Source organism: Schistocerca gregaria, chromosome 8, assembly GCF_023897955.1.
Source record: "Schistocerca gregaria isolate iqSchGreg1 chromosome 8, iqSchGreg1.2, whole genome shotgun sequence".
In the NCBI taxonomy this organism is placed as follows: domain Eukaryota; kingdom Metazoa; phylum Arthropoda; class Insecta; order Orthoptera; family Acrididae; genus Schistocerca; species Schistocerca gregaria.
Genome location: NC_064927.1, coordinates 471,096,249 through 472,249,681, shown reverse-complemented (window position 1 = coordinate 472,249,681; position 1,153,433 = coordinate 471,096,249). Strand labels below are relative to the sequence as shown.

The following is a 1,153,433-nucleotide window of genomic DNA, read 5'->3' as shown; positions in this document are numbered from 1 at the left end:
TTTCACACATCAGTAAACTTCCACTTCCATTGTTGCCCAATGACAGTAAACGTCGATATGACTTTGCGGTCGAAATGCTATCACGTATTGAGGACGATGATGGTTATCTCAGACGAATTGCCTTTTCCGACGAAGCGACCTTTTTTGTCAGTGGAGTAGTGAATCGCCATAATGTGTGCATTTGGGGTTCACAACGGCCTGGCGAGGTCATGGAGTGCACCAGAGGCAGTTCAGAGGTGAATGTTTGGTGCGCGCTCTTGCACGATCAAATTATCGAGCCATTCTTCTTCGCTGAGGCTACCATCACATCTGCAATGAATCTGGACACGTTGCAACTGTATGTGTTCCTCAGCTGCTTCAGTACCACCCCGATGTCTTGTTTCAGCAAGACGGTGCAACGCCTCATTGGGGTTTGGACGTCCGTGCCTATCTCGATATGACCTTTCCAGGGCGATGGATTGGTCGTGATGGGGCAACGGTTTGGTCTTCACGCTCTCCTGTCATAACCCCATTAGACTTCTTTTTATGGGGTTATGTCAAGGACGAGGTCTACCGAACACGTGTACCAGATGTTGAAACCCTGCGGCAACGGATAACCACAGTCGTTGAATCGATCCCTCCAGTGATGTTGGATAATGTGTGGACGGAAATTGAATATCGCCTAGATGTGCTACGTGCTACCAAGGGTGCTCATGTGGAAGTTTACTGATGTGTGAAAAAAGACTTTGATAGTTTGTAAACAACTGGACACCAGTTTCATATTTGCATCTTACTTCTAGACTGAGTTATCAATTTATGTAATCAGGGAAAGACTTTTCGGACACCCTGTAGTTTTGGTTCCGTTGTTGATGGATACGTCTTGAGAGGCTGGAAGCTCTTGCTATCTCTTGTGCTCGCTCTCCTTTATAGGAGGAGGAGGAGGAATTTATTTTATTATTTATTGCCAAATTATAGACCTGTTACTTAATGTTTAAAACAGGTCGTACATCTTACAATTTTCGTTTTTCATCTTTTTACAGTTTTCTTTCCTTTCTACAACATTTACAAAGAATGACACTTTTCAAAGTAACAACAATTTAAGGTTGAAATATAAATAAAATTTTGTTGTTTTTTAAGAAGAATATAAAAAGAAGATAGGTTAGATGAGAGATTTGTTAGTACCATCACCGAGTGCGACTGACGGTGAACACCTCGGAATGATTTCTTCGAGCCGTTGACACACACACAAAAGGTTATTAGTAGAGAAATAATGTTGCTTATCCTATTTGTTACTAATCCTATGTATTAACTACTTTAGGTGCGCATCCATGGACAGCATTTGGTGTTTTCTTGGCTAGATTGCTAGCAATTTGCTTATTTACTGTCACATCTCAGCTTCCTAGGAGGAGGAAGAAGTTAGTGTTTAACGTCCCGTCGACAACGAGGTCATTAGAGACGGAGCACGAGCTCGAATTAGGTAAGGATGGGGAAGGAAATCGGCCTGGCCCTTTCGCATTTGCCTGGAGTGATTTAGGGAAATCACGGAAAACGTAAATCAGGATGGCCGGACGCGGGATTGAACCGTCTTCCTCCCGAATGCGAGTCCAGTGTGCTAACCACTGCACCAACTTGCTCGGTGCTCTCCTTTATAAGCAAGCACAGCAGTGTGTGATTTGCAGGGGGGGGGGGGGGGATTTCCCCACCTATGCATCAGAGCATCCCCTCCTCTGGTGTTAGTTTATGCGTCCCACCCTGGGATGTTTAATTCCCACGCATTGGAGTAAAACTTTACATATAATAAAATTTGTCGAGCCGAACACTGAAAGTTTTTAATACAGTCTTACTATTAATACTATTAATATGTTTGCTTATTAATTTTGAAAAAGTGTTATGTAGTAGGTAAGCATTTCAAAACATTTAGAACTAAATGAGAAGACGACGCACGCCACATTTCCGTAGCATGCCACAATTTTGCAACCCAGCGTAAACGAGGCTTTAGAGCCAGGTCTGTATTGTGTGGTGGATGTGATGTGTTGCGTACGAAAGTAAAACCTGAAATCATATCCAGACGTCGTGGAAAACTGTGAAGAGGTGTCATCCTGCAGCAAGATAACGTTCGCCCACATTCTGCCAAACGGACAGCCGATGCAATAAAGGATTTGAGATTCGAGGTGCTGGAACATCCACCATACAGTCCAGACCTGGCTCCAAGCGATTTTCACATGTCTGGACCCTTAACGGAAGCACTACAGGGAAGAAAATTTAAAAGTGATGAAGACGTCATTGCTGGTCAATTGGTTACAGATGGAACCGATAAACGTATTTTCTGATAAAATAAAAAAAACTCGTAAAACGTCGGGAAAACTGCATTGAAGTCGAGGGATGTTACGTAGAAAAATAACGCATGTTTCAGGTTTTCTATCATCAGAATTAGTACGGCTTTTCACAAATGTACCTTTACTTTTTGAATTCCCCTCGTATACCTGTATGTAGATGACTGTAAATAAGCGTTACCTATAATGTACTTTTAAAGATGTAACAAGGGATGGCTTTTCTGATAGTGCATACGAGTGAATAGTGAGTTTCCGCATTAACATCTATTTATAAATAACTGTTTAACCATGGGTAACGCCACGGTCCAAGCTAGTAACATATATAATTATACTAACCCCCTAGGACATCCCCCCCCCCCCCCACTGGTAAAAGCACAAATATAATTCTGGAAGCACAGTGATGTTGTACCAGAGAGCAGACTCAAGCGACGACTTTGCAGTTAAATGGCCAGCGGCAGAGAGTGGCAGGTCGGGTCTCCGACTCGTATGGAGACGGCGAGCTAGGAATGGCGTCGCAGGCCCCACTAGCGAGTATACACTCCTGGAAATGGAAAAAAGAACACATTGACACCGGTGTGTCAGACCCACCATACTTTCTCCGGACACTGCGAGAGGGCTGTACAAGCAATGATCACACGCACGGCACAGCGCACACACCAGGAACCGCGGTGTTGGCCGTCGAATGGCGCTAGCTGCGCAGCATTTGTGCACCGCCGCCGTCGGTGTCAGCCAGTTTGCCGTGGCATACGGAGCTCCATCGCAGTCTTTAACACTGGTAGCAGGCCGCGACAGCGTGGACGTGAACCGTATGTGCAGTTGACGGACTTTGAGCGAGGGCGTGTAGTGGGCACGCGGGAGGCCGGGTGGACATACAGCCGAATTGGTCAACACGTGGGGCGTGAGGTCTCCACAGTACATCGATGTTGTCGCCAGTGGTCCTCGGAAGGTGCACGTGCCCGTCGACCTGGGACCGGACCGCAGCGACGCACGGATGCACGCCAAGACCGTAGGATCCTACGCAGTGCCGTAGGGGACCGCAACGCCACTTCCCAGCAAATTAGGGACACTGTTGCTCCTGGGGTATTGGAGAAGACCATTCGCAACCGTCTCCATGAAGCTGGGCTACGGTCCCGCACACCGTTAGGCCGTCTTCCGCTCACGCCCCAACATCGTGCAGCCCGCCTCCAGTGGTGTCGCGACAGGCGTGAATGGAGGGACGAATGGAGACGTGTCGTCTTCAGCGATGAGAGTCGCTTCTGCCTTGGTGCCAATGATGGTCGTATGCGTGTTTGGCACCGTGCAGGTGAGCGCCACAATCAGGACTGCATACGACCGAGGCACACAGGGCCAACACCCGGCATCATGGTGTGGGGAGCGATCTGCTACACTGGCCGTACACCTCTGGTGATCGTCGAGGGGACACTGAATAGTGCACGGTACATCCAAACCGTCATCGAACCCATCGTTCTACCATTCCTAGACCGGCAGGGGAACTTGCTGTTCCAACAGGACAATGGACGTCCGCATGTATCCCGTGCCACCCAACGTGCTCTAGAAGGTGTAAGTCAACTACCCTGGCCAGCCAGATCTCCGGATCTGTCCCCCATTGAGCATGTTTGGGACTGGATGAAGCGTCGTCTGACGCGGTCTGCACGTCCAGCACGATCGCTGGTCCAACTGAGGCGCCAGGTGGAAATGGCATGGCAAGCCGTTCCACAGGACTACATCCAGCATCTCTACGATCGTCTCCATGGGAGAATAGCAGCCTGCATTGCTGCGAAAGGTGGATATACACTGTACTAGTGCCGACATTGTGCATGCTCTGTTGCCTGTGTCGATGTGCCTGCGGTTCTGTCAGTGTGATCATGTGATGTATCTGACCCCAGGAATGTGTCCTTAAAGTTTCCCCTTCCTGGGACAATGAGTTCACGGTGTTCTTATTTCAATTTCCAGGAGTGTAGGGAGCTCACGGTCCACCTGCTGGCCGCTCGCCGCCTGCATGGGCGCGCGCGGCGCCCCCGCTGCCGTTGACCCTGGCTGGCTGACTGCAAGGCCGGCGGCGGGCCGTCGCTCCCTGCCCGGTCCCTCGCCTCGCCAGCCACGCCGTGAGGCGCGCCTAACGTTTTCGGCACAGGCACCGCTCGCCGACGGCGCGGTCGCGCATTCCGGCGCCCGGGGTCGAGCCCGCCCGACTCCTCCATGAGCTCACCGCCCCACCACACCGCACGTGCGTCCTCCAGGTGCCAGCTGAGCCACGTGCCTGGTGACACGACGCAGGGGGCACCGCCGCCTTTCTGGAGTCTTTCCGAGCCAACGAATGACCTCGTTCTGAAATCTTCCTCCCGTCGTACTGACGTTGCCTCTCACGAACTACAGCGCATCACTTCTTTGTTACTGCATCTCCTCTGACGGAAAAAAAATGCGCTGCATTCTCAAGGACAACTGCCTTGATAGTGATTCTAACAGAAGCTTTAAAAGTTCCATAAAAATTTCAAAAAGTCGTGTACCGGAGTTGGCATACGGTAGTGATGTTCCTGGAGGTTAAGAAAGCGACCGACACGATGCTATGACGCTTGCCTGTGGCCACCATTTTGGGACCACTGCGCCGCTGTTGATACATTGACTTCTGCAGGATATTTAGCCATGTGCATTAAAGATTGTATTGCATTGTGTGTATTACTTGATTCATTACTTAATTGATGAAAGGACAAAATATAAAAATGCAGTAAATCGAGCAGGCAAAAAGGAATATAAACATCTCAAAAATCAGATCGACAGAAAGTGCAAAATGGCTAAGCAGGGGTGGCTAGAGGACAAAAGTTAGGATGCAGAGGTTTATCTCACGAGGGTTAAGATACATACTGCCTACTGGAAAATTAGAGAGACCTTTGGAGAAGAGAGAACCACTTGTATGAATATCAAGAGCTCAGATGGAAGCCTGGTTCTAAGGAGAGAAGGGAAAGCAGAAAGGTGGAAGGAGTATATACAGGGTCTGCACAAGGGCGATGTACTTGAGGACAATGTTATGGAAATGGAAGAGAATGTAGATGAAGATGAAATGGGAAGAGTTTGACAGAGCACTGAAAGACCTAAGTCGAAACAAGGCCCCGGAGTAGACAACATTCTATTAGAACTACTGACGGCCTTGGGAGAGCCAGTCCTGACAAAACTCTACCATCTGGTGAGCCAGATGTAAGAGACAGGCGAAATACCCTCAGACTTCAAGAAGAATATAATAATTCCAATCCCAAAGAAAGCAGGTGCTGACAGATGTGAAAATTACCAAACTATCAGTTTAATAAGCCACGGCTGCAAAATACTAACGCGAATTCTTTACAGACGAATGGAAAAACTGGTAGATGCAGACCTCGGGGAGGATCAGTTTGGATTCCGTAGAAATGTTGGAACACGTGAGGCAGTACTGACTCTACAACTTACCTTAGAAGAAAGATTAAGGAAAGGCAAACCTACGTTTCTAGCATTTGTAGACTTAAAGAAAGCTTTTGACAATTTTGACTAGAATACTCTCTTTCATATCTTAAGGTGAAAGGGGTAAAATATACGGAGCGAAAGGCTATTTGCAATTTGTACAGAAACCAGATGGCAGTTTTAAGAGTCGAGGGGCATGAAAGAGAAGCAGTGGTTGGGAAGGGAGTGAGGCAGGGTTGTAGCCTACCCCCGATGTTATTCAATCAGTATATTTAGCAATCAGTAAAGGAAACAAAAGGAAAATTCGGAGTAGGAATTAAAATCCATGGAGAAGAAATAAAAACTTTGCGGTTCGCCGATGACATTGTAATTCTGTCAGAGACAGCAAAGGCCCAGGAAGAGCAGTTGAACGGAATGGACAGTGCCTTGAAAGGAGGATATAAGATGAACATCAACAAAAGCAAAACGAGGATAATGGAATGTAGCCGAATTAAGTCGGGTGATGCTGAGAGAATTACATTAGGAAATGGGACAAAGTAGTAAAGGAGTTTTGTTATTAGGGGAGCAAAATAACATTTTGGCCGAAGTAGAGAGGATATAAAATGTAGACTGGGAATGGCAAGGAAAGCGTATCTGAAGAAGAGAAAGTTGTTAACATCGAGTATAGATTTAAGTGTCAGGAAGTCGTTTCTGAAAGTATTTGTATGGAGTGTATCCATGTATGGAAGTGAAACATGGACGAAAAATCGTTTGGACAAGAAGAGAATAGAAGGTTTCGAAATGTGGTGCTACAGAAGAATGCTGAAGATTAGATGGGTAGATCACATAACTAATGTTGAGGTATTGAATAGAATTGGGGAGAATAGAAGTTTGTGGCACAACTTGACTACAAGAAGGGATACGTTGGTTGGACATGTCCTGAGGCATCAAGGGATCACCAAGAAGGATGTAGGTTGCAGTAAGTACTGGGAGATGAAGAAGCTTGCACAGGATAGATTAGCATGGAGAGCTGTATCAAACCAGTCTCAGGGCCGACGACCACAACAGCAACAACATTAAAGAAGCGCACTCAACCATCTAATGCACTCCTAAAACTGATCAGTGGCTGCAAACGGAACATGCCGGATATTTAGCAACAAAAAATCTGAACAAAGGTAAGCTAAATGAGTCGAAAAGCATCTGTTAAGGCGAGCATGAAACACAGTTTTTTCCCTGCTATCCTATAGAAGTAGCGAAGGGAGATTTCGCAGTTCTTGTAGCGATATCGAGATCGAACACCTGTTCTCATAATTAGCTTTATAATGGTCCTATCCAATAGCCAGAAGGACGAAAGGGAACTAATATTAATTCGCAAGAGCAAAGAAAATCCTGCTACTCAGTACTGCTAAAATTCGTCCAATGTCTCTTTTGTTATGAGAAATAAAGCATTGGACTCAAATATATATGAGCGGTACCTTACTAAAGAGAACTGATAATTTCATTAATTTGTGGTAAGTTTCTGTGGGACCAAAGTGCTGAGATCAGCGGTCCCCAGGCTTACACACTACTTAATATAACTTAAACTAACTTACACTAAGGACAACACACACCCATGACAGAGGGAGGACTCGTATCTCCGACGGTGGGAGCAGCGCGAACAGGGACAAAGAGCCCTAGGCCGGCCATGTGGCCGAACGGTTCTAGGCGCTTCAGTCTGGAACCACGAGGCTGCTACGGTCGCAGGTTGGAATTCTGCCTCGGGCATGATTGTGTGGGATGTCCTTTGGTTGGTTAGGTTTAAGTACCTTACTAAAGAGAACTGATAATTTCATTAATTTGTGGTAAGTTTCTCTGGGACCAAAGTGCTGAGATCAGCGGTCCCCAGGCTTACACACTACTTAATATAACTTAAACTAACTTACACTAACGACAACACACACCCATGCCAGAGGGAGGACTCGTATCTCCGACGGTGGGAGCAGCGCGAACAGGGACAAAGAGCCCTAGGCCGGCCATGTGGCCGAACGGTTCTAGGCGCTTCAGTCTGGAACCACGAGGCCGCTACGGTCGCAGGTTGGAATTCTGCCTCGGGCATGGTTGTGTGGGATGTCCTTTGGTTGGTTAGGTTTAAGTAGTTCTAAGTTCTAGGGGACTAATCACCTCAGAAGTTAAGTCCCGTAGTGCTCTGAACCATTTGAACTTAACGCTTGAGCCCACAGTGGCTGCTGCTGTCACGTGACGCGCTTTCAGCCAATCCTGATCTGCGAACGGCGGGAAACACAGGGGAAAGGTTCTCGATACGTTCCTTTATGCGTAGCCTTAAAGACGCAGGAGAAGGCAGCAGCTTCCACAACAAGATGGCCGCCCATTGTCAACATGCACCGCGATTGAGCAAGCGCTTTTTGTCTAGTGAAGGTGTCAAACCGATCGAAATGCATCGCAGAATTACAGTGCAATGTGGTGATTCGTGTTTGTCGTTGGAGCAAGTGTACTAGTGGTCTAGTAAGTTTAAAAGCGGTGTAACCTGTATGGAGGACGCCGCAAAACCAGGGCAGGCTCACCGCGTAGTGACGGAGGAGAACATTGCCTTAGTGGAGGAGCTTTGTAGAGGGGAACAGTCGTGTAACTCTGAACGACATATCCACAAGTTCGAAGATTAGTATTGGTTCAACGCAGAATATTGTTCACAATGTACTACACTTCAGTTAGATGTTTGTAAGGTGTGGCCATATCTGTTGATCGCCAAATTGAAAGATCACTCCGTTGATGCCTGTGAAGAATTTTTGCATCATTTACACATCAAGGGTGAAGGGTATCTAGGAAAACTGTTGCAGGTGATGAGTCTTGGGTCCACTGTCACCAGTCAGAAACGAAATGGTCAAGCAAGGAATGGCGCGACAGTTCATCGTCGAAATCAAAATAATTCCACACTCCACCGACTGCTGGAAAAGTCATGCTCATTCTCTTCTGGGACGCATATGAAGTAATTTTGCAGCATTAAATGGATAGAAGGCTACTTCTTATTCAGACATGCTGAAAAATCAACCCTGCCCTGGCAATCAGGATAACCGTTGAGGACTTCTGACTTTAGGCCCACGCACAGTTGACAGACAGTTGAAGCTTTTCAGGGAGCTAAACTTGAATGTTTCGTACTTCCTCCTTATTCACCAGACCTCACTCCTACTGACTTTCATCTGTTCGGTGAACTCAAAGAAGCAATACGATGCAGGCATTTCAGAAGTGACGAAGAGGTGAAAACCACGGTGCATGTCTGGCTACACGCACGAACAAAATAGTTCTTTCAAAGCGGTATCTGTACACTTCCGAAGGAGTGGAACATGTGCATTCAGTGACAGGGAGACTACGTCGAAAAATGACATGCAAGTTTTTTGCTCACTCTTACAATTAAAAATGGCAACGACCTTGCCGCCGGTTCCCGTCAGATCACCGAAGTTAAGCGCTGTGGGCGTGGCGGGTACTTGGGTGGGTGATCATCCGGGACGCCATGAGCTGTTGCCGTTTTTCGGGGTGCACTCAGCCTCATGAGGGCAACTGAGGAGCTACTCGACCGAATAGTAGCGACTCCGGTCAAAGAAAACCATCGTAACGACCGAGAGAATGGTGTGCTGACCACATGCCCCTCCTGTCCGCATCCTCAACTGAGGAGGACACGGCGGTCGGATGGTCCCGATGGGCCACTTGTGGCCTGACGACGGAGTGCTTACAACTAAAAATACTACAGGACTTTCAAGGTTTTCATATGGATCACCCTCGCAGTTCATCACTGTAGGCGTATATCACAACAAATCCGGACGAAATGAAGCACATGTTGTTGTTGTTGTGGTCTTCAGTCCTGAAACTGGTTTGATGCAGCTCTCCATGCTACTCTATCCTGTGCAAACTTCTTCATCTCCCAGTACCTACCGCAACCTATATCCTTCTTAATCTGCTTAGTGTAGTCATCTCTTGGTCTCCCTCTACGATTTTTACCCTCCACACTGCCCTCCAATACTAAATTGGTGATCCCTTGATGCCTCAGAACATGTCCTACCAACCGATCCCTTCTTCTGGTCAAGTTGTGCCACAAACTTCTCTTCTCCGCAATCCGATTCAATACTTCCTCATTAGTTATGTGATCTACCCATCTAATCTTCAGCATTCTTCTGTAACACCACATTTCGAAAGCTTCTATTCTCTTCTTGTCCAAACTAGTAATCGTCCATGATTCACTTCCATACATGGCTACACTCCATACAAATACTTTCAGAAATGACTTCCTGACACTTAAATCTATACTCGATGTTAACAAACTTCTCTTCTTCGGAAACGCTTTCCTTGCCATTGCCAGTCTACATTTTATATCCTCTCTACTTCGACCATCATCAGTTATTTTGCTCCCCAAATAGCAAAACTCCTTTACTACTTTAAGTGTCTCACTTCCTAATCTAATTCCCGCAGCATCACCCGACTTAATTCGACTACATTCCATTATCCTCGTTTTGCTTTTGTTGATGTTCATCTTATATACTCCTCTCAACACACTGTCCATTCCATTCAACTGCTCTTCCAAGTCCTTTGCTGTCTCTGACAGAATTACGATGTCATCGGCGAACCTCAAAGTTTTTATTTCTTCTCCATGGACTTTAATACCTACTCGGAATGTTTCTTTTGTTTCCTTCACTGCTTGCTCAATATACAGATTGAATAACATCGGGGATACACTATAGCCCTGTCTCACTCCCTTCCCAACCACTGCTTCCCTTTCATGTCCCTCGACTCTTATAACTGCCATCTGGTTTCTGTACAAATTGTAAATAGCCTTTCGCTCCCTGTATTTTACCCCTGCCACCTTCAGAATTTGAAAGAGAGTATTCCAGTCAACATTGTCAAAAGCTTTCTCTAAGTCTACAAATGCTAGAAACGTAGGTTTGCCCTTCCTTAATCTAGCTTCTAAGATAAGTCGTAGGGTCAGTATTGATTCACGTGTTCCAACATTTCTACGGAATCCAAACTGATCTTCCCCGAGATCGGCTTCTACTAGTTTTTCCATTCGTCTGTAAAAAACTCGCGTTAGTATTTTGCAGCTGTGACTTATTAAACTGATAGTTTGGTAATTTTCACATCTGTCAACACCTGCTTTCTTTGGGATTGGAATTTTTATATTCTTCTTGAAGTCTGAGGGTATTTCGCCTGTCTCATACATCTTGCTCACCAGATGGTAGAGTTTTGTCAGGACTGGCTCTCCCAAGGCCGTCAGTAGTTCCAGTGGAATGTTGTCTACTCCAGGGGCCTTTTTTCGACTCAGGTCATTCATTGCTCTGTCAAACTCTTCACGCAGTATCGTATCTCCCATTTCATCTTCATCTACATCCTCTTAAATTTCCATAATATTGTCCTTAATACATCGCCCTTGTATAGACCCTCTATAAACTCCTTCCACCTTTCTTTGGTTAGAACTGGGTTTCCATCTGAGCTCTTAATATTCATACAAGTGCTCCTCTTTTCTCCAAAGGTCTCTTTATTTTTCCTTTAGGCAGTATCTATCTTACCCCTAGTGAGATAAGCCTCTACATCCTTACATTTGTCTTCTAGCCATCCCTGCTTAGCCATTTTGCTCTTCCTGTCGATGAAATTTTTGAGACGTTTGTATTCCCTTTTGCCTGCTTCATTTACTGCATTTTTATATTTTCTCCTTTCATCAGTTAAATTCAATATTTCTTCTGTTACCCAAGGATTTCTACTAGCCCTCGACTTTTTACCTACTTGATCCTCTGCTGCCTTCACTACTTCATCCCTCAAAGCTACCCATTCTTCTTCTATTGTATATCTTTCCCCCATTCCTGTCAATTGCTCCCTTATGCTCTCCTTGAAACTCCGTACAACCTCTGGTTCTTTTAGTTTATCCAGGTCCTATCTCCTTAAATTTTCACCTTTTTGCAGTTTCTTCACTTTTAATCTACAGGTCATAACCAATAGATTGTGGTCAGAGTCCACATCTGCCCCTGGAAATGTCTTACAATTTAAAACCTGGATCCTAAATCTCTGTCGTACCATTATATAATCTATCTGAAAGCTGTCAGTATCTCCAGGCTTCTTCCATGTATACAGCCTCCTTTTATGATTCTTGAACCAAGTGTTACCTATGATTAAGTTGTGCTCTGTGCAAAATTCTACCAGGCGGCTTCCTCTATCACTTCTTTGCCCCAGTCCATATTCACCTACTACGTTTCCTTCTCTCCCTTTTCCTACTACCGAATTCCAGTCACCTATGACTATTAAATTTTCGTCACCCTTCACTATCTGAATAATTTCTTTTATTTGATCATACATTTCTTTAATTTCTTCGTCATCTGCAGAGCTAGTTGGCATATAAACTTGTACTACTGTAGTAGGTGTGGGCTTCGTATCTATCTTGGCCACAATAATGCGTTCACTATGTTGTTTGTAGTAGCTTACCCGCATTCCTATTTTCCAATTCATTATTAAACCTACTCCTGCATTACCCTATTTGATTTTGTGTTTATAACACTGTAGTCACCTGACCAGAAGTCTTGTTCCTCCTGCCACCGAACTTCACTAATTCCCACTATATCTAACTTTAACCTATCCATTTCCCTTTTTAAATTTTCTAACCTACCTACCCGATTAAGGGATCTGACATTCCACGCTCCGACCCGTAGAACGCCAGTTTTCTTTCTCCTGATAACGACATCCTCTTGAGTAGTCCCCGCCCATCCGACAGTAATGGGTGCCCAAACAGTGGCTTAATTACACGTTGTAATCCCATCTGAAGGCAATTCTACCGCTTATTCTCCCATGCAAAAGTTCATAAAGGTGCAGCATCCCAAGCATCTTGCATCTTTTGTAGCGATTCGGCAAAGGTTCTTGCAGGCCCGGGAAATTGAGTGAGTTCTCGACTCATCGTGGCCCATACATGTTAATTTAGCGAGAGATCTGCTGATCTTGTTGACCAGAGCAGCTGTAGTACACCAGGAAGAGCAAGCTGTAGTACACCAGGAAGAGCATGTTACGTCGTAGCAGTCGTATGTGGACGTGCGTTATCCTACTGGAAGAACACATCACTTCCCTGTCGAAGAAATAGCAATAGCACAGGGATAATAGCATGTGCAACGTACTGAGCACTGATTGCATTACCCTGCATAAACACCAGATGTTACCTCGACTTGTACTGATGGTCCCCCCAACATGAAGCCTGTGATGGGGGACATGTGCGTCGTGGCGAAAGCACTGTCGACAATGCAGTCACCAGGTCAACGTCAGGCCCGTCACCTGCATAGAGGCAGGACGTGCTCTCATTAATGAACACAACACAGCGCCATTCCATTGTCTGTCCTTTCACAACAGCGGATTGAGTCTGATTTAGCACAAATTATATCGATGTCCAATTGCTGCAGGGGGCAGATGGTTCAAATGGCTCTGAGCACTATGGGACTTAACTTCTGAGGTCATCAGTCCTCTAGAACTTAGAACTACTTAAACCTAACTAACCTAAGGACATTACACACATCCATGTCCGAGGCAGGAGTTGAACCTGCGACCGTAGCAGCTGCGCGGTTCCGGACTGAATTACCCAGAACCACGCTGTATTTACGGGGTGATTTACAAAGATATGCAAATATTTTCGTATGTTATTCTACAAGTAAAACTAAAGAAAAAAGTTCATATAAACATATGTCTCCAAATTTTTAGTTACAGAGTTACGGTTAGTAAAAGATTTTGCCTGAAACTTAGCAACATCGCTAATATGAAGCCATCTCAAAACTGTACGAGGTTAAAGTAGAGCACGATTTCCATTAATTTTGTTGTTATTGATTGGTGAATCTAATAAAACATGTCCAAGACTTGTATCTGCGGTAGTTTTCTTGAACATCCAGAAAAGCAAAGACATAATTTCATAAAATTTTTAATTTATAAATTACTTGGCCCAAATTGTTTTTTTAAATTCAAGGCAATTGCACAAAGTTTTCAACAGAAGTTGTAGAGAATCTAATTTTGGAAAAATCATGGTAATAACGTTAACTGAAACTGTACGAATGTGTCAGATAATCTGCTTTCATTAATACCGTAGCGTCCGCCCCCGGTAGCTGAGTGGTCAGCGCGACAGAAATGTAAATCCAGAGGGCCCGGGTTCGATTTCTGGCTGGGTCGGAGATTTTCCCCGCTCAGGGACTGGGTGTTGTGTTGTCCTCATCATCATTTCATCCCCATCGACGCACAAGTCGCCGAAGTGGCGTCAAATCGAAAGACTCGCACCAGGCGAGCGGTCTACCCGACGGGAGGCCCTCGTCACACGACACCGTAGCACACGTGAACTCATGTTAAACCAGAAAGAAACAAAGCTCAGTTTAAAGGAAGTTGTACATTGTACATAAAATTTCACAATACATTCACAATAAATGTTCAGAAATGTCTCCACCCAGTTCAGTGCATTTAGCTGCTTGTGTACGAACAGATTTTGTTGTTCGTTTGAGTTTCACAGGGATGTTCTTGAAAACTAATGCAGATACACAGTTGGGACGAGTTTTATTAGATTCACTATATGAATAACAACAAAATAAATGGTAATTGTGTTTTACTTTAACCTCGAACACGTTTGCGACGGTTTCATATTAGCGAAGTTGCTAAATTTCAGCAAAATCTTTTATTAGCCGTAACTCCGTAACTAAACATTTGCGGATCTATGTTTATACGAACTTTTTTCTTTAGTTTTACTTGTAGAATAACGTATTAGAATATTTTCATATCTTCATGAATTACCCTGTATACAGGATGTAAATTTTAAGTTGCGAAACCAGAATAACTGAAAAATAATCTTCACACGAAAAGATGTATAGAATCCAAAGTTGATTATTTTCGAGCGGGAGATCTGCTGGTGTTAAAATTAACCCGCCACGCCAGCCTCTTGGGGGTGGGGCGGGAGGCGGCATTAAATTTTCAAATGGGAACCTAATTTTTTATTGCAGACTCAGACTCTACATAAAAAACTAGGTATTAATTCAGGGAAATCAATGTTCTCATTTTTGCGTGTAAAATGGTTACCGATAAATAAAAAATACTTGTTTACTTCTTAAATTTTGGTTCGCTAAAACTAAAACTCTCTCTCTCTCCCCATAGGGTGGGGTTTGAGAGAGAGGAATTAGAGTTTTACAAATGTTGACCCGCGAATCTACGGAAAAATTAATATGTGAGTCAACATTTGTAAAACTCTAATTCCTTTCTCTCAAACCCCGCCTTATGGGCAGAGAGGGAGAGTATTAGTTTTAGCAAATCAAAATTTACGAACTAAATAAGTATTTTTTATTTATCCGTAACCATTTTCCACATAGAAATGAGAACATGGATTTTCTTGAATTACAGCGCCATCTACCAAGAATCAAAATAAATGTTTAAGACAAAATGTACGTAGTTTTTTTTATTTAGAATCTGATTCTGGAATAGGAAATGGAGGTTCCCGTTTGAAATTTTAAAGTTGCTTCCCGCCCCACCCAAAGGGGGCTGAGGTGGCAGGCTAATTTTAGCACCAGCCGATGTCGCCCTCGAAAATAATCAACTTTGGGTTCTACAAATTGTTTCGTGTGAATCTTATTTTTCGAGTTATTCTGGTTTGTCAAATTAAAATTTACACCCTGTATATGCACACACACCAACACTATATATAAATATATATACGTGCGCGTGCACACATACACAGGTAAAACACGTACAATAATCGGTACCCCAGTTGCTGGAGTACTGTTTATTCTTCGTGTTTTACTATGTATCGATGAGACGAATATCGCATTAGACTATTTTGAGGCCGCTTTAAAAAATAACAGAAAACAAATCGACGACTTCCGTCGACACTGGGCATCACAAGAAAGACGTAAAGAGCACTATTTGTATGGGCTGACTACAGCTACACGCTGCAAAAATGTAATTGCTAATATCTGTCGAAACATCAGAGAAAATGCACCTGACGACTCTCATTAGGACGAACATTTGGTACGTACAAGGTGTTTTTAAAAAAGCGTCATATAGTCCTGCAGGAGGTAATTTTAGTCAAAACCAGAAGAAAAGTTATTATAATATGTCCGGAAATCAATGGTGGTTGAGATATAGGCCTTTTTACGACGTAAAGACTCTTTATTGTTCCACTGTTCCAAGACTGCTGCGGGTAACGATTTGGAGGAAAACGAAAAATACCGACGCGGCCGAGTCGGGCACGAACTGCGTGAGAGGAAGAAAAAATGTGAATAACAGGCAGTACAGAAACGCTACATAGAGCCGCCTGAAGTATTTGTTACTCGGTAACGAATACACATGTTCTCCAATGACTCTACTGTTGTCGAATCAGGAAAGCGAGTGGACTCATTCCGGCGACAGAATGTGCCGTCGACCACGTATCGTAACTCAGCGCAGCCCTTAATACAGCAGCGGTGAGTCAGAGCAGGTGGAGCGCTTCTTTGGCTTCCCGAAACAGGAAGCGCGCCTGCGCAGTCCAGCACGTCCTCAGCGACCGACGGGTAGGTGTGTCGCTGACACTCGCAGCTGTTCTGCAACCCCAAAAAGCGTCTCAGTAAACTAACCTCGTCTGGCAGGTCAGAGCGTGAGAGAAACGACTGAAAGAAATGTTCAGCTAGTACAACTTCTATTTCACGATGTTTGAGTCTTTCGGCTTACGTCTATTGTTTAGTTTATTTGTCTATGATACCCGGCGATCGGTGCTGTGCGTGAGTCGCTGATGACGAGCAAAGACAGCACAATGTGTTCCATAGTTTTGGAACCATCCTTTAAAAGCAGGTGAATAGACACAAATTTAAAGTCACATACACTCCTGGAAATTGAAATAAGAACATCGTGAATTCATTGTCCCAGGAAGGGGAAACTTTATTGACACATTCCTGGGGTCAGATACATCACATGATCACACTGACAGAACCACAGGCACATGGACACAGACAACAGAGCATGCACAATGTCGGCACTAGTACAGTGTATATCCACCTTTCGCAGCAATGCAGGCTGCTATTCTCCCATGGAGACGATCGTAGAGATCCTGGATGTAGTCCTGTGGAACGGCTTGCCATGCCATTTCCACCTTGTGCCTCAGTTGGACCAGCGTTCGTGCTGGACGTGCAGACCGCGTCAGACGACGCTTCATCCAGTCCCAAACATGCTCAATGGGGGACGGATCCGGAGATCTTGCTGGCCAGGGTAGTTGCTTACACTTTCTAGAGCACGTTGGGTGGCACGGGATACATGCGGACGTGCATTGTCCTGTTGGAACAGCAAGATCCCTTGCCGGATTAGGAATAGTAGAACGATGGGTTCGATGACGGTTTGGATGTACCGTGCACTATTCAGTGTCCCCTCGCCGATCATCAGAGGTGTACGGCCAGTGTAGGAGATCGCTCGCCACACCATGATGCCGGGTGTTGGCCCTGTGTGCCTCGGTCGTATGCAGTCCTGATTGTGGCGCTCACCTGCACGGCGCCTAACACGCATACGACCATCATTGGCACCAAGGCAGAAGCGACTCTCATCGCTGAAGACGACACGTCTCCATTCGTCCCTCCATTCAAGCCTGTCGCGACACCACTGGAGGCGGGCTGCACGATGTTGGGGCGTGAGCGGAAGACGGCCTAACGGTGTGCGGGACCGTAGCCCAGCTTCATGGAGACGGTTGCGAATGGTCTTCGCCGATACCCCAGGAGCAACAGTGTCCCTAATTTTCTGGGAGATGGCGGTGCGGTCCCCTATGGCACTGCGTAGGATCCTACGGTCTTGGCGTGCATCCGTGCGTCGCTGCCGTCCGGTCCCAGGTCGACGGGCACGTGCACCTTCCGCCGACCACTGGCGACAACATCGATGTACTGTGTAGACCTCACGCCCCACGTGTTGAGCAATTCGGCGGTACGTCCACCCGGCCTCCCGCATGCCCACTATACGCCCTCGCTCAAAGTCCGTCAACTGCACATACGGTTGACGTCCAAGCTGTCGCGGCATGCTACCAGTGTTAAAGACTGCGATGGAGCTCCGTATGCCACGGCAAACTGGCTGACACTGACGGCGGCGGTGCACAAATGCTGCGCAGCTAGCGCCATTCGACGGCCAACACCGCGGTTCCTGGTGTGTGCGCTGTGCCGTGCGTTTGATCATTGCTTGTACAGCCCTCTCGCAGTGTCCGGAGCAAGTATGGTGGGTCTGACACACCGGTGTCAATGTGTTCTTTTTTCCGTTTCCAGGAGTGTAGTATGAGAAGGGAAAGGAAGAAAGGACTGTGACGCTGTAAGTAGGCTGTTTAGGCTTTTATGTTGGTAACCTCACCCAGTGCTCTGTATGAAAATCACTGGCAGTGCTGTGTGCAGCCTGTGGCTGGTTGGCATTGTTGGAATATTCGCCATTGTAGCGTTGGGCTGTGTGATGTGAACAGCGCGCAGCGTTGCGCAGTTGGAGGTGAGCCGCCAGCAGTGGTGGATGTGGGGAGAGATATGGCTGAATTTTGCGATAGGACGATCTGGACGTGTGTCCATCAGAAAGAGTAAATTTGTAATATTGGATATGATGAACTATAATATATATATTTTTCTAAGGGGACGTTTCAGCATGACGGCCATGTAGAAACTCGTCATCTTGGTTGAAACTCGTAATTTTCCAGTTGAAAGATGCGGCAGTTGAGATATGAAACAGATGGAGAATTTTGTGAGTCGAACAACAGTGCCTCTCATTTGAGCACTGTTTTATTCATTCTCGAGTTATGTCTCATTTTGTACGGGAAAAGGTCAGTGCTGGTAGTAACACATTAAGAGTGCAGGATATACAACACGTGTTCAGCGCGTTGCAAGGTAGTTGTTATCCGCTTCACCAGTCCCTCGTGGACTTTAACGAACGCATGTACTGGAATGTGAGCACATGCACCAATAATGCGTTTACTGAATTGTGCAAGGCTTCCGATATTCACCGTATACACAACTGCATCGCATGTTTTCATAGGTAAAAATCTGTTGGGTTTAAATCATGGGAACTTGGAGGCCATCCCCAGGACCTCTGAGGCCTGTCCATCTCCGGGAAAAACTGGACATCCAGGTAGACCTGTACAGGCAGCTTGTAAAGAGACGGGCATCATTGTGGAGAAAGAGAGTTGGAAATGTCCCGTGTCCAGACAGTAACGACAGCAGCACATCTCCGTCTCTGACTGTACATAACTGGCTGCATTTAGCGTATAATGAATGAAGAACGGTCCATTATTTCAGATTCACCACACTGTGGGTAATGTACGGTCTGGTCTGTCTGGGTAGGTGTGGCTGGTATTCTCTGAGACAACACAGGTGTTCCTCTCTCCTGACATCGAGACCATCTACGTGTGTTCGGCTAGCATTAACGCCATCAGCTTTCACGTCACTTGTGAGAAAGAAACCTCTCATAACTCGAGAATCCATAAAGCTACAAGAAACACATAGTCGTTTTTTTATCACGTAATTCTCCACCTGTCTGACATATCACATGACCTCTGTTACGAGTTGAATCGAAAACACCGCCTTCCAAAATTGTAACACACACCCATAGGTTTTCCCCATCTCCTACTACCTGACCTTCAGCCTCTGTCTATCTACGTGTTTTTGTTTTAGATGGGTGCTTCCACGTTTGTGGATTAGAATGTATAGCTTTATGATGGCATCCACTCTTAGAAAGCAACAAGGGAACCGCTGGGCGACCCCCCCCCCCCCCCCTTTTCGCTGCACAGATGATTGTCATCTGGAGTGCAAAATTTTACTCTGACGTTTGAACATTGGTACCCTGTGGCAAATGGAAACTTTAAATCACCATTTCCCCCTTCCCAGCAATGTTAGTTGACATTTCATAAGCCGGATACATACATACTACGTCGAATATGGGAATTCCATATTTATTTGTTTTGATTCCATTGGCAGACAGTTGCGAATGATACTACTGGCATTGTGCAAATAGCTTAGATTCCTTAAGTCCCGTATTCAAATGAAAAATGAAACGGTTGGTTCAAGATAGTGTGGTGAAAAATTAGTTTGGGTTCCTGAGAAGAGTCGGAATACCTGAAGCAACCTCTCTTGGAGCGTAGTCTGAAGAAACACAAATTTGCAGTTATAGCATATTTAGATTTAGAAGAACTTTTTGATAACGTTCTCTGAAATACAATTTTTGAAATTCTAAAGTACAGACACCAAATTGCAATTATAGGAGTTGTTAGACAGTAACTACGAAGGGAGTAAGTCAGTGTTGTAGCTTATCCTATGTGCTATTCAGTCTAAACGTAAAGCTAGAAGCAAAGGAAACTAAAGAGGAATTTGGAAAGGGAACTGAAGTTGAGGATTAAGAAATAAAAAAAACTTAAAAATTTTCCATTGATACTGTAATTGTGTCAGAGATAGCAAAAAACGCTAAAGATCAATTGAATGCAATAGGCAGCGACTGGATAAGAGGTTACAAGATGACCGTTAACAAAATAAAAAAAGTGTGAGTGAAGTGTTGTAGAATTAGGTAATGCTGGAGGATTAGACAGGTAAATAAGCCACTGAATGTAATAGATGAACATTGCTATTTGAGCAGCAAAATATCTGATAGTGGCGGAAGAAAAGAGAATATGAAATGTAGACAGGTAAAAGCAAAAACTCCTCTTCTGAAATCAACAACTATGTTAACATATATTATAAATTTAAATGTTAACATGTGATTTCTGAAAGTATTTGTCTACAGCGTAGTCTTATATGAAAGTGAATCTGGACGATAAACACAGGATACTAGAAAGGAATAACTCTTTTGCAATGTGATACTGTAGAAGAATGCTTAAGATTAGGTGGGTAGATTGAATTTCTTAAGAGAACCGGGAATAAAATAAATGAATGGCGCAATCTGAATAAAAGAAGGGGTAGCTTAACAAGACACATTCTAAGGCACGTAGGAATAGGTTCACTGGGCAATGAAATTATGTGTGGGAAGTGTAAATTACCCTAAAAATGGAGGTATGGTAACAACAAGGATCGTAGGTTTATTCTTTCTCATAATGAACCACGTGCGTACTCAAGAGTTTTCAACAAAGGTTGTTCCCGTAAACTGAAAATAAAAACTGAGAGGAACATAATCAATAATGCACGCGTACATTTATCAAAAAATGAAACATGTAATTGTGATTTTTCAAACTTGCCGGCGAACTGAATATTTAAAGGTTTGAGGTTGATGCCTGTCGTGGTTAGCAAGAGTCCACGCTATTTCGACTGGGCACCTGCCACTCATCTGCAGATGAGCCTGCGAAGAATGGAAAAGACCTCACCCTACCAGCAGCTGTGGGTGCTGCACAGATGTATTAAGATCATTCCTGTACCACGCCGTAGCGAGGAGTGAGGCAACTGCTCCCAAATTGAAGCCGTCATTTGCAGGGATGATTATGAATACTGGACTAGAGCTCCGAAGGGTATGAGAGACAACGAAAGGAAAAACGAAGAAAAAGTATGTTTACTTCTCAACTGCTACTGAGAAATAAACACTGTCTTAGATGAATGTAGTTTCCTAGTTTCCCGAATATGGTCTACGTCTAAAGACGGGAAGATAAAGATAGCTATTCACGAATATAGGGTCAGTTTCTTACAAGTAGTAGCGAATATGGGGCAGTTTATCGATTCAAGATTGTTGCAAGAAACTTAGATGTAGCAGACAGTGAAAATATTTTACCATTGATTAAATTTTTCACTTTCGGTGCTTGTTTAATATTTCCTAGCACATTCTCTGCGTCAATCTTTTACACTTATTTTTCAGTCTTTATTTTTTTATGGCACAATTTTATCTACCTTCCTTTCCATAATTTTATCATATTTTTTCTACAACTAGATTGGACTCGAGTAATTGTTGCCTCCAAGATAATGTGAACTAGTCATTTAACAGGTACAGAGCGTCGTTATTTGCTCGTGTTTAGTTGCTGTGTGTGCAATGTTTTATCAGATATTTCATATCATTTATTAAATGCGAACATCGCGTTACCCTGAAAATGCAGGTTCTGTATTCGAACGCTAGACTAGCGCCGGTGAGCGATCTGGATATTTTTAGGAAGTCTATGGCTAAGATGGTGCTGGCAGACTGACCACACTATCTTGCAGTCACCACCCTCGGTTGTCGACTTCGGATCTCAGCTGTCCCTAGGATTGTAACCTGACACGTTCCACATCACGACGAAGTGTCGTATTCATGATCTATGGAACAAGTACTTATCTAATCTAATCTCTCAACGCAGTCATCGACATACTCTGCCTTCTTCGTCCAGAGAAAATCGTAGAGATAATGGGGTTTCACGAATTATCCAACTGGTAGCCGCACTCGCGATTTATCAGATTTTCCATCATGATTATTTCCACGGATTCCTGTGGTCAAAATTCCGGGAGGTCGACGGGGAACAGACTACCGAGGCAGAACTGTCTCAGTGATCTAATTTCGTCTAGAGGCGCTGGAGTGCGCTCAGGCTGACAAGTGTTCTCATGTTCGCAGCATACATAGAAGCTTGGCCAAACAAGGATGAAATTTGCTACGAAGTGACAGCTTTCCATGGGTTCGATCTTAACCACCTTCTCACTTCGTCTTAATAATAAAAGCTCAAGGGTTTTCTAAACGCTACATTGTGAGCAATCTCCCCTAGTGTTTTATCATACTACGACGGGAGTGGAAGAGGTAATTAAGACTATCCTAGAAATGAAATGGAATTTGGTGGAACATGTAGTCAGTTAGTGACTATTACAGAGTCCAAGAGAGTTCTCTGGTAGATTCCAAGTGATCAAAAAATACCGAGTCCATGACCTAACAGAAGACAGGGAGACGTCATGACAAGACACAATATCTAGCAGCAGCCCTTCCTACAAACAAATGTTTATCTCGGAAAGTATGCATTTCCGGACCAATGTTCGTTAGACTTATTTTTCTCATTTCGATGAGTACCACCACTTCTGAAGGTATTAGACACTCTTTTTTTTGAATGCTCCATATAACTGTAATGCGAAATCAAACCTGCAAACAAATGAAGAATGGACAAATATGTGAGAAATGAAGCCGGGATATAGTACGTATCCAAAATATATGTGTAACAATTTGGAGACTGCTGATTGCCATGCTTATGGCTCCAAAGAATTTTAAAATTGAGTTGATTCATTGTTCTCAACAAAGTAACCGTCAGTTTTTGAAACTGTTGGGGAGTTATGAAACCTCCGTGATGATAAGGGGAAGACGAATCCAAGAAGACTCAACGGAAACTTTTGTAATTTGAGCAGAGACTGAAACTATGAATCCAATGATCGAACGTCTTGTGATTGTTACAGATGCGCGAGGCATCAAAAAAAAAAAGTAATGGGACTTTTTTAATTTCGTGGGCTTTATAAAGCCGATTTTCATATTTTTCATCTTATAGGTACACATGTTCTTGTATATATGCATTTTCAGCTTTTATGAATATTTAGTCTATTGTTGATTGGCAATCGAAAAGGTTATACGTCTTTTAGAGTGCTCGACAAATTTGTAATTTCGAAAAAGAAGGATCAAAGAATTTTCAATAAATTTTGCTTGAAAAATGGAACAGCGTGCAGCACTGCATTCGAAATGTTGACTGTGGCTTTTGCCTAATATACTATCGGTAATACAAGAGTTTATGAGTGGTATAAACGTTTCAAAGGAGGTCGAGAAGACGCTGAAGACGTCGACCACCCTGGACGTCCTAGCACATCAGTTGCTGACGACAGTGTGGAAAAACTGAAGAAAATGGTTCTGGCAAATCGGTGAATCACCGTCAGAGAGGTTACTGACTATGTCGGCATATTCTTTGGCTCATGCGAAGCAATTTTTTCAGATGTTTTGGCCACTAAACGTACAGCAGCAAAGTCTGCGTAGACATCGCCCAAAAAGGGCTGAATGAAGTCGACAACGATCCAGGACTTCTGAAAGAAGCTTATAACGGGTAACGAAACATGGATATGCGGGTATGACGTCGAAATCAAGGTCCAATAGTCCCAATGGAAACTGCCTGAAGAGCCAAGACCGAAAAAAATTCGACAAGTTCGATTACGTGCGAAGGTTCTTCTCAGTGTTTTCTTTCATTGCAACGGGACAGTGCCTCATTAGTTCCTGTCCTATGGTCGTACGGTCAGTAGGGAATACTAACTGAGAGATATGTGACACTTGCGTAAAGTAATTCGGAGCAAACGACCGGAACTGTGGCTAAACCATTCATGGAAATTGCATCACGGAAATGCTCCCGCCCACGCCTCAATACTTGTTCGCGATTTTTTTGGCAAAATACAAAACCATTATGTTGCGTCAGCCACCGTATACTCCAACATGTCCCTCTGCGACTTCTTTCCATTCCCGAGGCGTAAGGGCGCCATGGAAGTTTTGCCCACTGTTGATGAGATAATAGCAGAATCGCTGAAGGAGCTGAACGATATAACGAGAATTGAGTTCCAGAAGTGCTTCCAAGATTGGAAAAAGCGCTGCCACAAGTGTATTATATGTGAGAGGGTTTACTTTGAAGGGGACAAAGATGATGTTCATTAATAAATACAAATTCTTTAAGAAAAACAAAAATTGCCGTTACTTTTTGATCACACCTCATATAGTGGTCTATGGATCTCACTAGAGTGTGTTACGAGATCATGAAGGCACTAGTTCTTGGTGTTTGGATCTTGGCTAAGGACAAGCCGTAGTCTAAGATCTGCGGATAAAAGCAAGATTGATTCTCTTGTTTGATGTCCAGTTTCCACCTGCGGAATCAACTATTTTCACCTACTTTAATGTCCTGTGTCCTACCACGACACCATTTGCTTGTCAAGTTTATGTTTCTGGGGGTGCCACTGACACATACGTTTCCTATGCTTCGCATTCGTGTGAATGACTGTTGATTGAAGTTATCTGACAGCTTAGGTCCAGTCTTAATTTTCACAAAATCTGGGCCCCAGTGCTCGCAGCTGCTTTTTAAGTTCATATCCCCGTGTACGCCAGTAACGCACATGGTTTCATTTGATTAACATTGAAATGAATCACTGCTGGGCACTGTTCAACTGGTACCTCTATTCTTTGTTTTCTCAAACACATATTTTTCCTTTGATTGGCGCTCATACGAATCTTCGTTGGGCATTGTTCAACTGGTACCTTGAGTTTTTGTATTCACAAAACTAAAAAGGTTCGTCAGCATTGTGTAGTGTCTACAGAAACTTCAAACCTGCCATTAATCTGGAGCTGTACGTTATCGGTATTACGGAATCCACAGGAAAGGAATTCGCATTTTAATATTCAGTACTTTGCAGAATAGTCATGATACTGTTGAACAATAATTGTGCACAGCAGTACCAAATCACTTTTTAATGATTTCTTTCGAGGGATTAATTGCCTGCAACAGCTCGTGTGGTAGAAGAGCAGGTTATTACGCTACTTGACAAAAAAAAAAAAAAAAAAAAAAAAAAAAAAAAAAAAAACAATGAACACTTATGAGTGTCGCAATCAGTAATTTTGAGATTAATATCACTCTTCTAACCGAGATCACAGTTTTAGAATTTCAATATTCTCATACATGTAAGATATGGGCCTTCGAATCTTAAAGAAAATGTTCTCTTTCTAGATTCTATATCAAACGTATTAATCTACACATATATGTATGCGTAGATAGACGCACACTGTGACATACAATTGATTTGTTGCAATTAAAATAGGGCCTTGCAATAATTCAGCTCAATGTGTCCACGAGCCAGAAGTGTCGAGTTCAGAAAATAAAATAGTTCTCAGCTGGAAGTAGAGGAGGACATTCCACGAGCTCGTTACCTAACAGTATTCAGAGGAAGTGTTCTCTTTGTGCTGTTGAACCTGCCGCTCGGTCAGTATTTTTGCAGAGTGCTGTCCTAGCTTACGGCCGGGGTGCTGTGCAGGAAAAAATTCTGCCCCACCAAGCAGCGTAACAGTCTGTTATGTTGCCCAACAGGCTGTTGGAACAGCCGACAACCTCCCTTTATTGCTAGACTCACCAGTACTTGCTATACATTACGAAAAGTGGGCGACAGACAGAAGTGGTGTAATGAAACACGATATGTCATCTGAATTTCTGATGATTCTAAATTTTTCTCGTGGATTTTTTTTTACCTCAGTGAGTAAATTAGACCGCTTTATCATCCCGCTTTTTCTTTAAGTTTTATAAAGCGATACATGGGATTTTACTTAAAGTTAAGCGCAGGTTGTACGCATAGCACTGTAGCCTATTACGACATATTCTTCTTAATCACTTTCAGAATTATTAATACAATGAAGCGCCAAAGAAACTGGTTTAGCCACGTGTGTTCAAATACAGAAGGATGTAAACAAGCGAAATATGGTGCTGCGATCGGCAACGCCAGTATATGACAAGTGTCTGGCGCAGTTGTTAGATCGGTTACTGCTGCTACAGTGGCAGGTTATCAAGATTTTAGTGAGTTTGAACGTGGTGTTATAGATGGCGCAAGGGCGATAGGAAGCAGCATCTTCGACGTAACGATAAAGTGGGGATTTTCCCGTACGAGCCTTTCACGAGTGTAACGTGAACATCAGGAATCCGGTAAAACATCAGATCACCGACATCGCTGCCCCCGGAAAATGATCCTGCAAGAACGGGACTAATGAAGACTGCAGAGAATTGTTCAACATGTCAGAGGAGCAACTCTTACGCAGATGACTGCAGATTTCCTTCCTGGACCACAAAGGGTCAGCGTGCGAACCATACAACGAAACATAATCGAAATTGGCTTTCCGTGCCGAAGGCCCACTCGCGTACCCTCGATGACTGCACGACGAAGAGTCTTCTTCGTCGCTTGGAGCCCTCAACACCGACATTGGACTGCTGATGACTGGAAACATGTTGCCTGGTCGGACGAGTCTAGTTTCAAACTCTATCGAGCGTATGGGCGTGTACTGGTATGGAGACAACCTCATGAGTCCACGGACCCTGCATGTCGGCAGGGGACTGTTCAAGCTGGTGAGGGCTCTGTAATGGTGTGTGTGATGCGTGTGCAGTTGAAGTGATATGGAGCCCTTGATGCGTCTAGATGCACACGCCACAGGTGGCACGTACACAACCGTCCTGTATGATCACCTGCATCCATTCATGTCCATTGTGCATTCCGACAGACTTGGGGAATTCCAGCAAGACAATGCGATACCCCACACGTCCAGAATGGCTACACAGTGGCTCCAGAAACACTCTTCTGAGTTTAAACACTTCCGCTGGCCACCAAACTCTCCAGACATGAACTTTATTGGGCATATGTGGGATGCTTTTGAACGTGCTGTTCGGAAGAGGTTTCCATCCCGTCGTGCTCTTACGGATTTATGGAGAGCCTTGCAGTATTCATGGTGTCAGTTCTCTCCAGCACGACTTCAGACATTAGTTGAGTCCATGCCACGTCGTGTTGCAGCACTTCTGTGTGCTTGCGGGGGCCCTACACCAGTTTCTTTGGCTCTTCAGTGTAGTTCCAGGTATATAATTGATTCTTCCAAAAACTATTCAAGGTCTTTCATGAATTTTTGTAAATTCGTAACTGCACAGGTAATTTTATACCGTTTCTTTCGAAAATTATCTCGAAAGTATAATGATTTCACTATTGATATCTCTTGGAGCGGGGGGGGGGGGGGGGGGGGGGGACTGGGAGAAGCGTGAGTGTTGATTTTGCAATTGTGTGGTATGGTAACATTACACCAAGACTGAAAAATAAATACTGTCAGTAGTGGAGCAAAGTTTGTACGAGTCCATTTTATTAGTGTGGGTTGCTGAGAAAATATTCTGCCATGTTTGTTCAGTTTCCAAGGTTTCCTTTACAGAGCTTTCACCCAGAGAGCTTTTAGAGCTGGAGTGATAGGAAATCCAGAAATAAAGAATGCCAGAAATATAACTACTATAGTCAAAGTACCCAGCACAACCAAAATTCAAGTATATAAAACAAAATATCGTCTGAAAAAGTCCAGTTACGTGTGAATTCTCATTCCTTTACACTTCACATTGTAATCAGAATGAGTATTACATCCGCAAATGACTCAAGCCACCATTTTTGATCAAAACACTTCCTTCAGAAGTATCTTCCATGACGGTGATAGTCGCCGGCTGCTGTGGCCGAGAGGTTCTAGGCGCTTCAGCCCGGAACCGCACTGCTGCTACGTCCACAGGTTCGAATCCGTCCTTGGGCATGGATGTGTGTGATGTCCTTTGGTTAGTTAGGCGTAAGTAGTTCTGAGTCTAGGGGACTAATGACCTCAGATGTTAAGAGCTTAGAGCCATTCTGAACTGTGATAGACAGTTGTAATCTGATGGTGGCCTCGTTAACCTAAAACCGGTTAACTAAATAAACCAGTACGTAGAACATTCACATTTTTGTGGTCCTTCAAGTACAAATGTGAAGTTGTTTCACCAAGCTGTGACGGAAGTATCGGTTAACACCACGTAGTTTTTTTTAACTCCGAGGTTCTCCTAAAGACTGTCAAATGGATACCGTGAATACAAACTTTCTGACGTTTACTTATGCACTTTCGCTCTGTCAGCTGATCAGTAAGACACTGATTTACATGAATTGTTACTAGGTTTGTACCTTCTTGTCAGTTGATGAGCAAGCAGGTTAAATATACGAAGCCTTTAAGTATATGAGACATTCACCTGATATGCGTTATAGAGCCGTTAGTGTCCTTGATATGAGTCGCTTATTGCCAATTAACGGTAATGTTTTTCTGTAGAGAGATGACCCCTTGTGAGAATTATTCAAGAGCAAATTATGGGAGGTTATCACTTGCTTATAGACGACAGTCGAGTCACTATAAATGTGAGAATGTGCCAAGTTATGAGCATAAGTAGACGTTAGCCCTCTGTATTTTTCAGTATAGCATATGGCATGTCACTGGAATTTATGACGAAGCAAGTGGCGTGGCGCAGCGCGTAACAGCTTTGTAATCGGGGGAAGCGGCGTTCAGACGTCGTTGTCCTGTATCCATAAACTGTTTGGAGTGGAAGATTACTCACCTTTCGTATCTATTTGTCTCTAATGCCCATCCTAAGAACAGCACATTAAACTCCTCCATTCTGCGTTATCACTCGGAGCGACCTAAGAAGCAACGACCTCTGGAATAGACTACAGGGAACCATAAAAAAAGATACTGTGGTTCACTGTGAAACAACAGCAAAACTTACGCTTGAGTTTAGCCAGTCGGTCTGGCATCCACCTAAGAGCAGACACACGTGACAAACACAACACTTCCAGATAAGAGTGTGATGCCCATTATTACTACACTACTGGCCATTAAAATTGCCACACCAAGAAGAAATGCAGATGATAAACGGGTATTCATTGGACAAATATATTATGCTAGAACTAACATGAGATTACATTTTCACGCAGTTTGGGTGCATAGATCCTGAGACATCAGTACCCAGAACAACCACCTCTGGCCGTAATAACGGACTTGATACGCCTGGGCAATGAGTCAAACAGAGCTCGGATGGCGTGTATAGGTACAGTTGCCCATGCAGCTTCAGCACGATACCACAGTTCATCAAGAGTCGAGACTGGCGTATTGTGACGAGCCAGTTGCTCGGCCACCATTGACCAGACGTTTTCAGTTGGTGAGAGATGTGGAGAATGTCCTGGGCAGGGCAGCAGTCGAACATTTTCTGTATGCAGAAAGGCCCGTACAGGAACTGCAACATGGCGTCGTGCATTGTCCTGCTGAAATGTAGGGTTTCGCAGGGATCGAATGAAGGGTGGAGCTACGGGTCGTAACACATCTGAAATGTAAACGTCCACTGTTCAAAGCGCCGTCAATGCGAACAAGAGGTGACCGAGACGTGTAACCAACGGCACCGCATACTATAACCCAGGGTGATACGCCAGTATGGCGATGACGAATACACGCTTCCAATGTTCACCGCGATGTCGCCAAACACGGATGCGACCATCATGATGCTGTAAACAGAACCTGGATTCATCCGAAAAAAATGACGTTTTGCCATTCGTGCACCCACGTTCGTCGTTGAGTGCACCATCGCAGGCGCTCCTGTCTGTGATGTAGCGTCAAGGGTAAGCGCAACCATGGTCTTCGAACTGATAGCCCACGCTGCTGCAAACGTCGTCGAACTGTTCGTGCAGATGGTTGTTGTCTTGCAAACGACCCCATCTGTTGACTCAGGGATCGTGACGTGGCTGCACGATTCGTTACAGCCATGCGGATAAGATGCCTGTCATCTCGACTGCTAGTGATACGAGGCCGTTCGAATACAGCACGGCGTTCGTATTACCCTCCTGGACCCACCGATTCCATATTCTGCTAACAGTCATTGGATCTCGACCAACGCGAACAGCAATGTCGAGATACGATAAACCGCAGTCGCAATAAGCTACAATCCGACCTTTATCATAGTCGGAAACGTGATAGTACGCATTTCCCCTCCTTACGCGAGGCATCACAAGGTCGTTTCACCAGGCAACGCCGGTCAACTGCTATTTGTGTATGAGAAATCGGTTGGAAACTTTCCTCATGTCAGCACGTTGTAGGTGTCACCACCGGCGCCAACCTTGTGTAAATGCTCTGAAAAGCTAATCATTTGTATATCACAGCATCTTCTTCCTGTCTGGTAAATTTCGCGTCTGTAGCACGTCATCTTCGTGATGTAGCAATTTTAATTATCAGTAGTGTAAATAGTCGATTTGTTTGGCTCTGAGCCCCTGTTTATGAAATCAGACGTCATCATCCATATTCCCTCAGCAGGTACGCTTCAGTTATGTGGGGGGGGGGGGGGGGGTGTTCAATAAGTAATAGAACACATTTTTTTCCTGAAAACAGGTTGGTGTTATTCAGGTTCCCAAACACCACATTATTCCATTCTCTTTTGGCTACAAAACTCTGTTTGTCAACATAAACTCCGTTCAATGCGACGACCTTACGCCACTTTACTGGGAGGTCCTGAATGCCTGTCTGGTACCATTCTACTACTCGAGGATCACGAGGTCTCGGGTTCCGTTCCCGGTTGGATTGGACATTTTCTCTGCCTGGGTACTGGGCGTTTGTGTTGTCCTCATCATTTCATCACCATAGTCATCATTCATGACAGTGGCTGACTGGACTGTGTAGAAATAGGACTGTATCAAAATTGGGACTTTGTATGGGCGCTGATGACAGCGCAGTTGAGCGCCCCACAAACCAAACACCATCATCATCATCACCTACTGATCGATATCGGAAATAACGCGTCGATGCGTTAATAATCCCCCCATTATCCATATGGTGCTTAACACGGAGTGCACCCTTCGTTGGGTTAAACAGATGGAAAGCGGAAGATGAGAGATCCGGCCTGTAAGGTGGATGGTGAAGAACAGTCCAATGATGTTTCATGGGCTCCTCTCGGATGCAGAGACTTGCGTGAGGCCTTACACTGTCATGGAGAAGGAGAAATTCGTTTGCATTTTTGTGACGACGAACACACCAAAGTCGTCCTTCGATTTCCTGAAGGTGCCATAACACAATTCAGACTAGAAACTTACACCATGTGGGAGGACATCAAACAGAATAACTTCTGCAGATTCCCAGTAGACTGAAGTCACGAGTTTACAGGCTGAGTGTGCAGTTTTGAACTTTTCCTTCTCATGACAGGTGGTGTGGCGCCACTCATGGATAGCCGTTTTTTCCGGTTCTAAGAGATGAACCCATGTTTCATCGCCTGTAACGATGTTTGACAAAAAATTACCACAGTCACCCTCGTAACGTGCAAGCAATTCCGCAGAAATGCTCCTTCGATGCAGTGTACAGGGTGGTCCATTGACAGTGACCGAGCCAAATTCCTCACGACATAAGCATCAAACGAAAAACCTGCAAAGAACGAAACTCGTCTAGCTTGAAGGGGGAAACCAGATGACTCTAAGGTTGGCCCGCTAGATAACGCTGCCATAGGTCAAACGGATATGAACTGCGCTTTTTTTTTAGATAGGAACCACCATTTTTTTTATTACATATTCGTGCAGTACGTAAAGAAATTTGATTGTTTTAGTTGGAACAATTTTTTAACTTTGTGATAGATGGCGCTTTACTACTCACAAGCGTACAAGTACGTGGTATCAGGTAACATTCCGCCAGTACGGACGGTATTTGCTTCGTGATACATTACCCGTGTTAAAATGGACCGTCTACCAATTGCGGAAAAGGTCGATAACGTGTTGATGTATGGCTATTGTGATCAAAATGCCAAACAGGTGTGTGCTATGCATGCTGCTCGGTATCCTGGACGACATCATCCAAGTGTCCGGATAGTTACGTTATTTAAGGAAACAGAAAGTGTTCAGCCACATGTGAACCGTCAACCGGAACCTGCAACAAATGATGATGCCCAAGTAGGTGTTTTAGCTGCTGTCGCGGCTAATCCGCACACCAGTAGCAGACAAATTGCGCGAGAATAGGGAATCTCAAAAACGTCGGTGTTGAGAATGCTACATCAACATCGATTGCACCCGTAACATATTTCTATGCACCAGGAGTTGCATGGCGGCTACTTTGAACGTCGTTCACCAACAGCGGTAACGTAAACCGGCATAATATGCACTATTGGGCAACGGAAAATTCACGATGGCTGCGACAAGTGGAACATCAGCGACCGTGGTGGGTTAATGTATGGTGTGGCATCATGGGAGGAAGGATAATTGGCCCCCATTTTACCGATGACATTCTAAATGGTGCAATGTATGCTGATTTCCTACGTAATTTTCTACCGATGTTACTAAAAGATGTTTCACTGCATGACAGAATGGTGATTTACTTCCAACATGATGGATGTCCGGCACATAGCTCGCGTGCGGTTTAAGCGGTATTGAATAGCATATTTCATGACAGGTGGATTGGCCCGCACGTTCACCTGGTCTGATGTCACCGAATTTCTTTCTGTGGGGAAAATTGAAGGATATTTGCTATCGTGATCCGCCGACAACGCCTGACAACATGCGTCAGCGCATTGTCAATTCATGTGCGAACATTACGGAAGGCGAACTACTCGCTATTGAGAGGAATGTCGTTAGACGTATTGCCAAATGCATTGAGGTTGACGGACATCATTTTGAGCATTTATTGCATTAATGTGGTATTTATAGGTAATCACGCTGTAACAGCATGTGTTCTCATAAATGATAAGTTTAGAAAGGTACATGTATCACATTGGAACAGCCGAAATAAAATGTTCAAACGTACCTACGTTCTGTATTTTAATTTAAAGATGTACCTGTTACCAACTGTTCATCTAAAATTGTGAGCGATATGTTTGTGACTATTGGCTCAAATGGCTCTGAGCACTATGCGACTTAACTTCATCAGTCGCCTAGAACTTAGAACTAATTAAACCTAACTAAGCTAAGGACATCACACACATCCATGCCCGAGGCAGGATTCGAACCTGCGACGTAGCGGTTGCTCGGTTCCAGAATGTAGCGCCTAGAACCGCACGGCCTCTCCGGCCGGCTTTGTGGCTATTACACCGCCATCTATCACAAAGTGAAAAAAGTAGTCCAACTAAAACATTCATATTTCTTTACTTACTACACGAATATTTAATAAAAAATGGGGATTCCTATTTTTAAAAAAAAACGCAGTTGGTATCCGTTTGACCTATGACAGCGTCATCTAGCGGGCCAACCATAACACCATCTGGTTTCCCCCTTCAAGCAACACGAGTTTCGTTCTTTGTAGCTTTTTCGTATGACGCTTGTTTCGTGAGATATTTGGCCCGGGCATGATCAATGGAGCACCATGCATAGTATTCTGTTTGGCGGGGCGAACGCAGGCGCGCACACAGCTTTGAGTACCCAACTGGTGGACTAGTGTGTGAGCAGCGTGCGGCTGCGCAGCGAGGCGTTTGATTCTCATCCGCCGGTCACCTCGAATGAGAGTGTCCGCACGTTCCAACAACGCAGGACTCACAGCTGTGTGCGGCCGCTGGCACTCAGGAGATCGGAGAGGTTTGCGCAACCTTGTTGCGATGATGACAGACTTCTCGGCCAACGACCCACTGTGCTTTTCTTCACTGCCAGGTCTCTCATTCTGCGAGCATCTATGGATATCTGCGATGCTCTCATTTTCCACTAAAAGAAAATCAATGACAGCTCTCTGTTTGTACAGCGGCGCCACCTATCGGAACTTCATGAAAGTACAGGTTCTGAAGCAGGAATAGTCCACGATATCCCACACCAAATCCCGCATTTTTCCAACAGAAATTGATCGAGAAAAAAATGTTGTTTTACTTACTGAACTCCCCTCGGTTATTTCCATCCCAAGAAAACTCTAGAACGTCTCTAACAGGTGGCGAAAACGTGCCCCACGCACGTTTCGCACATAATGCCAGTTCTAACTGTCCCTGAGGCCTTCAGAAGTGTTTCTGGTTGTTAAAACACAGCTGTGAAATGACTAACAGATCAGAAGGGGTGTAAATATCATTCAATGTTACCTGAAGGCCAGTTTCTAAAACTATATATGTTTACTGAATCCTTCGCTGAACTGCGGATGCTTAGAAACTGTGTAAAAGCTTATAACAGAAGTACTGAGATGAGTTAGCCTGATGAGACTTCAACTAATGTTAACTCATTTTCCTCTAGAATACAAAATTATCAAAACACTGTGCTCAGGTACGTTATTTGCATTGCGTTAGAAGACATAGTGTGTCAAATTTAAAAATTACCTGTGTTGCATTGTAAGTAGGCTGTTTACATTTTCTTATTGGTAACGCCACGTAGCGCTCTGTATGAAAAATCACTGGCTGTGCTGTGCGCAGTCTGTGGCTAGTTTGCATTGTTGTCTGCCATTGTAGTGTCGGGCAGCGGCAGCTGGATGCTAACAGCGTGTAGCGTTGCGCAGTTGGAGGTGAGCCGCCAGCAGTGGTGGACGTGGGGAGAGAGATGGCGGAGTTTTAAAATTTGTAAGAATTGGTGTCACGAACTGATTTATATATTATGACTATTAAGGTAAATACATTGTCTGTTCTGTATTAAAATCTTTCATTTGCTAACTATGCCTATCAGTAGTTAGTGACTTCCGTAGTTTGAATCTTTTAGTTAGCTGGCAGTAGTGGCGCTCCCTGTATTGTAGTAGTTCGAGTAACGCTGATTTTTGTGAGGGAAGTGATTTGTGAAACGTTTAGGTTAATGTTAGTCAGGGCCATTCTTTCGTAGTGATTTTAGGAAGTCAGATTGCGTTCCGCTAAAACTATTGTGTGTCAGTTTAAGCACATTCGTGTACAATTGTTCAAAGAGGACGTTTCACATAGACCTATCTTGTATAAATTGTTCTAAGGGGACGTTTCATATGTCGACCCTTAGCCAAGGATACCTCACTGGAATCTTCTGATTTTTTCTTGTAGTTTGTGTAATTAATGTAGATTTTGTTTATTGCTAGCGCGTAATTATAGAGAGAATCTCCTTTGTAGTTGTAGTCTTTCATTGTTGTACAGTACAACAGTTGTAGCATGCATGTAGAGTTGCACCAAGTATTTCGCAGCTGCGCTTGCAATTAACTAGATTTTCTGTTTTTCAAACTACGAATATTGCCGGTTCAAATGCATTGCCGAATAGCACTAAGGAACATGTTTCAGACACCAGTGCATTGTTATTACAATTAATGCAACAAATGGGACAAAAGCTTCAAAAGTTAGACACAATGGAACAAAATCAGAGACAAACATAGCAAAAGGTTCAAAAGTTAGACACAATGGAACAAAATCTTCAAAAGTTAGACACAATGGAACAAAATCAGAGACAAACACAGCAAAAGTTTCAAAAGTTAGACACAATGGAACAAAATCAGAGACAAACGCAGCAAAAGTTAGACGCAATGGAGCAAAAGCTTCAAAAGTTAGACTCAGTGGAACATATGCTTGAACAAACATGTGAAGATTTAACTACTGAATTACATAAAATCGAATCGAAATGTCAAAAAGTCTGTAATGACGTAAAAATACAAATTTGTGAGCATTTCCAACCTATTTTTTCGCGGCATGCAAATGTATTACAGAATCACGAAGCAGCCATAAAAGAACTGCAAACAATTGTTCATGAAAATCATGAGACCTTGCAAGCTAAAATTGATTCAGTTACATCTACCGATTCGGTTACGCAACTTGCAAAAACTCAAGAAAACTTAAAGGACACAGTAGATACTCTGAAAATTGGTTCAGAAAGACACATGGAGGACATTAGTTCATTATCAGAGAAAGTAGTTGAACTTTCGGATCAGCTAAATAATTTATCTACGAAGGTAGATGATAATCTGAATGACACAAAACCGGTAGTCTTTAATGACACAGAAGAGTTCGAACAAATTAGGAAATTCAAACAAAATCAGAACCAAATTAATAAGCAACACCAGTCTTGTGAAATATTTTGAAGACATGTTGCACAAGAATCAGTACCTGTCAAACCCATACTCATCTGCATTTGCTTAATCAAATTGCCTGAACATTTACGGCATATTATTTTGGCAGGCCGTTGCAAAGACGACATTGAAGCTTTTCAGGGACTCTTACAAGAATTAGAAATTGACACTGACAATCGCGGAACGCGAAAACAGGAACACAACAATTACAGGTCACATCAGTCGCAATTCCGCAATGAAAGAAATAATAACTGGACACGACAAGGCTATTCTCACAATACAAATCGTGACCAAAACAGACACCACCCGTATGACAACCGTTGGCAGAGTAGTAATAGTTACAGGGAAAGGTCACCTCTCCGCGGTAGTGACTATCACAGAGACAATCAGAGAAACAGACAATATGGGAACCAAAATAATTACTATCAAGGGAGACAGAATAACTTAAGACGCAACGGTCCAGCGCGCAGTTACTATTCAGAGAGAAATTCTCCACCACGTGACCGACAAGAAAGAAACTATGGAATCTACCGACATGACGAAAGACGATATGATCGTAACGACAGACCTGAATTGAAGCAGAACTGGCGGGAATCAAACAGAGCAGGGCCCTCTCGACAAGGTGAATTTGTAGAAGTTAGGTCTCCAAATCCCAATAACGACGGGCGCCAACAAAGACACAATAGGCAATGACTCCCACTGCAGGCAGCCGCGTGCGCCGGCGGGCTCAGAGAAAAATAACATAAGCTAACCTTGAGCAAAATTCCAGTGTTCCTTACCGACGTAACCACATGATAATTGCTTTTCAGTTGACAGTCTGCGTACTAGGAAGAGTAAAGGTTTACACCACATTTTACGTGTAAAACCGTTTATTAAGAGATAATCTGCTTTTTAAGTTTGTCTTTGCCATAAAACATTTCACTTCACATTTGTAGTATGTTTTGTCACACTGAGAAACTGTTAACATGCAACAATGTTTTGAAGTTAACTATCCAGTCTACAACGTAGGGAACATTTTTAAACAGAAATTACGAATGCATTGTTATAGTGAACAGACGACACAGTGTTGTTATTTGTACATTCTTGCTTGTTAGTTGCACGATTACGTAACGACTACAAGGCTCACATACTTAGAACATTTACCAGTATTGCTAGTGAGATTTTAATGCAACATTTTGGTTTACTTGAAAATACATTCTGGATTTAAAGTACTTTCTGTGAGATACCAGATGACACAGTGGTTAGTTTATGTGACAGCTACACGATTTTATTATGACGCTACTAATGAGTGACAATTTACAATGTTGCTTTTGCAGTTTATCTGTTTTATATCTGCACAGTTTTTCTGAATTTTTCTGGAAAGTAAAACATGTTTTAGTAGTAATGTTTGTGGTATAGCTACAATGAGACAGTCTTTTCTGTAGCACAACAATACGTACAGTACAGTACTTACTTCATCACGGCAATAAGCGTAATAACTAAGATATCTATACGCAAAGCGTTTCAATTTCGTTTATCATGAGGTAAGTACATTGACTTCTGCAGAACTTAGTTTTCGGAGGACGATAACTACGACACTTCCACAGAGATTATCTTACAACAAGACGCACAGTTTAGCGCTACCCTTACGCGTATTTGAGTGATTAATTTTGTACTTAAACATTTGTTCTTAAAGATATTTGAAGTACAATGATACAAAGGTTTTCCATGATACATTTCATTCCATTGCTGTAATCTGCAACACCTGAGGATATAATTACATTAATCCTCAGGGGGGTACACGCCTACTTTGTGTACCATGTGTTTGGCAAGCACAAGGAGCCCTAGCTAATATGGTATTTGCTTATACAACTTTACACATCGGTACCATATTTCTCTAACACAGAATTACACAGCTATCTGATTATTTAACTAAGAAAGAATTTTTTTTCTACATCAGTGACACATTGTTTACGTAATTACACAGTTGGATAACTTCACACTTACGAAATTGTATTTTGTCTGTACTTTGTGAACTGTTCATATTTTTTCAGAACCATTGTGATACTATAGGAGCTTTGAATGACATATTTGGTATGGGATCATGATTTTTAAAGTACGTTTGAGGTAGATGACACTTTTGACATGACCAGAGAATTTTTTTTAGGTTTTTAAATTATTGGAGGAAGCTACGGAGATTTTGAGAATTTGACTGTGGTGTTATGATGTTATTATTACGACGACGATTTGAATTATGCTGCTGAAGTATGCTTAAGCTTATGCTATATGAGTTATTTGGTTATGTTACGTATCTGTTATGATGACATATTGAAGAAGTGTCGACGAATATACATATGTGTCATAAGGTAAGGAATAATGAGTGGTGGTTAGGGACTCTGGTTTGTGAAAAAGGTTGTTGGAAACCAAGAATCGTACTTTAAGAGTTATGAAATGTATGTACATGCGTGAATGTATTACAATGCCGACGAAAATTTTTGAACACTATTAATTTTAAATGATTATATTTTTACAGATTTGTAACGCAAATTCTTGACCTGTGAAATTTTTTATATGAGACTGCCACTGTAGCGGAAACTGGTGTCGTAAATATTTCGATAACACAGTTAAGTGACCACCTGCACGTAATGCGTCGTGGGCACCCAGCTGTGCGACAGTCGCCTGGGAAAAAAGCCATTAGTGTGTGCCTTTCAGAGGCACAGGTAAAAAAAAAAAGGAAGCATTATTCTCGCTATTGACATTCCTTTGTAGAAAGCATCGTAAATACGACACCCTCAAACTAGAAAACATGATTACACTGTAGAGTCCTTAATTTATGACATTTACTGAAATGAAATGATGAGAAACATTTTATATCTATTGTCTTTCTAGCTGAGAGATTGCTCATTTTGTTTAATATCCAGTTTCTATCTGCACTGCAGCATTGGTTAAAATAAAATTTAATAGATGTACTAATATCACTATTTTCTGTCTACAGACCCAGTAAAGAATCATTTTATGATGTACTTTCTTGGAAAAGAGAGCACAAATAGACATTTTCCTTCACAGGAGTTGCAAAAATAGTTTTTTTACGATTTGGTAACTTATCTGCTAGCCTATGTTCTCGTGATGCATCACTCTAGTGTTAAGATGTGACATAGGTATTAAACATTTTTACTGTAATATTTTTTCTGCTTCAGCTTTGTCATGTTTAGATATAAATTATTATATTTATTGCTGCTCGCTAAGCTTACTTGCATTTTTTGTCATTGCTGTTTGTATTAATTGTTTTGTGCTGCTGCATTGCCTCGTCCCTTAGTTAAACATCTGAGCTCAGTAGATTTAAGTTAGCTTAATAGGGGATAGCCTATATAAGAGAATGAGTTGCGATGAATTTGAAGAAATGCACTGAGAGGTTATATGAGAAAAGTACAGAAAGCAGGTATAGATGGGACTTTTTGGAAATAATGAAGAATGAAGGGAGATCTCCAAGAAGTAAAGAAAGTTTTGTTTGCAAAATACTGCAGTAAAACAAACCCTGTCCTTTCCTTGTGTTATCCCACTATTTGTTTGTGTACCCTTGTGTATTTGTTTTCTTCGTGTCTCTGTGTACTGTTTCATAGAATTTTTTCTCTTCTAATACTAAGCTACATTCACTATGATGAGAAATATTGTTATCCTCAAATACAATTTGCATTAATAACATGCTATTTACTTCGTAAAGATGTTTAAACATTATTTATTCTGTTTTGTTTTAATGCTCATGTGTGAAGTTGATGTTTCAAAAGTTATTTTTATGTTTTTTGTATGTACTTATGTCATAATTTTTGTAACACTGATGTATTTGTTATTACGATTCTTATGTAAAGCCTGTATTACTGCAAATGTTATCGGTGTTGTTATGTTCTTTAATGATGTATTTTTTACCTTTGTTATTGTATTCTCATGTTATAAAATTGTAATTGACACCAGTTCATCAAATTAAGTAACTTGTAAATTACATTTCACTGCACATGTTTCTGTTGGTCATAGTATATGGACAATATGTGAGAAGTAGGGACTGATAGCGTTTGCACATGTGTTAATAACTCAGTAAGGGACTGGATAACAGCATTGCTGGTTCTAAGGACATTTCAAAAACAATTTTTCTGAGTGCACAAGTGGTGGTAATGGACTTGTTATATTATCCGCAAGACTCTTCAGTGGTGATTGTGCGCCTGCACAGTCAAACAGATGGCTGCTGGCCATCTCTACAAGGACTACAGTGGGTCTACACCTTTGATGACCCACCAATACCATTATTTCTACAAGGACTGCAATGGGTCTGCACCTCTGGTGGCCCATCAATACCGTAATCTCTACGAGGACTACAGTGGGTCTGCTCTGTGATGACCTACCTACCGATAGTCTTCAACGTCGACTGACTCTGTTGTGGCCCATTACCTGTCTGCATGTCAAGTTTCAGCACTGTCTTTCCGTTGGAAGGACAACACTACTTCTTCAAGACTGCATGGAAATCCACTACTTCCATGTGCATTTTCTTTTACTACTCAGACTTTGAGAAAAACACTGCAATTTTACATTGATGAATGATCGGGACGGTCTTTATGGACTGTGAGAAAATTTTAGCTTTTGACCAGCATTGTATCGATAAGTGTGTGCATTTCACTTCTTTGTCATTGTAATTATAAAAAATATTTCAAATCTGTATTGGCCACTGCCCAAAACAATTTGTAAATTTTTTTGTGGGGAGCGTGGGGGCTATGTAAGTAGGCTGTTTACATTTTCTTATTGGTAACGCCACGTAGCGCTCTGCATGAAAAATCACTGGCTGTGCTGTGTGCAGTCTGTGGCTAGTTTGCATTGTTGTCTGCCATTGTAGTGTCGGGCAGCGGCAGCTGGATGCTAACAGCGTGTAGTGTTGCGCAGTTGGAGGTGAGCCGCCAGCAGTGGTGGACGTGGGGAGAGAGATGGCGGAGTTTTAAAATTTGTAAGAATTGGTGTCACGAACTGATTTATATATTATGACTATTAAGGTAAATACATTGTCTGTTCTGTATTAAAATCTTTCATTTGCTAACTATGCCTATCAGTAGTTAGTGACTTCCGTAGTTTGAATCTTTTAGTTAGCTGGCAGTAGTGGCGCTCCCTGTATTGTAGTAGTTCGAGTAACGCTGATTTTTGTGAGGGAAGTGATTTGTGAAACGTTTAGGTTAATGTTAGTCAGGGACATTCTTTCGTAGTGATTTTAGGAAGTCAGATTGCGTTCCGCTAAAACTATTGTGTGTCAGTTTAAGCACATTCGTGTACAATTGTTCAAAGAGGACGTTTCACATAGACCTGTCTTGTATAAATTGTTCTAAGGGGACGTTTCATATGTCGACCCTTAGCCAAGGATACCTCACTGGAATCTTCTGATTTTTTCTTGTAGTTTGTGTAATTAATGTAGATTTTGTTTATTGCTAGCGCGTAATTATAGAGAGAATCTCCTTTGTAGTTGTAGTCTTTCATTGTTGTACAGTACAACAGTTGTAGCATGCATGTAGAGTTGCACCAAGTATTTCGCAGCTGCGCTTGCAATTAACTAGATATTATTTTCTATGTTAATGTATTCTCTTATATTTGCTCTTCAAATTGTTTTTTTTTCTGTGTTGTCGTGTGAAATATTATGACAATAATGGCGTGTGAAAAACGTAATACTAGGCTCCAAAGTAAACTGAGAAATGACAGTGAAGACGAAATCAGTGTGTTAGCGCCACCGAGTAATGAATTAACTAATGTTCAAAGTAGTAATTTGCTAATTGTACATAGAGAAATAGAGCGGGCTGCAAACAATGGTGTAGACAGTGAAATAAGTAGTGAACAGGGAACAATTATCGATCGATCAGTCGGCAACAGCTCGCCTTAGGATTCCGAAATGACAGGACACATTCTTGCAAATACTGTAGATTCAGGTTTTGCGTCCTCACCGCTTTCTCAAATAAGTCAAGACACATTTTCTGTTTTTCAAACTACGAATATTGCCGGTTCAAATGCATTGCCGAATAGCACTAAGGAACATGTTTCAGACACCAGTGCATTGTTATTACAATTAATGCAACAAATGGGACAAAAGCTTCAAAAGTTAGACACAATGGAACAAAATCAGAGACAAACACAGCAAAAGGTTCAAAAGTTAGACACAATGGAACAAAATCTTCAAAAGTTAGACACAATGGAACAAAATCAGAGACAAACACAGCAAAAGTTTCAAAAGTTAGACACAATGGAACAAAATCAGAGACAAACGCAGCAAAAGTTAGACGCAATGGAGCAAAAGCTTCAAAAGTTAGACTCAGTGGAACATATGCTTGAACAAACATGTGAAGATTTAACTACTGAATTACATAAAATCGAATCGAAATGTCAAAAAGTCTGTAATGACGTAAAAATACAAATTTGTGAGCATTTCCAACCTATTTTTTCGCGGCATGCAAATGTATTACAGAATCACGAAGCAGCCATAAAAGAACTGCAAACAATTGTTCATGAAAATCATGAGACCTTGCAAGCTAAAATTGATTCAGTTACATCTACCGATTCGGTTACGCAACTTGCAAAAACTCAAGAAAACTTAAAGGACACAGTAGATACTCTGAAAATTGGTTCAGAAAGACACATGGAGGACATTAGTTCATTATCAGAGAAAGTAGTTGAACTTTCGGATCAGCTAAATAATTTATCTACGAAGGTAGATGATAATCTGAATGACACAAAACCGGTAGTCTTTAATGACACAGAAGAGTTCGAACAAATTAGGAAATTCAAACAAAATCAGAACCAAATTAATAAGCAACACCAGTCTTGTGAAATATTTTGAAGACATGTTGCACAAGAATCAGTACCTGTCAAACCCATACTCATCTGCATTTGCTTAATCAAATTGCCTGAACATTTACGGCATATTATTTTGGCAGGCCGTTGCAAAGACGACATTGAAGCTTTTCAGGGACTCTTACAAGAATTAGAAATTGACACTGACAATCGCGGAACGCGAAAACAGGAACACAACAATTACAGGTCACATCAGTCGCAATTCCGCAATGAAAGAAATAATAACTGGACACGACAAGGCTATTCTCACAATACAAATCGTGACCAAAACAGACACCACCCGTATGACAACCGTTGGCAGAGTAGTAATAGTTACAGGGAAAGGTCACCTCTCCGCGGTAGTGACTATCACAGAGACAATCAGAGAAACAGACAATATGGGAACCAAAATAATTACTATCAAGGGAGACAGAATAACTTAAGACGCAACGGTCCAGCGCGCAGTTACTATTCAGAGAGAAATTCTCCACCACGTGACCGACAAGAAAGAAACTATGGAATCTACCGACATGACGAAAGACGATATGATCGTAACGACAGACCTGAATTGAAGCAGAACTGGCGGGAATCAAACAGAGCAGGGCCCTCTCGACAAGGTGAATTTGTAGAAGTTAGGTCTCCAAATCCCAATAACGACGGGCGCCAACAAAGACACAATAGGCAATGACTCCCACTGCAGGCAGCCGCGTGCGCCGGCGGGCTCAGAGAAAAATAACATAAGCTAACCTTGAGCAAAATTCCAGTGTTCCTTACCGACGTAACCACATGATAATTGCTTTTCAGTTGACAGTCTGCGTACTAGGAAGAGTAAACGTTTACACCACATTTTACATGTAAAACCGTTTATTAAGAGATAATCTGCTTTTTAAGTTTGTCTTTGCCATAAAACATTTCACTTCACATTTGTAGTATGTTTTGTCACACTGAGAAACTGTTAACATGCAACAATGTTTTGAAGTTAACTATCCAGTCTACAACGTAGGGAACATTTTTAAACAGAAATTACGAATGCTTTGTTATAGTGAACAGACGACACAGTGTTGTTATTTGTACATTCTTGCTTGTTAGTTGCACGATTACGTAACGACTACAAGGCTCACATACTTAGAACATTTACCAGTATTGCTAGTGAGATTTTAATGCAACATTTTGGTTTACTTGAAAATACATTCTGGATTTAAAGTACTTTCTGTGAGATACCAGATGACACAGTGGTTAGTTTATGTGACAGCTACACGATTTTATTATGACGCTACTAATGAGTGACAATTTACAATGTTGCTTTTGCAGTTTATCTGTTTTATATCTGCACAGTTTTTCTGAATTTTTCTGGAAAGTAAAACATGTTTTAGTAGTAATGTTTGTGGTATAGCTACAATGAGACAGTCTTTTCTGTAGCACAACAATACGTACAGTACAGTACTTACTTCATCACGGCAATAAGCGTAATAACTAAGATATCTATACGCAAAGCGTTTCAATTTCGTTTATCATGAGGTAAGTACATTGACTTCTGCAGAACTTAGTTTTCGGAGGACGATAACTACGACACTTCCACAGAGATTATCTTACAACAAGACGCACAGTTTAGCGCTACCCTTACGCGTATTTGAGTGATTAATTTTGTACTTAAACATTTGTTCTTAAAGATATTTGAAGTACAATGATACAAAGGTTTTCCATGATACATTTCATTCCATTGCTGTAATCTGCAACACCTGAGGATATAATTACATTAATCCTCAGGGGGGTACACGCCTACTTTGTGTACCATGTGTTTGGCAAGCACAAGGAGCCCTAGCTAATATGGTATTTGCTTATACAACTTTACACATCGGTACCATATTTCTCTAACACAGAATTACACAGCTATCTGATTATTTAACTAAGAAAGAATTTTTTTTCTACATCAGTGACACATTGTTTACGTAATTACACAGTTGGATAACTTCACACTTACGAAATTGTATTTTGTCTGTACTTTGTGAACTGTTCATATTTTTTCAGAACCATTGTGATACTATAGGAGCTTTGAATGACATATTTGGTATGGGATCATGATTTTTAAAGTACGTTTGAGGTAGATGACACTTTTGACATGACCAGAGAATTTTTTTTAGGTTTTTAAATTATTGGAGGAAGCTACGGAGATTTTGAGAATTTGACTGTGGTGTTATGATGTTATTATTACGACGACGATTTGAATTATGCTGCTGAAGTATGCTTAAGCTTATGCTATATGAGTTATTTGGTTATGTTACGTATCTGTTATGATGACATATTGAAGAAGTGTCGACGAATATACATATGTGTCATAAGGTAAGGAATAATGAGTGGTGGTTAGGGACTCTGGTTTGTGAAAAAGGTTGTTGGAAACCAAGAATCGTACTTTAAGAGTTATGAAATGTATGTACATGCGTGAATGTATTACAATGCCGACGAAAATTTTTGAACACTATTAATTTTAAATGATTATATTTTTACAGATTTGTAACGCAAATTCTTGACCTGTGAAATTTTTTATATGAGACTGCCACTGTAGCGGAAACTGGTGTCGTAAATATTTCGATAACACAGTTAAGTGACCACCTGCACGTAATGCGTCGTGGGCACCCAGCTGTGCGACAGTCGCCTGGGAAAAAAGCCATTAGTGTGTGCCTTTCAGAGGCACAGGTAAAAAAAAAAAGGAAGCATTATTCTCGCTATTGACATTCCTTTGTAGAAAGCATCGTAAATACGACACCCTCAAACTTGAAAACATGATTACACTGTAGAGTCCTTAATTTATGACATTTACTGAAATGAAATGATGAGAAACATTTTATATCTATTGTCTTTCTAGCTGAGAGATTGCTCATTTTGTTTAATATCCAGTTTCTATCTGCACTGCAGCATTGGTTAAAATAAAATTTAATAGATGTACTAATATCACTATTTTCTGTCTACAGACCCAGTAAAGAATCATTTTATGATGTACTTTCTTGGAAAAGAGAGCACAAATAGACATTTTCCTTCACAGGAGTTGCAAAAATAGTTTTTTTACGATTTGGTAACTTATCTGCTAGCCTATGTTCTCGTGATGCATCACTCTAGTGTTAAGATGTGACATAGGTATTAAACATTTTTACTGTAATATTTTTTCTGCTTCAGCTTTGTCATGTTTAGATATAAATTATTATATTTATTGCTGCTCGCTAAGCTTACTTGCATTTTTTGTCATTGCTGTTTGTATTAATTGTTTTGTGCTGCTGCATTGCCTCGTTCCTTAGTTAAACATCTGAGCTCAGTAGATTTAAGTTAGCTTAATAGGGGATAGCCTATATAAGAGAATGAGTTGCGATGAATTTGAAGAAATGCACTGAGAGGTTATATGAGAAAAGTACAGAAAGCAGGTATAGATGGGACTTTTTGGAAATAATGAAGAATGAAGGGAGATCTCCAAGAAGTAAAGAAAGTTTTGTTTGCAAAATACTGCAGTAAAACAAACCCTGTCCTTTCCTTGTGTTATCCCACTATTTGTTTGTGTACCCTTGTGTATTTGTTTTCTTCGTGTCTCTGTGTACTGTTTCATAGAATTTTTTCTCTTCTAATACTAAGCTACATTCACTATGATGAGAAATATTGTTATCCTCAAATATAATTTGCATTAATAACATGCTATTTACTTCGTAAAGATGTTTAAACATTATTTATTCTGTTTTGTTTTAATGCTCATGTGTGAAGTTGATGTTTCAAAAGTTATTTTTATGTTTTTTATATGTACTTATGTCATAATTTTTGTAACACTGATGTATTTGTTATTACGATTCTTATGTAAAGCCTGTATTACTGCAAATGTTATCGGTGTTGTTATGTTCTTTAATGATGTATTTTTTACCTTTGTTATTGTATTCTCATGTTATAAAATTGTAATTGACACCAGTTCATCAAATTAAGTAACTTGTAAATTACATTTCACTGCACATGTTTCTGTTGGTCATAGTATATGGACAATATGTGAGAAGTAGGGACTGATAGCGTTTGCACATGTGTTAATAACTCAGTAAGGGACTGGATAACAGCATTGCTGGTTCTAAGGACATTTCAAAAACAATTTTTCTGAGTGCACAAGTGGTGGTAATGGACTTGTTATATTATCCGCAAGACTCTTCAGTGGTGATTGTGCGCCTGCACAGTCAAACAGATGGCTGCTGGCCATCTCTACAAGGACTACAGTGGGTCTACACCTTTGATGACCCACCAATACCATTATTTCTACAAGGACTGCAATGGGTCTGCACCTCTGGTGGCCCATCAATACCGTAATCTCTACGAGGACTACAGTGGGTCTGCTCTGTGATGACCTACCTACCGATAGTCTTCAACGTCGACTGACTCTGTTGTGGCCCATTACCTGTCTGCATGTCAAGTTTCAGCACTGTCTTTCCGTTGGAAGGACAACACTACTTCTTCAAGACTGCATGGAAATCCACTACTTCCATGTGCATTTTCTTTTACTACTCAGACTTTGAGAAAAACACTGCAATTTTACATTGATGAATGATCGGGACGGTCTTTATGGACTGTGAGAAAATTTTAGCTTTTGACCAGCATTGTATCGATAAGTGTGTGCATTTCACTTCTTTGTCATTGTAATTATAAAAAATATTTCAAATCTGTATTGGCCACTGCCCAAAACAATTTGTAAATTTTTTTGTGGGGAGCGTGGGGGCTATGTAAGTAGGCTGTTTACATTTTCTTATTGGTAACGCCACGTAGCGCTCTGCATGAAAAATCACTGGCTGTGCTGTGTGCAGTCTGTGGCTAGTTTGCATTGTTGTCTGCCATTGTAGTGTCGGGCAGCGGCAGCTGGATGCTAACAGCGTGTAGCGTTGTGCAGTTGGAGGTGAGCCGCCAGCAGTGGTGGACGTGGGGAGAGAGATGGCGGAGTTTTAAAATTTGTAAGAATTGGTGTCACGAACTGATTTATATATTATGACTATTAAGGTAAATACATTGTCTGTTCTGTATTAAAATCTTTCATTTGCTAACTATGCCTGTCAGTAGTTAGTGCCTTCAGTAGTTTGAATATTTTATTTAGCTGGCAGTAGTGGCGCTCACTGTATTGCAGTAGCTCGAGTAACGAAGATTTTTGTGAGGTAAGTGATTTGTGAAAGGTATAGGTTAATGTTAGTCAGGGCCATTCTTTTGTAGGGATTTTTGATAGTCAGATTGCGTTGCGCCAAAAATTATTGTGTGTCAGTTTAAGCACAGTCGTGTAAAAATTGTTCAAAGGGGACGTTTCAGCATGTACGGAAGATTATTAACGTTCTAAACGACCCTGTTTCCATTACTTCAATATTAATTAAAGCATAACATTTTGTTGCATTTGAGCCTCTGCACGCATGTACTCCAAGTTTTAAATACCTGAAATAGTACATTCACGCTGATATGGTGTGTAATGCATCTGATGAATTGCATTGAAAGTAGATCACCACATTTCCGGTGAAATTCGTGAAGCTTAATGAAGCTATCTCATCTGAAGCGTCTGATGTTCGAATGAGTATGGAATTATATCATCTTCGAATAAATACTAGCAGGCCGATGTGGCCGAGTGGTTCTAGGCGCTACAGTCTGGAACCGCGCGACCGCTACGTTCGCAGGTTCGAATCCTGCCGCGGGCGTGGATGTGTGTGATGTCCTTAGGTTAGGTTAGGTTTAAGTAGTTCTAAACTCTAGGGGACTGGTGACCTCAGATGTTAAGTCCCGTAGTACTCAGAGCCATTTGAACCATTTGAATCAATATTAGTATTTCGTGAAATGCAAAACTGAGAACTGAAAATCTGTACCGGATTATTTCACTGATGTCAACAGATGTTAATAAAGACATGTGCTTTACGTTTAATCAGAAAATACGATGTGACATAACTATATACCGGCTGACAAAAAAGAGGGAAGCACCCAAAACACATGATTGGATGTCAGTTTAACTCTGTACACGATCGGCGGATACGTGAATGACTGAGTTGCTGCTCTCTATGAAAAGTCGAATGGCCACCGGAGTGTTGTTACAAGGCCTGACAGGATATAGAAGGGGTGTAAACAGTGTCACATGTTTGGTGCGCAGGGTGAAGGACATAGCGATGCCGCATACAGAGGCGAGTCAGCACTATCAGCACTGAACAGGATTTGAAAGGTGCCTTATTGTGGGTCCTCATTTGGTCAACTGAGCGAGTCGTGCAACATCCATATTTGTGGGACATTCAGATGTGGCAGTGGCTAGAAATCGGAACGTGAGAGCAGGCTTATTTGATGTGATTACAGGACCTGCAACATGCGGTCGTGCATTATCCTGCTGAAATGTAGGGTTTCGCAGGGGTCGAATGAAGGGTAGAGTCACGGGTCGTAACACATCTGAAATGTAACGTCCACTGTTCAAAGTGCTGTCAATGCGAACAAGAGGTGAACGAGACGTGTAACCAATGGCACCACATACCATCGCGCCGAGTGAAACGCCAGTATGGCGATGACGAAAAAACACTTCCAATGTGCGTTCACCGCGATGTCGCCAAACACAGATGCGACCATCGTGATGTCGCCAAAACGGATAGGACCATGATGATGCTGCAAACAGAACTTGGATTCATCCGAAAAAATGACGTTTTGCAATTCGTGGATCCAAGTTCGTCGTCGAGTACACCGTCGCAGGCGCTCCTGTCTGTGATGTAGCGTCAAGGGAAACCGCAGCCATGGTCAACGAGCTGATAGTCCATGCTGCTGTAAACGACGTCGAACCGTTCGTGCAAACGAGCCCAGCTGTTGACTCAGGGATCGAGACGTGGCTGCACGATTCGTTTCAGCCATGCGGATAAGATGCCTCTCATCTGGACTGCTAGTGATACGAGGTCGTTGGGATCCAGCACGGCGTTCCGTGTTACCCTCCTGAACCCATCGATTCCATATTCTGCTAACAGTCATTGGATCTCGACCAACGCGAGCAGCAGTGTCGCGAAACGATAAACCGCAATCGCGACTGGCTACAATCCGACCTTTATGAAAGTAGGAAACGTGACGGTACGCATTTCTCCTCCTTACACGAGGCATCACAACAACGCTTCACCAGGCAACGCCGGTCAACTGCTGTTTGTGTATGAGAAATCGGTTGGAAATTTTCCCGTTGTAGGTGTCGCCACCGGCGCAAACCTTGTGTGAATGAAAAGCTAAATCACAGCATCTTCTTCCTGTCGGTTAAATTTCTCGTCTGTAGCACGTCATCTCCGTGGTATAGCAATTTTAATGGCCAGTAGTGTAAATGTCGTGTATTGATCCCTTTCGTTCGGGAAGACGCTAGGAAGGAGAAGAAGTGTAATAAGGCATTTCTGGGCTGCAGTGGTTGGCAGTATAGTCGAAGAAGTGACAGCAAACTCCTACGGCCGGCAGTATTGCCGGGCAACATTGCCGGACAATATTGCAGGCAATATGCCATTTCTACGGCCCGTGCAGAGGCACCTTTGTGAGCAGCGCGGCGGAGCGTCTCGGCGCGGCGGCTGCGCGCGCCGTCAGTGGCTGGCCCGACCTACGGCAAGCCTCTGCTGCTGCCTCGTGCTGGCGGAGTCTCCGGCCAACTGTACCGGCCGAATCCCGGTGCGCTCGCCGAGGCAGCGGCATCGCCATCGCCCGGCCCCGCGGGGTGAAGGACCGACCGCGGCTTGCCGGCGCTCTGGGAAACGCCCCGGGGGCTACACCAGATGTGCAGCACATCTGGCACCCCACAGAGCACAGACGGCTTACATCGTGACGTCAGATGACTGAAAACAAATACGTATTCTTAAGGTGGCGGTCCTAATTGAAAATTTCAAAAATCCATTTTTCTTTATGGCGTAAAACTTTATCTGGGATGTCTATTCATTTGATCCGTTCATCCCAAGCTCGCCAGAAACTCCGTTACGGATTTACAAGGCGGTTTGTGAAAATGCGTCTCCTTAAAAGAGCGGTAAAAAAATAGTCGACATCGCGACCAATGTGGCAGCATGTAATTTCATCGACGGCCTACCTGGCGTAATCGAAATTATGACGGTGCTGTAACTTCAGGTGGGACCGGCCCGTTAACTACTGCTGCACAAAAGCGGACGAAAAGGGTACCGAGCGCAGAGAGCATATAACGCCCTCTTGCTTCCCGGGATTTGCGAAATTACAAGTTGGCAATGACCGTGAATTATGAATTTTGCCCCGCGTCGGGATAAGCCATCCGAATCCGAAGTAAATAATGATTATTCCGCGGGAAACAGGAGACGTTATGACTGGATCTTTATTGAATGAGTAATTCATTCAATATCGATCGGTAAATGAAATAACGGAAATAATTTGGAAATAAACTTTGCCAGTGGAAATTTTGCCAAATGAAATGATTAAGTTGTAAAAGCAATTAAAAAAATCAACTGATGTTCGACAGTACTGTTAAGTACGTGAATAATTGTGTCAGAAATAAAGTTTACCTGTTTGTAGCGCAGCAGGTGGAACGGGAACTTTTACGTAAGTGCTGAGTCAGGCTCAGTAGTCATATAAAACAATGTCATAACAATCTAACTACACTTATTTTGTTCATAATTTGTCAGTTAAGTGCAATGCTGACAACACAGATAATTATATATCGAGATTTTGAATAATGGACTGTCATTCTGTCTTTACAATTAGGTACTTTACACAGTTTAATCTAGCGATAATGAAATATATTGCCAATAATTGATTAAGTATGTTTTGAATGATGATAATTCATTAATTGGGCGATTGTCAGATGGAATAAGCTTTACAGTTTTATGAAATATCCTTGAATTAACTTCCGCTGAAAATGCATTGAAATAAATCTTAATAATCAAATTTATTATTTCAGTATATTAGTAAGTTACTACGGTTGGCGTAAGCTTATTAAGTGCAACAATTAACTACGATAACCATTCTGAAATTTACTCTTCACCGTCTATGCAAATAATTTGATAACTAACATATTTTCTCTTGATAATGACGTGACACACCCGGTTCAATAAGGCAAGGACCAGAATGAACAAACTTGGTGTTATTGTCGGGTGGAATGTAACTGCAACACTTCGATTATAAAGTGCTTGTTATTAATTGTTCGACTTCAGAGAAAAGCACAGTCACTGGCAAGCCTTCTACCATTTTATCCTACGAAAATTACGTAGATCTTCCTTCCGTCGTTGTCGGTGGATCGGCGGAAGTCCACGGCGGCGACACAATGTGGCATCGGGAGGAGGAAGAGATTAGTGTTTAACGTCCCATCGACAACGAGGTCATTAGAGACGGAGCGCAAGCTCGCGTGAGGGAAGGATGGGGAAGGAAATCGGCCGTGCCCTTTCAAAGGAACCATCCCGGCATTTGCCTGAAGCGATTTAGGGAAATCACGGAAAACCTAAATCAGGATGGCCGGAGACGGGATTGAACCATCGTCCTACCGAATGCGAGTCCAGTGTGCTAACCACTGCGCCACCTCGCTCGGTGTGGCATCGGGCTTTTACTGTTGCGACTTCGGTGCACAGTGCGCTTCACATTTAAGTCCTCGTTTCTTCAGCACTATGCCCATTAATCCATAACAACTTGCCCGGCCATGCTTCCAGATATGCCGACCATTACTTTCCCGTCGTACTCAGATACACACACCAGCCGTTAGATGTAACACAGCTAGGACCAGCAGCACTCGACTGTACGTCTTACTCCGAGCACGGCGTCACTGCTACCACTGCCCGCTGGAGCGCTCCCGCGCCCAGAGGCGCGTCAAAACAATCTCTCTGACTTCAACGTTAACTAAATATGCCCTGACTTGCCAGTGTTATATATTACATTAATTAAACATAGTATTTACAATACATATTTACACTAGACAATACATCGTATACAAACAGTTTCATGTGTTAAGTAAGCGAAAAAATTCATAGCAAGGACTGCGTTGTAGCGTCACAAGCAGCGGATGACAGAAGCTGCCAAAGAGATCCACAGAACCACCGTGGCCACGAAGAAGATGGAATAGAACCTCCTTTTGGAACTGAAATAATTGCTGTTGCGGCGAAGTAAATAAAAAAATTTAAATTTATTGATTTTTTGAAAAGAGGAAAAAATTATGGATATGGAACTGTAACTTAAGAATTTTGGAAAGGCTTTTTTACGGACTGTATTGGCCGCCTTGAATACGGACAAATTTGCCCGTAATATAATTTACAATTCTGATTAATTACATTTTTGAATTCTACGTCATTGTTGATTTAATCAGAATTCTCACCTTAGACGTAGAATTAGTTCTTCTGCCACAAGATTAATTCATTAGTCGCCATCGATGTTCTTCTCTTTGTTGACTTTGTGTATCTTCCTAAGTCGGCATCGGTTTACTTCACGAAGACGATAGGAACCAAGGAATACAATGCAGTGCTACGTCGCTTTAAATAATTCTCGTCAAGTTCGATACTTCTCACACAAGACAATAAGGCTTGCTCTGCTTGTAGCACAAACCATAAATACTAACAAGATGGCTGCCTTGCAGCACACACCAAAAATTACGTCTATCCCCTACAAGGTAACAATCGAAAGTGTATCTTAACTCCTTCTTGGAGTATGAAACAAAAGAGAATCCAATATGAACATTACAGAGATTATATTCCATATCCCTCTCAATTTACTCTTTGGCGCAGCCTTTAAGATATCGTATATCTCTGCGTCGGACTGTGTCATTACACTGTATGGTCCAGAGCCGTTGACAAAAATGTGACCTAAGCCTTTAAATGCGTTTTTTTCGAAACCGTATTTTTCTACCTCCTGGGAAACATAACTATACTACGTTACGCCCGATTTAGATCGGAATTTGATGCCATAATTCTAAATAGAATTCTCTGTGAGCGTACGTAGCTGTTTTGCGACATCTTCTGTCTGTTTCCGGTGTACACTTCTGTCTCGAGTTTCTGGGAGAGACAAATGACATTTGTTCCAAGATGTCACTATTTAGTACGTCCTTAATTTTTTTCAGCTTTCTGTGTATGTTGATACAAAAGACATTGAAAACGATGTATACTAAATTATTTTATTACCGGTCCAACAGCAATATTCATCGACGAGATTTCCTTCAAATCGTGCTGTTCAGACGAGGACTCATTTGATGGTGATGGTATTTCGAACAGCAGGAATAGCCATGTGTGGGATGAGGAGAACCCTCACGCTGTAGTAGAATCACACCATCAAGTATGTTATGCTCTGAAGGTCTGGGCCGGTATTGCAGATGACAAACTCAATGGGCTATATCTTCTACTTGGCCGTTCGAATGGCCACCTGTGCTTGAGGCTCGTCCAAAGAATTCTACGTGAGTTGTTGGAGAATGTACTCTTGGCTGTTCGTGAGAGGATGTGGATACAACATGGCGATGCTCCGCCTCACTTCAGTGTGGATGTTCAAATGGTTCTAGCACAAAGGGACTTAACAAAAAATGGCTCTCAGCACTATGGGACTTAACATCTACGGTCATCAGTCCCCTAGAACTTAGATCTACTTAAACCCAACTAACCTAAGGACATCACACACATCCATGCCCGAGGCAGGATTCGAACCTGCGAACGTAGGGGTCTCGCGGTTCCAGACTGACTCGCCTGGAACTGCTCGGCCACAGCGGCCTGCAAATGCAGCCAGGCATGCTCGTTGAGCATGATGTACCTACGAGGAGGTTTAATTATACATTCTCTGAGTCAGATTATGAAATTGCTGGAGGTATTCATTTCTGCCCCCATTTATTTCCGTTACGTAAAGTATGTGGTGAGGCTACGTTTTAAATTATTTCTTGGGTCACATATTGAAGGCATTATTCTGAAGATAAATTCTGATATACTTTATGTACAAGGTCCTGCGTGGGACTAAAAACATCTCGCATGAAGATCTCTCTCATTACTGTTTATAGTAAGATCGTCTTTCACGAGGTATCGGCTATAAAAGCGACATTTAACGGTCTCGATTACATCATATGTGGAATTATATTAAGAAGTCGCACAATAGGACAGGCCATATTTTATCTTACCTTTTGACATATTTTTTATTACACCTTCGGAGAACTATATCGGCTATAAAGTTCAATGTTCATTATTTTGTTATGTATTTGGGGATTATAACAACAATGTAACGCTCATTTTCAAACTCGTTTTCTGTAGGCTGCTGCTTTCAAACCAGGAATTAAAACGAATTTATCGTCAAATGCAAAATGCATACGCACATGTTAAACGCAAAAAGCAAACAAAGATAACTGATTACCTTAAGTAAAATGTTCAAATGTGTGTGAATTCCTGAGGGACAAAACTGCTAAGGTCACCGGTCCCTAGACTTGCACACTATTTAAACTAACTTATGGTAATAACTACACCCACAGCCATGACCGAGGGAGGACTCGAACCTCCGGTGGGAGGGCGGCGCAATCCGTGACATGGCGCGATTACCTTAAGTAGGACAATATATTGAAGTTTGCGTTACTGTATTGCACCTTAAAGCAATTGATTACCAATCTAAACAATACTGTCTTTCTATGACTAAAGGAAACTAGAAAATCAAATCCTAATAGGTCTAATTCTTTCAGTGTACGGAGGGTAATAATAGTGTATTAGTTACTGATGTTTTGTACTTACGCGTGTAAGATATTTTCAAAGTATTATGTACAGTACATCACATCTTTATAATGTGATCTACTCTCACAAGTGTGTAAACATTTGTGCAACATAATAAAGAAAGACAAAGGAGACAGTGTAGACCTTCGCGGAATTTATCTACAGAACTTTCTTTTCATTTTGGAAGTGTTGATTGGTTTTTGTAATAGAATAGTTGGACAGAAGATTCCATTCATGACTATTATACCATACAGCTGTTATAGAAACTTTTAAACATGCTCAGCATTTCATCTCATTCATTCTCCAAGACCGCGTTCGACATTATTGAAGAAATTACATTGTTCCTATTTCTTGCTTCACTTATTAAAGGTTTTTCCATTTTGCTGGCATTTAATTGCTCTACATACTACATAAACACAAGAAAAATTTTTCTTCAGTTCCTCTCCACAAATACTATACTGTAAATACTGTGGGTGTTCTGTATTTCTGCTGCTTTTTGAAGTGTTAACTCTATGGTAGCCTAAAATCTACAGAAATTCTTGTCAAAAAAACAAAGTAAAAACACGGTTTGTGCCACTGTCGGCTACAACGACCGTAAACTGTGGGTCCCTACCACGTCGTTATAACCGGTTTCAGATCGGAATAATGAGGCCACTGTGATGTCTATCTCATGTACCGAGCTTTGATTTGTGTGACTGTAAGCTGCATGCTCAGTTCAAAACTTGTTGGTTAGCTGCTACGTTTTTCTGCACTGGTGCCATGCTGAAGTTTTAATATGTACTTTTAGTACCCGAGTCTTCAGGACTTTAATATCTGCTATGTACTATATGTCATAACCGTAATGACTCGATGTGACTTATGCCTATGTTATGTAATATGACTATGTTTGATTTTATTTCTTACACTTATTTAGCGCTGAAGGTGGTCACACAGTGACTGAAGCCGATTTGTTGTAATAAATGATTTCAAACCTCCTACGACCGATGCTGCCAATTTTCTTCTCTACAAAGTTAAATTTCGTTATTTCCTATCGTTCTTAACTGTGCAATTTTAACGGTCGGCGGGTCAGTACTCATATCTTCTAGTAGCAGTAACAGTGTATAGCGTTGTAGTAGGTTCCGTTAGGCTGCTTAATTGAAGTGATCCATCACACGTAATGTGCGGTACTTTGCATAGGACGTATAGCGTCGTTTTGATTTCATCACGTATCAGAATGGATGTATTATTGCAGACGACGCACAGGGCCAAATTATGCCAAAAATGTTCAAATGTGTGTGAAATCTTACGGGACTTAACTGCTAAGGTCATCAGTCCCTAAGCTTACACACTACTTAACCCAAATTATCCTAAGGACAAACACACACACCCATTCCCCTAGGGAGGACTCGAACCTCCGCCGGGACCAGCCGCACAGTCCATGACTGCAGCGCTTTAGACCGCTCGGCTAAACACGCGCCAAATTACCTCGGTACAAATCGACTGCAAATAGAAAACTATATTTTAAAAGTGAATTGATAGATGTAGCCATTAACAGCCTCTAGAAGATTTTAACGCCAGAAAGCCTTTACACGCAAAATTCAAATAAATGACATGCATTAGCTGGTTATTCTGACAATTTTAAATTTTGTGAGAAAATTATTTTATTTTTAAACTATCTGATTACCCGGATTTGCCCGGGCTCCATTTCATTTCCATCAATCACCCCTCTCCTTCAACCTCTCTCTGTCCGTCACCTCTTCCGCCATATTTGTGTCTTCTTTTCCCTCTTTCCTCTGTCCACCCCCAGCACCTCTCGTTCTCGGCCCGTCTCCTCCTGTTCCTCTCTCTGTCCACCAGCTGCTCTCCCGTCTCTCTCTTCGTCTCCTCTATCTTTCCTTTCTATTCATCTCCTTCGCCACCATCTTCCTATCCACCTCCTGCTCTTCCCTTTCTCTGGCTGTCTCCTCCTCACCACCTCCATGTACCGTACAATGATATAATTTTGTACATACAGTCAGCAGCATATGTGGTTACTGTCTGCTAGATGTATAGCGAATGTTGTCATGCACGATGTGCCAGTTCCTCAAGCATCTCTGTATTTATGACGTCATATCTCCTGAGCTATGTGCCGATATAATTCCGCACCTATATTCAGTGCTATACGTGAACACTGTCTGCTAAATGTTTCTTTACTACAATTAGTAGTAAAGAGGTAATAAACTAAAACCTCATGCCTGATGCGACAGTTCTACTGCATGGGTTCCCGGGTTCGATTCCAGTTCGGGTCGGTTCTTTTCTGTTCGTGACTGGGTGTGTGGATTGTCATCACCATGTTGTTGTTACCATTGACGTATAAGTCATCCAAGTGGTTTCAAATAACAAGAGGTGCACCAAGCTGTAGAAACATAGAAACCAGGGTCTGCTGACCAATAAAGCCAAACACATATTTCATTTCATTTTACTGATACGAGAGCGCCGCCGTGGTTGACACCTAGAATACAGTGCTTATGCAATTCTTAACTTGATTAATCCATGCCAGTCCATACTTCCACACTAATATTACACTGAGTTGATAAAACTGTCGGACCTCCTTTTGCTCGGTGTAGAGCAGCAGCTCGACCTGGCATGGATTCAACAAGTCGTTGGAAGTCCCACGTAGAAATATTCAGCCACGCTGCCTTTATAGCCGTTCATAATTTTCGAAAGTGTTGCCAATTCAGGATTTTGTGCACGAACTGACATGTGTCACAGATGTTCGATGGGATTCATGTCGGGCGATATGGGCGGTCAGGTCATTCGCTTGCGAGGTGCCGGGACTAGCAGTGTATTTAACACTAAATTCTTCTAGAATATTCATATAGAAATGATGCTATAAGCCCCCCCCCCCCCCCGCCCTTTTCTAACTCCCACTTTTGCTGTTGCACATGGATTAAGAAGAAACGCGAACTGACTGTAATGGACCCTGCAAGTGAAGTAGAAAAGAGTTTGGCACCTGCAATAATTTAATTGCATAGAAATTGATTAGATAAAGGAAAGTTTCATTAACGTAGTGAGAAATGAAAGGGTTGCTCTACCGATTAACAGAATGAAAGTTCTGTCCAAAATAACAATTTGACTTATTATGACTAAACTCAAAATAGTAAACAAAACACATGAAACATTTACAATACATCAAAATTGGATACTCAAATAAATGCTGTGAAGGTGAGGTTGCCCATAAACTAGATTGTGTCATTTTTGACCAAGTGGTATCTGGAGCCAATTCCTTGCAACTCAAATCTTAAGAGAAACACACAGCCAACCCTACATTAATTGCTGTTACAGTAGTGAGAACTCAGACAATGAACACCCAAGACAGAACCACATAAGAAAAGACGGGAACACGCGCGCTCTGCTGACCTCTGATTATCACCTAGCAAAATTCCCTAATTTGCCGGTGCTGCGGACATACATTACCAAGCTGTCTTCTTAACTGCAAGGACACGATCTGGCGTACCGGAAGCGATAGATGGTTTGTTCGACGTCCCATCATGGTGATGATAATGTCGCGAATATAGCCCGAAACAAATTGTCCTAGTCTGATTGTTCCAGACTAAAGACTTCCTGGCCGGCCGCGGTGGTCTAGCGGTTCAGGCGCTCAGTCCGGAATCGCGCGACTGCTACGGTCGCAGGTTCGAATCCTGCCTCGGGCATGGATGTGTGTGATGTCCTTAGGTTAGTTAGGTTTAAGTAGTTCTAAGTTCTAGGGGACCGATGACCATAGACGTTAAGTCCCATAGTGCTCAGAGCCATTTGAACCATTTTTTAAAGACTTCCTATTAGTACAAATGCACCTCTGAGGGAGATGAAGAAGGCTCGCCACACAATAACTGACGGTACAGTGATTGATTGTAACAAGCGAAGTCACACAGTAACTCCGATACAGTCAACTTTAGCCAAAACTGCTCAAGACGGACAACATAGGACGCTTGTACGCAGAACGCTCAATTGCCAACTGTACTCGGAAAGTTACGTTGAAGTCGAAACTTCAGCAACTTCGTCAAACAGTTACAATTAAATGAAAGTACATTAGACAGCCAACGGAAGGCAGGCTGTCCAGAGCAACGAGAGCTCAGTCTTGTAACCTACCCCGACTGAAAGGCGACGGCCGACTCTTTCAAGACCTCCCGTACAAGCTGAACACAGAACATTCCCGCCACCACGACAGTGGCCGTGGTTAAGCGTTCCAATCAGCAACTCGAAAACCGGTGGAAAATTCCACTCTATTGCTGATGCACTACTATTCCACCAATCGAGATACTTGGCGACAATTTCTGCGCCGATTTTACTACGTCACTGAGCTATGCCCTGAGCAAGCCAATCACAGTTATGATTTCGCAGAAAACGCGGGAATTTTCCCACCAAGACTGCCTGGGAACACAAATCATTCCCACGCCTCGCTGGTAGCCCGCCAGAAAGTGTTTGCACTAAGTTTCTGCGAAGTAACGGAATCTCTAGCCCAGCCGCACCGTCAGACCACTGTAGGCGTGTCGCCCCCACTCTTATGACAATGTCAGGGTCTGCAAAGCATCCACTCGACTCCCTCACACCTGTCGGCTTAACCCTTTCAAGATCAGCAGAGCCCGCCTGTCACCACACCACCCGGGTGACGAGAGATGCTGCGTGGGAAGTCCGCGTGTGTGAAGGAATAGCAACTTTTCACCACGTGCAATTAGAGAGGAAAATCGAATTACTCAGAGTAAGATATAAATATGAGAGGGGGCTCATGCCACCTCTCGAAATGTTGCCAATTCAGGATTTTGTGCACAAACTGACATCTCGATTATGTCCCACAATGTGGCATTCATGTCTTGCGATCTGGGCAGCCAGGTCATTCGCTCTGATTATCCAGAATGTTGTGACATGGCGCATTGTCATCCATACAATTTCCATCGCTGTCTGGAAACATTACGTCCAAGAATAGCTGTAGATGGTCTTCAGGTACCTGAACATAGCCATTTCCATTCAATGAACGGTTCAGTTGGACCAGAGGACTCAGTCCATTCCACGTGAGCACAGCCCACACCTTTAAGGAGCCACTACCAGCCTGCACAGTTCCTTGCCGACAACTTGGGTCCATGGATTCATGGGGTCTGCGCCATACTCGAACCGTACCAACAGCTCTCACCGTTTGAAACCGGGACTCATCTGACTACTCTATGGTTTTCCAGTCGTTTAGGGTCCGACCGATATGGCCACGGTCCCAGAAGAGGCGCTGCAGGCGATGTCGAGCTGTCAGTCAAGGCACTAGCGTCGACGGTCTGCTGCCATAGCCGCTTAACGCCAACTTTCGCGTCACTATAGTAATGTATTCGTTCGCCGTTCGTCCCACATTGATTCCCACGGTAATCGTTGACAAATCTACGTAAACGCCACTGCTCTCGGTCGTTAACTGAAGGCTGTCGGCTGGTGACAGGCAGTGTCTGAAATCCTCGTCATACCCTTGACACTGTGAATCTCGGAATATTAATTTCCGAAACGTAATGTCTCATGCGTCTAGCTCCAACTATCGCAGAACAGTTAGTTCTCGTCGTGCGGCCATAACCAGGTCGGAAACACTTTCACATGAATCATCTGTGTACAAATGAAAGTACCACCAACGCAGTGCCATTCTATACCTCGTGTATGTGATACTACTGCCGTCTGTATATGTGCATATCACTATCCCATTAGTTTTGTGACCTCAGTGTTTGGTATACATTCTGCAACAAATAATGTAGAAAGATGGGTTGAACACATTCATAATTGTATAAGCACTGTATTCTTACTTTGAATTATACCACGTAGCACGTGTCAAGGAAAAAAATCGTTTTCACAAATCTGATAAAGTTCAAAGCTCAAAGAGAAAATAGCTTTTTCAAAGAATAAATATTTTTTTCCAGTTCGCGTAGTATTCTTGAAATTAGTATGTATGTTGTACTACACACTTTCTGTAGCGGGCTATGTTCTTCCTCAGGGTTCAAGCTATGTCCTCACCAAGCTACATCGAAATCGGTTCAGCGGGTAAGTAATAATGAATTTAAACGTGATGCACTATCGTAGCAGTTTTTACGAATATCATCGTTTATGACATGTTATAAGGTGACCTATGTCTCATACAGTGATATAATTTTGTAGGTACATTCAGCGGTATATGTGTACACTGTCTCAAAATGTGTCTCGAATACAGTTAGTAGTCGTCGTGTCGTGTAACTAGGGCCCCCCGTCGGGTAGACCGTTCGCCGGGTGCAAGTCTTTCGATTTGACGTCACTACGGCGACTTGCGCGTCGATGGGGATGAAATGATGATGATTAGGACAACACAACACCCAGTCCTTGAGCGGAGAAAATCTCCGACCCAGCTGGGAATCGAACCCGGGCCCTTAGGATATACATTCTCCTGCGCTGACCACACAGCTACCGGGGGCGGACACAGTTATTAGTAAAGAAGTACTAAATTAAAACGTCGTACCTCATGGGAAAACCAACAGTGAAAATGTAGTAAGCGATGAACTTTATTCTATTCATCTCTAAGTGGGGACTGTCAGTGAGGATAAGTTTCTTAAATTTTGGAAACTATGTATAAATTTGCTGTATGTCGCTAAATGCTTTCTTTCTCAGATACTGGGTGAACTATATCTGGCTACTCGCGAGTCGTGGCCTACATTTCTTTTTCAACCTCCACCCTTACCTCTTTGATAGGCCGCTGGCTCTTACCAGCACAGACATTCTTTCCAGACAGTGAGTGGTATGTGTACCAAGTTTGCCTGAAATTGATGTAATGGTTCAGGAGGAGGTACGGAACATACATACTTGTTCATTTTTGTAATGTTTATCAATGGTTTTTTTTCTCGTCATCCTATTTTGATGACATATACCCAATGCGTTGCCCCTAGCTACACTGAAATTAAGTGTGAAAACACCATAAGGATTCCTTTTAGTAGTTTTGGAGCGTGTTCAGACAGACAAGAAAGGTTTATTAAAACTATAAATCACGATACCTTTTTCTCCGTGATCCGATTTTGGTGAACTAAAGCCCACAAGGTGCCTCAAACTATGCTCAGGTTTGCTGCAGAAAGCCCATGAAAGTCCATGTAGTAGTTTTGTGGGACAACGTGCTCAAAGGCAGACAGATACTACAGTTTTACAGATTTATTATTAGAATATAGATATACAGTAGATGTCACTAACACAACCACCTTCTTGCAAACTCAGTACAAGAAAATAATTACAATTAGCCGTCCCATACCAAAATAATAGGAATTTTTTGAGTGAATCTTTTTTAAACTGTAATCCATGTATGTTTCAATCTGGTCTCCAGCCAACAATATTGTTGTTTGAAAAGCCTCTCGTTTGGTAGATGATGAAGTTGATGGTTCTGTTTTTAAACAGCATACACCAGACAGAAAGAAGGGCCTGTTGCTGTCAAGCTGTCTACTAGATAACTGTCTTGAGAATCTGAAATTACCAGCAAGTGACCACGTTGATTTGTAAGCACGTGTGACGTTTGTCAGTATATACAACTGTTGTATTTGTCAAAAGTAGAATAATAAGTATAAATTACAGGCAGGCTGATTTAAACTGTGGGCCATGAACTCATTAGACTTGAGAGAAGACACGGGATAGGAGAAAACAGAGAGGACAGAAGAATGGCACGACTGAGACAGAAAAAAATCTCACCAGAAGGAGAAGTGAGTATTTGCTTCTCTGTTTGACAGAGAAGATGAGTAATATTTTTATTGAAGATTATTAGGATAACAAAAGGCAGTGCTTCTGCTTTTTCGTATGTACTACAAAATATTGGAATGGACACAGTATTCAGGGAATCTATTTCTATAGGCAGACGGCGACAGTGGAGGAGTTTGTGAATGTTTTTTGTGGCATGGATGGACTGAGTTAAGATACTGGATTAGTGAGACATTACGTTCCGATTAGGATGTGATATATCAATTTCCTGTAACCCACGTAAAACTAACGCAAAGCACGTATTTTGTTATTTACGAATTTAGGACAAAATCCCTCTCTTGGGTTTTGTCGCGGGGAACATTCCCACTGTAATGTTCAAGTAATTTCCGAAAAAAAGAAAACATTAGGCAATTTGGGGAAGACTGTCCTGACCCGCATTGTTAAAGCTCTGCCCCCCTCCCCCCCCTCTTCACTTTCCCCCACCATTCCTCTACAAAAGCAACAGAGGATGAATACCGTATAAACAATGGCTTGAGAGATGAAATTGCTTCCGCCTTGAGGACAGGACCCGGCCCTGCGCGGTGCTTAGCTCACGCACGAAATTTCGATGTGAGTCCTCTTGCCTGTGATGACGCGACACAGGTGTGCCTCTCCAAGCCGCTATTCAACCCGCAGAAACCGTTATATCCCTTCCTACGGGTTTTCTAGAATCAGTAATCGGCTTTTTCCTGTACTGACTACACGAAGAAGATCGACAGGACATATTATCCGTCAGACTTAGCGCTAACGTCATTAAATGGTAAAGGAAGTGATTAACTCATTTTCTTTATAGTTTATAATCAATATTAAATTGTTGCTCGTATTAAAACTCAAGAAAATGTGTATCTTTAATATCTCTGGTCGTCAGTTTTGACGGAAGTTATTTTAACTCAATCACAGACGAAGAGAAGAGAGTAAATTTGATTAAAAATCCACATGTATCCTCGTAACAATATGAACTGTTTTGTCAATTAAACGGTCGTCAGTCCATTTGGAGAAACGTCACTGGATTAAATCTTACCAAACGTGCATTGTTATAAAAATGAGTTTGATTACACTGAATTACGCTGCATAACAATTATCAAAAGTGTAGGTACAATAATACGTAGTGTAAGTATATAACATTTACTAAACACGCACACGTTCGTCTTTGAGAGACCGACCATGACACTCTCTTGTGCCAAACTCTTCGTGTGACAGTAGCAGATAGATTCAACGTCCTCAATTATTTCTTGGATATATTCCAGTCTCTGTCTCTCCGTAGAGTTTAAACGCTATACAGCTCTCTCTACGGCCATGAATTCTTAGCAGATGTCCTGCCATCCTGTCCCTTGTCTTGTCACTGTTTTCCACATATTTCTTTGCCCTCCGATTCTGCGAGAACCTACACCTACCTTACCTTGTCAATCCACGTAATTTTCAACATCCACTAGTCGCACCGCGTCTCCAACGCTTCGATTCTCTTCTTTTCCAGTTTCTGCACGATTCATGATTCATTTCTATTAGTACTGAGCTCCAGACAGACATTCGTAGAAATTTCTTCCTTACAGACCAATGCCTGATACCTGTAGACTTCCTTTCTCTATCTCTTCATCATCTGCTTGCGACGTTGACATGTATACCTGAACGATCGTTGTGAGTGTTGATTTGCTGTCGATTCTGATAAGAACAACCCTATCACTGAAGTGCTCACAGTAACTCACCATCTATCTTATATTCATACTCCTAACGAATCCTACCCCCATTATACCATTTTTTGCTGCTGTTGATATTACGCTTTACTCGTCGGACCAGAAATCCTTGTCTTGTTCCCATTTCACTTCATTAACACCCACTATCTCGGGGTTATGCTTTAGCATTTCCGTTGTCAGATTTTCTAGCGTCCCTACAACGTTCAAACTACAGACATTCCACTTCCCGACACGTATAACGTTATCATTTGTTTGGTTATTCGAACTTTTTCTCACGGTCACCTACCATTTGGCTTTTCTCTACCGGAGGTCCGAATGGGGGATTACTTCGGAATGTAGTTGCCCAAAGAGAGATCATCATGATATTCAGTTATAGGCAATATGTCCTGCGGATACAAGTTATGTGTCTTTAATGCAGTGGTTTCCATTGCGTTCTGCATTCTCATGTCGTTGATAGTCGCTGATTCCACTCCAAGGGCAAGAGAGTGTGCTCCACCACCCTCTTCGACAGGGCCATTGGCAGACTGAGGGCCGTCATTGCCGATAATTTTTATTCAGAATTTAAGTCGTGGCATTCGAATCCAGGACCGAGGAAGTTCTGATTACTGATCAATGACGCTACCCCTGGACCACAGGTTTACTAATTCAGTACATAGAGGTCGATGAAAAGCTAACAGTCATGAGGCATTGCATTGCGGTTGTAGGTGAAGGCGTGGATGAAAGTGCTGTGGGAGAGTATGGCCTTGGTAGTATAAAGGAGAAGAAAGACTAATTGAGTTCTGTAATTAAGTTCAGATGATACAAACGAATACTACGTTCGAGATTTGCTGATGACATGGTATTAGTGGCAGAAAGCGAGCGGACAGTAAATAACATGCTGAAAGATCTTGAAGCTTGTGTGGGATATGGGATGCAAATAAACATTGCAAAAACAAAGAGTATGGTCATCAGTACAAGACGCAGACTGTCCAATATTAAAATAGGACAATCTACCATTAGCCAAGTAAGTGCATTTAAATATCTTGGAAGCACAATAACTGAAGACTTGAGATGTCACCAGGAGGTGAAAACTCGAATTGCCATAGCGAAGGAGGCATTCAACAGAAAGGGGAGACTTATGTGGCAAATTAGATAACGCTGTAAGGAAATGGTTTGGCAAATGTTTTGTCTGGAGTGTGGCACTATATGGAGCAGAAATATGGACGCTGAGACGAGAGGAAGAAAAAAAGGTTAGAAGCATTTGAGATGTGGATGTGGAGGAGACTGGAGAGGATAAGCTGGATGGAAAGAGTGAGTAATGAAAGACTATTGGAAAAGGTTGGTGAGAGAAGACGTCTGCTGAAGGTTGTAAGAGAAAGGAAAAACAACTGGTTGGTCATTCATTGAGAAGGGAGTGCTTGCTATCAGATGCTTTGGAAGGATTGGTTTGTGGGAGAAAACTGAGAGGAAGAAGGAGATACAAGAGGATAGATGACATAAAAGGAAGAGGAAATAATGCAGACCTGAAGAGGATGGCAGAAGACGGGACAGCCTGGGGAACTACCATGTGAAAACCTGCCTTTTGGCAGAACACTGATGATGATGTTCGAGAGTCGCAAGAGGAGGAGGAGCTATGCTTGGAAAAGGCCGGGAGATACGGGAAGATTTCAGTTTCACGGTCAGGCGGAGCTTCCGAAATCAGATACTGCTTTGTAAGGCATACACAGGGGCAGATATCGACTCAGATCACAATTTGGTAATGATGAAAAGTAGGTAGAAGTTTAACAGCCTAGACAGAAAGAATCAGTGCCCAAAGAAGTGGGAGACGGAAATACTAAGGAATGAAGAGATACGCTTAAAGTTTTCTAAGGCTCCAGATACTACGATAATGCATAGCTCAGAAGGCAGTTCAGTTGAAAAGGATTCTACATCTCTAAAAAGGTTAATCACAGAAGATGATGAGAAAAACGTAGGTGCAAGGAAGGTAATTGCGAAGAACCCATGGTACTTCAGCCGATCGACGAAAGAAGGAAGTACAAAAATGTTCAGGGGAATTCAGCAATACAGAAATATGAGGTACTTGTATGAAATAAACGAGAAGTGTACGGAAGCTAAGGTACAATGGCTACATGAAAAATGGGAAAAAATCTTTAGGTTTGTTTATAAGTAACTCATCTGCTACCCGTAACGATTTTCTTTATTTTATTTTTCGCCCGACGCGTTTCGGGATATGATTCCCATTTTCAAGTGCGTTTTCTTGTGTTTGTTATGCCATTTCTATGTAATGTTGACGATGTGTGAGAGTCTGCTTCATTTCGTTGAGTCTCACGCATGGAGAACAACACTTAGAAACGGCATAACAAAGACGATAAAACGCGCGTGAAAGTGGGGATCATTTCCCGAAATTAGTCGTGCGAAAAATAAAATACAGAAAATTGTGACTCGTAGCAGATGAGCTATTTGTAAACAAACCTAATGTTATCACACTCGCAGTCTTTCAGAACCATTTATAACTGATCGAATCAGGGAAAAAATTGCAAAAGAAATTATTGTGGGAAGAGCTGAATCAGCGTAAAGAAAATTCAAAGCAACCTTCGGTGAAATCAAAAATTAAAAATTAAAAGCAAGGGTGGGGACATAAGGAGTGGAATGGGAATTTCACTGTTATATGCAGAAGAGAGAGCGGGTAGGTGAGAAGAGTACATTGGAGGCCTTTATGATGCTGAGGATTTGTCAATGACGCTGTAGAAGAAGAAACTGGAATCAACAGGGAAGAGATAGGAGATGCAGTATTGGAATCAAGATTTAGAAATGCTCTGGCAAACTTAAAATCAAATAAGGTAGAAGGATAGAAATTTCTAAAATCATTAGGAGAAGTATCAACAAAACGACTATTCACGTTGGTGTGTAGAATGTATGAGTCTGCCGATATATCATTTGTGTTTCGGAAAAATATCATTTACACAATTCCGAAGAACTGACAAGTGGGAGAATTATCGCACAACCAGCTTAACACCTCAGGCATCCAAGATGCCAGAGAAAAATAGGGATAAGCTATAGGGAAAGACGGCTAATATACAATATGAACAAGACCAAAAGGGAATAATAAGTATGGGAGACCAAGAACGAAGTGCTTCGATTAAATAGTGTGTGAGACAGGGATGTAGTCTTTCGGTCCTATATGTGCGACGAAGAAGCGATAGCGGAAGTAAAAGGAAGGTTCAAAAGTGAGATTAAGATTCAAGGTGGAAGGATATCAGTGTTAAGATATGGTGATTAATTGCTATTATCAGTGAAAGTGGTGAAGAATTATAGCATCTTTTGCATGGAACGAACAGACTAACAAGTACGGAACGTGGAATGAGAGTGAATCGAAAAAAGATGAAAGTAATGATAACTAGCAGAAATAAGTTTTGTGTTAGCAGAGGAGCCAACACCGTGTTACGAGTGGAGGCCGAAATGCACGCGCTTTAGCTCACGCAGGCTGGCGTGAGGAGGGAAGAACTATACTGACGTGAGGGCTGGAACATGACAAGGAATGAGAATTCAGAAAGCGGACGTAATTAGTTTGATACTCAACTTAATCCATTAATGATGAACGTCGCTCTTGACGGTACATGATTCACAATATTATCTATTCAGAATACATTCGTAATAACTGAATATGGCGCCTTGCTAGGTCATAGCAAATGACGTAGCTGAAGGCTATGCTAAACTGTCGTCTCTGCAAATGAGAGCGTATGTAGACAGTGAACCACCGCTAGCAAAGTCTGCTGTACAACTGGGGCGAGTGCTAGGGAGTCTCTAGAGTAGACCTGCCGTGTGGCGGCGCTCGGTCTGCTATCACTAATAGTGGCGACACGCGGGTCCGATGTATACCAACGGAACGCGGCCGATTTAAAGGCTACCACCTAGCAAGTGTGGTGTCTGGCGGTGACACCACAATAAGAACAGCGAGAAACCTATTAGAATTGGGGATCACAAAGTAATTAAGGAATTCGTCTATCTACGCAGCAACGTAACGCTTGACGGACGGAGGAAGGAGGACATAAAAAGCAGACTAGCACTGACAAAATGGGAATTCCTGGCCAAGGGAAGTCTGTTAGTACCAAACATACATCTTAATTTGGGGAAGACATTATTGAGAATGTACTTTTGGAACACAACACTCTATGGCAGTTGGACTGTTGGGAAACCGGAACAGAAGAGAATCCATGCATCTGAGATGTGGAGCTGCAGAAGGACGTTGAAAATTAGGTGGAGTGATGAGAAATGAGGAAGTTCTCCGCAGAATCGGCGAGGAAAGGAATACATGGCAAACACTGGGAAGAAGAAAGGACAGGACGACAGAACATCTGTTAAGACATCACAGAACATCTTCCACGGTACTAGAGGGAGCTGCAGGAGGTAAAATCTTAGAGGAAGACAGAGATGGGGATACATCCAGCAAATAATTGAGGACGTGTTCAAAGTACTTACGGGCATTCAGCCAGGTTGAATTTTCGACAACTGCCGATATTTCGGCGGATGCACACTCCGCCATTTTCAAGGCGGCAGTTAAGCCTTGAAAATGGCGGAGTGTGCATCCGCCGAAATATCGGCAGTTGTCGAAAATTCAACCTGGCTGAATGCCCGTAAGTACTTTGAACATAGTTTACGCCAGGAGAAGCTCAGGTATCAAATTGAGGACGTAGGTTACAAATGCTACTCTGAGATGAGGAGGTTGGCACAGGAGAGGAGCTAGTGGCGGGCCGCATGAAACATGCTTTCTATGTCATCTTTGCTTCACCCCTCAGACGCGACAACATACGACACTTACCTACACCGACTTTGCAAATCTAATCATAACTTTTAGTTATCTTTTCTGTCGAATACCTGAAAACAATTGGTAGTAGAAAATGGCCGGCCGGTGTGGCCGAGCAGTTCTAGGCGCTTCAGTCTGGAACCCCGCGACCGCTACGGTCGCAGGTTCGAATCCTGCCTCGGGCATGGATGTGTGTGCTGTCCTTAGGTTAGTTAGGTTTAAGTAGCTCTAAGTCTAGGGGACTGATGAGCTCAGATGTTAAGTCCCATAGTACTCAGAGCCATTTGAACCATTTTAGTAGAAAATGGTGAAGCAACGATTAAACACAGCACTTAAAGTCAGAACAGTGAGCAGTACTGCTTGAAAACCAAACATGAGTTATTTTTGAAGAGCGACAGTCTTCCACAGTTGTCTTATGAGGTCCTGTTGCTTTCTTCCACGTTACCATGTAGCTTTGACCAAGATGACTGTTTCGGACATCGTTCCTCACAGAGAAAAGGTCGTTTTGCTTTTAGTGTGCGGCAGAGTCGCCCGTGGTAGTAGTTACATAGTTGACAGGACAGAAGAACAAACTAGAGGTAAGCAAATTATGAAGGGTTATTAGCAGAGTTAAAGAATTGACCCTAACAAATTAAAGTGCACACTAGTCATTAACGTGAAACGTTTAACTATTATTGTTTCTTGTATGCAGTGTGTTTATCAAGTAATATCGCTGGCTCTTTCCACAAAGGTCTGATTTGCTGTCTCTTTCGAAATGTTTGCACATGCGGCTGTTGCACCCCGTACACATTGGGCTATTTCAGTCAAATTACTAGTGTAGTTGATGTTTTACTGCTAAATTCTAGAGAACACATCATCTTGGTTTCTTTTCAGATGGTTCGTACGTACAGAAGAAAAAAAGGCTTCATCGTCGGAGGAAGGTGTGAAACAAGCACTAAAAAGTGTTATAGTCAGCTACTCTGGATGAAGTGCCAACAATGTGGTACATGGTTCCACGAGGTGTGCGTGGGTGTCAGAAGGACGAAAAATGTTACATGTGATAAATTCTTGTGATTTTGACACTGAAATGCACTGAGCGGATTAGCTTCTCGACTGGGTGGAACGGCCACACCATTTTTATATACTGTGATTTCTGCCTTCTTCAGTTGTTTGTTTAATACTTTCTTCATATAAAGGAATTTCGACCTTTTACATACTAGAATATATTCACAATTAAAATATCATAATTGTTTCACACTGACAGAATTTTAAAAAATTCCCATGTCATATTATATGGTGCTTAAAGTTGAGGTGAGCAGATAGCACCGCTGTTCCCAATACGTAAAAATAACTTTGCTCTGTTACACACATGTATACATAACTACTGTATTGAGAAGAGAGCGCTCTTTATGCTGTATAGGCGAGGTGTGGCAGGTAAATGTGAGACCCTAAGACTTACAGCAACGTGAATGTTAAACGAGAGATATACATGTGGTGCAGCAACCAATGGTTTTTATCATAGTCCGAGTGTGAATGCCCTTCGCAAGGGACATCAACCTACGGATTTGTGGAGAGGCCGAGCTTCTCATTTGTTTTTTATTTCTTTATTGTTCCGTGGGATCAAGTTAAGGAGAAGTCTCCATGGCCATGTAACGAGTCAATGCATGAAATTATAACACGATAGTAGAAACGGATAACATGAAATATGAGAAACATATTCAAGCGACAAGTCGTAAGTTTAAATAAAGAAAATCAAGAATGTAACACTTGAATTTGCTTAATTTTTCAGCTCTTCCAGGAGCTCCACGGCAGAATAGACGGAGTGAACCATGAGGAAACTCTTCAGTTTCGACTTAAAAGTGTTTGGGCTACAGCTAAGATTTTTGAGTTCTTGTGGTAGCTTGTTGAAAACGGATGCAGCAGAATACTGCACTCCCTTCTGCACAAGAGACAAGGAAGTGCATTCCACATGCAGATTTGATTTCTGCCTAGTATTAACTGAGTGAAAGCTGCTAACTCTTGGGAAGAAGCTAATATTGCTAACAACAAACGACATTAAAGAAAATATATACTGTGAGGGCAATGTCAGAATTCCCAGACTATTGAATAGGGGTCGACAAGAGGTTCTCGAACTTACACCACATAAAGCTCTAACAGCCCGTTTTTGAGCCAAAAATACCCTTTTTGAATCAGAAGAATTATCTCCCACTCCCCCCCCCCCCCCAAAAAAAATACCATACGACATAAGCGTATGAAAATATGCGAAGTAGACTACTTTTCGTGCTGAACTGTCACTTATTTCAGATACTGTTCTAATGGTAAATAAAGCAGCATTTTGTTTCTGAACAAGATCCTGAACATGGGCTTTCCACAACAGCTTACTATCTATCCGAACGCCTAGGAACTTGAACTGTTCCGTCTCGATTATAATATGCCCATTCTGTCTGATCAACGTATTTGGTTCTTGTTGAATTGTGAGTTAGAAACTGTAAAAACTGAGTCTTACTGTGATTTAGCATCAAATTATTTTCCACAAGCCACGAACTTATTTCATGGACTATATTATTTGATACTGTTCCAATATTACACACAAGATCCTTCACTACCAAACTGGTGTCATCAGCAAACAGAAAATGTTTGAATCACCTGTAATACTAGAAGGCATATCATTTATATAAATAAGAAACAACAATGGCCCCAGCACCGACCCTTGGGGAACGCCCCTCTTAACAGTGCCCCATTGGGACTGAACATCACTACCCCTCTCAATATTGCGGAGAATTACCTTCTGCTTTCTGTTCTTAAAGTAAGAGGCGAACCAATTGTAAGCTACTCCCCTTACTCCATAATGGTCCAACTTCTGCAGTAATATTTTGTGTCAACACAGTCAAAAGCCTTCGTTAAATCAAAGAAAACACCTAGCGTTCGCAACTTTTTATTTAATCAACATGAGTATCGTGAATACCTCACTTCGAGGGAAACCCCTGCCGCCAGAATCAGCTGACATGTCTAACAGGTCTTTCACTACTCCCATCAAAACATTATATCTGTAATTTCAAGAGAAATCTGAAAGGAATACTTAAAACTGATATTAAAATTAAAAACTAAAAACAAGTAATCTATATTACAATTAACAATTTCGACATAAAGCAAAAGCGTGTTAAAATATTATAGGTAACATTGAATTAGTGGAAAAATTTACTCACTGAGTAAATATGAAAAAAAAAACATTTTAAAATACTGCAAAAATATTTCATAAAATTCGTACCTTGATAAAATGCCTAGAGTAACCAGTCATACTGATTATCACTACAGTATCATATGTTAAAAATAACATACCCGACTTAATCAACGTAATAACATTGTATGAACTGCAGTGTCTTAGCTGCAGAGAAGTAAATATATGCACAAATTTCCTGCCTTATACCTGAACGTCTAGACACAAAGTCAAAATGTGTCAGGTGAAATCGACGTCAAAAACATTAACAAGTAAGACAGTAGCAAAAATATATATGACAAACAACACCCTCAAGTAATAATATATTTTGTTCTCACGTTGTGAATTTCCAGGTGCTGTGATATAAAGAGGAGAACTGTTATGAATATACTTTCATCTCACACCAACCGATTACCAGTCTCATCTACTAGTTCGCTTTTTGATACTATTGCTTTCACATAGACTAGTAATGGCCACTCCCCTATGCTCTGCATCCGTCTCTGTTCGTCGTAATAGTTCTGTTTGTGTCATGTTGCTGGTAAGTACCAACCATACTTCTGGCTCCTCAACCCTTGTGGACACCCCAACCACCTCCATCATTGACACCACCCCTTCCCCTGCTCCCATCATCATTCGTGGGGGTGCTTCCTCTGGTCCAATCCCTCCTCCTCACAATTTCTTCCCCATCTACAGCCCTCTACCCCACCTCCGCGACACCATATCTACCCTCAACTTTTTCTTTTGCCTATCCTTCAGTCCAAACCTTCCCCACACTCGCAACTAGCCATGCAACAGTTGCATGTGTTACATGTCGCAGTGCCACAGTCACTACACAAGATGCCACAACACTATCCAATCCATCAGCAGGTGCACTGATTCCATCCAACTGGAGGACCTGCTCAGTGCCAAACCCACCCTCTCCAATTCCTCAACTCCCACCCAATCCCACAATCACCAAAAATCCCCAGAAGCGACCCAACACAGACCCCACAGCCAGCACTATCACCAAAAAACATCAGATCAACCCAAATCCCACTGAACACAAGGATGTTGCTCCATCCCCCAGACCCACCCTACTGTCCACGCCCACCTCCTCTCCCGCCCTCACCCTCAGTTCCTAAATGCAAAATCTCTAACTGTCTAAATCACAAAGTATGCCCCTCACATTCCCATCACCCAAAACATCTCCCACAAAGACTCAGTCCTCATCAAATCAACCAATACCACCTTCCACACAGATCTTCTACACAAACTCCCCAGTGTTACCCTTAGTGCTCATGACACCCCATCCTCCACTCCATTCCAGCACCCTCACTGCTATGATTACAAAGCTTGGCCCTGAAATCATGACAGAGCAGTTGGTTGAAGAACTCAGTTCCAGTCCTTTCTTAGAAATCTCTACTGCCCACTGTATCTTCAGTGACTCTGGTCCCACCTTCCTCATGCGAGTATTCACAGAGTATGCTACTATCACCGATCACCTCTTCACATAGGGAACCCTCATCTGCCACTGTTGTCACTAAGTTGAACCCTCCAATTTCCCCCCCCCCCCCCCCCAAACCCTATAGATGCCCATCCCAATCCTACAGATGCCAAAAATGTCTTCTCAGTAAGGACCACCTTACTGCTGGTTGCAAGACTCCTTTCACCTGCCCCCATTGTAAGCAATCCCATTTCCTTAAGCAATATCCCAGCCTAGACTCATCCCCACCTGCATCATCTGCAACGATACCCACCTTACTTACTCTACCAAGTGCAAGGCCAACCCTCCACCCATCAAACTGGAATTAGATGGGGAGGCACAGTTTACTGACCATTTCATCCATCTCAACAACTCCCTCCACCTGCCTCCCACTGCTGAAGACATCATCTATTTCCTTACTATTGTCTTCCAAAATATCCACCCATTCCAACTACCAGACATCCTCCAGTAAATATTCCTTGCTGCTTGATCAGTGTTCCATTTCAACACCCAAACCAAATACTCACGAAACCAGATCCACTTCATCTGCACCCATCTCAACACCCTCCTATAAAGCTCTCCACATCTAAGCCCTGCAACTCACTTCCTAGCATCTCATCATGACATGACAGCACTATAGCATCATATATAGCAACTTCTTCTCCCTACCCACCAACAAGCCCCAAGTGTGCTCCCTGCCGCCGTTGGATAAGCAGCCGCTGCAGCAAGTCGTATAACCCTAGCTTACTTATTTGTTAGATAGTTTAATTAATTTCTTTGCGTGTTTTTGGGTACTTGCATTGTTTAATTCATATATTTCGGGCGTATTATAGTATTTGACAGTTCTAGCATCGCGCTTTAGTGTTTACTTCGTAGATTCTTATTTAAATTGCGTGTGAGTTTCGTATAGGAGGTGCAATTTCGAGTTTTAGTTACTGTAATCGTAAATTCAGCAGATTGTAGCATCAATTAGAATGGACAGGGACTGCGATTGCTGTGTTCGGATGAGGGCTGACTTGGCATCCCTTCGCTCACAGCTGCAATCGGCGCTGACTTCGGTCGCGCAGCTTGAGGCTGTTGCCAATGGGCACCACTGTGGGGAGCCGGACTCGGGTATCACGGGGATGTTCCTGTGAAGGCCAATTGCTACTCCAACTCTGGGGAAAAGATTATAAGTGTGGTGAATGATATATAGAGAGAGATGGTGTGATGTGGTTGGAGGAATGTTTCATTGAGGATGAAGGTACTGGTGTTGTGTTGGGACAGGGAATGAATAAAAAGGGGCTTCATCTACATCTACATCTACATGACTACTCTGCAATTCACATTTAAGTGCTTGGCAGAGGGTTCATCGAACCACAATCATACTATCTCTCTACTATTCCACTCCCGAACAGCGAGCGGGAAAAACGAACACCTAAACCTTTCTGTTCGAGCTCTGATTTCTCTTATTTTATTTTGATGATCATTCCTTCCTATGTAGGTTGGGCTCAACAAAATATTTTCCCATTCGGAAGAGAAAGTTGGAACTGAAATTTCGTAAAAAGCTCTCGCCGCGACGAAAAACGTCTATGCTGTAATGACTTCCATCCCAACTCGTGTATCATATCTGCCACACTCTCTCCCCTATAACGCGATAATACAAAACGAGCTGCCCTTCTTTGCACCCTCTCGATGTCCTCCGTCAATCCCACCTGGTAAGGATCCCACACCGCGCAGCAATATTCTAACAGAGGACGAACGAGTGTAGTGTAAGCTGTCTCTTTAGTGGACTTGTTGCATCTTCTAAGTGTCCTGCCAATGAAACGCAACCTTTGGCTCGCCTTCCCGACAATATTATCTATGTGGTCCTTCCAACTGAAGTTGTTCGTAATTTTAACACCCAGGTACTTAGTTGAATTGACAGCCTTGAGAATTGTACTATTTATCGAGTAATCGAATTCCAACGGATTTCTTTTGGAACTCATGTGGATCATCTCACACTTTTCGTTGTTTAGCGTCAACTGCCACCTGACACACCATACAGCAATCTTTTCTAAATCGCTTTGCAGCTGATACTGGTCTTCGGATGACCTTACTAGACGGTAAATTACAGCAGCATCTGCGAACAGTCTAAGAGAACTGCTCAGATTGTCACCCAGGTCATTTATACAGATCAGGAACAGTAGAGGTCCCAGGACGCTTCCCTGGGGAACACCTGATATCACTTCAGTTTTACTCGATGATTTGCCGTCTATTACTACGAACTGCGACCTTCCTGACAGGAAATCACGAATCCAGTCGCACAACTGAGACGATACCCCATAGCTCCGCAGCTTGATTAGAAGTCGCTTGTGAGGAACGGTGTCAAAAGCTTTCCGGAAATCTAGAAATACGGAATCAACTTGAGATCCCCTGTCGATAGCGGCCATTACTTCGTGCGAATAAAGAGCTAGCTGCGTTGCACAAGAGCGATGTTTTCTGAAGCCATGCTGATTACGTGTCAATAAATCGTTCCCTTCGAGGTGATTCATAATGTTTGAATACAGTATATGCTCCAAAACCCTACTGCAAACCGACGTCAATGATATAGGTCTGTAGTTAAATGGATTACTCCAACTACCCTTCTTGAACACTGGTGCGACCTGCGCAATTTTCCAATCTGTAGGTACAGATCTATCGGTGAGCGAGCGGTTGTATATGAGTGCTAAGAAGGGAGCTATAGTATCAGCGTAATCTGAAAGGAACCTAATCGGTATACAATCTGGACCTGAAGACTTGCCCGTACCAAGCGATTTGAGTTGCTTCGCAACCCCTAAGGTATCTACTTCTAAGAAACTCATGCTAGCAGATGTTCGTGTTTCAAATTCTGGAATATTCCATTCGTCTTCCCTGGTGAAGGAATTTCGGAAAACTGCCTTCAATAACTCCGCTTTAGCGGCACAGTCGTCGATAACAGTACCATCGGCACTGCGCAGCGAAGGTATTGACTGCGTCTTGCCGCTTGTGTACTTTACATACGACCAGAATTTCTTCGGATTTTCTACCAAATTTCGAGACAATGTTTCGTTGTGGAACCTATTAAAGGCATCTCGCATCGAAGTACGTGCCAAATTTCGAGCGTCTGTAAATTTTAGCCCATCTTCAGGATTTCGCGTTCTTCTGAACTTCGCATGCTTTTTCCGTTGCCTCTGCAACAGCGTTCGGACCTTTTTTGTGTACCACGGGGGATCCGTTCCATCTCTTACCAATTTATGAGGTATGAATATCTTAATCGCTGTTGCTACTATATCTTTGAATTTGAGCCACATCTCGTCTACATTCGCATAGTCAGTTCGGAAGGAATGGAAATTGTCATTTAGGAAGGCTTCTAGTGGCACTTTATCCGCTTTTTTAAATAAAATTATTTTGCGTTTGTTTCTGATGGATTTGGAAGAAATGGTATTGAGCCTAGCTACAATGACCTTGTGATCACTAATCCCTGTATCAGTCATGATACTCTCTATCAGCTCTGGATTGTTTGTGGCCAAGAGGTCAAGTGTGTTTTTGCAACCATTTACAATTCGCGTGGGTTCGTGGACTAACTGCTCTAAATAATTTTCGGAGAATGCATTTAGGACAATCTCGGAAGACGTTTTCTGCCTACCACCGGTTTTGAACAAGTATTTTTGCCAACATACCGAAGGTAGGTTGAAGTCCCCACCAACTATAACCGTATGAGTGGGCTATTTATTTGTTACGAGACTCAAACTTTCTCTGAACTGTTCCGCAACTGTATCATCGGAGTCTGGGGGTCGGTAGAAGGAGCCAATTATTAACTTAATTCGGCTGTTAAGTATAACCTCCACCCACACCAATTCGCACAGAGTATCTACTTCGACTTCACTACAAGATAAACCACTACTGACAGATACAAACACTCCACCACCAATTCTGCCTAATCTATCTTTCCTGAACATCGTCTGAGACTTCGTAAAAATTTCTGCAGAACTTATTCAGGCTTTAGCCAGCTTTCTGTACCTATAACGATATCAGCTTCTGTGCTTTCTATTAGCGCTTGAAGCTCATGGACTTTTCCAGCGCAACTACAACAATTTCCAACTATAATTCTGACTGTTCCTTGATCCAAGCACGTCCTGTAATTGCCAAGCACCCTTTGACATTGCAGCCCATCCCGCACTTTCCCGAGGCCTTCTAACCTAAAAAACCGCCCAGTCCACGCCACACAGCCTCCGCTACCCGTGTAGCCGCCAGCTGAGTGTAGTGAACTCCTGACCTATTCAGCGGAACCCGAGACCCCACCACCCTATGGCGCAAGTCAAGGAATCTGCAGCCAATACGGTCGCAAAACCGTCTCAGCCTCTGATTCAGACCCTCCACCCGGCTCTGCACCAAAGGTCCGCAGTCGGTTCTGTCAACGATGCTGCAGATGGTGAGCTCTGCCTTCATCTCATAAGCAAGACCGGCAGCCTTCACCAAATCAGATAGCCGCTGGAATCCAGAGAGAATTTCCTCAGATCCAAAGCGACACACGTCATTAGTGCCGACATGTGCCACCACCTGCAGCTGGCTGCACCCTGTGCTCTTCATGGCATCCGGAAGGACCCTTTCCACATCAGGAATGACTCCTCCCGGAATGCACACGGAGTGCACACTGGATTTCTTCCCCTCCTTAGCTGCCGTATCCCTAAGGGGCCCCATTACGCGCCTAACATTGGAGCTCCCAACTACCAGTAAGCCCACCCTCTGCGATTGCCCGGACCTTGAAGGCTGAGAATGATCCTCTGAAACAGGACAGGCAGCTGCATATGGCTCAGCCAGAGACAGTGCCTGAAACCGGTTTGTCAGACACACCGGGGAGGCTTTCTGATCAGCCTCCGGGGACGCCTTTCGCTGCCTGCCACGCCTTGGAACGACCTCCCAATCAACCACAGGCGAGGGCTAAGCCCCACTGCGGGCAGCAACCGGGGCAACCACAGCGGCAGACCGATCTGGGGACAGACGGGATGAGGTTGACATCCCCGTGATACCCGAGTCCGGCTCCCCACAGTGGTGCCCATTGGCAACAGCCTCAAGCTGCGCGACCGAAGTCAGCGCCATTGCAGCTGTGAGCGAAGGGATGCCAAGTCAGCCCTCATCCGAACACAGCAATCGCAGTCCCTGTCCATTCTAATCGATGTTTAACAACAGTTACCGAAACACGAATCCGTGCCTAGATAACGCAAGCGGAACACGAAAAGAATGTATCAACTAACCTGTACAAATGCCTAACGACTGCGCTACAATCTGCTGAATTTAAGATTACAGTAACTAAAACTCGAAATTGCACCTCCTATACGAAACTCACACGCAATTTAAATAAGAATCTACGAAGTAAACACTAAAGCGCGATGCTACAACTGACCAATACTATAATACGCACTAAATATATGAATTAAACAATGCAAGTACCCAAAAACACGCAAAGAAATTAATTAAACTATCTAACAAATAAGTAAGCTAGGGTTATGCGACTTGCTGCTGCAGCTGCTTATCCAACGGCGGCAGGGAGCACAATGACTGTGACCAACCGACACTGGCTGTTCAAAACAAAAACAGAAGACCGACGACTACGCGAATTTGCACTATTCAGGTTCTAAGGCGCGATGCTACAACCCTCAAATACTATAATACGCCCGAAATATATGAATTAAACAATGCAAGTACCCAAAAACACGCTAAGAAATTAATTAAACTATCTAACAAATAAGTAAGCTAGGGTTATACGACACCTCCAAAACCCAAACGTTAGTTATAGGATGCCCCACTGCACATTCTGAATCCATGACTTCTACTTCATCATTTCTTATCACTCTATCCAGCTAACACACTAAAATACCTTGGACTAGCCTTTGACTGGCAGCTAACGTGGGAACCTCACCTAGTAACTGTCCAACAGGAAGCCCGTAATAGACTGAAACTACTAACTGGCCGCCTATGGTGCCTAAACCCCTCCACTGTCCTTCACATGTACAACTCTCTGATCTGCCCCATCCTTTGCTATGTCAATGTATGTATATCTGCACCTCACACGTTTTATAAGTCCCTCCAGATCCTCGATCCACTTACTCACTGCCTAGCTTTCACCATCCACTTACCTTCCCCCACAAGAACCCTTAACCAACTCATTAACTTTCCACCTCTCCTCGCTCACTTGGAACACCTTGGAATAATCTACACCATCCATAAACTGGATTCCAACAATCCTATTGTGTCTCCTCTCCTTTTTGAACCTAGTGGGCTGCCAAGCCTCTATCTACATCTCCCACCAACCCTGCACTTACATACTGTCCACATCCTCTCCCAATGAAATTTCAACCGTCTCCCTCTCCTGGACCACGAACTCTGCCCTGTCATATACCCCTCCTACCAACTCTGAATCCACCCTACTCTCTGGGTCCCTACACCCCATGAGGGCTCTCTCCTCCTCCTCTCCCCATACCATACTTCCTACCTTCCCCTTCCCTGTCACCCCCCCCCCCCTCCCATCCCCCTTTGCTCTCAAGCCTGTTGTTGTTGTTGTTGTCTTCAGTTCTGAGACTGGTTTGATGCAGCTCTCCATGCTAACCTATCCTGTGCAAGCTTCTTCATCTCCAAGTACCTACTGCAACCTACATCCTTCTGAATCTGCTTAGTGTATTCATCTCTTGGTCTCCCTCTACAATTTTTACCCTCCACGCTGCCCTCCAATACTAAATTGGTGATCCCTTGATGCCTCAGAACACGTCCTACCAACCGATCCCTTCTTCTGGTCAAGTTCAGCCACAAACTTCTCTTCTCCCCAATCCTATTCAATACCTCCACATTAGTAATGTGATCTACCCATTTAATCTTCAGCATTCTTCTGTAGCACCACATTTCGAAAGCTTCTATTCTCTTCTTGTCCAAACTATTTATCGTACATGTTTCACTTCCATACATGGCTACACTCCATACAAATACTTTCAGAAACGACTTTCTGACACTTAAATCTATACTCGATGTTAACAAACTTCTCTTCTTCGGCAACGCTTTCCTTGCCATTGCCAGTCTACATTTTTATCCTCTCTACTTCGACCATCATAAGTTATTTTGCTCCCCAAATAGCAAAACTCCTTTACTACTTTAAGTGTCTCATTTCCTCATCTAATTCCCTCAGCATCACCCGACTTAATTCGACTACATTCCATTATCCTCGTTTTGCTTTTGTTGATGTTCATCTAATATCCTCCTTTCAAGACACTGTCCATTCCGTTCAACTGCTCTTCCAAGTCCTTAGCTGTCTCTGACAGAATTACAATGTCATCGGCGAACCTCAAAGTTTTTATTTCTTCTCCGTGCATTTTAATACCTACTCCGAATTTGTCTTTTGTTTCCTTTACTGCTTGCTCAATATACAGATTGAATAACATCGGGGAGAGGCTGCAATCCTGTCTTACTCCCTTCCCAACCACTGCTTCCCTTTCATGTCCCTCGACTCTTATAACTGCCATCTGGTTTCTGTACAAATTGTAAATAGCCTTTCGCTCCCTGTATTTTACCCTGCCACATTTAGAATTTGAAAGAGTGTATTCCAGTCAACATTGTCAAAAACTTTCTCTAAGTCTACAAATGCTAGAAACGTACGTTTGCCTGTCTTTAATCTTTCTTCTAAGATACGTCGTAAGGTCAGTATTGCCTCCATGTTCCACTATTTCTACGGAATCCGAACTGATCTTCCCCGAGGTTGGCTTCTACTAGTTTTTCCATTCGTCTGTAAAGAATTCGAGTTAGTATTTTGCACCTGTGGCTTATTAAACTGATTGTTCGGTAATTTAGACATCTGTCAACACCTGCTTTCTTTGGGATTGGAATTATTATATTCTTCTTGAAGTCTGAGGGTATTTCACCTGTTTCATACGTCTTGCTCACCAGATGGTACAGTTTTGTCAGGACTGGCTCTCCCAAGGCCATCAGTAGTTCCAATGGGATGTTGTCTACTCCGGGGCCTTGTTTCGACTCAGGCCTTTCAGTGCTCTGTCAAACTCTTCACGCAGTATCGTATCTCCCATTTCATCTTCATCTACATCCTCTTCCATTTCCATAATATTGCCCTGAAGTACATCGGCTTGTATAGACCCTCTATATACTCCTTCCACCTTTCTGCTTTCCCTTCTTTGCTTAGAACTGGGTTTCCATCTGAGCTCTTGATGTTCATACAAGTGGTTCTCTTTTCTCCAAAGGTCTCTTTAATTTTCCTGTAGGCAGTACCTATCTTACCCCTAGTGAGATAAACTTCTACATCCTTACATTTGTCCTCTAGCCATTTTGCACTTCCCGTCCATCTCATTTTCGAGACGTTTGTATTCCTTTTTGCCTGCTTCATTTACTGCACTTTTATATTTTCTGCTTTCATCAATTAAATTCAACATTTCTTCTGTTACCCAAGGATTTCTACTAGCCCTCGTCTTTTTACCTACTTGATCCTCTGCTGCCTTAACTACTTCATCCCCCAAAGCTACCCATTCTTCTTCTACTGTATTTCTTTCCCCCATTCCTGTCAATTGTTCCCTTATGCTCTTCCTGAAATTCTGTACAACCTCTGGTTCTTTCAGTTTATCCAGGTCCCATCTCCTTAAATTACCACCTTTTTGCAGTTTCTTCAGTTTTAATCTACTGTCCATAACCAATAGATTGTGGTCAGAGTCCACATCTGCCCCTGGAAATGTCTTACAATTTAAAATCTGGTTCCTAAATCTCTGTCTTACCATTATATAATCTATCTGATACGTTTTAGTATCTCCAGGGTTCTTCCATGTATACAACCTCATTTCATGATTCTGAAACCAAGTGTTAGTTATGATTAAGTTGTGCTCTGTGCAAAATTCTACCAGGCGGCTTCTTCTTTCATTTCTTAGCCCCAATCCATATTCACCTACTACGTTTCCTTCTCTCCCTTTTCCTACACTCGAATTCCAGTCACCCATGACTATTAAATTTTCGTCTCCCTTCACTATCTGAATAATTTCTTTTATTTCATCATACATTTCTTCAATTTCTTCGTCATCTGCAGAGCTAGTTGGCATATAAACTTGTACTACTGTAGTAGGTGTGGGCTTCGTATCTATCTTGTCCACAATAATGCGTTCACTATGCTGTTTGTAGTAGCTTACCGGCATTCCTATTTTCCTATTCATTATTAAACCTACTCCTGCATTACCCCTATTTGACTTTGTATTTATAACCCTGTATTCACCTGACCAAAAGTCTTGTTCGTCCTGCCACCGAACTTCACTAATTCCCACTATATCAAACTTTAACCTATGCATTCCCCTTTTTAAATTTTCTAACCTACCTATCCGATTAAGGGATCTGACATTCCACGCTCCGATCCGTAGAATGCCAGTTTTCTTTCTCCTGATAACGGCAGCCTCTTGAGTAGTCCCCGCCCGGAGATCCGAATGGGGGACTATTTTACCTCAGGAATATTTTACCCAAGAGGACGCCATCATCATTTAATCATACAGTAAAGCTGCATGTCCTCGGGATAAATTACGGTTGTAGTTTCCCCTTGCTTTCAGCCGTTTGCAGTACCAGCACAGCAAGGCTGTTTTGGTTAGTCATACAAGGCCAGATCAGTCAATCATCCAGACTGTTGCCCTTGGAACTGCTGAAAAGGCTGCTGCCCCTCTTCAGGAACCACACGTTTGTCTGGCCTCTCAACAAATACCTCTCTGTTGTGATTGTACCTACGGTACGGCTATCTGTATCGCTGAGGCAAGCTAGCCTCCCCACCAACGACAAGGTCCATGGTTCATTGGGGGGGGGGGGGGGGGGCTTCAAGCCTATAGATTCAAATTCCAGCTATCCCTCTCTCCCTATCCCCTACAGCCACCACTGTCTCATCACCACCTCTTACCAGTCCTCATTTCTCATCACGACCACTCGCCTTTCTTCTCTGTACCAGTCCTTCCATGGCCCCATTTTTAATGGTTAGTATATCTTCTGTTATGTTAAGCATTTCTTTTTCAAGTGTTTTTTCAAATGGTTAGTGTACTTCAAGTGTTTCTCAAGTGGTTTTAACTCTGCTGTCTGCCCACATTTTACCATTGGTTTAAACAATTCACGAGGACAGCATTATATTACTTATATTCACCCATGAACTTCGCCTTTCAAAATAATTTTAATACATAGTTCATACGATTATGTTTTACCAACTATGCTAGAGACTTGTACAACTGGCTAAAGATCGGGATATGGATTCCAGCCCCTTTTCTACTTCCAAGTAAGTGGCCATCAAAAAGCTCTCGAAACGTGTGCTTTTGGACACCTCCTGACCATTAAGCAGACGGACACCAGGAGAACTCAGTTGGCAAAAAAATCTTTATATTCTCAAGGAGCTCCATAAATATGCCATTTTTCAGTGCAGTTTAGCAATCAAACACGAGAGCGCAAATGCAGAACACCGTGTATGCTCTCTACAAGGTGGGAGGTGAAGTTGATTTTTCAACTATAATTCGCCTAGCAGAGGCCACATCTTCACCAAACCTAACTTCAAGTCTTCTTCCTGTTTGCCCCACATAGCAGGCGTCACAATGTGAATATTTAATTTTATGCACATCTGACTCATGATAAATATTTCTTCTGTCAACACTGTTAGTTACAATACGTTCGTCGGTCGTGGTGGCCGAGCGGTTCTAGGCGCATCAGTCCGGAACCGCGCCACTGCTACGGTCGCAGGTTCGAATCCTGCCTCGGGCATGGATGTGTGTGATGCCCTTATGTTAGTTAGGTTTAAGTAGTTCTAAGTTCTAGGGGTCTGATGACCCAGGTGTTAAGTCCCATAGTGCTCAGAGCCATTTGAACAATATTTCCAAGATTATTTATAGTTTATGGTGAAACCACTGCTTTATTTTTCCTAAGAACATACTTTTCTCGTAGTAATTTTACCGGAATATGGAAAACAGATGTAGTTATATACGTGTATAGATATGGTGTCCGTTCTTTCGGACATGTCAGAAAGGACAGACACCATTGCAGCCGTTTAGAACGAAATTAGAACTTATTTTTATACCTTCAGCTGCTGACGGGCGTTGATGTATATCCACGGGGAGAGGTGAAAATGTGTGCCCCGACCGGGGGCTTACATGGCAGACGCTCTACCCATTGGACATGCCCGAAAGAACAGACACCATATCCATATAAGTATACAGTTCTGGCAATACCGGCCATGACCTTCTTCTGTGCGGATGCACACATATTACCCGAACTCTTACGGGACTTGGTAAGAATGTCTTCCACGAGTAATGAGTGTGTTGGGTAGGGACACTACGAATGCAGTGTGTGGACATACAAGGTGAGAATGTGTGTCTCGCGGGAGACGTGCGCGAGATAGTCTCTGCAGTCGCACCATCCTCTGTGCCCCCGGTGGCTCACATGGATATAGCGTCTGCCATGTAAGCAGGAGATCACACGTTCGAGTCCCGGTCGGGGCACACATTTTCACTTGTCCCCGCTGATATATATCAACGCCCGTCAGCTGTTGAAGGTATTAAAATAAGTTCTAATTTCGAGGTAGTTATTGTTTTCCAGTTTATTGCTGACACGAGCACTGTAAACAGAACACTTATTGAAATGTTCAGAGTGAATAGATTTCCAGCATGAATTTTCATTCTGCAGCAGAATGTGCGGTGATATGGAACGTCCTGACAGATTAAAGCTGTTTGTCGGATACGGGACTCGAACCCGAGACCTTTGCTTTTTCCAGGAAAGCGCTCACCAAGTGAGCTACCCGAGCACGACTCACGACTCGTTCTCGCTGAAATGAGCTGCTGGCGGGAGTAGGGCTTTGACGACAGGTACTGAGTCGTGGTTGGGTAGCTCAGCCAGTAGACCAGCTGCCCGCGGAAGGCAAAGGTATCGGGTTCTAGTCCCGGCCCGGCGCACAGTTTTAATCTCGGCAGATGTGTTAATATAATTTTTTGTACTAGGTGAATGATCTGTGTCTATGTAAACGGGAGTAACAGAATGAGAAATATTAATAAACAGTGTCGCGACACTCCGAAATTACAGGCGAGAACTCCAGTTCAAATGAGAAATTTGTGTCAAACAGTATGGATCTGACCTGACCGGGTAGCCAAGCGAGTCAGCACGCCGCTCCAGGAACTCTGTAACATTATGTGATTGCCTTATCATTTTAAATCATTCACTAATCGAGCAGTCGCTCGGCAACAGCTACAGTTAGCGAATAATGTTGCGAGAATGTAAAAGGTGAACGACCTGTGACGTAACTTGTTTATTGCCGAAGCGCCGTCAGAGATGCAGTGAGTTATTGACTTTGAAAACGGCGGCGCGGGCGCGAAAAACGGACAGAAGAAGATCACTTTTACATTTTTTTTTATGTACGAGATATTCTCTATGAACAGTTACTCATTTTTTCTCTTGTCTCTTATAACTTGTGTCGGACGCGCATGTCTTTCCGCCGTATTACTATCGTTAAAAATAATATTATTTTAGTGTAAAGTAAAAGTGCAATACTGAAAGTGCAATACTGCATGGCAGTAGATTTATTGTGCGAGGTGTATGTGAAAACGTCGAAGGAATTATTTTCATTACGAGAAGTGCCATTCAAAACGGCATCCATGTTAAATCCTTAATTGCAGTGTAAGTTCATCTATTAATTGCCATAAAATCAGAATTAAATGGAACTGGTGTATGGACTATTTATTTAATACAGAATCTATGTGTATGTCTCACTCCTTCACGAAGTTATTTAATTTTCTTTATGTTTCTGCCAAATAGAGAGTTCACAGTCACGAGTTCTTTCGTCGAGATCGGACGGAAGTTGCATGCGACAAAATATTTTCTCCGCGTCATATTCTATTGGTAAATGCATGATAAACTACGATCCCTTAGGAAATTCATGTTGAGCTATCCAAAAATAATTATATTTTCAATAGGCATTTACTCTCCTCTGCAATGCAACTTCCGACTTATCAGACGATCCAACAAGAAACAGCCGCACACGGACGGCGTTCGCAAATATATTTCCACCGCTGATTATAGCTATGTGTTACAGCACAAAAGTAAACATATTGTTATAATTAGCGACTACGAACGGGGACATTTGTAACTGTATGTTTATGTATACATATTACGTAAACATATCGTTATAACTCTAGGAGGCGAGCCGACAGTCGATCGAAAGCGCCCGGCGGATGGACGACGAGGACGGGAGTGCCGACCAGCCTGGATGTGGTTTAAGTGGTGTTCCACACTCGAGTAGCTGAATACTGGGTTGGTGCCCAATTCCCACCCCTGTTAAAGATTTAAAAAATTTGGAAATCGTTCTCACACTCCCACATGGGTTAACACAAGACGCAGGCAGATGGCGTTCACATATTTATTCAGCGCATAGCAAAATAAACTGAAGTGCAGCTAGCATATACAGATTGCTTGATTTTACAAAATAAATAGGACTGCAACACTAAATCTCCAAATTAAGATCTAAGATTCTAAACTGCTCAAGGGCTGCCTCTGTAGTTCCAAATCTTCTAGATTTCCGTGGTAAGCTCGTCTGCTACAGCCTGATACTGTGTGTTTGATGGGATGTGTTTATTGCCACAGTCACAATGAGAAGATGACGCCTTTCTCCGTTGTAGATGCCTTCTGTACATGCCATGACCGGAATGAATCATACACTACTGAGCCCTTAAAATTGCTACACCATGAAGATGACGTGCTACACACGCGAAATTTAACCGACAGGAAGAAGATGCTGTGATATGCAAATGATTAGCTTTTCAGAGCATTCACACAAGGTTGGCGCCGGTGGCGACACCTACAATGTGCTAAAATGAGGTAAGTTTCCAACCGATTCCTCATACACAAACAGCATCTGACCGGCATTTCCTGGTGAAACGTTGTTGTGATGCCTCGTGTAAGGAGGAGAAATGCGTACCATCACGTTTCCGACTTTGATAAAGATCGCATTGTAGCCTCTCGCGATTGCGGTTTATCGTATCGCGACATACGGAACGCCTTGCTGGATTCCAAAGGCCTCGTATCACTAGCAGTCGAGATGACAGGCATCTTATCTGCATGGCTGTAACGGATCGTGCAGCCACGTCTCGATCCCTGAGTCAACAGATAGGGACGTTTGCAAGACAAGAAGCTTCTGCATGAACAGTTCGACGACGTTTGCAGGAGCACGGACTATCAGCTCGGAGACCATGACTGCGGTTACCCTTGACGCTGCATCACAGACAGGAGCGCCTGCGATGGTGTACTCAACGACGAACTTGGGTGCACGAATGGCAAAACGGCATTTTTTTTTCGGATGAATCCAGGTTCTGTTTACAGCATCATGATGGTCGCATCCGTGTTTGGCGACATCGCGGAGTACGCACATTGGAAGCGTGTATTCGTCATCGCCATACTGGCGTATCACCCGGCGTTATGGTATGGGGTGCCATCTTCTGGGTCACCTCTTGTTCGCATTGACGGCACTTTGAACAGTGTGCGTTACATTTAAGATGTGTTATGACCTGTGGCTCTACCCTTCATTCGATCCCTGCGAAACCCTACATTTCAGCAGGATAATGCACGACCGCATGTTGCAGGTCCTATACGGGCCTTTCTGGGTACAGAAAATGTGCGGCTGCTGCCCTGGCCAGCACATTCTCCAGATCTATCACCAACTGAAAACGTCTGGTCAATGGTGGCCGAGCAACTGGCTCGTAACAATGCGCCAGTCACTACTCTTGATGAACTGTGGTATCGTGTTGAAGCTGCATGGGCAGTTGTATCCGTACACGCCATCCACGCTCTGTTTGACTCAATACCCAGGCGTATCAAGGCCGTTATTACGGCCAGAGGTGGTTGTTCTGGGTACTGATTTCTCAGGATCTATACAACCAAATTGCCACGCAGGATTAGCCGAGCGGTCTAAGGCGATGCAGTCATGGACAGCAAGGCTGGACCCGGCGAAGGTTCGAGTCCTTCCTCGCACATGTGTGTGTGTGTGTGTGTGTTTGTCCTTAGGATAGTTTAGGTTAAGTAGTGTGTAAGCTTAGGGACTGATGACCTTAGCAGTTAAGTCCCATAAGATTTCACACACACACATATGCACCCAAATTGCGTGAAAATGTAATCACATGTCATGAAAATCTAATCACATGTCAGTTCTAGTATAATATATTTGTCCAATGAATACGCGTTTATCATCTGCCTTTGTTCTTGGTGTAGCAGTTTTAATGGCCAGTAGTCTAATTCTCTCTCCAAGCAAGTCGCAGTAATTCCCTTCCAGCTGGTCTTGTGCCAGGACCAATGGGGGTCCGGTATTTCTCACGGGCTTTACTGTTCCACATTTCTCACCACTTCCTTTCCGTGTAAAAACCCTCAAATAACATTGTCATATCGAGCATAACATGTCGACCTCTTGAAGACAAGGGATAAGGCCAGGAAAAAGAAGAGTGTCAAGCAGTAGGGATTTAACATAAACACAACTTTTACGTCTAGCTAAAGACGGAAGTATGCCAAATTCCGTTACAGGTGGACTATATTTTGATGATGGGGGGTGACCATCGATCTGTGACAGCTTTTGACAGTGGTTACAGAGACATCAACGCAGCAAACCTTTCGCTAAATCAGTTCTGGGTAAGAACGACCGGTGGGCATGTGTTCCATCCAGAAACCGCCCTTTTTGACAGTGGGAATCAGAAGACATCTCACACATCCGATCCTCACACGTCACAGGAACGTGTTAAGTGTATGTGTATGTGTGTGTGTGTGTGTGTGTGTGTGTAGCAATACCTTTGTAGGACGCTCGAACCAACGGAGAAGGCGCGCGATACACGATAAACGTCGGTGGCGGGTAACCGTCTCCCAGACTACTGCGCATTCCTGCCAGGTCGCTTCCTCGGGATGGCGGTATGCAGTTGCGTTACGAGCTTGGCAAGGCGCAGCGGCTGATACTCCCTCGCTAAGCGAGCGTGCTGCGGGGCGCGTCTGGTGACGTCAGAGGCGATGCGTATCGGAGCGGGCGTCGGTAGGTTGCAGCCCGGCGTCGTGACGCGCCCCAGGCGGGCGCCGCCGGCGGCTGCGACCGCAGGGGTCGCCGACCCGCCCTGTCGACATCATCTGACCGCGCGGGCCGCGAAGAGTTAGCCCGGAGCTGGACAGCGGTACACCGGCCGCTGGTAGATGCTGGATGCTGTCCGGGCACAGCCACCCCACCGATCCAGAAAACATCTCGCAAAACTTGCACTCTAGCATGGACAGTCGTAAAGTTATAATTAACTCCACTAGATACAAAGGTACGTAATTACACTGACGGAGAAAACCACAACAGCAAGAAATAATTAATGTGGAGTAACGAAATTTCAGAAATACATTTATCAAGGTAACCTATTGTAACCTCCCAACAGATAAAAAAATATAAGTGTAACATCCCAACAGATAAAAATATATAATAACCTCCCAACAGTAAAAAAATATAGTTATAACCTTCCAACAGGAAACTGTACAATTATATCATTCACATTCTGCGTAACCTACCAACAGATAAATTGCGTAACCTACCAATAATACAATGTGACTACTCTCTCAATAAAATTGTGGCTCGCTTATAACCTTTCAATAATTAACTGACTGTGAATTTAAACTGGTAAATTTTGGATTTCAGCAGTGCTGCGTCATGGCCCTGAAAGATCATACTGAATAAATTGAAAATTCTTACCTAAATAAGGTCGCCGGATAACGCATATACAGGGTGAGTCACCTAACTTTACCGCTGGATATATTTCGTAAACCACATCAAATACTGACGAATCGATTCCACAGACCGAACGTGAGGAGAGGGGCTAGTGTAATTGTTTAATACAAACCGTACCAAAATGCATGGAAGTCTGTTTTTTAACACAAACCTACGTTTTTTTTAAATGGAACCCCGTTATCTTTGTTAGCACATCTGAACATATAAACAAATACGTAATCAGTGTCGTTTGTTGCATTGTAAAATGTTAATTACATCCGGAGATAATGGAACCTAAAGTTGACGCTTGAGTACCACTCCTCCGCTGTTCCATCGTGTGAATCGGAGAGCACCGAATTACGCAGGGATCCAAAGGGAACGGTGATGGACCTTAGGTACAGAAGAGACTGGAACAGCACATTACGTTCACATGCTAACACCTTTTTATTGGTCTTTTTCACTGACGCACATGTACATTACCATGAGGGGTTAGGTACACGTACACACGTGGTTTCCGTTTTCAATTGCGGAGTGGAATAGAGTGTGTCCCGACATGTCAGGCCAATAGATGTTCAATGTGGTGGCCTTCATTTGCTGCACACCATTGTAATCTCTGGCGTAATGAATGTCTAACACACCGCAGTACATGTGGTGTAATGTCGCCGCAGGCTGCCACAATACGTTTTTTCATATCCTCTGGGGTTGTAGGCACATCACGGTACACATTCTCCTTTAACGTACCCCACAGAAAGAAGTCCAGAGGTGTAAGATCAGGAGAATGGGCTGGCCAATTTATGCATCCTCCACGTTCTATGAAACGCCCATCGAACATCCTGTCAAGGGTCAGCCTAGTGTTAATTGCGGAATGTGCAGGTGCACCTTCATGCTGATACCACATACGTCGAGGCGTTTAGAGTGGGACATTTTCGAGCAACGTTGGCAGATCATTGTGTAGAAACGCGATGTATGTTGCAGCTGTTTGGGCCCCTGCAATAAAGTGAGGACCAATGAGGTGGTCGCCAATGATTCCGCACCATATATTTACAGTCCACGGTCGCTGTCGCTCTACCTGTCTGAGCCAGCGAGGATTGTCCACGGACCAGTAATGCATGTTCCGTAGATTCACTGCCCCGTGGTTTGTGAAACCCGCTTCATCGGTAAACAGGTAGAACTGCAACGCATTCTCTGTTAATGCCCATGGGCAGAATTGCACTCGATGATTAAAGTCATCACCATGTAATTGCTGATGTATCGACACATGAAACGGGTGAAAGCGGTGACGATGCAGTATGCGGATGTCACTACTTTGACTCAGTCCACTGGCTCTCGCAATGTCCCGTGTACTCCTGTGTGGGTTCATGGCAACAGCAGCTAACTCCTGTGACGGGCCTGTTACGGACCCGTTTGCGTGCTACGACCATACCTGTTGCATACAGTTGGCGGTAGGTGTTTTGCAATGTGCGGCACGTTGGATGCTCTCTGTCCGGGTACCGTTCTGCATACACCCTGCAGGCTTCAGCTGCATTTCGTCGACACTCGCCATAGATGAGTATCATCTCCTCCTTTTCAGTGTTCGAATACACCATGGTCACAGTTCCTACAGCACTACACTATCACAAGACGTCTGGTAACATGGTGTACTACAGTTGGTCTGCGTGCGGAGACGTATGCAGAATAACAATAGCAGCAAGCGCTAAATGCGGACATTGCGGCAGCTAGACCAAACCACAACAGTGCACTACAGCCACTCTCGTAAACACGGTCGTCATCGTAAACATGTCCCTGCAGATGCTCCTCGCCGACCGTGGCCCGTGTTTGTTACAACACGCAACTGAACGTCGGAGGTTTCAAGCTTCAACTTTAGGTTACAATATCTCCGGATGTAATTAACATTTTACAATGCAACAAACTGCACTGATTACGTTTTTTTTATATGTTCAGATGTGCTAACAAAACTAATGTGGTTCCATTTAAAAAAACGTAGGTTTGTGCTAAAAAATCATACTTCGATGCATTTTTGTATGGTTTGTATTAAACAATTACACTAGCCTCTCTCCTCACATTCGGTCTGTGGAAGCGGTTCGTCAGTATTTGATGTGGTTTACGAAATATATCCAGCGGTAACGGTAGGTGACTCACCCTGTATATCTGCTCCTATAAGAAATTTTTCTAGCACAGCGCAGTGCAATGCTAGCCGATAGGTTTGTCATGTATATAAAGAAACAACTGACTTTTCTTTACAATAATCGGGATGACCATGGATTGGAGAAATTAGTAAAGTCTTTAAATTGAGATGCATGATTGTCAAAAGTTAATTTTTACAATAAATATTATTATTAAGAGACTTTTTTAAAACATTTACATGGGATTTGATATAACAATAGTACATATGCGCGAGGCTGCTTTTACCTTATACTACAACAATCAGGCACCGCCATCGTTCCACACGACCGGCCCAGCCAACAGGATACACCAGACTGATAGCTACTACTACTACAACTGCTACACAGTTCCTACTGCAGTCATCACTGCTCTCTGGTCTGAGATATTCTTACAGCTTACGTATCGCAGGCAGTGCGTGAGAAATCCATCGAAATTACATCTGCTCGAGTGCGCTAGCAACAAATTCCTTAATCATGGACCTCTTACACTATGTAAGTGCTTAACACTGAAAGATCACAGGTTAATGCACGTGGGAGATAAGCCATTGCAAATGTGAAATGCTGGTATATTAATAACCGGTGTAGCCTCCATAATGTTGACTGCAAACATCCAAACGAGCATGATTTGTGCCATACAGGTACTGGCTGTCAGTTTGTGGGATGGAGTTCCATGCGTGCTGCACTTTGACACTTTGCTGGTTGCGGATGACGCTAAAGTTGACGTCCGATGATGTCCCATGTGTGCTTGATTGGAGATAGTGTTGTGTTGGCAGAAAAGCCATCACCGTGTTACTAGAGGAGGCCGAAATGCACGCGTTTTAGCTCACGCAGGCTGGCGTGAGGAGGGACGAACTATACTGACGTGAGGTCTGGAACATGACAAGGAATGAGAATTCAGAAAGCGGACGTAATTAGTTTGATACTTAACTTTAATCCATTAATGATGAACGTCGCTCTTGAAGGTACATGATTCACAATATCAATATCAATACTAATTGAATATGGCGCCTTGCTAGGTCGTAGCAAATGACGTAGCTGAAGGCTATGCTAAACTGTCGTCTCTGCAGATGAGAGCGTATGTAAACAGTGAAACATCGCTAGCAAAGTCGGCTGTACAACTGGGGTGAGTGTTAGGGAGTCTTTCTAGAGTAGACCTGCCGTGTGGCGGCGCTCGGTCTGCAATTACTGACAGTGGCGACACGCGGGTCCGACGTATACTAACGGACCGAGGCCGATTTAAGGGCTACCACCTTTGCAAGTGTGGTGTCTGGCGGTGACTCCACAGATAGATCTGGTGATCGAGCAGGCCAAGATAACAGGTCGGCACAGTGTAGAGCATGTAGGGTTACAACAGTAGTACGTCGGCGAGCGTTATCCTGTTGGAAAACACGCCTTGTAATGCTGTTCATGAATGGCAGCACAGCAGGTTGAATCATCAGCGAACAAATATCCAGTCAGGATGGATACTTGGTGAGTAGAGAGCAGTCTACAATTATCCTCTAAGCGTTCTCATGACGCTCACTACCACCTAATAGAATGTTCTAAGATCACACAATTTGGTACAAAGAAGTAGCAAATGAATGCGCAGATTTATTACTCCTTAAATGGAAAATGAAATATGATGGTTATTATGTAATTTTTCAACTTTTTAAAACTGTAACACAAGAAGAAAGTGATCGACTTTTAGAAAAAAAAATCGTATTTTGTCTTTGCATGTGTACTTTAATACTGTTGCTTCTACTTTTTATGTCATTTTTGTTGCGGAATTATCTTCTGACAGCTGATTAATTTCAACTGATGCACTATCTGTTTGGATCCACTGTTCGTACTCCACAGTTTCTTCAGAATTTTGGCTATGTTTTCTGATGAAAGAATCTATCTGGTTCTGAGAGGGAGCTACTGCTGATTTCTACATCTACATCTACATGACTACTCTGCAATTCACATTTAAGTGCTTGGCAGAGGGTTCATCGAACCACAATCATACTATCTCTCTACTATTCCACTCCCGAACAGCGAGCGGGAAAAACGAACACCTAAACCTTTCTGTTCGAGCTCTGATTTCTCTTATTTTATTTTGATGATCATTCCTACCTATGTAGGTTGGGCTCAACAAAATATTTTCGCATTCGGAAGAGAAAGTTGGTGACTGAAATTTCGTAAAAAGCTCTCGCCGCGACGAAAAACGTCTATGCTGTAATGAGTTCCATCCCAACTCGTGTATCATATCTGCCACACTCTCTCCTCTATAACGCGATAATACAAAACGAGCTGCCCTTCTTTGCACCCTCTCGATGTCCTCCGTCAATCCCACCTGGTAAGGATCCCACACCGCGCAGCAATATTCTAACAGAGGACGAACGAGTGTAGTGTAAGCTGTCTCTTTAGTGGACTTGTTGCATCTTCTAAGTGTCCTGCCAATGAAACGCAACCTTTGGCTCGCCTTCCCGACAATATTATCTATGTGGTCCTTCCAACTGAAGTTGTTCGTAATTTTAACACCCAGGTACTTAGTTGAATTGACAGCCTTGAGAATTGTACTATTTATCGAGTAATCGAATTCCAACGGATTTCTTTTGGAACTCATGTGGATCATCTCACACTTTTCGTTATTTAGCGTCAACTGCCACCTGACACACCATACAGCAATCTTTTCTAAATCGCTTTGCAGCTGATACTGGTCTTCGGATGACCTTACTAGACGGTAAATTACAGCATCATCTGCGAACAACCTAAGAGAACTGCTCAGATTGTCACCCAGGTCATTTATCACGGTAAGAAAATTAAAGGAAGTAAAATACTGATAAGCAATTGGTTAAAGCAGAAAACTATCAAACAGGATAACTGACTCAATTTCTCAAAGTGAGTTGTACTCGCATTGTTGTTCTGAGACGAAAAGTATTTAATAGAAAGCCGCGCGAGATTAGCCGAGCGGTCTCAGGCGCTGCAGTCATGGACTGTGCGGTTGATCTCGGCGGAGGTTCAAGTCCTCCCTCGGGCATGGGTGTGTGTGTTTGTCCTTATGATAATTTAGGTTAGGGACTGACGACCTTAGCAGTGAAGTCCCATTAGATTTCACACACATTTGAAGATTTTTTTTTATTTAATAGAAGTATTTTGTAGGTAATCTTTGAAAATATCCGTGAAAACGTGCTTCAGAAATAGCTGTGTAATTTTCCATTTGATTCTTCGGATGTACGATTGCCTTCAAAGTACAAATGTAGATCTTCAGCCCGCGCTTAATTGATTTAAAAATTACCACTCGGAGGAAATATTACCTGAAATTGCGTTTTAGAAGTAACTACATAGAACTGTAATGTGTCGTGTTAGATGACGGTACGTCTTCCATAGTTGTTTTCTAATGCTACTTTAGCTTTGTAGTATAAGTAAACAGGAAACCGCTCCGGCTGCGCGGGTAGCTCTAAGTATCTGCAGATGCGCAACTTGTCTGACGTAAGGGTAGTTTTCTTTATGAACCACTGCCCGGAGTTGCGTGAATGTCCGCACAATTAGAGAAATCTCTTCTCCCCTTCATCCCTTCTCCACCAGACGTTCTTTCAGCTTGTCTAAAAGTTGGAATTCGCATGATGCAGGAATTGGATTTAACGACCAGCAGCTCGCACGTTTGCGCGGCCTTGGTCAACCCATTGGCACAATTTCACTTTGGCCGGAGGGGACATTGCATGTGGTCCATATACCGCCAGAATTTTATGGTGGGTCTGTTTGCAGTTTAGAAGTTTTCGCCACAAGAATCGTATTGTCCCGCGTACTTCAACTCTGGAGTACATTTTCAGTTGGGACGCCATTTTCTCTCTGACACTGTGATGCACCTGTTACCTATATCGCAGCAGAATCGTCCACAGGAAATTCGAAACACGTACTCTCTTCTGACAACGTGCCCCTCTTGTTGTGCAATGCTCTTACCGTGGGACGGCATGTGTAAATTTCTTTCTGAAGTTGGTATGTATTTTGGATGGCTTCTTTGCTGCTTCACCCCGTGTACGTGAAAAGTCTTTTGACGCTAATACGAGGGGCATTCAAATTTAAAAAGACAAAGTCACGTGGAAGTGAAATATTTTGGGGGGAAGTTACCTACTTTCATGCTCTTAGGTTGACATAATTTATAAGTAGGCTGTTTAGATTTTTATGTTGATAGCGCGATGCAGCGCTCTGTATTAAAATAGCTGACTGCGCTGTGTGCAATCTGTGGCTGGTTGGACTCGTTGCTGGAAGTTTTTTCACCAGTGTAGTGTTGGGCAGTTGGATGTGAACAGCCCGTAGCGTTGGGCAGTTGGAGGTGAGCCGCCAGAAGTGGTGGATTTGGCGAGAGAGATGCAAGAGTTTTGAGATGTTAATATGAGCGGACGATCTGGAAGTGTCACTTTTGAACATTTTTAAGGAACATATATTGTTTGTTCTTTAGCAAAATCTTTCATTTGCTAACTATATGCCTATCAGTAGTTAGTGCCTTCAGTAGTTAGAATCTTTTATTTAGCTGGCAGTATTGGCGCTCGCTGTATTGCAGTAGTTCGATTAACAATGATTTTTGTGAGGTAAGTGTTTCATGAAGGGTATAGGTTATTGTTAGTCAGGGCTATACTTTCGTAGGGATTATTGAAAGTCAGATTGTGTTGCGCTAAAATATTGTGATTCAGTTTAGAATGGTTGAGAATAAGGGAAGAGAAAACAGTCTCAGTACTTTCAGTTTCATTCTGGAGTTTGAAAAACAATAAACGTAGAAGTTTTACCAGCACACTCTTTCTTTACATTCAAAGCTGAAGTTTCAAATTGAGATGGCTGAAAACAGATGAAGGATAAAAATTGTTTTGTTTATAGCCTTAACATTGCATTTCACAATAGCTTCCACACTAGTTGAGCAAACTTCAGTGATTATTTTTGTGTTTTCCGAAGATGACAAACCGACTACTATCTTTTATCGAATGATTTAACAGCATGGTGAAAGTTGTATGAACCACGGAAACATACGTAAGTTGGTGGAACACCTAAAAACAATCGGACCTCGGTGAGTGACGAGAGCCGGCCGGTGTGGCCGTGCGGTTCTAGGCGCTTCAGTCTGGAACCGCGCGACCGCTACGGTCGCAGGTTCGAATCCTGCCGCGGGCATGGATGTGTGTGTTGTCCTTAGGTTGGTTAGGTTTAAGTAGCTCTAAGTTCTAGGGGACTGATGACCTCAGATGTTAAGTCCCACAGTGCTCAGAGCCATTTGAACCATTTGAGTGACGAGCAACGTGCTGGCCGGCCCGTTGAAGTGTCAACCCCCCTTTCGTCTTTTGAGATTATCTGGAAGATTAGCACTACTCAGACGTGCTGATGAAGAACGTAAAGTGATCAATGAGAGAAAAAGGTCGAGGATCTCAAAGGAAACGCGTGATATTGCTACACGACATATCGCGCAGCTGATCCAACAAACCACTGACAAACGAGTTGTGAGATACTACCTCACCTTCGCTACAGTCTAGACTTGGCGCCCTCAGGTTGCCATTTGTTTGGTCCATTCAAGCAGGCGTTCTTCTTCTCTCACGGAATTGCAACCCTGTGTGGGTTTTAGCCTCACCAACAAGTTCCTCCATTCTGCCCGCTCCAGTGCGGTTCGACGCCATCCTCGGATTTTGAGAGATTTTATATCTTCCTTCCTCGTCATCCATCAACCGTTTTCGTGACCTTCACTTCTGTCTTCTTCCGGCTGGCCTCCGTTTAAAAAATCTTTTTAGTTGTTCTTCCAGTATTGGTCCTCAAGACATGCCCAAGCCAGGCTATTATACAACTTTTTATAATTCTTACGATGTCAGCGGCTTGTATGAGGCGGTCCAGCTCAGCATTCGTCCTAGATCTCCGGGAACCGTTGTTGTCCTGAACTGCCCCTTGGATATTACGCAGCACTCTAGGTTCAAAAGCCGGCCGCGGTGGCAGAGCGGTTCTAGGCGGTACAGTGTGGAACCGCGCGACCGCTACGGTCGCAGGTTCGCATCCTGCCTCGGGCATGGATGTGTGTGATGTCCTTAGGTTAGTTACGTTTAAGTAGTTCTAGGGGACTGATGACCTCAGAAGTTAAGTCCCATAGTGCTCAGAACCATTTGAACCATCTATGTTCAAATATCCTGAGTCGCTGCTGATGAGCACTCCTTAGCGTCCATGTTTCGCACGCGTAGGTTACAACTGGCCTGAGCATGACCTTACATAGTTGCAACTATTACGTGGAGAAAAAGTTCAGTAACAAAAAAGAGGTCTAAAAATTATAGGGAAGTGACTTAAACAAGAAGACAAAAACATTTTTGTATGAGGTGAAAAAAAAAATAGTTCATCATTGGGTGGAGTGTATTAATATTGATGGGGATTGTGTTGACACGTAGTAAAAGTCTCACTTTGTAGAAATACAGGTTTTTTCTACATCTATTTGTCTTTTTAGTTACTGAATGTCCCCCGTTTTACAGGGATTTGAGGTCGGTAACTTTTTGGCGTGTCCTCCGGGCCGGATGGACCAAAAAATGAACGCGCGGGGTCTTCCTCCCGTGCTGGCACATTGGAGTGTGAATGCATAGTACGAGAGGACTTATTGTCCTCCCCTTGTTTCCACTCACAATAACTAGACGGAATAAGCTGTATGGTATAAGTGTTTATTACATTAAACGTTACAACTTACACAGGCAGCGCGCCAACTGCGGCTCCTGGCTTAGCTGGAAGACATACACGCCCGTCCGCTACGGGGTCTCACAGCTACCTGCTCGGCCGTTTCAACGGCTAATCCTCCCTTCATGCACAAAGGACCTGGGAGAACCACTTCCGCACATAGATTGCAAATTCTTCCGACAGGGAGCAGATTATACTGGACAGTCTGACCTGCCCAGTTTGAAGCTGCCACTAGATGGCAGTTGGGGAGTTGCAGAGTCCAAACACCTTCTTTGCTTAGAACTAGGTTTCCATCTGAGATCTTGATATTCATTCAAGTGATTCTCTTTTCTCCAAAGGTCTCTTTAATTTTCCTGTAGGCAGTATCTATCTTACCCCTAGTGAGATACGCCTCTAGATCCTTACATTTTTTCTCTAGCCATCCCTTAGCCATTTTGCACTTCTCATTTTTGAGACGTTTGTATTATTTTTTGCCTGATTCACTTACTGCATTTTTGTATTTTCTCCATTCATCAATTAAAATCAGTACCTCTTCTGTTACCCAAGGATTTTTACTAGTCCTCGTCTTTTTACCTACTTGATCCTCTGCTGCCTTCACTATTTCGTCTCTCAAAGCTACCCATTCTTCTTCTACCGTATTTCTTTCCCCTGTTCCTGTGAATCGGTCCCTAATGCTCTCCCTGAAACTCTGTACAACCTCTGGTTCTTTCAGTTTATCCAGGTCCCATCTCCTTAAATCCCCACCTTTTTGCACTTTCTTCAGTTTTAGTCTACAGTTCATAACTAATAGATTGTGGTCAGAGTCCACATCTGCCCCTGGAAATGTCTTACAATTTAAAACCTGGTTCCTAAATCTCTGTCCTACCATTATATAATCTATGTGAAACCTGTCAGTATCTCCAGGGTTCTTCCATGTATACAACCATCTTTCATGATTCTTGAACCAAGCGTTAGCTATGATTAAGTTGAGCTCTGTGCAAAATTATACCAGGCGGCTTCCTGGCAGCTATATAATAAGCAACGTTTCACCCACAAAAATGAAATGTGATTTACGCCTTCCAGGAGGGGAAGTGGCGAGGTTGCATTCACCGGACTGGGCAGTCGGTCTCGGCGTGTGCGGCGGAGCCAGTCCGCGGCTGGCGGAGAGAAAGTGCGCTATCGGCGCGGTCTTCCGGCGCAGAACAGGCCGCTGCTGGTGTGGCAGGGCGGCGCAGACCGCGGGCGGAAGAGGCCCCGGGTTGTCCCTCTCTGAGGCCCGCCTGATTCATTCAGCGGCGGCCGGCCGGTCGCTCTTAATGGACGTTCGAGAGGTCGACAAACCGGCGGCCCCCTGCCTCCTCGCCGCTTCCTCTTTACGCAACGCGCCGGTCCGTGTCAGCGTGTCGCCTGCCGTGTGTCGGTCGCGTGCTGACGGACGCACGCGTGGCCAGGTTTATTGACCGCGGTGCGGGAGCGGTGCCGTGCTGTGCTGTGACGTGCCGGGCTCACGGCAGCGCGCCCTGGACAGGTCGCGGTCCTCTGGGGGTGGAGGGCGCCGCCCCCACACACGAAACACGCCTTCCTGTGGCGTGATCAGGCGGTAGTGCAGCATTAACATCTGCCTGGATGCGACGGCGAAAGGTTGTCTGTGAGGCAAAGAAACTCATCAACTGACAGTTTATATTCTACTCTAGGAATAAATACGAGGTGCATTCAAGTTCTAAGGCCTTCGATTTTTTTTTTCTAATTAACTACTCACCCGAAATCGATGAAACTGGCGTTCCTTCTCAACGTAATCGCCGTGCAGACGTACACATTTTTCACAACGCTGACGCCATGATTCCATGGCAGCGGCGAAGGCTTTTTTAGGAGTCTCTTTTGACCACTGGAAAATCGCTGAGGCAATAGCAGCACGGCTGGTGAATGTGCGGCCACGGAGAGTGTCTTTCATTGTTGGAAAAAGCCAAAAGTCACTAGGAGCCAGGTCATGTGAGTAGGGAGCACGAGGAATCACTTCAAAGTTGTTATCACGAAGAAACTGTTACGTAACGTTAGCGCGAAGTGCGGGTGCGTTGTCTTGCTGAAACAGCACACGCGCAGCCCTTCCTAGACGTTTTTGTTGCAGTGCAGGGAGTAATTTGTTCTTCAAAACATTTTCGTAGGATGCACCTGTTGCCGTAGTGCCCTTTGAAAGGCAATGGGTAAGGATTACGCCCTCGCTGTCCCAGAACATGGACACCATCATTTTTTCAGCACTGACGGTTACCCGAAATTTTTTTGGTGGCGGTGAATCTGTGTGCTTCCATTGAGCTGACTGGCGCTTTGTTTCTGGATTGAAAAATGGCATCCACGTCTCATCCATTGTCACAACCGACGAAAAGAAAGTCCCATTCATGCTGTCGTTGCGCGTTAACATCGCTTGGCAGCATGTCACACCGCCAGCCATGTGGTCGCCCGTCAGCATTCGTGGCACCCACCTGGATGACACTTTTCGCATTTTCAGGTTGTCATGCAGGATTGTGTGCACAGAACCCACAGAAATGCCAACTCTGGAGGCGATCTGTTCAACAGTCATTCGGCGATCCCCCAAAACAATTCTCTCCACTTTCTCGATCATGTCGTTAGACCGGCTTGTGCGAGGCGGAGGTTGTTTCGGTTTGTTGTCCCAGGATGTTCTGTCTTCATTAAACTGTCGCACCCACGAACGCACTTTAGACACATCCATAACTCTATCACCACATGTCTCCTTCAACTGTCGATGAATTTCAACTGGTTTCACAACCACGCAAGTTCAGAAAACGAATGACTGCACGCTGTTCAAGTAAGGAAAACGTCGCTATTTTAAGTATTTAAAACAGTTCTCATTCTCGCAGCTGACGGTAAAATTCCATCTGCCGTATGGTGCTGCCATCTCTGAGACGTGTTGACAATAAACGCGGCCTCATTTTAAAACAATGCGCATGTTTCTATCTCTTTCCAGTGTGTAGAAAAAAAAATCGGAGACCTTAGAACTTGAATGCACCTCGTATGAAACCATGTGGGGAGTTAGAACGATAAAACATGGTACGCTGCCAGTCTAAAATTTAGCATGGAATGGCATTCTATAAATTTAAGACGTAAACACAAATTAAGAAATAACTTCAGGAGCAGGGGAAGTACTAGACAAGTGCCTTGTGATCGAAAAACACTTTCACAGAAGACACATCTATAAAATTCTGCTGCAGCTGTCATTATATTTGAAACAAAACTACTGACTAAATTTGCCTACTTAGCTTCAAGTCAATGTTTACGTATGTTCGTACGTATATAGCGTTAAGAGAACTTACAGTGTCATAAAAGGAACAGGACATTAGAGACTACTCCAGCAGCATCGGAATTTCTTAAACCATTCTAAAATGCTTCATTCCGCTCTAATTGCACACTTCTATGTCCAGATGGACTCTGAAGCTCCTGACATTCAGCTTTTCATGTGGTTCTCGTGATACCAATTTTCTTGGAGGTTCAGTACTATATTCTCATGTTTGGTTCTTTATTATGGTATAACGTCATTCGTCCCAGAAAATGGAAATTTGCACTTTAAATTGAACGAGGTTGAAAGTAGCCAATAGCACGGAATGGAACACTTCGTTTCAAATAAACTAACTGCCTCAGGGGAAAAAAATTAACTGAAGCAAATTTCTCTATAAAAGAGACAGAAATAGCTTCATTAAGGCATTAATGGTAGATTGCTAATAACTTGGGAATAATATAAAATCAGAAAATTGAAACTACTAACCTATTTTGATCTTTCATGGTTATGAGAACGTATATTAATTCACTTGATGGTTCCCGGCCACAGAAATCTGTTTTGTTTTCATTTGACGTGGGAGCTGTAAACGAAGACACGAAAAATATTCACGGCTACGGGTCACGTGGGGAAGGACCCCCCACTATTACTCAGCTTGCTCTGCACATGCGCGAATCTGGCAGCTTGGGCGCACCAGGAAAATTTTTCCGGGTAGCTTCTGGCTACTTGCTGCTACTGCTCATACAGCAAAGAGCCACGCTCCGGGTAGCCAGAAGCGGGAGGAAGCCACTGCTCATACGCGAATTCAGCTCTGCGCATGCGCACGAGCCCGCTGGCAACTGCTCACACGAAGCTATATAAACTATCAGATGTCACAACCGAAAATTTATTTAAAGAGATTTCTACTTTCCACCTTGGCTTTTCCACATTCACTTTCATTTATATAGTCTATCTGTGAACTCAAGAGCGAGCAGCACTTTTGGTGGGGGAAGTAGCCTTTCCCGGAAGAACACTGCCACCCGCCTACAGGAGCACCCAAAATCTGTTGCCTGTTATCGGTCTAGCGGTGTAGATCGGCGTGTGGTGATATACGTTATTTCTGTTCGTGGGATCTTAGTTGCCAGTGTCAGTGAGCTAACATTGTACACTTACTGATGTACTTCGATATCCGGAAGTGATGGGTAACCGTCTAGCATTGCAAGAAAATATGCAGAATATGAAGAAGTGGAGGTATTTGCGGAGTAACGAACGTTCGATCGTCTCTAATGTTATTACAACCTGTATTAAAGAGGTGGCCCAAAAAAAAAAAATTGTTGGTCAATATTACCAGCCCCAATTAAAGGGCTAGAATCTATGCAAACGTCAGCCACACCCATTGTTGTTGTTGTTGTTGTTGTTGTTGTGTCTTCAGTCCTGAGACTGGTTTGATGCAGCTCTGCATGCTACTCTATCCTGTGCAAGCTTCTTCATCTCCCAGTACTTACTGCGACCTACATCCTTCTGAATCTGCTTAGTGTCTTCATCTCTTGGTCTCCCTCTACGATTTTTACCCTCCACGCTGCCCTCCAATGCTAAATTTGTGATCCCTTGATGTCTCAGAACACGTCCTACTAACCGGTCCCTTCTTCTTGCCAAGTTGTGCCATAAACTCCTCTTCTCCCCAATTCTATTCAATACCTCCACATTAGTTATGTGATTTACCCATCTAATCTTCAGCATTCTTCTGTAGCATCACATTTCGAAAGCTTCTATTCTCTTCTCGTCCTAACTATTTATCGTCCATGTTTCACTTCCACACATGGATACACTCCATAATAATACTTTCAGAAACGACTTCCTAACACTTAAATCTATACTCGACGTTAACAAATTTCTCTTCTTCAGAAACGCTTTCCTTTCCATTGCCAGTCTACATTTTATATCTTCTCTACTTTCACCATCATCAGTTATTTTGCTCCCCAAATAGCAAAACTCCTTTACTACTTTAAGTGCCTCATTTTCTAATCTAATTCCCTCAGCATCACCCGACTTAATTCGACTACTTTTCCATTATCCACGTTTTGCTTTTGTCGATGTTCATCTTATATCCTCCTTCAAGACACTGTCCATTCGTAAGACGAACCCCATGTAATGCAACCCAACAGGACACAAAAATAAGAAACGGAAAAATATGCCGCACGGTTTGCTGGAATCGCCACGAAGGAAAACTAATAATTTTGGGAGGAAACCCATCGTTATAGACAGTTTCAAAATCACGTAAAAACTTTGACGCTTATGGAACGCAAAATCTGTATCTCGGTCACTATTCACCTGTTTCTAGGACATACGGCTTAAAGCATGTGCGCGATAGCTATTCTAAACACTGCTGAAATTTCCTTCGAAACATGTACACCGATTCTGGACTTCTAAGCAAAAACATTGCATTCGAGGTGTGTTCACATATTCATTTTTATTTTTTGGTAATATCTTTATTTGTTAATCTACAGCAATCTTATCCTCTTCAAAATATTCCCCAATACGTACTATACACTTATGCCAGTGCTTTTTCAAATTCCAGAAACACTTTAGGAGCTGTTTCTTCGGGACAGTTTATACGTCTCTTAACTGAGAATTTTTAATCTCATCCATGATTGTAAAAGCGCTGTTCTTTAAGGCCTGCTTTTAAATGTTTATAGCACTTGTCTGCCATTGGTTTGCTCATAACAGGCTCACCAAAAGCAGTATTTACCATTTCTAAAAATTTCGCACACTTTATTCCATTCTTATAACAAAATTTAATACAGATTCTCTAATTTATTTTTATAGAAAACAAATAATGCTTGATGCTTCCAACAGCTGACGACAGAGTAAATACCAGTACGCATAAAATTGCACACATACTTTGGAGGCATGTTTAAAAAGACGGTGACAAAAAAGTAGTGCAAATCGGACTAATACAACACACAAAATTATAAATGTCTGCTTACTTTTTAAACACTCTTCGTGTTGCAAGAATTGTTAAGTTTCAATGCAGTGCTTCATAGCAAACCTCTACCTTTTAGCAGAAACACAAAATAAGAAAAAAGGCCTTAAATTGTACAGACCGATTGCATTACATGGGGTTCGTTTTACGAATAGCAATAGACGAACATACATTCACATGAACAGGCATTCGGTTCTATGTTTGTAGTGGAATCCGGATTTCCGTTTGTAATGGTACTTGAATTACGTAACCATTACGGCAGCTCACCTGAACCTCTCGATACCAGTAATAGAAAAATGGTTCAAATGGCTCTGAGCACTATGGGACTCAACTGCTGTGGTCATCAGTCCCCTAGAACTTAGAACTACTTAAACCTAACTAACCTAAGGACATCACACACATCCACGCCCGAGGCAGGAGTCGAACCTGCGACCGTAGCAGTCGCACGGTTCCGGACTGCGCGCCTAGAACCGCGAGACCACCGCGGCATGATACCAGTAATATTCTACTATGTTTCTGCAAAGTAGTTTACATATTTCTGAGACAACATTCAGATTTGATTTCATTTGTGATACATCAATATGTTTATGTTGCAATATTATTCTTATGTGTATTCTTCCTTTTGCCACTTGATTTTTGACGTACTTGTAACTCTTGATTTTTGGTCGCGTAAGCGATTATTAGTTAGTTAGTTGTTGAGTTGTTAGAGAGTCTGACCTTGAGAAAGTCGAGTGTTGGACGTCATGTTGAAAAGACGCATAACCTAGTCCGCTTATAAACTGTGAACTTTAACAGTGACTGTGAGGAAGCTGTTTTCAAGTACGTTTTGTATTGTGAAGTGAAGTTTTGTGTTTACGTGATATTGCAATAAAAGCAATTAAAAGAAAGTGTAACTTAATTTCAGAGTGCTGATTATTTTTTTACATCACCATTGTCCAGCAAAAGTGTAATCTTCGAGGATGGTTTGTGAAGCGCATCTACATAACTTTTGAATATAGCAGAATAAAACCTTTGTCCTTTTTGTATCCGAGCTTGAAATCATAACCACCTAGATTTTCAACGATTGAGCCATGATTTTACGACGAGACCAGCGTGGGAAACACAAAAAGATGAGTGCCTAGTTTTTTCATCATTTCATGAAATGACTGTTAACTGTGCTCTAATGACACCTGCCACATAATATGACTGTTGTTGCCCGAAAATGCAGTATTTAGCAGCGTGGGCAACACCACAATCGTTATTAAATGCTGACCTTTGTTGTGGTAGGGTTGTTAGACGTTCTTGTGTTCATAATATTTAGTCTATAATGTTGTGTTTCGGAAGAAGCTATCGTTTTTTGTATTCCTTACGGTCTTAATGCGTTTCTCTAAAAATGAACGCAGCCGAGACGTATCGGTACACGGCGTCGCCACACGTTTAAAGCGCGCGCCGCGGCAGGGCTGGTACTACCTTGTGAAACAGCCTGTAGAAGCGCCTCGTGACGTAGCCGGGTTGGCAGAGTGGGGACTCTGTAGTTCGCGCTTCAGTTTAGCGACGGACTATATCACTCACGCAACTTTTTTGTGCACGTTACAAATGTAGCTGTCAGAAATGTTGACACCAGATCAGCCTGGCGGCTTCTCTGTCTCCTGAATGTGAGGCGTAGCGCCGCATACCGATCCTGCCTTGGAGGCGGTTAAGTGGGAGATGTGTGTCAGAGCTGGACGGTGACAGATGGTGACGAGAGACTGGATGCTCACGTATTTTATGTATCAGCCGATAGAGGACAGTATTGGATAGTGGACTGATTTAGTTTCGATTGTGCCCACTAGAGTGCTCTAAAGGAAGAGAATGTTTTTCAGAAAACTGTTGTACTATATTCATAAAGTGTTATTATGTCTTTTGTGTATGTAAAATGTTATAAACGTGTTTTAGCAGTATGAATGATGCGTGAGTGTGGTTTAAGGTCAATATGAAGATAATTGTTTAACGAGTTGTGTAGTGGGATTTAGAGTGGAAACATTTCGAAGAAGTATGGATATGAACAAAGGGGACTTTTGTAGAATAGATTTGTAAAGTAAGTTTATGGTAAAGGGAAAATTAATCAAGGTATAAATAACAATAGTAAATAACTTTATGCATAAGCAAAACTTCAGCATATTAGATAATTACGTCGGTGAAAAGTGCAGACGTTAGGTTTACTATTTTGCGATTGGTTATTGATGAAAAGCGCGGATTGAAGCGGGAGAATGTTGTTTTGCTATTGGCTGTTGAGCAAACTGACCAATGATAAAGCAATATTCTTCGCGCGCTTTTCTCTGCTGGTAGAGAAGACTTAGAGTGTTCTAGAGAGAGTTGAAGCCTAGCCATGAAAGAGATCGGACGTGTGTAGTAGTAACTCCGATGGAAATGGTAAGTTGCCGGATCTAGCAGTGTTTCATACATCAAAAGTGTTGGAAAGTGACGGCATAATTATTCCGATGTGTGTGTAGAAATTTCGGAATTTTTAAGTGAATTTTGTGACGAGAAAAGACATATATTCAACGTGGCGTATTGAGCAAAAAACTGTGACTGCCTTTGGTACCGACAGACTTGATATTTGGCGAGCATTCTCAATCAAAAACAATTAGTATTTTTGTAGCTATTACGTTTCCGGGAAATGCAACACCATAAACTTGCTAACGTGAGTGAAAGGGATTATGAGTGACTGTGTTAAGACTAGCACGGGCTTGGTAGTGATACTTGTTCACCTAAGTTTCAGAATATATTAATTGAGGACAAAATTTCCAACCTTTCATTTCGTGTTTCTCCCGAAACGTAGATTAGTGACTTTAATTGCAGCCTGGTTCACGTCGCAGCTCTGTAGGTTTCACTCGGCTTTCATACTGATGATCTGCTGAGACAATGTTCATAGGTAGGTGCAGGTCCGTCGCAAAGGGACGGATAGAACCGCCCCGCCGCCGATGTAGCCAAAGCCTAAAAAGCGTTGACGAAGGGGTTGTCAAACCCTCAGGCGCTAGTGCAGCCTACAGGCTGACTTGGTGTCGAAATTTCTGGAGGTATGTTTCTAGCGCGCTCAGCAAAGGTGTGTGGGCATCGCCGAGGGTGTTAAAGAGGGACCGTTTGTCGTTTCGTTCACACATAAGTTAATGTTCTATTCCCCCCCATGATCACACCGCAGGAGGGTGGTAAACGGCGTGGTTGAGAAAAGACCGCTTGCTGCTTCGGACCATGTTAAAATTTCGTCGAATGATTTTGAACGACCCCTAGTGGTTTCATCCTGCACACAGGAGCAAAAACTGCGGTCGCGCTGCACTCCAAAGGGGTACGACCAAGTTCAGTGGGGATGTTGTCCCTTATTGTCCTCAGAGAACGGTTCAAATGCCCGAGGGTGTCAGCAGTGCCGAAGGTCGTCTAGGACATCGCACTGCGAAATGTCGTTATCCACCGCATAAAATTTCGAAACAAGGCCCCCGGAGTAGACAACATTCCATTGGAACTACTGACGGCCTTGGGAGAGCCAGTCCTGACAAAACTCTACCATCTGGTGAGCAAGATGTATGAGACAGGCGAAATACCCTCAGACTTCAAGAAGAATATAATAATTCCAATTCCAAAGAAAGCAGGTGTTGACAGATGTGAAAATTACCGAACTATCAGTTTAATAAGTCACAGCTGCAAAATACTAACGCGAATTCTTTACAGACGAATGGAAAAACTAGTAGAAGCCGACCTCGGGGAAGATCAGTTTGGAGTCCGTAGAAATGTTGGAACACGTGAGGCATGCTGACCCTACGACTTATCTTAGAAGCTAGATTAAGGAAGGGCAAACCCACGTTTCTAGCATTTGCAGACTTAGAGAAAGCTTTTGACAATGTTGTCTGGAATACACTCTTTATAATTCTGAAGGTGGCAGGGGTAAAATATAGGGAGCGAAAGGCTATTTACAATTTGTACGGAAACCAGATGGCAGTTATAAAAGTCGAGGGACATGAAAGGGAAGCAGTGGTTCGGAAGGGAGTGAGACAGGGTTGTAGCCTCTCCCCGATGTTATTCAATCTGTATATTGAGCAAGCAGTAAAGGAAACAAAAGAAAAATTCGGAGTAGGTATTAAAATCCATGGATAAGAAATAAAAACTTTGAGGTTCGCCGATGACATTGTAATTCTGTCAGAGAGAGCAAAGGCCCTGGAAGAGCAGTTGAACGGAATGGACAGTGTCTTGAAAGGAGGATATAAGATGAACATCAACAAAAGCAAAACGAGGATAATGGAATGTAGCTGAATTAAGTCGGGTGATGCTGAGAGAATTAGATGAGGAAATGAGACACTTAAAGTAGTAAAGGAGTTTTGCTATTTGGGGAGCAAAATAACTGATGATGGTCGAAGTAGAGAGGATATAAAATGTAGACTGGCAATGGCATGGAAAGCGTTTCTGAAGAAGAGAAATTTTTTAACATCGAGTATAGATTTAAGCGTCAGGAAGTCATTTCTAAAAGTATTTGTATGGAGTGTAGCCATGTATGGAAGTGAAACATGGACGATAAATAGTTTGGACAAGAAGAGAATAGAATCTTTCGAAATGTGGTGCTACAGAAGAATGCTGAAGATTAGATGGGTAGATCACATAACTAATGAGGAAGTATTGAATAGGATTGGGGAGAAGAGAAGTTTGTGGCACAACTTGACCAAAAGAAGGGATCGGTTGGTAGGACATGTTCTGAGGCACCAAGGGATCACCAATTTAGTATTGGAGGGCAGCGTAGAGGGTAAAAATCGTAGAGGGAGACCAAGAGATGACTACACTAAGCAGATTCAGAAGGATGTGGGTTGCAGTGGGTTCTGGGAGATGAAGATGCTTGCACAGGATAGGTTAGCATGGAGAGCTGCATCAAACCAGTCTCAGGACTGAAGACCACAACAACAACAATGTTTAAAAGCCATACATTCTGAAGATCGTAATTGGATACTATCTAAATTAGGGCGAAAACTTTCAAGTTGGGTCGACTGCTAGGGCTAATATCTCGTTACTGTGCTTTCTTCCTCTCCTTAAAATATAAGGTGAAGTTGGTAGCTTAATCTTCCCACAACTTCCGTCTCAATAACTGAAGGCCCTGTAGCCATCTCTCTACTTACAGGAAACATTCTAAGATCCGACCACTACGCTAGAATATATTCATAGCTAACAGTTCAGTACACATCCTCTAATTGGCTACTAGCAACTGCCGTGGATGATCCTGACAACATGACAGGAACGCAGCTCAAAGTCAATAGCGAAGGAGTCATCACTCTCAATTTTCAACGGAAATAAATTTATTGCTTTCTACTAAACCTTGCGAATGTTGTCTTTTTATTAAAGAAGCAACGTCCACCTAGCGACTGGCTCAGCGACCTGATGTAAGGGCCCTGCCTGTCTGGCGGGGCTGTATATGTTTACTTAAAGGAAAAACTCAGCTGGGACACCAGAACGTTCCATCCGAAAACCAAGTCCTAGCAAACGAATGTACCTATTCAGTCTTAATTTTTCGTAATGCCAGAATGAACACTGGAAACACATGCACTTGTTCTAAATTCTCATTCATACTATGAAATTGGCCTTGGTTTGCGTGAAATGTCTTTCGTATCGCATATTCGTGCGCACAAGTTTTCGGTTATGCCGATTTCTTCCATTTCAGTTAAACCTAACTGTTAAAACCACTGAAAGTAACTGGTTACAATGATCATCATAATTGTTGACTAGTACACTAGTACAGCTATCATAACTTAACTGCTTAACGAGGTTAGATTCTTCCTCCATTAATTTACTTAATCCAAACTTATCAAGGTTACTATCAAAACTAACATTTTCTTCACAAATTTCATCACCACGCTGATTGTATAGATTTGATATAATTTCCTCCTCTAACAGAACCTCTTCAACATTCTTACAGATGTTAATACTTCAATCTTCCACACTTTCATTCACACTTTTCCAGAAGTTACTGTCAAACTGTAATTTGCTACTCTGATGTGTTCTTCTTACATTCATTCTGTCATTTCCACTCCAATATCTTCGAAATGCAGTCCGAAAACAAAGAAAGTAGGTTACAGCACACTTGTTCGCCCACTGCTTGAATACTGCTCACCGGTGTGGTATCTGTACCAGATGGGGTTGATAGAAGAGATAGAGAAGATCCAACGGACAGCAGTGCACTTTGTTACAGGATCATTTAGTAATAGCAAAAGCGTTACGGAGATGATAGATAAACTACAGTGGAAGACTCTGCAAGAGAGACGCTCAGTGGCTCGGTACGGGCTTTTGTTGAAGTTTCGAGAACATACCTTCACCGAAGAGTCAAGCGGTATATTGCTCCCTCCTATGTATATCTCGCGAAGAGACCATGAGGATAAAATCAGAGAGATTAGAGCCCACAAAGAGGCATACCGACAATCTTTCGTTCCACGAACAACACGAGACTGGAATAGAAAGGAGAATCAATAAGGGGAACTCAAGGTACCCTCCGCCACACACCCCAGGTGTCTTGCAGAGTATAGATGTAGATGTAGATTTTAGAAATAATCCATTTTCGATTTTATATTACTATCATTTCCAGCAATACATTGATACCTGGAACAAAGACTTAAAATTTCTAATACTGCCTCAGACATTTACATTGCATGTTCCAAGATTCGTAGAATCAAAATATGAAAAAGAAAAAAATACGTAAACAGAAGAAAAGTGAAGTCCATCCACAATTCGTTCCCTTTCTGTGAAATTAATGAGGGGTTGAATAGTACAAAAATTCGCCAGTTGCCCTACTGATTCTAATTTTTTATTCTCTGCTCAAAAGTCATGTAGTAATCAGGGATTATGCCACATTTTAGGATTACGAATAGTCAGTGATAAATGTTGGAAACTGAGGTTGGGGAAGTCTATTTTTCGTGTTAAGTTGTCCGTTCCATGGAGTAACAGCACATAATGACTTTCTATTTTTATTTAAAACTGCATAAACTGTTAGGTTTTTCATTTATGATTGATGCTATAATTTCGTTTCTACTTTATTATTTCGTATTTTTTAAATGAAAGGCAAATAATAAGTTTTTGTGTAAAGTTTGTTTAGTATCTCTGACATGAGTACGATTGATTCCCTAGTGTAGGGGTTTGTCTCTGAACTTGGCCGGCTCCAGATGTAAGGGAGTGCCGACCGCGAGTAGAGGGGAGAGGGGAGAGGACACAGCGTTATGAGAACGGAACGCGGCCACTGGACTCGCATTCGGGAGGACGACGGTTCAATCCCGCGTCCGGCCATTCTGATTTAGGTTTTCCGTGATTTCCCTAAATCGCTCCAGGTCAATGCTGGGATGGTTCCTTTGAAAGGGCACGGCCGATTTCCTTCCCTGTCCTTCCCTCGTCCGATGAGATCGATAACGTCGCTGTCTGGTCTCCCACCCCAAAACAACCCAACCCGGAACGCGGCAGTGCGCGAGTCGGCGATTGGCGGGCGAACAGAAGCGAAGACGAAGTGATGGTCTGACATCTTCGCAAAATCGTCCCAGCATCAAGACACCCAGTTACGTACGCTAATTACTAAGAGCGCTTAGTTAACTGTGATTGTGATCGCTATTGATACAGTAAGACGTTGCACGGCGTGTGATGTTATACTTGTTCTATTTCATTAGAAGCCTCCTATTAAGCGTGTGTCTGCTTCCGCATAATATTGATGTGTTTACAGACGTGTGTCATTAAGTTCTAGTGAGTGTCGGTTCTCGTGAGTCAGTTCATTTCCAACTCTTAGAGTTTGTTTATCAAGTACTGTTGCAGTTAAAGGAAGCACTTCCTAGTCAAATAAGTTGTTGTTTAGCCTTGATTTTATAGAGTTCTTTTACTGGCCAATCTTAAACGTTAAGGTTACGAAAGGTTTTTCTGCCTTCTGTTGTCGGGTGTGGTCTGTGTTTCAGTGAGCTGAGGCAGCGGGCAACCGAAACGCAGGGCTTCCCTTTAGCTTACAAGTATGGTTTATGGGCGGGGGCTTCGCCTGAGCTTGTGACTTCTTCTTCGGTAGCGTTTGCTTGGTTCACATTTTGGTGGCCTACTCGACGTGGGGTTGCAAACGGAGCCACGTCTTGGTTCGACTCTCTCAGTCGGTTCCATAGTTCGTGGTTAAACTTCGGCCTTACAAGCTTGGACTTTGCTTCATTGTACAGAGTTGCAACTTTCTATACCCTAAAAGTCCATCTTACAAGTCAATGGGCATTTGAATACTTTCGGGGTCGCTCTGTAAGATTGACCAAGTTATAAATATGTTTAAAGTATTCGTGTTAAAGGAAGCTGTGTGTCAAATGTTATTTTACATGTAATGTAAGGTTTTAATTGGAAGGGTCTTAAATAATGTGTCTTAACTAGAGTTGTTTTATTTGTTAACTTGCTCATGATTTATGTAATGAATGTCTTTCAAATAATCTTGCCCGAGTGGCGCTTGCCAAATTTAGGTGAGATTATTTAGGTTAATTAATAAACCCACTGGAATTGAAATGTTCACTTTTTTAGGTCAGCCCTTCCACCCCCTTTAGATTTAAATGTTAAGCAAAACAGCTGTTAAGTATTCCATTTCCAGTTTGTAGAATTCTTTCCTTTAATTATTCCGAGTGAAAACCCTATTTTAGTCAAATATATATTTTAACATTTTAACGGGAATTTATATGCCACTTGTATGTTATTGACAAAACCGACACCGCTCTTTCAAAAAATTCAGATGAACAATTTAGATAGGAGGCAAAATATAGCATTTACCAGGCACAATTACGTTACATTTGTTAAAATTTCAGTAATAAATATTTATTGTCAAATCTGTTCATAAATTCTCTCTCAATAACATGGTGATCTGTAGGCTGGTTCCTTTCATCAGTATCATTCAGTGGCGATTTCAGTCTTTCAGAAATCAGAGAACTTGGTACCAAACTAATTTTTAAAGAAAGGTTCATTTAAAAACCAAAAGTTTTAGCACGACTGTTGTGACAAATCGATATTCGGCTTTATACCTAGTTATCAGAAAAAGAAGCCTGTTATAACCGAGACCAAAGAAAAACTGAAACTACCAGTTATTCTGAACTAAAATACAGGTATCTGGTTTAACAATTCGGTTTTTCCTATCCCTAGTACAGACTACGATAGCCACTCGTCAGCCTCCAGGAGTATGAAACGGTAGGGGCAGGCAGTTTTTTTTTTTTTTGGTGGGTGGGGGGAGGGGGGGCGGAAGGTGCGGGGGGCAAATACATTGTTTTTAAACATATTTGTTTATTTACCACAGAGGCCAAATTTAATATCAACAATAACTATTTCCGAGAATTCTTTGTCTTTAATTTGAAACAAATGAAAACCTTTGAACTTAACAAAGATTAGAAGAAAGTGGATCCCGAGGGTCTCTCAATGGCTGTAACAATTATTTTATGTACCTGAAAATAAATGGTACGATTACTGTAACATGCATCATACATAAAAAAGAAGCACTTTTCAAGGTAGCAAATAGGCAAGGAAACTAATAATCCTATTCAGGCTTGAAAATATAATGTGAACAGTAGCAAATGCACAAGAATGATCAGTTACACAGGCCAACTATGGAAAACTTTTTTGCTAAAAATACCTTATTTTTATGTTTTTTAGGATGGGAAATCCAAATATGATGCTTAAAAAACTGTATCACCCACCATTTCTTCACATTTTACAGTTAAATTTATTACATTAACCGATTTTTTAAAGAATTTGACAGCTTTTATATAGTTAAAGCAATTTAAAAAGGAGTTGTAGTGAATGTAGATGACGTTGGTACCAGCACTGCTCAAAAACATTTGCTGGCAAAAAAAAAGGTCGATTCCATTTTTGTGTTAACAGACAGTGTTTTGTTTACTGTCAACCTAACCTCACTTTGGCGCTTCCTACGCATGTGCTCAGTACAATGTCTAATCGTTGTTGTAAAAACTCTACCGACAGTTTTTGTTATATTTGTGATGAATTTGTGATTAAAAAAACACCAAAGAAACATTATAGATTTAATGAAAATGGGTTACCTGTCATACTTTGGATCTAAACTTGGTGATCAAGATAAATCTTGGGCACATGAGGTATGTTATGCTTGTGTTGAAGATATGAGAAAATGGTCCAAAAAGGACAAAAAAACCTTTAGTTTTGCCATTCCTATGATATGGGTGGAGCCAAGAAATCATTCCGATCATTGCTACTTTTGTAGTGTTGATATTACTGGTCATAATTAAAAAAAACAAGAAGGTAATGAGCTGCCCTAACCTTCCGTCCGCAATCCGACCAGTAGAGCATGGTGCAGATTTGCCAGTTCATGAACCACCAGATGATTTAAATTCTATTCCAGCAGAAGTATTTCCTGAAAGACAATGTGAGTTAGATGAACCAGATGATGATGAATTCCATTGTAATACAGAATGTCTAGAGCCCAAATTGTTTACTCAGACCGAGCTTAACGATTTGTTTAGGGATCTGGGCTTACGAGGGAAAAGCTGAATTGCTTGGCTCTAGATTAAAAGAAAAGAACATGATGGGGGATTACTGTTGGTCACTTCACCGAGAAGTTCAGCAAGTGACTCATCGTAGAAAAAGCTACACAAGAAGCTTCAAAGAAAAAAAGGGAAAGAAAATACAAACCAACACCAGCTGACAAGTGAAACCTCTATTGACACATCATTGTTACAAGTAGCTTACTGAAAATACAAACCAAGCCTATGTTGTAACAAAGCATTTCATTAATTTCCCCGTTTACTGTATAGCACTGGATGTTTTTATTATATAATAAAAAGCGAATTGCTCGAAAACTATGGATAATACAAAAAAAACTAGGGCTAGAATTGGATTCAGCTCATAAAAATCTATAAAGAGCAGCTATCGAAAATAAAAGTGTTAAAAAAATTTTTTTTCGTTGGCCTGTGTAACAAGATTTACGAAAGACAAAATAAACGCAAATAAAGGGACAGAAACTCAGGTATTAATTAACGCCTGCAAACGAGCTGCCAACATTACTGAAAGATTGCATGGTTTAGTACAGATCCTAAAACACGGACAAACTGTAGTTCAAATTTACACGATATATAAGAATTCCTGAAACAAGCACCAGCAACGTAAATTCATTCACGAATAAAAGTAACTTTGATCTTCAAATAGTCTACCATCAATCACGCGGTTTGATGTCCATACGTAATGTAATGTGATTGTAATATTGCGGCTGCGAGTAACAGCGAAGATTGCGCTACCTAACTGTGACGACAATGCTCTTTGCTGTGACGACAAGTCTCTTTGCTGTGAAAAAAAAAAACATAGCTTTTTTGAAATTGTTGGAGATAAGGAATGCCGATTGGACATTGTGTTTTTTGAGGTCAGGTAAATCTGCATATAGACGTAATTTGAAGTACAGATGCCAACTTGTAATCGCACTCATCAAAAATAAAATAATAAACTTCTCTTATGAAAAAGAAGGTAAATATCGTCTATGAACTTTTATTCGATGTTGGATCCACGGACCTTCATAAAAATTATTAATGTGTTTATCAATACAGTGCATAGTGATTTCTTCGCAAATTAACAATACTGGTCGAATCTGCCATTATCACGGCCCGAACGGCGTGCAATATTTCGCCGTCAGCTTTTGTGTTCAAGACGTTTCCTAAGCGATCAGTTTGTTAGTCAGAAGATACCAGACTGCCACAGTTCTTCAGGCTTCTCATTCTGAAAGTGTTTCCAGAAAATCTTACGGCGATTGTGAGTACTTTAGCTGCCAAGAGAGACAGAGTCTTCATTGCGAGTTGTACGAGTTTTCTCCGACTGGTGTTCTCTGAGAACGGGAGAAACGGAAAAACTCCGACCGCCAGCTCGTCCTGTACCTAACCCGTGCCCTCCTTACAGCAGCCACGAAGAAACCATAATCATCTATAGTCAAATTTTTTTCACAGGTTTTTTTATCTTAGACAAAATTTAGAATGTATGCATCTAGGCAAAAAAGGTCAAAAGAGAGTTTAAATGCAGTACCTGTCTTATCTGTGTCCAAGTCAAAGATCAAGCAAGTTAATTAATACATTTTTACTACGTAGCAGTTCTGGGACATCATCGGACTGGGTAAAAGTAGCTAGATATGTAACCAATCCGTCGTTACGTCCATGGAAAATGGATGCAGCAGTAAATGGATATGTAATCCACTTGTCATAAAAACATGTAAAATGGGAAGTGGACCCTGATCACAACAGCTGGTTCCGCCCCAGCAGTACACACAGCACAGTGTCCGTTTGGCGTGCAGAAAAATACATTAGTGTGCTCGCCAAATTACGTTAAAAACTTTCAGGAATGATGGAGAATGGTAAATTCGTCAATTAGAGATAAGTGACCTGCAGAGGTCATCAGTCCCCTAGAACTTAGAACTACTTAAACCTAACTAACCTAAGGACATCACACACATCCATGCCCGAGACAGGATTCGAACCTGCGACCGTAGCGGTCGGTCGGTTCCACACTGTAGCGCCTAGAACCGCTCGACCACTTCGGCGGGCAACATGTACTGTTACTATTGTTGCTGTGACTGCAGGACAGAAGAGGTGGTGGTATAGACCAAAACAATGCAAAAAAAGTCTAATAAAGTTGGACTCTAAAATGCGCGCGTTGAGAGTTATGCGCAATTGTTCAGCGGAAGGGTTGCGTTTCACAGTGTCTAAGACAAAAAAGTGCTAATCACTCTTAAAGTATACATTTTATAGAGACCATGTTTACTGGACGTCTTTGCTGGTTTTGGTATACAACCACTTCTTAGATATTCGACACTTTTTTTTAACACACTGTATAATGAAGTACTGTTTGAAAAAGAGCTGCACAAATATTCAGTCAGATCTTGATGATATATTAAATTCGTGCAAAGCTTAACAATATTCTTGAAATTTTCAGAAATCTAAAATTGTGCACTTCGCAAAACGCTTAACTACAATATCAGTGAGTCGCAACTGGAGTCGGTCAACTGATACAAATATCTGTATGTAAGTGTTTGTCGGGATATAAAATGGAACGATCACTTAGGTTCAGTCGCAAGGCAACCGGCAGATTTCTGTTCGTTGGAAGATTTCTAGGGCAATGCATTGAGTACACAAAGGAGACCAATCACAAATCATGCGTGTAACTCATCCTAGAATATTGCGCAAGTGTGTGGGACCTGTACCAAATGGGACAAACAGGATGTATTGGACGTCTAAAGAGAAGGGCAACACGGACGGGCACGTGTTTGTTTGGCCCCTGGTAGAATGTGACAGATGCTGAAGAAACTGAATTGGCAGACACATAAAGATAGACGCAAATCGTCCAAACAAAGACTGCTTACAAGGTTCTAAGAACCAGCTTTGAATCGTGAATCAAGGAATATGCAATAAACTATATATCGCTCCCGCAGTGATCTTGAGAAGAAGATTAAATTAATTACAACATGCTAAGAGGCATTTAAACAGTCATTGTTCCCGTGCTCCGTACGTCAATGGAAAAGACCCAATAACTCGTACAATGAAATACCTTCTACTATGCAATTCAATGTGATTTGAAGAAGACTGCACTGTAGTTCCTTCTCTAGATTGTCGCATAGATGACAAAATGGTAGATATCGAAATAGATGATAGAGGGATAGAAATCAATTAAAATCGCTCAAAAGAGGAAAGGCCGCTGGACCTGATGGGATACCAGTTCGATTTTACACATAGTACGCCAAGGAACCTGCCCCACTTCTTCCAGAAGAGCGTAACGTTCCAAAAGATTGGAAAAGGGCACAGGTCGTCCCCGTTTTCAAGAAGGTACGTCGAACAGATTAGCAGAACCATAGACCTATATCTCTAACGCCGATCAGTTATAGAATTTTGGAACACGTATTATGTTCGATTATAATGATTTTTCTGGAGACTAGAAATCTACTCTGTAGGTATCAGCATGGGTTTCGAAAAGACGATCGTGTGAAACCCAGTTCGCGCTATTCGTCCACGAGACGCAGAGGGCCATAGACACGGGTGCCCACGTAGATGCCGTGTTTATTGACTTCCGCAAGGCGTTCGATACAATTCCCCACAGTCGTTTAATGAACAAAGTAAGAGCATATGGACTATCAGACCAATTGAGTGATTGGATTGAAGAGTTCCTAGATAACATAGGGTAGCACATCATTCTTAATGGAGAGAGCTCTTCCGAAGTAAGAGTGATTTCAAGTGTGCCTCAGGGAAGTGTCAAAGGACCGTTGCTTTTCACAATATATATAAATGACCTTGTGGATAACATCGGAAGTTCACTGAGGCTTTTTGCGGATGATACTGTAGCATATGGAGAGGTTGTAACAATGGAAAATTGTTCTGAAATGCAGGAGGATCTGCAACGAATTGACGTATGGTGCAGGCAATGGCAATTGAATCACAATGTAGACAAGTGTAATGTGCTGCGAATACATAGGAAGATAGATCCTTTATCACTTGGCTACAATATAGCAGATCAGCAAATGGAAGCAGTTAATTCCATAAATTATCTGGGAGTACGCATTAGGAGTGATTTAAAACGGAATGACCATATAAAATTAATCGTCGGTAAAGCAGATGCCAGACTGAGATTCATTAGAAGAATCCTAAGGAAAAGCAGTCCGAAAACAAAGGAAGTAGGTTACAGTACACTTGTTCGCCCACTGCTTGAATACTGCTCACCGGTGTGGGATCCGTACCAGATACGGTTGATAGATGAGATAGAGAAGATCCAACGGAGAGCAGCACGCTTCGTTACAGGATCGCTTAGTAATCACGAAAGCGTTACGGATAGATAAACTCCAGTGGAAGACTCTGCAAGAAAGACGCTCAGTCGGTCGGTACGGGCTTTTGTTGAAGTTTCGAGAACATACCTTCACTGTGGGGTCAAGCAGTATATTACTCCCTCCTACGTATATCTCGCCAAGAGACCATAAGGAAAAAATCAGAGAGATTAGAGCCCACACAGAGGCATACCGACAATCTTTCTTTACACGAACAATACGAACGCCGGCCGCTGTGGTCTAGCGGTTCTAGGCGCGCAGTCCGGACCCGCGGGACTGCTACGGTCGCAGGTTCGAATCCTGCCTCGGGCATGGATGTGTGTGAAGTACTTAGGTTAGTTAGGTTTAAGTAGTTCTAAGTTCTAGGGGACTGATGACCTCAGATGTTAAGTCCCATAGTGCTCAGAGCCATTTGAACCATTTTGAACAATACGAACTGGAATAGAAGGGAGAACCGATAGAAGTACTCAAGGTACCCTCCGCCACACACCATCAGGTGGCTTGCGGAGTATGGATGTAGATGTAGATGTAGATGTAGATGTAGTTGGAGAAGAGTTATGTAGAGATGAGAAGACTGCACCATATAGGAAAAGCCGGAGGACAGCAATTTCTGTTGAAAAAGCTCTAAATTTGTTGTGGGACATGGTGAAATATTTCCGCTTGAGCCCATATAGTTTCATGAATTCCGACAGGTATTGGCGCTATACGTAGCCCTCAAAATGGCGTGTGGAAAGGAAGTGAGTTCCAGGAAGAGAGCTGTGACTGAATTTCTTTTGGTGGAAAACGAGAGCACCTCAGGCATTCATAAGTGCTTGCAAAATGTTTGTGGAACCTGGCAGTAAACAAGTGCTCGGTGAGTCATTGGGCGAGGCGGCTGTCATCGTCGCAACAAGGTCACGCAGACCTGTCCGACCTTCCGCGTATCGTCCGTCCGCTCACAGCTGTAACTCCTGAAATGTAGGAACGTGCGGACACTCTCACTGAAGGTGATCGACGGATCACAATCAGACACCTCGCTACCCAACTTGGCGTCTCTGTTGGTAGTGTTGACACATTCATCCACCAGTTGAGCACTCGAAGGTATGTGCCCGCTGGGTTTGTCGCTGCCTAACGTAAGACCATAAAGAGCAACGAATCACCCTGTCCGGAAACGCTTGCACGTTACGCTGCCGATCGTGACGTTTTTTGTGTAACATCGTCCCAGGCAATGAGACACAGGTTCATCGCTTGGAACCGGAAGAAGCGGCAAGCCATGGAGTGGTACATTACTATAACGACTCCATATGAGCCGCTACATGGCTTGTGACAAGAGGACAATGCTCAAAACGCACTTGGGTGCCCTTCGGACACTCAGGGAATTTTAATCGGGAATTATTTTATCACTGTTATTATAGTCTGCAAATGTGAATGCGGGTGGTCTGCTGAGGTATGCGTGGGCTGTCCCCTGTGGATTCTCTGAATGTGGAGATGAAGTTTAGCCAACCATTGTATCAAGTAGAGTGCGATTGCACTGGACCAGAGAGACATAAGTTGCCCGCGCGTTAGCAGGCCGCGTTAGTTTGGCAAATAGGCGCTGTGCAGACTCTCTGAGCCCTTCCGGCCACCGTGTGTGGATCCCGGACGAGCGGAGACGGTTAGGCATTCCCTGCTGAGACTCTGGTGAGTACAGACGCTCTGCGTGATGGCCCCTACCGTCATCTTAATTCGGGCATATAGTCAGGTTGCATAAAATCGTTTTTTTTTTTTTTTGTATCGTCGATGACGGGCCAGAATTTCATATGACCGTACCATTAAATAAAGTGAGTGATCAAGGAGTTATTTTCATGATTTTATTAAATGAAATGTTGTTTTTATATAAAATTCTTTGTCTCACAGGAACGTCTTATTTCCGTTACCATTCCAGTTAAATTATTCAACCTTTCAACTTAAAGTTAACCAATAATCAGAAATTTTGTACTGATATTTGCTCGTGCATGTCTTCCACAGAAGATAAGGGTGCTATTTTCAAGTTGCGGATGCCTGCCAAGGCTTTGCGGTAAGCAAGTATCATGCAACACCACCTCCCTCCGAAGAGAAAGTTAAAAGTCTCACCCTAGTCTTCTGGGTGTCTGAAGGGGCTATTCTGTTTAATGTCCATCCTCATGGTACAAAGACCAACTCTGAAGCGTATTGTGGTATCCCCAGGAAGCTGAAGTTACGACTTCAGCGTGTTCGTCGCCACAATAGATTCAAACGAACTTCTCCATGGCTACCCAAGGCCTCACGCAAGTCTAAACATCCGAGGGCAACTCACAGAACTTCATTGGACCGTTGTTCCTCATCCACCCTACAGCCCTGATTTCGAGCCTTCCGACCTCTTGTCTGTTTTGCCCAATGAAGACTGCATTCCGGGGTAAGCATCACGTGGATGATGGGGAGGTTACTGATGCAGCAAGACGCCGGCTTCGATGTCGACGAGCAGAGTGGTACCACGCGGGCGTATAGGTGCTTCCAGTGAAGTGGCCTAAGGCCGTCGCGCTGAACGGGGCTTTGTAGTCAAAAGAGTGGGGAATAATATTTTGTGTTGGAATCCCGAACAAAACCAACCTCTAATATTATCTTGGAACTCTTCCATTTGGTCCGTGTTTGCGTACAAAAATAGTAATATCACAAATAGAGTCCGTGTTATTTGTTTATTTCTTTATTATCCCAAATATAATAATTCCAATCCCAAAGAAAGCAGGTGTTGACAGATGTGAAAATTACCGAACTATCAGTTCAATAAGTCACATCTGCAAAATACTAACACGAATTTTTTACAGACGAATGGAAAAACTGGTAGAAGCCGACCTTGGGGAAGATCAGTTCGGATTCCGTAGAAATATTGCAACACGTGAAGCAATACTGACCTTACGACTTATCTTAGAAGAAACATTAAGAAAAGGCAAACCTACGTTTCTAGCATTTGTAGACTTAGAGAAAACGTTTGACAATGTTGACTGGAATACTCTCTTTCAAGTTCTAAAGGTGGCAGGGGTAAAATACAGGGAGCGAAAGGCTATTTGTACAGAAACCAGTTGGCAGTTATAAGAGTCGAGGGACATGAAAGGGAAGCTGTGGTTGGGAAGGGAGTAAGACAGGGTTGTAGCCTCTCCCCGATGTTATTCAATCTGTATATTGAGCAAGCAGTAAAGGAAACAAAGAAAAATTCGGAGTAGGTATTAAAATCCATAGAGAAGAAATAAAAACTTTGAGGTTCACCGATGACATTGTAATTCTGTCAGAGACAGCAAAGGACTTGGAAGAGCAGTTGAACGGAATGGACAGTGTCTTGAAAGGAGGATATAAGATGAACATTAACAAAAGCAAAACGAGGATAATGGAATGTAGTCGAATTAAGTCGGGTGATGCTGAGGGAATTAGATGAGGAAATGAGACACTTAAAGTAGTAAAGGAGTTTTGCTATTTGGGGAGCAAAATAACTGATGATGGTCGAAGTAGAGAGGATATAAAATGTAGACTGGCAGTGGCAAGGAAAGGGTTTCTGAAAAAGAGAAAATTGTTAACGTCGAGTATAGATTTAAGTGTTAGGAAGTCGTTTCTGAAAGTATTTGTATGGAGTGTAGCCATGTATGGAAGTGAAACATGGACGATAAATAGTTTGGACAAGAAGAGAATAGAAGTTTTCGAAATGTGACGCTACAGAAGAATGCTGCACATTAGATGGGTAGATCACATAACTAATGATGAAGTATTGAATAGAATTGGGGAGAAGAGGAGTTTGTGCCACAACTGGACAAAAAGAAGGGACCGGTTAGCAGAACATGTTCTGAGGCATCAAGGGATCACAAATTTAGCATTGGAATGCAGCGTGAAGGGTAAAAATTGTAGAGGGAGACCAAGAGATGAATACACTAAGCAGATTCAGAAGGACGTAGGTTGCAATAGGTACTGGGACATGAAGAAGTTTGCACAGGATAGGGTAGCATGGAGAGCTGCATCAAACCATTCTCAGGACTGAAGACCACAACAACAATATCCCAAACTAGTTTCGGCGACAAATATCACCATCATAAGTGGGATTTTTTTTATTAATCTAAAACATTCAGAAAATGGTATGGTTGTACAAACGCAGTAAAACATAGTTACATTTTTACAAATTGTCTTTTGAAATATAGTTTTATATTGATACTTTTATACTACCTTATTTATTGTATGCTACAGCATGTTTTAAGCTATTATTGGCACTGCTTGTGACATATTTTCTGCGCTCTGTTTCTGTTGCCGTCTTTCTATACTAGCGAACATCATGTCATCTGCAACCATGTGGGCGTCTGTTAGTAAACAGATACTCAAAGGTGAACTTCGTATGTCAGCAGTATATACTTAGGGTTGTGGTAGTGTTTGAGGAAGCCAGTTATTTTGGTGTGTATTTAGCTGTTGCTTAGCTATTCGTGTACTCACGTTCGTTGGATGGTGTGTGGCTGCTTTTTACACAGAAAAACAAAACTTTTGCACTTTATTTCTGATCCTTAATCTTACGCCATCTTGGTGTTCGCGTGTGTCGCGAGAGGTGTATCGCAATTGGCGAGCAGGGCTATGAAAAATTGTAGCGCGAATTACGACGATTTCTGTTCATTATTTATGTCTCTGTGTGCGGTTGGGGGGTGGGGGGGTGGGGTTCTTTTGCATTTGTGTGCTTTCTGTTCTGTGTCGTTGGTCAGTTCTCTCAGAGCGGTAAAAAGTGTGTTTCTAGAATGAAATTTTCACTCTACAGCGGAGTGTGCGCTGGTATGAAACTTCCTGGCAGATTAAAACTGTGCACCTGACCGAGACTCGAACTAGGGACCTTTGCCTTTCGCGGGCAAGTGCTCTACCAACCGAGCTACCCAAGCACCACTCAGGCCCCGTCCTCACAGCTTCACTTCTGCCAGTACTTCGTCTCCTACCTTCCAAACTTTACAGAAGCTCTCCTGCGAACCTTGTAGAACTAGCACTCCTGAAAGAAAGGATACTGCGGAGACATGGCTTAGCCACAGCCTGGCGGATGTTTCTAAAATGAAATTTTCGCTCAACAGCGGAGAGCTTCTGTAAAGTTTGGAAGGTAGGAGACGAGGTACTGGCAGAAGTGAAGCTGTGAGGACGGGGCGTGAGTCATGCTTGGGTAGCTCAGTTGGTAGAGCACTTGCCCGCGAAGGCAAAGGTCCCTAGTTCGAGTGTCGGTCCGGCACACAGTTTTAGTGTGCCAGGGAGTTTCAAAGAGTGTGTTGTTGCAGAGTGTTGCGTTTTCATTTATTACATTTTCCCCTTCGACTATAGCCTTTATTATGTGGCAATTTTCTTCGCTAGTATAGAAAGACGGCAACAGAAAGAGAGAGCAGAAAATATGTCACAAGCAGCGCCAATAATAGCTTAAAACATGCTGTAGCATAAAATAAATATGGTAGTATAAAAGTATCAATATAAAACTATGTTTCAAAATACGATTTGTAAAAATATAATTATGTTTTGCTGTGTTTGTACAACCATACCATTTTCTGAATGTTTTAGATTAGTAAAAAATATCCCACTGATGATGGTGATATTTCTCGCCAAAACTAGTTTGGGATAATAAAGAAATAAACAAATAACACGGTGTTTGCGTCAAGGCGGATTCATTTTGTGATATTACTATAAAACCAACCTGATTTCAGAAAACAATTATGTAGCATTACTTATTGAACGCCGCCCATATGTTACCTTTTGCTGTGCCATTAAAGTTTTGCTTTCTTTTCGCTAACGTGCTTTTACTTTGAGCAAACTTCTGTTCCTTCTTTGCATCAATTGCTATTGGTGGCTCGAGGCTTTTTGGAATGCATGTGTGTTTGTTACCTTTGTTTTTGCGAATTTTTCTTAGTCATGTTATATTTAAACTGTAGTAGCTTAAGGCAAACGCTCTTCTTAAGTTTTGTCATCATGCCATGCTGATAATGTTTCGAAGAAAAGAATTAGTCTCCCTTTTTTCTTACGCTGCTGTTGAACTGAATACTGCTAAACTGCCGTAGTGTAGCAGCTGTTTATAAACGATTTTCGTCGATCAGAATGTTGCTTCTTCTGACAGGTATTTGCAACAATTTTTTTCTCCGGAGATCGACTTTGATTCGTCCTTTTCTGAATACTTTAATTATTCAAACAACAGTAAGTCTTCTGCAGTTCCTTTTTATTGTATTATTTATTAACTGGTTGTAACGTCCCTGCGGAGTAAGTACTATTACTGCGTGTTGGACAGGCACATTATAACGGAAGCTTAAAACATGCATTTTATTGTATCTATATTGAGCGTAAAAGTAAATTTTATGTGCAGACAAACTTGATTTGAGTTCAGCCCGATGGCTGCTTTCAACACCTTGGCGCTTGGTTATACGGGGACCTGCTACGGGTGGTGTGGCCTATGGTGGAAGTGGAACGACCTGCTGAATAACGTCGGCAGACAGTTTCACAGGGCATTATACTGCAACGCGGACTCGGAAACAGGTGCAATACGGTATTTTTAAATTAACAAATCATTTCCAGAGGTGAGAGAATAGGAAAGTAACAGTAAAATGTCCTCGGAACGCTGTGGATGTAAGTACAAACTTTTGAATTTGTAGTTTCACTCAAAACCACCTACACACCGAGTTACACCAGCCACTGAAACTATTTGAGAAGTGAATGAGATACTTTTGGCACTGACCGACAGATGGCGGTACTTTGAAATGAGTGCGGTCAGTTTGGCGTCCAGCTACGAGACGGGGAAACTTCAACGGCGGTCACGCTGGCTCATGGCGGGCATACTCCGGGCCGCTTTTAGCACAGAGCTGAAGTGAGTGTATGACGCAGAAATAAATAAAAACTGATCCCAGTATGGCACAAAGGAGTTTGTAGGCCCATTTTAAAACAGAAAATTAGCGTCCAGTCGCCCTGTTAGTTTTTGAATTATAATAAATTGAATATTTTGATAACTAAGTAAGATTGGACATCTTGGAGACGCTTTGACAAAATTTTACGAACGAGGTGTCAAATGAAAGCTATGAATGAGTAATAGTAAGATATCTATGTAGCTTTTTTTTACACGTTTTAAAAATTCAAATGATGGGCCAGAATGCTGTTTTTGTGATTAAAAATGCAGAATTTTCATAAATAAAAAATAGGAACTACAAAGATAGCGGCAGTACGGAAAAGTAGATATAAGGAAATAAGTAATACAATAATAATATCAGTTATTTATGCATTGAAAGTATTTTCAATAATGAAAAGTGCTATATGGAGAACACACAAATTTTAATAATATGAGAATAAGATCCCGTACAGAAATTCTGATGATGAATCTGAATTCAGGGGAAAATTTCTGTCTGAGTAGAAGTGTTACATGCATTTTATTGTATCTATATTGGGCGTAAAAGTAAATTTTATGTGCAAACAAACTTGACTTGACTTCAGAGTGTTCAAACCGAGGGCTTTTAAGGGCAGCCATTTTCTGTGGTAGGGGGCAGTCGTTCATTTGAGTTGGAAAGGGTACACGTGAGACTGGTAAAAGTCCGTGCACGAATTGGACTTAGAATATTTTCGTACCGCGAAGTTGTGTCGGACTTTAACTCTCAACAACCGCTGTGGGGCATAGTGATTTCAGCTTGCGGTTGGACTTCGGATTGTGTTTGGTTTATTACTATTTTTTATCGAGAAGTATTCTCCGCTCGGAACTTTGTTCATCTTCGGGTTTCAGCTATTTTAAAAGAAACATTTAGTGAATAATTGCCGAATGATTATGATTAACATTTGAGTGGCGCTGTTGAACTAACTCGGTAAATATCTGAGGGCAAATCAAGAACTCTTAACAGTACTTCAGCCAAATCTATCCTGAACAAGTTAAAATAATCTCCAATTAGTTAAAACTGTGTTGTGTTCACTAAAAATTATTCATGCCTGCTAACATTTGTTTTTATGAACTTGACATTAATTTAAAGCTACTGAAGGTAGTGCAGCGTATGTGGTTGGCACCCCTGAGACCTAACGTAGTCAATTTAGTTAATAAATCCAACGACATTCTACGGAACCCCACGGGGATGCATGCTATGTAGGTGCTTGCGTGACAATTGTTTTTTCTGTGGGGGCTCGAGCCATCTAGTTTTACTAGATAACTGACTTTGAACTACAATTATTGTGATCACCCAGTGCAACCAGTGTGTTTCTCCCGATTTCGCGCATAGAGAGAAACCGTAGCACGTCGCAAATGGTTTTCTCGACCCAGCGAAGCTCGCAAATGGGTATTTCTCGTCCGCAGTAGCTCGCACCATTTAGCGCCCTTAAAGGTTATTGCTATCGTCAAATAATGTTAATTATTGAATGGTCTCTTTGTGTACCGCTTCAAGAAATTTTATTGAATGTAACCTGTTCTCATTACCTTTGGCACTTCAACATACAATGCAGTTAGTAAATTTACACAGCTATAAAGAGAGTGAAGGGCTGAGTACGTTCATATCAGCCACATTTCACATATTTTTCTTATTTTATACTAAACTTGTCCGCTAAGTGTCTAATTCAAATGCGCTTTTGCAAAGTCCTTACGTTTCGTTACTTTACTGAGTGTGCCGTACTTCACTATACCTGTCCTTCCTTTTCCCCATTCAATAATAGCACGAATGTGTGTGTGTGTGTGTGTGTGTGTGTGTGTGTGTGTGTGTGTGTGTGTGCAGTTATGAGTTCTCCTACTGTGACACTATGGCCAACTTTAATAGATGCCTGGTGGATAACAAAGAGGTTTCTGTTTGTCTTGGTCGAACCTTTTGTGTAGGCTGAGACGGTTCAGTAGGTCTGCTCTCTGGTCACTTCGTTAGTAGGGTGAACCCCCGTTTCGTGAGGGCATCTCGTCACTGTTCGCTGAGAACTTGGTGTGAATGGTTGCTCGTAAGAGTTTCTCCTCGGCAGTTTAGTTCAAATGGTTCAAATGGCTCTGAGCACTATGGGACTCAACTGCTGTGGTCATTAGTCCCCTAGAACTTAGAACTACTTAAACCTAACTAACCTAAGGACATCACACACATCCATGCCCGAGGCAGGATTCGAACCTGCGACCGTAGCAGTCTCACGGTTCCGGACTGCGCGCCTAGAACCGCGAGACCACCGCGGCCGGCACAGTTTAGTTAACGTTTGAATTTGTTTAAGTTCTCATCAAAACTGAAGCCTTAGCAGTTTTTATTATAACGTCGTAGTTCATTAGTTCGTATGAGGAATTTAATTTTAATATTCCGAGTGTTGAATACCTCGAAATTCACGTGGTTTCGCATCCTAAAGTTCGATTTCATTAGGCAGTAGAACATGTGGAAGAATACAGGATCGATATGATTCGATTCAATCAGCCTCTCATTTTTATGACTGCGAGTGCGTGTGTATTATATGATACAACTGTGAGTTTGCCACTGATTTTTTAATCTATCTTATTCCGTGCCTTCCATTTCTCGGTACTCGGTTTCTTCATTAATACCACGTGTTAGTGTTCATGTTTAAGACCCTTTAGCTCTCATGTGTTGTTACCATTTTACGGTAAATTCAGTGCAGTTCCAATCCGCTTATCCAGAAATTCCTATTTGTTCGTTATTTGTTTTGTTTGTTACCAACGCGTATTCATATTCTGGCTTAACAACCTTTTGTGCTGTAGTTCGCGTAATCTTATTCTTACAGTGTGTGTTTAAATTAAATGTGTGTCTTAGCTTTCGTTTTGACTTTCTTTTGTATACTTCAACCATAACTTTACATTTCATTCCGCGTGTTAAAATCGAGGGACCAGCGTTTCTTTGCTGGCTACTTGTGATCAGGGTGGACGGCCTTTGTTTTTTTTTCTCTTCTGTGTTAACCTCATCAACTGCATGTGAGTTTTAAGTGCGTTTGTGGTTAACCCATACTTTGATTGTTCCCGTTCCATAAACCACGAATTTAGTTACGCTCTCAGAACTAAGGAATTTTTTTTCGCGACTTAACTTCTGAGGTCATCAGTCGCCTAGAACTTAGAACTAATTAAACCTAACTAACCCAAGGACATCACATACATCTATGCCCGAGCCAGGATTCGAACCTGCGACCGTAGCGGTCTCTCGGCTTCAGGCTGTAGCGCCTAGAACCGCACGGCCACTCCGGCCGGCTCAGAACTAAGGTTTAAGATTTATCAACTATGGAACTTAATACATTTCATGCACCGGAAATCGTCACATTTTATGTCCACAAGTGCTTTTGTTTAAATTATTGAAGTCAATAAATGTTCATTTCTACCCATAATTATTTCCAGACTTTCCATAACAACTGAAGAAGACATTGGGATAGAAGAAGAAGATAAAGTTGCAGACGATGACAAAGGAACTGCAATACTAACTAGTGAGACTGAAGAATGTAAGAAAGAGATGAAAAATGGAAAGGCATTGGGAACTGCTGAGATTCCTGCGGAACTGTTAAAGTCATAGAAGAAAGAAGGGAAAAGGGAATTGATTGAATTGTGTAATCAAAGGCACATCACAGGAAAATGGCCAGAGGACTTTACAGAAAGTATCTTAATACCTATGGAAAAGAAAAAGAACAACAGAAAGTGTGAGGAACATAGAAAATCCAAAGTCTTGCTGAGGACGTTCAACAGAAGGATATATGGAAAGCTGAATTGCGTAATAGGACATGAACAATTTGGTTTCAGGGGAGGAGTGGGAACTACAAGTGGCATTGAGCTACTGAGAGTGATAGGGGAGAGGTACATGGAGAAGAAAAGGAAGGTGTATGTTGTGTTAATTGATCTTGAGAAGGCTTTTGACTGTGTCAGATGGGACAAACTGGTGGAAATCCTAAGGAAACATGGAGTTGACTAGAAAGATAGACAGCTATTAAGAAAAATGGTTCAAATGGCTCTAAGCACTGTGGGACTTATCATCTAGGTCATCAGTCCCCTAGACTTAGAACTACTTAAACCTATAACAAACCTAAGGGCATCACACACATCTATGCCTGAGGCAGGATTCAAACCTGCGAGCGCAGCAGCAGTGCGGTTCGGGACTGAATCGCCTAGAATCGCTCGGCCACAGCGGCCGGCGGCTAATTAGAAATTTATATTTCAACCAGAGAGCTAGAGTAAGAATAGGTGTGATGAGTGAAGAAACTGAACTGGGTAAGTTTTGATCGAAGGAGAGGAGTTTGTATAGGGGGTCAGAGAGTGGAGTGTATAAGATTTGCAGACGACAGGGTTGTGACGGCAGACAGTGCAAGAGAGATGGAACAAATGTTAGATGATCTAAACACAAAATCATAAGAATATGGAATGAAGATTAATAAGTTGAAAACGAAAAGCATGGTAACTGGAGGAAAGAGAAGAAAAATAGGGGGAGAGAAAATAGAGCAAGTGAATAACTTCAGTTACTTGAGAAGTGTAATAATGACTGTTATGTATTGCTCAACAGAAATTAGGAGTGGAATTGCTATGGCAAAAGAAAGATTCAAAAGGAAACAGGAATTACTTTGTGGACAACTAAACGAAGATCTGAGGAAAAGACTTGCCAAATATTAGATCTGGAGCGTTGCACTATAGGGTGCGGAGACCTGGACATTGAGGAAAGAAGACTGGAGGCACTAGAGATGTGGATAAGGAGAAGAACGGAGAAAGTGAAATGGGAAAACCGAGTAAGGAATGAAGAAGTATTAAGAAGAGTTGGAGAAGAAAGAAACATTCTGAAAGTCATCAGAAAGAGAAAACGGAACTGGATTGGACATTGTTTGAGGGGCGCTGTTTATTGAAGGAAGGAATAAAAGGAATGGTGGAGGGGAAAAGGGGAAGAGGAAAAAGAAGATATCAAATGCTGGACAATGTCAAAGGAGACAAATGTTCAGAAATGAAAAGACTGGCTGTGATAGACAAAAGTGGAAGAGGCTTAACCCATGGCAAGACCTGCCGTAAGGCAAAATACCATACTACTACCATAACATATTCATACCACGCCCCATCCACCTCTGATCCAGGTCGCATCTTGCAGCCCTTCATTGCGCAATAACTGAAGACAGGCCATTGTTTTTCATGAATTATGAATTATTTATATGGGCCCAAGGTTCGATAGGTTGGACGTCGTATTTTTAAATGCACGGGCTTAACGGCCAACCACAGTCAAGACTATTCAGGCTGCAACGGCAACCTTATTTAATATTGAAACCTTTCACAACTAACGAAGCACTTTCCAGATGCTGGTTCCTAGACGCCGGGCCATAACAATTTGCTCTTTGTCGTAGTTGCTTACCTCATTGGATGTTCCAGTTCACGACTGCTATCGTCGCTAGAATGATTTCTCATTCGCCTCTGCTGTGCTACGTCTGTGCCGGCAATGCCACCGCGCGGCATCCAGTCTCAAGGTGAGCAGTGGTTATATTATTTTGGATAATCTCTGAAAGTTTACTTGGATATATGTTGAGATACCGAAGAAACTTTCGTAGTTCTGGTTGACCGTATAGTTTTCAGTTTACAAAAGATGCGGCCTATTAATTCTCAAGAGCAGGGCTTCCCAACGTGTGGTGGGGTCCGCCGACTCTTTCTAGGGGGTCCGCTGCCACGTTTCACCCAGTCGCGTAAAATAATGAGTAAAATTATTGAATAAAAATGTGAAAATCAAATTCATCACTTTTTTTTCGTGTGAAAAACATGTGTACCTTTACTTCAGGTCGTATCCCCAAGCAGCCTTTGCGGTTCCTAAGTGAGAACGAATACACAGTTTAGTGCCGGAGAATGCGGCTTTCCTGATCGACTGTTTAGCAACAATACGGAGGTCGTTTGTGCTCTGGCTCACAGCGCTAGATGCGCTGAGCGAGCTTTGTCGACCAATCACAGCGCTCGCTGGCACGTATGCGGCCCCAGGCATCAAAGTCGCCTTGTCAGGGCACTACCTGTTTCATAAGTCGATAAGTCAATTTTTGACCAGTTTATTCTAACATGGATCGGTGGCTGAAGTCAGGATCATTGAAGAAGGGTGCAGTTTCTCTATAGCCTTCACAACAAGGGAAGTTTCCAGTTTAAATGAATGAGGAGGGAGGACTACCAAAGGAAGACTTTACATACATTTGAACATTTTTCTTCGGATTTCACGAAAAATCACACACACACACACACACGACTGTTACGAAATATGCATGCTCCTTACATAACAGTAGCCAAATAGTGGAAGTGAACAGTCCATAAGCGACAGCTTGTCAACAGCGAACAGTTTGGACGTGACGTTGATTGCTCTTGGAGGAAGAAAGCTCCATCGTGTGGAATTTCAATTACCAAGTAATTTTAATGAGGCTATAGCGTGTTGAACAAAGGGAGTAAATCAACTAGTAAGTGTCAGGCTACAGTGGGAATTCAAATTGGATCGTCAATTTCAAGCTGTTTTCATTCATTCATTCATGAACATTGGGAACATGCCACCTGCATTAAGAAGCTTTCACTTCCCATGGGTTTCGCTCTGAAATTTGAAGTTACTGTGCTCTTGACTGAGACTAGGGGTCCGCCATGGATTTTGGAATGAAGAAGGAGTCCGCCAGCTGAAAAGGTTGGGAAGCCCTGCTCAAGAGGATTTTATTCACGCTGAGGAGCATGTCGGACACTACAAAAGTAAGTGCTCACGACGGGCAGCAGGGGGCTCTTACAGCTCGCTAGATAGTCCTTTCCCAGTAGTGACAACTGTGAGAGCGCCGGGGTATGGCGTCATCATGTATGCAGGTCTCGCAGCGCCGCCCCACGTGACGCTGGGTGGAGTGTGCTGGAAGGAGATGTCCTGGCCTCCCGTCTGGGGGATTCCCCCAGGAATACAGATGTCGGCGCCCTGTGATCTCGCCGGCGCGGCACAAGTGTCACCCGGGGGGGCGTGGCTCAGTGTTGACGACGGCGCTTCGGGCAGGGACCGCACAGATTACAGGCCCGGCCGCCGCTCTGTCATTAGGAGAGCCGCGAGTCGCGCTTCTAGGAGAACAAACTCTTTGCTCCTGTCTAGTCGGACGCTGTCGCAGGTAGCGGCACGCTAAACAGGACGGTTTCAGCAAACTGGCGTCACCTAAGTCAGATACCATTTCCTGAGAGTCTGAATTCGGCTTAGTACTACGCGCTAATACAAGCTTTTTAAGTTTGATGCTATAGTCTGCCTGTAAACTCAAGCGCGAGCAGTGCTTTTGGTGGGGGGAGTGGCCTTTCCCGGAAGAACGCTGCCAGCCGCCTACAGGGGCACCCAAAATCTGTTGCCCATTATCGGTCTACCGGTGTAGATCGGCTTGCATTGATATACGTCGTTTCTGTTCGTGGGATTTTAGTTGTCGTTTTTAGTTTAGTTTATATTTACTGAATTACTTCGATATCTGGAAGTGATGGATAATCGTCTAGCATTGCAAGAAAATATGCAGAATACTAGGAAGAGGACGTATTTGCGGAGTAACGAGCGTAGAATTGTCTCTAATGCTATTACAGCGTGTTTTAAAGAGGCGACCCAAGAAGAACTGTTGGCTAATATTACAAGTCCCAATTAAAGGGCTACAATCCATGCAAACGTCAGCCTCACCCAATAGGACACAGAAATAAGGAACGGAAAATATGGCGCATGGTTTGCTGGAATCGCCAAGAAGGAAAACTAATAATTTTGGGAGGAAACCCAACGCTATAGACAGTTTCCAAATCACGTAAAAACTTTGATGCTTATGGAACGCTAAACCCGTATCTCGGTTACTATTCACCTGATTCTAAGATATACTGCTTAAAACATGTGCTCAATAGCTATTCTAAACACTGCTGAAATTTCCTTCGAAACATGTACACCGGTTCTGGACTTCTGAGCAAAAAAATTGCATTCCAGGTGCGCTCACATATTCATTTTTATTTTTTGGTGAGAACTTTATTTGTTAATCTACAGCAATCTTATCCTCTTCAAAATATTCCCCAATACATACTATAGACTTATGCCAGTGCTTTTTCCAATTCCCGAGACACTTCAGGAGCTGTTTCTTCGGGACAGTTTATACGTCTCCTAACTGTGCGTTTTTAATCTCATCCATGCTTGTAAAACAGCTGTCTTTTATGGCCTGCTTTGAAATGTTTATACCAGTTGTCTGCCCTTGGTTTACTCATAACAGGCTCACCAAAAGCAATATTTACTATTTCTAAAAATTTCATACACTTTATTCCATTCTTATAACAAAATTTAATACAGAATCTCTAATTTATTTTTATGTTGTTGTTGTTGTCTTCAGTCCTGAGACTGGTTTGATGCAGCTCTCCATGCTACTCTATCCTGTGCAAGCTGCTTCATCTCCCAGTACCTACTGCAACCTACATCCTTCTGAATCTGCTTAGTGTACTGATCTCTCGGTCTCCCTCTACGATTTTTACCCTCCACGCTGCCCTCCAATGCTAAATTTGTGATCCCTTGATGCCTCAAAACATGTCCTACCAACCGATCCCTTCTTCTAGTCAAGTTGTGCCACAAACTTCTCTTCTCCCCAATCCTATTCAATACCTCCTCATTAGTTACGTGATCTATCCACCTTATCTTCAGTATTCTTCTGTAGCACCACATTTCGAAAGCTTCTATTCTCTTCTTGTCCAAACTAGTTATCGTCCATGTTTCACTTCCATACATGGCTACACTCCAAACAAATACTTTCAGAAACGACTTCAAAACAAATTATCGTTGATGCTACCAAAACAAATGTAACCTTCCTGACAGCTGACAACAGAGTAAATACCCAATATGCATGACACTGTACACATACTTTTGAGGCATGTTTACAAAGACAGTGACGAAAAATTAGTACAAATCGGACTAATACAACACACAAAATTATAAATTTCTGCTTCCTTTTTAAACACTCTTCGTGTTGCAAGAAGTGTTAAGTTTCAATGCAGTCCTTCAAAGAAAACTTCTACCTCTTGGTAAAAACCCAAAGTAAGAACAGGCCTTAAATTGTGCAGACTGATTTCATTATATGGGTTTCGTTTCACGAATAGCAATAGAGGAACATACATTCAGATGAACAGGCATTCGGTTCTATGTTTGTAGTAGAATCCTCACCTCCGTTCTTATGTTAATAATATTTACTGTATAATTTTGTGTTTCGGAAAAAGCTATGGTTTTTGTATTCCTTATGCTCTTAATTCATTTGTCTAAAAGTAAACCCAGCCGGGACGTATCTGTACACGGCATCGCTACAGACTTAAAGCGCGCGTCGCGGCAGGGCCGGTGCTCCGTTGTGAAACAGCCTGTAGAAGCGCCTCGTGACGTAGCTGGGTTGGCAGAGTGGGGACTCGCTCGCTCACTCTTCAGTTATCGACAGACTATATACAGAATGACACTGAATGTTAGATGGGTACACTGAACAACTAATGAAGTACTGAATCGAATTGGAGGAAACACAAATTCGTGGCAACACTCGACTAGAAAGAGGGTGCTGTTGATAGTATACATCCTGCGACGTCAATGAGGTAACGCTAGGAAGCTGGGGAATAAAAACTGTAGACATAGAGTTCACTGTAGTAAGCAGGCTGAAATGGATTTAAGTTGCGGAGATTTAGGTGCCTTCGCACGGTAGACTACTGAGACAGCTACTTCTTCTAACTGAAGACATCAATACGTACTATGCGTTATTAGCGTTATCCAGAGAGTTAGTAATATCCAAGGAAACCCAGTAAGGAAAGCTAATATTTTGGTATGCGTTATACAGCTACATCTTCATTTGAATGCATGCTCTGCATGAAGGGTATCTTGTACCAGTTCCAGTCATTTCTTTTCCTGTTCCACTCGGAAATAGGGAAAAACGACTGTCTGTATGCCTCCGCACAACCACTAATGTCTCTTATCTTTGTGGTCCTTACGAGAAATGTGCGTTGGCAAAAGTTGAATCGTTCTGCACTCAGCTTCAAATGCTCTAAATTTTCTCTATATTATTTCGCGAACAGAACGTCGTCTTCCCCTTTGTAGCATCTCCGCAATGCACTGTCTTGATGGACATTGACGGTGACAAATCTAGCATCAATCCTCACAGCTACATCAAATGTCTTCCTTTAATCCGACATTGGGGGGGGGGGGGGGGGGGGGGGATACCAACCACTCGAGCACTACTCAAGCATATAGACTCAAGCGCCGAAGAAACTGGTATAGGCATGCGTATTAAAATACGGAGATATGCAAACAGGCAGAATACGGTGCTGCGATCGGCAACGCCTATGTAAGACAACAAGTGTCTGGTGCACTTGTCAGATCGGTTACTGCTGCTACAACGGCAAGTTATCGAGATTTGAGTTTGGACGTGGTGTTATAGACGGCACGCGAACGATGGGACACAGCATCTCCGAGGTAGTGATGACGTTGGGATTTTCCCGTACGACAATTTCACGAGTGTTTCGTGGAACAACATCGATATGGGTTTTCGGAGCCGAAGGCCCACTCGTGTACCCTTGATGACTGCACGACACGGCTCTGGAGCCGGCCGTGGTGGCCGAGCGGTTCTAGGCGCTTCAGTCCGGAACCGCGCGACTGCTACGGTCGCTGGTTCGAATCCTGCCTCGGCCATGGATGTGTGTGATGTCCTTCATAAGTCTAGATACGACTCCACCAGGTGACACATACGCAAGCATCCTGTCTGATTATCTGCGTCCATTCATGTCCATTGTGCTTTCTGACGGACTTGGGCAATTCCAGTAGGACAACGCGACGGCCCACACGTCCAGAATTGGCACAGAGTGGCTCCAGGAATACACTTCTTCCGGCCACCAAACTCCCCAGACATGAGCATTATTGAGCATATCTGAAAATGCCTTGAAATGTGCTGTTCAGAAGTAATCTACACCCCCCCCCCCGTCTCCCCTCCCTCGTACTGTTACGGATTTATGGACAGCCCTGTAGGATTCATGGTGTCAATTCCCTCCAGCACCACTTCAGACATTAGTTGAGTCCATGCCACTTCGTGTTGTCAACACTTCTGTGCGGTCGCGGAAGACCTACACGATATTAGGCAGGTGTACCACTTTCTTTGGATCTTCAGTGTATAAACGGCCTGCTTTATAGATAATCTACACTTGCCCAACATTGTCCCAGTAAATCAAGTTGGCCATTTGTCTTCCCTATTACCAGCCTTATGTAAGCCTACTCGTTGCATACGAACTGTATGTACAACACTGACTTTATATCATCGACCTTGTGCTGCTGAGCAGACACTTCCTTCACAACTGAGCATATGGTTTTAATTTTATCCTGTGAATTAGCTGTTCTATTTGGATACCACATACTCTTTGCCTTCCCGATAACATCTTTAAGCACCTTACAATACTGTTTGTAATGGGCTACTGTAGCCTGCTTGTGACTACTTCTAACATTTTGATATAATTCCCGTTTTGTTCTACAGGATATCCTTATCCCCACAGTCAGCCACCCTGGCTGCCTATTACTGCTAGTACCCCGTTTAGAATGTTCTAATGGAAACAAACTCTCAAATAGTATGAGAAATGTGTTAAGGAAAGCATTATATTTATCATATATGTTATCGACACTACAAACATCCTGCCACTCTTGTTCCTTGACAAGGTGTAAAAAACTCCCTATTGCTATTGGATTAACTTTCCTACACAGTTTGCAATTATATGCAACATTTGTTTGAGCACAAAAGCCTTTTAGTGTTAAAATTTGTGCATCATGGTCTGAAAGGTCATTCACCCTTTTACTAACAGAATGGCCAACTAGTAACGAAGAATGAATAAAAATATTGTCTATGGCTGTACTACTGTTCGCCTGCAACCTAGTTGGAAAAACACCGTCTGCATCAGATCATACGAATTTTGGAGATCTATCAACATCCATTTTCTTGCACCATCAAATACCAAATTTATACTGAAGTCAACACATACAACTAATTTCTGGTACTCCTATAAGGTGAACCAAGAACACACTCTAGCTTGACCAGATATTCTCTGTCAGAGTTAGGGGACCTGTAAACAACAATTAGAAATTTAGTTACACTAAATTCAACTGCGCTTGCACAACATTCAAATATCTGCTCAGTGCGGTGCCGTGATGCATCTATGGCCTCAAATGGAATACTATGTTTTATGAATATGGCCACTTCCCCAACCCGCAAGTAACTCCTTGAAAAACAGCCAGCCTCTGAACTGTCAAATTATTTAAGTGGTTCTCCGACATCTCAATAATTTCAGAGTTAACATCTATAAGCAGTTCACTAACTTTATCTCGAATACCTCTTATATTTTGATGAAATATTCTAATTCGTTCTCTACTTGGGAACATGACATCCTCTGAAGGTGAGCCCTTAGTTAGGACTTCCTTTAAGCAGGCATACCTATCAGCTGACTTTAATCTAAAAAACGTGCAACTCTAACACCAACCACAACAGGAATTTTACCCCGAGTGATCCCATCATCGCCCACTACACTGTCATCTACTTCAATTTCAGTACAAGATAAGCTACTTCTAGCGGCAATAAAAACGCCACCTCCAATTGTATTTAGCGTATATTTTCACAACAACGTTCGGTGCTTCGCAAAAATATCGGCTGAACTGGTTTCCAGCATTAGCCACCTTTCAGTGCCGACAACGATTTGACCATGAATGCTTTCTATTAGCGTTTGGAGCTGTGGTACTTCCCTAACAAAGCAACGACAATTTAAACTATTATATCGATGGTTCTTAGATATACATTTTTCCTGTATTCTACCTGCACGCTTTAACACTGAAGCCCTTCGTGTGTATGACCGATGACCTCGCTGTCTGGTCTTCTTCCCCAAATAACCCCAACCCTTCGTGTGTATCCCGGAGTTTCTCTAACCTAAAAAACTGCCATGCTACACAGCCCCCGCTGTCCGGTATGACGCAAGACGAGAAATCTGCAGACTACACTGTCCCAGAACCGAGTGTCTGATTCAGACCCTCCACTCGGCTCTATACCAGAGGTCCGCAATCGGTCCTGCTGACTATGCTGCAAATGGGCAGCTCCGATTTCATCTGGCAAGCAGGACTCGCACCCTTTACCAGTTCTGTCCGCCTCGATAGCTGAGTGGTCTGCGCGGTAGAATGCCATGCAAAGGGTCCGGGTTCGATTCGCGGCTGAGTCGGAGATTTTCTCCGCTCAGGGACTGACTGTTGTGTTGTCTTAATCATCGCATCATCCTCATCGACGCGCAAGTCGCCGAAGTGACGTCAACTCACAAAACTTGCACCAGGCGACCGGTTTACACGTCGGGAGGCCGTAGCCACACGACATTTATTTACTGGTTCTGACAGCAGCTAGAAACCAGAGAGAATCTCTTTCGATCCAAAGCGAGTCGCATTATTGGTACCGTGATGAGTAACCACCTGCTGTTGGCTGTACCCTGTGCGCTTCGTGGCATCCAGAAGGATCCCCTCCACGCCTGGAATGACACCACCCGGTATGCAAATGGAGTGCACACTGGCTTTCTTCTACCCTTGGCTGCCACGTCCCTAAGGGGCCCCATATCGATCCCATCCTCTGCCTGGATCTTTCAGGCTGAGAGTTTTCCTTTGAAACAGGAGAAGTGACTGCATCTGGGTGAAGGACAGTGTGAGCCACAGACAGCAACTGGAATTTGTTTCTCAGACTAACCAAGGAAGCCTTACATTAAGTCTCGTGGGTCCTGCTGGACGTCCATTGGATCCCCACGCATGATCCATAACAGTGATGCGCGTCCACTGTAACCTCAAGCTGTATGAAGCCAACACAGCCTGGAATTGTGGGCCAAGTGTCACCAACTCGCCATGCATCCGCACACATCTATCACTCAATCTCCAGAGGGTTTCCAGATGCATAGCCTGCGAGACTAGCTGATCTCAATCCATGTGACTTTTGGATGCGAGGATAGCTACAAGAATGCGAGGATAGCTAAAAGAACACGTTTGCCAGGAACGCGTTGGGTCTCTGCCTGATGTGAAGGCCAGTGTACACGAACACGTTGCTCAGATTACAGTGAAACTGCTGCAAGCAACTGTGATCATGTTGTTTTACGGATGAAGGATATCGTCGACGTGTTCATTACTGGAATTGAATAATATGTGTAAGCGGCGATTAATAATACTTGTAAAATTAACTTCAGACCTTTCTCACTTGCAGAACCTTTACTACCCACATTCCGTTCCTAATCAGTTACATATGGAAACATTTTTATACATCTTTCATGCATTCACAGCAACAGATTTGTACGAAGGTCAATCCAGAAGAAATGCAATCTATTTTTGTGAAAATACAGTTTTCATTCTGCATTTGTGAAAGTTTTACAGTCTGTAGATACATCCTTCCCGCTTGTTTTAAAACTTAGTTCAACCTGTTCCCGTGAGTGGCGCCGTCACAGCATGTCTCCAAGATGGCTGCTACACTTGGCTTTCGTCAGAAGCAACGTGCTGTCATAGGATTCCTGTACAGTGAAAACGTGACAGTGGGAAACATCCACAAGAGGTTCAAGAAGGTGTATGGAGATGCTGCTGTCGATCGCAATACAGGTAGTCGGTGGGCAAGCAGGTTACGTGATGAAAGCGGGCACTGCAATACTGAGGATTGTCCTCGCAGCGGCAGGCCTCGTACTGCACACACACCAGACAATGTACAGAGAGTTAACGAATTGGTGACTGCTGACAGACTCATCACAGTGAACGTATTGTCACGCTACGTTGGGATAGTGGAAGGAAGTGTTTGCAGAATACTGAAAATGTTGGCGTTAAAAAAGGTCAGTCCCAAGTGGGTTCCCAGGATGTTGACAGTGGCTCACGAAGAAACAAGAAAAACGGTATGCAGCGAACTTCTGGAACAGTAGGAGAATGGTGGAGATGAATTTCTTGAAAAAATTGTGACAGGTGATGAAACATGGGTCTATCACTTTTCACCAGAGACGAAGAGGCAATCAATGGAGTGGCTTCATGCAAATTCACCCAATGAAAAAAATTCAAAACCTCACCTTCTGCTAGAAGAGTTATGGCCACGGTGTTTTTCGATTCCGAAGGACTCTTGCATGTGGACATAATGCAAAGTGGAACCACCATAAATTCTGATGCATATGTAACGACAATGAAGAAACTTCAAGTTCGATTGAGTCGTGTTCGACCACAGCGGCAAAAGCAGGATGTTTTAATGTTGCACGACAATGCACGGCCACATGTCAGTCAAAAAACCATGGAATAGGTCACAAAACTCGAATGGACAATACTGAAACACCCTCCTTGCAGTCCTGACCTGGCTCCATGTGACTATCATCTCTTTGGGAAACTGAAAGACTCTCTTCGTGGAACAAGGTTTGAAGATGATGACTCCCTTGTGCACACTGCCAAACAATGGCTCCAACAGATTGGTCCAGAATTTTACCGTGCGGGTATACAGGCGCTGGTTCCAAGATGGCGTAAGGCAGTTGAGAGGGATGAAAATTATGTGGAGAAATGAAAATATTGTTCCTAAAGGATGTATCTACACACTGTAAAACTTTCAAACATGTAGAATGAAAGATGGATTAAAAAAGATAGTGTGCATGTCTTTTGGAGTGACCTTCGTACGTGGTAGCCAAAACGGGAACGAATTTTTTTGCAGCGTAATTTTGTTCCGCATTACCGCAGCAGCATGTCTACCAAGTTTCGCTACCATATGATAATTCCAGCCCACACTGAAACTCTATGAATAGCTGAACATTATCATAACAACGCGCTACATCCGCATCAGAATCAGTTGCATATGCGCTGCAGTTATGTCCTCAGACAAAAACTCATTGATCACTCTTTAGATGCAGAGAATGTCCCGTCGCAACCACATTGTTGAGTGCAAAGTACGTTGTGATCCTCCCATCAGCGGCGTCGATAGAGAATCAATATTAAAAATAAAGAAGTTTGCGTTATTAATTTTTATTGTCAGTTATGCAAGGAAATTAAAAAACTGCACAATACTCCTGAGCATTTGGCCTGCGTGAATGATGTGTTGTATTTTAATTTTCTTCGAGAAACCCTGGATCAGGTTGCATCTACACTTGACGAGTGTTCATCAGGCAGCTGTTTGAGCCCTCCGCTGAAAGTACCGGCGAGTAGCGAGTGTATTTCTGGCAATTCGGAGTCTCGTGCAAGCGGTGACAGTTGGGTGGGTGATACGAATCCAAACATAAAAGATGCCTAGGAAATTGTGCTACCTGCGGCCACCAATAAGGAGATATCAGACATTAATATCACTTCTTCTGTATGCAGTTCTCTTTAGTTGTTTAATTTGCCCTCTGCTGCACCTCCTAAAACATCCGTATTCGTCCGTTTTCATGCCATTGACCACAATGAATATCTTTTTCGTCCATGGTAAAAGTTGTTGTTGCTTGTTCAGATATTCTTTTTAAAATAGTGTTGGTTCATCCAGTTTGTCCTTAGAGTAGAAGAAGTTATTTAATAATATAAAAGGTTAGCGCTACATTGTTAATTTATTTCTCACTCCCAGAAGTTACACACGCTATACACGGCGATTAAGGGGGCCCTACCGATGAGCTTTATACAACCCCCAACGTCTTCAGACACTGTTGTTGTTGTTGTGGACTTCAGCCTTGAGACTGGTTTGATGCAGCTCTCCATGCTAACCTATCCTGTGCAAGCTTCTCCATCTCACAGTACCTACTGCAACCTACATCCTTCTTAATCTGCTTAGTGTCGTCATCTCTTGGTCTCCCTCTACGATTTTTACCCTCCACACTGCCCTCCAATATTAAATTGGTGATCCCCTCATGCCTCAGAACATGTCCTACCAACCAATCCCTTCTTCTGGTCAAGTTGTGCCACAAACTTCTCTTCTCCCCAATCCTATTCAATACTTCCTCATTAGTTACGTGATCTACCCATCTAATCTTCAGCATTCTTCTGTAGCACCACATTTCGAAAGCTTCTATTCTCTTCTTGTCCAAACTATTTATCGTCCATGATTCACTTCCATACCTGGCTACATTCCATACAAATACTTTCAGAAAAGTCTTCCTTACACTTAAATCTATACTCGATGTTAACAAATTTCTCTTTTTCAGAAACGGTTTCTTTGCCATTGCCAGTCTACATTTTATATCGTCTCCACTTCGACCATCATCAGTTATTTTGCTCCCCAAATAGCAAAACTCCTTTACTACTTTAAGCGTCTCATTTCCTAATCTAATTCCCGCAGCATCACCCGACTTAATTCGACTACATTCCATTATCCTCGTTTTGTTTTTGTTGATGTTCATCTTATACCCTCCTTTCAAGACACTGTCCATTCCGTTCAACTACTCTTCCAAGTCCTTTGCTGTCTCTGACAGAATTACAATGTCATCGGCGAACCTCAAAGTTTTTATTTCTTCTCCATGTATTTCAATACCAAACCGAAATTTTCTTTCGTTTCCTTTACTGCTTGCTCAATATACAGATTGAATAGCAACGGGGGGAGGCTATAACCCTGTCTCACTCCCTTCCCAAGCACTGCTTGCCTTTCATGTCCCTCGACTCTTGTAACTGCCATCTGGTTTCTGTACAAATTGTAAATAGCCTTTCGCTCCCTGTATTTTACCCCTGCCACCTTTAGAACTTGAAAGAGAGTATTTCAGTCAACATTGTCAAAAGCTTTCTGTAAGTTTACAAATGCTAGAAACGTAGGCATGTCATTCCCTAACCTATCTTCTAAGGTAAGTCGTAGGGTCAATATTGCCTCATGTGTTCCAACATTCTATGAAATCCAAACTGATCTTCCCCGAGGTCGGCTTCTACCAGTTTTTCCATTTATCTGTAAAGAATATGTATTAGTACTTTTGCAGATGTGACTTACTAAACTGATAGTTTGACAATTTTCACACATGTCAACACCTACTTTCTTTGGGATTGCGCTACTTCTTGAAATCTAAGGGTATTTCGCCTGTCTCATACATCTTGCTCACCAGATGGTAGAGTTTTGTCAGGACTGGCTCTCCCAAGGCCGTCAGTAGTTCCAATGGAATGTTGTCTACTCCGGGGGCCTTGTTTCGATTCTGGTCTTTCAGTGCTCTGTCAAACTCTTCACGCAGTATCGTATCTCCCATTTCATCTTCATCTACATCCTCTTCCATTTCCATAATATTGTCCTCAAGTACATCGCCCTTGTACAGACCCTCTATATACTCCTTCCACGTTTCTGCTTTCCCTTCTTTACTTAGAACTGGGTTTCCATCTGAGCTCTTGATGTTGATACAACTGGTTCTCTTGTCACCAAAGATCTCTTTAATTTTCCTGTAGGCAGTATCTATCTTACCCCTCATGAGATAAGCCTCTACATCCTTACATTTGTCCTCTAGCCATCCCTGCTTAGCCGTTTTGCACTTCCTGTCGATGTCATTTTTGAGACGTTTGTATTCCTTTTTGCCTGCTTCACTTGCTGCATTTTTGTATTTTCTCCTTTCCTAAATTAAATTCAGTATCTATTCTGTTACCCATGGACTTCTACTAGCCCTCGTCTTTTTACCTACTTGATCCTCTGCTCTCTTCACTATTTCATTCCTCAAAGCTACGCATTCTTCTTCTGCTGTATTTCTTTCCCCCATTCCTGTCGATTGTTCCCTTATGCTCTCTCCGAAACTATGTATAACCTCTGGTTTAGTCAGTTTATCCAGGTCTAATCTCCTTAAATTCCCTCCTTTTTGCAGTTTCTTCAGTTTTAATCTACAGTTCATAACCAATAGATTGTGGTCAGAGTCCACACGTGCCCCTGGAAATGTCTTACAATTTGTAATCCGGTTCCTAAATCTCTGTCTTACCATTATATAATCTATCTTATACCTTTTAGGATCTCCAGGATCCTTCCATGTATACAACCTTCTTTCATGATACTTGAACCAAGTATTAGCTATGATTAAGTTATGCTCTGTGCAAAATTCTACCAGACGGCTTCCTCTTTCATTTCTTACCCCCAGTCCATATTCACCTACTACGTCTCCTTCTCTTCCTTTTCCTACACTCGAATTCCCGTTACCCATGACTATTAAATATTCATCTCCCTTCACTACCTGAATAATTTCTTTTATCTCATCATACATTTCATCAATTTCTTCGACATCTGCAGAGCTGATTGGCATATAAACTTGTACTACTGTAGCAGACGTGGGCTCCGTGTCTATCATGGCCAGAATAATGCGTTCACTATGCTGTTTGTAGTAGCTTACCCGCACTCCTATTTTTTTCATTCACTATTAAACATACTCCTGCATTACCCCTATTTGATTTTGTGTTTCCTTGTTCCTCCTGCCACCGAACTTCACTAATTCCCACTATATCTAACTTTAATCTATCCTTTTCCCTTTTTAAATTTTCTAAGCTACCTGCCCGATTAAGGGATCTGACATTCCACGCCCCGATCCGTAGAACGCCACTTTTCTTTCTCCTGACGACGACGTCCTCTTGAGTAGTCCCCGCTCGGAGATCCGAGTGGGGGACTAATTTACCTGCGGAATATTTTACCCAAGAGGACGCCATCATCATTTAACCATACAGTAAAGCTGCATTCCCTGGAGAAAAATTACGGCCGTAGTTTCCCCTTGTTTTCAGCCGTTCGTAGTACCGCAAGAGCAAGGCCGATTTGGTTAGTGTTACAAGGCCAGATGAGTCAATCATCCAGACTGTTGCCCCTGCGACTACTGAAAAGGCTGCTGCCCCTCTTCAGGAACCACACGTTTGTCTGGCCTCTAAACAGATATCTCTCCGTTGTGGTTGCACCTACGGTACGGCTATCTGTATCGTTGAGGCACGCAAGCCTCCCCACCAACGGCAAGGTCCATGATTCATAGGGGGGAGGCTTCAGACTCACTCACTACGTGCAGGCTGTTAGTCCTACAGAATAAATGAACAGGACTTTTTGTAGGAAATTTAATGTAGTTAAATTTTGTACTGTGATATGTTTTCGCTAGAGGTCGTAGTTTTCAAACTATTAAATAAAAATGAACAAAAGTGACCTTCAAACGCATGTTTCTTGGGTAACTCGAAAATCGTGGCATCCAGCAAAACCGTATCCCAGTACAGAACAAAACTACCTTAAATTTGCTACACATAGGGCATGTTCACGTTTTTCTGTAGGACCAATACTTTGCGCGTAGTGAGTGAGAGAATATGAAAATCTCGTCCATGGTTTTCCAAGGCTTCGTGGGTTGTATAAAACCCAATGCCATGAGCAGCTGGATGACCCTGGATACACATTGTTTCACAATGTCACACTACACACGCTATCAGCTGATGCCAGGACCACAGCGACAATATCTACAGTGGACAAAGAGTCTGTCCACCATTGTCTCAGGCAATGAAGCACTGAAACAATGGACTGGGCTTTAATCACACCCCACAGACCTCGTGGCCTGACACCTCTTCTCATTAGAAGCAGTCGTGTGGTGATGAGTAATGCGGTCAGATGCTTACCGTCCTTGGCTCCACGGAATTAACACAAAAAAGTAATCTGATGATGTTGAGCATCGATGGACAAAATTCGAGAGTATTGAACAGTTCACCTTTACGTTGAGCAAAGTTGTGAGGGATGGGGAAAATCCAATTCCGTTCGACAGCACTGACAAAAAGATGCTACGAAAGAAAAGTGAGTTTCACTGCAAATTGAAACGTAGCAAAAGCGAGAAGAGGACGGGGGAAGGGGGGGGGGGCAGCAATGGAGTGGAAACTGTCAGCGATAAATTTATTTGCCAGGAATATCGCGCAAAATTTTACTGATGATGATTTAACGCAGAGTTACAAAAAATGTTAATAAAATATCAGCAGCAAACCTTTTTAAAATTACTGGAGAAAATTCCAATATGATAACAGGAAACGCAGAAGGCGTTTCAAGAATCAGTTACAAAAATAATTTTTAATCGGGAGATCATTATAGAACTTTTCTAAAATTACTTAAGAAACTCCAAAAACAGTATAAGAGAATTCGCAGAAGGCGATCTGGAACCAGAAGGCAATGCAATTTACATACAATCATTATTTGGCAAGATTGCGCACAAGGCAACTTATTGCATTTAGATAATAATACAGTTAGAAAATATTTAGTCAACGTGCTTCAATAATAACAATTTTTTTTAAGAAATATGCATCCATATTAAAAGCAAACACAAGGAATGATCAACTGAAGGCACTTTTATTCAGTTACGGTTGTGGAAGGAAAACTGTTTTAAAAGAAATATAGGTGCAAAGGCAATTTAGCTAAAATGCGAGATTACTCGAACTTCGCAAAAATCAGCTTACAGCGTTATGACATTACGTTATGAACGTACGGAACAAAAAAGAAATACCAAAGCAGGCGAAATGCCAAGTTTCAGTGAACTGAATATCTTGCTGAAACAAGGGCAAATATCAGAACCAATTTTGTTTCAACTACAAGGACGTTCAGTACTGTTCCAGTCGCATAGATTGCTTCCGCTTGTTGGTGACTATTCAAAATTTAGAGTGAAGTACTTAACACCCATGTAATAGCCCGACACGAGCTTTTCCGCTCTGGTAACAGCAGATTAATTGCAACTGCAACTAGCAAAACAACAGTGGCCAGCACATATAAAACATGCAATTAAACAAAGGCTTAAAATGTACACTATTAAGATGTACTGAATTAAAACGGCAAATCCGGCGAAGCACATAATACACTTAGTACACATAAGTCGTATTAACTCGACTCAGCAGAAAATATTACTATCAGTATGGCCCAACCGCAGATTATTATTTTGCTTTAGCAACTTACCTACTCGCTACGGAAAGTGAATCAACTATTTCCGGTAGCGGTAACGAAAAATGTCTGACATGCCGAACATTACAGTTGAGGTTCGTTAACCACCTACGACATACAGCGCGTGTGAGATTCACAGACTGCTCATCATGCAATATTTTCTCAGCGACAACCAGTCCACAAACGTTACAAAGTTGACCAGCATTCGTAAGACAAGGCTGCCTTCCTTTCTGAGAGACAATTCCACGTAACAAGTACCGCCTGAAAATCAACACCAATGTGGGTCCAAATCCACTGCTCGGCCTCAAACACATCCACCAGCCAGGCTAACTCCCGGTGTTACGACCAGTCCGCAATCTCTGCGGCCGACAGCCCCCTTCTCTTCGCCGGCGGAGTCGCTTACATCTCATTCCCCAGCCATGCCCTTTGCCTGCTTGTAGGGAAGTCTCTGAGCAAAGATGTTGTTGTCGCTGTGGTCTTCAGTCAAATGGTTCAAATGGCTCAACATCTGAGGTCATCTGTCCCCTAGAACTTAGAATACTTAAACCTAACTAACTAAAGGACATCACACACATCTATGCCTGAGGTAGGTTTCGAACCTGCGACCGTAGCGGTCGCGCGGTTCCAGACTGAAGCGCCTACAAGCGCTCGGCCACACTTCACCACCTGGGCTTTAACCTTTGTTATTAATTATTTTGCAATTCTTTCTTTGATGTTTTTGTTGCGTATCCTATCATATTCTTACATTCAGTCTCTATTTCATGATAAATTCACATAACATTCCTGTTGGTCAAATTATCATAAGCGTAAATTTTGTCGTCAGTAGCTGTAGTTACTGTCAGGATAACTAATTTTCCTATGTATTTTACAACAAAGGGTTGTTTATTAGGGTTCCTGTAATGGGGGGGGGGGGAGGGGGGTGTTATATGTGGGACCATCTCGATCGGGATGTTCTCTTCAGGAATCCTCAGCCGGGAGATCTTGCATAGCTGACCCCGGCAGTGGAGTCATTACGGCTGCACATCTTCCAGAAACCCATTGACTCACTTCCTCCACGTCTCGCAGTGGCCCGCGCTGCAAAAGCTGGTTATTTAAGCTTTTGACACATGGTCACATTAATGTGACTGGACAGTGTAGTAAATGAAAGAGCAATCATAGTGCAAGAAAAAGGTTAGTTCTTCCAATCTAATGTCGTCAAAAAAGCAAATGACAGAAAAATCGCTTTTGTGCCGTGATAAACTGGGCAGGAAGGCGATTGAGTACAGTGTGCGTTTGCAGACCTGGGCCAATGCAGTTGGCGGAGGGTTGGTCAGGAGCGGTGTGCGGTCAGTGAGCTGCACGGGGATGGGGGAGACGCGGTACGCGCCGCTGCTCTTGAACCTGCGGGGTGCCTGTCACCCTGTTACGCCCCACCGGGCACGGGGGAACTGGGGAAGCAGGTCCCGAGTTCGACCCTCGCTGCGAGGGCAAACGATCCGCATGGCCGACACTCCACCCGTTGTTCACCGTCCCCCCCCCCCCCCATGCTTAGTGACTCAGTGAACTCACTTTTCCGGTATTCCTCGTTTCATGTTGCAGAGTAACAATACACCCTCCGGTGCTGTCTCTTTAACTGTATGATATCCTCAAGAAGGCCATTACTTCCAAATTAGCTCAAGTACTATGGTATGAATGGGACAGCGCTCAAATGGTTTTTAATCATACCAAACTGGAAGAGTGCAGAAAATTGAAATAAGCAGTTCACATAATATGCAAAAAACTGTAATTTCTCAAACTGGGGAACAATCACGAATGGGGTGCCACAAGGTTCGGTCTTGGGTCCTCTGCTGTTCTTAATATATATTAATGACTTGCCATTCTACACTCACAAAGATGCAAAGCTGGTACTTTTTGCCGATGATACAAGAATTAACTGATGAAATTGTAAACGATGTTTTTTTTCAGTAAATCATTAAGTGGGTCTCTGCAAATGGGCTCTCATTAAACTTTGACAAAACACAGTATACACAGTTCCACACAGTGAATGGAATGACACCATTAATAAATATAGAGTTCGACCAGAAGTCTGTAGGTAAGGCAGAATACTCAAAATTTCAAGGTGTATGCATTGATGAGGGGTTGAACTGGAAAAAACACACTGAGGATCTGCTGAAACATTTGAGTTCAGCTACCTATGCTATTAGGATCTTTGCAAATTTTGGCAATATACATCTGAGTAAATTAGCTTACTACGCTTATTTTCATTCTCTGCTTTCGTCTGGCATCATATTCTGGGGTAACTCGTCATTGAGTAAAAGAGTGTTCATTGCACAAAGGCGTGTAATCAGAAAAACTGCTGGAGCTCATCCAAGATCATCCTGCACACACTTATTTAAAGAGCTAGGGATCTTCACTGTAGCCTCACAATATACATATATTCACTTATGAAATTTGTTATTAACAATCCGAACAAATTCAAAAGTAATAGCAGTGTACATGGCTACAACACTAGGAGAAAGGATGATACAAAATTGTTAAGCCTTCCGTGGCCACTTGTTGACAAACTGCCTATTGGCTTCTATCTCGGGTTCTTCGGCCGACGTTCATCTAATGATTTTACTGACGTTTCGCCAGCACGAGTGGCTGGCATTGTCAAATCTTTATCCTCCATTGCCGGTGGTGAACTGGAGCCGAGCTCGCGGCCGCAAACCATATGTACATGGCGCGCCAACGTCCGGGGGCTTCTCCGAGGTCTTTTCCGGCGTCGTTCCCCTCTTGCTACGTGCGACGGTCGTTCGCTGCAGTACGGGAAGCCAGGATCCGTTTACCTTAAGGCTTTACTCTTTCTTGTTGAAACTGTTCGCGTGTTTTTGTATTTCTACAGCTTCTCTGAACAAGCGCGATGATAGTGCTTCTCTACAGCCAGAACTTCCGGGTCGGCGAACTTTATCGCGTGGTCGGGCTCACTCAGTGCGTGCTCTGGCACGACCGATTTTTGCACCTGCCCCAACCTGCAATGTCGCTTATGTTCTTTGATCCTGGTGTTGATTGATCATCCAGCCGTTTTGACATAAACTTTTCCACATGTACATGGTATACGGTATATTCCTGACATTGCAAGTGAGTCCCTTTCCTCATTTGCCGATCTAAGACACTCTTTGATCTTCCTTGTCTGTTTGAAAATCGTCTTTAAGCCGAGTTTGCGCAAAAGGATGATCACTACTCAAGGTTAAATCTAGCTTTGGCTCAGAAGGGGGTAAATTATGCTGCCACAAAAGTCTTTGGTCACTTACCTAATAGCATCAAAAGTCTGACAGATAGCCATATAGCATTTAAAAGGAAATTAAAAGAATTTCTGAATGGCAACTCCTTCTACACATTAGATGAATTTTTGGATGTAGTAAGTGGATAATTTCCCCACCCCCCACAAAAAATTGTCATGTAATGTTTTGTGTAATGTAATATCTTGTATAAACATCATTTATTAACCTGACGCGTTCCACATCATTACGAAGTGTCGTATTCATGATCTATGGAGCAAGTAGTAATCTAATCTAATCTAAACGTTATGTTTCAGTTCCTCATTTATAATTTTTATTCTAGTATGTAGACTATCACATACGGTGATACAAAGCAGTAAGATAACGATATAGTTTATCTTCAAACGTATTCAGTTTCCACGTTGACAATACTAAAAAGGAAGGAAAGACGATTAAGGCTTAACGCCTCGTCGCCATCGAAGTCATTAGAGAGCTAGAACAAACTCGCATTGTTTCGGGGATGGGAAAGGAGCGATTTAGGGAAACAACGGAAAATCTAAATGTGAATGATCGGACGCGGATTTGAACCGTCGCCCTCCCAAATGAAAGTCCATTGTGCTAACCAGTGTGCAACCTCGGTCGGTGTCGACAATACGGTCCACATATGCAGTTTCAAGAAATTGCGATACAGCTGAATGATCTATTGTTGATAAAGATGATGTGTGGTTTGTGGGGCGCTCAACTGTGCCGTCATCAGCGTCCGTACAAAGTCCCAATTTTTTCACAGTACAATTTTTTCAGAGTCCAATCCAGCCACTTTCATGGATGATGATGATGATGATGATGATGATGATGATGAAATGATGGTACAACACAAACACCCAGTCCCCGAGCAGAGAAAATCCCCAATCCGGCCGGGAATCGAACCCTGGACCCCGTGGATCTGTTATTGTTAAAACACTTCTTTACGGTTACGAATCCACACCACGCACTAAGATAGCGGATTTTGGCCAGCGTGTGTTGTGGAGCTTGTAGTAGGGAAGAGTTCGCGATGTTTGTTTTATTGCCCAGGCCAACAATTCTTTTTTATTACTGAATTTCCTTTTGTGCTTTATAATTTCTGTGGCTTCTCGTGCATTCTAGCATAGTCATGATTGGACCTTGATTAAACAGGTTTGATGGTTTCCTGGTACTAGGGTCTAATCAGTTATTCCCGATTTATCCGTCTTTCCCAGGAAAGAAATTACTGTTGTTTTCATAAAGTTGGCGTTAATCCTCCTTTTTGTGTGTCCTACGTACACTTGATACGTTGTGCAAAGGATTTAGTGTACTCCTGCTTTAGCAAGCGGTGGGCGTAGGTTCTTTGTAGTGTTCAAATATTCACGCAACTTTCTTGTGGGTTAAATTTTAGATAACGCCGTGTTGGTTAGATGTGCAAATGTGCATGATTTCTGACACTAGAATAATAAAAAAATACCAAAATTAAGTTTCATAATAAATAACTTAGAAAATTTATAAATTCTAAGAGTTGCTCTTTTCCATACAACGTTAGGCACGGAAGTATGCCTTATACCATGACCTAATGGCAAAGAATACAAAAATCACGAAGGACGCAAAGTCCAGCGGTAAAGGCTTGCATTAGTGGTGGCGTTTATCACCGAAACAACTGATTTCGGTTATACAGTTTTTTTTCATCTGCAGTTTAACATGACTGTTAAAACCATTGAAGTAATCGATGTTCAGTTTTTTTTGCTATTATTTACGTAGTAAACTTAGACCTCGAACTAAGATCGAACAATTCTCAACGGACTTTTGCATTGTTAATTTCACTACACCTAGAATCTGAATATCGAAAGAAATAGGTAAATAAAAGAAGATTAAGTCCGTATACATTTCGCCGCTTTTCTAGAAAAGTAATAGAGGTTTTAATACTAGAAAATATAATCAGTTCTCCTGTTGATTCCACTTTTTTTTAAACACTGCTCAAAAACTGTGTTGTGAATGAGGACCATACAACGGTTTGGGCATTACAAATAGTCAGTGCTAAGAGATGGAAACTGATGGTTGTCAATGGTTTTCCTGGATTCACCCATGATTTACGATGCTTGGGATCCATTTTTCATCATCTGCACTATTCGATGGAGAAAAGACGTTCTTTTGTATCTGGCTAGCAGCATTTCACAAGTGGTCTTTCGATTTGCTTGCTGTCTATCATTCAGTTGATGCAGATCCCATTTTCCCATTCTTTGCACTTTTCCTACAGCTTTCAGCCGAAGAGAAACGGCTTTCTGCGTTCATCCAATAAGGCCTGAAATTCGTTGTCTTCGAACTTTTTCGGTGGTTTCCCGCTCTTACCGTTTCTCACGTCAAAATCCCCACTTTAGAATTTTTTGAACCACTCGCAACACTGTGTTTCCGCTAGATGATGTTCGCCGAAAGCTTCGATAAGCATTCGATGCGATTCTGCAGCAGTTTTATTCAAATGTTAACAGAAAACTAACGCTGTGCGCAAATCGTAGTTCGTAGACACAAAACTCGACATGTTTACAGGTTTGAAACAGATACCGATGTATTGAACATGGGTTACTGTGTGTTGACATTCCTCGTAGCCGTTACAGGAAGCAGATGGCGCTACAACGCGGTCTCATGGGCCCTACACTGACGGCTAGCACCATCTATATGGAAAATCCCGTTTCATACTTGTACACCTGTTATATCATGTGTTAGCTGCTCGTTCCCAATTGTCGCCGTTTTCATTAAAACAGTTCTGGTAGTTTTCACATTTCTATAATAACGACATATTTCAAAGGAACGTCAACTTTACGAATAAACATTGTTGTTGTTGTTGTGGTCTTCAGTCCAGAGACTGGTTTGATGCAGCTCTCCGTGCTACTCTATCCTGTGCAAGCTTCTTCATCTCCCAGTACTTACTGCAACCTACATCCTTCTGAATCTGTTTAGTGTATTCATATCTTGGTCTTCCTCTACAATTATTGCCCTCCACGCTTCCCTACAATACTAAATTGGTGACACCTTGATGCCTCAGAACATGTCCTACCAACCGATCACTTCGTCTCGTCTAGTTATGCCACAAATTCTTCTCCCCAATTCTATTCAATACCCCCTCATTAGTTATTTGATCTACCCATCTATTCTTCAGCATTCTTCTGTAGCACCACATTTCGAAAGCTTCTATTCGCTTCTTGTCCAAACTGTTTATCATCCATGTTCAACTTCCATACTTGGCTACACTCCATACAAATACTTTCAGAAACGACTTCCTGACACTTAAATCTATACTCGATGTTAACAAATTTCTCTTTTTCAGAAACGGTTTCTTTGCCATTGCCAGTCTACATTTTATATCCTCTACTTCAGCCGTCCCCAAATAGCAAAAATTATTTACTACTTTAAGCGTCTCATTTCGTAATCTAATTCCCGCAGCATCACCCGATTTAATTCGACTATATTCCATTATCCTCGTTTTGCTTTTGTTGATGTTCATCGTATATCCTCCCTTCAAGACACTGTCCATTCCGTTCAGCTGCTCTTCTAGGTCCTTTGCTGTCTCTGACAGAATTACGATGTCATCGGCGAACCTCGAAGTTTTATTTCTTCTCCATGGATTTTAATACCTACTCCGAACTTCTCTTTTGTTTCCTTTACTGTTTGCTCAATATACAGATTGAATAGCGTCGGGGAGAGGCTTCAAACCTGTCTCACTCCTTTCCCAACCACTGCTTCCCTTTCATGTCCGTCGACTCTCATAACTGCTATCTGGTTTCTGTACAAATTATAAATAGCCTTTCGCTCCCTGTATTTTACCCCTGCCACCTTCAGAATTTGAAAGAGAGTATTCCAGTCAACATTGTCAAAAGATTCCTCTAAGTCTAAAAATGCTAGAAATGTACGTTTGCCTCTCCTTAATCTATTTTCTAAGATTAGTCGTAGGGTCAGTATTGCACACGTGTTTCAACATTTCTAAGGAATCTAAACTGATCTTCCCCGAGGTCGGCTCCTACCAGTTTTTCCATTCGTCTGTAAAGAATTCGTGTTAGTATTTTGCAGCGGTGTCTTATTAAACTTATAGTTCGGTAATTTTCACATCTGTCAACACTTGATTTCTTTGGGATTGGAATTATTACATTCTTCTTGAAGTCTGAGGGTATCTCGCCTGTCTCTTACATCTTGCTCACCAGATGGTAGAGTTTTGTGAGGCCTGGCTCTCCCAAGGCTGTCAGTATTTCTAATGGCATGCTGTCTACTCAACTTAGGTCTTTCAGTGGTCTGTCAAACTCTTAACGTAGTATCATATCTCCTATTTCATCTTCATCTACATTCTCTTCCATTTCTATAATATTGTCATCAAGAGCATCGCCCTTGTATTCGTTTTTTAAAAAAAGTTTTATTTATAAAAATGTAGCACGCTGTTAAGACAAATTGATATCGGTTATTTATCCAGCTATTAGTAAAAACTAATAAAAAACAGCTGTGGTAACCGAGACCAAACAAATTCAGAACTAAAATACCGGTATCAGTTTTTCAGTCGGTTTTTACTATCCCACTGCACAGTAAATCAGTTTATTTTGAATGTATAAATGGTGCATTTCCATCCTTACAGAATTGAAAGAAGCGTGACGGTGGAAAGACTTTGCCTAAACGTGTCTGTATACGACGAAGCGTCTTGCACCAACACGAACTGTCAGTATCTCTACCGGCTGACTTTCGCCGCTAGTGCTGACATGAGAAAGCCGACGATGGAGGGCGAGCCAGACGTACTTAAGCGTATCTGTTGGTGGGTCCGAGCAGTGCTGAAATGTCCACGAAGGTCTGTCACGTGGAGCGCGTTTCCTCGCGGAGGCGGTCTGTGGCGACGAGGAAGCGGCCAGATTTTTTGGCAGCCCGCGGTGGTGAGTCAGAGGAGCGGCAGCAGCAGCGGGGCAGCGCTGAGCAGAAGGCTGCCAGCGCGGGAGAAGAGACCGGCGTGCCGGCCGACGACCCGAGGAGCAGTGCTCGCTCAATGGACGCGGGCGCGGCCGCATCTGCAGGAAGGCAACCCGCGCACGCCTGCATCTGTGTATGATCTGCCGTCTCCCAGCCACCGCGCGGTGTGGGGGGCGAAGTATGTAGCGGCGTGCCAGTAGCTTCACCCTTGTCCCGAGTAGTCGATCGTGCAAAAGGGGCTTAACCGCTTCAAGCACGTACGTGAACGGGGAATATATTTCGGTATTTTTTTTATTAAAATTTGCTTACTTATGGATAAGTAATTAACTAGTGTGAACACTTCTAAATTTGTAATATGTAAATCCAAGGAAATTCATTAGACATACACGGGATCGGCCATAAATCAGTAAACAATAATTCATCGACTTTACTGGTTGTCAAGCTCCGTACTTGTGGAATATATTATATTAATAAATACAGCAACCAGCCACTTGGTTGTGTATTTTTATTTAAGCTGCAACGGGACATGCTCCTCTAGCATTTCTTTTCCTCAACAGTAGTTGTCGATACCAGTATAATTTTTCGAATTTTGGACAGATCAGTATTAGCTGCATTTCTGAAAACTCTCATATAATTTTATATACAGTATATTATATTACGTTGTATACATGGAAGAATCCTGGAGATACTAGAAGGTATCAGATAGATTATATAATGGTAAGACACAGATTTAGGAACCAAGTCTTAAATTTTAAGACATTTCGAGGGGCAGATGTGGGCTCTGGCCACAGTGTATTGGTTATGAACTGTACATTAAAACTGAAGAAACTGCAAAAAGGTGGGAATTTAAGGAGATGGGACCTGGGTAAACTGACAGAACCAGAGGTTGTACAGAGTTTCAGGGAGAGCGTAAGGGAGCAATTGACAGGAATGGGGGAAAGAAATACAGTAGAAGATGAATGGGTAGTTCTGAGGGATGAAGTAGTGAAGGCAGCAGAGGATCAAGTAGGTAAAAGGACGAGGGCTAGTAGAAACCCTTGGGTAACAGAAGGAATACTGAATTTAATTGATGAAAGGAGAAAATATAAAAATGCAGTAAATGAGCGGGCAAAAAGGAATACAAACGTCTCAAAAATGAGATCGACAGGAAGTGCAAAATGGCTAAGCATGAATGGCTACAGGACAAATGTAATGCTGTAGAGGCGCATATCACTAGGGGTAAGACAGATACTGCCTACAGGAAAACTGAAGAGGCCTTTGGAGAAAAGAGAACCAGTTGTATGAATATCAAAGCCTCAGATGGAAACCCAATTCTAAGCAAAAAAGGGAAAGCAGAAAGATGGAAGGAGTATATAGAGGGTCTGTACAAGAGCGATGTAATGGAAGACGATGTAGATGAAGATGAAATGGGAGATATGATACTGTGTGCAGAGTTTGGCACAGCAATGAAAGACCTGAGTCGAAACAAGGACCCCGGAGTAGACAGCATTTCATTAGAACTACTAACGGCCTTGCGAGAGCTAGTCCTGACAAAACTCTACCACATCTTGTGAGCAAGATGTATGAGACAGGAGAAATACCTTCAGAATTCAAGAGGAATATAATAATTCAAATCCCAAAGAAAGCAGGTGTTGGCAGATGTGAAAATTACCGAACTATCAGTTTAATAAGTCACCGCTGCAAAAAACTGGTAGAAGCCGACCTCGGGGAAGATCAGTTGGATTCCGTAGAATTGTTGGAACACGTGAGGCAATACTGACCCTACGACTTATCTTAGAAAATAGATTAAGGAAAGGCAAACCTACGTCTCTAGCATTTGTAGACTTAGAGAAAGCTTTTGACAATGTTGACTGGAATACTCTCTTTCAAATTCTGAAGGTGGCAGGGGTAAAATACAGGGAGCGTAAGGCTATTTACAATTTGTACAGAAACCAGATGGCAGTTATAAGAGTCGAGGGACATGGAAGGGAAGCAGTGGTTGGGAAGGGAGTGAGACAGGGTTGTCGCCTCTCCCCGATGCTATTCAATCTGTATATTGACCAAGCAATAAAGCAAACAAAAGAAAAATTCGGAATAGGAACTAAAATCCAGGGAGAAGAAATAAATACTTTGAGGTTCGCCGATGACATTGTAATTCTGCCAGAGAGAGCAAAGGACCTGGAAGAGCAGTTGAACGGAATGGACAGGGTTTTGAAAGGAGGATATAAGATGAACATCAACAAAGGCAAAACAAGTATAATGGAATATATTCGAATTAAATCGGGTGATGCTGCGGGAATTAGATTAGGAAATAAGACACTTAAAGTAGTAAATGAGTAATGCTATTTGGGAAGCAAAATAACTGATGATGGTTGAAGTAGAGAAAATATATAATGTAGACTGGCAATGGCAAAGAAAGCGTTTTTGAAAAAGAGAAATTTGTTAACATCGAGTATAGATTTAAGTGTCAGGAAGTCGTTTCTGAAAGTATTTGTATGGAGTGTAGCAATGTATGGAAGTGAAACATGGACGATAAATAGTTTAGACAAGAATTGAATAGAAGCTTTCAAAATGTATTTCTATAGAAGAATGCCGAAGATCAGATGGGTAGATCACATAACTAATGAGGAGGTATTGACTAGAATTGGGGAGAAAAGGAGTTTGTGGCACAACTTGACAAGAAGAAGGGTCCAGGTAGTAAGACATGTTGTGCTCGTCAGGGGATCACTAATTTAGCATTGGAGGGCAGCGTGGAGGGTAAAAATCATAGAGGGAGACCAAGAGATGAATACATTAAGCAGATTCAGAAGGATGTAGGTTGCAGTAAGTACTGTGCGATGAAGAAACTTGCGCAGGATAGAGTAGCATGCAACAAACCAGTCTCAGGACTGAAGACCAAAACAACAACAACAACATGTTATATGTCAAGCTAAAACGTATGAAAAGGAATTACTTTAATTTTGATGTTACAATCAATAACAATCAATAAGTGCTAATTCTGAATGTACAGTTCCTCTTTTCTTTTTTTTCTTTTTTTTTGGGAAACTTTTGAAATTACGAATTATTTCGCACACTTAAGATTTCTGTTATTAATTACGCAATCTGGTACTGTTTACTACGTTTGTTTCTGGATTCATTTATGAAATAACAACCGAAACTGATAAAATTCAGTTGTCAAGAAAAATTGTAAACCTTTTGGAGTATTATTATTTCCGCCGAGTAAGCATGCTCTAATGCGATCGGACGTATTTTTTGTACTGCTTTTATTCATCTTCAGAGATCACAAGGCATTTTTTAGTCTTTTGTCAGTTCATAGTTACGACATCGACAGCAAATTGGATGCTGCAGCTGCTTTTCTGCTCTGCTTAAGCAGAGAGATCGTAAAGGGTGTTCGATAGTCTCCCATCTGCCAACAAATTCATCAGAATTTTAATTTAGAATGTCTCCATTTTTTCATCATCTCATCTTTTCCTTAAACGGTTGCTGATTTTCAAATAGTGGACTATTTTCCAGTTATAGCAGTACTTCTTGAAACAAATTTATGTAGTTAATTTACAGAACTGACAATACCTTTCAAACAATAAGATGCGATTTGCCCATCGCTGAAAACAGCTGCTCATACACTCCTCCCAAATGATTTTTTCCCCATCGCCACATGGGAATTTCTAGAATCCCCGTTGGACAAGATTGTGTCTGTTCACTCTGCCAGTCACCGTAAAAGTCGCTTCGCACTCCAGATAATACCTTTGCAAAACTTGCGGTCAGTTTGGAGAGTTCCATACGCTTTCCCTGAGCATCTTCATTTAGACCCTGAAGTAACTAGGCCTATAAGGCCTCAATTTGAGCCTTTTTTTGAATCCTTCTCAGGCTTGTTTTTGCACACCCCTCGGATAGTTTTCTATGCGATTTAGTCAATGACTGCACAAAACACTGTGCGACAGCATTATGATTCTCTTCTGTAGTAACAGACTTTGGCCTGCACGAGGAAGCTCTGCTACCGACCCAGTTTCTTCAAATCTGCTCTTTAATTTTCGAATACATACTCGAGATGGAGGTCGGTTGTTTGGAAAATATTTCACACAGAAATCAAAAACGTCACTGTATCTATGCTCGTATGTCCACCAGGTTTTCAAAACAAATACACACCTCTCTGAAGTTAACTTTCTATTTATTGTCTCTCAGATAAACAACAAATAACGTAACCTGAAACTGCTCACTTATGGCTGCTACTCGCTACTCAGGCTGACAACTGACTACTTTTACGCTAGGGAAAACCAAGTATAAGGAATGCTAGTGGCAACTGACTTATATTCCTCCCTATCCATTTTGTAGGTAAAAAAAGTGAAGCACCGAGATGGGAAGGAGGAAACGGAATAAAACTTCACAGGTTGACAGCGTAAGTGTTGTTATTGCGCTGATTACGAAATCGAGTCAGATTTTAAAAAGAACTTGGCAGTATGGATCTGTTATCAGTATGATGTTTCGCCTTTCTGGCCGAATGTATTCACTGATTCGGTTGGGTAGGGAGTCAAAAAGTTGTTGTACCCTGTTTTAAGGCAAGGTGGTTCAGAGCTGTTCTAACAGGTTCTCGGTATTCTGGATAGATGCACTGTAACAGAGTTACCATCCGAGCTTGTTCCAAGCTTGTTCTACTGGAAGCAGATCTGGGGATCTTACTGGCCACACGAGTATCTCAAGATCAAGCAACAAATCATAAAGACGTGTGCCATGTTTAGACGAGCGATGTCCTGTTGAGGAATGACACTAGGATACTGTGGTGTGAGAGGTAACGCGTGTGCAGAGCTATCCAACAAGTAAACGCTGATTTACTTGCCACATCACAGCGAGCGCAGAATATGGGTTTGAAACTTAACCCATCTAAAACGCAAGCCATCTTAGTCGCTCACGACAGACTTACTAACCCTTTGTTCAGATAATCTCTTTCACTTTTAATTCTAAATGGCAAAGAAATAACCTTTTCTTCTGCCGCAAAGAAATTAGGGATAATTCTGGATCATCACTTATATTGCTCTGAACACACAACTGCAGTCTTTAAGAAGGTGTCGGCATCACTTCATTTACTGCAGAAATATAAAAGGCATATATTTTCGAGCTTAAAAAGATTCTTCAGTCGCTAATACTCCTCATACTTCGTTATGGTGATGCTGTTCTTTGAGAACTTGCCGTACCAAAGCTCGCATATTTTGGAAATATCCTGTTTCGACCACATCACTCTCGCCTACAAGCAATTATCATAGATACGTGCCAGTAAGCGTAGAGACTATCATACTCTATGTTTCCTCTGTCATCTCCTCAATCATTGTACTCCATCTCATTTATCTTCAACTCTTACACTACTATCTAAACAGCACAGCAGAAATACTCGATCCCATCATCATCATTTAAGACTGATTATGCCTTTCAGCGTTCAGTCTGGAGCATAGCCCCCATTATAAAATTACTCCATGATCCCCTATTCAGTGCTAAGATTGGTGCCTCTTCTGATGTTAAACCTATTACTTCAAAATCATTCTTAACCGAATCCAGGTACCTTCTCCTTGGTCTGCCCCGACTCCTCCTACCATCTACTGCTGAACCCATGAGTCTCTTGGGTAACCTTGCTTCTCCCATGCGTGTAACATGACCCCACCATCTAAGCCTGTTCATCCTGACTGCTACATCTATAGAGTTCATTCCCACTTTTTCTTAGATTTCCTCATTGTGGACACCCTCCTGCCATTGTTCCCGTCTACTAGTACCTGCAGTCATCCTAGCTACTTTCATATCCGTAACCTCAATCTTGTTGATAAGGTAACCTGAATCCACCCAGCTTTCGCTCCCATACAACAAAGTTAGTCGAAAGATTGAACGGTGCACAGATAACTTAGTCTTGGTACTGACTTCCTTCTTGCAGAACAGAGTTGATCGTAGCTGAGCGCTCACTGCATTAGCTTTGCTACACCTCGCTTCCAGTTCTTTCACTATGTTGCCATCCTGTGAGAATATGCATCCTAAGTACTTGAAACCATCCACCTGTTCTAACTTTGTTCCTCCTATTTGACACTCAATCCGTTTATATTTCTTTCCCACTGACATAACTTTCGTTTTGGAGATGCTAATCTTCATACCATAGTCCTTACATTTCTGATCTAGCTCTGAAATATTCCTTTGCAAAGTTTCAATCGAATCTGCCATCACAACTAAGTCATCCGCATATGCAAGACTGCTTATTTTGTGTTCGCATATCTTAATCTCACACAGCCAGTCTACTGTTTTCAACATATGATCCATAAATAATATGAACAACAGTGGAGACAGGTTGCAGCCTTGTCTTACCCCAGAAACTACTCTGAACCATGAACTCAATTTACCGTCAACTCTAACTGCTGTCTGACTATACATCTAAAGACCTTTTATTGCTTGCAAAAGTTTTTCTCCTATTCCATAATCTCGTAGAACAGAAAATAACTTCCTCCTAGGAACCCGGTCATATGACTTTTCTAGATCTATAAAGCACAGATACAATTCCCAGTTCCAATCATAACACTTCTCCATTATTTGCCGTAAGCTAAAGATCTGGTCCTTACAATCTGTAAGAGGCCTAAACCCACACTGATTTTCATCCAATTGGTCCTCAACTAATACTCGCACTTTCCTTTCAACAATACCTGAGAAGATTTTACCCACAACGCTGATTAAAGAGATACCTCTGTAGTTGTTACAATCTTTTCTGTTTCCAGGTTTAAAGATTGGTATGATTACTGCTTTTGTCCAGTCTAATGGAACCTGTCCCGATTCCCAGGCCATTTCAGTTATCCTGTGTAGCCATTTAAGACCTGCCATTCCACTGTATTTGATGAGTTCTGACTTAATTTCATCCACCCCAGCTGCTTTTTTGCACTGAAATCTATTGACCATTTTCTCCACTTCCTCAAATGTGATCCTATTTCTATCAGCATTCCTATGCCATTCTACCTCGAAATCTGAAATATTACCGATCGCATTTTCACCTACGTTGAGCAACTCTTCAAAATATTCCCTCCATCTGCCAAAGGCATCCACAGGATTCACCAGCAGTTTTCCTGACCTGTGCAAAATACTTGTCATTTCCTTCTTACCTCCTTTTCGAAGACTGCTAATTACACTCCAGAATGGTTTTCCAGCAGCTTGACCCATAGTCTCCAACCTGTTTCCAAAGTCTTCCCAAGATTTCTTCTTGGATGCTGCAATTATCTGTTTGGCTTTGTTTCTTTCTTCAACATAACTTTCTCTGTCTACCTGAGTTCTAGTATGTAGCCATTTTTGATACGCCTTGTTTTTCCTTTTACAGGCTGCCTTGACTGTGTCATTCCACCAAGCTGTTTGCTTCATCCTACTTTTACACACTACTGTTCCAAGACATTCTTTAGCCACTTCTAGTACTGTGTCTCTGTACCTTGCCCATTCCTTTTCCAATGACTGTAATTGACTACATTCAACTAACTGGTACCTTTCTGAGATCGCTGTTATGTACTTGTGCCTGATTTCCTTATCCTGAAGTTTCTCCACTCTTATCCTCCTACATATGAACCTGACCTCCTGCACGTTCGGCCTCACAATCCCGATTTCACTGCAGATTAAATAATGATCAGTGTCATCAAAGAATCCCCTGAATACACGTGTGTCCCTCACAGCCTTCCTGAATTCCTGATCTGTTATTATATAGTCAATGACGGATCTGGTTTCCCTGCCTTCCCAAGCATACCGGTGAATATTCTTATGTTTAAAAAAGGAGTTTGTGATATTACATAACATTGCCATGTTCCTTAAATCATTTTCCCCACAGGCAACTATATTTGGAACAATCTTCCTCTAAATTTCAGAGAAATTGAACCCCTTTCAACTTCAAAAGACAGTCCATCTTCTATCACAAAACCATATGTCCCACATAATAGCATACAGCCTACTCTCGTCAACTCCTTCTCCTTCACAACTTTTCCCTCCGCCCCTGTCGGCAGAGTTCTCTGTTTAAATTCTGTTTTTTTTTTTTTTTTTTTTTTTGTCGCCTTCTAACAACCAACACCAAAGCCATTTCAGGCCTCACCCCTTTCTTTATCCTTTCCGTTTCCGATAACATTAAACACGCCTTCAAATGTGTTAAACTAATGTCTATAATTCTTAATGCCCTTCTTTCTTTGTATTTATTATTATTATTAGCGTCAATTATTACTATTATTATTATTTTAAATAATTTTAGTATTATTATTATTTCTTTCTTATCTCAGACGTTATGTCTGGTCAGAAGTAGAAAGTGAAGCGGACCTTGATCAAGCGTGACTTCCTTTTAACTGTATGGTATATGTTATATTGCATTTAGGAACTTTCGGGTAATTGAACATGTATCAATAATTACGGATTTCTGTAATTGTATATATAAGTTTGGATGTAGCTGTATTGCATTGATGTACTGGTGTATGTTGTGTGGTATGACTCCTGTGGTTGATAGTATAAGTGGTATAATGTCAACTTTATCCTGATGCCACATATCCTTGACTTCCTCAGCCAGTTGGATGTATTTTTCAATTTTTTCTCCTGTTTTCTTTTGTATATTTGTTGTACTGGGTATGCATATTTCGATTAGTTGTGTTAATTTCTTCTTTTTATTGGTGAGTATGATGTCAGGTTTGTTATGTGGTGTTGTTTTGTGTGTTATAATGGTTCTGTTCCAGTATAATTTGTATTCATCATTCTCCAGTACATTTTGTGGTGCATACTTGTATGTGGGAACGTATTGTTTTATAAGTTTATGTTGTAAGGCAAGCTGTTGATGTATTATTTTTGGTACATTGTCATGTCTTCTGGGGTATTCTGTATTTGCTAGTATTGTACATCCGCTTGTGATGTGATCTACTGTTTCTATTTGTTGTTTGCAAAGTCTGCATTTATCTGTTGTGGTATTGGGATCTTTAATAATATGCTTGCTGTAATATCTGGTGTTTATTGTTTGATCCTGTATTTCAATCATGAAGCCTTCCGTCTCACTATATATATTGCCTTTTCTTAGCCATGTGTTGGATGCGTCTTGATCGATGTGTGGCTGTGTTAGATGATACAGGTGCTTGCCATGTAGTGTTTATTTTTTCCAATCTACTTTCTTCGTATCTGTTGATGTTATGTGATCTAAAGGGTTGTAGAAGTTCTTATGAAATTGCAGTGGTGTAGCCGATGTATTTATATGAGTGATTGCTTTGTGTATTTTGCTAGTTTCTGCTCGTTCTAGAAAGAATTCTCTTAAATTGTCTACCTGTCCATAATGTAGGTTTTTTATGTCGATAAATAGCCTTCCTCCTTCCTTTCTGGTTAATGTGAATCTTTCTGTTGCTGAATGTATGTGATGTATTCTATATTTGTGGCATTGTGATCGTGTAAGTGTATTGAGTGCTTCTAGGTCTGTGTTACTCCATTTCACAACTCCAAATGTTAGGTCAATATTGGTATAGCATAAGTATTTATAGCTTTTGTTTTGTTTCTTGCTGTCAATTCTGTTTTCAGTATTTTTGTTAGTCTTTGTCTAATTTTTCTTTCAGTTCTTCTTTAATATTTGTATTGTCTGTTCCTAGATATTTATAGGCATCTGTTTTTTCCATCGCTTCTATGCAGTCGCTGTGGTTATCCAATATGTTATCTTCTTGTTTAGTGCGTTTTACCTTGACTATGCTATTTTTCTTACATTTGTCTGTTCCAAAAGCCATAGTTATATCATTGCTAAATACTTCTGTTATCTTTAGTAATTGGTTGAGTTGTTAATTTGTTGCTGCCAGTAGTTTTAGATCATCCATGTATAGCAAATGTGTGATTTTGTGTGGGTATGTTCCAGTAATATTCTATCCATAATTTGTATTATTTAGCATGTTGGATAGTGGGTTCAGAGCAAGGCAGAACCAGAAAGGTCTTAATGAGTCTCCTTGGTATATTCCACGCTTAATCTGTATTGGCTGTGATGTGGTATTATTTGAATTTGTTTGGATATTAAGTGTGGTTTTCCAATTTTTCATTACTATGTTTAGGAACTGTATCAATTTAGGATCTACTTTGTATATTTCCAATATTTGTAGTAACCATGAGTGAGGTACACTATCAAAAGCTTTTCGGTAATTAATGTATGGGTAGTGTAGCGGCCTTTGTTTAGTTTTAGCTTGATATGTTACCTCTGCATCTATTATCAGTTGCTCTTTACTTCCTCGTGCTCCTTTGCAACAGACTTTTTGTTCTTCATTTATAATTTTGTTCTGTGTTGTATGTGTCATTAATTTCTGTGTAATGACTGAAGTTAATATTTTGTATATTGTTGGTAGGCATGTTATGGGGCGGTATTTAGCTGGGTTTGCTGTGTCTGCTTCATCTTTAGGTTTCATTTAAGTTATTCCATGTGTAAGTGTATCAGGGAATGTGTATGGGTCTGCAATGTAACTGTTAAATAATTTAGTTAGATGTGAATGTGTTGAGGTGAACTTCTTTAGCCAGAAATTTGCTATTTTATCTTTTCCAGGGGCTTTCCAATTGTGAGTAGAATTAATTGCTTTGGTGACTTCATGTTGCAAAATTATCACTTCAGGCATTTGTGGTATCATCTTGTATGTGTCTGTTTCTGCTTCTATCCACCGTGCATGCCTGTTATGTTGTACCGGGTTTGACCATATGTTGCTCCAGAAATGTTCCATGTCTGTTATGTTTGGTGGATTGTCTATTTTAATGTGTGTGTTATCTATTGTCTGGTAAAATTCCTTTTGGTTTGTGTTGAATGTTTGGTTTTGTTTCCTTCTATTTTCACTTTTTTTTGTATCTTCTAAGTCGTTTGGCCAATGCTTGCAATTTCTGCTTCTTTTCATCTAATTCCTCTATCGCTTCTTGTTGTGAGATTTTACTTAACCATTTTCGTCTTTTTTCTGACATTTGATGTCTTATAAATTGTGTTAGCTGTCCAATGTCTTTTCTCAGTTTTTCTATTCTGATCTGCAGCCTGTGTTGCCATGATGGTTTTGTGGGTTTCTTCGGTGTGTTGGTTGGTTCTGATCTCTGCCTAGTGTGTATATTTAGTGTAGTGAGTGCTCCTATATAAACCAGTAGTTGTAACTCTTCCATAGTTGTGTTTTCATTTATTTTGTTGTGTATGATTGTGTTGATAGTTTTTATTGTTATTTGACTTGTGGGGTATTCGGTGGTCTATGCAAGAATGGTCTAATGTCTGTATTTGTGTCTTTGTATTTTATATATGTCAGCTGAAATTTTTCTTCTATATCTAACATGTGTGTCACTTCGTGTTCTATTTGTACTTGTTCTGGTGGCAGTCTTAAGATTTCGTTTTCTTCTGACTGTTTAATTGATGTGTGTTGTTCTTTGTTTGTTTGCTCTGGGATGTTAAAGTCCATTACTGTATTTTCTTCTTCTTCTGACTGTACATTATTTTGTTCCAGTTTTTGTTGTACTTCTTGTTTGTTGTTTTCTAATTCTGACTGGGGTATCCTGTTATTTTTTATTATTACACAGATCTGATCAGCTAGTCGTTGTTCTGTTAAAAATTTTAATTGTGGGCATCTGGTAATAAATGTTGTGTATACTGGTGATCTGTATCCAGTTCTGTTGGTTCCTAGGTTTGTTGCTTGGTAATAACAGGACATGAGGTGTCAATTAACTTCATCTGAGTAACTCATCATCTGTCTTTGTTTTCCTTCTAGGGTGGTTGCAGGAAGCATATCCTGCAAAACACCTCTATTTGGATTTAAATCATTTACCAGTTGGCTAGCAGTGTCGTTACCATTGTGGGCGGGGATAGGGTTCAAGCGTCGTTTCCGACCATGACGGCGCTTGTCCGAGGCTTCTTTAGTTGTGTCCTGAACCAACTAATCACACTAAAAGGGGGGTTAGCCTTATGAGTGGTTTGTTCTTTTCGTGGCCTTTTATGACTGGCAGAACATACCGAAAGCCTATTCTTTTCCCGGGCCTCCACGGGGATTATTATTATTATTATTATTATTATTATGAACGTTTTGCAATATCGTTGCTATGTGTGCTTATGGTCAGAGTTTAGCAATACTAGCCTACAGCTCCCACTCGTCAGTTCCCTCCTCCCCTTTGGCCGTGCTAAATAAACAATAAATAAATGTGTCGGTGGCATGGCGTTGTGCCCTTAGAGCTTGTGCCTTAACTTGAAGTTATACCTGGTGGTTTCCGATACCATGATACCAGATGTAACACCATTGCGCCTCTCCAAACCTCGTAACAACACTAACCATGGACAACACTAAGGCACTTTTAAAGCAGTTCTACCTGTTACAGAGAATTGCAACTGTAATCATTTACATACCCGGTAGGGAGTAAGCGATGAGTGGTAGGGTACTGGGCCATAATTTTAAACGAAGAAGGAAAGGAAATTCGGTTTAATGTCCCGTCGTCATCGAGGTCGTTAGAGCACAAGCTCGGATTGTGTGAAGGATGGGGAAGGAAATCGACCATGCCTTTTCAAAGGCACCATCTCGGCATTTGTCTGGAGGGCCATACACTTATTAACAAATTTTAAAAAAATAAACCACTCTTTTGCCACATCAAAAGATCTAAATTCCCCAGCAACTACCACTAGAATCTACTTTGCTAGTGACTTTTTCTTTTGGAAGCAAGGCAACTAGGGGTAGAATTTACAAAACATTTAAAATACCATTTAGCAAAAATTTTTAAGAAAATGATCTTAGGAAAGTTTTTCTGAAATCTTGACATAAAATCGGTTTATTGGGAGAATTTCAGGAACCGTGGTTCATTTGTAAAGGAAACCGCATGAAGCCTCTCTATTGCAACTGTACTGCTATAGCGTTTGGGATCCGTACCAGGTCGGTTTATAGGAAGAGGGCAAAGAAGTTGAGAGGCGGGCTGATAGATTTGTTACTGATAGATTCGAACGAGAGGAAAGTGTTACGGTCATGCTTCGGGAAATCAAGTGGGAAACCTTGGAGTGAGAGTGACATTCTTTTAGAAGGACACTACTGAGAAATTTTTATAACCGGCATTTCAAGCTGTCAGAAGAGCGGTTACACTGCCACTAATATACACTGCGCTTAAGGCCCGTGGAGATACGATAAGAGAAATTAGGGCTCATACGGAGGCATATAGACAGTCGTTTATCCCTCGCACTGTCTGCGAGTGGAACAGGGAAGGCAATCACTAGCAGTGGTACAAGGTACGCTCCGCCACACCCCGTACTGTGGATTGCGGAGTTTCCATGTAGACACAGTTGGAAAATATATTATTAACGGTAACGTTGGAAGCAGGCAAAGAAACTTGATACGTGTTCTTTTATTCTCTGTACTTCTGTAAATGACCTCTCACAAATACATAGATTGTTCAAAACTGGCTCTGAGCACTATGGGACTTAACTTCTGAGATCATCAGTCCTCTAGAAATTAGAACTACTTAAACCTAACTAACCTAAGGACATCACACACATCCATGCCCGAGGCAGGATTCGAACCTGCGACCGTAGCGGGCGCGCGGTTCCAGACTGTAGCGCCATTCCGGCCGGCTATGTAGCTTGTTGACAAAGTAGCTGTCTAAAGCTGTATTTTATCTTTGAGCAGCCGTAGGGAAATTAAGAAAGACACAGTCCAAATACCCACATGATTTAGTGAGTTGAAACTTGCATTAAATGCAAATAAATGCGGTTTCTGATTCCATAAATTTTTATTTCACCTCCTCTGTCTTGAAAATACTTTCTTTTAGGGTTGCTTTTCACGTTGGAGAACAAGAAGAAATAAAAGGGGCAAACCAAGAGGCAAAGGTTTGTGTGAAGCCGGTATCGAAAACAACCTGATTGTCAACTTTGAGTCAGAGACCATTCGCGCAATGGAGCAGCCTGTTCTTTCCAGGGCGAATCTTAGTCCACAGTGGAGTTTTCGCTGCATTGAAACTTGGAGGACAATGAAAGCTGTGCACAACCCGCTCCAGAGTGATGGATGCGTTCTATAAACAATTCCCTAGTCTGTAGCTGACATATTATTCTTTCTTCCAGAAGTGCTAGTCCAGCAGTTTCTGTGAAGTTCGGGAAGTAGGATGAGGCATTGACACTCGTCGAGTCTTGATAGCTCAATCGATAAGAGCACTATCCTTGAAAGACAAAATTCCAGGTTCGAGTTCTGGTCCGGAACACACTTTCAATCTTCCGTCAAGTTTCGAATCAGTTCTTTGATCGCCACAATGCAGGCCGTTCTATCAATGCCGCCAAAATCATTCGTTTTTGGCCTTGAAAGCGGTAAAGGTGGTTAGGTGTACGACGCTGGCGACAAATTCATCTCGAACTTATTACCAGCATCGTTTCCACTTTAGTTTTCTCCTGTGCTAAAACGTAACATAAAAGTGTATGGCCAATATACAAACAACGGCCATAATATCTCGATGTTTCTTAAAGGTTCTGATACAGAGAAAGCTTTTTATACTTCGTGAGAATGTGGTTAATTATTAGATAATAAATTAGCCGCACTGGCATTTTCTGTGACCTGTTAAAAACCTTTGATTGTCTGAACCACAGCATTCTCTTAAGTAAATTAGAATATTACAGTGTCACCGACAATGCTGTGAAATGATTTGAAGCTTATCTAACAGAAAACAAAGGGGTCGCTGCGAAACACTTGTGGAGTAAGCACTCATTTTTCATCTGATTGGGAATTTATTTCATGTGGTGTTCCTCAAAGTTCCATCTTGGGTCCATTGCTTTTTCTTGCAAACATAATGACCTCCCATTCGTTACATTGTCAGATGTTAAGTTTGTTTTGTTTGCAGGTGATACAAACATTGCAATAAGTAACAAGTCAAGTACAGATTTAGAAATAGCTGCTAATCAAATTTTCACTGGCATTAATAAGTGGTTTAGAGCTGACTCACAGTCATTAAACTTTGAGAAGAAACACTAAATGCAGTTCAGAACTTGTAAGAGATTTCTTTCCAGCATGTGTATAACATATGGAGACATGCAGATCGAAGAGCTTGACAGTGTTACATTTCTAGGATTACAACTCAATAATAAATTTATTTGGGAAGGGCATACCACAGAATTGCTTAAGTAGCTAAACAATTCCGTATCTGTAGTAAAAATGATGTCAGATGTAGGAAATATAAATATAAAAAACTTGCATACTCTGCTTACTCTCTTTCTATTATGTAATACAGTATTATATTCTGGGGTAACTCATCAAATTGACAAAAAGTTTTTAGCGTCTAAAAGCTTGTAATAAGAATCATTTGTGGGGTAAATTCAAGAACATCATGTAGAAACCTGTTCAAGGAACTTTGTATTCTAACCACTATTCTCAGTATATTTATTCCTTAGTGAAATGTTTTGCATGTAATGTATCTCTATTTCCAACCAATAGCTCAATAAATATTACCGATACTATGAATAAGAGCAATCTACATAAAGACCTGACATCACTTACCTTGGTCCAAAAAAAGGGTCCAATATTTAGGAACACACATTTTCAATAAATTGCCTGTATCCATTAAAAACTTGGTTTTAGCTAAGGCGCGGTTTAAACGCAGTCTTTTTGATAGGCAACTCCGCCTACTCTATAGGTGAATATCTTTACAGAGACTGTCACACTTGACACTTGGTCACAACAGTCAAGATTAGGTATTTTGTCTATGATAAATTTGTTAGTAGTGCATAACAATGTTTCATTTTAACAGTGTATTAATTCTGTAAATATTAGGTGTTCCAGTTTACTGTATTCTACTCACCTATTTTGATAATCTCCTGACAAATGATCGGTTAGTTAGTGTTATATTCATACGTTTTATATCTTTTATGTTATACGTTCTGACATGTTCCACACCCATGAGAATCATCTCATTTTTTGGGTGTATGGAAGGAAAACTGAATGTCATCTAATCGAATCGAATCTAACCTGTGTAACGACAGGATATTTTTGACGCTCTAAGCAACTGTTTTAAGCACTTGACAATGGCCCAAGTACGGTACTTGCAATCGTATTTTGAAAAGAAAAGCTCTACAATCGACAATGGAAGATGAAAAAATTCGTTTTTCTTGTTGACTCCAAGTAGATGTTATTTAAGATGCTGTCTGATTCATATTCACAGCTCCACAATCTTTATGCTAAATTTGTCGCTGATCTTACTTTTGCTGCTTCTTAATACTTCCTTCTTCATTTGAGTAACTCTCAATTGACATTGCGCTCGGTAAGCTGTTCATTCCATTCAGCTGTTCCTGTAACCCTTCTTTAGTTCCACAGAAGATAGTAATATCATGAGACCCTTTTATCATTGATATCGTTCCATCCTGAATTTTAAATCCACTTCTGAGCGTTCCTTTTATTTTGAAGTATGGAGAAGAGATCTGCTTGCCCGTATTTCGCTGGTTTTAGTGCGAGTACACCCCTCCCTGTCTTCAAAGCTTGTTGCGCGCAGTTTGTTGTTGCACGTGTTCCATTACCGTTCTTTCGCAATAGCTATTATTCCGAGAATTTTAAATGTCTTTGAATGCTTTACATTGTGGAATGCTTTTTATAGGTCGACAAATCCTATGGAGGAGTCTTGATTTTTGAAGGCCGTACTTCCACTGTCAAACCTAAGACCAGGCTGCTTCCTTGATACATTTCATAAAACCAAGATGATCGTCTAACAGTTCTTCAGTATCTTTACTGTCTTTCTGTGTACTATCCTGGTCAGCGATCTGTATGCATGAACTATCAAGCTAATTGTGCTACAGTTGTTGCATTTACTTATACTTGCAATCCTCAGGACTTGATGGACGATATCTTTCCGAAAGTTCGATGGCATGTGTCCAGTCTCATAGATTCTAGACACCAACTTGAAGGGTTTTCCTGATGATTTGTAATGGTTGTTCACTAAATCTTGACAGCCCGTTGACTGAACCTCTAACCATCTGGCAGCTTGCGTTCGAATGTGTCCTTTGCAGTTTGTTAACGAATGGCGTTTTGATGCAGTTCTACCGATTTCACTTTCCCCATCTATCTTCCCAGTTTAACGCAACATTATAGAGTATGCAGATCTCTCCTAAGTGGGCTTCATAAAAACAAATCACAGCACAGAAAAATTACACACAGCAGTAATTTGGTTACCGCATACTCTACTCTTCTTTCCTAATTTATATATAGCATTGTATTTCGTTCCTGGTTTATTTAGACACTAGCTGGGGTGCCCGGATTCGCTCAGGACTTCGTTGGGTGGTGGTAGTACTGAGCTCATGTTGTGATAGATTAACCCTTGCATCGAAAAAAAAAATTATCGACTTTACCTCTATTAGTGTTGACCGAAGTGGCACCGAAAGAAGTCATTTAGAAGCAGGTGTTGTACGCTTTTCTATTTCGAAGAAAGTGTTTTGATTCCGGAGTTTGCCCGGTCATGTAATATAAAAACTTCTGCGGAGGTGCTTCTAGTGGCGCTAATCGAATTTTTCCATTCATGCAGCATAATCCTGGTGTTTCTCTTCTGAATCTTTTGCGTTGCAAAACTGGCAGATGTTATTCATTCTCCCTTTTACGATGTGTTGGCGTTTGTTATATTCTTTCGTCGGGGCGTAGTGAAATGCTTAATTTATTTGGTTGTACTGCTTACTTTTCCTCGTTCGCGATTCTCGTAGGGTGATATTTTCATGGCTGGCTTGAGTTTGCCGTCTTTTGTTATAATATTGTGTCACAATTCTTGATTCTTTAGCCCGTTAAATCGTTGTTGCTCGGTTTCTCTGCTTCTTTTCGCTCTCATCGTCGTTCGTTGAGACATTAAACCTGCTATGCGCTGTTCGTCTGTTTCGTTTTTTCGCTGTTCTTTTTGTTTCCGCCGTTTTGCTTCAGAAATGGCAAGATCTCCTCCTCTTGTACATTTGGGCATTGTCCAAAATATAAATCACAACAACTGTTCGCTAACAAATATACTAAGTACGCTTTACTTTTCACACTTTATTTTCGATTTATATTCAGTCACAGCATCACTTTTACTACTCACACTTCACTGTTTGTTTTTATTGACTCCCTGCACTACTTTTTCGGTTCCTATCTTCGTCATTGATAAGAAACTGATGTTTGAACCCACGACGTGTCCTACCCCTACCAACGGGTAGTCCCACGAGGGGTGAATTCCAGGGCGTACCAAAAAGGCATCGAATGTCCACCATGTCCCAGAACTTTCCACAACATTCGAGAGTGTTCTGGAGTGTTCCAGGATGTTCCCGAACATTGTGGAATCTTCCCGAACGCTCATAATATTTACGAACATTCCAGAACTCCTCGGGCCATTGTAGAACATTCCGGAACATTCCGGAATGTTGTGGAATGCTCTAAAATATTCTCTAATGTTATAGAATGTTCTCGAATACCCTCGAATGTTGCGGAATGTTGTAGAAATTTGTAGAGGGAGAAACCTCTCAGCCCTTATATTTTCAAAAGCACGCACTTCAGATAAAAATGAGAACCTTGTTGATGGATGGGGGTACAGGGCTATCACACCATATAAGTCCCTTGATCGTTCCGGAATTTGTTTCTGAGTTTAATTAATAAGTAAAATTATAATTAACAGAATTAAAATAAACCCTGTTAAACTTAACATAATCGATCAACACATACTTTTTTCATGTGAAATCCCTTCGATATTTATGGAGATTACTGTCAAGGCTAGTTTTAATAAAAACCGTTTTATGACGAATTGGTGGTGAGAGGGTTTGCCGCTGTGAGGCTTCGCAAAGTTCCCCATGGTACAGACGGTCGTTGTCATGCTACCTTAAAAATGCAGCCTCCATAAATGGAGGCGCATTTCGTGTATCCCTCGATCATGGTAATCTTGTCTACATCAAACCGAAGTTCTTAAAAAGGAAAAAAATGGAAAAAAATTGCGGATAAAAAGTTCTAATTTCAGTTACTGCAACTTTAGATCAGATATAGCATTTAACTCCAGCTGAATCTGTACGATCGTTAGTACAACATGTAACTTTAGTGTCTACCAGACAATGTTCCAGGACATCTGATGATTGCAATGTCCGGAACGCGTAATAGTGGGATAATAAAGTCAGCTTGCACCTAGTCAGTAACTTCTTCCTCAGAGACCTAACCAGCATTAAGCAGACAGCAGATATTCTTCAACACGGTCGCATACCTACTTCGTCACTTCATGTTGCAGCTATTCAACTTAAGGTTGCAATTCTGCCAAGTTTACTCCTTCCCAATCAACACTGAACAGTGATCGCAAATACTTGTACACCTGTTCAAATAACTTACGGCTTTGCTGCCGGGTGACGTCGTCGAATACCGAAGTTATTTCGACAGGAGCACACCATGACATTCTTAAAGCACAAATGTAAGGAAGAAGAAACTGTGCAAGGAAATTTAATACTTCGGTTTACAGAGGAGAAACAAGGAAGACACCACACACAGAACAAGTGTGAACACAAACGAAGATAACCAACATCAGAAATATCGATAGTTACTGTTAATCAACATGTGAGGTAGCACTAATTCTGTCAAATGGTTGAAATGGCTCTGAGCACTATGGGACTTAACATCTTAGGTCATCAGTCCCCTAGAACTTAGAACTACTTAAACCTAACTAACCTAAGGACATCACACAACACCTAGCCATCACGAGGCAGAGAAAATCCCTGACCCCGCCGGGAATCGAACCCGGGAACCCGGGCGTGGGAAGCGAGAACGCTACCGCACGGCCACGAGATGCGGGCACTAATTCTGTCCCTCTGTTTTTTGATGAGAGACAAAATCCACCATCTCTGTTAATAAGGTTGCTTAATAGTTTGATTTCAACAGCTTCCTTAATAACACTATCCCAATAGCTGGACGTGTGAGCCAGAATCTCTGTGTTGTTGTATTCCATAGGATGACCGGTGTCAAGGCAATGTTCTGTAACAGCGAATTTGCTCGGCTGTTGTAAACGTGTGCGACGCTTATGTTCAATACACCGGCCTTCCACAGTCCTGATTGTCTGACCAATATATGTCACGCCACAACTGCAAGGAATACGATAGATACCAGCCTTACGAAAACCAAGATCATCTTTTACGACGCTAACAGGGCCTTACTCTTAGAAGGTATTCGAAAAACACTTTTCACATCATATTTCCGCAAAATACGGCCAATCCTGTAGGAAATGCTTCCTGCGTAAGGCAAAAAGGCCGTAGACGTAGGCGCCACTTCGTTGTATCGTCACTCACCCGTTGCACAGAAGGCTGATAGCGCAACGCACGTTTGATCTGCCTCTCACTATAACCACTATGACGAAAGGTGACTTCGAGACGTGATAGCTCAGCAGCCAAACTTTCAGGGTCTGAGATAACGTGGGCTCTGTGAACCAAGGTGCGAAGTACTCCTTCACGCTGAGCTGGATGGTGACAACTATCAGCTCGCAGATACAAGTCAGTGTGGGTAGGCTTCCTGTAAACAGAATCTCCCAACGTACCATCAGTCTTTCTTTTGACCAACACATCAAGGAAGGGAAGGCATCCATTCTTTTCCAACTCCATAGTGAACTGAATATACCGGTGGATTGAATTCAGATGTTCCAAAAACCGGTTTAAATTCTCACTACCATGAGGCCAAACAACAAAAGTATCGTCTACAGATGGTGGATTTTGTTTAAATACTGCTTGGAATCCGCCTCTGTCTCTCTTCAAAAAACAGAGGGACAGAATTAGTGCTACCTCACCTGTTGATTAATAGTCACTATCGATATTTCTGGTGTTGGTCATCTTTGTTTGTGTTGACACTTGTTCTGTGTGTGGTGTCTTCCTTGTTTCTCCTCTGTGAACCGAGGTATTAAATTTCCTTACACATTTCTTCTTCCTTGCATTTGCGCCTTAAGAATGGCAGGGTGTGCTCCTGCCGAAATATCGGCGGTGTTCGACGACGTCACCCGGCACAAACCCGTAAGTTATTTGAACATTCAATTCGCCGGGAAATCTTAAGGTCTCACACGTGTACACCTAGTTAGAGGTGAAACCCTCACACCCGCAGTTTCCACCGTATTTTATCTTACATGTAACAACTTCGCCTAACACTACTGTTGTTGATATGTGATATCAGAGACAGAACAAAGAGACCTACTCACATAACTGCTATTCGTTAACGACAAGCGCGCTAACTTGCGAGGCTGCGAGGTGATCCAAGCCATTGGTGTGATAAACTGACCAGCCTGAGTAAGTGGCTTTCCACGCTCTCTAGGAAATTACTGGACTGGTTCCCAGTCTCCTCCTCGCAAAATGGACACGCGGTCGTTTAAAAGACGGTAACACGCTGAACAAAATTTACACGATTAACCGACAGATGGAGGACACCTCACTTCTCCCTTAGAGAGCCTGTATACAGAGAGAGTGGCCATAGGTTAAGTTGCCCATGATTGGTTGATTAACTTTGGCGCCATTTTTTTGTCAAACGTCTCTCGCGCTTCCTATGTTCGCCGTGCTTTTGAGTTGAATTGAAGTTCAGAGGACTTCTGGAAACGATTAAAGAATATTTGAATTACTGAGAGACTTGTTATGCGTTGTGCATGCATGTTCGATTTAGTTGTATATCGTTTTCAATACGTAATTAGAGTTTGGGATCTTAAATAAGAGTTGAAATAATGAAGCGTTTTGTGATGAAGTCGGTAGGCCTACATATTTGAAGTAAACACGTTAGTGATTGTACAGTATTGTTTTTGACATCTGTAATTCGTTCTGCAGACGTTCGTCAACGATGCCAGGTTGTGCTGCATTTGGTTGTTCCAGTTTTTAAGCTCTTATTACTTTAGCAGTTCGTGCATACAGGTAGCATCACAAGCTTTTCTGGAGCCAATATCTGACAGTCCTTGCTGGAAACGGTAAGTTCCTGTAATTGTTGTGCCATGCTCATTCGACTTCATAGGGTCAAACTTTATTTCGTTCCGAATCAGAACACTAGGCATTATTTTGGTTTCAGTATTATTGCCTGACTGTTGACGTAGGCAAGTTGTAAGCACGTTTTCCGCAGTTGCCGTGGTTGCTGAAACATTATTCGTAGTAAATAATTGTAGGTACTGTTGAAGACAGTTTTTAATAGGCCTACTTACTGTGGGGTGGAAGGGATACGGTAGTTTTCTTGTTACATTTGGTCGTAAGTGTGAGATGTATTGTACTGTACTTCCTCGATTCACCGCCAGTTGGCCCAATTGAAGGAAGGTAATGTTGACTTCGGTTCTTGTGTTGACATGCGACTCATTGCTCCACAGTATTAGCATCAAGCAGCATCAACAGGTTAGTGTTCATCACTAACGTGGTTTTGCAGTCAGTGCAATGTTTACAAATGCGGAGTTGGCAGATGCCCATTTGATGTATGTATTAGCACGGGGCAATAGCCGTGGTGCGGTACGTTTGTATCGAGACAGATTTCCAGAACGAAGGTGTCCCGACAGGAAGACGTTCGAAGGAATTGTTTGGCGTCTTAGGGAGCACGGAAATTCCAGCCTATGTCTCGCGACTGGGGAAGACCTAGAACGACGAGGATACCTGCCATGGGCGAGGCAATTCTTCGTGCAGTTCACGATAACCCTAATGTCAGCGTCAGAGAAGTTGCTCCTGTACAAGGTAACGATGACCACGTCACTGTATGGAGAGTGCTACGGGAGAACCAGTTGTTCCCGTAACATGTACAGCGTGTGCAGGCACTATCAGCAACTGATTGGCTTCCAAGGGTACACTTCTGCGAATGGTTCATCCAACAATGTGTCAATCCACATTTCAGTGCAAATGTTCTCTTTACGGATGAGGGTTCATTCCAACGTGATCAAATTGTAAATTTTCACAATCAACATGTGTGGGCTGCCGAGAATCCGCACGCAATTGTGCAATCACATCATCAACACAGATTTTCTGTGAACGTTTGGGCAGGCATTGTTGGTGATGTCTTGATTGGGCCCCATGTTCTTCCACCTACGCTCAATGGAGCACGTTATTATGATTTCATAGGGGATACTCTACCTGTGCTGCTAGAGCATGTGCCTGTACAAGTACGACACAGCATGTGGTTCATGAACGATGGAGCTCCTGCACATTTCAGTCGAAGTGTTCGTACGCTTCTCAACAACAGATTCAGTGACCGATGGAGTGGTAGAGGCGGACCAATTCCATGGCCTCCACGCTCTCCTGACCTCAACCCTCTTGCCTTTCACTTGTGGGGGCATTTGAAAGCTCTTGTCTACGCAACCCCGGTACCAAATGTAGAGACTCTTCGTGCTCGTATTGTGGACGGCTGTGATACAATACGCCATTCTCCAGGGCTGCATCAGCGCATCAGGGATTCCATGCGACGGAGGGTGGATGCATGTATCCTCGCTAACGGAGGACATTTTGAACATTTCCTGTAACAAAGTGTTTGAAGTCAACGCTGGTACGTTCTGTTGCTGTGTGTTTCCATTCCATGATTAATGTGATTTGAAGAGAAGTTATAAAATGAGCTCTAACATGGAAAGTAAGCGTTTCCGGACACATGTCCACATAACATATTTTCTTTCTTTGTGTGTGAGGAATGTTTCCTGAAAGTTTGGCCGTATCTTTTTGTAACACCATGTATATACTTCTTTCATCTGACGTAATACAGGTACGTTAAATCTTTAGCGTTATGTACTTCCGATACAAAACAAATGCTATACACAATATTTTTTTACTTATGTTACTGTCATTGCAATATGTCTAGTAAACGAACTTTAAAGGAGATAAATGCAAGTAACGAATAATTTATACAGCCACTGTATCAAATTTTCCTGTGCTGTACGTAGTAGGCAACTATGGGATATCATACCTGTAAAGAGAGGCATTTAACGAGTGATTTCGCCATATTGTCTTGTGCTTTAGATTCGGTGAGTGTGTACTCCACTACTTCACTACTGGCCATTCAAAAGTCTCGCCCGCAGTTTGGTAGAAAAATGGCCGCCGTATCGTCCGGTTGGCCACTCTCTCCCTACACAGGCTCTCTATTCTCCCGGAGGCGTAACCGGAGACTGTGTCAGCAGGAAGAGCATTTGGCCACAAATTTGAGTAAAAAAAAAATTGCCGAAACATGAAAATAGAAATAAGAGACTACAACTGAGTCAGGAACAAAAGAGACGCGCTAGTGTGGTACAAGAACTGTCGGCCCAAGACAAAGGACGTAAGGCAACGAGTAAACGGGCCGCGCCGTGTGCTACCAGACGCAGCTGCGTCTCCTCCGCCACTTCCGGTTTCCGCCGCCACAAAAATCAATTAGAATAATTGCCTCGCTAGGGGGAGGGGAGGGGAGGGGAGGGGAGAGCGACGGCACGCCAGCGCCGGCGCCGGCAGCGCTTTAATGGAGAACCCAATTAAAATTAGGCAGCGAATGCTACGGCCGGGGGGTCGCTGACCGCCTAACGGCTCCCAAACTGCGGCGCCAGCGGTCGCCAAAGACGGACAGCCGCCCGCGAACAGGTGGCCCCCAACTCGTGCGAGTGCGAGAGGTATGAACACCGAGGTGCACAGAAAAGCCGTCGGCACACGGGCCGTGCTGTCGAACGTCAACGTTGAAGCGTTCTTAAAAACATTCAGTACCGTCGATCTGAATATATTCGCAGCACACGCACGTGCCGAACGATCCATTTGTTGTGGGTACCTTCCCACTCTGGTATCCTCTATAATGATGAAGTTGATGCATTAGCCAAACAAGCGGCAACCTTAGGCACCGTCCTGGATCTGCGCCTTCCTTATGCAGACTACTTACGTGAAGTCAAGGATCACGCAAGACAACAATGGCAGGAAATGTGGAACGTTTCTCAACAGACAAAAGGCGGTTATTACGCAGTGCTACAACCTCGGATTCCCTCACAGCCGTGGTTCATGAGGACACATCTGGACCGATCCACGATTTCTACCATCATAAGACTCCGCTTCAATCATGCCTCTTTCCCACAACATCTACATCGTATCAACGTTTACAGTTCACCAGCATGTGAGTGTGATCCTGAACCGGAAGGTGATGTCAACCACATCTTATTTATGTGCCCCAAATTTGACCGTGAAGGGTTGGTCTTTCTGAAGACATTGCTGAGTATGGACTATTATCTTCCTTTATCAGCTTCTTCTCTTACAATCTGTAGGTTTTAATGGTGTACGTAAATTATAAATATGTCTTCCTGATGAAGCTATTTCAGAATTGGTGTGAATTGTAAGCCAAGACACTTTTAATTGTTTTCCAATTCAATTCAATTTTTAAAACATTATGTACAAAACTGTAACAGTTAAGCTTTTTATTCTTGTAAATATGCATTTCTGTATTTGTTTATTCAATTATGTGTACATTGTCACTATGTGTTGTCGATGGCTAAATTGAGTAAACACTCAAAGGCCAAATAAACAATTAAAAAAAAAAAAAAAGTTGAGCGTGCCGAGTTCAACGTGCTACTGAACGCTGAGAAACGCGATCGCAGCTCACTCCAGCGGCAGTTGTGGGCTGTTTCTAGTTCGAAAATCACACTGTTTACTAAAGGGAAGCCCGTAAAATTCCCACGTTAGCTCTATTAAAACGCACATTTCCTTCATTGTCCGTATTCTAGTCACGTTGTTGTTTAGGTAATAAAATAAAATTTTCAATATCCATTTACATGTTTTAAGACGAAAAGCAAAGTACCAAGCCCAACCAGCAAGGACACAGGCTTATAGAAGTTCCATTACAAACAGTGCGATAAAAAAATAAAATGGTTCAAATGGCTCTGAGCACTATGGGACTTAACATCTGTGGTCATCAGTCCTCTAGAACTTAGAACTACTTAAACCTAACTAACCTAAGGACATCACACACATCCATGCCCTAGGCAGGATTCGAACCTGCGACCGTAGCGGTCATGCGGCTCCTGACTGGAGCTCCTAGAACCGCACGTCCACACCGGCCGGCTGTGCGATACAAATTTGCGATAGTTCTCCACAGGAGACAAACATCGTTTCATCATTTTAGTAAAACCCCAAGGTCATTCTTACTTGATCACTGTTCCTACCCGGTAGTAGAATCTTTGCAACACATGAATTACGAATATATAAAGATATTTTGCTTCTTTTTCTTTTAAAAATAGCGCAAGCTGTCCTGTATATTAAGCCAATCGAACAAACTCACTCCTCAAAAGAAGATGAACCTTTATTTACATAACATAAAATATCATAGTATGTAATAACATATGTTTTTTGAGTGGGGTCTGCCTTTAACAAAACACAATTTTGTTTCTTGTCCCAGACATGTTTCACTGCAGTTGCAGCATCATCAGTCTTTTTTTATTGTTATGTCTCTTAAACATAAGTAATGTTCTTTAATGTTTAAATACATACAAATATTACAGGTTTTTGAGGAGCACATAAAATTGAGTATTCATACCACACCATCTGGTAAAAAGGTATGAACACACAATTTTATGTGTTCCTCAAAAACCTGTGCTTAGGATTTGTATGTATTTAAACAATAAAGAACATTCCTTATGTTTAACAGCCATAATAATTTAAAAAAAAAAACCACTGATGATGCTGCAATTGCAGTGAAACATGTCTGGGACAAAAAACAAAATTGTGTTTTGCTACAGCGGGACCCCACTCAAAAACTTATGTTATTCTTAAAGCAAACACAGACAAAAGAGCTTTAACATCAAGATGATCATCATAGTGTGTACTTGTATCACACTAATAATAAAGCACCATAACCTATTAAAAACGCAAATGTTAGGAAAAAAATTATTGACGTAATGAGACAGAACCACTGCCTTAACTTACATTTTATTTTATTTTATTATTTATTATTATTATTTTTTTTTCACAGAGGCTATCCTGCTCTCTGACCGAACACACTGAGCTTCCGTGCCGGCTAACTCAGAATCAGTAATGCTACTCACTACACTAAACCAACAACGGGTGAGTGATAGCCAACTGTAGCATGTTGCCACTTGCTAAAAGCTTATATATATATATATATATATGGTTGAAATGAATGCCAATATAGCGCCTCACAACTCTGTGCTGAAGGGGGATGGCGTGCATGTGACGTAGGTGGCGTTGTGCCATCTCATTGGTCAACGCTCAGACGCACGCTCAGAATATATGACATGATAGATATTGCTCTGCACGTTCGGAAAGACTCCCAAACTCGCAGTTCCACGCTATGACGTCAGAAACTCGCCACGCTCAACGCTCAACGTTCGGATGCACGGTCCGTGGGCCGACGGCTTAAGCTTCGACAAGGTTCCCAGTTGCCTTAGGAAGAAGGCAAGGAAAGGAGAGTCGGTATCGTATGTGCAGTCGACGGACGACTAGGGCCCTATCGTTGCTATAGTCTCCATTCCGTAGACTGGTCTGATGTAGCTAGCCCACCTATCTTGTCCTTTGCAAGTCTCTTCATCTCTCAATTTACTGCAACCTACATCCATTTTACTCTGATTATTGTAATCAAGCCTCGGTCTTCTTCTACAGTTTTTACCCTCCCACTCCTGACTTCCCTCAGAATCCTTGATGTTTCAGGATGTGTCCTATCAACCTATGATCCATACCTAAACACAGACATTACAACAATGAATGATGTACCATTCCTCGGCGGGTAATATGACGGCATTATACCGGCTGATTCACAACGAAAGAACAGATTTCGTTTATTACAGACGACCTATATACGAGAGAAACACTATGCACACGGCGCTGGATAGAGGAAGGTTCAAAGGTTTAACAAACGTGTACAGTTGTTTGTAGCAAAGTGGCGACTACACCACAAGAGAAATCAGTTTGAAGCCAATCTACATCTACATCTACATGGATACGCTACAAGTCACACTTAACGCCTGATTGAACCACATTCACAATAATTCTCCATTATTCCAATTTCGAACAACGTGCGGGAAAAACGAACAAGTACATGTTTCTGTTTTCCTTATTTTATTATCACGATAGTTTCTCTTTATGCAAGTCGGCGTCGACAAAATATTTTCGCATTCGGAGAAGAAAGTTTGTGATTGAAATTTCGTGAGAAGATTCCGCCGCAACAAGAAACGCTTTTGTTCTAATTGCGTTCACCCAAAATCCAGTGTCATGTCAGTGACACTTTCTCCTCTATTTTGCGACAGTACAAAACGTGCTGCTCTTATTTGAACTTTCTCGATGTCTTGAGGGTATTTTTGTTCTGTCGTTGCAACTACAAAAACGCTTGATTTTTTCACCAGAACCGTTTCGATTTACTGAGGTAAGGCATCTGTAATTAAGTTATTTACGTTTTGATTTGCTTTTAGATCGAAAAACAGTTCATTAAGAATAAATTGACATGTACTTAACGATGATTTTTTGGTTGATTTCTATCTTACATCGGGAAATGCCGTCTGCTGGCACATCGTTGTTTTTCTGCGTTAGACAGTGATAATTTTGGTCTAATTTTTAGATGTTCTGAAGCACTATGCATTTCTTATGTTTTCACAACACACTTTTATGCATACTACTGTATTCTGTTTGTTTGTGTTCTTCAAGTATGTGTTGTAGTCTGTAGTGTTGTAAGTAGGCTGTTTAGGTTTTTATATTGGTAACGCCACGTAGCGCACTGTATGAAAATCACTGACTGTGTTGTGTGCAGTCTGCGGCTGGTTTTCATTGTTGTTGGCTATTGTAGTGTTGGGTAGTTAGCTGTTAACAGCGAGTAGCGTTGCGCAGTTGGAGGTGAGCCGCCAGCAGTGGTGGATGTGGGGAGTGAGATGGCGGAGTTTTGAGAGATCTGGACAGAGAAAGTAAATTTGTAAGACTAGATGTCATGAACTGACTTTTGAACAATATTAAGGTAAATACATTGTTTTTTCTCTTTCAAAATCTTTCATTTACTTACTATGCCTATCAGTAGTTAGTGCCTTCAGTAGTTTCAGTCTTTTATGGCACTCGCTGTAATGCAGTAGCTTGAGTAACGAAGATTTTTGTGAGGTACGTGATTTGTGAAAGGTATAGGTTATTGTTAGTCAGGGCCATTCTTTTGTAGGGATTTTTGCCGGCCGGTGTGGCCGTGCGGTTCTAAGCGCTTCAGTTTGGAACCGCGTGAGCGCTACGGTCGCAGGTTCGAATCCTGCCTCGGGCATGGATGTGTGTGATGTCCTTAGGTTAGATAGGTTTAAGTACTATGACCACAGATGTTAAGTCCTATAGTGCTCAGAGCCATTTTTGTAAGGATTTTTGAGAGTCAGATTGCGTTGGGCTAAAAATATTGTGTGTCAGTTTAGTGTTGATCAGAATACGTAAAGAGGGAAATGTCTGAGTACGTTCAGTTCTGCTCAGCTGTTTTAAAATCAAATAACATAAGAGGTTTATCAGCACAGTCATTCATTAAGTTTTCTAAGGGGACGTTATAGTGTTGCCAACATAACCTTTCTTTGACCTTCAACATACTTTTTTAATTAGATTATTGTATGTGTGTAATTCTATTTAATTATGTTCTGTGTATTTATGTACTGTGTAAGAGTAAAGAAGGAATAGCGATGGAGGGATTTTTTTTGTAGGGGAGGGGGAAATCATGATGAACATAAGTTTACAGCAATGTGATCAGTGTGATGGAGTGTGAGTTAGAGGAGAAGGTGAGGAGCGAGAACTTTGAGTGGAAGGGGGGGGGGGGGGAGAAGCTGTGGGAAAGTGGGAGGGGTGAAGGATGGAAAAGGGTCTTTTCTTTTTCATGTAATTTCGTCTATTATTCTATATAGAGTCCGGTTTCCAATATTAATTTTCTTGAAAAGAGAGGAGGTATCTGTCTTTACTGATTTTTATGGTATTCATATAGTTTTCGATATTGCTTGGTCTGTGGTGTTCTTGTTTTAGATGATCCGCAAATGTTGAATGATTTGTACTGTATTTAAATGCTCTGATGTGTTCTTTATATCTTGTGTCGAATGTCCTGCTAGTCATTCCAATGTATATGTCCTCACAATCTCTGCAACTGAGCTGATACACTAGATACCACATTGTTGGTATTCGTCTGGTTTTGATTTCAGTTTTAGGATGTGCTATCGTATGGAATTGTTTGTTTTTTAGGTAATTCTCGATGTACTCCGTTAATCCTGTATGGTAATGATCCCAAACCGCGCAACAGTACTCCAAAAAAGGACGGAGAAACGTAGTGTGGGCAGTCTCTTTGGTAGATCTAGTGCATCTTCTAAGTGTACTGCCAGTAAAACGCAGTCATTGTTTTGCCTTCCCCACAACGATTTGTGTGTGTTGTTTCCAATTTACATTGTTCGTAATTGTAATTGCTAGGTATTTAATTCAATTTACGGCGTTTAGATTTGACTGACTTATCGTGTCACTGAAGTTTAAGATTCCTTTTAGCACTCATTGACAGGTTTCGCGCCATTCTGATATCTTTACTAAATCGTTTTGCAATTTGTTTTGATCTCATGATGATTTTACAAGATGGTATACTTCAGCGTCGTCTGCAAACAACCTAAGACGGCTGCTCAGATTGTTTCCTAAATCGTTTATATAGATAAGGAATAGCAGAGGGACTACAACACTACCTTGGGGAACGTCAGAAATCACGTCTGTTTTACTCGATGACTTTCCGCCAGTTGCTACGAACTGTGACCTCTCTGATAGTAAATCGTGAATCCAGTCGCAGAAATGTGAAGGTATTCCATAAACACGCACTTTGATTACAAGGCGCTTGTGAGGTACTTCGAAAACATCTTTTTGGAAATCTAGATATACGGAATGAGTTTGAAATCCCTTGTCAATAGCACTCAACACTCCTCATGTGTAAAGAGTTAGCTGTGTTTCACAAGAACGATGTTTTCTAAATCCGTGTTGACTGCGTGCCAATAGAACGTACAGCCGCGGTTTGTCACAGCCGCGCGGCTGCCCCGGTCGGAGGTTCGAGTCCTCCCTCGGGCATGGGCCGTGTAAGTTAGTTTAAGTTAGATTAAGTAGTGCGTAAGCTTCGGGACCGATGACCTCAGCAGTTTGGTCCCATAAGCCTTTACCACAAATTTCCAAATTTCCAATAGAACGTTCTCTTCGAGGTAATTCATAATGGTCAATCACAGTGTATGTTCCAAAATTCTGCTGCATATGGGTATGTAATTTAGTGGATTACTCTTATAAGTTTTCTTGAATAATGGTGTGGCGTGTGCAACTTTCTAGTCTTTCGTTACGGATCTTTCTTTTAGCGATCGGTTGTAGATGATTTTTAAGTACAAAGCTATTGCATCAGCATACTCTGAAAGGAAACTAAATGGTATATAGTCTGAGGAAGAAGATTTGCTTTTATTAAGTGATTTAAGTTACTTCACTACTCCCAGGATATCTACTCCTACGTTACTCATGTTGGCAGCTGTTTTTGATCCATATTCTGGAATATACTTCGTCTTCCTTGGTGAAGACATTTCGGAAGGTTATGTTGAATACTTTTGCAGCACTGTCGTCGACAGTATTTCCATTGCCATCGCGCAGAGAAGGCACTGACTGTGTCTTTCCTGTAGCATATTTTATATACGACCAGAATCTCTTTGGATTTTTCTTTTGTGTTAGCAGAAGAGCCAACACCGTGTAACGAGTGGAGGCCGAAATGCACGCTTTTTAGCTCACGCAGGTTGGCGTGAGGAGGGAAGAACTACACAGACGTGAGGTCTGGAACATGACAAGGAAGGAGAAGTCAGAAAGCGGACATAATTAGTTTGATACTTAACTTTAATCCATTCATGTTAAACGTCGCTCTTGACGGTACATGATTCACAATATTATCTGTTCAAAATACGTTCTTGAAGATAGTTCTTATAGTAACTGAATATGGCGCCTTGCTATGTCGTATCAGATGACGTAGCTGAAGGCTATGCTAAACTGTCGTCCGTGCAAATGAGAGCGTATGTAGACAGTGAACCATCGCCTGCAAAGTCGGCTGTACAACTGGGGCGAGTGCTAGGGAGTCTCTCTAGACTAGACCTGTCATGTGGCGGCGCTCGGTCTGCAATCACTGATAGTGGCGACACGCGTGTCCGACGTATACTAACGGACCGCGGCCGATTTAAAAGCTACCACCTAGCAAGTGTGGTGTCTGGCGGTGACACCACATTTTCTATAAGGTTTCGAGACAAAGTTTCACTGCGGTAACTATTATAAACGTCTCGAATTGATGTTGGTGCTAAATTTCGAGTTTCTGCAACAAATCGCCAATCTTAGGGATTTTGCGTTCGTTTAAATTTGACTCGCTTTTTCAGTTGTTTCAACAAAAGTTTTCTGACCCGTTTTGTGTACCAAGGGGGATCAGCTCCGTCGGTTGTAATTTATTTGGTAGAAATTTCTCTCCATTGCTTAAGTACAACGTGCTTTCTACCATCGATTCAGCAAGCTGACTTATGACTGACATACTAAATTCTGGGACGTTGGCTGCATACGCAAAGGGAAGAAGACTGGTCAGCCACTCACGTCTAATGAAAATGTCGCGGGTGTCCCGAGTTGCGTTCACACTGAGTCCTCGGAAGTCCACGAGAGGGGTAGACCAGGAACTTCAACTTCTTCGAACAACGGTATGGCGTGTTCTGAAAAGACGCCTGCATATGAAGCCTTACAAGTTGAAGTTACTGAAGCAAGTGCGTCCAGCGACCATAACAGAAGTTACGAATTTTCAGTTCTATAGTATATGGCAGAGGACACTTTCTCCGAACATCTCATCCTTTCGGGTGTTTCATTTACGGGGTAAAGTAAGCCGCTGTAATGTAAGAATCTGACGTCGACGTCGAGCATAAATGAGATTCGCCGAAACTGGAAGTATGTCCATCCTTTTGGCAGGAGGTCTCTGGGACGACGGCCGTTTACTATTGTGACAAAATAAAACGCCTACAGCCGTCCATATGATTTTATTTTGTTTTGTTGCAACCAGTTTCAACGCTTCATTGGGTCATCTTCAGGCTGTTGTTCATATGATCCCTATATATCAATCAGTTGTTAGCATTACTGGATACGCAGTTAATGTGTCAGCACATCAACCATCAACTGTCAGCTGACCCGAGAACCATTGATCACATCAACAACAACCTGAAGGTGTTTTATTTTCTCATAATAAGTAACTGGAAGTGTTTTGTGCCATTTATGTTCACAGAGTTTGTTGATCTTTCTTTTTTGCGGATCCAAATGTGACAGGAAAGTCATACTAGGACATGCCGCAAAACTGGTTGTTTGCACAACTTCACGAAAATTCAAGTGATTTCATTTTTATGCTTGACGGTTCGGCGCCCCGACTCACTTTCAGCTAGAGGTGGGACTTTATCTTAACACGACCATCCCGCAACGTTGCGTTGGAAGAGGATGGACTACGAGATCTTGTCCACTGCTTTTTGCCTCCCAGATCACCATACCTTACACCTCGCGATTTATTTCTACTGGGCTACGTAAAAGACAGAGTCGTTGTCCCACGTATAGCAACTACTCTTCAAGATCTGAGAAATGTAATTGTTGAAGTTGTCGAATCAGTAAATAGGGACCTTCTGATTCGTGGAATGAAATGAACTATGGTTTCGAATTTCTCGAGCAACGCATAGTACTCATGTTGAGTGTATGGTATAGTGTCTTTACGAACGTAAAACGTTGAACCTTCCTCTGTCCAGTGACATGAGCAATGAGTTTCTATATTTCACAGTTTGTAATAAACAAATGTATTTTTTTAGCACCCTGTATTTCTCTCCCTGTGCGGAATCACAAAATTGTGACAGCAGAAGGGTTGTGGGTTGTGACGACCTGACATACGTAAGTTTGGGTCGGCCTGGATGCGTGCTCGGGTAGCCGAAATGATTCAGGAGACCCCTTGTGATACGCGGGAAATCCGGTTATAGTCCCGCTCCGACACAAATTTTAATGTGTCGCGAAGAGGTGACGTCACCGCATAACCGCAGAATGCCATACTATTTCGTAATAAATTTCCTTGTTCCCAGACCTATTTAATACCTCCTCATTATTTATTCGATCTACCTATCTAATCCTCAGCATTCTATTTCAGCACTACATTTCTAAATCTTCTATTCTCTTCTTGTCCGAAATGTTTATCGTCCATATTTCACTACAAATCCAATATCCGCAGCGAAACCTGAAATAATTCCACAAATTGCAAGTTAACAAGTATTTCGCTATTGTTGTTGTTGTTGTGGTCTTCAGTCCTGAGACAGGTTTGATGCAGCTCTCCATGCTACTCGATCCTGTGCAAGCTTCTTCATCTCCCAGTACCAACTGCAACCTACATCCTTCTGAATCTGCTTAGTGTATTCATCTCTTGGTCTCCCTCTACGATTTTTACCCTCCACGCTGCCCTCCAATGCAAAATTTGTGATCCCTTGATGCCTCAGAACATGTCCTACAAACTGATTCCTTCTTCTGGTCAAGTTGTGCCACAAACTTCTCTTCTCCCCAATCCTATTCAATACTTCCTCCTTAGTTATGTGATCCACCCATCCAATCTTCAGCATTCTTCTGTAGCACCACATTTCGAAAGCTTCTATTCTCTTCTTGTCCAAACTATTTATCGTCCATGTTTCACTTCCATACATGGCTACACTCCATACAAATAGTTTCAGAAACGACTTCCTGACACTTGAAGCTATGCTCGATGTTAAGAAATTTCTCTTCTTCAGAAACGCTTTCCTTGCCGTTGCCAGTCTACATTTTATATCCTCTCTACTTCGACCATCATCAGTTATTTTGCTCCCCAAATAGCAAAACTCCTTTACTACTTTAAGTGTCTCATTTCCTAATCTAATTCCCTCATCATCACTCGACTTAATTCGACTACATTCCATTGTCCTCGTTTCGCTTTTGTTGATGTTCATCTTATACCCTCCTTTCAAGACACTGTCCATTCCGTTCAACTGCTGTTCCAAGTCCTTTGCTGTCTCTGACAGAATTACGATGTCATCGGCAAACCTCAAAGTTTTTATTTCTTCTCCATGGATTTTAATACCTACTCCGAATTTTTCTTTTGTTTCCTTCACTGCTTGCTCAATATACAGATTGCATAACATCGGGGAGAGGCTACAACCCTGTCTCACTCCCTTCCCAACCACTGCTTCCCTTTCAGGTCCCTCGACTCTTATAACTGCCATCTGGTTTCTGTACAAATTGTAAATAGCCTTTCGCTCTTTGTATTTTACCCCTGCCACCTTTAAAATTTGAAAGAGAGTATTCCAGTCAACGTTGTCAAAATCTTTCTCTAAGTCTACAAATGCTAGAAACGTAGGTTTGCCCTTCCTTAATCTAGCTTCTAAGATAAGTCGTATGGTCAGTATTGCCTCACGTGTTCCAACATTTCTACGGAATCCAAACTGATCTTCCCCGAGATCGGCTTCTACTAGTTTTTCCATTCGTCTGTAAAGAATTCGCGTTAGTCTTTTGCAGCTTGACTTATTAAACTGATAGTTCGGTAAATTTCACATCTGTCAACACCTGTTTTCTTTGGGATTGGTATTATTATATTTTTCTTGAAGTCTGAGGGAATTTCGCCTGTCTCATACATCTTGCTCACCAGATGGTAGAGTTTTGTCAGGACTGGCTCTCCCAAGGCTGTCAGTAGTTCCAATGGAATGTTGTTTCGACTCAGGTCTTTCAGTGCTGTGTCAAACCCTTCACGCAGTATCGTATCTCCCATTTCATCTTCACCTACATCATCTTCCATTTCCAGAATATTGTCCTCAAGTACATCGCCCTTGTATAGACCCTCTATATACTCCATCCACCTTTCTGCTTTCCCTTCTTTGGTTATAACTGGGTGTCCATCTGAGCTCTTGACATTCATACAAGTACCTCTCTTTTCTCCAAAGGTCTCTTTAATTTTCCTGTAGGCAGTATCTGTCTTACCCCTAGTGAGATAAACTTCTACATCCTTACATTTGTCCTCTAGCCACCCCTGCTTAGCCATTTTGCACTTGCTGTCCATCTCATTTTTGAGACGTTTGTATTCCTTTTGGCCTGCTTCATTTACTGCATTTTTTTATTTTCTCCTTTCATCAATTAAATTCAATATTTTTTCTGTTACCCAAGGATTTCTACTAGCCCTCGTCTTTTTACCTACTTGATCCTCTGCTGCCTTCACTACTTCATCCCTCAAAGCTACCCATTCTTCTTCTACTGTATTTCTCTCCCCCATTCCTGTCAATTGTTCCCTTAAATTCCCACCTTTTTGCAGTTTCTTCAGTTTTAATCTACAGGTCATAACCAATAGATTGTGGTCAGAGTCCACATCTGCCCCTGGAAATGTCCTACAAATTAAAACCTGGTTCCTAAATCTCTGTCTTACCATTATATAATCTATCTGAAACATGTCAGTATCTCCAGGCTTCTTCCATGTATACAGCCTTCTTTTATGATTCTTGAACCAAGTGTTAGCTATGATTAAGTTGTGCTCTGTGCAAAATTCTACCAGGCGGCTTCCTCTTTCATTTCTTTTCCCCAATCCATATTCACCTACCACGTTTCCTTCTCTGCCTTTTCCTACTACCGAATTCCAGTCAACCATGACTATTAAATTATCATCACCCTTCACTATCTGAATAATTTCTTTTATTTCATCATACATTTCTTCAATTTCTTCGTCATCTGTAGAGCTAGTTGGCACTAGGTACTACTGTAGTAGGTGTGGGCTTCGTGTCTATCTCGGCCACAGTAATGCGTTCACTATGCTGTTTGTAGTAGCTTACCGGCATTTCTATTTTTCTATTCATTAATAAACCTACTCCTGCATTACCGCTGTTTGATTTTGTGCTTATAACCCTGTAGTCACCTGACCAGAAGTCTTGTTCCTCCTGCCTCCGAACTTCACTGAGTCCCACGATATCTAACTTTGATCTATCCCTTTCCCTCCTTAAATTTTCTAACCTACCTGCCCGATTAAGTGATCTGACATTCCACGCTCCGATCCGTAGAACGCTAGTTTTCTTTCTCCTGATAACGACATCCTCTTGAGTACTCACCGCCCGGAGATCCGAATGGGGGACTATTTTACCTCCGGAATATTTTACCCAAGAGGATGCCATCATCATTTAATCATACAGTAAAGCTGCATGCCTCCGGGAAAAATTACGGCTGTAGTTTCCCCTTGTTTTCAGCCGTTCGCAGTACCAGCACAGCAATGCCGTTTTGGTTATTGTTACAAGGCCAGATCAGTCAATCATCCAGACTACTGAAAAGGCTGCTGCCCCTCTTCAGGAACCACACGTTTGTCTGGCCTCTCAACAGATACCCCTCCGTTTTGGTTGCACCTACGGTACGGCTATCTGTATCGCTGAGGCACGCAAGCCTCCCCACCAACGACAAGGTCCATGGTTCATAGGGGGGGGGGGGGGGGGAGAGGGGGTTCGCTATTTTATATTATGTTAAATTTGTATTTCGCAAACTTGACATCAGCCAGACAATTTAACCAAAGGGTCACAAATGTCCAGTTTAGGGCTTGTAATGCAACACATGCGGTTCAACTCCTAGACGAGTTTGAACCAAGACATTCCGACGAAGAGGAACCGCATGTGAGCCCGAACATCTTTCGGATGTTAGCACGCAAACTCAATTACATTACCCTTCCTTTACAATCCCTCATGTTCCTCTTATAACCTTTCTTCAAGGAACTATCCATTCCGTCATCAGCTCTTCCAAGTTCTTTACCATCTCTGACAGTATTACAATGTCCTCGGTTAACCTGGAAGTTTTTAATTCTTCTTCTACTACTGTAATTCCCTTTCCAAATTTTTCTTTGGTTTTCTTTACTGATTGCTCAATGTACAAATTAAATAACGTCGAGGAAAGTATATCCCTGTCTTATTCCCTTCTCATCTACTGGTTCCCTTTCATGTCCTGTCTTATAATCACGGTTTGGTTTCTCTACAAGTGAAGCTTTCCCTCCTTATATTGTGTCCCTGTACGGCACGAAAGGAAGAATGAATTGATTGTTGGTGTAAATAACGATAATCCTCCTTTACCTCCTCTGCATTACTGCAGATGACGTGTCACAGAGCACATTTGTTCTGTGTATGCAGTACACGTGAGGTGCCTCGTTGTTTCCATTGCACTGTGTGGAATACGAAGGTTCTATTGTAGTTCACTAACTTGCTGTCTTCAAGTTGATGTCCCCAGGGCAGAAAACTGCACGTAGGTCGTAGGTTCTGTATCTTGAGGCTGAAACTGTCTTTAAGCGAGGTTCTGTTCTGAAATAATGTATCACTTTTTTGGGATGCCACTCGTGTATTTTAATATAGCCACACGAGAAGACTACATGATCTTAATACAACACCTTCTGATATAGCAAAGTACGTGATTAAACACAATGTTTACGAAAATGTATCTGTACACTATTTGTGGCACGTGTCTGTGCCTTCTGACTACCGGAGGGAATCTTTTAATACTGAATACTGGCAAACACATACTGCCACATACAACATGACTGTACATCTCGACTGCCTAATCCAGAGCGAAGAACAAGAACTTAAATAAAAATTGGAAACACATCCTACGACAGACAACATGTCTGTTGTTCTCGTCTGCCTAATCCAGAGTGACGAACAGCCCGAATCACTTCGCGCGCCATACCAGAAAAAGCGTGATCCGAACGCTTCCGACGTGCTTCGTCTGCAATTTCGTGTCTTTTGTTTTTGATTTACATTGTATTTAATAATTATAAAATGACTGATTGATAGTCAGCTGTTGAGAGATATTTATATTAAAAAGTGCACTCATTTCAATGAATGGTTTAACTAATAATAATAACAACTATACTTTAACATTTTGGCGCCCTTGCTCCCAACACAGGAGCCAATCACAGAGCAGTAGCATTATGCAGACGGCCTTTCTTACGGGAATGGTACCGAATATAACATCTGTCACAGGCACCTCACACTACATTTCGTCATCTCTATACTTCTTGCATCTCCACTGCTTTGGGAACAACTTCTTGGAGCCTAATGTGATGGCTGACTAAGCCAGAAGTAATACACCTGCTACCATCAGAATTTCAGTGAGCCTAATCTAGTCAACAATGTCGGAAGTTTTATCCAAAGCCGGCCGCGGTGGCCGAGCGGTTCTAGGCGCTTCAGTCCGGAACCGCGCGACTGCTACGGTCGCAGGTTCGAATCCTGCCTCTGGCATGGATGTGTGTGATGTCCTTAGGTTAGTTAGGTTTAAGTAGTTCTAGGTGACTGATGTTAAGTCCCATAGTGCTCAGAGCCATTTGAACCATTTTTTTAATCCAAATCTACTGATTTTTCTAATACTGGGCCACTAAGAAAGATAATATTCTGAGGATACCGGATGGATGACACAGAATGTACCTTTAAGGTATTCAGTGAGTGGCCCACTATCTAAATGGAAATGTATGTTAAAATACGTGTTTGCTTATGCGGTTGGGAAGGCTGCCGGGAAACATCAGATAACATCGAACACATTAAGCCGTGGTCAGTAGAACACAGTACATGCGAGACGTCCAGTCATTTTGCACTAGGGCAAAGCACAAACATAAAGAGTATCGACGATAAGGATGCACGCAGTGTTGGTGCCACTGTATGGAACAGAGGACGTAAGCAGAACACGTGGTTACGGCTGATGCAGATGGTCTAAGGACGAAAAGAAAACGTTGAACTTTCATCACGTTTGATTCAGCCACCAACAAACACAACTACAGATACCGCTGGGCAAGTGAGAGTGAGGGCGAGGGAAGCACAACACAGGAAGAGTTGGAGGAATTCTAAAGTAAAATTGTACAATACAAAGGAATTTCTGTTTTACACAAAGTAAATGGATTAAAGTCGAACTGGAGAGCATTTCCGACCTGTTGAAGACAAAAATAATTTATTTTTCTCTATCTGGAAATTCTCCGCACATATAGAGAACCATGCTGCCTCTACAGCCGACCATAACTGCGAAAATGTTGCCGGTGTAGGATTTTTTGCACGAAGTGACCTCTCGATTGCTTCCCATAACTGTTCTCTGGGATTCAAGCCGGCCGATCTGTGCGGCCAAATATTTCGCCCGAACTGTCCAGAACGTTCCTCAAACCAGTCGCATTCAGTTGTGGCACGGTGGCCTGCCGCATTGTCATCAATGAAAATCCCATCGTCGTTTGGGTTCGTGAATCCACGAATGGCTGCAAATGGTCTCCAAGTAGCCGAACATAACCATTTCCAGTCAATGATCGGTTCTGCTTGACCAGGCATACAGTCCACTCCAAGTAAACACAGCTCACACCATTAAGGAGCCTCCATTAGCTTGCAAAGTTTCTTGTTGACAACTTGCGTCCATGGCTTCTAGGAGTCTGCGCCACACTAGAACCCTGCCTTCAGCTTTTACCGACTGAAATCGGGACTCAGGCCACAGTTTTCTAGTCGTCTATGGTCCAAACGATATGGTCACGAACCCAGGAGAGGCGCTGCAGACGATGTCGCGCCGTTGGCAAAGGCACTCGCACCGGTCGTACGTCCGACACTGATTTTTGGGGGCGTTCCACGCAGTGTTGCTTGTCTGTTAGCACTAACAACTCTACGCAAACGCCGCTGCTCTCGGTCGTTAGGTAAAGGCCGTCGGTCACTGCGTTGTCCTTGGTGAGAGGTAATACCTGCAATTTGGTACTCTCGCCACATTCTTGACACTGTGGATCTCGGAATTATGTATGCGACAGCAATTACCGAAATGGAATGGCTCATGCGTGTAACTCCAACTACCGTTACGCGTTCCAAGCTTGTTAATTCCTGTCGTGCGGTGATGATCACGCCGGAAACCTTTGAAGATGCATCCCCAGAATACATATGACAAATCCGCCAACGTACAGCCTTTTTATTTCTTGTGTAAGCGATACTACCTCCATCTGTATATGTGCATATACACTACTGTCCATTAAAATTGCTACACCACGAAGATGACGTGCTACAGACGTGAAATTTAACCGACAGGAAGACGATGCTGTGATATGCAAATGATTAGCTTTTCAGAGCACTCACATAAGGTTGGCGCCGGTGGCGACACCTACAACGTGCTGACATGAGGAAAGTTTCCAACCGATTTCTCATAGACAAACAGCAGTTGACCGGCGTTGCCTGGTGAAACGTTGATGTGATTCCTCATGTAAGGAGGAGAAATGCGTACCATCACGTTTCCGACTTTGATAAAGGTCGGCTTGTAGCCTACCGCGATTGCGGTTTATCGTATCGCGACATTGCTGCTCGCGTTGGGCGATGGGAACGTTTGCAAGACAACAACCATTTGCACGAACATTTCGGCGACGTTTGCAGCAGCATGGACTATCAGCTCAGAGACCATGGCTGCGGTTATCATTGACGTCGCATCACGGACAGGAGCGCCTGCGATGGTGTACTCAGTGACGAACCTGGGTTCACGAATGGCAAAACGTCATTTTTTCGGATGAATCCAGGTTCTGTTTACAACATCACGATGTTCGCATCCGTGTTTCGAAGCGTGTATTCATCATCGCCATACTGACGTATCATCCGGTTCAATGGTATGGGGTGCCATTGGTTACACGTCTTGGTCACCTCTTGTTCGCACTGTCGGCACTTTGAACAGTGGACGTTACATTTAAGATGTGTTACGACCCGTGGCTCTACCCTTCATTCGATCCCTGCGAAACCCTACATTTCAGCAGGGTAATGCACGACCGCATGTTGCAGGTCCTGTAGGGTCCTTCTGGATACAGAAAATGTTCGACTGCTGCCCTGACCAGCACATTCTCCAGATCTCTCACCAATTAAAACCGTCTGGTCAATCGTGGCCGAGCAACTGGCTCGTCACAGTACACCAGTCACTACTCTTGATGAACTGTGCTATCGTATTGAAGCTGCATGGGCAGCTGTACCTGTACACGCCATGAAAGCTCTGTTTGACTCGATACCCAGGCGTATCAAGGCCGTTATTGCGGCCAGAGGTGGTTGTTCTTGGTACTGATTTCTCAGGCTCTATGCACCCAAATTGCGTGAAATTGTAATCACATGTCAGATCTAGTATAATATATTTGTCCAATGAATACCCATTTATCATCTCCATTTCTTGTTGGTGTAGCGGTTTTAATGCCCAGTAGTGCAGCTATCGCATGATTTCGTCACCTTAGTGTAATAATGTACAGTTTGAAACACGGGCTCCTCCAGGCAAAATAAGCGGTGGTACGGGAGTGACACAATTTTTGAAGTGTCATTCTGCGTTTCTGATATGTGTGTACGATCTGTGCTAGTGGACGCCATTACACACAAATTTATAAAGAATAAAGGTTAATGAGTAGTAAAGTAGTAAAAGTAAGAATAAAAATGGGTCAGGTTAATTTTGTGATGAGCAAATGATTACATTTAACTTAGCGATGTGAATTAAGCGAAATCTAATCTGACATGACGTCCTAGTCACATTGAAAGAGATCCCAAAACATCAAGGAACATCCTACACTATAATTACAAAAATGTCACACTTAATATTTATTGGAGGAGTTGTCCTTAGGAATATGAATGACTGTTGAAATGCCATTTATTACAGTCTGTTGTAGCAGTTATTTACAGTAATCAGCAGTTTAAGTCCATGTAAACAACATGTTCAGCTCATAGTACTCACAGAGCAAGCAGTCATTTAGAAAGTTGGCTATAGCGTCCACAAGTCTATGAGATATTAGTGTAAATCTATGGCGTAGGTGGTAATACGACTTTTCAATTATTTATTTGTCGAGGATTTTACAGCTGACAAAATATAAAGCCATCGAGAAAGAGGAAGAGTGTCTTCTTTAGGCAAAAAATGCACTTGTCTTTCGAAGCAGTTCACTTTGAGGTGAAAAACCTCGCGCTGTTCAGACATAACCTCAGTGCCATGGATGGAGGAAACCAAATTTCTCGATGTGCTCAGTACAACATCGTTACATTCTAAAGATAATAATTTCAGGTGTGATGTCTAACATGGTTTGAAACTGCATCGAAAATTTCTTGAGGACGCAGCACTTTGTCCTAAATGTACAGTCATCTGAGTACCATCAGGTGTTCTCCATGGAGCTGTATTAGGATGTTTCTGTTCGTGCTACGCGCTAAAGACTTTTTTTGGGGCTCTTCAGTCTTTGACTGGTTTGATGCGGCCCGCTAAGAATTCCCCTGGTGTGCCACCTCTCCACCTCAGAGCAGCACTTCCATCGCACGTCTTCAGTCATTTGCTGGATGTATTCCAGTCTCTGTCTTCTTCTACAGTTTTTATCCTCTACAGCTCCCTCAAGTGTCGTGGAAGTTATTCCTTAATGTCGTAGCACGTGTCCTATTATCCCGGGACCTCTTCTCTTCAGTGTTTCCCACGTGTTCCTCTCCTCACTGATTCTGCAGGGAACCTTATCATTTCCTATCACTTCACCTATTTGTCAACATCCCTATATAGCACGTCTCAAACCTTTCGATTCTTTTCTTTTGTGGTTTTCCCACAATCAATGATGAACTTCCATGCACTGCTGTGTTCCAGTCTTACATTCTGAGAAACTTGTTCCTCAAATTGAGCTCAATGTTTGACACTAGTAGACTTCTTTGACTGTGCTAATCTGATTTTCATGTCCTCAGAGTTTCGACCGTCACGTGTTACATCAAAGTAACAGAACTGCTTCAGTTCGTCTACTTTCTGGTATCCAGTTTTGCTGTTAAGTTTATCGGTATCTCATTCCTACTGATGTTCATAATATCAATTACTTAGTGGATCGAATTAATCCTAATATCAGGCTTTTCACGTACAATGAAAGTATTTCTGAGGAAGTTCTGTCCAGTAAAAATTGCATTAATGTCCTGTCAGAGTCTAATAAAATATCAGAATAATGAAAAAAACTGACAACTAGCTCTTAATGTAGAGAATTTTGAGTCACAAGCAAAGTCAGTCTTGTCAAACAAATATGTGCAAGTAAAACGTGTAGAGATATAAACATGTAACATCCACATAGACCCAATTGTAACTTGAACAACGATTCGCCAGCAGGATGCTGTGAAACTGCAGTCTGTGTGCAAAAGAGATCCCTTACAGAACATTTGTATGGCTCATAACTAAATACTGATAAATTGTAAGGGAATCACATTAGGTCTTACTGACACGGAACGCCGAGCTTATACAAAGAAGGGTGATGGGAACAATCTCAAGCTTGTTGACTGGCAGCAGAGAGTAAGGGAAATGTTGAAAAATTTTGACTGGCAGACTCTGGAAAAAAGAAGGCCTTAATCTCTAAAGAAATAGCTTAGAAAGCTTAAGGAATCATCTATTAGGGCTAAAATTTCTGACCCGGCGGGGCCGGGGATTTTCTCTGCCCCGTGATGACTGGGTGTTGTGTGCTGTCCTTAGGTTAGTTAGGTTTAAGTAGTTCTAAGTTCTAGGGGACCGATGACCATAGCTGTTAAGTCCCATAGTGCTCAGAGCCATTTGAACATTAAAATTTCTGATATTCACCATTTCCATAAGAAATTTTACTACGCAGATCATGCAGATAAAGTTATTCAAATAACAATTAGCATCGAGGCGTACAGGCAGTTGTCATTCTCACCTTTCATCCTTAAATGGAACGGAAGGATTCCTTATTTAAAGTACAATAAAGAGAACCCGCTGCCATACGCTACAAAGATTCACTTTATATTGTTTCGTAGAATAGGTACGGAAAATTACACGAGTAGGTGGATCACACGCACTTCAGATATCTGTTCGATTTAATAATTAGGTTCCGTCGTAAAATGTTGCGGAATATTAAGCCTCAGAAAATGCACTGTGATTGATTCTGAACGAGTAGCGAGCTATAAAAACTAGACGCGTTAATGGCCCACGGGGCCTCTACAGACAGGAACGTTCTCTCTCAGTTGCATTCCGTAGTTCCACTCCAGAAGGGCCAGGTAATTAACAACATTTATGTCCCTAATTAAGGCACGTTCTATCGTAATGAGTGAAAGAAACCTCGTATCAGGAATTTTACTGTTTCATTAGTAGTTACGTTACAGGAACGTATTAACAGATCTTTTTCTTAAAATGAAGCAAGTTACGGAGCATTTACCTATCAAGTTACGCAGTATCATGCATCGTTATGACGCATGTCTCTCTCTACGGAGTGATTCCGTAGCGCAGATTTATCAAATACGTGCTCTTCCGTGGTTCTGTTGTTGAATTCCTGTTTTAGTAAATGAAAAGAAAATATTAAACAGCGTGCACGAAGCTGGAAAATTACTTATCAGTTCTTCATAGCAGCTTGAGAGAGTAATAAGTGTAAACGTCATGGAGGCATCTGAGAGATGCAATTCTAGTACTTTCACATTCTACTTCGTCATTTCACTTTTCAAAAATTGTGAAGCTTATTCAAAACATGAGCTGTAATTATTTGAATGTGTTTCAGAGAGAAAAGAGCACCTCAAATATAGAGAATTTGTGGAGGTTCAAATGGCTCTGGGCACCATGGGACTTAACTTCTGAGGTCATCAGTCACACATCCATGCCCGAGGTAGGATTCAAATCTGCGACCGTAGCGGTCGCGCGGTTCCAGACTGTAGCGCCTAGAACCGCTCGGCCACCCTGGCCGGCGAAGTTGTGGAGGTATAAGATGCTGGCTCATGTAATTGTAAATGGCAGAACAAAGTTAATACAAGAGACCAAAGGTACACTGCTGGTCACACACAATGCAACACTCTCAAGAAGTATCCAAATCAGATGAAATTTGCAGAATGCATTTGTGGCGGCGAGAGATGTACACGGTTACCATTTCAGGGCAGGCGCACATCAAGAGCAACGGTAGCGCCACTTGCAAATGCTGTATAAACGGGGAACAAACGCCCGTGTTGACGTACCGGCATTGTTATTCCGTGTGGTCATTTTGCGTAAGCAATTACAGTATGCCTAGTAGAAGACAGCGAGCGTCTTTCGAGCACGTTTCGGACTTCGACCGAGAAAGAATAGCTGTCTCTAGGGATTGTAGATTATCCTTCAGACAAATCGGTGATCGTGTTGGACGGAACCGAGCAATTATGTTGCGGATCTGTAATTGCTGGATATGTGATATTTGATTTATTCATCTCATTACGTACAATTTTGAAATAATGTGATTTGATGTACAGGTCACATATCAAGGTTTACAAAAGAAACTTTTTTCACTTTTTCAAGAGAAATACGAAAGTTTACCTAATATTTTACATTTCTAAGTTACAGCTACACATGTACATAAAATAATACATCTAATACAATCCCTGTGAAGCTGTCCTCAGTGAATTCATCGACAGAATTATAACACTTTTCCACCAGAAGAGTAAAGAGCAATCTTTTCAGTGAACCAAGCTCCATCTGAAAAACATTACTGCCTTTTATTTTATTAAAAAATTTTAACCCCATATACTCTGGCGTTTGGGAATAAAGTTTTAAACGATGTGTTGGAAGTTTGAAGTTATCTCTGTGGCGAGTGCTGTAGTTGTGGTGAAAACGGAAAGTGTCTAGTTTATGTTGATTTTTATATAGGAACACCACCATCTCATATATGCAAAGTGATGGTACAGATAGAATTTTTAAATTTTTTAAAAGTGGTTGACAGGATTCCCGTTTTTCTTTCAACGCACATGTTTCTAAGTACTTTCTTTTGTAATACTAGGTGCCTAGTGACATTTGCTGAATTTCCCCAGAAGATTATGCCATAACGAATAACTGATTCAAAGTAGCAGTGATAAACTATCTTTCTGGTATCCATGTTTGTGGCACCTGACAAAATACATATTGCAAATGCTAAGTTATTCAGTTTATTTGATAAGTAATCTATGTGTTCCTTAGGCCCTATTGGTTCCATTTGAAGTTAAAATTACTCTTTGTTTCCTACCTGACAGGTAAGAGCTAAACCATTTTAAAGCAGTGTCCCCGATTCCATACATCTGTAGTTTATGGAGGAGTAATGCATGGTTCACAGAATATTCCTGTGACCTTTCTACCCTTATCTAGCGTGGAGCATATTTTTTGGATAAACTCTTATAGTATTCACAGTACTTTTACCCTGTTGGAATCCGAACAGGTTTTCAAAAATTATGTCATTTACAGTAAGAAATTTATTAGTTTGTTTTGCTGAAATCTTTTAAAACACTTTAGAGAAGACCGGCAAAAGAGAGACAGGGCGGTAATTCCCCATATCTTCTGTCGATCCTTTCTTGAATAGAGGTTTAATCTCAGCATATTTCAACACACTTGGAAAGCATCCCTGTTCAAAAGATTGATTTATAATAATTGACAGTGGTTGAGAAATAAAATCGTACACACACTTGATTACAAATTTTATTATTTCATCCCACACATGTGAGGTTTTGTTTTTTAGAGACAATATTTCCTTTTCCTCATCCTTTTGGGTGATTTTTTCAAATTGTTTGAAAGATGTGTTCTGGCTGTTTTCCAAATCTGTGATGCCCTCATAGAATGTCATATCCACATCTGATCTTACTACATTTAGGAAGAATTCATTGAAACAACTTGACACCTGAACAGGGTATACTATAATTTCATTTTCACATCTAATTTTCAAAATCTCATGAATTTTTACTTTGGCTCTTGATTCAGACAGAACAACTGACCACACTACTTTTGTCTTCTTTCTGTTTTCTCGTGTGAATTTATTATTTGCCATTTTTCTAGCTACCACTACAACTTTCCTAAATACAGCTTTATACTGCTTGACATAAGTAACAAAATCCGGATTTCTGTTTGATTTTAACTCATTGTGGAGCTCGCTCTTTCTGGCACTAGAAATTTTTGTTCCTGTTGTAATCCATTTGAGTTTACCATTTACTTACTTTTGCTTATATCTACGAGGAAATGATTTCATTAAATATCTCTAAGAAACAATTTAAGAATTTGTCATAGTTTATCCTGGATGCAGGAAGGAACGACGGACGGTCTGCACCCACCGCGTTGAACCACTACAAGTGATGACAGGCGTATTGTGCTCATGGCAGCGATGGATCGCTCTGCCATATCACAAAAAATTCGGTCTGTTGCTCAACAAGCAGTATCCACGCGTACCATTCGACGTATTTTCCGGCAGAGTGATCTTCCCGCAAGGCATCCATTGCTGCTTTTACCACTGAGTCAACGTCACATGCGTTTGCTCCGGCTACGGTGCTATGAGCGACGGTCATGAACAACCGAACAGAATGACACTATTTTTATCGACGGATCCCGATTCAGCCTGCACCACCACGATGGCATTATTAGGGAGTGGAGACGCCGTAGTGACAGAATGCCCAACTGTTGCCTTATGCATCGCCATGCTACATCTACATCTACACGGTTACTCCGCGATTCACTTAAGTGCCTGGCAGAGGGTTCATCAAACCATTTTCATACTACATCTCTTCCATTCCACTCTCGACTGGCGCGTGGGAAAAGGGAACACCTAAATCTTGCCGTTCGAGCTCTGATTTCTGTTATGTTATTATGATGATCATTTCTCCCTACGTAGGTGGATGTTAACAAAATATTTTCACATTCGGAAGAGAAAGTTGGTGATTGAAATTACGTAAATAGATCTCGCCGCAAAGAAGACCGCCTTTGTTTCAAGTGACTGCCACCCCAACTCGCGTATCATATCAGTGACACTCTCACACATATTGCACAATAACACGAAACGAGCTTTGCACTTTTTCGATGCCCTCCGTCAATCCTACCTGGTAACGATCCCACACCGCGCAGCGATATTCGAGCAGAGGAAGGACAATTGTAATGTAGGCTGTCTTTTTAGTGTATTTGTCGCATCTTCTAAGTGTACTGCCAGCAAAGCGCAGTCTTCGTTTCGCCTTCCCCATAATATTATCTATGTGGTCTTTCCAGTTTAGTTGCTCGTAATTGTAATTTCTATGTATTTAGTCGAATTGGCAGTCCTTAGATTTGTGCGATTTATTTATTTATTTATTTATTTATTTATTTATTTATTTAATTATTTATTTATTTATTTATTTATGCATTTATTTTACCTGGCAAGATTAGGGCCTTCAGGCCCTCTCTTACACCTAACCAGGCATACTCAGGTTGAACGAGTTACAGTTTCTACTTAACATTAAGGACATATAGCCTATTATGCAGTATTGATGTTAAAGAAAAAAAATAGATATTATAACAGTAGTACAATGATAATTATAACAATAAAAAATAATTAAAACAATCAATAATAATAATAATAATAGTAATAATAATAATAATAATAATAATAATAATAATAATAGTAATAATAATAATAGTAATAATAATAATAATAATAATAATAATAGTAATAATAATAATAATAATAATGACTATGTATATGAAAGTAAACATACTTTTCTTTTCTGAATGTCAGTCCCATTGTTAGTTGGGAATTTTCTTGCAGCTTGTGAGTTATTCTCGTCGAGCAGAGACATAAGACGATAGAATGGGGTGAAAGAGATATGTAAGAGGTAGATAGGTTAGAGGAAGAGAAATAGAACGGTAAAATTCGAAGCTGTGATGGAGAGGAGAAAGAAAGAGATGGGAGGGGCACAAGAATGGTGGTTATACCGTCCCTAATATGTAAGCTTTGAGTTCCCTCTTGAATGTTGAGTAGTTCTGGATAAGACGCAGTTCACAGGGGAGCGCGTTCCATAGCCGTATGGCTGAGATGGAGAATGACACGGAGAAAGATTTTGTGTTATGTAAAGGTACAGCCAAGATGATAGACGTATCCGATCTGGTGTTGCGATTGTGGAATGATGATGATAGGTGTTTATCGTATACCCAAAATTATCGGATTTCTTTTATTACCGATGCGGATGACCACGCCCTTTTGTTTATTTAGTGCCAATTGCCACTTTTCGAACCATACAGAAATTCTCTCTAGATCATTTTGTAATTGGAATTGATCGTCAGATGATTTTACTAGACGGTAAACTAGAGCGTCATCTGCAAACAATCTAAGGAGGCTGCTCAGATTATCACCTAGATCATTTATGTAAATCAGGAACAGCAGACGGTCTATGACACTACCTTGCGGAACGCCAGATATCACTTCTGTTCTGCTCGATGATTTACCGTCTATCACTACGAACTGTGACTTCTCTGAGAGGAAATCACGAATCCAGTCACACAACTGAGACGACACTCCATACGCACGCAATTTGATTAATAGTCGCTTGTGAGGAACGGTATCAAAAGCCTTCTGGAAGTCTACGAATATGGAATCGATCTGAGATCCCTTGTCTACAGCACTCATTACTTCATGGGAATAAAGAGCTAGCTGCGTTGTACAAGAACGATATTTTCAGAATCCGTGTTGGTTATGTATCTATAAGTCATTTTCTTCATGGTGATTCATAATGTTGGAGTACAGTATATGCTCCAAAATCCTACTGCAAATTGAGGTTAGTGATATGGGTCTGTAGTTAATTGGGTTAGTCCTATTTCCTTTCTTGAATATTGGTGTGACCTGTGCTATTTTCCAGTCTTTAGGAACATACCTTTTCGTCAAGTATGCGGTTGTATATTATAGCTAAGAAAGCCGCTACTGTGTCTGCATAGCCGGCCGGGTTGGCCGAGCGGTTCTAGGCACTACATTCTGGAACCGCGCGATCGCTACGGTCGCAGGTTCGAATCCTACCTCGAGCATGGATGTGTGTGATGGCCTTAGGTTAGTTAGGTTTAAGTAGTTGTAAGTTCTAGGGGACTGATGACCTCAGAAGTTAAGTCCCATAGTGCTCAGACCCATGAGAACCATACTCTGAGAGGAGCCTGAATGGTATTTCATCTGGACCGGAAGACTTGCCTTTCTCAAGTGATTTGAGTTATTTCGCAACACCTACGGTATCTACTTTTATGACGCTGGACCTGTCCCCGGTATTATGGTTTAGGGTGGTACTGGATTCTACTCACGCACCCCCTTAGTACGCCTTTCCTGTGCACTAACCACCTAGCATTACATCTCTGAAGCATTGGAGCCTGTTGTCTTTCCATATCTTCGGGGCTTGCGAACGGTCACATGGCAACAGAATAATGGGCGACTACACTTAGTACGGAATGTTTAAGACTCCTTCGTCGCCCATCGAACTGCATTGAAGCCTTGGCCTCCCTGTTCTTCCGATCTCTCGACTATCGATAACGTGTTGCCGGTGAGCGCGGAACGACTGGCCCGCGATACACCGCCCGCTGCTACACCACACCAGCGTTGGCAGAGTGTGGAAGCAGCATGAACTGCTGTACCCCAACAACACATCCAGACCCTCTTTGGTTCAATGACGAGGAGTGTAGCAGCGGTTCTAGCCAGCACCGGCGGCAGTAGTCAGTACCGATATCATCATATTCCTCACTTCATATGGGGACGTATTTTCAATCATGTAATCTTTGGAACACGGGTTATCTCCCAAACCAGTTTGGCCGTGATGTCTCCGGTCCTTCTTGGTGTTGCATTTTGGATGGCCAGCAGTGTATTTACAGCAATCTTAGAGGAACTTTTCATATTCTTAAAGTGGGAAAAAGTATAAGGAAGCCGTATCACTGGATCACATCTCAACTACCTTCGTTTTGCGAAGGACATTGTACTCTTTGTATGTAATGAATAAACTAATAGAAGGCAGGGAAGAAGTTGATAACAGCAAACATGAAAGTACGTCTATAATCAGGTACAATATGAAAAAATGGAAATGTACGTGTGGTGTAGTGTGGTGCGTGTCGGTGTGAATGAGAAAGGAAGAAAATCTACGTCGAGTTTTTAAAATGTGTGACAGTCGCGCCTGTGCGAGAGAACACGCGAAAATGAAATATAACATCGACAACCAAATAGAAAGCCGCGCGGGATTAGCCAAGCGGTTAGAGGCGCTGTAGTAATGGACTGTGCGGCTGGTGCCGGCGGAGGTTCGAGTCCTCCCTCGGGCATGGGTGTGTGTGTTTGTCCTTAGGATAATTTAGGTTAAATAGTGTGTAAGCTTAGGAGCTGATGACCTAGCAGTTAAGTCCCATAAGATTTCACACACATTTGAACTAAATAGAACGAATTGACAATGAAGTCTCGGACATTGGCATTTCTTTTGTGTGTGTGTGTGTGTGTGTGTGTGTGTGTGTGTGTGTGTGTGTGTATGTGTGTGTGTGTGCGTGTGTGTGTGTGTGTGTTTGTGTAGGGCAGCTGAAGACAACCACAGGATGGGCACCAAAAGAAATAAACAGAAGAGTGAAACTGACTCAAATGATTTTGGTCAACGTGTTGGGAACTACTGTCAGAAAAAGGGAAACACGCAGTTCGATAAACGAACAAACTAGAACAGAAGACGCAATTATGACTCATTAGTTAAACTATTCCTAGCTATTACTCAGTGATCGTATGAATTTGTCAGAGAAACACAGCATTTCGTGCCCTTCTGCAGAGCACATTTTCAAGCGATTCACACCCGAGATCGCTACTGATTCATGTTAAATTCCCGGGTGTTTCCACGCAGAGGTGTGACGTCACACATTTTCCAACCTTGAACGTATGTTGCCCACAGACCGTTGCTGTCGTCCACCATACCACTCTGTTTCCTGTACTGAATAATATGTCTCCCATTTTGAATGAAATAATTTAGGGTATTATGCCGCGTCATTATAAAACCTTAAAGTAACTAAACTGTCGACGTTTCGACAGGCTTTTCAGCGGTCATCTTCAGGGCGGTCTACCAGTCTGGCGGGTTGGGGGGGGGGGGGGGGGGGGGATCTTCCAATTCCAACATTCCAACTTTCGTTTGATGACCAAGGGAAATCTCTCGAAAGCCTTGGTCGGAACTGGGAGTTTGGCACTATTTTTGGGGTAATGTTATCCATCGCTCCAGTCAAAATTTGGAACAGCCTATGTCTATGTATATGTACGTGTCGTGTGACAGAGTGTTGCGGATCCGTGTGAGTTACAACGGGAAAAAGAACTGTCATGAGTTTTGAAAATCAAGCCTCTACGAGAGAGTACACGGAAATGAAATCTAACTTAAATTCGTAGCAATCCCTGGAGTTAATCGAACTTTCATGGAAGCTACAACCACCCTCGAACATGCCCTTTGCAAATGCACTCCACCAGGGCACACTATATTACGGAGGACACGTTTCCAGCCGGAAATTTTAAGTAATGGTGACTGCAATGAGATGGTATGGAGGTGTATTGGACAAGTAGCCAGGTGAATCTATGGTCTGTTCTTCTTTCAAAGGAACAGACATCGTGCATTCAAAGAATCTACGGTAGTTAGACAGAAGAAATTTTTTGCTCGATCCCAAGGAGAAGGCAACCTAATAGAATGTGACAGGAGAAAGCATGGCTGGGCTACATGGATGTTGTGACTGAACGCAGTAATGCATGAAAACGTTTATAGCCTCCTCATTGAAGAGAAGAGGGAGCATGTACTCGTGTCGTGCAGTCTGCATCTAATGGCTCATAAATGACGATAACAATGATTTTGTTGTTTATGGAAGAGGAGGAGATTAGCGTTTAACGCCCCATCCACGACGAGGTCATTAGAGACGCAGCACCAGCTCGGGTTAGAATAGGATGGTGAAGGAAATCGGAACCATCCCGGCATTTGCCTGAAGCGATTTAGGAAAATCACGGGAAACCTAAATCTGGATGGCCTCCGGAATGCGAGTGCAGTGTGCTAACCACTGCGCCACCTCGCTCGGTGTTGTTGTTGATGACAGGGATGATGAGGATAGATCGCTCGTAAGGCACGGCCACAGTTACCGTCGTTAATGTACAACAGGTACGCTCCTAACAGAAGAGGCCAGAAATCTCCGTCGTTTAGGGCGATGCAGCGCTGTATGCGATTCATGTGTAACTGAGACACGTGTAGCAGCTCTGCCGGAGGGATTCCACATTTGGCTGTACCTGTTCCAATACGGGCATATATCTGAGTACACCGGTCCATCAGCCCTCCTGTGGGGTGCATGTTACAGGTGAAGACAACTGGCGATTCTAGAAACCGGTATGTTTTGTTGTCTTAGTGATTGTCCTCTCGCCATTGAACAGGTTATGACCTCGTGGACACAATCTTGTTTACGTATGATGCTCTTCACAAAAAAAAAGGTTCAAATGGCTTTGAGCGCTATGGGACTTAACTACTGTGGTCATCAGTCCCCTAGAACTTAGAACTACTTAAACCTAACTAACCTAACGACATCACACACATCCGTGCCCGAGGCAGGATTCGAACCTGCGACCGTAACAGTCGTGGGGATCCGGACCGCGCGCCTAGAACCGCGAGACCACCGCGGCCGGCGCTCTTCACAAAATTGTGTCAAGCTCTATTTCCACTGTTATACTTACTGATTAATGTACATCGTCACGAGTACACCTTTCAGGCAAGTTTTATCAAAATATGTCTTGTTTGAACAACCACTGTAACACGGATCTGAAGATGCCTGTTCCTAGCCAGAGTCATGAAGAGGTGTAAAAAATTTCGATCTAGGTATACAAGAATAGTTTCATAAAAATGTTTGATTCGCTGCGTTCTGTGGCAGATGCTTTATATTTCCATCACCCAAGCTAAGTACTGTTTAAAAATGAGCACAAAGAAAGCCTCGAACGTAAAAAAATTTTTTGGTTAACCGTTTTCGGTCAGTTTTTGCTCATGTTCAGAACTCATACCATGACGGTAGGTGGTAGGGATGAATGGATCGGCTGTTATAACGCAACTGCAGTTGACTTTCGTGAAGTTAGAACAGGCGCTCCATTCATCCCTACCGACTTCCGTCATGGTAGGAGGGCAGTTGACGTTCGTGGGGTTCAGGATGGTATTTTCTCTGTTTTGTTGTCCTTCCCTCTTTTTCATGTTGACGGCCACTAGCTTTACTTAAGATATCAGGTAATGTACGATTCATTGTTCAGATAATGGACGATCTGTGAGGAAATTGAATTGTAAGAGGAGTCAGGCAAGGAGATTTCGTATCACCGAAACTGTTCTCAGCAGATCTACAAGAAGTTTCTAGACTAAGATCTAAGATAGAAAACCTGATAATGGAACATATCTGAACCCTCTTCACTCTCTTTATGATACTGTGCCGTCTGCCCTTAACGTACGTAAACTTCGATAGTCATTTAACACTTACAGTTGAAAATCAAAGAATTAATGATGAAGTATCAGTACCAAAGGATAGATGACTCCAAAAGTATTAAACAGGAGAGTCCAAGTGACGTGTAGTGCTTCTGATAAAACAAAACTTGGTTTTTAAGAAGTTTCCAATATGAAAAGGAAAGCTTTTAGACACTGTGTATTACCAGTTTCTCTTACTGGAGTGAGGCACTGACTTTTAATGCTAAAAAAAATTCAGAAACTAAGGACTGCTCAGTGGGTAATGGAGAGATACGTTTTGGTAATTCTAGAAGAGATAAGGGGAAAAATAGATCGTGGAACACACGAGTGGAGAATGTAATTATGACTGTAAGTAAAATAAAATTGATGTGGGCAAGGCATGCAGCCAGGCGAATGGAAGGTGGATGAACTTTCCTGGATTTAAAGATGTAAGGACAGACGGGAACGACACTTGACTACGTAGACTGCGGTGGTGCTCGATTCAGAGGTGGTCGGCTCGATTTCTGGCTGTGGAAGAACTTTCACCACTAATACTGCCTCATAATCAGACTTTGCAGCAATGTCTTCATTGAATTTCATACGTCTATGCAGTGTCCAAGATAAGAGCACATGTGGCACTGGCGATAGTCATTCGTTTGTCAGATGGGGATGTGCAGTTCAGCGGCACCTTGGTGCATGGGCAGCCATTCGGTGGTAATAGATGAAGTCGCACTTCACCAATATTTTTATCTTACCACGCTTTATAAAAGAAGTTTATATATCTTATACTGCATGTACTGATATTTACTCTAAATGTATTTTCCTCTTTTGTTCTGTGCGGAACTGTCTTTTAGCAGGAAGCGCGCGATTCTGACCAGGCGAAGTGAGGCAAGCTTCCCCATTCTCGCAGCTCCACCTCACGGGCGGAGCCACAGGCCGAGCATAACCGTATGGTTGCTGTAGTAACCGCGATGTCACCCGCTTGAGTCTGAATGTGGAGGGGCATGCAGTGAGGTAGATTCAGAATGTTATTCTCGGCTACTTGGAGTTCCCGACGGTAGCCTGTAATGCAGGACTTGTTGTCTGTGTGTAGCACGCTCTTCCATCTCTAGTACCTTTAACGCTGTGTGTTTTAAATGTGAATCCTGCTTATGATAAAGCGTGTATTTTATTAGAAACACTCTTTTCACGATATATCGAGCCTAGTATTATGAAATTTTTGATCACGGTTTGACGGATATGGAAGAGTGGTTTCGCGACTGTGAAAAAAATTCAGTTTGTTGATACCACAGAATTTGAAAAATACCACACATGTTTTCCTAGAAGTGCACTTGAAAACTTACAAAATTTCTTTAGGTCTGTATTCTCTAAACCACAACTCTTAAGGAACGAAATTTCTTTTTTGTAGTGCTGATAATCTCGACGTTGAGCGCCCCTAAACTGCACGCAAACACACACACACACACACACACACACACACACACACACACACACACACACACTACTTTGTACGCTGATGAGAAGTACAAGAAGATTCCCCAGGAAAGAGTGAGTATGAGGGCATTTTTACATATACTTGTAAAGAATTTTCCCTTATTTTCTCCATCTCTTCTGCTACAGCACCTGTGGAACGAAGCTTTTCCTGAAGCTTATGAAAACAAACCTGACGAATGAAATTTTGGTAGATTTCAGTTCGAAAAAAAATTCTAGTGCGGTTAATAAAAACACAGACGACAACTTTACAGCCTTAAAGGACCGAAGGATCGATTTAATCTACAAGGAATACGTAATTTCAATTATTAAGATAATCTTGTGTAAATATAGATATATTTTTCTTTCCTGCTAGCTTTTCATTCAACTACCCAGTCAAGAGCCGCCACTGCCTTGGTGTTATCCGACAGCATTAGGATACATCTACATCTACACTCCGCAAGCCACCTGACGGTGTGAGGCGAAGGGTACCTTGAGTACCTCTATCGGTTCTCCCTTCTATTCCAGTCTCGTATTGTTCATGGAAAGAAAGATGGTCGGTATGTCTCTGTGTGGGCTCTAATCTCTGTGATTTTATCCTCGTGGTCTCTTCGCGAGATATACGTAGGAGGGAGCAATACACTGCTTGAATCCTCGGTGAACTTCAACAAAAGCCCGTACCGAGCTACTGAGCGTCTCTGTTGCAGAGCCTTCCACTGGAGTCTATCTATCATCTCCGTGACGCTTTCGCGATTACTAAATGATGCTGTAACGAAGGTCTCACCTTCTCTCGTGTTATTCATACAACACAAATGAGATACCACACTACGCACACATTCACTATACTCAGTGCACTTTACGCATAACTCTCACTCATCTCGAGGAAGAAACCCCATTCCTATTACGTGATTGTACCTGCTACTCGAGTCTTCCAGTCAGTAACGCCATACACTTTTCTTTCTTTTACAGAAACGACTGCCAGAGAGGAGGTAGGAAGACAACGTCACTAGACACTCTACAGGCACATGGATGCGTGTAGCTTGAGGTTGGCTGTAAACTGCTCAGCCTTACATTTATGTAGGTCGTCGTGCAAGAGACACTTGTTCGTCGATCTGCTCAACATATAAATATATCACTGTCAGCTTTCTACCTGTTGATATCGGTCACAGCAGGTATAGACATCTTTTCAAAGGTCGTAGTATACGCGAAGTCTGACATATCCTTTGCTTGTGGGACGTGGCGTTACGGATCTTCCGTCCTGCGAGTATACTTGGTTCTCTACCCCAGGAATGCTTATTGCTATGTCGTGCGTACGGGAGTCTGCTCGATGGTCAAACGACGGTATGTTTGTACTATTCTCCTGTGTGAACGATTTCTTGAACCTGAAATCTGAAACTTCGGCTTTCATTTTGCTGTCTTCATCTGTCACACCAGGTTGGTCAACAAGTGACTGGATGGAAGACTTAGAACCGCTTAGCGATTTTACATAGGACCAGAATTTCCTCGGTTTCTTTGCCAGATCCTTTGCTGAGGTATGGCGGTGGTAGTTGTTGTATGCTTCTCATATAAATCTTTTCACAGACACACGAATCTCTACGAACAATTCCCTGTTGTCAGTTGCGCGATCTCTTTTGAACCGAGGGTGCAACAACATCTGCTTCCTTGGCATTTCCCGAATTTTGTTGTTGAACCATGGTGAGTCTTTTCTGTCCTTAATCCACTTACTAGGCACACAGTTTTCCAGACCACGATTTACAATCTGCATAGAATTTTCCCACAAATCCTCTACGTCCATCTTACTGGAAGTACGTGACGTCAGTTCACTGTCCAACTGAGATGTTAACAACTACTGATCTGCTCTCTCTAGCACAAACACTCTCCTAGCTTTCTTGATTGGTTTATTATCTTTCTTGACTATAGTTGCTCTAGAGATGGACTTTTGGAGAAGATCGGCAAGAATCTCCAGGAAAGAAAAGATAAGAAACACCGAAGTAATAAGGAGAATGGAAATAAAAGAAAGAATATATGACGTAATGGATAGGAAGAAATTACAGTGGTACGGGCATGTACGACGACTGGAGGAAACCAGAATACCAAAATTGATACTGGAGTGGGAACCGGAGGGGAGAAGAAGAAGAGGACTACCTATGACCACCTGGCTCCAAAATGTACAGCACACAGTGAGAAGAATGGGCACAGAGGAAGAGGACACACAAGGTCGAAACACCTGGAGAAATATTTTGAGATTATAGTTTAAGAACGTTTATTGTTTGTATTGTAATTTCCAAGTAAATTATTATGTTGGAGATAAGCCTCTGTAATGAGGAAAAGCTCAAAATAATAAAAATAACTATAGTTGCTCTAAATACATCATGATAAGTCACCTCTGCTATCTATAAGGTCGATCCCGTTTGAAGCTACAAGGTTATGATATTTCCACTGCTGCTGAAGACAGTTTTCAGGAAGCGCCCTTCCGTATGTCAGTACGCCACCTGACATTCCGCCTCCACTGAGGACAGCAATGTAGACAGCGAATCTTATCATTGTTATTCTTTCACTCTGAATTTCAACTTCACTCCTGAAGCTCTGTTTTATTTCTGTCATTGTTTCCTTGATATATGGATTGAAGAATCAAAGAGAAAACCTGAATTCCTGTCTTACACGCTTTTTAATCCGAGCGCTTCGTTCTAGGTCTTTTTCCTCTTGGTTCTCGTGCAAATTGTATATTAACCGACTTTCCCTATATCTTACTCCCTTTTTTCCCGGCATTTCGAACATCTAGGGCCAATTTACATAGTTCCACACACTTTCTACGTAGACATCTCTGTGTCTTAATTTTCCTCAAGTCTTGCTACAATCATCAAGCGTAACGTCAGAACAACCACTCTGGTGTCTTCACTTTTTCTAAATACATATTGATCCACCAATCAGATCCTTTGGTTTTCCATTCTTTGAATATTATGCTTATCATCAGTTTGGATGCATGAGCTGTTGCGCTAATGGTGCCATAGTTCTCGCACTTATCTTCTCTTGCTGTCATCGTCATTGGGTGGTTGATATGTTTCTAGAAGTCTGACGGTACGTCTCCCACCTCAAAGATTCTACAAACAACTTGAATAGTCGTCTGCTTGCCACTGCAACAATGATTTTAGGAATCCTAAGGGGATTTTATCTATCCCTTTGCGTCCATTGATAGTGACCGGGCCAAATATCTCACGAAATGAGCATCAAACGAAAAAACTACACAGAACGAAACTCGTCTAGCTTGAAGGGGGAAACCAGATGGCGCTATGGTTGGCCCGCTAGATGGCGCTCCCATAGTTCAAACGGATATCAACTGCGTTTTTTAAATAGGATCCCCCATTTTTATTACTTATTCACGTAGTACGTAAAGAAATATGAATGTTTTAATTGGACCACTTTTTTCGCTTTGTGATAGATGGCGCTGTAATAATCACAAACGTAATTAGTACGTGGTATCAGGTAACATTCCGCCAGTGCGGGCGTTATTTGCTTCCCGTATTACCCGTGTTAAAATGGACCGTTTGCCAATCGCGGAAAAGGTCGATATTGTGTTGATGTGTGGCTATTGTGGTCAAAATGCCCACGGGCGTGTGCTATATGTGCTGCTCGGTATCCTGGACGACATCATCCAAGTGTCCGGACCGTTCGCCGGATAGTTACGTTATTTAAGGAAACAGGAAGTGTTCAGCCACATGTGAGACGTCAACCACGACTTGAAACAGATGATGATGCCCAAGTAGGTGTTTTAGCTGCTGCCGCGGCTAATCCGCACGTCAGTAGAAGACAAACTGCGCGGGAATCGGGAACCTCAAAAACTTCGGTGCACCAGGAATTGGATGGCGGCGACTTTGAACGTAGTGTACAGTTCTGCCACTGGGCACAAGAGAAATTACGGGATGATGACAGATTTTTTTGCGCGCGTTCTTTTTAGCGACGAAGCGTCATTTACCAACAGAGGTAACGTAAACCGCCATAATATGCACTATTTGGCAACGGAAAATCCACGATGGCTGCGACAAGTGGAACATCAGCGACCTAGACGGGTTAATGTATGATGCGGCATTATGGGAGGAAGGATAATTGGCCCCCATTTTATCAATGGCAATCTAAATGGGGCAATGTCTGCTGTTTTCCTGCGTAATGTTCTACCGATGTTACTACAAGATGTTTCACTGCATGACAGAATAGCGATGTAATTCCAACATGATTGATGTCCGGTACATAGCTCGCGTGCTGTTGAAGCGGTATTGAATAGCACATTTCATGGATTGGTCGTCGCACGTTCACAGGATCTGACGTCCGCGGATTTCTTTCTGTGGGGAAAGTTGAAGGATATTTGCTATCGTCATTCACCGACAACGCCTGACAACATGCGTCAGCGCATTGTCAATGTATGTGCGAACATTACGGAAGGGGAAGTACTCTCTTTTGAGAGGAATTTCGTTACACGTATTGTCAAATGCAGTGAGGTTGACGGACATCATTTTGAGCATTTATTTGCAGGTAATCACGCTGTAACAGCTTGCGTCCTTTGAAATGATAAGTTCACAAAGGTATGTGTATCACATTGGAACAACCGAAATAAAATGTTCAAACGTACCTACGTTCTGTATTTTAATTTAAAAAACTTACCTGTTACCAACTGTTCGTCTAAAATTGTGAGCCATATGTTTATGACTATTACAGCGCTATCTATCAAAAAGCGAAAAAAGTGGTCCAACTAAAACATTCATATTTCTTTACGTACTACACGAATATGTAAAAAAGTGGGCGTCCCTACCTAAAAAAAAAAGCTGTTGACAGCTGTTTGACAACCATAGCGCGATCTGGTTTCCCCCCTTGAAGCTAGACACGTTTCGTTCTTTGTAGATTTTTCGTTTGACGCTTATTTCGTGAGATATTTGACTCGGTCACGATCAATGGGCCACCCTGTATAATAAAAAAGTCTTGCAGAGCTCTACTAAACTCTAAATCTAATTGTGGATCCCCTATGTCTTCCATTTTCATGTCTCTCATTTCTTCTTTCACTACATCAGAGAAGCCCTCACCCTCATATAGACCTTCAGCGCCCTGTTCCCAACCATTTGCTCTCTCCTGTGCCTTTGACAGGGAAATTCTTCTTACATTCTTCATTTTGAAGCCTTTGCTTCTTATTTCAGGGAAAGCTTTTTTGACCTTACAATATACCGAATTAGCCCTTCGTAGAGGTGTCCATTTCTCTTCAGATGAACTGCCTGGCACCTGCCAGACAGATTCGTTGGAAAAATTCGCCGGAAGAGCAAAGGAGGTAGCTTACAAATCCTGAATACTGCTCGTGAGCCTCGGATCCGTTCCACATGGGACTGATAGAGAAAGAAGAGAAGATGCAAAGAAGAGCAGCATGTTTCATTACAGGAGAGTTTAGTAAGCGCGAAAGCGTCACATAGAAGCTCAGCCAACTCAAGAGGTAGACGCTGCAAGAAGGTGCTCTGCATGAAGAGATCGTACGTTGCCAGCAGTGTCGACGAACACGTTTGCTTCCCCCCTTTTCCCGCGAAAAGACAATGAACGTAAAATCAGATTCTGCCTCAAACGGGGACTTATCATTAATCGTTCTTCCCGCTGCTGGAACAGGTTCAAAAATGGCTCAAATGGCTCTGAGCACTATGGGACTTAACATCTGAAGACATCAGTCCCCTAGACTAAGAACTACTTAAACCTAACTAACCTAAGCACATCACACACATCCATGCCCGAGGCATGATTCGAACCTGCGACCGTAGCAGCAGCGCCGTTCCAGACTGAAGCGCCTAGAACCGCTCGGCCACAACGGCCGGCGACTAGAACATGATGTGGATGAGTGACAGCGGTACATAAAGTACCCACCGCCGCACACCGTAACGCCCATTTTACACGAGCGACTTTCTGGCCAAAGCCGACTACTTTTGAAGTGAGTGCGCCCTGCGTGCCTGCGTGTAAATCATCAACCAACCACGATGCGTGTGTGTCTATGACTTCGATGATCTATAGATTGGGCCAAGTGTAGAATGCTAAATGTCCGACTATGCTACACTCTACTCATGAGCAGAGACAAGAGACTACACGCCATCTGCTAACATCGAAAGTTATAACCTAAACTGGGCGGGCTCACTTCTGTTACAGAAACTAATTTTGTGCTTCCGTGTGTTTTTTTTAAGCTTTATTATGTCATTTGCTCAGTTTTCATGGCAATTTGAAAAGTTATGTAAGGTCCTGGTAGTTTTTCCTACTACACCTACGTCTACTTGGATACTATGCAAATCACGTTTAGGCGCTTGGCATAGAGTTCATCGAACCACTTTCAAAATTTTTTTTATTCCAATCCCGTACGTCCGCAGGTCGTGGTCTCATCGTTTTCCGATCAAGGGGTCCCGGGTTCGACTCGTGGTGAAGTCAGCGATTTTCACCTGCCGCGAGATGACTGGGTGTTATTGTGTCTGCTTCATCATCGTCGTCTTTCATGCCCATGACGGTCGGAGGAGGCAAAGGCAAAACGCCTCCACCAGGACCTCGCCTAGTAAAGCGGTACGGGTCTCCCGCATCGTTCCTCTATGCTCTGTCAAGAAACGTGGGACTTCATTTCCATACCAATCTCGTATAGCGCGTTTAATATCTTTCCGTACGAGCTCTGATTTCCCTTATTTTATCGTGGTGATTATTTCTCCCTATGTAGGTCGGTGTCAACAAAATATTTTCGCATTCGGAGAAGAAAGTTGGCGATTGGAATTTCGTGAGAAGATTCCGTCGCAACGAAAAACGCCTTTCTTTTAATGATGTCCAGCCCAAATCCTGTATTATTTCCCTGGCACTCTCTCCCATACTTCGCGAGAATACAAAACCTGATGCCCTTCTTTGAACTTTATCGATGTACTCCGTCAGTCCTATCTGGTAAGGATCCCATATCGCGCAGCGGTATTCTAAAAGAGGACGGACAAGCGTAGTGTAGGCAGTCTCCTTAGTAGATTTGTTACATTTTCGAAGTGTCCTGTCAATAAAACACAGTCCTTGGTTAGCCTTCCCCACAACATTTTATAAGTGTTCCTTCCAAATTAAGTTGTTAGTAATTGTAATTCCTAGGTATTTATTAGAATTTATGGCCTTTAGATTTGACTGATTTGTCGTGTAACCGAAGTTTAACTGATTCCTTTTAGCACTCGTGTGGATGACCTCACGCATTTCGTTATTTATGGTCAACTGCCAACTTTAGCACCATTCAGACATCTTTTCTAAATAATTTTGCAATTTGTTTCGATCTTCTGTTGACTCTATTAGTCGATAAACGACAGCGTTATCTGCAAACAACCTTAGATGCCTGCTCAGATTGTCTCCCAAATCGTTTATATAGGTAAGGAACAGCAAAGGGCCTATAACACTACCTTGGGGAATGCCAGGAATCACTTCTCTTTTACTCGATGACTTTCCGTCATTTACTACGAACTGTGACCTCTCTGATAGGAAATCACAAATCCAGTCACATAACTGAGACGATATTCCATAAACACGCAATTTCTCTACAGGCTGCTTGTGTTGTACAGTGTCAAAATCCTTCCCGAAATCCAGAAATACGGAATCGATCTGAAATCCCTTGTAAATAGCACTCAACACTTTATGTGAATAAAGAGCTAGTTGCGATTCACAGGAATGATGTTTTCTAAACCCATGTTGACTGTGCGTCCATAGACCGTTTTCTTCGAGGTAATTCATAATGTTCGAACACAATATATGTTCCAGAATCCTGCAGCATATCGACGTTAATGATACGGGCCTGTAGCTTAGTGGATTACTCCTGCTACCATTCTTGAATGTCGGTGTGACCTGTGCAGCTTTCCAGTCTTTGGGTACAGATCTTTCGTTGAACGAACGGTTGTATATGATTCTTAAGTATGGAGCTAATGCATCAGCATACTCTGAAAGGTATCTAATTAGTATACAGTCTGGACCAGAAGGCTTGCTTTTATTAAGTGATTCAAGTTGCTTCACTACTCCGAGAGTATTTTTTTGAACTTTACTCATGTTGGCAGCTGTTCTTGATTCTAATTCTGGAATATTTACTTCGTCTTCTTTTGTGAAGGCATTTCGGAAAGCTGTGTTTAGTAATCATGCTTTGGCAGCACTGTCTTCGGTAGTATCTCCATTGACATTGCGCAGAGAAGGCATTGATTGTGTCTTGCTGCTAACATACTTCACATACGACCAGAATCCCTTTGGATTTTCTGCCAGGTTTCGAGACAAAGTTTCGTTGCGGAAACTGTTATAAGCATTTCGAGCTCCTGTAAAAGATCGCCAATCTTGGGGATTTTCCGTCTGTAAAATAGTGTTCACCTACAAGAGAGACGAAATATCTGAAAGCAAAAGTATTTATGTTTTACAGAGAAATATAGTTGTACTATGTAAAAATAAGAATATAAGCAGATAAACGCGTTTTAACAAAAATTATTTCAACAGTGAAAAAGTTAGATGTATTGGACGAGAAAAATAATTTTGGCTGTTATTTGGCACTTAGCAAGAAAACGAGACACAAAAGATAAAGCAAAAAGATACTATTTACTGCGTTCTGCATATTGTGTGATTGTTTGCAAGTACATATTTTCTCGAGCAAATCCATGCATATTGTCCGAAATGTTTGGATGACACTTTTCCTATTCTTTCAGTTCTCAGGAATTCAAAATGGTTCAAATGGCTCTGAGCACTATGGGACTTAACGTCTGAGGACATCAGTCTCCTAGAACGTAGAACTACTTAAACCTAACTAACCTAAGGACATCACACACATCCATGCCCTAGGCAGGATTCGAACCTGCGACCGTAGCGGCCGCGCGGTTCCTGACTGTGGCTCCTTGAACGGCTCGGCCACCCCGGACCGCTCTCAGGAATGTAGATAACTTACAACACGACCGGTGGCAAGAACTTCCATTATGAATTGTGCTTTAGTAATTAATAAAAATCTATTGTCATTCCTTGTTCGTACTTTGTGTTACTATATTTCGATTTCTTCGTAAAAAGTATAGTACCTCATAACCTCACTTTCACCGTTCAGAATGACAAACTACACAGAAGACAGCTCTCACAACACCGGCAATTTTGGCGCTGACGTGTATACCAGGTGCGCTGCAGTAGACGCGCTTGACTCGAGTAGTCAAGTGAAACAAGCAAGTCGGCCGTGTAAAAGGGCCTTAAGGTGGCTTGTGGTGTATAGATGCAGTTGTATGAAAGGCAACACAACTATCCTACCGAGAGACGTAGAATACGTCTTATCTCCTTCTGCGCATCTTCGTCGCCCCCCACCCTCCTTTCCGCCACCCTGCTCCGTCCAAGCACACTCGCTGCTTCGCTGCCAAATGCCCTCCGTGCCGCAGGGCACACACGTGGGTCCCTTTGCTGGCCTACTTGTGCAGAGTCCCACGTGGGCGCCGGCCTCTGGACGGGCGCGGAGGGAGAAGGCGATGCGTCACATCCACGCCGCCTGCTCTGGAGGGCGAAAGCGCCTGCTGACGGCTCGCGACTGGCGACTGGCGCACCAGTAATGTCTGCTGCGGTAGGCCGGCGTGGCGCCAGCTGGTCTACAAGGCGGGGGTCGCCGACCCCTGAGCCTCATTCTGCCGCCGGCCTCCTCTGTTACGGCACAACTTGCCGGCGAGCGGAGTAACCCCAGAGCGAGGTAGCGTGGTGTGGCTTGGCGTGATTCCAACGGTTGCTCGATTATCGTCAGAAAATTGCCAGTCATTCAGAGCGAGCGGCATGGCCAACTCTTCCGCTGTGAAGATAGGGGAGTTCGAACGAGTGCACTGTTACATAGACCAGTCGTGGAAGCGATCACTGTGTAGAATTACTACCTAACATTTATTAATTAAATAAGAGAGCATGCTGAGAAGTAATGCCTCCGAATTTTTTGTTCTGTTCTTGGTATATGTTGATGTATTAAACTACTGGTCATTAAAATTGCTACATCAAGAAGAAATGCAGATTTGGGCAAATATATCACACTACAACTAACATGTGATTACATTTTCACGCAATTTGGGTGCATAGATCCTAAGAAATCAGTACCCAGAACAACCACCTCTGGCCGTAATAACGGCCTTCATACGCCTGGGCATTGAGTCAAACACAGCTCGGATGGCGTGTACAGGTACACTGGCCCGTGCAGCTTCAACACGATACCACAGTTCATCAAGAGTAGTGACCGGCGTATTGTGACAAGCCAGTTGCTCGGTCACCATTGACCAGACGTATTCAATTGGTGAGAGATCTGGAGAATAGGCTGGCCAGAGCAGCAGTCGAACATTTTCTGTATCCAGAGACGCCCGTACAGGACTTGCAATATGCGGTCTTGCATTATCCTGCTGAAATGTAGGGTTTCGCAGGGATCGAATGAAGGGTAGAGCCACGTGTCGTAACACATCTGAATGTAACGTCCACTGTTCAAAGTGACGTCAGTGCGAACAAAAGGTGACCGAGACATGTAACCAATGGCACCCCATACCATCACGTCGGGTGATACGCCAGTATGGCTATGACGAATACACGCGCAGGATTCATCCGAAATATGACGTTTTTCCATTCGTGAACCCAGGTTCGTCGTTGAGTACACCATCGCAGGCTCTCCTGTCTGTGATGCAGCGTCAAGGGTAACCGCAGCTGATAGTCCATGCTGCTGCAAACGCCGTCGAACTGTTCGTGCAGATGGTTGTCTTGCAAACGTCCCCATCTGTTGACTCAGGTATCGAGACGTGGCTGCACGATCCGTTACAGCCATGCAGATAAGATGCCCGTCCATCTCGACTGCTAGTGATACGAGGCCGTCGGGATCCAGAACGGCGTTCCGTATTACCCTCCTGAACCCACCGATTCCATATTCTGCTAACAGTCATTGGATCTCGACCAACGCGAGCAGCAATTGTGCGATACGATAAAGCGCAATCGCGATAGGCTTCAATCCGTTCTTTATCAAAGTCGGAAACGTGATGGTACGCTTTTCTCGTCGTTAGACGAGGCATCACAACAACGTTTCACCAGGCAACGCCCGTCTACTGCTGTTTGTGTATGAGAATGGGGTTGGAAACGTTTCTCATGTAAACACGTTGGAGGTGTCGCCACCGGCGCCAACCTTGTGTGAATGCTGTGAAAAGCTAATCATTTTCATATCACAGCATCCTCTTCCTGTCGGTTAAATTTCGCGTCTGTAGCACGTCATCTTCGTGGTGTAGCAATTTTAATGGCCAGTAGTGTATGTTACTCTGTGGACATTGCTGCTTCGCTGAAGCAAGTTACAACCCTCTGCCGCTAGAGAGCTCCGAATTATAGTTTGTAACAAGCCGAGTGTAACGTTAACTATATCGGTGGCTGAGAAACAGCGTGCTGTAATCGAGTTTCTGAAAGCACGGCTTCGAGGAGTTTGTCCACATATGGACCACCTCTCCTTCAGCTTGACAATCCAGACCACAACATTTGCAATACTCCAATGTCTTTGTTTCACTGAAATCGATCATCCTCCATGCAGACGCGACTTGTCCCCATGCTATTTTCACCTGTTCCGGAAACTTAAAGAACACTTCGAGGACTTCGTGTTGATAACGATGAATTGGTGCAAGCAGAGATGAGGGCGTGGCTCTGTCAACGAAGTGAAACATTCTACACTGACGGTGTCGATAACCCGCTCTCTCGTTTGGGAGAAATCCGTTCTTCGCTAGAGTGACTATGTTGAAAAATACACTGACGGGAAAAACACCGTAACACCAAGCAACTGTGCGACGTAAACGAAAGCTGGTAGGAGTGTTTCTACACCTGAAAGATGATGCCCATTAAAATTTCGCGCCAGTCCATGCCTGAGGCAGGATTCGTTGCAACCCTTGTTCACAGTACGAGCAGCCCTTAGCGGCTCGCCATCTCACAACTGTTCATGACGTCGCCTTTCCGGCTCAGATCTTTTTTAATATGTGACTTGTAAGTACTGCATCTTTTCCACTCAGTACAAACTTTAATTTTATTAATGTACTATATACCTAATTTGTTTTAGAACAATTAGTCTAATTCTGAAGACGACGCTTATAGTAGCGTCGAAACCTGACCAATTTTGACTTAATATTTGTGACCTAGGTCTTATTTGTTCCAATATGAAGAAGAAAATGCTATTCATCAACTGCTACTGTATGGAAGTTTTGTATTTGTTTCTGTGTTTATGACGAGCACACAATTTAACGAATTTATTATTAACGTTTTAAGAAGTTTACTAGCACTGATTCTCTATGATACAGCACGTATTACGTATGGTGTTAATAAATCCATGTAAACTAGCTACCTTTAGCCACTGGGAAGCATGCATTTCTGACCATTTGATCTACTGCTTTTTATGACTCGATATCTCGTATTATTGACGCCAGTTTTTCCTCGCCCATGTCCGTATTTGTGAATGGTACATGCATACGAATTTCCATTGTGAAGAGTCTGGCACCCGATGCAATGAAATGATGGTATGGCGTCATTGACCAGGATACCCAGTCTAGAGAAAGTGCCGTTCTTTCCGTTTGAATTCATTTCGGAGACTTGCACGTCTTTTTGATGAAAATGAGATGAAATGTTTGGAACAATACGAACACCAGTCCCCGAGTTAAGAAAATCTTCGAGCTGGCAGGCTATCGAACCTGGGACCCCGCGGTCTAGAGGCAGTGACGCTAAACACTTTTTTCGTGATTCTTGAAGTATTCCCGGCGTTCTGAACATTCTATGAGGCTCGAGATTGCAGCGGGACCATGTTGATTTCTTGCCACAATAGTCTGTTCGTGTCTTGATGACACTGCAGGGCAAAGCTGATTGATATCTTGCCACAATATTTCGGCGGACAATCGTTCAGTCATTTTCAGGTGATTGTCAAAAAGTCAACATGATCCGGCTGCAATCCCGAAACCTCATAAAACCATTCTTTTTTTTATTCTGTTACACCCGAACAGCGGACTTTCACGTGATATTTGTGGCATATTAGAGTGTCATTAAGCCGTCTAACCGCAACTAATGTAAACAATAACACGGAAACTTTTGCTGCTGGCTCCAGTAAACACGTCTAAATTTCGAGAGAATGCAGGCTGCACTGAGTAGCAGACTGCCAAGATTTTGTAGAGATTGTGCAGATAAATAGACGAGAGAGGAAACGGGAGTGTGAAATACGAGACCGGGCTGTCGTCGAGTGTGCAGCGAGGTATTAGGACCAAGACCCCTGCAGTGGAGCGCAGCTGGCGGTGCCAGGCGCTCGGACGGAAAGAGAAAAACCGAGGGAGGAAGAAGTGGAAGGGGGGAGGCAGAGAGAGACAGAGAGAGAGGGAGTACGAGTGAGAGAGGTGCTGGAGTGGGGGATTGCGTTTGCGCCAGTACGGTAGCGGCTAGCGAGTGCCGCTCCAGGGCAGGGGAGAGCCGCTCATAGGGCCTCGTTTCGGGGGTCAACGACCCGCGGTGAGTGGCGGAGGGGGGACAACACAACACGGCGGGCCCGTCTCATATCGCGCGCTTCCCGTCCTTATTCCTCCTGCCTGCCGCTATAATACGCTACTGCTCCCTCCCAGTCACTCTCTCTCTCTCTCTCTCTCTGCCTCTCTCTCTCTCGCCATTCTTTTTACCTTTTCATTTCGCTATCCAGCTAGGGCGGGGCGTTAAAATATTTCATGAGTCCACAGGACGACTTTCCTCTGCCGGAACCTGCAGGCACATCGCCCACAAAACTGCGCTGCAAACAGTTACGCCGAGAGCATTTCCGCGGTAGAACTCTCACGTCCTGTAAACATATGTAGGGCATACCCCTTTATCTAGCAGACACGCTCGCGCGGAAGAGCCTTATGCATTCGACCAGTAAGTACTGGACGCTAGTGTGGCCGTGCGGTTCTAGGGACTTCAGTCTGGATCCGCGTGACCGCTACGGTCGCAGGTTCGAATCCTGCCTCGGGTACGGATGTGTGTGATGTCCTTAGGTTAGTTAGGTTTAATTAGTTCTAAGTTCTAGGCGACTGATGACCTCAGAAGTTAAGTCGCGTAGTGCTCAGAGGCATTTTTCCAACAGCGTAATGGCTACCGGTGAACGACACTACAATTTGGAACATTAGGAAACAGGTGCCGATCCTCAGTTCGGTTCTGGGGGAGGGTGTGTCACAGTTTACTGCATCCCCCCCCCCCTTATAGACACACATACATAAGTATTGAGTGCGATGATCCAGACAAAAAATGGTTCAAATGGCTCTGAGCACTATGGGACTTAACATCTGAGGTCATCAGTCCCCTAGAACTTAGAACTACTTAAACCTAACTAACCTAAGGACATCACACAACACCCAGCCATCACGAGGCAGAGAAAATCCCTGACCCCGCCGGGAATCGAACCCGGGCGTGGGACTCAATTCCCATAACTGACAAAATTGTAAAGTGTAAAGGAAGAAATTAGTAACAATTTCCTGAACCCGATCAGGGTTTCGGCTTTAAAGTGCCATTATCAAGTGTTTTAATGTTATACAGTGCCTAGGACATCACACACGTCCATGCCCGAAGCAAGATTCAATCCTGCGACCGTAGCGGTCGCGCGGTTCCAGACTGAAGCGCCTAGAACCGCTCGGCCACCTGCGGCCGGCGATGATCAAAATTTTCGAAGTGTCAAATAAGTCTACTATACCAGAAATACATAATAATATAATGTAAACGTTTTAACATAATAAATATTATATGTTTACATGTTTCAGGTCCATGAAAATATATTGACTATGGTACCCTAGGAACAGTATGGCTTCATTCCCACAAGATCAACCACCATCAATGATTCGTGTTCTGCAGTTCGCAAGCAAGGCCCTGTGTTAACCCAACAACCACTCATACGCAGTCTTAGTTGTCTACAAACAAAAGCTTCCGACGGGCTAAACAGGATTGGAGTTTTGAAAAAACTTCACCCAGTACTAGAAGCGGAAAGTCAGCCTTCAGCTGTGTAACAAGCCATCCTCCGTGAAAATATCATGAGACACTATGACGAATTAACACATAACCAGGAAATCCAGCAAACGAATGGAGTACAGCAGGAGACCGTATAAGTCCCACTCTATTTACTGTACTTACATGTAATGGATGCAGTTGGTAGGCCGGGCGTTGTGGCCGAGCGGTTCTAGGCGCTTCAGTCCGGAACCGCGCGACCGCTACTGTCGCAGGTTCGAATCCTGCCTCGGGCAAGGATGTGTGTGATGTCCTTAGGTTAGTTAGGTTTAGGCAGTTCTAAGTTCTAGGGGACTAATGACCTCAGATGTTAAGTTCCATAGTGCTTAGAGCCACTTGAACCTTTTTTTTTTTTTTTTTTTTTTTTTTTTGCAGTTTGTGGAAGTGAGAGTGTGGATGTATGCCAATGAAATGATTCTACTATGAGAAGGAACAGAGTCCCTCGAAGCAGCCGTTAAAAAGCTAGAAATGTGTTGCCAGAAAAACGACCTCGTCGTAAATAGGGATACGAAAGAAGCAATGCAACTCTGGAAAGGAGAAACCCTGGCAAACAATGAGAAATTCCGTTCCGGGGAACAAGGACTTGAAATAGTCAAAAGCTTCTTAGACCTTGGAGTTCCGCTAGAGATGACAGGCCATACATTTTCCAAGCACGTTGAAGACAGAGTAGTAAGAGCAATGAATACAACTACTGATCCCAGCAAACTGAGTATACTATCCGGAAGAACAGCCCGGGACTGTTTAGCATAACGGTTGAGCCCATTGTACCATACTGCACACATTTTATATGGAGACACTTCGCCTGCTCAGACCTCAAATGATTAGAGGAAGTCAAATAACCTTGTCAGGGATTTTGTCTGCCTCATGATGCCTCGTGTGTGATGACCTTTGGTTAGTTAGGTTGAAGTAGTTCTAAGTTATAGGGGACTGATGACCACAGATGTTAAGTCCCATTGTGCTCAGAGCCATTTGAGCCAACATGGGCCGGCCGGGGTGGCCGAGCGGTTTTAGGCGCAACTGTCTGGTTTAAGTAGTTCTAGGGGACTGATGACCTCAGAAGTTAAGTCCCATAGTGCTCAGAGCCATTTTTAAAAATACATGTTTACATCGGTTCTTAGTCCATTGCTTTAGTGTAACAAAACGGCTCGGAGCACTATGGGACTCAACTGCTAAGGTCATAAGTCCCCTAGAACTTACAACTACTTAAACCTAACTAACCTAAGGACATCACACACATCCATGCCCGAGGCAGGATTCGAACCTGCGACCGTAGCAGTCGCGCGGCTCCGGACTGAGCGCCTAGAACCGCTAGACCACCGCGGCCGGCTTAGTGTAACATCCAAGAAACTGCAGTTCTAAGAAATGTAGGATGTGGAAATGTCAGTACTTACGTTTCGCAATGAACTTCGGAACTAATATAGTAACAAACTGTTACAACTTCGCCAACATCATAAATTAGACAATATAATATCTGAGCGTGCACTCATCTTTGTCAGAAATTCACTAAGCATTACGACTATTAATAATGGTGTAATTATGGGAAAGGAATTTATTTTCTTTCTTTCTAGTCTTTTGAAATTACTTTCAGAAAATCACTACGACTGTTGCTCTTCTTTTCTGCCGTTCTTTACTCAGCTTCCTGTTTTTTGTCGGTTGTACATGCGGACTTAGGAAATGGGTCGGATTTGTTGTTGGCAGCAAATGCAATCAGCTGTGGAATATGCGCCTCTACCTGTTTAGACTGTCGTCAGTCAAGCCGATAACCCATCTACGCGTGTACGGCTTCACACAACCAACAGAAAATTATCCTGTATGAAATGTATATTTCAAATTTGCAGAATTCATTTCCGTTTTCGAGTTTCTTAGTTCCCACGCTACTTTAATCTCCGTAAACTGGCTGTGAAATTTGGAAATTGAGATACGAAAAACACATACCCTTTATTGAAATGTCTTTTTTTCGGGGGATTGGAAGGGGTGGAGGGGGAAGAGGTATCATAACCCTTATGACAGCTCGCCTTCCCGACACCCCCCCCCCCCCCCCCCCGTCTTCCTCGATCCTCCTTTAGAACCTGCACCTAGTACGAAATTCTGTACGTTACTGCGCTTCATTCCCTGCCTTTGTCGTTTTTTTTAATGATGTGTCAATAAAAACAGCAGATGATACAAAAGATACCGTATATACACTTTACGACTGCGAAAGAATTATCCGAGTGAGACGGAAAATAGTGCTTGTGATGTACATGTATCGAAAAATCAAATAATTATAATTTTAGAAAACTTCAAAAATGTTCAAATGTGTGCGAAGTCCTGTGGGACCTAACTGCTGAAGTCATCGGTCCCCAGTCTTACACACTATTTAAAGTACCTTAAACTAACATACGCTAAGAACAACACAGACCCCCATGCCAGAGAGAGGACTCGAACCTCCGGCGGGAGGGGCCGCGCGGTCCGTGACATGGCGCCTCAAACCGCTCGGCCACTCCGCGCGGCTTAGAAAACTTGGATGATTTATTCAAGAGGAGGGGCTTTACAAATTGAACAAGTCAGTAATGTGTTGGTGCACCACTGGCCCTTATGCAAGCTGTTATTCGACTTGTCATTGATCGATAGTTGTTGGATATCAAAAAAATGGTTCCAATGGCTCTGAGCACTATGGGCCTTAACATCTGAGGTCATCAGTCCCCTAGAAGGTAGAACTACTTAAACCTAACTAACCTAAGGACATCACACACATCCATGCCCGAGGCAGGATTCGAACCTGCGGTTCCGGATTGAAACGCCTAGAACCGATCGGTCACCGCGGCCGGGTGTTGGATATCCTCCTCAGAGAAATGGGGCCAAATACTGTCCGATTGGCGCGTCACATCGTTAAAATCCCGAGATGGTTGGAGGGTCCTGCCCGTAGCGCTCAAATGTTCTTTCTCAGTTGGGGAGAGATACGGCGTCCTTGCTGGGCATGTCATGGCAGGGCTTGGCAAGCACGAAGGCAAGCCGTCTGCAGGAGGACATTATTTTGCTGAAATGTGGCCCCATGATGGCTTGCCACGAAGAGCAACAAAACTTGGCGTAAAATATCATAGAAGTACCGTTGAGCTGCAAGGGTGTCGCGGATGACAAACAACGGGTCCTGCTATGAAGTTAAAAAACACAACCGAGACAAGTGAAAGGTCTCTGTTGGATTCCTTTCATGTTAATTTTTTAAACCTGTTGTCATTTACGGCATACATTCCACTTCTAAATTTACTGTGGTGTTTCTGACTATCTGGGAGGAGACTGAGCAGTGGAATGTGTCAGTTTTACACATAATCAAGAACGATCTGTCACACTACTACACTTTAAAACCCAGTTTATATGTAATTCATGTCACACAGTCTCATACGGAACCTACATCCGTTTTCTCTTCTGTGTGAAAGGATGAATGAGCAAATGTCTTTCTAGTTGCATGCTTGATGGTAGCAGACAAGCCTGCCTGCTAAAGAACAGTAGGACCAACGTCGAAACAGGTAGCTACGCTTTCTAAGAGCAAAGAGGTTTCTATTCTTAGTATTGTCCTGTCCGTCCCTTGTCATGTTGGTATAGGAAGCTGCCTCTCTGGTCACTTCCGTTTATATCTGTGAAGAACCCTCGTTAGGGGCCCACGGCAGTCTGTCTGCGGCGAGCATCTGAAGTGGTAAGATCTCCAGCTAAGGGCGTCTCTGCTAAGTCCGTAGGAAAATGGATTTCTTAATTTCAGCCTAAATGAACATTTAATCTCCTTTATTTCAGGTTTAGATCTAAAATATCTAATGTTATCTTAAATTGCAACACAGTGTAATTCGAGTGTGAAGTTCAGAATATCTTCCAGTAGTTGCTTTGTCATTACTTTGTGAGTAAAGTGGAACCACGTGTGGATGATCCGTAACTAACTAAGATCATCAGTCTTAAATGCGAATGTGCATGAGATTATAACGTCTCATCTTGACAATATTTTTCAATATAGTAACTTTTCTTTATGTTCAACCCACGTGGGGTGTACTTTGTGAGACCAGTACCACGTGCTTATACAATTGTTTGACCCATCAGGATAATAGTAAGACAATAGTAACCAGTTCGAGGTTTTTCTTTTGTAATTTTTGTTTTGACATAATTTATTTTAATTATCAAAATTATTGTGAAGTTACACTTTTTGTGTAAACCAAGTTGACCACGTGAAGCATGTAGTGTAATAATCAACGTAGCACTCAGCTATTCTTTTCGGAAAGATTTCACAGAGAGTTAGTATGAATTTAGTATATCAGTGTGTGGTAATTTCATGACGGACAGGATTGCGCTACAAACGTAACTTCTTTGGGTGAAAATTGAATTGGTTGGTTGTGGTTAATTTCCTCTTGCATATGTTTCAACGTTCTTCGTGTGTTATTTTATGAACGCAGTGTTGTATGCAGTCTCCCAATCTTGGCTCCATATTTGATGTGTTCCGTAAGATTACAAAATCACATTTTCACAATCCTAAATAAGGCACCAGTTTAGTTATGAATCAAGTTTAATATGCTGAAATTTCAATGATCAATGTTAAAATAAATGCCCAAATATAAACTGATTTATTTCTTTTTATTTAAATTCTCTTTATATATATATATATATATATATATAATCACCGGTTGTCGTAAGATGACTATTAAAAGATTATAATTAATGTTAGTATGGTTGGGAATTCGGTAAGCTAGACTGGATACCTGGTGAAACAGTTGCTCGGTAATTCAAGGTTAACTTCCACAGATAGCTCACAGCTCTTAACCCGCTTTTATTGTCTTTAATATCAGCACCGCTTTCAGAACAAATTAATGCATCAACATTACACAAGCACTCGCGGCTACCAGGCCGTGTGGCGGGAGACAGTCAAGTTTATATCCCACCGCTGTCTGGGGCGTCCCCAGAAACGTCTTCACTTGTCATAGGGGCTCAGTTCGAAGAGGACTCATCACTGATTTCTACTCCAGTCAGTGAGATTCCAGGCCGACGTCTCCGAACAGCGCTGGGGAGCCAACCTATCGCCCGCTACACGGCCCGAAAACCAAGATTAATAGTCTCCTGTGCCACTTGATTTCATAGCAGGACCCGTTTGGTTGTCTTTCGCGGCACCCTTACAGCACAACAGCACATCTACATTTTACGCCGCTTTTTGCTGCCGTTCACGGCAACCCACGCAGTTCTTACGTTTCAACAAGATAAGGTCCGCCCGTAGTTTTTACTGTTTGTCTTCGTCCTTGCCAAATCCTACCTTGGCTAACGAGGTCGTCAGATCTCTCCCCAGTTGAGAATATATGGAGCTCTATGGGTAGGGCCCTACATCCAGCTCAGGATTTTGACGATCTAACGCGCCACTTCGAAAGAATTTGGGACAATATCCCTCAACAGGGCTTCCAACAACTCTGTCAATCACCGCCAAGCCAAATAAGTGTTTGTATACGGGCCAAAGGTAAACGAACGCGTTATTGATTTGCACAATTAGCAAAGTTCTCTCCCTTGAATAATTTATCTATTTTTTCTGAAACTGGAATCTTTTCTTTATCTGTTCATACACATTACACTTCTCTACTTCTCCCCTATCAGCATAATTCCTTCGTTGTGCGTCGCTTTATTTTTTTAGTGACTTTTACTATCACTAAATGATCATATAAACAATGAAGTGAGAGAATTTAAAATTTCCAGGACATATATACACTTCATACTTGAAACAGAAGAAAAATTCGGAGTAGGAATTAAAACCCATGGTGAAGAAATAACAACTTTGAGGTTCGCCGATGACATTGTAATTCTGTCAGAGACAGCAAAGGACCTGGAAGAGCAGTTGAACGGAATGGACAGTGTCTTGGAAGGAGGGTATAAGATGGATATCAACAAAAGCTAAACGAGGATAATGGAGTGTAGTCGAACTAAATCGGGTGATGCTGAGGGAATTAGATTATGAAATGAGACACTTAAAGTAGTACATGAGGTTTGCTGTTTGGGGAGCTAAATAACTGATGATGGCTGAAGTAGAGAGGATATAAAATGTAGACTGGCAATGGCAAGGAAACCGTTTCTGAAGGAGAGAAATTTGTTAACATCGAGTATAGATTTAAGTGTCAGGAAGTTGTTTTTGAAAGTATTTGTATGGAGTGTAGCCATGTATGCAAGTGAAACGCGGACGATAAATAGTTTAGACAAGAAGAGAATAGAACCTTTCGAAATGTGGTGCTACAGAATAATCCTGAAGATTAGATGGGTAGATCACATAACTAATGAGGAGGTACTGAATAGAACTGGGGAGAAGAGAATCTGTGGCACAACTTGACTAGAAGAAGGGATCGGTTGGAAGGACATGTTCCGAGGTATCGAGGGATCACCAATTTAGCATTGGAGGGGAGCGTGGACGGTAAAAATCGTAGAGCGAGACCAAGAGAAGAATACACTAAGCAGATTCAGAAAGATGTAGGTTGCAGTAAGTACTGGGAGATGAAGAAGCTTGCACAGGATAGAGTAGCGTGGAGAGCTGCATCAAACCAGTCTCAGGACTGAAGACCACAACAAAAACTTGAAAGTTCAAACACAGGATCAGAAGTATCGGGACACCGCTACACATTGCAGAACTGACCACCCGATGTCACCAGAAGCGGATCTGCTAATACAGGACGAGATGCGGCGTTTTGTGTTGCCAGTAGAGAAGCAGGCACACCAGAGTAGTCCGTCATAGCAGCTCAGCGGCTTAGAGTGTGGATTTCTCATTGAGTAAAAAACTTATGAGGGACATGTCAACCATTCTAATGTTTTCAATTAAAAATAACTGATCATCGTTACGTTGGCGCAAAATCGACATTCAAATGTAATTTCACTAAATTCTCTCTCCTGTTTTGTGGCCGAGCGGTTCTAGGCGCTACAGTCTGGAACCGCGACCGCTACTGTCGCAGGTTCGAATCCTGCCTCGGGCATGGATGTGTGTGATGCCCTTAGGTTAGTTAGGTTTAAGTAGTTCGAAGTCCTAGGGAACTGATGACCTCAGCAGTTAAGTCCCATAGTGCTCAGAGCCATTTGAACCATTTTTCTCTCCTGTTTTGTTAAGACTGTCATACTGTTTATAAACTTTTCTGGTCTCTCTATACAAACGCACCCGAAAATGCGTTGGTTTCGCTAATACTACAAAATTACAAAGTTTAAGTTCGTGATTTCCATCTCAGATAACAAGTTCCACTGCCACCGATATGTCAGTATGTCCCAGGCGGCAGTTCCTATAACCTTCTGATAAGCGGCTGTTCTTTTTTTTTTTTGTAGTTCCAGCTGCCCATAATTTTAATAAAATTTATGTACCCCGTGTGTCGCAGTAGATTCCCTACGTATTTTGATTTTCTTAGGCGTTCTTTATTTTCTTCATTTCAACGGTATACTGGCCGACACTTTCCGAGGCGACTCTTAATCTTGTTAACAAAATGAAGAAAAGTTTTCCCAGTTGAAACTATTTTAGATACAGCAGACGTTTTTCCGACAGATGTAGTAATCATATTTAGACATTGTCTAATTACAATCTGTTTTCGGTACAACAATGAATTTTACGAGCAAATTGACAGAGTGGTCACGGGCGGCCCTCTTAGTCCAGCTGTTACCAACTTGTTTAAGGAGATTTTTAAGCAACGGGCACAGCAGAGAGCAGATAAAAGACTAAGTGGTCCCGTTATGCGGGTGATACTTTTGTGGGTTCGACCCGCGATGGAGAGGAATTGGAAGTCTTGTTGTGTACAGGAGAGCTGCACATACCGATCGATGCCTCTCAATATGAAGTCTTACCGTCGTCAAAGACAAAATACATCATCGAAACACTGGTGGACAGTGCTATTGAAATCTGAGAGTCGGTTTAGCTGCCGGATGAGCCGAACCACTTCGTTGTGCTTCCAAGAAAAATTGTCAGTGCAGTAAGGAGGTGGATCGAGCACTCAGTCCAATAAAACAGAAGACTAAGACCAAAGAAGAATAACTGCCGTGCACTGGAAATCTTCCTTTTTATTAACAAGGTTGGGAATCACATCCGTAACGTATTGGCTAAGTATGGGCTTGGAACCAAGATGTACGGCACCCACTAGCAACACATGCGGTACATAAAATTACCTGCAATTGTGGGAAATCATACACTGGAACCACAAAAACAAAACACTCGCTTGCGAAGAAACAACAACGCATTTCCCTTGAGAGTAAAGTAGGAAACTGCTTGAATATCCCTGGTGTCGAAGAGCGGTGAGCTAATGGATACCAAGGCACCATTAAGGAATGCTTGTGAGGACTGTCTCGCCGTATCATGTGTCAACCACCAACCACACGACCACACTTTGGAACTCAAAGCTTGCGAATCAGAAACAGCAGGAACTAACGAAATACACTCCTGGAAATTGAAATAAGAACACCGTGAATTCATTGTCCCAGGAAGGGGAAACTTTATTGTTACATTCCTGGGGTCAGATACATCACATGATCACACTGACAGAACCACAGGCACATAGACACAGGCAACAGAGCATGCACAATGTCGGCACTAGTACAGTGTATATCCACCTTTCGCACCAATGCAGGCTGCTATTCTCCCATGGAGACGATCGTAGAGATGCTGGATGTAGTCCTGTGGAACGGCTTGCCATGCCATTTCCACCTGGCGCCTCAGTTGGACCAGCGTTCGTGCTGGACGTGCAGACCGCGTGAGACGACGCTTCATCCAGTCCCAAACAAGCTCAATGGGGGACAGATCCGGAGATCTTGCTGGTCAGAGTAGTTGACTTACACCTTCTAGAGCACATTGGGTGGCACGGGATACATGCGGACGTGCATTGTCCTGTTGGAACAGCAAGTTCCCTTGCCGGTCTAGGAATGGTAGAACGATGAGTTCGAGACGGTTTGGATGTACCGTGCACTATTCAGTGTCCCCTCGACGATCACCAGAGGTGTACGGCCAGTGTAGGAGATCGCTCCCCACACCATGATGCCGGGTGTTGGCCCTGTGTGCCTCGGTCGTATGCAGTCCTGATTGTGGCGCTCACCTGCACGGCGCCAAACTCGCATACGACCATCATTGGCACCAAGGCAGAAGCGACTCTCATCGCTGAAGACGACACGTCTCCATTCGTCCCTCCATTCACGCCTGTCGCGACACCACTGGAGGCGGGCTGCACGATGTTGGGGCGTGAGCGGAAGACGGCCTAACGGTGTGCGGGACCGTAGGCCAGCTTCATGGAGACGGTTGCGAATGGTCCTCGCCGATACCCCAGGAGCAAAAGTGTCCCTAATTTGCTGGGAAGTGGCGGTGCGGTCCCCTACGGCACTGCGTAGGATCCTACGGTCTTGGCGTGCATCCGTGCGTCGCTGCTGTCCGGTCCCAGGTCGACGGGCACGTGCACCTTCCGCCGACCACTGGCGACAACATCGATGTACTGTGGAGACCTCACGCCCCACGTGTTGAGCAATTCGGCGGTACATCCACCCCGCCTCCCGCATGCCCACTATACGCCCTCGTTCAAAGTCCGTCAACTGCACATACGGTTCACGTCCACGCTGTCGCGGCATGCTACCAGTGTTAAAGACTGCGATGGAGCTCCGTATGCCACGGCAAACTGGCTGACACTGAAGGCGGCGGTGCACAAATGCTGCGCAGCTAGCGCCATTCGACGGCCAACACCGCGGTTCCTGATGTGTCCGCTGTGCCGTGCGTGTGATCATTGCTTGTACAGCCCTCTCGCAGTGTCCGGAGCAAGTATGGTGGGTCTGACACACCGGTGTCAATGTGTTCTTTTTTCCATTTCCAGGAGTGTAGGATGCACGACGCTTCCAGTACTATGTACCAGTACCTACAATTAAACTCCCGCTATCTCCAGTTAAATGGGGTAAATGACAATTGCGTGAACCTAATCAAAAGAATCAGCCGTTTTCAAAAACCGCAACGCAAGTTGTATTACTCGTCTCGTACATCGTCACCAACAACAACCATTTGACATCCAGTACTGGATAAACTCCTCTAGACTTTTCCTACTTTTACAGTGTTCGCTTCTGCATGTTTTTTTAATATTGTCCACAGATTGTCTCGCAGGGATCGATGACCTTTGGAGTTTAGTCCCTTTAATCTTTAAACCAACCAACCAACAGATTATCTCGTCCTCTCTGTTTCTTATCATCTCCTCGTCCACCAATCATTCATTCATTTACCTGCATTTCATCTCCACTACTGTCACAGTAATATTTTCCACTCTATTCACTAACGTGCCCCTTTTGTTAGTTTTCCTTCTACCTCATAATAACGCCAGACATGCAGCTCTGGATTTCTCACTGAGCAACAGAAATTCGTTCACATCTTAACAATAAAAAAAGATAAATTCTCAGTCTTAGGAGTATGCAAAATCCCATGTAACAAGGCTTGGCAGGAACTTTCATACTAGATACACTGAACACATCAACTGATACAGTCACATAATAACCAATTCACAAGTCAGCACTAGAAAGACACATAACAAATACTGGACACACGTTCATAAACGTATAAGAATATCTTAAAATACTCCATCATTTCCAGAAATCACATACAGTTAATTTGTTGGAATAGGTGGAAATTTTAGAACACGACAAAAAGTCAGGAGAAAACATTCTTAGTCACAAGATAGATAGTGAGTCAGGTAATTTCTTCAAATGTTTCTCTTATTTTAATAACTATAGTAAAGCCGCAAATAATAAAAACCGCAAATAATAATTTCATTCCTTCATGCACTGCGCTCAGTATTTAAAAAAAGTATAAAATAGAACGTAAAGCATAAATGATAACTAGGTTATAAGTGACATCCTGGTGTAAATAATGCAATCTCTGAAAAGTTCAACACCTCTGAGAGTATGTTGACTCTTTGGGAAGCCATAATGTGTTAAGATCTTTGTAGCATATTTCTATTTCACACAAATTAATTGTTGGTAAGGCGGGTACCAGGTTGAGATTCATTGGGAGAGTCCTTAGAAAATTTAGTCTATCAACAAAGTAGGTGGCTTACAAAACACTCGTTGGACCTATACTTGAGTATTGGTCATCAGTGTAGGATCCGTAGCAGGTCGAGTTGACAGAGTAGATAAAGAAGACCCAAAGAAGAGCGGCGCGTTTCGTCACAGGGTTATTTGGTACGCGTGATAGCGTTACGGAGATGTTTAGCAAACTCAAGTGGCAGACTCTGCAAGAGAGGCGCTCTGCATCGCGGTGTAGCTTGCTGTCCAGGTTTCGAGAGGGTTCGTTTCTGGGTGAGGCATCGAATATATTGGTTCCCCTTACTTATACCTCGCGAGGAGATCACGAATCTAAAATTAGAGAGATTCGAGCGCGCACGGAGGGTTTCCGGCAGTCGTTCTTCCCGCGACCCATACGCGACTGAAACAGGAAAGGGAGGTAATGACAGTGGCACGTAAAGCGCCCTCCGCCACACACCGTTGGGTGGCTTGCGAAGTATAAATGTAGATGTAGACGTAGAAACAAATAGTGGCAGTGACGGTTTTTGTGTGTGTGAATTTCTGCACAAGGTGGCACCATATCTGTAAGAAGATACATATGAATGACTATCCTCTAATATTAGCGTGTAAAAAATCACAAGTTTCATATTTTCCGGTTTCCACAAAAAGACGACTGCAGGACAAGGGCCGCGCGGGATTAGCCGTGCGGTCTACGGCGCTACAGTCATGGACTGTGCAGCTGGTCCGGCAGAGGTTCGAGTCCTCCCTCGGGCATGGGTGTGTGTGTTTGTCCATAGGATAATTTAGGTTAAGTAGTGTGTAAGCTTAGGGACTGATGACCTTAGCAGTCAAGTCCCATAAGATTTCACACACATTTTTTGCAGGACAAGAGAAGCAAAAAACACGCACGCAGAATCACATAAATACCAGTGTAAATAGTTGCGCCTGATAATGGGAATGAATTAATGGAACATATGAGGGAAAAAGTATAACTGGTACAGTGCTTCAGCTTAGTTTTGAAAATACCAATTAATTTATCAAAATCAGTCTAGCTGGTAACAACATTGAAAACAGAACATGGAAAAATAGTGTACTCTGTGCTTGCGAGTTTTCGAAAGAAGCACGTAAGTATGCTGTTTAGGTTTTTATGTTGGTAACACCACGTAGCGCTCTGTATGAAAATCGCTGACTGCGCTTTGTACAGTCTGTGGCTGCTTGGACTAATTGTTGGAATATTGTGTCAGTTTACTGTTGATCAGAATAAGTAAAGAGAAAACTGAGTACGTTCAGTTTTACTTAGCTGTTTCAGTATCAAATAACGTAGAAGTTTACCAGCACAGTCGTTCTTATCATACAAAGGGGAAGTTTCAAGCAGGAGAACGGCTTTAAAACCGAAAAAGGATTTACACATGTGCAGCAGCATCTAAAAAACTTGTAAGTAAAAATTAGGACTGTCATTACGTCATAAAAATTCAAAACGTGCCAGAACTGTTTCTAACCTTCAAAGGAATTATTGTCTACTTTGGCGCGAAACCTTTCACGCAGCATATTCGCATGCGATACGACAGTCACTTGTTAGTGTGAAAGATCTGCAGCCGGCTAGTGCAGTTCATCTCTGAGTAGAAGCTGCAAGGTGTATCTTGACGGGACGAGCGAGCTTTCACGGGTTCCGGCGAATCAGAATGCTAGGCAGCGTGTTTTAGTTTGGAAAACCTCGCGACCACAGTACAAAAGGACTTCTGATCTTTCTGCTGTGATGACTGCCCGCGACGATCTTCCTTGTAGTACAGACGCTTTGTCTTGTGATTCAAAGACAGGCGCATTCAACCGACTTCGCTCTGAATTGTAGTGACACTTTTGCTGGCTTCCAAGATTTACGTTGCACTTGCGTGATTGTAAATCTCATAGTCTTTCGGGTCATAAAGATTTAGGTACCTTTTCGCTATACATCTTGTGGTTATTCAAATTTTCAGCTTCTTTAGACTACGTGGCGGTAAGTATTGATTTCAAATTTAATCATTTATGGTTTCAAGCGGCGTATTTCAATGCTTTTCCACTCGTAACACAATTCTTGAGAAATTAATAGCAATATTTCATATTTTCTTTTTTTCTGTGACATCCGCTGTGGGTGTAAATCAAATTTGGTGTTGAACCGAGGTTATCCAAGAGGCTTGTGAGTACAGTCGGGATGTTACGAATTTATTATCCTCTTGCCTGGAGCTTGTTCAATGAATCCTTCCACGTGTTCAATACCTCCACATGTGTTTACTCAAGAGCTACGTTTTCGGAACGTAGTCCATTCATTTGAATTGTATTTAAAGCTGGGGTGAAGCAGCCTGAATTAAACAATGGTCACAGTTATATTGTGTAAGAATTTCCAGCTACATAGGCAAGTCTATATCGCTGTGGAACTTCTAGACATGTACCTGTGGAGGCGGAGTGATCGAAATAATCTCTGCTACCACACAAGCTCGGGGTTTTTCAAATTGTTAGATAGTGTAGAGCACCGATAGCAATATCATTTGTCTTGCAGAAATTGTATATCTAAGGTACGATTTCTTTACATATACAGTCAGCAGATGCATGAGGTCAGCAGTGACGATTCTAGTTTTACTTTTGTCTTGGATGGCTCTGGTTGGCCCCACTTTCTTCCGTTGCATTTTTCGAAGCTTTAATCATCAGTCAGATTGCGTTCACCTACGTGTGATCAGATTCAGTATAAAGGGATATGAAACTAGGGTCTCAAACTCATATGAATTCCTAGGTGAAAGTTATTGAGGTGGCGAACTTTCAGCCTGAAAGTACTGTGTAAAATGTGAAACAAGACAGTATACGCATAATTATGTGTGTACCATACTTCAGGCCAATGATGATGCCATACAAAAAATAGAGACGAAACGGTTATGGTTCGATAAAACTGATTTCTTTCAGTTGCACATAGGTGGACCTCACCTGAAAATTAGGAACATAATAAACATTTTCTTTTCTGTGATTTAATTGTACATTTTCTACTTCGTGTAATTGATTTTTAACCCTAGTTTCAAACTTACTCTATTAAGTTCTTCCTTTCATTTTTGTTGCTTATCTGCGCTGAAGAAAAACAGTAAAACGAATGTAGTCCCAATATGTAGCAGTAACAAAGTGTTAGTTTGCTAAACAGAAATTTTTAATTTCTGTGATTTTTGTATGTTACTACATGACCTGTCTCACAGAGAGAAGATCCTTGCATTAATACAACTGATGCGTATCATCTGATGTTTCTAAGTCTGGTACTTATTTTACTTATGCCTTCTATGAGCTCTATTACGCGAAAAGATTTATCTGCAACATAATACGAGATGAAATTTGTGTAGCGAAACAGTTCTTTACTGAAGTCTTTCCGTTACTTTAGAACGTCGAAAAACAACGAATTTGTTATTACGTATTACAATATTCAGGGTGGTGCAGATACATTCCTATTTGAATGCGAATGCAATATTTCGCTTCTAAAACAGAGTAATCATCTACAACAATAGACAATTTATGCATAATTGATAATTAGTATTCTTCTGTCAGCATTTCAATTAATTTCATTAGTGAATTTAAACGTTTTTCTTTGTGGTTTGCAAACTAACTTTCTCGATAGAAGAAAGAATTGAAATTGTAGAAAGTATGTGAAAACAGGTTCGAAAAAGGAAATTCGCGAAAATTTTGGGGCCAAGTATCCGGCAGAGGGCTGCGGCAAAGAGAGCAATACAGAGGCTGTATAAAACTGGCACACCTGCGGATCTGTGCAAAATTTAAACCGACAAAAAATTCCTTCAATTCGCACATCAAAAGTTATTACAGACATTAGTAGAGGAATTGTTCAGAGCTCAAAGAAGTAAACTGGCCCAACAGGCGCATGTAAGTAGGAGGAATTTCCAGCGAGTATCGACAAAAAAAAAGCCTCCTTACGGTAAGATGACAGTCAGAAACATTTAGCTTAATGTTTGTGGCTTTTGAAAAACATCAACGATGGTTTCCATTACATCGTGAGTGATGAAGCACGGTTTCATCTTTTTGGTCACGTGAATTCACAGAACACGAGGTCTCCATACCCATACACGTCCACTCGCTCGATACAATTTGAAACGAGTCTCGTCCTACCAGACATGTTTCCAGTCATCAACAATCCAATGTCGGTGTTGAAGGGCCCAGGCGAGGCGTGAAGCTTTGTGGCGTGCAGTCATCAAGGATACAAGAGTGGGCCTTCGGAGCCGATGACGTTTCATTCAATAGTTCGCACGCTGATACTTATTGATGGCCGAGCACTGAAATCTGTAGCAATTTGCAGGAGGGCTGCACTTTTGCCGCCGTGAACGATTCTATTCAGTTGTCGTTGGTTCCGTTCTTGCGGGATCTTTTTCCGGTCGCAGCGAAGTCGGAGATTTGATGTTTTACCGGATTCCTGATGTTCACGGTACACTCGTGAAATGGTCGTACGGGAAAATAACCCCTTTTCGCTACCTCGGAGATGCTGTGTCCCATCGCTCGTGCGCCGACTATAATATCACGTTCAAACTCACTTAAATCTTGATAACCTGCCATTGTTGCAGTAATAACTGATCAGACAATTGCACGTCTGCGCCAGACACTTGCTGTCTTACATAGGTGTTGCCGGTATCAGCACCGTCTTCTGCCCGTTTACGTATTTTTGTACTCGTATTTGAATACGCATGCATTTGCTAGTTTCTTTGGTTCTTCGGTGTAAAAGTCAATATAGAATTAATAATACAGTAGTTCCATTTCTCAGTCACTTGTGTTACAGGATTTAATTCGTCTCTCACAATAGATGCCTTCGTGTCTGTTGCGTACTGGGACAAAAGGCATTGTTTATCTCTGGGTTTCTTTCAGCTTTTATTTACGCTTCCGTGTAGCTTTGCAGGCAGCGCTCTCGACAGTGTATTTAACAGGAACTCAAAGAGAAGAAATCCCAGAGATGTTGGCGTGATAAAACTTGGAGCTGTCGCAAGCCTCGCGCAGTTACATTAAATAAGCGCCTAATTAAAATTTCCACACAAGAAATTTAAATGCTGGCTCAAAGTTTAAACGAACCGCCTAGGGACGCTGCTGCACGTTAATCTGACGAAAATAGTCTGGTGTCCCGCGAGCACGCCTCCAGCAGTATCGTATATTATCCGAACTTTGCACGTTCATTTGTTACAGGGTACACGTACTCATGGATGTCTCTTGGGTAGAATAACTCCTCACATCCTAAGATAACACTGAGACCGAAGACAAAAGGACGGACATTAAATCAAAAATATAACACAGAACTGACGGGCGCAGGTGTGATTTCGTTGTAAAATCATATCGAGGTTTTAAGAAATTTTTCCTTTTAATATATGTCCTTGCTGCCACATCGACCTGCCTTAAAACTGTTTAAATAAGAAACAAGTCGATTTTCGGCAGAAACTCTTCCCATCTATGTCAGAAACATAATTTGGTTGTTAACAATTACAAGCAGAACAGCTCAGCTTACGTTTTAAGTATTGTAAGATTAATCTGTACCTTATAACTGTGGCTAAGCCCTGTGGCTGAGGACCGAAGAACTTGAAGAAATATAGTAACCAGCCACTACTGACGTAGATTTTTTTTTCGTCTACAAAAAATAAATCTCCCACATGGCAAATACTGGGATGCAACCGTGGGTCTATACGTTACACAATAAATACAATATAAAGAGCTACGAATTACAGAATAAAAGTAAACTATTAAATATAATAGTAATTTAACACATGGCCGCTGAAGCGTTCAAAACGCAGTCGACAAAAACATGGTATTGATGAAGGTGCAAACGTATTATACTAGTTGATGATACACGAAAATCGATCGAGCGAGGTGGCACAGTGGCTAGCACGCTGGACTCGCATTCGGGAGGACGACGGTTCAATCCCGCGTCCGGCCATCCTGATTTACTTTTTCCGTGATTTCTCTAAATTGCTTCGTGCAAAGGGCACGGCCGACTTCCTTCCCCATCCTTCCCTAATCCGATGAGACCGATGACCCCGCAGTTTGGTCTCCTCCCCCAAATCAACCCAAACCCAACCCGACATGAAAATCGAAACGCATCTTGACATAATAAAAGCCAGCCAAAATGTGGCTGGTTATTGTATTACTACAAGTTGTGCAGTATTGAAGCTGCGTTGTATGTGCACATAAAGAGGTCACGATGTTAGGTCTACGAATTCCAGAAACTAGGTCTTTTTAATGATAGTTATGGCAGTAGGTTTTCTTCGCTAAAAAATTGTCTCAACCGGTGCAGAGATTTCTGCAACAGGTACACAGAAGATAAAATGTGCCATCGATGCAGGATATGCTGACCAGTAATGGAACTAAAAAGAAGTCGTAAGGACAAACACTAACAATGTACTAAAAATCTTCAGTCCTTCAATAGTTTGAGCAAAATGAAGTGGATTTACAGTGAAATGGTAAACCTTACAGAACATTACGTAGAAATACATAAATACAGAATGCAATTCTCTCAGCATGTGAAGGTACCAGCTGTTGCTGTGTGAGTCATGAAGTGTGGGGGTCATGCATTTGTACCATAAATTAACGATATGCAAAACCTGACCACGGTTAGCGTAGATAAATATTTTGAAATGTCAGCTATTAAACTGACAAAGATTTAAAGCCGGATATGTTTATCATGTTGTGTGTGTGTGTGTGTGTGTGTGTGTGTTGCACTCACCTAGCGGCAATATGGATACTGTTTTTTTAATTATTATTTTTTTAAAGAAATTATCTGAAGTCCTGGACAGAACCTCAATTCCCAAATGGTTCAAATGGCTCTGAGCACTATGGGACTTAACATCTGTGGTCATCAGTCCCCTAGAACTTAGAACTAGTTAAACCTAACTAACCTAAGGACATCACACAACACCCAGCCATCACGAGGCAGAGAAAATCCCTGACCCCGCCGGGAATCGAACCCGGGCGTGGGACTCAATTCCCATAACTGACAAAATTGTAAAGTGTAAAGGAAGAAATTAGTAACAATTTCCTGAACCCGATCACGGTTTCGGCTTTAAAGTGCCATTATCAAGTGTTTTAATGTTATACAGTGCCTAAGATGGCATACTGTCGTATTTGAAATACACTGTTAGGCACATTGTCTAAGGGGCAGTATTTCTGATAAAAGCCTACTGCTTTGTTTTATCACTGAGTCAAGATGGTACACTCAGTGATAAAGCAGTAGGCTTCGCTTCACACACTTATAACACACTAGGTTGGCCAGTGGGCCCCTTCTGCCTATGATTTGCGACATGCAAAACCGCTACATATACTCTTTCAGCAATTTGATGGCCCTGTGGCCTCTATTCTACTTCGCAGCTGTTGGTATGTGTAACTCACTGCAATCCGGCCCACACATGGCTGTAACCTGTGCCCAGAATATTGCACAAACCTAACTTTCACTATCCTAAACGGTGGTGCCGCTGCAATATATAGAGGGGAATATTGATCGTTCCAAAAACAGCGCTCAATAACAGAATTGTATTCGATAGGAAAAATAAAAGTTAAGTAATGTGGGACGTCGTACAACAAGAAATCTAGAAAGTTAGACACAAGTGCAGTAACACACAAATCGAATATTTGAGTGGATTAATAATATATCCCCAAGAAGTGGCAAATTTTACATATTACAATTTGCAACTGATGGTAAACAATTATCAATAAAAGTCCCTAAGACAAGCGTAACAGTTAAAATGAATGATCGTAACAGTTAAAATGAATGATCTAGCCAGCATGAAGATGTATCATTAGAGTTGCACTCTGCCGAAACTACGGTTCAGTAGTTTTGGTACAGTACATAAAAGACATAGTAAATGTTTAAATTATGGGTACTGGTAACATTGGTCGGGAAAGAAAAAGAAATTGGGAGCCAGCGACATGTCTATGTTTTTTGTTTGTTCGGTTTGAACACAATTAGTATCGATATCTTTCAATGCTAGACATTATGTGTTTTATACCCTTACAAAATGTAAATTGCATTTTATAAGCAATAAAAATTAATTGGTCGTCTAAAATCTGGGCTTTTATGTAACCAAAACAGTTAATTTGGTTGCAAATGTAGTTTACATGCACAATCATAAAACATCTGTATTATTATTATTGTTCTTCTGTACTCAATAAAACTTTCTTCATCATGATCAAAGGCAAGAGTTTGCTGTTGTTACAGATAATGTTAAAGTTGTTTATGAGTAACAGAACATGTGTTATATAAGATCAAAGAAATATTGAAATGATGTTTCATATTACGGTATATTGATAATTTTTACTTATGGACCGTGTGACAGCAACTGAGTAAAACACAATTTTAGTGCCATTACGTGTTTCGCCTTCATTTTCTGCAAGGCATCATTAGTGGCCTGGAATATGTATATATGCTTGCTATTTAATGCGTATGGCACTAAAATTGTTTTATTCAGTTGCTGACAGACCCTCCATAAGTAAAAATTATCAATATACCGCAATATTAAACGCAACTGAGGAAGACAGGACTGCAAAATGGTTCAAATGGCTCTGAGCACTATGGGACTTAACGTCTGAGGTCATCAGTCCCCTAGATTTAGAACTACGTAAACCTAACTAACCTAAGGACAGCATACATATCCATACCTGAGGCAGGACTCCGTAGCAGCAGTGCGGCTACAGACTGACACGCCTAGAACCGCTCCGCCACAACGGCCTTTAAACAGGACTACAAAAGTTGAAGATGTTTGATATGTTTTTGATTGGCGTTTTTTTAAATTTTTACCCTTTTTTGAGGAAGTTGAGTTTTGTAGTGCTATATGATAAAACTGTTCTTTTTTTTAAATTTTACTACAATATGTTTCATGTTAAAAATCAACACTCTTCGAAGAAAACCTGAATTAAGCACTGACAATTTCAATTTTGGTATATATACCGTTCCTTTTTATGTAACAGACAGGACGTTAACTATTTAGAACAAAAATGTTCCTTGTCTTATGTGGTTTATTATATATCCTCACCTCAGTTTCTAGACAGTTCACTGCTGCTGGTTTCTAGGACAATCTAATGAGACGCTACGCTGATCACGTGTGCAGATAAAGTGATCGAGATGAGGTAACGCCTAACAGACATGCAACACACCTAACAATCTGGTAACGTGGTTACGATCTTAACTGCCCACAAGGAGAACTGCCGTAGTCTACACTTACTTACAATGGTCTACCGCAGCACACTGTAGTTTTACAACTCTACACGTTATACAACAGAGTAAGAAGTCAGAAGACAATAAAGAAATTGACAGCTGAGAATTCAGAAGGGCTAAAAAGGTGCCAGTCTCTGTTTTGAAGACATGTGTGGACAGCATATAAACGCCATTAAAACATATAATACACCAACTTTTTAGTTTAGTTATTTTTCCTCAATATATATAGAATGCATGAGCTGTAACTACATAAGTAATGTAGGGTGGAAAATACTGAAAGCTACTGGCCAGTTGCTCTGCCTTCATCAATGTCAGAAATAATAAAATCAGTAATGGGAGACAGACTCATGACTTATTTGAATAAATACGATTTTCTTAATGAAGGACAATTTGGGTTTTGAGGTAGGAGAAGTACAACATTAGTCATAACAACATATAAAAAAGTGGTACTTGGACTTGGTACTTGAGTGTGTTACGGTCATAGGTTTAGACCTGCTCAAGACTTCAGGCACTGTTCACCAAAAAAATACTACTAAAAAAAACTAGAAAGAAGATGTATAAAAGGAAAAGCCATTGAGTGGTTGCAGTCATGCTTGGACAGTATTATGCAGGAGCCCATACTTCACATGGTACCACATTTTTAGTGAAACAATTATCAGAAGCCCAACATACTAACATGGATGTTCCTCAGAGGAATGCGTTGGGACCAGTTCTCTTTACAGGTAAAAAAATACACGGGGGGAAAAAAGATTCCTTGGTGATGACAGCAACATAACAATCATTGGTAAATTACCAAATCTCTAAGCTGGGACAGGAGGTAAAACACTCAAGCAATTGGTGCAATCTGTAATAAATTAACAATAAATGCAAAGAAAACTAACAACACAATTTACTGCTTAAAGGGGAAAACAACTTCGCCTCCTTAAACATAAATGATGTGTAGAAAACGCGAAGTGTCTGGAAGTGAATATCGACTGTCAAATGACATAAAACATACAACACACTCAGATACTGGTAAAGAGAGTGTCAGGAAAGTAACAACACAAGTTTCAACTTAAAAAAGGGAAACAACTCTGTAGCTTTAAGTTGTTGTGGTTGTCTTCAGTCCTGAGACTGGGTTGACGCAGCTCTCCATGCTACTCTATCCTGTGCAAGCTTCTTCATCTCCCAGTACTTACGGCAACCTACATCCTTCTGAATCTGTTTACTGTATTCATCTCTTGGTCTCCCTCTACGATTTTTACCCTCCACGCTGCCCTCCAATGCTAAATTCGTGATCCCTTGATGCCTCAGAACACGTCCTACCAACCGGTCCCTTCTTCTTGCCAAGTTGTGCCATAAACTCCTCTTCTCCCCATTTCTATTCAATACCTCCACATTAGTTACGTGGTCTACCCATCTAATCTTCAGCATTCTTCTGTAGCATCACATTTCGAAAGCTCCTATTCTCTTCTCGTCCAAACTATTTATCGTCCATGTTTCACTTCCATACGAGGCTACACTCCATACAAATACTTTCAGAAACAACTTCCTGACACTTAATTCTATACTCGATTTTAACAAATTTCTCTTCTTCAGAAACGCTTTCCTTGCCATTGCCAGTCTACATTTTATGTCCTCTCTACTTCGACCATCATCAGTTATTTTGCTCCTCAAACAGCAAAACTCCTTTACTACTTTAAGTGTCTCAATTCCTAATCTAATTCCCTCAGCATCACCCGACTTAATTCGACTACAGTCCATTATCCTCGTTTTGCTTTTGTTGATGTTCATCTTATATCCTCCTTTCAAGTCACTGTCCATTCCGTTCAACTGCTGTTCCAAGTCCTTTTCTGTCTCTGACAGAATTACAATGTCATCGGCGAACCTCAAAGTTTTTATTTCTTCTCCATGGATTTTATAACCAACTCCGATTTTTTCTTTTGTTTCCTTTACTGCTTTTCAATTTACAGATTGAATAACATCGGGGAAAGGCTACAACCCTGTCTCGCTCCCTTTCCAACCACTGCTTCCCTTCCATGTCCCTCGACTCTTATAACTGCCATCTGGTTTCTGTACAAATTGTAAATAGCCTTTCGCTCCCTGTATTTCACCCCTGCCATCTTTAGAATTTGAAAGAGAGCATTCAGTCAACATTGTCAAAAGCTTTATCTAAGTCTACAAGTGCTAGAAACATAGGTTTGCCTTTCCGTAATTTTTCTTCTAAGATAAGTCGTAAGGTCAGTAATGCCTCACGTATTCCGATATTTCTACGGAATCCAAACTGATCTTCCCCAAGGTCGGCTTCTACTAATTTTGCCATTCGTCTGTAAAGAATTCGCGTTAGTATTTTGCAGCTGTGACGTATTAAACTGACTGTTCGGTAATTTTAACATCTGTCAACACTTGCTTTCTTTTGGATTGGAATTATTATATACTTCTAGAAGTCTGAGGGTATTTAGCCTGTCTCGTATACCTTGCTCACCAGATGGTAGAGTTTTGTCAGGACTGTCTCTCCCAAGGCCGTTAGTAGTTCTGATGGAATGTTGTCTACTCCCGGCGCCTTGTTTCGACTCAGGTCTTGCAGTGCTCTGTCAAACTCTTCACGCAGTATTGTAGCTCCCATTTCGTCTTCATCTACATTCTCTTCCATTTCCAGAATACTGTCCTCAAGTACGTCGCCCTTGTATAGACCCTCTATTTACTCCTTCCACATTTCTGCTTTCCCTTCTATGCGTAGAACTGGGTTTCCATGTGAGCTCTTGATATTCATACAAGTGGTTCTCTTTTCTCCAAAGGTCTCTTTAATTTTGCTGTAGGCAGTATCGATCTTACCCCTAGTGAGATAAGCCTCTACATCCTTACACTTGTCCTCTAGCCATCCCTGCATAGCCACTTCCTGACGATCTCATTTTTGAGACGTTTGTATTCCATTTTTCCTACTTCATTTACTGCATTTTTATATTTTCTCCTTTCATCAATTAAATTCAATATTTCTTCTGTTATCTATGGATTTCTACTAGCCCTCGTCTTTTTACCTACTTGATCCTCTGCTGCCTTCACTACTTCATCCGTCAAAGCTACCCATTCTTCTTCTACTGTAATTCTCTCCCCCATTCCTGTCAGTTGTTCCCTTATGCTCTCCCTGAAAGTCTGTACAACCTCTGGTTCTTTCAGTTTATCCAGGTCCCATCTCCTTAATTTCCCACCTTTTTGCAGTTTCTTCAGTTTTAATCTACAGGTCATAACCAATAGATTGTGGTCAGAGTCCACATCTGCCCTTGGAAATGTCTTACAATTTAATACCTGGTTCCTAAATCTCTGTCTTACTATTATATAATCTATCTGATACCTTATAGTATTTCCAGGATACTTCCGTGTTTACAACCTTCTTTTATGATTCTTGAACCAAGTGTTAGCTATGATTAAGTTATGCTCTGTGCAAAATTCTACCAGACGGCTTCCTCTTTCATTTATTTTCCCCCAATCCATATTCACCTACTATGTTTCCTTCTCTCCGTTTTCCTACTCTCGAATTCCAGTCACCAATGACTATTAAATTTTCGTCTCCCTTCACTACCTGAATAATTTCTTTTGTCATGTTAGCATAAAGCATAAATAGTGACGAGAAATTGTGCCTTCATGTCTCGTCACTAGTAACGTTACAGGATAGGTATGGTCGGCACTGCTTACGAGCTAATTGATGATCACCAAACAGAGCTGAACACAGGCCACCAGCTGATTTTTATCATCTTGGCTTAGAACCTGCGGTACAGATGCACCTGATTTTTGAACCTTCTTCGTTGGATGCAAATTTCGCACGATGGTGGAATGATCACAGTTCATCACGTTTGCCAGTTATCGAGCACAGTGACGGGGATCATAGTGCATTAATGCGTTTAAACGATCTTCATCAAACACCGAAGGTCTTCCTAAGCGTGGACAGTCACCAATATCAAAACGATCCTACTTAAAATGAGAAAACCATTTTCCTGCCGTGCTCTGTCCAATGGGATTACCACCATACATGGCGCAAATGTTTCTGGCTGCCTCCACTGCTGTGAGCCCTCTACTGAAGACAAACGGAAGAATATGTCGGAACTGTTCAGATTTCTCATTTCTCCACTTGGCACCCCAGTTTCTAGCGTCCATAACTCCACTCACTTTCTCCAAATCACGCGATGACAATTGACAGGGTGGTCCATTGATCGTGACCGGGCCAAATATCTCACGAAATAAGTGTCAAACGAAAAGACTACAAAGAACCATAATTGTCTACCTTGAAGGAGGAAACCAGAGGGCGTTATGGTTGGCTTTGTGATAGATGGCGCTGCCTTAGGTCAAACGGATATCAACTGCGTTTTTTAAAATAGCTACCCTCATTTTCATTACATATTCGTGTAGTACGTAAAGAAATCTGAACGTTTTGGTTGGACCAATTTTTTCGCTTTGTGATAGATGGCGCTGTAATAGTTACAAACCTATGGTTCACAAGTTTATATGAACAGTTGGTAACAGGTACGTTTTTTAAATTGAAATACAGACATAGGTACGTTTGAACATTTTAATTCGGTTGTTCGAATGTGATGCATGTATCTTTGTGAACTTATCATTTTTGAGAACGCATGCTGTTACAGCTTGATTACCTGTATATGCCACATTAATGCAATAAATGCTCAAAATGATGTCCGTCAACCTCAATGCATATGGCAATACGTGTAACGACATTTCTCTCAACAGCGAGTAGTTCGCCTTCCGTAATGCTCGCACATGCATTGACAATGCGCTGACGCATGTTGTCAGGCGTTGTCGGTGGATCACAATAGTAAATGTCCTTCAACTTCCCCCACAGAAAGAAATCCGGGGACGTCATATCCGGTGAACGTGCGACGACCAATCCACCTGTCATGAAATATGCTATTCAATACCGCTTCAACCGCATGCGAGCTATGTGCCGGAAATCCCACCGACGTTTTTGAAATTCCCGATTCTCGCGCAATGTGTCTGCTACTTATGTGCCGATTAGCCGCGACAGCAGCTAATACACCTACTTGGCCATCATCATTTGTTGCAGGTCGTGGTTGACGTTTCACATGTGGCTGAACACTTCCTGTTTCCTTAAATAACGTAACTATCCGGCGAACGATCCGGACGCATGAATGATGTCGCCAAGCATACATACCAAACGCCCGTTGGGCAATTTGACCACAATAGCCACACATCAACACGATATCGACCTTTTCCACAATTGGTAAACCGTCCATTTTGACACGGGTAATGTATCACGCAGCAAATATCGTCCGCACTAGCGGAATGTTACGTGATACCTCGTACTTATACGTTTGTGACTATCACAGTGCCATCTATCACAAAGCGGAAAAAGTGGTCCAACTAAGTCATTCATATTTCTTTACGTATATGATAAAAAATGGCGGCTCCTATTTAAAAAACCGCAGCTGATATCCGTTTGATCGATGGCAGCGCCATCTAGCGGACCAATCATAGTGCCATCTGGTTTCCCCCTTCAAGCTAGACGAGTTTCGTCCTTTGATGTTTTTTCATTTGATGCTTATTTCGTAAAATATTTGGCCCGGTCACTATCAATGGACCACCCTGCATAAACTCAAATAGCAACAGTGAACAAAAAATAAAAAATGATAGTCGATAAATAAATCCATAGCAACAGAAATACCAACATGTAAAACAAAAACGCTACGAACTTATGCACGAACCTTATTATTAAAGCCACAGAGTCATCGAAAATGGTTTATTGTTTTTAAATGTTTATATGTGGAGCCTACGTGTTGATATCTCTGCACAAAATCTGGAGTTTTAAAAAGTTTCAGAAGTTCTTAATTATTTCTCACACATAAAAAAGAAATTGTTTCGCTGCATATTGAACTTCAGAACGATAATCACAAAGCGATACTTTCTCTAAAACATGTTCCAGCTACAACTAAGAACGAAGAGAATTGCTGTAACGTATTTTAACTATATTCTGAAGAAAAAAAATCTGTCGCAATAATGCCCCTTATTTTACCCTGTCTATCATTTCAGACATTCAAATAATTTAAACATTAACTGGAATAAAAGCTTGAGCCTGGTGCAACATGAAGTGTTATTTCAGTCGGTCAGTTATTTTTATGCAGGTCTGACTATAAACAGTTTTGTAACGTCTGCTAGGAACTCGCGCCAACCGGTGATGTTATTGTGTTCAGTGGTGCACTGGTATGTGTGTGTGTGTGTGGGGGGGGGGGGGGGGGCTGTGATAAAAAGATGAGTCGCAGCTGTCAGTTTCCTCGCCAGCCGCCAGGGGCTCTGTGTTTGATAACATGTTTTTAGATTCTCTTGTGTTGTTTATTCTTTGGAGTGAGAATTTTTAAATGATTTTATATGCTCCATGTTTTTATGACCGTGGGATACAGTGTCAACAACCTTCCTTCTTACTCGCTTCTTCACCTACGAGTTAAACATTTGGTTTCATGCTCGACTTAGGGAATAACCGCTTGTCCAAATGTTCAGCAGACGCTGTTATGAAATTTAAGAATTTTGTACCATTGCAACTTCCAGACTGACTTTTGTTCACGTTAAGCAAAAGTCAATTAGCCTAAATGGTGCTATTCCCGACATTTTAATTAATATTGCCCTCATAACATGACTGGTATCCCGACCCCCCATGGCTGTCACATTAGCCTACTATCGGCCTGCTGTCACTGCGCGCGCAGTCCAGGCCAGGTATTTTTCCATCCACCTGTGCTTCCGGATGTTATGTGGTGGTGTTACAAAATCTCCTATAAAGTTCGTATAATAAATTACCACGAGATAAGTCCCCATATTTGTGACATCGTCTGACCGGTCAGCATTAAACTTCATTCACTCTCCTATCAGTATTATTCATAAGAGGGGAGTAAAATTACCGTTACAGACACTAGGTATAACCGAATAAGGTGCTGCATATTTTAAAGTATGTGCCTCAGACACCACATGATGGAGGCTCATGCTTTATCTGTGTATATCATGGAGTTTTCAAAACAGATTCACATTTTGACAGCTGGCCAAATTATAAATCAAATGACGCTAGTCAAGGTGGCATTACATGTTTATGAAGCAAGTACACAAACTCAATATGCAAGAGTTTCCCAATAAGTAATTATACACTACTGGCCATTAAAACTGCTACACCACAAAGATGACGTGCTACAGACGCGAAATTTAACAGACAGGAAGAAGATGCTGTGTTATGCAAATAATTAGCTTTTCAGAGCATTCACACAAGGTTGACGCCTGTGGCGACACCTACAGCGTGCTGACACGAGGAAAGTTTCCAACACATTTCTCATACACATACTGCAGTTGACCGGCATTACCTGGTGTAACGTTCTTGTGATGCCTCATGTACGGAGGAGAAATGCGTACCATCACGTTTCCGACTTTGGTAAAGGTCGGGTTGTAGCCTATCGCAATTGTGATTTATCGTATCGCGACATTGCTGCTCACGTTGGTCGAGATCCCATGACTGTTAGTAGAATATGGAATCGGTGGGTTCAGGAGGATAGTACGGAACGCCATGCTGAATCCCAACCGTCTCGTATCACTAGCAGTCGAGATGACAGGCATCTTATCCGCATGGCTGTAACGGATCGTGCAGCCACGTCTCGATCCCTGAGTCAACAGCTGGGTACGTTTGCAAGACAACAACCATCTGCACGAACAGTTTGACGACACTGGCAGGAACATGGACTATCAGCTCGGAGACCATGGCTGCGGTTACCCTTGACGCTGCATCACAGACAGGAGCGCCTGCGATGGTGTACTCAACGACGTACCTGGGTGCACGAATGGCAAAACGTCATTTTGTCGGATGAGTCTAGGTTCTGTTTACAGCATAATGATGGTTGCACCCGTGTTTGGCGACATCGCAGTGAATGTACATTGGAAGCGTCTATCCGTCATCGCCATATTGGCGTATCACCCGGCGTGATGATGTTGGGTGCTATTGGTTACACGTCTCGGTCACCTCTTGTTGACGGCACTTTGAACAGTGAACGTTACATTTCAGATGTGTTACGACCCGTGGCTCTACCATTTATTCGATTTCTTGCGAAACGCTACATTTCAGCAGGATAATGCACGACCGCATGTTGCAGGTCCTGTACGGGCTTTTCGGGATACAGAAAATGTTCGACTGCTGCCCTGGCCAGTGCATTCTCCAGATCTCCAACCAATTGAAAACGTCTGGTCAATGTTGGCCGAGAAACTGGCTTGTCACAATACGCCAGTCACCACTCTTGATGAACTGTGGTATCGTGTTGAAGCTGCATGGGTAGCTGTACCTGTACACGCCATCCTAGCTGTGTCTGACTCAATGCCCAGGTGTATCAAGGCCGTTATTACGGCCAGCGGTGGTTGTTCTGGGTACTGATTTCTCAGGATCTATGCACCCAAATTGCGTGAAAATGTAATCACATGTCAGTTCTAGTATAATATATTTGTCCAATGAATACCCGTTTATCATCTGCATTTCTTCTTGGTGTAACAGTTGTAATGGCCAGTAGTGTAATTAACGTTCTGTAACTGCTCATGGAGGAGAACAGGACTATCAGACATTTATGTCAGAGTAATTGTGTGACTACCACAAATAATTTTTTTATATGTTAAAATGTGGGATCAACCACCCTGTACTATTGCAAAAAAGGGAAACTGACGCATTTAGAAGGAATAATCCATCATGAGATGAACAATATAACAATCTTATAAATACGACAAATATAAATAAAACTATTATTATATTTTATTGCTTTTACAAGATTCTTGTAGAATTATACTGATGATAAGGATTTACACCTTAAAAACGCGTCTATTTTCTTGCCTTTAAACCTACATTTGAACACTGATTTTAAAAACTATGACCTCGTTTTCATCATGGATTGAATCAAACTTTTATCAAAAGTTCCTAATATGTCGTTGGTCATTAGGATATTTTCTACAACTTGTTTGGTTATTACAATAACAGAAAAAACGCTAAACAGTACTCGCCACTTTCCTTTCGAGGCATATACAGCTCTTTCCCGTGCATTCAGTATTTTTGTAGTAGCGGAAGCTTCAATGCAGCACTCGTCTCTAAACAGAGAGGCCACGGGGATTTCATCCCACTCCTTGACAGAACAGATTCTAACCTAACCTACCCTACCCTCCTTGATACCGCCAGAAACTGACGAAGGAGATCCGGCTCTTCAGCGCCCGAAGAATGCCGAGTGAAAGGAATAACGGAGCAACTGTGAAGTATATCTTGCCGTGTTTAGCGTATCTTTGCCACGCAGTCTGCGATCTTGACTGCAGCGAGAGAGAGATCCATCACGGCGCAACCAAAGGAGGAATGGAAACAGACAGATAGTCATCGCGCTGGACACCGGGCCCCCATTTCCGGCCGGAAACAGAGGCAGTTTACGGCGCGTCATTTAGGAAGAATTTGGGCGGAGAGTGCGAGGGCGCTGGTCACGCGACGAATGAAAGCGCGGGGAACGGCTGCACGGAAGGAAGGAAGGAAGGAAGGAAGGAAGAGGGAGGAGGAAGCCTCGGTGAGTCGGAGAGCGGACGGCGTGCGAGAAGCGGGAAGCGAGAGAGCGGCAACTCGGCTAGCTTCTCTTTGCCTCCCCCGTCAAGTCGCGGACAACACCTGCCGTGCGTCCGTGGTCAGGCATCCGAATTTCCTGTCCGCAGCGCCGAACAAAGGAGGCGCCAGATGCCCTGCTGACCGCTGCTTCCCCACTGGCCTCCCGTGAACAAGTGACGGTGCAAGTTTCGGGAATAAAGATTAGCGTACGATGAGCGCGTAACGGTCCCCAGAGGAGCGGGAGAATTTTCTCCAACGGGGTATGCCGCTGCAGGCCGATAGGAAGTGTCTTCTGGGATGTGTAACGCATAGAAATGCGGTCCTTTCAAGAATGGAGTGGTATCGTGGAATCTGTATGAAGATGCTGTGCTCGCCGACGTGACTGAGTTATCGAGTAGCGAGCTTCTCAAGTTCTCAGGAATCTTGGAAGCGCTGTCGTACATCAGACAGGGATGACTTCCACGGAATATGGTAGCTGTATTGCGAGTTCATTGTTTCTCCACTGTAGAACTTATGTTACATTCAAATTGGTGGAGTAACTGTGGTGTGCGTACTGTAAGACCTTCAGTACACACAGCATCAGATTATGTGACCTGTCGCTCTAACGAAGTAGGCGAGTGTCAGCAATATGTCTCGTGGTCTTACCGTGGCGTGTTTATCTTCTGCCGTTAGGTCAGACGATGGAAATTCCACTTGCACGCTTAGAGTAGCAGATTGACGGTGACCAACTTTAAACAGAACTTGATTAATTTTCACACACACTTATTAAAATAATAACAAGTATTAAAATTACTTAATTGGTTCTGGATGCTATTTACAATTGACAATTTGAAGTTCCTTTGGTATTGGTACGTTAATCTTATTCTCACATATTTCTCTGATACATGACAAAAGTGTCTATACATTTATCTTCATGACTATGAACAGGAATATGGTAATCTTATTAGGCGCAGACTGAAACTTGACTATAGACTGGTACACACAAATGTGGAACTCATACAGACTGGTACAGACTAATGCAGACTGGTACTGACTAGTGCAGGCAAATGTAGACTGACTAATCGGAGGTCTTTACACTCGTTATAATACCTCACACATTCATGTATCACTGCATGAGTGTGATCCGCGAGGAGAAAAGGTTCTACATAAGCAGCAACCTCATTGGCTGCATTACATATTAATACACGGATTGTTGAAAGCAGAATTTGGTCCGTCTCTATGGCAGCGCCATCTCGTAGTGCGAAGATGGACGAGCGCTGTGCCTGCGCTGTTTGCTTAGTGGGGCGCTCTCTAGTGGGAAAGTTGTGTATGCGCTGACTATGCGGAACTATGTACACAACAGTAACCAACAGAAAATTTGTTATTGCTAGAATTCTGCAAATAATCCGCAACAGCTGTGCTCATTTTCAGGTCTATGACTGCTCCAATGGAGCTATACAATGAAATCTCTTCACCTCTGCATAAGTACTGCAACCCTGGTCCCCCTGTAAACTTTTTATCCTCTGCATTACCAAATTAACTATTTTTCCATCACTTCTTTTAGTTGTGTTGCGTATACAAGAAACTATACTTCGATCAGAAGATCAAAGTGATTGATCGATGTTGTCGGTTCCCATGTGACTGCGCACACAATATGTCTGCGGCAACAACAACTGTGTGTTTCTCGTCTGGATACATTCACAGGTGCCGATTTTGGGTTTGCTTAGTTGAGTGATGATGTTCTCTGGATGTATTCCAGTCTTTCCAGTTTCTCTTATACTACAGCTCCATCTAGTACCATGGAAGTAAATCTGTGATGTCTTAACAGATGTCCTATCATTCTGTCCTTTCTGCTTGTCAGTGTTTTCCATATGTTCCTTCCCTCGCCGGTTCTGCAGAGACCTTCCTCATTCCTAACCTTATCAGTTCACCTAATTTTCAACATCATTTTGTAGCACCACATTTCAAATTCTCTGATTCTCTTTTTTTTTCGGTTTTCGCTCAGTTCATGTTTCACTACCATATAATACTGTGCTCCAAACGTACATTCTCAGAAATATCTTCCTCGAATTAAGACGTATGTTTGAAACTGGCCAGGAACGCCTTGTTTTCCTGTGCTAGTCTGCTTTTTATGTGCTCCTTGCTTCGTACGTGATGAGTTATTTTGATTCCGAAGTAGCACAATTCCTTAACTTCGTCTACTTCGTGACCACCAATTTTGATGTTGAATTTCTCGCTATTCGTATTTCTGCTACTTCTCATTACTTTTGTCTCAATCCGTACCCCATAGTCATTCGATTCGGTTCAACAGACCTCCAATCACTTTGTTGTTATGGTTCAAATGGCTCTAAGCACTGTGGGACTTAACATCTGAGGTCATCAGTCCCCTAGACTTAGAACTACTTAACCCTAACTAACGTAAGGACATCACACACAGCCATGCCCGAGGCAGGATTCGCACCTACGACCGTGGCAGCAGCGCGGGTCCAGACTGCAGCGCCTAGATCCTTTCGGTCACAGCGGCGGGCTTTGTTGTTATGGTCCAGGTATAGTTTGCATGTAGAAGGATGTACTACTAAACGTAGATAGATATCATTTATCAATAGCCAATATAAAAATAAACGATGCAGAGGAACGATGGTTACTACTTCATGAGCCTCTTTTTCTTACTTGGGTAGATGTAAACAAGCGACAGTATCTGTAACATAAAATTTCGTTTTAATTACTCTACTCGTTTTTCGAGAACAATGTAATGCGACAATGAAGTGAATCAAAAGGTGACACTTCTTGATTCAAAAATATTCTCTCTGATGGGGTATCTGAATAGAACAAGTTCAGATAACAACAGGTTGTATTAATTAAGCAATTTTTCAAAAATATCTCCTGTGCTGTAAAGTTTCAGAAATGTTAACGTGAGACGTAGATGCTTTTTTTTGGGGGGCGCCTTGAATTCCTCCCCTGTGATAACCTCTTCATCTCAGAGTAGCACTTGCAACCTACGTCCTCAATTATTTGCTTGAAGTATTCCAATCTCTGTCTTCCTCTACAGTTTTTGCCCCCTACAGCTCCCTCTAGTACCATGGAAGTCATTCCCTCATGTCTTAGCAGATGTCCTATCATCCTGTCCCTTCTCCTTATCAGTGTTTTCCACATATTCCTCTCCGATTCTGCGTAGACCCTCCTCATTCCTTACCTTATCAGTCCACCTAATTTGCAACATTCGTCTATAGCACCACATCTCAAATGCTTCGATTCTCTTCTGTTCCGGTTTTCCCACAGTCCACGTTTCACTACCATAGAATGCTGTACTCCAGACGTACATCCTCAGAAATTTCTTCCTCAAATTAAGGCTGGTATTTGATAATAGTAGACTTCTCTTGGCCAGAAATGCCTTTTTGCCATAGCGAGTCTGCTTTTGATGTCCTCCTTGCTCTGTCCGTCATTGGTTATTTTACTGCCTGGGTAGCAGAATTCTTTAACTTCATTGACTTTGTGACCATCGACCCTGATGTTAAGTTTCTCGCTGTTCTCATTTCTACTACTTCTCATTACCTTCGTCTTTCTCCGATTTACTCTCAACCCATACTGTGTACTCATTAGACTGTTCATTCCGTTCAGCAGATCATTTAATTCTTCTTCACTTTCACTCAGGATAGCAATCTCATCAGCGAATCGTATCATTGATATCCTTTCACCTTGTATTTTAATTCCACTCCTGAACCTTTCTTTTATTTCCATCATTGCTTCCTCGAAGTACAGATTGAAGAGTAGGGGCGAAAGGCTACAGCCTTGTCTTACACCCTTCTTAATACGAGCACTTCGTTCTTGATCGTCCACTCTTATTATTCCCTCTTGGTTGTTGTTCATATTGTATATGACCGGTCTCTCCCTATAGCTTACCCCTACTTTTTTCAGAATCTCTAACAGCTTGCACCATTTTATATTGTCGAACGCTTTTTCCAGATCGACAAATCCTATGAACGTGTCTTGATTTTTCTTCTGCCTTGCTTCCATTATTAGCCGTAACGTCAGAATTGCCTCTCTCGTGCCTTTACTTTTCCTAAAGCCAAACTGATCGTCACCTAGCGCATTCTCAATTTTCTTTTCCATTCTTTTGTATATTATTCTTGTAAGCAGCTTCGATGCATGAGCTGTTAAGCTGATAGTGCGATAATTCTCGCACTTTTCAGCTCTTGCCGTCTTCGGAATTCTGTGGATGATGCTTTTCCGAAAGTCAGATGGTATGTCGCCAGACTCATATATTCTACACACCAACGTGAATAGTCGTTTTTTTGCCACTTCCCCTAATGATTTTAGAAATTCTGATGGAATGTTATCTATCCCTTCTGCCTTATTTGACAGTAAGTCCTCCAAAGCTCTTTTAAATTCCGATTCTAATACTGGATCCCCTATCTCTCCTAAATCGACTCCTGTTTCTTCTTCTACCACATCAGACAAATTTTCACCCTCATAGAGGCTTTCAATGTACTCTTTCCACCTATCTGCTCTCTCCTCTGCATTTAACAGTGGAATTCCCGTTGCACTCTTAATGTTACCACCGTTGCTTTAAATGTCGGCTAAGGTTGTTTTGACTTTCCTGTATGCTGAGTCTGTCCTTCCGACAATAGTATCTTTTTCGATGTCTTCACATTTTTCCTGCAGCCATTTCGTCTTAGCTTCCCTGCAGTTTCTATTTATTTCATTCCTCAGCGACTTGTATTTCTGTATTCCCGATTTTCCCGAAACATGTTTGTACTTCCTCCTTTCATCAATCAATTGAAATATTTCTTCTGTTACCCATAGTTTCTTCGCAGCTACCTTCTTTGTACCTATGTTTTCGTTCCCAACTTCTGTGATGGCCCTTTTTAGAGATGTCCATTCCTCTTCAACTGTACTGCCTACTGCGCTATTCCTTATTGCTGTATCTATAGAGTTAGAGAACTTCAAACGTATCTCGTCATTCCTTAGAACTTCCGTATCCCACTTCTTTGCGTATTGATTCTTCCTGACTAATGTATTGAACTTCAGCCTACTCTTCATCACTACTATATTGTGATCTGAATCTATATCTGCTCCTGGGTACCCATTACAATCCAGTATCTGAATTAGGAATCTCTGTCTGACCATGATGTAATCTAATTGAAATCTTCCCGTATCTCCCGGCCTTTTCCAAGTATACCTCCTCCTCTTGTGATTCTTGAACAGGGTATTCGCTATTACTAGCTGAAACTTGTTACAGAACTCAATTAGTCTTTCTCCTCTTTCATTCCTTGTCCCAAGCCCATACTCTCCTGTAACCTTTTCTTCTACTCCTTCCCCTACAACTGCATTCCAGTCGCCCATGACTATTAGGTTTTCGTCCCCCTTTACATACTGCATTACCCTTTCAATATCCTCATACACTTTCTCTATCTGTTCATCTTCAGCTTGCGACGTCGGCATGTATACCTGAACTATCGTTGTCGGTGTTGGTCTGCTGTCGATTCTGATTAGAACAACCCGGTCACTGAACTGTTCACAGTAACACACCCTCTGCCCTACCTTCCTATTCATAACGAATCCTACACCTGTTATACCATTTTCTGCTGCTGTTGATATTACCCGATACTCATCTGACCAGAAATCCTTCTCTTCCTTCCACTTCACTTCACTTCACTGACCCTTACTATATCTAGATTGAGCCTTTGCATTTCCCTTTTCAGATTTTCTAGTTTCCCTACCACGTTCAAGCTTCTGACATTCCACGCCCCGTCTCGTAGAACATTATCCTTTCGTTGATTATTCAATCTTTTTCTCATGGTAACCTCCCCCTTGGCAGTCCCCTCCCGTAGATCCGAATGGGGGACTATTCTGGAATCTTTTGCCAATGGAGAGATCATCATGACACTTCTTCAACTACAGGTCACATGTCCTGCGGGTACACGTTACGTGTCTTTAATGCACTGGTTTCCATTGCCTTCTGCATCCTCATGTCGTTGATCATTGCTGATTCTTCCGCCTTTAGGGGCAATTTCCCACCCCTAGGACAAGAGAGTCCCCGGAACCTCTATCCGCTCCTCCGCCCTCTTTGACAAGGCCGTTGGCAGAATGAGGCTGACTTCTTATGCCGGGAGTCTTCAGCCGCCAATGCTGATTATTTATCAAAATGTAGGCAGCGGCGCTGATCGAACCCGGGGCCGAAGACGTTTTGATTATGAATCCATGACGCTGCCCTTTTTTTTTTTTTTTTTTTTTTTTTTTTTTTTTTTTTTAGTACAAAATTTATTTTTTTAATACAAATGAGATTCAATTACAAAATAGTACACAAGAAAACAACTTATTGGGAAAAGTCTTACAAAGCTTCACCTTTGTGGTGCAGAACATAACAATTAAGCTCAAATTTTACACTTCAAATGGAAAATAAAAATATTACAAAAAAAGAAAAGAAAAAAATCTGTCTGTGCATAAAATAACCTCCCATCTTTTTGGTTACTTTCATGGAAATGCGATGAAAAAGCCACAAAACTGAAGTTGTACTAAGGTACTTATGCAAATAACATGTACAGAAATACGTCAATGAATACTTAAAGAAAATGGTGTTTCGACACACACTAATTATTAAGCTCAACAAAAATATAATCACAGCCTACAATGCTTATTTCACAAACTACTAACTACATTTTTTTTTTGAGAATGCATAAAAAAAAAACAAGGCAGCCATGCGCAAAAAGTTGCCAATAAAGTGAACTAAAAAGGGCCATCTTGCTCGCCGCGGTCACATTGCTAGGCGGGCGGCCAGGAACGGGCGGTCGTCATTGCATTGGACATCACCAGCCACCAATCGTTGGAGCGCCCGGGGCCGCTGCACACAGTCAGAGACTGTTTCTGTTACCATAGGGGAATCGTGGAAAGATCACATCTACAAGTTAATGTCTTCTCACACCCGGCACACCCCAGCTGGGTGGTGGGTCCATGAATGACGAACCCAAATAGTTCGCAAAAAGGTTCCGGTAATCCTGTCTGTTCGTTAAGACCAGAAACTCGTCGATCATATAGTACCATAAATCGAGGACGTCTTTGTCTCCATCGCGGTATATGTAGTGTATCGCCATTCCTCGTACCCAATTAACCGCATTCATCCGGGTCATAGGGAAATAGACAGCGTCGGGATGAAAGAGTTCTTGGGGTAAAATCGAAACGTAGGGGCGGCGGAGCAGGAAAGCCAGGATCTGGCGGATCAGTTTCCAGCACTCACGCGCGGGGCCACAGTTCAGTCTATGTTCGTCCGTGTCTAACGTCGTGCAACGGGGGCACACAGGGTCGTCAATTAGGTGAATGGCATGCAGCCGTTGTCGGGTTGGAAGTTTCTCGTTAACGACCACATACCACGTCGACCGCACGAAAGTAGACAGGAACGGCGCGTGGATAGCTCGCCATACTCGTGGCCAGTCGACCGTAGGGTGGCGCCGTACAATGTCGTTATCCGGAGTCCAGTGCTGGAGAGCACTATAATAAGTCTTCGCTGTCGGATTCCGTGTCTCCGATATAACCCGCAACACATAGCTATGCTCTACGAAAAACGTTCTAATGTGTGACAGCGAGGGCGATAAATGTCCAACTGGTACCGGTGGGTACAGCGTACGTGGGGCCACTTCTTCAATCAGTAGGCCTGGGAGACAGGCTGTTGGTGAAAGCCAGAGTCGCCTCATGGAACGGAGATACAGTGCCAGCGCTCTGTGCTTGACGTGAGTGAGTCCAACACCGCCTTTGTCGAAGGGTAAAGTAAGCGTAACAAAACGGATCTTGAAAACAGCACCATCGTTCACCACGTGTCCAAACACTGCCTGTATCCTGGAAGCCATCGTGTCCGTTATCGGCAGTACATGGGCGTAATGGTTAAGGTGAGAAGCCATGTACACATTAACGTATTGGGCGCGTTGCAAAATGTTCAATGATCTGAATTTATTGAGACGAGCCTCTAAACGGAGTCGTCGTAAGACCATACGATACGTAAAGGCCGCCGTGCGTTGTATTTGTCGATGGAGTGATATCCCTAAACACTTGAGCATCGGGACCTTTGTCAGAGGTACGGCCAGACCTGCAGGCATTCCTCGTCCTACCTCCATGTAGCGTGATTTCCGAAGGTTGAGCACACTGCCTGCCACCGCCCCATACTGGTGGAGCCAGGAAAACGCCGTGTGTATTTCGTCACCAGACCGTGCTAAGAACATCACATCGTCGGCGTATGCACCACATCGAAAGGTTACGGAACGGAGGGTAAGTCCTTCTAAGCGTCGCCGTAGTCCGTGAAGAGCTGGTTCGAGGGCAACGGCGAAGAGCATGGCAGAAAGAGGACAACCCTGCCGGACGGACCTGTTGACACGGACGGGGGCGGACCGGCAGCCGTTGATCATAATCCTCGTGACAGCCCCATGGATCAATCGAAGCACAACAGACGTCGTCAGACGCGGGACACCGATGTGTTCCATAACAGCACGCAGGAAACCATGTTTAACGCGGTCGAAAGCATGGTCGAAGTCCAGCGCAACAAGAGCGCCTTGGAGGCGGCAAGTTTGCATGAGCGCCACCACGTCTCTATAGGTGCTTAAAGTCGTAAACACATTAGTGTCGCCCCCGAGGCAGGTTTGATCAGAGTGAATGGCCGCCATTACCGTAGGTTTGAGCCTCTCACGGAGCATGCGTGTCAACAGCTTATAGTCAGTGTTTAGCATTGTCAACGGGCGAAAATCAAGAGGGCGACGGCCTCCGCCGGGTTTGGGCACAGGGATCAAGAGACCCTCAGTAAAGTCAGATGGTACCTGAAAATCGGCGTCCAGGAGTTCACTGTACATCCTGACCCACATTGGGCCCATGAGATCAAAGAACCGCTTGTAAAATTCAAGAGGGAGGCCGTCAGGGCCAGGCGTTTTGTTGGGAGAGCTACGCAACAGAGCCTCTCGCAGTTCTTCCAAAGTCACCGCCGACAAGAGCGTAGCATCATCTTGTAGGTTCCGAGAGACTGGTAGGTCAGATAGGACTTCCCTGACCCCTACATTCATGTGAGACTCCCTCTCGTAAAGAAGTTTATATGACTGTGTGAACGCTCGGACGATATCCATTTGTGCGTCAACGCGTCGCCCGTCCTCCGTCTCAACCTCGGTAATGAGCTGCCTCTTGCGTCTTCGGCGTTCTTGAATGATATGGTGGAGGGAAGGTCGTTCCCCACGAACATCATCAGTCGTCCTCGCTCGCACCCGCACACCCGTAAGACGTACGGCGTTGATACGAAGCAATTGTGCCTTGACGCGTTGTACTGCTGATTGTCGCTCTGGCGACGGCGGTTGTACAGCCAGTTCGCGGAGCGCAGTATAGTAAAAATCAGTAGTCGCAGTATACCAGCGCGCTCGGTCGCGTCCATAGCTGACTAATGTTCGGCACAGTGCGGGTTTTGCACACCGTAACCACCATTGAAGTACAGAACGGTAGGCGGGTAAACGCCGGTGGCAATTGCTCCATGTGGACTCGACTGCGCGTCTGCAATTTATCTCATCAAGAAGGGCCACATTGAGGCGCCACGGACCCCTACTTCGGCGGACGCGCTGGCGGGGAAGGGTGAGAGTACACACATATGCGAGGTGATCCGTGAACGCTGCCGGCCACATCTCAGCATCGACAACGGCCGATCGTAGGCCGCGGGTGACGTAGACTCGATCCAAACGGCTCGCGGAGTGACTAGTAAAGTAGGTGTGTGCTCGACGGTCGCCGTGTCGGATGATCCAGGTGTCCAACAAGGCCAAGTCCTGTACAAGTGCCTGGAGTGCCGGGCAGGTGGTATAGTGTGGCTCCTGGTCGGATGGGCGGAGCACACAATTAAAATCGCCGCCTACTACCAAGTGGTCGGTATTGCCCTGGAAGAGCGGTGCTATATCTTCGGCAAAAAAGGTGCGCCGTTCTCTCCTTTTGCCGGTGCCTGAAGGAGCATATAAGTTCACCAGACGTACTGTACCAATCGTGAGTGCGACCCCCCGGGCCGACGGTAAATAGGAGACATCAGTGGCCATTATCCCTTCCCGCAGTAGAATCGCCGTACCTCCGCCGCCCACATCTGCAGGCATAGTGTAGGCGTCATATCCGTAGGCATCGAGACAGAGTCCTGATCGGACTTCTTGAAGGAAAACAACGTCCAGATCCGCAGCGCGTAACGTATCCTTCAGCATACGGGTCTTGACATCAGATGTAATGCCATTGACGTTGATCGTGGCGAGGCGGTATGTCTGGTCCATCAAGTCTCGGGAGGTGACCATGGTATGACAGGGGGGCAGTAGTCGTGACGTGGAGCGCCGGTCTTGCGAAGTGCTAGGCAGCGACGAGAGGTGCTCATGCCGTCCTAGGCGTCTGTCGCCGGCCGCGTAGACGCTGCCATCGGCATCGGTGCATCGTCTTGGTTCTGAAACGCATCCTGCAACTCCATCTCCTGCGCCCAGTCGCCCAGGGACGTTGACACCACTGGATCTCGAGAGGCAGACGGAGGCAAGGGTGCATCCCCGGTGTCGGAGCTGCGGTGATCTCCCGCATCCCCATGTGGTCCAGACCCAGCGGTAGTGGGAGAAGACGTCGAACCGTGTGAGACGGTAGGGTCGCCTGTGTCGGCGCGGTGGAGCGGTTGAGGCACCTCGTCATCCAGCGGTGTCGCCTCGGGCTGTTCTACGTCGTCGGTTGTCTTGCGCCGCTTCTTATGACGCTTGGGTGATTTCTGCTTACGCTGCCGCGCCTCTGTTTCCGACGTAGGGCAAGGGGAGGACGCTGCATCCTGTGCTTCAACTTCCATCGCACCGTCGGCGAGCCGTTGTGACGGTGCGCCGGTGTCCGACGAAAGGACATCAGTAGCATCAGTACTGAAAGACGCTTGGGGCTCCGTGGAAGCTACTGCAGGGTCCTCCAAAGCTCGCACCAATACAGTGGGGTCGTCATATACAGCTGGCGTCTCCCGTCTCGCCGCCGCAACATACGTAATCGGCAGAGAGGTCGGTGTCGACGGACGAATCTGGTCGGTCGAGGGTGTCTGCACGAGACGGCGTTGCAGGCATTCGGTACGCATGTGTCCCGTCTGGCCACAACCGGAGCAGGTTCTCGGCTGACCGTCGTAAATAATTATTGCCCTGCAACCAGCGATCGTGAGATACGAAGGAATATGGCGATGCAGGTCAATACGAACTTGTCGCACCCCGTTAAGGACAGGGTAGGTGTCGAAGGTCTTCCATTTTTCGGCCGTGTGGCCGAGAACTGTTCCATAGGGTCGAAGAGCAAGGGTGACCAAATCCGCTGGAACTTCAAAAGGGAGCTCAAACACGCGCACATTTTGGATTCCCAATCCAGCACGTTCAAGCGTCACCACACCCACGTTTCCGTCTGAGTGGCAGAACCGATAACCTGCCGTCGAGCGTCTGAGAAGTTTGTCACATGCTTCGTCGTCAGTGAACTTAAGAAATACGACGCTGGAGACAATAGATAAGTGGATACCGATCAGCTCGTTAGGATCAACATGTACCACATCGCGTAAAAAACGCTCTACTTCGTGGGCCTTGGGTCTAGAGTACGTAGTGTCGAACTGCAGCTTGATCGTGGCTTTCCGATACGAAAGAGCCATCGTGTGTCAGGAACGTGACGGCAATACGTAACACTAGCGCGCCGGCGCGGTAAACAACAACACACCCGGAAACGCGACACGGAGCGGCCGGGACGTACCGCACCGCTCCACAGCCAAAGGCCGACTGATTATTTATCGAAATGTAGGCAGCGGCGCTGATCGAACCCGGGGCCGAAGACGTTTTGATTATGAATCCATGACGCTGCCCCTAGACCACGGGTACTGTAGATGCTTAATAAGAAAATAATATGTAGCTACTAGCGTCGCGGAAACCAGATTCTGTAGATGACATGCCACTTCCGTTAAGTTGTTGAAAGTAAGAGAAAATCTCCGACTGTGGCAGGTTCCTCTCGTCTCTTCCTCTATGACACAAGATGTTTCCGTCACTTTAATGAACAATGTTTGCCCAATTTTCACTCCTGCATCTCCGTTTCGTCTCGCTGCTGTGGCTCAGAGCAGCGCTTTCACATTAGTTTCTCACTGGGTGCCGCAGAACAAAACAAAGCGAACGCACTTCTTACCAATACGCTAGCATTTTACAAAAAGCTAAAGCATTTTTTTTTATCTACAGCTATATAAATTCTTCATAAAGCCTGTGAAGTGCATGGCAGCTAAAAAAAGTAAAGTGAAGTCGTGTGCCATGAATGGCTAGGTGATCCCGAAGGGTAGGTTCAGCCGGCTAATTGGAAAAGTTTCCCTATCCTTCACGAAGTGTGGGAGCTGTATGTGTGAGTGTATCTGATAGGTGTTGGCGACCGTAATGGGTGTGTGAAGTGTCATTTTCGGGCTGAAGATTTTGAGAAAATGGAGAGGGTGAAACCGGGTGCCGGCATCTGGCCTACAAAGGGCCTAGAGCGGGCCATCGAGCTTAACGTTCCCATCAGACGGACGAAACTCCACTACAGTGCCGCACAAATTTACTTCATGAGAGACTGCGGAGGGATTTGGAATTTAATCCACGACATTGGCGCAGAGGCTGGTGATCGGGGTATATGAAAATTGCACCGAGTGAAATTAGGACCAAACGATAAATGTGTAAAATTTGTATTCAGTATACCTGGAAACCACCTGGTCTACGTCACGGTTTACCTGCCGGGCAAACGACATATACGGGCCCTGCAAAGACCTTGTGACGTCTCATTAATCGGCTTGCCCGCTACACTTAGTGAAAGCTCGGTTCCGTGCAGGGCCTACAGCAAATACGAGGGTGAGTCAAACGAAAACCTTAAATTTGTAATAACAAATCGAAATTTCGCGCCGTTATTCTGTACGTTGGTAAGCGTGCTACAAACAGCGTGCAGAATGGCCTGCAGGTGGCAGCATAGTGAAGGTGCACACATACCGTCGCAGTATCAGTATAAAGATAGCCGCCCCACTTGCGACTTGCACCAGGGAAGAACAGCGTTCTGTTATTCGGTTTTTGCGTAGTGAAGGTGTGAAACCTATTGAAATTCATCGACGAATGAAGGTTCAGTACTTTGAAACATGTTTATCACAACAGCAAGTCTACGAATGGAGTAGGAAGTTTGCAAATGGTGTGACTTCAGTGGAAGATGCTCCTCCTCCAGCTCAGGCACAACAAGTTGTGACTCCACAGGACGTTGCAACAGTTGAGGCCATAGTAAAGAAAAACCACTGAGTGACGCTGAATGACATTGCAGCATGTTTACAGATTATTCATGGGTCAGCACACCACATTGTGCATGATATTCTCCAGTTTCACAGAGTGTCTGAAATGAGAGAACGACGTGAAGAACTTCTTCGGCGCTTTGAACGATAAGGTGATGGCTTCCTTGCAAGAAACGTTACTGGGAACGAACCCTGGGTTCACTTCCACCAATCGGAAACGAAGAGAGCGAGCAAGGAATGGCGCCTTTCCTCATCACCAAAGCCAAAGAAGTTTCTAACAGAACCATCAGCAGGGATTGTTATGCTGACTCTCTTTTGGGACGAAAAAGGCGTCATTTTGGAGCATTACATGCCTAGAGGGACGACTGTCACCAATGCATCATACACAGATCTCCTAAAAAAATCATCTGCGGCCTGCAATAAAATCAAAGCGACGTGGATTGCTGTCAGCAGGTGTCCTTTTGCAACATGACAATGCGAGGTCCCACACTGCCCGTACAACAGTAGCAACAATCACAGACCTGCATTTTGAGTCTCTTCCTCATCCACCATACTCACCAGACCTCGCCCCAAGTGCTTTCCATATAGTTGGACCACTCAGAGACGCAATGGGAGGAAATAAGTCCCGTTCTGATGAAAAGGAACGCCACGCGGTGCATGAGTGGTTGCGCGGACTACCAAAAAATTTTTTCTGAAGGAATTTATGCACTTTGTAAGCGCTGGAGGACTTGCATTGAGTGTGGGTGAGACTATGTTGAAAAGTGATACAGCTTTGTATCACTTCTGCACAATAAATCATTTAAAAAAATTTAAGGTTTTCATTTGACTCAGTCTCGTAAATATGTAATGGGAAAGGTGCCCAATAAATAACTTAATTATGTCATGGGGCGTCGAGAACTTCCAAGCATTTAAATAAGCAGTCAAGAGTGACTAGTTTCGTCTGAAACAGTTACTTGCTCCCCGCCGAAGAGGGCTGCTGGCTTTCGTAAGACCTGCAGTGTCACGCACCTCGGCCTGTCTTCCTCGTCCTTGCTCACCCCCTCCCTCACTTCGCACGCAGAGGGGCGCTGTGCGACTATGGCCGAGCCGCGTCGACAGCACCTTGCAAACGATCAACGTAAACAAAATATCCTGTTGCCGGAAGAAAAGACAGAGCCACCAACTGCCTGCATGTCGTTCCACGGTATTTCCTCTTACAAATGCGTACGGTACTACTTATGTTTATTTTAACATTTACATCCTGCTTTTCCTTCTCTTATGGGGTGTGTTCTTCCATAATACGAAAAATCGTCGTGCTTTGTCTGCTTAAAAATTTATAGCGTTTTTTTTATTTTTACGTAATTTATGATGCTACATGAGTTGTCAAGACTAATCTGTTCTTTTAAAGTGTACCTTACTTAAAATACACTCCTGGAAATTGAAATAAGAACACCGTGAATTCATTGTCCCAGGGAGGGGAAACTTTATTGACACATTCCTGGGGTCAGGTACATCACATGATCACACTGACAGAACCACAGGCACATAGACACAGGCAACAGAGCATGCACAATGTCGGCACTAGTACAGTGTATATCCACCTTTCGCAGCAATGCAGGCTGCTATTCTCCCATGGAAACGATCGTAGAGATGCTGCATGTAGTCCTGTGGAACGGCTTGCCATGCCATTTCCACCTGGCGCCTCAGTTGGACCAGCGTTCGTGTTGGACGTGCAGACCGCGTGAGGCGACGCTTCATACAGTCCCAAACATGCTCAATGGGGGACAGATCCGGAGATATTGCTGGCCAGGGTAGTTGACTTACACCTTCTAGAGCACGTTGGGTGGCACGGGATACATGCGGACGTGCATTGTCCTGTTGGAACAGCAAGTTCCCTTGCCGGTCTAGGAATGGTAGAACGATGGGTTCGATGACGGTTTGGATGTACCGTGCACTATTCAGTGTCCCCTCGACGATCACCAGAGGTGTACGGCCATTGTAGGAGATCGCTCCCCACACCATGATGCCGGGTGTTGGCCCTGTGTGCCTCGGTCGTATGCAGTCCTGATTGTGGCGCTCACCTACACGGCGCCAAACACGCATACGACCATCATTGGCACCAAGGCAGAAGCGACTCTCATCGCTGAAGACGACACGTCTCCATTCGTCCCTCCATTCACGCCTGTCGCGACACCACTGGGCCGGCCGCGGTGGTCTCGCGGTTCTAGGCGCGTAGTCCGGAACCGTGCGACTGCTACGGTCGCAGGTTCGAATCCTGCCTCGGCCGTGGATGTGTGTGATGTCTTTAGGTTGGTTAGGTTTAAGTAGTTCTAAGTTCTAGGGGACTGATGACCACAGCAGTTGAGTCCCATAGTGCTCAGAGCCATTTGAACCATTTGACACCACTGGAGGCGGGCTGCACGATTTTGGGGCGTGAGCTGAAGACGGCCTAACGGTGTGCGGGACCGTAGCCCAGCTTCATGGAGACGGTTGCGAATGGTCCTCGCCGATACCCCAGGAGCAACAGTGTCCCTAATTTGCTGGGAAGTGGCGGTGCGGTCCCCTACGGCGCTGCGTAGGATCCTACGGTCTTGGCGTGCATCCGTGCGTCACTGCGGTCCGGTCCCAGGTCGACGGGCACGTGCACCTTCCGCCGACCACTGGCGACAACATCGATGTACTGTGGAGACCTCACGCTCCACATGTTGAGCAATTCGGCGGTATGTCCACCCGGCCTCCCGCATGCCCACTATACGCCCTCGCTCAAAGTCCGTCAACTGCACATACGGTTCACGTCCACGCTGTCGCGGCATGCTACCAGTGTTAAAGACTGCGATGGAGCTCCGTATGCCACGGCAAACTAGCTGACACTGACGGCAGCGGTGCACAAATGCTGCGCAGCTAGCGCCATTCGACGGCCAACACTGCGGTTCCTGGTGTGTCCGCTGTGCCGTGCGTGTGATCATTGCTTGTACAGCCCTCTCGCAGTGTGCGGAGCAAGTATGGTGGGTCTGACACACCGGTGTCAATGTGTTCTTTTTTCCATTTCCAGGAGTGTACAATTCGAATGCTCACGTATCTTCCACTTCGCAATAACGACAGTGATATGCAGAATTATCCAGGGGTTTTGGTCCTACATAATTCTCGCACTACTGCCAAGATAAGTGATATAGATACAAACCTCAGTGGTACTGAGAAACAGCTGAAATCGCTAAAATTAAACAAAGGTTCAGTGAACGATGGAATTCCAGTCACATTCTGTACCAGTTGTTTGGTTTGTGGGGGCGCTCAACTGCGCGGTTATCAGCGCCCGTACAAATTGCCAACCTGTTCTCAGTCCAGTCTCGCCACTTTCAGGTATGATGAGGACAACACAAACACCCAGTCATCTCGAGGCAGGTGAAAATCCCTGACCCCGCCGGGAATAGAACCATGGAGCCCGTGCTCGGGAAGCGAGAACGCTACCGCGAGATTCTATACCAGACTTCCGTTTGAGTTAACTTCTCTTTTAACCGTAAACAATCATAGATCCCTAGAACAAAAAACGGTGCCCAGTGGTTGGAAGAAAGCACAGGTCACGCACATCTGCAACATGCGGATCTGACTTGAACCCCAAATCTAACGTTCATTATCCTTGATCCCCATTTGTTGTAGTGTCTGAGAACATAGACAATGACTTCCTCCATGCCAACCGGCATAGATTCCGAAAACATCGACATGCAAAACCCAACTAGCAGTTCTTTTTCTTTCTTTTTTTCATATGACACTCTGAAAGCCATGGATGAAGCCAGTGTGGTAATTACCCTATTTGTCGATTTCCATAAAGGGTTTGACTCAGCATCTCATTTACCAAAATCAAAAGAACGATTTTATGGAGTATCGGGCGTAATTTCTTACTGGAGTACTTCATGTTATGGAAGACGCAGCAAGTTGTCTTAAATGGAGAGTTATCAACAGATGTAGAAGTAACTTCGAGCATGCCGCAGCGAAGTGTGTTGGGACTCTTATTGTTAATGCTGCATATTAATGATCATGCAGATAATATTTTAATTACCTCAGTGTTTTCACAGGTGGTGTAGTTATGTATGCTGTTTGGAAGAAGCTGCACAAATATTACGTTTGATCTTGATAAAATGTCAGTGGTACAAAGATTGACAACTTGCTTCAAATGTTCAGAAACGAAATACTGTGCGCTTCACAAAATAAAGACAACGTGTTATCCTACGTGTAAAACATAAATGAGCAACAGTGGGAGTGGGTGGACTCATGCAAATACCTGGGGGAAACAATTTGTAGATACGAAATGGAACGATTGCTTACAGTCTGTCGTGGCTAAAACTGGTTGAAAGGTGGCAGATTAAATGAATGTCAAGTTCGCATCTTACATGACAGATTTTATACATTGTAACAGGAATGTGGATATGTCACCTGACATACTTCAGCGAAAAGGAGCAGATTTGCCTATTAAAACGTACAGTATGCAGTGCAAAGGGATGATACTTAGTCAATGGTATTACAAACCGAAACTAAATCCTGCATGTCAAGGAGCAAGAGAAGAAGAAAGCTGCTGGAGGAAACGTCTTAGTTTGGGAGCAGATGCGAGTTTCGACGTCACAGCCCGAGTACAACAGAACACTTATAGGAACCCGTGGCGAGGGACATCGAACGTGCTGGGTGACTCGTCAAAAAGGGCAGGTAGGGAACCAGCGGAGCGGTATGGAGAGATCTTTGGAAAACAGCGTTGGGGAATTTCCAGATGGATACAAATAGAGCAGCAATCCAGTCGATCATGTGAACTGCGACAGGTACGCTCATAATCTACACGTGTAACTTTTAAGGGGTCTGGAGTGGGCACAAAATATCCGATTGGCTGACGTGAACTAGGAGGAGTAAAGTGCCGAAATTTCGATGCCGTTTGATGGTAGGCCTTTTCGGACTGCCAGAGATAGTTTCCACAAGATGAAAGGAACACTCCTATTCGTTGGAAAAAGCGGTGACAGAGTACGAAAGGACCTAGGTGGTGGACAGTTTTGATACGAGAGACACAAGACCGAAAATTTCAGCGACTCTCCTCTGAACCAGCATCAAGTGCAGAATGGGGCACATCACGCTCTGTATGATGCAAAGGAGGAATTTTGTTTGAACACTGTGTTCATTTTGGCTGACATTCAGCTAGATATTAGCTATAGCGTCGTTGAGCTCCAACAGCAGAGAAACGAAACAGCCACGTAGTTAATTGTTCTTGTGAGAACTGAGAGGGCACTGTAATATGCACCCTGCTCCATCTATGCACGTGCATATCGACATATTTTAAGACTAGGGATGAGAACATATTTTCTCGCCTAACGAGAAAAATAGGACAGTTTCTGCTGATAAACTCAGCAAAGATTTTTATTAGCTTTTATTGGACTTTCTGAGGACGAGAGCAGCCGCAGCTGACAGCTCATCGCAGCTAAGGTATATCCCGGTAGCAGAGGCGTAAACTTGATCGTTCACCAGCTTGCATCCACTGTGAACTCGAGCAACTTTGAGTAATCTTTTGCTCAGATTGTCACAAAACTAACTATCCTCCATAGACTTGGTTGTCATCCTAAATAGTACCCAACTTAGAACCATAATCGGACGATTTGTCATAGTATCGGCCAACTTCACAATGTAGTAGTAAGAACAATTTTATAGAGAATCTTCTGGTTAAATGTTCAAATGTGTGTGAAATCTTATTTGACTTAACTGCTAAGGTCATCGGTCCCTAAGCTTACACACTACTTAACCTAAATTATCCTAAGGACAAAGACACACACCCATGCCCGAGGGTGAACTCGAACCTCCACCGGGACTAGCCGCTCAGTCCATGACTGTAGCGCCCTAGACCGCTCGGCTAAACCGCGCGGCAACCTTCTGGTTAAAAATTGATATTGTTGTCTTCAGAGTTATTTCGATTAAACAGGATGAAACGCATTATCTTGTCAACTTTCCTAGCATTGTCATGTTGCAACCTATGTAAATTCGTGTATTTCCCTGACAATAAGCCTGAATTAAAAACAATTTGCGTACAGCTTAAACACTGTTGGGCTCTGTCATAGAATAGGGGCCAGTCCTTACCCCAATCGTTTATTCTATAGAGGCTAATACACACAAAGGGTGTTTTTGCTGATGTCTGACGATAGAGAACAGGAGTGGATTCTCAGATAATGGCGACCCTGCCAGGATGGCAGTTGGTCTGCCAGGATAGCAATTAGTCAAATTAGAAAGAGTAATCTAAATTTGGTATTAAAAAAAATTTGTGACAAGGTTACTCAATGTATGTCTCTGCATAGTGGTCAACATACTGTAAATGTGCGATCCATAGTTGTATTAACGAGTGAAGAAAACGTTTTGTGTTGGTGTAAAAAAGTAGCTTGTGCATGACCTTGCTGGCAGGCGTGAAGTTATTCACGGTGTTGTTGAGTTGATTGGAATATCCACAAACAGTGAACGGCGTTGTTAATGAAGTGTTAATAGTATAAGATACTTTCTATGATATTTTGGAGACGTGTCAAGTCATATAACTTAAAGTTGACGAGAGCTCAGTTTCGCGCAAATCGAGAAAGACAGAGTTTAGTTAGTCGGTCTGAGGAGGCGGAAGGACGAAGAACATCGCATATAGGGCAAACTGAAGATCTTGATAGGACAGAAATTGACATACAACAAAAAGTATTGAGGACAAGTCACGATACAGAACGAAGTGACAATGCAGAGGGAATGGTTGCAGTTTCGCGATTGGTATCACAGTCTGAGACCGCACAAAACCGAACAGATGACGTATCTAGTGGGTCAGAACTAGAATCAGAGAACAAGTAACTTCGGAACATTGAACCACTTAATAATTCTGAATCAAACGGGACAGTTTCCTACGGAAAGAAAGTTTGTAAGTGCGTCGCTCTATGCACGGAAGTTGGTGAGACGTCACGTGAGAGGCGCGAACGGCAAAATTTGCACCAAATGGCGACTCGTGACGATGGCGAAGAGTCAGACAGTTTGTTCTCAATGTCGAAGCAACTCACTATTGTTGTCAAGCAAACAGCCGACCTCGGTGGCCGAGCGGTTCTAGGCGCTCAGACCGTGACCCCGCGACTGCTACGGTCGCAGGTTCAAATCCTGCCTCGGCCATGGATGTGTGTGATGTCCTTGGGGTAGTTAGGTTTAAGTAGTTCTAAGTTCTAGGGGACTGATGACCACAGATGTTAAGTCCCATAGTGCTCAGAGCCATTTGTCAAGCAAAGAAGTGAAACCGAGCAGACAAAACGGCAACCTCACGAGTATTTTCACTGGGGCAAAAGGTACATGTAAAAACCCACCATCTCTCTAGCAAGAAAAAACATCAAAGCCAGAAGTTCTTTTCGGCATACACTCTCCCTATAAAAGTAAGAAAAGTGGTCCATGATAATGCAGTCGAAATGATTAACCCAAAAACAGCAAAATCATTGGGATTGTAGCATGTGAGTCATTTGAAATTGCATAAAAGGTAAAACAACAAATATTAACTCAGCAGGAAAAATTAGTCGTATCAGACATCCAGAGTACGATAAGAGCAAAATCTGGAAGTCAAAGAGTAAGGAAAGCTAAGAAAATGCACACAAATAAAACTTTAATTTGTACTTATCTCATTAAAATAAATAAGTCACCTTTCTCAGTAGATCAAAAGGATAATTTAAAAGGAAAAACAGTAAAGTAAGAACTAAAGTAACTCTTCTGCAAATGAAATGTGTTCTGGGGAAAGAGTAGAGAGCAAGGAGGAAGATAGAGATAAGCGTGTGGATAGTTTGACGAAATATTAGTAGATTCTCTCTTAAAAAGTAGTGTAAAGTAGAAAGAAGTTGACTTTTTTGGCCAAGAAGTAGGAAGGAAGTAAAGAATTAGGCAAGAAGGAGATATTCATTTCTGGTTTGTTCCGCCGAGGACGATGAACATATAGTTGAGGAGATATTTTGGGGGAAAATAAGAATCATATATGTTTTGTGGAAGGTATCACAAGCTGATATTAAAACGGAGATGTAAGGGAAATAAATATAAAAGATCGTTAGGAGGTAAGAATTAAGAGAGGGAACTGAATTATTAAGCTAAGCTGGAAACATGTTATTTCGTGAAAGGAGGTACACAGAGGGATATAAGTTCAACACAGGGAGGATTCAGTGAGGAAGAGTATGTTGGGGGAACAAAGTAATGTAAAAGTTCACTGTTTAGAAGGAGATAGGGATAAGTACAACTGAGAAAAATAAGCTGTAGTACAATGCAATAGAACAGTGGAGAAAGTATTGAAAAAAAGGGGAGATATATTGTATTTTGAACTTCTGTTATAGCTAATGTCGAAAAGAAGAAAAAAAAGAGACTTACTATCACACTAACTTTCATCACCTCCATTTTCCTGTTAATATCCACCGTGATGAAGATGAGGAAACCATAACCTTTATATTTGCATAAAAGTTGGGATAAGAGATGTAAAGTTATGAAAACGGTAATAAGAATAATCTTATGTATAGTTTAAATAAAGTATTTTGTAAAGCCCCTTAATAATTTAGTGATTGTAAAGCGTGTAATGTATTTTAAGGGAGTAAGGGTTATGATAAGATAGAGGTGGTTGCTGTTGTGGTCTTCAGTCCTGACACCGGTTGGATGCAGCACTCCATGCTACTCTATCCTGTGCAAGCCTCTTCATCTCCCAGTACCCACTGCAACCTACATCCTTCTGAATCTGCGTAGTGTGGTCATCTCTTGGTCTCCCTCTACGATTTTTACCCTCCACGCTGCCCTCCAATACTAAATTGGTGATCCCTCGATGCCTCAGAACATGTCCTACCAACAGATCCCTTCTTCTGGTCAAGTTGTGCCACAAACTTCTCTTCTACCCAATCCTATTCAATACTTCCACATTAGTTTTGTGATCTACCCATCAAATCTTCAGCATTCTTCTGTAGCGCCACATTTCGAAAGCTTCTATTCTCTTCTTGTCCAAACTATTTATCGTCCATGTTTCAATTCCATAAATGGCTACACTCCATACAAATACTTTCAGAAATGTCTTACTGACACTTGAGTGTATTTGTGCTAATATTTTGTGATAAAATTATTAGTGCAATAAATAATGTCTGATGTACCCTCAAGAACAAAAAAATATGTGAAGGGGAAAGAAGTTCCCAAGAAATATGGGAAGAAGAGTTCTGCTTTATAAGTGGGCGCAAAGAAGGTACTGCTACTTGCTTAATATGCCGGGATACGTTTGTGGGACTAAAGAGATACAATTTATTTCGCCACTACACCAGTAAGCACAATTCATTTACAGTACCTTTTCCTTTGAATTCAAGTGGAAGAAAGGAAAAAAAATTGCTCATCTAAAATCTGCCATTCGTCGTCAACAAAACGTTATGTTAGCAGCAGTTGGGTAAAGTAAGGCTGTCACAAGAGCTTCATACCAAGTACGTAATATTCTGGCAAAAAATTTGAAAGCTTTCACTGATGCTGAAGTAGTGAAGCAATGTATTATGAGTGTTTCTGAAACTGTTTCAAAATTTCTCCAACAGTGAACAAATATAAGCTGAAATAATTTTCATAGGCAAATCTGCTCATTTTCGCCGAAGTATGTGTAAAAGCTCTCATGTAAGGTGCGAAATTGACATTCATTTCATCTGCCACCTTACAAACTAACGAAAAGTAATTCAGTTATTTCTGCAGAACAGGACAGAACAGAACAGTATCGGAGCACGCCAGTGTATGCACTGTCGTTACTATGTAAGTTTGTGGACAGCTCTGTGATATTTTTTACTTTTCTGTGGTTGGAGATCAAAGTTTTCAGCCCAGAATTGAAGTACACACAATTCTTCATTACTTCCCTGCGTAGTTTTACCAGAGGAACATTTACTGGTGGGACAGTTGGGACATGTCAACAAGGAGCTTCCATACATGCACACTCCAAACACAGATTGCTTGCGTCCCCTAGAAACTTTGCAATGAAAGCTGCGGCCAGTCCTTACACAGCTGAAAATCAAAATTCTGTGTGAACACATTACTGACACCAGTCTTTTCGGCTAAAGCGATACGTCCCCTACAAGGGTCATCAGAATATTCCGTATCGCCAAGCGACAGTCTCGTCCTGTGTTCGAGCGAGCCGGTTCCTGCAACAGTGCGTGGGTCGTTCGTGTAAACACCTGAAGACTTTAGTGCACGGTTCCACTTGCAAGGTAGCATTTATTAAAGGACGATTTAGTAGTGTCCTTACCCCGAATTAATACTTGAAAAAGGGTGATTTACATATGAAACCAGTCCAACAGCACATTTAGTATGAAAGTGAGACTTTGTGCTGCATGCTGACTCTAGGTAATTCTAGTAGATTTCTGCATCTACGTCTTCAATTACATCTACAAGACTGCTCTGCAGTTCACAGTTAAATGCCTGAGAGAGGGTTCATCGAACTGCCTTCCGACTGTTTCTCTGTCGCTCGACATTTGAGCAGCGCACAAGACGAAAGAGCAGTTAAATCTCTCCGTATGAGCTCTTATTTCTCTTCTTTTATTATGACGATCATTCCTGTCTCTGTAGGTTAGCATAAATAAAACATTTTTGCTTTGTCTTGAACTAAGTTGATAATTTCTAGAAAAAATCCCGCCTTAACGAGAAACATCTTTTTTCTAACGATCCCAGTCTCAAATCGCAAATCATATCCGTGGCACTTGTTATGCAATTGTTTTTCCCAAGCTGTACTTTCAAACAGTAATAAAAAGAAGTGAGACTGGAATAATTAATCATCACTGGTAAATGAAACACGTATCACTACCAGTAACTGCCTGTACTTAACTAACGTACACTACAATTTGCTATATTGAATTGTGTGTTCACCCTAAGAATAAGGCTCTATGAAAGCAGCTGTTCTTACCTGGGAGCAAACGGGTGTAGAGCAGGTCATAAACCGGGCTGAGAGACTACTCCAGAAGAATTTGTAGACGGGACTCAGAAACGAGTGAGTGACAATGCCAAGTTGCCAGGCTGGACAGCTTTGAGTCAGGCCACACTCCGAGCCACACGCTGTAAGCCACAATACAGATTGTACTCCCAGTTGTGATAAGACGATGGAGTCTAGATTTAACAAGCTATGTATGGTAGTGGGTTGAGTGTGGGCCGTTTTTGGTAGAGACCAGGAAGAAAGGTGGTTCAAATGGCTCTGAGCACTATGGGACTTAGCATCTATGGTCATCAGTCCCCTAGAACTTAGAACTACTTAAACCTAACTAACCTAAGAACATCACACACATCCATGCCCGAGGCAGGATTCGAACCTGCGACGGTAGCGGTCACGCGGTTCCAGAGTGTAGCGCCCAGAACCGCTCGGCCACTCCGGCCGGCTAGACCAGGAAGAACGCCATACTGTACTGTATGGTAAAGAGTCAGGTTTCGTCGATATACACAGATCGCTAAAGACAACATCTGAGTGTGGAATGAGGGACAACGAAGTTCAGAATGCTTTTGAAGATTGTGGAAGACCACCAGCGAGCTCAGGCCCAGCGAGACAAAATGTTTAATGAGAAGTGAGTGAGTGAGATAGCTGTGCTTGCAGAGGTCCACCCTCTTGGCCATAAACAGAGGAAGGAAGAGGTTGGGACACAGGTTTTCAGTGCCAAATGATACAAAGCTCGTTGCAGGTTAACCGCCTGATATGAGAGTAAGGGAAGGAGGCCTGCGTCTTTTAAGAGAACTTTCCACTGGCCGACACCCAGAATATCTTTGACACAGTCAAAGTTATGACACCAGAATAGCACGAAGACCCAGGTCTATCCTGTAAGAAGCAGACGACAGAAGGTTACTTTGCAGGCAGCAGCTCAGACTGGACGATCTCTTCGGATGAGCGTCTCCCTGTCCAGGTGCACGGCCTAAGCACTTTTACAACTGACCTGAACATTGTCACACAAGCAAATTGTTGGTAAAAAACCAGTGAGATGTTTTCCAGTCACTAAAACCTTCATCTTCAGTTAAACATCGTGAGATCTAGCCGAAACAGCTAGACGAAATGGAGGAAATGTCAAGTCATTTTTACAGAGATTTACTGTTGATCAATACAAATAAAACAGTTTCTGCGTCAGCTATTTGTTTATTTTGCCACTATGCATTCGATGGCTCACACCATCAGCTTCAGGTGGAGAACTGTTTATTAAGGTGGCTATTGATGAAGATTACAGACGTATTTTCTCCAGGGAAGTGTGCTGATAATAAAAATTGTTGATTTATAAAAGGCATTTTAGAAGTTAAAAATATGAATTTCTGGCACTGAATTGTACTTGAAGGGACAGTAGATCTGTAATAGGTCTAGATACTGTTGCCTGATGTATGTCCTCTCCACTGCACATTTTATTTACATTGTTCTTTCAAAGAAGGTGTACATGCTGCAGATATGTTTGTTTATATTGGATACTTCCATACCAGATTCAAATAACACATCAGCGTCCTTTGATACAACACACCAGACAAATCTACAGTGGCCTCCCGTCTAAAAGATACAGCACATCCATTTGACAATGTAGAAAGCAGCCGTGAAATACTACATACACTGAACAAAGGACACAGAATATCTCTATACGAAGAACTAGAAATCTGTACACACCGAAAAAATTGGGGTACATCTACCCAGAGACAATAGTGAACAGGATCAAAAAACGTTTTCAAAAGCTTTGACAAAGTACTTAAAGCATTCTCATAATTTACAGTTTCAGTTCAAAATGGCTCTGAGTACTATGAGACTTAGCATCTATGGTCATCAGTCCCCTAGAACATAGACCTACTTAAACCTAACTAACCTAAGCACATCACACAACACCCAGCCATCACGAGGCAGAGAAAATCCCTGACCCCGCCGGGAATCGAACCCGGGCGTGGGAAGCGAGAACGCTACCGCACGACCACGAGATGCGGGCACAGTTTCTGTGCAAATCAGGTAATGTGATCACCTCCCCTCATCCATCAATAAGTTCAACATACAATACATATGTATGGCCACGCGGGATTAGCCGAGCGGTCTTAGGCGCTACAGTAATGGACTATGCGGCTGGTAACGGCGGAGGTTCGAGTCCTCCGTCGGGCATGGATGTGTGTGTTTGTCCTTAGGATAATTTAGGTTAAGTAGTGTGTAAGCTTAAGAACTGATGACCTCCGCAGTTAAGCCCCATAAGATTCCACACACATTTTTTAACATATGTATGATCTGCTGTAATCTTTTTCATATAAGAAATCAATATAAAAATTGAAGTGTACACATATCTGTATTCAAGAGCAGTCCATTAACATTTTTTAAAAAAGGAAAACATATTACGTACAAAACTAATTAATCATTATTTTTGTATGGGGCAGCAGCCTTTTTAGTAGTTGCAGGGGCAACAGTCTGGATGATTGACTGATCTGGCCTTGCAACATTAACCAAAACGGCCTAGCTGTGCTGGTACTGCGAACGGCTGAAAGCAAGGGGAAACTACAGCCGTAATTTATCCCGAGGACATGCAGCTTTACTGTATGATTAAATGATGATCACGTCCTCTTGGGTAAAATATTCCGGAGGTAAAATAGTCCCCCATTCGGATCTCCGGGCGGGGACTACTCAGGAGGACGTCGTTACCAGGACAAAGAAAACTGGCATTCTACGGATCGGAGCGTGGAATGTCAGATCCCTTAATCGGGCAGGTAGGTTAGAAAATTTAAAAAGGGAAATGGATAGGTTAAAGTTAGATATAGTGGGAATTAGTGAAGTTCGGTGGCAGGAGGAACAAGACTTTTGGTCAGGTGAATACAGGGTTATAAATACAAAATCAAATAGGGGTAATGCAGGAGTAGGTTTAATAATGAATAGGAAAATAGGAATGCGGGTAAGCTACTACAAACAGCATAGTGAACGCATTATTGTGGCCAAGATAGACACAAAGCCCATGCCTACGACAGTAGTACAAGTTTATATGTCAACTAGCTCTGCAGATGATGAAGAAATTGATGAAATGTATGATGAGATAAAAGAAATTATTCAGGTAGTGAAGGGAGACGAAAATTTAATAGTCATGGGTGACTGGAATTCGTCAGTAGGACAAGGGAGAGAAGAAAACATAGTAGGTGATTATGGATTGGGGCTAAGAAATGAAAGAGGAAGCCGTCTGGTAGAATTTTGCACAGAGCATAACTTAATCATAGCTAACACTTGGTTCAAGAATCATAAAAGAAGGTTGTATACATGGAAGAATCCTGGAGATACTAAAAGGTATCAGGTAGATTATATAATAGTAAGACAGAGATTTAGGAATCAGGTTTTAAATTGTAGGACATTTCCAGGGGCAGATGTGGACTCTGACCACAATCTATTGGTTATGACCTGTAGGTTAAAACTGAAGAAACTGCAAAAAGGTGGGAATTTAAGGACATGGGATCTGGATAAGCTGAAAGAACTAGAGGTTGTACAGAGTTTTAAGGAGCGCATAAGGGAACAATTGGCAGCAATGGGGGAAAGAAACACAGTAGAAGAAGAGTGGGTAGCTCTGAGGGATGAAGTAATGAAGGCAGCAGAGGATAAAGTAGGTAAAAAGACGAGGGTTGCTAGAAATCCTTGGGTAACAGAAGAAATATTGAATTTAATTGATGAAAGGAGAAAATATAAAAATGCAGTAAATGAATCAGGCAAAAAGGAATACAAACATCTCAACAATGAGATCGACAGGAAGTGCAAAATGGCTAAATAGGGATGGATAGAGGACAAATGTAAGGATGTAGAAGCTTATCTCACTAGGGGTAAGATAGATACTGCCTACAGGAAAATTAAAGAGACCTTTGGAGAGAAGAGAACCACGTGTATGAATATCAAGAGCTCAGATGGCAATCCAGTTCTAAGCAAAGAAGGGAAGGCAGAAAGGTGGAAGGAGTATATAGAAGGTTTATACAAGGGTGATGTACTTGAGTACAATATTATGGAAATGGAAGAGGATGTAGATGAAGACGAAATGGGAAGTAAGATACTGCGTGAAGAGTTTGACAGAGCACTGAAAGACCTGAGTCGAAACAAGGCCACCGGAGTAGATAACATTCCATTAGAACTACTGACGGCCTTGGGAGAGCCAGTCATGACAAAACTCTACCAGCTGGTGAGCAAGATGTATGAGACAGGCGAAATACCCTCAGACTTGAAGAAAATATAATAATTCCAATCCCAAAGAAAGCAGGTGCTGACAGATGTGAAAATTACCGAACTATCAGTTTAATAAGTCACAGCTGCAAAATACTAACGCGAATTCTTTACAGACGAATGGAAAAACTAGTAGAAGCCGACCTCGGGGAAGATCAGTTTGGATTCCGTAGAAATATCGGAACACGTGAAGCAATACTGACCTTACGACTTATCTTAGAAGAAAGATTAAGAAAAGGCAAACCTACGTTTCTAGCATTTGTAGACTTAGAGAAAGCTTTTGACAATGTTGACTGGAATACTCTCTTTCAAATTCTGAAGGTGGCAGGGGTAAAATACAGGGAGCGAAAGGCTATTTACAATTTGTACAGAAACCAGATGGCAGTCATAAGAGTCGAGGGGCATGAAAGGGAAGCAGCGGTTGGGAAAGGTTTGAGACAGGGTTGTAGCCTCTCCCCGATGTTATTCAATCTGTACATTGAGCAAGCAGTAAAGGAAACAAAAGAAAAATTTGGAGTAGGTATTAAAATTCATGGAGAAGAAATAAAAACTTTGAGGTTCGCCGATGACATTGTAATTCTGTCAGAGACGGCAAAGGACTTGGAACAGCAGTTGAACGGAATGGACAGTGTCTTGAAAAGAGGATATAAGATGAACATCAACAAAAGCAAAACGAGGATAATGGAATGTAGTCGAATTAATTCGGGTGATACTGAGGGAATTAGATTAGGAAATGAGACACTTAAAGTAGTAAAGGAGTTTTGCTATTTAGGAAGTAAAATAACTGATGATGGTCGAAGTAGAGAGGATATAAAATGTAGACTGGCAATGGAAGGAAAGCGTTTCTGAAGAAGAGAAATTTGTTAACATCGAATATAGATTTATGTATCAGGAAATCGTTTATGAAAGTATTTGTTTGGAGTGTAGCCATGTATGGAAGTGAAACATGGACGATAACTAGTTTGGACAAGAAGAGAATAGAAGCTTTCGAAATGTGGTGCTACAGAAGAATGTTGGAGATTAGGTGGGTAGATCACATAACTAATGAGGAGGTATTGAATAGGATTTGGGAGAAGAGAAGTTTGTGGCACAACTTGACTAGAAGAAGGGATCGGTTGGTAGGATATGTTTTGAGGCATCAAGGGATCACAAATTTAGCATTGGAGGGCAGCGTGGAGGGTAAAAATCGTAGAGGGAAACCAAGAGATGAATACACTAAGCAGATTCAGAAGGATGTAGGTTGCAGTAGGTACTGGGAGATGAAGCAGCTTGCACAGGATAGAGTAGCATGGAGAGCTGCATCAAACCAGTCTCAGGACTGAAGACAACAACAACAACAACAACAACAACAACATGCTGCAGCACATTCACATAAAAAAAGAATGTATGTATACCTACCTAATATACCAACTGACTTGTCCACGTCTCAGTATTCTGGTGCAGCCCATTCACATATTTAAAAAAGAAAAACGTATTTTTGTAGAAACCATTTAATCTTGTATCTCTGTATCCAATGTAAGCAAAAATATCTGTAAAACGTACAACTTCTTTGAAGCGATAGTGCAAATTTAATGTGCAGTGGAGAGGACATTCATGAGGCAGCAGTATGCAGACCTATTAAAACTCTACCGCCCCTGTAAGTGCAATTCACTGCCAGAACGTAACGTTTTTCAATCTCTAAAGCAACTTTTCTAAGTCAACAATTTTTATCATTAGCAAAAGAAGCAAACTGACCTACACAGCTCTTCGTCTGCGAGAGGGAAAAGACATCTATACCCTTCATCAATACCAGCCATGCAAAGAAACAATTCTCCATATGAATAGCCGGCTGGAGTGGCCCTGCGGTTCTAGGCGCTGCAGTCTGGAGCCGAGCGACCGCTACGGTCGCTGATTCGAATCCTGCCTCGGGCTGTGTGTGATGTCCTTAGGTTAGTTGGGTTTAACTAGTTCTAAGATCTAGGCGACTGATGACCTCAGAAGTTAAGTCGCATAGTGCTCAGAGCCATTTGAACCATCCATCTGAATATGATGGCGTTAAACATCGAAACGAGTGATTGACTCAGAAACTGTTTTATTTGTATTCAAACTTCGTTCTCAAGACCTCCCTGCAGCTAACGGTTCAATATGCTTTCAACTCCAATTCGGCCATAGAGGTCAACGCACACCCTTCTGTAGCTCTCTCTGTCTTTGAACACTAACCCTTGGGCAATCACAATAGGAGTTACACGAATATAGTTGCTTATCCAGACATGTGTTCGCTGAATCACATTCTAGATCCCTTTTGCAGATTTAACAAGACGTTAGCTTGTTGCTGTCAAAGTTTGTCAAACTATTTATCATCCATTTTAATGTAATAAATTTGGTTAATTGTGATTCTCGTTTAATTTCGTAAATAACGAATTAGTTGATCATTATTTTGGAGGGCAACGATTTTAATTATGTCAGATGTGCAGGTCCATTTTTATACATCTGACGATCGTAGAACATATCAGCAAACGCTCCTCTATCCCACGTACATTTACACATTCTCTCCCTACTTCGCTATAGTACAAGAGGAGCTGCTCTTCTTCGAATTTTTTTGATGTCCTCTATCAAACCTATCTGTTAAGGGCCCCATACTACGCAGCAGTATCCCAGAACAGCAAGGGGAAACATAGTGTAGCCAATCTGTGTAGTAGCGCCATTTTCTGAGTGTACTGCCAATAAAACCCAACCTTTGGTTCGTCTTCCCAACAACATTATGTATGTGGTCGTTTGAATTTCAGTTGTTTGTTACTGTAATCCCTACGTATTTAGTTGAACTGACAACAGGGAGGGTGGAAGTCTGTTGTGTTTCCTGATGAAAGTTGTTCTACCTCGGCGCCAGTGATGTCAGTGTGTTGGGTAGGAGATCAGTTTGAGTGCCTGTTCAAAATGGCTCTGAGCACTATGCGACTAAACTTCAGAGGTCATCAGTCGCCTAGAACTTAGAACTAATTAAACCTAACTAACCTAAGGACATCACACACATCCATGCCCGAGACAGGATTCGAACCTGCGACCTTAGCGGAAGCACATAAATGGTTATTCCATGCAACCTAAATGCAAATTTGTACGTCAGTATGGAGATTCAACTTCTTGTGCTGCCATTCACAATTAGCATCTCAACAGGGTAACGCTCGCCCACATTCCGTCTGCAGCGGGGGAAAGGTTTCCGGAAATTTAGGGATACGAAATCTGCCTATTGACCTTCATCCATAGTTCACAAGATATCGTGCGAGAAAGCTGCACGCTGAAAAAATTAGCTCTAGAGATAATGCCTCTACGCTTTTTCTCTCATTTTGGTGAAATCGAGCTCTTAGATAAAGCATCACAAGGAAAAAAATTGTGGCTTCGCTAAAGGTTCGTAGAGGTGGTCTCTACACTACGAGTTCAGTAGGCCTGCCATAGGAACTTGGGTAACTCGTGTGTTAAACCTGTAGCATTGAGAGGAGTTTAACACTGCGGCGATTGGCAGTTGAACTGACATTCGATTAATTTTCTGTGACAAATCCCCTGCCAAACCTCCAGATTGGTGTCGCATTTGCAGACGGCACGTCGGGGAATGAGGCCACTCGGGGGGCCAGCGTCCCCCGGCTGTGGCTGTTTACGGCTTCTGGAAGCCCGCACTGCACGACTGCAAGAGCGAAAAATCTGCGCCGTGTCGAACGCGTGGGCGGTGGGGTTGGAGCTGCGGGAGGGGGGGAGGGGAGGGGGGCAGTGGCCAGGTGTGCCGAATCGGCGGCGTAAACAGCCGCGCCAGCCAGATACAGCGAGCGGGGCGATAAGCGGGCACTGACTGCCGACTCCTCTGTACGTTCTGTCGACCGCAATTTCGCTATCACTATACCAATAGCCCTCGCGCGGCTTGCTCTGTGGCGTCGTAAACTTTATTAGGTCGCTGTGCGCGCGCAGCGGAACAGAGCGGTGCTCTGTGTCGTGCACTCGAACGGCCGGCCCGCTTCTCACGAGCTAGTGCAGACCAAGACAGACGCTAGGAGCGCCCGATCTAAAGCCGTCGGCACACGGACCGTGCTGTCGAACGTTAACGTTGAGCGTGCCAAGTTCAACGTGCTGCTGGACGCTCAGGAACGATGCGACTTGTGCATACGGTACGTGGGCCCCAACGTGGTATACGCGATCGCAACGCACTCCAGCGGCAGTTGAAGGATGTTTCTAGTTCGTAAATCACACTGTTTACTCAACGGGCGAGCCTAGTACTGCCATGGTAGCTCTATTAAAACCCACATTTACTCCATTGTCCACGAGAAGGAAAGTACCATGTCCAGTAAATAAGGACACTGGCTGATAAAAGTCCCATTACAAACAGGGCATTACAAATTTGGAATACTTCTCCACATAAGATAAACATTATTTCATCATTCCCACATTTTAGTAAAACCCCAAGGTCAGTCTTACTTGATCACTGTTCCTACCCAGTAGCAGAATCTTTGCAACATGTGAATTATGAAGCGTAAAAGAAAAAAGGAACAAAATATCTTTATAGAAGTAGCGCAAGCTATCCTGTAGATTGAGCCAATCAAACAGTCACCCCTACAAAAAAAGGCGAACGTATATTTACATAACATCAAATATTGTATTATATATTTATATTAATCTAATAATAAAGTATCAGAACCTAATAAAAACGCGAATGTTAGGAAAAAAAACTTAGAAGCGTTACGACGTGAACCACCGCCCCAACAAAAACTCGTGGCTGGTCAGAGACTCCACTCATTACGCTATGCCACCATCACAAACTTTGCATTTAATGATACTGTATTACCGCTTGATGGAAACCTTAATCGTAGCTATGTTGCTAATTGAAATTTAATTATAACATTGTTCCAAGAACAATACGTTTTGGGTGGATCTTCAGTGTGTCGCTGCCTTCAAACAGCCTACTCTCATAATACGCAAGTTACAATAGTTCTTTTGCCACGAATATGATGTCTCTCATTATTGAATTGGAACGAATCACACTGTTAACAACGGGTTTTCCAAGGATTCTCAATTTGCTGGTGCTCAGAAACGGGATATATACATATAGATTTGAAATGAATGCCAATATGGCGCCCCACAAGCTCTGTACTGAAGGGGGACGGCGAGCGTGTGACGTAGGTGGCGTTGTGCCATCTCATTGGTCAACGCTATGACGCACGCTCAGAATATCTGACATGCCAGATATTGCTCTGCACGTTCGGAAAGACTCCCGAGCGTGCTATTCCACGGTATGACGTCAGAAACTCGGCACGCTCAACGTTCGGATGCACGGTCCGTGTGCCGAGCTTAACGCGCTGCTTCCCGAGCGGGAAGGCGTGTCGGTCCGGGCGCAGTCCCGAATCATCCTGAAACCAGGTAGCTAAGCAGGTAACAGGACCGAATTCTCCCAAACTGACACAGTGCGACAGAGCATTGTCTGCGCTAATGACCACAGATGCCTGCGGCCACTTCGCAGTTCGTGGCAGATCGTTGTAGAGTGATCATGTCCTCTAACGAGCTTACAGTTTCAGTATGTAGGAAGGGAAGGAAAATGTTGGTTTTGAGAGGTAACACCTTTGGGATTCAAAAACTGCTGAAAGGTGGTCTAGCGCGATGGACGTGCAACATTAATGGCTGCAGAAGTTTTGTTAAAACAATTTCTATTGAGGAGCTGGATGTCGTGGAATGTCAAGAAGAGCACAATCATGAAGAAATGCCTCAATAACAAAATTCAGAGGCAAGAAATCATTTCTGACCTAAAGGGAAAAGCTATAGAACATATTTGTGAGAGGCCATCAAAAATAATTTACCAAAAGTTAAAAGTAGAAGATACGCAAGATATAACTACGAGAGATTTCAACAGTTTTCGTAAATCTACTTACAAAGCTAGGTGAAAAATTGTGCCAAAACTGCCCACGAATGCTGCAGATGTTCATAATGTTATCAACACGCTGAATGTCGAAACCACAGACGAGACAAAGTGTTTAGTAGAAAATAACACAGAGAAAAAGCGATCATATTTTGTGACTCTGCAAACCTTAAAAAATTTAGGCAATGTGAATGTACAATATTGGCCATGAAAATTGCTACGCCATGAAGACGAGGTGCTACAGACGCGAAATTTAACCGACAGGATGAAGATGCTGTGATGTGCAAATGATTAGCTTTTCAGAGAATTCACACAAGGTTGGCGCCGGTGGCGACACCTACAACGTGCTGACATGAGGAAAGTTTCCAACCGATTTCTCATACACAAACAGCATTTGACCGGCGTTGCCTGGTGAAACGTTGTTGTGATGCCTCGCGTTAGGAGGAGAAATGCGTACCATCAGGTTTCCGACTTTGATAAAGGTCGGATTATAACCTATAGCGATTCCGGTTTATCGTATCGCGACATTTCTGCTCGCGTTGGTCTAGATCTAATGACTGTTAGCAGAATATGGAATCGTATCACTAGCAGTCGAGATGACAGCCATCTCATTCGCATAGCTGTAACGGATCGTGCAGCCACGTCTCGATCCCTGAGTCAACAGATGGGGACGTTGCAAGACAACAATCCTCTGCACGAACAGTTTGACGACGTTTGCAGCAGCATGGACTTTCAGCTCGGAGGCCATGGCTGCCGTTACCCTTGACGCTGCATCACAGACAGGAGCGCCTACGACGGTGTACTCAACGACGAACCTGGGTGCACGAATGGCGAAACGTCATTTTTTTTCGGATGAAACCAGGTTCTGTTTACAGCATCGTGATGGTCGGATCCGTGTTTGGTGACATCGCTGTGAACGCACATTGAAAGCGTGTGTTCGTTATCGCCATACTGGCGTATCACCCGGCGTGATGGTACGAGGTGCCATTGGTTACACGTCTCGGTCACCTCTTGTTCGCAGTTACGGCACTTTGAACAGTGGACGTTACATTTCAGATGTGTTACGACCCGTGGCTCTATCCTTCATTCGATCCCTGCGAAACCCTATATTTCAGCATGATAATGCACGATCGCATGTTGCAGGTCGTGTACGGGCCTTTCTGGATACAGAAAACGTTAGACTGCTGACCTGGCGAGCACATTCTCCAGATCTCTCACCAAGTGAAAGCGTCTGGTCAATGGTGGCCGAGCAACTGGCTCGTCACAATACGCCAGTAACTACTCTTGATGAAGTGTGGTATCGCGTGAAGCTGCATGGGCAGCTGTACGTATACACGCCATCCAAGCTCTGGCGTGCAGTTCTGGGCGCTTCAGTCTGGAACTGCGTGACCGCTACGGTCGCAGTTTCGAATCCTGCCTCGTGCATGGGTGTGTGTGTTGTCCTTAGGTTAGTTAGGTTTAAGTAGTTCTAAGTTCTAGGGGACTGATGACCACAGATGTTAAGTCCAATAGTGCTCAGAACCATTTGAACCATTTTGGGTACTGATTTCTCAGGATCTATGCACCCAAATTGCGTGAAAATGCAATCACATGTCAGTTCTAGTACAATATGTTTTTCCAATGAATACCCGTTTATCATCTGCATTTCTTCTTGGTGTAGCAATTTTAATGGCCAGTAGTGTATATATGTTGATGGTACCTTCAAGAGCTGTCCAAAGTTTTTTTTGTCAGCTGTTTACAATACTGGGGTTAGTTAATGGCCATTACATTCCAATGGTCTTCTGTCTATTAAACGACAAGAAAACTTCGTAGTATCAGTATATATTTCAAAGCGTTGTTGATAAATGTAGTGATATAGGTTTGAACGTTTCGCTATCAACAAGGTTTTCTGTCTTTGAAGAGAGCAGAATGAATGGTGGAAGAGTGGTCTGGCCTGGTATTCACATTCAAGGATGCAAGTTTCATTTAATACTGGTCTGTTGGCGAAAAATACAAACATAGGGCTTGTACATGACTACTACGCAAAAAATGAAATTGGAAGGTTTCTGTCGTACATATTTGGTTTACCCATGCTGGCACCTGATATGGTTGTCGATTGTTTTGTTGACGATTTCATGGCAGAGACAGCTGCATCGGAAGAATTGCAAGCCTTTTGTGACTATGTAGTAGAAAATTACATAGAAAAGAGCGCTCTCTCTTCTCCATCCGTGTGGGCAGAACTAAGTTGTAACAGACAGTATATTTACAATAACTAGGAGCTTTCATCAAATTAATTATGAAGAAATGAAGGCTATAAATGATTCAAGTTTTTAAAAATAAATATCTAAATAAGATAAAAGATAAAACTTTTAAACGAACAATACACCCGAAAATTTTTTACATCTTCTACTGTAATATCATATGCTCCCTTTGCCTGCTTGGAGGCATAAAGTTTAGAACTGCTACCTGCTTCAAACGGCAGGATTCGGTCCCATCGGTTTTCAAGCCCTTGCGGGCTTGGGAGGATTCGGTACCATTTTTCTGACGCGGGAGGATTCGGGGGTGCGCCCGCCGTTCCCCGGCACGAATCCGCCCGGTGGGTTAGTGTCGAGGTCCGGTGTGCCGGCCAGCCTCTTGATGGTTTTTAAGTCGGTTTTCAAATGACTCAGATGGCTCTGAGCACCATGGGACTTAACATCTGTGGTCATCAGTCCCCTAGAACGTAGAACTACTGAAACCTAACTAACCTAAGGACATCACACACAACCATGCCCGAGGCAGGATTCGGACCTGCGTCCGTAGCAGTCGCGCGGTTCCGGGCTGAGCGCCTAGAACCGCTAGGCTAAGGCGGTTTTCCATCTGCCTCGGCGAATGAGGGCTGGTTCCCCTTATTCCGTCTCAGTTACACTGTGTCGGCGATTGCTGCGCAAACACGCCTCCACGTACACCATAGTACTCTGTCATGCAAACGTTTGGGGCTACACTCGTGTGGTAAGAGAGGAGGGTGGGTTCCACTGGGGGCCGAATCGCACAATAACCCTGGGTTCGGTGTGGGGCGGCGGTGGGGTGGGTGGACTGCTGTGGCCTGTCGTGGGGTTGAAACCCAGAGAGGACTAAGGCGGGACGAAGCTTCTCCGTCGTTTTTAGGTCCCCAGTTCAATATACAGTACGCAAGACAGACACTCAACGGCGTAATAAAGTTAGGTATAATCGGGAAAAGTGGAGAATAGAATGATAAAATATGACTAATTGCCGCAAGTGGCCGTCAGTGAAACGTCCCCTTAGAAAAATTATACAAGACTGTGCTTAAACTGACACACAATATTTTTAGCGCAACGCAATCTGACTTTCAAAAATTCCTACGAAAGAATGGCCCTGACTAACAATAACCTATACGTTTCACAAATCACTTACCTCACAAAAATCTTCGTTACTCAAGCTACTGCAATACAGCGAGCGCCACTACTGCCAGCTAAATAAAAGATTCAAACTACTGAAGGCACTAACTACTGATAGGCATAGTTAGCAAATGAAAGATTTTAATAGAGAACAAACAATGTATTTACCTCACTAGTCATAATATATATAGCAGTTCATGACACCAATTCTTACAAATTTCAAAACTCCGCCATCTCTCTCCCCACATCCACCACTGCTGGCGGCTCACCTCCAACTGCGCAACGCTACGCGCTGTTAGCATCCAGCTACCGCTGCCCAACACTACAATGGCGAGTATTACAACAATGCCAACCAGCCACAGACTGCACACGGCACAGCCAGTGATTTTTATACAGAGCGCTACGTGGCGGCGGCGTTACCAATAAAAAAAAACCTAAACAGCCTACTTACATAGCCCCCATCCTCCCCACAAAAAATTTTACAAATTGTTTTGGGCAGTGGCCAATAAAGATTTGATAAAATTTTTCATAATTACTATAACAAAGATATCAAATGCACACACTTATTGATACAATGTTGGTCAGAAGCTAAAATTCTCTCACAGTCCATAAAGACAGTCCTGATCGTTCATCACAGTAAAATTGCAGTGTTTTTTTCAAAGTCTGAGCAATAAAAGAAATTGCACTTGGAAGTAGTGGATTTCTAAGCAGTCTTGAAGAAGTAGTATTGTCCTTCCAACGAACAGACAGTGCTGACTCTTGACATGCAGACAGGTAATGGGCCACAGCAGAGTCAGTCAACGTTGAAGACTATCGGTAGGTAGGTCATCACAGAGCAGACCCACTGTAGTCCTGGTAGAGATTACTATTGGTGGGCCACCAGAGGTGCAGACCCACTGCAGTCCTTGTAGAAATAATGGTATTGGTGGGCCATCAAATATGCAGACCCACTGTAGTCCTTGTAGAGATGGCCAGCAGCCATCTGTTTGACTGTGCAGGTGCACAATCACCACTGAAGAGTCTTGCGGATAATATAGCAAGTCCATAACCACCACTTGTGCACTCACAATAATTGTTTTTGAAATGTCCTTACAACCAGCAATGCTGTTATCCAGTCCCTTACTGAATTATGAACACACGTGAAAACACTATCAGTCCCTACTTCTCACATATTGTCCATATACTATGACCAACAGAAACGTGTGCAGTGAAATGTAATTTACAAGTTACTTAATTTGATGAACTGGTGTCAGTTACAATTTTATAACATAAGAATGCAATAACAAAGGTACAAAATACATCTTTAAAGAACATAACAATACAGATAACATTTGCAGCAGTAGAGGCTTTACAAAAGAATCGAAATAGCAAATACATCAGTGTTACAAAAATTACGACATAAGTACATACATAAAAGATCAGAATAACTTTTGAAACATCAACTTCACACATGAGCATTAGAACAGAACAGAATAAATAATTTCTAAACATATTTACAAAGAAAACGACATATTATTAATGCAAATTATATTTGATGATAACAGTAGTCCTCATCATAGTGAATGTAGCTGAATATTAGAAAATTCTACAACATAAGCGTTATCAGATGAACATATAAAGACAGGAAGAACATAAATACACAAGGGTACACACACACATAGCGGGATAACACAAGGAAAGGACAGGGTTTGTTTTCAGTGTAACATTTGGTACTGTAGTCCAACCCAAAACTTCATTCCTTAGATCTTTCGTCTTAATTCAACATTTGTTTCCACCAAAAATATCCTATCCAAGCTTGCTTTTATATGTTCACATATTTCTTACTTCATCATTTATTTTCCAGTATCTTACCTCATCATTTATTTCCAAGAAAATCCTACCTATACCTGCTTTCTGTACTTTTCTCATATAACCTCTCAGTGCATTTCTTCAAATCCATCGCAACTCATTCTCTTATATAGGCTACCCCCTCTTAAGCTAACTTAAATCTACTGAGCTCAGATGCTTAACTAAGGGACGAGGCAATGCAGCAGCACAAAACAATTAATACAAACGGCAATGACCCAAAAAAATGCAAAGCAAGCAGCAGTAAATGTAGTAACTTATATCTAAACATAAAAAAACCCACAAGCAGAAAAAAATAGTACACTAAAGACAACAACGCAGATAAGGGAAATGTATATTCACATCTTAATGTCTATGTAATTAAAATGGTGCACCACAAAATTTTATTGTAAAAAAAATATTACCATGTACTTGAAAAGAAAATTATATATATACAGTTACTGTTACTAGTCGCTTCTTATTGCTCTTTCCATTCCAAGAGCTCCTTTTTCGCAGAATGTGGATCATAAAATAATTATTTAATAGATCTGTTGACTGAAAGTGTTCACATTAGCAAATGCATTTAATTTTATAAAACCAATGCTGCAACACAGCTGGAAAACAGATATCAAATGAAATAAGCAACTATGGACAAAGCATAAAAATATCATTCAATAGTCATATGACATTTCATAAGTTAGTAGAATTCTCTCAACTCTCGTAGAAAGACGTTTGTTATAATCAGGTGTCAGATGTAAGTATCTTCCTCAGTAATGAGCGTGTCGTATTTGCGGTGCTTTCTACAAAGGAATGTCAATAGAGAGGATAATGGCCCCCTTTTTTTTTTTACCTGTGCCTCTGAAAGGCACACACTAATGGCTCTCTTTTGTCAGGTGATTGTCGCGCAGCTGGGTGCCCACGACGCTTTACGTGCAGGTGGTCACTTAATTGTCTTACCGAAATATTTACGACACCAGTTTCCGCTACAGTGGCAGTCTTATATAAAAAATTTCACAGGTCAAGAACTTGCGTTACAAATCTGTAGAAACAAAATCCTATTGATATAACAGTGTCCAAAAAAGTTCCGTCGGCATTGTAATACATTCACGCATTTGCATACATTTCATAACTCTTAAAGTACGATTCTTGGTTTCCAACCACTTTTTTCATAAACCAGAGTCCCTAATCACTACTCATTATTCCTTACATTATTCGTCGACACTTCTTCAATATTTCATCACAAAGATATGTAGCATAATCAAATAACACATATAGCATCAGCTTATTGATCATAAACATACCGCAACAGGGTAATACACATCGTCATCATAACATCATAAAACCTCAGCCAAATCTCAAAATCGTCGTAGCTTCTTCCAATAATTTCAAAACCTAAAAAAAATTCTCTGCTCATGTCAAAAGTGTCATCTACCTCAAACGTACTTTAAAAACCATGATCTCATACCCAATTATGTCATTCAAAGCTCTCATAGTATCACAATGGTTCCGAAAATGTATGAACAGTTCACAAAGTACAGACAAAATACAATTTCGTAAGTGTGAAGTTATCCAACTGTGTAATTACGTAAACATCTGTCACTGATGTAGTAAAATGAATGTTTGTCTCTCCCAGTTAAATGATCAGATAGCTGTGTAATTAATGTGTTAGATAAATATGGTACCGATGTTTAAAGTTGTATAAACAAATACCATATTAGCTAGGGCTCCTTGTGCTTGCCACACACATGGTACACAAAGTAAGCGTGTACCCCCCTGCGGGTTAATGTAATTATACCTTCAGGTGTTACAGATTACAGCAATGGAATGAAATGTATCACAAAAAACTTTCTTTTTAATTCAACAATATTAATAAATAAATGGTTTAAGTACCAAATTAATCACTCAAATGCGTGCCCTGTGTTGCTAAATGTGCGTTTTGCTGTAAGATAATTCTGTGGAACTGTCGTAGTTATCGTCCTCTGTAAGCAAAGTTCTGCTGAAGTCAATGTACTTACCTCATCATAAACGAAGGTGAAATGCTTCCAGTATAGATATCGTAGTTATTACGTACCGTACCATGATCAAGAAAGTACTATAGTGTAACGTACTGTTGTGCTACGATAAAGGCTGTCTCATTGTAGCTATACCACAAAAGTTACTACTAAAACATGTTTTACTTTCCAGAATAATACAGAAAAACTGTGGAGATATAAAACAGATACACCACAAAAGCAACAACGTAAATCGTGTCACATATTAGTAGCGTCGTGATATAATCGTGTAGCTATTATAGAAACCAAATCCTAAGTCATCTTTAATCTCACCGAATGAACTTCAAATAAAGAATGTATTTTCAAGTAAACCAAAATGTTGCATTAAAATCTCATTAGCAGTACTGGTAAATGTTCTAAGTATGTAAGCCTTATAGTCGTTACGTAATCGTGCAACTAACAAGCAAGAATGTACACACACAATAACACTGTGACGTCTGTTCACCATAACAATGTATTCGTAAATACTGTCTAAATAAGTTCTCTAAGTTCTAGACTGGATAGTTAACTTCAAAACATTGTTGCATGTTGACAGATTCTTAGTGTGACAAAGTATACTAGTGACGTGATGTGAACAGCTTTATGGCAAAGACAAAGTTATAAAGCAGATTATCTTTCAATAAATGGTTTTACATGTGAAATGTGGTGTAAACTTTTACTCTTCCTAGTACGCAGACTGTCAACTGAAAAGCAATTATCATGTGATTACGTCGGTAAGGCACACTGGAATTCTGCTCAAGGTTAACTTATATTATTTTTCTCTGAGCCAGCCGGCGCACGCGGGTGCCTGCGGTGCGAGTCATTGTCTGTTTCTTTGTTGGCGCGCGTCGTTATTGGGATTAGGAGACCTAACTTCTACCAATTCACCTTGCCGAGAGGGCCCTGCTCTGTTTGAATCCCGCCAGTTCTGATGCAATTCGGGTCTGTCGTTACGATCATATCGTCTGTCGTCATGTCGGTAATTTCTGTAATTAGTTTCTTGTCGGTCACGTGGTGGAGAATTTCTCCCTGAATCGTAACTGCGCGCTGGGCCGTTGCGTCTGAAGTTATTCCGTTTCCCGTGATGATAATGGTTCTGGTTGCCATATTGTCTGTTTCTATGATTGTCTGTGTAATAGTCACTACCGCGGAGAGGTGACCTTTCCCTGTAATTATTACTACTCTGCCAACGGTTGTCATACGGGTGGTGTCTTTTTGGTCACGATTTGTATTGTGAGAATAGCCTTGTCGTGTCCAGTTATTATTTCTTTCATCGCGGAATTGCGACGGATGTGACCTGTAATTATTGTGCTTCTGTTTTCGCGTTCCGCGATTGTCAGTGTCAATTTCTAATTCTTGTAAGAGTCCCTGAAAAGCTTCAATGTCGTATTTGCAACGTCCTGCCAAAATTATATGTCGTAAATGTTCAGGCAATTTCATTAAGCAAATGTGGATGAGTTCTGTGGAGCTGTATGGGTTTGAAAGATATTGATTCTTATGTAACATGTCTTCAAAATATTTCATAAGACTTGAAAATTCAGATTGTTCGAAATGTTTCATCATAATGATGCCATGTTTTACTCGGTCTTGTGTGGCTTGGGACCAATATGCTGAGAGGAAGGCATGGTAAAATTCTCCTTCACTGTGGCAATCGTGAATGACCGATCGCATTCTTACAGCTGGTTCATTCTGTAAATAGCCACACAAATTCTAATCTGTGCTCTAATGACCAGTTGGAGGGGAAACAATGAGAGAATTGATGGAGCCACGCTTGTGGATGAATGTCGTTGCCAGAATTCTTAAATGTTTTGAATTTACGTGTAGTAATGAACAGCTTATAGTCAAAATCATCGTGTCGGCGGGTAGCATATCGTTCATTGTTATGTCGTGTCGGCAGTTCCATCTCAAAATTCGGTGCACCTTGCCAATTTCTTTCACAATTTCCGAAATGCCCTGTGTTATTATTTTGTGGCTTTTCCGTAGTTATAAGTCCCTCTTCCCGTGTTGGAGCGCGACTATCCTTTGAAATGCGTAATTCTTGTATTACCTGTGTCAGCTGATCTTGCACTTCCCGGATTTCTCTTTGGTGTTGTGTATTAATTTGATTCTGATTTTGTTTGAATTTCCTAATTTGTTCGCACTCTTCTGTATCATTCAGATCATCATCTACCTTTGTAGATAAGTTAGTGAACTCATCTGAAAGTTCGGCTACTTTCTCCGATAGTGAACACATTTCCTCAGTGTGTTTTTCTGAACCAAGTTTCAGAGTGTCCATTTGTGTTGAAATCGAATCTACTGTGACCTTTAAGTTTTCCCGAGTTCTTGCAAGTTGCGTAACCGAATCGGTGGACGCAACTGAGTCCATTTTAGCTTGCAAGGTGTCGTGATTTTCACGAACAACAGTTTGCAATTCTTTTATGGCTGCTTCGTGATTCTGTAATGCATTTTCATGCCGCGAAAACATAGGTTGAAAATGCTCACAAATTTGTGTTTTTACGTCATTACAGATTTTTTGACATTTCGATTCAATGTTATGTAACTCAGTAGTTAAATCTTCACGTGTTTGTTCAAGTGTGGTGTCTAACTTCCGAAGATTTTGTTCCATTGTGTCTAACTTTTGAAGATTCTGTCCCATTTGTTTCTGATTTTGTTCAAGCCTTGTGTCTAACTTTTGAAGATTTTGTTCCATTGTGTCTAACTTTTGAAGATTTTGTTCCATTGTGTCTAACTTTTGAAGCTTTTGTCCCATTTGTTGCATTAATTGTAATAACAATGCACTGGTGTCTGAAACATGTTCCTTAGTCCTATTTGGCAATGCATTTGCACCTGCAATATTCGCAGTTTGAAAAACAGAAAATGTGTCTTGACTTATTTGAGAAAACGGTGAGGACGCAAAACCTAAATCTACAGTATTTGCAGTATTGTGTCCTGTCATTTCGGAATCCTGAGGCGAGCTGTTGCCAACCGATCGATCGATAATGCTTCCCTGTTCACTAATTGTTTCACTGCCTACACCATTATTTGCAACCCGCTCCATTTCCCTATGCACAATTACCAAATTACTACTTTGAACATTAGTTAATTCATTACATGGTGGCGCTAACACACTGCTTTCGTCTTCACTGTCATTTCTCAGTTTACTTTGGAGCCTAGTATTACGTTTTTCACACGCCATTATTGTCACAATACTTCTCACGACAACACAAAAAAAGCACAATTTGAAAAGCAAAAATAAGAGAACACATTACCATATCACTGAAAATAATATCTAGTTAATTGCAAGCGCAGCTGCGAAATACTTTGTGCAAAACTACATGCATGCCACAACTGTTTTACTGTACAACAATGAAAGACTGCAACTACAAAGGAAATTCTCTCTATGATTAAGCGCTAACAATAAACAAAGGCTACACTAATTACACAAACTACAAGAAAAAATCAGAAGATTCCAGTGAGGTATCCTTGGCTAAGGGTCGACATATGAAACGTCCCCTTAGAAAAATTATACAAGACTGTGCTTAAACTGACACACAATATTTTTAGCGCAACGCAATCTGACTTTCAAAAATTCCTACGAAAGAATGGCCCTGACTAACAATAACCTATACGTTTCACAAATCACTTACCTCACAAAAATCTTCGTTACTCAAGCTACTGCAATACAGCGAGCGCCACTACTGCCATCTAAATAAAAGATTTAAGCTACTGAAAGCACTAACTACTGATAGGCATAGTTAGCAAATGAAAGATTTTAATAGAGAACAAACAATGTATTTACCTCACTAGTCATAATATATATAGCAGTTCATGACACCAATTCTTACAAATTTCAAAACTCCGCCATCTCTCTCCCCACGTCCACCACTGCTGGCGGCTCACCTCCAACTGCGCAACGCTACGCGCTGTTAGCATCCAGCTGCCGCTGCCCAACACTACAATGGCGAGTATTACAACAATGCCAACCAGCCACAGACTGCACACGGCACAGCCAGTGATTTTTATACAGAGCGCTACGTGGCGGCGGCGTTACCAATAAAAAAAAACCTAAACAGCCTACTTACAGTACGCAAGACAGACACTCAACGGCGTAATAAAGTTAGGTATAATCGGGAAAAGTGGAGAATAGAATGATAAAATATGACTAATTGCCGCAAGTGGCCGTCAGTATATCCTGACGATATTGTTTTGTGGCCACTTAACATTATGATGATCAGGATCTTCTTTTGAAACTTCCTGGCAGATTAAAATTGTGTGCCCGACCGAGACTCGAACTCGGGACCTTTGCCTTTCGCGGGCACGTGCTCTACCAAAGCACGACTCACGCCCGGTACTCACAGCTTTATTCTGCCAGCATCCGTCTCCTACCTTCAAACTTTACAGAAGCTCTCCTGCGAACCTTGCAGAACTAGCACTCCTGGAAGAAAGGATATTGCGGAGACATGGTAGAGCACTTGCCCGCGAAAGGCAAAGGTCCCGAGTTCGAGTCTCGGTCGGGCACACAGTTTTAATCTGCCAGGAAGTTTCATATCAGCGCACACTCCGCTGCAGAGTGAAAATCTCATTCTGGAAACATCCCCCAGGCTGTGGCTAAGCCATGTCTCCGCAATATCCTTTCTTTCAGGAGTGCTAGTTCTGCAAGGTTCGCAGGAGAGCTTCTGTAAAGTTTGGAAGGTAGGAGACGGATACTGGCAGAAGTAAAGCTGTGAGTACCGGGCGTGAGTCGTGCTTCGGTAGCTCAGATGGTAGAGCACTTGTCCGCGAAAGGCAAAGGTCCCGAGTTCGAGTCTCGGTTGGGCACACAGTTTTAATCTGTCAGGAAGTTTCATATCAGCGCACACTCCGCTGCAGAGTGAAAATCTCATTCAGGATCTTCTTTTGTTTATTCTTCGGATTCCGTGGGACAGAGTGGGCCAAAGCTACTTGATGATGGATCACTACATATTTTTACAAAACGCTGGCTATAAAATTCATAACAAAAATGGAAGAATTAAGAAAAAAATTCCACATAAATCCATAACGGTTCCTGTTTTCTGGGAGCTTTTATATGACCTGGTACTTGGAAAGCTGCAATACACTCAGGTGACCGAAGTCATGTGATAGCGATATGCACATGTACATGCGGCAGTAGTATCGCTTACACAAGGTATAAAAGGGCAGTGCTTTGGCCGAGCTGTCGTTTGTACTTGAGTAATTCAAGTGATAAGGTTTCCGGCGTCAATATGGCCGCGCTACAGTCACTAACAGACTTTTAGCACGGAATGGCAGCTGGAACTGTGTTTGCTCTTTTTTTTTCCTTTTCCTCATAAGCAGAGCCTCAGCAAAACGTGGACAGGTACACAGGTATGGCTACTTGGGTGATAAAAATTCACTCTTTATTGTAGTTGCACAGACGAATAGAAAATACTTTCAGTAATGTTATTAAAAAACTATGGACACAATTGTTACACAAATGAAGAAAGTAGGAAACGTGGGCAACAGCTACAGATTAACCAGGAGAATATTAAGAAAAAGTAATTAAAGTGTTTTGCATTTCGTCACGGAGTCATACAGTCGGCGCGTGAGCGTTACAGGTACACTCAACAAGCTGCAGTGCAAAACCCTACAACACAGGTGTCACTCATCGTGGAGAGGTTTACTAACCGAAATTCCGAGAGGACCTGTTCCATGAAGAGTCGCCCAACGTATTATTTTGTCCTACAACTGCCTTGTGATGTCATCGTAGACAGAGAGAAGATCAAAGACCCTATGGGTAATACAGAGGGTTAACAACAATCATTCTTCCCATGTGCCATCAGTGAACAGAACAGGGAAGGGGGGAAGAGATTGTGGTTCCGAAGTACTCTCTGCCACACACTGTAAGGCGCCTTGCAAGGTGTGGATGTAGATCTAGATACAGACTGGCTGGCAAATTATAACCATTTCTTGAGTTGCTATTAAGTATTGAATTGCCCTCAGCGACTTATTAAGTGTGACGCTACTGAAGTATGTTGAAAATTTGATGTAAACATAAAGCACAAAATGAAGAAGTAATGAAACCAAAACATGATGGGTGAAGTTAGAGGGATATCGTCCCACCCGTCTACCATCATTTAACTTAGCGCTGGATGGAGCAGTACTGGAGGAAAAAATTGTAGGGACAACGTGTGGAAGTAAGAGTACAGAAAAGTTACAATATTAAAATCACGAAGAAAAGCCTTAGATATAGTAAAATGGTGCCGGATTTCGAAATTCTGAGAAAAATAAGACTAAGCTGCAGGAAAGAAGACAATGATTTCTGGTCACATAATTGGGGCAGGCTGGCGGCAGCATAGGAGCTGCTCTACAGCGAGAGACATTACAAGCAAACAGGAAGACATTTAAAACAATATAGAGAAGAAAACATGCTGGAACATAGAAAATAATGGCGGAACATAAGAGAAGAAAGCATACAGAAAGCGATGACTGTAAAACGGGGGTAAAAATCTAAAATAGTATTTTACAACAAAAAAAAAAAGAAACACTGTAAGGATTAAAATGCACCAGGCAAAGTGCAGCCGTAGCATAAAAAGTCACAGAACGATTAAAACAGCCATGCGATGGATGGCATAGCATGGAACAATCATGGACAGATTTTCTTTTCTTTCTTTATTGTCATTTCGTTCCCCGGTCCATATGGGCAGTGGAGGGTAGGCAGCGGCACAGTCCACTGCTCTTCAGCCAAACAGTTTAAGAAAAGACACGAAAGGGGAACTCTTACAGAAAAAAAGGGGGGGATAAAAGAGGGTGAAACGCCCTGCTAAGCCCGCAGGACAGGACAGGTAGTTGGAATTGTGGAAAGGGGCCAAAATGAGCGGCTGTCAGTTACACTTGAACACATGTAACTTTATTTATTTGATCAAGCATTACAGTACAAATTATTGAACTTAGTTGTCAGCTGTATACGCCGCACTATCTTATGCCTTAAGGGCACAACCACTTTGATTTTTAAAAAAAAATGGCTAAAAACTATTAACTCAAAATTCAGACGCCAAAAAGAATATTTAGAAGCCAGAAGGCCTCAATTTAAGTAAGTTCTGTAATTTGGCTGAAGACCCAAAAATGAAACACTTGAAAAGCAACAACCTTCAATTAAAGACGGATGAAGGCCGATGATTTAAGACACAAGGTAAAAAAAAGGCAGAAGGCTTTATCTTAAATTAGGCTGAAGGCCCCGAACAGTCTGATGCTCCAAAGACAAAGATCCTTAATTTAAAAACAGCTGAAGGCCCCATGACTTAAAACTCAAGGTAAAATAAATTTAAACAACAAAGCCTTATCTTAAATTAGGCTGAAGGCCCCAAACAATCTAACACTTGAGAAGCAAGGAACTTTAATTTTAAAATGGCTGAAGGGCCATGACTTAAAACACGACTAAAATAATTTTTATTAGGCAGAAGGCCCAAGGCTTTATCTTTAAACAATATATTAATCAGGCTGAAGGTCCAAACAATCTAACACTTGAAAAGCACAGAACTTTAATTTTAAAACAGCTGATAAGGTCCTTGACTTAAAACACCACTAAAACAATTCAACTTTAATTCAAAACCATCAGCTATGAGCCATACAAACACACACAACAGAAAATTCGAAAAGATAGTGCAGCTAACAGAGCTCAGAAATTCTGGAGGTTGGCCAACACTTGAAATACTAACCTTCACTTAGGTGAGACAGGCAGTCGGCCCAACCATTCTCGACCCGACGACAACCCAACCAACAGACACTCAACGGACCCACCGACAAGGTGACTTGCGCTCCACTCGACCAGCACACAACCGGGAGTTCAATGCAAACGTAAAAAGCATGGACGCCCACAACCAAGCATATATTAAGCTGTCGAACTACACAGTGTGCTGAACAGCGATAACACAGTGAGGAAAGGACACTGCCTAAATTTACGCCAGCGGCTAGGACAGGTAACCCGAACGTTAACGGCCACAAGGCAGAAAATTCCGCTGGTGCACTTCAATTGCAAATAAACACATACAGTTACACTCCACCGGACAGTGGCTAAACCTTCGTTAACTCGAACACACACATTGTTGCTTGCAGAAATGTCCCAACAGCCAAAACGAGAACCAAACGGCACAATGTGAACAGTGTTGACTTGCTAGTAAATTAAATCCAAACTCAACTTTCGTGTCCAAAAAATCTTCAAATGTGTGTGAAATCTTATGGGACTTAACTGCTAAGGTCATCAGTCCCTAAGGTCACACACTACTTAACCCAAATTATCCTAAGGACAAACACACACACCAATGCCCGAGGGAGGACTCGAACCTCCGCCGGAACCAGCCGCACAGTCCACGACTGCAGCGCCCTAGGCCGGTCGGCTAATCCCACGCGGCCTTTCGTGTCCAGGATTGGTGAGCCACGGACCTCGTAGCAATGGTAACAGCCCCACACACTCTGACATTACGTAGAGACCGGCAGCGGGCCTGGCCAAACTACGCCCTGTGGAGATTTCCTCGGTGCTCCACGCCAACTGACCGACGCCACACATCAGAACGGGACAGCAGGCAGCGTCTGTGCAGTAACAAGGATGAAACACGAGTCGGCACGCGCAGGCATCCCATAAGCAATCGCCATTCAGCATACACGTCGACCAACAACACGACCAACCAAGGTGGTCCGCACTCAAGTGATATATATCGGCCACCGTCGGGCGAGTCATGGCTGTCCGGACCTCACTGCAGCCGCACCCCTACTGAACTCCCGCTGTGTCCTAAGCCAAACACTGCCAGGTCCGAACTGCCCTGCTAGCACCTCCCAACTCCTGTCAGATCCCAACTAACCCAAACACACTACAACTGGGAAGTAATAGCTGTCAGTCCGCAGCTCGTGGTCGTGCGGTAGAGTTCTCGCTTCCCGCGCCCGGGTTCCCGGGTTCGATTCCCGGCGGGGTCAGGGGTTTTCTCCGCCTCGTGATGACTGGGTGTTGTGTGACGTCCTTAGGTTACTTAGGTTTAAGTAGTTCTAAGTTCTAGGGGACTGATGACCATAGATGTTAAGTCCCATAGTGCTCAAAGCCAGAGTAATAGCTGTCAGCAAAGATAATACACCAGGGCTAATATCAATAAGGACCACTACTGATGTTCATGAGGAGGCAAAGCAGCAACTCAGTGACAACAGAAATTGAAAGTGACATAAACAGGTGGCAGAATAGTCCACATAAAAGAACACAGCTGGCAGTCCATTGCGCACTTAAAATCACTGGAGTCGAACACAAGTTAAAAGTCGGCCACAGTAGAAAGTCACACAAACAATCACGGACTATAAACAGGTTGAGCACACAATGTAAAACCACATCACTTGATGACACTGTATCACTTCACTGAAACAACACTAATGCATCACAGATGATTATGAATAAAAAACTAGGGAGGATCTGCCAGGGGTCTGGGACAATGGAGAAGGGAAAATGAGGCGAGAAGGAGGGGAGAGAAAGGGGTACAAGGGAGGGGTGGCACTGAAGGTGGTCCAGAGAAGGAAGGGATGGGAGACGAAAACAGCCGAGGAGGGGGTGCAGGGACTCAGGGGGGGGGGGGGGGGGAAGTGGACAATCCGCTCTGGGAGGAGGAGGGTAGAGGAAAAGGGGGCTCTGGGGAGGAGGGGGGGGGGACAAGGCAAGGTTACAGTTGGAAGGAAAGATAGATGTCATGGCGAAGTTCAACATCTGGGAGGGGAGGCGCCTGATGCCCTGATGAAGGAGGTGGAGGGTGTGGAGGAGGAGAGAGGGAGGGATACAGGGATAGAGGCACGGCAATAGGTGGGGGTTGAGAGGAAGGAGGAAACCAGGGGGTGAGGGGATGGAGCCTGTGGACAGTGTAAAGGATGCGGAGGTCATTCAGGAGTCAGGTAGGGGGGAAGGAAGGCAGATATGGAAGGCAAGGGGGAGCGTTCTAGGATTTGTAGGGCCTCATAAAGGCTGGGGGGGGGGGGGGGGGCGGAGACATAGGGAAACGCTGGCATAACAGAGGATAGGACGGTTGTGGGATTTGTAGGTGTGAAGGATGGTGCAAGGATGCAATCCCCATGTTCAGCTATACAGGAGTTTCAGGAGGCAGAGGCGGGAATGGGCTTTCTGCTGGATGGTCAGGAGATGGGGGGTCCAGGTGAGGTGACGGTCGAGGGTGAGGCCAAGATATCTTAGGGTGGGGGTGAGGTGGATGGGACGACTGTAAATGTAAGGCATAAAGTGTATAGACGAAAGGAGTGGGTGGTACAGCCTATGATGATTGCCTGGGATTTGGAGGGGTTGATACGAAGGAACCACTGGTTACACCAAGTGGTGAATTGACCAAGGTCAAAGGGTAGGATAGAGAGCCAGGAAGGCGTTGTCATCAGCATATTGGAGGAGGTGGACAGGCTGGGGTGGTTTGGGCATATTGGTGGTGTACAGGAGATAAAGGAGAAGGGAGAGGACGGACCCATGGGGGATGCCAGCAGTGGGATGAAATATGCAGGAGTTGGTGTCATGGAGGGTGACACAGGAATGACGGCGTGATAGGAAGGAAGCGACCAGATAGACAAAATTGATAGGCAGGATGTAGGTTTGGAGCTTAAAGAGGAGACCAGGTTGCCTTACGCGGTCATAGGCATTTTGGAGGTCGAGAGAAACAAAACATGGCGGTGCAGCAGGAGTTAAGCTGGAGGGAGAGAAGGTGGACGAGGTTAAGGAGTTGGTCTTCAACAGAGAAGGAGGGTCAGAAGCCAAACAGAGTAAGGGGGAGGAGGTGGTTTTCATTAAGGTGCTGATGGATATGACGGGAGAGGATGGATTCGAAGTCCTTACTAAGGACAGAGTTGAGGCAGGTGCATGGACAGCAATCCCACAGATCATTTGAACGATTCTTTTATCGAACTGATATGGAACGAGCCGGTTTACAGGATGTGTGCAACTGATTAGCGTTAACATTAATGAACATGTAGTCCAACTCATGCAACTACTGTATATATGGTGTGATTATAATTAAACTTTCATAACGCTGTAGAATGACGTCAAATTGCAACGGAATGTTATCGGAGAAGGGAGAAAACGGATGGCAGAAGAAAAAAATAGTGTGAAAATTTATCAGTAGAGGGCGCTATATATGTAGGAATACGTATATGAAAACACCTCTCATGAGCTGAACCACTGAAGTTGGTATAAACACGCCGGGTACACGGCTTTTCCTCCTTTCGCGTCTGCGACGTTCGCCATGACTGTCTTAATGCAGGATCGCGCTCTGCTTGTAAAGCTGTATTACAGGAATGATGACTGTGCACGCATCGCTCTGCAGAAGTTCCGGACACTGAAGAGTTTGAAAAAAGGCGTTGGTCCGATGACTGCCTTGGGTCTGGAGAAAATAATTAGGAAATTCGAAAAGACGGGTTCTTTTTGTGTGCAACCTGGTAGAGGGAGGAAACGAATTGATTCGATGTCAGTGGAAGCAGTGGCCACAGCAATGCAGGAAGAGACGAGTGGTGGTGTGTAGACGCCTAGTGCACGGAGAGTTGCCAGAACACTGGACATACCCTGAGCACGGTGCGTAAACTCCTACGAAACATCATTGTTTGCTATCCATTCACGAGTTGTTTCCTATTGACCTGGCAGCAAGAGAGACCTTTGCTTTAGAATTTCTTGCTCGCATGGAAGTGGACAATGGTTGGCCGTGGAAGATTTTGTGGACATACGAAGCCCACTTCCATCTGACAGGATATGTCAATACACAGAATTGTTGAATATGGGCAACGGAAAATCCACACACAAATCAACCAGTACCACCTCATCCTGAAAAGTCACTGTGTGGTGTGGATTTAAGGCACCGTTTATCACAGGGACATATTTTTTTCGAAGATACACATGCTTCCTGTTCTGTTACGTGCACCGTCACTCCAGCTCTCCAACAGCATGGATCTGTGGATGGGATCATTTTCATGCAAGGTGGCGCACCTCCGCACGTTGCAAATCCAGTTAAACAGCTGCTGACGTGCCATTTCGGAAATGCTAGAATTATCAGCCGCCATTTCCCTACAGCCTGGCCGTCCACATCAAGTGATCTTAATCCGTGTGACTTCTGACTGTGGGGCTATCTGAAAGATGTGTTCCGATTGCAAACTTAGCTGCACTGAAGGCACGCATTGCGCAATCCATTCTGAACGTGACCCCGGGAACACTTCCACCAGCTGTGGAACATGCTGTTTCTCGATTTCAACTTGTTGCAGGAAACGGTGGACAGCACACTGAACGTGTTTTGTGCCAGTTACACGGAAATTAATAATGCGATTTGATTTTGATTGATGCCCTTTATGCGGTTTTTGGCCGCATGACAATTAAAAACGGACGTGAGTGACGTTTTTTATGCGGTTTTTGGCCTCCGGACAAATAAAACCGATTTTGCCCATCCGATGTGATATATACCCTTGCCGTGGGGGATGGGCTTACGGAACTAAGAGTGTCACACCTGTCCAGCCATGCACACTGAGTAGTATAGGTTTTTTAACGTCAAACGTATACCTTGGACGTTGTTGTATGATTCATTTGTCATTTGTAGTCAACCACTATTAAACTATGTTGATTACAGCAGAATCTATTTCTACATAATGTAACTATATACTTTTCTTGTGCCATACGTTTTCTTCCATCTTCGATAATACTGTGTTGCAATTTGACGTTATTCAGACCAATTGCGTTATATCTACAGCGGTTTGAAAGTTTAACTTTAATTATAATCACCCTGTATGTGAATGATTAGAAGAGATTAGTATCAGCTACCCCTTTTTACGTAGAAATTAATCAGTGGAGTAGAAGGTGTAGTCCAGAAGAAAAGATTTTAATTAGATTTAGAACTTGCTACGCTATCTATCAGAAATTATATGTCAATGAGCAAATGATTAAAAATTTGGTTAGTGCATATTGAACTCCTCTCTGAGCCACTGATAGCTTTAACAATGGGTAATAAAGATCATTTTTCCGTCTAGTGTCGTATGTTTGCACATCACTGTTCTTCTCAAATTATGATGGATTATTTATGACGAATTTCATTACCAAATACATATACTGTGACGGCGCAGCTAAACCGCCTAGCCCCTTGAAGAGGTACCCGCATGACGTCCGTGGATGAACACCACATGTTTTTGTACAATCGGGAGTTAGGGAAGAGAGTGTCACAGATGTGAGATGCGATTTGCGGTGGCAATCACAATAGCGTTTTTCGTTGCGGTCAGATCTTTCAACGAAATTTGAATTACCAACTTTCTCTTCCGAGCGCCAAACTATTTTGCTGACGCCCCGCTACATCGATAGAAATGACCATAGTAATAAAATAAGGGAAATCAGAAAGCTCACGGAACGATTCAGGAGTTCATTTTTTCTACGTGCTCTGTGCGAGCAGAACGGTCGAGAAGTAATTGAAAGTGGTGCTATGATCCTGCTGCCATGTATGAACGGCAGAGTAGCAATGTAGATACACTATTGGCGATTAAAATTGCTACACCAAGAAGAAATGCGCAGGATAAACGGGTATTCATTGGACAAATATATTATACTAGAACTGACATGTGATTACATTTTAACGCAATTTGGGAGCATAGATGCTGAAAAATCAGTACCCAGAACAACCACCTCTGGCCGTAATAACGGCCTTGATACGCCTGGGCATTGAGTCAAACAAAGCTTGGATGGCCATGCACTTTCAACACGATACCACAGTTCATCAAGAGTAGTGACTGGCGTATAGAGATGAACCAGTTGCTCGGCCACAATTGAGCAGACGTTCTCAATTGGTGAGAGATCTGGAGAATGTGCTGCAGTCAGCAGTCGAACATTTTGTGTATCCAGAAAGGCCCGTACACGACTTGCAACATCCGGTCGTGCATTATCCTGCTGGAATGTAGGGTTTCGCAGGGATCGAATATAGGGTAGAGCCACGGGTCGTAACACATCTGAAATGTAACGTCCACTGTTCAAAGCGCTGTCATGGCGAACAAGAGGTGACCAAGACGTGTAACCAATGGGACCCCATACCATCACGCCGGGTGATGCAGCAGTATGGCGATGACGAATACACTTTTCCAATGTGCGTTCGCCGCGATGTCACCAAACACGGATGCAACCATCATGTAAACAGAATCTAGATTCATCCGAAAAAATGACGTTTCGCCGTTCGTGCACCCAGGTTCGTCGTTGAGTACACCATCGCATGCGCTCTTGTCTGTGATGCAGCGTCGAGGGTAACCACAGCCATGGTCTCCGAGCTGATAGTCCATGCTACTGCAAACGTCTTCGAACTGTTCGTGCAGATTGTTGCAGTCCCGGAAATGTTCCCATTTGTTGTTTCAGGGATCGAGACGTGGCTGCACGATCCGTTACTGCCATGCGGATAAGATGCCTGTCATCTCAAGTGCTAGTGATACGAAGCCGTTGGGATCCAACACGGCGTTCCGTATTACCCTCCTGAACCCACCAGTTCTGTATTCTGCTAATAGTCATTGGACCTCGACCAAGGCGAGCAGCAACGTCGCGATACGATAAACCGCAATCGCGATAGGCTAGAATCCGACCTTTATCAAAGTCGGAACGTGATTGAACGCATTTTTCCTCCTAAAGCGAGGCATCACAACAACGTTTCACCAGGCAACGCCGGTCAACTGCTGTTTGTATATGAGAAATCGGTTGTAAGCTTTCCCCATGTCAGCACGTTGTAGGTGTCGCCACCGGCGCCAACTTTGTGTGAATGCTCTGAAAAGCTAATCATTTGCATATCACAGCCTCTTCTTCCTGTCGGTTATATTTCGCGTCTGTAGCACGTCATCATCGTGGAGTAGCAATTTCAATGGCCAGCAGTGTATGTAGATGTAGCTCGGCCACCGCCAGAATGTTGCCGATGTTTTCGCCCTGGGCAGGGCAGGGGACGATGGTGAGGAAGTTGGGCGCCACAATACTTCGGCTTTATCCTGCGGCGTGAGGGCATTGTCACCGTGAGGCTTCCGGCATGCTGGCCCGGTGTTTGCGGAAGCGGTCGCGGAAGCCACGCCCCCCGCGGCCGGCGGAACCCGGAAAGGGTGAACGACCCCTGCTGTGCGCATCAATACTCGTGGCCAGTGTGCGCCCGGCTGCATGCCGCCTGCTGCCTTCGCTCACCCGCGCTACCCCCACTCCACCTCTTACATCCCTTCCACATCCTCCCCCTTCAGCCCTTTGGCCGCAGCGGCATAAGGTCCAGAGCCGCCTTTCTCCCTCCCCCTCTTCACGGCGCCGACGCCCTTCGTATTTTCCGGAGGGGCTGTAAATCAGCGGCTTTGGAGAACAAATGCTCCCCTGAATGTTTTACGGGACACATCTCGCGCGGTAAATATGACGGAACACCGCAGCACAGGCTCGGTGAAGACAAAATTGGCTCGGGATCGCGGCGGGAAGCCAGAATCCCGTTGTCGTTAATACGGATACATGATTAATACCGGGCGGGGAAGCTAAGGCAGTCCGCTCCAAAAACACCCACGACTACTGAATATATCGAGGTGCACATTTACCTAAGCTATAGCGAAAAATACGGCTAACTTTGCCTTTTTAAATTTATTTTTATTGGCGACTTGGCTACTTATTATCACGCTGCAACTTCATTTTGTTCTCTTCGTCCAGGGTTCCCTCTGATTCCAGAACTCTTTCGTACGGCCGCAGTGTTGTATTTTTTCCCTTACGTGAATGTTTCTCGTGATTTTGTAGTTATACTTCCGGCCTGAAACCTTTCAAGACTTTGTTCTGTCCCGAAACATGTCCCGTTCCAACATGAGAGGAGGATGGACCTCTCAAGGTCTTTCCGATCACTTTTAATCCATGTCGTGGAGGTGTCGAGCTCCAGAGATTATCAAATATTTGTCGGATAACTGACTTTTGTCCATTCTGTACAGGTGTCTAAGAAAAATCAGCCTACTTTTTCTCATGGTCTCCGAGGGCATCCTCCCATTCTGGTAGACTTCCAGCCTGCAAAAAAAGTAGTTCAAACGGCTGCCAGCACTATGGGACTTAACATCTGAGGTTATCTCTCCCCTAGACTTAGAACTACTTAAACCTAACCTACCTAAGGATTTCACACACATCCGTGCCCTAGGCAGGAATCGAGACTGCGACCGTAGCAGCAACGCGGTCCCGGACTGAAGCGCCTAGAACTGCTCGGCCACAGCGGCCGTCTTTCCACCCTGCTTGAGGCCGGATTGCACCCACGATTTTTCGTAACGTTATCCTTTCCAAGAATCTACGTTTCCTCTGGGTTGCAGTTCACCTACAGACATTCACCGAGCGAGGTGGCGCAGTGGCTAGCACACTGGTCTCGCAATCGGGAGGACGACGGTTCAATCCAGCGTCCGACCATCCTGATTTAGGTTTTCCGTGATTTCCCTAAGTCGTTCCAGGCAAGTGCTATGATGGTTCCTTTGAAAGGGGACGGCCGACTTCCTTCTCCGTCGTTTCCCTAATCCGATGAGATCGATAACCACGCTGTCTGATCTCCTCCCCCAAACAACCCAGCCCACCCCTTTTAACAGACATTCACTGGCAAACAGGCGTACTGTTTGAGCACAGTAATGTAGTGTCTTAGTTTGGCATTTAAGGAGAGGCACTGTTTGTTGTAAAAATGCTTTGTCAGCCCAAGTGCTCTCTACCTTTTAGAGATCCGATCGCCTACCTCAGTGTTTCGTAGTCAACCCCCTTTTATGACTCGGCCACGGTACTGGAACTTCTGTACCCTCTTAATCTGGTCTCCCACTGTTTCAAGGACTTCGGTCCATATTTGCAGTTCACCATGAATCTGGTCTTTTCTATCCGGATCCTCAGCCGTATTTTGCTGACGATCCTTTCCAGATCATATGATTAGTCGGTTCCGCTCGGCTTTCCGCGAGTATCGGAGTCATCAGCATAAGTCCGGTGGTTGACTGTAATTCCGTTTAGATTTTTCCCATAAGGAGATGCTGCTTATTCCTTTCTTTTCCACGAGTACCGGTCCCAAGACCTGGGGCTCGTTTTGCAAGAGATGAGAAAGAAAGGGGGATGGGTAATATTTCCTAGAATAACCTCGCTCTAGGTAACAGTATCCATTACTGGCCCTAACTAGAGGCACTACGTGAAACCTGGTCAACGGTATCAAAGGTGGATAAGAGATCACGGTTTCCAACAACGACACAGACAGAGGAACAACCTTTTGGAGTAAACTACGAAAAACACTCATTTTGGATGAACAATCCGAGTTTGTATTGGAATTTAATTCCTGCCCTTACAACTCAATTTCATATGCACTACTTTTTGTTTCGTTAATGTTTTATTGAAACCGGCCACGATTAGGTACATGAGGCCATCATTGTCACCCACGCTCACATTCTGAAAATTTTACTTTACATTCATTGCGATAAGCATGCTTTGAATTACATGTATAATGGAATAAAGGATTTATAATTGCTATAGTGCAGAAAAAACACAAATCTATTGGTTATGACCTGTAGATTAAAACTAAAGAAACTGCAAAAAGGTGGGAATTTAAGGAGATGGGATCTGGATAAACTAAAAGAACCAGAGGTTGTACAGAGTTTCAGGGAGAGTATAAGGGAGCAATTGACAGGATTGGGAGAAATAAATACGGTGGAGGAAGAATGGGTAGCTTTGAGGGATGACGTAGTGAAGGCAGCAGAGCATCAAGGGCTAGTAGAAATCCTTGGGTAACAGAAGAAATATTGAATTTAATTGATGAAAGGAGAAAATATAAAAATGCAATATATGAAGCAGGCAAAAAGGAATACAGACGTCTCAAAAATGAGATCGACAGGAAGTGCAAAATGGCTAAGCAGGGATGGCTAGAGGACAAATGTAAGGATGTAGAGGCTTATCGCACTAGGGGTAAGGTAAATACTGCCTACAGGAAAATTAAAGAGACCTTTGGAGATAAGAGAACCACTTGTATGACCATCAAGGGCTCAGATGGAAACCCAGTTTTAAGCAAAGAAGGGAAAGCAGAAAGGTGGAAGGAGTATATAGAGGGTCTACACAAGGGCAACGTACTTGAGGACAACATTATGGAAATGGAAGAGGATGTAGATGAAGATGAAACGGTAGATACGATACTGCGTGAAGAGTTTGACAGAGCACTGAAAGACCTGAGTCGAAACAAGACCCCGGAGTAGACAACAATCCATTGGAACTACTGACGGCCTTGCGAGAGCCAGTCCTGACAAAACTCTACCATCTGGTGAGCAAGATGTATGAGACAGGCGAAATACCCTCAGACTTCAAGAAGAATATAATAATTCCAATCCCAAAGAGAGCAGGTGTTCACAGATGTGAAAATTACCGAACTATCAGTTTAATAAGTCACAGCTGCAAAATACTAACACGAATTCTTTACAGACGAATGGAAAAACTAGTAGTAGCCGACCTCGGGGAAGATCAGTTTGGATTCCGTAGAAATGCTGGAACACGTGAGGCAATACTGTCCCTACGACTTACCTTAGAAGCTAGATTAAGGAAGGGCAAACATACGTTTCTAGCATTTGTAGACTTAGAGAAAGCTTTTGACAATGTTGATTGGAATACTCACTATCAAATTCTGAAGGTAGCAGGGGTAAAATACAGGGAGCGAAAGGCTATTTACAATTTGTAGAGAAACCAGAAGGCACTTATAAGAGTCGGATGACATGAAAGGCAAGCAGTGGTTGGGAAGGAAGTGAGACAGGGTTGTAGTCTCTCCCTGATGTTATTCAATCTGTATATTGAGCAAGCAGTGAAGGAAACAAAAGAAAAATTCGGAGTAGGTATTAAAATCCATGGAGAAGAAATAAAAATGTTGAGGTTCGCCGATGACATCGTAATTCTGTCAGAGACAGCAAAGGACTTGGAAGAGCAATTGAACGGAATGGGTAGTGTCTTGAAAGGAGGATATAAGATGAACATCAACAAAAGCAAAACGAGGATAATGGAATGTAGTCGAATTAAGTTGGGTGATGCTGAGGGAATTAGATTAGGAAATGAGACACTTAAAGTAGTAAAGGAGTTTTGCTATTTGGGGAGCAAAATAACTGATGATGGTCGAAGTAGAGAGGATATAAAATGTAGAGTGGCAATGGCAACGAAAGCGTTTCTGAAGAAGAGAAATTTGTTGACATCGAGTATAGATTTAAGTGTCAGGAAGTCATTTCTGAAAGTATTTGTATGGAGTGTAGCCATGTATGGAAGTGAAACATGGACGATAAATAGTTTGGACAAGAAGAGAATAGAAGATTTCGAAATGTGGTGCTACAGAAGAATGCTGAAGATTAGATGGGTAGATCACATAACTAATGAGGAAGTATTGAACAGAATTAGGGAGAAGAGAAGTTTGTGGCACAACTTGACCAGAAGAAGGGATCGGTTGGTAGGACATGTTCTGAGGCATCAAGGGATCACAAATTTAGTATTGCAGTGCAGAGTGGAGGGTAAAAATCGTAGAGGGAGACCAAGAGATGACCACACTAAGCAGATTCAGAAGGATGTAGGTTGCAGTAGGTACTGGGAGATGAAGCTTGCACAAGATAGATTAGCATGGAGAGCTGCATCAAACCAGTCTCAGGACTGAAGACCACAACATCAACAACATTCGTGCATGAGGACCACAACAAGAAGGCAAATTACAGGATCATAGATTTGAACAATGAGCTCTACTGCAATGTATTCGAGAGAAGGGGTGGAGAAGAGGGATAAAGATAGAGCAAAGAAAGTGAATTGACTGACTGAGAAATGAAAATAGATTGGTTAGTCGGATGATTTCAAGGAGGGGACCAAACGGTGAGATCATCCGTCACATCGGATTAGGTAAGGATGCGGAAGGAAGTCGGCCGCGTCCTTTTAAAGGACCTATCCCGGCATTTGCCTGAAGCGATTTAGGAAAATCGCGGGAAATCTAAATCAGAATGGCCGGACTCTGGTTTGAACTAAATATAGAATGAAGGGAAACTGCGAGGAGATCGTAGCATTTGCTTTACTCTTCGACAGAGCGAAACTGGCTTTGTATATTTTTTAATTATTGGAGAATCGTGACTATGTTGACAGACGGAAGTGCTTCAGCATTTTCTTGAAAGCGCGTTAGGATGCTCCACAGACGAATAGCACCAACAGAGCACGGAAATGGCGGATTTCTCGCAGAATTTGACTGATGAAATCTCAGATTATCAGCGGAGTCGTGGAGTCTTGTCGTCGCGACGTATCGACGGGATTCTTACTCGTCGTCTTTAGCTGAAGTGTCTGTTCCACATATGATCACTTCTGTCGTACTTTTCGTTTACTTGGTACCTCTTTTCTCATTTGTTTACGTAGGTGTTTGCAACCTGATGGCTGCTCCTTTCTGTTCCCTCCCTTCCTCTCTCTTCCCCTGGTTTTGTGTGTGTGTGTGTGTGTGTGTGTGTGTGTGTGTGTGTGCGAGCACACTTGCGCGCTCGTGAGCGTGTGTGCGTGCGTGTGTGTGTGCGTGTTTGTGTGTGTGTGTGTGTGTGTGTGCGTCTGTTTTTCGGTTAATTACATAGCCCACCTGCATATACGGATTGAGAAGCTCGGGTCAGCCAGACAATGTGTCGATGATTCTTTGACAACCTCATACCGGTGCCATCAGATAGTAACCTTGCTTATACTGTCCATGTTAAAACTTAGTTCCAGGTGTACATCCAGTGTCGCCCTAATTGCATGGAGTGGTGAGATGCAGTGTCTATTATTTTGACGACTGTAGTAACCAGATCCCGCCGTGATTTCACTTTAAAACTGTGTGAGAATATCCATTATGTTTTAAGAGACTGATATAAATTTAGTGAAAGCTATCGCCAACTTCAGTGGACGTAAATATACTTGTCAGAATTCTTTCTGCTTGTCCATTTGAGAAAGATATGTACAGTTTTATAAAAGAACTCATCTTTCATTGCAGCTGTCCTCATTCAGTATTGATCCATAGAGAGAATACTTTGCCCTCCAGAATAATTACTGTTTTGACAGGACAGCAAGACAGCCTAAGAGAGTACCCAAGCAGAGAATAAATTAATATTAATAAAGGAAATAGGTACCTTTTCCGTCAACAGTACTTGGTGTTCCATTGTTAGCTTGCCATTCTTGCATTATTGATTAATATCAGTTTTGTAAGGTTATATATACAGTTACTCTCTCAGTACCAACACCTGTAGCTTACACGTAATGACCTAGGGCAGCGGCACTGCCGCCAGGGGAACCAAGGAATAGTGTATATTCGCGGCTGGATGTCAGACGCGTTTGGACGACACATGGCAGCGTGCCTTGAGAAGTTCGATAAATCCGTTACATGTTGCAGTGTTCGTGAACGGGATTGAGAACTAGTCGATATTAGAAGCGAGTCGTTAGCAAAGATCGACACAAGCAATGGTTATATCAGATAAGTAATAACACGCCGAAAGAAGAGAGAACGTCAGTACTTATGTGTAGAAACATTAGGAACGTGTAACGTGTTTTATACCAGAGACAATAAACCTTTCAGTTCTTTCAAGTCCTCTTCTGAATCCTTTTCATTGCTATTAGAAATGAATGTGAAGATTTTTAATGTCAAGCGTGGTGATTTTGATAGGGTATTTAACGATTGGTACACGGACCCATTTTTAGTCTTTAGTTGTATGTTCCTTGAGAGTAAGGTGCTCATTCTAAGCTGTGCAGCATAAACATTGGTCCGATCGCCATGGTTATATCAGCACAGGTGATTTTAGAGAGAAACTTGCCCGTGATTGACACGAATAACTGAAATATAGAAATGTCCTGATCGCACAGTTTTTTATTAAGTGTTACTCTTGTGGAATAAAGTGCACAAGAAAATTAACGATAGCAAATATGTACATACTAACGTAAGAATGCATATTAGTACTCTATATATAGAAATACTTACATTTAAACAAACATTAGTACAAAGCTGACGAAAGTAAGTGCTTAGACTCAATATAATAGAGATGTCAACTCATGTAGGCATATTTGACAGTGTCGTTCTCTATTCGAAGAGAACCTGTGCTAAACTGTGGTGATTAAGCTATCAGTTGGAGGCGCTAGCATTAACCATAGAAAAGAAGTCAAAGAGTAACTTTACAAACAACCCGGCGTTGCGATTAACTACACGTCAGAACATCGTGGACAGCTTGACAACGATACATATAAGCTAGTTTATGGAAGAGAAACTCATATACAAACAGTGTGAAATGTGCGTCTTTAGATAGCACCGTGAGCAACGTTACAGAGATAGCCGTTAGTCATTACTCAAAACGGAAGACATATTCGCATCCAGTAACAGGTGTGGTACAATACCAACATACACTTAAGTGCCAGTGAAACCGGTATAGGCATGCATATTCAAATACAGGAATATGTCAACAGGCAGAACACGGCGCTGTGGTCGGCAACGCCATGTTAGACAACAAGTATCTGGCGCAGTTGTTAGGTCGATTACTGCTGCTACAATGGCAGGTTATCAAGATATAAGTGAGTTTCAACGTCGTGTCATAGTCGGCGCACGAGCGATGGGGCACAGCATCTCCGAGGTAGCGATGAAGTGGGGATTTTCCCGTACGTCCATTTCATGAGTGTACAGTGAATATCACGAACCAGGTAAAACATCAAATCTCCGACATTATTGCGGTCAGAAAAGGATCTTACAAGAACCGGACCAACGACGACTGAAGAGAATCGTTCAGCTTAACGGAAGTGCAACTTTTCTGGAAATTGCTGCAGATTTCAGAGCTGGGCCATCAACAAGTGTCAGCATGCGAACCTTTCAACGAAACATTATCGATATGGGCTTTCGGAGCCCAAGGCCCACGTGTCCCTTGATGACTGCACGACAAAAAGCTTCACGCCTCGCCTGGGCCCATCAACTCCGACAATGGACTGTTGATGACTGGAAACATGTTGTCTGGTCGGACGAGTCTCATTAAGCATAATGCTTAATAAAGAACTCTGCTATCAAGACCTTTCTATATTTCAAAATTGTGACAAATCTGAATGGTTGCCTGCCTCTACCATGGATGTATCTTTCCAAGTAATTAGATACGAATAAGGGAGTAGACATCTTACAACTTTGCAATGTGGTGTAACTGACCAGTGTGACTGATGGGCCTATCCATAAAAATACGTTAAAGTCGAACTTAACCATCGAACGTAACGAACAGAATTACACGCAACACGCCGGTAAAGAGTAATTACAAAAAAAGATAGTACCATTCAACGAGTGAGCTTGCCGGTCACGTTCTACGATTTGGTTCAAAGTGGTTCAAATGGCTCTGAGCACTATGGGACTTAACTTCTGAGGTTATCAGTCCCCTAGAACTTAGAACTACTGAAACATAACTAACCTAAGGACATCGCACACACCCATGCCCGAGGCAGGATTCGAACCTGCGACCGTAGCGGTCGCGCGATTCAAGACTGTAGCGCCTAGAACCGCTCGGTCACTCCGGCCGGCCGTACGATTTGGGTTGAATTACTCGAAAACCGCGACCTCTACAGAAAACGCATCCCTCTACAAAATTAAGCTCTCCTACGACAGAGAGGTCGTTCATTTTTTCCCCTGAGGCTAATAGTTTGCGCGTAGAGAGCGAGAGAATGTGAAAATCTCTCGCGACGTACAAATGTTGCTGCTCAGGTGGTTTTTGTTGGTCAATCTGAATTACTTTCCCTACCTGATACACACAAGTGTCTCAATAGAATTGTCCATCTTATGTTCCTGCAATGTAACTATGATGCACTATTAACAATTATCTTTTGCACCCTGCATAGCTGTTTCGGGTAGATGTCTATGACTTGTTAGTTCAGTCGCTAATGACCTCTCTGTGTTCGGTACGTTAAACTCCAATTTCCTCCCTTGTTTTCGTTAGCTTTGAAATGCATTTTTGGACGGAGTTGTCTGTTTTACATGGTGTGTATATGCCTTTTACTTTGAAAATGAAGCGTTTTATATTCGAGATCGTGTTTAAACGTCATTGTGCACAATCTTTTGTCATCCGAAATATCGTTCTGATTATTCTGTGTTGTTATGGTATTGAGCATGTATGTTTGCTTTGGGTTATACTGTGTATTGTTTGTAGCTTTGTGTTTACTGTTAATGTTATACAAACAAATTCGCTAATTCTATTGACTTTGTGGCCTTGGGGATGTTTAAACGCGTTAGTGTACCATATACATTGTCAAGATTGACTTGTTATAAGAATGTGTGTCCCTTACATCTGACCAACTTCAAAAGCAGACAATTTAAGTAGCAAGATTTCTTGGGTTCTGTCAGGAGTATCGTAGAAGGATGTGTAAGAATGGCTTGCAACACGTAGACGACTAGCAAAGTTCAAATTGTTCAAAAGGCTCTGAGCACTATGGGACTTAACATCTGAGGTCATCAGTCCCCTAGAACTTAGAACTACTTAAACCTAACTAACCTAAGGACATCACACACATCCATGCCCGAGGCAAGATTCGAACCTGCGACCGTAGCGGTCGCGCGGTCCCAGACTGAAGCGCCTAGAACCGCTCGGCCACCCGAGGCCGGCGGCTAGCAAAAGACAAAACGGTGCATGTCTTAACAGTAATTCGTTTCAGGAAATTTGTTTACAGGCCTCTGTACTTGGAAAACATGTTGTAAAGTATTCTTGGTCTGGCAGTAAAAAGCAAATAAACATGATAAAGGTAACTGAAACTGTTCGTCACCATTCAGTGCATAGGTAAAGTTCTGCCTTATAAATGATACACCACAAAAGCGATGGTATGGCGTATAAAAAATACCTAATTATTCTGTTAATTACTGACTTGTTTTCTTGACAGTTAAAATATCTGCCTATTGTCTGATTGACGATGGTATCAGGCCTTGGATGTTGCTGTACATACCACTGTTCGATAAGCGAAATGACCGTGAAAAGTATAATTTAGTCTCCGACTTAATTAGTGGTAGCAGTACTCAATCGACTGGTTACTGAAAATACGCAGCATCTGTTTGAAATGAAACGCTTAAACACCAAGACGCGATACGTGATTGGTCTGATAGCTTTCGAACAATGTACGTCAACGTTTCTGAAACATCTCTTATAGAACAGAAAAAAACACATAGTGAAAAAAAATCTGAGAAATCTGCAGGAAATTACATTGATTTAAGTATTTGGTCGGTACTCAAAATGAACCAAATTACAGGCTTGACACTCGTACATGCAACTGTCGCAGCCGAAGCAAGAAATGAAAAGTAAAGCTGCAGGGGGAGGAACCTATCCCCTGGCAAGTCTTTCTACTGCCTTGTCACAACTTATAATAGTTTCTCCTTGCATAGCGGCACAGTTATTAAAAACTGTTCAGTTATATGGTTCATCTTAGTTTTTATTACAAGTGTTTTATCTTACACTTGCACACATTCGCCTCATCATAAGAGCGAGAACAAAGATATTTACAAAAACACTGAAGGACCAAAGAAACTGGTAAAGGCACGCGTATTCACATATAGTGATATGTAAACTGGCAGAATACGGCGCTCCGGTAGGCAACGCCTACATATGACAACAAATGTCTAACACAGTTGTCAGATCGGTTACTGCTGCTAAAATGGCAGGTTATCAAGATTTTAGTGAGTCTGAACGTGGTGTTACAGTAGGCGTACGAGCGATGGGACACATCATCTCCGAGGTAATGATGAATTGGGGATTAAAAAAAAATGTTTCAAATGGCTCTGAGCACTATGTGACTTTCATCAGAGGTCTTCAGTCCCCTAGAACTTAGAACTACTTAAACGTAACTAGCCTAAGGACATCACACACATCCATGCCCGAGGCAGGATTCGAACCTGTGACCGTATCGGTCGCGCGGTTCCAGACTGTAGAGCCTATAACCGCTCGGCCACCCCGGCCGGCGGGGTTTTCATGTACGACCATTTCAAGAGTGTACCGTGAATATCAGGAATGCGGTAAAACATCAAATGCCCGATATCGCTGCGCCCGGAAAAAGCTCGTGCAACAATAGGACCAACGCGAGTGAAAAGAATCGTTCAACGTGACATAAGTGCAACACTTCCGCAAATTACTGCAGATTTCAATGCTGGGCCATTAATAAGTGTCAGTGTGCGAACTATTCAACGAAACATCATCGTATGGGCTTTCGGAGCCGAAGGCCGACTCTTGTACTCTTGATGACTACACGAGACAAAGCCATACGCCTCGTCTGGGCCCGTCATCACCGACATTGGACTGTTGATGACTGGAACCATGTTGCCTGGTCGGACGAGTCTCGTTTCAAATTGTATAGAACGGGTAGACGTAATTCGGTGCGGAGACAACCTCATGAATCCATGGACCCTACATGTCTAGAGGGGACTGTCCATGCTGGTGAAGGCTCTGTAATGGTGTGGGGCGTGTGCAACTGGAGTGATATGGGACCCCTCATACGTGTACATACGACGCTGACAGGTGACACGTACGTAAGCGTCATCTCTGATCACGTGCATCCATTCAAGTCAATTGTGCAATCCGGCGGACTTGGTCATTCCCAGCAGGACAATGCGACACCCCGCACGTCCAAAATTGCCACACAGTGGCTCCAGGAGTACTCTTTTGGGTTTAAACACTTCCGAACTCCCCAGACATGAACATTATTGAGCATATCTCGGATGCCTTGCAAAGTGCTGCTCAGAAGAGATCTTCACCCGCTCGTACTTTTACGGATTTACGGACAGCCCTGCAGGATTCATGGTGTTAATTCCTTCCAGCACTGCCTCAGACCTTAGCCGAGTCCATGTCAAGTTGTGTTGCGGCGCTTCTGCGTGCTCGCGGGAGCCCTACACGGTATTAGGCAGGTGTAGCAGTTTCTTTGGCTCTTCAGTGAAATGTCGTACCTTTTTAGTTCATATGATTTAATAGAAAACATTTTTTTTGTAATTCGCCGTGAAATAAACCTAATAAACGTTTGGAAGAAACGACAAATGGCCAGTTTGGGGAGAAAATGGAGAGGGAACTGACAGTTGAAAGGAAAGATTCGTACACCTGGTCACTGACCTTTCCACGAACACAAACAAGCGTGCTGCCGGAGGAGACCCGGCAGGGATAGTAATCAATGAATGCAGCGCAATGAATTATTCAGATTCAGCGCCACTGCCTGCGAGACAGCATTGGGACTAACGACCAGAAAACAGACGCAGGAATGTGTAACAGGGAAGGGTAATGACCTGTTTTTTGGCTCCTAGTTCAACGACCTAACGACTGTATGGCTTTCAGGGGCAGGTCACCAGCTCAGCTCCGAAAAAAACCGTTAGATGTCAAATACAAGGGTGGAGAAGGAACAATTATATTATCAAACAGAGACTTGAGGTGGTTGTGACTTCAGTTAAGTGAAGTTGCTTTAAAAGATTTTTGGTAATCTTCTGGAGACTGTCGTACCGCCGAATATCTGCGAGCAGTGCTAAAAAGGGCTATATGAAATAGGATGAAAACGTAAATTCACTAACTGCGAAGGGAAGCCGAGTAGTATTCTTAGATATGTTACAAGTGTTCTGGCAAAGAGCAATGCATCTATATAGGAAATCACGTACAAGCAGCATGTGTGACTACTTACGAAGTACCACTGCAGCGTTTTAAGGCATCAGAGAAGACATCGAAAGAGTTCCGACACGCGCTGCTAAGGTCGGAACAGACTAAATATTCCATAGCAAAGTATAACAGAGGTACTCGGAGAACTAAAATGGGAATGTTTGAAAAAACTGGTACGTTGTTCTCGCGAAAACCTGTTAGATGTGTTTCCGGAACTGACATACAGTACGAGGAAGATGAAACGGCCCCTTAGAAAAATTAATGAATTACTGTGCTGATAAACCTCTTACGTTATTTGATTTTCAAACATCTGAGCAAAACTGAAAGTACTCAGACATTTCACTCTTTACTTATTCTGATCAACACTAAACTGACACACTATATTTTTAGTGCAACGCAGTCTGACTTTGAGTAATCCCTACAAAAGAATGGCCCTGACTAACAATAACCTATACCTTTCATAAATCACTTACCTCATAAAAATCTTTGTTACTCGAACTACTGCTATACAGCGAGCGCCAATACTGCCAGCTAAATAAAAGGTTCTAACTACTGTAGGCACTAACTACTGATAGGCATAGTTAGCAAATGAAAGATTTTGATAGAGAACAAACGATGTATTTATCTTAATAGTGTTCAAAAGTCATCAGTTCATGGCATCCAGGCTTACAAATTTACTCTTTGTGATGAACACACGTCCATGTCGTCCGCTCTCAAAACTCCGCCATCTCTCTCTCCACATCCACCATTGCTGGCGGCTCACCTCCAACTGCGCAACGCTATGCGCTGTTTAGGTCCAACAGCCCAACACTACAATAGCGAATATTCCAACAATGCCAACCAGCCACAGACTGCACACAGCACAGTCAGTGATTTTCATACAGAGCGCTACGTGACGTTACCAACATAAAAACCTAAACAGCCCACTTACAAAGACTGTACAATTCCGTCACTGTAAGAGGGGGTGCGAAAAGTAAAGCCTTCGATTTTGTTATGGAAAAAACTCTTAAAGCTTTTTAAATAAAATGGCTCTGAGCAGTATGGGACTCAACTTCTCAGGTCATCAGTCCCCTAGACTTAGAAGTACTTAAAGCTAAGGACATCACAAACAACCATGCCTGAGGCAGGATTCGAACCTGAGACTGTAGCAGCAGCGCGGTTCCGGACTGGAGCGCCTAGAACCACTCGGCCACCTTTTAAATAAAACATTATATTGTTAATATTATACGTCTTTATTCGTCGAGCCTACATACTTATGGCGCCGAAGACATTTCTCCCAAAGAGAGGCGATACCTTCATTGAAGAACGTTTGATTTTGTTCACGGAGCCACAACCTTACCTCTGATTGCACTGCTTCAACGCCATCAAAGTGTAGTCCTCTAACGTGTTCATTACATTTTGGGAACAGACGAAAATCGGATGGGGCCAAGTCTGGATTGTATTGAGGACGACTGATGACAGAGAACGGAAGGCCTTGGACTTCGGAGATGTCCCAGCGCTCGTATGTGATCTGGCACTGTCATACTGCAGGAGACGGTGGCCCATATGTGAACGAACTCTTAGAACTGGTGCCTTGCAGAGTCTCACAGTACCTTGCAGAGTTTAGGATGGTGGCTTTAGGCATAAACTCCAAATTCACCACACCTTGAGCATCCCAGAGCGCTGTGAACATGATTTTGCCTACTGGTCTCATGGTCATGAACTTTTTTGTTATCGGTTATCCGGAATCGTGCCAAGGACAACACGCTTTTTATTTATTTATTGATCTTCACTGTGCTGACGGCTTGAAACGACATACTTTCATAACGTGGAAATAATAATGTGAAAACATATCTAGTACGAAAGTTCTTTAACCACCAGCATGCTGTTTCCCGTAATCTTATTACGACAAATCACACCAATAACGACATGTTTTTGAGAGATTGCCAGTGTGCTGGTTCTTTGAAACGGAATGTATTCAGAGGACGTGTTATAATGCAACAAATACGGGCTTGAACTGAAATCCAATGTGGCACATTCCAGCTCTATACCGAAAAGGGAGAGAGATATGGCCTGCATGTGACGTAGGCGCCGCTCTTGCACCTCAATGGTCTACGTTCAAAAGCGTATTCAGAATATCGACATGCTCAATATCGTTCATCACGTTCGGAAAGGCTCTGCTGAGTGTCCTGTCCACCCTATAACTCGGCACGCTCAACGCTGACGTTCGAATTCACTATCCGTGTGACGAGGGCTTTAGTGTCCCACATTCAACGGGACATCCTGGCCGCATTGACACTGGCAGCAACGCTTCGCCGCCTCTGGACCGTTGGTCGACGTAAGAGTTATACACTACAGGCCATTAAAATTGCTACACCAAGAAGAAATGCAGGTGATAAACGGGTATTCATTGGACAAATATATTATACTAGAGCTGAGATGTGATTACATTCTCACCCAATTTGTGTGCATAGATCCTGAGAAATCAGTACCTAGAACAACCACCTATGGCCGTAATAACGGCCTTGATACGCCTGGGCATTGAGTCAAACAGAGCTAGGATGGCGTGTGCAAGTACAACTGCCCATGCAGCTTCAACACGATACCACAGTTCATCAAGAGTAGTGACTGGCGTACTGTGACGAGCCAGTTGCTCGGCCACCATTGACAAGACGTTTTCAGTTGGTGAGAGATATGGAGAATGTGCTGGCCAGGGCAGCAGTTGAACATTTTCTGTATCCAAAGAGGCCCGTACAGGACATTTAACATCCGGTCGTGCATTATCCTGCTGAAATTTCGCAGGGATCGAATGAAGGGTAGAGCCACGGGTCGTAACACATCTAAAATGTAACATTCACTGTTCAAAGTGCCGTCAATGCAAACAAGAGGTGACCGAGACGTGTAACCAATGGCCAACATACCATCACGCCGGGTGATACGCCAGTATGGCGATTACGAATACACGCTTCCAATGTGCGTTCACAGCGATGTCACTAACACGGATGCGACCATCATGATGCTGTAAACAGAACCTGGATTCACCTGGAAAAAATTCCGTTTTGCCATTCGTGCACCCAGGTTCGTCGTTGAGTACACAGGCGCTCCTGTCTGTGATGCAGCGTCAAGGGTAACCGCAGCCATGGTCTCCGAGCTGATAGTCCGTGTTGCTGGAAACGTCGTCGAACTGTTCGTGCAGATGGTTTTTGTCTTGCAAACGTCCCCATGTGTTGACTCAGGGATCGAGACGTGGCTATACGATCCGTTACAGACATGCGGATAAGATGCCTGTTATCTCGACTGCTAGTGATACGAGGCCGTTGGGATCCAGCACGGCGTTCCGTATTACCCTCCTGGACCCACCGATTCCATATTCTGCTAACAGTCCTTGGATCTCGACCAACGCGAGCAGCAATGACGCGATACGATAAACCGCAATCGCGATAGGCTACAATCCAGCTTTTATCAAAGTCGGAAACGTGATGGTACGCATTTCTCCTCCTTACACGAGGCATCACAACAACGTTTCACCAGACAACGCCGGTCAACTGCTGTTTGTGTATGAGAAATCGGTTGGAAACTTTCATCATGTCAGCACGTTGTAGGCGTCGCCACCGGCGCCAACCGTGTGTGAATGCTCTGAAAAGCTAATGATCTGCACATCACAGCATCTTCTCCCTGTCGGTTAAATTTCGCGTCTGGAGCACGTCATCTTCGTGGTGCAGCAATTTTAATGCCCAGTAGTGTAGCTGCTGCCACATGTGGGCTCGAGCTTCGAAAAATTAAAAAAAGGGGTGCTGCTATCTACGCGAAGCTTCTGACTCATTCCGAACCACCATCGTCTACCAGAGCATACTCACATCCTCTACAAAACCTTCACCGTATTTTAAAGACTATAAGATGCATTTTTATATTCGAAAAATTGCCTCCAAAATCAAGTGCGTTTTATCTGAAAGTGATTCGTTTTATCGGTAATAATGTAATGTACTGGTTAGTCACTACTTTCGTAATGCGAAAAAGTATTCATATGACGCGGGCTACAAATTGAAACTAACAGCATATGTAGAAAAAAAATGGAAACAGAGCAGCTGTGCGGCATTTCGGCCCTCCACCAACAGAAAAAAATTCGCGACTACCCGGCTGATAAAGAATTGAAAAAAAATGAGGAAGACTAAATGTAAGGCCGGCCGCGGTGGTCTCGCGGTTCTAGGCGCGCAGTCCGGAACCGTGCGACTGCTACGGTCGCAGGTTCGAATCCTGCCTCGGGCATGAATGTGTGTGATGTCCTTAGGTTAGTTAGGTTTAAGTAGTTCTAAGTTCTAGGGGACTAATGACCACAACAGTTGAGTCCCATAGTGCTCAGAGCCATTTGAACCATTTTTTTTTTTTTGACTAAAAGTACAAAATGGCCAAATCCAGAAGATGACGATTTTCAGGGATTTTGAAGGTCAGTTCTGGTTTTGCCATCTAATAATAAAAAAGGCGAGGATGTTACTTTTTTTTAAAAAAAAATGTGCGTCTTTTAGTCCGTAGCTTCTAGTAGTCCGTAAAATAAGATACGTAATGCTGTATGCAGCTATTAGCGTACATCTGAGATTGACAGTGTTACTATTGACAGACTAAGAGCAGCTCATTTGAACATCAATAAAGCAAGACATTTGTTAAAACTCATTCCCTCTTAAAATTATGATTCCTGCCTCATTGAGGAGCACATTGTACATATGGGAATGCAGGTTTTCTCGGCGAATTTCGATGATGAAGTCTTCTCGGGTTATTAACTGAGTCAAGGCCTCTTTCTGCGACGATGTTTCGACAAGTTTTGTACTCGTCATCTTCAGCCAATGTATTGGGTTCATGTCCACACTGGCTGTCCGTCGTACAGACGAGCTAGAAGAGCCTGCGGTCCAGTATACATAAAGTTACAAACCGTACATGAACCCGATACTTCTCCTGAACATGACGGGTAGGAAACTTGTCGAAGCGTTGCTGCAGAACAAAGGCTTGAGTTCGTTGATAATCCGAGAACACTTCATCAACACTGTACATATGTTCATGGAATCTGATAAATAGGACCATCCAAGAACAATTAAACAATATTATATTAAAAAATTAAGGACCTTTTTATACTTAGTTCGATAATCAGATCCGTTGCCAAATGTGTTTGCCACTTCATCCATCTCTGTAAAACTGAACTTTAAAATTTGAGGATATGTTTAACGTTTAATCAGATATGTGTATGATTGGATTTTATGTTAAAATTTCGTGGATTTTATTGTAATAGATCAGTCAGACTAATGGAGTTTGTGGACTCCTCGTGTAAATATGTTTTATACTTTCTAGTGAAATCAGACCAAAGTCCTGTTTGTAAAATCATGTGCAATAACTGTCTGGTGAAATCAGCTCTGCCCGAAACCATATAAAATGAAATAAAAAAGAAACACTACCAGAAAAACAAACCCCATAGCTGAGTAAAACTGAAAGCAAGATGGAAGGCAAAGAATAAAGTTTGCGTTACTGTTGTCGATAACAAGTACTGTGAATAAACGGGACAAGTTTGTTTCCAAACATGACACACAGCGCGTGTCATCTACATTTGCACTGCTGTGCACATATTTTCGGTACAAGAGGAGACGATTAGTGTTTAACGTCCCGTCGGCAAAGAGTTCATTAGAGACGGAGCTTAAGTTCGTGTTACGGAAGGATGGGGAAGGAAATCGGCCGTTCGCTTTCAAAGGAACCAACCCGGCATTTGCCTAAAGTGATTTAGGGAAATCACGGGAAAACCAAAATCTGGATGGGCGGACGCGGGTTTGAACCACCGTCTTGCGCCACTTCGCTCGGTATTTTCAGTCCAATTAGGGAACAGAGATATGTATGGGTAAGTAACCCAACGAAATGCAAATACTCATTAACGAGCCCCCAGACACCATGGGTCCCTTATAAGGAAACGCTCAGAAAATGTCCCTGTACAACCCCTGAAATTTAGTCGGTGGAGTTCAGACTCATATGGATTAGAAAATGAATTCCTAGATCATGTTTTCGTTGAGTTTCAGAATTTCGGCTTTTGTTATACGCATCTCCCAAAACTAACGAAATTCCTTTCTCGAGACTCAAATTCAGGACCTCTACCTTTCGCGGACAAGTGCTCTACCAACTGAGCTACCCAAGCACGACTCACACCTCGTCCTCACAGCTTTACTTCTGCCAGTACCTCGTCTCCTACCTTCCAAACTTTACAGAAGCTCTCCTGCCAACCTTACTGAACTAGCACTCCCGAAAGAAAGGATATTGCGGAGACATGGCTTCGCCACAGCCTGGGGGATGTTTCCAGAATGAGATTTTCACTCTGCAGTGGGACCCGAGTTCGAGTCTCGGTCCGTCACACAGTTTTAATCTGCCAGGAAGTTTCATATCAGCGCACACTCCGCTGCATAGTGAAAATCTCATTCTGGGAACATCCCCCACGCTATGGCTAAACATTGTCTCCGCAACATCCTTTCTTTCAGGAGTGCTAGTTCTGCAAGGTTCGCAGGAGAGCTTCTGTGAAGTTTGGAAGGTAGGAGACGAGGTACTGGCAGAAGTGGAGCTGTGAGGATGGGGTGTGAGTCGTGCTTCGGTAGCTGAGTTGGTAGAGCACTTGCTCCCGAAAGGCAAAGATCCGGAGTTCGGGTTCTCGATCCGGCACACAGTTCTAATCTGCCAGGAATTTTCGCTACGACAGATGTTTAACTCGGAGCGGCGACTATGTAGTGAAGTAAATGGAAGTTGTAGCAAATTGTTGCAAATAAAACCCTTTTGATTTTCACTGTGGCCTGTATTTCGCGACCGACCATATGTTACTCACCGAATAGCCCACGTAAATCTTATAGAAAAATCTTCTGTTTACCTGGTGTCGGAAACTACAAAGCGAGTCTGCCCGTTTCCACTGCTATAGTTCGAATGTTGTCCGAACATCCGCGAACAAGACACGCTTGCTCTACTCCGCCTTAGCGAGGCACAAACGGTCGCAGTGAGCGCGTCGAAGCCGTTGTCAGACAATGTGCAGGCGCGTCTCCTCCACTGGAGTTGCGCCACAGTGGAGCCAGCGAGTAGCGGGCAACATCTGCTTCAAATAGAGCAGAGTGACCTACACAGAACGCATTCATTTCGTCTCTCGGCTCTCCCTACAGAGCGGAGGCAGCCCTAGCGTCGGGTTTGGCTATAGAAGCGCTAGTGAGTGGGTGCAGTGCTGTCTTAGCTGGCACGTTGCCCTCTCCCTTCACAACGACGTGGAGTCGCCTTGATTATAGGCAGTAGAACCAAAACCAGGTTATGAATTCTCTTCATCCATCTCTAGTAATCAGAGTTGCCCTTGATTTGCTTCTACCACGAAAGCTACACTACTGGCCATTAAAATTGCTACACCACGAACATGACGTGCTACAGATGCGAAATTTAACCGACAGGGAGAATATGCTGTAATATGCAGATGATTAGCTTTTCAGAGCATTAACATAATGTTGGCGCCGGTGGCGACACCTACAAATTGGTGACATGAGGAAAGTTACCAACCGACTTCTCATACACAAACAGCAGTTGACCAGCGTTGCCTGGTAAAACGTTGTTGTGATGTCTCGTTTAAGGAGGAGAAAAGCGTACCATCACGTTTCCGGCTTTGATAAAGGTCGGATTCTAGCCTATCGCGATTGCGGTTTATCGTATCGCGACATTGCTGCACGCGCTGGTCGAGATCCAATGACTGTTAGCAGAATATGGAATCGGTGGGTTCAGGAGGGTAATACAGAACGCCGTGCTGGATCCCAACGGCCTCGTATCACTATCAGTCGAGATGACAGGCATTTTATCCGCATGGCTGTAACGGATCGTGCAGCCACGTCTCGATTCCTGAGTCAACAGATGGGGACGTTTGCAAGAACAGTTCGACGACGTTTGCAGCAGCATGGACTATCAGCTCGGAGACCATGGCTGCGGTTACCATTGACGCTGCATCACAGACAGGAGCGCCTGCGATGGTGTACTCAACGACGAGCCTGGTTGCACGAATGGCAAAACGGCATTTTTTCGGATGCATCCAGGTTCTGTTTACAGCATCATGATGGTCGCATCCGTGTTTGGCGATATCGCTCGGTCACCTCTTGCTCGCATTGACAGCACTTTGAACAGTGGACGTTACATTTCAGATGTGTTACGACCCGTGGCTCTACCCTTCATTCGATCCCTGCGAAACGCTACATTTCAGCAGGATAATGCACGACCGGATGTTACATGTCCTGTACGGGCCTTTCTGGATACAGAAAATGTTCGACTGCTGCCCTGGCCAGCACATTCTCGATATCTCTCACCAACTGAAAACGTCTGGTCAATGGTGGCCGAGCAACTGGCTCGTCACAATACGCCAGTCACTACTCTTGATGGACTGTGGTATCGTGTTGAAGCTGCATCGGCAGCTCTGTTTGATTCAATGCCCAGGCGTATCAAGGCCGTTATTGCAGCCAGAGATGGTTGTTCTGGGTATTGATTTTTCAGGATATATGCACCCAAACTGCGCAAAAATGTAATCACGCGTCAGGTCTAGTATAATATATTTGTCCAATGAATACCCGTTCATCATCTGCATTTCTTCTTGGTGTAGCAGTTTTAATGGCCAGTAGTGTACTAAGAAAGGACTCTGGGATATGCGAGATATTGTTTATAGACCTTCTGTAGTTGCTCTTCCTAAATGTTATAATCAGACTCACTACCTTTCCATTAAAGTGGGACAAAAATTAAATTTCAAGAGGAGGCGGGTATGGATGTTAATGAAACGTCCTATCCAGCCTTTGCTTGGACGTTTCAACGCTACTTTATATTTAAACAAAGCACAATGTAGGGAGACCGGCGTGTGTGTGTGTGTGTGTGTGTGTGTGTGTGTGTGTGTGTGTGTTTGTGTGCATATTTTTCCTACGGGATCCTGGACCATTGCCCACAGCACCAGTCTGCCAGAGAAATTTAGACGTGGCAAATCCCCATCATTTCAGGAGAAGCTACTGCCACTGCTTGCCGCCCTCACCACGTCTGGCTCGCCATTTTCTGCAGGTCTCTTGCCACACGCCGGCGTCCAGTGCTCTCAAAGCAGCTGACAGGAGACTGGCTGTCTCGCTATTTGTTTCCTCCGTTTCTTAAAATGTACAAAATCTTGCTGGAATGCTAGCAGGGGACCAAGCATAACTGTGTGCCTTGCTGTTCCTCACTTATCTTCTTCGCCCACGTCATAGAATGTTTCAAAAGTATACGAGAAACTTATGTAAATGCTAGCATGTATGGATGTGGCAGTTTATTTATTCACTTAATAGTTTCAATAGACATTTAGCTATAAGTACGTAATGTTGCCTCGTTAGCCATGTCTGACTACGTGATAAAGAATCAAAGTGTTGGTTTCACTACAGTTGAGCGGGGATTAGAGCAATCGTCGTCTCGAATAGAGTCGATTGCCTTACCAGTGCGACACTTAGTTTGTTTTTCCAAGACTACTGATTTAATTGTGTGACAGCAACAATTCAAAGTCGTTGCTCTTGTAGACCGAAATCACGAGCTGCGCTCTTGTAAAATAAACACACGATTCTCGACATTATGGATTCGAGATGTCTCCAAACGCTTGATTATATCTTTTCAGTAAATACTTATCCTACCCCCTTTGAGCAAGAGTGTTTCGAATATCCATGTTTTTGTTCCAGCTCATATCCAGCTTTAACTGTGCACTGGAAAAGACAACGACTCGGCTGTTAAATTTAACATACACTCCTGGAAATTGAAAAAAGAACACCGTGAATTCATTGTCCCAGGAAGGGGAAACTTTATTGACACATTCCTAGGGTCAGATACATCACATGATCACACTGACAGAACCACAGGCACATAGACACAGGCAACAGAGCATGCACAATGTCGGCACTAGTACAGTGTATATCCACCTTTCGCAGCAATGCAGGCTGCTATTCTCCCATGGAGACGATCGTAGAGATGCTGGATGTAGTCCTGTGGAACGGCTTGCATTCAATTTCCACCTGGCGCCTCAGTTGGACCAGCGTTCGTGCTGGACGTGCAGACCGCGTGAGACGACGCTTCATCCAGTCCCAAACATGCTCAATGGGGGACAGATCCGGAGATCTTGCTGGTCAGGGTAGTTGACTTACACCTTCTAGAGCACGTTGGGTAGCACGGGATACATGCGGACGTACATTGTCCTGTTGGAACAGCAAGTTCCCTTGCCGGTCTAGGAATGGTAGAACGATGGGTTCGATGACGGTTTGGATGTACCGGGCACTATTCAGTGTCCCCTCGACGATCACCAGAGGTGTACGGCCAGTGTAGGAGATCGCTCCCCACACCATGATGCCGGGTGTTGGCCCTGTGTGCCTCGGTCGTATGCAGTCCTGATTGTGGCGCTCACCTGCACGGCGTCAAACACGCATACGACCATCATTGGCACCAAGGCAGAAGCGACTCTCATCGCTGAAGACGACACGTCTCCATTCGTCCCTCCATTCAGGCCTGTCGCGACACCACTGTAGGCGGGGTGCACGATGTTGGGGCGTGAGCGGAAGACGGCCTAACGGTGTGCTGGACCGTAGCCCAGCTTCATGGAGACGGTTGCGAATGGTCCTCGCCGATACCCCAGGAGCAACAGTGTCCCTAATTTGCTGGGAAGTGGCGGTGTGGTCCCCTACGGCACTGCGTAGGATCCTACGGTCTTGGCGTGCATCCGTGCGTCGCTGCGGTCCGGTCCCAGGTCGACGGGCACGTGCACCTTCCGCCGACCACTGGCGACAACATCGATGTACTGTGGAGACCTCACGCCCCACGTGTTGAGCAATTCGGCGGTACGTCCACCCGGCCTCCCGCATGCCCACTACACGCGCTCCCTCAAAGTCCGTCAACTGCACATACGGTTCACGTCCACGCTGTCGCGGCATGCTACCAGTGTTAAAGACGTCGATGGAGCTCCGTATGCCACGGCAAACTGGCTGACACTGACGGCGGCGGTGCACAAATGCTGCGCAGCTAGCGCCATTCGACGGCCAACACCGCGGTTTCTGGTGTGTCCGCTGTGCCGTGCGTGTGATCATTGCTTGTACAGCCCTCTCGCAGTGTCCGGAGCAAGTATGGTGGGTCTGACACACCGGTATCAATGTGTTCTTTTTTCCATTTCCAGGAGTGTATATGAAAATTTCCACGATTTTTTGTAAGCGATGTGATCTGTGAATAAATGAGAGCAAAATCTTCATGAACGCACTGAGGACAAAATTCCACAAATAATGAAAATGAAAACGCTTCTCGGAGTCCCATACTAAAGCACAGTGGGACTGTAGAGAACGAAAGCGCGCTCGACCTGCTTTGAGCTCGGCCTTCATCTAGGGAGGCACACAGTTTTAATCTGCCAGGATGTTTCATATCAGCGGACACTCGGCTGCAGAGTGAAAATCTCAATCTGTCGTAGCGTTGTACTAACTTCCCAGTACCCTTGTCGTAGAAGGCAGCCGCCTATGATTTTCGCCACATCTCTACTGTAGTCTGCAGTTCGTTGTGTATGGCAAAAGAGGTGAATGTCAGAGGGAGTCAATTCCGGGCTGTATGGTGGGTGACCAAACACTTGTCTTTGAAAAAGCTGCGGGAGCGTCGTAGTTTCCCACAGAGAGCGCTGCTGCGAATTGTCATTTAGAAAGAAATGCATGACAGGTACGTCATGTGGAGTAGCATGAAATCAGGCGTAACTTGACAGCGGGTACACATACTTGGTGGGAGACACTGCTGTATTAGGCCTCTTTAAGTGCTCACTGTACTCTCAGAACCAAAAAAAGCGGGGTGACGCGATCGACAGTAACACTAGAGACACTACCCAACAGATGTGTGCAAAGCGTCATCGGATCTTCACTATCGTTCCCGTTTCACGACATATCGAGCCTTACTTTCCGAACAGCTCTCGTAAAATTCTCTGAGGCCGTGATTCCAGAAAATTGGTCACACAAATAAGTACTGTCTCTGTTGCGCAATATCTTTCTTCTCTGTATAGCCTTGGGTGGTACTTTTTCACTGTAGTTGGCTAGGAGGGGAGGTGGTGCAATATGAAAATAGTTTGGGACTCAACTGGCGGAACAATTTGTTCTTGGTATGCCATTCGCTGGTGAACAAACATACGCATTCTCTTACGCACAGAGCTGAAGTTGAGACGAGGGAGTAAATGAAAAGCTTCTCGGCATTCTGGTTTTGGTGTTGATCGAGGGAGGAAGCGGGTCATTCTAGCTTTTTGCGTGGATGGAGGAAGCAGGCAAAGGACTTTCTTCTCCTGCTCTTGGTCTCTGGTTGAAGCGGCTTGATGTATGTCACCGATTCTTCAAGAGGTAAGAGCTGCATTGCGAAGTACAGTATTAAGATCAGTAGGTAAGTTATTTCGGGGACAACAATCTCGAGACACATTCTTGATTCTATATAATCTCAAATAATTCGTTACATCCTTTTCCTAAGCTCGTAAAATGCACCACTGTTTAGTCGTTCACATCCGTAGGCTTATCTTAGAAGAGACATTCACGAAATGTTGCTTGTGAGGTGCTGGTTTTCCCTGACCTTTATGATTTAGCCGACTCTGTAACGTTAATAATACGAAGGTCGCAGCAATTGTCTTCTGGAACCGCCAGAACTCATAAATCGTGTGATTTGTTCCACCTTACCTGCCCCCTCTTATGCCAACTTGTGAGATGATAGCGCGTTGTGTCAGTAATACCATCAGGATACTGAGTTAATTATAACCGTATTTCTTACCGTTCATGTACCAACCCCATGTTACTCTGTGTATTTCGACCGTGCAACTTTCCAGTATAATAAATGACCCTGTTCCATTCAAGTGCCGACTTTTAAATGCTGTCAGTAGGGTTAATTAATCCCTATTAATCAGTAAAGTATCTGTAACAATTCCAAGGCATTTTGCAAAAGCTTACTGGGCTAAAAAAGATAAACAGCAGGAAAAGACAACGAGAGTGAACGCCATTCAGGCGGCTTCCCAGGGCAAAATAAATAATAATAACTTTTTTCCCCATAACCACTGTCTTGAAGTTACCGCAGTTACTTCCTGATCTATTCGCAGCTAGGCAGCAATCTATGTAAATATCAGTAAATATGGTCATAAACCAACTGACAGCTTTTACCGTGGAGAGGTACCGGTTTTTGATTGGCTGATACATTCGTGCGAACCAGTCCGGAGACGATATCGCTGCAAAAACGACACTTGTTCTTGGGTGTGGTGTCTAGGAGTCGCACCAGTCTTCGATAGAATTCAGTAGAGGTGTACAGTGTTGCTGAGGCATCTTGCTCGATTGATGTAGGGTCTCCCCCTCCAGGATCAGTTTGTGGCATGACCACGAATTAGTTTCGGATTTAGCTTGTGCTTCCTAAAAGCTATGTAAGTAGGCTCTTTAGGTTTTCTTATTGGTAACGCCACATAGCGCTCTGTATGAAAAATCACTGGCTGTGCTGTGCGCAGTCTGTGTTTAGTTTGCATTGTTGTCTGCCATTGTAGTGTCGGGCAGTGGCAGCTGGATGCTAACAGCGGGTAGCGTTGCGCAGTTGGAGGTAAGCTGCCAGCAGTGGTGGACGTGGGGAGAGAGATGGCGGAGTTTTGTAATTTGTAAGACTGGATGTCATGAACTGCTATATATATTTTGACTATTAAGGTAAATACGTTGTTTGTTCTGTATTAAAATCTTTCATTTGCTAACTATGCCTATCAGTAGTTAGTGCCTTCAGTAGTTTGAATCTTTTATTTAGCTGGCAGTAGTGGCGCTCGCTGTATTGCAGTAGCTCGAGTAACGAAGATTTTTGTGATGTAAGTGATTTGTGAAACGTATAGGTTAATGTAAGTCAGGGCCATTTTTTCGTAGGGATTTTTGGAAGTCAGATTGCGTTGCGCTAAAAATATTGTGTGTCAGTTTAAGCACAGTCGTGTATAATTGTTCTAAGGGGACGTTTCAGCTAGTCAGTACTGTCCGCAAATGGACTATGATTATCGTATTGAAATCCCTTCTTCTCTTGACTTAGCTTTGCGTATTCCGTGTTGGTAACCGACAGCGCGATTCGTCTTTTAAAAAATTCCCTCTGATGTCGATTCACATCTTGTATACAGAGTGTGGGGTGCATCCGTTCAGGGATAGGGCACACTGGTGAAAGTATACGAAGCGAACAGTTGTTCTGAAGCATTAAAAAGCATATCTCGGTCCGTTCGATTCCACAGGTGACGGAATCTGCACACACTAGGACAATTCAGCAACAACATTTCATACCACGTAATGCTACTCCAAATAAATATGCGATCGATTGAATTATTCTGATATTGAGAAATGATAAGGAGGGATCTGTTTTATTTGGTAAAAATCTTTCTAACGCCAAGATATCGTAAGTATTTCTTTATTTTCAACAACCGGTTTCGACTCAATGGCCGCAGTTTGGGACAGGAAGTGGCAGCAAGGCCATTACAACAAAGATGTAATCAGTCAGAAGCCTCGTGAAGAAATATTACTAGTAATTTTTTGACCTTTCATTCGGAACCGGAGCAGGAAAGACATCGCAACGAACTGTGACTCAAATGTGGTATACCTTTTCTAGCAGAGCCCAATTTTTCTATCATTCCTGTGTTACTGCGAGGGAGAAGCGTTCTTACAGGGACCATCTGGGTTCGTGGAGGAGACTCTCTGAAAGCAACTGCCAGAGAGAGATCGTCAGTTTTCGTCGCCGAACAAGGGGTCGCATTCGGACGTGTAGAGGTAGGAGAAGAGACACGTCCTGGAGACCATCTCCGCGAAATACGAGCATTTACTTGAAACGTTATTTAAGCCAGAATTGTTTATAGTTCAACATTTTTTTTCCATTACGTTACTTGAAAACGTAGCACACACTTCAGCTTTCCGTGTCCTCACTACACCGGACTCCATCAAGTAACATGAAGGTTCACTACAACTAGTACAATGAACGTTGCCGTCTGCAGGTAAACACTTTGTACGTAGCGATAACCTGTCGCAATTGTTCAACTATTTTCTCTCCAACTCATTTAGCATTCAGCCACAGTTACTCAGCCTATTGTGCACTCCTAAATGTGAAGTGAAAATAATAACAAATTCTACTGGTTACAGCAATTGTAGTTTCATCTGACGAACCTTACGTCACTATCTACTGATTTCTCTGGACATGTCTACGCCAACACGCGCTCGCGCGCTTGTGTGTGTGTGTGTGTGTGTGTGTGTGTGTGTGTGTGTGTGTGGGTTGGTGCGTGCGCGTGTGTATGTTTTTTATTGTTCACGATTCATTCTGTAGTATCCATTTCAGCAAGATGCGTCCGATGGAACGTGGAACTTCCCCTACTTATGTGTGTACTGCCTGTATAGAGAAGCAGACGAGGTCCACATGTTCCAGTCTTACTTCCCACGCATAAGGGGCATCCCCTTTAGCTTCGTCATCACTGTACGTATGCTCTTACCTGTCTATTACATTTACAGCAACAGTCAGTCGCTGACTCATTTTTGATCACTGAAGCTAGATCTTCCACTGTGCAGTCTCGTATGCTATCAAGTTGCCAGCTAGCGGGTAGATACGTAAGCGGTGGTGCATGCATAGTGAACTGCCAGTGAATTGGCTGCTTCATACGGGTATATTTTCATCAAACCGAAAATAAATACTACGAATCGGTCAAAAAATTTGACCCTGTTCACGACACTGGCATTGCGTTTCTTCTTCTTCTAGGACGTCCTACTTTTCTAGATTAATCTCAACATGCCTATTCGCAGCAGTATAAAAAGGAAAAGGATTGACAGAGCACGGTTTAGAGAGTGTTTGATAAGCAACTGGTTCTGCTCTGTTGATGAACATCGTAACAGGGATTGTTAGACCAGCTTAAGTTTTGAGAGCACTTGGTCACAACAGTCAAAGTTAGCTATTTTGCGTATGATAAATTTATTAAAATGCGTAACTAAGTTTTATTCTGACAGTGTATTAATTCTTTAAACATTAGCAGTTCCAGTTTACTATAATGTATTCACATATTTTGAGAATATTCTGACAAATTATCAGGGAATTGAGTATTACGTTCAAATGTTCTATGTTTTTTTGTGTTATACATTCTGATGTGTTCCACACCTACGAGAATCATCTCATTTTGGATCTATGGAACGAAAACTGAATCTAATCTAATATAAAAAGCCGTCGTCGTCAGCATCTTTGTAAGCCCCTTCCTGATACAGATAATAAAATGTAAGCCAATATAAGAAGTGTCTGTAGTGTTACTAGAGCAACAAGCCCTGGGAGAATATTCCTTTCTTATCTGCCAATCAGTATTTGGTTTTCTCTATTAGTCATTTGATATTTGACATTAAGGAATTGTCATGCTGTTTATGCTAATTTGTAACGATTCAATACATACATTCCCAACGATAACGTTTCATTTCAACTCTCTTTAAGGATTTTATACACGCTTTAACACGTTTCGTTTGATTTCCTCATTTGTGGAACCACAGCAACGACGTAATTCGCGAATGCTAAATCCGTTTTCCATTGCCCTCTGTAAGCTAGTTAGAAAGTTCATTGCACAAATGTGTTATATTACCGGCAAGTTTCGACCATTGGCCATTTTCAAATGTCTGCATTATTAAATATGAACGAACTTTTGAAAGGTAAAGAGGTCAAACACTTTTTTCAACATGGTTACACTTTTCAGATTAGACCTGCTGTTACATTACTTACAACTGCGTCTGTGAAATTTGTGTCATGAGATTTAGGAACAGTCTGTCGTTTAGCTGCGTTGACAGGTTGGCTGATTGCCATGGCGACGACCTGAGTTCGATTCCAGGCACCACCAGGGATTTTTCCTTGGCGCCAGAACTGGACGGGGTACACTCAGCCTAGTGTTGCCCGGAAAGGAGCTATCCGACCGAGTAGCAGCGACAGCAGGTGTGCTAGCCCGACAACGACCAGGAGTGCGGTGTGGTGGCCGCCACCCCTTCATGTCACATCCACACGACGCCGCTGGCTGATGGATGATGCAGCAGACGGTCTGGCCCGAACTGCTCTGTGGTCAGAACTGCGGTGCTCATTGCATTCCGTCATGTATTTAGAGTTTCGCAGAAACGTACTTGAAAACTAGCCGCCTGTCGTAAAGAAGCGAGAGGCGGACGTGTAATTATCTGCTTTAGTGCCTGCCGAAATAAGATGCGAAATATGCAAACTGTTCCTACACGGGGTGAACGACACAATTAGCATAAATAGTGACCCATTAACAGACCTGGGAGAGGTCCAAATATGGGTTAATAACGTGTGCACCAGCTAGCTCTGCCATGAAAAAAGCTGCGAGCATTTGACACTCGTTACCATCTGCGTTTCTTTTATATCTTTAAAAACAGTGCTTGCCCATTGCACAAAACGGAAACTCGTCACTCTGAAACAAATATCCTGGCGAAATGTAGCTGGTTACATTTATTATTTACGGGTTGCCTAAGCATAGAGAAGTTGTAAGACATAAAGGATCTCAAAATTTAAGTAAGATGCAGAATACAGAACTTTTTCTTAATGTAGGCAAATGAACAATTAACGAAAACTGTTGTAAACTAAAATAAAATGGCTGTCAACCATATGGGACTCACCTTGAACTGGAAGACTGCAGGAAAAAAGATCCATAATATTTCATTTGGGCAGCTCGCAATAGGAAGACAAATACACAAGAAAAATACACAACATGGATAACTGAGCATTCAGGAAGCATAAATAAATGAATTCAATACGAACTGCTCAGAAAATGGATTATAATACTGCCTGAGTGAAACTTACATTCTTCAAATACAGCAAGAGGACGCCAGTCAACACCGCGTCAGAGCCAGGAAGTGAATATCTTAATAAACAAGTTATATCCAGACCCTCCACAATTCCCAAGGCCGACTTGGAGGGGAGATTGAATGACGCTGCCAATGTGACGAACAAATATGCCCCCCTTTCTAAGTAAAAACAGGGGAAGTTTCAGAAACTTCCCACTCAAACCTCACAAAAGACATCATTACCATTCATCACGCTGATAAACGCTTCGAACGATCTCATTCCAATGTCCAACATGGGCCGCGCCACATCTGAAAGTGAGGGCGTTACTTTGGATTGGATGTCCGTAATTTTGGAGGTATCAACAAAGTTTCTCACTCCAGGCAAGCACTGGTAGGAAGCTTCCTCTTTGATGCGCAGAGAGAAAGACGAATTTCACTTTCAAGCACTCTTACGGGAAAGCTGTGCCTGTAGTAAGTGGATCAGAGTCAGGACTTGTCTACAGCAGGTGTTTCGGACACTTGGAAAAGCCTTCCATTGAGCTTACAGGACTGCCGAGCTCACTGGACCCTGTCCTTTCTCACGAGAAATCAAGTACTTGACATTCTCACCACAAATGTGCATAGCTCACTCTAGTGACTATCTCGTAAGCGTAAAAGAAGTGGAACAAAATGGCGAAGTGATATGTGGTAGATATACCATAACCTGTGCCACACACAATCGTTGAAAATCTGCATGTATCATGCTGAACAGCATATACTGCATACAGGAATGTATTGTGTAGCACTTTATGTAACACAAATGCTGATGACAAACTCCTAGGAACAAAAATTTACACTACGGGCCATTAAAGTTGCTACACTACGAAGCAGACATGCTACAGACGCGAAATTTACGGTGGCGGCATCTACAACGTGCTGACACGAGGAAAGTTTCCAACTGATTTCTCATACACAAACAGTAGTTGACCAGCGTTGCCTGGTGAAACCTTGTTGTGATGCCTCGTGTAAGTAGGAGAACTGCGTGACATCACGTTCCTGACTTTGAAAAAAGGTCGGATTGTAGCCTATCGCGAGTGCGGTTTATCGTAACGCGACATTGCTGCTCGCGTTGGTCGAGATACAATGGCTGTTAGCAGAATATGAAATCGGTGGGTTCAGGAGGGTAATACGGAACGCCGTGCTGGATCGTAACGGCCTCGTTTCACTAGCAGTCGAGATGACAGTCATCTTAGCCGCATGGCTGTAACGGATCGTGCAGCCACGTCTCGATCCCTGAGTCAACAGATGGGGGCGTTTGCAAGACAACAACAATCTGCACGAACAGTTCGACGACGTTTGCAGCCGCATGAACTATCAGCTCGCAGACCGTGGCTGCGGTTATCTTGACGCTGCATCACAGACAGGAGCGCCTGTGTACTCAACGACCAACCTGGATGCACGAATGGCAAAACGACATTTTTTTCGGGTGAATCCAGGTTCTGTTTACAGCATCATGATGGTCGCATCCGTGTTTGGCGACATCGTGGTGAACGCCCATTGGAAGCGTGTATTCGTCATCGCCATAGTGGCGTATCACCTGGCGTGATGGTATGGGGTGCCATTGGTTACACGTCTCGGTCACCTTTCGTTCGCATAAGGGCACTTTGAACAGTGGACGTTACATTTCAGATGTGTTACGACCCGTGGCTCTACCCTTCATTCGATCCCTGCGAAACCCTACATTTCAGCAGGATAATGCACGACAGCATGTTGTAGGTCCTGTACGGGCGTTTCTGGATACAGAAAATGTTCGACTGCTGCCCTGACCAGCACATTCTCCAGATCTCTCTGCAATTGAAAACGTCTGGTCAATGGTGGCCGAGCAACTGGCTCGTCACAATACGCCAGTCACTATTCTTGATGAACTGTGGTATCATGTTGAAGCTGCATGGGCAGCTGTACCTGTACACGCCATCCAAGCTCTGTTTGACTCAATGCCCAGGCGTATCAAGGCCGTTATTACGGCCAGAGGTGGTTGTTCTGGGTACTGATTTCTCAGGATCTATGCACCCAATTTGAGTGAAAATGTAATCACATGTCAATTCTAGTATAATATATTTGTCCAATGAATACCCGTTTATAATCTGCGATTCTTCTTGGTGTAGCAATTTTAATGGCCAGTAGTGTAGTGTACCTGGAAGACGACGTCGATTTTGATCCGATGACAGCATTCATCAACTGAGGGATAGTGCACGTACTGATAATGGTTTCAACGGCGCCCGGCAACAGATAGCGTAATGGCGTAGCTACCAGAACATCTATGTCTACCCCTTGATAGGGATTACTCATACCCAGATGACTCACTGTGGTGCAATGGTGTGAAGGAAGCAGGTAACCATATCACGGGTACCCATTCGTGCTTCCTACAGCGACGTGAGCGAGTTTGAAAGTAGTCAAATAGTGGTCTTCCGGGTGGCGGGATGGTCCTTTCGGAGAATTACCACACAAGTTGGATACATGCGGACGTGCATTGTCCTGTTGGAACAGCAAGTTCCCTTGCCGGTCTAGGAATGGTAGAACGATGGGTTCGATGACGGTTTGGATGTACCGGGCACTATTCAGTGTCCCCTCGACGATCACCAGAGGTGTACGGCCAGTGTAGGAGATCGCTCCCCACACCATGATGCCGGGTGTTGGCCCTGTGTGCCTCGGTCGTATGCAGTCCTGATTGTGGCGCTCACCTGCACGGCGCCAAACACGCATACCACCATCATTGGCACCAAGGCAGAAGCGACTCTCATCGCTGAAGACGACACGTCTCCATTCGTCCCTCCATTCAAGCCTGTCGCGACACCACTGGAGGCGGGCTGCACGATGTTGGGGCGTGAGCGGAAGACGGCCTAACGGTGTGCGGGACCGTAGCCCAGCTTCATGGAGACGGTTGCGAATGGTCCTCACCGATACCCCAGGAGCAGCAGTGTCCCTAATTTGCTGGGAAGTGGCGGTGCGGTCCCCTACGGCACTGCGTAGGATCCTACGGTCTTGGCGTGCATCCGTGCGTCGCTGCGGTCCGGTCCCAGGTCGACGGGCACGTGCACCTTCCGCCGACCACTGGCGACAACATCGATGTACTGTGGAGACCTCACGCCCCACGTGTTGAGCAATTCGGCGGTACGTCCACCCGGCCTCATGCATGCCCACTACACGCCCTCGCTCAAAGTCCGTCAGCTGCACATACGGTTCACTTCCACGCTGTCACGGCATGCTACCAGTGTTAAGGACTGCGATGGAGCTCCGTATGCCACGGCAAACTGGCTGACACTGACGGCGGCGGTGCACAAATGCTGCACAGCTAGCGCCATTCGACGGCCAACACCGCGGTTCCTGGTGTGTCCGCTGTGCCGTGCGTGTGATCATTGCTTGTACAGCCCTCTCGCAGTGTCCGGAGCAAGTATGGTGGATCTGACACACCGGTGTCAATGTGTTCTTTTTTCCATTTCCAGGAGTGTAGTTTATTTCCGCTGAAAGTCCCGCCAAAATTCAAACTTCCCGCCAAAATCCGCCATCTTGAATGACGTCAACGCCGCCCACTTGGATGATGTCACGCACTGTTGCCAAGTCTACTGACGCCGTTTTGGATGATGTAATCGCCGCCATCTTGGATATACATCAGGCAACAGTGCAGAGTGCGCTCGCACATACTCTGTGCCACTACTAACCATCAAATCCCCGACATCACTTGGGCCGGAGAAAGGACTTGCAAGAATTGGACAAATGACGACTGAAGAGAATCATTCAACGTGACAGAAGTGCAACACTGCCGAAAGTTGCTGTAGATTTCAGTACTGGGCCATCAATAAGTGTCAGAATGTGAAACATTCAACGAAACTTCATTGCTGTGGGCTTTCGGAGCCGAAGACCCACTCGTATTCCGTTGATGACTGGATGACCCAAAGCTTAACGCCTCACCTGGGCCTGTCAAAAGCGACATTGGACTCTTAATGACTGGAAACATGTTGCTTGGTCTGACGAGTCTCATTTCAAATTCTTTCGAGCGGTTGGACGAGTTCAAGCTAGTGGAGGCTCTGTAATGGTGTGGGGCGCGTGCAGTTGGAATGATATGGGAATGTTGATACTTCTGGATACGACTCTGACAGGTGACACGTACGTAAGCATCCTGTCTGACCACCTACATCCGTTGTACATTTCGAAGGTCTTGGTCAATTCCATAAACACTTCCGCTGGCCAACATGCTCCACAGACACGAACATTATTGAGCATATCTGGGATGCCTTGCAACGTGCTGTTCCGAAGAAATCTCCGTCCCCTAGTACTCTTAGGATTTATGGGCAGCCCTGCAGAATTAATGGTGTCAGTTCCCTCCAGCACTACTTCAGACATTAGTCAAGTTCATACCATGTCGTGTTGCAGCATTTCTGCATGCTCGCGGGAACCCTACACGATATTATCAGTTTCTTTGTCTCTTGAGTGTATCGGACATAAATTGTGGCTTGATACATCTACCCGTCTCTATGAAAAAGACTTCTTAACAGTCAAACAGACAGACAAACAATCGACAACAAAGTGATCTATAAGGTTTCCGGTTTTACCGACCGAGGTACAGAACCGTAAAAATTCTAACAAGTTTTGCTGAATACGAGCCCCACAGCTGGTGTTGGAAGACTTGAGCAGATTGCTATTTGCGCGGAGTGACACTTGCACGGAGCCTGGGGTTCTCGGCGACGTGACCGGCTTTTCACAGGTACAGGCGCGCTAAGAAGTTTAGCAGTTATGCACAGCTGTTCGTGAGAGCTGGCTGACGCTCAGACCGTGTCTCGCTTCGGGCTGGCTCATTAACGCGTTTCGTGGTAAATTTATTTTTAAAACGGTTGCACTAATGAGAACGCACAATGAAATTCAACATAATAAGAACTGAGAATAAAATTCAACGTCTCCTTTAATATTATGATGATGCAAAGAACAGGGGGCAGCTAAGTAAGATGATATTTCGTACGTCTGTTACAGCCTTATGATGACTACTGATTTAGGGCGAAATTTAGACGTAAACAATAAACATAAAAACCCAGACCGTCGGTGAATATTACTTAGTTTGCTTTTCACTGAAGGATCAATGGGTGAAACCACTTTCCGAGTAATGCTAATTGGAAGCCATGCTCTTTAGTTGAAGTCCAGTGAGCTTCCGTGGATGGATTTCGTTCTCTTCACTGAGTGAAAAAGCAGCCTAACGTCGACATAATCGTAGCTGCAGACTTGTAAATTCGCGAAAATATACGTTGAGAAAAAGTAATCACGCAAACGTCACATAGTAGGTATATAAGTTCTACCTGTATCCAAGTTTGTACACTATCAACATAACCCGAAAATCAGTGAAACTGCACAACCTCTTGCAAGCTGAAAAGCAATATTGCAACTTTATGTAACTGCAGACTCATTCCCTGAGTGTTTGAATATTTTCATATTGAAAATGTTGAGAAAATTATTGAGACGTTTAAACCTCTACTGCCATATGAGGAATACTTTTTCACTCATATCGCTTAAAACAGATATTTTTTTTTCGTTGTGTTAAAAAGTTTTGAAGCATGCTAATAGGACACTAAGCGTATCTAGACCCCATCTCGTACAATAGATATACAGACGAGGCATCCTGCACTGATACGTTGATGTTGATGCATCTGACCGCTGTGAAGTTCCTAAACCGCCACCGCGCTACTATCTTCTCCTTAAAAACAGCTACTCTTAATTTTATGGGGAGACACCACCCTAAAACTTCAATTTAAAAAAAAAGTCTTTTTCACATCTTTAGATTGTTTACTATTGGATCCCAAAACGATTTGACTGTACTCGAATTATAAGTATGTCTAAGAAATGTATATCTCTACTAGTGCACCTCCTCAAGAAGACTATGATAGCTTTTATATTCACAAAATTCAAGGAAAAGGCAAAGTTGATCTTAAAATAACAAGAAGTAATCACATATAAAGGAAGGGAAAACTTTATGGTGCCGGTGAATTTTTATGGGTGTGTGTCTTGTAGTAACATTCATTTTTTGATAAAATGTTAAAATCCATTTTACCATAAGTTTGCTTTTATAAGTCCAGTGCCAATGTTTCATCATAAAAGTTAACCAATCTTAATCTATGCATTGATATTATCAAAAATGTAATTGGTTTATTTTATTGTTACATTTATTCAGCGATAATTAAAGAAAATTTAAGGCTGAAATTTTAAATGAACACCGAAAGCAAATTATTATTATTTCTCATAAAATGAATGAACAGAACCGTTGAGCTACGTCTTGTGACTATACCTACAAACTCTGGCATGTGGTCTGAGTACCGAAAGTTGGTTTTTCAAGAATACCATTAAAATCATCTTGAAAATTCGGAACTCGAAAACCGATGAAGATACGGACTTTAAAATATGGGTATTGTTGGTGGGACTGGTTTGATGCATCTCTCCACGGTACTCTATCCTGTGCAAACTTCTTCATCTTCCAGTACCTACTGCAGCCTACATCCTTCTGACTCTACTTAGTGCACTCATCTCTTGGTCTCCCTCTACGATTTTAACCCTCCATACTTCCCTCCTATACTAAATTGGTGATCCATTGATGTCTCACAATGTGCCCTATCAACCAATCCCTTCTTCTTGTCAAGTGTTGCCACAAACTCCTCTTCTCCCCAATTCTATCCAACACCTCATTAGTTATGTGATCTACCCGTCTAATCTTCAGCACCTTTCGAAAGCTTGTATTCTATTCTTGTCCAAACTATTAATCGTCCACGTTTCACTTCCATACTTGGCTACACTCCATACAAATACTTTCAAAATTGACTTCCTAACACTTAAATCTATACTCGATGTTAACAAATTTCTCTTCTTCAAAAACGCTTTCCTTGCCATTGCCAATCTACATTTTATATCCTCTCTACTTCGACTATCATCAGTTATTTTGCTCCCCAGGTAGCAAAACTCCTTTACTACTTTAAGTGTCTCATTTCCTAATCTAATTCCCTCGGCATCACCCGACTTAATTCCACCACATTGCATTATCCTCGTTTTCCTTTTGTTGATGTTCATCTTATATCCTCCTTTCAAGACACACATCTTTACATAAGCGACAAAATTTAAAAATTCGGCTTACGAGCTAACATCCCATAGAGGTTCGGGCTCGCATGAGATTCCTCTTAGTCGAAATGTCTTGGCTCCATCTTGTCTGGCGGTTGAACAGCACGTGTCTCATTACACGCCCTAAATTAGACTTGTGACTCTGTGGTTAAATTTTCTAGCTGATGGCAAGTTTGCGAAATACACAGTTAATATAACATACAATAACCGTAATAATAATATCGGGAACTAAATTAAAGACCCATAAATGATCTAGACCACACAGTTGCGATTTGGTTAGAGTAATGTCGGTTGAGAAAGAAAAGTAATAGCGAAAGTGGTCGTGTTTAGAGTTACTGATACACTTGAGCACATAGCCATTTGAGAGAGTTCGTTTATTCACAAACTGATCGCGAATTACAATTCCACTACTCCACTTCGTTAACTATGCGAAAAGTCGAGAGTTCACACCAAGCGCGCGGCTGCTCACCGCTCAGGGACTAAGTCCCGCCGGCCGCGGTGGCCTAGCGGTTCTGGCGGTGCAGTCCGGAACCGCGGGACTGCTACGGTCGTAGGTTCGAATCCTGCCTCGGGCATGGGTGTGTGTGATGTCCGTATATTAGTTAGGTTTAAGTAGTTCTAAGTTCTAGGGGACTTATGACCTAAAATGTTGAGTCCCATAGTGCTCAGAGCCATTTTTTTTTTTTTTTTTTTTTTTTGACTAAGTCCCACGATACCACACAACGTGAAATTTTCTAAGTCGTTTCACTTGCTAGCCGCCTAAGGACGGACCGTCGGCTTTCGCGTCTGCATCCGAACTGTACCCTTTCGTGTCTAGATCAGATCTCTCCCTCTGCCAGTTTCCGGCCGCTTTTCCCGAGTGCCGAACCTCCTCGCTCAACTGAGGGTTCAAATGGCTCTGAGCACTATGCGACTTAACTTCTGAGGTCACAAGTCGCCTAGAACTTAGAACTAATTAGACCTAACTAACCTAAGGACATCACACATATCCATGCCCGAGGCAGGATTCGAACCTGTGACCGTAGCGGTCGCTCGGTTCCAGACTGTAGCGCCTAGAACCGCACGGCCACTCAGGCCGGCGCTCAACTGACTAGGGCAGTTCCCTTTCCTGAAGCCGTCCATCTACAGCTTATTCTACATTATTTTGCGTTTTAACATATTTAAATAATCAAAGTTTGGCCACTTTCACGTTCTAAATAAACAGTAATATGCATTACATAATAAACGTTAATTTATTTTACATAAAACCAATACAATTTTCTTCTTAACTCGAATGGCACTACCAGTAGCCATGCACCAATGTGCTTTCTGATAAATAAATACAGAGAAAAAGTAACTATTATGCACTAAACTTTACAACAAATATTCTAATACCTAATGATTTAATAAGGTGTCATGCTGTCACCGTTCAATGTATTTTGTGTGGAGGAAACGATGATATGATGCTTAACTGAAAACAATCATAATTTAAATTTACTTCGAAAATGTTCAAATGTGTGTGAAATCTTATGGGACTTAACTGCTAAGGTCTTCAATCCCTAAGCTTACACACTACTTAACCTAAATTATCCTAAGGACAAACACACACATCCATGCCCGAGGGAGGACTCGGGACTTTAAATTTACTGTATCTGTTAAACAAATAAAGTTACAAAGTTGATATTTACAATGTTTGTCATTTTAATGATGCGCTTCTATATGAAATGTCGATCGTTAAGAGCGACCTAACCGTTCAGGTTTTAGCATTCAGGTCTTTGTTACAAAACTTGTTGCTTTCACTTTAACAGTAAATCCTAAACTATTATGGATATGATCAATAGTTAAGTTTTATTGGAACCACCATGAAAATTTTTGGAGGATGTCAGATTAAAATTACTGTGGCTTGATTCCCTGCACTACTACAGAATGAAATAGTTTTCATAAATGTTTCCCTTTATGGACGATCTTAGGTCCGCCATATTTACCACTGATACGTCTCCTTGGCCACAAAAGCCTTCTTCTGGGTTTCTCTATGACGTAGGTTCTAGTCTGTCTCACTAGCACACTACAGCACTTCGGCCTCAATAGACCATAGACACGTGTGAGTTTCCCCATCTCGTGGTGAATCTGCGCCCTTTGTGGCACACGGTCATGGACGACAGGGATAGTTTCACAATTCCTGAAGGCTGACTGTCAGCCATACATTTAAATGTGCCGGCCGGAGTGGCCGAACGGTTCGAGGCGCTACAGTTTGGAACCGAACAACCGCTACGGTCGCAGGTTCGAATCCTGCCTCGGGCATGGATGTTTCTGATGTCCTTAGGTTCGTTAGGTGTAAGTACTTCTAAGTTCTAGGGGACTGATGACCTCAGAAGTTAAGTCCCATAGAACTGAGAGCCATTTTAACCATTTCTGAACCATTTAACCGAGAGCCCAATGCTCGTTAACTGACAGCTGGTATCGGCAAAACAGAACAAGAGTTACATTTCTGGATGGAATCTTCCTTTAAACACTGCGTCGTATGTGCTGCATGTTTGTATCTACGGCTACGCCGAACCTTACAAGGGAACCTCCCCATCGCAGCCCCCTCAGATTTAGTTATAAGTTGGCACAGTGGATAGGCCTTGAAAAACTGAACACAGATCAATCGAGAAAACAGGAAGAAGTTGTGTGGAAATATGAAAGAAAGTAGTAAAATATACAAACTGAATAGTCCATTAGAAGATAGGCAAGGTCAGGGAGGATGGGAGTCAACGAGCGCCGTGCTCCCGTGGTTAGCGAGAGCAGCTAAGGAACGAGAGGTCCTAGGTTCAAGTCTTCCCTCGAGTGAAAAGTTTAATTTTTTATTTTCAGTTTATGTGACAAACTTATGTTTTCATCACTTTTTTGGGAGTAATTATCACATCCACAAAAAAAACCTAAATCGGGCAAGGTAGAAGAATCTTTTTACCCATTCGCTAAGTGTACAAGTTAGGTGGGCCGACAACATATTCCGGTCACGTGACGCACATGCCGTCACCAGTGTTGTATAGAATATATCAGACGTGTTTTCCTGGTGAGGAATCGGTTGACCTATGACCTTGCGATCAGATGTTTTCGGTTCCCATTGGAGAGGTACGTCCTTTCGTCTACTAATCGCACGGTTTTGCGGTGCGGTCGCAAAACACAGACACAGTGAACAGAGACGTCAATGAACGAACGGACAGATCATAACTTTGCGAAAATAAAGAAAGTAAAAATTTCAGTCGAGGGAAGACTTGAACCAAGGACCTCTCGTTTCGCAGCTACTTACGCTAACCACTGTAGCACGACGCTCCTGAGCTCACATTCTCCTTGATGTTGCCTATGTTGCGCATGGACTACTCAGTTTGTATATTTTGCTTATTTTTTTCATAGTTCCACACAACTTCTTCCTGTTTTCTCGACTGATCTGTGTTCAGTTTTTCAAGGCCTAACCACTGCGCCAACTTATAACTAAATCTGAGAGGGGTGCGATGGGGAGGTTCCCTTGTAAGGTTCGGCCACTCCTCTGAAAGCAACACGTCGTTTGCACCTCTCCTGGGCTACCAGTCTGCCGAGTTGCTCTACGTAACGACTCCTGAACGTCCCATCTTACAGCGACCGCCCTCTCGCTCTCGCTCCCCTAGTCGCATCAACAGGCCTGCTGAAGTCCGCGACATATGTCACTAGAAGTTAGTTAACATATGCTGAGAGGTTGTAAAACTGCGACTAGTCACTTTTTTATGGTAATTTATTTTGTATTTACTAGCTTCGTGCTGGCTTGTTCGCCTTCTAACGGAGGGAGAAAGTTTGGATTTAACTGCATGTCTCTTTCCTGTGTTTCCGCTACAAAGATTTTGTCTGCCCATACAGATTTTGATTCTAAGAATAAGGCGTATGCTGTTAATAGTCCCTAGAAAAGGCCTGCTCTTCTTTTCAGTCTTCATTAGGGAATATTTTAGAATTTACAAGAGACGGTTAGCCGATTTTGTGTCGTTTTCAGAGAAAAGCACGAGTAGATAGTCTCTTTCAGTCCCCCGTAAAATATATTTACAATATTTACAAGATTTCTAATGATTACCATAAACTGATTTTCAATATTTACAAATTTTTCAGTGATTTGATGTTTTCACGTCACTATAACTTCCTTGCGTAGGCCACACAGGTCAGAAATGACTTTAAGTTCCTATTAGTTTGGAGTTTCTTTAAAGCCTTCTTTTCCCCTTCTTTTCCCAGCAAAGGTTAAAGTTAGTTGGTCAAACTGGTGGCCGTGATGCTTTGCATCTTCTTGAAGATTTTCCACTAATGAGTAGACTTTCGGATGAACTTTTGCTATTAATGTATCTACTCTTCTCTTCCATCCTTCTGAGACGTTAGCAATGCGATAGTACCTTCCACTGCAGTCTCACATCTCTTTTGGCATATGTTGGTTACTGAGCCACTAGTCCAAAAATTTGTCATTTAAGTCCTGAAACTTTTTGGATTACAGCCGTACTCTCCTGTAAACACAGCCAACCATCGTCAAATATTTCCAAGGAAAGATGTGCTAGAGCAGAACACATTCTTAAGTGACCGCGTATTCCCTAATAGGCTGGAAAGAGGTCGCAACACTAAACTTTTTTCACGAACACTGAATAAAGTGATAATTGCAACTAGTAATCTCTGTTTGCGGAAACAAACTGTTAGCTGCTTGGACGATGGCAATTTCGAAGTCCATCATCAGAGATGCAGGGTTCCATCCAGGCACGTTAGTCTTAATAGCTTCAAAGAAAATTTTCGTATGTTTCTCGCTTTTCATTTGGCAGCAAAGCGGAAGCAAGTGGAACGGTATTTGTTTCATCCCAAGAACTATTAGAGTAGGCGTAGAGTATTAACAATTGTCCAAACGGCTTACTCGAACTCGTGAACGTTTCATTCGCAAAGAATAACTCGCTGTTTCATAAACACATTTCCCCTCTCCGTTGACAGACACCAAACACCGCCGATATTTCGACAGGAGCACACCCTGCCATTCTCAAGGCACAAATGCAAGGAAGAAGAATTGTGCAAGGAAATTTAATACCTCGGTTCACAGAGGAGAAACAAGGAAGACACCACATACAGAACAAGTGTCAACACAAACAAAGATAACCAACATCAGAAATATCGATAGTTACTATTAATTAACAAGTGAGTTAGCACTAATTCTGTCCCTCTGTTTTTTGATGAGAGACAGAGCCGGATTCCAAGCAGCAATTAAACAAAATCCACCATCTCTGTTAATAAGGTTGCTTGATAGTTTGATTTCAACAGCTTCCTTAATAACACTATCCCAATAGCTGGATGTGCAAGCCAGAATCTCCGTATTGTTGTACTCTATAGGATGACCGGTGTCAAGGCAATGTTCTGCAAAAGCGGATTTGCTCGGCTGTTGTAAGCGTGTGACGCTTATGCCCAATACACCGATCTTCCACAGTCCTGATTGTCTGACCAATATATGACATGCCACAGCTGCAAGGAATACGATAGACATCAGCCTTTCGCAAACCAAGATCATCTTTTACGGACGCCAACAGGGCCTTAATCTTAGAAGGTGGTCGAGAAACACAGGGACAGAATTAGTGCTACCTCACCTGTTAATTAATAGTAACTAGTCAACCGGCAGCAAACCCGTAAGTTATTTGAACCAATATTCTGTTGTCCGATTCCCTGTTATCATCTGCAAGTAAAAATTACTAGCAGCATTCATCAGTAAATTATTTTCTTGAAACAATATTCCACCAGAATCGGTGGGATCTCGTGTAGTTCCCATACACTTTCGCCTATCTGTGTACAACGATTGTTTCGCACTTCTGTGCGATGGTAACCATATTACTAAGTCGTAGCCTCGACTGAAGAGTACCATCACTTTTTCAACGTAAATTGATGAAACTGTAGCGTCTGTTTTCTTCAGATCGTTTCTTTACGCTGACAGAGGCTTTCCCATTTCACTTGCTGCTTCAGCTGGAACACAAACGTGGCTGCCTTCCGCTAAAACTATTGTTTTTTGTCGATAGTCTTCCTTTGCATTTATTCTTTTTAAAGTTTACTTAACGGCACTAAGTCACTTCTTGTTTGTTTGTATAGTCCACAATATACTGCTGCCCGTTGTAAATCAGTGAAGGCTTTGTTTTTGGTGCCAGCCGCGGTGGCAGAGCGGTTCTAGGCGCTTCAGTCCGGAACCACGAGCCTGCTAGGGTTGCAGTTCCGAATCCTGCCTCGGGCGTGGATGTGTGTGATGTCCTTAGGTTAGTTAAGTTAAAGTAGTTCTAAGTTTAGGGGACTGATGACCTCAGATGTTAAGTCCCACAGTACATAGAGCCATTTTTCGTTTTGTTTTGGTGTCTCGGTAAAATTCATTATCTGAACTATAAAACACAGGGCTGAAAGGCATAATCAGTCTTAAATGATGATGATGATGATGATGAACTATAAAACACGGAACACTACTTGCCTGTCAGTGGTCAATTACAGTACTGTTGTCGGGGAGAAAGCCACACACACTACCAACTGATGCGGGGACAGGCAACTTTGTGCAGACAAGGGCTTTAGCCTTCCCCAGAATAAGTCGCAGGTAGTGGCGGACAGGCGAATATCTCCTACTTCTCTATCACACTGCCCAACCCCTACAGTGTCCTGGGATCCATGCAAATGTCATCACATTCGCTCTCCGTGCAAGTGTCACTCCGTGCATCTACATCTACATTTACAACTGAGAGAGTTTGATAGATGTCAAATTGTTACCTTCCGAGTGGCGGGATGGTTTTGTCTACATCTACATCTACATCCCTACTCCGCTAGCCACCTGACGGTGAGTGGCGGAGTGTACCTTGAGTACCTCTATCGCTTCTCCCTTCTATTCCAGTCTCGTTTTGTTCGTGGAAAGAAAGATTGTCGGTATGCCTCTGTGTGGGCTCTAGTCTCTCTGATGTTATCCTCATGGTCTCTTCGCGAGATATACGTAGGAGCGAGCAATATACTGCTTGACTCCTCGGTGAAGGTATGTTCTCGAAACTTCAACAAAAGCCCGTACCGAGCTACTGAGCGTCTCTAAAAATGGTTCAAATGGCTCTGAGCACTATGGGACTTAACATCTATGGTCATCAGTCCCCTAGAACTTATAACTACTTAAACCTAACTAACCTAAGGACATCACAACAGCCAGTCATCACGAGGCAGAGAAAATCCTTGACCCCGCCGTGAATCGAACCCGGGAACCCGGGCGCGGGAAGCAAGAACGCTACCGCACGACCACGAGCTGCAAACTGCTGGCCGTCTCTCCTGCAGAGTCTTCCACTGGAGTTTATCTATCATCTCCATAACGCTTTAGCGATTACTAAATGATCCTGTAACGAAGCGCGCTGCTCTCCGTTGGATCTTCTCTATCTCTTCTATCAACCCTATCTGGCACGGATCCCACACTGCTGAGCAGTATTCAAGCAGTGGGCGAAGAAACGTACTGTATCCTACTTCCTTTGTTTTCAGATTGCATTTCCTTAGGATTCTTCCAATGAATCTCAGTCTGGCATCCGCTTTACCGACGATCAACTTTATGTGATCATTCAATTTTAAATCATTCCTAATGCATACTCTCAGATAATTTATGGAATTAACTGCTTCCAATTGCTGACTCTGCTATATTGTGATTAAATGATAAAGGATCTTTCTTTCTATGTATTCGTAGCACATTACACTTGTCTACATAGAGATAACTACTGCAGCTCACGTGTGTCCCTGTCCCCAGCAACTTCCCATTTTTCGCCCATCTACCGCAAGGCGAACTTCGCACAAGAGAGCTTCCCAGGGCTTAAAGTAAAAATTTCCAGGACGTTGGCTCTGGCAGCCAGAAAACTGCGTTCAGTCAGAGCCCGGGCAGTGTGTTGCGGTTCCCCAGTTCTTTGTCTCGCATTAGCGGCTGCAGGCTGGGCCGAAACGCACTGCCTTTACGACCCGGCTCACACGGGAAGAAGCGGAGAGTCGAGTCCGTGTGTGTGTGTGTGTGTGTGTGTGTGCCAGTGCTTTTCGTCACGCCTCCATCTTCCCCTCTTCGTTTACGAGCACGGTCCCAGAAGAACCCGCCCGAAATTAATTTCGCCCATTGCCAAAAAAAGGAAGGGGCAGGCCCATTTCTCTTTGCTTCTTTCTCGTCGCTGAGACACAGGTTGAGACTAAATTGGATTTTCTTATTTGTTTACATTTCTTGTCATTTTTTTCTATCTCTCTCCGCCTCGAGCGACTCTCAGTGCGAATTGTCGGTGGGGAGGAGAGAGAGAGAGAGAGAGAGAGAGAGAGTGAGTGGGGAAGGAGGAGGGTTGGGGTGGGAGGAGGGAGAGTTGGTGAGGGAGCGGAAGTGGACCAGACTGCAGACTGGCAGACTTTAGTGCGGGGAGGGGCGAGCCAGCCACCTGGACGTTTTCGGCCGCGCTGATTTAGTGTGCAAAGTTTACGACCGGCCTGCCGACGGGCCGAGAGAGCGCGCAGCGCGAGGCGTCCCCTCGCGTACCCCAGCTTATTCTCTCGCCGCCGCCGCCGTGGGGTGGGTTCGCGGTATTGTGGCCGGAGAGCGGCGCGGAAAGGGGGCAGGCGGGCGGGCCATTAAGAGGGTCTGGAGGCCCTTTGTTTGGAGGGGCAACGAACCCGGGCCAGCCGCTGCCGCTGCCGCCGCCACCTGCCTGCGTGACGGGCCGTGCGTGGGGTCACCCGGGGTCACCTCTGCCGGGGACGCGCCCTCAGCACTCGCCGGTCGCGCCGTTCCCAAGTCATGCGATTTTTTTCTTTCGCATCTACAATAACGGCGGAAGTCATAGGTGTCCTCTGGTGGAGGGTGGCGAGGACAAGAAGGGACGCCGGCCGGATTGGCCGAGCGGTTCTAGGCGCTTCAGTCTGGAACCGCGCGACCGCTACGGTCGCAGGTTCGATTCCTGCCTCGGGCATGGATGTGCGTGACGGCCTTAGGTTAATTAGGTTTAAGTAGTTCTAAGAGACTGATGACCTCAGATATTAAGTCTCATAGTGCTCAGAGCCATTTGAACCAAGGAGGGAAACTTGGACCTCCTGGAATCTGTGGCCGACCTTTTGTTAATTAAGCAAGTCTTATGATGTAAACCACCTAACAGAAAGTGTCACGATGCCACTGTGTAAAGCAGAATTGATCATGCATGGAAGTCATAATAACAACTAAACCAACAACGACCAGGCAACCAAAACAGAAATGCATCAGTCCAGCGAGAACAGACGCCCCGTGTGGCCGAGCGGTTCTAGGCGCTTCAGTCTGGAACCGCGCGACCGCTACGGTCGCAGGTTCGATTCCTGCCTCGGGCATGGATGTGCGTGACGGCCTTAGGTTAATTAGGTTTAAGTAGTTCTAAGAGACTGATGACCTCAGATATTAAGTCTCATAGTGCTCAGAGCCATTTGAACCAAGGAGGGAAACTTGGACCTCCTGGAATCTGTGGCCGACCTTTTGTTAATTAAGCAAGTCTTATGATGTAAACCACCTAACAGAAAGTGTCACGATGCCACTGTGTAAAGCAGAATTGATCATGCATGGAAGTCATAATAACAACTAAACCAACAACGACCAGGCAACCAAAACAGAAATGCATCAGTCCAGCGAGAACAGACGCCCCGTGTGGCCGAGCGGTTCTAGGCGCTTCAGTCTGGAACCGCGCGACCGCTACGGTCGCAGGTTCGGATCCTGCTTCGGGCATGGTTGTGTTTGGTGTCCTTAGGTTCGTTAGCTTTAAGTAGTTCTAAGTTCTAGTAGACTGATGACCTCAGATATTAAGTCTCATAGTGCTCAGAGCCGTTTGAACCAAGGAGGGACACTTGGACCTCCTGGATTCTGTGGCAGACCTTTTGTTAATTACGTAGTTCTTATGATGTGCACCACCTAATAAAAAGTGTCCGGATACCCTTGTCTAATGCAGAATTGATCATGCATGGAAACGGTAGCGGTCGCGCGGTTCCAGACTGAAGTGCCTAGAAGCGCTCGGTCACGACGGTCGGCCAATCCAAAACAAAACAATAAAAAAAATTAAATAAATCAGAGGTGGTGATACACAAAGTTGTAAAGAAACAGTTGTGATTAAAAGATAAACAAATATGAGAAGAAACTTAAATGTTCCAAAATTATTTTCATGTTAGCTTTGAGCTAATTTTAAGAATTTTAACAATTGTGTTGCTCCTAATCACATGTATAAGATAAGAAAATCGGGGAACTATAAATGTACAACTATTACAAGTCTATATGTAAAATGCACATGTTGTTGTTGTCTTCAGTCCTGAGACTGGTTTGATGCAGCTCTCCATGCTACTCTATCCTGTGCAAGCTGCTTCATCTCCCAGTACTTACTGCAACCTACATCCTTCTGAATCTGTTTAGTGTACTCATCTCTCGGTCTCCCTCTTCGATTTTTACCCTCCACGCTGCCCTCCAATGCTAAATTTGTGATCCCTTGATGCCTCAAAACATGTCCTACCAACCGATCCCTTCTTCTAGTCAAGTTGTGCCACAAACTTCTCTTCTCCCCAATTCTATTCAATACCTCCTCATTAGTTACGTGATCTATCCACCTTATCTTCAGTATTCTTCTGTAGCACCACATTTCGAAAGCTTCTATTCTCTTCTTGTCCAAACTAGTTATCGTCCATGTTTCACTTCCATACATGGCTACACTCCAAACAAATACTTTCAGAAACGACTTCCTCATACATAAATCTATATTCGATGTTAACAAATTTCTCTTCTTCAGAAACGCTTTCCTTGCCATTGCCAGTCTACATTTTATATCCTCTCTACTTCGACCATCATCAGTTATTTTACTTCCTAAATAGCAAAACTCCTTTACTACTTTAAGTGTCTCATTTCCTAATCTAATTCCCTCAGCATCACCCGATTTAATTTGACTACATTCCATTATCCTCGTTTTGCTTTTGTTAATGTTCATCTTATATCCTCCTTTCAAGACACTGTCCATTCCGTTCAACTGCTCTTCCAAGTCCTTTGCCGTCTCTGACAGAATTACAATGTCATCGGCGAACCTCAAAGTTTTTACTTCGTCTCCATGAATTTTAATACCTACTCCAAATTTTTCTTTTGTTTCCTTTACTGCTTGCTCAATATACAGATTGAATAACATCGGGGAGAGGCTACAACCCTGTCTCACTCCTTTCCCAACCACTGCTTCCCTTTCATGCCCCTCGACTCTTATTACTGCCATCTGGTTTCTGTACAAATTATAAATAGCCTTTCGCTCCCTGTATTTTACCCCTGCCACCTTTAGAATTTGAAAAAGAGTATTCCAGTCAACATTGTCAAAAGCTTTCTCTAAGTCTACAAATGCTAGAAACGTAGGTTTGCCTTTTCTTAATCTTTCTTCTAAGATAAGTCGTAAGGTCAGTATTGCCTCACGTGTTCCAACATTTCGACGGAATCCAAACTGATCCTCCCCGAGGTCTGCATCTACCAGTTTTTCCATTCGTCTGTAAAGAATTCGCGTTAGTATTTTGCAGCCGTGGCTTATTAAACTGATAGTTCGCTAATTTTCACAACTGTCAGCACCTGCTTTCTTTGGGATTGGAATTATTATATTCTTCTTGAAGTCTGAGGGTATTTCGCCTGTCTCATACATCTTGCTCGCCAGCTGGTAGAGTTTTGTCATGACTGGCTCTCCCAAGGCCGTCAGTAGTTCTAATGGAATGTTGTCTACTCCGGGGGCCTTGTTTCGACTCAGGTCTTTCAGTGCTCTGTCAAACTCTTCACACAGTATCGTATCTCCCATTTCGTCTTCATCTACATCCTCTTCTATTTCCATAATATTGTCCTCAAGTACATCGCCCTTGTATAAACCTTCTATATACTCCTTCCACCTTTCTGCCTTCCCTTCTTTGCTTAGAACTGGGCTGCCATCTGAGCTCTTGATATTCATACACGTGGTTCTCTTCTCTCCAAAGGTCTCTTTAATTTTCCTGTGGGCTGTATCTATCTTACCCCTAGTGAGATAAGCTTCTACATCCTTACATTTGTCCTCTAGCCATCCCTGTTTAGCCATTTTGCACTTCCTGTCGATCTCATTTTTGAGACGTTTGTATTCCTTTTTGCCTGCTTCATTTATTTCATTTTTATATTTTCTCCTTTCATCAATTAAATTCAATATTTCTTCTGTTACCCAAGGATTTCTAGCAGCCCTCGTCTTTGTACCTACTTTATCCTCTGCTGCCTTCACTACTACATCCCTCAGAGCTACCCATTCTTCTTCTACTGTATTTTTTTCCCCTATTCCTGTCAATTGTTCCTTTATGCTCTCTCTGAAACTCTGTACAACCTCTGGTTCTTTCAGTTTATCCAGGTCCCATCTCCTTAATTTCCCACATTTTTGCAGTTTCTTCAGTTTTAATCTACAGGTCATAACCAATAGATTGTGGTCAGAGTCCACATCTGCCCCTGGAAATGTCTTACAACTTAAAACCTGGTTCCTAAATCTCTGTCTTACCATTATATAATCTATCTGATACCTTTTAGTATCTCCAGGGTTCTTCCACGTATACAACCTTCTTTCATGATTCTTAAACCAAGTGTTAGCTATGATTAAGTTGTGCTCTGTGCAAAATTCTACTAGGCGGCTTCCTCTTTCATTTCTTAGCCCCAATCCATATTCACCTACTATGTTTCCTTCTCTCCCTTTTCCTACACTCGAATTTCAGTCACCCATTACTATTAAATTTTCGTCTCCCTTCACTATCTGAATAATTTTTTTTTTATTTCATCGTACATTTCTTCAATTTCTTCATCATCTGCAGAGCTAGTTGGCATATAAACTTGTACTACTGTAGTAGGTGTGGGCTTCGTATCTATCTTGGCCACAATAATGCGTTCACAATGCTGTTTGTAGTAGCTTACCCGCATTCCTATTTTCCTATTCATTATTAAACCTACTCCTGCATTACCCCTATTTGATTTTGTGTTTATAACCCTGTAGTCACCTGACCAGAAGTCTTGTTCCTCCTGCCACCGAACTTCACTAATTCCCACTATATCTAACTTTAACCTATCCATTTCCCTTTTTAAATTTTCTAACCTACCTGCCCGATTAAGGGATCTGACATTCCACGCTCCGATCCGTAGAACGCCAGTTTTCTTTGTCCTGATAACGACATCCTCCTGAGTAGTCCCCGCCCGGAGATCCGAATGGGGGACTATTTTACCTCCGGAATATTTTACCCAAGAGGATGCCATCATCATTTAATCATACAGTAAAGCTGCATGTCCTTGGGAAAAATTACGGCTGTAGTTTCTCCTTGCTTTCAGCCGTTCGCAGTACCAGCACAGCAAGGCCGTTTTGGTTAACGTTGCAAGGCCAGATCAGTCAATCATCCAGACTGTTGCCCCTGCAACTACTGAAAAGGCTGCTGCCCCTCTTCAGGAACCACACGTTTGTCTGGCCTCTCAACAGATACCCCTCCGTTGTGGTTGCACCTACGGTACGGCCATCTGTATCGCTGAGGCACGCAAGCCTCCCCACCAACGGCAAGGTCCATGATTCATGGGGGCAGAAAATGCACATAAGTACTGAAAAATTAATAAAGAGAAAGAAGAACTACGTGTGACCTAAAAGGCTGAAAAGAGCAACCAAGACGCTCTCAAGCAGCCTGCTCTCCTCCTTTCTAGGATGGGAATTAGAAGCAGTAAAAATTAAAAAAAAATATAAAAAAATGAAATGTGTTGTTGTTGTTGTTGTTGTTGTTGTGGTCTTCAGTCCTGAGACTGGTTTGATGCAGCTCTCCATGCTACCCTATCCTGTGCAAGGTTCTTCATCTCCCAGTGCCTATATCCTTCTGAATCTCCTTAGTGTATCCATCTCTTGGTCTCCCTCTACGATTTTTATCCTCCACGCTGCCCTCCAATACTAAATTGGTGATTTCTTTATTCCTCAGAACATGTCCTACCAACCGATCCCTTCTTCTAGTCAAGTTGTGCCACAAACTCCTCTTCTCCCCAATCCTATTCAATACCTCCTCATTAGTTACGTGATCTACCCATCTAATCTTCAGTATTCTTCTGTAGCACCACATGTCGAAAGCTTCTATTCTCTTCATGTCCAAACTATGTATCGTCCGCGTTTCACTTCCATACATGGCTACACACCATACAAATACTTTCAGAAACGACTTCCTGGTACTTAAATCTACACTCGATGTTAAGAAATTTCTCTTCTTCAGAAACGCTTTCCTTGCCATTGCCAGTCTACATTTTATATCCACCCTATTTCGACCATCATCAGTTATTTTGCTCCCCAAATAGCAAAATTCAATTACTACTTTAAGCGTCTCATTTTCTAATTTAATTCCCGAAGCATCACCGGATTTTATTCGACTGCATTCCATTATCCTCGTTTTGCTTTTTTTGATGTTCATCTTATATCCTTTACTGGTTGCTCAATATACAGATTGAATAACATCGAGGAGAGGCTAAAACCCTGTCTCACTCCATTCCCAACCGCTGCGTCCCTTTCATGTCCGTCGACTCTTATAACTGCCATCTGGTTTCTGTACAAATTGTAAATAGCCTTTCGCTCCCTGTTTTACCACTGCCAACTTTAGAATTTGAAAGAGAGTATTCCAGTCAAAAAATGAAATAATTAATAAAAATTAGAAAAAATGAACATGTTTTGTCAGTAGAGATGTAATAACACCACAACGGGTCGGTCATCAGAGCTCTGTGATTTTGAAGTGGACTAGGTATTAGATATCACTTGAGTAACATAGTTATCAGTGACGTTTCAACCATTCTAAATCTGACCAAGTTGGCTATTGGTGATGTGACTGTGAAGTGGAAACACGGATCAACAATCACAGCTAAACGAAAACCAGTTAGACCTTATGTAGTGTCGGGCAGGGACCGTCGAGCATTACCGGGGGTGGTTATAAAAACTTGCATGAAAGCGGCAGAAGCAATCACTCGTTGGTTCGAAACAGCTACCAGCAGTCCAGCTAGCGAAGTGATCATGAGATGACCTTGATCATGATGTCCTTAAGTTAGTTAGGTTTAAGTAGTTCTATGTTCTAGAGGACTGATGACCTCAAAAGTTAAGTCCCATAGTGCTCAGAGCCATTTGAGCCATTTTTGGCAAGTAATACAAACAAAACTGGCAGTGGCTATTAACGTGCTGTAGTAGGTGCAGCTCTGCAAAGACAGGCCTTTAGGTCCTACGCAATTCAGTGATAAATTTCTGAAGGTATCATTAGGAAAAATGTTGTGAAATAGCCCACATTCAAAGTCAGCTTCGAGGTCAGTCTTTAATTCTGTCCCACCACACCGCTCCTTATCTTTTTAAAAGAGAGGTCGTCGAACAGCAACGCATCTTCTTCTTTTCCTGACAATCAGTTTCTTGCACTAAAATAAGCGTTGCACCTTCAACGACCTCTAAATCCTCTCCGTCCCTCTTAATATTGGCCGTTGAAATTCTAATTAAAAGGCTACTGTTTAGAGTTACGTAAGCCCTTCATTTGGTATGGAGGACAAGCCGAACCTTAGCGCATTGTCGACCAACAATTGGCCGAATCCATTCTCTGTCGTTCGTTTTTCTTCGTTGACTTTCGCCTAGTGTGTATGCGCCTTTAAGAGAGATGTGAACCTTAATAGAAGATAGCGGAAATAGAGTACCCGGTCTCTTCTCTGTCGCTTCCTCGAGCAGGCAGTAATGAGGCACAGTGAGGGACAGTTCCGACACACAGCATAGTTCCAACATGGATGTGAAATCTGAGCACTTTCAAAAATCTGCGAAATTAGCGCCCAGTATTTGTGGAAACTACGCGCTCAGTAAGTCACGGCCTGCCTGCCCCTAGAGAGTCTCCCCCCCCCCCCCCCCACCCCCCACCCCACTGAGCTCGCCCACTATGGACGCAGTGAGCCGCTGAGCCACGTCGACGCCGCCATGAGAATGACCAGCAACGCAGCAATTCCGTAATAATGACAATGATATGCTGAGTTATAATAGAAACAAAATTGTTTTCATGTTTAGAAATCACGAGCGGTGGCCTCGAGAATGTAGCGCTAGCAATGGGAGTAGAAGCTTATGTAACCTATGTAGGTGAATAACACATACCTTTCGGTTAGTATGGTAATGCATTTATGTGCATTACTTGCACACTATGACTGTCCACCGTTATGCACAGTATTACACTTTACAGTTATCTGAAAATATCATTTGCCAAATAAACACATCAAAAAAAGTTTTGCATCACCTCGATTGGTAGTGTTTCGGAACCTGTACAGAAAATTGGAATAGAGATCAACACAAACATCTTTTCCGCCCTTTTTATTGCTCATGAAAACCACACATTGCATGTTGTAGCACCATACAGCGGGACCATCATAGTTGGTGGTCCAGATTGCTGTACACACCGGTACCTCTAATACCCAGTAGCATGTCCTCTTGCATTGATGCATGCGTGTATTTTTCGTGGCATACTGTCCACAAGTTCCTCAAGGCACTGTTGGTCCGGATTGTACCACTTCTGAACGGCGATTCGGCGTGGATCCCTCAGAGTGGTTGATGGGTCACGTCGTCCATAAACAGCCCTTTTCAATCTATCCAGGGCATGTGCGATAGGGTTCATGTCTGGATAAAATGCTGGCCACTCTAGTCGAGCGATTCCGTTATACCGAAGGAAGTCACTCACAAGGTGTGCACGATGGGGGCGTTAATTGTCGACCATGAAGACGAATGCCTCGGCAATATGCTGCCGATATGTTTGCACTGTCGGCCGGAGTACGCCATTCACTAATTGTACAGTCGTGATGGTGCCTTCCATACGGGATACGTCGGCCCCACATACTGCCACCCCAAAACAGCAGGGAACCTCCACCTTGCTGTACTCGCTCGACATTGTATCTAAGGCGTTCAGCCTGTTCGGGTTGCCTCCAAACACGTCTCCGACGATTGTCTGGTTGAAGGCATATGCGACACTCATCGGTGAAGAGAACGTGATGCCAATCCTCAGCGGTCCATTCGGAATGTTGTTGATCTCATCTGTACCGCACTACATTGTGTCGTAGTTGCAAAGATGAACCTCGCTATGGACGTCTGGAGTGAAGTTGCGCATCATGCAGCCTATTGCGCACAGTTTCAGTCGTAACACGACGTCCTGTGTCTACACGAAAAGCACTATTCAAATTGGTGGCGTTGCTGTCAGGGTTCCTTCGAGCCATAATCCGTAGTTAGCGGTCATCCACTGTAGTAGTAGCCCTTGGAAGGCCTGAGTGAGGAATGCCACCGACAGCTCCTGTCTCTCTGTATCTCCTCAATGCCTGAACAACATCGCTTTGGTTCGCTCAAAGACGCCTGGACACTTCCCTTGTTGAGAGCCCTCCCTGGCACAAAGGGATTGTGTCTGTGATACAATATCCACAGTCAACGTCTATCTTCAGAAGTTCTGGGAACTGGGGTCATGCAAAACGTTTTTGGTGTGTGGAAGAGAGTTTCCACAATGAAGCGCCAAAGAAACTGGTATAGGCATGCATATTCAAATACAGAGATATCTAAACAGGCAGAAAGCGACACTGCGGTCGGCAACGCCTATGTAAGACAACAATGTCAGGCCAAGTTGTTAGGTCAGTTACTGCTGCTAAAATGGCAGGTTATAAAGATTTAACTGAGTTTTAACGTGGTGTTACAGTCAGCGCACGAGCGATGGGACACAGCATCTACGAGGTAGCGATGAATTGGGGATTTTCACTTAGGACCATTTCACGAGTGTACCGTGAATATCAGGAATCCAGTAAAACATCAAATCTCTGACATCGCTGCGGCCGGAAAAAGATCCTGCAAGAACGGGACCAACGCGACTGAAAAGAATAGTTCTGTGTGACAGAAGTGTAACCCTTCCGCAAATTGTTGCAGATTACAAGTGTAAGCGTGGGAACCATTCAACGAAACATTATCGATATGTGCTTTCGGTGACAAAGACCCACTCGCGTAGCCTTGATGATTGCACGACACAAAGCTTCACGAATCAAAAAAATGGTTCAAATGGCTCTGAACACTATGGGACTTAACTTCTGAGGTCATCAGTCCCCTAGAACTTAGAACTACTTAAACCTAACTAACCTAAAGACATCACACGCATCCACGCCCGAGGCAGGATTCGAACCTGCGACCGAAGCGGTCGCGCGGTTCCAGATTGTAGAGCTTCACGCATCGCCTGGGCCCATCAACACCAACACTGGACTGTTGATGACTGGAAAAATGTTACCTGGTCAGATGAGTCTCGTTTGTTGATATTGAGGCAGTTTCATGAATCCATGGACCCTGCATGTCAGCAGGGTATTATTCAAGCTAGTGGATGCTCTGTAATGGTGTGGGGCGTGTTCATTTGGAGTGATATGGGACCCCTCATACGTCTACATACGACTCTGATAGGTGACACGTACGTACGCTTCCTGCCTGACCACCTGCATCGATTTATGTCCATTGCGCATTCCGACCGATTTGGGCAATGCCACACCCCATGCGCCCAGAATTGCTACGCAGAATGGCTCCAGTTTAAACACTCCGCTGGCCACCAAACTTCCCAGGCATGAACATTATTGAGCATATCTCGGATGCCTTGCAATGCGCTGTTCGGAAGAGCTCTCCACCCCCTCGTGCTCTTACGGATTTAGGGACAGTCCTGCAGTGTTCACGCTGTCTGGTCCGTCTAGAACTACTTCAGACATTGGTCGAGTCCATGCCACGTCGTGTATTAGGCAGCTCTTTTAGCTCTTCAGTGTAAATTCCGCGTTTGTAATTTGGATTTTATGTTTTCCATTGCAGTTTCTGAAGATCCAGTCATAAGAAATAATGTTGTGATTGCTCTCAACTGAAAATAAAACAAATGGCGATCACTTCCGATTGTAAAAGTTTTGGCGTTAAGTTATTATTCGAGCACATCCAGTTCTTTTATCGGTACACCACGTAAGAGCCCTCGGCTCATCTACCTGCAGCGTAAACTGAGGAGTTCAGACTCCGACAGGGAGGTAATTGGACCATTGCTGGAACTTCTTCGAGCGCAAATTACAATGGCCGCAATTTACACGACACGCGTCCCTAGTTCCCACAAGAGCAGACCCTTCTCTCCTGCTCCACATCTTAATCCATGCAGGAGATTTGCATTTGTCCCATCAAGGCTTGCTGAAACTTCATTCAGTTTTACAAGATAGATCGATTGTAGCAGAGTGTGAAAAATATGGTCATGCTATACTGTAGGTATAGTGTGGGTGTGGAAAAGAGGAAAAATGATGAAATGTCAGGGTCGAAAAGGTGTCTGTACGTTAATAAACTACATACATGGTTTTCAAACTATATAGGATTCAACTCAGCGCGACATACAGCCATAGAGTTATGAATTCTGTGTGCCACTCATGATAGCTACATTGTAATGTGCCAAACCGGGGAGTCAATCATTTTGTATTCGTCCTATGCTGTTAAGAGTTGGTTTTACCAACCAATTTGATGGTAGTTTACAAAGTTTTCCTACATCCATATTCATATTAATAGTATAAAAATACGTATTTCGGATGACCTAATGAATGACATTTATCTTTAACGTATAGCAGTAATTTACCTTCAAAAAAATTGACTAGATAACTCGCGAATGATTAAGCTACAATAAGAGCTACAATAAGCTTTGTATTCTTGCTGGCAAATTTATTTCTTGTGGCACGACGCGTTCTCAAACTCAACTGATCAGTTATATCGAAGTGGCACTTCTGGAACCTTATCCACGCTTGGATAAATTTTTGCGGACGTCCATGATGGAAACCAATCCAGGTAAAGGGTAGTTACGGTTCCGGAGAAATATAGGAACACACGATACTGAACATTAGAATATATGCAAAACCAAATCCATAGTAATTTATTTTGTGAAAAAATGTTCATCGACTGTCTGTATTTGGGTGTTGCACGTTTTTTTTTTTTTTTTATAGAGGATGGCATGGAAAAGCAAAAGCTTGCGGAAACCTGATCTATGGTAAGGAGATTTTTCTACATCTCCATTTGTATCTATTCCACATTAAGGTGTGTGGCGGAGGGTACTTCTGGTACCACTATCATTTCCCCTTTTCCCCATACGTTTCTCTAACAGTAGGCCTCTGTTGTTGTGGTGGCCTTCAGTCCCAAGATGGTTTGATGCAACTCTCCAGGTCACTCTACACTGTGCAGGCCTTTGCACCCCGGGATAACTGCTGTGACCTACATCTGTTTGAATATGGTTAACTGTATTAATCTGTTTGTCTCCTTTTACAATTTTTACCATTTACAATTCCCTCCAATACTAAAGTGATGGTTCCTTCATCTGCGTCTACATCTACATCTACATGTATACTCTGTAAACGCACTTAACTACCTGGCAGAGGGTTCATCGAAGCACCTTCACAATAATTCTCTGTTATTCCAGTCTCGAACAGCGCGGAAAAAACTAACATATATATGTTTCTGTGCGAGCTCTGATTTCCCTTATTTTGTTGTGCTGATCGTTTCTCCCCACGTAAGTCGTATTTTTCCGCATTCGGAGGAGAAAGTTGCGGTTGGCAACTTTTTTCGTGAGAATATCCCGATACAACGAGAAACGCCTTTGTTTTCATGATATTCATCCTAAATCCTAAATCATGTCCGTGACGCTCTCTCCCCTATTTCTCGAGTATACAAAAAGTGCTGCTCTTCTTTGAATTTTTTCGATGTATTCCGTTACTCCTGTCTGGTAAGAATCCCACACCGCGCAGCAGTACTCCAAAAGATAATGGACAAGCGTAATGTAGGCAGTCTCTAGTAGAACTGTTGCACCTTCTAAGTGGTCTGCCAATAAAACAGTCTTTGGTTCCCCTTCCCGGTAACATTTTCTATGTGTTCTTTCCAATTTAATTTGTTCGTAACTGTAAATCCTACGTATTTATTTGAGTTTACGGCCTTTACATTTGATTTATTTATTGTGTAGCCGAAGTTTAACGGATTACTTTTAGCATTCATGGGGATGGCCTCACACCTTTTCATGACTCATGCTCCATTGCCAATTTCCGCACCAAACAGATATCTGCTCTAAATCGTTTGGCTATTTGTTCTGATCTTTTGATGACTTTACTAGACGTTAAAAGACAACATCATCTGCAAACAACATACGACGACTGTCCACCTTATCTCCTAAATCGTTTATTTAGATAGGGGACGCTAGAGGGCCTGTAACACTGCCTTGGGGAATGCCAGAAATCATTTCTGTTTTACTCGATGACATTAAGATTGCAAACTGTGGTCTTCCTGGCTGGAAGTCACGAATCCAGTCGCATAACTAAGACGGTTTTCCATAAGCACGCAATTTGATTACAAGGCGCTTGTGAGGTATGGTGTCAAAATATTGAAATACGGAATAAATTTTAAATTCCTTAGCGATAGCACTCAACATTTCGTGAGAGTAAAGACCTAGTTGTGTTTCACAAGAAGGATATTTTCTAAATCCGTGTTGACTCTGTGTCAACAAACCGTTCACTTCGAGATAGTTCGTAAGGTTCCAAAAACTTACTGTATATCGACGTTAAATGATATGGGCCTGTGATTTAGTGGATTATTCCTATTGCCTTTCTTGAATGTTGGTGTGACCTGTGCAACATTTGAGTACGAATCTTCCGTCGACCGAGCGGTTGATGTGGTTGTTATGTATGGAGATATGCATCAGCACACTTTGAAAGGAACCTAAATGGTATACAGTCAGGACAGGAAGACTTGCTTTATTAATTTTAAGTTTCTCCACTATTCCGAGTGTTACTCATGTTGGCAGCTGTTCTTGATTCGAATTCTGGAATATTTCCTTCGTCTTTTATGAAGGAATTTCGGAAGGCTGTGTTTAGTAGCTCTGCTGTAGCAGCACTGTCATCGATAGTATTTCCATTGTTATCGCTCAGAGAAGGCATTGATTGTGTCTCGCCGCTAGCATACTTTACATAAGACCAGAATCTCTTTGGATTTTCTATCAGGTTTCGAGACAAGGTGTGATTGTGGCAACTGTTAGAAGCATTTCGCGCGAAATTTCGAGCTTCTGTGAAAGGTGGCCAATGTTGGGGATTTTGCGTTAGTTTAAATTTGGCATGCTTTTTTCCATTACTGCAAATGGCTTTGAGCACTATGCGACTTAACTTCTGAGGTCATCAAACGCCTAGAACTTAGAACTAATTAAACCTAACTAACCTAAGGACATCACACTCATCCATGCCCGAGGCAAGATTCGAACCTGCGACCGTAGCGGTCGCTCGGTTCCAGACTGTAGCGCCTAGAACCGCACGGCCACTCCGGCCGGCCCTTTACTGAAACAGTGTTCTGACCTGTTTAGTGCACCAAGGGGGATCAGCACCGTCGTTTTTTAATTTATTTGGTGTGGATCTCGCGATTTCTGTCGATACTCTTTCTTTGAATTCAAGGCATATCTGGTCTACACTTTCATTGTAAATTTGGAAGGAGACTGTGTCTCAGGAAAGCGTCAATCGAATTTTTACCTGTTTTGTTGAATAGATATATTTTTCGTTTATATTTGGAGCATTTGCGAGTTACGGTATTCAGTCCCGCTACTACCGTTCTGTGTTCACTAATCTCTGTATCCGTTTTGATGCTCCTTATTAACTCAGGATTATATGTTGCCAAGGGTTCAAGTGCGTTTTCAAAGCCGTTTGCCTCTCAAATGGACTCATGAACCAATTACTCGAAATAATTTTCAGAGAATTCATTAAGCACAACTTCGGATGATGTTTTATTCGTATCTCCGGAATTAAAGACGTATTTTGCCAACATATCGAGGGTAAAACGAAGTCACCACCACTATATTTGTATGAGTCAGATACGTCAGGTTCAGGTTACCTTCCATTAAGGAAGTGGGTGCACTCAGAGACTGTTATGTGATTTATAAATTATAGAGCGCAGCAATCAGTCGCCCCCCCCCCCTTTTTTTTTTTTTTTTTGCGGATTTATTATGAAAATCCAGATATTGGCTAGTGCCTAGTCATCATCAGTGCACTATTTTCCAATCTCGATGCATGTTAGTTCCCTGTTGTTCGGGCGTCAGTCACAGTTATTTGAATGCTACCGAAAACTGGATTTAAATAATAAAACATGCAAAAAAGGACGACTGATTGCTGAACTCTATAATTCATAAAGTCGGATACGTGTTTGAAATTAGACTCAAATTTTCTTTGAACCTTTCAGTAACTGAATCATCTGAGCTGGGTAGTCGGTAAAAGGATCAGTTACTATGTTATTCCGGTTGCCAAGAATGACCTCTACCTATACTAGCTCACAGGAACTGTCTAATTCAATTTTGCTATAAGATGAACTACATCTAACAGCAACAAACACGGCACTGCCAACTACATTGAGCCTATCGTTTCTGAACACCTTTAGGTCTTTCGTAAAATTTCGCCTGAACTTACGTCCGGCTTTAGCCAACTTTCAATGCCTATAGCGATTTGAGCATCAGCGCTTTCTATTAGCGCTTGGATCTGTGGTGCTTTCCACACAACAACTGTTATACCGATGTTTCCTATATCTACGTTCTTCCTGTGTTCGACCTGCACACATTGTGAAGCCCTTTTTATGTTCCCACGAGAGCCTCTAAAGTAAAAAACAGCCCAGTCCACACCACACAGCACCCGCTACCCGTGTAGCCGCCTCCAGCGTGTAATGGACTCCTGATCTACTTAGCGGAATCCGAAAATCCACCACCCTATGGCGCAAGTCGAAGGATCTTCGGCCCACAAGATCGCAGAAACGTCTGAGCCTCTGATTCAGACCCTCCACTCGGCTCTGTACCAAGGGTCCATAATCGGTCTTGTACGCGTACACCAAGCTGCAAATGCTGAGCTCTGCTTCCATCTCACAAGCAATTTTGGCAGCCTTTGCCACTTTGCTCGAAACCAGAGAGAATCTCTTCTGAGAGAGAATCTCTTCCGATCTAAAGCAACACGCATCATTGGTACCGACGTGAGCCACCACCTGCTGTTGGCTGCGATCTGTGCTCTTCATGGAATGGATCCGTTTCATGTCTGGAATAACTCCACCCAGTATGAATGCGGAGTACGCTGTGGCTTTCTTCTCCTCTTTGGCAGTCATGTCCCTAAAGGGCCCCATAACACGCCTAGCATGGGAGCTCCCAACTATCAATAATCCCACCCTATGTGACTGCCCGGATCTTGTAGCGTGAGAGTCTCCCCTGAAACAGGAGAAGCGACTGCATCTGGCTGAGGGATGGTGTCAGCCACAGACAGCACCTGGAATCCGTTTGTCAGACTAATGGAGAAGACCTTACGTGTGGCCCCCGGGAAGGCTTTCGCAGCCTGCCACGTTCCGAGGCTACCTCCCACTCGATCACAGGTAAGGGTCAAACTCAATGCTGGCAGTAACTGGGCTTGCCTCCGGTGCCGACCATTCGGCGGCCTCAGACGTGCTGGACGTCCGTTGGATTTTCACGGCTGACCTACAAGAGTGATTCCCGTCCACTGTAGCTTCAAGCTGCGTGACTGAAGCCATCACAGACTGGAGCTGAGCGCGAAGTGTCACCAACTCGGCTAGCATACGCGCACAGCAGTGACAGTCGCTACCCATACTAAAGACCGTGGAAAACTACACCACAAAGACAAACAAAGGACTATCGAGACGCGCTGCGGAACTTTATTGTAGACACTGACGAAAACGCGAGACCTGTGTCTTATAAATTAGTTTAACAAGCGGATATTGAAAAACTAAACCACCAAAACACACAGGAGAGATTAAATAATTCACTCCTGATTACGAACTTCTAATATCTCGCAAAAATCGGTTTACTTTCCGACACAAGTGAAACCGCGAGAACTGAGTCTATTAAATATTAAATTAATACGCAAAAATTCAAAAACCAAACTGCCGAAGCACACAGAACAAACAATATAATTGGCTCCTGGTTAGGACCTTGTAAAACGTCGCAAAATCGGTTACTTCCCTGTTGCTACTCTCTCTTGGCCGACGTGTGCTGGCTGACTTGATAAATGGCTCTGAGCACTATGGGACTTAACTTCTGAGGTCATCAGTCCTCTAGAACTTAGAACTACTTAAACCTAAGTAACCTAAGAACGTCACACACATCCATGCCCAAGGCAGGATTCTAACCTGCGACCGTAGCGGTCGCGCGGTTCCAGATTGTAGCGCCTAGAACCGCTCCGCCACTTGGCAGGCCTGACTTAATATCTTAGAATGTGTTCTGTTACAAAACCCTTTTTTCGGTCAAGTTACACCACAAATTCATTTTTTTCGCTGTTTTGTGGAGTACTTTCTCATTAATTTTGTGATCTACCCTCTAAAAAAGTTTCGGAACATATTCCCACAGGACTTGAAACGCCAGCTCGTGCAAGCACTTGTTCTACCGAACCTCCACTATTGTGATGTGATTCAAAAGGCATGAGTAGTGAAAACAAAAGACAGCTAGAACTAACCATGAATGCCTGTGTGCGTTACACCTGCAACATTCGCCGATTTGATCATGTTAGTGCTTCATACTCCGAGCTAGGGTGGCTGCGGCCGGACAAACTGCGTGACTACAACACTCTATGTCTACTTCACCGACTCCTCGTCGCGCAAGCAACCCAGTACCTAGCTTCAGAGATTAAAAACCTGTCATGCCATCATAATCGAAACACGAGGTCACTCTTATCTGGTATCCTAACTGCGCCCACTCACAAAACAAAAACTTTTGCAAACTCCTTCTCAGTTGCCGCTGTCCGCCTCTGGAACAAACTGCCCCTTACCTTGAGGAAAATTCAATCTCCTGTTGCTTTTAAGAAGAAGTTGAAGCATTTCGTACTATCATCCTCATAAAATTCTCCACAAAATTAATGTGCAAGACCAATCCTCTCATCTGTCAAATAGCAAAGCTAGCGTCTCCCATCTTGCTCCTGAGATGCCTTCCTCTTCATCTATCTATATTAGCCACGCAGTCTTCTTTTCCTTTATATTTCCTTAATTATGTTTCATTATGTCTCTCTATTCTTCTCCTCCCTTCACCATGAGTCTCCCTCATACTCCCTGCTGCCAGCACTCCTATCTAAAATCTTTCTCTTCAATAATGTATTTTTCCAGGTGTACCTTTCTAATTGTTTATCTCACTTTTTGTACTGGATGTAGTTTAACATGCCTACTAAAACATATGAATGTAAAATAAGTAGAATGCCTGGTTAGATGTAAGAGAGGGCCTGATGGCCCTAATCTTGCCAGATTAAATAAATAAATAAATAAAATAAATAAAAATAATCTTCAGCATTGCTTTGTAGCCCCACACTTAAAAAACGTCTATTGTCAGCTAGTCAACATTGCTTATCATCCCGTTTCACTACCATACACTTAAATTTATAGTCAACGTTAAAACTTCCATTCAGAAACGCTTTTCTTGTCATGTGTTTTATATCCTCGCTACTTCAGTCGTCATCAGCTCTTTTTCTGTGCCCAAGTAGAAAAACCGATCTACTACTTTTGGAACATCATTTCCTAATCTAATTCTCTCGCACCGTTTAATTCAGCTCGATTCCATTATATTTATTTTGCCATTGTTGATGTTCATCTTATACCCCCCTTTCAAGGCACTGTCCGCTCTCTTCAAGTCCTCTCCCAAGTCCTTTGCTGTCACTATGATCCACAAACTTCGAAGTTCATATTTCTTCTACCAGAAATTTAATTCCTTCTCCAAATTTTTCCTTAGTTCCCTTTGGTGTTTACTCAGTTCACAGACTGAGTACCAATAGTACTCCTTCAGGCATTAAGACTCATAACTGTCATCTGGTTACTGTACAAGTAGCCCTTCGCCCTCTGTATTTTAATCCTATTACTTTCAGATTTTCGAAGAGTTCACTCCAGTCAGCATTGTAAAAAGCTTTCTGTAAGCCTCCAAACGCCTTAAACGCAGTTTGTCGTTCTTTAATTTATCTTCTAAGACGAGCCGTTGGGTCAATACTGCCTTGAGGCTTCCGTATTGCAGTGAATTTGGTGACTTTCTCCTCGTGGTCACTTAGCGACAAGCTTGTCGAACTTACCCTTTCGGAGTTTCAATAGTAAACGTCTCGGTGAAGCAGAACGTCTCTCTAGTAACTCCTGCACACTGCGATTTATTAAGCATACCCTGAGAGATATCGTGCGTAATTACATCCAATTGGTGCGTCAGAATCCCTAGATGGTTTCAGAGGCTTCCCCATAATGCTACGGACGTTCTCAATTGGGGAGGGATCCAGCAATCTTACTGGCCAAGGTAGGGTAAGGAAAGCCCCGAGACCAGCAGTGGGAACTCTCGCTCCGTATGGGCGGGCATTGTCTTCCTGACATGTACGCTACTGGCCATTAAGATTCCTACAGCAAGAAGAAACGCAGATGATAAACAGGTATTCACTGGACAAATATATTATACTAGAACTGACACCTGATTACATTGTCACGCAATTTGGGTGCATAGATCCTGAGAAATCGGTACCCCGAACAACCATCTCTGGCCGTAATAAACGCCTGGGCATTGAGTCAAATAGAGTTTGGATGGCGTGTACAGGTACAGCTGCCCGTGCAGCTTCAACACGATACCACAGCTCATCGAGAGTAGTGACTGGTGTATTGTGAAGAGCCAGTTGCTCGGTCACCATTGACCAGACGTTTTCAGTTGGTGAGAGATCTGAAGAATGTGCTGGCCAGGGCAGCAGTCGAACATTTTCTGTATCCAGAAAGTCCCGTATAGGATCTGCAACATGCGGTCGTGCATTATCCTGCTGAAATGTAGGGTTTCGCAAGGATCGAATGAGGGGTAGAGCCACGGGTCGTAAAACATCTGAATGTAACGTCCACTGTTCAAAGAGCTGTCAATGGGAACAAGAGGTGACCGAGACATGTAACCAGTGTCACCCCATACCATCACGCCGGGTGATACACCAGAATGGCGATGACGAATACACGCTTCCAATGTGCGCTCACCGCGATGTCGCCAAACACGGATGCGACCATCACGATGCTGTAAAAAGAACCTGGATTCATCAGAAAATATGACGTTTTGACATTCGTGCACCCAGGTTCGTCGTTGAGTAAACCATCGCAGGCGCTCCTGTCTGTGATGCAGCGTCAAGGATAACTGCAGCCATGGTCTCCGAGCTGATAGTCAATGCTGCTGCAAACGTCGTCGAACTGTTCGTGCAGATGGTTATTGTCTTGCAAACGTCCTCATCTGTTGACTCAGGGATCGAGACATGGCCCGCATCCCGTGGTCGTGCGGTAGCGTTCTCGGTTCCCGCGCCCGGGTTCCCGGGTTCGATTCCCGGCGGTGTTAGGGATTTTCTCCGTCTCGTGATGGCTGGGTGTTGTTTGTTGTCCTTAGGTTACTTAGGTTTAAGTAGTTCTAAGTTCTAGGGGACTGATGACCATAGATGTTAAATCCCATAGTGCTCAGAGCCATTTGAACCATTTGAACCATCGAGACATGGGTGGACGATCCGTTACAGCCATGCGGATAAGATGCCTGTCATCTCGACTGCTAGTGATACGAGACCGTTGGGATCCAGCATGGCGTTCCGTATTACCCTCCTGAACCTACCGATTCCATATTCTGCTAACAGTCATTGGATCTCGACCAACGAGAGCACCAATATCGCGATACGATAAACCGCAATCGCGATAGGCTACAATCCGACCTTTATCAAAGTCGAAAACGTGATGGCAAGCATTTCTCCTCGTCACACGAGGCATCACAACAACGTTTCACTAGGCAACGGCGGTCAACTGCTGTTTGTGTGTGAGAAATCGGTTGGAAACTTTCCTAATGTCTGCACATTGTAGGTGTCGCCACCGGCGCTAACCTTGTGTGATTGCTCTGAAAAGCTAATCATTTGCATATCGCAGCATTTTCTTACTGTCGGTTAAATTTCGCATCTGTAGCACGTCATCTTCGTGATATAGCAATTTTAATGGCCAGTAGTATATGTCCAGGATAGCTTGCTGTAAAAGGCAACGAAACTGAGCGTAGGATATCGTTGACGCACCGCTTAAGACTGTCGCAGATGACAACCAAAGGGATCCTACTGTGACATTAAACGGCACGCCAGACCATCTCTCCTTTGACCTGGAGCCTCACTGACTGGAGTACTGTCGCCTGCAGTGCTGAGTCCCCCTTCGAACTGAGCCTCGATGACCAACGAAGACGTGTCTGGAGATGCTCCAGACGGTGGTGGGATAGTGGGATATCAACCTGACTGTGTCCCGTCATACGGCTCAGCAAACACGAGTGATGGTTTGGGGTGCCGTTCCTTTTCATAGTGGGACCTCTTTACTTGTCATCCGTGGCGCCCTTACAGCACAGCAATACGTCGACGACACTCTGTGCCGAATTTTCTTGCCCTTCATTGCAAGCGATCCTGGACTCATATTTCAGGAAGATAAAACCCGCCCGCACACAGCGTGACTTTCTGCTGCTTGTCCTTGATGTCTGAAGATTTATTTTATTTCATTTGTTGATTTATTTTACGTGGCAAGATTAGGGCCATCAGGCCCTCTCTTACATCTAACCAGGCATTCTACGTATTTTACATTTATATGTTATGATAGGCATGTTAAACTACATCCAGTACAAAAAGGAAAATAAACAATTACAAAGGCACACTTGGAAAAATTCATACATATAGAGTTTATAATCGTAGATGATAAGTACTGTTATAATTAGACATTATGATAGCGACAGCTTGTAGATAGGAGTGCTAGCAGCACGGAGTGTGAGGGAGACTGATGGTGAAGGGAGGAGAAGAATAGAGACATGATGTAATATGATTAAGGGAATATAAATAAAAGAAGATTGCTTGGTTAATAGAGATAGATGTAGAGAACGAAGAGAAAGGAGCAAGATACTTGTACATTAATTTTGTGGAAAATGTTATGAGGATTATGGTAGGAAATGCTTCAACATCTTCTTTAAAAAAGCAGGGAATTGAATTTTGCGCAAGGTAAAGTTTTTGTTTTGTGAGTGGGCACAGTTAGGATACCAAATAAGAGTGACCTCGTGATCATATCGGCGAATGTTGCAGCTGTAACGCACACAGGCATTCATAGTTCTAGCCGTCCGTTGTTTTCACTACTCTTGCCTTGTTGAATTACATCACAATAGTGGAGGTTCGGTAGAACGAGTGCTTGCACGAGCTGGCGTTTCAAGTCCTTTGGAAATACGTTCCGAAACTTTTAGAGGGCATAGAGACAAGCGGACGTCTTCCGGCATACTGCAACTGTATTCTCCGCCCAGTTGAGACGCTCATTCAAAGTTACACCCAAGTTCTTAACTGTTTTCTGATATGGTACTGGAATACCGTCCAGCAGAGTAGGAGGCAGCCGTTCGCGGAAATCTGAACTTATTAATTTCTGATGCGCTTTTAAGATTTCTTGTGTCTTTTTTGCATTTAGTTTAAGCCCCAGGTTTTTCGCCCATGTCACTACTGAAGACAGATCATCCTTCATCTGAGCGACTGCAGTGTTTATATCGTAAGGTCTGAGGCATAGGTAGAGCTGGAGGTCGTTGGCATAGAAATGATATTTACAGGTGGCCTTGTAAGCCGAAAACCGGTTAACACAATAAAAGTAATACTGTAGAACAAAAGCAAACTGTTGCTTTTCATTTATTATAATGTTGTTCTGCCAAGAACCGACGTAAGATTTAGTTAACATGCTAATGTTTGCCAAACCTTACCTTGGCAAGCAAGATCGCCTGATCTCTCCACAACTAAGAACGGTGGAGTTTTATAGGCAGGGCCGTCCAACTATCTTGGGAATTCGACGGTCTAACGCGCCAGTTGGACAGAATTTGGCAAGATATCTCTCAGGGGGACATCCAACAACTGTATCAATCAATGTCATGCCCTATAAGTGCTTGCACAAGGGCCAGAGGTGGAACAACGTGTTATTGACTTGTTCAATTTGTGGAGCTGTTTTCTTGACTAAATCATCCAATTTTTGTGAAATTGTAATCATTTTTTGTCTTAGAGTGTAGTATATAGTTATTTTATCCGAAGATAGTGGATGTATGCCCTACTTCACGTACATTAAAGTGCTTGCTAATTAGAATTTGTTTTTTATTGCATGAGTTTTTTGCCATTTTATGTGCATATAACTGTTTAGTCCCACTATTTAACACGTTAAACAATTCACTAATATTTCTCATACTTTACATTGTAGACTTTTGTTTTTATATAACTATCACAACCATAATAATACTGTTATTACATTTGCTCCTGCAACTTACACGTAGCGTTACTATACGTGGCCAACGTCGTCAAAAAATGCACTGGTGTTCTGCTCTCGGTGGTATTCGTCTGTTCTTGGACGGCTGTAGTTGTGATTCATTAACCTTGTTCTGAGTGACTATTAAATTTTATCCATTTGCGAAATGAATCATTACAAATTTCTCCGAGTTAAGAGATATTTGTCACTATTTTCCAATGCAAATATTTCGTGGAGGTCTTCTAGGTTTTACTATAATTATTATAAAATTAAGCTTCTCGTACTTATGTTAGGATAGCTTTTAATACTACACCAAATGTTATTTCTGTGCAAAACTAACGATAACGATTGTGTTACGCTTTCCTTCTCCGTATATCTCCCGCATTGTCATTCTAAAGAAAACAAAATTACAACTTTAGCGACGATGACACAAGAATGTGTACTTAAAATTTAGTGCGGTCGCTATATATTGTTCCAGAAGAACAGTGTAGATCTCTTTTCTTTCACACATTCTCTAAACTAAATTACATGTTTGGCTGACATTTTCACTTGTGATGAGCAGTAAGTTAAGAGTTCTGGTTTTATTTTCCTGAGCATTTAAAACAACTGTCTAATTACTACCGCTAGCTGTGATCAGGAAGTACTGATGATCTGTCTGCTAATAGTGATCCTGCTCAAATGGAAGCCTTAAATTTCTTTTCACTATCACTTCTTGTTTTCTGCTACTTAGAATGCAATACTCTCGTTGCACTTTACCAAAAGTACTTCTTATTCCTGAACTATGTCTGTAGACAGTTTCAGTAATCTTTAGTAATTCTTCGTGTCACTCTGACTGAATTTTAGTTGCAGTGGTATTGCTTTGTTGCAGTTTAGTTCTCTGCTTGCATCCAAACTATTTTCGACTGTTGCGAGTTTGTAGCGGTCATGAGCCGCGACCGGAATAAATGCTTTAGCATTCATTATCTCGTCTAGCGCAAAAATAATTAAAATGTAATTATTAATTACTGCGGTAATACAGGCTGTTGACTGGAAGCAAATTCGCTACCACGCTGTAAATTAACATTTGTTGTAGCCCATGCAACCAACGCGGTTCTGCCGCTTGGGGTAGATACATATAACACGAATATTTGTTTGTTCGTCTTCTATGCATTCCTGTACCACTCATTCGATTGCTGTGGAAATCTGGTGAGTTGCTTTGTGTGCACTCCTGAAAGTTTCTGTGGCTAGAGCCGTCAGCCAACCGTGGGGGGACGGCAGCATGAAAGGGGGATGACACAGCAGCTTAACGGAGGAACATGTTCAAAAATTGCTACCAAATTTTATTTGTATATAAATACTGTTGGGACACTACACCCCTCCCCTCCCCCCTACTACCCTTAAAGGTGGGAGTGGGGCTGAGAAGCTGTGTCGTGTAAAAATATTCTAGAACGAACAATATTCGCACCCCTAGGAACGTGGGTGTGTGGGATGAGAGTGCATAGTAGATGATATATCGACTTATGTCTACGAGGACTGAAGTATTATCTTTCGAAATTGATACACATATTACAGCAAAAAATTATTGTAGCTGAGGACGGAGATGAAAAGCAGTGGCACAAAAGCATAATTTAGAAACACATGGAACAATTTCAACCAAATTTTGTATGCACATGATTCATCATTTGTACATGTAAAGGCTTCTGCTTTGTGTATGTGTGCCTACTTAGGAAAATAAGACATTGCAACGCATACCAGGCACAGTTTGAGAGCTAAAACAGGCCGCTTTCTCCTCAGAGTTTATGTTAGAAACAAAAGAAGATCGAAGGAAACGGTCTGTTGTTGCAATTCGTAAGCGTTTCTCCGGCAACAGACGGGAAGAAACGATTGCAATATAAGTAACTAGCGCAGCAGCTCTGCTAATGACACTGTTTTACTGTCACTTTATATCAATTTAGGCAGTTTAAAGTAACGGTTAGAGGTGACGTGCGGATATGGCGTTGACGACATTTACATAGCGGCTGTATGGTTTCAGTTTTGAGGCAGCTTTTCCTGAAAGGTGAGGGCTTATTATTTTTTATTTAAGATATTCTTTCTTCGTTCGACGGAACCTAAATGTTCCACTTCAATATGTGATTCGAATACTTCATTATTTTTTTAAAATTTTTTGTATAACAATGGCGAATATGGCACGACCAATCTGTTCTCGGTTTCAAAATGGTCGTTTGTTATTCTGATTGTAGCTGTGCGACCTATATCATCGTCTTTCATTTATTTTCTGCATTTAAATTTGTAGCTGTTTAGAAAGAAAAGAGGCTATTCAACTTACGCCCGTACAGCTAGTTCTTAATAAATACTGAAAATTCCGGATGGTTATAATTAAAGTACTGCGACTCACGGAGGTCCGATGTTGGCTGTAATTATCGTATGGTAGCGAAACTTGGCAGATATGCCAATGAGTTAATGAGGAACCGACTTATGTTGCACGTAAATCAGTTCCAGTTTTGACCACCAACTGCATACTTGGCGCTGTACACATTTTGTGTGAAGTTATTATGTCCAAGCTGTGATTTGACAAACCATAACGTACGTGAACAGTAAGGCTGTCGAGAAGAGAGACCGTGCACTGTTAGTGAAACTATTTTATGTGAACAGCGGCAGTCGCAGTGCTGTATTGAGAGAGGATTGCCAACTGAAAGGTCTGAGGAGAAGCCGACGTCACTAAGTTCTTTAAAGAAGATAACAAGTAAATTATAAAAGAGAGGTGGGCTTCGTGTGGCACCTGGAAGAGGAAGGCGTCCTATCTCGGTGAAAACTGTTAAGGAGGTTGCTGTTGTTGTGACTCGCCATGCAGCACGTTGCTCGTGCACTGTCACGAGGTCAGCCCATCCCATTGTCAACAGTGCAGAAAGTTCTGCGGTCTATTTTGCTCTGGTACCCGTGCAAGATCCAGACCGCGCGGCAGCTTAAACCTCATGATCCGCGGCAACATTCTGTACTCGCTGTTCGTTTCTGGCACAGATCGAAGTTCATGACAAGTGTCGGGGTAATATTCTTTGGCTCGCATCTCGTGGTCGTGCTTCGCTTCCCGCGCCCGGGTTCCCGGGTTCGATTCTCGGCGGGGTCAGGGATTTTCTCTGCCTCGTGATGGCTGGGTGTTGTGTGTTGTCCTTAGGTTAGTTAGGTTTAAGTAGTTCTAAGTTCTAGGGGACTGATGACCATAGATGTTAAGTCGCATAGTGCTCAGAGCCATTTTACCCAATATTCTTTGGAGTGATAAGCACATTTTACGCTGCAGGGCGAAGTGAATACACAAAACTGCCGAATTTTGGGGCACTGTTGAACTGCGTGTTTCGCACGAAGAGTCATTGAGCTCGTGGTGACTGTGTGGTGTGGATCCACATGCACTTTTACTAGAGGTTCGTTCTTTTTTGAAGAGAATACACCCAGAAGGCCTGTCAAGGGTACTGTGATGTCTGCACGTTTTCGAGACCTTATTGTACAGCTTGTGATTCCAGCTTTGGAAGACCGCAGTCACGTAGAAACCACTGTTTTCAGGCAATATGGAGTAACATCCCATGTCGCTCGTCCAGTGGAAGCCCTGCTTAATGCAGCCTTCTTCGAAAGTGTTGTCTCCACAGGTTTTGCAGATGTATGGGCCTCTAGACCACGTGATCTGAATCCAAGTGACTCTTGGCTCTGGGGATATCTACCGTAAAAGAGCGCATTTGCGAGGGACACGTTCGGTCTCCACCTGATCTGAAGGCCAGTATACAGGAACGCGTTGCTCAGGTTCCACCGGACTCTGTTAGCAGCTGCTGGTCACGTCGTTTTCGCATATAGCATCTCGCCGACGTCTCCAGTGCTCACACCGAACAAACTGTGTAAGCAGCAGATAACAATAAAATCAACTTTATACCTTACTCACTCGACTGGCCTTTCCTGACCATGTCCCGTTTCTAATCCATTACATATGGGAGCATTTCTATACGTCTTTCTTGCATTCACAGCTTTAGAACACTTGGGGACTAATGTCTAACTTCTCTTCGATCATACGAGCAAAAGAGTGGATTATTTCATTTTCTTCTGACTTGTTAAATAATTTTACAGGTGATTATATGTATACGGAGCTATTTTTCTATCTTTCGTAAATGTATGGGTGTGCAAAGACACGGGTCCGCTGAAGGCCTTTATATGTATTATCTATGCATTTTTGTATCCGATTTCTGAACAATACAGGAATATAATTTCAATCTTCATCTGAACAGAGTTTCTTACATAGTTTTCATTTTTTTAAGTTTTTTGATATTTATGTTAATCCGCACTTGTGCTCACCTAAAGCTTACTCGTGAAAAAACCATACTGGAATGCAGTTAATTCAGTCATAAAAGCGTGTGAACGACCTTCAGCAATACCAGAATTTCTGAGTTTTAAATGAATTTTTGAGCTAAAGAAGGTTTGTGTGAGTTGCAGTGGATCTTCAAGGCACGTGTTCTGCAGGGACGAAGACTTCGAAATGGTTCAAATGGCTCTGAGCACTATAGGACTTAACATCTATGGTCATCAGTCCACTAGAACTTAGAACTACTGAAACCTAACTAACCTAAGGACAACACACAACACCCAGCCATGACGAGGCAGAGAAAATCCCTGACCCCACCGGGAATCGAACCCTGGCGCGGAAAGCGAGAACGCTACCGCACGACTACGAGATGCGGGCGAAGACTTCGAGACTTTGCCTGTAAATGAGTGATTTTCAGTTCTTAAGTACTACAGAACGCAGTGTACAAGGTCGTCAGCATAACGCTTATCATTGCTGTAAGGAGTGGCGAAGATTTTGCTTCTAATTTATTTTGAATTACTGTCTTAAATACACCTTTCCTATTCAGTTGCACTACTAGCAACTTGTTTCACTACACTATACTCATTCTTAATAGCAAGATCACATTATTGTTCATTTATACATCTACATCTGTACTCCGCTAGCCAGCCAAGCGGTGTGTGGTGGAGGACACTATTCGCGACAAAGTCATACTCCCCTCCCCTTCCCTCCCCCCCCCCCGCCCCGCCTACCCCCCTCCCCCCCCCCCCCCCCCCCACACACACACACACACTCGCGGATCGAGTCTGACTGTCTGAACGCCTCAGTACGAGTTCTTATTTCCCTTATCTTTGAATGGTGATCATTGTGCGATTTGAAAGTTGGTGGTAATAATATACACTCTATATCCTCGGTGAAGATCCGATTTTGGGATTTAGTGAGCAGCCCCTTCCGTTTAGCTCGTCGTCTATCTGCAAGTGTGTCCCACTTCCAACTTTCTATGACATTTATATCGCTCTCGCGATTGCTAAATGTACCAGTCACGAATATTTCTGCTCTTCTTTGGACCTTCTCAATATCTTGAATCAGACCCAATTGGTAAAGGTCCCATACAGACGGACAGTACTCTAAGACTGGACGAACTAAAGTATCGTAAGAAATTTCCTTTGCTCAAGGACTGCATCGCTTCACGATTCTACCAATAAACTGCAATCTAGAGTTCGCCTTACCCATTACTTGTGTAATCTGATCATTCCATTTGAGATCATTTCGGATAGTCACATCCAGATACTTGACGAATATTACCGCTTCCATAGACTGGGCATTTATTTTGTACTCGTACATTAACGGGGATTTTCGCTTTGTTGTACGCGCTAGGTTACACTTACTAATGTTGAGAGAGATAACTAACTGCCAGTCATTACGCCACGCATTTATTTTCTGCAAATCCTCACTGATTTGTTCACAACTTTCATGTGATACTACTTTCCTGTAGACTACAGCAACATCGGCAAACAATCTAATGCCGCTGTCAATACCATCAACCAGATCGTTTACGGAAATAGTAAATAGCAACGGACCTATTACGCTGTCCTGGGGCACTCCTGATGTTACGCTTGTTTCTGTTGAAGTCTCTCCATTAAGGACGACATACTGCTCTATGTCTGTTAGAAAACTTTCTATCCAACCGCATATGTCATCGCATAAGCCGTATCAGCGCACTTTTTGGAGCAAGCGACAGTGCGGAACCGAGTCGAATGGCTTTCGAAGGTCGAGGAATATGGCATCAACTTGGGAGCCTGTTATATATCATGCAGAAAGAGGGCCAGCTGTATCTCGCATGATCGCTGTTTCCTTTCTGCAGATGACCTTCTCAGAGTGCCCCAGGGAAGTGACGTAGGTCCGCTGTTGTTTTCTATCTACATAAATGATCTTTTGGATAGGGTGGATAGCAATATGCGGCTGTTTGCTGATGATGCTGTGGTGTACGGGAAGGTGTCGTCGTTGAGTGACTGTAGGAGGATACAAGATGACTTGGACAGGATTTGTGATTGGTGTAAAGAATGGCAGCTAACTCTAAATATAGATAAATGTAAATTAATGCAGATGAAGAGGAAAAAGAATCCCGTAATGTTTGAATACTCCATTAGTAGTGTAGCGCTTGACACAGTCACGTCGATTAAATATTTGGGTGTAACATTCCAGAGCGATATGAATGGGACAAGCACGTAATGGCAGTTGTGGGGAAGGCGGATAGTCGTCTTCGGTTCATTGGTAGAATGTTGGGAAGATGTGGTTCATCTGTAAAGGAGACTGCTTATAAAACACTAATACGACCTATTCTTGTGTACTGCTCGAGCGTTTGGGATCCCTATCAGGTCGGATTGAGGGAGGACATAGAAGCAATTCAGAGGCGGGCTGCTAGATTTGTTACTGGTAGATTTGATCACCACGCGAGTGTTGCGGAAATGCTTCAGGAACTCGGGTGGGAGTCTCTAGAGGAAAGGAGGCGTTCTTTTCGTGAGGAAATTTAGAGAACCAGCATTTGAGGCTGACTGCAGTACAATTTTACTGCCGCCAACCTACATTTCGCGGAAAGACCACAAAGATAAGATAAGACGGATTAGGGCTTGTACAGAGGCATATAGGCAGTCATTTTTCCCTCGTTCTGTTTGGGAGTGGAACAGGTAGAGAAGATGCTAGTTGTGGTACGAGGTACCATAACTCTACGTGAGTTTTTTTTATTTGGTGTTGCCATTTTTTTCCCGTCAGTCTAGGCTAGAAACAGTACTGACCGCAATAGAACATGTATTCGTTATGGTAAATGGTTTCGGTGAAAATGTGATTATCTACATACCATTTATACCATAATGGCAGGTGGTAACGGTGAACGGAGCAGATGTCAGCGCTCCACGAACGTTAACTGAACGAAACCGTTCACCGTTACAAATAAATATTCAGTTGCGGTCAATACTGCTTTTAATCTATTTTAAAGTAGTTTACGTGGACCACTGATTTTCTATATAAGTAACGGTCCAAAAATAATTTAATACCTACACTTCTGGAAGGGGAAACTTTATTGACACATTCCTGGTGTCAGATACATCACATGATCACACTGACAGAACCACAGGCACATAGACACAGGCAACAGAGCATGCACAATGTCGCCAATAGTACAGTGTATATCCACCTTTCGCAGCAATGCAGGCTGCTATTCTCCCATGGAGACGATCGTAGAGATGCTATATGTAGTCCTGTGGAACGGCTTGCCACGCCATTTCCACCTGGCGCCTCAGTTGGACCAGCGTTCGTGCTGGACGTGCAGACCGCCTGAAACGACCCTTCATCCAGTCCCAAACATGCTCAATGGGGGACAGATCCGGAGATCTTGCTGGCCAGGGTAGTTGACTTACACCTTCTAGAGCATGTTGGGTGGCACGGGATACATGCGGACGTGCATTGTCCTGTTGGAACAGCAAGTTCCCTTGCCGGTCTAGGAATGGTAGAACGATGGATTCGATGACGGTTTGAATGTACCGTGCACTATTCAGTGTCCCCTCGACGATGACCAGAGGTGTACGGCCAGTGTAGGAGATCGCTCCCCACACCATGATGCCGGGTGTTGGCCCTGTGTGCCTCGGTCGTATGCAGTCCTGACTGTGGCGCTCACCTGCACGGCGCCAAACACGCATACGACCATCATTGGCACCAAGGCAGAAGCGACTCTCATCGCTGAAGACGACACGTCTCCATTCGTCCCTCCATTCACGCCTGTCGCGACACCACTAGAGGCGGGCTGCACGATGTTGGGGCGTGAGCGGAAGACGGCCTAACGGTGTGCGGGACCGTAGCCCAGCTTCATGGAGACGGTTGCGAATGGTCCTCGTCGATACCCCAGGAGCAACAGTGTCCCTAATTTGCTGGGAAGTGGCGGTGCGGTCTCCTACGGCACTGTGTAGGATCCTACGGTCTTGGCGTGCATCCGTGCGTCGCTGCGGTCCGGTCCCAGGTCGACGGGCACATGCACCTTCCGTCGACCACTGGCGACAACATCGATGTTCTGTGGAGACCTCACGCCCCACGTGTTGAGCAATTGGGCGGTGCGTCCACCCGGCCTCCCGCATGCCCACTATACGCTCTCGCTCAAAGTCCGTCAACTGCACATACTGTTCACGTCCGCGCTGTCGCGGCATGCTACCAGTGTTAAAGACTGCGATGGAGCTCCGTATGCCACGGCAAACTGGCTGACACTGACGGCGGCGGTGCACAAATGCTGCGCAGCTAGCGCCATTCGACGGCCAACACCGCGGTTCCTGGTGTGTCCGCTGTGCCGTGCGTGTGATCATTGGTTGTACAGCCCTCTCGCAGTGTCCGGAGCAAGTATGGTGGTTCTGACACACCGGTGTCAATGTGTTCTTTTTTCCATTTCCAGGAGTGTATATGCTACGCACTGCTAGGACGCAAGGGAAATTATTGCCAACGAATTAGATTATTCGAGGTGTGACTCCCATATAATAAGTTTAGCGTTAGTGTCTGACATGCACCTAAGTATGGCTAAGCGGTGGTACCTGATCGGTATTTGTGGACGAGGCTTAACCTGCTCATCAGTTCCTGTTGTTGTATTATTTATATTAAATTATTTTTATTATTTGTTATAGTTTATATGATGCGATATTATACTAAAACGTGCCCTGCCTTGGGTGTCACTCCAGTTTCTTCAACTAACTTTTCAACCAGGTAACGGTGATTGCAAATTTTTAACTGAGTTTCCGTGACGCAGAATGATAAAATATGAAACCTATTCTTTCTTTCTGATACGCCTTTGTTTCATTATAATTACACATGTGTATGAGAGTTACCTGTGCATAGGGTTGTTATGGACCTGATTAATGAGTCACTTTCGTTACATATTGTACTTTTTGATACACTCACATAATTGAATTACTCAATTCACTGAAATGCTTCAGATGTCAAGAGAAATTTGGTTTTTTGTTTGTGATTAAATATGTTGTAGAGTAGAGGTTGAAAATATCGCTTCAGTTGTAAATTTCTTATTTTTACACGACCGGTTTCGGATTGTTATAAGCCCATCGTCAGGTGTCGTAGCTGTGCCGTGGTCCCTGAGCGCCGCGTGTACCATGCACGGTGTGCTGCCTATGAACGCAGAACAGGGAGAATTTTCAACCTCTGCTATAATGCTCAGTTGCGGATGTTCTTTCAACAGGACTGTGTGTTGTAGAGTACTATTTTCCTTACGTACAAGTACAAAAAATGTTTGTAAGAAATTATTACAAAATAAGAATCAGACAACTAAAAGCCATGTTAAACGCAACTTGGTTTAATTTTAAGAAAAATTTCTGTAATTATAAAAATAATAATAACTGTCATTATTTACATGTTTCCTGTACTACTATTTGAAAATCATCTGTTATGTAAATTTTGTAATATATTAATGACATATAACTTTTAATTTTGAATATAACGATCGTATATTAACATAACTATTTTTGTGTAGCGAGCTGAGCATCGTTGGTCTCTTTATTTTCACTTCTGGCGAGGGTCATGCTTGTTCTGTAATGGAGTAGAGCGTGTTAACACTGCTGTGTTGTGTTATGATCTGTAATGCTGTGCACGGTATTGTGATGTATCTCGTTCGGTTATGTGCAGATTTTGGGTCCTGTACTATTCCAAGATGGAAACTGTTATGGAAACAATAAATTGCGTAACTGATGAAGACCAATGAGGATCTGCAGTATATTTCTAAAATTTATGCATGAATAATCAAAAATCTAGAGTCCTTTTAGTAAAGATGGAACACATCCTAAATTTGAGCCAGTTTACAGTAATATCGAGAAGGAAATAAGCTAAGTAAATTATTTAAATTCAAACAGTGCTTTTTAAAATCACGTGCATTAATTCGTCCCAACTTCTGTTTCGTCGTATGCAGCTCTGAATAATGTTCGCCATTAAAGCCCTGTAGGCAAACCAAAAAACATGGTATCTTTTCTTTACTTATTGTCAATAGAAGGATCAAGTGAGGGGATGTAAAATTTCATTTGCTGGTCGCCCCCGTGCGCTCTTCCTGTGGTTTTTGTTTACGACATGGTCAGTTTCTCGGGGAAGGGTGCATTTTTCAACCTGGAGTCGATGGGCCAGCTTTTCCCTGATCCTCCTAAATGTACAGTGGTCTGGACACAAGAAGCGGGCTAAGAGCCGAGTAATTTCCTAGCCAAAGGTCAGTGTTTCCCAAAATATGTCGCAGAAAACATCCAAGAATACTGGAAGGAATTTTAAAGAAGGTCTATCAGTGGCAGCAAGAAATGCTTAATGAAAAGTCTAGAGTCTAATCTACTGGAAGACCTAAATCTGTACTGATAATACAACTACAAAAGCGTCGTATCTTTACATTGAAAATATTTGCGAAAAACTGATTATCGGTGATGTAGAGAGCATCACAGAATACATTAAGATTCTTTTTAAAATCTTTTGTCTGTTTGAACACGCTAGTCTCGAAAACCTTTAGACGAATTTTCATTGGGTTTTCACAGCTAACTTCAGTGTTGCTTGTGACAACATATCGCCTTTATTTTTCCAAAATCAAATCACAGAAAAAAAGATACCATTCTTTAAAGGTTATGGAATCTGCTTAGCTTAGTTGTTCGTGTATTTACCTCAGTGACACTTTCATCTCAGAGTAGTACAGCAAAGAACGAATAGATGGCACTGTTAGTTTAGCAGTAAACCAAATAATCTAGCTTTGTAGTGCACCAAAGAACCAACAGATCGTGCTTTTTCTTTCCTCAATGACGGAAGTATTTTTGGAAGTTTACCTCAGAGACATAATTAATCACCAAATGGTTCAAATGGCTCTGAGAACTATGGGACTTAACATCTGAGGTCATCAGTCCCCTGGACTTAGAACTTCTTAAACCTAACTAACCTAAGGACATCACACACATCCATGCCCGAGGCAGGATTCGAACCTGCAGCCGTAGCAGCAGCGCGGTTCTGGACTGAAGTGCCTAGAACCGATCGGCCACAACGGCCGGCATTAAGCACCGCAATCTTATCTTTACTAATGCAAACTAATATTAAATTTTCTTGGGTAGCGTATATGGATTTACTGATTTCGGTTTGTGTATTAAAAACATAACGGAATTGCTGTGCTTCTTTGACTTCTTGGCTAGGAAAAATGAGTTTATTGATTTTCCTTTGCAGTTTGGTTGCATACAATTTACATTCTGATTTTGTTTTGTTTACACATAAAAATACCTAGAAAACAGTCGAATGCCATCAATACACTAGAATGGCTAAAGGACTGAGGATCATGTGAACTCAAGAATCCGATTAAAATAGTGAGGTGAGATTTACTGTGGGTCGAGAACATCAGTTTAACTTGCTCTTTAGAAACTCCACGCGAAAGAGAGGCGTGGTGTAGCTCTGATCGAGGTTGTCATGCACTATCTCGCTCGGTACTACATATTATAAACAAGCTATTCAGCCACAAATACATTGTGCTAGCCGTTTTCAGCCAGGACAGGTAGCTAATGTTACATGCGAGGAGTGTTTAATAAATAATGTCACAAATTTTTTTCTTCGTTCAATTCCTGTTGAAAAGAATGCGGAATTTGTTCTGCGACGTCATGGAATATTACAGCTTCAGCTCCTATGGCGGCACCAAATGTAGCCTTCAAAATGGCATGTGGTGCAGAAACTCTTAGGGACTTACAGAATGTGTACAGAGACCGGACAGTGAACAACAGCACGGTGAGTCGTTGGGCGAGGCGTTTAGCATCATCGCAAGAAGGTCACACAAACATATCTGATCTCCTGCGGAGTGGCCAGCGACACAAACACACCTGTGACCCCTAAAATGTTGGTACATACGGACACTCAGCCAGCCGCGGTGGTCTAGCGGTTCTAGGCGCTCAATCCGGAACCTCGCGACTGCTACGGTCGCAGGTTCGAAACCTGCCTCGGGCATGGATGTGTGTGATGTCCTTAGGTTAGTTAGGTTTAAGTAGTTCTACGTTCTAGGGGACTGATGACCACAGATGTTAAGTCCCATAGTGCTCAGAGCCATTTGAACCATTTTTGAACGGACACTCATATGAGAAGCCTGTCCAATAGTAATCAAATACCTCGCCGCCCAACTGTCCATCTCTTTTGACAGCGCTCACAACACTTCTTTGGGCTATTTTTCCTCATCCACCCTACAGCCCAGATCCAACACCTTCCGACTTCCATTTTTTTGGCCCACTGAAGGTTCCACTCCGCGGGAGGCAGTGCGTGAATGATGGAGAGGTTACTGATGCAGCAAGAAGTTGGCTCTGACGTCGGCCAGTGGAGTAGTGCCATGCGGGCAAACAGGCACTCCCAGTAAGGTAAGGAAAAGCCGCCGCATTGAACGGAGATTGTGTGTCCTCGGATTATGTTGAAAACCAGGGTTTTGTGGCCAAAAATGGGGGAATGGTATAGGTTATTGGAAACCTGAATAAAACCAACCTGCTTTCAGAAATAAAATTTCTTTCATTACTTATTGAACACACCTCGTAACTTGGTTGAGCGGTTTGGAGCTTGCAAAATGGACGAGTCAGCCGGCAGCCCACCTCAGGTACAGCAGCGTGCGCTCTCTGGGGCAGAGGTGGTGTTTCCGTAGCCTACTTCGGAAGCCAGAATAAGGTGCTAATTCGTGATCAACTGAGTTATTTCTCTTAGAATTGAAAGTCGAGAGATTCAACAAGTCCTGCCGTAGTTTTCGGCTCGAACTTTCCACTGTTTTAGGCGTGTGCTACCTTTAAGCGAGGTTTAAGTGCCTGGCAGGCAGATTCCTTGCATCAAGCAAATCGTGAAGCCAGTAACTAGACGAACGGCATGAGAGTTCGCAAAGTGGGGCAGGAGGGGTACTTCCTCTTTCCTGGAATCTCAGTACAGACTTCAATGTAGAATTCTTTCGAATTTCTGATAGTCAAGATCATCAACAAACAGCAGAAAAACATTGCCGTCCGCGACGAGGAATACTCCAGCGGTAGGGGTTTCTTAGTTCTTACTCTATTCATGGAAACGGCGGGGTCAGGGATTTTCTCCGCCTAGTGATGACTGGGTGTTGTGTGATGTCCTTAGGTAAATTAGGTTTAAGTAGTTCTAAGATCTAGGGGACTGATGACAGATGTTAAGTCCCATAGTGCTCAGAGCTATTTCATGGAAAATCAAGTCGATTCCTACAGTGAGGCTGCGGTTTCGGCACTGATCTGTGGTCGAGATGGATACGAATATCGCCGGCCGGTGTGGCAGAACGGTTCTAGGCACTACAGTAGGGAACCGAGTGACCGCTACGGTATCAGGTTCGAATCCTGCCTCGGGCATGGATGTGTGTGATGTCCTTAGGTTAGTTAGGTTTAAGTAGTTATAAGCTCTAGGGTACTGATGACCTCAGAAGTTAAGTCCCATTGCGCTCAGAGCCATTTGAATCATTTTTTTGATATGAATATCTACAGAAGCGTAGTAATATTTTCATCATTTTCTGTCGCTAGCTCCTTCAGGCTTTACACTCATCACCCGACGAATTAAAATACCATTTCATGCGCTGGAGGAGGACGACAAATAGATGACATTTCCAGGTAAAAATACGTGCTCTGCAGGACTGTGACCTTCTCAGAGTCTGTGAGTGCAACACAGCACCACATGCAGCCACGGTGATGTGACAAACTGGAGGGACGGTGAATATCTTGGTGCAGCCCTAGGCTACTAAACGTTGATTCTGCCAGTCACGTCCACAACGGATCTGGGAGGATCCTCACATTCATATCGCCTTATATTTAACCAGGACTACACTTTACCTTGCAACCCCTCAAAAAATGTAGCTATTAAAACACATTGTGTTCATTTATGACAGTCGATACTAAATACGTAACTGGCCATTAAAATTGCTACACCAAGAAGAAATGCAGGTGATAAACGGGTATTCATTGGACAAATATGTTATACTAGAACTGACACGTTATTACATTTTCACGCAATTTGGGTTCATAGATCCTGAGATACGCAGAACAACCACCTCTGGCCGTAATAACGGCCTTGATACGCCTGGGCATTGAGTCAAACAGAGCTTGGATGGCGTGCCCATGCAGCTTCAACGCGATACCACAGTTCATAAAGTGTACTGACTGGCGTAATGTGACGAGCCAGTTGCTCGGCCACCATTGGCCAGATGTTTCCTATTGGTGAGAGATCTGGAGAATGTGCTGGCCAGGGCAGCAGTCGAACATTTTCTGTATTCAGAAATGCCAGTACAGGACCTGCAGCATGCGGTCGTGCATTATCCTGCTGAAATGTAGGGTTTCGCAGGGATCGAATGACGGGTAGAGCCACATCTGAAATGTAACGTCCACTGTTCAAAGTGCAGTCAATGGGAACAAGAGGTGACCGAGACGTGTAACTAATGGCACCCCATACCATCACGCCGGGTGATACGCCAGTATGGCAATGACGAATACACTGCGATGTCGCCAAACACGGATGCGACTATCATGATGCTGTAAACAGAACCTGGATTCATCCGAAATAATGACGTTTTGGTATCCGTGCACGAAGGTTCGTCGTTGAGTCCACCATCGCAGCGATCCTGTGTGTGATGCAGCGTCAAGGGTAACCGCAGCCATCGTCTCCGAGCTGATAGTCCGGGCTGCTGCAAACGTCGTCGAACTGTTCGTGCAGATGGTTGCTGTCCCCATCTATTGGCTCAGGGATCGAGACGTGTCTGCACGATCCGTTACAGCCATGCGGATAATATGCCTGTCATCTCGACTACTAGTGTTACGAGGCCGTTGGGATCCAGCACTGCGTTCCCTATTACCCTCCTGAACCCACCGATTCCATATTCTGCTAACAGTCATTGGATCTCGACCAACGCGGGCAGCAATGTCGCAATACAATAAACCGCAATCGCGGTAGTCTACAATCCGACCGTTATCAAAGTCGGTAACGTGATGGTACGCATTTCTCATCCTTACACGAGGGCATGACAACAACGTTTCATCAGGAAACGCCGGTCAACTGGTGTTTGTGTATGAAAAATCGGTTGGAAATTTTCCTCACGTCAGCACGTTGTCGGTGTCGCCAACAGCGCCAACTTTGTGTGATTGCTCTGAAAAGCTAATCATTTGCATATCACAGCATCTTCTTCCTGTCGGTTAATTTTCGCGTCTGTAACACGTCATCTTCGTGGTGTAGCAATTTTAATGGCCAGTAGTGCAATAAAAATAATGAAAGCGCCGCAGTGAATAAATTACCATGAACAGGTGATAAGTTTTATAAGCAAACAGTGTTGTAGAGGAGATTAAAACTGTATAAGCCTCTTTTATCTCACTTCAAGAGGTATTAACATGGCATCATTGGTGATATCGAGCAGGGTGTTCTATAGTGAATCGAGAATTTCTGTGTAAATTCTAGAACCACTCAGCCTTCTACCGTGTCGAACACACGATATTCTGGATATGAGTGTGGGATGGTAGAATACTACCTACCGCACGTCACATGTTTGAGTGTGCCGGTTTAAAATCAGTCACTGGAAGAATGTAGACGCGGCGGTCGGACGACACCAACAAGTAGCTGTGGGGCAATTCATAGATATTTTAGTGAGTGTGTAAGGAAGAACAATGGAGTTTACATGCAGTTCTGTGCTTATTGTGTCATTGACTATTGTTATTAAAACAAGAACAGTTGGAAAAAGTACTCATGTAGACTGTTGACGCAACCTTGTTAGAGGCAAGACCCATTTTATGATTCATGTTTAGAAAGCTCATGGTATCCAAGTCAACTTTCTTTCAACTGTAACTCAATTTGTTTCTAGCATCCGACTGTACGAGAGAGTTACAGGAAGTTACATATCCATGTGAAAAGTGAGATTTTTATTGTGTATGGAGGTCAAATACATAGTTAGTTGACGAAAAGTGAAGTTTGTATGTCTACTTATTTCATAAGTTGAAAGAGTCTAAAAATTCATGTACCTAGCGTTATTCGATGGAGAAGAAGTCAAGAGGGTTTCCAGCAGTCCGCTCTTCAGTAAAGAAGAGTGACTGAAAATTCCAAGTAAATCATCTCGTAAAGAAATGGAAAGTGATTTAGGGGAATAAGCTGATGTAACCCAGATCCACATTCACATTTTAAGTCGTCAGAACGTTAGAGTTCTCGGAGATTCCGATTTTTCCCTAGTTCTTATTTCCCAGTATTTGTTTCAATTTAGCATTGTAGAAGTTTGACCAATTTTTTGTTAATATGTTCCATCTTTATTTCAGAACTCATTGGATGCCTGGATTCAATGACAAGTGAATAGAATTGGAGACCACTGAATCAGACAGATGGGTCAATGTTCATATGAATAACGTAGAGAAATATACTTTGTGTATAACACACGAATAACATAAAGAAATGTACTTTGTGTGTAACATTGAAGTATGTTTACTGTATACATACCAAAGAAATCTACGTGAAAAATACTAACTACATAACTATAAATCTTTTGAGGTACAATACATTTTGTGTACTTTTTGTCGAATTTAATTATTGGAGTGTGATACGTTTTCAAACTCACCTAATCAGTTACACCAAAATTAGCAACTTTTGAACCTTTCCCCCATCTTGGAAAAATTTCTGTGAACGCCAATGATGGACGGTAGTGTGTTAGTGAGAGAGGTGGATTTGACGAGGTTTAGTGCAACCCAGTTCAATACACTAACACAAGAGAAAGAAATGACGTACCACGAAGGAATTTTCCGAATGGGACCGAAATCTGGAGACTGACGTGCATGTACAGGCAAATAAATGATACAGTTTCAGAAGGCTTCACAAACTGAGCTGGTCAACAACGCGTTGGTCCATCTCTGACCCTTATGCAAGCAGTGATTCGCCTTGGCATTGACTGACAGAGCTGTTTGATGTCTTTCTGACGTGTTCCTGGCCAGTGTGACCGAGCGGTTCTAGGCGCTTCAGTCTGGAACCGCGTGACCACTACGTTCGCAGGTTCGAATCCTGCCTCGGGCATGGATGTGTATGATGTCCTTAGGTTAGTTAGGTTTAAGTAGTTCTAAGTTCTAGGGGACTGATGACCTCAGATGTTAAGTCCCATAGTGCTTAGAGCCTATTGAACCATTTTTTTATATCGTGTCACACTATGTCCAACTGTTACAGCAGATCGTCAAGATCCAGTGGTGCTTGCAGAGCCCTGCCCCTAAGGCTGCAAACGAGAGACCGGCGACCTTTCTGGGCAAAGTGCTGTTTGCCAAGCACAAAGACAAGCAACAGAAACTCTCTTCGTGTGCAGGCGGGCATTATTTTGCTGATTTGTAAGCCCAGGATTGCTTTGCACGAAGGTCAACAAAAGGGGGTGTAGAATATCGTCGACGTGTCGCTGTGCAAGTGAGACCCAAAGGAATCATCTGGCACCCGCTGTACAGCGGGTATCCCACACCTGTCTGCGGCGCATCCAGACAAGTCCTCGCTTGTCATCGAGCTTCAGTTCGGAGCGAGACTCATCACTGAGGACAATTCTATGCCATTCAATAAGATTCCAGGCCGAATATGTGTCGGAGACCCCTCCGGGCAGTGGGGGGATACCTACATGACTGGTACCCACCATGTGACCTACAACCAGGAGTGTTGCTCTGAGGCGTCTTTTTTTTTTTCATATCAGGACCCTTTTGGTTGTCATTCGCGGCACCCTTGCAGCACAGTAGAACATCGACAATATTCCACGTTCCGTTTTGTTGGCGTTCAAGGCAACTCTTCCCGGGGTTACATTTCAAGAAAATAATGCCCGCCCACACACGACAAGAGTTTCTACTGTCTGTCTTCGTGCTTGTCAAACCGTAGTTCGGCCAGTAAGGTCGCCGGATATCTCCCCGAAGGAGAACGTCTAGATCATTACGGACAGTGCCCCCAAACCAGCACGGGATTTTGACCATCTAACGCTCCATCTGAACTGAATGGGCACGATTTCCGTCAGGGAGACATCCAACAACTCTGTCAATCAACGCCAAGCCGAATAACTACTTGCACAAGGGTCAGAGGTAGACCCCAACCTATTACTGATATGCTTTGTTTGTGAATCTACTGAATAAATCATACAATTTTCCTGAAATTGTAACTGTTTGTTTGTCTGTGCATGTGCGCCACATCTACCGACTTCCGTCACATTCGGGTAAGTCCTTCGCGGTGCGTTCTTTTTTAGTCTTTTTTTATGGAGTGTGCAGCAGTATAGATGTGCTGTGGAAATTTGAAGTTTCGTTCTATTCTTCGCTGTCGATTTTAGCTACTGTGGCAGGTCATTTACATGGTAAGACAAATTTTTCGCATCTCTTACTCTTTCACGAACTGATGGTTCAGAAACTTACTCTTACCACAGAGTATCTAGAAAACGAAAACAGTTGGATATTCTGATGCTTTGTGATTGGACTGTGAACAAAGAATTTTCTAAAACCTTAAAACCAATAAAAATCGAAAGGGGACTTCTCATTCATAATCTATATAATTTATTATATTATCAAGTTCTATTCCTTCAAAGTGGATGAAATCGCTACGACGAGCCGAAATTTGCGCCCTGACACAATTCCTAGGCACTTATCAAATTAATGCGTATACCCAGTGATGGAATATTCTGGAGGTAGACTAGTCCGTGCCACTGGGATTTCCGTGCAGCGACTACTCAGGAAGCCATTGGCGTTAGGGAAAACAAAACTGGCATTCTATGGACTGGAAGTTGAAACGTTGGTTCCATTAATCGCATAGATCGGTTAGGGGAATTTAAGAAGGGAAAAGTCTGGGTTGAAGCTAGACATAGTGCCAGCTGGTGACGTGCCATGCTACGGACGCGGATGGGCAACGCAGGAGTAGCTCTAACAATGAGTAATAAGATAGATGTGCCGATAACAGCTACGAATAGCACAGTAAACGCATTATCGTAACCAATATAGCAAGAAAACAATAACCCTATGATAGTATTACCACTGGAGATGCATCGTCGTTGTCGATTTTCATTACACAGTATCTTCTACTCTCCGCTTACGTACTGTAGGTACTTTTTCCGGCCATGTTTGCGTAATACTTATAAAAGAGTAATTTATGAGACTTTTGCTTGAAGCAAATTTTATTCACTAACAGAACTGCAAAAAACCGCTCATTGGTTGGACAATACCAACCGTCCAATTCGCACCACATACTGGCACAGGAGATCATCTTTTTGGATTATCTTCTTTTTAGTTTTAATTAAATACAAAATGAATCTTTTTTTTTTTTTTGAGTCATTAGTCTTCTGACTGGTTTGATGCTGCCCGCCACGAATTCCTGTCTTTTGCCAGCCTCTTCATCACAGAGTAGCCCTTGCTACTTACGTCCTCAATAATTTGCTGGATGTATCACAGTCTCTGTGTTCTCCTACAGTTTTTACCCTCTACAGCTCCCTCTAGTACCATGGAAGTCATTCCCTGATGTCGCAACTGATGTTCTACCGTCCTGTCTATTCTTCTTGTCAGTCTTTTCCATATATTCCTTTTCTCACTGATTCTCTGGGCAACCGCCTCATCCCTTACCTTATCTGCCCACCTAAGTTTCAACATTCTTCTCCAACACCCTGTAACACCACATCTCAAATTCTTCGATTCTTTTCTGTTCCTGTTTCCACAGAGTCCATGTTTCACTGCCATATAGTGCTGTGATCAAAATGCACATTCTCAAGATTTTCTTCCTATGTTTGATAGTAGTAGACTTCTGTTAGGCAGAAGTGCTGTTTTTGCCAGTGCGTCTGCTTTTGATGTCCTCCTTTTTTCGTTCATCAAGGATTATTTTGCTGCCTAGGTAGCAGAATTCCTTAACTTCACCTACTTAGTGACCACCAATCTCTATGTAATGTTTCTAGCTGTTTTGATTTCTTCTACTATCATTCCTTTCTTCTTCCTTTGATTTAATCCCAATCCATCTTTTGTAATCATTACACTATTCATTCCATTCAACAGATCCTGCAATTCTTCTTCACTTTCACAGAGGATGGAAATTTCGTCAGCAAATCTTGTCGCTGATATCCCTTCACATTGAATTTTAATTCCAATCCTGAACCTTTCTTTTGCTTTCATCATTGGTTCTTCGACGTATGGATCAAGTAGTTTTGGCGAAAGAATACATCCCTCTTTTACACCCTCTTTATTCTGACCACATCGTTCTTGGTCGTCCACTCTTATTATTTCCTCTTAGCTCCTGTACATGTTGTATATTAACCATCTCTCCATGTAGCCTACGCCTGTTTCCCTCAGAATTTCGAACATATTACACCATTTTACTCTGCCAAACGCTTTTTCTATCGATCAACAAATTCTATGAACGTTTCTTGATTTTTCTTTAGTCTTGCTTCCATTTTCAACCACAACTTCCGAACTGGCTCTCTGGTCGCTTTAACTCTCCTAAAACCACACTGATCGTCACCTAACACATCCTCAATTTTCTTTTCCCTTCTTCTGTGTATTATTATTATCAGTAACTTGGATGCATAAACTGTTAACATGATTGTGCGACAATTTTCTTCTTGTCGGGTTTTGCAGTCTTCGGAATTGTGTGGATGATATTTTTCCGGAAGTCAGATGGTATTTCGCCAGACCCATACATTCTACACGCCAACGTGAATAGCCGATTTGTTGCCACTTTCCTCAATGAACTTAGAAATTCTGATGGAATGTTATCTATCGCTTCTGCTTTATTCGTCTTTAGGTTTTCCAAAGCTCTATTCAGTTCTGACTTTAATATTGGACCCCCCCCCCTATCTCTTATATGTCGACTATTGTTTCGTCTTCTATCACGTCATCAGACAAATCTTACCTCCCATAGAGGCCTTCAGTGTACTCTTTACATCTATCCACTCCCTCATCTGCATTTAACAGTGATATTTCCATTTCACTCTTAATGTACCGATCTTTGCTTTTAATTGCACCGAAAGTCTATATGACCTTCCTATTTGCTGATTCAGTTCTTTCGACAGTCATTTCTTTTTCAATTTCTTCACATTATTCCTGCAGCTGTTTCCCCGTAGCTTCCTTGTAATTCCTGTTTATGTCATTTCTAACAGACTTGTATTTTTGTATTCCTGAATTTCCCGAAACACTTTGTACGTCCTTGTCTCATCGATCAGGTGGAGTATTTCTACTGTTATTCATGCTTTCTTCACAGTTACCTTCCTTGTATCTACATCTTTCTCTCCAAATTCTGTGATTGCCCTTTTTAGGGCTATCCATTCGTCGTCAACTTAACTGACCACTAAGCTATTCCACGCCGCAGTATCTACAGCCTTAGAGAACTTCAAGCTGTATCTCTTCATTTTTCAGCACAACCGTATCCCAGTTCTTTGCCCATTGATTATTGCTGACTGTTGTCTTAAACTTAAGCCTACTCTTCATCATACCTAAATTCTGATCTATGTCTTCTCCTGGGTGCGCCGTACAATCCAGTTTCTGATTTCGGAATCTGTGCCTGACGATAATGTAATCTAACTGAAATCTTTCTGCATGTCCCGGCCTTTTCCAAGTACATCTCCTGCTCTTGTGATAATTGGACAGAGTATTCGCTATTCCTCGTTGAAATTCATTTCGGAACTCAGTCTTTCTCCTCTCTCATTCCTTGTACCAAACCCATATTCTCCCGCAACCCTTTCATATACCCCACCACGACTATTACATTTTCATCACACATTACGTACTGAATTACCCGTTCTGTATCCTCATATACTCACTCTATTTCCTCGTCTTCAGCTTGCGACGTCTGCATGTATACCTGAACTATCGTTGTCGATGTTGGTCTGCTGTCGATTCTGATGAGAAGAACCCTACCACTGAACTGTTCACAGTAACACACTCTCTGGCCTACCATCCTATTCGTAACGAATCCTTACTCCCGTTATATTATTTTCCGCTGCTGTTGAAATCATCCTATACTCTTCCGGCCAGAAATCCTTGTCGTCTTTCCATTTCACTTCACTGACCCCTACTATATGAAGAGTGAGTCTTTACATTTACCTTTTCAAATTTTGTAGCGTCCCTAACATGTTCAAACTTATGACATTCCACGCCCCAACTTTCGTTGGTTATCAACTCTTTTTCTCATTGTCACCTCCCTCTTGGCAGTCCCCCCATGGAGATCCGAATGAGGGACTATTCCTGAATCATCATGACACTTTTTTAACTACAGGCCACATGCCATGTGGGTATATATCAAGTGTCCTTATGGAGAGATTTCCATTGCCTTCTTCATACGCTGTTCATAATTGCTTATTCTTACGCCTTAGAGGCAGTTTCCCACCCCGAACTCAAGAGAGTGCTCTGACCCTGTCACCCCTCCGCAATCTTTACAAGGCCGTTGGCAGAGTGAGGGTGACGTCTTATGCCGGAAGTCTTCGGTCGCCAAAGCTGATGATTTATATTCAGAATTTAAGCGGTGGCGGGGTTCGAAGCCGGGACCGAGGACATTTTGGTTACTAATCGAAAACGCTACCCCTCGACCACGGGTGCTAAACTGAAACTATGACTCCACAACTCATCTGTTTATTTGAAATATTCCTTCGTATCGACTATATTGGCATACGTTTCAATATAATTTACTAACACCATAAGAATTCATTTAGAAACACCAGAAATAGGGCTATAAGTTTATGTTAAAAGCTGCGAGTACAGGCAGTTATGCAATAATACTGTAGCAAAATTCGGCATAGCTTCTGTCTCCCCATCCATAGCCCACAGGAAATGTTAATACCCTAATAAACAGCAACTGATTTACAAATTTTTATATGAGCAGATTTCGCAATTAAATCACAGTGCACAACCATATGAAGGTGTTCGCAGACTACGCAGTTAGACAGGAAGAGGCGATACCGTTAGAAACTTGTTACGGGATACAGACAAACCTAGAGATAATCAGCAGCTAGTGCAAAGATTGCGGCCTACTCTAAACGTAAGTAATTGTAATGTAATATGCATTAACACATGGAAAAATACTGCATCGTTTGACTATGTGACAAACATCGAAATCTATAATTATTTTGTTAAGGAATTAAATTATAAATGAAAATAAAGATTCTTTGCCACACGACATTCTGTGTATCCCTGAGGTAAGAGAGGGAGACAAAAATGCCTCTCATCATTCCCTCTGTACAAAGTAGTGTTATTTCTAATGCAATGCCTTTCATACTGTACGACGGGCTTTCATAAGTAATGTCACACGTTTCTTTCTCGGCCAATTTCTGTTGAAAAATGCGGAATATGTTGTGTGACATCAAGGAATATTTCTACATCAGCCCGTGTGCTTTTATCAAGTTGCAGTAGTTGGTGGAACTATTCGTAGTCTGCAAAATTGCGTCTGTGCCGGAGGTAAGTTCCAAGTAGAGAGCTGTCATGGATCGTAGATATCCGTAGGCGCTAGCAGGACATCTACGGAGACCTGTCTGTGAACAAAAGCACGGCGAGTCGTTGGGCGAGACGCCTGTCATCATCACAACTATGTCGCGCAAAACCTATCCCACCTTCCATGTGCCGTGTTCGTCGCCACAAAAATACAAACGAACTTCTGTTTCTTCATGAGAACGCAAGGAGCTCCACAAGCCTGCGCACCCGAGAGCAGCTCACAAAACTCCACTGGACTGTTCCTCCTCATCCATCCTACAGCCTGGAGCTCACACCTTCCCACACACCATCTGTCTGGCCGAATGAAGGGTGCACTCCAAGCAGCAAGACGTTGGCTCCGACCAGTTGAGTGGTACCGCCTGTAAGGCGGCGTAAGGGGTCGCATTGAACGGAGGTTTTGATGAAAAATAGTGGAATCACTTGGTGTATTGGAATCTTAAATAAAACTAAGCTGCTTTCACAAAAATAACGTGCTCCATTAATTATTTAACACCCCTCGTTATTATTGGTTGTTACCACAATAGCAGTGATTGTTAGAGAGGCTCCTTCGTTCGAAGAAGGTCACCAAGAGCGCTGGGATACATTCCTGGGAGGTAGCTGGTGGTTAGGACCAGAACTGGCTTGTAAGATGGACATAGCTTTTGTACGAATGGCTGTTTAAAGTGGAAATAGAAAATAGTGCCTACACTGACAGTCTCGCGTCCCCTTTCTTTGACGAATTTTTTAAGCAGTACCCAGTAAGGCGACGCGGTGCAAATATTGCCGGTGTCATGGAGCAGTCAACACGGAGCGAACGCGTAGTCAGTGTTCATCACAGGGGGTCTCCTTGTGGGTGCCAAGTTGGAGTAAGTCTGGCTCTGAGGCCTCACGCATTCGTAGAGAGCTTTTAAAACTTTGATGGCGTCTAGTATAGGCTCAAATGACTCTGAGCACTATGGGACTTAACTTCTGAGGTCATCAGTCCCCTAAGACTTAGAACTACTTAAACCTAACTAACGTAAGGACATCACACACATCCATGCCCGAGGCAGGATTCGAACCTGCGACCGTAGCGGTCGCACGGTTCCAGACTGAGCGCCTAGAACCGCTCTGCCACCCTGGCCGGCGCGTCTAGTATTCACTATACGTAAATAATACACGTGATACACGCTATCGAAAGATAACCACAGGCTGCAGTCTGCATAACAGGTCGAGATGCTAAGTCCTGTATGATAGACATTATGCCATCTTGATCCAGTTTTGCTCCTCGTTCTTAGTATGCTCATCGCAAGCCCTTAGCGGCTTACTTGAAATCATGTTGTAACTTCCATTTCTTGATGATACTTGATTACATGTGAAACGTGATATTAAATACTAGCGCATTCTTTCATTTCCATTTCAGTGCTTTGTATAGTTTTCCCTGTTTGTATGTAAATCTTAAATGCAGAACACCTTTCAGTTAATGAGAAGGTAACACGTGGGAACGCAGGACGTCTCTGTCGCACTTGTGAATACAGTAATAGCCCGACTTCAGCCACCCCCTTTTTACGCAAATCCGGAGTTATGCGATTCGTCTGTCTGATTCCCGCGTACCTCTATTCCCCCACTCCGCCGGCTCAGTATATCGAACGTCTTTCGTGCGGGATAGTGTTGTCATGCAGCTTGGTTAAGTGATAGATTCTAACTATGCCATGGAAACGAAATAGAACTGATTCATTTGCATCAAACGATAAAAGAATATAAACTGGGAATCGACCGTCACCTCGGAAGACGGAATGACGATAAAGGAAGTAGAGAATAAAATTTGTAACCACTTTCTCCTGCTCGGGGGCCAACTACTTAATTTTCTGGAAACGTTTCGGTCTGCGACGAATATCCTGATCATTTTGTAGTTATATAGTGATCAATGTAGTTTAATCAGACTCATGGTCTCACGACTCACGGTTAATTAAGTTAAAGACATGGACTGTTGTACTTCCTAAAACGATATGGGTTACGCGATCGGCCAGTCACGTTATGCTGTGCGCTGAGGTGACATCAGTCATGGGATATTCCCTAATACCGTGTCGGACCTCTTTTCGTCCGGCGCGATGCAGCAGCTCAACGTGGCATGGACTCAACATGTCGTTGGAGGTCTCCTCCAGAAATATTGAGACATGTTGCTTTTGTGACGGCTCCCAAACCCAATGTCGTCGGCGGTACTTTTGGGGCAGCCACCACAAATTGTATAAAGCGTGGGCAGTGACCAGGGTGTAGCTATGTCTGTTGGCCGAAAAATAATTAATGACAAGAATTGCGCCAGCTAGAACGAAGAGATAACTTATCTGACGAAGCGTGCACCAGCAGTACAAGTCCAAATAATATCCAAGAGTAATCCGCGTACTGAGCCTAGTCGAATACAATAGCAAATATCTCACTGCAATGGCTCCGCTATAAACTCCACGAAAGTCTAGCAATAGACAATCGACACTAGACTGTCCGTTTCGGGGCCAGCGCTCCTCCTTATATGAAAAGGGCAGAGGGCGCTCCGGACCCGAGCTCAGCCATGGCGCGACGTCTTCCGTCGACGGTAGCGCCCTGAGACGCCGACGGCCGCGACAGGAACTGTGGCCAGCGATGACACGGTCAGGGCGCGCGTGCGCCAGTTGGTTGGTTTGTTGGGTCCGCGGATACAACAGTGTCCTGTTTAGCCGTTCATAATGGCGAAAGTGTTTCCGGTGCACGAACTGACCTCTCGACAATGTCCCATGAATCTTCAATGAGATTCAAATCTGACGACCTGGGTAACCCAACTATGTCCAGGATGTTCTTTAAACCAATAGCGAGCAATTGTGCCCCGGTAACATGGCACATTGTCATCCATAATGATTCCATCGTTTTTTGGGAACGTGAAGTCCATGAATAGATGCAAATCGACTACAAGTAGCCGAACATAGCCATTTGCAGTCAATTCTCGAGTCATCTGGACCAGAACACTCAGTCCATTCCTTGTAAACACGGTCCGTGCCATTATAGAGCCACCACCAGCTTGCACACTGCCTTGACCAGGCCAACAGGCCACGGTTTTCCAGTCGTCTAGCGTCCAGCCGATAATGGCCTCCAGCGCGGGAGACGTCCTGTGGGCGATGTCTTGTGCTATTAGCAAAGGCAGTCGCCGTTCGGTCGTCTGCTGTCGTAGCCCATTAACGCCAAATTACATCGCGTTGTCCTAACCGATACGTTCGTAGTGCGTCACGTATTTGATTACTGCGGTTATTTCACCCAGTGTCGCTGGTCTGTTAGCACTGACAACTCTATGCAATCGCCGCTGCTCTCAGTCGTTAAGTGGAGGACGACGGCTGCTGGTTGTCCGTAGTGAGAGGTAATGCCCGAAATTTAGTATTCTCGGCATGCTCTTTGACACTTTGCACTCCGTCTTCAGGCCACAAGTGGCCCATCGGGACCATCTGACCGCCGTGTCATCCTCAGGTGAGGACGCGGATAGGAGGGGCGTGTGGTCAGCACACCGGTCTCCCGGTCGTTATGATGGTTTTCTTTGACCGGAGCCGCTACTAATCGGTCGAGTAGCTCCTCAATTGCCATCACGAGGCTGTGTGCACCCCGAAAAATGGCTACAGCGCATGGCGGCCTGGATGGTCACCCATCCAAGTGCCGGCCACGTCCGACAGCGCTTAACTTCGGTGATCGTACGGGAACCGGTGCATCCACTGCGAAAAGACCATTGGTCTTGTCACTTTGAGTCCGGGAATATTGAATTCCCTATCGATTTCCGATATGGAATGTCCTATGGTTTTAGCTCCAGCTGCCATTCCGTGTTCAAACTTTGTTAATTTCCGTCGCGCGGTCATAACCAAGTCGGGAACCTTTTCCCATGAATCACCAGAGTAGAAATGACAGCTCCATCAGTGCCGTGCCTGTTTATCCCATGTGTGCTCGGTTCTACCATGATCTGTATGTGTGCATATCGCTATGCCATGACTTTCGTTAGCTAAGTGTATGGTTAATTAAATGGGGGACTTTGCTTCTGAGAGACTGCAGATTCATTGGTGCACAAACAAAAGAAAATGATTTGATAAATTAGACTATGCTTAAACTGACACACAATGTTTTCTTTAGCGCAACGCAATCTGACTTTCAATAATCCCTACAAAAGAATAGCCCTGACTAACATTAACCTATACCTTTCACAAATCACTTACCTCACAAAAATCTTCGTTACTCGGACTACTGCAATACAGCTAGCGCCACTACTGCCAGCTAAATAAAAGATTCAAACTACTGAAGGCACTAACTACTGATAGGCACAGTTAGAAAATGAAAGATTTTAATAGAGAACAAACAATGTATTTAACTCAATAGTGTTCAAAAATCATAATGTATATAGCAGTTCATGACATCCAGTCTTACAAATTTCAAAACTCCTCCATCTCTCTCCTCACATCCAGCACTGATGGCGACTCACCTCCCACTGCGCAACGCTACGCGCTGTTCACATCCATCTGCCCAACGCCACAATGGCGAGTATTACAGCAATGCCAACCAGCCACAGACTGCACACAGCACAGCCAGAGTGATCTTCAAAGAGAGCTCTACGTGGAGTTACCAATAAAAAAACTAAACAGCCTACTTACATAGACCCCATGCTCCCTACAAAGAATTTTACAAATTGTTTTGGGCAGTGGCCAATACAGATTTGAAAAAAAATTCTAAGATATCAAATGCACACACTTATTGATACAATGTTGGTCAAAAGCTAAAATTTTCTCACAGTCCACAAAGACAGTCCTGATCATTCATCACAGTAGAATTACAGATATTTTTTCTCAAAGTCTGAGCAGTAAAAGAAAGTGCACACAGAAGTAGTGGATTTCCATGCTGTCTTGAAGAAGTAGTGTTGTCCTTCCAACGGGCAGACAGTGCTGATTCTTGACATCCATACAGGTAATGGGCCACAACAGAGCAAATCCACAGCAGAGTCAGACGAAGTTTTGAAGACTATTGGTAGGTAGGTCATCACAGAACACACCCACTGTAGTCCCGGTAGAGATTACGGTATTGCTAGGCCACCAGAGATGCAGACCCACTGTAGTCCTTGTAGAAATAATGGTATTGGTGGGCCATAAAAGATGCAGACCCACTGTAGTCCGTGTAGAGATGGCCAGCAGCCATCTGTTGCGACTGTGCAGGTGCACAATCACTATCGAAGAGTCTTGTGGAGAATACAGCAAGTCCATAAACCACCATTTGCACACTCACAATTTTTTTGTTTGAAATGTCCTTAGAACGAGTAATGCTGTTATCCAGTCCCTTGCTGAATTATTAACACACGTGCAAAAACTATCAGTCCCTACTTCTGACATATTGTCCATATACTATGACCAACAGAAATGTGTACAGTGAAATGTAACTTACAAGTTACTTAATTTGATGAACTGGTGTCAATTACAATTTGATAACATAAGAATACAATAACAAAGACACAAAATACATCATTAAAGAACATAACAATACAGATAACATTTGTAGTAATAGGGGCTTTGCAAAAGAATAGAAATAAACATATACATCAGTGTTACAGGAATTATGAGATAAGTAAATTCATAAAAGATCAGAATAACTTTTGAAACATCAACTTCACAAGTGAGCATTAAAACAAAACAGGACAAATAATGGCTAAACATCTTTACGAAGTAAATAGCATATTATTAATGCAAATTATATTTGAGGATAACAGTATTCCTCATCATAGTGAATGTAGCTTAGTATTAGAAGAGAAAAAATTCTATGAAACAGTACACAGAGACAGGAAGAAAACAAATACACAAGGGTACACAAACACATAGTGGGATAACACAAAAGGAAAGGACAGGGTTTGTTTTACTGCAGTATTTTCCAAACAAAACTTTCTTTACTTCTCGGAGATCTCCCTTCGTTATTCATTATTTCCAAAAAGTCCTATCTATACCTGCTTCCTGTACTTTTCTCGTATAACCTCTAAGTGCATTTCTTCCAATTCATCTCTTATATAGGCTACCCCCTCTTAAGCTAACTTAACTCTACTGAGCTCAGATGCATAAAGTAAGGGACGAGGCAATGCAGCAGCACAAAACAATTAATACAAAGAGCAATGACAAAAAAATGGAGATTGGCAAAGCAAGCTACAGTAAATCTAAATTACCAAGCAATGAAACATTGCAACTAATATGAGCCAATGTGCAGCAACAAGAAAAATAAATCAGTAGTAAAACTGGCTCAACAGAGTAATACAAAGTGAAATTTAGTAGCACTATGCCTGGCAAACAGCAGCAGGAAATGCAATAACTTATATCTAATCATGACAAAGCTCTAGCAGAAAAAATATTACAGTAAAAATGGCCATGTTTAATACCTATGTCACATCTTAACACTAGGGTGATGCATCACAAAAACTTACTGTGCAAGAAAGTTACCAAGTCGTTAAAAAAATATTTATACAATTCCTGTGAAGGGAAATGTCTATTTGTGCTCTCTTTTCTAAGGAAGTACATCATAAAATTATTCTTTACTGGGTCTGTAGACAGAAAACGTTTCTATTAGTACATCTATTAAATTTTAATTTAAACAACGCTGCAGTGCAACAAGAAACTAGATATTAAACAAAATGAGCAATCTCTCAACTGCAAAGACAATATGTAAAATGTTTCTCATCATTTCATTAGGCATTTTAGTAAATATCGTAAATTAAGTGCCCCACAGTGTAATCCTATGTTTTAAAGTTTGGACGTGTCGTATTTGCAATGCTTTCTACAAAGGAATGTCAATAGCGAGGTTAATGGTCTCCTTTTTTTCTCCACCTGTGCCTCTGAAAGGCACACACTAATGACTTTTTCTCAAGGCGGCTGGCAGATCTGGCAGCTCACAACGCATTACGTCACGGTCACTTACCTTTCTTACCGAAATATTTACTACAGCAGTTTCTGCTACAGTGACAGCCTCATATAAAAATTTCACATGTTGAGAATTTGCGTTTCAAATCTGTAGAAACAAAATCCTGTAAATATAACTGTGTCCAAAAATTTTCGCCAGCATAGTGATACATTCACACATATACAGACATTTCATAACTCTTAAAGTACGATTCTCGGTTTCCAACATTCTTTTTCACAAACCAGAGTCCCTAACCACTACTTATTATTCCTTGCTTTATTACACATATATATATTCGTAGACACTTCTTCAATATTTCATCATAATAAATACATAGCATAATCAAATTCCTCATATAGCATCAGCTCATTGATCATAAACATATCGCAACAGCGTAATACACATCGTCATCATAACATCATAAACCTCAGCCAAATCTCAAAATCGTCGTAGCTTCCTCCAGTAATTCCAAAACCTAAAAAAAATTCTCTGCTCATGTCAAAAGTGTCATCTACCTCAAACGTACTTTAAAAATCATGATCTCATACCAAATACGACATTGAGAGCTCTCATACTATCACAATGGTTCCGAAAAAATATGAACATTTCACAAAGTACAGACAAAATACAATTTCATAAGTGTGAAGTTATCCAACTGTGTAATTACGTAAACATCTGTCACTGATTTAGTAAAATAAATGTTTGTCTCTCTCAGTTAAATGATCCGATAGCTGTGTAATTTATGTGTTAGAGAAATATGGTACTGATGTGTAAGGTTGTATAAGCAAATACCATATTAGCTAGGGCTCCTTGTGGTTGCCAAACACATGGTACACAAAGTAAGCTTGTACCCCCCTTAGGATTAATGTAATTATACCCTCAGGTGTTACAGATTACAGCAATGGAATGAAATGTATCACGGAAAACTTTCTTTGTAATTCAAAAATCTTGAAAAATAAATGGTTCAAGTACAAAATTAATCACTCAAATGTGTGTCCTGTAGCGCTAAATGTGCGTCTTGCTGTATGATAATTCTGTGGAAGTGTCGTAGTTATCGTCCTCTGTAAGCAAAGTTCTGCTGAAGTCAATGTACTTACCTCGTAATAAACGAAGTGAATTGCTTTGCGTATAAATATCTTAGTTATTACGCTTATTGCCGTAATGAAGAAAGAACAGTGCTGTAACGTATTGTTGTGCTACGGAAAAGGCTGTCTCCTTGTAGCTATACCACTAAAGTTACTACTAAAACATGTTTTCCTTTCCAGAAGAATTCAGAAAAACTGTGCAGATATAAAACACATATAGCGCAAAAGCAATAATATAAATATAAATTGTGTCACTGATTAGTAGCGTCCTGATAAAATCGTGTAGCTGTCAAATAAACCAAATACTAAGTCATCTTTAATGTCACAAAAACTACTTGAAATAAGAAATGTCTTTTCAAGTAAACAAAAATGTTGCATTAAAATCTCATTAGCAGTATATGTTCTAAGTATGTAAGCCCTATAGTCGTTAGTAATCGTGCAACTATCAAGCTAGAATGTAGACACACAGTAACACTGTGTCCTCTGTTCACTATCACAATGCAGTGGTAATTACTGTCTAAATATGTTTCGTAGGTTCTAGACTGGATAGTTAACTTCAAAACATTGTTGCATGATAACAGTTTCAAAGTGTGACAACGCATACTAGTAACGTGAAGTGAAAAGTTTTATGACAAAGACAAAGTTAAAAAGCAGATTATCTTTCAATAAACGATTTTACATGTGAAATGTGGTGTAAACCTTTACTCTTCCTGGTACGCATAGTTTCAACTTCAACGCAATTATCATGTGGTATACGTCGGATTCTGTAAGGTCCATTGTAAATCAAAAAGAATTTGTCACTCAAGTGTTTCTTCTTATGTGACAATGAATGAGCTTTAATGAGAACTTTCTGACCAATATATAATTTCTTTGCATTTGCTTTACCGTGTAGTCTTCTCCTTTTGTCTGCTGTAGAATTTATATTTTTAATAGCCAAATCAATTATGTCTTTGTGTCGAAGTTTACGTGTATTCGGAAAAGGTACAAGCTCTCTGATTCTGTTCGGTGGTTCTTCATTCTTCAGTACAATAATAGGTGGTAAAGCAGTGGAGTCATGAGGCAGTCCATTCAGCACGTTTTGAAATAAGTGTAAATATCTGTCCCAGTGCTGATGCTTTCTGTGACAATAAAGTCTGCAATGCTTATTGATTTCTTTCATAATTTCCGAAGTGTCCTGTGTTATTATTTTGTTGTTGTTCCGTATTTCTATGTCCCTCTTCCCGTATTGGAGCGCGAGTGTCCTCTGAAATACGTAATTCTTGTATTACCTGTGTCAGCTGATCTTGTACTTCCCGGATTTTTCTTTGGTGTTGCGTGTTAATTTGATTCTGATTTTGTTTGAATTTCCTAATTTGTTCGAACTCTTCTGTGTCATTAAAGACTACCGGTTTTGTGTCATTCAGATTATCATCTACCTTCGTAGATAAATTATTTAGCTGATCCGAAAGTTCAACTACTTTCTCTGATAATGAACTGATTTCCTCCATGTGTCTTTCTGCACCAATTTTCAGAGTATCTACTGTGTCATTTAAGTTTTCCTGAGTTTTTGCAAGTTGCATAACCGAATCGGTAGATGCAATTGAGTCAATTTTAGCTTGCAAGGTCTCATGATTTTCATGCACAATAGTTTGCAGTTCTTTTATGGCTGCTTCGTGACTCTGTAATGCATTTTCATGCCGCGAAAAAATAGTTTGGAAATGCTCGCAAATTTGTGTTTTTACGTCATTACAGACTTTTTGACATTTCGATTCGATTTTATGTAACTCAGTAGTTAAATCTTCACGTGTTTGCTCAAGCGTACATTCCACTGAGTCTAACTTTTGAAGCTTTTGTTCCATTGTGTCTAACTTTTGAAGCTTTTTGCTATGTTTGTCTCTGGTGTTGTTCCATTGTGTCTAACTTTTGAAGCTTTTGCTGTGTTTGTCTCTGATTTTGTTCCATTTGTTGCATTAATTGCAATAATAATGTATTAGTGTCTGGAATCTGTTTCTCTATGCTTTTTGGCAGTGCATTTTCACCGGCAACATTCACATTTTGACAAGCAGAAAATGTGTCTTGACTCATTTGAGAAAGCGGTGAGGACCCAAAACCTGAATCTACAGTATTTACAATATTGTGTTCTGTCATTTCGGATTACTGAGGCGAGCTGTTGCCGACCGATCGATCGATAATGCTTCCCTGTTCACTAACTGTTTCACTGCCTACACCATTATTTGCAGCCCACTGCATTTCCCTATGCACAATTACCAAATTACTACTTTGAACATTAGTTAATTCATTACTCGGCGGCGCTAACACACTGCTTTCGTCTTCACTGTCATTTCTCAGTTTACTTTGAAGCCTAGTATTACGTTTTTCACACCCCATTATTGTCACAATATTTCACATGACAGCACAGAAAAGCACAATTTGAAGAGCAAAATAACAAAACACATTAACATAGCATTGAAAATAATATCTAGTTAATTGCAATCACAGCTGCGAAATACTTGGTGCAAATCTACATGCATGTCACAACTGTTTTACTGTACAACAATGAAAAACTACAACTCAAAACGAAATTCTCTCTATAATTACGCCCTAGCAATAAACAAAAGCTCCACTAATTACACAAACTACAAGAAAAAATCAGAAGATTCCAGTGAGGTATGACATATGAAACGTCCCCTTAGAAAAATTATACAAGACTGCGTAAACTGACACACAATATTTTTTTAGCGCAACGCAACCTGACTTTCAATAATCCCTACAAAAGAATGGTCCTGACTAACATTAACCTATACTTTTAAAAAATCACTTATCTCACAAAAATCTTCGTTACTCGAACTACTGCAATACAGCGAGTGCCACTACTGCCAGCTAAATAAAAGATTCAAACTACTGAAGGCACTAACTACTGATAGGCACAGTTAGCAAATGAAAGATTTTAATAGAGAACAAACAATGTATTTACCTCAATAGTGTTCAAAGGTATAATGTATATAGCAGTTCATGACATCCAGTCTTACAAATTTCAAAACTCCTCCATCTCTCTCCCCACACCCAGCACTGCTGGCGGCTCACCTCCAAGTGCGCAACGCTACGCGCTGTACACACCCATCTGCCCAACGCTACAATGGCGAGTATTACAACAATGCCAACCAGCCACAGACTGCACACAGCACAGCCAGAGTGATCTTCATACAGAGCGCTACGTGGAGTTACCTTAAAAAAAATCTAAACAGCCTACTTACAATATTAGGGCAATGGCGAACGAGTCCCACGTCTGAAATTTTGCGTTTCCTTTCACGTAATAACTGTATACGAGAAGTTGATAATTGCATAGTATTATTGTACAAGGATATTGCCTGACTTTGAAATAAATTGACCAGTTGCGTTTAAAGTCCCGCCGACATCGAGGTTATTAGAGACGGAGCAGAAGCTTGGATAGCGTCAAGGATAGGGGAGGAAATCGGCCGTGCCGTTTCAAAACAACCATACCGGCACTTGTCTGGAGCGATTTAGTAAATCACGGAAAACCTAAATCGCGGTGGCCGGACGCGGGTTTTAAACGGTCCTCCAGTCCAGTGTGCTAACCAATGCGCCACCTTGCACGGTAGTTCGTTATTAGTTAATGAGATACTAATGTATTGATGCTTAGTCGATGATAGCTGGAACAGGAAAGATAGCGCGAAACCGCAAGGCTGCTTCTCGCCGCCCGCAAAAGTGTGAAGGCTGTGCCTTCCTGTATGGTCTTATAATTGTATGCTAATCATCGCTAGCAGACGCTTCGGTTCTCTTTCTCATGACAAATATTTTTTTTTAACTTCACCCGTAGAAGTTAGATAAACAAAACTAGATGTGGGTTGTTAGAAAACATGATGTTATCACAAACTTCGACGGAAAAATTAAAATTTGTCTATTGGCAAATAAGGTTGATCTATTGAAATCAACAATCAGAGAAGGGAAAAATTAATTCTCGAAGGTGCGAAAAATGTTCAGCCTGTGAATTCAGGTATCATTCGTAAACGTCATGGTGTTATTGCTCGGATGCAATCAATGTTGAAATGATGGTGTGTTAATTACATAATAGTGAAAAACTGACCTGCTGATCAGAACAGGGCGTCCACACAAGTCAAGCTGACTTTTGAGACACTGAAAGAAAAAGAATGGAAGGAGTCGAAAGATGTAATGTTTAAAGCTAGCATAGCATCGCAGGAATGGAGAGCCTATGAGCGCCGATAAGTAGATTGCGTCTCTCAACTCCGGGAACCTCGAAGTAATTCTGGAAGAAGGTGGCTACGCTAGCCGAACCATTTTCAGCGTAGATTTGACCTGTTTATTCTGGAAGAAGATGCCAAAAAGAACTTTTATTGTGCCTGAAGAGCAAACCTTTCCAGGTTCTAAGGCCAACAAAGATCGATTGACAGTGACGGTTACCTCGAATGCAGCTGATAACTGTAAACGAAAACCTCTCCTAAGTTATCGCTTAGAAAGTCCAAAAGCTTTAAGAAATACGTCTAAAGATGGGTTGACCATGATCTGGAAGCGAATGCAACTACCTCGGGGAGCGCTTCAGTTTTTGATGATTGGTCTTGGCATCACTTTACACCTAAAGTCGAGCGGTATTATACATTAGAACAGGTCCCATTTAAAGTTATTTATTTATTTAATTTAATCGTATGGCTAGGGGCCCTCGGTGGGAAGACTGTTCGTCAGGTGTCGGTCTTTCAATCTGACGCCACTTCGGAGACTTGCAGAGGATGAGGACAATAGGATGATGATGAGGACAGCACAACATCCAGTCCTTGGACGTAAAAATTCCTAGGAATCGAACCAGGGCCCACAGGATTGACAGTCCGTCACGCTGACCATTCAGCTACCGGGGGCGGACATTTAAAGTGATGCTATTAATCGACAACGTCTCAGGTCATCCTCCTGTTACTCCAATTAATTTAGACCTTCATGTCAAAGTCGTACTTCTGCCACCGAATGTAACCAGTTCGCTTTACCCGATGGACCAGAGAGTCATTTAAACATTTAAAGCTTATTACACGAGATGACTGTTTGTGTATCTACATGAAGCAAAGAGACAAAACAATGAGCTCTCTGTTAGAGACTTTCGGAAGGAATTCAATGTTCTAGACGCTGTGACAATTATTGGACAATCCTGGAATGAAATTTTTTAAAAAACTTTAAATGTCGTCTGGAAAAACCCGTGTTCAGCTTTATTTCAACACAGAAGCCCAGGGAGAATCGACACCAGATCCGTATGAAATTGGTCGATCTTTCAAGACAAATTTAGATAAAGGTGGTGATGACGTTCAAGAAATGCTGGGTTCACACAATCAGGAGCTGACAATTGGTGCGGTTAAATAAAAGCGTGAGTGGGAGTAAAACATTGGACAACCTGATTCTTTAGACACAGTTCAATCAAAAGATCAAATGACGGTTCCATATCTGACAGAAGGCCTCAGTTCAATTGCAAAAGGGTTACGAATTTCAGAAAGAAATAGACTCCAACGAAATGTAGATTTCTGCTATAGAAGGGGGAATAAAAAATTTATTAGCTTTCTACGAGGGAAATTTGCTGAGAATAAAAAAAAAAATTACGGCATTGTTCGGTTCCATGGAGCCCTCTGGACACAGTAACTTCAGTTTAGATTGTTGCAACTCATGATACTGTTCTTAGAACAATTTCTTGAATTGTTTATCACTTTGTTAAACCTTTTTCTTCTAAACTACATTGTGTACTTTAGCCTATGGTCCCAACTGAACATGGTTTGTATGTTTTTATACGCAGAATTGGATCACAACTTACGCGAATTAGACTTACACAGATATCGGTCACTCCCACCTACAGCTTAAGTCTACGGTATTACTAGATGTCTTTACTCTCAAACTCAGATGGATTGTTGATAGCAAATTTAATAAGAAAATAAATGTAAGAGAAGTCTGTGACTAATATTCCCAGCTGATTAAAGAGTATCTTGCAAGATTTTTGTATGTGCACGCTACGCATAACTCTAATTATTTTATTATGTGCAACGAATACTTTTTGCATAAGTGAGTAGTTACTCTAAAATATTATCTCATAGAACAACAGTGAATGAAAACATTGACAATATGTTAACTTGCTGCCTTCTGTATCTCCAAAGTAGGCAATTATTCTTATCGGTAAAGTAGTCGAAACTTCATTTTAGCGAGTCTCCTACACGGCTTTTGTAGTTTAAATCCTTGTCGGTATGCACACCTAAGAAATTAAAAACCTCTGTTGTTGTTGTTGTGGTCTTCAGTCCTGAGACTGGTTTGATGCAGCTCTCTATGCTACTGTATCCTGTGCAAGCTTGTTCACGTCCCAGTACTTACTGTAACCTACATCCTTCTGAATCTGCTTAGTGTATCCATCTCTTGGTCTCACTCTACGATTTTTACCCTCCATGCTGCCCTCCAATGCTAAATTTGTGATCCTTTAATGCCTCAGAACATGTCCTACCAACCGGTCCCTTCTTCTTGTCAAGTTGTGCCACAAACTCCTCTTCTCCCCAATTCTATTCAATACCTCCTCATTAGTACCGTGATCTAGCCATCTAAACTTCAGCATTCTTCTGCAGCACCACATTTAGAAAGCTTCTATTCTCTTCTCGTCCAAACTATTTATCGTCCATGTTTCACTTCCATACATGTCCACACTTCATACAAATACTTTCAGAAACGACTTCCTGACATTTAAATCCAAACTCGATGTTAACAAATTTTTCTTCTTCAGAAACGCTTTCCTTGCCATTGCCAGTCTACATTTTATATCCTCTCTACGTCGACCTTCATCAGTTATTTTGCTCCCCAAATAGCAAAACTCAATTACTACTTTAAGCGTCTAATTTCCTAATCTAATTCCCTGAGCATCACCCGAATTAATTCGACTACATTCCATTATCCTCGTTTTGCTTTTGTTGATGTTCATCTTATATCCTCCTTTCAAGATACTGTCCATTCCGTTCAACTGCTCTTCCAAGTCTCTGACAGAATTACAATGTCGTCGGCGAACCTTAAAGTTTCTATTTATTCTACGTGGATTTTAATACCTACTCCGAATTTTTCTTTTGTTTCCTTTCCTGCTTGCTCAATATACAGATTGAATAACATCGGGGGGAGGCTACAACCCTGTCTCACTCCCTTCCCAACCACTGCTTCCCTTTCATGTCCCTCGACTCTTATAACTGCCATCTGGAATCTGCACAAATTGTAAACAGCCTTTCGCTCCCTGTATTTTACCCCTGCCACCTTCAGAATTTGAAAGAGAGTATTCCAGTCAACACTGTCCAAAGCTTTCTCTTAATCTACAAATGCTAGAAACCTGGGTTTGCCTTTCCTTTTCTCTAAGTCTACAAATGCTAGAAACGTACATTTGACTTTCCTTAATCTATTTGCTAAGATAAGTCCTAGCGTCAGTATTGCCTCACGTGTTCCAATATTTCTACAGAATCGAAACTGGTCTTCTCCGTGGTCGGCTTCTACCAGTTTTTCCATTCGTCTGTAAAGAATTCGTATTAGTATTTTTCAGCTGTGTCTTATTAAACTGGTAGTTCGGTAATGTTCACATCTGTCAACACCTGCTTTCTTTGGGACCTTTACCCACTTTATTGTTTCGTTTTTGGTATCCCAGGTTAACAGGAGGAGTGTTTTCTACAGTGCAAAATCGGATGAGCTGTCGATTTACGAAGTTTAAAGCTGGTAGGTTAGTGTAAAACCAGCCAGTTATTTTAATAAGGGAAATCGTTTACTGTTTTGTCTGTCGGTGTTCCTTTGCTCAGCTACACATTAAAGCTTTTATCATTTACTGAGCGAAGCGGTAAACCATTGCCGTGGCGCGCCTGGCTGGTTGCGGCTCCGGCAGGCGCTGTTTTCCGGCAGCGCGGCGCGGCGCGCCGGGGTGCAGGGTTTGCGCCGTTGAGGCTGGCCCGGGGCTGCACCGTGCGGCGCTGACCCCGGCCGACTCACCCCCTGGCTGGCAGCGACAGCCCGCAGTGGCGGGGTCAGTGCCCTCTGAGGGGCGCTGTTGCCAGGCGACGCGGCGCCCGCCCGCCGGTCGATAGGCGCGGGGGCGGCGAGCGGCCGGCGGCGCACGTGCTCCCGGTCACGTGACTGCGGGGGTCGCCACCCCGGAGTCGGGGCTCGGAGGAAAAAAGGAAAAGGGTGCCGGAACATTGCGTGATAACATCCGTTTCGAGAACTTACATCTTTACTTTCACCCCTTTCCCTTCTAAAACAAGTTTCTCCACGTTTGCTGGAGTTTGATTGTACAATGTAAGCATTCTTGTCTGGTGTGGCGGTTTTTGTGTATCATCAACGTCGACAAGTGCAATGAATATGGATGATACGATACTCTATGGTATTCTGCGCTTTGAATTCACTCTTTTTTTTAGCATTTACCTTGATTTGTTTTTTGTAAATGATACTGACTATATTACACACATGTATAATGCATTATTCAAACTAAAACTTCTCCTGGATAGTTATTTTGTTCAAATTGCACAAGAATTCCACCTGATGTAGGGTAATAATGTTGACTGTAAGCTGTGTTCATATCACTAAAATTACATATCGTACATCAGAGCTTTTATAATTTTTGCCTTCGATGGATTTAATTATTCTTAGCAAATTGATCATGAAAGGGAACCACAGAATACCACCTGCACACAACACTGACGTATGCTACCAAAAATATTTTTGTCTTTGATTCGTGTGTAGTTTAATTTTGGCCACATACATCAGCAATGAAATCTTGTTCAACAATAAATACCATCAGCACTGTTCTTAGGAAATGCAGTCTGATTCGATTGATTTTTTTCCTTTTATAAATAGAGTTCAGTACCACCGGTGCACATTTATTTCTTACACATAGTAATATTGAAAGTTTGCAGTTTCTAGTAATTTAAATTTGCCGCTGTAATAAAAGTTAAGATGCCGGCCAACAAAAGATAAAGGATTTCTTTTTAATTAAGATTTTTCTTTTCCCAATAAGTCATTTAAATAATTTAAATTGATGCCACCAATAAAAGAAATTATTAAATTTTTTGCAAATTAGTTTAACACAAACCCATGCTATTTTCAACTAGAAGTACAGACGAAGTTGCTATATAATCGCAACTAACAATGGCTGAGCTTCTTGCAGCTATGATAAAACAATTAATACAAAATTATAATTAAAACAGGAAGTGAATTTTCAATAATTAATCATAAATAGTTTTAACGTATTTGGCTCTGTTTTGTTTTTATCAGCAAATGAACATAAAAGTACAATAATTTTACATCAAATGTTTTTCATTTAACAGACCTCAAATCGATTCGCGTCTTGCGATGTACATCAGAAGAAGACGACAAAAGGATACCAAACAAAAGAAAAGAATGACATAGATTAAAAAAGAATGTGAGACAAATATTGTCTCTGTTTTACATAATTACCATCTTTTTAAGAAATAATTACATAATTGAATGAATATTATCCACACGTTCATATTCCACTCGTAATATATATATATATATATATATATATATATATATATATATATATATATATATATATATCGTGGATGTTATACTGGAAATGTCACACTTACTAAAATATCCCTGGCTACTATGCCATAGTGAAGCGAATTTCTTGTTGAATATCGTCTCCATTTGCGGAGGACACTTTTAAAGGAAGCTTGCACAAGGGCTGTTGGGAAAGTAACGACCGATCGGTCGCAAAATGGAAACTGGTACAAAAATAAAGAATGTTTTATTTACAACAGTTTGCTACAACTTCCAGCTAATTATTAGCTACATAGTCGTAGTTGCGACTTAGACGTCTGTCTTAATGTGCGAACTTTCCCATACCATCGTCATAGAAGGCAGCCGCCTGTGCTTTCCGCCAATTCTCTATACTGGTCTACAGCTCGTTGCCTGTGCCAAAAGGTTGTCCTCATAGCCAGCAGGTCATGTGAGCAGAGATGAGCCGCAGGGGGAGCCAATTATGGGCTGTATTGTTGGTGATAAAACACTTCCCATCGAAAACGCTGCAGGAGCATCTTCATTGCTCCTGCAGAGTGCGGCCGACCGTTGTCGTGTAGAACGAAACGCATAACAGTTACGTAATGTGGGTTGCATAACGTCAGGCGCAATCTTTCACCAGGGCCTCATACTTGGCGGGAGACACTACTTTCTAGCCATCTTTGTGTTCTCACTGTGTGCTAGGGACTGGAAAAGCGATCGACGGGCCTACTAGAGACACTGCTCAGCACTCCATGCAAAGCTTCATCAGATTTTCACTGTGGTTTCTATTTCGCGGCCGATCGGACCCTACTTTCCGAATACCCCTCGTACTTTTTTGAAGGTCAATTAGCCATCCAGCATGCTGCGAGCTAATTAATAACTGTTGCCATAGTTTGTATCTTATATCACGTAAATTCTCTGCAGATAGTAAGAGGACCTAAGATGCTTGTTAACGCAGAAACATTCGGTTTTCGGTTGTATCAGATTTTTCAACGTCAGTTTAACATTAGTGTTAAAACCACTCAAAACAACCTGTTTGTGAAATAATCGATTTTAGATTTTTTGTTCCTACTACTTCCTGTAATAAACATAGAAATCGGGTAAAGATTGAAAAATTTTGATTCCTTCAGTCTCAAGAAGCATAGAATTAAAATACTAAATTAAATTGGGAAATAAAAAGAAAATATAGTCCGTCAACCGTTCGCTGCTTTTTCTCTAAAAGTGATAAGTGGCAGAATACTACAAAAAGATCACAAGTATTCTACTATCGATTCTACTTTCTTGAAACTCTGTTCAAATATCGGGTTGTAATTGAGGATCATACGACCATCTGGGCATTAGGAATATGCAATGCTGAAGTCTGAAAACTGAGTTTGAAGAACTCTGTTTTCCGTGTCAGTTTGCCCCTTTTCAAGGACTACAGGCAGATACAGGCATTTTACGTAGTCACATGCAGCAGATTACCTACTTTCAGTTTTTATTGTAGGCTTTGAATGAACTGTCAAGTTAAATGGTTTCTTCTTCTTCAATGTCCTAAGTTTGTCGTGGTTCCGCCTGTTCTTAAACTTTTAAAGAAAAAGGAGCATTGTACTTCATTGATACCACACCGACGATGAAAGCGTCAAACTACCATATAGAGAAGAAGGGGCAAGTTTCGCACACTACATGCACACGTGTTCCGTCCAATAGGCCACGCCACATGGCGGCAGGTATATTATTGTCTCAGCAATTCTGCACCCATTCTTATGCCATGTGTTTGCGCTGCTTTCCGTCGGCATTGTTATTAAAATAGCACTAAACATTTTTCCTGTTTTCTATAATATCGCAATATTTCAAAGAAATGGAAATTTTATGAATAAAAATGACTCGTTTTTCTTAAGAAGAAGGCTTATTTAAAAACCAATACTTTTTGCGCTGCTGCTATGCCTAATCGTTATTTCGTTTTTTAACCCGGTTATTAGTTAAAAATAAAACACATCTGTTATAACGGAGACTAAACAAATACCGAAAAATACCGGTAACTCAGAACAGAAATACTGGTATCGGTTTTAACTGGTCGGTTTTTCCCATCCCTAGGACCATCAAGTAAAATCCAAAACGACAAAACAACTCATCTATGTTTTGCAGGGAACTGGGCTTAGATACGAGGAAGATTAGGGTAATGGAATGTAGTCGAATTAAATCAGGTGATGGTGGATGAATTAGATTAGAAAATGAGACCCTGAAGCTAGTGGATGAGTTTTCGTTTTTTGGCAGCAAAGCACCTGATGGTGGCCGAAGTAGAGAATCTAGAACACAGACTGGCAAGAGGAAAAAACACATTCCTGAAACAAAAAGGATCCTAATAACGTGTAATATAAATATAAGTGTTTGAAGTACGTTTTTCTGGAGCGTAGCCTCGTATGGAAGCGAGACATGGACAGTAAGCGAATCAGAGGGAAAGGGAAAGGAGACTTTTGGAAAGTGGCGCTAAAGAACAGTGCTGATGTTTAGATGAGTAGATGGAATAAATAATGACGAGTTACTGAATCTAATTGAGGAAAAAAAGAAATTTATGGCACAACTTGACCAAAAAAAGGAATCGGTTCATCGGATGCATTCTGATACATCACCAGTTTAGTATTTGAGGGGAGTGTGGGGCGAGCAGGGGGGGGGGGGGGGGGTTAGTAAAAATTGTAGAGGGAGACCAAGAGATGAATCCAAAAAGCAGATTCAGAAGGATATACGCTACATTAGTTATTCGGAGATGAAGACGCTTGCACGGGATGGGAGCAGCATGGAGAGCTGCATGAAACAGTCTTCAGACTGAAGATCGCAACAGCAGCGTTTAAGTTTGTGTTAACGATAAGGTCGCTAGAAACGGTGTGAAAGCCAGGATTTGCCAAGAAAGACAGAATTTGTACACCTTTAAGTACATTCTGTATCTGCCACTATCCCTGTTATTAGCTTTCGAAAGAAAGCTTTTATATATATAGAGGCATTGGGCCCGTGTACAAACATTATTTTCACTATTATTATTATTATTATTATTATTATTACAAGGTGTACAACTTTGCCTCCGCCGTTTGCCGATAGGTGGCGACAGCGGTAAGTAGCGGTCGAAAGAAATATATCGCAGACGTCAGGCAGTTTTCTTGGACCTCGGTCAGCATAACCTCATTCAAACATTAGTCGATTTGTGTCTTCATCATAAAGTTGTTCTTAATTGGAAATGTCAGTTTATGAGCCTAATTCTCGTCATTTGCGGGAGGTGTTACTATTTGTTTCAGTATGAAGAAAACAGCGGCTGGGTCTCATCGAATGCTCTCAAGTAAGGACACTATTAGTGAAAGAACGTGTCGTGAGTGCTTTCAACGCTTCAAGAGCGGCGATTTTAACGCCGTAGACCGGCATAGTGGTGGAAGAGAGAATGTTTTTGAAGATGCAGAATTGGAGGCATTGCTGAGTGAAGACTAGCGTCAAACTCAAGAAGAATTGGCACGGTTAGTGGGAGTGACACAGCAAGCCATTTCAAAACGCCTCAAGGCTATGGGCATAATTCAGAAAGAGGGAACTTGGGTCCCGTGTGAGCTGAAACCAAGAGACGTTGAACGGCGTTTGTGTGTTTGTGAACAGTTGCTTCAAAGGCAATAACGTAATGGATTTCTGCATCGCATTGTGACTTGGGACGAAAAATGGGTTCATTACGATAACATTAAATGCAAAACGTCATAGGGATAAAGCGGCCATACGTCCACGTCCACGGCCAAACCGAATATTCACGGCTCCAAGATCATGCTCTGCATTTGGTGGGACCAGCTCGGCGTCGTGTACTATGAGGTATTAAAACCAAGTGAAACATTCAAAGGTGCTTGTTATCGAACGCAGTTAATACGTTTGAGCAGAGCATTAAAAGGCAAACGGCTGCAATACAGCGAGAGGCACGATAAAGTGATTTTGCAGCATGACAACGCTCGACCGCACGTTGCAAAAGAGGTCAAAACGTACTTGGAAACGTTGAAATGGGAAGTCCTACCCCACCCACCGTATTTTCCAGAAATTGCTCCCTCTGACTGTCACCTGTTTAGATCAATGGCGCATGGCCTGGATGACCAACACTTCCGATCTCACGAGGAGCTCACAAATTGGATCGATTCGTGGATCGTTTCAAAAGATGAACAATGTTTTCGACGCGAGATTCGTACACTGCCCGAAATAAGGGAGAAAGTTGTGGCCAGCGATGGAAAATACTTCGAATGATGTGTAACCAATTTGTTTCATTAAAGCCTCAAATGTTGGGGAAAAACGGCGGAAGCAAAGTTGTACACCTTGTATTATTATCAACAGCGGCGGCAGCTGTAATGGTGCTTCTAATATTCACTACGCTAGTTTTTAGTCGGTACAAGTAATTCTCATTGCCTCTACATACATTCAAATTTTATTTAATTCTGCTTATACTGTTGAAATCATATTTATTTCTTAAGCAACTACGATATAAGGAAAATATGTTTGTTAAATCCTGGTCCGACGTAAGAGAGGACGTGAAGGCCTCTATCTGATGAGATTAAAGAAATAAATAATTGATACTGGCGAAGCAGCAGTTTCTTCTTCCGAAGTAACCGTTTCCTTCGAGTTGGGATGGTCACTTTTAGGTGCCAGAAACACAAAAAAATTAAGCAATATATAGAGACTTTACTGTTTATACTATTTATGACTAAATTTATAAGTGTTGCTTCTGTTTTGTTGACGTACTGGGTGGTATCAATTGAAGTATAGCTACTCACGGATGTCCTGTGTGGGCTGTAATTACCGTATGGCGGTGAATCTTGGTAGACATTCTAATGCGTTAATGCGAAACCGATTCACGCTGGAGAAAAATCTTCCGCTTTACACACTTTTATGACGGTATGGCATCCTCGCTGTCATTTGACAAGCCATAATGTGTGTGGACACTACTGCTACCGAGAAGAGAGATCGTGCATTGTCGGTGAAACTGTTTTATGTGAACAGCAATAATTACGGCGCCGCATTGAGAGAGCATTGCCGATTCAAAAGTCCTAGGAGAGGCCCGATGTCATTAAATGGTCTAAAGAAGACGATAATCAAATTTGAAAATACGAATGGGCTTGGTGTAGTACCTGGAAGAGGAAGGCGTCCTGTTCCGTTGGGAGTTATTGACGAGTTCGCTGTTGCTCTAACAGACCAGGCAGCACGTGCCCCCAGGCAGCGTTAGTGGTCTTGCAGTGTCAGCAGAAAGTCCCTTCCATAGTCAACAACTTGGAAGTTTTGCGGTCTATATTACACTGGTTACCGTGCAAGATCCAGACGGTGCAGCAAGTGAAACATCATTATCTGCAGCAACGTTGCCGACTGGAGTGGCCGGGCGGTTCTAGGCGCTATAGTCTGGAACCGCGTGACCAATACGGTCGCAGGTTTGAATCCTGCCTCGGGCATGGATGTTTGTGATGTCCTTAGGTTAGTTAGGTGTAAGTAGTTCTAAGTTCTAGGGGACTGATGACCACAGCAGTTAAGTCCCATAGTGCTCAGAGCCATTTGAACCATTTTGTAGCAACGTTCCGAATCTGGTCTCCCGTTTCTGACACGGATCAAAATTGATGACATGTGGCCGGGCAATATTCTATGGAGTGACAAGACACATTTTACACTGAACGGTGCAGTGATTATACAGATTTATTGAGTAAGAACTTATAAGTGGATGAGCACGGTGTGACGACCAACCTGTATCGTGTTTGTCGATGTGAATGTTTGCGTGAGTGTGTTTGCATTTCTTGCATTGTTTTATTCTTCTGTTCCTTAATTCTCAACTGTGTGCAGCACCTCCTATAATGTGATGTGTGAGTGTGTGCGTGCGCCTTTGTCGTGCGTGCGCTTTTGTTCTTTCGGTTCCACGTCTTCAGTGAAGTTCTGTTGAGCCTTCTGTTCTGGGTACCAGCCTCAGCTTGCGACGGTTTAACAAGGATTCACTTGTGACTGGGTAGCTCCTTCCGCGACTTAAATGACTTTGCGGAATTTTGTATTTTTCTTTATGTGGCTGTGTGTGGCTCAAGCCACGTGGTCCTGTTCTGTTCAGTGTTAGCTTCATCCATATTTCTGAAGCAACCCAATTTCTATTGTCGAACCGAATTACATTTTGAATACTAGCTTTCATTTAATTCCGCGGATGAATTTCCTGTGTGGCGCTAGGTCGATGGAACACACCTCTGCCGACTCTTTGCATGTTGGAGGGCGTGTTACGTTCTTCTTGTTTCTTTTCTTCCTTCTGCGTCTTGTTAGTGGGGATGTGGAAAGTGTGTGTCATACCTTTAATACGTTATTTCCGTTCTTTATAATTTCTTCAGTGATTTGCAAGCCGATTAGGCGATAAATTTAAGTAACTTCTTTGGTTGAAACTTGCTGTCTGATTACAACTGTGTGCCCGACCGAGACTCGAACTCGGGACCCGCCAGGAAGTTTCATATCAGCGCACACACCGCTGCAGAGTGAAAATCTCATTCTGGAAACATCCCCCAGGCTGTGGCTAAGCCATGTCTTCGCAGTATCCTTTCATTCAGGAGTGCTAGTTCTGCAAGGTTTGCAGGAGAGCTTCTGTAAAGTTTGGAAGGTGGAAGACGAGATACTGGCAGAAGTACAGCTGTGAGGACCGCGCCTGAGTCGTGCTTCGGTAGCTCAGATGGTAGAGAACTTGCCCGCGAAAGGAAAAGGTCCCGAGTTCGAGTCTCGGTCGGGCACAGAGTTTTAATCCGGCAGGAAGGTTCATATCAGCGCACACTCCGCTGCAGAGTGAAAATCTCATACTGGAAATTTCTTTGGTTACTTAACCGCTCAATCCGAGTACCAGCAGCCTTTATGTTTCATGCAAATGGATCACGTTTCCTTTTACTTTGATTATATAAAATAAATGTTCAATTCAGTTTAAATAAAATTTCATTGTTAATGTTTTATCCCACATATTTCAACCTCTGGTTCACAGGATACATTATACAGCGTTCGTCCCTTGTGGAATTCAGGCAGGTCTATTTATTTAATTGCTTGTTAAGTAAAGAATCAGTTTCATAAAGTAAACTGCCTATGAGCAGATAGATTGTCTGACTGAGAACAGAATGCATACTCTCTTTTGATGAGAGTGGTTTATCCTCCGTGTGCTAAGTTAAAATCATTTATTGTTCGCATAGTTTCAATAGATACCGTACATAATTTCTACAGAAATTTTTCAGAAAGAAGCAACGGCTTGACGCAAATGAGAGGTATCTAATCTAAGTGACAACTTTTACCCCACGAGTTTCGTTTGGCCATTTAGAGCTGCCAGATGAAATATGTGGTGTCACCGCTAGACACCACACTTGCTAGGTGGTAGTCTTTCAATCGGCCGCGGTCCGGTAGTATACGTCGGACCCGCGTGTCGCCACTATCAGTGAATTGCAGACCGAGCGCCGCCACACGGCAGGTCTAGTCTAGAGAGACTCCCTAGCTTTTGTCCCTGTTGTACAGCCGACTTTGCTAGCTATGGTTCACTGACTACATAAGTTCTCAATTGCAGAGACGACAGTTAGCATAGCCTTCAGCTACGTCATTTGCTACGACCTCGCAAGGCGCCATATTCAGTTACTATGAATGTATTCTGAACAGATAATATTGTTAATCATGTACCGTCAAGAGCGACGTTCATCATTAATGGATTAAAGTTAAGTATCAAACTAATTACGTCCTCTTTCTGAATTCTAATTCCTTGTCATGCTCCAGACCTCACGTCACTATAGTCCTTCCCTCCTCACGCCAGCCTGCGTGAGCTAAAACGGGTGCATTTCGGCGTCCACTAGTAACACTGTGTTGGCTCTTCTGCCAACACAACAAAATACATATCGTCGCTCCACATTTTTTGTAATGTTATCAACGATGCTAAGCTGTGGTAAGACAGTTGCGGAAGCCAGGCAGCAGCGGTAAAGGCGAAAGCGCCCGGCGTTTGAGCGCGCGCCTAGGGACTCCCGGCAGAGACCTTTTAAGTCTTCCGCTGCTCCAGCGCTCACTCCCTCGGGTGCTCTAGAGGTCGTTGACCCCCCACAGTTTATTTGCAGCCTCGCCTTCTTGCGGCGACCGCCCGAGTTTTATTGGAAGCCACCCGCAGAACTCCCCACTCCCACCTGGAATCGAGTCTGGAACCCTTTTGTTCCGACTCACGTGACTCCGGCCACCCCTCATCCCCACCCTCAAGCCCTTAAAAAATAAAATAAAAGGGCGCTTTAGCTCTGGAGAGCCGCTCGCCCTCACAGATTCTCATCCCCTGCCGCTCGGCGTATTGATCTGTCCAGGGGAATCTCAACCCTTCGTGAGGCCGTAAATCCAGAAAGCTATACCCTTCTGCCTTGAAAGCACTTTGCCAGAGTATTTCCTTAGAATGCGGAATGACGGGCAGTCCTTCCACGAAGTTGCCTTTCCATAAATTCCTTTTAAAAATAACTGAAGCTCACGTGAACTTAAATACCTTTACGAAAAACAGCTGTGAACGTGCATTGTTACGTATCAACTGTGCACCTTTGCTTTTGTGGCCTTAGGACTGCGGGCGAAATTTCAATGGGAAACGCATTTCGCTTTCTACATGTTGTAACCATTTTAGCCACCGTAGGCTGTCAGTTTTACTCCTTTAATGCATCATGCGTATAAATTACATTACTGGCCAGTTTCGGCCTAGGCCATTATCATATGTCTATAAGTAAAACCAAAAGTACAATACATAAAAAAGACATGTTAGTGGCTAACATTACACTTGCGCATTACAATTGTCGTTTAAATTACTTACATGAATCGTTGATGTGTTAAAAAAAATTTTTTTCACGTAATGTTGGGAAAGACACGTTCCCACATGTCAAATGTACACATATGTAATGTAATTTATATGCATGGTGCATTAAAGAAATAAGACAGCCTACGGTAGTTAAAATGGTTACATCACTTAGACGATGCATTGATGTTGTGGACCCCACATTAAGAAATTATCGGACTTCGCTTTGCTTCAGGGAATCGCCAGTTTTCACAGTGAAAACTATGATTGCCGTTAAGCTTTTAAGAAATGAATTAGTAACAGTCTTATGCATCATCATGACCTTCCCGTTCTCATATATGTGTTTCCTTACATTATTCATACGTTTTTGCACACTAACACAGGGTGTGAGAGACTGAGCACACGAAATGATTCAAATGGTTCAAACGGCTCTGAGCACTATGGGAATTAACATCTGAGGTCACCAGTCCCCTAGACTTAGAACTACCTAAACCTAATTAACCTAAGGACATCACACACATCCATGCCCAAGGCAGGATTCGAACCTGCGACCGTAGCAGCAGCGCGGTTCCGGACTGGCACGGCAAACAACAACAGATTATAAACGAAATAGAGACAACTAATGAATTTGTTACAGTTCAAATAACATTAGCAGAATGTTCATTATTGTAAGACAGCATGAGTGATAGGTGACTTTTACATTCTTAATCGCTTGTTTCGTCGCAGAATATGTTGCATTTGTATTTCATGCCCGCTGTTCGTGTACTAAGATTGAGTCTTAAGTCTTAACATGTTAAAAAATTAGGAACGACATGGATCCTGAGTTAAGAAGAAAATTTTAGTATGTGATTCAAAGTTTTGTAGAGGTCTTTGATGCAAAGATGAACAGAAATGTATGTGGAAACACTTTCGGTCGTCAGACTCATTTTTTCCTCACATTAAACATTTTGTAAACATTGACGTAAGCATATATGGCACCTAGTAGCTAATAAGTGCAAAGAAAACATAAAATAATGGTATTGTCAGTAGTCACAAAAACACCACGCTGCTTGAATATAAGTCTCAGAGTATTGTGGAGATATTCAGTTGCCAAAATGAACAGAAATACACATATCTCCAGTGGTCACAGGTCTTTTTCTGTCGTTTTTATGTCACGCATGCGGTACTTTGCATACATTAAAGTATGCAAAGGTGTCTATTATCTATAAAAACATTCTAAATTATCGAATTTTATCAATAATCGATACAGGTGAACTCCATGACTGTTCCTTTATACGTTGTAAAATAATAACAGCTACCTGTCAAAATAGGAGGTGATTGTATTTAATGCACAGCTGGTTTCGGACTTGTTCCCATCTTCAGTTTGTTACATTCATTTAGAAGTTTTCACATCCAATACTCAAGTTGAGTGCAGCTGGAGTTTCCGTATCGTTTAACCGTTACACAACTTTCGCTACCATATTTAGATTTTTCCCCCGTATCGTTTAACCATTACACAACTTTCGCTACCATATTTAGATTTTTCCCACGTTAACTGTATATTAGTCACCATAGAACTCGTAATTACTGGAACTTCCATATTATGCCTCTAATACAGTAGTGGCTCTTTAGATATTACTACCTGCAGAAGCACATGCGCTCATAAAATCAAATATTTTTACACTGGAAAGTTATTTTATAATTATTACTTTTAAATGGCCGAGTAAAGTGTAGTACTTTTAACATAAACATAAAAACTGCGACAGTGACATTGATTTCGTCGTCTAGACGATGATAACTATAAACAGTTACTATTTACTTAATTAATAAAGATAACAAAATAGTTTCTGATGTCTCAATCAGATTTAAATAACAGTGTGCCGAACGGAGGTGCAGCAATCCAATCAAGTTCCCCAACAACAAATTTGCTTAAGTTCCGTAACAATGTTTATCCTCCTTTTTCACAAATACTGAATGTAAACTGGTGATTAAACGCAACCACGAAGGTACGTAAATTGAAAATAGCTCAAGCCCCCAATGTGCTGGGTGGCAAACACACTTTGCAACTAAAATAACTGGAAACCGCAGCAAGTGTTTACATTTCAAAATGCTCGAAGTCAAATAGTTCCTGAAACAATAACATGGAAGCCTGGTAGACATGTGAAGTAAGGACCCTAAATGTCGACCAATATTGAACTAAACAGAGTTGCCACTAGCAAACTGAGTTAGACTCATTGACATTGAATGACGTGCGAATTTAGTTACGTGCAGAACTAACAAACAGAAGACAGATAGAAATCACCGTCTCACAGATTATCTGTTACACATTCATTTATGTTTCTTTCCCCACCAATGCTACCAGTACTACCAGTAATCGTACCGTTTACTACGTTATTTATGTAGTGTACCAAATCCACCGATCCGTAGTTTTGGTAGAGCGCAAGCCTAGTACCAACTAAAATCCAAAGAAACAGAAGAAGAAGAAAACGTTGAAATGTGGTACTATCAAATAAATTACAAATTAAGTGAACAGATCAAACGCAAAACGAAGACAAACAAAAAGGAACAGATGAGGGTCGAAGTTCAAAGTTCAATGTGTATGAAATCTTATGGGACTTAACTGCCAAGGTCATCAGTCCCTAAGCTTACACACTACTTAACCTAAATCATCCTAAGGGCAAACCCACACACACCCATGCCCGAGGGAGGACTCGAACCTCCGCCGGGACCAGCCGCACAGTCCATGACTGCGGGTGGAAGTCTATGGAAGACATTGGAGAAAAACGTTAGGTTATTGGAACGTATCCTGCGGGATCCAGGAATAGTCAACTTTGATCTGGGAGCAGCTGAAGAGGGGAAATACAGAATGAGTAGAGTGAGAACAAAATATGTAAGGCCGATTACAAAGCATAGTTGGTGTAGTAATTCAGAAAAGTTGAATATACTAGAACAAGACGTGAAAAGATGCAGCATAACATAAACATAGTCGCAAGGCTGGTGAGAGCATGCGAGGGTGTTAAGGGATTATCACTTGCTGTAATTTTATCTATCACCCGTAATGTTTCATTTCCTAAACGGGTGCGAGGGACTGCAGACGCTCTTCGCTTTAGAAAGACATAACGTAAGACGCCTGTTGGAGAAATGAATAGGTGGTGTATAACGAATCCGTTCTTGTGAAGTAATTAATTAAAATTGGCCTATCGTTGGAGAACACGACGCGATGTACTATAACTTGAGCTGAAGTTACAGAGTGTGGCATTTGAATTACGCGGGCTGTTGCGTGGAAATTTGACTGCCATTTGGAGTGTCTTGTGGCGTGAGTGGGACCACGCTGTACTTTTACATTTGTGAGCTACCGGGATGTGACGTTGTGTCCACCCAGCTGCGGCCACAAAGAGATGAACAGCGTAGCACATATTTGCGCATGTGCAGCACAAACTATTCTACGAGAGGTGTTCCGTTAATAATGCAACACACTATTTCTGTCGGTCAACTTCGGTCGAAAAAATGCTGAATGTGTTGTGGAACATTGTGGACTATTCCCGCTTCAGCCCCTACAGTTTCATAAAGTTCTGATTGGTGGTGGCGCTATACGTACCCTTCAAAATGGCGTCTCTAATGCAGATGGGTCCCAAGCTGGGAACTGCCACTGAGTTCCTTTTGGCGGAAAACCACAGCATCGTAGATATTCATAGATGCTTGCAGAATGTCTATAGAGACCTGGAAATGCACAAAAGCACGGTGAGTCGCTGGGCGAGGCGTCATGGCAACAAGGTCGCGCAAACGTGTCCGAAATCCCGCGTGCCGGGTGGCGGGACACAATGTGACGTAAGATCGTGTGGACACTCTCGTTCGACTTGATCGACGGATCACAATGTAACACTTCGCTGCTCAACTCGAATTCTCTGTTGATAGTGCTGACACACTTGTCCATCAGTCGGATACCCAAAGGTGTGTGCCCGTTGTGTTCTTCGCCGCCTAATAGGAGACCATAAAGAGCAACGAAGAACAATCTGTACGGAACTGCTGGCGGGTGCGAGGCAGATCGTGAAAATTTTCTGTCGAGCATCGTCACAGGCGATGTAACATGGGTTCGTCAGCACGAAATGGGAACAAAACGGCCACACCACTACTCCTTCGAAGAAAGAGTTCAAAGCTATGGCGACGGTCGTCTGGGACTCTGTAGGGATTATTCTATTTGACATACTACCCCATGGTGCAACCATCAGCTCTGACGTAAATACGTAAAACTGCAACCAGTCACTTCTTTCAACAGTTACTTATTCTTCCATGAACCGGTTTTCAAACCTTTTCAGGTCACCTTCAGATGACTTTCTGGAAGTTACATGACTATTTCTGGCATAATACCGGGTGCTGGCTTGCGACAGGTATGGGCGGCTTCTTTCTGTCGGTGTCCATTTGTCTGTTTCCGTTCTGTTGGCCAGTTCGTACGTCACTTCACACAATCTGTTTGCATTTACACGGAGACAGCGACACTTTGCCAGCATCCAGGGTCCGCCCTCAAGTGTACAGCGCAACTCTCAGGAAACTGAAGAAGCATCCTTAGTGTGTTCGTCGCCACGTAAACTCCTCTTCCTCCATGACAACGAAAGGCTTCACACAAGTCTGTGCACCCTAGAGGAGCTCACAAAACTTCGTTTGACTGTTCTTTCTTATCCATCCTAAAACCCGGATCTCCCACCTTCTTTTTCCATCTGTTTCGACCAATCAAGTATGCTCTCCCAGCGAAGCATTACGTAGATCGTATGAAGGAAGTGCAATACACGATTACAAAGAAGGGAAAGAGGACAAATCATCAGATATGTGGAAACACTATGGAGATGATGTACAAGAGAAGTATCAGCGCCAGAAGATTCCTTTAATGGAAATGTGGTAATAATTAATCACAATTTTTCTTGCGCAAAAGAGAGCGGCACATCAGTTAGTAGTGCTTGTCGATGCGAAACGACTGAGCTGGTTAGATGCTCTATTGCTCTAATAATTAACCTTTGAGATACTTTTAATTGGATATTTGATATAAATCACCATATTTTACATTCTTAAAGTATTACACTACCAACAAGGGAGTATGTGTTGGTAGGTATACACTGCTCACAAGAATTGGCTGAACACATGTATCACAGTCCGGTCTGTTAGACATATTTTGATAGAGGTGGTTGCTGTTGTGGTCTTCGTTCCTGACACCGGTTTGATGCAGCTCTCCATGCTACTCTATCCTGTGCAAGCTTCTTCATCTCCCAGTACCTACTGCAGCCTACATCCTTCTGAATCTGCTTAGTGTAAGCATCTCTTGGTCTCCCTCTACGATTTTTACGCTCCACGCTACCCTCCAAAGCTTAAATTGGTTATCCCTCGATGTCTCAGAACATGTCCTACCAACCGATCCCTTCTTCTAGTCAATTTGTGCCACGAGCTCCACTTCTCTCCAATTCTATTCAATACTTTCTCATTAGTTATGTGATCTACCCATCTAAACTTCAGCGTTTTTCTATAGCACCACATTTCGAAACCTTCTATTCTCTTCTTGCTAAAGTATTTATCGTCCACGTTTCACTTCCATACATGGCTACACTCCGTACAAATACTTTCAGAAACGACTTCCTGACATTTAAATCTATACTTGATATTAACAAATTTTTCTTCTTTAGAAAAGCTTTTCTTGCCATTGCCAGTCTACATTTTATATCCTCTTTACTTCGACCATCATCAGTTATTTTCCTCCCCAATAGCAAAACTCCTTTACTACTTTACGTGTATCATTTCCTAATCTAATTCCCTCAGCATCACCCGACTTAATTCGACTACTTCCATTATCCTCGTTTTGCTTTTGTTGATGTTCATCTTATATCCTCTTTTCAAGACACTGTCCATTCCGCTCAACTGCTCTTCCAAGTCCTTCCCTGTCTCTGACAGAATTACAATGTCATCGGCGAACCTCAAAGTTTTTATTCCTTCTCCATGGATTTTAATACCTACTCCGAACTTTTCTTTTGTTTACTTTACTGCTTGTTCAATATAGAGATTGAATAACATCGTGGATAGGCTACAACCCTGTCTCATTCGCTTCTCAACCTCTGCTTCATTTCATACCCCTCGACTCTTATATCTGCCATCTGCTTTCTGTACGAATTGTAAATAGCCTTACGCTCCCTGTATTTTACCCCTGCCACCTTCAGAATTTGAAGGAGAGTATTCCAATCAAGATTGTCAAAAGCTTTTTCTAAGTCTACAAATGCTAGAAACGTAGGTTTGCCTTTCCTCAATCTTTCTTCTAAGATAAGTCGTAGGGTCAGTATTGCCTCACGTGTTCCAACATTTCTACGGAATCCAAACTGATCTTCACCGAGGTCTGCTTCTATCAGTTTTTCCATTCGTCTGTAAAGAATTTGCGTTAGTATTTTGCAGCTGTAACTTATTAAACTGATAGTTCGGTAATTTTCACATCTGTCAACACTTGATTTTTTTGGGACTGGAATTAATAGATTCTTCTTGAAGTCTGAGGGTATTTCGCCTGTCTCATACATCTTGCTCACCAGATGGTAGAGTTTTGTCAGGACTGGCTCTCCCAAGGCTGTCAGTAGTTGTAATGGAATGTTGTCAACTCCGGGGGCCTTGTTTCGACTGAGGTCTTTCAGTGATCTGTCAAAGTCTTCACGCAGTATCATATGTCCCACTTCATCTTCATCTACATTCTCTTCCATTTCCATAATATTGTCCTTAAGTACATCGCCATTTTATAGTCCCACTATATACTCCTTCCACCTTTCTTCTTTCCCTTCTTTGCTTAGAAGAGGGCTTCCATCAAAGCTCTTGATATTCATACAAGTGGTTCTCTTTTCTCCAAAGGTCTCTTTAATTTTCCTGTAGGCAGTGTCTATCTTACCCCTAGTGAGATAAGCCTCTACATCCTTACATGTGTCCTCTAGCCATCCCTGCTTAGCCATTTTGCACTTCCTGTCGATCTCATTTTTGAGACATTTGTATTCCTTTTTGCTTGCTTCATTTACTGCATTTTTATATTTTCTCCTTTCATCAATAAATCCAATATTTCTTCTGTTACCCAAGGGTTTCTACTAGCCCTCGTCTTTTTACCTATTTGATCCTCTGCTGCCTTCACTATTTCATCCTTCAAAGCTACCCATTCTTCTTCAACTGTATTTGTTTCCTCCATCCCTGTCAATTGTTCCCTTATGCTCTCCCTGAAACCATGTGCAGCCTCTGGTTCTTTCAGTTTATCCAGGTCCCATCTCCTTAAATTCCCACATTTTTGCAGTTTCTTCTTTTTTAATCTATAGCTCATAACCAATAGATTGTGGGTCAGAGTCCACATCTGCCCCTGTAAATGTCTTACAATTTAAAATCTGTTCCCTAAATCTCTGTCTTACCGTTATATAATCTATCTGATACCTTTTAGTATCTCCAGGGGTCTTCCATGTATACAACCTTACCTATGGTCTTATTGTATGGGTTGAGATGTTCGCTTTTAATGCACGCAACAATTAAAATTATTTGCCATCTGTTGACTGTGTGATCAATTACTGTGTCAGGTGTGCCCTCAGAAGGAAGTGATACTGATGCCCCAGTGTTTTCTTGTAAGGTACACAGATGGCAATTGTCTTTTGTGGACATTGTATTCAATCAAGTAAATGGGTGTGACATGTTAGTGCAGTGCAAGTTGCAAGGGCAGTCTGTTTGATCCAAAAAGGATGGAATTTCGGCCGTGTTGCTGCAGATTCCAGTGACTCTCCCAGTGTCATGGGTTATCAACACGCTACAGCGAGACAGGACCATACACAAGATGAGTTGGACAAGGTCGCTGACGGACTACAACCTCACTTGAAGAGCGATTTGGGGCCTTCTCTGCATTGCGGCGTCGTGCGGATACCACCAGAACACCGTAAATCGTTCAGATGGCTCTGAGCACTATGGGACTTCACTTCTGAGGTAATCAGTCCCCTACAACTTAGAACTACTTTAACCTAACTAACCTAAGGACATCACACACATCCATACCTGAGGCAGGATTCGAACTTGCGACCGCACCGGTTGCGCGGTTCCAGACTGTAGCGCCTAGAACCGCTCGGCCACTCCGGCCGGCATCCCAGGCACTGCAAGACTATCTCATAAAGGCCAGCTGGAGTCGATACATCCGATAAGACTGCACTGAACAGGTTACGAGGAAGGAGCGTACGAGCCAGATATCCTGTTCCGGTATGCTTCTTGACACGACAACATCTTACAACTCACCTTCACTTCTGCGTTTCACATGTTAACTTCATCTTCGTCACTGGCGAAAAGTGTTATTCATAAACGAGTCCGAGCATCCTCTGACGTAAGGTGAAGGCCGTGTTCGTGCGCGTAGATCCGTGGTGAGTGGTTCTTGCCAAATAATATCCAAGAAGTTGACGATTTCCAAGGTACTGTGATGTTGGGGGGGGGGGGGGAGGGAACGGGGAACGGGGCCTTTCACGTTGACAGCAATACGGATCTTGTCGTTGTCCCTGGTCGCCTGACAGAAATCTTGTAGGTCCTGTTGGACCATGTGGTGACTGCATATGGTGATGACTCCGTATTCCGTCTAACGCCAGGACCTAAGCGAGGAGCGTCAGTAGGGTCGTCTTGTGAAGCCTGACTTTGAAGTAAAGGTATGGCCGTGCTGAGTCTCGACCTAACCCGATAATGCTTCTGTGAGACATGACTGACAGATGGTCGTCTGATTCTACTAAACACTGTCCAACAAATCTCATGGGAACTAGCAGCACAAGGTGATCTGAGTACACTTACGTGGAGCATGCCAGGAGGTATGGGGTAGTGACAAACGCCCATCGAGGGCATACATATTATTGAAGCCCTCAAAGTCCAATGAAAAGCACCCATCATGACGGCATGAATGATTTTTTTTGTATAATTTTTTCGACACCTGTTGGACATTTCAATTCTTTTGTGTAAACGATCGAGGATGTAATGATATTATGTTGTGTAAATAATTGGTGAAAAATAAACTTTTAATTTGGTTAACATGACAAGTTCTCAATTATTGCCCAGTAGCGTATGGCAGATGCGCAAAGTCATGTTCCCCTAATTATTTTGTGCAGTGTATAAAGAGATGATCAACAGCATTTGTTTTTAACTGTTATTTTGTTTGATTATAATTTTTGTGCAGTTTTGACCTTAGGTAAAAGATGGTTAGAATTATATTATTGTGATCGCAGCACTGAAATATACAGGTCCATCTACTGTGAGAAAGAGATGTCATACGCAATTTTTTTTTTCTTTATTGGGTTTCGATTCCCTCTCAGAGGGGGGAGGGGGGGGGGCGAGCTTGCAGTAGCGTAACACGCCGCTCTGCGGCCCACAGAAAAGTTAGAAACAGAATCAGGAAATATGAAAAAAAAGTAGGCGATAAAACAGTGACGGTTAAAAACTGCAAACATGGAGAAAAAGATACGAAGAAAGTCATACGTGATTGTACAGTAATTTTTCAAGGCACAGAGAGCATAAACTGAATTTGATCACTGCAATTAAAACGTGCATTTGCTTAACTTGTTTATAGTCAAACTGCAAGTACTTTATGTAGAATCAAGCATAATAGGTCATTTTATTCAGATTATTAGTGCGTATCTAACGGCAGTCCCAATGCGTCGACTGCACACCGGCCAGCGCCGCGCCGCGAAACGGCATCAAGAAGGCGCTGACCCGCGCGTCAATGGAAAGAGCGGGCAGTGCCACACCTCCAGGAAGACAGAGTTCAGCGCCCCCTGTCAGCGCTGATTTAAACAGCCACCCATCGGTGGTTGGCCCCAGTTCGGGCGTTGCAGACTTCGAGAGCATCAATACTGAGTAACAGGAAAACAATACGTTGCCTGCATTATGCGAGTAGTGACACAGAGTAAGGCTGGTGGTTGTTCTAACACGTTAAGTGACGTAGATGCTTGGAATTTCTAGGGAAGGGTGTACCAAACTTATATCAGGGGGCCGTCACCTTGGTTCAAGAGCACTGTTCTGAACAGCGTTGTAAAGACAAGAGCTATGTCGGTTTTGGCGGTGGTCTAGTTGCATGCTTTTGGACTTAGAAGTTTCCCTTGACAACAGTCACGATACTTGGATATATCCGGTGATATTTCAGTGTGACTTTTTTTTTTTTAATCCGCGGTAATAGGACTCTGATTTTTTCTGTGTGATTTAAGTCGTCTTACAAACAGGAGAGTAACTGTGTAGAGCAAAAATTTTCCGTAGTTTCCCTGGTGCTTTAGAAACCCTCAGTCAGTTTCTAGACAGTTCATCGCTTCCGGCTTTTAGGCGAATTGTTATGAGGTAACGCCCAATACGTATGCAATACACGTAACACACAGGTCCCGCGGGTACGACCTTAACTGACCGAAGCTACTAGGAAAGCTACCGCAGTCTGCGCTTACTTCTGATAGTCTACAGTAGCTTATGATCGTTTTACAACACTGGCTAGTTCACATTTCACTTTCATACAATACCCTTTCAGGAACATCCTTCTCATTTACGTACCAATACCGGATACCACCGGAGCCGTTTTACTGAAGAAAACTTTCTTTGCCCGTGACAATGTGCTTCTGAAGTCTTACAAGCTTCAGCCATGCTGTGATACACTAGCTGACAAAAAAGTGATGTACCCGGAAAAGGAGGAAGAAATGAAACGAAACTTGGTGGGATTAGATGGTATATGATATTCTTTCAGCTGTTACAAAATCGTGTCAAATTTGCAGAGAACTAGGCGCTATGAGTGCACTTATCAGCATGACGCTGCACTTGCTATGACGTGAATGCATGTATTGGTTGAGTTGGGAAGGGCGCCATAGGACCGATGTATCCTCTTCTAAGATAGCTGACCGTAACTGTTGGACCTGGTCCTTGAAATCCTGGATCCTGCCGTTGGAACGGAGTTGACGTCCGAAACAGTACAACACGTTCCTTCGGGGCAGAGCTGAGAACTTGCTGGTCACAGGAGTACTTCAGCATTATCTACACACTTCACAGAGACACGTGCCATAACGTGACGAGCATTGTCCTATTATCACCTGATAGTTAAGGCACAAGGATGCAGGATGTCCGTGGCATACTATTGTGCCGTGAGGGTTCCCTGAATCACTGCCAGCAGTGACCGGAATCATACCCAATAGTTCCCCACGAGATCACGCTAGGGGCAATATCACTCTCAAACGCGCGGGATTAGCCGAGCGGTCTCAGGCGCTGCAGTCATGGACTGTGCGCCTGGTCCAGCGGAGGTTCGAGTCCTCCCTCGGGCATGGGTATGTGTGTTTGTCCTTAGGATAATTTAAGTTAAGTAGTGTGTAAGCTTAGGGACTGATGACCTTAGCAGTCCCATATGATTTCACACACATGTGAACAATATCACTGTCCCTCCGCAAAACGATAGCCATTGGGGCAGTACAGAACCGTGATTAATCGCTGAACACACTTTCCGAGGCATCAAGGGATCACCAATTCAGTATTGGAGGGAAGCGCGGAGGGTAAAAATCGTATAAGGAGACCAAGAGATGAATACACTAAGCAGATTCAGAATGATGTAGGTTGCAGTAGATATTCGGAGATGAAGAGACTTGCACAGGATAGCATGGAAATCTGCATCAAACCAGTCTCTGGACTGAAGACCACAACATCAACACCAAGTACTAGTGTGTCTATACATTAGACGTGATGTTCTGAGGATTAAGAACATCCTCTTGCACTTAATAATGTAGAAAGTTTTCTGCAGGTCCACAAATGCTAGAAGGTTATCCCAATTATTTTTCATACTGCTTACTATCAGTAAAAGTGGGACCGTAAGAACTTTCGGAGATCGATTTGATTCATAGTGACAGGATGAGCAGGACACAGCTCGGACTTTAACATGTATAAACCGGAAGACGCAACTCTCAACCGTTTTAGGGAAAATCGCGTTTGAAAACTTTGTTTGGTCGCTAGCATTCAAGAAATAGGCAACACAGCGAATAAGCGGTTAGTTTCATAAGCGCGAGGTCCCTGGGTCGACTCTGGCTACTGGTACTTTTTCTTCATTCCCACACTATTCCGTCGACCTGCAGCATTAGAGTAATCCCTCCCGAATGGACTTCGCTCGTGCAGCCTTGCAGTATTTATTTTTTTCATGTAAACGAAGAACCTTATAAAGTGGCAAAAAAAGCGTGTACACCATCGTACAGAATACACAGACAGCTTCTAGAGGAGACTGCTTGAAGATTCAATCAGCCGTCTGCACCAAAATTCGGTAATTCGCTTCAGTACATGTGGTACGCTGCTAAATTGAGTGCCGTCCGAGAATTGTTCATGAATGTAAGCCAAATTTGTTGTGCGATAGATACACTGAAAAATCATGAATATTGTAAGTAGCCTGTTTATGTGTTTGTATGTTGGCAGTAGTTTAGTCTGCATTAATATCACTGACAGCCCTGTGCGCGCTCTGTAAGAGACTCTGTGGCTGCTCAGACTCTCAGTTAGAAGTGAACAGCCAGCAGTGATGAAGGTTGGAAGTTGATAGTTAGCAGTGATGGAGGTTAGAGATCTGAAATGTTAGCGCGAGCGAACGTTCTGCACGTATCCGCCATAGAGGCTTAAAATTATTGACGATTAAATAATTTTTTGGAACGATGTGCCGGCCGCGGTGGTCTCGCGGTTCTAGGCGCGCAGTCCGGAACCGTGCGACTGCTACGGTCGCAGGTTCGAATCCTGCCTCGGGCATGGATGTGTGTGATGTCCTTAGGTTAGTTAGGTTTAAGTAGTTCTAAGTTCTAGGGGACTGATGACTACAGCTGTTAAGTCCCATAGTGCTCAGAGCTATTTGAACCATTTGGAACGATGTCACGAACGATTTTATAATTTCTTGAACTGGATGTCACATTATTAAGGTAAAATTTGCTAAATACATTGTTTGCTCTGCAACAAAATCTTTCCTTTGCTAACCACATGCCTATTAGTAGTTAGAGCCAACAGTAGTTAGAATCTTTTATTTAGCAAGCGGTATTGGTGTTTGTCGTATCGCTGTAGTTCGTGTAATGAAAATTTTTTATGAGGTAAGTGTCTTATGAAATGTGTAAGTTATTGTTAGAAATTCTTCATTCGGGGCCATTTTTTTAATGTTAATTGTTTGAGCAGTCAGAGCCGGCCGTTGTCGCCGGGCGGTTCTAGGCGCGTCAGTCCGGAACCGCGCTGTTCGAATCCTGCCTCGGGCATGGATGTGTGTGCTGTCCTTAGGTTAGTTAGCTTTAAGTAGTTCTAAGTCCAGGGGACTCATGACCTCAAATGTTAAGTCCGATAGTGCTCAGAGCCATTTGACCATTTTGAGCAGTCAGATTGCGTTTGAGTTGTATTTGTTAGGAATAATTCTGTGGGTCAGATATGAAATGATAAAGACAAGCAGAGTGACAGTACGTTCAGTTTCATGCAGGAGCTTAAGCAGGTTCACTTGCATTTAATTTCACTCTGCAGTTTCAGAATTAAATTTAGAAGTTTCACCATCCCAGTTATTTTAGTCCAAGTAAAAACCTAAATAAAGAAGTTTCAACATGCAGAAAATTCGGCGTTTTTAAGCGTTTTGTATGTTGCAACAGTTATTGTTTTCCACGTTTCTGCGATGGTTGTCGTCCTAATTCGTGGAGTGCTCCATAGGATAAAAATTATACTTGTCACATATGTAGATACACTAATACAAACGAACAGATTATACTGATTTAAGCTCTCGCATATCCTTTCTTATTTCCACTCTCCTCACGCAAGAAGTTTTCTTGACTTTTTTCAGGAGAAGTATTACGTAAATAATGAATGGATCATTAAATATTGATTGTTTTCTGTCATAAGTTATTGTTAGAAACATGTCGGAATGATAAAAGTACCAGCAGCTAGATTCGATCCAGAGACCTCGCACTTGGCAAACTCCGTGCCCACTCGCTTTTTCTTTATTTCTAGTTTCATTTTCTTCGTTGTTGCTCTCTGCATTTGTTGGGAGCGGATGTTTGATGACATCTACTCCAGTTCATTGTTGATCTATTCACCCATTTTATTATTACAGCAGGTAACCCACTGACCGAACACGCAGAGCTATCGTGTCGACGTCGCTCGGGAATGTGTAAGTAGGCTGTTTAGGTTTTTATGTTGGTAACGCCACGTAGCGCTCTGTATGAAAATCACTGATTGTGCTGTGTGCAGTCTGTGGCTGGTTGGCATTGTTGGAATATTCGCTAGTGTAGTGTTGGGCAGCTCGATGTGAACAGCGCGTAGCGTTGCGCAGTTGGAGGTGAGGCGCCAGGAGTGGTGGATATGGAGAGAGAGATGCCAGAGTTTTGAGAGGTTGGTATAAGCGGATGAACTGGACGTGTGTCCGCCAGAAAAAGGAAATTTGTAAAGATGGAGGTCATGAATTGAACATTATAAGTAATAGCGTAGTCAGCATTACACAAAAATGGTAAAAGGTATCGCCTTAGTTCTGTCACAGCCCAATAGAGGGAAACTTTATCCTTCATGCAGTGTCGATAAAGAATTAGTTTACTTTGAATTCTTGACGGAGATGCATAAGAAGAGGCATGAGAACATCTTTCGCGGCGCGTTCTGAGGCTGCGTTACTCTGTAACCGCCCCGAAGGTCGGAAAATGAGTTGTGTCTCAGCGTCTAAACGCATGGGTAAATCAAAGTAACTTGTACAAAAGTGGGTAGCACGCTATAAATTGGTTAAAAACGTGAATGAGTTTGAAGAACGTGGCTCGGTCGGAAAAGTGACTCCAGTAGTGGAAAAAATGATTATTAAATCGTTTCTCGGGAAACTCATTGTCATTGCCTCAAGCGCAAACAGAATTCACTTTGGAACAGCTGTCAACGCAAATTCGGCACACGTGGAGGGCTCCTCCAAGTCAATACGTGGCAAACTGTTTCACACTGCTGCTACGGTCGCAGGTTCGAATCCTGCCTCGGGCTTGGATGTGTGTGATGTCCTTAGGTTAGTTAGGTTTAAGTAGTTCTAAGTTCTAGGGGACTGATGACCTCAGATGTTATGTCCCATAGTGCTCAGAGCCAGAACTATTTCAGGCAAGCCGGCTGTGGTGGCCGAGCGGTTCCAGGCGCTTCAATCTGGAACCGCGCGACCGCTACGGTCGCAGGTTCGAATCCTGCCTCAGGCATGGCTGTGTGTGATGTCCTAAGTTCTAGGGGACTGATGACCTCAGATGTTATGTCCCATAGTGCTCAGAGCCAGAACTATTTCAGGCAAGCCGGCTGTGGTGGCCGAGCGGTTCCAGGCGCTTCAATCTGGAACCGCGCGACCGCTACGGTCGCAGGTTCGAATCCTGCCTCAGGCATGGCTGTGTGTGATGTCCTTAGGTTAGTTTGTTTTAAGTAGTTCTAAGTTCTAGGGGACTGATGACCTCATGTGTTAAGTCACATAGTGCTCAGAGCCATTTGAACCATTTTTTTGTTTCAGGCATGCCTCGGTGATGCCAAACAGTTATTGACGCTGCGGATGACTAGTCGTGTTATTAAGTGGAACTGCAATATTCTATTGTTCATATATGAGGTATGCGTATGTTTCAGTTCGTTCCAAATGCATTTTTGTATTGATTAAGCCCACCGCGATCGTACTTAACAAACTGTTAGTAAGAAAACTAACCCAAGTCTGGCTACAATTTATGCGTTATCGTACTTCTCGGTTAACACCCGAAAGTTCCGAGGAGGCAAGGTTCACTTCAGAGGAAACGAGCTATAAATTTTACCACTGTCTTTGGGATTCACTGTTCCGTAATTCGAGTCGCCTGATTTGTAGATGCTGCGCCCGCAATAAACAAAGCGGCATGTTTAAGTTTGTTCCAAATACATTCTTCTACTGATTAACCCCACCGCGATCTTACTTAACAAACTGTAAGTAAGAAAACTAACCCAAGTCTGACTACAATTTATACGATATCGTACTTCTCGGTTAACACCCGAAAGTTCCGAGGAGGCAAGGTTCACTTCAGAGGAAACGAGCTATAAATTTTACCACTGTCTTTGGGATTCACTGTTCCGTAATTCGAGTCGCCCGATTTGTAGATGCTGCGCCCGCAATAAACAAATCGGCATGTTTAATTTTGTTCCAAATACATTCTTCTACTGATTAACCCCACCGCGATGCGCCCGGAATAAACAAAGCAGCATGTTTAAGTTTGTTCCAAATACATTCTTCTACTGATTAACCCCACCGCGATCTTACTTAACAAACTGCAAGTAAGAAAACTAACTTAAGTCTGGCTACAATTTATACGTTATCGTACATTTCGGCTAACACGAGAAAATTCTGAAGAGGCAAGGCTCAGATCAGAGGAAACAAGCTATAAATTTTACCACTGTCTTTGGCATACAGAGTTCCGTTATTCGAGGCGCCCGATTTGTAGATGCTGCGCCCGGAGTAAACAAAGCAGCATGTTTAAGTTTGTTCCAAATACATTCTTCTACTGATTAACCCCACCGCGATCTTACTTAACAAAGTGCAAGTAAGAAAACTAACTTAAGTCTGGCTACAATTTATACGTTATCGTACATTTCGGTTAACACGAGAAAATTCTGAAGAGGCAAGGCTCAGATCAGAGGAAACAAGCTATAAATTTTACCACTGTCTTTGGCATACAGAGTTCCGTTATTCGAGGCGCCCGATTTGTAGATGCTGCGCCCGGAGTAAACAAAGCAGCGAATCAGCCGCCAATCCATATGAAACAGCGGGCGGCTGGCGCTGCTCCAGTGCGCCGCTGCCGCAGGGAGGCGGTGGCTGCCGCACGCCGGCCACCTTTGCGGTGGTTGTCGTGACGTCACGGCCGGCGGCGACCGCGGGTGGCGCGAGTCTCCTTGTGGCAGGTGGCCGGGCGCGCATGCGCGCTGCGCCCGGCACTCGCAGCGGCGCTGCTACGCACAGCAGCGTCCCGCTTGGGGTAGCGCCGCGAGCGCACGGCACCGAGTTGCCTCGCGTCTCCCCGAAAATTGTCAATCACGGCCGTAATGACAATCTACAGGCCCCCCGGCCGGAACTGTGATGCCGTCCCTAGCAACGGAAATTTTGTGTTAACTAGATCACGAAAATAACATGTTGTTGTGGTGTTCAGTCCTGTGACTGGTCTGCTCTCCATGCTACTCTATCCTGTGCAAGCTTCTTCATCTCCCAGTACTCACTGCAACCTACATCTACATCTACATCCATACTCCGCAAGTCACCTGACGGTGTGTGGCGGAGGGTACCCTGAGTACCTCTATCGATTCTCCCTTCTCTTCCAGTCTCGTATTGTTCGTGGAAAGAAGGATTGTCGGTATACTTCTGTGTGGGCTCTAATCTCTCTGATTTCATCCTCATGGTCTCTTCGCGACATATACGTAGGAGGGAGCAATATACTGCTTGACTCCTCGGTGAAGGTATGTTCTCGAAACTTCAACAGAAGCACGTACCGAGCTACTGAGCGTCTCTCTTGCAGAGTCTTCCACTGGAGTTTATCTATCATCTCCGTAACGCTTTCGCGATTACTAAATGATCCTGTAACGAAGCGCGCTGCTCTCCGTTGCATCCTCTCCATCTCCTCTATCAACCCTATCTGGTACAGATCTTACACTGCTGAGCAGTATTCAAGCAGTGGGCGAACAAGCGTACTGTAACCTACTTCCTTTGTTTTCGGATTGCATTTCCTCAGGATTCTTCCAATGAATCTCAGTCTGGCATCTGCTTTACCGACGATCAACTTTATATGATCATTTTAAATCACTCCTAATTCGTACTCCCAGATAATTTATGGAATTAACTGCTTCCAGTTGCTGACCTGCTATTTTGTAGCTAAATGATATGGGATCTATATTTCTATGTATTCGCAGCACATTACACTTGTCTACATTGAGACTGAATTCCCATTCACTGCACCATGCGTCAATTCGCTGCAGATCCTCCTGCATTTCAGTACAATTTTCCATTGTTACAACCTCTTCATACACCACAGCATCGTCTGCAAAAAGCCTCAGTGAACTTCCGATGTCATCCACGAGGTCATTTGTGTATATTGTGAATAGCAACGGTCCTATGACACTCCCCTGCGGCACACCTGAAATCACTCTTGCTTCGGAAAACTTCTCTCCATTGAGAATGACATGCTGCGTTCTGTTATTTAGGAACTCTTCAATCCAGTCACACAGTTGGTCTGATAGTCCATATGTTCTTACTTTGTTCTTTAAACGACTGTGAGGAACTGTATCGAACGCCTTGCGGAAGTCAAGAAACACAGCATCTACCTGTGAACCCGTGTCTATGGCCCTCTGAGTCTCGTGGACGAATAGCGCGAGCTGGGTTTCACACGACCGTCTTTTTCGAAACCCATGCTGATTCCTACAGAGTAGATTTGTAGTCTCCAGAAAACTCATTATACTCGAACATAATACGTCTTCCAAAATTCTACAACTGATCGACTTTAGAGATATAGGTCTATAGTTCTGCACATCTGTTCGACGTCCCTTCTTCAAAACGGGGATGATCTGCCAATTCCAATCCTTTGGAATGCTACGCTATTCTCGAGACCTACGGTACACCGCCGCAAGAAGGGTGGCACGTTCCTTCGCGTATTCTGTGTAAAATCGAACTGGTATCCCTTCAGGTCCAGCGGCCTTTCCTATTTTGAGCGATTTTAATTGTTTCTCTATCCCTCTGTCGTCTATTTCGATATCTACCATTTTGTCATCTGTGCGACAATCTAGAGAAGGAACTACAGTGCAGTCTTCCTCTGTGAAACACCTTTGGAAAAAGACATTTAGTATTTCGGCCTTTAGTCTGTCATCTTCTGTTTCAGTACCATCCTTCTGAATCTTCTTAGTGTATTCATCTCTTGGTCTCCCTCTACGATTCTTACCCTCCACGCTGTCCTACAATGCTAATTTGCCATCTCTTGATGTCTCAGAACATGTCCTACCAACCGGTCCCTTCTTATAGCCAAGTTGTGCCACAAACTCCTCTTCTCCCCAATTCTATTCAATACCTCTTCATTAATTATGTGATCTACCCATCTAATCTTCAGCATTCTTCTATAGCACCACATTTCGAAAGCTTCTATCCTCTTCTTGTCCAAACCATTTATCGTCCATGTTTCACTTCCATACATGGCTACACTCCATACAAATACTTTCAGAAACGACTTCCTGACACTTTAATCTACACTCCATCTTAACAAATTTCTCTTCTTCCGAAACGCTTTCCTTGCCACTGCCAGTCTACATTTTATATCCTCTCTACTTCGACCATCATCAGTTATTTTCCTCCCCAAATAGCAATACCCATTCACTACTTTAAGCGTCTCATTTCCTAATCCCATTCCCTCAACGTCACACGACTTAATTTGACTGCATTCCATTATCCTCGTTTTGCTTTTCTTGATGTTCATCTTATATCCTCCTTTCAAGAGACTGTCCATTCCGTTAAACTGCTCTTCCAAGTAGTTTGCTGTCTCTGATAGAATTACAATGTCATCGGCGAATCTCAAAGTTTTTATTTCTTCTCCACGGATTTTAATTCCTACTCCGAATTCTTCTTTTGTTTCCTTTACCGCTTGCTCAATATATAGATTGAATAACATCGGGGAGAAGCTACAACTCTGTCTCATTCCCTTCCCAACCACTGCTTCCCTTTCATGTCCCTCAACTCTAATAACTGCCATCTGGTTTCTGTACAAATTGTAAATAGCCTTTCGCCCTCTGTATTTCACCCCTGCTACCTTAAGAATTTGAAAGAGAGTATTCCAATCAACATTGTCAGAAGCTTTCTCTAAGTCTACAAATGCTAGAAACGTGTTAGAGCATTTTTCGTACTGAAGGCTTGTAAGGTTTATTACAAAAAAAGGTCTTACCAACAACTGATGGAGCACATGAGCAGGTGTCACTAAATAGGCAGAATGCTCCACATTTTTGGGTGTCCATACTGATGAAAACTTGAACTGGAAGATGCATGTTACTGAGTTCTCAAACAAGCTACTTTTGCTGCTTTTGCTCTTCGTACATCTACATCTACATGGATACTCTGCAAATCACATTTAAGTGCCTGACAGAGCATTCATCGAACCAACTTCACAATTCTCTATTATTCCGATCTCGTAGATGGATATAAATTTATTATGTAAAATGAATGGATGAAAATGGCGAATAAATGGCTTTAAATATTTTTTTATTTACTCTTTCAGTACGAACTTTGTTCTAGAACTATTTTTTTTACGTGTGGTAATAAAAATTCATTTAGACAGAATTAAGCACGTTTAAAATTACGTGAACTTTAGCAACCCTCTCATGCTGATAAATTCAAACTAACTGATTAATAACATTTATGACTTTGAAAATTATTTAAATTAAATTTTTTACGTATTTCGTCCTTGGCACACATTTTCTAGATGCAGTGGGTTTTTAAATATTTACTGAATTCTTTCCCGGCGTTAGCTATGGAACACAAGACTGTCTCTGTTAGCATAAAATGGTTAAATATTGCCAAGCCGACCTGAACGTTTAATTATCATTGACAAAAAAAATTCACTATACGTTTAAGTTATTTGCTTTAGAAATTGAAAGAACCAACAGATTAACAACTTCAACGTTAATTATCCGCCTATGAATGCACAAATGTAAAACCAGTAATAAATTCAGTCAGCCTCAGGATCGCTGTAAAAGAAAAATAATTCGTAATTCACTGCTAATTTTACCTGCTCCCGATTTTGGTTAATTTTATAGCGGAACAATTTTTTAAATGTGCCGCCGCTGCAAATTGTTCGGTCGCGGCACAGCCCAGCAACACCAACGATAATCGCTAAAAGTGCTGAAAATTCTTTAAAGAAGTATTGTAGATGACATGACCAAGCTAATTTACATTAGTAATACACAATTTTGATAAATTATAATGTATTTAGACCAAAACAATAATTAAAATTACACACCTTTATAATTTCTCCTCCAATGGCGGCTAAAGATAGATACAGACAAAAGAAGTCTTCTCATTCAAATAATGCTACGTCACAGGTTCCTCTCTCTCTCTCTCTCTCTCAGCTCTCACGGGAGACGAAAAAGAATGCACATTATGTAGTGCTATTTAAACTATTGCTGATTATGAATATCTGTTTGTAATCTTACAACATTATTTTCCTCTGTGGTTATATTTAACATTTTTTCATCGCAGATATTAACATATTTCGTAATTACATTATGAGTATAGAAATATTACAATCACAAATACATCGAGAATATTATGACAGAAAATGTTACAATAATAACCAACGTCCTTTATACAAAATTAAATAATATTTTTGTTAAACAATTAAGTCCATACGAATTGCTTCATAGTGGCGTACATGGTACAATTAAATGTCATTTCAGTTTATTAATAGTGTGTGTGCTGCCAGGGAACGTTACAAGCACATGAGCAGGTGTCACTAAATAGGCAGAATGCTCCACATTTTTGGGTGTACATACTGATGAAAACTTGAACTGGAAGATGCATGTTACTGAGTTCTCAATCAATGAAGGTCAGCTACTTTTGCTCTTCATGCATATACATCTACATCTACATGGATACTCTGCAAATCACATTTAAGTGCCTGGCAGAGGGTTCATCGAACCACCTTCACAATTCTCTATTATTCCAATCTCGTATAGCGCGCGGGAAGAAGAACACCTATATCTTATCCGTGCGAGCTCTGATTTCCCTTATTTTATCGTGGTGATCGTTTCTCTCTACGTAGGTCGGTGTCAACAAAATATTTTCGCATTCGGAGGAGAAAGTTGGTGACTGGAATTTCGTGAGAAGATTCCATAGCAACGAAAAACGCCTTTCTTTTAACGATTTCCAGCCCAAATCCTGTATCTTTTCTGTGACACTCTCTCCCATATTTCGCCATAATACAAAAAGGTGCTGTCATTCTTTGAACTTTTTCGATGTACTCCGTAAGTCCTACCTGGTAAGGATCCCACACCGCGCAGCAGTATTCTAAAAGAGGACGGACCAGCGTAGTGTAGGCAGTCTCCTTAGTAGGTCTGTTACATTTTCTTAGTGTCCTGTCAATAAAACGCACTCTTTGGTTAGCCTTCCCCACAATATTTTCTACACGATCCTTCCAATTTAAGTTGTTCATAATTGTAATTCCTTAGTATTTACGGCTTTCAGATTAGTCTGATTTACCGTGTAACCGAAGTTTAACGAGTTCCTTTCAGCACTCATGTGGATGACCTCACACATTTCGTTATTTAGGGTCAACTGCCACTTTTCGCACCATTCAGATATCTTTTCTAAATCGTTTTGCTGTTTGTTTTTATCTTCTGATCACTTTATTAGTCGATAAACGACAGCATCATCTGCAAACACCCGAAGACAGCTGCTCAGATTGTCTTCCAAATCGTTAATATAGATAAGGAACAGTAAAGGGCCTATAACACTACCTTGGGGAACGCCAGAAATTACTTCTGTTTTACTCGATGACTTTCCGTCAATCACTACGAACTGTGACCTCTCTGACAGGAAATCACAAATCCAGTCGCATAACTGAGACGATATTCCATAAGCATGCAATTTCACTACGAGCTGCTTGTGTGGTACAGTGTCAAAAGCCTTTGGGAAATCCATAAATACAGAATCAATCTGAAATCCCTTGTCAATAGCATTCAACACTTCATGTGAGTAAAGAGCTAGTTGTGATTTACAGGAACGATGTTTTCTAAACCCATGTTGACTGTGTGTCAATAGACCGTTTTCTTCGAGGTAATACATAATGTTAGAACACAAAATATGTTCTAACATCCTGCTGCATATCGACGTTAACGATATGGGCCTGTAATTTACTGGATTACTCCTAATACCTTTCTTGAATATTTTTTTGACCTGCGCAACGTCCAGTCTTTGGGTCGAGCGAACGGTTGTATATGATTATTAAGTATGGAGCTAATGTATCAGCATACTCCGAAAGTAACCTAATTGGTTTACAATCTGGACCAGAAGACTTGTTTTTTATTACGTGATTTAAGTTGCTTCACTACTCCAAGTATAATTACTTCTAAGTTACTCATGTTGGCAGATGCTCTCGATTCGAATTCTGGAATATTTACTTCGTCATCTTTTGTGAAGGCATTTCGGAAGGCTTTGTCTAGTAACTCTGCTTCGGCAGTACTGTCTTCGATAGTGTCTCCATTGCTATCGCTCACAGAAGGCATTGATTGTTTCTTGCCGCTAACATACTTCACATACGACCAGAATCTCTTTGGATTTTCTGCCAGGTTTTGAGACAAAGTTACGTTTTGGAAACTGTTATAGGCATCTCGCATTGAAGTCCGCGCTAAATTTCCAGCTTCTGTAAAAGATCTACAATCTTGGGGATTTTGCGTCTGTTTAAATTTGGCATGTTTGTGTCGTTGTTTCTGCAGCAGTGTCCTAACCCGTTTTGTGTACCAAGGAGTATCAGCTCCGTCGTTTGTTAATTTATATGGTATAAATCTCTCAATTGCTGCCGATACTATTTCTTTGAATCTAAGCCACATCTGGTCTACACTTACATTATTAATTTGAAATGAGTGGAGATTGCCTCTCAGGAGGGTGTCAAGCGAAATTTTATCTGCTTTTTCAATAGATATATTTTTCGCTTATTTTTAGAGGATTTGGGGATTACAGTATTCAGTCTCGTTACGACAACCCTGTTTTCACAAATCCCTAAATCGGTTTCGATGCTCGTTATTAACTCAGGATTATTTGTTGCTAGGAGGTCAAGTGTGTTTTCACAACGGTTTACTATTCACGTGGGCTCATGGACTAATTGCTCGAAATAATTTTCAGAGAATACGTTTAGCACAATTTCGGATGATATTTTATGCGTACCTCCGGAATTAAATATGTATTTTCGCCAGCATATCGAGGGTAAATTAAAGTCACCACCAACTATTATCGTATGAGTCGGGTACGTGTTTGAAATCAAACTCGAGTTTCCCTTGAACCTTTCAGAAACTGTGTCATTTTAATTGAGAGGTCGGTAAAAGGATGCAATTATGATTTTTTTCCGGTTGCCAACAATGACCTCTGCCCATACTAACTCACAGGAAGTATCTACTTCAATTTCGCTACAAGTTAAACTACTTGTAACAGCAACAAACACATCACCGCCAACCGTGTTTAGCCTATCCTTTCGGAACACCGTTAGGTTCTCGGCAAAAATTTCGGCTGAGCTTATATCCGGCTTTATCCAGCTGTCAGTGCCTATAACAATTTGAGCATCAGTACTTTCTATTAGCGCTTGGAGCTCTGGTACTTCTCCAACACAGCTACGACAGTTTACAACTGTTCTACCAATGGTTCCTGTATCTACGTTCTTCCTGTGTTCAGGCTCCACCCTTTGTGACGTAACCCCTTCTTGTGTTTTCCCGAGACCCTCTAACCTAGAAAACCGCCCAGTCCACGCCACACAGCCCCTGCTACCCGTGTAGCCGCCTCCTGCTTATAGTGGACACCTGACCTATTCAGCGGAAACCGACACCCAACCACCCTTTGGCGCAAGTCGAGGAATCTGCAGCCTACACGGTTGCAGAACCGACTGAGCCTCTGATTCAGACCCTCTACTCGGCTCTGTACCACAGGTCCACAATCGGTCCTGTTGACTATGCTGAAAATGGTCAGCTCTGATTTCATCTTGCAAGCAGGACTGTCAGCTTTTACCACTTCTGTTAGCCTCTCGAAACCAGAGAGAATCTCTTCTGATCCAAAGCGACACACATCATTGTTACCGACGTGAGAAACCACCTGCAGTTGGCTGCACCCTGTGCTGTTGACGGCATCCGTGAGGACCCTTTCCACATCTGGAATGACTCCACCCGGCATGCACACGGAGTGCACATTAGTTTTCTTACCCTTCTTGTCAGAGAAATCCCTAAGGGGCCCCATAACGCGCCTAACGTTGGAGCTAATTTCTTACAAGGGGATCATCAGAAGCGTAAATAATGGATTTTGATGAGTCTCGGATATGTTGTAGAAGGACATGCCCTGTGTTTGAGGCTATCCACTTTTTAAGTGACGGGCTTGGTTTTCGAGAAGATTGATTTTGTACTTCACTGCGCGATGTAATACGCGAAACGTTTGCTGTGTTCCAACCAAGTGAGCGGTTAGGGTCTACAGCTACCACGCTAGAGGTACCGTGTTTGTTGGGATCCTTTCCGTGTTTTGCTTTCTCTTTAATCAGGTTAGTACAACATTTTTCCATTTCCTTTTACAGAATGTCACCAAACAGTTACATTATGTGGAATTATTAAGAAGTATTCAGTTTTGCCGTAATAATTTAATTTTCACGTCATTATTACAAAATCTTACTCGCTATCGCCTGCATCGCTTGCAATGCCATTACCGAAATCCGTATAATATTTGTCGTAAGAACAACCGAAGCACAATGTTTTACATCACCAAGCACATTTCATAAAAGCTACCGTCCTGCAGACGCACGGACTTTTTAAGAGCGATACCAGAAAACATTGTTCAGTTACATTCATAAAGGTTTCTCTGTCATCCGTTAACTTTGATGCGAGCCATGCGTGTTTGATCCTATTTGAAAATGCTGGTGCCCTGAATTGATGCAAAATTAATGAGTGTAGTTTTATGGAATCGCCCCTGGACGCGGTTACTCTGATGGTCTTCAACAGATCGGGAGCATCTTGAATTTTCTTCGTGAAAAATTTAACCTGTAGGTGAAAATATAGGTCACAAGGCTGACAAAGTGGAGTACACTTTGGTGGGATAACTTTCACGGTGTAGGTGCACGAAGATGTGGTCGTATATGGTCAGATCAGTCTGCCTTCCCCACGTATCAATTATATCTAGAAACGTTTCCTGTCCCACGTACGAAAGAATCACAGATTTTAAAAAGTCATCGTACAACAATTTCTTGAACTTCCCTGATTTTGCACAGGACATAATTACGTTTTTAAATTTGAGGGTTAATTCAGCCACTCTTTTCTGAATATTAGGGCCAAACTTTCCCGACGGTTCCTGCTTACATTTAAAAAAAAAGGAAAAAAACGCACGGTGTCACCTTTCCTGACGCAGTTAGAATGTACTGTGCTGTGTACGAATGACTTATCTTGTTTAAATCTTTTGTCTGCACGAGAACGGTTCTCGCCACTTTGACAGCCCGTTTGATCGGTGTTGATTATTAGTCGAGGTTAAAATTACCAGTAAGTATTTTCGTTTTGTGCCGAATTCTTCCACATCTACTAATACTTCTTCCATCATTGCACGTTCTTTGGAACTGATGATCTTCGTAATCTTCCTTTGCCTGATTCTGTGCTTTTGTTTAAATTGTTCGACCTAAGCCGAGCTGGCCACGAAATTAAAGGTATCCGATAAAAATAAAGCTGTAAAGTTCTGGTTGTCGCCTACTCGGGGAAGAAATTATATTATTTGCACAAGCCAGTCTCTTTCTAACAATGTACTTGACATATAGATATTAATATGATTTACTTGTTCCAAATTACGTCTCGGTTCGACGATCCATTCATGTATCTCACGATCGACAATGTTCCATTTATCACGACGAGTCCCACCTCGTTTCACGTGCTCTTTGCATCGATATAGAATTGATTTATGTTTTAATCGAGAGACGCCGTGGGACTGCAAACTCTTTAGGCTTCATTTCAGATGAACTACTGCAATAGAGACTGCAGGGTAGAGGCACATAATTTGATGGTTCATGTGCGAACTCGTCTACCCCCATATACTGTAAAGTAAATAGCTTTATATTACGTCGATTTGTCCACAACAAAGAGAACATCCTCACAAAAGTGAAACCTACCATCTCACATTCGTGCACCTCATCTTTTTCGTTGATGTTTATTAATTCATCGCCATCGACGACCTGTCTCTCTAACAACAGGTCTTGTATTGCGATACATATCTCGTTGCCAATTGCAATTGAATTAGCAGAGATCATGCTGGGCGGTGTATTGGTTAGAAGATTTAAATCACGAAGAAACTTTTCGGCGTATTTGATGGCGTTAGTGATATCGCCTTTCGATTGTTCATTCAACCCCTCAACCTCATATGTATCTTCTTCCGGCTGCACTTCTGTAGACACAATTGAGTCGTTCATTTCACTGTATTCTTCGAACACGTGCGGCACTAAAAACGCGTTGCGAGCAACGGACGTTGAAGACAAAGGCAAACTAGCGGTTCTGGAGCTAGGTCACTGCCGTTTGTTTGACCATGGCGATACATGCTCATATTACACACAGGGGTGTCCGTGCGAACTCTGTGTGTTATGAAATTATATCGCCGTCGCCAAATAAAGGGCGGTGACCAGGGCGATAAACTGTCACAATACACAGAGTTCGCACGGGATGCCGCGCGGACAGTCCGCTTTCTGTTGGACCGAGCCTACACAGCTTAAACTTCGTAATAGTTCCACGCAATGTTCACTGTTTGTTGCTATTGTGTAAAATAAAATGGAAAAATGTCGGACTATTCAGATAAAAAAAACAAAAAAACAGAAAAACAAGAACACGGTACCTCCAGCGTGGTAGCTGTAGACCTTAACCGCTGCACTACACTCCCTTGTTTGGATCGTGGCTAAGTTAACGCGTATTACAGAGCACAGTGAACTTGGAAATCAATTTTCTCGAAAACCAAGGCCCACCGCTAAAAAAGGGTATGTCCCTCTGCAATATATCCGAGCTTCATCAAAATCCGTTGTATGCACTTCTAATGGGCCCCTTGTTAGAAAGAAATGTATAAACCTCCTGACATACACTGCTGGAAATTGAAATAAGAACACCGTGAATTCATTGTCCCAGGAAGGGGAAACTTTCTTGACACATTCCTGGGGTCAGATACATCACATGATCACACTCACAGAACCACAGGCACATAGACACAGGCAACAGAGCATGCACAATGTCGCCACTAGTACAGTGTATATCCACCTTTCGCACCAATGCAGGCTGTTATTCTCCCATTGAGACGATCGTAGAGATGCTGGATGTAGTCCTGTGGAACGGCTTGACATGCCATTTCCACCTGGCGCCTCAGTTGGACCAGCGTTCGTGCTGGACGTGCAGACCGCGTGAGACGACGCTTCATCCAGTCCCAAACATGCTCAATGGGGGACAGATCCGGAGATCTTGCTGGCCAGCGTAGTTGACTTACACCTTCTAGAGCACGTTGGGTGGCACGGGATACATGCGGACGTGCATTGTCCTGTTGGAACAGCAAGTTCCCTTGCCGGTCTAGGAATGGTAGAACGATGGGTTCGATGACGGTTTGGATGTACTGTGCACTATTCAGTGTCCCCTCGACGTTCACCAGAGGTGTACGGCCAGTGTAGGAGATCGCTCCCCACACCATGGTGCCGGGTGTTGGCTCTGTGTGCCTCGGTCGTATGCAGTCCTGATTGCGGCGCTCACCTGCACGGCGCCAAACACGCATACCACCATCATTGGCACCAAGGCAGAAGCGACTCTCATCGCTGAAGACGACACGTCTCCATTCGTCCCTCCATTCACGCCTGTCGCGACACCACTGGAGGCGGGCTGCACGATGTTAGGGCGTGAGCGGAAGACGGCCTAACGGTGTGCGGGACCGTAGCCCAGCTTCATGGAGACGGTTGCGAATGGGCCTCGCGGATACCCCAGGAGCAACAGTGTCCCATATTTGCTGGGAAGTGGCGGTGCGGTCCCCTACGGCACTGCGTAGGATCCTACGGTCTTGGCGTGCATCCGTGCGTCGCTGCGGTCCGGTCCCAGGTCGACGGGCACGTGCACCTTCCGCCGACCACTGGCGACAACATCGATGTACTGTAGAGACCTTCACGCCCCACGTGTTGAGCAATTCGGCGGTACGTCCACCCGGCCTCCCGCATGCCCACTATACGCCCTCGCTCAAAGTCCGTCAACTGCACATAAGGTTCACGTCCACGCTGTCGCGGCATGCTACCAGTGTTAAAGACTGCGATGGAGCTCCGTATGCCACAGCAAACTGGCTGACACTGACGGCGGCGGTGCACAAATGCTGCGCAGCTAGCCCCATTCGACGGCCAACACCGCGGTTCCTGGTGTGTCCGCTGTGCCGTGCGTGTGAACATTGCTTGTACAGCCCTCTCGCAGTGTCCGGAGCAAGTATGGTGGGTCTGACACACCGGTGTCAATGTGTTCTTTTTTCATTTCCAGGAGTGTATTTTGCATGTTCACACTCAATAAGGCTCCGATGGTTCAAATGGCTCTGAGCACTATGGGACTTAACATCTGTGGTCATCAGTTCCCTAGAGCTTAGAACTACTTAAACCTTACTAACCTAAGGACATCACACACATCCATGCCCGAGGCAGGATTCGAACCTGCGACCGTAGCAGTCGCGCGGTTCCGGACTGAGCACCTAGAATCGCTAGACCACCGCGTCAGGCTTACACTCAATATGTCACACTGAATACGTTTCTGAGGTAACTGTTCACTTAGAAAGAACATATACATTGTACAAAAGCGAGCAGTAAGAATAATATGTGGTTGTCACCCACGGACGTCAGTAGGTACCTTTTCATGTAGCCAGGCATTTTAGCTGCGACGTCACAATACATATACTCGCTAATGAAATTCGTCTTAAATAATCTATCACAATTTGAGAAGAACAGTGATGTGCATACCTACAATGCTACAGCGAAAAATTACGTTCATTATCCATTGTTGAAGCTGTCAGTGGATCATTATCCCAACAACATAGACTGTCTGACAGGTACCGGAGCAACTCTTTAATTTAAAATCATGTCTTTTCGACTAAAAATAGTAATTTGTTCATTAATGATAACACACATCATGTAAACATATCCTGTAAACTGGCTCGTTCCGTATCACCGAGTCTGGTAGCGCAGTGGCTGGCACGTTGGACTCACATTCGGGAGGACGACGGTTCAGTTCCGCTTCCGGTCATCCTGATATAGGTTTTCCGTGATTTCCCTAGATCACGTCAGGCAAATGCCAGCATGGTTCCTTTGAAAGCGCACGGCCGATTTCTTTCCACATCCTTCCCTAATCCGAGCTTGTGCTCCGTCTGTTGACCTCGTTGTCAACGGGACATTAAACAATAATCTCCTCCTCCTCCTCGTTCCATATCATTTCGATAAAAGAATAGTTCAAATGATGTATGGAAAATGTAACTAATTAACTAACCGGGATCGAATTTGCACAACGGATTAACGTCTGTGGCTGGTGCACCGGCCAGAATTACAGTGGTTTTTAGGCGGTCTCCCACGCTCGCTTAGGCAAAAGCTAGGATGTTTCCCAATTTCCCCTACAGAAAATTTTATACACAAATGGTAAAGCTACTACCACACAAAGTTTACCTTTAAACCAATTTGGTTGGTCTCTTTTTGTTGCGGAAGTGGTCAAAAGTTTTTTTGTTGATCTGTTTGGGTTCATTCTAAGCTTGTGTCCATAAAAATCAATTGTTTTTCTTATTGTATTTGAAAGTTTTTCGGTAGTTTGTTAAAGGGTCGCATTTTTGGTGTGAATTAATTTATGTCGTAGAATCTGGAGCCAAGGATTTTTCTTAATATCTTCCTTTTTTTGATCTTTAGCATATCAACTGCCCTGTGGTTGGCGATGGACAATATTTCGGCTGCATATAGGACTTCCTGCTTGATTACTGCATTGTAATGTCTTACTTTTGGATTCCATGACGAAGACTTCTCGTTGTATATGTTTTTGGTGAGTTGATCAGCTAGTTCGACTTTACTTCCTTTAGACTCCACTGTCTTTTTCTGGAGGGGCCTCCAGCTGATCCCGTTTCCAGGATATTTAAATTCTTTGACGGTCTCAGTTTCTTGTTCTCCAATTTTGAATTTTTCTGGTTTTTTATGCTTTTCATTGTCTTGGTATTTTCAGAGGAGATTTTGAGACCTATTTTTTTCAGCTTGTTTTTGTGCTTCCTAGGTCTGTCCTTTGGCTTCTTCCCGGGTCTCTGCTAGAAGAGCCATACCACCTGCAAAGGCTAGACAATGATCTTTGATGCCTTTGCTTTTTGTGTGTTATGTCCGAGAGTGAGATCCCTCTGTTGTTGTTGGGATCTGTTTCTGACACTTCCTTATGCACCCTTTGTGTTTGCTAATTCAGCTCCTGTACCAAGACTTGGTGGAAAGTGGTGGTGATTCTTTGCCTTCTGCATCTTCTGGTCTTTCCCTAGTGCAGAACTTCCCTAGTGGGTGACACATGTGCTCTGTATCTCGTGGTGGACTAAGAGCTTCCAACTGTACTGACAGAGGAACAGGATGTCGTCTCAGACATATCATGTGCTACAAGGATGGATTTATTCATCCTGAGCCAGCGGTCTGATGTTTGATAATTCCAGCATGCACCACTGTGCCTGTGAGTCAACGACAAGCAAATGGGTGCACCTCACACTGAAATATGCCGATATTTCAGGGCTCTTATAGGGAAGTTTCCCACGTTATCATAATCAAAATGCCTGACCGCATAGTTTGCAAATGTTCATGAACATATCAGAACGTTACAGCTGCCGGAGCACACAGCTCCTCAACCACAGTGAGCCGATTTCTGCTGCCCCCTGAATCAAGGTGAAAGAGCAAACTATTGATGCAATGGCGTAGAGTTTTTCAATGATTTCCACAGCCCTCCCTTTTGAGATGAACTACAATCTGAGGTGTACTTGGTAGTAGTTGATTCCACTTGAATAGAGTTGGGCCTCCAGTAGATTCGTGTAAACGAAGTCAGATTGCGTTGTAAAATCTATTAATTCAGTAGAGAATTTATGTAGCTTACACAGCAACGTATGCTTTGCCGATCAAACACCATTCCTTTTCTGATTTGTGTTTGTCATTTTTTGTGCAACATTTATCAACTGGTTGTAGTTACAAAGTATTAATAAAACTTGTCACTATTTTGTAAACTTAGATACACCAATTTTCTCATTCACACTTCCTCAACAATTCATTGTTTTTATTTTACTGTAATGGTGCATGGGTAAACCAACAATTTAAGATTCAGTCTTATTAAATTAAATAATTTGATTATTAATTTGGGTTCTGAAACTGACCACAGGCATAGGCAATAAAAGTGCCATAAGTAAATTCACTAATTATGTGTTTAAAAATTAAGGGTGAGAAGGTTATTGAAACGATGATACTTTTCTTAATGTAAAGATGAAAACATTTAGCAACACTCAGAAGTATATATACGATTAAAGCAAGTGACAGCTCTGAAGCTGCACAATTTCATGTTTATTCTCTGCCAGCTTCAACTGTTACAATAATCTTCAAAGAGAAGGTACAATGTTTTTCTCCCTGAACATGACTGTACCAATCTAAACTTGTAAAGAGTAAACAGAAAATTGTACACCTGATGGCACAAGTATGCTTTTTTTAAACTAACCACTACCCAAGAACTGCAGCCCATTGATAGCAAGAGGTAAGGCTACCAGGTTAGGAACGAAGCTGTTTTAAAACAATTTAAAAATATGGAAGAATGCTAAATACATAGAGAGACGTGGCAGTGATATGCTATTTCACTGACTAGACTCATTTTGGAACAACGCCATGTAATGCACTTAAGTGCAGCAAGAGAATAAATTTGTGGGGGAAGACATACTGAGTATGTGCTTTATCTGATTTACAATTGATTGGTACAAATCGCACCTAAATCGGCCATTTGTATAACGAGTTGTGTGAATTTTAATTTAGTAGCACATCAGAATTCGGGGTGTTGTGCCGCGCCGGCCGCTGTGGCTGAGAGGTTCTAGGCGCTTCAGTCTGGAACCGCGCGACCGCTACGGTCGCAGGTTCGAATCCTGCCTCGGGAATGGATGTTTGTGATGTCCTTAGGTTAGTTAGGTTTAAGTAGTTCTAAGTTCTAGGGGACTGATGACCTCAGGTGTTAAGTCCCATAGTGCTCAGAGCCATTTTTTGTTGTGCCGCAGCCGTATTCGGCCTTTGTCACTCTGGCGGGCACCGTGCGACCAAGGAAGACGCTAGAAAGTGTCATCACTTCTGTCTCGAAGCTGGTCTTCGGTTGTGTTCCGAAAATGAACAGCACAGAGACAGAAGTGATGACATTTTCTGCAGGACCTGACCATCATTTTGCAGGACAATGCTCAAACACGTACAGTGCAAACTTTTTATTGATTTGTTCGACTGATGGGCCTGATAAGTGCTGTATCACCTACTGCACTTCCCTGCCTTAAGCCCTCGTAAATTCAACTCGATTTCTAAACTGGAGGAAACACTTCACGGCATTCGCTTCAGAACTGCTACAAATTCGTCGGGCAATAGGCCGCGCCGCTCCAACTGTCAACACAACTGGCACCGCTAAGAGGATCCTACGACTTCCACATGGTTGACAACGAGTTATACACAATGTTGGTGACTGCTTCGAAGGTCAGTGAAACTTTGAAACATGTATCTATTTTGTACGAGCTGTAAATAAGTACTTACCACTATTAAAGTTCCATACCTCGTAAATGCGAATGGTACACTAAAATAGGCGCCCCTGGAAGGTTCTTGTTTTCCTAGCAGGCGCGTTCCTGTGTGGCTGACAGGGAAAGGCTCGGAAGGTATGCAGGCTAGGTGAGAAATAATATACCACCCAGACTGACACGGAAATCACTCCAAAGGCGGCTGTCCCCCGACTGGGAGGCCTTTGCTCAGCGTCTGTTCCTCAGACCATTGCTAATAACCGTGTTTGTAAACCAGTGGGTCTAACAACAGAAGCCACCCCACACATAATACTATCAATCATAGAAGACTGTGATGTGAAACAAATTACGCCAGGTGGACAATTCAGCGCACCAAAGTGCGAAAGCAGACAATCGGATTCTGGGGAGTCAGTAGCACTGCACAGACATGAGTCTGAGCGTCTTCGAACCTCAAGTAAGACTAAAAATTTAAAAAAAGTTACATAGCTACTTTCAACGTGAATCCTCTTCTAGAAACTGGAAAATTAAAACATCTTACAGATGCCCTCGAGAATCAGGAAACTCTCACAATGGCACTACAAGCACTACAAGAAACCAGATTCTCGGACGAGAGGAATTTTGATTCGGTAGGCTTCAGATTATATAAAGGAAAGGCAGGCAAAAAATCTGTGGAAAACACGCCGCAGCTGGTGTTCCGGCGTGAAGTGAAGCGACGGCACGTCGGCCAGGAACTTTACAGCAGAGAGGGCTGTGAGGTGGAGTGAGTCAATAAGACGCTGACCGACACCTCTCTAGGACGACCGGGTTCGATTCCCGGCGGGGTCAGGGATTTTTACCTGCCTCGAGATGACTGGGTGTTTCTGTTGTCCTCATCATTTCATCATTATTCTTGAAAATGGCGAGATTGGACTGAGCTGAGGTTGGGAATTTGTACGGGCCCCGATAACCACGAAGTTGAGCGCCCTATAAACCAAACATCATTATCATCATCATCATCATCTAGGATGACACTGAGACAGGAGCGGCATCTAGACGATGAGAACATAAGCGGTTCGCCGCCTGCCCGCGGCCCCAGTTGAAGTCTAGCCGATCTACTAGTTCTACAGCAGTGACATGAACAGTATTAGTGGACTTGCATTGGAGTTGTATGTACTGAAGAGATTGCTTATGTTTCATGTCACCCTTTGCTTGCAACACCACACTGTAAATTTCTCAAAGTTAAGTATTGTCATTTATCTTACTGTAACAGAAATCTATTAATACTGTCTGCTTGGATTGTTGTCTAGCCATCCGAGAAAACAGCATGCTTTCCTAGGCACCCTATACTAGACGGGTGGGCAGGACACAACACCTTGTAACTGGCACCATAACAGACAAAAAGTATTTTAGACCCCATTACCAGCTTTGAATCACAACCTGAAAGACTCTGATCGCTTACCTCCAAAGCTACTAACAAATTACACACCATTGTGAATGCACAACCCCACATACGAGTACATAAAAATAATAAAAGGGACAGAGAAAAGGTGGAACGCTTTTTGGACCAACTCCATTATGTTCTGCAAAAAGTCCCAGAAACACAATGTCCTACTTCTGTGGGACTTCCACGCTCAGTTAGGTAAGGAGAAGAAGTACAAAAAATTGTTGGAAACTACTCAGCACGCAACAGAACTAACCAAAATGGCATCATATTGATAGAACTATGCCATGAACACTATATGATCCTTAAATCCACAGCCTTCAAAAAGCCACCTCGAAAGCAGATAGCTGGGTCTCACCAAAACCCACACCTAGGTGAATCCCAAATTGGTCACGTGGCGGTCAAACGGACAAAGTAAAATTACATAAAGAAATACAAAAGGGCAAAGTCCACAGAGGGGCCAACCTAGATTCTGAACACTATCGTTCTGAAATAAAACTCAAAATCATCCCAAAAATGAAACATGGAACCAGCAACCTCAAAAGAAGAAAATACTATCCAGAAAAGACAATGATTTCGAAGGACCTTCCCCTCGCAACTGAAGATATACGAAACCAAAACTGGGATCAAATGAAAGGAAACCCAATAACTAGAGCCGTACAATTAGGTCCCATAACCAAAGCCGAAAAATATGTGTGATGGACAATATAAGCTTCGCAACCCTGGCAGTCACAGAAAAATGAACATAACAGGCAAAACTTCTTAAAAACATAGGAATACGAGAGCAAAAATATGAAAAGAATAAAAAGAGCCTAAGAAGACCAACTCTTCTTTCAGATCAATGAAGACTTCATCAAAAACAGAGGAAATTTCATAAAACTTTTGAACTTTTAACCAAACACAGACCACCGACTCTAAAGTTCGAAGACAAAAACGGAAATATTGCCCACAACAGAGATAACAGCAAAATATTCGTAATATATTTCACATACCTTTTCAACTATAAAGTACCCATAGAAAAAAATGGACTTGAACATCTCAACAATAACGGATCCTAACTCTGAATCACCCTCCACTGAGGAACTACAGACAGTCATTTAAAATCTAAAAAACTATAAAGCCTGGGGAGAAATTAAAAATCATAGATGAACTTTGGAAAAATGTCTACAAAAATGCGACAGACTCTCTCTGAAACATCTTCTACTAATTGAATCCCCCCCCCCCCCCCTCATGCATGTTCTGTTGGCCTGGTAGCCAATCTAGACACAGCACGGAGGTTCCCTAGCTGGGGAAGCAAGCCTCCACTTTGCCTATCTGGAGAAGAGCTGAGCAGCTATTCAAAATCCCTCTTGTCTGAATAAAGAAGATTTTAGACTGGGGAGGCATCATTCTCAGATTAAGCATGGCCATGTTTTGACAAAAAACATCAACCTAGATGGGACCACAGTCTGTCATTCCCAGAGGTCTAGTCTAGCCAGGCCGACCATTTCCAATTTCTGGAAAAAGGCTATTGAGCTTCCCTTTCCGCCAACTGGCTGGCTCCATGATGGACTGCTACCTGGCCCAGATAAAATATTTTGCGAACCATTGCCCTTCCGTCTGACCCTAAGCAGAAGGAGGAGAGTTTTAGGGCCAGACGTCTCTGTGCAGCCATGATCCACTGAATGCTGCTTCCCAGAATCGCTCACACAGCGTCGTCAGTCCATCCTGAATTTATGGCCTGTAATCCATCTCTCTCCCTGTTCTCCATCGACTGCGCTATAGCCCTGCTGGTAAAAGTTCTCTGTAGGTTAGAGAACATTCTGCCCACGATTTGCTCATGTAAAAAAGTCATAATCCGTACGTACCAAATGCAGTATTAGGGAACACTGTGATCATAACCCAAAATATGAATATTAATCTAAAGATGTCATTAAATTGAGAGAGTGGCATTTCTTCTCTCGTGCTGATTGACAAATATGCCTTTTCCAAATTATTCAACAGCTGTAGACAATCACTTACGTAAAGCTAGTAGTCAATGTTGCTGCTTCTGACATACAGGTTCCTGGGTTCAATTCTTGGCCTGGTCAGAGATTTTCTTTGGTCAGAGACTGGATGTTTCTGTTCTACTAACCATTGTATCTCATATTCCTCTAAGTGCAAGCCGCCAAAGTGCTGTCAAACAGAAAGACCTGCACCATGCAGCGGAACAACCCCAGATGAGGTCTCCCAGCCAGTAACGCCATAAGATACACTCCTGGAAATGGAAAAAAGAACACATTGACACCGGTGTGTCAGACCCACCATACTTGCTCCGGACACTGCGAGAGGGCTGTACAAGCAATGATCACACGCACGGCACAGCGGACACACCAGGAACCGCGGTGTTGGCCGTCGAATGGCGCTAGCTGCGCAGCATTTGTACACCGCCGCCGTCAGTGTCAGCCAGTTTGCCGTGGCATACGGAGCTCCATCGCAGTCTTTAACACTGGTAGCATGCCACGACAGCGTGGACGTGAACCGTATGTGCAGTTGACGGACTTTGAGCGAGGGCGTATAGTGGGCATGCGGGAGGCCGGGTGGACGTACCGCCGAATTGCTCAATAGGTGGGGCGTAAGGCCTCCACAGTACATCGATGTTGTCGCCAGTGGTCGGCGGAAGGTGCACGTGCCCGTCGACCTGGGACCGGACCGCAGTGACGCACGGATGCACGCCAAGACCGTAGGATCCTACGCAGTGCCGTAGGGGACCGCACCGCCACTTCCCAGCAAATTAGGGACACTGTTGCTCCTGGGGTATCGGCGAGGACCATTCGCAACCGTCTCCATGAAGCTGGGCTACGGTTCCGCACACTGTTAGGCCGTCTTCCGCTCACGCCCCAACATCGTGCAGCCCGCCTCCAGTGGTGTCGCGACTGGCGTGAATGGAGGGACGAATGGAGACGTGTCGTCTTCAGCGATGAGAGTCGCTTCTGCCTTGGTGCCAATGATGGTCGTATGCGTGTTTGGCACCGTGCAGGTGAGCGCCACAATCAGGACTGCATACGACCGAGGCACACAGGGCCAACACCCGGCACCATGGTGTGGGGAGCGATCTCCTGCACTGGCCGTACACCTCTGGTGATCGTCGAGGGGACACTGAATAGTGCACGGTACATCCAAACCGTCATCGAACCCATCGTCCCACCATTCCTAGACCGGCAAGGGAACTTGCTGTTCCAACAGGACAATGCACGTCCGCGTGTATCCTGTGCCACCCAACGTGCTCTAGAATGTGTAAGTCAACTACCCTGGCCAGCAAGATCTCCGGATCTGTCCCCCATTGAGCATGTTTGGGACTGGATGAAGCGTCGTCTCACGCGGTCTGCAATTCCAGCACGAACGCTGGTCCAACTGAGGCGCCAGGTGGAAATGGCATGGGAAGCCGTTCCACAGGACTACATCCAGCATCTCTACGATCGTCTCCATGGGAGAATAGCAGCCTGCATTGCTGCGAAAGGTGGATATACACTGTACTAGTGCCGACATTGTACATGCTCTGTTGCCTGTGTCTATGTGCCTGTGGTTCTGTCAGTGTGATCATGTGATGTATCTGACCCCAGGAATGTGTCAATAAAGTTTCCCCTTCCTGGGACAATGAATTCACGGTGTTCTTATTTCAATTTCCAGGAGTGTAATATTGTCCTCTCAAGACATCTTACCCACCATCAAGTCGCATTTATACAGAACACTGAAATAAACAACTTTTCTTCATTCCGGCTGAGTCCTCACAAATAAATAAAAGTTCTTCTGTTGTTAAAACAGTAGTTTTATCCTTCTCTGTTGGTTTACAATGACAGTCTAGATTATCATCTCACTCAGTAGCTGCGTATGAAACAAACAGTAAATGTGGAGGAACGAAACCACAGTTGCTGACAGATGTGGACAGAAGAAGAAGAAGAAGAGAAGGGAAGAAGGAGACTGTAATATTCCCATTTCGTTTTTGCGCCTCCAGTATACAAATTTCATTTCCTTGTGAAATGATTTAAGCATGTTGTCCTCTGCGATCTACTGCAACACAGAGACACACATTTTTTACTCTTTGAACTTTCAGTTGCCTTCCTCTCTAAGGAGACTTGGGCACTGCCACAGATCAGTTCTGGGTCAGTGAGACATTAATCTAGACACTTTTAACGTATTACTATCTTTACGATGTTTCTCATCGAGCCATATACGTTATCTCGCATTTCTAGATGCTCCTCTCTCACAAATAATGATAAAAATTCAGAAATTCAGGGTCGTCACCAGCCCAGGCCCTTCCTAACCATTTAAAAAAAACGTAGCTGGAAAATTATTAGTTTAATTACTACAGTAATTTAATTACGAGTATGCAAATTTCTTTAAGTAGCCAGATAAATAGCACTCCATGTCGTGCATGAAGCAACTTGATTAATTCAGGATTGGAAATCGAAGTAAGTGGGCAAGATCGACACTACAGAATTTATCTTTCACGTAGATTATTTATTGTGTCTAAGTATTTGGTTGCACGTCCTACCTAAACATAACTGGTGCCTGACTAGAAATATTTAAGTAAGAATTACGTGAGAATGTAACAGAGCACAATTTAACTGCAGCAAGAAGAAACACAGAAAACGGGGGTGGGAAACAATGATACTATCATCTCATTTGCATTCATACCATAGAAATATCTCAGTGGGATTCGCATTACTACTCTACGCATGCACTATTCTGGACAGAGGTTTAACCAATGCACGAGGTTGTGCGACAATTCTTCAACATAGTAATTGCGTATGCTGCTTGCAAACAGCCGAACTAGAGCACGTGGTGCATTCCGAATCAAACTGTTGTGCTGCTTTCTAGAAAGCGCATGAAAGAATAGATATTCTTGTAGAAACAGTATTACACTCACGTACGGCTGAAGTGACCCTGAATAGCTTTTCCTAATCAGATTTACCGTTTGAAATTCTACTTCATCGTTGTTCAAAATGAACAAAGAAGCTTCCACACTTTTAACTCAAACACCCAAAAATCGCCTATTTAAAGCAATATAATTATGGCACATTCGGAAAAATGACTCGCTTCACAAGCTTCAGTTAAGCTGAAGTTCTTAAGTATTTCAACAGTTAATCATAACGAAGTCCTAACTCAACCTGCTTCCTATCATCTGAAACATCCCTTAAGAGCCACGATCCGTACTCACCAAGCGTTCACCGAAGAGTGCCGCTTCCTCTTTCGAGATTACTTAGCTCCCCGTGCAGCGGAAGCTACCAGAGGTGTAGCCCTCCGTCCCCAACCTCACTCACAAAAACAGCCTTCGACTAAGATGGGTAAACCTCGCTCCCAGCAGACGATGACCAACTCAGCGTTTCCCACAAAACAAAACCGAAACCCCACATTAAAACACACATATAATATTCAATAGGCTTTATTTGAGTGCTCAGTCTTTCTGGAAGAGTTCATGAACTGAGCTAAAATCAGGTAGTAAAGTGAATAAGTTGTACCGAATTCGACAAGCGTCTTATGAAAAGACTTCACGGAGACGTTTCAACTTCTTCGTAAAGCTTCATGTCACATATGTAGTCGCCATGTTAAAGACGTGTAATTCAACGCATTATTACTGTGGGATAAGAGAAAATTGCAGTATATTTACAATATTGTCGAGTGCATGCTGGTAAAACAATAAATGCAGTGTTCAGAAAAAAATAGAAGGTAAAGAAATCTTTGCTTCCATAATTTATCTATCTCGACCAGTCTCTTTCAGCATTATGTTCACAGATCAGAAAATACACTCCTGGAAATTGAAATAAGAACACCGTGAATTCATTGTTCCAGGAAGGGGTAACTTTATTGACACATTCCTGGGGTCAGGTACATCACATGATCACACTGACAGAACCACAGGCACATAGACATAGGCAACAGAGCATGCACAATGTCGCCACTAGTACAGTGTATATCCACCTTTCGCAGCAATGCAGGCTGCTATTCTGGACGTGCAGACCGCGTGAGTCGACCCTTCATCCAGTCCAAAACATGCTCAATGGGGGACAGATCCGGAGATCTTGCTGGCCAGGGTAGTTGACTTACACCTTCTAGAGCACGTTGGGTGGCACGGGATACATGCGGACGTGCATTGTTCTGTTGGAAGAGCAAGTTCCCTTGCCGGTCTAGGAATGGTAGAACGATGGGTTCGATGACGGTTTGGATGTACCGTGCACTATTCAGTGTCCCCTCGACGATGACCAGAGGTGTACGGCCAGTGTAGGAGATCGCTCCCCACACCATGATGCCGGGTGTTGGCCCTGTGTGCCTCGGTCGTATGCAGTCCTGATTGTGGCGCTCACCTGCACGGCGCTAAACACGCATACGACCATCATTGGCACCAAGGCAGAAGCGACTCTCATCGCTGAAGACGACACGTCTCCATTCGTCCCTCCATTCACGCCAGTCGCGACACCACTGGAGGCGGGCTGCACTATGTTGGGGCGTGAGCGGAAGACGGCCTAACGGTGTGCGGGACCGTAGCCCAGCTTCATGGAGACGGTTGCGAATGGTCCTCGCCGATACCCCAGGAGCAACAGTGTCCCTAATTTGCTGGGAAGTGGCGGTGCGGTCCCCTACGGCACTGCGTAGGATCCTACGGTCTTGGCGTGCATCCGTGCGTCGCTGCGGTCCGTTCCCAAGTCGACGGGCACGTGCACCTTCCGCCGACCACTGGCGACAACATCGATGTACTGTGGAGACCTCACGCCCCACGTGTTGAGCAATTCGGCGGTACGTCCACCCGGCCTCCCGCATGCCCACTATACGCCCTCGCTCAAAGTCCGTCAACTGCACATACAGTTCACGTCCACGCTGTCGCGGCATGCTACCAGTGTTAAAGACTGCGATGGAGCTCCGTATGCCACGGCAAACTGGCTGACACTGACGGCGGCGGTGCACAAATGCTGCGCAGCTAGCGCCATTCGACGGCCAACACCGCGGTTCCTGGTGTGTCCGCTGTGCTGTGTGTCTGATCATTGCTTGTACAGCCCTCTCGCAGTGTCCGGAGCAAGTATGGTGGGTCTGACACACCGGTGTCAATGTGTTGTTTTTTCCATTTCCAGGAGTGTATTACTCAGTACAGAGATTAGCTGAAATTGATGCAAGGAATACATGGTATGACTACAACAGGCGGAAGAGCACTGTAGTTATGTGACATGATAAGTATCTGAGATATGCAGATGTCACTGGTGGTACTGTTATCAGATAGGGATTTTGAAGATCAGGGATCGGAGAAAGTGAATGATGTGAACGAAATACGTTCATAATTCGTGTAAGCCGGACTTTGTGTCCTCATCCGATAGCGACGAAGATGCATGGATGTTTGATCTGGCGCTAGATGTGAACGCCGACATGAACATCACAGGTGGAGCCGGGCAGAGAGCGGGCGCAGCGTCAGGGGGCTCTGCAGACGCACACTGCGATGGCAAACTGTCTAGCGTCAAAGAGACTACCAAATCACGCGCAATATCCGCCAGAGCAGGACGCTCTTCTGAAGGTGTTGAGAGCGCGTCATACCAGCCCAGTCTTCACGGCATCGCTGTGTACTTGGATTTTCTATTGCATTTCTCTTTGGACGACTCGTATTCCGCTTTTGAAGGACTTGGGTGCGTTTACGGATCGGTTCGCTAGCAGACTTTTCCTGTGTAGTGACTCGCACCCATCTCCTGGCAGGTACGAGTTCTAAAAGCAACGTTTAAATTATCCAGCTAACCCATCGGCGCTTAGGGGTGTTGGACTCTAAACCGAAATCCGCTTTGTGGAGCTTCGTTCAGAGCTTGTTGCACTCCTCAGTTCCGAGAGTTCCGGAACCTGTACAGAAAATTGGAATAGAGATCAACATCTAATTCTCCTACTTCACAAACTGATCAGGAGTTCAACAGTGCTGTGGCAACTAATGACGCCACAGGCACAAAATTCCGCATCGGTTCCTCTTCTGCCTTCGGATTCTCAGAACGCAGTAAGCCAAGTAGAAACAGTTTCTAATGACTCGTTCATGTTAATTCAACCTTCACAAAGCCATGTGGTTGATTCCAAAAACCAATTTCTCTTGCAATATTCTTCCACAGACAGAGAAATTGTTTCATTTGAGAATTCTCAAACAGTTTTAAGCAACCCTCGCCAGCAATATGAGTTGCAACACCCAAATCCAGCGGTGGTATCTCCAGCTCTAGTTGAAGATAAATTAGATTGTTTTCTTCGACTACTAAGCGAACTTGACGCAAAGTGTGATGAACAATTTGCTCAATACCGTGCAGACAATGCTAAACGTGATAAACAATTTGCTGAATACCTTGTAGACAATTCAGAACGTGACAAAAGATTAATAGAACGATTAGACGCTTTGTGTGCTTAAAATGCTAAGCGTTTTGAACAGAACGCAAAACGTGATGAATACCTCACCAGTAACATTAAGAAATTAACCCGAACTGTCTTCACATTTAAAGAAGTAACTGACAATAAATTACTGGATACCATTGAAACGCATAAGCGCGACGTTACTGACCTTAGGGACATAATCAATGCAGTACTTCCACCTGAGTGTATTGAAAAGCTGCAACAAACTTGTGTTGCTCATTCTGAGCACATACAGGCCTTAGAATCATGTACCGAATCCCTGACTTAAAACAAAAGTCAGTGAACAGCATGAGCAGTTCCACTCACAATTAGAAAACATAACAGAAAGAGCAGCGGCTTTGGAAACTCATACAGAAAATGAATTAGATCATTCAAGCCCAGTTCCCTTTTCCGAAACAACTAAATAGCAAGCTGTGGCTAAATTTAAGAGCAAACAAATCACTATTAATGAACAACATAAACGAGAACTCAACTCAATTCATAGTTAACTTTCAGGTATTCAGCAACAAATACAGGACGACAGTGCGCCTAGTAATTTTGTCCCAGAACAGCATGGAAATCTATTTGCATACCAGCAGCGACAGCCCCCCTTCTTATCTTCACAGGCTCCATTTGCAAAAGATTACCCTGCACAAAGTAGCGCCTTCCCAGAAAATTTTCCTTTGCTCCATGATGCGCCTTCTTTTCCCATGCCAAGACAACGTAGATTATTAACACTCCCTGTCAATCAAGAAATTTAAAACGTTCTAGAATAAACCGAATGATTTACATCCTCTTGATTGAATTCAGCAATTTACATTCGCTTTTCCTCCAAATTGGCCAGTGGCACATCATTTAAAAATTGTCTGCAGTTTCTTGGAGGGCGAACCTGCAACTTGAATGATATACATTGCACGGCAATGTTTGTCTTTCCAGTCATTGCAACAACAATTTCTTGATTCTTACTGGAATCCCACTACACAGCGTTTTGTGAAAGATAAGTTGCTAAATACGCCACCTTTCTATAAATCACAATTTGGCACTTTGACACAATATTTTGACCACATGATTCAACAGCATCAAGATTTAACTGAACATTACAGCCTTCCCGGTACCACTTACGTGGACGATATTCTCCTTGCCGTTTCTTCCTGGCAACAGCATAATGAAATATTGTCTAAACTTCTTCACTCGTGCTCTAGCTTTGGTGTTACAGTAAATTGTGAAAAATCTCGATCTGGACAAGCTCAAATCAAATTTTTAGGCCACCTTATTTCATCATCTGGAATTCAACCGGACCCTGATAAGCTAAAAGCAATCCGTGACATCCAGGTTTCTCGCACAAAAAAGCAACTTTGCAGTTTTCTTGGAATGATAAACTTTTTTCGTAGGTTCATTAACAGCAAAGCTTTAGATACGAAAAATTTATGTACATTAACCAAAAAAATTCTGTCTCGATTTGGGATAATACTGCTCAAAAGGAATTTGGGACATTAAAACAATCTCTTACAGATGCACCCCTGTTATCTCACCCCGATTTTACTACTGATTTCTGCATGTCAACAGACTCCTCAAACCCAGCCATTGGAGTTCATCTCTTTCAAGAGTTCATACTAAAGAGACAGCTTAGACTACACTCGTTCGTCCTCTGTTAGAATATTGTTGCGCGGTGTGGGATCCTTGCCAGGTGGGATTGACGGAGGGCATCGAAAGGGTGCAAAAAAAGGGCAGCTCGTTTTGTATTATCACGTAATAGGGGAGAGAGTGTGGCAGATATGATACGAGAGTTGGGATGGAAGTCATGAAAGCAAAGACGTTTTTCGTCGCGGCGAGATCTATTTACGAAATTTCAGTCACCAACTTTCTCTTCCGAATGCGAAACTATTTTGTTGAGCCCAACCTACATAGATAGGAATGATCATCAAAATAAAATAAGAGAAATCAGAGCTCGAACAGAAAGGTTTAGGTGTTCGTTTTTCCCGCACGCTGTTCGGGAGTGGAATGGCAGACAGGTAGTATGATTGTGGTTCGATGAACCCTCTGCCAAGCACTTAAATGTGAATTGCAGAGTAGTCATGTAGACGTAGATGTAGATAAACATTTCCGCCCTTTTTACTGCTCATGAAAACCACACATTGCATGTTGTACCACCATCCAGCGAGATCTTCAGAGGTGGTGGTCCAGATTTCTGTATACACCGGTTCCTCTAATACCCAGTAGAACGTCCTATTACATTGATACACACCTGTATCTGTCATGGCACACTGTCATCAAGGCACTGTTCGTCCAGATTGTCCCACTCCTCAACGGCAATTCGTCGTAGATCCCTCAGAGTGGTTGGTGGGTCACGTCAGATCTTCAGAGGTGATGGTCCAGATTTCTGTATACACCGGTACCTCTAATACCCAGTAGAACGTCCTATTACATTGATACACACCTGTATCTGTCATGGCACACTGTCATCAAGGCACTGTTGGTCCAGATTGTCCCACTCCTCAACGGCAATTCGGCGTAGATCCCTCAGAGTGGTTGGTGGGTCACTTCGTCATTGAACAGCGGTTTTCAATCTATCCCACGCATAGAATGAGATTTTCACTCTGCAGCGGAGTGTGCGCTGATATGAAACTTCCTGGCAGATTAAAACTGTGTGCCCGACCGAGACTCGAACTCGCGACCTTTGCCTTACGCGGGCAAGTGCTCTACCATCTGAGCTACCGAAGCACGACTCACGCCCGGTACTCACAGCTTTACTTCTGCCAGTATCTCATCTTCTACCTTCCAAACTTTACAGAAGCTCTTCTGCGAACCTTGCAGAACTAGTACTCCTGAAAGAAAGGATATAGCGGAGACATGGCTTAGCCACAGCCTGGGGGATGTTTCCAGAATGAGATTTTCACTTTGCAGCGGAGTGTGCGCTGATATGAAACTTCCTGGCAGATTAAAACTGTGTGCCCGACCGAGACTCGAACTCGGGACCTTTGCCTTACGCGGGCAAGTTCTCTACCATCTGAGCTACCGAAGCACGACTCACGCCCGGTACTCACAGCTTTACTTCTGCCAGTATCTCGTCTCCTACCTTCCAAACTTTACAGAAGCTCTTCTGCGAAACTTGCAGAACTAGCACTCCTGAAAGAAAGGATATAGCGGAGACATGGCTTAGCTACAGCCTGGGGGATGTTTCCAGAATGAAGAAGAGCTTCTGTAAAGTTTGGAAGGTAGGAGACGAGATACTGGCAGAAGTAAAGCTGTGAGTACCGGGCGTGAGTCGTGCTTCGGTAGCTCAGATGGTAGAGCACTTGCCCGCGTAAGGCAAAGGTCCCGAGTTCGAGTCTCGGTCGGGCACACAGTTTTAATCTGCCAGGAAGTTTCATATCACAGGCATGTTAGATACGGTTCGTGTATGGAGAACATGCTGGCATCTCTAATCGAGCGATGTCGTTATCCTGAAGGAAGTCATTCACAAGATGTGCACGATGGTGGCGCGAATTGTCGTCCATGAAGACGAATGCCTCGCCAATATGCTGCCGATATGGTTGCACTATCGGTCGGAGGATGGCATTCACGTATCGTACTGCCGTTACGGCGCCTACGATGATCACCAGCGTCGTACGACGGCCCCACGTAATGGCATCCCAAAACAGCAGGGAAACTCCACCTTGCTGCACTCGCTGGACGGTATGTCTAAGGCGTTCAGCTTGACTGGGTTGCCTCCAAAAACGTCTCCGATGATTGTGTGGTTGACAGCATATGCGAAACTCATCGATGAAGAGAACGTAATGCCAATCCCGAGCGGTTCATTCGTCATGTTGTTGGGCCCATATCTAGCGCGCTGCATGGTGTCGTGGTTGCAAAACTGGGGCCGGCCGCGGTGGTCTAGCGGTTCTAGGCGCTCAGTCCGGAACCGCGCGACTGCTACGGTCGCAGGTTCGAGTCCTGCCTCGGGCATGGATGTGTGTGATGTTCTTAGGTTAGTTAGCTTTAAGTAGTTCTAAGTTCTAGGGGACTGATGACCATAGATGTTAAGTCCCATAGTGCTCAGAGCCATTTGAACCAGAGCCATTGCAAAGATGGACCTCGTCATGGACGTCGGGAGTGAAGTTGCACATTATGCAGACTATTGCGCATAGTTTGGGTCGTAACACGACGTCCTGTGGCTGCACGAAAAGCAGTATTCAACATGGTGGAGTCGACGACAGCGTTCCTCCGAGCCATAATCCGTAGGTAGCGGTCATCCACTGTAGCAGCAGCCCTTGTGCGCCCTGAACGAGGCATGTCAACGACAGTTCCTGTCTCTCTGTGTCTCCTCCATGTCCGAACAACATCGCTATGGTTCACTCCGAGACGCCTGGACACTTCCCTTCTTGAGAGCCCTTCCTGGTACAAAGTAAGAACGCGGGCGCGTTCGAACCGCGGTATTGACCGTCGAGGCTAAATTAACAGACAACACGAGCCGTGTACCTCCTTCCTCGTGGAATGACTGGAACTGTTTGGTTGTCATAGCCCCTCCGTCTAATAGGCGCAGCTCATGCATGGTTGTTTACATCTTTCAGCGGGTTTAGTGACATCTCTGAACAGTCAAAGGGACTGTGTCTGTGACGCAATATCCACAGTCAAAGCCTGTCTTCAGAAGTTCTGGGAACCGGGGTGATGCAAAACTTTTTTTGATGTGTGTACAATGTCTACGATAATAATCATAACAATGGAAACGAGAACTGTATTACCTCTGATTGATTGTTAAGCTGAAATGAAGTTGCGCGGGAAGCCTACGATGGCTGTGTGAATACTGACCAAGCCTATTTATGGGTGTAGGAGCCATGCGATCCACGATCGCGAATGGGATGCAGTCTTCGCATTCAAAGCAGGTCACTACGTACTTACTTCCAGTCGAAGCTGTAAACTTTTGTTCGGTCTGTCGCAACTAGCAAGGAAACACAGTTCTGATTATTGTGGAAGACGAGATGTAAGGAAAATGATCTTCTGATGTTTGAAAGCGAACTAGTGGTCTTTGTATATGTTTGTTTAACTTTACCGGAGAGCAACACGAGAAGGTGAACCACCTCACACCCCTGAAGTATTCATAAATTTATTTACAAATCTACGTTTTTCATTTTAATACAGGGTGAAAGGTATTTAAACCGACAAACTGTGGGAGGTTGTAGGGGACATCAAAACAAATATTTTTCCCTAATGTCATTTCTTTCTATGAGTAGTATTTATTTATTTATTTATTTATTTATGCATTTATTTTACCTTTCAAGATTAGGGCCTTCAGGCCCTCTCTTACACCTAACCAGGCATACTCAGATTGAACGAGTTACAGTTTCTAAATAACATTAAGGACATTTAACGTAGTATGCAGAATTGATGTTAAACAAAAAAATTGAGATTATAACAGTAGTAGAATGATAATTATAACAATAAAAATAATTATAACAATCAATAATAATAATAATAATAATAATAATAATGATAGTGACTATGTATATGAAAGTAAACATACTTTTCTTTTGTGATTGTCAGTCCCATTGTTAGTTGGGAATTTTCTCGTTATATTCTTGCAGCTTGTGAGTTATTCTCATCGAGCAGAGACATAAGACGATAGAATGGGGCGAAAGAGATATATAAGAGGTAGATAGGTTAGAGGAAGAGAAAAAGAATGGTAAAATTCGAAGCTGTGATGGAGAGGAGAAAGAAAGAGATGGGAGGGGCACAACAATGGTGGCTATACCGTCCCTAATATGTAAGTTTTGAGTTCCCTCTATGATCAAGAAACAACAGATTAACACAACCCAATTTGAATTACAGTAGATTTTCAAAAATGCCTCCATTGACATGTAAATAAAGTTTACGCCGTCGGATCATGTTCTGTCTGACACGGGCAAAAATCCCAGAAGTATCCTGAATTGTTCCTGCTGTTGCTACTATCCAGGCTACCAGATCCTCTTCTGATTCAACAGGAGTTGTGTAAACAAGGTTGCGCATCTCTCCCCAAACTAAAAAGTCCAGAGGGGACACATCTGGGAATCGAGCAGGCCACAATACAGGACCTCCTCTGCCAATCCACGTTTTTGGGAACCGTCGGTTCAGGAATCGACGCACACGACGACTGAAATGTGCCGGCGCCCTGTCATGTTGGAAGCACATGCGTTGTCTTCTAGGGAGGAGGCACGTCTTCCAGCAAATCTGGAAATGCTCTGGGGAGAAAATTGTAATAGTGCCTGCCATTTAATGGGCTAGGTAGCAGATACGGCCCAATTAAACAGTCCCCAACAACACCGACTCCCACATTAACGAAGAGCCGCACTTGTTGATCAATCCGCTGTGCGGCTCGTCCGTTGTGGGGCGCTACGTAGTACCCACCAACCATATCAGTGTGCTCACTCCAGGTGTATCGCTCCATTAGTAAACAGAGACAATGCACTACTACACTGGTGTACAGCAGTTGCCCACAACTGAAGAGCGTAATACGCCCTCTAACAACTAAAGATCGTAATACGGCCTCTAACAACTGAAGAGCGTAATACAACCTCCACAGGTTTAAATAATCCTCATAGGAAAAAATTACATTAGGGAAAAATATTTGTTTTGATGTCCCCTACAACCTCCCAGAGTTTGTCGGTTTAAATACTTTTCACCCTGTATATCGACAAATTTATTGTCCCACTTGCGTGCCACGCGGTCCAGTCACATTAATGTGACGGCCGCCTATGTTCGACGCCAACGTGCCTTAACCACTGACAGACGGAGCTGGCAGCACTGCCAGCAGTGTTTACATAAAGCGTCTGTGCGAGAGAGCAGGGGAGGACGCGGGAAACATTGCATTCCATGTCGTAATGCTGGAAATCAGCGATTTACGTGACGTCCAGATGGGCATGATCATTGGCTTTCGGGCCAGAAGTAAAAGCGTTTCCGAAATGGCTACGTCTGTAAACTGCTGGCTTGACGATATGGTTGTAGCACACCTTGCACGGCATAATGGCGCTACCCAACACCGGCCGCCGAGGCTACTGCTATGCGCCATGGGCCATGGATGACAAGGATGAACTACGGCTGTCGAAATGTATATGAGCAAACAGGCGTGCAACTGTTCAGCAGCTGACCGCCTAGATGAGCCAAGGGCTACTAACAGGGTCTCCTCAACGACCGGTCAGCGAACGTCGCTACGTATGGGTGTTTGCAGCAAGAGCGTGGTTCATGCACCCATACTGATTGCTGCTCATCAACGCGAAGGGCTGGAACATGCGCGCCAGTACCGCAAGACACGTCCACTGACTGGTGACGGGCTGCCGTTTTCGGATGAATCATGTTTTATGCTCCATGGGGCAGATGGAAAACATGGTGCAACAATCGTCGGCTGGGTCCATGACGGAGGAGCGTGCGTTATGGTCTGGGGAATCTTTCTGTGGCATTCCATGAGTAATCTCTTCATTCTCGAAGGCACAGTGGATCAACACAAGTAGGCATCTGTCTTGGTGGACCATGTCCAACCCTACAGGCGTCTACCAGCAGGACAATGCAACGTGTCACACGACTGGCAATGTACAGAATGACGATTATCGAATCAACTTCTGAACAGTTTGCGGTAGGACGTTCAAACTTCACAGCTGGCTGCAGGGCATGATGGGAATTAGTATGGTTTGGTCTAGTGACGGAGCCCACGTTTATCTGGATATGTTCGTCAACAAGCAATATTGGCGCATTTGGGTGACTGGAAATCCGCATTCGCGACAGAGAAGTATCTTCACCCTCATCACATGACGGAGTGGTGTGCAATTCCTTGACACCTAGGTCACTGCCGAACGGTATGTGAAGGTTTTGGGAGATGATTTGATCCCCATTGTCCAAAGTGACCCTGATTTCGACAAGATGTTCATGCAAGACGGAGCTGGACCCTGTCGATGCAGCACAGTGTTTGATGTCCTGGAAGAGCACCTTGGGGACCGCATTGTGGCTCCGGGGTATCCAGAGGCCACTGCCGTGGGCCTCGACTGGTCGCCATATTCTGCCGATATGGACACATGCGACTCCTTATTGTGGTGATATATTAAAGACAAGGTGTTCAGCAATAACCGCAAAACCACTGCTGAGCTGGAAACAGCCATTCAGGGGGTCATCCATGACGTCGATGTTCCGACACTTCAGCGGGTCATGCGGAAGTACGCTATTAGCCTGCGTCACATGATCGTCAATGATGGCAGGTTTATCGAACATGTCATAACCTAAATCCGAATATCTGTAGTGACGTTTACATGGTGAATAAAGTGTGTGTACGTCGTAGTCTGTACTAATTTACGTTTTTCTTTCATGTTGTTCAATAATTGTCACCCTGTACTTGCGTGATTCGAAGAGCTCGAGGATGAATTTACCGTACTCCCCCAGCTACGAAACCCTCTGGATTTCAACCCAATTGAGAATCTTTGGGACAGCCTCGATCGAACTCTCCGCGCGATGGCTCCTCAACGGAAAGACCTGGCGCAGTTGGCGCTGGAGTTGCCATGGCTCCCCACCACGCTGCTACCTTCCAGAACCGCTCCGACCCTCTTTCTGCACCTAAGCTTTGTAAAAGATGGTTGTTGAGTCTTCTGATAGGTGGTCGCATTAATGTGACTGGACCTTTTATGTAGGTCCTTTTTTAAAACTACGAATATTCTCAAGGTAGTTAGTATTTCCAGGTTTTGTTTGACAGAAAACAAATCTCACATATTGCATTCTTGTAATTTTTCCAGATTTGAAGTTCACCACTTTCTACATCGTGTATTTCAAAGAGAGACCAGACCTTTGCCATTTTCTAGTTTTTTTCAGGAATGTTTGTACCGAGTTTGAATTTGCTTCACTGCCTCAAGAAACCTGTGGACTGAAGCTGACTATTGTATTTGCCGTGGAAACTTTCACAAGTATTGGTGGTTCTCTGTATTTTACAAAGCGCACAAAGCTGGAGGAAAGTGTATTTTCGTACACATTAGCGCGCGATGGGCAGTACGCAGTGTCGGGTAGCCGTCACCGTCCATAGCTAGCGTACTGAGGGTCGCCAGGTGGAACCCGACTTCCAGTAATTGTTGTTGTTGTTGTGGTCTTCCTTCCAGAGACTGGTTTGATGCAGCTCTCCATGCTACTCTATCCTGTGCGAGCTATTTTATCTCCCAGTACCTACTGCAAGCTACATCCTTCTGAATCTGTTTAGTGTATTCATCTCTCGGTCTCCCTCTACGATTTTTACTCTCCTCGCTGCCCTCCAACACTAAATTTGTGATTCCTTGATGCCGCAGGACATGTCTTACCAACCGATCCCTTCTTCTTGTTAAGTTGTGCCACAAACTCCTCCCCAAATCTGTTCAATACCTCCTCATTAGTTATGCGATCTACCCACCTAATCTTCAGTATTCTTCTGTAGCACCACATTTCGAAAGCTTCTATTCTCTTCTTGTCCAAACTATTTATCGTCCATGTTTTACATCCATACCTGGCTACACGCCATACAAATACTTTCAGAAACGTCTATTCTCGATGTTAACAAATTTCTCTTCTCCAGTAACGGTTGCCTTGTCATAGCCAGTCTACATTTTATATCCTCTCTACTTCGACCATCATCAGTTATTTTGCTCCCCAAATGGCAAAACTCATTTACTACTTTAAGTGTCTCATTTCCTAACCTAACTCCCTCAGCATCACCCGACTTAATTCGAATATATTCCATTATCCTCGTTTTGCTTTAGTTGATGTTCATCTTATATCCTCCTTTCAAGGCACTATGCATTCCGTTCAGCTGCTCTTCCAGGTCCTTAGCTCTCTCTGACAGAATTACAATGTCATCGGCGAACCTCAAGGTTTTTATTTATTCGCCATGGATTGTAACACTCACTCCGAGCTTTTCTTTTGTTTCCTTCACTGCTTGCTCAATATACAGATTGAATAGCATCGGGGAGAGGCTACAACCCTGTCTTACTCCCTTCCCAACAACTGCTTCCCTTTCATGTCCCTCGACTCCTATATCTGACATCTGGTTTCTGTACAAATTGTAAACAGCCGTTCGCTCCCTGTATTTTACCCCTGCCACCTTCAGAATTTGAAAGAGAGTATTCCAGTCAACATTGTCAAAAGCTTTCTCTAAGTATACAAATGCTAGAAACGTAGGTTTGCCTTTCCTTAATCTATTTTCTAAGATAAGTCGTAGGGTCAGTACTGCCTCACGGGTTCCACTATTTCTACGGGATCCAAACTGATCTTCCTCGAGGTCGGCTTCTACCAGTTTTTCCATTTATCTGTAAGGAATTCGTGTTAGTATTTGCAACCGTGGCTTATTAAACTGATAGTTCGGTAATTTTCACACCTGTCAACCGCTGCTTTCTTTGGGATTGGAATTATTATATTCTTCTTGAAGTCTGGGGGTATTTCGACTGTCTCATACATCTTGCTCACTAGATGGTAGAGTTTTGTTAGGTCTGGCTCTCCCAAGGCTGTCAGTAGTTCTAATGGAGTGTTGTCTACTCCCGGGGCCTTGTTACTTAGCATTTATCATTGCTGGAAAATACATGAAATTTCTTGCGTTCATAATAGTTGTATAGTCTGGAATATTCGATGATCGTATCTACAACAGCATTCCGCCGAAGAGTTCAGTTCTGGTTTGTTCCGTCAGTACCTTAGTGCTCGCGGTAAACTTGGTTTCAGTGCTAAGTGTTGTACTTCACTGACAACCCAGCTTTTCAATTTGGACTTATTCCGATGACGACGTAACAATATCTCTCCACTAGGCAGTCGCAAAAAGTTCATTGTCTTTCAGACGCAGGCGTCGCTGACATAAAGTGTTCAGCAAAAGTCACCAGCCATACTAGGACCCACAATTGGCTAACCAATTAAATAAGAAAGAAACAGTGCGATCACTTTTCTGAGATAAGTGTCATGTACAATTCCCAACGTCTGCAGCTTTCCCTACCAGCTCTGTGTTAGATGAAATTTGCATTTATATCAACCCACACTTTAATTTCAGCTTTCAAAATATTTTCTTCAAAGTCTGAAAACATTGATGATGGAGATGATTTTAGGTGTAGGTTATTACACTTATCAATAAGTATTGAAATGAAATGCAGGTAAGATGAAGTTTTCTTACCGTTCAATAAAGAAAAAAACATTGGAATGTAATGTCCATTAACAAGCTCATGGATCGAAAATAGTTGTCCAAAATTTTTTGTACAATTTTTGAAAATTTCATCAACATATGTAGAGCCACACTGATTCAGCATTTTGGGATTTTCAATTTCGTAGAGTATTACAGTGTTTACGTCACCATCATTATGTAACAAAAAACGTTCCCCATTACTAGCCTTCGCAACTAGTGTGTTTAGAACAATGCAAATCTCCTGAATACTACTACGTAATTTCGGCAGAATTTTCCACTTGTCTTTCTAAGTGAATATTCTTAAGCTGTTGACATCTCTAATGGTTATTTCTTGCGCGTGTTCTCCTTTCAGTTCATAAGGTATTACTTTTGATGGTCTGTCATATTATTTTCTGTAGCTTCGCTCTTCACATTACAATTTTCTGCCGGTTAATTTTGTTACCAGCTTTTTTCTGTTTGGTTGTGGTCGTCTTGGGCTCTCGATACATTGTTTTCCAATGCAGCCAGTCTTAATAAAATGTTGGCAACTATTAATGTAGCACGCCAGTCTAGCTTCAAACAGTTTTTAGAATCCAAAAATGTACTCACTCTGAAGTAAAACTTTCCTTCCAATTCAGCTAACTGTAACTCCAATCACGTCACAAGAGATGTCCAGGATGAAATGATCTGCCGTAGACTGAAACATAGGCTCACAAGCTACCACTCCACGGAGGATGGGACGATTTGTTCCGGGATATGGGCCTTGCTGCCTTGTTACGAGTCGATAATAACAGTTCACTTTTTTTAATTACGGTATTTGTTTACGTGTTTTGAGCATAGCACATTACCATATAACTTTTTAAACTGATTGTTATCTGAAGTTGTGATGATGGATTATGCCCTAAACGCGTAAACAAATTTTTCTAACAAAAAGTGAACTGTTGTTACTGTCGAGTAAATGAAACTGTGAAAAAGGCGTGCTTACCACGCTTTGTAAAGGTCCCACTAGCAAAGAAGAAATTCTCAAAACGTGCTGGATGCGTGGCGTATGTGAGAACGACGACTTAATTGGTTATAAAGGTATGTATTCGTTAGTAGAAGCTATTAATGGCAGTTTTAGTTTCTTACGAACCTACTTAACTTCTCTTATAATCGTCGTTCACCTTGAAGTACGTTTCAAAACATACTATCCTCTTCACCGCTTTGCCTAGAAGTTCTCCACTTTCAAACTGAGACAACCCACAAGCGGTGATCCTGATTTCTCGTTGCTTTCAAACCGTTGCAGAAGCCACTTTTTTAAATGGAGGAAGAAGTAATAGTTGACTGTCGTGAGCCCGGGACTATAGGTGCACTCACAAAAGTTTACAACGGAAGCACTGAATGTAATGTTCGGTAAGCGCCACGGTCTGTAGACAAGCGTAATAGTGGAGGAAGACAATAACGGGACGAGAGTAGTCTGTTTTGGAAGGAATGTCTCGCTAGGAAACATCACCAACTTGACCTGATACTGTATTTTAAGTAGAAAACAGCACACTAGCAAGATATCAGCACCACAATGGATCCCGTGCCACCATTTGGGACACAATTCTTTTAGTACGTAGTTGTGACCTGAAAGTGCATGTTTTACACTTTCGTGCATAGTTTCTTTGTCATTTTTTTCAGCCCCGCAGCAACCGCTTAATGCATGAGCGCAAAGAGCTGTACAATGGAGTGGGTGAGAGGTTGTGAGATACTATTTTGACATTGATAACGCACAAGTATCTTGTTCATCGAGTGAAAATGCGCTGTTTCTAAACTTTACTTTCAATATTTTTATGTTGCTTTTTACAAATGTACTTTGAATCAATGGAATGAGTGAGTGTGTCTATAAAGCAGTGGCATAGCGCTACGCAATTAGTAATATCACATCGCTGTTGTGTGCGATTTTTCTTTGGATTTTAAAGCTGTCACTGATACAGAACAATTGCAGGAATACCACTGTTCTTTGACGTGGCCGGCATGATTAAATTGCAAGTCGAGAAAAATTGACTTATTCAGTTTTTATATATACTGACGAAAAGAATCGCAGTACCAAAAAGGAGTTGTGCTACATAAAAGATGGTAGACGTATTGTAAGTAGGCTGTTTAGGTTTTTATGTTGGTAACGTCACGTAGCGCTCTGTATGAAAATCACTGACTGTGCTGTGTGCAGTCTGTGGCTGGTTTGCATTGTTGGAATATTTGCTATTGTAGTGTTGGGCAGTTGGATGTGAACAGCCCGTAACGTTGCGCAGTTGGAGGTGAGCCGCCAGCAGTGGTGGATGTGGGAAGAGAGATGGCGGAGTTCTGAGAGCGGACAATCTGGACATGTGTCCGTCAGAAAAACGAAATTTGTAAGAACAGATGTCATATATATATATTGTTGTTGTTGTTGTTGTCTTCAGTCCTGAGACTGGTTTGATGCAGCTCTCCATGCTACTCTTCCCTGTGCAAGCTGCTTCATCTCCCAGTACCTACTGCAACCTACATCCTTCTGAATCTGCTTAGTGTACTCATCTCTCGGTCTCCCTCTACGATTTTTACCCTCCACGCTGCCCTCCAATGCTAAATTGGTGATCCCTTGATGCCTCAAAACATGTCCTACCAACCGATCCCTTCTTCTAGTCAAGTTGTGCCACAAACTTCTCTTCTCCCCAATCCTATTCAATACCTCCTCATTAGTTACGTGATCTATCCACCTTATCTTCAGTATTCTTCTGTAGCACCACATTTCGAAAGCTTCTATTCTCTTCTTGTCCAAACTAGTTATCGTCCATGTTTCACTTCCATACATGGCGACACTCCAAACAAATACTTTCAGAAACGACTTCCTGATACATAAATCTATATTCGATGTTAACAAATTTCTCTTCTTCAGAAACGCTTTCCTTGCCATTGCCAGTCAACATTTTATATCCTCTCTACTTCGACCATCATCAGTTATTTTACTTCCTAAATAGCAAAACTCCTTTACTACTTTAAGTGTCTCATTTCCTAATCCAATTCCCTCAGCATCACCCGATTTAATTTGACTACATTCCATTATCCTCGTTTTGCTTTTGTTAATGTTCATCTTATATCCTCCTTTCAAGACACTGTCCATTTCGTTCAACTGCTCTTCCAAGTCCTTTGCCGTCTCTGACAGAATTACAATGTCATCGGCGAACCTCAAAGTTTTTACTTCGTCTCCATGAATTTTAATACATACTCCAAATTTTTCTTTTGTTTCCTTTACTGCTTGCTCAATATACAGATTGAATAACATCGGGGAGAGGCTACAACCCTGTCTCACTCCTTTCCCAACCACTGCTTCCCTTTCATGCCCCTCGACTCTTATGACTGCCATCTGGTTTCTGTACAAATTATAAACAGCCTTTCGCTCCCTGTATTTTTCCCCTGCCACCTTTAGAATTTGAAAAAGAGTATTCCAGTCAACATTGTCAAAAGCTTTCTCTAAGTCTACAAATGCTAGAAACGTAGGTTTGCCTTTTCTTAATCTTTCTTCTAAGATAAGTCGTAAGGTCAGTATTGCCTCACGTGTTCCAACATTTCTACGGAAACCAAACTGATCTTCCCCTAGATCGACTTCTACTAGTTTTTCCATTCGTCTGTAAAGAATTCGCGTTAGTATTTTGCAGCCGTGGCTTATTAAACTGATAGTTTGGTAATTTTCACATCTGTCAGCACCTGCTTTCTTTGGGATTGGAATTATTATATTCTTCTTGAAGTCTGAGGGTATTTCGCCTGTCTCATACATCGTGCTCACCAGCTGGTAGAGTTTTCTCAGGACTGGTTGTCCCTAGGCCGTCAGTAGTTCTAATGGAATGTTGTCTACTCCGGGGTCTTGTTTCGACTCAGGTCTTTCAGTGCTCTATCAAACTCTTCACGCAGTATCGTATCTCCCATTTCGTCTTCATCTACATCCTCTTCCATTTCCATAATGTTGTCCTCAAGTACATCGCCCTTGTATCAACCTTCTATATACTCCTTCCACCTTTCTGCCTTCCCTTCTTTGCTTAGAACTGGGCTGCCATCTGAGCTCTTGATATTCATACACTTGGTTCTCTTCTCTCCAAAGGTCTCTTTAATTTTCCTGTAGGCAGTATCTATCTTACCCCTAGTGAGATAAGCTTCTATATATTATGACTCTTGAAAACTATTAAGGTAAATACATTGTTTGCTCTCTACCAAAATCTTTCATGTGCTAACTATGCCTATCAGTAGTTAGTGCATTCAGTAGTTAGAATCTTTTATTTACCTTGCAGTATTGGCGCTCGCTGTATTGCAGTAGTTCGAGTAACGAAGATTTTTGTGAGATAAGTGATTCATGAAAGGTATAGGTTATTGCTAGTCACAGGCATTCTTTTGTAGGGATTATTGAAAGTCAGATTGCGTTGCGATAAAAATATTGTGTGTCAGTTTAGCGTTGATCAGAATAAGTAAATAGAAAACTGTTTGAGTACGTTCAGTTTTCCTCAGCCGTTTGAAAATCAAATAACGTAAGAGGTTTTCCAACACAGTAATCCATAAATTTTTCTAAGGGGATGTTTCAGTGTTTCTACAGTTGAAACATGACGTCTATCCAAACTTCGCGCCAGTTGCATAAGAGTGGTGCTAGTAACACCACTGTGAGGATGCAAATCAGGTTTGCTTCAAATACACGCTACAGCGGTCGTGAGCGTTAGTTACCTTTTTGACTGGACGTGGTGAGTTGATGTTAGTTAAGAATGCTTTTAAGGCGACAAAGACGCCACTATCGACACCTCACTGAGTTTGAACGATGTCGTGAAAACAGGGTTACGAGAAGCTGGATGTTACTTCTGCGATACGAATGAAAGACTTGGCAGTAATGTAGCCACTGTGTATGGCAGCTGTGGCCTCGAGAATGCATGGTCACAAGAACAACGAGCTCCAGACTGCCACGTTGCAGTACCAAGAGGGAAGACCATGATGTTTGCCGTATGGCTCCGTTTGCATCACACTGCATCTACAACACCAGTCTGAGCAGCACTTGGCACCTCAGTAACACAACGAACCGTTACAAATCGGTTACTTCAAGGACAGCTCCGGCCCGGACACCCTGTAGCGTGCGTTCCACTGACACCCAACCTCCGCCATTTGCGACTTCTGCGACATCAAGCGAGAGCTCGTGGGAGACCATGGTGTATAGATTAATGAAATTTCACGAATACTTTATCTAGGTAACATACACTACAGGCCATTAAAATTGCTACACCACGAAGATGACATGCTACAGACGCTAAATTTAACCGACAGGAAGAAGATGCTGTGACATGCAAATGATCAGTTTTTCAGAGCATTCACACAAAATTGGAGCCGGTGGCGACACCTACAACGTGCTGACATGCGGAAAGTTTCCAGCAGATTTCTCACACACACAGTTGACCGGCGTTACCTGGTGAAAAGTTGTTATGATGCCTCGTGTAAGGAGGAGAAATACGTACCATCACGTCTCCGACTTTGATAAAGGTCGAAGTGTAGCCTATCACGATTGCGGTTTATCGTATTGCGACATTGCTGCTCGGGTTGGTCGAGATCCAATAACTGTAAGCAGAATATGTAATCTGTGGTTTCAGGAGGGTAACACGGAACGACGTGCTGGATCGCAACGGCCTCGTATCACTAGCAGTCGAGATGACACGATTCTTATCCGCATGGCTGTAACGGATCGTGCAGCCATGTCTCGATCCCTGAGTCAACAGATGGGGACGTTTTCAAAACGACCACCACCTGCACGAACAGTTCGACGACGTTTGGAGCAACTTGGACTATCAGGTCATGGCTACGGTTACCCTTGACGTTGCGTCACAGACAGGAGCGCCTGGAATGGTGTACCCAACGACATACCTGGGTGCACGAATGGCAAAACGTCATTTTTTCGGGTGAATCCAGGTTCTGTTTACAGCATGTTGATGATCGCATCCGTGTTTGGCGACATCGTGGTGAACGCACACTGGAAGCGTGTATTCGTCATCGCCATACTGGCGTATCACCCGGCGTGATGGTATGGGGTGCCATTGGTTACACGTCCCAGTCACCTCTTGTTCGCATTGACGGCACTTTGAACGGTAGACGTTACATTTCAGATGTGTTACGAACCGTGGCTCTATACTTCATTCGATCCCTGTGAAACCCTACATTTCAGCAGGTTAATGCACGACCGCACGTTGCAGGTCCTCTATGGGTCTTTCTGGATACAGGAAATGTTCGACTGCTGCCCTGGCCAGCACATTCTCCAGATCTCTCACCAAGTGAAAATGTCTGGCCAATGGTGGCCGAGCAACTGGCTCTTCACAATACGCCAGTCACTAGTCTTGATGGACTGTGGTATCGTGCTGAAGCTGCAGGGACAGCTGTACCTGTACACGCCATCCAATCTCTGTTTGACTCAACGGCCAGGCGCATCAAGGCCGTTATTACGGGCAGAGGTGGTTGCTCTGGGTACTGATTTTTCAGGATCTATGCACCCAAATTACGTGAAAATGTATGTAATCACATGTTAGTTCTAGTATAATATATTTGTCCAATGAAAACTAGTTTATCATCTGCATTTCTTCTAGGTGTAGCAGTTTTAATGGCCAGTTGTGTATTTAATATTGAAAAGTTGCCATTTAATATAAGCGAGTAATTGGCCATTCCAAATGTGAAATGCCGGTACTTTAATAACAGGTCTAACTGCCATAACATTCAATGGAAGCGTGCAAACACGCATACACGGCATTGTAGAGGTGCCGGAAGTTAGTTTGTTGGGTGGAGTTTCACGGCTGTTGCGCTTGGTCGGTCAATACGGGAACGGTTAGTGCTGTTTGGGGTGACGCTGGAGCTGACGTCCGATGACCTCCTATATGTGCTTGATTAGAGACATATCTGGTGATCGAGCAGGCCAAGGCAACATGTCAGCACTTTGTGTAGCTTGTTGGGTTACAACAGCGGTATGTGGGCGAGCCATATCCTGCTGGAAACAATTCCTGGAATGCTGTTCACATATGGCAGCTGAACCGTGAATTTACTTTCAAAGCATTTTCTTAAGAATTTACTTTATTTACTAGCGATTTATCAAGAACATTAACCCATTTAATCACATTATATGAGTGTGGTAGTAGATGCCAGTGGGCAACTGATGAAAACAAATTAAATCTCTGTCAATAACTGGAAGTTTTATTCCTCAAAGTCTCCTTTTTTTAACAGATTTAAAATTATAATCAGAAAACACCCTCTAAACATCAAGTTACAATTTATTCAGAGACAGAAAGAACAAATTTTGACAGCATGAGCTTTCGGGCTGAGTACCTTGCCGCTTCCTTTTGACACGGCCGTAGTTACGACCGCTCACAACAACCTCTGAAAGACTACACTGGTGCAAATCTGCAACACACTAGATTACTTTAAAATAAAAATTTTAACAACTCACACAAACACATAAACTATGCACCCCATAGGAGGGACGGAAGTGGTACAAAACACTAACACTAAAAAAAAATTAACTTACTGCCGAAGGTGCAACTTGACTAAAAAAAAAATTATGGTGGAAGGGTGGCAACTTCATATACTAAAATGACCATTTAAATAAAAAAGATCCATGAAATGCAGTCTTACATATAATATACAAACATGCTCTACATTTCACATATACCGCCTCTCAAGATGATAGGCAAAATAAAAACATATTTCAGCAATTCGTCCATTACACTTCTACATCTACATCCGTACTCCGCAAGCCACCTGACGGTGTGTGGCGGAGGGTACCCTGAGTACCTCTATCGGTTCTCCCTTCTATTCCAGTCTCGTATTGTACGTGGAAAGAAGGATTGTCGGTATGCTTCTGTGTGGGCTCTAATCTCTCTGATTTTATCCTCATGGTCTCTTCGCGAGATATACGTAGGAGGGAGCAATATACTGCTTGACTCTTCGGTGAAGGTATGTTCTCGAAACTTTAACAAAAGCCCGTACCGAGCTACTGAGCGTCTCTCCTGCAGAGTCTTCCACTGGAGTTTATCTATCATCTCCGTAACGCTTTCGCAATTACTAAATGATCCTGTAACGAAGCGCGCTGCTCTCCGTTGGATCTTCTCTATCTCTTCTATCAACCCTACCTGGTGCGGATCCCACACTGCTGAGCAGTATTCAAGCATTGGGCGAACAAGTGTACTGTAACCTACTTCCTTTGTTGTCGGATTGCATTTCCTTAGGATTCTTCCAATGAATCTCAGTCTGGCATCTGCTTTACCGACGATCAACTTTATATGATCATTCCATTTTAAATCACTCCTAATGCGTACTCCCAGATAATTTATGGAATTAACTGCTTCCAGTTGCTGACCTGCTATTTTGTAGCTAAATGATAAGGGACCTATCTTTCTATGTATTCGCATCACATTACACTTCGCTACATTGAGATTCAATTGCCATTCCGTGCACCATGCGTCAATTCGCTGCAGATCCACCTGCATTTCAGTACAATTTTCCATTGTTGCAACCTCTCGATACACCACAGCATCATCTGCAAAAAGCCTCAGTGAACTTCCGATGTCATCCACCAGGTCATTTATGTATATTGTGAACAGCAACGGTCCTATGACACTCCCCTGCGGCACACCTGAAATCACTCTTACTTCGGAAGACTTCTCTCCATTGAGAATGACGTGCTGCGTTCTGTTATCTAGGAACTGCTCAATCCAATCACACAATTGATCTGATAGTCCGTATGCTCTTACTTTGTTCATTAAACGACTGTGGGGAACTGTGTCAAACGCCTTGCGGAAGTCAAGAAACACGGCATCCACCTGTGAACCCGTGTCTAAGGCCCTCTGAGTCTCGTGGACGAATAGCGCGAGCTGGGTTTCACACGATCGTCTTTTTCGAAACCCATGCTGATTCCTACAGAGTAGATTTCTAGTCTCCAGAAAAGACATTATACTCGAACATAATACGTGTTCCAAAATTCTACAACTGATCGATGTTAGAGATATAGGTCTATAGTTCTGCACATCTGTTCGACGTCCCTTCTTGAGAACGGGGATGACCTGTGCCCTTTTCCAATCCTTTGGAACGCTTCGCTCTTCTAGAGACCTACGGTACACCGCTGCAAGAAGGGGGGCAAGTTCCTTCGCGTACTCTGTGTAAAATCGAACTGGTATCCCATCAGGACCAGCGGCCTTTCCTCTTTTGAGCGATTTTAATTGTTTCTCTATCCCTCTGTCGTCTACTTCGATATCTACCATTTTGTCAACTGTGCGACAATCTAGATAAGGAAGCACAGTGCAGTCTTCCTCTGTGAAACAGCTTTGGAAGAAGGCCTTTAGTCTGTCATCCTCTGTTTCAGTACCATTTTGGTCACAGAGTGTCTGGACATTGTGTTTTGATCCACCTACCTCTTTGACATAGGACCAAAATTTCTTAGGATTTTCTGCCAAGTCAGTACATAGAACTTTACTTTCGAATTCATTGAAAGCCTCTCGCATAGCCCTCCTCACACTACATTTCGCTTCGCGTAATTTTTGTTTGTCTGTAAGGCTTTGGCTATGTTTATGTTTGCTGTGAAGTTCCCTTTGCTTCCGCAGCAGTTTTCTAACTCGGTTGTTGTACCACGGTGGCTCTTTTCCATCTCTTATGATCTTGCTTGGCACATACTCATCTAACGCATATTGTACCATGATTTTGAACTTTGTCCACTGATCCTCAACACTATCTGCACTTGAGACAAAACTTTTGTGTTGAGCCGTCAGGTACTCTGTAATCTGCTTTTTGTCACTTTTGCTAAACAGAAAAATCTTCCTACCTTTTTTAATATTTCTATTTACGGCTGAAATCATCGACGCAGTAACCGCTTTATGATCGCTGATTCCCTGTTCTGCATTAACTGATTCAAATAGTTCGGGTCTGTTTGTCGCCAGAAGGTCTAATATATTATCGCCACGAGTCGGTTTTCTGTTTAACTGCTCAAGGTAGTTTTCAGATAAAGCACTTAAAAATATTTCACTGGATTCTTTGTCCCTGCCACCCGTTATGAACGTTTGAGTCTCCCAGTCTATATCCGGCAAATTAAAATCTCCACCCAGAACTATAACATGGTGGGGAAATCTACTCGAAATATTTTCCAAATTATTCTTCAGGTGCTGAGCCACAACAGCTGCTGAGCCCGGGGGCCTATAGAGACATCCAATTACCATGTCTGAGCCTGCTTTAACCGTGACTTTCACCCAAATCATTTCACAATTCGAATCTCCCTCAATTTCCTTCGATACTATTGCACTTCGTATCGCTATAAACACGCCTCCCCCTTCACTGTCCAGCCTATCTCTGCGGTATACATTCCAATCAGAGTTTAGGATTTCATTACTGTTTACGTCTGGTTTCAGCCAACTTTCTGTTCCTAGTACTATATGGGCGTTGTGACCGTTTATTAATGAGAGCAGTTCTGGGACCTTTCTATAGACGCTCCTGCAGTTTACTATTAGCACATTAATATTGTTATTCCTTGTTGCATTTTGCCTACTCCTGCCTTGCCGCGTCTCAGGAGGCGTCTTGTCGGGCCTAGGGAGGGAATTCTCTAACCTAAAAAAACCCCATGTGCACTCCACACGTACTCCGCTACCCTCGTAGCCGCTTCCGGCGTGTAGTGCACGCCTGACCTATTCAGGGGGACCCTACATTTCTCCACCCGATAGCGGAGGTCGAGAAATTTGCACCCCAGCTCTCCGCAGAATCGTCTGAGCCTCTGGTTTAAGCCTTCCACTCGGCTCCAAACCAGAGGACCGCGATCGGTTCTCGGAACGATACTACAAATAGTTAGCTCTGATTCCACCCCGCGAGCGAGGCTTTCCACCTTCACCAACTCCGCCAACCGCCTGTACGAACTGAGGATTACCTCTGAACCCAGACGGCAAGAGTCATTGGTGCCGACATGAGCAACAATTTGCAGTCGGGTGCACCCAGTGCTCTCTATCGCCGCCGGTAGGGCCTCCTCCACATCTCGGATGAGACCCCCCGGCAAGCAGACAGAGTGAACACTGGCCTTCTTCCCCGACCTTTCCGCTATATCCCTAAGGGGCTCCATCACCCGCCTAACGTTGGAGCTCCCAATAACTAATAAACCCCTCCCCCCGTGTGCCTGCTCGGACCTTGCTGAAGGAGCAGCCACATGTCCACTCACAGGCAGAGCGGGCGATGCCACACGGCCAGCCTCCACATTGACCCTCCGCCTCGTGCGCCGCGAACGCCGCTGAACCCGCCACTCCCCTTGGGGAGAGGGTGGCCCAAACGCGCCCGGTACCCGCGAAGATGTCTCGATAGCAGGGACAGTGGGTGAAGAATGTAACACCTGGGGTGTACCTTGCGACGCACCAGACTCCCCACTGCCGCTACACTCCGAGGCAGCAGCCTGAAGACGGCTGACCGCGGACATCAACACGCTCAGCTGTTCGCGAAGAGTGGCCAGCTCCTCCTGCATCCGTACACAGCAGCCACACATCCTAGCCATCCTAAGAAATCAATTTACTATAGAGTGTTAATCAGCTTTTAACTAGACTGCTAATTCACTAAAGGCGGTTGATTATTGACTAAACTGTGATTGCTAACCACTTCTTGTAGAAACAAGGAAAATAGCACTACCTGTCTCTGGACGGTATTGAAAACAAACACTAGCACTACTAGGACTATGGCTGACTAAAGGGACTCTCTGACTGTATTCAAAACAAACACGAGATCTATGGAACACTTAATAGCACTCTACTATTAAAGCTTCCTAAAACCAAAAGCACGCAGAAGAAGAAGTGACAAGTAAGAAAAATACAGATAATACTTAAATTAAGGTAGCTCGCTGCACAGAAGACGTGAAGCAGGCGGCGGTTAGGGCGACACTGACACTACTGGCACTATGGCTGACTAAAGGGACTCTCTCTGACTGTATTCAAAACAAACACGAGATCTATGGAACACTTAATAGCACTCGACTATTAAAGCTTCCTAAAAGCAAAAACACACAGAAGAAGAAGTGACAAGTAAGAAAAATACAGATAATACTTAAATTAAGGTAGCTCGCTGCACAGCAGACGTGAAGCAGACGGCGGTTAGGGCGACACTCCAAGCAATAAATTCATTAACACCAAATCCGACAGACATGACAGATGCAGCTATTAACGTATGGTAGACTGACAGGGAGATTACTGAACAACCCGAACCGCACATTGCTCTAACCCACCCCTACTCCACAAGAGCAAAACGGAGCACCCAGTTCAAAAATAACCACCTTCCCGTGGGTGGGCAAACGGAGAAGAATGGTGGGACGACACCAAGACAAAACGGCTGGTGACCTCACCAAGAAAACAAGTAGAATTTAACAAGTAAATGAAACAACATTTCTCCAATCACTTAACTTCTAATAAACTGCGATTTCTGGCGAAGACCTGGAACAGCATCCCCCAACGCTCTCCCGAACTGTCCGCTGCCAGCCGCTACAACGGATGCAGGAAGGCTCTCCGATCTCCCGTCTCACTGCGTCGCAGCTTGCACCGGCCAGCCCGATGTCGTGGGTTGACTCCTGTTGCTCTCGTGCCGGCCGCGAAGTCACTACCCCTCGCTATACGCCGCGGCCCACTGGACTCACGTGGCGACCTCACATGCGCCGCCACTGAAGACGAGCAAGTCATCTTGTGTCTCAGTGCGCGACCGACCAACCGATCGATCCAACTGCCAATGACCATTGGCTGAACAAACTCGAGCAGACTGGCGGCCTAACACATGCTAGCACTTCAGACGACAGACAGACACTGACTGCCCCCACACTGAGCCGGTTGACCAACTGAGCCGACTCGCCGCCTAGCGAGTTTTTTTTTTTCTTTATTGTGATTTCATTCCCCTGCCCCATATGGGCAGTGGAGGGCTGTCAGCGGCACAATCCGCCGCTCTTCAGCCGAGTGACATTACAACTAAAACAAGAATAAAACGATACATACATAAGGAGATAAAAAAGGGGAACGTAAGACAGAGTAAGGGGAGAAAATGGAGGTAAAATATACACTGACATGGAGACGTTAATGGGGGACAGTTAAAACAAGTCACCAGAAAGTTAAAAAACACAATTGGCGATTCGTAAAACACAGAGAAAACAGTGAATACGCAGGCACAGTTTAAAAGTCGGCCACAGTAGTAAAAACACTCCGGAACAACACACTTAAAACCCACTTGGAGCACACATGATGAACAATAAAACTACCAGGTGGGACCTGCCGAGGGAAAAGGTCAGAGAGTATGGAAAAGGAGGGGAGAGCTAGGGGCAGCTGGGGAAACGGCGGGATGAAGACAGGAGGGGCATCAGTGGGTTCACGAAGAGGCAGGAGACACGTGGGATGGGAGAGGAAGAGGGGAGACAGGGCAGGAGGGAGGGAGGCATAAGAGACGGAGGGGGAGTAGGGGGGAAGCCGCTCAGGAGGAGGGTGGGGGAGGAGAAGGAGCCCTGAGTAGGAGGCAGGAAGATGAGGTTGGAGTTGGTAGGAAGGGTAGATGTCAGGGCGAAGCTCATCATCCGGGAGGGGTAGACGGTGGAAGTTGTGTTGGGAAAGGAGATGGAGGGTGTGGAGATGGACAGACGGTGGGAGCCTAGCGAGCTCATAGCGCCGCTTAAATGGACGAGAACAGGCTACCTTTCCGCTTTCCCACCAGAGGGAGACACCAAAGCTGCGACTGCCACAGTGACGCCACCGCCAGAAATGGAGGGCGACTGCTTCACACTACGCGCTGCGGCGCACTCTTCAAAACAGCAAATTTCACCACGGCTCAGCAGCACAAGAGATCGAATCACCAGACTGACGTACAAATTTGCAGTTAGGGTGTTTGAGATAACCACGAGAGTGCTCCCGCTGTCATACAGAGTGGCACCCCGACTGGTGTAGGTCCAGTGTGTTCAGCACGCAGACAGGTTGGGTGCAGGCCCTCATCTGGTCTCCTTCTAACAAAGATACGGCCATGACTGGCACCGAGGCAGAACCAGCTTTCATCAGAAAACACAACAGACCTCTACCCTGCCCTCCAATCACCTCTTGCTTGACACCATTGAAGTCACAAATTGTGATGGTTTGGGGTTAGTGGTTCAAATGGCTCTGAGCACTATGGGACTTAACTGCTGAGATCATCAGTCCCCTAGACATAGAACTACTTAAACCGAACTAACGTAAGGACAGCACACACATCCATGCCCGAGGCAGGATTGGAACCTGCGACCGTAGCGGTCATGCGGTTCCAGAATGAAGCGCCTAGAACCGCTCGGCCACACCGACCGGCTGGGGTTAGTGGAATGTACGCTACACGGCTCGTAGCTGCCCTAGAATTAATCGATTTGTAACAGTTCGTGGTCGTGCGGTAGCGTTCTCGCTTCCCACGCCCGGGTTCCTGGGTTCGATTCCCGGCGGGGTCAGGGATTTTCTCTGCCTCGTGATGGCTGGGTGTTGTGTGATGTCCTTAGGTTAGTTAGGTTTAAGTAGTTCTAAGTTCTAGGGGACTGGCGACCATAGATGTTAAGTCCCATAGTGCTCAGAGCCATTTGAGCCATTTTGTAACAGTTCGTTGCGGCACTATCGTGCCAAATGCTGCTCAGATTGATGCTGCAGACGCAGGGCGATGCACCAGAACCATACTCCCAACACCACGGTCTTTCCTCTCGGTAGCGTCAATTGGCCAACCGGAGCCCGGTCTTCTTGCGACCGTACATTTTCGTGACTAGGGCTCCCAGCAATCATTCCCGTCAAGTCTTTCTGCTGTACCGCAGAAGGAATATCCAACTTCTCGTCACCCTGTTACACGACACAGTTCAAACTGAGTGAGGTGCTGATAATGACGTCTTTGTTGTCTTACGGGTGGTAGGACGTCAAACGGGCCGACTTCGAGAAGGAGAGGAGCCACAGGACATTTTAATTTGCACTGTCTATACTTCTACAAAGAAATTCATAAACCTTTGTCAGCATGACCAAGAAGGATTCGGGATTCACACTCATAGTAGTGGAAGTTCAAAAACTCGAAAAAAGTAATATTTTTTAAATGTGAAATTTCATGGTTTTTTTCACTTACTGTTGGCTGCATTTGTTGCTATAGGTACACTTTTCTTCATAAGTAAGAGAGATTTTTCGATGAATACTTACAGGTGTATGAAACTCTAGAAATTATTAAATCTATGGGAAAATGAATGGGCTGTTACGTTTTAAGCTTCGTGTTTAGAGAAAACTCGAATTTTATAGTTAATTATCTCAATTTTTACCACAGTTTTCGGCAGATTTGGGAAATTCTAGAGTTTCTTACACCTGTAAGTATGGTTTGTATGTTGTGCAAAATTCATCGAAGAATCTCTCTTACTTATGAAGAAAAGTGTACCTACAGCAACAAATGCAGCCAATACCAAGTGAAAAAATGATTAAATTTCACATGTAAAAAAATTTGTTTTGTTATGTTTTGAACTTCCTCTGCTATGAGTGTGAATCCTGAATCCTTCCTGGTCATGCTAACAAAGTTTTATGAATTTATTTGTAAAAGTATAGACAGCGTAAATTAAAATGTCCTGCGGTGCCTCTCCTGCTCGAAGTCGGCCCACTTTCACGTCCTACCCCCCTTAAGGGCATTCTCGACTAACATCAACTCACAACGTCCTTTGTCAAAGGTAACTAACGCTCATTATCCCTACAGTGTGCATTTAATGCAAACCTGATTTGGATCGTCATAGTAGCACTAGTAGAGACTGGCACGAAATTTGAACAGACATCATCTTTCAGATGTAGAAACAGGCTTACCAAGTTTCTTGTCGCACAACTCATTCTTGGTGTTGAGATTTTTTTTACCATCAGTGTAGCTGCTGAGTGTCAATAAGAGAATATAGAACTGAAGATATAAGTACGTGAGATTGACAGATTACTTACTACATTTGGCGTGTGTTCTCGAACAATATTTCAAAATATACCGGGCAGAACGTTCCCAGCTTTCAGCATCTCTCGAATAGGAGACCTCTGGTTGTCATTGCACTTTTTTATTGGCTTTTGGACCCCTGTACATTCAGCCATCCCATTAGTGGAACGTCAGTTATCGCGGTACGAACTTAAGGACAACACCACACCAATTCCTTGAACGGAGAAAATCTCCGACCCGGCCGGAAATCGAATCCCTAGAACGTACTGTTCTTCGCGCTCGGGATTAGGCGGCAGAAATGCGCCAGAGGGAGTAACAAACAAACGGTGCACACGGAAGTTAAAAGCAGCACTTACAGAAGGTCATGAATGCGCAGTGTCAGAATTATGGCTCAAATTTTCGTGCGGGATCGATTGCTATATCTGATATCTTGCATATATGCTTTTTCTCCCTACAATACGACGTGAAGCTGGCGACGTTTAACTGTCAGTATGATGAAAGTTTCACAGCTCTGTGAACTAAATGTCCCCAAATGAACATGAAGTTCGATCACGTAGTCTTCTATGTATACTGTATATGCAAAAAATGAAGATTTCGTTATTTGCTATCCCTTTTGCAGCTGCATCTTTAACGGCCAACGGTGTATTTTATTCTCCACAAATAGAGAAGTCGTATAGTGTCACACCAAACAGGATGTATTTGTATTTTAAATCATTTTGTTGACATGTACTGTTAGACTTTCTCCGTTCGCGCCACTATTCAAGAGTGACAAGGCTCTCTGCGAATTTATGTCCACCGCTTAGAGAAAGCAACAAGTGGGTATAGAAAGCTTCCGAAGAGAAAGCACAATTGTCTTAAGAATCTGTAGTTCTCTGCTAACAGAAGAACAGATTACTATAGTTCAGTTCATTTACGATAGGTGAAAGCGGACAGGCAGTTTAACTATCAGATTCACCGTTTTTCTACAACGTGCGACTTTAGCACGCAAGTAACTGTTGGATGGATGGACGGCGTTCTGTAATGTGAAACTGCAGTTTAATTTTAACATAAATTTAATATCATCCTGTGGTCCAGTAGTATAGATACCGGAAGATACTTACTCCAGTGTAAATGTTAGTGGTATAGGCATGCATTTCTCGACAGCAACAAAAAGTATTTTGCAGTGCATGTTATATTAACGGAGAAATATTTTGTAGAATTTTCTAGAAAGATACATATGTTTTTGGATAGGGTCCGCCTTTAGCAAAACACAGTTTTGTTTTTATAGCCCAAACATGTTTCACTGCAGTTGCAGCATCCTCAGTGGGCTTTTATTTTACATCTGTTAAAGATAAAGAACGTTCTTTGTTGTTTTGTATACATGTAACTATTAGTTTTAAAAAAATGTAATCTCAGATATTTGAAAAAACACATAAATTATGAAAAATTCATACCTTTTTACCACATGGTGTGGTTTTTCTGACTTGTGTTTCTACAGTGACTGTTTGTTCCACAGTTTGTCATCTGCAACCACTTATACCTTAAAGTAGATAAATTGTTTGAGCCAAAATTACGATTTGAAGAACTATGTTATTACTATGCCTGAAATTATTTAATTCAATGTGTGTGTGTGTGTGTGTGTGTGTGAGTGTCTGTTTAAATAGAGTTTCACTTACGCTTTTTCCGTCTTCATCACTGTCAAGCACTGAATATTGAGTTTCCACTGCCACTTTCGCTGTCACTCACTGTTTCACTGTTTATCAGCTGTAAAAAACAAAACATGGCTGGCAGTGGAACAGCTGGAAGTGTAAAAACAAGATGGCTGACAGTGGGACAGTTGAAGGTGTTCCTGGCGGTTATTTTGAACCTTTCAGAGGTGATCATTGAATATTTCAGAGACTTTAATGTGGTTTCCTAGTTCCAGGTGAAAGCAGAAACTCAATGTTGAACTATTCAAAATTCATAACAAAGCTAACCAGTGACCCAACACAAAGATACCAGAAAAACACAATAACACTCCTAAAAAATATCTCACACATATTCACAAATCAGAAAGCAAAATGGTTGAAACAAAAGAACCCCCAAGCACCCACACTGAACAGCCTACTAAAGCTCCACAAGGATGGCATTCCTATACGCCCTGTAGTCAATTTCAGAAGTGCACCCACATACCACTTAGCCAAAGAAATTCACACATACATACAGAAACATTACATATACACAAATAACAGAAGCATACACAACACTGAAGAGCTGGTACAGCAAATCAAAGACATCAACATACCCACAACAGCGACACTCACATCATTTGACATCACATCCATGTACACCAATATCCCCACCACTGAAACCATCAACATCATCAGACAACAATTAGAAGAACAAGGCAAAATTCCCGAACCCCACATAAAAGAAATAGCTAGCACCCTAAAACTTATCACACAACAAAACTACTTCTCCTTTGACAATCAGTTTTACTCACAAGAAGATGGGCTTCCAGTGGGGTCACCAGTCAGTGGAGTCCTAGCCAACATCTTTCTCAATCACATTGAAAATAAAATATTCGAAACAATAGTCAGACCCAAACAATACCGGATAATATATTGGTACCGTTATGTAGATGACATCATATGCCTTATAGATGAAACACCAAGTCGCATCCAACAACTCCACAGTGATATAAGCAAAGTACACCCAAAAATAAAATTCACCATAGAAACAGAACACGACAAAAGGCTAAAATTCCTTGACCTCACAATATACAGACACAACAACCAACACCAATTCTCTATATTCAGGAAAGCGACCACCACTAGCACAACCATTCACAAAGACTCTAATCATCCGATTACACACAAACTAGCCGGCTTCCAATATATGCTACACAGACTAAACAAAACCCCACTCACTGAAAACAACTACAAGAATGAATTGCAGACAATCAGACAAATAGCAGTGGAGAATGGATATGACACAAACACTGTAGATAAACTAAACCACAAAATTAAAGCAAAATTAAAAAGGATACCCAACATACATAAACAAAAGCCTCCCCATCAACCTACAAACACACAGAACCCACCAATGAACACACATGAACAGGAAACACCCATAATGACAAACAGATGGTTCACTCTCACCTATAACAACAAAACATAACACAGAATAGGCAACATACTCAAAAAACAAGGGATAAAAATAGCCTACAGGACAGACAACTCAACACAGAAAAAACTAAGGACAACCAACACAAGCAAAGACAAACACAACACATCTGGTATTTACCAATTAACATGCCAGGATTGCAAAGCAGTTTATATAGGGCAGACAACCAGAAACTTTAATACCAGATATACAGAACACAAAAGAGCATTAAAAAGTAACAGCTGTCATTCCACATTTGCTGAACACCTCATGGACAAGAAACATAGCCCAACAAATATCAGTACGGATTTGAAAATTCTCAAATGCAGCAACAGCCCCTCACAAAAACTGATTATCGAAGAAAATTACCAGATACAAAAAGCCATAGTGGAAGGCAAACAAATGATAAATGAATACACAGCTCTCTGCAATGGCACTCTGTTCTCTGCCCTCAAAGTATTAACAGACAAAACCAACCTATAGAGATCTTAACCACTCTCCCCCACACACCACAAAAAAAAACACAGTCACCTCTGAAAGGTTCAAAATAACCGCCAGGAACACCTTCAACTGTTCCACTGTCAGCCATCTTGTTTTTACACCTCCAGCTGTTCCACTGCCAGCCATGTTTTGTTTTTTACAGCTGATAAACAGTGGAACAGTGAGTGACAGCGAAAGTGGCAGTGGAAACTCAATATTCAGTGCTTGACAGTGATGAAGACGGAAAAAGCGTAAGTGAAACTCTATTTAAACAGACACTCTCACACACACACACACACACACACACACACACACACACACATTGAATTAAATAATTTCAGGCATAGTAATAACATAGTTCTTCAAATCGTAATTTTGGCTCAAACAATTTATCTACTTTAAGGTATAAGTGGTTGCAGATGACAAACTGTGGAACAAACAGTCACTGTAGAAACACAAGTCAGAAAAACCACACCATGTGGTAAAAAGGTATGAATTTTTCATAATTTATGTGTTTTTTCAAATATCTGAGATTACATTTTTTTAAAACTAATAGTTACATGTATACAAAACAACAAAGAACGTTCTTTATCTTTAACAGATGTAAAATAAAAGCCCACTGAGGATGCTGCAACTGCAGTGAAACATGTTTGGGCTATAAAAACAAAACTGTGTTTTGCTAAAGGCGGACCCTATCCAAAAACGTATGTATTGTTAAAGCAAACACGGGAAAAAAGAGCTTCAATACCAAGATGATTATTTCTAGAAAGAGTTTTGCAGCTGGCACAATAAATGTTTCTTTTTGCAGCGAAATGTGCACTGTTAAGAAAGTTGCTTCCTGGTTAAGGTATATACCGGACCGGGAGTCGAACCCAGACACCTGCTTTCCAAGGGCAGCTCCTACTCCCCTCCAGTCGCTGCTTTCTCTCGCTAAACGACTTATGCATTGCTCTAGACTTTTGCTTGCGGCGTTTCCTCATAGAAATATTCCTGGTTCGAATAGTTCAAATGGCTCTTAGCACTATGGGACTTAACATCTGAGGTCAACAGTCCCCTAGAATGTAGAACTACTTAAACCTACCTAACCTAAGAATATCACACATATCCATGCTCGACGCAGGATTATAACCTGCGACCGTAGCGGTCGCGCAGTTCCAGACTGAAGCGCCTAGAACCGCTCGGCCACAGCGGCCGGCGAAGTCTTCCTGGATTCGACGCAGGTTGACCTGTTCACCTAGCAGAGATGTTTTCTTCAAATATTTAAACCATAGTTTCCTTAACGGGTCTTCTGTAGGATATACTTCCAGTGTACTGTGTAACACCCCACCCATCACATATCTGGTTTTGGCGTGTGTTCGCTCCAGCTAATTGACTAAGAGATCAACAGAGAGTGCAAAACTGCCGGATAACGCAAAAAAAGTAATAAGGCACTGTGACTCCTGATTAAACTGCGGTGGCAGTGTTGACATTAATTGATTCAGAATTGATCACTTTTGATTAAAAATGGGTGCAAATTGATGATATATTCAGCTATTGAACACCAGATGCAAATGTTGAACATAAAATTAATTAAGAAAGTGACTTGGGATTTCAACTACTTGATTGAAAACAGATGCAGTCGATTAGCACAAATTTATTTTAACTCCCGACCTTCAATCATGAGATTACAAGACTCTCCTATCAGGCAGTGGTAATAAATTGCGTTTGCGTGGAGTAAAGCGCGATAACTCAAAAGTAATTCCTATCGACTGACCCAGGCGTAATGCGAAGTGCGAGAAGAATTCTACAATAGACGGCCCATGAGACGCTCGAGGAAACTTTGTCGACGTGATCCAACAAATTAATCAATGGCTGGAGCGGGCACAATATCACCGAATACAGCGTGGTGGAGCGGCGTTGTTGTGTGGACGTCGGCCGACCTCGTGGTGCTGCAAGGCTGCGCTCGTCTATTCACTCCTGGCTATCTTGCTCAGTACATAGATGAACCATAACTTCCTATCTCCAAGCTCAATTGTTCCATTTGCTAAGTCCTAAACTGCAGAGATGCTCACTCTTTCTCAGGCAAGCTGAGTAAAGAACGCCACGTCCGCACTCTAGGCAAGCTGGGAACGGAAGACCCCTACAGAGACTTCTCCCAGTCCGCTCTTCACCTCGGTTTCCCTTCCAGCAAAATCACTTACGCCAATTGCAGCGCAAGTCGCGTACAAGTTCTCCGTCTGCTTCCCGGTACACCAGCATAGGGTCAACCGCCCACTCACTGTCACTCATCTTAAGGCAGCTGGAGGCTGCGTTACCCGTTTCTCATTTCTCAGAGCTTGAGCCTCCCTAAGCTGCCTATTGTTGCTTCCCTTCACTGCTCCACAGCCGGCCACGGTCAACTCGAATACTTCCCTGGGAAAAACTAGCCTCCAGTAAATCGACGCGTTTCCACAAAGTTTTCATGCCGTGTGAATTACTTTAAAACCATCACCCGACATTAATTATTCCAATACGTCCATACTATACCCTCTACAAGATGCATTGTGCCTTGTCAGTCATTTTTGTTCAGCCCTACTGTTGGCTCAACGTGAGTTAGGTGAACTTTAATGACATCATGTAAGGAGCATAGTTCTTGCCATCTTACAACTGTAGTGAGAGCGTCTACATACACAGCCGAGAATGAAGTAGAATCATATTTGGATGGAAATTTTATCAGGAGAATTTCCCCAAAGCTGGAAATGAAGAGAAATTCGCTTCGATATGCCCCAATTTTCTTTTAGCTATGGATCAGATTAGTGTGGCGCGAGAAATATTACCAAGAAATATTACCAAACCTTCTTAACGCAACGTATACCAGCTATTAACAAATTCCTCTTTTTTCAGAAATGCTTTTCGTGCTACAGCCAGTCTACAGTTTTGTTTCCCCTCTTTTTCGGCCATCAGGAATTACTTTTCTGCTGAAATGGAAAAACTCTTCTACACCTTTTAATGTCTCATTTCCTACTCTAATTCCCTCAGTATAGCCGGATTTTATTCAATTACATTCCATTACCTTTGCTTTACTTTTGATGATGTTCATATTATAATCTCTTTTCGAGCCTGTTTCCATGTCGTTCAACTGTACTTCCAAGTCCTTTGCCTAATAGAACTACAGTGTCATCAGCTAACCGCAAAGTTTTTATCTTTTCTCTCTGAACTTATACACTAATCAGCCAGAACGTTATGACCACCGACCTGCTGTTGTTGTTGTTGTCTTCAGTCCTGAGACTGGTTTGATGCAGCTCTCCATGCTACTCTTCCCTGTGCAAGCTGCTTCATCTCCCAGTACCTACTGCAACCTACATCCTTCTGAATCTGCTTAGTGTACTCATCTCTCGGTCTCCCTCTACGATTTTTACCCTCCACGCTGCCCTCCAATGCTAAATTGGTGTTCCCTTGATGCCTCAAAACATGTCCTACCAACCGATCCCTTCTTCTAGTCAAGTTGTGCCACAAACTTCTCTTCTCCCCAATCCTATTCAATACCTCCTCATTAGTTACGTGATCTATCCACCTTATCTTCAGTATTCTTCTGTAGCACCACATTTCGAAAGCTTCTGTTCTCTTCTTGTCCAAACTAGTTATCGTCCATGTTTCACTTCCATACATGGCTACACTCCAAACAAATACTTTCAGAAACGACTTCCTGATACATAAATCTATATTCGATGTTAACAAATTTCTCTTCTTCAGAAACGCTTTCCTTGCCATTGCCAGTCAACATTTTATATCCTCTCTACTTCGACCATCATCAGTTATTTTGCTCCCCAAATAGCAAAACTCCTTTACTACTTCAAGAGTCTCATTTCCTAATCTAATTCCCTCAGCATCACCCGATTTAATTTGACTACATTCCATTATCCTCGTTTTGCTTTTGTTGATGTTCATCTTATATCCTCCTTTCAAGACACTGTCCATTCCGTTCAACTGCTCTTCCAAGTCCTTTGCCGTCTCTGACAGAATTACAATGTCATCGGCAAACCTCAAAGTTTTTACTTCTTCTCCATGAATTTTAATACCTACTCCAAATTTTTCTTTTGTTTCCTTTACAGCTTGCTGAATATACAGATTGAATAACATCGGGGAGAGGCTACAACCCTGTCTCACTCCTTTCCCAACCACTGCTTCCCTTTCATGCCCCTCGACTCTTATGACTGCCATCTGGTTTCTGTACAAATTGTAAATAGTCTTTCGCTCCCTGTATTTTACCCCTGCCACCTTTAGAATTTGAAAGAGAGTATTCCAGTCAACATTGTCAAAAGCTTTCTCTAAGTCTACAAATGCTAGAAACGTAGGTTTGCCTTTTCTTAATCTTTCTTCTAAGATAAGTCGTAAGGTCAGTATTGCCTCACGTGTTCGTACATTTCTACGAAATCCAAACTGATCCTCCCCAAGGTCCGCATCTACCAGTTTTTCCATTCGTCTGTAAAGAATTCGCGTTAGTATTTTGCAGCTGTGACTTATTAAACTGATAGTTCGGTAATTTTCACATCTGTCAACACCTGCTTTCTTTGGGATGGGAATTATTATATTCTTCTTGAAGTCTGAGTGTATTTCGCCTGTCTCATACATCTTGCTCACCAGCTGGTAGAGTTTTGTCATGACTGGCTCTCCCAAGGCCGTCAGTAGTTCTAATGCGATGTTGTCTACTCCGGGGGCCTTGTTTTGACTCAGGTCTTTCAGTGCTCTGTCAAACTCTTCACGCAGTATCGTATCTCCCATTTCGTCTTCATCTACATCCGCTGCTATTGGTATAAATTCGTCCAGTTCATAGCAGCGTCACCTGCTGAAGAATAACTGCTAGTCAGACAACGAACTATGTATGTAGAATCACTGACCTTGCTGTGTGTGTGTAGAATGGGGAAGGCGCGCGATCTGTCTTAGTTGGGCACAGGGCAGATTTTGATGAACCTGAGGCTTGGCAGGAGCATTTCGGAAACTGCACGACTTGGGTGTTCGAGGAACGCTGTGGTGAGCGTCTTCAACGCGTGCCGAAACCAAGGTGGACGTGGGAATTGGGTGGCCAACCATCACTACAGATGTCGAACGTCATAGGCTGGGCAGACTGGCAAAAGAGGGCAGGCGGTGAACTGTGGCGGAACTAAAAATCAAACTTTAATGCTGGGCAGAATACAATTGTGTCTGAACACACAGTACACTGAACACTGCTAACGATGGACTGCCGCAGCCGACGACCTCTGAAAGCGCCAATGTTAACATCACGACATCGTCATCTACGACTGAAATGGGTGCGTGACAATCGCCACTGAACGTAAGTGATAGAGCGTTGCATGGTCTGCTGAATCCAGACACCTTCTTCATGACACCAATGGGAGGGTGCGAGTCAGTCGTCCTCCAGGGGTACATAACACTTCCTTGGGGATCATCAGATATTACTTCTGTTTCGCTCGATGGCTTTCCGCCAGTTTCTACAAACTGTGACCTTTCTGGCAGGAAATCACGCATTCAGTCGCACAACTAAGACGATACTCCGTAGGCAAGCAGTTTCATTTGAAGTCGCTTGTGAAGGACGGTGTCAAAAGCCTTCTCGACTTCTAGAGACATGGAATCATTTTCCCATCTCCTGTTGATGGCACCCATTAGTTAGTGTGAATAAAGAGCTAGTTTCGTTTCACAAGAACGATACTTCCAAAATCCGTGTTGACTATTTGTCAATAGATTTCTTCGAGATAATTAATAATGTTCGAACGCAGTATATGTTTCAATATCCTAATGCAATTCGACGTTAGTGATATGAGTCTGCAATGCACCGAATTACTGCGGTTTCCTTTCTTGAGTTCTGGTGCGACCTGTGCAACTCTCCAGTATGCAGGTACGGATCTTTCATCGAGCGAGCGGTTGTTATGATTTTTAAGTATGGAGCTATTGTGTCAGCATACACAGAAAGGAACGTAACTGGTGTGCAGTCTGGATTGGTGGACTTGCTTCCATTAAGTGACCTAAACTGTTTCGCTACATCGAGGACATAATCTTCTAAGTTACTCTGGTTGGCACCTGTCCTTGGTTCGATTCCTAGAAAGTTTGCTTCTTCTTCTTATTCGCTGAAGGAATTTCGAAAAACCGTGTTTAGTAACTCCCATGATAACATTACCTTCGCTAACGCGAAGGAAAGCTATTGATTGTGTCTTGCCGCGGGTGTACTTTACATAACACCAAAATCTCTTTGGATTTTCTGCCAGACTTTTAGACAGAATTTTATTGTGGTACTATTAAAATCATCTCGTACTGAAGTCCGGGCTAAATTTCGAGCTTCAGTAAAACGTCGCGAATTTCGGATATTTTGCGTTGTCTGAAACTTGGCATGCTTTTTTCGTTAATTCCGAAACGCTGTTCTGACCTTTTTTGTGTACCACGGGGATCAGTACCATCTCTTATGTATTTATTTGGCATATAAATTGCCGTCGATAGTATTTCTTTGAATTTAAGCCACATCTGGTCTATACTTACACAGGCTGAGTTACCTAAAACTTGCACCCCAAATAAATGGAAACGGAAAGTGCTATTGATATACCAGTTTTCCAGAACAGGTTGGTAGTTAGGGGCTTGTATTGTTAATACTCAACAGGTTGGAACATCGACAGCAGTTTCCATTTCCGCAATATCTGCGGTGCAATTTTTAGGCGATTGTCCCTGTATAATCAGTCTGGAAGAGGGGAGACTGTCTCTTAGGAAGGCGTAAAGCGAATTTTTATCTACTTTTTTAAACAGGTATATTAGGCGTTTCTTTTTGGTGGATTGCATGTTGTAATATTCAGTCTTGCTACAACAGCCTTGTGGTCACTAATCCCTATATCTGTTGTAATGCTCCATATTTGCTCACGATTATTTGTTCCTAAGAAGTCACGTACGTTTTCGCAACCATTTTCATTTCGAGTGGGCATCGGAACTAAATGTTCAAAACAATTTTTGGAGGAGACATTCAGAACGATTTTGGATGACGTTGTATGCCTACCACCGCCTTATACATGTATTTTCGACAACATATTGCAACGTGACGGAAATAGCAACATACGTAAACTACAGAGTCGGCACTTCTTTTGACTGTACCATACGAATGTCTATGTAATAACGTCTCAGATAATCGCTAGTATAAACACTAGCAGCAATCAATACTTCTAATATTGCGTGTTTACGTATGTAATGGAAATGTCGTGTGATGAGGGCCTCCCGTCGAGTAGACCGTTCGCCTGGTGCAAGTCTTTCGAGTTGACGCCACTTCGGCGACTTGCGTGTCGACGGGGACGAAATGATTATCATAAGGACAACACAACAGCCAGTCGGTGACCGGAGAAAATCTCCGACCCAGCCGGGAATCGAACCCGGGCCGTTAGGTATGACATTCCGTCGCACTGACCACTCAGCTACCAGGGACGGACTTTACGTATGTGAAGAAACGTGACTATGTACATATGCCCCATGCATAAATCTGATATTACTCCGTTCCAGTACAAATATATTTTTATGTAATTTAAATTTCTTACAAGCAACAGCGTGAACTATCTACTGATTAATAGAACCTGGTGTCTTTAGCACGTTGCAAGTACGTAGACGGGCTAGTAAATGAGGAGTGGAGGACATTCTCTAGTTAAGTGTTTTACTGAATAACGTAATATTGTCTGGTCTTTGCTTTCATGTTCTACGAAGCAACACCCTGTGGTGAGCAGCTCGTTGAAATGAAACGAGGTGCATTACAAAATAGCAGCTACGTATTATCTACCAGATGTTTTCAACTAAGTTATCTATGATTGAATTAAAATAGTGGCAACTATTTATTCACAACCGCTACAAAAGAGTTAAATGTCTGCACCTTTTACTGCCGTTCAAAGTAATCACCAGCGTTGTGTAGAACCCGTTGCCAGCGAGGTGGAAGGCGTAGTATACCGTTAGAAGAGACTGTTCTGTTGATGGTGTGAATGGAGAGGTCTAAAGTTATGGTGATTCTCGTGTACGACTGTCTTGATGTTATTCTAACGCATTACCTTCCTCGACGGCAGACCGTCAGTGCACGGTATTACTGTTCGTTTTCGGAGCATCGCCTGCGACCAGCTTTGCGAAAGAAGCGGCGACACTTTCTGCGCAACCCACCCATTATTTTGCACCACAATGCGCGGTCGCATAGATCGCAAGCTGTGGCTGCTCTGTTCAGTCGATGGGACTGGGAAGTGCCGTACCATCCACCATACTGCCCGGACTTCAGTCCTTGTGAGTTTGATTTGTTTCCGAAGATCAAGGAACCACTTCGTGACATTCGCTTCCGAACTGTTCCAGAGATTCGACAGGCAGTAGACCGGTCCATTCGCACCATCAACAGAACAGGCTCTGCTAACGGTGTACTACGCCTTCCACATCGCCGGCAACGGGTTCTACACAACGCTGGTGACTACTTTGAAGGACAGTAACAGGTGCAAACATGTAACTCCTTTGTATAGGTTGCGAAAAAATAATTGCCGATATTTAAGTTCCAACCCTCGCATATGCCGTTTATCACGATGTAGCCTTATTTAATTTGTAAAGAATAAAATCTGTGGTCCGTACTACAGCTTATTGCGACTGTTAGCACGTCCCTTGCGCAGAGAATGCCCCAATGTGAGTTTAACTGTTCCGTTCCACTTCTGCCGCCAACTTCTCCCGAGAACTTCTCCCTACGACTACATGTGGACCGCTCCTTTGGTCAGCTGCCTCTGGAGGTCTGCTCTTTACAACTGCCCACATGATCCACGTTAAACCATTTCGGATAGTTCCACCCAAACAAACGTACGGCGATACCGTTACGCGTAACAATTAATTCTTTGCCGGCCAGAGTGGCCGTGCGGTTCTAGGCGCTACAGTCTGGAGCTGAGCGACCGCTGCGGTCGCAGGTTCTAATCCTGCCTCGGGCATGGATGTGTGTGGTGTCATTAGGTTAGTTGGGTTTAATTAGTTCTAAGTTCTAGGCGACTGATGACCTCAGAAGTTAAGTCGCATAGTGCTCAGAGCCATTTAAAACAATTAATTCATTATTTCAGACGGTCGTCGATTCCACTTTTCGTGCCAGGCGGTACAGAATCTATGCCGTTTTAACTACTAGTCCGACCCCTCTACCGCTCGAAGCGTGAATACAGATTTTTTTATTCTGCGTGGGTGCTCTACAACATATTGAACATAGACACATATAAATAAACATCGATAAATATTAAACCCACTTCATCGTAAATTTCCGTTAGTACACAAACAGTTACGATGACAAAACTGCACTGACGACAACAAAATTTAAACATCACCTTTTAACTCGTCACAGTGTCGAGAGTAAACTGACGTCATTACCAACTATAGTCAAGGTGACGGATTACCGTCCTACGGGCCCGAGTTAGATTCTCGGCTGGGTCGGAGATTTTCTCCGCACAGGGACTGAATGTTGTGTGTCGTCTTCATCATCATTTCATCCCCATCCGGCGCGCAGGTCGCCCAATGTGGCGTCCAATGTAATAAGACCTGCACCAAGGCGGCAGGATCTGCCCCGCAAAGGTACTCCCGGCCAATGACGCCGAACGCTTATTTCCATTACCAGCTATAGTTGTATGAATGGGATACCTGTTTGAAATGAGACTCTTGTTTACTTTGAACTGTTGAAGAACTGTATCGTCGGAGTCGGTGTGGGGTTGTCGGTAAAAGGAACCAATTATTAATTTATCGCGGATGTCATGTACAACCTCTACAGGGACTATCTATTTCAATTTCACTACAAGATGAACTACTTCTAACAGGAAAAAACACTCCACGAGAGACTTTTCAGCCGACTTAAATTACATCAAACGCTTGTGGGATGCTTTGGAGAGATGTATATTAGCACGTCCAATGCACCAATGGCCTTCCAGCAGGCGTCAAACGCGGTGGTGAAGGAATGGCACGCCATACCACAAGAGCTCCTTAAGGAAATTATGGTCAGCATTGGAGCCACGTTGTCCCGCTGTTTAGAATGTCCAGAGGACCATCATGGGACGCGGTGACTTCTGTGTAATTACTATCTTTGAGTGAAATTGTCTTTTCTGTTCGTCTCACTGCGTATTTCTTTCAGTTACCTTGTGTACCAAACTTAGCAGTCCCTTCTGTGTATGGTCCAAGTTTCGTTGTGCTACATTACGTCGCAGTGACAGATTATGCGAAAGGTACTTCCGTCCTTAATGTGTGCACAACACAACCTCATCGGTCAGTCGCAAGGTGGATCTCAAGAAATTAATAATTTTTATTGTCTTTTCACCTCACTAAGATTTTATATCCCATACCCAGTTATTTTAGCCAGTTATATGCACTGATATGTGCGTGCGGGATCAATAGGCCAAGTCTGTCAGCGCTGGTGGTCTCGCGGTCGCGTTCTCGCTTCCCGAGCACGGGGTCCTGGGTTCGATTCCCGGCGGGGTCAGGGATTTTCACCTGCCTCGAGTTGACTGAGTGTTTGTGTTGTCCTCATAATTTCATCATCGTTCATGAAAGTGATAGGTTTGGACTGAGCAAAGGTTGCGAATTTGTACGGACGCTGATAACAGGGCAGTTGAGCGTCCCACAAACCAAACATCATCATCAACAAGTCTGTCAGCAATCTAGAGTCTGTACTGAGAGGCAGAAGAGCCCATCTTTATTGAATAACTAGCCAGGAGTTGTGAGAGAGGAGACACGTGGATGTCCTCCGCGTCTACGTTCAGAGAGAATCTTGTGAACTACGCCCTCCTACGTTTTAGTTCCCCCACAGGGCAAGTGGCTCGGCTACCTGCAAGGGTCTAGTAGACCACCTTTTCGTCTGCCTTTGTCTCTCCTACAACTTGTGTCTGTCCTCTTATCGTTCAGTATTCGCTCTTGTCCTAAGTTTGATGAATTCTTGTTACCAAGTGCAAGCTTTGTAAATATGTACTTTTGAGTGGGTAGTCCACTTTAAGAGAGAAAACTGTTGTTGTTTTTGTGGTCTTCAGTTCTGAGACTGGTTTGATGCAGCTCTGCATACTAATCTATCCTGTGCAAGCTTCTTCATCTCCCAGTACCTACTGCAGCCTACATCCTTCTGAATCTGCTTAGTGTATTCATCTCTTGATCTCCCTCTACGACTTTTACCCTCCACGCTGCCCTCCAATACTAAATTGGTGATGCCTCGATGCCTCAGAGCATATCCTACCAACCGGTCCCTTCTTCTTGTCAAGTTGTGTCACAAACTCCTCTTCTCCCCAATTCTACTCAATACCTCCTCATTAGTTACGTGATCTAGCCATCTAATCTTCAGCATTCTTCTGTAGCACCACATTTCGAAAGCTTCTATTCTCTTCTCGTCCACACTATTTATCGTCCATGTTTTACTTCCATACATGGCTACACTCCATAGAAACACTTTCAAATATGACTTCCTGACACTTGAATCTATACTCGATGTTAACAAATTTCTCTTCTTCAGAAACGCTTTCCTTCCCATTGCCAGTCTACATTTTATATCCTCTCTACTTCGACCATCGTGCGTTATTTTTCTCCCCAAATAGCAAAACTACTTTAAGTGTCTCATTTCCTAATCTAACTCCCTCAGCATCACCCGACTTAATTCGACTACATTCCATTATCCTCGTTTTGCTTTTGTTGATGTTCATCTTATATCCTTGTTTCAACACACTGTCCATTCCGTTCAACTGCTCTTCCAAGTCCTTTGCTGTCTCTGACAGAAAAACTAGGATAATAAAACAGGGTCGCCACCAGCGCTAGCCATTCCTAAGTATTAAGAATGACTGAACAGGAACATCAGCTGAATAATTAATTCAGTGGGAAACAAATTCATTTAAGTAATTCTTCAGGATTTCCCGGCCATCTAATGACATCTTGGGTTGTCAGGTGTTCTGCCGGATATCAGCGTCATACTGGACGAGGTCCACTCGAGGAGAAGTTTCAGGTCGCACCTGATGAAGGTAACGAGTTACGCTACCGAAATATCGTGCAAGTACGACGCTGATATCCGGCAGAAAACCCGACAACCCTAGATGTCAATTTCATTTAAATTAATTGGGACAGTTGATGAACGTAATTGATATACCGATTTTCTTTTTAGCTGAACATACTGGTCTCATGAATTTATCTGGTTACAGTCCTTTTCAAAGAACATATAAGGGGAGCATAAAACCACAATTTTAAAAAGTGGAAAAGGCACTTAAGCATTTGCAAATGCAATTGCAATGAGGAGATTAACTTTCACGAATCAGATTTATTCTTGGAAAGAACACATTAAAATAGTGGGATATTCAGTTTTCATTCTAACCTCACGGCTGATAACTAAAGCATTAAGATGATACAATAAGAGAAAGCAATTCAAATGGTTCAAATGGCTCTGAGCACTATGCGACTTAACTTCTGAGGTCATCAGTCACCTAGAACTTAGAACTAATTAAACCTAACTAACCTAAGGACATCACACACATCCATGCCCGAGGCAGGACTCGAACCTGCCACCGTAGCGGTCACGCGGTTCCAGACTGAAGCGCCTAGAACCGCACGGCCACACCGGCCGGCCGAAAGCAATTCATTTGCAACTTGGGTGAGGGAGCGAGAGGAAAAAGTGCGGAAACATTGACTCGTACACTCACACGATATAACAGATCGAGACACTATTTACCAACGCTAAATGCATGCACGAATCCGCGAAGAGGTCTAATCCGTACAGAACAGTTTACGAAAGCAATAGCAAAGCATAATGAATGGCACCCGACAACCGAGAGCCGACCTCTCCACGTAGCAACTTTCCATAAACATTTAAACGATCTGAAACGTTCCAAGAAAATAGAAACACCAGCATACCGGGAAGCTGACTAAAACCACGACAAGATTAAATGATCGCTAGCCAAACGCAAAAGAACTGACGATGTACGGGAGCTAGACAGAAATGTGGAAACATCGTGAGAGATGCACGCAGATGCTAGCCAAGCTTGGAGATCGCGCTGCTGTACTTGATCACCTGCGGCACATCTCCATTGTACTCAACACACTGGAAATATCAGTTGTGATCAGAACAGTGCTGTGTGTAGCTGTGAGACAGTTACACCGGACTAAGTGAATTCGAACTTGGGCAGACTGTTGGTGGCAAGTACTTACGTAACCACGGTACACGAAGTGTTTGGTGTTTTACTCGACGCACTATCGAACACGTAAACCGTAAACAGGGAAAGCGGTAAAACATAATCCGCTAGGTCTCAACGTGGACGAAAATGTGATCGTGACAGACGGTCATTGAAGATGATTGTGACGAAAATAAGACAACGACAGCTGAAAATGTCACATGTGATTCCTGTCAGCACCAAAACAACAAGGAGGGGCCTCCAGAAGCAACAAATTGCATGGCGAACTAGAATTCTAAAGCCACTCATCAGTGATGCAAATCCACGTGACAGGAAAGCGTGGTGTCGAAGCCATAAAATCTGGACCATGGAGCAATGGAAGAAGGTCGTGTGGTAGGATGAGCCTTTTTTCGCAGTGTTTTCAATCTCTGGCGAAGTTTAAATCCCAAAAGTGAAACATGATAGTGGTTCGGAGACGATTGGCAGCCATCTCGTGATTCCATGGACTCCCATGGTTACTTTCCAAGGGCATTACTGCCAAGGATTATACGACGATTTTGGCTGATTAGGTCAGTCCCATGGTACAACCTTTGTTCCCCAGCGGTCATGCTGTGTTCCGAGACGACAAGGCCCCTGTTGAAATAGCTCACATCTTCCTGGATTGATTTGTTAACACGACGATGAATTGCCTCATCTCGCCTGCCCACCACAGTCACCAGATCTCATTATCCTTAAGCTTTTGTGGTGTTCTTTGGACAGAAGAGTACGTGATCACTATTCACCTCCATCATCCTTACCTGAGCTTGCCGCTGTTTTATTAACCCTTGAAAACCTTCGAGCACCTGTATTCATCCATTCCGAGACGACTAAAAACTCTTTTCTGTTCCAACTGTTTTCCTACATTCTACGTCATACGTGCTTTTTGTTGTTCCGTATTTCTGTACATCCCTTGTAGCTTACGTGGAGTGGGTGCAACTGACGTGCGTTCGCCAGGTTCAGCAGCCTAGTTCACCACTAACGTTAGAACGCAGTACTTATTGCAGAGACCAGCTGTAGAATATTATGTTGGTGACTAGTCCACATACTCGTTGCCTCGCTGCGAAAGCTTGTGTAAAGGTGATGATGCAACAGTAGAGTTGCGAGGTGCCGGGGCTAGCAGTGTATTTAACACTATATTCTTCTAGAATCTCCATATGGAAATGATGCTCTAAGCCCCCCCCCCCCCTCCTTTTTGCTAACTCCGACTTTCGCTGTTGCACATGGATTAAGAAGAAACGCGAACCGACTGTAAGAGACCCTGCAAGTGGAGTAGAAAAGAGTCTGGCACCTGCAATAATTTAATTTAATAGAAATTAATTTGATAAAGGAAAGTTTCATTAGCGTAGTGAGAAATGAAAGGGTTGTTCAACCGATCAACACAATGAAAGTTCTGCCCAAATGCCGCCCGGAGTGGCCAAGCGGTTCTAGGCGCTACTGTCTGGAACCACGCGACAGCTACGGTTGCAGGTATGAATCCTGCCTCGGTCATGGATGTGTGTGATGCCCTTAGGTTAGTTAGGTTTAAGTAGTTCTAAGTTCTAGGGGACTGATGACCCCAGAAGTTAAGTTCCATAGTGCTCAGAGCCACTTGAACCATTTTTTCCTTTCCAAATAACAATTTGATTTATTATGACTAAACTCAAAACAATAAATAAAACACATGAAACATTTACAATACGTCAAATTTGATACTCAAATAAATGTTATGAAGGTGAAGTTGTCCATAAACTAGATTGTGACATTTATGACTAAGTGGTATGTGGAGCCAATTCCTTGCAACTCGAATCTTAAGAGAAACACCCAGCCAACCCACCACTGATTGCTGTTACAGTAGTGAGAACTCAGACAATGAACACCCAAGACAGAACCAATTAAGAAAAGACGGGAACAGGCGCGCTCTGCACCAAGCTGTCTTCTTAACTGCAAGGACACGATCTGGCATACCGGAGGCGATGGCTGGTTGCTTCGACGTCCCGTCGTGGTGATGATAATGTCGCCAGTATAGCCCGACACAGATTATCCTGGTCTGGTTGTTCCACATTAAACACTTCCTAGCTACACAAATGCGCCTCTGAGGGATATGAAGAAGGCTCGCTACACAATCACTGGCGGTACAGTGATAGATTTTAACATGCGAAGTCACGCAGTAACTCCGATACAGTCAACTTTAGCTGAAACTGCTCAAGACGGACAACATAGGCCACTTGTACGCAGAACGCTCAATTGCCAACTGTACTCAGAAAGTTACGTTGAAGTCAAAACTTCAGCAACTTTGTCAAACAGTTACAATTTAATGAAAGTATATTAGATAGCCAATGGAGGGCAGGCTGTCCAGAGCAGCGAGAGCTCAGTCTTGTAAGCTACTCCGACTGAAAGGCGAGAGCCGACCCACTCAAGAGCACCCGTACAAGCCGTAAACAGAACATTATCGCTCCCCCGACAGTGGCCGTGGTTAAACGTGCCAATCAGCAACTCGAAAACCGGTGGAAAATTCCACTCTATTGCCGGGACACTACCGTTCCACCAATGGAGATACTTGGCCCCAATTTCTGCGCCGATTTTGCTACGACACGTAACTATCCCCTGAGCAAGCCAATCACAGTAATGATTTTGCAGAAAACGAGGTAATTTGCCCGCCAAGACTGCCTGGGAACACAAGTCATTCCCACGTATCGCTGGTAGTCCGTCAGAAAGCGTTTTTACTAAGTTTCGATGAAGTAATGGACTGTGGACATGTCGCCCCCACTCTTATGACAATGTCGGCGTCTGGACAGCATACACTCGACTCCCTCACACCCGTCGGCTTAACCCTTCCAAGATTAGCAGAACTCGCCTCTCACCGGACCACCCGGGTGACGAGAGATGCTGCATGGGAAGTCCGCGTGTGAAGGAATAGCAACTTTTCACCGCATGCAATTAGAGAAGAAAATATTCATATCTTCTGAGTTCTCAATACTAGCCTTGTACTGACCATACTAGGTTATACTTCCCCAAATCGAATTACTCAGAGTAAGACATAAATTGAGAGTCGACAAGTCACTATGGGCATCGTAAAGGCGTGCCACCTCTCATGCTTTTTGGTGTTCCTTATTTTTGTACACCCCCTGTAGCTTAAGTCGAGTGGGTGCAACTGACATGCGTTCACTAGGTTCAGCAACCCAGTTCACCACTGACGTTAGAACGCAGTACCTATTGCAGAGACCAGCTGTAGAATATTATGTTGGTGACTAGTCCACATACTCATTGCCCCACTGCGAAAGCTTGCGTGAAGGTGATGCTGCAACAGTAGAGTATTTTTCAACGAGAATGTAATCGGTGACATATAAACAACCTAAGACAAAATGAAAGCGATGCACAACGGAGGAATTATCCGAATGGGACGGAATCGGTAAATTTGATGTAAATGTATAGACACACAAAATTGGATGATTTATTCAAGAGAGAGAGAGCTCCACAAACTGCGCGAATCAATAGAGCTTTAGCCCACCTCTGGCCCTTATGCAAGCAGTTATTCGCTTTTCATTGATTGATTGTATTGTTGGCTGTCCTTTTGCGGAATGACATGTCAAATTCTGCTCTCCTGCTGAGTCTGATCGTAAAAATCCCTGGTTGGTTGGAGGACCCTGCCCATAATTCTCCAAACGTCCTCAGTTGGAGATGACTGGCTGTTTGTGTTGTCCTCATCATTTTGATCATTATTCATGAAAGTGGAGAGATTGGACTGAGCAATGGTTGGGAATTTGTACGGCCGCTGATAACAGCGCAGTTGAGCGCCCAACAAAGCAAACATCACCATTATGATCCTCACTCGGAGAGAGGTCCAGCGACATTTCTGGCCGAGGCAAGTGTTAGAAACTCTCACCAAGTGCGGGCGAGCATTTTCTTGCCCACATGTAAGCCCAGAATGGCATCGGATGAAGGGTTACAAAACGGGGCGCTGAATATCGTGGACGCACTGCTGTGGAGTAAAGTGCAGGGGATGACAACCAAAGGTTTAAAGCTATGAAAAGAAATCGTATCAGCAGAACACCAATCCCGGTTGTCGGTTCAAATGGCTCTATGCACTACTGGACTTAACTTCTGAGGTCATCAGTCCCCTAGAACTTAGAACTACTTAAACCTAACTAACCTAAGGACATCACACACAGCCATACTCGAGGCAGGATTCGAACCTGCGACCGTAGCGGTCGCGCGGTTCAAGACTGTTGCGCCTCGAACCGCTCGGACACTCCGGCCGGCCCGGTTGTCGGGCCGTATGGCGAGCGACAGTCACTTTGGTATCCACCGCTGTCCATGGCGTGTCCAGTCACGTCTTTGACCTGGACTCTCATTGACTGGAGTAGAATTTCCTTCAGTGATGAGTCCCGTTCCGAAATGAGCTCCGATGACCAGCAGAGACGTGCCTGGAGGCGGCCCAGACAGCTGTGGGATACCATTTTAAATGTCGCACCCCACACGACCCGATAAGCAGGAAAGGTGCTCCAGGGCGCCATTTCTTTTCATAGCAGGACCCCTTTGGTTGTCATCCGCGGCGCCCTTGCAGCAAAGCGACGCGACGACGATATACTACGTCCAGTTTAGTTGCCTATCATGGCAAACCAACCTGGGCTTGCATTTCAGCAAGATATTGCACGTCCGCACATGGGGAGAGTTTCTACTGCTTGTCTTCTTGCTTACCGAACTCTACCTTGGTCGCAAGGGTCACCGAATCTCTCCCCAATTGAGAACGTTCTGAGCATTGTGGACAGGGCCCTCCCATCATCTCGGGATGTTGACAATTTGACGCATCAGTTTGAGAGAACACTGCACCATTTGTTTTTCTGTACACGTATATCACATTTCCCTATTTCCATCCCATTAGGATAATTCATTAGTGGTGTGTCATTTTTTGGTTTTTGTTTTGGGTTAGAGTGTAATTCGGTAGTTAAAGATTCCTCCCTGTATTTATATAGAGGTACAGTAGGCACAGAGTACGCGAAAGATCTTGTCCTCCTTCTAACAGGCGTGTACAGCACGTCTCTAGAGGAACGTAAGGTTCCAAATGATTGGAAAATGAGCACAGGTAGTTCCAGTTTTCAAGAAGGGTTGTCGAGCAGATGCGCAAAACTGTAGACCTCTATCTCTGACATCGATCTGTTGTAAAATTTTACAAGTTTTTTGCTCGCGTATTGTATCATTTCTGGGAACCCAGAATCTACACTGTAGGAATCAATATGGATTCCGGAAACAGCGATCGTGTGTCATCCAACTCCCTTTATTTGTTCATGAGATCCAGAAAATATTAGGTACAGGTTCCCAGGTAGATGACATTTTCCTTGACTTCCGGAAGGCGTTACATACAGTTCCGCACTGTCGCCTGATAAACAATGTAAGAGCCTACGGAATATCAGACCAGCTGTGTGGCCGGATTGAAGGGTTTTTAGCAAACAGAACACAGCATGTTATTCTCAATGGAAAGACGTCTACAGACGATAAAGTAACCTCTGGCGTACCACAGGGGAGTGTTATGGGACCATTGCTTTTCACAATATATACAAATGACCTAGTAGATAGCGTCGGGAGTTCCATGCGGCTTTTCGCGGATGATGCTGTAGTATACAGAGAAGTTGCAGCATTAGAAAATTGCAGCGAAATGCAGGAACATCTGCAGCGGATAGGCACTCGGTGCATGGAGTTGCAACGGACTCTTAACATAGACAAATGTAATGTACTTCGAATACATAGAAAGAAGGATCCTTTATTGTATGATTACATGATAGCGGAACAAACACTGCTAGCAGTTACTTCTGTAAAATATCTGGGATTAAGCGTATGGAACGATATGAAGTGGAATGATCATATAAAATTAATTGTTGGTAAGGCGGGTGCCAGGTTGAGATTCATTTTGAGAGTCCTTAGAAAATGTAGTCCATCAACAAAGGAGGTTGCTTACAAAACACTCGTTCGACATATACTTGAGTATTGCTCATCAGTGTGGGATCCGTACCAGGTTGGGTTGACAGAGGAGATAGAGAGGATCCAAAGAAGAGCGGCGCGTTTCGTCACAACGTTATATGGTAAGCGTGATAGCGTTACGGAGATGTTTAGCAAACTCAGGTGGCAGACTCTGCATCGCGGTGTAGCTTCCTGTCCATGTTTCGAGAGTGTGCGTTTCTGGATGAGGTATCGGATATATTGCTTCCACCTACTTATACCTCCCTAGAAGATCACGAATGTAAAATTAAAGAGATTCGAACGCGCACGGAGGCTTTCCGGCAGTCGTTCTTCCCGCGAACCATACGCGACTGAAACAGGAAACGGAGGTAATGACAGTGGCACGTAAAGTGCCCTCCGCCACACACCGTTGGGTGGCTTGCAGAGTATAAATGTAGATGTAGACGTAAGACAAGCTAGTGTTTATACATCTCAGAATCAACAATGATAGCAACATTGGCAATGTGTAATAGTAGAATAGTAACAATATTTTTCGAGGACATGTCAACAATATTTTTCGAGGAGATGTCGAGAGTTTATAGATTCGCTTTCTCACATAAAAAGGAAAGATTTTGATATGTATAGGATTTCAATCATATAGAAAGAAACTGTGAAAAATTTACTGCTGAAATTTTAACAGAGAATCAGTTACCCTTGATATGATCATCGATATCCAAAAGATACTGATCTCAAGATTCCAAAATCGCTTTATAGCTGATGAAAATGCAAGGTAGGAAATCAACTACCACTGTTTCTGTATGTTATATACTAAATTCTATTTGTAATTACGACTAAGATTATGCAACGCATTTCACCAAAGTCATCATCACTACAAAATATGTGGCCAAGGCAGATTAGTATACTCTAGATACTGAAGGCTTGCAAATAATATTAAACGTAGAGGTAAAGCACCCGAACGTTCCTCAACCTACCTCCATAACAGTTCCATTAAGCATGAACGACAGCGACCTATTGCATCATAGGAACCTTTCCAAAAGACTTAGGCATCTTGATATGAAGTATTTATTTAATGTATTTATTTAATCGTTGGCATTGCGTTATTACATGCTTTCTAATTTACGTATGTAAAAAACATTTATGTTTTATGTAACGTGGAAAAGGTGATGTAAGTTTACAACGTCGGCCTTGCGCTCGCCTCTCCCGCCTCACCGGTATCGGAAGTATTCTACTGCAGGGACTTGCAGCTGCGTACCACAGGCTGTGGGAAACGGAGAGTGGGGGCGTAGAGTTTCAGCGGTCGTGGGTTCGGTTCCCGGATGCGGGGGAACTGCGCTTTCAGCTATTGGGTTCGCGGCCTGGCGCTTCCTGCAGCTGCACTCGGGAAAAAATTCTGCAGTCGTTAAGTGGCCCCTCTATTCCCTGACTTCCTGGTTTCTCATGGACTGTACAAGGTATGCAAATCTTTGTTTTCTGTCATGTAATCAAGCCTCAGTTAGTAGTTGCCAAAATCCACAACTCCCTCAAATATCGTCCATTTTCTTCTTCGTGGTACAGCCTGTATAAATGTGGAGAACGACATTCTTCTACTATTTTGGTTGGTTGGTTGATTCGGGGGAGGGGACCGAATACCGAGGTCAACGGTCCCATCGGACTAGAGAAGCACCTAAACACAAATAATATACACTCCTGGAAATTGAAATAAGAACACCGTGAATTCATTGTCCCAGGAAGGGGAAACTTTATTGACACATTCCTGGGGTCAGATACATCACATGATCACACTGACAGAACCACAGGCACATAGACACAGGCAACAGAGCATGCACAATGTCGGCACTAGTACTGTGTATATCCACCTTTCGCAGCAATGCAGGCTGCTATTCTCCCATGGAGACGATCGTAGAGATGCTGGATGTAGTCCTGTGGAACGGCTTGCCATGCCATTTCCACCTGGCGTCTCAGTTGGACCAGCGTTCGTGCTGGACGTGCAGACCGCGTGAGACGACGCTTCATCCAGTCCCAAACATGCTCAATGGGGGACAGATCCGGAGATCTTGCTGGTCAGGGTAGTTGACTTACACCTTCTAGAGCACGTTGGGCGGCACGGGATACATGCGGACGTGCATTGTCGTGTTGGAACAGCAAGTTCCCTTGTCGGTCTAGGAATGGTAGAACGATGGGTTCGATGACGGTTTGGATGTACCGTGCACTATTCAGTGTCCCCTCGACGATCACCAGAGGTGTACGGCCAGTGTAGGAGATCGCTCCCCACACCATGATACCGGGTGTTGGCCCTGTGTGCCTCGGTCGTATGCAGTCCTGATTGTGGCGCTCACCTGCACGGCGCCAAACACGCATACGACCATCATTGGCACCAAGGCAGAAGCGACTCTCATCGCTGAAGACGACACGTCTCCATTCGTCCCTCCATTCACGCCTGTCGCGACACCACTGGAGGCGGGCTGCACGATGTTGGGGCGTGAGCGGAAGACGGCCTAACCGTGTGCGGGACCGTAGCCCAGCTTCATGGAGACGATTGCGAATGGTCCTCGCCGATACCCCAGGAGCAACAGTGTCCCTAATTTGCTGGGAAGTGGCGGTGCGGTCCCCTACGGCACTGCGTAGGATCGTACGGTCTTGGCGTGCATCCGTGCGTCGCTGCGGTCCGGTCCCAGGTCGACGGGCACGTGCACCTTCCGCCGACCACTGGCGACAACATCGATGTACTGTGGAGACCTCACGCCCCACGTGTTGAGCAATTCGGCGGTACGTCCACCCGGCCTCCCGCATGCCCACTATACGCCCTCGCTCAAAGTCCGTCAACTGCACATACGGTTCACGTCCACGCTGTCGCGGCATGCTACCAGTGTTAAAGACTGCGATGGAGCTCCGTATGCCACGGCAAACTGGCTGACACTGACGGCGGCGGTGCACAAATGCTGCGCAGCTAGCGCCATTCGACGGCCAACACCGCGGTTCCTGGTGTGTCCGCTGTGCCGTGCGTGTGATCATTGCTTGTACAGCCCTCTCGCAGTGTCCGGAGCATGTATGGTGGGTCTGACACACCGGTGTCAACGTGTTCTTTTTTCCATTTCCAGGAGTGTAATTACATTTGACACATCATTGCTGAAACATAATATCTGTCTCTACTAACATATTTAATTTTATCATCATCAGTAATTAAAAACTGTGTACCACTCATAATTGTGCAAAGCACAGTCGTCAAATAACATCTGAAATATAAAGGTGCATGACATAACAAGTGCTTACGAGAGCCACACTGTTTAGATGTCGCATCCAGTCAGAAGCATTAAGGAAACAAACATCGTAATATTTCCTACGTAACACACTTTATATACTGACTCAACGAACTGTAAAATGTGCAGTTCATGTTAGAAATTTCTAACTGTTAGTCACAAGATAATTACATCGTATATATTCAGTATAACATTGTTAAGCTAATTAATATAGTGTTGAGTCTCAAATCTAGTATTTTAGTGCGTAAAGTAAGGAAAATCTGTGCAAATATGTCCGCATCTATATTGTAAAACAGTATTCACAATTACGGCATTTGACAAACATGGAGAATCGACGTGAGTAATCGATTGTGGGTAAAGGAGCCATAAATAGCCGTACTTCTATGGAGAGCAGCTAAAACAGAGTAGCAACATCAGATATCAAACAACCTTAAGATGTCAGTCTGTATATGATGTTGTACACGAGATATATCTCTTACTTCTCAGTTTATATCTCTGAGCTTGTGCAAAACTATTTGTGGTTGTTGATGCCACAGCGCACCGTCTCTTACAGTATAACCATTATTCGAAAAATTAAACGATTGAGATTGTTAATAGAGATAATCCTTACCGTAGGATAAACTTCAGTTGGTGTATTTTCATCCAGTAATACTGGTCCGCGGATTCATTTGATGTCTGAGCTTTGAACCACAAATACGAGGATCACTCCAAAAGAAATGCACACTATTTTTTTAAATCCATCTTTTATTCTACATGTTCGAAAGTTTTACAGTGTGTAGATACATCCTTTAGGAACAATATTTTCATTTCTCCACATAATTTCCACCCCTCTCAACTGCCTTACGTCATCTTGGAACCAGTGCCTGTATATCCATACAGTAAAATTCTGGACAAACCTGATGGAGCCACTGTTTGGCAGCGTGCACAAGGAAGTCATCACCTTCAAACCTTGTTACACGAAGAGAGTCTTTCAGTTTCGCAAGGAGTTGAGACATGGAGCCAGGTCAGGACTGTAAGGCAGGTGTTTCAGTGTTATCCATCCGAGTTTTGTGATCGCTTCCATGATTTTTTGACTGACACGTGGCCGTGCAACAGCAAAACATCCTGCTTTTGCTGATGAGGTCGAACACGACTCAATCGAGCTTGAAGTTTCTTCAGTGTCATCACATATGCATCAGAATTTATGGTGGTTCCACTTGACATGATGTCTACAAGAAAGATTCCTTCAGAATCTAAAAACACCATAGCCATAGCTTTTCCTGCAGAAGGTGTCGATTTGAATTTTTTTTTTCTTGGGTGAATTTGTATGATGCCACTTCATTGATTGCCTGTTCGTCTCTGGTGAAAAATCATGAAGCCATGTTTCATCACCTGTCACAATTCTTCCAAGAAATTCATCTCCACGATTCTCGTACTGTTCCAAAAGTTCGCTGCATACCGTTTTTCTTGTTTCTTTGTGAGTCACTATCAACATCCTGGGAACCCACGTGGCGCAAACCTTTTTTAACGCCAATACTTTCAGTATTCTGCAAACACTTCCTTCCCCTATCCCAACGTAGCGTGACAATTTGTTCACTAAGATGCGTCTGCCAACAGTCACAAATTCGTTAACTATCTGCAGATTGTCTGGAGTGTGTGCAGTACGAGGCCTGCCGCTGCGAGGACAATCCTCAATATTGCCATGCCCGCTTTCATCTCGTAACCTGCTTGCCCACCGACTAATTGTACTGCGATCGACAGCAGCATTTCCATACACCTTTTTCAACCTGTTGTGGATGTTTCCCACTGTCTCGTTTTCACAGCACAGGAATTATATGACAGCACGTTGCTTCTGACGAACGTCAAGTGTAGCAGCCATCTTGAAGACATGCTGTGACGGCGCCACTCACGGGAACAGGTTGAACTAAGTTTGAAAACAAGCGAGAAGGGTGTATCAACACACTGTAAAACTTTCACACCTGCAGAATGAAAACTGTATTTAAAAAAATAGTGTGCATTTCTTTTGGAGTGACCCTCATAAAAACTTTATGAAATGTTTATTATCAATATGCAACAAAACCATATTTCTGGTTGCACTCAGTATGCCATCAATGTTGTTCCTATACCATTATGCACAACTAACCCACAGTAACATCTGTAGTTGTCAAGCTAACCACTACCGGCCGTATTCAGATTTTATAATGGTGACTTATAACTTCATTGTTATGGCGCCAATCACGCCTTATGTCACAGTTATAAAAGTCTAAAATCAAATTATAAACATAATCACGCCTTACGTCACAGTTATAAAAGTCTAAAATCAAATTATAAACATAAACACCGCTCAGGGATTAGGCCTTAGACCTGTTACGACTGACCGACTGCCGCCTACAAGTCAGCACCAGGAGCGATCTATGATGGTGGGACATGTGACCAGCATCTCGCCAATCCCTCCAGCCATTACTGCCAGTAGATGAACGCTGATGGTGTCGTTGCTTCTTTATTCAAATAGCTCCTCATTTTTTTGTCTGCTTTCTTTCGATATTTCTCTTTGTCGGGTTTCGTTAGCGGTTAACGGTAGATGTTGCATGACATCTTCCAAATTCCATCAATGAGAACTTCATTCAAAGAGTAACCAGTCCCCAGACTGATTGCGCTGAGCTACTATGTCGGCAACCTATTTTTCCTACAGCAGAAAACTGAGTACTCGGCGTTGCCCGGGTATATACTCAGACTTATTTCAGACTTCTATTAGTCCATTTGGCCTCCGGTCCCCATCCCCCCCTCCCCCCTCTGCCACTGTATATCTCTTCCTTCCATTCTCTCTGTCTGTCTCTTCTTCCTCCTTTCTCTGTCTACCTCCTCCACTATCCCAGTCTCTCTCCATCTACTCCTATCTCCCTCTCTCTGTTCAACTCCTCCTACCCCTTTCTCTGTGCACCTGCTCCTTCCCCATATGCTCTGCACCGCTGTCGCTGTTCATCTCCTCTCCGCCCATGTCCTACTCCTTCTTTTCTCTATGTATCTCCTCCTGTCCCCTTTCTCTGTGCATTTGCTCTTCTTCACTTTCTGCATCCATTACTTCCTTCCTCTTTCTGTGTTCGTCTCCTCCCTCCCCCCTTATATATATATTATTTGTGGTTATGCCCTTGAAGAGCGCATTTAGACTAAACTTCATGTCCATTTCCCTGTTGTCTTCTCTTTACGTTCTGCCAAAACTTCCATCATTCGTGTGCTGTGTTTCTGCTTCAGTCCTTTGGTCCACATTAGGTCCTGCGTTCTCTTCAGCTTCTCTTTTTTTTCTGTTCACCCAGTGTTCTTTCATCCTCTGGTTGTGTTCTTGTCGTCTCTGTTCGGTCCATTGTGTTCGTTTGTTGTGTGGTGTCTCTTGTAGTTTGTTTTTTCTGATTAGGTTCCTAAGGAGTATTTTGTTTCGTATTGATTCCTGTGTGATATTGAGTTGTTATGTGTAATTCCTTACTTATTCCATCCATTTGTTGTTTTTCTTGTGCTAACCAAGACCAAGATCTGTTTCATTATCCTATCTGGTGCCATTCTGCCAAGGTATCCGTAAAACTGTAGTCTTCGTTTCCTGATTTGGTCTGTTATTTTCTCTGTGTGTTCGTATAGTTATTCAGCTTGCCCCTTTATCCATATCCTGTCTTTTTGCTTCCCCCCCCCCCCCCCCCTGAATATTTTCCTGAGTATTTTTCGTTCTGTCTTCTCTATCTGTTTGATTCGTGTCTGTCCTTGTTCTACTGCCGTCTCGGCTGTGTGTAGTGCTTCCAGTAGCACCACCGTCTCTTAGTATCGTAGCTTGGCCTTTCGTAAGATAGTTTTGTTATTGTATTGATTCCAAGTCAGTTTGTAGGTCTTCTCTAGTTTCGCACTTCTCTCTTCATTAGATACCTTATTTCTTCCTGTAATCTGTTTTGTTTCTCATAGGTTCTTGAATTTTTCTGTTCTGTGTATTGTCCCATAGTTAGGGCGTAGAGGTGAGTGAGTTTGGGTGCTCATCAACTGTGTTTCTCGTATGATATCTGTAGTCCGGTCTTGGCTACGATTTCGTATCGTTCCTCTATGGCTCTTATCGTTTCTGTTTCTTGTACCGTTACGATGGCTAAATCGTCTGCAAACGCTAGGCACTTGACTCTTACTTTTCCTAACAGGACTACTTTCTGTGTTTTTCCCATTCCTTCACTATTTTGTAAAGCACTACGTTGAACAGGAATGTCGAGAGGCCGTCACCCTGCATGACTCCTCTTCTGATTTCGAATTGTTCTGAGAGGTCTCCACAGAACTTCACTTAAGATGACGTGTTTGTTAGCGTTTGCTGAATTATGGTTAGCGTCGTCCTATCTACTCTCTATTCTTTCAGGATTTTAAAGAGGGTTTCTCTAGTGAGTCGTACGCCTTCTTTAAATCGACGAAGGTGATGGTTATGTTAGGTTTGTGTTGCAATGTCATCTTAAGGTTTCGTATCTGTTCAGCGCACGACCTGTGTTTACGAAACCTAGCGTGGTATTCGCCAATCAGGTGGTCCGTTTACTTCTCTAATCTATTTAGCAGTACTTTCGAAAGTATTTGTATTTGACACGTAACATTGAGACGCCCCTATAGTTGTTTGGGTCCGACTTATCCCCTTTCTCGTGTAGAGGGTGTATCAGTGCTGTGAGCCATTCTTTCTGTATCCCTTCTGTTTCCCATATCTGTTTGATGATATTGTGTTTGTGTTCTGTGAGAGCCGAGTCTTGTAGCTTCCAGAATTCCGCAATGACTCCATCCTCTCCTGGTTTTCTATTGTTCTTGATGCCTTTGGTTATTTCTCTTACTTCTTCTGTCAATGGCGGTTCGCTACCTGGGTTTGGTGAGGGTTCCTCTGTGACCAAGTTTGTCTGTAGGTGATTCTGCGTTTAGGAGTCTCTCGAAGTACTTCGCTAGGAAGTTACAGCTGTCCTTGGTATTGGTCTCTAGTGTGCCGTCCGGTCTCCTAAAGCAGAGGTTCGGTGTTTCGTATTTCATCGTGTTTTCTTTGAACGTCCTGTAGAAATCCCTCGTGTTGTTCCTTGTGAATTCTGCTTCTATGTCTTCTAGTTTCTATTTGTCTCAGTTTCGTTTTTCTTTACGGATACTTTTACTTGTCTACTTCTGTGTTTTGACACATTCTTGCCAGTTTTCTGGTATCTTGCTGCTATTGAACTTCTTCCATGTGTTGATTCGTCCTTCGATTCCTAGGCCACATGTGTGGTTCCACTAGCGGTGTTTCGTGGTTCTCGATGCTACTGCTAATTTCATGGCTTCCTGAAGGTTTCCTGATAGCTGTTCCCAGTTTTGCGTTGTTCCTATCTTAATTTTCTCCAGTATTTCCTCTTGGTTTAATTTTAGAAATACTGGGTCAGGTATAATGATCTTAGTTTCCTGTTGTTTCCTCTTAGGGATTAGGCGTGTTTTTATCTGTAGTAGGTGGTGATTCGAGTCAAAGAAGCCGTTTCGTGTGTTGATGTTCTGGATTTCTCTCTGTGCTTTTCTTTGCATTATGACGTGGCCTATTTGTAATTCTCTCTTGCCATTTGGGAGTTTTCATTTGGTTAAGTTTTGTATGGATTTCTTGAAGTTCGTTGACATGACTTTGAGATCATGGGTGTCACAGAATTCTATCAGGTGTCTCCAGTTTAGCTTTGTGCCACGGTTTGGTGTGTATCGTCCGGGTAATGTGTCTGTATTTTTGTTCTTTTCATAGTTTTGCGCTGAAATCTTTTAGAATAATTTTAGTTCGGGGTGAAGGTATTTTCTTGAATACCTCCTCCATTACTATCCAAAAATCTTGAATGCCGTCTGCGTCCTTCCTATTGTGGTTATTTGGTGGTGCGTGTGTGCCCTGTTTGCCGACTTAATTCTCAGTGTGCTGATTCTTTCGTTAGGCGATGTGAAGTACAATACTGCGGCTGTGATCGTCCTGTGTACTGCGAATCCTGTGCCACAGAGCCTGAGGTTCTTCCTGTGTACCGATGGTTTTCCCTTTGACCTTGAACCTGTATATAGTATCTGTGAACTGTTTCACCTTGCCAATCTTGAGTAGTGTGTCCACGTTGAGTGTTGCGATGTAGTGTTTCCGTTTGGTCTTGAAGGAGTTTGACAAGCTACGATTCTTCTCATGATTTCCATGAGCCCTGTGCTCACGACCGTTCCAGCCTATTGGCTGGGGCCTGGGTAGTGCGGTTTTCCTCGTTGTTCTATCACGATGTTTAGTGGTTAAATTTGTGGCGTGTTGCCGAGTACAATCTGATTTGCCATATCAGGAGTTTGGTTGAGACCGCCACTAACATGTACTACAGACGCCTTTTGTAGCCCCCCACTGTGGGAACAGACACTAGGGATAGTTTGGATCCGCCCCGAGTATTTACACTACTGGCCATTAAAATTACTACACCATTAAGATGACGCGCTACAGACGCGAAATTTCACCGACAGGAAGAAGATGCTGTGATATGCAAATGATTAGCTTTTCAGAGCATTCACACAAGGTTGGTGCCGGTGGCGACACCTACTGTGTGCTGACACGAGGAAAGTTTCCAACCGATTTCTCATACACAAACAGCAGTTGACCGGCGTTGTTGGTGGTGAAACGTTGTTGTGATGCCTCGTGATAAGGAGGGGAAATGTGTACCATCACGTTTCCGACTTTGATAAACGTCGGATTGTAGCCTATCGCTATTGCGGTTTATCGTATCCCGACATTGCTGCTCGCGTTATCGAGATCCAATGACTGTTAGCAGAATATCAGTGGATTCAGGAGGGTAATACGGAACGCCGTGCTGGATACCAACGGCCTCGTATCACTAGCAGTCCAGATGATAGGCATCTTATCCGCATGGCTGTAACGGATTGTGCATCCACGTCTCGATCCCTGTGTCGACAGATGGGGACGTTAGCAAGACAACAACGATCTGCACGAACAGTTCGACGACTTTTGCAGCAGCATGGACTATCAGCTCGGAGACCATGGTTTCCGTTACCCTTGACGCTGCATCACAGACACGAGCACCTGCGATGGTGTACTCAACGACGAACCTGGGTGCACGAATGGCAAAACGACTCTTTTTCGGATGAATGCAGGTTCTATTTACAGCATCATGACGGTCGCATCCGTGTTTGGCGATATCGCGGTGAACGCACATTGGAAGCGTGTATTCGTCATCGCCATACTGGCGTATCATCCCGCGTGATGGTATGGGGTGCCATTGGTTACACGTCTCGGTCACCTCTTGTTCGCATTGACGGCTCTTTAAACAGTGGGCGTTACATTTCAGATGTGTTAAGACACGTTTCTCCCCCCCCTAATTCGACTATGCTAAACCCTACATTTCAGCAGGATAATACACGATCGCATGTTGCACCTCCTGTACGGGTCTTTATGGACACAGAAAATGTTCGACTGCTGCCCTGGCCAACACATTCTCCAGATCTCTCATCAGTTGTAAATGTCTGGCCAATGGTGGCCGAGCAACTGGCTCGTCACAATTCGCCAGTCACTACTCTTGATGAACTATGGTATCGTGTTGAAGCTGCATGGGTAGCTGTACCTGTACACGGCATCCAAGATCTGTTTGGGTCAATGCCCAGGCGTATCAAGGCCGTTATTACGGCCAGAGGTGGTTGTTCTGGGTATTGATTTCTCAGGACCTATGCACCCAAATTGCGTGAAAATGTAATCACATGTCAGTTCTAGTATAATATATTTGTCCAATGAATACCCGTTTATCATCTGCATTTCTTCTTGGTGTAGCAATTTTAATGGCCAGTAGTGTAATTTCCTCGGTACCACCTATATCTAGGAGGCATTCCCCTATCTGCCATATATATATATATATATATATATATATATATATATATATATATATATATATATATATATATATATATAACCTGTATCTCTAGCGAATATATCCCAGCACTTTCATTTTGATGCAGCTCAATGTTTGTCCGAAATGTGTTGGGAATAGGGCAAGTAGTAAGGAAGTAATAGATTAAATCGTTATGCTTCAAGCGACAACTTTACTGATTTAGCAACAAAAATGTAGTAAGCAATAAACCTTTTTTCCTCCCATCAGCTTGTAGTTGTCAGTGAGAAAAAGTTTCGTAAACGTTTGATATTATGTGTAAAGTTTGTTGCAAGTCAGTAAGTGCCCTCGTTCTCAGATACTGCGAAAATAAAGAATGGGTATCTGCACCTATTGGGCTACACTGATTTTTCAGCCCCACACCCACCCTTCTAATACTTATGTGGTTCTTACCCCAACAGCGATTCTTTCCAGACAGTAAGTGACATGTGTACCAAGTTTGGTTGAAATCGTTCCTGTGGTTTAATAGGAGATGTGGAAGGTACTTACTTACGTATATACATAATTCGTACATTCACTTTTATAATACGTATGGATTACGCTGAAAAACAGTTTTATGGAGGATTCAGTGCATCAAAATAAAACTCCGGATTCCTTGTGGATTTGGAATCATGTTTATAATACACGGACGGGAGAAAAGTCGCAACACCAAAAAATAATTAGGAGAACCATATTTAGGAGTGCGTGGTTAAGGTTTAAACGGAACATCTGGGTTATTATCAACAAGTAAACCAAATAATTTTCGGTTTACGTTTATTAACACAAAATCTATGGGTTCAGAAAACGATAGCAGCGGAGAGGTAATATTTTTATTGAACTTCTCAAAAATACAAAAAAAAACGCAGTCTTTCGTTCACCTGCGCTTAAAGAGTACGCAAAACATGCTCAAAGAGTACGGATTTAGCAAATGGCACTAATGAAAGCAATAACGCCCTCGAATGAAGAGCACTGTTCGTGAAACAATCTCCCACACTCAATGCACCGGGTTCAGTCCTCTGGAAATGACTAAGTCTATGTTCTCTACTCGCAGCTTTCAGTCTTTCCGCTGAAGCAAAATTCTTCATACCAAGGAAGTGGCAAAGATCCTTTGATTTCCCCATTTCAGCTCGTTGACTGGCCTCACTGAGCAGCTGTTCACCTCAGATGACCTTCCTGTCGGATTTTCGTATTTAATTCGGAGTCATTCAGAAAAAACACCTATGCTTCTGGCTCCACATCGCACTCAAGAGGTACAAATTTGCAGTTGTGCACTAAAGACACAGCGAGCGAGGTAGTGCACTGGTTTCCACACTGTACTGGCACTTGGGAGGAAGACGGTTCAAACCCGCGCCCAGCTACCCAGATTTAGGTTTTGCGTGGTTTCCCTATATCACTTCAGCCAAACGTCGAGATGGTTCCTTCGAAAGGACACGGCCGACTTCCTTCCACATTCTTTCCTAATCCGATAGGACCAATGACCTCGCTGTTTGTCCCCCCTCCCCCCCCCCCCCCCAAATCAACCAACCAACCCTAAAGAGACCTTTATATCTGCGCTCTTCCGTATAGAAACAATGATTCCAAGCGAAGTCGACAGATGGCAGCACACGTCTCATTTGCAAAACGTGTGAACGCTGTGTGGTAGATCGCAAGCCACCCTTTCAAAATGCAATGAAGAATTAAAGGCCATTGCTGGTGTATTCTGTGTACAACTTGCGCAACAAGGTACTGGAACTACATGAAGATAGTTGAAAAGTGATTCTTATCTGTTTCACTTTGGAAACAGATGATTTCTTCACACAACTCCTACGAGGTGTTTCTGATAAAACTCTGAACACAACAACGTCAGTGGTGAGCTGATCAGTTTTAGTCAACATGATAACGACGCTTTGTCATCTATCCAGTCTACAGCTGAATTGCGGATTCATTTGATGGGATTTGTCAACTGTCAGCAACACTAGCTGCGCTCTTTTTAGGAATGCGCACTCTTCGGTACATTTGCCCTAGTGTAGCTTAAAGTAATTAACAATGCAACATCAATGGTTAATTTAAATGAAAGATAAACGATTGTAAATGTAAAATACTGGTACGTTAATAATCGGTGTAGCGACCAGAATGTTAAATGCAACATGCAGACTTGCAAGCGTAGTGTTCTACAGGTGCCGTATATCAGTGTTTGAGATGTAATTTCAAGCTTGTCACTCTTGGTCTGCGAATACAGGGAGGGTTAATGCTGTTTGTAGATGACGCTGGAGTTGTCGTCCGATCGTGTCCCACATCTGCTCGAATGGAGACGTATCTGGTTATCCAGCAGGCCAAGACATATCGACACTCTGTAGAGTATACCCCCTGGAATGCACTTCATGAATGGCAACACAGACGTACAGATCTTCAGTTAGGGTGCGTGGCATATCCACAAGAGTGCTCCTGCTATCAGACGAAATTGCATCCCAGACCATAATTCCAGGTGTAGGTCCAGACTGTCTAGCACATGCAGACAGGTCTGTTGCAGGCACTCAACTGGCCCCTTTCTCACCAACCAGTGGTATCGAGGCAGAACCAAATTTCATCAGAAAAGACAACTGAACTCCACACTGCCCTACAATGCCGTCACGCTTGACGCCAATCAAGTCGCAAAAGGCGGTGGTTTGGGGTTAGTGGAATGCACGCTACAGGGTGTCTAGTTCGGAGCTGTTCTTGGAGTAACAGAATTGTAACAGTTCGTTGTTTCACTGTGGTGTCAAATGCTGGTGATAGTTCTGCTGCAGATGCAGTACGATACGGTGTAGCCAGACGCCGAACATCATGGTCTCTTTTCTTTGTAATGCCACGTGATTATCCGGAGCACCGTCTTCTTGCGACCGTACATTCTCGTGGCCACTGCTGCCAGCAATCGTGCACAGTGGGTACATTGCTGCCGTATCTTTCTACAATATTGCAGAAGGAACATCCAGATTCTTGTAGCCCTATTGTACGACAGCGTTCAAATTCAGCGCGCTATTGATAATGGGGTCTTTGTCGCCTTAAAGGCATTCTTGGCTAACATCAACTCACGACGTCCAATCTCAAAGGTAAGCAGTTAACGATTACGACTGTGACAGCGTGTAATTAAATCAAACCTGATTTGCGTTCTCATAGAGACGTTACTAGCTACACTCTTACGCGACTGGAGCGAAATTTGAACAGACATCATATTTCAGGTGTAGAAATACGTCTAAGAACTTTCGTTTATGTAGTACAACTCCTTCTTTGTGTAGTGAGTTTTTCTTCAGTGTATAAATATAGCTAGACTTCATATCACATAGAAGGAGACAGAATGTCTTCTGTTATGTAGTTGATGCAGTGTGAATTGATGCTGCGAGAAACCCAATAAAATTTTATTCCACTGACACCCCACAAGAACTCTCATTTGCGTAAGTGTATAATTTTCTTATAAAATATGGATGACATAGGCTTAGAAGAGCTAAAAACATAGGAAACAAAATCCCTACAAAGTGCCATAGTTAGAAACTGAACATGTTATGTAGACTTTAAAAGAAGCTTTAATCACTTTTTTAAATTTTTATTTTACATTCGAGTTTGATCTAAGTGATCGTCATCAGACATGTATAGAAATGAAAAGAAGAATGTGCAAATTCATCAGAAGGAGCATTACAGTAGCATGCTACATTGTTAGAAACGAGAAGCTGCTAAAAAGTAACATATCTTTAGTTGCAAACTATTACAGGAAACATAAGAAAAAGTGTAGATGAGATAGGAACTGTCAAACAATGTAAAAGTATAATAAAAATGCGGGTTATTACAGACTAAGAGCCTTCTATCTGGAGCTACCGAATAGATGTGAATAGTGATTGCAGTTGACCTGACAGGAGAAAACAGCAGAGCTGTATCACATATTCTCCAAAATACCGAAATTATCCAAAACACCCCTATTGTAATGTACTGTGAAACTGGGTGAAAATTATTTAAACTGACAAACTCTGAGAGGTTGCACAGGACACCAAAACTTTTCTCTAATTTCATAATTACCTTTGATCATTTTTTAATCCGATCGAGGGCGTAATCGCTTTCAGCACTCTTGCAATTGCGCATAACACGGGGACGAATCAGACAAACGCAAGCGACGTCCTTCATGAGCATCTACTTGATTTACAGCGTGTGCACAACGTGGAACTGACTGATTATTCACTCAGGCCTCAGTTTTTGCATCGGGACCTGGAGCAGTGTCAGACGCATCCTACATTCCCATCCTCTGTGCTCTTTACGGATGAAGCAACGTTTGGTTGTCATGGTGTCTTGATCATTCACAGTTCACATGGCTTGAGTGAGTTTAATTCACATGCCACATTTAATCGTGCTCCTCAAACGCGGTTGTACGTGTATATCTGGTCAGGTGTTTTCGGTGACTATTTAGTCCATATTTCCTTCCTAGGCCATTAAATAACAGACATTATTACAATTTCCCCGCCAGAGCATTGTCATAGTTACTGAATGACGTGCCACTCGCTTCCAGCGTGATGGGGCGTCGATTCTTGAACCAACAGTTTTCAGAAATGTGGATTGGCATTGGTGATCCTTTATCACAGCCTACTCGCTCCCATCATTTCACCCCTCTGGACTTTTCTGTGTAAGGAGAGATGTGCAACCTTGTTTATAAAACCCCTGCTAAATTAGAAGAGGAGCTGGTTGTAGGAATTAAAGACAGTCCTGCATCCTTTGACTGTGTGGAATAGAACATCACTCACTGGTGTAACCTCTGTTTACAAACCAATGGGGGCATTTTCGAACCCCTAGTGTAATTGAAGTAACTGTGTTGTATTAATGTTCTCTTGATACTAAAGAATTAAAACTTGTTATTGTTAGTTTTTGTCCTCACAAGAAAACACATTAAAAATGCGGTTTCACTGTCCCATGCTGCAACCAGAGTTTTTAACTTCATTTTCATCCAGGGAAAACTCCCTCTACCAGTATAAAAAGTCTCACAGGAAAATATGACATCAGAAATATTATTTGTTTCAGTGTTCCATGCAGAGCATGTCACTTTAAATAATTTTCATCTGTATAATGGGATGTTTAGGACAGTTTGATGTATGTAGTGATTCTCTATCGAAGATAGGTGCAGGTGCAGCAAAGAATACAGATACAGGAAACATTTTATTGCTGTTTGTACGGACAGTGCTTGGAAGCACTAACTGTACAAATAGCATTGAAATCGTTACAAGGACTTAGAGACCTCACTAGTCATTTAACGAGATGGGTGATACGACTTAGACAATTTGATTTCGAAGTAGTATATCGACCACGTAAATTACATGGAAATGTAGACAGTCTCTGTTGTAAAATAAGTGTTGTGCCTGTGTGATCATGGAACAATGGAGAGAAGTTCAAAGCACTGACCTAGATTGTAAGCGGTTTGCTAACAAGCCACAGTTCCACACAGAAAATGCACTGCAGTACAATAATATAAATGTGCGTTACACATAATGGTACCAGCGAAATTGTGAAATGAGGCACTGAGACAGGTGCACAGCTCAATTCTAGCGAGACAGGCTACAGAATGCGGAGTTGTGCAAACATAATAATGGATAACATGTAAACAACATACAGACATTATGTCAAAATTTGTGTCCAATGTGTGCTAAGAGCAGAAATAAATCGTCAAAAATATGTTGTTGAGGTCACAGTAGCAGATAAACCATTTCAGATGGTTGGCATGGACATATTTGGACCTTTTGCTCAAAGACCAAAAGGGAACCGTCATGTGCTAATGATAATTGATCATTTTTTGTGTTTTGTTCCTGTGATAGCAATATATGACCAGCAGGCAGAAGTAATGACACAAGCTATAGTTAACCATTGGACACTTAAATCTGGAACACTGTGACATGTGGTGTAATTGCATGTGTTGTATTGTACAAGTTCAATAAGATTACAATAAAAATATTCATTTAGTATTAATGTAACATGAGGTTTCATTTAATCACTGCTTTTCCCAGCTAATGATCGTTATATTGTTAAAGAAATCTCCACCTGGGAACGTGAATCAATGTTGTCTGTCAAGCAGTCAATTTTTTCTGCGTTGCTAAATTGCCTCAATGAACATTCCATTGGTTGTTCCTGTCCGTTCGCTTAAAATTCAACCTAAACAAAATTTCTGCTGTCACACAACAGTACAAATTGCTTTTGCTAATCTGAGAAGTAGTGAACTTGACCAGAGGTCAATAGATCCTTTAGTTTTAAAAACTCTATTTTAAAGTCTGCAGATTACTGAAATTTTACTACTTCCAAACTGGCTGTCAGAGCACTACCTGTTTGAAACTAAATCTATCACTGTTGTCAGAGACTTCTTTGCTTCCTTCAATTTCTTGAACATGGGACAAGTAACATTGTTTAAAAAATTGTGCTTCATCTAATTCTTCATTCTCAGCTAAGGGCTCAACTATACACAAATAGATAACAGCAAATCAGCTTCTGCATCATCCCAGATTAATTTTCCACTGCCATTTGGTTTGATATCCTGTGAGTTGTATTTAAGGGACATTCTACATAGTTTAAGCAGCTAACACTGCCCTAGGTATGATCCTTGAAACATTAATGGTGTACCAGCTATAAAACCGAGATGCATTGATGCTCCATCCAGTTCTACTGTATGCCATTCTGAGTCAACTTCAGCGTGATGTACAAACTGGAAATATAAACTGAGTATGACTTCGTAGCCACTGTCAACCACAAGGAGAACTTCTACACTAAGCCATAAGTTACTTCCACCCTCCCCCGTCCCTTCCCTCACTAGGCAACTTACCACTGTCGAATCGTGAGAATCAACACGACCCCACATACACTGCTTAACCTCCATCATGGCCGTTTTAATTCTACCTCACAAAGTTTAACATTACTTGCCACCATCACTTGAGATCCAGTATTTAATAACAATCTGCACAACTTTCTCTTCACATAACAGTTCAGAAAAACGTCTGCCACTCAGTGAGCACAGAGGTGACCTGTGCCAACTCTCGCTGGAACGTTGTATAGCGGTCACACTGCCCCTGACTCCATTTAATGGCAAGGTAAAAAGTCCAAACTGTGACTGCCTTCCCTGTCTCTGTGGAATTTTCTTCGTACAATTTCACTCGGGATGACCAAATCATTTACGTGCCCAACACTGTTCCTCTCTGCAATTACGATTCATACAGCCAATACGACCACATCCAAAACTTTTGATATTTGTATTAAATATATCACTTTCTTTCCCGCCTGTTTGATGATCACATCAGTTTCAGCTAGAGCTGCTATGGTTTCTACTGCTTTATTCAGAGAATTCCGCACAAATGCTACCTTACGTTTCTGGCGACACCACATAAATACGCCTCAAGCACGCTCTTTTCAGCTTCATGTAGTGTAGCCTTATGAGCATTATCATCTTCAGTGACCTCATGTGTATTGATATTAATTTCATGTCTGCATTCAACAAGATTCTCTACAAATTCCCCATGTTTCTGAAATATCTCGCTAGGCTGCTCACAGTAGTAACACGACGTAGTTTTCCGCCTGTAAATCTCTAATAACACTTCCCTCAATACATCAAATAATTGTGCCTCCCTTAAGTTCTGATGGAAAATGCTGACCAGCACAGACTGGATATCATATTACTGCCCAACTGTTCGACCACGATGTGATGATCAGAGAGTGTTTAAATGCAGCTGCTATGGGCTGTCTTCGCAGAAGTGACCACGTTTATGTGTTGCGTGGAAATATCTCGAACAGAGGTCAGTGGCGGTAGTTCTGCTGCTGTCCCATGGTAGTTGGTCAAATAGTAGATTCTTAGTGAAGGCTGGTCCACTCCCAGGTTGTTGACACACGGGCTGGTGTATGGAAGCGGCTTGCTTTTATTGAGCTGCAAAAGTAACATCAGGACAACGTGCCCTTTGCCACGTAACATTGGTAATCAGCATCAACTGAAATAATTAAAATTCAGAGAACACGTTAGGTAACTGAAAATCAATCCCAAAATCTACTATAAATTAAGCTATTTAAGCAGTGCGCAGCAGGAAATTCCTCCAGTGGCACGACTTGGTTGACAAATGTCATCATAATTCACTCAATTTACACGAAATATTTGTAGATTGTATACATAAATCCTCCTCGTGAATCAGTCTATTAGTGGACGCAGTATGAAAATCGCTGCAGTAGCTCCTGTGATTAACCTTCACATACAGACAAAACATTATTGTAATATGTGCAGTTGAAAGTACCACGCCAGGTTTCAGTGTCTGTATGTGAAGCTTTATCTGAGTTACTACTGTAGGAATTTTGATACAGTTTCCACTAATAGATACACTACTGACCATTAAAATTGCTACAGCAAGAAGAACTGCAAATTATATACGGGTATTCATTGGACAAATATATTATACTAGAACTGACAAGTGATTACATTCTCATGCAATTTGGGTACATATATCCTGAGAAATCAGTACTCAGAACAACCACCTCTGGCCGTAGTAACGGCCTTGATACGCCTGGGCATTGAGTCAAACACAGCTTGGATGGCGTTTACAGGTACAGCTGCCCATGCAGCTTCAACACCATACCACAGTTCATCAAGAGTAGGGACTGGTGTATTGTGACGAGCCAGTTGCTCGGCCACCATTGACCAGACGTTTTTAGTTGGTGAGAGATCTGGAGAATGTGCAGTCAAACATTTTCTGTATCCAGAAAGGCCCGTCAAGGACCTACAACATGCGGTCGTGCATTATCCTGCTGAAATGTAGGGTTTCACAGGGATCGAATGAAAGGTAGAGCCACGGGTCGTAACACATCTGAAATGTAACGTCCACTGTTCAAAGTACCGTCAATGCGAACAAGAGGAGACCGAGATATGTAACCAATGGCACCCCATATCATCACGCCGGGTGATATACACGCTTCCAATGTGCGTTCACCGCGATGTCACCAAACACGTATGCGACCATCATAATGCTGCAAACAGACCCTGGATTCATCCAAAAAATGACTTTTTACCATTCGCGCACCCAGGTTCGTCGTTGAGTACACCATCGCAGGCGCTCCTGTCTGTGATGCAGCGCCAAGGGTAACAACGACCGTGGTCTCCGAGCTGATAGTCCAAGCTGTTGCAAACGTCGTCGAACTGTTCGTGCAGATGGAGGTTGTCTTGCAAATGTCCCATCCGTTGGCTTAGGGATCGAGACGTGGCTGCACGATCCGTTACAGCCATGCGGATAAGATGCCTGCATCTCGACTGTGATACGAGGCAGTTGGGATCCAGCACGGCGTTCCGTATTACCCTCCTGAACCCACCGATTCCGTATGCTGCTAACAGTCATTGGATATCGATCAACGCGAGCAGCAATGTCGCGTTACGATAAACCGCAATCGCGATAGGCTACAGTCCGACCTTTATCAAAGCCGGATACGTGATGGTACGCATTTCTGCTCCTTACACGAGGCAACACAACTACGTTTCACCAGGCAACGCCGATCAACTGCTGTTTCTGTATGAGAAATCGGTTGGAAACTTTCCTCGTGTCAGCACGGTGTAGGTGTCGCCACCGGCGCCAACCTTGTGTGAATGCTCTGAAAAGCTAATCATTTGCATATCACAGCATCTTCTTCCTGTCGGTTAAATTTCACGTCTTAGCACGTCATTTCGTGGTGTAGCGATTTTAATGGCGAGCAGTGTAGAGTGATTCACGAGCTATGTTCTTGTGTACAAATTATTACCACTGCGCCTGACAAGTCGTCCGTTCTTTAAGTTCAGTCGAGAATGAGGGAGAAATTCTGTCAAAGCCTGGTGTCTCGTTCTCTTCTAGTAGTCCACAGCAACCAATCTTTTCGCAGAGGTAAGATTGGTACTTTTTTGTGATGGTCGCCATTCATGGAGAGGATAAACATCTCTAAAAAAAATTGCTCCGATGAGGCGCTTTAGTAGCAGTCCGTTGCAGTACAGATGTCAGCCAGTGTGACACATTCTTCTGAGAAGTCGTGGCATCCCTCTTGATGGAGTGACTTATCGTCACAGACAGCACGGTGCGTGGGTGGTTGACGTTTGCGAAGTTAGCAGGAGGAGGATGGGAGGGGAGGTGAGGGGAGGGGAGGGGAGGGGAGGGAGGGGAGAGGCTCGCGTGCTGACGCGATTGAGATTAATGATGGTTGCGGCAGGCGGTTGGCACCGCGTCCGGACACCCGCTGACTCCTGACAACTCAATGCAGCCGCTCGCTTTTTACACCAGTGGCGAACCCATTACCGCAGCCTCCTCTGCTAGACAATTTCCACCGCAGTGGTAACTGAACTTTTTACTCCTGCTCACTTCAGCTACTAACTGGACACTTGTTGCACAATGAGCCAACAGCACGTAGAGTGCACACAGTGCTGCAGTTTGTATTTTGCGGTCCTGTCAGATAGCTTCACGGCACAGTTGTTTTCCCCGAATCCTCTCGTGCTAAAGTATTGCCACTGACGTTTTTACGCTGTCCTTATGTTCTTAAACTCTATGGAGGATACAGTTGTTTGTTCCCTCTCAAAACAATGTTTCCTGCGAAATATGGCGCGTACTTCAATGCGAGATGCTTTTAATAATTTCCACAACAGAAATCTGTCTCGAAAACTGGCTGAAAACCCAAAGAGATTCTGGTCATACATAAAGCACACCAGTGGCAAGACACTGCGCGATAACAACGGTGAAGTCACTGATGACAGTGCCACTAAAACAGAGTTAATAAACACGTTTTTCCGAAATTCCTTCACCGAAGAAGACGAAGTAAATGTGCCTGAATTCCAATCAAGAACAACTGCCAAGATGAGAAACATAGAAGTAGATATCCTCGGTGTAACAAAGCAGCTTAAATCACTTAATAAAGGCAAGGCCTCTGGTCCAGATTGTATACCAGTCAGGTTCCTTTCAGAATATGCTGATACAATAGCTCCATATTTAGCAATTATATACAACCACTCGCTCGCGGAAAGATCCGTACCTAAAGACTGCAAAATTGCTCAGGTCCACCAGAACCCAAAAAGGGAAGTAGGAGTAATCCGCTGAATTACAGGCCTATGTCACTAACGTCGATTTGCAGTAGGGTTTTAGAACATATACTGTATTCGAACATTATGAAGTACCTCGAAGATAACGATTCATTTACATATAGTCAGCACGGATTCAGAAAATATCGTTCTTGTGAAACACAACTAGCTCTTTATTCTCATGAAGTAATAAGTGCTATCGACAGGGGATGTCAAACTGATTCCATATTTTTAGATTTCCAGAAGGCTTTCGACACCGTTCCTCACAAGCGTCTTCTAACCAAACTGCGTGCCTACGGAGTATCGCCTTAGTTGTGTGACTGGATTCGTGATTTCCTGTCAGAAAGGTCACAGTTCGTAGTAATAGACGGAAAGTCATCGGGTGAAACAGAAGTAAAATCCGGCGTTCCCCAAGGAAGTGTTATAGGCCCTCTCCTGTTCGTGATCTATAATAACGACATAGGAGACAATCTGAGTAACCGTCTTAGATTATCAAAATATCCACGGGTGTACTGCCGGTTTATAGTGTCCAACGGGCACAATATTTCGGCGATCGAACATGTCGCCATCATCAGGTGAACTGACGGACTGAGCTCCTGTGAACGCGCCGGCACGGAGATCCGTACGCTATGGCTGCTCAGAGGGAACTGGGTTCGGTCGCGGCGGCGGCCGATTTAAATACCCTCCGCCCGCGGCGCGCTCCCTCCGCCGTCTGCGCCCCGCGCCACGGTAGCGCGGTGGAACAGATTGCGACGGCGTCTGAGATGACGTCGGTGTGATGGCTCTGTCCGCCGTGGTCGTCACAACTATGCGTTTGCTCGATTTACTCTTGATTAACCCAATCGCTGGTTCCCAAGCCTTGCTAAGATTATAGCCACAGTCACGGTTCATGAGGTAGTCATTGGTGCGAATTTCGATGGCCTCTCTAACAACGCTGTCCCAGTATCTCGACGTCTGTACCAGAATCCTCGTGCGGTCATACTGCATAGCGTGATTTTCCGACAAACAATGTTCAGCGACCGCCGACTTGCTCGGATACATCAGTCGAGTGTGCCTCTGGTGTTCACGGCATCGATCCTCGACGGTACGCATCGTCTGACCAATATACGACTTGCCACATTGACACGGAATCTGGTACACGCCGGCCTTCCTCAAACCGAGGTGCACTGATGTATCCGAGCAAGTCGGCGGTCGCTGAACATTGTTTGTCGGAAAATCACGCTATGGAGTATGACCGCACGAGGATTCTGGTACAGACGTCGAGATACTGGGACAGCGTTGTTAGAGAGACCATCGAAATTCGGACCAATGACGACCTCATAAACCGTGACTGTGGCTATAATCTTAGCAAGGCTTGGGAACCAGCGATTGGGTTAATCAAGAGTAAATCGAGCAAACGCATAGTTGTGACGATCACGGCGGACAGAGCCATCACACCGACGTCATCTCAGACGCCGTCGCAATCTGTTCCACCGCGCTACCGTGGCGCGGGGCGCGGACGGCGGAGGGAGCGCGCCGCGGGCGGAGGGTATTTAAATCGGCCGCCGCCGCGACCGAACCCAGTTCCCTCTGAGCAGCCATAGCGTACGGATCTCCGTGCCGGCGCGTTCACAGGAGCTCAGTCCGTCAGTTCACCTGATGATGGCGACATGTTTGATCGCCGAAATATTGTAGCCGTTGGACACTATAGACCGGCAATACACCCGTGGATATTTTGATCATCAAATACGCCGGGAGAAACTCAAGAATCACAACCGTCTTAGATTGTTTGCAGACGATGCTGTCATTTACCGTTTTGTAAAGTCATCAGGTGATCAAAACGACTTGCATAATGATTTAGATAAGATATCTGTATGGTGCGAAAAATGGTAATTGACCCTGAATAAAGAAAAGTGCGAAGTTATTCACCTGAGTACTAAAAGAAATCAGCTAAATTTCGATTACACGATAAGTCACACAAATATGAGGGCTGTAAATTCAACTAAATACTTAGGGATTACAATTACAAATAATCTAAATTGGAACGATCACATAGATAATATTGTGGGTAGAGCAAACCAAAGACTGCGACTCATTGGCAGAACACTTAGGTCTTACGAGGTGCAACAGGTCAACCAAAGAGACTTCTTACACTACGCTTGTCCCCCCTATTCTGGAGTAGTGCTGTGTGGTGTGGTATCCGCATCAGGTGGGACTGACGGATGACATCGAAAAAGTACAAAGAAGGGCAGCTCGTTTTGTATTATCGTGAAATAGGGGAGACAGTGTCACAGACATGATACGTGAATTGGAGTGGCAATCATTAAAACAAAGGCGTTATTCATTGCGACGGGCTCTTCTCATGAAATTTCAATCACCAATTTTCTCCTCGGATTTCGAAAACATTCTGTTGGCACCCACATACATACGGAGAAATGATCATCACGATAAAATAAGAGAAATCAGGGCTCGCACGGAAAGATTTAAGTGCTCGTTTTTCCCGCGTGCCGTTCGGGAGTGGAACAGTAGAGAGACAGCATGTAGGTGGTTCGTTGAACCCTCTGCCAGGCACTTTATTGTGAATAGCAGAGTAATCACGTAGATGTAGATGAATTTTCTCGTCAACTATCCAGACGTTTTCATGTAGGCTAGTTCATCTTTTACTAATAGACGTTACCTATATGTCTGTTTTAATGGAAAATGTTTTTTCTTTGACAGTTTTATTGCATATTGTCCCCTCCCTCTCCTCCCCCGCCAAAGGCGCAGGTTCACAAGGGGGCTCTATAGACTCGAGCTAAGGAGAGTCGATTTCAGAATTAAGTGGGAAAAGCACACCAAGTCTTTTCCTCAGCCCTGGACAGTAAACGGACCGGACGCTGTTCTCCCCGAGTCATTTCGTACAAGTACCATCATAATGAAATGACTACTACCAGACAGGCTGCATATGGTTTATGCGTCAGCAGTGCGGTTGGTTCATACAGCTGCCGCCTACACAGTCAGCTCATGTTCAACAATGGAGCTTTTCGCTACGGTATTCTTGGATCTGAAAGCTTAGCGAGCGAGTGCTGTCTCTATGCTGTTCAGTTTTGGAACACAACCAACAACCAGCTTCGAGACAGAAGTGATGACACTTTCTGCAGGACCTGACCATTATTTTGGAGGACAATGCTCAAGCACGTACAGTGCAAGCTGTTACTGATTTGTTTGACTGATGGGGCTTCTAAGTGCTATACCACCTACTGCACTCCCTTCCTCTGAGGCAGCCAGTTTGTTTGAAACGAAATGTTTAATTCAATGTTTAATTCCGCACTATTGGCTAATTTCAACTGTTCGCTGCATTTCAGACGCACGTTTTCATCTTCCAGCACGTATGGCATTATGCCATAATAAAGAACCAAACATGAGATAATACAGTACTGGTACTCTAAGAAAATTTACATCCCGAAAACCACACTGAATAGCTTAATATCAGATCTTGGCCTACTTCGTTGGGAATCCGGACATATACCTTAAGGTGAATTATTCATTTCAGTATGCTTTAAGAAATTCCGACTCTCTAGGAGTATCCTCTGATGTCTTGTTTCTTTTATAACATAATGTATGATATTTTAATGTTTTACACATACGAACATACGGGCTTCCTACGTCATCGTAGCTGCGCAAGTGCGGTGACACCTCTTTGGCAACTGCTGCAACAAATCTATTTCTAACAGATCGCGGGAAAATATTACGAATTTTGGTGTGAAAAGCGTTATTTTCAAAGTAAATTTCCTTCTACACAAGCTGAACTATGTGTGAGAATGTTGGATTAATTTCTTAAACCATTTAAAAACCAACTTTTTGATGACAATCCATTTAGAAGAATTTCGAGCCCAGAAGATCAGAGATTTATGTCGGTATTAAAAATTTGTTAGCACGTTTGTGTGATGTATCTTAAAATGTAAAACGTGCAAAAAAGATCAAAATATGTGAAAGCTTAGCTTCTCTTTTAGCTTATTAAATCTTCTCGACAAATATTATATATGAAAGCTTTTCTTTTCTTGTAGCAACACTATGGGTTATGACTGACTTACAAACGCGGATCGCAATTCGATTTCATTGCTTCGGAAAGTAACATGCGGTGTTTGGTGGATTTCGAATTCATACTTTCGTAATACGAAAATATGCAGCGTCCAAAACATGTTTTCTTCCCTCAAGTTTCGTTTTCTAAAGTGCTGGGAAATTCTAAGCCACCGTACAAAACCATAACCATTCAAATCACTGATAAATTTTACAGTTCCAACGGAAAGTATACTGTCAGTTAACACGGAAAAACTGTATTTTCACCCGGGAGAAAGAGTATTTTTAACCGGGAGATCCGGGAAAAGTCCGGGAAATTTTTTTCCTTGTCCACGTATATACTCTGTAATATTTTACAGTAAAGTTTCATTTGTATTAAATTTACCTTAAAATCACAAAATTTCCTACATTTGTATAGAAACAGAAAGTTTTTCGGCGAAGTGGGGTGAGGGAGGGGGGGGGGGGGGGGAACTTCAGCAGTTTTGCCAAGGACGCAGAATCACCTCGGTACTGTTATGCGTGGCAGGCCTCGGCTAAATGTTTCTGTTGACTTTCTCTATGTTTTTTTGTATCTGTTGTAAAACGACCACTAGTTTTAAAGCTAAAACTGAATCACAGTGTCCATATCTCTGCTTTCTACACTCTCGGAATTAACGCAGCTTTGATTTAGAAGAGTGAAGACAAACAACATACTACACTGCCTCAAAGTGCTTTAAAATTGATTCTTATAAGATCAACTCGTGAACGACAAATGTTTTTTATCACCTGTGTCCCACACTACCTAATATCCTGAAAACGGAGAGCTTGTGTTGGTGGAAGCGATAACATGCGAGGACGCCCTCTCTGCCGCCGTATATGTCGAAGCGCTGCATTTGCGGCGCCTTACCTGTAATGCTTAAAAAGTGCTTTGCCGAGGATAATTGCACGCACTGACAGCGAGCGTATCTTAGCTCCTCAGCAAACTGCAGTATAAGTGAATGGAGCACGTTTTGTATGAAGCAAGTCTTACATATTTACACATGGAGGTAAGGTACACATGGTGTAATTAGTGGATAACGGAAAAGGCAAAATGTAATATATTCGAAAGAACGAAATGTACGATAAATCCAGTGTAACGGATAAATAAGCAACGTTTACGAAGTTAACCACCGTAGAGAAAGACAAAAATATCAAATTAGAACATTTAACATCCTATCCGAACACCATAAGCAATAATACGAAAAATACAGACCTCTGAATAATGGCTCTGTGAGCATGAAAAACTGTTTTGTAGTCAGTTGAATTTACAAATGCTTCACTCCGAAACAGATGCTGAGCACAACGTGTTCTGATGAGAGAAAAACTGAGAACAATGGAATAAAATCTTCCACGCTAAGTCCAAATCCAAAATGAAACGCGAAAGTGGCACGGATTTTCACAACCCCAACACTTCCGTGGATTCAAACGCCCTACAAAGTTGTTAGTCGAATGTTCACTTATCAGACACTCAAGGTAACCATCCAAACGCCTTCTGCTTCACGTTCTTCCCAAGAAAACAGTGTTTTGTAGATAAAACTGTATGAGATGTCCACCTGAAAAATACACGTCTAGCACTCTGATTGGCTGGCATCGGTCAAAGCTTTGGCGTCTCCCCAAGGCATACCTTCCACTTTCCTGTTGGCAAAGATGTACCACTCCAACGGACAGAGTGAGCTAGTGATGAATCATTTCTGAATTGACAAATGACTTAGGCAAGGAGAGCACTGTCAGCTACGTTTACGCTTATAGAATCGTCCTTGTAAAATAGTGGAGAAATTTATGAAGCATAGCGATAAACGCAACACTGTGTACATGCACCACAGAATACCGAAAACTGGTTTGTTAAATGGAAAATACACTAGTTTTCTGATTGTCAATCGCTGCTTTTATGTCAGTCTGGTGTTTGCACAGGGCCTTCTATAATAGGTTAATGGAAGAAAGAAAGACAAAACATTACTGAAAGTTTTTTTAACTGTTTACCTTTAATGAAATATGATCTTCAGTATGTAAATGCACTGTAACGTTTTATATTTAACGTTCTGTAATGTTTCATGTGTAGATTATTTCGAGATTCTGTTGTTAAATCGTTCGTATGTACAGGGAGTACCTTCTTGTATTCAGAAAACACTCTTAGCATCGAACATAAATGTGTCCGGCAGAGAAACCCCCACCTCCGAGAGCAGTTGGTATTATTGATGTGGCGTGATTGCGCGCATCAACTATACAGCCTACTCACAGGGCCACATACACTTCCGGAAAAAAGTACAACACCCAAGAATACGAGATCATTTTATCACCCAGTGATGTGATAAGCAGCTCATCATCGTAGAAGTATATGATGATAACTTCGGACCAAAAGAAAGACACATGTCACAGTAAAGGGTACCCCAAGAGTCGCATAAACACAGACTGTATCCTCCTCTAGTGGAACACAATTAGAATATTAACAACTTGAAAAACGTCATTAGTCAGGCTGAGGGGAGTATATTAAAGGCAACTCAATATGTAGGAGAACGATGAAGTTCCTGGAAGTCACATAGCGATTGCTGAATGTTAATTATAGAGAACAGAGAGACCTGCAAGAAGAATTATGCATGGACCCACAATGTTCAGCACATGTTACGTTCGTGATTATTAATAAATGTACTTGAAACGTGAAAACCGTAACGTCAGTCTGAATACACTGCGTACATCCTACTATACGGTTTCTGAAAACTGCAACAGCACGCCAATGCCTGAGAGTGGCTGCGTGTTGACTGAAAGTTCTACGTCACCTGAGCTGCACTGCAGGCTACTCTCTCTCACGGCCCGAAAACAAAGTTCCTCTCATGGTTGAATTGCGCCCTTACGAGTTTTTGACTAAAGTAAGTTCCACAGAGTGCTCCCAGCAAGAAGCAGAATATTGACTTCTCTTCTTGCATGTGAGCCTTGTGCGTGATGTTTTTAAGTTACCCCTATGTGTTTCTGTATGAAACTTAGCGACTCTATAAACAGTCGCCAAATTACCAAAACTATGTACCCAAAAAGTGTTACCTAACTTAAACTCGTATGCCAACCTTTGACTAAACGGAATCTATTCTGAATTGGACTGTAACTACCCTGAATGCAACTTGTCTTTTTATTAAATGCGCAGCTGAAGTAAAAGAGTTAACTGGTTCTAATCAAAATTTCCACTTACCTTACGTCTTGACAACTTCGTTGAAGATTTCCCGAAAGCACGACAGCAACAGCCAGCAGGCAGTGGCTAAGCGAGATTTCTATTTCCAAACAAAACTCCCGAACAGAATGCAAACTCTTCCATACCACATGGTGCAGCAATGTTGTTATGTGTAAAGACAAACCTTCTTTAAACTGTTGGATGGAGAGAGTAACTGCTCCTGTGACATAATATTCTAGGACAACGATTTTAGAATGAAGTATGTATTCAGAAAGAAAGAGTAAATCTTCGCGAGATTTTCGCACGTAACATTGGTCTGAACAACAATATGCTTAACAAAGTAAACAATGATTTACAAAGGGTACAAAATTAACAGAGGATTTCTGTAAAAACCAAACTGCTTAATCAGTTGATATGTTCATGCATGACTCAGGGAAGTGGCCGAGCGGTTCTAGGCGCTTCAGTCCTGAACCGCGCGACCGCTACGGTCGCAGGTTCGAATCCTGCCTCGGGCATGGATGTGATGTCGTTAGGTTAGTTAGGTATAAGTAGTTCTAGGGGACTGATAACCTCAAATGTTTTAAGTCCCATAGTGCTCAGAGCCATTTGAACCATTTGAATCAGGGGAGTGGGTGGTCTGTCTCTCAGCTCTGAGCGAAGCGAAAAAAGTTAATTTGCTGACATAATCATTCCGACAAACTAGCTGGGAAGTACTGCAGTCTTATTCATGTCAAACTTCTTCTCTTTAACAACAACAATAAATAAATAAATAAATAAAAATAAAAATAAAAAAATTAAAATTAAAAAATAGTCCATCACCTGTTGTTGTTGTTGTGGTCTTCAGTCCTGAGACTGGTTTGATGCAGCTCTCCACTCTATCCTGTGCAAGCTTCTTCATCTCCAAGTACCTACTACAACCTACATCCTTCTGAATCTACTTAGTGTATTCATCTCTTGGTCTCCCACTACGATTTTTACCCTCCTCGGTGCCCTCCAATACTAAATTGGTGATCCCTTGATGCCTGAGAACATGTCCTACCAAACGATGCCTCCTTCTAGTCAAGTTATCTCACAAACTCTTCTTCTCCCCAATTCTATTCAGTACCTCTTCATTAGGTATGTGATCTACCCATCTAATCTTCAGCATTCTTCTGTAGCATCACATTTCGAAAGATTATATTCTCTTCTTGTCCAAACTATTTATCGTCCATGTTTCACTTCCATACATGGCTACACTCTATACAAATACTTTCAGAAACGACTTCCTGACACTTAAATCTATACTTGATGTTAACAAATTTCTCTTCTTCAGAAACGATTTCCTTGCCATTGCCAGACTACATTTTATATCCTCTCTACTTCGACCATCATCAGTTATTTTGCTCCCCAAATAGCAAAACTCCTTTACTACTTTAAGTGTCTCATTTCCTAATATAATTCTCTCAGCATCACCCGACTTAATTTGACTATGCCCTCGGGAAAAATTAGGGCTGTAGTTTCCCCTTGCTTTCAGCCGTTCGCAGTACCAGCACAGCAAGGCCGTTTTGGTTAGTGTTAAAAGGCCAGCTCAGTCAATCATCCAGAATGTTGCCCCTGCAACTACTGAAAAGGCTGCTGCCCCTCTTCAGGAACCACATGTTTGTCTGGCCTCTCAACAGATACCCCTCCGTTGTGGTTGCACCTAGTTATGGCCATCTGTATCGCTGAGGCACGCAAGCCTCCTCACCAACGGGGCTACCACTCTTCAACTAAGAATGTTTCAGACTGTGCAGAGGCAAAAACTGAGCCATAAAAAGACCCAAGATTGTTTAACAGTGACATAACATTGAAAGTAGGCTGTTTAGGTTTTTATGTTGGTAACGCCACGTAGCGATCTGTATGAAAATCACTGACTGTGCTGTGTGCAGTCTGTGGCTGGTTGGCATTGTTTCAGTATTTGCTATTGTACTGTTGGGCAGTTGGATGTGAACAGCGCGTAGCGTTGCGCAGTTGGAGTTAGCCGCCAGCAGTGGTGGATGTGGGGAGAGAGATGGCAGAGTTTTTAGAGCGGACGATGGAGATGTGTGTCCGTCAGAAAAACGAAATTTGTAAGGCCGGATGTCTTGAAGCGATATATATATAATGACTTTTTGAACACTATTAAGGTAAATGCATTGTTTGTTCTCCATCAAAATCTTTCATTTGGTAACTATGCCTATTAGTAGTTAGTGCCTTCAGTAGTTTGAATCTTTTATTTAGCTGGCAGTAGTGGCGCTCACTGTATTGCAGTAGTTCGAGTAACGAAGATTTTTGTGAGGTAAGTGATTCATGAAAGGTATAGGTTATTGTTAGTCAGGACCATTCTTTTGTAGGGATTATTGAAAATCAGATTGCTTTGCGCTAAAAAATTCTGTGTCAGTTTAGTGTTAATCAGAATAAGTAAAGAGAGAAATGTCTGAGTACGTTCAGTTTTGCTCAGCTGTTTGAAAATCACATAACGTAGAGGTTTACCAGCACAGTAATACATTTTTTCTAAGGGGATGTTTCAACTTGCTCTCTCTCTCTCTCTCTCTCTCTCTCTCTCTCTCTCTCTCTCTCTCACACACACACACACACACACACACTGTCTCTGTCTCTCTATGACGTGCACATCGATAACTTCCAAAAAATCAAAACGATATACCCACCTTACATATTGAGCAACAATGACATTGATTCTTCCAAGTGCGGACCAGTAAAGTCCTTTCTAGTAATGCAACAATCTTTATTACATAATCGGTTTGAACATAATGGACATGGACCAGACATTGGAGTTTACAAATATGTAGCTTCTGACTCCCACCATTTGTACTGTTTTGCGGTTTAGCCAACCAGGCTTTCTCCACACATACACGGCGACTTCAGTTGTCCCACTCTAGAGGTTATTTTATTAACCATTGGTTGCTGCTCTTACTGATTCTTATGGGAATGAACGACAATACAATTAAACTGGTGCCAGCCTGGCGATGCGGGTGCTATGTTCTCAAACACGAAAGACCTGAGGAGCCTCTCATTTGATTCCCCGAGGTCTTGTCTTTGCACTGTCCTGGACCAAGCATTTCCCGGAGTGGAGGGCACTGCGGTACTGTGTTCCCCGGTCGTTGTTTGCTTCTGGTGCACCATCTTGCTTCCCGTGGACTACCCACGTTAAAAACACTATATAATATCGTTCCGTAGTTTAAAACACATGGCTCCTCTTTGGCAGAGCTTACTGCACCCATCGTATGACGGCGTGCTGAAATGTAGTGCCTCATAATTTTTTAATGTGAAAGCTTTTAAAGAAGACAAACTTTATTAACACTCTACGTCTTTACTCTTCCTTCTTTTCTCAACATAGTCATCCTGGCGACAAACACATTCTCACAACAAAAGACCAGCTTGTTAATAGTGTCACTGCTTGCACACTTAATCATTATCAGAGTGAGGCGTTCTTTAAGTTTTGGAAAACAGATGAAAATCGGAATTGGGCCAGGTCGGCACAGTATGGGGACGATTGATGACAGTGAAAGCTAGCCGGCGGATGGTTGCAAATGTCGTATGTCCCAACACAATGACTGACACCACAATCCCTGCAACCTCATGTCACCCAAATATCCATAAACAGGCAGCATACAGGTCAATGCTGCATAGGGCAACAAAAATATCATTGAACCAGGAAAATATGCAACAAGTAATAAACACAGTGAAGAAGATTGCAGTTGCCAATGGTTACAATGCTTCCATGGTTGACACAATCTTAGACAAAGTGAAGAGAAAGCCAGGTATAAATTGCACCACAGAAGAAAAAGAGAAAAACAAATATATATCTAGCATTCCATACATAGGCAATGTATCACAGAAGATTGCAAATATTTTCAAAAATCACAGAGTAAAAATTGGGTTTTCTACATCCAATAAACTACACCAAAAACTAATACATAACATAAAGTGTAATCATGATCCATATTCAGACTCTGGACTATACAAGATAACATGCCAGGAATGATCCAAGTTCTATGTAGGACAAACAGGCCGAAATATCAACACCAGATACACAGAGCACATTAGAGCATACACACACAACAAACACACTACATCAGCAATAGCAACACACATACATAATTCAGGACACCCATTTGGAAAAATAGAGCAAAATGTTAAAAGTATGCCACCGACTAAATAAAGGACATAAAATGGATTTGCTTGAAGAACTGGAGATATATTCACATTATAGGAAAAATGAAGATAAAATATCAAATGAAAAACTTGAAAGTGAATCAGTGAATTTCTTCAGATGTTTCGATAATATACTTAAATAAAAATGGTAAAACATAGAAATAAGCACAATTGTAAAATCGATATAAGTAATTCATGAGCCAAATTGTTAAGATAAATAACCTCTGTACAAAAGCATATCATAATCTGTGGAAGACCTATAATGTTATCTCTGTGAACTACCTGTAAGAAGATATTTGTAACTGTTTTGTTTATATAAGATATTTTCGATGTGTAAAGTGTACAAGTTGTGTGTGATGTTAAGTGTGTGTGAGACTCTACACAAATGGACCATTAGAAAACTGTAAGTACAAATTGTTCTGAAACTTTAGCCACTAACCTCACAGAAAGAATTGATACCCAACTAAAAATCGCGTTTCTTATGTATTACAGTAAAAGTCAACAAAATGAAGCAGACTCACACACACTGACAACATCAAAAAAAATGGCTTAACACACATAAGAGAAACGCACTTGAAAATGGGAATTATTTCTCGAAACGCGTCGTGCGAATAGTAAAATAAAGAAAAAATCGTTACTGGTAGCAGAAGATTTATTTATTTATAAACAAACCTATTGTATCTACAGTCGCAGGCTTTCAAAAACCATTCCTAATGGATCAAATCAGATAATTACGTTAGATACTCTATGTTAACGCTACAATTCGGAATCCTCTAAAGACAGAGGGTTGCAAATATGTAGACATGAAGAATGAAGTTATAAAATGTTAGTAAAGTTTGTTTTATTTTAAAAGCTATAAGAGTTTTCACATAAAAAATTCAGAGTCTTTACTTTTAAGCAAACCCTCGTACTTGTCCCAGCTTTCTACCTGTCCTCGCCTTTCCCCTGCTGTAGTGCGTGTTTGTCCTTCGAAAAGACCTTGCTAATGGCCGCACGCTGAGTCTGCTCCTCTGCGCTCCTGGCCACCGTTCAGTTTGTACTCAGTAAGACTCCCAACAACTTGTAAACAAACGTCCAGAGCTTTTAACATGCAAATGGCAATCTAAATGTTCAAATGTGTGTGAAATCTTATGTGACTTAACTGCTAAGGTCATCAGTCCCTAAGCTTACACACTACTTAACCTAAATTATCCTAAGGACAAACACACACACCCATGCCTGAGGGAGGACTCGAACATCCTCCGGGATCAGCCGCACAGTCCATGACTGCAGCGCCTCAGACCGTTCTGCTAATCACGCGCTGCAAATGACAATCTCTGACATCAATTTGAACCATAGTTTTATTCTCATTTTGAGCTTGGAGTTAAATTAGAATGGCTAGAGTTATTAATTTATTGGACTTTGTTCATAGTATGTGCCAGTTTTCACAAAAAATGGTTTCGTAAAAAAATGAATCACAAACACTACAACACCCCAGTAGGCACATATTGTACCCTGGTGTCACCGACCATTGCCCTTGAGGGTGTTTCGTTATTTCCAGCAAGTTTAGGTCTAGGCAAAGTACACAGAAAGAGATGGAAGCATAGATTAGCAGCGGTTTACAGTAAGTTATTGATATAAATTATATCTTACGTACTTGAATGTGAAGAAGATGGGTGGTAATGTTGTTCAGTGTCCAACTGCACTGCACTATCTATGAACACTGGTCTAGTCCTGAATGCACTGAATGTTGATAGTGTGTCCCTTTGGCCTCTTCTAGGCGGAGACTGTACAAATGGTTCAAATAACTCTCAGCACTATGGGACTTAACATCTGAGGTCATCAGTCCCCTAGGACTTGGAACTACGTAAACCTAACTAACCTAAGGACATCACAGACATCCATAACTGAGGCAGGATTCGAACCTGCGACCGTAGCGCCTAGGACCGACCGGCCACATCGGCCGGCGTGAGTTAACTGTTGAAATTTTTCTGCTGTAACTATAATAGAACGGAAAGGGGGGAGCATCGTTGTATCCTTTTGATACAGTGGAATAATTGGTTCAGAAATGTACACAAAGTCTTAAATACGCTCTTTAGAGTTAGTAGAACTAGCGTCATTCACATAATGTGTATGAAATAAGCACAACAGGTTTGACTACCTGGCCGTTAATGAATAAAAGGGCTTACGAGCTGAAGACATTACTTGTAATTATTAAGTAACGGACACTACGAACATCACGTAAGCATCTAAGAGTTTTTGTTGTATTAACGGATAGATGACTGCACTACATTAGTAAATGAGATATTACTTTGAAACAAATATTGTTATTGCAAAACGTTAAACAATTGAGAAGCGTATTTATTACAATAGTTGCTAACTGTAAAACGTAGCCGGCCGCGGTGGTCGAGCGGTTCTGGGCGCTTCAGTCCGGAACCGCGCTGCTGCTACGGTCGCAGGTTCGAATCCTGCTTCGGGCATGGATGTGTGTGATGTCCTTAGGTTAGTTAGGTTTAAGTAGTTTCTAAGTCTAGGGGACTGATGACCTCAGATGTTAAGTCCCATAGTGCTTAGAGCCATTTGAACCATTTTTTTGTAAAACGTATATTACATTGGGATGGGCATGGAGGAAATAAGTATCAACAATTTAGTTTCGTTATGGCATTTGTACTTTATTTTCTGTCGTCTGTAGTAGATAACAGGTCAGTATTAACTAAATTATATTAGATTACATAACATTAATACAGCAGTTCTTAAAGGTAGTTACTTAATATAACTAAACAGAAATGCAGCAGTTCTTAAGAGTATTTACTTAATGCAACCATCAGTACAATAATTGTATCACAATAAGGTACCGTAGAAATCAATGTTTTACAACCAGAAAGCTAACTATAAGACAAACAAAAATACGTTCTCGAAAGGTACCTTAATTTCCTGTTTAATTCTAAGTGTCTTTAAATCCTACATACAACGTTACTAAGTGCAATGTGGCTATTGAGGTTCTACATTATTGAAAAGAAACATTTCATCTACGTTGCAAGTTTAAGTTTAAACCGTGACACTTAGGCTGCTGCATTAAACTCCGCTTCCTTTCAGACAAGACTGCAAGTATGTTGTCGATACGAGTAACATATTGGCCATTTCCTGATTGACAATTAAGCTTTAATAAGACCATAAAATACATCGGAACTTCTTTCTACAGCATCCAGAAGGGTGAGATATTTAGAGTGGGTATATATATCAGTACGTCTGCTGAGCAAAGAACAATTAGTACCAACAATTTAACTGATTCCACGCATCCTCTGTAATGCTTTATAGCCGCAGTGATTCGTGTTAACACGCTCTCTGAGCTGGTGACACGTTTAACAGCTTTATAATTCGAAATTTACGTAATAGTGTGATTCAGTAGACTGGTAATAACGCCATGGTTTTAACAACGGAATTACTAGGATGTTCGGCGGACGAAGTTGTTAAAAAAAGAGTGTGCCGTTTTATAGAGATATTTACATTCAATTTAGTCACACTGCTCTACACACAGGTTTTATTTCCTATTCTACAAATGCACAATTCTGATCATGGTGTTAAATGGTGTCTCCCCATCCACAGGTACCAAAACAAATCAGGAGCGGACTTCGTTGGTAAGCCAACGTATCATTTTAGTGGCCGTGTCGATAAAGGGAGTGTCTTGAGAAAGAAGCAGCCACATAGTACTGTTTAAAGATCTCCGAAATTGAACGAAATACGAGGTATGGGCCATTTTTGTTTGAGACCACCACAGGACTAAACAATAATGAATAGGTCGAGTTCTGGTTTTCCCTTTTGCTGTCAACATATCAGCGCGATTTATCCCCCCCCCCCCTCCCCCCCGCCCCACATTGGTAGTGACATAGAATGGTTCGACTCATTTAATTAAATGTAACTTTGTCCCCACGATGGTCATATTGAAAAGCCCACTGGAAATTGTTGTCAGAGGTGCCGTAAACATTACTTTTTGCGATTCCCTCACGCAGGCGTCAAAGACGGTGCTTTTGTATTGCCAGTATACGCTCCAATGGATAACTTCAAGCTCTGGAGCACAACTTCTGTCAACTCAATGGGTCGAGGCCGAAGGCAGCGAACGTCTTTGAAGTATCATCACATACCATTTACGTGGCTCGTACTGTGGGCTGTGGCCACACGGAAAACCAACTGGGCGTGAAATTAAGACGTCGCGACAGAATGCTTGTGACATGGTTGGAATTGTGCAATGCTCACAGTGAAATATGGCTTCATGAGAGCGGTTCGTTCTACTGTAATAACTTCGTAGATCTGTACATACAAATAACAAAGTGTTACTTTCAAGCTGGTAGTGTTCTAACTTAATATGTTATTTTGAAAAGCACCATACTGTGAAGTATAAATTCTTTCACTCTTAAGCAAGAGTTTTCATGTAACTTGATATTTAGACTTTGAAGATGTCATGTCTGTTTCTATTTTAAATCATAAGATCTCCTATTTCAAGGTACTATACTATTAGTGCTGGTTCGGTGACTAGACTCGCATAGCGGTTGGACTTTTCCCTTCTAGATGTAGGCTTGAAATCTATTAATATAAGAATCTACACCATTTGGCGAGAGTATGATATGCCATTTGAATTTTCTATTTTTTTATTGTGAATCACGTTACGTGTTTATGTACATACAGGATGAGAACAACAACTGTTTATAACGTACCACAGTGGTGTAGCTGAACTCGAAACGACCAAATTGATGTATGAGACTTGTGGTCTGTCATCCCTGAAAATAGCCTCTAATTGGCCTATAAAAACCAAGTAAGCTATGGCGCACGTACGCAGAGCGAGAATTTGGCGAAAATCTACCGTGAATACTGATTTTAAAAAAAGGAAAAAACCTGTTTTTGCACTTGCAAAATGTAAAATTCATGTTTTTGTACGGTCTTTACCAAAATTTTGTGAATTTTAATATTATAAAATTAATAATTAAATCGTTTTGTTTGTCTGGCCTTCTTACTACGATACTACCGTGTTTGTAAGGTTCAAGTTGGATCGAACCGCGAACTTAACTAGATCTTGCATACTTTTACAAGAAGTCTTTCTTCTTTGATTACCGCCTGGGGAAAGTTTACATTAATTACGCCAACAAAATCACACATTAAGCCACTGGCGTAAGAACACAAGAGAGAGTCGAAAATCTCGATCGACGCCCATGCGTAGTAGATCAGATGGCTTTTGTAGGTCGATTGGAGGTTATTTTGAACGTTGACAGAACGAAAGTGTTCTATAAAAAAATAATACACCGCATTTTTGTGTATCCAGGAACAGGTATTTCGTTATTTTTTTCTGTTTGAAACCAATCATTTGTTACTGTGTTTACCGTCATGTTGCTTGATAACGCCCAGGGGGGTAAAATGAAGCACAATGTTTGTTTCAAGTAAAAGACAAGTATTGCTCCTGTCAAGGACTCTACTCATTCTAGAGGATACGCGCTGATACATGATGTTTCGAACTGTTGGATGTAAGACCTCATCACCAGCTTGAAAAATGTATTAACACCTCTCTGCGAATGGATGTATGTTTGCCTCTCGGCACCGACCTGGAATGAACACAATTCTGACATAGTGATTAATATCGACTTATTTCTATCAAATATACTTATGCGTCTACGAAGCTAAACATCTACGACAGTATTATTTTAACATCTGTAGCGTGACGAACGTGTGGTATCAGCAGTGTTGTTTGGAGCGTAGCGCCGGACAGATCAACCACCTGTGAGCTTAATCGCGACAGCTGGCGTGCGAATGGGTATTGTCTGGGCTCTCGATAAGGAGTGACTATTGTCCGCGGAAGGCAACGGCCGAATACAGTGTCGCCGGCTGTGATGGGAGCGAGAGAAATCTGTTGTCCGGGACGCGGTACATACAGACGGGCGTCAACAGGCGGCTGTTTGTCCCTGCAGATTAGATAGGCGCCTGGGGCACTCCTCCTGGTTTATCTGCCTGCGGTTCCTCGCACCGTCAACATGATGCACGCCGCACCCGTCGCATGCAAACATGGTACACTATTTTTGGCAACGTATGCCGAAACTGGCTCCAAGGACAGCCACTTGCAAAGTGTAAACATCAGTGCACGGCCGTGGGCGGAGTATGCTGCATTAGGAAGCAATACAAGCAGTAACAATACGGAAGCAATCAGAATGATTCAAAACTGTTTTATACAGGAAACCAAAATTTGTGCACTCAGAGACCACAACTCGATTTCTTGTAAACTACCTGTTCAAATATGTTTGTTACAAACTTCCGTGTCGAGCATATTTTCCACAAACTACGGACGTCAAAGAAAGGCGGTTTGGCAACAATGTAATCACAGTTCAGACAAGAATTTTCATTCCAGAAATCTAAACATATTGCCCAGTTAACGGAATGCGTGAAGTTTTATGTTAGAATACTCAAACTCACAAATTCGGTTCCGGGTCTAGGTGCATCTTAGATTCCTAATTTAGATCTGTTGAATAATGCTGTAGCATACACTGATTATTAAAAATACGTATTATAAAAATATAGTTTATTAACTTTTGATTACAATATTTATTGATGAGACATGTCATAAATATTCATGAAGTCTTATAATCAGTTAAAAATACATTAAAATTAATTGAATTTTCTGTCGGTGCTTGGCAGAACGTGATTATAATAATAAAAAGGAGATGCTTTCTAATGTTCAACAAACTTATATTTTTTTGGTTACGAACTGGGTTTCGGCTTCTTAGGCCATTTTCAGATGACAATTGAATGTCGCTAACACGCGTGAAATGAGGTGCGACTTGCACAGATATTATTTACACAGAAGATACAAACTCGATGACATGTAGATTGTTTACTTAGGAAAATATAACATTTTGTGCCACACAAAAATAATTACATTAAATAAAAAGAAAACAGAATGAGATGTTCACTCTGCAGCGGAGTGTGCGCTGATATGAATCTTCCTGGCAGATTAAAACGGTGTGCCCGACCGAGACTCGAACTCGGGACCTTTGCCCGCGAAAAGCAAAGGTCCCGAGTTCGAGTCTCGGTCGGGCACACAGTTTTAATCTGCCAGGAAGTTTCAAAAAGAAAACAGTTTTTTATGTGGAAATATATTTAACAGCAGATTTTGAATTTACAATTTCAATCTATTATTTGTAACTAAAAGCTAATTTAAGAAAGGGGAGAAACGACACTGAGCTCCATCATACAATGTGTCATATGTTTATTGATTTCCAGTATTTCCAGCAGGCTTATGTTCCTTCTTATCTTTACAGACTGTAATAATCTGAAGTTTTACAGTCTCTAAAGGAAAGTAAAAATACGCCTGCAGTGAATATTGTAAATTAACAATCACATAATGTACAGTAACTATTAACAGTACTAAATGATCAAACTCAGTTTCCTTTCTTCCATCTCTTAAATTTATATTTAGCTACAAACAATGGATTGAAATTGTAAATTCGGAATCATTTCTCATTACCTCTTAAATATATCTCCGTATAATGAACTATTTTCTTTCTTATTTAACGCAATTATTTTTGTGTAACAAAAAATCTGATACTACAGTGTAACACATACAAACGCGACAGTTTCTGGTGCAACAGTTACCTTCTTCGATAGCTAGAGCGACAACAAGCGCTCCAAGAAGTGAGAAAGCAAACAGCCACTTACCTCGTAAGGATATGGAATGTTTTTGGTTATTTTTCTACCTAATTATTGAAGTAATTGTTGCATTTTTCCTTTCCTTGCATTAGTAAATTACCAAGAGACATTAACCATTGTGAAATAAATGTGAAAACATGGAGTCTCATTGATTCAGTGACATAAGCGACAATTTATTCATGAAGAAATACTCTCGAATATGTGTATAATTGCACCTTAGTCCGCTGGAAACAAGAGAATATAGACAAATGCACGAGGAGACTATATTTCTGTTCTTGTTTGTTCTTGTAACGATAGGCGCTTCCTTTGACACGTAAAATTTTTTTTTGTGGAGCCTAATGATCCACCCCACCGATTCCCGTCAGATCACTAATAAGCTATGTCGGCCTGGGCTGGCACTTGGATGGGCGACCATACGGTCTGCCGAGCGCTGTTGGCAAGCGGGGTGCACTCAGCCCTTGTGAGGCAACCTGAGGAGCTACTTGACTGAGAAGCAGCGCCTCCGATCTCGTAAACTGACAAACGGCCGGGAGAGCGTTGTGCTGACCACATACCCCTCCATATTCGCATCCAGTGACGCCCGTGGTTTGAGGATGACACGGCGGCCGGTCGGTGCCGTTAGGCCGTCCAAGGTCTGTTCGGACGGAGTTTAGTTTAGTTTAGTCTTTCATGATTCACCCATTCTTACACATCACTCGAGTTTCTAATGAGCGAATTTTTTTTTGTAAATCTAGAAACCTTTGCTTGAAAAGTAGGTGTGATGAATAGTCTTGCCGTTTGTGATTCAGATATGGCAACAATTATGGAACTGGTTTCATCTGTGTTACTGTTTTGCTGCTGATGGTGTTTCATATTACGTGTATGTGGTTTTCCTTTCATCTAAAGCTGGTTTGGTATATTTGGTACTTTAAATACTACAGGTACTTCATTCCAGACAAGTTTCCTACGCTCCACGTTCACTGATCTGGCAGGAAGTGCAACGAACAAAACTTCTCGTTGTTGAGCAGATATAAGAGGTCTTTCTGCGAAAGATCTGGTCTTCTGGTGTTTACTAGCAATTTTTAGTCCATAAAGGAAAACGACTCCCTTCATTAAATATCTATACGGCACAAGATAATCGTAAATTTAGTGTCCTGTAGTGTACCGTTTTATACTTTCCTTGGTCCTTAGGAAACTAAATAATGACAAATATAGTATCAGTTTTTAGCTATTGTAGACTTTTGTGCCACTACATACGCTCTCTATTGCAAAAATAAGGTTACAAATCAGAATAAATGATAGCATTCGTACTCATCCGACGTCATGTTCAGAAGTGTAACTTGCTGGCCGCTTGGCGCGTTACATAGCAGTGGGTAAGAAAAACTAGATGGAGTGTTAAGGCTGTAATAGACTGTGGCAATACTTTCCTGCGTAAATACTCTATATGTCATCATTTTTGTATCTTTCTATCTTCTGAGTAAACACTATCTGTGGAAGTCGTAAATGATTTTATCTGTGTTTGCGATATTTAGTTGTCAGCTGAAGATAACCTAAAAATCCGAAAGCCGGTTCGTAACCGGATAAATATAATTTTGCATAACATTGGGAAATGTTTCCGTTTTAGTACCATTCAAAGTACTTTATCTGTTATAAGACAGAAATAATTACAAAACTTATGGATGTTGAGTAATAGGGGCCAGCTGTAATATTTTAAAAACACTGCCTGTGGCAACATGTCTTTCACAAAACATATGCAGTTTTCAGAGCTCAACTGGACCTCACTGCATCTCCAAACATTTAGTACTCGCTAGATAGACCACGTTCCTCTGAACTCTTCGCTTAAAAGTTGAATAACGAAAACGATTGTAACCTCATTTCTGTGCAAGTACTAATTATCTGCAAGTGTTTTGTATAAGATTTGCTGTAATTGCTGTTCAACGGTTGAGAGACCAAGTATCATATCACGCAGAGTAAACACACGAAATCATAAAAGTTGCACCCTGACCCGATATGTAACCCGAACTCGAGTATTCTAACGCAGAACTCTATCCACTGCCCTACCTGGTCAACATGCCCTGCATTTAGACTATTAAATGAAGATTCACTGTCGAACATGAGATTAAAGTGTTGACAGACTGCCTCTCTTTGACGTCTGTTTTCTACCGACAATATGTACGGGGCGAGATTTTTTTTTTTTTTAAGAAATTGCTGTACTGTAAATATGCAAGGAATGGCGCTGTAGCGTCCGAGCGTCAATTTGGTTCACCTTTTATAACTGCTGAGGAAGCCGAACTGTGCGTTAATGTGAAGAATGTAAAATAACTGGGGAAAAGTAAGAAAATCCTAACTGATGCACCTTTAGCCGCAAATGAACTAACATTCAGTAGAGTTGACCACGACACGTACGTAGCGAGTATATTCAGCAAGAACACAACAGATATACACACACATGTATGTCTACCGTCTACTGACAGAACGCCTTACATTTATACCAAGTCGTAACAAAGAAAAAGAACTCTTACCATGAACTTCAAAATTCGCTGATACAAATCAGCTGCAATGCCTTATTACTATGTCAACATTACGTTTTAACGTTTACTAAAAATGATGATGAGGTACTATTAACATTCGAAAGGAAAACCTTAACAAGACACTATGAGCCCACAATCGACGAAGAAGGGTACTCCAGTTGCTTCCATAGTTTTCCATTTCCTTCAGACGTTGCTGGAAACCAATTACAAACAACGTTTTGGATCAGAATTGTATGGTTTCACTCTTCATTAATGTTTATATTGAGCTAGAAGTGACAAATCTACGATATTCAATGCTTTCTGATGTCACTGAAACTCCTTTGGTTAAACATGGATTCTACGGTAAATGTACTAACGTGACTGCATTTGGAGGGCAAGGGGAGGGGGGGGGGGGTGGGAATCTGCTCGGTATTAACGCTGCTTTCGTCATTCTTAACTCAGGCTTTGAAAATCAAATGATGATTGCCTTCTTTAGGCTTGTTAATGTGTAGTCCCTACACCTTGGCATTGCGTGTCATAGCAGACCTAACTTTAAGCTACGTGTAAATAAAATACGCTGTTTAGTAAGACACAAATCTAAGGCTAGATTAATTATCGGTATCTTATTCTAATCTACGTAAATTATTGTACAATAATGGGCAGTCATTTGTCATATCAGACAGGCACAATATGATAACAATAAAATGCTATGAAATCTAGAATATCTCATGGAAGGCAAGAAGTCAGCAGTTGACTCTGTTATGTTAAACTTTTGTTCAAACAATCCTAAATCGAGATAGCGTCAATGTGATATCATAGAAGAAAGTACCGGGAATACTCGGAATATAGTGGATTCTTTTACTCTTTAAAACGCTTGGAAAGTGGCAGAAAGCATATTTCATAAGTAAACATTCAAAAATCAGCGTTACAACACCTAACAAATCTGATAACACAAATTAATGAAGAAAATGGTTTTCAGGTATCCTTCGAGAAAGCTGAAAACGCCCCATCAACGTTATGAAACAAGAAGACTTCATCGGAGTAAACAAATTTCACTACCTAGAGCAGATCGCACGGGCACAGAGTGGGCAAGGCAGCGAATCGGGAACAAATACGAGAACTCGAAGTGTCCTACCGTAAGTCACAACGAAAACTGATCTCCTAAAATACCAATATATACCGCCGTAAAACCAGTCTGACGCAGTAACTCTTTATACAGTTGCGATCATGTTTCTGAGTGCCTGTGAAACTAGAAAAAACTGGAGAAAAATAGTTCAACATCATTAGAGGAAAATCACGGCGCTAGTTTTCTGACAAAAAAAAAACAGTTACAAGTTCGCCTTCAACCAAACGTTCCTCTCTACAGTTGTGACAGGGGATGACTGTTTATTTCACATCAAAAATAACTGATAGAAATTTATTGAATATAGAAGATATAGATGAGTTTATGTGTTTATTACACATCACATTAAATTTGCTTATAAATTAATGAATTGAACTGTTTTTGTCAAAGGCCTTAAAATACGCAACTGAATGGCGTAAATAGTTCACCAAAAATGAAGAAGGTGCAATAAAGCCTATCAAAAAACCTAATATCCCTTATCACAAGGCTACGAGCACGTCCACAGCAACCACAGTAAGTGTCAAAGCTACTATGTGATATTTTTCCCTCCCTTTTTGCAGATGTTACAAATTAGGTGTTTTCCGACAATGGCATAAGTATGTTGCAGGTGGCGTACTGCTTTTGGTATCGGCTTGTGGATGAAATGCATAGACAATCACAGAAAAAAGTAACCTACAGGTAAAACACAATAACTATATTTTAAACAGTTGTAACAACCTACTCCAGATTATTTCACATTCACAGAATATTCCACCCTTGTATGTACAGACGGAGTAAATAAACAATCATTGAGGATGTCACAGATATGGTCAGACATGTTAGTGTGAAGAAAGAAGCATAACAGTGTTTCAGTACAAGCCAGACGCTGATAATCAAATTGTATGCGAGCTCAAAGCTAGAAAATCGCGGATGATCACTAAGAGTTCTCGGACCCTATTAAGGGTATGATATCAAATAAAAAGGTTCAACAATGAAGTTTAAGATGAACCAGGAAAACCACAGAACCAATACGCAAAAATGTGCCAATTTATCGTCACCTCAGATAAAAGAAAGCCGTAGGTTTGACTCTAAATAAGATTTTATTTATTGGATACAAGTCATAAAAAACCATTATGTTCTAGAAATAATGACAATCAGATCTGGAAATGTGTTCTACAGAGACGTCTTCTACAAATGATAGGGAAAGCCTGGATAATACGAGCAGATAAGAATTCAGGATGCAACCTCGATCGGAGTAAACACGAAGAAGGACGAAATTGTGGGCCGAAAGGAGCCAATGATCACTGTGAGCTGTAATTAAGTTTAATGAGACTCTAATCGGCCTCAACAAAGAACTAATGATAAAACAGTAAAAGTAACATTGGCACAAATGATACGGTATGACGATTGCGCTTGTATGTAAAAATGTTGTGCACCTGCAATGGTTTTTTAGTTACAAATATCAAAAGCACGAAGTTGAATTCATATGCAGTTATGTGGCTAACGGAAAGCAGTTGACAACTAAATTCGTAACCCTGCGTTTCAAGATTTTGTTGAACCCGAGACCAGGGTTTCAGTGGCCCATTTTGACGCTTTGGTGTGATATATCGCTGCATACAAGTAGTAAATCTCTCTCTGTCAACTATATCTCTTTACTAATTTCGATGTATACGTTTACATATAACGTTAATTCGCCGAAGAAGATTTTTAACAAAAGGAACAGCTCGTTTAGAATTTTGTCCTACAACGAGTTTGTTCAACTGCACAACCACCAATATTCTTTAAAGCATGTAACTGACGCGGATCAAGGTGATACAGCGAAAAAAAAAAGCCTGGTATAGTTTGACATCGTCATCGTTGGCCACTCACTGGAATCAGTCACTTTCGTCAAACCTCTAGTGGTATTCATCTGGAGCGAATGAAGATAGGATCTACTTATCAGTAAGTCGGATTCATTGGGAGAATTAATACGTTGTTCATCCGAGGATAACATCGCTAGCGAAACGCTTGTCCGAGCTACTCTTGAGTGCATATCGTCAGTGTGGAAATACTGACAAGTAGTGTTAATGGAAGGCGGAGAGAAGTGTGAAGGAAGCGATGCTCGATCCGTCAAGGTTTTTGCTCCCAATGTGGAGCGTAATGGAAATTCTCATTTTCCTACAGGACAGACTACATGAAAGAGAACATCCAAAGAAAGACGTCCATAGATGGTTCTATAGACTTAGTCCGATTTTCCAATTGTATCTGAGTGAAATGACCATAATGAACAAATGAAAAGAAAATAAAGAACTTCGACATACAGATGTTCTTTGTTTTCTGCATATTTGCTGATGGAACGCATCGCTACTTGATGTTTACAGAAGCCTCATATTTGAAAATTACAGATAATTTGTTCAAAAGCATGTTCTTCTGAAACCGCGGTTACCAGATATCAGAAAAGTGGCCGCAAGGGAGACTTCCAGATTCATGTTGATAATGCCTGGAAGATAAACACAAGGGAAAGTGTGCCATATTCGGTCGACGAAATTTGCAAAGTAGCTCTAGCAGCCAACCCCTGGGTTTCTAAAGTTACAACACTCTTTCGCTTGGTTCACTAAGGAAATATTGAGAGCAACATGATTCATTTAGACAAACCATCTCTATGAAATATTTGTAATATGATTATTTTACGTATGGTTTATTTAGTTTTATGTTCCTTAAACTTCCAATTTGTGAGCTACATAAAAGTATTTACATCTCTGTAAACATTAGTTTGCGCGAGTAATCGTACATAACTTTTCGATTCATTTCTGCAAAATCTGTACTTCGTTAGATATTCTGCACATGATGACAATTCAGTATATATATATATATATATATTTATGGATACGAGTGTAGTCGATTACAACGTTAGAACTCATGAAATTCATATTTGACCATCAGATGTTTCATTGAAAACCATAAACATAAACTAGTTTATATAAGGTTACGAACAGTTCAAGAAAATACATCTCTCATGTCATAATTTGACACTGAATGCAACTCAGGTGTTATAGTATGTAATAAATTCTACACTATTAAGTTCACTCAATAGTGACGTCGGTTAACACGGCAGTGTATACGCTAATGACTTCTCATCAACAGGGCACAGTATACCCTAATGACTTCTCATTAGTGTATACACTGTGTAGTATCGGTAGGTACGATGTCACAGCGTAGGTGCCCGTTCTAAGGTTGGCACTACGAGAGCGGAAGATCTTCGCCGACCACAGCGCCCTCTAGCCGACGCTGTGCAGTTCTAAGAGCGCCGCTCCATTTTGGCCCAGTTCGTCAAGAGCAGACGGACGGGACACTTCACTTCAGCTTCGCTTGGAATATCGACTTTGCACTACTTATGACGGGTCTAAGGCTTCGCACCTACGTGCTCATCTGTACAAAGCTATGTGTGCATCTGTTTATATTCAGTCACCAACAAAAGCCTCTTTACCTCTTTAACTTTACATGCAGTGTTTTACCTCAGCTGCTCCTACTCGTCTCTTTCATTCGGCCAACCTTTAAATTTTCCATAGCAGACCCACGCGCCGCCTTCCAGGCGGGATACAAAACACTGCCTGTTAACTGATATGACTACTGAGTGCTTCAGTAAATGTCCTGCGGGGAACTTACTAGACCGGAATTTACTGGGTATTATAACACCTGCGACGTACTCGCTGTCAAATAATGACACAAGAGATGTATTTACTTGAACTGTTTTTAAGTTGATCTGTGCCAAAGAACACTAGGTTCTCCATGTGCCCGCCTTCTCCCGTCAGGGGAAGGAATGAAAGATGAAAAAAAAAAAAGAAAGTGCGGCTGGTCCCAGCGGAGGTTCGAGTCCTCCCTCGGGCATGGGTGTGTGTGTATTTGTCCTTAGGATAATTTAGGTTAAGAGTGTGTAAGCTTAGGGACTGAAGATCTTAGCACTTAAGTCCCATAAGATTTGATACATATTTGAACATTTTTCTAAGTTGATGAAGGTCTAAGACAAAAATCGGTATTAAGGTTTACAGTAAGACAGGTGACGGTCAAATGTGGGCGTCATGAAATACTTGATGGCTGTTAACAGTCATCTAACTAAAATGTCTGTAACTCCAGAACGTCTGCAAGTAACTTATTATACATATGTTTTACTAGCTGAAAAAGACAGACATGGCACTCGTATGGATAGAGTCAAAAAGTGAACAGGATGCCATGTTAAAACAATAGAAAGCGACATAATGCTATCATCGAGTCTTCGGCAGCAGAGCCACTGCCGACAGCCCTGATGTCTTGTTGACCTTTAAGTCCAATTTTAGTCTAACGAAATGCGAAAAAGCGTTAGAACCTTCTGGAAGAGCTAAACGTCCAGGGAATTGTTTTCCCATACCTTTTCGTCCCATGAAGTCGGGATTAATAGATAACTGGGCAACGCCAGTTGATCAGTTAGTGTAGTATAAAGAGAGTGGGTGGGTGATGTTACTGTTACACAATCGAGCTTCCGCCACGCGCACAGTGTTTCAGTACGCAGATTGCAGGTACAGATAAGGGGAAGGTGTTGAGGTAGGCAGACAGAGGGCCCGGCTGGGGCGCAGAGACGCGCCAGCCGGCGAGACGACCGCTCAGTGCGCCAGCGAGATCTTGCCGTGGTCCTGCTTGATCATGTCGGCCGCCTTCTCGGCGATCATGATGGCGACCGTGTTGGTGTGGCAGGAGGGCAGCACGGGCGCGATGGCGGCGTCCACGACGCGCAACCCGCGCACCCCGTGGACCCGGAGGCGGGCGTCGACCACGGCGTCCGGGTCGGAGCGGGGGCCCATCTTGCACGTCCCCACCTGTGCAACAGCGACAACGGCCAACGGTCACTCTGGGGAGACGACACCTGCAGAGCACACATCTCGGCTGCATGGAAATAACAGTTCACAGACGTGGTTCAGTTCCTCCGGCAAGAAAGCTGGGATGACGTACGAATGGTTCAAATGGCTCTGACCACTATGCGACTTAACATCTGAGGTCATCAGTCCTCTAGAACTTAGAACTACGCTACTGGCCATTAAAATTGCTACACCAACAAGAAATGTAGATAATAAACGGGTATTAATTGGACAAATATATTATACTACGACTGATATGTGATTACATTTTCACCCAGTTTGGGTACATAGATCCTGAGAAATCAGTACCCAGATCAACCACCTCTGGCCGTTATAACGGCCTTGATACGCCTCGGCATTGAGTCAAACAGAGCTTGGATGGCGTGTACAGGTACAGCTGCCCATGCAGCTTCAACACCACACCACAGTTCATCAAGAGTAGTGACTGGCGTATTGTGTCGAGCCAGTTGCTCGGCCACCACTGACCAGACGTTTTCAATTGGGCAGAGATCTGGAGAATGTGCTGGCCAGGACAGCAGTCGAACATTTTCTGTATCAAGAAAGGCCCGTACAGGACCTGTAACATGCGGTCGTGCATTATCCTGCTGAAATGTATGGTTTCGTAGGGATCGAATGAAGTGTAGAGCCACGGGTCGTAACATACTGAAATGTAACGTCCACTGCTCGAAGTGCTGTCAGTGCGAACAAGAGGTGACCGAGACGTCTAACCATCACGCCGGGTGATACGCCAGTATGGCGACGACTAATATATGCTTCCAATGTGCGTTCACCGCGATGTCGCCAAACACAGATGCGACCAACGTGATTCTGTAAACAGAACCTAGATTCATCTGAAAAAAAGACGTTTCGCCATTCGCGCACGCGGGTTCGTCGTTGAGTACACCATCGCACGCGCTCCTGTCTGTGATGCAGCGTCAAGGGTAACCGCAGCCATGGTTTCCGAGCTGATAGTCCATGCTGCTGCAAACGTCCTCGAACTGTTCGTGCAGATGGTTATTGTCTTGCAAACGTCCCCATCTGTTGACTCAGGGATCGAGACGTGGCTGCACGATCCGTTACAGCCATGCGGATAAGATGCCTGTCATCTCGACTTCTAATGATACGAGGCCGTTGGCATCCAGCACGGCGTTGCGTATTACCCTTCTGAACCCACCGATGCTATATTCTGCTAACAGTCATTGGATCTCGACCAACGCGAGCAGCAATGTCTCGATACGATAAACTGCAATCGCGATAGGCTACAATCCGACCTTTATCAAAGTCGGAAACGTGATGGTACGCATTTCTCCTCCTTACACGAGGCATCACAACAACGTTTCACCAGGCAGCGCCGGTCAACTGCTATTTGTGTCTGAGAAATCGATTGGAAACTTTACCTCATGTCAGCGCGTTGTAGGTGTCGACACCGGCGCCATCCTTGTGTGAATGCTCTGAAAAGCTAATCATTTTCATATCACAGCACCTTCTTCCTGTCGGTTGAATTTCCCGTCTGTAGCACGTCATCTTCGTGGTGTAGCAATTTTAATGGCCAGTAGTGTATGTTATATGTGTACTAAACCTCAACCTTGTATACCACTATCTACAAATTGGATGACGCGTTATTCGTAGTGTACTATATACGCACAATACCCTTCCTGGTGTTGCAATTTTAACGACGAGTCGTGTAATACCTCACGCTGGGACTACATCTGTGGAGGACGCGAGAGATGCCCGCAAAGATATTCTTACGGTAGCCTTAAACAGCCGAGTGCAGTGTCAGCAAAACAGTCTGCAGACGCACAGCCGGTGCCACATGCAACTGGGGAAGAACGCGCGCTCCATTCAGCGCTATGCCGTCTATGATAAACTCGTCGTCCCGGAATTCCTCTGGCGGGGACCTGCTCTGTCTTTTCTGTCACGTGCTTCACATCTCTACTAACCCGCGGGTCAAGGGCTACGACTAATGCTAGGATCATGAGATTCATTCGGTCTATCTTTCCGGCCGGAGTTATAACCAGCATTCGAAGAAGACTTCTTAAATATTCATAGTATGAAAAGTTTGTTATGCTTGTCAATTTATTGATAATAATAAATCCTTTTATCGTTACTCGCTGCCGCTCCATTTGGTGGGACGCAATTCTTAAAACCTACAATTTCTTCTCAAGCATCAGACAGAGTTAATGTCACCTCAACCCACAAGTGCCCCGACCCACTTTACAATATGCCACTGCTCGTATATAGCGTACGTGTACTGCTTCATAAGAAAGGAAAAAAAGCAATGTACTTGCGGAGAGGGACAGCGCTCTGAATAACTCGTTTTGGGTCATCAGTTGTTAAGGGCATCTTTTGCTGTGTATCAGCCGGGCGCATCCGACGCACTGCTGACGTACGACGGGCCTTTGAAAAGTCCGTGCAAAAATGAAAACTACTTACCTGTTTGGGGTAAACCGTTTTTATTTATCGACACAGTCTCCTTTTAGACTTATACACTTCGTCCAATGCTGTTCTGATTTGTTGATCCCTTCCGGACAATAGGAATTGCCCAAGTCTGCAAAATAGCTATTAGTTGCTGCAATTACCTCCTCGTTTGAATAAAATCTTTGTCCCGCCAGCCATTTCTTCAAATTGGGGAACAAACAGTAGTCCGAGGGAACCAAATCTGGAGAATACGTGGTATGTGAAACGAGTTGGAATCCTATTTCCATTAATTTTGCGACATAGTCTGGTCCCTTTAACCCCCACAAACCAAACCAACCAATTTTGCGACCACAGCTGCCGAGGTGTATGCTGGTGCAGTGTCGTGAAGGAAAAGTACTTTTTGCGGTCCAATCGCCGCCTTTTCCTTTCAGCTCGGTTTTCAAACGGTACATTAACGACGAATAATATGCACCTGTAATAGTTTTCTTGGGGTCATAAGGCTGAAATATATGAGATGGGGAAAGTCTAGATACAGTCAAAGCGCTGAATGTATCAGATCTTGTACTTCATTTATGGAGTGACGGCAGGTATATACGAGGACTAGTATTGGTGACACCAGTAGCTAGGAAAACGATGTTTCAAAATACTTCCCTGCCCCAGAATTCTCCGGAATGTGCAAGAAAATTGGGAGATTAGAAGAGAAACCTTGTTCCGTGACTGGATGCCTGATTTCTCAACCGTCGCAGATGTTCCTGATTGATACAGACCGAGTTCGTGACACTATGTAATGAAATACCGAATGTCGATGAAATATAATTATACCGGCTCTCTTGAGTTACTATGGAAATCAATCGAACAAGAGGCTATAAGGGTAAATTGGATTTGGGCGTGACCTACAGAAACACCGTCTTGCAACAGAACACTTTCACAGTGGTTTGGTTCCCATACGCAATTAAAAAATTAAACGATCGTGTGGCATCGTTGGCGAGGAGACTGTCCGGGGAAGTTCAGCCGCAAGGTGGCAAGTCTTAGTCGGGCTGACGCCATATTGGGCGACTTGCGCCTCGATGATGATGGCAGCACTGCACCCAGTCCGCGGGCGAAAAAAATCTCCACCGCGGCCGGGAATCGGACGCGGGCCCGCGGCTTACGAGGCAAGCACGTTACCACTCAGCCAAGCAGGCGAACTACCTGCGGATTTTGCAGAGGCATATGTAATGAGAAAGGAAAATTTCGCATAATGACCAACCACTGTGCTCCATTTAAAAAGGTGGACCTTGCAGGAAAGAATACTGGTTTATATTTCTGTTGGTCAAATCAGAAGAAAAATCTCGATCAGTAAAGAACACATCAGGAGTCATGAGAGAATAAAATGTATCGGTGATGTGTTTAATTAGTATAGAAAGTGGTAGTAGAAGTTCATTCTGTATGCACCCACATCAAAGCCACTGATAATTTCTTACGGCATCGCAAACTGCAGGAAGACCTCCATTGCGAATCAGAGAAAAGCCTAATGTGTTCCCGAGGTACTAATTACATGCATAGCTTTCAGCAAATGTACGCACAGAGCACCCTAGGACACAAAAACGTCCCAAACTCTGTACAATCCCAGCTCCTCCAACAGTGTGGGAAACACCACAGTTGGTTCTAATCTAACAAACATACACATTTGGCAGTTACAGATTGCTTGAAACTTCCTGTCAATTTTCTCAGCAGCATTTTGTCAAATGATATACCTATTCAATCAACTGTCAACGTATCATTCTAATTAACTGAAGTTTTCATCGATAGAATAAAAGAGACATCATGAGACATCCGCACGGAACTGGTAGCGAAAAATAACGAACAAACCGGTAGTTAAGAGAGAAGGAAAAAATCTGGTCAGCGTATCTGGCTACAATGCTTTCCGTATTTCACTCCATCAACGGCACCGTGGTAGTGACTTTCAAAATTGCCTGCAGCTCTCCAAATTGTGCCTACGGAAACTGTAAAAGGATATTTCGATTCTGTGTCACATTTTATTTACAGATAAACCGTCGTTTACAAACCGATGGCAAATCAGTCCTCGCAGTATGCTCTACAGGTCAGTAAAAAAAACCGACCTGGTTGAGGGAATAATCAACGACCTTGTTCTGCCAACGTGTAGTGCGTGCTTTTCAATAAATTGCCTCTTTGGTCCCTGTTTTATTGATAGAGCTCTAGGTAGCCACAAGTATCTGCATTTCGTAACAGATATGTTGCAGCAGTTGTTGCAAGACATGCTGTTGGATCAATCAGCCCAGGTGATACGTATATAACCCTGTCTCCACTCTTCTGCAATAATTACTGACCATCGTAGCAAAACAGTTGAAGATAGCTTGATCGGTAGTTCTGGAAATATAAAATGACGTGCACACTGACCAAAATTAACGTCCCCTCACTGGACTCGCATTCGGGAGGACGACGGTTCAATGCCGCGTCCGGCCATCCTGATTTAGGTTTTCCGTGATTTCCCTAAATCACTCCAGGCAAATGCCGGGCTGGTTCCTTTGAAAGGGCACGGCCGACTTCCTTCCCCTTCCTTCCCTAATCCGATGATACCGATGTCCTCGCTGTCTGGTCTGCCCCCCCCCCCCCCAAAAAAAACGTCCCCTAAACTTTTGTCTGTGGCGAAAATCAAAACAATAAGCACACAAGTAAACACTGGTGACACTCTAAGACATGAATTAAGTGTCACAAGAGCATTTGCTGCAGTAAGTCCTGATGAAATTCAGTTCGCAGTATCCCGTTACCGTCTGTATAGTTTTTAGTCTGTTTCAGTTCCCCTGTATGATCTGCCCATTAACGGCGTCGAACTATTTCCTTGACAGATACCCATAAATACTTTCACATCTGGTGCTGTCTCACTTCTCAGAACTTCGAACTTTCTTTCCAGAATGTATCTGTCACTCCACGATGGTGTGTGGACTGTTTTGAAACTTTCTAGCAATGTAAAATTGTGCGGCAGACCGGGTTTCGAACTCGGATGGTTCCTATGGGGGGGGGGGGGGGGGAGCATGCTCTTTCCGATTTTTTTATTTAATTTTAGTGTCCCAGGATAAAAAAATAATCACTTATGAAAAAGAAAGGAAAGAAATATAGGGTTGAAGTGACATCCTCGTCACTTCACTGGTAGTAATATCCTTTTCCACGAAACTACGTAAAGCTGCAACTCCCCACCGGTGCCTAGAACGTTCGAAAAGTGTGTTTTGTATTTAGAACACGTCGGATGATTTAGTGTTGTTCTAGTAGATAATACCAATACCTCAGGCCCAGCATCACGGTCCGCGAGACCACGTAGTGCGATGCGTGTTCTCCAATCCAGCGGGTAGCCGACGTTTTCTGTGAGGGGAAAAAGAAAGCGTCTGGAAAAAATAAAGCGTCCGCCGTGGTCGTGGACTCGTCGGTGCGTCGAAGGAGTTCCATGATGCGTTGCGTCAGCCGCCAAACATCCTTTGCCTCATTGCACTGCAGAAAATGTTCGTCGGTGTCCTGCATGCCACATATAAGGCAGAGCGGTGAATCTACCATGTGGATGTCGTACAATCGTCGGCGGGTGACGGTCTTGCTGTTGATTAATATATACGAACACGATCTATCTGCCGTGGTGATGAGAGGCGAATGGACAGCTCACCAAATCTGTAGCCAATCCCTCGTTGGGTACTTAAGTTCGACAACATTGCTATCATGACGACGCCTCAAGTATCGATATATTTCACGGGTAGTGGGGATCCTTTTAGAAGGTACCTGTAACTGAACATAACTAAAATCGACAAATAATCGGGCGATGTTGTAATATTATTGGGCTTTACGTCGTGTGAAAGTTGTGAGTACCCTTGGGAAGGCATTCACCTAGCTGTGTATTAAATAATCAACTTATGAGATGAGACCTATTCTTTGAAAGACATTTGTTTTACATAATTTACGTAACTGTAAAGATGAGCATCTAGCGCGAACGCTAATATATCGTTTGCCCAGTCAAAGATACATTTTAACAGAAGTTGAATTGAGTATTCCGCTTCGATCTATATAAAACCTTTGTAGATCTTCAGATTTTATCGTACTTCTGTTTGTAATATGAAAGTGTAACGAAGGTCATCTTTAAGCCATAAAAGTGAGCGGTCTTGCCAGCGTGCAGACAACAGTTACTAATTATTAAAATTCAAGTAATTTATGTTCGATACAGTACATCGGCAAGTTATTGTTATGAAGGTGTTGAACGGTGCAAGAATTGTCTCGAAGGAAAGAGAAAAGTAATGACTGTAATTTGTGACAAGAAAGGCCGCTCCTTGTCTTTTATACAACTCATAGCTCCCTCATTTATTAATGATTTCATTTGTAAATGCAATTTTCTTATTGTTCATTGTTAAAGGTCCCTTAGGTAATTATAAAATTATTACTGATTACTTAAAGGAATCCGGGTTGTTCTTTTCCAAATAATAGAAGCCTTTGCGTGTTCAAAAAACTAGCCTCCTTCTGACAACGATCAGGAGCCGACCAGAAGACGGACGTCTTCGACTGCTTTCGTGTTTCCTGTGGCGAAGCTGTGCCAAACTGGGAACACGACATTCTAGTATGAAAAACTATATATATATATATATATATATATATATATATATATATATATATATATATATATAATTTTTTTATCATACTAGAACGTTGGAAAAAAAGGCGATATGGTGCCTACCGCCACCGGAGGTTCAAAGGACGGGGGAAGAAGCAGGTCCTGGCGTGTTGCCGTTGGTTCCGTGTCCGTAGCGTCTCTCGCAGGTATAGAGCTAGAACCTTGTTCCGCACATTCGTGGGATTAAGTCCTCCAGAATGGTGTGGGAGAGTTAAAGTCTCGTATTTGACCTTAAACAACATCCCTTGGCTGACATAGTATCCAAAGGCCGCCATTAACCTGTCAGCAATACCGTGTGGCATTGGCAGTACCTGTGCCAGGTGCGGCAGTCGCGAGGCCAGATGAACACTAGTGTATTCCAGCCTTTGGAGCGGGTCGTGGGTTCGGAGGGGATTGTTACCTACGTGCAGTCGGACGTGCTGGAGCAGACCTCGGTAGCACGCCGCCGCCGATTGCCGTCGACTGAGCTATCCAGGCACGATTGGCGACCTCATGGAACCAACGGCAACACGCCATCACGTCGGCGACCCCGTCCGTTGAACCTCCGGTGGCGGTAGGAACCTTTTTTTTGTCATCGGTCTTCTAACTGGTTTGATGCGGCCCGCCACGAATTCCTTTCCTGTGCTAACCTCTTCATCTCACAGTAGCACTTGCAATCTACGTCCTCAATTATTTGCTTGACGTATTCCAATCTCTGTCTTCCTCTACAGTTTTTGCCCTCTACAGCTCCCTCTAGTACTATGGAAGTCATTCCCTCATGTCTTAGCTGATGTCCTATCATCCTGTCCCTTCTCCTTATCAGTGTTTTCCACATATACCTTTCCGATTCTGCGTAGAACCTCCTCATTCCTTACCTTGTCAGTCCACCTAATTTTCAACATTCGTCTATAGCACCTCATCTCAAATGCTTCGATTCTCTTCTGTTTCGGTTTTTCCACAGTCCATGTTTCACTACCATACAATGCTGTACTCCAGACGTACATCCTCAGAAATTTCTTCCTCAAATTAAGGCCGGTATTTGATATTAGTAGACTTCTCTTGGCCAGAAATGCCTTTTTTGCCATAGCGATTCTGCTTTTGATGTCCTCCTTGCTCCGTACGTAATTGGTTATTTTACTGCCTAGGTAGCAGAATTCCTTAACTTAATTGACTTCGTGACCATCAATCCTGATGTTAAGTTTCTCGCTGTTCTCATTTCTACTACTTCTCAATACCTTCGTCTTTCTCCGATTTACTCTCAAACCATACTGTGTACTCATTAGACTGTTCATTCCGTTCAGCAGATCATTTAATTCTTCTTCACTTTCACTCAGGATAGCAATGTCATCAGCGAATCGTATCATTGATATCCTTTCACCTTGTATTTTAATTCCACTCCTGAACCTTTCTTTTATTTCCATCATTGCTTCCTCGATGTACAGATTGAAGAGTAGGGGCGAAAGGCTACAGCCTTGTCTTACACCTTTCTTAACACGAGCACTTCGTTCTTGATCGTCCACTCTTATTATTCCCTCTTAGTTGTTGTACGTATTGTATATGACCCGTCTCTCCCTATAGCTTACCCCTACTTTTTTCAGAATCTCGAACAGCCTGCACCATTTTATATTGTCGAACGCTTTTTCCAGGTCGACAAATCCTATGAACGTGTCTTGATTTTTCTTTAACCTTGCTTCCATTATTAGCCGTAACGTCAAAATTGCCTCTCTCGTGCCTTTACTTTTCCTAAAGCCAAACTGATCGTCACCTAGCACATTCTCAATTTTCTTTTCCATTCTTCTGTATATTATTCTTGTAAGCAGCTTCGATGCATGAGCTGTCAAGCTGATTGTGCGATAATTCTCGCACTTGTCAGCTCTTGCCGTCTTCGGAATTGTGTGGATGATGCTTTCCCGAAAGTCAGGTGGTATGTCGCCAGACTCATATATTCTACACACCAACGTGAATAGTCGTTTTGTTGCCACTTCCCCTAATGATTTTAGAAATTCTGATGGAATGTTATCTATCCCTTCTGCCTTATTTGACCGTAAGTCCTCCAAAGCTCTTTTAAATTCCGATTCTAATACTGGATCCCCTATTTCTTCTAAATCGACTCTTGTTTCTTCTTCTATCACATCAGACAAATCTTCACCCTCATAGAGGCCTTCAATGTATTCTTTCCATCTATCTGCTCTCTCCTCTGCATTTAACAGTGGAATTCCCGTTGCACTCTTAATGTTACCACCGTTGCTTTTAATGTCACCAAAGGTTGTTTTGACTTTCGTGTATGCTGAGTCTGTCCTTCCGACAATCATATCTTTTTCGATGTCTTCACATTTTTCCTGCAGCCATTTCTTCTTAGCTTCCCTGCAGTTTCTATTTATTTCATTCCTCAGCGACTTGTATTTCTGTATTCCTGATTTTCCCGGAACATGTTTGTACTTCCTCCTTTCATCAATCAACTGAAGTATTTCTTCTGTTACCCATGGTTTCTTCGCAGCTGCCTTCTTTGTACCTATGTTTTCCTTCCTAACTTCTGTGATGGCCCTTTTTAGAGACGTCCATTCCCGTTCAACTGTGCTGCCTACTGCGCTATTCCTTATTGCTGTATCTATAGCGTTAGAGAACTTCAAACGTGTCTCGTCATTCCTTAGAATTTCCATATCCCACTTCTTCCTGATTAATGTCTTGAACTTCAGCCTATTCTTCATCACTACTATATTGTGATCTCAGTCTATATCTGCTCCTGAGTACGCCTTACAATCCAGAATCTGATTTCGGAATCTCTGTCTGACCATGATGTAATCTAATTGAAATCTTCCTGTATCTCCCGGCCTTTTCCAAGTATACCTCCTCCTCTTGTGATTCTTGAACAGGGTATTCGCTATTACTATCTGAAACTTGTTACAGAACTCAATTAGTCTTTCTCCTCTTTCATTCCTTGTCCCAAGCCCATATTTTCCTGTAACGGTTTCTTCTGCTCCTTTCCCTACAACTGCATTCCAGTCGCCCATGACTATTAGGGTTTCGTCTCCCTTTACATACTGCATTACCCTTTCAATATCCTCAGCATATCGCCTTCATTTTCGCACGTCGCTCGATTATTTGTTGATTTTAGTTATGTTCAGCCACGGCAGCGAGATCGTGTTCGTATACATTAATCAACCGTAAGGCCGTCACCTGCCGCCGATTGTACGACATTCGCATGGTAGATTTCCCGCTCTGCCTTAAATGTTGCGAGCAGGACACCGACGAACATTTCATGCAGTGCGGTGAGGCAAAGGATGTTTTTGCGGCTGACCCAACGCATCATGGAACTCCTTCGACGCACCGACGAGTCCACGATCACGGCGGACGCTTTATTTTTTCCAGACGCTTTCTTTTTCCCCTCACAGAAAACGTCGGCTACCCGCTGGTTTGGAGGACACGCATCGCACTACGTGGTCTCGCGGACCGTGATATCGGGTCTGAACTATTGGCATTATCTACTAGAACAACACTAAATCATCCGACGTCCTCTAATTACAAAACATACTTTACTAACGTTGTAGGCAGCGGTAGGGAGTCGCAGGTTTACGTAGTTTCGCGGGAAAGGATATTACTCCCAGTGAAGTGACGAGGTTGTTACTTCAACCCTATATTTCTTTCCTTTCTTTTTCATAAGTGATTATTTTTTTATCCTGGGACATTAACAGTAAATAAAAAAATCGGACAGAGCATGCTCCCCCCCCCCCCCCCCCCGATAGGAGCCATCCGAGTTCGAAACCCGGTCTGCCACACAATTTTACTTTGCTAGAAAGTTTCAAAAACAGTCCACACACCAGATATATTCTGGAAAGAAAGTTTGTCGTTCTGAGAAGTGAGACAGCACCAGATGTGAAAGTATCTATGGGTGTCTGTCTGGGAAGTAGTTCGACGCCGATAATGGGCAGATCATGCTGAGGAACTGAAACAGACTCAAAATTACGTAGATGGTAACGAGATAATGTGAATTGAATTTCATCAGGACTTACTGCAGCAAATGCTCATGTGACACACTAATTCATGTCTTAGAGAGTCGCCAGTGTTTCCTTGTGTGCTTATTGTTTTGATTTTCCCCAGAGATAAAAGTGTAGGGGGTGTTAATTTTGGTCAGTGTGCAGGACATTTTGTATTATCAGAACGACCGATCCAACTATCTCCAAATGTTCTGCTACGATGGTCGGTAATTATTTCCGAGGAGTGGGGACGTGGTTATATACGTCACGTTTGTATCACCTGGACTGGCTTGTGTCCAACAGCATGTCTTGCAACAACCGCAGCAACGTATCTGTAACGAAATTAAGTACTTAATCCTAGGCCACGGTGCGGATATGAGAGCTGTATAGAGTAACTTTCGAAAGTTATGGGAGACACTAACATTCTGGCAGTGCTCTTTACTGCCTTACAAATCTTAAGGAGAAACCAAATTAGCTGCGTTTCAGGCACCCGTTTTGTGCAGAATCCATGTTGAATCCTACAGAGCAGGTTTCAGATAGCATAAAAGCCAATACATAGGCATAAACATGGTCTATTATTCTGTGTTCTACAGTTATGTTCATCTGTCCTTGACAACTGTGCTGGTAATGCCGTGCGCCTTGCTGTAATCTCTTGGAACTTTTCGAAGCTCCAGTTACGTACGACAAAATTCTCCTAGAAGGCAAAAAACTTTTCTTGCCTACTCCATAATCTACATTGACGGCAAACAGAATTACATCACCAAGAAGGAGTTGTGCGACATGAATTTGGTAGGAGTGTTTCTACATCTGAAAGATGAGGTCAATTCAGATTTCGCGCCATTTGCATAAGAGTAGCCCTGGTAGCGTCACTATGAGGATTCAAGTCAGGTTTGTTTTAAATACACACTGTAACGGCCGTGGGCGTTAGTTACACTACGGGCCATTGAAATTGCTACACCAAGAAGAAATGCGGATGATAAACGGGTATTCATTCGGCAAATATATTATACTGGAACTGACATGTGATTACATTTTCATGCAGTTTGGGTGCATAGATCCTGAGAAATCAGTACCCAGAACAATCACCTGTGGCCATAATAACGGCCTTGATACGCCTGCGCACTGAGTCAATTGGGTGGCTTGTACAGGTACAGCTGCACATGCAGCTTCAACACGATACCAAAGTTCATCAAGAGTAGTGACTGGCGTATTGTGACGAGCCAGTTGCTCGGCCACCATTGACCACACGTTTTCAATTGGTAAGAGATCTGGAGAATGTGTTGGCCGGGGCAGCAGACGAACATTTTCTGTATCCAGAAACGCCCGTACAGGACCTGCAACATGCGGTAGTGTATTATCCTGCTGAAATGTAGGGTTTCGCAGGGATCGTAACACATCTGAAATGTAACGTCCAATGTTCAAAGTGCCGTCAATGCGAACAAGAGGTGGCCGAGACGTGTAACCAATGGCACCCCATACCATCACGCGGGATGATACGGCAGTATGGCGATGATGAATACACGCTTCCAATGTGCGTTCTCCGCGATGTCGCCAAACACTGATGCGACCATCATGATGCTGTAAACAGAACCTGGATTCATCCGAAAAAATGACGTTTTTGCCATTCGTGCACCCAGGTTTGTCATTGAGTACACTATCGCAGGCGCTCCTATCTCTGATGCAGCGTCAAGGGTAACCGCAGCCATGGTCCCGAGCTGATAGTCCATGCTGCTGCAAACGTCGTCGAACCGTTCGTGCAGATGGTTGTTGTATTGCAAACGTCCCCATCTGTTGACTCAGGGATCGAGACGTGGTGCACGATCCGTTATAGCCATGCGGATAAGGTGCCTGTCATCTCGACTGCTAGTGATACGAGGCCGTTGGGTTCCAGCACGGCGTTCCATTTTACCCTCCTGGACCGAACGATTACATATTCTGCTAGCAGTCATTGTATCTCGACCAACGCGAGCAGCAGTGTCGCGATACGATAAACCGCAACCGCGATAGGCTACAATCCGACCTTTATCGAAGGCGGAAACGTGATGATACCCTTTTTTCCTCCTTACACGAGGCATCACAACGAAGTTTGACCAGGCAACTCCGGTGAACTGCTGTTTGTGTATGTGAAATCGGTAGGAATGTTTCCTCATGTCAGCACGTTGTAGGTGTCGCCACCGGCGCCAGCCTTGTGTGAGTGCTCTGAAAACCTGATCATTTGCATATCACAGCATCGTCTTCCTGTCCGTTAAATTTCGCGTCTGTAGCACGTCATCTTCGTGGTGCAGCAATTTTACGAGTAATGGCCAGTAGTGTATCTTTGAGATGGGACATGGTGAGCTGAACATCTTTAAGGCGACAAAGACCCCGTTGTAAGGACGTAACTGACCTTGAATGAGGTCGTGTTATGGAGCTACGAGGAGCTGGATGTTCCTTCTGCGATAGTGGAGAAAGAACCGTACATGGTTACTGGCATCGGTGGTTACGGGAATGTATGCAACAAGACCGGGCTCTGTATGGCCACGTAGCACAACCGAGAGGGAACACCATCGTGTTCGGCGTATGACTCTTTCGCATCGTACTGCATTGCAGCAGGAATTTGAACAGCAATTGGCACCACAGTGACCCAATAAACTGTTACAAATCGGTTACTTCAGGGACAGCTCCGCGCCCTTTTTGGTGTCAAGCAAGACCTCATTGTAGGGTAGGATGGAGGTTTATTGTGTTTCCTGATGAAAGCTGATTCTGCCCCGGTGCAAGTGAAGACCGTGTGTTGTTTAGAAGGACGCCTCCTGAGACTCTCCAGCCAACTTGTTGCCTGCTAGCTCATTGGACCTACACCCGGAGTTATGGTCTGGGGTGCGATTTTGTATGACTGCAGGAGCAGTATCGTGGTAACACCACGCACGCCGACTGCCTAATTGTCCGTGACTCTGGTTATCCGACCTGTTGGGCTGCCGTTCATGAACAGGTTTCTACAGGATGATTTCCAAAATGGATAACGCTCGCCTACATACCGTTATTGTAGCATGCGCAACACAGTCTTCCGAAGTAAGAGTGAGTTCAGGTGTGCCGCAGGAGAGTATCGTAGGACCTTTGCTATTGACAATATATAGAAATGACCTTGTGGATAACATCGGAAGTTCACAGGGGCTTTTTGCGGATGATGATGTAGCAACAATGGAAAATTGTACTGAAATGCAGGAGGATCTGCAACGAATTGACGCATGGTGCAGGGAATGGCAATTGAATTCAATGTAGACAAGTTTTTAATGTGCTGCGAATACATAGAAAGAAAGATCCTTTATCATTTAGCTACAATATAGCAAGTCAGCAACTGGAAACAGTTAATTCCATAAATTATCTGGGAGGAGGCATTAGGAGTGATTTAAAATCGAATGACCATATAAAGTTGATCGTCGGTAAAGCAGATGCCAGACTGAGATTCATTGGAAGAATCCTAAGGAAATGCAATCCGAAAACAAAGGAAGTAGGTTACAGTACGCTTGTTCGCCCACTGCTTGAATACTGCTCAGCAGTGTGGGATCCGCACCAGATAGGGTTGATAGAAGAGATAGAGAAGATCCAACGGAGAGCAGCGCGCTTCGTTACAGGATCATTTAGTAATCGCGAAAGCGTTACAGAGATGATAGATAAACTCCAGTGGAAGACTCTGCAAGAGAGACAGTCAGTAGTTCGCTACGGGCTTTTGTTTTGAAGTTTCGAGAACATACCTTCACTGAGGAGTCAAGCAGTATATAGCTCTCTCCTACGTATATCTCGTGAAGAGACCATGAGGATAAAATCAGAGAGATTAGAGCCCATACAGAGGCAATCTTTCTTTCCACGAACAATTCGTGACTGGAATAGAAGGGAGAACCGGTAGAGGTACTCAAAGTATCCTCTGCCACACACCGTCGGGTGGCTTGCGGAGTATGGATGTAGATGCAGATAGTGTCGACATGTTACGTTGGCTTGCTCGACGACCTGATCTGTCTCCAGTCGCATAGGACATAATCGGACAACTCCAGCGACATCCACAAACAGCATTAACCATTCCTGTACTTACGCAAGTGGAAAACGCATGGAACTCCATCCCACAACAGTACACTTCACTGCATTTCACACGCGTCAGCCTCGACCGTACCGAGCAACATTCTAACGGATAATTATTCAAGTTGAGTAGGCGCGGCTCTCAGCCATTCTGCCAAGTCAGTAACAATCTTAAACTTTGTATAGAAATCATGAGCATAAAATCATAGAGGTTAGAGCCCACACAGAAGCGGTCTTTCTTTCCACGAACAATTTGAGACTGGAATAGAAGGGAGAACTGATAGAGGTACTCAAAGTATCCTCTGCCTCACACCGTCAGGTGGCTTGCGGAGTATGGATGTAGATGCAGATGTAATTCTATTGTGCAGTGTAGGTAGGTACTGAGTCTATTGGTGAATGAACGCACACTTTACACCCCTTATCCATGTCCGCGTCACTGACTGTGCAAGGCAGAATCGCGACCCGAAACCACGAAGCCATGAAGTATGTGAGCGAGTGGGCGAAGATGCGCTGTATCGCAGCCCACAGATAACACAGACCACCACGGTCATTGACACCACTCTACACGCAGGTGGACTAAAGCGGTAAATACCTGTCTATATCGCACGTGTCAAAGACACTTGGGTCGATAAACGGCTACGCCTATAAGCTCGCTAATCTGCTATAGCCCTCGCGCAAAGCAACGGAGTTTGGCGCAACCTGTTTACCGAGAACGCTCGCGCACAATCAGACGGATGTAACGTACGGCAGCAGGACTTTGACTCCCGAGATAAGTCCATCTCCAATTTTTTCCTACTGCAGGTAGCAACACCATACTTCTTGCCCCCCCCCCCCCCTTTTTTTTTCATGTATGTGCTCTGCTAATATTTCCACTTTTTTCTGATACGACTGGTTAGCCGTGTATCTTATGCTAGTAACAAAGATATCTGCTGATATAGCTCAATCCTTTATTTTGGACGTGACTTTCACTCAGATTTGAAGGATAAAATAATGTTAAATACTTTCTTCGACAACACCAGTCACTCGCGCTGGTGAACCGTCATAAAAATCGTTAAACAAGCATCGGCAGAAGATCCCGAGGAGAAAAAGAACACGTGATACGACGACAAATGGCCTGGAAAACATCGACAGTTTTGTACTACACACTACCTGACCAACTTATCCCTATGTAACGCGGATCTGAGCACTAGATAAGAAAGGCGGACTCACCTGTATATAGAGAGGCAGAAGTACAGGGTCATTCAGAAAGAAAAAACGGATTTCATTTGTTTATTGCACACAAATTATAAAAGATAGAAAGACACTCCGCACGTCACTGTATAGAGGAAGGTTCAAAGTTTTGACATAGCTGCGCTGTCGTTTGTTTGTAGCAACATGGCGACTACATCACAAAAGAAATCATATTGTGTGCTGCAATTTGCTCGAAGCCAGCTCACTGTTCAAGTGCAATGTGCATTTCGCCATCCATTCAGCAAGAAGTCGCCTCTGTACAAGCAGATCTACGATTGCCATTCAAAATTCTGGGAAGCTAATTTCATGTACAATGGAAAGAGCACTGACGGCCATTCAAGTCTGACGAAAATGTCGAGGGTATCCGAGATGCGTTCACACGAAGCCTTCGGAAGTCTACAAGACGGGCAAGTCAGGAACTTCAGCTCCCTCAAAGAAGCGTTGGCGTATTCTGAAACGACGCCTGCAGCAATTGCGTCCCGGCGACCATAACAGAAGGTACGAATGTTGTATTTCAGTTCTCCAGGATATGGCAGAGGACACTTTTTCCGAATGAGTCATCTTTTGGGACGAATCGACGTTTCATCTACCGGGTAAAGTAAACCGCCATAATATAAGAATTTGGTGGATCACAAAATCCTGACGTCATCGTCGAACCTGAAAGAGACTCACCGAAACTAAATGTGTTGTGTGTCGTTTCAGTTCACAAAGTTTATGGACCTTCCTTTTTTGAACGGATAACTATGACAGGAATGACATACCTGGACATGCTGCAAAACTACTTATTTTGTCAACTTCACGAAGGTTCCAAGCCGCGTAGAGTGGCCGCGGGGTTAGAAGCGTTATGTCACTGTTTGAGCGGCCCCACCCGCCGGGGGTTCGAGTCCTCCCTCGGGCATGGGCATGGGTGTTCGTGTGTGTTGTTTTTAGCATAAGCTAGTTTAAGTAATGTGTAAGTCTAGGGTCCGATGACCTCAGCAGTTTGGTCCCTTAGCAATTCACACATGCATTCATTCACACACACACACACACACACACACACACACACAAAGATTACAATGACTTCATATTTATGCATAACTTTCATCAGGAGGTGCAGTGTTATCTTAACAGCACCATCACACAACGCTGGATTGGAGGATGTGGACAACAAGGTCTTTTTCATTGCGTTTGGGGTCCCGAGTCAAGAGACGTCACACCTTGCGACTTTTTCCGTGAGCGCACATAAAAGACAGTCTTTGTCCCACCAATTTTATATTAAAGGAATCCTTTTGTTTTGTTTTAAAGAAAAGCTTAGAAATTCGCTCTATGCAGTGGGCCCACTGTTGACATCGATGCCTTTCTTTTAACAGTTAGTTACTTAGTTACATGTTTCACAGATCATTTGAAAAACTCTTTTATCGCTATGATGTGGAATGATTCAGTTTTCAGGATATATATACAGAGTGGTCCATTGATCGTGAGCGGGCCAAATATTTCACGAAATAAGCATCAAACGAGAAAACTACAAAGAACGAAACTTGTCTAGCTTGAAGGGGGAAACCCGATGGCACTACGGTTGGCCCGCTAGATGGCGCTGCCACAGGTCTAACGGATATCAACTGCGTTTTTTTTTTTAAATAGGGACCCCCATTTTTATTACATATTCGTGTAGTAGGTAAAGAAGTATGAATGTTTTAGTTGGACCACTTTTTTCGCTTTGTGATTGATGGCGCTGTAATAGTCTCAAACATATGGCTCACGATTTTAGATGAACAGTTGGTAACAGGTAGGTTTTTTAAGTTAAAATACAGGACATAGGTACGTTTGAACATTTTATTTCGGTTGTTCCAATGTGATACATGTACCTTTGTGAACTTATCATTTCCGAGAACGCATGCTGTTACAGCGTGATTACCTGTAAATACCACAGTAATGCAATAAATGCTCAAATGATGTCCGTCGACCTCAATGCATTTAGCAATACGTGTAACGACATTCCTCTCAACAGCGAGTAGTTCGCCTTCCGTAATGTTCGCACATGCACTGACAATGCGCTGACGCCTGTTGTCGGGCGTTGTCGGTGGATCACATCCTTCAACTTTCCCCACAGAAATAAATCCGGGGACCTCAGATCCGGTGATCGTGCGGTCCATGGTATGATGCTTCGACGACTAATTCACCTGTCATGAAATATTCTATTCAGTACTGCTTCAACCGCACGCGAGCTATGTGCCGGTCATCCATAATGTTGGAAGTACATCGCCATTCTGTCATGCAGTGAAACATATTGCAGTAACATCGGTAGAACATTACGTAGGAAATCAGCATACATTACACCATTTAGATTGCCATCGATAAAATGGGGGCCAATTATCCTTCCTCCCCGCACCATACATAAACCCGGAAAGGTCGCTGATGTTCCACTTGTCGCAGCCAACGTGGATTTTCCGTTGCCCAAAAGTGCATATTATGCCGGTTTAAGTTACCACTGTTGATGAATGACGCTTCGTCGCTAAGTAGAACGCGTGCAAAATATCTGTCATCGTCCCGTAATTTCTCTTGTGTCCAGTGGCAGAACTGTAAACGACGTTAAAAGTTGTCGCCATGCAATTCCTGATGCATAGAAATATGGTACGGGTGCATTCGATGTTGATGTAGCATTCTCAACACCGACGTTTTTGAGATTCCCGATTCTCGCGGAATTTGTCTGTTACTGATGTGCGGATTACTCGCGACAGCAGCTGAAACACCTACTTGGGCATCATCATTTGTTTCAGGTCGTGGTTGATCGCTTCCTGTGTCCTTAAATAGCGTAACTATCCGGCAAACGGTCCGGACACTTGGATGATGTCATCCAGGATACCGAGCAGCACATGTAGCACACGCCCGTTGGGCATTTTGATCACAATAGCCATACATAAACACGATATCGACCTTTTCCGCAATTGGTAAACGGTCCATTTTAACACGGGTAATGTATCACGAAGCAAATACCGTCCACACTGGCGGAATATTACGTGATATCACGTACTTATACGTTTGTGGCTATTACAGCGCCATCTATCACAAAGCGAAAAAAGTGGTCCAACTAAAACATTCATGTTTCTTTACGTACTGCGAGAATATGTAATGAAGAATGAGGGTTCCTATTAAAAAAAAAAAAAAAAAAAAACGCAGTTGATGTCCATTTGACCTATAGCAGCGCCATCTAGCGGGCCAACCATAGCACCATCTGGTTTCCCCCTTCAAGCTAGACAAGTTTCGTTCTTAGTAGTTTTTTCGTTTGACGCTTATTTCATGAGATATTTGCCCCGGTCACGATCAATGGACCACCCTGTACATGATTAGTGTTAACATTAAGAAATACACATTTATGACTCTTAATAAATACACTATTATTCATCCTACCGAGGCAACTACACTTGAAAATAAGATTTTCTTTTATTTTTTGGCTATCACTTTTGAAGCAGAAATTCGTCAACGGAATGGAAGGAGTTGTCCAGGAGAAATGATTTGAAGTTAAATAAAACTTGCTTTGCTTCCTGATATTTTATGCCATTAGGTAAATAACGATAAAGTTGTGTTGTTGCATATTGAAGTCCTTTCTGAGTTACTGACTTCTCTTGAGTACATCACTAATTCGAATATTTTGGGAAAAGGTGTCATTAAGAAAACTGGGCGACAATTGTTTAAGTCTGTCTTGTCATCTTTCGTGTGAAGAGATATAACAACTGAATATTTCAACCTGTCTCGAAAAATACTGTGCCAGTGGTGTATTTCTTGTCTCATTAACAATATTACTTATTAAGTTGGAATAACTTTCCACAATTCTGTTTGAAATTCCCTCGACACCACATGAGCTTCAGTTTTTTAGAACTTTTATACATCTATTAATAACAGTGTTCTTTAAATTATAAGGTTAAGCTATTATACGAGGAATAGGAAAAAAAATCAATGAAGATAAATCTTTTAGTTGCTTAAAGTTTTGTCGATCGACTTTTTCAGATATTCTCTTGCTTCTTCAACTGAACCATTAAATCCTATTTTTGTTGCTACATTTAAAAGGCGTTTGTTAAAAGTGCTTTAACTTGCGAATTATCAGTCTTAACATTGTCATTTTGTGTGATTGTTATGGTATCTTGAGCACTGACTGGATGGCCTGTCTCCTGTTGGACAACATCCCACGTAGTTTTAATATAGTCATCTGCGTTATTTATTTCTGTCAGGATGTGCATACTTCTGGATATTTCAATGACTTTCCTTACAATACTACAATAGTTTTATAGCATGCAGATAATGTCGGATTGTGGTCTACTGTGGCCTTTATATAAATTTTCCTCTTCCTCTTACATGAGACTTTAATTCTCTTAGTTATTCATGGCTTACTTGTTTTTTAATGGAATTCTGGATAATTTTTTAGGAAGTCAACTTCCAAATTTTTATTGGTGTATCGAGACAGCTTTAGATACACAGGTATACAGATTTAATCTGCCAGGAACTTTTAGTTTTACGCTCTGTCATACATACAAAATATCGTAGCGAATATAGTACTGGACTGTACCAAGGAACAAGTAGAATGCATAATCGCAGACATCGTCATCCTGATGACTACAGCAGCTATAGTAGCAGAAACGTTGTGAGGTACGCGGGTTGGAACTTTAACAGAGGCTCGTACAAAATAGATACGTGTTTCAAAGTTTTACTGACATTCAAAGTAGTCACCAGCATTGTGTATAACCCGTTGAAAGCGATGTGGAAGTCGTAGGATACTCTTAGCAGTGCCAGTTGTGTTGACAGTTCGAGCGGCGCGGTCTATTGCCCGACGAATTTGTAGCAGTTCTGAAGCGAATGATGTGAAATGTTTCCTTCAGTTTAGAAAACAAGTGTCATCACTTATTTCTCTAAGCTGGTCGTAGTTTGTGTTCCAAAAATGAACAGCGTGGAGACAGAAGTGATGACACTTTCTGCAGGATCTAAACATCATTTTGCAAGACAATGCTCAAGCACGTACGATTTTAATTTAAGTACCTTAACTATCTGTATATATTTGGCGAGAATCTTGGTAATTGTTAGTTGGTTTATGATAGAACTGTTATTAAATAAAAACATTTGTTTTTGGTAATTATATATGACGCATCAAGCTGGACCACCTTTGCACGTGTTTTCCTTAAATTAATCCAGATCATTGTCGTGGGTATCAAATAATATTTCTTTTTGTCTCCTCTATTATCCCCGTTAGTATGGCACTCACTGTATGAACATCCTATATTCAGTTCCCATACACATTTACACTACTCCCCATTAACAGTGCTACACCAAGACGAAATGCAGATGATAAACGGGTATTCATTGGACAAATATATTATCCTAGAACTGACATGTGATTACATTTTCACGCAATTTAGGTGCTTAGATCCTGAAAATTCAGTACCCAGAACAAACACCTCTGGCGTAATAACGGCCTTGGTACGCCTCGGGATTGAGTCAAACAGAGCCTAGATGGCTGCCCATTTAGCTTCAACACCATACCACAGTTCATCAAGAGTAGTGACTGATGTATTGTAACGATCCAGTTGCTCGGCCACCACTGACCAGACGTTTTCAGTTGGTGAGAGATCTGGAGAATGTGCTGGCCAGGGCAGCAGTCGAACATTTTCTGTATCCAGAAAGGCCCGTACAGGAACTGCTACATGCGGTAGTGCATTATTCTGCTGAAATGTAGGGTTTCGCAGGACTCGAATGAAAGGTTGAGCCACGGGTCGTAACACATCCGAAATGTAACGTCCACTGTTCAAAGTGCCGTCGATGCGAACAAGAGCTGACCGAGACGTGTAACCAATGACACCCCATACCATCACGCCGGTTGATACGCCAGTATGGCGATGACGAATACACGCTTCCAATGTGCGTTCGCCGCGATGTCGCCAAACAATGATGCGACCATCGTGATGCTATAAACAGTATCTGGATTCATCCGAAAAAAAGACGTTTTGCCATTCGTGCACCCAGGTTCGTCGTTGAGTACACCATCGCAGACGCTCCTGTCTGTGATGCAGCGTCAAGGGTAACAGCAGCCATCGTCTCCGAGCTGATAGTCCATGCTGCTGCAAACGTCGTCTAACTGTTCGCGCAGATAGTTGTTGTCTTGCAAACGTCCCCATCTGTTGACTGAGGCATCGAGACGTGGCTGCACGATCCGTTACAGCCATGCGGATAAGACACCTGTCATCTCGACTGCTAGAGATACGAGGCCGTTGGGATCCAGCACGGCGTTCCGTATTACCCTCATGAATCCACCGAGTCCACATTCTGCTAACAGTCATTGGATCTCGACGAACGCGAGCAGCAATGTCGCGATACGATAAACCGTCGCGATACGATAAACCGCAACCGCGATAGGCTACAATCCGACCTTTATCAAAGTCGGAAATGTGATGGTACGCATTTCTCCTCCCTACACGAGGCATCACAACAACGTTTCAGCAGGCAGCGCCGGTCAGCTGCTGTTCGTGTATGAGAAATCGGGTGGAAACTTTCCTCATGTCAGCACGGTGTAGGTGTCGGCACCGGCGCCAACGTTGTGTGAATGCTCTGAAAAGATAATCATTTGCATAACAGAGTATCTTCGTCCTGTCGGTTAAATTTCGCGTCCTTAGCACGTTTTAATGGCGAGTAGTGTAACATTTGATTTTGTCTCCTCTATTATCCCCGTTAGTATGAGCACTGACTTTATGAACATCCTATGTTCAGTTGCTGTACATATTTAACAATTCCGAAGCGTTGACGGGTTCGCTACTATAAAGCAATCAAGACGTGTATTCTTAAGGCAATGAGTATTAGAATTCTGTTTAGCAAGGCATCGTAGTTTTTTTTAACGTGAAGACTGTTCCGCTTCAGACAGAAATAACAGTTTCGAAAAAGCCGGTACTGGTTCAGGTGGTTCAAATGACTCTGAGCTCTATGTGACTTTACTTCTGAGGTCATCAGCCTATAACTTAGAAGTATTTAAACCAAAGTAACCTAAGGACATCACACACACCATGCCCGATGCAGGAGTCGAACCTGCGACCGTAGCGGTCGCTCAGTTCCAGACTGTAGCGCCTAGAACCGCACGGAAATTCCAGACGGCCAGCTGGTACTGTCCGCGTAAACCAAACTAACCTAAGGGCATCACACACATCCATGCCCGATGCAGGAGTCGAACCTGTGACCGTAGCGGTCGCTCAGTTCCAGACTGTAGCGCCTAGAACCCCACGGAAATTCCGGACGGCCAGCTGGTACTGCCCGCGTGTACGCCATTGACCGTTTGCAGTTAAATGTGCCGATCAGTGCGTCGTGCAATTTGTCTCGCGCGGCGCACATCTCAAAGAGTGCCTGCTTGCATTGTGGTGGCGACCGCGGGGACGCCACGGACGGTCCCGGGATGGAGGAGAGATGAACGTGCCTAATAGGGTAACAAAGGTAATGACGCGATTTGCGCTACGCAGTACGCGTGCCTGGGGCTGCCGCCGGCAGCGGCTGCGGGAGTCGACGCTCGGACAGCAGCAAGAGGCGCCGACTGCGGCCGGCGCGGGAGGCGGCGTCGCGGCGCTCACGCCGCCCCCGTGCACTGCGGCTGGTCCAGGCGAGGCGAGGCGCGGCGCGGCGCGCGCCATCCGCTTTAAGCGCAGCGGCGGAGAGGTTGTCGACCCGCAGCTTGTCGATAACGGCGCCTGGCCTCGGCTCGCCTCGCCTCGCGGTGGCACCGTTACTGTGTGGTGGCTGGGGAGGGGGCGAGGGGTGGGGGGAGGGGGCGGCGCTCGCGTTTCACTTTCTAATCCCCCCCTCTCCCCTGCCGCACGAGCAGAGGCCACTCAACTCGCGGCCCGCTGACCGGCAAGGCGCTCCGTGCCGTTCCGTTCGCCGCGGGCACGCCACTAGTCTTTGTCGCTCACTTCCGAAACACTTTGCCTCTCTGCCGTGTAGCCCAGACTCCAGCGTCTTTCGGCGCCAGCGGTAGGGATGGGAAAAATGGACCGCCCTAAACCGATACCGGCATTACACTTCTGATTAACCGTTATTTTTCTGTATACCTTTGGTGTACACCTACATTTATACTCCGCAAGCCACCCAACGTTGTGTGGTGGAGGGTAATTTACGTGCCACTGTCATTACCTCCCTTTCCTGTTCCAGTCGTGTACGGTTCGCGGGAAGAACGACTGCCGGAAATCCTCCGTGCGCGCTCGAAACTCTCTAATTTCACATGTAAAAAAAAATTATTTTGTTATGTTTTCGAACTTCCACTGCAATAAGTGTGAATCCTGAGTTCTTCCTGGTGATGCTGACAAAGTTTTATGATTTTATTTGTAGAGGTATAGACACTGGACATTAAAATGTCCTGAGATGCCTCTCCTGCTCCAAGTCGGCCCGTTTGACGTCCTACCCCCCTTAAGACGAATGTGTATGAGGCGGAGGTTCGATTCCCGCTCATACTTAATTTTCATTCTATATTTTTGTCATCACTAGTCATATTATTTAATGTATATGGCAGTTGAGAGGTAATACAATTGCACGCAGTTTTAGTGAATTTCATGTTATTTGACTACTTACTATTTTTAATTAAATTTAATCATTAGAGGAAACATATTTATTACTATCGACAAGTAAATGAAGAAATGCGTAGAGTTTTCCTAAAAATGTATGCCAGTCGTGATTTGCGAAAGTCCTTCTACATGCAGTCTGGTAAGGAACCTGGAACTATTTCGCACCTCGATGCTTCGAGCTGCAGACACAGAGGCAGCCCCCATTTGGCAGTTAACCTGCGTAGCGGTGAGACGTTGCTAATGTAGCAAGAACGAATAATGCATTTGCAATTTTTTTGAATATCAAAGAATTTACGAGGGCTGTCCAGAAAGTAAATTGCGATTGATCGCGAAATGGAAACCACATTGAAAATCAGAAATGTTTCATTTGCAACACTTAGCTACTTCTCTACGTAGTCGCCATTCTGACTTAGACGTTTGTCGTAGCGTTGTACCCACTTTCCAGTACCCTCATCATAGAAAACTGCCGCCGGTGTTTTCCCACCAATTCTCTGCGCTGGCCTACAGCTCGTTGTCTGTGCCAAAATGTTGTCTTCAGTAACCGGCGGTTCATGTGAGCAGAGATGAAACTCAGAGAGAGACAATTACAGGCTCTATTGTGGGTAATCAAACATTTCCAATTGAAAACGATGCAGGAACATCTTCATTGCCCCTGCAGAATGCGGCTGAGAATTGTCTTGAAGAAGAAACCGCACGACAGTTATGTAATGTTGGCTGCATAGCTTCAGGCGAAATTTCTCACCAGGTCCTCGTACTTGGCGGGAGACACTATTTTCTAGACATCTTTACGCGCTCACTGTGAGCTCAGAAATGAGAGGAGCGAAGTGATACTATCTAGGGCCATACTAGAGATACTGCCCAACACATTTGTGCTAAACGTTGTCAAATTTTCCATTTCGCGATCAATCGTAACTTACTTTCTGGACAACCCTCGTACATTCGTGATCTTCTCGGGAGGTATAAGTAGGTGGAAGCAATATATCCCATACCTCATCCAGAAACGCACACTCTCGAAATCTGGACAGCAAGCTACACCGCGATGCAGAGCACCTATCTTGAAGAGTCTGCCACTTGAGTTTGCTATACATCTCCGTAACGCTATCACGCTTACCAAATAACCCTGTGACGAAACGCGCCGCTCTTCTTTCGATCTTCTCTACCTCCTCTGTCAACCCGACCTGGTACGGATCCCACACTGATGAGCGATACTCAAGTATAGGTCGAACGAGTGTTTTGTAAGCCACCTCCTTTGTTAATGGACTACATTTTCTAAGGACTCTCCTAATGAATCTCAACCTGGCACCCGCCTTACCAACAATTAATTTTGTATGATCATTCCACTTCAAATCGTTCCGCACGCACACTCCCAGATATTTTACAGAAGTAAATGCTACTACTGTTTCTTCCGCTGTCATACAATCATACAATAAAGGATCCTTCTTTCTATGTATTTGCAATACATTACATTTGTCTATGTTAAGGGTCAGATTCCACTCCATACACCAAGTGCCTATCCGCTGCAGATCTTCCTGCATTTCGGTGCAATTTTCTAATGCTGCAACTTCTCTGTATACTACAGCATCATCGGCAAAAAGCTGCATGGAACTTCCGACAGTATTTACCAGCTCATTTATATATCTTGTGAAAAGCATTGGTCCCATAACACTCCCCTGTGGCACGCCAGAGGTTACTTTCACGTCTGTAGACGTCTCTCAGTTCAGAACAACATGCTGTGTTCTGTTCGTTAAAAACTCCTCAATCCAGCCACACAGCTGGTCTGATATTCCATAGGCTCTCACTTTGTTTATCAGGCGACAGTGCGGAACTGTATCGAACGCCTCCTAGTTTATAAGAAGTGTTTATCTTATTTTTTACTAATAACCAAGAAAAAACCCGAATTATGAATTATAGTGCATGCTGTTGAATTGCGTGACTATTCTTTTATAAGGCGTAGAAAAATTTTCGCTACCAGTCACAATAAAAGACTATTTATTCGTCACACGACCGGTTTCGTGCTTGTGCCAATCCTCAGGTGTTTTCACGTTAATGTTAATACTTGTGAAGATCACTGTTTAAATACAAAGAAAATTATTTGTTGCTGTTTAACGGGTACAAGTGGAACAATTGTAAGTGTCAAGGCAGCATTTGTCGAAAATATTTACTTACATAAAGATAAAGCATCCTTGTTATAATTAAGCTGTGGTAACAGTTTTCCAGTCAGTTGGACATTTGTTATTTTCACGTCCATCTGTTTTTTTTTTTTTAGAAGTTTGCTGCATGTTTCACCAACTTTAAAAAAAACTGAAAAATCGACGTGAAAATGATAACATATTTTCGACAGCTGCTGCCTTACCACTTACAACTGTTCTACTTGTATCTGTTTAGTCACCAGCAAATAATTTTCTTTGTGTGTAAACAGCGATCTCGAGCAATATAAACATGTACATGAATGTATAAACATCTGAGGACGGGCACAAGCCCGAAACCGGTCGTGTGACGAATAAATAATCTTTTATTGTGACTGGTAGCGGACGTTTTTCTACAGCCTAGAAATATGGATTAACCACAGCAGCAGTGCTAAAATTTTTCGTTTCTAAGTGAACCTTTTCTTTATAGAACTAGTAATTTTTGTTAGTAAAATTTGCATTAGTATGAAATTTGACGTTGTTATAGAGAATTGTGAAAGCCACCATCGCCGTTTTAATAATAATGCTGACAAAACGAGCAAATACACGTGCGATAAGAACTGGTACAGCAGTGCTGAGAAAATTATGTCACCGAGAGAAGTGGCGCTCCGGTTAGCACACTGGACGCGCGTTCGAGAGGGCGACGGTTGAAAGCCGCGTCCGGCCATTCTATTTTATGTTTCCCGTAATTTTCCTAAATCGCTTCAGGTAAACGCCGGGATGGCTCCTGTGAAGGAGCACGGCTCCCTTCCTTCCCTAACCCAATACGGCCGATCACCTCGCTGTTTGGTCCCAAACAAGAATTATATTCGTATGACGTGTTTCATAGCTTAAACTTTTCAGGGCTGAATTTTTTCCGGAGGAATGAAAATTTAGATGCAACATTTACACAAAAGCATGAACCCGTTTCCAAAGCGTTCTTTGTACACTGACCTTCATTTTATGGACTAAAATAGCTTATTACGAAATATTCTCTATTGGATTAAACAGTAAAATGATCATTCAATAATTACCATGCAGAACACCAATAACAATATTCAATTACACAGTGGAATATAGCAAACCAACCACATCTGCGTATTCTGGTGGTTCCGAACTGCTGCACACTGCTGCACTGAACTGCTCATATTTTCATAAAGATGCCCGACAGTTTACAGCACTTGCGCATGATGAAAATTTTGGAAATTTACAAATGTGTAGCCCAGGTTTACTTCGGGAAAAGTACGTTTGCTGCAGGCTAAGACACTAAAAATTAACAGCTCATTCATAGCATCCAAGCCGGCCGTAGTGGCCGAGCGGTTCTAGGCGCTTCAGTCCGGAACCGCGCTGCCCCTACGGTCGCAGGTTCGAATCCTGCCTCGGGCATGGATGTGTGTGATGTCCTTAGGTTAGTTAGGTTTAAGTAGTTTCTAAGTCTAGGGGACTGATGATCTCAGATGTTAAGTCCCATAGTGCTTAGAGCCATTTGAACTAATCGAAGCTACTAGGAACACTACGGTAGTCTACACTTACTTACGATAGTCTGCAGTAGCCTCTACTGACGGTGTATCCTATCAACGGAGCTCTTCGTTTAGCCAACTTGCGCCTTAATTTTTTTCCACTGTTCGATTCAGTAACTCCTCTTTAGTTGTTCAATCTACTCATCTAATCGGCAGAATTGTTCTGCAAAACATTACAAAAGCTTCAGTTCTCTTCTTGTTGAACTGTTTAACGTCCACGATTCATTCCAAATACCACCCGACTCGGCAGATGATATTTAAAGTGATCGCTCTACCAAGCAGAAATCTACAGATACCACTATCTGAATGCCGGCCCCTATTTAGACCGAAGCGGGGTTGGAATCTTTCTACTCGTCGCTCAGAGGGCATGAAGATTTCGTAATAAATCACCGAAACTGGTAGCCGAATAAAGTAACAGTTCGGGAATTAGACGGCTGAAAGGTGTTACATTTGACATTCTGTACTGTACAGCAGAGTCGCGCAACCATCTCTGGAAAGACAGACAGACAGAGAACATACAGCTTAGCGGCAACCTAGGGGATTGTTTCCAGAATGAATCTTTCACTACACAGTGGAATGTGAGCTGTCTCGAAACTTCCTGACAGTTTAATATTATGTGCCGAACCGAAACTGAAACGTGTAACCTCTCTCTCTCACGGACAATGCTCTTACTGATTGAGGAATAGGTTTTTATTTTTTATGTTTTGTCAGGTTTCATCTTCTCCTTGCTCTCGCGAAAATAGCCTTCTTTGGCTCAAGTTAATGACATACTCTACCACCCTTCACAACTTTGTTCCGTAGAAGGAGCTGAGCACCTGTAAAGGAACTTTTGGAAAACTCTGCGTCTAAATAAAATTAACGATATTCTATGCAGGTGCTCTAACTGAAAATTTCATGGTGCCTTATTTATTAAAAGTTTGGATACGAAATTTATCGCAAATCTTCTTGACAGGAAAAATAAGAAAAAGGAAAGAAGACTGGTTCAAATGGCTCTGAGCACTATGGGACTTAACTTCTGAGGTCATCAGTCCCCTAGAACTTAGAACTACTTAAACCTAACTAACCTAAGGACATCACACACATCCATGCCCGAGGCAGGATTCGAACCTGCGACCGTAGCGGTCGCGCAGCTCCTGACTGTAGCGCCGAGAACCGCTCGGCCACCGGCTGGCCGAAAGAAGACTCCTTATTGATAGTGGATCCTCTTAGCACTTAAAGTCCTCTTGTTACCAGGAAGAAGAATAAACTTAAATCCTCTTAAAGCTTAAAGAAACTCTTCGAGGTGAAGAACATCTCAAAATTATTATCCTTCTGAAGTAAATCTCTTAGCCGTCTTACTACCAGGATTTTCTTGTTTCAATGTGTACCACTCGCGTTATAGAGGCCACAAGTAATTCACACGGGATTAATGAACAAACATGAAACACACATTATAGTTGTTCGACCTTAAATTCATCATTCTGTTTTCGTAAATAGTACATTCAAGAAACAAAAAGAAATTTAGGGGGGGGGGGGGGGTTGTATTGATCCCAGTGGCACTAGAAAGGGAACAACAGCCGAGGCAACAAACCCTGTCAATGGGTACAGAAAGAAGTAAGAAATAATATTTTCATAATTTCGGGTGTTTCGTATAACAGCCTTTCAACGTAACAGTTATCATTCTATTTTCATAAACGTTATAAGCGAGAATGAAACATACAATTTAAATTGAGGCTGTATTGAGCTAAGTGGTATCCAATTCAAACACCATGAATAAATTTTAATGGGTGGTAAATATAAAAATGAACAAAACATCGGTGGATACAATTTACTCAAAGAGAGAAAGTCATATTCTGAAAATAGTTTTGGAAAGAAGGAATTTCCATTGTCCTTATGAGGTAACATTTTCTCCATTGGTACTAGGATGGTTAGTAAAGTCCAACTGCAGAAACCTAAAATGCCTTTTGGCTACTCGAAAACTCTTGTGAGCTTAGTCTCCCTGTGGTGGTTAAAATGCACTGAAACCCAGAAACATCTCTTGTGACAGAACTCCTCTTGACTGAATGATAACTTCTGAAGAGATCATCTATATAAATGTATGTTACTTCTCGTAACTAAAATTAATAAATAAATGGCTAAAAATATGAGACAGGAAATAGACATTTGCTATTTTCCGACCTGGATAGTCAAATACAAGTACATTGAAATGGCGCTGTTTGTTTTATTGCAGAGCTCTTCTTTATTCGAGCAAAGCTGTGAAATTTGAAAAGTTGGAGAGAGAGACTGACAGAGTGGAAGCTGAGAGCGTGGGTCGGGCGTCGTGGCTAGACAGCTGAACCGTCTGCCAGAAAGTTTCATTTCTGTAGACTGTCGATGGGATTCATACTTCGCTTCCATACAGAAGAGTCGAGACTGCTATAGTCTTCTAGAAAAGAGGGGAAATAATCTCACGCAGGGAACTTAAGAAGTAAAGGAGAAAATAAATAAGGAGACAGCCAGACTAGTGTGAAGTGCAGTGGTTGTAGTGAAAACACTGGCGTGAGGGGGGATGCCGATGTGGAAAGAGGCCAGCTAGGCTTGGCAGGGGTCATTTCTCAAAGGGTGAGAGTAACTCGTCACGGTGAACTACGCCAATAGGCAGGCGCCAGGCTAATGCGGTTGGCTGCCCGGGGAGCATGAGGGAATGGTCCATCTAGCCTAGCGTGCCTTTAAAATAAAAGAGTCCGGAAAAGCAAAAACAAAAACAAGAAACAAAAAAATCTCACGGAGCACAACCCTGCATATATGCAAGACCTACTCCGACGAGCCTGAACCTAAACATTTATGACAACCTGTTTGATAGCGTGTTGTTTCACTTTTGAAACACAGTACAACAGAGATTCAGCTGGGTATGCATTCTACAAGTCCTTGACAGGACGAAGTTTGTGGACCCAGACATCTGCGCACAGATCAAGCAGTTACCGCAAGTTACGGGATGGTGGTTTACAGACACGCAGCTGGTGACCGATATATGTTCTAATGGGTACCGATCAGGCACGTTTGTTAGCCAAGACTTCAGTGTGAGTTCACTGAACCCACTGTAGCACCTTTCTGACTTCGCAGCACGGACAGTTATCTTGCTGGAAGATGTTACCGCCTTAGGGGGAGACTTCGAGCATGAAGCGGTGTAGGTGGTCCGCAATAATGGTCACGCAGTTCACTGCTGTTATGGTGCCTTCGAACCCCACCACAGATCCTATGGAAGCCCAACTCTATGTTCCCCATAGCATAATCCTGCCCTCACCGGCCTGCATCTGTGGTGCGGTGCATGTTTCGTGCAGCCATTCGCCTGGGCGATGGCGTGTAAGGAACCAACCATCGACCTGATAAAGCAAGAAATGCGATTCATTCGACAGGCGACAAGTTTCTGATGCTCCACGGTGAAAACTCAGTGATGCTGAGCCCACTGAAATCGTAACTGACGATGTCATAGGGTTAATACAGGAACATGTACGGGTCATGTGATGCGGAGCTCCATATTCAACAATGGCCTCTGAACGGTGTGCTCCGAAACACCTGTACCTTCACTGGCATTGTTCTCTGTTGTCGTACTGCAACAGATCGCTGCCTATCTTGGATTACACAATGGGCGACCCTCCGACCTTCACGTTCAGTGATGAGACGTGGTCGTCCAATGTGGTACGGCATGCCAGTCATCTCACTGTCCTTCAACCACTTTCCATAGGCGTTCGCGACAGTAGTACGGCCCGCTGTGGCCGAGCGGTTCTAGGCGCTTCAGCCCGGAACTGCGCTGCTGCTACGGTCGCAGGTTCGAATCCTGCCTCGGGCATGGATGTGTGTGATGTTAGGTTAGTTATGCTTAAGGAGTTCTAAGTCTATGGGACTGATGACCTCAGATGTTGAGTCCCATAGTGCTTAGAGCCATTTGAATCATCAAGTAGTACGCCAACAGACGACCAGCTTCGCCATTTCAGAGATTCTAGTTTCCAGCCGCAGCGCTACGACAAAGGCCCTATGTCAGATCCGCGTATATCAGTGGATATCCTTACTTGCGGCCAGTATCTTCGCTGTATTGACTGCCCATTCGCCTCTCTCTTGCTTAAATTCTTTCCTTACTGCATCACGTGCCCGCAACACCACCAGGGGGCACTCAGTCTGGCGGTGGGTAGTTGTCGTGATGTTTCAGCTCATCAGTGAATATATGACAAGAGGGCACAACTCCCATCATCAGGGCAGATTAATTACTTTTTCAGATATGCATTCACTACAAAAAGACGTTGAAAGGAAAAGTAACATGGACGGGGAGGGTGGGGGGGGGGGGGAGAGAGAGAGGTGGAGGGTGGTACTGCCCCGTGACTGGTTGGCATAAACTTTCACTGTGAGACCAAGTCTGGAGACGATGCCACCCGAAAGACACTTCGTTGTGTGCATTCGCGTGCGTCGGACGCACAAAGCTTCTTCATCGACACTTGTTGACAGGTTGAAAGGTTTGATTATAGCGGAGCACAGAATTGGTGCACTGGTGAGATTTTGCATTCAGTTACCCCGCTCCATTGACAAGGTTTTTCCCCATCCCTAAACGCAAATCATAATTTATTGTAGCTGGGGCGTGACTACCAAATAAACTGCTTTCCTGACTTAGCTATCTTTGTTCCGGGTTGCTGTACACGCTGTATGTGGAATGCTGCATGTACGCACCTCTGTATCTATACTTTGCAAACCACCTTGCGCTGTGCTGTGTAGATTACTTCGTGTACTGGCACCACTTGTCCCTTTTCCTGTTACAGTCGCGTTTGGTTCGCGGGAATAAAGGCTGCTGGTAAGCCTCTTGAGTGGGGTCGAATCTCTCTGATTTTACCTTGACAGTCTTTTTGTGATACATACGTAGCAGGAAGCAAGGTATTGACTGACTCTTCTTGGAACAAAGCTTTAATGATAAACCACATCGTGATGCAAAACGCTTCTCTTTCAGCTTCTGCCATTGGAGGTGGATGAGCATCTCCGTGACGTCTTCTTTTTTAAAAATTTTTTTATATACTAACTAAGCCTGCTCTTCTTTGGATCTTCCCTGTTTCCTCTATGAGTCCTATCTGTTACGGATCCCAGACTGACAGGCAATTTCCAAGTACTAGTCGAATGATGCGTTTGTAAGCTACTTCAATTGTTGACGGAGTACATTTCCCGTGGATTCTTCCAATGAATCTCAGTCTGGCACTTGTCTTACTCGTGATTAATTTTATGTGGTTGTTCCACCTCAAATCGCTCCGTACACACACTCTTAAATAAGCTTTCAGTGGCTATTCCGCAATCCCATAATCGCACAGTAAAAGGACTTGTCTATGTATTCGCAATACATTACATGTTTGTTGAGAGTCACATGCCACTCCCTGCACCAAGCTTCGATCCTCTGCAAGTCTTCCTGCATTCCGCTGCAATTGTCTATCATTGCGACTTCTCTATATACGGCAGCAGCATCCGCGAAAAGCCCCATGAAACTTCCGACGTTGTCTATTAGGTCATATATGTACTGCAAAAAGTAATGGTTCTATAGTACCCCCTTGGGGCAGGTCCAAAGATAGTTTTAATTTCGAAGATTTCTAGCCGTTTATAATGACATGTCGTGTTCTGTTTGCTAGAAACTCTTGTATTTTGTTCATTAGCGGCAGAGCGAAACTGTGTCGAAAGCCTGCCCGACCTCAAGGAACACGGCACTACCTTGGGCACATGTGCCTACTTCTTTCTGGGACTAGTGAACGAAAAGAATAACCTGCGTTTCACACAATCGTTGGCTTCCGGAACCGTGTTGATTCTTTCAAAGGAGTTTTTGCTCTCCAGAAATGTTATAATACGCGATCATGAAACATGTTTCAAAATTCCACAACAGGCCCATGTCGGCGATATAGGCCTAAAATTTTGTGCGTCTGTTTCACGAAACTTCTTCCATGTGCGACAGGAGCACATTGGTCTGGGTATACGTTGGAGTCAGTCGTGTTTGGGAAGTACAAAGCAGATCTCGATTCCCTGGATTCCACAGGTTATGGACTCCACACGTACTAGCGCAATACGACAACAGTATTTCACATCAGTGCCGGTTAGGCCTTCAGTGAGAGAGCACCTTGAGTTCCTGCTGCTAACAAGTCGAGCTTCAACCAGGAGCGACATATATTTACAGATACCTATGAAGTTACTAGTTTATTTTTGTAATTTATTGCGCGTCAGTGCTTACTAGCTACAACCTTTTATTTTAAAAAGTGTAGCATACAGTACCGCCATTGTATATACCCTTGTATAACCCTCGTATCGTACAGGGTTTTGTTCGTTTTGGTTAGAACAGCTCATTGTCAGTTAGAACGTCAGTGACAGAGCACTTCGAGCTCTTGCTGCTAATAAGCCGAGTACACTGTTCGTTTATTACATATTTTTTACGAGATTCAAACCGGAGCGACTTCAGTAATGCATAGGAACTGTGATTGCTGTAAGCAGATGCGACCTGAGATGGTGACAATTCACTCACAGCTCCAGGCGGTGTTGGCTTCTGTCACACAACCTGAGGCTGCTGCCAAGGGACATCACTGTCAGCCCACGAGATCCAGGCATTCACAGAGGTTGGGTTTGCTGGTACTTGGGAGCGCCACCGTTAGGAGCGTAATGGGGACCCTTGGAAACATGGCTGCCAAGGAGGAGAATGAAGCCATTGTGCACTAATTGTGCTTCTGGAGGGGAGTCATTCCAGATGTGGAAACTGTGCTTCCGGTTGCCATGAGAAGTATAGGGTGCAGTCAACTGCAGGTGGTGGCTCATGTCGGCACCAATGACGGTGTGTCGCTTTGGATCGGAGGAGATTCTGGTTTCGGGCGGCTAGCGGAAATGGTAAAGAGTGCCAGTTCTGCTTGCGAGATTAAGGCGGAGCTCACCATCTGCAGCATCGTCGATAGAACCGATTGTGGTCCTCTGGTGCAGAGCCGAGTTGAGGGTCTGAATCAGAGGCTCAGGCGGTTCTGTGAACGTTTAGTCTGCAGATTCCTTGACTTGCGCCATCGGGTGGTGGGATTCCTGGTTCCGCTAAATACTTCAGCAGTCCACTACACACAGAATGCAGCCACACGGTAGGGGGGCTGTGTGGAAGGGACTGGACTTTTTTTTTTAGGTTGGAGGGTCTCAGGAAACCACAGAAAGGGCGTCAGTCTAAAAGGGTGCAGGTAACACATAGTAAGGTAGTTGTAGAAACGATCGGGATTGTAAATGTAAATTGTAGTAGCTGTGATGAAAAAAAAAAAAATAACCATAGCTCCAAACCCTGAAAGACTCCACTGAAGCTCAAATAGTTATAGGTACGGAAAACTGGTTAAAGCCGGAAATAAGTTCAGCCGAAACTTTTTCAAACAACCAAACAGTGTTCAGGAAGGTTATATGAAATACAGTTGGTGGAGGAGTATTTATTGGTGTCAGAAGTAGTTTACCTTGTAGCGAAATTGAAATAGTATGGGTAGAGGTTATACTTTACAGTCGAACTTAACTACCAATTGGATCGTATTACCAACCCCCCTCTCCCCCCCTCCCCCACCCCCTGACTCAGAAGATACAGTTACTGAACAGTTCAAAAAAATTTTGAGTCTCATTTCAAGTAGGTACCCTACAATCAGACAATTATAATCTCTGGTGACTTCAATCTACCCTCAATATGCTGGAAAAATTGTACGTTTAAAGCCGGCGGAAGGCAGTGTATAAAAAATGCTTTCTCGGAAAATTATTTTGAACAATTAGTTCATGAGCCCACCCGAAGCGTAAATTGTTGTGAAAGCATACTTGACCTTTTAGCAACAAATAATCCTGGACAAATAGGGAGTATCGTGACGAATAAATGGGGTTAGCGACCACAAGGCAGTTGCTGCTAGGCTGAATACCGTAATACCCTCAACCATCAAAAAGAAACGCCAAATACATCCATTAAAAAAGCTGATAAAAATTCTCTTAACGCGTTTTTAAGACACAGTCTTCACTCCTTCCGTTGTGATGATGTAAGAGCAGAAAAGATGTGGAATGATTTCAAAGAGATAATATCGACGGCTGTTGAGAGATACAAACCACATAATTCAGTGAAGGTACTGATCCTCCATGGTACACAAAACGGGTCAGATCGTTGTTGCAGAAGCAACGAAAAAAGCATGACAAATTTAAAAGAACGCAAAATCACCAAGACTGTCAAAGCTTTGCAGAAATTCGAAAGACAGCGCGTACTTCAATGCGAGATGCGTTCAATAATTTCCACACCGAAACTCTGTCTCGAAATCTGGATGAAAACCCAAAGAGATTCTGGACTTACATAAAGCACACCAGTGGCAAGGCGCAATCAATACCTTCACTGCGCGATAACAACAGTGAATACACTGATAGCAGTGCCACCAAGGCAGAGTTATTAAACACGGTTTTCCGGATCTGCTTCACCAAAGAAGAACAACTGCCAAGATGAGAAACATAGAGGCAGATATTCTCGGTGTAGCAAACAGCTTAATTCACTTAATAAAGGCATGGCTTCCGGTGCAAATTGTATTCCAGTCAGGTTCCTTCCAGAATATGCTGATACAGTAGCTCTATAGTTAGCAATTATGTACAATAGATCGCTCACAGAAAATACGGCGCCTAAAGACTGGAAAATTGCTCTAGTTACACCAATATCTAAAAAGGAAAAAAAGGTATAATCCGCTGAATTACAGGCCTATATCATTAACGTCGATTTGCAGTAAGGTTTTGGAACATATACTGTGTTCGAACATCATGAATTACCTCTAAGAAAACGATTTATTGGCACATAGTCAGCACGGATTCAGAAAACATCGTTCTTGTGAAGCACAACTAGCTCTTTATACTCATGAAGTAATAAGTGCTATCGATAGGGCATGTCAAATTGACTCCATATTTTTAGATTTCCAGAAGGCTTTCGACATCATTCCTCACAAGCGTCGTCTAAGCAAAGTGCGTTCGTATGGAATATCACCTCAGTTGTGCGACTGGATTCGTGATTTCCTGTCAGAAAGGTCACAGTTCGTAGTAATAGACGGAAACAGAAGTAATATCCGGCGTTCCCCAAGGAAGTGTTATAGGCCCTCTATTGCTCCTGATCTATATTAACGACATAGGAGGCAATCTGAGTAGCCGTCTTAGATTGTTTGCAGATGATCAGATGATGCCGTCATTTACCGTCTTGTAAATTCACCAGATGATCAAAACGACTTGTAAAATGATTTAGATAAGATATCTGCATGGTGCGAAAAGTGGAAATTGACCCTGAATAAAAAAAAGTGTGAAGTTATTCATATGAGTACCAAAAGCTAAATTTCGATTACGCGATAAGTCACACGAATCTGAGGGCTGTAAATTCAACTAAATACTTAGGTATTACAATAACCTAAATTGGAACGATCACATAGATAATATTGTGGGCAGAGCAAACCAAAAACTGCGATTCATTGGTAAAACACTTAGGAGGTGCCATAGGTCTACCAAAGAGATTGCTTACACTACGCTTGTCCGCTCTATTCTGGAGTATTGCTGTGCAGTGTGGGATGCGCATCACGTGGGACTGACGGATGACATCGAAAAAGTTCAGAGAAGGGCGGCTCGTCTTGTACTATCGGGAAATAGGGGAGATAGTGTCACGGACATGATACGTGAACTGGAGTGGCAATCATTAAAACAAAGGCGTTTTTCGTTGCGACGGAATCTTCTCATGAAATTTCAATCACCAATTTTCTCCTCCGATTGCGAAAACATTCTGTTGGCACCCACATACATACGGAGAAATGATCATCACGTTAAAATAAGAGAACTCTTACCCCATCGCAAACTCTACTGCAGTGCTAACACAATCGTCGAAGCACGCCTTTCGGCAGAGCTGCGCGCTGGAGCTTTAAGTCGAGGCACCGTATAAAGTCAATCGCGTTACCACAGGAAAGTGCGCGGTCGGATGGACTTTGCTCATTCCATCGGCGTCCCAAAAGTTTTAGTCTCTTTGCGAAGTAGAAGAACTTTGTTTCTCATAATTTATTTCACTACACGAGCGGTTTTAAATAATTCCTAAATGCTAGAGGTGAGTCGACTGAAGTCTGGCTCTAGAAGCCTTCCGGTAACACAGGCATCAGGCTTCGCTGACAGATTGATTTTTCTCTTCTTAGCTGCCCAAGTTTCGCGTAGATACAGAGCTGTGCTCCAAACCGGTTTGCACGAATGTATTTTCTGGTTTCAAGATTTATATTTTTTGATATTGTTCGTTTTTATAGGAATCTTGTGCACTTTTCGGTACAGTACCTTCATTGCACCTCCTTCCTTATTTAACTACTTCCGAGACAGCAGAATTCAGCCACCTTGAAGAGTCTCTAGCCCAAGTTAGAAATTTAGTTATCCAGCATTCTCAGCTCTTGCACGCAATATTTCCTTTGTTTTCTCTTTGTTTATGTGCATATTACAACCATCAGATAGGACACGTACCACTTCACGAAGTATCTGGCTCAATTTCTCTTTACTTTCGGAGTGCTCTGCTCGGTCATCAGCAAACCGTTTTTGTTGATTTTCTGTCCGTGGCAAATAAGTCCCACATCGAGGTATCTCTTCCTTCATTACTTCGAGACATAAACATTGGTATTGGCACTAAGTATCCATGCTTCACTGCTTTTCTGATGTTGTTACTTTTTTAATTATCTCTGTATTAACAACACCTATCCGCTTCGCATAAAGAGAAGGGTTTATCCTTGTACCTGTACTTGATACCCGAGTACTGCCGAGAATAAAAACGGTTTCATTCCATTCTACATCATCAAACGCATCTTCAAATCTAGGAATGCAGCGTGTACTTCTTCATAAATGGTGAATGACGCAACCGCCGAAAATTTTTTTTTTTAAATGTTTTGTTTAGTGCCATATCCGGTTTCGGGCTACTCTGCCCATCTTCAGGTATCTTATACGCTTCGTTACATAGTGTTTTGATCAACAGCATGTCGTCTGCTCCACAATACGTTCCACTAAATGGCATTTTTTTTTGTCGTGGTCCAATTTTAAAAACTCCAGATGACTGATTTTATTCAGTGAAGAAAAAAATCTTCAGGTGTGGAAAAAAGTAAGTAATTATAAAAATTAACCAGATAAATGTATGCTAAATCTAAGTTATAAAACGATTTATGCGCAAAGCTTAACTCTCATTTGTTATCTTCTTCGTTTTTTTGGACTCTTTTTCCGCAGTTGCTGATGTACAAGTTGTATACGTTAAAAAAAGGCTTTTGCAACATAATGAAACTCTTATTAAGACCAGACGCGTTTCGCTTTATTCTGAAGTACCTTCAGCATTCACGTTTTTCGTTGTTTACGCCATTTCTCTTGTTCTTCTACATGTGTTACATTTTGGCACATACGCTTTCACTAATACTAAATATTTCCACGTTTTAGTGTTGTGAAGGACCACTGTCATATCGGCGTTATTGTTATTGAAGAGATCGTCGTTGATGTAATTGACGATGTAGCAATTGCCGCGAGTGGTACTGCTCGTGCAGTGTCAACAGAATTGTCCACCTCATGGCCAACAGTGTGGGAACTTTTACGGTCTGTTTTACATTCGTGCCCGTACAAGATCCAGAAAGTGCAGCAACTGAAACCTCATGATCTTCCGCGACGTTCGGGATTTGCTCTTCGGTTTCTGGAGTGACAATATTCTGTGGAGTGACGAGGCGCATTTTACACTAGAGGGTGCATTGAATACACACAACAGCCGAATCTGCGGTACCAAGAACCACTTCACTAGCCGTATGTGACTGTGAGGTGTGGACTCACAAGAATCTTTACTCTCTTCCCGTGCTACTTTGGAAAGAATACACTACTGACCAATAAGATTGCTACACCACGAAGATGAGATGCTACAGACGCGAAATTTAACCGACAGGAAGAAGATGCTGTGATGTACAAATGATTAGCTTTTCAGAGCATTCACACAACGTTGCCGCCGGTGGCGACACCTACAGCGTGCTGACATGAGGAAAGTTTCCAACCGATTTCTCATACACGAACAGCGGTTGACCGGCGTTGTCTGGTGAAACGTAGTTGTGATGCCTCGTGTAAGGAGGAGAAATGCGTACCATCACGTTTCCGACTTTGATAAAGATCGGATTGTAGCCTATCGCGATTGCGGTTTATCGTATCGCGAGTTTGCTGCTCGCGTTGGTCGAGTTCCAATGACTGTTAGCAGAATATGGAGTCGGTGGATTCATGAGGGTAATACGGAACGCCGTGCTGGATCCCAACGGCCTCGCATCACTAGCAGTCCAGATGACAGGCATCTTATCCGCATGGCTGTAACGGATACTGTAGCCACGTCCCGATACCTAAGTCAACATATGGGACGTTTGCAAGACAATAACCTCCTGCGCGAACAGTTCGACGACGTTTGCAGCAGCATGGACTATCAGCTCGGAGACTGTGGCTGCGGGTAGCCTTGACGCTGCATCACAGACAGGAGCGCCGGCGATGGTGTACTCAACGACGAACCTGGGTGCACGAATGGCAAAACGTCATTTTTTCGGATGAATCCACGTTCTGCTTACAGCATCATTATGGTCGGTGACCGCACATTGGAAGCGTGTATTCGTCATCGCCATACTGGCGTATCACCCGGGGTGATGGTATGGGGTGCCTTTTGTTACACGTCTCGGTCACCTCTCGTTTCGCCGGCCGGAGTGGCAGAACGGATCTGGGCGCTTCAGTCTGGAACCGCGCGACCGCTTCGGTCGCAGGTTCGAATCCTGCCTCGGGCATGGATGTGTCTGATGTCCTTAGGTTAGTTAGGTTTAATTAGTTCTAAGTACTAGGCGACTGATGACCTCAGAAGTTAAGTTGCGTAATGTTCAGAGCCATTCTGTACCTCTCGTTCACATTGACGGCATTTTAAACAGAGGACGTTACATTTCAGATGTGTTACAACTCGTGGCTCTACCCTTCATTCGATCCCTGCGAAACCCTACAGGATAATGCACGACCGCATGTTGCAGGTCCTGTAAGGGCCTTTCTGGATACAGAAAATCTTCGACTGCTCCCCTGGCCAGCACATTCTCCAGATCTCTCACCAACTGAAAACGTCTGGTCAATGGTGGCCGAGCAACTGGCTCGTCACAATACGCCAGTCACTACTCCTGATGAACTGAGGTGTCGTGTTGAAGCTGCATGGACAGCTGTACCTGTACATGCCATCCAAGCTCTGTTTGTCTCAATGCCCAGGCGTATCAAGGCCGTTATTACGGCCAGAGGTGGTTGTTCTGGGTACTGATTTCTCAGGATCTATGCACGCAAATTGCGTGAAATGTAATCACATGTCAGTTCTAGTATAATATATTTGTCCAATGAATACCCGTTTATCATCTGCATTTCTTCTTGGTGTAGCAATTTTAATTGCCAGTAGTGTACATCCAGAGGCGCTGTCAGTTGTAGAATGACATCTGCGTGTTCTCGAGACCTCTTTGTACAGGGCAACACTTCACATCACTCGCACAATAAAACATGTGCTTGAGTGTAAGATCACCTGATCTAAATCCATACGACTTTTAGCTCTTGGGATATCTAGAAGTACGCGTTTACCAGAAACACGTTCGCTCTCTACCTGATCTGAGGGCCAGTATGCAGGAAAGGATTGCTCAGATTCAGCCGGAAATGCTGCGAGCAACTGGTGATCAAGTCGTTTTACGGATGCAGCAACTCTTTACGGCCCCGGCGCTCATATTAAACAAACTGTGTAAGCGGTAGTTAATACTAAAATCAACATTGTCTTTCTCACTTGTTTGATCTTTTCCTATTCCATTATATGCGGAAACATATCTACATGTCTTTCTTACATTCGCAGCAACATATTAGCACCTGCTGCCCACAATTGAAAGTAACTTATTTACAGCGTAAACCGGTTGTGCATTAACGCATTAGAATATCTACCAAGTTTCGCTGCCGTACGATAATTACAGCCCACACTAGATCTCTGTAAGTAGCTACACTTTAATTATAACCAAGCGGTACGTAAAATTGTGGTTTGAGACGAAAACAATTGCGCCCCTGACATTGATGATAACTGTTTGCTTTCAAATCGTGGACTGTTCATTATGGGTGACGTCTATTTATAGACGGGCGTAAAAATAAACAGTTACTTTCAAGACCACATTATGCTTTGAAGTACGTTTCGTTTGGAATTTACTCTTTTTGATGGCCTACAAGAATTAATAGAATTTCAGATAACAGAAAATACTTTTTGCTTAAGATTTATAAACATGCATCGGGGTTCTTTATCTACATTATGACTCGCTTTGTTTACATGAATAGACGCCATATTGCAAATCAAAGTGAATTACATGACATTATTAAGTTAATCAACAAGTGCTGCAAGTCAGACCGTACGGAATAATTAACGCGCCAATGTAAGTAGCCAAAGACGGAAATGTAAAAATAGTTTTGACAGAATCTGCGATAGAAAATGAGACTAGTTCAGATCTTCAAGTTCAGTTATTTCGGAAAACAATTAGTTTTAGCTAATACAAAATAATTTACAGGAAAGGGTGAATGCTTAACTTTCAAATGGCGCAAGCCACTTATCCCAGATCTACTGATTAGCTCACAAACTTTTATACCTTCGAACTACAGAGCTGAAAGTTTGTGGTAAGTTCCTATGGGACCAAACTGCATAGGGCATCGGTCCCTAGGCTTTTACACTACTTAATCTGGTTTAAACTAAGTTACGCTAAGGACTACACACACAGCCATGCCAGAGAGAGGACTTGAACCTCCGACGAAGGGGGGGAGCGAACCGGGGCAAAACGCCTAAGGCCGCGCGGCTATCCCGCGCGGCAAACTCTACAGTGCTAAATTCTATTAACTGTAACTTTCAGTTAACAGCAAGTGACATTTTGTTTACACGAGTTCTTGAGGGTTTTAAGTAAATATTGCATATTACTACACAAGCGCATTGAGAAAAAGACAAAATTTTCCAGTATATTTGGAAGTATAAAAATCTCATGGATAGAAGGATTCCACCAGCCTTGTCACAATTTGAGTATGAATTACTGGTTATTGTTAATCCTTTATCTATGCTAAATGATAATTAATTGAAAATCTGAGCTGCCGACAGGTGTTGTAGGTATATCTCGATGGGGACAGCTGAAAATGTGTGCCCCGACCGGAGTCGAACCCGGGATCTCCTGCTTACATGGCAGACGCTCTATCCATCTGACACATCGAGGACACAGATGAATAGCGTGACTGCAGGGACTTATCCCTTGCACGCTTCCTGTGAGATCCACATTCCCAACTGTCCACAATTCTGCATATGTAATGTACCTAATAGATATTTGCCCATCCACTCATTATTCGCGCACACTTTGGCGATTCCCGTAATCGTTCGGGCAACCGGTGCGCATTCGCACAGACGGAGGTCAGTGGCTGGGTAGCCTCTAACTACACACCTAGAAATTGAAATAAGAACACCGTGAATTCATTGTCCCAGGAAAGGGAAACTTTATTGACACATTCCTGGGGTCAGATACAAAACATGATCACTCTGACTGAACCACAGGCACATAGACACAGGCAACAGAGCATGCACAATGTCGGCACTAGTACAGTGTATATCCACCTTTCGCAGCAATGCAGGCTGCTATTCTCCCATGGAGACGATCGTAGAGATGCTGGATGTAGTCCTGTGGAACGGCTTGCCATGCCATTTCCACCTGGCGCCTCAGTTGTACCAGCGTTCGTGCTGGACGTGCAGACCGCGTGTGACGACCCTTCATCCAGTCCCAAACATGCTCAATGGGGGACAGATCCGGAGATCTTGCTGGCCAGGGTAGTTGACTTACACCTTCTAGAGCACGTTGGGTGGCACGGGATACATGCGGACGTGCATTGTCCTGTTGGAACAGCAAGTTCCCTTGCCGGTCTAGGAATGGTAGAACGATGGGTTCGATGACGGTTTGGATGTACCGTGCACTATTCAGTGTCCCCTCGACGATCACCAGAGGTGTACGGCCAGTGTAGGAGATCGCTCCCCACACCATGATGCCGGGTGTTGGCCCTGTGTGCCTCGGTCGTATGCAGTCCTGATTGTGGCGCTCACCTGCACGGCGGCAAACACGCATACGACCATCATTGGCACCAAGGCGGAAGCGACTCTCATCGCTGAAGACAACACGTCTCCATTCGTCCCTCCATTCACGCCTGTCGCGACACCACTGGAGGCGGGCTGCACGATGTTAGGGCGTGAGCGGAAGACGGCCTAACGGTGTGCGGGACCGTAGCCCAGCTTCATGGAGACGGTTGCGAATGGTCCTCGCCGATACCCCAGGAGCAACAGTGTCCCTAATTTGCTGGGAAGTGGCGGTGCGGTCCCCTACGGCACTGCGTAGGATCCTACGGTCTTGGCGTGCATCCGTGCGTCGCTGCGGTCCGGTCCCAGGTCGACGGGCACGTGCACTTTCCGCCGACCACTGGCGACAACATCGATGTACTGTGGAGACCTCACGCCCCACGTGTTGAGCAATTCGGCGGTACGTCCACCCGGCCTCCCGCATGCCCACTATACGCCCTCGCTCAAAGTCCGTCAACTGCACATACGGTTCACGTCCACGCTGTCGCGGCATGCTACCAGTGTTAAAGACTGCGATGGAGCTCCGTATGCCACGGCAAACTGGCTGACACTGACGGCGGCGGTGCACAAATGCTGCGCAGCTAGCGCCATTCGACGGCCAACACCGCGGTTCCTGGTGTGTCCGCTGTGCCGTGCGTGTGATCATTGCTTGTACAGCCCTCTCGCAGTGTCCGGAGCAAGTATGGTGGATCTGACACACCGGTGTCAATGTGTTCTTTTTTCCATTTCCAGGAGTATATACTGGGTGATTCAGAAATGCATGTAAATATTTTAAGGGTGTATTTGTGAGGTAAATATAAGACAAAAATGTTCTATAAATGTTTTTCCATAAACGTTTAATTCCAGAGTTATCGTTAAAATACGAAAGTCATGTCCGTATCAAAACGACGTCAGTGCAAGCAGCAGGATGCCATATTCTGGTACGTAATGCACATAGGTATCTCCCAACAGTTGATTCGAAACTGCATGAATAGTGTTTGTTTGTGTTTGCAATTGCTGTTTACTCCTACTGTACAGAAGATGACGCTGATGTTGTTGGTAAGGAAACGTACTTCCTGTCGTTCATTCATCGTCGGAAGGCTACAGGTTTCGTGCACATGATGTACTCAAACAGTGAGTATGCTGATATGCACCTTGTGTATGGTGCAGCAGATGGAAACGTACTTGCAGCAAGACGAAGGTACAGTGAGCTGTTTCCAAGACGACGGTTACCAAGTCATCAGACGTTTGTATCTGTGGACAGACGTATGCGGGAGTATGGCATTCGTCCTGGGCCACATTCAGGTCGACCACTTGAGCATGCAGTGAACGTCGAGGAACATGTTTTGGACCTGGTAGACCAAGATCCAGCCATCAGTACGAGACAAATTAGTGCAGCTGTAGACTTCCACAATCTACTGTATGGCGGCTGCTTCGGAGACAACAGTTGCATCCATTTCACCTGCACAAAGTGCACGAATTGACACCTGCAGACTATCCTCGCCGTCAGCAATTCTGCCAGTGGTTACAAGAGCGTCATTTGAATGATCCAATGTTCATTCGGCGGATATTATTCACAGATGAGGCCATGTTTACTCGTGCGGGTGTAATCAATTCGCATAATATGCACCAGTGGGGTGTCGAGAATCCTGGCGCGAGAATTGTGCGTGGATATTAACATCAATTCTCCATAAACATTTGGTGTGGTATTGTGGGGAATGACTTACTCGGACCTCATGTTCTACCTCCAAGGCTGACTGGGCACGCTTACCGCGAATTTTTGGAGGGGGAATTGCCTGGATTGTTACAGGCTGTCCCTCTTGCAACACGAGCCACCTTGTGGTTTATGCACGATGGTGTTCCTGCCCATTACAGCCGCAACGTAAGGGCTTACCTCAATGATGCGTATCCACATCGATGGATAGGTCGCGGAGGACCAATTGCTTGGCCATCACCTGACCTGAACCCTTTAGACTTTTATTTATGGGGCCGACTAAAGACATTGGTGTATTCTTCTGCAGTACCGAACAGAGAAGTGCTACAACAAAGAATTGAAGGTGGTTGTGAAATTATTCGTGGAGAGTTGAACGGACTGTGTAATGTGCAGAGATCATTGCGGCGACGAGCACGGGTCTGTCTGCAAGTTCAGGGACAGCATTTTGAACATGCATTGCATTAAGATTTGTGCAAATACAGTGCAGTACAGTCTGTAAATTCTTCACGTATTTTCCTTAGTTATTTTGCATTGATTTAGTTCAATCAACAGGAACTAAAGTAATACAGTATTCGCGAGGAATTGTTTCAGTTTGTTACGTCACGTTTATTTACCAGTTTGCGTTTTTAGTCCAAATGCACTGTAATTAAACTGTGAACTCTGGGAAGTAAATACTTTACGTTGTATTGAATGTATTATCATGTTTTGTTCATAACTCTGTAATAAGCCAAGTATAGCAAAAATTGTATAGAACATTTTTGTCTTATATTTACCTCACAAATACACCCTTAAAATATTTACTTGCATTTTTGAATCACCCTGTATATATATATATATATATATATATATATATATATATATATATATATATATATATATATATATATATGTATATAGTAACTGTTCTCGAAAGAACATAACGCGGGTTCGAGTCCCGGTCGGGGCACACATTTTCAGCTCTCCCCATCGAGGTATATCAACAACATCTGTCGGCAGCTGAGGGTTTCAATTAATTATCATTTATTCTAGAGAAGCTGCATGGTCAACAAGGGTATCTGTTCTTTCGAGAACGGTTACTATCTTCATATACTTTCTCTATGTAATGCTTCAGAATTACCCATTTGCATCCCAAGCATACAGTCAGCACAAATTTTCCTGTTTAAGGTTGAGTGCGAATTTCTCTTTGTTTTGGCGATGACCTAAGACGCCATTTCTTGCTCGATCTTTTCTTTGCGGCTTGGTGATAGTGCACCCTGTTATCATCTCCTCGAATAGTTCTGTCCAGAAATCCCATTACCTCCCACCTGGAAACGACGCAAAAGTTCCTCACAGGCAACGACGGGATGACCTCTGAATTCAGCAGTCAACTGAGGTCGCGCTTATCTTGAGGATGCATCATTCAGTCACAGCACATAATAAACAATAATGCATTGTGAAACATAAGTAATACAAAAAATGGCTATTTTGTTTACAGTAAAACACCCATTTCCTTCACAAACTCTTACACTCTGGAAATGTTGTCGTGTGTCAATAAACGGTGTTTTGCACCGGGAACGGAGTCTTTTTCTTTTGTTTTTTAACCAGGACGCGACAGGTACAATAAGCACGAATCTGGTTTCGAGAGGTTTAATCTCATCCCTTTCATATCTATGTATCTTCGGAGTGAGCTGTGTACCAGGATTTGAGAGTTTCAACGAAATAATGTTTAGTTTTTAAGATAGTTCTTGTACCTTGTACCAGATCTTGCTAATCGTGAGTTTGGTGAATTTTGTTGTACTAGTGACCTTAGACGTTCAATGTTTACCCGCAATCGTAGGAGAGTGGAGTGCACGTTTTTGGATGGAAGATCATGGATGTGTAGACGAGATATATTGTTGTGTTATTATTATTAATAAAAACTGGGGTAATAATAAATAAAAGAACACACTGATCAGAATTCAACACGAACACTATGGATGTGTAACGGACAGAGTTAATACCCTTCACACTAGATTTGTGATTACTTTTTCTTTTATCAGCACATTGTTGGTTACTATCACGTGCAGAAAGCACAAATCTTGTCTGAAGAGATTTAATCCCATCCGTTACTTCCCTATATCGTATGTGACGAATGCTGACAAGTGTCATAGGTGCTGATACAAATTTTAATTCATTACTTCTGTCTCCGTCGTTATCGTAGACAAAAGCGAGACTCTGTATGTCTCAGGAACATCAACTGCATATGATTAATACGCGTATCAGGTACGCCTGGGGTACAGGCAGGATTAACCCCATTTCGCTCGTTGCTAAGGCTCTATTCCAATACTGGAGAGCGTCGGTAATACTAATGCGACTTTAGATGGGGAATAGCAAGTGGGCTGAGACGTGAGTTGGAATTTGTATCGGGGAGGGGGACGTACTAGGGTATTCGGTGCAGGTATGGTAGACACTTTGCGTCAGCCTAGTAAGTGATTTATACAGTTTATCACTGTTGACTACTGTGTTTTCAGCACGTGTAACCACCTTGAAATGATCTGCGACCGAAATTTCAATCGTAGTAATAAATACACTCCTGGAAATGGAAAAAAGAACACATTGACACCGGTGTGTCAGACCCACCATACTTGCTCCGGACACTGCGAGACGGCTGTACAAGCAATGATCACACGCACGGCACAGCGGACACACCAGGAACGTCGGTGATGGCCGTCGAATTGCGATAGCTGCGCAGCATTTGTGCACCGCCGCCGTCAGTGTCAGCCAGTTTGCCGTGGCATACGGAGCTCCATCGCAGTCTTTAACACTCGTAGCATGCCGCGACAGCGTGGACGTGAACCATATGTGCAGTTGACGGACTTTGAGCGAGGGCGTATAGTGGGCATGCGGGAGGCCGGGTGGACGTACCGCCGAATTGCTCAACACGTGGGGCGTGAGGTCTCCACAGTACATCGATGTTGTCGCCAGTGGTCGGCGGAAGGTGCACGTGCCCGTCGACCTGGGACCGGACCGCAGCGACGCACTGATGCACGCCAAGACCGTAGGATCCTACGCAGTGCCGTAGGGGACCGCACCGCCACTTCCCAGCAAATTAGGGACACTGTTGCTCCTGGGGTATCGGCGAGGACCATTCGCAACCGTCTCCATGAAGCTGGGCTACGGTCCCGCACACCGTTAGGCCGTCTTCCGCTCACGCCCCAACATCGTGCGGCCCGCATCCAGTGGTGTCGCGACAGGCGTGAATGGAGAGACGAATGGAGACGTGTCGTCTTCAGCGATGAGAGTCGCTTCTGCCTTGGTGCCAATGATGGTCGTATGCGTGTTTGGTGCCGTGCAGGTGAGCGCCACAATCAGGACTGCATACGACCGAGGCACACAGGGCCAACATCCGGCATCATGGTGTGGGGAGCGATCTCCTACACTGGCCGTACACCTCTGGTGATCGTCGAGGGGACACTAAATAGTGCACGGTACATCCAAACCGTCATCGAACCCATCGTTCTACCATTCCTAGACCGGCAAGGGAACTTGCTGTTCCGACAGGACAATGCACGTCCGCATGTATCCCGTGCCACCCAACGTGCTCTAGAAGGTGTAAGTCAACTACCCTGGCCAGCAAGATCTCCGGATCTGTCCCCCACTGAGCATGTTTGGGACTGGATGAAGCGTCGTCTCACGCGGTCTGCACGTCCAGCACGAACGCTGGTCCAACTGAGGCGCCAGGTGGAAATGGCATGGCAAGCCGTTCCACAGGACTACATCCAGCATCTCTACGATCGTCTCCATGGGAGAATAGCAGCCTGCATTGCTGCGAAAGGTGGATATACACTGTACTAGTGCCGACATTGTGCATGCTCTGTTGCCTGTGTCTATGTGCCTGTGGTTCTGTCGGTGTGATCATGTGATGTATCCGACCCCAGGAATGTGTCAATAAACTTTCCCCTTCCTGGGACAATGAATTCACGGTGTTCTTATTTCAATTTCCAGGAGTGTAATACAGTCTGTGGATAATGCGGTGCCATTTAAAAGCTCGGAGAAATTGTGATCCCTCAACAAATACAGTTGTGTATCAGAGACATCTGCTCCAACGCGGTGTTACTCGGGAATCGAGAGGTTACTTGGCACTGACACACATTTTTTTTTTTTTTTTTTGTAATGCAACAACAAGCTGCCAGCTGGTTGTGACCTGTCGAAACAAAAGGATAATTACCAGCCAACTGTAAATCGATAGTATAACTTTTAGAATGAAATGGGAGATACGATACTGCGTGAAGAGTTGGACAGAGCACTGAAGGGCCTAAGTCGAAACAAGGCCCCGGGAGTAGACAGCATTCCATTAGAACTAATGATAGCCTTGGGACAGCCAGTCCTGACAAAATTCTACCATCTGGTGAGCAAGATGTATGAGCCACGCAAAATTCCCTCAGACTTCAAGAAGAATATAATAATTCCAATCCCAAAGAAAGCAGGCGTCGACAGATGGGAAAATTACTGAACTATCCTTTTAATAAATCACAGCTGCAAAATACTAACGCGACTTCTTTACAGACGAATGGAAAAAGTGGTAGAAGCCGACCTCGGGAAAGATCAGTTTGGATTCCGTAGAAATTGTGGAACATGTGACCCTACGACTTATCTTATAAAATAGATTAAGGAAAGGCAAACTTATGTTTCTAGCATTTATAGACTTAGAGAAAGCTTTTGACAGTGTTGACTGGAATACTCTCTTTCAAATTCTGAATATGGCAGGGGTAAAATACAGAGAGCGAATGGCTATTTACAATTGGTACAGAAACCAGATGGCAGTTATAAGTGTCGAGGGACATGAAAGGGAAGCAGTGGTTGGGAAGGGAGTGAGACAGGGTTGTAGCCTCTCCCCGATGCTATTCAATCTCTATAAAGGAAATAAAAGAAAAGTTCGGAGTAGGTATTAAAATCCATGGAGAAGAAATAAAAACTTTGAGGTTCGCCGATGACATTGTAATTCTGTCAGAGACAGCAAAGAACTTGGAAGAGCAGTGAATGGAATGGACAGTGTCTTGAAAGGAGGGTATAAGATGAGCATCAACAAAAGCAAAACGAGGATAATGGAATGTAGTCGAATTAAGTCGGGTGATTCTGAGGGAATTAGATTAGGAAATGAGACACTTGAAGTAGTAAAGGAGTTTTGCTATTTGGGGAGCAAAATAACAGATGATGGTCGAAGCAGAGAGGATATAAAATGTAGACTGGCAATGGCAAGGAAAGCGTTTCTGAAGAAGAGAGGTTTGTTAACATCGAGTATAAATTTAAGTGTCAGGAAGTCGTTTCTGAAAGTATTTGTATGGAGTGTAGCCATGTATGGAAGTGAAACGTGTACAATAAATTGTTTGGACAAGAAGAGAAAAGAAGCTTTCGAAGTATGGTGCTACAGAAGAATGCTGAAGATTAGATGGGTAGATCACATAACTAATGAGGAGGTATTGCATAGAATTGGGGAGAAGAGGAGTTTGTGGCACAACTTGACAAGAAGAATAGACCGGTTGATAGGACATGTTCTGAGGCATCAAGGGATCACAAATTTAGCATTGGAGGGCAGCGTGGAGCGTAAAAATCGTAGAGGGAGACCAAGAGATGAATACACTAAGCAGATTCAGAAGGAAGAAGGTTGCACTAAGTACTGGGAGATGAAGAAGCTTGCACAGGATAGAGTAGCATGGAGAGCTGCATCAAACCAGTGTCAGGACTGAAGACCACAACAACAACAACTTTTAGAAATTAAAGTACCTCAAGGTTTTCATTTGAATTACCCTCGTACAACTGCCGGAATGGCCGCAAGAGGAAAATCTGATAAATTCGAGCTCATGAACGGGCTACCTGACAGTCATTCTTCCCCGCGCGCCGAAATCTAATGGTGCAGGAAAGGCTGAAGTGACAGAAGTACTATAATTAACTTCCGCTGCATTCCGAAAGATGGCTCCACGAATAAACATGTTAATGTAGACGCTGATACTTGCAGAAGACATTATTTTTAGTGCTGCATTTGAAATACTGGAAGTAAACTATCGGAGAGGTAAGGCAGTTAGCTCAGCCGATGTTGTGATTATTCCGCTAGTGTTGTGGACGGACTTGCAACCTTGTCGGCTGGGTGCAGCTGCTTCTTGGCTGCCGCTCTGCTTAAAGAGGCTGGGTGCCGCCGGCCGCCGGCCTGTGAAACGCATTCTTGGCTGCTCGCGAAGTACATTTGTCCACCTGTCGTGGCCGAACATGCCAAACGACCTGTATCACACAGCCTGAATCGATAAACTCGGTTCTCAGAATTCTTCTGTCTACCTACTTATTCGGACATACAGTATCAAAGAAAATAAAAAAAAACTGGAACATGCGCTATGGAAGCTTAATACACCAATTCAAACTGTTGAAAACCTTCAAAGTCGTTTATTTATACACTACTGGCCATAAAAACGGCTACACCAAGAAGAACTGCAGATTATAAACGGGTATTCTTAGGACAAATATATTATAGTACAACTGACATGTGATTACATTTTCACGCAATTTGGGTGCATAGATCCTGAGAAGTCAGTACCCAGAACAACCACCTCTCGCCGTAATAACGGCCTTGATACGCCTGGGCGTTGAGTCAAATACAGTTTGGATGGTGTATACAGGTACAGCTACCCATGCAGCTTCAACACGATACCACAGTTCATCACGAGTAGCGACTGGCGTATTGGTGAGAGATCCGGAGAATGCGCGTGGCCAGGGCAGCAGTCGAACATTTTCTGTATCCAGAAAGGCCCGAACAGGACCTGTAACATGCGGCAGTGCATTATCCTGCTGAAATGTAGGGTTTCGCAGGGATCGAATGAAGGGTAGAGCTACGAGTCGTAACACATCTGAAATGTAACTTCGACTTTTCAAAGTGCCGTCAATGCGAACAAGAGGTGACCGAGACGTGTAACCAATGGCACCCCATACCATCACGCCGGGTGATACGCCAGTATGGCGATGACGAATACACGCTTCCAATTTGCATTCACCAGGATATCGCCAAACACAGATGCGACCATCATGATGCTGTAAACAGAACCTGGATTCATCCGCAAAGAAATGACGTTTTGCCATTCGTGCACGCACTTTCGTCGTCGAAAACACAATCGCAAGCGCTCTTGTCACGTCGTCGAACTGTTCGTGCAGATGGTTGTTGTCTTGCAAACGTCCCGATGTGTTGACTCAGGGATCGAGACGTGGCTGCACCATCTGTTACAGCTATGCGGATAAGTCACCTGTCATCCTGACTGCTAGGGATACGAGGCCGTTGGGATCCAGCCCGGCGTTCCCTACTACCCTCCTGAACTCACCGATTCCATATTCTGCTAACAGTCATTGGATCTCGACCAACGCGAGCACCAATGTCGCGATACGATATACCGCAATCGCGATAGGCTACAATCTGACCTTTAGCAAAGTCGGAAACGTAATGTTACGCATTTATCCTCCTTACACGAGGCATCACAACAACGTTTCACAAGGCAACGCCGGTCAACTGCTGTTTGTGTATGAGAAATCGGTTGGAAACGTTCCTCATGTCAGCACGTTGTAGCTGTCGCCACCGGCGCCAACCTAATGTGAATGCTCTGGAAAGCTAATCATTTGCATATCACTGCATCTTCTTTCTGTCGGTTAAATTTAGCGTCTGTAGCACGTCATCTTCGTGCTGTGTCAATTTTAATGGCCGGTAGTGTACATTCAGTTGGTTTGAAGAGTTAAGGTGGTCTGCTGACGAAAAGTAAAAACAGCCTTTCTTTCCTGAACAACTAATGTCAAATATATAATATGACAGTCCAGCCAGTGGTTTTGTATGGAGTAGAGATATTTACATTGAAGTAAAAGATACAGAGGAAATTTACGACCTTTGAAAAGGCAGGCTTGCGACAGATAGTTGCTCTGTTAGAGAAGAAGATATGTGAAGACGAAGGAAAACAGCGTGGAACACTGAACACTGAAGCGCAAATTACTCAAAAGGGATAAAATTTGTGCAGACTTGTAACCTGAAGAGTAGGGAAATTAGGTGTAATGTGTTGAAAAAAAAATAGGTGTGATGTAGGTCAAAAGGAGAGACCGAAACAAAGACGGTTAGAAATCATGTTTCTCTTGTGAATAAGTGCAATTACTACCTGTAGCCCGCCCGGTTGGCCGTGCGGTCTAACGCACGGCTTTCCGGGCGGGAAGGAGCGCCTGGTCACCGGCACGAATCCGCCCGGCGGACTTGGGTCGAGGTCCGGTGAACCGCCCAGTCTGTGGATGGTTTTTAGGCGGTTTTCCATCTGCCACGGCGGATGGGGGCTGGTTCCCCTTATTCCGCCTCAGTTACACAATGTCGGCGATTGCTGCGCAAACATGTTCTCCAGGTACGCGTACGCCACCGTTACTCTACCACGCAAACATGGGGTTTACACTCGTTTGGTGTGAGACGTTCCCTGGGGGGGGGGGGGGGGGGGGGTCCACTGGGGGCCGAACCGCACGGTAACCATGGGTTCCGTGTGGGGCGGCGAATGGGTGAAGTGGACTGCGGTAGTCGTTGTGGGCCACTGCGGCTGCGGCGGGGACGGAGCCTCTCTGTCGTTTCTAGGTCCCCGGTTAACATAGAATGCAATACTATCTGTAAGTTTTTATTTTTTTAATTTTGAATCAGTTTATACAATGTGCATGAACGTTTGTCCAAGAAATGCTACCCGTATCATCTGAAGATGACCAATGTGGGCCGAAACCGGATTTGATTGTGTCCTAAGAAGTGTATGTGTCAAAAAGAAATAGAACTTTATACTGAGTTAATCACCAATTACCTAAAACGGCTGTCGTCTCCTCCAAAATCTGTTAGGTGTAATAGCGCCTGAATTTTCATTACTGATTTTAAGAAATAATTTTCTCGTAATTGGATTATGCATTTTCAGTGGTCTGCAAAGAAATGAAAGAACAATTGTTTGCTTAAGTATCATTATTTGAGATATTTAATTTTTCATCCAGCACTCTTAGGTAGCATTAATATTCACATTATTTACAAGAACTTTGTTGTGAAACTTCCTGTCAGATTAAAACTGTGCGCCGGACCGAACCTCGAACTCAGGAAAGGTCCCGAGTTCGAGTCTCGGTCGGTGCACACAGTTTTAATCTGCCAGGAAGTTTCATATCAGCGCACACTCCGCTGTAGAGTGAAAATTTCATTCTAGTAACTTTGTTGTGGTTTTGTACTTATTCTTGTCTCCTATGTCTTATATGTCTCCATTGGCTCTTGTGTAAGCATTCCGGATCCAGACTTTATTCGTAAGTTTGACATTGCTGCTAGTTTAAGTGAAGGATCATGGGAAATGTCGAGGGTAGCGGTGGAGTGGGATTTAGAGGTGGGAAGCGACTCCGAGTGTGTGACGTTCAAGTCGAGGCACTCTGATTATATGTACACTGCCTGACAAAAAAAAAAGCCACCCACTCAGAAGGGGAGAAAAAAGGATATGAAACTTCGCGATATGAGAAGGTATGTGACGTTCTTTCAGTGATTATACTGTACAGTCAAATTTATGAAGAACTTGGAGCTATGATCTCACTTATCAGTAAACTTTCAACTTCATCTGGCCTGGATACATGCATTGATTCGGTTGACAAGGGTGTTATAAAGCCATCGCATCCTCTGCTGAGTCCGGCCCACAATTCTTGAAACTCGTCTTTGATAATCTGGCTACTAGTCTCAGACGGAGTTGACATCCGAGCTGACTGCACGTACATTCTGTCGGGCAAAGTTCTGACGGTCTTGCAGGCCACGGGATCACCTCAACATCACGTGAACAGTTCATAGACACACGTACCATATGTGGACGAGTGTTGTCGTGTTGAAATATGGCACCACAATACTGTCGCGTACGAGCTAACAGACGAGGGCCTTGGATGTCTTGCCTTCCTGTTGTCACGTCACAGTTCCATCCGTCAACACCAGCCGTGGACTGAAGTTTAAACCGACGGATCCCCATACCACGACGCTAGGTGTAACACCAGTGTACATTTCCACAACACTGACACATCTAGCCAGATCGCCACCGTAATAGGTGACGATGACAATCGGGAATTAGTCCAATTAAAGAAGGAAAATTGGGGGAAAATTGTATGGTCGCAAATTTTCGTACAGTGGTAGGGGGAGTGTCACGAACAACATAGAAAAAACCCTGACCGGTGGACCATGAGCGTAGGGGAAGAAGGCTGCGTTAAGGTTACTTTTGCAGGTTTTCCTTCAATATCTCGACAACCGCGGATCCTAGCGAAAATGTTTCCCATTATAAAAGTAAATCACATTAAATTTACTACGAAAAACGGTCATATTCATTTTTTCACTAGAGCTAACAGTTTAAAAATTACAGGGGATGGAAATATCGCAAATTTTAAAAAATAGTGTTTCAGTGGTATAAAATTGATATTTATTGTTAAATGAAGTGGGTTAAAAACAAGCAAGTAGTGTGTGTACCACGTCTATGTGCAGTAGAACCGTACTAACGGATAAAATATATTCTGAAAGGGTGGAAAGCCGGGGTTGTCGATTCCCTTGAGGGAAGGTAGGCCGCTGCGTTGGGACCATACACATCCCTCCTACAGAGGTCTGCAAAATGAAGAGCGAGCAGGCGATACCTCATTCTCTCTACCAACTACATCACGAAAAGCAACTGAGGGTGTTTCACAATGTTGCATTGACCCTTCCGCAGCCTGCCTTAAGAATCACTGGCGATTCAATGTGCAGAAATTGACCAGTAGTCAAGTTTCGCAATGTGCGCTTACGCTACATAAATACAGACGCGAATTATTAATAATGCTAACGCAAGAAACACATGTGTACAGCATCTAAGTAAACCTCTGCACACTGTTCTACAATACTATAAGGAAATTGATTGTTAGTCATTCTGTACGCCAGCCATAGCATTCTTCCAGTGAAACCAACGTCACATATAATTAGTAATGCTCGTTTTTAAGTTTACAGACCGACTGTACCTTCACATCATTCCCTGCCTACTTTTAGAATATAGTAAAACACTTCTAACCGCATAAGAAGGTTTATTTCATTTACTAGTGACCGGTTTCGACGGTTGTTCCGGTCATCATCAGACCGCTTACTCCATGAGTGTCTGCTAAAGCTGGCGAGGAGCAGGCGCCAGTCAAGGAAGCTTATAACTACTGTTCTACTGCTGTTTTATTATACAAAAAATTTTAACAGAACCGCTGGCTTCCAATAGAAACAAGATAAAATGTTTCAAAAAAAATTAATTTCCTGTCTAGTTCTAAAGTGTGAGTAGACAAAATAACTTCACTCTTTATATAGTGGAATTATTTTCGGTTTAGTGAGTGAGTATTTATTTCCAGGTGTTTAAATGAGCTATTATGTAAAAAAGCTGAAGTTTTAAACTGTCTGTCACACAGAAGAGACTGCCGCAGGTATAACGTGCTGTTAACGTATATTAGACAGGGTAGATTTCATTGTCTCCACTGTCAATGGCAGGAATACTTTTCGCATCAAGTGCATCACCCTAGCCTCAGCTCTCTCAACGATTCAAGAGGTCCTGTGTCCTAAACTGTCTCCCTACGGAACAGAAGTAGGTCACCTTGGAGACATGTTGAATAATCGACATCTCTGCCGGATGTTCGCGTCATTCTCGCCCGTGAAGAAGACAGCGAGTCACGCCGTCGAAACATCGTGCGAGAACGACGCGACCATCCGGCAGAGATCCCGATTATTCACATGTCAACAGCTCGCAGGGAAAGCCTGAAGAATTAGGGCACCTTGGCGTAATGAACTTAAGATATTTCAACACAAGTCAAGCAATGCATTACAGCAGATTACTGTTCTAGATTTAAACATGACCAGTTCCATTCAGTCAGACACATTGACACCCACCTTGCCTGATACACTGTGTGGCAAGTGACTCCACGTAATGCATCCCGCGCTGCGTCACCAGTTCATGAATGGAAGAAAATTATGCAGTCTACCAGTAACACAATTAATGATGACAGAAGCGCAGTAACTTCCTTGTCATTCTGCACTAAGTAACAACAAAACTGTTACACGGCTTCACAGTCTGCTGTCAACAGCAGACAACAGCAAAATGCCGCACTAACAATTCAGTCCCTTTGCCAGTAAGTAGGTTACTGATAACATCACATTTACAGATGATGCACTTCTCAGCCACTGTTTATAAGAATGTATTTTACATAAAAACTTAGTTCGCAGAGATTTATGTAGATTATGGCCAATTGTGTGTTTTGCGCTAGTATTGTTAGTGATTCGTACCTGTATTCCATGTAGCATTAACACAATTAATGGAAAACAAACAGCCGCAGGTATGTCTGCACTCTGTATCGCCAGTGATCGGTAAGGCGAGCCGTGGAAGTATCGGTGCAACCTTGTGAAACCCCCCTATTTTGTGACCTAGTGCGTTAGAGAGAATGGGGAAGTGCCTGTTTGATCTTCATTTTGAAAACCTAAGTAGGAGGGATGTGCATGATCACAATCGGGCGAACTATCTCCCTATACGCTTCTAACCGCCACCCCCGCCTTTCAATCCAGAACACGATTTATCACAAAGTATCGTTCCACTGCACTTAGATATGGTACACACATTTAATGCTTATTCTTAACCCATCTCGTTTAACAACAAATACCAATTTTATACCACTAAACACTGTTTTCAATAGAAGAGATGTATTCGCTAATTTCTAATCCGATTACACATCAGTTGCACAATTTATTAGTGGTACATGCAAAGTTGTGACGGACCGGGACTCCCCTATTAACGTGAGCGGTAGCCTTCACCACTTGAGCCATCACCGCACGCCTGCAGGACAAATCCAAACCTTCATATTGCACCTGCGTCCACGTCCCTTAGTGTCCGAACACTTTGTGTGATTCCCATGGATTGGGAGCCATTGTTTTGTTATTATCGTCGTTTTGGCCTGTCTTGGGAAGTAATACAGTTAAACTTGAGATTAGATTTTGAGATTGTAAGAGCTGCGTACTCTTAAATACTTGCGAGCCGCTATCAAGAAAGATGAAACCAGTGAAAGCGGAGTTAAGAACCACACTAGCCAAGGTAGACAAGCAAACACTTCGTTTTATGGATTACAAATATTAGATCACAATCGAAGATTAGATCTTTTTTACCTTCTACAGCTCCCTCTGGTACCACGGAACTCATTCTCTGATGTCTTAACACATGTCTTATCATTCTGTCTCTTCTTCTTGTTAGAATTTTTCATGCATATCATTCCTCGAAGATCCTGCGGAGAACCTTCTCGTTGTTTACCTTGTGAGCCTACCTAATTATCAACATTCTTCTATAGCGTGACATCTCAAACGCTTCTTTTCTCTTCTGTTCCGGTTTTCCCAGTCCAGTCCCAGTCCTTGCCACACTGCCATAAAATACTGTTCTCCAAACGTACATTCTCAGATTTCTTCCTCAAATTAAGACCTATGCTTGATTCTAGTAGACTTCTCTTGACCCGGGAAGCCCTTTTGATCAGTGGTACTCTGCATTTTATATCCTCCTCTCTCCGCTCGTCATGGATTATTTTGGTGCCTAGGTATCAGATTTCCTTACTTTCATCTACTTTTTGCTCACCAATTCTGATGTTAAATCTCTCGCTGCTCTCATTTCTGCTACTTTTCAGCACTTTCGTCTTTTTTCGAATTATTCGCAATCCATATACTACCCTACGTGATCAAAAGCATCCGGACACCTGGCTGAAAATGACTGACAAGTTCTTGGCGCTCTCCATCGGTAATGCTGGAATTCAATATGGTGTTGGCCCATCCTTAGCCTGGATGGCAGCTTCCATTCTCGCAGGCATACGTTCAGTCAGGTGCTGGGACGTTTCTTGGGGAATGGCAGCCCATTCTTCACGGAGTGCTGCGCTGAGGAGAGGTGTCGATGACGGTCGGTGAAGCCTGGCACGAAGTTGGCGATCGAAAACATCCCAAAGGTGTTCTATAGGAATCTGTCAGGAATCTGTGCAGGCTAGTCCATTACGGGGATGTTATTGTCGTGAAACCACTCCGCTTATAAGCCGTGTATTATGAACAAGTGCTCGATTGTACTGAAATGTGTAATTCCCATTCCCGAATTGCTCTCCAACAGTGGGAAGCTAGAAGGTGCTTAAAACATCAGTGGAGGCTTGTGCTGTGACAGTGCCACACAAAAAAAAACAAGGGGTCAAAGCCCTCTCCATGAAAAACACGACCACACCATACCACCACCGCCTCAGAATTTTACTGTTGGCACTACACATGCTGGCAGATGACGTTCACCGGGCATTCGCCATACCCACACCCTACCATCGGATGGCCACATCGTGTACCGTGATTAGTTACTCCACACAAGTTTTACCACTGTTCAATCGTCCAATGTTTACTATCCTTACACCAAGCGAGGAGCAGCCGCTCGACCATGAAATCCAAGTTTTCTCACCTCTCGCCTAACTGTCATAGTACTTGCAGTGGGGCCGGCCATGGTGGCCGAGCGGTTCTAGGCGCTACAGGGCTGGAACCGCGCGACCGCTCCGGTCGCAGGTTCGAATCCTGCCTCGGGCATGGATGTATGTGATGTCCTTAGGTTAGTTAGGTTCAAGTAGTTCTAAGTTCTAGGGGACTGATGACCTCAGAAGTTGAGTCCCATAGTGCTCAGAGCCATTCGAACCATTTGAACTTCCAGTGGATCCTGATGGAGTTTGGAATTCCTGCGTGATGGTCTGGGTAGATGTCTGTCTATTACGCATTATGACCGTCTTCAACGGTCGGCGGCCTCTGTCAGTCAACAGACGAGGTCGGTCTGTACGGTTTTTTGCTATACGTGCCCCTCACGTTTCCACATCAATATTATATCGGAAACAGTGGACCTAGGGATGTTTAGGAGCGTGGGAATATCGCGTACAGACGTATGACACAAGTGACACCCAGTCGTCTGACTACGTTCGAAGTCCATGAGTTCAGCGGAGCGCCCTATTCTGCTCTCTCACGATGCCTAATGGCTACTGACGTCTCTCATATGGAGTACATGGCAGTAGGTGGCAGCACAATGCACCTAATATGAAAAACGTATGTTTTGGGAGTGTCTGGATGCTTTTGATCACATAGTGTATACTCATGAGACAGTTCATTCCATTCAACAGATCCTGTAATCCTTCTTCACTTTCACTGAGGATAACAATGTCATCAGCGGCTCTTAACATTGATATTCTTTCTCCTTCAATTTCAATGCCCCACTTGAATCTTTTGTTTTACTTTCGTCATTGCTTCTTCGACGAATAGAGGTGAAAGACTACATCTCTGTTTTAGCCTCTTTCTAATCCGAGCACTTCGTTCTTGATCTTCCAGCCTTATTGTTTCCTGTTGCTTGTTGTACATACTGTATATTACCATAATTTTTCTGAGAATTTCGAACGTCTTGCACCATTTGACATTGTCGAACGCTTTTTTCTATGAACATGACTTGATTTTTCTTTAGTCTTGCTTCCATTACTACTGGAACGTCATAACTACATCTCTGATGCATTTATCTTTCCTAACGCCAAACTGATCGTCATCTAACACATCTCCAACTTTCTTTTCCAGTCTTCTGTGTGTTATTCTTGTTAGCCAATCGGATGCATGAGCTTTTAAGCTGACTGCGCGATTTCTCACTCATGTTGTCTTCGTAAATGTGTATATGATGCTTTTCCGAAAGCCAGGTGATATAACACCAGTCTCATACATTCCACGCACCCAGGTGAATAGTCGTTTTGTTGTCATTTCCCGCAGTGATTTTAGAAATTCTCATGGAATTGTGCCTTATTCGATTTTAAGCCTTCCAAAGCTGTTTTAAAATCTGATTCTAATACGGGATTTCCTATCCTTTCTACATCGATTGCCATTTTTTCTCCTATCACGTCATCATACAAGCCTTCGCCCTCTTAGAGATCTCCAACGTACTCTTTCCACATATTTGCTGTTTTTCTGATTTTTTCATTGGAATTCCCAGTTCACTCTTGATGTTGCACTCCTTACTTTTAATTTCACCAAAAGTTGTCTTGACTGTTTTGCATGCTGAGTGAGTCCTTCCGACAATGCTTTTGTTTTCGATATCTTCACATTTTTCATGTAGTCATTTTGCCTTAGCTTGCCTGCACTTGCTATGTATTTAATTCCTGCGTTTCAGAATTTCACTGAAATTTTTTATATTTCCTTCTTTCGTCGATCAACTGGAGTATTTATTCTGTTACCCATGATTTCTTTTCAGTTACTTTCCTTGTACTTACGTTTTCCTATCCCACTTCTGTGAATGCCCGTTCCTCTTCAACTGAACTCCCTACTGAGCAACTGAGATGACACAATGCAACTAAATTAAAAAGGAAGCCATATGTAGGGCAATGAAGCTAGCTACCACTGTAATGGATACAATAGAAGCAAACCGACTAATGTGCTATGGGACACGGATGGCGTTGGTTTGAGGACAGATGGCTTAAGAAGATGATGCAGTCTAGTCCAACTAGTAGAAGGACGCCCTAAAACAACATGGGTGTGGGAGCCGGAAAAGCTGTGATAGGCTGTTCTCCTCCTTGCTTGTTAAAAGGTTGTTTGTTGTTGTTGTGGTCGTTAGTCGTGAGACTGGTCTGATGCAGATTTTCATGCTACCCTATCCTGTGCAAGCTCCTTCATCTCCCAGTACTTACTGCAACCTACATCCTTTTGAATCTGCTTAGGGTATTCATCTCTTGGTCTCCCTCTGCGACTTTTACATTCCACGCTGCCCTCCAAAGCCAGATTTGTGATCCCTTGATGCCTCAGAACATGTCCTACCAACCGGTCCCTTCTTCTTGTCAAGTTGTGCCACAAACTCCTCTTCTCCCCTATTCTATTCGGTACCTCCTCATTAGTTATGTGATCTAACCATCTAATCTTCAGCATTCTTCTGTAGCACCACATTTCAAAAGCTTCTATTCTCTTCTTGTCCAAACTATTTATCGTCCATGTTTCACTTCCATACATGGCTACACTCTACACAAATACTATCAGAAACGACTTCTTGACACTTATATCTATAGTCGATGTTCACAAATTTCTCTTCTTCAGAAATGCTTTCCTTACCATTGCCAGTCTACATTTTATATCTTCTCTACTTCGACCATCATCAGTTATTTTGCTCCCCCAAATAACAAAAGCCCTTTACTAATTTAAGTGTCTCATTTCGCAATCTATTTCCCTCAGAATCACCCGACTTAAATCGACTACATTCCATTATCCTCGTTTTGGTTTTATTGATGTTCATCTTATATCCTCCTTTCAAGACACTGTCCATTCCGTTCAACTGCTCTTCCAAGTCCATTGCTGACTCTGACAGAATCACAATGGCATTCGGCGAACCTCAAAGCTTTTATTTCTTCTCCATTGATTTTAATACCTACTCCGAATTTTTCTTTTGTTTCCTTTACTGCATGCTCAAATGGTTCAAATGGCTCTGAGCACTATGGGACTTAACTTCTGAGGTCATCAGTCTCCTAGAACTTAGAACTACTCAAATCTAACTAACCTGAGGACATCACAGACATCCAGGCCCGAGGCAGGATTCGAACCTGCTACCGTAGCGGTCTCGCAGCTCCAGACTGTAGCACCTAGAACCGCTCGGCCACTCAGGCCGGCACTGCATGCTCAATATGCAGATTGAATAACATCGGGGAGAGGCTACAACCCTGTGTGACTCCTTTCCCAAACACTGCTTCCCTTTTCATGCCCCTCGACTCTTGTAACTGCCATCTGGTTTCTGTACAAATTGTAAATAGCCTTTCGCTCCCTGTGTTTTACCCCTGCCACCTGTAGAATTTGAAAGAGAGCATTCCAGTCAATATTGCCAAAAGCTTTCTCTTAGTCTACAAATGCTAGTGACGTAGGTTTGCCACTCCTTAATCTTTCTTCTAAGTTAAGTCGTTAGGTCAGTATTGCCTCACGTGTGCCAAGGTTGAAGCACTAAAATAATTATGTCCAGCCATGTTGTTATGGCGTTGTACAGGGAATACACCTGACAAACGGCCGAAACGGCGGTACACGAACGGTTGTAATAAGCTGCACATTGCGAAGTACGAACGTCATAGGGTCTCGTATAGGGGTACGGTACCTATTGTCGTTTGGACTGACGCAACGGACACATGACAAAACTGATTGAAGCACTGAAGGAACGGTACCTGCCATATCTCAGAAGAGGTTTCCAGAACAATTCCACGCTCGGAATGTCGGCTCAGTGCGACACTATTTACTGGCAGCGCACCCGTTGAGCGTGACGGTACGTAGTCGCCGGGCAATTTTCCACGTTGACCGTCGGTGGTAACGGCTCCCTGCTAATACGACTGGCGTCCACCGCGAGATAATCTTGCGGGCAGAGAGCGTTCCTCTAATCGAGGCTGGCTACTAGCGCCGTGATTAGGCGGTGCGCATAGCGTCCTTCTGATGCGCACCCAGTGTTGCCTATTATACGGTGTAGTGGCCTCTCTGCGCCAGCTGGCGGAATGAGTTTTCTTGTCATCAGCCTGCTCCATAATTTCTCGGAGCTTGACCGTTTCTGGTTTACTAGGTAATCACAGGATCCCCGTTACCCAGAGAAAATTTAACACTGCCTGTCTACTCACAGAATTATAGTTAAAGTTATGCCTCTCCGTAGCCGAGGTCGTTAACGCACGAAAGTGTACCATCGACTCTTAGCAACCCAACGACATGGGGGGACAGCAACGATCATCTCATGGACGTAATAAAGAAGGTGACTGAGCTGCAGAAATTATGTATCCTCAATGATTTTTGTTCCACAAAACTCGAAAAAGCATTTGAGAAAGGATAAAGACAGTGTCGAAGTCAACCGTCCCTGTTATTCAGTCTGCGCACAAAACAAGTAGTAAAAGAGACTAAGGTCAAATTGGATAAAGGAATTAAACTTGAACGGGGAAAAAATAAAAACTTCAATGTTGGCCGATAACATTGTAATTTTTCAGAGACAGTAAAGGAGATAGAAGATCACTTTAATCAAATACACTCTATTCTGAAAAGATGAACACGTAAAACAAAGATGATAGAGTGTTGTTGTTGTTGTGGTCTTCAGTAGAAAGACTGCTTTGATGTAGCTGTCCATACCGCTCTATCCCGTGCGAGCCTCTTTATTTCCGAATAACTTCTGGTTCAAATGGTTAAAATGGCTCTGAGCACTATGGGACTCAACATCTGAGGTCATAAGTCCCCTAGAACTTAGAACTAATTAAACCTAACTAACCAAGGACATCACACATAGCCACGCCTGAGGCAGGATTCGAACCTGCGACCGCAACGATCGCGCGGTTCCAGACTGAAGCGCCTAGAACCGCTCGGCTACTCCGGCCGGCGAATAACTTCTGGAACCTACATCCGTCTGAATCAGCTTACTGTAACTTCTTTTATCAGCAATTCTGCTCAGTACCTCCCCATTAGTTACGTGATCTACCCATCCAAACTTCAACATTATTCTGTAGTACCACATTTCGAAAGCTTGTATTCATTTTCTGCGTAAATTGTTTATCGTCTATGCTTCATTTCCATACATGGCTACACTCCAGAAAAAATACTTCCAGAAGAGACTTCCTAACACCCAAATCTATATTCGATGTAAACAAATTTCTCTTCTTCTAAAACGCTTCTTTCGCAATTAACATTCTGAACCATCGAAATGCATAGAGCGTGTAGAGGCAAAATAAATAATGACTGACGCAGAATCTGTTGTATTTGTACTACCAGTCTACGTTTTATGTCCTCCCTACTTCGGCCGTCATCAGCTATTTTGCTGCCCGAATAGCAATACTCATCTACTACTTTAGGTGTCTTGTTTCCTAATCTAATTCACTTAGCATCACCTGGTTTAATTCGACTGCATTCCATTATCCTTGTCTTACTTTTGTTGATGTTCATCTTATATCCTCTTTTCACGACACTGACCATTCCACGACCCTTCCTAGTCTTTTGCTGTCGCTGGCAGAATTACAATGTCATCGGCAAACCTTAAAGTTTTTGTTTCTTTTCCCCGAATGTTAATTCCTATCCTAACTTCTCTTTGGTTTCCGTTACTGCTTGTTCAATGTACAGATTTAATAACAGTGGGAAAAGGTTACAATCCCGTCTCACTCCTTTCTCAACCACTGCTTCCCTTTCAGGTCTTTAGACGCTTATCGTTGCCGTCTCGTTTCTGAACAAGTTGTAAACAGCATTTCTTTCCCTTTATTTAACCCTCGCTACCTTCGTAATTTCAAAGAGAGTATTCCAGTCAACATTGTCAAAGGCGTTCCTTAAGTATACAATTGCTATAAACGTACTTTTGGGTTTTCTTAACCTATCTTTCAAGTCCTAGGGTTACTACTGCCTCGCGTGTTTCTACATTTCTCCGGAATCCAAACTAATCTTCCCCGACGTCAGTTTCCAATAGTTTTCCTATTCTTCTGTAAAGAATTCGTTTTAGTATTTCTTAACCATGACTTCGATAATTTTCACACCTGTTAGCAACAGCTATCTTTGGAACTGGAATTATGGCATTCTTCTTACAGTCTGAGGGTGTTTCACCAGTCTCATCAATCTTGCTCACCAGATGGAAGAGTTTTGTCATGGCTATCTCTCCCAAGCCCATCAGTGGCTCTGACGGAATTTTTCTACTCCTGGGGCCTATTTTTCACTCATATCTTTCAGAGCTCTGTCAAATTATTCTCTCAGTATCATATTTCCCTTTCATCATCATCTACGTCCACTTCCCCTTCTATAATATTGCTTCCAAGTTCATTACCCTTCCTAGACCCTCTATATACTCCTTCCACCTATCAACTTTCCCTTCTTTGATTAGGACTGATTTTCCATCCGAGCGACATTCGTACAGTTGCTTCTCTTTTCTCCAAAGGCCTCTTTAATTTTCCTGTAGACGGTATCTACCTTTTTCGTAGTGAAATACTCTTCTAAATCCCTACATTTGTTCTCTAGCCATACCTGCTTAGCCATTTTGCACTTCCTGTCAGCCTCATCTTTTAAACGATTGCATTCCCTTTCGCCTGCTCCATTTGCTGCATTTTTATATTTTCTCCTTTCATCAGTTAATTTCAATATTTCTTGTCAAACACAAGGATTTCTATAAGGTCTTATCTTTTTATCTATTTGATCCTCTGCTACCTTCACAATTTCATCTATTAAAGTTACCCATTCGTCATCTGCTGTATTCCGTTCCCGTGTTATAGTCAACCGCTGCCTAATGTTCCTTCTGGAACTCTCAGAAACCTCTGGTTCTTTCAACTTACATAAGTCCCATCTCCTTAATTTTCTACCTTTTTCCCAAATTATTCAGTTTTAATCAACAGTTCACAACCAATAAATTGTATCCCTAGAAATGTCTTACAATTTAAAATCTGATTCCTAAACCTCTGTCTAACCATCAGAAACCTTCCGTATTCTCCAGGTATCTTCCACGTTTACAAGCTTCTGTTATGTTTCTTAAACCAAATGTTAGTGACAATGAAACTGCGCTCTTTACAAAATTCTATCAGGCCGTTTTTCATTCCTTTCCCCAAATCCATATTCACCTGCTATTTTTCCTTCTCTTGCCTTTTCTGCTATCGAATTCCAGTAACCTATCACAATTACATTTTCGACTCGTTTAACTATCTTAATAATTTCGCTAATTTCACTAAAAATTTCTTCAATCTCTTCATCATCTCCGGAGCCAGCCGGCACATAAAACTGTACTACTTTGGTAGGTTTGGGCTTCGTGTCTGTCTTGGCTACGCGTTCACTATGCTGTTCATAGCAGCTTACCGCATTCCTATTTTCTTTTTCATTGTTAAACCTACAACTGCTTTGGCCCTACTTGATTTGGTATTTTTAACCCTGTATTCACATGACCAGAAGTTCTGTTCCTCCTGCCACTAATTCCCACTATTATGACTGCAGCCTATCTATTTCCCTTTTTAAATTTTGTAACACACCTGCCCAATTAGCGGATCTAACATTCCACACTCCGATCCATAGAATGGCAGTTTTCTTTCTCCTGATAACGACATCCTCCTGAGTAGTTCCCACCCGGAGATCCAAATGGGGACTATTTTACCTCCGAAACATTTTACCCAAGAGGATGCCATCGTCATTTAACCATACAGTAGAGCTGAATTCCCTTGGGAAGAATAAAGGCGTAGTTTTCCCTTGCATTCAGCCGTTCGCCGTTGGTTAATGCAAGAAAGCCAGATCAGTCAATCATCCTCACAGTTGCCCCTGTAACTATTGAAGTGACTGCTGCCCCTCTTCAGGAACCACACGTTTGTCTGGTCTCTCGACAGATATATCTCCGATGTGGTTGCACCTATGATACAACTATCTGTATCGGTATCATGGGGGAGGGGTGGATGATATAAGACAGTTGCAAAAATACACTCCTGGAAATTGAAATAAGAACACCGTGAATTCATTGTCCCAGGAAAGGGAAACTTTATTGACACATTCCTGGGGTCAGATACATCACATGATCACACTGACAGAACCACAGGCACATAGACACAGGCAACAGAGCATGCACAATGTCGGCACTAGTACAGTGTATATCCACCTTTCGCAGCAATGCAGGCTGATATTCTCCCATGGAGACGATCGTAGAGATGCTGGATGTAGTCCTGTGGAACGGCTTGCCATGCCATTTCCACCTGGCGCCTCAGTTGGACCAGCGTTCGTGCTAGACGTGCACACCGCGTGAGACGACCCTTCATCCAGTCCCAAACATGCTCAATGGGGGACAGATCTGGAGATCTTGCTGGCCAGGGTAGTTGACTTACACCTTCTAGAGCACGTTGGGTGGCACGGGATAAATGCGGACGTGCATTGTCCTGTTGGAACAGCAAGTTCCCTTGCCCGTCTAGGAATGGTAGAACGATGGGTTCGATGACGGTTTGGATGTACCGTGCACTATTCAGTGTCCCCTCGACGATCACCAGAGGTGCACGGCCAGTGTAGGAGAGCGCTCCCCACACCATGATGCCGGGTGTTGGCCCTGTGTGCCTCGGTCGTATGCAGTCCTGATTGTGGCGCTCACCTGCACGGCGCCAAACACGCATACGACCATCATTGGCACCAAGGCAGAAGCGACTCTCATCGCTGAAGACGACACGTCTCCATTCGTCCCTCCATTCACGCCTGTCGCGACACCACTGGAGGCGGGCTGCACGATGTTGGGGCGTGAGCGGAAGACGGCCTAACGGTGTGCGGGACCGTAGCCCAGCTTCATGGAGACGGTTGCGAATGGTCCTCGCCGATACCCCAGGAGCAAAAGTGTCCCTAATTTGCTGGGAAGTGGCGGTGCGGTCCCCTACGGCACTGCGTAGGATCCTACGGTCTTGGCGTGCATCCGTGCTTCGCTGCGGTCCGGTCCCAGGTCGACGGGCACGTTCACCTTCCGCCGACCACTGGCGACAACATCGATGTACTGTGTAGACCTCACGCCCCACGTGTTGAGCAATTCGGCGGTACGTCCACCCGGCCTCCCGCATGCGCACTGTACGCCCTCGCTCAAAGTCCGTCAACTGCACATGCGGTTCACGTCCACGCTGTCGCGGCATGCTACCAGTGTTAAAGACTGCGATGGAGCTCCGTATGCCACGGCAAACTGGCTGACACTGACGGCGGCGGTGCACAAATGCTTCGACGGCCAACACCGCGGTTCCTGGTGTGTCGGCTGTGCCGTGCGTGTGATCATTGCTTGTACAGCCCTCTCGCAGTGTCCGGAGCAAGTATGGTGGGTCTGACACACCGGTGTCAATGAGTTCTTTTTTCCATTTCCAGGAGTGTATGTTCATTGCCTACACTTAAATGTGACAAATATTTAAATATGTAGAGAGAGATATACAGGGTGTCACAAAAAGGCACTTAATAGCTTCAGTGTCATATAACTCGACTTGTACTTAACATAGAGAAGAAAATATTCTAAGATGGCGTGAGAACACAGGCTGCTCGGCCAATCGGGGCCCGGCAGCAAACACGTGGTGGTATGCGTCATAGCAAAGACGTCGCTTTATTATGCGCGAATGTACAGAGAGGCAAATGAGATTGCCAAACACTGCAATAATTTTAACAGAAAAGACGAAGGCATTAAGCTGGATAAGATATGGATGTCAATATTGCAGCAACAGGGTGACAATCTATTAATTTCAATTTATACAGTTGGCAATATCAGAGATTATAGCACAGCCGACGTCACGTGATTGACAGCGGCGCCCTCTGGATGGCTTATATATACAGCGCTCACTCGCGCTCTCATTGCAGTCGGAGGAGGGACGTCAGGGGAGAGTTTTATGTATGGACCACGACATCTCAGCCCGGAAGTGTTAAGTGATGACAACACCTGTCGTGAAAGCCTTCATTCTATCATCTCCTGCAATAGTTACGGGGAAGAAATTAAAACTTTGAGGTTCGCCGATGACATTGTAATTCTGTCAGAGGCAGCCAAGGCCCTGGAAGAACAGTTCAACGGAATGGACAGTGTCTTGAAAGGAGGGTATAAGATGAACATCAACAAAACCAAAACGAGGATAATAGAATGTAGTCGAATTAAGTCGAGTGTTGCTGAGGGAATTAGATTAGGAAATGAGACGCTTAAAGTAGTAAATGAGTTTTGTTATTTGGGGAGCAAAGTAACTCACAATGTTCGAAGTATAGAGGATTTAAAATGTGGACTGGCAGCGGCAAAAAAAAAACGTTCCTGAAGAAGAGAAATTTGTTAACGTCGAGTGTAGATTTAAGGGTCAGGAAGTCGTTTCTGAAAGTATTTGTATGGAGTGTAGCCATGTATGGAAGTGAAACATGGACGATAAATAGTTAAGACAAGAAGAGAATAGAAGCTTTCGAAATGTAGTGCTACAGAAGAATGCTGAAGATTAGATGGATAGATCACATAACTAATGAGGAGGTATTGAATAGAACTGGGGAGAAGAGGAGTTTGTGGCGCAACTTGACTAGAAGAAGGGATCGGTTGTTAGGACATGTTCTGAGGCATCAAGGGATCACCAATTTAGTACTGGAGGGCAGCGTGGAGGGTAAAAATAGTAGAGGGAGACCAAGAGACGAATACACTAAGCAGATTCAGAAGGATGTAGGCTGCAGTAGGTACTGGGAGATGAAGAAGCTTGCACAGGATAGAGTAGCATGGAGAGCTGCATCTAACCAGTCTCAGGACTGAAGACCACAACAACAACAACAATAGTTACTCGCTCTCTGCCGGAGACGGCTTCTGGCATCTTAAGGCCTGTAATGTCACGTGCTGTGACGTAAGCACCACGGCCTGTTTTTATAGTGGCCCTCTTCGGGTAGTGCAGTGGCATAGCTATTAGAGCCCCATCTGTGTCTTGCCTCTAATAGGGAACGCTCACAGCCAAAAGGCTCAGTGTGGTGCAAACTTGTGAAGGAGACATATATCCACGTCACGGAGACGCACTTCCTACAGGCAACTGAGCGGAGATGTGATACTTTCGGAGGACTGTCACACAACTTGGAGGTGCTGCCTCAGTTGTGCAACTATGCTGGTATCAGTGGTCACGTGGACATTCTCTCTCTAGCAGACGAGATTCTGGACAATCACACAGCACAGACGCCCGCCAGGATCGTCGTATTGTAAGGGCAGCAGTGGCAGATTGCACAGCTACCATAGCATAGATAAGAGGGCTTGTGAACCCAACAGTTTTGCGAGCCTGTTTTTAGCAGTGGGGCTACAGGCACGCACAGCTTTAGCCCGTTTTCCACTCACGACACAGCATCGACCTTCATGGCTCGACTCGTGCCGCCAGAGAATCGCTCGAAACATAAAAAGGCGCAGCGTGGTCTTCAGCGAAGAAGCCAGATTCTGCATGCGCACACGACGTAGAACTGGTGAGCGCTGTTTGTAGAGGACGTTCGTCCAAGACACAGTGGCCCCATCCCAGGGTGCGATCAGCTAAAACTCTCGTTCTCCTTTGATGTTTCTGGAGGGGACTGGAGGGGACACCAACCAGCGCTCGGTACGTGCAGAACACAGCATGTTGTTCTTAATGGAGAGACGTCTACAGACGTTAAAGTAACCTCTGGCGTGCCTCAGGGGAGTGTTATGGGAACATTGCTTTTCACAATATATACATAAATGACCTAGTAGACAGTGTCGGAAGTTCCATGAGACTTTTCGCGGATGATGCTGTAGTGTACAGAGAATTTGCAGCATTAGAAAATTGTAGGGCACTGCAGGAAGATCTGCGGCGGATAGGCATGGTGCAGGGAGTGGTAACTGACCCTTAACATAGACAAATGTAATGTGTTGTGAATACATAGAAAGAAGGATCCTTTATTGTATGATTATATGATAGCGGAACAAACACTGGGGCAGTTACTTCTGTAAAATATCTGGGAGTATGCGTGCGGAACGATTTGAATTGGAATGATCATACAAAATTAATTGTTGGTAAGGGGGGGGGGGGGTACCAGGTTGAGTTTCATTGGGAGAGTCCTTAGAAAATGTAGTCCATTAACAAAGAGGTGGCTTACAAAACACTCGTTCGAACTATACGTGAGTATTGCTCATCAGTGTGGGTTCCGTAACAGATCGGGTTGACGGAGGAGATAGAGAAGATCCAAAGGAGAACGGCGCGTTTCGTCACAGGGTTATTTGGTAAGCATGATAGCGTTACGGAGATGTTTAGCAAACTCAAGTGGCAGACTGCAAGAGAGGCGCTCTGCATCGCGGTGTAGCTTGCTGTCCAGATTTCGAGAGGGTGCGTTTCTGGATGGGGTATCGAATATATTGCTTCCACCTACTTGTACCTCCCGAGGAGATCACGAATGTAAAATTAGTGAGATTCGAGCGCGCACGGAGGCTTTCTAGGAGTTGTTCTTCCCGCGAACCATACTCGACTGGAACAGAAAAGGGAGGTAATGACAGTGGCACGTAAAGTGCCCTGCGGCACACACCTTTGGGTGGCATGCGGAATATAAATCTAGATTTAGATGTAGATGTAGAATGTTGTTGGCCCTTTTCTTTTGCCGTTCTTGCAACAGGAAGGCTATGTGTTGTTCCAACAGGATAATGCTCGCCCACACACTGTCTGTGCTCTGCAACACGTGAAGCAAGTCCCCTGGCCAGTACGATCTCCGGATTTGTCCCCAATCGAGCACGTGTGGGATATGATGGAACGAGAAACGACTCATACAGAACTACGTAAACAGATCGAACAGACGTGGCATAACGTATCCCAGGACAGTGTACGCTATCTGTACGATCAACTGCATGCCAGATTCAGCGCTTGCAATGTCGCCCATGGTGGCAACACTACGTACAAATATGGATGTTCCAGCATGGGTCGATAACTGTACCTCACAACCATTTGTGCTATTGATTTGTAAAAGTAATCATTTCCTGTACCCCATATGCACTATTGCGATAACAAATCTTGAGTGAATTGGTAACTCGGCCATCCTGATTTAAGTTTTCCGTGATTTCCCTAAATCGCTCCAGGAAAATGCTGGGATGGTCCTTTAAAAAGGGCACGGTCGACTTCCTTCCCTATCCTTCTCTAATTCGATGAGACCAATGACCTCGCTGTCTGGTCTCCTTCCCCAAACAACCCAACCCAACCCAATTGGGAACTTCTAACTCCTCAGCCAACAACTCTACACAACTACGTGAACAGGTCGATTAGGCGTGACGTAACTAATCTCAGGATAGTATATGCTATCTGTACGATCAACTGCATGCCAGATTCAGCTGCTGCGTTGCCACCCGTGGAGGCAACACTACGTACAAATATGGATGTTCCAGCATGGACTGATACCTGTACCTCAGAACCGATTGTGCATTAGCTCCATACTTAACAACCACATACAACCGTTCGCCCGCAAAGACTGGAAAGTTGCACAGGTCTCACCAATATTCAAGAAAAGTAGTAGGAGTAAATTACAGGCCCATATCGTTAACGTCGATATGCAGCAGGATTTTAGAAGATATTGTGTTCGAACGTAACGAATTACCTCGAAGAAAACTGTCTATTGACACACAGTCAACATGGGTTTAGAAAACATCGTTCCTGTGAAACACAGCTAGTGCTGAGTGCTATTGATAAGGGATTTTAGATCGACTCCGTATTTCTGGATTTCCGGAAGGCTTTTAACACTATACCACACAAGCGTCTCGTAGTGAAATTGCGTGCTAATGGATTATCGTCTCAGTTATGTGACTGGATCTGTGATTTCCTGTCATAGAGGTCACAGTTCGTTGTAATTGACATAAAGTCATTGAGTAAAACAGAAGTGATTTCTGGCGTTCCCCGAGATAGTGATATAGGCCCTTTGCTGTCCCTTATCTATATAAACGATTTGGGAGACAATTTGAGCAGTCGTCTTCGGTTGTTTGCAGATGACGCTGTCGTTTATCGACTAATAAAGTCATCAGAAGATCAAAACAAATTGCAAAACGATTAAGGAGAAATATCGGAATGGAGCGAAAAGTGGCAGTTGATCTTAAATAACGAAAAGTCACAGGAATGGTACAGGATTTGGGATGGACATCATTAAAAGAAAGGCGTTTTTCGTTGCGACGGAAGCTTCTCACGAAATTCCAATCACCAACTTTCTCCTCTGAATGCGAAAATATTATGTTGACAGCGACATACATACGGCGGAACGATCATCACGATAAAATAATGGAAATCAGAGCTCGTACGGAAAGACATGGGTGTTCATTCTTCCCGTGGGCTATAGGAGACTGGAATAATAGAGAATTGTGAAGGTGGTTCGATGAACCCTCTGCCAGGCATTTAAATGTGATTTGCAGAGTTTCCATGTAGATGTAGATGTAGATACTGATTTGTAGATGTAATCATTTCATGTACCACATATGCACAATTGCGATAATGAATCTTGAGTGAATTGGGAACTTGTTAAAGGGTGTGCTAAATTTTTTTCAGGCAGTGTATTTAATCGTTCATTCCTTTTGGTGAACCGTTTAGGTTTTCGGAACCTGTGTAACAATCTTTTCCGACGGTGAACTTATTTTGCACACTATAGTCGAGTATTAACTAAGTACTCTTTAATCATGTACTTAGAAGATAATGTCGCAACGCCCTTTCTGATTAAATGAGTGCATGTGTTCTGTCCTTTGCGTTTTTTCTGCATTATTCTGAATGAATTCAGTTTCCTCCCCTATTATCGTGATGTTTTATTACGCTGATGTGCAAAACTTGAGAACGAAAGTAACTTTCACATGATGTGTCACTGACATGCAATATCTCGGTGAAACTAGGACCTTACATAGAAAGAACTGGTGCAATATAATATAGTGTAGTATACAAGGTAACTGAAAGAAATACGCAATGATACCAACAGAAGTAATACTTTTAGTGAAAGGCAACAATTACTACACTGAAGTCATAGCGATTTATGATGGTCCTCTGAGTATTACAAGAGATGGGACATGGTTGTTAATAGGAAATGTGTACGGAACATATCAACCGTTTTAAAATCTTTATTACACGATTAATTAGAGATTAGTGAGTACACAATGTGGACGGAGAGCAAATCGGAGAAAGACGAAAGTAATGAGAAGTAGCAGAAATGAAAGTAGCGAAAAATATAACATCAGAATTGGTAACGACGAAGTAGATGCAGTTGAGGAATTCTGTTGCCTTGGAAGCAAAATAACCCTTGACGAACGGATCAAGGAGGACGTTAACAGCAGACTAGCACTGGCAGAAAGGAGATTCCTTAGCAAGAGAAATCTGCTAGTATCAAAGATAGGCTTTAATCTAAGGAAGAAATTTCTGAGAACGTAGGTTTGCAGTACAACATCGTACGGAAATAAACCATGGACTTTGGGAAAACTGGTTGGGAAGTTAAATGAAGCGTTCGACATGTGTTGTTGCACAAGAATGTTGAAAGTAAGCTAGTCTGATAGGGTAGGGAGTGAGGACGTTCTCTGCAGAATTGACGAGGAACACAATGTGTGGGAAACACCGACAAGACAGGATGGTCCAACATCCTGTGAGACATCAGCAACTAATGGAGGAGCTGTAGAGAGTAAAAACTGTACAGGAATATAGAGATTGGGATATACCCAGGAAGTAATGGAGGACGTAGGTTACAAGTGTTACTCCAGGATGAAAAGTTTGGCACATGGGAGGAATTCGTGGCGGGCCACATCGAACTGTCAGAAGAGTGATGGACTCACAAAGGTTTTTGATGATTAATTTCATGGTCTAGAATGAAATTTTCACTCTACAGCGGAGTGTGCGCTGATATGAAACTTCCTGGCAGATTAAAAGTGTGTGCCGGACCGAGACTCGAACTCGGAACCTTTGCCTTTCGCGGGCAAGTGCTCTAGCAAGGTAAGCCATGTTTGCGCAATATCCTTTCTTTCAGGAGTGCTAGTTCTTCAAGGTTCACGGGAGAGCTTCTGTGAAATTTTGAAGGTAGGAGACGATGTAATGGCTGAATTAGAGCTGTGAGGACGGGGCTTGTGTCATGCTTGGGTAGCTCAGTTGGTAATGACGACACGGTAGCTCAGCGTGTTCGATCAGAGGGCTGGTTGGCCTCTGTAATAAAAAAATAAATAAAAAAAACTGAGTGAAAGGATTTACAACGAACTTAAACGGATGTCATGTGACGTCCGCAACGACCAAATACAACGGTCTACAACGAATAAAATGAAAAAAAAGTTGGTAGAGCACTTGCCCGCGGACGGCAAAGGTCCCTAGTTCGAGTCTCGGCCCGGCACACACTTTTAATCTGCCAGGAAGTTTCAATTTCATGGTCATTTAAAATAATGATAATTCCATTAGCTACGTTATTACGACCTTGAGGAACTGGTTTCTGAACAGTTATCACCCCTCACTCAATTAATAAAGAATGATTCATTTATTTAACGATTCATGTAGTTAAGATGGTGTGCAACTTATTACAGAAGCTTAGTCCTCTTTAGACATTGAACAAGCCGGAGGGATCTCATCTTCTGGCTGTTGCCGTTAAAAAGGGCGTGCGGAACCTTGACAAATAAGCTTCCATTCCCACCCGGTCTATTTTCAGTCTACCAACCTCGCACACGGAAAGAATGTCCTGCCCCGGTGTCCTAACAGAAAGAAACAAGGCTGACATCTCTCATGACTGCGCAGTTCTAGGACATTGTTGATATGTGATCACTATAGGAACTGGTGGTTCTGATACCAGGCTGTGAGATTCAGAATCACTCAGGTCTAGACTGTGACTGCTGTGACCGTTGCTCTGCCAAAATTCAGCACTGTTCCTGTGTATCACCGACCTCCTCAGGCCCAGTCAATGGGTGCCTATTCACTGTTGTAAGACATCGAGGGAGGCGTCAGAATCCGCCATGTTCCCACGCGCCGTACGAACTGTATGTGGCTCATTAGCATGTGTCGTTGTGTGGGGACAGACGGCAGCGCTGCAAACACACACACACAAACACACACACAGAGGGACATTGCTGAGAACAAAGGCAACCTGCAGCTGCCCACAGGAGTCAGTCAGCCCACGCCGTCACATTCCGCCAACACCCACTGGCTGCCACGGCGGACTCTGTTCTGCACTCACGTCAGTGCAAACCTTGCTCGCAGAACATTCGATAATTTGCCGTACTCAGAACCATGAGGCACAACAATCCCACGATAATGTTTGTGTAACGATACGTTCAAAATGGTTCAAATGGCTCTGAGCACTATGGGACTCAACTGCTGTGGTCATCAGTCCCCTAGAACTTAGAACTACTTAAACTTAACTAACCTAAGGACATCACACACATCCATGCCCGAGGCAGGATTCGAACCTGCGACCGTAGCAGTCACACGGTTCCGGACTGCGCGCCTAGAACCGCGAGACCACCGCGGCCGGCAACGATACGTTACTCAAAATGTTCAGACGTGTGTGAAATCTTGCTAAGGACATCAGTCCCTAAGCCTACACACTACTTAACCTAAATTATCCTAAGGACAAACACACACACCCATGCCCGAGGGAGGAATACCCGTTTATCATCTGCATTTCTTCTTGGTGTTCTCTGCCTCGTAATGATAGGGTGTTGTGTGATGTCCTTAGGTTAGTTAGGTTTAAGTAGTTCTAAGTTCTAGGGGACTGATGACCTCAGATGTAAAGTCACATAGCGCTTGGAGGCATTTTGAACCACTACTGACTGAACATTGTAATCTCAAAACTAAATTATTGAGTGACTCTCTATCAGAAGTCAAAAGTGTCACATCAGGTATACTGGCAGTAGCAAAATACCCTAAGCAAGTTGTTTATGCGCATTACTCCGAAGTTTATGGAACAATTCGCTTTATGCGTCTCAGACTCTTGCTCGATCAGCTGGTTTATCATCCCATCAGTCGAGATATTTACTAACAACTTTCACTGCCGTCGAGTGACGCACTTTTCTCTCTTGCTAGAAGTATATTGAGCCAAGAAATGTTCTCTCTAAAAATATTTGTGAATAATTTACAATTACCTGATAACTCTCTCATAATCCACAACTCTGTGCTCTGTAGGGTAGCATAATATGCTGTATGGACGGAGTAGTAGCTCTTCCATTGTGTACTGCTTGGGACCTGTTGTCCAACAACGAACTTGAGGCCCCCCGTAAAACCTCTTGGGAGCTCGTGGATCGTTATTACCTACAGGAAGTGTACTCTTCCCGTCTAAGGGCCTCTCCTTGTACGGACTCATTATAACAGTCATCACTTTACTCATCCTGTTTTCACCCTCATAGCGTTAGCATAGCTACTCGCCCTCCATCATCATATGTAAACAGCGGCGTGTACTTACATATTTACATCAATAATACCAAAAGAACTATTTCTCTCCACTTTACGATGTACACTGAAAATGAAGCTTGTACATGCCCCTACCCAGTGACTGACCGCTGTTTACGGCAGGTGTGGTACGTAACTGACAACAAGTTGCGTTGTTTACTTGCAGGTGGGAATCTTGAATTCGTCGCACAACGAATGTGGCCAGGACTGGCCCGACCTGGAGCTGCTGTTCGCTGGAGGCTCCACCAACGTGGACGAGGGCGGCCTCAAAATGGCGCACGACCTTTCTGATGAGGTCTACGACAAGGTGTACCGCCTCATCAAGGGCCAGACGTCCTGGACCATCTTCCCCGTAGGTAGGCCTGTGTCACTACCACTAAACCATGGACACAAAGTTGCTCCTTCTAATTCCGTCAATCTGAAACTTTTTAAGTCAATTACACCACTGGCCATTAAAATTTGTACACCATGAAGATGACATGCTACACACGCGAAATTTAACCGACAGGCAGAAGATGCTGTGATATGCAAATGATTAGCTTTTCAGAGCATTCACACAAGGTTGGCGCCGGTGGTGACACCTACAACGTGCTGACATGAGGAAAGTTTCCAACCAATTTCTCATACACAAACACCAGTTGACCGGCGTTGCCTGGTCAAACGTTGTTGTGATGCCTCGTGTAAGGAGGAGAAATACGTACCGTCACGTTTCCGACTTTGATAAAGGTCGGATTATAGCCTATCGCGATTCTTGGTGTAGCAATTTTAATGGCCAGTAGCGTAGGTAAAATGAAAACCTAAATCATTCTATGAAATCTCCTATTTCTCTTATTTTATCGTGATGGTCATTTCTCCTTATGTAGGTTGGCACCAAAAAAAAATAATTTGGCGTTCGCAGATCTAACCTGGTTACAGAAAGCTCGTAAAGATCTCGTCACGACGAAATAAGCCTTGTTTTTAATTATTGCTACCCTAACGTACTAATAACGTCCCTATCCCGCTCTGTCATACGTTGAACTATTACCAAACGATCTCTTGTTCTTTTCACTTCACTACCCTCCGTCAGTCCTACCTGGTAAGGGTCCCATACCGGACATCAATACTCTAGAAGAGGTCGAAGAACTGTAATGTAGGCAGTCTATTTACGACATCTGTTGTGTCTTTTAACCATCCTAAAATAAAGCGCATGTTTTGGTTCGCCTTCCCCACAACATCTATTATATGATGGAATCAGTTCAGCTGCCCACTCGCAGAACATTCGATAATTTGCCGTACTCAGAACCACGAGGCACAACAATCCCACGATACGTTATTCAAAATGTTCAGATGTGTGTGAAATCTTATGGGACTTAACTGCTAAGGTCACCAGTCCCTAAGCCTACACACTACTGAACCTAAATTATCCTACGGACAAACACACACACCCATGCCCGAGGGAGGACTCGAACCTCCACCGGGACCAGCCGCACAGTCCATGACAGCAGTGCCTTAGACCGCTCGGCTAATCCACGATACGTTACACTTTTGTACAAATCCTGCATACACTATGTGATCAAAAGCATGCGGACACCCCCATGTAATTAGGAATTGACCACTAGATGTCACAACAAGGAGACGATAATGCGTGTAGCTACGCTGCGGTGAGCCTGACCGCTTGGTGCCAAGGCCTTTCAGCTGGCGCCACTTCGGCGACTTGCGTGTGGGTGAGGATGAAATGATGAAGAGGACGACACAACAGGCACTCCTCCAGCGGAGAAAATCTCCGATCCGGCTGCGAATCGAGCCCGGATCCCTCGCATGGCATTCCGCCGCGTTGACCACTCAACTATGGATAGAGACCACAGTTTAAAAGGAGGCGGCGAGACATTTGTTGTCGGTATAGCAGCAGTAGCAGCGGATGACGATGACGATGATTTTGGTTTACGGGGCGCTCAACAGCGTGGTTATCAGCGCGTACAAATGCCCAGCCTTTACAGTTTCCAATCTCTCCATCTCTTGAATGGTGATGAAATTATGAGGACAACACAGATACTCAATCCCTGGGCGGAGAAAATCCCCGATCTGGCCGGGAATCGAAGCCGGGACTCATTGATCCAGAGGCAGCAACGCTAACCACTAGATCAAGAGCTGCGGACAATAACAGCGGAATTCGTCAGTCAGCAGAGCTGAATGACTTCATTAGATGTCACCTGAGTAATAAATCCATGAGGGACACTGCAACCGGTCTAAAGTTGCCGAAGTCGACTGTTAGTGATGTGACTGTCAAGTGGAACAGTGAAGTAGCAATGAGAGCTAAACCAAAACTAGACTGATTTTATGTGTTCACGCACAGGGACCATCGATCGTTTCGGAGAGCGGTGGAATGATAATTGCATAAAATCGGTGGGAGGAACAACTAGTAATTCCAAAGTGATTCCAGCAGTCTAGCTAACAAATGTTGATGGTGTTAGGACAGCAACCAACCACAAATTTACTTTCAGTTCCTTTATTTAAAGTGTACCGTTACCGGTTTCGAATCGTTGTGATTCATCTTCAGACGGTTTACACGCGTTCCTTATGACATGTGGTGTGTTTTTTTTACAGATTAACTGTCCTAAAACGTAAATAATACACTCTTTCTTGGATTTAATGTACAGAGAACGTTCAAGAAACATAAAATTAACCTGATGGAAACGTCTCTTAACATTAAATTCAACAAAGAGTGTGTTATTTATATTTTAGGACAGTTAATCTGTAAAAAACACACCACATGTCATAAGGAAAGCGTGTAAAGCCTCTGAAGATGAATCACAACGATTCGAAATCGGTAACGGTATCCTTTGAATAAAGGAACTGAAAGTATATTTGTGGCTGGTTGCTGTCCTAACACCATCAACATTTGTCTTCAAATAACAGCCACGGTCTCCATCATGTCATCATTTGACAAAATTGCATCAGTCTAGCTAACACAATTGTTTAATACAGAACAAACAATGTATTTACCTTAATAGTCATACTATATATAGCAGTTCATGACATCTAGTCTTACAAATTTCAAAACTCCGCCATCTCTCTCCCCACGTCCACCACTGCTGGCGGCTCACCTCCAACTGCGCAACGCTACGCGCTGTTAACATCCAGCTGCCGCTGTCCAACACTACAATGGCAGACAACAATGCAAACCAGCCACAGACTGCACACAGCACAGCCAGTGATTTTCTTACAGAGCGCTACGTGGCGTTACCAATAAAAAAACCTAAACAGCCTACTTACATAAGGAATGGGGTGTAATGGTCGAGCAGATACTAGTAGGCCGCACATCCCTAAGCGACGCTTGAAATGGTGTAAAGAGAGACGCCACTGGATAGTAGATGACTGGAAACGGGCATTATGAGGGATGAATCTCGCTATAGCCCGTGGCAATCCGATCGACGCTTGTGAGTCTGGTGAATTCCTGGAGAACATCAGCTGCCTTCACATGTAGTGTTGACAGTGAAGTTCCGAGGAGGTGCTGTTACAGTGCGGGAGTGATTCTTGTGGTTAAAGTGTAGTCCCCTTATTGTGCTGAAGAAGACGATGAATGCGGAAGGATATGAGCACCTTTTACGGCATTGTGTATTGCGAGCGATAGAGGAACAATTCGGAGAGCATGATTGCTTGTATCAGCATGACGGTGGACCCTGTACCAAAACAACATACGTGAGGCAACGATTTCTGAACCATGACATTCCTGAAATAGACTGGGCTAACCAGAGTCCCAACCAGAATCCGTTGGGACGCCTTCCTGGTGACATGGAATATCGACTTCGCACTATACCCCAGTGTCCAGCATCACTAACCTAAAATAAAATTAAATGACGTAACGAGTAGAACAAGCACAGTAACGAGATATCTAGGGGTATTTCTGAACGAACGCCGTAACTTTGCACACCATGTAGAGGAAGCAGGCTGGAAAGGTACCATCGTAATGAATAACATTATAACCATTGCAAATAGGCAATTTCTGCTCTCCTTGAAGACAATTCCACTAATCTATATTAGCATCCGTCGTAGGATATGGTACGAGCGTCTGGGCTCATAGACTGCAGCTAGTGAAGCTAGCCTCAATAGTGGGAAGACTTCAACGGGGGCCTACGGCACTACCCCGAATGATGCTTTGTTAGCGATTCTAGGAATATCCCCAGTGGTCTTTTACTGGTTGCAGAAAAGCAATGAAATGCAAGTACGAAGTGTGCTTTGAACTAAGGCTAGTTCGAAAAAACGAAGTAAAACATCGCATATTACAACTGTGACAAAATGAATGGTACACTTCAGGCACTGGCAGGAGAACATACAAATTCCTGAAACTTCCTGGCAGATTAAAACTGTGCGCCGGACCGAGACTCGGAACTCTGGACCTTTGCCTTTCGCGGGCAAGTGCTCTATAATTCAAGCTATGAGGGTGGGTCGTGAGTCGTGCTTGGGTAATTCAGTTGGTAGAGCACTTGCCCGCGAAAGTCAAAGGTCCCGAGTTCCAGCCTCGATCCGGCACACACTTTTAATCTGCCAGGAAGTTTCATATCAGCGCACACTCAACTGTAGAGTGAAAATCTCATTCTGGAAGCAACCCCCAGGCGGTGGCCAAGCCATGTCTCCGCAGTGTCCTTTCTTCCAGGAGTGCTAATTCTGCAAGATTCGCAGAAGAGCTTCTATGAAGTTTGGAAGGTAGGAGACTAGATACTGGCAGGAGTAAAGCTGTGAGGGATTGTCGTGAGTTGTGCTTGGGTAGCTCAGATGGTAGAGCACTTGCCCGTGAAGGGAAAAGGTCCAGAGTTTGAGTCTCGGTCCGGCACACACTTTTAATCTGCCAGGAAGTTTCATATCAGCGCACACTCCGCTGCAGAGTGAAAATCTCATTCTGGATACAAATTTCTCTCTAACGTCACAGAGAGATTCAAAACGAGATATCCCATCGAGCGGACTGATGCATTACCTGACTGGCCATGGCACGTATGCCACGTATCAATACAGAATCAGAAGATAGATGAACGATAGCTGCGTCTGCGGTAGTATGGGCACACCAGATCACACATTGTGAGACTATGAAGATACTGCGTGTAATGGACGTCAAGTATTCAGGATGTTGGATCAAAAAGCAGCACTAAGGAGCGAGTCGACTTGGCGCATCTTGGACGATACTGCAGCCGCAGTATCCAGGAAGGCCAAGGAAGACTTCACGAGGCATTCAATCATAAGTTATCACGCCGCCTTCCAGGCTAGACAACATACTCTGCAGATGGAGAGAACATGACTGACGTTTGCGACCGCTGAGTGAAATACTGTCCCAAGAGCCTTCATTGTGTTGGTGCAAGTGATCATGGAAGTGTGGACTTTATGAAATAACAGTGACGGTGGAATTACTCGCTACAATGGAATGGCTGCTGACGCGCTGGCCGACGCCCGAGGAATCCAGCAGACTATGACTGTTCACCGGAATAATATGAGTGCGGGTCCAGTAGCGGAGACAACTATCTACAAGTTAAACGCACCAAAATAAATGAACAGACAACAAATTCTAGTGTTTTTGTAGTAGATTAGTAGCTGGGTAATCTGTTAAGTTTTTAAATGCAGTTTTGTAATAGTAGAAGTGGTTGTGACTTCTTCTTTTTTTTTAAATCTCTCTCTTTTTAAGAAAATTAAGTATCAGAAATAAATAATTAATATACAGTTTATAACTGACCAAGGAAATGTCATTTGTATGCCTATTTTAAATTTTTAGATAATAGGTTGTAATTATGAAGAATAAATAAATCACTAACTTCATTGGTTTCGGATTTTGATGGAGAAAGAGCTGCCATTCCTCCAGAGATATTTAAACACCTCACTAAACTGCCCCCAGCAGAGCAGAGACATCATAAAGTGGAAGGGAGGATACCCCATCGTATTAACGTCCACTAATGGGTGCCAGGATACTTCTGATCAGATAGAGTAGACTGATACACCTTGTTTCAAAATGATAAAAAGAACTCTTGTAGGCTGCTGAGAGATCAAAGCGTTTCAACTGTGGAAATAGGTGCAGTTCTTTCCCCTTTCCAAGAAAGGCCATCGAACACACGCACACAACCCGAGGTATATATCGCTGGTTTCAGTCTGTTGTACGATGTCGGAACACGTTTTATGATCGCGTATTGCGATATTTCTGGAGACTGAAACATCTCTCTGGAAAGATCTGGACCAGAAAATTGTCAACCTTTATAAAATAATCGAGAGGTCGTCTAGGGAATTCGTAACTCACATTTAAGTTTCATCGGATGGTTTTGAACGGTCCATAGTGGTTCCACTCCGTATACCAAAGCAAAACTCGAGGGCGCCCTGCAATACAAACCGGTGAGATCCAGTGGCACTTACGGCCCACGATGTCCTTATATAACGGCTGAATTGCCCGCGGTGGTCTTACCCGTGGCAAAATTCGCCACGAACGTCTTCGTGTTGTATATCGCACTGCAAACAGTCGTTTTTGAGCGCGAAATGAGCGCCCTTATTGGGGCCTTTTCTTAGCGATTCTGAGTGGCGGAGTGTTTGAAATGTTTTCCTCGTCTGACCATACGAAACCCGCTGGCGGTCGCTGTTCGGACCTACGTTGCAGAGGCGTCAAACCAAGACGTGAAATATGGCTAAGAAGGGCTGTAACGATCTTCCCATCGTCCACAGTGGTGTTGTGTTGGTGTTTGGTGCCAATGAGAGATCGATAGCCCTCATTAGAGCCCACATGAACTGGGTTCTGGCCTTTTTCGCATGTGTAGACACCTTGCAGTTTGAAGCAGATCACCAGAGTGATGTTGCAGGGCACCTCGTTTCTGCAGAATTGCAGAGCAATGTTGTTGGCACCGTTAAGCCAAATTTAAAAGTTATTCGTCGCAATGGTAGACAATTACAGGCTTCAAAAAAGTTATCGTTTACTGTGTTGCACAGTGTATGAAGCACCTACAGTATGTTATTACATACAGTATCTTTCTTTTCTTCAGTATCTTTCTTTACTTCATTAACATATACCCATCTTCAAACGTTTACATGTGTGTGTTATATAAAGAGTTGAAAAGCTACTGTAGGCTACCGTAAACTGTAGTAAGTAAGCGTAGACTAGTGTAGTTCTCCTTGTAGGTTTTGTCAGTTAAGGTCGTACCCTCGTTACCTGTTTGTCAGGTCTACTTCATACGTGTCGGGCGCTATCTCATAACGATCGCTTTCTTTGTATAGACAGTCAGTGTCTTACTAGATTCCGCTAAAAAACCGGAAGCGGTGAACCGTCTAGAAACTGAGTGGGGATACATAAAGGGCCATGTAACCTACGGAACATCTTTGTTCTACATAGTTATCGTCCTGTCTGTTACTTAAAAGTAAACAATGTGTTCTGGGCTAATTCATTAAGCCAAGCTAAAGTTTTTCGAGCCCAAATACGTGCCGTAAGAACTCAAGAATGTCCTGAAGAGAGCTTTTTAAGGAAATGTAGTTACTGACTACTGATTCCCAATACATTTATCCCTTAATGAAATTTGTCATTAAATATATACTATTTTTTCAGACCAACAGCTGAGTTCATGGAATCAGTAACAGAAACAATAATAACTTTCACAAAAATTTGAAGTCACGTTCTTTAGTTGGGAAAGGTGTCCACTATTCAACAATACAGATTTTCGATAACATGCCAGTTCAGTTTGAAAAGAATCTAAAGGATTTATTAACGTCCAAATTCTTCTACTTCATTGATGGATTTCTTAGCAGAACCGACTGATATGTGTATGTTACTAATGTTGTTGTTGTTGTTGTTGTTGTCTTCAGTCCTGAGACTGGTTTGATGCAGCTCTCCATGCTAGTCTATCCTGTGCAAGCTGCTTCATCTCCCAGTACCTACTGCAACCTACATCCTTCTGAATCTGCTTAGTGTATTCATCTCTTGGTCTCCCTCTACGATTTTTACCCTCCACGCTGCCCTCCAATGCTAAATTTGTGATCCCTTGATGCCTCAAAACATGTCCTACCAACCGATCCCTTCTTCTAGTCAAGTTGTGCCACGAACTTCTCTTCTCCCCAATCCTACTCAATACCTCCTCATTAGTTACGTGATCTACCCATCTAATCTTCAGCATTCTTCTGTAGCACCACATTTCGAAAGCTTCTATTCTCTTCTTGTCCAAACTAGTTGTCGTCCATGTTTCACTTCCATACATGGCTACACTCCAAACAAATACTTTCATAAACGACTTCCTGATACATAAATCTATATTCGATGTTAACAAATTTCTCTTCTTGAGAAACGCTTTCCTTGCCATTTCCAGTCTACATTTTATATCCTCTCTACTTCGACCATCATCAGTTATTTTACTTCCTAAATAGCAAAACTCCTTTACTACTTTAACTGTCTCATTTCCTAATCTAATTCCATCAGCATCACCCGATTTAATTTGACCACATTCCATTATCCTCGTTTTGCTTTTGTTGATGTTCATCTTATATCCTCCTTTCAAGACACTGTCCATTCCGTTCAACTGCTCTTCCAAGTCCTTTGCTGTCGCTGACAGAATTACAATGTCATCGGCGAACCTCAAAGTTTTTATTTCTTCTCCATGAATTTTAATACCTACTCCAAATTTTTCTTTTGTTTCCTTTACTGCTTGCTCAATATACAGATTGAATAACATCGGGGAGAGGCTACAACCCTGTCTCACTCCTTTCCCAACCACTGCTTCCCTTTCATGCCCCTCGACTCTTATGACTGCCATCTGGTTTCTGTACAAATTGTAAATAGCCTTTCGCTCCCTGTATTTTACCCCTGCCACCTTCAGAATTTGAAAGAGAGTATTCCAGTCAACATTGTCAAAAGCTATCTCTAAGTCTACAAATGCTAGAAACGTAGGTTTGCCTTTCCTTAATCTTTCTTCTAAGATAAGTCGTAAGGTCAGTATTGCCTCACGTGTTCCAACATTTCGACGGAATCCAAACTGGTCCTCCCCGAGGTCTGCATCTACCAGTTTTTCCATTCGTCTGTAAAGAATTCGCGTTAGTATTTTGCAGCCGTGACTTATTAAACTGATAGTTCGGTAATTTTCACATCTGTCAGCACCTGCTTTCTTTGGGATTGGAATTATTATAACATCTCATAATGTGAATATTGCGTACAATCTGACTTCTGTAAAAATGGTGTGCAGTAACGCGACCATGTTTTTAATTTCTTTTGTTTTATTTGATGATGTGTGGCTACAACTGCCTTTATTATATGCAGGTAAATGTATTGAACATTTAAGATGCTGATGACCGCGCAGCTAGGCGCCCCACAAATCGAACTTCAACATTTAAAATTTGGTGGCAAATTTTATATCCTTGTAAACGTAAATATGAAGGACGTTGTAATAAAAATAAAGAAAACAATACAGAATCATTACGTAGCGCTAGAAAACGCAATTTCCTCAACAAAAAGGCAATATAAAAAGAAAACTGCAAAACACAAATACATCAAACATCGCTTCAATTCATAAACAACTTTCCAATTTATCGATAATAACAGTAAACTTGATCGTGATAAAAAACGTTCTATTGAGAGCAAAATAACAACAATAATCATAAATATCTGTTATGTTTGTGCATGTTAACTGTACTCGCATCAAAAGTAATTGCTTTGGTTAGATTAAAACGCAGAAGTTACGCGATCAATTACTTTTTATTACTTACAAATTACGATTTAAATTCAATATGTATATAAAATACATTGTGGACTAACACTGAATGATGTGCGGTTCTAGTTATGTGCAAAACAAAGAACTAAAGGAAGAAAAAACAAAGAGAAGTCGTCGGCTTCCAGTTCCTCTCGTGTCCACCTTTGTTTCTTTCCCTACCGCAGCTACCATTACTACCGATAAACCTACCTTTTACTACGTCATTTACGTAGTGCATCAAATCTACCCAACCGCAGATTTGGCAGAGCGCAGCTCCAGTTACGAAACTGTGGAATTCTCAATTTCTAATCTTCTACTGATCATAAATCAAAATATATTCTACACATCGCCATGTAACTTCCGATAATTGACCGGCAAGAAAATATAACGAGAACTGAGGACTTGAGTGAAGTTCCGCTTTCAACAACGCAAGATTTTTTTTTGCCTATAACTGTCGCAAAAAATTACAGAAAACGTAAATCGTGACTGCCGTGCAGGTATTTGAAACTCCTCGTCCAGAATAACTGCCCAGTACGTTAACCACTGCGTAACATCGCTAAACGGCTCCGACGAACGACGTAATGCACAACTCTTTGCATTCCAGGGCCCGAGATTACGCCCAGAAGATTTAGTGTTACTCGATCTCGTTTCCGAAAGAGATATCAAAACAACTTTACCGATCAACAACTATTTCCAATTAGTGCGCCCAATGAGTGCCGAGTTATTGTCTTCAGTGCGATAGCGCGGTAGCTAGCGACTACGTAATTTTAGGCCGTTAGTTACACTGTATCGGGTTTGGCCAGAAGCCAACGCGCCATCGTTTACAGGTGGTTACGTAGAGTAGCGTGTCAGGAGGTGCTACGTCAAAGTCAGGCACCCACCACGGCGACGTTAAATAACAGCTCAAGTTGCGTAATATCCCCCTACAGGAAGAAAGGACGGAGCAGAGCAAAGGCTGCAGGCGATGTTGAAAGAAGTTTACCAAACAGAAATTAAGAATCTATAATAAAGCGCGGTACTGTTGTGAGAGCGTTGAGCAGTTAGCTTCTTCGTGGCTGCTTAAATATTCTCCGTTATCAGATCTAGCGAAGGAACATCACGCTAATGGCTAGGCCTCAAAGTGTTAGGCCTCAACGTAAACAAAAAGTGAGCTTACTATACGTTCCTTCCTGATGCTTTTTCTCTCCGATAACTTTCACAGACGGAAAGGGTCCCATCTTTTTATTTGATTATAAATCCAGTAACGACCACAAATGTTTATCAGTCAGGCTAAAAACTTAGATCAACGATTACCATCTTCCGATCTTAGGCGACGCAGTATACTTCACTTACTGGCCATTAAAATTGCTACACCAAGAAAAAATGCAGATGATAAACGGGTATTCATTGGACAAATATATTATATTGGAAATGACAGGTGATTACATTTTCACGCAATTTGGGTGCAGAAATCCTGAGAAATCGGTACCCATAACCTGTGGAGGTAATAACGGCCTTTATACGCCTGGGCATTGAGTCAAACAGAGCTTGGATGGAGTGTACAGGTACAGCTGTCCATGCAGCTTCAACACGATACCACAGTTCATCAAGAGTAATGACTGGAGTATTGTGACGACCCAGTTGCTCGGCCACCATTGACCATTTCTGTATCCAGAAAGGCCCGTACACGACCTGCAACATGCGGTCGTGTATTATCCTGCTGAAATGTAGGGTTTCGCAGGGATCGAATAAAGGGTAGAGCCACGAGTCGTAACACATCTGAAATGTAACGCCCACTGTTCAAAGTGCCGTCAATGCGAACAAGAGGTGACCGAGACGTGTAACCAATGGCACCCCGTACCATCGAGCCGAGTGATACGCCAGTATGGCGGTGACGAATACACGCTTCCAATGTGCGTTCACCGCGATGTCGCCAAACACGGATGCGATCATCATGATGCTGTAAACAGAACCTGGATTCATCCGAAAAAATGACGTTTCGCCATTCGTGCACCCAGGTTCGTCGTTGAGTACACCCCTCGCAGGCGCTCCTGTCTGTGATGCAGCGTAGAGGGTAACCGCAGCCATAGTCTCCGAGCTGATAGTTCATGCTGCTGCAAACGTCGTCGAACTGTTCGTGCAGATGGTTGTTGTCTTACAAATGTCCCCATTTGATCGAGACGTGGCTGCACGATCCGTTACATCCATGCGGATGAGATGCCTGTCATCTCGACTGCTAGCGATACGAGGCCGTTGGGATCCAGCACGGCGTTCCATATTACTCTCCTGAACCCACCGATTCCATATTCTGCTAACAGTCACTGGATCTCGACCGACGCGAGCAGCAATGTCGCGATACGATAAACCGCAAACGCCATAGGCTACAAACTGACCTTTATCAAAGTAGGAAACGTGATGGTACCCATTTGTCCTCCTTACACGAGGCATCACAACAACGGTTCACCAGGCAACGCCGGTCAACTGCTGTTTGTGTATGATAAATCGGTTGGAAACTTTCCTCATGTCAGCACGTTGTAGGTGTCGCCACCGGCGCCAGCCTTGTGGGAATGCTCTGAAAAGCTAATCATTTGCATATCACAGCATCTTCTTCTTGTCGATTAAATTTCGCATCTGTAGTACGTCATCTCCGTGGTGTAGCAATTTTAATGGTCAGTAGTGAACACATATGGTATATATTGTAAGTAGGCTGTTTAGGATTTTTTTATTGGTAACGCCGCCGCCACGTAGCGCTCTGTATGAAAATCACTGGCTGTGCCGTGTGCAGTCTGTGGCTGGTTTGCATTGTTGTCTGCCATTATAGCTTTGGGCAGTTGGCTGTTAGCGGTGCGTAGCATTGCGCAGTTGGAGGTGAGCCGCCAGCAGTGGTGGATGTGGGAAGAGAGATGGCTGAGTTTTGAAATTTGTAAGACTGGATGTCATGAACTGCTATATATATATTATGGCTATTAAGGTAAATACATTGTTTGTCCTGTATTAAAATCTTTCATTTGCTAACTATGCCTATCAGTAGTTAGCGCCTTCAGTAGTTTGAATCTTTTATTTAGCTGGAAGGAGTGGCGCTCACTGTATTGCAGTAGTTTGAGTAACGAAGATTTTTGTGAGGTAAGTGATTTGTGAAACGTATAGGTTAATTTAGTTAGGGCCATTCCCTTGTAGGGATTATTGAAACTCAGATTGCGTTGCGCCAAAAATATTGTGTGTCAGTTTAAGCACAGTCGTGTATAAATTTTTCAAAGGGGACGTTTTATAATATATTCGCAGTACCTATATTAAATTTCCCAGAAAAGAGTCCAATTCATTTTTTCTCTAGGACTAATTATTTGTGGCTAGAGACAGTAGGAATAATGAAAACTTGGGCGACGCGCATGCGTTGTAGCGTAGGTACTTTTTGTTACCGAATTTGAGGTAGCTGGCTCGACATGACAGAACACAAGTATCCCGCATCAAACTATTTGCCTCAGCTTCCTCCACAGTACTGTGGTACGTTAAAACAGTGAAAATGTTTGATTAATACAGAAAATAAAAAAATTACATTAAATGTGCTTTATCTCTAAACCAACCAGAAAAGTGCTTAAGTCCATACGAAGTTTCTTGTTCAAAATCACAAATACCATCACCCCTCAAAGCATGTACCTTTCCTCCCAATACACCCTGTATAGGTAGTACAATCATAATAATCAGCCATACAACTTCGTCACAAAGTTACAATTTTGAGTACCGTGAACATCCATTTATGTTTAATTGGGCCACCCTTGTTCAAGTTCAGATGTTGAATAATATCTAACGCGTGACTTTGTCTTAATCTTCCACATGGTCGTATGGGGGAGCAGTATCTTCACTGTATACATCGCTGGGTTCAGACGTTGATAGCAGGGGTCAACTGTAGTCTCACAGTAGTACACTACTGGCTATTAAAATTGCTACAGCAAGAACAAATGCAGATGATAAACTGGTATTCATTGGACAAACATATTATACTAGAACTGACATGTGATTACATTTTCACGCAATTTGGGTGCATAGATCCTGAGAAATCGGTACCCGGAACAACCACATCTGACCGTAATAACGGCCTTGATATGCCTGAGCATTGAGTCAAACAGAGCTTGGATGCCGTGTACAGGTACACCTGCCCATGCAGCTTCAACACGATACCACAGTGTATCAAGAGTAGTGACTGGCGTATTGTGACGAGGCAGTTGCTCGTCCACCATTTACCAGACGTTTTCAATTGGGGAGAGATCTGGAGAATGTGCTGGACACGGCAGCAGTCGAACATTTTCTGTATCCAGAATGGTCCGTACAGGATATGCAACATGCGGTCGTGCATTACCCTGCTGAAATGTAGGGTTTCGCCGGGCTCGAAGGGTAGAGCCATCTGAAATGTAACTTCCACTGTTCCAAGTGCCGTCAATGCGATCAAGACATAACCGACACGTGTAACCAATGGCACCCCATACCATCACGTCGGGTGATACGCCATTATGGGGATGACGAATACACGGTTCCAATGTGCGTTCACGGCGAAGTCGCCAAACACAAATGCGACCACCATGATGCTGTAAGCAGAACCTGGATTCATCCGAAGAAATGTCGTTTTGCCATTCGTCGTTGAGTACACCATCGCAGGTGCTCCTGTCTGTGATGCAGCGTCAAGGGTAACCGCAACCATGGTATCCAAGCTGATAGCTGCTGCGAACGTTGTCGAGCTGTTCGTACAGGTGGTTGTTGTCTTGCAGCGTCCCCATCTTTTGACGCAGGGATCGAGGCGTGGCTGCACGGTCCGTTACAGTCATGCGGATAAGATGCCTGTCATCTCGACTGCTAGTGATACGAAGCCGTTGGGATCCTACCGAGCGAGGTGGCGCAGTGGTTAGAACACTGGACTCGCATTCGGGAGGACGACGGTTCAATCCCGTCTCCGGAAATCCTGATTTAGGTTTTCCGTGATTTCCCTAAATCGCTTCAGGCAAATGCCGGGATGGTTCCTTTGAAAGGGCACGGCCGATTTCCTTCCCCATCCTTCCCTCACCCGAGCTTGCGCTCCGTCTCTAATGACCTCGTTGTCGACGGGACGTTAAACACTAATCTCCTCCTCCTCCCTCCTCCTCCGTTGGGATCCAACAAGGCGTTCCGTATTACCCTCTTGAACCCACGGACTCCATATTCTGCTAACAGTCACTGGACCTCGACCAACACCAGCAGCAATGTCGCGGTACGATAAATCGCAATCGCGACAGGCTACAATCCGACCTTTATCGAAGTCGGAAACGTGATGGTACGCATTTCTCCTCCTTACACGAGGCATCACAACAACGTTTCACCAGACAACGCCGGTCAACTGCTATTCGTGTATGAGAAATCGGTTGGAAACGTTCCTCATGTCAGCACGTTGTAGCTGTCGCCACCGCCGCCAATCTTGTGTGAATGCTCTGATATGCTAATCATTTGCATATCACAGCACCTTCTTCCTGTCGGTTTAATTTCGCGTCTGTAGCACGTCATCTTCGTGGTGTAGCAATTTTAACGTCCAGTAGAGTAGAAACATGCTCCACCTCACACTGTAAGATGGATTCTGGAATCTCGATGTAGAACGTATGAGAGTTTAGTTGTATATTTGGGGCAGAGAGGGAAGCGCGTGTACCTGGTGGTGGAAGAGCATGGTGTAGTGCCGCAGCTGGCACTCCCAGTAGGCGTCGGTGGCGAAGGGTATCCGCTCGCAGCCCGGGATGGGCACGTCGTGCAGGCGCGACCCGTAGCGGCGCATGGCCGGCGTCCTGGAGAACCGCACCGCCAGCTGCGCGCCCTCCACGATGGCGCGCACGTCGCGTGGGTCCGCGAAGTAGTTGGGGTAGAAGAGCGGCGCGTCGTACGGGTTGCGGGACCGCAGGCGCACCAGGCCGCGGCTGTGTGGGTGCAACCCTGTGGAACAGTCTGGCGTCAGGATCTCGGCGAGTTTGTAACGTATTACTATGTTTACGACGTTTCCCATCGAGTCATATACGTTATCTCGCATTGACAGTTGCTTCTCTCACACAAATAATGATAAAAATTCAGAATTTCAGGGTCGCCACCAGCCCAAGCTCTTCCTAACCATTTAGAAAAAAACGGAGCTGGAAAATTATTAGTTTAATTACTTTAATAATTTAATTACAAGTATGCAAATTTCTTTAAGTAGCCAGGTAATAGCACTCCGTGTCGTGCATGAAGCAACTTGATTAATTCAGGAATGAAAATCAGAGTAAGGGGGTAAGATCGATACCAAAGAATTTATCTTTCACGTAAATTATTTATTGTAACTAAATATTTGGTTGCACATCCTAACTACACATAACTGGTGCCTGACTCGAAATATTTAAGTAAGAATTACGTGAGAATGAAACAGAGCACAATTTAACTACAGCAAGAAGAAACACAGAAGACGGGAGTGGAAGACAATTATACTATCATCTCCTTTCCATTAATACCATAAAAATATCTAAGTGAGATTTGCATTACGATTATACGCATGCTCTATTCTGGACAGAGGTTTGACCAATACACAAGGCTGTGCGATAATTATTTAACATACTAACTGCGTCTGCCGCTTGCAAATGACCGAACCAGAGCACGTGGTGCATACTGACTCAAACTGTTGTGCTGCTTTGCCAGCCAGTGTGGCCGAGTGGGTCTAGGCGCGTCAGTCTGGACCCGCTACGGTCGCAGGTCGCAGGTTCGACTCCTGCCTCGGGCATGGATGCGTGTGATGTCCTTAGGTTAGTTAGCTTTAAGTAGTTCTAAGTTCTAGGGGACAGATGACCTCAGATGTTAAGTCCCATAGTGCTCAGAGCCATTTGAACCATTTTTTTGTGCTGCTTGTAGAAAGCGCATGAAAGAACAGATATTCTTGCAGAAATAAACTGTTAAAATAAAACCTATTGCGGTGCCGTGGTGAACCAGAAGGGTCACTGATTACCAAATACATGGCACAAAATCGACACACAAAGACAAAAGCAATTCCCACAAAATATAAGGTTAAAAATCATTAAAAAAAATAACTCGCTTCACACGCTTTAGATAAGCTAAAGTTCTTAATTATTTCACCAGTTAAAGATAACGAAGTCCTAACTCAACCTGATTCCTATCACCTGAACCCCCCCGCCCCTAAGAGCAACGATCCGTACTCACCAAGCGTTCACTGAAGAGTGCCCCTTTCTCTTTAGAGATTACCCAGCTCCTCCTGCAGCGGAAACTACCAGAGGGGTAGCCCTCCGTCACCAACCTCACACACAAAAACAGACTTCGACACAGCCCTTGACTAAGATGGGTAAACCTCTCTGTTCAGGTATTGGAAACCTAAGTTGGTCATCCTGTTCACGAGAAGCAACATCGTCTGCTCCCAGCAGACGATGACCAATTCAGCGATTCCCATAAAACAAAACGGAAATCCACATTGAAACACACATATAATAAACAATAGGCCTTACTTGAGTGCTCAGTCTTTCTGGAAGAGTTCATGAATTGAGCTAAAATCAGGTAGTAAAATAAATAGGTTGTACCAAATTCGACAAGCTTCTTATGAAACGACTGCACAGAGACGTTTCAAGTTGTAAAGCTTTCTGGACTAGACAGCTCTAAAGGGGTATCCATGAAGTTTTATCACCTACAAAAAACAGAGTTAAGTAGTTAATTTTATGTATGTTTACAGATATAGACGTGCATCCATGACACACACTGTTATTAGCGAGCCATGGTACCGTACCACACCGGCAGAGGGGCCAAAACGAAATGGTGCAGAGCATCGATAACATGGGGTATCGTTTCCGACAGCAGCAGAAATGTTGCAGATGCGTCAGGCCAAGCCATTTCATTTTGGCCCCTCTAGTGATGTGGTACGATACTGTGGTACGGAAATTACAATGTGTGGCACGACTGCACACATGTATCTGCAGGCAAAGGAAACATTACTACCCTCAGAAAAATTATTCTTGATTCAGTCAAAACTGGCATTCCTGGCTAGAGTGTAGCAACCGAAGAGCCCAAACAATGCAGATGCATTTTCGTAACAAAAAGTGAGAAAGGGCAAAATAAAAAGGAAAGAGAAAGGGCAAAGTAGGAGGGCGAAGGAGAAGAAGAAGAACACATCTGTTCCTTAAAACTGCAACAACAGGATGGATAACAAATAACGAATTTTTATTTGTGCGGGTACTTAAAGTATCGTCGAGCATACGAGGGAACTTTACTAAGTTAATTACGTATTACTATGTCAGGCCAAATAATTTGAATTGAAGACCAAGAATTTATTGAATATTTTGCCACACTTCAAAGTGACGTAGAACCATGACACTATATTCCAACGTAATCACCAAGTTTCTGTAAACGACTATCGAAACGTTCTATCAGTGGTGCCATTACTAACAAAAGAAATCCGCTCCTTGACGACGAAGCCATTCGATGATGATGATGATTTAGGCTTGCGGAACACTCGATGGCGTGGTTATCAACACTCACACAAATTCCCAATATTTTCATTCTCCAGCCTTGCCATTTTCCCGAATGATGATGAAATGTTGAGGAGAACACAAACACACAGTCCTTGGGTGGAGAAAATCCCCGACCCGGCCGGGAATCTAAGCCGAGACCCCGTGATCTATACGCAGCAACGCTAAACAATAGACCACGAGCTGCCGACGAAGCCATTCGAGAACCGCTGTGTGAACGTTCTCATAGCTTCGTCCCCCCCCCCCCCCCCCCCCTCAGATGTTTTTCATCTTGCCGAAAATAAGATAATCTCGTCTGTGGTAGATGTTGATGGCCTTCCTTGTTGATCAACATCACCCACTCCTGTGCGGCCTTGATTACAATGTTGGCACCTTCTCAGTACAGCTGGACACATAACGCCATAATTTCATGGTGACTCTGCGTGTAATTATCGACACATTATCGACAAGATTCGTACTGTCCACACTGTTGTGCAGCTGTTATCCGTACAGCAACAGGTTTGTGTTTGTAGTAAACTGGGAACGTGTGCACTGTTCTGTCAATGCACCAGTTTTGTTGTGAAATGATCTTAGCATGCTTCGGCATGTGCAGCTTACTTTCTGAAGTTCTTATGTAGTAAGACGAACATTTCATCAAATTTTTAGATGATTTTTTGTTGTACACTGTGGCGTATTTAGTGCACAGAGGTGGTACAAACATCTCTAACATGGCTGGGCATCGAGTCCAACTGAATTTAGATTACAGATACGGGAGCGCCATTGCATGCTAACAGAGTTCGTCAGTCGCAGTGGCTGGCGACCGGTGCTGTGCCAGTCTCTCAACAACCCATGGGCAGACGTTATCAATGAGTGAAACATCTGGAAAAAGCCAGGCTAACAGTCGAACATCCTCTCTACGTGTGGAAAGCGAAATATAGAAATAACAGCAGACTAATACTTGTAAGTAAGAAAATAGAGGAACACGAAAGGAAATGGGAAGAGCTCATTAATAGGATGGAGGATGACAGACTACCAAAAATACTACACAAGCACAAACCAACAGTACGATGAAGAATAAGAAGACCAAAAACTAGATATAAGGACTTATACTAAACCATATACGTAGGCATAATAGATAAGGCTAATGCCTGCAAAAGATGATGATATTGATGATAAGGATTCGTTTGATACGGCTTATGTAACGTGCCACACCTTTCATGACTGTGACGTATCACCCTTCACATCTTTGCTTGTCTTGTCAAGTATCCTCTATTATCGACTAACCTTTTCCCCACAGCTTCACTATTATACGTGTTCGACACATATAGTGCACACATTTCCTCCTCCTCCCTCTCTCTGTCCACTTCTTACTCCGTCTGTCTCTCTGTCCAGCCCATTCTCCCATCTCTATCCATCTCCTCTCTCTTTATCTGCTACCCCCTCTCTTTGCCTCTCTATCTTCCTCCCCCTTCCCTGTGTCCATATCTGCGTCCCCCTCTTCCATTTTCCATCTCCACCCCTTTCCTCTGTCCAGTCAGCTGTGCCTATTCACACCTGTAGCCCTTGCAAGGCATGTCCATACTAACCACACAACACTGCTGTCCTACGGAGCAGCCTACATGTCAGAGGTAGGAAAACTCATTTTACCTGTATCTCTGTTCCTATGGGAGCTACCAAGTTCCAATGTCCATAGTGCTTATTCTTGTAATAAACAGTTTGCGTACCAAATTCCGTTGAACTCGATCTGGTGGATTAGAAGCAGACATACACACATCCACACACATATACAGGGTGTTACAAAAAGGTACGGCCAAACTTTCAGGAAACATTCCCCACACAGAAAGAAAGAAAATATGTAATGTGGACATGTGTCCGGAAACGCTTACTTTCCATGTTAGAGCTCATTTTATTACTTCTCTTCAAATCACGTTAATCATTTAATGGAAACACACAGCAACAGAACTTACCAGTGTGACTTCAAACACTTTGTTACAGGAAATGTTCAAAATGTCCTCCGTTAGCGAGGATACATGCATCCACCCTCCGTCGCATGGAATCCCTGATGCGTTGATGCAGCCCTGGAGAATGGCGTATTGTATAACAGCCGTCCACAATACGAGCACGAAGAGTCTCTACATTTGGTACCGGGGTTGCATAGACAAGAGCTTTCAAATGCTCCCATAAATGAAAGTCAAGAGGGTTGAGGTCAGGAGAGCGGGGAGGCCATGGAATTGGTCCGCCTCTACCAATCCATCGGTCACCGAATCTGTTGTTGAGAAGCGTACGAACACTTCGACTGTTAATGTGCAGGAGCTCAATCGTGCATGAACCACATGTTGAGTCGTACTTGTAAAGGCACATGTTCTAGCAGCACAGGTAGAGTATCCCGTATGAAATCATAACGTGCTCCATTGAGCGTAGGTAGAAGAACATGGGGCCCAATCAAGACATCACCAACAATGCCTGCCCAAACGTTCACAGAAAATCTGTCGCATGTCAACACAAGTGCCGAAGTCAACATTACCTTCCTTCAATTGGGCCAACTGGTGGTGAATCGAGGAAGTACAGTGCATGCTGACGAAACTAAAATGAGCTCTAACATGGAAATTAAGCGTTTCCGGACACATGTCCACATAACATCTTTTCTTTATTTGCGTGTGAGGAATGTTTCCTGAAAGTTTGGCCGTACCTTTTTGTAACACCCTGTATACATACATACATACATATATCCTGTCTTATATGTATGTATATTAAACCATTAGGCGCTCACTTGAAAATATGCAGAGGAAGATGTAATCTGTCTGCTCCTAACAGAAGTTAAAGTCAGTGGAAGCAAAGAGAAGTGCACACACGTTTTGCAACAGATAAGTTCAATAAATGATGAATCTGGAAACACATTGGTGTGGAAAACGTTCATAATTTTCTAAAAAGTGGAAATGCCAGATGTTATGAGTGACAAATCTCACATTTGGGGAGAGAAACAAAAAACAGTATATCTGTTTTTGTACCTGACTGCTGCATAAACTTGAGAGGGGACCCTGATACCACAGAACTATGCTGTTCACCTCTTCACCGCAAAAAATGAGACAAATAAGAAAACTAAGAATTTATTAAGAACATTCTAGGTGCCATAACAGGGAGCTGACTTTTTATGAGTGCCAATAAGAAAGATTTTGTTTGGTTGGCTGGTTGATTTGGAAATTAAAGGGACTAAACTGTGTGGTTAGCAGACCATTTAATTATTGTTTCAGGTGCCATTGACGCTGCAAAGGCAACAGTGATGAAATATAAATGGAATTTTTATATTTTATGAAGTTGCCAAAACCGTTAATAGTTATAGTTCATTACTGAAAACATGGTGATATATCTTAAAAAAATTTTCTTTGGTAGCAAAGATGTGGTGATTCTGGGATAGTGGCTAAGTAAAGTCAAAAAAGAAGGTCAAGTGGCGTGTGTTCTTGGCGAATTAAAATTAGACTAAATATCATCAAGCAACGTATTTTGGTAACTACCGCAAATATTACGTTAGAGCAGTTATATGTGGTGACCCCGGCGTGATAATAAGAAGATATGACGACAAACTGGAGCGTTTCCGAAGATCGCCTGGAAGCAAACAAGGTTAGCCTGAAAATTCCGCGTTTTTGGAGTGAAAAACCCGAAATTGCTTCTGTCAAGTAGAAGCACAGTTCAGCATTTGCAAAATTGTCACACAAGAAACTAAATTTAACCACCTAGTGTCACAATTAGAACCAAAATACATCGAGAATATTTGGGACATTATTTGCGGCACAGATGCGAATAAATATTCGTTGGCTAAGGAACGTCTACTGAATATTTTCGAAGAAAGTGAAGATAAGCGCATTAAGAGATTAGTTACTGGAATTGATTTGGGAGATCAAAAACCTAGTCAAAATACAAGCCTTCGCAGGTGTAGATTTGTCAGAAAAAGTCCTAAAGACACTTTGGCTAGAAAAACTTCCGGATTGTATAAGGAACATTTTAACTGTCAGTGACGAGAGACTCGAAAAGGTGGCTATAATGGCTGATAGAATAACAGAAATAAATCCCCGTAACGAATTGTTCGTCACAAAAAGTGGTGCTTGTAACCAACAGGATGTTTCGATAACAATGAGTGACTTGATGGCAAGAATTTCGGGGCTAGAGCAACAAATGGTAGTGCTGTCAACTGGTTATCGAGGCAGGTCTCATAACAGAAGCTGTGAGCGTCAATGTAAAGGAAGTCGTAGTAAGTTTCGAAATAAATACAACCCCACGGGCAAGTACTGTTATTACCACTTTCGCTTTGGGTGGAATTGCAAGCCTGAAAAATGCACACCTCCATGTAGCTGGACTCAAAAGGGAAACGCGACCCATTAGTTGCATTAGCGGCAATTCCTACATATGAAATCGAACTTCATACTATTGATCTGGGACTGCGACGTCAATTTCAATGGCCAGTTATAGTAGCAAAGATCAATAAAGCTATATTGGATGCCGATTTTTTTAATAAATTTCAGTTATTAGTAGGTGTCCATTATAAAAGATTAATAGATGCTGTAACCAAGCTCAATGCTGACTGTAAAGTTATGTCAATCTCAGAGGAAAACGTTCTGAGCACCATGAGCCAAAATACAAAATTTACAGATCTACTGTTACAGCATCCATACATAGCTAAACCTAATTTGGTACCTAGCGAAATTAAACATGATGTCAAACACTATATTACCACTGAAGGCCCGCCTGTGTTTTCTAGGGCAAGACAATTAGATCCAAAGCGCAATGCGATGGCAAAACAATAATTTAAGTTGATGTTAGACAATGGTATCATTAGACCATCTAAATGTGCATGGGCAAGTCCTCTCAATATTGTACCTAAGAAGGATGGCTCAATACGTCAGTGTGGAGATTATAGACGCTAAATGAAAGAACAATTCCAGACCGTTATCCTGTACCTAGAATAGAAGATTTCCATTGTATTCTTCAAGGCAAAAACATATTTTCTAAAATGGATCTCTTTAAGGCCTATTATCAAATACCTATTGCTGAAGAAAATAAGCACAAAACAGCTGTAACCACACCATTTGGACTGTATGAATTTGATGTCATGAGCTTTGGCCTCCGGAATGCACCTTCAACGTTACAGCGAGTCATTAATGAAGATATGTTTGGGCTAGCTTTTGTGTTTCCTTACCTCGATGACATTTTAATCGCCTCATCCAGTATTGAAGAACACCGAACACACCTGAAACTAGTTCTGGAGCGATTGTCTAATTATCGACTTCCAATAAACACATCAAAATCAACCTCTCGCGTAAATGAAATTGAATTCCTGGGGTACTGGATAATATCACAGGGATCCCGTCCACTACCTGAGAAAGTGCAACTAATTTTAGAGTATAAGTTACCTGACAAACTGCATGGGCTCCGCAGATTTCTTGGCATTGTCAACTAGTACCGTCGCTACCTTAAAGATGCGGCACAGACTTAAGCTGTTTTGCACGACTATCTTAAAGGAGCAAGAAAGAAGGATAACAGACAAATTCAGTGGACTGAAGAAGCAAAGAAAATGTTCGAGAAATCTAAACAAGATATAGTAAATGCTGCATTATTGGCTTTTCCTAACTCGGAGTTACCCCTAGCATTATATAAAGATGCATCAGATAATTGTGTTGGTTCTGAGCTCCAGCAACTGGAAAATGGAAACTGGAGACCTGTTGCATTCTTTTCACAGAAACTGAGTAAATCACAGAAGGGTTACACTACCTATGACCGAGAATTATTGGGAATTTACTTTTCTGTAAAAAAAGTTTAAGCATTTCCTGAAAGGAAGAGACTTCATAATCTTCACTGATCATAAGCCACTCACATTTGCTTTCAAGCAAAACAATGATAAGGCACCTCCTTGACAGATGAGACAGTTGCAGTACATTTCACAATTTTCGACTGATATTCGTCATGTCTGTGGCCATGAAAATATTGTTCAGATGCCCTATCCAAAGTTGATGAAGTGGTAATACTGGTCTATGATGAAATTGCCAAAAACCAGCAACAAGATCAAGAACTACAGCAACACCGAACAGGGAACAACTGCTTAAACTTCAAGTCATATCAACGTCCATCAGGGAAAACATTTTGGTGTGACACATCCACTGCAAATATCAGACGATATATTCCTCAACCTTTTCGTTATCAAATATTTCTTCATTTTCATGGTTTAGCTCATCCTGGCATAAACACAACAGTGGAACTGTTGAGTAGCAGAGCCATTTGGTCAAACATCAAAAGTGATGTGCGACAGTGGACTAAATCCTGTGTCAGTTGTCAGAAAACCAAGGTCACTCGCCACACAAAATCACCGCTAGAGAAGTTTGAAGAACCTGATTAACGTTTCAGTGTTGTACACATTGACCTCATGGGATCTTTTCCTCCTTCTAATGGCATGACTTATTGTGTAACTTGTGTGGACCGTTTCACATCTTGGATGGAAGTCACACCACTTGAAGATATTTCAGCTGAAAAGTGGCAACAGCATCCTACCAGCACTGGATTCCAAGATTTGGTGTATCATCACAAGTAACAAGGAACATAGTTTAGATCGCAGTTGTTTAATAATTTGGGCGTAGTATGTGGAATGAAAATTCAGCACACAACGCATTGTCATCCTCAATGCAATGGTAAAATTTGGCGACTACATAGAACTCTGAAGTCTGCAATCAAGGCCCATAACAGTTCTAATTGGACAGAAATTCTGCCTACCGTTCTATTGGGGTTGCGCACTGCACTGCGAGAAACATCGAACCGTTCCATTGCACAGATGGTATGTGGAAAAACTGTAAGACTTCCTGGTGAATTTTTTGAAGAGCCCACTACAAAGACTGATCTTGATTCATTTGCATCTAATTTGCAAAAGCAAATGCTTCATCTGAAACCTAGTAGGCCTACACAAAGCAAATCAAGATCAGTATTTGTTCCAAAAGATCTGCAAACCTGTTCCCATGTCTTCCTGAGATGTGACAGGGTTAGAAAACCATTAGAACCTACATATGATGGTCCCTATCCTGTCATTTCAAGACATGAAAAATATTTCACTATTAAAAGAAAGTGCAAACACATAAATGTGTCAGTGGACAGACTTAAACCAGCTTATCTCCTGCAAGAAAAATGGGAATCAGAGAAGGAACTTCCAAACTTTTCCAAGGACACTGGACCACAACATCCCACAGAGGAAGCATCTCCAAATATCAGAGTATCGAAGTCAGGACAGATTTTAACTAGTAGAAGTGATGTCAACAAAAACCGTTCCTAGTATCATTTTAATTCTCTTCAACATGATAAAAATCAAAGGGAAAAATCTCACTATACTGACTTCTGTTTATTACAGAAGTCCATTGTTGGGATCAGATGTGGCAAAGTTTACTGTGTTATTGAGGAAGAAGTCGCAACATCTTCAACAGGTTTCTCTGCAACTGATAAACATGGCTCCTCTTTAAGATGGCATACATCGACTATGGTCTTCCCTCTTTTGAATACATTGATATTTTTCCGTTCGTCCACTCCAGAGGAAGAATTTGTAATAGCTATTTGATATAAATAAGAATGAAACACTTCGGTCACACTAAATTTTGAGATCTTTCTCTCCTCCATTAACAGCAATGTTTTGTCTGTTCACTTCTCCGAGCTTTTCTGCGTTTTTGAAACCCAGGTAATGTCCTTCCATTACAAAGATGTATTATTGGTATAAACAAAAGCTAACACACGTTCTGCTCACCACAGACACTGTGCATGCATTAAAAGGGGAGATCTTGACGTGTGGAACCTGGGACTTCAGAAGGAAGAAATACTTGGCTCAAAGATCATTTTCCATAACTTGGGACTTGGAATAAGTGTAGGGACATGAAGAAACGAACTACCAAGTACGTAGGAGCACTGAAAACGCGTTTTGTGATAACAGGTCAATTAGAAGGTTTGGATTTTCCACTCTTCAATTATTTTACGTGTAATGGAGCGTATCCAACAAACAACGAGAAGATTTCTTCCACGAGTCCCATTGAAGATGATACGAGAATCTGCACTGACCTACTATGAAATAAGGGAAAAGGAATCGAGTTATTGTTAAAAGTTATATTTTGGACAGCTTATCTTGAATTGGATTACATAAAAATGTTTACTGCTATTTGTGCCTTTCACTTCATAGTACAGTCGTGTTTGTAACAGTAAACTAATACAAAGGCTATGCACTGATGGGGATTAAACAAAAATCAGGAAATATTGGTAGGGGTAAGAGGGGAGGTGGATTCAAAGTTTGCTCTGTGCACCAATGTTCCAGGTCACGCCACTGCTTGAGTATCAAAATCCTTGCAACAAATATATCACGAAAGAGGTAGCTTCCGGAAGATATTCTTGTTTCAATTTTGTGTTTGCTTTATGTGACTCGTTCTGAGGAAGATATAAAATTAAAAGTAAAACAAATAGGCTTTTTCTCAGGGACCATAGTTTTCTTGGTCTTCCTTGCAAGTAGACCCAAGTTTTAATAATTTGGCTGTGCGACACATTGGTTAGATGATCCTCCAACAATTTCTGAACTCATGCCGTCTTTCACATGGTACATTTGTGATTAGCTTAGTGTGTCTAATGTCAGTTTCTTCGGTCACATTACTTAATACAGCTCGAAGAGATTTCAGTTCAATCCATTCTTGAATACTGTTCGTCACTCTGAAATCCTTGCAGGATAGGGTTAATAGAAGAGCTTGAGGAGATCCAAAGGAGAGCGGCGCGTTTCGTGGGGGGTTTCTTTAGCAGTCGCGAAAACTTCAGCTAGATGTTATAAGAGCGGGTTATTATATCATCGGTTTAATGTTAAAATTACGAGAGCGTGCACTCCGCAACGACTCTGGCAACATACTACTTTCTCTCATTACGACTTACGGAATGGGTGTACCAAAAATTCATCAGGTCCCTAACTCTTCACATTGAAAAAGTATGTTTTCGAAGAGTTACGTTTTCCTGAGGGAAATTAGTTTAACAATTTCGAAACAAAGTTTCTTCTCATTCTATCTTTATTCCTCTAGCCTAAAAAAATTAGCATTTTGTCTTCCAGTTTGTAACACCAAAACACACTGTCAATTCCGCCTTTTTTCTCATTTCTCAAATATAAATTAACATAGTAACAATGACATACAATGACGTAAAGATGGGTCCACGTTTTTGCAAGCTCATAATTATAGTTTTGCCTTCAAACACACACGCACTCGCACACAAGCAAACGGAACAGATTCCAATTTCACGGCTGTTAATCGAAAATAAAACTGTAATTAGAGGACTGTCGAAAGCACACCAGAATCGTAAAAAAACAAAGAATTTATTAAGAACATTCTATGTACCATAACAGGGAGCTGACTTTTTCTGAGTCCCAATAAGGAAGTTTTTGTTTGTTTGGTTGGTTGATTTGGAGATTAAAGGGACTGAACTGTGTGGTTATCAGTCCATTTAGTTATTGTTTTAGGTGCCATTGACACTAAGGCATTACGTTTAGTTTGCGATGACATCAGCACAGAAATATGGCAGTTTGTGTTAACTAGTAGAAGAGATGTCAAAAAAATCATTCCTCATATCATCTTAATTCTCTACAACGTAATAAAAATCAAAGGGAAAATTCTCACTATACTGACTTCTGTTTCTTACAGAAGTCCATTCCTGAGATCAGATGTTTGCAAAGTTTACTGTGTTATTGAGGAAGAAGTGGCAACATCTTCAGCAGGTCTCCCTGCAACTGATAAACATGGCTGTTCTTTCAGGTGACATACGTCAACTATGGTGCTCCTTCTTTAGAATACATTGATATTTTTCCATTAGTCCTTTCCAGAGGAAGAATTTGTAATAGCTATTTGAGATGAACGAGAATGAAACACTTCGGTCACACCAAGCCACAGCAACACAACAAGGCGCTAAATCCCCCAATGAACAGGAGAAAACGTGAGTGCACGCTTTTAAAATACGACACATAATCCATGAATAACAAACCACACCAAACAGGTCGTCATACCAAAGCCCCACTAATTTTTTTACCTGTATCCACTTGTCATTGTAAACGCACAAACAACAACAAAAAAACGTTTTGGCTGGCAAATAAAAAGCAGCCACAATACAGGAAAGCTAACTACAGCAATGACAAGGCTAAAAAGAGACATACGTCACGATTTACCGGAATATGTATGTGTCTACACGAAATTTTGTTCTCAGATGACATGGTATATTAATTTAGAACTATGTCTGATTTCGGATTGTAGACATGGAACACACACGATGTAAATAAAAAGTGAAGTGCATATGTTATTTTAATAACCCTAAATAAAGTCTGTCTTTATGTATTTCAGGAAAAATAAACGAAAAAGCTCAATGAAGATGCCACGGATGTGGTGAAGAATCTTTGAGCAAAAAGCAAAGCAATAATTGTGTACTTTCGGAAAAGGCGGACTTATCTTTAATCCATTTCTGCAAGCACGGGAACAGAGGTTTAAATTCGAACAAGATAGTAACATAGATTTATCGTTTCCTGTACATTTTTACTATGCGTACTTAAGTAAAAAATTCTAGGCTTATTTTGTCAGTGTATAGCTATTGTGATCTCTAGGATGCGATTTAACGAACAGAACTGTAAAAATTTAGAACTGCTAAGTCTTCTTAACAATTACTCTAGAACTTGACGTAAGCGGGTGCGCGCGCTTGATGGAGAGTGTTGGGCCACTGAAAGCTTACGACAGTAGATTTGAGCCGCGAGGCGTGATCGTAAAGGGTAGACTGCTCTCGTGAACATTTTACGAGGCGCGAGTTAACAGCATATTACTTTCTCGCAAAGCTGACATTCATGGGTTGCAGTGGGCAGAGAAGAAAACATCGACAACTGTTTATAGCACTGCACAATATTAGTGACTTGTTGCAAACTTCGGAAATGGAGCAGTTCTGGGCTACTACTGCTGCCGACAAATCCCATCTACATCTACAAGATTACTCTGCAGTTCTCAATTAAACGCCTGACAGAGTGTTCCACTCTCGAACAGCGCGCGGGAAAAATGAATACTCAAATCTATCTGTGTAAGCTCTGATTTCTCTTATTTTACTACGATGATAATTCCTCCCATGCAGGTGGGCGACAAAAAATATTTTCACGCTCTGAGGAGAAAGTTGTTGACTGAAACTTCGTGAGAAGGTCCTGCTGCAACGAAAAACGCCTTTGTTTTAATGATTGTCAACCGAATTTTTGTATCATACAGGTGGCACTCTCTTCCCTATTTCGAGACAGAACAAAACGAGCAGCCCTTCTTTTAACTTCTACCATGTCCTCCGTCGATCGTATCTGATGCGGATCCCTCAAGGCACAGAAATAGTGTAGAAGAGGACGAACAAGCGTAGTGTAAGCAGTCTCTTTAGTAGTCCTGTTGCATTTTCTATGTGTGCTGCCAATAAATCGCAAACACTGGTTTGCTTGAACAACAACATTATCTATGTGATCGTTCCAGTTTATCTAATTCCTAATTGTACTCCTCAAGTATTTAGTTGTATTTACAGCCTTCAGATTTCCGTGGTTTATCGTGTAACTGAAAATAAGCAGATTCCGTTTAGTACTCGAGGGGCATGAAAGGAAATCAGTGATTGGGAAGGGAGTGAGACAGGGTTGTAGCCTCTCCCCGATGTTATTCAATCTGTATATTGAGCAAGCAGTAAAGGAAACAAAGAAAAATTAGGAGTAGGAATTAAAATCCATGGAGACGAAATAAAAACTTTGAGGTTCCCCGATGACATTGTAATTCTGTCAGAGACAGCAAAGGACCTGGAAGAGCAGTTGAACGGAATGGACAGTGTCTTTAAAGGAGGATACAAGATGAACGCCAATAAAAGCAAAACGAGGATAATGGAATGTGCTCGAATTAAGTCGGGTGATGCTGAGCGAATTAGATTAGGAAATGAGACACTTAAAGTGGTAAAGGAGTTTTGCTATTTGGGGAGCAAAATAACATGATGGTCAAAGTAGAGAGGATATTAAGTATAGAGTCACAATGGCAAGAAAAGCGTTTCTGAACAAGAGAAATTTGTTAACATCGAGTATAGATTTAAGTGTCAGGAAGTCGTTTCTGAAAGTATTTATATTAAGTGTAGCCACGTATGGAAGTGAAACGCGGAAGACAAATAGTTTGGACAAGAAGAAAATAGAAGCTTTCGAAATATGGTGCTTGAGAAGAATGCTGAAGATTAGATGGGTACGTCACATAACTAATGAGGAGGTATTGAACAGAATAGGGGAGAAGAGAAATTTGTGGCACAACTCGAATAGAAGTAGGGATCGGTTGGTAGGACATGTTCTGAGGCATCAAGGGATCACCAATTAGTATTGGAGGGCAGCTTGGAGGGTATAAAAATCGTAGAGGGAGACCAAGAGATGAATACACTAAGCAGATTCAGAAAGATGTCAGTTGCAGTAGGTACTGGGAGATGAAAAAGCTTGCATGGGATGGAGTAGCATAGAGAGCTGCATCAAACCAGTCTCTGGACTGAAGACCACAACAACAACAGCAGGCATGACTTTCATTGTTTAGAGTCAGCTGCCACTTTTCGCACCATACATGCATCCTGTGTAAATTGTTTTGCAATTTGTTTTCATCATCTGAATTACTTTATAAGACGGTAAACGACAGCATCATTTGGAAACAATCTAAGAGGGCTACTTACATTGTCTCCTAAATCGTTTATGTAGATCAGGAACAGCAGAGAGCCTATAACGCTTGCTCCAGATATTAATAATGTTTTACTGGATGACTTTCCATCAGTTACTACGAACTTCGGCATTTCTGACGCTAAATAACGAATTCAGTCTCAGAACTGAGACGAAAATATGTAAAAAGTTATGGAAATCTAAAAATAGTGATCAATTTGGAATCAACTACCTATATCAATCATTACAATATCTTACGATCATTCATTCATTCCATTACTTCGTGAGATTACAGAGCTAGTTGTATTTCACAAGAACAATATTTTCTGAATATGTGTTGGTTGTTTGCCAATAAATAGTTTTCTTCGAGATGACTCGTAATACTCGAACACAATGTATGTTCCAAGATCTTGCTGTAAATCGTCGTTAGCGACGTGGGTCTGTGACTCAGCAGATTACTCCTATTTCCTTTCTTGAGTATCGATGTGACTCGTGTACCTTTCCCGTCTTTAGATACGGATCTTTCGACGAGCGAACGGCTGTATGTGATTACTATACGTGCCTAATGTATCCGCATATTCTGAAAGTAACCTGATCGGTATAAAATCTGGACCGGAGATCTTGCCTATATTAAGTGATATAATTTGCTTTACTACATCCACTTCTAAGTTACTCATGTTGGTAGTTCTTCTTGATTCGAATTCTCAACAGGATTACGACATTCGATAACATTGCAGTAAAAACGCTTAGAGTGCTCAGTAATTTAAAATGCAAATACCAGTGACTCTTCTGGAAGCAGTGACTCTTTTGGAAACGCTGATTTTTGTAGTTAGTTCTTCAAATAGAATTGATCCTAGTCTTTCTTCTGACATGTCTAAAAGAGGCGGCTGGTGCACACACCTTTTTTTCGATAGTTTTTCGAAATACACTGCACTCTCGAAGTTTTCGTCTATGGTTACCTTTCCGGCGTTTCCTTCACACGGATCCAAGAAAAGTATGGTCATATTGAATTTAGCGACCTATTTTCTTTTTTGAAAATAGAGGAATATTCTCTCTAAAATTTATTGTCATTTGAGGTTTATTCAAAACAAAAATAATTCGGTGACACTGTAATTCAGATGATCTATTTTTAGCAAACGGTCCTAGCAATCTATCGTATGAAAATTCTGGTTTATAAATAACGTTGACAATTTAGCTACGTTATTGCACAACGTGGACGAACATGATCAAAACAATGTTTCGTAGATATCAGCCACAAGTATGTCCCAAGCAGAAATTTCTCCTTGTCCTTGTGAATGTGCACACATGTTTCAGACCACTAACTAACTAAAGGCACAAGGAAACGAACTAAATATTGCTGAACATTCAAGAATGTAAAACGTATCTTCTTGTTGTCTAACTGATGTCCGTATTGATCTATTTTAAAAGACAGAGTACCACCAAAAACATCTGATAAAATGCGCCATTATCTATAAATCAGTCAGTGAACACTTTTGTAATTCAATGAACATTTACGCTGGTAGGACTTAGCAGAAAGAACAACGTATTCTAATCTCAACAGAACTATTAATACACGTTTACATTTTGAAGAAAAAACACAAACGCCACCAAAATAAACCAATAAAGGAATAAAAATAGAGAATACAAAACGTCAGTAAGAACTCTTTCTACTTTGTCTTTCCCTGACTGTAGCTTGTACGGAAGAGATCTAAGTTGAGTTGAGTGAACTTTTCTAGCTTAATGATTGTCTATGTCACCACAAGCAGCAGAGTTCGTTATTCGACGAGGGCAACCATCCTCTCTCAATACAATTTAATCAGTTTGTATTTTATCTTTTAAATGTGTTTCAGTAAAAAAAGCAGGAAAGGCTGGCGGCGGATTGTTCGGAAGCGAACGACCGAACTCTACCCGTGTTGTTTTTTTAACAGCTTTGTAATAGAATTTCGCTTCCTGTATGTAACATTTTACTGTGAAAACTTCGTGGTTACGGCTTTCGAGCAGTGACTCCTGGCAACCTTTTCACTTGCACGATGCAATAGCAGTTAAATGAAAACGTTCTGGTGATGGATCTTAATAAGGTAACTTTTCAGTTAAAGCAAGAGAATTTTAATGAGCTGCACTGCGTAATGCTGTTTAAAGAGATTGTCCACCAGTTGCTTTCACGTCGCGACTGCTGAGTATGCAAAACCACTTACCTCGTTAGCTAATAATTAATCTCGCAGCTTTAAGAAACCCTTCCAGTAAATATCTCATTAAGAGACAGGGGGTAACGCCACAAAAGCTGCATTGTTGATAATCAAAATACTTGTGGCAACAGGACTAGACTATCAACATTACTTCGCAACACCATTCGCAGTAATCCACGTAGACATTAGGAGGCAATTAGCACCTAAAGAAAATAAGTCTTGATATGTAAAATGGGAAAAAAAAATTTGAACGTTCGTGACAGGGCACAAGAAAGGAAGTCTCATCTCTAACAACTCGTCATCATTGACTATACTAGACGGAGCAGCATGTACTTGGGTACAGAACGACGGGTTTATGAGAGGTAATACCTGGATATATACATTTATTCAAGTAGGGAAAAACCACTGTAAATCTAAATCTGTTTTGACAGACTGTGATTTCAGTCAGTGGCATCGTATACAGTAACATACCCTCTTTACTGCTTACACCTCCCAGATACTTAATATTAACAGAAGCTATACGCTCGTCCTCTCGTTACAAAGGATGACATTAAGAATCGTTTAAGCAATAATGTCAGAAACATACCTAATATTTATTTCTGTTATATAAAGATCTCGTGAGTTGCCTATTTTTATAGGTATGAGATTTTCTTTCTTACCATGTGAATGAAACAAAAACTTGCTGTCTTATGGTGCAAAGTCGGTGCAAAAAATTAATACACTACTGGCCATCAAAATTGCTACACCAGGAACAAATGCAGTTGATAAACGGGTATTATTCTAGCACTGACATTTGATTACATTTTCACGCAATTTGGGTGCATAGATCCTGAAAAATCAGTACCTAGAACAACCACCTCTGGCAGTAATAACGGCCTTGATGCGCCTGTACATTGAGTCAAACAGGTACAGCTGCCCATGTAGCTCCAACACGATACCACAGTTCATCAAGAGTAGTTACTGGCGTATTGTGACGACCCAGTTGCTCGGCCACTATTGACCAGACGTTTTCAATTGGTGGGAGATCTGGAAAATGTGCTGATCAGAGCAGCAGTCGAACATTTTCTGTATCCAGAAAGGTCCGTACATGGCCTGCAACATGCGGTAGTGTATTATCCTGCTGAAATGTAGGGTTTCGCAGGGATCGAATGAAGGGTAGAGCCATTGGTCGTAACACATCTTAAATGTAACGTACACTGTTCAAAGTGCTGTCAACGCGAACAAGAGGTGACCGAGACGTGTAACCAACGGCACCCCATACCATCATGCCGGGTGATACGCCAGTATGGCGATAACGAATACACGCTTCCAATGTGCGTTCACCGCGATGTCGCCAAACACGGATGCGACCATCGTGATGTTGTAAACAGAACCTGGATTCATCAGAAAAAATGACGTTTTGCTATTCGTGCACCCATGTTCGTCGTTGAGTACACCATCGCTGGCGGTCCTGTCTCTGATGCAGCGTCAAGGGTAACTGCAGCCATGGTCTGCTGCAAACGTCGTCTAACTGTTCGTGCAGATGGTTGTTGTCTTGCAAACGTGCCCATCTGTTGACTCAGGGATCCTGAGGCCGTTGGGATCCAGCACGGCGTTCCGTATTACCCTCCTGAATCCATCGATTTCATATTCTGCTAACACTCATTGGATCTCGACCAACGCGAGCAGCAATGTCGCGATACGATAAACCGCAATCGCGATAGGCTACAATCCGATCTTTATCAAAGTCGGAAACGTGATGGTACGCATTTCTCCTCCTCACACGAGGCATCACAACAACGTTTGACCAGGCAACGCCGGTCAACTGCTGTCTTTGTGTGAGAAATCGGTTGGAAACTTTCCTCATGTCAGTATGTTTTAGGTGTCGCCACCGGCGTCAACCTTGTGTGAATGCTCTGAAAAGCTAATCATTTGCATATCACAGCGGCTTCTTCCTGTCGGTTAAATTTCGCGTGTGTAGCACTTCATGTTTGTGGTGTACAAATTTTAACGGCCAGTAGTGTAATTGATTTAGAATGTTTCATATTGACGGGATTAGAAGTCCCGAGTTTGTGTCTCCGGTTTAGTGGTAGTAAGAAACGCACCTATGGGGAAGATGGTCCAGGACGTCTGGCCCTTGATGGGGCGGTACACCTTGTCGTAGACCTCATCAGAGAGGTCGTGCGCCATTTTGAGGCCGCCCTCGTCCACGTTGGTGGAGCCTCCAGCGAACAGCAGCTCCAGGTCGGGCCAGTCCTGGCCTCGTTCGTTGTGCGACGAATTCAAGATTCCCACCTGCAAGTAAACAAAACAACTTGTTGTCAGTTAGGTACCACACCTGCCGTAAACAGCGGTCAGTCACTGGATAGGGGCGTGTTACAAGCTTCATTTTCACTGCACGACGTAAAGTGGAGCGAAATAGTTGCTGTTTGGTATTATTGAAGTACATATGTAAGTACACGCTGCCATTTACATACGATTATGGAGGGCGAATCACTATGCTAACCCTGTGAGAGTGAAAACGTGATGAGTAAGGTGACGACTGTTGTAATGTGTCTGTACAAGGAGAGGCCCTTAGACGGGAAGAGTACACTTTCTGTAGGTAATAACTATCCACGAGTTCCCAAGAGGTTTTACGGGGGGGGGGCTCAAGTTCGTTGTTGGACAACAGATCCCAAGCAGTACACAATGGAAGAGCTATAACTCCGTCCATACAACATATTATGCCACCCTACAGAGCACAGAGTTGTGGATTATGAGAGAGTTATCAGCTAATCATAAATTATTCACAAATTTTTTAGAGAGGACATTTCTTGGCTCAATATAGTTCTAGCCAGAGAGAAAACTGCGTCACACGAGGACAATGAAAGTTGTTAGTAAGTATCTCGGCCGGCCACTGTGGCCGAGCGGTTCTAGGCGCTTCAGTCGGGAACCGTGCGACCGCTACGGTCACAGGTTCGAATCCTACCTCGGGCATGGATGTGTGTGATGTCCTTAGGTTACTTAGGTTTAAGTATTTTTAAGTTCTAGGGAACTGACGACCTCAGATGTTAAGTCCCATAGTGCCATTTGAACCATTTTTTCTTTTTTTTTTTTTTTTTGAGTAAATATCTCGACTGTTATGATGATAAACCAGCTGATCGAGCAAAAGTCTGACATGTATAAAGCGAATTGTTGCATTACGCTGGGGGAGTAATGTGCATTGTCATACACCTACCCCTAAAGGAGTTTCCTACTGCCGGAATACCTGAAGTGACAGTTTAGCGCCCAAGAACCTCAAACCACACACACACACACTTTTGACTTCTGACTTCTGATGGAAGGTCACTGAATACTTTAGTTTTGAGCATTGATAACGATGTTCAGTCAGTAGTCAGATAGCTGGTACAGTCCGACCCAGCTACAGTCTACACGCTAGCACCCGCCCCCCTCTTCCCAAAGGTATCATGTACAGGAGTTGCGTAAAAATTTAGAAACACCGCGATAAATGCATATTGAATATAAATGCAGATGCTGTCTAAGCCTGCAGTTTACACTGTTGTACTTCGAGCACGAACGGCACAGGTGTAACGTCCTCAATACTTTGCAAGCGTGACTCGTGGTCAGAACAATGTTCTGTGTACACGCGAGTGCATTATGTATGAGCTAAGTGAATTTGAAACAGGGAGAATTATTGGTGCTCGCATGGTGGATGTTTCGGTAACCAAGGCAGCCGAAGTGTTTCGTGTCTCAAGAGATAACATAACAAAGATTTATACCGCATACAGGGAAAGCAGGAAAACTTCAACCGTTAACTCACAGCGCGGACTAAAGTGTGTCTGAGAGGTCGTGACAGATGAAGGAGACTCTGACAACTGCAAAAGTCACTACAGAACTGAATGTTCCATTGGCGAACACTGTCAGCACCAAAAAAACACGAAGGAAGCACCAGATTCAGGGAATTTTAGGACGAACTGGAGTTCTATAAGCACTCATCAGTGACGTAAATGCCCGTAACAGGAAAATGTGCCTGTGAAGTGATTAAACTTGGTCTACGGAGCAATGGAAGAAAGCCATTGGGTCGGATGATTTTTGTTACACAGTGTTTCCAACTCCTGGCCGAGTGAATCACGGCGAGGGTTCGATGATGATTTGAACAGCCACATCGTGATATTCCGTGGCCCCGCGGTTGCTCGGCAAGGCCACATTACTGCCGAGCATTATGCGATCATTTTGGAGGATCAGGGCCATCCAGTGGTACAATGTCTGCTCTCCAGTGGTGATGCTCTGTTCCAAGATAACAGGGCTCCTGCCCACACAGTCCTAATCGGCCAGGACTGGTTTTGTGACGTCGAGGATGAATTGTCTCAACTCCCTTGGCCACCACAGTCACCAGATCTCAATATTATTGAGCCATTGTGCTCTACTTTCGACAGAAAGGTGCATGTCGCTACCCGCTTCTTCCGCGTTACCTGAACTTGACACTGTTTGGCGAGAAGGAAGTAGCAATATTCCCTTGAACACCATACAGAACCTGTGTTTTTCGATTCAAAGACGACATGAAACTGATTTGAATATTTGAACGCCAACGGATTTGCCACACCGTATTGCGAAGAGTAGTATGTTGTGTTTTTGGTGTTACCATATATTTGTCCCCCCCCCTTATATTCCCACGCATATCATGAAGCAAAGATGATGGCTTATGTCGCTGTCTTGTAATGAAATAAAATAATTGGTCACAGTAAAAGCCAGCTAGTTATCCTTCCTACTGTTCCAAAATCATTTATAACTAGTAACCACGAAAGGGACTTTGACATTACTGTTAATACAATAGCCGGTTTATTGTTTTTCAAAACAATTCAGATTACGGTATAAACTGGTTTTGTGGAGAGTCATTATCAGTTTACCTGTGGTCCAAACTGGTTGATTCCTGTGGAAATAAAGGCAGTTAATGTGGTGTCACCGCCAGACACCACACTTGCTAGGTGGTAGCCTTTAAATCGGCTGCGGTCCGTTAGTATACGTCCGACCCGCGTGTCGCCACTATCAGTGATTGCAGACCGAGCGCCGCCACACTGCAGGTCTACTCTCCGAGACTCCCTAGCACTCCCCCCAGTTGTACAGCCGACTTTGCTTGCGACGGTTCACTGTCTACATACGCTCTCATTTGCACAGACGACAGTTTAGCATAGCCTTCAGCTACGTCATTTGCTACGACCTATCAAGGCGCCATATTCAGTTACTATAACAACTATCTTCAAGCATGTATTCTGAACAGATAATATTGTGAATCATGTACCGTCAAGAGCGACGTTCATCACTAATGGATTAAAGTTAAGTATCAAACTAATTATGTCCGCTTTCTGAATTCTCATTCCTTGTGATGTTCCAGACCTCACGTAAGTATAGTTCTTCTCTCTTCACGCCAGCCTGCGTGAGTTGAAATGCGTGCATTTCGGCCTCCACTCGTAACATGGTGTTGGCTCTGGCGCTAACACAAAAGTTAACATGTACGTTAATTACATTCTTACGGCTGAAGCACCTAATCACTGCCATACTCAACAGTAATATTTGAACTGCTTTTGATTTACCCAAATGTGGATGTAAGAATTATACATAAATTAAACAGAGTGAGTGTTTTCAACTGCACTACAATATTTTAATTAATATGAATTTAATTTGTGACACTTGGGGTAAGGACAAATAATAAATTAACGTAAGTTAACCGTCTAAGGTCGTTTTTATATCAAAATTCCAGTACCACGTGAACCACTTTCCACCAAGTCGGCCAAATTAAAAGATCACTACAACATCGTAAAGAATTTTGTAGTAGCGTTATATACCATAGAAGATTCCGAAAGAGGCGGTTCCGTGCAACTTTAAATTCAAACCATATGCAAGTATTCAATGAAGCAGGCGTAGACACACACTTCTACAAAGAAATACAAAGAGTACTACAGGGCAATGTAAGAGGTTGCCTCCGGTCTTTTGAAGTTGTCATGATGATGTAATGAAGTAAATCAGCAGTATAGACTTGGATACAAGTGAAAACGTATTTCCAAGCAGCTGCCTTAAGCAGTAAAGTACACGTTCTTAAGACGCGTTTGGAACTGGAACACTATGTCCTGCAACCAAGTACGCTCTGAAAATGAAGATAGCTTTACGAGCAGTATATCTTAGAGCTTTGGCATGGTAGTTAGCGTGTAATATCCTTAAATGGCCGATGTTTCTGGAGTGTTCGCGCGCTTGTTTTGCACACATTTTAACTTAATCCCTGCCTTTCAGGGCGTAATCTACCAGCATTTGGAATCTGGTGGAATGTACGCGCTCCCTCTGACACATGTGTGGATTTCAGCTGGTACACAGAGACAGCACAGAGAAACGTGTGGAGAAGTTGTTAAAAAAGAACTCTACCGAACGAGATAATATCGAGAACGAAGGAAACAATGAGAACCGCTATGTTTAATGTGAATGTCTACAATGTGCATGGTCGTTTACATGAGACATATGCTGAAGAAATACAGACACCAAAAAGGCATCAGACACTAATATTACATGTAACACCTTAAAATTAATGTTGTACTGGTTTATTGGAATTATAAACAATTCAACACGGTAATTTTTTTAAAAAAGATAGGGCTATATTGAATTGGTAATTACACTATTCAAACTAGTTAAGGCTGTCACATCAATGATTGACAATCTACCTCATTATCTCAGAATAGTGAATTTAAATCTGCAACAGTACTAACATTCGTTTTTTTGGATCCACGGACAAACGTATTTACGGTTGATTACGCGTCGTCGTATTCGTCTTCAGCTCGTTCAGAAAACTTAAAATTTCGACGCCTTCGCTGGGATCTCCATCGCGAATCTTATGGTGCACCCGGGTGGCTGAAGACTGTCGAAAAACAGTATCCCTTTCACTTATAAAAGGATTTTTCGGAAGAAGTGGAACAGTTGGGTTAAATGAGTCCCACTCTGGTTGAGAAGCCTGCGTCTAAGGTAGGTAATGAGAGGGGGCTCGTTAGCAAAGTACTTCGTGCCACCAGACGTCCGAGTCTTGGAGGGGGGGGGGGGAGGTTAAAGAAAAGTATGGCAACCTAATCACAGAGAAGATTTGATTTTTATTGAGAATGGCCACGAATTCCTATAGTTTTGCATAAAATATGTGCAGAATCAATCTTAAGATCACACCGTTTAATCCAAAGAATTGTTGAATACGAAACAGCTGCCTACACTTATACCAAAGAACGTCACGAAGTTATTGAGCCGGCCGCGGTGGTCTCGCGGTTCTAGGCGCGCAGTCCGGAACCGTACGACTGCTACTGTCGCAGGTTCGAATCCTGCCTCGGGCATGGATGTGTGTGATGTCCTTAGGTCAGCTAGAGCCATTTGAACCATTTGAATTTGAAGTTATTGAGTCTAACGTACATGAAATATTGGAGTAGTAGTCCGCTTGTTCTGCGCTTTAAATGTCAGGTATGAGATTATAAGAACGGCTTCATAAATACGTGCAGCACGAATGGGACCAAGCTACTGGTATTCATGCAACAGTTCTACGAATGTAGCCTGTCCGTGTTACAAATTATATGTTGTGGTACAAATTATCTGCACATAGTAATTAAACTGCGAGTTAAAGTCTAAGGATCCAAGATAACGATCTAAACATAGAATTTAACTTCAGAACCATGTCGTGACTAATAAATATTAATTCAGTCTGGCTAGTTATTGAGCGTTTTTGCCACTTCGACAGTTTAACATACAATCTTGCGGCCGCCAGTACTTCACAAACATGACTATATATCAAGTACCTGACACGTGCTGAAACAGCGTAGCGTTGTCGAGAGTAACATTACTAACGAGGAACCCGTTAAGTGCCAGGTCGCAAAAGACCTTAACGGCGTTTGACTCCCCGCATATTGTCTACCATGCAACCACAATATTGGCTGCTAATGGCAACAGCGGGCGGCACAGGAGGTATCCAATTGTGAACACAGCATGTGGCTAAGGAGCGTAGTTCAACTGCTTAGTCGACGAGTAACTCACAACAGTGCTTCAGTGGATATGGTCTTGATACAAAGCAGTACAATGGCAACGATAAGCAAAAGAAACATTGCATTGTATCTACATCAACAGTTGCTGAAATAGACATTTCGTCAGAAAAGAACTCAAGAAATTTCAGAGAGTGGGAAAGAAGTGTCAGATGAAGTACACTCTTGGAAATTGAAATAAGAACACCGTGAATTCATTGTCCCAGGAAGGGGAAACTTTATTGACACATTCCTGGGGTCAGATACATCACATGATCACACTGACAGAACCACAGGCACATACACACAGGCAACAGAGCATGCACAATGTCGGCACTAGTACAGTGTATATCCACCTTTCGCAGCAATGCAGGCTGCTATTCTCCCATGGAGACGATCGTAGAGATCGTAGAGATTCTGGATGTAGTCCTGTGGAACGGCTTGCCATGCCATTTCCACCTGGCGGCTCAGTTGGACCAGCGTTCGTGCTGGACGTGAAGACCGCGTGAGACGACGCTTCATCCAGTCCCAAACATGCTCAATGGGGGACAGATCCGGAGATCTTGCTGGCCAGGGTAGTTGACTTACACCTTCTAGAGCACGTTGGGTGGCACGGGATACATGCGGACGTGCATTGTCCTGTTGGAACAGCAAGTTCCTTTGCCGGTCTAGGAGTTGTAGAACGATGGGTTAGATGACGGTTTGGATGTACCGTGCATTATTCAGTGTCCCCTCGACGATCACCAGAGGTGCACGGCCAGTGTAGGAGATCGCTCCCCACACCATGATGCCGGGTGTTGGCCCTGTGTGCCTCGGTCGTATGCAGTCCTGATTGTGGCGCTCACCTGCACGGCGCCAAACACGCATACGACCATCATTGGCACCAAGGCAGAAGCGACTCTCATCGCTGAAGACGACACGTCTCCATTCGTCCCTCCATTCACGCCTGTCGCGACACCACTGGAGGCGGGCTGTACGATGTTGGGGCGTGAGCGGAAGACGGCCTAACGGTGTGCGGGACCGTAGCCCAGCTTCATGGAGACGTTTGCCAATGGTCCTCGCCGATACCCCAGGAGCAACAGTGTCCCTAATTTGCTGGGAAGTGGCGGTGCGGTCCCCTACGGCACTGCGTAGGATCCTACGGTCTTGGCGGGCATCCGTGCGTCGCTGCGGTCCGGTCCCAGGTCGTCGGGCACGTGCACCTTCCGCCGACCACTGGCGACAACATCGATGTACTGTGGAGACCTCACGCCCCACGTGTTGAGCAATTCGGCGGTACGTCCACCCGGCCTCCCGCATGCCCACTATACGCCCTCGCTCAAAGTCCGTCAACTGCACATACGGTTCACGTCCACGCTGTCGCGGCATGCTACCAGTGTTAAAGACTGCGATGGAGCTCCGTATGCCACGGCAAACTGGCTGACACTGACGGCGGCGGTGCACAAATGCTGCGCAGCTAGCGCCATTCGACGGCCAACACCGCGGTTCCTGGTGTGTCTGCTGTGCCGTGCGTGTGATCATTGCTTGTACAGCTCTCTCGCAGTGTCCGGAGCAAGTATTGTGGGTCTGACACACCGGTGTCAATGTGTTCTTTTTTCCATTTCCAGGAGTGTATTAGCGTTCCTGCGAGATTAGTTAGTGGAATGTGTGGTTTCGTATACGCTAGACTGTGCGGACGGTGTACATGACGGGTACAATGACGGAGATACATGCCTAACATGGTGAAAGTGGTATGGAAACTGTTGTCGAGCCATGTACTTCACCATCCATGTCGGACAGAGAGCCACAGATCCCGTCTTCAGTAAAACTTACTAATGGACAATCACTGCCCATGGAGCTGGTACTAAACGTAATTACGTGCATGTATGGTAATCAGGACATGTTCTGAGGCATCAAGAGATCACCAATTTAGTATTGGAGGGCAGCGTGGAGGGTAAAAGTCGTAGAGGGAGACCAAGAGATGAATATACACTACTGGCCATTAAAATTGGTACACCACGAAGATGACGTGCTACAGACGCGAAATTTAACCGAATGGAAGAAGATGCTCTGATATGCATATCATTAGCTTTTCACATCATTCACGCAAGGTTGGCGCCGGTGGTGACACCAACAATGTGCTAACATGAGGAAAGTTTCCAACCGATTTCTCATACTCAAACAGCGGTTGACCGGCGTTGCCTGGTGTAACGTTGTTGTGATGCCACGTGTAAGGAGGAGAAATGCGTACCATCACGTTTCCGACTTTGTTAAATGTCGGATTGTAGCCTATCGCGACTGCGGTTTCTCATATCGTGACATTGCTGCTCGCGTTGGTAGAGATTCTATGACCGTTAGCAGAATATGGAGTCGGTGGCTTTAGGAGGATAATACGGAACGCCGTGCTGGATCCCAACGGCCTCGTATCACTAGCAGTCGAGATGACAGGCATCTTATCCGCATGGCTGTAACGGATCGTGCAGTCCCTGAGTCAACAGACGGGGACGTTTGCAAGACAACAACCATCTGCACGAACAGTTCGACGACGTTTGCAGCAGCATGGACTATCAGCCAGGAGACCATGGGTGCCCTTACCCTTGACGCTGCATACAGCTAGGAGCCCCAGCGCTGGTGTGCTCAAAGACGAACCTGGGTGCACGAATGGCAATACGTCATTTTTTCAGATGAATCCAGGTTCTGTTTACAGCATCACGATGATCGCATCCGTGTTTGGCGACATCACGGTGAACGGACATTGGAAGCGTGTATCCGTCATCACCGTACTGACGTATCAACCGGCGTGATGGTATGTGGTACCATTGGTTACACGTCTCGGTCACCTCTTGTTCGCATTGACGGCACTTTTAACAGTGGACGTTACATTTCAGATGTGTCACGAATCGTGGCTCTACCCTTCATTCGATCCCTGCAAAACCCTACATTCAGCAGGATAATGCACGACCGCATGTTGCAGGTCCTGTACGGACCTTTCTGGATACAGAAAATGTTCGACTGCTGCCATGGCCAGCACATTCTCCAGATCTCTCACCAATTGAAAACGTCTGGCCAATGGTGGCCGAGCAACTGGTTCGTCACAATACGCCAGTCACTACTCTTGATGAACTGTGGTATCGTGTTGAAGCTGCATGGGCAGCTGTAGATATACACGCCATCCAAGCTGTGTTCGACTCAATGCCCAGGCGTATCAAGGCCGTTATTACTGCCAGAGGTGGTTGTTCTGGGTACTGATTCCTCAGGATCTATGCACTGAAATTGTGTGAAAATGTAATCACATGTGAGTTCTAGTATAATATATTTCTCCAATGAATACCCGTTTACCATCTGCATTTCTTCTTGGTGTGGCAGTTTTAATGGCCAGTAGTGTACTTAGCAGATTCACAAGGATGCAGGTTGCAATAGGTACTGGGAGATGATGAAGCTTGGACAGCATGGAGAGCTGAATCAAATCAGTCTCTGGAATGAAGACCACAACAGCAACAACATTTGATAATCAGCAGAATGGTACAAAACAATTATGAACTGATTTCGAATAAGTCTACAGCAATATGACCGTGCAGTGCAGAAGAAAAACTGTGGATATTCTAGGGAATACAAGGCGGACTTATCACAAAATTAATGCATAACAAACTGCGCTTGACGGAGATTACAGTGATTTCAGGGGAAGTAGCGGATGACTGCAGAACTTCAAACAGTGCTACAGATGTGGAAGACGTAAGATAACGAATTTTAGAACAAAGAACCAACTTGATGATGCAAAGCAAGCTGCGGAATCGGTCCGAAAATTCGTAGATGAGATAAACAAATTTATCCCATTGTTTAGTAAGGAATTTGTGTTCAACTCCAACCAATCGGGATGTGAAGAGGAAATGCATATGAAAGAATCCCGTGTGTGTGGTTTTAGAAGGGCAGTAGGGAATAATTTCCTCATACTTGTAGCAAGCAAGATTGGAAAAATGGGCGTAAGACAACTATAACCATGACAAGAGCACTGCTTTTGGCCAATATCTAGTCTAAATAATGTACTTTTGCTTGATTCCTGGTGCCCCCTGTAAAAATCATACTGATTTAGAGCAAAAATGTATGACAAAGCCGCCGGCCGGTGTGGCTAGGAGCTTCAGTCTGGAACCGCGTGACCGCTACGGTCGCAGTTTCGAATCCTGCCTCGGGCATGGATGTGTTTCATGTCCTTAGGTTAGTTAGGTTTAAGTAGTTCTGAGTTCTAGGGGACTGATGACTACAAATGTTAAGTCCCATAGGCTCAGATCCATTTATGACAAAGCAGTTCATATCTCATGGAACAACTGCACAAATTCAACCTCTCAATGTTTGTTTTCCTTGCCTATAAAACTTATTATCGCATCATCTGCAACTACAACTTAAAGGATAGCCTGTTTCGCGATAAGGTCCATGACAGACTGTTTCGCATTCGGTCGCATGCCATCACATTCCATCAGTTCTCGTCATCCCTTTACAACAGTATGATTCTGTATGTATTCTTCAAGAGAGGATACCTAGCTGAAAGTCCTTGACGATTTGTACTCCCAAGGAGTTCACCTTCCATGTAGGAGATGCAAAACTTTGTGCTCACTGCGACGAGCCATTTTTCTTTCGGTGTTCATGGTGCAAATTAATGGTTTGTTTTTAACATTTCTTAAATGTCGACGATTTGCATTTTGTGAAGTGTGGTACATACATCCCACAGAAGACTGACCTCTGCACCTGGCGGACGCATCTTTTGTCGCTCTCCTGATGCACTTTGTGAGCCATTACCAACTAATATTTTTTGCTGTCGTAATTGTCAACACAACACTTTCAAACGAGCCTTACTAAAGACTGAACTTGCGACCTCGGACTCTAGGGGTTCCTTGTAACAGCGCGCGGGCAGATGATATAAATCCGCTGTCAGGAGGTCCTGGTGATAATATCCTTGCCATCGTTTCAGAAATGAACTTCGATAGCATACCCGTACTTCTTCAAAAATCATCACACGTATCTTTTCCTCTAACTACTTACAGTAATGTATAACTGATGCATCGTTGCCTTTCTACTACAAAGTGAGTATCTTAGCAAACTTGCTTGATGCCGCATAATCGGATTGTAAAAAGACAGGAGAAAGACAAGATATTTCCCACGTACTTGTCCGACAACGAATAACGCCGATGCTAACGTGGTAAACGTTAACGGTCCTCATCGACCACCCACGGCACTACCGCAGCCCGTGGAGGAAGTTCACTGCAGCCTCGTATAAACTGGCGACGTACGGGCGGCTGGCGGGAATTTACACACACGAAAGCCGCCGAGAGCTATGGAACTGCTGTCGGGTGGCGCCAGTCTGTGGCGGCGGCGCTGGCGGCAGTCAGTCGCCAGCAAACGATGGCACGAGAGCGCCAAATCAACAGGAGGTCGCGAGTGGTCGTCTCCAGCCGACACGGGCGCCGTGGGGTGGAATGAATGTTCGGTCTCTATCTGATACGCAGTCTGTTAACTCCTTATCATTTACTCCTCCTTCGGGGCTCTAATGTCTCCTGTGCTAAACTCAGGCCTGTGTATGGTGATTATGTACACTGAGATCACCGTATGTAAACTGGCAACTCAGGACTTTGTTTAAGATTTGCAACGGCATCACTTTGTCTTCCTGTAGCTGAGGCTGACTTGCGGCGAGCCTGCGTTATAGTGAATTCTCAAAATGCTCATTTTTGACTAAAATGTCATTTACTTACACCGCAGCAAGGATATTTATTACAATTAATGTATCTAATTATTGATGGTTCTCTGTGAAGGGTTTCTCTGAAGGATAAAGTAATGTAATTTCAATATTTACTTGTTTATCCTAATAAGGTCACGCTCTTCAAAAAAATGGCTCTTTGAGGTCGTCAGTCCCCTAGAACTTAGAACTACTGAAACCTAACTAACATAAGGGCAGCACACACATCCATGCCCGAGGCAGGATTCGAACCTGCGACCGTAGCAGTCGCGCGGTTCACGGTCTTCACTTCCTGTTTTTCTTCGGAGTTTGATAATGCAGTTTCATTAACTCAAGATGTAGATTGTCATTGTTGTTGTTGTTGCTGCTGCTGCTGCTGCTGTTGTGGTCCTCAATCAAATAACTGGTATGCCACGAAAGTATCTTCATCTCAGCATAACTGCTGGAACCTTACAGCCACTTGAACCAGGTTGCTGTATCAAATACTGGCCACGCTCTACACGTTTTAGCTCCTACACTTCCCTCCATCAAATTGACCATTCCTTGGTCTCTCAGGATGTGTCCTAATAACCTATAATTTCTGTCAGTCAAGTTGTCCCATACATCCTTCTCCTGAATTCCATTCAGCACCTCATAATTAGCCATTCAATCCACCTATCTATTTTCAGCATTTTGTGTAGCACCACGTGTCAAAATCTCCTGTTTTCTTCTTGTCTAAAATGTTTATCGTCCACGTTTCACTTCCGTACGACGCTACGCCCCAGACAAATATCTTCATAAAAAAGACTTCCTACGAGTTCATTGTATATTCGACGACAGTAAGTTTTTCTTTTTCAGAAATGAAAATTAAAATGTCTCCAGGAAGTGTCATGTTTTTAATTCCTTGTCCCTGCACTTTAATTACCTCTTCAGTTTCTTTTGTTACTTGCTGAAAATACAGATTTAATAACAACAGAGATAGGCTACAAAAGTGTCTCACTTCCTTCTCATTTTCGGCCTGTCTTCTATATCATTTCTCTACGGTAACTGCAGTCTGTTTTGTTTCTTTTTTGAGTCGTCGATCTGACGTCGCTCGCCACGAATTCCTCTCCTGTGCCAACCTTTTCATCTCAGAGCATCACTCGCAACCTGCGTCCTCAATGATGTGCTGTATATATTCCAATCTCTGTCTCCCTCTACAGTTTTTATCCTCTGCAGCTCCATCCAGTACCATGGAGGTGATCCGTGATGTCTTAACAGATGTCCTACCATCTTGTCCCATATTCTTGTCAGTGTTTCCCATATCTTCCTTTCCTTGCCGATTCTGCGGAAAACTCTTCATTTCTTACCTTACCAGTCCACCTAATTATCAAATTCTTCGGTAGCGCCACATCTCAAATGCTTCGATTCCTCTCTGTTCCGGTTTTCCCACAATCTGTGTTTCCCTGTCATCCAATGCTGTGCCCCCACACGTAGAATCTCGAAAATTTCTTCGTCAAATTAAGGCCTATCTTTGATACTAGTAGACTTTTCTTTTATGTCCTTCTTGTTCTGTCCATCACAGGTTATTTTATAGCCTAGATAGAGAACTCCTTAACTTCGTCTACTTCATGATCCCCAATTCTGAGGTTAAGTTTCTCGCTGTTGCTATTTCTGCTACTTCTCACTACTTAAGTCTTTCTTCGACTTACTCTCAGTCCCTATCCTGTACTCATTAGACTATCCATTCCATTCAACAGATCCTGTAGTTCTTCTCCACTTTTCTGAGGGCAGCTATGTCATCATCGATTCTTATCATTGAAATCGTTTCAGCGTGAATTTTTACCCGCTCTTTAACCTTTCTTTTACTGCCGTCATTGCTTCTTCGAAGCACAGATTGAACAGTAGGGACGAAAGACTATATCACTGTCCTGCACCGTTTCTAATCCGAGCACTTCGCTCTTGGTCTTCCAGTCTTGTTCCCTCTTGGTTCTTGCACATATTGTACATTACCCATCTTTTCCTATAGCTTACTCCTCTTTCTCTCAGAGTTTCGAACATCTTGTACCGTTCGACACTGTCGAACACTTTTCCCAGGTCGATATATTCTACGAACATTTCTTGATTTTTCTTCAGTTTTGTTTCAATTATCAAGGCCAATCTCAGAACTGATCATCATCTAACAGGTACTCAATTTTCTTTTCCGTTCTTGTGTGTATTATTCTTGGCAGCAATTTGGATACGTGAGCTGTTAAGCTGATTGTGGAATACTTCTCGCACTTATCGGCTCTTTCTATCTTCGGAATTGTGTGAATGGCGTTCTTTTTTCCAAAAATCTGATGGTATATCTCCAGACACATACATTCTACACAACAACATGAACAGTCGTTTTGTTGTCACTTTCCCCAATGATTTTGCAAATTACGATGGAATGTTGTCTTTCCCCTCAGTCTTACTTGATCTGAAGTCGCCAAAATATTTTCCAAATTCTGATTCTAATACTGGTTCCTCTATCTTTTCCCTGATGACTCCTTTTTGTTCTTCTGCCACGTCAGGAGACAAGTCTTCCCCCTCACAGAGGCCTTCAGAGTATTCCTTCCACTTTTCCACACTCTTCAGCATTTAACAGTGGAATTCCCATGGCACGCTTAATACTACAGTTCTTATTTGTAATTTCACCAAAGATTGTTTTGACTTTTGTATATGCTGAGTCAGTCAATCCGACAAGCATTTCATTTTAGATTTCTTCATATTTTTCATGTAGCTGTTTCGCCTCAGCTTCCCTGCACTTCTTATTTATTTCATTCCTAAGTGATTTGTGTCTCTGTATTCCTTCGTTTTCCTAAACATTTTTTGTACTCTGTTCCTTCATCCATCAACCGAAAGATTTCTTTAGTTACCCACCTTCCTTGTACTTATGTTTCTATTTTATACTTCTGTGATTTCCCTTTTTAGAGATGTCCATTCCTTTTCTACTTGAGGTGTAGCGCCGTATACTGATCCTGCCTTGGAGGCGGTTAAGTGGGAGATGTGTCTCAAAGCTGGATAGTGACAGATGGTGAAGCGAGACTGGACGCGCACGTAGTGTATGTATCAGCTGATAGAGGACAGTATTGGATACGGGACTGTGATTTAGTGTAGATTGTGCCCACTAGAATGCACTAAAGTAATAGAATGTTTTTCGTAAACTGCTCTAGTACTTTCATAAAGTGTTATTATGTCTTTTTGTGTATGTAAAATAATATAAATAGGTTTAAGCAGTATGAATGATGCGTGAGTGGGGTTTAAGATTAATATGAAGATAATTGTTTAACGAGTTATGTAGTGGGATTTAGTGTGGTAACATTTCGAAGAAGTATGGATGTGGACGAAGGGGATTTTTGTAGAATAAATTTGTAAAGTAAGTTTATGGTAAAGGGAAGTTAATTCACGTATAAATAACAATAGTAAATAACTTCATGCATAAACAAAACTTCAGCATATTAGATTATTACGTCGGTAAAAAGTGCAGTCGTTAGGTTTACTATTTTGCGATTGGTTATTGATGAAAAGCGCGGAATGACGCGGGAGAATGTTGTTTTGCTATTGGCTATTGAGTAAACTGACCAATGGTAAAGCAATATTCTTCGCGCGCCTTTCTCTGCTGGTAGAGAAGACAGAGAATTCTAGAGAGGAGTCGAAGCCTAGCCATGAAACAGTTCGGACGTGTGTAGTAGTACTTCAGATGGAAATGATAAATTGCCGGATCTAGCAGTGTTTCATTCATCAAAAGTGTTGTAAAGTGACGACATAATTATTCCGGTGGGTGTGTACAAATTTCCGAATTTTTAAGTGAATTTTGTGACGAGAAAAGACATAAATTCCGCGTGGCGTATTGAGCAGGTCGGTGGCTAAAAACTGTGACTGCAGTAGGTACCGACAGACTTAATATTTGTCGAGCATTCTCAATAAAAAACAATCCGTATTTTTGTAGCTATTACGTTTTCGGGAAAGGCAAGACCATAAACTTGCTAACGTGAGTGAAAGGGATTGTGAGTGACTGTGTTAAGACTAGCAAGGGGTTGGCAGTGATACTTCTTCACCTAAGTTTCAGAATATATTAATTAAGGACAAAATTTCCAACCTCTTATTCCGTGTGAAAACTTTCTCCCGATACGTAGATTAGATTGCAGCCTGGTTCACGTCGAAGTACAATAGCTTTCACTCGACTTTCCTACTGATGATCTGCTGAGACAATGTTCACAGGTAGGTGCAGGTTCGTCGTAAAGGGACAGAAGGAACCGCGCCGCCGCAAACTGAAATGCCCACTGAGCTATTCGTTATAGCACTATCTATAGTTTCAGAAAACTCAAGCGTATCTCATCATACCTTAGTACTCCCGCATCCCACTTCCTTGCGCATTGATTCTTCCTGACTAGTTCCTTAGACTGCAACCTACTCCTCATAATTACTAAATTGCGACCTGAGTCTGTATGTGCTCCTGGGTATGCCTTACAATTTAATATCTTATTTCTGAATCTCTGTCTGACAAAGATGAAATCTAACAGGAATTTTCTTTGCAGATTAAAAGTGTGTGCCGTACCTGAGGTCGAACCTGAGACCTTTTCCTTTCGCAGGCTAGTGCCTCACAGACTGGGCTATGCAAGCACAACCTACGACCCGCATTCTGAATACATTTTTTGTGTTCTAAATTATTACAATAATACTTGAATAACAATACTCAAAAGATTATTTGAGCCAGGACATAATACATCTAGGGCTGGAACAACTTAGTAATGCCACTAGCAGTACAAACTCAGTGCCATTTGGAATGATAGCACTAATCACCAATAATACATTACTACTACCATCAGGAATATTAACATTATTACCAATAATAATTTTGACTATGCTGAACTTGCTAATGTAAATGTAAGATTATGAAAGCTCTAAGGAAAAGAGATGTTGCCTTCATGCCGCCCCTAACAGGTAAGGTGCCATAAAATTTTATAGGAATAAATATTCAGCCAAAATAAGGTCTGCCATTTCATAATCTAACTTCTAACAAAAGCTTTACAGTGGTGCTTTTGTATTTAAAAGAGAATACTCGTGAGTGATCCTTCCATAGAGGGAACATCATACCTGTCAGTAACTGAAAGGAGCTATTTTACGGCCTCTTAGGAGTTTCATTAACTGCAGCATCTGGTTGCCATTCTCTTGTAGTCAACTAATATTCGACTGAGGCATAAAAGTGTGCCTGCTCCATCGCTGCTCAATTGGATTTCAGTATATACAAGGTGCGACAATAAAGTAATGAGACTGATCTTTGCAGGATGTGGCAACCCTGCAGGCTTGCATAGGCACAATATCTTTGCCCTTGATGTATAAGCTGCTTCTAGTCCAAGCGGCATATCGATGCAACTGCTCAGTTGTGAGTTGTGCTGTAATAAGTTAACATGTATTTGTGTGTCTCATCACGAAAATGGAACACCATAATATTGCGCAACGGTAAGCTGTTTCTTTTTGCGGTAAACTGGGTGAAAACTCGACGACAATTTACACTAAGCTTCAGTAGGCTTTTGGAAAATTAGGTTACGTCAAGAACTCAAGTTTTTCGTTGGCATAAAATGTTCAGTGAAGGCAGAACGAATGTTGAAGATGAAGACGGCAGTGGACCACCTTGCATGCTCGTGTACTTCTTTGATTACAAGGGAATTGTTAATACAGAGTGGGTACCTCCTGGACAAACACTTAACCAATATTACTACAAAGAAATTTTAGGAAGACTTCGTAAAAGAGTTCTTTGTGTCCGTGACAACACTGCTGATAATTGGATTCTGCATCACGATAATGCCCCATCCCACACTGCTCTGTCAGTACAGCAATTTTTAACCTCAAAACAAATTTCAGTACTAAAACATCCACCTTATACACCAAATATGGCTCTGTGCGACTTTTTTCTATTTCCAAGAGTCAAAACGGACACCATTTTCAAACAACACAAGATGTCCAAAAAGCTGTGACGAGGGTCTTGGAGGATATTACAGAATATGAGTTCCAGAAATGTTACCATCAGTGCCAGAAGCGCTGGAAAAAGTGTGTGCAATCAGAAAGGAACTACTTTGGTACAGAGGTTTGGGGCACTCTCTTGTCATTGGCGTGGAAACTGCCGCTAAAGGCGAAAGAATAAGAAATGGTCAATGGTATGAAGATGCAGAAGGCAACGAAAACCACTGCACTAGAGGCACAAAATGTGTATGCACAGGACTTGTAACTTGTAACTGAAAAACTCTTATGATGATCTCTCTATTGGCAAAAGATTCCGGATTACTCCTCCGTTCGGAGAGGAAACAGCAATGCATGAGAAAAAGACTGAATAACCAACATAATGATAATGTTCATCGAATCGAGCCGTGGAATGCCAGAAGTCTGAACCTGATGGGTAAGCTAGAAAATCTGAAAAGGGGAATGCAAAGGCTCAATCTAGATGCAGTGGGGGTCAGTGCAGTCAAATGGAAAGAAGATAAGGATTAACAGTCAGACGACGATAGGATAATATCAACAGCAGCAGAAAATGGTATAACGGGAGTAGGATCCGTTATGAATAGGAAGGTAGGGCAGAGAGTGAGCTACTGTGAACAGTTTAGCCATAGGTTTCTTCTCATCAGAATCGACAACTATAGTTCAGATATGCATGCCGAAATCACAAGCAGAAGATGAAGAAAGAGAGGAAGTATATGAATATATTGAACGTGTAATTCAGTTTGTAAAGGGAGATGAAAATCTAATAATCATGAGGGATTGAATCGCGGTTGTTGAGAAAGATTTACAAGAAAGAGTTACGGAATATAGTATAGGGGGCAGGATGAGAAAGACTGAGTCCCACTAATAAATTTTAGATGGTAATATCGAATCCTCTGTTCAAGAATCAAAAGAGCAGGAAGTATACTTGGAAATTGCCCGCGAACACTGGAAGATTCTAGCTGAATTGGCGGCCGCTGTGGTCGAGCGGTTCTAGTCCTTTCAGTCCGGAACTGTGCTGCTGCTACGGTCGCAGGTTCGAATTCTGCCTCGGGCATGGATGTGTGTGATGTCCTTAGGTTATTTAGGTTCTAAATCTAGGGGACTGATGACCTCAGATGTTAAGTCCCATAGTGCTTAGAGCCATTTGAACCATTTCTAGCTGAATTACGTCACGGTCAGACAAAGATTCTGACACTTGTTACTAGATTGTAAAGCATATCCAGGAGCAGATATTGACTCAGAACAGAGTTCAATAATAATGAACAGTAGAGTGAATTTGAAGAGAATCGCACGTGAGAATCAGTGTGGAAGGAAGTGGGATGCAGAAGCACTGTGGTATGATAAGACGCATTTGAAATTCGCTAAGGATGTGATTACTACGATAAGGGATATCACAGCAGGTAATCAGTTGATGAAGAGTGGACATCTCTAAAAAGGGCAATCACAGATGACTGAACAGCGGTAGATACAAGGAAGATAAACCCGAAGAAACCTTGAGTAACAGAAGAAATACTTCACCTGCTTAACAAATGGAGGAAGTACAAAAATATTTAGGGGAATATCGAAATACAACAATATAAATCACCTAGGAATGAAATAAATAGGATGTGAAGGGCACCCAAGGTGTAAGAGGTTCGCAAAGAACGTGAAGTAATCGAAAAGAATTGATCGTCGGAGGAACAAACTCAGAATACAGAAAAGGCGAAACAGCCTGCTGTGAAATTAACAGTAAGGGCTGTAGCTTTAATAGTGCAATGGGAAGTCAACTGTTAGATGCAGCGGAGAAAGCGGATAGGTGGAAAGAGTATATAGAAGGCCTCTGTGAGAGGATGAGTTGTCTGATGACGTGATAGAAGAAGAAACAGGACCCGATATAGAAGAGAGAGGGGATCCAATACTAGAACCGGGGTTTTAAAAAGCTTTGGACGACTTAAGATCAAATAAGAAAGAACTAAACTCCGCCCGAACAGACCTTAAAGACCCAACGATACCGGGCCGCCGTGTCATCCTCAAGCCACATGTGTCACTGGATGCGGATACGGAGGGGTGTGCCGTCAACACACCACTCTCCACGCCGTTTATCACTTTACGGGACCGGAGCCGCTACTTCTCAATCAAGGAACTCCTCGGTTTGCCTCACGAGTGCTGAGTGCATCCCACTTGCCAACAGCGCTCGGCAGACCGGATGGTCACCGATCCAAGTGTTAGACCAGTGCGACAGCTCTTAACGTCGGTGAGCTGCCGGGAACCGGTGTTATACAGAGTTAATGATTAATATTTCTATTATTTACCCCATTCCCTTAAATGGCGCAACATGCAGATACTATATTTATATAATTATTTATTCCCTTCAAGAATTCATCTGTGGTATAGAAGGAGCTGTCGAGGAGATATGATTTCAATTGATTTTTGAAGCTATTACTGCTGTATGTCAGACATTTTATTTCATCTGGTAATTTGTCGAAAATTTTTATAGCAGCATATTTTACCCCTTTCTGTGCCAAAGATAGGTTGAGTGAATGATAGTGTAAGTCTTTCTTTTTTCTGGTATTACAATCATGAATGTCACTGTTGTTTTTAAACTGGACCATGTTGTTGAGAACAAATTTCATTAGAGAGTAAATGTAGTGTGAGGCTGTTCTAAGAATTCCCAATTGCTTAAAAAGATGCCGATAAGATGAGCGACTATGAACCCCACACATTATAACCACTTTCTCTTCAGCAGTGAATACTTTTTGTCTAAATGTTGAGTTACCCCAAAATATTATTTCGTGTGACACAGAGAGTGAAAGTATGCAAAGTATGTTAGCTTACTAAGTTCTACATCCTCAAAATTAGCAATTATTCTGATTGCAAAAGTTGCTAAACCACTGGCAAGATCAAATAAGACGGAAGGCATATACAACACTCCATCACAATTTATAATTTCATTGAGGAAGGTCGCAACAAGACGACTATTGTCGGTGACGTAAAGGATGTATGAGATTGTCGACGTACCGTCAGATTTTCAAAAATATGTCATCCACACAATTCCGAGGATAGCAAGAGTAAAAAAGTGCGAAATGTGTCGCACAGTCAGCTTAACATCTCATGCATCCAAACTGCTGACAAGGCTAATATACAGAAGAATGGAAAACGAAACTGAGGATCGGTTAGATTACGATCACTTCTGACTTTAGGTTTGACAATGGAAGCAAGACAGGAAAAAATCAAGAAACTTTCATTGAATTTTTCGATCTAGAAAAAGCGTTTGACATTGTGAAATGGTGCAAGAAGTTCGAAATACTCAGAAAAATAGGAGTTAGCTACAGGTAAAGACAGGCGGCATACAATGAGGTGATAAAAGTTGTGGGATAGCGATATACAAATGTACAGAGGACGGTTGATCGTATCACGCACACGAGGTACAAAAGGGCAGCGCAATGTCGGAGCCGGCCGCGGTGGTGTAGTGGTTCTAGGCGCGCAGTCTGAAACCGCGGGACTGCTACGGTCGCAGGTTCGAATCCTGCCTCGGGCATGGCTGTGTGTGATGTCCTTAGGTTAGTTAGGTTTAAGTAGTTCTAAGTTCTAGGGGACTGATGACCACAAAAGTTAAGTCCCATAGTGCTCAGAGCCACTTAAACCACTTTTTTGCAATGTAGGAGCTGTCATTTTTACTCAAGTGATTCATGTGAAACGGTTTCCGACGTGATAATGGCTTCAGGACGAGCATTAAAAGACTCTGACCGCGGAATGCTACTTGGAGCCGGTCAAATGGGTCGCTCCATTAAGAAAATCGTTAGAGAATGCAATAGTTCGAGATCCAAAGCGTCAAGATCGCGCTGAGAATACTAAATTTCAAGCACTGGCTCTCACCACGGTCAACGCAGTGGCCTACGGCCCTCACTTAACAACCGAGAGCACCGGCGTCTGCGTAGAGTTGTCAGCGCCAACAGAGAAACAACACTGTGTGAAATAACCACAGAAATCAATGTGGGACGTACGACCAACGCATTCATCACGGCAATGTGGTAAAATTTGCCGTTAATGGGCTGTAGCAGCAGACGACCGACGTGAATGCCGTTCATCACACGTAGCGCCTCTGCGGGACTTGTAACTGTGCCGGTTGGACTCTAGACAACTGGAAATCTGTGCGCTGGTCAGATGAGCCCCTATTTCAGTTGGTAAGAGCAGATGGTAGGGTTCGAGTGAGACACAGGCTGCACGAGACCATGGACCAAAGTTGTCAACGAAGGACTGTGCAGACTGATGGTGGCTCCATAGTGATGTGGGCTGTCATTACATGGAATGGACTGGATCCTCTGCTCCAGCTAAACGGATAGTGGAATGGAAATGGATCTGTTCGGCTCCTTGGAGACAATTTTCAGTCATTCATGGATTTCATTTACCCGTACAACGATGGAATTTTTATGGATGACAATGAGCTATATTACTGGACCACAGTTCCTCGCAGTTTGAAGAACATTCTGAATAATTCGAGCGAACGATTAGGCCACCCAGATCATCTGGCATGAATCCCACCAAAATTTAAGAGACATGATCGAGAGGTCAGTTTGTGCACAAAATCCTGCAGTGCCACACTGTCGCAGATGTGGACGAGTATAGAGGTAGCGTGGGTCAGTATTTCTACAGGGAACTTTGTTGAGTCCACATCACGTTGAGTTGCTGCACTACCTTGGGTGAAGGAGATCCGACACGATATTAGGAGGTATCCAATAAATCAGTGTACAATACGTAAAAGAAGCAAAAGAAACCAATAAGCCTGGAAGACCAAGAATTAAGTGCTGTGAATAAAAACGATGTAAGATAGGTACGCCATCCTTGTCCCCTGCTGTTCAATCTACACTCCTGGAAATGGAAAAAAGAACACATTGACACCGGTGTGTCAGACCCACCACACTTGCTCCGGACACTGCGAGAGGGCTGTACAAGCAATGATCACACGCACGGCACAGCGGACACACCAGGAACCGCGGTGTTGGCCGTCGAATGGCGCTAGCTGCGCAGCATTTGTGCACCGCCGCCGTCAGTGTCAGCCAGTTTGCCGTGGCATACGGAGCTCCATCGCAGTCTTTAACACTGGTAGCATGCCGCGACAGCGTGGACGTGAACCGTATGTGCAGTTGACGGACTTTGAGCGAGGGCGTATAGTGGGCATGCGGGAGGCCGGGTGGACGTACCGCCGAATTGCTCAACACGTGGGGCGTGAGGTCTCCACAGTACATCGATGTTGTCGCCAGTGGTCGGCGGAAGGTGCACGTGCCCGTCGACCTGGGACCGGACCGCAGCGACGCACGGATGCACGCCAAGACCATAGGATCCTACACAATGCCGTAGGGGACCACACCGCCACTTCCCAGCAAATTAGGGACACTGTTGCTCCTGGGGTATCGGCGAGGACCATTCGCAACCGTCTCCATGAAGCTGGGCTACGGTCCCGCACACCGTTAGGCCGTCTTCCGCTCACGCCCCAACATCGTGCAGCCCGCCTCCAGTGGTGTCGCGACAGGCGTGAATGGAGGGACGAATGGAGACGTGTCGTCTTCAGCGATGAGAGTCGCTTCTGCCTTGGTGCCAATGATGGTCGTATGCGTGTTTGGCGCCGTGCAGGTGAGCGCCACAATCAGGACTGCATACGACCGAGGCACACAGGGCAAACACCCGGCATCATGGTGTGGGAAGCGATCTCCTACACTGGCCGTACACCTCTGGTGATCGTCGAGGGGACACTGAATAGTGCACGGTACATCCAAACCGTCATCTAATCCATCGTTCTACCATTCCTAGACCGGCAAGGGAACTTGCCGTACCAACAGGACAATGCACGTCCGCATGTATCCCGTGCCACCCAACGTGCTCTAGAAGGTGTAAGTCAACTACCCTGGCCAGCAAGATCTCCGGATCTGTCCCCCATTGAGCATGTTTGGGACTGGATGAAGCGTCGTCTCACGCGGTCTGCACGTCCAGCACGAACGCTGGTCCAACTGAGGCAACAGGTGGAAATGGCATGGCAAGCCGTTCCATAGGACTACATCCAGCATCTCTACGATCGTCTCCATGGGAGAATAGCAGCCTACATTGCTGCGAAAGGTGGATATACACTGTACTAGTGCCGACATTGTGCATGCTCTGTTGTTGCCTGTGTGTATGTGCCTATGGTTCTGTCATTGTGATCATGTGATGTATCTGACCCCAGGAATGTGTCAATAAAGTTACCCCTTCATGAAACAATGAATTCACAGTGTTCTTATTTCAATTTCCAGGAGTGTATTTGTCGAAGGAACAATGATGGAAATAAAAGAAAGATACAAGAGTGGAATTAATATTCATGATGAAAGAATGGCAATGATAAGGTTCGCTGATGACGTTGCTATCCACAGTGAAAGTGGAGAAGAATTACAGCATCTGTTGAATGGAATGAACAGTCTAATGAGAACAAAATATGGGTTGAGAGTAAATTGAAAAAAGACAAAAGTAATGAGAAGTAACAGTAATGAGAATATCGAGAAACTTAACATCGAAATTGGAGGTCACGATGTAGATGAGGCTAAGGAATTATTCTATCTTTGGAGCACAACAAGGTTTAGCGGGCGAAGCAAGGAGGCATCAAAAAAGAGACTACCACTTTGTAAAGGTGAATTCCAGACATAAGAGAGCCATCCTGGGCAAGAGAAGTCTGCTCATATCAAACATAGGCCACAATGCTAGGGAGAAATTTCTGAAAACGTACGTTTGGAGCACAGCATTGTAAGATAGTGAATCATGGACAGTAGGAAGCCGGTACAGAAGAGAATATAGGCGTCAGAGTAGTGGTGCTGCAGAAGAATGACGAAAATCTGTTTGGCTGGTAAGAAAAGGAATGAGGAACTTCTGTACAGAGTCAGCGAGGGGAGAAACATACGGAAAACATTGGCAAGAAGAAATAACAGGTTGAATCCCCGGTCCGGCCATCATGATTTAGGTTTTCCGTGATTTCCCTAAACCGCACCAGGCAAATGCCGGGATGGTTCCTTTGAAAGGGTACGGCCAACTTCCTTCCCCGTTCTTCCCTACTCTGAAGAGACCGATGACCTCGCTGTTTGGTCTCTTCCCCCAAACAATCCAATCCAAACGACAGGATGAGAGAACGTGTGCTAAGGTGTCCATCATACTGGTTGTGCTTAACACCTAAGCTCCACTCAGCACGGTTAGTAGCCTCTGCCTTTATGAGCCAGGCGATCACGTCGAGAAGCACACGCGGATGTTCCCGGATCGGGAATTTATTGCTAGCTTATTGGTGGGAGACTCAATATGCTGGTGATACTGACCACCAAGCACTTGGATTCGGCAATAAATACAGCCCAATTGGGCAGCTCTCGCGTTGGGAGTTTTGTACCGCTAGGCCAGAGCTGGGAGAGGCAGGACGCCTGTAGTACTGACCACCAAGCACTTGGGTTCGGCTATAAATACAGCCCAGTTGGGCAGCTCTCGCAACAGATCGCTCGTGGGGGGTTCTGTACCGCTAGGCTACAGCTGGGACGCCTGTGGTACTGACCGCCTCCGCGCCGCCCAGCACGGTCAACGGCCCCTGGCCCTTGGTGATCCAGGCCGCCAGGTTGGGCAGCGCCCGCAGCTGCTCCTCGGTCAGGCCGACGCCCGTCTCGTTCACCATGAAGGTGATGCCGCCGATGCCCACGTGGTCCTGCAGGTTGTAGCCCACGGACAGGTTCGCCAGCACTGGGATGCCCAGCTCCTGCAACCACAAGAACAGTATTTAGTAATAAGTCTCGCAAACACGATATTCACACATTTCACTCTGCTACAGCGAAATGACGCAGTAAATAAATTGAAGGAAAAAAAATCGCTACACCAAGAATGAGGTGTTTGACATAAACGAACGTTAGTACGTGTCTTTCTACACTACTGGCCATTAAAATTGCTACACCAAGAAGAAATGCAGATGATAAAGGGTATCCATTGAACCAATATATTATACATTACATTACATTATATATTATACATTACATTTTCACGCAATTTGGGTGCATAGATCCTATGAGGCAGAACAACCACCTCTGGCCGAAATAACGGCCTTCATACGCCTGGGCATTGAGTCAAACACAGCTTGCTGCCCATGCAGTTTCAACACGATACAACGGCTCATGAAGAGTAGTGACTGGCGTATTGTGACGAGCCAGTTGCTCGGCCACCATTGACCAGACGTTTCCAATTGGTGAGAGATCTGGAGAATGTGCTGGCCAGGGCAGCAGTCGAACATTTTCTGTAAACAGAAAGGCCCGTACAGGACCTGCAACATGCGGTCGTGCATTATCCTGCTGAAATGTAGGGTTTCATAGGGATCGAATGAACGGTAGAGCCACGGGTCGTAACATGTCTGAAATGTAACGTCCACTGTTCAAAGTACCGTCAATGCGAACAAGAGGTGACCGAGACGTGTAACCAGTGGCACCCCATACCATCACGCCGGGTGATACACCAGTATGGCGATGACGAATGGACGCTTCCAATGTGTGTTCACCGCAATGTCGCCAAACACGGATGCCACCATCATGACGTCGAACTGTTCGTGCAGATGGTTGTTGTCTTGCAAACGTCCCCATCTGTTGACTCTGGGATCGAGACGTGGCTGCACGATCCGTTACAGCCGTGCGGATAAGATGTCTGTCATCTCGACTGCTAGTGATGCGAGGCCGTTGGGATCCAGCATGGCGTTCCGTATTACCCTCCTGAACCCACAGATTCCATATTCCGCTAACAGTCATTGGATCTCAACCAACGCGAACTGCAATGTCGCAATACGATAAACCACAATCGCGATAGGCTACACTCCGACCTTTATCAAAGTCGGAAACGTGATGGTACGCAATTATCCTCCTTACACGAAGCATCACAACAACGTTTCACCAGGCAACGATCGTCAACTGCCGTTTGTGTATGAGAAATCGGTTGGAAACTTTCTTCGTGTCAGAACGTTGTAGGTGTCGCCACCGGCGCCAACCTTGTGCTAATGCTCTGAAAAGCTAATCATTTGCATATCACAGCATCTTATTCCTGTTGGTTAAATTTCGCGTTTATAGCACATCATCTTCATTGTGTAGAAAGTTTAATGGCCAGTAGTGTGTACATTGAAGGGAAAAAAATCCAACAGTAGGGAGGAACTGTTTGACATAAACGAAAGTTGGTAGGCGTGTTTCTACAGCTCACAGATTATGTATATACAGATTTCGTGCCAGTCGTATAAGAGTGCGGCAAGTAGCATCTCTGCGGAGATGCAAACTAGGTTTACTTTAAACACACGCTGTAACGGTCGTGAGTTACCTTTGGGATTGATCGTAGTCAGGTGATGTTCGCCGAGAGTGCCTTTAAGGGGGGACATAGGAGGAAATGGACGTGTTTACATAATCTAACACAGTTTTTGGTATTTGAAAGATAATAGAACCAAATTTTGCTGGTGACGTAATTATGTTATGGAATACATTATAGAATTTTTGCAAATTTTTCTCAAAAAATTTGATCATGGCATTGTCGGAAATTTTTGCAACGTATGCTACGATGCGTGTTTTTTTAAGTAAGTACCGTTTTGAAATTTAAAAAAAAGACTGCTAAGATATATCAATAATTTTAATTTTACTGGAAAGCCTGTACCTTAATCTACGCACTGACGCATTACAGTCTGATTCTGCCTTGTCTGCGTTCTGTACTGAGTGTTTAAGGTGCCTCCGAAAGTCGTGAGTCCCGCCGACTGTGAAGTACGGGCTGTTATCTGATTTCTTTGTGATAAATGCCTAAAAGCGATCGACATTCATCGTGAGATCAATGCAGTTTACGGAGAAAACATAATGAATGACGGAATGGTAAGAAAGTGTGTAAGAGAATTTAAAGATGGCCTCACAAATGTGCATGATGAACAACGGAGTGGGCGTCCTTCGGTCGTTAATGAAAGTTTGGTGCAGGAAGTGGACAATAACGCGAGAGAAAACATACGCTTTACGATTTCCTCCTTGCGGGATGACCTTCCTAATGTTTCTTGTAGTGTTTTGTATGGCACTGTGACCGAGCACTTGAATTACCGAAAACAGTGCGCACGTTCGATATCGAAAACGTTGACGGATGTGCACAAAACCAAACGTTTAGACAGAGCATTGACTTTCCTTGAGTGGTACCACAACGACGGTGATGATTTCTGAAGCCAAAATGTCACGGGCGATGAAACATGGGTGGCCTACGTTACACCAGAATCAAAGCAACAGTCCATGGGATTTGTGCAAGGGCATCGTTTTGCTGCAAGACAATGCCCGTCCGCATGTTGCGAGTCAGACCAAAGATCTCATCACATCTTTTCGATGGGAAACTCTAGATCACCCTCCGTACAGCCCCGATCTTGCGTCCAGTGACTACCATCTGTTCCTGCACTTGAAGAAACACCTGGGCGGTCAGCGTCTTCAAGACGATGACGAAGTCAAAACAGTGATGATGCAGTGGTTAACAAGTCAGGAGGCAGACTTCTATGAGGAGGGTACTCAAAAACTGGTACAACGTTATGACAAGTGCCTCAGTACTGACGGAAATTACGTAGAAAAGTAGATTAAGGTACAGGCTTTCATGTAAAAATAAAATTATTGAGAAATCTTAGCAAGTCTTTTTTTAATTTCTAAATGGTACTAACTTAAAAAACACGCCTCGTATCACACAAGGAACATTTTCACAAAAATTACTTTACTTACAACTTCTTAGTAATAAGATAAGCAAATGTGTGGAACAGTTTTTTTAATATCAGTTTAGAGCTCTTACAATTTATATTAAAAATTATGCGTATGAAACAAAGCAATTTCAGTTTCGCAGAAAAATAAATAATTTTGACAGAAATACACTTTGGTAAAATTTGTACCACAGAAAGCTGTGTTATAATATGAAAAAAGGCTACAGAAAATATCACTTGTCTATCTCCCATGGTTCAGGGAAATGTTCCTTATAGACTGAAAAGGGAAAGTTCCGGTAAATGCACATAAAAGATTTTATAACGATTTACACCATAAACTAGTCCCTTAATGTCGATAATAATAATAGAACACATAATTTCTAAATCAATTATCCTAAAACCACTATTCAATTCGTCTTTAATAGACAAACTCTACATCAGTTCCAAGTTTCCTCTGCGAACTGCTCGTCGTCCTTGCTGCACACTTATCTTCCGCTGAATTACGTTGGCTCACTTGTAGAAACTGTTTATTCTCACTTTACCGCTATATCTTGTCATTTTAAACGGTAAATCATACAAAAAAAGCTTGAATGCATTCATAATTTTCACACTAACAGTAGAACTGAAATGATTTTTTTTCTGCACCGCAGACAATAACAGCTGCCTAAAATAGCTAGCGGAAGTCAAAGATAACACAATGTAAACTGGTCCACAGCGTTCTATACTCTTTCGATGCTTTTATGACAGCAGGAAGTAATGAAACATGGCAGACAAGAAGACTGGCGTCTAGAAAAGTGGGCGCGGCGCTGCGCAGTGATTGAAACAAGACAGCTTTTTTATCTTTGTAATTCTAATTAATCTCTGAAAATTGGATACAGTATTTCTAATATACTACAGAGCTAACTGGTGGCAAAAAAATTTTTTTAATCATTTTTGACCAACTTTGCCTACGTCCCCCATAAGGCGACAAAGACATCATTATCAACAACTCACTGAACGACGCCATGTAATAGGATTACGAGAAAATGGATGTTCGTTCTGTGGTATTGCGGGAAGAGTTGGCAAGAATATAGAAACTATACATGATTATTGACAGTGGTGAACACGAGAATGTACAGTCGCAAAAAAGACCGGCTCCAGACGGCCACTTGGTACTACCGAAAGGAAAGACCCTAGTGTTAACCGCACGACTCTGGTTCATCGTACTGCACCTGCAGCAACAATTTGAGCACCACAGTGACACAACGAACTGTTACTCCAAAGACAGCTCCGAGCCTGTAGTCCTGTACCGTGCATTCCACTGGCTGCAAACCGCCGCCATTTGCGACTTCAGTGGTGTCAACCGAGAGCTCATTGGAGAACAGGGTGGAAAACTGTTGCGTTTTCTGATGAAAGCTGGTTCAGCGAGGGTGCCAGTGATGCCTTGCGATGGTTAGAAGGAAGCCAGCTGAGCGCTTGCAACCTACCTGTCTGCGTGCTAAACACAGGGGACCAACACCTTGAGCTATGGTCTCGGGTGCAATTTCATATGAGAGCAAGAGAGCTCTCGTTGTTATCCCAGGCACCCTGACTACAAATTTGGACGAAAATCTGGTGATTTATCCTTTTATGCTGCCATTCATGAGCAGCATTCTGGGGGATGTTTTCCAAGAGGATAAGACTCGCCCACCTACCGCTGTTGTAACTCAACGTGCTCTACAGAGTTCCGAGATATTGGATTCGCCAGCTCTGTATGCAGATCTGTCTCCAAACGAGATCATCCACAATCAGCATTACCGGTTCCTGTATTGACCAACCAAATGCAAAAGGGATGCAACTCCATTCAACAAACTCGCATCCAGCACCTGTACAATACAATACATGCATTTTTCCATGCTTGCTGGCCGTTGCACTGCCTATTAATGTACCACCAGTTCACATTTGCAATTTCGTGTCTTGTGTTAACATTAACCTGTGATCTTGCAAGGTTAATCACTTAAATATCTTACCAAGACAAATGTATTCCCAAAATTTCTTTACTCTACATTCATTATTTTTTGGTGTTGCGATTTTTTTCCGTCACTGTATGTAATGATACAGCCTGCTTGGTAAGGGCTACTAGTCTGCTCTACAATCACAGCTTCCACTCATCAAATCCCGATGGAGAACATCAGATCCTAATGGAGAAACAAGTTAGGGTGTTCACAATAGATGGAGCTGGCGTGATTGTTGAACTAAGCACAAATGTCGATGGTTATATTTTTTGAGAATGTTATTCCGCAACTTCCATTACGGTTTCTAGACGAGTGAGCCCTAAGTCAGAAATGAATTTGAAACTCACCCATAACTACACAATCCACGCAAGGGGTTTCAATATCTCAATGCAAAATTTCTCAAATCAGGGGAACCAAGGAGAGTCTACGTTGCCGTCGGGTGACGAGCATTCTTTCCACTTCGTTATTCTGGTTGACAACGACCTGTTCCAGGCTACGTTTGACAACCCATAATTCGAATGAAGAATCATTTCATAAATTTAACTTGGTACAGATATTGATGTGCAATGGTTTTGTACTGTTGTCTCATGTAAATATCAATTTTTGTTGATGAACCTGCTGATGCTTCAAATCTAGCGAACTAACGAAAACCGTTTCAAACAAAGTATGAAGTAACAAAACTGGTTATGCTGACATAAATATACTACCCGACCTTGGATCATATGTAATGAAAGATACCATACCGAAAACCTAAAAACCGAAAATCCACTACTACATAGCTATGCAAAATGTTTAACTATCAACTATTATAAATACTTAATGTAATTACAATGGTGATTATAGACTTCCCCAAAAAGATAAACAATTACTTGTATTTTATTTATGAAATATATGCTTCAAAGTATATTTTGCATAAATAGATCGATGTAGATGGTAATTTCTTGCTGCATGTGGTTATAAGAAAATATTTGTTTTACTATGTTCAGTCGCTGCACAAACTTGAAGGGCAAGGATGGAGAACGAAATATGTATGTTTTATTGATTTGTATTGTAAAGTGAAATGACTGAAAATATCTGTGTAATTCTGCAGAAAGTCCACCGGTTTTTACATAATTCTTGAAGTAGTAACACAATCATCCGTTATAAGATCACTAAAAGATATGCCATAGTAAGAAAATGGAGATTGACCCAACACCACACAACAAAGTAAGGCAACAAAAAAGAGTAGTAGTATTATAAATAAAACTGATTATCTAAATTCGACCATCTCATACAGGAATCTGAAGTAATGGGGGGTAATACTGACAACCAAGGCATAAGTAGTGTAGTGAACCAAGAGTAAAAAAACGTTAGTGATGAGCTTGTAAAGCAGGAAAAACATGTGGACGAATTAAAACAATATGTTAATAATGACATAAGTACTATGCTGTTGTTACAAAAAAAACGAGCAAGAATAATAAAAAAGGAAATAAGAACCAGTTAGCAGACACTGGTCATTCAACAGGAGTGTTATTTGATTGTGCTGGTAAGAATACATCTTAAACAAACGATACAACAAAAATATTGGTAGATTGCATGTTTGAGTAGAGTCTGTTAAGTCGAAATTGAAAGAAATTGAACATTAGTTCAACACTGAAGTCAAAAATGTCAAAGATGAGACCACTGAAGATAGGAACCCAAACAAAATTGGTACTCGAATTACTACTTTGGAAACTAATGTTAACACCAAACTGGTACTTACAGAAACCAGTTTGTTGAATAGGTGAAGACAGTAGACTTCAAATTCAGAGAAAATGTAATTAGGTAACTACAAAAACAACGCCAAGTAGTGTTTTGGTTTTGTGTAAAAAAAGTTGAGCTATCGTCTAATGATGTAGTTAATAGAAATCTTGTTAACAATGTTGATAACATGTTCTGCAATTTTCCAGGGAAAAACTTTCTAGGTGAATGTAGTTTACATCCTGTAGATTTTCTGCAGCATTGCAGAGATAATTTTGCATCTAATATGACTGATATTATGAAAATTAATTTTGTTACAACCTATATAGATTTTAAGAAAGGAGTTTTTGGTAAATTTTGGTCACAAACTGAACAAGCTAGAAATAAAGAGTGTATTTCTCAATGGACTACACTACAGGAAATGATGTATTAGAATGAAACAGTATTGCAAAAATCAACTTAAAAATTAGCTCATTTGAGCAAACCTTTTGATGAAGTGAACAAGACTGATGGTTTAAAAGGTACATTACCAGCTAAGGTACAGTAGGATATAGTCTATGAGCCAGCTGTCACAATAGAACAGTTTTAGATTTAGCAAGGAAGAAAACAGGGAAGTACAACTACAACAGACACATGCAAATTGCTATAGTAATGATCAAAACAGGAGGGAACATAGCAAACACAATGTTAACAACTATCATCAGAAGGAACATAATAGACTAAACTGTAACAATTTTCATTGTGGGAAGCAACATAGTTGCACCAAAAAGAGAAAGAAAAGAGAAGAGTTAATGTATGTGTTCCAACAAAGAAAAAAAGAGAAACATTGTAGAAACAAAGTGTTTTCTACCATTTGTAAAGTTTTCATACATTTTTCTCCAAACAATTTAAATGTAGTAACTTATTATTTTTGCTTGTTGTGTGTTACTTGTCTACTGGTTGTAAATGAATCGTTGATTATATTTTGTTATGTTCTTCAATTACGTGGAAGTCCCAGCTAATTCCTGAGCATTTGTTCAGTTCTTAACATATCTTCTTTGTGATATATAATATACTGAATGTCAGAATGCTAGAATTGGAATCTTTAACATGGAAATGAGAAACTGCATTTTATGCTACTGTCATGATGTTTCTTTAAGGTGAGTCTATTGTTACTGATAATGTTTGGTGGTGAATTGTAAAATGACAATATTTTGTGAGAAGTGAGAATCAATGAAAATGTTTAATGGTTTATGGTGAGGATAATTATAGTAATGATGATTATGTTGATGTACTGTGGAGAACTATGTTGTTGAAGCAATGGACTAGAGATGTTGTATTGTGTATATGAGTAATTTACATTCAGAAAATAATCCAAAAACTTATTGCTAAGTATATGTAGCTTGAGAAACTAGTTAATGGAGGAATCTGGGACAAGATTTAAAGTAAAATTTTAACTGAGCTTTGCAAACATGAAAGTACAGAACCACATGGAGTAACAATTTAATTTAGCTATTACATACAAATAATTACTAACTGCACTATGTAAAGAATGACATAGATGCAATGTGAAAACCAAACACTGTACGCAGATTGTATTTTACAGTGAAATGATAAATAGAGATGAGGTCATTGCTAATTGAGATGTGGAAAATTTTCTACTGTGTCAGAATTGACTCTGTAATATATTGTTTTGCTTGTGAATATTGCTTCATCAGTTTGAATTTCCGTGCTGCAAGGTTTGTCTGTTACTTATGAATTTATCTTTTTTATAATTACATTAAACTATGTGTTTGTCTTCTGCTGTCTCAGTATAATGGAATTGATTGAAGATAAGTTCACCAATATGAGCTTATTTGCATTTAAAAAAAGGAACTTAATTTTTTTAAATAAATATCAAGACATCTAGTGCTTTCATGAATAAAAAAAGTGTTTATGGAAAATGAAAAAGTAAGAAGTTCATAAACTAAGTTAGTTTTGTTATTATTGTGGTGTCTTTGTGAGGGAAAGGCTTGCTGGAGAGAGTTGTTTTCCAAACCTACATGAAGTTAATGTTAAAATATTTTCTGTGGTTTATAAAATGTGTTGTACTATTATCAATAGAATACAAGAAATACAATGCAGACTAATTTTTCTGTTTCAGGCATATTGATGGTATTATGAGGTTTTGTGTAACATTTTGTGATGTTGATGGAGTTTATGTTTAGAACAATTGCTGTGAGGGATGAATGTTTATTGGATTGTGAACTATAATGAGTATATGAAGCTTATGAGGTTTATAATCATGTTAAGGAAACGAAATATTAGGGACTTATTGGTTCTCTGTTTCGTACTGCATTGTAATTTTGTTTATGATGGTATACTGTGAAAAAATTCTGAGAAATGACTATAAGGAAGTTAGGGAAAGTGATGTTGAGCATTAGCCTTTGATAATATGACTGATGTTTATGAAAGATTGATATGGGTCTGATTTTTATTTAACAACTGTATTATTCCATAGCATTGACATGAGAAAGAGTTAGTATTGGTATTTACGAACATGTCCCAGATATATTGTTGCTGACTATAAAGCGTTAACAACTTGTGAAATCATTACCATGTTGATTTTAATCACGAAATGTGTGAAAAAAAGGCTCTGGAATCTGTAAAATGACCATTAGAGCATCTCTTTTTGCTATCTAAAATTACTTGACACCAACTGAGACTAGGACATATCTGCTGTATTAGCTGAGGGGAGGGAGTCTGTGGATAGCATTAGAATACTTCTCATGAAATAACTGCAATTTCTTGTGAAGTAGATAATTTCCTTGCATTTACTATTATATACATTTTACATGTTTATTATTATTTTGCATATGAATTAATTTCACATTGCGCCACTGAAGCAGTATACTTTATGTAGCTATGAAAGAAGAATTTTTAAGTATAATAGTGAAAGATAGTTTTAAATGAACAGTGCATGACAGCAAATTTCGTTGTTGTTGACATTTTGGGATAATTTATTGCCAATATTTTTTAAATAAATAACCGAAAATCCAATTTTCCAGAAAACATGTAAGATTGAGCTAGTTATCACATTCTGTAACATAGCTTGAAAGACTTGCAAAGCAAAATTTTCATACACTATTGTATAATCTATTATGTGACATGAAAACTAATGGATGTAAAATGTTTATAACAATCAGAGACTAATGGATAAAATGAGTGATAAAATTGAAAAATTTGCACATGGTTTATGTAGAAGGTCTGCTGACCTTGGTATGCACACCAAATGGTGAGTGGTGCCTTCTCTAGCTGGGTATATCCATTCTTAATTTCTCATGCACTCTATTCTGCCCCTTTCCCAAACAGGTTCTGTTCCAACTGCGCTCTTCAATGTTTTCTCTCTTTTCCCTCTGGGATGTAACCTGTTTTCTATCTCAACAACTATTGTGGATGAGATGAAACGACAATTCTGTACTTTTAGCACCTGCTGTGTCTGGTAAAAGAGACCAAAAATAATTTTTGTTATAGCTTATTTTTGTATCCAAAGGTTTCAGTGTTCTGTATGAAAGCAAAATTTGGAAGTAAGACATTGTAAAATGTTATTACAAAAACATTTCAGTGGTATTATGAGAACAAGCAGTAAGTTCCTAACTTAGTACATCGATTTTGTCCTGTCATCTAAAGTATTGTGGTATCTTTTTATTAAAGTACTGCAAATAACTCAATATGGACTACGATTTTTTTACTGTAAGACATTACGAATCTATGATACACTCCTGGAAATTGAAATAAGAACACAGCGAATTCATTGTCCCAGGAAGGGGAAACTTTATTGACACATTCCTGGGGTCAGATACATCACATGATCACACTGACAGAACCACAGGCACATAGACACAGGCAACAGAGCAAGCTCAATGTCGGCACTAGTACAGTGTATATCCACCTTTCGCAGCAATGCAGGCTGCTATTCTCCCATGGAGACGATCGTAGAGATGCTGGATGTAGTCTTGTGGAACGGCTTGCCATGCCATTTCCACCTGGCGCCTCAGTTGGACCAGCGTTCGTGCTGGACGTGCACACCGCGTGAGACGACCCTTCATCCAGTCCCAAACATGCTCAATGGGGGACAGATCCGGAGATCTTGCTGGCCAGGGTAGTTGACTTACACCTTCTAGAGCACGTTGGGTGGCACGGGATACATGCGGACGTGCATTGTCCTGTTGGAACAGCAAGTTCCCTTGCCGGTCTAGAAATGGTAGAACGATGGGTTCGATGACGTTTTGGATGTACCGTGCACTATTCAGTGTCCCCTCGACGATCACCAGAGGTGTACGGCCAGTGTAGGAGATCGCTCCCCACACCATGACGCCGGGTGTTGGCCCTGTGTGCCTCGGTCGTATGCAGTCCTGATTGTGGCGCTCACCTGCACGGCGCCAAACACGCATACGACCATCATTGGCACCAAGGCAGAAGCGACTCTCATCGCTGAAGACGACACGTCTCCATTCGTCCCTCCATTCACGCCTGTCGCGACACCACTGGAGGCGGGCTGCACGATGTTGGGGCGTGAGCGGAAGACGGCCTAACAGTGTGCGGGACCGTAGCCCAGCTTCATGGAGACGGTTGCGAATGGTCCTCGCCGATACCCCAGGAGCAACAGTGTCCCTAATTTGCTGGGAAGTGGCGGTGTGGTCCCCTACGGCATTGTGTAGGATCCTACGGTCTTGGCGTGCATCCGTGCGTCGCTGCGGTCCGGTCCCAGGTCGACGGGCACGTGCACCTTCCGCCGACCACTGGCGACAACATCGATGTACTGTGGAGACCTCACGCCCCACGTGTTGAGCAATTCGGCGGTACGTCCACCCGGCCTCCCGCATGCCCACTATACGCCCTCACTCAAAGTCCGTCAACTACACATACGGTTCACGTCCACGCTGTCGCGGCATGCTACCAGTGTTAAAGACTTCGATGGAGCTCCGTATGCCACGGCAAACTGGCTGACACTGACGGCGGCGGTGCACAAATGCTGCGCAGCTAGCGCCATTCGACGGCTAACACCGCGTTTGCTGGTGTGTCCGCTGTGCCGTGCGTGTGATCATTGCTTGTACAGCCCTCTCGCAGTGTCCGGAGCAAGTATGGTGGGTCTGACACACCGGTGTCAATGTGTTCTTTTTTCCATTTCCAGCAGTGTATTTCACTTATTAAAGACATATTTATAAATTTGGTATAAAGACATTTTTTATGAAATACTAGTCCTACTGTAATGACAACTAGGATACAATCACTGTTATGTGCACCATCTTTTAAACATCCCATATATGTCATGGTAATAATTTGAGAGCTACTGATGAATATTGATTTGTTACACTCCAAAATAACCGACTTTATTATTTTCTATCGAAATTTGTATCTCATTTTATACTTACAAATTTTTTTTGGAGGCAACTGTAATAAAACTGGTTATGGTGAGGTGAGATAAATGCTCTAACCGATCTTGGATCATATAAAATGAATAATGCCATACTGAAAACATAAAAACAAAAATTCACTGCTAAATAGCTATGCAAAAATGTTTAATTATCAACTTTCATAAATACTTAATGTAATTACAAGGATGATTATGGACTTCTCAAGAAAGATAAACAATTACTTGCATTTTACTTACGAAATATTTGTTCCAAGGCTTATTTTGCGTAAATATATCGATGTATAATAGTAATTTTTTTGTTGGAATAAAATCTCTGTCTTACTTTGCTCAGTTGGTTTGACGGAGAAAAAATTATGTGTGTTTTATTGATTTGTATTGTCGAGTGAAATGGCTGAAAATATATGTGTAATTCTGCAGAAAGTCCACCAGTTTTCACATAATTCTTGAAACAGTAACCCAATCATCCTCTATACGATCATAAAAAGTTAAAGCATAGAAAGGAAATGGAGATCGACCCAAAAATACGCAACAAAGAAGAGCAACATAAAAGATGGGTATTATTACAAATAAAAATGGGTATTTAAATTCGACTGTCTTCGTCACTGGCTGCATTGTGTCATTCTCAGCGTGGCAATTGCTGCGAAAATATGACCAGCCACCCAAATTACTAACTTACTTCAAAAATTAATAAATCGATTGTGGGCAACAAGAGGGTCGGTAGAGTTAGAAGCTGCACTTGAAGATTTATACGTATAGCTAGTATATCAAAATCTCTAGTCCTCAAGTTCATATTTACGGAATGAATGAGAGGTAAACCGGACCAAAAAATTTCTTAACAAAGCTTTACAACCTCGTGTGCACATTCCTTGTTTAATCACACAGACGTAACTTTAGTATGACATCGTTAGCGTCAACCGATGTGTGAAGCACTAGTTTCAGCACTAATAAAGGCGAGAGAAATGTGTAGAAAGTGTACACAAAGAAAAAATCTTTGACACAACATTATGGAAAGGAGCGAAGAATAAGATGATTATGAAATGGAAGATATCATACTCTCCAAAATAATTTGGCTGTGCACTGAAAGAATTATGTTAAAAAGAAGACACCTGGAGTAGACTGCAAACCCTCAGAATTATAAATATCGTAGGAGAAGCAACCTTAACTATCTTTTCCACATGATATTCAAGATACATGAGAGAGGAAAGACTTCAACCTTCGGTAAGAATGTATTACAGTATGCAGATGCTGACAGGAATGAAATTTACGGACAAATAAGTTTAATAAGTCAATTTCACAAAACACCAACACAAAATATTTACGGAAAAATGGAGAGACTAAAGCTGGCTTAGAGAAGATTTAACGACGGCAGAAGTTAAGAGGATATAAGATGTGGCCTTTATGGAAGTGAAATATGAATGAGAAACAGATCAGACAACCATAGAATACAGGTTTTTTAAAACGTGATGCTACGGAAAACTTATGATTTCGTCCACCGTCTGTCATTTCGTCACAGAACTCCATTAACTTCTCACATAACTCCATTTTCCTATCCTGAACAGCTATTTTTCTGAAAAGTGTGCTTCAGATGTTTTAATTCGGCTGGTAGGTGTTCTCGTTCGCAAATTATTTTGGTTCAGTCGCCAGCTCACTGCTTTCTTCGATCGCTAATATTTATATGGAAAAATCTGAACGATCAGTTCTAGAACAATCATATAAAAAATCATTTCGACGGTATCGAATTGCGGATGACGTATTTGTATTTTGGACACGTGGTAAAAAAGGCTTTAGAAGAATACTTTTGCTATCACAAAAAGAGAAATCTAAAAATTTGCTTCACTGTGGAAGTGAAAAATGACAAAGAAACATCCGTTTTGTATGTTTTGGTTGTGAGATAGCACGACGGAAGGAAGGAACATAAACTTTTTCAGAAAACCACGCACGTAGACATATATTTACGTAAGAACTCTATCGTCTCCAGTAAAACAGGGTTGTCATTACAAGTCTTGTCGACAGAGCGAAACGGATTTGCTCATCGGAATACTTAAACGCCGTATTAAATCATCTGAACCAGGATTTCCAGAAAAATGACTATTCAAATGGTTCGAATGGCTCTGAGCACTATGGGACTTAACATCTGACACCATCAGTCCCCTATAACTTAGAACTACTTTAACCTAACTAACCAAGGACATCACACACATCCACGACCGAGGCCGGATTCGAACCTGTGACCGTAACAGTCGCGCGGTTTCAGACTGAAGCGCCTAGAACCGCTCGGCCGCACCGGCCGGCAATGACTATTCAGGAAAAATTAAATCGATTTCTGCGACCAAACAATCGCAGGCCGAAGAACATACATAAAAAACAACGATCTAAGAACTCAGTTTCTCTCCCATTTATTAAAAACTTGCTTAGCTCCCTCTGCTTCCGAAGAGTTTTCTTGCAAATTAGAAAAAAATAATTTTAGACTTACTGAAAAACGGATGTATTCAAGAGCCGTTTCTTTTCTCTGTAATTCTGATAAAGCCAATTTGCTGTGGTGACTTTTGCACAGAAGAGCCAAAGCAACTGGCACACCTGCGTAATATCGTGTAGGGCCCCAGCGAGGGCGCAGAAGTGCCGCAACACGACTTGGTTTGGACTCGACTAATGTCTGAAGTGGTGCTGGAGGGAACTGACTCCACAAAACTCTACAGGGCTGTCCACAAATCCGTAAGAGTAAGAGGGGGTTGAGATCTCTTCTGAACAGCACGTTGCAAGGCATCCCATAATGCTCACTAACGTTCTTGCCTGGGGAGTTTGGTGGCCAGCGGAAGTCTTTTAACTCATAAGAGTGTTCCTAGAGTCACTGTGTAGCACTTCTGGACGCGTGGGGTGTCGCATTGTCCCGCTGGAATTGCCCAAGTCCGTCGCAGTGTACAATGGACATGAATAGACGCACGTGATCAGACAAGATGCTTAAGTTCGTGTCACATTTCAGAGTCGTATCTAGAAGTATCAGGGGTTCCATATGCTTCAAAATGCATACGCCCAACACCATTACAGAGCCTGCACCAGCTTGAACAGTCCCCTGCTGACATGCAGGGTCCATGGATTCATGAGGTTGTCTCCATACCCGTACACGTCCACCCGCTCGATACAATTTGAAATGAGATTCGTTCGACCAGGCAACATGTTTCCAGTCATCAACAGTCCAATGTCGGTGTTGACGGGTCCAGGCGAGGCGTAAAGCTTTGTGTCGTGCAGGCATCAAGGGTACACGAGTGGGCCTTCGGCTCCAAAAGCCTATATCGATGATGTTTCTTTGAATGGTTCGCACGCTGGCATTTGTTGATGAGCCAGCAATGAAATCTGCAGCAATTTTCTGAAGGGTTGCACTTCTGTCACTTAGAATGATTCTCTGCAGTCGTCGTTGGTCCCGTTCTAGCGGGATCTTTTCCCGGCCGCAGCGATGTCGCAGATTTGATGTTTTACCGTATTTCTGTTGTTTACGGTACACTCGTAAAACGGTGGCACAGGAAAATTCCCACTTCTTCGCTAACTCGGAGATGCTGTGTCCCATGGCTTGTGCGCCGACTACATCACTTTAAAACTCACTTAAATCCATATAACCCGCCATTGTAACAGCTGTAACCGATCTAACAACTGCGCCAGACCCTTGTTGTTATACGTAGGCGTTGCCGATCGCATCTCCGTATTCTGCCTGTATACCAGGTGATCAAAAAGTCAGTATAAATTTGAAAACTTAATAAGCCACGGAATAATGTAGATAGAGAGGTAAAAATTGACACACATGATTGGAATGACATTGGGTTTTATTAGAACCAAAAAAATAAGAACAAAGTTCACAAAATGTCCGACAGTTGGCGCTGGACAGCAAAACGTCAGTGACTTCGCATGACAATCGTGTATAAAAGAAGCCGTAATGAGAGAGAGAATCAGATGCACCAGCAGTCGCAGCACGTTGATGTTATCTGAAAAGGGGCTTTTAGTGAAGCTGTCTTATCAGAATGGGGAATGTGCTAGTTCAGCGCCACGGTGCTATCGCCATAGGAAGGGGATTCGAACAGGTAAAGGTCCGTTGACAAATGCAGCTGTGGCGAGAATGGTTTCGAAGTTCGAAGCCACGGGTTGTTTAGACGATAGACCCAGTAGTGGCCGACCGAGCACAAGGCGTAATGCTGCTGAGACAGTTCAGGAAGAAATGGAGACTGTAAGCGGGTTCGTCTATGCACGGGGAAGTCAGCGCTCGTGCAGTCGCACGTCGCACCGGCATTCCAATACACTACTGTTTGGTTCGCACTGAGGCGTACCCTCCGATGGTATCCGTACAAAATCCATCTGGCGATCTAGTGAAGCGGAGGGCATTTGCGGTGTGGGCGTTTCAATAAACGGCGGAAGATGACGATTGGTTGAGTAACGTGTTGTGGACCGACGAAGCTCATGTCACGCTCCGAGGGTCTGTCAACGCCCACAACTGCAGAATTTGGGCTACCGAAAATCTTAGAACTGTAGTGGAAACTCCACCGCACGACGAGAAAGTCACGGTATGGGTTGGATTTACCACGTCTACCGTGATCAGGCCTTTTTTCTTCGAGAAATTGCGTGATTCTGGTTTTGTAACTGCTACCGTGATGGGTGAAAGGTACGCCGATATGTTACAGAATCGCATCATTCCCAGCCTGGCTGATAAACAGCTGCTGGAATGTAAGATGTTTATGCAGGATGGCGCTCCAACCCATGTTGCTAGACGCGTAAAAGATCTCTTGCGCGCGTCGTTTGGTGATGATCGTGTGCTCAGCCGCCACTTTCGTCATGTTTGGCCTCCCAGGTCCCCAGACCTCAGTCCGTGCGATTATTGGCTTTGGGGTTACCTGAAGTCGCAAGTATATCGTGATCGACCGACATCTCTAGGGATGCTGAAAGACAACATCCGACGCCAATGCCTCACCATAACTCCGGACACGCTTTACAGTGCTGTTCACAACATCATTCCTCGACTACAGCTATTGTTGAGGAATGATGGTGGACATATTGAGCATTTCCTGTAAAGAACATCATCTTTGCTTTGTCTTACTTTGTTATGTTAATTATTACTATTCTGATTAGATGAAGCGCCATCTGTCGGACATTTTCTGAACGTTTGTATTTTTGGTTCTTATTAAACCCGATGTCATTCCAAGCATGTGTGTCAATTTGTACCTCTCTATTTACATTATTCCGTGATTTATTCAGTTTTCAAATGTATACTGACTTTTTGATCACCCGGTACATATCTCTGTATTTGAATACGCATGCCTATACCAGTTTCTTGGGCGCATCAGTGTAAATAACTTTCTTTGATGAAGTTCACAGATTGTAGCGCACACTAATCTTTTCACGATAACTGAGACAACAGAAGCTGGTCTTTTCGGTATGTACTTCTGACTAAGAAGCGATTCTCGTGGCTAGAGTCAGAGGACTTTGTTAATCTTGCCTCTTTATTTCTAACTGAGAACTCAAGAAAGAAGTTTTATGTAACGAATTATTTTCGTCCACTATTTCATCCCATTAGAGGGTGAATTTCCAAAATTACTGAAAGCGACAAGTCAAATATAAATTTTCATAGATTTAATTTCACAAATTATTTCATAATGAAATTTTTCTATAAAAATTTTCACCATGTATTTTGCCCCCTTACGGGTTGAATTGCCATACACACTGAAATATATATATTTGATATTTCCTGCTGACAATCCAAATACAAACTTTCATAGCTTTACGTTAAAAATGCTTCCACAATGAAATATTTTCATAAAACGTTTCATCTCGTACTTCCTCCCCTTAGGGAAACATGTAATTTTCTATTTCCAACCGAGAAGGCAATTATCAATTTTCATAAATCTAGCTTTAGAAATGATTAGGAGTTCTTTAATGGTTACTTCTTTTCAAAAAACTTTCATTCACTATTGCACCCCCTTAGGACTTAAATTTCTAAACATGCTGAAACTCGTAATTTTTTTATTTCTGACCGAGAACCAAATACGACTTTTCGTAGTTATAGCTTTAAAATTGACTTAATGCCGACATGTTTTCAAAGAACCTTTTGACTCCGTACTTCACTCCCTTAGGAGTGGAAGTTCGAAAATTCCTTCTTAATCGATGCTTACAGTGTAAGATCAACAAGTTTCAAGTTTCTATCCTTAGCGGTTTGGGCCGGGCGATGCGACAGGATGTTTCCTTTTATATAGAGAGAAGTTGTTCAGCGGTGCCAGGGGCACCTTCGAGGATGTCCAAGGCAGCTCTGGACGAAGCATCAGGAACAATAAAGTTTCATGGACCACGGTCATACAGTCCAGAAGACTCACCAGCATCGAAGACAAGCGGTCGTGAAAGCCTTCATTATACATTTCCCATTGTTCATACTAAACTCTTGTAGCCTGATATATTCATTATAGACCATTAGCCAACACACTGGATATTGTAAAGTCAGTTATAAGGTGTGACTTTTAGGGTTATACTACTCGAATAGTGACTAAGTGATTTTCCAAGAGGACAACGTGTGGTTCTTACTGACAAAATCCAACCTGCACATAGCAGGAAAAAGTAACAGAGCGAACTAAAACAAGTATTCAAAGATATATGAAACACAAGCAAGTTGTGATGCAGAATGTTTAATACAAGAGATGAATTTATAAATCAGCAGGATGGTACTATTATTGGCAGGGAATAGCGATGATGGAAACTCGCTGTTTATTATCGACTGACTAGGTGTGTATACCCTTGAACGAGAGGTCAGAAAGAATATTAAGCATATTATCTATACTATAACACACCAGTGTTTCGCAGACTATATTGTAATGGTGCACAGATAGCTTATATTAGTCTCCCGTCTAGATGCTGTTACAGACCATATATTTCTAGTTTCATAATTAAATGTTTAGTAAAACATGACTTTCTCAAACTTACTTTCTAGCTCCACCTGTTATGCATGTGCATTCTGACTTCCAGGAAGGAACTCTCATGGTCCAGAGAGTTTCAATCTGGCTTCAATTCGGGGGTATTTCGAATCTTAACATGCCATATAAGTTAATAAAATGTTAAATTAAATGGTTAAGCAAATTTAAGAAACAAAAAAAAATGACCAGTGATAGAGAAAATTCGCGTCCCCATCTACATTTATACTTTGCAAACCACTGTACTGTTCATGGTGGAGGGTACTTTGTAGCATTATCGATTTTTCAGTACACTTCAATTCGCGTATTGAGCGTGTGTAAAACCATTGTCATACCCCTCTGTATGCACGTAATGTCCCCTATATTGCTCTCAAGATCTTTACGTTAAATATAAGAGGATGACAGCACAATGGTGGCACATTTCAAATCGCAATTTTGGAACTGGATAGAAAATAAACCATACTCTGAGAATACTTTAACACATTCACGTCTACTTACTTGCATAGTCTGTCATCTTATTCTTCAAGACTCTCAAATGTTCCGAGAAGGAATTTTTCTCAGGTTTTAATTTTACTCTAAATCAAGTAGGATTTAACATTATTAACATTATTTCACGAAGAAGTACACTCATCAAGAATTCCAAGCAATTACCGAATCAGTGTCGTTCATATTCAAATCATTCACTTATAAAAATTCAACTGCATTAAATGTACCCACCTTGTGCGTCTTGTTTCAATGCATCACTGACACACATCTCGGCCTGCAAAACGCCAGGAACATATGTTTCATGTAAGCGATTCAATCTCAGCAGCCTTTCATTACCCGGCTTCATTACTTCCTAAATACGACGCAATGTAGGACGCGATGCCAAATTCCACCTCCTTATCTATGCATATCCCGATGCATAAAATAGCAATAACGGGAAGACGCGGAGAGACGAACTGGGCTAACATTTTTGGGGCCGACATTTGGTGTTCGCAGTGTGCCGTGTAACATGCGATACGACAAGCACGCGATGTGTGTGACGCTTTCGCAACGTGTTTGCTATAAACAGACTTCCGTCTCGCTGTTTGTGGCTCATGTGCACTGGGATATGGGAAGGCAGGAGAAACGTCTCATGTGTCACTAAATTAGCCCTCCCAGGAAAACGGACTGAGGAGTCACTGTGGCATAACACAGCATTCGTATGCAGTAGGACTGCGGTTCAGATCCCGTCCAGCCACTCAGATTTTTAAGTTTTCTTTGAGCTACCTAAGCGACGGAAGGAGAGTCCCAGGGTGGTTCCTCTGAAATGGCGCGGCCACTTTTTCAGTCACTTCTTTCTCTTCCTTTTTCTCCCTTTTTGTAAATTCTTTAATCGTCCTTGTTACTGGTTTGAAACTATTTTCTCTCTTGTGTCAAAAAAAAAAAAAATGGTTCAAATGGCTCTGAGCACTATGGGACTTAACATCTGTGGTCATCAGTCCCCTAGAACTTAGAACTACTTAAATCTAACTAACCTAAGGACATCACACACATCCATGCCCGAGGCAGGATTCAAACCTGTGACCGTAGCGGTCACGCGGTTCCAGACTGTAGCGCCTAGAACCGCACGGCCACACCGGCCGGCTCTTTGATGTATTCGTATTTCAGTCTTCCCTCACAGTTTTTAACCTCAACAACTCCTCCTAGTACTATTTCTTGATCACTTGGCACGCATCCTCTCACCTTGTACGATCTTCTTATCAATATTTCATATATATTTCTCTTCTCGTCGATTCTGCGGAAAACCTCACCGTTCCGTATCAGACCACCTAATTTCCATCATTCGTCTGTAGCACCACATGTCAAATGCTTCGAGTCCGGCGTGTTCGGTCCTCCCGTTGTCCATGAGTCACTACCTTAAAATGATGTGTTCCACAAGTACATTCTCAAAAACTTCTTCCTCAGACTATGGCCGATGTTTGATACTAGTAGACTTTTCTTAGCCACGAATGCCCTGCCAGCGCTAGTCTCCTTTTTATGTCATCTCTCCATCGTCCGTCGTTTGTTATTTTTCATCGAAGGTAGCAGAATTCCTGAATTTCCTCCACACCTTCGGCCATAATTTTCAAGTTAAGTTTATCGGTGTTCTCATTTTTGATACACTACTTCTCATTACCTTTGTCTTCTTCCAGTTCACTATAATCCATATTCTCTACTCATTCGACCGTTCGTTACATATATCAGATACTGTAATCCTTCTTCAGTTTCATTGAAGATGGTAATTTCATCATCAAATCATATCAATTATATCCTTTCGTCCTGAATTAACATTTATTTCATTTTCGTCATTGCTTCTTCGTTATATACACTAGGGCTGTTGGTATTTTAAAAAATAACGGTAATATCAACATTTAAAAAAGTGTCATTAGCGAGCACAGACATATCGTATGACCATATCATTTGTCTACGGACAACATTTCGAAGTAACGGCTTATAAAGATATCGGTTGCGCATTCAAATAGACTATATTGTCTGTCCTAAGGCTGTTTATTTATGTATTGATTTATTCTTAGATATTATGTACATAAACAAATAGCAGCCTGCTTATCCCACTTAGAGCAACAATTGAAAGGAAAACAAATCACGTTAACGTTTGGCAATAGCCACTTTGCTAACAATGGTAACTGCATGTAAGTGGCTCAATAAAAGGTGTCTGATTGGTCCGTGGTTGGGTTTCGTCACATATCGGTTTTTTTCTGGGACACTTCATATCGAACCCCTGGTTTTTTCATTTCTGCAAACGCTAGCAATCCAGTAACTGTTGTGTCAAAATTGCGTGGTGAAATTAAATGTTGCACTGAGCGCTAATTACGTCAGTATTTCCCCTCATATGACTCCGCCCACCGCAAAGACCAGTCTTGTCATTTAGATTTTTGTTCATCAGTTTCAGCAACTGTTTTTGAAGGATGCCGATGTGAAGAAGTAGCACACTAGTTACGTTAAAAAATGTTTTTAATGCAACTGGTGTGCTACTTCTTCGCATCGGAAATCTTGTTATTCTATTCACACCACCCTGCAGTGCAATCGGACTTCTTGTTTGCACAACCTATACTTGCTTCAGACAGTCAAAGAGAAAGATTGGACGTGGTGATAGTTCAATAAGTAGTAAGACTCCTTTACACAGTGGAAGTAAAATTATTTTCTAATAGAATTTCCAAAGAACAGTTTTAAATATTTGCGGATAGTTGGGAAAAGATATTACATGAAATAAAAATATCGGCAACCGAACCTTCCGTTTCGATGTCTATATAACGATCTATCGGGCAAGAATGGACCGTCGTTATTTACCGATAATCGTGGGAGAAACGTCCATACATCGATAAATCGATATTTCAACGAAAGCCCTAATGTCGATTGAACAGTAGGACCGAAAGACCACATCGCTGTCTAATGCCCTTTCTAACTCGATTGCTTCGTTCTTGATCTCACATTGTTATGTTTCCCTCTTTGTCGTTGTCCTTATACTGTTACTACAGTTTCCCGTCTTTTATCTATGGCTTACACGTTGTTTCCTGAGAAATTCGAAAATCTTGCACCCTGTTTCGTTGCCAGAGACGTTTCGTAGCTGGACAGATCCTTATATCTTGCTTCCATTATCGATGCTTTCCTAATGTGAAACTAATTGTTACCTAACTCATCCTCTTTTTTCTCTTTTCCATTCTACTGTACATTACTCTTCTCAGCAACTTGGACGTGTTAGGTGATCGTTGACTGTGCGATAATTCTAGAAAGTCCGATGGTATGTCTCCGCATTCACAGATTCTTCAAACCACCTTGAAAATCCCCACCCCCTCTCCCAGAATGATTTTAATAAATCCGAAGTAATGTTGCCTATGCCTTCCGGCCTATTTGACACCGAGCCTTGCAACGCCTTTTCAAACTCCGACTCTAAAACTCGATAACATGTATATTCCATATTCATCCTCAGTTCTTCGTCCGTCACGTTACAGACAGTACCTCCCCACTGTAGGGCCTTCAATATACCCTTCCTGTTCTCTGCGATTACCAGTGGAATTTCTTTTGCACTCTTCAAGTTCATGTCTCTGGTTTTAATTTCACAGAAGTTTTTTTTTTTTTTTTTTTTTTTTTTTTTTTTTTTTTTTTTTGTGCTTACTCAGTCTTTCCGATATTAATGTTCAGTTTCCTGCATAAGTCTTTGCAAAGGTCAGAGAAAGGCAGAAGCACCAGTTCTAGTACTGCGGCGTTCACACCAACCTACATCCTAATTGAAGCTGAACTTCTACAAACATTTCACTCTAAAACTATATTTTCTCAGGTTGCCTTCAGCTAGAATCCGATTACTGGCATACTTGTTATATCGACCATATTAGCGACAGTCAACAGCAAATTCATATAACTAGTTAACGAATTTTTGCATTTAGGGCAATTGCAAAAGAGAGGAAACCGAAGAAACGAAGGAGTAATAAATGGCCTGGAATGTGTTTGGGAAAGTAAGTATGGTTTTCAAATGAAAACTTGCAACGTGTCTGTCCGAGAGTTTACAGTCAGTATGTGTTGCCGATTTTGACATCGGGAATTACATCGACATCTGCAGCCATATACTACACAAGCCAAGGTACGATGCGTGGGGGAGGAAACTTCTGTTACCACTACCATTTCCTCCTTTCTCTTTCCCATTGACGATTCACGTTTGGGAAGAACCATATGAACTCTAATTCTTCGGATTCGCTAGACGTGGTAATTTCGCAAGACGTATCAATAAGGAATTAATGTGAGGCCCGACCTTGAAATGCACGCTCTTGAAATTTAAGTACACTAATAGCCATTAAAATTGCTACACCAAGAAGAAATGCAGATGATAAACGTGTATTTATTGGTCAAATATATTATACTAGAACTGACATGTGATTGCATTTTCACGCAATTTGGGTGCATAGATCCTGAGAAATCAGTACCCAGAACATCCACCTCTGGCCGTAATAACGACCTTGATACGCCTGGGCTTTGAGTCAAACAGAGCTTGGATGGCGTGTGCAGGTACAGATGGCCATGCAGCTTCAACACGATACCACACTTCATCAACGGTAGTGACTGGCGTATTGTGAGGAGCCAGTTGCTCGGCCACCATTGACCAGACGTTTTCAATTGGTGAGAGATCTGGAGAATGTGCTGGCCACGGCAGCAGTCGAACATTTTTTGTATCCAGAAAGGCCCGTACAGGACCTGCAACATGCGGCCGTGCGTTATCCTGCTGCAATGTAGGGTTTTGCAGGGATCGAATGGAGGGTAGAGCCACGGGTAGTAACACATCTGAAATGTAACGTCCACCGTTCAAAGTGCCGTCAATGCGAACAAGAGGTGACCGAGACGTGTAACCAATGGCTCCACATACCATCACGCCGCGTGGTACGCCAGTATGGCGATGACGAATACACGCTTCCAATGTGCGTCCACTGCTCATGTCGCCAAACGCGGATGCGACCATCATGATGCTGTAAACAGAAACTGGATTGATCCTAAAAAATGACGTTTTGCCATTCGTGCACCTAGGTTCGTCGTTGAGTACACCATCGTAGGCGCTCCTGTCTGTGGGGCAGCGTGAAGGGTAACCGCAGCCATGGTCTCCGCGCTGATAGTCCATGCTGCTGCAAGTGTCGTCGAACTGTTCGTGCAGATGGTTGTTGTCTTCCAAACGTCCCCATCTGTTGACTCTGAGATCGAGACGTGGCTACGCGATAACCTACAATCCGACCTTTATCAAAGTCGGAAACGTGAATGGTACGCATTTCTCCTCCTTACAGGACGCATCACAACAACGTTTAACCAAGCAACGCCGGTCTACTGCCGTTTGTGTATGAGAAATCGGTTGGAAACTTTCAGCATGTCAGCACGTTGTAGGTGTCGCCACCGGTGCCAACCTTGTGTGAATGCTCTGTGAAGCTACGCATTTGCATATCAGAGCATCTTCTTCCTGTCGGTTAAATTTCGCGTCTGTAGTACGTCATCTTCGTGATGTAGCAATTTTAATGGTCAGTAGTGTAGTAAACGTCTCGCGAGACATATTGCCTAGGTGTGACAGAAAAACAAATAAATTGATCAGTGAATAGACTAGAGTGGAATACGTAACTGTGACTGTGGTCAAAATGAGATTGATGTGGGCGTGACATGTAGCCCGTCGAATGGTTGGTAATTGCACAAAGGAAAATCTTCTTGTGAATTCAAAAGGAAAGTAAAATACTGAAAACATGACGTTATGAAAGGTGGGTGGGCCACATTACAAATCACGCAGAAATGAAACTCTTGTGTTATAAGTTACTTTTTCAGTTAGTAATATTCTCCAGAGATAGCACGAAAACGCTGTAAGCCTTGCTTACTAATGTGGCCATCTGGGTTTGCGCTAGTCTAACAGTTGCAGCATTTTTCAAAAGCCATAAGTGCTGTACCTTATGTCTCCGACTCATTTCCGGTATTTACATGTTTCCTGCGACTGCTACACACAGTTAGCTTTGCTATTTCTTTCATGTTCACATACTATAAATAACCGTCGATAATGTGTGGATCGGAAGCATCGCGGTAATATCTTAAATTTTTTGTTAATCAAAGGATTTACGGCAGTGAATATGGGAATATGGCGATCGTTTTTTATCACAACATATGACTGTTTTACTTTGCTACTGTGGCGTTATGGACAGGTTATGATTTGACGGCCCATTAATAACAGTTGCCATATCAACAATAAGTGAAAGTTCTCTTTTATTCTGATGTTGCTATATCGAGCTTATTAATTTCTGAAACAGCCCTCTTTTATAGTCGGGTGCTCAGCCATATTAATTTAATTGTGAGAAATGATTTACTTACATTAGGCTTTATTTATTTAAAATAAATATTTTATTTCATTCGTAATTACCTACTTTTACCACCAGTGGTTGTTTTCAGTTGAAAGAAATATTATGTTTAATTGGTAATGACCTCATTTCACCATCACCGGTGGTAGCAAGCAACATTCGACAAAAAATATAACATACACTGATGATCCAGAACATAATACCCACTTTGTTAATAACTTGTTTGCGTCGTTGGAATTAAATACATCACTGATTGTGCGCATCAGGGATCAGACAGTTTGTTGGTAGTTTTGTGGAGGTATGTTGCATTAGATGGGCCGGAGATTTTCGTACGCCTTTACGGGGACCGATAGCAGCCCATGTGGGTTACATCAGGCTAATTTGGTCGCCGAGACGTCAACGTGAGTTCACTATAACGCTCCTACAACCACTTTAGCACAGTTATGGCTCCCAGAGACAGACAATTATACTGCTGAAAGTTGACATCGCCGTCCGGGAAAACATCAACCATGACGCTGTGCAGTTGGTTCGCTGCTGACAGCGAGTCCTCGATTACAACCACAGATCCCATGCAAGCACCCGGGAGTGTCTCCCGTAGCACAATACTACTCCCACCAGCCTACTTTCGTGCACGATGACCTAGGTGACGGCATTTGCGAAGACGAGCAGCGAGCCAGTGGAGCAAAAGTGTGATTCACTCGAAGAGCCGACACGTTTCCACTGATCGACGGTCGAATCTCGATAGTCCCGTGACCGCTGCAATCGTAATTGACGATGTCGTTGTGTCAACATACGAGCACGTAGGGGTGGTCTGCTGCGGAGTTCCACATTCAACAACGTACGTTGAACGGTGTGCTCCGAAACACTTGTGCGTGCACCAGGATTGTGCTCTTTGGACAGAGAGGCCGCAGATCAACATCTACCCTACTTTACCGAGCAGACGAGTTCTGTGAAGAGTCGTGGACGTCCAACCATTTAGCGCCTAGCTGAACTTTGACCGTGCTTGTACCTCGAACGGAATAACAAGTTTACTGTTACCAGTCACTGTTTATGTATCTCCACGACGCGTTCCGAGAATTTAAACCTCCATCTTCAGGTGGATTTACATTTGTTAGTATGACATGTGTGTGCGTTGTGTTACGATTTTTGAGGGAACTTGTGGCACTGTCTGATGGAGAAACTAAAACACTTTTTCAGAACTTTGGGGGATTTTTTGACTAAAACTAAAAGACTATCTAGCGATGAAAAGCAAACAAGTAAAATACAATATCTGCAGTGGATACAGGTTCCTATCTCTATCGTAACACATCACATGTAAACTGCCACATTTTGAAAACAAAGATGATGTCTGGAAACGACTAGGTGTAAAGAGGATATAGCAGAAGAGAAACGTTATTACAAAGTACAAATAATGTACATCAAAACAACTTTATTATCTCAGACTCAGCTATAAAGTACTGAGAAGATCATTGTTTCAAGGATCTGAATATATGTATTTGAACAAACATTGGAGTTGGTATCTAATACCGATTCTGTAAAATTTGTATAAATTAAATTTCCTACTCGTTTATATAACCAGGTGACATGTTGCAAACTTTAAGTACGATAATTATGTTGGAAACAGTGGCAAAATTATACACAAACCTTTTTTTTCTTTTTTTTCTTTTTTTTCCAGACTGGAGGTTTACGACAGTAGCACGTGAACATTCGACCAGTTTCGGCGTTTTCGAGATACTCGTTCACAGGCTCTGCGTAATAACAATCTGCCCTATGTCAAACTCGCTTGGCTTTCCCCATTTGAAGCCGATATCTTCGCTAGGGAGATCCCCTGTCCGTGTCAGTTCCGCTTACATACTTCTGTTACAGCTTCACTTGTCCGCAACGCCACCAGGTGGCATCCAATGTCGCGGTCAGCAGTGGTCACACTGGTTAGGGCCATCAGTCTGTATGTCCATTGCCAGAAGCGTGTCGTGGTCCATACAGTTGTATTCGCCAGATGCAATTGGGGTCAAATACATAAATGTGTTAGGGAGAGAAGGAGAAACAGAAACAACAGTACCTTGAATTTTTTAAAAATACATTTATATGTTGTTGTTGTTGTTGTGGTCTTCAGTCCGGAGACTGGTCTGATGCAGCTCTCCATGCTACTCTATCCTGTGCAAGCTTCTTCATCTCCTAGTACTTACTGCAACCTACATCCTTCTGAATCTGCTTATTGTATTCATCTCTTGGTCTCCCTCTTCGATTTTTACCCTCCAGTGCTAAATTTATTATCCCCTGATGCCTCAGAACATGTCCTACCAACCGGTCCCTTCTTCTTGTCAAGTTGTGACACAAACTCCTCTTCTCCCCAATTCTATTCAATACCTCCTCATTAATTATGTGATCTACCCATCTAATCTTCAGCGTTCTTCTGTAGTACCACATTTCGAAAGCTTCTACTCTCTTCTTGTCCTAAGTATTTATCGACCATGTCTCACTTCCATACATGGCTACATGCCATACAAATACTTTCAGAAATGACTTCCTGACACTTAAATATATACCTTATGTTAACAAATTTATCTTCTTCAGAAACGCTTTCCTTGCCATTGCCAGTCTACATTTTATATCCTCTCTACTTCGACCATCATCATTTATTTTGCTCCCCAAATAACAAAACTCCTTTACTACTTTAAGTGTCTCATATCCTAATCTAATTCCCTCAGCATCACCCGACTTAATTCGACTACATTCCATTATCCTCGTTTTGCTTTTGTTGATGTTCATCTCATATCCTCCTTTGAAGACACTGTCCATTGCGTTCAACTGCTCTTCCAATTCCTTTGCTGTCTCTGAAAGAATTACAAAGCCGTCGGCGAACCTTAAAGTTTTTATTTCTTCTCCGTGGATTTTAATACCTAATCTGAATTTTTCTTTTGTTTCCTTTACTGCTTGCTCAATTTCATGCCCCAAACTCTTATAATTGGTATCTGGTTTCTGTACAATTTGGTAATAGCCTTTCGCTCCCTGTATTTTACCCCTGCCACCTTTAGAATTTGAAAGAGAGTATTTCAGTCAACATTGTCAAAAGATTTCTCCAAGTCTACAAATGCTAGAAACGTAGGTTTGCCTTTCCTTAATCTATTTTCTGAGATAAGTCGTAGGCTCAGTATTGCCTCACGTGTTCCAATATTTCTACGGAACCGAAACTGATCTTCGCCGAGGTCGGCTTCTACTAGTTTTTCCATTCGCCTGTAAAGAATTCGCGTTTGTATTTTGCAGCTGGGACTTATTAAACTGATAGTTTGTTAATTCTAGCCATCCCAGCTTAGCCATTTTCCACTTCCTGGCGATCTCATTTTTGAGACGTTTGTATTCCTTTTCGCCTGCTTCATTTACTGCGTTTCCACATTTTCTCCTTTCATCAATTAAATTCAATACTTCTTCTGTTACCCAAGGATTTCTACTAGTCCTCGTCTTTTTACCTACTTGATGCTCTGCTGCCTTCACTACTTCATCCCTCAGAGCTGCCCATTCTTCTTCTACTGTATTTGTTTCCCCCATTCCTGTCAATTGTTATCTTATGCTCTCCCTGAAACTCTGTACAACCTCTGGTTCTTTCAGTTTATCCAGGTCCTATCTCCTTAAATTTCCACCTTTTTGCAGTTAGATATGTGACTACAATGAGTTTTATGTTAAATGACATATATACTCGAATTGAACGAAAAACAAAGAGTGCTGAAAAAGTATATGCACCGTTTGCTGTTTCGGATCAATTCAAATTTCGTGTATTGATTTTGACAGTCCGTGGTAGTTCCAGCCTGTATACCAGAGAAAAAATTGCAGTCACACAACACCCCAAAGGTATCAGATAACGTACAATAGGGTTGCTGCCGAACGATGTCGTTAGGGTGGAGTTGAAACGGCCAGGGCTTGGCACCAGCGTTACCAAGGCAGTCCTCATGTTGCTCATCGCACTGCCATCTGTCGCTTCTAACGGCGAAAATCGTGAGAATCAGCGTCCTAATAGAAGTGGTGGTTTCATTGATACCATTTATTGCATCCTCTGAGGCTTTTTCCTGTGTGCTCTTTAGCGGCGATGTGTCTGAAATGTTGTCCTCAGCGCTACGGTCGCAGGTTCGAATCCTGCCTCGGGCATGGATGTGTGTTAGGTAGGTTTAGTTAGGTTTAAGTAGTTCTGGGGGACTGATGACCACAGCAGTTAAGTCCCATAGTGCTCAGAGTCATTTTTTGTTGTCCTCAGCCACACATAAGAAAACCGCATGATTTCAAAACTGGATTTCGGGGTCCTGACCTCCATAGCAGAGGCGTGAAAAGAAGGTGTGAATATGGATAAGAGGGGGTTTGAAGACCTTCCCACCTGTGACACGCTCACGGTGGGATAGAATTGTGATGAAATTTCGTACCAAATCATTAATCCGCCTTTCAGCTTACTTGAACGTCTGAGCTGTAGCGTTTTCTGTCTCATGTTACGACACCCAGAAAGTGACGTCGTAGGTCGCCACGCATTTGCTCCATTACGGAGGAAGGTCGTGGGCACCTCTGAATCAAATGTGAAACTTACACGTTGCCATGGGAGACAGTTAAGGGTTTTCCAAAAAGTTATTTTTGGAATGTGTTGCGCTGTGTAAAAGAAGCAAGCAATTGAAAACGGAGCAGACGGAAAAAAGTTAGTAAACTGTTTGTTATTAGAAAAATAATAGCCATAAATATTATCCCTCTGTGAATCAAGTAGGTCAGTCCTTCATGTAAAAATGGTTGCGGTTGACTACAGATCTATGATAGTACCCAGGCGTCGACCTCTTCGTCTGAAGCAAATCGGCGGCCACGAATGTCTTTATTAAGGGCTCCAAAAATATAGAAACAGCATAGGGAGAGACCGAAACCCTATGGCGGATGTGTAGGGACTTCCCTACGAAACTTTCGTAGCGGACTCGAAACAATTTTCCAACGTAAAGCCCCCCAACATGTTGCTAAGATTTTCTCGACTGCCCCTTATACCAACATGTAATAGCGTCTGATATTCTCTTCGAAGGGCATAATACTGTACATTCATAGATACCGAGATCTACAGCCAGGTCGAATAAGTGGAGCCCATGTTCGGATCTAGTCACTGTGATGAAACTAGAAGTATATTACACAAAAAACAATGAAATAATTTCTGAGCGACTTCCAACATTCAAACGATCGTGATGGAGTCGTAGTTCAAAGGTGAAAAAAATAACCTGTTCTGCGTGCAAAATTTGTTTTCACGTACATGAAAACTGTAATACTGGCACCACTCTGGTATCAGTTGTAACGGAAGATACACGGCGCACCCTATTTAGGAGGACTTTTTAAACACTCCCATCCTCTACTTGCTTACAAACATTCTGCTAAACAAAATACGATTCGAGAGGAACAATGGCGTGCGACTCGAGACCTGGTTGCGGCGCTATGCGATCCTACATCTTTGCATTGTTTTTTATGGCTGCAAAAGCTGACCTCGTTCCACAGCGCACCCCGCTCCTATAATGTTTATTTTACGACAGCAGGCCCATAAGAAGATCCGTTAATACGTGACCTAGTGCTTACTGTCAATTTATGTCATTCTGGTGTCTACTGCCGCACACGTCAAAGTGAGAGCTCAGAAACACGTTATGGAACTTGCAGAGGGGGCGAGCTAGAGTGACTCCGCCGTCTTCGGCAGCGGTCGGGGCCAACGAGAAAGACAGGCCGCGGCGCGTACGTCATATCACGTGACACTGCAGGTCTTATGAGTTCCAGCAGCCGACTCCGGCGGGGCCCACTAACTATTTAAAACTAGCTCAATAATTCTTAACTACACATTTAAATGCTTGCTAGCTCTCAGTAGCACATGACAAAGTTAAGACCTTTGGTGAGTACCTGTTGCTCGACATACTGATTTTCCGTGGTCCTTGCAGTGAACCGAGCTTTCGCGAAGACGACTAGTGTGACGTCACACGTTTGTTGCAGGGCCCGCTTTTCTCGTGAGCCCCAGGCAGCAGTCTGATGACGTCAAGACCCAGTACAAACAGTTCGGGTTGCTGAGCTTGTTGAAGTCTGTAATTGCTATCTGAGTCTTTATAACCTCTGACGATATATCCAGCATTGAGAGGTGAAATGTTATGCACAGATATGTGCCACGAACCATGGCCTAATGCCCATAAAACAAAATTCGTGATTATTCTTCAACGTTTACTGCAAGGCCATTAATGCCAATGTGACATGTCTGTTGCATATGAAATGTGCAAGCAATCTGCTATATTCGTCAACGGTAAACATTCTAACTCTCACATGTTTAGGAAGCAACACTGAATGTGCACGATCAAATCAAAACTATCCACACACATATTAGTGTACATTAATATACGATGTGTTCACCCGCCGTTTTTATGATGGCTTGAATTTTCAGGGAACACTTCCAGTGAGGTGTTTGGATTTGCTACAAGACGTCTCATTAACCCCATGAGCTGCACTGCACGTAAAATACTTAACTGCCAGACCGGTATTCGTGGAATTAAAGGTCAGTAGCATCGATACAGAGGACAAAGAGACAACATCTACAACGTAACAACTGAGCCGCTCCGCAGACGATCCCAAAGACTTGATTCCACCTCATAGATGCATGGTATCGCTGCCTGCTAGGAAGTAGGATAATCGCCTTGACGAAAGCAAAAGTTTGTACGCAGGCTAGCTTTGGTACAGTTTAAGGCCACACTCTGCTTTGTGCCTTGGCTAATGTGTTCGTGTCCTTGATTGCTTTCGTTTCAGTTGATGAAGGCATGCCGGGCCCTTTGTGGTGAGGATCCTGCACTGGGCCATGGTGTGCTGAGTATACATTGCCATACAGAAATTTAAACACGGTCGGCCAATATAGCCGCAGTGTGCGTTGGCACTCACTGTCCAAAGTAAATGGAGTTTGGTCGAATCAGTTTATATTAATGGAAGCGTCGTTAAATCCTGTTTCCATTGTTGTAAAGAACTCACGCTGTATGGATAATTGCCTCATACCACCTACTTCTGAAACCTACAGCTCTCCATTTTGAAAACAGTGAGTATCGACCATTTTACACTACTGGCCATTAAAATTGCTACACCAAGACGAAATGCACATGATAAACGGGTATTCACAGAACAAATATATTATACTAGAACTGACCTGTGATTACATTTTCACGCAATTTCGGTGCATAGATTCTGAGAAATCAGTACCCAGAACAACCAACTCTGGCCGTAATAACGGCCTTGATACGCATGGACGTTGAGTCAAACAGACCTAGGATGGCGTGTACAGGTACAGCTGCCCATGCAGCTTCAACACGATACCATAGTTCATCAAGAGTAGTGACTGGCGAATTGTGACGAGCCAGTTGCTCGGCCACCATTGACCAGACGTTTTCAATTGGTAACAGATATGGAGAATGTGCTAGCAGCAGACGAACATTTTCTGTATCTAGAAAGGCCAGTACAGGACCTGCAAGATGCGATCGTGCATTATCCTCCAGAAATGTAGGGTTTCGGAGGGATCGAATGAAGGATAGAGCCACGGGTCGTAACACTTCCCTTCAAAGTGCCGTCAATCCGAACAAGAGGTGACCGAGACGTGTAACCATTGGCACCCTATACCATCACGCCGGGTGATACGCCAGTATTGCGATGACGAATACACGCTTCCAATGTGCGTTCACCGTGATGTCGCCAAACACGGATGCGACCATCATGATGCTGTAAAAAGAACCTGGATTCATCCGAAGAAATGACGTTTTGCCATTCGTGCACCCAGGTTCGTCGTTGAGTACACCATCGCAGGCGCTCCTGTCTGTGAAGCAAAGTCAAGGATAACCGCAGTCATGGTCTCCGAGCTGATAGTCCATGCTGCTGCAAACGTCGTCGAACTGTTAGTGCAGATGGTTGTTGTCTTACAAACGTCCCCATCTGTTGACTCAGGGATTGAGACGTGGCTGCACGATACGTTACAGCCATGCGGATAAGATGCCTGTCATCCCGACTGCTAGTGATACGAGGCCGTTGGGATCCATCACGGCTTTCTGTATTACCCTCCTGAACCCACCGATTCCATATTCTGATGACAGTCATTGGGTCTCGACAACGCGAGCAGCAATGTCATGATACGATAAACCGCAATCGCGAGAGGCTACAATCCGACCTTAATCAAAGTCTGAAACGTGATGGTACGCATTTCTCCTCCTTACACAAGGCATCACAACAACGTTTCACCAGGCAGCGCCGATCAACTGGTGTTTGTGTATGAGAAATCGGTTGGACACTTTCCTCATGTCAGCACGTTGTAGGTCTCGCCACCGGCGCCAACCTTGTGTGAATGCTCTTTAAAGCTAATCATTTGCATATCACAGCATCTTCTTCCTGTCGGTTAAGTTTCATGTCTGTAGCACGTCATCTTCGTGGTGTAGTAACTTCAATGGCCAGTAGTGTATATGCAAATGACTTCTTGCCTTCACCGTGAGATAACTAGCCCAAGACGGTGCTCTCCTTTTGCGACATCGCTTTAATTGTAATGAGCAGTTACGAACTTGCTTCTGTGTAGTGTTATGCCACTCTGACATGCTGCTTGCGTAGCGCTATTGGTTTAGAAATGTTTTAAAGTTTCTTTCGAAATCATACGGGGCGCACTCAGCCTTTGTGAGGCCAGTTGGGGAGGTACTGGGTCAGCAGACTCTGGGCACGGAAGCTGATAACGGCTGGGAGAGCGGTGTGCCCACCACATTCTCTCCATATCCACGTCCAGTAACGCCTCTCGCGCTGACGATGAAGCGGCCGTCGGTCGGTGCCGTTGGGCCTTCCGAAGCCTGTTCGGATGGATTTAGAGTTTTTTTTACATAATAAACTACCATGATGATCTCTCCATTGGCAAAAAATTCCGGAATAGTCCCCCATTCGGATCTCTGGAAGGAGACTGCCAAAGGGGAGTTCACAGTAAGAAAAAGATTGAATAATCAACAAAAGGCTAAGGTTCTACTAGTCGGGGCCTGGAATGTCAGAAGTTCGAACGTTTTAAGGAAGCTAGAAAATCTGAAAAGGGGAATGCTACAGCTCAAACTAAATATGGGAGGGGTTAGCAGAGTGAAATGGAGGGAGAACAAGGTTTTCTGATCAGATATGTATAGCGTAATATCAACAGCGGCAGGAAGTGGTATACCGAGGGTAGGATTCGTTATGAATAGGAAGGTGGGGCAGAGAGTGGGTTATGGTGAACTGTCCAGTGATAGGGTTGTTCTCATCAGCACCGAAAACGATAGTTCAGTTATACATGCCAGCATCGCAAGCCGATCATGAAGATGTACAGAAAGTACGTAAGCATACTGAACGAGTAGTTGAGCACGTGAACGGAGATGAAAGTATAATAGTCATGGGGGAGTGGAATGGGTTTGTAAGCGATCGAGTATAAGAAAGAGTTACATGAGAATATGGGCTTTGTAGTAGGAACGACAGAGGAGAAAGACTAATTGAGTTCTAAAATACATTTCCGTTAGTAGTAGTGAATACTCTGCTCAAGAATCAGAGCAGGAGGAGGTGGTATACTTGGAAAGGCCGGGAGAAACCAGAAGATTTCAGTTAGATTACATAATGGTTAGGTAGAGATTCCGAAATCAGATACTGAATTGTAAGGCTTACCCAGGAGCAGATATAGACTCATATGACAGTTTAGTAGTGATGAAGAGCAGGCTGAAGTTTAAGAGATTGGTCGAGAAGAATCAATACGCAAAGAAGTGGTATATGGAAGTACTAAAGTATGACGAGATACGCTTGAAGTTCTGTAAGGAATAGCTCAGTAGGCAGTACCATTGAAGAGGAATCGACCTCCCTAAAAAGGACAATCTCAAAAGTTGGGAAGAAAGTAAGTGAGAAGAAACCATGGATAACAGAGGAAATACTTCAGCTGATCAATGGAAGAAGGAAGTACAAAAATGTTCAGGGAAGCCAAGGCGAAATAGCTGCATAAAAAATGTGAAGAAATCGAAAAAGAAATTATTGTCGGAAGGACTGACTCAGCGTATAGAAAAGTCAAAACAACCTCCGGTGAAATTAAAAGCAAGTGTGGTAACTTTAAGAGTGCAGTAGGAATTCGTTATATGAAGAGGAGTGAGCGGATTGGTGGAAAGAGTACTCTAAAGGCGTCTATTAAGGGAAGACTTGTCTAATGATGTGGTAGCAGAGGGAACAAGAGGGAAGAAGAGATAGGAGATCCAGTATTGTAATCAGAATTTAAATGAAGTTTCGGAGACTTAAGATCAAATAAGGCAGAAGAGATGGGTGACATTCCATCAGAATTTGCTACAATCATTGGGGGAAGTGGCAAGGAGACGACTATTCACATTGATGTGTAGAATGTGTGAGTTTGGCGATATATCATCTGACTTTCTGAAAAATATCATCCACACAATTCCTAAGACTCCAAGAGCTTACAAGTGCGAGAATTATCGCACAATCAGCGTAACATCTCATTGCTCCAAGCAGCTGACAAGAATAATATACAGAATAATGGAAAAGAAAATGTATTATATGCCTATCTGTTTGGTTTTAGGTGCGGTAAAGGTAACGGAGAGGCAAGTCTGACGTCGCAGGTGAAGCAAGACCAAGGAGAAATTGAGACAGTTTCATATGATTTGTTGGCCTGGAAATAGCTGTCGACAACGTAAAATGGTGCAAGATATTCGAAATTCTGAGAAAAATAGGGTTAAGCTATAGGAAGAGACCGGTAATACACAACATGTACAATAGCGAAGAGTGAATAATAACGGTGGACGACCAAGGAAGAAATATTCGATTTAAAAATGGCGTAAGACAGGGATGTACGTTTTCGCTTCTATTGTTCAATGTACACATCGAAGAAGTAATGGTGGAAATAAAAGAAAGAGTCAAGAGTGGAATTAAAATTCAGTGTGAAAGGATACCAAAGACAATATTCGCTTCTAACTTTGCTATCCTCGGTGAAAGTAAAGAATAATTGCAAGATCAGCTGAATGGAATGATCAGTCTAATGAATACAGAATATGGATTGAGAGTAATTCGAAGAAAGACGAAATTAATTAAAAGTAGCAGAAGTGAGAACAGCGAGAAACTTAATATCGGTATTTGTTGGTCACGAAGCAGATGCAGCTGAGGGATTCTGCTGCATTGAAAGGAAAATGACCTGTGACGGACGGACCAAAGAAGATATCAAAAGAAGACTAGCACTGGCAAAAGAGCATTCCTGGTTATGGGAAGCCTATTAGTATCGAGCATAGGAGGAAGAAATTTCTGAGAATATATGTTTGGAGCACAACATTGTATGGTAGTGAAACGTGGACTATGAGGAAACCAGAACATAAAAGTGTCGAAGCAGTCGAGATGTAGTGCTACAGACGAATGCTGAAAATTGGGATGACTGATAAGGTAAGGAACGAGGAGGTTCTGCGCAGAGTCGGAGACTGACCACTTTCAAGCTATTTCCCTACTGTTACACTGTCGAACACCGGTCGGCGAAAACAAACACTTAAATCTTTCCGTGCGAGCTCTAATTTCTCTTATTTATTTATTTATTTGCTTATTTATTTTTCCGTGGAACCAAATTAAGGAGAAGTCTCCTTCGTCATGGAACGAGTCAATACATGAAATTACAACACGGTAGTAGAAACAGATAAAATGAAATACAAGAAATGTATTCAGGTGACAATTCGTAATTTTAAATAAAGAAAATCAACAATGTAACACTGGAATCTTCTTAATTTTTCAGCTCTTCCAGAAGCTCCTCGACAGAATAGAAGGAGTGAACCATGAGGAAACTCTTCAGTTTAAACTTAAAAGCTTTTGGGCTACTGCTAAGATTTTTGAGTTCTTGTGGTAGCTTATTGGAAATGGATGCAGCAGAATAGTGCACTCCTTTCTGCACAAGAGTCAAGGAAGAGCATTCCACATGCAGATTTGATTTCTGCCTAGTATTAACTGAGTGAAAGGTGCTAACTCTTGGGAATAAGCTAATATTGCTAACAACAAATGACATTTAAGAAAATATATACTGTGAGGGCAATGTCAGAATTCCCAGGCTATTGAATAGGGGTCGACAAGAGGTTCTCGAACTTACACCACATATAGCTCGAACAGCCCGTTTTTTTAGCCAAAAATACCCTTTTTGAATCAGAAGAATTACCCCAAAAAATAATACCATATGACATAAGCGTATGAAAATATGCGTAGTAGACTACTTTTCGTGTTGAACTGTCACTTACTTCAGATACTGTTCTAATGGTAAGTAAAGCAGCATTTAGTTTCTGGACAAGATCCTGAACATGGGCTTTCCACAACAGATTACTATCTATCCGAACGCCTAGGAACTTGAACTGTTCCGTCTTGCTTATAATACACCCATTCTGTCTGATCAAAATATCATTTCTTGTTGAATTGTGAGTTAGAAACTGTAAAAACTGAGTCTTACTGTGATTTAGCAATAAATTATTTTCTACAAGCCACGAACTTATTTCATGAATTACATTATTTGATAATGTTTCAATATTACACACAAGATCCTTCACTACCAAGCTGGTGTCATCAGCAAACAGAAATATTTTTGAATCACCTGCAATACTAGAAGGTATATCGTTTATATAAACAAGAAACAGCATTTAACTAAGATGATCGTTTCTCCCTATGTAGGTGGGTGCCTACAAAATATTTTCACACTCTGAGGAGAAAGCTCGTGATGTCCGTAACAGTTTCTCCCGTATTTCGCGATAATACAAAACGAGCTGCCTTCTTTGAACTCTTTCGATTTCTCCGCCGTTCCTATCTGACGCAGATCTCACACTACACAGCATCAAGCCGGAGGTTCGAGTCCTCCCTCGGGCATGGGTGTGTGTGTTGTTCTTAGCATAAGTTAGTTGAAGTAGGGTGTAAGTCTAGGGACTTGCGACCTCAGCAGTTTGGTCCATTAGGTATTCACACATTTGAACACACGCACTACACGCAGAAGAGGGAGGACCGGGGTAGAGTAAGCAGTCTCTTTAGCAGCATAGCTGCATTTTCTAAGTGTTCTGTCAATAAATCGCACTCTTTGTTTTGCTTTCACCACAGCACTTTGTATGTGTTCGTTCCAATTGAACTTATTTGTAACTGTAATCCTTAAGTATTTAGCTGAAGCCGGCCGCGGTGGTCTCGCGGTTCTAGGCGCGCAGTCTGGAACCGTGCGACTGCTACGCTCGCAGGTTCGAATCCTGCCTCGGGCATGGATGTGTTTGATGTCCTTAGGTTAGTTAGGTTTAAGTAGTTCTAAGTTCTTGGCGACTAATGACCACAGCAGTTGAGTCCCATAGTGCTCAGAGCCATTTGAACCATTTTATTTAGTTGAATTTACAGCCATTAGATTCGTGTGATTTACCATGTAATAAAAAATTTAGTGGATTCCTTTTCGTACTCTCATGGATAATAAATGATTTCTAAAGTTATTATGTGTATGACTTCACATTTTTTCAGTATTTTGAGTTAATTGCCATTGTTCGCACCGTGCAGATATCCTGTCTAAATCGTTTTGCAATTTGTTTTGATCATCTGAAGACTTTATAAGTGGGTATATGACAGTATCATCTGCAAACAATGCACGATGGCTCCTCAGATTGTCTCGTAAATCATTTATGCAGATCAGAAAAAGCAGAGGGCCTGTAACACTTCGTTTGGGAATACCAAATATTACTTAAGCCTCAAGGGAGATGATCCAACTCCTTCAAGGGTGCGGATGTCCCGGGTGCTAAGTTGCAAAAATCGACCAGCTATTGTAAAATGTTTTTATATCATATTATAAATAAAAGAACATTACCCTAGCAACAGTATAACTAATCTAGCTCTTCGCTTACCCTTCAAATTTATGTCATAAATGCCAGTTGCGTACATTTCTATTTCTCATTTAATCTTGAATGCACAATATTTCCTTTAGACATCGTGCACTAGAACTACCTTGTGGTGGATACGAAAATCTGCTGTCTTTAAATATTGTTCGAAATCCTAACAAAACATTTCGACAACAAATGCTCACGGCACTGTTGTGAAACGTCATTGTAATCTGATAGGTTTGCCAACATCATTCAGAGATAAGGCACTTTCGATTCCACCACAAGGTGATTTTACACGAAAAACGAGCACACCGAAAACTTTTTGCATTCAAGAGTAAACACAACAGAAAACATTAGTCTTTCTATATAATTGACATGGAAGAATAGTGAAACTCAAGAAATGAAAAAAAATGAAAGATGTACATTGGTCATGCTGGTGCTCGGAAGAAAAGAGGTACCGGTAGTCTTCTTTTATTGTTCGTCCGTGGTATAGCCAGCTTACATTGGTACTCTCGTGCGACTTAATGTGAAATCATTTCTTGGTCAAAGAGGCTAGCCCTTCAGCGGTGCAGCTCAGAAAACTGGAGATCCAAATAAAGAAAACTTCTTCGGAACATTAGAGGGAATATTGGAGCTATTGAGTCACTGTGATCCAGTTCTTGCAAAATACATTAGCAAAGACCGACAAGAATCTGGGAAGGGTTTACAAGTACATTATCTGTAACGTGATACTCAGAATGAATTTATTTCTAGTTCTGCCCACCATGTCACGTGTGCCATCTTGGAACAGTGAGAAAATAAGTATTATTCAATTATTATTAATGCAACTCCTGATTCAGATTGTACTTAATAAACAACATTCTACTTACTTCGAGAAGGAGATTGATAAATATGAAATAAATGAACAGATTTTGGAATTCGTAGAGTGTAATGAGTAAACGAGAATTGCTATTGCACATTTAATTCGATCAACACTTGTGAAACTCTCAATTCCAATCTGTGAATACCGTGGGCAGGTCTATGATAACGGAAGTAATATAAGACGGTCTTATAAAGGAGCTCAAACAGATTTTCTTCAGTGAAATCCTCTTGCAAAAAATTCTCTGTTTGCTTGTTATACCGTTATGTGGAGTACTTGCAACCGAAAGTTGTCATAAAGCAGATACTTTTTTCGCAGTGGTTCGATTTCTTTCCAGCCTGTTCAGTAGCAGTCCACAACAATGGGAAATTCTGAAACTATGTTGGAAGCTGAAACTTCCTGGCAGATTAAAACTGTGTGCCGGACCGAGACTCGAACTCGGTCCGGCACACAGTTGTAATCTGCCAGGAAGTTTCAAAATCAGCGCACACTCAGCTGCAGAGTGAAAATTTCATTCTATGTTGGAAGCTCTTTATATTTCATGACTGATACCCGCTGGAGTGCTCGAGTTGGTGCTGCAATACCAATTGCAGCTCATTCAGATGTGATTGCCATTGCTGTTGAAACTCTCCGTAAGTTAAATTTGACAGCTGAAACACATACCGTTGTACGGGGAGTTTTGGGTTATGTGATAGCATTCAAGTTTTTAATCATGGCCTCAATTTAGCTAAAGCTGATTATACCGCTGTTTATACTTGACACAGAGCGAGGTGGCGCAGTGGTTAGAACACTGGACTCGCATTTGGGAGAACGACGGTTCAAACACGCGTCCGGCCGTCCTGGCTTAGGTTTTCCATGATTTCCCTAAATATCTTCTGGTAAATGCCGGGATGGTTCCTTTGAAAGAGCACTGGCGATTTACTTCCCAAATCCAATGGGTTCGATGACCTCACTGTTTTGGTCCCTTCCCCCAAATCAACCAGACAACCAACGAACTGACTACAGAAGCATATTTATAAAAGCTCGAAATTCTGCTATCGAAGTTAACTTAAGATCCTTTGAGAGCTTATTAAATGGATTAAAATATCTTCGCGAAAATTGGGATTCCATTGTCACTGATCTAAAGTTGTTGCCAGTGCAATTAATATCGATCCTGAATTTCAGGAGGTGCTCACTAAGAAGAGGAAATTATTTCAAATTGAAGCCAGGAATCAAGTGACAGATATGAATTCAGAAGATATGAGTAAGATGAATGTCCTTATGTCGTTACTGAAAATTTTGTATCTAACTTGAAAACCGATTTAAAACAGTGAGATTTTAGTTGAAACATTTGGGATTTTTGTTGAAATACTTCAAGATGATGGACGATCAGGTCGCTGAGGTATGCAAGTTATCATTGACTACTATTATCTTTCCACAAGAGATTTAAAGCAGAAATTATATACTTGGAAGCAATTCACACTACAAATCTAGAATACATTACTTTGAAACCATTGGGACCCTTGAATAAGATGCAGGAGCCTACAATTTTAAGCTTGTTACCGAATATATGTGTAGCTATGCGAATCTGTTACACTCTCTCAATGGCTCTAGCTGAAGCAGAAAGGTCTTTCAGCACTCTGGCTTATGTTAAAATTTCTTCCAGATCAACTATTCATCAGCAACTTCTCACAGTTTGGAAACTTTAGAAACTGAATACAGTTTGGCAATTTAACTAGACTTCGACTCTACGATTCAGACATTTCCTGAACAAAAGACTCGAAATGCGCCATTGACAGTTACAGGCAAGTAGGTTATAATAGGCCGCCCATTGCACGACTCGTGGTGGTTTCTATGCTGACGTGCTGATGTCTATTTACTGAAATGTGTGGCCACGCCATGGAACGATTAGGGACGGAACAATCCATGCCGCAGCGTTACTGACACCGAACCATTCGTCAAGGTACAATTCAGTATAATACTTAGCCTTTCTTTTTAAAGTGAAGTGAGAGTAAATTAAACCAATTTAACAAAAATTAAATTAAATGGAGAATGTATATATTTTACAGCAATTCATTACTGAGTAGCACCTAAAGACGAAGCTGTAAGTTTGTAAATCAGGTTTCTGCCTTGACGCGTAGGTCACGCCTGAGTTATCATCCAGTTATCTAGATTAGGTGATCTTGGGCTCCTGATAACTGCCTTCGTCACTACTCTTGAAACCATTTTAATACCGTTCTTTCAGTCTCCTCCTCCATGAAAGCGTCATGGCGCTAGTATTCTTTCTCTATATACTTAATCTTTGCACACTCATTCATGATTGACCTGACTGGTGTGTTAGTTCTTTCACAGCCACAGTGGGAAAAATGGAAATATGGTTTACGACTATTTTTTTGTTTTACTACATTCCAAATAATTTTGATCGTAATAGAATATTACACAAGGTGTATCATAACAGCTATTTCCGGTTACTCATCTCGTTGTCAGGTGTTCTGGCGGCGGTTCACGTCATTCCATCTCGATATTTCGACGCCTTAACTTGACGCGTTGGGAAGACACGGTCAACCGCTAGAGCTCTCGATCTCATCGAGATGACAGCAAATCGCCGGGAAAGTCTAAGATACTATATTAGTACTTTTCTCAAATAGTAGAGAACATGGAATTAAACATTTTCCTTGTTAAAAACTAAGTCCAGTAATGCGTCGTTTTGAACGTGAACTTGGATGAAGGAAACTGTACAATGATGATTCAAATCATTTCGGCCATCTCCTTAATAGCCTGTTCGCCCGCCTTTGGAACGAAATACATCACTAATCTGCAATGCCATGGATCCAGCAGTTAGTTGGTAGGTTTGTGGAGGTATGTGGTACTAGATATCTAAGCACAGATAATGTAATTGGCGTAAATACCGGGCCGCTGATTTCCGTACGCGGTGATGGCGCCCGATAACGACCCAGACGGGTTGCTTAGGATTTACATGAGGCGAATCTGATCGTCAAGACATCAACAGGAGTTCACTATAATGCTCCTCGAACCACTGCATCACTGTTCTGGCTCCGAGACACGGACAGTTATACTGCTAAAAATGAAATGACAAAATTCTAGAGACTTTACTGGTCTCATGCAGCTATAACTTTAAATGAACATACTGAAGCGGCGAGTGAAAATGTGTACCAAGTCCGGAAATCGAACCCAGGTATCCCGCTTACTAGGCATATGTGTCAGATGTGTTAGCCACTAAGTCACCCTGGCACAGCAGTTCACACAGCTTTCTCAGCAAAACTCACGACGCTCGGAACTGGTTATGAGGGCCTGTGCCCTCTATGTCTTTGATATTCGGTCTTTGATCATGTTTCGCCGTCATATACATACCTATTTAAATGGTTCAAATGGCTCTAAGCACTATGGGTCTTAACTTCTGAGGTCATCAGTCCCCTAGAACTTAGAACTACTTATACCTAACTAACCTAAGGACATCACACATATCCATAAAGGAGGCAGGATTCGAACCTGCGACCCTAGCGGTTGCGCGGTGCCAGGCTGTAGCGCCCAAATGAAAATAAAAGAAATTTCTAACTATAAAGCGGCTTGCTAACTTGCGCATTCAGTGGGCGAACCATTTTAATGAACACAAAGCTCTTGGAATGGCATTGGCAATTCCCCTTTTAAAAATGATAGTAGTAAATTGGCAGGAGGTGGCAAGAAAAATCAATGGAGCTTTGATTGAAAACCGTCAACGTAGTATAGACCAGTTCTAGAGAATACTGATTACCAACACGTATATTTTATCCAAGGCCTTCTACATAGCACAGGTTCTCCCCACTCCATCAATGGTGGCGAAGACGGTAATGCGCACCTTAGCAAAGTTCTTGTGGAAAGGTGAATTGTTTCGATGCCGGTGAAGACAGCAGTTTTGGATCCAACCAATGGAGGAATGGGTCTAACCGACATCAAGTGTAACGCGATGGCATTGTATGTCAAACGAACATGGAGCATAATGTGTAATGATCCAGGCTGCATTACAACAAAACTATACGATACTGTCAGGCCAGAAAGTGTAGAGCCGCCGATAAATATACAAGAAATAAGTTTTAAGCCAAAACACATTAGAGAGTCAGCAAAAATCTTTTAAACTCCAAAAATGTTACAGCAAAGGCGATTTTAGCTGAAAGACGGAAACATGAAAGGAAAAATAACATAGAAACTAAATATGCTGGAATAGCATGGAATGTGGTCTGGAAAAACATAAGTAGTGATGTTCTTTCGTTTGACGTGAGAACAGCGTGGTACAAGGTAGTCAATAATAGCATGAGCACTAATGAGCGTCTCTTTGCGATCGGTTTAAGTGACACTAAGCTCTGCAACAAGTGCAACCTCCTTGTTAGTGTGCCTCATCGTTACACATGTGGAGATCGGATTATCAACTGGAGGTGGAGCAGGGAGAAAACTGCTCAAATAACAAGAAGTGCAGCAAACAATGTACCGACTAACTTTTTCTTCAGACCAGAAGAAAGTTGCTACCCTCAGGCAAAAAATAACGCAGTGATTTGGTTAATGGGCAAATAAACAAGTTACGTTTTTAACAATATTGGGAGAGATGAACATACTGAACACAAGATGAATATGGAAAATGAATTCGAGAAAATTCTTAAATATCAGAATCACAACAAGAAATATGGTAACATGTCAGAATTGTCTTCAACAGAGTGGGTATAGGTTAGGAACTGGATTCCTAGTAGAGAGGGAATGGGTTGGGTCACGTTCCCGATCCTAACCTCACCTGCAAGTCACACATGAAAAATAAACCAGTAGTACAGCGGATGCAAGAATATGGCTACAAACATCTGGTGTCTGATATAAAGGAAGATCTTGAACTCGCTAAAGATGCATTTAGAAGGCTGGAACTCACAAAAATAACAAGGCAGTGAAGGATTTTGCTATGTCGCTGTTCGGGACTGCTCTTCTGTCCACGTAATTTACCCTGGAAGGAACACACATCAAGGTTGTACTGGATGATTAATTTGGGTCTGGGAAATGACGGTGAGGAACCTCAAGCTGCAGAAGAAGAAAATGTGCATGATGAACTGCCACCAGTTGAAGACGACAGTGGAGGTGCTAAATATGTGCTACTGCTAAAGACTGCATATCATTCCTCATTCTTTGAATGCTGTAATTTACGACTGCAATTATCTGTCACCTTATTTATGTCATTTCATTGTAGCCATTTTTGTTACTGTTCTTGTGGAATAAAAAAAAAAGAACCGCTCGGCCACCCCGTCCGGCAAACACAGCTATTCTGACTGCGTGCAGACAAAAGCAGAGATTTCCATACCCTCTGTCTTCACTAATATCTGATCAACGAATATTGACCTCATACTCTTCCTCAACTTTAACTCTATCGTTTGAACAACATGGCAGAAACACCCGTTCCCATCAGAGCAAAATCCCTTCTGTCCTACTTGATCGTTTGGCAACTTTCTCGAAGTCCTTCACAGTAGCAGGAACCCAACTCTGGAAAAACCTCCCACATTATATTACAGAGATTCAGCAGACAGTTAATGGCATATGTACCAAAGCAACAATAAGGATTACCATCGTCTCTGTTCACACTCATTACTCGCGCACATCTTTGTCCCCAAACAGATCTCCCTCTTTTACCAGTATTCTTAGTTGGTCCAGTCTCCTTAAACTTCGCTTCCCCTCAACTTGCTGTTCAGAAGACATCTATTTTGTACACCTATAAACTCTTCTTGTATCTGCCTCTATCATTCTTGTTATTATTGTCACCGTTATTACTATTACCACTATTAGTTGCAGCAGCTGCAGTAGTTCAAGTACTGCCAGCAATAACTTCATTAGTTCATAGCTAGTGTTATTTACTCGCATGGCCTTTTGAGATAATAAAATGTATGTGTGAAACTCTGATCCGATATAAGAGAAGGCCTGATGGCCCTAGTCGGACCAGGTTCAAACATAAATTAAAGTTCTTACGGTTCGCCTAAAACACGTGAATAAAATGCAGCAGGAAGAGAGCGGATTGTAGTGGTAAACAGTTGTTGTTGTTGTGGTCTTCAGTCCTGAGACTGGTTTGATGCAGCTCTTCATGCTACTCTATTCTGTGCAAGCTGCTTCATCTCCCAGTACGTACTGGAGCCTACATCTTTCTGAATCTGCTTAGTGTATTCATCTCTTGGTCTCCCTCTATGATTTTTACCCTATACGCTTCCCTCCAATACTAAATTGGTGATCCCTTGATGCCTCAGAACATGTCGTACCAACCGATCCCTTCTTCTAGTCACGTTGTGCCACAAACTCCTCTTCTCCCCAATCCTATTCAATACCTCCTCAGTAGTTACGTGTATCTACCCATCTAATCTTCAGCATTCTTCTGTAGCACCACATTTCGAAAGCTTCTATTCTCTACTTGTTCAAACTATTTATCGTCCATGTTTCACTTTCATACATGGCTACACTCCATACAAATACTTTCAGAAACGAATTCCTGACACTTAAATCTATACTCGATGTTAACAAATTTCTCTTCTTCGGAAACGCTTGCCTTCCCATTGCCAGTCTACATATTATATCCTCTCTGCTTCGACCATCATTAGTTATTTTCCTCCCCAAATGGCAAAACTCCTTTACTACTTTAAGTGTCTCATTTCCTAATGTGATTCCCTCAGCATCACCCGACCTAATTCGACTACATTTCATTATCCTCGTTTTGCTTTTGTTGATGTTCATCTTATATCCTCTTTTCAAGACACTGTCCATTCTGTTCAACTCCTCTTCCAAGTTCTTTGCCGTCTCTGACAGAATTACAATGTCATCGGCGAACCTTAAGGCTTTTATTTCTTCTCTGTGGATTTTAATGCCTACACCGCATTTTTCTTTTCTTTCCTTTACTGCTTGCTCAGTATACAGATTGAATAACATCGGGGAGAGGCTACAACCCTGTCTCACTCCCTTCCCAGCCACTGCTTCCCTTTCATGTCCCTCTTCTCCTTTAACTGCCATCTGGTTCCTGTACAAATTTTAAATAGCCTGTCGCTCCCTGTATTTTACCTTTGCCACCTTCAGAATTTGAAAGAGATTATTCCATTCAACATTGTCAAAAGCTTTCTCTAAGTCTACAAATGCTAGAAACGTAGGTTTGCCTTTTCTTAATCTTTCTTCTAAGATAAGTCGTAGGGTCAGTATTGCCTCACGTGTTCCAACATTTCTACGTAATCCAAACTGATCTTCCCCGAGGTCGGCTTCTACCAGTTTTTCCATTTGTCTGTAAAGAATTCACGTTAGTATTTTGCAGCTATGACTTACTAAACTCATAGTTAGGTAATTTTCACATCTGAGTAAAACATTTGATTCGTTCCCGTATACTTCTGAACCGTGATCAGCTTATAATGACGTGTACGTCAACGGTACGATACTGTCTAACCTTCGTTCCGTCTGAACAATTGTACCAGCTGGCAGCTCAGTATTGTCATTTTCTCATCCATTGACCCAATTACTGTGAGAACTGCTTCATTGTGTTATACATACTCCAGGCGTGAAAGCTCTGGTCCGATACATCCGTTCACAGCGAGCCTTGTTACAATGGTAGCAGATAACTGAGGGTGTGATTAGAAAGCCGTCCCTCCCATTGTCGCGGCTGGCTGAAGGTCAGCGGAGGGATTCCAGAGGTAAGACGGCGAGCGTGTCGGTGACCTCGGGGCGTTCATCACAGTTAAGGCTGACAGCTGCGAACGACGTAATTAAGCAGGCCCGGGGGCGACGCTCTCCGAGAGTGCACAAAAACACGGACGCCGTAATTCGCGATCTACGACTCCACTCGTGAATCCTGCGAACTTTTCCTCCCGTTCACTGTCCCCTCTGCCACACTTCTTTAACAGTGCTTGGTAAATAAGCCAAGCAAGCCGCGCAGTTACTGAATCCAGGAAAGGAAAATTAGCATTCAACAGACCGTCGATGACGAGGTCATTAGGAACGGAGGGCAAAAATTGTTTGAATAAGGATGCGAAAGGAAATTGGACGTGATATTTGTAACCTGCTACAACTCCCTCTACTACCGTGAAAGTTACTCCCCTATAAATCAGTCCAATCCAAAAGCTGTAAATTCAACTAAATACCTGTTGTTGTTGTTGTTGTTGTTGTTGTTGTGGTCTTCAGTCCTGAGACTGGTTTGATGGAGCTCTCCATGCTACTCTATCCTATGCAAGCTCCTTCATCTCCCAGTACCTACTGCAACCTACATCCTTCTGAATCTGCTTGCAAGGGAACGTCCCCATCGCACCCCCCTCAGATTTAGTTATAAGTTGGCACAGTGGATAGGCCTTGAAAAACTGAACACAGATCAATCGAGATAACAGGAAGAAGTTGGGTGGAACTATGAAAAAAAATAAGCAAAATATACAAACTGAGTTGTCCATGCAAGGGATGTGTAACATCAAGGACAGTGCGAGCTCAACAGCGCAGTGGTTGCGTCGTTAGCATGAGCAGCTGCGGAACAAGAGGTCCTTGGTTCAACTCTCCCCTCGAGTGGAATAACTTCCATTGTACTGGAGTGAGCTGCAGCGGGAAAAACTGTTGAGGAAGATAGAGACTGGAATATATCCGGCAAAAATTTGAGCACGTAGGTAGCAAGTGCTACTTTGAGATGAAAAGGTTGGCACGGAGAGGAATTCGTAGCGGGCCGTTCAAAGCAGTCAGAAGGCTGATGACAAAAATACCTCCCTCAAGTACCACGATAGTTATTCACTGTTAGTTATTCCTGTTTCTTCTTCTTGCCAGTGTTCGGGTGTATTCCTCTCCTCATCAATTCTGCGGGGAACGGCCACATTTCTTATCAGTGTGTTTAATTTTCTCCATCCATCTACATCTACATACATACTCCGCAATTCCCATACGGTGCGTCGCGGAGGGCACCTCGTACCACAGCTAGCATCTTCTCTCCCTGGCCCACACCCAAACAGAACGAGGGAAAATGACTGCCTATATGCCTGTGTACAAGCCCTAATCTCTCTTATCCTATCTTTGTGGTCTTTCCACGAAATGTAAGTTGACGGCAGTAAAATTGTACTGCAGTCAGCCTCAAATGCTGGTTCTCTAAATTTCCTCAGCAGTGATTCATGAAAAGAATGCCTCCTTTGCTCTTGAGACTCCCACCCGAGTTCCTGAAGCATTTCCGTAACACTCGCGTGATGATCAAACCTACCAGTAACAAATCTAGCAGCTCGCCTCTGAATTGCTTCTATGTCCTCCCTCAATCCGACCTGATAGGTCGTATTAGTGTTTTATAAGTGGTCTCCTTTACAGATGAACCACATCTTCCCAAAATTCTACCCCGCCTTTACATGCTTGTCCCACTTCATATCGCTCTGCAGCGTTACGCCCAAATATTTAATCAACGTGACTGTGTCAAGCGCTACACTACTAATGGAGTATTCAAACATTACAGGATTCTTATTCCTATTCATCTGCATTAATTTACATTTATCTATATTTAGAGTTAGCTGCCATTCTTTACACCAATCATAAATCCTGTCCAAGTCATCTTGTATCCTCCTACAGTCACTCAACGTTGACACCTCCCCGTACACCATAGCATCATCAGCAAACAGCCACACATTGCTATCCACCCTATCCAAAAGATCATTTATGTAGGTAGAAAACAACAGCAGACCTACCACACTTCCCTGGGGCACTCCAGATGATACCCTCATCTCCGATGAACACTCACCATCGAGGACAACATACTGGGTTCTATTACTTAAGAAGTCTTCAAGCCACTCACATACTTGGGAACCAATCCCATATGCTCGTACCTTAGTTAGGAGTCTGCACTGGGGCACCAAGTCAAACGCTTTCCAGAAGTCAAGGAATATGGCATCCGTCTGATACCCGTCGTCCATGGTTCGCAAGATATCATGTGAAAAAGGGCGAGTTGCGTTTCGCAGGAGTGATGCTTTCTAAATGCGTGCTGATGCATAGACAGCAACTTCTTTGTCTCAAGGAAATTCATTATATTCTAAATGAGAATATGTTCCAGAATCCTGCAACAAACCAATGTTAAGGATATTGGTCTATAATTTTGAGGATCTGTCCTTCTACCCTTCTTATACACAAGCGTCACCTGCACTTTTTTCATGCCACTCGGGACTTTACGTTGGGCAAGAGATTCGCGATAAATGCAAGCTAAGTAAAGAGCCAATGCAGTAGAGAACTCTCTGTAAAACCGAATTGAAATCCCATCAGGACCTGGCGATTTATTTATTTTCAACCCAACCCTACAGCACCACTAGTCAGACACTTCAGTTCTTTTCTGTTCCTGTTTCTCCACAGTCCGAAAATCATTTACGTACGGTGTTGTACTCAAAACGTCAATTCTCTGAAAATTTCTTCCTCAAATTAAGACCTGTGTTTGATACTAGTAGACTTCTCTTGGTCAGGAATGCTTTCCTGCCTGTGCTAGTCTGCTTTTTACTTCCTCTTTTCTTCGTACATTACATATCAGCTGGCTTCAGGCAAGTCGATGCACTTTATAGACCTCATTTTCGTGTCAAGTTTGTCGCTAAACTCATTTGTGTTCGTCTCTCCTATTTTCGTCTTTGTTCGGTTTACTTTCAGTCCACAGCGTGCGTTCCATTCAAAATATCCTCTAATTCTTCATTTTGATTCAGGATAGCAATGGCATCAGCTAATATTATCACTGATAACTTTTCACTCTACATTTTAATTCCAATCTTGAACCTTTGCTTTATCTCCGTCGTCGCTTTTCCGATCTACAGTACTTCCCTGTCTGACAGTCACATCGGTACTGATCTTCCATTGTTATCATTCCCTTCTGGTTCCAGTAGCCTTTCCCCGCAGTTTACCCCTGTTTTCCTGAGACTTTCAAACGTCTTCCACATTTTTCCATCGTCGAACATTTTTCCTAGATCTACAAATCCTATGAACGTTTCTTGATTCTTTTTAAAGTCTTGATTCCACCACCAAGCGCAAACTGGGAACTGCCTCTCTGCTGCATTACTTAACAGATATAATAGATTCTCAATTTTGTTTTCACTGGGCGAGGTGGTGCAGTGGTTAGTACACTGGACTCGCATTCGGGAAGACGACGGTTCAAATCTGCGTACGGCCATGCAGATTTAGGTTTACCGTGATTTCCCTAAATAGCTACAGGAAAATGTCAGGATGATTTCTTTGACAGGACACGGCCGATGTAGCTCCCCAGCCTTGCGAACAATCAACCCCTGTTTTCCTGAGACTTTCAAACGTCTTCCACATTTTTCCATCGTCGAACACTTTTCCTAGATCTACAAATCCTATGAACGTTTCTTGATTCTTTTTAAAGTCTTGATTCCACCATCAAGCGCAAATTGGGAACTGCCTCTCTGCTGCATTACTTAACAGATATAATAGATTCTCAATTTTGTTTTCACTGGGCGAGGTGGTGCAGTGGTTAGTACACTGGACTCGCATTCGGGAAGACGACGGTTCAAATCTGCGTACGGCCATGCAGATTTAGGTTTACCGTGATTTCCCTAAATAGCTACAGGAAAATGTCAGGATGATTTCTTTGACAGGACACGGCCGATGTAGCTCCCCAGCCTTGCGAACAATCAATGATTGTGCTCCGTCTTTAATTATGTCGTTGCCGACAGAACGCTAAATCCTAATCTTCCTTCCTTAGTTCATTCTTCCTTCAACTGTCATTTCCATTCTTCTGTATACTTTTCTCGGCAGCATCTTGGATACTGATAGTGCCATGATTGTCGCAGTTATCCGGCATGCTGTCTTCGGGAAGCCGTAGAAAACATGAATCTGGATGTCCTCGCCGGCCGTAGTGGCCGTGCGGTTGTAGGCGCTGCAGTCTGGGGCCGAGCGACCGCTACGGTCGCAGGTTCGAATCCTGCCTCGGGCATGGATGTGTGTGATGTCCTTAGGTTAGTTAGGTTTCATTAGTTCTAAGTTCTAGGCGACTGATGACCTCAGAAGTTAAGTCGCATAGTGCTCAGCGCCACTTCAACCATTTTTCGGATGTCTTCAAGGAGATATGAAGTGCCGTCCTCCCGAATGCTACTCAAATACCTTATCAGTTGAACCACAGTCTGTCAGAGCCAGTATGGTTTCATTAATTTGCAATTTTATTTTAACTATACTGCCAGGACCGTGAGATCTGTATTAAAATGTACCCTTGTAATTTGTACATTGGTACATCACTATAATTTATGTGAACGAGGGTACTTTTTATTGTACCATGAATTGCGGTTTTTTCCGGGTTCATTTGATGGATTGTGGGAAGAAGAACTTCTTGACATCAGGATTGAGTGTCACGAAGTCAATTAAGTTAAGGTATTCTACTGCCTAGGCAGCAAAATAACCAATGACGGACGGAGCAAGGAAGACATCAAAAGCAGACTAGCATAAGCAAAAAGGACATTCCTGTCCAAGAGGAGTCTGCTAGTATCAAATATATTCCTTAATTTGAGGAAGATATTTTTGAGAATGTACGTTTGGAGCACAGTATTGCATGGTAGTGAAACTGGAACAGAAGAGAATCGCAGCATTTGAAATGTGGTGTTACAGACGAATGTTGAAAATTAGGTGGACTGATATATTAGGGAATGAGGAGGTTCTGTACAGAGTCGGAGAGGTAAGGAATATGTGGAAAACACTGACAAGGAGAAGGGAAAGGATGATAGGACATCTGTTAAGACACCAGGTAATGACTTCCGTGGTACTAGGGGGAGCTGCGAAGGCAAAAATCTGTAGAGGAAGACACAGATTGGAATACATCCAGTAAATAATTGAGGACGTAGGTTGCAAGTGGTACTCTGTGATGAAGAGGTTGGCACAGGGGTGGAATTCAAGGCGGGCCGCAACAAATCAATCAGAAGACTGATGACTTAAAAAGAAACAAATGTGATATGTCCATCATTCGTCTGTATGACTGCTTGAACTCTGTTGGAACATTTTCATTGGGGCATCCATAAGTTTTTGGAGGAGTGGCAGCCCATTGTTCTTCAGGAGCCGAGACCGGAGAAGGTAGTGAGTATTTATTTTTATTTATTTATTCTTCACAATTACAGCCCAATAAAACCCTCAACCAATTACCCAGATACTAATACTACTGCAGTATATGTTCTCTTTTTCTTCATTTATCAAGATGCTTTTAAGCACTTAACGATAGTTTCCATTAGTGGATCGCCCTCAACCTTCCCCAGTCAACAACTGTTGTCTGCTGGATTCCTTGGGCGTCGTACAGCGCGTCAGCAGTGTTACGACTATAACATGCGTTTTCACAATTCACTTTAACGTCTATTAAAACACACGTCCGCAATCGCTTCTACCAACTCAACGTAAATTCTTGAAAAGTGGTCACCGACCTCAGTTGCCTTCTCTCCATCTTTAGAGTATGTTGCCAAGCCACGACGACAGCATACTGACGTGTGGTTGAAGCCTCGCGAAGTCTTCCTTGGCCTTCTTGGATACCGCGGCTGCAGTATCGTTCAAGATGCTCCATGTCAACTCAGCCTTCAGTGTTGCTTTGGGATCCAACGTCCTTATGCCTGACGGCCTTTAACCGCCGCGTCTGCTTCCTAGGTTGTACAGTTCCACACCGTTGCCGTAGGGACAACCACAATTCATTTGTCTCCATTTTGCATAGATACTTTACCATGCTGGCCGTGACCGTTCAGGTAATGTATCAGTCAACTCTCCGCGTTAAGAAATCTTATTATTAGTCTCTCCCTAATGTTAGGGAGAAATACGTCTGTTCTCCTACCTGAACCTTAAGTGTCCCATTCGCTTTGCCAAAGTTACATTATCTATCGTATTGTCCTCAGTTCCAAGTATCGTTCATACACTGATTTGATGCCTTTCTTTAACCAATGTGAGGCAATTGTTTTCCAGACTTCCACGTTCGGTGGGCATATTCCTAGAATTAGTACCAACACATCATTCGGGGTAGTGCAGTAGGCGCCCGTTTATCATAGTAGCAGTTCTCGTTCATCGCGACTTATGAAACTGGCATCTCAAGCTATGGTCTATGAGCACAACCGCTCGCACCACATCCTATGACTGATAGCTAAAATAGCTTGGTGGATTGCTCTGACCGTTTTCAAAGGAAGTCGAAATTCCCTATTTACGATCAACAACTACATGTGAGTCTACTTCTACATCTGCAAATCACACTTAAGCGCCTGGTAGAGGGTTCATCGAACCACCTTCACAATAATTCTCTATTATTCCAATCTCGAAAAGCGCGAGCAAAAAATGAACACGTATATCTTTCGTGCTAGCTCTTATTTCTCTTATTTTATTATAATTATGGTTTCTCCCTACGTAGGTAGGCGTCAACGAAGTATTTTCACATTCCGAGGAGAAATTTTGTGATCGAAATTTCGTGAGAACATTCCTCGGCAACGAAAACCGCCTTTGTTTTGATCATATCCACCCAAATCATGTATCACATCAGTGAGGCTCTCTCCCCTATTTCGCGATGATACAAAACGTGCTGCTCTTTGTGAACTTTCTCGATGTATTCCGCTAACCCTATCTGCTAAGGAGCCGGCCGCGGTGGCCAAGTGGTTCTGAGCGCTTCAGTCCGGAACCGCGTGACTGCTCCGGTCGCAGGTTCGAATCCTGCCTCGGGCATGGATGTGTGTGATGTCCTTAGGTTAGTTAGGTTTAAGTAGTTCTAAGTTCTAGGCGACTGATGACCTCATATGTTAAGTCCCATAGTGCTCAGAGCCATTTGAATCATTTCTTATCTGCTAAGGATCCCACACCGCGTATCAGTACTCAAAAATGGGACGGACAAGTGTAGTGAAGGATGAGATTTTCACTCTGCAGCGTTGTGTGGGCTGATATGAAACTTCCAGGCAGATTAAAACTGTGTGCCCGACCGAGACTCGAACTCGGGACCTTTGTCTTTCGCGGGCAAGTGCTCTACCATCTGAGCTACCGAAGCACGACTCATGCCCGGTACTCACAGCCTTACTTCTGCCACTATCTCGTCTCCTACCTTGCAAACTCCTTTCTTTCAGGAGTGCTAGTTCTGCAAGGTTCTCAGGAGAGCTTCTGTAAAGTTTGGAAGGTAGGAGACGAGATACTGGCAGAAGTAAAGCTATGAGTACCGGGCGTAAGTCGTGTTTCGGTAGCTCAGACGATAGAGCACTTGCCCGCGAAAGGCAAAGGTCCCGAGTTCGAGTCTCAGTCGGGCACACAGTTTTAATCTGCCAGGAAGTTTCAAGTGTATTGCAGTCAGTCTGTTTAGTAGATCTGTTACGTTTTCTAAGTGGTCTGCCAGTAAAAGGCAGTCTTTGTTTTGCCTTTCCCACAATATTTTGTTTGTGCTGTTTCCAATTTAAGTTGTTCGTAATTGTAATTCCTAGGTATTTACTTGAATATACGGCCTTCAGATTTGACTGATTTATGATGTAACCGAACTTTATCGGATTCCTTTTAGCACTCATGTGTGGATAACCTCACACTTTCCATTATTTTGGGTCAATTGCCAATTTTCTAACCATACAGATACCTTTTCTAAGTAGTTTGAAATTTGTTTTGGTCTTCTGATGACTTTACTAGACGATAAACGACAGCATCATCTGCAAATTTTCTGAGACAGCTGCTCAGATTGTCTCCTAAATCGTTTGTATAGATACGGAACAGCAGAGGGCCTATTACGCTACCATGGAGACTATAAAACTACCTTGGAGAATGTCAGAAATAACTTCTGTTATACTCGATGACTCTCCAATTGCTTCGAACTGTGACCTCTCTGACAGGGAATCACGAAACCAGTCGCATAACTGAGACGATATTTATAAACACGCAGTTTCTCTACAAGCACTTTGTGTGATACAGATGGTTGTAATATTGTTCATCATGTTTGTACTTTTTCTTTCTGCCTTCTCTGAATGATGTGTAAAATTACACGGTTGTCCAAGAATACCCCTAGATACGTCGTTAACGCGCTTCTTCTAATCCTTACATTGTATCATTTCATCTTAGAATTTCTCGCTAGGTTCCGTTTCAGCGGGAGGTTCGTGGTTTTTTGAGGTGCTAGTTGTGAGTTAACGAGACTTTCTCTCTCACTTAAATATATGGCCGAAAGACTCAGCCTACGGGAATTGTGAAACGAACCCTGTCGCCACAAAGGGCGCAGATTCACCACGTGATGGGGAAACTCACAGGCCGCTCTTGTCTACTGAGGCCTACGCGCCATAGTGTGCGAGTGAGACAGACGAGAGCCTACGTCACAGGGAAACCCAATAGAAGCCTTTAGTGGCCAAGGAGACGTAGCAGTGTAAAACATAGCGGACCTAAGATCGGCTACGAAGGGAAACGTTTTCGAAAACTATTTAATTCTGTAGTAGTGCAGGGAATCAAGCCACAGTAATGTTAATGTAACATCCTCCATAAATTTTCTTGGTGATCCCAGTAGAATTAAGGGTTAAAGTGAAATTCACAAGTTTTGTAACAAAGACCTGAATACAAAAATCTGAACGCTTTGGTCGATCTTAAAGATCGACATTTCATATAGAAGCGCATCATTAAAATGACAAACGTTGTAAATATGAACTCTGTAATTTTATTTGTTTAAAATATATAGTAAATTTAAATTATCAGTGTTTACAGTTAAGCATCAGATCATCATTTCCTCCACACAAAACACATTAAATAATGCAGTATAACACCTTATTGAATTATTAGGTAATAGAATGTGTTGTAACGTTTAGTGGATAATATGCTACTGGCCATTAAAATTGCTACACCAAGAAGAAATGCAGATCAAAAACGGGTATTCAATGGACAAGTATATTATACTAGGACTGACATGTGATAACATTTTCACGCAATTTGGGTGCATAGATCCTGAGGAATCAGTACCCAGAACAACCACCTCTGGCCGTAACAACGGCCTCGATACGCCTGGGCATTGAGTCAAACAGAGCTTGGATGTCGTCTACAGGTACAGCTGCCCATGCAGCTTCAACACGATGTCACAGTTCATCAAGAGTAGTGACTGGCGCATAGTGACGAGCCAGTTGCTCGGCCACCATTGATAAGACGTTTTCAATTGGTGAGAGATCTGGAGAATGTGCTGACCAGGGCAGCAGTCGAATATTTTCTGTATCCAGAAAGGCCCGTGCAGGACCTGCAACATACAGTCGTGCATTATCCTGCTGAAATGTAGGGTTTCGCAGGGATCGAATGAAGCGTAGAGCCATGGGTCGTAACACATCTGAAATGTGGCGTCCACTGTTCAAAGTGCCGTCAATGCGAACAAGAGGTGACCGAGACGTGTAACCAATAGCATCCCATACCATCACGCCGGGTGACGAATACACGCTTCGAATGCGCGTTCACCGCGATGTCGCAAAACAAGGATGCGACCATCATGATGCTCTAAACAGAACTTGGAATCATCCGAAAAAAATGATATTTTGCCATTCGTGCACCCAGGTTCTTCGTTGAGTACACCATCGCAGGCGCTTCTGTCTGTGATGCAGCGTCAATAGTAACCGCAGCCATGTTCTGTGAGCTGATAGTCCATGCTGCTGCAAACTTCGTCGAACTGTTCGTGCAGATGGTTGTTGTCTTGCAAACGTCCCCATCTGTTGACTCTGGGACCGAGACGAGGCTGCACGATCCGTTACAGCCATGCGGATAAGATGCCTGTCATGTCGACTGCTAGTGATTCGAGGCCGTTGGGATCCAGCACAGCGTTCTGTATTACCCTCCTGAACCCACCGATTCCATATTCTGCTGACAGTAATTGGGTCTCGACCAACGCGAGCAGCAATGTCGAGATACGATAAACCGCAATCGCGATAGCCTACAATCCGACATTTATAAAAGTCGGAAACGTGATGGTACCCATTTCTCCTCCTTACACGACTCATCACAACAACGTTTCACCAGGCAACGCCGCTCAACTGCTGTTTGTGTACGAGAAATCGGTTGGAAACTTTCTTCATGTTAGCACGTTGTAGCTGTCGCCACCGGCGCCAACCTTGTGTGAGTGCTCTGAAAATCTAATCATTAGTATATTACAGCATCTTCTTTATGTCGGTTAAATTTCGCGTCTGCAGCAATTCATCTTCGTGGTGTAGCAATTTTAATGGCCAGTAGTGTATTTGGTGTGATTCTTAAAACTTTGGCCTGTGGCAATCCGACAAAGGGTTCCGATTTGGCGAAATCCTTGGCTACATTATTTGCCATAATATGTAATGCTAAGATGTAGTGGCAGGGTACGAGCTGATTTTCGTGCCTAGGGTGTGGTCCCCTTATTTCGATTAAGAAAGCGGTGAATGTGGAAGGATACTAACTCAGTTACGAGCACTGTGTACTGCATACTTTGGAGGAACAGTCCGAAGACACTGCGCTTTTCTTAGCACGACAATGCACGCTGTTGTACGTCTGTGAGGCAATGTTTCGTGTACTGTAGCGTTTTTTAAATGGACTTGGCTGCCCGGAGTCCCGACCTGAAGTCAATGGGACTCCTTTTGGGATGAGTCAGAATGTCGACTACGCACCAGAAACCAGTGTCCTGCTTCAATACTTTCTGTGGTTTCGGCTCCTGAAGAAGAATGTGCTGCCATTCCCCCACAGACATTCAGACATCTCAGTCAAAGAGTCCCCAGCAGGGTACAGGCCATTATTAAAGGGACACATGCTACAGCTATGTCTACTAGCAATTGTCCGTATGCTTTTGATCAGATAATGTAAATACCTCGAATAAAATTTCATGTTATATTACTTTAAAAAAATATTTAAATGTTTAAGGACGGATTTGTTTCATCTTTGTGCATTTTTACTTTTTGGATGAAGAGTGTTTTCACCGCTAACAGCGTCCCCTACAGCCGTCCTCCCTCCGCACGCCATTCCTCCTCTTCTCCCACAGCCACCCAGACGGGGGATGAAATAACAACAACAAAATTGTGCTTAGTGTACCGTTGAACGACGAAGTCATAAGAGACGATTTCACACCGGACCAAGATAGGGAAGATAATATGTCGCGACCGTTTCAAAGGAACCGACCGTATATTTGCCGTAAACAAGTGGTGCAAAACCACAGAACACACGATATGGACGGGCAGACGTGACTTGAAACCCGCAACTTCAGATGGCAAATACAGTGGTCTTCAGAACTGCATTACCTCTCTTGGCTTAAGCATGGATCGTTGTGTTGTGATGGTCAGTACTAGACTCATATTTGAGAAGAGCGGGGTTAAAATCCCCGCCCCGACTTCTGGATTTGTACTTTCCGTCATTTTGCCTAAGAAGTATCACGCCACACGGGTCCTCTAACACTCTACTTTGTCTCTCCTTTCCTTCTTATCTCCTTTGCAACCGACGATTTCGAAAAATTCAGATGTCAACCAGAAAATCACAAAAATTCAAGTCTACGTTCATTTGTCTCTGTAAATACAAGGAGTAAAAACGATTACTTGCTGGACAGGGACTGGAATGCCAAAGGTTCTACATCTACATCTATATCAACATCTATATCGATACTCTGTAATCCACCTTACGGCGCGTGAGGGGGGGAGGGGGGGGGGCTGCCATATACCGCTGCTAGTCATTTCCTTTCCTATTCCATTGACAAGTACAACGACAGAAAAATGAGTATCTAAACGCCTCCGTTGTTGTTGTGGTCTTCAGTCCAGAGTGGTTTGATGCAGCTCTCCATGCTACTCTATCCTGTGCAAGCTTCTTCATCTCCCAGTACCTACTGCAACCTACATCCTTCTGAATCTGCTTAGTGTATTCGTCTCTTGGTCTCCCTCTACGATTTTTACCCTCCACGCTGCCCTCCAAACTACATTTGTGACCCCTTGATGCCTCAAAATATGCCCTATCAACCGATCCCTTCTTCTAGGCAAGTTGTGCCACAAATTTCTCTTCTCTCCAATTCTATTCAATACCTCCTCATTGGTTATGTGATCTACCCATCTAATCTTCAGCATTCTTCTGTAGCACCACGTCTCGAAAGCTTCTATTCTCATCTTGTGTAAACTATTTATCGTTCACTTTTAACTTCCATACATGGTTACACTCCATATAAATAATTTCAGAAACGACTTCCTGACACTTAAATCTGTACTCGACGTTAACAAATTTCTCTTCTTCAGAAACGCTTTCCTTGCCTTTGCCAGTCTACATTTAAGATCCTCTCTACTTCGACCATCATTAGTTATTTTGCTGCCCAAATAGCAAAACTCATTTACTACTTTAACGTCTCATTTCCTAATCTAATTCACGCAGCATCAAACGATTTAATTCGACTACATGCCATTATCTTTGTTTTGCTTTTGTTGATGTTCATCTTATATCCTCTTTTCAAGACACTGTCCATTTCGTTCAGCTGCTCTTCCAGGTCCTTTGCTGTCTCTGACAGAATTACAATGTCATCGGCGAACGTCAAAGTTTTTATTTCTTCGCCATGGATTTTAATTCCTACTCCGAATTTTTCTTTTCTTTCCTTCATTGCTTGCTCAATATACAGATTGAATAACATTGGGGAGAGGCTACAACGTTGTCTCAGTCCCTTCCCAACAACTGCTTCCCTTTCATGTCCCTCGACTCTTGTAACTGCCTTCTGGTTACTGTACAGACTGTAAATAGCCTTTCGCTCCCTGTATTTTACCCCTGCCACCTTCAGGATTTGAAAGAGAGTATTCCAGTCAACGTTGTCAAAAGCTTTCTCTTTGTCTACAAATGCTAGAAACGGAGGTTTGCCTTTCCTTAATCTATTTTCTAATATAAGTCGTAGGGTCAGTATTGCTTACGTGTTCCAACATTTCTACGGAATCCAAACTGATCTCCCCCCAGGTCGGCTTCTACCACTTTTTCCATTCGTCTGTAAAGAATTCGTGTTAGTATTTTGCAGCTCTGACTTATTAAACTGATAGTTCGGTGATTTTCACATCTGTCAACACCTACTTTCTTTGGGATTGGAATTATTATATTCTTCTTCAAGTCTGAGGGTATTTCGCCTGTCTCATACATCTTGCTCACTAGACGGTAGAGTTTTGTCAGGACTGCCTCTCCCAAGGCTGTCAGTAGTTGTAATGGAAATGTTCTCTATTCCTGGGTCCTTGTTTCGACTTAGGTCTTTCAGTGTTCTGTCAAACTCTTCACGCAGTATCAAATCTCCTATTTCATCTTCATCTACATTCTCTTCCATTTCTATAATATTGTCCTTCGTATGAACCCTATTTTATCGTCTCTTATCTTCGTGCTCCTTAGGCGATATGTATGTTGGATGTTGCAGAATCGTTTCGCAGCCAGCTTCAAATGCCGGTTCTCTAAATTTTCTCAATGGTGTTCCTCGAAAAGAACGTCGCCTTCCCTCCAGGGATTCCCCGTTGAGCTCCACAGGCATCTCCGTAGCTCTTGCATGTTGTTCGAACCTACCAGTAACAGACCTAGCAGCCCGCCTCTGAACTGCTTCGATGTCTTCCTATACTCCGGCCTGGTACGATCCTAAACACTGGAATAGTACCGAAGAATAGGGCGCACTAGCGTGTTATATGCAGTCTCGCTCACACATGAACTACTCTTTCCTAGAATTCTCCCAATAACTCGAAGTCAACCATTCACCTTCCCTGCCACAATCCTCACATGCTCGTTCCATTCCATACCGCTTTACAACATTCCGCCCAGATATTTAAACGAAGCGTTATTCGCTGACAGCTACTTTCTGAATCCCGAGGCCTGTCCCCAACCGACGGCGACGTGACATCCGCGCCATCTGACGGAACTGTGGCCAACTAGCGTAGAGCGTCAATGCATATAGCGGAGCGCCGTGACATCTAGCGACTTCACCCGGAACTTCGTAGCCCTCGAGATGGCGCAGATCTCACCGGACAGTTTTTTTTATTCAAATTACATTTGGAATCAGCAATGCGATATGCCACTTCAGCCAACAGCGACAACTACTTAGCGTTTCTGAGTCTGAACTACATATTATCCACCCTACTTTAAACACGATTACTTAACTGTTATAGTTAGCTTTGAATATTCCGAATTGTTTCGTAATACAAATTTTCAATACTTGAAAAGGAAGTTGCAGTTAAATTTAAGACATCTTGTGGGGTATGTCTAGAATTCAATTGTTACACACCTGGATGGTAACTCGGTTTATGTGAGTCAAAATATTTGTTTGATGGGAAATCGCAGAAGCACTTGCGCGCCCATTGTTGTCGCTGCCGCCCTTCGATTGTTCGACAACTTCTCGCTCAAAATGAACTATGGTACATCATTCTTCAGGGGAAGGACGTGCAGAATGTGGTCATCTCGTGTGCTGATGAAATTTAATGTACTAGCACAACTGAATTTGATGTGCTCTATTTTACTACTGTCAAGATATTCATCATCATCATTTAAGACTGATTATGCCTTACAGCGTTCAGTCTGGAGCATAGCCCCCTTATAAAATTCCTCCATGATCCCCTATTCAGTGCTAACATTGGTGCCTCTTCTGATGTTAAACCTATTACTTCAAAATCATTCTTAACCGAATCCAGGTACCTTCTCCTTGATCTGCCCCGACTCCTCCTACCCTCTACTGCTGAACCCATGAGTCTCTTGGGTAACCTTGCTTCTCCCATGCGTGTAACATGACCCCACCTGACTGCTACATCTATTGAGTTCATTCCCAGTTTTTCTTTGATTTCCTCATTGTGGACACTCTCCTGCCATTGTTCCCATCTACTAGTACCTGCAATCATCCTAGCTACTTTCATATCCGTAACCTCAACCTTGTTGATAAGGTAACCTGAATCCACCCAGCTTTCACTCCCATACAACAAAGTTGGGCGAAAGATTGAACGGTGCACAGATAACATAGTCTTGGTACTGACTTCCTTCTCGCAGAAGAGAGTAGATCGTAGCTGAGCGGTCACTGCATTAGCTTTGCTACACCTCGCTTCCACTTCTTTCACTATGTTGCCATCCTGTGATAATATGCATCCTAAGTACTTGAAACTGTCCACCTGTTCTAACTTTGTTCCTCCTATTTGGCACTCAATCCATTTATATTTCTTTCTCACTGACATCACTTTCGTTTTGGAGATGCTAATATTCATACCATAGTCCTTACATTTCTGATCTAGCTCTGAAATATTACAATGCAAACTTTCAATCGAATCTGCCATCACAACTAAATCATCTGCATATGCAAGATTGCTTATTTTGTGTTCACATATCTTGATCTCACCCAGCCAGTCTATTGTTTTCAACATATGATCCATAAATAATACGAACAACAGTGGAGGCAGGCTGCAGCCTTGTCTTACCAATGAAACTACTCTGAACCATGAACTCAATTTACCGTCAACCCTAACTGCTGCCTGACTATCCATGTAAAGACCTTTAATTGCTTGCAAAAGTTTGCCTCTTATTCCATAATCTCGTAGAACAGACAATAACTTCCTCCTAGGAACCCGGTCATATGCCTTTTCTAGATCTATAAAGCATAGATACAGTTCCCTGTTCCACTCATAACACTTCTCCATTATTTGCCGTAAACTAAAGATCTGGTCCTGACAACCTCTAAGAGGCCTAAACCCACACTGATTTTCATCCAATTGGTCCTCAACTAATACTCGCACTTTCCTTTCAACAATACCTGAGAAGATTTTACCCAGAACGCTGATTAAAGAGTTACCTCTGTAGTTGTTACAATCTTTTCTGTTTCCATGTTTAAAGATTGGTGTGATTACTGCTTTTGTCCAGTCTGATGGAACCTGTCCCGACTCCCAGGCCATTTCAATTATCCTGTGTAGCGATTTAAGACCTGCCATTCCACTGTATTTGATGAGTTCATCCACCCCAGCTGCTTTATTGCACTGCAATCTATTGACCATTTTCTCCACTTCCTCAAATGTGTTCCTATTTCCATCATCATTCCTATCCCATTCTACCTCGAAATCTGAAACATTGCTGATCGTATTTTCACCTACATTGAGCAACTCTTCAAAATATTCCCTCCATCTGCCCCAGGCATCCACAGAATTCACCAGCAGTTTTCCTGACCTGTGCAAAATACTTGTCATTTCCTTCTTACCTCCTTTTCGAAGACTGCTAATTACACTCCAGAATGGTTTTCCAGCAGCTTGACCCATAGTCTCCAACCTGTTTCCAAAGTCTTCCCAAGATTTCTGCAATTATCTGTTTGGCTTTGTTTCTTTCTTCAACATAACTTTCTCTGTCTACCTGAGTTCTAGTATGTAGCCATTTTTGATACGCCTTCTTTTTCCTTTTACAAGCTGCCTTGACTGTGTTATTCCACCAAGCTGTTTGCTTCATCCTACTTTTACACACTACTGTTCCCAGACATTCTTTAGCCACTTCTAGTACTGTGTCCCTGTACCTTGTCCATTCCTTTTCCAATGACTGTAATTGACTGCATTCAACTAACTGGTACCTTTCTGAGATTGCTGTTATGTACTTGTACCTGATTTCCTTATCCTGAAGTTTCTCCACTCTTATTCTCCTACATATGGACCTGATCTCCTGCACTTTCGGCCTCACAGTCCCAATTTCACTGCAGATTAAATAATGATCAGTGTCATCAAAGAATCCCCTGAATACACGTGTGTCCCTCACAGCCTTCCTGAATTCCTGATCTGTTACTATATAGTCAGTGACAGATCTGGTTCCCCTGCCTTCCCAAGTATACCGGTGAATGTTCTTATGTTTAAAAAAGGAGTTTGTGATTACTAAGCCCATACTGGCACAGAAATCCAAGAGTTGTTTCCCGTTCCTGTTGGCCTACATATCCTCTCCAAATTTACCCATAACTTTTTCATACCCTTCTGTTCGATTTCCAATCCTGGCATTAAAATCACCCATGAGCAGAACACTGTCCTTGTCCTTTACTCTAACAACTACATCACTGAGTGCCTCATAAAAACTATCCATCTTATCTTGATCTGTCCCTTCACAATGCGAATATACTTTTCTTGCTAGACACTGTCAAATCTATCCACATCAGTCGTTCGTTTACATACCTTACTGCAACTACGCTGGGTTCCATTTCTTTCCTGATGTAATGCCCTACACCCCAATGTGCTATTCCTGCTTTGACTCCTGACAGGTAGACCTTGTATTCTCCCACTTCCTCTTCTTTCTCACCCCTTACCCGAATGTCACTAGCAGCTAAAACGTCCAGCCCCATCTTACTTGGGGCCTCTGCCAGCTCTACCTTCTTCCCAGGGTAGCCCCCATTGATATTAATAGCTCCCCATCTCATTACCATTTGTTTGCCAAGTCATATCTTAGTACGTAAAACTATTTTAATTCTGACTAATAGTTTAATGATTGATAATATCTTGACAATCATTAAACTATTAGTCAGAATTAAAATAATTTTACGTACTAATTTGCAGATGATAGTACATCCGGAATTAACATTATCCATGTATACTATATTTCGCTAGAAACGTATGGTATCGTTGTCGGCTCGTGGCCCAAAGTAACAGAGCCTGTAACTTTGAAACATGTGAAATTTTCTAGCACCGGTACTTAATTAAATTATATAAAAATCTTCACGTTGATCATTAGCCGGACAACATGTACACTTACTGCATCGTGCGTGATATTACGACAGCTACGATGATAAAAGGAAGGACGAAAGGTACTAAAAATAAGTTATTCACTTCCGGGGTGATAGGCCGTGGTCGATGTATAAAACTCTCCCCTGGCGTTCCGTCTCCGACTGCTGGAGATATCTTCGAGGTAAAGCGGCGAACTGCAAAGAGAACTCGAGGAAGCGCTGATTTCATTGGCACCACACTGTCCATCGCGTGGCATCGGCTATGAGATTGTCTCTGGTAATGCCAAAATTCTCGATTAAAGGTAACCGATCGTCACGCTTGCAGTACAATACTGACATCCAAATTTTATCCAGCTTAACACCTTCGTCTTTCCTGTTAAAATTATCACGGTGTTTATCAATCCCGATAGCCTCTTTATACATGCGCGCATAACAATTCGAGGTTTTAGATATGACGCTCGTCTCACTGAATTTTATTTCATGATCACCTTCTTGGTAAACATGTTCCGCTACGGCCGATTTATCTGTGTGACCCAGGCGGCATCTACTGTTCCACAAGACGGGTGTCACACTTCTCTTTGTGGTACCGACATGAACCTGTCCACAACTATAAGGGATTTTATATACCTCCGGTGTAGCCAAAGGGTGTCGTGCATGTTTTGCCGATCTTAAATATTCTTTTATCTTCCTGGTGGGCCTGAAAATAGTTTCCACCTCATACTTACTTAACACTTTCCCAATGTGATCTGTGACCTTACTAATGAACGGAAGAAAGATGCACGACACGCTTTGGCTACACTGGGGGTATATAAAATTCTTTGCAGTTGTGGGCAGGTTTCTATCGGTACCATAAAGAGGAGTGTGAACACCCGTCTTGTTGAACATAAGAGGAATTGCCCCCTGGGTCACACGGATAAATCGGCCGTAGCAGAACATGTTTACCAGGAAGGTGATCACGAAATACAATTCAGCGAGACGAGCGTCATATCTAAAACCTCGCATTATTATGCGCGCGCATCTACAGAGAGGCTATCGAGACTGATAAACACAGTAATAATTTAAGCACGGAAGACGGAGGTGTTGAAGTGGATAAAATTTGGAGGTCAGAGTTGCACCGCACGCGTGATGATCGATTACTTTCAATCGAGAATGTTGGCATTACCAGAGACAGTCTCATAGCCAACGGCACGTAGTGGTCAGTGGCGCCCTCTATACAGCCTATATAATCAAAGCTTCCTCGAGTTCTCCTTGCAGTTCGCCGCTTTATCTCGGAGGATGTCTCCCGGAGTCGGAGACGAAACGTCGGGGAGGGTTTCATACATCGACCACGGCCTGTCAGCCCGGAAGTTTTAAGTGAAGACAATACCGGCCGTGAAAGCCTACATTGTATGATAAAAATTAGTTAATTCGGAATGTGTTAAGTTGCCTGCACATTTAAAACAATGTTAATCTCTTATTACTGTACAATACTACTTACGATCACAGTTCTTTCTTGCAAAGACGTAGGCCTAATAACGTCAAACAGTTTGCAAAAAGCATTAACTACGATTGAGTTTAATATTCAGCAAACAAAGATATAAATTTATTAAAAAGGCTAATAACGTTTGTTTATACTTACTACCGTCTTCAAGGACGTACTAATAATAGTAGTATAAAAAGCAAATTAAATGCAGTCTAACAAAAACAAAAAACCTACCACGCAGGAATTACCCGAATGGGGCGGGAAACGGTAGATGTGATGTACATGTACAGACAAACAAATGATTACATTGTCAGAAAAATTGGATGATTTCTTCAAGAGAAAAAAATTTATTTATCTTATCAGAGTTTGGACTCGAGAAGGGTTTTCTGCTGTAAATGCTTTTTACACATTCAGTCGTCAAATAGTATAAACCTTAAATATCGAAATCGCCAGTTGGATTTTTTTGTCATTTTCCCAAGGCATTTGATTGTGCAGATCATGTTACACTCTCAAACAGTTTCAAGTTTCATAAATCGACAACTTTAACACAAATTATTTGGAGCATATTGGACGATCAGAATGCAGAAAGTTGTTCTAACGCACTCAAAAAGTTTCAAGTTTTGTTAAACGATGACTTTAACACAAATGATTTGGATCATATTGGACGAACATTGACAGGCTGCAAAATTCCGGTAAGTGGGGAGAAATCACAAAGTGATTCCCACGGGTTTAATTTTGGGTTCAGTTCTATGGCTTTTATACGTAAATGACCTTCCATTTAACTTTCAACAAGCAGACTATCTGCATACGATACTATCAATATAACAAAATTCATTGCAGAGAAAACAACGGAAGAGGCTGCTATGATGTTTTCCAAAGTATTATTAAGTGCTTCTCTGCCAATGAACTCTCCCTAAATTTTGAGAAAACATACAACATTTACTTCCACTCACCCGATGGAGTCATACCAACAACTGCTGTAGCACATAAACAGGAGTCTTGTAAACAGGGAAGAATTCTAAAAATTTTTGGATGTAGATATTGATGAAATCTTGAAGTGCAGGACGCGTATTACAGAACTTCTCAAAAAGTACAGCTATGTTTGCTCTTCGTACAGTCCCCAGTCTTGGAAACAAACGAATCAACTTCCTGAATTATTATGGATATTTCCACTCAACAATATATTTGGAATAATTTTCTAGGGTAACTCAGCGCTTAGCAAAAAAGGCATTGGTCGCACAAAAGTGAGCAATATGAGCAAAATATGGCGTCCACACACTGTCCTCATGTAGGGACTTCTTCAGGGAGTTAGAGATTTGAACTGCACCGTCACAGTACTTAAATTCGCAAATTAAATGCATCAATAATCCATCACCATTTGAGAAGAGTAATGATGTCCATAGCTACAATACCAGAAATGCATCAATAATCCATCACCATTCGAGAAGAGTAATGATGTCCATAGCTACAACACCAATGGAAAAATAATCTATTTTAACTATTATTAAAGCTGTAAGTCGTTCGGGAAGGAGTTCACGTACTGCCTTAAACCGTTTTGATCATTTGGGTGACACCTAACAAAGAAAGTTTTAAAGCTAATCTCAAATCATTTCTCCTGGACAACTCCTACTCGAGGGACGAATTTCTATTTAAAGAAAAAAATATAACACCTGTAAATAATGTTGCACTAAATACAGTGATGTTACTTCCAACCGCAGAGAATGAAATCAATAGAAGTGTTCAAAAAATAAAAAATAAAAAGTCAGTAGGCTTAGATGAAGTACCAATGTGTGTACTGAAACAATGCATAGAGATTATACAAGGCCCCTTAACAAATATAATAAATGAATTCTTCATATCAGGGACATTTCCAGAGCAGTTAAAAACAGGCAAGAGCTGTACCTTTGCTTAAGAAAGGTAATGCAGAAAAAATAGAAAATTACTGGTCCATTTCCCTGCTGTCACCATTCTCAAAAATAATAGAAGCAATTATGAAAGGCAGATTAGTGAATTACCTGAACAAGTACAATCTTTTAAGCGAATCACATTTTGGTTCCCGAAGTGGCAAAAATAGGGTGTCAGCCATAGTAGAACTCACAAAAGTTGTACTTGACGCTCCTGACAAAGATGAGTGTGTCATAGGCATATTTTTGGATCTTTCTAAGGCCTTTGATACAGTCGACCACAAGATTCTATTAAATAAATTAGAAGCATTGGGAATAAGATGGGTAGCTAATGACACATTTCGATCATACCTAACGTATAGGGTACAAAGAGTAGAGATAACACATACTTCAAACACATTTAAAAATTTTGTAAAACACTTACCAGAACCAAAATACATTAATATAGAGATTCCACAAGGTAGCATTTTAGGACCAACACTATTCCTGATATACATCAATGACAATCCCAATAGTGTTATACATGGTGGAAAAATTCTCTTCGCTGATGACAACAATATTATAGTCACTTAGAAACAAGAGAACTCGTTGAAAGCAAATGAAACTCTCAACGAAGTTTACGATTGGTCAATAAGCAATGAAGTGGCTTTGAACATAAATAAAACTAATGCCATGAATTTCAGTTTGAAGAGAGAAAATGACAATGCTAAATTAAATTTAGATGGTACCTCTATAGTCTGTGTAACAAATGCAAAATTTCTAGGAAAGAGGTGTGAACATACAAAGGTACTCGCGAACAGAATGTACCAGCATGTTATGCCATTAGAATCCTATCATAAGCGTGTCACATGCAGTGTCTTTTAGGTACATACTGTTCATATATACACCCAATTCTTATTCTTTTTTGGGGAAAAAATGCACAAAATATGACCATAATTTTCAAACTCCAAGAAAGAACCATAAGCATAATAAACAAAAATAGTATCGAGCTTATTATTTGATCTGTTCAATACACTGGGGATTTTAACTGCTCCGTGTGAATACATTTACCCGTCAGTTATACATATCAAAAATAGCATTGTTAATTACTGACAAACAGCTCTGTCCATGACCATGGAACAAGAGCTAGGCTCAACTTACATTTAGCAAGAAAAAATTGACATAAAACTCAAAACAGCATTTTCTACAAAGGAATAAAACTGTACAATAAATTACCAAACGAGATTAAAGAAATTGCTAAAATGCACTTATTTAAAAAGGCAGCTAAAACGTATCTGTTATGCAATATATTTTATACATTGAAGGATTACTTGGATAAAACAGAGTACTAGTTTGATAAAAGAAAGAAATGTTACACGGATAAATAATAACAATGATTATAAAACACCCAACATTTCACATAACACCTCCACACTATGTTTTTTCCTTCCGTTTTACTTTTCTAGAAAAACTTACCCCCAAGCTGTGCATAGCACAATACTAACACCGCTTCCTCTTTCTGAGTTCAACATCTCACGCATTATAGAGGGATGCTGACTCAGTTTTTCAGGATAGCAAATGGGAAGTTGTAGTACAGAAAATGGCCCAGAGATCACCTGTGTGTGTGTGTGTGTGTGTGTGTGTGTGTGTGTGTGTGTGTGTGTTTGTGTGGGTAGTGAGTGAAGTGTTACGAAACAACGTGTGTGCATAGTGCGTGCAGTGACTGATAGTGAGATGTGAGTGAACAGTGTGGCATTACATTATTTAATAAGTTATTTGTAAAAGAAGTATTGTATATCAGGAACAAATCTAATGATTGTCTCTAACCAGAAGTCTGTAACTGTGTGTGTGTGCGAATTAGCTTATTCTTAATTGGTCTAAACTTGTAAATACTTCGACATGTCCTGTATCCTTGCAAAAAGTGATCCACGGATGAATAAAGCCACTACTACTACTAGCAGTTGTAGTAGTAGCCTGGAAAAGAACCTCATTTTTAACAGTAGTTGGTGGAGTAGGACTAAAGAGTTCCGAGTTCATTAATGTTCACAGTAATCATTTACACATATCCTGTAAACTGGCTCGTTCTACATTATTTGATAAAAGAAGCGTTCAAATGGTCTGTGGAACATGTAACTAACTAACTAGACAGAAGTCAGGAAGAGGGCTTTGTTTGCCAGTGGATACCAAGTGGTTGTCGAGAATCATTATGATTATGATGAAGATGACGGTTTCTTGCAGCATATTCAAGAAACGTAGCTTTAAAAAAAAATTAGTGGTCAGACTTACTTAATATTCGTCTGTTCTTAGAAGAATAGAGACTGTCTGTGACACTAAATGAGGCACAATACCATACTTATTCGATATCTATGCTACTCTTTCCTGCACGATTATCAGTTAAATTCAAGTGATATAATGTTAAATTTACGGAAGGAGGAATAGATCTCACTAATCAATTGTAACGTTACGAATTTTCCTTAACTCTGTTGGTGGGGACAACATTTTTCTTATGAAGTGCCGGGGAGGACAGTATTTGGTTCTACTGTTCGATCAGCGTATCTGACATACTACTTTGATGACCAAACTGCACTACTTCTTCACCTTTTGGACATAAACTACTGCTTGTACCTTCTGTCATAACGTTTCAGAGACATATAGCTCCGCAATAAGTGCTTATGGAATTTACACTTACGCCTTCACATTTTCCAAATGCTGCACTGTACGACAGCAGAGTCTGGCGGGTTGCCATACTGTTAGGCGTGCCAGTTCAGGGACACGGGAAGCAAAGCTTAGGCTAGAACCTAGACGTCCACAACTTCATCTACATTTCGCAACCCTCCTTACGGTCTGTGAAGGAGGATACTCCTGGTGCAATTATCATTTCATCCCGTTCCTGTTTCATTGATGAATGGTGTGTGTGAAAATTAACCGTCGATACGGTTCCACATGAGGTCCAGTTTCACTGATTTTCTCGCAGTGGTTGTTGTGCGAGAAATTTGTGGCCAGAACTTGTCTCTAATAGTGACTTAACCACGCAAAGGTACGGATGTTTACGAAGATTGCACGTGGTAACAAAAAGGCAACAAACTTACAATCTCTTCTCCTTTTTATGAACAAATATATTACGTTTGTTTACATCCAAGTTCGACTGCAAAAAAATGGCTCTGAGCACTATGGGACTTAACACCTTAGGTCATCAGTCCCCTAGAACTTAGAACTACTTAAACCTAACTAACCTAAGGACATCACACATATCCATGCCCGAGGCAGGATTCGAAACTGCTATCGCACCGGTTGCGCGGTTCCAGACTGAAGCGCCTAGAACCGCTCGGCCGCAACGGCAGTCGGTCGACTGCAAACCTCTGTTCCAATTGTCGATTCTCTGCATGTCTTCCTGAATTTCGCTACAGCATTCTGGCGTTGCTACCGTCCTAGAGACGCCAGTAAATGTTATACCCCTTATCGACTGATATGTTATTAAATTTCGTCATATAGTGTAGAGAGGCTTACGCTACTGTACGAACGCAAGCAATTAGGATCGTTAGCAGTCCCCATCCCACAAAAGGACAAATGGTCACGGAGCTTGAGAACAGAGATGCGAGCAGGAGCCGTGTCGTACTGCAGCACACAGAGCAAGCGATGATTGACACTGTGAGGCTTGCCGGCAAATGCATAACTTTGTTGATTAATACACACATCAAAAAACGTTTTGCATCACCCCGGTTCCCAGAACTCCTGAAGATAGACATTGACTGTGGATATTGTATCTCAGACACAGTCCCTTCCTCTTTTCAGAGATGTCACTAAACCCGCCCAAAGATGTAAACAACCATGCATGAGCAGCACCTATTAGACGGAGGGGGTCCGACAGCCGATCACTTCCAATCATTCCACCAAGAAGGAGGTACACGGCTTGTGTTGCAAGTAGTTGAACCATGCCTAGACGGTCAATACCGTGGCTCGATCGCGTCCGCATTTTTACTTTGTGCCAGTAAGGGCTCTCAACAAGGGAAGTGTCCAGCTGTCTCGAAGTGAATCAAAGCGATGTTGTTCAGACATTGAGATACAAAGAGACAGCCATTGTCGAACGTCGCTCAGGCTGCACAAGGGCTACTACTGCAGTGGATGACCGCTACCTACGGATTATAACTAGGAGGAACCCTGACAGCAACGCCATCGTGTTGAATAATGCTTTTCGTGCAGTCACAGGACGTCGTATAACGACTCAAAATGTGAGCAATAGGCTGCATGATGCTTCACTCCCGACGTCCATGGAGAGGTCAATCTTTGCAACCACAACACCATGCAGCGCGGTACAGATAGGCACAACAACAGGCCGAATGGACCGCTCAGGATTAGCATCATGTTCTCTTCACCGAATAGTGTCACATATGACTTTAACCAGACAATCTCGGAGACGTGTTTGGAGGCAACCCGGTCAGGCTGAACGCTTTAAATACACTGTCCAGCGAGTGCAGCAAGGTGGAAGTTCCCTGCTGTTTTGGGGTGGCGTTATGTGGGACCGACGTACGCCGATGGTGGTCTTGGAAGACGCCGTAACGGCTGTATGATACGTGAATGCCATCCTCCGACCGACAGTGCAACCATGCCGGTAGCATATTGGCGAGGTATTCGCCTTCACATACGACAATTCGCGCCCCCATCGTTGACATCTTGTGAATGACTTCATTCAGGATAACGACATCGCTCAACGAGAGTGCCCAGCATGTTCTCCAGACATGAACCCTGTTGAACATTCCTGGGATAGATTGAAAACGGCTGTTTATGGACGACGTGACCCACCAACCACTCTGAGGAATCAACGCCAAATTGCCGTTGAGCACTGGCACAAATGGCTCTGAGCACTATGGGACTTAACTGCTGAGGTCATCAGTCCCCTAGAACAGAACTACTTAAACCTAACTAACCTAAGGACAGCACACAACACCCAGCCATCACGAGGCAGAGAAAATCCATGACCCCGCCGAGAATCGAACCCGAGAACCCGGGCGTGGGAAGCGAGAACGCTACCGCACGACCACGAGCTGCTGACGGGTCCATGTATTTTTAAGATTTTGTTAAAGACAACAACTACTATTAGCGAACTGAAGCTGTAAAGAATGAAGTTTTCACTCTGCAGCGGAATGTGTCTGATAGCTATCGTCGTTTGCATAAGTACGAAGTAACGTACGTGATGTCATGTCTTATGACATGTCACGTATCACCAGATGTCATGTCAAAAAAGGTTCAAATGGCTCTGAGCCCTATGGAACTTAACATCTGAGGCCATCTGTCCCATAGAACTTATAACTACTTAAACGTAACTAACCAAAGGACATCACACACATCCATGCCCGAGGCAGGATTCGAACCTGAGACCGTAGCGGTCGCTCGGTTGCAGACTGTAGCGCCTAGAACCGCTCGGCCACTCTGGCCGGCGCAGTGGCATAATCTGGAGCAACAGTGTCTTGATGAAGTTGTGGATAGCATGTCACGACGAATACAGGCATGCATCAATGCAAAAGGACGTGCTACTGTGTATTAGAGGTACCGGTGTATACAACAATCTGGACTACCAACTCTAAAGGTCTCGCTGTATGGTGGGACAACATGCAATATGTGGTTTTCATGAGCAATAAAAAGGGCGGAAATGCTGTTTATTTTGATCTCTATTCCAATTTTCTGTACAGGTTCCGAAACTCTCGGAACCGAGGGGCGGCAAAACTTTTTTTTTTGAGGTGTGTATTACCTATTTAAATGTTTCTACACGACTCCAACTAGACAGTCGACATTATCGATAATGACAGCTTCCGAACAACGATTTCAGTAACTTCAAATCAAGCAAACATTTCAGTTAAAAGGTTATTTAAGACTGTTAGTCACTAGACCATTAAAGCGACCAATTAGAAACGATCCCTACGCCGGCGGACGCGAAACTCCGAAACTAGCTCACTAGACAGTCTTCGGCTAGATTCATTCTAACAACATGTAATAACTGCGAGGGATATTTCCTATTTTGCAAAAAAAGTTGGAGTATTTGTCAGTCTCTGGAAACGTTTATCAGGCAGTCACAGACTAGTTTTTGGAGAGGCATCACGCATGTGTAGTAAACCGAATATGTTTTCGCGCAAAAGTTAGTGAGTTAAAAGTGCCTCGGAAAACGTTTGTATCCAAATTCGCGAGTGTCTGCTTTCAACTGCCGTAACATTCGTGCGGAGATAACTGTATAATCTCGAAATGGCGCTCGATATGTGGTATCTAGAATCTGCGAACCTACATTCAAGTATTACCATTAAACTGATCTAAAACCTGTTTTTCACTAGATTTTTCTCTTAAAAAACCAAGTTGGCATCGTACAGCTTCGAGATTTCCTACTTGCCATGCCAGCATTCGCAGTGAATTGTTTGCTCGTGAAGAGGCACTGCCGACTGGGATACTGAGACTGCTTTACAAGACACCAGGCAAGCAAACTTGTTGATGGTGAATTAGAGAACTTGCGAGTGCGCTAGACCTCCTCATTACGTGTTGCTCAGTGTAGCCTTCCACATGCAACAGTTCAAGAGGAACAATATGTGCTGGCAGTATGTGCGACGTAATAACGTGTAACGGTAGGAACCCTCCTTACATCACTCTAGTTTATTAATTTGTTAGGAAGGGGTAGGGACCGCTGCAACGTGAGTTTGACAGGTGCGAACATCGGTTGTATGATTAAATGTTTTCATTAAAAAACGGAACATATAAAAATAGTAGCCTGGAAATGTTACTTTCTCTCCCCGATCTACTCTTATTATAATGGTTTCATTTTGCAGTGAGACGTTCTGGGGTTCGGCAGCCACCGTGCACTCTGCCTGCCACACTCATGAGATCAGGAAAAAAATAAAAACCTTCTCAGCGATTTCATGCCTTTAGAAAAAAAATTAATGATATTTCTGCTCCTTGAAAAATCATTCATGCTGAATACAACACTCAAATGTCCCACTGAAAAGTCCTCAAATTGATCTCAATGGGGGTAACTGTATTTTAAGGGGTCGCCTACACAATGAAAGTATAGATTTAAGTAAACAAATGTGATTAAACATATTCATAAAATTTTCAATAGCGAAGAACCGCTTGTTCAAAGTCACGAAGTTTAGTGAGAAAAGTTAAATGGATCACTTATAATTAATCTAGTTTATTTCCTTGATGTAGAATATAGAATATAATCTGAGGTCAATGATACACATAAAAAAGTAGTATTGTTGTAAGAACGGTATGATAAGAAAAACCTAGCTTGAAACTAAAAATCATGGAATCTTGACTCTCCACGATATGCCCAAAGAGTCACAAACTTAGGTGTGGAACGCAGTTAAATCGATTATTAACAAAAACTCTGCACGAAGAATATCGATTTATCAAACAAAACAATGTTCTTGATTATTTGAATAACACACAAAATTACAGTGGATGACACCCCAATTACTTATAAGCGATGGAAATTAATACCAACGAAGACTGCTAGGGGTCGTGTAGATGGCGTTCCAATACGTCTGAGCAGCTCACAAAAGCGATTAAAGGAAACTGTTGGATACTAAATACAACTCTGAATTAATAGAAATGCAACGTGAGTTGCGACTTAAAGGTCACGCAAGACGTGAGCTGCTCACACATAAAAAGACTGCGCTGCTCCGAAAGTGCGACACTTAAATAGTAAACTCGCCTAAGTCTGCAGACCAGCGTCTTGGCGACCGGAAAGCAGACGTCGTGGACCCATACCGCGCTCCAGACTCTCCACAGCCACACTCCTCCGCTCCAGAACACCTCCTCCCGGAGGGTAGAGACTGTCACTATTACCACAGGATTTTTCTATCCACCGCAAATCGGAGAGGAGAAACTGCTAAGATTCTTGAACAGCTCCTACTGTATACTCCTTAGTTGTTTGAAGGTTGGCACGCCGATTGCCATCTCGCCGATCATTCGAGGCTGCTGCTGGAACTTCCATAATACGAGAAGTTCTCGTACGGCGGAAGCACAAAATTGAGGAGTAGCACACTTGAGCACCCTGCAGGAAGAGCAAATTCGTCACGCTTGCGAACACTTCCGGGGCTCAACGGCACTTCCTGACTTCAAACGGTCGACAAAAATCTCTCAGGCATCCTGTGAGTTCTTGGAGTTCTGCAACCCTTGAGAAGCTTAGGGAAAGAGCCCTGTGTTCTGCAGCGACCAGCCCTCCCAGGCACTGTGCTGACCCGTCTGACCTCTCTCACACGAGAGAAAAGTACTGTAACTTGGCTTCAACATCCACAACATGTGTCCATTCTCCCAGCACAGTTAAGAAAACGCAGATATTTTCAGATGCACTAAAGATCGCGTGATGACATGTAACAGCCCAGTTATGTTACAATATTTTTGAAGAAACGAGTGTTGATGATGTTAGGACGGCAACCAGCCACAAATTTACTTTGAGTTCCTTTATTCAAAGGAAATCGTTACCGGTTTCGAACCGTTGTAATTCATCATCAGACGCTTTACACGCTTTCTTTATGACATTTGGAGTGATGTTATAGATTAATTGTCCTAAACTGTAAATAAAACATAATTATAAACACGCTTCACACAGATGGTTGCGTTACAGATTTTCGTTGCGTGTGATTTACGTGACACGTCGGTTTCGAGTGTTCGTTTTCATAACTTTCCTCCAACCGTTGTAAATGCATTCCCACTGCATCCTCGTTGCTGCACACGTAAATAGTTATCACTGTACACTTTAGATTTGCCGCTGAGATCATTTCAACCACGCAGTCTGCGGTGCTGTTTTTGTGTGTGTGTATTTCTAATTCTTCTAATATATTCATAGTGGCTCCTTTTTCTGTTACATGCAAAATCTTACGTTGTCATCAAAGTTTCCCACTGAATGGTTTTCTTCAGAAATATTGGCTACAGATGCTGATTTGACCAAGGTACCAAGTCTTAGAGCATCAATATGTCCTTTGTATCTAATTTCAAAACATCTGCCTGTCTGTCCAATATACACTTCTGGAAATGGAAAAAAGAACACATTGACACCGGTGTGTCAGACCCACCATACTTGCTCCGGACACTGAGAGAGGGCTGTACAAGCAATGATCACACGCACGGCACAGCGGACACACCAGGAACCGCGGTGTTGGCCGTCGAATGGCGCTAGCTGCGCAGCATTTGTGCACCGTCGCCGTCAGTGTCAGCCAGTTTGCCGTGGCATACGGAGCTCCATCGCAGTCTTCAACACTGGTAGCATGACGCGACAGCGTGGACGTGAACCGTATGTGCAGTTGACGGACTTTGAGCGAGGGCGTATAGTGGGCATGCGGGAGGCCGGGTGGACGTACCGCCGAATTGCTCAACACGTGGGGCGTGAGGTCTCCACAGTACATCGATGTTGTCGCCAGTGGTCGGCGGAAGGTGCACGTGCCCGTCGACCTGGGACCGGACCGCAGCGACGCACGAATGCACGCCAAGACCGTAGGATCCTACGCAGTGCCGTAGGGGACCGCACCGCCACTTCCCAGCAAATTAGGGACACTGTTGCTCCTGGGGTATCGGCGAGGACCATTCGCAACCGTCTCCATGAAGCTGGCCTACGGTCCCGCACACTGTTAGGCCGTCTTCCGCTCACGCCCCAACATCGTGCAGCCCGCCTCCAGTGGTGTCGCGACAGGCGTGAATGGAGGGACGAATGGAGACGTGTCGTCTTCAGCGATGAGAGTCGCTTCTGCCTTGGTGCCAATGAGGGTCGTATGCGTGTTTGGCGCCGTGCGGGTGAGCGCCACAATCAGGACTGCATACGACCGAGGCACACAGGGCCAACACCCGGCATCATGGTGTGGGGAGCGATCTCCTACACTGGCCGTACACCTCTGGTGATCCTCGAGGGGACACTGAATAGTGCACGGTACATCCAAACCGTCATCGAACCCATCGTTCTACCATTCCTAGACGGGCAAGGGAACTTGCTGTTCCAACAGGACAATGCACGTCCGCATGTATCCCGTGCCACCCAACGTGCTCTAGAAGGAGTAATTCAACTATCCTGGCCAGCAAGATCTCCGGATCTGTCCCCCATTAAACATGTTTGGGACTGGATGAAGCGTCGTCTCACGCGGTCTGCACGTCCAGCACGAACTCTGGTCCAACTGAGGCGCCAGGTGGAAATGGCATGGCAAGCCGTTCCACAGGACTACATCCAGCATCTCTACGATCGTCTCCATGGGAGAATAGCAGCCTGCATTGCTGCGAAAGGTGGATATACACTGTACTAGTGCCGACATTGTGCATGCTGTGTTGCCTGTGTCTATGTGCCTGTGGTTCTGTCAGTGTGATCATGTGATGTATCTGACCCCAGGAATGTGTCAATAAAGTTTCCCCTTCCTGGGACAATGAATTCACGGTGTTCTTATTTCAATTTCCAGGAGTGTAGAATTTTGGGCATGTATCACATTTGTGTTTGTATATTCCTGGTTTACGGTAGAGACTCTTGGAGGTATTTACATCATGGATTACTTTTTGTTGTAATTTATTATTTGTCGAAAAGCTGATTCTGATATTTTCCTCTTTTTAAATAAGTTTGCTATTTGGTATGAAAATGGGCCTATGTATGGGAGAGCAGCATATTTAGGTTAGGTTTCAGTGGCACACTGATTTGGCTCGGAGTGCATGTTGCTTGGATTGCTGTGAAGTGGATCTGGGGCTTTTGTCTGCATTTTGTTGTGGAGTTTTTCTATTATTCTGGGTTTATATCCAATATTATGAGCAACTGTTTTAATTATATTGTTTTCATCTTGTTGGTCTGTGTCACTCATTGGTACTTTTTTAATTCGGTGTAGCATCGTTCTGAAATCTGCCATTTTTTGTTGGCGGGGGTGGCAACATGAGTTGCTAATACTGGCATCTGTTGTGGTAGGTTTTCTGTAAATGGCGTATCTGTGGTAGTAGGTTTTCTGTAAATGCAATTTTGAATTTATTAAAAGAATTAGAAATACACACACACAAAAACAGCACCCCAGACTGCGTGGTTGAAATGATCTCAGCGACAAGTCTAAAGTGTACAGTGAGAACTATTTACGTGTGCAACAAAGAGGATGCAGTAGGAATGCATTTACATCGGTTGGACGAATGTTATGAAAACAAACACTCGAAACCGACGTGTCACGTAAATCACATGCAACGAAAATCTGTAACGCAACCATCTGTGTGTAGCATGTTTATAAATATGTTTTATTTATATTTTAGGACAATTAATCTATAAAAACACACCAAACGTCATAAAGAAAGCGTGTAAACTGTCTAATGATGAATCACAACGTTTCGAAACCGGTCACGGTTTCCTTTGAATAAAGGAACTCAAAGTAAATTTGTGGTTGGTTGCTGTCCTACCACCATTAACATTTGTCTTGAAACAACAGCCAGGGGCTCCATCATGTCATCACATGACAAAATTGCAAGATACGAGAGTGTTAGTGTGTGTGTGTTTTGTGCATATGTACGAATGCGCGCGAGCGGTCGTGCGAAGTGGCGCAGTGGTTGAGCGGTGAGGAGGACGGGGTACTCACGCGCAGGTGTTGGCTGGGCCCGATGCCCGACAGCATCAGCAGCTGCGGGTCGCTGAGAGTCCCCGCGGACAGGATGACCTCGCGGCGGGCGCGCACCTCCCTCACGGCCGGGGCGCGGCTCTTGCGGGCCACCTGCGGCAGCAACGCAGCACTCACATCATCACATCATCTCTGGTGCAAAAGGTTGACTGTCCTAGAGGGAAGGCGTGCTGCGTTTCCTTATATTCTGTTAGTCATTTGATCCTCCTCGTCCCACAGAGGGGCTGGCAGCGGCTGTCAGTGATAACGAAAGAGATTTTCAAGGAAATAATGTTTAGAATCTTTTTGAAACCTTAAAACGCTGTTAAATTACTTAAGGTTTACATGCCAAAGCAGCGATAACTGTTTTGAATTTTTTTGAATTAAAAAGCGATCTTTTGTTTTTTGACGATTACGTAAAACTGGAGAAGAGTTCCGTCTTTTGCAAGACACCTTCATATAGTTTAGTCAACTTCCATTGGAGTTTAAAAAGGCGAAGATAATATCTGTTCTGAAACCTGGCAAACCCAGCAACAAGGTAGAAAACTATCGCCCCATTGCCCTACTTAGCTGCTGCTAAAAGCTTTTTGAAAGGCTAATGTATAACAGAATAAGTAGTGCTATCCTAGAGAAAGTTCCATTTGATCAGGCAGGCTTCAGACCAGGGCGTAGCTGCTGTGACCAAGTATTGTCTCTCACGTCCTTCATGGAGTCAGGGTACCAAATGAAGCAGAAAACATCTGTGGCATTTGTCGATCTTACTGCCGCCTTCGACACTGTGTGGAGGGAAGGCCCTATCTACAAATTTCTCCGCATCATACCCTGCAGAACATTGGCTCGACTGATTAACAGCATGCTAGGTGATCGGAAGTTCCAGGTAATCACTGGAAGCAACATAAGTAAGGAGAGGAAGCTGAACAACGGATTGCCTCAAGGATCAGTTCTCTCACCATTACTGTTCAACCTATATCTATGTGATCTACCTGACACTTCGTCCAGAAAATACTTCCATGCCGATGACCTGGCTCTAGCCGTAAAACATCAGGAAATGAAGACAACAGAAGAGATTCTAGCCAATGACCTGTCTGCATTAGATAATTACTTCAAAATCTGGAGACTCCAACCCACTGTGAGTAAAACAGAAATTTGTTGCTTCCCTCTAAATAACCGGTTTGCGAACGTAAAACTGGAAGTAAGTTTCAGAGGCAGAATCATTCGTCATACTTGGAACACAAAATATCTTGGTGTCATCCGGGATAGTACACTATGCTTCAAACAACAGCTTCTTAACTTAGCTCAAAAGTTCAGGACTCGAAACAACATCCTCCATAAGCTATGCGGAACTACCTGGGGATCTTCAGCAACCACCCTGCGATCTTCAGCTCTGGGCTTGGTGTACTCAAGTGCTCAGTATTGCGCACCTGTTTGGACGAACAGTCATCATGCAAAGCTTGTTGATACCTAGCTGAATACTACAATGCTCATAATATCTGGCACAATCAGATCTACTCCAGTTTATTAGCTTCCACTGTTAACCGGTATAATGCCTCATGATCTACACAGCAGTACTGCCCTTATGAGAGAATTCCACAAGATCTCAAGGAATTCTAACCTACCCGTGCATAGCGACCTGCCACTTTTAAATCCCAATAGAGTGAAATCACGCCATCCAACTCTGTGCGATGCTGCTGACATGGTTGCTAAGGATTTCAAACCTCTCGAAGAATGGAAAGGTCGGTGGGAAGCAGTGACAGATGTGCACCTGCATAACATCTTCTCAGGTGCTAAACTTCCAAGTGGATTCGACTTACCACGCAAGACCTGGTCTACTCTCAACAGAATCCGTACCGGCCATGGCCGATGCACGGATGCTCTCTTTAAGTGGAAGAAGCTGCCTGATCCAGCCTGTGACTGCGGGGCTCCATACCAGACAGTCACCACATTGTCAGTGAAAGCAGGATTCGAGCGTATCACGGGGCCAAAGAGGACTTCCTGCTAGCAACTCCAGATGCAGTGCTCTGGATTGACGGTCTGGATATTCAGTTGTAAAGACAAACTTAAGTTTCTTATGTGTTAATATGTACATATGTATATGTAATTTAATTTCATGCTATGTCTGTAATAGCCATACGCTAAATAAATAGTTTATTTATTACACAAATATATTTCAGTATTTTCTGTGATATCTTCAGTGGTTTTTTTTGTTTTTTTTCTTTCTGAAAAATTGTCATTATTACATGTTAACCTATTGGGTTGGTGGTTATATGAATTCTTGGCCCAACGCTATATACATCTAAAAAGCTTTATATCTACTGTGAATGCCACAGCTTGTCGTTAGCAAACTAAAAAGCGTTTTCTTTTTTCGTTCATTTCAGACTGAGAATAAAACTAGTAGCACAAACAGCTAATAGCGCCATGTGAGGTATGTGGTCAAATATCTAATCGTATTGTTTCCTAAATCTTTTAGTCAGAGTGTAAGCCAACATCATATAAGGCCTCAGCTCAGTGGTATACGTCTCATTTTGTAAAATGAAGAAACCGCACAACAGTTGGTTAATCGGCAATCTTTTACTGTACAGGTTTCGGAACATTTCAAGTTCTATTTAGTATTATATAGTTTCCACCCTTGGTGTTGCCGATCGTGGAGCACGGGAGGAATATTTTTATGGAATCCCCCCTCCCCCCTCTCCCACCTTTATCCTTTGGCTCAGAACTTTTGGTTCCGTGACAACACTAGGTGAGGATAATCTCACACGATGAAGTGATTTTATTGGTTTTTCAAGTCGCATGATCGCACTTCAAATGCTCCGAAACGGGCGTTATACGCAATAAAAGACTATTGATTAAGTAACTGCTGTTTCTTCATTTTACAAAGTGGACTTGTACAGTTGCGGCTGCCCGATGATAAGAACCTCTATCTCAACTGTATACCACAAGTAAACCATCTTAAGGCATTAGACAACTCACAATCGCTCATTTTTACTTATAAATACCTTTGAGCCTAAAAATCGGTAACAGTATCTTGCGTTACGTGGAATTGGTCTCCAGTTTTTCGTAGCTATAACTGAAAAGAAGAAGAGCTACGACATCCACTAGATGACTCTACGTCAAACTGTTGCCCTCCACTGGTGTTTGACATTCACACATGGCTCTGAGCACTATGGGACTTAACTTCTGAGGTCATCAGTCCCCTAGAGCTTAGAACTACTTAAAGCAAACCATCCTAAGGACATCACACACATCCATGGCCACGGCAGGATTCTAACCTGCGCCTAGAACCGCTCGGTCACTCCGGCCGGCGGTGTTTGAGATTGTTAATGATTGGGGAGGAGGGGGGGAGAGCAGCTTCCAGACAGTAAAGGTGAACGAGAAACGAGATTTTCCGGAATTTGAGAAACGTGTGAGCTACGTGAGGATCGTTTCTTGAGGAGAGTGTTTTAGCAGGGATGCAGGATTGAAATGATGTGCATGACAACCCCGAATCACGCTGCTGGGAAGGCAAGGAGAAGAGTTGTGAGGAGAAGAGCCCTGACGTGCTGAGTAAAATAAGTATTCCAGCTTGGGAGGGCGATATGTACGTGGAAGAATATGAAGGTTGATAAGTCGTGAGGTCGAGATAAAGTTGGTCAGGTAGATGGAGGGTGTTAAACATTAGTTGGGGTAGATTGTCGAGAATGTGAATGTGTAAAGTTGGGAGGGCGAGATGTACGTGGAAGAATATGAAGGTTGATAAGTTGCGAGGTCGAGATAAAGTTGGCGCTGAGTGTAGAAAGTGTGAAAATGTTGCGAGTGGGAGAGAAGAGAAAAAAAAAAAAATAAGCTGACAGAGTTTTACAGTGCGGCGTAATGAGTGCGTGCATATAGACGGTGAGGAAGAGTGTATGGCGTTCGAAGATTTCGTGCATTGTATCTGTAATACACTATACTTAGGAGTAGCTAGAATTCGTTTTGACAAGCTCATTATCTAACACAATGGCTTGAAAAAGCGCGTTAAATATTGATCGCGACACCTTTTAGTTGTTGAACGACGCCCTTCTCTGAAACACTGAAGCTGTGAAGCTCTGTCTATAGAAATTGTCTTGCAGTTATGTTCGATATTAAAATACAGTTGTTGCTGTTGTTGTGGTCTTCAGTCCTGAGACTGATTTGATGCAGCTTTCCATGCTACTCTATCCTGTGCAAGCTTCTTCATCTCCCAGTACTTATTGCAACCTACATTTTTTTGAATCTGCTTAGTGTATTCATCTCTTGGCCTACCTCTACGATTTTTACCCTCCATGCGGCCCTCCAATGCTAAATTTGTGATCCCTTGATGCCTCAGAACATGTCCTAACAACTGGTCCCTTCTTCTTGTCAAGTTGTGCCACAAACTCCTCTTTTCCCCAATTCTATTCATTACCTCCTCATTAGTTATGTGATCTACCCATCTAATCTTCAGCATTCTTCTGTAGCACCATACTTCGAAAGCTTCTTTTCTCTTCTTGTCCAAACAATTTATTGTCCACGTTTCACTTCCATACATGGCTACACTCCATACAAATACTTTCAGAAACGACTTCCTGACACTTAAACTTATACTTGATGTTAACAAATATCTCTTATTCAGAAACGCTTTCCTTGCCATTGCGTCTACCTTTTATATCCTCTCTACTTCGACCATCATCAGTTATTTTCCTCCCCAAATAGCAAAACTCCTTTACTATTTTAAGTGTCTCATTTCCTAATCTAATTCCCTCAGCATCACCCGACTTAATTCGACTACATTCGATTACCCTCGTTTTCCTTTTGTTGATGTTCACCTTATATCCTCCTTTCAATACACTGTCCATTTCGTTCAACTGCTCTTCCAAGACCTTTGCTGTCTCTGACAGAATTACAATGTCATCGGCGAACCTCAAAGTTTTTATTTCTTCTCCACGGATTTTAATAACTACTCCGAGTTTTTCTTTTGTTTTCTTAACTGCTTTCTCAATATACAAATTGAATAACATCGGGGACAGGCTACAACCCAGTCTCACTCCGTTCTCAACCGCTGCTTCCCTTTCATGTCCCTCGACTCTTATAACTGCCATCTGGTTTCTGTACAAATCATAAATAGCCTTTCGCTCCCTGTATTTTACCACTGCCAATTTGAAAGAGAGTTTTCCAAACAACATTGTCAAAAGCGTTCTCTAAGTCTACAAATGCTAGAAATGTAGGTTTTCCTTTCCTTATTCTATCTTCTAAGAAAAGCCGTAAGGTCAGTATTGCCTCAGGTGTTCCAATATTTCTACTGAATCCAAACTGAACTTTCCCGAGGTAAAATACAGTATCTGATCAAAATGATACAGAAACTAAGTTGTAATGCGGTATGGCCCACAAAATGTCGCAAGAGGCTGACCCGCCATTGCAATAGGAGGTGTTGCGAGTCAGGGAGCAGTACTGTGAGTATAGAAGTAGAAGTAGTAACAGCACAATGAAAAGGTTAGGAGAGGTAAGTAGCCAATCGTCGACTAGCCAGTGAATCTCACGTGAGTAAAGATCCATTCGGAACACTTCAATCCATCTAAAGCTGCCCAAGTCGACGGTTGTTGATTTCATTGTGAAATGGAGTCGCGAAGGAATAAGCAGAGGTAAGGCAAGAGCTGGTAGATCACACGTACTTGATGGACAGGGGCAGTCTGCCGTTGCAGAGAGTGGTTGTAAAAATTCGTACGAATTCAGCAGAAGGACTCACTCGTGAGTTCTGGACTGCAACAAGCACTCCAGCTAGCACAACGATTATGTATCGGGACTTAAAAAGAATGGGCTACAAGTGAAGAGCATCTCCTCATAAAGCACACATTGCGAAGCTTTAGGTTGCGTAAAGGACGACGCCTCTGGACGTTGGAATACTGGAAACGAATGATTTGGAGCGATGAATCACGCTGTACCTTGTGGCAGTCGTACGGAAGTGTTTGGTTGTGGCGAATGTCTGAAGAACTTCACCTCCCATCAAGTGTAGTGGCAGCAGTGAAGTGCGGAGGAAGTGACGTCACGGTATGGAGGTGGTTTTCGTGTGGTTAGGGTGTGGTCCCCCTATTGAGCTTCAGAAAACGCTAAATGCGGGAGGATACAAAGATATTTTACAGCATTTTGTACTGCGTGCAATTGAGAAACAATTTAAGACGATCATTGTTTGTACCAGCATGACAGGGAACTCTGTCCCAAAACAGCAAATGTTGGGCGAAGCTTTCTGGACAGCAAAATTCCTGTAATGAACTGGACTGCCCACAATCCCGACATGAACCCAGTGGAGTGAGTTGGGACGTCACCTTTGCTCCAAGCCCCAGTGTCGATCACCACACCACTCCCTTCTCTGGTTTCCGCTCTTGAGGCAGAATGGGCTGCCTTCTCGGACACTTCGATAAAGGTTTCTCCAACAGAGATCAAGCAGTCATAAAGGCGAAAGATGGACACATCCCATATTTATGTCCACTGATAGGTATACGAATACTTTTGATCACATAGTGCTTTTCTCTTTTCCAGGTTTGCTTTGCTTCCTGTTGCATTCTACATTTTATAAAGTTGTTGCTGCGGCTCCGACTCACATACGAGGGTCGGTCAAAAAGTAATGCCTCCCATTTTTTTCTACTTAAAAAAATTAAGTTAAGTGAAAAATTTGAATTTGGCGCCATTCCTCAAACCTTCTTCTGCAATCCACTGCAGTAGTAACTTTCTGTGTCAACAGGTGGCAGCACAGCAGAAGTTTGTAAGATGGCCGACATCGATGTTCGTTTGAGACAGCGTTGTGTGATTGAATTCTTGAATGCAGAAGGTGAAACGCCCATACGCATTCATGAAAGACTGAAGAAGGTGTATGGTGTTGTGACAGTGGATGTCAGCACTGTTAGACGATGGGTTCGTCGTTGTAAGGAAGCTGAAGGGCAAACATCGTTGACTGACGAAAAGCGGAGCGGCAGGCCGGTGAGTGCAGTGACTCCACACAACATTCAGCAAGTTGATGACATCATTCGTGGTGACCGTCGGGTGACTGCAGATGAAGTGTGTCGCATTATTTCTCTTAGTAAAGGCAGTGTGATCACGATTATTAAACAATTGGGGTACTCAAAAGTTTGTGCACGGTGGGTTCCAAGAATGTTAACCGATCAGAATAAAGAGGCAAGGAAAACAATAGCCTCCCAACACTTGCAGCGCTTCCGTTTGGAGGGAGATGAGTTTCTGAAAAAAATTGTGACCGGGGACGAAACATGGGTGCATTTTTTTGAACCCGAATCAAAGAGGCAGTCAATGGAGTGGCGTCACACAAGCTCGCTGAGGAAGAAAAAATTCAAAACTGTGCGATCGGCAGGGAAAGTTATGGCAACAGTTTTCTGGGATACAGAGGGTGTGATTCTGGTTGATTTTTTGGAGCAGGGATGCACAATAAATTCTGTTCAATACGTCACAACCCTCAAAAAACTTAAAGCACGTCTTCAGCGAGTTCGCCCAACAAAATCAATGGCAGATGTTCTTCTTTTGCATGACAATGCAAGACCACACACCAGTCGTCACACCTCTGACGAGATTGTCAAAATTGGATGGGAAGTTTTGCCTCATCCCCCATACAGCCCTGACCTGGCACCATCAGACTTCCATCTGTTCGGGCCACTAAAAGAAGCTCATCGTGGGATTCATTTTGAAGATGAGGAGGCCGTCAAAACATCCGTGCGTCAATGGCTTAGGAAGCAGAGCTGTGATTTTTACCGTGCTGGGATACATGCCCTTGTTCAAAGATGGACCAAAACTGTAGAGATGGGCGGAGATTACTTTGAAAAATGACAAAATGATCCTCAATGTTGTGGTTTTCAACCTATGTAATTGCATTTAAATTTCCTGACAATTAAACGTAGAAAAAAAACAGGAGGCATTACTTTTTGACTGACCCTCGTACTACTTTGCATATCCCTCACTTTGTTTAGTCCTCTGTAACGCATGAAGCAACTTCCTGAAAACGAAATACATTAATACCCAGGGCCTCTAAAGGATTGCCACAAGACTACTGGCCATTAAATGTGATACACCAAGAAGAAATGCAGATGATAAACGGGTATTCATTTGACAAATATATTAGACTATAACTGACATGTGATTACATTCTCACGCTATTTGGATGCATAGATCGGTGAGAAATCGGTACCCAGAACAAACCACCTCTGGCCGTAATAACGGCCTTGATACGCCTGGGCATTGACTCAAACAGGGCTTGGATAGCCTGTACAGGTCCAGCTGCCCATGCAGCTTCAACACGATACCACAGTTCATCAAGAGTAGTGACTGGCGTATTGCGACGAGCCAGTTGCTCGGCCACCATTGACCAAACGTTTTCAATTGCTGAGAGATCTGGAGAATGTGCTGGCCAGGACAGCAGTCGAACATTTTCTGTATCCAGAAAGGCTCTTACAGGACCTGCAACATGCGGTCGTGCATTATCCTGCTGAAATGTAGGGTTTCGCAGGGATTGAATGAAGGGTAGAACCACGGATCGAACCACTTCTGAAATGTAACGTCTACTTTTAAAGTACCGTCAATGCGAACAAGAGGTGACCGAGACGTGTAACCATTGGCACCCCGTACCATCACACCTGGTGATACGCTAGTATGGCGACGACGAATACACGCTTTCAATGTGCGTTCACCGCGATATCGGCAAACACGGATGCGACCATCATGATCCTGTAAACAGAACTTAGCCATCCGAAAAAATTACGTTTCGCTATTGTGCATCCAGGTTAAAAAAAATGGTTCAAATGGCTCTGAGCACTACGGGACTTAACATCTTTGTTCGTAAGTCCCCTAGAACGTAGAACTACTTAAACCTAACTAATCTAAGGACATCACACAACACCCAGCCATCACGAGGCAGAGAAAATAACCTGACCCCGCCGGAAATCGAACCCGGGAACCAGGGCATGGGAAGCGAGAACGCTACCGCACGACCACGAGATGCGGGCTCACCCAGGTTCGTCGATGACTTTACCATCGCAGGCGCTCCTCTCTGTGATGCAGCGTCAAGGGTAACCGCAGCCGCGGTCCCCGAGCTGATAGTCCATGCTGCTGCAAACGTCGTCGAACTATTGATGCAGATGGTTGTTGTCTTGAAAACGTCCCATTTGTTGATTGAGGGATCGAGACGTGGATGCACGATCCGTTACAGACATGCGGATAAGATGCCTGTCATCTCGACTGTTAGTGATACGAGGTCGTTGGGATCCAGCACGGCGTTCCGTATTACCCTCCTGAATCCACCGATTCCATATTCTGCTTACAGTCATTGAATCTCGACCAACGCGAGCAGCAATGTCGCGATACGATAAACCGCAATCGCGATAGGCTACAATTCGACCTTTATCAAGGTCGCAAATGTGATGGTATGCATTTCTGCTCCTTACACGAGGCATCACAGCAACGTTTCACCAGGCAACACCGGTCAACTGCTGTTTGTGTATTAGAAATCGGCTGGAAACCTTCCTCATGTCAGGACGTTGTAGGTGTCGCCACCGGCGCCAACCTTGTGTGAATGGTCTGAAAAGCTAATCATTTGCATATCACAGTATCTTCTTCCTGTCAATAAAATTTCTCGTCTGTAGCACGTCATATTCGTGGTGTAGCAATTTTAATGTAGTGTATAACTGGGGTTTTATTCTATCGACTTGACAGAGGGACTTATGTCAGGCGCTACAGTCTAGAATCGCGCGACCGCTACGGTCGCTGGTTCGATTCCTTCCTCGGGCATGGATGTTGGTGATGTCCTTAGGTTAGTTAGGTTTAAGTAGTTCTAAGCTGTTGGGGACTGAAGACTTCAGAAGTTAAGTCCCAGAGTGCTCAGAGCCATTTTGAACCATTTGAACTTATGTCAGTCAAGCATAGAACAAACCTGCCGTTAATCAAGATTAGTTAGCTCAAGCCTATGGAAAATTCACGAAGACATAATTGCTGCGCTATGTACAGGCAGTAAGACAGTAACCGGTTCTTTATCCACATCTCACCAGTATCTTACTACACTACACTGGGGTGACAAGGTGACAAAAGTCATGGGTGAGCGATATGCATGTATACAGAAGGCGGTAATGTCATTGCGGAGCTGTCATTTGTTCTCCGATGATTCACGTGGAAAGGTTTGGGTCTTGGTTCAAATGGCTCTGAGCACTATGCGACTTAACTTCTGAGGTCATCAGTCGCCTAGAACTGAGAACTAATCAAACCTAACCAACCCAAGGACATCACACACATCCATGCCCGAGGCAAAACTCGAACCCGCGACCGTAGCGCCCACGCGGTTCCAGATTGAAGCGCCTAGAACCGCACGGCCACACCGGCCGGCTGGAAAGTTTTCCGACGTGATTATGGTCACACGTCGGGAATTAACAGGCTTTCATCGGGGAATGGTAGAACTAGACGCAGAGAACGTTCTATATCGCAAACCGTGTGGGAATTGAATATTGCGCAATCCACAGTGTTAAGAGTGTGTGAGAGTATCTCAAATTTGACGCTTCACTTCTCACGATGGACAAACCAATGGCCGACGGCCTTCACTTAACGACCTAGAACAGCGGCGTTCGTGTAGGGTTGTCAGTGCTAACAGACAAGCTACACTACCTGAAATAACCACAGAAATCAATGTGCGACGTACGACGAACGTATCCGTTAGGACAGTGGCGCGAAATTTGTCGTTAATGGCCAATGACGGCAGACGACAGTTGCGAGTGCCTTTGCTGACAGCACTACGTCGCCTGCAGCGGCTCTCCTGGGCGTGTGAAATCATCGATGGGACACAAGACGACGGAAAAGCCGTGGCTTGGGCAGATGAGTTCCGGGTTGAGTTGGTAAGATATGACAGTAGGTTTAGAGTGTGGCGCAGACACCACGAACCTATGAAACTAGGTTGGCAACAAAGCTCTGTGCAAGCTGCCGGTGGCTCCGTAATTGTGCGCGCTGTGTTTCCATGGAATGGCAACGGCCTGGCCGCAGTGGATACACCGGTTCCTGTGAGGTCACCGAAGTTAAGCGCTGTCGGGCGTTGGCGTCACTTGGATGGATGACCATCCAGGCTGCCACGCGCTGTTGCCATTTTTCGGGGTGCACTCAGCCTCGTGATGCTAATTGATGAGCTACTCGAGCGAATAGTAGCGGCTTCGGTCAAGAATACCATCGTAATGGCCGGGAGAGTGGTGTGCTTACCCCACGCCCCTCCTATCCGCATCCTCCACCGAGGATGACACGGCGGTCCCGATGGGCCACTTGTGGCCTGAAGACGGAGTGCTTTTGTTTCCATGGAATGGACTGATTTCTCTGGAATAACTGGACCGATCGTTATATTCGGTTTCGTGGAGACTATTGGCATTTTGGGCTTCATGTTCTCAAACAACGATATTACCGGGCCACAACTGTTCGCGATAGACGATCATTCTGGAAACTTCGAGCGAATACTTTATTCCACCCGAGCGCCCGACATGAATACCAAACGAACACTCATGGTACATAATAGAGAGGTCAGTTCGTGCACAATATCCTACACCGGCAACACTTTCTCTATTAAGGACGGATGCAGAGGCAGCATAGCTCAATTTTAATGCAGAGGATTCCAAAGAATTGTTGAATCCATGCTATATCGAGCTACTGCACTATGCCGGGCTAAAGGAGATCGACACGATATTAGAAATTATCCCATGAGTTTTGTCGCCACAGTGTTTACCTGATTCAAAGCAAACATCTGCCACTTTCGCCGGTTCTTCAAGAAGAGAGTAAGCTTAGATGCTGCGATCAGTCCCCCCTTCCATTACAATGTCCTGGCCAATTCCCATCCTAGTGCTATGGCGGTCGTCAAACTTTGGTAACAGTGCACGCTCATTCGCACGGTATTCGCGCGCTTGTGTCGTGTGAGTGCAGACCAGTGCTAAAGTCCTGTTGTCTTGTCTCGATGGAGAGTGGAAGAGGCCTAATACGGCGAGGTCTTTTCTGGTCACCTCGAGGCGTCTGAAAACTTGTTGACGGCCTCGGTGGTCTAGCGGTTCTACGCGCTCAGTCCGGAACCGCGTGACTGCTACGGTCGCAGGTTCGAATCCTGCCTCGGGCATGGATGTGTGTGATGTCCTTAGGTTAGTTAGGTTTAAGTAGTTCTAAGTTTTAGGGGACTGATGACCCCACATGTTAAGTCCCATAGTGTTCAGAGCCATTTGAACCATTTTTTTGAAAACTTGTCACCTTTTCCTATCGCAGTGGGAAGTCTTACTCTTACAGTGAAAATGATTTGGACTCTGACAAGTCTATCTAGTCTATTCGAACAGGAACGTACATTGCAGAAGGTGAAATTGAAGATTTTACTTTCTTTAACTCGTTCATACGATTGGATAGATCGGAAAACCAAGTTTTCCCTACAAAATTTATGTTGGCTAAACTTTGCGTAGTCAAAAAATATTTTGAAAATTACTGACTTTTCCAGTTTTTCAAAAATTTTGGTTTATTGTTTTCCTAGTGCTTTGGCATTTATTTCTGTTTTGGAACAGCACAAGATTCTCTACAAATCTGAGTTCTACAATTTTTTCCTGCACCCAATACCAAGGGCGCTACAGTTCGTCAAAAAATAACGATTTTTTAAACTTGTTGCAAAATGGTAAAATATCAAGTTTTTTAGCACTTCTATTTCAGTTTCTGTTTATGTAGCAGAACTATTTTATATGTTATATTAAAAACTGCAGTGGAACATCGCAGTTTACGGCACCTACTAACTCAGTTGGGTCATATTGCCGGAAGTTTTTGTGGCTTATAAGGCTGACTACTTGCGTACTGGTACCGATTTTCTGCAGGAGCACGCTCCTCCTCAACTTAGGTGGACACGGAACAAAGTCGGGAACAGACTCTGGTGATGGATTTTAGCCCATTACAGCATCTACTATTTGTTGGCCAAATTTATCACCACATCGTTTAGCTTGTTCTAATAGCGTAGACTGCACTTGCAATTTTATTACTTTGGAAACGAAATTTCATTTGGCGTATTGCAATTTTAATTGCTTGGTTAAAGAGTCTGAGGACATCCATTGGCACGCAAGAAGCATTTCTCTTTGAAATTGAACTGACTTGTTCCCTGCGACCGATGTGAGACGCCTGTTGTTCTTTAGGATGTCGAAGGCTAGCTGATATTGTTATCTCATTAACATAATTCTTGTAGCACGTTTCACGCTCTGTTACTTGGCAGATCCTTTTCAAAATCTGTTATGAGAGAGCTTGTCACGTTTAATATTGCGATCGATCAGTGTGTTCATTCCTTTCTTTTTCACAACACATTTATCATCCATCACATTCCTTTCGCAAATGGAACACAAATTAATATTAGACACTCTCATTTTCAGCGTCACAATATACTGAACGGAAGCCATCGCAACGATGTTCGAACGTTATTACTGAGTGCTAACAGCTGTGAGCGTGCTGTGAATACTACCACGAAAGGAAATCGCGCTCCGAGCAACAAGGAATAAATGCATTGTTGTCCGGTAAATAACAATTGCTACACACTTTTTCTCATAACTGATTATTAACATCATTCAACTGTAAAATATGTAAGGCATCTGTGCACAATTTGTCAGTCTTATATGCCACAAAAATATTCATGCAGTCTGACCTGACTGTGTTAGTACTTACTGAATGTAATGTCAGTGATGTTATATATGCTGGCCGTGCCGCAAAGCGAGATGTTCATTTCCAATATATTATACCGTACGAATCACCAAAAACTTGCACCGGAAGTGCTACTGATGTGCGGTTTTCACAGAATCGATTGGTAGTCAGGGGATCGTATTGTTAGCCGAAAAAAAGTTTGTAACAAAGCTTAGAACGTGTATTTTTCTGCAAACATACACTTTTTAAATAGAATAATGCCTACTGACATTAACAAACTAAAATTAGGGTAAATTATAGAATAATGCCTACTGACATTAACAAACTAAAATTAGGGTAAATTAGAATGTCAACACAAGTTCCATCACAGTCACTTATTTGTCCATCAAGAGCTGCATGGAAACGATTGTCAGAATCACGTTAAGCAGGATACTGCAGATATGTCACGTATCTTGTTTGGTGATGAAGCCACATTTACCAATCATGGCAGGTAAAACACCGAAACATGCTCTATTGGTCTGTTGACAATGCCCGTTGGCTTCGTCAGATGGAACGCCAGCGTCCATAGAGTGTAAATGTGTGGTGTGCGATAGTGGACCATCAGCTCATAGGAATATTTTTCATAGACGGAGCACTGACTGTGCACGGACGATAGAAGACGTTCCTCTCCAGCCTAGGAACAGCCTGTGGTACCACCATGATGGCTGTCCAGCCCACAGTGCACGAAGTACTACAGCATGTCTACATCTACATCTACATACAAACTCTACAACCCACCATACGGTGCGTGGCGGAGGGTACCTCGTACCGCAATTAGCAACTACTCTCCCTGTTCCACTCCCTAACAGAACGAAAGAAAAATGACTGCCTATATGCCTCTGTACGAGCCCTAATCTCTCTTATCTTATTCTTGTGGTCTTTCCGTGAAATGTAAGTTGGCGGCAGTAAAATTGTACTGCAGTCAGCTCAAATGCTTTTTCTCTAAATTTCCTGAGTAGCGGTTAACGAAAAGAACGCCTCCTTTCCTCTAGAGACTCCCACCCGAGTTCCTGAAGCATTTCCGTAACACTCGCGTGATGATCAAACCTACCAATAACAAATCTAGCAGCCCGCCTCTGAATTGCTTCTATGTCCTCCCTCAATCCGACCTGATAGGGATCCCAAATGCTCGAGCAGTACTCAAGAATAGATCGTATTAGTGTTTTATAAGCGGTCTCCTTTACAGATGAACCACATCTTCCCAAAATTCTACCAATGAACCGAAGACGACTATCCGCTTTCCTCACAACTGCCATTACATGCTTCTCCCACTTCATATCGCTCTGCAATGTTACGCCCAAATATTTAATCGACGTGACTGTGTCAAGCGCTACACTACTAATGGGGTATTCAAACATTACGGGATTCTTTTTCCTATTCATCTGCATTTATTTACATTTATCTATATTTAGAGTTAGCTGCCATTCCTTACACTAATCACAAATCCTGTCCAAGTCATCTTGTATCCTCCCACAGTCACTCAACGACGACACCTTCCCGTACACCACGAATTGTTTCCAAATCGTTGTATTGGACGCAGATAACCTGTAACTTGGCCGGCCTGTTCCACAGATTTGACACCTGCAGACTTTTTTCTGTGGAGAAAGATGAAAGACGCTGCTGACTACAAGGACATACGAACTACACCCGATGATACGCAACGACGTATTACTGCAGTCTTCTCGGACACCTCAGCCGAAATGCTAGCACGTGTGCAGCAGTGGATCCATTCCAGACTGGAAGCTTGTATTACCGCTGCCGGTGTTCGTCGTGAACAGAAAATGTGATGGCGAATTGTCTCGTTACTGGCCAAAATCCACGCAACTGTTGTATGCATTTGTGTTGTTCTTTAGTGGGTGCTTCCACAGCTTTGTACAAGTTTCGGCGCGGGAACATTTAAAAGTACGATATGTCGTAAACGACTCGCATTAAAATCCTGAAACAAACAGCAATGACATTCTAAGAATACCCTAATTTTAATCTTTTAACGTTAATAAACATCGTTCCATTTAAAAAAGTGTATGTTTGCACAAAATATACGCTTTCTAAGTTTTATTACAATCCGTTGATTGGCTGACAATACGAGCCCCTGACTACCAATCCACCCTGTGAAAACCGCACATCAACAACACTTTCCATTTCCACAGTTTTTGCGATTCAGGTTCTAGGTGGTTCTTCCTGTATAACGTATATTTCTACTATATAAACAGAAATTGAAATGAAAGTGCTAAAGAACTTGGTATTTTGCACGAAGATTAAAAACTGTCGTTTTTTCTTTTAAGAATTGTAGCGCCCTTGTGTGCAGAAAAAGGTTGTAGACAGAGATTTGTAGAGAACATTGTTCTCTTCCAAAACTGAAATAGATGGCAAAACTCTTTTTTTTGAAGAACTGAAAAAATTCGTTTTTTTTATTTTTTTATTTTACTTTAGAAGGCTTAGCCACCTTTAGTGTTATTGGCAAAACTTGGTTTTCCAGTTTTTCCAACGGTATGAACGAATAAAAAAAAAGTTGTATCCCACCTTATGCAAGTATAGGCATTTTCCCGACAATTGAACTGGAATATTTACCTAGTAGAAGGCTGGTATGTTGCCGATGCATGCTCGCCTTATGATCTAATAGTGCTGTCACGCTACATTTCATTGTCCCAATTAATTTTACGCAAGAAGCATTCGCTCTCACTATCTGCTACTTTAAGTGCCTGATTTCATGTCTCATTCCCTCAGCACTGACTAATTTAATTTGGCTAGTCTCCAGTACCTTGACACATGTTTGTCGATATCCGTCTTACAATCTTTTTCTCGAGAACACTGTTCGATCCATTCAGCTGACCAAAGCCATTTACTACCCATGTCATAATTACGAGGTAGTCGTCAAATCCTTAGGCTTCCATTTCTCCTCTATGTACAGTAAATTTGTTGTGAACACGAGAAGCGTGATCGCAACTCCACCGCAGGTTAGCGTTCCCTCTAGCAACGTAAGTTGTATGGGGCAGCCTATTTGCCAGGAGGAGGTAGACCGCTTGCAATTGGAGCGACCTACAACTGAGGGCAAGAGAAGCAGTATGTTTCACGTCAGCAGTCACGTGGAATAAATAGTAGCCAGTTTCATATCACGGCACAAACCAAGATATAAACCGCCGAACGCGGCTTTACTGTCAGTTCCACATCCATCGAACCCAGCAGTTCCACTGCGGCTCACCTGCTGAGGTGCATCAACCACTTCACCAACGGAACTGCCGCATACGACGATAAATCAGTAGTCGGCGACAGCGCATGACATTGCCATGCAGGAGTGCCAACATCGGGAAGGAGACAATCGTTCTCGAGGATCTGTAGTCCTGGCGCAGGCTACAACTGTTTGTGCACCAATCACATGGGAGCTGAGTATTTGTCTTAGTGAATAAATCAGTCTTGCGGACGTAGACAGTTGCAGTTGTTTCAGTAGCTGTAATATTTGTGAGTATGCGTCCCTGATACTGTTTGATGGAAGTAGCGCCACTGTCTGGATATGAACCTGGCACTTCTCTCTCCGTTGCACACATTTGTAGGGTCAGTTTTAAAGAGTCGACCCTATTCTCTAACCTTTCCTTCAGTCATTACTGTAAGCTCATATACTAAGCACGACTTTTCATGAATTTGAACAGTTGTAGATCCTTTCGCATACAAACACAGAATAGTAACACGTTCTCCGCAACTGGTGGAAGCAGTCAAAATGACTACTTAGACCAAATAAATTTCTCTGTGATTTCGTAAGAAATGAATAGCTGTCGTTGCGTTTGTATAACATTTACCTGAGTTGCCAGCATTTCCGTATAAGAAAAGGGTCTTCACGTTTCAAAAACGCCTCGCAACAACAATATTCCACCATCAGGCACAGATAATAATCTGGAGAGTGTAAAGCACTACAGACACTAGAGTCGACGTGGCTGCGAGCCCAGGGCAGAGATGAGTGGAAAAGGGATTGCGTGGGTTGCTCCAGCGTTGTAATGGAACCTATATACCGTGTGACGGCTAGTTACGAAAATTGTCCGCGATGCACCTTTCTCGAAATGTAGCAGCTTCACACACTCGTGAAGAACAACTAACGCTCGTCGCTACTGAATATACCGTTTTAATTCAACTATTTTTCCAGAAATTGTGATACATAGTAACTTTGCTTTTATACTACTTATTCGTTGGCAATGTTACATAATATACAGAAATGGATGAATGATGGTGGAACTGTTTGATAATAGAAAATATTATGTACTTCTACGCATGACTAGGAATTCAGGCGTTGGAGGCACGGCCAAGTAGAAAATATCTGTGTTGTCGCATTATGAGCAGATTACAACCATTTATTTCACATTTATGTCTCCTTAAAATTATCTTTGCGTGTGTCCACGTTCTAATAAAACCTCTGGTCAGGAGTGCTGTAGGAAGAGCGCCAATACGACTGCACCGTCAAATAATAGATACAACTTCTCCAGCTACATAAATTGTGCTTCGGCAACACATCGATGGCTTTCTCAATACGTGCAGCCCACTAGGAGAACGTGGGATCTGCAGAGCAGACATAGGCTGGTGATGGCAGTAACGTGCTGTAGAGGCCGTTCACTTAGTTTTTTATGAGCCTAGAGAAACAGAAATCAGAAACGCATCTCCAGCTTATCATTTCTACATCTACATCTACATCTACATCTACATCTACATCTACATCTACATCTACATCTACATGACTACTCTGCAATTCACATTTAAGTGCTTGGCAGAGGGTTCATCGAACCACAATCATACTATCTCTCTACTATTCCACTCCCGAACAGCGAGCGGGAAAAACGAACACCTAAACCTTTCTGTTCGAGCTCTGATTTCTCTTATTTTATTTTGATGATCATTCCTACCTATGTAGGTTGGGCTCAACAAAATATTTTCGCATTCGGAAGAGAAAGTTGGTGACTGAAATTTCGTAAAAAGGTCTCGCCGCGACGAAAAACGTCTATGCTGTAATGACTTCCATCCCAACTCGTGTATCATATCAACCCATTTTCATCTTAGCACAATTCTACTATCATCATAATGATATAGTTTTATCTACATTGTAAGATGTGTTTATTTCTATTGTCTATTGTAAAACCACAATTTATGAAAGATGTTTATACACTCCTGGAAATTGAAATAGGAACACCGTGAATTCATTGTCCCAGGAAGGGGAAACTTTATTGACACATTCCTGGGGTCAGATACATCACATGATCACACTGACAGAACCACAGGCACATAGACACAGGCAACACAGCATGCACAATGTCGGCACTAGTACAGTGTATATCCACCTTTCGCAGCAATGCAGGCTGCTATTCTCCCATGGAGACGATCGTAGAGATGCTGGATGTAGTCCTGTGGAACGGCTTGCCATGCCATTTCCACCTGGCGCCTCAGTTGGACCAGCGTTCGTGCTGAACGTGCAGACCGCGTGAGACGACGCTTCATCCAGTCCCAAACATGCTCAATGGGGGACAGATCCGGAGATCTTGCTGGCCAGGGTAGTTGACTTACACCTTCTAGAGAACGTTGGGTGGCACGGGATACATGTGGACGTGCATTGTCCTGTTGGAACAGCAAGTTCCCTTGCGGGTCTAGGAATGGTAGAACGATGGGTTCGATTACGGTTTGGATGTACCGTGCACTATTCAGTGTCCCCTCGACGATCACCAGAGGTGTACGGCCAGTGTAGGAGATCGCTCCCCACACCATGATGCCGGGTGTTGGCCCTGTGTGCCTCGGTCGTATGCAGTCCTGATTGTGGCGCTCACCTGCACGGCGCCAAACACGCATACGACCATCATTGGCACCAAGCAGAAGCAACTCTCATCGATGAAGACGACACGTCTCCATTTGTCCCTCCATTCACGCCTGTCGCGATACCACTGGAGGTGGGCTGCACGATGTTGGGGCGTGAGCGGAAGACGGCCTAACGTTGTGCGGGACCGTAGCCCAGCTTCATGGAGACGGTTGCGAATGGTCCTCGCTGATACCCCAGGAGCTACAGTGTCCCTAATTTGCTGGGAAGTGGCTGTGCGGTCGCCTACGGCACTGCGTAGGATCCTACGGTGTTGGCGTGCATCCGTGCGTCGCTGCGGTCCGGTCCCAGGTCGACGGGCACGTGCACCTTCCGCCGACCACTGGCGACAACATAGATGTACTGTGGAGACCTCACGCCCCACGTGTTGAGCAATTCGGCGGTACGTCCACCCGGCCTCCCGCATGCCCACTATACGCCCTCGCTCAAAGTCCGTCACCTGCACATACGGTTCACGTCCACGCTGTCGCGGCATGCTACCAGTGTTAAAGACTGCGACGGAGCTCCTTATGCCACGGCAAACTGGCTGACACTGACATAAGATGAACATTAACAAAAGCAAAACGAGGATAATGGAATGTAGTCAAATTAAATCGGGTGGTGCTGAGGGAATTAGATTAGGAAATGAGACACTTAAAGTAGTAAAGGAGTTTTGCTATTTAGGAAGTAAAATAACTGATGATGGTCGAAGTAGAGAGGATATAAAATGTAGACTGGCAATGGCAAGGAAAGCGTTTCTGAAGAAGAGAAATTTGTTAACATCGAATATAGATTTATGTATCAGGAAGTCGTTTCTGAAAGTATTTGTTTGGAGTGTAGCCATGTATGGAAGTGAAACATGGACGATAACTAGTTTGGACAAGAAGAGAATAGAAGCTTTCGAAATGTGGTGCTACAGAAGAATACTGAAGATAAGGTGGATAGATCACGTAACTAATGAGGAGGTATTGAATAGGATTGGGGAGAAGAGAAGTTTGTGGCACAACTTGACTAGAAGAAGGGATCGGTTGGTAGGACATGTTTTGAGGCATCAAGGGATCACAAATTTAGCATTGGAGGGCAGCGTGGAGGGTAAAAATCGTAGAGGGAGACCGAGAGATGAGTACACTAAGCAGATTCAGAAGGATGTAGGTTGCAGTAGGTACTGGGAGATGAAGCAGCTTGCACAGGATAGAGTAGCATGGAGAGCTGCATCAAACCAGTCTCAGGACTGATGACAACAACAACAACAACAACAACAACAATTAATTTTTGTCATGTTGGAAATAATTGTGGTAGCAGAGAATGTCTGCACCAAAGTATTGTTGGCAGGAGAGACCGCACATTGATATAATTTTATAAAGGGCGGGAGAAACCGCGTATGGATACATTTTAAGAAAAGAGCGGGAAAGATCGCGCATTCATACATTTTGTAATGGTAGCAGGGATTGTCTGCACCACAAAGCATTGTTGGCGGGAGAGACCGCACTTTAGCCTTCGTAGGAAGTCAGTAGTAAGCGAGATGTGAAGCGAGTCGGTAGCAGGTCTGAAGCGAGAGGTTGAGAGGAGCGGTGTGCCTGCCAGCCACCAGCTATGATTTACAAGAGATTACAAACGGATTTACAGAGACATCACCAAACTATTATCATAAGAGGAACTAATATAATTGAATTATTTTTTTGAGAAACTCAAGACTATTGAAGGTATGTTTGCGCAATGCTAGTTGTAATATTACTGTAAAAAGTAAGTCCCACTTGAATGTTTGTAAAATCATTTCATTACCAACACTAAATATTTGAAGAATCGCTTTCAGAATATAATTAATTTTTGCCACCAATATTGCGTTACTGATTATAATCCATCCCAAAAACCATCAATGTAAAACTTTGCAAAATTGTATTGTTGTCAAGAAAAAATTTAACTATGAATTACGTAACTTCAGTCAAATTAATTAAAGAATAACGTCAGCTTTGCTATTAAAGAATAACGTCAGCTTTAGTAATAAATACAGCCATTTATTATGACAGCCCACCAGCAGCTAATAGAGTATAGTAAACCAGAGTAAGTATATTCATGTCGCAGTTCGATGTAGCAGTCAGATGGCGATCCAGTAACAGTAAAAAAGGTAAGGAACAGTTTTGGGTTATTGCAGGTAACGACTGAGGGCCACGACGACGACACATTCTATGTTTCGTCGAAATAATCAGCAAATCACTTTTAATAAGCACCATTTAAATTTGTATGCGAAGATTGAGAAAGAGAATTAATTTCAAAGGGAAGATTTCATTTGTTATTATTAAGCAAGAGATAGAAAACCTAAGGGAAGGTTTCATAGGTTATTTTAGAAGGGAAGGTTGCGTAACAAAAGAGATATAGAGGAGACGGGAAAGTTTCAACATTTTTACAATAATCTTTTAATATATTACCAGTGACATTGTCATAGCATCGTCATCCTCTTATCATGATGTCAGCTTCTTATCAGTATTATCATCTTATCATTACCGTTATTATTTATTGGTTTAGTAATTTTTACTTGATGTTGATAATGACAACGGTATAAGCAACGATTTATAATTCAGCGGAGTGCTGCTACGGTTTGTCATAGCGACTTACCTGCACCCCCACGGCGCGGCCGTTCTGCATGATGATCTTGAGGGCCCTGGTTCGCAGCCAGATGGTGAGGTTGGGTCGGCGGCGCACTTTGGACGACAAGAACGCCTTGTTGCTGGAACACCGCTGGCCAGCTCGGGTTGTGCCCTGCGGAACGAGACGACAGACCAAGGCGTCACTCCCCATCTCTCTTATCATACAAGATGCAGCCGAGCGCTCACGGTTACTTCAATATAAGGCTATAGACAATCTTCAGTCTTCCATCAAGGCATGAAGAGTGATGTTCTGCTCTGAAATCTCTACACATATTTTCATTAGATGTGAAGTTCCCATTGCCGACCGACCGCAGTAGAATGGAGCTTTGAAGATAAACAGTTTTGAGTGTACATAAAAGAACAGAAGGCCTGTCACCTGCTACAGTTCAGAGTTGAAAACTTGGTCAGGGCCACATCACATGGGCGCGTTACATTAAGTACTACATCAAAGTACTTTCAAAAAATGGTGCAAATGGCTCTGAGCACTATGGGACTTAACATCTGCCGGTCATCAGTCCCCTAGAAGTTAGAAATACTTAAACCTAACCAACCTAAGGACATCACACACATCCATGCCCAAGGCAGGATTCGAACCTGCGACCGTAGCGGTCGCGAGGTTCCAGACTGAAGCGCCTAGAACCGCTCAGCCACACCGGCCGGCCAAGTACTTTCAGATGTACCTCAATTTTGACACTTGTTCCAATCTTTAACCGCATAATTTAAGCGTAAAAAGCTTGTATCAGCAATACCAACGAGTTTTATTGGTTTGTACATGGCGACAAAGTGATCATTTTTCAAGATCTATTCCATTCCGCCGTGATTTAATCACTTCACTCAAACGTTATGTACGAAGAACGTAGTGCAACGCATTGGTGTGACAGCAAACAGAACAACAAGCTCTAACTGATATTCACAAACATTGAATCCAAAACATACACTTTTACTATGTCACTGTACGTACAGCTAAACACAATACAGCAGTTGGTTCGGACAACAAATCCACGCACCATAATACTCAAGAAATTAATCTTCTCGCTCTGTGTTTTGAGAATAAATACAGAGTTGTCTCGAAACGCCAAGTAAGAATAATAGATAATCGATTACTGTCCAACTTAGTTAACCACTAAGATTGAGTCCACCTAAGTTCTCCCTGAGAGGCCAGCCCATAATTTCTTGTGTATTAGCGGCAGAGTGCAACTAGGCAGTAATCGTGAGTGAGAGCTAGGGTCTCAAGCATACAGATGTCTTAGGTGCTGGCTGTTGATGTGTACCTTGGATTGCTCTGCATCTGTAACTAATTGGTTGGCTAGGTAACGGGCAGCTTCTTAAATGTACACTGACAAGGGGAGGCCACGACGTTTGGAACGCGGATTTATTGCAAACTTCGTATACTCGTAGTACTCCACGATGACAACAAAATGTGAAAGTTGTAGCGCGTACTTCTCAAGCGTTTTTGAGTAAATCGCAAGATAACTTCGGTCGTCAAATATACATCTGTGCGTGGCCATTTTAACCATGAAGCGGCTGCAGCCGAGTTGTGCCGGTACTGTAGCTGAGCGTGTTCGGTCAGAGCGTCAGCTACCCTTGATAATAAAAAGACTGAGCGAACGCATCATCGAACAAACTGAACGGGTGCCATCGGGCGTCCGCCATGAACAAATTCAAGGAATAATATAGAACAAAATGTTTATTTTAAAAAAAAAAAAGAAGTTGTTGGCGTTCAAGCCGATGGATCGCTGGATCGAGTTCCGTTCGTCAGTCATTTCCTTTGCTGTTTATATTACAATTGATATAATGGGGAAAATACGTGTAATCGGATGAACGTTTATTAAATTTACAATGTTATTTGGCAGTCTACCAATTTTTATTATCACAAATAATATAATATTCATAACTATCGACTAGTAAACGTCCAAACGCATAAAGAGATACTGAAAATGAATGCTTGTCCGTGTCTTCAAAACTGTTCGTATTTAATCGAAAGAGAACGAGAAATTGCTTCTTGGAAAACGCTATTAAAATACACTCGATACTGCATAATCAATTATCAGCGCCGGTTTTTTAAGGAAATACTGCGTTATGCATGGTTTGCTTCCAAACTATCGTCTGAAACAGAGGTTTTTGAAAATGTTAACGATGTTTGTTTTTCCACGGAAAAAAGACCTTGCATATGTGGAAACATACCATTTATTCAATGCAGCTGGTGCCGTTTAACTTTATGTTTTCCATGTTTTTACGAAAAATACCATCCTGCAACTTGTGCTCGTAATGTCGAAAGCGACGATTAATTGTACATATTTCGAAAGCCGTCTGTGCCGGTCAAAACTTGGAGGTAAGAAGTTGTTTCGGGCTCCTTCCAGGTATAAGGGATTTCTCAAATGACTGACAAGCATACATTTTCAGTATCACTTTATGCGTTTGGTCGTATACTAGTCGATCGGTACGAATATTATATTATTCGTGATAATAAAAATTAGTAGACTGCCAAATTACATTGTAAATTTAAAAAAGTTTATCCGATTATACGCATTTTCCCCATTATATCAATTGTAATATAAATAATAAAGAAAAGGACTGTGTTGAAAATAAAAAAAAGTGACGAACGGAACTCGATCCAGCGGCTTTAACGTCAACCACTTCTTCTTTCTTTTTTTAAAAAAAATTGTTTTATATCATTCGTTTAATTTGTTCAGGGCGGACGCCCGAAGGCACCCGTTCCTTTTTTTTTTTAATTAAACTTTTCACTTTTTTGAAATCTCATTTTGTTCGCTTTTGTTCGTTGTATCTGCTCCGGGTGGACGTCTTAAGACATCCGATTAAGTTAGTTGATGGTAGATTAACTCAGTTTTTTTTATTACAGAGGGTACGTAAGCCTCTGACCGACCACGCTGAACCACCGTGCCGGCATTCAGTTTGTTCGATGATGCGCTCGCTCAGTCTTTCTATTATCAAGGGCAGCTGACGCTCTGACCGAACACGCTCAGCTACAGTACCGGCACCGCTTCATGGTTAAAATGGCCACGCACAGATATATATTTGACGACCGAAATTATCTTGCGATTTTCTCAGTAACGCTTGAGAAGTACGCGCTACTCCTTACACATTTTGTTGTCCTCGTGGAGTACTAACAGTGTACGAAGTTTGCAGTAAATCCGCGTTCCAAACGTCGTGGCCTCCCCTTGTGAGTGGAGGGGCACTCGTTCTGTCTGTTGTGCCGTACGTTCATACAGCGCGGTCGCCGCACGTAAGTCGCGGCCACCGTCTTCCGTAACACCGAGTGCCAACGTTCCAGTGGCAGCAGCGCGGCATAGCCCAAAGAGCCCACAGTGGGGGCGCCACAAGAGATGCAGCAGTCATACCGTTGGAGGCGATGCAGCTCCACATGATTAAGTCGCGTCGTCGCGGCAGTAGTCTGGTGGGCCTCCTGGAGTACAGCGTAGGTCTCCTCTCAGACGCGACGCTGCTGCTATGATAGAGATTGCGGGAGATGAACTTTGGCTACGGATCCGAACACGAGTGATTCCGCCGAGTTACGTTTCACGTTGCTTTCAGAATAAATCTTCTAAGTTGTAATTAAGTTAAGACTTCCCATTGGTAGTTTGTACGTGAGACACAACACTCTCATCCGAAAGGCACGTGACTGGAACAGAGAAAATATTATCCGCCGATGGCGATACAGCCACCACAATTGCCTACTCGGAGCCACGAGTTTTGCACAGAGCCTTCCGCAAGATCGCCGGGTGACATATACTCATTTACTTGTGGTGTCTCCGACTGGTTACTATTTACTGCTGCCGTACGCTAGCAAGTGTCATTATTTTCAGAGTTGACGCCTGTTGGTGCGGCAACCCGTCAGGCTTACGTGTGTTGCAGTATAGCAGACGCCCTAAGATATTGAACACAGCAACTTGTTTTTTTAGGAAATATGGATCTGTAAACACTGTACGTGTGACCTTATACTACAGTAATGGCCATTAAAATTGCTACACCAAGAAGAAATTCAGATGATAAACGGGTATTCATTGAACAAATATATTATACTAGAACTGACATGTGATTACGTTTTCACTCAATTTGGGTGCATAGATCCTGAGAAATCAGTACCCGGAACAACCACCTCTGGCCGTAATAATGGCCTTGATACGCCTGGGCATTGAGTCAAACAGAGCTTGGATGGCGTGTACAGGTACAGCTGCACATGCAGCTTCAACACGAGACCACAGTTCATCAAGAGTAGTGACTGGCGCATAGTGACGAGCCAGTTGCTCGGCCACCATTGGCCAGACATTTTCAATTGGTGACAGATATGGACAATGTGCTGGCCAGGGCAGCAGTCGAACATTTTCTGTATCCAGAAAGGCCCGTGCAGGAACTTCAACATACAGTCGTGCATTATCCTGCTGAAATGTAGGGTTTCGCAGGGATCGAATGAAGCGTAGAGCCATGGGTCGTAACACATCTGAAATGTAACGTCCACTGTTCAAAGTGCCGTCAATGCGAACAAGAGGTGACCGAGACGTGTAACCAATAGCACCCCATAGCATCACGCCGGGTGATACGCCAGTATGGCGATGACGAATACACGCTTCGAATGTGCGTTCATCGCGATGTCGACAAACAAGGATGCGACCATCATGATGCTGTAAACAGAACTTGGAATCATCCGAAAAAAATTACATTTTGCGATTCGTGTACCCAGGTTCGTCGTTGAGTACACCATCACAGGCGCTCCTGTCTGTGATGCAGCGTCAGGGGTAAGCGTAGCCATGGTCTCCTAGCTGATAGTCCATGCTGCTGAAAACGTCGTCGAACTGTTCGTGCAGATCGTTGTTCTCTTTCAAACGTCCCCATCTGTTGACTCAGGGATCGAGACGTGGCTACACCATCCGTTACAGCCATGCAGATAAGATGCCTGTCATCTCGACTGCTAGTGATACGTGGCCGTTGGCATCCAGCAGGACGTTCTGTATTACCCTCCTGAATTCACCGATTCCATATTCTGATAACAGTCATTGCATCTCGATCAACGCGAGCAGCAATGTCGCGATACGATAAAACGCAATCGCGATAGGCTACAGTCCGACCTTTATCAAAGCCGGAAACGTGATGGCACGCATTCTACTCCTTACACGAGGCATCACAACAATGTTTCACCAAGCAACGCCGGTCAACTGCTGTTTGTGTATGAGAAGTTGGTTGGAAACTTTCCTCATGTCAGCACGTTGTAGGTGTCGCCACCGGCCCCTATCACAGCATCTTCTTCCTGTCGCGTCTGTAGCACGTCATCTTCGTGGTGTAGCAATGTTAATGGGCAGCAGTGTATTTACTGCTGCCGTACGCTAGCGAGTGTCATTATTTTGAAGGTTGACGCCTGTTGGTGCGGCAACCTGTCAGCCTTAGTTGTGCTGCGCTATAGCAGACGCCCTAAGATAATGAACACAGCAACTTGCGTTTAGGGAAATATGGATCTGTAAACACTGCACGTATGACCTTATATTATTTAAGGCAAATGTTTACCTTTTATCCAGATATTAACTTCTTTATGAGTAGCGAATATCCTCATCATAAATGTCTGTCACATGCCACTATTTCTTCAGCTGTTGCACAAATATTAGTTAAGATTCAGACGTCGATTGCACATAAATACAGATGTTTGCAGATAAAAACCACTACGATTAGAAGAACAGACACATCCCTGCAATTTAAAATCAGTGCCAATCAGTTTTAGGCGTCCGAGCTCGTGTACTTCTGTTGCCTGCCGTAATAACATACATGACAGGACTCTGATATAAGCTGCCTGGCAAAAAGTTGCAGCACCCAGAAGAGAAGAAGAAAACGGAATGGAATTTCATGGATATGTGATGTTGTTTCAGTAATTACAAATGTGATCACAAGATCAAGTCGAATTTACAAAGAACTTGGCAGTATGAGCCCACTTATTAGAGCTGCTGCATCCACTCTGGCCTCGATGCCTGCACTTACTCAGTTGGGAATAGTGTCATACAGCTGTTGAATTATCTCCTGCTGCAAAATGGCTCCCAATTGTTCAAAAAATTTCTCTAAGCACTATGGGACTTACCAACAGACTTCATCAGTCCCCTAGACTTAGATCTACTTAAACCTAACTAATCTAAGGCCATCACACACATCCATGCCCGAGGAAGGATTCGAAGCTGCGACCGCAGCAGCAGCGCCATTCCGGACTGAAGCGACTAGAACCAATCAGCCACAGTGGCCGGCTGTCACAACTGTTGTACCTGGATATTGGCTGTGGGACAGAGTTGACGTCTGAGCTCGTCCCATAGATTGTACTATCGGGGACACATTTGAGGATCTTGCTGGTCACGGAAGTAGCATCAGTGAGATGCCATGTGTGGACGAGTTCTGTTAAGAAATGGCACCACGATACCGCAGCAGGAGAAGAGTCACCTGCGGAAGCAGGTTGACCTTTGCGTGCCATTGTGCGATCACAGTTCCGTCAGTCACTACTAGCCATGATCTAAAGTCATACTCGATGTCACCCCCCCCCCCCCCTCCCATAACGCCAGGAGTAACAATGCTGTGCCTCTCCAGAGCATTGGCAATATAAACCTTTCCTCAATCCGCCTCCATATTCCGTGAGAATAGTCATCCAGGATAGCGCAAAACCACGGTTCATCGCTGAACACTTTGAGATGCTATTCATCAACATTCTTCAAAGTCATGGCACCTTTCCAAACGCAGCCGTTTGTATTTTGGTATTAACGGCAGGCTGCCAATGGGACGGTAATTCCCTAATCCAGCTGCTACTAGTCTGCAAGCAATGATGCGTGATGCCACACAGTGTTGGAGGCAATTACTTGTCAGATGGAAGGCGCGGAAGTGAATGATTTACGATGTGCTGGATGCTCAATACGGCGATCCTGCCTTGTAGTGGGCAGACGTCTCCGACCGGAACGTTGACGAGTACCACAACCGTCAAGTTCAAATGCAGTCCCCGTAATGAATTTCAAGTGCTCTGATCGAGAGTCGCACGGTCGCAGCGCCGCTGCAGGCTAGGCTTCCGTCTAGCAACACAAGTTGTAAGGAGCAGCATAAGCGCCAGGCGGAGCAATGCCACTAGCAGCTCGAGAGCCCTGCAGCATAGCTCGTCAGCATTGCCGAGAGAGGTGGCGCAGTGTTTATCGCACTGGACTTGCATTCGAGAGAATGACGGTTGAGACCCGCACCTGGCCATCCTCATTTCGATTTTCCGTGATTTCCCTAAATCAGTTCAGGTAAATGCTAGGATGGTTCTTGTGAAAGGGCACGGCCAGTTTCGCTCCTCATCCTTCCCTAATCCGATGGAACCGATGACCTTGTTGTCTGGACCCCTCCCCCCTCCCCCCTTCCCGCCCACACACACACCAATTCAAACAACCAACTAACCGTCGGCAGCATTACAGGAGCCATATTACACGACAGCTATAACACAAAACACATAGTGCTCGGTTTATATCTCTGTTCAACCAGGATACGTGCTCCGTTCCGTGACTTAAGGTGCGGTTCCACTTCCACCGAGTTCAGCAACTCCATCGCAGTGTGCATGCCTTGGATGATAGACCCGTTCGCCGAGTCTAACGTCAGATCAGCCTGTCGACAACGCAAGACATCACCACGGAGCAGCATCTACGACGGAATGGGATTAGTGTATTCACCGATTTGGACTTAGACTCTAAATCTAACACCGGTACAGCTTAGGGGATTTGTACAGAGATCACATGTAATTCGATTAGTTGTGTTACTGAATAATTCAGTGTTGTGGACAAATAAAGTTGCAGTTATCTCACTAATTGTAATGTTTATGTACATATGTGGCTGATACTGTTTATTCGGAGTATCGCCCCTCTCGCACAGACATATCAGGAACACCTTGGAGACTATTGTGAAAGCACAGAGGTCACAGTAGCCATACGATTGCTGGGAAATGAAGTTACAACAGCACGCAAATGACATCACATATATTTAAAGTGTAATTTTGTAGATGAGTTGCCAGGTTAAGTCGAGAAACGTCTGAGTAATGTAGAGGGCTTTCAAATGTGACATGTATCATGTTTTGTGTACGGGACATTCAAAAATAAACGAGCCGGGGGCATAATTACATAAACCAGTACCTGTATGTTGAAGTATTGACCCTGGCTGTTTAGACACTTGTCCCACTGTGACACAAGGTGAATGGCTGTCTCATAAAATTCCCGGCGCTGCGATGTTAACTAGTTCCCCACATACAGCTGGACGTCGCAGACCACACGAGTGCAGGAAAGGTTATGCTGACGTTCTTCTTTGACCAAGATGGCCCCCTTCTGATTCATTTCCTGTAGCACGGGATAACAGTGAATACCCACCGTTATTCGCAAACCTTGACCACCCTTCACCAAGTGATCAAATCAAAACGAGCAGGCAATCTCACCCGTGGGGTCATTCTGCCCCACGACAATGCAAAGCCTCACACGGCCAACACAGTCGCGGTACTCCTGCAGAAATTCAAATGGGAGGTTTTCAGCCGCCCTCCATACAGTCCTGACCTCTCTCACTGTGATTACGCCATTTTTGGTGCCCTCCAGAAGGCTCTGAGGGGCAAACGATTCACCTCGGACGACGACGTCCAGCTGTACGTGCGGAACTGGCTAACATCGCAGCCCCGGGAATTTTATGACACAGCCATTCACCGCCTTGTGTCACTGTGGGACAAGTGTCTCAACAGCCAAAGTCAATACTTCTAAGATACAGCTACTGGTTTCTGTAATTATACCTCTGGGTCGTTTCTTTTTAACGTCCCTTATACAAGCAGTGAATAGCAGTTTCCCGCATAAAACGTATTTTGGATTACACGCAGTATGAGGTCCGCATTGACCCCTATAATCGGAATCTTGCCGTATTATACGTCTATCTCTGTGCAGTTTGCTTAACTCACCCGTTTCTTACTTGACAGTGTGAGGATATAAGGTCGCCTCTATGAACTGGAAGCCTTGACTTGGGTATGAGGTGGTGTGCCACAGTGGGTATGCCAAATGAAGATGTCTTATGTGGACATGACCTCACCTCTATTAACTGGAAGCCGTGGTTGTCATCTGAGGTAGTACCCCACATTGGGTTCCCCATGTGAAATTTGTCTTATGTGGGTATGAGCTAATCTCTATTAATTGGAATCCGTGGTTGCGGGCGTGAGGTGGCAGGTATCCCAGATGGAACATGTCTTATGTGGCTATCAGCTCACTTCTATTAACTGGAAGCTGTGGTTGGGGCTGAGGTAGTGTCTCACAGTGGATACGCCAGGTGAAACATGTCTTATGTAGGTACGAGCTCATCTCTATGAACTGGAAGCCGGGCGCGAAGTGGCAGATACCCCAGATGGAACATCTCTTACATGGGTATGAGTTCACTTCCGTTCTCTGGAAGCTGTGTTTGGGATGTGGGGTAGTGTCCCACAGCGGGTACCCCACGTAAAACGTGTCTTATGTGGGTATGATCTCACCTCTATGAACTGGAAGCCGTGGTTGGGGTCTGAGGTGGTGTCCCGCAGCGGGTACCCCAGGTAGGCGGCCGCCTCCAGGAAGGCTCGGGAGAGCGGCGTGTGGTAGGGCGCCTCCCCCACCGTCAACGGGCCACCCGTCGAGTGGTAGGGGCTGGCCGCCAGCACGGGGTTGCGCTGGTCCTCAGACTGCGACACACACACATAAAACATGGCTGATGCGAGTACAAGTTCACCTCTACTAAATCCAGCTTCGGATATACTGCCACAAATACGTGAACAACACGAAACTACAGTCCGATGAAGATACAATGCTGTATGCATTGGCGTGTGTATAAAAAAGTGCGGTTACAATGATGTGTGATGCCTGGAACTGGAAGGAGAGTACATTAGTGAAGTCACCATGTGGTCTAGCAGTGTGGAAAATGGCTGTCTTGTGACTGGTGATGGACGTGGGCAAACTAGCAGCGGTACAAGGATATCGCACTTTGGCCAAAAAGGTTTAAAAATACATAAAATCGAAACTATATAATTAAACAGCGAAACATTCACTTATTTGTTAAATAAATAATTTTCATTTATTCTTTCTTTCTTTCACTGGTGCCATGTCCTGTGCTGTCGCAGGGTCGGCATTGTCAGGAACGGATTTGGCAAGGTTGGTGGAAAGGAGTGGCGGGATGCCCTTTCTGCCGCCACCCCATACCCCCTGGGACGGAATTAATTTACCCCTGCTGTCTGCGTCTAGTGTAATTCATGGAATAGTGCGAGGGTGTGCAGGTGTCTGTGAGTCGTGTAACTGAGGCGGAACGCGGGGACCAGCCCGGTAGTCACCTAGCGGGATGTGAAAAACCGCCTAAAAACCGCATCCGGGCTGGCCGGCACACCGACCAAGGACGGTAATCTGCTAGGCGGATTCGATCCGGGGCCGGTGCACTTACCCGCGTCCAGGAAGCAGCGCATTAGCGCTCTCAGCTAACCTGGCGGGTCAAATAATTTTCATTTATGGCATTGAGTAAAATTAAATTGTATTCTTTTTTCAGTTTTAATTAAGAACAAAAACAAAAAGTGAATTCCAACAATTTATGCTTACAAGTGATGATCTTAAAATGAACATTATTTATTTACCATAATTCGATGGATCTCCAATGGGATGAAAATTTAAAAGAGTGAAACATTTAGCTTTCTTGTAGAGTGTACGTTTAACCCGCTGACTTACTAATACTTGTCCCCATAGTCGACCCAATATTTGCTATTTAAATTTACAAAAATCAGCATATTTTGTCTTAGATACTTTTTCTCAAAGTAAGGTTTCTCTTTATAGGAATTCTTTGTAAATCTACCCTTACTGTTTATTGAAGTGATGAGGAGCGAAGATAATACTCCTTTTGAAGTTTTTGTTTATGTGGTATTCCCGAACAAGAGAGGCATGCGCAACGCCACTAGATATTTCTCACGTTCATACCGTGCATCACTTTTCTTCTGCCCTACATTGCACAATACGCAATTCCTGGAGGGTATTTTCTTGAGGGGACTGGCGGAGATAAACCTAACAAAACATGAAAACGACTGCTTATAACTTACAAAATATCGAAATGAATACACTGTAAGCGCGAACGCCATCCCCTCCTAAAATAACGCGGCATAACCAGTCTGTATCGATGGTGCTGCAGTTGCGGTTGCTCGATTACTGACGATGTCTTACCAGAAACGTCACTCATATAGCCGCCAGTCATCAGACCGCAACTTCCAGCCGCCAGTAGCGAGCCGAGGCCCTTATCTACTTCTCAAGGTCAAAAAAGGAAAGGACAGGTGCTTTATTTCAGTTCCTATAGTAATGTGTCACATCACCAACAACTTTAATCTTGGCACAGTTCAGTGCACCTTTAACCCATAAGGGCACAGACTCTGATTAATTTACTTTACGACGATTCCTCGTCCTAAGAACCAATGGCATTGTAGAAATACAATAAGAAGTACCACGATCTCTGTTATACACTTCACATATCTGGAATGTACGGTAAGCAATAACTTCTCGGCTGTTAAAAGTCTCCAGCCCCGACACATTCTCCACTTTACCACCACGTACTAGAGCCTGTAAGGTGAGGAAGATATTTTTACCAGTTTTAATAAATTATGGTCTCTTATTGATGTATTCACGATAGTTAGGAAGTGCTGTAGTCCGTAGCCGGCCATGAGTCGGAGAGCATTTCGCACGCTGGCTGGCTAGGTGACGAAGCGACCAATGCCTGACATTAACCGAAAGTGTACTGCGTTATATATTAAACGAATCACCCATTTGTTGGACAAGGAACCTCTGAGCGTAACCAGTTGACTCTTCCGTACCTCACAACCCACCGATATGCACCCACCCATTGATGTAGGTAAAGTACACTTCAAACTACGACATGTCAAGCAGTTTTTTCTTGAAGTAAGCTATATTGATGGACATTATTTCACGCAGGATTTATCGACGACGCACCTGTTATTAAAAAGATGGACATCTCCAATAGTCCGGAATCCCATTGAACTTAAATACCCGAGTGTTCATTGGAAAGCAGTTTGTGACAACATAAGTTTAACCGTCCACACTGCTGAAGTGGCGTCCACATGGTATAAAGTGGAAAACGATGTTATACCCACTAATGAAAGGTTGCATAGAATCTGCTTATGTGACTGTGATAAATGCGTCCGCTGTGGTCTGGTCGTCACCTTACGCCATCGCTTCACTTGTGGCGGCCATCTCATTAACTGTAAATGGGTGCAGCAGAGGCTGGGCCTGATTACCCGCAGCAGCCCAACCAGCCACTGCACCGACATCCTGCTCTGGCCGGACGCGGAACATTTTCCAGCTACCAAGAACAACACCGTGATGTGGATGTTAGGACAGTTTGTGACATATATCATCATCCACAATAGTGAACATAATCTCATTAGTTTCGAGGCTTACATGAGAACTGCACGTTGGAAGATGAAACGTTACCCAAATTTCAGGAAGATGTTTGCTAACATGTTAGACATAATTTTTGAAAAACAAGGCGTAAGGTAATTCTCGATGCCGGTAAGGACACAAATCAAATGCAAGACTATGTAGCGAACAAAGTACACAACGAATAAGGGGTTACACCTGTTCCTAGGACTGCTCCCGACTTCTCAATGGTGTTATTAACTTCATTATGACTTTTTCATTAATTTATGTTACCTGTGCATCTCTTGTTATCCGTTTGTATGCTCCCAATGACTTTGAGTTTGGACAGTTATGAATCAAATGACAGAACTGCCATTCTAGTTAAGACAGTCAATTATATATATGTTTACATTTTTGGTTCTATGTCTCTGTCTGGACTGAAGAGGCTATTGTCAGTTTACTATTTTTGTTCTATTTTGTAAGCTTACAAATGGCAATATATTGAAATGTGTTCTTCAGTCTATTGTAGGAGACAATTCGTGTTGAAATATTTCCAGCACTTCATTATTTTGTTTTTGTGCTTATGTACATATATGGTTGTTTTAATAAAGGAAAAAAAAGATGGAAAAAAATACGTCACGCGTAGTGGGGTGGGGCTCGGCGCTGGACCGTGGCAACAAGAGTCAGCCTGGGAAACATACATGACGGGAAGTACCGCCATCTTGGCGCCAAAGTCACCGATCTTGTTTATTTATACTTAATAATTAAAGTCATTTATGACAACATGAATACTAGGAGGAGCCTCTGGATGTTTAAAACTTTTTATCATAATTTTGCCTCGTTAAAATTCACACTCGTTCATTAACAAATGCATATCTTAATAAGTACGAACTTGATCGGAAATCCACGAACTGTGACGAAACTTGTAAGAGATACGGACTGCGCGCCAAAGTCGGCAGTCGGCGTTAAGAGCTCTTCCTGTCTTGTTCGATGGTAGCCACGCTCTCGGCTACGAGTAGTTTGTGTCATGAGTGTTTCATTATTGATCTAATAGGAACAAAAGTGAAATTACGGCATTCTGAATGTTAATTTCGAGTAAATAGATACCCCAAAGTTGATCGACAGCATTTTCAGATAATTAGCTTCCACCGACAGAGACATCCAATGCGCCAATGAAGTATCTGCACATTTACGACAGTTGCTCCGCGCACAGGTAGGAGGAAATCCGACGACACGACCCACCGAGGCGGATCAAGGAAGGTCCGACTTACACTCGCAAATTCCGGGTGAAAATGCTGACCAGTCATACTGTCACATATACTGTCACATATGCCACCCTCAATGGACTCGCTGCTAAGCCGAGTAATAACAATATCAGTTTAGAAGTGAGGTCATCTTGCAAGCCACAGTAACCCAACCATTACCATGTGCACTATCAGGGCTGGAGATTTTTAACAGCCGGGAAGTTACTGCTTATCGTACATTTCAGATGTGTGAAGTGTATAACAGAGATCGTGGTACTTCTTATTGTATGTCTACAATGCCATTGGTTCTTAGGACGAGAAATCGTCGTAAAGTAAATTAATGAGAGTCTGTGTCCTTATGGGTTAAAGGTGCACTGAACTGTGCCAAGATTAAAATTGTTAGTGATGTGACACATTACTATGGAAACTGAAGTAAAGCACCTGTCCTTTCCTTATTTGAACTTGAGAAACTAAAAAATAAGAATAAATATTACACGACAGCAAGATAGAAACCTATTGGGTCGTGGTAAATGACCCATCCCAAGTCATCCAGATCATGATTCATCAACAGACACTGACGCCTCAGAGAGGAAAACTACGCTAATGGTGAGAACTGTGCTCCATTTTTGATTATATTTATATAGACATAAATTTTTCTGCCAGTTGCTATGATATATATCTTCGGTATGTTAGTGTACTATGTAAGGCGCTCTCCTAAAATAACGTGGCATAACTAGTCTGTTACTGCACTAAACAGATCCGTTTCTCAGCTTTCCTACGAGATGTGACACGTCTCACCATCTACCATCTAGCTGCTGCCCCCGTCTCACGGCCGCCAATGTGATAACAGACTTGTACCTACGGCCGGCTGTTGAACCAGCTATATAAGCCAGCGGGTAAGCAGAGCGATCCTAGGAGTTGTGACAGTGGAGAGGAGGATTGGTGTTGGTATAGATACTGGGGTACTTAAAGTGAGTGGGAAACTGGGGTCTGTAAGGCCATAAAATCAAGACGAAGAGGATAGAGAATAATGGGGAGAAAAGAGTGAAAGGAGGAACGCTGATATGGTGTAAGACAGGGAGTGAAGAGAATTCATAAGATGCGTAGAAATGGAGGCAGTTTTCATTGGGAGAGGAGTCGATTGATCAGTGGGACAGGATGTGGAATATGTGTGTAAGTGTGGGAGAGAGGGAGGGGGGGGGGGGGTAGGGTTCTAAACCTACATCTACAGGGTGACACACAGGAGACGGACGGTTTTTAATGAAATAATACTAAGCCAACTTTAAAAGTAATGCATGTTTACTTACACAAAATCAAAGCCATTATTTTCCATTTTAGTTAACAAAGTTATTTGTGGAAAATAATGTTGTCAAGGTGATGTCCATCTTTTCGACTGCAGGAGTCAAGTCTCTTGTCAAAATCCTCCATCACACGGACTAAAATCTCTGCAGGGATGACAGCAATTTCTTGAATGATTGCATTCTTCAACTCGTCCAAATTTCGTGGTTTGTGGTTATAGACACAGTTTACTAAGATACCCCCACAGAAAAAAATCACATACTGACAAGTTGGGAGACCTGGAAGGCCAAAGAACATTGCCAAAACGTGAAATAATCTGGCCAGGAAACATGTGTCTAAGAACTGTCATTGAAGTGTTTGCGGTGTGTGATGTTGCCCCATCTTGCTCGAATCAAACGCCTTTTAAAGGGATTCTTCATCTTCTTAGTTCTGTTTTCAAGAATGTTTCAAGCATACGAATGTAACGAACCGAATTGACAGTAACTGTGGCCCCGTTCTCTTCAAAAAATAAGGTCCAATAATGCCAACAGAGGCAAGATCACACTGTTACTTTTCCTGAGTGTAGAGGACGCTGGTGGATACGGTGTGGATGCTCTGGAGCCCAGTAACGTAGGTTTTGCTTCTTCACGGGCCCGTTTAAATGAAAATGAGCTTCATCGTTCTGTACAACTTCACCATCCTTTCCCCATTGTTTTGACTGCAATTTTGACTCTGGTGTGTAACGATTGGTTCAGGTTTCGTCAACAGTCACAAATCGGTGCAAAACGTCTTGGAGATTGCAATTAAACGTGGCCAGACATTGTGTTGAAATGTTGTGCTGGATGCACTTTTGGTCGACAGTGAGCAATTCCGCCACCCACCGCGCACACAACTTCTTCCCAGCTCATTTTCCGTACAGGATATTATGCACTCGTTCATTTGAGATGCCCACAATATCTGCGATCTCACTAATTTTTATTGGATGGTCTTGAATTAATGTATTATAAATTTTGTAAGTAGTTTCCTTTGTAGTGACCTCAACTGAACAGCTGGAACGCTCTTCGCCTTGAGAGCTGGTCTGGCCACATTTAAATAGTATGATCCAAAATTAAATGGTCTTCAGTGATGACTCAGAGCAAACATGAACTTTGCCAGCTTACCTGTGTGGCAGCCCAATCTCTCAGGTGAAAATGTTTAATAACAGCACGATATAATGCCAACAGAGGCAAGATCACACCAAACTGTTACTTTTCCTGAGTGTGGAGGACGCTGGTGGATACGGTGTGGATGCTCTGGAGCCCAGTAACGTAGGTTTTGCTTCTTCACGGGCCCGTTTAAATGAAAATGAGCTTCATCGTTCGTCAATAAAATTTCATTTTCATTCGATCCCAAAACCACTTGAATTCTGTAAGCGAAATCCTCTCGTACAGCAAAATCAGTTTCCTTAAGTTGTTGGATAATGAGCATTTTGTAGGGATGGAATTTTAATTCTTTATTCAAACTTCATGTAGTCGATTCACAATTGATTCGTAACTCACTATCGTGACGTCTAGCTGACAGTCCTGGGCTTCTGAGTGCCGCCTTCCTTACCCTTTCAACATTTTCTGGTGTCGTTACTCCGCGTCTCCGGCCAGGATGCTTCTTATCCAGTACGTTTCCAGTTGATCTGAAGTTTTCTACCCATCTGAGGATTGTGTTACGGCTCGGAACAGCTCCAAGTCGACCGACATTAAACCGCGCACGAATCAATCGCTGCGTAGCAATAACAGACTCACCACTTTTCACGAAACTGCCAAACACTCGACGTTGCCAGTCCCTATGCTCCATGTGACTGAGTAAATGGAATGGCGTCTTGTGTGGATCAGAACTATCCCCACCACGACCACCTACCACCACCGCGCCCTCAGTACTACGCAGTTGAAAACCGTGCGTCCCCGTGTGTCACCCTGTACATCTACATCCATACTCCGCAAGCCACCTGACGGTGTGTCGCGGAGGGTACCTTGAGTACCTCTATCGGTTCCCCCTTCTCTTCCAGTCTCATATTGTTCGCGGAAAGAAAGATTGTTGGTATACCTCTGTGTGGACTCTAATCTCTCTGATTGTATCCTCATGGTCTCTTCGCCAGATACACGTATCAGGGAGCAATGTACTGCCTGACTCCTCGGTGAAGGTATGTTCTCGAAATTTCAACAAAAGCTCGTACCGAGCTACTGAGTGTCTCTCCTGCAGAGTCTTCCACTGGAGTTTATCTACCATCTCCGTAAATTTTCGCGATCCTGTAACGAAGCGTGCTGCTCTCCGTTGTATCTTCTCTATCTCTTCTATCAACCCTATCTGGTACGGATCCCACACTGGTGAGCAGTATTCAAGCAGTGAGCGAACAAGTGTACTGTAACCTACTTCCTTTGTTTTCGGATTGCATTTCCTTAGGATTCTTCCAGTGAATCTCAGTCTGGCATCTGCTTTACTGACGATTAATTTTATATGGCCATTCCATTTTAAATCACTCCTAACGCCTCCTCCCAGATAATTTATGGAATTAGCTGCTTCCAGTTGCTGACCTTCTATATTGTAGCTAAACGATAAAAGATCATTCTTTCTATGTATTCGCAGCACATTACACTTGTCTACATTGAGATTCAGTTGTCATTCCCTGCACCATGCGTCAATTCGTTATAGGTCCTCCTGCATTTCAGTACAATTTTCCAATGTTACAGCCTCTCGATATACTACAGCATCTTTCACAAAAAGCCTCAGTGAACTTCTGATGTTATCACACAAGGTCATTTATATATATTGAGAATAGCAACGGTCCTACGACACTCCCCTGCGGCACATCTGAAATCACTCTTACTTCGGAAGACTTCTTTCCATTGAGAATGACATGCTGCGTTGTGTTATCTGAAAGGGAGGGAGGTGTCGGTTTAGATGCGACAGCGTACCAGTATTTGATATTAGTGGGTAAATAATAATGACTGTTGAAGTCTGTTTTGGGGGGATAGTGTAAGATATAGGGAAATGACAAACTGCCTATTGGCTTCTGTCTCGGGTTCTTCGGCCGACGTTCATCTAATGATTTTTCTGACGTTTCGCCAGCACGAGTGGCTGGCATTGTCAAAACTTCACCCTCCATTGCCGGTGGTAAACTGAAGCCGAGTTCACGGCCGCAGACTATATGTACCTGGCGCGCCAACGTCCGAGGGCTTCTCCGCCGTCATTTCCGGTGCGGCTCTCCTCGTTCGCTGCAGTACGGGAAGCCAGGATCCGTTTACCATAAGGATTTCCTCTTTCTTGTTGAAACTGTTCGCGTGTTTTTGTATTTCTACAGCTTCTCTGAACAAGCGCCTGTGATAGTGCTTCTCTACAGCCAGAACTTCCGTGTCCGCGAATTTCATTACGAGGTCGGTCTCATTCAGTGCGTGCTCTGCCACGGTCGATTTCTCCAACTGCCCCAACCTGCAATGTCGCTTATGCTCTTTGATGCTGGTGTTAATTGATCGTCCAGTCATTCCGACACAAACTTTTCCGAATGTGCATGGTATACGGTACATTCCCGACATTGCAAGTGGGTCTCTTTTCTCCTCCGCCGATCTAAGACACTCTTTGATCCTCCTTGACGGTTTGAAAATCGTCTTTACGCAATGTTTGTGCAACAGGCAGTTTGTCAACAAGTGGCCACGAAAGCCTTAACACTTGTGTACATAGGGAAATACTCAATATTGGTAAGGAGGGGTGATACAGGATTGGATCCATGTGGGGCTGGTGGACATAGTGAGGTTTTATTCAGGCACGGTGCCGTGTAAGTCTTCAAGGTCATTTACTAAAACTGATCAAGTAAGTACTGTAGCTGAAATGGAAGTGTTCCCGTAACAGGTCCCAAAATGAACCACGCTACGCAGCGACGCGACAGTCAGTTGTGTGTTTACCTTTTTGAAGTAGTGCAGCACCTGGCCGTAGCCCCAGCCCGGGTTGCCGAGCGCCTCCCAGAGGTCGTAGTCCCTGCGCGAGCCGCGAGTGTACAGCATGTAGTTGATGACGGAGGTGCCGCCCAGCACCTTGCCCCGGGGCCAGGTGCAGCGCTGGTCTCGCAGCCCCAGGCACGCGCCCGGCGACCGCTCCGTGCGGTAGCCCCAGTTCCACGCCGTCGGGATCGTGTACGACACCAGCATCGGCACCTGCACCAAGCAAACAACCCACCACCCACCACATCACTCTCCCCTCTCACTACACCGGCACGCGAGATCAAAAATGGCTGTGACAAGGGGAAGGCCTCAGACACGGCCAACCGATTCGGCTCAAATTTGGCAGGTCGCTTGTGTGCAACCTAAAACGAAGGAATCTAAGATATTTTGGGTCAACACCCCCGCAATTTTGAGAAAATCACCCCTAAAAGTTATGACGAGCAATCGACTCAAAATTGGAGGGATCGATAGATAATTGTAAATGAGCATTTTTCATAATCAGGTATGGGGTCCGCAAACACAAACTTTTCCAAAAATCGAGGAAAGAAACTTTTACAACTGCCTCTTCTGTACTCACATGGTAAATGCTTTTCGCCGACAGCACCGATAGCGCAACGGACGAGGTAAGTGGCTAAAAATCGGAAAACCCGGTTTCGAATCTGCTGCCAACGTCGTCGAACTGTTCGTGCAGATGGTTACTGTCTTGCAAACGTCCCCATCTGTTGACTCAGGGATCGAGACGTGGCTGCGCGATCCGTTACAGCCATGCGGATAAGATGCCTGTCATCTCGACTGCTAGCGATACGAGGCCGTTGGCATCCAGCACGGCTTTCCGTATTACCCTCCTGAACCCACCGATTCCATATTCTGCTAACAGGTAGCAATGTCGCGATACGATAAACAGCAATCGCGACAGGCCACAATCCGAACTTTATAGAAGTTAGAAACGTGGTGGTACGCATTTCTCCTCCTTACAAGAGGCATCACAACAACGTTTCACCAGGCAACGCCGGTCAACTGCTGTTTATGTATGAGAAATTGGGTGGAAACATTCATCATGTCAGCACGTTGTAAGTGTCGCCACCGGCGCCAACCTTGTATGAATGCTCTGTAAAGAGAATCATTTGCATATTACAGCATCTTCTTCCTGTCGGTTAAATTTCGCGTGTGTAGCACGTCATCTTCGTGGTGTAGCAATTTTAATGGTCAGTAGTGTAGATGCACCGTTCGCGTGTCTACGCAGTCATTCAGACGCTGCTATAGCCTGCACTGGTTTTTATCGATCGTAGGTCGGTAGTCATAAAGTTGTAGCTGATCAATGTGCCTGTGGGCGATTACTTTGAAGGGGAAAAAAGTTGGCGTTGATAATTAAATAGTGCTTCTATAACAAAAGCAAAAATTTCCGTTACTTTTTTATCACACCTCATGCGGTACAGTAACGCCAAGCGATATTATTAGCGACTGCTGCCTCTGGACCAGAGTGGTGATGTACTGAACTGCCCACCTGGTTGAAGATGCTCTCCTCGCCGCCGGCCTCTATGAGCAGCACCGACCACTCGGGGATCTCGGAGAGGCGAGAGGCCAGCGCGCAGCCGGCTGACCCGCCTCCCACGATGACGAAGTCGTAGACGTCCTTCTGGGCGAGCGCCGGGCCCAGCGAGGAGACCGCCGCCAGCAGACTCAGCACAGCCAGGGCACGCATGGCGGCCACAGCTCACTCCTGAGGCACGGAAGCACGAGTCAGCCACCTCAACAGGGAAACGGCGACAGCGGGAACAGAAACAGATACGAGGGTAATCCCGAAAGTAAGGTCTCCTAGCCGGCCGGGGTGGTCTCGCGGTTCTAGGCGCTCAGTACGGAACCGCGCGACTGCTACGGTCGCAGGTTCGAATCCTGCCTCGGGCATGGATGTGTGTGATGTCCTTAGTTTAGTTAGGTTTAATTAGTTCTAAGTTCTAGGCGACTGATGACCACAGATGTTAAGTCGCATAGTGCTCAGAGCCATTTGAACCATTTTTTGAAGGTCTCCTACTTTTTTATAAGTACACAGACCTGTTTATTTCTACAATGGTTTACATCAGTTTACAGCTTGAACATTTAGCTATTTTTTGATATAATCACCATTTCTGTCGATACATTATTGAACACGCTGTGGCAGGTTTTGTATGCCCATGTCATACCAGCTCGCCGCCACTCTGTTCAGAAAGTTATGAACCTCTTCTTTCACCTCGTCGTCGGAGCTGAATCGCTGGGACCACAATTAACGCTGACAGATACTGTGAGACTCTGAAAAAACTCAAACGGGCAATTCAGAACCGGAGAAGATGAATATTGAGCAAGGGCGTACACATTCTCACTGACAACCCTCGCACACACATCGCTCGGCAAACCGTTGCTCTCCTACAACATTTTCAGTGGAACATAATCACCCACTCACCCTGTAGTCATGACGTGGGGCCCAGTGACTATCACCAGTCCCTTTGTTAAAAGAACATTTGGCCGAAAAGTGATTCAGCTCCGACGACGAGGTGAAAGAAGAGGTTTGTAACTTTCTGAACAGCATGGTGGTGAGCAGGTATGACATGGGCATACAAAAACTGCCACAGCCTCTAAAAAAATGCATCGACAGAAATAGTGCTTATGTCGAAAAATAGCTAAATGTTCAAGCTGTAAACTGACGTAAACCATTGTACAAATAAACTGGTCTATGTACTTATAAAAAATAGGAGACCTTACTTTTGGGATTGCCCTCTTACGATAGAGAAGACTGGGGTTAGGTGGAATAAGGGACTAGTTGACATACAGCTATTCCAAGCGAGAGCGCTGTCGTCGTGTTAGTGGGGAAGGTATGCAAAGATGCACCACCCACTGTAACTTCACTCTCTATGGAAGCGTCTCGAACGAAGGATCTCTGTTCCAATGTTTCTCGGACTGATAAGTAACTTTTTTGTCATAAACTTTTTCCATAAATTTAAGTTGGGGTAGGGGTGAGTGATAAAGGAAATGAAGGGACTATGGATGTCAGCTATATCTGGGCTCTATGCGGAATCAGCGACCACGAGTGAAAATCTGTGCCAGATTCAAACACCTGATCTCCCGCTTACTAGGCAGCTGCGTAAACCACTGCGCCACCTGGACGCAGTGTTTATTGCAACTGCGCGAACTATCTCTGCAGGCTTCAAAGCCGACCCACGTTCCGTCCTAGCGTTACCTACCTGCAGTCCCTGTGCGAGCCCGCCAAGCTGCTTTGAGAGTCTCGCCGTAGGGCGGACATACTGAATGTAGTGGACTCATTGCCCATTGAGGCACATCAATTATGGGAATGCCTGGTGTTTGTTCTTTCAGACACGAAGGAATAAGTGGTATCTGTTCTTTCGGACATGTAGATAAAATTTAGGTGCTACTGATGGCAGTTTTCGAAGGAGCGGTTAACTGTGGTTGCCTGCGTGTATCATTATCTTTCATTTCTCATTTGTGAGACGTATAGTATCCATTTAGTTTTTGATATCGCTGTGGGGCTAGCTGGCTTACTTAGGCATGGGGTCAGCTGGTATACCTATGTAATTTCGCCCCACACCTAAGCCAACTAACCTCAGCATCACTGTTCATTAAAAAGTAAACAATTTCTGAAAAAAATAATGAACAAGTACACAACAACCCAGAAGAAATTCACCTTCCCCGCAGCCGGACCTCGACAGCAATCCAGCCGTAACCGATGAGAGAGATTACTGCTGTTCTAGCACACATTCCTATCAAAGATAGAGTCGCGGCTGAAAGGGCCAATAATAAGAAAAGTCCATGCACAGTGAAGAAGGATGATACGGCTAACGTTGACAAGTCGAAGAAGGAATAACTTCTCAGAAAATATATAACACGTCAGCCTCAGTTGTAAGTAGAAACCAATCTTTACCTAGATTTCAGAGAAAATAATTTGACCTTCTTCAGAAGCTATTGACACTAAACTATTGCACTCCAAAGTTTGGCCATGTCAAGTACAAAACTATACCACGGTAGTACCCAGTCATAAATCTACATTGATTAGCTGAAAAGAGCTGAGCCCGAACTAATCGCAGCGAGCAGCTATGTATCAAACACCGGTGACGGTCATGCGCATGTTTGTCTGGAATTACACTCCTGGAAATGGAAAAAAGAACACATTGACACCGGCGTGTCAGACCCACCATACTTGCTCCGGACACTGCGAGAGGGCTGTACAAGCAATGATCACACGCACGGCACAGCGGACACACCAGGAACCGCGGTGTTGGCCGTCGAATGGCGCTAGCTGCGCAGCATTTGTGCACCGCCGCCGTCAGTGTCAGCCAGTTTGCCGTGGCATACGGAGCTCCATCGCAGTCTTTAACACTGGTAGCATCCCGCGACAGCGTGGACGTGAACCGTATGTGCAGTTGACGGACTTTGAGCGAGGGCGTATAGTGGGCATGCGGGAGGCCGGGTGGACGTACCGCCGAATTGCTCAACACGTGGGGCGTGAGGTCTTCACAGTACATCGATGTTGTCGCCAGTGGTCGGCGGAAGGTGCACGTGCCCGTCGACCTGGGACCGGACCGCAGCGACGCACGGATGCACGCCAAGACCGTAGGATCCTACGCAGTGCCGTAGGGGACCGCACCGCCACTTCCCAGCAAATTAGGGACACTGTTGCTCCTAGGGTATCGGCGAGGACCATTCGCAAACGTCTCCATGAAGCTGGGCTACGGTCCCGCACACCGTTAGGCCGTCTTCCGCTAACGCCCCAACATCGTGCAGCCCGCCTCCAGTGGTGTCGCGACAGGCGTGAATGGAGGGACGAATGGAGACGTGTCGTCCTCAGCGATGAGAGTCGCTTCTGCCTTGGTGCCAATGATGGTCGTATGCGTGTTTGGCGCCGTGCAGGTGAGCGCCACAATCAGGACTGCATACGACCGAGGCACACAGGGCCAACACCCGGCATCATGGTGTGGGGAGCGATCTCCTACACTGGCCGTACACCTCTGGTGATCGTCGAGGGGACACTGAATAGTGCACGGTACATCCAAACCGTCATCGAACCCATCGTTCTACCATTCCTCGACCGGCAAGGGAACTTGCTGTTCCAACAGGACAATGCACGTCCGCATGTATCCCGTGCCACCCAACGTGCTCTAGAAGGTGTAAGTCAACTACCCTGGCCAGCAAGATCTCCGGATCTGTCCCCCATTGAGCATGTTTGGGACTGGATGAAGCGTCGTCTCACGCGGTCTGCACGTCCAGCACGAACGCTGGTCCAACTGAGGCGCCAGGTGGAAATGGCATGGCAAGCCGTTCCACAGGACTACATCCAGCATCTCTACGATCGTCTCCATGGGAGAATAGCAGCCTGCATTGCTGCGAAAGGTGGATATACACTGTACTAGTGCCGACATTGTGCATGCTCTGTTGCCTGTGTCTATGTGCCTGGGGTTCTGTCAGTGTGATCATGTGATGTATCTGACCCCCGGAATGTGTCAATAAAGTTTCCCCTTCCCGGGACAATCAATTCACGGTGTTCTTATTTCAATTTCCAGGAGTGTATATATATGCATAAACAGTAGCTACCTTAACGTTAGGAATTGGATTAATGTAACGATTAAAACTTAATTGCGTAATCTGTAACCGAACTTACTTCTGAGGAGAACGAGAACCCTATAAACGGATTCGGAGCCCGTCAGAACGACTACCTATTACTCGCGCAAAATTATTCCTCAATTTTGAATACATTACTATTCGACTAAAGAAAGTGGAGCCAGGAGTAGGCGACTGTAAATGAAACGTGAAATCAGGGCCGGTGAAGCAAGGGTTGAAAACCTTCGAAAAAGTTTCCAGAATGAGATTTTCACTCTGCAGCGGAGTGTGCGCTGATATGAAACTTCCTGGCAGATTAAAACTGTGTGCCCGACCGGGACTCGAACTCGGGACCTTTGCCTTTCGCGGGCAAGTGCTCTACCAAGTTCTTATTTCCAAGTTGCAAGTGATCATTAAGTAGGTTTTCTTTACCAAGCAACAGGTGTTTAAAGATTTGCAACTCCTCAAGGATGTCAAGCCTAGTACCTTTAACCTCACAATTTCATAGGTCTGTGTTATTTGATGGGTTGGGAGCACGGGCCAGTTGAACAAGGTGCTCGGCAAAAGGCGAGCCACTCGTGCCACCACCACTTTTCGTGAGTACATGTTGTTTATACCTAGCTGAGAGGGCTCTCCCTGTCTGGCCGATGTAGCAACTCGGACAATCACTACAGTTGATTTTGTACACCCCAGAACGAGATAATTCGTCATTAGTATCCTTTAACGAGTGGACCAAGTTCTTTTTGAGGCTGTTATACGTAGAATATGCAATCTTAAAGCCGTGGCTCTTTAAGAGTCGTCCTATTTTATAAAATGCTTTGCCTATGAAGGGAGTAGAAATGAAGCTAGAGGAGTTATCCTCTGGTGCGACACCAAGTGCACATGAGGTCGCATTTTTTCTACCTGCTTTCTTGTTAAAGAGCTGTCTCACAATTTCTGGTTTATATCCATTATTATAGGCGATAACTTCTAGGGTTTATAACTCGTTCTCCATTGCGTCTGCTGAAAGAGGAATGGCGAGCGCTCAGTGTATGCAAGAATGGAAGAAGGCCATTTTGTGGGCTTGGGGGTGTGTAGCGTCGGCTTGGATGATATAATCGGAATAGGAATTTTTCCAAAAAATGTTAAACCTAATACGGTTGTCCTCTATTGCCAAATTTAGGTATCAATAAATCAAAGATCTATTGGGAGATTCATTTTCCGGCTTCAAGCTTTTTTTCTCATGGAGTTCATTAAATCTTCGCAACTTTTAATAAACTTCAATAGTTTAGTGTCAGTCTTCAGAAAGCCAAATTATTTTGGCTGAAACCTAGGTAAAGTCTGGTTTCTATTTGCAACTGAGGCTGACTTGTTATATGTTTAATTATCTCAGTTGCTGACAGGGCTGCACGATGTTAAAAATTCTTAAACTTCTCAGATAACGTCAATTTGAATTTTCTTCTACAGAATGTGATGACGGTGTGTCAGACGTTAGCTACGCCGAAACTAGGCCCCAATTACGTTATCTTTTGAGTTTTGACATAATGGTCAATACATGCGTTGCGTTTGGCAAGTTCAGAGACTGAAAAACCTCCCCTCCCCATGGTGAATATATTTGTGCCGCAGTCTGCCGGCGAGACGATAGCGAGGATTCTAACTCGTCAGTTCCCACGATCGCTGGAGAACCTCAAAAAGATGGCAAAAGTTCACAACGGACGAGACCAACAACGAACCCTGGCTATCTCTAAAGCTTCCGTCAACCTGAATTCTATAAAAATGGCTGTTTTTGTGAAGCACCATCCTCGTCAGCATACTTGGGAGATTGTCGAAATCTACGGCAACGGTATTCGCGTGTCCACTGCAAATGGCCAGACGAGAATCATTCAGTTGGATACTACCAAAGTAAAATTGTGCGGAAATGGAACCCATCTTTTCAAATAAACAAGCGCGCACTGCTACATTTGAGGTTGATTTAAAAGACTGGGCTAATTCTAATAATGTAGTATAATGTAGGTATGATAATATTCAGGATCTATTTTTTATGAAGAATTCATAGTTTGTTCACATATTTAAGTTCATAAGGTAATTTATTCATTTAAGCAAAATTTAATTTTCTTCGAGTATTATTAATTCACAATGAACTTTTCTCTAAACAGTTTATTCTTTGAAAAGGAAGCTACTCCAAGTTTCGACAAAATGTTTATCCCCGAAAATTGCTGTGTTCCGCCTAAGTATCACTACGCACATCGATTTATGCCAACTCGCCCATATGGATAAAATGGTTCAAATGGCTCTGAGCACTATGGGACTCAACTGCTGTGGTCATTAGTCCCCTAGAACTTAGAACTACTTAAACCTAACTAACCTAAGGACATCACACACATCCATGCCCGAGGCAGGATTCGAACCTGCGACCGCAGCAGTCGCCCGGTGCTGGACTGAAACTCCCAGAACCTCTCGGCCACTGCGTCCGGCTATAAAAATCAAAAACCAAAATTGTGTCAACTAGATCCGGTCTCCCTTACTTTTCACTTTCATGTTCCATATGCATCAAAGAGAAATAAAGACAATACAGCTCATCATTTAGTATGGATGACAGTTGCAGCTAAATTTATAGATTGTATTTAATTTCAATCGACTCAAGTTGATGTGTCGGCGTCGTTAACACCAAAATCATGAAAGAAGTTTCGGTCTAGAGGACAGCGATTTGTTGTACCTCTGTGACGTGTTCAGTGATGATTACTCGGTATCCACATGATCATCTGGTATCATAGAGGGGCTTGAAGATGGTGTAACGTAACACCGAAGTCGATTGCAAATAAAATAGGGCCTACAAATACAGCTCAATGTGTCATTTCTGCTACTTGAAGACATAGCAACAGCCGCCATCCCTTCATCTCTCACGGAAGCACTACAGCTCACTTCCAGAAACGCGAAGTGATCGCATGTATTTACTTTAGTTGAGTCAAATAAAAAGCTCTGCCGGAGCGTGAATATCTTCGTCAGTAACCCACAAGTATAATTAATGAACAGAACGCAGTCACGTGCCGAAAACTATGTTTATAACACAGATTCAAAATTTTCACATAATTCAGGTACGTATAAACCGCAAAAAGAGAACAATGCTCGTATTCTTCATATTTGTTTTATCGGCATTACCCTTTGGTCCAAGGTATAGTTCTCCGCCTAACGTATCGTCATCCAGTGTTGGAGACATACGAGGTTTTACCGACCACCACAAGTATAATTAATGAACAGAACGCAGTCACGTGCCGAAAACTATGTTTATAACACAGATTCAAAATTTTCACATAATTCAGGTACGTATAAACCGCAAAAAGAGAACAATGCTCGTATTCTTCATATTTGTTTTATCGGCATTACCCTTTGGTCCAAGGTATAGTTCTCCGCCTAACATATCGTCATCCAGTGTTGGAGACATCCGAGGTTTTACCGACCCAGAAACAGTTACAGACACAAAGAAGTTCAGCAAGCCGAACAGTTAATATGCATCCACACAACTTCTGTTCCTGTCAAAGATCGCACAGTCTCTATGGACTTGGAGTGGAGAAGAGTTAAAGCTGCTTATTTTATTTAGCGCTAGAGCCCACAACGTACCTAATTTAAATCCTTCTCCTTTTCTGTTAAACTGGTTTTCGTGCTTTTGCGTTTCTGTGGCTTCTCGTTATAGCCTAGCGTAGTAATGATTAGAGTTTGCCAAACCATCAGTGCCAGAGAAACGAATTTGGTGGTTCCCTCGTGTCTATGCACGACCTGCTACTGCCGATTTATCCGTTTTGCTCAGGCAACGACTGCGGGAAATGATTAATGTTGTATTGATGGCATATGGGACGTTGATAAAAATGGGATTTCTTCAGTATTTTTAAATCAATAACAATTTCGTTAATAAACCATACAGTCTTTGTTTCGGTAATAATTTTCGTCAATCTAACCCGTCATTGTTCGCTTTCTAAAAAGTTACCGGTAAGAGCAAATATATCATTCGGGAAATACATATGAGAGGAAAGAAGCAGCGTCCTTTACCACACACAAGCCGGTCGTGATTAAGGTTCTCGGCAGAATCGACGAGGAAAGGAATAAGGTAACAGGGAGTAACTTTCGTGGTACTGGAGGGAGCCGTAGAGCGTAGAAACTTTATAAAAACTAGTAAAGGTCGGCTGGTGTGCGGCCCTGAGATGATGAGGTTGCAACAGAGGAAGAAGACGTAGCGGGCTGCATAGAAAGTCAGAAAACAGATTAAAAATATTGCGAAGCCGTAAGGTCTACTTTCAGTACATGTACAAATCTGTAAAAGGAAACAACGAGGAGTTGGCGTTTTCGAGAAACACACCTCTAACAGCCTCAAACTAAAGCACCTTAAAGAGAGAAAATAACAAGTTAGCGCAGTGTGGCGGGTTGCTGTACCACAGAGCACCAGGCATGTCGTATCTCGTGCTGGCGGTTATTTATAGTGTTAAACTAGTACCAAGTTACACTGATCTAAAAACTATTAAATTGGTTCATAAGACTAACTGCCTCACTGAAAATTCAGTAAATCAAGTTTATGGAGTAAATCATACACTCCTGGAAATTGAAATAAGAACACCGTGAATTCATTGTCCCAGGAAGGGGAAAATTTATTGACACATTCCTGGGGTCAGATACATCACATGATCACACTGACAGAACCACAGGCACATAGACACAGGCAACAGAGCATGCACAATGTCGGCACTAGTACAGTGTATATCCACCTTTCGCAGCAATGCAGGCTGCTATTCTCCCATGGAGACGATCGTAGAGATGCTGGATGTAGTCCTGTGGAACGGCTTACCATGCCTTTTCCACCTGGCGCCTCAGTTGGACCAGCGTTCGTGCTGGACGTGCAGACCGCGTGAGACGACGCTTCATCCAGTCCCAAACATGCTCAATGGGGGACAGATCCGGAGATCTTGCTGGCCAGGGTAGTTGACTTACACCTTCTAGAGCACGTTGGGTGGCACGGGATACATGCGGACGTGCATTGTCCTGTTGGAACAGCAAGTTCCCTTGCCGGTCGAGGAATGGTAGAACGATGGGTTCGATGACGGTTTGGATGTACCGTGCACTATTCAGTGTCCCCTCGACGATCACCAGAGGTGTACGGCCAGTGTAGGAGATCGCTCCCCACACCATGATGCCGGGTGTTGGCCCTGTGTGCCTCGGTCGTATGCAGTCCTGATTGTGGCGCTCACCTGCACGGCGCCAAACACGCATACGACCATCATTGGCACCAAGGCAGAAGCGACTCTCATCGCTGAAGACGACACGTCTCCATTCGTCCCTCCATTCACGCCTGTCGCGACACCACTGGGGGCGGGCTGCACGATGTTGGGGCGTGAGCGGAAGACGGCCTAACGGTGTGCGGGACCGTAGCCCAGCTTCATGGAGACGGTTGCGAATGGTCCTCGCCGATACCCCAGGAGCAACAGTGTCCCTAATTTGCTGGGAAGTGGCGGTGCGGTCCCCTACGGCACTGCGTAGGATTCTACGGTCTTGGCGTGTATCCGTGCGTCGCTGCGGTCCGGTCCCAGGTCGACGGGCACGTGCACCTTCCGCCGACCGCTGGCGACAACATCGATGTACTGTGGAGACCTCACGCCCCACGTGTTGAGCAATTCGGCGGTACGTCCACCCGGCCTCCCGCATGCCCACTATACGCCCTCGCTCAAAGTCCGTCAACTGCACATACGGTTCACGTCCACGTTGTCGCGGCATGCTACCAGTGTTAAAGACTGCGATGGAGCTCCGTATGCCACGGCAAACTGGCTGACACTGACGGCGGCGGTGCACAAATGCTGCGCAGCTAGCGCCATTCGACGGCCAACACCGCGGTTCCTGGTGTGTCCGCTGTGCCGTGCGTGTGATCATTGCTTGTACAGCCCTCTCGCAGTGTCCGGAGCAAGTATGGTGGGTCTGACACACCGGTGTCAATGTGTTCTTTTTTCCATTTCCAGGAGTGTATTTATGGATGGTTCGATGAACCCTCTGCAAGGCACTTAAATGCGATTTGCAGAATATCCATGTAGATGCAGAACAACAAAGTACGGCAAGATGTCATACGAAATATTGAACCTAACGATACCTATCATCTGTTTTGAATCATGACGCATCAAAATGGTTGAAAATGCGATGCACGTTAACATACGCACCATAACAAGAATTATAATTATTATCACAACATAGGCTTCGTGGGATTCTCAAACCTTTAGTGCGTCACCTTCCACCGCAATGTAGACATTCGGCTACTCTACAGATCACTCTGTAGAGACAATCTACATATAGATTCAAAATAAATGTTGTCACTTTTCTTTCTTTATGCGCATGTGTGATGACACACGTTACAACAATACATGTGTCAAATCCCACGTCTGGTTTTGCTAGGTTTAACCGAGACGCGGAATCGTTGTTACACTGCAGTATCCCCTCACTCCTAGCAATAATTTTGTACACATTCATGAAAAATCTTTTCTCACATTCAGTTAATTACGCAATCATTCTTTCGTAAAACAAGGAGCTTCCTCTCGCGTGATCTCACTGTGATTCCATTCCGAAACCGTGCTCTGTTTTGTTATAGTGTTGCATTACATCCCCTGCAAAGTTAGTCGAAAACAAAGACAAAAATTCGGAGTGATACAGCTTCTTAGCAAAATATATTGCAAACGTAATGTATCTCAAGGTTGATAAATATCAAGGGACTTGTTCTTGGAACATAGGCCTTTCTTGACACAGCAGCACATGGCGGGAAATAAAAACTCATTTTGGCAGCCTTATAAAGGAAGGAAACTAAGACTACAAAGGGTAAATCGAAAAGGAAAAATCGTTTCATGTTATACAGTAGACGTAAATTTTCTCCTTAAATGTTGTGATTTGAAGGGTCTGCCACTTACTGGATAGTAATTTCAGTAGTTCTTAGGGTGTTTCTTTTCTTTGTATGTCATCAGTTAGGAGAGTGGTTAGCAGCAGCAATCCTTTAGTATACTCTGCCCTCATCTAGTCTCGTCAGCTTTGTTGGTTTGATGTAGCCGTTGCACAGTGACAGTCGGTCAATGTTCTTCATCAGAGGACTTCTCCTACAATCCATTCCTCCCACTATCCTTTCCAAGTCTGTCTTCCCCATACATTAGTGCCTTAATATCTGCCCGGTCCATGAGTATTTGCTAACAGTTAAAATATTCTGCAGATTAGGTTTGACTGCCGTACGTGTAATGTATTCTGCAACATAATATACAGGTGCAAGAATTCCAAAAGAAACTTAATAAATTTCGACGTCATTTTTAACTAGTACTTTCCTGTATACGTAGATCATCTATCACTCTACTAAACATGGCATGCATAGCACAACTTCACGACAAAACGGTGTTCGAAATTGCTTGGTGAACTGTTCGCGTATAGCGGGATCAAACTGAGCAACCGATTGTAGGCGGTATCGCTGCTGCAATTTACAGCGATATATCGCTCTAGTGTGGGGCCTTTAGGACGACAGACCCTCTTCACATTTCAGTGTTGAGGTAAGAGCACTGTTAACAGATGCCTATCAGGAACATTGGCCAGATCGTGCATGGCCTGTGTATCCGCTGGATTTACGATTCCCACGATTTTACTTTCTGTAGTTGACGTGGTGTACTTTACTTCAGCTCCCACCAGAGCTGAGGCGCTTGCATCACACGTCCTCAGTTAATTATTGGATACTTTCCAATCTCTGTTTTCAAAAAAATGGTTCAAATGGCTCTGAGCACTATGGGACTTGACATCTGAGGTCATCAGTCCCCTAGAGCTTAGAACTACTTAAACCTAACTACCCTAAGGACATCACACATATCCATGTCCGAGGCAGGATTCGAACCTGCAACCATAGCAGTCGCGCGGTTCCAGACTGAAGCGCCTAGAACCACTCGGCCACACCTCTCGGCCATCTCTGTTTTCCCCTGCAGTTTTTACCCTCTACAACTATAATGGTAGTTATTCCCTGATCCCTTAACACGATGTCCTATTATCCTGAATCTTATTCTTGAGAGTGTGTTCCAAATGTTCCTCTTCTCACAGAGAGAGGAGAACCTCCTCATTTCTTATCTTACCGGTCCACCCAATTTTCAACATCTTCCTGTAGCACCACGTGTTAAACGCTTCGCTTCTCTTCTTTTATGATTTTAGCAGAGTTCATACAACGTTGTGCTCGAAACCAAAATTGTCAGAAACTTTTTCTTCAAATTTAGACCGATGTTTAACACAAGTAGACTTCATTTGGCTAGGAATTCCCTCTTTGTCTGTGCTTGTCTCTTTTTTATATCCAATTTGTTTCTATCGTCACACGTTGTTTTGCTTCCAGGACAGCAAAATTTCTTAGCCAACAATTTTAATGATAATTTCACCACTATTCGCATTTCTGCTCCTCCTCATTACTTTCGTATCCCGTCGGTTTAATCCTAGTCAATATTCTACACTCATAAGACTGTTCAATCTATCCAGTGCGAAAGTAATGAGAAGTAGCAGAAATGAGAACAGCGAGAAACTTAACATCAGGATTGACGGTCACGAAGTAGATGAAGTTAAGGAATTCTACTAGGCAGCTAAATAACCAGAGACGGACGCAGCAAGCAGGACATCAAAGGCAGACTATCACTGGCAAAAAAGGTCATTCCTGAACAGGAGAAGTCTACTAGTATCAAACATAGGCCTTAATCTGACGAAGAAAGAAATTTCTGAGAATGTACGTCTGGAGTACAGCATTGTATGGTAGTGAAACATGGACTGTGGGAAAACCGGAACAGAAGAGAATCGAAGCATTTGAGGTGTGGTGCTACAGAAGAATGTTGAAAATTAGGTGGACTGATAAGGTAAGGAATGAGGAGGTTCTGCGACGAATTGGAGAGGAAAGGAATATCTGGAAAACACTGATAAAGAGATAGGACATGATGATAGGACATCTGTTAAGACATGAGGTAATGACTTCCGTGGTACTAGAGGAAACTGTAGAGGGCAAAAACTGTAGAGGAAGACAGAGATTGGAGTACATAATTGAGGACGTAGGTTGCAAGTGCTACTCTGAAATGAAGAGGTTGGCACAGGAGAGGAATTCGTAGCGGGCCGCATCAAAGCAGTCGGAAGACTGATGACTAAACAAAAGAGGGATAGCAATTTCATCAGGAATTCTTATCATTGATGCCTGTCCACCTTGAATTTTAATCCCTCTCTTGAACTATTTCTTACTTCGTCATTGTTTCAGTGGAGTACCCAGTGAACGCTAGCGGCAAAAGACTACATTCCTGTCTCACACCCTTCCTGATCTGAGCACTTCATTCTTGGTCTTCCACTCTTATTGTTCCATCTTCTTTCTTGTACATATTGCATATTACCCGTCTGTCTGTACGATTTACTCCTAATTTTTCTGAGACCTTCGAACATCAGTACATTTTCCCACTGTCGAACGCTTTTCCTAAGTCGACAGAACCAATGAACGTGTCTTGATGTTTGTTAATTCTTACTTCATTATCAGTTGCAAAGTCAGAGCTACTGCTATGGTAGTTTCACTTTCCCTAAAGTCAAATTGTTCGTCATCAAATTATTCCCCATTCTTCTAAATGTTATTCTTGTCAGCAACCTGGAGGAACGAGTCGTTAAGCTGATAGTGTTATACTTCACGCACTTATTTCCCTTTGTTACCTTCGGAAGTGCCTGGATGAGCCTTTTCCGAAAGACACCCACTTCTTGTTCTGTTACGTCATCAGACCAGTCTTCCCCTTCATAGAGGCCTTCAACGTATGCTTTCCACCCATCCATGCTCTCTTCTGCGTTTAACAATGGAATTCCCAATTTTCTCACTCTTGCTTTTAATTTCATCTCAGACTATCATCTTCCATTACATAGTGTACTACTCGTTCAATGTCCTCATACACTTCCTCTATCTATTCATCTTCTATTCGTGACGTTGACATGTATAAATTATCGTATGGTATTGTTGGTCGGGAGGCCCCACGCGGGGAAATTCGGCCTCCGTATTGCGACACCTTTTTTTAGTTGATGCCACTTCGGCGACTTGTGAGTCAATGATGATGAAGAACACACAACACCCACTCATCAAAAACCAGAGAAATTCCCTGACCCGCCGGGAATCGAATCCGAAACCCCGTGCGCAGGAAACGAGGTCGCTACCGCAAGACCACAAGCTGCGGACGCGTTTACGTGCACACGTGAACTATTCTTGTTGTGGGTTTTCTGTAGATTCTGATAACAACCCTGTCACTAAATTGTTCACAATAGCACGCTTCCTGCCTTATCTTCCTATTCTTAACCAATTGTACTCCTGTTATACCATTTCCTGCTGTTGTTGATACTAACCTATATTAATCTGACCACGCACTATATCTAGAATGAATTTCTGCATTTCTCTTTCCAGATTTTGAAGCTTCCCTACCACATTCAAACTTCTTACGAGCATCGCTGTAACTCTTTAGAATGTCAAGTTGTTTTGGTTATCCAGACTTTTTCTCATAGTCATCTTCCTCTTGGAAGTCCCTTCCTAGAGATCCGAATGGGGGGGCTATTCCGGAGTTTTTGCCAAGGGAGGGATCATCATGGCACTTTTTCATTTCCAGGGAATACATGGTGTGAAAACAGTTAATGTGTCTTAAATGCAATGGTTTCCATTGCCTTTTGCAACCTCATACTGTTGATCATTTCTGATTCTTCCACCTTTTAGGAGCAGTCTACCTTCCCAAGGACAAGAGGGTACATTGAAACTTTCTCCGCTCATTGGTCATCTTTTGACAAGGTCGTTGGCAGAACAAGGGTGATGCTTTTAACCTGAATTGTTCGGGCGCTATTAATGATGTTTTTTATTCGAGGCCTATGCACCGACTCTGTCCGAACCCTGAATTCAAGTCATACATATTTCATGTCCAAAACACTAGACCTAGTCCGCGGGTACCTGCTAAGGTATCAACCACATAACGAGACAATAAAATCAGTATCAGCTCATACGTAAATTCTTTCGAACTCGCATGTAATAAAACTTAATTTGCGCACAATTTTTGTTGATCATTTTCAGAATCTTGCAACTGTCGCATAACCCAGAACTAAGTCGCTTTCAGATTCTTGTTGCATTAAATAATTCCTGCTCTTGAGAAATACCTCGGCACGCAAGCCAGTCATAACAGAAAATATATATTTAGCATTTTAATACTCTGTTCTGTTATTGTGAATTATTCACTGCAGTTTATGGAACTTTTCTTGTAATCGAGAGAAAGAAGCACATGGTGTTGTCAACTAGAAGACATCAGCTAGCTAATGGGGAGGGTTTCCTTCCTCAGCGCATAATGGCCGTTTTCTATGCGGTATTTACACTGAAGAGCCAAAGAAACTGGTACACCTGCCTAATAACATGACGCCCCCCCCCCCCCCCCCCCCGAGCACGCAGAAGTGCCGCAACACGTCGTGGCATGGACTCGACTAACATCTGAAGCAGTGGTGGAGGGAACTGACAGCATGAATCCTGCAGGGAGGCGGTGGAGATCTCTTCTGAACAGCACGTTGCAATGCATCCCAGATATGTTCATATCTGGGGAGTTTGGTGGTCAGCGAAAGTGTTTAAACTCGGACGAGTGTTCCTGGAGCCACTCTGTAGCCATTACCAACGTGTTCGGTGTCCCATTGTCCTGCTGAAATTGGCCAAGTCCGCCAGACTGCACAATGGACACGAATGGATGCAGGTGATCAGACAGGATGCTTATGTATGTGTCACCTGTCGGAGTTGTACCTAGACGTATCCGGGGTCCCATATCAATCCAACTGCACATGACCCTCACCATTACAGAGACTCCACCAACTTGAACACCCGTTGCTGACAGACAGGGTCTATGGATTCATGAAGTTGTCTCCATACACGTACACGTATATACGCACAGTGCAATTTTAAACGAGACTCGTCTTACCAGGCAGCATATTTCCACTCATCAACAGTCCAGTGTCGCTGTTGACGGGCGCAGGCGAGGTGTAAAGCTTTGTGTCGTGCAGTCATCAAGGGTACATGAGTGGGCCTTCGTCTCCGAAAGCCCGTATCGATGTTGTTTCGTTGAACTGTTCACACGCTGACAATTGTTGACTGCCCAGCATTGAAATCTGCAGAAATTTGTGGAAGGGTTGCACTTCCGTCACGTTGAATGATTCTACTCAGTCGTCGTTGGTCTCGTTCTTGCAGGATCTTTTTCCGGCCGCAGCGATGTCGGAGATTAGATGATTTACCGGTTTCCTGATATTCACGCGGCACTCGTGAAACGGTCGTAAGGGAAAATCCCCACTTCTTCGCTACCTCGGAGATGCTGTGTCCAATAGCACGTGAACTGACTACAACACCACTTTCAGACTGTTAATCTTTCCGATTTTTCTCGAACGCTAAATTTTAAACCAAAAATACATTCTTTTGTTCCTATCATACAACACTCATTTACGGTTTTTGTGTTTGGTGTTCGGACAGCCCCTGTGCCGAAATAACTAGGAAAATGTAATCTTTCAATATCTTCTTCCTATATACACTATAGATGAATAATGCAGATAAGTAATATATACCTGAATAAATCTCATTTTACCGATATCGTAATGAATTTCTCTCTGTATCGGTGCGTGCGTTCTAATTTGAAACGTCCTGGCTGATTAAAACTTTGTACCGGACTGGAACTTGAAACTCGGACCTTAGTCTTTCGCGGGCTGAGCTATACAGTCATGACTAATATCCCGCTCTCACTGCCTCACTTCACCCTGTACCTCTATTAACTTCCAAACTTCGTGAAAATTCTCTTGCATAACTTGAAGAACTGGAACTTCTGGGAGAAATGATTTATCTATACCACAGGTGGATTGTTTCCAAAAGTGTTTGTCCGGAGGGGACGAGCAAGAGAACTTGGAAGGCTGGTATTGATGGAACTACGCTTTTTTCCGATGATGAAGTCGTCTACATTCAAGTTCTTTGCGGAAAAAACTTGCTTGACTGTTCAATGAGAACTGTATAAGATTGCAAAGTGGACCAAAGAATAGTAAGTTGTTTTTAAAGTTATGAAACATGAAATGATCTGTCGTAAGTAAAACAGGTCGCAAATTCTTTTTCACTGATACGATACTAGGAAAATGGAAGCATCCTATAAAAGAGACTGCTTCCAAAACACTGGTACGACCCAGCCTCGAATGTTGATCAAGTGTATGAGACACGTACAACGAAGAACTGACAAGTTACGTTGAGCGTATACAAAGAAGGGTGTTTGTGTGGCCTTTAGGAGAGCGACGCCGAAATGCTGAAAAACACATGTGGCCCACGGTTGAAGATAGACGTCAATTATCTCACGGAAGCTTACTTACAAAGTTTCAAGAACCAGTGTTTAGTGATAAATCCTCGTAGGAACATTGTCTACATGAGACTAAAGTTCTGATTCCCTTAACCGTGTGATCATTGTTCTGGTGCCTAAAAACGTACCTTTAAGGACTCTGTTGCTATTATTTTGTTTACACTGAAAAAAAGCGAGCAGATCATAATCCCTCGAAATGTATTAACCAAGTTCTTTTGTTTAATGTAGTACTCTAGTTGTTATGCAGTTCACACCATAAATGGCAAGGGCAACCATTCTGTAGGCTGCCGATTATTATTAAATTTAAAAAAAAATGTTATAAAAAAGCAACGAAGTCGTCTCAGAAGCTTATTAGCTGTGAAGATCCGTGTCGTTTCCCTGATTCGCAGGGCATGATAAGTGACCGACATTTAACACGTAATAATTTTTTGCGACAATGCCACAACTTGCGAAATAATTAACAGAATGAGAGTTCACCTATCTCCCTTTCTCTCTTTTTCTCTCTCTGTCTGTCTACAAATCTATGTATCTATCACACACACACACACACACACACACACACACACATACACACACACCGAAGGATACATGCGCTCCCAGGCACAGTATTTCCGGAGATGAAAATTGTATCATGTTTTGGGCTAATAGTTGCACCACATTCCGAGTACAAATCTTCCCCGTCAACAATAAACATATTCCGTCACACCATGAGCTTATCTTTCGTTTCATCATTCTCAACGTCTGCTACGGAATTCCTTGGGTTTTGAAATACTTGACTCAATGCGTAGTAAACGTTGAATTCCGCTGTGCCGTATACCTGCTTTGTGTAGAGGCGAGAATTGCATTCCATTCGTGGCAGACGTGTTCTGAAAGTATCCGCGTAGGAATTATTTGTTGTGTAAGTAGAATCCTGTTTTTATCATTTATTTCTCAATAGAAGATGGTTCTTTCATAACAAACCTCGCTTCACTTTTCCATTACTGAGGCCTATGAAGACAAACTGGTGACTCACATGTGTAATCACGCAATTGAACCGGTCGTCCTTCATCGTGAGCTGAGCCTCAGTGAGAAGTAATCGATATCGTAACTTGTATCGACTGAACAATCTGCTGAAGAGTGAACAGAGTACAATTTCCAAAATTCCTAGTCACTCTTACTGCCGCACTTTTATAGATCATTGTTTCTCATTATTGAAATTTCTTTCGCCTTCTTTACTGCGACCAGCATTTCCTTAATTCTGCATTGCATTTTACTGCGTCTATGTTTTTAACATGAAGTTCGCAAGTTGGGTGGTCTATGCAGGAGCATATGAAAACTGTGATTATACAGGTGACGTTCTGCTTTGAGCACAGTGAGACTTCAAACAATGAACAAAACGAATATTTCATTCCGCGGATGAGTGAACCCTGATTTGATACTTCCTGGCAACCGAGTGTCCTACAAAACCTTTCCCCACGAAAGCCAACGTCCCGGTTTTGGGTCCCGGTCCGGCAAACACCTCTCAACTCCCAGTAAGTTTCGATGAGAAAGATAAATTCGCGTCTGTAATGGTATCTGTAGAGACGCGAAAATACCTCCAATTAAACAAGGTAGTAGAAGATAATGGGAAATTACCGTTGTTGAAGGAAGCCTCAAGACAATGGCCAAAAATTGCTTAGGAAATCAGACTAAATCAAAATCAGGGTGGCCTGTTAGGAATGAGTATTACCCTATCATGATAGCTCATCAAGATGTCTGCACCTTGCAGAAGTCCACATCCATGCCCGTCCTGACTATAGCAACAGATTCTCAAGTATGATCATTACTCCACCTTCCTTCTTTAACACACAACGTGCACGAATAAACAAATAAACACTGAATAGCCAAAGAACTGGTACACCTGCCCAATATCGTGTAAGGCCCTCGCGGGCACACAGAAGTGTCGCAACGGGACGTGGCATGGACTTGACTAATGTCTGATGTAACGCTGTAGTGAACTGACACCATGAGTCCTGCAGGGCTCTCCATAAATCCGTAAGAGTACGAGGGGGTGAAGATCTCTTCTGAACAGCAAGTTGCAAGGCATCCCAGATATGCTCAATAATGTTCATGTCTGGGGAGGCTGGTGGCCATCGGAAGTGTTTAAAATATGAAGCATGTTTCCGGAGCAACTATGTAGTAATTCTGGACGTGTGGGGATGTCCCATTGTCCTGCTGGAATTGCCCACGTCTGTCGGAATGCACAATGGACATGAATGGATGCAGGTGTAGCGACAGCTGCCGAGCCGAGAGGACACGGAACAGAGCAGCAGCAGAACTTGTGTGATAAACTGTAGATTGATGTAGTCTTTGTTTTTTTGTTCACGTGCTTCTGTTGTGAAGTGAACCATACGTGTGTATTTTACTGTGTAGACTAGTGGTTAGAAAATTAATCGTAGTTTCTGTTGTTGCGTAAGTCTTGTGAATATCCTTGTTTAGGGCGGCTTCCGAGTGTAAATTTTCTGTGTAAATAAATTTATTTCTGTTTAATAGCTTGCGGTCTCAGACAACAGTGCGAAATCTGCACACCAACTTTTAGTGTTACTTTCTTCTCCTTTTGTATATTTTCAAATTCAGTAGCGTTATTAGAGATCTTATATCCATTTTACACCTAATAGGATGTGGCTAGGGACTGTGCTTGTTGTGAGCGGACACAAGGAGAGTTGGCTGCTGTCCGTAAACAGCTCGAAGATGCGTTGGCTACCGTCGACAAGCTTCTAGCTAAGGCTCAAAGTTGCGGTGACGTCGCCGCGCGGGATTAGCCGAGCGGTCTCAGGCGCTGCAGTCCTGCACTGTGCGGCTGGTCCCGGCGGAGGTTCGAGTTCTCCATCGGGCATGGGTGTGTGCGTTTGTCCTTAGGATAATTTAGGTTAAGTAGTGTGTAAGCTTAGGGACTGATGACCTTAAAAGTTAAGTCCCATAAGATTTCACACTTTTTTATTTCGGCGACGTCGGGGCGCCAGTGACAAGACCTGCGACACATTTGGTGCCACTGGAATCCCCTCGTGGCCCGGACGTCGCTGCGGCTTCTGATACGCAACCTCTGACCGGTCCGACCTCACCCCTGAGTGGGTGGCAGAGAGTCTTCTTTTCGTTTGTCACTGGCCGGAAGGCGAAAGAGGGAGCAGGCCGTGCGGCTGGCTCCCTATGTCTTAGCAACAGGTACGAGGTGCTTCCTAGTGTTGATGATAAATCTGAGCCAGCACGGGCTGCCACTCCTAAGAGGGAGCAAGCCGTGCGGCTGGCTCCCTATGTCTTAGCAACAGGTACGAGGTGCTTCCTAGTGTTGATGATAAATCTGAGCCTGCACGGGCTGCCTCTCCTAAGAGGGAGCAGGCCGTGCAGCTGGCTCCCTATGTCTTAGCAACAGGTACGAGGTGCTTCCTAGTGTTGATGATAAATCTGAGCCAGCACGGGCTGCCTCTCCTAAGAGGGAGCAGGCCGTGCAGCTGGCTCCCTATGTCTTAGCAACAGGTACGAGGTGCTTCCTAGTGTTGATGATAAATCTGAGCCAGCACGGGCTGCCTCTCCTAAGAGGGAGCAGGCCGTGCGGCTGGCTCCCTATGTCTTAGCAACAGGTACGAGGTGCTTCCTAGTGTTGATGATAAATCTGAGCCAGCACGGGCTGCCTCTCCTGTTGGGCCAGCGATCGATTTTTCGCCCAGTCGGGACAAGTACAGGGGATGGGTGTGCTAGTCATTGTGACTCCAAGGCGGGTGATGGAGCCCCTCAGGCAGATAGCAGGCGAGGGGGGAAAGAATTCCAGTGTGCATTCGGTATGTTGGCCGGGAGGTCTCATCCGTGATGTGGAGGAGGCCCTGCCGGCGCCCATCTATCGCACTGGGAGCAACCCGCTGCATGTAGTGGCACATGTCGGCAGGAATGACGCCTGCCGCTTGGGTTCTGACGCCATCCTCGGTTCCTTTCGGTGGCTGGCTGATTTGGTGAAGGCAACTACCAACGGACGAAGGGGTGTCTATTTGTAGCGTCGTACCCATGGTTGATCGCGGTTCTCTGCTTTGGAGCAGAAAGGATGTTCTAAACGAGAGGCTCAGATGGCAGTGCGGCTGTATCGGATACGAATTTCTCGACCTCCGCTATCGTGTGCAGAACTGTAGCGTTCCCCTTAATAGGTCAGGAGTGCATTGTACACAAGAAGCGGCTACGAGAGTAGCGGAGTACGTGTGGCGTGCAAATGGTCCTTTTTTGGGTTGGAGGGCCCTCCCTTTGGAGAAAAATACGATTTTCCTGTTAAATCAGCCACAGCGACACCAGAGAATCTTGGTCCTTGAAGATCAGACATAGGAAAGATTAATATGAGTTTAGTAAACTGCAGGAGAATCCAAGGAAAGGTCTCTGAATTAGTATCGCGCACTGAAAGTTATAATGCACAGACAGTGTTGGAAACAGAAAACTGGTTGAAGCCAGATTTCAATGACAACAAAATCCAAAGTTCAGACTGGAATGTTTATCATAAGGATAGGTTAGTAACCAATGGTGGCGGCGTGTTTATTTCAGTAAAATATTCGATAAAATCTAGTGAGGTTGTCACGGATTCCGCATGTGAATTAATCTGGGTGAAATTGAGTATCAAAGACCGGTAAAAAGAGGTGATCGGATGCGTTTTGCTTTTATAGACCACCTGGGTCACGATCTGTAGTTCTAGAGCGCCTCAGACAGAACTTTCAGAATATGGTTAGTAATTTTACTGATCATTCCGTTGTAATAAGGGGTGACTTCAATTTCCTGATAATGCCGTTGTAATAGAGGATGACTTCAACTTGCCAGGTATAGATTAGGAGTGTTATGCCATCAAAACTGGTGCCAGAGACAGGGAATCGTGTGGCATTGTTCTGGATGTATTATCCGAAAATTACCTTGAGCAGATAATTAGAGTGCCAACCAGTGAGGGTAACGTCTCAGACGTCCTGGCAACAAACAGACCTGGTTTTATCGAATCAATTAACGTAGAGGAAGGTATCAGTAATCACAAGGCCGTGACAGCATCTATAGTGACGGGTCCTACAAGGAGTGTTAACGAAGGTAGGAAGATATATTTGCTCAGCAAGGGTGACAGGATACAAATTTCAGATATCTCAGCAGTCAGCATCGAATATTCGGTGATGAAGACGAAGATGTGGAGAAAAATGGAAAAAAATCAAAGGCATCGTTCAATATACGCTAGACAAGTACGTTCCGAGTAAGGTTTTAAGGGATGGGAAAGATCCACCACGGTTAATAGCCGTGTTAGAAAGGCGCTACGTAAGCAAAGAGCACTTCATCTGAGATTCAAGAGAAGTAAAAACCTAGCTGACAAACAAAAGCTGAACGAAGCGGAAATGAGCGTAAGGAGAGCAATGAGAGAAGCGTTCATTGATTTCGAAACTAAGACGTTGTGAACCGACCTGAGTAAAAACACTAAGAGATTTTGGTTGTATGTAAAATCAGCAAGTGAGTCAAAATCACGTATTCATTCTCTCAGCGACCACACCGGCACCGAAACAGAAGATAACACAGAGAAGGCCGACATACTGAATTCGGTTTTCCGGAGTTGTTTCGCCGCGGAAGATCGTAACACTGTCCCTCCTTTCAATCGTCGTGCGAACGTCGAAACTGCAGATATTGAGATAACCGATAGCGGAATTGAAAAGCAGCTACGATCGATTAGTAGTGGAAAGGCTTCAGGACCAGATGAGATACCTATAAGATTCTATAAAGATTATGCGAAAGAACTTGTTCCCCTTCTAACTGTGACTTACCACAGATCTCTTGAGCAGCGAAAGGTACCTAAAACTGGATAAAAGCGCAGGTCGTTCCCGTTTTGAAGAAAATGCTTTGTGCTCAAGAATTATGACGTCCTTGGAAAATGAACATCTCCTCTAAAAAATCAACATAGATTCCGCAGACAGAGACCCTGCGAAACTCAGCTCGCTCTGTTCCTCCATGAGATCCACAGCGCAGTGGACAACGGCGCTAAGGTTGATGCCGTGTTCCTTGATTTCAGTAAAGCATATAAAACCCTCCCGCATTGCCGGTTAACGAAAAAAAATACGAGCTTACGGAGTATCGGAGCAGACCTGCGATTGGATTCAAGAGTTATAAACCAATTCTTTCTTGGGTGAGTTTCATTTCTATAAGATTCTTCCGATGGATCTGAGTCTGGTATCTGCTTTTCCCACTATATGTTTTATGTGCTGTATGCAGTTGTTTGTCGTTAATAGTGTATCTGTACAGTAGTGGATTTATTTTCCTATGTATGAGCAATATGTCACATTTATTTACGTTCAGGGTCAGTGCGCCCTAAAACCACAAAAAAAGCTACCTCGGAGACGGTAACACTATGCGCTGACTTTAACACCACGTTCGAACTCACTTAAATCTCGTTAACCTGTCATTGATGCCGTTGTAGCCGCTCTACCAACTGCGCCAGACAATTGTCATATATAGAAGCCGGCCGTTGTATCCGAGCGGTTCTAGGCGCTTCAGTCTGGAACCGCGCGACCGCTACGGTCGCAGGTTCGAATCCTGGCTCGGGAATAGACATGTGTGATGTCCTTAGGTTAGTTAGGTTTAAGTAGCTCTAAGTTCTAGGGGACTGATGACCTCAGATGTTAAGTCCCATAGTGCTCAGAGCCATTTGAACCATTTTTGTCTTATATAGACGTTGCCGCAGGTAGCGCTGTATACTACCTGTTTACATATCTCTGTGTCTCATGCTTATATCAGTTCCTTTGGCGCTTCAGTGAATACACTTACAAAAAGATATAACCGCTATTTCACTGTATCATGTGCTTTGTTACACGATCTAGATTTAAACCTTAGGCCATTATAAAGAGGTAAAAAAGTGAAAATCTCCTGACTTGTGCGCCGTTGAAATATTTATCTTCGGTTGCATACACCTGATGTTTAGTAAGTAAGAGAGAAAACATTTCTGTGGTATGATAACTGGCTGGCGATTTGCATGATTATTAACAGAATAAGCCTTGAAATGTAACGGGTGACCAAATCTCATGTTTACATTTCGCATCACTGAAGGAAAGATAGTCAATTATAAAAGATCGTCAATTATATATATATATATATATATATATATATGCGCATATACACGATGTGATCAAAAGTATCCGGAAACATGGCTTAAAATGACACGATTGTGGTGCCCTCCATCGGTAATGCTGGAATTGAGTATGGTGTTGGCCCACCCTTAACCTTGATGATAGCTTCCACTCTCGTAGGCATTCGTTCAGTCAGGTGCTGGGAGGTTTCGTGGCAAATGGCACTCCATTCTTCACGGAGTGCTGCACTGAGGAGAGGTATCGATGTCGGTCTGTGAGGCCTGGCACGCAGTCGGCGCCCCAAACCATCCGAAAGGTGTTCTATAGGAGTCAGGACAGAACTCTGTGCAGGCCAGTCCATTACGGGAATGTTATTAGCGTGTACCCACTCCGCTCATGGGCTGTGAATTATGAACAAGTGCTCGATCGTATTGAAATATGTAATTGCCATCCCCGAATAGCTCTTCAACAGTGGGAAGCCAGAAAGCGGTTAAGATATCAATGTAGGCCTGTGCTGTGGTAGTGCCACGCAAAACAACAAGAGCTGCAAGCTCCCTCCATGAAAAACACGACCACACCATAACACCACCGCCTCAGAATTTTACTTTTGACACTACACACGCTGGCAGATGACGTTCACCGGACTTTCGCCATACCCACACCGTGCCATCGGATCGCCACATTGTGTACCGTGATTCGTCACTCCACACAACTTTTTTTCCACTGTTGACTCGTCCAATGTTTACGCTCCTTACACCAAGCGAGGCGTCGTTTGGTATTTACCTGCGTGACGTGTGGCTTTTGAGCAGCAGGTTGACCATAGAATCCAAGTTTTCTCACTTCCCGCCTAACTATCATAGTACTTGCAGTGGATCCTGATGCAGTTTGGAATTCCTGTGTGATGGTCTGGATAAATGTCTGCCTACTACACATTACGACCCTCTTCAACTGTCAGTGGTCTCTGTCAGTCAATAGAGGAGGCCAGCCTGGACACTTTTTTGCTGTACGTGTCCTTTCACGTTTCCACTTCACTATCACATCAGAAACAGTGGACCTAGGGATGTTTATGAGTGTGGAAATCTCGCATACAGACGTATGACACAAGTGACACTCAATCACCTGACCACGTTCGAAATCCGTGAGTTCTGTGGAGCGCCCCATTTTGCTCTCTCACGATGTCTAATGACTACTGAAGTCGCTGATATGGAGGACCTGGCAGTAGGTGGTAGCACAATATACCTAATATGAATATGTTTTTGGCGGTGTCCGGATACTTTTGATCACATAGTGTTTGTACTGTGGTTCTTACGAAGAGTCCAGCAGGTACTGGATATCAGTTGTATAGCAAACACTGGATGCTCGCATATACAGTAAAAAGTGATTAATTACGTGGCCCATAGGCAGTAAGGATGGAAGCTACCAGGTCGATGCTAAGGACACCTTTGAAACTCTGTCAGCTGCTGATAACACAGTGTCAAACGAATACACAGTATCTCCGGCTGCTTCACAGTGATCAGTCAAGGTCTGACGCTCTTCATGTTCCTTTATTCCCTTCGAGGCTTGTTAACGACATTAACAAGCGCAACAGCAATACGATCCGGTGGCCGTTCAACCTGACACAGATAATTGCAACTCTACTTTTTTATTACCCGCTGATGGTGTGCAGTATTCGAAGTCAGACTGACAGCCGACCATGTCTTCCAAGTGCTTCACTTTTTTCAGGCAGCGAAATAAGGAGTAGTGATGAAAATAACATTTATTTGAACAAAAGCAGACAACTGTTCCCAATCGCAGCTGAGAGTGACCGTTGAGGCTGCCGAACCGTAATCACACTCGATTCGGCGTACTGGGCGTGATAACACCGGCCAGTGTTATTTTAAGGACCACAAACACTATGAAGCTTCAAGTCTATGGTATTATGATACTCCCAGGAAAGATATACATTGAAGAGCACAAACAAAAGCTAAACTGAACGCCCTGATGAAGACCGCTGCCACACGGCCGAAACGTCGATTGGTTTTTCAGCATTTTAAGTATTTTTTTATGAGGAGGTGGCAGTAGACGCGGAAGTTTTTTTAATGAGACTGACGCCGGCCGCGGAAGGCTACTTCCTTGAACTGCAACATTGGTGTTGACACAGCGACGTGGGGCGCATTGGAATCGGACTGCACAAAGCTGACCAAGTGCTGCAGCATCCTCAGGACACTTATGGCCTCTGCCGCCATTGCAGATGCCACGCCTGCGTGACGTGTGTGACCAGGCGACTGATTTGAACATCCTTCAAGCGACGGGCCGCCGCAGGGAATACTGACGATTAGCTTATTCTCCGATGTGAAACAGCAGCTTAAAGGTAGAATATACTTCTGTTTGTTTGCTTTAGACACAAGCAGAAACCCTCATCCTAGATTGTTTAAAGAATGGAACTCCTATGTATGTCTATAAAATATCTTCAATCGTCTGATTACCTTACAGATGAGTTAATTGATAACATCCCCGTAATGGAATGGCCTGCACAGAGTTCTGCCCTGAATCCTATAGAACACCTTTCGGATGTTTTGGAGTGCCAACTACGTGCCAGGTCTCACAGACTGACATCGATACCTCTCCTCAATGCACCACTCCGTGAAGTATGGACTGCCATTTCCCAAGAAACCTTCCAGTACCTGATCGAAGCAATGCCTGCGAGAGTGGAAGCTGTCATCAAGGCTAAGGGTGGGCTAACACCATATTCAGTTCCAGCATTATATATATAGGGTGTTACGAAAAAGGTACGGCCAAACTTTCAGGAAACATTCCTCATACACACATAAAGAAAAGATGTTATGTGGACATGTGTCCCAAAACGCTTGATTTCCATGTTAGTGCTCATTTTAGTTTCGTCCACCTACGCTCAATGGAGCACGTTATCATGATTTCATACAGGACACTCTGCCTGTGCTGCTAGGACATGTGCCTTTATAAGTACGACACAACATGTGGTTCATGCACGATGGAGCTCCTGCACATTTCAGTCGAAGTGTTCGTACGCTTCTCAACAACAGATTCGGTGACCGATGGATTGGTAGAGGCGGACCAATTCCATGGCCTCCACGCTCTCCTGACCTCTACCCTCTTGACTCTCATTTATGGGGCATTTGAAAGCTCTTGTCTACCCAACCCCGGTACTAAATGTAGAGACTATTCGTGCTCGTATTGTGGACGGCTGTGATACAATACGCCATTTCCAGGGCTTCATCAGCGCATCTAGGATTCCATGCGATGGAGAGTGGATGCATGTATCCTCGCTAACGGAGGACATTTTGAACATTTCCTGTAACAAAGTGTTTGAAGTCACGCTGGTACGTTTTGTTGCTGTGTGTTTCCATTCCCCGTTCAGTGAAACGAAGTGTAAACGTCAGATTGGGGCACCCGTTACATTTCTAGCCTTATAATGTTAATAATCATGCAAATCACCAACCAGTTAACATACCACAAAAATGTTTTCTCTCTTACTTACTAAACTCAGGTGTATACAACCGAAGATAAATATTTCAGCGACACACAATTCAGGAGATTTTCACATTTTTACCGCTTTATAATGGCCTAAGGTATAAATCTAGATCGTGTAATACAGCACATGTTACAGTGAAATAGCGGTTATATGTTTCCGTAAGCATATACATTAAAGCGCCAAAGGAACTGATATAGACATGAGATACCGATATATGTAAACAGGCAGTATGCGAAAGAAAAAATTTAGTGTGGTTCGGAAATTACGTCTAAATTTTGGTAGAAGTAGATGTGGCAAGATTTGAACAAGTGGATGGAAATCACCTGCAGAAATATTGAGCCATGCAGCTTCCGTAGCCGTTTATAACTGCAAAAGCGTTGCCGGTGCCGGAGTTTGTGCACTAATTGACTTCTCAGTTATGCCCCATGTCATTCGCTCGAATCGTCCAGAATGTTCTTAAAATCAACCGCGACACCAATGGAGGCGGGCTGGACGAAGTTGGGGCGTGAGCGGAAGACGGCCTAACGGTGTGCGGGACCGTAGCCCAGCTTCATGGAGACGGTTGCGAATGGTCCTCGCCGATACCCCAGGAGCAAAAGGGTCCCTAATTTGCTGGGAAGTGGCGGTGCGGTCCCCTACGGCACTGTGTAGGATCCTAAGGTCTTGGCGTGCATCCGTGCGTCGCTGCGGTCCGGTCCCAGGTCGACGGGCACGTGCACCTTCCGCCGACCACTGGCGACAACATCGATGTACTGTGGAGACCTCACGCCCCACGTGTTGAGCAATTCGGCGGTACGTCCACCGGGCCTCCCGCATGCTCACTATACGCCCTCGCTCAAAGTCCGTCAACTGCACATACGGTTCACGTCCACGCTGTCGCGGCATGCTACCAGTGTTAAAGACTGCGATGGAGCTCCGTATGCCACGGCAAACTGGCTGACACTGACGGCGGCGGTGCACAAATGCTGCGCAGCTAGCGCCATCCGACGCCCAACACCGCGGTTCCTGGTGTGTCCGCTGTGCCGTGCGTGTGATCATTGCTTGTACAGCCCTCTCGCAGTGTCCGGAGCAAGTATGGTGGGTCTGACACACCGGTGTCAATGTGTTCTTTTTTCCATTTCCAGGAGTGTATATACTTATATGGATATGGTGTCTGTTCTTTCGGACATGCCTCTGCTCTCGGCTGTTCAATGTAGGACGTCGGCCACTGCGTTGTTCGTGGTGGGAGGTATAATGCCCGAAATCTGGTATTCTCGGCACATTCGTGACATGTCTGAAAGAACAGACACCATTGATGACCTGCAGCCGTCTAGAACGAAATTTTTATTAGATATTAATACCTTCAGCTGCTGACGGCCGTTGTTATATATCAATGGGGACAAGTGAAACATTCCAAGTAAACACAACCCATATCGTTATGGAGCCACCACCGGCTTGCACAATGCCTTGTTGACAACTTGGGTGTATGGCTTCGTGGGGCCTGCGCCACACACTATTCCTATTACCAACTGAAATCGGGACTTACATGACCAGGCCACGGCTTCCCTGTTGTCTGGTGTTGAACCGATATGGTCGCGAGCCGAAGAGAGGCGCTGCCGGCGTTGTCGAGCTGTCAGTTGAGGCACCCGCGTCAGTTGTCTGCTGCCATAGCCCATTAACACCAAATTTCGCCGCACTAAGTTAGCTGTATGACCCACATTGATTTCTGCGGTAATTTCACGCGTTGTTGCACGTCCGTTAGCACTGACAACTGTACGCAAACGCCTCTGCTCTCGGCTGTTAAGTGTAGGCTGTCGGCCACTGCGTTGTTCGTGGTGGGAGGTAATGCCTGAAATTTGGTATTCTCGGCACATTCGTGACACTGTCGATCTCGGAATATTGAATTCCGTAACGATTTTTGAAATGGAGTCTCCCAAGCCTCTAACTCCAACTACCAGTCCGCGTTCAGAGTCCGTTAAATCCCCCGTGCGGCTATAATCATATCGGAAATGTTTTCACATCAGTCACCCGAATAAAAATGACAGTTCCGCCAATGCACTGCCCTTTAATACTTCGTGTACGAGATAATACCGCCATTTCTATATGTTCAAGTCAAGTGGCGTCAGCTGTGTAAGAGCGCAAGAGCGGGCGAACACACTAACTTTCGGCGTCTTACGAATTTATTGGTTATTTTTCTTCGAATGCTGTTAAACGTAACATTCATGCTGCACTCTGAAAGAAATGGCACTTAAATCTACCGCACTGCTGCTCCTCTAGACTCCGTGAAATTTGGCATCAGGGTGGCGAGCACACTTTCATTTGTGCACCTTTTAAGGAGCTTTTGCGCATTCGCAACTAGCGTTACGTAATTGCCTTACGGTCCAGATACATACGGATTTGATAAACGATGTGGACGGTTCAAGATGCACACAGCCAGCCCTTGCCATTCAACTAGAAGTTTACGTCAGTACCACCAGGTACGGCAGCAGACTTTTATCCCCGTTCGCTCGGAATAAATCTTGCCAGGTGATAACACACACCTCATACGCGCTAATTCACTCACTGTACGGTAAAATTAAAAAATGGTTCAAATGGCTCTGAGCACTATGGGACTCAACTGCTGTGGTCATCAGTCCCCTAGAACTTAGAACAACTTAAACCTAACTGACCTAAGGACATCACACACATCCATGCCCGAGGCAGGATTCGAACCTGCGACCGTAGCAGTCGCACGGTTCCAGACTGCGCGCCTAGAACCGCGAGACCACCGCGGCCGGCAGTTCGGAAGACAGTGTATGTTAAAGCTGTACTGACATTTAACCTATTTTGTGAATTTCTGGCGTTACAGTACATTAAGTTACGAATTTTATCATACAGTAATCCATTAGAGGCGCTGAGAATCATAAGAGCCTATAGCACATCACCGTCAATTGTGAGATTGTAGTATTTATTCATATTTCCGATATCCGTTGATCTTATGGTGAGTCAGGTTTACCTGTGCAGTAGGCCCACATTGTATACATGAAAATTCACAAAAAGCTGTATCACTGGTTTCTCTGATATTTACTTAAATTTGGGACCGACGGCGGTGTGCTTTAGGTCCTTATGAATCTCAGCGCCTCATTTGTATAGTCAAGTGACCATGCTGGTAGACATTACTTCTTGAGTTTAATCACTTCCACAAACGGCACGTTTTGTTTTGGAGTTGGTTATTCACTGGGCGAGAATTGGCTTTTGTGTGCAGTGTAAACATGAATGATGTTGAATCTGTTTTAAATGCTAACAGAAAAAAGCTATGAGGACGGGTCGTGAGTCGTGCTTGGGTAGCCCAGAAGGTAGAGCACGTGCCTGCGAAAGGCAAAGTTCCCGAGTTCGAGTCTCAGTCTGGCACACAGCTTTAATCTACCGGGAAGTTTCATATCAGCGCACACTCCGCTGCAGAGTGAAAATCTCATTCTGGGAACATAAAAGTAACTAATCAGGAAAAGTTAAGTGCAAAGTAACTAATTCCTCCGAGAACAGGTCCTTCGATTAGGAAATCAAAGAAGCGTGACTACAAGCGAACATTTAACTAGGAAGTGTACAGTTAACACAAGTTGCTGTGTGGAGGCAGTAAATTCGTGAACTAATACATCTGTTAAGAATCTTGTACATTTGTCCGAAAAAATGGGAAAGCACGGAAACTCCCACTCACACAAAAATGCGGAACTGAGAGTTGCGAAAGCTTACACATTATTTCGTTATTGCCCTGAACTGTACTTAATTAGGCACAAAACAACAAAATTCTACAAAAACAATTCTTATTATTATTTTTACTGCTGTTACTATTATTATTATTGGCAATGGCTGTAGTTGTATAAACTTGTTGATAAGCATACCTGTTATACAGCAGATGTGTCACTCTCATATTTATCTGAACCAAAAAATTTGCGAACACCCAGAATCCATGCTCAAGAGCCCCCACTGTTCATATCGCAATCCCATGACTTTTGCCACATCATTGTAGTCTGGGTAATTTGCGAGCTGTGAATTACGATGCCTCAACGCATATACACAGAGTTCCTAACTGTAATAGTTGGCTTATTATGTTAAACAGTTAATGTAAGATTACACCTATTCGTGAGTAGATTAGGTTAGAATTTTAAAATTTCAAATCCGGCCAATAATTACGTGAAATACTGAAAAACAAGGTTTTGTTACCCTTGGAAACTATTAGTTCGGTAACCTGTAACTGGGATCGTTTTTGTATTACACATTACGGAATACATTGCTAATGGCAACCGGTTTCACCCACACACGAAGGACTCTCAGTAATTTAACAGACACACTGATGTACAAATGAAGCAGTTTCTAGCCGGAGTTTGATACTTTAATGATTTTAGGTTGGCCTCGCTGGGATAAGCTGAGAGCAGCTGACAGGTAAAAACTGCTTTGTTTACAACCTCAATATTACATTTAATGATAGCGTGTTCGCTTGAAAGTTGGCACATTAGTTGAACAACAAACGGCGGAAATTTTTATATAGCTGAACGTCAATCATTGATAAGGAAAGTCCTGGTCGATCAGCTGAAGTGTCAACTTCTTCGCTTGAAACCCGGACTGACAACATAATTCGTGAAGACTGAAGTATTACAGTTGGACATATAGCAAAAATAGTTGAAGTAATTGTTGAGACAATTCATAACGTTATCTGTAACAAGCTTAAGTACAGCAGAACAAGTGCAAGGTAGGTACCGGAAGAGTTTACGCAGCAACACCAGGAAACAAGCTTCAGGCTGTGCACAGACTTGAAGGAGCGCTATGGAAGGGAAGGTGACCCTTTCCTAAACAAGATTTTAACGTGTGATGAAAGTTGTACTGACAACTTTGAACCAGAGTCCAAAAGACAAAGCGTAGAATGGAAACATACGAGCTTGCCTTTCGCAGTTTGTTGGAAAGTGGCTCAAACAACAAGACTAAGGCTTCTTCGCATCAAAAATACAGAAACTAGTTCATCGTTGGGACAAGTGTATTAATATTGGTTCTGATTATGTGGAGAAGTAGTACAGTCTCATTTTGTAATACTTCGTCTCTTTAATTATTAAATATCCCTCGTATTTGTTATCTTCAGAAACTACGACAGTTACCTACACTGTCTCCGTCAGAAGCAACTAACTGTCAAAACTGTTGCTGTGATGGCCCAATATAGCTCACCGACGTATTCTGATTGGTCGGTAGTTACTTAACGTTGCCGGTCTGAGTGGCCGAGCGGTTCTAGGCGCTACAGTCTGGAACCGCGCGGCCGCTACGGTTGCAGGTTCGAATCCTGCCTCGGGCCTGGATGTGTGTGATATCCTTAGATTAGTTAGGTTTAAGTACTTCTAAATTCTAGGGGACTGATGCCCTCAGAAGTTAATTCCCATAGTGCTCAGAGCCATTTGAACCATTTTTTTACTAAATGCTGTCACGGACGGTGTCGACGTCTGTGCTGGAGGCATAGCGAATCCGATAGTAGCGTAAACATTGCAACAAATATCTCTGCCGCCTCTCTGCATCGAGAGCTCGCTTCCATGCGCCGCTAAGATAATATATGTTGTCGCGGTTGAAGTTCGTGTCGTATATTCCAGATTCTGCAGCACCTTTAGTTACAGAATCGCAGTATGTAGGAGCCCGGGACAAAAATTTTGTTTCGTTAAACAGTATTTTGTGTTTGTTTGTGAGACTGCAGCAAGCGCTGAATGCTCCAGTTTGTCCTAAGCTCCTACTGTACATACTGTTTACGTAATAATGGGAGTAGTGGCGCCTATAGTGCAGACGTTGACACCATCTGCGATGGCATTACATAGTTCCCGAGCAATCGGAAGCCGTCTATGGACTATTACCATAGCAGCAGTTTTGACAATCAGTTACTCTTGATGAGGACGATGTAGGTAATCGTGGAAAGCTTGAAGTTTTATCCTGAATTGACGCGGCAAGAAGTCCAAGAATGTTTTATGCAACAGAGGCGTACTCGCATAAGACCATATATTATCAGTCGTTTTTAGAAGTTGTGCAAATTAAAATTAAAAATATGTGCAGCTCATATCCGTACAGGAAAAGCAGCTTGTTGTGCTCCAGGTTAATGTGGATTACTACAGACGATTTGTTCGCTACATGCCGACTAACACCTACATATACAGGGTGTTGCAAAAAGGGACGGCCAGACTTTCAGGAAACATTCCTCACACACAAATAAAGAAAACATGTTATGTGGACATGTGTCCGGAAACGTTTAATTTCCATGTTAGAGCTCATTTCAGTTTCGTCAGTATGTACTGTACTTCCTCGATTCTCCACCAGTTGGCCCAATTGAAGGAAGGTAATGTTGACTTCGGTGCTTGTCTTCACATGCGGCTCATTGCTCTACAGTACTATCATCAAGCACATCAGTACGTAGCATCAGCAGGTTAGTGTTCATCACGAACGTGGTTTTGCAGTCAGTGCAATGTTTACAAATGCGGAGTTGGCAGATGCCCATTTGATGTATGGACTAGCACGCGGCAATAGCAGTGGCGCAGTACGTTTGTATCGAGACAGATTTCCAGAACGAAGGTGTCCCGACAGGAAGACGTTCGAAGCAATTGATCGGCGTCTTATGGAGCGCGGAACATTCTAGCCTATGACTCGCGACTGGGAAAGACCTACAACGACGAGGACACCTGCAATGGACGAGGCAATTCTTCGTGCAGTTGACGATAACCCTAATGTCAGCGTCAGAGAAGTTTCTGCTGTACAAGGTAACGTTGACCACGTCACTGTATGGGAGAACCAGTTGTTTCCGTACCATGTATAGCGTGTGCAGGCACTATCAACAGCTGATTGGCCTCCACGGGTACACTTCTGCGAATGGTTCATCCAACAATGTGTCAATCCTCATTTCAGTGCAAATGTTCTCTTTAGGGATGAGGCTTCCTTCCAACGTGATCAAATAGTAAATTTTCGCAATCAACATGTGTGGGCTGACGAGAATCCGCACGCAATTGTGCAATCACGACATCAACACAGATTTTCTGTGAACGTTTGGGCAGACATTGTTGGTGATGTCTTGATTGGGCCCTATGTTCTAACACCTACGCTCAGAGCACGTTATCATGATTTCATACTGGACACTCTACCTGTGCTGCTAGAACATGTGCCTTTACAAGTGCGACACAACATGTGGTTCATGCACGATGGAGCTCCTGCACATTTCAGTCGAAGTGTTCGTACGCTTCTCAACAACAGATTCTGTGACCGATGGATTGGTAGAGACGGACAAATTCCATGGTCTCCACGCTCTCCTGACCTCAACTCTCTTGACTTTCATTTACGGGGGCATTTGAAAGCTCTTGTCTTTTCAACCCCGTTACCAAATGTAGAGACTCTTCGTGCTCGTATTGTGGACGGCTGTGATACAATCAGCGCATCAGGGATTCCATGCGACGGAGGGTGAATGCATGTATCCTCGCTAACGGAGGACATTTTGAACATTTCCTGTAACAAAGTGTTTGAAGTCACGCTGGTACGTTCTGTTGCTGTGTGTTTCCATTCTATGATTAATGTGATTTGAAGAGAAGTAATAAAATTAGCACTAACATGGAAAGTAAGCGTTTCCGGACACATGTCCACATAACATATTTTCTTTCTTTGTGAGTGAGGAATGTTTCCTGAAAGTTTGGCCCTACCTTTTTGTAACACTCTGTAAAAACTGCATTGTTTTTGATTTCTTACATGTAAATAGAAGCAGTGAAATTTATAGGATTTGTATGAGCAAATCAGGTCAATTTCTTCTGACAGTTTCAGCATGTTTCAGGTATGGCACAAACAGTGTCTCCGGTGTTGCGCCGATGTCAAAACTGGGGAAGCAGGCTACGACAACCAACTGTTAATTCGCTCCGGTCCGTTTCCAGGACAGTGCAGGCGGATCGGCTTTAGCCCGAGAAGTTAATCTAAGCGAGTTAGGAGTGGCCCTGGAAAGAAGTACGAGAAAATAGTAGCGCCATTTACCGCTTCACACTAGTATGTCGCCACCATCTGCTCACACAGATACACGTAAACTCCGATCGGAGACGTTTCAACGTACAATAGTGCATGGTTGACCATTTAAGGCACTGTTGCTCGCTACGGAAACTCCGCATCTATGTATATCACTAAATGGCTGACATCGTCACTTATTACCCATTGCAGTTTGCGTAACAGAAACGTGGTTTTCAGTATTTCATATGTTCACTGACCGAATCTTGAAGTTTAAAATGCTGTCATAATCTACACATTAAAAAGGTGTAATACTATGTTACAGGCTTAACACACGAGGTGCTAAAGTAAAAAACTAATATACAGGGTGATTCACGAAGATAAGATAATAGTTTAATATGTTATTCTACAAGTAAAACTAAAAAAAGTTCATATAAACATAGGTTCGCAAATGTTTGGTTACGGAGTTATGGCTAATGAAAGGTTATTCCTGAAATTTGGCAACTTCGCTAATATGAAGCCATTGCAAAACTATACGAGGTTAAAGTAAATCACGATTTCCATTAATTTTGTTATTATTGATCTGGTGAACCCAATAAAACATGTCCCAGACGCGTATCTGCAGTAGTTTTCCAGAATATCCAGAAAAGCAAAGACGTAATTTCGCAAAATTTTTAATTTATTAACTGCTTGGCCCAATTTGTTTTTAAATTCCATTCAAATGAACAAAGTTTTCAGCAGCAGTTGAAGAGAATTTAATTTTGGAAAAAAATAGTGGTAATAACGTTAGCTGAAACTGTATGGCTGTGTCACATAATATGCCTTTATTAATACCATAGCACACACGAATTCATGTTCAATCGGAAAAAAAACATTGCTCAACCTTCAGGAAGTTGTACAGTGTACATACAACTACGCAATACATTCACAATAAATGTTTAAAAATGTCTCCACCGAGTTCAATGCACTTAGCTGCACGTGTAGGAACAGATTTTGTTGCTCGTTTCAGATTCACATTCTTAATTTCGTCTATTGCATTCATAGAGCGAGCAAGATGTGTGTCACATGTATTGACTTTGCCCTCATACACTATGTCTGGAAAATGTTTTATTAGATTCACCAGACCAATAACAACAAAATACATGGAAATCGTGCTTTACTTTAGCCTGGACAGTTTTGCGATGGCTCCATTTTAGCGAAGTTGTTTTTTTTTCTTTATTGTAATTTTAATCACCTCAGACAAGGCGGGCTGGCAGCAGCACATTACCCTGCTCTTCAGCCTTGAGTGGTACAATAACATGACAAATAGGTGGCACAGACAATACAATAAAAACGGCGGGCAAAAAATGTAGATACATAAAACAGTAAACATGAAGCCGGTCACGCTGGATGAGGAAAAACACTAACACTTGTTGACACAGCGCACATAACACGGATGACTGCGACGGCACACGTGAACAGTGGTGGCGTGACGGCGAAAGGACACTGAACACAAAACGAAGGCACACACACACACGAGACACTGATGGCGATGATCTCCGGCGCGCGAATGTTCACTGAGCGTGTGCGAGTCTGGGGACCTGCCAAGGGAGGGGGTGGAGGAAAGGGAAGGGAGAGGGGAGGGCAGATGCCATGGGCAAGGGAAACAGGGGGAGGGGAAAAAAGGGGGGAGGGATCCCGGGAGAAGAGTGGTGGAGGAAGAGGACGGGGGAAAAGGAAAGAGAAGGGAGGGAGGGTGCCAGGTGGAGAGGCCACAGGAAGTGGGGGTGGGTAGGATTAAAGTTGATAGGAGGGGTAGATGGAGGGGAGGAGGACGTCATCAGGGAGGGGGAGCTGCCGGAAGCCACCTTGGGAGAGGGTAAGGAGGGTGGAGAGATGGAGACCTGGTGGGACATGGGAATACAGGCCCGGCAGTGGGCGGGGTTGGGAGAGGATGGGTGAGACAAGCGGGTGAGGAGGGTTGAGTTTGTGGGAGGTGTACAGGATCCGTATCCTTTCAAGGAAAAGGAGGAGGTGGGGGAAAGGAATGAGATCGTACAGGATCCGCATGGGGGAGGGGAGATGGATGCGATAGGCGAGGCGGAGAGCATGGCGTTCAAGGATTTGAAGGGATTTATAAAAGGTAGGGGGCGCGGAGATCCAGGCCAGATGGGCGTAGCAGAGGATAGGGCGGATGAGGGATTTATAGGTGTGGAGGATGGTGGAGGGGTCCAGACCCCATGTACGGCCCGAAAGGAGCTTGAGGAGTCGGAGTCGGGAGTGTGCCTTGGCCTGGATTGTCCAGAGATAGGGGGTCCAGGAGAGGCGACGGTCGAGGGTGACGCCAAGGTACTTGAGGGTGGGAGTGAGGGCGATAGGACGGCCATAGATGGTGAGATAGAAACGAAGTTGTTAAATTTCAGCCAAAGTCTTTTATTTGCCGTAACTCCGTAACTAAACATTTGCGGACCTATGTTTTGCGAAATTTTTTCTTTAGTTTTACTTGAAGAAGAACATATTAAAATATTTGCACATCTTCTTGAATCGCCCTGTGTACAGGGTGGTCCATTGATCGTGACCGGGGCAAATATCTCACGAAATAAGAATCAAACGAAAAAACTACAAAGAACGAAACTCGTTCAGCTTGAAGGAGGAAACCAGATGGCTCTATGGTTGGCCCGCTAGATGGCGCTGCCATAGGTCAAACGGATATCAGCTGCACTTTTTGAAATAGGAACCCCCATTTTTGTTACATGTTCGCGTAGTACGTAAAGAAATATGAATGTCTTAGTTGGAATACTTTTTTCGCTATGTGATAGGTGGCGCTGTAATAGTCACAAACGTATAAGCACGTGGTATCACGTAACATTCCGCCAGTGCGGTCGGTATTTGCTTCGTGATATATTACCCGTGTTAAAATGGACCGTTTACCAATTGCGGAAAAGGTCGATATCGTGTTAATGTATGGCTATTGTGATCAAAATGCCCAACGGGCGTGTGCTATGTATGCTGCTCGGTATCCTGGACGACATCATCCAAGTGTCCGGACCGTTCGCCGGACAGTTACGTTATTTAAGGAAACAGGAAGTGTTGAGCCACATGTGAAACGACAACCACGACCTGCAACAAATGATGATGCCCAAGTAGGTGTTTTAACTGCTGTCGCGGCTAATCCGCACATCCGTAGCAGACAAATTGCTCGAGAATCGGGAATGTCAAAAACGTCGGTGTTGAGGATGCTACATCAACATCGATTGCACCCGTATCGTATTTCTATGCACCAGGAATTGCATGGCGACGACTTTGAACGTCGTGTACAGTTCTGCCACTGGGCACAAGAGAAGTTACGGGACGATGACAGATTTTTTGCACGTGTTCCATTTAGCGACGAAGCGTCATTCACCAACAGCGGTAACGTAAACCGGCACAATATGGACTATTGTGTAACGGAAAATCCACGATGGCTGCGACAAGTGGAACATCAGCGACTTTGGCGGGTTAATGTATGGTGCGGTATTATGGGAGGAAGGATAATTGTCCCCATTTTATCGATGGTAATCTAAATGGTGTAATGTATGCTGATTTCCTACGTAATGTTCTACCGATGTTACTACAAGGTGTTTCACTGCACGACAGAATGGCGATGTAGTTCCAAACACGATGGATGTCCGGCACATAGCTTGCGTGCGGTTGAAGCCGTATTGAATAGCATACTTCATGACAGGTGGATTGGTCATCGAAGCCGTTCACCGCATCTGACGTCCCCGGATTTCTTTCTGTGGGGAAAGTTGAAGGAGATTTGCTATCGTGACCCACCGACGATGCCTGTCAACAAGCGTCAGAAAATTGTCAATGCATGTGCGAACATTACGGAAGGCGAACTACTAGCTGTTGAGAGGAATGTATTGCCAAATGCATTGAGGTCGATGGACATCATTTTGAGCATTTATTGCATTAATGTGGTATTTACAGGTAAACACGCTGTAACAGAATTCGTTATAAAAAATGATAAGTCCACAAAGGTACATGTTTCACATTGGAGCAACCGAAATAAAATGTTCAAACGTACCTACGTTCTGTATTTTAATTTAAAAAACCTACCTGTTACCAACTGTTCGTCTAACATTATGAGCCATATGTTTGTGACTATTACAGCGCCATCTATCACAAAGTGAAAAAAGTAGTCCAACTAAAACATTCACATTTCTTCACGTACTACACGAATATGTAATAAAAATGGGGGTTCCTATCTTTAAAAAAGCGCAGTTGATATCCGTTTGACCTATGGCAGCGCCATCTAGCGGGCCAACCATAGCGCCATCTGGTTTCCCCCTAGAAGCTAGACTAGTTTCGTTCTTTGTAGTTTTTTCGTTTGACACTTATTTCGTGAGATATTTGGCTGGTCACGATCAATGGATCACCCTGTATATCCTGCTCCAGCGCAACTCATGGCGCGCAAAGTACCCAGACAGAATCGACCCAGTATTTGGGAATGAGAGCGCTTAGCAACTTCCAACAAATTATAATTATAACTTCAAACCATTTCCAAAATTTTCCTCATTGACTCACCCTGCAAAACAATGAAAGGAGATACGTTTATCACTTACTACATTACTACATTTCTGTTCGCGCAGTAAAATTCCAGAATTGGGCATGATGTTTTAATTTATTACCTCTTTCCTACTAATTCTGTTCGGAAGACATTTACATGCAGTATATCATATCAAGGAATTATATCATTGTACGACAGACAGGTCCGGACATTTTGCTTTTGTTTTTGAGTCGTAAGTCATCTGACTGGTTTGACGCGACTCGCCATGAGTTCCTCTCGTGTGCCAACATTTTCATCTCAGAGTAGCACTTGGAACCTACGTCCTCATTTATATGCTGGATGTATTCCAGTCTCTGTCTTCGTCTGCAGCTTTTACACTCTACAGCTCCCTCTAGTAGCGTGGAAGTTATTATCTGAAGTCCTATCATCCTGTCTCTCCTTCCTGTCAGTTCTTCCAAATTCCTCTCCTTCTTTCACTACACAATGCTGTTTTCCAAACGTACATGCTCAGAAATTTCTTTCTCAATTTATGGCGTGTATTTGATCCCAGCAGACTGCTCTTAACCAACAATGCCCTTTTCGCCAGTGCTAGTGTGTTTTTTATGTCCTTGCTCCGTCCACCATTGATTATTTTGCTGCAAGGTAGCAGTATTCCTTAACTTCGTCTACTTCGTGATCACTAATTCTGATGTTAAGTTTCTCGCTGTTCTCATTTCTGCTACTTCTCGTTACTTTCATCTTTCTTCTGTTTACTCTTAATCCATATTCTGTACTCATTATATTATTCATTCTATTCAACACATATTGCAATTCTTCTTCACTTTCACCAAAGATATCAACGCCATCAGCGAGGCTTATAGTGATATCCTTTCATCCTGAATTTTATTTCCACTTCTTAATCTTTCTTTTGCTTCCTTCACTGCTTCTTCGATGTATAGATTGAATAGTAGCGGTGCAAAAACTACGTCTCTATCTTATCCCCTTTTTAATCTGAGCACTTCGTTCTTCGTCTTCCACTCTTATTATTCCCTCTTGGGTCTTATACATGTTGTATATGTTCATATTGTGCATATTGTATATTACCCGTTTTTCTCTATACCTTACCCCTATTTTCTCAGAATTTCGAACGTCTTCGACTTTTTTGCATTGTCGAATGGTTTTTCCAGGTCAACAAATCCTATGAACGTGTCTTGTTTCTCCAGTCTTGCTCCCATCATGATTCGCAACGTCAGAACTGCCTCTCTGGTGCCTTTACGTTTCCTAAAGCCAAAATGATCGACGTCTAACACATCCTACATTTTCTTTTCGATACTTCTGTGTAGTATTCTTGTTAGCAACTTGGATGCTACGCTTACTGTGCATTAATCCTCACATTTATCTGCTCTTTCAATCTTGCGAATTGCGTGGATGATGTTATCCCGAAAGTGTGGTGGAACATCGCCAGTCTCATAACTTTTACACACCAATGTAAACAGTCGCTTTGTCGCCACTTCCCGCAATAATTTTAGAAATTCCTATGGGTTGTTATCTATCTCTGCCTTATTTGATGAAAGGTTTCTTAAATTTCTATCTCTTCCCTGTCGACTTCTGTTTCTTCTTCCGGAACATCATCGGACAAGTCCTCTTCTTCATATAGGACTTCAAAGTACTCTTCCCACCTATCGGCGCTCTCCTCTGCATGTAACAGTGGACTGATAATGGCACCGCCTTTGCTTCTAGTTTCACCAAAGATCGCTTTGACTTTACTGTATGCTGAGTCTGTCCTCCGACAATCATTCCTTTTATCACGTCTTCCGGACATATGGTGTCATAAATATTGAGATGCTAGAAAAACCAAGGTTTCTTAAAACAGAGTTACTGCTTGCAACGTGTGCGTCATGGAGAAGGTTAAGTCTTAAATGCTCTTATTTTATCACGAACTATGGTTGCACTTACTGCGGTACATGAACTCGCTGAATCTCCAACGTTGCAGTTCTGAAGATCCTCATCTACAACTAGACATGACGTAAAAACAGGCGTGTGGTATGCAATTAGTGCTCCATTTAATTGTTCGATCGATCGTTTTGTACACTATCATAATTTCTAACTGGCATTTGAGCAACAGAAGGGAACATTTTTGCAGAGAACTAACAAAGGAATCGTCCTACGATTATCAAAGTTGGCGTCTGCAAAGTGTCCTTGCAAACCCAGCTCTCCTTTCAAACGCCTTAATTCCGAAGCAGGATGGGCATCAAAAATCATTTTTTCCTGGTAAAACTGGTGTCATGATCGAGATTTTCTTACGCCAGGATGCTCTTTAAATACCACAGAAGAGAGTGAAACGAGTTGAAGGAGCTACGTAGCGAACGCCTGACGGGAATCAGTTTCTGTGACAAAGGTATTGTATTCTCATTTTCGAGTTAAAATTCTTGACAGGCTAACAAGGTATGGGTTTTACATGCTTTAACAGTGAGAAATATTTATTTCCACGATTGTTACAAAGAGTTTTCTGAATTACTACGTCTGTTACACTAGTTTTGAAGCTGATAAAGATATTAAAAATACATTTATAGCTAATAGTTACAGCTTTCCTTTTTCCTTTTTAGTAGCAAGTTCAGAAACTATTGATGCAAATAGCTAATAGCTTTACTTTTCCCTTTTTTTAGTAATCAGAATCTATTGACGTCAAACGAAAGTCATCCATGATTCGTAAACATGTATACGTAGTATACTCTTTCTTTTTCAACACTTAAGCAATGGGCAGATAATAGCTTTACTTTTCCCTTTTTTAGTAATAAGTTCAGAATCTATTGACGTCAAACGAAAGTCATCCATGATTCGTAAACGTGTATAAGTAGTATACTCTTTCTTTTTCAACACTTAAGCAATGGACAGCTGAATTAACATGCAACCGTATAACAGAGGCTCCATAGCTACACTTCTCTTCTATTTCGTTTGTTTATCTTTCTTTCATTGCGACTTGCTTCTTGCTTCAGCGTCGCAGTCGCATTCTCAAGCAGTCATTCCTGCCGTCAGCCAAACCATCAGACTGGGATCTGGCATCACCATTCGTCACAGCAAATTAATATCGCAGTGTGAAATGTATGGCACAGGGGATTTCACATTCTACCACGTATTGTGGTTTTTCCCGCTTCCATTCTCGTAGAGAGCAGGAGAAAAATCTAGTTGTAATTATTTATAAATTACTAATTAACATTATTATTAAAAGGAAAGTTGCTGCTCACCATATAGCGCAGGTGCTGAGTCGCAGATAGACACAACAAAACGACTGTCACAATATAAGCTTTCGGACAACAAGTCCTTTATCGAAAATGGATGACAAACACCCACACACACAAAACACACACACACACACAAAATCAAACGCAACTCACACACACATGACGGCAGCCTCTGACAGCTAAAGCCACACTGCGATCCAAAGCAGCATTACTAAGTATTCATTGTTGTAAAAATGAAAGAGGAGAAGACGACATTCCATAATAACTACTGGTAGCCTTGGGAGAAACAGCCATCACAAAACTTTTCCATCTGTTGTGCAAGATGTATGAAACAGGCGATATACATTCAGAGTTCAACCAAGAATGTAGTAATCCCGGTTCAAACGGAAGCAGTTGCTGACATGTATGAGTATTACGGGATTCTCCGTTTTATAAGTCATACTTGCAAAATACTAACATGAATTCCTGGAAAAACTGGTAGAAGCCGACCTCGGGGAACATCATTTTGTGTTCTGGAGAAATGTAGGAACACGCGAGGCAATACTGATGCTACGACGTATATTGGAAGACAGGTTAAATGAAGACAATCTACTTTCACAGCATTTGTAGACTTAGAGAATGCTTTTGCGAACGCTGACTGGAATACTCTTTGAAATTGTGGAGTAGCAGAGGTAAAATACAGGGAGGAAACGCTGTTTACTGCTTGTACGGGCACGAGACGGCACTTATGAGAGTCGAGAGGCATGAAAGGGAAGCAGTGGTTCAGAAAGGAGTGAGACAGCGTTGCAGCCTATCCCCGGTGATTTTCAGTCTGTACACGGACCAAGAAGTACAGGAAACCGAATAAAAAATTGGAGAAGAAATTAAAGTTCAGGAATAAGGAAAGAAACTTTGAGATTTGCCGATGACATTGTAATTTTGTCAGAGTTAGCAAAGGACTTGGAAGAGCAATTGAACGAAATAGATTACGCGTTGGAAGAAGCAAATAAGATGAACATCGACAAAAGCGAAACATGGGCGATTGAATGTAGTAGAATTAAATCAGGTGATGCTAACGGAATTAGCTTAGTAAACGAGAAACTTAAAGTAGTAGATGAGTTTTGCAATTTGGGAAGTAAAATAACTGCTGACGGCCGAAGTAGAGAAGATATAAAATATAGACTGGCAGTGGCAAGAAAGGCGATTCGGAATAAGAGAAATTTGTTAACATCGAATATACATTTAAATGTTAGGAAATCTTTTCTGAAAGTAGTTGTATGAAGTGTAGCCATGTATGAAAGTGAAATATGGACGAAGAATAGTTTGGACAAGAAGAGAAGGTACTAATGATGAGGTACTGAACAGAACTGGGGAGGAAAGAAATCTGTGGCACAACCTGACTAAAAGAAGGGATCGATTGATACGATGCACTCTGCGACACCAAGGGATCACCAATTTAGTACTGGTGAAATACTTTTTTTTGGGGGGGGGGGGGGGTAATCTCAGAGAGAAAGAGAGAGAGGGGGGAATATCAGAGAGGGATAGAGAGAGAGAGAGAGATGAATACGGTAAGCAGATTCATAAGGACGTAGGACGCATTAGTTATTCGGAGGTGAAGAGGCTTGCACAGGACAGAGTAGCATGGAGAGCTGCACCAAACCAGTCTTAGGTCTGAGGCTGACATCGCCGGCCACTGTGGCCGAGCGGTTCTAGGTGCTTCAGTCTCTAACTGCGCTGCTGCTACGGTCGCAGGTTCGAATTCTGCTTCGCTCATGGATGTGTGTGATGTCCTTTAGTTAGGTTTAAGTGGTTATAAGTCTAGGGGACTGATGACCTCAGATGATAAGTCACATAGTACTTAGAGCCATTTGAACCATTTTTGAAGATGACATCAGCAATAACAACAAGAAGTAAGTGTTGGTTCTTAAAATTTTCCAAGCAGGCTTTTACAAAATAGTAGCGTCTGCTATTACAGGTCATCATCTTAATCATCATCAACAACATCATTATCTTCATCGTCTTGAGGGATTAGGCATTGGCCTGTTCTATCTCTTTAAGGGAGGTCCAACCTTCCTCTTTCCTCTTGGGTTATATTTCATCGCAGATTTAGTCATTCTATTATTAGACAGTGGTTAGACGTGGTCTTTACAGTTCAATCGGTTTTTCAGTTTCAATTGTAAAGGGTTCTACATTTAGTTCTTGCCTAATATCGGTGTTTTTTTTATGTTCGAATTATGAAAATTCCGTTACGAAGAGAAGGAACTTCATCTCTAGCAGTTCGATTCGTTGCAGCTGATCAGATTTTATGGCCCAACATTCGCTACCATACAGGAGCAAAGGCTAAAGTTTAATTAACGTTTTATTCCGTAAGTTATATTTAAATGTATGTATGGTTCCACAAAAACTTCTGAAGCTGGTTAATTTTGAACGTACATCATCTGACTTGGGAAATTTAAAATTGCACCCTGCATATTTAAACTCTCTTACCTTTTCAATTATTTGTTCTCCCTTAACAATTTTGGCTCTTACGGGTTCCTGCCTTTAAAATGCCATCACTTTTATTTTATCTCTCGATATTCTCGTCCCGCACTTACCGGTAGTTTGAGCATATGTACTGCAATTTGCACCTTTTCGTCAGATTCTTGTGTTATAAGTTGATCACCAGCAAATGGCATCGTCATGAAATTAAAATTAAAACTTCATAATGCGTCATTTAATATAACAAACCATTTATGTATGATACAGTCAATATAAAAGCTGAAAAGGGTGGGGTGGGGGTGGGGAGCAATGGGAAGCCGTGACTAACTCCTTGACGAGTTAGACACCTACACCAAATCGATAAAAAAGTAATATGAGTCCCACATACAAGAACAATTCAGCGCGCACTCAGTAAGCCGACATATAACCGACTGGAAGATTTTGACCAATGATAAGTTTGGATACTTCCAATGGTTCGAATCCGATCAAGACACGTCTCCCTTCGTCGTAGGGCTATTTCTGGAATTGAAAATTTCCTCCTCAATATCCCCGTTTGGTAAACTTCAGAACCTTTTTTAGAATCTCGCAGCGCTCTGATTTGAAACGCTATAATGCACAGAGAGAAACACTCCGCCTCGTTTATATGTCTGTGAGATTGAATTTACTAGTAAAGAGCCTGACGAACAAGTCGCCGACGCTACTCATTCTCTCACTCATACAGCAACTGTCTGGCACACTAGGTCTCGTTTCCGCCGTTTCCCCCCAAGTCTTCCCTATGTGTAACACTGGTGCGAACAGAATATCCTCGCCAACTAATTTTCTCTTGGAATCTCTATTGCCTCAGTGCCAGCTTTCCGGAGTTTTGGTTAAAAGAACAGAGGCTTCAACTACAGCAACCCTGCCTACTCGAGGAAAACGAATTAAATGTATACGGAAGGGAGAGGGGTGGACATTGTTCATTACACTAATAGTAACACACTCCTCTTTCTTTTGAACTCTAGAGCGACTAGCAGTATTTGATTTAAGGAAACAGAGAGTGCCATAGTTCATAAAAATGGTTCAAATGGCTCTGAGCACTGTGGGACTTAACATCTATGGTCATCAGTCCCCTAGAACTTAGAACTACTTAAACCTAACCAACCTAAGGACATCACACGACACCCAGCCATCACGAGGCAGAGAAAATCCCTGACCCCGCCGGGAATCGAACCCGCGTAGTTCATATCCAACGTTAATATATCCTTCAAATCTCGGAAGTGTGTGCAAGGAGAAAGCACACGGTTTTTTCATTTCTTGAAATCTTAAGAATGACACTAGACAAAGCAACTATTAAGTGCGTCTAGGCATCATTGAGATAAGACCTCGTGGAATGCAATCTGAGAAATCCGGCACCGGCACTTGGCCAACTTCCGTGCAAAATCACCAGAGCGACTGGAATCCTGGAAGAGAGGTTACAGCCCAAGAACTACTCTGGTGGAAGAATGTCAGGTATATGTGTGCTGTTCTGGATAACACATTACTGTTCAATGCACAGACTCAAGAAAAACGAAAGTTACGCAATGCACAGACTCAAGAAAAACGAAAGTTACGCCTAACATTAACAAAGGGACTAGTCCCTTTCTTCATAAGCAAAGACTTGCAACTAGAGACAGAACTAAAACTCTACGAAACTGCAAATTCCTGAATGATATATGGCAAGCAAGATAAATTTGAATGCGCTGCGATTTATCCAAACCAGGATACTGAGGTGAATAGTCGACGCCCCGGCCTGGAAAAGAACAGCACAACTGGACGGGGTATTAGAGAGGGGTACTATGCAGGTAGCAAACAAAAACCTTGATACAATCCGTGACACACGGTAATCTAGCGGACATAGGAACAACATGACCTCGAAACACGCATAACAAAACGTACCAAGGCTACCAATTGACTATCCAGAATAAAGAAACCAAAGGAAGAGAAACCAGAACCAAAAATCTCCTACCGTAGCACAAAAACAAGCGAATATGTTCTGGAGAGAGTCAGGGAAGTAAAAAGGAGAAAACTAGCTTTTCCACTTATCTGGCCGATTCAAAAACGTCTAAGTAAAATTTATTTGATATGTTCGCGATTTTTTTACTTCTTAGTTTTATTTCCCGTCTTACGTAATGTAACGCAACGTGTCAAGTACAGAACCATTATACATGACCTCAGGACGTATAACATGACACACGCCATAATGTCATCCAACATGGTATTTGTCATGTCACGCACTATGACAAAAGATGTCATTAAAGTGACTCCATAGACGTTCCCGGCGTAATAACTCTTGAAAGTCTCATCAGGTTTGCTTCTTGATATTAAAATCAACTCAATTCAATATTCTACAGGTCTCAACGGGACTCAGCATCAGAAGCAGCGTTCTCCTGAAGATGGCGAACAGCTGGATAGCCGAAATATTAAATCGAGTTGATTTTAGTATCCGGCAGCAAACCTGAAGAGACTTTCAAAGATGTCATTAAGGTTTACGATGCATTAATCCTCACTTTGGGATATTTGTTATTATAGATGCACCCCCCACTCTCGGATACTTCCTATTGTAGGAGCATCCCGCTCTATAGAAGCATGTAAACTTTTGTTTATTTGTTCCTATGTCTCACAACACACATGTAACACGGGGGGAGTCTGAGAGAATTCATTGCGCTGGGGATGTATGATTAAATCATAAAAAATCATGATGTCTTGATTAAAACGTCTTTGTAGCTGTCAGATAAGTCGAGAAGCTAGTTCTCTTCTTTTAAATCCATAACTCCGCCCAAGACAAATTCGCCTTTTTTGTACTACGACAGGAACATTTTTCATTAAAGTTCCCAACTTTTACTCTGTCATAATTTTGACATTAAACCGCCATAACTTGGCAACCAATTTACATTTTTGTTGACTTGGTCCAGCTTATATCGTGGTAGCGGATAAAGCTTTCACAAAACAACAGGGCCACCATTAATTACGTGTATTTGCCCATCTTCTTAGAAAACGTAAACCGATTCGGGCAAATTTGAACGTAGAAATGGTGTGCATAAATAAAACTCACCAAAAACGAAAAATCCAAATGAATCTAGCTTTTTTGAAAATTAATTTTATCGTAAGAATGCAATTTTTATTTATTTGATTCATTTTAAATCGTTTTCGCGCATTCAGTTCACGTAAGAACGAATATTACGTGCCACATATAGCTCGACTTTAAACCATCGTATCTCGACAATGGATAGAAGTTTTCATTTTGACTTTATCCGTTTATTTGCCTTCCTGCAAGGTTTGAACCGATTCGTACAAGTTTAAAGTATAGAAAACCAGGAAAATGGTTTTTTTGCACGTAAAATCCAAACCAAACAAGATTTTTTCAAAGGGGAAGAACTTATTGTACACTAAGTTCCGATCCACCGGTGGACCAAGTTTGAACTGTCGGTCTCGCTGCAGTCCGTAGTTATTTGACGGTGACTGTTTTTGCACGTAAAATCCGAATTAGGTTGACTTTGCACCCAGTATCCGAACGGTGTACGTAAAAATGGTACCATTATTTGAGTATTAATTTTAACGCAATTAAAATATTTTGCAAAAGGAATAAACCGATCCGCACAATTTGTCTGGGGACCATCTACAGTTCGCCGTTAAAACTTTGCTTTGTATACGTAACATAGCTACAGTAAGATAGATGTTCGAATGGTTACACAAATGGCAGCTGGTCTGGGCTAAACCACAAACGTTTCGCTCCACGTTCCTAACTCACATAGAAACCGGACGTCTCCCCCCTACAAACGACGTGGCCTTTTCAGATATGTTACAGCGCGGAAAATGGTTCAAATGGCTCTGAGCACTATGGGACTTAACATCTGAGGTCATCAGTCCCGTAGAACTTAGAACTGCTTAAACCTAACTAACCTAAGGACATCACACACATCCATGCCCGAGGCAGAATGATCTCTCAGTGTATGGTACGAACTGTCGAGGAATAGCATAATTCGTCCCTGTTGTATTTCCATGACAATTATCTACAGTTTGCAGCCCAGCGGCACAGCGCGGAAAGAATACATCATTTACAAAAAGATAAACCAAAATGAATAATCCAACAGAATAGTACTTCACAAGACAATCATATTCGACTAATCAGCAAAACCTATGTTTTATTCACAATCAAAAAGACAAAAAAGGAAACAGAAAAAAAGGGTTAACGTTCCAAGCTAGCTTCTTTGTGCAACAGAGGAGTGTCTGAGAGAATGTGCTAAATTTCATCCGTTGCTGGGATGAATGCAATGAGAGAAACAGTTGTCAAAAATGGCTCTGAGCACAATGGGATTCAACTTCTGAGGTCATCAGTCCCCTAGAACTTAGAACTACTTAAACCTAACTAACCTAACGACATCACACACATCCATGCCCGAGGCAGGCTTCGAACCTGCGACCGCAGCGGTCTCGAGGTTCCAGAGTGAAGCGCCTAGAACCGCACGGCCACTCCTGCCGGCAAACAGTTGTCACTTTAAAGAATTACTACAAGATGCTTGTTTTTTCTGCCAATAAAAAAGTAAGTATTACATTTCTTATCCGAAAGTGCTCACATGAGCTTAGGATCCTCTAGCGTGTGCACTAAAGGTTGTGGAGACGCTGTGGATGGCCACCAACAGTTGCACAGGCGAACACACATAGGTCTGTAGTTAAACACCAGAGTTTGACTCGAAATTTAGTGATTGTGTCTCGCACTTAGCAACACCTTCTCCTCTTTTCGGAGCAGCTGTATTGATGAATAGTTCTTTCTCGTCACCAGAGCTGGAACCGGCCGTCCCTGCTTATAGCGCCATGGCAGAGTTATTCGTCAGAGACGTCAGCTATGAAGGTGCTCCGTCAGATACCTGCTTCTGTCTCCCCCCGTCATTAACACAAACACAGCATTACATACTATACGCCTTCATACGTCTCAGCCGCTTGAGAATGTCAAGAGAAAGACATACTATTCGAGGAGAGGTGCCGGGCCCCGCGATACAATAAAACCTCGCAAACTGCGGCGACTGGTCCTACTCCACGGAAGCTCTTAGTGGATTACACCAACACGCATGACGGTGGCGGAATGTGGACGTCCACGGGCAACGACCGGTCACTGGAGGTCACCAACGCCAATGAGCCTTCCCCACTACGCTACGAACATAGGGCGGCGTGAGTTCTGTTGCCGGGCCGGTGCGAAGGTACGCATTAAAACGCACGGAACTCTTTTTATACGGCGGACGGAATGACGTGGCTCGACGCTAAGATGTTTGGCAGCTTCTTTCCTTCTGACATCTCTACAGTCATCTTCAGGTGCTAGGGGCACGGTTACAGGTTTCAAGAAAATTTTAGCAACTGAAGTGAACTGACCATACTGTGGATGTTAAAAACCTTGCTGTCGTGCATCCCACAACTGTATCATTGACCATGCCGCCACCGGATCGAAACATCCCAGACGGAAACCCGAACTAAAGAATCGCACTTCTGAAACTGTACAATGACAAGAACTCATAGGACTGATTACCGGCAGTCAGACTACGCGTACACCGTTCATGAATGGAAAAGAAAAGGGGGAAACGAGAGTAGTGCCGGAAGTACCCTCCCCCATATTCCAACATGTACCCTGCGGAGTATATATTACCGGCCATTAAAATTGCTACACCAAGGAGATGACGTGCTACGGACGCGAAATTTAACCGACTGGAAGAAGATGCTGTGCTATGCAAATGATTAGCTTTTCAAAGCATAAACACAAGGCTGGTGCCGGTGGCGACATCTACTACTGACACGAGGAAAGTTTCCAGCCGATTTCTCATACACAAACAGCAGTTGACCGGCGTTTCCTGGTGAAACGCTGTTGTGATGCCTCGTGTAACGAGGAGAAATGCGGACCATCACGTTTCTGACTTTGATAAAGGTCGGATTGTAGCCTATCGCGATTGCGGTTTATCGTATGGCGACATTGCTGCTCGCGTTAGTCGAGATCCAATGACTGTTAGCAGAATATCGAATCGGTGGGTTCAGGAGGGTATTACGGAACGCCGTGCTGGATCCCAACGGCCTCCTACCACTAGCACTCGAGATGACAGGCATCTTATCCGCACGGCTGTAACGGATCGTGCAGCCACGTCTCGATCCCTGAGTCAACAGATGGTGACGTTTGCAAGACAACAGCAATCTGCACGAACAGTTCGACGACGTTTGCAGCAGTATGGACTATCAGCTCGGAGACCATGGCTGCGGTTACCCTTGACGTTGCATCACAGACAGGAGCGTCTGCGATGGTGTACTCAACGACGCACTGGGTTCACGAATGGCAAAACGTCATTTTTTCGGATGAATCCAGGTTCTGTATACAGCATCATGATGGTCGCATCCGTGTTTGGCGTCATCGCGGTGAAGGCACATTGGAAGCGTGTATTCGTCATGCCATACTGGCGAATCACCCGGCGTGATGGTATGGGTTGCCACTGGTTACACGTCTCGGTCACCTCTTGTTGGCATTGACTTCACTTTAAACAGTGGACGTTAGATTCCAGATGTGTTAGGACCCGTCGCTCTACCCTTCATTCGATCCCTGCGAAACCCTACATGTCAGCAGGATAATGCAGGACCGCATGTTGCAAGTCCTGTACGGGCCTTTCTGGATACAGAAAATGTTCGACTGTTGCCCTGGCCAACACATTCTCCAGATCTCTCACCAACTGAAAACGTCTGGTCAATGGTGGCCGAGCAACTGGCTCGACACAATACGCGAGTGACTACTCTTGATGAACTGTGGTATTGTGTTGCAGCTGCATCTGCGGCTGTACCTGTACACGCCATCCAAGCTCTGTTTGACTCAATGCCCAGGAGTATCAAGGCCGCTATTACGCCCAGAGGTGGTTGTCCTGAGTACTGATTTCTCGTAAGATTTCTTTGAGGTTACAGGTAAATGAAGGCTTAACAATTATTAAAAGGGCTTCATGCAATTTGTTACTACGTGGATGATAGGCAAGCTATTAAAACTTTCACAGCCACGTGCATTATATAAGATGCGCACACAGGTTTTTCCGTTTTCTCATCATATTCGATCACGCGGGGGGACCGTGAGTATTTGCCTGTGATGCACGTGCGACCACAGCTGCGTTGAAAACAAATGTGCACCACATTCTAGTGGCCAGTGGTAAAGGTCCTGAGATGTTAGTTCCGTTGTGACAGCATTCGACAACAGCCAGGTGTAACCTGATTACGGTGTAGCGGCCGGCAGCGGTGGCCGTGTGGTTCTAGGCGCTGCAGTCCGGAACCGCGGGACTACTACGGTCGCAGGTTGGAATCCTGCCTCGGGCATGGATGTGTGTGATGTCCTTAGGTTAGTTAGGTTTAAGTGGTTCTGAGTTCTAGGGGACTGATGACCTAAGATGTTAAGTCCCATAGTGCTCAGAGCCATTCGAACCTTTTTTTTTTTTTGCGAAGAATAGGGAAGGATTTCGGCCGTGCCTTTTCAAAATGGTTCAAATGGCTCTGAGCACTATGGGACTTAACATCTTAGGTCATCAGTCCCCTAGAACGTGGAACTAATTAAACCTAACTAACCTAAGGACATCACACACATCCATGCCCGAGGCAGGATTCGAACCTGCGACCGCATCGGTCGCGTGGTTCCTGACTGTAGCGCCTAGAACCGCTCAGCCACTCCGACCGCTAAAGTGAATTAGAGGAGACGTGAATTACTGGAGATGTTGAAAGGAACGAAGATTCTAATGAATACACACCAGGCATTGAGAGTAAACCGAAGAAAGGCGAAAGTAATGAGAAGTAGCAGACAAGAGAACAGCGAGAAATTTAACATCAAAATTGCTGACCATTATGTAACGAAGCTAAAGAACTCTGTTACCTAGGGAGCTTGACGAACGAAACAAGGAGGACACCAAAGGCAGACTACCACTGGCAAAAAGGGCATTCCTGGCCAAAAGAAGTCTGCTAGTATCAAACATAGGCCTCAATTTGAGGAAGGAACTTCTGAGAATGTACGTTTGGAGCCGAGCATTGTATGGTAGACCAACATGGACTGTGAGAAAACCGGAACAGAAGAGAATCGAAGCATTTGTAGCACGCTGAAAATGGCTGGACTAATAAGGTAAGGAACTGTTGGCAAGCGGGGTGCACTCAGTCATTGTGATGGCAACTGACTAGCTACTTTACTGAGAAGTAGAGGCTCCGATCGCGAAAACTGACAACGGCCGGGAGAGCGATTTGCTGGCCACAAGTCCCTCCTTCTCCGCATCCAGTGACGCTTATCGGCTGACGATGAACCGTTGTGCCTTCCGAGACCTATTCGTTTAAGGCAAGGAATGAGGAGGTTCTGGGCAGAATCGGCGAAGAAAGGAATATAGGGAAAACACTGACAAGGACAAGACACAGCATGGTAGGACATATGTCCCGACATCAGGGAATTACCTCCCATGAAAGTAGAGGGAGCTGTATCGCGTAAAAACTTTTGTAGAAGACAGAGATCGAAATACATCGAGCAAACAAATGAGGACGTAGGGTGCAGATGCTATTCTGAGGTGAAGAGTTGTAATCAATAAATCTGTAATGGTCATGCAATAGCTACACTAGACAATTAGTGACAAGACAGGACATTCCATTGCGAATATTTCAGTAGGATATCATTAGATACAAAAACCGGTAGAAGCCGACCTCGGGGAAGATCAGTTTCGATCCCGTAGAAATAATGGAACACGTGAGGCAACACTGACCCTACGACTTATCTTATAAGCTAGATTAAGAAAAGGCAAACCTACGTTTGTAGCATTTGTAGACTTAGAGAAAGCGTTTGACAATGTTGACTGGAATACTCTCTTTCAAATTCTGAAGGTGGCAGGGGTAAAATACAGGGAGCGAAAGGCTATTTACAATTTGTACAGAAACCAGATGGCAGTTTAAGAGTCGAGGGACATGAAAGGGAAGCAATGGCTGGGAAGGGAGTGAGACAGAGTTGTAGGCTACCCGCGATGTAATTCATTCTGTATATTGAGCAAGCAGTAAAGGAAACAAAAGAAAAATTTGGAGTAGGTATTAACATCCATGGAGAGGATATAAAAAATTTAAGGTTCGCCGATAACATTGTAATTCTGTCAGAGACTTGGAAGAGCAACTGAACGGAATGGACAGTGTCTTGAAAGGAGAATATAAGATGAACATCAACAAAAGCAAAACGAAGGTAATGGAATGTAGTCGAATTAACTCGGGTGACGCTGAGGGAATTAGATTAGGAACTGAGACACTTAAAGTAGTAAAGGAGTTTTGCTATTTGGGGAGCAAAATAACTGATGATGGTCGAAGTTGAGAGGATATAAAATGTAGACTGGCAATGGCAAGGAAAGCGTTTCTGAAGAAGAGAAATTTGTTAACATTCAGTATGGATTTAAGTGTCAGGAAGTCGTTTCTGAAAGTATTTGTATGAAGTATAGCCATGTATGAAAGTGAAACATGGACGATAAATAGTTTGGACAAGAAGAGAATAGAAGCTTTCGAAATGTGGTGCTACAGAAGAATGCTGAAGATACGGTAACGTAACTAATGAGGAGGTATTGAATAGAATTGGGGAGAAGAGAAGTTTGTGGCACAACGTGACTAGAAGAAGGTATCGGTTGGTAGGACATGTTTTGAGGCATCAAGGGATCACAAATTTAGCATTGGAGGGCAGCGTGGAGGATAAAAATCGTAGAGGGAGACCAAGAGATGAATACACTAACCAGATTCAGAAGGATGTAGGTTGCAGTAGGTACTGGGAGATGAAGCAGCTTGCACAGGATAGAGTAGCATGGATAGCTGCATCAAACCAGTCCCAGGACTGAGGACAACAACAACAACAACAACCCGCACGATAGTACATGGTAAAGGACTGCGCATTTTGTTTGTTGATTTCAAAAAGACCTATAACTGCATACAGCGCAAGACTCTCTTCAGTTGTCTAATAGAGATCGGGAATCCACAGAATTTATCAACCTATTAATGATTAGCCTCAGTGAACCATGCGATAAGGTGAATATGGAAAGCCGTATAGTAGATGACTAGATGACTGTGAAACTGTGACAATTGGTTTGCCCTTGAATTTTTTCTTTTTTTTGTGCAGCCCACCACGGATTCCTCTCCTGAGCCAACCTTTTCATCTCACTGTAGCATTTGCGTCCTACGTCGTCAACTATTTTCTGGCTGTATTACAATCCCTGTCTTTCTCTACCGTTTTTACCCTATATATCTCCGTCTAGTACCGCAGAAGTTATTCCCAGGCGTCTCAATACATGTTCTATCATCCTATTGTCCCTTCTTTTTGTCGGTGACCATATTTCCTTTCCTCTCTAATTCTGCGGAGAGTCTCTTCATTCCTTATCTTACCAGTCCACCTAATTTTCAACATGCTTCGACTCTCTTCTGTTCCGGTTTTCCCGCAGTCCATATTTCTCTGGCGTACAACGTTGTGCTCCGAACGTACATTCTCAGAAATTAACGCCTATTTTTGATACTAGTAGACTTGTTGTAGCCCGGAAAGCTCTTTTTACCAGTGGTAGTCTGCTTTTTATGTCCTCCTTGCTCCGTTCATCATGAGCTATTTTGCTGCCTAGGTAGCAGAAGTAATGAACTTCGTCTACATCGTGATCCCCAAATCTGATGTTAAATTTTTTGCTGTTCTAATTTCTGTTACTTCTCGTTACTTTAGTCTTTCTTCGACTTACTCTCCAGTCATATTCTGTAGTCGTTAGACTGATCATTCCATTCAACACATCCTGTAATTCTTCTACAGTTTCACTGAAGATAGCAAATGTCAGCAGTGAATCTTGTCATTGATATCCTTTCACCCTGATTTTTATTCCCGTTCTTCAACTTTCCCTTTATTTCCGTCATTTCATCTTCGATGTATAGATTGAACAGTATGAGGGAAAAACAGCATCTCTGTCTTACACACTTTTTAATCCGACCCCTTCGTTCCAGTCTCATTTTTTCCTCTTGGTTCTTGTACATATTCTATGTTTGCCGTATTTCCCCATAGTTTATCGCAATTTTAGTCAGAATTCCGGACTTCTTGCACAGTTTTACATCGTCTAGCTCTTTTCCCAGGTCAATAGATCCTATGAACGTACTTTTTCTCCAGTCTTGCTTCCATTGTTAACCGCAGCGTCAACACTGTCTGCACCTTTCCTAAGGCCAGGCTAATTCTCATCATACATGAGACTTTTAAAGAAAACTTCGAAGGAAGAATCTGTTATATCTAGCCTGCGCAAATGATATCTGCTTTTTCAGCAGCTGTGAAGAAGAACTTAAACAAATGACCTGGGCTGTGGAGATAGCCACCAGCAAATTTGGTCTTCTCATAAACGAAGGAAAGAAGGATTACTTCGACAAGACCAAGATACTGGACACACGCAGTCCCTATGGTCCTATAAGAGAGTCCGCGAATTAAACACCTGGAAGCGCTATTCACGGAGAAATCGTCATGCGAAGTAGACTTCAACGTCAGGATACAGTCAGGAAACCGATCTACACCTAACACAACGATCTACACCTAACACAACTGCTTAGGCACTCTACACGGTTCAACAGCTTAGGCTCTCTACACGGTTCAAGATTCGGCTGTATAAAGCGCTGACCCAATCCGCAGTACTACGAGGGTGAGTCAAATGAATACCTTAAATTTGTAATAATAAATCGAAATTTCGCTCCATTATCCTGTAAGTTGGTAAGCGTGCTACGAACAGCGTGCAGAATGGCCTGTGGGTGGCAGCATAGTGCAGATGCACACATACCGTCGCGGTATCAGTATAAAGATGATCGCCACACTTGCGAATTGCCCAGGGAAGAACAGCGTTCTGTTATTCGGTTTCTGCGTAGAGAAGGTGTGAAACCTATTGGACTTCATCGACGAATGAAGATTCAGTACGGTGATGCATGTTTGTCACAGCAACAAGTCTACGAATGGAGTAGGAAGTTCGCAAATGGTGTGACTTCAGTGGATGATGCTCATTGTCCAGGTTAGGCACAACGAGTTGTGACTCCACAGAACATTGCAGTAGTTGAAGCCATACTGAAGGAAAACCGCCGTGTGACCCTGAATGACATTCCAGCATGTTTACAGATTAGTCATGGGTCAGCATACCACATTGTGCATAATGGCCCCAGCTTCACTAAGTGTCTGCAACATGGGTGCCACGGCAGCTGACTCCTGAAATGAGAGAATGACGTGTTGATGCTTATGAAGAACTTCTTCGGTGCCTTGAACGAGAAGGTGATGGCTTCCTTGGAAGAATCATTACTGGGGACGAAACCTGGGTTCACTTCCACCAACCGGAAACGAAGAGACCGAGCAAGGAATGGCGCCATACCTCGTCACCAAAACCACAGAAGTTTTGAAGAGAACCATCAGCAGGGAAGGCTATGCTGACTCTCTTTTTGGACGTGAAGGCGTCATTTTGGAGCATTACATGCCTAGAGGGACCATTATCACCAGTGCATCATACATAGATCTAAAAAATCGTCTGCGGCCTTCAATCAAAACAAAGCGACGTGGATTGCTGTCAGTAGGTGTCCTTTTGAAACACGACAGTGCAAGGCCCCACAATGCCTGTAGAACAGTTGCAACAATCACAGACCTGCATTTTGAGTGTCTTCCTCATCCAGCATACTCACCAGACCTTGCCATGTTTGGACCACTCAAAGACGCAATGGGAGGAAAGAAGTTCCATTCTGATGAAGAGGTACGCCTGGCGGTGAATGTGTGGATGCGCGGACTACCAAAAGAATTTTTTTTCTAAAGGAATTTATGCACTTTGTAAGCAATGGAGGACTTGCATTGAGCATGGGAGAGATTATGTTGAAAAGTGACACAGCTTTGTACCACTTCTGCACAGTAAATAATATTTAAAAAAATATTTAAGGTTTTCATTTGATTCACCCTGTCCGCAGCTCGTAATCGTGCGGTAGCGTTTTCGCTTCCCGCGCCCGGGTTCTCGGGTTCGATTCCCGGCGGGGTCAGGGATTTTCTCTGCCTCGTTATGACTGGGTGTTGTGTGATGTCCTTAGGTTAGTTAGGTTTAAGTAGTTCTAAGTTCTAGGGGACTGATGACCATAGATGTTAAGACCCATAGTGCTCAGAGCCATTCGAACCATTTTTTTGACTCGCCCTCGTATATGGCTATATGTGGAATATCCATAATGACAACTTTCATTAACTTCTCGTATTTGAGAGAAAAGTGCTGCAGGAGATCTCTGGTCCTATGATGAACGGAAACACGGGTGAGTGGAGGATCAGATACAACCATGAGGCAGATGAACTGCATCGAGATGCACTGTACCGAGATGCTAGTGCAGCAGGAATCATCAGAAGAAAGCGACTACAGTGGGCGCCATATGTGACTCAGATGGAAGACCTCAGGTGGCCACGGAAGCTCCTTAATTTCATAGGTAAGAAACACCCCCCAGAAACGTCAAAAAGGAGGTGGAGCGATGGCCTCCATGAAGACCTGCAATGGTCAGCGATAGAAGTGGACTGATGGCATATGACAGCGATGGATAGAGGACGATGAAGAAGGAAAATATGTGGTCTTCGAGCACCAGAGCTCCACATGTTTTCGATTCCCGCCTCGCTCTTCGCTCTTCAGGTTTGTTCGGCCTCGCTGCAGCATCTGGGCCATCTGATGACTGACTCACACGACGGCGCATTGAGGCCGTACACTTCCACCAGCTATGCATAGACTGTTACAGCGCTGCAGACCTTTAATGCAAAAAAAAACGGGTTACTACTCGTAATTGTCTTTATAAATGGGATGGGCTACGCCATTTTGTATGGTTGCTTTACCGGTATGCTACGGTATTGTGGCATGGAGATTTCAACGTGTACCAGAAATAAAAAATTTACACGCAAAGAATAAAAAAAATAACTAAATAATATTATTTTTTTAAAATGAAATTAAAATTTAAGTTTGAACAACAGGTAGACTGTTTTTGTTCCGAAATAGTTTTAAGCATATTTGGTCATCTTCAGGAAAAACTGATTAGTGTCTGAAACAGAAATTAGTTCTTAGTTAACTAAACATTATAAGCCTAGGTACAGTCCACGAGCTTAGAGTGTCGTGCATCAAATTTGTTTCTTCATGTAGAAATTGCACTTTGCACAACGCGAAATATCAAGCACAATAAATAATTAAACTGCACAGTATTACAGATTAAATGGTTATAATGCTAAAGTCTGTGACAAGTTGTGTTCCTATTCCTTACCGTGTTTACCCCACAAACTGCAACAATATATCTTTCAATACTATAATGCTGTGCATTTTATCCTTATACTATGTTTAATATTGCCCATTACGCAAAATATAATTTACAATGTATCACATGTTAGTTGCACATCAGCCGGCCGTAGTGGCCGAGCGGTTCTAGGAGCTACAGTCTGGAACCGCGCAACCGCTGCGGTCGCAGTTTCGAATCCTGCCTCGGGAATGGATGTGAGTGCTGTCCTTACGTTAGTTAGGTTTAAGTAGTTCTAAGTTCTAGGGGACTGATGACTTCAGAAGTTAAGCCCCATAGTGCTCAGAGCCATTTAAACCATTTTTTGTTGCACATAATACATTACTAGTACTCAGTCAGACAGTTCTCAACCAATGCCATGACTTCACAAACTATGATGTCATAAGCATATAACTTATAATAGAGTTAGATCGTGTATTTTAATTATTGTGTATCATATTGTCCATTGCCTAAAGTTTAATTTACAGAGTTAAAAAAACATGCTTGTTGCTCAACATAAATGAAGAGTGCTCAGTTTAACAGAGTCTCAGCAATAGTCAAGACGTCACAGACTTTAGCATTAGAACCATTTAACCTGTTATGTATTGCTGTTTAATTATTTATTGTGCTTGATATTATCCATTGAACAAAGTATAATTTCAACGTGAAGAAACAAATTTGATGCTCAACATTCTATGCAAGCGGACTGTATCTTTCCTTACATTAGTTGTTACATAAGAACCAGTTTCGTTTCCAGGAGCTACTCGATTTTTTCCTGAATTATGCTCCAATAAGCCGGAAATTAGTTTGAAATAAAAATCCGTTGAACGAAAACAGTGTACTTTTTATTCCACCTTATCTAGAAGTTAGCCACTTTTCAACCAATGCTATGACCTTACAAACAATAGCATATAACCTGTAACCCTTCTGTCAAGAAGTAACATAAGAATCGATAAATAAAATGAAATTAAAACTTCATTACTACCACTCGTAAGTGCCTACCGTAAGATGACTTGAAATACACCGATGCAGAGGCAGTAGTGAACGTGTGTGGAAAAGTTCCTTTTCGCTACGTGACTTGCTATAGACGGATGTAGATGCAGTGGGGAATGTGTGTGGAAAAGTTACTTTTTGTTACGTAAGCCGGGAGCGATGAATCGGGAATGTAGCCTGCGGTTCCTGGGAGCATAGTAGACACGTGTCCGAACTTGGCACGTGCGCCCTTGGAGTGCCAAAGGAATCCAGACTCCTGAGGTCGCGACCGGTGAAAGTGGTCAGCCGGTCACAGCCGGACGGACCTCTCTGTGGGATCCACTCTTCGCGCTCCCGCAACCCAGACGCTGTGCAGGCTCTACTGTTGGCGATCCCCGAGAGGCGATCGCTAATAGACACCGCTTTCTCCAGGCGGCACACACGAGCACACGCTTTCTTTCAGTTTCTAGCAGTACCCGAAAATTACTGTACCTGACAGAAAAAGTAAAGCATCCAGAAGGGGAGGAGGAGCTTCACGGCTGTGAGGGGGTAAGAGATACTGTCTCGATGATTACAAAATCGAATAAAACCTACAAAAAACTTCACAGTATGAGACCGTTAATCAGTATGACCTCCCCCAATGAACCATGGACCTTGCCGTTGGTGGTGAGGCTTGCGTGTCTCAACGATACAGATAGCCGTACCGTAGGTGCAACAACAACGAAGGGATATCTGTTGAGAGGCCAGACAAACGTGTGGTTCCTGAAGAGGGGCAGCAGCCTTTTCAGTAGTTGCAGTGGCAACAGTCCGAATGATTGACTGATCTGGCCTTGTAACACTAACCAAAACGACCTTGCTGTTCTGGTTCTGCGAACTGCTGAAAGCAAGGCGAAATTGCAGCCGTAATTTTTCCCGAGGGCATGCAGCTTTACTGTATGATTAAATGATGATTGCGTCCTCTTGGGTAAAATATTTCGGAGGTAAAATAGTCCCCCATTCGGATCTCCGGGCGGGGACTACTCAAGATGACGTTGTTATCAGGAGAAAGAAAACTGGCGTTCTACGGATCGGAGCCTGGAATGTCAGATCCCTTAATCGGGCAGCCAGGTTAGAAAATTTAAAAATGGAAATGGATAGGTCAAAGTTAGATACAATGGGAATTAGTGAAGTTCGGTGGCAGGAGGAACAAGACTTTTAGTCAGGTGAATACAGGCTAATAAATACAAAATCAAATAGGGGTAATACAGGAGTAGGTTTAATAATGAATCAAAAAAATAGGAGTACGGGTAAATTACCACAAACAGCATAGTGAACGCATTATTGTGGCCAAGATAGACACGAAGCCCACGCCTACTACAGTAATACAAGTTTATATGCCAACTGTGGTGTCACCGCCAGACACCACACTTGCTAGGTGGTAGCCTTTAAATCGGCCGCGGTCCGGGAGTATACGTCGGACCTGCGTGTCGCCACCATCAGTGATTGCAGCAGAGCACCGCCACACGGCAGGTCTAGAGAGACTTCCTAGCACTCGCCGCAGTTGTACAGCCGACTTTGCTAGCGATGGTTCACTGACTTCTACGCTCTCATTTGCCGAGACGATAGTTAGCATAGCCTTCAGCTACGTTATTTGCTACGACCTATCAAGGCGCCAGTATCCGTACTATTGATATTGTGAATCATGTACCATAAAGAGCGACGTTCGTTATTAATGGATTAAAGTTAAGTATTCCACCAGCTACGTCCGTTTTTCACTTCTAATTCCCTTGTCATGTTCCAGACCTCACGCCAGCCTGCGTGAGCTAAAACGCGTGCATATCGGCCTCCTTTAACCATACGGTTGGCTCTCCTCCCAACCACAACACCAACTAGCTCTGCAGATGCCGAAGAAATTTATGAAATGTATGATGAGATAAGAGAAATTATTCAGATAGTGAAGGTAGACGAAAATTTAAGTCATGGGTGACTGGAATTCAAGAGTAGGAAAAAGGAAGATCAGTTTGGATCCCGTAGAAATATTGCAACATGAGATGCAATACTGACCCTACGGCTTATTTTAGAAGAAAGATTAAGGAAAGGCAAAACTACATTTCAAACATTTGTAGACTTAGAGAAATCTTTTGACAGTATTGACTGGAATACTCTCTTCCAAATCCTAAAGGTGGAGGGATAAAATACAATTTGTACAGAAACCAGATGGCAGTTATAAGAGTCGAGGGGCACGAAAGGGAAGCCCTGGTTGGGAAGGGAGTGAGACAGGGCTGTAACCTCTTTCCGATGTTATTCAATCTGTATATTGAGCAAAGCAGTAAAGGAAACAAAAGAAAAATTCGGAGTAGGTATTAAAGTCCATGGAGAAGAAATAAAAACTTTGAGGTTCGCCGATGACATTGTAATTCTGTCTGAGACAGCAAAGGACTTGGAAGAGCAGTTGAACGGAATGGTCAGCGTCTTGAAAGAAGGATATAAGATGAACATCAACAAAAACAAAACGAGGATAATGTAATGTAGTCGAATTAAGTCGGGTGATGCTGAGGGAATTGGATTGGGAAATGAGACACTTAAAAGTAGTAAAGGAGTTTTGCTATTTGTGGACCAAAATAACTGATGATGGTCGAAGTAGAGAGGATATAAAATGTAGACTGGCAATAGCAAGGAAAGCGTTTCTGAAGAAGAGAAATTTATCAACATCGAGTATAGATTTAAGTGTCAGGAGGTCGTTTCTGAAAGTATTTGTATGGGGTGTAGCCATGTATGGAAAGGAAAATTGGACGATTAATAGTTTGGCCAAGAAGAGAATAGAAGCTTTCGAAATGTGGTGCTACCGAAGGATGCTAAAGATTAGATGAGTAGATCAGGTAACTAATGAGGATGTATTCAATAGGATTGGGGAGAAGAGGACTTTGTGGCACAACTTGACTAGAAGAAGGGATCGGTTGGTAGGACATGTTCTCAGGCATCAAGGGATCACTAATTTAGTATTGGAGGGCAGTGTGGAGGGCAAAATTCATAGAGGGAGACCAAGAGATGAATACACTAAGCAGATTCAAAAGGATGTAGGTTGCAGTAGGTAGTGGGAGATAAAGAAGCTTGCACAGGATAGAGTAGCATGGAGAGCTGCATGAAACCACAGGACAGAAGACCACAACAACAACAACCCGAAAGTTACTGTACCTGAGAGAAAAAGTAAAGCATCCAGGAGGTGACGAGGAGACGAAATGAAGCTTCACGGCTTTGAGGGCGTGTGCGGTACTATGTCGACGATTACAAAATCGAATCAATTCTACAAAGGACTTGACAGTATGAGTCCGTTAATCAGTACGACTTCTCTCTCCCTTCGACCTGGATCCATGCAACGATTCGATTGGGAAGGGCGTCGTAATGCCTTTGTTGATTCTCCCGAGGCAAGCTGACCCACAGCTGTTGAATCTGGTCCTGGATATCGGACTTACCAGTATGACATTGGTGACGTATGCACTCTCGATCTGGATGCATTCAACGATTCTTTTGGGAAGGGTGTCACATAGGCTTTGTGGCTTCTCCCGAGACAAGTTGGGCCACAACTGTTGTACCTTGTACCACATAGCCCGCAAAGTAGCACTGGGACGCAGTTGACATCCGCACTGGGCCTACATGTGTTGTATCGAGGACAGATCTGTAGCTCTTACTGGCCAGGGGAGAATCTCAACATCACGCAGACAGTTCATAGAGATACAGCACACTTGTGCGCGGGTATTGTCCTGTTGAAAAATGATACAACGGTACTAAAATTCAGTAAAACAGTCTCAATCGAAACAGAAGTTTACCATAGTTGGCAACCGGTTTCTGTCTATACTTTAGACCATCTTCTGGCCGTAAGAACTACAATAGAATAATAAGACATATTCAGACGTATTTCTATACGAAGAGATGGGAACACGGTTAGAAACATCTAGAATACTACTGTCTACCAAAGCTGAAACACAACGATCGGCTTCCAAGCGATCGGATGGCCGCCGCCTTCGTTCCGTCTTCTACCAGGATGTCTCTGGTGAGTCTCGCTGGAGCCTAACTGTCTATACCAGCAAGTGATTGTTATGACTAAAATCAGTGAGTTCACACAGATGCCCATAAGGAGCAGTGGTGTTCAGATCAATCCTGTTACTGCGATTTGTTATTTTAAATACACTACTGGCCATTAAAATTGCTACACCAATAAGAAATGCAGATGATTAACGGGTATTCTTTGGACAAGTATATTATACTAGAACTGCCATGTGATTACATTTTCAAAGAATTTGGGTGCATGGATCCTATGAAATCAATACCCAGAACAACCACCTCTGCAAGTAATAAAGGGCTTGATACGCCTGGGCATTGAGTTAAACAGAGCTTGGATGGCGTGTACAGGTACAGCTGCCCACGCAGCTTCAATACGACTCCACAGTTCATCAACAGTAGTGACTGGCGAATTGTGACGAGCCAGTTGCTCGGCCACCATTGACCAGACGTTTTCAATTGGTGAGAGATCTGAAGAATGTGTGGGCGAGGACAGCAGTCGAACAGTTTCTCTATCCAGAAAGGCCGTACAGGACCTGCAACATTCGGTCGTGCATTATCCTGCTGGAATGTAGGGTACCGCAGGGATCGAATGAAGGGTAGAGCCACGGGTCGTAACACATCTGAAATGTAACGTCCACTGTTCAAAGTGCCGTCAATGCAAGTAGGAAGTGACTGAGACGTGTAACCAGCGGCATCCCTTACCATACGCCAGGTGATACAACAGTATCGCGATGACGAATACACCCTTCCAATGTGCGTTCACCGCGATGCCACCAAACACAGATGCGACCACCATGATGCTGTAAACAGAACCTGGATTCATCCGACAAAATGACGCTTTGCCATTCGTGTACCCAGGTTCGTCGTTGAGTACACCATCGCAGGTGCTTCTGTGTGTGATGCAGCGTCAAGGGTAACCGCAGCCATGGTTTCCGACCTGATAGTCCATGCTGCTGCCAGCGTCGTCGAACTGTTTGTGCAGATGGTTGTTGTCTTGCAAACGTCCCCATCTGTTGACTCAGAGATCGAGACGTGGCTGCACGATACGTTACAGCCATGCGGATAAGATGCCTCTCATCTCGATTGCTAGTGATACGAGGCCGTTGAAATCCAACACGGCGTTCCGTACTACCCTCCTGAACCCACCGATTCCATTTTCTGCTAACAGCAATTGGATCTCGACCAACGCGATCAGCAATGTCACGATACACCGCAATCGCGATAGGCTACAATCCGACCTTTATCAAAGTCGGAAACGTGATGGTACGTATTTCTCCTCCTTACACGAGGCATCACAACATCGTTTCACCAGGCAACGCCGGTCAACTGTTGTTTGTGTATGAGAAATCGGTTGGAAACCTTCCTCATGTCAGCACGTTGTAGGTGTCGCCACCAGCGCCAACCTTGTGTGAATGATGTGAATAGCTAATCATTTGCATATCACAGCATCTTCTTCCTATCGGTTAAATTTCTCGTCTGTAACACGGCATCTTCGTGGTGTAGCATTCTTAATGGCCAATAGTGTATCTATACCGGCAAGTCATTGCTATGACTAGTATCAGTTAGTTCACACATATGCCCATAAGGAGCAATATTGTTCTGATCATGTCTGTTCCTGTGTTTCGTTACTGTAAATGGATTATGCTTGGATTTGTTTTTAGGCATTATGTATGTAGTTTTTGTATTATTTTTGTATATATTCTTCTTCTAAATTCCAAGTGTACTACACTCCTGGAAATGGAAAAAAGAACACATTGACACCGATGTGTCAGACCCACCATACTTGCTCCGGACATGGCGAGAGGGCTGTACAAGCAATGATCACACGCACGGCACAGCGGACACACCAGGAACCGCGGTGTTGGCCGTCGAATGGCGCTAGCTGCGCAGCATTTGTGCACCGCCGTCGTCAGTGTCAGCCAGTTTGCCGTGGCATACGGAGCTCCATCGCAGTCTTTAACACTGGTAGCATGCCGCGACAGCGTGGACGTGAACCGTATGTGCAGTTGACGGACTTTGAGCGAGGGCGTATAGTGGACATGCGGGAGGCCGGGTGGACGTACCGCCGAATTGCTCAACACGTGGGGCGTGAGGTCTCCACAGTACATCGATGTTGTCGCCAGTGGTCGGCGGAAGGTGCACGTGCCCGTCGACCTGGGACCGGACCGCAGCGACGCACGGATGCACGCCAAGACCGTAGGATCCTACGCAGTGCCGTAGGGGACCGCACCGCCACTTCCCAGCAAATTAGGGACACTGTTGCTCCTGGGGTATCGGCGAGGACCATTCCCAACCGTCTCCATGAAGCTGGGCTACGGTACCGCACACCGTTAGGCCGTCTTCCGCTCATGCCCCAACATCGTGCAGCCCGCCTCCAGTGGTGTCGCGACAGGCGTGAATGGAGGGACGAATGGAGACGTGTCGTCTTCAGCGATGAGAGTCGCTTCTGCCTTGGTGCCAATGATGGTCGTATGCGTGTTTGGGGCCGTGCAGGTGAGCGCCACAATCAGGACTGCATACGACCGAGGCACACAGGGCCAACACCCGGCATCATGGTGTGGGGAGCGATGTCCTACACTGGCCGTACACCTCTGGTGATCGTCGAGGGGACACTGAATAGTGCACGGTACATCCAAACCGTCATCGAACCCATCGTTCTATCATTCCTAGACCGGCAAGGGAACTTGCTGTTCCAACAGGACAATGCACGTCCGCATGTATCCCGTGCCAGCCAACGTGCTCTAGAAGGTGTAAGTCAACTACCCTGGCCAGCAAGATCTCCGGATCTGTCCCCCATTGAGCATGTTTGGGACTGGATGAAGCGTCGTCTCACGCGGTCTGCACGTCCAGCACTAACGCTGGTCCAACTGAGGAGCCAGGAGGAAATGGCATGGCAAGCCATTCCACAGGACTACATCCAGCATCTCTACGATCGTCTCCATGGGAGAATAGCAGCCTGCATTTCTGCGAAAGGTGGATATACACTGTACTAGTGCCGACATTGTGCATGCTCTGTAACCTGTGTCTATGTGCCTGTGGTTCTGTCAGTGTGATCATGTGATGTATCTGACCCCAGGAATGTGTCAATAAAGTTTCCCTTTCCTGGGACAATGAATTCACGGTGTTCTTATTTCAATTTCCAGGAGTGTATTTAATGTAACAGACCTCGCGTAATGAGTGTATGATCGTTTCTCAGTGATGTAATGCCATACCCGATGGACGGAGCTTAAAGCTTAAATTCTCTAATAACACTGCCGTATTCAACAGTTGACGTCCGTGTCCTAACAGATCCTTCTCTGTCCGCCGCCACCAGCCGCCATCATGGATGTAATACCTTATTTTGTTATTACTGAGTTTTTATTCCAGACATTATTCTATCTCTCCCTTTGTTTGAATTTAATTTTGTTTATTGTGTCACGTTACGTCTAAAGGAGGTAAATAATAAGAATATCAAATAAATTGTTGAAAAAATTTCCAACAACGTAACAAGTTTGATTTTAAATTTTTTGATTGCCTACGGAGAGATGAATAATAACATGAAGCTAATCCTGTGGTGGGATTTTCTATCAGTGCGAATTATACATAATTTATTATTTGCATTCTTTGGTCTGACTACATAAAGAAACGGTAGATTAATTTAAAACTGTTCACTATTCTTCGCTATGTTATATCGCTTGATTTTGATTATTAAAACTTTTGCTAACAGTTACAAGGACATTATATGTTATACCGCTACACTTGAAAAATATGCAGTAGATTTCTTTGGTACGATAGAATATTTTTGACAAGCTGCTCTTAGAACATGAGACACAAAAGGTAATTGTTTGAATTTTTTATAGCCAGATCAGACCTAACCCACCAGGAGTCTTTCCAAAATTATTTATTTGCTTTGAAATTTTACGTGAAATTCAGCGTGCACTCTTTGCTCATCTTTGCCGATGTCTAGCTAAAACTTCACAATGAAATAAAATATGCTCCTCCGCGTCTGCTAATTTTCCTGAAAGAGGAATGGATTAATGTTATTTCCTGTTATTATTTTTCTTACTCCCGCGCTGTAGGCGGGCTCCTGAAGCTTTTCATTTCTACGCTCGTGCTGGCGGCAGCTCTCGGCAACCGTCGTTCTGCTCCGAGTCTAAAAAGCTAAATTTGGTGAAAAAATAGGTATTATGGCTGGGCAAGCTATCTACAAAATTAATAGCACACTTTGTCACATATGATTATATTCTAAAACATACGTTTCTTACGATACACACCTTTTTACAGAATCTTGCTCCTAATGGCGGCTAAAGGTTTCAACAGACAAAACACGACTGCTATAGACTACAGCGCTACGGGCGTGTCTGTGGCAGTCTCTTTCTCTGACGGCCGCTGCGATCAGTTTTACATCTTTGCCTTTACGTTTTACAAAGAAGTTAAAAAGGTAAATGACATTAAGTACAACTTATCATGATTTCATATATTTGTTTATCCAGAAGACGTTATAACGTTTCTAGCCATGTTACCATCTCTCTGTATAGAAATTCCCACTGAATATTTATTATTATTGTACTGCAGTGGTTACAGCTTGGTCTAAATTATAGGCTGAAAGGGTTACCAACTATAATAAGCATCTGTTGCGATCAAGATTGTTTGACTGAATTGTTGTTGTTTTGCACCAGTCGCTGTTCAATCTGCAGTGAAAGAATGCTTTCTGAATTTTTGCGATGGTACTGTTGTAGGAGAGGCAACGCGTGAGGACGCAAGATGATTGTGGCGTTCCGTTGTACCATCAAAGTTCCCTCAGTCACCACCAGCCGTCAACTGAAGTTTTTCCGACGGGTCTCCACACTGTGACACCAGGAATAACACCTCTATGCCTCTTCAAACAATGGAAGAATGGAACAACACTCCAGTTCGCTGCCTTAGACGCAGAGGATGCTCACCCTATGTATTGCAGAACGACCATCCATACCTCTACACAATGCAACGCCTTTATCACCAGTCTATGCTTCCTGTTCATGTCAGTGAAGGAATCTTTTCGGTAAAGTTTAAATTTATGTTTACTCTCTTCTACCTTAAGCTAATGTTGCCCCCCCCCCCTCCAACTCCATGCTGACCTTTATGTTCGCCAGCCGGGGTGGCCGAGCGGTTCTAGGCGGTACAGTCTGGAACCGCGCTACCGCTACGGTCGCAGGTTCGAATCCTGCCTCGGGCATGGATGTGTGTGATGTCCTTAGATTAGTTAGGTTTAAGTAGTTCTAAGTTGTAGGGGACTGATGACCTCAGAAGTTAAGTCCCATAGTGCTCAGAGCCATTTTGAACCATTTGAACCATGTTCACTGACACTTTAATCGCGGCTTCCTCCCAACATCCTACAACCTACAGACATTCAGAATTTCATGACATGGTCCACCGTCTTCTTTCTATCCCTAAGTCTCCAGAAGAATTTGACCAGGAACTGAACACAATAAAAACAATAGCCATAAATAATGAATTTGACCCCAACATCATTGATAAAATTTTAGGTAAAAAGATGAAGAAGCAAGCCAGTTCCCTGCTGTCCCCAATGAAAAACACAGACAAACAGGAAAACAAATGGTGCAGATTACATTTTATTGGGAAAACATCAAATAGCATAAGTAACATCTTGAAGGCAAAGGTTTCTCCGTGAGCGTTTATCTGTGTTTTTCTATGTCCCTCAGACAACAGGTACTTTGGTGTTCAATGCAAAAGGCAAAAGGCATCAGAAAAAGCGTGGTTTATAAAATCACATGCAGTGGATGTCAGTCTTACTACATTGGACAGATGTGGAGGTCAATCTGCACCGAGCTTAAAGAACATTACAGAACCTAGAGATTGAGGCAGCCTGATTCGGCCTTTGCAGAACATTGCCTGAACAATAATCACAAATACACAATATATGTGCAAGTCCTACACAGGGGAAAAGGGGGCCAAACTCAACCAATTAGAAATTTTAGAAAAAGATGGCTCTGCGCACTATGGGACTTAACATCTAAGGTCATCAGTCTCCTAGAACTTAGAACTACTTAAACCTAACCAACCTAAGGACAACACACAACACCCAACCATCACGAGACAGAGAAAATCCCTGACCCCGCCGGGAATCGAACCCGGGAACCCGAGCGCGGGAAGCGAGAACGCTACCACACGACCACGAGATGCGGGCGAAGTTTAGGAATTACGGAACAGATGCGTATATCCCCACACCTATTATTATTAGATGACATCACAACCCCAGAATAGAAGCAAAACTTGGGGCCCCAGTCCATCGTAGTTAAAAATATCTTGGATGATGCGTAACTTTAGTCCGGTCATTGCAGTATAACTGGTGAATGTGTAATAATGTATGTAATTTAAAGAAAAATGGTGATTGATGTAATTGTACATTAAGCTATGGACCGATACCTCAAGAAGTTGAAATGATTATCTTTGCCTTGTCATCATGTTTATCTGTGCATTATCATGTTTGGGAATCAGTAAAGTACTTGAAAATGGGCTTATAACCCGAAACCTAGGTTGTGCAATAACATTAATAATAAATTGTGAAACGAGACCAAAAACAGTGTGTTTAGTTAATTTACAATGTTTCACCAAGAACCCACAGTTGATTCAATTAAAAGAATGCTGTTTATTTAGTAGTATAGAATATCTATATCTCGAAGATCATATGATCAATAAAAGTAGTATAGAAGTAACTAAGCAATGACAAAAAATATACAAATATTGCAAATTGTTAAAACATTTGAAAATCTTCCGGTGTATTCTTCCAAGCGTCTGAGTCACAGCTTGAAAAGAAAATGTTCAAATGTGTGCAAATTCCTAAGGGACCAAACTGCTGAGGTTATCGGTCCCTAGACTTACACACTACTTAAACTAACTGATACTAAGAACAACACACACACACACACACACACACACACACACTCATGCTCGAGGGAGGACTCGAACCTCCGGCGGGAGAAGCCGCGCAGTCCGTGACATTGCACGTCTAACAGCTCGGCCACTACGCGCGGCACACACAGCTACATAAACTAGTTAAATGTGTAAAACTGGGCGAAAGGATTTGGTCACGTTAAAAACACTGTGAAGGAACGTTAGCATCGTGATGTTTTGGTTTATAAGGAATAAAGGTAGCAATTCAGGTAGGACTCGAAAAGAGTGACAGAAAAAGTACCTAGATTGAAGGAAAGTTAAGCATCAGGATCTACTCATACGGCAAATGAAATCACAGTTAAAAGATGTATGTTTTGAAGGGGAAGGGCGGTTCATCACTCTTATGATTGGTTTGACGTGGTCACCAGTACTTCCTCTTCCGTTACAACCTCTTTATCACAAAATAGCAATTACAGGTCACATTATCAACTATTTGTTCGACATATTCCAGTCTGTGTCTTTTACCCTCTACAGCTCTGTCTAATGTCATGGAAGTTATTCCTTGTGGCGTCGTCGGGAGGTATTAAAGTATCCAGCATATCTGACAACAATTCGGTGCAACTCAGTACTTGCAGAGTAGGGATGGCGGCTTCTGCAATACAACCCATATCCGACTGGGACAGCAAGAAAGCACCGTATAGATCAGATAGGAGCAAGTCTTACACGTTGCAGGTATACGCATTCCGTATATCTGTTTCAGCATCGCTTACATCATGTCTCTGTTGCTCTTATCTAACTGTCGGCGTTATTAAAATATCACTACCTGATTTTCCCATTTTCTAAAATAAGCCGGTTTTCCAAGCAGTGGAAACTGTAAAAATAAATATTAGCCTTTTTTAAAAAAATGTTATATTTAAAAACTAAAATTCTATGTAAAATTTTCCGTGTAAAAAATATTGCGGCACCACCATGGAAAAATGATATACCATTTTACACAGTTATGGTTCAAATGGGTCTGAGCACAGATGGTTCAAACAATAGTTCAAATGGCTCCGAGTACTATGGGACTTAATTTCTGAGGTCATCAGTCCCCTAGAACTTAGAACTACTTAAACCTAACTAACCCAAGGACATCACACACATCCATGCCCGAGGCAGGATTCGAACCTGCGACTGTAGCGGTCACGCGGTTCCAGACTTAAGCGCCTAGAACAGCACGGCCACACTGGCCGGCCATCCACATATATACTTATACCGTGATACCGCGCGGTTGTAGATGTAGAACTCAATAATTCATTTGCAATCAGCCGGCCGTTGTGGCCGACGGTTCTAGGCGCTTCAGTCCGGAACCGCACTGCTGCTACAGTCGCAGGTTCGAATCCTGCCTCGGGCATGGATTTGTGTGATGTCCTTAGGTTAGTTGGGTTTAAGTAGTTCTAAGTCTAGGAGACTAATGACCTCAGAAATTAAGTCCCATAGTACTCAGAGCCATTTGAACTATTGTTTGAACCATCTGCAATCAGACGTTTGGAACTGTTTTGTACATGGCCACTCTGGCCGGTGTCACAGTTCTTAGCAAGAAATAAAAAATACGCGTTCTAACCGACACCAAACAATATCGGTATCGGTTTTAACCGACCCGTTTTTCCCATTCCTGCTGGCAGCCACTCTACAGTTACACAAGCACTCACCAAACAAGGTGCGGAAACATGTTACATAACATGTATGGTATCTCGATATCTCATCACAGAAATGTACACGAGAGAATTTTCCGTTGGAGGAAGAGTTAAGCAGAATGACCCTGTATCCCTGAAACTGCTTGAGAAAATACTGTAAACGGGAAAAGATTCACTAACCTGAGATTTGCTGACGATGCATTAGTCCTAGCCAACAATACGGTATAACTGCGTTCCTCTATAAGGCGCTCTATAGGCGCGAAAAAGTTGCCTTTTAGATAAATCTGTCTAGAACTAATATTATGCGCAACTAGACGAATAATAGTGAATAGCAATCGTCTAAGGAATGTTAATGAATATGTTTATTTGGCGCAGTTAATTGATATTCAAGGAGAATTAATATCTAAGATTTTCAGCCGAATCAAGTTCGGTTGAAGGGCTTACTGGAGAAACACAACTGTTTTTAAATCTAACATGTCAACTACTAAGAAAAAGTTGTTTCCGAACAGTGTGTTCCTCCTGTACTAACGTATGGCTATGAAACTTGGATTTTAAACAAGATTTCCAAACGAACCCATTGGAACATCTCAGAGAGGTGGCTGCTAGTACTCACGAAGGCATATCTGAAACGAAGTAAAGGCATAATACACACGAGTATGCCGGCCGGGGTGGCCGTGCGGTTCTAGGCACTACAGTCTGGAACCGCGTGACCGCTACGGTCGCAGGTTCGAACCCTGCCACGGGCATGGATGTGTGTGATGTCCTTAGGTTAGTTATGTTTAAGTAGTTCTAAGTTCTAGGGGACTGATGACCTCAGAAGTTAAGTCCCATAGTGCTCAGAGCCATTTTGAACACACGAGTATAGGGTGAACCAAAAGTCATGAAGGGGTTATAACTGCGAATAATTTTTTTATGCATCATTAATTTACATTGATATCTCAGAGACTTAAAGACCAAAGATGGGAGATTCATTAAATTTCTTCCATCAGCATCCTTAATAAAAGAAAGGAGAAAGGAAAAAGTGAAAATGTTATTCACAGTTACGGGGCTCTTCAACAATTGGCAGCATTGGTATGCGGTAGGTACTGGCTTGTTCCGTAGCCTCTTCTCTACAGCTCCAGTTGGAGGGAAGTCTTAGCATTGAACGGTAGTGTTGTTACAGTGTAAAGTATGGAACCATGCGCAGACGGTAGATCAATGCGATTTAAGCAACGTACAGTCACTGAATTCTTGACAGCAGAAGGCGTCACCCCAAAGGTGATTCATCAAAGAATGAAAGCAATTTACGGTGATTCTGTTGAAGTGAGTGCTGTGCGTCGTTAGGCGAGTAAGTTCAAAGATGTTGAGGCGCCAACATCTCACCTGCGTGACAAAAAAAGAGTTGGACGTCCTGTGACAGCAACCACTGAGTTTCACAAGCAAAATCTTGACATATTGATTCAGGACGATCGTCGTATCACTCAGAGGCAAGCACAATCAGCATTTCACAAGAACGTGTGGGTCACATTATTGCTTTGCTTGGCTATCGGAAGATCTGTGCACGATGGGTACCCCGAATGCTGATTCCTGAAATGAAAGCGCACAGACTTGAAATTTGCCAGGAACTCCTCTCGCGTTACGAGAATGAAGGTGACGCCTTTCTCCATTCAGTTGTGACAGGAGACGAATCGTATAACCCATTTGTGACCTTTGGCCCTTCCTACCACAAGAACTTCTTAAGAACCTTGTAGCCAACATGGGAGCACGTTGTGGATCATGTAATGGTGGCTGTGACGATCACACATCCGATTAAGAACCATGTCCCGCCTTTTGTGATGTCTAAAGGACGGTTATAAATTGCGGTGATTTCAGTGTAATTATTGATTTGACTAAAAGTGTCACTTGTGTTCACATCATTCCGTATTTCTCTCAGCAATTGTTTATACTTACTTGGGAATGGTTCACTAATAAGAGGTTGGACCCCCATTTGCCCTCAATACAGCTGCGATTCTTCTTGGAATACTCGAATATAGCCGAGCGGTTCTAGGCGCTTCAGTATGGAACGATGCGACCGCTACGGGCGCAGGTTCGAATCCTGCCTCGGGCATGAATGTGTGAGATGTCATTAGGATAAACTGCTTATTTGCTTCTGTCTCGGGTTCTTCGGCCGACGTTCGTGTGATGATTTTGCTGACGTTTCGCCAGCACGAGTGGCTGGCATTGTCAAAGCTTCACCCTCCATTGCCGGAGGTGAACTGGAGCCGGGCTCGCGGCCGCAGACTATATGTACCTTGCGCGCCAACGTCCGAGGGCTTCTCCGCGGTCATTTCCGCGGTCATTTCCGGTGCGTTTCTCCTCTTGCTACCTGCTACGGTCGTTCTCTGCAGTACGGGAAGCCAGGAGCCGTTTACCTTAAGGCTTTCTTCTTTCTTGTTGAAGCTGTTCCCGTGTTTGTGTATTTCTACAGCTTCTCTGTACAAGCGGGTGTGATAGTACTTCTCTACAGCCAGAACTTCCGTGTCGGTGAATTTTATTACATGTACCTGGTCGGTCTCACTCAGTGCGTGTTCTGCCACGGCCGATTTTTCCACCTGTCCCAACCTGCAATGTCGCTTATGTTCTTTGATCCTGGTGTTGATTGATCTTCCAGTCATTCCGACATAAACTTTCCCGCATGTGCATGGTAAGCGGTATATTCCTGACATTGCAAGTGGGTCCCTTTTATCCTTTGCCGATCTAAGACATTCTTTGATCTTCCTTGTCGGTTTGAAAATTGTCTTTACGCCGTGCTTGTGTAATATACGGCCGATTCTGTCCGTCACTCTGGGAATGTATGGCAGAAAGGCCGTACCCGACATTTCTTTTTCTGGTTTCTTACTTCACCGGTGGTTTGGCTCTGTTACACTTCTAATATCATTTGTGGAGTACCCATTGCTCCTCAGAACACTTTCCAGGTGTTGCATTTCGCGTTTAAGGTGCTGCGGCTCACATATTCGTGCTGCTCGCGTTACGAGCGTCTGAATCATGCCTCTTTTCTGGCTCGGGTGGTGGTTTGACAGTTTGTGCAGATATCGGTCCGTGTGCGTCGGTTTTCGGTACACGCTATGTCCCAGGTTTTGGCCATCCCTTGTGACCAGCACATCTAGAAATGGTAGTTTTTTGTCCTTTTCCACTTCCATGGTAAATTTTATGTTGGCGTGGAGGTTGTTCAAGTGTCTTAGGAAGTCACCGAGCTGTTCTTCACCATGGCTCCACACGACCAAAGTATCATCGACGTACCTGTACCACACCTTAGGTTTACAAGTCGCCGAGTCCAGTGCCTCTGCTTCGAAATGTTCCATGAAGAAGTTGGCCACCACTGGACTAAGAGGACTACCCATGGCAACGCCTTCCAGCTGTTCGTAGAAATTGCCATTCCACGTGAAATAGCTCGTGGTGAGACAGGCATGGAAGAGCTTCATGATGTCTTGCGGGAAAATGGAACCGATGTGCTCCAGAGCGTCACTGAGTGGCACTTTCGTAAACAAAGAAACAATATCAAAGCTGACCAGGATGTCGTTTGGTGCAAGTTTTAGTTTCTTCAGCTTCTCGATGAAATGTCCTGAGTCCTTTACGTACGTGTCGGTCTTCCCCACGTGCGGCTGGAGCAGAGAGGCCAAGTGTTTTGCCAGTTTATATGTCGGTGAGCCAGGAGCGCTAACAATCGGTCTTAATGGAACGTTGTTCTTATGGATCTTAGGTAATCCATACAGGCGAGGTGGTAGGGCTTCTGTGTTGCGCAGGTATCTCTGTATGTCCTCCGGAACAGAAGATGCCTTGATTAACCGATTCGTATTCCGTGTGATACGCTGCGTCGGATCTGCGCTTAGTTTTCGGTACGTCGTCGGATCTAATAGGTCTCGGATCTTTTGTTCATAATCTTCGGTCTTCATTACGACGGTCGCATTCCCCTTATCGGCAGGCAGTACCAATATACTCTTGTCAGCGTTAAGATTCTTAATAGCTTGTACTTCTTCTTTCTTCAGATTGCATGCTGGTGGTTTAGCTCGGCGCAGTATCCTGGCTGTTTCAGTGCGTATTTCCTCTGCCCTTTCACAAGGAAGGGTCCGAATGGCCGCTTCGGTGTTAGCAATGATGTCCTCCACAGGTATAGTTCTTGGGATGACAGCGAAATTCCCTCCTTTTTGAAGAACGGATACTTCCTCTTCGGTCAATTGTCGTTCAGTGAGGTTGACCACAGTGCGTGACATGTCGGGAATCGCCTTGTCAGTCTTCTTCCGGAATCCTTCAAACTTTTTCTTCTGTCGCTCTGTGCAGCGCTCGAGTTCATTCTGCATGCTCCTGTAAGTGATGCTGTCGATCTTGTCCCAGTCGTCTCGATGCATTCTGCTACTTAGTTGGTAGAACATGTCCAAAAGTTCCTGATCCGTTTTTGCCAAGTTTCTCCGTATTGTGTGAATTCGCTCACGAAGAAAAGCTCGTTCCATTCTGTTGTAGATACGATGAGCTTGGGCGGTGGTGAATAGGCGCTTACATTTCAAGAACTTCGGTGTAGCATCTTCATCTCTGCACCGCGAAAGGAAGGCGAGAGAGGACATCAATCGCGCTTTCTTCTTCCGTTGTTGGTCAAGGCGTCGGTACAATCTGCAAATTTCCTCCCCGTAGAGGCGCAATACAAAATTGTTAAGACTTTCGTGGCCACTTGTTGACAAACTGCTTATTTGCTTCTGTCTCGGGTTCTTCGGCCGACGTTCGTGTGATGATTTTGCTGACGTTTCGCCAGCACGAGTGGCTGGCATTGTCAAAGCTTCACCCTCCATTGCCGGAGGTGAACTGGAGCCGGGCTCGCGGCCGCAGACTTTCCAACACCTGGAAAGTGTTCTGAGGAGCAATGGGTACTCCACAAATGATATTAGAAGTGTAACAGAGCCAAACCACCGGCGAAGTAAGAAACCAGAAAAAGAAATGTCGGGTACGGCCTTTCTGCCATACATTCCCAGAGTGACGGACAGAATCGGCCGTATATTACACAAGCACGGCGTAAAGACAATTTTCAAACCGACAAGGAAGATCAAAGAATGTCTTAGATCGGCAAAGGATAAAAGGGACCCACTTGCAATGTCAGGAATATACCGCTTACCATGCACATGCGGGAAAGTTTATGTCGGAATGACTGGAAGATCAATCAACACCAGGATCAAAGAACATAAGCGACATTGCAGGTTGGGACAGGTGGAAAAATCGGCCGTGGCAGAACACGCACTGAGTGAGACCGACCAGGTACATGTAATAAAATTCACCGACACGGAAGTTCTGGCTGTAGAGAAGCACTATCACACCCGCTTGTACAGAGAAGCTGTAGAAATACACAAACACGGGAACAGCTTCAACAAGAAAGAAGAAAGCCTTAAGGTAAACGGCTCCTGGCTTCCCGTACTGCAGAGAACGACCGTAGCAGGTAGCAAGAGGAGAAACGCACCGGAAATGACCGCGGAAATGACCGCGGAGAAGCCCTCGGACGTTGGCGCGCAAGGTACATATAGTCTGCGGCCGCGAGCCCGGCTCCAGTTCACCTCCGGCAATGGAGGGTGAAGCTTTGACAATGCCAGCCACTCGTGCTGGCGAAACGTCAGCAAAATCATCACACGAACGTCGGCCGAAGAACCCGAGACAGAAGCAAATAAGCAGTTTGTCAACAAGTGGCCACGAAAGTCTTAACAATTTTGTGTCATTAGGATAGTTAGGTTTAATTAGTTCTAAGTTCTAGGGGACTGATGACCTCAGATATTAAGTTCCATAGTGCTCACAGCCATTTTTGAACTCGAATATAATGATTGTCTAGTCTCCAGTGGAATATTCTGCCACTCTTCGATCAGAACCTCTTCTAACTCCTGCAGTGACGCGGGAAGCGGAAATCTGCTCCGGAGACTGCGCTCCAATACCGCCCATAAGGGTTCGCTAATGCTCGTGCTGTCCACGGAAGACACTGGAGTTCAGTTGCATGCTCCTCATACCACGATTGTGCTGTCCAGGCTGTGTGACAAGGTGCATTATCGTCCTGAAATATGGCATCATTGTTGGGGAACAATATTTGAATCTTGCAGTGGACCGGATGAACTAAAATGTTCACTGTAACACGGCCTTTGAGAGTAATCATGGGACCATCAGAATACCATGATATGGCTGCCCACAACACCACACTTCCATCTCCGTTCTTAACCGTTGGAATCAAACAATCAGGATTGCAAGCTTCTTTTGGCGTCCTCCAGACGTAAACTCGGCGCAGTGTTGGAAATAACGAAAACGCCGACTCGTCGGACGGATTTTATGCTCCTGACACCATGTTTTGCGCTTCTTTACTTTGGTTGTCGTCACTAATGGTGTCAGCTCGTCCATGAATTTTCGCTTTATGGAGTTCTCGGCAGACAGCATCGATAGATACGGGGTCTCAAAGATGGGTATTGAGCTCTGCAATTACTTCAGCCGCGGTAGTTTTGTGTTCTTTTGCACAATTCGTGTTAGACTACGACGATCTCGAAGATTTAGTTTTTGTTTGAGCTCACTATTAGGTTTACATGATGATGTCATTCCATGTTTTGTGTAGTCTGTCATGATTGTTGAAATAGTTGCTCTTGAAACATTCAGAAGTTGGCTGTCTTGGTTACTGATGCTCCAGCTGATCGGGCTCCTCTTTGGAGCTTAGATCTTTCATTGCACGTCGACCTCCGCCTCTGAATGCAAATACGAAGTGTGCACTGCTAGTAAACAATCTGCTGTGATGCCTAGTCCTTAGTGAACACGCACAGACCAGCGCGACACGTGACTTCCCTGTATTGTTAACCGTCAAGCACCAATCATCTCATTACTAACACTGTTCACATCATTTTGCCTATCCCCTGTAAGTATGGTCCAAGTTTCATCGAGCTATATTACTTGGCAGTGACACATCGTGCGAAAGATACTTTCGTCCTAAAATTCTGCAAACACCAGTGAAGAGTTAGACGAAAATAAGAGAGCACCGATAGAAGTGTATGTTTGAACATAAATGCAGATCCTACCCAAGCCAGCACGTCGCGCTGTTGTATTTGACCAGGAACGGTACCTGTGCGATGTCCGCAATACTATGCAAGCGTCATGCGTGGTCAGAATGGGATTCTGTGTGGTTGTGAGTGCATTATATCGGAGTTAAATGAATTCGAATGTGGGTAAATTGTTGGTGCTCGTATGATGAGTGCTTCCTAACTAAGGCTGCAGAAAGGTTTCGAGTTTCAAGAGGCGCTGTACTCAAGATTTATACCGCTTGCAGGGAAGGAGTAGAATCATCATCGGCCATGTCAGAACACGGAAGAAAGTTGATGTGATTGATGCTCCAGCTAATCGGGCCTCCACGTTGTGCACACTTTGGAATTCTGTTAGGTCTTTCACTGCACGTCGGCCCCGGCTTCTGAATGCAAATACGAATTGTGCACCGCTCGTAAACAATTGAAGAAAATTGTGACGAAAGATAAGAGGACGACAACTGCAAATGTTACTACAGAACTGAATGTTGCAGTCGCGAACCCTGTCAACACTAAAACAACACGAAGAGTAGCTCATTAGCAGAGAATTGCAGAGCAAGCTGGAATTCCAAAGCCACTCCGTAACGATAACTTCGTGTCAGAGCCATACACCGTGGACTATGGAGGAACGGAAGAAAGCCATTTGGCCAGATGAGTCTTGTTTCACAGTGTTTCCAGCTACCTACCTAGTTAACGTACCGAGAATGAAATATGGCGGGAGTTCGGTGATGTTTTGGGTATACATCTTTCGTTCCTCTATGGACGCCGTGCTTATTCTACAAGGTCGCGATTACTGTTAAGTAATGTGTTATCATTCCGGCTGATCAGGTCCATCCCACGGTATAATGTTTGCTCCCTATTGGCGATGCTACCCGCCCTCACCATCGTCGCCTGAAGCATAAAGGACCTTTAGGCATCCGTTCAGAGACGAAAAATCACATTCAAGTCATACAATATCATAATATCTTAGATTCGGACATAGCGTTAAACCGCTAAAAATTTAAATATCTTTTATTGTCTCCTCTGCTACCTTTGAAGGAGTTTACTAGCAGGACTGCAGTTGATGAAGTACAGGGGTTGGAACTTAAACAGTGCCAACTATTTATTCACAACGGATACAAAAGATTTTCTTGTCTGCACCTGTTACTGTCCTACAGAGTAGTCACCAGCGTTGTGTAGAACCCGTTGCCAGCGATGTGGAAGGCGTAGTATACCGTTATCAGACCCTGTTCTGTTGATGGTGCGAATGGAGCTGTCTACTGCCTGTCGAATCTCTGGAACAGTTCCGAAGCGAATGCCACAAAGTGGTTCATTTCTCTTCGGAATCAAATGCGCAGTATTCTGTTCGTTTTTGTAGCACCTCCTACGACCACCATTGCGGAAGAAAAGGCGACACTTTCTGCGCAACCAATCCATTATTTTGCACGACAATGCGCGGGCGCATGCAGCGCAAGCTGTGGATGCTCTGTTCGGTCGATGGGATTGGGAAGTACTGTACCATCCACCATACTCCCCGGACTTAAGTCATCGTGACTTTGATTTGATTCCGAAGATGAAGGAACCACTTCGTAGCATTCGCTTCAGAACTGTTCCAGAGATTCGACAGGCAGTAGACCGCTCCATTTGCACCCTCAACAGAACAGGCTCTGCTAACGGTATACTACGCCTTGCACATCGCTGGCAACGGGTTCTACACAACACTGGTGACTACTCTGAAGGACAGTAACAGGGGTAACGTTATAATTCTTTTGCATCGGTTGTGAATAAAGAGTTGTCACTATTTAAGTTTCAACCCTCGCATTTGGTTTGGAAACAGACGTTCCATAACTATACTTTGTGCATTCTGACTAGTTCCTGGGTCGCAGCCTGATTGTCAAGCAATCATTCCTGCCAACAGCCAAGCCGCCAAGTTGCAGTCTGACGTCACGACTGGTCACAGTCAACAACAAAGAAAGAAAAGAAAAGAAAAGAAACTGATTGTCACTTCACAGATTATTTGACAATGGAATTGCGACCGAGAAACTAGAAGCATGAACGAAAGATAAATAAATAAATAAAAAGAAAGTGTAGCTACCGAAGATTTATTCCCAAAACGAAGTTATACATCTGTTGTAAACGGACACATATTTGTTATAAGTACTGAAGCAGTTGTCAAAACACCTCTAAACACTGCCGTACAACTGTTGTCGCGTGGTACAGCGACGAGGTTTCGAGAAAGAGGTTCATGAGATGTACCGTAGCACAACTACTATACAGGCGCGTTGCTGAGTAAGAGCCGCCAAACGTCAATACGTAGAATAAATCATAAACATTTAGTGAAATATGTGTAACAAGTTACCACAATTATATCTAACAGCAGACACATTGAAACAGAGAAACAGTCATATGTCAGTTCAAAGTTACACTGGCTGTCGATGAAGTTCTACCACTGTGTCTAATAATGGTAAAAATGTGAGCAAAAAGAGTTGTTAACTGTAAAAACAACGTAAAAACACAACCCTAAAAATTAACAGAGAACACTAAGTAAAAACGCTGCCCCCCAACTCAAGTCAAATACATGAGTAATCTCTCGTCACAGTGTAGTTATGTAGAAGACAAATTATTAAGAATAAGTAACATAAGTAACATGTTAAGCAATGAAAAACGTAAAATCATAAAAAGCAGGACTCGAAGTGAAATAGAACTGGAAGAAGTAAATCTAATGCATGACACACACCTATGATGCCATCGGTCGTAGGTAACAAACCTCAATATAATAAACATGGAAAATAAGAGAACTATACTCTGACTAAGACCAGAAGCCGCGTGTTACACCACTAAATGGAACACCACCACCAGCCAGATGATGCCCAGGACCTGTAGACAGCCATCTACGTGACACGTGCTAATAGTATAATACATACACTACTGGCCATTAAAATTGCTACACCATGAAGATGACGTACTACAGACGTGAAATTTAACCGACAGGAAGAAGATGCTGTGATATGGAAATGATCAGCTTTACAGAGCATTCACACTAGGTTGGCGCCGGTGGCGACACCTACAACGTGCTGACATGAGGAAAGTTTGCAACTGATTTCTCATACACAAACAGCAGTTAACCAGCGTTGCCTGCCGAAACGTTGTTGGGATGCCTCGTGTAAGGAGGAGAAATGCGTACCATCACGTTTCCGACTTTGATAAAAGTCGGATTGTAGCCTATCGCGATTGCGGTTTATCGTATCGCGCCACTGCTACTTACGTTGGTCGAGATCCAATAACTGTTAGCAGAATATGGAATCGGTGGGTTCAGGAGGGTAATACGGAACGCCGTGCTGGATCCCAACGGCCTCGTATCACTAGCAGTCGAGATGACAGGCATCTTATCCGCATGGCTGTAACGGATTGTGCAGCCACGTCAGGATCCCTGAGTCAACAGATGGGGACGTTTGCAAGACAACAACCATCTGCACGAACAGTTCGACGACGTTTTCTACAGCATGGACTATCAGCTCGGAGACCATGGCTACGGTTATCCTTGACACTGCATCACAGACAGGAGCGCCTGCGATGGTGTACGCAATGACGAACCTGGGTGCACGAATGGCAAAACGTCATTTTTTCAGATGAATCCAGGTTCTGTTTACACCATCATGATGGTCGCATCCGAGTTTGGCGACATTGCGGTGAACTCACTTTGGAAGAGTGTATTCGTCATCGCCATACTGGCGGTATGGGGTGCCATTGGTCACACGTCTCGGTCACCTCTTGTTCGCATTGACGGCACTTTGAACAGTGGAAGTTACATTTCAGATTTGTTACAACCCGCGGCTCTACCCTTCATTCGATCCCTGCGAAACCCTACATTTCAGCAGAATAATGCACGACCGCGCGTTGCATTTCCTGTACGGGCCTTCCTGGATACAGAAAATGTTCGATTGGTGCTCTGGCCAGCACATTCTCCAGGTCTCTCACCAACTGAAGACGTCTGGTCAATGGTGGCCGAGCAACTGGCTCGTCAGAATACGCCGTGCTATCGTGTTGAAGCTGCATGTGCAGCTGTGCTTGTACACGCCATCCAAGCTGTGTTGGACTCAATGCCCAGACGTATCAAGGCCGTTATTACGGCCAGAAGTGGTTGTTCTGGGTACTGATTTATCAGCATTTACGAACCCAAATTGCGTGAAAATGTAATCACATGTCAGTTCTAGTATAATATATTTGTCCAATGAATACCCGTTTATCATCTCCATTTCTTCTTGGTGCAGCAATTTTAATGGCCAGTAGTGTATACAACATCTATTCTGTTGTATCGAAGGTTTCCCAACTCGCTGTCGGTAGCTGGACGACCAAAGGTAAGGGTACGGCAGGCCTGGCTCGTAAGAGAACGTCGCTACAGCTTACTTAAGCCATACACGGAACAATAGGAACTAATACGGCATTATACGGGTAGTAAATAGAAACTGTAACAAGGTAACAATGAAGTGTAATACAGGTCTGGTGTGAAGCTTGTTCTTATGGAGAATTAATAAATCAATATATCTCACGTGGCTAACTCCGCCATCCGTCACATGCATAATGACGAGAATGTGTACAGACACTGAATCAAACAGTACGTTACATCGTAAAAATAAGACGCTGCCGTACCAAGACGCCGTAGTAGTAATGTTACACATGTCTCTAGCACCCAGTGCAACACATGTAGTAATATAAAGTCTGTAGCTATACCTTAAATTGTTCCTAAATGTACTGATAGGTTAAGTACCCAGTACATACAAATTAACCCAACACGCAGTTCAGGCCAGTACAAAACCGACTAAAATAACAGTTACTTTTGACATTATGGTCTTGTATTTCTTGGATAAGTAATGCTGTTGTCATATTTGTAGTACATAGGGCTGATGACTGCGTAGTGGACCACCGACTAAAGCCGCATTTAAGTAAATAAAAACATACAGACATACGGCTATCGGTATTATCATTACTTCTCGTACATAGGGTGTATTTTAATTAATGGCATACTTTTCAAAGTACACTAAACGAGAAACAAAAAGGTTTCGGTGAACATAGGTAAGCAAACGAACAGTTTGCGAGATGATTGCGACTTTGTGCTTCCCAGCCACCACTGCGTTGGTTCTGTGTAAAAGCCATCCCTGTTAGGATAAGGTAAGAATATTATACAGCATCAAGAAAAGTTATTACAGATGCTTTGGCAGGCGTGCACGTGTTTTGAATTAATATGACAACAAAAATGGTTCAAATGGCTCTGAGCACTATGGGACTTAACATCTGAGGTCATCAGTCCCCTATAACTTAGAACTACTTAAACCTAACTAACTTAAGGACATCACACACATCCATGCCCGAGGAAGGATTCGAACCTGCGACCGTAGCAGCTGCGCGGTTCAGGACTGAAGCTCGTACAACTGCTCGGCCACAGCTAACATGACAACAGATACATGACTGTACTCGTAGTTGAAGGAGGTGTAGAAGGGGTCGTCCTAGTACCCGGATGGACGGTTACAGCCGTCGCCATAATGAGTTTCGCATCCTTTCAAACAAACCTGAATGATTTCAAATTTCTTGGCAAAAGCTGACGATTCTCTGCTGCAATGCTACAGCTGTGTTGACTGGAGTGGGTTACGCTACCCTATATGCCTTTAAGGTGACCCGAAGCACAGAAATCCATGGGGTTCAGAGCTCTTGAAGGACACGGTACAGGTCCTTCTCGCCCAGTTCATCTTTGGCTTCATAGGTGTGTTAGATGTCTCATCATAGCAGAAAATCTGTTGATACTACGTCATGCATGAACCACATCCTTACGTGTTGTTCTAAGTAAATCTAATCTTGTAGTCAAAATGATGCCGCGGAAACGGAAAGTAATTCTTCCCACTGAATTGTTTGGTAATATTTACGGCACAACAAGACGATCACGTAATACACCTGACTGTACATTCAATGAGACGCATCGCTGATGTTGGAGCTGATGTACTACATGTGGGTTGGATGCTAGGTGACTCCAAACGTGAGAATTGTGATAATTGCACCATCACGAATGAGTCCTGCTTCATCTGCAAGTAAAATGTTATTGTGGAACGTAGGTTTGCCCGTAGCTTATTGGTACGTGCACTGACAGAAGGTCGGTATAGGACCAACGTCCGCTTCACTAAGACAATGAAGTCATTTGAGGTGGTAAGCGTACATTGCATTCTGATGCATTATTCTTCGAACAATACTGCGGCTGATTCCAGGAATTTGTGTGGCAAGTCTGCTCTCCGAGACTGGTGGAGAGTGTTCGACTGTTCCCAGCACCACATCATGAGGCACAGGTGTAATTCGTGCAGGTCTGCCCCCTCTGGCAGCATGTCGAGGATGTTGGTTTCTCGGAGATGTTGATGCACCCTTGTAAACGTTCGACTCTCGCGGGGCCTTGCTCTTCGTTACTGTAATGTTCCATGATTCCAACAAAACTCGGGTAACACAACTGATTGTCGGCAAACAACTGACGTGAGTGGTACTCTGAATGTGTACTGTACTGTTCAAATGGCTCTGAGTACTATGGGACTCAACTGCTGTGGTCATCAGTCCCCTAGAACCTAGAACTATATAAACCTAACTAACCTAAGGACATCACACACATCCATGCCCGAGGCGGGATTCGATCCTGCGACCGTGGCAGTCGCACGGTTCCAGACTGCGCGGTACTGTACTGTCGTATCCACTCTGTTTACAACCCTTTGTCTCGAAAATGTAAATAAAGACCACATCACGGTCAGTTTTTATTTATTTATTTGTTTACACGTCAAGTTCCGTAGGACCAAATTGAGGAGCAAATCTCCAAGGTCATGGAACGTATCAGTACATGAACTTACAACATAAAAAGTAATAACAGATAAAAATAAATGTTCATGAACCTGAAAAAAAGTAAATCCATATGTTTAAGTAAACGCTATCAACAATACAATAGGATCAGCTTAATTTTTCAAGGAACTCCTCGACAGAATAGGAGTGACCCATGAGGAAATTCTTCAGTTTCAATTGGAAAGCACGTGGATTACTGCTAAGATTTTTGAATTCGAGTGGCAGCTTATTGAAAAAGGATGCAGCAGTATACTGCACACCTTTTTGCACAAGAGTTAAGGATCTCCGATCCAAATGGAGGTTTGATTTCTGCCGAGTATTAGCCGAGTGAAAGCTGCTTATTCTTGGAAATAAACTAATATTAGTAACAAGAAACGACAATAAGGAATATACATATTGAGAGGCCAGTGTCAAAATACCCAGACTCGTGAACAGGGGTCGACAAGAGGTTCGTGAACTTACACCACTTATTGCCCGAACCGCCCGTTTCTGAGCCAAAAATATCCTTTTACAATCGGAAGAGTTAGCCCAAAATATAATGCCATACGACATAAGTGAATGAAAATAAGCAAAGTAGACTAATTTTCGTGTCGAGCGATTACTCACTTGTGATACCGTTCGAATAGTGAAAGTGGCAGTATTAAGTCTTTGAACAAGATCCTGAACGTGGGCTTTCCATGACAATTTACTATCTATCTGAACACCTAGAAAATTGAACTGTTCAGTTTCACTAATCATATGCCCGTTCTGTGAGATTAAAACGTCAGGTTTTGTTGAATTGTATGTTAAAAACTAAAAAATTGAGTGTTACTGTGATTTAACGTTAGTTTATTTTCTACAAGCCATGAACTGAGGTCATGTACTGCACTACTTTGTACCGAGTCAATGTTGCACACAACATCCTTTACTACCAAGCTAGTGTCCTCAGCAAAGAGAAATATTTTAGTGTTACCTGTAACTTATCATTCATATAAATAAGGAATAGGAGCGGCCCCAACACTGATCTCCGGAGCACCCCCCCCCCCCCCCCCCCCAAACTTGACTGTACCCCACTCAGACCCCACATCACAGCCGTTATCAACATTGTGAATAATGACCTATTGCTGCCTGTTGCTAAAGTAAGAGGTGAACCAATTGTGCCAATTGTGAGCTACTCCCCTTATTCCATAATGGTCCAACTTCTGGAGAAATATTGTGAGATCAACACAGTCAAATGCCTTTGTTAAATCAAAAAATACGCCATTCGAAACTTTTTGTTTAGCCCAGTCGTGTGATGTTTGACCAGAACCGCGTCAGTAGTGGCTGAAAACCACAAAGTATCAATTATCTCGCAAGCGGTTCCTTTGCGAAGCTATTTTACTTAGACTTTTTTGCTTCTAGTATCGTGTACATTCAACTGTGTGCGCTTACGTAGTTAATTATGATACATCCTGTATTCTTCAGCTGTTGTCCCGATTTCCATCTGAGATTCAGGATGGATGTACGAAAGAAAACAAGGATGAGTCAGTTCGGTATAGGTGTCTCCTGGTTATAGCTGAGACAAAACGCTGGTACACGAGTAACTGCAAGCCTCAGCAGGCCGTATAAACAGGCTGCTTGATATGCCGAAAACCTGATTCACGCTGTGCCGCTGTGCGAAGTAGCTGGGGCGTGACGGCCTGGCTGGATGTTGACCCTGACCGTAGCTGGGATGAGGAGTCAGCTGGCGGTTTGGCCAGCGAAAGCGCTCCTTCCACGCAGAGTCCACCGGTGGTGTACTGGCGCAGCCTAGCGCCCTTGACACCCGAGTTGGTAAACACGGCGAGACGCCAATGGCCGGGATTCCACTCTCGCCACCTACGTGTGTGTGCGTGTGTGTGTGTGTGTGTGTGTGTGTGTCAGCGCTGCGCGCCGCATCCCGGTTTCCGCGCACGTCGGCAGTCTCTGCTGCCAAAGACACAGTTCTCGCTGCAATGCACATTACGTTCTCACCACGGAGGCCGGCAGCTGCGCACCTCGTGAAAGCCAAAGCGCCCTTCAAGAAAATGGACATAATAACGCTCTGGCATCGGGAGAAAGTACGAAACTTACAGCCCTCGCGCGAGGCTGCATTCGTATTCTGAGAGGGTTACCGAATTATAGTTTTAAGACAAAAATATTTCCTAACTTTCCTTTGTTTTAAATAAAATTATAAACAGCCGACCAGTTGCAATGGATAAAGAAATTCTTTACCTAGGTTTCGACAAATATAAATTTGTCTTCTTCAGAAGGTAACCTAAGGGCAATGAACATCATAGCTTACATTAGAAAAGTAGGAAACTTATAAGCCAAGAATAAATTTTAAGACAAATTAGAGAACTCTTGCATTACAGAAGTATGATAACGACGACTGGTACTTACAATTTTACATTAGTAAGGACTGATCAAAATGTTCTAATATGTGTGTGAAATCTTATGGGACTTAACTGCTACGGTCATCAGTCCCTAAGCTTACACACTACTTAACCTAAACTATCCTAAACACACACACACACACACACACACACACACACACACACACACACACACCCATGCCCGAGGGAGGACTCGAACCTCCGCCGGGATTAGCCGCACAGTCCATGACTGCAGCGCCCTAGACCGCTCGGCTAATCGCAGGCGGCAGTAAGGACTAATGTACCATCGCCGTTTTTACAATTTCCGGCATAGATCCATGTGTCAAAAATAAAATATAGCCCTAGAATTAAGGTTTGTCACGTTAATATAAAATAGCTCATGGATCTTGCAGAGTTCACAACCGACTGAGTGTAATCGGCGAGCGTAGTTACTCTGAAAACAGGGCAGGTGGCGCTCGTGCCGAGAAACATGTGCCAATTGGCGTACAAAGGCAACGTGTAAATTATCAGCATTAATAACGTCCTTAAGTAGAGTAACAAAAAAAAAAAAGGGAAGGAAATTAACAATCCCGTTATAACAGTATGGGAGCATTGGTACAAGTAATGTAGTTATACATTAGGAAAGGCAGGTGGCACTTACGCCGAGAAACTTACGCCCAGTAGCATATACAGCCAAAATATATAAAAAATTACATTATTATATTAGTGAATCCCACAAACGGTATACATGTCAGAACTTTAAGATTGGCAATGGTGGCTCTTGTCAAGAAAGAATTACGAACAATGGTACACGATCCTGTTAATACACATTCACAGGAAAAACAAAATTTTAGAACCAGGCAAAATCACATAAGGACCGATGTAGTAGCCAACTTACATCGTGACATAACCACCATTACATAAGGGGTAGTGAGCTTAAAGCACTGAAGGTGCATCATAGCTTCCTGAGGAAATGAGCCACTAAGGTTACCAGCATTAATGTTATACCGTAAACAGTACAGGTGTAAAGCCTTCGAAAAATTGTCTACAAGCAAGGTTCAACTGATCGTTCAGCATATTACTGTCATTGAGCTCAAGATGTTTGAAAATTTGTAACTCTTCCCACAGATATAATCTACGCCCTTCGTCTTCTCTGTGTAGGATAACAGTGTCTTCTAAATGTTTTGGCATATAACTGGCTATCAGGAGGTGTTCACCAAAAGTAGAATTGTGTGTATTCGCTCCTTTTTTACCGAGTAGGTGTTCTTCATATGTCGTTTTCACAGCTCTGCATGTTTGATCAATATAATATGAAGGACAGTTGTTACAGGTTAGTTTGTAAACCCCTGAGTTGGAAAAACCATCACCGGAGATCTCTACTGAGTGTACAAGACTTCTCTTTAAACTGTTTTCTGTACGTGATGCCGCAGCTAGTTTGACCACCCCCGACATACTTTGGACAGTCCGCAATGATACACCAACAAACCGGTCAACATCATTCGCGGTCCCACACGCTGTCCAAACATGATTGCTCATTTCTACTATACTATCATGTGTGCACGTCGACACATGTTGCAATGCTGACTCCATGTGTTGATTCCATACAACTGATCGGTACATGCAAAACACTTCATTACTGTGATTTCAAAGACTTAGGAGAAGACGTGAACGACGCAACATATATGGAACTTCATCACTTCTCCGCCGTCAGGAGAAGAGGTCCGTTAAACTACTGCCCTACTGTACCAAATGTAACTCAGCTACGGTTCGCGTGCTTACTTATTCCCTTGAAGCCCATAAGTCTCTGTCCAAGATGCTACTCCAGGCTGGTGTAAAATGAATGTGCGCAACGGAAAATAATAAACGCTAAAATGAAGATTTGGCCCTGACTGACTACCCCCTGAAACAGATCTTAGGATCTCTTAATTGACTTTAACATATAAATTACAATCTAAACATAAATGAAAGAGGAAGGCAACTAATGCTACTAAATGATAAACGTTGTTCCTGCTTATATATTCATTGTAGATTAAAAAAACCTTTATACTACAAAGTTTACATTTCCTAAGTGAAATTACTGATCAATTGCCCAACTCTGCCGCTTACTATGACTGCGCGGTCTAATATCAATAACGTGGAATGACTGACATCATCTACGTACCAAACACTAGAAGACACTGCTTCCAAAGACGATCTACGGTGATGTGGAACCTCAGTGGAAATAAACTAACGTGATCACAGCTGTTTAGCTTTTATAGTACTAATAAGCCGAAGCAATTTGCGATATCACCGTATGTACTGCGTCCGGTGCTTCGAAGCGATGGTTTTCGTACTCGTCTGCGACGATGGAAGAACTCCAGCCACAAATAAACTCTTTCAAAGTATATGACGACAGAAGGCGTTCGTCTGACTAATAAACTCTAATATTGGCTTCTCCTCTCTCTGTTCTAGAGACGAGAAACGCGAATTTCGGATTTCAGATAACGTCTCCACATAAGTACAGGCAGAGAAAGTGATCTCAATTACTGAATGCTGCGTACTCAACGACGACTTCCAATCCAGAGGTGAAGTCCAGAATCGTATAGGTTCTCAACAGTACAGTTCCTAACTGTTCTAACTATAAATTCTACTGAGAGCAACGACAGCAAGTCCGTCTGTACCAACGAAAGCTGATATCGAGCGACCGTCACACACGGGCGCTCACAACGGAAGACCTCGTCTCTCCAGCGCTGGCTTCCCAGCAAGGTTCGGCTCCCCACCGTCGAAATCCCGAAAACGAATCATATTCCCGAAACGACGGAATATTCTCCCTCTCTATCGATTCTTCCGAAAGCTGACCAACCATATTTTAGTCTTTTTGTCGTCCCGCGCGGGAAGTTTGCGAGAAAACACCTATATTCGTACAGTGGTACGTTTCTGAGTAAAAATCTGTGAAAATAACGCAGCCTGCGTGGTTTCCGAGGTGCCGCTTCTTCGTTCCTCTCACCTGAGTCCAGCGCTGACAGAGAAAAGTCTATTAATACGTTGATCTCTCAGTGTATGGTACGGACTGTCGAGGAATAGCTTAATTCGTCCTTGTTGTATTTCCAGGACAATTATCTACAGTTTCCAGCCCAAATTCTGCCGTAATTAATGCGAAACATCCCGTTAGACATAAGGCAATCCAAATGCTACCAACATGACTGATGCCCCACCTATTCCACGGATGTAGCAGTTAAAGATTTTGAGTCCTAATAAATCGCTTCAGCCGTATTTAGTCCTTTCATTACTGGATCACTGTTGGTTTCGTGGCACTAAAAGCATCTTCAGATGAACATCTGTATAACAAATAACCCAAAAGGAAAAACAACCCTGAGATGCTAAATTATTTTAAGATTTTTAATAAAATTTAAATATATGTTTTAGTCATGTGAGTACTGACATTTTGATATTTTCATGTAATGGTTTCTAATATTTTAAAATTTTTTAAACTCTGGAAATAATTTACCATTTCATTGTATATCTCAGGTTTGCTGTTCCTTCTGCATTTATTGTTATACAGATGTTCACCTGAAGATGTGGCTTTTAGAGCCACGAAACCGGTAGTGATCTAGTAACAACACACGTGAAGCTTTTTGTTAATACCCAAGACGGACTACTCATAGCTGTGGTTGCCCTGCCTACAAAGCTGTCGGCAATAATTAAAGACCTTCTTAAGGGACCATTTGGAGATCGGCGGGTCGATCGACTAAACTAAAGTCCGTCCGAACACGCCTCGGAAGGCCCTACGGTACCGTCTGGCCGCCATGTCGTCCTCACCGCTCTCCCGGCCGTGGTCAGTTTACGAGACCGGGGCCGCTGCTTCCCACTCGAGGCAGCTCCTCAAACGGTTCAAATGGCTCTGAGCACTATGGGACTTAACATCTGAGGTCATCAGTCCACTAGAACTTACAACTACTTAAACCTAACCAACCTAGGGACATCACACACATCCATGCCCGACGCAGGATTCGAACCTGCGACCGTAGCAGTCGCGCGGTTCCAGACTGTAGCGCCTAGAGCCGCTCGGCCACTCTGGCCGGCCAACTCCTCACTTGGCCTCTCTAGTGCACACCGCTTGCCAAAGGCGCTCGGCAAACTCGGTTGGTGACCCATCGAAATGCTAGCCACGCCCAACAGCGGTCAACTTCGGTGATCAGGCGGAAACCGATGTTACCGCTGCGGTGCAGTACATCACTGGTCTGGTCTGTGATATGTCCAACCTACAGTACTGTCTGTCCGCAATCACTTTAAATCATAGGTCAATGTATTGAGCATTTATTATAAGTTATTATTATTATAACGCACGAATCGTACCTGAGTTACATGTTTGCTTACATTCGGCACTGCAGGCCGACATTTCCAACACCTTTTCTCCTGCCAAGGCGTGGCAGTTCATTGTGACGTTATTTTACAACTATTTGATCAAGTTCCATACAAGTTGCCTCGCTGCAGCCCCTTCGAAGTCTGCTCCATAAAAAATTTTACAAATCCGTTTACAAAATCAGGGTCATATTTCGGCAGCTCCAAATGTTAAAAATTTCTTATGTACCGAGTGAAAAACTTCCCCTATTTAACACGTTATAACACGGAAGCTAATTACCGTACAAGTATCAAACTTGGTAGCATCAATGTCCAGAATATGCGGAGCATGATTTCCATGCATCACAGCTCCACCGTCCAGTTAAACTATGGATACCAGGTGCCGTGATCAATCATCGTGATTCATGGTCTCACACACCTGATGTGTCAACACGAGCCTGCACAAAAGGAGCAGGGCATTTCTGGTGAAGCTCCATTATCAAAACTACAGCAATGCTGCAACTGCACTTCGAGAGTGTCGCCGGCTGAAAGGATGCCAGAAGGGTGCTCGTTCTCCACCTGCTGTGCGGAGCATGATGAAGAAGTTCGAATCAGCTGGAGAACTGGACGTCGCTCCGAGAAGGGGACGACGAGCGGTTGCACCACAGGTGGTTCATGAAATAATTGTTCCTTTGGCAGACAACGCCGCGCGTAATTCCCTATCGTCAGGCAATGCGCGCGCTGTGTCACGACAGTTGAACATCCCATGGTCCAGTGTACAGTAGGTGCTTCGAACCATTCTCAAATGGTATCCGTACAAGAGCCATATCGTACACCAGCTTGCACCACAGGACACACAACGACGTGTTGACTTCTGTCTCCACTTTCTGGCAAGGTTTGAAGTTGACGAGGGCTGGCCCTGGATCATGCTATGGACAGACGAAGCTCATTTCTCTCTGACGGATGAGGTGAACACACAGAATTGCCGACTGTGGGGTTCTTCACCTCCAGTCACAGTTCATGAAGTTCCTCTGTACGGTGAACGTATCACCGAATGGTGTAGCTACACGGCGACGTTCATCATTCCTTTTAAACAGGTTGGCTCCCAAAGATTAAATGTTGGAGGGTTACTGGTCAGCGTTACAGCGAAATGCTTCACCAGCATGTCATAACCGCTCTACAGGAGAGAGAGACGCATTGAACTCAACAGTTTTCATGCAATATGGGACCCCACCGCACATCGCTCGTAAAGTTCAACTGCTTCTCCGAAACACATTAGCAAACGATCGAATTATCAACCGATCGTTTCCAAATGCTTGGCCGGCACGATCACCTCATCGCACTCCCTGTGATTTCTGGTTGTGGGGCTGCCTTAAGGGCAGTGTTTACCGGGGAAACATTCACACATGTACTGATCTGAAGCGCAGCATATCAAGAGAGGTAGCCACCATACCTATGGATATGCTTCATTCTGGTGTACAGAAAGCAATCTTGCGCTTTCAGACTCTTCTGAACACTGATGGACGCCATACTGAGCCACTTTTGGGTTAATCTGTTTTAGCTTCGTCACCCCGTGTGATACTCACAGGTCTCTCCAAGTGGTGCTGCAAAGGTTTTCAGTATTTTACAAGTTTTTGATGGATTGCAACAATGTATAAGACAGTAGCTCATTCTCCTAAAACCTAATCCCAGATGCTGGCTTTTATATTATGTATAACGAACACATACTATATTAACGCAGCTCCATCAATGACTCGGGAAAATTACAGTATTAGAATGTGATACACTTGTTCCTGAAACAAGTTTGAATGGGGTAAGTCCAATGAGCATACTGCGAACGCAGCTCCCAACCAAATAATACTCTTCTCTTCGTGAAGCGCGACAAGTAGTGGGGTACTAATTTCATTGTCAGACGGATTAGGATCCGACCTGCAAAGTTCTACATCCTTTGATCCCTCATTGTGGTATGAAAGCTTCACTGTACGGTTCCTCATCTGTCGAGAATGATCATATAAAGTTGATCGTCGGTAAAGCAGATGCCAGACTGAGGTTCATTGGAAGAATCCTAAGGAAATGCAATCCGACAACAAAGGAAGTAGGTTACAGTACGCTTGTTCGCCCACTGCTTGAATACTGCTCAGCAGTGTGGGATCCGCACCAGATAGGGTTGATAGAAGAGATAGAGAAGATCCAACGGAGAGCAGCGCGCTTCGTTACAGGATCATTTAGTAATCGCGAAAGCGTTACGGAGATGATAGATAAACTCCAGTGGAAGACTCTGCAGGAGAGACGCTCAGTAGCTCGGTACGGGCTTTTGTTAAAGCTCCGAGAACATACCTTCACCGAAGAGTCAAGCAGTATATTGCTCCCTCCTACGTATATCTCGCGAAGAGACCATGAGGATAAAATCAGAGAGATTAGAGCCCACACAGAAGCATACCGACAATCCTTCTTTCCACGTACAATACGAGTCTGGAATGGAAGGGAGAACCGATAGAGGTACTCAGGATACCCTCCGCCACACACTCAGGTGGCTTGCGGAGTATGGATGTAGATGTAGATGTAGAAAGAAATCAGATCTGCTTGATCCAGCGTAAAAGAAAGTAAGCGGTTCGTGATCTTAACATGAGAATACATTTCCAAACACATGTTTGATGCAGAAAAAACTAAAATCTTGCCTCTCGTAGCTTACATGAAGAAACCGGTATACAAGTCATTCATATGCCTAAACTGAGGGAATGGAAACGAACTATTATTGTTCTAAATCCGTTATCCAATAGTGAAAGGTCTAAGTTATGAAAAAACGAAATATTCCTATAATATAAAGACTCTTGTCATTGTCATCGCAGCTATTATAATTCTGCCGATTTCCGATACAAAAATAAATAATGGAATATCGCAGTACTTTATAGTTTCAGCAGAATATGTTCGAAAAACTTCCGTAGTTTCTCTCCAGAAGACATAAACACAAGTTTTTGTAAATTGTTGTCTAAACCAGGTGCTGCTTTCGAAAAAAAGCGTAAGTTGTCATTTTCTTGTATGAGGCTTTTTGTTTACAAAATGAATAGAAAAAGTTTTATCCATTTGAAGGGTACTGCAGAGCTTCAAGATGAAGGTATATGTCTCAAGATATGCCAGTCATGTCAGAACACTATCCTCATTTTCGCTGTCAGTTGTTACGACATATGCGAAAGAGTCCTTTTATTGTAAAGTACGACATAACCTACAGTAGCTTTTTAAACGCCGCTTTCATCATGGTGACGGGGTATACAGCCTTAATTTTCAGTTTTAGTTTTTTTCCAAACAAAATCGCGATTTTTTAAAGTGTGTCTTTTGACGAAATTTTCGATTTTTTAAGGTGTGTCTTTTCAAGAAATTTTCGCCTCCCTGAGACACACCGAAAAATGTGGGGCAGACAGTACAGCGACCAATATAATCATCTTTACCTTTGTTAATGTATGAATACACAATCAACCATTCGTTATTAAACTTGGTTTCCAGTTTTAAATTTTGCTCTTTTTCTGCAGTAGCACGTCATTAGTTTCTCTGACGACGAATCCGTTTGTAAAATCGTTCACGAACTTCTCCGTAACAAACTGTTTTGGTCTACTTCAGACTCGCTGCTATATGTGAGTTCGATGTAACGGCTGTTAAGTGTTTGCCCAGTTAGCTCTATTCGGATTGAAAGCTAGCTAAAATTTTAATTTCGGGTAAACTTACATAAGTGAATGTAATTCAAACACTCCCATAATTTTGTGAAATATTTTCATTGTTGGTGTAGATGTGATTTTTTACTTATACAAACAAGATGTAATCGAAATAAGCCCTCGAAATTCTGGACACCTACAGCTTCGTTTCACTCAACGAAAAGAGCGACCTATGGTTCAAGAAGTTCACACGCCATCCAGGTTTACACTCGTGTTACACTTTTTTTATTGTCATCTGCTACCGGTGAGGCTACCACGCAACCACCACCGTATTATATGGGCTGTACTATGCGTCTTGTGACTAAAACGTTTTCTTGTTGTTTCACACAGAGCACGTAGCAACTGATAAGAGATCATAATAACAATTGAATGTAACAGGCTACTTATACGATTCTTTTAGTCTATCGAGGAAGAAATGGTAAGAAAACTACACACATTGTAATATGTTTTGCAACAGTATTGGGACACTATCTTCTAGCTACGCTGTGGTTCCTCAAATTGCTGTCTACAGATTCATCTGAAACTGCGAACTCGTGACTCAGTGGTTTTTGACATAACCTACGAGCAAAGAAAAATACAGTAAGCTGTGACATAACGCAAAGTGGCGCGGATATTATGGATCATGTACGATGAAACGTTCTGCGAAGTGCCTTGTTTTCCGTGTCTCCAAGACGGACGCTTCGAAAATATTTTTGAAACTTATGTGCTGCTCACAGCTTTGTTTTTCTGCGTCACTCGTACTTTCGATTTTCATCCTATTTCATTGCAATTGTTTGGTTTAACAAGATCTCCATTCTTCTTCTTTAGCAAAATTGGGAGGCCTAAAACCGAGCTAAATAAGCAACACTTGTTGATTAGCTTCCCTGATATCCCAGTATTCTTTGAGGAGGAACGAGTGAGTGTGTTTCCATTGCACCGTCCACGTCTTTCGTTAGCTCCTCTTCTCTCCTTCCTCGAAACGTTTGTCCGACTTCCCTGATTACCCTAGTTTGCAAAATGCTTGTTCGACCGATTCTTGAGTATTGTTAATCAGCCTGCGGCCATTGCCGAGTAAGACTAACACACTCGACAGAGAATATCCAACGAAGAGCGGGGCGCTTCATCAGTGTATCGTTCGGAAACCATGAGAGCGTTACGGAGATGCTCAGCAAGCTGCAGTAGTGTCACGGAGTGAAATTCCGAGAGTCCCACATATGTCTCGGGAAATGACCATGACGGAAAATCGGAAGCTTATCGCCAATTGCTCTTCCCAAGAACCTTCCGCAAAAGGAACAGAAAAGGGAAAAAATGGTAGAAGTATCAGAGGTACCCTCCACCACACACCGTGAGGAGGCTTGAGGAGAACAGATACAGGATCCAGATGTAGACTGCATATCGGTGCTGTAGATATGTTGCTGCTAACCCGTTAGCCTGTTTTGCTGTACGTTTGTATCATTTGGGTCCCAGCATTTAACCTTATGCGATTCAGAGAAACCACTCAATATATAAATCGTGCTGACTGGACGGGGATTTTAACCCCCGGTCCTCCCGAATGCAGGTCAGCTACGCCACATCGCTGGTTTTTTACAGCCAGTCGACGGCTATCTGCACAGCAGAGCCCATTCCACACAGAAAGCGTAGAACTTGGAAACTCTGGGGATGCAGACGAAGTTGGCATCCTCGGTGCATCAAAGACAACGGCTCTTCAGTAGTCTTATCCCGCCACGGGCGGACGACACATTTACATTCCTGGGACTGCTCTGCACCGCACCGCAACGCCAGCTATCTGCCATCTCTTGGCACCAGTTCAGTCTGATCCGCGGCTAAGCGCGCGGCCTCCAGGAAACATATATACACGTACATCAGCATATTGTCAAGCAGCTTTTCAAACCTGTTAGACCTCCGCCCTCCATCCCTTCCAAACTTGTGCTAAACTTTCCTTCTGGGGGTACGTCCATTCCTTTTCTTCTTTCTTTATTTTGAATCATCAAACTTCTGATTGACATGATGCAGCCCACCACAATATCGTTTGCTGTGCCGAACTCTTCATCTCATGGTAGAACTTGCAACCCGAGTCCTCGGTTAGTTCTCAGCTACTTGCTGGATGTTTCCCGACCTCTGTCTTCCTCTACAGGTTTTACCCACTACAGTTCCCTCTAGTACCACGGAACTTATTCCGTGATGTCCTAACAGATATCCCATCACCCTGTCCCTTCGTTCTGCGAGTGCGTTCCATATATTCCGCCGGCCGGATTGGCCGAGCGGTTCAAGGCGCTACAGTCTGGAACCGCACGATCGCTACGGTCGTAGGTTCGAATCCTGCCTCGGGCATGGATGTGTGTGATGCCCTTAGGTTCGTTAGGTAGTTCTAAGTTCTAGGGGACTGATGACCACAGCAGTTAAGTCCCATAGGGCTCAGAGCCATTTGAACCATATATTCCTTTCCTCGCCGATCCTGTGGAGACCCTCCTCATTCCTTACCTCATCAGTCCACCTAATTTCAACATTCTTCTTTACCACCATATCTCAAACTCTTCGATTCTCTTCTGTTCCGGTTTTCCCACATTCCATGTTTGACTACCATACAATGTTGTGTTCCAAACGTACAGTTTCATAAGTTTCTTCCTCACATTAGGGCCTATGTTTGACACTAGTAGAATTCTCTTGACCAGAAATGCCCTTTTCGTCAGTACTAGTCTGCTTTTTATGTCCTCCTTGTTCTGACCGCCATCGGTATATTTTGCGGCCTAAATAGCAGAATTCCTTAACTTCATCTATTTCGTGAACATTATTGTTGATGTTAAGTTTCCCGCTGCTGTTATTTCTGCTACTTCTCCCTACTTTCGTCTTTCTTCGATTTACTCTCAGTCCATTTTCTGTACTAATTAGACTGTTCATTTCATCCAGAAGATTCTGTAATTCTTCTTCACTTTCACTGACGAAACAATGTTGTCAGCGAAGCTTATCATTGATACGCTTTCAACTTGAATTTTAATCCAACTCTTGAACCTTTCTTTTATTTCCGCCATTGCTTCTTCGATGTATAGATTGAACAGTTAGAGAGAAAGACTACGTATTTTTCTTACACCCTTTGTAAATCGAGCACTTGGTTTTTCGCCTTCCACTCTTATTGTTCCCTCTTGGCCATTCCGCATATTGTACATTACCCATCTTTCCCTAGAGCTTATGTCTATTTGTATCGGGATTTTGATCATCTTGCACCATTTGACAGTGTCCAACTGTTTTTCCAAGGTTGATAAATCCTCTTAATGTGGTTTGATTTTTCTTCAGTTTTGCTTTCAATATCAAGCATAATGTCAGAACTGACACTCTGGTGCCTTTACCTTTTCTAAACCCAAACCGATCGTCGTTTAACGCATCCTCAATTTTCTTTTCCATTCTTTTGAATATTATTCTTGACAACTTGGATACATGAGCTGTCAAGTTGATTCTGCGATAATTCTCGCACTTATGGGCTCTAGCATTCTTCGGAATTCTGTGGATGATGTTTTTCCTAAAGTTAGATCGTATTTCGCCAGACACATACATTCTACAAACCAACGTGAATAGTCGTTTTGTTATCACTTCCCCCAATGATTTTAGAAATTACGATGGATTGTTATCTATAGCTTCTGCCTTATTCTTTCTTAGGTCTTCCAGAGCTCTTTTAAATTCTGATACTAATATTGGATCCCCTCTCTGTTCTATATGGACTCCTGTTTCTTCTTCTATATCATCAGACAAGTCTTTCCCCCTCGTGGCGACCTTCAGCGTACTCTCCACCTGTCACTTCTCCCCTCTGTATTTAACAGTGGAATTCAGATTGACTCTTAACGTTATCGCCCTTGCTTTTAATTTCACCGAAGTTGTTTTGACTTTTCTATATGCTGAGTCAGTCCTTCCGACAATCAGTTCTCTTTCGATTTCTTCACATTTTTCATGTAGCCATTTCGCCATAGTTCCCCTGCAATTGCTGCTTATTTCGTGCCTTAGTGATTTGTATTTGTGTATTCTTGGATTTCCCCGAACTATTTTTGCACTTTTTCTTTCGTGGATCGAATGAAGTATTTCCTCTGTACCCGTGGTTTCTTCGCAGTTACCTTCTTTGTAACTACGTTTTTCTTTCCCACTTCTGTGATTGCCTCCTTAGAGATGTCCATTTCTCTTCAGCTGAACTGCCTAGTGAGCTATTCCTTATCGCAATCTATACCCTCACAGACTTCCAACCGTATCTCTTCATTCATTCTTACTTATGTATCCCACTTCTTTACTCATCGTTTCTTCCCGAGCAGTTCTTAAACTTAAGCCTACTTCCCGTTATTACTAAACTGTGATCTGATCCTGTATCTGCTCCGGGTACGCCTTGCAATCCAATATCTTATTTCAGAATCTCTGCCTGGCCATGAAGTACCCTAACTGAATCTTCCCGTTTTTCCCGGCCTTTTCCAACTATGCCTCCTCCTCTTGTCATTCTGGATCAGAGTATTCGCTATTACTAGCTGAAAACTACTGCAGACATCATTTAGTCTTTCTTGCCTCTCATTCCTCCTGCCAAGCCCATATTCTCCAGTAATCCTTTCTTCCACTCCCTCCCCTACAGTCGCATACCCATCCTTCAACAATTAGATTTTGACCTCCCCTTATGTATTGAATTACCCTATCAATATCGCCATATACTTCCTCTATTTCTTCATCTTCGACCTCGGCATGCACACCTCACTACCGTTGTTGTTATTGGTTTGCTGTCGATTCTGATTAGAACATCACCATGACTGAACTGTTCACAGTAATACACTCTCTGGCCTATCTTCCTATTGATAACGAATCCTGCTGCCGTTATAACATTTTCTGCTGGTGTTGATATTACGGTATACTCTTCTGACGGTAAGTCCTTGCCTTCTTTGCATTTCACTTCTCTGACCACCACCATAGCTAGATTGACTCTTCGCATTTTGCTTTCCAGAGTTTCTAGCCACCCTGCCATGTTCACACTTATCTATAATTCCACCCCGCTACTCGTAGGAGTTTATCCGGTCGCTGGTTATCACCGATCGGACCTTTCTTTCGGAATACACCTCATATTTCGCTCCAGCTTTAGGCATACAGAATGGCAGTTAGCTACTTCACAGTGCTCGAAAAGAATTTGACACGAAGCTCTTGGGATACTAACAAATTGTAAAAAGTATTGCCTGCTGTTTGTTTACTAGTGGTGGTGGTGGCGGTGGTTAGTGTTTAACGTCCCGTCGAGAACGAGGTAATTAGAGACGAAGCGCAAGCTCGGGTTAGGGAAGGATTTGGAAGGAAATCTGCCGTGCCCTTTCAAAGGAACCATCCCGGCATTTGCCTGTGTTTGTTTAGCTTGTATTGGTAACTCTTACTCCATTACCAAGATAATACGAGAGTTGAAACTTTAATAGCGGGAACTATTTATTTACAGCTCGTACAAAATGGATACGAGTTTCAAAGTTTTACTGGCCTTCAAAGTAGTCACCAGCATTGTGCATAACCCGTTGCCAGCGATGTGGAAGTCGTAGGATACTCTTAGCAGTGCCAGTTGTGTTGACAGTTCGAGCGGCGCGGTTTGTTGCCTGACGAATTTGTAGCAGTTCTGAAGCGAATGCCGTGAAGTGTTTCCTTCAGTTTAGAAATCGAGTTGAACTTACGAGGGCATAAGTGAGGGGACTGCAGTAGGTGGTATAACACTTAGCAGCCGCATCAGTCAAACAAATCAGTAACAGCTTGCACTACACTGCACTGAGCATTGTCCTGAAAAATTATGGCCAGGTCCTGCAGAAAGTGTCATCACTTCTATGCTGTTCAGTTTTGGAACACAACCTACGACCAGCTTAGAGAGAGAAGTGATGACACTTTCTGCAGGACCTGACCATTATTTTTCAGGACAATGCTTAAACACGTACAGTGCAAGTTGTTACTGATTTATTAGACTGATGGGGCTGCCAAGTGCTAAACCACCTACTGCGCTCCACTCAATTAAGCCCTCGTAAGTTCAACTCGATTTCTAAACTGAAGGAAACTCTTCACGCCATTCGCTTCAGAACTGCTACAAATTCGTCGGGCAATAGACCGCGCCGCACGAACTGTCAACACAACTGGCACTGCTAAGAGTATCCTACGGCTTCCACATCACTGGCAACGGGCTATACACAATACTGGTGACTACTTTGAAAGTCAGTAAAACTTTTGAAACTCGTATCCATTTTGTATGAGCTGTAAATATATAGTTGCCACTATTAAAGTTCGAAGCCTCGTGTAAGCAATGCTGCCATAGTACTTTATTTTCAGACGTAGATCTCACTGACGGAATAATCGAAAATTATCCTATGCTAATGAGTTGTGTGATGTGTAGATGCAGCAGACTGTACAGAAAGTCGCTGTGCTGATGTGATCACTAGCGCTGCAATTGGGACGAGGCAATTCAGGTTCGTGCGGTTACTACAGATATGTGCTCTCGTGACTCACTACAATCGAGGAAGCCTCGCAGTGTTTTCCCGAAGCGGCAGCTCCTGTTTGTGCGTCAAGGCTGCGCGTCACCCGAATACCACATTAAGCGAGACGCACGTGTACAAGGTTACACCCTGACCGGTGTCAGCGTCGGCCTGCTCTCTGCTACCAGCACGTGCAACTTAGATACGCAGTTGTAGACGCTCTCACTGAATTCTCCGTGCTCTTAGGTCTACAGAATCACACCAATTGAGGCGCTTAAACCTAACTAACCTAAGAACATCACACACATCCATGCCCGAGGCAGGATTCGAACCTGCGACCGTAGCAGCAGCGCGGTTCCGTACTGAAGCGCCTAGAAACGCTCGGCCACAGCGGCGAGCAGTACAGCAAAAATAGAGAATTACTTCATTCAGTAAAAGTGAATAGTAAGAGTACTATGTCAAATAAACAGTTGTACATCTTGCAAATTATTGTTCAAAAATATTAGGAATTTTTAGGCTTTGTAGTATCCATTTCGAGGAGGTTAATTCATTTATTGAAATTTTCTTACCAAATGGTTTTCATTACGAAATTATATCTTGGTTGGGTTGGGTTGTTTGGGGGAAGAGACCAAACAGCGAGGTCATCGGTCTCATCGGATTAGGGAAGGACGGGGAAGGAAGTCGGCCGTACCCTTTCAAAGGAACCATCCCAGCATTTGCCTGGAGCGATTTAGGGATATCACGGAAAACCTAAATCAGGATGGCTGGACGCGGGATTGAACCGTCGTCCTCCCGAATGCGAGTCCAGTGTGCTAACCACTGAGCCACCTCGCTCGGTGAAATTATATCTCTGTAATTAACATCAGGAATCTGGACGACAATGATACTACATCGCCTGTGCCAACTCTTGCCCCGGCGCTTGTTTTTACTTTCATTAATCAGTTGTCGCTCGTTTGGATAATCTAGACCAATGGTCGTCAAACAAGGCTGTTGTAATATAAACGCTCTCTCTTTGTCTCTCTCACTTTCTATTTCAAACTGCTGCGAACCCACAATTACGACATTGTAATTAACTGACGCAGTGTTGTCGCGTTGTATGTGTGAGCGGATCATTAACTGATTTGTAACAGTGATAGTACTTAAATTTAAATGCATTATGCAATATGAGACATGATCACAAATGTTTACTAAATGTTTTGAATGCCATGTTTCTTTTACTCATTGGATTATATTATAACAACCATACTTAATTTAATGTTCTATGTTACACTAAATCACCACCGCTGTAAAGCGCTTTCACGAAGCCGTGATACTTTCATCTCAAATTTTATACCACAGCAGCTGATCGGTAGGAGCCGCACATGACTGTGCGTTGTCAGCAGTGGAAGATAAACAGCTGAACGGTTACGCTGTAGGAAAAATTTTGCAACGAGAAAAAAAATTTTTTTTGTCTGGTTGCAGTATTTCCTGCAGCGTAATTTACGAAAAGAGTTGCGATGTTCTCTAACGATACTAAACAGGGAAAGCACACTCTCAAGAGGCTCTTAAAGATGATTGACCTTTTTGTGGTTGTTACATGATAGGTGCATGTTATGTAATATGACTGAGAACCGCAGCTCGCGGATTATCGGTCACTGGTACGAATTCTGTCTGTCACTGCTTGATTGTTACTTCATCGTAGAGTAACAGTATCGCATCGCTGACACAGTGCTTGAGTGGTTATACAAACTTAAACAGCAACGTCAACTTACAGCTAGACGAAAGTTCTATATTCATCCTCTCCCCCTACTTTATCAGTTAATTCAGTTCTATGTTTATAGAGTTTCCGATATGTAGATGATAAATGACAACTTCTACTGCGAGAGAGGTGTTGGCTACTTTATGAACTGAAATGTATATCCTCGCATGCAAGCAGACATACACTTATAAAGTCAAAAGTATACGTCACCACCAAAAACATACGTTTTTGGTATTAAGTGCATTGTGCTGCCACGTACTGCCTCAGGATCCACTGCAAGTACTATAACAGTTAGGCGGGAGGTGAGAAAACTTGGATTTCATAGTCGAGCGGCTGCTCATAGGTGACACATCACGCCGGTAAATGCCAAACGACTCTTCGCATGGTGGCACGGTGTAAGGAGCGTTAACGTTGGACGATTGAACAGTGGAAAAACGTTTTGTGCAGTGACGAATCACGGTACAGAATGTGGCGATCCGATGGCAGGGTGTGGGTATGGCGAATGCCCGTGAACTTCATCTGCCAGGGTGTGTAGTGCCAACAGTAAAATTCGGAGGGGATGGTGTTACGGTGTAGTCGTGTTTTACATGGAGGGGGCTTGCACTCTTGGTTGTTTTGCATGGTACTATAACAGCACAGGCCTACATTGATGTTTTAAGCTACTTCCTACTTCCCACTGTTGAGGAGCAATTCGAGGATGGCGATTGCATCTTTCAACACCATCGAGCACCTGTTCATAATGCACGGTCTGTGGCGGAGTGGCTACACGACAATAACATCCCTGTAATGGACTGGCCTGCACAGAAACCTGACCTGAATCGTTTAGAACACCTTTAGGATGTTTTGGAGCGCTGACATCGTGCCAGGCTCCACCGACCGATATCGGTACCTCTCCTCAGTGCAGCGCTCAGTAAAGAATGGGCTCCCATTCCTCACGAAACCTTACAGCACCTGATTGAACGTATGGCTGCAAGATTGAAAGCTATCATCAAGGCTAAGGGTGGGCCAACACCGTATTTAATTCCAGCATTAGCGATGGAGGGTGTCACCAACTTCAAAGTCATTTTCAGCGAGGTGTCCGAATACTTTTGATCACATAGCGTGTATTGAGGACCCGCGTGCGTAGTAATGGAGATAATGGAAATCCAAACCTAAACAATATCATTCAATATTTATTCATTTTTATTGCTGAAGCAATAAAAATTATTAGAATATATTCCTTGCCCCCAGGGGCTCAGCATTCACTTGCTGAGTACGGGCTTGGCGACCCCGGGGTCCTGAGCTGGGGACTGGTCTGCGCCGCCAGTGTCCTGTCACCGTAACCCCCGGACATGCTTCAGCGACCACCGTACGGCGCGGCGGTGAAATGTTGTGTGCTGCGGGGAATGGTAATCTTGGCTTGACCGCCTGGATTGCGAGGAAGGCCAACCTCTATAAAAACCCCTCAATCTTTCGGTGTGCTCCGCGCCTAGAAGATGCATGGCTGTTGGGGTGGAACAGTCGCAAGCGGGCAACCTCTGGGGCACCTGCCGCACCCCAGTTGTATAAGGCTTACTCAGGCACGCGGGGCTCTGTCTGAGCGGACTTTTAGTTCCCTAGCTGCTCGTGGGACCACAATGGACCCTTCGACCTCTACATTTCCCCCTACCAGTGGCTTGGGTGGGCCGCTGGTAGGAAAACACACCCAATCGAAAAAGCGGCTACGCGCTGCGAGTCCTCCAGCGCCTGGTGTTGCTAGAGATTTAACAGAATGTAGTAACGGAGCACTTGCTGATAATCAGAATGTGTTTTTGATTATTAAAAGGAAGGAGGGTAGCTTTGAGAGGGTTTCTCCCTTTTACATCCACAAGGGTCTTGAGGGAATTGCAGGAACACTGAAATCTGTAAAGCGACTGCGCAATGGGACTCTGTTAGTTGAAACTTCTAGTTCCCGTCAAGTCGTTGCCCTTCGGAAAGCAAATTGTCTAGGAGAGTACGCTGTCGAGACCGAGCTCCACTCCACTTTGAACTATAGTAAGGGTGTTGTGACGTGTAGGGACTTGGTGGATATCCCCATAGACGTGCTAAAATCTGAGTGGGCTGACGAAGGAATTGTTGATGTGCAGCACATTATGAAACGAGTCAATGGGGACCTCGTCCAATCTGACTCGTTTATTCTCACATTCAGTTGCCCGAGACTCCCGGAGCATGTTAAAGCGGGGTTCTTACGTTTGTCCGTACGGCCATATTTCCCCAACCCAATGCGCTGTTTTAAATGTCAGCGCTTTGGGCATACTACGTTGGGGTGCAATGGAATAGCCACGTGTGGTAAATGTGGTCATCCTGCCCATGACGGAGCCGATTGTTCATCGCCTGTGAAGTGCGTGAATTGCTCTGGGAGTCACCCTGTCTGGAGCCGGATCTGCCCCATCTATCTCGAAGAGCGGAAGGTACAGGAGATTAAAACATCTAAGCGCATCCCCTATGGTGAGGCCAAGAAGATCTTTAAGGCCATGCAACCTCCTGTGTTTTCCACATCTTTCGCTTCCGCTCTCAAAAAACCGGTACAACTGGCCACTGTTGCTACACAAACGGAGGTTGCTAGTGTTAGCACTAAAACCTGCGCTTGCCAGTGCACTTGTGCTGCTGCGGTTGTTTTGCAATCTGCGGCTCTCCCCGTTACATCGGACAAGGCCGTGGTTGCTGACATTGAGGTACTTCCAGCCTCCCCCCATATGGCGCCTTCTGCCCAGGCGAGTCAACCTCCAACTGTTGAACTGTTGACAAGGCTCTGCATTCCAAGCCCCCCAAGACAAAGCCCCAGAAGATGAAGGTTCTGCCACCTGAGGAGACTAGTCAGCGTCGGTCCGATGATGATGCCATCGTGCTGTCTGACATCTCCCGTGGGTCGTCATCGGATCTTATGGACATTGATGTCGACCGGGGGCGATCTTCTCGCCCCAGGAATAAATCTCCGGCCAGTACGGTCTCTCCTCCAAAGCACAGAGGCAGGGTGAAAGTTCAGCCACCCTGATCACTGGCTCCCATATTACAGTGGAACCTGAATGGTTTCAGGACGCATGTGGCCGAATTACAACTCCTCATACGAGAGTGCCCCTTGTGCTTATGTATCCAAGAGACACATTTTCGGGCCACTGATTCTCCTTCTTTACGCGGCTATACCGCATATCGAAAAGATGATCTGACGGGGCAAAGGGCAAAGGGTGGTGTTGCGGTTTTTGTCCGTGATGTGCACCCCTCATCTGAGCTCCCTCTCGTCACCGACTTGCAAGCAGTTGCAGTTGACATTCTTGTGGGTCGGAGGCTCACAGTCTGTTCTGTTTATTTACCACCTCCGGATGCGATTGACACTGAGGCTCTCACGGACCTTATTAGCCAACTCCCTCGCCCATTTTTTCTTCTGGGGGACTTCAACGCTCATAATGTCTTATGGGGCTCTCCGACTACTTGCCCCAGGGGTCGCATTCTGGAAAGCGTCATGATGTCTGAAGAACTGTGCCTCCTCAACTCTGGTGCTCCCACTCATTTCTGTACTGCTTCCGGATCGTCATCGGCTATTGACCTTTCCTTTTGCTCCCCAGCACTCGCGGATTCTGCTCTATGGGAGGCTGCAGCTGACCTCCATTCTAGTGACCACTTCCCCCTCTGGATTCGCCTCCTGGATGAGGCTGTGGCATTACCAGTGCCGCCCCGGTGGCACCTTTGCAGAGCTGACTGGACACTTTTCAGCCAACTGGCTGTTTTGGAACACCGTGCCAGCGTCCACGAATGGGTAGACCATGTTGCAGCCGTGATCTCTCATGCTGCTGAATTGTCCATCCCACGGTCATCCGGTCATCCCGCGCCCGCCGTGCAGCACTGCGCCGCTTCAAGTGCCGTCCCTCAGCTGACAATCTTGCGGCCTTTCGGGTGGCAAGGGCCAGAGCGCGGCGGGTGATTACAGAGAGCAAACGACGGTCATGGCAATCGTTCTTGAATTCCATCTCTCGCTCCACTAGTTCTACGAAAGTATGGGAAGCCATCAGGAGGATTTCCGGGAAACTCAGCCAGCTACCTGTCACGGCATTGCTGCATCAGGGATGTCTCCTCACGGCGCCGAGAGACATTGCCCAGACACTGGCCATGCATTTTGCGGAATCTACCGCCACTATTAACTGTGATCCAGATTTCTGCCGCTACCGCACTGCCGTCGAAAGGGGTCACTTGGACTTCCGGTCTCTTAATTCTGAACCCTATAACTGCCCCTTCACAATGTGGGAACTGGATTCTGCGCTGTCTGTGGCTCATGATACTGCGCCTGGTCATGATCAAATCCGGTACAGCATGCTGCGGCACCTGTCGCTTTCATCCAAGGAAGTTCTCCTGAACTGTTTCAATATGATATGGTTAACTGGCACGTACCCTGACTCGTGGTGGGAGGCAATTTTGATTCCCCTCCTCAAACCAGGGAAGGACCGAACGCATCCCAGTAGTTATCGGAGTATTGCCTTGACGAGCTGTGTTGGGAAGACTTTGGAACGCATGGTCAACCGCCGCCTGGTTTGGCTGCTCGAGACCAGGCAGCTCCTTAGCCCCTCTCAGTGTGGCTTTCGGAGATGTCGTTCCACTATAGACAACTTGACCCTGCTTGAGGCCGCCATCCAGCAGGCCTTTCTACGTAACCAGCATTGTCTAGGGGTCTTCTTTGACATTAATAAGGCGTATGACACTACTTGGCGCCGCCTTATCCTCAATCAACTCCATGAGTGGGGCTTTCGTGGCCGTCTCCCCATCTTCATTCGGTCCTTTCTTTCTCACCGCCTCTTTCGGTATCGGGTTGGAAATGTGCTATCGGATTTGTACGTGCAGGAGAATGGTGTTCCTCAGGGCAGCGTTTTAAGTGTCACCCTCTTTGCCGTCACTGTTAACAGTATCACGTCCACTATCCGGAGTCCTGCCCAATGCTCCTTGATTGTGGACGATTTTGCTGTTTTCTGTTCTTCCTCCAGTCTTGTCAGTGCTAGTCGGCAGTTACAGCTTACGATAAAGCGCTTAGAGGCATGGACTGCAAAGACGGGTTTTACCTTTTCTGCAGACAAATCTTGTGTGTTCATTTTAATCGTTCTCTTTTTACCTCCCCTGAATTGCGTCTGAGGGACACCGTTCTTCCTTTTAGAGACACTGTGAGGTTCCTGGGCCTCACTTTTGATTCCAAGTTGCCGTGGTTGCCTCACCTTAAAGACCTCAAGGTGCGGGCCCTGAAGGCACTGAATATTTTGAAGTGTCTGAGCCATCGGTCCTGGGGAGCAGATCGGGCGCGTCTGCTGCAGTTTTATAGGGCTTTCGTCCGATCGCGTCTTGACTATGCTTGCACCGTGTATGGGTCAGCAAGGCCTTCGTATCTGAAGATCCTTGACGCAGTACACCATGAGGGTATCAGGCTGGCCACTGGTGCCTTCCGTGCCAGTCCCATCCCCAGCCTGTGTGCTGAGGCAGGGGAACCGCCGCTCGCCATCCGGCGGAAACTCCTCATGGTGCGACGGGTGTGTCATTTCCTTGCCTGTCCTACCTCCCCTGCGTACCCTACCGTTGCCCGACCGCCTATGGAACGTCTCTTTTCCAGTCGTCCCAGGGCAACAAAACCATTTGGGATTCGTGCCAAGCATTTGCTTGAGTCCCTTGGTGTGGAGCGTGTGGCCCCCCAACGACAAGGTTTTACTCGCCTGCCTCCCTGGTTGCTCCAGAGGCCCAGCATCCTTTTAGACTTGTCGGAGAACCGAAGGAACTGCACTCCGGCGTTTGTTTTTACCTCCTTATTTTACGATATTTTAAACCAGCATCCGGACCATGTACCTGTATTCACAGATGGCTCTAAACAGGGGGACACTGTTGGTTGTGCTGTTGTTTTCCCTGATCGAGTCGTCAAGTTACGGCTTCCTGCGGTGTTTACCATCCTCGATGCCGAATTGTTTGCAATATTGCGGGCATTGGAGCAGATGAGATGTGTTCCCAGTATTAAGTTCCTCATCTGTTCTGACTCCCTGAGTGCCCTTCAGACCATTCAACACTTGTACCCAGCGGATACGGTCGTCCAGAACATCCATGATGCCCTACTCCACCTGCAACGGCAGGGGAAGGAGGTTTCTTTCTGCTGGGTGCCGGGGCACGTGGGTATTAGGGGCAACGGACTGGCGGATGTGGCTGCCAAAGATGCATGTTCCCTCCCTCACGTTGTTGAATGTGCCGTCCCCCTCCATGCTGTAACCTCCCTTTGGCGTTTTCGTGTTATGCATCAATGGGAAGAGGAGTGGTTGGCAGTTTCTGACAATAAGCTGCGTCTGGTAAAGGCCACTACGCGACCATGGCGTACGTCCCACCAGTCATACAGGCGGGATGAGGTTCTCCTCACTCGCCTCCGCATTGGACACAGTCCCTTCACGCATGGTTTTTTACTCCGGCTGGAGGACCCCCCAATCTGCAGTGCTTGTGGCGTCCAGATTACTGTCCGCCACATTTTTTTTTTTACTTGACTGTCTTTTATTCTATGACCAGAGGGCGGGGGTTTCCTTGCCACCGGATTTGCCCTCTATTTTGCAAGACGACGCAGCGACTGTGGTTAAGGTTTTACGGTTTTGTGTCCTGTCCAATCTGTTGCCTCGGATTTTAGGGAGAAGGTTTTAATGTGCTGCTGGGTGACTGGCTCACCCAGTTTTTAGGTAAGAGGTCCGCCAGTCACGATTACCTCCTTGTTTCACTTCGGTATCTGTTCTCTTTTCCTTGTGTTTCCTTTCCTTTTTTAGTGTGTTTCTTCTCCTCTTGTTTTGCCTCTGTATGTGCGCATTTGGAACTGCGTCAGGCCTGTGTCTTTTAGCCGTTCTCCTTGTTCGGCGTCCGTCTTCGTCCCTTCACCGCCTGTGTTCCTGTTTCTATGCGCTTGGGCGCTGATGACCACGCTGTTTAGCGCCCGTAAACCTCAAACACACACACACACACACACACACACACACACAATATATTCCTTCTTATTGAAGACATCACTACTCACTTCCCAAATGCACGTTTTGTCAACAGTTTTGTTTTCGACAATAACTCCCAGTTTCAGTTCTACTCTCATTTGCACGACTATCCATATAGGCTTTGTGACCTTGTTTACATTCAGAGGAGTTTTATAGTCCAGCACGGAGTCTTGAACAGGCATCCGGTAGACATTAATAAAGATGTTCAGAGTTCTGTTATTGTCACCGTCAGGAATCGCACACTTACGTAACGATGGTTTACTTATTTGGGGCATTGTGAGAGAAATGCTCATTATAATATTGTTTTTTAAAATAATTTTTAGATACAAGTAGGAACATAATGACCATAAACTAGTCATCATATGTAAAAGAGTGGTCTGTGATTGTGAAATAAACAAAATATTATTTACTTTCGGTCTTTGTCTCAGTTACATACATCCTAAACCTATACAGATTCAAAATAAAACTCGAAAGGTACTTCATTGCCTACACCTCCTACAAATTATTTGATTATCTATGTTCGCGGACTGAATATTTTTAACAAGTGGCGCTTTTAAGTACTCCGTTCTTATGAGCGCCATGGAATATGATTTACGACCAGTTAATGAATTACTGCTGTTGAAATGTAGGTGCACATTCCGCTTGACATTGATCACAGTACGGAAGAGCATGAAAGTTGTTAACATGTTTAACAGAAACCGCATTCTGTAGAAAATAGACTCAAATTCCAAGCCAGCTATCCAGCCTTAAGTGTAGATGGTTTCCATAAATTACTTTTCTCGTATACCTGGGACGTTCCAACTTAAAATATACAAACCGCTTTAGTATTTCTCAAATCTGACCTCATCATAAATCTTCGACCTACTCTGCATCTCTCTACATTCAGCCCTCTTTCTGGAACACTGGTGCAGGTGGGATAAATAAATCCTCCACTGTTAATATGCTTTCGTAACAGACGTGTAAAGTAGCATGAAAGTAAGTGATAGTGAGTAGACTGTTTCTTGCAGAACCTTTGTCAATTGGGTTCTCAGATCATACACTGTTAAGTATATTACTAGGTAGCTTCATTCTTCTGTTCAGTAATTTACTCATCTCTGAGGCGCTACAATAAGTATTTATCGACAATTTCATTGTTTATTTGTTTTGTTATTAACACTCAAATTTTAAAATACTCAATTCAGCTGCACTTTACTAAGAACAACTATCTATGTAATTATGGAGTTCTCAATTCGTTCGAGCAGTCATTCATAATAGGAAACAGTCATAACTCAGTCACTCAAAATGATTCAGAAATTTTACTTGTTAGAATGAAATCAGGCGATGATTCTTCTCTGCAGGCTCGTGCTTTGCTGCAGTCTGCTAATCTGTACAAATAAAATGTCTCGTATTTTTGGGAGCGTTGTATAATCAGTCGGGAAACCTCAGATCAAGCGGATATTTGGCTTTGATGAAGTTTAACCTTCCGAAGAAGTAATGGAGCTCTTGGCTTATTAAATGCAGGTTCGTATCCAGTCTTTAGGAAGTTCCCTTCTGATTAACAGCTACGCAATATATCGATGAATATCATTCATTCTCAAATGTCAAATAATGTAAATTGTTACACAGCTTTTGTATTAAGGGGGAATATATAAATTTCCCTTTTAATCGTTTAATTTCGTATCAGTTATTTTTTGTCATAAATCTCAATATTCAAATTACAATTCTTCAAACAATGTTCAGGCTAATCGGCACGAAGACAATCCCGGAAGCGTTTTTCTAACAACCCCCAGAGAGAGTACTACAAAGAATAGTTATGCACTCATGGCATAGCTATTGTATGAAACTACTTTGCGCATGGATTCTGCGAGTATGAAGATAGAAAATTAGTAAACGTCATTCAAGGGTAGAATTGTATTAGAATAATTCATAGAATATAAAGAGATATTTCATAGTTTACAATATTATGAGAAAAAAATTGTAAGACTGACGTAGTAACCACAATTATTGTTTTCTTAGGGATTATTCAGCTCCACACAACAGTTATTCTGACTGCCCAGCGGTAAAATAAACTAAAAGAAGAATAACATTCCATCATCTAGAACAGTTGCTACCTCTACAGTAAAACTCTTAAATTGATGTTATCTTAAACCTGAACAGTTACACAGATAGAAATGATTTATTAATTCATCCATTCCACTGGTCTTCTCAGCAACTGAACGTTGTGCCCCGGTGTGGCTAAACACGTGCCACACCAACTTGGCGACGTTCAATGGAACCTCACTGTGTGGTCAATAACTGGGCAATCCGACCAACACCGATTTATTAGCTTCCTCTGCTGAGCAACATCTGTCTACCCGCAATCCGTAGAAGCGAGGCCTTGCTTAGGGAATACGCAAGTTACAGGAGAACCTGGAATTGCCCATACGATGAAATAGAGTCCGTTCAAGAAATCCACCATTACGGCAAGCAGAACAGCTAGACGGCAGTAATACCCTGGTGAGAGACCTGCGGAATCAGAACTCTCAACTTATTGAAAATCCTGAAGAGCGTGAGTGGTTCCAAAAGTATAATTGTGATGCCGCTGGCACAGAACTTGACAGGAAACTATGAGTCAAATTGAACACTGGGCATGGTCGATGCGCAGACTCACTTTACAAATAGGGTGCTACGGAGTCTCCGATTTGTAACTGAGGCTCCGAACCAATCAAGCACATTAGAAACGAATGTCCCTTGAGTTCCTATCAGGGGAGTTGGAGCGACCTCATGAAAGATGATGATACAGTTCTTATATGGATTAGGCACTCAGATATTGACATTTAGTTAGTTTTGTATCTAGTTTTCTACTTTCGTATTCTTGTTATATGTTATATACCCGTGTTTTTAAACTGCATGTGAGCCATACGAATAGATAAATAAAAATATAAAATTAATTCATTACTAAATTACATATTTATATGTTCCTCGTTTTTCCGTCAAGAGTTGTCGGTGAACAACAAATAATTCTGCCTATAGTACAGCCGACGAGAGACGACGCTTGACAGCTCGAAAGGTTGTTGTCAGTTTTCAGCTGCGAACCTATGGAACTGCAACGCTGGGGCGTTGCTATGGAAATGTATACAATATCGCGGTGTGAACTCTTAGTGTGTGGTATCAGACCTCGGCATTGAACTACAACGTCACATGTGATGTCACGAATTTGCGTCGGGAAGGATGTATGTAGCCGTTTATTAAACGTTATCTGTGGTTGTCTTAGTAACTGACGCAAACGTTACGTATACATCTTATCTTTTATTTCTCTAGTATATTCGTTTGTCTTTGTACCTCACTTCGGGCAAAAGTGCACTCACGATATTGGCGGAATAATTGTTCCCCTGTCGCATGCTGGTGTTAGTCACAGTTCGGGCGACGAATGGTGGGAAATATACACTCTATTGCCAATTCAAGACCTTTGGCCAAAAAATTAAATTGTGATAACAATTTACTAATAGAGAAATTACACAGACAACGGGAATGTCTGAGGGATTGTGACAAACTTTTATGCACCGTTGTAGTGTACGCGATTAGACTGGCGGTCATCTCTTTGAACATTTGTTATGAACATAATTCGATATAAGGCAAGGTAGTACAGGTAGCGCCCGCGTGACGTCAGCTCCTAGGGAAGAAGGGTTCAGCATGTGACGTCATGGCTCTCTGTACAGCTGCCATAAAGGGATAGGCGCGCGGGATGCAGTAATTTGGAAAACACGGGAAACAGATCTGGTTCAGTACAGCTGACGTCTTGGATATAGTAATTTTAATGCTGACTGTTTCGGTAACATTATTGTCACAGATTTTAAACAACATCGCATTTTGGCCCTGCGCTGTGAGAAAACATATAAACATAATAGTTTAATGTGAAGGACAATCGTTTACACAGTAAACTGAACAGAAAAGAACATAATACCATTTTCTCTACAATTTAGAAGAGAGCTGTACAGAATAATTTCGTGCTCATTGTTTGTTTCGTTCTTCTTTAATTAGTTTATCAGTGATACGATGTAGTGTTTGAGATATTTGTCATCGAAGAATTGGAGTTAGGTTGTGATCTGACAAGGTGTTGCGGGATTTGGACTTTGCTAATTTCATAATAGAAAAGAATTGGTCTCACACGTATTTCCAGCCGAGTATACATAGTGCCCATACAACAAGTACACACAACTTTGGAAAACTCCTATGGGGAAATTAGCCAGGTCTTCCTTATGATTATACTTGCCCTCCAACAAATCGTCACATTGTAAATTTAACAGTTGCATTTGATACCTAGTAAGAAAATTGTTAACAACTACTGAATACGTAGGTGTAAAGAGCTGAAACGTACTAGGCAATGTTTGTACATCTTGAAACCAGGACTCAAACTAGTTACAAATATTTTATAGGATTTTTACATATTATTCGGAGACTAATATATGGAGTAAACACGTGCGATAACTTCGGAAAACGTACAGTGTTTCCAGCCAGTAGTTGATTCGTCCACATATCCAATGCTATTTTTCAGGGCTTTGATACTATATAACATACCTCTTATGATGAAGCCCTTGCCTTGCAGTGAGGTATTTATATCGTTCTAGTGACCTGTTGACTGGGCAAGAAAAATTAAATCACAAATCCAGGTTTATTCTTGCAGCTGACGAACAGGTCGATTTTTGTTATTCGTGAATGATGCTATTTCATCCCTTAACTGTAAGAATCGATCTAACACCTTACCCCTGCTCAACCACTGCTCATTGCAATGATGAGGGAGACCAGGGTTCTTCAAGAAAAGTTTTTAATTTTCTGTGTCTAAGGCCTCTTGACCGGATGGAATTTGTAGCTTTTACCATGGTACCATGGTATCTTGATGTACTTGGAACAAGTAATGCATGGATTGCAACGAGATCGTGTGTTGCAGCAGGAACACGTTTCATATGCAGTTTCATCCGTTGTATACCCAACAATGACTGCTACCATAGATGGAACCCCATCTGTTGCGACAGAAACAAGCCTCGTTAGACTCAGGCCAGCGTTTTCAACAGCTCTTTTAACACCTTTGAAAATTTTCAACCCCATGGTGGAGCCCTTAAAGGAAACGAAATCTAACATTTCACCTGTGATGTTCAACTTGTCAGCCAAGTTCTTATCAAAACAGCTAATTGCGCCGTATCTGACATGTCATCACCCTCATCGACAGCTAAGGAATGATGTACAAATTTCGTGCCGTCACATCTAGCCCCTCTTGGACTTGTTCATCCATTTCCTGAATATGTAGCTCAATGATCTTAGGAGACAAATTTACTCTTTCAGCGTCTTCAGCTGAATGTGGGACCATTTCTTCAGCAACCATCCGAATAACTTCTTTAGCAAAGTCTCCTTCAGTAGACGGCTTGATCATCTTCGCCATATGAAGAGCTATTCTGCAGTTGTGGGCCGACACTTCGCTTCTTTGATAATCCTCAACATCAGCATGTTTCTTCAAGACATCACAGGGTCCCGTTCTCCTCCATGATATTTCTCACATTCATTTCGGTGGCACATAGAGTAATTACATAATAAATTACATTTCTTAATACTCAGTACATCTTTGTTACATACTAAACACTTTTAACTTGGCTGCATCGCACAAACAGAGAAAGACGTTCCCATACCGACAGAAAAACCGGCTGATCCGTTTTAATTGTGCTCGCCGTGTTACTGTCATAGGCAGCGCTATCGTTGACTGAGCACCTCAGTTCCACACTAGCAACGCCGTTTCCGTAGGCAACATTGCTGTACACATCTCTCGCCTGACGTCACACGAACTGACAGACCTGTTCTTCGTTCCGACACGCCACACCGTCTGAGACTTTCCTCCTCTGGTATAAGGCGTAAGCTATTTATGTCAATATAAAACTACACTCTCAATTTCGCCTGGTAGTTCCTCGTCTCATAGTATTCCATCCTTTACAATACGTATAATTCAGAACATAAAACTTTGGGATGCCCTGCAAGTTTATTACAAGCGCCATTGTTTGACATTTTTTGTTCCATACTTTATCTCTTTGTAACCTCATCTTCTATAACATCACGTTCTCTAGACCTTCACGGAATTCTTCCTGTATGCACCAAGGAGAAAGAAGATTTCTGGGAGACTCGATCTCTCAAATAATGTTTACTACACAGTAAAGGATTACTTAAATAACACACTGCAAGGGTCTATAAAAATGTTTTGGTTGGTAAAAATTAAAAAATAGAATGTCTCTTTCTTTCACAATAACCTTTTAGAGTATAATGAGTGTTACTGTAAAATTTCATGTCCAAGATCTGCGATGAAAAATATTAACCTCTTGTCAGCATTTCTTTCCTTTCGTTTTGGGTTCAAATGGTTCTGAGCACTATGGGACTTAACTCCTGAGGTCATCAGTGCCCCAGAACTTAGAACTACTTACACCTAACTAACCTAAGGACATCATACACATCCATGCCCGAGGCAGGATTCGAACCTGCGACCGTAATAGCCAAGTGGTTCCGGACTGAAGCGCCTAGAACCGCTCGGCTACAACGGCCGGCCCTTTCGTCTTTCTAAGCTCAACATCAATATGGAGAGAGACTCAATTTTTTACACGGAAAAGATACAAAGAATGTGACAGAGAAGGAAGGGTATCATCATGGTGCACATATCCACCGAAAGGATGTGTTCGTAGTGTCTGTAGTGAGTTCAGTGTGTGCAGTGGCTCATGGAGTGTTGTCAACAACAAGCGCAACTACAGTTATGTAAGGAACTAGATCTGTAAGCGCGTATATCCTTGCATTTCTGTTAACATTTCATTAGGTTTTATGGTTGCATTAAGCTATCATGTCTTATATTTTTGTAATATGATATGTGGCTGAACAACAGCCTGTTAACATTCTAACTACGACAGTGCGTGCATTGGTATGCATCCAGAAATATACATGATTTTTGCAAAGACCGAGAGTCGATCCCTTGCTTCCTGCATTTCATGAGCAGCCATATTAACTATCAGATTATCTAACGAAGCTTCAGGAAGTGAGTCAATTCTCAATGTCACTGAATATGTCTATTGAAAGCGTCGGATGCTCTTTAAGGCTTTCCGCAGATGATGCAGTTGTCAATACCAAAGTAGCAACGCCAGAAGATAGTAAGAACTTGCAGAACGGCCTGCAGAGAATTGAACAATGGTGCAGACTCTGGCAGTTGACCCTGCAGGTAAATAAATGTAACATACTGCCCATACATAGGAAACGAAATCCACTATTGTACAGCTACACTGTTGATGACGAACAGCTGGAGACAGAGTCTGACGTAAAATAACTAGGCGTGACTGTCCAGGGCGACATTAATTGGAATGACCACATAAAACATATAATGGGAAAAGCAGCTGCCAGACTCAGATTCATCGGAAGAAGTGGCTTATAAGGCGCTAGTTCGCCCCATTCTTGAGTATTGTCCATCTATGTGAGATCCCTATCAGGTAGAACTGACAGACGAGGTAGAGAAGATCCAACGAAGAGCGGCGCGTTTCGTTACGGAATCGTTTAGCTAGTGGCCGAGCGGTTCTAGGCGCTACAATCTAGAACCGCGCGACCGCTACGGTCGCAGGTTCGAATCCTGCCGCAGACATGGATGTGTGTGATGTCCTTAGGTCAGTTAGGTTTAAGTAGTTCTAAGTTCTACGGGACTGATGACCGCAGCAGTTTTTTAAGTTCCATAGTGCACACAGCCATTTGAACCAATCGTTTAGCTAACGAGAGAGCGTTACGGAGATGCTAAACAAACTCCACTCGCAGACGTTACAAGAGAGGCGTCGTACATCACGGAGAGATTTACTATTGAAATTTCTTGACAGCACTTTTCAAGAGGAGTTGGACAGCATATTACTTCCGCTCACATACATCTCGCGTATTGACCACGATGAGAAAATTCGAGATATCAGAGCGAACACAGAGGCTTACCGACAGTAATTCTTCCCACGCACTATTAGCGAGTGGAACAGAGCTGGAGGGATCACATAGTGGTACCGCAAGTACCCTCCACCACACACCGTTAGATGGCTTACGGATTATGATGTAGATGTAGATGAACGGATCCGTCCTCACTTTCCTTTAAATGTGTGAAACTGCAAAGAAAAAATCGAGTGATTGCGTGACTGACTACCACGTGGGGGATACGAATTCGATTCCCTGTTCTACCAGGGACTTTTTCTTGGCGGGAGTAGTGTAACGGGGCTCAGTCGACCCGTGATGGCAACTGAGTAGCTGCATGAGCAAGTGGTAGCGCCACCAGTCCTGCTGAACGGACAGTGGTATGGAATTGGCGTGCTGACACCCAGCCATCCACACCGCATACAGGTGACGCCGATGGCAGGGATGACATGGCGGTCGGTGGGTCTTGACTGGCCCGTCTGTGGCCACGACGGCGGTTGGCCTACTTTCTTAAGATATTACGCGTGTTCCTCCTAACAGTCGTTATACTGCTGGTATCTTGGGATATGATAGATATGATCAAGACCAGTCCAAGCAGTGTGGCAAATTGGAGTATTTTCATGACGGCCTCTGCCTTTGTAGTAAAAACTGACTTTTCTGAGGGAGGGAGTGGGACCGTTCTGCTTGGAGATCAGGACAAAGGGAGGTGCTTTTAATCACATCTGGACACTGCATTCGCAGGTTAGAATCCTGTCTCGGGCATGGATGTGTGTGATGTCCTTAGGTTAGTTAGATTTAAATAGGGGACTGATGACCACAGATGTTAAGTCCCATAGTGCTTAGAGCCATTTGAAACACTTTTGATATTGCATTTGCTCGGTTGTCGTGATTACTTCGTTAATACAGGTATTTGGCCTGTCACAAGGATGTTACAGATAGATCATGCAGACAGACGTAGCACGAAAGGAGTAGCTGAGGAAAAGGAATACCGATTTTCTGACTGGCCCAGTGAACTGAGTTAGAAAGAAACGTTCTCGTCAGTATTTCCAACAATAACAGTATTACATCAGTAACATCCTTTGTCCGATTACGTGACTGTGCTATTATTAAAGAGACGCTCCACCAGTGAGGAAACTGCCTTATTTGGTCAGCATGAGTGCCTCGTTTGCGTTGAGGCACCTTTCCAAGGCGAACTGCGTGAGGTGTGTGCAAGGAGCCCCATCAGTTTGTGTAACTTCCATAGCTTTCTCCTTGACGGCCTTCTGGAATAAAAGGGTCTCGCTGACGCATTGCGGCTGTGTGCAGCAACAGAGTGTATCAACTATAATTTACATACTTGTCCCTACTTCTCAGTGCTACGTGATAAGAGCTCAAACACACGCACTCGATTTTGTCTTACACAGTGTGACAATGGGAATGACGTTTTCGTGTTTCAGTCACTTTTGTCCAATTCGGAAGTCTCTCGTCCAAGTTTAGCGTAGTAGATTTCTCGTACAGTTGACAGAAATAGAACTAAAGTTCAGAATGGGATTAAAATTCAGAATGAAAGTATATTAGTGATCAAATTTCTTGATGACGTTGCTATACTCAGTGAAAGTGAAGAAGAACTTCACGGCTTGTTGAATGGAATGATCACCCTAATGAATACAGAATATAAACTAAAGCAAAGAACGACGAAGCTAATGAAGAGTGGCACAAATAGTATTAGCATTAAACGTAACTTCAGAACTGGGTAGTATACGAAAAGGAGGAAGACTGCCAAATTCGAGGCAAAATAACATACAACAGACGACACAAGGAGGATGTAAATAGTAAACTAGCAAAGGAAAATAAGGAATTTCTCGCTAAAAGAAGTCTGTTAGTATCAAATATGGGCCCTAATTAGGGAAAGAAAGCACAACATTGTTGTTGTTGTTGTTGTGGTCTTCAGTCCAGAGACTGGTTTGATGCAGCTCTCCATGCTACTATATCCTGTACAAGCTTTTCTTCATCTCCCAGTACCTACTGCAACCTACATCCTTCTGAGTCTGTTTAGTATATTCCTCTCTTGGTCTCCCTCTACGATTTTTACCCTCCACGCTGCCCTCCAATACTAAATTTGTGATCCCTTGACTCCTCAGAATAGGTCCTACCAAGCGATTCCTTTTTCTAGCCAAGTTGTGACACAAATTTCTCTTCTCCTCAACTCTGTTCAATACCTCCTCATTATTTATGTGATCTACCCATCTAGTCTTGAGCATTCTTCGGTAGCACCACATTTTGAAAGCTTCTGTTCTCTTCTTGTCTAAACTATTTATCGTCCACGTTGCACTTCCATACATGGCTACACTTCATACAAGTACTTTCAGAAACGACTTCCTGACACTTATATCAATATTCGATGTTAACACATTTCTCTTCTTCAGAAACGCTTTCCTTGTAATTGCCAGTCTACATTTTATATCCCCTGTACCTCGACCACCATCAGTTATGTTTCTCCCCAAATAGCAAAACTCATTTACTACTTTAAGCGTCTCATTTCCTAATCTAATTCCGGCAGCATCACCCGATTTAATTCGACTTCATTCCATTATCGTCGTTTTGCTTTTGTTGATGTTCATCTTATACCCTCCTTTCAAGACACTGTCCATTCCATTCAGCTGCTCTTCCAGGTCCTTTGCTTGTATGAAAGCCAATTAGGGACTGTGGGAACACCATAAAAGAAGAAACTCTAAGAGTCTGAGATGTGGTGCTAAAGAACGACGTTGATTATTAACTAGAATGATAAGAAATGAGGAAGCATTGCGCAGAATTTGTGAGGAAGGAATAATTGACAGGTACAGGATGATAGGACAGTGTTAAGACACAAGGGAATAGCGTCTTTGGTACCAGAGGAGCACGTAGCTAGCAAAAACAATTGGTGAAAGTAGAAATTGAAATACATGTACTAATAATCGAGGTCGTTGGGTGCTACAGTGACATGTAGGGGTTGCTCACAGGGTTCAAATGGTTCAAATGGCTCTGAGCACTATGGGACTTATCTGTGGTCATCAGTCCCCTAGACTTAGAACTACTTAAACCCAACTAACCTAAGGACACCGCACACAGCCACGCCCAAGGCAGGATTCGAACCTGAGATCGTAGCGGTCACGCGGTTTCAGACTGAAGCGTCTAGAACCACACGGCCACGTCGGCCGGCTGCACACAGGGGAGAAAGTCGTGACAGTCTGCATCAAATAGTCGAAAAACTGATGGAAAAATGTTTCCAACAAGTCCCGCTCTGAGATATTATTGAATCACTACTTTACTCCGGACTGTTTTACCCACGAGGTAGCCATCCACATCTACATCCATACTCCGCAAGCCACCTGACGGTGTGTGGCGGAGGGTTCCTTGTGTACCTCTATCGGTTCTCCCTTCTATTCCAGTCTCGTATTGTACGTGGAAAGAAGGATTGTCGGTATGCCTCTGAGTGGGGTCTAATCTCTCTGATTTTATCCTCATGGTCTCTTTGCAAGATATACGTAGGAGGGAGCAAAATACTGCTTGACTCTTCAGTGAAGGTATGTTCTCGAAACTTTAACAAAAGCCCGTACCGAGCTACTGAGCGTCTCTCCTGCAGTCTTCCACTGGAGTTTATCTATCATCTCCGCAACGCTTTCGCGATTACTAAATGATCCTGTAACGAAGCGCGCTGCTCTCCGTTGGATCTTCTCTATCTCTTCTATCAACCCTACCTGGTGCGGATCCCACACTGCTGAGCAGTATTCAAGCATTGGGCGAACAAGCGTACTGCAACCTACTTCCTTTGTTGTCGGATTGCATTTCCTTAGGATTCTTCCAATGAATCTCAGTCTGGCATCTGCATTACCGACGATCAACTTTATATGATCATTCCATTTTAAGTCACTCCTAATGCGTACTCTCAGATAATTTATGGAATTAACTGCTTCCAGTTGCTGACCTGCTATTTTATAGCTAAATGATAAGGGACCTATCTTTCTATGTATTCGCATCACATTACACTTGTCTACATTGAGATTCAATTTCCATTCCCTGCACCATGCGTCAATTCGCTGCAGATCCTCCTGCATTTCAGTACAATTTTCCATTGTTACAACCTCTCGATACACCACAGCATCATCTGCAAAAAGCCTCAATGAACTTCCGATGTCATCCACAAGGTCATTTATGTATATTGTGAATAGCAACGGTCCTATGACACTCCCTTGCGGCACACCTGAAATCACTCTTACTTCAGAAGACTTCTCTCCATTGAGAATGACAAGCTGCGTTCTGTTATCTAGGAACTCTTCAATCCAATCACACAATTGGTCTGATAATCCGTATGCTCTTACTTTGTTCATTAAACGACTGTGGGGAACTGTATCGAACGGCTTGCAGAAGTCAAGAAACACGGCATCTACCTGGGAAGCCATGTATATGGCTCTCTGAGTCTCGTGGACGAATAGCGCGAGCTGGGTTTCACACGACCGTCTTTTTCGAAACCCATGCTGATTCCTACAGAGTAGATTTCTAGTCTCCGGAAAAGTCATTATACTCGAACATAATACGTGTTCCAAAATTCTACAACTGATCGACGTTAGAGATATAGGTCTATAGTTCTGCACATCTGTTCGACTTCTCTTCTTGAAAACGGGGATGACCTGTACCCTTTTCCAATCCTTTGGAACGCTACGCTCTTCTAGAGACCTACGGTACACCGCTGCAAGAAGGGGGGCAAGTTCCTTCGTGTACTCTGTGTAAAATCGAACTGGTATCCCATAAGGTCCAGCGGCCTTTCCTCTTTTGAGCAATTTTAATTGTTTCTCTATCCCTCTGTCGTCTATTTCGTTTCTACCATTTTGTCATCTGCGCGACAATCTAGAGAAGGAAATACAGTGCAGTCTTCCTCAGTGAAACAGCTTTGGAAAAAGATATTTAGTATTTCGGCCTTTAGTCTGTCACCCTCTGTTTCAGTACCATTTTGGTCACAGAGTGTCTGGACAGTTTCTTTTGATCCACCTACGGCTTTGACATAAGACCAAAATTTCTTAGGATTTTCTGGCAAATCAGTACATAGAAGTTTACTTTCGAATTCATTGAACACCTCTCGCATAGACCTCCTCACACTACATTTCGCTTCGCGTAATTTTTGTTTGTCTGCAAGACTTTGGCTATGTTTATGTTTGCTGTGAAGTTCCCTTTGCTTCCGCAGCAGTTTCCTAAAAATGGTTCAAATGGCTCTGAGCACTATGCGACTTAACTTCTGAGGTCATCAGTCGCCTAGAACTTAGAACTACTTAAACCTAACTAACCTAAGGACATCACACACATCCATGCCCGAGGCAGGATTCGAACCTGCGACCGTAGCAGTCCCGCGGTTCCGGACTGAGCGCCTGAACCGCTAGACCACCGCGGCCGGCTGCAGCAGCAGTTTCCTAACTCGGTTGTTGTACCACGGTGGCTCTTTTCCATCTCTTACAATCTTGCTTGGCACAAACTCATCTAACGCATATTGTACGATGGTTTTGAACTTTGTCCACTGATCCTCAGCACTATCTGTACTTGAGACATAATTTTTGTGTTGAGCCGTCAGGTACTCTGTAATGTGCTTTTTTGTCACTTTTGCTAAACAGAAAAATCTTCCTACGTTTTTTAAATATTTCTATTTACGGCAGAAATCATCGATGCAGTAACCGCTTTATGATCGCTGATTCCTTCTTCTGCGTTAGCTGTTTCAAATAGTTCGGGTCATTTTGTCACCCGAAGGTCTAATAAATATGTTATCGCCACGAGTCGGTTCTCTGTTTAACTGCTCAAGGTAGTTTTCAGATAAAGCATTTAAAAAATTTTCACTGGATTATTTGTCCCTGCCATCCGTTATTAACGTTTGGGTCTCCCTGTCTATATCCGGCAAATTAAAATCTCCAGACCAGAACTATAACATGGTGGGGAAATCTACTCGAAATATTTTCCAAATTATCCTTCAGGTGCTCAGCCACAGCAGCTGCTGAGCCAGGGGACCTATAGAAACATCCAATTACCATGTCTGAACCTGCTTTAACCGTGACCTTCACCCAAAGTATTTCACATTTCGGATCTCCGTCAATTTCCTTCGATACTATTGCACTTCTTATCGCTATAAATACGCCTCCCTCTTCACTGTCCAGCCTGCCTCTGCGGTATACATTCCAATCTGAGTTCAGGATTTCATTACTGTTTACATTACTGTTGCATTTTGCCTACTCCTACCTTGCCGCTTTTCAGGAGGCGTCTTATCGGGCCTAGGGAGGGAATTCTCTAACCTAAAAAACCCACATGTGCACTCCACACGTACTCCGCTACCCTCGTAGCCGCTTCCGGCGTGTAGTGCACGCCTGACCTATTCAGGGGGACCCTACATTTCTCCACCCGATAGCGGAAGTCGAGAAATTTGCACCCCAGATCTCAGCAGAATCGTCTGAGCCTCTGGTTTAAGCCTTCCACTCGGCTCCAAACCAGAGGACAGCGATCGGTTCTGGGAACGATACTACAAATAGTTAGCTCTGATTCCGCCCCGCGATCGAGCCATCATGACAGTTTTAGCAGAGAACTACATGTTCTAGGGAGAGATGTTGTTTATCGCTGTCTTCCACGTCCCATAGCTGCAGCCGCTGTAATCGTCCCGGCCACACATAGTGAACCCAACAGTAGACGTTCCTATGTCATTGATTTCTACCAACGACGACTATTAGATGACAATCCCCACAACTGAATGGTCAGCGAGTCTGACGTGCGGAAGACTCGGTTCAGATGCCATTAACGCCATTGATGTTCGCTTGGTGGGCCGACAGGAGAGGGTGACGGGGTGGGAGGGGGAGAGGTGCACTCAGTCTCGTGGAGACGAGTGAGGAGTTACTTAGATCAGAAGAAGTGGCTTCAAAGTCATAAAGCTAGCAAGATAGCGGTATCCTTACCACATGCTTTCCATTATTTTACTGACTTCCTTTAAGATAAAGCTTATCATTGTACCAAATCCAACAGAGAGGTCTGCTGCTTCCACTCTGTGAGCTGTTTTGCTTTTTCTCCTGATCCCATTCGCATCAAAGGGCGTTCCGGCCTTCACCGTAACGCCTCACAAGGAATTGTTAAGTTACACTGAGATATTTTAAGGAGATATACTACTGCGAGAATATTTTTTTTCTGGCTTGTTGACAAATATTAGCTTGCCTACAGGAATAGAGGGAATTAATAACTCTAGAACCCATGGAGGGATTTCAACACAAATTGTTACGATATGACTCACCATACAGGGTGTTTCGAAGGGTTTCTGTCAGACATCTAGGGGTGATAAGGGCGAACAACTTTTGTTATAAACAAAATGTTCCCTGACGTCTCCCACCGTCGCTAGGTGGTCCTTTAGTATTCACCAGTCCCAGGACGATGAGATTTTACTGTACTACCTGGGTCTACAAACCAGATGCGCTGCGTATTATCTTCCCTAGTACTGATAGTGTGATTTTCGACAAAAAAGACTTTAGAATAATCGTCTCTAAGCAGAGAATGATATTTTAGAAGCGAATCATAAACTTGGCTTGGTCTTCCCCCTTTTACGCAGAGCAGATGTCTGGAGTGTAGGCAACACACAAAGCATCTGTGCCTACGCACTGTCGCTCTTCAGGCGCATGACAAATACACATGGATGCAAGGCATCGCCAGAAAGTGAACATTTTGTTTATAACAAAAGCAATTCTATCACCTCTTGATGTTTGATGCAACGGCTTCAAAACATCATGTGTAGAAAAATATGGTGTTAGGAAAGACACCGCTAGTACCCCTAGAGTTGGAATATTCTGAATAGGGTGACAGGTAAAGACAAGAAATGGTTTAAATGGTTCAAATGGTTCTAAGCACTATGGGACTTAACATCTGAGGTTATCAGTCCCCTATACTTAGAACTACTTAAACCTAACTAACCTAAGGACATCACACACATCCATGCCCGAGGCACGATTCCAATCTGCGAACGTAGCAGCAGCGCGGTTCCGGACTGAAGCAAGACAACAACAGAAACGAACTATATTAGTGTACAATCCATAGTCTTCGAGGACACGCTGGAGATAGTTCCAAATTTTAAGTCCTAGATGTGAAGTTGGCGTAGGTAAAGGTGACATTTAAATATACCTCTGCAATGAATGAAATAATTTCAAGAAAACTTCACACGTATGTGGTTTCAATTAGGAGAAAGTATTATCGAGACAAAAATATGTCATTTTGTACGTGGACAAAGGAATTTGTAAAGGATATATGTATACCACATTTATGCGACTGTAGCAGCAGTGCGGTTCTAGACTGAAGCAAGAAAACAACAAAAAAGGAACTATATTAGTGTAGAATCCGTAGTCTTCGAGGACACGCTGGTGACAGTTCCAACGTTTAAGTCCTATATGTGAAGTTTCGGTAGGTAAAGGTGACAGTTAAAACATACCTCTGCAATGAATGAATCAATTTCAAGAAAACTTCACACATATGTGGTTTCAAATAGGAAAAAGTATTATCGAGACAAAAATATGTCATTTCTACGTGGACAAAGCGATTTTGCAAAGGATATATGTATACCACATTTATGCTTTTAAAAAATACTCAAGGGCTGGAATTCCAATGCTGACAACTATTTCTTTACTACTTATAGAAACAAACAAAAAAGTTTCAAAATTTTATTACCCTCCATAGTAGTAACCAGCATAGTATATAACTCGTTACCACCGATGTGGAAGTGGTAGGACACCCTTAGCAGCGCCTGTTGTGTTGATAGAACGAGCGGAGTGGTCTGTTGCCAAACAACTCTCTGTAACATGTCTGAAGTGATGTCATAAAGCGCTTTCTTCACTTTAGGAACCAAGTTGAAGTCACAAAGGCTTAAGGCTCCGGAGTGTGGTCTGGGGTATAGCAGATCCCAGCCCTATCGATCGAACAAATCAGTGGCAACTTGAGCCATGTTCGCCGGAACGCTGTCCTCCAAAAGGATGGCCTGGTCCTGCAGAAAGTGGCACCGCTTCTTTCTTTGAACTGGCCACAGGCTGTGTTCCAAAAATGAATTGCTTAGACAGAGATGTAAGATACTGCGGAAGCAGGGGCTGTTGCACTCACGGCTCAAAAGAGACTGCACAAAAAACCACAAGCAAAGGTTAGTAGAGCTTCCTGCAACTGTGAGACCCACACGAGAAGCATAGAACAACTACTACAGTCATACCTTAGCAAAACATCTGGCAGAGAACCCGACAAAATTCTGATCGTATGTAAATTCGCTAAGCGGCGTCTAACGCTTCCATCCAGACCCTTTTGACCAGTCTGGTGTGGCAGCTGAAGACAGCAAAACGAAAGCCGAAGTTTTAAATTTCACGTTCAAGGAATCGTTCACGCAGGAGAATTGTACAAACATACAAACACACCGTCATTTGACCATCAGACTGACTCCCGAATGGACGACATACTAAGCATCCCCGAAACAGCTGAAAAATTTGAAAGCAATAAATCAACAGATCCGGATAGAATCCCAATTTGGGTTTACGAAGAGTAAAAATGGTTCAAATGGCTCTGAGCACTATGGGACTCAACTGCTGTGGTCATCAGTCCCCTAGAACTTAGAACTACTTAAACCTAACTAACCTAAGGGCATCACACACATCCATGCCCGAGGCAGGATTCGAACCTGCGACCGTAGCAGTCGCACGGTTCCGGAGTGAGCACCTAGAAGCGCGAGACCTTACGAAGAGTACTCTAAGGCACTGGCCCTTACCTAAATTTGATTTATCGTCAATCTCTTGCCCAGCACAAAGTTTCGAGAGACTGAAGAAAAGCGCAGATGACTCCAGTGTATAAAAAGGGTAAAAGAACGGACGCACAAAATTACAGACCAAATGTCCCTACCTTCGGTTTGCTGCAGAATCCTTCAACATATCCAACAGATTTCCAAAGCGGGTTGCTGATGTGCCTTCCCAAGCAATTCGTGTCAGTGAGTTCAATGAACTGCACTCAAGTACTGACGCTTGCCGCGTCACAAACGGTGCCCATAATGAGCAACTATATGTGAGCTAAAAACGTGGAGAAATGACCTGCGCACTAATAAATGTCTGTTTCGTGTATGTCGTATTTTTGTCGTGCAGTAGTCTCCTGTAAGCCTGGAGGTATTTACGTATAACTCCGTACTTATGTGGCTCGACCAACTATGAGCTACTCATTAATCTAGTAGTCAAGGGATGCTAAGCTCTCATATTTCTCTGAATTAAGAGCAAGTTTCCGGTCGTTGTGGCAGTCTACTATGTCGTCGAGATCTCTAACTGATAACTCTGTTTTCAACATAAACGATTTGGTTCAAATGGCTATAAAGCACTATGGGACTTAACATCTTAGGTCATCAGACTCCTAGACTTAGAACTACTTAAACCTAACTTACCTAAGGACATCACACAGATCCATGCCCGAGGCAGTATTCGAACCTACGATCGTAGCAGCAGCGTGGTTCCAGACTGAAGGTCCTACAAGCGCTCGGCCACAGCGGCCGGCTTAAACGATTTGCCAGATAGGTTCATCACCACTACCAATCAGACTATTTGCTGACGATGCTGTTGTCTACAGTAAAACATTGTTATCGGCTGACTGTGCAGAAACACGGAAGACTTGGACGCATACTCCATTTGGTGTAACGAAAGGAAACTGTCCTCCAATGTAATCCCTATCACAGAAAGAACCCGCCGGTATACGATTACAAGTTTAGTGATGAAACCAAGGTAGATGGCGCTGTAGCAAGACACTAGATTTGTGTTCAGCAGGCCGGCTGTGTTGGCCGAGCGTTTCTAGGCGCTACAGTCTGGAACCTCGCAACCGCTTCGTTTGCAGGTTCGAATCCTGCCTCGGGCATGGATGTGTGTGATGTCCTTAAGTTAGTTAGGTTTAAGTAGTTCTAAGTTATAGGGGACTGATGACCTCAGATGTTAAGCCCCATAGTGCTCAGAGCCATTTGAACCATTTTTGTGTTCAGCAGACGAGCTTTCAAATCTCAGTCCAATCACCTAGGTCTAGGTTATCCATGACGTCTCTAATTAACGTGAATGCCGGGATGGAGCCTTTGAAAAGCCACAACCACCTTACTTCTCACCCAGTCTTTCATAATACGAGCTTGTAGTCCATCTGACACAAGTGAAAAATTATAAAGACCGTTTCAATCCTAAAGAACGAGACTATTCCAACGAGCAACGACGAGACAATGCCAGGTAAGAGGCAACAACAATAACGAAGGAAAAACTTTACTTTTAGCAATAACTCTTGCAGTTCCAAATTTCGACAATAAACTATTACTTTTACTTCGTTACTTGCGCACTGTTCAAATATATGGTCACCCTCAACATGTGATCTAGATAATTCTGAATTCGAGGAATATATTTGTATACTCTTGAATGGCGCAAAACTAGTAATTTTAACACTCCTTGGAGTTACAATAATTCAGTAAGTATAAAGCCCGCGGTAAGAAAAAAATTCCCGCTCCTTTTCTACAAGAAAATTCGTAAACTAGAAAGAATATGAGTGATAATAAATTAAAAAATTGACGATTAGTTAACAACGTTTGTTGTCAGTATTGTGTAAGCATTCAAACGTTCTCATTGAGAGACCAAATTAAAATCAAAATGTTTGACATGATAAATTAATTGCAACAAAAATAGCTATTGCTATTGACCTATAAGAATACGATTCAGAGGAAGTGACAGCTGGAAGAAACAAATGCAAGACTTCCAGGGTAGTTGGCGTTGAGGTGTTTTTAGAATTCTACAGAAACCGGTTGGATGAAGTGGTCGCTATAAAAGCACAAAGGACTAGGTGAGCTACCTATTTTCTTGTATGCAGGACGCCAATGAGACTGGTAGCTAAATCAAATTATTAAATAAAGTTTCAGCTGTCAGTATCTATCTACTTCAAATCTTCCTCTGCAACGTATTCTTGTGGGTCATTAGAAATCGCTATTTCTATTGCAATTATTTTATCACGTCAAATCTCTTTCTTTTGATTTAAGTTCAGTCTCGCAATGAGAAGGTTTTGAGTGCTTACACGATACTGACAACGAACGTTTTTCGGTAGTCGTATTTTTTTATCACTTTTATTATTTCTAGTTTATGAATGTTCTCGCAGAAAAGGAGCTGCAATTTTTTCTCACCACGAGCTTAATATTTCATGAAGAACTGCAACTCGAAGGAGTATTAACATTACTTTCCGCCTCCACTCAAAAGTATACTAATTTCCTCTTCGGAATTATCCAGGGCAGAGGTTGAAGGTGACCACATGTTTGAACAATGTTCATTTTCCAAGTTAGGAGCTGAAAGAGTGCGTGTTTGGATCTTACGGACGCTCAACGGCGAGGTCATCAGGACCCTTACACATTGGAGGAACCTCTCGTCGGAGCAAGAAGCAATGCATCATCACGCTGTGGCTAATGGGAAAACGAGTAAGGAGGACCTTGTCCCGTCGACGCACCTGGAAGGAGGTACGCCATAGCCTCATTGTGGGCTTTACTAGACGGAGATTACTCTCTGTCACTCCCAGTCATTCGTCTTCCCATCAACGCATGACTGTATATTTCAGTAACGTGGTGATAGCATGCAGACGGATGGCACACTGACATAACTGAGGATAACGACACGTATCCTTGGCTGCTAGATCCGCCCTTTGTTCCCAGCAATACCCATGTGCGCTGGTACGCAAGCACAAAGACACCCTGCTCCCCATTCCCTGCTGTTAGAGGAGGGAATCCTGGATATTCTAGACTACTTTACCTGCTGGGTACAAATGTTGGACAGAGTGACTCAGAGAATCGGAACAGGCAAGAAATTTAGCACTGTGAACTCACCTGCTCTGGAGCCGGCAAGGTCGCGTATAATTCTGCATCTAAGACAGAAATTATCGAGCCAGTCGAACCTTGACATGACCCGGGTAAACAAAGGAGCAACCAGCTGGGGCCCCCTGTTTAGACCCATCCGTAAAGGCAGCTACGTAGTTGTGGTGCTCATAAAAAAAATCAGAAAATATCGCACTAAAAACAGAAGCAGGAGTGCAAGCTCTCCTGTATTGCACCAAATGTAAAATTATTCCAGGCCTCTGCAGTAACCAGGTCGGCAGACGGTTAAAATACTGGAGGTCCGATCTTACTAGCTCCACACCGAGTGACTCTAGCATACACCGCAGACAAATCCTAAAGGGCGTTGTAGCTCGTGTGTGGTTGGAGAAAAGGCGTTCTAGAATAGGACGAGCAACAGTACAGTATAGACGTGAAGTCAGAGCTACGAGGAACTTACACGCCTGACGCACCATGAGGAACTGTCGCCGGTTGGTTAGTGGCACTTGCCCAGCCTCAGCACAGAGACTGAGTATGGGGCTGGTCCTATAAGCACCCATGGCTAGCCTAATTCCTTCGTAGTCGACAGGGTCTCTGATGTTCAAATAAGAAGGCCTCGCCAATCCATACGGAGTGCACTGATAGTCCAGCCGAGAACACAAGAAAGCCCTACAAAACAGGAGCAGATGCGCCCTGTCTACTCCCCAAGACCTGTGGCTAAGGCACTTTATGATATTCAGTGCATTGAGGGTTCTGGCTTTCATGTCTCTCATGTGTAGCAACCACGACAATTCGGAGTCAAAAGTGAGGCCCAGAAACCACACTGAGCCTCTAAAATATAGGAAGGTGTTCTTCAAAGGCAAGTCAGGTAAATTAAAAATATGACAAGAACAATTAAGATGAACGCCAACACACTTATCTGGAGAAAACTGAAACACCGTCCTTGCAGCCCACTCCTCTAACCTCCGCAATGTAAGTTGCAATTGACAGCTCGCTGTTGCAACACTGGACGAGAAACGGAAAACTGCAAGATGGTCCACAAATAAGGAATATTGTATGGAACACCATACTTCAGATGTTATACTGTTTATGGTTACGGCAAAGATGGTAACACTTAAAACACTGCCCTGATGGATACCATTCTAGCCGGCCAAAGTGGCCGAGCGGTTCTAGGCGCTACAGTCTGGAACCGCGCGACCGCCACGGTCGCAGGTTCGAATCCTGCTTCGGGCATGGATGTGTGTGTTGTTCTTAGGTTCGGTAGGTTTAAGTAGTTATCAGAAAGATTATATAATGGTAGGACAGAGATTTAGGAATCAGGTTTTAAATTGTAGGACATTTCCAGGGGCAGATGTGGACTCTGACCACAGTCTATTGGTTATGACCTGTAGATTAATAGTGAAGAAACTGCAAAAAGGTGGGAATTTAAGGACATGGGATCTGGATAAGTTGAAAGAACCAGAGGTTGTACAGACTTTCAAGGAGAGCATAAGGAAACAATTGACAGGAATGGGGGAAAGAAACACAGTAGAAGAAGAATGGGTAGCTCTGAGGGATGAAGTAGTGAAGGCAGCAAAGGATCAAGTTGGTAAAAAGACGAGGTCTGCTAGAAATCTTTGGGTAACAGAAGAAATATTAAATTTAATTGATGAAAGGAGATAATATAAAAATGCAGTAAATGAACCAGGCAAAAAGGAATACAAACGTCTCAAAAATGAGATCGACAGGAAGTGCAAAATGGTTAAGCAGGGATGGCTAGAGGACAATTGTAAGGATGTAGAAGCTTATCTCACTAAGGGTAAGATAGATACTGCCTACAGGAAAATTAAAGAGACCTTTGGAGAGAAGAGAACCACTTGTATGAATATCAAGAGCTCAGATGGCAACCCAGTTCTAAGCAAAGAAGGGAAGGCAGAAAGGTGGAAGGAGTATATAGAGGGTTTATACAAGGGCGATGTACTTGAGGACAATATTACCGAAATGGAAGAGGATGTAGATGAAGACGAAATGGGAGATAAGATACTGCGTGAAGAGTTTGACAGAGCACTGAAAGACCTGAGTCGAAACAAGGCCCCTGGAGTAGACAACATTCCATTAGAACTACTGACCGCCTTGGGAGTCCAATCATGACGAAACTCTACCAGCTGGTGAGCAAGATGTATGAAACAGGCGAAATACCCTCAGACTTCAAGAAGAATATAATAATTCCAATCCCAAAGAAAGCAGGCGCTGACAGATGTGAAAATTACCGAACTATCAGTTTAATAAGTCACAGCTGCAAAATACTAACGCGAATTCTTTACAGACGAATGGAAAAACTGGTAGATGCGGACTTCGGGGAGGATCAGTTTGAATTCCGTAGAAATGTAGGAACACGTGAGGCAATACTGACCTTACGACTTATCTTAGAAGAAAGATTAAGAAAAGGCAAACCTACGTTTCTAGCATTTATAGACTTGGAGAAAGCTTTTGACAATGTTGATTGGAATACTCTCTTTCAAATTCTGAAGGTGGCAGAGGTAAAATACAGGGAGCGAATGGCTATTTACAATTTGTACAGAAACCAGATGGCAGTCATAAGAGTCGAGAGGCATGAAAGGGAAGCAGTGGTTGGGAAAGGAGTGAGACAGGGTTGTAGCCTCTCCCCGATGTTATTCAATCTGTATATTGAGCAAGCAGTAAAGGAGACAAAAGAAAAATTCGGAGTAGGTATTAAAATTCATAGAGAAGAAATAAAAACTTTGAGGTTCGCCGATGACATTGTAATTCTGTCAGAGACAGCAAAGGACCTGGAAGAGCAGTTGAACGGAATGGACAGTGTCTTGAAAGGAGGATATAAGATGAACATCAACAAAAGCTAAATGAGGATAATGTAATGTAGTCGAATTAAATCGGGCGATGCTGAGGGAATTAGATTAGGAAATGAGACACTTAAAGTAGTAAAGGAGTTTTGCTATTTGGGGAGCAAAATAACTGATGATAGTCGAAGTAGAGAGGATATAAAATGTAGACTGGCAATGGCAAGGAAAATGTTTCTGAAGAAGAGAAATTTGTTAACATCAAGTATGGATTTGTCAGGAAGTCATTTCTGAAAGTATTTGTATGGAGTGTAGCCATGTATGGAAGTGAAACATGGACGATAAATAGTTTGGACACGAAGAGAATAGAAGCTTTCGAAATGTGGTGCTACAGAAGAATGCTGAAAATTAAATGGGCAGATCACATAACTAATGAGGAAGTATTGAACAGGATTGGGGAGAAGAGAAGTTTGTGGCACAACTTGACCAGAAGAAGGGATCGGTTGGCAGGACATGTCCTGAGGCATCAAGGGATCACAAATTTAGCATTGGAGGGCAGTGTGGAGGGTAAAAATCGTAGAGGGGGGTAAAAATCGTAGAGGGAGACCAAGAGATGAATAGACTAAGCAGATTCAGAAGGATGTAGGTTGCAGTAGGTACTGGGAGATGAAGAAGCTTGCACAGGACAGAGTAGCATGGATAGCTGCATCAAACCAGTCTCAGGACTGAAGACAACAACAACAACAACAAATCTAGGGGACTGATGACCTCAGAAGTTAAGTCCTATAGTGCTCAGAGCCATACCATTCTCCTTCCGAAAACGGTCAGACAGCGTGTCACCAACTCTGGCCCTAAACCTGCCGAGACAGGAAAGGCTGTAGGAAGATGGGGAGGTGGCCAAGAAAGCCCCATCGATGCAGTTGTGCGAGAATACGATGTCTCCAAGTAGTATAGTGCGCCTTTCTGATACCGAAGAATATGCCAATACAGGTTACATAGGAAAGCCTTCTAAATAGCCGCCTCTAGCAGGGTTAGGTTGTTGATAGTGGACCGAACTTTCCAGAATTCACACTGAGAGCGAAGAAGGAATTGCCTAGTCGGTATCAACCAGATGAGACGACGGTTAACCATTCGCTCCAAGATCTTCCCTAACAGCTCATTAAGACGATACTCCTGCAACTACTGTACACGTGTTGTACTCTCCTGGTTGGAGGAGAGTTACTAAAATTGGCTCCGTCTACAAATTTGGGAAGTTGCCTGTCTGCCGTATAAGATTAAAACATTCAAGGAGGATTTCCTTCGACGCTGCTGGCAAATGTTGCGTCGAGGACACAACAACTGCTGAATGGCACTCATTTGGCGACCAAGATACAAGTCGCCTCCTAAGATGTCTGAGGAGTTTGGGATGGCTATGTCAGTGGCACGATGGTTCACTTGTGGAGTGTGGTCCACCCGTTCCTGGAAGCTGATGTGGTGGTCAAGCACAACCAGCTGGCTGAACAATGCCCAGTTAGCCTCGCTGATCATCCATTGGGGTGGCTTCTGTTCAACTAGTCCTGAGTCTAGTAGATGGATCCACAGTGGGAAGTGGCCATTGGAACGAAGGATCCTAGTTGTTTCGACTGTGTTGAGTCTGCAAGAGTGGGAAACCAGAGAGAGAGGTCGCTGGCTGAGGATGACCCCAGAAGCAGCCGAGAAATGAGTGGGACTGCTTGTGTTAAGGATGCACAGCTCCTTACGCCTCATGAGGTTCTCCAAGACTCGATCCCTGGGGAGAATACAGTCTGAGCCCCATAATACATCGAAATCACCCAGGACAAGAAATGGATGGACGAGTTGTTCAATAAGGTTTGTGAGAGCCTCAGAGGCTATTGCATTCTGCAGAGGTAACTACAGGGTGCAAATAGTGATCTCTTTACCCAAATGAATTGCAATGGCTACTGCTACCAAGGAGTGATGTGTGTAATTGAGAAACACAGCAACACCTCCCTTGGCACTGTTCCCAGTTAGGACATAGCCCATTAGCACAGGGGCATCCGTAGCTTTGGAATGTGTTCCCTCTAAACAAAAGCACAGGGGCCATGCCATGCCTGTGCCAGAAAGTTCAGTTCCTCAACACGAGTCCTGGACCCATTCATGTGCCACTGTAGTATAGGAGCCACCTATAGTAGGGGTTGAACTTTGACCCTCTCTTTCCACCAGAGTAGGAAGCCAACAACATGGGGAGTTTCAGCCTTGGGGCAAGATGGTTGCCCCAGGCACGCTTCGGAGTCCATTGGCTCTGAAGCAGAAGCAGCAGATCCATCAAGTCGAATGACATCAGCTGTGCTGGAAGCTTCCCAATTCCTTTTTCAGAGTGATGGGGTGGGGGCTCTGGAGGAGCTACCGCAGCAGTGACCGGGCTTTGTCTGATCTATTACCAGGCTCTGCCTTTGGAGGTACTGTAAGGTCCGGAGTGGCGGCATCTGGCGCCTCATCTGATGATCGCAGGAGGGCTATGGGCTCTGGAAAAACTGCAGCTAGACACATGCACTGACAAACGCACATACTAGTGATGGTACAACCAGCCTCCATTTGCGTAGGAGCGTTGGCTGTCGAAATAGGCTTATTAAGGGCTGCAGCAAAAAACTTTTTGAATGTGGGAGGCTGCAGGACCTTATAGATCTTCTTGGCGTCTCCATATAGAATGCGTTTCCATGTCTTAATCTCCTCCTCTTGAAGGAGGACACTGCAATCCCTAATCCAGACAGGGTGATCCTGAGAGAGAGTTACATACTTTGGAGGGGAGGAGCAGCCAACGTCGTCATGGGTGGCCTTGACATATGTGCCACGAGTGGCTTCACCCTTACACCCCAAGATGGTCTGCCTAAAGCGCTGGCATTTATAAAAGCGCATTGGGTTAGGGACATATGTTGTACGCTTAGACGAAGGAAATGTGCCTTGATATGCTCTGGGACTTCTTAAGTACTATTGCATATAAGGAGGAAGGTGTCAGATTTTATGTGATCCATACATCCTTTTCAATATATTTTGCACATCAGCTATCCCTTCACGAGCCCACTCCATCTTCATTTCCTCCTTGGGAACATAGACGAGGTCTCTATAGGTCACAACACCTTTGCTGTAATTTAAGGTGTTGTGGAGCCCCATTTCTATAGCATATTCCCCAAGGCACTTAGCTTTCAGGAGATTGGTGAGCTGTTGAGATCTAGCAGTTTCAATCAACAGCGTTTTATTACACAATCGCTTGACGGATTTCAGAGCACCAGCGATCCCCTCTAAACCATTCTGAACACAAAAAGGAGACCCTTTCTCAAAGATTCCCTCTTTGCGCTTCACAATCAAAAACACATTCTTGCTAGCAGCATGTTCTCTTTTATAATATACTGGGTGATCAAAAAGTCAGTATAAATTTGAAAACTTAATAAACTACGGAATAATGTAGATAGAGAGTTAAAAATTGACACACATGCTTGTAATGACATGGGATTTTATGAGAACCACATATACAGTTATCGGGTCTTTTTTCTTCGAGGAAATGCGTGATTCTGGTTTTGTAACTGCTACCGTGACGGGTGAGAGGTACGCCGATATGTTACAGAATCACATCATCCCCAGCCTGGCTGATAAACACCTGCTGGAACGTACGATGTTTATGCAGGATGGCGCTCCACCCCATATTACTAGACGCGTGAAAGATCTCTTGTGCACGTCGTTTGGTGATGATCATCCGCCACTTTCGTCATGCTTGGCGTCCCAGGTCCCCAGACCTCAGTCCGTGCGATTATTGGCTTTGGGGTTACCTTAAGTCGCAAGTGTATCGTGATCGACCGACATCTCTAGGGCTGCTGAAAGACAACATCCGACGCCAATGCCTCACCATAACTCCGGACATGCTTTACAGTGCTGTCCACAACATTATTCCTCGACTACAGCTATTGTTGAGGAATGATGGTGGACATATTGAGCATTTCCTGTAAAGAACATCATCTTTGCTTTGTCTTACTTTGTTATGGTAATTATTGCTATTCTGATCAGATGAAGCGCCATCTGTGGGACATTTTTTGAACTTTTGTATTTTTTTTTGTTCTAATAAAACCCCATGCCATTCCAAACATGTGTGTCAATTTGTACCTCTCTATCTACATGATTCCGTGATTTATTCAGTTTTCAAATTTATACTGACTTTTTGATCACCCGGTAGTAAAGCACTCTGTATAACCCCTGAGTCAGGAGGACTGGCTAGCCAAGCCATCTTGTTAGACTCATTGTTAGTACCTACCAGCGGCCCACCTTTTCCTCCGGGAGGAGGAAAAGAAAATTTCTGAGGATCCATTTCGGTCCCACGAGCAGCTAGGGAAAAAAAGGACCCGCTCAGACAGATAAGTTTTCTTATAGACGTTTATTGCGTCGTCGCGATCCGGACAGTGGAGCCAAGATATCCGTTCCCAGTGACACACAATGTTCCACTGCCTCGTCGTGCAGTGGTCACTGATACATGCACAGAGCTTACGGTGACAGGGGACTGGCGGCGCTTGCTGAATGTAAAGTATTTGCCTGTTATTCTCGTTATCTCTTTCCAGATATTGTCTCGTCATTGGCACATTGGACTCGCATCCGGGAGGACGACGGTTCAATCCCGCGTCCGGCCATCCTGATTTAGGTTTTCCGTGATGTCCCTAAACCGCTCCAGGCAAATGCCGGGATGGTTCCTTTGAAAGGGCACGGCCGACTTCCTTCCCTGCCCTTCCATCATCCGACGAGACCAATGACCTCGCTGTTTGGTCTCCTCCCCCAAACAATCCAATCTAATCCAATCTCGTCTCTGATGATTGCAGTATTCTGGCTCATTAAGGTTAAAGCGTTCTTTATAATTTTTCAACTAAGTGATATGTGTTGCCTCATTCATTACACTTGCTACTAAATGCCTGTGACCCTCGAAAGCCCGCATCTCGTGGTCGTGTGGTAGCGTTCTCGCTTCCCAAGCCCGGGTTCCCGGGTTCGATTCCCGACGGGTTCAGGGATTTTCTCTGCCTCGTGATGGCTGGGTGTTGTGTGATGTCCTTAGGTTAGTTTGGTTTAAGTAGTTCTAAATTCTAGGGGACTGATGACCATAGATGTTAAGTCCCATAGTGCTCAGAGCCATTTGAAACATTTTTTGAAGCCTCGAAAATGCTGGGGTTTGATTTGTGTAACGTGGTTCACTATGAAAAATTCACCTGTGACGTCGCTCCCCATAGCCAGGGGCACCAGGCGTTGCTCCTCTCCCCCCTCCAATCCACCGAAACCCTTTGACAAAACTGGTGGCATTTCGCACTGGTCGGCTAAGGCGGAGAGACATAGTACACGTACAGCCGTTGTAAACGCTGCAGAGAATATGACAATTCGGTTTCCGAAGCGTCGCAGTGAATGTGCGCTCTAGGACAACCAAACAAGGCAGATCCCGATGTGCAAGCCATACGTTTACTCCCCGGCAGAAGACTCTCCACCTAGGATAAAGTGATGCGTCGTTTCTGAGCTGTCAGGACATTTTCGGTCGAGTCGCAAAGGTATTAGATATAACACAGAAACCTATTTGTTTATCATACACCGATCTGATTGAATCAAAAGCTATTCGGAGGTCTAGGAACGCCAGAACAAAGTAATGTACTCTGCCCGGAGCAATGAGGATACAGCATGCGCAGAAAAATCTAGATCTGATGAAGCGCACCCCCATCCCTCCCTCCCACCCTCCGTTTCCAGCGTGGGTGGCTTCGTCGCATAATAGCGCCGCGCTACCTTTGGCGCTGATCCCGGCCCGTCGTCTCATCGCCATGCGCAAACCCACCGCCGCCGGCGCCTTGAGCAGCGATATGTATTCCGAGACGACAGCCACCTCCCGCCATTAGAACCACCTCGGGCCGCTTTCCTGTGCGAAACGCCGGCGTTGGCAGCTGCAACGCGCCGCCCAGCCAACTGTCGTACATCTGTCCACGTACACAGCGATACCCCTTCCAGCGCTGGGCTGCGCCGTCCACCTGTTTCCTCACACCGCATACCTTGCCGAGGCCGAATGCTGCCTTACAAATTGCTGAGTCAAACACAGAGCTATTGCAAGACCAAACAAAACGCTATCCGTTCATCATGACATAGAGCTAGAAATGAAAAACTACCGCAGGCTTCGGTAAGTGAGCGCAGGCTACGGTAGTTTTCCAAATGGCTTTGGTCAGTCATACCCACGTTACCTGTGCGTTAGGTGCGTTGCGTCCATGTCGGGCGTTACTTCATTACTTCATAACAATCTTTACCATTACGTAAACGATCAGCGTCTTATTAGATTCGCCTAAAAACCAGAAGCACTGAACCGTCTAGAAACTGAGGGTATATAGCCGGCCGTTGTGACCACCGGTTCTAGGCGCTTCAGTCCGGAACCGCGCTGCTGCTACAGTCGCAGGTTCCAGTCCTGCCTCGGGCATGGATGTGTGTGATGTCCTTAGGTTAGTTGGGTTTAAGTAGTTCTAAGTTCTAGGGGACTGGTGACCACAGCAGTTAAGTCCCATAGTGCTCAGAGCCATTTGAACCATTTTTGATTGATGACCTCAGATGTTAAGGTCCATAGTGCTCAGAGCCATTTGAACCATTTTTTAAGGGTACATAAAGGTACAGGTAACCTATAACACATACTTATTCTTATACTAATTCTTCCTAAAAATAAACAGTATAGCCAATTTGAAACTGTCAATGATTACTTCAGGTTTTATTAAAAAAGTGTTGATTTGTACCGTGAAACACAGAGATGTTGCAGTATAAATAACGGACAGAATACAGGTTTATCATACAGCGCTAAAAAACAAAAACGTAAAATAAAAAACCGCGAAGCAACAATATTTCAAACATCGCTTCGATAGAATGAAAGGCAAAGGTCCCGAGATCGAGTCTCGGTCCGGCACACAGTTTTAATCTGCCAGGAAGTTTCATCACTCCGATACTTCGTCGAACCTATATAAAAAATATTTCTGTAAACCATAAACAACTTTCGAATTTATCAGTACTAATAGAAAACTCTTGCCTTTGATGATGATGAGTCACGTTCTATTGGGTACAAAATAACGTTACGTGATACCACGTACTTATACGTTTGTGACTATTACAGCGCCATCTATCACAAAGCGAAAAAGTGGTCCAACTAAAACATTCATATTTATTTACGTACTACACGAATATTTAATAAAAAATGGGGGATCCTATTTAAAAAGAACGCAGTTGTTACTCGCTTGACCTATGGCAGCGCCATCTAGCGGGCCAACCATAGCGCCATTTCGTTTCTCCCATCAGGCTACACAAGTTTCGTCCTTCGTAGTTTTTTTCGTTTGACGCTTATTTTGTGAAATATTTGGCCCAGTCACGATCAATGGTCCACCCTATATATATATGAAAAGTAATTTATTTGGTTACATAGTGGAGCAGAAGTTAAGCGATCAAATAAGTCATTATAAAATGCAATTCATATTCTGTAAGGATCTCTCCCCATTTATAAGTCCTCTCCCTCCTTGGTTCCCCCCCCCCTTTTCGTTTTTTCCTCTCCTCCCTCCTTGGTCTTCCCCTCCTCCAGCCCCCCCCCCCCCCCCGCCCCCAATCTGCCTTTGACTCGGGAGTGTCATCTTTGTGCCGCCATTTTCGTGCAGTGTTTTACAGTAAGTGTTTTACAGTGAGTCTTCCGTGTTGTGTTTTTGGGAAGTGTTGCGAACGGCCATCATACTGTCGCTGGGTGTGCTTTTTATCTCTTGCGATCAGAAACCAGACTGTCGCCATGTTTCTTAATTGTGTATGTACTATGTTACTTGTCTGATTCCTGTGTCTTTTATAAACATTGCCAACCCCTTTTGCTTTCTGTTTCCACTTTCCGCCATTTTACACTTTAAGTCACGTTTTATCGCCTGTTTTTCTTGTTTCTTTTCTTCTTCCGTTTTTAGAAACAAAGTCTGTAGGCTGTAGAGCAGCGTACTATGCTGCAGCGAGCCCGCCCCCCTCGGGGGGAATTGAAAATCAATAAAGAAAAAAAAAACCTGTGACGATGTAAAATATACTATGGACTATCATTGAAGTATGAGCAGTTTCAATTACGTGCGATCAAAAAGCAAAGGCAAGTCGTTATTCCCAGTTGCTCTCTTACACATTCATACTTGCGAATATTCTTCAATTGAACGTCATAAATGTTTCTACGTAAAGTGAGACCCCAGTGTCTGCCGCTGACATAATGTAGGAAATTGGTGCCCTGTGAAGCACGTTGTAACGCGTGACAGTGCAGCCCCCAGCAACAGTTAGCGTCTTGACAGCATGCAGCTTCTCAGCACGTCGCCAGCTCCAACAAATGGATAGAACATCACGCTCCTCAGTTTAATCTTTGTACATTTTATGCAAGACTGACATCCCTAATTACCATACTCTTTTTTAATCTGTGTAATACAGTCAATCTGTACATAGCCTACTGTATGTGCAATAACCATTATAAATAAATGATACACTCCTGGAAATTGAAATAAGAACACCGTGAATTCATTGTCCCAGGAAGGGGAAACTTTATTGACACATTCCTGGGGTCAGATACATCACATGATCACACTGACAGAACCACAGGCACATAGACACAGGCAACAGAGCGTGCACAACGTCGGCACTAGTACAGTGTATATCCACCTTACGCAGCAATGCAGCCTGCTATTCTCCCATGAAGACGATCGTAGAGATGCTGGATGTAGTCGTGTGGAACGGCTTGCCATGCCATTTCCACCTGGCGCCTCAGTTGGACCAGCGTTCGTGCTGGACGTGCAGACCGCGTGAGACGACGCTTCATCCAGTCCCAAACATGCTCAATGGGGGACAGATCCGGAGATCTTGCTGGCCAGGGTAGTTGACTTACACCTTCTAGAGCACGTTGGGTGGCACGGGATACATGCGGACGTGCATTGTCCTGTTGGAACAGCAAGTTCCCTTGCCGGTCTAGTAATGGTAGAACGATGGGTTCGATGACGGTTTGGATGTACCGTGCACTATTCAGTATCCCCTCGACGATCACCAGAGGTGTACGGCCAGTGTAGGAGATCGCTCCCCACACCATGATGCCGGGTGTTGGCCCTGTGTGCCTCGGTCGTATGCAGTCCTGATTGTGCGCCCACCTGCACGGCGCCAAACACGCATACGACCATCATTGGCACCAAGGCAGAAGCGACTCTCATCGCTGAAGACGACACGTCTCCATTCGTCCCTCCATTCACGCCTGTCGCGACACCACTGGAGGCGGGCTGCACGATGTTGGGGCGTGAGCGGAAGACGGCCTAACGGTGTGCGGGACCGTAGCCCAGCTTCATGGAGACGGTTGCGAATGGTCCTCGCCGATACCCCAGGAGCGACAGTGTCCCTAATTTGCTGGGAAGTGGCGGTGCGGTCCCCTACGGCACTGCGTAGGATCCTACGGTCTTGGCGTGCATCCGTGCGTCGCTGCGGTCCGGTCCCAGGTCGACGGGCACGTGCACCTTCCGCCGACCACTGGCGACAACATCGATGTACTGTGGAGACCTCACGCCCCACGTGTTGAGCAATTCGGCGGTACTTCCACCCGGCCTCCCGCATGACCACTATACGCTCTCGCTCAAAGTCCGTCAACTGCACATACGGTTCACGTCCACGCTGTCGCTGCATGCTACCAGTGTTAAAGACTGCGATGGAGCTCCGTATGCCACGGCAAACTGGCTGACACTGACGGCGGCGGTGCACAAATGCTGCGCAGCTAGCGCCATTCGACGGCCAACACCGCGGTTCCTGGTGTGTCCGCTGTGCAGTGCGTGAGATCATTGCTTGTACAGCCCTCTCGCAGTGTCCGGAGCGAGTATGGTGGGTCTGACACACCGGTGTCAATGTGTTATTTTTTCCATTTCCAGGAGTGTATTTTGCAGTCGTGACTGTTTCTTCATAACTAATCATCACACGTTAGATCACTGACACTCCCAGCCACACTTGTTAAAATCATACGTGTTCGAATATTAAAGACACCTTGTTTTTGGGATTATAAATTTAAAATTATCATTTACGTACATTTTTTCTTTAGATTTTGGTGAATTTTATCAACGAAGATTTAAAATTAAATCCTTTAATTTCTCCGTCTTCTACCGGGATTGTAGCGCTTAAGCTTACAAGTTAGATTGAATTGTAAACGTAATCACTTTTTATGACGTTTACAGAAGTCTTTTTCCTGTCGTTACCCTCACTAGGAAGCATAAATTACTAATAATAACCAAATAAAAAAGTATAAAAACCAGACTAAATCTACAGTATGACAGAGCGAATGTCGCATGCTCCTACCGTATGTGGGTTTTGCACGCCAATTCTAGGTTGTTTCCCAGTTGACACACCAGTTCATATCGTCCCAGTTATGTGAGTGGATTTGCGATTTCCTGTCAGAGAGGTCACAGTTCGTAGTAATTGACGGAAAGTCATCGAGTAAAAGAGAAGTGATTTCAGGCGTTCCCCAAGGTAGTGTTATAGGTCCTTTGCTGTACCTTATCTATATAAACGATTTGGGAGACAATCTGAGCAGCCGTCTTCGCTTGTTTGTAGATGACGCTGTCGTTTATCTACTAATAAAGTCATCAAAAGATCAAAACAAAATGCAAAACGATTTAGAAAAAATATCTGAATGATGCAAAAAGTGGCAGTTGACCCTAAATAACGAAAAATGTGCGGTCATCCACATGAGTGCTAAAAGGAACTCGTTAAACTTCGGTTACAAGATAAATCGGTTTAATCTAAAAGCCGTTAATTCAACTAAATACTTAGGTGTTATAATGACGAACAACTTAAATTGGAAATAACACATAAAAAATGTTGTGGGGAAGGCTAACCAAAGGCTGCACTTTATTGGCAGGACACTTAGAAAATGTAACAGACCTACTGAGGAGACTGCCTACAATACTGCCTTGTCCGTCCTCTTTTAGAATACTGCTGCGCGGTGTGGGATCCTTACCAGATAGGACTGACGGAGTAAACCGAAAAAGTTCAAAGAAAGGCAGCACGTTTTGTATTATCGCGAAATATGGGAGAGAGTGTCACAGAAATGATACAGGATTTGGGCTGGAAATCGTTAAAAGAAAGGCGATTTTCGTTAAGACGAAATTTTTTCACGAAATTCCAATCGCCAACTTTCTCCTCCGAATGCGAAAATATTTTGTTGACACCGACCTACATACGGCGGAACGATCACCGCGATAAAATAAGGGAAATCAGAGCTAGTACGGATAGATATAGGTGTTCATTCTTTCAGCGCGCTATACGAGATTGGAATAATGTGGTTCGATGAGCCCTCTGCCAGGCACATAAATGTGATTTGCAGAGTATCCATGTAGATGTAGATGCAGATGTAGATTTCGACTTCCCCCACATCACTGCGGTACGTTGTCACCAGTTCTTCGCTCACATCCTAGGTGTACTCCTTACGGCACTCTACAGCGGGCACTCTTGACGATCCACGTGTCTGATTCGGGCGTGACGTTACAGCAACACACTAAGTGTACCAAGTCAAAACTACAGCGGCGGTGACCTTAATGTTTATGGGGTTAACGCACTGGTATGAACGGCACCCGTTTGCCAACTCGCCACGCAAACAAATTATGCCTCAAATCATGCGTTTTTGAGAATACGTACATTTTCATGTATTTATTATTATTCACGCGAAGTGCAAATTTGTTTATTTACTTGCTAGGTTTTACAACTGCTGTCTTAAAAAACATCCCTTGTAAAATTATTGAGCGCGTCGCTATCTCTCTCTCTCCCCGGATTTCTTCCGCGGGTCTAACTGAAACCAACAGCTCGCCGGCTCCGTTTGCCCATCCATGCTCTACAGTTATAGCAGACGATACATCAAACTAATACTACCAATTTCCTTTCCTATTTCATTTTTAGCATATTTAGAGAGAAAAAAATGAGTGTCTGTATGCCTCTGCACTTTCCGAAATGTCTCTTATCTTGTTCTCATGATGTAATCGAGATGTGCGATTCCGGCCGCCGTAGCACAATGGTCGCACAGACATTAGAAAATTGTAGCGAAATGCAGGAAGATCTGCAGCGGATAGGCACTGACTCTTAACATAGACAAATGTAATGTATTGCGAATACATAGAAAGAAGGATCCTTCATTGTATGATCATATGATAGCGGAACAAACACTGGTAGCAGTTACTTCTGTTAAATATCTGGGAGTATGCGTGCGGAACGATTTGAAATGGAATGATCATATAAAATTTATTGTTGGTAAGGCGGGTGCCAGGTTGAGATTCATTGGGAGAGTCCTTAGAAAATGTAGTCCATCAACAAAGGAGGTGGCTTACAAAACACTCGTTCGACCTATACTTGAGTATTGCTCGACAGTGTGGGATCCGTACCAGATCGGGTTGACGGAGGAGATAGAGAAGATCCAAAGAAGAGCGGCGCGTTTCGTCACAGGGTTATTTGGTAACCGTGATAGAGTTGCGGAGATTTTTAGCAAACTCAAGTGGCAGACTCTGCAAGAGAGGCGCTCTGCAGCCGGTGTAGCTTGCTCGCCAGGTTTCGAGAGGGTGCGTTTCTCGATGAGGTATCGAATATACTGCTTCCCCCTACTTATACCTCCCGTGGAGATCACGAATGTAAAATTAGAGAGATTCGAGCGCGCACGGAGGCTTTCAGACAATCGTTCTTCCCGCGAACCATACGCGACTGGAACAGAAAAGGAAGGTAATGACAGTGGAACGTAAAGTGCCCTCCGCCACACACCGTTGGGTGGCTTGCGGAGTATGAATGTAGATGTAGATGTAGATGTTCCAGTGCGGATTCTTTAAGTGAGCCAACACGATTTCACAAGAAATACTTCGTCATTCTTCCAAGGACGCCCATAAAGCCTGGCTGGCGAGAGATATTTACGTATACTGGACTCTGCACTGTTACTGCCTAGCAACTGTAACTCTGCTCCTCATGTGAAGGGCAAATTGTTGTAATTTTACTGAGATGTAATGATTCATGAGAGGAGTCATTATTTCACCCTGTGTTAAGTTTAACGCAGTAACAAATGTTTAAAGTAATCAGACGTTTGAAGCTGTTATACAGGGTGTTACAAAAAGGTACGGCCACACTTTCAGGAAACATTCCTCACACACAAATAAATAAAAGGTGTTATGTGGACATGTGTCCGGAAACGCTTACTTCCCATGTTAGAGCTCATTTTAGTTTCGTCAGTATGTACTGTACTTCCTCGATTCACCGCCAGTTGGCCCAATTGAAGGAAGGTAATGTTGACTTCGGAGCTTGTTTCGACATGCGACTCATTACTCTACAGTACTAGCATCAAGCACATCAGTACGTAGCATCAACAAGTTAGTGTTCATCACAAACGTGGTTTTGCAATCAGTGCAATGTTTACAAATGCGGAGTTGACAGATGCCCATTTGATGTATGGATTAGCACGCGGCAATAGCCGTGGAGCGGTACGTTTGTGTCGAGACAGATTTCCAGAACGAAGGTATCCCGACAAGAAGACGTTCGCAGCAATTGATCGGCGTCTTAGGGAGCACGGAACATTCCAGCCTATGACTCACGACTGTGGAAGACCTAAACGACGAGGACACCTGCAATGGACGAGGCAATTCTTCGTGCAGTTCACGATAACCCTAATGTCAGCGTCAGAGAAGTTGCTGCTGCACAAGGTAACGTTGACCACGTCATTGTATGGAGAGTGCTACGGGAGAACCAGTTGTTTCCGTACCATGTACAGAGGGAGCTGCTGATAGTGCAGGCACTATCAGCAGCTGATTGGCCCCCACGGGTACACTTCTGCGAATGGTTCATCCAACAATGTGTCAATCCTCATTTCAGTGCAAAGGTTCTCTTTACGGATGAGGCTTCATTCCAACGTGATCAAATTGTAAATTTTCACAATCAACATGTGTGGGCTGACGAGAATCCGCACGCAATCGGCACGCAATTGTGCAATCACGCCATCAACACAGATTTTCTGTGAATTTTTGGTCAGGGATTGTTGGTGATGTCTCGATTGGGCCCCATGTTCTTCCACCTACGCTCAATGGAGCACGTTATCATGATTTCATACGGGATACTCTACCTGTGCTGCTAGAACATGTGCCTTTACAAGTGCGACACAACATGTGGTTCATGCACGATGGAGCTCCTGCACATTTCAGTCGAAGTGTTCGTACGCTTCTCAACAATAGATTCGACGACCGATGGATTGGTAGAGGCAGACCAATTCCATAGCCTCCACGCTCTCCTGACCTCAACCCTCTTGACTTTCATTTATGGGGGCATTTCAAATCTCTTGTCTACGCAACCACGGTACCAAATGTAGAGACTCTTCGTGCTCGTATTGTGGACGGCTGTGATACAATACGCCATTCTCCAGGGCTTCATCAGCGCATCTAGTATTCCATGCGACGGAGGGTGGATGCATGTATCCTCGTTAACGGAGGACATTTTGAACATTTCCTGTGTCAAAGTGTTTCAAGTCACGCTGGTACGTTCTGTTGCTGTGTGTTTCCATTCCATGATTAATGTGATTTGAAGAGAAGTAATAAAATGAGCTCTAACATGGAAAGTAAGCGTTTCCGGACACGTGTCTACATAACATATTTTCTTTCTTTGTGTGTGAGGAATGTTTCCTGAAAGTTTGGCCGTACCTTTTTGTAACACCCTGTATACATGGGAGTTAGTTTGTTTTCCAGTGGTTATACTAGATGGTTAGGTTGGAAATATTGCCATTTAATAAGCAACTTAAAAAATGTTACTACAAATGGGTTGTAGAATCTGTTCCGGAACAGTATGACTCCACTGGGTGCATAATGATGACAAGAACGCAAACATATCTGCGTTCAACCCACACAGTTACGCTGCAGCATCGGAAATCACAAAGAAGCATCTGTAGTATCGCAGCATTTGCGCCACAGCGACAGACATAATACGGGCTTCTAGTGCTCGCAGAGGACGCTGGAAGGGGAAGATGACAGCTTGCCCGCGGTGCCCTTGTTGTTTACGACCTCGGTGGCCTCGGGTACCCTGCTAGGCGGCGACTGCCCCTGCCGCTCTCGTGGGCCGGTGCAAGGTCGCGTACGTCTCCTCTCTCACGTCGGGACTCCCTAGGCTGGCTCCATAGGCTCCCTATCTCTGACTACGGCAGACGTGAAGTGTGTTACTTGTCAGAGTAAGCGACTGTTCGTCTGCCGAACGAAGTGTCCAATAGCCACTACCAGGTGTACCGGTCTGAAATGAGCGTTAAGATACAAATGTGTCGATAGGGAACATTAGTTAATTTTTTTTTGTTTGGTTGGTATGATATCTGTCAAAGATATTTAGTATAAATCAAGTCATGGAACAAACAACATCATCTGTTTTCATCGTGTTGTAAGTAGGCTGTTTAGGTTTTCTTGTTGGTAACGCCACATAGCGCTCGGTATGAAAAAATCACTGGCTGTGCCGTGTGCAGTCTGTGTTTAGTCTGCATTGTTGTCTGCCATTGTAGTGTTGGGCAGCGGCAGCTGGATGCTAACAGCGCGTAGCGTTGCGCAGTTGGAGGTGAGCCGCCAGCAGTGGTGGACGTGGGGAGAGAGATGGCAGAGTTTTGTAATTTGTAAGACTGGATGTCATGAACTATCATATATATTTCGACTATTAAGGTAAATACACTGTTTGTTCTCTACTAAAATCTTTCATTTGCTAACTATGCCTATCAGTAGTTAGTGCCTTCAGTAGTTTGAATCTTTTATTTAGCTGGCAGTAGTGGCGCTCGCTGTATTGCAGTAGCTTGAGTAACGAAGATTTTTGTGAGGTAAGTGATTTGTGAAACGTATAGGTTATTGTTAGTCAGGGCCATTCTTTCGCAGCGATTTTTGGAAGTCAGATTGCGTTGCGCTAAAAAATATTGTGTGTCAGTTCAAGCATAGTCGTGTACAATTGTTCAAAGGGGACGTTTCACATAGACCAGTTGTGTATAATTTTTCTAAGGGGACGTTTCAGTGTTAACAATGTCGAATTTTGTACCAGAAAGTGATGATTTGCGGAAAACATTAATATTTTTTTCTCATTTGAAAAAAAAAGGTGCTGCAGACACGCATCGAATGCTTGTCAAGGCATATGGTGATCATGCTTTATCAGAAGCAACATGCAAAAGATGGTTTCGATGGTTTAGAAATAATGATTTTGATGGAAGAAATGAAGTACGTGGAAGACCACCAAAAAAAAGTTCGAAGACGCCGAATTACAAGCAATATTGTATGAAGATGATACTTTGAGTCAGAAGCAAATGGCACCAATGCTAAATGTTGCACAACAAACAATATCGGACCGTTTGAAAGCTATGGGAAAGATCCAGAAGTGTGGAAAATGGGTGCCACATGAATTGAATGAAAGACAGATGGAAAACCGAAAAACCATTTGTCAAATTTTGCTTCAAAGACATGAAAGAAAATCAGTTTTTCATCCAATTGTTACTGGCGATGAAAAATGGATTTATTTTAAGAATCCTAAACGGGAAAAATCAAGGGTTAATCCGGGACAAACATCAACATCGACTGCAAAACCAGATCGATTCGGCAAAAAGACAATGCTCTGTGTTTGGTGGGATCAGAGAGGTGTGGTGTATCATGAGCTTGTAAAACACGGCGAAACTGTGAATACTAATCCCTGCAGACAACAAATGATCAATTTGAACTATGCATTGATCGAAAAAAGACCATAATGGACCAGAAGACATGGCCAAGTAATTTTTTTTACACGACAATGCACCTGCACACAATGCAAAACTGGTTCAGGATACAATCGAAACACTTGGCTGGGAATTGCTACCGAACCCGCCGTATTCACCAGACTTGGCCCTTTCTAACTACCATTTGTTTTTATCAATGGGTCACGCATTGGCTGAGGAACATTTCGATTCCTGCGAAGAAGTCGAAAATTGGGTGTCTGATTGGTTTGCTTCAAAAGACGAACATTTCTATTAGCGTGATGTCCACAAATTGCCAGAAAGGTGGTCAATATGTATAGAAAGCAATAGTCAGTACTTTGAATAAAATGTTTTTAGTTTTCAATTCAAAATTAGTGTTTCATTTTCACAAAAAACGCTCACTTCATACCGGTACACAAGGTACATCAACAAATACACTCTCCAAATTTATATGACGTGTGTAACGATACACACAGCCTGGCAGAAAGGAGTGAGGCACACAGAAGACGCGCTTGTATGTCAGTGTAACTTCATTGACGTACTTACCATTGTGGCGTATGTAAATGATTTAGAGTTGCCGTCAGTGTTGAGGACGCGGAGAAAACTATTTTTGTTAAGGTGCTCACTCGAAGTGTAAATGATTGTGAAAACACGCTTGACCTGTTAGCAACAAACAGTCCTGAGGAAATATGGGGCATCATGACGCATACAGGGATTATTGACCACAACCGTTAACATCCAAACGCAACGAAAATAAACGTGCAAATATATCTATTTAAAAAAGCAGATAAAATTTCTCTTGACGCCTTGCTGAGAGACAGTCTCCATTCCATCCGGACAAATTATGTAAGCGTATACCAGATTTGACATGTATTCAAGGAAATGGTACCGACAGCAACAGAAAGGCTGTAACTTCCTTTAAAAATGATAACTTTAAGGTTACGTTCAATAACTGTCTGAACAGTGAAATGGATACAGAAGTAGAATTGTCGTGAAGCGTGTTGTAAGTGCAAGTTGTGTGTTTACTATGTTTTATTGACAACAAAACCTTACGAATTGATTCGGAAATGCAACTCCCAATATCACTGCAAAATACAGGGTGATCAAAAACTCAGTATAAATTTGAAAACTGAATAAATCACGGAACCATGTAGATAGAGAGGTCCAAATTGACACACATGCTTGGAATGACACGGGGTTTTATTAGAACCAAAAAAATACAAAAGTTCAAAAAATGTCCGACAGATGGCTCTTCATCTGATCAGAATAGCAATAATTAGCATAACAAAGTAAGACAAAGCAAATATGATGTTCTTTACAGGAAATGCTCAATATATCCACCATCATACCTCAACAATAGCTGTAGTCGAGGAATAATGTTGTGAACAGCACTGTAAAGCATGTCAGGAGTTATGGTGAGGCATTGGCGTCGGATTTTGTCTTTCAGCATCCCTACAGATGTCGGTCGATCACTATACACTTCCGACTTCAGGTAACCCCAAAGCCAATAATCGCACGGACTGAGGTCTGGGGACCTGGGAGACCCATCATGACGAAAGTGGCGCGTCTAGCAATATGGGGTGGTTCTAATAAAACCCCAAGTCATTCCAAGCATGTGTGTCAATTTTTACCTCTCTATCTACATTATTCCGTGGCTTATTAAATTTTCAAATTTAAACTGACTTTTTGCTCACCCGGTACATTCAGCCACTTAAGTACTGAATCCTAAGGTCCTGTTCAAAACTAATAACTTTGGTTCCTATGCACATAGCAAATAAATTAAATTGTCTCACCTCTAAAGCAGTAACGATAGAACGCGATATATTCTGGTCTATCACAAAAAATATAAAAGAATTATGCTTGTTGCAGGCTCAGCACTGTGCAATGCTGGACACAATGCTTGAAATGCACATGAAATTCATTTGGCTGATGCAGTAGAACATTTAAGAGAATCCATTTTCTTTAAAAAATATGACCTGGACAGGGAGGCGGTACTGACTATGGTGAATTACTAACACTCAACTTTTTAGCAAAATTATATTGGAAGTTAAGTTTGTCTTTTCAAAAACATCTGACAGTTGAAGTTACATTACTCACAATGGATTCACAAATTATGAGATTTGAACGGAAAGTATTATCTAACAGAACACATGTTTAACCAGGCTGCCTGACATGCTAATCGTTTCTGCAGAACAAACTAATGTACACGTCCTGTAAATATGAAAGTCCTAGCTCTAGTCATTCAAGGTGTTGTGTTTTTTCTGAACATGACAACATTTAGAAGACAATATGAGCAGCCATCTCAGGCTGTTTTCAGATGATGCTTTCATTTACCGTCTAGTAAGGTCATCAGAAAATAAAAAAAATTACAAAATGATGTAGACGAGCTGTGTGTATCAAGCGAAAAGTGGCAATTGACCCTAAATAATTAAAAGTATGAGGTCACATACATGAATACTAAAAAAATCCTTTAAGTTTTATTTACACAACAAATCGCACAAATCCAAATTAAATTCAGCTAAATACTTAGGGTTGTTGTTGTTTTTAGGGGAAGAGACCAAACTGCGAGGTCATCGGTCTCATCGGATTAGGGAAGGACGGGGGAGGAAGCCAGCCGTGCCCTTTCAAAGGAACCATCCCGGCATTTGCCTGGAGCGATTTAGGGAAATCACGGAAAACCTACATTAGGATGGCTGGACGCGGAAAAATACTTAGGGATTACCTGGAGTTTATAACTACGAACAAATTAAATTGAAACGATCGTGTAGATAATTTTATGGGAAGGCGAAACAAAGTCAGCATTTTATCGGCAGAACACTTAGAAGAGGCAAAGATCGTCTAAAAAGACTGTCTACACTTAGCTTATTCGTCCTCTGCTAGAGTATCGCCCTAGTAGATAGAGTTCACGAAGGACAACGAAAAATTTCAAAGAAGGGTAGCTCGTTTTGTATTATCGCGAAAGAGGCTAGAGAGTGTCCTGGGTATAATATGCGACTTTGGGTGGCTATAATGAAAACGAAGGTGGTTTCGTTGCAATGAGATCTTGTCACTGAATTTCAAATACCAACTTTCTCCAGCTAATGCGAAAGCGCACTGTTGACGCCCACCATCATAGGGAGAAATGATCATCGTTATAAAACAAGAGAAATCAGAGCTCTCACGAAAAAATTTAAGTGCCGGTTTCGCACGCGCGATGTCGAGAGTGGAACGATAGAAAAAATAATTTGAAGGCGGTCCGATGGACCCTCTTCCAGGCATACAAGTGTGAATTATATTGAAGTCATGTAGATATAGGTGAACATACACTTTCTTACAGTGGCTGCATGTGACTTTATACGTACCACCCAGTGCCAAAGGTTGAAATTTTTCTTTACTATTGACTAATAATGTTGATATGCTGTTGGAACTGTAAAAAGCAGGTCTGTGGTCGAGACACTAAATTTTTGGTGAGGTTATCCGAAATTTTGCCAACATATGGGGAGGTGCATCAAGTTTTCCAAGTACTAGGTGGTAGGACAGTGCTGTAGCCGTTAATCGAAGCGATCAGTTTAATAGTCTGTAATTCAGTTTGAAAGGCAGATTCAGACAATAAACTGATATGAGACGATGCGCTGTGCAGTGGAAAACTGCATACTTGTGTCTCTGTGGGGACGGCAGCTATCAGGGATTATCATATCTGAACATGCTGTTTTCCTATAAATGCCAAATAAGTGTCTCCTTCCGTTAAAATAGCGTACAAAAACTTTATTTAAGAGCCTCCCAGATAAACTGAATTTTATTATTTGGAAGTTCGTATGTCGTTGCAATGTATCTATTGTTCTGCCAAGCATCGAAGGAACATTCAGTTAACTGTATACTCTATTCTTCATTCAATTCTCATACGAATTAGATACATAAACGGCTGATGAGTATCCGTAATTTCTGCCTTCAAAGACGATTCTGAAAGTTTTCTAATCGGATTATCGTGGTGACTTACGGCATTGTTCGTGTTATTATCTGCAGCTAAGAGTTTTTGACATTTCTGCTACACTCTCTCGCCAGTGAAACAAGCCCGTGTCCGTTCGTACCACCCCTTCTTGTATGCAGCCGATGATGTCAGCTAGTACGACTTTATATGGTACAATACACTTGAGCAATATTCAACTATGGGTCGTACAGACATTTCATATGCCATCTCTTTTGTAGACAAACTGGAGTTTCCCAATAAATCGTACCCTCACATTAGTTTTACGTACATTAAGAGATATTTTCCAGTTTTTACAGCAGACTGATATTTTGTTGAGATGTAATTGGATATTATTCCATTTACTGGATACAGGTTCCTCAAAAAAAAAAATTGCAACATCCGAGAGTGCAACTGATATTATCTTCTAAATTATTAATGTATAACATGAACGGCAATAGTACGATTCTCTGGGGCACACTAGATATTAGTTCAGTGTCTTCTTATGACTCTACCACAATCCAGCATATATGATCACTGAGCTGAAAACCCATATTACGAATCCGAAGTGAGCTGTGACTTGTTTTTTTTACGTGGTCAAGATACTGTCGAGGATGAAAGCTGCAATAAGTACCAAAAGAATATCAGGACCACCTGTAATTAGAACCTGGATCCTTCGGTTGCACATGCGAATTTGGAAAAAGTCAGCTAGCACGTTACGTGCGTAGATACTTCGAGAAAACCTAAAATCAACGCGAAGGAAACGACACGGTAGCTTCAGCTGTAAATTATGGTGTTGTTCTGAACCAAGAGATTTTGTAACTTCCAAGTGAAGCAGATGTTCTGACAGTTTTATTCTTTTAAATCAGTAGGCATGCGATAGCATGTGCTATGTAATATGTTCCAAAACGCCGCGTGTAAAAACGGATTTCTTCCGGTGCTCAAATCTCAGATTCTTTTGGTGATAGAAAGGCAGGATCGAGCATTCTGTATAAACTTTGGGCTAGAGACCTTTTGTATACCTAACAGAAAGATCGTCTTAGAGTCATTGTCCTACGGTACAGGGTTAAAGTACAAACACTGCGCCGGCCGGAGTGGCCGAGTGGTTCTGGGCACTACAGTCGGGAACCGCGCGATCGCTACGGTCTCAGTTTCGAATCCTGCCTCGGGCATGGATGTGTGTGATGTCCTTAGGTTAGTTAGGTTTAAGTAGTTCTAAAATTCTAGGGGACTGATGACCTTAGAAGTTAAGTACCATAGTGCTCAGAGCCATTTGAACCAATACTGCAACCTTCCTCCTACTTAGGCAAATGCAGCAAATCTGTTGGATCTTTTTTTTCATTTGTTGTAGTCGGCGGTGGGTCTTAAGGGGCTTCCGGAGGTACCATTATTTCATGGTCGGTTCCTTAGAAGAAATCAAAAACAGATTTATTGACGTTTTCTGGGTCCAAACCACAGCCGCGCATTGGGCTATGCACATCAAATGGCTCAAATTCTTAAGACAGACTTCTAATATCCCGACCCCGTGCAACCTTGACAATTTTCTTGATATCTTTATCCGTTTCCGAGATACAGACTTTAAAAGTTGCCCTACTTGTACACGTAAAAGGCGATGTGAGGCGAAAATGTTGTTCATAAAGTGGCGTAGCACGGAGAAATATGCTAAAAGTGTCTCCATTATCATAAGAAGGGTTCTGGAAACCCAATGTTGCAATACTGAAGCATATGCAGACTTTTTGTGTATCTAACTTTCGATCTAAAATGTGAATTTAGTTATGCGTTATTTCAATTTCACATAGGTAAACTATCAAAATTTTCGCGACCCATAAAGTTCTTTTCATATAAGTGACATACGCTGCTGTATCAGGGAAAGGAAGGGAACCAGCGGAAAATGCTGATATTGGGATACGAACATATTCCCTTTTTTTTTTTTTATTCCGAGAGAGAAGGAGATGGCGGAAGTGACAGAGAGAAACGGAAAAGTAACAAAGATTGAAAGATAGTAGATGGTGTTTTTGGTGTAGGCAAAGCGAAGGAGGAAATGGCAGTGTCGGAGAAAGAGAGGACACAGTGGCTGCGGAACGTAGCCGACAGCGACAGAAAAGTGCTATAAAAGACTGAGGGAGACAGCGCCAGTGGGAGAGGGACAAAAAGAAGGAGAAAGAGGAAGTGGGAGACAGCTGGTGATAATGAGAGACGAACAACGACAACGAGGAAGAGAGAGATAGTGATAGTGTGAAGAGACGGCAGCAGTGGGAAGGAATGGACGAGATAGTAGCAGTAAGAGGGAGCAAGAGGGAGACCGTGACAGTGGCAGGAGACAACGGTAGTAGGACAGAACGAAGGACAATGAGTTGGGCAGCGTGAGTGAGAATGGGCAAGTGAGAGTGTGAGCGAACTACAGCGACGTATTAGTGCCTGTGAGCGAGCTACAGTCAGGGGAGTTTGTAGGGGTAAGCGGTAAGTAGCATCTTAAAAAGAGCGTGAATATGTTCGCGTGCCAAAATTTTTTGAAACATTTTCAGAGCTGCTGAGGAAGGTAGGATGAGGCAGATGGTAGCCTACTTTTCAGTCATACCCTTTTAAACAGGAGCACATTCGCCTTCTTTGTGCTCCGATAGGAGCATTTTTCAGCTGGTTAATTACTGTTTATGTTTTGGTTGGAATGTAGCGTTATTCTAAAAGTATTTGAAGTGTAACGTTAAATGGACATGGAACGTGGACAATGAACAATGGAGACAAGAAGGGAATCGTAGTTTCTATCTGCAGCTGCACTACATCTTCAGCCTTCTCAGGTTCCAGAATAACGTATTCCACTGTAAGACGCAGTCATGAGGTACGTGGGCGCCATTATGAGATCCCGGTTTTCTTACGTTCCCCTTCAGTTAGCAAGCAAAAAATTATTGCTTCTCGGATATTTTGCTGGAATTGGATGGCTCTTATTCCAGAAACACAGAAATTTTTCTCCTTGTTCCTTTCCGTTTATTGTAGGAACAATGTAAAGGCGTAAATTTTTTTGCTGGGGGTAGCCCTCGTCTGCTTCTTCAGTGCATCGCATACCGCATCGACTCGGCTAGGATGATGAAACAATCCTTCTACAGGATTATGAAAGCAAAACGAACTCGACCCAGTGGCGTTAGACTCGTTCCGATGTTCCCTGAGATCTGTTCTATCTACCCCCATACTGATTGAGCCATTTCTGATTCTGTTCTTATCATCTCATTCAGTCGCCAGTAATTCGTATAGCTAAAAATTAAACCATTTTCTGATTTTTCCCTTTACTTGTTCTGTGAAACCTTGCTTCTTGACAAAGTTTATGATTCTACTTCAAAGGAAAGTATCCTATAGATTTTAATGAGTGAGTCTGCCAGTATAAAAATATTTCACACAAATGGTCTCTCTTTTGATTGCATTGACTTAGAAACTTTAGTACTTTACACTGCCAGGGGCTATAGCTCTTCGTATGTGAAATAAATTTCGAATTGATACATCTATCTGTCTTAACATTCGAACAGACAGTCGGACAAAACTGACAAAAAACACATTTTTGGTGTGATAGAATTACTAATTAAAGCTTTTGGGGATTTTTTCTGTTAAACCTTGCTTGTTGCCACATTTCGCGATTCTTGGTCAACAGTAAGTGCTCTATAGGTTTTGACTGATGAGTTTGCGAGTATCACAATATGTGACTTTCTATTGCATTGACTTAGAAGCTCCAATTTTTACCCCTTTGATTGGTGAGTTTGCGAGTATCACACTATGTGACTTTAAACTGCATTGACTTAGAAGCTTAAATTTTGTACCCGACAAAGGACCGTGAGTCTTACTTAGTGACATAAATTTGAGCTTGATACGTCTACCCAATGCTGAGAAAAAGCGTTTTTAACAGTCGGACGTACAGATGGACAGATAGCAAAATGATCCTGTAAGGGCTCTGTTTTTACCATTGAGGTACGGAGGCCTAAAGATACCATAACATACACCCTTACTGTGATACACGTGCTCGAGATTGTACTGCTTCTCCCTGTAGTTAATAATAAGTCTTTAACATCGAAATTAAATTTTTAGTACGTAGATAATACCTACACAAGCCAATAGCCGCAACGTTTATAACCACACACTGAGGTGACAAAAGTCATGGGATACTTCCTAATATCGTGTCGGAGCTTCTTTCTCCCGGCCTAGTGCAGGAACGCGACGTGGCATGGACTTAATAAGTCGATGGAAGTCCCCTGAAGAAATATTAAGCCATGCTGCTTCAGTAGCAGTCCATAATTGCGAAAGTGTTATCGGTGCACGCTTTTGTGCACGATTAGACCTGTCGGTTACGTCTCATAAATGTACAATGGGATCCATTCGGGCGTTCTCAGTGGCCAAACCATTCGTTCGAATTTTCCTGAATGTTCTCCAAACTAGTCACCAACATTGGTGGCCCGGTGACATGTTGCATTGTCATCAGTAAAAATTCCATCCTTGTTTGGGAACATGAAGTTCATGCATTTCTGCAGATGGCCTCCAACTAGCCGAAAATAGCCATTTCCAGTCAATGATCGGTCAGTTGGACCAGAGAATCCAGTCAGTTGCATCTGCATACGGCCCGAACCATTACGGAGCAACCACCAACGTGCACAGTGCTGCGCTGACAACTTGGTCCATCGCTTCATGGGGTCTGCGCCACACTCGAACCTATCATCAGGTATTACCAGCAGAAATCGGGACTTTTCTGACCAGGGCACGCTTTTCCAGTCGTCTATGATCCAACTGACATGACCACGAGCCCAAGAGAGGCCCTGCAGGTGATGTCGAGCTGTTAGCAAAGGCGTCTTTGCAAGTTGTCTGCTGCCACAGCACATTGATGCTAAATTTCGCCTCACTGCCCTAAAGGATACGTTCGTTGTACGACCCTCATTGATTTCTGAGGTAACTCATGCAGTGTTGCTTGTCTGTTAGCACGGTCAACTCTACGTAAACGCCGCTGTTCTCGGTTGTTAAGTTGGAGCCGTTGCCCACTACACTGTCCGTGGTGTGAGGTTATCCCTGAAATTTCATGTTCTCGGCACGCTCTTGACACTGTGGATCTCGGAATATTGAATTCCCTAATGGTTTTCGAAATGGAATGTCTCATGCGTCTAGCTCCAACTACCATTCCAAGTCTGTTAATTCCCGTCGTGTGGCCATAATCACGTCGGAAGCCTTTTCAGATGAATCACGTGAGTACAAATGACATCTCCGCCAATGCAAGGCCCATTTAACCTTGTGTACGCGATACTACCGCCATATATATATATATATATATATATATATATATATATATATATATATATATATATATATGTGCAAATTGCTATCCCATAACTTTCATCACATGAGTGTATAATTTCTGGCGAGAATAAAATACAAGCTTTTGAACGGTGGTGTTACAGAAGACTGGTGAGTACTGGATTGATACACTGAATCGAATCGGGGACAATATAGTTTATATCGCAGTCGTGTTTGTGAAAGGAGCCGCCTGTAAAAGAAATATATATCATCACAGAACCCCTAGGTGAACGATATCAGTACTTTCACCTATTTCAACGCATTACATTACTACATTTATCTGTGTTCAGGGTAGCCAGTCTGTGCAAGGAGCTGATAATCTTGAAGTCTCCCTGCAATTTGTAAGCCACTTTCACCAAGGAGAAAAGAATGCCCTACCTTCGCTCGATTGTTAGGGTGTAAATCATTTTCTGGCACTTAAAACCGAAGAGAGGAATGGGTGCCAAGTGAAACCATTGAGTCCGTCTAAGATGCGTCCTGATTGGGTGGGACAAACGGAAGAGGAGTACCGGCAAATGTTTATGGACTCGAGCCCTGGCCCGGCACACGAACCTTAAATCTGTTACAGCCAGAGCAGGTGTAAGGGACTTATTGGCGACGAAATAGTCGACTTCAAAGATAAAGCGAAGCATTTGATCCTGCTGAGAATCCGTACCTAGGTCACTGACTTTGGCACAAGTTAGGGGAAGAGAGGTACGCTGCTTGAGAACACACCCACGCCCTCGCCGTTTGCAAGAGTCAGGTGCCGGTGGGCTATCGCGAGGCACCGAAAATTTTCCGTTGTGGAGAGCAGGAGAAAGCTGTCCAGGAGGTGCTCACCCGCTCGACACGTTATGACTCGTAGCTCCGCTTTCGTACGTTTTTACTTTCGTTCAGGACTACGACGACGGCTCGGAAATCGTCCGCGACTTCTGCCACCGTAACTACTCATTCGACAGTATGAAGTATAGCTGGATGTTTGACATCCACAGATTAAAAAAGAAATTTAAAAAACGAACGGCAAATGTTTACTGAAATCAGTTGTGTAAAAGAAAGAAAGAAATTAGATTAGAGAAACATTTGACGCGCCTTTGAATGGTGCTCGAAATCATATACAGTACACCAAATTAGTTGGCGACTGAGAATTTAAAACTTAGAGTTCTACAAAGTGCCAGAGCATATTTTTGTTGTGGAATGTCACTCAGTCATCTCCTCACGTCACTAACGCATCAGCACATCACCTGCTGTACACGATTTCGTGCATGATTCTAAGCAGTGGAGTGTCGTAGGACCGTTGCTATTCACAATATACATAAATGACCTGGTGGATGACATCGGAAGTTCACTGAGCCTTTTTGCGGATGATGCTGTGGTATATCGAGAGGTTGTAACAATGGAAAATTGTACTGAAATGCAGGAGGATCTGCAGCGAATTGACGCATGGTGCAGGGAATGGCAATTGAATCTCAATGTAGACAAGTGTAATGTGCTGCGAATACATAGAAAGAAAGATCCCTTATCATTTAGCTACAATATAGCAGGTCAGCAACTGGAAGCAGTTAATTCATTAATTATCTGGGAGTAGGCATTAGGAGTGATTTAAAATGGAATGATCATATAAAGTTGATCGTTGGTAAAGCAGATGCCAGACTGAGATACATTGGAATAATCCTAAAGAAATGCAATCCGAAAATAAAGGAAGTAGGTTACAGTACGCTTGTTCGCCCACTGCTTGAATACTGCTCAGCAGTGTGGGATCCGTACCAGATAGGGCTGATAGAAGAGATAGAGAAGATTCAACGGAGAGCAGCGCGCTTCGTTACAGGATCATTTAGTAATCGCGAAAGCGTTACGGAAATGATAGATAAACTCCAGTGGAAGACTCTGCAGGAGAGACGCTCAGTAGCTCGGTACGGGCTTTTGATGAAGTTTCGAGAACATACCTTCACCAAGGAATCAAGCAGTACATTGCTCCCTCCTACGTACATCTCGCGAAGAGACCATGAGGATAAAATCAGATAGATTAGATCCCAAACAGAGGCATACCGACAACGTTTCTTTCCACGAACAATACGAGACTGGAATAGAAGGGAGAACCGATAGAGGTACTCAAGGTACCCTCCGCCACTCACCGTCAGGTGGCTTGCGGAGTATGGATGTAGATGTAGATGTAGATATTTCTCCAACCTATTTTATTTCTTACTTTTAGAAAAGTCACCTCAAAAACATTTGATAGTTTTCAAAATGTTTTTTCAACAATATACACTCCTGGAAATTGAAATAAGAACACCGTGAATTCATTGTCCCAGGAAGGGGAAACTTTATTGACACATTCCTGGGGTCAGATACATCACATGATCACACTGACAGAACCACAGGCACATAGACACAGGCAACAGAGCATGCACAATGTCGGCACTAGTACAGTGTATATCCACCTTTCGCAGCAATGCAGGCTGCTATTCTCATGGAGACGATCGTAGAGATGATGGATGTAGTCCTGTGGAACGGCTTGCCATGCCATTTCCACCTGGCGCCTCAGTTGGACCAGCGTTCGTGCTGGACGTGCAGACCGCGTGAGACGACGCTTCATCCAGTCCCATACATGCTCAATGGGGGACTGATCCGGAGATCTTGCTGGCCAGGGTAGTTGACTTACACCTTCTAGAGCACGTTGGGTGGCACAGGATACATGCGGACGTGCATTGTCCTGTTGGAACAGCAAGTTCCCTTGCCGGTCTAGGAATGGTAGAACGATGGGTTCGATGACGGTTTGGATGTACCGTGCACTATTCAGTGTCCACTCGACGATCACCAGAGGTGTACGGCCAGTGTAGGAGATCGCTCCCCACACCATGATGCCGGGTGTTGGCCCTGCACGGCGCCAAACACGCATACGACCATCATTGGCACCAAGGCAGAAGCGACTCTCATCGCTGAAGACGACACGACTCCATTCGTCCCTCCATTCACGCCTGTCGCGACACCACTGGAGGTGGGATGGTCCTCGCCGATACCCCAGGAGCAACAGTGTCCCTAATTTGCTGGGAAGTGGCGGTGCGGTCCCCTACGGCACTGCGTAGGATCCTACGGTCTTGGCGTGCATCCGTGCGTCGCTGCGGTCCGGTCCCAGGTCGACGGGCACGAGCACCTTCCGCCGACCACTGGCGACAACATCGATGTACTGTGGAGACCTCACGCCCCACGTGTTGAGCAATTCGGCGGTACGTCCACCTTGCCTCCCGCATGCCCACTATACGCCCTCGCTCAAAGTCCGTCAACTGCACATACGGTTCACGTGCACGCTGTCGCGGCATGCTACCAGTGTTAAAGACTGCGATGGAGCTCCGTCTGCCACGGCAAACTGGCTGACACTGACGGCGGCGGTGCACAAATGCTTGCGCAGCTGGCGCCATTCGACGGCCAACACCGCGTTTCCTGGTGTGTCCGCTGTGCCGTGCATGTGCTCATTGCTTGTACAGCCCTCTCACAGTGTCCGGAGCAAGTATGGTGGGTCTGACACAACGGTGTCAAAGTGTTCTTTTTTCCATTTCCAGGAGTGTATATAACTAGCCACCAGTACTCGGTCAGCGTCTGTTGGCTCTCTATTGTATTAATATGATCATTCAATAATGACCGCGCAAAATAACAATACCAATATTCAGTGTTACAGTGTAATATAGCTAACCAACAACATCCGTGTATTCTGGTGGTCACGAGCTGCTATGCACTGTTCAACGACTTGCTGATATTTTTTATTGTGATGCCCAACAGTTGCCAGCACTTGCGCACGATGACAAGGTTGAACATTCACAAATGTGTACCTCAGGTTTCCATAGGGAAAAAATACTCTTATTGGAGCTAACTCAGAGAAACTTAAAGTACACAGTTGTAGCCAGAGAATGGGTTGTGGAAACAGAACCTCCTTCTGCTTCTGCCTAACATCAACATCATTGAGAGGTTCAAAAATGGCTCTGAGCACTATGGGACTTAACTGCTGAGGTCATCAGTCCCCTAGAACTTAGAACTACTTAAACCTAACTAACCTAGGGACATCACACACATCCATGCCTGAGGCAGGACCGTAGCGGTCGCGCGGTTCCAGACTGTAGTGCCTAGAACCGCTCGGCCACCCCGGCCGGATGAATCCGGTTACTTTGTGGACCAGGGGAGTATGGTAGTCTCATCCTGGTACCCTCTGAACCACTCAAGTTCCAATGTCCTACTAGTAGATGCCATCTTGCCAAGGAAAAACAAACTGCATGTAGGGGTGGACATTGTCTCCAAGAACAGGTGCATGACTGCATTGATCTACTGTGCCTTCCAGAACCAAAACGCTCCCTCTACCGCCCTGGATCCTTCCGACGATTGTTGCTGAATGGTTGGTTTCAGACGTTTCACGCCAACGGCCAACTGTCCGATGGAGCAAAAACGTGATTCACCCGAAAATTCCACCTGTCGTCACACAATGAACGGCCAGCCGCGGCGCTTCCGCGCAAATTCCAGCCTTCGTCTCGATGAACAGCAGTCAGCAACGGTGTACGAACCAGGAGCCAGCTGCAGGTACACGTATGTAGCAACGTTCGCTGAACGGTCGCTGAGGAGACAGTGTCGGCAGTCCCTTGGTTCATCTGTGCGATCAGTTGCTCAAGACCATTCCACGATTTGCTATGGTATCCCATTATATCAACACCGCTGCCACCAGGAGGATATTTCGTCGTGCCAGCTTTGCATTATTACGAGAAAAGATCCACAACACAAGGCAACAGCTGGACACAAATGGACGTGCTCTTATGGCCTTACACCTGCAGTTATCAAGAACACTCACAGCTTTGGACTGGCAATGGGTCGATTCTGCTACTGCTTCTCAACAGACGTCAGAACAGAAACGAAGTACAGAGAAGCAGAAAGGAAAGTTCGGCCGCATTTCCCAACAACAATATGGTGCGGACTAAAGATCTTCAGAATGCACCGTCATCAACTTGACTGCGAGAGATACACACGCGGGTGAAATGTCGGCACTTACGAAAGGACTTAATTCCGCACCTTCACCGCGGGACAATCCTGTCTGTGAAATAATAAGCGGTGTTCAACAGGCAGTCCATAAGCTCTCAGATGAAACAGCGGACGAAATACAGCGACTCTGCCGGCCGCGGTGGTCTCGCGGTTCTAGGCGCGCAGTCCGGAACTGTGCGACTGCTACGGTCGCAGGTTCGAATCCTGCCTCGGGCATGGATGTGTGTGATGTCCTTAGGTTGGTTAGGTTTAAGTAGTTCAAGGTTCTAGGGGACTGATGACCACAGCAGTTGAGTCCCATAGTGCTCAGAGCCATTTGAACCATTTTTGAAATACGGCGAGAAACCAGCCGTGTACTGACAAGTTATCAGCATCCAACATGACCAGGGCTGAGCGCAACGGCCTTCGAGCACTGCATAATGATGAAAGCATCGTGGTACTGCTCACAAGGGCAATGCCGCCGTAATTATGGAGTTCGAGGATTATGTTATCAAGATCTGTGCGTTACTGAACGAAGATACTTATCGGAAGCTCCCACGCTACCCGACATCAAGAATAGTAAGAAAAACATCAGAACTTGTTAAGCGATCTTCAGTGGAAGACAGTGTGGTTAAGAATCTTGTCCCACAGGCGCCTAGACAACCAACTGCTTATGGTTTACCGAAGATACGCAGGGACGGGACACCATTTCGCCTTATTGTGTCGACAATAGGTTCTCCAGCAAACAAGCTGGCGAAGTACTTGGCCAAGCTCCTCGCTCCGCGTGTGGGACACTGTGAACAGCATATAAAAAACTCAGCAGAATAAACCGTCTACGCCTTAGTGAGGATGATATTATGGTCAGTTTTGATGTAGTGGAGCTGTTTACGAATGTGTCTATCAAAAAAGCTTTGGACCTAATTTCCCAATACTTTGTAAGTGACGTGGTCGAGCTATTTAGGCACACTTTCACGTCCTCTTATTTCGTGTACAACGGCCAGTATTACGACCAGACAGACGGCGCATCAATGGGTAGCCAATTGGCTCCAGCTGTTGCAAACCTCTTCATGGAGAATTTTGAGGATATTGCCATAGATACTACGCCATTGAAGCCGAAGTGTTTCTTTCGATACGTTCGATACGTTCGTCGCCACATGGACGCGAGACTCTAGGCGAGTTTTTGGAGCACCTCAATGACATCAACAGTAATATCCAGTTCACCATGGAGGTGGAGAAAGATAATGCATTGAACTTCCTCGACGTCCTTGTCCACCGTAAACGAAATGGATGCCTTGGCCACGGCGTCTAGAGAAAAGCCACCCACACAGACCAGTGCCTGCACGCCAACAGCCATCATCATCCAGCACAGAAGCACACAGTATTACAAAAATTGGTGCATCTTGCAAGAGTAATATCAGACGACGATAACCTGCCCCACGAACTGAGCCACCTACGCAAGGTTTTCAGGAGTAACGGCTACAGCGCCCATCAAGTGGAAGAAGTGATTTCAGGGAAATATCAGAATAAGACCACCGACGAAGAACAGGAAAAGAAACTTGCTTTGCTGCCATTCTGTGGCTCTGTGTCGGGCAAGATAAACCGCCTGTTGAAAGGACACAAGATCAAATCAGTCTTCAGGCCTCCATCGAAAATCCGTCAATTATTGAGACCAGTTAAAGACGCAGAAGGTCTCAGAACACTTGGAGTCTACGAAATACCTTGTGAGCGTGGCCGGAAGTACATCGGGCAAACGGTGCGCACTGTGGAACAACGCAGGAAACAACATGAGAGGTATTGTCGCCTACGCTACCCAGAGAAATCTGCTTTAGCTGAGCATGTGTTAGAAAACGGTCACCACATAAAATTTCACGATACCTCTGTCTTGGCTAGCACTAACGGCTTCTGGGACAGTTTAATAAAGGAAATAAAAATTACCACAAACACCCTGAATAGAGACGGTGGCTTGCAGCTCAGTGCTGCGTGGGATCCAGCGATCGCGCGCTGCAAGAGGGCACATCGAACGCCGACTCAAAACATGCCCATATATGGCAATGTCACGGGCACCAGTGACGTCACAGCCGGCAGCTAGCGTATATAAGGGCGCTCCAACAGCCCACTGGCAGTCATACCACTTGACAATGGCCAAGGAGTGCTTGGCCGAAAGCTCGTGTAGTTATAAGTAATTGACGCGATTGGAAACACGAGAACATTTTATTCAGTTGCTCAACAGTCGCTCGTCTATTCGCCCGTAGAAAAAATTGCAGCCGTCGCTCGACCCTGTGAACTATTGCCCATGGTCCACCACTGTTGCATTGGAGTCGGTTCTGGACAGCGCCATTTTGCAGTGCTTAGTACACTTTAACCACTGCGGCACACGAAGATTTTACAAACATGGCTTTCTCAGAAATTGTTCTACCCTTAGCTCCAAAAGCTCATGTTAGTGCTGATTTGGACGTCACAGAAAGCGCCCCGTTTGCACTTTATGACAGCGACTGCACTGTATTCCGCATCCGCCCCCCCCCCCCCTCCACACGCGTTACAGTGTGTTAACTCTAAGCTAGCAGACCGCTCGAAAGTCCTGAATCAGTAAAGTCGATAGACATCGGAAGGCTTCGGCTTCAGTATTCACTTTTCGGGTGCAGGCAACATAGGCAGCTTACCGTAACGTACCTATGTAAGGTATGTGTCGACCAAAATATTATTGCAGCTGAGACTGAGGGCACTTCCGTCGGCTGGCGTGTTTACCTGTGCGCTTGAAGCCTATCAGAATATTCTGTGCTGTTCAAACGACCAGCTAGTGAAGATATTCTGATTTCCACAGTGTATGCGATAGTCGAAAAAATGAACATGGCTTTTGCTAACTATAATGTCACCGCGAGTTTACAACGGCCACTGGAGACCAAGTGTAATACTGTTGCGTCTGGGTAGAAGCTACTGTCGTCTGCTTTTGTTATTGTTTTGCACTTCACTCTTCTGATCGTTTTGTATTGTGCAATACATTACCAAAATGAGTGACTCCCATTTGGGGAGACACCTACGACGCCCACCGGCATCCCCACTGTTAGATGGAAATCAGTGCTACCTATCGATACTCGCAAAATTACGTTGCGTGCGACTGAAGATTGCAAAACTGAAAGGGAGCGGAAAGAATTACTCCACCCCATCCACATGTATCATGTCAAATTAAACACCTTTCAGCCGTCAATTTTCAACCTTTTATTGGGCAACCAGTTTCAGCGTTTTACTACGCCCATCTTCAGGCCCTTGACAACCGTGTAGAATAATCTACCTCGCTTGTGATCAAAACAAGAACCAGAAATACTGGTATTAGTAGATATTTGTTGCAGTAACCGCTTCAACCATCAGCTGCCGTCGGCAACAAATATCTACTGATAGCTGCATTGTTGGCCCCCGTTTTGATCACAAGCAAGGTAGATTACTCCTACACTTCGGTCAAGGGCCTGAATATGGCGTAGTAAAACGCCGAAACTGGTTGCCCAATAAAATAAGGTAGAAAATTGAGGGCTGAAGGCGTTTAATTTGACTTCCCCTATCGAACAAAAAGGCCTCTGAGCACTATGGGACTTAACTACTGTGGTCATCAGTCCCCTAGAACTTAGAACTACTTAAACCTAACTAACCTAAGAACATCACACACATCCATGCCCGAGGCAGGATTCGAACCTGCGACCGTAGCAGTCGCGCGGTTCCGGACTGCGCGCCTAGAATCGCTCGGCCACCGCGGCCGGCCCTATCGAACAGTCGAGTCTCGCAACCATAGCTAAAAAGATACACATATAGAGAGCACCTACATATCTTCCAAGAAAACTGCTGCATGAGCGCACACAGGACACTGCACTTGTAGCATTGGAAGATTTAAACAGTTACCCAGAACCATCATGGCTAATCACTGAAAACGTCTGGGAAGAAATGAGGTCGTTTCCGTTATAGATATATTGTTCGATACCGCTTTGAAAGAGCCGTCTATTTGGACCAACCTACTTCATATTGTAACTTTCATTCCTGCTGTATTGCTTCGTACGAAAACACTACTGATTAGTACATTATTTCCAAACACATTGATGCTACAGTACAGTCCCACTGTCGATGAAATTATCTACACTACTGCCCCTTAAAAGTGCTACACCAAGAAGAAATGCAGATGATAAACGGGTATTCCTTGGACAAATATATTATACTATAACTGACAGGTGATTACATTTTCACGAAATTTTTGTCCATATATCCTGAGAAATCAGTACTCAGAACAATCACCTCTGGCCGTAATAACGGCCTTGATACGCCTTGATACGCCTGGGCATTGAGTCAAACAGAGCTTGGATGGCGTGTACAGGTACAGCTGCCCATGCAGCTTCAATACGATATCACAGTTCATCAAGAGTGGTGACTGGAGTATTGTGACGAGCCGGTTGCTCGGCCACCATTGACCAGACGTTTTCAATTGGTGAGAGATCTAGAGAATGTGCTGGCCAGGGCAGCAGTCGAACATTTTCTGTATCCAGAAAGGCCCGTATAGGACATGCAACATGCGGTTGTGCGTTATCCTGCTTAAAAGTAGGGTTTCGCAGGGATCGAATGAAGGGTGGAGCCACGGGCCGTAACCCGTCTGAAATGTAATGTCCATTGTTCAAAGTGCCGTCAATGCGAACAAGAGGTGACCGTGACGTGTAACCAATGGCACCCCATACCACCACGCCGGGTGATACGCCAAAATGGCGATGACGAATACACGCTTCCAGTGTGCGTTCACCGCGATGTTGCTAAACATGGATGCGACCATCATGATGCTGTAAACAGAACCTAGATTCATCCTAAAAAATGACGTTTTGCCATTCGTGCACCCAGGTTCGTCGTTGAGTACACCGTCGCAGGTGCTTCTGTCTGTAGCGCAGTGTCAAGGGTAACCGCAGCCATGGTCTTCAAGCTGATAGCCCATGCTGCTGCAAACGTCGTCGAACTGTTCGTGTAGATGGTTGTTGTCTTGCAAACGTTCCCGTATGTTGACTCAAGGATCGAGACGTGGTTGCACGATCTGTTACAGCCATGCGGACAAGATGCCTGTCATCTCGACTGCTAGTTATACGAGGCCGTTGGGATCCAGCACGGCGTTGCGTATTACCCTCCTGAACCCACCGATTCCATATTCTGCTATTAGTCATTGGACACCGATCAGCGCGAGCAGCAATATCGCGATACGATAAACCGCAATCGCGATAGCCTACAATCCGAACTTTATGTAAGTAGGAAACGCTTATGGTACGCATTTCTCCTCCTTACACGGGCCATCACAACAACGTTTGACCAGGCAACGCTGGTCAACTTCTGTTTGTGTATGAGAAATAGGTTGGAAACTTTCCTCGTGTCAACAGGCTGTAGGTGTCGCCACCGGCGCCAACCTTGTGTGAATGCTCTGAAAAGGTAATCGTATGCATATCACAACATCTTGTTACTGTCGGTTAAATTTCGCGTCTGTAGCACGTCATCTTCGCGGTGTAGCAATTTTAATTGGCAGTAGTGTCGATATATTGTTCGATACCGCTTTGAAGGAGCCATCTATTTCGACCGAACTACGTCATATTGTGCCTTTCATTACTGCTGTATTGCTTCGTATAAAAACACCTATGGTTAGTACATTATTTCGAAACACATTGATGCTACAGTACATTCCCCCTGTCGATGAAATTATCTAATACAGCCACGTCAGAAGTAAGCGAGAAAGAATCAGACACACGAACGGGAGATCACTGCCGTGAAAGAGAATCACTACACGGTTTCAAATGTTTCTACAAAAGCTTCAATAAACGCGAAAAACAGTCTGCCAATCACTGTGTCGTAACTTTTATTTCGTGCTGTTTTCTTTCGTTGCGGTATGCGTACTTAGTTGCAGCAGTTGGGATCTTTACTTAGTGTTAGTGCTTAGGACGATTTCAGTTTCGTTTCTGAACAACATTTAAAGCGATTTTTACTTCCGTGCGTGATTTCTTGTTTCGTGGAAGCATGACGCCCAGTTAACGGTTGCAGCACTGCAGGGCCCGGGCGTGGCTTGCTCAGTGCTCACCCCACACAGCTCTCCACCCCACGTTGGCCAACGTGGGGAGCCGCGATTCCTTCTTCCGCTCTCCGCTGCCCTCCGGATTCATCCGACGTAAAGGTAACACGCCATACTCACTGTCCAGTGTTAGTGCTACCATCTGCCGTCTCTGAGTGAGTACTGCACGCTGACGTCAAACATAGGCGGTCATCACATTTCATGTGACTGAACCGCGTACATCCTGTTTTACAAAATGCCACACAATTATATTTCACAAGAAATGAAGTAGGTAATGCACACCGATAGAAAAAAAATATAGCCGCCAAAAACGAGTTGCGTGACGTAAACGAAAGTTGATAGGCTCTTTTCCTCAGGTGTGACATGTCTGTTCAAATTTCATGCCAGTCGCATAAGAGTCACGCTAGCAGCGCCGCTACTATGATGCAAATCAGTTTCGCTTTAGATACACACTATAACGCTAGTGAGTGTTTATTACCTTTGTGACTGGATGTGGTGAACTGATGTTAGTCGCCGGCTGCTGTGACCGAGCGGTTCTATCCGCTTCAGTCCGGAACCGCGCTGCTGCTACAGTCGCAGGTTCGAATCATGCCCCAGGCATTGATGTGTGTGATGTCCTTAGGTTAGTTATGGTATAAGTAGTTCTAAATCCAGGGGACTGATGACCTCAGATGTTAGGTCCTATAGTGCTTAGAGCCATTTGAACCATTTGATGTTAGTCAAGAACGCCTTTAAAGACACCATTATAGACACTGAGTTTGAATGAAGTCGTTTAATAGGGCAACGAGAAGCTGGATGTCGCTACTGCGATATTGCAGAAAGACTTGGCAGGAGTGTGACCACTGTACACGATTGCTGGCAGCGTTGCTCATGAGAGTGTACAGAAGATTGCGTCCCGACTGCCACATGGCACTACTAAGAGGGAAGAATATCGTGTTGGGCGTGGGCCCCTGGCGCATCGTACTGCATCTGCAGCTGTAATTTGAGCAGCAGCTGGTGCCACAGTGACATAAGGAAACTTTACAAATCGGTTACTTCAAGGACAGATTATTTTGTCAAGTGGCCTACGTCCTGTATGTTTAGTTTCCTGACCTAAGTTCTGAGTGGTTTTTCTAAGTGATTCAAAAGAATGACCACAAGTGTACGAACACACAGTTCTCACCCGAATGATTTTATGTTAAGTCTGCAATGTCTTTGATATCGACGATGCGTTAAGCTCTCCTTTATTTCTTTGTTTCAACTCTCCTTTCACTTTTTAAATATTTAATTTTCCTTCAAAAATGTCCAGTACGATGTGTAGAAGCTACTGATCTTGTCAGTGAGGTCTCTTCAAACCTGGAATGAAGCGAATAGAAATCTAATTGCGAGTACTACGCTGGCAAAATTCAAATACCGAGTTTTTCCTCAAAGCTGTCTCAATGGTTCAAATGGCTCTAAGCACTATGGGACTTAACATCTGAGGTCATCAGTCCCGTGGACTTAGAACTACTTTAACCTAACTAACCTAAGGACATCACACACACCCATGCTTGAGGCAGGATTCGAACCTGCGACCATAGCAGCAGCGCGGTTCCGGACTGAAGCGCCTACAACCGCTCGGCCACAGTGGCCGATTCTGTCTCAATATTGTTATTGATTCTGTAAAGCCGTACTGACAATTAGGGTTCTTGATGAATAGTTTCGACCGTATCATTTCGCTGTCGCAACGTTACCTACGTTAAAAGTACGTTATTAGTCAAGATGTAAAATCCAGACATTAGAGTAGAAACGTAGATTTAAGTGTTGACCCCGTGGAACGGTAGGGAAGTAGCTCTTAAAGGTGATTCGATTAACCATCCGCCAGACAGTTAATTGTGAATAGTAGAATAATCGTGTGGTAGATCATAAATGTTAAGCTGGCACTGATACCCTATATGTTCAAATTGTAGTAGTTTATTAGCATAGTTATAACAGAATGAAATAGCTTTGTACATTTCGAGCTGTTCACAACTGCAGAATTTCGAATATATTGTGCCCTTCGTCTCAGTACCTACTACGTACTGATTCATCTGCAAGCGGTATGTCGCAGGCATACGGCATTTGCGTTTATTATGCATTATTGTTCACTGTCGGCGTAGCATACCAGTAGTATGCTTCGGCAAATTTACAATTTTACAGTCGATATTTTATTGTGTAGATCACGTAACTAGTGATGAGGTACTGAATAGAATTGGGGGGAGGGGGGGGGGGGAAGAAGGGATCGATTGGTAGAACATGTTCTGAGACATCTGGGAATCATCGATTTAGTATTGGAGGGGAGCGTGGAGGGTAAAAATCGTAGAGGGAGACGAAGAGATGAATACACTAAGCAGGATCAGAAGGATGTAGGTTGCAGTAGGTACTGGGAGATGAAGGAGCTTTGCACAGGATAGAGTAGCATGGAGAGCTGTATCTGGACTGAAGAACACAACAACAACACTTGACAAAACCATTTGCAGACATATTTTGTATTGCTCTCACAACAGCTTCAAATAGTATGACAGTAGATATAAATACTTTGCACAGTCCTGATCAGGTTCTTTTGCAACCTTTAAAATCTTTCTAAAATTCTTTCAAAATGTTTCAAACGGCTCCAAGCACTGTGGGACTTAACATCTGAGGTCATCAGTCCCCTATACTTAGGACTACTTAAACCTAACTGACCTATGACATCACACACATCTATGCCCGAGGCAGGATTCGAACCTGCGACCGTAGCAGCAGCCTTGTTCTGGACTGAAGCGCCTAGAATCGCTCGGTCACAGCGGCCGACCTAAAATTCGTAAAATTGATTTTTAAATCTTTCTAAAATTAATAAAAATGATTTTAAAAACTGAAATTCACAAGAGTATGTATGAATGCATGGTTTCGCGGCGATACGAAGTAATAAAATTTTCTCCGGCTTCCAGCCGCGTCAGGTGGTTAAAATCCCACGAGCTTTCGACCGAGCTCTCCTCAGTCATTGTCAAGTGGTAAGAATGACTGCTGTGTCGCCTTAGAAAATAGACACCGAATTCTATTCGACGAAACATCTGTCGTTATGAGGGCGTAGGGATTCTGGAATGGCGTCATAAAAGTAGCTATGGAAATGAAAACCTCTGAAACACCATCAACAAGGACGGCGGTTTGCAGCTCAGCACATCCTGGGAACCGGCTATTGCGATGTTAAAACTGGGCGCGACAGACGCGGGATGAAAACATTACCACTGTAATATCTCATTATATTCGATGAATTATTCTGATACAATTCTACTCTTGAATGACGTTTACTAATACTTCATACTAGCAGAATCCATGCGCAAAGTAGTTTCATACAATAGCTGTGCCATGAGCGCATAATTATCCTTTGTAGTACTCTCTCTGGGGGTTGTTATAAATAAGCTTCGGAGATTGTCTTCACGCCGATTAGCCTGAGCTTTGTTTGAAGAATTGTAATTTGAATATTGAGATTTATGACAAAAGATAACTGATACGAAATTAAAAGGGAAATATGTATATATTCCTCCTTCATACAAAAGGTGTGTAACAATTTACATTATTTGACATTTGTGAATTAATGATATTCATCGATATATTGCGTAGTTCTTAATCAGAAGAGAACTTCCGAAAGACTGGATACGGACCTGCATTTAATAATGCAAGAGCTCCATTACTTCTTCGGAAAGTTAAACTTCATCAAAGACAAATATCCGCTTGATCTGAGGTTTCCCGACTGATTATACAACGCTCCCAAAAATACGAGGCATTTTATTTGTACAGATTAGCAGACTGCCGCAAAGCACGAGTCTGCAGAGAAGAAGAATCATCGCCTGATTTAATTCTAACAACTAAAATTTCTGAATCATTTTGAGTGACTGAGCTATTACTGTGTTTCCTATTATGTATGATTGATTGCTCTAACGAATTGAGAACTACGTAACTACATAATTACATAGATAGAAGGAAAAATTATACCATACATGGCGAGGAAGACAGCACTAGTGACGTCACAGGCAGCAGTATGGCTATATAACGACGCGGCCACGGCGATACAGCAGTCGTTCTTACCAACTGATAATTACTGAGGAGAGCTCGGTCGAAAGCTCGTGGGATTCTAACGACCTGACGCAGTTGGACGCCGGAGAAAATTTAATTAATTCAGAAGACTAGCTTCAAAACTTCCACAAAAAATGAGCTTAAGCTTTTGTAGTTGTTAATCGTTGTTCTAGAAGTCGTTAAACCTCCATAAGCGACTGCAATTGTTTGCGAAGGACACGTGATACGAATGTCGACGTGCACGTTTCACACCCAGCCTCACCAGCTCACTCCGGACTCAAGATGCTGTTGTAGAGCCCTTGAACAGGACTAGAGGTAGTAACCCTGTGCTTCCTAAGGCATGACATGCGGCCGCTAGTTGGGTGATTACTTCACGGCGGTTATGTCACACGAACGGTGCTGGCAGTAATAGCCGGTGCCGTTGTAACGAATCGACTGTTATTGACCTTCGCTACTCGGAAAAATGTCTTCACAACGCGACCATTCCACACCGCAGCGTCCTTCGAGCTGAGTGGGAAACGTCTGAGCTGTAAGGCGGGTCGGTTATTCCCCAACACACAAGTTGGCGTGCTCTCAGAGATCCAGCCGTGTGAGGTCGTCCAGGTGTCGGTTCCATCACAAATCTAGGATTCGATAACAAGATGAAAAATCTCCGCTCGCATGACGTTCCGTCAGTTAACATTTCTTTGGTTATAAATTTATTTACCCTGGCAAACTCAGGACCACAAAACCCTGCTTCCATCTAACCGAGCCCTCTCTGTACAGGGTGAGTCACTAACTATTGCCTCCCAAGCAAAACTCTGAAAGTATGATAAGAGCTGAAAAGTTTGTGGGACAAATGTTGCATGGGACAACGGGGGCCATAATATGACGTTGGTGTTTTGTTGATAGATGCGGTCGCGTCAGAGATATGAAGGTCAACTTTGCTTTCTTAATGGAATTCAATAGTTTGGTACTTATTTTCTGATAGCGGCTATCGATACGAATTAAATGGTTCAAATGGCTCTGAGCACTATGGGACTTCACAATTGAGGTCATAAGTCCTCTAGAACTTAGAACTACTCAAACCTAAGGACATCACACACATCCATGCCCGAGGCAGGATCCGAACCTGCGACCGTAGCGGTCGTGCGGTTCCAGACTGAACCGCTCGGCCACACCGGCCGGCGAGATGATTCCAATGATGTGTAACAGTAAGGTGTTTGAAGGTCAACGAAGATCACAAAGGTGGCATGGACGACCATTTACAGAAGGTGTTCAAAGTGATGACCATTGGTATGAATGCAGTGCTACAATATTTTTATCATGGATTGAGTGGTATTTCTTATCACACCGGCACTTATCGAAGCACATGCTCTGACAATTTTCTCTCGTATATCGTGCAGACAGTAAATATTCGACGAATACGGCGTATCCGTCTAACGTGCCATTTTTGCTTTAGGAAAGGAAAAGGAATTAGAGAAGCATTTCAGATGTGGCGCCCGATAATGGAAGCTAGGCTTAAGAAAAATCAAGACATGTTCAGTGGATATGCCAACCTATAAAATGCGTTCGACATAAAATGGTTCGAGAAGTTCCAAATTGCCAGGAAAATACATGTAAAATAACGCATATTATGCAGTATGTACAAAAACCAAGAGAGAACAGTAAGAATGGAAGACCAAGAACGAAGTGCTTGGATTAAAAAGGTTGGAAGACTGGGATGAAATGTTTCGTCTCTACTCACTCTGTACGTGGAAGAAGGTATGCCGGAAATGGAAGAAAGGTTCAGGAACATTGGGGGGATTCGTATCATGAATTACTTTTTCTTGTTATTTGTTGCTAGCACGGAATCTCATTTTAATATTGTTCTATTTCCATTAAGTTTACTGCTTAATATGACAGAAGCCTTATATGTGGCACCACAATTCATTTTATTTTGGCTTCTGTAAGAGATTACGTTTTGTTGGAATGAATGTTGTAAGGGCCAGTGTTGTGTGAATCTGAGGTTTTTATGTTGTTTTTGTAACCACCCAAAGCAACGATTTGACAGAAAAATTAGTACATCTTTCTTGGTGTGCATAGAAAGAAAAATTCAAATCTTGTTTCAGATATACTCTCGTAACTTCCCGCAAAGAGTTTTAATTCATAAAAAATCTCACACAAACACCTGACTTCCTATTCACATTAAATAGCAAACCTGCTTTACTTTCTTTCCTGAATCTTCTATCAGCCCTACCACAACAAAGGTCAAAATATAATAATGATTGTGGTGTTGCTCACGCTGCTAAATACTGCATTTTAGGGCAACAACAAATTTATTATGTGGCAGGTGTCATTAGAGCACAGTTAATAAAGTCATTTCATGTAATAATGAATAAACTAGGGACTCATCTTTTCGTGTTTCCCACGCTGGCCTTGTTGTAAAATCATGACTCAATCGTCGAAAATCTTGGTGGTGATGATTACAAGCTCGGATGCAAAGAGGCCTAGGTTTTATTCTGCTATATTCAAAAGTTTTATAGATGTGTTTCACAAACCATTCTTGAAGATTAAACCTTTGAAAGTTAGCACAATGGTGATGTAAAAAATAATCAGCACTCCGAATTTAAGTTAAGAGTTCCTTATTATTGCTTTTGTTGCAATATCGCGTAACACACAAAACATCACTTCACAATACAAAATATACTTGACAACATCTTCCTCACTGTTAAAGTTCACATTTTATAAGCTGACTACGTTGTGCGTGTTTCCAACATGACGTCCAAGACTTGACTTTCTCTAGGTCCGACTCTCCAACTCTAATAACCGCTTACGCGCCCAAAAATCAACAGTTACAAGTACGTCAAAGACCATAGCGACAAAAGAACGAATACACATAAGAATAACATATCGATGTATCAAAGTACCTCCACATTAATGAAATCAAATCTGAATGTTGTCTCAGCAATACGTTAACTACTTTACTGAAACACAGTAGAATATTGCTGGTATCGAGAGGTTCAGGTGAGCTGCCGTAATGGTTACGTAATTCAAGTATCATTACAATCTGTAGCTCCTCCTTGCGTAGATGATTTTATATGTTTGATACAGATTTACTTTTCACTGAAGCAGCTGCATCAAATCAATCGTTAATCGTTTTGTTACATTACTTGGAATTTTCTGTAACTCCACAACTGCTAATCTTCGTTTTGTGGAAAGCATCACACACAAACACATGTTAAGTAACTGGCTCTTCTCACCGAAGGGTACAGTAATTTTTCACGGTATTCAATTTCATCACAGAGATTCTCGGAGAAAATTTTACGGGACTTATAATGAGCAGTAATTTTCCCGCAGATTGTGAAAGTAGAATTACCTCAAGGGTGAGAGGCTCCAGCTCATGAAAGTCTCAGCCGAAACCATCAGTTTGAAATCATGCCTACTTAAGCCCTCACCAGTCAGTCCGTGAAGGGTCTGCATTGGGTGGAGAGGCTGCATGGAGTAAAAACTAGTAGCTGTATTTTTACAGAAGGTTACATTGATTGCAAGTTCCACCGTCTCACAATGGTTATGTTACTGACGACAGTGCCACTAGATCAGAGTCACAAAACACAATTTTTCTCAATTCCTTCCCCAGAGAAGACGAAATAAATATTCCATAATTCGAATCAATAGCAACTGCCAACATGAGTAATTCAGAAGCAGATAGCCTAGGAGTAGTGAAGTAATTTAGATCACTTAATAAAAGCAATGTCTTCCTGTCCAGATTGTACACCAGTTAGAGTTCCTTTCAGAGTATGCTGATACAATAGCTCCATACTTAGCAATCATGTTCAACCGCTCGCTCATCGAAAGATACGTACCTAAAAACTGGAAAGTTGCACAAGTTAAGACAATACCCAAGAAAGAAAATAGAACTAATCCGATGAATTACATATCCGCATTGCTAACATCAGTTTGCAGTAGGGTTTTGGAACATACGGTATTCGAGTATTATGAATTACCTTAAAGAAAACGATTTATTCACATACAGCCAACACAGATTCAGAAAATATCGTTCTTGTGAAACGGAACTAGAACAGAACTTGTGACAGAGAACTAGAAAATATATATTTAAACCAAGTAATTGAATAAAAATAATAATCAAAGCCAGTATGATAAAGATTTTTAAAAAATCATCCCGTGTCAAAATTCTAAACCACAGCTTTCTCCAGGTTATGATGGTAGCTTAGCTACTACACTGCATCATAAATTGCCGTTACAGCCTTTTATTTATTCCTCGACAGACCCACTCACAACTATTTCATTGCCTTCGATAAGTTCGTTCTCAAGCAATGTTCTATGTAGCTTATCTTCTCTATGTCAATATCTGTGATGTTAATAGTTCTGTATGTGACGCAGAAACACACCTTGTGCGAAAGGATCTTGTGGTGTTTGGTTAGAGACATGTAAGAGACATGTATAATTTGTGACCGTCGCGTCGTCGTGTGTTGTTTTTGGTGTGATTATCATGTCTGACGAAATGTGAGATCAAAGGACCCAATCCATGATCTGGGATACAAACGCATCATGAAACAAAGCCAGACAAGAAACGTATTGATATGACCATTTGTTGTTGCAGTTTATTAACGGCAGACAATTCAGGCGTGACGTTTAACGCTCTGATTGGAGGAAACCAGTTCCAACTTATGAAATGTCAATTAACAAGTAATATTAATTATACTGTAGAATTTTCTGGCGTTGACCTGAACCTGATTCACCATAGGTTACTTTTAGAGCCTGTTATGCCGTTGAAAGGGTTATATAAGGGTTAGATTTTGTTTTCGTGTCTATACTTCTGTGCTTGTTTTGTGTGTGTGTGCCCTTATGAAAGGTTATTTACAATTGTCAGTGCAAAGTACGCCATGCCTTAGCTTCTAGATGGTGGCTGAATGGATATTGAGGTACAGAGTAACATTAATTCTCAATCCACGTCTACGAAATAATACGTTCAAATGGTTCAAATGGCTCTGAGCACAATGGGACTTAACATCTGCGGTCATCAGTCCCACAGACTTAGAGCTACTTAAACCTAACCAACCTAAGGACATCACACACATCCATGCCCGAGGAAGGATTCGAACCTGTGACCGTAGCAGCAGCGCGGTCCTGGACTGAAGCGCTTAGAACCGCTTGGCCACAGCGGCCAGCAAATAATACGTACTTAACACACATCGATGGTAGGCAATGAAAATCTGGTAACTCCATCTGTCCGTGAAAACCTCGTAATTCCAGTAATTAGTAACCCGTTAGTAAAGACAGATTTGAAAGAGCATGGATTTCTCTAATCTGTAAATAACTAGGCTTCTACTATATAGTTACACATCTCACCTCATAATTCCCTCCATGCATTTCAACGCATTGCTTTTATCGTTGATGAACGGACCTGAATAGTTTCTGAAGCGTATCTTGTGAAATAGCTGACGCTTTATCGCGGTTTCGAGCTCTTAGATCGTGGAGATCTGTTACCTTTGTTTAGGAAACCGTGAACTTTCTGAAGAAATACAGGGCAGTCGAATCAGGTGAAGGCGATGTTCGATGTTTTGATGAACATCTGCCTGTCCACGCGTTGGAGAATCGTGGATTTAGGTTTATCCTTAGTATGAGTGCAAAATCAGCGGGTTTTCCAGCCTGTTGGAACGCAACAGCGTCAGTAATGCTTTCTTGCTGAAACTGTAGTTCCTGGAGTTTCTCTTCTGCTCAAAATGTAGCGTCCATAAACTGTAGACTTTGTAAATCCAAGCTACACGTACACTTTCGGTGTCTCTCTTTGTCATTCAGTGGCTTGTTACCACATATGCAGCAGTTACGCTCGCAAACTTTTCCGTAGATGTGGGATGTGGCCTTATCAATAAAGACAATGCGATGAGGTGTTCGTTGTGTGCGGCTTCTATCACACTGTTATACGGAGTTGGGTGAACTGCATATCCTCTAGGTTTAATTACTGAAGCACCCAAATGCGATACACTTTTTTCTTTATCTTAAAGTGTACAACTTCAAAATGATTTATTTTGGCACGTCTAATTAATTGTAAACAACTAGTTGAGTCATTCGATCTTCTTTTGGTTGGTTCCCTGATTCGCCGAACAGTCTCTTGTGGCACAGGAGACCTCCCGGGGCGTGATTCAAACGCAGAAATGACTGACAGGTAAGTGATGGCAGACCAGAAAATCGGCTAAAATCACGCAATAGTGAAAAGCCATGTGGACCAGATGAGATATCTGTATGATTCTACATAGATTACGTCAAAAAACTTGCTCCGCGTGTGGGAGCAGTTTATCGTAGATCGCTGGGTCAACACAGCGTACCAAATAATCTACTGAAAGATTAAGCTCACGCATTATGACGATTTTGAAGAACAAAAAACTCCTCTGTAAAAATCGAACGGTACCAAGTTTCAGCGATGAAATGGAATACATTTAACTGTTAAAACGAGTATGACTGGGTCTTGGCCTTGCTAGGAAATGTGTCACGTGCAAAAAGACAACAAACAAAGTAAAATGAACGGTACTGTTATATTTTCAAAGCAACATCTTTTCACGTAAATTTAAGGATCCTTGTTCAGCAGCAGGGTCATATTTATTTCGCAACGAAGTGTGTCCTCTCTGTTAACCATCCCAGACTGTGAAATAAAATATAAGAGAAGGGAGGTTAGTACATCTTGCAGACGCCTTGTAAGTTTCCTGGAATTCTTACATTCTCTTTCTTAAATTCACTTTCTTATATTCACTTTCCAATATTTTACTCCTAATGTTTCTTGTAGATGATGATAAAAATCAGTTTCTACTGAATTGTGGTACAATAATCGTAATACAAGACACTGAAATAATTTCCAAGAGGACTCTTCCTTTCTGATAGTAAGATAGTCAACGAACTCCCGTCCAACATAAAGCAAGAAATTGAGAATCCCTACCAATTCATTGAAAACTAGAAACATACAGCATTCGTCATTCTTTCAACAAACTGTCTGAATATACAGAGTCAGGGACTGAAAAGTTCTGTTAGCTACATAGCAAGTAACAATGTTTATTATAAAACTGCATGACTATAAGTAGTGTTTATAGACTAAAATATATTTTTTTGGAAAAATACTATCGTAATCAAGTAAATATTATTATTGTAATAGCAGCTAAACAGCAGATAGAAAGTGAAACTGAGGCGACAATACCTTTTTTTAAAGTAGTAGCCCTATTACTAATTTAGTCCATTAAATTTAGATGGCTTAAGCGTGAACATAGGTATTAAAATTCATGGAGACGAAGTAAAAACCTTGAGGTTCGCCGATGACATTGTAATTCTGTCAGAGACGGCAAAGGACTTGGAAGAGCAGTTGAACGGAATGGACAGTGTCTTGAAAGGAGGATATAAAATGAACATCAACAAAAGCAAAACGAGGATAATGGAATGTAGTCAAATTAAATCGGGTGATGCTGAGGGAATTAGATTAGGAAATGAGACACTTCAAGTAGTAAAGGAGTTTTGCTATTTAGGAAGTAAAATAACTGATGATGGTCGAAGTAGAGAGGATATAAAATGTAGACTGGCAATGGCAAGGAAAGCGTTTCTGAAGAAGAGAAATTTGTTAACATCGAATATAGATTTATGTATCAGGAAGTCGTTTCTGAAAGTATTTGTTTGGAGTGTAGCCATGTATGGAAGTGAAACATGGACAATAACTAGATTGGACAAGAAGAGAATATAAGCTTTCGAAATGTGGTGCTACAGAAGAATACTGCAGATAAGGTGGATAGATCACGTAACTAATGAGGAGGTATTGAATAGGATTGGGGAGAAGAGAAGTTTGTGGCACAACTTGACTAGAAGAAGGGATCGGTTGGTAGGACATGTTTTGAGTCATCAAGGGATCACCAATTTAGCATTGGAGGGCAGCGTGGAGGGTAAAAATCATAGAGGGAGACCAAGAGATGACTACACTAAGCAGATTCAGAAGGATGTAGGTTGCAGTAGGTACTGGGAGATGAAGCAGCTTGCACAGGATAGAGTAGCATGGAGAGCTGCATCAAACCAGTCTCAGGACTGAAGACAACAACAACAACAAGCGTGAACAGCGTTAACCAATATAGTAACAGCTTATTGTTAATACAGAACACAGGTTCCGTTGTACTGATGTCTTTGTTTTATGTTAATTTATACGTTGGGTCCTTCCTGATAGGAACTATGGAACTTGCCCTCATCCTGTGAGACATGCAGAGAAACTTGGGTTCTAATAAATTTTGTTTAAGTTTGATGATCAGAAACGGTTAACACAAAGCATACGCCAAGAAACAATATTACCCAAAATCTAATGGTTGCGCTGGCGGTGCCCAAACACAGACATGGAACCAGCTCCTTAGACGTGTGCTAGTCTGCAATCGAGTAGGCGTGCCCACTAGGGCAAAGATCATCCCATGCTAAACAAGTGTCTTAAGACCAACACCATCGAGCTTTGCACCTCCTGACATTAGGCGCCAAGTATTGGAGGAAAGAAATGCTTCATCCCCGAAGCAAATCTGCTGTATGGCCTTTAACCCAATCTGCCAGCATCTCAAGGACTGGAAAAGCTAAATGACCTGAACCGAAGATCGGACTCCGTCAACTCAGAAAATCATGCTACAACCATAGCTACCGTGCAACAATCATCTGCTAAACTTGTTGCCGCCTTCCGTATAACTTCCATCTGGACGCGAGGAAACGAGATCGAGATTTATGTAACTGAATAGACTTTGCGTCAATGTGACTAGATACAGAGCTGAAAGAGTAAGGTGGAGCTTTCCGAGTGAAATAGTTGTGTGTAAATGTGGAGAAGAACAAACAAGGAAGCATCTCATGAACTGTCCATTATATCCAGAAATATGCACATTTACAGTATTGCTGCCAAAACCTCCAAATGAGACTGACCTCGCTAGTTTTTGCTCAAAAATAATATAGATTGTAAATAAATGTTGTTGTTGTTGTGGTCTTCAGTTCTGAGACTGGTTTGATGCAGCTCTCCATGTTACTCTATCCTATGCAATCTTCTTCATCTCCCATTACCTACTGTAACCTACATCCTTCTGAATCTGTTTAGTGTATTTATCTCTTGGTCTTTCTCTACGTTTTTTACCCTCCACGCTGCCCTGCGATACTGAATTGGTGATCCCTTGATGCCTCAGAATATGTCCTACCAACCCATCCCTTGGTTGAATGGAACTGGTAGTGTCTACGGGAAAAGGTTAAACAATACGTATCTGAGAGAAGGTTGTGAAATGAATTCAACAAAAGTAAAACAAGGATAATGGAATAAAGTCGAATTACGTCTCATGAAGCTGATAGGGTGAAATTATAAATGAGAAACTAAAAGTTTTCGATGAGTTTTGCTATTTTGGAAAGCAAAATAAATGACGATGGCCGACGTAGCGAGGATATGACTCTGTAAACAGGAAGAGAAGCGAGTGCGAAAAAAAAAATCTGTTAACATCCAATATAAATTTCAGTGCTGGAAGTCCCTTCTGGAAGTACACTGACAAAAAATCTCAACACAACAAATTACTAATGTAGAGCAATAAAATATCAGGAATGTATTTGTCTAGGAGTAGGAATTAAAATCCGTGGAGAAGAAATAATAACTTTGAGGATCGCCGATGACATTGTAATTCTGTCAGACAGCAAAGGACTTGGAAGAGCAGCTGAACGGAATGGTCAGTGTCTTGAAAGGAGAATATAAGATGAACATCAACAAAAGCAAAACGTGGATAATGGAATGTAGTCGAATTAAATCGGGCGATGATGAAGGTATTTGATTAGGAAATGAGACACTTAAAGTAGTAAATGAGTTTGGCTATTTGGGGAGCAAGATAACTGATAATGGTCGACCCGGCCAGAGTGGCCGAGCGGTTCTAGGCGCTACAGTCTGGCACCGCGCGACAGCTACGGTCGCAGGTTCGAATCCTGCCTCGGGCATGGATGTGTGTGATGTCCTTAGGTTAGTTAGGTTTAAGTAGTTCTAAGTTCTAGGGGACTGATGAGCTCAGAAGTTAAGTTCCATAGGGCTCAGGGCCATTTTTGATAATGGTCGAAGTAGAGAGGATATAAAATGTAGACTGGGAATGGCTAGGAAAGCGTTTCTGAAGAAGAGAACTTTGTTAACATCGAGTATTGATTTAAGTGTCAGGAAATCGTTTCTAAAAGTATTTGTATGGAGTGTAGCCATGTACGGAAGTGAAACATGGACGATAAATAGTTTAGACAAGAATAGAATAGAAGCTTTCGAATTGTGGTGCTACAGAAGAATGCTGAAGATTAGATGGGTAGATCACATAACTAATGAGGAGGTATTGAATAGAATTGGGGAGAAGAGGACCTTGTGGCACAACTTGACCAGAAGAAGGGACCGGTTGGCAGGACATGTTCTGAGACATCAAGGGATCACCCATTTAGTACTGGAGGGCAGTGTGGAGGGTCAAAATCGTAGAAGGAGACCAAGAGATGAATACACTAAGCAGATTCAGAAGCATGTAGGTTGCAGTAGATACTGGGAGATGAAGAAGCTTGTATAGCGAGAGTAGCATGGAGAGCTTCATCAAACCGTCTCTGGACCACAACAACAACAAGAAACATATTTAAGTGATTAACATTGCAAGATGACAGGTCTATGTATGCGCGAGACAAGTCATTGCAGACTGATTGACGAATAAATTTAAAGTTGAAATGCACGCGTTTTAGCTCATGCAGGCTGGCGTGAGGAGGGAAGGACTACACTGACGTGAGGTCTGGAACATGACAAGGAATTAGAATTCAGAAAGCGGACTTAATTAGTTTCATACTTAACTTTAATCCATTAATGATGAGCGTCGCTCTTGACGGTGCATGATTCACAATACTATTTGTTCACATTAGTAACTGAATATGATGCCTTGCTGGGTCGTAGCAAATGACGCAGCTGAAGGCTATGCTAAACTGTCGTTTCGGCAAATGAGAGCGTATGTAGACAGTGAACCATCGCTAGCAAAGTCGGCTGTACAACTGGGGCGAGTGCTTACCTTGCGGCGCTCGGTCTGCAATCACTGATAGTGCCGAGACGCGGGTCCGACGTATACTAACGGACCGCGGCCGATTTAAAGGCTACCACCTAGCAAGTGTGGTGTCTGGCGGTGACACCAGATCCTTAAGTGTCCTCCTTCTAGCCGGTGATCACTGGCACCGAGGCAGAAACAGGTTTCATCAGAAAACACAACGGAGCTCCACGCTGCCATCCAGTGATCTCTCTCTGGACACCACCGAAGTCGCAAGTGGCGGTGGCGTGGCGTCAGTTGAATGCACGTTGCCGGGCGTCTGGCTCGGAGCTGTCCTTGATGTAACCGGTTCGTAACCGGTCGTTGTGTCACTGTGGTGGCGACTGCAGCTCGCATTGCTGCAGCGGGTGGTCTTCCCTCTCGGTGGTGCCACGTGGCCATCCGGAGACCGATCTCCTTCGAGCATACATTCTCGTAAACACCGCCGCCACCTATCAAGTCTTTCTGCAGTATCGCAGAAGAAACATCCAGTTTCTTGTAGCACTATTACATAAACTCGTTCAAATTGAGTGAGGTGTTGATAATTGCGTCTTTGTCGCCTTAAAGGCATTCTTGACTAACATCAACTCACCGTCAGTTACCTTCAGACTCCAGAGCGGTGGATGGACACTGCCAGACGAGTTCCGTCGTGTTTGAGTTACACGAGCGTCGTCTGGCAGTGTCCATCCACCACTCTGGAGTCTGAAGATGTTCCTATGAAAGAGTCGAAACCAGTTACTCACTCCGATACAAAAATACGAGGGCTATCCTCAAAGCAATTACGTTTTGGAATTAAAAATAAATAAAGTATTGGAAATTTTTTATTATATACAGATGAAAGCCACACTTAAATACTACTTTTCTACATAGTTGCCATTTAAATTGAGGCACTTATCGTAGTGATGGACGACCTTGGAAATTCCTTCGTCGTAAAATTCGGTCGCCTGCGCCTTCAACCACGTGGTTACCTCTTCTTGAAGCTGTGCGTCGTCATCAAAACGCTGCATCGCCAACCATTTCTTCATTGCTGGGAATAAGTGGAAGTCGCTCGTTGCCAGGTCGGGACTGTACGGCGGATGAGGAAACAACTCCCACTTAAAAGATTCGAGAACTTCACTAGTGGCATTTGTCGTGTGGGCCCGGGCGTTGTCGTGAATCAGCAAGATCTTTGAACCCAACTTACCCCTGCGCTTGTTTTGTATTGCTCTTCTGAGGTTGTGCAGAGTTTGGCAATACCTTTGAGAATTTATTGTAGTGCCTCTTTCCAGGAAATCCACAAAATCACACCTTTTCTGTCCCAAAAGACAGTCGCCATCGCACGCATCTCCTGGTCGTGCGGTAGCGTTCTCGCTTCCCGCGCCCGGGTTCGATTCCCGGCGGGGTCAGGGATTTTCTCTGCCTCGTGATGGCTGGGTGTTGTGTGTTGTCCTTAGGTTAGTTAGGTTTAAGTAGTTCTAAGTTATAGGGGACTGATGACCATAGATGTTAGGTCCCATAGTGCTCAGAGCCATTTTGAACAGTCGCCATCACCTTCCTTGCCGAGATTGTCTGCATGCATTTCTTGGGTTTTGGGGGGGAATTTGTGTGCCCCCACTGCACTGACTGCAATTTTGTCTCGCAGTTCACATGCTTAACCCATGTTTCGTCACCAGTAACGATGCGATCGAGTAATGAGTCGCCATCTTTCTCGTAAGCGTCCAAAAATGTTAACGCTGCAGCCATTCGCTGATTTTTGTGAATCTCTGTTAAGATTTCTGGTATCCATCTTGCACAAAACTTGTGGTAACTAAGCTTTTCGGTAATGATTTCGTGCAACAAACTTCGTGAAATTTGTGGAAAACTCATAGAGAGTTCCGTTATTGTGAAATTACGGTTTTCACGGACCGCGACATCGACTTTTGCGACAAGTTCGGCAGTCACTATGCTGGGTCTTCCACTTCGCCATGGCCCATTGACACACTCCACCTTCAGTGATTATACAGGGTGATTCAAAAATGCATGTAAATATTTTAAGGGTGTATTTGTGAGGTAAATATAAGACAAAAAAGTTCTATACAATTTTTGCTATACTTGACTTATTACAGAGTTATGAACAAAACATGATAATACATTCAATACAACGTAAAGTATTTACTTCCCAGAGTTCACAGTTTAATTACAGTGCATTTGGACTAAAAACGCAAACTGGTAAATAAACGTGACGTAACAAACTGAAACAATTCCTCGCGAATACTGTATTACTTTAGTTCCTGTTGATTGAACTAAATCAATGCAAAATAACTAAGGAAAATACGCGAAGAATTTACAGGCTGTACTGTACTGTATTTGCACAAATCTTAATGCAATGCATGTTCAAAATGCTGTCCCTGAACTTGCAGACAGACCCGTGCTCGTCGCCGCAATGATCTCTGCACATTACACAGTCCGTTCAACTCTCCACGAATAATTTCACAACCACCTTCAATTCTTTGTTGTAGCACTTCTCTGTTCGGTACTGCAGAAGAATACACCAATGTCTTTAGTCGGCCCCATAAATAAAAGTCTAAAGGGTTCAGGTCAGGTGATCTGGCTGGCCAAGCAATTGGTCCTCCGCGACCTATCCATCGATGTGGATACGCATCATTGAGGTACGCCCTTACGTTGCGGCTGTAATGGGCAGGAGCACCATCGTGCATAAACTACAAGGTGGCTAGTGTTGCAAGAGGGACATCCTGTAACAATCCAGGCAATTCCCCCTCCATAAATTCGCGGTAAGCGTGCCCAGTCAGCCTTGGAGGTAGAACATGAGGTCCGAGTAAGTCATTCCCCACAATACCACACCAAATGTTTATGGAGAATTGATGTTGATATCCACGCACAATTCTCGCGCCAGGATTCTCGACAGCCCACTGGTGCATATTATGCGAATTGATTACACCCGCACGAGTAAACATGGCCTCATCTGTGAATAATATCCGCCGAATGAACATTGGATCATTCAAATGACGCTCTTGTAACCACTGGCAGAATTGCTGACGGCGAGGATAGTCTGCAGGTGTCAATTCGTGCACTTTGTGCAGGTGAAATGGATGCAACTGTTGTCTCCGAAGCAGCCGCCATACAGTAGATTGTGGAAGTCGTACAGCTGCACTAATTTGTCTCGTACTGATGGCTGGATCTTGGTCTACCAGGTCCAAAACATGTTCCTCGACGTTCACTGCATGCTCAAGTAGTCGACCTGAATGTGGCCCAGGACGAATGCCATACTCCCGCATACGTCTGTCCACAGATACAAACGTCTGATGACTTGGTAACCGTCGTCTTGGAAACAGCTCACTGTACCTTCGTCTTGCTGCAAGTGCGTTTCCATCTGCTGCACCATACACAAGGTGCATATCAGCATACTCACTGTTTGAGTACATCATGTGCACGAAACCTGTAGCCTTCCGACGATGAATGAACGACAGGAAGTACGTTTCCGTTACCAACAACATCAGCGCTTCTTCTGTACAGTAGGAGTAAACAGCAATTGCAAACACAAACAAACACTATTCATGCAGTTTCGAATCAACTGTTGGGAGATACGTATGTGCATTACGTACCAGAATATGGCATCCTGCTGCTTGCACTGACGTCGTTTTGATACGGACATGACATTCGTATTTTAACGATAACTCTGGAATTAAACGTTTATGGAAAAACATTTATAGAACATTTTTGTCTTATATTTACCTCACAAATACACCCTTAAAATATTTACATGCATTTCTGAATCACCCTGTATAGTCCCCATACACTTCACAAAGCTGCCAATAGATTCCTATCGGTGTACAGTTTTTTGCAGTCAGAAACCTTATTACAGCACGCACTTCACACTTCGGGGCATTTTCAATTAACGCGGACATTTCAAGCTGTCACAGTAACTCAACGGAGTACAGCACGAACCTCTCACTAGCACGGCAGGACGCCGACTGAGCGGCGGAATGCCATGACACCAAGATGGCCGCGCTAGCCCCGCCCCCTAACGGACACAAACGAAAACGTAATGTACTTTGTGGATAGCCCTCGTATTTTAACAAGATTGCAATAAAGATTGTTTTAAATTTTAATTTCAACAAATTTTAAGAACGCTGTCTATTTCAAAAATTTCAAAAAAATTACAAGTACGCCCTGAGAGGGCAGGCGTCAGAGTGCTGAGATAGCTCACTACTAATATGCGATCCCTTTCCGAGATGGTAATACGTGAAACTGTTTATGAAATCTGATCTCATGTAAAGAGCGAACAGTTTGCTGAAAAATTGCCTCGGATGATGTTCTTGTGCTAGCTCGTGTAAACTCTAAGGTCGTGTAGAGATCTTTCCCGTGTATTTTGCCTTGCACAAGATACGATTATCATGCGGAAACTTGGCCGTGGACAATGACAGACTGCCTTTCAGAATCTTTTTCTTGTTTTTTTTTTTTTTTTTTTTGCTTGTATGAATAGAAATAAAATCGAATGACATTCCAATACTCCGTAATTTCAGTTTTAATAGAACTGAATTTTTTTTTCATTTGGCACTCCATTACGCGTTGTTTACTGCATGCGCATCAGAGCCTGCGGCCGGCGGTGAAGAAACAAACTGGGATGACGTCTTTACACGACGAGGGGCAAACTAGTTTCTTCCAGTTATCCTACGAGTTAGTAAGTAATATTTGAGAGTAGCAATTGGCATCTTTTTGGAAATATATTTGATGCCCCCTCTTGAATACTTCACGTTCCTGTGCGTGGATGTGTGACAAAAGTGGCAGACTACATTTTGAACAGGTGCTTTTGTAGCCCTCATGTGTTAGTGTTCCACTTGGCATTCCTTGTGTAGGGAAAATACGTTTAAAGAGTGGTTAATTTTTTAACTCCATTATGCTTTACGTAACGCCTGCTGTCCAAGTTACCGACTATGCGAAGTAGAACTGATTGTCTTTTAGTGCTCGGGAATTTACTTAGTTTGCGTACGTAGAATTACAGGCCGTTTTAATAAAAGCGTTTTGGACATATATGCCCTTTCAAAATTCGATTTGTAATTTTATGTACACTTTTTATTCTGTTAGTGTTGTATGTTGCAACTGCATGTCACGTACTGTGAGGTCACACATTGTAGCGCATGTCACTGACTGCACTATAAGGAATTTCAGTATACAAATTTACGTTTTCTAATTATTTGTGGTAAAAGTTAATTGCAGTACAGTTTCAGTCCGATTTGGTGACTCATTTCGTCAGATACCGTAAACCGAGTATACATTGACCGCCTTGGTTACTTTGAGCACTCATACACCAAAAGTTTTACAGCTCTCTGTTGGCTGTGAGTTGTGTGGTACAGATCAGTTCAAAAATGGCTCTGAGCACTATTTGATTTAACTGCTGAGGTCATCAGACCTCCAGAACTTAGAACTACTTAAACCTAACTAACCTAAGGACATCACACACATCCATGCCCGAGGCAGGATTCGAAAATGCGACCTTAGCGGTCACGCGGTTCCAGACTGTAGCGCCTAGAACCGCTCGGTCACCTAGGTCGGCAGCTCCATCAGTATGTGGTGCCTGACGGCATGTAGTGCTGATTTTATTGCGCAACACTTGGCGAACCTGTTGCGACTTACAATTGTAAACGAAAAAGTATGTTAAAATTCGGGTGTGCAAAATCTACCGATATCATTTACCTGGAAGCCCAAAAAACAAATAGTGCAACTGATGTATTGCAATAGATGTGGGTGAAAAAACGTGGGAAATTGGCCAGATAGAGCATGGGGACCGAATGAACACACCTCTAGGATGACACATGCGGAGTATCAACACTGGAAATTGCCACTGAAGATACTTCATAAACAAAAGAAGCGAAACGCGTATGGTAAAAACAAACTGCGTTCCATTTGGTTGCAAAGACGGAACACACCTCGACGAAAAAAACGAAAACTGGTTATTTCAGAAACCGGTTGTTTTGAGCAGTTTTAACAGGCAGGTTAATCTGGAGACGAAACGAACCGTTGAACCGAAAACGGGTTCAGCCATAACCACCATCGCCAAAGTAAATTACTTGCATTGTTCAAGTTAACTTACAACACAGACATACAGAAAACTTTAAGAATAGGAAACCAGTTAACATACACGACTACAAACAATAATTAAATAAAAAAGTTACACAGTTGTAGGGTCTCGACCAAAGAGGGCAGCAAAATGGGAGCAAAATAAACCACAGGTTCTACAGGCCGCCATTCTATCACTGACTGATCCCGACACGTGCGGGTATGTGTTTCTCGTTCTTGCTCGAGGCATTACAAGATATTCTTACCAAAAAAACAACATGCAACTGTGATTTCCGAATGAGAAACGAGCTACGTAATCCTTATTTACATACAGACTGAACATAACATTTCCCCTACTCATTTATTGCTCTGAAATGCTAATGATTTGCATATCGAGGCGCATAGTGCACTGGCTCCCGGTCTGACATTTGTTGCATGCCGTCTTCATGGTGTTGCAATATTAATGACTACTAGTGTATACAGTGCAAAATAAGAAGTTACTGTGTCGGTGAGTTTGTCTATGAAGCTGCGTCGGGAAATCGTTTCTCATTGAATTTGACCTCTGACGCCAACGACTGACAACCTTCTGTCGCAAAATCTCGTTATCGTGTTCTTGCACGCAGCGAAAATAGGCGTGAAGCATAATTCTGTTAAACACTTTATTTAGACGAGAAGTTTATTTTAAGGTCGCATAACAGCAGGAAAAACATTACGAAACATTTCCAGTGCAACGAATATTACTAGGTTTTTGATAACTAAGTGAGGAAAACAGTAACAGAAGCAGGAATACTAAAAAAAGTTAAAGCAAATTATTAAGTGCATGGAGCGCGCTGCAGCACGAAACAAGCGTCTCACAGCGCTCCTGGCGGTCAGTGCGCGAACCCTGTTGACATGCGCTGGCCGATCAGCTGATTAACTGACGTCTGTTTCTGCCTGTTTGAAGCGCGAGTATCTGCTTGGGTCTGAGGCTAGGGATGGGAAAAACCGACTGGTTAAAACCGATACCGGTATTTTAGTTAGGATTAAACAGCATTTTTCGGTATTTATTAGATCCCCTTTACAACAGGTGCTTTTTTTAATTTTTTACCAAAAACCGAGTAAAAAGAGTGAAATATCGATTAGCCATATCAGCAATTCTAAAAGTTTTAGTTTATGCATAAATCATTTTTTAAAGATAGAACAATTTTTATTCCTAAAATTTGTATTTGTTTGAGATATTACGTTATTATAGAAAGTGGTAAGAGTATTTAGTGCTGTATTAATAACAATGTCGACAGAAACGAACAACAAACACATGGCGTAAGGATTGGTACAGCACTTTGGTAACGCCCCTGTTGCCGCGTGTGGCTTAGGGTACTCGTGGACGTGGAGTGCACTAGACTTGGCCCCCACATGATCCATGTTGTAGTTCCTCGCTGCCATCGTCGGGCACCTGTTGAATTGCAGACTGCGACCAATCGTAATCTGGAAGTATTTTTACGAAGTGACGTTGCAATGAAGTACAATGCTTCATTTGCTTTAAAATAAATAACAAAAAAGAGAAAGGAAATTATGGTAATACTAATAAATTTAGAAACTTAACAATAAGTCATTCATAGTAGTTGTTGCCGTTGTGGTCTTCAGTCCTGAGACTGGTTTGATGCAGCTCTCCATGCTACTCTACCCTTTGCAAGCTTCTTCATTTTCCAGTACCTGCTGCAACGTCCATTCTTCTGAATCTGTTTAGTGTATTCATCTCTTGGTCTTCCTCTACGATTTTTACCCTCTAGGCTGCCCTCCAATACTAAATTGGTGATCCCTTGATGCCTTAGAACATGTCCTACCAGCCGATCCCTTCTTCTAGTCACGTTGTGCCACAAACTCCTCTTCTACCCAATCCTATTCAGTACCTCCTCATTAGTTATGTGATCTACCCATCTTATCTTCAGCATTCTTCTGTAGCACCACATTTCGAAAGCTTCTATTATCTTCTTGTCCAAACTATTTATCGTCCATGTTTCTCTCCATGCATGGCTACACTTCATACAAATACTTTCAGGAACGACTTCCTAACACTTAAATCTATACTCGATGTTAACAAATTTCTCTTCTTCAGAAAAGCTGTCCTTGCCATTGCCATTCTACATTTTATATCCTCTCTACTTCGACCATCATCAGTTATTTTGTTCCCCAAACAGCAAAACTCCTTTACTACTTTAAGTGTCTCATTTCCTAATCTAATTCCCGCAGCATCACCCATCTTAATTCGACAACATTCCATTATCCTCGTTTTTCTTTCTTTGATGTTCATCTTATATCCTCCTTTCAAGACACTGTCCATTCCGTCCAACTGCTCTTCCTGGTCCTTTGCTGGGTCTGACAGAATTACAATGTCATCGGCGAACCTTCAAGTTTTTATTTCTTTTCCATGATATGAATTCCTACTCCGATTTTTTCTTATGGTTCCTTTACTCCTTGCTCAATATACAGGTTAAATAACATCGGGGAGAGGCTACAACCCTGTCTCGCTCCCTTCCCAACCACTGCTTCCCTCTCATGTCCCTCGACTCTTATAACTGCCATATGGTTTCTGTACAAATTGTCAGTAGCCTTTCGCTCCATACATTTTACCCCTGCCACCTTTAAAATTTGAAAGAGAGTATTGCAGTCAACATCGTCAAAAGCTTTCTAGTACAGAAAATAGCCGATCTGATGCTTGTGTCTACGTAATATGCTCGTATCTGCTTGTACAAACTAACACGAAAAATAGGCCTTCAACCTCAGTTTTCCCTCTTTGGCACTGACTGTTCGAAATGTTCAGATAGTGGAACGATCCCCGATTAAAACTTGATTTTTGATCAGAGTTTCAAAAAATTCGAGTCAATAGGAGAATACCGCTGATCGTTTGCAGTATTCAGCCACTTGTCACTGTTTGGGAAAAGCAGCGAACTGTGGACTAACTAGTTGTTCTCGTACTTGCCTATTTAAATTAATATTTTGATTGAAACTGAGACAAAATTTTTCAGTCTTTGTTCGATTTCTATGTTTATTACAAGAAGCAACAGGAATAAAAACACAAAAAAACGCTTATTTCAGAAATCGGTTATTTTGAGCATGTTTAACAGTCAAGTTAAACTGGCGTGTTTCAGAGATAACCGACATCCCTGCGCGAGGCTCGGGTGACGGGCATTCGATGCACTTGTGTCAGAGAGTACACGCAGTGACGGCTGGCGGACTAATACGTCACAGGGCACGCACTCAGCGTTCCTGCCTTACAAGGCTCTACCCGCCGTACGGCTGACCACGCAGTGAAACTCCTGTTCTCCCAACTCTGTAACCGACGCACCGCCAGCAGCTTTAGCGGAGCGGGGAACTCGGTACCGCAGTCAGCGACTTTCAGCCGACCACAGACATAGCTTTCCCTGCCCATCTCCTGCTTTCAATTTATCTTTATCTGCATTTAAAATCCAGATAAAGATCGCACCTCACTGTCAATATCGCACGAACGTTAAAATAACAAGCGTTATGTAAGATACATGGAGGAAAATCCAATTAAATACACTACTGGCCATTAAAATTGTACACCACGAAGATGAGGTGCTACAGACGCGAAATTTAACCAACAGGAAGAAGATGCTGTGATATTCAAATGATTAGATTTTCAGAGCATTCACACAAGACTGGCGCCGTTGGCAACACCTACAACGTGCTGATATGAGGAAAGTTTCCAACCGATTACTGGAGGAAAATCCAATTAAATACACTACTGGCCATTAAAATTGTACACCACGAAGATGAGGTGCTACAGACGCGAAATTTAACCAACAGGAAGAAGATGCTGTGATATTCAAATGATTAGATTTTCAGAGCATTCACACAAGGCTGGCGCCGTTGGCGACACCTACAACGTGCTGATATGAGGAAAGTTTCCAACCGATTACTCATACACAAACAGCAGTTAACCGGCGTTGCCTGGTGAAACGTTGTTGTGATGCCTCGTGTATGGAGGAGAAATGCCTACCATCACGTTTCCGACTTAGATAAAGGTCGGATTGTAGCCTGTCGTGATTGCGGTTTATTATATCGCGACATTGCTGCTAGCGTTGGTCGAGATCCAATAACTGTTAGCAGAATATGGAATCTGTAGGTTGAGGAGGGTAATACGCAACGCCGTGCTGGATCCCAACGGTCTCGTATAACTAGCAGTCGAGATGACAGGCATCTTATCCGCATGGCTGTAACAGATCGTTCAGCCACGTCTCGATCCCTGAGTCAACAGACTGGGACGTTTTCAAGACAACAACCATCTGCACGAACAGTTCGACGACGTTTGCAGCCGCATGGACTATCAGCTCGGAGACCATGGCTGCTGTTACCCTTGACGCGGCATCACAGCAGGAGCGCCTGCGATGGCCTACTCAACGACGAACCTGGGTGCACGAATGGCAAAACGTCATTTTTTTCGGATGAATCCAGGTTCTGTTTACAGCATCATGATGGTCGCATCCGTGTTTGGTGACATCGCGGTGAATGCCCATTGTAAGCGTGTATTCGTCATCGCCATACTGGCGTATCACCTGCGTGATGGTATGGGGTGCCATTGGTTACACGTCTCGGTCACCTCGTGTTCGCATTGACGGCACTTTGAACAGTGGACGTTACATTTCAAATGTGTTACGATCCGTGGGTTTACTCTTCATTCGATCCCTGCGAAACCCTACATTTCAGCAGGATAATGCACGACCGCATGTTGCAGGTCCTGTACGGGCCTTTCTGGACACAGAAAATGTTCGACTGCTGCCCTGGCCAGCACTTTCTCCAGATCTGTCACCAATTGCTCAGTGGTGGCCGAGCAACTGCCTCGTCACAATACGCCAGTCACTACTCTTGATGAACTGTAGTATCGTATTGAAGCTGCATGGGCAGATGTACCTCTACACGCCATCCAAGCTCTGTTGGACTCAATGGCCAGGACTATCAAGGCCGTTATTACGGTCAGAGGTGGTTGTTCTGGGTACTGATTTCTCAGGATCAATGCACCCAAATTGCATGTAAATGTAATCACATGTCAGTTCTACTATAATATATTTGTCCAATGGGTACCCGTTTATCGTCTGCATTTCTTCTTGGTGTAGCAATTTTAATAGCCAGTAGTGTATAACCTGAAGGTGGAGGGGGGGGGGAGGGGGCAGAGAGGTAAGGAAAGGGAAGAGATTACTGATGTCAGCTGCCTCAGGACAGTATGTGGAATCAGGGGCGCCGAGCGAAGATGTGTACCGGACCGGGATGCGAACCCGTGATCTCCTGCTTACGAGGCAAGTGCGTTAACCGCTGCACCCTGCGGAACACAGCGTTATCGCAAGTGCGTGAACTACCTCTGCACGCCTCACGGCCGACACACCTTCCCACCGAGGGCCACCTGTCTGTATTTTCTGTCGATTTTCTCCATGTTCGCTACTCTGAGATTCTCGCAGTAGGTCGGACGTACTTATGCTTCGGAGCTGAAGAAGGTGGATCCATTGCCCATCTAGGCAAATCAGTTATGTGAATGCATGGTGTCTATAATAACTGTAAAAATATAACTGATTCGCTTAGGTGGGCAATGGATCGACCCTCTTCGTTGCGTATGCAAAAGTACGCCCGACCTCCTGTGGGAATCTCAGAGTAAGTAGCGAGCGTGGAGGAAATAGACAGCTACGTTTGTTTTAACTGTTGGCCTTCTTTGTGTACCCAGTGCCTTCAGTCTAGCGGTTTCATGTCTATCATGTTATGTTCATCATCATGTTTAACCATGCATTTTTTTCTATTCTTTGTCTTCTTTCGTATCTAACGTTGTACCTATTGGCCGAAGAGCGGCGTATGTAGGCCACTGCCGGCCCGGCTCGTATGAGGAATGAATTTACAATAAAGAAAAAAAAAATTGACAGCGACTGCCAATAAGTGGCGCTCGGTGGGAATGTCGATCGGTGCCCGAGATACTCCTTGCAGTTGCCATAACACTGTGTCCCGGATGGTGCAGCGGACGCACCTAGCGAGTAAGCACGAGATCAGGGGTTCGAGTCCTGGTCCCGTACGCATTTTCACTAGTTGCCAACGATTTTGCATAACGTCCCGATGCAGCTGACATCAGTACTCCCTTTCCTTTCCTCCCCCCCCCCCCCCCCTCCTCCCTTCAACCTTAGTTTTCACACTATTGGTCGTCAAACCGCACCCACGAACGGCAGGCGGCCCGAATGAAATGGTCATCTGGCCCGTGGTTCTTAGCCGGCAGATTTAATAATAATTTGATAATTTGCTTCTAGCAACTAATAGCAGAACCCAAACACGTCAAATAATGTTAAGAACTTCTTAACAGTGTTTTTCTTGCCCAGTAAGAAACAAAGCTACTTACAGATACAACAGTATTTTAAGATGTGCTCAATTTTAATTGCCGTTGAAGTTTCACCTGTGAACTTACGCCTCGGACAGAGAGGTATGTAGCGTGGTTACTGTAGGTTTAACAGATGTGAGAGGGGAAATATTTTACTGTTTATCTTCCGATGCTGGCAGCTCTCCTACATCTACATCTACTTGGTTACTCCGCAATTCACACTTAAGTGCCTGGCAGAGGGTTCATCGAACCAATTACATACTACTTCTCTACCATTCCACTCTCGAATGGCGCGTGGGAGAAAGAAACACCTAAATCTTTCCGTTCAAACTCTGATTTCTCTTATTTTTTATAAGATGATCATTTCTCCCTACGTAGGTGGGTATCAACAAAATATTTTCGAATGCGGAAGAGAAAGTTGATGACTGAAATTTCATAAATACACTCCTGGAAATTGAAATAAGAACACCGTGAATTCATTGTCCCAGGAAGGGGAAACTTTATTGACACATTCCTGGGGTCAGATACATCACATGATCACACTGACAGAACCACAGGCACATAGACACAGGCAACAGAGCATGCACAATGTCGGCACTAGTACAGTGTATATCCACCTTTCGCAGCAATGCAGGCTGCTATTCTCCCATGGAGACGATCGTAGAGATGCTGGATGTAGTCCTGTGGAACGGCTTGCCATGCCATTTCCACCTGGCGCCTCAGTTGGACCAGCGTTCGTGCTGGACGTGCAGACCGCGTGAGACGACGCTTCACCCAGTCCCAAACATGCTCAGTGGGGGACAGATCCGGAGATCTTGCTGGCCAGGGTAGTTGACTTACACCTTCTAGAGCACGTTGGGTGGCACGGGATACATGCGGACGTGCATTGTCCTGTTGGAACAGCAAGTTCCCTTGCCGGTCTAGGAATGGTAGAACGATGGGTTCGATGACGGTTTGGATGTACCGTGCACTATTCAGTGTCCCCTCGACGATCACCAGAGGTGTACGGCCAGTGTAGGAGATCGCTCCCCACACCATGATGCCGGGTGTTGGCCCTGTGTGCCTCGGTCGTATGCAGTCCTGATTGTGGCGCTCACCTGCACGGCGCCAAACACGCATACGACCATCATTGGCACCAAGGCAGAAGCGACTCTCATCGCTGAAGACGACACGTCTCCATTCGTCCCTCCATTCACGCCTGTCGCGACACCACTGGAGGCGGGCTGCACGATGTTGGGGCGTGAGCGGAAGACGGCTTAACGGTGTGCGGGACCGTAGCCCAGCTTCATGGAGACGGTTGCGAATGGTCCTCGCCGATCCCCCAGGAGCAACAGTGTCCCTAATTTGCTGGGAAGTGGCGGTGCGGTCCCCTACGGCACTGCGTAGGATCCTACGGTGTTGGCGTGCATCCGTGCGTCGCTGCGGTCCGGTCCCAGGTCGACGGGCACGTGCACCTTTCGCCGACCACTGGCGACAACATCGATGTACTGTGGAGACCTCACGCCCCACGTGTTGAGCAATTCGGCAGTACGTCCACGCGGCCTCCCGCATGCCCACTATACGCCCTCGCTCAAAGTCCGTCAACTGCACATACGGTTCACGTCCACGCTGTCGCGGCATGCTACCAGTGTTAAAGACTGCGATGGAGCTCCGTATGCCACGGCAAACTGGCTGACACTGACGGCGGCGGTGCACAAATGCTGCGCAGCTAGCGCCATTCGACGGCCAACACCGCGGTTCCTGGTGTGTCCGCTGTGCCGTGCGTGTGATCATTGCTCGTACAGCCCTCTCGCTGTGTCCGGAGCAAGTATGGTGGGTCTGACACACCGGTGTCAATGTGTTCTTTTTTCCATTTCCAGGAGTGTAGATGCCGCTGCAAAGTAAACCGACTTTGTTTCAGTAACTGCCACCCCAACTCGCGTATAATATCAGTGACACTCTCACCACTATTGCGCCATAACACGAAACGAGCAGCCCTTCTTTGCAGTATTTCGATGTCCTCCGTCAATCCTATCTGGCAAGGATCCCACACCACGCAGCAATATTCCAGCACAGGACGGACAAGTGTAATGTAGGCTGTCTCTTTAGTGGGTTGTCGCATCTTCTAACTGTTCTGCCAACAAAGCGCACTCTTTGTTTCGCCTTCCCCACAATATTATCTATGTGGTCTTTCCAATTTAAGTTGCTCTTAATTGTAACTCCAAGGTATTTAGTCGAATTGACAGCACTTAGATTTGTGTGATTTATCGTATACCGAAAATTTATCGGATTTCTTTTAGTACCCATGTGGATGACCTCGCACTTTTCTTTGTTTAGTGGGAATTGCCACTTTTCGCACCATACAGAAAATCTCTCTAGATCATTTTGTAATTGGAATTTATCGTATGATGATTTTACTAGACGGTAAATTGCAGCGTCATCTGCAAACAATCTAAGGGGGCTGCTCAGATTATCACCTAGATCATTTATGTAAGTCAGGAACAGCATAGGGCCTGTGACACTACCTTGCAGAACGCCAGATATCACTTCTGTTCTCCTCAATGATTTACTGCCTATCACTACGAACCGTGACCTCTCTGAGAGGAAATCACGAATCCAGCCACACAACTGAGACGATACTCCATATGCACCCAATTTGATTAATAGTCGCTTGTGAAGAACGGCATCAAAAGCCTTCTGGAAACCTAGGAATATGGAATCGATCTGAGATCCCTACCCGATAGCATTCATCACTTCATGGGAATAAAGAGCTAGCCGCGATGCACAAGAACGATATTTTCTGAATCCGTGTTGGTTATGTATCAACAAGTTATTTTCTTCAGGGTGATTCACAATGTTCGAGTACAAAATCCTACTACAAATTGAGGTCAGTGATATGGATCTGTAATAAATGGGTTACTTCTATTTCATTTCTTGTATACTGATGCGACCTGTGCTACTTTCCAGTCTTTAGGAACAGACCTTTCGTCAAGTGAGTGGTTGAATATGATTGCTAAGATAGGCGCTATTGTGTCTGCATACTATGAAAGGAACCTGACTGGTATACCATCTGGACCGGAAGACTTGCCTTTCTTAAGTGGTTCCAGTTGTTTCGCAACACTGGTATACCATCTGGGCCGGAAGATTGCCTTTCTTAAGTGGTTTCAGTTGTTTCGCAACACCTACGAAATCTACTTTTATGTAACTCATGCTAACAGCTGTTCTGGTTTCGAATTCTGGAATATTTACTTCGTCTTCTTTCGTGAAAGAATTGCGGAAAACTGAATTTAGTAACTCAGCTTTAGTGGCACCATCATCGGTAACATTTCCATCGCTATCGTGCAGTGACGGTATTGACTGTTTTTTGCCATGGCTGTACTTTGCATACGACCAGAATCTCTTTGGGTTTTCTACCATATTTTGAAACAATGTTTCATTGTGGAAACTATTAAAAGCATCTCGCATTGATGTCCGAACTAAATTTCGAGATTCCGTGAAACTTAACCAGTCTTGGGGATTTTAGTTCTTCTGAATTTGGCATTCTTTCTTCGTTGCTACCGCGTGCGCAGGTAACACCGATCAGTTGCTGTGGTATAAATGTCAAACGCAAATAACATGGATACGTGAATGTGCGTTGCACAGACGGGCATCTTCAAAAGTGGTACATGTTTATAGCAAGTAATATGAAATCAAATTAAGGCTGTTGTAACACAATGCAATTAGTACAAGAAAGACATTCAAGACTTTTGTAAACATTTGTGATCCTGCGTCATATTGCAGATACTGTCATTAGTTAATATAATGTGCTGATTTGTGTATGGTACCAATTAATAGTAAGGTCGGTAAAGGAAGGTGTGGCAAAACGGCCAAGATGCAAGAAGTGGCCATTGAATATCTGTTGATCTGAAAAGCGCTGCTGTTTGCCGATAACTGGTCCGAATAGTTCAAATGTACCATCTTTGTTTTTCGTGAGATTGGCAGAGGAAGCTTGTTTCATTGCTTTTTGGTAAAATCTTTGTATCTGAGTCGTAAGACAAATCATTTATATCATTCTTGTTACGTCAGTTGTATGAAGAGTAACAATTTGTACAATCTAAACGTTTAAACAAAGACTTTTGGCCTACAAACGTAGCTCATTGTTCTTTATTTCAGTTTGATTGTTTCGTCTGCGAAACACTAATGCTGACAAGCTGTCACACTGCTCGTCGGGAAAAGTAGCCAATTTGTTACCTCAATAAGAGTTCGTTACTTCCATATATCACTCAGAATATAACAGATCATTCTTTTGCATCCTTTTATACATGCAAATCCATCGTACGCCAGTCCATCCCTTTGTGACCATTTTGAATTAGTAAAGTTATGTTATTTATAAACCTTTCCTCTTCTGTTAAATTTGGCCTAATACAAAAATCCAATTCAAAACGGTGCCCTGTAGTACCTTGGTATCCTTTCTGATAGTAGGGCGTGACGATACCTAGAAAATGTGTCCGGAAATCAGAACAACAAACTTAGGATCTGTTGCAATGGCACTAGCAAAGGTACGGAAAATACTTGGTGTGATTCCTTATGATATGTAGATCCAAAATGTGCATTTTCGTATTTTCGAGGCGCAATGTTTTACCCACAAAATTTCGGGCGTGCAGCCGCATAAATTTCATTTTCTCTTCTGACATTTCGGCTGTATACCGTCCAGCCATCTTCAGAGCGAGCCGAGATGACTGACGCTCCAGCACTTGTTCCGTCCTTTTAAACCCGCGGAGCGAGTCATTGAGCATACGGCCACCGATACGCAAGGCGCCAGATACTTTGATCGGCGGCATGCATGAAATAAGATCCACGGCTGCGAGGTCGACCCACGCTGTGATATCGATGTATCACTGCGAGCTGCACTTTACGACGTCTTTGTGAGTTTATTATAAAAAGCGCTGGATTCCATGATATGTCCACGTTGAAGCCGCTATCCCTGTTAAATTCGTCGCCAACCGAATTTCAGTCGTTTCTTTAACTACTGAGTCACAGAAAGATGAATTCGAGGCTGAAATATACACGCTTCTCACAGAGGGTGAGTTGCAGGCCAGCGCCACCCAAGTTCGCCGACGGGCGTATGGGAACTCCAATATAAACCGCCAGAACGATGAACATCCGCCACAAAATCATGAGAAATCTTCGTCCCCTCCTAGTTGTTTACCGGCTAAGCACAGCGACAAAGGTGTGAAGGTTGTGATATGAGTGGTCCATATAGGAAGGGATAATTCATGAAAATACGAGGGTAAGTCTATTATTACCCGAAATTTAGTTATATTTTTGTTTATTTTGGTAGTACTGTCGTTCTACGTTGATGACGCATGCTTTGTTTATTTGTTGGTCTTTCTTTGCAATTTTCAAGCTGCTAGGTTAGTTTCGCTATCGCTGCCGTGCTGTTAATCATGGCTGCTCCGCTGTCTATTTGTTGGTTGTTTTTGGGGAAGGAGACCAGAAAGCGAGGTCATCGGTCTCATCGGATTAGGGAAGGACGGGGAAGGAAGTCGGCCGTGCCCTTTGAAAGGAATCATCCCGGCATTTGCCTGGAGCGATTTAGGGAAATCACGGATAACCTAAATCAGGATGGCCGGACGCGGGATTGAACCGTCGTTCTCCCGAATGCGAGTCCAGTGTCTAACCACTGCGCCACCTCGCTCGGTACCAAGGAAGAGCAACGTTCAGTGATCCGTTTCTTGCGGTCGGCAGGAGTATCAGGGGTCTAAATTCGTGGAAGACTTTCGGTACAGTATGGGAACAGTGTTTCGCCACAACGGAGTGTCTTCGGTTGGACTGAAAAATTCCGAAATGTCACACAAGTGTTACGCACGGTGAACAAGCCGGACGACCGTTTACCTCCACAAATGAAGAAACCATTCAGCGCTCACGTGAAATGATTCTCTTAGACAGACGATTAACTATTGACGAAGTGGCACATCGTCTGCAAATTATTAACGGTTCTGCCTACGAAATCATCCACAAGAGACTTCGGTTCCATAAAGTTTCTGCAAGATAGGTCCGTAAACAACTCCCGCCGTTACATAAACAAACGCGCTTGGACATCTCCAAAAAACATTTGCATCGCTATGCTAACGAAGGGGACAACTTCTTAGACAGAATCATTACTGGATCCATCATTAAGAGCCGGAGAGTAAATGGAAAAGTGTGCAATGGGAGCATCCAAATCCGCCATGCAAGGAAAAGTTCAAGACCCAACTGTCCGCAGGAAAACTGATGCTTACGGTTTTTCGGGACGCACAAGATCCAGTACTAGAACATTATGGGGAAAGGGGCACAACAATAAAAACAGTGTACGTTACTGTGAGATTCTTACTGCCAGGCTAAAACTTGCAATTCGAAGCAAACGCCGAGGATTGCTGTCAGAAGGTGTTGTATTGTTGCACGACAATCCCCGTCCACATACTGCTGCCACACTGCTGGAAGGCTCCAGAAACTCAAATCTGAGGTATTGGGTCATCCTCCATAGAGTCCCGATCTTCCCCCTTCTATCACTTCTTTGGTCCGCTCAAACAAACATTAAGGGGCCGTCGGTTTGCCTCGGACGAAGCAGTGAAAGAAGCGATACATTCCTGGTCGCAGCTCAAACCAAGAACCTTCTTTTATGAGGGCATCAAGAAGTCTGTACAACGATGGGGCAAGTGAGTTGAAACGCAAGGAGACTATGTCGAAAAATTATATTCTTGATTACAATAAAATTTTATAACTACTTTGTGGATAATAATTGACTTACCCTCGTAATAGTGGGAGAGAACCTTCTAACACTGACACAAGGTACACTTCCTCACACACCGTGTTTTGTCGTGCTGCACTTTTATATACAGGGTGTTTCAAAAATGACCGGTATATTTGAAACGGCAATAAAAACTAAACGAGCAGCGATAGAAATACACCGTTTGTTGCAATATGCTTGGGACAACAGTACATTTTCAGGCGGACAAACTTTCGAAATTACAGTAGTTACAATTTTCAACAACAGATGGCGCTGCAAGTGATGTGAAAGATATAGAAGACAACGCAGTTTGTGGGTGCGCCATTCTGTACGTCGTCTTTCTGCTGTAAGCGTGTGCTGTTCACAACGTGCAAGTGTGCTGTGGACAACATGGTTTATTCCTTAGAACAGAGGATTTTTCTGGTGTTGGAATTCCACCGCCTAGAACACAGTGTTGTTGCAACAAGACGAAGTTTTCAACGGAGGTTTAATGTAACCAAAGGACCGAAAAGCGATACAATAAAGGATCTGTTTGAAAAATTTCAACGGACTGGGTACGTGACGGATGAACGTGCTGGAAAGGTAGGGCGACCGCGTTCGGCAACCACAGAGGGCAACGCGCAGCTAGTGCAGCAGGTGATCCAACAGCGGCCTCGGATTTCAGTTCGCCGTGTTGCAGCTGCGGTCCAAATGACGCCAACGTCCACGTATCGTCTCATGCGCCAGAGTTTACACCTCTATCCATACAAAATTCAAACGCGGCAACCCCTCAGCGCCGCTACCATTGCTGCATGAGAGACATTCGATAACGATATAGTGCACAGGATTGATGACGGCGGTATGCATGTGGGCAGCATTTGGTTTACGGACGAAGCTTATTTTTACCCGGACGGCTTCGTCAATAAACAGAACTTGCGCATATGGAGAACCGAAAAGCCCCATGTTGCAGTCCCATCGTCCCTGCATCCTCAAAAAGTACTGGTCTGGGCCGCCATTTCTTCCAAAGGAATCATTGCCCCATTTTTCAGATCGAAACGATTACTGCATCACGCTATCTGGACATTCTTCGTGAATTTGTGGCGGTACAAACTGCCTTAGACGACACTGCGAACACCTCGTGGTTTATGCAAGGTGGTGCCCGGCCACATCGCACGGCCGACGTCTTTAATTTCCTGAATGAATATTTCGATGATCGTGTGATTGCTTTGGGCTATCCGAAACATACAGGAGGCGGCGTGGATTGGCCTCCCTATTCGCCAGATATGAACCCCTGTGACTTCTTTCTGTGGGGACACTTGAAAGACCTGGTGTACCGCCAGAATCCAGAAACAATTGAACAGCTGAAGCAGTACATCTCATCTGCATGTGAAGCCATTCCGCCAGACACGTTGTCAAAGGTTTCGGGTAATTTCATTCAGAGACTACGCCATATTATTGCTACGCGTGGTGGATATATGGAAAATGTCGTACTATAGAGATTCCCAGACCACAGCGCCATCTGTTGTTGACAATTGTAACTACTGTAATTTCGAAAGTTTGTCTGCCTGAAAATGTACTGTTGTCCCAAGCATATTGCAACAAACGGTGTATTTCTATTGCTGCTCGTTTAGTTTGTATTCCGTTTTTAATATACCGTTCATTTTTTAAACACCCTGTATATAGAGATGATACAAATCCTGTAGTTTGTCTAAGAAATTGTATTCTAATTGAACCGCCGACGAGCATCGTGGTGTACTAATGGGATATATATGAAACATGTTGAATCACCAAAGAAACTGGCAAAGGCATGCGTATTCAAATACAGACATATGTAAAAAGGCACAATACGGCGCTCCGGTCGCCAACGGCTGTATAAGACAAGTGTCTGGCGCAGTTGTTAGGTCGGTTACTGCTGCTACAATGACAGGTTATCAAGATTTAAGTGAGTTTGAACATAATGCTATAGTCGTCACACGAGCGATGGGACACAGCATCTACGAGATAGCAATGAAGATTTTCCAGTACGAGCATTTCGTCCCGTGAATATCAGTAATCCGGCAAAGCATCAAATCTCCGGCATCGCTGCGGCAGGCAAAAGATCCTGCAAGAAAAGTAACAACGCCGACTGAAGAGAAACACAGTGCAACCCTTCCGCAAACAAATTGCTGCAGATTTCAGTGCTCGGCCATCAACAAGAGTCAGTGTGCAAACCATTAACCAAACATTATCGATATGGGCTTTCGGAGCCAAAGGCCCACTCGTGTAACCTTGATGACTGCACGGCACAAAGCTTTACGCCTCGCCTGGGTCCGTCAAAACCACATTGGACTGTTGATGACTGGAAACATGTTGCCTGGTTGAACGAGTCTCATTTCAAATTGCATCGAGCGGATGGACGTGTACGGGTATGGAGCCAACCTCATGACTCCATGGACACTACATGTCAGCAGGGGACTGTTCAAGTTGGTGGAGGCTCTGTAATGGTGTGGGACGTGTGCAGCTTGAGTGATACGGGACCCCTGATTCGTCTAGATACGATTCTGACAGGTGATACGTACGTAGGCATCCTGTCTGAACACTTGCATCCATTCATGTACATTTTGCATTCCGACGGACTTGGGCAATTCCAGCAGGACAATGCGACACACGGCACGTCCAGAATTGCTACGCTGTGGCTCCAGGAACACTCTTATGACTATAAACACTTCCGTTGGCCACCCAACTCCCCAGAACTGAAAATTATTGAGCGTATATGGATGCCTTGCAATGTGCTGTTCAGAAGATATCTCCATCCCCTCGTACTTTTACAGATTTATGGACAACCCTGCAGGGTTCATGGTGTCACTTCCCTGCAGCACTACTTCAGACATTAGTCGAGTCCATGCCACGTCGTGTTGCGCCACTTCTGTGTTCTCGAGGGAGCCCTACACGATATCAGGCAGGTGTACCAGTTTCTTTGGCTCTTTAGTACAGAGTAGAGATTATACAAAAATCATTTATGTTTTAGAAAAGGTAAAATCACCAAAGAAGCAATTCTGACGTTGCCCTTGATAATGGACTCAAGACTCTAAAAAAGGACACTTTCATAGCATTTATTTACATTAAAAAGCGTTCGAAACGTAAATTGATGCAAGACGTTTGAAATTATCAGTAAACAACTATAAGCTATACGGAAACACGGATAACGTACAAAATACAAAAAGAACCAAGAGGTAAGAATAAGAAAGGAAGATTAAGAGAGAAACTTTCGGATTAAAGATTCACAAGGTTGAGCTGCAGTCTTCCTCAAAAAAGGCTTTGAGCACTATGGGACTTAACTTCTGAGGTTAGCAGTCCCCTAGAACTTAGAACTACTTAAACCTAACTAACCTAAGGACATCGCACACATCCATGCCCGAGGCAGGATTCGAACCTGAGCAGTCTGCCTCCTTTACTCTTCAACTTACTCCACGAAGGATAAAAGAAAGATTCAGAAGTGAGACTTTAATAGGACGTGACGCGATATCGCCGTTAAGATTCACTTGTGACACTTGTATCCCCAGTGAAAGAGGCGAAAAATTACAGGTCCTGTTGAATGGAGTGAACATTCTAATGAACATACAAGGTGGGCTCAGTATAAACTAAAGATGGTTGAAAGTAGTGAGCAGTAGTATAAATGAGATTAGCCATAAGTAGACGAAGCAACTATGCTACATTAGAACCAAAAAACATGTGACGGACGATGCAAGAAGGAATATAAGAGGAGGCTAACACACGCAAAGAAAGTATTCCTCGGCAAAAGAAGTCTCCTAGTGTCACACATAGGCTTCAATGTGAGAAAAAAATTTCTCAGAATGTACGTTTGGAGTATAGTATTGTAATTAAGTGAGCCATTGGCTGTAGGCTAATGAGATAAGCGATAAAATGAAGGCTTGAAATGTGGAGCTGTAAAAAGATGTTTAAAATTAGGTGAACCGGCAAAATAAGAAATGAGAAAATTTTCTGCTGTACCGACGAGGTAACATATATGTGTGAAAACACTAGAATTGTAAAAGTGACTAGATGGTAGAGCTTTCTTTATTGTATAAAGGAATAACTTACATGGTACTAGCAAGTCATAGAGAGCAAACATTGTAGCGGAAGACAGAGATTGGTATATACAAGGAGTTCATTTTAACTGAAGACATTGAAAAGTTCGTCGAAAAACACGATGGTGTGAAATCCAGTTCGCGCTATTCGTTCACGAGACTCAGAGGGCCACAGACACGGGTTCCCAGGTAGATGCCGTGTTCCTTGACTTCCGCAAGGCGTTCGATACAGTTCCCCACAGTCGTTTAATGAACAAAGGAAGAGCATATGGACTATCAGACCAATTGTGTGATTGGACTGGAGAGTTCCTAGATAACAGAACGCAGCATGTCATTCTCAAAGGAGATAAGTCTTCCGAAGTAAGAGTGATTTCAGGTGTGCTGCAGGGGAGTGTCGAAGGACCGTTGCTATTCACAGTATACATAAATGACCTTGTGGATAACATCGGAAGTTCATTGAGGCTTTTTGCGGATGATGTTGTGGTGTATCGAGAGGTTGTAACAATGACAAATTGTACTGAAATACAGGAGGATGTGCAACGAATTGGCGCATGATGCAGGGAGTGGCAATTGAATCTCAATGTAGACAAGTGTGATGTGCTGCGAATACAAAGAAAGAAGGATCCTTTATCATTTAGTTACAATATATACAATATAGCAGGTCAGCAACTGGAAGCAGTTAATTCCATAAATTATCTGGGATTAGGCATTAGGAGTGATTTAAAATGGAATGATCGTATAAAGTTGATCGTTGGCAAATCAGATGCAAGACTGATATTCATTGGAAGAATCCTAAGGAAATGCAATCCGAAAACAAAGGAAGCAGGTTCGTCCACTACTTGAATACTGCTCAGCACTGTGGGATCCGTACCAGATAGGTTTGATGGAAGAGATAGAGAAGATCCCACGGAGAGCAGCACTCTTCGTTACAGGATCATTTAGTAATCGCGAACGCGTTACGGAGATGATAGATAAATTCCAGTGGAAGACTTTGCAGGAAAGACGCTCAGTAGCTCGGTACGGGCCCTTGTTAAAGTTTCGAGAACATACCTTCACCGAGGAGTCAAGCAGTATATTTCGCCCTCCTACGTACATCTCGCGAAGAGACCATGAGGATAAAATCAGAGAGATTAGAGCCCACACAGAGGCATACCGACAATCTTTCTTTCCACGAACAATACGAAACTGGAATAGAAGGGAGAACCGATTGAGGTACTCAAAGTACCCTCCGCCACACACTGTCAGGTGGCTTGCGGAGTATGGATGTACATGGAGATGTAGATCTCAAAAACTACATGTTGTATCAAAGAAAGTTACAACTCCAACTTTATCTCAGAGGGGGACATCCAACGATACGACACTCGACCTGTCACCACACCCCGTCAGCAGGTGGAAGAGGCAAATTTGAAATCTTCAACGGCAACTCCCGTTTTCTTTTTATTGCAGATTACGATGCTACGTTTTGTCTCAATCATTATCTGCGTTTCGCCACAGATGGTGCTCTAATCGGAGGAATAGAAATGGTTACACATCGTAATTTACGACATGCTACTCAATGGCCTTTGAATATCCAACGGCACGTGCGACCCCACCTTCAAGCTGTGAGGATAGGACAGGCTAGTGTTTCATTACATCTAATTGGAAACACTGTTCCCATAGAACAGGCAGCGTCTCTAAACGTTACAATCCTTGCGCAGTTCTATTTCTGCACACCTACCATGATTTGGAGGACAGACGTGCAAGTGAACGGTAAATGTTGCAATCACAGAAGAAAAAACTGAAATGATCCTGAATGACGGAGAATGTAGGAGAAATGTTAAAGCTGCTGTTGCCTCGTATGCCGAGCGTCTTTCAGAGAAATCTCGCTATCGTTCGTTCTTTTACAAGGCTGTGAACGCCGTTATGTCTGATGGCTGCGTACAGACCGGCAAAAGCAAACGAAGCAAACGTGTTACAGGAGAAGCTAATGAAACAGCTATACTAGCGACAGTGTACCACAACCCAAGGATAAGCGCCCGGCAATGACCTGGCGAGTTCGGTACGTCCGTAGATAGTATTGTAACAATATTGTGTCGTCACAAATATCATCCATACCTTAAACTTGTTATAAAAAATCGAAATTTTGCGCCGTTATCCTGTTTGGTAAGCGTGCTACAAACAGCATGCAGAATGGCCTGCAGGTGGCAGCATACCATTGCAGTATCAGTATAAAGATGGCTGCCCCACTTGTGACTTGCACCAGGGAACAACAGAACGTCATGGTGCCGATTTCCATAGCTGAGTAGTGTTTTGTGAATGGGCACGTCAACAAATGCAAACGACCCTACGTTCTTTGCCGAGTTACTATTTCTGATGAGTCTACATTCATAAAACACGGTAGCATTAACCGGTATAACATGCATTGCTGGCGTGTAGACAATCCCCGTTGGTTACGATACGTTAACCATCAACGTCCTTGAAACTTCCTGGCAAATTAAAACTATGTGCCGGACCGAGACTCGAACTCGGGACCTTTGCCTTTCGCGGGCAAGTGCTCTACCATCTGAGCTACCCAAGCACGACTCACGCCCCGTCCTCACAGTCCTCGGTCGGTGAAGGTATTGTATGGAAACAAGAGGGATAAGCTCATTGGCACCTATTTTATCGACGGCACGTTCAATGAACACAAATATATAACGTTTTTGGAGCACAACCTATAGGTACTAATCCAGGTTGTTGCCCTGGTCTTTCGAAAACGTACGTGGTTTCAGTACGAAGATTGCTCAGCGCATTACGGAATTGAAGCACCGGTCGTATGAGAACATGATTACACTGGTCGGCGGATGGGCAGAGGTAGCCCTATTAATTGGCCCTCTAGGTAGCCGAATTTGACGTCACCGTATTTCTTCCTGTGGGGATATTTAAAAGATAAGGCGTACCAGCAAGTGGCAAACGCCGTGAAGACATGGTCGCCTGCATCAGAAACGCTTGCACTGACATTCCCGCAGATATGCTTCTTCCGTCCAGTGTACAGTCATTTGAAAACCAGGCTGAAGTTGGGGGTACAACGTCTGAACAGTTACTCTGACTGTAAAAGTAGAATAGCGCTCTCTTCAGCCGTGGCCACAGTCGTGCATCGAGTAGTCTCCTGGCAGATTCCCTGGACGAATACAACATTGCAATTAAAAGTTGGGAAACACTGGCCTGTGCCACTCTCGCAGCTTGAAAGCGGCGTCTCGCGTGCTTGCATATTCAGGGATCACTGAATAGCATGTTGTAAATTTCGGTTATGTACCCATTTCATTCTTCCGCTTGCGGCGCCATTTGTGACGAAACGAAGCAAATACTTGAGGCAAAACGTATGTAGATTATGCCGTAGAATCGTAATCGGCAATTAAAAAAAACGTGGGTTCCCCCTGAAGAGCCGGACGGTGTGGCCGAGAGGTTCTAGGCGCTTCAGTCTGGAACCGCGCGACCACTACGGTCGCAGGTTCGAAACCTGCCTCGGGCATGGATGTGTGTGATGTCCTTAGGTTAGTTAGTAAGTTAAGAAGTTAAGGCAAACCTACGTTTCTAGCATTTGTAGACTTAGAGACAGCTATTGACAATGACGATTGGAATACTCTCTTTCAAATTCTAAAGGTGGCAGGGGTAAAACACAGGGAGCGAAAGGCTATTTACAATTTGTGCAGCAACCAGATGGCAGTTATAAGAGTCGAGGGGTATGAAAGGGAAGCAGTGGTTGGGAAGGGAGTGAGATAGGGTTGTAGCCTATCCCCGATGTTATTCAGTCTGTATATTGAGCAACAAATAAAGGAAACAAAAGAAGATTTCGGAGTAGGTATCAAAATTCATGGAGAAGAAATAAAAACTTTGAGGTTCGCCGATGGCATTGTAATTCTGTCAGAGACAGCAAAGGACTTGGAAGAGCAGTTGAACGGAATGGACAGTGTCTTGAAAGGAGGGTATGAGATGAACATCAACAAAACCAAAACGAGGATAATGGAATGTAGTCGAATTATGTCGGGTGATGATGAGGGAATTAGTTTAGGATATGAGACACTTCAAGTAGTAAAGGAGTTTTGCTATTTGAGGAGCAAAATAACTGATGATGGTCGAAGTAGAGAGGATATAAAATGTAGAATGGCAATGGCAAGGAAAACTTTTCTGAAGAAGAGAAATTTGTTAACATCGAGTGTAGATTTAAATGTCAGGAAGTCGTTTCTGAAAGTATTTGTATGGAGTGTAGCCATGTATGGAAGTGAAACGCGGACGATAAATAGTTTAGACAAGAAGAGAATAGAAGCTTTCGAAATGTGGTGCTACAAAAGAATGCTGAAGATTAGATGGGTAGATCACATAACTAATGAGGAGGTATTGAATAGAATTGGGGAGAAGAGGACCTTGTGGCACAACTTGACTAGAAGAAGGGATCGGTTGGTAGGACATATTCAGAGACATCGAGGGATCACCAATTTAGTATTGGAGGGCAGCATGGAGGGTAAAAATCGTAGAGGGAGACCAAGAGATGAATACACTAAGCAGATTCAGAAGGATGTAGGCTGCAGTAGGTACTGGGAGATGATTAAGCTTGCACAGGATAGAGTAACATGGAGAGCTGCATCAAACCAGTCTCAGAACTGAAGACCACAACAACAACATCAGCTGTACTGCTGCGAGCCTGCTGTGTTTTGTAAAACTAGTTGCTGACACAGGAGGCGTGGCTAGGTCTCGGGCCATTCACCTGCCGGACGCTGTCTAGCAGACGTAACCTCGCTGTCCTAGGCCGACGCCCGGCAAACCATGGCACTTGCTGCGACCACTCCAGTTACGCTACTGGAAGTATACCGTAAAGGAAAAGTCCGGTTCGCGCAAGCAGCCAACAGCCGAGACGTGGCAGATGTTCTTTATAACCACCTGTTTACACCCGTTGACTGCATCCAACATGCCTATTCATTTTTTGGATATAGAGTGTTCATTTTCACTGAAAACACTGAAATATATCGAAAACTACACGTCGTACCAAAAAAAAGGTATGAACCCAATTAGTTTGTAGTTTGTCTTGGAGGAGGACATACAATGTTAGTACTCTCGACTCCTCCACCCCACCCCGTGCGAGGGTGGCGTGGGCAGCTTTGAAATCTTCAGGGGTTCAAAAAAATGTCTCTGAGCACTATGGGACTTAACATCTGAGGTCATCAGTCCCCTAGAACTTAGAACTACTTAAACCTAACTAACCTAAGGACATCACACACATCCATGCCCGAGGCAGGATTCGAGCCTGCGACTGTAGCAGTCGCCTAGAACCGCTCGGCCTAAATTGATGTTATCTTGGGGACAATCATTTTGGTTTTAGGAAAAGGAAATTCAACGAAAGAAAATAGCACCCAGGTTTAAGGAAAGCTAAGATATTTACAAAGGATTTGTCGACACACACAAAAAAGAGTTCGACAACGAAAATAAATATGAGGTACCAGGAAAGACTTTATACACTACTGGCCATTAAAATTGCTACACCAAGAACAAATGCAGACGATAACGGGTATTCATTGGACAAATGTACTAGAACTGACATGTGATTACATTTTCAAACAAGAGGTGACCGAGACGTGTAACCAATGGCACCCCATACCATCACCCATGGTGATACGCCAGTATAGCGATGACGAATACACGCTTCCAATGTGCATTCACCGCGATGTCGCCAAACACGGATGCGCCCATCATGATGCTGTAAACAGAACCTGGATTAATCCGAAAAAATGACGCTTTGCCATTCGTGCACCCAGGTTCGTCGTCGACTACACCATCGCAGGCGCTCCTGTCTGTGATGCAGCGTCAAGGGTAAACGCAGCCATGATGTTCGAGTTGATAGTCCATGCTGCTGCAAACGCCGTCGAACTGTTCGTGCACATGGTTGTTGTCTTGCAAACGTCCCCATCTAATGAGTCAGGCATCGAGATGTGGCTCCACGTTCCGTTACAGCCATGCGGATAAGATGCCTGTCATCTCGACTGTTAGTGATACGAGGCCGGTGGAATCCAGACCGGCGTTCCGTATCATTCTCCTGAGCCCACCGCTTCCATATTCTGCTAACAGTCATTGGAGACGGCCTTTGTGGCAAGCGCTTCAGTCTGAAACCGCGTGACCGCTACGGTCTCAGGTTCGAATCCTGCCTCGGGCATGGATGTGTGTGATGTCCTTAGGGTAGTTAGGTTTAAGTAGGTCTATGTTCTAGGGGACTGATGACCTCAGATGTTAAGTCCCATAGTGCTCAGAGCCATTTGAACCATTTGATAGCTGCAAATGGTCTCTAAGTAGCAGAACATGGGCACTTCCAGTCAGTGTTGGCTTCAGTTGAACCACAGGTCCCAGTTCATTCCATGTAAACACAGCCCACACCGTTATGGAATTACCACCAGCTTGCACAGTGCATTGTTGACAAGATGCGTCCATGGCTTCATGGTGTCTGCGCCACACTGGAATCCTACCATCAGGTCTCACCAATGGAAACCGAGACACATCCGACCAGACAGCGGTTTTCCAGTCGTCTACGGTCCAGCCGATATGGCCACTACCGTAGGAAAGGCGTTGTAGGCGATGTCGCCCCTTATCAAAGGCACTCAGCTTGGTCGTCTGCTGCCATAGCCAGTCAATCCCATACTGTCCTAACGGATATGTTCGTCTACGTCCCACGTTGATTTCTGCTGTCACTTCAAGCTGTGTTGCTTGTCTGTTAGCACTGAGAACTACGCAAACGCCGCTACACTCGGTCGTTAACTGATGGCCATCGGTCACTGCGTTTGCATGGTGGGATAGAATGCCTGAAATATGGTATTCTCGGCAGACTCTTGACAAAGTGGATCTCAGAAATTGATTTCCCGAACGATTTTCAAAACGTAATGTCCCATGCACTCCAACTAACATTTCGCTTTCAAAGTGACTTAACTTCCATAGTGCGGCCATAATCACGTCGGAAGCCATTCAACATGGATCACCTGAGTACAAACGACAATTCCATCAATGCCCTGCCCTTTTATACCTTGTGTACGTGATATTATCGCCATCTGTATGTGTCGCTATCTGTATGTCGCTATCCCATGACCTTTGTCACCTCTATGTAGTAACATGTAACGTACTGAAGTAGTATTCCATTTCTAGTTGAAGTAAGTCATGCGCGATATCTGAGCCAAATTATATGGGTGGCAAAGAAAAAGTTTAAGTTTCAAATACACACGTCAGAAAAAGTTTTGCATCCCCCAGTTCCCAGAACCCCTGAGCACCCGAAGATAGACGTTGACTGTGGATATTGTATCAAAGACACAGTCCCTTTCACTGTCCAGAGATGTCACCAAACCCACCCAAAGATGTAAACAACCATGCATGAGCAGCTTCTATTAGACAAGCCGATCAGTTCCAGTCATACCACCAGGATGGAGGTACACAGCTCGTGTTGTCTGTAGATCAACCATGCCTAGACGGTCAATACCGCGATTCGATAGCGCCTGCATTGGTTCTTTGTGCCACGAGGGTATCTCAACAAAAGAAGCGTCCAGGCGCCTCGTAGTGAACCAAAGTGATGTTTTTCGGTCATGGAGGAGATACAGAGAGACAGGAACTGTTTATGACATGCCTCGCTAGGCCACCCAAGGGCTACTTACTGCAGTGGATGACCGCTACATACGGATTATGGCTCCGAGGAACCCTGACTCCAACGCAACCATGTTGAATAATGCGTTTAGTAAGCCACAGGTCGTCGCGTTATGACTCAAACTGTGCGCAATAGACTCCATGATGCACAACTTCACTCCCTACGTCCATGGCGAGGTCCATCTTTGTAACCACGACACCATGCAGCGCGGTACAGATGGGCCAATAACATGCCGAATGGACCGCTCAGGACTGGCATCACGTATTCTTCATCGATGAGGGTCGCATATGCCTTCAACCAGACAATCCTCGGAGACGTGTTTGGAGGCAACCCGGTCAAGCTGAACGCCTTAGACAGACTGTCCAGCGAGTGCAGCAAGGTGGAGGTTCCCTGCTCTTTTGGGGTGGCATTACGTGGGGCCCATGTACACCGCTGGTGGTCATGGAAGGCGCCGTAACGGCTGTACGATACATGAATTCCCTTCTCTGTCCGATAGTGCAACCATATCGGCAGCTAATTGGCGAGGCATTCGTCTTCACGGACGACAATTCGCGCCCCCATCGTGGACATCTTGTGAATGACTTCCTTCAGGAAAATGATTTCGCTCGACTAAAGTGGCCAGCATGTTCTTCAGACGTGAACCCTATCGAAGATGCCTAGGATAGATTCAAAAGGGATGCTTATCTACTACGTGACCCACCAGTCACTCTGAGGGATCTACGCCGAATCGCCGTTGAGAAGTGGGACAGTCTGAACCAACAGTGCCTTGATGAACTTGTGGATAGTATGCCACGACAAATACAGGCATGCACCGACGCAAGAGGACGTGCTACTGGGCATTAGAGGTACCGGCGTGTACAGCCATCTGAACCACCATCTTTGAAGGTCTCGCCGTGTGGTGGTACAACATGCTATGCGTGGTTTTCATGAGCAATAAAAAGGGCTGAAACGATGTTTATGTTGATCTCTATTCCAATTTTCTGTACATGTTCCGGAATCCTCGGAACAGTGGTGATGCAAAACTTTTTTTGATGTGTGTACATCTCTGTTTCTATCTGTTCCCTCTATGCAGGACAAACATTAATAAAACTGACAAACTGCAGGGACGGGTTTCTGACTGGAAATGGAGGAAAAAAGCTCATGTGAACTTGTGTACGGAAACACATCGTTGCCACTGTAGATGGCCTTGATGAATGACAGTTGCCCTGACCACGTGCTATGTGTTTCTTGTATGTTGAAGGCTGTGTGATTGACGTAGCGTACTTTAAGCAACAGAAGGTCATCTATTCATCTCGGGGACAAGCCGAGATGGTGTTTGTATATGGCCAAGCAGATGGAAACGGTCGAGAGGCAGCACTGCTATACCCAAACGAGTACCCTCAATGGCACCAACCACAACACATAATATTTTTAGTGGCTTTGTGTGACCATTTGCCCTTTCAGGCAGACATACGTGCAGGAAGGCAGCGGCCTGTGCGTGCACCAGATTTGGAGGACTGCGGAATGCCTCTGGTGCGTTGGCGAAGCAGTAGAGCATGTGGCTGGAGACCGATAGGTTGGGGTATCAAATACTGGCAGTCAATTTGTTTCACTCTGCCTTTTTACCTAACATTCACCTCTCAATGATGTGGGGATTGGCATTTCGAAATATGAAGACAATTTCAGACTGTCGGTTTCTGCTTCCCTCAGATTTGCAATCGCAATTGACACTCTTTACTTCACGCAAATTCCTCAGACAACGAGCAGTGAGTTACTCAGTTTCAAATTATTGTAATGAGTATGACCAATGACGACAAGAAAACCGCTTCATCATCAGGCTGTGGTGTGTGACCTACAAATCTAAATAATCAAACACTTTAACCACTTACTTCCTTGCATCGTTTTGTAACACCGAAAATGCAGGCTGCATGGCACCTGCTACCGATATATAATTTTTTAAAAATTGTATGTAAATATTTGTAATTTAAATGCTCTCTTTTAATAAGTAAGGACATTGCTTCACTGTATGTGTACATTTAGGTAAAAGTCTGTTGACGTTTCATTGTGTTTATCTGTGTTTTACTGTGAAGCTTATAAGCTGTGGGGAAAAGCCAAAGGAATTGTTATTTGCATCGACTAGCAACGATAACAGCAGTGCTTGTGCGTTGTAAAATGTTTGGGTAGGGGTTGTTGCGCAGAGCGCGCGGAGAGAGGGAGACGGGTTCCAGCGCTTGAAGTGTGTGGAAGTGTGGTGTTAAAGCTCTCGCAGTAGAGAGTACCATTTCGGCGGCATCATCTACGCGCGCCGTCCAGATGGCTAGTAGCAGGAGGAAGGACAGTGGACGGACGGAAAAGGCTGTATTAATTACAATTGCCCGTTCCTGTAATTAGCCGTGGCACCACAAGATGCTACCGCCTTCAACAACAGCAACAGTTCCAGCAACACAGATTTGTCGTGGGCTCCGAGTTTCGTCACACGCTCAGCACTGAAGTAAGACAGTCCATTGGTAGAAAGTATTAGCGGCTAATCCAGCAGCACAACTGAATGTGATTTGATTAATGAACTTTATTTAAATAATAATCAGTTAAATTCAGGGCGATTGTGTCCTCATTGCACCCAGACATTGTTATCAAGCAGGGTCTTTGTTCCCTTTTTTGTTATATGCTAACCGAAGTTTGAGAATCTCTCACTGGATAAATCCAAATCTAAAGAAAATGCGCAAATTAAGAGTGCGGAAGTTTGGTACATATTCTAGTATTTAATTCTGTTCAAGTCAGTAAAAAAGGCTCAGTTGTTCAGCCAATAATATGACATCCAATTTGAAAATTAAATGCAAAGTACAAAGTGCTTGCCTTTCTCTAAATTTCTTTGATGACGTTATGTTGAGGTCTCTGAAAGTCATTGTTCACGTAACGAAGTTCAATACTAACATACAGTTTAAGTGGAGATTTTCAAATCTCCACTTTAATGACAAACTTAACGTAAAAGAGACTTCTCAGTTTTCTTTATCATTACATAATCACTTAAAATTAGTGTTAAAAAACGTGACAAGCTTTAGTTGCCACGACAGTGTTTAATAATAAATGTTTCTCTTTCCCATCACCTTGTACAGGATTTTGGATGTAAATCGCCCAAGTGGGCTGGCACACCGTAATTATTTCCTTTACGTTCATTACTGTAACTTTTGGATACATGATCAGTGGTACCCTTTTCTGTCCAGTGTTGTACGTGAGTGAATGCAGAAAATAACTTTTATTTTTCCAAATTGTAGCCTTGTTCGGTTTAATTACTTTTTTATTTTTAGTAGACCTTCCGTTCAGAAAGATCGGTTGTCCACTTTTCCCCTAATTATTGGTATTACTTCTTCGGGAAAGATAGCCTTATCCAATTAGAAAAATTCCATTAGGTATAGACGCGATCCACGGTCACATTTTATATCACAAGCAGGAAGGTCCATTAGTAAGGGGAGGTTACAGTTTCACAACTGCGCAGCAAAAAAACATCTGAGTACAAAAATGTGGTGTTTTATTTTTTTGTTACAAGTGAAACGTTTTCCGGAAAACGCTGAATAACGAAAAGTGTGAGGTGATCCACATGAGTTCCAAAAGAAAGCCGTTGAAATTCGATTACTCGAGAAACAGTACAATTCTCAAGTGCGTCAATTCAACTAAGTACCTGGGTGTTAAAATTACGAACAACTTCAGTTGGAAAGACCACATAGATAATATTGTGGGGAAGGCGAGACAAAGGTTGCGTTTCATTGGCAGGACACTTAGAAGATGCAACAAGTCCACTAAAGAGACAGCTTACACTACACTCGTTCATCCTCTGTTAGAATATTGCTGCGCGGTGTGGGATCCTTACCAGGTGGGATTGACGGAGGACATCGAAAGGGTGCAAAAAAGGGCAGCTCGTTTTGTATTATCACGTAATAGGGGAGAGAGTGTGGCAGATATGATACGCGAATTGGGATGGAAGTCATTACAGCAAAGACGTTTTTCGTCACGGCGATTTTTTTTACGAAATTTTAGTCACCAACTTTCTCTTCCGAATGCGAAAATATTTTGTTGAGCCCAACCTACATAGGTATGAATGATCATCAAAATAAAATAAGAGAAATCAGAGCTCAAACAGAAAGGTTTAGGTGTTCGTTTTTCCCGCGCGCTGTTAGGGAGTGGAATAGTAGAGAGATAGTATGATTGTGGTTCGATGAAACATCCGCCAAGCACTTAAATGTGAATTGCAGAGTAGTCATGTAGACATGTAGAAGTAGTTCAGCAACTTTGATTATTTACAGACAGTACATTCTTTCAGCAGCGCTGGAGATGACACAACTTTTAGCTTTTTGCCTATTCTGAACAAAACCTACATACTGGTCAGCCAGAACATTATGACAACCTGCCAAACAGCCGGTGTGTCCGCCTTTGGTACGTATAACAGCGGCGACGCATTATGGCATGGAAGCAATGAGGACTTGTTTGGTCGCTGGAGGGAGTTGGTACCACCTCTAAACATACAAGTCACGTAAGTCCCATAAATTCCGGGGAGAGGGCGATGAGCTTCTACGTTATGTTCCACCACTTTCCAGATGTATTCGATCAGGATCAGATCTGGCGAGCTGGAGGTTCCAGCACATCAATCGTAGCTGTGATACTCGAACCACTCCTGGCCTTGTGACATGGCAAATTATGTTTCTGAAAAATGCCACCGCCATCGGAAAACATGATCGTCATGAAGGTGTGTACGTTCAAAAATGGTTCAAAAGGCTCTGAGCACTATGGGACTTAACATCTGAGGCCATCAGTCCCCTAGAACTTAGAACTACTTAAACCTAACTAACCTAGGGACATCAAAGACATCCATGCCCGAGGCAGGATTCGAACCTGCGACAGTAGCGGTCGCGTGGTTCCAGAGTGAAGCGCCTAGAACCGCTCGGCCTCTCCGGCCGGCGGTGTGTACGTGGTCTGCAACCAATGCACGATACACCTCGGCCGTCATGATGCCTTGCACGAGCTCAACTGGACGCAATGTTCCCCAGAGCTTAATGAAGCCGCCGCCAGCTTGTCTCCGTCCCGCAATACAGGTATCAAGAAGCTGTTCTCCTGGAAGAGGACGGATTTGTGCTCTTCCATCTTCTTCATGAAGAAGATATCGGTATTCATCAGACCATGTAAAGCTCTGCCACTGCGCCAATATCCAGTGCCAGTGGTCACGTGTCATCTCCAGTTGTAGTTACCGATGTCGTGGCACATGCATCGATCGTCGGCTGCGATGGACTATCGTTAGGAGTGTTCTACATCTACATATACAGGGTGTTACAAAAAGGTACGGTTAAACTTTCAGGAAACATTCCTCACATACAAAGAAAGAAAATATGTTATGTGGACATGTGTCCGGAAAAGCTTACTTTCCATGTTAGAGCTCCTTTTATTACTTCTCTTCAAATCACATTAATCATGCAATGGAAACACACAGCAACAGAACGTACCAGCGTGACTTCAAACACTTTGTTACAGGAAATGTTCGATATGTCCTCCGTTAGCGAGGATACATGCATCCACCCTACGTCGCATGGAATTCCTGATGAGCTGATGCAGCCCTGGAGAATGGTGTATTGTATCATAGCCGTCCACAATACGAGCACGAAGAGTCTCTACATTTGGTACCGGGGTTGCGTAGACAAGAGCTTTCAAATGCCCCCATAAATGAAAGTCCAGAGGGTTGAGGTCAGGAGAGCGTGGAGGCCATGGAATTGGTCCGCCTCTACCAATCCATCGGTCACCGAATCTGTTATTGAGATGCGTACGAACACTTCGACTGAAATGTGCAAGAGCTCCATCGTGCATGAACCACATGTTGTGTCGTACTTGTAAAGGCACATGTTCTAGCAGCACAGGTAGAGTATCCCGTATGAAATCATGATAACGTGCTCCATTGGGCGTACATACTGACGAAACTAAAATGAGCTCTAACATGGAAATTAAGCTTTTCTGGACACATGGCCACATAACATCTTTTATTTATTTGTGTGTGAGGAATGTTTCCTGAAAGTTTGGCCGTACCGTTTTGTAACACCCTGTATACTCCGCTAGCCACCAAGCGGTGTGTGGCAGAGAGCACTATTCGCGTCAAAGGCATTCCCCCCCCCCCCCCTCTGTTCCACTCGCGGATCGCTCGAGGGAAAAACGACTGTCTGAACACCTCAGTACGAGCTCTTATTTCCCTTATCTTTGAATGGTGATCATTGCGCGATTTGAAAATTGGTGGTATTAATATGTGCTCTACATCCTCGGTAAAAACCGGATTTCGGAATTTAGTGAGCAGCCCCTTCTGTTTAGGGCGCCGTCTATCTGCAAGTGTGTCCCACTTCAGACTTTCTATGAGATTTGTGACGCTCTCGCGATGGCTAAATGTACCAGTCACGAATCTTGCCGCTCTTCTTTGGACCTTCTCAATCTCCTGAATCAGACCCAACTGGTAAGGGTCCCATACAGACGAACAATACACCAAGACAGGACGAACTAATGTATTGTTAAGCTATTTCCTTTGTTGAAGGACTGCATCGCTTCAGGATTCTACCAATAAACCGCAATCTAGAGTTCACCTTACCCGTTACTTGTGTAATCTGATCATTTCATTTGAGATCATTAGTCACAGCCAGTTACTTGACGGATGTTACCGCTTCCAAAGACTGGGCATTTATTTTGTACTCGTACATTAATGCCCAGTAGGTTACACTTACTAATATTGAGAGATAACTGCCAGTCATTACAACACGCATTTATTTTCTGCAAAAACCTCATTGATTTCTTCACAACTTTCGTGTGATACTACTTTCCTGTAGACTACAGTATCATCGGCAAACAGTCTCAGGCCGCTGTTTGCCGATGATACTGCAGTCTAAAGGAAAGTAGTATCACACGAAAGTTGTGAACAAATCATTGAGGATTTGCAGAAAATAAATGCGCTGTGTAATGACTGGCAGTTATCTCTCAATAAGTGTAACCTACAGCGTATAACAAGGCGAAAATCCCCCTTAATGTACGAGTAAACAATAAATGCCCAGTCTTTGGAAACGGTAACGTCCGTCAAGTATCTGGGTATGACTATTCGAAATAATCTCGAATGGAATGATCAGATTGTACAGTGTTTGGTGCACTGTGTCTTCAGACACACCTGTACTCTGTCCAGCATATAGTCCGATGTTAGTTCCGCCACAGTTCGCCGCCTGTCCTGTTTTACCACTCTGCCCAGCGTATGACGTCCGACATCTGTAATTAGGGGTGGCCTCCAACCCCACGACTTCTGGACATGGTATTACCTTGGTTACGCCACATGTTCAAGACACTCCTCGAATGCCTGACAGGTCCTGTTGTTTCCGAAATGCTCGTGCCAAACCTTCGGGTCATCACAATCTTCCCTCGGTCAAACTGAGATAGATCGCTCGCCTTCCCCATCCTACAGACGGACAATACGCTCACCGACACATGCACCGTGGGTGCGTCTGGCTAGCAGTCATTCCTTACCAGGTGACGCTGCTCATCACCAGGACGGGTTTAAATCGATCGTACATCGGTGGTCATAATGTTCTCGCTGCTCAGTGTACGTGGATACGATTTTTTGTGTGGCACGGTCTAGAAGTCTTCCATAAAGACGATATTGCAGTACCTGTATTATTCCGAATTACGATGCAGTATTTCTTGGGACATAGATACATGGTGGCGATAAGAGGAAAATCTGGGCTCGAGTCCTGGTCCAGCACAAATTTTCATTGTTGTCATTCCATTATAAAATTGATGGTTGTCCACATTCGCAACTTCGAATACATTTCCTATGTCCCATAAAGAGTCGACGATAAAGAATTGCGCCAATGAGTCTCAACAATGCGCCACAGTGCGTACTAAGCTTCACAAGAGCAGTACTATAAAGCATGGGGAGAATGCGTATTTTTTCCATTTTTTTTCCCAATTCAGCGAGCCTCCGAAACGCACTGAATCACTCATACACACGTATATAAAACTATGATTGTCATATAGTATTCATATTGGTTGTAGACATATTACATACATCACGGCGTGCTCCCATCATTGCCATGAGATGCCACTCCAAACACCAATATGAAACATAAAATATCCATGCATCCAGATTTCCCACAGAGCGCTGCTTACATCGCGCGATGTTCAATTACGAGCGACACTCCAAAAGAAATGCACACTATTTTTTTAAATCCATCTTTTATTCTACATGTTTTAAAGTGTTACAGTGTGTAGACACATCCTTTAGGAACAATATTTTCACTTCTCCACATAATTTCCATCTTTCTCAACTGCCTTATGCCATCTTGGAACCAGCGCCTGTATACCCACACAGTAAAATTCTGGACCAACCTGCTGGAGCCACTGTTTGGCAGCGTGCACAAGGAAGTCATCATCTTAAAACTTTGTTCCACAAAGAGAGTCTTTGTTTCCTAAAGAGATGATAGTCACATGGAGCCAGGTCAGGACTGTAAGGCGAGTGTTTCAGTGTTGACCATCCGAGTTTTGTAATCGCTTCCATGGTTTTTTGACTGACATGTGGCCGTGCATTGTCGCGCAACAGCAAAACATCCTGCTTTTGCCGATGTGGTCGAACACGACTCAGTTGAGCTTGAAGTTTCTTCAGTGTCGTCACATATGCATCAGAATTTATCGTGGTTCCACTTGGCACGATGTCCACAAGCAAGAGTCCTTCGGAATCGAATGCACCGTAGCCATAACTTTTCCAGCATAAGGTGTGGTTTTGCGTTTTTTTTTTTCTTCGGTGAATTTGCATGATGCCACTCCATTGATTTCCTCTTCGTCTCTGGTGAAAAATGGAGACATGTTTCATCACCTGTCATAATTTTTCCAAGAAATTCATCTCCACCTTTCTTGTACTGTTCCAAAAGTTCGCTGCATACCGTTTTTCTTGTTTCTTTGTGAGACACTGTCAACATCCTGGGAACCCACCTGACACAAACCGTTTTTAACGCCAACACTTTCAGTATTCTTCAAACACTTCCTTCCCCTATCCCAACGTAGCGTGACAATTCGCTCACTTTGATGCGTCTGTCAGCAGTCACCAATTAGTTAACTCTCTGCACATTGTCTGTAGTGTGTGCATTACGAGGCCTGCCGCTGCGAGGACAATCCTCAATATTTCCGTGCCCGCTTTCATCACGTAGCCTGCTTGCCCATCGACTAACTGTACTGCGATCGACACCTCCTGTGGATGTATCCCACTGTCTCGTTTTCACAGCACAGGAACTCTATGACAGCACGTTCCTTCTGACGAACGTCAAGTGTAGCAGTCATCGTGCAGACATACTGTGGCGGAGCCACTCACGGGAACAGGTTGAAGTAAGTTTGAAAACAAGCGGGAAGGATGTATCTACACACTGTAAAACTTTCACACATTCAGAACGAAAACTGTATTTTCCAAAAATAGTGTGCATTTCTTTTGGAGTGACCCTCGTACTTAATGTTGTTCCCTGAAATTTGTTCATAACTGTACGCAGTGATCCGTAAACTACGCTGCCGTACGTAAGTCGTTTAGCCATAGATACTTAACGCTGCCCGTGCGAAGCCTGTTCAGGTCACTAGTATGTATTAATTAGGACAACACTTCATACTGAAGTTACTAATAGCTCGTAATCTACTCAAGCAGGCGTGCGTTATCCGCGACCGTAGTATTTGGATAAGGCGTGTGTGCGAGGGATAGGGTGATTCGGCCCCACCCTGGCGAGGAAAGCGCGCTACCTTCACCTTCTACCAGACACAAATAGTCTAACGGCGTCTGCAGGCAGTGACCTTCGCTACGCCTCACAGTGGTCCCTAGAACAAACTGATACTCGAATTCGTCAGACTCTACACATCCCTGCGCTTAATTACGTAAGATATCTCATAGTGCTGACATAGGGGAATTGAAAGTATCAAAAATTTTGTGAAAAGCGCATCTCAGTTAATCTGATTCGTATCCTTACCATACTTGTTTCTTTCTCCCTTTTGCTGAGGCTGAATTTTATATGAGGACTAAGCTGAGATGGCGTGCACTCTCCGAATACGAACGTGAGAAAAGAGTCAGCCCTGAATAACGTCCAATCTCTCCGTGCTGCAGTATCTGATTTACGGACACTTGAATGGGTACTACAGAAAGACGACATCTCCAACCCGACAGACAGCAATTTTTACCTGCGTCTCTCTGCAAATTTCATCAAGGGCAAAATAAGTAAGTCATTTGTCGATAGTTCTTTTTTTCACTATCCAACAGGCTTTGCTTTCCCTGTTAGGTGCTACTTGTTTACTTCCACATTCACGATAAAATGACAGTGATGTGGCGTAGACTTTAGTATTCTCGAGTCGTATCAGCGAAATGACTCGCGCCTGGCTAGAACGAATTAAATTTTCCATGTTCTCCTTCAGTTTCTTAGTGAAACTGAGACGAATGCTATGGCTGTTCAGATCCACGTCACGGTCCGTGTGGCTCCCCCCGTCGGAGGTTCCTGTTCTTCCTAGAGCATGGGTTTGTGTGTGTTGTCCATAGCATAAGATAGTTTAAGTAGTGTGTAGACTTAGGGACCGATGACCTCTGCAGTTTGGTCCCATAAGACCTTACCACAATTTTCCAATTTCAGATCTACGGCAGCAGGATGGTAAACTGTGCTTTTCCATGATGAAACTTTCACTCTGTAGCGAGTGTTCGCTGATGACCTCAGAAGTTAAGTCCCATAGTGCTCAGAGCCATTTGAACAATGTTTTTGCCACAATATTTCGGCACGGAGTCTTCTGGCCATATTCAGGTGATACTGGCGAAAACGCACTGAGCTTTGGTGTTTACGTACCCTACCGGCACATGCGTTGTGGATTCACTTGGCGTTTCGCGTGCGCTACTTGAAGGCGTTCGATTCTACTGCGCCGTGCGCCCTCCGTGACAAAAACTCGCCGCATCCATGTCAATTCGATTGCCTTCCCGCGGTTCCATCACAGAATTGCGCCGGCTACGGAGGGCACGAAGTGTTTCATCGACTGGATTCCATCCCGAATTCAATTGAAAACCGCCGTCTCGATTAATAAGAGACTCACTGTTAGACAGTCGTATTTCCACGGATTCATTAATAATAGAACTTCAAAAGTTAGACTATGGGCCACAATTTTTGTCTCACTGTGATTCATTACATGACCAGTGGAAATACAGTGTTCGGCTATGGCAGACTTACAAGGCTGAAGGAGGCGAGTATGCCGCTGATGTTCTACAACGCGATCCTGCACAGTACGCAGGAAGTTACAAATATCCGGCAGTTCTCCCGAAATTTTGTGGAACGATATGTACGCCGAGAAAGTTTTAAGTCTCTCATCAAGTTTCTCTACGGGGAGGAATTGATGCAGTGTACTCGAAAATTCGACAAGTAACGTGAAAAAATAGCGAGGCTACTTAGCTCTCTGATATTTTCATTAAGTTGCAGAGACAAGGGTATTTTTCCAACGTTTGCAAAAACTGTGCATTTTATTAGTAGCGCCGCTGCAAATAACGTCAAACGTAAAGCAAGTATAACATTAGTGAGAGAAAGGAATGAACTGGATTCCGTATCGAAGGACATGTATTATCTTCATTTAGAATTGGCACCAAGACTACGTTGTCTTAGTATTGGGTGGATGGTATGAGACGGGCCAAAGAAAAGTGGAGCCATGACAAGGCTGCGACGAGGTGTATGGCCAAGTTCGACCGACTTTCGACGCAGATGCTGGAGGAAGTTCCTACTCAACGATCCGTTATTAACTTGACCTATAGATGACGCTACTACGTCTGTGTTAACAAGAGGACTGAATTTTGCTACTATACCTGTTTCACCGCCATTTCAGAACTTTCTCAGTTCCATCAAAGAAGCTGTGCGCCGTCTTCCTACACATGAAGCTGAGGAAGTGCGCCGGGAGTCTTATCGTGTACTGAAAGGAGCTACACCGCCGAAGAGCAACATCATGCCTATAGAGAGGGCAGCCTTCGGGAACTTGCAAACAGACCCGGATACAGTGGTACTTAAATCGGACAAAGATAATGTTACGACTCAACACATCGCCAAATCGATAAGGATCCTACTACCCGAGTGGTGCGGAAAACAGCACAACTTCTAACAATTCCTTACCAAAGGAGGTAATTAAGAAACTGAAACCGAATAGTTCAGTTCCACCTAGGCTGTACGGACTGCGTAAGATCCACAAGGATGGCGTGCCATTACGTCTAATTGTGAGTAATATTGGAGCAGCTACCTACGACTTAGCAAAGTACCTGGCGCCTTCGCTCAAACCAATGGTAGCAATGGTAGGAAAATGATCACATTACATGAAGAATTCTATGATTTCATCGGCAGATTTAAGTTATTCAGCAGATTTAAGTTATTGCAGCAGATTTAAATTATTGCAGCTGCAAAGTAATGACTTTTTGGTCAGTTTTGAGGTGGATTCACGTTTTATAAATGTTCCTCTTGTGCACTCACTACGTCTCATTGGCAATAGGTTTCTAGCTGACATTACAGCACTGTTTGAGCACACCCTTTCTTCTACATATTTTTATTTAACAACGAGTTTTATGAGCAATAATACTGCGTCACCATGGGGAGTCCTTTGTCTCCCCTGATGGCCAATCTTTTTATGGAAGATTTCGAGGAGCGAGCACTCGCCTCAGCCACTTTAAACCAACAGTATTTTGGCGACATGTTGACGATGTGTTGATGATACTTTTATAGTTCGGTCTCATGGTTTGGATCGTCTGCGAGAGTTCCTACAACATCTGAACTCCATACACGAAAAAATAAAATTTACTATGGCGTTGGAGAAGGAGAGTTGCCTGCAACTTTTAGTCGTCTTGGAGCGACGTAAGAGCGATGGCACACTTGGTCGTTCAGTATATAGAAAGCCCACTCACGTAGACCTTTACTTGCAAGCCGCTAGTTTCCACCATCCGGCACAAACGATGGGTGTTTTGAAGACCTTGATTCACCGAGCCTACGTAAGGTCTGACGCCGATAGTTTTCAAACGAAACTGAATTTGAGTTACGACTGTGTTGTAGTATGGTCTTTGGCTCAACAAGTGTCAGTATTTCAATCTCGGTATTGAGAAAGCAAGATGGCTAGAGCACGCTTGACATCCGAGCAACGAAAATGTTTTGAAGTGGTTTTTTCAAGTTTGATGATGCCGTTGAAGGACAGCGTCAGTGGAGGCGGGAGTTGGAAACAGAACCGCCAACCCGACTAGCAATTAAACGCATCATTGACAAGTTTGAATTGAATGGAACGATTTCTGATATTCACAAAGGAAGATCAGGAAGACAGCGTACAGCTACAAGTTCTACTTGGTCGGATTTCGTGTTGAAAACGTTTGTTAATTCTCCATAGAAGTCTGATACTCAATGTGCTCGTGAATTGGGGGTTAGCAGTACAAGTGTACAAAGAATTCTGAAAGCTGCAAAGTAGAAAGTTTACATTTCACGATTACTGCACGCGATTAATGATGACGATCGTCATCGCCAAATGCATGTTTGCGAATGGTATCAGCAAACGGTAACTAATGACGAACAACTTGTGACGAAGGTAGCGTGGAGTGAAGAGGCGCAAATTAAACTAAACGGAACCGTGAATCGACATAACAGTGTAAGGGGCACCGGAAAATCCGCATGTTTATGTGGATAAAGCGGTCAATCTACCGGGGGTTCATGTGTGGTGTCGACTATCATCTAGGGGCTTAGTAAGACCCTTTTACTTTGGTGTTACAATCACTGGAGAAGTGTACCTGGAAATGTTACGCACATCAGTTTTGCCAGATATACTACATACGTGCGCTTTATGGAGCTGATGAAGAGGTCTTCAAACAACAGGACGGGGCGCCACCACACTACCGCCAGGTCGTACGAGTTTTCCTGGATGACAGTTTTCCGAGGCATTGGTTTGGCCGAAGATAGCCCATTGAGTTCCCTACACTGTCGCCAGATCTAGCACCTGTGGACTTTTACTTGCGGGGAATTGTGAAAGATAACGTGTATCGACGTAAGCCACGCACGCTGGAAGAACTTCGCCAGGAGATTACAGCGACATGTCCAGAGATCTCCACTGTAACACTGACTGACGTAATTGCGGCGACCGCTCGTCGTTCTGTTATATGTACAGCCGCCAACGGTGAACATTTTGAACATTTAAAGTAACCATGTGCTAAACTGAAGGTTGTACAACATGTGTGATCAATTATTAAATGTAAAATACATACATAAGAAATACGTTTTGTTCCTTAAAGTGTGCCTACCTTTTTCTGACGGACTCACGTATAATCTTGAACTGGGGCAGGTGGGCAATGGACCGTGTGTGACAGACAGATCTTTTGTAGTAGGATCAGTATAGATACTATCGTTCGCCTTGAGTTAAAGCACTGTTTTTAGACACAAAAACTAGTGTAGAGCTTTTGTTTTATTCCCGTTGTGAAACAGGCCAGAAGAAGAATAGTGCATCAAAAGACAGAGGTTTTACGGCATGTGATATATGCAGAAGTTATATATTCATGTTTGTAGCACGATGCCGGGAAGTGCAGCTAAAAGCAACCACTAATACCCAGCATAGTCACAGTACTGAAACTTCCTGGCTGATTAAAACTGTGTGCCGGGCCGAGACTCAAACTCAGGACCTTTGCCTTTCGCGGGAAAGTGCTCTACCAACTGAGCTACCCTCGCACGACTCACGACCCGTCCTCACAGCTTTACTTCTGTCAGTACCTCGTCTCCTACCTTCCAAACTTTTCAGAAGCTCTCCTGCAAAGTTCCGCAAGGTTCGCAGGAGAGCTTCTGTAAAGTTTGGAAGGTAAGAGACGAGGTACTGGCAGAAGTAAAGCTGTGAGGACGAGGCGTGAGTCGTGCTTGGGTAACTCAGTTGGTAGAGCACTTTCCCCGAAAGGCAAAGGTCCCGAGTTCGAGTCTCGGTCCGGCAAACAGTTTTAATCTGCCAGCAAGTTTCATATCAGTGCACACTCCGCTGCAGAGTGAAAATCTCATAGTCATAGTACTGCTGTATCGAACTATAACTCTACGTAAGGAAAAGATAAATCACGGTCAATGGGTCGATTGGATCACTTAGGCACATAAATAAATAATTGTCAACTGATTACGACACGTTTCGCATTGTGATCCATATGCCTTAGTTAAATACATAGTTATGAATTATGTATGAAAAGGCGTATATTTGTAAACAATAAATGAACCTCTCTCTGTGATCCATAGTCATTCGAAATTTATTGCTCATTTCCTACAATACTATATATAGGATGTCTCAGAAATGTTGCGACAAACTTCGAGGGGTTGAAGAGGGTGTGCTTTGGAACTGATCGTAGATAGCAATCCGTGTCCGGAAACCGCTACAGAGATCGAACTTAAAGGCGTCAGCGCCTGCCACTAATCCACCCCTTCTGCAGCATAGGTTGACTTCATACGCTGGCGCACAGTAGACCGAAACTCTCTGAGTGTTGTTTGTTATTCAATGATTACGATTGGTTACCACGCTCGCCGGTTAAGGAGATAGAGCTAGCTGCTGCACGGACAGGCCTTGTCTCCTACGAGCGCTATTTTCTATTGTCTTGGAGGATGACGTTTTCGGACACAGGTTTCCATCAACAATTTACTTTTCTCCTGTACACCGAAAAACATTGGAGGTTTCAGAGAGTTCCAGGAGAAAAATGAACTGCTGATGGGAAACCGTGTCCGAAACCGCCACAGAACATCGCATTCATAGGAGACAAGACCTTTCTATGCAGCGGCTAGCCCCATCTTCTCCATTAGCGATCGTGGCAATCAATTGTGGAAGTAAATGAGACTCATCAGTGGTTTTTTAGGATATTTAGTAGAGATAGGAAGATACTAGAACAGGTGGGGAAAATTGCCGCCCTTCAGGCTGTGTTAGACAAGGCCAGGGGAAATCTTGACAGGTTAAGGAGAGAGAAGGGTAAAGAGAGGTGGAAAGTGGCAACTGGCAACAGGAGGAACAGGCCTAGACGTTTGTCTGACAGCTTCGTGGTGAATGTGGAAAATAAATTTGACCTGTTGCTTCAGTTAGAAGCTGATGATCCTCAAGTTAAGACACTGTTTACGAAGGGAGATAAAGAAATAGCATCAAATTTCCGTCCAATTTCACTTTTGCCAGCATTCTCAAACATTTTAGAAAAAGTAATTTACAATCGGCTTTATAACCATCTTATCTCAAATAAACATACTGTCAAAGTCGCAGTTCGGATTTCTAAAGGGTTCTGATGTTGAGAAGGCTATTTAAACATACAATGAAAATGTGCTTAATTTGTTAGACAAAGTATTGCAGGCAACTGGTATATTTTGTGATCTGTCAAAGGCATTTGACTGTGTAAATCTCAATATCCCTTTAAGTAATTTAGAATATTGTGGTGTAACAGGAAATGCTGGAAAATGGTTCAGATCTTATATTTCTGGCAGGAAACAAAGGGTGTTATTAGGAAAGAGACATATATTAAGCTATCAGGCATCATCCAACTGGGAACTAATTACCTGTGGGATCCCACAACGTTCCATTTTAGGGCCCTTACTTTTTCTTGTGTGTATCAATGACCTTTCATCAGTAACATTACCAGATGCCAAGTTCGTTCTATTTGCCGATGATACAAACATTGCAATAAATAGCAAATCAAGTGTAGTCTTATAAAGATAGGCTGATAAAACATTTGTGGGCATTAATCACTGGTTCCTAGCCAATTCTTTGTCACTACACTTTGAAAAAACACACCACATGCAGTTCAGAACTTGTAAGGGGTGTCCCACGAGTATATACCTAACATACGATGACAAGCAGATAGAAGAAATGGACAGTGTTAAATTCTTGATAATAAATTCAACTGGAAGGAGCACACCACAGAACTGCTAAAGCGTCTTAACAAATCATTATTTGCAATGCGAATTGTGTCAGACATAGGTGATATAAAAATGAAAAAGCTGGCATACTACGCTTACTTTCATTCCATAATGTCATATGGGATTATATTCTGGAGTAATTCATCAAGCCAAGCTAAAGTTTTCCGGGCACAAAAACGTGCAGTAAGATTTATATGTGGGGTGAACTCAAGAACATCTTGCAGATGCCTATTTAGGGAACTAGGGATACTAACTACTGCTTCCCAATATATTTAATCCTTAATGAGATTTGTCATTAAAAATATATCACTTTCCAAAACCAACAGCTCAATTCGTAGAGTTTAAAGTGACTTACTCTTGTACAAAAAGGTGTGCATTATTCAGGAACACACACATTTTCAGTAACTTGCCAGCAGCCATAAAAAGCATAGCAAGAAATGAAAATCAGTTTAAGAGAAGCCTAAAGGATTTATTGGTGGCCAACTCCCTCTACTTCATTGATGAATTTCCGATCATTCCACTTAGGACCTGTGGAATGGTAAATTAGCTTATTTGTTTGAGTTGTAAATATTTGTCATATATTATTGTTTTTCTGAGATGTTCTACATCCTGGAGGACCTCCACACTACGGATCAATTGGAATGAAAGTAAATATAATCTAATCTAAACTGAATAACAAACAACATTGCGAGACGCTCCGCCTCTGGTCCCTCAACCTACAAAACGACTTTTAGTGCCGAAGAGGTGTCCTAGTGACAGGTGTCAGCACCTGTAACTTTGACGATCTGTAGCGTCGATGGATGACCATTCTGGACACGGGTTACCATCCTCAATTTGTTCCTCAAGACACCCTCTACAACTCCTGTAAGTTTCTCGCAACATTTCCGGTACACCTTGGTTTAATATGATGCAGCCATATACAAACTGCCCAAGTAATCATGTCTAGGATAAGATGAAACAAGTAATTATTACAGATTTATATATGTATCACTCTTCCTGTGCTTCAGGAGCAAATGTGATGGAAGATAACACTGGCATACAGACTAATAAAACACGTCCTCCACCACACATTACCCAGTGTTAACAAAAAATTATCGTTTACTTACAAGTGGTAATGGGTTCGTCCAGATGTCTAATTCAAAAGGGTGGCCTCTTTAGAGCCCGTTGTAACCATTCCTTCGCGAAGACTGACTGCTGTGTCTAAAGTGCAACTAACAACAGTAGTGGACGAGTGGGAGTGTGTGGTATGATAATGAAGAAAAGAGACCAAGGAGGGCCCCATTCGGCGGACGGATCACCAGAACATTGCCACATAACCTCACTCCAAGTGAGACATATGAGAAGTTTGGAATTTCACACAGGACGTAACTAGAAAAACCAGTGATAAACTCTTAGTGTCATTAAAATCCTCGGGGGGTACTATCTGTGTCATAATATACGAGGTTTACTTTTTTTCAAGGTACGATCGATCGTTCCATTAAATGCGATGAAGCTGACGTGTTGCGCAGTGTCTCTAGTATGCCTGTCGAACGCGTCACGTCGCACTTGTCAGTTCTGAGTGCACAGTGAGCACGTAAAGACACCTAGAACAATAGAGTCTTCCGCCAAGTTTGACATGCATGCTGTCATTCGATTTCTTCATGCTGAGGGGCTTCGCCCGATTTCACGCAGCCCACATAACGTGACTGCCCTGCGAAGCAGCAAAGTTCTCCGTGACAACGTTCGGCCGCTCACTGGAACTACAACAAAGACGTTCCTGTAGCGTTTTCGATGGACGTGTTTGATCATTTACCGTACTGCAGGAACTTGGCTTCCCCTGACTTTCATCTCTTTGTTCACATGAAGCGTTTTCGATGGGACGTGTTTGATCATTCATTGTACTGCAGGAACTTGGCTTCCCCTGATTTTCATCTCTTTGTTCACATGAACCGTTGGCTATAGAGACAGCAGCTTGGTGCAGACAACGAGCCGCAGACCAGCGTAGGGAATTGATAGAAGGCACAGGCAGCTGCCTCCTGTGACAAGGGGTGGCGGAAATTTGGTACACCGTTATGACAAATGACATCAGAGCTCAACTATGTCGAGAAGTAGCTTTTAGATGTGGCTAAATTTTACAAAAAAATAAAAAAAACTACTTTTTTTCACTGTGGTTCCCATTTCGCGACCGTTCGGCAGCAATATCCACAATAATTTTGTCGAAACTGATGCCACTTGAAAACACTCACTAATTAATACAATTACGGACAGATTTAATCACATCGAGACAGAAACTTTGAACTCGATGCCCGGATATAGTGCACTTGTTAAATGCAACGGGTGATCATAAATTTGTAATTATCACCTCCAAAAAATAAATTCACGCAATCAATGAACCAAAACAAAATGGTGCAATCCGTTAATAAGATGTGGTACTTCGTTAGTTGCATTTCAAAAGCAACGATGTTGCAACAATACATGCTGAGTTTGTACCACAACAAACATGACACATGATGTTCCAGAGTGGCCAAACGAGACTGAGTCACAAACGACGAAAGAACACGTGTTTCCTCTGTGAAGAGTCTGGAGTCACAAGAGAAGCGGAGGCCCTACTAATCTAAGATCCACGAATCACAATGAAGGCGACTGTGGAAAAAGTCGGAATCAGTCACGGATCGTATTGAACATGACGTAAACCGCCGCCTGCTGGGATCCGCGACTGCTTATATCATTTTCTACTATTAGACCTGTCACGGGAAAAGCCAGGTATAACACTATGGGTTATTCCTCCAACACCAAGTCCCCTACAATGTTCTACCTCTGACAGGATTTAAAGCTGAGCGTGATCGTGTGTTAATGGAAAGTAATCGGACTGCATTTTGTCTCGACAAGGATTACGTTTAGAAAGGAACGCAGCGGGTTGCTCTAACAGGAATCAAACCAACAGCGTTATAGTTGGACAGTAAATGTATGGCCATGCAAATGAATACGGTCGCCAGCCTTATCAGCCAAAGAAATTCCAAGTAGATAAATAGCTAACAAAGTGACCTAACGGCTGTATTAAACTCTACTTGAATTAGAGACCTGTTTTCCAAATCTGTTGCGAAAATAACAGCACACACTCGCATGACTATTCAGGAGCATGATAGATAAATATTTACATGTATTGGCAACGAACTGTGTCACACTAACATACACTCTCTGCTTCAGAGCGTGAAGAACAGTTCTGTTTATAACACACCACTCAGCAGAAGTACATCTACATCTACATGGTTACTCTGCAATTCGCACTTAAGTGCCTGGCAGAGGGTTCATCGAACCATTTTCATACTACTTCTCTACCATTCCATACCCGAATGGCGCGTGGGTAGAAGGGACACCTAAATCTTTCCGTTCGAGCTCTGATTTCTCTTATTTTGTTATGATCATCATTTCTTCCTACGTAGGTGGGTGTCAACAAAATATTTTCGCATTCGGGAGAGAAAGTTGGTGATTGAAATTTCGTAAATAGATGTCGCGGCAAAGAAAACCGCCTTTGTTTCAGTGACTGCCACCCCAACTCGCGTATCATATCAGTGACACTCTCACCCGTATTGCGCGATTACACGAAACGAGCTGCCATTCTTTGCACTTTTCCGATGTCCTCCGTCAATCCTACCTGATAAGGATCCCATATCGCGCAGCAATATTCCAGCAGAGGACAAGTGTGGTGTAGGCTGTGGGTTTGTCGAATCTTCTAAGTGTTCCGCCAACAAAGCGCAGTCTTTGTTTCGCCTTCCCCAAATATTATCTATGTAGTCATTCCAATTTAAGTTGCTCGTAATTGTAATTCCTAGGTATTTAGTCGAATTGACAGCCCTTAGATTTGTGCGATTTATCGGATACCCAACATTTAACGGATTTCTTTTAGTACCCATGTGGATGACCTCGCACTTTTCTCTGTTTAGTGCTAATTGCTACTATTCGCACCATACAGGAATTCTCTCTAGATCATTTTGTAATTGGAATTGATCGTCTGATGATTTTACTAGACGGTAAATTACAGCGTCATCTGCAAACAATCTAAGAGGGCTACTCAGATTATCAGCTAGATCATTTCTGTAAATCAGGAATAGCATTTGGCCCATGACACTACCTTGTGGATCGCCAGGTATCACTTCTGTTCTACTCGATGATTTACCGTTCATCACTACGAACTGTGACCTCTCTGAAAGGAAATCACGAATCCAATCACACAACAGTGCCGATACTCCATATGCACGCAATTTGATTAATAGTCGCTTGTGAGGAACGGTATCAAAAGCCTTCTTGAAATCTAGGAATATGGAATAGATCTGAGATCCCTTCTCGACAGCACTTCATGGAAATAAGGAGCTAGCTGTGATGCACAAGAACGATATTTTCTGAATCTGTGTTGGTTTTGTATCAATAAGGCATTTTCTTCGAGGTGATTCATAATGTTTGAGTGCAGTATATGGTCCAAAATCCTACTGCAAATTGAGGTCAGTGATATGGGTATGTAATTCAGTGGGTTACTCCTATTTCCTTTCTTAAATATTTGTGTGACCTGCGCTACTTTCCAGTCTTTAGGAACAGACCTTCCGTCAAGTGAGTGGTTCCACGAATTTGGAAACAGATGTCTCTAAAACTTCACTGTTCAAAGATGGTAATTTTGAAATAGTTATCAAGTCGGTATTTTAACTAACATTTGTTTTCATGCCAGGTGGTTATGATTAAAGTGTAGGTACTCCCGGATGTCGACTGTGGATTGTAATTATTGTATGGGAACGTAACTTGTCAGATATCGTAATGCGATAAAGCGGAACCGATTTATGCTGGAAAAAAATAGATCCAGTTTTGGCCGCCAGATGCAAATCTGGCGCTGTACACTGTTTGTACGACTGCATGCCATTCACGTCTAATTTCACACGTCATAACGTGAGTGAACAGAATGGCTATCGAGGAGAGAGATCGTGCATTGTTAGTCAAACTATTTTATGTGGAAATCACGAATTAGAGTGCTGCATTGACAGGGTATCACCACAGAAAAAGCTGAGGAGAGATCCGATGTCATTAAATAGTTTAAAGGGGATGATGCTGAAATTGTAAAACACGCGTGAGCTTGGTGTGGCACCTGGAAGAGGAAGGCGTCCTATCCCAGCCATCGGCGAGGTCGCTGTTGCTGTTGCTGTATGTGGCCATGCAGCACGTGTCCCTGGTAGCACTAGCACTCGTACAGTATCACGAGAATTGTCCATTCCAGTGTCAACAGTACGGAAAGTTTTGTCGTCTCCTATGTTACACTGATGCCCGTACAAGATCTAGACAGTGCAGCAACTGAAACTTTGTGATCCTCAGCTACGTTCTGAATTTGCTCCTCGGTTTCTGGCACGCATCGAAGTTGATGACACGCGGTGGGGCAACATTCTATGGAGCGACGAGGCTCATTTTTACACTACACAGAAGTGGCGAATCTGTGGTACAGTTAAACCGCGTGTTGTACACGCAGAGCCATTGCGCTCGCTGCATGTGAGCGTGAGGTGTGGATTCACAAGCACCTTCGTTCTAGGCCTGTTCTTCTTTGAAGAGAATAAGTGACCCAAAAGAATAATTTAGGTACTCCTGAAGCAATTCCAGCCAAATTTGAGGTAATTTCCATGAATGATTGCCTATCGAAGTCGCTGGGTCCAAACGATACATATCGAACGTGCGATCGTAAATCGATCATACGACTCTGGTGGCGGGCATTATGAGTATGTTTTCGGTGGTCACTACAGCAATGACTAAAGAAGAGCGTTACAAAAATATTTTCAATTGCAAAGGAGACGACTTACCTTACTCGTCGTTGGTGTTATTGTGTTAAAATTCATTACGGTGGTCTGGATGGACAGTTTGGAAGAGTCGTTCGTTTTCCACACTGTCCGCAATGAAATTGCAACGGTATTTCAGCATCGAAACTGTTCTTACAAAGTTTTACACACTTCGCATCACCACAGTCTACACAGTACCTTCTTCTCTCATCTGGTAATACTCCATATTTGCGATAAAAAGTCAACCAATTTTCTACGCTGGGTAAACATGGAATTAGATTTTTCCATGTGGGAGAATCCGCCGAAGAAACATCAAGAATACCTGACATTTCACTCACTAACAACATAAATCGTCTGGGTTTCCATAGCGACCCACAAATAATTCGCGGAGCTATGTAATTTAGAGGAACTACGGGAATAACGGGAAACAGGTAAAAATTACTATCACAAATAATTGATCACAACGCCCGCCACCGGAGTCGCATGATCAATTTACGATCGCACGCTCGATATGTATCGTTTGGACTCAGCGACCTCGATAAGGAATCATTCTTGGATATCACTTAATTTGATATGCACATGATTCGTCATATGTACGTGTGAATGTTTCTGCTTCGTATATGTGTACTTTGTTAGAAAAAGAAGGCATTGCAACGCACACCAGGGCACACAGCGATTCTGCTCCTCACCGCTAACGTTATTCAAATCGCTGTCGTTTTGGAAACAAAAGAAGTTCCGAGAAAATTGTCTGTTACAATTCGCATCAGTTTCTCCGGCAACAGAGGAGAAAAATTATTGCGGTATAAGCATGTGGAGTAACAGCTCCGCTAATAACACTGATTTACTGTCACTTTAGATCAATTTAGGCAGTTTAAAGTAACGGCTAAAGGGAAGGACATAGAAGGAAGAGTTGTATCAGCGGCAGCGCCGACGGTGTCATGTGGTTATGCTGTTGACGACTTCTGCATAGCGGCTGTGTGTGTTCAGGTTGGAGGCAACTCTCCCTGCAAGGTGAGTTTTTTCTTATTTACTTTCTTCATGGTAATTTCCAAGAATGTTTGCCTATCGAAACCGCGGGGTCCAAAAGATAGATATCGAACGTGCGATTGTAAATCGATCACGTGACTGTGGTGGCGAGCGTTATGATAAATTATTTGTGAGTTGCTAGGGAAACCAAGACGATTTATGTCGGTAGTGAGTGGGATATCTGGTATTGAAGATTCTCCAGCCGATTGCCTCACTTGGAAGAATCTAATTCCATGCTTATGCAATGTAGAAAATTGTATGAATTTTTGTCTGGCGTATGGACTAATACCGGATGACGAAAGGAGGGACTGTATAGACTGCGATGGGGCGAAGTCTATAAAAGTGCCTAAGAAGAGTTCTGATAGTAAAATACCTTTACAATTTCATTGCGGAGACTGTGGTAAACGAACGACTATCAGGAAGAATACATGATTTGAGTACTCCAAATTATCGATCCACACCAGCATAATTCTTGTATCTTGCTGGATTAGGGACTACAACAAGCAACAGCATCGGAAACTGACTTATGTACTAATTCCGTGTGTGACCATTTCGGGTTTTGCAGAGAAGTGTGTGGCATAATAGTGACGAACGACAGTGTTCCGATCGGTGGACCAAATGAAGCTGTTGAATTGGACGAACCGCACACAGCACGAAGGAAAATCCAGATAAAACGACCTATAAAGAATAAAATCAAACATATTTGGGTATTCGGTGGTATAGAACGACAGTCCCGGAGGTGCTTTGTTTTAAGAGTGATGCCCAGAGACAAGGCAACTTTAGTCGATTTGATGAAGCACTTTATACTGCCCGGTAGGAAAGAGATTACAGACGGCTTTCAGTCCTGCGAGACACTGAAAGCAGAAGGATTCAACGACGAGTTCGTCAACCTATCTTTAGAGTTCGTGTCTTCGGATAACCCCAGTGTGCACACGCAGAACATTGAACGGCTAAGAAAATCAGTGAAATCTTCCATTAAAAGAGAAGGGCGTCCAGGAGAAAGTGACGAACTCTACTTGTTTCAGTATTTGTATTTCCATAGCTTGCGGTTGCAAGGAAAACTTAACGCATGTGACACTCTACCCACATTTTTGCGTGACATTGGCAGAGTCTACCCAGGTTACGGCAAAATACACTTCAAATGGACTTCCTCATGACGACGTCGACGACGATTGAGATAAGTCATTTCTTCTATAATTGCAAGTATTTTAGTAACGAATTTCTATTGTCGTTCCTGTAGTGACCACTATAAACATACTAATATCGCCTGCCTCCACAGTCGCGTGATCGATTTACAGCCGGCCGCGGTGGTCTAGCGGTTCTAGGCGCTCAGTCCGGAACCGCGTGACCGTTACGGTCGCAGGTTCGAATCCTGCCTCGGGCATGGATGTGTGTGAGGTCCTTAGGTTAGTTAGGTTTAAGTAGTTCTAAGTTCTAGGGGACTGATGACCACAGATGTTAAGTCCCATAGTGCTCAGAGCCATTTTTTTGATCGATTTACAACCGCACGTTCGATAGCTATCGTTTGTATCTCGCGGATTCGATAGGCAAATATTCGTGGAAATTATCTCCTTCATTAACAGAATCTAAATGTTCCACTTTGATACACGCTTTGAATATACACTCCTGGAAATTGAAATAAGAACACCGTGAATTCATTGTCCCAGGAAGGGGAAACTTTATTGACACATTCCTGGGGTCAGATACATCACATGATCACACTGACAGAACCACAGGCACATAGACACAGGCAACAGAGCATGCACAATGTCGGCACTAGTACAGTGTATATCCACCTTTCGCAGCAATGCAGGCTGCTATTCTCCCATGGAGACGATCGTAGAGATGCTGGATGTAGTCCTGTGGAACGGCTTGCCATGCCATTTCCACCTGGCGCCTCAGTTGGACGAGCGTTCGTGCTGGACGTGCAGACCGCGTGAGACGATGCTTCATCCAGTCCCAAACATGCTCAATGGGGGACAGATCCGGAGATCTTGCTGGCCAGGGTAGTTGACTTACACATGCTAGAGCACGTTGGGTGGCACGGGATACATGCAGACGTGCATTGTCCTGTTGGAACAGCAAGTTCCCTTGCCGGTCAAGGAATGGTAGAACGATGGGTTCGATGACGGTTTGGATGTACCGTGCACTATTCAGTGTCCCCTCGACGATCACCAGAGGTGTACGGCCAGTGTAGGAGATCGCTCCCCACACCATGATGCCGGGTGTTGGCCCTGTGTGCCTTGGTCGTATGCAGTCCTGATTGTGGCGCTCACCTGTACGGCGCCAAACACGCATACGACCATCATTGGCACCAAGGCAGAAGCGACTCTCATCGCTGAAGACGACACGTCTCCATTCGTCCCTCCATTCACGCCTGTTGCGACACCACTGGAGGCGGGCTGCACGATGTTGGGGCGTGAGCGGAAGACGGCCTTACTGTGTGCGGGACCGTAGCCCAGCTTCATGGAGACGGTTGCGAATGGTCCTCGCCGATACCCCAGGAGCAACAGTGTCCCTAATTTGCTGGGAAGTGGCGGTGCGGTCCCCTACGGCACTGTGTAGGATCCTACGGTCTTGGCGTGCATCCGTGCGTCGCTGCGGTCCGGTCCCAGGTCGACGGGCACGTGCACCTTCCGCCGACCACTGGCGACGACATCGATGTACTGTGGAGACCTCACGCCCCACGTGTTGAGCAGTTCGGCGGTACGTCCACCCGGCCTCCCGCATGCCCACTATACGCCCTCGCTCAAAGTCCGTCAACTGCACATACGGTTCACGTCCACGCTGTCGCGGCATGCTACCAGTGTTAAAGACTGCGATGGAGCTCCGTATGCCACGGCAAACTGGCTGACACTGACGGCGGCGGTGCACAAATGCTGCGCAGCTAGCGCCATTCGACGGCCAACACCGCGGTTCCTGGTGTGTCCGCTGTGCCGTGCGTGTGATCATTGCTTTACAGCCCTTTCGCAGTGTCCGGAGCAAGTATGGTGGGTCTGACACACCGGTGTCAATGTGTTCTTTTTTCCATTTCCAGGAGTGTATATGGCACGATCCATATCCGATTTGTTATCATGACTGTAGCTGTGTAACCTACATAACCGTCTTTCATTTACTTTTTGCGTGTAAATGTGTAGCTGCTTAGAAAGACAAAGAGGATATTCAACGAATTCCGGTAAAGCTAGTTCTTAATAAATACCGTAAATACCGAATGGTTATAATTAAAGTTCTACTACTACGGTGGACCTGTGTGGGGTGTGTTTATCGTATGGTAGCCAAATTTGGTAGACGTGCCAATGCCAATAAGTTAGTGTTGAAACGACTTATAATGTAAATAAATTAGTGCCAGTTTTGGCCATCAGGTCCAGATTTGGCGTTGTACAGTTTTTGTATGAAGGTATGACATCCACGCTGTCATTTGACAAACCATAACGTGAGTGAACATTATGGCTATCGAGAAGAGAGACGGCGCACTGTTAGTGAAACTATTTTACGTGAACAGCACTAATTGTAGTGTTACATTCAGAGAGATAGCCAACTGAAAGGTTTGAGAAAAGGACCGACGTCACTAAATGGTTTAAAGAAGTGTAAGTTATTGACCAGGTTGCTGTTACTGTAAGTGACTATGCAGCACGTACCCCGGGTATTGCTAATGCTCGTGCAATGTCACGAGAATTGTCCATCACATACTCAACAGTATGGATGTTTTGCGTTCGATATTAGACTGGTACCCGTACAAGATCCAGACGGTGCAGCAACTGAAACCTCATTATCAGTAGCAACGTTATGATTTGCCCTTCGGTTTCTGGCACGGATCGAAGTTGGTGACATGTGACCGGGAAACATTTTATGGCGTGACGAGGCACGTTTCACACTACAGTGTGCAGTTACTGCATAGGAGAGTCGAATATGGGGCACTGTCAAAACGAGTGTTGTACACGAAAAGCCATTGCACTCGTCAAATGTGACTGTGTGGTGTGGAATCACAAGCACCTTTATTCTCTGTCCGTTTTTCTTTAAACAGAATACTCGCAAAGGGCTTGTCACGTGAAGGGTGACGTCTGCGCGCTATCGAGACCTCCATGTACAGCAAGTGATTCCTGCTTTGGGACAGCCAAAATGTGTGGAAAGCACTGTTTTCATGCAAGACGGGGCAACAACGCATGTCGCCCTCCCTCTAAGAGATATGCTCAGTGCAACGTTTATCTCCAGTATGGACTACAGATCACTCGCTGACTTACGTAATCATATCCCACACGCTAACTTCTATGATTATTAAGTCTACACTGCACACGAGCATCGTAAAACAAGAAACGTACGGTAACATGCTGCATATTGCCCTGAACCCTGTAACGACGCTACTATGTTGGAAAAAAAGTAACAACTGAATCTATGCTGAAAGTGCTTTAATACCAATCAGACGGTAGCCGGATCGTTTCGTAAGCATCAGATGATAATAACTTCATCGTCTCCAGTGACCCGAGATGTCGCCAATTGAATCCAGAATCTTCTCCAGTCAGTGGTGTGTCTTGCAGAACAGCTGTTATTATACACCTGGACTCAGTTTCTTAACGAAAAATTCCTGTGTACTGCTGAAACTAAAGTCAGGTACCATTTGCATTACGCGTAATCTCTAAAATGGACTGCCAGAAGAAAAATACAGCATACTCAAGGACTGCATTCATTGGCACTGGGCGCCTATGGCGGAGTGGTTACACGACAATAACATCCCTGTAATGGACTGGCCTGCACGGAATCCTGACCTGAATCCTATAGAACACCTTTGGGATGTTTTGCCATGTCACAAGGCCAGGAGTGTGATGGAGTGGTTCGAGGAACACAGTGGCGAGTTCCGATTGATGTGCTGGCACCTCCAGCTCGCCAGATAAGGGAAGTGATAGAACATAAAGTAAGAGCTCATCCCCCTCTCCCCGGAATTTACGGGACTTAGGTGACTTGTATGTGTAGATGTGGAACGCTGGGCAGAAAAAACTGGGGGCAATTGTACCATCCAGACCACCTCCTCGGTATGCGGTAAAAAACTAAGTGCCCTCCACACGTGACCCTCTGCTCACCGAACGTCACAAGGGACAAAGATTTTTTTTGTTTTCTTGGGGGAAACTCGCATGGAACCAGCGGAAGCAATCGCTCGTGAATTCCAAAGTGCCACCAGCAGTCTAGCAATGGCTGTACACAGTAAGTTAGGTAAATGTATACAGTTCTGGTCTGTGCCGCAGTTATTTCATGAGAACGTCTACACAAAATCTTCATATGTAATTTTATTATCAATTTCTTTAATACAATAGCTACACAGAGTAGTATAATGGTAACAGAATAGAAAAATAGGTGTATCGCATATAGCGTCGGTTGACATCAGAACGATAGTTGATGATCGCGACACCTACTCGTCTGGTGCTATCAAGTTGCCATTTGCGCCTGTATTATCGCTGTTTTGTGTATTGCCTTCCACCGACGCCTGCACTTGATGCGTAGACGTTTAGGGTTGCGCTGGCAGCTGCATGAACGCTTTGCGCCGTTTTCCCATTCCTTTGTCGACGCTGCCATAGCTCTCGTATTCGCTTGGCACTGTACTTTTTACGCATTCTGAGTTCCTTTCGACGCGAGCTTTACTGTGGGTTCCGTTTCCTGTCACTCTGAGCATAATGACAACACATATCGGACGGTACCTTTCAGTATTATGGTATTTTCGATCTAATACCAGTTTTCACTTGTACTGCAACGGATGCTTTTATTGCCTAACTTTGGGTCCTAGTAGCGACCCGCAAGCTCTTCAAAATGACACCCGAATCGATGTCCAACTGAACGCGTTACACCAATTCACGCAACCTTACACAAAGCTAATTCGTAACAGTCACGTGCATGCGCCTACACTGGTGCGATGACGTCGCAGGCAAAGCAAACACTGCTTGGGAAGCACGTACAGACATAATAGTAATGAGCGTATGGCATTGGTGGCCGGGAGACCCCTCGCGGGGCGATTCGGCCGCCGCTCCACAAGTTCTTTAACGCCATTACGGCGACTTTGCGAGTGAATGAGGATGAAATGATGCTGAAAGACACACACAACACCCAGTCATCTCGGGGCAAAGAAAATCCCTGATCCCGCCGGAACCGAGCTCCGGACCCCGTGCGCGGGAAAGCGAGAACACTACCGCAAGACCACGAGCCACGGACGCGTATTGACATGATCTAATTGTTATGGTCTCCACCACTGTTTATGCATTTTTAGTCTCGTAGTTACTAGCGATTCAAATCTGACGGAATTTTATCACACAAACGCTGCAACGAGCTTAAAAATGTTTCCTCGTCCAAAGATTTACTCTGCCAGAAAAAAATGTGTAACACCTCAAGGACACGTCAGTTGCTAGGTAGTTCGTCATTGTAGGAATATATGATATCAAATTCAGACATAGTGAAACTTGCACGACACAGTAAAGGGTGCCCAAATAGCCCTCCTCTCTCTGGAGAGAACGCACAGGTATTTTCTGTCAGGCAAACGATCATAAAGGTGACAAATGGCTTTCTGGGATAGACTGTCCCAAGAATTTTGCGCGTTTTGTTGCAATTCAGCAACAGACCTCCTGAGCGCCATCTCATCGCCGATGACAATGACAAATGAGTTATTAACACTGCAAATCCTCAGTATTCACATATTACACCCCAGTGCCAATGAACGCAGTCCTTGAGTACGCTGTATTTTTTTCTGGCAGTCCATTTTAGAGATTGCAAAAGGTACCTGACTTTAGTCTCAGCAGTACACAGGAATTTTTCGTTAAGAAACTGAGTCCAGATATATAGTAACAGCTGCTTCTGTAAGACACACCACTGACTGGAGAAGATTCTGGATTCATTGAGAACCGACAACTAGATGGTTGAAAAGGACATTAATGCCTAGTGCACGAATTCTTTGCATATTCAATTGGCGACGTCTCGGGTGACTGGAGACGATGAATCCATTATCATCTGATGCTTACGGAGCGTACGAGCTACAGTCTGATTGGTATTAAAGCACTTTCAGTTGTTACTTTTTTTCCAACACAGCGTCGTTACAGGTTTCAAGACAATATGCAGCATGTTACGGTACGTTTCTTATTTTACGATGGTCGTGTGCAGTGTAGGCGTTATAATCGTCGAAGCTGGCGTGTGGGATATGTATTATGTAAGTTAGCGAGTGACCTGTAGTCCATTTGCTGCAATGTGCTTAGCGTGTAGATATATACGTTTCTCGGCATAAATAAATTCTTTCGATAAAATTTGGATTTATACGGTCTATAAATACCAGTATCTGCCGAAAAGCTGCAGATATTGTGGCGGCGTTTCCACACGCAAACCTGTCCGCAAATGTCGCATGCTGATGTTGGGCAGAGGATTTGTTCAGCTTCTGGTTTGCCACTAGACTTTCAAAGCATAGCTAGGGCTGATAAATTGCGGTATACGTCGCTACACGCTGTTGGCACTCGAGGCATAGCATTTGGCAACGGGGCACGTTTGGCAGCAGGACACCTCTCAGGCAAGTGATGAAGGTATTTTCCTGCGGGGGATGCTTATATGGCACGAAATGGCACTCATGACAGGAATGTCATAGTCTATCATCAGCAGGTGATTTACACCACTGCCGTTAAGGACTTGCCTGTTGTGAGTCCAAACCAAACTATCATCTATATCTTCAGGTGGAAAATGCAACACTTTCCTCTCAATTGTTCCACAATTGTTATAATCGGTCGAGATAGTCTCAACGGACACGGCAACCGGGAGAAGCCACAGTCATAAAAATCTGAATAACCGTGTAAAATTGATTGCAGAAAAAGCAGATGCCTGGCTCAGATTCAGTGGAAGAATCTTAATGTAGTGTAGTCTGTCCAAAACAGAAGTATCTCACAAACACAAGTTCGACCGATTCTGGAGTATCGCTCGTTCAAACTGGAATCCTTACAACGAGATAACGAAGAACCAAAGGAGAGCGACGCATTTCGCCATGGGATCGTTTAGTAAGGGCGAGAGCGATGCGGAGATGCTAATCAAATTCCAGTGGCAGAAGCTATAAGAGACGCATTGATAGTTGGTGCCAACATTCCACATTCCGTGACTTGTGTCGTGGAATATTTCCTCCCACATGTACACTAAGTGATCAAAAGTATGCGGACACCCCCCAAAAAATACGTTTTTCATATTAGGTGCATTGTGCTCCCATCTGCTGCCAGGTACTCCATATCAGCGACCACAGTAATCATTACTTAGCGTGAGAGAGCAGAATGGGGTGCTCCGCGGAACTCACGGGCTTCGAACGTAGACAGGTGATTGAATGTCTCACACGTCTGCACGCGAGATTTCCACACTCCTAAACAACCCTAGGTCCACTGTTTCCGATGTGACAGTGAAGTGAAAACGTACTGTATTCAAGCATTATGAATCACCTCGAAGGGAACGATGTATTGATACGCAACCAGCATGGTTACAGAAAACATCGTTCTTGTGCAACGCAGCTGGCTCTTTATTCGCACGAAGTAATGGCCGCTATCGACAGGGGATCTCAAGTTGATTCCGTATTTCTAGATTTCGGGAAAGCTTTTGACACCGTTCCTCACAAACGACTTCTAATCAAGCTGCGGGCCTACGGGGTATCGTCTCAGTTGTGCGACTGGATTCGTGATTTCCTGTCAGGAAGGTCGCAGTTCGTAGTAATAGACGGCAAATCATCGAGTAAAACTGAAGTGATATCAGGTGTTCCCCAGGGAAGCTTCCTGGGACCTCTGCTGTTCCTAATCTATATAAATGACCTGGGTGACAATCTGAGCAGTTCTCCTAGGTTGTTCCCAGATGATGCTGTAATTTACCGTCTAGTAAGGTCATCCGAAGACCAGTATCAGTTGCAAAGCGATTTAGACAAGACTGCTGTACGGTGTGGCAGGTGGCAGTTGACGCTAAATAACGAAAAATATGAGGTGATCCACATGAGTTCCAAAAGAAAGCCGTTGAAATTCGATTACTCGAGAAACAGTACAATTCTCAAGTGCGTCAATTCAACTAAGTACCTGGGTGTTAACATTACGAACAACTTCAGTTGGAAAGACCACATAGATAATATTGTCGGAAAGGCGAGCCAAAGGTTGCGTTTCATTGGCAGGACACTTAGAAGATGCAACAAGTCCACTAAAGAGACAGGTTACACTACATTCGTTCGTCCTCTGTTAGAATATTGCTGCGCGGTGCGGGATCCTTACCAGTTGGGATTGACGGAGGGCATCGAAAGGGTGCAAAAAAGGGCAGCTCGTTTTTTATTATCACGTAATAGGGGAGAGAGTGTGGCAGAAATGATACGCGAGTTGGGATGGAAGTCATTAAAGCAAAGACGTTTTTCGTCACGGCGAGATCTATTTACGAAATTTCAGTCACCAACTTTCTTTTCCGAATGCGAAAATATTTTGTTGAGCCCAACGTACGGAGGTAGGAATGATCATCAAAATAAATAAGAGAAATCAGAGCTCGAACAGAAAGGTTTAGGTGTTCGTTTTTCCCGCGCGCTGTTCGGGAGTGGAATGGTAGAGAGATAGAATGATTGTGGTTCGATGAACCCTCTGCCAAGCACTTAAATGTGAATTGCAGAGTAATCATGTAGATGTAGATGTAGATGTACAGCACAAAAGCTTACAGGCCGACCTCGTCTGTTAATTGATAGAGACCGCCGACAGTTGAAGAGGGTCGTAATGTGTAATACGCAGACATCTATCCAGACCATCACACAGGAATTCCATACTGCATCAGGATTCACTGCAAGTACTATGACAGTTACGCGGGAGGTGAGAAAATTTGGATTTTATGGTCGAACGGCTGCTCATAAGCCACACATCACGCCGGTAAATGCCAAACGAAGCCTCGCTTGGTGTAAGGGACATAAACTTTGGACGATTGAACAGTGGAAAAACGTTGTGTGGAGTGAAGAATCACAGTACACAATGCGGCGATCCGATGGCAGCATGTGGGTATGGCTAATGCCCGGTGAACGTCATCTGCCAGCTTGTGTAGTGACAACAGTAAAACTCGGAGGCGATGGTGTTATGGTGTGGTCGTGTTTTTCATGGGTGGGGCTTGCACTCCTTGTTGTTTTGCGTGGCACTACCACAGCACAGGCCTACATTGATGTTTTAAGCACCCTCTTGCTTCGCAGTACTGAAGAGCAATTCGGCGCAGGCGACTGCATCTTTTAACACGATCCAGCAATTGTTCATAATGCAGGGCCTGTGGCGGAGTGGCTACACGACAGTAACATTACTGTAATGGACTGCCCTGCACAGAGTGCTGACCTGAATCCTATAGAACACCTATGGGATGTTTTGGAAGGCCGACTTCGTCCCACCCTCACCGACCGACATCGATACCTCAGTGCAGCACTCCGTGAAGAATGGGCTGCCATTCCCCATGAAACCTTCCAGCACCTGACTGAACGTATGCGTGCGAGAGTGAGTGGAAGCTGTCGTCAAGGCTAATCGTTAGGCCAACACCATACTGAGTTCCAGCATTAGCGATGGAGGGCGCCGCGAACTTGTAAGTTATTTTCAACCAGGTGTCCGGATACTTTTGATCACATACTGTATGCCACGCGGGGTAGCCGAGCGGTCTAAGGCGCCTTGTCGCGGTCCGCGAGGCTCCCCCCGTCCGAGGTTCGAGTCCTCCCACGGGCACGTGTGTGTGTGTCGTTCTTGGTGTAAGTTGGTTTAAGTTAGATTAAGTAGTGTGTAAGCTTAGGGGACCGATGACCTCAGCAGTTTGGTCCCATAAGACCTGACCACAAATTTCCAAATTTTTCACCTAGAGTATCTCTTGAAACGACCATGACTGCGTAATTAGAGAAATTTGAGCTCACACAGAGGACAGACTATGGCCCTTCTTTCCAAGCACCAATCGCGAATTTACTGAAGGCAATTGAGTGGTCTTGGGTCAGGATGGTTCCGTTTCGATGTCTTAGGTTGGGATTTGAAGTCCCACATCCCAGTCTCAGTAGGAAACTCTTTTACTCATTCCTGTCCACACACATGACTCGTAGCCTTGCCGCCAAACGAGAAAAGAAACGTTAATACGAAGTCGGCCTGATACAAAGTTCATTGGAAGAAAGCTTGTATACTGGTAAATCGGAGAGGCAAAATTATAAATAAAGGCATGTGAAATAAACTAGGGACAAAGGACGCAATGATGTAAGGTAGAGCACAGTAATAGAAATCGCAAGAGGCGTCACGAGCGGAAACTTGTTTTAAATTGGATGCTGCTACAAGGAGAATGGTAAAAGCTAAACAGAAAAGGTAGGGAGATAAACCGAGAATTACAGATGAACTTCACCGCCAACAAAAGCAAGAAACAGAGTACAGAGGAAGAAACTGGGACAGGGGTTCGGTCAGAGACACTAAGGCTAACGGCCTTTCAAGGTCTGGTGGTCATGATCTTAACTCTTCCAGTTTTCCTCCATTTTTCTGTCAGATAATAGCGACGCAAATGCCTTTCAACACCAGTATTCGAACTAACTACCATTAAATCCTTTATTTACATTGACAATGATGACTGACAACCATTCGAAATCATATCGCTGATTGCGAATAACTTCGCGTCAGCTGTACTAGGTACAGATGTTTTACCTCTTGGTAACATATGAAAATTTATGCTAGACTGATACTCGAAACCGGATTATGGCGAACAGCCATCTTAACCTTTTCGGCTATCCGAGTACAAATATTTTCCTTGAAACCCTGTGGCGAGAATCCAAGTAAAGTTGCGAGCGACTATATCGTAGGCGGTACGACATATGGAAGTTTGGGTCGCTCCTGGAAGTGTGCTCAGGTAGCCAAACTTGTTAAGATGACCGCTCGCGACAATCGGAAAATCAGAGTTTGAGTCCCATTCCAGCACAAATATTCATGTGTAACCAAATTTCTTCAAACGTTGTTAAAAACAAGTCCATTTATTTTGTTTCCATTAAAGCTCAGTCCGCTTCTGAAGCCATATTCAAGTGAATGCGTAATTGGGCTATTGTTTAACGGCTCATCGATTAACTCCTGTAATAGTGTAATCGTAGAAGTGTAATGACTCGACATAATAATGTCCACTATTAAACTACTGCTGGATTTCCATTTTCACAGTTCAGTATCAAGTTTTCGTATATAATAAAGTCAATGTTTGATATCCTTTACCTTCTACTGGTATTTATTCTTCTCATCGAAACGTAACACATTGAAACAGTAGCAGTTCATAAAAAAATTAAAAAATCTGCAAGTACTGTCCATAGTCCGTAATGCTCCGTGCCAATTCCACACCGCTCATTACACACTACTGTTCAGCAACTCCTGTTTCGCCTTATTTCGTGGCCCTCTATATAGCATGTGTCGGACCTTGTCTATACCAACAATTCAAAAGTAATATAATTAGGCTTATTCCGTCCAGCTTATGACAGCAATGTAGTGTAACGAATACACACTTCTTGTATTTCTCACTAATTCGTATCTTTTTCAACCATTATTTAATGATGATGATGATGTTTTGTTTGTGGGGCGCTCAACTGCGCGGTTATCAGCACCCGTACAATTTCCCAACCTTTGCTCAGTCCAGTCTCGCCACTTTCATGAATGAGAATGAAATGATGAGGACACACAAGCACCCAGTCATTTCGAGGCAGGTGAAAATCCCTGACCCCGCCGGGAATCGAACCCGGGACCTCGTGCTCGGGAAGCAAGAGCGCGACCGCGAGACCACGAGCTGCGGACCATTATTTAATAAGGACCCGCTTGTTTGGAGCGGAATTGAAGTAGAATGCATGAAAACTTTTTTATGTAACCAAAAGTACTTCCACTGATTATTTTTTATTGGCAAAAATATATTTATACAACCAGAAAACTTAATACTTTAATCAGTATTGGCTAATAGTCCAGCAAAAGTTCAATAACAGGGTCTAAATTTCTAGAGAGCATGATATTGTGGAACCTTATGCATCAAGTTATTTTGTAAAATAAAAATTGCTCATCAATGCTAACACCGCCACTACAATCAGCAAAACGTAGACTACTCTCTGTCTTGAAGGATCTGGAAACATACCCTGAGAAACTTTCTTTCACACTTACTAGGTAATTGTTGCCTGACAGTAACTGCAAGAAGGTAAAAAATTAGCATTCATTTATTCTAGGGATGATACCAGAGCAACTGGAGGTGCAAAGTTTTGCTGCGTTTCCGGAGGATGGGCACATTACCATACTTCATAGTCAAAGGTATGACAACATGTGTGTCTGGTGTAGTAGTTATCCAGCTTAATGATTGCGATTGTATGGACGCGTTATACTGTGTGTAGCGACGAGTCGTTGTCAACTATTCTGAGACACATTTGCGGATGACACATCAACTGCCATGCCGTCTTTCGTTTGCCCGCAAGACGCCGGTCACGCAGCACGCGTAGAGTAAGCTGCAGCAAATGCGTTACTCACGATGTCGCGGAAGGCTCTCCTAATGGCAGCAGCAGTAGTGCAGAAGCGGAGGTGCGCGCGCCGAAGTCACGATGCCGACTGACTGGAAGGTGGCGACGCCGACGCCGTCTGCGTGGAAGACCTGCCGGCTGGGGTGGGGAACCGCGCGGTGCCTGGAGGGGGGCGTGGCCACGCTCTGCCTGCGCGGCGCGGCGGCTGCGTTGTTTCGACGTGCTACCAGCGGCCACTGAGGCGAACTGGTCGGCGATCGTCCACTCCAATACAAGAATAATAGCCTCAGTGCCTCCGGAAGGAACAGGCTGATGGAAAAAACGCTATCATGGACAACCATAATCAGACAATTACGAGGACTGTTTTGTATGATTCATTACACTCAGCCGATAGCCGGCCGTAGTGGACGAGCGGTTCTAGGCGCTACAGTCTGGAACCGAGCGACCGCTACGGACCCAGGTGCGAATCCTGCCTCGGGCATGGATGTGTGTGATGTCCTTAGCTTAGTTAGCTTTAAGTAGTTCTAAGTTCTAGGGGACTGATGACATCAGAAGTTAAGTCCCATAGTGTTCAAAGCCATTTGAACCATTTTTTGAACTCAGCCGATATGCCTGCTGCATACTCCCCAACTACAGAATGTACTTCGCATACCACTGACAATTCTCCACTCCCTTATCTTGTTCCAGCAGGCAATAGTGAGGGGACGAAAGACTGAATGTTAATAAACCTACGGGTGAGTCGTAATACCTCTAACCAGTAGCCCCCACACCCTATTCTTTAAAGACTCGATCTTCCATGTACAAAACAGTTCCAAACGTCTGATTGCAAATGGTTCAAAAAATAGTTCAAATGGCTCTGAGTACTATGGGACTTAATTTCTGAGGTCATCAGTCTCGTAGAGTTGGAACTACTTAAACCTAACTAACCTAAGGACATCACACAAATCCATGCCCGAGGTAGGATTCGAACCTGCGACTGTAGCAGCAGCGCGGTTCCGGACTGAAGCGCCTAGAACCGTCGGCCACAACGGCCGGCTGATTGCAAATGAATTATTGAGTTCTGCATCTACAACCGCGCGGTATCATGGTATAAGTATATATGTGGATGGCCTGCCGGTGTGGCCGTGCGGTTCTAGGCGCTTAAGTCTGGAACCGCGTGACCACTACGGTCGTAGGTTCGAATCCTGCCTCGGGCATGGATGTGTGTGATGTCCTTAGGTTAGTTAGGTTTAAGTAGTTCTAAGTTCTAGGGAACTGATGACCACAGATGTTAAGTCCCTTAGTGCTCAGAGCCATTTGAACCATTATATATATATATATATATATATATATATATATATATATATATATATATATATGTGTGTGTGTGTGTGTGTGTGTGTGTGTGTGTGTGTGTGTGTGTGTGTGTGTGTGTGTGTGCGTGTGTCTGGGTGCACTTTACCACGGGATAATTATATATTTTTATTTTTATAATTATATATTTTATGATTTTGGTTTGGGTACCTTTAAAAACTATGGGCTAACATGAGACTTTTTAATTAACTTATACCGCGATAAGACTCTTACGTACATCGGCTGCCCCGAAGTACGTACGATATAATACTTTTTAAACACAGTGCGCGACTCACCGCCTTCTAATAAATAGTTTGCGCGAGCGCGGCTATTTAGAAAAGAAAATGTACGTATTCTTACGCAAACTGTAATATTAATATAGGTCTCAGGGGCTACTGATTATTTATGTACCAAATTACATAAAGATTAACTGAGATATTGCGCAATGTAATGATTTTCAGTATTTCTTGTTCATTATTTGTAAGGCAAAACTGGAGAGAATCTCGTCTGCCGTTAGGCCGCCAAAATGAAACATACTGAACTAATCAGTCCTGTGAATTTTGGTAACTGAAATTAATTTTAACTTCGAAATTAATGAAAGATCAAAATTGAGAAGTCTCTCGCATTTACATTTAATAACATGAACCGTCAGCGTAATGGCCGACCAAATCCTGCTAGGGGAGATGAGCTCCGTGCACTACGAAGTTCTGTAAAAACTTTGTTAATTATAATTAATGGTTGCGATCATGAGAGGTGACAACCAAGTCAATAATACACACTTTCTAATAACAATTTCTATTATATTTTTCAAAAATACAGATAAAACTTACGTTAATTATCAGGCAGCACTACAATGGTGGCCTACCGCTAGACGAAACAAAAACGGGAGAGCAGGTTCAATCAAATCATTGTCTCTGATCATCGCAGCCTATGTTACACATAGATTACACCAAAACCTGTGTTTTGTTGATTTCATCGACATTTCTTCAAAAATGGTTCAAATGGCTCTGACCACTATGGGACTTAACATCTGAGGTTATCAGTCCCCTAGAAATTAGAACTACTTAAACCTATCTATCCCAAGGACATCACACACATCCATGCCCGAGGTAGTTTTCGAACCTCCGATCGTAGCGGTCGCGCGGTTCCAGACTGAAGCGCCTAGAACCGCTCGGCCGCACCGGCCGGCTTCGATATTTGTGTTTTGATAATAATAACTTACGTTCTTTAGTATTTGTTACACATCGCGCCCACGTACGCAATCTTGAAATAATTTATAATTCACGCGCCTCATAAAAAAAACTTCCTTTTCCTTTCTCCAAATGTCCATTTATGTGGCGTACCGTCACAGTGGATAGCCTCCAAATCATGCTTAAGTGCGCGGCAGAGGGTTCATCGAACCACCTTCACAATAATTCTGTTATTCAAATCTCGAACATCGCACGGATAAATCGAACTCCTATACCTTTCCCGCGCTGCTGCTACGGTCGTCGGTTCGAATCCTGCCTCGGGCATGGAAGTATGTGATGTCCTTAGGTTGCTTAGGTATAAGTAGTTCTAATCTAGGGGACTGATGACCTCAGATGTTAAGTCCCGTAGTGCTTAGAGTCATTTGAACCATTTTATACCTTTCCGTGCGAGCTCTGATTTTCCATAGTTTATTATTATGATCGTTTCTACCTGTTTAGGTCCGTGTCATCAAAATATTTTCGCATTTCGAGGAGAAAGTTGGCGACTGAAATTTCGTGAGAACATTCCGCCCCAATTAAAAGGGCCTTGGCTTTAATGATGTCCACCCCAAATACTGTATCTGCCCTGTTTCGCGATAATACGAAACTTTCTGCTCTTCTTTGAACTTTCTCGACGTACTCTGTTAATCCTATCTGATAAGGATCCCACACAGCGCAGCAGTTCTCCAAAAGAGGACGAACAAGCTTGGTGTATGCAGTCTCTTTAGTACAGCATTGTTTTGCCAGTAAAACGCCATCTTTAGTTTGCCATCCCCACAACATTTGCTATGTGTTCTTTCCAATTTAAGTTGTTCGTAATTGCAATTCCTTGGTATTTAGTTGAATTTATGGCCTTTAGCTTTGACTAGTTTCTCGTGTAAACGAACTTTAACGCAATCCTTTTAGCACTCATGTGGATGACCTCACACTTTTCGTTATCGGGTCAATTGCCAGTTTTTACAGCATACAGATATTTTTTTCTAAATAATTTTGCAATTTGTTTTGATTTTCTGATGACTTTACTAGACGATAAACGACAGCGTCATCTGCAAACAACCCAAGACGGATGCTCGGATTGCCTCCTAAATCGTTTACATAGAAAGAAACAGCAGAGAGCCTATAACTTTACCTCGGGGAACGCCAGGAATCACTTCTGTTTTACTCGATGACTTCCCGTCATTCACTACGAATTGTGGCCCCTCTTACAGGAAATCATGACTCTAGCCGCATAACTAAGACGATATTCCATAAGCACTCAATTTCACTACAAGCCGCTTGTGTGGTACAGTGCCAAAAGCCCTCTGGAAATCTATAAATACGGAGTCAGTTTGAAATCCCTTGTCAATAGCACTCAAAATTTCCTGTGAGTAAAGAGTTAGTTGTGTTTCACTAGAACGATTTTTTGTAAATCCGTGTTGACTGTGTGTCAATAGACCGTTTTCTTCGAGGTAATACATAATCTTCGAACACAATAGAAGTTTCAAAATCCTGCTGGATATCTATGCTAATGATGTGGGCATGTAATTTAGTGGATTACTCCTGCTGCCTTTCATGAATATTGGTGTGACCTATGCAACTTTCCAGTGTTTACGTACGGAGCTTTCGCCGAGCGAGCAGTTGTATATGATTGTTACCTATTTGACGTTAAACACGTAGAACCGTTATGGATGAAGACGAAAAACCTTAATTACATTTGTGTAATCAGTTTCGGATTTTTCAGTTACTAACATTTCGGTATACTTTTCATTTTCCGGTAGATGCATTCGCTGATCCGAGCGCGGATCACAACGTAGTACCTCGTGTGCCACAAAAATTAATAACGAACACACAGCACCGGATAGCACAGATCGTAGCCTGAACTGTTCTCTACACAACGCTACCGTTCAACACAATCGCCATACATTTTTAAACATTTGCGGCGTCGTTGAACCCAGGCGACAAAACCAGTTTGGAAATATTTTGTGTTTTGCTTTTTGACCCGTAATTTTAAAGCTGTTTTCCCCTATCCGTGAAGAAAGAGTATTCGGACGCTGTCATGGACATCGGCAAGGTGCGGCATTTGGTAAAGAAGTTTTGCAACGCAGAAACGGACGTTGCACATACGTCGCGCAGCGGCCAACCGACAACATTTGTCACAGGCGCCATTCGAGGACGCGCTGATAAAATGATTCGAGATGACAGACGCGTCAGAGTTCACAATAAATGGTCTTAAAATCATTCCGAAAAAAAGGGAGAAAAAGCAAAACCCTTTTTTTAAACAACTGTTTCGACGCCTGGTTTCAACGATCACGCAAATGTGTACATATGCATGGTGACTATGTTGAACGGTAGAGTTGTGTAAAGGACAGTACAGGGCATTATCGACACAACTTAAGACTTTACATGTTCATTATTAAATCTTTAATGACACAGTAGGCACTACTTTTCATCCACCCTCATATAACGTTTAACCTGGATCCAGTACGTAAATTTGAACAAATTTTCACTCCGCTTCATTATTATTGTTTCGTGTATCGGAGCGGAGGTGGGTTCAGCAAGGAAAACTCTCTAAAAGGTTTGAAATTATGAGTAAAGTTTGTTGGAAGTCGCCAAGCGCTCTCATTTTTAAATACTGGATGAATAGCGTGGATAAGCTGCATACTGTGAGTTACAACTCCTCAAGATATTTACACAGTTTCTAACTTTAATGCTTGATTTATTGTCTTAAGAATTTAACCTCTTAATGCGTAAAGTATGACAGCATTTCAATTTCTTTAATTCGGCCAATAATTGTAAGAAATACTGAAAATCATTTTGTTTGCCCCTTCTGAAGGAAGGATCTATTCTAAATCTAATCTAAATACTGATCATAATTTTGAAATGGGTGGAGGGTATTGTAATCGCTCATGAACTACACACGGAGGAAAAGGGTATCACGTAATATTTAATACAAAAAAATACTGATGAGCAAAGAAGGGAAAACTAAAACGGCCGGCAGCCCACTAGGACAGTGAATATCCAAAATCCTAAGAAAGGTAATGGCATAGAAAATTAAGCAAATACTCACTAGCGTTGCAACAGATCACGAGAAAATAAATGAATCACAAAGCACTGACTTTGCATTTACTTATTCTCAAATATTAAATATTGTAAGCAAAGTTAAATGAAGTTCTGGTTACATAAATGACTGACTGTAAATGAAACTTCGTCGCATAAAAAAATGACTTTGATCAACCTCAGCGTAACGTGATGCAACACTTGGAAAAAGGTGAGCAATTTACTTTTAAATATTGAAAGACGTAATTGAATTTACTTTAAGCAAATGAGCTATTGATTTACTTAACATAACAACAATAAACTGTGTACCAAGACAGCAGAAGTCACTCGCTAAGCTAAATATAGAATAAATGAATTTCACACCCTTTTTTCTTTTGCTGTGTCTTTAGTTAATAGTTTTGCCAGTGAAAGTTTACGTTACTTTAAGTGAGTGAAATTAATACTCGAACTGAAAATTAGTTAAGCTTCTGTCATGCAGTACAAGAATGAACAGTTGCTGAGGCAGCAAAATTTAGAATGAAACTGGTCGTTAGAAAGCAAAGAAAAGTAGCAGTAAATAATTAATCAACTTTCATATTTTTACGACACTCGGTGATTGAATGGAAAGGAAAGGGACCCTGCTTGGTAATATCTGAGGACAATGACAACCCAGGTGCCCTATAAGTTTTAACTACTGCAGGTTATTATTCAAGAAAGTTGGTGTGACGGTACGTCACATAAATATTGACATTTTTATCGGTTGCAAACAGTGAACAGTATTGTGAAGTGTTAAGGATGAACTAAAAATCATTTGTAAGCCCTTAAATATTTTATGAACATAATTAGTATAAAAGATACAGTTAATGTTCTTGAAACAACTGATATGCAGCGATAATTGAGGAGTAGCATCTTCATTTAAAACATGTCTATGAAAATAAAAAAGGATCAAAAGAGACGCGATTGTACGGCCGAGGAGGAAGGACGTACTTTATGGTATTCACACTGGTTTGTTTCGCGATATAGAAGGCAGCCATTGAGCGGCTACACATATTTTATGTAAGTTATTCGGTATTCTGATAAAATAAACTAATTATTGTTATCACAAAATGAATTTCCTTGTAATAGTTGTCACCTCAAATGGTCGCAGTGGCTAGTCATTTTTAATAACCATTTTTTCAGTAATTTGCGCTGCGGGAAGCTCATCTTCCGATGCAGCCTCTGGTCCGCCATTACGCGCCGAAGTATTAATTTATTTTTCAAATTGTTAACAGTAACTGTAAATGCGAGAGATTTCGTTGTAAGAACCTTCTAAATTGCAACAGATAAATAATTGAACGTTAAATTTCATTCTTTAAATTATACATATTCCATTAGTTTTATCTTGGCCGCTCCACGGTAACAATCGAAATTCTCTCGAGCCTTGCTTTGCAATCGCTAAATAGAAATTAACAAAATTACATTCAATTCAGCTAACGACAACTGTATTTTAGTCATCACGTTCAAAATCTAAAGTTGGTACATGCATAACAGCGGCCCTTCAAGAACCTGTTTCATATTTACTTAAGCACGTAAGTAAAAGTGGTAAGAAAAGATAATATCCCTGAGAGAAAGAATCATGCTCTAACAAAAGAAAAATTCACCAGATAATACCCACTATACTTGCTCCGGACACTGCGAGAGGGCTGTACAAGCAATGATCACACGCACGGCACAGCGGACACACCAGGAACCGCGGTGTTGGCCGTCGAATGGCGCTAGCTGCGCAGCATTTGTGCACCGCCGCCGTCAGTGTCAGCCAGTTTGCCGTGGCATACGGAGCTCCATCGCAGTCTTTAACACTGGTAGCATGCCGCGACAGCGTGGACGTGAACCATATGTGCAGTTGAATTGCTCAACACGTGGGGCGTGAGGTCTCCACGGTACATCGATGTTGTCGCCAGTGGTCGGCGGAGGGTGCACGTGCCCGTCGACCTGGGACCGGACCGCAGCGACGCACGGATGCACGCCAAGACTGTAGGATCCTACGCAGTGCCGTAGGGGACCGCACCGCCACTTCCCAGCAAATTAGGGACACTGTTGCTCCTGGGGTGTCGGCGAGGACCATTCGCAACCGTCTCCATGAAGCTGGGCTACGGTCCCGCACACCGTTAGGCCGTCTTCCGCTCACGCCCCAACATCGTGCAGCCCGCTTCCAGTGGTGTCGCAACAGGCGTGAATGGAGGGACGAATGGAGACGTGTTGTCTTCAGCGATGAGAGTCGCTTCTGCCTTGGTGCCAATGATGGTCGTATGCGTGTTTGGCGCCGTGCAGGTGAGCGCCACAATCAGGACTGCATACGACCGAGGCACACAGGGCCAACACCCGGCATCATGGTGTGGGGAGCGATCTCCTACACTGGCCGTACACCTCTGGTGATCGTCGAGGGGACACTGAATAGTGCACGGTACATCCAAACCGTCATCGAACCCATCGTTCTACCATTCCTAGACCGGCAAGGGAACTTGCTGTTCCAACAGGACAATGCACGTCCGCATGTATCCCGTGCCACCCAACGTGCTCTAGAAGGTGTAAGTCAACTACCCTGGCCAGCAAGATCTCCGGATCTGTCCCCCATTGAGCATGTTTGGGACTGGATGAAGCGTCGTCTCACGCGGTCTGCACGTCCAGCACGAACGCTGGTCCAATTGAGGCGCCAGGTGGAAATGGCATGGCAAGCCGTTCCACGGGACTACATCCAGCATCTCTACGATCGTCTCCATGGGAGAATAGCAGCCTGCATTGCTGCGAAAGGTGGATATACACTGTACTAGTGCCGACATTGTGCATGCTCTGTTGCCTGTGTCTATGTGCCTGTGGTTCTGTCAGTGTGATCATGTGATGTATCTGACCCCAGGTAAGTGTCAATAAAGTTTCCCCTTCCTGGGACAATGAATTCGCGGTGTTCTTATTTCAATTTCCAGGAGTATATATATATATATATATACGGTAACATTAGACATTAAAGTTTGTAGAAGAAATGACACTGGGTAACACCTGTACAACATCAGTTATACTTTGTCATTTAACAGTCTTGCGATGTGTGGATGACGAAGAATGTAGCCGACGCCAACGCTGAGCTGCTGCTGTAGCTGCTGGTTGCGAACAACGAGTCATTTCCAGAGTCACGGACAGTTATGGGACAGGCAATAGTTAGGATTGCAGCTTCCTCCGCCTCTCCACTCCTGCCGCGCTCTCAATACTCGCGAGTTAACAAAGCAGATGCACCTACAATGATGCTATCATAGCTGCACACCACGTCTGCCGGAGTTCCCCACAAACACCTCCGCACTCTTTCAAGACTCAAGTTGCTCTGTCTCCTCTCTGCTCGCAGCGCGACAAGATTCTCCACCGAGCGAGGTGGCGCAGTGGTTAGACACTGGACTCGCATTCGGGAGGACGACGGTTCAATCCCGCGTCCGGCCATCCTGATTTAGGTTTTCCGTGATTTCCCTAAATCACTCCAGGCTAATGCCGGGATGGTTCCTCTGAAAGGGCACGGCCGACTTCCTTCCCCATCCTTCCCTAATCCGATGAGACCGATGACCACGCTGTCTGGTCTCCTTCCCCAAACCAACCAACCAAGACTCTCCATACGTAAATATAAACAACGGTACGGCTACTGCCATTTCATCGTTGCTATCAATGTATTTAAACAAAGTTCCCTTGGCGATTACCCAGCAGTTTACAATATTTACATTATAATTACAATCAATTATGTACTGTCGGAAGAACATACACATTACGTCCATTGCATATTAAGTACTGTTTCCATAATAAAACCTACAGATTCAGAATTAGAAATGTAGTTCAAATTATCAATGGTTATAAGACGCCGAAAACTTTTGGCTGGTGCAGAAGGTACTTTATCAGCATTTTCGGTGTTACACACTGTACTGTTTCTCCTGGGTGGACATGAATGTGAAATGTACAGATTACATGTTTTTTACGATAAGTATTGTTTAAGTAACTTGTGAGTTTTACCAAGGGACAATATATTATTCTACAATGTATGCCTATTCCATGGAATTGAGATTCTGTATTTGAACTCTGACTTCTTTTATCGATACTATTCTTCTTCTTGGTTTATGATCTGGACGCGAACCTTAAGGAACGTTTAGTGAAAGTTCATCTTGCTGTATCAGCCAATGTAAGTTATTAACAAAACTGAAAATATAGTTGTTCGTGACTTAAAAATTGTGTCCGTGTTGAAATCATTTGTAATCCTAAACCTTACTTGTCTAGAATAGACATGGGCCTTAACAGAAATTCTTCATTGTTAGGCGCCATCTTAAAAAATAATTACGAACTTTCTTTTAGCTCATCGTAGAGACGTGCCGAAGGTTAGAAAACTAAACCTTTCTATCAGATTCTACGAGCCTGGCGGTCGCTGAAAATAATTTAATAAGATTCATTTTCAGATTTTCTCAAAGTTGCGAGATAACATCCCAGGCTGGAAGGCCTGGTCACAGGATTCTAGTTCTCGTATAAGATTTTACTTGCAGAAGCTACAATTATCTTATATAGGGAATCAAGACGAAACCACGATTCTGAGTTACGGAACGTATTGTTGTACAGTGAACGGACTGGTGAAATATTGTCTGGTGCTATAAGCACACGACTTTTAACTTGACGTCGAGTGGGCATATATGGAGGAATATCTGTGGTGTTTTAATAGTTATACAAATAAGAATTTACAATTCCGTAACCCCTGAGAACTGAGCTAGTTTACTGAGAGCTCATACGCGTCGGGCTAAAGTAAACAACATATTACACTGTTAATAATATTCCTGCACCATTTATTTCTCCTTTTGCTGAGTCATTGCATTAATGTGTGTTTCCTTTTTAGGTAAGTTCCGGCTGATATTCATTCTATTACTTTGCTCTGACAATAGAGAAAAAGAGTCACAACTATATTTATTTTATTACAGTACAACACGGACGAATGATACGGTAGACACTCACCTGGTCTTCTATGGGACAAGTTCAAATGGCTCTGAGCACTATGGGACGTAACATCTGAGGTCATCAGTCCCCTACAACTTAGAACTACTTAAACCTAACTAACCTAAGGACATCACACACATCCATGCCCGAGACAGGATTCGAACCTGCGACCGTAGTAGTCGCGCGGTTCCAGACTGTAGCGGCTAGAACCGCTCGGCCACTCCGACCGGCTATGGGACAAGTGCTAGTAATTGAAGGCAATCTGACAGGTGTGGACTACATTACTGCAGACCAGCTGCATCTCTTCGTGCTTGAAGTCTTCCCCATCGGCAATCGCATCTTCCGGAAAGATGTACAAGGTTAAAATCACACTTCAGTGGTTTGAGCAGCATGTCAACGAATACACCTGGAATTCTTGGCCGCGTATTCGTTTCAGCTGGACCTGATGCAACACATTTGGGGCACTAACTAATGTCAGCTCTACTCCTACAAACCACTTGTCATTTATGGGAACTGTGTGATTTGCGCGTAGACACCTGGTGTAACATACCTCCGGAACCTACCAAAGATTCGCCGAATCCATATAACGCAGAATTGCTGATTTATTGCGTTCCAAAGTGCGACCAACACGCTAGTAAGCTGGTGGCTATAAAGTTTTGTCTCATTAGGGAACTAGAAGCTTGTTAGCTCTTCTTCAAACAAACTCACAGCAGAATCTGACATTGGAGTCCAAATACCGTGTAACAACAACGACTCTGTACTATTGTACATGTAAATAATTCTTATCATCTGATTTTACTTTAAACTTGTGTAATTGATGTTCTGATTTCATTTCTTTTTGTTTCATGCCATTATGTTAAGAAAACTGTAAATACTTTTTAATGTGAGTATTAATGTTTATGTCAAATGTCAGTTAATATTATAATAGAATTGAAATGTAACAAATGTTGAAAATGTTGTAAAATGTTTAAAATTGTAACGGTGCGTCTGGTTCACAGGTAGGCAATGTGCTAAGATATGCAGAATGCAAAACATCGGGTGAATACCCTGTCTGTCAGGGAGCGGTAAAAGGTGGATGGCAGGTGAGCGCGGGAAAATGCGCGCGCGCACTGCACGGTACAACGGGCTCAGCAGCAGCAGTAGTTGTAGTTTGGCACTGGTCTGAGCAACACCTTCTGGAGCGAGGAGGCTCTCCTGGAAGACATAGCTTCACTGAGCCTCGGGTATGCCGTTCCAAATCCCACACAGCATGGCAAAATTCCATAGGCACTAAATGGAAAAGTATTGCGACGCTAAGAAGAATTAAAGTGCCGATACGCCAAGAGCCGTTGCTGTGGTTGTATGTGTGCTCTGTGCCTCGCCACCTTACCGCCCGCCAACCGCAGCATCGATACAAGCAGGTTGAAACTTTCAGTACTATATTCGTGTGGATCAGAGAGTGAACTGTGTTTGTTTGGTGCAGTAATAACCTAAATTTTACCATAACTTTTCCATCATTTAATTATCCTGACAACTAACCTATACAGGGTTCTTTCCAAACGTTGTGCAATCCGAGTGTCCCAGAATGAAAATTAAAAATTGTGTTAATAATTATTATTTGCAGAACTAGCTATATTAGGATGGTGTTTCAAGAAACGTTTTGTTAATGAACCAGTAAATGAATAGCGAAGATCTAACGAAGTCGAAAGATAACTTTAGTATTGATATAGTAATGAAGTTTATTACTTCGAGACAGATTTAAAGGCATTTAAATGAGCAGTAAATAAGTTGAAAAGAGTAGTAACTTATGTACTGGAAATCTTGAATGAACAATAAATTCAGTAATCATTTTTTTTAAATACAGCGATCATAACAGTTACAGCCCCCCCGCCCTCATTCATTTGAATTCTGAAGTGTTCTGAATTGGTTTGAGCAGTAAAAGTTAAAGTCAATATAAAAGTCAAAATTTATCAGTGTTTTATCTTCATCAAAATTGACATTTTGTGTGTATGTCAGGAAAGTACAATTTCTAGGGTAACCTATGCCCTATTTTAATCAGATTAATAGACAGTATAAAGTTTTATAGTAAACATTATAGTGTAGTGTTATGTATTCATAGTTTTCCATATCAGTACAGAACGGGAAACTATCACTTCAATAGATTTTCTGGTTCTAAAATTCCACTTTATTATGCAGTGTTACAACTTGTTGTTTTGCATGAATATATACCAACTTGTACAGAGAAGAAATTCAGCTAATGCCTAATTAGGCTGGCGACCGTATTATTATCACATCGGTAGCATCTTCTGGGTTGCTTTTGATCCATCCTTACTTGTGATTGCATTTCGAACTTACTTGACGGATCATTGTTATTACAGAGTGGGTGTAAGTCTGATTTGCCACCATTCAGGTACACGAGGTCGATATCTATGCGGAAATCCTTTCTCATAAGGTGAATCCCGCTCACTTAGTACAGCACAGGCTTTAACGAGTACTGTGTTACAGGGATTACGCGCTGCTTTTCTTTCTATCGTCTTCATTTTCTCTATTAATCCTAACTGATCAGGGTTCTCCCCTGAGGAGCAGTACTACAATACCAGACGAACCAGGCTTTTGTAAGCTATTTTCTACGTTGGTCGACTGCTCATCATTAGGACTATCCCAGTGAACCTCTATCTGGCCTCTGCCTTCCCTACTGCTATGGGTAGACCTTGCGCCTAACCAGCCTGCAACCTAAACTACATCCCAGTTACACAGGCTGCCTACTTGTATGCAGAGGACATTCGGGTGCAGCCACAGCACACGCGATCACCAGACGGCGATCAAAGCGCCAGCAGAGGTTGCTGGTGCCACGGACCTATTTCTTGCGCCAACCAAGTGACACGAAGCAAGACTGAATGTATCCTGGCACCGTGGGCTGTATTTCGGGCAGCGCACGGGCCCTAGGCAGCAGTTATCGCCGAGCGATCATTTTGGGCCAGGCGCCGTATGCTTATTGCACTTGCACAATCAGGAGCTCACGCTGGGGTCGCTACGCTGCGACTGCCGTCAGAGCCAGCCTCCTCGCCGTATATGCAGCAGCGTGGTCTCTCTACAAAAGACGCAGCCCCGACAGGAAGATTCATTCTTGATTTCGTAATGTCTGTGTCACTGCCTGTTGTTCGACCTCGTCGGAAGTAGAACGCTTCGAAACTTAGACTCCAACTCTTCCTTACCGGACTGCGTTCTCAGATATAGAATCTCTACCGGACTTTGTCATTATTCTAAATGTGTTGTGAACTTTGAACAGACTTAGTTAGTTTCATAAGTCACTCAAATACCTAGGGGCACTTTTCACTGAGAACTCGTCATGTGAAGCAGAGATCAATGCCAGAATACAGGCAGGAAACCGATCTTACCACAGCCTATCACAACTACTTCGGTCCAGATATCTCTCCAGACAGTTGAAGATTCGACTGTACAAAACCTTGATCCAACCTGTTGTTCTATATGGCTGTGAGACATGGAGTGTCCGGAAACAGGACTTCCATAACCTTCTTGTTTTTGAGAGAAAAGTGCTTCGGAAGGTCTTCGGTCCGGTTCTGGATGCAGACACGGGGGAATGGAGGATCAGATACAACCAAGAGCTTGAGGAACTATACCAGCAGTCCAACATAGCAGAAACTGTCAAAGCCAAACGAATGCAGTGGGCCAGCCATGTGGCCCGGACGGAGGATCACAGATGGCCTCGGAAGCTCCTGGATTTTACACTTACAGGAAAGAGACCGCCATGGAGACCCAAGAAGCGTTGGAGGGATGGAATCCATGAATATTTAAACCAAGTGTCAAGAGATGTGGACGGATGGTAGATAGCAGCAATGGACAGAATACAGTGGAGGAGGAAACTTGTAGATGCGTGCGGTACACTGGGCCTGATCACGTAGTAGTAGTAGTAGTAGTAGCAGCAGCAGCACTCAAGAACTTCACCTGACAGTGTTTACGTAAAATATGTAAAGAACTTTTGATCAGACTTGTCTTCCTATCTTTTAGAGCCAAGGCTTATTACAGCACTTTGTTTTCCTATTTACCACACAGCTGGACTATTTTTATGTTCTACTCAGAAGAGTTGATTTGGGTTTTTCCTTTTCTGCGACAGTTCATAACTACAAAACTTTGTTTTCTGCTTCCAAGGATTGAATGGCTGTGCTTAACCAGACGAGTTTAGTTTGTTTCATGAGTACAAGATTTGACATTATTCAGTTGAATTGTGTTTCTCTCTATTCAAATAAACCTCCTGTGGTTGTTTATACCTGGACCGTTTTCATGCGTACTTCCCACGGCGGACACTTCACCGAAAAATAGTTTATATTATTCCTTATGCATCCTCCCCAGGTATTTCATGGGTAAATCTGTTTCCAACACGTTATATTTAAGATGACTATCAACAGTACTAAACGACATCTTCTGAAGATTTTCTAGCATTGTAGCTCATCTATGTGCAACAGCATATTTCTTGAACAGCCATATGAAGTTTCCAACATTTTCTGCAATATCATTTCTGTGTGTTATGAAACATAAAGGTCATATAACAGCAGGACCGTAACGACTACAAAAAAATGTTCAAATGTGTGTGAAATCTTATGGGACTTAGCTGCTAAGGTCATCAGTCCCTAAGCATACACAATGCTTAACCTAAATTATTCTAAGGAAAACACACACACCCATGCCCGAGGGAGGACTCGAACCTCCGCCGGGAACAGCCGCTAACTACTACACATACGCAGTGTGCATGACTTTTGAAATGTCATTCGTATTACTTGAAAAGCATCGAGTAAGAAAAGTACCTATCGAGATGAAAGTACCAGCACTATCGATAGTCTTTTTTTTTTAAGGGCCCCTAGGTGTGATATTTATCAGCCAATGTTCCCAGGAACCTCAGAGAGAAGATTATAGACAACTTCAGGAAAATTCCACCACCTCTGAAAGAAACAAAATATGTAGTTCCCAACATTTTCTACTGTATCATTTCTGTGTATTATGGAACGTAACTGTCATATAACAGTCCCTTGGGATACGCTCGTTTCGTCTGAAAATTCGTTAAGAACGACATGCAGTGTTTGTTCTAGTCTGGAAAAATCTAGCTGTTCTCTTGACCTAAACGATCCCATATACCTTACTACCATCGAAGGAATATCAGACTAAAATAGAACACTGCACGTCGCCCTTAAAGAATCTTCAGACGCAACAAGCGTATACTAAGAGTGTGTTGTAGGACCATTATGATTCATAACACACAGAAATGATGTAGCAGAAAATGCTGGAAACTACATATTTTGTTTCTTTCAGAAGGGGTGGAATTTTCATGACTTTTTCTATAATATTATCTCTGAGTTTCTTGGGAGCATTGGCTGATAGATATCGTACCTAGGAACCCAAAAAACTATTGATTACTGCTTGGAATTTTCATCTTGATGGTGACACTTTTTTACTCAAATGACACGAGGGACACTTTAAAAGTCCTACACACTACACATGCGTGATCGTTATTGCGACGTGATGAATCTGAAATTCATGTCACTTGTGAGGGAGGCTGTAGGAATGACTATCGTATATGTGTCAGCTAGCTTGCGTGGTGTCTCGTAGTTCATGTCGTGAGTAAATCGCTTTTAAAGTGGAGGCTACAACCAAGTCACGTGGGATTACAAGTAGTGACCAGCGTTCCTACATCAAAATCAAATCCCTACGTGGAAATAACCCAAAATAAATTTACAACGCTTTGAGAGAGGTGTGTTGGAACAGTGTAGCGGATCGTAGCACAGTATCACGGTGCTCTGTCGTTTCCGAGAAAGTCGGCTAAGCACTGATAACAACCCAAGAAGTGGAAGGCCATCAACTGCAACAGGCTACACCTCTTAGGTATTGTTAATGTCATTTTGAGAAATGGTCGACGAAAAACATGTCAGAAAATTATATATGAAGCCAGAGTGTCAGTCACTTCAGTTTACAGGCTCATAACTGAAAAGTTAAAGATGAGAATATCTGCTGCCAGATGGATTTCGTACGATCTGAGTGAAGAGCAGAAAGTAGGTCGCAAATGAACCGCAGAGGAATTGCTTCATGTTATCGAGCAAAAGGGAACAATTTCTGAAAATGATTGTAGCCCTTGATGAAACCTGGGTAGGTACGAGATTCTGAAGTTTCTGTCGTCGCAATGGAAAAGTTCCGACGCTCCACGCCCAAAAAGATTCCGCCGGCAACAATCAAAGTATAAACAGTTGATGTTAGCCTATGACATGAACGGAGTCACAGCTACAAATATGGTAGACTGCCCCAGGGGACGACTGAAACATGTGCGTAGTACAAGCTGTGCAAAGTGGACATGTCATTTCGATTTTTGTGTGTTAGTGCACGTCAGATAGACAGAGAGACAGAGAGGAAGCAAGTTACGTTACCGTTAAACTTGATCTTTTCGTGGCTCAGTCTTTGCCGTATGATACATTATTAGTTGAAGTGTTGTAGGTGAGGAATTGTGGTAGGTGATGAAAGTATTCTGTAGTGCTGTGTTGGCTTGTGATTGTATCTGTTAGATGAAGAAAGATTGACTGTAAAGGACAGCGAGGATGAATCAGATGTTTACAGGGTGGTACATTGATACTGACCGGGCCAAATATCTCACGAAATAAGCATCAAACGAAAAAAACTACAAAGAACGAAACTCGTCTAGCTTGAAGGGGGAAATCAGACGGCGCTATGATTGGCCCGCTAGATGGCGCTGCCATAGGTCAAACGGATATCAACTGCGTATTTTTTGAAATAGGAACCCATAATCGTGTAGTACGTAAAGAAACATGAATGTTTTAGTTGGACCACTTTTTTCGCTTTGTGATAGATGGTACTGTAACAGTCACAAACCTATAAGTACGTGGTATCACGCAACATTCCGCCAGTGCGGACGGTATTTGCTTTGTGATACATTACCAGCGTTAAAAAGGACCATTTACCAACTGCGTAAAAGGTCGCGCCTTTACCGTTGTGTCCCACCCTCTCTCCATCTTCACACCCTCCATCTCCTTTCCCAATGCAACTTCCACTGTCTATCCCTCCCGGATGATGAGCTTATCCCTGACATCTACCCTCCTACCAACTCTTCCTGCCTCCTCTTCAGGGCTCCCTCTCCTCCCCCTCCCTCCTCCTGAGCGGCTTCCCCCTCCTAACCCCCTCCACCTCTTGTGCCCCCTTTCAGTGTCTCTGCACTCCCTCCTGTCCTATCTTCCCTCTTCATCTTCCACCTCACGTGCCTCCTGCCTCTTCGTGTACCCACTGATTTCCCTCCTCTCTTCATCCCACTGCTTCCACTGCTGCCCCTTGCTCTCCCCTCCTTTTCCATCCTCTCTGACCTTTCCCTTTGCAGGTCCCGCCCTGCAGTTTTATTCTTTGTCGTGTGTGCTCCAAGTGGGTTTTAAGTGTGTTGTTCCGGAATGTTTTTACTACTGTGGCCGACTTTTAACGTGTGCATGTCCATTCAGTGTCTTCTCTGAGTTTTGCAGAATCGCCAACTGTGGTTTTCAAATTTCTGGTGACTTTTTTTAACTGTCCTCCTTGAACGCCTCCATGTTAGTCTATTTTTTACCTCCATTTTCTCCCATTATTCTGTTTTAAGTTCCCCTTTGTCGCCTTATATATGTATCATTTTATTTTTATTTTACGTTGTGATGTCACTCGGCTGAAGAGCGGCGGATTGTGCCACCGACAGCCCTCCCCTGCCTATATGGGGCAGGGGAATGAAATCACAAAAAGGAAAAAAAAACCTCAGAGTTGGGAGAAAGACTACACCGCTTTCCTGAGGCATTAACTTATTAAATGGGTAAGCTGATTGATTTTTATAGAAATTATCTGTTAATATTGTACTCTTTTAAATTGATGGTTTGCTTTGTTAAGCATAGTGTTGTTCAGACCTGTGTTATGTGTGAAAATCTTGAATATATACTTTGGTCTAAAATCGTTGTCTTGAATATTTCATAGGAATAGCTACACTCCCCACCCAACTGTTTATCATTACACATTACCAGAGGTGGTATGAAAAAGTTGGAAATTTTATTTAGAAATAGAAATCTAGTTTAGCCGTTGCCTGCTTGCTGTTTGCTGTTGTGCTTTCGAGAAATCTGCAACGATACTGATAAGGCGCGAGGTAAATGGAAATTTTGATTAGGGCCAGATAATTGTTTTACTTCAGTTCCGCATTTAATACAATGACAAGCCGTATTCCGATTAGTAACAATTCAGTTCAAATTGGGTTCTGTTTAGTCAGAGGTTCGAATACGAGTTTAAGTTGTGTAACAGTTGTGGAGACTTTTATAAACTGGTAGGTAAAATTGGGCTAAATTTCATACAGAAACAGCTGTTTCTGCAAAATGTTTTGCGCACGAAAATTCGTCAAAGAAGTCCTGACATGTTTGCAGCTGTTGTCCTCATTTTGCACGATTAAGTAAGACAGAATATTGCTCAACCAGTAAGAGAAACGCTCGACAAATATGCACTGGAAATACTTCACCATCCATACAGACGTGATATGAGCCTACCAGACTTTGATTTGTTTCTAGAAGGAACACTTCGTGAAAAACGTTTTCATATAATGATGAAGCTTCCAGTGAGATGATCGGAATACTCATATAGGACAACACTGAATGTGCGCTATCCGGAATAAAGAAGTTGTCAAAACGTTGGGAAGCTGTCATAAGCAAGAATGGACATTATATTGAAGGTGTGAAGGTATCCTGTACAATAAATAATTTTCTTCAATTCTATCTTATAGTCTGCAGAACTTTTGAAATGACGCTCGTACCTTTACTCACAGTACTTTGAAGCGGGTATCATATCGAGTAATCCTAATATTGTATTACATTTTATCTACTCAAAATTTCGGCCGCATGATTTGTGTCAGTATTTTCAACTACTGAGCAACAACAATTGAACGAGCAGTATGTGTACGACCGATGCAGTTAGTGAACGAAAACATTTGCAACGCTTCACCTTGACAATGTTTCATTTGTCGGTCACTCACTTGGAATCCCCTTGTCTTCGTTGTGGCGTTCCTAGCTTTTAATGTTGCTGGAACCGTTGGATTCAGTTGCTAACTGTCACAACCTCCCGTCCCCGAGTGCTTCAGAGAGAATCTAATTCTAGCTCTGGTTCAAGTCCGTCAAACAGGAGCCTAATACACAAAATCCACGATAATGCACAACGAATAACTGATTAAAAGTCTGTTTGTGGCACAAAACCTTCATCCGCCTGCGTGCAACTCGTAATTCTTACAATCAACAATGTTCAGATATCGAAGAGTATATATCTTTTTGAGGGCGTTAATACTTATGTTCTAGAATGAAATTATAATCAAATCATTACGCTTAGCTGCATACAGGCGTTGATATATGTCAACGGGGACAGGTGAAAATGTGTGCCCCGACCAGGACCCGAACCCGGGATCTCCTGCTTACATGGCAGACGCTCTATCCATCTGAGCCACCGAGGACACAGAGGATAGCGCAACTACAGGGAGCTGGCCGCTGTGACCAAGCGGTTCTAGGCACTTCAGTCCGGAACCGCGCTGCTGCTACAGTCGCAGGTTCGAATCCTGCCTCGGTCATGGATGTATGTGATGTCCACGGTTAGTTAGGTTTAAGTAGTTCTAAGTCTAGGGGACAGATGACCTCAGATGTTAAGTCCCATAGTGCTTAGAGCCATTTCAACTCGACTGCAGGGTCTTATCTCCGGCACGCCTCCCGTGAGACCGACATTCTCAACTTACCTTCTTCTATGTGGATGCACAAACAGAGCCCGAACTCTTACGGGACTCAGCAAAAAGCCCCAAGTAATGAGTATAATGGGCAGGGGCACTATGAATATAGTACAAGACAATAAGTTGAGAATGTGGGTCTCACGGGAGGCGTGCCAGAGAAAATTCCCTGCAGTCGCGCTATCCTCTGTGTGCTCGGTGGCTGAGATAGAGCGGGCACGGTGACTCACCGTGTTCGGTCAGAGGATTAGCTGCCCTTTGTAATAAAGAAAAACTGAGTTAATGGATCAACGACGAACTAAAACGGGTGTCTTGCGACGTCCGCCACGAGCAGATACAACGTACGAAAACGAACAAAATGAGATAGAATAAAGATGGATAGAGCGTCTGCCATGCAAGCAGGAGATCTCGGCTTCGAGTCCCGTTCGGGGCACATATTTTCACCTGTCCCCGTCATTTAATTGTAATTTCATTCTAAAACAATGGACTGCAAGGTCACCGATGGTATCTGTTCTTTCGGGCATGTACTTATGTTCTAATTTTGCGCAATGTTCTTCAATTCAATAAATATGTTGCACTGCATGTAACACACTGTAAGTTCACAAGGTCATTCATAACTTCCCAAACCATCAACAAAAACAACGAGCTGGTTGAATAACACAAGTTCAATGAATTTTATGACAGTAAATACTACATACATTGCACCTTGTAATTCCATAGTTGCCTTTCTTTAAATAAGATAATTCAGTAACAGTTTCAACCTAATAATCTGATCTGGTGCAAGTACTATTAATTCGTCAGGTAGTTAAGGATATACTGCAAATACTGATGTGCACATAATTTATATCAAGTCTTCATTAAAATGGTTCTTTGGCTGCCGGGTTGTCGCGAGATTGCTGTTACCTCGCAAGGCTGCGGACGACCAATTACTAAGTTTTTGCACGTGTCGAATTTGTACATGCTGGCCCAAACATTCTAGAACATTTTTTCAAAGAAATTAATGCAAGAACAGTAACAATCTCCCACTACCATAATTGATTCCATTACTTAGCATGTGTTTTTCCAATACCACCCTAACGTTGCTACTTTGCAAGAGGAAATAAAAATTCAAATGTACAGTCGATAAAGTCGGATCGTCACATCACAATTCGAACTAGAAAGTGAAACGGTGTCAACATTAAACATTAGCAGACAGTACTCATCTCTTTTAGATGGTGCAGGAGCCTCTTTCGAATCTGCTCTGACTGATCAAAAGGATGGAATGAGCCTTTATGCAGCAACACCTATGGGATAATCTTTCAGAGCAGCAAGTTATTCCTCCAGTTGTTTACATTAGCCAACAAGTACATGGCAATTCCACCCATATCTTTGTTTCCGGAGCATTTATTTTCAAACACAATTGCATGTTATCGAAGTCTTACAACAAATTATTAGCGAAAGACTGGACAAAATGTTGCAGGACTGTATGCGGGAAGAATGGGAAGTTTGGGTAAGATGTGATTTATTTCCTTTAAGCTCCTATTCAATTGTTTTTCTGATAATCCGTACTGTAATTCCATATTTAAAATTCTAAATTTTTAAGAATGGCAGTTTATGATGAAAATAAAAACTGTAACCGAACTAATGAGTGGAAGGGCTAGGAGGATGTGAGTATGACATTTTTTCGAACAACTATTTATTGTAATTTTAAAAGGAGCAAACATTTTCAAAGTCCAAGATCACCAGTAAGAGAAATAGTTATTATAATATTTGACACAATAAATGATACACAATGTCTAACAGTAGATTCCAATGACTTAGTTCAGCTGAACGTGTAATTGAATGTGTTGAACGCCCCAGCTACTACAGAGATAAATGATTTTGAGAATGCACCAAATTCCACACTCCATTCATGAACAAGACTGCCACAAAAGTTGTATTCCCGAGGCAGCCCACACTATGTGTCTGTTTACCAAAAGAACAAATTTGCTTGTATTAAATATCGCCGGTACAATAACCAGACCCAGCTCCCGCTAAAGTACATCTACGAAGTCGTTCGGCAGCGCCTAACAGGTTCCACTACCAGCAGGAAGTCTTTCTTAACCACCTGTAAAAACGTGAGGTTCAATGGGCAGCGGCACTGTCGCCGATACCGACCAAAATGTTAACACGGCGGTGTGGCGAGCGGCGTGCTGCAGGAAGGCGGGCCGTCTCTTCGACCCTCGCAGACGGACTGTTGGATCACCAGAGAGGTCGCGACGTGGCCGGCAAAGATCAGTTGCAAGCAGGTGGCGTTACACTCCCAGGACTCCAGGCGCCGCGCCACAGCAAGTTCCGAGGAGGCAGCGCGGGAATTCAAGTCGCCGCAAGTCTTGACGACTGAATGGCGGCACAAAAAGATTTCTTAACATTTCTGTTACTCTGTTTAAAGCCTCCGAAAATCGACTATCTCTCTCCTTTACAGACAGATTATAAAAACAAGGAGGAAGAAATTGGAACCGATAAAGGGTATCTAATCTTTTTGTCAAAGGTAATTATCGAAACCTCAAGGTACTGGTACTTTTCTTTCGACACTTTTACTATTACGATAATTTTCTTACGATACTACTATAGCGTAACGTACAATACTTTTCGTTCGATACTGTGTTCCTAATCACACGCCGGCATATGCCTTACGACTGACAGAAAACCGGCAAAAAACCGCAGTTGTGGCTGCTAAGCTAGCTTCTTTTCTTCTTTTACTCCGCTATACCTTGTTTGGTTTAACACTGTATAGAGTCCCCAGTGAAATCTACATCTACATCTACATCTACATCCATACTCCGCAAGCCACCTGACGGTGTGTGGCGGAGGGTACCCTGAGTACCTATATCGGTTCTCACTTCTATTCCAGTCTCGTATTGTACGTGGAAAGAAGGATTGTCGGTATGCTTCTGTGTGGGCTCTAATCTCTCTGATTTTATCCTCATGGTCTCTTCGCGAGATATACGTAGGAGGGAGCAATATACTGCTTGACTCTTCGGTGAAGAAACTTTAACAAAAGCCCGCACCGAGCTACTGAGCGTTTCTCCTGCAGAGTCTTCCACTGGAGTTTATCTATCATCTCCGTAACGCTTTCGCGATTACTAAATGATCTTGTAACGAAGCGCGCTGCTCTCCGTTGGATCTTCTCTATCTCTTCTATCAACCCTATCTGGTACGGATCCCACACTGCTGAGCAGTATTCAAGCAGTGGGCGAACAAGCGTACTGTAACCTACTTCCTTTGTTGTCGGATTGCATTTCCTTAGGATTCTTCCATGAATCTCAGTCTGGCATCTGCTTTACCGACGATCAACTTTATATGATCATTCCATTTTAAATCACTCCTAATGCGTACTCCCAGATAATTTATGGAATTAACTGCTTCCAGTTGCTGACCTGCTATTTTGTAGCTAAATGATAAGGGACCTATCTTTCTATGTATTCGCATCACATTACACTTGTCTACATTGAGATTCAATTGCCATTCCGTGCACCATGCGTCAATTCGCTGCAGATCCTCCTGCATTTCAGTACAATTTTCCATTGTTACAACCTCTCGATACACCACAGCAGCATCTGCAAAAAGCCCCAGTGAACTTCCGATGTCATCCACAAGGTCATTTATGTATATTGTGACTAGCAACGGTCCTATGACACTCCCCTGCGGCACACCTGAAATCACTCTTACGAAAGACTTTAAAAAACACTATTTATAAAGAAGAGACATTTAAAAATGGCATAATATATATACTTTTATCATGTACCGGTTAATTAATAATTTCTCTGTGTAAGTTTCGAGTGCTAAGACATATAACAAAATGATCTAAAGAGGCGACAAGATACGCTCTTTTGTTAATTTTTTAGTCGTCTTTACTTCTTCTCTTGTCTTGGTTGCGTGTAGACGGACATCTTGCGAGTGCTGGCAAATGTAAGCATATTTGTACTGATTAAGCAGATAATACATTGATTTAATATCATTGTTCACTTTTAATCTGTAAGAGGTGATCCCGATTTCATGTCCTCCTTCCTCTGAATTAACCTGCATTCGAGTAATGTTCAGTTCAACAATCGCAGCGGCCGATGCAGCCGACGACGCCATTACATGGCGATATTAACTTATATTTTTCTCCACAGCCGCCTGACGTTGCAGAAAATACGTAGCTTTAAGATTCTCATTTTCAGTACCACAGCCGAGGGTCAGAGCCAGGACTCCGACTACAATGCAATGGTTAACGGAAGTAAGAAAAAAATACTCTCGCGCGTGTGTGGGCCGCAATTGTAATTAATAACTAAAGATTTTTGCTTTAAAGTGAACTGACTAGCCGAGAAAATTAATATGAAAAGTTTATTCCATTGTTCAACTTATATGCTCATTTTTTAAGATTCAGCGAGTCTAACATTCATTAACGTAACAAATAATTCTAGATTAATATTGTTAAAAAGGAGAACTTTACGAAAGCATTTAATTGTAAGTCAAAATAAAATGAAATATCATTTTGATTAAGGCCCACCACGTAAGCCGGCAACAATCAAAATAATAATAATATATTAAATTACGACGGCCGACGGACGCGAGAACTGATGGTTGTGTTGCAGTCAATGGATTCTCCTTTTTCTAGTTAATCTTAGAGTCATTTCCCTTTCATTTGGCGATGTTTCTTTGGACGACCCTTTGCAATAAGCCTGTCTCTGTAGAGATATTTGTGTCGAGGGAATCTGAATTGTGAGTTTGGTTTTTGAACGGCCTTTCTGTTATTACCTTTGTTTTTGTCGCTTTGTCGATAAGTGCTCTGTTTTGCTTGTCGCGTGGTCAGCTACTCATGGCGTTTGGGAGCGAAACGCAGCTTCTGGTTGTAGATTGCTGCGGTCGAAAGCAGTCACCGGGGAATGCCTACCCTTTCTTCCTGCAAGGAGTGTGATGTAGAACCCTACTCTTTAATTTGTACTTTTCTCATGGTAGGTCTAGAGATCAACTCCGGAATGGCGGTTCCTCACCCAGTTCAGACCGGATATTTGAAGCTTTCCAAACTGAAGCTGCTCTCTCTCTCTCTCTCTGTTGGCCCTCTGTGTAATAGCTTTGTGCTTCCGTTTCTCCTCTTGTCATGTATTTCTTAGAAATTCTCCACTTCCAAGATTCAAAGTTCAATAGCAAGTAATCAACACCTAATGGATTGCTTCTGATTAAAATCTCTTTGGTTCTTCTACCTAAATTGTTTCTGACGCAGCATTACATACACTCTCGTCGAAATGAAAGAATGATTAAAATTCCCTGTTTCTCTTCATGTCACTTGTCACTATTCACTCTTTCAGACATCATCATACGATTCAAATTTTCGATTTGATTTTCTTTTAAGAAATGATGCCTAACGTTAACGGCATTTACTAACAGCAAGAGCCGCCCTTTACTCGCCATGAGACAATGGAATTTTGTAGGACGTATGAGTTAACCCCAGGAATCTAATGCACAACTTAAGCAGAAACCAGCAACTCCCCCCCCCCCCCCCTTTCCAACCCGCCTACCCCTGCCCGAGAATCCTTCGATTTCCTTTGTATAAGCCAGCTTCAAAGGTCTGATTAAGTCAGAAATGAGTAGTTCGTATGGATGCAGTCTGGAAAATGCGTTGCGATCAGAGTTATCAGTAAAGAATGGAGTTGATAGTGGGAGTGATAACTGGGTAAATAGGTGCAGAATAGCTACTTAACATTTATTTATTAATTAACGAATACGAGTACCGGCGAGCACAAGTAGTTTCCTTTACGCCGCTGATATAGCGTTAGTGAATCAAGGGAAAGTCTGTTGAAGATGAGAAAACCTACCTGACAGACGCACTGAGAGAGTTCAGTATGCGTTTCACTTTGAGGGGGGACCCTGGGCAAAAAAAATGGAAAAAAATTGATTTTTATTTTTTTGTTTCATTGAAATCTACGGAATCTCCTGAACATTCTGATATACTATTTATTTGGAGGAAATATTATCTTGTTGTTATTATCGTCCTGGACTGTTCATCTGCATTGTCAGTTTTCTCCTCGCGACATACACTGACTCATTTGATCGATCATGTTTCCGAAACTATTTACTGTAGAAGGCCGTGGTTTTGTTCTTTTGTAATTGACAGTCTGCTCTACACAGTGTATTGTTTCCGTAGCTCTTTGTTTGAATGGCACGAAGTATTTCGTGAATAACTTTCTGTTCAGTGGGTTTTAGTTCGCGCAGCAAGCAGACATTGACAGCATTTTGCAGAAGAAAAATGACAAAACCACGCTGAATATTCAAGAAGCGAAGAAAAGAAAGGTAACAGGTTTTACCGAAAATGTGTAGCTGATGAAGCTTGTTTGAGTATATCACAAGGAACTACAAGCGACAGCAGTGACAAGAAAAGTGCAGTGCCTACACCCTCTCCCCCCACTGCTTCAAAAAGGAAAGTTGACTTTAGAGTTTATGAAGAGCTCAGTGTACAAAAAGACATGGATACGAATATAATTGAGGAGTTCGGTATTTTGGGTCGTGTTCTAAGTGAAGCAGTGAATTGTTCTCTCTGTGGTGGTGCAGTAACACTGCCTGAAGATGAATCAGATAGGAAAGGAATTGTTTGTCATTTACGTGTTTCCTTTCAGAACTGCGAATTCTCTAAATTGTTTTGCACATCAAGCAAGTGCAAAAACAACTTGTACACTAATAACGAAAGGTTAGTATATGGACTGAGGTGCACTGGGAAAGGTCGGGCAGCTGGGAAAATGTTGTGCAGCGTCATGAATTTACTAGGTCCTCCTACAGAGTATGAACACTACACAAATGTCATTGGTGATTGAGTAAAGGAAGTGGCTACAGATTCCATGATATCTGTAACAAAAGAAGCAGTGGAAGCAAATGATGGTTTGCACTGATATCGGGATTGCCTTTGATGGTTCCTGGCAGAGACGATGACACAAATATAAGAATGGACTTCCTACAGCAACAAGTGTTGACACAGGAAAAGTCCTGGATCTTGATATTCTGACAAAATATGCTTGTGCTGGCGTGGATAGAGAAAGAGTAGAAGCCCATAAGCCAAACTGTGGAAAAAATTATGAGGGAACAAGTGGAGGGATGGAAGTGGCTGCTGCAGTAAATATTTTTCAGTGATCTGAGGAAGAAAGGGGAGTTAGGTACATTCAGTTCTTGGGAGATGGAGACAACAAGTCTTTCAAAGCATTAACGGACAGAAAACCTTACAGTGTGCCCATAACTAAACTAGAGTGTGTAAGCCATGTGAAAAAGAGAATGAGTGCACGTCTCAGACAGTTGTAAATAAAATTGGGCAACGCAAAGCTATCAGATGGTAAAATAATAAAAGGTCCTGGCAGACTGACTGACAAGGTGATAGATCAGTTTCAAGATTATTATGGCAAAGCTATCAGGGACAACACCAATGATTTGCACAAGATGGTGAGAGCGGTGTGGGCTGTCTACTATCATAAAATTTCAACTGATAACAACCCCAAACATTGTTTGTGTCCTCTTCCTCCTGAGACATGGTGGAAATATAGAAAATCTGAAGCTGAAGGATCTCTGGCAGATTTTAAGCATAAAAACAGTGTGCCTCAAGCAGTAATGGAGGCTCTGAAGCCTATATTTAGAGGTCTGGCCCATCCAGACCTGCTGAGAAGGTTTCTGGATGGGAAAACACAAAACGTCAACAAATCTTTCAATAATATTCTCTGGACTCGCATACCAAAAAGTGTATTTGTTGGGATGAAGACCCTACAGTTAGGAACGTATGACACTGAAATCACATTTAATAATGGATGTAGTGGCAGACAGAATACTTTAGAAGCTGGGAGTGATTTAGGGGAAACGTACAGTGGAAGGTCTTCACAAAGTAGACATCGGAAGAGTGAAAAAAGCTGAGGTTTCAGCAAAACATGTGACCAAAGAGGCAAGGAAAAGGAGAAGGTAGCTGCTACTTGACAGAACTGGTGGTAAAGATGACCTAAAATATGGAGCAGGGTGTTTTAATAACTTCATGTAACAATAAAGGTAAGAAATTCCGTATGAAAACTTTAAACGTCCTCTTCTCAGTTTATACATTTTTCACTACAAATGCCCCGTTTTCTCAGAAACTATTCATCCTATTGCACTGAAACTTTTACAGGGTCCTGCTCAACTATCCAGTAAGCCATGGATCTACAACCAAGAATATACATTCAGCTCAGCTATTTTTATGTATATTCATGTTAACAAAAATTTTGCTAAAGTACAGGTACTGAGTAAAATCTTTGTAAAACCTGTTGTTTCTATACAAAACATTCCATCGTAGATCAGTAGAATAAAGAGTAGTTAACATATGGCATAAATTTCAAATCCTTATCTACAACAGTCTCTGAGATAATGGGTCATTAACTTAGGTGAATTAACATGGGCGAGATAGGGGCCCGGGTCTCTCCTTAAGCATGTCGAAGACGTAACATCACATGGCAAGAGATACCATTAGTAAATATGGCCGATGAAAAATTTATGGGAGGCACTCTGGACCGTACTCTCATGTGCAAACAGCACCGAAACAATACGAGAATGAAGGTGGAGGCCAGAAATAACAACCTCCGCAATACCACTGGTAGCACATGGGAGTCTCAACAACAAACCATGAGAAGTGCGGCACTAGCAACATGCGGCAGTGCTGCAGAGTATGCGTACCCACTCTGATACAAACCTGCCCACTCAAACAAAGTTGACAAGGCACTAATTAAAACCTGTAGCCTTATTACAGGATGTCTGAAACCTACATCACTTGTAAAACTCACCAGCTCGCAGGCATAGCACCGCCAGATATTCGTCGTAAAGTACAGTAGAACACCTCTAATCCGTCACCTTCGGGACCGGAACCATGCTCGGAACGAAAAAAAGGTCGGATTATCCGGAAAAATCTAGTATTTATTGTAAAAAGTATAAAAAGACATTTAGTACAAAAAATTAAACGATTTAAGAACAAAAAGACGTCTACAGTAATATAAAAAGATTTTTTTACACAGTGTTAAACAACATATTAACGAAAAAACGTCCACAGACACTATAATATGTATTGGTTTTAAAAGGAAAAACGACAAACAAATTACAGTACTGTATTGTACTTAATAACGTGTAAACGATATATACTGTAAACTAAAAAATGTTTATAGCACTGTATATAAAAAAGAAATTTTTTAGAAAGAAATAAACTACTGTATGTATAAACTAAGAAATTATTATACTGTATGCAACTCGTCGAAAAACCAGGATTTAAAAAGGTTGCAGTCCATCCAAGCAGATTTTTGATTGCGGTAATAAATCGGCAAGGAAGATAAGTTTATATTTTTGAATGTCCTTGTCTTCTTAGATTTTCCAATCACGAACAAGGGGAACTTGTGGATACCATCTGCGTTGCTACAAGGAATGACTGTTATTCCATCTTTTATAAGTTTCGTTCCTACCACGGATTCATTTGAAGCTGCGAGCGTTTCTGTTAGCAACATTTTAAAGTTCGGCCCTGTCTCGTCGATGTTATACACTTGGCAGGGTAATAGTTCATTTTCTTCTACAATTTCTTGAAACTTAACAGAAAACACCTTAGCAGCTGCGGCATCAGCAGATAGTTTTTCACCGGAAATAGAAAAAAATCGGACACCATGATGAGTTTCCCAACGATCAATTCAGCCTTCACTGGCAGCAAATTTACTTTCGGCTTCTAGTTTTTTTGTGCAAAACTATCGCTCTTTCTTTGAGAATTGGCCCAGACATTGGAGTTCCTTTCCTTCTTTCTTGACAAAAGCACATCCACAATGTGTTATCAAGCAGTTCAAGTTTAGGCTTTTTTAATGTTTTGCGATTTTTCAGAGTGTTTTCACCATCAATCGTAACTGTACAGGATTCAATGCCTTTCCAATTCTTCCTCCAGTTCTTAATTGTCGTAACACCTGCGTTCAGTTCCTTTGCAACTTTTTGGAGCGATTCTTCTTCGTCCAGTCTTTGTAGCACTGCTAATTTTTCATTTAGTGAAAGAGTTACGTGTTTGCGTTTGAATCGAAACATGTTGAAAAACAGACAACTGTACACACAATGAATCTACAGTAATAAGAACTGCAGAGAACACGGAATAAAGCAAACAACAGCGTTTTTTAATCCCAGCAAAGAATAAAACTGCACAATAACGTACAGTATTTTTCAATATGCACAGCGATAGACACCGCAACAATGGCCCGACAGGCGTCCAGTCAGTGACAAGTCGGCACAGGCTCGCGAGCCTCAATATGGTCGGACTAACCGGAGTGACGGACCATCCAAGGTCGGATTAGAGGGGTTCTACTGTAGCTCCTAATGCAGAGCGAACACATCAAGCTTGTCAGGTCAATCATCCATTAAATGGGCACATTTCAGCAGTCCCAGGGTTAAGGTGCAGAAGAAGTTTCATCAGTACCATTCCAGTGTTGCAAACAGTCGCAGTTGCAGAAGGAAGCAGGTGTGGATTTCTCTACTGGCCACCCCCTTCCGAACCCATCTGCGTCTGAACCAAATTGGCTCGCGTGGAGGTCACTCAGCCGACTCCGATCTGGAGTTGGAAGATCCAAGAGTTACAGGAGTAACATTCAGAAATGGAAGTTCCCTGTAGCTATCACCAACTGTGACTGCCACGGAACACCTACTGCCCCGTTAACTATGCCCTGCATCTTGCACAGACGATCTTCTGCTTGCGACTCCGAGCGCAGTTGAATTTGCAACATTAAGGCAACAGTAGTATACAGAGTGGTCCAAAAAATGTATCCACTCTTTAAACGTCGATAACTGGCAAACTAATTGACAGAGTTGTCTCATCTTTGGTAGTGTAACAGTTTGTAGTTTCGGCAATCGCCACACAAGCGTTGTATTGCGTTGTTTTGTTTTGTCAGAGGACAGTCGCCAGATAGTGTTTTGTTCTTAGCTGCAACTAGTTACTCGAGTAAACATGGCTGGCGCAAGGCTTACATGCGATGAAAGGAAGTCAGTTTTGAAGTCGTATTTTAAGTACGTAAACATTAATCAGGTTCAACGACAATGGCGAAATGAGTATCAAACAGAGCCACCGACACGTTTAACGATTCGTCGCATTCGAAACAAATTTGAAGCCGAAGGCTGTGTTAAAGATGTACACAAACAACGGTCTGGACGACCTGTAACAGTAACAAGTCCAGCTAACTCGCGTCGTGTGTTACAACAATTCACTCGCTCACCACAGAAGTCTGTGAGACAAAAATGGTTCAAGTGGCTCTGAGCACTATGGGACTTAACATCTGTGGTCATCAGTCCCCTAGAACTTAGAACTACTTAAACCTAACTAACCTGAGGACATCACACATATCCATGCCCGAGGCAGGATTCGAAGCTGCGACCGTAGCAGTCGCGCGGCTCCGGACTGGGCGCCTAGAACCGCTCGGCCACCGCGGCCGGCTCTGTGAGACAGTGACCGTGAAACTGGAGTGAGTCGCTCAAATGTTCGGCGAATTTTGAAGACAGTAAAGTGGAAGTGCTACATTCCACCATTGCTACATGCAGTGAACGATGACGACCCAGATCGTAGAACGGAGTACTACGGGTGGTTAGTAACATGGTGCGCAACGATGAAGAGTTTGCAGAGATGATTGTGTGGTCTGATGAGGCACAGTTCAAACTTAATGGTACAGTAAATCTCTACAATTGCATCTACTGGGCCGCCGAAAATCCGAACGTCCATGTAGACAAAGCCGTGAATTTGCCAGGAGTAAATGTGTGGTGTGGGTTGTCTTACCGGAGCTTCATTGGGCCATTCTTCTCTGACGGCACAGTTACCGGTGCGGTGTACCTTCAGAAGCTTCACACATCCATTTTACCTGCCATCCGAGACTTGTATGGAGACGGAAGAGAATACTTTCAACAAGATGGTGCCCCAGTCCACTACCTAAATAGTGTTAGGGCGTATCTCGACGAAAGGAAGATGGATAGGCCGCAGAGGTGCTATGGAGTATCCACCACGTTCCACAGACCTAACTCCTCTGGACTTTTACCTGTGGGGAACACTAAAGGACGTCGTTTATCGACAGAAGCCACGTACATTGGATGAACTTCCAGAATATATCGTACATTCATGTGCAAATGTCCAACTGAACACGTTGCAGTCAGTAGTTCATGCTGCAGTTTGGTGGCATCGTTTGTGTGTGGATGCTTCAGACATCCATTTTACCTGCCATCCGAGACTTGTATGGAGACGGAAGAGATTACTTTCAACAAGATGGTGCCCCAGTCCACTACCTAAATAGTGTTAGGGCGTATCTCGACGAAAGGAAGATGGATAGGCCACAGAGGTGCTGTGGAGTATACACCACGTTCCCCAGACCTAACTCCTCTGGACTTTTGCCTGTGGGGAACATTAAAGGACGTCGTTTATCGACAGAAGCCACGTACATTGGATGAACTTCCAGAATATATCGTACATTCATGTGCAAATGTCCAACTGAACACGTTGCAGTCAGTAGTTCATGCTGCAGTTTGGTGGCATCGTTTGTGTGTGGATGCTTCAGACATCCATTTTACCTGCCATCCGAGACTTGTATGGAGACGGAAGAGATTACTTTCAACAAGATGGTGCCCCAGTCCACTACCTAAATAGTGTTAGGGCGTATCTCGACGAAAGGAAGATGGATAGGCCGCAGAGGTGCTGTAGAGTATCCACCACGTTCCCCAGACCTAACTCCTCTGGACTTTTGCCTGTGGGGAACATTAAAGGACGTCGTTTATCGATGAACTTCCAGAATATATCGTACATTCATGTGCAAATGTCCAACTGAACACGTTGCAGTCAGTAGTTCATGCTGCAGTTTGGTGGCATCGTTTGTGTGTGGATGCTTCAGACATCCATTTTACCTGCCATCCGAGACTTGTATGGAGACGGAAGAGAATACTTTCAACAAGATGGTGCCCCAGTCCACTACCTAAATAGTGTTAGGGCGTATCTCGACGAAAGGAAGATGGATAGGCCGCAGAGGTGCTATGGAGTATCCACCACGTTCCCCAGACCTAACTCCTCTGGACTTTTACCTGTGGGGAACACTAAAGGACGTCGTTTACCGACAAAAGCCATAGATTCGAAGAACTTCGAGAATCTACCGTACATTCATGTGCAAATATCCAACTGAACACGTTGCAGTGAGTAGTTCGTGCTGCAGTTGCGGCGTCGTTTGTGTGTGGATGTTAATGGTGACCATTTAGAACACCTACAGTGATATCTTTAAGTTGGACTTTAAGCTACACTTTCATCAAAAATGTAACAACTCCGCCAATTAGTTTGCAAGTTATGGACTTTTAAATAGTGGATACATTTTTTTGGACCCCTCTGTAGTTTAATAACTGTTTCCCTCTTTTGTTTTAATGATCATTACCATTGTTCCATTTGCTTCTTACTCGCATGAATAAATTTTAAAAATCAAAAATTCAGAAAACAAATATTTAAACAGTTCTATGCCACAACAAATAATAGAGAACTTGACTTCGTAGGCTTTCCCGGCGTAATTAGCCTTGAAAGTCTCTTCGGCTTTGCTGCCGGATCCTAAAATCAACTCGATTCAATATTTCGGGGATCCAAATGTTCGCCTCATTCAGGAGAAAGCCGCCTTTGCCGCTGAGTCCTGCTGACAACAAATCGACGTCCTATACAGACCTCCGTACCGCCCACCACAGTTGCTGCTCTCCTAGGCTGAGCAGGTGGCGCCGCCCTCAGTTGAACACCGGCGACGATAAATCGCACTGAGAGACTACTTTCGAACACTCGGACTGGCCGCACCGAAGAGCGTTCTATTGTGATGCGGGATAGTACAAGGTTCCACGTGCTGCTAAGAGGAAACACATTGTCTCTAATAATCAAATTATCCGCCAACCGAATTTCAATTGTCTCTTCGTAAGCACTGTTCCAAAAACCGGAAGTCTTGGTAACTACATAACGTTTCCTGGTAAAACATGCTTTACAACTATGCAATTACAATTTCATTTATATATAGGCACTGATTACGTCTGTGGACTCTGAATAATAATAGAATAGAGACAGTTATGTTATACACTCCTGGAAATGGAAAAAAGAACACATTGACACCGGTGTGTCAGACCCACCATACTTGCTCCGGACACTGCGAGAGGGCTGTATAAGCAATGATCACACGCACGGCACAGCGGACACACCAGGAACCGCGGTGTTGGCCGTCGAATGGCGCTAGCTGCGCAGCATTTGTGCACCGCCGCCGTCAGTGTCAGCCAGTTTGCCGTGGCATACGGAGCTCCATCGCAGTCTTTAACACCGGTAGCATGCCGCGACAGCGTGGACGTGAACCGTATGTGCAGCTGACGGACTTTGAGCGAGGGCGTATAGTGGGCATGCGGGAGGCCGGGTGGACGTACCGCCGAATTGCTCAACACGTGGGGCGTGAGGTCTCCACAGTACATCGATGTCGTCGCCAGTGGTCGGTGGAAGGTGCACGTGCCCGTCAACCTGGGACCGGACCGCAGCGACGCACGGATGCACGCCAAGACCGTAGGATCCTACGCAGTGCCGTAGGGGACCGCACCGCCACTTCCCAGCAAATTAGGGACACTGTTGCTCCTGGGGTATCGGCGAGGACCATTCGCAACCGTCTCCATGAAGCTGGGCTACGGTCCCGCACACCGTTACGCCGTCTTCCGCTCACGCCCCAACATCGTGCAGCCCGCCTCCAGTGGTGTCGCGACAGGCGTGAATGGAGGGACGAATGGAGACGTGTCGTCTTCAGCGATGAGAGTCGCTTCTGCCTTGGTGCCAATGATGGTCGTATGCGTGTTTGGCGCCGTGCAGGCGAGCGCCACAATCAGGACTGCATACGACCGAGGCACACAGGGCCAACACTCGGCATCATGGTGTGGGGAGCGATCTCCTACACTGGCCGTACACCTCTGGTGATCGTCGAGGGCACACTGAATAGTGCACGGTACATCCAAACCGTCATCGAACCCATCGCTCTACCATTCCTAGACTGGCAAGGGAACTTGTTGTTCCAACAGGACAATACACGTCCGCATGTATCCCGTGCCACCCATCGTGCTCTAGAAGGTGTAAGTCAACTACCCTGGCCAGCAAGATCTCCGGATCTGTCCCCCATTGAGCATGTTTGGGACTGGATGAAGCGTCGTCTAACGCGGTCTGCACGTCCAGCACGAACGCTGGTCCAACTGAGGCGCCAGGTGGAAATGGCATGGCAAGCCGTTCCACAGGACTACATCCAGCATCTCTACGATCGTCTCTATGGGAGAATAGCAGGCTGCATTGCTGCGAAAGGTGGATATACACTGTACTAGTGCCGACATTGTGCATGCTCTGTTGCCTGTGTGTATGTGCCTGTGGTTCTGTCACTGTGATCATGTGATGTATCTGACCCCAGGAATGTGTCAATAAAGTTTCCCCTTCCTGGGACAATGAATTCACGGTGTTCTTATTTCAATTTCCAGGAGTGTAGTTTGTATTCGTAAAGGATTAAGTACTGGATTTGTGAAATAATATCCGAGATTTCATCACAATCAGCCATTGTATAAATAGTAGTGTAAGAATAATAATGTCGTTGTCGTCTTCTTGGAGTCACGTAGAGAAGAGCAACCTGTGACGCTATGTTTAACGCATAGGTGGCTTTCATTTGTCAACATTATGAGCAAGACGCCATTAGGCGCTGATTATAAAGAGAAGTGTGTGAACTTGTTATTATTCGAGTTTTAAATATAGTTATTTAATGAGAACTTGCATGGTATTATTAGAAAGCTTACCCATTTATTTAAGACATTTCCAGCTTTGTAAGTAGTGTTCGTGGTGCAGCGCTGTGACACGGGGGAACGAGCAGACGCCGCGGCAGATTCAGATCTGATCATAAAGGCAATAATACCGCAATAAGCGGTCAGGTAAAAAGGGAATTTAAAACTGTTTCTTGCAGCAGTTCGAGATCGGAGTACGAAGCAGCAGATTTTACGTTGTGTTTCACAGGCGGACGCGGCCTGCTAATATTGTAAATTTTAACAGTGTCAAAATTAAAACACTTTCATGTTTCAAAGGGAAAGCTTGCTATGCAAAAATTCTGGACTGCTAAAAGTTATAGAAAAATCATCTTCTGGTTAATAATGATAGTCTCATGCTCTAGTGTAGGCCGTGGCACTGATTAATAATTAATGTTGACGAAAAATCCACTGCAAGGTTTGAGATTCTTTAAGCATTGCGTACGCAGCTTCATTATTTTTGATAACAGAAATAATTTCAGAACATTTTTACGATAGTAGTAGCAGAGATGGATATGTTGTGCATTCTATTGAGTAACAGTAACAAAACTGTACATTTAGTAAGAAGCCAGTTCCAGTATAATAATAATTAATCTCATTTGTTCGCAACATACAATTAACGAAAGTAAATTAGCGTACAGAAAAAACAGTGGAGCGCGAAAACTATCACAGTTTCGTCACATTTTATCTCGTGCCCCTCGTTTAAGCAATGTACTGCTATCGCCGATTTTTGCGGCTGTTGTAGCCTCGTATGACGGCGATGTTCAACGCACCTATCCTGAACTGTGCGAATCGAACGGCCGATGTAAGCCTTCCCACACTGACACGGAATTTTATATATTCCAGGCCTCCTGCGCGCCAAACCATCTTTCACGAGCCGAGTAGTGCCCTAATCTTGGAAGGTGGACGGAACACACTCTTAACGTTAAAACTCCTTAAAATTCTCCCAGCTTCAACAGTATGCCCCCAGCATAAAGCATAAAGGCCACCGATCTACTCTTCTCTTCATGCACATCCGGGGATGGTCCATACTCCATAGCCCGAATCATGCTGATTTTAGGATGCGTCAGCAAACTAGAAGTGACTTTCAGGAATACAGAGTTTACTTCAAAACATTGAGTATCCGCCTTCACTTCTTGGACATGAACGTTGCTCCATAGCTTGTAGGTGTGGTCCTTACAGACCAGCCAGTAAAACATACTACACAATGGAGTCTCCGCTCGTCTCAAAACCAGATTACACTAGATTTTGGTCAAGGTACAAGCTTGCAGCCCGATCCCTGCCGTCCTCTCAATCATGTTATACATACAATATTTTAAAAGGTCATTCCCAGATCTGAGATAAAATTTAAACGTCCATTCCAGGAAACAGCTTAAAATACTCTTCATGAGGTAACTAACACGAGGGAAATAACAAACGTTCAAACCCCGAGCAATCCACTCATAAGCTTTAATCAGTTAACGACAAACTGGTTGAGATAAAAGTATCGTACCGCATCATGACGAAAAACCTATGTTGGAGAAACCAAGGTGCGGTCACCGTAACCGTGGCCCAACCGTTGGTTTTTCCAATAAAGTTTATTACATTATGGAGCGGTACAATACTCAGAAAACCTTTTAGTCAACTGAGTGTGGTCGCGGAAGCCTATACAATTGTATTAACAACAAACCGCTAAATACGAATGCTTAAAATTAATGCTTAAAATAAGTACTTAAACTAACCGCCTACAACAGGATTATTACACTTCCTGTCCACCTCTGTGATCCAAAATTTTAAGTTAGTTTAAGACAGCAGCCCTCAGGTTTAGCTCTTGCCCAATAAACAGTTTATAAATGGGCGATGTACAATTCACTCACGACACTTGTAGTGGTTAGTACTTCTATCAGACAAGTGGCCCAGTGCATCCCTAGCTGTGTAGGGCACTATAGTAGCCAGTCCGGAGCGGTAACTCATGATAGTACTGATCAAAACCTCTTTAGCAATCAACACCAAAAGACGGAAAACATTCAAGGTGCCACTTAGACAAGTCGAAGTGCGAGATCTGAGATGCTAAATGGAAAATGCTATATATACTTTCACTAATGAAATATTAAATTCTCTGAGTGACCGGAAGTCACCTGTTAGGGTTTTTTGTGATCTCTCAAAGGCTTGTGATTGTGTAAAGCATGGTATACTTCTAGATAAGCTCTAGTACTGTGGTATGAATGGGACAGCGCTCAAATGGTTTAAATCTTACGCAACTGGCAGAGTGCAGAAAGTTTAAATAAGCAATTCACATAATACGCAAAAAACTAGCGATTTCTCAAACTGGGGAACAATCGAGAATGGGATGCCGCAAGGTTTGGTCTTGGATCCTCTGCTGTTCTTAATATATATTAATGACTTGCCATTCTATAATCACGAAGATGTAAAGCTGGTACTTTTTGCCAATGATAAAAGTATAGCTATCACACCCAACAGACAAGAATTAACAGATGAAATTGTAAACGAAATTTTTCAGAAAATCATTATGTGGTTGTCTGCAAATGGGCTCTCATTAAACTTTGACAAAACACAGTATACACAGTTACACACAGTAAATGGAATGACACCATTAATAAATATAGACTTCGATCAGAAATCGGTAGCTAAGGTAGAATATTCAAAATTTCTAGGTGTATAGATTGATGAGGGCTTGAACTGGAAAAAAACACACTGAAGATCTGCAGAAACGTTTGCGTTCAGCTACTTATACAAATTTTGGTGATATACATCTCAGTAAATTAGCTTGCCACGCCTATTTTCATTCTCTTCTTTCCTATGGCATCATATTCTGGGGTAATTCACCACTGAGTAAAAGAGTGTTCATTGCACAAAAGCGTGTAATCAGAATAATAGCTGGAGCTCATCCACGATCATCCTGCAGACACTTATTTAAAGAGCTAGGGATCTCCACTGTAGCCTCGGAATATATATATTCACTTAGGAAATTTGTTGTTAACAATCTGAACGAATTCAAAAGTAATAGCAGTGTACATGGCTACAGTATTAGGAGAAATGATGATCTTCACTACTCAAGGTCAAATCTAACTTTGGCTCAGAAAGGAGTAAATTATGCTGCCACAAAAGTCTTTGGTCACTTACCTAATAGCATCAGAAGTCTGGCAGATAGCCATATAGCATTTTAAAGGAAATTACAAGAATTTCTGAATAGCAACTCTTTCTACTCATTAGATGAATTTTTAGATATAGTAACTGGGTAATTTCCCCACGCCCACCAAAAAAAATTAAAAATTTTAAGTGTCATGTAATATTTTATGTAATGTAATATCTTCTATAGACCCCTTTTATTAACCTGACACGTTCCACATAATTACGAAGTGTCGTATTCATGATCTATGGAACAAGTACTAATCTAATCTGAGAAGAGGGGACACGCTGGGAAACTAGTCTACAATTAGGAACTCACGTGAATAAGTCAGAACGTGTTACTGGCATTTCAAAACGTAGTTCAATGGAGTGCAGCTATTCAGCACTTAACCCCTCCTGGTAATTCGATTACACTCAAACAGATGCAGTACGGTTAACGTTGAGAAGTCTGGCGTCGAACATCTGCTGCCCATTGCGCTACAACGAACTCCAGGACAGATGGGGGCAAACGATGTTCAGCAGGTGGCGTCACAAACGGTCTCACCGCCATGCCGCTTCTGTTTGGATGCGCTACAAATGGACTCCGGCTAGCACTCACCAGTCGCCACCAGCAGTCCCCCAGGCAGCCTTCCCGCTGGATTCTCGCACTACACTAGGAATGGCGGTTATCACTGAAACATCTGGTCTTCGTCTATGTCCGTTTTCTTCAACGCCAGTTTAGCCGGACTGTTAAAACCGCGCACAATAACCAGTTTCTGAAATAAGTTATTTTCGGTTTTTTATTTGCTATTGTTTCCTGTAATAAACCGTAAAGCTCGAACAAAGGTTGGAAAATTTTGACTTACTCGGTTTCAAGACACACAGAATCAAAATATTAAATTAAATGGGCACTTAAAAGGAAAACATCCATCCACCGTTCGCTGCTTTTCCCGAAAGGTGATGAATGGTTGAATAGTACAAAAGATCACCAGCATTCTCCTACTGATTCTAATTTTTTGAAATTCTGCTCAAAAATCATGTTCAATCGGCGATCATCCCACTATTTGAACAATACAAAGAATGCAGTGAGGGTGAAAGCTGAGGCTGAAGAATCTTATTTTTTGTTTTAATTTTTTTCCGTTTTCAAGGACTACAGGCAGATAAAGGTGTGTTATGTAGACACAGGCAGCAGAACAGCTGTTTTGTATTTTTATTGCAACTATGAATGAATTGTGAAGTTTTAAGTTCTCCCCTAATATTATGTCACAAGTTTGTTGTGGATTCCCCTGTTTTTAACCTTTTAAAGCAAATGGTACATTATACTTCATTAATACCGCCACTTTGTAAAATACTTCCAAACTAGGGACGGTGTCAAACTGTATGTAATACAATTTATGTCCGACGAGAAATTACCTTATAGACCAGATGAGGCAAGAAGTCTTGCACACTGCATGAACACGCGTACCATCTAACAGGCCATATCACATCGTAAACAGATAAATTGTTGTTCAGCAGTGCTTTTCCAATTTCTGTACCAGGTATTTATCGAAATCATTATAAAAATAGCATTCCCATTTTGTACACTCCTGGAAATGGAAAAAAGAACACATTGACACCGGTGTGTCAGACCCACCATACTTGCTCCGGACACTGCGAGAGGGCTGTACAAGCAATGATCACACGCACGGCACAGCGGACACACCAGGAACCGCGGTGTTGGCCGTCGAATGGCGCTAGCTGCGCACCATTTGTGCACCGCCGCCGTCAGTGTCAGCCAGTTTGCCGTGGCCTACGGAGCTCCATCGCAGTCTTTAACACTGGTAGCATGCCGCGACAGCGTGGACGTGAACCGTATGTGCAGTTGACGGACTTTGAGCGAGGGCGTATAGTGGGCATGTAGGAGGCCGGGTGGACGTACCGCCGAATTGCTCAACACGTGGGGCGTGAGGTCTCCACAGTACATCGATGTCGTCGCCAGTGGTCGGCGGAAGGTGCACGTACCCGTCGACCCGGGACCGGACCGCAGCGATGCACGGATGCACGCCAAGACCGTAGGATCCTACGCAGTGCCGTAGGGGACCGCACCGCCACATCCCAGCAAATTATGGACACTGTTGCTCCTGGGGTATCGGCGAGGACCATTCGCAACCGTCTCCATGAAGCTGGGCTACGGTCCCGCACACCGTTAGGCCGTCTTCCGCTCACGCCCCAACATCGTGCAGCCCGCCTCCAGTGGTGTCGCGACAGGCGTGAATGGAGGGACGAATGGAGACGTGTCGTCTTCAGCGATGAGAGTCGCTTCTGCCTTGGTGCCAATGATGGTCGTATGCGTGTTTGGCGCCGTGCGGGTGAGCGCCACAATCAGGACTGCATACGACCGAGGCACACAGTGCCAACACCCAGCATCATGGCGTGGGGAGCGATCTCCTACACTGGCCGTACACCTCTGGTGATCGTCGAGGGGACACTGAATAGTGCACGGTACATCCAAAGCGTCATCGAACCCTTCGTTCTACCATTCCTAGACCGGCAAGGGAACTTGCTGTTCCAACAGGACAATGCACGTCCGCATGTATCCCGTGCCACCCAACGTGCTCTAGAAGGTGTAACAGGTGTAAGTCAACTACCCTGGCCAGCAAGATCTCCGGATCTGTCCCCCATTGAGCATGTTTGGGACTGGATGAAGCGTCGTCTCACGCGATCTGCACGTCCAGCACGAACGCTGGTCCAACTGAGGCGCCAGGTGGAAATGGCATGGCAAGCCGTTCCACAGGACTACATCCAGCATCTCTACGATCGTCTCCATGGGAGAATAGCAGCCTGCATTGCTGCGAAAGGTGGATATACACTGTACTAGTGCCGACATTGTGCATGCTCTGTTGCCTGTGTGTATGTGCCTGTGGTTCTGTCACTGTGATCATGTGATGTATCTGACCCCAGGAATGTGTCAATAAAGTTTCCCCTTCCTGGGACAATGAATTCACGGTGTTCTTATTTCAATTTCCAGGAGTGTAGTTTGTATTCGTAAAGGATTAAGTACTGGATTTGTGAAATAATATCCGAGATTTCATCACAATCAGCCATTGTATAAATAGTAGTGTAAGAATAATAATGTCGTTGTCGTCTTCTTGGAGTCACGTAGAGAAGAGCAACCTGTGACGCTATGTTTAACGCATAGGTGGCTTTCATTTGTCAACATTATGAGCAAGACGCCATTAGGCGCTGATTATAAAGAGAAGTGTGTGAACTTGTTATTATTCGAGTTTTAAATATAGTTATTTAATGAGAACTTGCATGGTATTATTAGAAAGCTTACCCATTTATTTAAGACATTTCCAGCTTTGTAAGTAGTGTTCGTGGTGCAGCGCTGTGACACGGGGGAACGAGCAGACGCCGCGGCAGATTCAGATCTGATCATAAAGGCAATAATACCGCAATAAGCGGTCAGGTAAAAAGGGAATTTTATAACTGTTTCTTGCAGCAGTTCGAGATCGGAGTACGAAGCAGCAAATTTTACATTGTGTTTCACAGGCGGACGCGGCCTGCTAATATTGTAAATTTTAACAGTGTCAAAATTAAAATACTTCATGTTTCAAAGGGAAAGCTTGCAATGCAAAAATTCTGGACTGGTAAAAGTTATAGAAAAATCATCTTCTGGTTAATAATGATAGTCTCGTGCTCTAGTGTAGGCCGTGGCACTGATTAATAATTAATGTTGACGAAAAATCCACTGCAAGGTTTGAGATTCTTTAAGCATTGCGTACGCAGCTTCATTATTTTTGATAACAGAAATAATTTCAGAACATTTTTACGATAGTAGTAGCAGAGATGGATATGTTGTGCATTCTATTGAGTAACAGTAACAAAACTGTACATTTAGTAAGAAGCCAGTTCCAGTATAATAATAATTAATCTCATTTGTTCGCAACATACAATTAACGAAAGTAAATTAGTGTACAGAAAAAACAGTGGAGCGCGAAAACTATCACAGTTTCGTCACATTTTATCTCGTGCCCCTCGTTTAAGCAATGTACTGCTATCGCCGATTTTTGCGGCTGTTGTAGCCTCGTATGACGGCGATGTTCAACGCACCTATCCTGAACTGTGCGAATCGAACGGCCGATGTAAGCCTTCCCACACTGACACGGAATTTTATATATTCCAGGCCTCCTGCGCGCCAAACCATCTTTCACGAGCCGAGTAGTGCCCTAATCTTGGAAGGTGGACGGAACACACTCTTAAGGTTAAAACTCCTTAAAATTCTCCCAGCTTCAACAGTATGCCCCCAGCATAAAGCATAAAGGCCACCGATCTACGCTTCTCTTCATGCACATCCGGGGATGGTCCATACTCCATAGCCCGAATCATGCTGATTTTAGGATGCGTCAGCAAACTAGAAGTGACTTTCAGGAATACAGAGTTTACTTCAAAACATTGAGTATCCGCCTTCACTTCTTGGACATGAACGTTGCTCCATAGCTTGTAGGTGTGGTCCTTACAGACCAGCCAGTAAAACATACTACACAATGGAGTCTCCGCTCGTCTCAAAACCAGATTACACTAGATTTTGGTCAAGGTACAAGCTTGCAGCCCGATCCCTGCCGTCCTCTCAATCATGTTATACATACAATATTTTAAAAGGTCATTCCCAGATCTGAGATAAAATTTAAACGTCCATTCCAGGAAACAGCTTAAAATACTCTTCATGAGGTAACTAACACGAGGGAAATAACAAACGTTCAAACCCCGAGCAATCCACTCATAAGCTTTAATCAGTTAACGACAAACTGGTTGAGATAAAAGTATCGTACCGCATCATGACGAAAAACCTATGTTGGAGAAACCAAGGTGCGGTCACCGTAACCGTGGCCCAACCGTTGGTTTTTCCAATAAAGTTTATTACATTATGGAGCGGTACAATACTCAGAAAACCTTTTAGTCAACTGAGTGTGGTCGCGGAAGCCTATACAATTGTATTAACAACAAACCGCTAAATACGAATGCTTAAAATTAATGCTTAAAATAAGTACTTAAACTAACCGCCTACAACAGGATTATTACACTTCCTGTCCACCTCTGTGATCCAAAATTTTAAGTTAGTTTAAGACAGCAGCCCTCAGGTTTAGCTCTTGCCCAATAAACAGTTTATAAATGGGCGATGTACAATTCACTCACGACACTTGTAGTGGTTAGTACTTCTATCAGACAAGTGGCCCAGTGCATCCCTAGCTGTGTAGGGCACTATAGTAGCCAGTCCGGAGCGGTAACTCATGATAGTACTGATCAAAACCTCTTTAGCAATCAACACCAAAAGACGGAAAACATTCAAGGTGCCACTTAGACAAGTCGAAGTGCGAGATCTGAGATGCTAAATGGAAAATGCTATATATACTTTCACTAATGAAATATTAAATTCTCTGAGTGACCGGAAGTCACCTGTTAGGGTTTTTTGTGATCTCTCAAAGGCTTGTGATTGTGTAAAGCATGGTATACTTCTAGATAAGCTCTAGTACTGTGGTATGAATGGGACAGCGCTCAAATGGTTTAAATCTTACGCAACTGGCAGAGTGCAGAAAGTTTAAATAAGCAATTCACATAATACGCAAAAAACTAGCGATTTCTCAAACTGGGGAACAATCGAGAATGGGATGCCGCAAGGTTTGGTCTTGGATCCTCTGCTGTTCTTAATATATATTAATGACTTGCCATTCTATAATCACGAAGATGCAAAGCTGGTACTTTTTGCCAATGATAAAAGTATAGCTATCACACCCAACAGACAAGAATTAACAGATGAAATTGTAAACGAAATTTTTCAGAAAATCATTATGTGGTTGTCTGCAAATGGGCTCTCATTAAACTTTGACAAAACACAGTATACACAGTTACACACAGTAAATGGAATGACACCATTAATAAATATAGACTTCGATCAGAAATCGGTAGCTAAGGTAGAATATTCAAAATTTCTAGGTGTATAGATTGATGAGGGCTTGAACTGGAAAAAACACACTGAAGATCTGCAGAAACGTTTGCGTTCAGCTACTTATACAAATTTTGGCGATATACATCTCAGTAAATTAGCTTGCCACGCCTATTTTCATTCTCTTCTTTCCTATGGCATCATATTCTGGGGTAATTCACCACTGAGTAAAAGAGTGTTCATTGCACAAAAGCGTGTAATCAGAATAATAGCTGGAGCTCATCCACGATCATCCTGCAGACACTTATTTAAAGAGCTAGGGATCTCCACTGTAGCCTCGGAATATATATATTCACTTAGGAAATTTGTTGTTAACAATCTGAACGAATTCAAAAGTAATAGCAGTGTACATGGCTACAGTATTAGGAGAAATGATGATCTTCACTACTCAAGGTCAAACTAACTTTGGCTCAGAAAGGAGTAAATTATGCTGCCACAAAAGTCTTTGGTCACTTACCTAATAGCATCAGAAGTCTGGCAGAGAGCCATATAGCATTTTAAAGGAAATTACAAGAATTTCTGAATGGCAACTCTTTCTACTCATTAGATGAATTTTTAGATATAGTAACTGTGTAATTTCCCCACGCCCACCAAAAAAAAATTAAAAATTTTAAGTGTCATGTAATATTTTGTGTAATGTAATATCTTCTATAGACCCCTTATTAACCTGACACGTTCCACATAATTACGAAGTGTCGTATTCACGATCTATGGAACAAGTACTAATCTAATCTGAGAAGAGGGGACACGCTGGGAAACTAGTCTACAATTAGGAACTCACGTGAATAAGTCAGAACGTGTTACTGGCATTTCAAAACGTAGTTCAATGGAGTGCAGCTATTCAGCACTTAACCCCTCCTGGTAAATCGACTACACTCAAACAGATGCAGTACGGTTAACGTTGAGAAGTCTGGCGTCGAACATCTGCTGCCCAGTGCGCTACAACGAACTCCAGGACGGATGGGGGCAAACGATGTTCAGCAGGTGGCGTCACAAACGGTCTCACCGCCATGCCGCTTCTGTTTGGATGCGCTACAAATGGACTCCGGCTAGCACTCACCAGTCGCCACCAGCAGTCCGCTAACTATTCCCCCAGGCAGCCTTCCCGCCTGGATTCTCGCACTACACTAGGAATGGCGGTTATCACTGAAACATCTGGTCTTCGTCTATGTCCGTTTTCTTCAACGCCATTTTAGCCGGACTGTTAAAACCGCGCACAATAACCAGTTTCTGAAATAAGTTATTTTCGGTTTTTTATTTGCTATTGTTTCCTGTAACAAACCGTAAAGCTCGAACAAAGGTTGGAAAATTTTGACTTACTCGGTTTCAAGACACACAGAATCAAAATATTAAGTTAAATGGCCACTTAAAAGGAAAACATCCATCCACCGTTCGCTGCTTTTCCCGAAAGGTGATGAGTGGTTGAATAGTACAAAAGATCACCAGCATTCTCCTACTGATTCTAATTTTTTGAAATTCTGCTCAAAAATCATGTTCAATCGGCGATCATCCCACTATTTGAACAAAACAAAGAGTGCAGTAAGGGTGAAAGCTGAGGCTGAAGAATCGTATTTTTGGTTTTAATTTTTTTCCGTTTTCAAGGACTAAGGCAGATAACGGTGTGTTATGTAGACACAGGCAGCAGAACAGCTGTTTTGTATTTTTATTGCAACTATGAATGAATTGTGAAGTTTTAAGTTCTCCCCTAATATTATGTCACAAGTTTGTTGTGGATTCCCCTGTTTTTAACCTTTTAAAGCAAATGGTACATTATACTTCATTAATACCGCCACTTTGTAAAATACTTCCAAACTAGGGACGGTGTCAAACTGTATGTAATACAATTTATGTCCGACGAGAAATTACCTTATAGACCAGATGAGGCAAGAAGTCTAGCACACTGCATGAACACGCGTACCATCTAACAGGCCATATCACATCGTAAACAGATAAATTGTTGTTCAGCAGTGCTTTTCCAATTTCTGTTCCAGGTATTTATCGAAATCATTATAAAAATAGCATTCCCATTTTGTACACTCCTGGAAATGGAAAAAAGAACACATTGACACCGGTGTGTCAGACCCACCATACTTGCTCCGGACACTGCGAGAGGGCTGTACAAGCAATGATCACACGCACGGCACAGCGGACACACCAGGAACCGCGGTGTTGGCCGTCGAATGGCGCTAGCTGCGCACCATTTGTGCACCGCCGCCGTCAGTGTCAGCCAGTTTGCCGTGGCATACGGAGCTCCATCGCAGTCTTTAACACTGGTAGCATGCCGCGACAGCGTGGACGTGAACCGTATGTGCAGTTGACGGACTTTGAGCGAGGGCGTATAGTGGGCATGCGGGAGGCCGGGTGGACGTACCGCCGAATTGCTCAACACGTGGGGCGTGAGGTCTCCACAGTACATCGATGTCGTCGCCAGTGGTCGGCGGAAGGTGCACGTACCCGTCGACCTGGGACCGGACAGCAGCGACGCACGGATGCACGCCAAGACCGTAGGATCCTACGCAGTGCCGTAGGGGACCGCACCGCCACTTCCCAGCAAATTATGGACACTGTTGCTCCTGGGGTATCGGCGAGGACCATTCGCAACCGTCTCCATGAAGCTGGGCTACGGTCCCGCACACCGTTAGGCCGTCTTCCGCTCACGCCCCAACATCGTGCAGCCCGCCTCCAGTGGTGTCGCGACAGGCGTGAATGGAGGGACGAATGGAGACGTGTCGTCTTCAGCGATGAGAGTCGCTTCTGCCTTGGTGCCAATGATGGTCGTATGCGTGTTTGGCGCCGTGCAGGCGAGCGCCACAATCAGGACTGCATACGACCGAGGCACACAGTGCCAACACCCGGCATCATGGTGTGGGGAGCGATCTCCTACACTGGCCGTACACCTCTGGTGATCGTCGAGGGGACACTGAATAGTGCATGCTACATCCAAACCTTCATCGAACCCATCGTTCTACCATTCCTAGACCGGCAAGGGAACTTGCTGTTCCAACAGGACAATGCACGTCCGCATGTATCCCGTGCCACCCAACGTGCTCTAGAAGGTGTAAGTCAACTACCCTGGCCAGCAAGATCTCCGGATCTGTCCCCCATTGAGCATGTTTGGGACTGGATGAAGCGTCGTCTAACGCGATCTGCACGTCCAGCACGAACGCTGGTCCAACTGAGGCGCCAGGTGGAAATGGCATGGCAAGCCGTTCCACAGGACTACATCCAGCATCTCTACGATCGTCTCTATGGGAGAATAGCAGCCTGCATTGCTGCAAAAGGTGGATATACACTGTACTGGTGCCGACATTGTGCATGCTCTGTTGCCTGTGTCTATGTGCCTGTGGTTCTGTCAGTGTGATCATGTGATGTATCTGACTCCAGGAATGTGTCAATAAAGTTTCCCCTTCCTGGGACAATGAATTCACGGTGTTCTTATTTCAATTTCCAGGAGTGTATTTATTAGAAGGTGGTGAGCCACGCATTGTGTTTTGAAAATTTTATATCGTACGTACTTTGGGGCAGCCGATGTCCGTACGAGTGTTATCGTGGTATAAGTTAATTAAAAGCCTCATGCTAGCCCACAATATTTAAAGCCACCCCAACCAAAATCATAAAATATAATTATAAAAATAAAAATATATAATTATCCCGTGATAAGTGATAATGGCCACGCACATACACATACATAGTTATACCGTAATACAACAGTAAAACACTTAAAGTAATATACAACTGCGGTAGTGACAGAGCAGTGCTGCCACTACTGAAGTGCCAGTTATTCTTTACTGCTACAGTTGCTGTAAATTCATGTCGATAAGGCCAGAATAACGCTATCATATTTCTTTGTCAAAGTTGATATGTCAGTCATTTGTATGAAAGAAACTTGATGGTGTAATAGGAAAATTTGTCAAAGCCCGCCTTTCGTCAAAGAAATATAATCAAATCTAGGGCCTCTGTTCCCTCTTATGTGAAATGTAGCCAATGGCATCGCTACAGCTATTTGATTTCTGTAGCGTATTTGTAAACGTGGCTCCAAAGTTTAGTTGGTATGTTCCTTTGGCTCCTTATAATAGCCTTGCTTCGACTGGGGTGGGGGCAAGCAAGGGACACAGTGCCTGCTGTTAATCAGGGGCTAATAGGCATGTGGGATGTACAGCAGGCAACTTCAAATCTACATGCATAGCAACAGCCATCCAACTCTGCCTCTGTAAGCAGTGGCGGCTCGTAAGTACAAATTCTGGGTGTTCCCATTTTTCTTTTAGATTCAGATAAATTTGGAAACGTGAAATTAATAGCGTCTGTTGCATAACAGTTATGCATGTCAACAAGTTTATACAGCTACAGCTACTACCAATAACAATAACAATAGTAATAATAATAATAATAATAATAAGATGCATAATTAATCTCACAAAAAATCATTGTTTTGTGGAAGTTTGTTGTTTTGTACATAATCAAGCACAGCTTAGGGCAATGACGAAATAACATGTAACTTTTGCAACTCTCCATTTCGCATTTTTGTGTAAGTGGAAGTTTTTGTGATTTCACGTTTTTTCGGACAAATGTAAAAGATCCATAACAGATGTATTAGTTCACAAATTTACTTCCGGAATGAAAATCAGATATTTTTACGCTGTACCCACACAACAACTTGTGCTAACTATACACTTCCCTTGTTAAGTTCTCGCTTCTAGTCACGATTATTTGATTTCGTCACTCTCTCAATTGAAGGATCTGTTCTTGTAGATCCTAGTTCCTTTGCCATTAACTTTTCCTGGTAAGTTACTTTTAAGTTCCCAGGATGAGATTTTCACTCTGCAGTGGAGTGTACACTGACATGAAACTTCTTGGCAGATTAAAACCGTGTGCTGGACCGAGAATCGGACTCGGGACCTTTTCCTTTTCAGGCAAGTGCTCTATTGTCTGGACTACCGAAGTGCGACTTACGACGCATCCTCACACTTTACTTTTCTATTAGCATTTAAAGGCGGTTCAACATACATGTAGTTCATGTTTACACTGCACATGAAAGCCGATTCCCATATATTAAACAACCAACTAAAAACACAAAGTGCCGTTTGTGGAAATGATTAAACTCAAATAGTAATGTCTAACAACATGCTCACTTGACTAGAATACAAATGAGGTGCTGAGATCCATAAGGGCCTAAAGCATACTGCCATACATACCACATTTAAGTGAATATCAGAGCGACCAGCGATAGAACTACTCGTGAACTTTCATATACACAATGTGGGCATACAACACAGATAAACCTAATTCATCATAAGATTAACATATTTTAGAAGCGTGAATAAATGCTAAAATCTTACTATCGGTGGTGATGTGCTTTAGGCCATTATGATTCACACCGTCTCAAATGAATTACTGTACGATAAAATTCATAACTTAATACTTATATAACTCATTCAGAAACCCACCAAATAGGTTTACAGTCAGTACACGTTTAACATATACTGACGTCCTATCTAACTTAATCGGTTATTTATGAAAAGGCTCATGCCACTTTTTTTTCAAATACGAGTTTATTATGAAAATGGGTTGTGCCAACATCTGCTCATCATTTACTTATGAAAGGTCTCTTCTCACACCAATACTTTTTAAGATACAGCCATTGTAAATCTGTGTCTAGTTATGAAATGGCTCATGTCAATGAAAAGAGCCCTTACTTAAATAAAGCATGGTTGGCAGCAGTGGTCTGGTAACCAGCTGTTTCCGTTCACTAGTCTGTGTAATTTACAGTTATTTTCTTCTCTCTTCATTGTGACTGTTATTGTTGTAGGTTAGTTTCAAGTGGTTTCTTTAACCTAAAATTAATTTAAGAGTTACTAAAAAGATGTCAGAAAGTGATAATAATCTCGTGGAAGATAATAAACGTAAAAGAGGAGTTTGCAAGATCGAAAACTACAAAGTAAATCTATAAAAAAAACATGAATCCTTGGTGATGAGTATATTAATTACAAAGGGAATGTTTCTCAAGCACGAAAAACAGTTCTGTAAGTTTGTGTTGTTGATTATACTTCTGTTTATTGCGTTTTGTTGTTCTACATAAGCCCTAACTTATCCTATATCTTCAAGTCTCACATTTTTAAACAGATTGTAAAAGAAATGGGACTAACTTATTCTGCATTTTGCAGGTGCAGAATGAAATGTTTCGACAAGTTTTCTGAGAAGGACCAAATTAACTTTCTTAGCAAAGGCAGAAGCTTTGCAAGCAAAGTTGAACAAGACTTACTTTATCAGTCATTAATAGAAGCCCATCCAGGAAAAAGCAGAAGTTCTAGGTTGAAATCTAACTCCACAAATGACAAAGAAGAGGGGATTACTAAGCCTACGCATTCTGTTGAACATGTGAGCTCATTTACGTTTCATGTTGAGGCTGGTGAACAACGAGTTAAGGTTTGCAAAAAAGCGTTTTGAGTTTGTATGCCACAGGTGATAAGAGAGTTAGAAGACTGAAAGAGCTAATTTTAAAAGGTGAGTCATCTAGAGATTTGAGAGGACAACAGAAGAACCATAACACTTTTCCACATGGTTATACTGACCAAATCAAATACCACATTAAGTCATTCACCCTAAAAACTAGCAACTACTCGTCGAAAGAAATACAAGATTTCGATGTAAGGCTTAACATAAAGGAAATGTACAACATGTTTTTAGAGAAATATCAGGTTGTGATGTAAAATATAATTTTTATTATAAGGTATTCAATTAACATTTAAACTACCAGTTTGGAAGGCCCCAAATTGACACTTGCTGCGAGTGTGCCATGCTTAATACGCGAATCAAACATCAGCTTCATGATACAGCAAAACGAGTAGCTATTGCACAGTTACTCATGCACAAAAGGCATGCTAACAAATTTTATACTTCATTATGTGAAACAAAACAATACTGTGCAGAACGTGATAATGGTGTGCTTTTGTGTTTTGACTACATGGCAAACGTTTCTTTGTCCATAATTCAAGTTCAGGATGTCTGTTACCTTAGGCAGCTGTCGGTTTATCCATTTTGCATCCACAACAGCAGTACTGACACAGCATCCTCTTTTTGTACCACCAAGGGGTTGCAGGAAAGAGCAGCAATGAAGTTTTCTCTTTTATAATGAAGTCTATCAATGATAATATACCAGAAAATGTTGATGATTTGAACCTGTACAGTGTTATTCCTTTGTTTATCAAAGGACTCTTGTCCTACAACTTTGACAGACACTAGCATGCAACATATTTATTTTTAATCATCAGTAATCAACTAAAGGAAAAGTAACAGTTTCAGCTTTTTATTAGTGGAATCCTCTACAACACATTCAAACTAGCTATCCCAACACAATCATGCATTTCTCTACCCATACACGAAGCATACACTGAAAGAATGCCTATTCCTAAAACGAAAATGGATGATAGAAAGAAGCTTGTTCAGTTCGTCCCTGAGGAACATGGTTTCTTTTATGATGATGTGATTCCGTGCTCTTGAGTTGAAAAAGAACTGTCAAATTTAATGATATGAGACTTTAATATTAATTTGCGTTTGTTAAAAACCCATTCTCATGTGTATGTTACAGGCAATCTCAGTTGTGTATGCAATATTTAATGTAAAATAAATAGCCATCATAAAGTCTCAATCATTCATTGCATTTTTTTTACTTTTGTCTTTATGAATGGGCTTTTGTCAGCCCTTTGTTGATGAAAGGACTCTTGTCAGACAACTTGGTAGGCATTACCATGCAACATAAACAACATAATTGTTTTTAATCATCATTATTATTAGCAGTTGGTAGAATCAGAATAACTAGAATTTTAAAAAAATCAGTCGTATTTAGTAACATTAGGTAAATAAAAAGTTGTTTTTAATTTCGCAACAGTTTACTTTTGTGACAAGAATCCTTTTATAAATAACCGATTCAATTGCACTATATAGTGAATGAATTAGCATATCTGAGGCGTGTGCTATCACCTAGCAGGATTTATGCTGAACAAATGGAGATAGAAGTCTGTCGTAGTATACTACCACCTGGTGGCACTGACGTAAACGTATAGCTGATTGACAGGGGCTAGCTGTGCGCATCGTGAACCGTGAATGTTGTTTTTCAAATCCGTATGTATTTGGCCTGTGAGGCATTTGCGACAAGCGAATTGCGCATACACAACAGCTCCTTAAATCACGCACAAGTAGAGGTGTGCTCGAGACCCTGGTGTGAGTTTCACAGAGTCAAGAGGAACAGCAGCGCAGTAGATTTAAGTGCCATACATTTCATCTTGCAGCATCTCTGTTACGTTTAACACCATTCAAAGAAAAATAACCGATAAATCAGCAAGGTGTCGAAAGTTAGGGTGTTTATGTACTCTTGTTCTCTTGCACAGCAGCTGCCGCAGTCTGTAAACAACATACAGAAAGCTTTTCAGTAATCCAGAGTAGAGGACGACACGCTCTAAAATAAAATAAAAAATTCAGCTCTCCATTCTGCTTTGTTTATTTATGAATTCTGGAAGCCACAAGTTAAAAAGCGCTTTAACTGTTTCGTACTTTTTATTAATTTGTAGTTTTTGGTAAATTAATTCTACTAATTAAATTATTCAAAAATAAAAATAATTTTAATGCCCTTATAGCATACTAACCGTTTATTTATCTTCAGGTATTTCTCCTTCAGTGCTTTATAAATCACTTCACACGTATCTGAAATTGTTTGGTTAATGTGCTCTGTGGTATTCGAGTGCTGTATTGTAAGCTAGACTTGCACTCTCCTGTAGCAAGAAATAGCATTGTTATCGTGAGCTTATCTTCTGCATTTCTCGAGTATCCTGCTTTGTAATATGAGCATTCTCTTCCATTTTTAAGTAATCTATATAAGATTTGACAGACTCCATTGCAACTCTTGTAACAAATTTTGCAAGATGCTGTTATTATCTCCATGTAAAATCAATGGCTTCTCGCAAGTATGTTTCCTTTTTATCAAGTCTTCTCTTCCCGATGCACACACAATGCAGTTGTGGTACAAGCAACTGAAGCGCATTATAAGAAGGTGTTGTTTCCAGAATGAAATTTTCACTCTACAGCGGAGTGTGCAATAATATGAAACGCGTGGCAAATTAACACTGTGTGCCGGACCGAGACTCTAACTCGAAACCTTTGCCTTTCACAGGAGAGCTTCTGTGATCTTCTGTGAAGTTTGGAAAGTAGGAGGCAAGATACTAGCGGAAGTAAAGCTGTGAGGAGTGGCTCTGAGTCGTGCTTGGGTAGCTCAAATGGTCAACCACTTTCCCATGAAAGGCAAAGGTCTTGTGTTCGAGTCTCAGTCCTGCACACAGTTTAATCTGCCAGGAAGTTTTAGAAGTTCTTGTTGTCCGCCATCTTGAACTTTGTAACACGCGATCTAGTGTTAATACCCCTTTTATCGTCATGTCGAATATCTTTGCCAAAAAAAAGACGAATAATGATCATATTTCTTTATCAAAGAAATATAGTATAATACCGGCCTAATACGAATATCGCAGTAGACTAATTTCGGACTGCTACGTTGACTGGGGATGTAAAATTCCATCTTAAAAATCATTTTCTTTGTAACAGGAAACAAACCAACGTTGTGTTTCCAGTGAAAGATCTGACGAGCAGATATCTGCGAAACACCAGATAACATGTGGCTGACACCCTGTATAAAAGGAAATGACTTGATTGACTGACTCACTAACTATCGCTCAGCCCAAATCGTTAAGGACAGAATCTTGAAATTTTCAGAGGGTGTTGATCTTATATTGTAGGCATCGTTCAAGAAGGAATTTTTCGGAATTCTCCCCCCTACGGGGATGAATTAGAGACTGAAAGGTTGTTTGAAAATACATTTGTATTAAGAATATTTTGAAGCTAGAACTACGAAAATTAGTATTTGGTTTCTTGATCGTAAATAAATAAATATGTGTTTTAAAATTTTTGGATATTTGTCTTCTATGTGGGTGATATCTTTTTAAAAAATCGTTATTCAAGAACTGTTAAAGCATTTAAAAGCTATGAAAATTGGTGTTTGATTTCTTGGTTCGAAATAAAAAAATGGTGTTTTTTTTTGGGAACATCAACCCATAAGGGGTGAAATAGGGGATGAACGTTTTTATGGAAATATTTAATTGCAAAAGGATTTTTTAAGCTAAATCCTTGAAAATTTGTGTTTGGCTTCTCAATGAGAAATAAAAAAAATGCGTCTTCCACTGTGTTTTGGAAATTCAGTCCCTGAGGAGGTGAAATGAGGGGTGAAACTTTCTACGAAAATATTTCGCTATTTTAAAAGTTTTTAATGCTGTATGTATGAAAATTGGTATTTGACTGCTAAAGAAACATGTGTTAGGGTATGAAATTTTCTATGGAAATATCACCACAAGAACTAAAATGCAATATTTTCAAAGACCTCGGACTCCAGCTATCAGAATCGCTTTTGATCAGAAGAGCACGTTGGAGCGATCATACTACTATAGCCTTATCTAACATTTAGAAAATGCTGCTATTTGTGAACTACACAAAATTCGATTAAAGAAAAACAAACAACACAAATCTGTGCAGACCATAAAGACTACACAAGTGAAGCAGTGGGCGCTAAGCTGGTCTTTGATATTTTGCAAAATAGCGAAGGTCCACAAATGCTGGTCGAATCGTTAGTTTGAAATTCATGCAGGTGCTACTTTGTGGCAGAGGGCCGCCACTCCAGTATTCCAAACCTTTGAGCTATGAGGACTAGTTTCACTGGCCAGAACAAATCTGATATCCTTGTTAGGTTGGCGATGGGGTCATTTTTCTGTTGGCGGATGCATACTGAGGGGCGCTAACAAAATTGTTGAGAGAGGAGCTCGTTATGTCAACCAGTCCCAGTACTTGGTTGTAGCAACTCGTTGTACAGTACTTAATAGTGTGGGGTGTTGTAAGTCCATGTGCTGCTCTTGGTTGCAGCTATTGACTGCCCAACTCTTGTAGTGCAGCTCTGGTCTGGAATGCTACCATGAGAATTTCGGTTGTGACTTAATAGCAGTGCAACCGTTAGCATCCTGATCAGTGGGCGTCATAAAGTTAGGCATGTTTCCGCTGTAGGTAATTTGTGCTGACCCTGCCTGGGCTTCACTCACCTCTCTTGTATTGGCTACTAATCATGCAGTCTCTCTCTCTCTCTCTCTCTCTCTCTCTCTCTCTCTCTCTCTCTCTCTCTCTCCTCTCT

The 1,153,433-nt window shown here is 43.3% G+C and overlaps 1 protein-coding gene across 2 annotated transcripts; it reads right to left on the bottom strand.

Annotated features, from left to right (window-relative positions):
- Positions 1-569,246: 569,246 nt before the first annotated feature.
- On the bottom strand, positions 569,247-1,097,105 carry LOC126284470 (glucose dehydrogenase [FAD, quinone]-like). 2 transcript variants are annotated; one of them, XM_049983422.1, is made up of 10 exons: positions 1,097,024-1,097,105; positions 839,957-840,172; positions 838,417-838,665; positions 829,064-829,249; positions 819,539-819,682; positions 797,416-797,547; positions 716,232-716,429; positions 691,126-691,315; positions 671,335-671,612; positions 569,247-576,799 (listed from the first exon to the last, which is right to left on the bottom strand). In XM_049983422.1, the coding sequence occupies exons 2-10, from the start codon at positions 840,152-840,154 to the stop codon at positions 576,587-576,589; spliced, it is 1,788 nt and encodes a 595-aa protein (XP_049839379.1). In that variant the 5' UTR covers positions 840,155-840,172; positions 1,097,024-1,097,105; the 3' UTR covers positions 569,247-576,586. The 2 variants fall into 2 exon arrangements, with proteins under 2 accessions (XP_049839379.1, XP_049839380.1); XM_049983423.1 differs by lacking the exon at positions 797,416-797,547 and having other exon boundaries at positions 1,097,024-1,097,103.
- Between the last annotated feature and the right edge of the window lie 56,328 nt (positions 1,097,106-1,153,433).

Bases quoted from the DNA above. Each gene is read 5' to 3' on its own strand.
- LOC126284470 (XM_049983422.1), bottom strand. From the start codon at position 840,154: ATGCGTGCCCTGGCTGTGCTGAGTCTGCTGGCGGCGGTCTCCTCGCTG. The intron at 716,430-797,415 runs GTGAGTACCCCG...TTGTGGTTGCAG, and splicing joins GGCCCAGCCAACACCTGCGC to GAGCTGGGCATCCCAGTGCT. The intron at 691,316-716,231 runs GTCAGTACCACA...GTTTACTTGCAG, and splicing joins TGCTGGGCGGCGCGGAGGCG to GTGGGAATCTTGAATTCGTC.